The 1,153,433-nt window shown below is 41.9% G+C and overlaps 2 protein-coding genes across 6 annotated transcripts; both read right to left on the bottom strand.

Moving 5' to 3' along the window:
* Window positions 1-243,912: 243,912 nt before the first annotated feature.
* Window positions 243,913-863,627, bottom strand: FGF12 (fibroblast growth factor 12). Of its 4 annotated transcripts, XM_077487534.1 has the most exons (6): window positions 863,484-863,627; window positions 863,242-863,391; window positions 416,321-416,431; window positions 411,841-411,944; window positions 269,751-269,949; window positions 243,913-247,299 (listed from the first exon to the last, which is right to left on the bottom strand). In XM_077487534.1, the coding sequence occupies exons 2-6, from the start codon at window positions 863,252-863,254 to the stop codon at window positions 247,181-247,183; spliced, it is 546 nt and encodes a 181-aa protein (XP_077343660.1). In that variant the 5' UTR covers window positions 863,255-863,391; window positions 863,484-863,627; the 3' UTR covers window positions 243,913-247,180. The 4 variants fall into 4 exon arrangements, with proteins under 4 accessions (XP_077343660.1, XP_077343659.1, XP_077343658.1 ...); XM_077487533.1 differs by lacking the exons at window positions 863,242-863,391; window positions 863,484-863,627 and adding an exon at window positions 724,382-724,503; XM_077487532.1 differs by lacking the exons at window positions 863,242-863,391; window positions 863,484-863,627 and adding an exon at window positions 640,653-640,997.
* Window positions 863,628-958,498: 94,871 nt separating this feature from the next.
* Window positions 958,499-1,123,915, bottom strand: MB21D2 (Mab-21 domain containing 2). Of its 2 annotated transcripts, XM_077487528.1 has the most exons (3): window positions 1,123,477-1,123,915; window positions 1,029,515-1,029,586; window positions 958,499-969,275 (listed from the first exon to the last, which is right to left on the bottom strand). In XM_077487528.1, exons 1-3 carry the CDS (start codon window positions 1,123,679-1,123,681, stop codon window positions 968,011-968,013), a joined length of 1,542 nt encoding a protein of 513 aa, XP_077343654.1. In that variant the 5' UTR covers window positions 1,123,682-1,123,915; the 3' UTR covers window positions 958,499-968,010. The 2 variants fall into 2 exon arrangements, with proteins under 2 accessions (XP_077343654.1, XP_077343655.1); XM_077487529.1 differs by lacking the exon at window positions 1,029,515-1,029,586 and having other exon boundaries at window positions 1,123,477-1,123,912.
* Between the last annotated feature and the right edge of the window lie 29,518 nt (window positions 1,123,916-1,153,433).

Below are 1,153,433 nucleotides of genomic sequence, written 5' to 3'. Positions count from 1 at the left end.
TCTGTATTCTTTCTTCCTCTACCTGCTGTCTCTTATTAAATTCTTTCTGTTTCTCCTCCCATTCCTTTTCCCTGGAGCTTAACTTCCCGACTCCTTCCTCTTCCCCCTCTTTCAGGGTCTTTCCATCCCTTTCTTCCTTAGTTATCGCAGAATATTCTCTCATCTCACCTTCCCTCTTATCCAGCTCTCTTTTATACTCTTCCAACTCTTTCTCCCTCCTAGACATTTTCTGCTCTATTTCCTCCTTTCTTTCTCTAAGCTCTTTTAACTTCTCTTCTAATTCCCTTTCCATTTTTCTAATCCTCTCTTCTTCCCTACTTTCTATACCTTCTGCCCGGACTTCCTCTTTCCTGCTTCTACTTTCGTTTTCCCATCGTGTAACTTGTGCCTGATCAGCTGCCCCATACACTATGGTGGCCAACACTGCTGAGTCTAAAGATGGATACAGCTGAAGACATGGACCCAATGTTCCATCTTCCTGTTTAACCATCACATAAGGGGGGGGTGGTGGTGCCTCAGGTTGCTGAGATAGGGCGGGTGAGTTTACAGGCTTTACTGTGGGGACTTTAGTTACATACTTTGTTTTATACTTGGCTAAGCATTTATTCCATGTTTTGTAACAATCTTTCATGTACTGGGTGTCTTCCCATTTCCCAGGTGGATAAGAGTGCTTGTGTACCTGACACACCTTGCCCACCTCTTTCCATTCATCCTCTGAACAGGGACCTAGTGGTCCTGGGTCATGTATTCCCAGCTGTTGGCACCGTTCTCTGACCTGTGTCCAAAAAGGTTCTACCTGTGGCCCCGGTAGTGTGTTTTTAACATACTCATAGGGGGATGGGTTGGCCGTGGTCTGGGTTGCTGCAGAATTCCCCATCCAATAACCTTGGTAGGGTGTGTCTAGTACAGGGACAGAGATGAAAGCAACCTGTTTGTGCTATAATCTGTTCCCTGACCTGTGAATATGTCCCCTCGTCTGTTATTGCTGTGGGGCTGATATAGCTATGAAGGTTAACCCTCAGTACTCGGTATAGGAAACCCCTCCTCGTGGTAGGATATACTCCCCTTGCACCAAGTCGGTGTGAGAACCCAGTTGGTCTAGTAGTTAGCAGGATCCACGTCCTGTCAACACTAAGGAACAGTAAACCAAAGGTGCAACGTGGGCAGGCGGGCGCTATCTCACTACAATCGGGTTCCTGATTTATGTTGTTCATTTAGTGCATATATGTGTAATGCCTTAATAAAAAACCCTTCAAATCAATACAGTATTCTACATTCAGTTATCATACATATATATACCATACACTTATCTCTAATTCTCTATACACCCTAAATACTTACGGTGGCACCTAAAAGAAAAACAAGCAAAATCTTATATATATATACAATGGCCAAACAAATTTACATTATATCAACATGTTATTATAAGTGCACTATATTTCCCCCAAAAAGATTGGGCGTCCACTCAGCCACTCCTTATACTGCGGGCGTATCCTATACTTCCCGAGTTTTAAACACACTTATTATATATACCTCTACCTCTACCTAACATACTCAATACAATACAGTCAGACCAGCCTAGTCAGACTACTCTAAAAAAAACCAAAATACCTGCGAGCCCCTCTAACCTTCCAAGGGGCCAGCCTAGCCCGTTGCGAAGGCACAGTTATGTAAGTGGGTGGATATACAAGGTTATTTGAACAAGGTAAGCACCAACACCAGTTACCAAAAAATAGGTAAAAAGGAGCAGAATGTGCCTTACCTGTTCAAACAAACGCAAGACCCCACTTCTGGTACCAAAACTGTTAGGTAGCCCGTCTCTTCCTTATGGCCTAGGCACTTGGAGATGGCTCAGTGGAAGTCCTCGCCGGCGAGATAACCAATGACTCATACACAATTGTGATGCAGAATGGTTATATCTTTAATTCTGGTTTTGCCGTTTTTATATTATTTTTACAAGACTCTGCCCCAATTTTTGGGGACCAATCAAAATTATACACATTAGCTCACATTATTCATTTAGCTCATTATTCTGTAATGTCTTGTGACCTTAACCTCTGTATTTCAAAGCTTAAGTTCAATAGTTTCTTACTTTCTGTTATCGTCTGCTGACCATGACGTGCCAGCCACAACTTCCTAAAAACCAAGTCTAGCCTCAGTAACAGTGTACAGAGAGGAAAACCACAAACAGATGCGTCCTGAAACAAAGACATTTTTACAGAAATAGATAGACATGATCATGAGATAATTCAGTATTAAGCAATCTATCATGAGATAGATTTTCAAGTTAAAATTGTATCAAGTTAAAGTTTCTCTAAATTACTTAAACAGATTAGCAATCCTGTATTGGTATAAGCAATATATCTCCAGGGTAAAAGCAATAATCAGAATCAACAATCAATAACGCAATGTATTATGGAATCTCCTTACAGCTAACACCGCTCAATTTGACAGTTGGTAAAGTGGTGTGTGACAATGGTACCAATTTGCTTAGCACATTGAAACAGGGCAAAATTACACACGTGCCATGCATGGCACACGTCTTAAACTTGGTCGTGCAGCAATTTGTTCTCTAATACCCTGGGGTCCAGGACATCTTGCGGCAGGCAAGGAAAATCTCGGCCCATTTCAGAAGATCTTACACGGCCATGGCTCACCTTGCTGACATTCAGCGGCGACACAATCTGCCGGTCAGACGTCTTATTTGTGATTGTTCGACGCGATGGAACTCAACCTTCTATATGGTTGATAGGCTGCTCCAGCAGAAACGTGCAGTTAACGACTACCGAACTCTGCGGCAGTACAGGTTCTGGGGAGCTTATTTTTTTTCACCACGCCAGTGGCTGCTCATGCGCGACACATGCAGACTTCTGCGGCCATTTGCTGACATCACCAAACTGGTCAGTCGCAGCCATGGGGCCATCAGTGACATGGTACCTTATGCCTTCTTTATGGAGCGTGCATTGCGTCGTGTCATTGATCAAGCCGTGAAGGAGCAGGAAGATGAGGAAGTCGCAATGCTTGATGAATTCCCAGGGGGGCTACTCTATCTGAGACAAGTCAACAACAGGAGTTTGAAGAGGAGTCAGAGGAGGATGGTGCCAGGGCGGATGAGGAGGAGCAAGAAGAGCATGCTTTAAACCTTTCTGGGATCCCTGTTGTTGTGCGTGGGGAGAGGAGAACGAGGAGGACGACATTATCCTGGATGATGAGCAGGAGCCAGGCCACCACACCACTTCCAGTTTAGTTCTAATGGGGCCTTCATGCTCCAGTGTTTTAACAGCAACCCCCATATAAAAAGCATAAGGGTCAAGGACCAGCACGAGGTGGCAACGTACTTAGACCCCCGGTACAAACACAAAATGGTGGAAATGTTACCACCGTCACAGAGGGCTGTCAGAACGGAGCACTTCCAGGCCTTGCTTCGAGAAATGCTGCATTCTGCTTTTGCGTGCTCTGGCAGAGGAGGAATTCCCACTTCCAGAGAAAGAGTTGCGGGTACCAATCCAACAGCGCCTGCAAGAAGAGGGCGGTTTGAAGATGTGTTGGTGACTTCTAATATGAGGTCATTCTTTCAGCCGACCCATCGACAGTTGTCACCCGGATCCAGCATCAGGGAATGCCTAGACCGACAGGTGTCCGACTACATTGAGTTAACGGCCGATGTGGACGCTCTGAGGAGTGATGAACCCCTGGACTACTGGGTGGGCAGGCTTGACCTCTGGCCAGAGCTTGCCCAATTTGCAATGGAACTGTTGGCTTGCCCCTCGTCCAGTGTCCTGTCCGAAAGGACGTTCAGCGCAGCAGGGGGGATTGTGACCGATAAGCACACTTGCCTAGCTCACGACGATGTTGACTACCTGACATTTATAAAAATGAATGAGGCATGGATCTCGGAGGAATTCAACACATGTGACCAGTAGACCATGTACAGTATATGCATAACTCTCTAAACTATTTATTTAATCAAGCACACGGACCTTTTTTCCACCTTTGGCTCACTTCCTTGTACAAAAAAGCACACCGTACTATATGCCCATACCCTCCTGTTTGAAGAGGTTGATCGGTGTCATATTTTTGCGAGTTACTGGTATCAGTGCTGCTGTCAGTGCTCTCTATCTTTGTGCTGGTGTCAGTGCTCTCTCTCTATCTCGGTGCTGGTGTGGCCTCAGTGCTCTCTATCACGGTGCTGGTGTGGTGTCAGTGCTCTCTATCTCGCTGCTGGTGTCAGTGCTCTCTCTGTATCTCGGTGCTGGTGTCAGTGCTCTCTATCTCGGTGCTGGTGTGGTGTCAGTGCTCTCTATCACGGTGCTGGTGTGGTGTCAGTGCTCTCTATCTCACTGCTGGTGTCAGTGCTCTCTCTCTATCTCGGGGCTGGTGTCAGTGCTCACTATCTCGGTGCTGGTGTCAGTGCTCTCTCTCTATCTCTGTGCTGGTGTGGTGTCAGTGCTCTCTATCTCGGTGCTGGTGTGGTCGCAGTGCTCTCTATCATGGTGCTGGTGTCAGTGCTCTCTATCACGGCGCTGGTGTCAGTGCTCTCTATCTCGGTGCTGGTGTCAGTGCTCCCTATCATGGTGCTGGTGTCAGTGCTATCTATCACGGTGCTGGTGTGGTGTCAGTGCTCTTTATCTCGCTGCTGATGTCAGTGCTCTCTCTCTATCTCGGTGCTGGTGTCAGTGCTCTCTCTCTATCTCGGTGCTGGTGTCAGTGCTCTCTATCTCGGTGCTGGTGTCAGTGCTCCCTATCACGGTGCTGGTGTCAGTGCTCTCTATCACGGTGCTGGTGTGGTGTCAGTGCTCTTTATCTCGCTGCTGATGTCAGTGCTCTCTCTCTATCTCTGTGCTGGTGTCAGTGCTCTCTCTCTATCTCGGTGCTGGTGTCAGTGCTCTCTATCTCGGTGCTGGTGTGGTGTCAGTGATCTCTCTCTATCTTGGTGCTGGTGTGGTCTCAGTGCTCTCTATCACGGTGCTGGTGTGGTCTCAGTGCTCTCTATCTCGCTGCTGGTGTCAGTGCTCTCTCTCTATCTTGGTGCTGGTGTCAGTGCGCTCTCCCTATCTCGGTGCTGGTGTGGTGTCAGTGCTCTCTATCACGGTGCTGGTGTCAGTGCTCTCTATCTCGGTGCTGGTGTCAGTGCTCTCTATCACGGTGAAGGTGTGGTGTCAGTGCTCTTTATCTCGCTGCTGGTGTCAGTGCTCTCTCTCTCTATCTCGGTGCTGGTGTCAGTGCTCTCTATCTCGGGGGCTGGTGTCAGTGCTCTCTCTCTATCTCGGTGCTGGTGTCAGTGCTCTCTATCTCGGTGCTGGTGTGGTGTCAGTGCTCTCTCTCTATCTTGGTGCTGGTGTGGTCTCAGTGCTCTCTATCGCGGTGCTGGTGTGGTCTCAGTGCTCTCTATCTCGTTGCTGGTGTCAGTGCTATCTCTCTATCTCGGTGCTGGTGTCAGTGCTCTCTCTCTATCTCGGTGCTGGTGTGGTGTCAGTGCTCTCTATCACGGTGCTGGTGTCAGTGCTCTCTATCACGGTGCTGGGGTCAGTGCTCTCTCTCTATCCTGGTGCTGGTGTCAGTGCTCTCTATCACGGTGCTGGTGTGGTGTCAGTGCTCTTTATCTCGCTGCTGGTGTCAGTGCTCTCTCTCTATCTCGGTGCTGGTGTCAGTGCTCTCTATCTCGGTGCTGGTGTCAGTGCTCTCTATCTCGGTGCTGGTGTCAGTGCTCTCTCTCTATCTCAGTGCTGGTTTCAGTGCTCTCTATCTCGGTGCTGGTGTGGTGTCAGTGCTCTCTCTCTGTCTTGGTGCTGGTGTGGCCTCAGTGCTCTCTATCACGGTGCTGGTGTGGTCTCAGTGCTCTCTCTCTATCTCGGTGCTGGTGTCAGTGCTCTCTCTCTATCTCGGTGCTGGTGTGGTGTCAGTGCTCTCTATCACGGTGCTGGTGTGGTCTCAGTGCTCTCTCTCTATCTCGGTGCTGGTGTCAGTGCTCTCTCTCTATCTCGGTGCTAGTGTGGTGTCAGTGCTCTCTATCACGGTGCTGGTGTCAGTGCTCTCTATCACGGTGCTGGTGTCAGTGCTCTCTCTCTATCTCGGTGCTGGTGTCAGTGCTCTCTATCACAGTGCTGGTGTGGTGTCAGTGCTCTTTATCTCGCTACTGATGTCAGTGCTCTCTCTCTATCTTGGTGCTGGTGTGGTGTCAGTGCTCTCTATCTCGGTGCTGGTGTGGTCTCAGTGCTCTCTATCATGGTGCTGGTGTCAGTGCTCTCTATCTTGGTGCTGGTGTCAGTGCTCTCTATCTCGATGCTGGTGTCAGTGCTCTCTATCACGGCACTGGTGTCAGTGCTCTCTATCATGGGGCTGGTTTCAGTGCTCTCTCTCTCTATCTCAGTGCTGGTGTGGTGTCAGTGCTCTCTATCTCGGTGCTGGTGTGGTCTCAGTGCTCTCTATCACGGTGCTGGTGTCAGTGCTCTCTATCTCGGTGCTGGTGTCATCGCTCTCTATCTCGGTACTGATGTCAGTGCTCTCTATCACGATGCTGGTGTCAGTGCTCTCTATCACGGTGCTGGTGTCAGTGCTCTCTATCACGTTGCTGGTGTCAGTACTCTCTATTACGGTGCTGGTGTCAGTGCTCTCTATCTCGGTGCTGGTGTCAATGCTCTCTATCCCGATGCTGGTGTCAGTGCTCTCTATTACGGTGCTGGTGTCAGTGCTCTCTATCTCAGTGCTGGTTTCAGTGCTCTCTCTCTATCTCAGTGCTGGTGTGGTGTCAGTGCTCTCTATCTCGGTGCTGGTGTGGTCTCAGTGCTCTCTATCACGGTGCTGGTGTCAGTGCTCTCTATCTCGGTGCTGGTGTCAGCGCTCTCTATCTCGGTGCTGGTGTCAGCGCTCTCTATCACGATGCTGGTGTCAGTGCTCTCTATATCACGGTGCTGGTGTCAGTGCTCTCTATCACGGTGCTGGTGTCAGTACTCTCTATCACGGTGCTGGTGTCAGTGCTCTCTATCTCGGTGCTGGTGTCAGTGCTCTCTATCTCGGTGCTGGTGTCAGTGCTCTCTATCTCGGTGCTGGTGTCAGTGCTCTCTATCACGGTGCTGGTGTCAGTGCTCTCTATCTCGGTGCTGGTGTCAGTAATCTCTATCACGGTGCTGGTGTCAGTGCTCAGTCTCTATCGCAGTGCTGGTTTCAGACAGTGAGGGAGATAGCAGCGGAGAAGCCAATCAGCAGGCAGTGCCAGCACCATGGCTGAGGATCAGCACTGGACTGGCACCTCCGGACCACCGCAGAGGGAGGGGCTCAAGCACAGGTTGGCACACTGGGACACTGGCACAGGACTGCGCTGCCCTGACTGTAGCTCTCTATCACGGTGCTGGTGTCAGTGCTCTCTATCACGGTGCTGGTGTCAGTGCTCTCTATCACGGTGCTGGTGTCAGTGCTCTCTATCTCGGTGCTGGTGTCAGTGCTCTCTATCACGGTGCTGGTTTCAGTGCTCTCTATCTCAGTGCTGGTTTCAGTGCTCTCTCTCTATCTCGGTGCTGGTGTGGTGTCAGTGCTCTCTATCTCGGTGCTGGTGTGGTCTCAGTGCTCTCTATCACGGTGCTGGTGTCCGTGCTCTCTATCTCGGTGCTGATGTCAGCGCTCTCTATCTCGGTGCTGGTGTCAGCGCTCTCTATCATGGTGCTGGTGTCAGCACTCTCTATCACGGTGCTGGTGTCAGCGCTCTCTATCTCGGTGCTGGTGTCAGTGTCAGTTGGCACACTGGGACACTGGCACAGGACTGTGCTGCCCTGACTGTAGCACTGATCATCTCCTGCACCCCCTTCATAGCCTGCCCTGACCTTGCCTCTCCTCCATGGCCTTCATGCGATCCTGAATTGTCAAAATTTCACAGATAAAAAAAGAATGCTTGTCGTTGTCGATCCCAGATTCACTTAATACTTTTGTTATGTCAGTGTCCATGTGGTGGGACTATGTGTGCACAGCTACTAAGTATTTTGTGGCTGAAAATATGACCTGTAGGTTTTTAAGGTTCGCCTGCCATTAAAGTCAATGGGGTCCACCGCAAACTTTGCGGTTCATGAACTTTTGGCCGTGTTTGCGGTTCGCGTTTGCGAAACGTCCCGTCGGAAGTTTGTCCATCACTAGTAGCGAGACCTGCCCTTTTCTTGTGTTGAAAACAAGCCCTAGGTACTCCATCTCTTGGTAGGGAATCAACTGGCTCTTCTGCTTGTTGATAATCCAGCCAAATTCGGATAGAATTTTCAGCACCACTTCGCCTTGTGCTGTTAACTCTTCGTTTGCACGGGCCACTACCAAGGTGTCGTCTAAGTAGTGGAAAATTTTTATGCCCCTCAAATGTATAACAGCGATGGTAGCTAGCAAGATCTTTGAAAAGACTCGAAGTGCTGTGCTGATTCCAAAGGGAAGACATTTGAACTGGAAATGATCTTCCCCTACCATGAATCTCAGGTATCTTTGGTGATGCCTGTTGATTGGGACATGAAGGTAACAATCTGCTAAATCGACTGATATTAGCCAGTCCCCTGGTTGCAGAATTGTAAATATCGATTCCATCTTGAATGTCTTGGGATTGATGTAGTGGTTTAGAGATCTTAGGTCTAAGACTGGTCTGAGATCTCCAGACGCTTTGGGCACCAGGAAAATTGGGGAGTAAATTCCTGTTCCCTGTTGCTTTAGAGGAACCGGCGAGATTGCCTCTTTCTGAAGTAATTCGGTCACATATTCTTGCAAGCACCTTCGTTTCTTCTGATCTTGTGGCCATTCTGTCTGGACAAAGATGTCCAGTGTTTTTTCTCAAAACATTATCTTGTACCCTTGCTTGACTGTTTTCTGGACACATTGGTCCTTGACCTTCTCCGCCCATACTTTCCAAAAGGATGCCAACCTGGCACTTCTCCGGTTTCTTAGCGGTCTGAGCGGCCTTAGCCTTCACGTCCCGAAGAAAGGAGCTTTGTGAGCCTCTCCATTGGGGTCTTGTATATTCTTGGCCTGGTCTATATGACCTGGCCTCCTGTGCCCTTCTGAACTCTGATTGGCCTGACCGAGCGGTTTGTTGTCTCCTTTTGGGTCTCTGTGGTAGCAGACCCGACTTCCCTCCAGTAGCTCGTTTAATAGCTTCCTCCAAGGTGTCCCCTAAAAGCATCTTGCCCTTGTATGGAATGTTACAAAGTGCCTGTTTCTAGGTACTGTCTGCCACCCAATGACGTAACCATAGGGCCCTTTTCGCTGTTACTGAAAACGTCATAATTCTTGCAAGCAGTTTTACTAGGTCTATAGAGGCTTCTGCCAAAAAGGCAGCTGAGAGATAAAGTTCCTCCATTGCTGAAATGATTCTGGCCGTCTCTACGTCAGACTTCAGGGCCATCTCCACATTTGTGACCCAGACCTTCAGAGCCCTGGAGATCGAGGTTGGGGCTATGGCCGGGCGACACGCTGCTCCAGCAGTTAAATAGATCTTCATTAGATCTGTGTCTGTGCATCTGTCCATTGGGTCTCTGAAGGTTGTAGAAACCTACAATGGCAGGGAAACCTGCCTTGCTAGGCACTGCAAGGCCGCATCTACCCCTGGAGGTGACTCCCAAAAGGCAGCATCTGGGGTGTTAAATGGGTATAATCTTAAAAAGCGATTTTGTATGATTGCCTTCCTTTCGGGCTTTCCCCATTCCTCATAGAATAATTTGCGGATCTCCATCATAAACGGGAAGGTTGCCCCTTGCCTTTTCAAGTAAGGGAAATATCTTAATTTTTTCTGGAGGCTGAGTGTCTTGTTCCCAGTCTATGGCCTCCTTCACTGCTACAATGTAAGGGTCTATGAGTTGGAAGTCGAACAAATATTCAGATCGTTCATCCTGAAGATATTTCAAGCCCTGGTGATGAGCCGCGCTTCTGCTTAGATGCGTTCTTGGCTCTAGGCTTAGTCCCGGAGGCACTTACGCCTGTAACCGCCTGCATACTCCCTGTCGCTGCCTCCAGAATATAGTCCTTTATCCTACGTGCCTCTGTTTCTCTATTTGTGGCTACATTTCTTATGCATTCTGCGCACAAGAGCTTTTCAGGGGCAGATGGCGCTGAACAAGCCCAGCAGAGGCCTTCGGTGGGACGGCCTCTTGTCACACTTGGTTTTGCCGCCCTAGCTGTCTGAGCATTTTTGCAGCTTGGACCGCCCGTTGTTTGGGGTCTATGTCCTGTGCGTGACCCAGACGCATGCGGAGATTTTGAGCGGTGGCGGGACTTTTCCTTCCGCGACTGTCTTTTTTTAGGACTTCTACTCCTATAAAGACAAAACACCTTATTAGGCTGGTGTGGCACTCTTTTGTTTTGTGGCCCCCGTAGACCCCTCCTACCTTTCTGAAGATCTTCGTGCACTTTGGGGCTGTGGTGAGCTTATACTACAGCAACAAAAGACAGGATATAGAAATAAGAAAAAAGAAGTCCTATTCTATCGCTTTTTTTTTCTACTGGCTCTTTAAAGGAAATAACTTTACCTTAATACTGGATATGGAGTCACTCAGGGTGGCAGCAGATTTGTAGGGTATCTGAAAATCTGTAAACACATGGTGTAATGCATTTTGTGATCATGGCTCAGTAAACACTGACACAGCCCAGACAGCCCTCCCCCTCTGTGAAGAAAAACTCACCAGTACACTTCCCTCACTAGCTGTGGCAAACAGCATTGGAGATTCTGGCTCTCCAGGCTTTATAGCCCCACAGCCCCGCCCCCCTGTGAAGTCATTACAGAAAACACAGGAGAGGTGGCCGACGCAGCTCCTAGGAAGCAGGAAAGCACAATACTACAGCAACACCACAGCCAAAAATGGTAAGCTCTTTAAGCCTTAGTATGCCCGCATGGCTCCTGCACATAGAGCGTCCAGTGTGATAAAAGGAACTACCTTTATTGTTCTGGATCTTCCGATCCCAGGAGAGGCTTGAACCTGGGTGGGTAGGTTCGGTAGGGGGGTGTAGTCTAATCCACGAGCATGGTGGCCTGGAGTCTGACCAAATAAAAAGAACAAGGATGGGGGAGGAGGGGCTCCCTTTTATCAGCTAAAAGAATGTGGTACTGAGAGACTGAAGGAAGGGGTTAACCCATTGTGTGCTGACGTGAGGCTGGCCAGGAAAGAAGGGATAATGGCAATTAAACATTTTATGTTTAATATCATTTTAAAGTACAACTATCATAAAATAGTATGTTTAGCATGTGTAACATTGTATGTTTAATATTATTTTACAGTACGACTTTCATAAAATAGCGCTGAAATAACAAGGCTAAGTATTGCTGCCATTATGGAAAATACGCTTTCAGTGTACTATGCACATTGCATTCTGAAAGTATCTGTTCTTGTGCACCCACTTGCACTTATATCCTTAAGATTCATTTTGTGTAAACTGCGCACCCTACAGTAAAATGATACAATGATAAGCAGACAATGATCTCATAGAAGAATGCAGGATGGGATAGACCACGATAAAAAGGTAAGAAATTAAGCCACCTGCTTTCAAATGGGACCTACCAGCATAGATTTTAAGTTGTCAACATTGGCAACAAGGAAATTAAGTATAGATGCAACCAAGGTTAGGTGTATAGGTGTGTTTTATTTCATAATGCATTTGTTGATTGCCCTTGAAAGATACACAGAAATCTGTAGAGGGTTAGTCATTTTTTTCTATAAATGTTAAGAGCGCCTATCCATATTTTAATGGATCTACCACCTATTATACTGCAATGCCTCTAATTTATCACCTGACAAATGATCCATATTATACAGCTAAGCAGTGTGACAGAGATTAAGGTCATCCGAGACTAGCAATAAGAAGATATATTTTAAAAACCACCATTTTGAAAACGTATAAAATATCTATTTTAGTTTTCAGCTTTTAAAACACAGGCATTTGTAAAAGATGTAAATAATTGTATTATTTAAACACATTAACAATTGAACAAAAGCTATTCCAACACACCACCACATTTAGGTAAATAAATGACATAAAGTGATTATGACTGTATAATTGCACTCTTGTGTTTCTATGTAATCACAGAGTAGCAGATGCAGTACCGGCTATAGTTTGACTGTGTCCTGCCAAAGCAAGAAGAAACGAACTCTGTTACTGTCAGCGAGCAAAGAGAGGGAAACTTTACAATGTATAAATCATTTGATTGATTACAAGCAGTGAGCCGTCACTTTCAAGGTGACAGAAGAGTCTCTTCTGAAATTTATTTACCACAAGCTCAAGACATGGGTGCCAACTCCTAGTTTATCTGTTATAAATGTATCTTAATTTATGAGTGTGCTTTAATCACCAATAAGATTATGAACATAATTAGCAATAGTAAATGGTGTAATTAGTCTTTTTAATACATGATACTCAGTATATTTAAGCCTGAAATACTCTTTCCAATCGTCCCCAGAGAGAACATTTAACAACTTCCTCTAGTTGGCTGTTATATTTTTGTAGTAGTCATGGACTGGTCAAAGATGATGAGAGTTGTAATACTCGTTTCTGAAAATATAACAAGCACACTGTACAAAAGATATATATCAATTCCATGATTAATAAAAAACGTCCCATTTTCTGAAATTACACATTTGTAAATGGCCTACATTGTTTATATCTTCTATACAGCTTACATACTGTAGGTAACCATAAGGGCCAATTCATATTACAATTTCTGTGTTTCAGATGCATTTCTGCATGTGCGTTTTTTATGTGTTCCATTTTTTTTTTGAGGTGTTCTAGTGTGTTTTTGATATGTTTCAGTGTGTTTTTTTTTTCCCCTCTTTTTTTTCCTTTGTCGCAATTGAGAACATGTATGTTCTGATGCATTGTTTATATGTTTTGCTGCGTTCCAGATGCATTCCGTACAGAAAAAAATGCAACATGTTTCACTTTTCTTTGACTGAACTGGTGTCTTTGAGTTATCTCTCTAACACCAGGAAAAACCTATTTAACCACTTCAGCCCTGGAAGAATTTACCCCCTTCCTGGCCAGAGCACTTTTTGCGATTCGGCACTGCTTTGCTTTAACTGACAATTGCGCGGTCGTGCGACGTTGTACCCAAACAAAATTGACGTCTTTTTTTTCCCACAAATAGAGCTTTCTGCTGATGGTATTTGCTCACCTCTGCGGTTTTTTTTTTTGCACTATAAACAAAAAAAGAGTTACAATTTTGAAAAAAAAAACACATTATTTTTTACTTTTTGCTATAATAAAAATCCCCCAAAAATATTGAAAAAATTTTTTTTTCCTCCGTTTAGGTCGATATTTTTGTTACCAAAAATATGTAGAAGAATACATATCGCAATAAGCACATATTGATTGGTTTGCACAAAAGTTATAGCATCCACAAAATAGGGGATAGTACTAGTAATGGCAGCGTTCTGCGATTTTTATCATGACTGCGACATCATGGCGGACATATTGGACAATTTTGATACATTTTTGGAACCATTGGCAATAATACAGCGATCAGTGCAATTAAAAATGCATTGATTACTGTAAAAATGTCCCTGGCAGTGAATGGGGTTAACACTAGGGGCAGTGAAGGGGTTAACAGTGTTCCCTGGGAGGTGATTCTATCTTAAGGGGGAGGGGGCTGACTAGAGGAAGTGACGGATCGTGGTTTCTAGCTAATAGGAACACACGATCTGTCACTCCTGTCAGAACAGAAAAGGGAAGTGTGTGTTTACACACACACTCGTCCCTGTTCTGTGTCTGTGCAGCGTGCGCACCTGCCAAGTAGAGTAATGTGGTTTCACGCAGAAGAACCAACCTGCCACAGTAAAACTGCGACGGCTGGACCAGAAGCCATTAAAAAGAGTAAGGAAGAGTTAGATCCCTTGATTTCCCCAATTTTTTGTATGAGTGTCACAGTGAGTGCAAATCTCCACAATCTGATATAAATATTAAAGTAGAATTCCAGATTAAACCCAACTAATCTTAAAAATACTCCATCCAAACACCTATGCTGACTACCCTGTGTAAGAAAGATGTATATACTTTTTAACCTAATTCTGCTCCCCTGTGTCAGTCAGCAGTGGCTGCAGGGGAAATAAGAGACCCAGAACCTATGGGTGATGACAGCTCACCGATTGTGATGCCGGTAGACATCACAATATCCACCTAAGCCAATCAGAAGAAGCCTTTTATTCAATGCTAAAAATACAAAGCTTCTTCTGAATGGCTGAGAAGCATTCAATCTGAAATGATTTTATTCCTACAGCAGATGACAAGTCACCATCTGATGTTACTACAGTATGAAACAGAACACACAGGGGTTGATTTATTAATACTAGAGAGTGCAAAATCTGGTGCAGCTGTGCATGGTAGCCAATCAGCTTCTAACTTCAGCTTGTTTAATTAACCACTTCAGCCCCGGAAGGTTTTACCCACTTCATGACCAGGCCATTTTTTACATTAATTTAACTGACAATTGCGCGGTCGTGTGACATTGTACCCAAATAAAATTGATGTCCCTTTTTTCCAAAAATAGAGCTTTCTTTTGGAAAGATGGGATAGAGCTACATTTTTTTTTGCACTATGGATAAATAAATAAATAAAAAATAATAATAAAAATGTCTTTATCAATTTAGACCAATATGTATTCTGCTACATATTTTTGAATAAAAAATCCCAATAAGCATATATTAATTGGTTTGCCCAAATGTTATAGCGTCCAAAAACTATGGGATAGATTTAGGGACTTTTTTTATTGTTTTTACTAGTAATAGTGGTGATCAGAGATTTTTAGCGGGACTGCGACATTGCGGCAGACAAATTGGACACTAAGGCCTCATGCCCACAGGCATTATAAAAATCTGACTTGCAGAGCGACTTGTGTGCTGAGGATCTTGAAGAGGAATGCTTGCCAAAATGAAAAAAAAAAAATGGCTTTGGGTTCCCCCCAGAACAATACTTTTGGTCTGGTACGGATTTAAAGGGTCCCCCCCCAAAGCCTTAATCAAGCACGCAGCCCATTAGGTCAGGAAAGGGGAGGGGCGAGCACCTTCCCTCCAGGACCATACCAGGCCACATGCCCTCAACATGGATGTTGATGAGGACAATGGCCTCCTCCTGACAACCCTGGCTGTTAGTTGTCAGAGATTGCGGGCGGGGGCTTATCGGAATCTGGAAGCCCCCTTTAACAGGGTGGGGGGCCCAGATCCCTGCCCCCTACACTATATGAATGAGTATGGAGTACAGTGTACCCCTACCCATTCTCCTAAAAAAAAAGTGCCTTCTCGCTCTTTTGCCGGGTCTTCTCCGCTGTCTTCTCGCTCTTTTGCCGGATCTTCTCCACGGTCTTCTCCACTGTCTTCTCCCTCTGATCTTCTTCCGATGTTGACTCAACATGATCTCCCAGTATGCTGTATCCGCCGTGTGCAATGACTTATATTGGCATGGGGCGGGGCCCCATGCCAACATCACCCGGTGCATGATGGGTGATGATGTCACAAGGGGCCTCCGGAGGACGTCAGCGCATGGCCCCATTGGAAGAAGAACAGAGGGAGAAGAGAGCGGAGAAGATCCAGCAAAAGAGCAAGAAGACAGTGGAGAAGAACCGGCAAAAGAGTGAGAAGACAGTGCAGAGAGGAGAAGGACTGGAGAGGGAGAAGGATGGGCAGAGGGAGAAGACATTGCCAGAAGAGGGAGAAGAAATCGGAAGAGACGCCGGCACTGCCTTAATAAAATACTTTAAAAACCAGTGTACTGTGTTTATTTTTGACACTTTTGTTTAGGTGAATGGGTAGGGGTACAATGTATACCATGCTCATTCACATAGGGTGAGGGGCTGGGATCTGGGGGCTCCCTTGTTAAAGGGGGCTTCCAGATTCCGATAAGCCTCCACCCACAGACCCCGACAACCAACAGCCACGGTTGTCGGTAAGAGGCCCTTGGCCTCATCAACATGTACCCACCCCCCCATGTTGAGGGCATGTGGCCTTGTATGGTCCGAGGGGGGGGCACTCGCTCATCCCCCCTTTCCTGACCTACCGGGCTGCGTGCTCGGATAAGGGTCTGGTATCGTCCTGGTGGGAACCCCATGCAATTTTTTTCAATTTGGCAGGGGGTTCCCCTTCAAGATCCCTGCACACAAGTCGCATCACAAGTCGGATCATCATGATCCGACTTCTGGTGCAACTCCTATTCAAATCAATGGGATCCCATAGGGAACCACTGATTTTGAATAGATGTAGAGAAACGCCTGACGAGGCTTAAAGCTCTGTATAAGCGTTGAGCCACATTTAACAGCTTTTACTGGTGTCTGGCATTTTTACAGCTCTAGCACTGGAGCCTCAGAACAGGCTGGTCCTGGGTTTTTTTTTTGGTGCTTGAAAATGCCTATGCCACTTACAGCTCAAAAACGCCTGTGTGGGTATGAGGCCACTGAATAACACGGAAAGAAGTTTTTAATCTGTAAAAAAAGCTCCTAAACGTGGCTGTAAAAACGCTTGTGAGCATGAGGCTTAAGTGACACTTTTTGTGGACCAGTGACATCAATACTGTTATCAGTGCTAAAAAAAAGGTATAAATGACACTGGCAGGGAAGCGGTTCACACCAGGAGTGATCAAGGGGTTAGGTGTATCCTAGGAAGGTGTTTTCTAACTGTGTGGGAGAGGGACAGACTGGAGGAAAAGAGAGATAGTGTTTCAGCTTAGCTGAAACACAAATGTCTCTCCTTTCCTCCTGGACAGATCAGTGGTTTGCCTTGTTTACATAGGCACAGTGCTGATCCGTCTCTTCACAGAACGATTGGTGGGTAGCGGCGGCCATCACCTTAAGGGGCCTTAAAGTGACAGGAAACCTGGACTTCTGCTTTAAATTCATCTTATTTTTACTGTTTAAGGGACGCTGTTATAAGAGAATAATAGAGGTTACCATTTGTTAACAGTCCTTTTGAGAATGCTCGTTCTTTAGCTTCCATGCTGGCAGAGTAATTGACTTAAAACAAATTTAGAACAGGAGACTTAGAGAATAGAGATAGAGAGTTAGGAAATTCTGACACTATTCTAACTCTTTTACAGCATGATTGTTCCATCTCCGTGACCTAAAAGTACTTATATCAGAGACAGTCATGCAACTGGCATATCCTTTCCGAGGCCAAAAGCCATTCTTCTATTGTGACAAAGTCATTTTAAATTCTACTTTAGATGCTGCAAGCCTCAATCAAGCAGCCGTTTTGAAATCAATATCTCTTAACGTTTGCAGCACAGTGAATGCACGTTTAATACCTACAGTACTTTCTCATCAATAATAGAGAGGGATAAAGAAGGTCATATAGAAATCACCTACTAGGGGAACAACTGCTGTATTTGGCTCAGTCCTAAGCTCCCTAATCACAGTATAATATCGGGCTATAAAATTAGGGAGATAATGGACTGTATATGTCCGGTCTTAGTTTGATACAAGAAAAAATGCATTCCTTTCATGAAAAGTAAAACATTTTTTTGGACAGTGTAAAGATAATTAGAACACCTATTCTGTTTTTTATTGCTGTTTGTGTCAGGGGCGTAACTATAGGGGGTGCAGCAGTCGCGACCGCAACTGGGCCTTGTGCTGCAGGGGGCTCATGCAGCCCCCTCTACATATGGCCGGCAGCAGCATAGGCAGCTAGGGGTACCAGTGCACCATGCACACAGGTGGCTGGAGGTGAAGGGTGACTAGCAGAGCTCCATGCTCGACTATGGCACTGGCTGCTCTTTAGTTGTGCATTCCCCGCATGACCTGTGTCCTCGGCCGACACCTCAGAGTACCCCTCTCCTGCTCCATGCATTGCCGCTCAGTCCGATGTCTGTTCTCCCCAGCCAGAGTCCCGCCCCCCCCGAGTCCGGCCCACCCTGCACTGCCTACTTCTCCCACTTAAACAAACTTTAAGCACACAGATGCAGTGCAGCCCTATGAGAGCCGGCTCCCAGAGGACACTGCAGGCTTGTCTGCCAGCCCCCCTCCTCCCCCGTCATACACAGATGATGAAAGGTCTTTCTGGGAGATATGCTGATCACCCGTCCAGCACACTGGATGGAGCCCAGGCCAACATGGATGAGTGTGCGGCCTACAGCTTGGTCATGGTGAGTGAGAGGACCCCACACACCATTACATACCCCCTCCATCTCCCCCTGGGGACAGGGGCCCGTTCTCACATGGGGACAGGGACCCCCATCTCCCCTGGGGACAGGGACCCCTTCTCACCTGGGGGCAGTAACTTCATCTGCACTGGAGAAAAGGACCTCATCTCTTCTGGGGACGGGGACCCCATCCTGCCTACAGACAGTCCCCCAATGGGGCACCTAAAAATAAAAAATAAAATAATAAAAAAAAACTACTGATGCCAGTGGTGGAACTACAGGGCTCACAAAGGTCATACCTGTGACCACGCCCTGGAGTTCCACCACCGGACTCGGAGAGAAGGGCCCTGGCTGGGGTTCAGAGGGGCCCTTCATGGTTTCTTGCATCGGGGCCCTGAAGGTTCTAGTTACGCCACTGGTTTGTGTCCTTGTTAGGGAAATTTACCCTCTCTATTAGTCCTGTTTACCATTATAATTGAAAGTGAAAGTAAAAGAAAGTTTCAAATTTTGGGTAAGAAAGAGAAGAGAAATCTTCCCATGAGGACACTAGTTCTGTTGACCTGGGAGCAGGGCTGTCTTTAATATTGATTGGACCCTGGGCAAACATCCCCCCGCCCCCCCTCCCCCATGCAATTTCACTTTCCACCTGCTCTGAGACATACAATAAATAGCAGCTAGACTCAAAATCAGTTTACTGAATCAGATCAGGCAGCTATTGCAATTGATTGCCAGAGGTAGTATTACTGCTCACTGACTGGCTGCTGTAGGTTGCAGCACACATTATGGCTCAATAATTGTTTGCTAGAGGTTACAGCGCATGGCTTCTGCTTGTTGATTGGTTGCTAGAGATTACTATACATCAATACTACTCACTGATTGGTTGCTAGATGTTACTGGACATCCTTACCACTCATTAATTGGTTGCTAGAAGTTACTGTCAGTCTGCGGATATTTACATATCAATGCTGCCAATCCGTGGCTGTTTGCATATTAATGTTGTCTCTATTTATATATTAATGCAGGTTATCTATATGTAAACACAGGGTCTGCAGGTGAGTCATCTGTACACAGCAATAGGGCAGAGCTGGGCAGCATTAGTAACAGAACTTCACAGTGAGATATCAGGACACAGTACAAGACTAAATCTTCAAGGGCCAAGGAAACTGGGATACTTGGCAAGTTGAGGCAGCTGTTTTGGGCCCCACAACAATGGGCCAAGGGCAGCTAGATGGCCCTGCCTTGGAGTCCCCAAGCAATTTCCTTAAAAAGGAACTGCAGTCTGCTCACATTATTTGTAATAAAAAACATATTTGCCATCCTGAAGCTTCCCTCCAACCACTTTACACATTATTTTATATATACTGTGATTCTGTACTTGCCAAATATGCTGCAAAAATCTCCCTCCACTGAGTCTGGCTGCAACCATTTTAACTGTGGGCAGCTGAAGCTGCTGCCTGTTCACTTCCTGGATTTACACAGACACACAGAGGCACACCTCCAACTCTGTAGCCCTGCAGCTTTCATTGGTTCTCTTATGACTCACCCCCTCCTTTCCTGGCAAACTCTCACGAAAGTGAGGAAGAAAGCTGTGTATGATGCCATAAGCCTAGGCTAATGACCAGACAAGAAACAGGAAGTGGGCTGTATAAAGTATTTACTGGCAGAAAAAAAAATGTTTTACTATCCAAAGTTAAAAACAACAAAGGTAGAAGATTTAATACATGGAAAGTTGAAAAAATTACTGAAGGTCCGCTTTAAATTGTTTTCTTTTACTTCATGTTTTGGCTTTGGGACAGGAAGTGAAGGTAAATCCCCACAATGGGACACAGATGGAAAAAAAAAGTGGACAGGGGTTACAACCCTCCCTTACGCTATCCCCCCAAAAAAAACTATACTGCTTAAAGTGGGAGCAAACCCACTGAAGTTTTTTTTTTTGTTTTTTTTTTTGTTTTTTTTTTACCTACAAAGGAAAAGGCATAATGAGCTAGTATGCACCGCATACTAGCCCATTATGAAATACTTACCTTAGAACGAGGCCCCGACATCTAGCTCGATCCACGCAGAGGGAGCTGACATGTTCCCTCTGTGTGTCTTCCGGGTATCGCGGTTCGAGCCACTCACAGCGCATATCGTCACTCCCGCGCATGCACGCGGGAGATTTCTTTCCGGCAGGGTCTGCCGGACTTTCAGCCAAGAATCCCCTGTGCGCATGCGCTGCTGCAGTCAGCGGCGCATTGCGAAGGGAATATCTCCTAAACCATACAGGTTTAGGAGATTTTTTTTACCGACAGGTAAGCCTTATTATAGGCTTACCTGTAGGTAAAAAAAAAAAAAAAAAAAAGACTATACAAACACTTTAAGACAGCAAATACTCAGTATATGGTCATGTAACTCAGTGAATCCAATATCTTTATAATGTACAGTAAAAATATATTTTATATCACAAATATGGTGTCTGATAACAAAGGAAATTAAAATAGTATTATACATTATGTATGTTTAATTAACACATTCAGCACAATTACCGTATTTAACGCACCTTCAATTTAAGAGGGACGTTTCAGGAAAAAACGATTACAATGACAATTTTGTGGGGAAAAAAAAAAAAAATCTTAATTTTTCAAAAAATTGTGGGAAAAAAATGACAACATCAAAAAGCTCACCATGCCTCTTACTAAATACCTTGGAATGTCTACTTTCCAAAAAGGGGTAATTTGGGGGGTATTTGTACTTTCCTGACTTGTTCGTTTTTTTTTCCAAAATAAACCACGTTGAAGCAAAATAATGGTCAGTGCCCATCAATGCAGCCTAATTAGTGCCCATCTGCAGCCTCAATGCAGCCATATCTGTGCTCATTTCAAGCCACAATGCAGCCTGATCTGTGCCCATTTGCAGCCTGATCTGTGCCCATCTGTAGCCTCAATGCAGCGTGATATGTGCCCATCTGCAGCCTCAATGCAACCAGATCTGCTCTTGGCCTTGAGAACCTCAGACAACTTCTGTCTAGGAGAGCAAAAGTTGAAGTCTGGATGGAGATACTCTACCTTTGACATCCTTAACCTCTTCCCGCCCGCCCTATAGCCGAATGACGGCTATAGAGCAGGCGCTTTCGTCCGGGAGGCCGTCCCTGGACGTCCTGTTGTTTACTTCCGCAATGCGTGCCCCCGCGGACGTGCATCTGGGAAGTTCTGTGTTTGCCGTGTCCCCCGAAGACAGGCAAACACAGATCGCTGTAAACGGCCAATCACAGCGGCTGTTTACAGCGCGATCGGCGTGTCCAATGTGAGATGATCTCATATGTAAACATATGAGAGCATCTCTCAGCGCCGCTCTCCCTCCTCACACAGACAGCGTGTGAGAGGGGAGAGATGAACGGCTGCAGCGGCCGTAAGTGTAAAAAAAAAGTGCCATCCTCCCCCAGTGCCATCCTGCCCCAGTGCCATCCTGCCCCAGTGCCATCCTGCCCCGGTGCCATCCACCCCAGTGCCATCCTGCCCCAGTGCCATCCGCCCCAGTGCCATCCACCCCAGTGCCATCCACCCCAGTGCTACCTGCCCCCAGTGCCACCTGTTAGTGCTATCTGTCCCCAGTGCCACCTGTTAGTGCTATCTGTCCCCAGTGCCACCTGTTGTCAGTGCCATTTGTCCCCAGTGCCATCTGTCATCAGTGCCACGTTAAGTGGCATCTGTCATCAGTGCCACGTATCATCAGTGCCACATAGTGCCATCTGTCATCAGTGCCACATATTAGTGCCACGTATCAGTGCCATTTGTCATCAGTGCCACCTGTCAGTGTCACGTGCCATCTGTTGTCAGTGTCACGTGTCATCAATGCCACTTCTCAGTGCCATCTGTCATCAGTGTCACGCATCAGCGGTGCCACGTATTAGTGCCATCTGTCATCGGTGGCACGTATTAGTACCACGTATTAGTGCCACGTGTCATCAGTGCCACGTATTAGTGCCACGTGTCATCAGTGCCACGTATAAGTGCCATCTGTCATCAGTGCCACATATTAGTGCCATCTGTCATCAGTGCCACGTGTCATCAGTGCCACGTATAAGTGTCATCATTGCCACGTATCAGTGCCATCTGTCATCAGTGTCACGTGTCATTGTCCTGGTGCTCCAGGGCCTTCAAAAGTGTAATAGGTAGTCAACAAGTTAGATGTGTAATTTATGCTCCTAGAACACGTGATGGCGCTCCCTGCATGTTGGGCCTCTCTATGTGGCCAGGCTGTGAAAAGTCCCACACATGTGGTATTGTAATATTCAGGAGGAGTAGCAGAATTTTTTTGGGGGTGTCATTTGTGGTATACACATGCTATGTGAGAGAAATAACCTATTACAATGACAATTTTGTGGAAAAAAATAAAAAAAAATTTAAAATCTTAATTTTGCAAAGAATTGTGGGAAAAAAATGCCAACATCAAAAAGCTCACCATGCCTCTTACTAAATACCTTGGAGTGTCTACTTTCCAAAAAGGGGTAATTTGGGGGGTATTTGTACTTTCCTGGCTTGTTCGGGTCACAAGAAGCGAGATAGGCCACCAGTACATCAGATGTGATCAATTTTGTGTGATTCGCACCACAGCTTGTAGACTCTCTAACTTTCACAAAGACCAAATAATATCCACTAATTTGGGTTATTTTTACCAAAGATATGTAGCAGTATAAATTATGGCCAAAATTTATGAAGAAAAATTAATAATTTGCATAATTCTGTCACAGAAACAAAGAAATATGCGTTTTTTTTCCAAATTTTCGGTCTTTTTTCATTTATAGCGCAAAAAATAAAAACCCCAGAGGTGATCAAATACCACCAAAAGAAAGCTCTATTTGTGGGAAAAAAAAGGACAAAAAATTCATTTGGGTACAGTGTTGCATGACTGAGTAATTGTCATTCAAAGTGTGAGAGCACCGAAAGCTGAAAATTGGTCTGGGCTGGAAGGGTGTTTAAGTGCCCAGTAAGCAAGTGGTTAATGGTTGCATCGCTGAACGCTGTTTTAGAGAAGAGCGGCACCGCTGAACGTTGTTTTTATGTTGCATCATTCCTCACTGGATGAGCGGACGTGGCTATATTCATGCCTGATTGACTCACCACTACGGTGTGTGAGTCCATATTCTGCGCTAAGAGTATCCATTACCTTTATCTGATGTCATCTTGCTGTATATTGGATGAGAAGCTATATATGATCTGAGTCATTTCCACATATCTGAATTCCCTATATGAATTCCTGGCAATTTCTTTGTGAGGAACTCATTTCATTGTCGAATGGACAGTGTTGAACTATGTAGTTTATCATCCATGTCACTGTAACAAGGATCCTTAGCGATTTGTTTCACCGATATTTGTTATATTATATTATTTTTTTTTTACTTACTTTATTTGTTTGAATATGGATTACATTATTATGTTATAGCGTATTTCGGATATTTGCACTTAATTTGTGGTGATTTCACTTTGTCTTATAGTGTGGTTACTGTCACTTGTTAGATTTCCACTTCTTACACTTATTTCAATATTTTTTTCCCTATGCACCTGTTTAGTGGATTTACCTTGACTTGGAAATCGGTTTGCAGTGGCTTGTGTATTTCTTTAGCGCTGCATTTTTTATTTTTTGCTTCAACCTGAGCTGTGCCCATCTGCAGCCTTAATGCAGCCTGATATGTGCCCATCTGCAGCCTCAATGTAGCCTATGTGCCCATCTGCAGCCTTAATACAGCTTGATATGTGCCCATCTGCCATGAATGCAGCCTGAAGCCCATCTGCAGTCTCACCATCTCTCATGCAGGAAATCACTGAGCCATCATCTCCTGTTTACTCGACTCTCAGTAGGCAGTCACATACACAGTCCCACCTTCGCCATTGGCATTGGACCAGCTCCTGTGATTGACAGAACACTGGTCCAATGCCGGTGGCGGAGGCGGCACTGTGTGTGTGACGTCAGATCCGAGTGAGAGCCGATTATACAGGAGATGCCGGCTCAGTGAATTCCGGTGGTGCTTGTCCCCTCTGAGGTACACTATTGGTGTATAACACGCACCCATGATTTGCCCCCTATTTTCAGGGGGAAAAGGTATGTGTAATATGCCGATATATGGTAAATAAAAAAACACCTCCAGTACCTGCATACAAGGGTGACTCCAAAGGATGCTGCAAGAGAAAGGCGCCACTCTGAAACAGCAAACATGGGGAGCAGGCATGACACCAGCCTAAACCACTACAGTAAGGGATTAAATCAGCTGTTGTAAGTGCTTATAAAAATTTAAGGTTTAATATCACTTTAGGGTACTTAACCACTTGCCGACCGCCGCACGACGATGTACGTCGACAGAATGGCACGGGCAGGCATAAGGGCTTACATGTACGTCCTTGCCTGCCCGCCGGTCGGGGGCCCGATAGGGCCCCCGCCCGGTGCCTCCGGCGGTCGGTATTCGTTCGGGAGCGATCCCGGACGAGGGGACGGCCATTCATTCATGGCCACCCCCTCGCGATCGCTCCCGACGAATGAAAATGTCCCGTGACATCACTTCCTCTCCTGTAATGTAAACACAGGAGAGGAAGTGATGTATTCTCTCCTCCGTGTCGGTATTTTTCGTTCCGGCACCGAGGAGAGAGCATCGGTGAGTTGCACAAGCACTACACTACACAGTAGAACATGCCAGGCACACTCACACCCCCCCTTTACCCCCCGATTACCCCTGCCCCCCCAGTCACAGTGACACCAATTGCTTTTTTTTTTTTTTGCATTGGTGTCATTTGTGACTGTAATAACTGTTAGGGCAGTTAGGGTTAGCCCCCTTTAGTTCTAATGTGCTGCCCCCCTAACCCCCCCAATAAAGGTTTAACCCCGTGATCACTCCCCCTCGCCAGTGTCACTAAGGCTGGGTTCACATTGCAGCGGTTTATGAGAACGAATGTGATTCGCACCGCACTGCAGTGCAAATCACATCCGATCTCTGTGCGATTCGAGTTCAGCCATACAGAATTCGTGTCGCACCCGCCGCACCCGCCGCACCCGCCGCAAATTCGCACGGGACCCTTTTTTTGGCCCGCAGCAGAATCGGATCACATGGGTGTTCACACCATGCGATCCGAGTTTGCAGATCGCACTGCGATATGCGAACTGATCTGGGGGTGTCATTAACATTTCACTGACACTCCCAGCAGTTCGCATAGGGCAGTGTGAACTGCCGCCGGGAGGCATGCGATGCGGGAACCCGCCGCGGATTCATGGCGTTCCCGCATCGCTCCTGTGTGAACCCAGCCTAATAAGCGATCATTTTTCTGATCGCTGTATTAGTGTCACAGGTGACGCTAGTTAGGCAGGTAGGTACAGTGGTGTGAAAAAGTGTTTGCCCCCTTCCTCATTTCCTGTTCCTTTGCATGTTTGTCACACTTAAGTGTTTCGGAACATCAAACCAATTTAAACAATAGTCAAGGACAACACAAGTAAACACAAAAGGCAATTTGTAAATGAAGGTGTTTATTATTAAAGGTGAAAAAAAATCCAAACCATCATGGCCCTGTGTGAAAAAGTGATTGCCCCCTAAACCTAATAACTGGTTGGGCCACCCTTAGCAGCAACAACTGCAACCAAGCGTTTGCGATAACGTGCAATGAGGCTTTTACAGCGTCCTGGAGGAATTTTGGCCCACTCATCTTTGCAGAATTGTCCTAATTCAGTTACATTAGAGGGTTTTCGAGCATGAACGGCCTTTTTAAGGTCATACCACAACATCTCAATAGGATTCAGGTCAGGACTTTGGCTAGGCCACTCCAAAGTCTTCATTTTGTTTTCCTTCAGCCATTCGGTGGTGGACTTGCTGGTGTGTTTTGGATCATTGTCCTGCTGCAGAACCCAAGTTCGTTTCAGCTTGAGTACACGAACAGATGGTCGGACATTCTCCTTCAGGATCTCCTGGTAGACAGCAGAATTCATAGTTCCTTTTATCACGGCAAGTCTTCCAGGTCCTGAAACAGCAAAACAGCCCCAGACCATCACACTACCACCACCATATTTTACTGTTGGTATAATGTTCTTTTTATGAAATGCAGTGTTCCTTCTACGGCAGATATACTTGGACACACACCTTCCAAAGAGTTCCACTTTTGTTTCATCGGTCCACAGAATGCTGTCCCAAAAGTCTTGGGGATCATCAAGATGTGTTGTGGAGAAATTGAGACGAGCTTTGATGTTCTTTTTGCTCAGCAGTGGTTTTCTCCTTGGAACTCTGCCATGCAGGCCATTTTTGCCCAGTCTTTTCCTGATGGTGGAGGCATGAACGCTGACCTTAACTGAGGCAAGTGAGGCCTGCAGTTCCTTGGACGTTGTTGTGGGGTCTTTTGTGACCTCTTGGATGAGTCGTCGCTGCGCTCTTGGGGTAATTTTGGGCGGCCGGCCACTCCTGGGAAGGTTCACCACTGTTCCATGTCTTCGCCATTTGTGGATAATGGCTCTCACTGTGGTTCGCTGGATTCCCAAAGCTTTGGAAATGGCTTTATAACCCTTTCCAGACTGATAGATCTCAATTACTTTCTTTCTCAATTGTTCCTGAATTTCTTTGGGTCTCGGCATGATGTGTAGCTTTTAAGGATCTTCTGGTGGACCTTACTGTGTCAAGCAGCTCCTATTTAAGTGATGCCTTGATTGTGAACAGGTGTGGCAATAATCAGGCCTGGGTGTGGCTAGAGAAATTGAACTCAGGTGTGGACAACCACAGTTATAGTATGTTTTAACAAGGGGGGCAATCACTTTTTCACACAGGGCCATGCTGGTTTGGATTTTTTTTTCACCTTTAATAATAAACACCTTAATTTACAAATTGCATTTTGTGTTTACTTGTGTTGTCCTTGACTATTGTTTAAATTGGTTTGATGTTCCGAAACACTTAAGTGTGACAAACATGCAAAGGAACAGGAAATGAGGAAGGGGGCAAACACTTTTTCACACCACTGTATTTAGGTTCGCCGCAGCTTTTTATAGCGCCAGGGACCCCCATATACTACCGCATAAAGCCCCCTGATTTCCCCCTAGTTAACCCTTTCACAAGTGATCACCATATAACTGTTACAGGTGACGCTGGTTGGTTAGTTATTTTTTTATAGTTTCAGGGCACCCGCCATTTATTACCTAATAAAGGTTTAACCCCCTGATCACCCGGCGGGTGTCATTTGTGACTGTAATAACTGTTAGGGCAGTTAGGGTTAGCCCCCTTTAGTTCTAAGGTACCCCCCTAACCCCCCCAATAAAGGTTTAACCCCGTGATCACCCCCCATCGCCAGTGTCACTAAGGCTGGGTTCACATTGCAGCGGTTTATGAGAACGGATGTGATTCGCACCGCACTGCAGTGCAAATCACATCCGATCTCTGTGTGATTCGAGTTCAGCCATACAGATAGTATGGCTGAATTCGTGTCGCACCCGCCGCACCCGCCGCAAACTCGCACGGGACCCTTTTTTTGGTCCGCAGCAGAATCGGATCGCATGGGTGTTCACACCATGCGATCCGAGTTTGCAGATCGCACTGCGATATGCGAACTGATCTGGGGGTGTCATTAACATTTCACTGACACTCCCAGCAGTTCGCATAGGGCAGTGTGAACTGCCGCCGGGAGGCATGTGATGCGGGAACCCGCCGCGCATTCGTGGCGTTCCCACATCGCTCCAGTGTGAACCCAGCCTAATAAGCGATCGTTTTTCTGATCACTGTATTAGTGTCACAGGTGACGCTAGTTAGGCAGGTAGGTATTTAGGTTCGCCGCAGCTTTTTATAGCGCCAGGGACCCCCATATACTACCGCATAAAGCCCCCTGATTGCCCCCTAGTTAACCCTTTCACCACCCTTTTACCTAGTCTCACTAGTGTACCCCTAAATTTAGGGGTGTCTACTTTCCAAAATGGGGTCATTTGGGGGGGGGTTTGTGCCATCTTGGCATTTTATGGCCTTCAAAACTGTAACACCCTTAGAAAGCCTGAAGGCGGTGCTTGGTTTTCGGGGCCCCGTAGGCGGCTAGGCTCCCAAAAAGTCCCACATATGTGGTATCCCCGTACTCAGGAGAAGCAGCAGAATTTATTTTGGGGTGTCATTTCACATATGCCCATGGCATGCGTGAGCAATATATCATTTAGTGACAACTTTGTGAAAAAAAAAAAAAAAAAAAGTTTGTAATTTTCCCGCAACTTGTGGCAAAATATAAAATATTCCATGGACTCAACATGCCTCTCAGCATGCCTCTCAGCAAATATATATATTTTTTTTTTTTACACAAAGTTGTCACTTATATTTTGCCACAAGTTGCGGGAAAATTACAAACTTTAATTTTTTTTTATTTTTTTTTCACAAAGTTGTCACTAAATGATATATTGCTCACACAGGCTATGGGCATATGTGAAATGACACACCAAAATAAATTCTGCTGCTTCTCCTGAGTACGGGGATACCACATATGTGAGACTTTTTGGGAGCCTAGCCACGTACTGGGCCCCGAAAACCAAGAACCGACTTCAGGTTTTCTAAGGGCGTAAATATTTGACTTCACTCCTCACTACCTATTACAGTTTTGAAGGCCATAAAATGCCAAGATGGCACAAAACCCCCACAAATGACCCCATTTTAGAAAGTAGACACCCCTATTTGTGGGAAGAAAAGGACGCAAATTTTGTTTGGGTACAACATTGCATGACCGCGCAATTACCAGTTAAAGCAGCGCAGTGCCAAATTGTAAAAAGACCTCTGGTCATTTACCAGCAAAATGGTCCGGTCTGAAGGTGGTTAAACTGCTTTAAAAAAAAAAAGGATATATTGATGGGTACAGAACTACAATAATGCATCTGTAAAAATAATATGCTTGTAATTGAGTTTTAAATTAATACACCAGACACTAGTCTCGTGTATAAAATATGTGAGGTTCCTTCACTTGGATTACTGTACTGGTAGACTAGCAGGTTCACACCGGGGCAGTCTGTGATGGATGGCTTTTCAGAGGGCAGCTAAGCAGCAGCTTCCAGGTGTTTAGGAGGCGATCATGCTGCCTCCATAATACTTGTTGGTTTTTTTTTTTGTTTTTTACTCTTTTTTTTTGCAGACTATCACTTGCTTCTCATTTAAACTACATGAAGTGAAATAATGAGTTAATTTTTCATTGCATTATAATTATGAATGTCAGAGATTGTGGACTTTTGAATCCACATAGATCCATGGTGATAAAACATGGCACATTTTAATAATCTTGTACTGATATATCACTAAAACCTGACTATGCATACTAGTGTATCTAAATCACATTATATGAGATGCATTTTAACAATACTCAGCTTGAGTATCTTGTATCTGTATGTACTTCTGGATGGATGGAGCAGAGTGGTGTCCTTGCCATCAACACTCCAGTCCCATACCACAATCAGGAAATGTCCGAGATGTTTTCAGCATATTGGCTTGTTCCCCTCTCAAGGCTTCCCTGCAGTCTTTAGCAGTTTTGACACTTGATTAATTCCTTTCCCAATGGAGTGACAAATATATTTCACACCTTCATCCATCATTCCTGGTCCATTTCCTTTGAGTTCTAAGACCCTGACAAAATGTCGCATAGTTTTTAGTGTTGTGTGTAGGAAACAGTCTGTGGGGCTACTTAAACAGAAGCAGTGTTGTAATGTTAGAGCAATGTTGAAATAACCTGTCGGACACTGCAGGGATCCTATCCTAATGGGATAAACATAGTTCATTCGCTTGTAAAAATTCTGATTTAAAATGACAGTACAAATCCTTTTCTTCTACAGCGCAGGGCTTTTTGTTACTTTAATCTTCAAAGTACTGCAGATTTCTATGGTAGTGCTTCTTCAATGTAGAGGGAGCTTAGTGCATTTCACATTATAATAAAAGCACTGTCGATCCTTTTACGGAGGAAATCTACTGGGAGGCAAGAAGCAAAATGAAGATGTTTTTTTACAAGGTGTCACAAGAAATGCATGTTGCTGATGTTAAAAAGAATGAGCAAATTGAAAAACAACAACTATGGAGGAGTAAAGAAATTTAGTGTGTACAGGAGATACAGAACAGAATAATGCAGTCATCAATCCTACTTTCTTAGGTTTACCATACAATAAAGCTCTTCTAAAAGGAGTAAAACTTACAGTTAATTGCATATTTATATTGCATATCTGAATTCTTTACCCACTAGGTATTTAAAGAATGGCCTGTAACCCTTCCGCTGCCAAGCCCTGTGCCCCATTTTGTACATTCAGGTGGCCAGACCATTTTTGCAATTTTTCCTTTGTTTTTCATTTTTCACTTATAGCTTTCGGAATTTGTGAAAGACCCTCCAAACCATATATTTCCTGAAAGCACATGATAAATAGAATAAAAAGAAGGTGCTAATGATTTTTTAGACCACACGGTATTTGCACAAATGTTTATCAAACCAAATATATTTGCAAAACATACACTAAAACCATTATTGGCAGATAAAAACACAGCACATTTTACAAAATTCCTACTAAATATAAAAGCTTAATTTGTATTGAGTGAATAAATAACAAATATTTGTAACTTTTAAATTGGGCATTTTTGCAAAATGGTGAAAATTGAACAGATGCAAAAGTGTAAATATCCAAATTTCTCCAAAAATTTGAAGGTTTTCATTTTTCCCTTACAGCTTTCAGAATGTGTGAAAGACCCACAAAAACATATATTTTCTAAAAGAATATGACCTCTAGAATAAAAAGAAGATACTACTTATTTTCTAGACCCCGGGGTATTTGCGCAAATGTTTATTAAATCAATATATTGGCAAAAAATACACTAAAACCATTATTAGCAGATAAAAACAAAGCTAAATTTACAAAATTCCTGCTAAATCCCTACTAAATATAAAATCTTAACCTGTATGGAGTTAATAAATAACAAAAAGTTTTAATTTTTACATTGTGCCTTTTTGTAAAATGGTGAAAATCGAACGTACACAAAGATGTAAATATCAAAATTTTGCAAAAAATCTGAAGGTTTTAATTTTTCCCTTACAGCTTTCAAAATTTGTGAAAGACCCCCAAAACCATTACTACAGATTTTTTAGACCCCACTGTATTTGCGCAAATGTTAATCTAACCAATATATTGGCAAAAAATGCACTAAAACAATTATTGCTCTGGGGCACTGCTCTCATACGTTTGTATGAGTTTCTTTTTCAAGCCACATAATTAGAGCCTGAGGCTCTAATTGGCTTGAAAAAGGTTGGGCTCGGACGCATAGCATTGCACCCCGAACCCACCCACTTGTGAGTTGTGACAATAGTGAATTAATATTCGCTATCGTCTTCTGATTGCTCCTTCTGGCCAATCAGGACGGATCAGGTTGACCGGGAGGAGAAGCTGAGGTATCCATGGAGGGGCAAGTGCGGGTGGGGACCGTCACAGTGGAGGGATGAGTGCGGGCGGACCTGGGGGGTCTTACTATGTTTGACCTCTTTCACACTGGAGGCGTTTTTCAGGCGCCTGTAAAGCGCCTGAAAAAAGCCTCATCTGCAATCCCAGTGTGAAAGCCCACGTGCTTTCACACTGGGGCACTGCGCTGGCAGGACGTTCAAAAAAATTCTTCAAGCAGCTTCTTTGAGGTGCTTTAGGAAATCAATGGGCAGTGCCACCAAAGCGCAAGAAGTGGCACAATGTGGGCAATTTTAAACCTTTATTCAGCCACTAGCGGGGGTTGAAAGCACCCTACTAGCAGCCTTTTTCCACCGATGCCCAGGTGCTGCCAGTGTGAAAGGGCTGAAGATCATCCCTTTTCTCTGTATCACTTTACTTGAATGAATGAGAATCTGTATAGAGATTCCATTCATTCAGAAAATTACAGTCTGATACATTGTAGCTCTATCGTTTACAATATATCAGCTGTCAGTGTCAGTGGGCATGTGCAACGATCAGTAGTGATCGCTGCATGTGCCCTCTCTTCTACAGGGGGGAGCTTAGTAAACACATGTTTACTAAAGCCCCCCAAGCCTCAACTTCACCCCCACCCGCACCACTCCCCCCGCAATGAACTCCAGCCTGACAGAACACGGAGATCTGTGCAGGGAGAAGATGCAGGCGGAGGGAGGGGAAGGAGAGCTGCCACTCAGAGCGGCCATGGATCAGGGTTGAGGGGGTAGTTGGGGGGGATCTGATGGGGGGACACATCTGGACCTCCCAAGCCCCATGCAGCACCTGAAGTTGGCGGGAGTAGAAGAGGAGTGATGGCAGCTAATGATGGTGGCTGCGGGGAGCGGGTTTGTAGGGGGATAAAGGGGATATGAGAAGAGAGTGGGGGCAGTTTTAGATCAAAGGATGCTGCGGGGTGGAGAGTCAGGGGACAGTGAGGTGTTGGCGTGGGGGGGTAGTCACATTAGGGGTTAATAACTCTGATTAGCAGGTTGTAATGTACTGATCAGAGTTATAGAATTGTTCAGCAGAGTCTGCTGAACAATTCTGATATAAGCTTATGGTCATTGAAGTGATCATAAGCTTATAGGAGAGGGAGAAATGTGGTTTGTACGGCATACTGACTTGGCCACCTGCGGGCACTTCTGTACATCCAGCATACAGACCTGGCAGTGAAAGGGTTAAGCAAGATGATCCACAAAGTTCAGGATTCATCTCAGATCATGGTTTTCTTGGTAACCACAATGTTTTCTTTTAAACTGAAGGAAAGAACCAGTTCATAACAGTGTTCAATGAATTGTGGTTATCATTTGGAATCCTACATTCCAGTTACTACTATGATTATCTATTAGAAGGAATTATTGGCTGGAAGCCACACAAATAAGATATAGGAAATTTTGCTCTCTAACTTTTAACCTGTTTTTTTTGCAGAGTAGAGTGTAGAACAATGGATAAAGAAGACGTGGTGGTTTGTTAATCCTATTTATTTTAATGTGGCCATAAAGTGAACATATTTTTTATAGAATAAAAGTGCAGCGCTAATGTGCAATATTAAAATGAACTGGAAAAATGCGCCCGTGGGAAGCTCTGTGAGTCCGGTCGCGGGGATAACCGCGATTGCCTCACGGAGAGGAAGAACGGGGAGATGCCGATGTGAACAGCATCTCCCTGCTGCTGCCTAGCAACAAGTGATACTGATCTCTGCTCCCTGTGATTGGAGCAGAGATCAGTGATCTGTGAAACATAGCCACGCCCCCCACAGTTAGCAACACGCTCCTAGGACACACTTAACCCCTACAATGATAGCTAGTGGTTAACCCCTTCACTGCCAGTGTCATTTACACAGGAATCAGTGCATTTGTATAGCACTGATTGCTGTATAAATGACAATGGTCCTAAAATTGTGTCAAAAATGTCCGATGTGTCCGCCATAATGTCGCAGTCATGATAAAAGTCGCTGATCGCCGCCATTTAAAAAAAAAATAAAATATTAATAAAAATGCCATAAAACTATCCCCTATTTTGTTAATGCTATAACTTTTGTGCAAACCAATCAATAATCGCTTATTGCGATTTTTTTTACCAAAAATATGTAGAAGAATACTATCAGCCTAAACTGAGGAATTTTATATATATATATATATATATATATATATATATATATATATATATATATATATATATATATATATATATATATTTATATTTATATATATATATATATATATATATATATATTTATATTTATATATTTATAGCAAAAGGTAAAAAATAATGTGTTTTTTTGAAAATTGTCGCTCTTTTTTTTGTTTATAGAGCAAAAAATAAAAACCGCAGAGGTGATCAAATACCACCAAAAGAAAGCTCTATTTGTGGGGAAAAAGGACGTAAATTTTGTTTGGGTACAAAGTCGCACGATCACGGATGCTCTCGAGTGCGCACACCTCGGGGCACGCGAGAGCAGAATTCTGGGAGGCCGTTAATTAACGGCCTCTCTGAGTTAAACAACCACCCTGAAGCCGTTAATCGGCAATGGGCAGTTGTTTAGTGGTTAAAGCTAGATCACTAGCTATATAGGTGAGGTGAATATAGTGGTGTATACTGCAGTCAGGGCACAGACAACAACCACTACACAGCAGCAAGATAGGAAATCAGCCAAAAACGATTGGTGTGTACTGTGTTGAAGGTACACAGAACACCCACTGCTTCAGATGCAAAGTAACACACTACAGGAGGCCGCCTTAAAGGTGGCCTTATATAGTGTGGGGCGTGCACTACACAGCCTGAGCTATGATTGGCCACAGGATGCCTGTGGCCAATCATGGCTCTCCTCGCTGCCGGCACTGCGATTGGCCAAGCATGCGGGGTCACAGTGCATGCTTGGCCAATCATCGGGCAGCAATGCACTGCGCCAACGCAGTGCATTGTGGTCCGCGCGCACGTCACTCGAATTTTGACGCGAACGGCCAAAACGTTCGGAATTCGCCGAACGAACGAACAGCCAATGTTCGAGTCGAACGTACGTTCGACTCGAACACGAAGCTCATCCCTAGTCAGTACATCGGGAATGATCGATTTTCAGGTATACTGTATAACTATATACCATAGTTTGTGGACTATAACTTTCCAACAGAATAAATAATAAACACTGGTTTGGGTTACTTTCACCAAATAAATGTAACAGTATACATTGTGGCCTAAACTTATGAAGAACAATTATTTATTTGCAACATTTTATAACAGAAACAAAGAAAAACACTTTTTTTCAATATCTCCTTTGTGAGGTCAGGCACTGATGTTTGATGAGAATGCTTGGCTCTCAGTCTGTGCTCTAATTCATACCAAAGGTGTTCTAGCGGGTTGAGATCAGGACTCTGTGCAGGCCAGTCAAGTTCCTCCACCCCAAACTTCCTTATCCATGTTTTTATAGATCTTGCTTTGTGCACAGGTACGCAGTCATGTTGAAACAGGAAGGGACCATCCCCAAACTGTTCCCATAAAGTTAAGTTAAGTTAAGCATGAACATTGTCCAAATGTCTTGAGAATGCTGAGACCTTAAGAGTTACCTTTGCTGAAACTGAAACCCTGTGTGGGGTGTAAGGAGGACGTATCATATCTGTTTGACATGATGATATGTACTATGTTTAGACAATCAATGTGCAAATCTTTTTACTATGTGTGATTTCTAATAAATAATTGTTTTATTACATATAAAAAAAACGCTTTAATATTACTCTATTGAAAACGCTTTTTCATTATAAAATTATGTGTTGCCTATAAAGTCCACCCAGGGGAACCCCTTTTTTCTTTTCCTAATGTGAAATTTGGATGTGGCACACAATATAGGCACTATACTTGCCATTTGCTCTTTTTTGCTGAAACTAAGGGGCCATGCCCAACCCCTGAAAAACAACCCCACACCATAACCCCCCTCCCCTCCACCAAATGATTTGGACCAGTGTACAAAGCAAGGTCCATAAAGACATCGATGAGCAAGTTCGGGGTGAAGGAACTTGATTGGCCTGCACAGAGTCCTGCCCTCAAGCTGATAGAACACATTTGGGATAAATTAAAGCAGAGACTGCGAGCCAAGCCTTCTCATCCACATCAGTGCCTGACCTCACAAATGTGCTTCTGGAAGAATGGTCAAACATTCCCATAGACACACTCCTAAACCTCATGAACAGCCTTTTCCGAAGAGTTGAAGCTGTTATAGTGGCAAAGGGTGAACCAATTTAATACCGAAACCTATGGACTAAGACTGGGATGCCATTAACCTCTGCCCGCCGAGCGTACGCAGATGTGCGTACTCGGCTTCCGGGGGGTATACCGGGATGATGCCCGCAGCTGCAGGCATCATCCCGGTAACGTTTTCTTCAGTAGGCGATTGGCTATCCAGCCATAACAACCGATGCGGCTAAAAGCCGCTCGGCTGTTATGCCGGAGGAGCGGGAGGGGATGTCCTCCCCTCCCACCGCCTCCCGCCGCTGTTACCGGTGCTCCCGCTCAATCGGGAGCACCAATTCACTTTCCGCTGCCTCCGGCTGCTGGGGAGGAACTGGAATGAAGCCGTAATTGGCTTCGTTCCAGTCTCCTCATAGTAAACACGGAAGCGATGTCATGACGTCACTTCCCGTTTACTCGCCTGCCAATGGCGCCGGTTTAAAAAAAATATCCGGTATTCAGAATCGCCATTTTCGGCGATCTGAATACATTGAAGTGTAAAGAGTACCTGTCACTGCCTATTACTGTCATTACTGTCAAGGGATGTTTACATTCCTTGTGACAGCAATAAAAGTGATCAAATTTTTTATTTTATTTTTTAAAACAATTTAGTCATTTTAAAATAAATAAAAAAAAATATATTTTTTAAAGCGCCCGCCGTCCCCACGAGCTCGCGAAGCAAAGAAAATGCATACGGAAGTCGCGCCCGCGTATGTAAACGGTGTTCAAATCACACATGTGAGGTATCGCCGCGATTGTCAGAGCAAGAGCAATAATTCTAGCACTAGACCTCCTCTGTAACTCTAACCTGGTAACCGTAAAAAAACAATTTAAAGCGTCGCCTATTGAGATTTTTATGTACCGTACTTTGTTGTCAATCCACAAGTGCGTGCAATTATAAAGTGTGACATGTTTGGTATCTATTTACTCGGCGTAAGATTATCTTTCACATTATGCAAAAAAAATGGGATAATTTTACTGTTTTTTTTTTTTTTTAATTCATAAAAGTGTCCCTTTTCCCAAAAAGTTGCATTTAAAACACCGCTGAGCAAATACCGTGTGACATAAAATATTGCAACAATCGCCATTTTAATTCTCTAGAGTCTCTGCTAAAAAATATATATATAATGTTTGGGGGTTCCAAGTAATTTTCTAGCAAAAAATATGGATTTTAACTTGTAAACACCAAATGCCAAAAAAGGCTTAGGCCGCGTACACACGCGCGGACTGTTTGCCCAACCTTGTTCGTCAAACAGTTTCGGCAAACAGTCCGCTCAAAATTTGCATGAGCGGACTTGCCCACACACGAGCGGACTGTTTCAACGAACTGTTTGCCAAACAGTCCGCTCAACTTTTGAAATGAACGGACTCGCCCACGTAAGGCGGAGGCAAATCCGCCCATTTCGAGCGCGTGTACAGGTAGGCGGGGCCCGCGAGGGAGACGTCGCGGGCTCCGCCGCCTGGAATGGGCTTAAAGGGGAACCCCAACGCCGAAAAAAATCGGCGTGGGGGTTCCCCCAAAGTCCACACCAGACCCTTGTCCGAGCACGCTACCCGGCCGGCCAGGAAAGGGGGGCGAGCGAGCGCGCCCCCCCTCCTGAGCCGTACCAGGCCGCGTGCCCTCAACATGGGGTGGTGCCTTGGGGAAGGGGGGGCCGCGCGGCCCCCCCACCCCAAAGCACCTTGTCCCCATGTTGATGAGGACAAGGGCCTCTTCCCGACAACCCTGGCCGTTGGTTGTCGGGGTCTGCGGGCGGGGGGCTTATCGGAATCCGGGAGCCCCCTTTAAGAAGGGGGCCCCCGGATACCGGCCCCCCACCCTATGTGAATGAGTATGGGGTACAATGTACCCCTACCCATTCACCTGTGAAATAAAGTACAAAAAAAAACACAACACAGGGGAAAAAATATTTTATTGCACAGCTCCGGGGGTCTTCCGTCTTCGGGGGTCTTCTCGCCGGACTCCTCCGCTATGTGTGTGTAGCTCTTTTACTAGCGGAGGAGTCCGGCTTTCTTCCTCCCCGCCGCCGGCCTCTTCTCCCGACTTCGGGGGTCTTGTCCCCCTCTTCGGTTCTTCTGCCGGGCCACCGCGCCTTCTTGTAGCTCTTTTACAGGCGGTGGCCCGGTCTTCTGTCGCCGCTGCCTTCCGTTCTTCTGTCGCCGCCTTCGGTTCTTCTGCCGGGCCACCGCGCCTTCTTGTAGCTCTTTTACAGGCGGTGGCCCGGTCTTCTGTCGCCGCTGTCGCTGTCGCCGCCTTCCGTTCTTGTTCTTCTTCTTGTTCTTCTTCTTCTTCTCCAGGCGATGTTGACACGTCGCTCCCTCCGGCCGGAATGCCAGAGCCGCGCTGTGCGGTCACTTATATAGTGACAATGGGGCGGGGTCACATGGTATATGTCACATGGGTTGGTCACATGGGTTGATGTCACATGGGGACTATGACATCGTAAGGGGGCGGGGTCACCATGTGACCAACCCATGTGACATATACCATGTGACCCCGCCCCATTGTCACTATATAAGTGACCGCACAGCGCGGCTCTGGCATTCCGGCCGGAGGGAGCGACGTGTCAACATCGCCTGGAGAAGAAGAAGAAGAACAAGAAGAAGAACAAGAACGGAAGGCGGCGACAGCGACAGCGGCGACAGAAGACCGGGCCACCGCCTGTAAAAGAGCTACAAGAAGGCGCGGTAGCCCGGCAGAAGAACCGAAGAGGGGGACAAGACCCCCGAAGTCGGGAGAAGAGGCCGGCGGCGGGGAGGAAGAAAGCCGGACTCCTCCGCTAGTAAAAGAGCTACACACACATAGCGGAGGAGTCCGGCGAGAAGACCCCCGAAGACGGAAGACCCCCGGAGCTGTGCAATAAAATATTTTTTCCCCTGTGTTGTGTTTTTTTTTGTACTTTATTTCACAGGTGAATGGGTAGGGGTACATTGTACCCCATACTCATTCACATAGGATGGGGGGCCGGTATCCGGGGGCCCCCTTCTTAAAGGGGGCTCCCGGATTCCGATAAGCCCCCCGCCCGCAGACCCCGACAACCAACGGCCAGGGTTGTCGGGAAGAGGCCCTTGTCCTCATCAACATGGGGACAAGGTGCTTTGGGGTGGGGGGGCCGCGCGGCCCCCCCTTCCCCAAGGCACCCCCCCATGTTGAGGGCACGCGGCCTGGTACGGCTCAGGAGGGGGGGCGCGCTCGCTCGCCCCCCTTTCCTGGCCGGCCGGGTAGCGTGCTCGGACAAGGGTCTGGTGTGGACTTTGGGGGAACCCCCACGCCGATTTTTTTCGGCGTTGGGGTTCCCCTTTAAGCCCATTCCAGGCGGCGGAGCCCGCGACGTCTCCTTCGCGGGCCCCGCCTACCTGTACACGCGCTCGAAATGGGCGGACTTTCCGAGCGGGAACAGTCCGCTCATTTCGAAAGTACAGCGGACAGGCCCACACACGGGCGGACTGTTCGCTCAAACACAGTTTCAGCGGACAGTTTTTCGGAATTTCCGAAAGACTTTGTCCGTCCAACTGTCCGCTGAAACTGTCCGCTGAAAGCCCACACACGAGCGGACTGTCCGCCCAAACACTGTTCAGCGGACAAGGTTGGGCGAACAGTCCGCCCGTGTGTACGCGGCCTTAGTCATGAAAGGGTTAAATTTCCTGTGCGTGTAAAATGTTTATCATGTTTAGTTAATGTCTAAAATATGTTAGTTCTGGCACTTGGAGGGAGGCTACCACCAAGTGGAGGCCTGCAAACTCCAAATAAACACTTATTAACCCCTGTATATACCTTTAAACTACGTTCATTCCAATTGCCCAAGGTATGACCAAGGTATCAGAAAAAAGCTCCAAATTATTTGTTTTTATGCTGATTTTCTAATCCTGTTCATGTTTTTATTATTATTGTTTTTATTATTAGGCAGAACTTCTTGAAAGATCTGTTTTAGAGTAGTTAATTTTTTTTTTAATTTGGATTACAAACATCATTAATCTTCATAGTGAGAGAATTATAAGTTATGTAATAACCAAGCAAAGGGCAATTCAACAAACGCGTTTGAATTCCTAGCTATTTAGCTACACACACACTGTAAGCACAATTCTTGTGTAGTTCAGGCATACACTGTAATGGATGGGTTGATCTATGTGAATATATTTCAATTAAAGGAAGCACTTTCTGAACCATTTATTTCTATTTAACTTTCATCCCATCATTAGATGGACGATTTCTGTTAATGTGTTCAGATTTAGGTAGGAAAATCAGCATGCCTATTCAGTGATACATGAGGGGAACATCAGGTCTCTATACCATTAAACAGCTGTTGACATTTATTAATGAAATGCGGCAAAGCACACATTAGGAAAACAGTAGCTGCACAACCAAAATGTTTTTAGCAAATAAATGTCTCTTGAATAATATAATTCATGAATAAGCCAATCAAAATCTGAATCCCTAAATTACCCCATTCCACCATGGAGTGCATCAATGCTGTGGATTGTTATTGTTTAATATTTGCCCCAAGTAAAGTAAACAAGCTGTACTATGGTGAAAAAGAGGAAATTTTACTTAGTGTCATTAAAACACTAACACAGAGCTATTTAGGACAGAACAGACGTGGTCATAAATTTTTACTATTTAGTTTTAGCTGTTTTGATTATGAGCCTTACATGCCCTATGAAAGGAGAAAGAAAATGAAAATATTTATAGGAAGGAGCGTTAAAAGTTATGTCATAATATGGTAATTTCACAAACTTTATTTATGATTTGATAATAATTTTTTGCCATTTTGAGTACAATGGCTAAAGCTTAATGACTACACCTGTGCCCTGAATGCTCGAGCCATTTCATATGCTGTTTTCTTGCATCTGTGACCTCCAGATTTTACTGTGTTGGTTTATATAGCTTAAAGCAGAGTTCCACCCAAAAGTGGAACTTCCGCTTTAAGCACTCCTTGCCCCCTTACATGCCACATTTTTTTTTTGGGGGGGGGGGGGTGGGGGCTTCGTTAGGAGTGGGACTTCCTGCCCCACCTCCTCCTTCCACCCAGGGACCGCCAAGGCGACTCCTCCTTTCACGTTAGGTGGCCCCCTCCCTCTAGGCGATCTCCTGGGACACGTGATAGGTCCCAGGAGATCGCCTGTCCACTCCAGGAGGGCAGTGCAATTCGCGCATGCGCCTTGCGTGCCCGGGCATGAAGCCAAAAGCTGTCAAGGCCGGGTGCCCAGAGTGGCAATGGAGGCACTGGCAGAGAGGAGGGGGAGAGGAGCGACGCTCCATTCGGCCACATCACTGGACCATGGAACAGGTAAGTGTCTGTTTACTAAAAGTCAGCAGCTACACTTTTTGTAGCTGCTGACTTTTAATAAACATAAAAAGCTTGAAACTCTGCTTTAATATGGATATGTTCATAATTCTATAGAGGGAAATGTTCATATTTCTATAGAGATAATGTTTTTAAATAATATATTTATGATTAAGCCCAATGTGGGTGAAACATGTCAGAGGGGCATCACCAATGGTCTGGGATCTGAGCAGAAGCCAGTTTTTCATTTACCTTATATTGGAGTTGAATACAGTGTGTGGCAGTATCTGCATGCTACAATACAATTTTATGTTTAATTATTTTTATTGCTATTACATTTTTCCATAAAATTAAATACAAATTTGATTGATATCAACTCTGCATGCTGATATGGAGTCATCTTATATTCAATAGTTCAACAAACATTATTTGCTTTTATTTACAATTACTGGCTTCTTGGGGTACTGGTGCTGTAGCCTATTACGTTTCTGTCACATGTTCCAGGAAGCAGACCCAGAGCTCTAGCCAGACTTTCTCACACTTTTTGTTTACAAGCTTAAAGCGGAGGTCCACCCTAAAGTGGACCTTCCGCTCATTGGAATCCTCCCCCCCTCCGGCGCCACAATTGGCACCTTTCAGGGGGGAGGGGGGTGCAGGTACCTGTACAGTACAGGTATCTGCACCCACTTCCAGCGTAGATTCTGCAAAAGGTACGCCCCTTTCCGCAGAATCTAAGCCCCTTTCCGAAAGTCCCCCGCTGCCTGCTGGGAAACACACGGATCCCAGAGACAGCGGGGACCATCCTTATTGTGCAGCGCGACTCTCGAATGCGCAGTAGGGAACCGGGAAATGAAGCCTAAAGGATCCACTTCGTGATTCCCATAGTCAAGATGGCGGCGGCAGCACCCGAGAGACGATCGAGAGATCGGCTTCGGGTGCCGACATCGCGGGCGCACTGGGTGGGTAAGTGTCACTATTTTAAAAGTCAGCAGCTGCAGTATTTGTAGCTGCTGGCTTAAAAAAAAAAAAAACGGCGGACTCCCGCTTTAAATCAATATTTTTTGGTAGAAAATTACTTATAGCCCCCAAACATTATATATATATGTTTGTTTTAGCTGACATGGCGATCGTTTTGTGCAGGAATTTGCGCAGGGCTTTTGCAAACGCAATTATTTTGGAAAATGTTCACTTTAATTAATAAAAAAAAAAACATAATATATACCCCAATTTGAAAGATGATGTTATGCCGAGTAAATGGATACCTAACATGTCACGCTTTAAAATTCTGCACGCTCATGGAATGGCGACAAACTACGGTACTTAAAATTATCCATAGGTGATGTGTTAAACATTTTTTACAGGTTGCCTCTTTAGAGTTACAGAGGACGTTTAGTGCTAGAATTATTGCTCTCACTCGTGGCGATACCTTCCATGTGTGTGACTCATGTATGCATTTGCTTCTGTGCATTTGCACCGAGAGATGGGGACTCTTTAAAAAAATATATATATTTATTTTTACACTGTCTCTTTAATTTTTTTTTTTAAACATTTTTATTCCCATACAAGAAATGTAAACATCCCTTATAATAAAAATAAGGATGACAGGTCATCTTAATGGAGAGATCCGGGGTCAAAAATATCGAAATCTCTCCTTTAAAAGCAAAAAATAATAAAAATTAAATAGAAAATGTTTTGCTTTAAAACAAAATTGTTTACTTCCAACCTGGACCAGAGGTGACATCATGACGTTGCTCCAGTCCTTCAAGGCCATAGAGGCGGTCAAAGACAATCTACTCTTTGATCGCCTCTGGGACTAGCTGGCCACACCATCAGATCATTCCTCGTAACCCTGGTAAACCACTTTAAAACTGCAACGCATTTATACGTATTGCGCTTTTCAAGTGGCTAGGCAGCATTCCAGGAAGGGAGATGGAGTCATCTGTCCTTTGTAAGAAAAATAGAGAGGAAAAGAAAAGAAAAAAAAAACTGCAATTATCTATAAATAAATGTCTGTTGTAAATTACTAATACTAACGATTTCTAAAGTTGACTTTGTTGTAATTTTTATGATAAGGGTGAAGTTCCTCTATAAAGCAGAACTATACTCACCTTTAATCCAGTGATGCGCTATTTTTGGAACTCACCGCCGGCCGCTGACATCTTCGGGTGGCCAGCTTCCAGGTCTCGGTCGCCAGCGGCTGTCATTGGCCAGGCTGAGATGATGTCACTCCCAAGTATGGGCGTGAGTTCTATCAGATTCGGCATTGCCGAATTTGTGCAGTGAGCTGCCTTTGCTCAGCTTACTGTACAGGAACAGACAGGCAGGTAAGTGTTTATACTATTTTTTTATATTTTTATTTTAGCATTAAAAATCCTGCCTGTCTGCCCATTTTAATTTTGGAGCCTAAAGATCCATTATAAAGAAGAATTTCAGGCATTCTGGCTCATTTACTGTTTAATTCATAGTTACTGGTCTAGCTGGACCAAGCTGGACCAATGTAACTATAAAATATCCATACCTGGCATTTATCTTTATTAATTGATTCTGCCTCTAGGCTTGGAAGTGACTGGTATTGTTTATTGTATTATCTTTATCTGTATTCAGTTACACCTGGTGATTGGATATTTGCAGGATCAATTTCTAATTTGATGGGAAGAACTAATGGAATCCAAATGTTTACTAAGCTCAGCAGTCCTAATAGGTTAAAACTGTCTATTGAAAGGCTGATTATTTCTATAAAAAGTGATTTTTTTCAAGTTGTGCAGAATGCAGATTCCTGAACTTGCTTTTTTATAGACTGAAAAGACACATTTAAACTGTCACATAAAAACATTCAAGGATTTACTTGGTCACAAGGGATATTTAGAGAAGCTCCTACTCAAATTCCCAAGATTCCCAAGCTGGTCACTAAAGCTAATATAATCTAAAAACTATCATATCTAATAAATCCCACTTTGAGATCATCGAAAGACAGTGGCAACCATGATACTTTTATCTGTGCTCATTTTCTCCATTACGTCATCAATGAAAGCTGCTGTCTTCATGGTGTAGTAGAGAGGCCATTTACTCACCAGGTAGGCTTCTTTAACATCTTTTTCTACAACTCCCTAGGTTCTTGGACATACCCAAGGAATATAAGTGTCTCTGCTTCCCTCCCTCAGCAAGTCACTCCAGAGAAGGCAAGGGTAGTTTGACAAGTGATCTACAGTCTGGTGAGAGGTTTTCCACTAACAGAACTGGCATGCAGGCAGCCAGCTTTTCCAGAAGACCCAAGTACTATGGAGGGCACCTTCCCAATTGCTACCAGAGAACCACAATTCCAGCGGAGTGCGCTCCCCACCCCCATGTCCTTAGGCATTGGATCCCTTTTGCTGTTTACCTCTGTTACCAGAGATACCGTGGACTTCGGTGATAAGGATACTGTTAATAATGATAAGCACAAGTAACTGAGTAACTGTTTGTGCTCCTAACTAATTTGCTGAAGTTGTTATACTTAGTCGGATTTTTTGTTGCTATAGAATCTTACAGAGATTTTGCTATGCAGCCACCTCTTACCCTGCTTGAGCTACAGATATATTGCTGTGAGAAGTCTACAGTAGGTTTGTGCAGCTTTTATAACCTGTTTTTTTTTTTTATTATTCTGCAGTGCTCTTTGCCATGTTGGCCCTGTTTTGCATTATTGATTTTAACTTTGCATCTCCTTAGTAAACTGCAAATTACAGTTACTGTCTGTCAAATCATTCAGTCAATTACTCATCCTGTTAAAATGGAATCTATGAATTTTGACTCCTGATTAGGATCTCCACTATATGTTGAAAAAAAGCCTCCTTTAATTTTTTCCCCCATTTATGACTAGACCTTTTTCTTGCTTTTCGGCACTGCGCTACTTTCACTAATGATTGCATTGTCATGCAACGCTGTACCAAGACTAAATTTTTAACACAAAAAGAGATTTATTTTGGAGATATTTGATTACCACTGTTTTTTTTTTTTTTTTTTGCAATATAACCAAATGAACAAATCTTGAAAATTTTGAATAAAAAACCCAATGTTTTTTTTATTTTCTGCTATAAAACATATCCAATAAAATAATAAAATAAATAAAATCTCTTCATAACTTTTTGGCTAAAATGTATTTTGCTACATGTTTTTGATAAAAAATAATCCCAATAAGTTTATGTAGCACCCTCTAGCTAGTGTGCTTAGTTTAGTTGTTAGCGTAGGTTAATTGGCTTGGCTGAGAGCCAAGCCTGGGTTGATCCTGGGTCAGGGTTTGGTGACTTATCTGGTAGCTCTCTCTGGCACTTCCTCCTGGTCTGGAAGTTGGTAGAAACTTCCAGAACTGGAGGGTGTGAGTAAGGAGGTTCTGTTATGAATATTTATGAGGTCCCTGGCCAATCCCCAGCAAAAAGGTTCTGGACGAGGACAGCAGGGCAAGTTGGGTGGAAAATGGAGATGGAGTGCTGAGGAGCCTGTCAGAGGCCCCTGCAGGGCACCCCCTAGTCTCTGAGGGGGTGACCACTGGTCTGGGTCTCAGGTGCTAGAAGATTCCCCCTATAACACACGAAAGGAAACCCTTCCTGAAGGCACATGAGCAATGAGAGAAGACAGCAGGAGCAGGTCAGCATGTCCGGGAGATCTCTTGAGAGTCAGCCAGATGGGCTGGTGAGTGTCAGACAGCTGGAGGACTGTGGAGAAAGTGTTAGTCTGAAGGACTGTGGGCAGAAGTTAGCCTGGAGGGCTAGTGAAAGGGGCAGCTGCAGCCTTGTAGGTTGGCAGTGCCTGAAGAGGTGGTACTGGGATCGATGACCACAGAGAGGAAGTGCTGGGAAAGTTTTAGCTGTGTCATCCATCCTATCTTCAAGTATATGGGCTGAGAGTTCCTGCCTGTAATGGTTCTTTGCTACCAAACTTGCAACAAGGTGACAGGGATCTGCAAGCAAGAATGTACAGTAGGAAGAAGAGGAGATGTATATAGGAAAAGATGTTCCTGAAGTTGTTCTGAAGTCACGTGGCCATCCCATAATCTCCAATTCCTATCAAATTTATATCCCTCAATAAAACAAAAAACAAAGTCACAGACTGTTCTCTGACTCTGGGTGTCTGTGTAAATTTGGTGTGCCTGGCTGTGCAGGGTAGGGGATCCTAGTATATTTGCAGCCCCTTAGTGAGTGCTCTACATTGATATTGATTGGTTTGCGTGAAAGTTATAGTGCCTACAAACTTTGGTATGATTACTGGAATTTTAATTTTTTTAATTTTTTATATTACTAGTATCAACAAGTATCATCGATTTATAATGAGACTGCAATTGTGCAGCCGGCGATCTGACACTAACTAATGCTGGAAGAACTAACTGCCACTGTTATCACCAGTGACATTAATACAGTGATCAGAGATAATACTATACCCTGTCACTGTACTAATTACACTGGCTGGGAAGAGTAAACATCTAGGACAATCAAGGGATTCAATATGTGCCCAACTATGTGTAATGTGTGTAAAATGTGCTACTTTTACTAACTGATCTCTACGTTTTTCTTCCCTTGCAGGGAAGATAAACACAGAGATCAATCCCTGTGTATAGAACTTTGTGCTGAATGTCATCATAGAGCTCTGGGCTGTGATCAGCATGGGAATCCTGTGAATCATTGGCTGAGACTTGCTGACAGGCTCCTGCTGTGTACAATCACATCGGGTGCCAGCGGAGAGGTGCGCATGCACCCTCAACTTGAAAGTAGGCAACAACGTACAGGTAAGTCACTTTGCCTACAGTCTGGATTACATTGCGGGCGTGCAGGCGCTAAGTGGTTAAAAAAGTCAGTAAATCTTCACACCTCATACCTTATAGTAAAAGGCAGCATTTTACTATGTGAGCTAGTGGCAGTGCCAGCTTTTGCATCAAATAGTGCAATAGTGCACATCACACCTGTATACTTGCTTTCTTTTCTTCCTTATGATTTTTCTAACTTTATTTGAAGTGCCACATAGTGACACTGCATTCATGTCACTGCACAGCAGCACATCTGTTGTGCTGTGACATGTGGGGCCATCCAGTACACTAAGGAAAAATGCAAACACTTTTCAGCAGCTTATCCAGTTCAGAAAACCACAGGTCACTGTTGATAGTCACTTCCAAAAGTGAATCTGCTTTAATTTAGGAAAAAGGGATGCAGAGGAAAGGGGTGTGGGTTTCTCTGTGAAGCACCTATTACACTACAATGAAGATAATATTAGGCTACATTTTTACTATACAGGGGTTCTGTATGTACAGCTAGCAGTTGGGGCAAACAAAAAGTTATTTTTAGGGTTCTGCTCACTAAACTGTAATGAGAAAAAATGTCCTTACTTCTGGGAAATTAATGAGATGTGAATGCTTTCAGTTCTAAGAAAGCTTTTTAATGAAGGACTTCTTTGGTCCCTTCTCACCCAGCGGAAGCCTTTCCATAAGGGGCTCAGAGACACCGTCCCCCTAATCTCTGTGCGCCCAACCTCTAAACTCCATGCAGGGTGCTGGACAAATAGCGTTCTATGGGTTTTTTTGTTTGTTTGTGAAGCACGTGGTCAAAAACGGAGGCTCTAATTGGCTTAAAAAAGGGTGGGCCCAGGGCAAATTCGCTATTGTCTTCCTGCTTCTCCTTCCGGCCAATCAGGACAGGAAGAGAGTCCTGAGACCGGATTGGCCTGGAGGATTAGCTACCGTATTGGCCGGCAGTAGAAGACGTGGAAGCCGCCCGAGACCTGGATCAGCTAAATGCAGGGGCTGGCCGGTTTAGGAGCAGGGCTGGTGAGCAGGTGAGCGCCTGGGTCTGGTGCGTGCGGGTGAGGGTTTGTTTTTGGTTTGTTTGCCCCCCCCCCCAAAAAAATAGAGCACCAGCCACCACTGTCCTCGCCATAACCTTCTATACTTTAAGTGTACTAAGTGTACTAATAAAAATGTAAGTAAAGTATGTAGCATTTTGGGATCAAACACACATATGGATGGCTTTACAGATAAAGGCTAGGCAATTGTATGGGGATTGGCAATGGTGATGGACTCAAATATAGGATAATTGGAGGTGGATACACAGGAGCCCATCATTGATTCAGTCTCCCTTGTTCACCCAGAGACTAAGGAAGTGACTCACCTCACAGGTGTATATATATATATGTATATATATATATATATATATATATATATATATATATATATATATATATATATATATAATATATATATATATATATATATATATATATATACACACATACACATACACATACACATACACACATTATATATATATATATATATATATATATATATATATATACATACATACATACATACATATATACATATATACATATATACATACATACACACACATACACAAAGTATTGGAACGCCTGCCTTTACAGGCACATGAACTTTAATGGCATCCCAGTCTTAGCCAATAGGGTTCAATATTGAGTTGGCATGTTTGACCACTCTTCCAGAAGTGCATTTGTGAGGTCAGGCACTGATTAGAAGGCCTGGCTCGCAGTCTCTACTCTAATTCATTCCAAAGGTATTCTATTGGGTTGAGGTCAGGACTCAGGTGCAGGCCAGTCAAGTTCCTCCACCCAAAACTCGCTCATACATGTCTTTATGGACCTCGCTTTGTGTACTGGTGCATAGTCATTGTGAAACAGGAAGGGGCCATCCCCAAACTGTTCCCAGTTGGGAGCATGAAATTGTCCAAAATGTCTTGGTATGTTGAAGTCTTAAAGTGGTTGTGTACTCTTTTTTGTAACTTTTACCTACAGGAAAGCCTATAATAAGGCTTACCTGTAGGTAAAAAAAATATCTGTACGGTTTAGGAGATATTCCCCTCGGTATGCGCCGCTGACTGCAGCGGCGCATGCGCACGAGGGGATTCTCGGCCTGAAAATCCGGCAGTGGCCGGCTGGCCGGAATGAAATCTCCCGCGCGCATGCGCGGGAGTGACTATATCGCGGCTCCGGCCACTCACAGCGCAGGAGCCGCGATACCCAGAAGAAACGCAGAGAGAGCATGTCAGCTCCCTCGGCGTGGATCGTGCCAGATGTCGGGGCCTTGTTCTAAGGTAAGTATTTCATAATGAGCTAGTATGCGGTGCATTCTAGCTCATTATGCCTTTTGCTTTGCAGGTGTTTAAAAAAAAAATAGCGGGTTTACTACCGCTTTAAGAATTCCCATCATTGGAACTAAGGGGCCAAGCCCAATCCCTGGAAAACAACCCCACACCATAATCCTCCCTCAAACAAATCTTACATTTGGCACAATGCAGTCAGGCAAGTACCATTCTCCTGCAACCGTTAAATCCAAACACATCTCCACTGCTCTAGAGTCCAGTGGTGGCATGCTTTACACCACTGCATCCGATGCTTTGCATTGCACTTGGTGATGTAAGGCTTGGATGCAGCTGCTCAGCCATGGAAACCCATTCCAAGAAGCTCTCTATGCACTGTTGTTGTGCTAATCTGAAGGCCACACAAAGTTTGGAGTTCTGTAATTATAGACTCTGCAGACAGTAGGCAACTTCTGCACACTGTGCACTTCAGCATGCGCTGACCCCGCTCTGTCATTTTAAGTGGCCTGCCACTCCGTGGCTGAGTTGCTGCTGTTCCCAATTGCTTCCACTTTGTTATAATACAATTAACAGTTGACCGTGGAATATTTTGTAGTAAGGAAATTTCACAGATGGACTTATTGCACAGGTGGCAACCAATCACAGTACCATGCTTGAACTTACTGAGCTCCTAAAAGAGACCCATTCTTTGGTGCTTGATTTTATATACCTGAATCCAATGATTTGGAGGGTTGTCCCAATAATTTTGACATATATATATCTATATATATATATATCTATATATATATATATATATATCTATATATCTATATATCTATCTATATATCTATATATATATATATATATATATATATATATATATATATATATATATATATATATATATATATATATATATATATATATATATATATATATATATATATATACACACACACATATATAGTTCATAACAGATTTGCCAGCTTTTAAATAATTATGGTGATAAACATTTTGCACATTATAAGATACTGCAAATATTTTTATTATGAATTTACTTATTTACTTTGCATGTGGAATGCTAACACATGTTAATTAAAAATAAATATAAAATGCAAATATTTACTTAGAATGATGCCTTTCTAAGCCTAAATAAGTTACTCCTAGTTAAAAAAAAACTCCTCCATTACAACAGAACTGAGACATTGTAAAAATAATTTAATTTAGAGATAAAACCAAACTTGCCTGTTTCAGTGAAGCCAGAGATCTTCAACTGGAAATAGGCATTTCCGACAATGTAGTGTGTGTGTGTGTGTGTACATATAAGTGTTGATTTACTAAAGGAAAAGGGGCTGTTCACTTTGCAGGGAACTTACACTTAGCAAGGAAATCTTCCCCAGAGTTTAGTGAATATGAAATTTCATTTTGCAAAGAATACCCAATCAAGTTCAAGGATAATAAAAAAACAGCATTTTTTACTTGCACATGATTGGATAATGGAAGTCAGCAGAGCTTCACCTCATTCACTAAGCTTTGAGGCAAATTTCCTTGCAATTGGACACCAATTTTTGCCTTTAAATCAACCCCGTAGCTTCAAGGAAGTTAGGACTGTGAACTTCACCATGCATGTATATCACATAAATCCAGGTAAAGCATTCCTACAACTTCATGAAAAACGTCAGCCCAGCTATTCCATGCAATGTTTCCAGGTGTGTAGCCAGGTAGGAACTTTCCTTCTCAAATGGTGGACCTGTCCTGTAGTGCATACATTCTGGAAAGATGTCTTCCAAATTATATTCAAATTAATCAACTCCCCTGCCCCTTTCTTTTATCCAGCATGTCCTTTAGAATTTAAAATCACCAAGCATTTCCAAACATGGCTCATTGTAAAATGATGCTACTTGTCCTACCAGTGGCCAAACAGACAATAACTAAGGTCTGGAAAACGGACACACTATCCCTAGGAGAGACTAAATCAAGGATTATTTCAATTATTTTAAATGATGAAATAAAGGCTAAAGTTCAAAATAAAATAAACAAATTTCTTTTCACCTGATGTCTGTGAACATCATGATTTTTACCATCAGGATTCCATCAGGATCTCTTGACTGTCTGAGGGCAGCCTATTTGCTGATTCACTGCTTCTACTCTTCCACTAGAAATACGTTAATTCTTGTAAAGCGTGTACTGGTTTTATTTTCAATGTTCTTTAACTTGAAATTGAACAAATAAAACTCTCTGTATGTTTCAGTATCTAAAGATAATCAATAAAAAGATTGAAAAGTAAAAAAAAAACAACAGAAAGAAAACATACAACTGTACTGAATTAGGGCCTTAAAGTGGAGCCATAGTTAATATGGCCCCCGGAGCTCTTGCCATAATGTGTACATTATGGCACACTTACCTATTGAAATGCACTCCTCCAGCCACGTGATGTCCAAGCTCCCCCTCTTCACTCCATTGTTGCCAATAACAGGTTTTCCTGGTTCTTCCAGGTCTGGAGTTGTTAGTAATGTCAGCCTGTGTAGCTCTATCTCATGGTGTGGATGCATGCTCACTGCTCACATATATTTGCCTCCTAAGGTAATATGAAATAGGGTATGAAATGCTTTATGGTCATTATCAGGAGACAAAAGAATGAAAATCAGGCTATGGAAATATCTGTGCAAAGTTAAAGGTCAGAAGATTCTTTAGTAGACAATTCATATGTCACCATTAATGTCACCATTAATCTGCAATTAACACTATAATAAAGTGTATACTCATGTTATCAAAGTAAAAATGTAAAAGACAAATTCCAGGCAGATGCTGCAAAAACACATTTTTCCTCAATTCATTATAAAAAAAATCATGAGATTTACTAGCATGAGTAACCAAGCCTGTCTTAAAGTGATTGCAAAGTCCTGTTTTTTTTTTCTATTAAAATAACAAACATTTTATACTTACCTGCTCTGTGTAGTTGATTTTGCACAAAACATCTCGGATCCTCCTCTTCTCGGGTCCTTGGCTGGAGCTCCTGGCCCCTCCCTCTTGTTAAGTGCCCCCACAGCAAGCAGCTTGCTATGGGGGCACCCTGTGTATCTATTCAGACACAGAGCTGTGGCCTGGCCCCACCCCCTCTCTCTTCTTATTGGCTAACTGAGTTTGACTGACAGTAGCAGGAACCAATGGCAAAGCTGCTGTGTCTCAGACAATCAAGAGGGAAAGTCCCGGAGGGCCGAGATACTTGTGGATATTGCTGGATAGAGATGGATAGAGATGGGGCTCAGGTAAGTATTAGAGGGGCTAAGGGGGGCTGCTGCACACAGAAGGATTTTTATCTTAATGTATAAAATGCATTACAATAAAAAAACCCTTCTGCCTTTACAACCCCTTTAGGCAACCAGGTTGCTGAAAAAGGTTAATCCAGGCTTTACTGCTTTGTATGGTAATGTCAGTCTAAGGGTGGCCATTCATGGATTAAAATTCTGCCAGTTCAGCAAGGAATGGATTCATTTTGATCCATGTATGGGCAGGCTGGTTGTACACAAGTCAATCTACAACCAGACTGTCTTTTTTTTTCTGGAATGATCAGTGCTGCCAGCACAGCGGGTGCAATTCCCGTATTCACCTCAAATGTAGGGATGGAGGACTGTCTCTTTTTTTGTTCAAACCGCTGATTGAATGGAAAAAATGGCCAGCCTAACATTATGAATATGGGTACAGGTGGATAAACTCATATCTATCCCTTAAAATGTACTGCTGCACCCAACTATCAGGATGGGCCCTTGATCAAGTAGTATCTGTTATTTACAATGTAATTTGCATGTAGGGGTTCCTAAATCACAAGACAGTATGAACATAATTATAACCCTTTTAGAAGGTAAAGAAATTCACGTATACTGTATGTATTTTAAAACGTGTTTGCTGTTTGCCGGGTGTTTAGCTTTAAACATTGTTTGTGGGTTTGGTACATTTTACCTTAGTACATTATAAAACCATAAAATTTGCATACAAAATATACAAAACGAGCATATATTCTTTAGCAAATAGCGCATTCAATTCATAAAATGGTGAGCATTATAAAAATAGGTGTTCAAAATGCGTATATTATTTTATTATGCAGAATTGATTAATATTAATAAAACTAAAATGACCAATATAACCACTAACATGCTCAGTATGTTTATGATTTGACCTCAAGCTAGGTATCTAATTTTATAGTGTTTCAAATTACAAAGATGTATTTGAATAAAGCCAGCTTCATTTAAAAATACATTATTTGTAACAGGTTTATGTGAATCCCCCCCCCCCCCCGTTCTCTTTTTGCTGTATTTATAAATATGAGTTCCTCATTCAGGAGAAATTATTGTTTCCTGGAGGCTTGGTTCACTGATTTTAATATAATAATATAATATTTATATTCAAATGTTTAATATCAGAAGACTTTAACAATGCCCATTTAAAAGCAAGTTGCTGTTTTTCTGACATTCCTTGCTGGAATGAGATACACCGTTCTATATATTTTTAAAAGAAAAACGAACTTACAGGCTTTAAAAAAAAAAAAAAATTCTAATGGTATAAATAAATATAAGTATAAATACCCAGTTACACTTAGGGCTTTGCCTATAACCAAAATGCATCCACCACCCCCCAAATGACCCCTTTTTGGAAAGTAGACATTCCAATGTATTTAGGTAGAGGAATGGTGAGTTTTTTGAAGTTGTCATTTTTCCCCACAATTCTTTGCAAATTCAAGATTTTTTTTCTTTTTTTTTCACAAAATTGTTATATTAGCAGGTTATTTCCCACACACAGCATATGCATAGCACAAATTACACCCCAAAACACATTCAACTACTCCTCTTGAGTATGGCGATACCACATGTGTGAGACTTTTACACAGCCTGGCTACATACAGAGGCCCAACATGCAGGAAGCGCCATCAGGCGTTCTTGGAGCATAAATTACACATAATTTCTTGACTACCTCTTGCACGTTTGAAGGCCCTGAAGAACCAGGACAATGGAAACACCCCCAAAATGACCCTATTTTGGAAAGAAAACACCCCAATCTATAATCTATGAGGCATAATGAGTCTTTTGAACATGTCATTTTTTTCTACAAGTTTTTGGAATTTTTTTTTTTACACAATGTTGTTGATTTATACAATATTTCTAACACATAGCATCTACATACCAAAAATTACACCCCAAAATAGATTCTCCTACTCCTCCTGAGTATGGCGATACCACATGTGTGAGACTTTTCCACAGCGTGGCCACACAGAGAGGCCCAACATGCAGAGAGCACCATCAGGTGCTCTAGGGGCGTACGTTTCAAATCTAATTTGACTACCTATTACACTTTTGTGAGGCACTGTAGTTGCATGGATGAGAACTGATGTGGCATGGATGATCATGAATGAGGGTGGATGAGCCATGGATGGGGATGGCTGAGTATGGATGGGATGACTGAGCATGAATGAATATGGCTGAGTATGGCCGGGTACGGTTGAGTACAGATGAGTACGGCTGAGTATGGCTGGGTATAGATGGGATGGCTGGGTACAGCTGAGTATGGCTGGGTATGGCTAGGTATGGCTGAGTATGGCTGAGTAAGGCTGAGTATGGCTGGGTACAGCTGAGTATGGATGGATTGGCTGGGTTCGTCTGAGTATGGCTGAGTATTGCTGGGTATGGCTGTTTATGGCTAAGTATGGATGGGTATGGCTAATTATGGATGGGGGTGGATGGGATGGCTGAGCATGGATGGATGGATGAGTATGCTGAGTATGGATGGTTATGTTCAGTATGGATGGCTAATTATGCTGAGTATAGATGGATGGATGAGTATGCTGAGCATGGATGGATGGATGAGTATGCTGAGTATGGACCAGCATGGATGGTTGAGCATGGATGGATAAGTATGCTGAGTATGGATGGGTATGCTGAGTATGGATGACTGAGTATGCTGAGTATGGAGGAGTATGGATGGTTGAGCATGGATGGATGAGTATGCTGAGTATGGATGGGTAAGCATGGATGGATGGTTATGCTGAGTATGGATGGGTATGCTGAGCATGGATGGGTATGCTGAGCATGGATAACTGAGTATGGATGGATGGATGGCTGAAATGGCACATATCAGCACTGTAGACACTACACATCCAGCCCACAATGCTGCTGCCACTGATCTCTCCCCTCTTCGCTCGCCCTTTCCTGATCTGTACAGAGAGGAGAAAGAGGAACCGGTTTGTTTACAAGTGAACGCTCCATCATTTGATGAAGCGATCGTGTGGTAAATGGCTGCTATCATCGCCCATTTACAATGATTCGTGATGTCACGGATATTCTCAGGTGCACGTGAGAGCCGGATTCTGGGAGGACGTCAATGTACTCCCTCCCAGAGTTATCGAGCGGCACTGTAGCCATCATTCGCCTACAGCACAGTCGGCAAGCAGTTAAATAAGGAAAAATATAATAATTCTCACCAAAATTTTGTGCAGATACTAGCAGCTGTGAGCAATACAACATAATGTCCACTTGAAAGCTTTCTTTTGTTCAAATGAAAAGATCCAGAGAATGCGCTGATAACATTTTACAGCCTGCCAGCATTAGTCTCTGTTAAAGGATTAAATGTTCTCTATTCATTTCTAATTTTCACTGTCAGCTCTCCAAACCCTCAATGATACTAAATAGCTACAGATAGTCTCCCAGTTGCCACAGGCATAGAGTAGGTTTGACAGATGAAAATGACAATTACATGATGAAAATAAATATTAATGTTTAAGGCCTGTGGGCTTCTGGTTCTCCCAGTGGATATTAATGTAAAATGCGTGGAGTCCCTGAAACTGAAAAGTCTTCGTTTTAGACCAACGGTCAGTGCTGAAAGGACACAGGAAAAGGGTAGTCGCTGGACTGTGGCAAAAATAAAAGGTCATACTGCATTTAGCAGTCACTGTACACCAAATTTTTATCATGTATTGTGCAGTGTTATCTTCCACTGCAGGTGAAACTGGTAACACACATCATAAAAATACCACAGCCAGTCAATTTTTCATTTTTCTATGCATGTATGTGTCTATCTATGTATACAGCCAAATAAATGTGAGCGCAATTATTCAGTAAATAATGTTTTGTTTTGCATTACATACATTATAGATTACTTTTTTTTGGCTTATGCTGTGTACAAACGGCCAGACTTTTCAACAGCAAAGGTCCGATGGAACGAATCCGTCAGACAATTCGATCGTGTGTGGGCTTCATCTGACCTTTGCTGACAAAAAATCAGATGGACTTTATATTTAGAACATGTTTTAAATCTTTCCGACGGACTCAAGTCCGGTCAAAAAATATATTCGCCTGTATGCTAGTCCAACGGATGAAAACCAAGGCTAGAGCAGCTATTGGCTACTGGCTATGAACAACCTTATTCTAGTCCGGTCGTACGTCATCACAGTCAAATCCGTAGGACTTTGGTGTGATTATGTATGGCAAAGTCCATTCGCTTCGAAAAGTCTGTTGAAAGTCTGCCGAAAGTCCGCCGGGAAGACCGTCAGACCTAGTCTGTCGCAAAGTCCAGTCGGGTGTACACAGCATTAATGTCCCATTTTATAAATTTATAAACTACACTTTTAATAAAAAATAAATGAACCTGCGCTAATGGATGTCTGTCTGCATGTTCCTCACGCCAATTAAAAAAACAAATGCTCAAAACGAAAAAGAAAGAAAAGAAAAAAAGGTTGCTGCTGTTATGCTGTGTAAAAGACAACTGTAACACTATAACCAAAATCCCCTGTGCCTAAAGACCCGTACACATGGAAGTCGGCGCATGTGTACAGCGGCCACTTCCACAGAAGCTTGCCGAACATCCAGCTTCTGTCAAAGAGGCATGACAAAAAAGGTCTGCCAACAATATCTGATCAGCGCGCTCAGCCAATGGCTGAGCATGCTGACCGGTGTATTCTGGTGGGGGGGAGGCAGTTTCCCTGTCAGAGCACAATAGCTCATCGACAGAGATTGCTGTACTAACATTGGATAGTTAGTACAGTGGCTGCTCCTCCTGAGCTATACTTTTTCTAATTAAAAAGTATAAATGTGCATGCACATTAGAAGTAAACACTCTCTGAGATACGTTCAGCTCAGGCTACTTCTAACTTCTGATTTATTGGTGGGCGGTGTTGATATTTTATACAGAAAGATACGTCATTGCTATGTCAGTCTAATAGGTACATCTCATTGGTTACAATACAAGAGAAATGAAGAAACTTGATGCTTGAAGTTTGGTTGACGCTGGTTCTGTTATCTCAAATGCATTCTTCTAACGCGGGGGATGTAGGGTATAGACGCCATCTTAGTTCCGAACAGAAAGTCAATCTGTATATTACATAATAAGTAAGGAGCATAGGAACATGTATACACATAAGCAAATATACATTTTCTGATTATCATTATGTACATTAGATTCCTTAACACCATAGTGATCCTTCCTGCCTTCCATGTGCCATAGTGATTCTGCCTTCCATGTGCCATAGTGATCCTTCCTGCCTTACATGTGCCATATTGATCCCTCCTTCCTGTCTTCCATGTGCCACAGTGATCCTTCCTTCTTGTCTTATATGTGCCATGGAGATCCTTCCTTCCTGCCTTCCATGTGCCATAGTAATCCTTCTTCCCTGCCTTATATGTGCCTTAGTGATCCTTTTGAGGTTTACATGTATCCCTGAGACTCCATCTTGTGGCACAGGAACCAAAGCATATTTTACAGGTACAAGAAAGTCCAGGTTTTGTTTAACCACTGCCCTTAATCCCCTCCCACTATAATGTTTGTCCACACCCATTGTTTGCGCTCCCTGACACGTCCCTAATTCTCAAGTTCAAAAGTTGTGAGTTTTTTTTCTGTATGTTTGGACTCTGCGCAGTACCACTTCTCTTGCCTGGTATGTTATATTAATAAAAAAATCAGTGAATGTGCTGTCTTCCACAAGAAGGTGACCTTTGCACCTGCCCAGTAAGATTGACTATTACACCCTGTGGTAGGCAGTCCAATGGCAGAGAGCACCGGCCGGTGTTTTCCGGTGAGGGGGGGAGGGGGGTCTCCCTGTCAGAATACAACAAAACAGTGGGGGAGGCCGCTGCACTAACACCATGTGTGTTAGTACAGTGATCTGTTGGGTTTTTTCATTCAGCCAACTTGATGTACCAGGTTTTAGACTGGACAATAGCAAACCTTACTGGGCAACATTCATAAAAACTGAAAGAAGGCAAAACTGAAATCTGGTTAAAATTTAAAGAGGATCTGAGAAAATAGAATTAAGGATGTTAGTACTATAAGCACACATAGTTTTTCCTTTTTACAGTCTTTATGAATTTGGCACAATTTGTTTTATTTAAAAAGACTTTTGCTTAGTACCTGCTGCTGAACTCCCTCCCACAGAACAAAATGATGCTTGTTGACCTTCACAACCCTCTAGCACATAGAAACACTGTGCTTCAACACTGATTGAAGTTTGCCAAAGCGTACCAGATTAGAGCTGGGTGAATTTCAAGAAAGTGATTTTAGATAACAGGTTGCAGAGGCGGATGAGCCTGCGTGCAAGGAGTATGGCCGCATGAGATCGTAGCATCTTGCCACACGGATCATCTGGACACAGATACAGCAACTAAGGGCACCAAACAATGGTGGTTCACTCACCCAGAAGTTTGGACACAGGCACTGAGCATGTCGAGGAGGAAAAGTTAGGGGAAACAACCCGGTAAGATGACAGACTTTTACCCTCACTCTGGCCGCCCGCACAACCAAGATAGCGCTGGCACCATGCAGAAAACTCCCAGCGCTACTCTGCATAATACTAAAGTGAACTGGAACACTGATAATCATATAGAAATCGTCCCAAACAGATGCAGACAGCATCACAGTCCTCCTCTGCTGCTAGCAGTCCTGTCAAAACTAAACAAAAGAATTCACTGAAACCATAATGAGCATGAAGATGACATAGGGTGGCTTAAAACAAAGGTCTCCTTTCCAAAAGGAACAACACTAAAATAAGAGGTATTCCGGAAACAGTCAACCCCCCTGAATTAATGGCTTATTTAACCAATATAATGAAAGAAACCCTTCCTGATTTACCTTTGGAGGAGCTGGTCATAGACCATATACACAGACTTCCAAAACCGCAACATGTCCCTGCTAAACTTCCTAGAGATACAATTGCAAGGATCCATTGATACAGGGTTAAAGAAAAATTCATGTACGCTACAAGACATGCTGATCACCTCCCAGACTGCATGCAAGGGCTGTCATTCTTCACTGATCTCTCTGCCCACACTATGCAGAGGAGACGCAACCTTATGACCATAACAAAACCACTCAGAAACCACAACATCCAATACCGTTGGAATTACCCAGCCACCTTTATAATTACCAAATGGGAACAAGAATTCCGCATAAATACAATAGAGGAGGGCTTAAGGCTACTGGAAAAATGGAGAATTATTATCCAAGAACCAGAGGAACCCAACGCACTGCGGGAGCATTCCCCATCGTCCAATACCTGATTGCCTTTATACAGTTAATGCCCGTTCACTATGGTCATGACTACCTGTTCCGTAGGATCCACCCGGCATCCATACAGTTATTACTGTATGGATTACTGATTTGTTAACTGGTCTGCCAGTTAACAAATCGCCTGGCCTTGATGAGTACAAAATTTCAGACCAATTTCACTTTTTAATGTGGATCTCAAAGTGTACCCCAAACTTTTGGCGAATAGAATAGCACAACTACTACCGTCACTAGTAAAACCCGACCAGGTGGGGTTTGTGGCAGGGAGGCAGGCTACGGATGCCACAAGGAGGATACTGAACTTAATACACTTGGCATCCGGTTCTCCTGTCACTGGATGCCGAGAAAGCATTTGATAGGCTACACTGGGGTTATCTCTCCAAAGTCCTTTCGAAATTCGGATTTACCGGTCAAATTCTGTCTGCCATAAACGCTCTTTATTCAGAGCCCTCAGCACATGTGTATGCGGAGGGCTTGTTCTCCAAACAGTTTTCCATCCCAAATGGGACAAGATTGGGGAGCCGTTTGTCACCCCTGATCTTCACCCTCATGATGGAGCCTCTGGCAGAAAGGATTAGATCCTATCCTCAGATTGAAGGAATCTGTATGGGCAAAGAAAAGCATACTATCACATTGTTTGCAGATGATGTGATATTATCGCTTTCAAATCCGGCTCAATCCCTGACAGCAGTACACAAGGTATTAGAAGTATTCAATAGTGTCTCATATTATAAGGTTAATGTTCCCACTCCAGTATATTAGGCATAGCAGTTGATTCCAAAATAAAAGCTCAGATCCAAAAGCTACTTCCATACAATGGGCCAAGGGAAACATCCAACATTTAGGGGTAGTAATGACCAATCCTTTCTCACAACTTTTTAAGCACAATTTTGAAACTCTAGTTATAAGTTTTCGAAAAAGAAATGAACAGACTTAACAAATACTACCTCTCATGGTCAGGAAGGTTAGCTGCATATAAGATGTTTTTACTCCCCAAACTCCTATATCTTTTTAGAGCACTCCCGATCCAATTACCAATTTCCTTTTATAACAAAATGCAATGCTCATTATCTAAATTTATATGGGAAGGTAAAAAAGCAAAGATTACACATAATATTCTTACCAAGCATAGGAAAGTGGGGGGTATGGGCATCCCAGATATTAGACATTATCACATAGCGGCAATCCTGGACCAACTTAAATTCTGGTTCAACTCTCCAGAACCAAAACATTGGCATGCTACTGAGCAGGTCCAAGTAGAACAAGGAAACATAAGTGATCTACTGCTTGCCACAGCTATAGCTGATCCAAAACAATACGAACAACATCCACCATAAAAACACCCATATTAAGCATAAAAAAATGCCTATTCCTATAACAGTATTATCACTCCTTACCACTGACCTAAAATTAGATCACTGGAGAAATTACGGTATTCATTTTATACATGATCTGATGGATCAAGAATGAATAAAATCGTTCTCAGAGTTAAGCTTCACCAACTTACTACCTAAAACAGAGTTTATGAATTACGCCAGAATATCTAGTATTTTAACCTCCATAAATACATACTACTTACTCCCAGAATGAATATGGGAAATGTGGAAGCCATCAGTTAAGTATAAGAAAGGAATAACAGTAATTTACAACATCCTTCATAACAAACTGCAATTTGAAACCTCAAAATAAATTTTAAAATGGGAAACTGATTTAAACATAACTATTTCGAAATCCCAATGGGCACGTGCAATTAAATGTAACTATACCCACACCAAATGCTCTGACTTCAGGGAAGCAGCCCAGAAGATACACTTGAGATGGTATAAAATGCCTTACACATTAGCAAAGTACATGAAAAACACCTCCAACTTATGCTGGAGAGATTGCGGGCAGGTGGGAAATCTAGCTCATATGCTCTGGTTCTGTCCTTCTCTATGTAGCTTCTGGATAGCTATTGCTAAACTGGTAACGAAGGTAACAGGCATACTAAACACACTTAAAGATGAACAAGCCCTTTCAAGCATAGACTTGGACCTTTACCCTTTTTCAAGCCGCACATTAGTGATGCATATTATATATGCAGCACGTAAATGGAAGTCTAACATCGCTCCATCGTTAAAGGGAGTATTACGCCTCATTGACAACTCTTATATCTACGAAAAAACCATTGCATTCCAAGAAGGTAATCTAGACGGATTAAAAAAAACGGTGGACACTATGGGGGAAAAAAATGCGATAAAAAACTCAATATAAGTTAGAATGGCAATTTGGAAATGTATCTATAAATGGAAGACATAAGAAATGTCAGACGGTGAATATAGTATTACGTATCCATATTGTTATTAATGTTGCTGTAGAACGTATAGTTGAATTGCAAATAACTTGTTAATGATAGAGTAAGGAATCTGTGAATTCCTCTTTTCTTTCTCTTTATACTTTGAAAACTCAATAAAAAATATTTGCAAAAAAAAAAAAAAAGAAAAGAAAAAAGAAAACAGGATGCAGAAATCTTAGCTCAGAAATCTTAGCTAGCAGTTGGTCACTCTAATACCCTGTACACATGGTCGGACTTTCCGATGGAAAATGTGCGATCGGATCTGTCTGAAAATCCGATCGTGTGTGAGCTCCATCTGACTTTTTCGGTCAGAATTGCTGACACATAAAGTTTGAGAGCAGGATCTAAAATTTTCCAACAGCAAAATCCGATCGTTTAAATTCCGATTGTGTGTAGACAATTCCGACGGACAAAGTGCCCCGCATGCTCAGAAAAAATTACGAGACGAAAGCTATTGGCTACTGCCCTCTTTATAGTCCAGTCATACGTGTTTGACGTCACCTCGTTCAGGACTAGGAATGAGCTTCGACTTTGAGTCAAACTCATGTTCGACTCGAACGTTGCCTGTTTGCCCATTCGCGGCAAATTCGAAAAGCCGTGGAACAACCTTTAAAAGTCTATGGGAGAAATCTTAAGTACTAATTTTAAAGGCTTATATGCAAGTTATTGTCATAAAAAGTGTTTGGGGACCTGGGTATCAATGCAAAAAAGTTTTAAAAACTGAAGTTTTTTGGGGAGCAGTGATTTTAATAATGCTTAAAGAGAAACAATAAAAGTGTAATATACCTTTAAATTTCGTACCTGGGGGGTGTCTATAGTATGCCTGTAAAGGGGCACATGTTTCCCGTGCTTAGAACTGTCCCTGCACACAGTGTAATTTCTGCAGGAAAAAAAGTCATTTAAAAGCACTTGTGGCTATAATGAATTGTCGGCTCCCCGTAATACAGAGAGCAGTCATTGAAAGTCATTGATAAAAAAAATGTGTGGGGTTCAGGTCTGGTATGGCTATTAAGGGGACATTTAAAAAAAAAATGACATGGGGTTCCCCCCTTAATATCCATACCAGACCCTTCAGGTCTGGTATGGATTTTAAGGGGAACTCCACGCCAAATTTAAAAAAAAAGGTGTGGCGTTCCCCCCAAAAATCCATACCAGACCCTTTATCTGAGCACGAAACCTGGCAGGGTGCAGGAAAAGGGGGGGACGAGAGAGCGCCCCCCCGAACCGTACCAGGCCACATGCCCTCAACATTAGGAGGACAAGGGCCTCATCCCCACAACCCTAGCTGGTGGTTGTGGGGGTCTGCGGGCAGGGGGCTTATCAGAATCTGGAAGCCCTCTTTAACAAAGGGACCCCCAGATCCCGGCCCCCCACTGTTTGAAATGGTAACGAGTACATTGTACCCCTACCATTTCACAAAGAAAGTGTAAAAAAATTGTTAAAAAGACACAGACACCGTTGGGATATGTCCTTTATTAAAAAAAAAAAAAAAAATTAAAAAAAGACTCCAGCGGTGGTAATCCACCCCACACATTTTTTTTTTTTTTATCAATGACTTTCAGTTCTCTGTATTACAGGGATCCAACAATTCATTATAGCCGTGAGTGCTTTTAAATGACTTTTTTTTTCTGCAGAAATTACACAAATTTGTGCAGGGACAGTTCTAAGCCATTTTTAAAAGTTTTTTTGCATTGATACATGTCCCCTGGGGCCGGGTCCCCAAAACCTTTTTAGGACAATAACTTGCATATTAGCCTTTAAAATTAGCACTTTTGATTTCGAACATTCGAGTCCCATAGACTTTAATAGGGTTCTAAAGTTCACACAAATTTTAGGTCTGTTCGCAGGTTATGGTGCAAACCGAACCAGGGGGGTGTTCGTTTCATCCCTATTCAGGACGATCGGATTTTCCGACAACTTTGTGCGACCGTGTGTATGCAACACAAGTTCAGCCAAAATCCGTCTGAAAAAATCAGACAGATTTTGTGATCGGAATGTCCGACCGTGTGTATGGGGCATAAGTACTTCATACTCTTGCCTTCCAAAGGAAATGGGAGCCCCTCACAATATATAAGTCTTCATTCCAAGTTATTTAAACTCTCCAAAATAAGACAGTTCCTCCTGGTACAGCACAAGCCCTAGGAAGAGGACTCTGGGTATCAGGTAAACCAGCCTGAAGATACACTATATTGCCAAAAGTATTGGGATGCCTGCCTTTACACACACATAAACTTTAAAGGAATCCCAGTGCTAGTCCGTAGGGTTCAATATTGAGTTGGCCCACCCTTTGCAGCTATAACAGCTTTGACTGTTCTGGGAAGGTTGTCCACAAGGTTTAGGGGTGTGTCTATGGGAATGTTTGACCAGCTTGTGAGGTCAGGCACTGATGTGGTCGAAAAGGCCTGGCTCACAGTCTCCACTCGAATGCATCCCAAAGGTGTTCTATCGAGTTGAGGTCAGGACTCTATACCGGCCAGTCAAGTTCCCCCACCCAAAACTCGCTCATCCATGTCTTTATGGACCTTGATTTTTGCACTGGTGCACAGTCATGTTGGAACAGAAAGGGGCAATCCCCAAACTGTTCCCACAAAGTTGGGAGCATAAAATTGTCCAAAATGTCTTGGTATGCCGATGCATTAATAGTTCCCTTCACTGGAACTAAAGGGCCAAGCCCAACCCCTGAAAAACAACCCTGCACCATAATGCTCCCACACCAAATGATTTGAATCAGTGCACAAAGTAAAGTCCATAAAGATATGGATACGCGAGTTTGGGATGTAGGAACTTGACTGGCCTGCACAGATTCCTGACCGCAACCTGATAGTACCCCTTTGGGATGAATTAGAGTGGAGACTGCAAGCCAGGCCTTCACGTTCCAACATCAGAACCTGACCTCACAAATGTGCTTCTGGAAGAATGGTCAAACATTCCCATAGACACATAGACACACTCCTAAAGCTTGTGGACAGCCTTCCCAGAAGAGTTGAATCTGTTATATACACAAGACAAAATAGCCGTTACAAAGAATTCTTAGCTTTAATGGTAGTATGGGCTGTACCTTTGCACAACTTAAAGTAGGGAGGGAGGGAGAGAGGACAGAGTTCATCACATGAGAAATAAATCCTATGTAAACATGTAGCATGACATCTCAGCTTTAAGCTTAGTATCTTATAGGTCATGGGATGCTGATGGTTGATTTTGCCTGAAAACATAATTTCACAACCAGTTCTTACCAAAACCCACTTAAAGTGGTTGTAAACCCTTACAACACACTTTGACCTACAGGTAAGCCTAGATTAAGGCTTAGCTGTAGGTCCAAGAACTATCTCCTAAACCTACACGGTTTAGGAGATATTTGCCGAAAGACAGTCACCGCTGTCTACGGCGCATGGTGCACTGAGCAGCGACATTCCGAGAGTGGCGGCTCCCGTGCGCATGTGCGGGAGTGACGTCATCGCGGCTTCACCGAATGACAGCGGCGGAGCAGCGAGACCCACCGAGAAGATTGATGCGCCGAACTACAGGGGACAGCGGTGACTTCGCTGGCTCCTGTGTCAGGTAAGTGACACATAATGGACTACAATGCGATGCATAGTAGTCCATTATGCTTTACCTTTGCAGGGAATGAAAGAGGAAGTAAACTCATCAGAGTTTACTTTCTCTTTAACCTGTAGCCATTGTGAAAAAACAAGACCCTAAGAAGAAGATACTCGTCTGCCAGCTAGCTATTAAATGTTTTTCAAACATTTAATGTCCCTGTCTTGTTAATTCTTTCTCACTCTTCAAACTAAGACTGGGAAGTCATTAACCGTTTCAGCCCCGGAAGATTTTACCCCCTTCCTGACCAGAGCACTTTTTGCGATTTGGCACTGCGTTGCTTTAACTTACAATTGTGCGGTCGTGCGACGTTGCACCCAAACAAAATTGACGTCCTTTTTTTCCCCACAAATAGAGCTTTCTTTTGGTTGGTATTTGATCATCTCTGTGGTTTGTATTTTTTGTGCTATAAACAAAAAAAGAGCGAAATTTTGAAAGATAAACACAATATTTTGTACTTTTTGCTATAATAAATATCCCCTAAAAAGATATTAAAAAAACATTTTTTCCTCAGTTTAGGCCTATATGTATTCTTCTACATATTTTTGGTAAAAAAAAAAAAATCACAATAAGCAATAGAGGATCGTTTTATGGCATTTTTAATATTCATTTTTTTTACTAGTAATGGCGGTGACCTGAGATTTTTATTGGGACTGCAACATTATGGTGCACTTCTGACACATTTTTGGTGTAACGATATCACGTACTGGCCATGAAATGCTGTAGCTAGTTGCCATGTTGTTTGGACCTTAGGACAGCCATGACAGCTTGGCTAACCCTTTCCAGACACCCCTATGTCAGGTCATATGGGAAACCACTGGTACCCCTTATTCCTCCTAAGTAGACTAGACACTAGAGATATGGCACGTTTAGATTTGTTTTGAAGCAAATCTCACACTGAACAATATTATGGATATTTGGAGTCTGTGAACAATATAGATGCTGAGATATGAATATTTATCACAATGTGTACCTGGGCCATTGTCATGAGTGTAGACACCTCCCAGCAACCAACCCCTAAACAAGATGACCAGACAATTGGTCACTGGTCGCTGTCAACACCCCATTTGATTTGACAGAAAAGAGGAGAAGCCAAGACAATGGGCAGTTCTCCTTTTACCATCCAACCAGGAACATCTGCCAAGTTTGAGAACCGATTACCCGGCTCATCGATCAAACTCTGATAAACCCTCGGACACTAATTGCAAGTATTCTTCCTTTCCAATTCTACCTTATTTCTTTGTAGCTGTATATTGCCATCTCTTCAAAACATTTTTTTTCTGAAAATGTTTTATTTGTACCAACTTGACCTTTTCATAATAAACCCTTATGTTGAAAAGTGTTAACCTTGTCTCTAAAGCTCTTAATGCAAGCTATAAACGAACCTGCCTCATAAACAGCGCTACTGTTGTGTAGTAAGACCTCTGAGCAGACCTGTCTGTGGTGGCAGTTTGTGTTGCAGATGCTTATTCTAAAATTATAATTGGTATTGCTAAAATTACAAGTCTCTCCCGGCTCGGTTGTTTAAAACGGGAGTGGTGGCAGTTAAAGGATTAATTGCATAATTAGCCCAGTGACAATCGCTCTCAGGCTGCTCGCATCAAGGTTGTGGTCCCACAAGCTTGAAAATCTGTGTGCTGGGCGTAGCTGAGAGTGGCATTGTTACGTAAGTGACAGCGTGGTGGGAGGTTGGCCTTTCCTTTGTCGCGAGTTAGCGAGGAGAGCAGGGATCTGATACCCGCGTTCGTCACATTTGGTACCATTGGCATTTATACAGCGATCGGTGCTATAAAAATGCACTGATTACTGTAAAAATGTAGGCCCTTGTCCTCATCAACATGGGGACAAGGTAGGGAAGGGGTTAACCACTAGGGGGCGATCAAGGGGTTAATTGTGTTCCCTCTCTGTGTTTTACCTGAAGGGGGGAGGGGACTGTCTAGGGGAGATGACAGATCTCTGTTCATACTTTGTATGAACAGACGATCAGTCACTTCTCCACTCAATGAAACGGAAACTGTGTGTTTACACACACAGATCCCGGTTCTCAGTGTGTCAGCAGCGATCGTGGGAGCCCGGCGGTGATCGTGACTGCGCATTGGCTCCGGAGGGTGAGCAGCATCACAGGGCGAAGCGACGTTACATAACGCCATTTCACCCAGCCGTGCAATTCTGCCACAGTAAAACTGCGGTGGCTGGTCGGCAAGTGGTTAAAGTTTATATGCATGTAAAGGCAGGTGTCCCAATATTTTTGACAATAAAGTGTATCTTAAAAGGTAAGCATAAAATAAAAAAATAAAAAAAACATAAACATGCAGGGTGGGAGCTCAAGAGGAAAGAGGGGGTCCTCCAGGGGGGTGGGGTGGAAGGGGGCCTGGAGTGGGGCTTTAATACCATTCTTTAAAATTACTGTCAATTTTCATACGAATTTTTAATGGCTCATTGTTTTCTTCTAGATTGCAATAAATAAATACTTACTAATTACTGAAATAAAAAAAAAAAATCCAAAATTTTTTTTTTTTAAGCAAAAACTAAGCAACACAATTCTGATGGAAGTTACTGGACTAGTACGTGGTTAATTCCTATCTGTTTCTTTGAAACAATCACTCAATGGCAAGAAAACAGGAGAATGACTAACACCATATGAAATGTAAAAAGAATTGCTTCCTTAAGTGAATGCTTATTGACAGCAACTGAGCTTACTTTTTCATCCATTGTTGCAGCAGACAGTTTTGGGCCCTGACCTCTGCTCACAGCGAGTGTCCTTGAGATATGAAGTAATTTAGACGTTCCATTCCTAGTCTGCAGTAATTCAGTCAAGTTTGATTCGCTCCACACTCTTGGGCTCCTGGTAACATTTATCCTAGTTACAGCTGACAATACTGTGGTTTCTTCATCTGTGCCCTGCATATCAAGGATCTCCAGTGATAGGCTAAAAAAAAACGCTTAGCTTATTGATTTGTAACCATGTGAAAGAAAATTCATTTTAGGGTACGTTCCCAGGACATTGTATACTATATTTCACTCGCTGTGGTGTATTTTTACTAAGTTAATGTGTCATAGTATGGCTACTAGGGATGAGCCCGATGTTTGAGTTGAACGTAAGTTCGACTTGAACATGGGGTGTTCGCTTCTTCACCAAATAGCGAACAATTTGAGGTGTTCGCGGCAAATTCAAAATCTGCAGAGCACCTTTTAAAAGCCTATGGGATAAATCAAAAGTGCTAATTTTGCAGGCTTAAGCCGTGTACACACGTAGCCGTCTGTCCCCGCCCCTTGTCCCTATATAAGTCGCCGCGTGCCGTTCCCTGTCATTGTGAGCGGAGGACTCGGCGAGGCAACATCTGAAGAAGAAGAAAAGAAGAACAGAAGAGCGGAAGGCGGCGGCGACAGAAGACCGGGCCACCGCCTGTAAAAGAGCTAGAAGAAGGCGCGGTGGCCCGGCAGAAGAACCGAAGAGGGGGACAAGACCCCCGAAGTCGGAAGAAGAGGCCGGCGGCGAGGAAGAAAGCCGGACTCCTCCTCTAGCAAAACAGCTACAAGAAGATAGTGGAGGAGTCCGGCGAGAAGACCCCCGAAGACGGAAGACCCCCGGAGCTGTACAATAAAGTATTTTATCTTGTGTGTTGTGTTTTTTTTGTACTTTTATTTTACAGGTGAATGGGTAGGGGTACATTGTACCCCATACTCATTCACATAGGGTGGGGGGCCGGTATCCGGGGGCCCCCTTATTAAAGGGGGCTCCCGGATTCCGATAAGCCAGGGTTGTCGGGAAGAGGCCCTTGTCCTCATCAACATGGGGACAAGGTGCTTTGGGGTGGGGGAGGCGCGCGGCCCCCCCTTCCCCAAGGCACCCCCCATGTTGAGGGCACGCGGCCTGGTACGGCTCAGGAGGAGGGGGGGGGCGCTCACTCGGCCCCCCTTTCCTGGCCGGCCGGGTAGCGTGCTCGGACAAGGGTCTGTTGTGAACTTGGGGGGGACCCCCACGCCGATTTTTTTTCGGCGTTGGGGTTCCCCTTTAAGTCCATACCAGGTGGCGGGGCTGGCGGCGTCTCCTTTGCGGGCCCCGCCTACCTGGAGACCCGCTCCAAATGAGCGGACTTTTCTCCAAGCGGGAAAAGTCCGCTCATTTCGAAAGTACGGCGAACTGGCATACACACGGCCGGATTGTCCGCCGAAATGCGAGTCTGGCGGGAAGATTGGAGTGTAACAAGGCATTCTAAGTCCGCCTTACTTTCGGGTCAAAAAAGTATGCCAGAGGCTACACACGGGGGGATTGTCCGGCGGACTTGAGTTTGCCGGACTTTTCCACCCGCTTGTTTGATCGTGTGTACGCGGCATAATATGCATGGTATTGTCATAAAAAAGTGTTTGGGGACCTGAGTACTGACCCAGGGGACATGTATCAATGCAAAAAAAAGTTTTAATAATGCTTAAAGTGAAACAATAAAAGTGAAATATTCCTTTAAATTTCGTACCTGGGGAGTGTCTATAGTATGCCTGTAAAGTGGTGCATGTTTCCAGTGTTTAGAACAGTCCAAGAGCACAATGACATTTCTAAAGGAAAAAAAGTTATTTAAAACTACTCGCGGTTATAATGAATTGTCGGTCCCGGCAATAGCGATAAAAGAAGACATTGGAAAAAAGGGCATGGAATCCCCCAGTCCATTACCAGTACCTTTGGGTCTGGTATGAATATTAAGGGGAACCGAAGCAAAATGTAAAAAAAAATGGCGTAGGGGTTTCCCCTAAGTTAATAATAAATATTAAGTGGAACCCCGCCCCCAATTTTTTTTTAAATGGCGTGGGGGTCCCCATCAAAATCCTTACCAGACCCTCCAGGTCTGGTATGGATTTTAAGGGGAACCCCGTGCCAAAATATGAAAAAAAATGGCGTAGGGGTCCCCTCAAAAATCCATACCAGACCCTTATCCTAATACGTAACCTGGCAGGCCACAGGAAATGAGGGGGGTGAGAGAGCGCCCCCCTTCCTGAAGCCTACTAGGCCACATGCCCTCAACATAGGGAGAGTGCTTTGGGGTAGCCCCCCAAAACACCTTGTCTCCATGTTGATGGGACAAGGGCCTCATCCCCACAACCCTTGCCCATTGGCTGTGGGGTCTGCAGGCAGGGGGCTTATCGGAATCTGGAAGCCCCCTTTAACAAGGGGACTCTCAGATACACCCCCCCCCTGTGTGAATCGGTAACAGGGTACAAATGTACCCCTTCCATTTCACACAAAAATTTGAAAATGGTAAAAATTACATGATGTGTCTTGGGACAAGTCCTTTATTAAAAAATAAAAAAAATTAACATTTCCCACTTCTTCTTCTCTTGCTCCTCTGACGGACTGAAAAAAAAAAAAAAACACGACCCGCCTCCAATAGCTTACAGGATTTCTCCAATTTAAGAGCCAACCCCAGTGCACTGTTTAATTGGGAAACTATCTGGCAAATGAGGCTTAATGCTGATAAATGTAAGGTTATGCACTTGGGGGCTAAGGATATGCATGCATCATACATACTAGGGGGAGTACAGCTGGGAGAATCAATGGTGAAGAAGGATCTGGGGGTTTTGGTAGATCAAAAGCTCAATAATAGCATGCAATGCCAAGCTGTGGTTTCCAAAGCGAGCAAAGTTCTTTCTTGTATTAAGAGAGGTATGGATTCCAGAGAGAGAGGGATAGATAATTTTGCCCCTGTACATATCATTAGGAAAACCTAATCTGGAATATGTAGTTCAGTTTTGGGCACCAATTCTCAAAAAGTATATGGGGGAATTGAAGAAAGTGCAGAGAAGAGAAACTAAACTGATAAGAGGCACAGAGGAGCTCAGCTATGTGGATAGATTAGAGGAACTGAATTTATTACCCCTTGAGAAGGGGAGATTAATGGCGCGTAGACACGATCGGATTATCCGGCGGACCAGAGTCCCCCGGACAATCTGCCCGTGTGTGGGCTCTGGCGGACTTTTTCTTCCCAAAAGTCTGGTGGACTTAGAAAGAAGTTTTGATTCAAAATTGTCCACCGGACTCGGCAGTTCCGCGGACAATCCGCCCTTCTGTGTGCTAGTCCGCTGGACTTTTGAAATGAACGGACTTGCCCACACACGGAGTAAAGTCCGTTAATCTTGAACGCAGCTCCAGATAGATGGAACTAGCGAAGGAAACAAATGTTGCAGCCTCCATCGGCGAGATTGACACCTCGCTAGCCCCGTGACCTGGTATGGATTTAAAGGGGAAGCCCTACGCCGAAAAATGGCGTGGGGGTCCCCCCAAAGTCCATAGCAGATCCTTATGATGAATGTGACATCATAAGGGGAAGGATCACCATGTGACATCACCCGGTGACTCCGCTCCTTGTCCGTATATAAGTCGGCGCACAACGCGTCCCTGCCATTGCGGCTCGAGAGAGCATTGTGTCAACATCGGAAGACGGAAGAAGAAGCGAAGAAGCAGAAGGCACAGAAGGCGACAGCGACAGAAGACCGGGTCAGCGCTAGTTAAAGAGCTGGAAGAAGAAAGGGGAGGCCTGGCAAGAAGAACCGAAGAGCAGGACAAGACCCTCGAAGAGTGGGACAAGACCCCAAAGTCGGAAGAAGACCCCCCGATGGCGGCGGAGAAAGTCCAGCGAGAAGACCCCGAAGACGGAAGAAGAGAAGACCCCTGGAGCTGTCTAATAAAGTATTTTAAAAACCTGTGTTGTGTTTTTTTATGTACACTTTTTTCCCTAGGTGAATGAGTAGGGGTACCATGTACCCCATATTCATTCACATAGGGTGGGGGCCTGGATCTGAGGGGCCCCTTATTAAAGGGGTCTCCGGGATTCTGATAAGCCCCCTGCCCGCAGACCCGGACAACCAACGGCCAGGGTTGTCGGGAAGAGGCCCTTGTCTTCATCAACATGGGGACAAGGTGCTTTGGGGGGCCGCAGGGCACCCCTTCCCCAAACTACCCCCCATGTTGATGGCACGCAGCCTGCTATGGCTCAGGAGGGGGCGCTCGCTAGTCCCCACCCCCTTTCCTGACCGGCCGGGCTGCGTGCTCGGATAAGGGTCTGCTAGGGCTTCCCCTTTAAATCCATACCAGGTGGGTCTAGCGAGGTGTCAATCTCGCTGATTGAGGCAGCGACATTCACCTCCTTCGCTAGTTCCATCTACCTGGAGCCACGTTCAAAATGAACGGACTTTACACCGTGTGTGGTCAAGTCCGCTCATTATAAAAGTCTGGCAGACTCCCGCCATAGTCCGGCGGATTGTCCGCCAGACCTAGTCCGCTGGAAAAGTCTGGTCGTGTGTGGGCAGGTCCGCTCGTTCGGAAAGTCCCCCTCGTAGGGGTAGGGACCTCCGCAGCAAAGTCCGGCAGGTTGTCCGCTGGATAGTCCGATTGTGTGTACGCAGCATAAGGGGGGATATGATCAACATGTACAAATAAATAAAAGATCCATGTAGTGAACTTAGTGTTGAGTTATTCACTTTAAGGTCATCACAGAAGACAAGGGGGCACTCTTTACGTCTAGAGGAAAACAAATTTCATCTCCAAATACAGAAAGGTTTCTTCACAGTAAAAAGCTGTGAAAATGTGGAATAGGCTCTCTCCAGCTCAGTAGATTGTTTTAAAAAGGGCCTGGATTCTTTCTCAAATGTACTGGGTACCAACATTTATAGGTAAAGTTGATCAAGGGAAAATCCAATAGCCTCTGGATATCAGGAAGGATTTTCCCCCTGCTGTAGCAAATTGAACCATGCTTTGCTGGGGCTTTTTTTTGCCTTCCTCTCGATCATCTGTGGATTGTGTATATGGGATTGTATGTTTTTCTATTTTTTTTATTGGTTTAACTAAATAGACTTGTATCTTTTTTCAACCTAACTATGTATCTACTGTATGTAACTATATAAATTAATAGTTTAGCTGATGAAGCATACATATCTTTGAAATATTTTGCCAAATGTCTCAATGAGTAATAAATTAAACTTCTTCCATTTTTCTTTACCAAAGACCAATTTATTTCTGTATGCCATCCTGCAATGTGCCAATTGATATTACACAAAGCTATTGTAATTGAAATATAGACAGTAACATTTTGATTGAAAGTGTCTCCTGGAACAGAGGTAGCACAAAGGAACACTGTGCATCTATTATCCCTGTAAACAGTGTCTGTGATGCTCATAGTATGAAGGATTAGAGTAGGCTCCAGTCTTTCAAGCACAAAGATGCTTGGCTGATATACAGCTAGACACTGAGCCACCAGAACAACCAAAATAAAAGAGTTTGATGTCGTATCTTTGGGCTGAGGGTTATTATTTTTTCTTCTAGGCTAATTAGCAGACATTAATAAAAAAAAATGCACTTTATCAAAAAGAGCAAATGCACATAAACAGCTTACTTACACATTATCACATACGTAAAAATGGTAGCACTAACCAGCAAATAAGTGGGACTGTGATTGATTGGAAGTATGTGTTTACCAATTTAAAATATTGAGAGACTTGATTTGCCACCAGCAGCTTGTCCTTCAGCCAAATGGCAGAACATGATTCCATGTTATACATAAACACACATAGACCAAAACATGTTGTTCATCTTCCATACTATTCTTGGTTCCATATTGTGCTTATAATATGTCAGTCACTAGTCCCAGTCGCTATGCCGCCAGCTGTTCCTATAAATGCTAACACATAGCTAACAGCAAAACAAAATTCTAACTATACCCTTTTTTTGCTGGACAACGAAGACTACTAGCCTTGAGTACAACCTGAGCAGTCAGTGTGTCATCCATGTTTCTCCCCTCCCTCCCTCCCTCCTAGAGCCAATCAGCAGCAGGAGGACGATGATGTGGCCCCTAAACTTGGAAAGGTAGTCCTAGAAGGAGCCCTGTAGAATGGAGGCTAATGGGCTGTGGACTTTAATACCCAGGATTCCCTGCACACCAGAGGAGAGGAGAGGCATTTCCCAGTATCTGAGAAGAAATTCTGGCTCTTATCTGTGGAGAACCCAAGAGGATGGACCTGCTGCAGTGAACTGAGTACTAGGGCTGAGCTACTGAATGAGCTAGGTCAGAAGTTGTGCAGACAATTAATCCTTGTGTGCCTATACCAGAGAGTACAGAGCCTGTGAGGACCAGAACTGAAAGCCTGAGTCTTATAAAGAACCTGTTTGTAAGGACTTAGCTACCAGGTTCATGAGGCCAACGAACCTCCAAGTGTTTTGTATCAGACTCATGAACCAAGAGTGGTGAGTGGAATAAAACGTGCTTATCTCATCACTGTCTGCAGTTTAATGCTAGTAGAGATGGTAATATGTGCACTTCTGTACAGATGGGCCCCAACATTAACTGACTTAAATTTGCACATTTAGGCTCTGTGTACTATTCAATCACATCCCAGAGGTAGAAAAATAGTAGAATCAGTCAGCGCAAAATACTTTAAAAAATATAACTAAGCAGCTGAAACACTGAAGGTAGATATAACAAAAACCTCAAATAAACACTAAAAACAAAATAGTGCAGCACTAAAATAAAACTCTAACAAGTCTCTTAAGAGATGAAGTAACTGAGGTGAATGTATTTTTTGTTTTCCTCTGTGATGAAAAGTTGCATGCAGATTTCCTTATGGTGCACACTACATCAGTGATTCTGCCAGTCAACCAAACTGCTCACCTCAAAATACAGACCCCTGAATTAACAGATAGGTCAGATGCGCATTTCATCATTGGCCATGGTCACAGATCAAAGACACACCAGACAGATGGATAAATCCACGATTCCTTGTTATAAAAACGCTGCCACCACTAATTACTCTTGGTCTCCAATCATGATGTCATAGAATGGAAAAGAAATATAGTGCAGACCGTACATACTAAAAACTCCAATTTATTTATAAAAGATAGGTACTCACAAATGAAGCACTAAACCTTAGTGCTGGGTTACAGGCATAAAATAATTCACAAGTGATATGATGCCATGAGGTGGTTGCAGTGACATTCCAGGGTCCTTTCTTAAATCGCACGCGTATCGTCCAAAAACTGGACTTCCTCAGTGAATCGCTCAGGGGTACCCCACTCTGTTAAAATACACATACTTACATCTAACGGTATAATTTCAGAGTGCACTCTGGGACATTTTTTGATTGGTCAAAACAGTGCTGTGTATACCAGTTTAATTGGTTGGGTGTGGTTATCCTAATTTAGTATAATATAATTATTTTATTTACTATCAAGTAGCCTGTGGCCAATTTCCTGGATGCTGATATAGTGTGGTAGTATACTAATACTTAAGTTATACAGGTGTGTGTAGCTTTCAAAATATTTAGCCAAGTGTGTCGGAGGGGACAAAGTGGTTTGCAGAGTCGTGGCAGAGCAGAGAACCCATCCTACCCAGCAGCTCCTGTGGGGGTAAGCGCTACATGAATACCGTACTCTTCCACAGCTTGAACTTCCTGTCACTTAAAAAGACAATGGTATCTTGTGACGTGGGTGAATGCTAAAGAGCTTTTTTAAAACAAAAATTATTGGAGCTATAATTGCTTATTTGAAATGACATTAAGCCAGCTCAAGTGGGCCGCCCATGTGATTAAGCTGGATGCAAATGATACTTCCAAGAGCTGAGCCTGCAGGAGGATGGCTGAAAAGAAAGCCTGGCTGAGAAAAGTAGTATAGTTAGTGTCTAGTTAGGGTTCCCCACCACCTACCAGCTAATTGCCACAACAATTTAAAGTGATATCTAAACAAACACTACGTTCATACCTATGCACTTTTCTGCGCATTTTTCAATTTGCAGAAACGCACTACAGTCCATTTAACATGGTTTTCTATGGTACATGTTCACATCTATGCGTTTTTCAACCGGTGCATTTTTGGAAAGGGCCGGAGATTTTTTTTCTCCGCAGCAGATGCGTGTAATAGACTTCAATGGACTTACACCAGATATGCAAGTGTTTTTGATGTGTTTTTTGATGAGTTTTGCATTATGTGTTTTCTTATTTTCCCCCTTCAAAAACACTGTATATAGCTGGTTGCTAAGGAGCGGGCAGGGAAGCCAGTCTCCACGTCCTTAACAACTGATGGATTGACAGCTGAATGTAAAAAAAAAAGAATTCCCAGCAAAAAATTTTGTGAAAAAAAATGGGCCACCCCTGATCCATACCAGGCCTTCACCACACCAGTGCATGCTGGGGTGGTGACATCACAAGGGGGCAGGGCCATCAGGTGACATCACCCAAGTGGGCCCTGACCATTACCTATTTGAGAACTGTCAGACGAAGAAATGGGCAGTCGGAGGTTAGCATTCGACGAGTGTGGAGCTTTTTTTTAGGGGGGTCCAGCGGTCCAGCGGGTCGCCTGATTAATGAAGGATCTGTATTGGGGGACATTATTTTTGGATTGTTAATAAAGGAATTGTCAAAAACTGTGTTTGTTTTTTTTTTCTATGTAACACTTTTTTGGTAAATGAGCAACCCATGCTCATTCACATGGGGGGGCAGGATTTGGGGACCCCCTTCCCCACAACCACAACCCCCAGGGGAGGAGGCCCTTGTCCCCATCAAAAAAACACAAAAGGCAAAATGCATGAAAACTGCATGCAAAAAAGCATCTTAAATGTGGGTTTAAAAATGCAAAATAGCAAAATGTGCCTGAAAAATGCATCAACTGCAACTGCATAGATGTGAATCTAGACTTAATGGACCAAATACTCATCTAAATCTATAATTACATTACATGCAATGTACTGAGTCTTCTCTCTTTCAGGTTATGGAGTGTAAAGTTTTTTAAAAGGTCCTGAAGACTCCAGCAATGTATGATGACTTTAGTGCGGTGACAAAACAGGTCAGCTGTGGGTCCAGACTGCAGAGGTAAATAGCCAGTCTTGGAAGAGATGCCACGGTTGGTTACATAATAGCTAAACTAATTAAAAAAGGTATATGAATGGTTTTAAATAAATTAAAGGGGGGGGGGGGCATCAGTGGGTTTAAATGGGGCATTTTTACATCTGAGATGAGATTTAATTCAACAGAAGAAATTATACATTGCAGAGACCTGTGTGTCTTAGCCATTGTACACACGGTCAGACATTCCGACAACAAAATCCATCTGACTTTTTCTGACAGATTTTGTCTGAAACTGGTGTTGCATACACACGGTCAGACAAAGTTGTCGTAAAATCCGATACATTCAGGCTAGTAGCCAATAGCTTTGGTCTCGTAATTTGATCTGAGTATGCGTGACACTTTGTCCGATTGGAATTCTCTACAAACGTTTGGACAAAGTCCGATCGGATCATGTTGTCGGAAAATTTTATATCCAGCTCTCAAACTTTTCTGGTCGGACATTCCGACAGAAAATGTCCGATGAAGCCCACACACAGTCGGATTATCCGGCAACGCGGTCCGATCGGACATTTTCCGTCGGAATTTCCGACCGCGTGGACAAGGGCTTAGAGGAATGGCCAAAAGGCACACTTTTAGAAGTAGAACAAATTGCAAGAGAGGGAAATCAAGAAAGGAAGAAGTTGACGTTTACAGCTTTAGAAAATGTCAGAGATTGGTCTTCTGGTGCAGATCTAGATGGTAGCAGACAAGGCTGAAGATAACAATAAATATTAACTCATATATCACTAGTGATGAGCCGAACAAAAATTAGTTTGGTTTGGGACAGGCTCACCGAAACTTACTGAAGTTTCAATATCATATCTGTACCCCCATTGAAGTCAACAGCAGCCACATTGTCCAGGCTAATAGGCAAGGAATTGCCAAACCATTAATGGGGGTTCCCAATAAAAAAGGGTCTGGTAGGGTTGTGAAGGAGAACCCCAAATCCCATATCAGGGATCAAGAGTCTTTTCCCCAAAACCTTGGTCCAATAGTTGAGGGGTTCTGTAGGTAGGAGCCTTATCAGAATCTGGAAACCCCCTTAAGATATCACACTTTTTGGACAAGTCCTTTGTTAAAAAGGAAGTCCCATGATGTAAATCTATTGTAAACCAGTCATCATTCTTGATGCATGACACTTGCTGACCCATTGACAAAAAGAAAAAAAGACATCTGAAAACAGCTCCCTTTCTGATAGCGAATTATAAGCAAAGGGGCAGGGTATACCTGGGGATGTCATTGACAATGTTTGCTCAATGGAGTCACCCAGGAGACCCTACTTGTTTGTGTGCATTTGGTTGTCTGCAGTCATCAGAATCAGATAGGCATATTTCCCAACATTTGACATTACCAATTCAGGACAACCTGAAAGGCAAAAAGATGCAGCTTGCTTAGCGCACTGCAATGAGGAGTTAGTGTGGCTAAACTGTATTGGATATTAAACATGGCGTAAAGGAACATTGTTAAACATAGTATAAGACAACAAGCAGTACACACTGCACAGCCTTTGTACCCACAAAATACTCCTTAAAGGCTACCTCCACCTTTAACAACATGTTACATCCCTATTTAGTGTGTAAAATGTAGCTAACCAACCCATATCTAAAATGCCCCTGCATCCTCTGACAGCATGCTGGGTTCTTACTCCTTGCAGCAGGTGTCAAATTTGAAATTTGCGCAATGCCAGTCTCTGGCTGTATAGTTGATTCATTCATTCCCAGAGATCTATGAATGACATAGTCAACCAGCCAACATTGTAAAAAAAAATTCGAGACACTTTTTTTGGCAGTAGGCAGAGTTGTATTATAATTAGGGGGCCCCCTCTGACATCCAGACTGGCCCCCTCTGACATCCAGACTGCCCCCTCTGACATCCAGACTGGCCCCTCTGACATCCAGACTGGCCCCCGACATCCAGACTGGCCCCTCCTCTGACATCCAGACTGGCCCCCGACAACCAGACTGCCCCCTCTGACATCCAGACTGGCCCCCCCTCTGACATCCAGACTGGCACCTGACAATCAGACTGCCCCCTCTGACATCCAGACTGGCCCCCCTCTGACATCCAGACTGTCCCCCTCTGACATCCAGACTGGCCCCCGACATCCAGACTGGCCCCCAACATCCTCCAGACACCGTCTTTGCCACGCGGAAAGACTTTGAACTGCAGCGCCACCCACCTTCTATGCACTTCACAGACACTGGCAGCGGGGGGTGGGCGGCGCCACAGCATCTCTATTGAAGACCAGCTTCTGGTCTTCTTTAAAATGGTGGCAGTAGTGGTAGTAGTGGTGGGGGGGGGGCACTAAAGCTCTTTGTAGGGACAGGGGGTGGCACTGATACCCTGCATGATGGAGAGGTGGGCACTGGCACTCTGTAGAGGGAAGTGGGATAGTGGCACTCTGTTCAGGCTGGCTGCTGCTCACACTACAGGAAGGGAGGAGGTGAGCAGAATTTGTTTTTGTGACTAATGTCTTCTAGGGTGAAAAGCTGTAAAATTTCAGGAGGATTTGTTTTGCTGATGCAGTGAAGGGTTAAGGTGACAGGAGAATCAGAAGAGATATCAAGTATGTGTGGGGGGGGGGGGGGAGTCTGCAGCCAGATCACAGCTGACAGATATCTCTCAAGCCCGCTCACATGTCTGTCTGTACAAACAACCCCAATGCACAGTCAGGATAATGTGAAGTCATTTATGACCATTCCTGTAACCCTGTGTTTATGTATTTTAAGTGTAACTTCTGAGTGTACAGACTCAGAGTTTGGATAACACAGGGTTACACAAATGGTCATATATTAACTTCACATCATCTGTACATACAGAGTGCTAGGAGCTGGCTTACAGTATATAGATATGTACTTCTTATACCAGATTGTTTCCATTGAGCAGTATTGTTGTATATATTAGTGGATGAGTTTCTTTTGATTATAGACATCACCATCTGACCACTTCTCAGCCCCAACTCCCCCCAGCTTGCACCACTCCCAGACCACTTCCTACAGACATCACTCAGAGCTGCTATCTACCCCCTCAGTTGAGGAACATCATTCCATGGACACTTTCCTTCCCTGCTCTGTCCAACATCGCTCCCTGGTAACTCCACAGACACTGAAAGAAATCCCTCCCCATTCTGCCCCCATCATCCCCCCTGCACGCCTCTCCTGTACATACTGTCCCCATCATACCCTCTGCGCTCCTCTCCTGTACATACTGCCCCCTTCATACCCTCTGCACTCCTCTTCTGTACATACTGTCTCTATCATACCCTCCACACTCCTCTCCTGTACATACTGCCTCCATCATCCCCGCTACACTCCTTTACTGTACATACTGCCCCCATCATACCCTTACACTTATCTCTTGTACATACTGCCTCCATCATCCCCTCTGTACTCCTCTCCTATACATATTGCCCCCATCATACCCACCACACTCCTCTCCTGTATATACTACCCCCATCATACCCTCCGCACTCTTCTCTTGTACATACTGCATGAATCATCCCCTCTGTACTCTTCTCCTGTATATACTGCCCTCATCATCCCCTCCACACTCCTCTCCTGTATATACTGCCCCCATCATACCCTCAGCACTCCTCTCCTGCAGATTCAGATTTAAAGGGAAACTCTGTGGATTCAGATATAAGTAAAAACTGCAGAATCAGATGTAAAGTGGAACAAACCCTGTACATTCAGATTTAGAAGCTGAACTCTGTTGACTCTGATATAAAGAGGGACTCTTGTGATTAAATCCATATGATTAGAAATGTTATTTAATCACAAACATATATGTATATTGTATACTACATAAAAAATGCTGTGCATTGCTTTGTACGGAGGTAATTAATTTAATTTACTACAAAAAAATAAAATAAAATTAGCATGTGTTGCTGAAGTTTTCTGGTTTGGCTTGATGAAAAGGTGGCAACCCTTAGGGGGCTGTAGGCTGAAGGAGGTAAGTTGGGCTTCTTTCAGGGGTGCTGGTTCTCCCTTAAGGCAGGCTCAGGCAGGAAATGTACTGTTTGTAATTGAATGACGTTTTTACAGAAGAATCTTTCAGCAGAGAAGGGATTGTATGACAAGAGCAGTCTGTTTAAGTGAGAAGGGCAAAGATGCTGCACTCACCTCTTTTCATGGTTTTCCAGTAGAGGCAGCACATCTTACTGATAGTTTTGATAGAGAAGGGATTGTAAGGTGCGCCCCTCTAGTTCTGCTCAAGCTGGACTCTAGTGGTCAATGGAAAAGCTCTCTGACCGGTCGGGTAGTCAAGACACCATACACAGTGTGTGGATGATTAAGAATACAAAATTAATTTCCGTTTCACAGAATAATATGCAATAAACAAAAAGGGGTTGTATAGGGGGAAGGCCCCAAGAACAACCAATCACATTCAAGCATTATGTTAATACAATATACAATTAATATTAACCTAAAAGTCATAGTAATTCTGCCTAGAGACAGACTCAACGTCACAATGTTTGACCTTATCACCTTGGCTTGAGGCCAATGTTCTCAACACACAATATATGTTCTTAATGTCCAGCAACTAACCACAGACACATTCTGCTTCACACTTCTCCTTAGCACGTCTGGTAATTTTAGCACAAGCTTAGCATGAGATGAAAACATTTTCTATAACATTATTGTCACGTACCTTACAGTGGAGTCAGACTGCTGAGGGTGGCCTCTCGCACGGTTCCGGTCTCCACGCCCCTGAGGATGGGGACAGGGCGCGTGAGGACACGAAAGGGTGCAGGTGCCTGAAGGTGGAGGTAGCAGACCTTGGAGATGCTGGGTCCTCACGGTAGAAGAGATGTTGTAGGTAGGCACCGGAAGATCAGCAGGTGTGCAGGAACCACTGCGTGTCTGTAACAGGCAAGGTCGGCAACTGGCAGGCAATGCGGTACAATAACAGGAGGCAGGTGCGTAATCAGGAACAAGCAAGGGTCTGGCAACGTGCAAGCAAACGAGGTACAGATTCAGGAGACAAGCCAAAGTCGAAGTCCAAGCCGGGGTCAAAGGTAGTCCAGGAGATAGTAGCACAGGGTATACAAAGAGCGGGTGTCAGGAACGGGTCACAGGAACAAGGATCACGGGAGCAAGGTCACAGGAGCAAGGTCACAGGAGCAAGGTCACAGGAGCAACGATCAGGTCTACAGGAGTAGCTGAAGACGATCCAGCACTGATGTCAGGCCAGGATCCTGTTTATATAGAGGGGAGTGAGCCAGGATTGGTGGAAGTGGCCGTCCGTGCGTGAATTCGTACATCCGTTCAGTTTGCGCGGGTGTCTTCGCGTGTTCGGATTGGTGTACGTCCACGTGTTCGGATTGGCGTACGTCCACGTGTTCGGATTAGCATACGTCCGTTCGTCCTGGAATTCGTACGCCTCTGACGGGGACACCGCGCATGCCGCCTGGAACGAAGGGAAACTGTCGCTATACGGGGACGGGCATACGTATGGTGAGTTCCCTGACAGTGCCCCCCCCTTAAGGGCAGCCTCCGGGTGCCCCTTAGAACCGACCTTTGAGAGCGATGAAAAGCCCGTATAAGCCTCTGGGCATGAAGATTTGCTTCGGGTTCCCAGGAATTTTCTTCAGGGCCAAAGCCTTTCCACTTAATCAAGTATTGGTTTTATCCTTGACGCTTCCTGTAATCCAGAATGGCTTCGATTTCAAACTCCTCCTCCCCGTCTACCAATATAGCTTCTGGAGGGCTTAACTCCCGACCTGGAAAGGAATTAGGTACATCAGGCTTAAGTAGAGAAGTGTGAAATACAGGATGGATTTTAAATGAGCCGGGGAGTTCAAGTTCATAGGCTACTGAATTAATTTTCTTCTTAATTGGAAAAGGTCCCAAATATCTGGGTCCCAATTTTTTAGAGGGACACGTCAGTTTTAGGTTTGCAGTTGACAGCCACACACGATCACCGATTTTTAAATCCAATTCCCCCCTTCTCTTCCTGTCAAAAAATTTTTTATCGTCCTCCTGAGCCTTAGAGAGGGTTTCTTTAAGTGCCTGATTGTTGATAACAAAGAAATTCAGCCTATCCTGGACGGCTGGTACAGGAGAATCCGGTAAGGATGTTGGCAGGAAAGAGGGATGGAACCCATAGTTGGAGTAAAATGGTGACTGGTTTGTGGCGGAATGAGTAGAGTTGTTAAATGCAAATTCGGCCAAGGGTAGTAACGAAGCCCAATCCTCCTGAGAAAAAGAAGTGAAACAACGTAAATATTGTTCTAACGTTTGATTAGTGCGTTCAGTCTGCCCGTTTGTTTGGGGATGGTAGGCTGAAGAGAAATTTAACTTGATACCCAGAGCTTCACATAATGATTTCCAAAATTTTGACGTGAATTGGACTCCACGATCAGAGACAATATCACCGGGAATTCCATGGAGTCTGACAATTTCTTTAATGAATACTCTGGCTGTCTCGGTTGCAGATGGAGTTCCCTTCATGGGGATGAAATGTGCCATTTTGGAAAAGCGATCCACCACCACGAAGATAGAGGAGAATCCTTCAGAGGGGGGAAGCTCAACAATAAAGTCCATTGCGATCTTATCCCATGGTTTTTCAGGGATAGGTAATGGCCTCAACAATCCCCAAGCTTTATTCTTGCTGTTTTTATTCCGGAGGCAGGTTGAACAAGAGCTAACATAGTTCCTGCAATCTTTCGCAAGGTTTGGCCACCAGAAATGTCTTTGAACTAAACTTATCGTCTTGTGACCCCCAAAGTGACCCGCCAGGGGATAGTCATGACAAGCCTGTAGAACGGAAGTGCGAAGATTTTGAGGAATGAATAGTTTACTTCCTCGCCAGAGAAGACCATCTTTTTCTTGGAGGTTAATATCTGGAGGGACTGATGCACCTTGAGACGACTGCCGAACCTGTGACAGAAAACTGGTTTGTGTTAATAGAAAGTTTCCGGCTTGCAAAATGGTGTCTGGAGGGGATGAGGCTTCGGTTTCAGCAAACGGGATAATGCGTCGGGTTTACTGTTCTTGGATCCTGGTCTGTAGGTTATGTGAAAATTAAAACGGGAGAAGAAGAGAGCCCATCTTGCCTGCCGGGGCCTGAGACGCTTAGCTGTTCTGAGATATTCCAAATTTTTATGATCTGTAAAAATTAATACTGGATGTGTTGCCCCCTCAAGTAGGTACCGCCATTCTTCTAAAGCCAGTTTGATTGCCAGGAGCTCCCGATCTCCCACGTCGTAGTTCTTTTCTGACGTATTTAGTTTTTTGGAAAAGAATGCTACAGGATGCATTAATGATTGAGGTCCTTGGCGTTGGGACAGAATGGCGCCTACAGCGTTCTCTGAAGCGTCCACTTCCAGAGAGTAAGGTAGAGCAGGATCAGGGTGTTTGAGTATTGGGGCCGACGTGAATAGCCCTTTTAGTTTGTCGAACGCAGCTTGGGCCTCGATGGACCATCGGAAGCGGTTTTGTTTGCTGGTGAGTTGCGTGATGGGAGCTATAACACTGGAAAAGTTTTTAATGAACTTTCTATAAAAATTAGAGAATCCAATGAAGCGCTGTACCCCTTTCTTATCAGTTGGAGGTGGCCAGGATAAAATGGCTGAAACCTTTTGAGGATCCATCTCTATTCCCTCCGTTGATATTACCAGACCCAGAAAGTGAATGGTCCGTCGCTCGAATTCGCACTTCTCGGCCTTGGCGTAGAGCCCATGTTGTCTTAACCTCAGGAGAACTTGTTTCACATGGTCACGATGGGTTTCTAGAGAGTCTGAGAATACGAAAATGGCATCTAAATAAACAATTACAAACAAATCTAAAAAGTCCCTGAAAATGTCATTAACAAAATGTTGAAAAGTAGCTGGTGCGTTGCAGAGTCCGAATGGCATGACCAGGTACTCAAAGTGGCCAAAACGTGTCCGAAAGGCCGTTTTCCATTCGTCCCCCTTACGGATTCTGATTAGATTATAGGCCCCTCGTAAATCCAGTTTCGTAAATACTTTGGCTGATCGAAGTCTCTGGAATAATTCTGGAATCAATGGAAGGGGGTAGCGATTTTTAATCGTCACTTTATTTAAATCCCTGTAATCCACACATGGGCGGAGCGAATGATCTTTCTTTTCAACGAAAAATATTCCAGCACCGGCTGGGGAAGAGGAATGTCGAATAAATCCTTTCTTGAGGTTCTCATTGATGTATTCTTTGAGGACCATGAGTTCAGGTTCCGATAGAGGGAATATCCTCCCGAATGGAATTTCGGCTCCAGGTAGTAACTCGATTGGGCAATCGTAGACCCGATGAGGAGGGAGTGTGTCTGCCTTTCTTTTGTCAAACACGTCCAGGAATCTGTGGTATGTGACTGGGACCAACCTCTGGAGCTCAGATGTAGAACCCAAACAGGCAATGACCGGAACCAGGTGGTTTGAGGTCCTGACACAATTTTGGAGGCAGTAAGTGGATCGAAACACGACCTCACCGGTTATCCAGTTTATTTGGGGATTATGGGCTTGTAGCCATGGCATTCCTAAAATAATTGGGAAGAGTGGTGAAGAAATGACATCCAGGCAGATTAATTCTTGGTGATCGGATAGAATGTTGGCAAGTAGTGGCTGAGTCTCATGGGTAATAGGACCTGACCTGATGTTGGATCCATCTGCTAACCTTATAGAAAGTTGGCGTTGCTTGGGTACCAATGGAATGTTGTGTTGTAGAATGAGAGTATGGTCAATGAAGCAACTACAGGCGCCCGAATCAATTATAGCCTGGACCTGGAGTGTTCCTCCTGGAAGCCGTAAGGAAAAGGGAACAGCTATATGAATTGATTTTGTCAGAGGTAATGCATTGGATACAAGAGGTGAGTCTTTGAACTTACGAATCTTATTTGGACATGTATTCGCATAGTGACCAGTTTCCCCGCAGTAAAGGCAAAGGTTATTCTGGCGCCGGCGTAGCTTCTCTTCAGGAGACAATGGTGAGCGAAGTAGCCCTAATTGCATTGGCTCTGGAGCTTCGGAAATGGGAGCAGGTGTGGAAGCAGGAGGATAATTCGGAGCCTTGGGTAACATCCAAGTGGGGCGAAACTGGCCAACTCTTTCAGACCTCCGTTCCCTAAGACGGCGGTCAATTTGGATCGATACCTGTATGAGGTCTTCCAAGGAACTGGGAACTTCGATACGGGCCAACTCGTCTTTTAATGATTCAGACAATCCGATGCGGAATTGGTAACGTAGGGCGGCGTCGTTCCATTGAGTGTCAGAACTCCACCGCCTAAAGTCCGTCACATAATCCTCTACAGGTCTGCGACCCTGACGCAGGGCATGGAGACTGGCCTCAGAAGTTGTGGCACGCTGAGGATCGTCGTATAATTTAGCCATCTCATCCAGAAAAGAGTCCATGGTATCAAGTAAAGGGCTGGCCTGTTCCAAGAGGCGATGGGCCCAGGTCTGAGGTTCCCCCAGAAGCAAGGAGACGATGAACCCTACTTTTGTGCTTTCCAAGGAGAAGGTGCGAGGCTGTAGCAGGAAGTATAGTTGGCATGCATTACGAAAAGCACGGAATTTGCTGCGATCTCCGGAAAATCGCTCTGGAGTAGGAACTCGAGGCTCCGGGGATGGCACCACTATTGCAGGCATGGATGCTGGGGTTGCCGGACTGGCGGACCGAGATGCTGTAGCCCCTTGGGAGGCAGTAGTGTTTGGAGTTAATGTCTCCACCCTCTGCTCGAGTTGATGGTAACCATCCTGCAGGCCTTGAACTGCTTGGGTAAGGGCAGAGATTTGTTGGCACAGAGCTTCCAAAGGTGAGGCCCCCCTGTCTGCCTCCATGTTTCTGGCTGGATCGTACTGTCACGTACCTTACAGTGGAGTCAGACTGCTGAGGGTGGCCTCTCGCACGGTTCCGGTCTCCACGCCCCTGAGGATGGGGACAGGGCGCGTGAGGACACGAAAGGGTGCAGGTGCCTGAAGGTAGAGGTAGCAGACCTTGGAGATGCTGGGTCCTCACGGTAGAAGAGATGTTGTAGGTAGGCACCGGAAGATCAGCAGGTGTGCAGGAAGCACTGCGTGTCTGTAACAGGCAAGGTCGGCAACTGGCAGGCAATGCGGTACAATAACAGGAGGCAGGTGCGTAATCAGGAACAAGCAAGGGTCTGGCAACGTGCAAGCAAACGAGGTACAGATTCAGGAGACAAGCCAAAGTCGAAGTCCAAGCCGGGGTCAAAGGTAGTCCAGGAGATAGTAGCACAGGGTATACAAAGAGCGGGTGTCAGGAACGGGTCACAGGAACAAGGATCACGGGAGCAAGGTCACAGGAGCAAGGTCACAGGAGCAAGGTCACAGGAGCAACGATCAGGTCTACAGGAGTAGCTGAAGACGATCCAGCACTGATGTCAGGCCAGGATCCTGTTTATATAGAGGGGAGTGAGCCAGGATTGGTGGAAGTGGCCGTCCGTGCGTGAATACGTACATCCGTTCAGTTTGCGCGGGTGTCTTCGCGTGTTCGGATTGGTGTACGTCCACGTGTTCGGATTGGCGTACGTCCACGTGTTCGGATTAGCATACGTCCGTTCGTCCTGGAATTCGTACGCCTCTGACGGGGACACCGCGCATGCCGCCTGGAACGAAGGGAAACTGTCGCTATACGGGGACGGGCATACGTATGGTGAGTTCCCTGACAATTATCTTCTAAAGCAGACCTAATGAGTAACTCTACCTTCAATATATAAAGAGTAACTCTACATTTCCTTACAGGGATGAGGAGCAGCAGTGTGTCCAGACCATGCTCTGCATGTAGGCAGCACAGCACACACTGATCCTCCACATACACAATTAAGGCCCCTTGAACCGCCTTTACGGAAAGGGAGCCTTGACTGTTTGAAGCATGGCATCACTGTGGGTGTGAACCTAAAGGGGAAGTTAAGTAGCTCCCTTAGGATTGCCTACAAAGTGGGTAGAGCCTGAACTCTAGGAAAAGGCTATGCTATGCTGAGGTACATCCAACTGCTCTGAGTAGATTCAGCTGTCACAAGAGTTGTTAGGTGATTATCCCTCCTTTGTTCCCAGGCCTATCATTACAAAATCCCCAGCCCCTGCAGGGTCCTCAGTACTTCAGTCAGACATTGGATTAGTACTGGAGTCACTGGAAATGAATTGCTGGCTCCACCCCTACAATGCCCACTCTGCCCACAGCTCTACAGGTTAATTTACATGGCCCTGACCTCTCCTATAATTCATGGACCTCTGTTACTACCCACACCAGAGTGTGTCTCTCAGCCATCACATCCCTGAAAAGTGCTGCTCTGACCAGAAGGTGTCTCTCCTCTACACCCAGCAGCCTTTCTCTATGCTCATTCCTGCATGGGCTGGGGCCTTTCACCACAGCTACTGATGCTGATGGCGCTGGCTCCTCTCCTACTTTCACCACTCTCCTATGGGTTTTCTCTCTGAGTGTAGTAACCAAAAAAATTATATATATATATATCAACTTATGCAACACTTTCTTTCCTAGCAGGCTTGTCAGTTAATGGTGGAATTGATCAGGAGAATTCCTGGGACCAATACTGCACTTTTTTTTTTTCCTTGTTTAATTTAAATATATTTTTAGTAAGCAAGAAGTATGTAGCATACAAGGTAAGGAATTATTCTTGACAATGAGTCGTTGACATCAGATAATGCAATACTGGTACATTCAGTATACATACATATCAAAGGGAATACAAACTGGTGGAGAAAGGGTAGGTCTATAACAGTACAAAGGTTGAAATATAAGGGGAACGGTCCCTCGTTCCAGGCACCCCATATGGGATCACACTGTGCCCAAGAGCGAGGATCCGCTACCTCGGTCAAAGTTTTGACGTGAACGGTCAATGTGCAATTCATACATTTTCCTTGAACGTTGCTTCAGCAAGTTTTACTATCGGTAAGTACAAAATAGATTCAATTAAGGAATAACCAGAACAGTAATAGTAACATAGGAAATAACTCGAGGTAACCTGTTGGCAGTAATCAGTAGTGGTGAGTAGATTACATAGTGGGGAAGAAAGGAAGAGAAAGAGAAGAGAGAAGAAAAAAAAAAAAACGAGAGGGGGGGAGGAGGGAATGTACAGGTAAGCAAGGATCTGAGTAAGATGAGCCTCTCAGTGAAGTAAAGGCTTGGTTCTGTTATACCATTCTAGCCAGACTGTCCATCTATGTGCCAGTTTAGATAAGGAACCTTCTGCCGATGCATACATGCGTTCATACATGCCGTGTATATGTGTTAGTTTGATGACTTCTGTATGAGATAAATGTTCAGGGGATTTCCAGTTACGTACAATGATCAGTCTTGCTGCCAGGCATATATGAGTGATTATGTTTTGAAGGTTACGAGGGTATTTATCAATTCCTATGTTAAGGAGTGCCAATTCAGGAGTTGGGGGGGAGGAGATATGTGTGATATCTGATATGAGGTGGAAAGTGTTTGTCCAGAATTGAGTCAATTTAGGGCATTCCCACAGAATGTGGTATAAGGTACCTGGGAAACCGCAGAGTCTCCAGCAGTTAGGATCTGTGGAAGGACTAAATCTGTGAATTTGTGTAGGGGTGAGGTACCACCGAAGATTACATTTGAGGAAGAGATCCCAAAGGTTAGCTGATTTAGTCGCTACGAAGGTAGCGCGTAGAGCGTTGCGCCATTGTTGTGCAGAGTACGTGGAGTTTAGATCTTTTTCCCAATTTAGCATAGGGGGTAGTTTCTCAAAGCTATTTTTATCATCCAGAAGAGCATAAAAGAGAGAGATGCCTTTGGTCGATGTGGATTTTTTTGATAGGTAGTGCCAAGCCACTGTCGGTAGGGTACGTCGGAGAGAGGGAGTATTTAGGAGGCAATGAGATATTTGGACATATTTGAAATAGTCCGTGGTTGGCAATGAGAATTTTTCTTGTAAGGAGGTGAATGGGAGTATATATCCGTTATCAGTGTCGTATAAGTCTGAGATGTGGGATATACCTTTGTCCCGCCAAGTGGAGGTCTGTAAATCCGCTATCAGTAAGTGTAGCGTCTCTATGGGGAGAGGAATTTCACAGGTAGGGGCTGTGGTAGGTAAGTGATCGAATAGATAATTAAATGCTGCCAAGGATGCCTTAATGGTTGGGGATAGACGGTGATCTGTCTTCCTAATTTTAGGTGCGGATAAAAGCCAATTTCCTAAGTGTTTGCCCAGGATTTGAGAAGCTTCCATATTGCTCCAGTGATTGTTTGGGTCAGAGATGAACCAAGCTTTAAGTTGAGCTAAAATTGCTGCGTAGTAGTAATGTTTAATATCTATGTAACCCATGCCCTCTATCCTTCTGTGTTTTGTAAGAAGATGTCGTGCTATTCGAGGTTTTTTATCTAGCCAAACATATTTACGGAGCAAGGATTGTGTTTGTGTGAAAAAGGAGGATGGTAGAGGTATGGGTAGAGCTCGGAATAAATAGAGTAGCTGGGGGAGTTTGAGCATCTTAAATGCTGCGAGTCTGCCTGATGCGGAGCGGGTGAGCTTAGAAATGTTGGCAAGGTCTGCGGGAAGTTTAGCTAAGAATGGAACAAAATTTGCTTTATATAAGGCAGTAGGGTTGGACGTAAGGGCAGTACCCAGATAAGTGAAGGAGTTTGAAGACCATGCATATTGATATTTGTTGCGCAAGTGTTGTTGGATTGGTTGAGGCAAGGCTAAAGGTAATATGAAAGATTTTGTTACGTTCACCTTATAATACGATACACAACTAAAATCATCTAATAAGCTTTGCACAGAAGCCAGGGAAGAGGAGGGATTAGTCAACGTGAAGATCACGTCGTCAGCAAAGAGGCTGATCTTGTGTTCTTTATCGGCAATTGGAACTCCCGATATAAGTGTGTGGGATCGCACTTTAGCCGCGAGGGGTTCAATTAACAAATCGAAGATTAGTGGTGAAAGGGGGCAAAGAATATGAGGGTCAGTCACTGAGCCTGTGTTTTGTTCAAAGAACGACATTAGATTGTCCTGTAGAACCTGTGCATGTTGTGGGGATTGTAGTATCCTGGTGTTCAATCTCCATAAATAAGTCGGATTACATTTAGTGGTATCCTCAATGGTCAAGCTTACAGGGGAGTGGTCAGACCAGGTGGTCAGATGTATATTTGAAGCAGATATTTTCTGCAGAGTCCATTGATCTGTGAGAAAAAGGTCTATACGTGAATATGAATTGTGACAAGGAGAGAAAAATGTGAAGTCTTTTTCGTCTGCGTGGATACAGCGCCATGCATCGTAGAGTTCCAGTTCATGTAGAAGCGAGTTTAGTTCTGGACGTTTCCTTCTGGTGTGAGATGATGCATCTAGGATAGGGTCAGGGGTGCAGTTGAAGTCGCCACACCATACAATAGCGCCATGTTGGATTTCCTTAACTTTTTTATGTAACTTTCGTAGGAAACGAGATTGATGTGTATTGGGGACATATACATTGATTATAGTGTAAGGGGCATCATTAATATAACATTTCAGAATAATATACCGTCCTCCTGAGTCAAGAAAACATTGGTCTTGTCGGAAAGTCAAGGAGTTGTTAATGGCTATGAGCACTCCCTTTTTTTTTTGATCCGTGTTGGCCGTGTAGATGGTAGCAAAGTTTCTGTTAGTGCAGGAGGGGGGGTTACTGGCTAGGAAGTGTGTTTCTTGTGCACATAATATGTCGCATTTGGTTTGTTTAGCTAGAGCCCATAAGGAGGCTCTTTTGGCGGGATGGTTCAGACCCTTAGCATTAATTGTAACAATGGTTATTGTCATGGTGTGAGCTTGAGGGAAAGCTGTTGTAACTGAAAATAGAAATACCGTCGCTTACTTCAGAGATGAGGACGATGGCCGCTTCGTGCACAAGAATCTCGTCAATATATGTCGTTGGGGAGAGAGCGTCTATCAATCTGCGTGTGTGGTTCCGAGAAGGGTTGCAGAGGTAGTCCTTAGGATGAGAAACCAGAAGTAGAACTTGAATACCTGTAGAGGATGAGGGGGAAGGAAAACAAACAAAAAAGAGAGAAACAAAGAAAAAATAGGGAACGAGACTGAGGTGCTCCCCAGGGATTGGTTATTAGATCAACAGGGAGAGAGTGATGCTTGGGGTGTAAAAGGGTGAGATTGGAACAAAAACAGTTCTCAGGGTACTGGAACGACACTCCAGTGTCCGAAAAAAAAAAAAAGGGGACCCTGGAGGGGGGTAACAGTCTAATGCGACCGAGTGTGATCAGGAGTCACATCCAATCGGCCATAATAAGATATTGTACCGCAGCCAATTAATTAGGTAGTGCGCTCCTATGCCCTCTCTGTGGAAGAGGATGGGTTATCATGGAACCTGTGTTGCTTTGATCCATTGGTATCAGATCAGTATTGGATGGGATAATCGCAACATATGCAGCCCTTGTTCGACTGAGGAGATCACATGCTTTGATCCAGCATGATTGATGGATATTTTGGCAGGAGCAATCCATTGGTATTGGATTTGGTTGTTACATAAGGTTTTAGTAATGTTGTTCAGTTGCCTACCATCTGCTCAGGGTGTGCTGGGAGAGGTCGGCGAAGATTTGGAGGTGAGTATAAGGTTCAGGTAACGTTGGCATAGCCCTCACTTTCTGCATAAATTGCTCCTTAATATGAAAAAAGTGCACTCTGAGAATGACATCTCTGGGAGTGGCATCAGGCAAAAAAGCAGGTTTTGGTAATCTATGAATACGGTCCACAAGCAGTTCCATATTTTTAGCTTCTGGGAGTACCGATTTGATTAGGCCTTTCGCAAAGGCAGGAAGTTCAGTATTTTGCACTGATTCCGGGACCCCACGGATTTTAAAATTATTGCGGCGGGCTCTGTCCTCCAAATTTGCCAGTTTGTCAGTTAACCATTTTGTTTCCTGGGCCTGTGCTTCTTGTGAATCAATTATGTCGTTTATGGTGGCAGTCATGGCGTCAACATTAGATTCTAAATGGGTGACTCTGTTATCCAATATTGCCAGATTATTGCCAAAACCCTGCATGACCGACATTATGTCTGACTGTAAGGAGCTGCGGAGGGACATAAGCATTTCCTTAAGGGTAGTGTCCATAACAGCCTGGCCTACTGTGGGAAAGGAAGCAATGGCATCCGTTTGAGGGCTCTGTGTTGGTAGGCCATAGGACAGCCCTGTTCTACTGTCTCCCTTCTGGCTTGTTTCTGAGGCATCCATCCTCATTTTGCTTTTAGCAGGGCTGTGTGAGGTAGGAGACCCGGGCGGAGATCGTAAATTGTTCCCTGATGCGCAGGGACTTACCCGCGTGTCGTCTGTAGTGGAGCGGTCGTTTCTCCCTTGAAGACGGCTGGGATGCTCCACTGTTGTGTCACGTTCGTCCGCCGCGGCGCCATCTTGGCCTCGCTGCGCGGACGGCTGATACATAAAGGCCGTCAGTTTGCGGGGAAGCCTGGTCTCCTTTCGTTTCAACGACATGATCCCGGGATGCAGCGGGTGTTCGCACTTCCGAACGAAGTATTTATAAAGGCTGGGGTCCGCTTGTAGCCGCTGTAAGTCGCCGTGGATGTGGAGAGCTGTGAGCTCAGGCAGCCATTCCAGTCACGCGCCGGCCACGCCCCCAATACTGCACTTTTGATACAGCGCTTCTACCTTTCTGGTGGAGGCCAACATTGAACCTGCCTTTTGCTTCCTTCCTGTACACTGCGACTATTCCATCCCAACAACCTGGAAGGTCCTGCCCATCTTCTGTCCTTTTGGGCTTTGAGATTGACATTGTAGGGGTGGTTCCTGGGGCTAATTAGCTTCTTTACTTGGTTAAATTCCCAAGGGACTCTAGGAAGCTATGGCTGTAGCAGCTTCAACCTTTTTGGGCCCTCTTTTTTTCACATTCCACATACTTCTGATGGGCAGTGCCTTCTGTGGGCATCTATGAAATGTATATCAGATACACGTCATTACATACACATTATCAGCTCCCATGCGTGATGACTTGGGAGAACAGCTGGTAGAACATCTCCAAAGTTTTCTTATTCTGAGGATTTTGAAGGAAAATGGTTGTAAACATCTGACTGGCTTCCCTGATTCTTGGCACCTGTTTTCTGTGCACAACTTAACCAACAACCTCTCAGTTTTGCCCTATGTCTGTTTTTGCATTTAGGGCTCTCGTTTCAAGTTGTTTTTTCTTGGGCATTCTTTGGCATCTTTATGGTTAGTGAACTTACAAAGTTGCCCAGTTTATGGTGACTCAGAGGATGTACTGATCACAGAATCCTTTGTTTTTATATCTCGCTTTTTCTTCCAACTCATTTCAATTTTTTTCGGGTTTTGCACCTTTTCCTTTTCCCAGCTGGTCTTGCCTCCACATGATTTTTCCGACGTACTCTTTTCCAATTGGCACAGCCATTGCTGCCTATGGGATGGGTTTTCGGATGACATATATGGCTTTTAAATAGATGAGAATCATTTGAATTTTTGCTATATGTTCATCCTCACGCTTTGTTCTGATTTCATGTCTCTCCCCAAAATTACTTTGGCTCATCATTGACTCTTTCATTTATTGGGCCTCTTGCCATGCCAAATTTTGACACTGTGGGGAGAATTTTCCTTTGCAGTTGTCAGAATTTGTTGTCGCAGTTTTCATGACCTACACTGGCTGTTGGTATTACCTGAGACAATTTGTTTTAGACCCCTTCATTCTTATCATTCATGTATGGGGTAACAATGTGGGGCATCACCGGCCTGTAGGTTCAACCTCCTCTATTAAGCATGGTATTACTCCATGTTATGCCAGTTTTACCAATCTATTGTTTGGTCCAACATTGTTCCCCTTTTCTGGTTTTGGCCCATCACATACTTTGTTCTTGTCTTTAGTTCTTGTTTGAAGCTGTTTTGCCACAAGGTGAATGCCTAGGTTTTCAAATTTGTCCACAGGATTGGTGGCATTGTTGTCTGCCACTGGGGTCTTGAGGGAGATAACAGTATTTATTAAGATCTGATGGGGATAATTTAAATGATTGGCCTAAATATTTTAATCTTGGCCTAAAATTTGGTGTCGAGCAGGTGCTGGCTGCGGTGGGGCGCTCATCAGTGTATCACTGACTTGCGTGCAGCGGTTTTGACCTTGCCAGCAATTGATGTGGCTTTATGGGCTATGCCCTCAAGTTAAATTCTGGGGTCAGTCTAATGCCTGTCTGGCACTGATAGTAAGGACAGACTTAGACTATGTGAGTTTATTTCTGGATGTCAGGCCAGCCAGAAGTAAACAGAGAGCTGTTGATAGAGAGAGCAGGGAGATGACAGCTGTCATGTTCTGCCTGTAGGACACAGCTCAGAGCTGCTGGATGCCAGGATTTTGTTCAATTTCCGGTATAGTCCTGCAGGATCCGGGGCAGTTGAGAGGTATGGATTTGTCAGTGTGTTTTTACTTTTGTTGTTCATCATGATTCATGAGGATCTGCATCACTGGGAAATGTGATCGATGTTGGATGGGGCATTTTATTTTAGATTTAATAAAATACTTGTCAAAGTGTATTTATTTTTATTAGCGATGAGATAAGATAGTATGTACCCCTTGCTTATTAATATGGGGGGGGGGGGGGGCGTATCTGCAGTATCTGAGGGACACATTTATATGTAAATGGGAGATTCCAGATTCCAGCAAGCCCCTGTCCATATACCTCCACAACCACAAAGCCAGGGCTGTGGGGAAAATAAATCCTATGTTGAGATCACGTGGTCTAGTATAGTTCAGGAGAGGGGACAAATGCCTGCCCCCTTCTTTCTTGGCAAGCAAGACTGCCTGATCAGATAAGGGTTTTCAGCCACCGGCTTCCTAACAACCAGCCTGAGCAGAAAGCTGTCACATTTAGCAATGGAGGTAATAACATTGCTAAATATTCTGATGTTTGTTGTGGCTAGAGCTTTGGCTTAGTTGAACAGTTCTTTCATCCAGCCATTCAATGAACATCTGAACAAGCAAAATTCGATCTGGACATGGGTTCAGATAGAACCTGGAGCTTACCCTTATATATCACTACAGCTTGTTTGTGTTCCTAACATGTATAACATGTAAAATAGGTTTGTTATAAAATATAGCAAATAAAAATTTCAGAACACTACAAACACCTCCAAAATGACCTTTTCTGAAAAGTAGACACCCCAAGGCGATCACATTGTTTTCCTATAATTCTTTGCAAAGGAAGATGCAAGCTGGTTAAAACACTGAGCTTGGTAGTAATGGTGCAGCTAATGCCGCGTACACACGAGCGGACTGTATGGCCTACTTAGTCCGTCATACAATCCGACGGACAGTCCGTCATACTTTCCACTGAACGGACTTGACCACACACGGATGCACAAACAGTCCGTCGAAAGCTTGCGCGATGACGTGTACAGCACGTACGACGGGACTAGAAATAGGAAGTCCAATACACAGCAATGCACCCTTCCGCCGTGTAAATCCTTTCTGAGCATGCGCCATTCTTAGTCCGTCGAACTAGCCTACTGACGAGCGGATTGTCCGCTGAAACCAAAGTATGACGGACAGAATTTAGAAAAATCCGAAATACTTAGTACGCCAGACTGCACGCTGAAAAAGTCAGCTGAAGCCCACACACGAGCGGACTGTCCGCTGAAATGTGTTTCGACGGACTAAGTAGGCCATACAGTCCGCCCGTGTGTACGTGGCCTAAAGGAGCATCATAGGTCATACACAGAGGGAGAGGAAAATTAAAGGTTTGATGTACAAGTCACATACAGTGGAAGGATGGAAGGATGTAAAGGGGAAGGAGGTGAAAAGGTTAAAAAACAATCCCATAATCAACCCTCCATCCTATATTTTCTACAATTTTCTACTGCTTGTGCTCTGGAACTAATTAATGGTGGTTGATTCATGAGTTCATGCTTCCTATAATGTAAGAGGAAGAGGTGGGCTATCCAATGTAACACTGTTTACGTTTGTGATCACTGTGATTGATCTTCACAGTGATAATATGGTACAGAGCTGCTCAGAATGGCCCTGTACACTGTGTCTGTGAATCAAGCCATCTGCTGATGGCTGCCCATTGACCGTGGCTGATTTCTGAAGTGACATTTTTTTTTAACCACTTGACCACTGGGCACTTAAACACCCTTAATAACCAGACCAATTTTCAGCTTTCGGTGCTCTCACATTTTGAATGACAATTACTCAGTCATGCAACACTGGACCTATATGACATTTTTGTCCTTTTTTTTCACACAAATGGAGCTTTCTTTTGGTGGTATTTAATCACCGCTGGGTTTTTTATTTTTTGTGCTATAAAAGAAAAAATACAGAAAATTCTGTAAAAAAATGAATTTTTCTTCATTTCTGTTAGAAAATTTATCAGATTAGTAATTTTTTCTTCATAAATTTTGGCCAAAATTTATACCACTACATATCTTTGGTAAAAATAAGTACAAATTGGTGGATATTATTTGGTCTTTGTGAAAGTTATAGAGTCCACAAGCTATGGTTCCAATATCTGAAAATTTATCACACCTGAAGTACTGACGGCCTATTTCAATTCTTGAGACCCTAACATGCCAGAAAAGTAGAAATACCCCCCAAATGACCCCTTTTTGGAAAGAAGACATTCTAAGGTATTTAGTAAGAGGCATGATGAGTTTTTTGAAGTTGTCATTTTTTCCCACAATTCTTTGCAAAATCAAGATTTTTTTTACTTTTTTTTTTTTTCACAAAATTGTCATATTATCAGTTTATTTCTCACACAACATATGCATACCACAAATTACACCCCAAAACACATTCTGCTATTACTCCCGAGTACGGTGATACCACATGTGTGAGACTTTTACACAGTGTGGCCACATACAGAGGCCCAACATGCATGGAGCGCCATCAGGCGTTCTGGAGCACCCAGGACAATTCTGACATTTCTCTCCTACATATAAAAATCATCATTTATTTGCTAGAAAATTACATCGAATCCCAAAACATTATATATGTTTTTTTAGCAAACACCCTGGAGAATACAATGGCGGTCATTGCAACTTTTTATCTCGCACGGTATTTGCGCAGCAATTTTTCGAATGCTTTTTTTTGGAAAAAAAACAGTTTTGTGCTTAAAAAAAAAAAAAAAAACACAGTAAAGTTAGCCCAATTTTTGCATAATGTGAAAGATGAAGTTACACCGAGTAAATCGATACCTAACATGTTACTCTTCAAAATTGCACAGGCTCGTGGAATGGCGCCAAACGTCGCTACTTAAAAATCCCCATAGGCAACGATTTAATTTTTTTTTTACTGGTTATATGTTTTGAGTTACAGAGGAGGTCTAGGGCTAGAATTATTGCTCTCGCTCTAACGTTCGCAGCGATACCTCACATGTGTGGTTTGAACACAGTTTTCATATGTGGGCGGGGCTTACGTATGCGTTCGCTTCTGCATGCGAGCACATGGGGACAGGGGCGCTTTAAAAAAAAAAAAATGTTATTGTTCATTTTACTTTATTTATTTTAGTTTGACATTTTTTTCCCCAAAAATAAATTTTTTGATCCCTTTTATTCCTATTACAAGGAATGTAAACATCCCTTGTAATAGGAATATGGCATGACAGGTCCTCTTTACTCTAAGCTGGGAAGCCTGAAAAAAAAAAAAGATTCTGGATTTGATCGTATTGGCGAGTCGGTAGAAGCACCGGAGGGCGGCGGGAGGGGGGGGGGTTGTCTATGGCTGGGTATTGCAGGGTATCACGGACTATGGCTGGGTATCTCAGAGTATGGCTGGGTATCTCAGAGTATGGCGTTGCAGAGTATTGCGTTGCAGAGCATTGCAGGATATTGGAGGGTGTTGCAGAGTGTTGCACGGTATTGGCGGGTGTTGCAGAGCATTGCAGGGTGTTGCAGAGCATTGCAGAGTGTTGCAGAGCATTGCAGAGTGTTGCAGGGTATTGGCGGGTGTTGCAGAGCGTTGCAGGGTATTGCAGAGTGTTGCAGAGTATTGCAGGGTATTGCAGGGTATTGCAGGGTATTGCAGAGTATTGCAGAGTATTGCAGGGTATTGCAGGGTATTGCAGGGTATTGCAGGGTATTGCAGGGTATTGCAGAGTATTGCAGAGTAATGCAGGGTATTGCAGAGTAATGCAGAGTAATGGCAGGGTATTGCAGAGTATTTGCAGGGTTAATTTTCGGTGAGCAGCGATGTGGGCACTGCAGATGCAGCCCACATTGCTGCTGACACCGATCTCTTCCCCCTCCGCTGTTCCGATCGGTACAGAGAGGGCGAGCGATCACGTGGTAAACGGCCGCTATGAGCGGTCGTGATCCGTGATCCGTGATGCGCCGGGTCCTGTGGACCCGGCGGTCATGGATGCTCTCGAGTGCGTGCCCCAGGGGGCGCGCGAGAGCGGAATTCTGGGAGGACGTTATATGACGGCCTCCCAGAGTTAAGAAACCGCCCTGTAGCCGTCATTCGGCTATAGGGCGGTTATTAAGTGGTTAAATGAAACCCCTGAAATTGAGATCCACTTTCCCCATCAATTGTTTTTAGAATACTGTATAGCAATAGTTCATAAAAACACCAAAATGTAATGTTTTCAATTGAAGCTTTGAATAGCCCATTGCAGTAGCTGGAATTGACATGTAGCTCATTTGGTAAGACTTAGAAATGTCTGTTTTCAGATTTCTAAAACACTATGTACCTGTATATTAAACTAAGAAAAGGTGAAGCAATGAAGTATGCTGCAAACTCTCTGGCATTGCCTCCACTCAAATAGGCCTCATGTATTGCAACTGTAACCCCCAGTTAAGACTGACCTTCTCCCCAGGCATAGTATTCACTTCTTACAGTTCCTTGCAGTAAGACGGTCTAGTCCATAAATGTTGTTTAAAGATTTATTTACAGTGAGGGAAAAAAGTATTTGATTTCCTGCTGATTTTGTACGTTTGCCCACTGACAAAAAAAGATCAGTCTAAAATTTTAATGGTAGGTTTATTATAACAGTGAGAGACAGAATAACAAAACAAAAAAATCCAGAAAAACACATTTCAAAAAAGTTATAAATTAATTTGCATTTTAATGAGTGAAATATAATATTTGACCCCTTTGCAAAACATCACTTAGTACTTGGTGGCAAAACCCTTGTTGGCTATCACAGTGGTCAGACTTTTCCCATAGTTGGCCATCAGGTTTGTACACATCTCAGGAGGGATTTTGTCCCACTGCTCTTCTCTTTGCAGATCCTCTCCAAGCCCTTAAGGTTTTGAGGCTGACGTTTGGTAACTCGAACCTTCAGCTCCCTCTACGTATTTTCTATGGGATTAAGGTCTGTAGACTGGTTAGGCCACTCCAGGACCTTAATGTGCTTCTTCTTGAGCCACTCCCTTGTTGTATTGGCTGTGTGTTTTGGGTAATTTTCATGCTGGAATACCCATCCACTACCCATTTTCAATGCCCTGGCTGGGGCAAGAAGGTTCTCACCCAAGATTTGACAGTACATGGCCCTGTCCATCATCCCTTTGATGCAGTGAAATTGTCCAGTCCCCTTAGCAGGAAAATACCCCCAAAGCATAATGTTTCCACATCCATATTTGACATTGGGGAGGGTATTGTTGGTGTCATAGGCAACATTTCTCCTCCCCCAAACACGTTAAGTTGAGTTGATTCCAAAGAGCTAGATTTTGGTCTCATCTGACCACAACATTTCCACCCAGTTCTCCTCTGAACCATTCAGATGTTCATTAGCAAATTAGAAACAATACTGTACATGTGCTTTCTTGAACATTCCTTCACGGTATAGTGTGTTATCAATTGTTTTCTTGGTGACTATGGTCCCAGCTGCCATAAGATAATTTTTCCTGTGTAGTTCTGGGCTGATTCCTCACCGTCCTCATGATCATTGAACCTCCACAAGGTGAGATCTTGCATGGAGTCCCAGACTGAGAGAGATTGACAGTTATTTTGTGTTTCTTCCATATCCGAATAATCACACCAACTGTTGTCACCCTCTCATCAAGCTGCTTGGCAATGGACTTGTTGGCCCATTCCAGCCTTGTGTAGGTCTACAATCTTGTTCCTAACATCTTTGGACAGCTATTTGGTCTTGGCCATTTTGGAGAGATTGGAATATGATTGATTGCTTCTGTGGACAGGTGTCTTTTATACAGGTAACAAGCTGAGATTAGATTCCCTTTAAGAAAGTGCTCCTAATCTCAGCTCATTACCTGTATAGAAGACACCTGGGAGCCAGAAATCTTGCTGATTGATAGAGGATCAAATACTTATTTCACTCATTAAAATGCAAATCAATTTATAACTCTTTTGAAATGTGTTTTTATGTATATTTTTGTTGTTGTTCTGTCTCTCACTGTTAAAACAAACCTACCATTGAAATTATAGACTGGTCATTTCTCTGTCAGTGGGCCAATGTACAAAATCAGCAGGGGATCAAATACTTTTTTCCCTCGCTGTACATAACAGAAAATGGATGGGCAGAATACCCAAACAGTAGCACATCTTTCAAGGCTGACAGTCCCTGGATGGATCAGAGCTATTTTACCTTTAGTAGTAGCAGCATCCAATACAACAGAGATTTCAGTGCATTCTCTGTTCCAGTTGGTGATTGCAGAAAAGAGCAGTAGCTGTTCTAGTGCAACTTCAATGTCCCCATCTCTACATCCTCAACATGATCAGCATGGGAAATATCCTTGAACATCAAGTAGCATACAGTGACCCCAGAGGGTCAAGACCCGCAGGCCTGAGCTCTAGCCCAGCACCTGAAAATTGGATAACAGCCTGTAGGTAAAAACCCTTCCAGAAACTGCTCAGTGTACTTGTTAAATCCAGGTCTGTCCCATTCATTACAAACTCATTAGGAACTAGCAATCTAACAAACATACAGGGCCAATGCATCCATCCTCTCTGACTTAGCTCTCTGGATTTCTCAACAGAGTCTGGAATATTATGCAACATAGAAAGCTCCTGAGTTCACTCTACTGGAGAAGACCTGGCACTACAGAAAAACAGAAACATTAATCAGACGTTAAGGAACACATCTTACAGATGTATGGCTATAATGGTCAAATATCATTGCAAGCAAATGCTAATGACATTAATGCTTAAGACTGATAGTGATCAACTTACTAAATATAGGGAATCTGAAGGACAGTCTTAGACATTACCAAAGGGCCCCACATCATTTTAGTATATCTAATACTACAGAACATTGAACACTTAAAAGAGATGGCGATGGTGAGGGACTGTGTACATCAGTTCACAAATATCAGCACAGCGCCTGTATATAATGACTTCCAGCCACAGCTCATCCATTCACTGTGGTCATGCTACAGAAAACTGTCAGAGGCTGTGATGTACTTATCACACACTGTATATAATTATGGTCCTGCAAATGATATTTGGTATAGCCAAATCCATTCTAAAATATTAATACAAAAAAAAAAAGAAAATACAGAAAATATAGAAACACAAAAAAAGGACAACACAAAATGTAGTATCATGCAGCAGTTCTTGAAGTGCACAATTCATCTCATGCAGCCCTTGGGCCACAGGACGATGACATCGACCTGTGGCATATATTATATTTTCTTATTAGATATGCAGTTCCAAGTCTATAATATTTAAAGGGTTCAAACCCACAGATACATGAAAAAACAACAATACAAACATAGACTCTGCCTATACACATAAAAAAGAAATAAGCAGACAAGAGACCAGGCAGGTATGTGAAGGTCATTTCTGGTTTCATACATACTAGCACACAGGAAGGTTTTGATTCATATACTTGAAGTGCTGTTCTTGCTCCATCAGATACTTTCATTAGACAAGATTCATTGTTGGTTTCTGTCCTTGGATTCACGATTGTCTAGTCTTGCATTTAAACTCTGTATGCAAGAGAGAAGACAGATAGCACAGATGTAGCCTTTCATACACACACTGTAAGTTATTCAGACAGCGAACCTTCAGTTTTACTTGTTAATGGCGCTAGAGTGATTTACTTTGTTTTTGCAAGTGTAATTTCAGGGTGGAACAGATGGTGAAAGTTTTGTTTAAACTGGTATTACAGTTTTAATGAATGCTGACTATTTCTTGCTCAGTGGACCTTTTGTTCTTTTTTTAACAATTTTCATTTTTTATCTGGAAGTAATTTTGCGTTTGACTTCTAATATTAAGAGGACCCTAACTGGCTGTTTTTAAAACGCAGGCTTAAAGGGGAAGTATTAGCTAAGTAAAAATAATTGAATTATTCTAATGTGAATGATTTAATTACACATGTTGGTTCTTTTTCCAGAGAACTATTTAGACTTTGAGATTTACTTCTACCTGTCCTGGAATCCTTGAAAATCCTAAAAAAGGGTCAGACAAACGTAAAAGATTACGGTAACTTTCTTTTCTTATAATACATCTACTTTTTTTATAGTTTCCTATATGTAATCCTTGGTAAAAATGCATGTAATTATCAATAGCCTTGCAGAGGAGAGCCTTGCAAATGACTGTTATTTGGGGGCACAAAAGAATCATAGTTAGTAAGCTGCACTGCTGAAAATCTAGCCATGACAATTAGCGGCTATGAGAACATCACATTTGCATAGCCAAAGCAGGAGGCCTATGATGCTATAGGAGGGGAGCATGGCACTTGGTTCAAGTTGAGCTTGATTCAACACTTACTGTCAACTGCGGTACATAGTAATACAACAAGAACTTGCCAGATGTTTACTTTAAACCCACTATTTTAAAGATAAAGTAGTGCTATTTCAAGTAGACTGTAAAAACCTTAATTTTAACATATGTGTGACAAGGGATACAATATGCATTGTTTTCATTAGGGATGAGTTTCAGGTTCAGACCAAACTAGAATCCAGTCTGAATTGTACATGTTCGAAGTTCGGCAAACTAAATAGGGTGTTTACCAACCCATCAAGCTTCCGGTTGCAGTTGGAAGTGATACATTTAGCAGCAATAAACTTCCAACTCAAGCTGGTTGTTAAGGAGCGGGCAGGCCCAAAAGCTACAACCAGTGACATATCCCTGCCTTGCCCATTCAGCTTTCAGATGAATGTAAACAAAGGGATGATTATGGTGGCTGACATCACTGATCAAAAATAGCCATAAGCATGTTTTTGTCAATTACATTGGCCACCATCCTCACCCCTTTGTTTACATTGCCTGTCAGCCTAGAATCTGTCTTTTATGCTTGGTCTCCACTGGGAAGTAGATCATGTCAGTAGTTGGTATGTGGTTGGTGTTGTTGACATTGTTCATTGTAATTAACATGGATCTGCACTGCTTGGTGATTACTAAAGGATTTACAATATGGGAATTTTGCTTAAAACCCTTTTACTGCCACCGTTCAAAGCAATAGTGGTGGCTTTGGGGAGTTTTACACATACTGCCAGGAGTGTCAATCTGGCAAGCCAACTGCCAGCTGTGAGATAGAAGTGATCTGATGGCTGTGAAGCTGCTGGATCACTTCCACACACCCCCTTACTGTTGGTCTCTCCTGCGCATGGCCCGGCAAAGTTTCTTGGGCTCCTTTGGGCCCATCATTGGACTCAGGAACAGCATGGTGGTGTATGAACATAAAGGTATGTGTCAGGGGTACAAAAATGCTAGCAAACTTTGCTTGCACTACATGTGTTACATATTGCCATGCATGTCGGAATAATTCTAGGTCCATTATTCATGGTTAAGGGCTCATGCACAAAGGATGTTTTTACAGCTGCTTTCAGGGGCGTTTGATGTTTTTTTTTTTTTAACTGCCTCTAAAAGTCCCTCTATGTTAGCCTATGTGTCCATGCACAGATAAACTGTCAGAGGCATCCGGAGGCATAAGTATTTAGGGGCAGTAGAAAAAAAAAACACAGCCTGTGGACTGTGCTTCCAGCAGCAGTAAAAACAAGCTGTAAAAATGAAAAACGCCAAAAAAACTTGTCTAAACGCAGCTATACTTTTTAGGCTTTTTTACATTATAAAGAGTGCTTTTAATAAAAAAAAACGCCCAAAAATGCTAACGCCAAAAAATACGTGAAAACGAGCAATGACGCTAATGTAAAAAACTTGGTTAAACATGAAAAATTGGCTTTTACGTCATAAAGAGTGTTTTTAATGAAAAAACACCCAAAAACTCTAAAGCTAAAAAATGCAGGAAAACGTACAATAATGCTAATGTGAAAACACGTCTAAACATGAAAAACTGGTGTTTTTAGTGCTGCTATAGCACTGGCATTTTTAAAACATTCTGTGTGCATGAGCCCTAACTCTAAGCTGATGACCTTTTAAAGCATGGCCAATGGAGAATATAGGGTACTGAAGTCTGTTCCTGTTTCATGGGCATTTTAAGGTCATTCACTAAAATTAGAAGAGAAGGGTTTAACCTTAAACTGCGTAGAAGATTCTTCACTAGTAGAGTGGAAAAGATGTGGAATTCTCTTCCACAAGCAGCGGTTTCAGCAGGGAGCAAAGATAATTAAAAAAAAATATTAGATACCTAAACGGCCACAACATACAGGGATATGCAATGTAATATTAACATAAAAGCACACACACAGGCTGGACTTGATGGACTTGTGTCTTTTTTCAACCTCACCAACTATGACATGCTAGGTATTTGTTTACTCAGCATAACCTCATATTTTATATTTTATTTTAAAATCAGTTAACTTGTTATGTTTTTGTGCCTTTAAGTTAACTTTACTGATTTATTTTACTGATATATATATATTTTTTCAATGTTGCAGTGATATTGTGTGGCATAAAAAAAGGAACTACCACTATTTTATTCTCTAGGATGTCTGATTTCAGAGAATATATAGTGTTTTAAGGACTGATCTTCGGGCCTAAAATCACTTTTTAAATGTGTGCAAAAAACACAAAAATGGCTCTGGCAGCGAAAAGGGTTACTAAAGGACTTGTCAAAGTGTGTTTGTTTATTTACTGTTTACTTTTATTTGTGAATGAGCAGAAGAGTACTTTGCTCCCCTTAGAGCCGGTTCACACAGCGGGCGATGCGAGGCGACACGACTCGCCTCGCTCTCGCAAGTCGCCCCCGTTCTGTACAATGGAACCGTTCTGAGAGGAGCGACTCGAGTCGCTCCGACTCAGAAAAAAGGTTCCTGTACTACTTTTGGGCGACCTCGGGGCGACTTGCATTGACTTCTATACAGAAGTCATTTGCAAGTCGCCGCTGAGGCCGCGGCAGGTCGCGGCGAGGCAAGTCGGAGTCGCCTCGCCTCGCCTGCAGTGTGAACCGGCCCTTACTCATTCATATAATGGATGGAGGTATCTGGGGGCCTCTTTTTGTAAAGGGGGCTTCCAGATTCTCATAAGCCCCAGCTTGAAGACCCCCACCACCACTGGGCCACTCAGAACAGCTATGCATCTGCAAGGTAGATTAAATATAAAAAACACTTTAGTTATTTATTTATTTTTAATTTGAATTAGATAATTGATCTTAATCAGACATTACCATAACTGGAAAGAGAACACATGTACCCTAACTCTTCAGATTAATAAACTGTAAATTTGACTCCTTTAGCAAATCATCCCCATTGACTAGGGCAGGTAATATCAATATGCAGTTATTCTAGATGTTAATGTGTTTATTTAATCAATATGCTTATTAAATAAGATTGTATTTATGTTATGTTATTGCCTAGTTAAGGATCAGATCATATTTAAAAATAATCATTCACTTTGCCCATTCAGTCTATTTAGCAAATAGTTTATCCATTTACACTCACCTTTATTATACGGAATCACTCACCTTCACCACACAGAAGAACTAAGTGGGATATAGGATCGCCTCTCAGAATAAAATCACGTCATTGTCTTCCCCCTTGTACCCGATCTTAGGTAACCCGCATTTTGAACCAGGGATCTATCCAGGAGACTATAAATTACTTAGTGAGCTACATGTAGACCATGCGTCCAGATTTGTAATCGATGGGAAATGGCCATCTATCGCCGATTTGACTGACCAGGCAGGTTTGTTTTGTCTTCCTTTCTGGAAAGCGGTGCGCTTAAATCATTTTCTGCGCTCCATACCCGATCCTCAGGTTTTTGCGGGCCCCATGATGGAGTTTGAGACCTTATGTAGGGAAGAGGGCCCGCTGGCTCACGTCCTCTCTCGGACTTACAATCTTCTGAATGGGCACCTGGACCACCCTCACCTGTCTTGTTTGTCTAAATGGGAAAGGGATCTTGGCTGTTCGTTCTCTCCCTCGCAGAGGCAGCGCATTATTACCTTAGCTCTTACGACCTCGTCGTGTACAAAGATACAGGAGTCGAATTTCAAACTTTTAACTAGGTGGTACATGACACCGGCTAAATTGCATAGGTGTTTCCCATCTGTTTCGGACAGATGCTGGCGATGCGAAGTTGAGGAGGGTACACTGCTTCATGTTTTCTGGTCCTGTCCGGGCTTGACGAACTTCTGGACAGAGGTTCGTCGTATAACACAAGCCCTTATGGACTATCCTATCCCGGACGGACCAGCCTTTTTCCTCCTCCACCACTCACAGATTCCAATAAAATGTTATAAAAAGTCACTTTTGCGGCATTTGGTAAACGCGGCGAAATCATGTATTCCTCTTTATTGGAAGCAGCGTACCCCTCCGTCGGTTACACATTGGGTTAGAAGAATTGAAGAGATCAGGAAGATGGAGGATTTGATTCTAACCTCTTTGAACAAACAAGAAACCTTTAAACAGACATGGGACGCTTGGTGTGTCTTTCGATTCTCGTCGGAGGGTCGTCGACTGTTGGCGCCTTAGCAAGATATTTCTGTCATGGAGCTCTCCCATATCTCTTCCATGTCTTTTTTCCTTTTTTCCCCCTTTTTTTTTTTTTTTTTCTTCTTCTTCTTCTTTCCCCTCTATCTTCCCCTTTATTATCGGTAAAAAGTGAAAACTGGGCACGCTGGGCCCCCTCCCTACGGGTTATAGGTGGATGTGGGCAGGGCAGAGGGTTGAGATGACCATGGTCGGTCGGTCTCATTTTGTTTATGGGGCTGTAAGAAGGAATATTTGTATTTAGGATACTTACGTTACGTCTCTCCTTCTGCCTTATGCCTTGATGTACTTTGTTTATTATGTACTGTGGGCCCTGTGTGCCCTTTCGGTTGGATTTGAATAAAGTTATATTTATAAAAAAAAAGGATCAGATCATATTTAAAAATAATCATTCACTTTGCCCATTCAGTCTATTTAGCAAATAGTTTATCCATTTACACTCACCTTTATTATACGGAATCACTCACCTTCACCACACAGAAGAACGAATCCCTTTGTAAGCTCCATGTTGGTCCGTGTAGAACTTACACTGGTTTAATGACTTTCTCCCCCTTATCACATCAGCGTGTTCAAGCATGCCCATTGGCCACTGAGGCCTGGGCACTGCATTCCAGGAGCAAAGGTCCCTGGCAGACAAACAAAGCAGTGGGAAAGTGCAGCACAGGAGCTTATTAATGGTTTAGTATTATGCGGGGCAAGTCTGCCTTGAATGGAAAGATGACAGGTACACTTTAAGGGGGTCCATCCATGAAAAATCACCCTTTTCTTTCCTTGCCTTTCCTAATCTATTAATCTCTCTGTTACTTTGCACTCTCAATCTATTAATCTCTCTTAGGGGTTATTTAAGTACTTGCAATATCCACTTTTAATTGTGACCGTGTCTGTGCTGGTTTTATTAATTGAATACATTTTTCAATTTAAATGTGATTTTTCTTTGTTTTCTTTTTTATTACAAACATAATAAATTTGTTTGAGAGAAGCACTCAAACTAGATGTTGTTCTGACAGAGACATTACCCACGCGGAACTAATGTTCTAACTATTGATTTTGTAACAAAATAAGCAATACATACAATCAGGAGAACTTTCCCATATTATGACTAGTTTTTCATTATATTTAGTGACTTTATGAAAGCAACATTAACTGTACTGACTCTCATTGTTCTGTGTTTAACAAGAAATGATAATAAGTGAACTACTTAGTATGAACAAAGCTTAGCAGAATGCAATTAGACAAAATCTTTTACTGCAGGATTTCTGATCTTTGCAATAGTTTTATTCTGAGCTCAAAGGCAAATGTCATTGATTGAAAAACGGAGCAACTGCCTTGGTTAGTCTGAGAGGAGGGGTCCCTATATTTATGTCCAATTAAACCATTTTTTCGTTTTTTTTTTTCTTTATATGACAATGGGGGTTATTTACAAATCCACTTTGCACTCCAAGTGCAATTGGAAGTGCAGTTGCTGCAAATCCAATGGGAGAATGCAAATAAAATAAAAAACAGCATTTTAGTTTGCACATGATTGGGTGATAAAATCAGCAGAGCCTCCCCTCATTTCAGATCTACCCCTCAGATTTACAGCGACTGCACTTCCAAGCACACTTGTGGTGCAAAGTGGATTTGCCTTTCGTAAATAGTCCCCAATATCTTTTAATATAGGACAAATATGTTAAATTTCAGGTATTAATTATTAACCATTGCTTACTGAATATCTCTGTTGCCTGAGCTGGGTTTTAACTAGATCCTGACATTTTTATTGGCATTTGAAAAGAAAAAGCATGTAAATCTACAGCATAATTTGCCATGACTTGATTATTTCTTTCTGCAACTACTAAATAAAATATACCATGTGCTATGAAAAAATAAAGATCCTAAAATAAAAATAAAGGTAAAATAAGAGCATCAAATGTATAGGATTTTAACAGCTTGCCAACCAACCGCCATCATCATACTGCAGCAGGTTGGCATGGCAAACGGCTATAGGTGTACAACAGCCGCTTTAAGAGTTATACGGGGTGCACACGCCCGCAGCATGACGCTGGAGCCGATGCACGTGGCCGGCAGCTGCGATGTCCTCCGGCGACCCGCAATCGCTCCTCAGAGAGCTAGAACAGGGATCTATCAATGTAAACAGACAGATCCCTGTTCTGTCAGGGAAGTAGAGAGAGCTCTTCTGTTCCTAGTGATCAGGAGGAACAGAAATCTCTCAACTACTCCCAGTCAGTACACTCCTCCCACTGTTAGAAACACCTCCCTAGGGAACACTTAAAGTGGTTGTAAACCCTTTCAACCAACTTTGACCTACAGGTGAGCCTAGATTAAGGCTTACCTGTAGGTCCAAGAAATATCTCCTAAACCTACACGGTTTAGGAGATATTTACCGAAAGACAGGCACCGCTGTCTACGGCGCATGCGCCGTAGACAGCGGCACGCAGGCGCACTGAGCGCGCCGCGGTCAACGGCGATATGCCGCGAGTGGCAGCTCCCGTGCGCATGCATGGGAGTGACGTCATCGCGGCTTCGCCGAATGACAGCGGCGGAGCGGCAAGACCCACCGAGAAGATGGATGCGCCGGACTACATACAATATGTACGTTTTTTTGTTTATAGCGCAAAAAATAAAAACTGCAGAGGTGATCAAATACCACTAAAAGAAAGCTCTCTTTGTGGGGAAAAGGGCATCAATTTTGTTTGGGTACAATGTTTCACAAACATGCAATTGTCAGTTAAAGCGACACAGTGCTGTATCAGCCTCACTGTGCTCATCAATGCAGTCTCATTGTGTCCATGAATGCAGCCTCCCTGTGCCCATGAATGCAGCTTCACTGTGCCCATAAATGCAGCCTCACTGTCCACCAAATGCAGCTTTACTGTGATCATGAATGCAGTCTCACTGTGCCCATGAATGCAGCCTCACTGTCCATCAAATGCAGCCTCACTGTCCATGAATGCAGCCTCACTGTGCCTATCATTGCAGCCTAACTGTGTCCATCATTGCAGCCTCACTGTGCCCGTGAATGCAGCCTCAATGTGCCCGTGAATGCAGCCTCAATGTGCCCGTGAATGCAGCCTCACTGCCGATCAAAGTTCGGGGTGGAGAAACTGTCCTGACCTCAACCCAATAGAACACCTTTGGGATGAATTAGAGCGGAGACTGCGAACTAGACCTTCTCATCCAGCATCAGTTCCTGACCTCATCCATCAGCTCACTTCTGGAAGAATGATCAAACATTCCCACACTCATAAACATTGTGGAAAGCCTTCCTAGACGAGTTGAAGCTGTTATAGCTGCAAAGGGTGGGCTAACTTAATATTGAACCCTATGGACGAACCCTATGGATGTGCATGTAAAGGCAGGCTGTCCTAAAACTTTTGACAATATAGCATATATTGTAGAAAATCTGAGAATATAATGTTATACAGTACTCACAATGCACTGCATGCCTCTACCAGCTTTGCACATGTGACATTTTTGCCGAGCTCAAGCTCTGCGAGATTGGATGGAGAGCGTCTGTGAAAAACAATTTTCAAGTCTTGCCAGAGATTCTTGATTCGATTTAGGTCTGGACTCTGACTGGGCCATTCTAACACATGAATATTCTTTGATTTAAACCCTTCCATTGTAACTCTGGTTGTATGTTTAGGGTCGTTGTCCTGCTGGAAGACGAACCTTTGCCCCAGTCTCAAGTGTTTTGCAAACTCTAACAGGTTTTCTTCTAAGACCGCACTGTATTTGGCTCCATCCATCTTCCCATCAACTCTGACCAGATTCCCTGTCCCTGCTGATGAAAAGCATCCCCACAACATGATGCTGTCCCACCATGTTTCACGATGGGGATGATGTGTTTAGGGGGAGTGCGGTGTTAGTTTTCTGCCACACAAAGCTTTTGCTTTTAGGCCAAAAAGTTCAATTTTGGTCTCATCTGACCAGAGCACCTTCTTCCACATGTTTGCTATGTCCCCTGCATGACTTCTCGCAAACTGGAACTTCTTATGGCTTTCTTTCAACAATGGCTTTCTTTTTGTCACACTTCCATAAAGGCCAGATTTGTGGAGTATAGAACTAATAGTTGTCTTGCGAACAGATTCTCCCACCTGAGGTGAGGATCTCTGCAACTCCTCCGGAGTTACCATGGGCCTCTGGGCTGCTTCTCTGATTAATGCTCTACTTGTCCATCCTGTCAGTTTAGGTGGACAGCCATGTCTTGGTAGATTTGCAGTTGTGCCATACTCTTTCCATTTTCGGATGATGGATTGAATAGTGCTCTCTAGTGGCGGCTGGTGAAGTTTAAGGATGGGGCAGCCAGACCTCGCCCTTCCTTTTTGACCCAACCCACTTGGTGAAAATGGGAGGAGTTTCAGCAAAATAGTGGGCGTGTCTCTAAGGTGGTGTGGTTTGCGTCTGAGATGAACGAGGGATGGAGAGAGAGGGAGAGGGAGAGAGGGATGGAGGGACAGCAGGCCCAGATCCTACACAATAGTAGAAATATGTGCATTCTAGAAAGTTTAACAATCAGCAGATAAAGATATTCCAAACACCTGGTGTTAGCACTTCAATCATCTCGGCACCATGGTTGTTATGGTGTCAGGAAGATTTAAGCACATGTTTTCTATTATTACATTGTAATATAAATTCAAATAATTCAACTCACTATAATGCAGAATCAGTGGGAGCCCTGAGCATGTCACAAGCCACATCGCCTGCCACCAGATACCATCAGGTGTCCCCAGCGAAGTCTGTCCTTACATCAGGTGCCCCCAGTGGAGTTCCTCATTACATGCAGCCCGTGTCCCATAAAATGCAGCTGGTGTCCCACCAAATGCAGTCTGTCTCCCACCAAATGCAGCCAGCCTGTGTCCCCCAACTACAGACTGTGTCCCACCAAATGCAGCCAGCCTGTGTCCCACCAAATACAGCCTCTGTCCCACCAAATGCAGCCTGTGTCCCCCAAATGCAGCCAGCTTGTGTCCCCCAAATACAGCCTGTGTCACATCAAAACCCCTGTTCTCCATGGGAGCACAGCAGTACTTACCTTGCGATGGTGTCCTCTCCTGCGTGTCTCCTTCCACGGGCAGCAGTGATGGAGGAGTCCGCTCATCTCATAATTCCTGTTTCCTCTCTCCTGGGTGCAATGGGAGAGAGAAAACAGGAAGTGACATCAAACTGAGATGTCAATCAAACGACGCCGGGCGGAAGCTACTCTGCAATTCAGAAAGCGCTGCAAGGTGAGATAAAATCCCACAAATGAAGTGCCCCGTCTGCAATCTCGTGATTGCATAGACGTGGCGCTTCTCATAAGTGCACTATGTCGGGCATAGTAAACCAATCCAATTGCATCATATAAAGTATGGTAAATTCTTTTCATCAGTTTAATTCTTTCCATGAGGGCTAACACTCGAGCCTAAGGAGCTATATTGGAGTGCCAAGTAGCTGCTATAGCCCATTGTATAGCACTAAACATAGAGAGAGCAGTCTCTCAAGGGGGAGGATGATATTGGGGATAGGCATAAACAAAAGGCACACTGGCATCATTAGGGATATACTGTATGTGAGCCTACAATTTGGGCAGTTTTTTAAGTAGCTTGAGGTGTTAATTTAGTCGACTAAAATGACTAAAACATTTTAGTCGACTAAAATGACTAAAACATTTTAGTCGACTAAAATGACTAAAACATTTTAGTCGACTAAAAGATGACTAAAACAATTGAGATGACTAAAATATGACTAAAACTAAAAGCCATTTTAGTCAAGAGACTAAACGGAGACTAAAACTAAAATGACATTTTAGGCAAAGGACTAAAATGAGACTAAAACTAAAATTACATTTTAGTCAAAAGACTATGACTAAAAATAAATTGCAATGACTGAAATGTACTTGAGATTTTAGTGGACTAAAACGTAGGACATTTAAGTTGCATAAATACGACTAAAACAATTGCACAAGACTAAAATGGGACTAAAACTAAAATGCCATTTAAGTCCTAAGACTAAAATTAACACTGGTAGCTTGTTGCCACAATGGGTGTAACGCATTGCAACAACTATCTTTGTAATTATAGTAAATACTAAAAAATATGCTTGGTTTTTCTGCCATTTGATATTGTCTATTGGTGCAAACTTTAGATATTTGGATTGTATTTACATACCATATTAAATAAAGCTAAAGCCATATTTATTGTTCCATGTTAATGTATATAGTAGGGCGAAAGAGGCTTAAAAGAAGCTTTCTGCAATGTCATTGAATGGCATTTGAGAATGATTACCTGGGCAGCTTCACATAGCAGGCATTTAATAACCAACGGTTTTCCTGCACCTATCTACACGGATTGCCAGTTAAGATGGCCTAGTACTGGAAACTTTAGCAACTATTGTATGAAAGCTGAAAGTCGGTGACTCTAATGGCAATGGTCAGTCACAGAAAGGAGGACAGCTGTTGATTATACAGGAATGTGGTTTAGATATCAACCTAAAGTCAGAGGTCTGTAGGCAGATATCACAGAAACACCTGAATTGCAAATAATATATTTTTTTATACATTTGTGTACATATGGGCTATGTACAGCACACTGATGATGTCACTGCTACTTTTACAAGGTAGAAGAAGGTTTGCAAAAGCATTTGGGGAACAAAAAGAGAACTTTCATTTCATTTGTGGCTGTTGAAGAATATATTTACATTAAAGTTTTTGTGCCCATAGTTCAGCAAAAAAAAAAAAAAAAAAGGCATTTGGTGGTTGCATATATCTTTCTTTCCTCAAATTAATATTTGGTAAAAGAATATTCCAGTCTTCATCATTGAAAAGTAAGGCTTTCCCACCACAGAATAAATGCATCTGGATAAATTATTCACTCATCCCTGTTTGTGATTAGTCTTAAAAATGCAATTCGAAATCATCATTTTCAGATCTGAGAAAATTGCAATTTATTTGAAGTGTAGTTTCTGTTTTGTTGAGGAAAAAATAATCCCTTCCAGGTGAGTATTATACATGGCAGGGATGTTAGAAAACATTTATCAGATTTATACTCTTCTCTATTTTGAAGAGATTGCTGTTTGCGTTAGCCTTTCTTTTCTTAAACTACTTGCTTAGAGACTGCCTTCATTATAACCACCTGAATGATTTTGGTGTTGTAAAAATTCCATCCTTCTAGACATAGATGAGCCTTAAAATGTGTTATAAATGATTTTCCTATTGCACAGGATGACTGAACTGAGTGCAGACGTCTGGGCCAATCGGTAAATCACAGAAGCAAAAAATTAGAACTTTGGATATTGAACAGTAGGGGTGAGGTTTGGGTTGGTCACTACCATGGGTTCCTGGCAAATCCATCAAGTTTGAAATGTGTGGTTCTGGAGAATTTATGAAATTAAGAAATTAGACAGATTTTTTGTAACCATAATGCACTACCTGGCCCTAAAACTTAAAAGGTAAGCTGACTTAGAATGGCAATAAGAAGGATTTTGGATAAGTCATCCTCTTGACTAAAAAAAGGTGAGGTTACAGCAGCCATATTAACAATTTACATGCTTTAAATAATAGGTAAAGCATAGGGAGTAGGGCTGTTACAGATTCAAATTTTCGTGTTTGATTCATCAATTTTTTTAAATAGATTAATCAACTAATTTTGATTAATTATAACGCACATACAGATCCAATTACTTTTATCTGATCTCCTTGCATTGCAACTCTGCATTAGTCAGTGGTAAATGCGGTATACACTATATGCAATCACTGGACACTAGTTAGTTTACACAATCCATGACTTAACTTCACAGTTCACACAAATACATTTTAAATTCAAACTGTAGCACTGACGTAATTTTTTTTATTAAACTTAGTTTAACTTTAATTATAAAACGTATCTAATATATTGACTGTCAGTCACTTTATAGTAGGCAAGTAGGCATCACTTTAGCCAGTCACGCAGACATACCAGAGTGTTTACATTTTTGTTGTTTTTTTTTACAACAATGTTAAAATGGAGGTTATCAAATTTGCCTACACTTAGCTCACTGAATGATCCCAGTTAACCACATCCATATTTACCATCACTGTTCAGACTGTCCGGTGATGTCACGGACATCAACGTCACCAGACTCTTCCCCCCTTCCCTTCACTTGGGGAAGGGGGGAGGAGTCCAGTGACATTGATGTCTGTGACACCACCGGATCTCTGATGGAGCTCCCTGAAGACCCAGAAGCTGGTGGAGAGGTGAGTACCGATCAAAAGAATTTTGATCAATAAAAAAAAATTAACGATTAATCGAGCAATTAATATTTAATTTTCCCAATCCTAATAAGGAGTGCTGCTGATAAAGTGGACAGAGAGAGCTTAGTGTAGGGCTTGAAGCAGGGCTGGGAGAAGGGGCGCAGTCCCCTGGCACTGTGTTGAGGGTAGCATTGGTGATCTGGCCACGCATCCTGCTCCTGATAGACAGGAGTGACTGCAGCATCACATCTGTCAGAAGGAGCAGCATCTTACTACTGTTGGAAAAAAAATTCAGCTTCCTCCTCTCTCTAGCCCACAGGGGACAGAAGGGAGCTGGCATTTAGACTAAGAACTTACCTCAGTCTCAGTGCAGTGGAGTGAGGGTAGACTGCCCGTCTTTCATATCACATGACTGGGGAGAGGTAGAAGCTGCCTTCATTGCAGGTGGGAATAGTATTTGTGATTTGTGAGTATGGGGGTGGGGCAACTCAGCCACAGACCTCCTTTCTCCTCCCTAGACTCCCTTAGCCTCCTCTCTCTTACCCTAGGCTGATATTTGTGCATTGCAGGAATATATGTGTAGCACTAACTAGCCCGAAGGAGCTGCTGGTTATTTTTGGGCTTACCATTACCTTCCGCTTCTCCTTGTTGCACATCTAGGGGATGTCCCGTGGTAGGTGACCCAGTAACTTGAGACTGCCAATAGATCCAATTGAATGGATTTTATTTGCAAACTTCAACCATTGAACAGTCTTTTAACTTGGGATCAGAAGGTTGGAAAGGAAGTTCAGGTACTCCCAATGTCAACGTCTATAAACGTTAAGGAACTTGCTTACTTTGACTGCATCCAGAGAATAGCCATTTGCAGCTGGATGAACACTCAGGTTGGACGGTCCCTCTCTCACAAGGCCTAGCAGCCAACAAGGTGCTTATTCAGAAACAAAGTCTTTGTCACTGACGTTGTTGCAGAACACGTAGGAAACTAAGCTATAGAACACTTGTAGGATACCTGGATCTTTCAGCCCATTTGGCGATATCCACAAGACCGGATTCTCTCGGTTACTTCAGCCCTTGCAGGCTCTTGTTAAGAAAACCAAACTCACACGTGGTGTTCTTCTAAAGAGTCCTCCCCTGGAATGCTCGAAATTCAATGGGTCTCTCCCGGACCGGAGACGGCACCTATCCACCTCAGAATCCTCCTCTAGTTTCCATGCCTTGGGCTAGCCAGCCCAGAGGCATCAAAGTCGGGTGAAACCGCACCCCAGGCCATAGCCTTCCTGGGGTCTGGTCAGGAGGACCAGGACCAAGTAATCAGCACATCATACTGGACCGAAACCCTGAACCACACGACGTCCGCATCTTAAATACCCTTTCCTAGAGGGCACAGCGAGAGGGCCACTCCCACCTGCTACAAGAGACAGTGCCCCCTGTGGCCAGGCTGAACATCTCACAGTCCAGTCAGACTGATGCAGAGATCCAATTTAGATAAATAAACCCAAACCAAACTGCAGTTTAGGCAAAATTTAACTTTGAAAAACGCATAGCGCGTGCTCTTCAGGAACCGCCGCTGCATTTTATTAGACACTGCTATACGCTTTTGGGATCTAATTAGATGAAATACATTTATGTATTTATTTCATAAAACAGGATGCCATTCATTTGTAGATTCACCAGGTTCAAAGCTTGCATACTCATTATTTCCTCTGAACCGAACCACTTATGAATCTCATTGTTGAATACTGTGATGTTTATTGAGATTGATTGATATGGTATGTTATTATTTATGTTTTGCTTGTGTCACGTATTGGATCTATGGTGCTGCTGACCTGCCTATGCGTTTTTTCAATTTTTAGAGTTTATATGGCTCTGCATGGTGAAATTTAAAGGGCTAGTCATCTTGACCTCTTGCTGACTGCTTGAAGCAAGCAGGTTTTCTTAATTGTGGTAAGTGACATGTGGTTGGTGGTTGTCGTGTTATATGTCTTGGGAAGGTTAATGTCACACATTCGGTTACATTTTTTCTGTTCCCCTCATGTCTCTTTCTGGTATCTTTGTGGGGAGGTGTTTTTTTTTGGGGTGGTTCTGGACTATGAGGGGGTTTAGGTGCAGTCTGGCAAGAAGGAGAGGGAAATGGATAGATGTATGTGTGCATGTTTGGGGTGGGAGTGTTTTTTATTTCGTATAATGCCTGAAACGGGATGTTGTATCAGTTGTAAAGGACTAGGTTTTAGTTAGCTATTCTAGGTTAGTGTCATCTAATGTGTATTACTGTTTTTAATTAGCCATATCAGTCTGTGAACATTGGTGTGGATCCTGAAAAAGCAACTAGATATGTGAAACGTGTTGATCTAATATGCCAATTTTTAACGTTTCCCATGTGCGATCTATTATGCCTCTTTGCAGCTGTACTTGAGTGTCCATTATATGTGGAATGTTAAAGATGTGGCATGTTGTTTTTACCTGGTTTAATTATTGTAATAAAACTTTATGTTTTTATAATATTTTGTGGATTTTACATTCCTGTTGAGGCACAATTAAAGTCCCATTATACTAGTTTCTCATCTATGAGTTAGTAGGAGAATGTGGTTTACAGTTGTCTATAATTAGGGATGGTGGTTTCTTATGCCAATTGACAGTTCCTACTTTATCAGAACAGGACAAAATAGATCTTGAGGCACCAGTTATGCTAGAAGAGTTAAAAAGCACAGTAGCAAGAATGCCCAACCAAAAATATCCAGGCCCAGATGGGCTGCCAATAGAAATCTAAAAGTGGTACGGTGAAGTGCTATTGCCAGGGCTTTTAGAAACATTGAAGGGGTCACTGGATGCAGGCAAACTTCCTACCTCGATGTTGGAAGCCAATATTACTTTAATACCTGAAGAGGGGAAAGACCAATGCGAGGCCTCCTCGTATCGGCCAATCTCCTTGTTATGTTCTGATGTTAAAATCTTAGCCAAAGTCTTGGCGAGCCGTCTAAATAAATATATACATAAATGAATACATCCAGACCAGTCAGGCTTTATTTCTGGTAGGACAACTAGTACCAACATTAGAAGAGTTTTCCTAAATGTTCAAATTCCAACCGACAATGAAAGCTCCAAGGCCATATTGGCCTTGGACGCTACTAAAGCCTTTGATAGTCTAGAATGGGATTATTTATGGGGAGTGTTAGAGCGATTTGGCTTTGGCCCCTTATTTATTAGATGGGTAAAATTACTTTACAATGAGCCAAGGGCAAAAATTAAAATGGGAACTGTATTCTCCCGGGCATTCCAACTAGAAAGAGGGACGAGGCAGGGATGTCCCCTGCCCCCCCCCTCTTGTTTGTTTTGGCAATGGAACCCCTGGCAATCCTGAAGAGGGAGCATTCGGATATCCAGGGGTTCTGGCGCAATTCAGGGGAAGATAAAATAGCTTTGTTTGCCGATGATGTTTTGTTTTTTATCGGGGGTATAAATTCCACTTTAAACATGATGATACAAATGGAGGGGGAGTTTGGGCAACACTCTGGTTTAGTGATCAATTGGAATAAGTCAGCTCTATTACCACTGACTAAACCTGGGGATCAACCTCTCCCCATGATCCCTTCCTTAGAAGTGGTACCAAAGTTGAAATATCTAGGTGTCTGGATTTCTCGGGATGTGAATCACTATGTTAGTGATAATTTAACGCCACTGCTAGTGAAACTGAAACAAAAGGTGGACATTTGGTGTCACCTCCCTCTCTCTGTGGCAGGGCGCTGCAATTTAATTAAGATGATTTGGCTTCCGCAAGTGTTATATATACTCCATAATTCTCCAATTTGGATTAACCATAAATGGTTCAAGAGGATTGAATCCTTATTTCAGGATTTAATTTGGAAGAAAGGCCAAGCTAGGATTGGCTTGCAAACATTGCAGCTTCCCGGCAGGAGGGGAGGAGTGGCTATTCCTCACCGGAGACTATATTTTATATCAGCTCAACTCCAGCATCTGGTAGGGGGTGGGATTTTGGGGAGTGAGAGCTCTAGTCATAAAATGGAGATCGAGGGAGCACCCCACAACTTACTAGTTGAGGTACTGAAGACTAATTATTTCGCCTATAGGTGTCCCACCATCGACTTAATGAGTGAATTGTGGCAGGTAACAATGTCACTGATGGGATACACCGGAGTGACTGAGTATACTCCGCTATGGTATTATAAGAACTTAGATGAAATAGCAAATATAGAAAAACCTCGAGAATTGGAAAGCCAGGGAATTAGAAGGTTGATCCAGGTTGATCCAGCTATATGAAGTAAATCGTATGAAGCCATTTGAAGACCTCAGATGAGAATTTAATATTTCAAGCAGGGCGTTTTTTAAATACCTACAGATTAAGCATGGAATTCGGGCCCAAAACTCCTTTACTTCAAGAAATTGTTGAACGGAGGTCAGCGAAAGGCCTGATTTCTAAATGAAACGCTAAGTTAGGAGATAAAAATCTAAGCAGAAAAGGACCTGATAAGAGTAGAGTAAGGTGGATCAGAGACTTAGGGGCAATAACACAGGAACAATGAGGGAAGATCTTAGAACAAGGGAGCCTGGTCTCAATATCCCCCTCGCAAAGGGTTTCCCATTTACATTTTATCTACAGAGCTTAGTATACTCCCCAAAAAATTTGTAAATTTGGAGTAATACCTAGGGACGAATGCCCTAGATGTAAAGCACCAGGGGATCTTTCCCATATGGTATGGAAATGCCAAAAACTGTTTAGATATTGGGTGGAAATAGTCGAGAGGATAAATAGAACTTTTAGGACTACATTGAAGCCAGAGGCTAAGCTTTGTCTTCTAGGAAGCCTTGAGGAGGGCAGGATCCAACCCCTAATAAAGATAGCAATATTAAGATGTCTATACCAGGCAAGGCGATTAATAGCGTTGAACTGGCAGGCTAAAACACCCCCTTCCTCAGTGGAATGGATTGAAGCCACTAGTTCTATGATTTGGTGTGAGAGGGTGTGGTATATCAAGCAAAATAACTTAAAGAAATTTGAAGGCCTATAGAGCCATTGGCTGAACAGGATGGGCTGTCCGTTACGGGGGATGCCGGAGGGGCAGACTGAGTTTCCACCCCCCAAACTCCTCGTCCGGGAGGGCGGGGGGGCGGAAGGAGAGAAAGGAATTCCTCTCCCTTTTTAGTTCCCAGTGGCCTGCCTCTTTGGGTATACCATATAGATGAGTTGAGGATTCCCCCCGCCCCCCCCCCCCCCAGCTTCAGCTTCACCAGCATCCTGTTCCTTTTCTCCCACCCAGTCAAGCATTAACTTGACTGGAGTAAATTGGTACTCGTGGTGTATATTTAGGGGGCGGGGGAGGGAGGAAGGGGAGGCCAGGACAAGGGTACGACAACAAAAATTGTACATTGCTTTCTGCACTCTTGTGGTTAATCGAATTGAAATCCCCCAACCCCCCCAAAGTCAAATCACCTGCAAAAGGGATCTAACAATAAAGCTGTCCCCCTGGCCTGGACTTCCAGCACTGGTGAAGCTGGTGACGTTACTGTGCCTTGCCACTGCTTGTTTGGATAACTCAACACTCAAACTCCTCCAAGAATGCACTCTATAATTTTTTTTAAAAAAGATAGTAATAAAAATAGCAAGTAAACAGATTTTCCAACCCAACTTCTTCATTACTGACATATATGAATTACCCATGTTAACAATTAATTGAATCTAACTACCCACAAAACCTGTAAATCTGTCCTTCATTAAAGGGATGACCTGGCAAAGCCAAGTGTGGTTTGGCAAATTCCCTGGGTGCAAACAAGCAAATCTGTTGTAGGTAAAACCAAAAAATATATATATAACACTTTTGCTACAGAACAAAGTACAGCTTTATGTTTTAAATTATTAAACTTTAGGGTACAAAAGGCTGTTTTTTGTACACTTGTGAAATTAAATCTTTTTTTATTAAATAAAGAATTTACTGAAATAAGTTGCTGAATCAACTACAAAACAGACATATCTGCCCCTTTTCTTAATTTCGTACAAGGCCAGCATGTTATGCCATGAGCAATCTCCACTGAAACTGATCATTTTCATAAAACACTTTCTACTTTCATGGAAATGATCCATAAATCTTCAATTAATATAATAAATATGCTTAGTGATGCATAATTACATTTTATCAGTAATGGAATACAATTACAAGAAATATAATTTCCATCATCAAGATAATTAAATGTGTTTAAAGATTTTAGGCCAATTTCAATTAGGTCCCTTACATGATTGATGGTACAGGATCTTGATATATAAATATATGTACTTTTTCTAAATTGGTTATCTTATTTGGGTGACAGCAGCATCACATACAATCATTACGCCACTGTAAGACGATAGAACAACTGCTTACATTACAAGTCTAGCAGAAATTTTGATAGAATACTCATTTTGATAATGTTGCAGCAACATTTGGAGTTCCACTTCTACAACATGGTCTTGGTTGAATGAAGAGGAGGTGGAAAATTATAGGAGAAGGTTTCTTTCAGATTTGTGGGAAGGTGTGTCCCTTGATAGTCAATGGTAGTTGAGGATCATTTAAATTTAAATGTGGACTTAAGATTTCCAACTTGTTTTGGGGATATAGCGAGTCCCATTGTTTTTGATTCTTGAAAGTTTATTTTTAAAGAGGAGATGGCTCTGTAGGCTTCAAATTCCTTCATAAGGTTGGGGAAGGATAGGTGAGGAAGCGTAGGGAAAAACAGTAGGTTTTCTGCATATTCAGAAACCTTAACAGGATAGTCTGCTAATAATATGCCTGAGATGGTTGCATTGGCTTTGACTATGTATAGGAATGGTGGAAAGGCTCCAATGATCATATTAAGTAAAGAGAGAGCGAGAGAGCAGCTCTGGCTTGTGTCATTTGTTATAAAGAAAAGGGATCGACACAAACCAATTAACGTTAACCGAGGCTGAGGGGATGGAGTCGATTGCCCTAATCCATTTCATACAGCGGTCTCAAAGCCATATATGTTGCAGCGTCAAAATCATAAATTGCCAGCTCACTCTGTCAAATGCTTTTTCGTGTCAGTGGATAGGAACAGAGAAAGAGTGGAGGAAGAGGAAGCAATGTGTATGAGGCTAAGTACCTTCATGACATTGTCTCATGCTTCATGTGATGGGAGGAAGCCAACTTGTTCACAATAAAAGATGAGTGCTATGTGGTGAAGACGTTGATCTGCTAGGACTGTCATGAAAAGCTCCACTTCATTGTTGAGTAGGGAGATGGGTTGGTAGCAAGCACAGTAGGAGAGCTCCTTCCCTTTTTTATGAATAACTGTAATGTGCGCACTAAGGGAGTATCTGGAGAAGTGGGAATGTTGGGCTAGGGAGTTAAAGGCTGCTGTAAAGCAAGTAGGAAGGTAAGGGAGGAGGGTTTTGTAGTACTGAATGGTGAAGCCATTGGGGCCCTGGGGATTTTTCTGGAGGTGATAGCAGAGCAGAGTTGCTCAGGTAATTTATTTTTATGTAAATAGCCATCACTGTGTGTTACTTTCCTTTTTTTTCTAGTGAAAATGTGCCAGTTTTTCCCCTTGCAGCAGATTATAAGCACCTTAATTCACCTTTTGACAATGAACAATAACTTTTTTTAGGCCATGTTAATGTGTGCACTCTTTGATGATGAGGAAGATGCAGTGTAGCAGGTTGCTATTATATACACAATGTATACACTGTAAGGATGGACCCAATGTTCAAGTCGAACATAAGTTTGACTTGAAAATCAGGTGTTCGTTTGTTCGTAGAACAAACGAGCATATAGGGTGCTCGCAGCAAGTTTGCCTGCAGAGGAGTGCCCATAATGCAGTGTGAGAGCCACGATTTGGCCAATCATGGCTTAGGGGCTAATTTCACGCCCCACACTATATAAGACTACCTACAGGGCGGCCGTATGTAGTGGGTTGGAGTAGAGATAGTGTAGGCAGGTTAGTTAGTGGATAGAGCGTCTAGTCAGTGTAGCATTATATATAGAGTGTAGGCAGTGTAGAATATATAATATAGTGCAGTCAGTGTAGTATATATTACAGTGCAGTCAGTGTGAATATATATTACAGTGCAGTCAGTGTAGTATATATATTACAGTGCAGGCAGTGTATAATGCATAATACAGTGCAGTGCAGAGTGTTTATACTGCAGTGCAGAGTATATAGTGCAGTGCATAGTATATACTACAGTGCAGTGCAGAGTATGTTGTTCAGTGCATAGTAAATACTACAGTGCAGTGCAGAGTGTATATAGTGCAGTGCATAGTATATAGTGCAGCACAGAATATACACTACAATGCAGTGTGGCATATATATTACAGTGCAATGCACAATATATAGTGCAGTGAACAGTATATAATACAGTGTACTGTGGTGTGAATAACCCAGAATAGTGCAGTGTATATAATACAGTGGCACGTAGTGTGAATAACACAATGTTGTGATGCTACTGAAGTGTGTCACCACTGATCCCATTTTTTTTTTCATTTCTTTTTTTTCTTTTTTTTTTTCCAGTATCAGGTTCTGTTGTTGCATTATTAGTACTCCCCCTTCTGTGTCACAGGTGTTATTCCTTCTGTGTCAGTACAGCAGTGGTATACCTTTGATTTTTTTTTTCGTGGTGCAGCAGCACTAAGAATATTTAGGGCAAGTTTGCTAAAGTGACAAGGAGGGAGGGCACGATGAGGTCACTGACCGTACTTGGGTGCCTGAGAGAACAGAGGATGAAAGTGAGGAGGCACAACTCCAAAGAGGCAGGATGTCCTTATTGCATCACACCACAGAGCTCAACAGCTGTGGGGTGCTGCTGACTCCCCGCTGACTTCCAAAAGTTCATTGGCGTGGGCTTTTTTCAACACATGTGCAGTAGATTGCAGCATTGCTGTTTGCAATCTCTGTCTGAAGCGGATCAAGTGGGGCAAGAACACCACCCACTTGGGCTCCACATGCATGACAAGACATATGACGACCTGCCATGCAGTCCCTTGGCAATAGCACCTGAAAGACCCACATCAAAAAAAAATGCAGACTTCTCCTTGTTTTTCATCTGGGACCTCTACCCCTACTATAGGCTCAAGGTTTCTCAAAAATCTACACTGAGAGAAATTATGGTATAGCAATGGGTGCCACAGGTACTTGCAGACAATCTGCTAGCAGTACACCACCTGTTGATTTCAGCAGGCAAATTTCCCTACACCAGTTGCTGAACCGTAAAAAAAAAATACTGTCCTAGCCATCCACATGCTCAGTGTCTAAATGCTAGCTTGGCCAAATTGCTAGCACAACTGCTGCCTTTTCATCTGGTAGACTCTGATCCCTTTTTTGAATTTGTGGAATGTTCTATACCACAGTGGCAGGTTCCAAAAATACATTTATTTTCACGCAAGGGCATTCCAGCTCTCTACCGTCATGTGGAAGGCAATGTTTTGGCCTCGTTGGACAGGGTGTTCAGCAGCTGGAGCTTGTTCTGCCACAACACCTCCAAAAATCTGGTGGTGATTCTGCCACATCTGTCTGCTCCACCCCCTCCTCTTCTTCTTGCTCTATGGCCTCTTCTGCTGAATTGTCCTCTGAACCAGCAGTACTCCCTAAGTGGCTACGCAAGCAGTCAGGCTAAAAGATACCATACAGTGCTTCAGTTGGTCTATCTAGAGGACAGGATTCACACTAGGGAAGAGATTCTGTCAGCTCTGCAGGGACATGTTCAGAGGTGGTTGACACCACGGCAGCTTGAGCCAGGAATAGTTGTATGTAACAATGGCACCAACCTTCTCTCTCCCTTCTGACAGAGACACTTGACACATGTTCCATGCTTGGCACACATCCTGAATTTGGTGGTGCAGCATTTCTTTAACAGATCCCCATTATTACAAGATCTATTGAGTCTGTGGCCATTTCGGAAGGTCATACAATGCCAGTACTGGATTTGCTGACATTCAGCGGGAATTCAACCTGCCCGCCAACTGCCTCATTTGTGACATGCCCACTAGGTGGAACTCAAAATTGGCAACGCTGTAGCAGCTACATATGCAGCAGAGGGCCATAAATGAGTACCTGTGTGAGTATGGCACAAGGACAGGCTCAGGGGGGGCTTGGCTCCTTTTCATCCCATCAGTGGCTACTGATAAAGATGCATGCAATGTCCTGTCACCACAAGTAATGCATGCATCGGTGAGGTGTATAGTTATTCCTGCGCTACCATATTAGGAGGGTAATGGAACTGCTGCGGGCACCGAATAAGGGTCAAACCCTACCCATAGTAAACAGAATCAATGAAAGATGGTGCTGCGCTGTTCCCAACAAAGTGAAAAAAAAAATGTCACTGCTAAAGGTAGCAGTATATCCCTATTGAAATTTCCTATATACTGTAACCTTTAGCAGTGACATTTATTTTTCACTTTGTTGGGAACAGCGCAGTACCACCTTTCTTTGATTAATCCATGCATCAGTGACACTGTCCCTCTAGTCTTTCTGCTGGAGCACATGCTTCATGGTTTTATGGACAGGGGACTTGAGGCAGAACAGCGGATGAAAGAGGAGGACTGCCTTTCCTCTCAAGACCCCCTTTATGCAGATAGCATTCCTGTGGGGCCACCAAACACACAGGAGTAAGAGAAGGAGGATTGTGTCAGCATGGATGTGGAGGATAACATACAGCATGCATACCTTCAAGGGATCATTTTCAGTTCCCAGAAACTCAAGGAGTTGTACATGGCTGGGAGGAGGAGGTTCCTGACAATGTGACCCAGAGGACTCAGAATCTCTGAATCTCTGAATCTCTGAATCTCTGAGGACTCAGAATCTCATACCTCTTAAAACTTACGCTGCATGGGCTCCTTGATTCTGCAAAGCCTGCAAAAGGACCTGAGGATTCGTGGATCCACATTACAAGGGTAAAGGGTAAAGTTGCAGAGCTCATCCTGCCTCACAGAAGGAGCAGAGGATGAAACATCCACAGGATGTCTGTGTAACGCCTTTCCAGACCCTGGGAGGTTACCATTTCCCAGGCAATGTGTTTCTGAGGCATTGTTTGGTCAGAAGAAGAGCGGTGGAGAAGGTGGCCGGCTGCTCCAGGACCTTCAAAAGTGTAGTAGGTAGGAATGAAATTAGATGTCTATGTGGCCAGGCTGTAAAAAAAGTCTCACACATGTGATATCACCATACTGAGTCAGCAGGAGTAGCAGAATGTATTTTGGAAGTATGCATATGCTGTGTGTGAGACATAACTTATTATTATGAGAATTGTGTGTAAAATAAAATAATTTCCTAATTTTCCATTAATAGTGGGAAAAATTACAACTTCACAAAACTCACTATGCCTCTTACTAAATACCTTGGGCTGTCTACTTTCCAAAAAGGGGTCATTTGGGGTGTATTTGTACTGTGCTGGGATTTCAGGGCCTCAAGAACTAATAGGCCGTCAGTACATCAGGTGTGATCAAATTTTTCAAAAATCAGATTTGCACCATAACTTGTAGACTTTCACACAGACTAAATAATATCCACTAATTTGGGTTATTTTTTTTACCAAAGATATGTAACAGTATAAATTTTGTCCCAAATTTATAAACAAAATTACTTATTTGAAAAATTTATGATAGAAAATTAAAAAAAGTAATTTTTTCCAAATTTTTAGCTCTTTCTTTACTTATATTGCAAAAAATAAAAAACACAGTGGTGATTAAATATTATAAAAAGAAAGCTCTATTAGAATGAAAAAAATTATAAAAGATTTGTTTGAGTACAGTGTTGCATGACTGAGTAATTGTCATTCCCCCTCAAAATCCACACCAGACCCTTACCCGAACCCGTATGCAGCCTGGCAGGCCAGGAATGGGAGGGGACAAATGTGTGCCCCCCCTCCTGAACCATACCAGGCCACTTGCCCTCAACATGGGGAGGGTGCTTTGGGGTGCCCTTGTTGATGGGGACAAGGGCCTCTTCCCGACAGCCCTGGCCAGTGGTTGTCCGGGTCTGTGGGCGGGTGGCTAGAATGGAACGGAATCTAGAAGCCCCCCCATGTGAATAGGTATTGGGTACATTTTACCCCTATCCATTCACCAAAAAAAGTGTCATAAAGTAAAAACAGACAGTTTTTGACAATTTCTTTATTAAAAAGAAAAAAAAAGTGTCCCACAATGTCCATCCATCTTCAGTCACACCACCCGACTCGAAAAATAATTTTAATAAATAATGTCGGGAAGAGGCCCTTGTCCCCATCAACATGACCCAAAGCACCCCCCCCCCCCCCCCCACATTGAGGGCATGGGGCCAGGTATGGTTAAGGAAGGGGGGTGCTCGCTCGTCTCCCCCTATCCTGACCTGCCAGGTTGCATGCTCAGATAAGGGTCTGGTATGGATTTTGGGGGGATGCAACACCAATTTTTTTTTTAAAAGAGTTGCCCTTAAAATCCATACCAGACCCGAAGGGCCTGGTTTGGACTGGGGGGGAACCTTACACCATTCTTTTCATTGATTTTTCATCTATATTGTGGTGCTAGCAAGTTTAAATTACATTTTTTTTCCTTTAGAAATGTCATTATTGCTGCGGCACTGTTCTACACATCGTACAGATGCGCCAATTTACAGACAGACTAAGGGGACTGCCCAGGCACAATATTTGAAGAAATATTTCATTTTTATTGTTTCACTTTAAAATTACTGTTTATATTCTGTAAATATCGTATATATGTGTGTGTGTGTGTGTGTGTGTGTGTGTGTGTGTGTGTGTGTGTTTCAAGCTATTTATTTTTATTTTTTTCTAAAATTCACTGGGGAAATTATTCGATATAGGAAAGATAAAAAAATATTTTTTACTCTGTTAACAGCTTAGCCCAGCAGGCACAACATTTGGATTAGGTGTTGTGAGGAAAATATGCAGCCCCATTTCCATGTCTCCAGATGTTTTACGATTTTATTTTACCATTAACAATAAAAAAAAAATTCCTATGTTCTATAATTAACCTAACAATGAATCCAACGGCAAAGATTTCTATATTTTGTTATGAGGATACTTCATAACTCATACATGTGGTATTCTAATATTGTTTCATGAGCAGTGTGCGAGAGTGTTAACGATGAGTGAAACCTTTCTAATTTCTCCACAGCACAGATGTGTGCAGCTCTTTACCTTGGGAGGATTGTGTCAAGGTGAGTTGATATCTTTCAGCAATATTCATTTTAAACACTTCACAGCCCTTCTAAGAACCTCTTTCCACCTGACACCTCAGTGCACATTCATTTTGACATACAAACCCTCCTGATGTTTCATAATTCTCAGGCACAATGATTGAAAAATATAATATACTGCTTTGTATAAAGACCTTTTATCTTGTGATGTGATTATTAATATGTATTTTATTATTCATGCTCTGTAACTGAAAGATTAGTCTTTCTCTACCTGTCATACATAGTGGCCCTGATCCACTCCTGACCATCTGAAGGTGCCTGGCTCCAATACTGGCTCTCTGACATTGCTACTTTCACTATTCTCTGTAAAGTGCTGTAAAATGTATTAACGTTCTACAAAACAATAAAAGTAAATAAAGAGTACACAATCAACACTGCAGTGTAAAGAAATGTGCAAAGTGCAGTAACCAATCACATTTCCTTTTTTTTGTAGCCAAACAATAAAATAAAGTATGGAATTATTTAATGCAGCCTCTTACATTTCTTTATCCGCAAAAAAAACAGAAACAAAATTCTGGTTTCAGGGAACCACATACTTGGTAGCAGAGCCTTACACCTTTGACTTGGGGCCCCTGATATTGTAGACAGGAAACACAAGAGCGCAGAGTGGCACGAGTGCCTGTAAGTCTTGCTAGCAGCAGGGCAGGAAAAGTCATCAGATGGCTCGAACAAGCAGGTGAGCAGACAGGCAACTAAAGGATGTCAGACTGAAGTAGGGTGGTACTGGAGACAGCAGGCAGGTGAGGCATGCACTGGTAGCAGACTAAAGAACAGTAGGAACAACAGGATCAGAGTCAGGCAAGCTGGGTCATACACTGGCAGGACAGATTCGGTACAGAAGAGCAGGCAATAGCATGGTCTGGGTACAAGCCGGGTCAGGAGTCAATTGGTGCAATAGAAGCCAATGAAGCCAACAGAATTGGAGGTCAAGGACAAGCCGGGGTTGGTGCAGATGGAGTTCAGAGAGTGGTCAGACAAGCCGGGTCAGTAACTGGAATCAGGATTAGTGATGGCCGAACGGTTCGCCCGGCGGTCGTTTCGCGGCGAATTTCCGACTTTCGCCGTCCGCGGGTTCGAACGCCTTTTTCCGTCGTTCGCCCCGGCGGACTTACGTGTTTAATGTATACAAGAACTTTAACCTTTCGTGACACGTTTATCATGTGTTACAGGACAACCAATTGAGACATGACAGCTCATGGACACTTGGACATTCCCCCTAACCTATAAATACACCCGATCCGGTGGCCATTTTACATTCTTTCTTCTGTCACTGTAGGGAAAGGATCCTGTGTGGAGTAGGGACAGAGAAAACGCTAGCTATTTGGTACACAAAAGTTCTTTTCAGGACTGGTATAGGTGTTAGGTCAGCAGCCTGAGTTTCTTTTGTCAGTTTAGATAAAGGGACAGAGCGCTGTATGCTGCTATTTTAGGGACAGCTCAGCCAGATTAGTCTTTCTTCATCATCATCATCATCATCATCATTAGCTGTTACTATCAGGTCCACAAAAGAGCTGTTCCAGCTAATCGTTCCAGCCTACTCTTTTTTGCCAATTTGTATAGGGACAGGCAGGAAGCAGTGTGTCAGGCAGTGAGGATAATTTTAAAGACTTGCTGTTACTATTAGTTCCACAAAGGTTCTTTTCAGGACTGGTATCAGTGGTACGGTAATAGGCTTGTACACGTATAATATTCTTTCTTCCAAATATAGAAAGAATATTATACTTGACTGCTGCCCTTCTGCTGCAGTCTGCTAATCATTCACAACTCACTTGTTCCACAAAGCTCTTTATCAGGACTGGTAACTTGGTCTGTCTAGGGTGCTACGGTACATAGGCTTGGGTGCGGTACAGTCTGCTGTTCTGTAAGGACCGCTATCGGTCCACAATACATAGGGTTGCCGTGCACTACTGCTGACCGCTGCCCTATACTGCAGCAGTCCTTCATTGGTATAGGGACTGACGTACAGTCTGCTAATCACTAACACACAACCTGCTTGGTCCACAAAAGTTCTTATAAGGACTGGTAACTTGGTATAGGGTGCTACGGTACATAGGCTTGAGTGCGGTACAGTCTGCTGTTCTGTAAGGACCGCTATCGGTCCACAATACATAGGGTTGCCGTGCACTACTGCTGACCGCTGCCCTATACTGCAGCAGTCCTTCATTGGTATAGGGACTGACGTACAGTCTGCTAATCACTAACACACAACCTGCTTGTTCCACAAAAGTTCTTATAAGGACTGGTAACTTGGTATAGGGTGCTACGGTACATAGGCTTGAGTGCGGTACAGTCTGCTGTTCTGTAAGGACCGCTATCGGTCCACAATAGATAGGGTTGACGTGCACCACTGCTGACCGCTGCCCTATACTGCAGCAGTCCTTCAGCGGTATAGGGACTGACGTACAGTCTGCTAAACACTAATACACAACCTGCTTGGTCCACAAAAGTTCTTATAAGGACTGGTAACTTGGTATAGGGTGCTACGGTACATAGGCTTGAGTGCGGTACAGTCTGCTGTTCTGTAAGGACCGCTATCGGTCCACAATAGATAGGGTTGACGTGCACCACTGCTGACCGCTGCCCTATACTGCAGCAGTCCTTCAGCGGTATAGGGACTGACGTACAGTCTGCTAAACACTAATACACAACCTGCTTGGTCCACAAAAGTTCTTATAAGGACTGGTAACTTGGTATAGGGTGCTACGGTACATAGGCTTGAGTGCGGTACAGTCTGCTGTTCTGTAAGGACCGCTATCGGTCCACAATAGATAGGGTTGACGTGCACCACTGCTGACCGCTGCCCTATACTGCAGCAGTCCTTCAGCGGTATAGGGACTGACGCACAGTCTGCTAAACACTAACACACAACCTGCTTGGTCCACAAAAGTTTTTATAAGGACTGGTAACTTGGTATAGGGTGCTACGGTACATAGGCCTGAGTGCGTTACAGTCTGCTGTTCTGTAAGGACCGCTATCGGTCCACAATACATAGGGTTGCCGTGCACTACTGCTGACCGCTGCCCTATACTGCAGCAGTCCTTCATTGGTATAGGGACTGACGTACAGTCTGCTAATCACTAACACACAACCTGCTTGGTCCACAAAAGTTCTTATAAGGACTGGTAACTTGGTATAGGGTGCTACGGTACATAGGCCTGAGTGCGTTACAGTCTGCTGTTCTGTAAGGACCGCTATCGGTCCACAATACATAGGGTTGACGTGCACCACTGCTGACCGCTGCCCTATACTGCAGCAGTCCTTCAGCGGTATAGGGACTGACGTACAGTCTGCTAAACACTAATACACAACCTGCTTGGTCCACAAAAGTTCTTATAAGGACTGGTAACTTGGTATAGGGTGCTACGGTACATAGGCTTGAGTGCGGTACAGTCTGCTGTTCTGTAAGGACCGCTATCGGTCCACAATACATAGGGTTGCCGTGCACTACTGCTGACCGCTGCCCTATACTGCAGCAGTCCTTCATTGGTATAGGGACTGACGTACAGTCTGCTAATCACTAACACACAACCTGCTTGTTCCACAAAAGTTCTTATAAGGACTGGTAACTTGGTATAGGGTGCTACGGTACATAGGCTTGAGTGCGGTACAGTCTGCTGTTCTGTAAGGACCGCTATCGGTCCACAATAGATAGGGTTGACGTGCACCACTGCTGACCGCTGCCCTATACTGCAGCAGTCCTTCAGCGGTATAGGGACTGACGCACAGTCTGCTAAACACTAACACACAACCTGCTTGGTCCACAAAAGTTTTTATAAGGACTGGTAACTTGGTATAGGGTGCTACGGTACATAGGCCTGAGTGCGTTACAGTCTGCTGTTCTGTAAGGACCGCTATCGGTCCACAATACATAGGGTTGCCGTGCACTACTGCTGACCGCTGCCCTATACTGCAGCAGTCCTTCATTGGTATAGGGACTGACGTACAGTCTGCTAATCACTAACACACAACCTGCTTGGTCCACAAAAGTTCTTATAAGGACTGGTAACTTGGTATAGGGTGCTACGGTACATAGGCCTGAGTGCGTTACAGTCTGCTGTTCTGTAAGGACCGCTATCGGTCCACAATACATAGGGTTGACGTGCACCACTGCTGACCGCTGCCCTATACTGCAGCAGTCCTTCAGCGGTATAGGGACTGACGTACAGTCTGCTAAACACTAATACACAACCTGCTTGGTCCACAAAAGTTCTTATAAGGACTGGTAACTTGGTATAGGGTGCTACGGTACATAGGCTTGAGTGCGGTACAGTCTGCTGTTCTGTAAGGACCGCTATCGGTCCACAATACATAGGGTTGCCGTGCACTACTGCTGACCGCTGCCCTATACTGCAGCAGTCCTTCATTGGTATAGGGACTGACGTACAGTCTGCTAATCACTAACACACAACCTGCTTGTTCCACAAAAGTTCTTATAAGGACTGGTAACTTGGTATAGGGTGCTACGGTACATAGGCTTGAGTGCGGTACAGTCTGCTGTTCTGTAAGGACCGCTATCGGTCCACAATAGATAGGGTTGACGTGCACCACTGCTGACCGCTGCCCTATACTGCAGCAGTCCTTCAGCGGTATAGGGACTGACGTACAGTCTGCTAAACACTAATACACAACCTGCTTGGTCCACAAAAGTTCTTATAAGGACTGGTAACTTGGTATAGGGTGCTACGGTACATAGGCTTGAGTGCGGTACAGTCTGCTGTTCTGTAAGGACCGCTATCGGTCCACAATAGATAGGGTTGACGTGCACCACTGCTGACCGCTGCCCTATACTGCAGCAGTCCTTCAGCGGTATAGGGACTGACGTACAGTCTGCTAAACACTAATACACAACCTGCTTGGTCCACAAAAGTTCTTATAAGGACTGGTAACTTGGTATAGGGTGCTACGGTACATAGGCTTGAGTGCGGTACAGTCTGCTGTTCTGTAAGGACCGCTATAGGTCCACAATAGATAGGGTTGACGTGCACCACTGCTGACCGCTCACCTATACTGCAGCAGTCCTTCAGCGGTATAGGGACTAAGAGTTTTGTCACAGGGTCATTTAAAAAATGACATGCAGAGGAAGAGGCAGGCCCTTCCGCAGGGGTGGTAGGGGTAGGGCAGGAGCAACAGGCTTGAGCCAAAGTGGGAAGTTGCAGAAGGTGCGTTCAATTACTTTAAAGGATGCACCAGACTTGGTTGAGTGGCTCGCTCAGCCTTACTCTTCTGCACCCTCCTCATCCTCTCGATCTGCACCCTCTTCTTCACTCTCTGCTATGTGCACCCCCAAAGACACTACCACCAACAACACGACCACCACCACCACCACCACATACCTTCCGCTTGAGTCACTGGAATTATTTTCCGATCCATATCAAGAGGACATTTCTGATGCGCAGCCACTCTTGGTATTGGATCAGGAAGAGGAGGTAGCAACAAGCGCTACTCAGCAGTCTGACGCCAGTACCCAGATCAGCCCAAGGAGGAGGTTGGTCCCCGGTGTTGCTGCCTACTCTACTTATAGCGGTGGGGAAGGTGACGTTGATGATGACGTGTCTAGTGATGTCACGTGGGTGCCCACAAGAGAGGAAGAGGAGGGGAGTTCAGAGGGAGATATGGACCAGCAGATAGGGAGGAGAAGCAGCAATGACTTACATTGCACAGCAGGGACAAAGCAGACTGCAAATGTATCAGGAGCGAGTCATCGACCATGTACGGTCACATCTGGCGCTCCCAGGACACCGGCACATGGCTCCGCAGTGTGGGCTTTTTTTAACGTGTCCGCTGCTGACAATAGCGTTGCCATCTGCAATCTTTGCAGTCAACGCGTTAGTCGCGGTAAGCCCAATACTCACCTAGGGACGACCGCCTTAAGAAGGCACATGAGCAGCCATCACCGAGCCCAGTGGGAGCAACGGAACACACAAAGCCACACTGCAGGCTCTCACCGTCCAGCCTCGTCTTCTACTTCTCCTTCTCCTCTCTCCTCACAATTGTCCTCCACTCCACCTTCCATCACGCCAAGCTCACATTTTTCTGCAAAAAGGCAGGCTTCCGTGGGCCTAATGTTTGAGCGTAAAAAAATGATGACGCCGGATAACCCTCTTGCCCAACGGTTGGCGGCTGGCTTGTCAGAACTCATAGCCCGCCAACTACTGCCATATAAACTGGTGGACTCGGAGGCCTTTCGCAAATTTGTGGCCATTGGAACACCACAATGGAAGGTCCCAGGAAGGAAGTATTTCTCAGAGAAGGGCATCCCAGAGCTATATGGCCATGTTCAGCGGCAAGTGAATGTATCTCTGGCACACAGTGTCGGTGCCAAGATACATCTGACCACAGACACGTGGTCTAGCAAACACGGGCAGGGAAGGTATATCAGTTTTACTGCCCACTGGGTGAACCTTCTGACGGCCGTCAAGCATGTAACCCGTGGCACCCGTGTAGATTTGGTTTTACCGCCACGGATTGCATGCAGGCCTGACTCTTCTTCTCCTCCTCCTACTCCATCCTCCTCCCTCTCCTCCTCAGCTGCCTCCTCCTTTTCCGCTGCTAGCGTCTCTTCCACTGCACCGCCCAAGCTCCCCAGAACCTATTCCACATGCCAGGTGAGACGTTGCCATGCCGTGCTGCGTCTGTTGTGCCTGGAAGCAAAGAGCCACACTGGCCCGGCACTCCTTTCAGCTTTGCGTTCACAGGCAGATGAGTGGCTAACACCGCTCAATTTGACAGTTGGTAAAGTGGTGTGTGACAACGGTGCCAATCTGCTTAGCGCATTGAAACAGGGCAAAATCACGCACGTGCCGTGCATGGCACACGTCTTAAACTTGGTCGTGCAGCGATTCCTTGTCAAATACCCTGGGGTCCAGGACATCTTGCGGCAGGCAAGGAAAATCTCGGCCCATTTCAGAAGATCTTACACGGCCATGGCTCGCCTTGCTGACATTCAGCGGCGACACCATCTGCCGGTCAGACGTCTTATTTGCGATTGCCCGACGCGATGGAACTCAACCTTCTATATGCTTGATAGGCTGCTCCAGCAGAAACGTGCAGTTAACGTCTACCTGTATGAACTCTGCGAAAGAAACGGTTCTGGGGAGCTGGGTTTTTTTTCACCGCGCCAGTGGCTGCTCATGCGCGACACATGCAGACTTCTGCGGCCATTTGAGGAGATCACCAAACTGGTCAGTCGCAGCCATGGCGCCATCAGTGACATGGTACCTTATGCCTTCTTTCTGGAGCGTGCATTGCGTCGTGTCATTGATCAGGCTGTGGAGGAGCAGGAGCGGGAAGATGAGGAAGTCGCAATGCTGGATGAATTCCCAGGGGGGGCTACTCTATCTGAGACAAGTCAACAACAGGAGTCTGATGAGGAGTCAGAGGAGGATGGTGCCGGGGCGGATGAGCAGGAGCAAGAAGAGCATGCTTTAAACCTTTCTGGGATCCCTGTTGTGCGAGGATGGGGAGAGGAGAATGAAGAGGACGACATTATCCTGGATGATGAGCAGGAGCCAGGCCACCACACCGCTTCCACTTTAGTGCAAATGGGGGCCTTCATGCTCCAGTGTTTTAATAGGGACCCCCGTATAAAAAGCATGAGGGTCAAGGACCAGTACTGGGTGGCAACGTACTTAGACCCCCGGTACAAACACAAAATGGCGGAAATGTTACCGCCGTCGCAGAGGGCTGTCAGAATGCAGCACTTCCAGGCCTTGCTTCGAGAAATGCTGCATTCTGCTTTTGCGTGCGCTGGCAGAGGAGCAATTCCCACTCCCAGAGAAGGATTTGCGGGTACCAATCCAACAGCGCCTGCAAGAAGAGGCCGGTTTGAAGATGTGTTGGTGACTTCGGATATGAGGTCATTCTTTCAGCCGACCCATCGACAGGTGTCATCCGGATCCAGCATCAGGGAACGCCTAGACCGTCAGGTGTCCGACTACATTGGGTTAACGGCCGATGTGGACGCTCTGAGGAGTGATGAACCCCTAGACTACTGGGTGGGCAGGCTTGACCTCTGGCCAGAGCTTGCCCAATTTGCAATCGAACTGTTGGCTTGCCCCTCATCCAGTGTCCTGTCCGAAAGGACGTTCAGCGCAGCAGGGGGGATTGTGACCGATAAGCGTACTCGCCTAGCTCACCACAGTGTTAACTACCTCACATTTCTAAAAATGAATGAGGCATGGATCTCGGAGGAATTCAACACATGTGATCAGTAGACCATGTATATGTCTATAAACAATTTTTGGAATCAAGCACACAGACCTTCTTAATTCATTTGGCTCACTTCCCTGACCCAAAAAAGCACACCGTACTATATGCCCCTACCCTCCTCTTTGAAGAGGTTGAGCGGTGTCATATTTCTACTGGGGCTGCTTATTATGAGGGGTTCCCACCATCCCTGTGCTGTGCTGACTTCCTCCTGGGTGTTCTTATTATGAGGGGCTCCCACCATCCCTGTGCTGTGCTGACTTCCTCCTGGGGGTTCTTATTATGAGGGGATCACACCATCCCTGTGCTGTGCTGACTTCCTCCTGGGGCTGCTTACGGTGCTGCTGTCAGCGCTGTATGTCACGGAGCTGCTGTCAGCGCTGTATGTCACGGAGCTGCTGTCAGCGCTGTATGTCACGGAGCTGCTGTCAGCGCTGTATGTCACGGAGCTGCTGTCAGCGCTGTATGTCACGGAGCTGCTGTCAGCGCTGTATGTCACGGAGCTGCTGTCAGCGCTGTATGTCACGGAGCTGCTGTCAGCGCTGTATGTCACGGTGCTGCTGTCAGCGCTGTATGTCACGGAGCTGCTGTCAGCGCTGTATGTCACGGAGCTGCTGTCAGCGCTGTATGTCACGGTGCTGCTGTCAGCGCTGTATGTCACGGAGCTGCTGTCAGCGCTGTATGTCACGGAGCTGCTGTCAGCGCTGTATGTCACGGAGCTGCTGTCAGCGCTGTATGTCACGGAGCTGCTGTCAGCGCTGTATGTCACGGAGCTGCTGTCAGCGCTGTATGTCACGGAGCTGCTGTCAGCGCTGTATGTCACGGAGCTGCTGTCAGCGCTGTATGTCACGGTGCTGCTGTCAGCGCTGTATGTCACGGAGCTGCTGTCAGCGCTGTATGTCACGGAGCTGCTGTCAGTGCTGTATGTCACGGAGCTGCTGTCAGCGCTGTATGTCACGGAGCTGCTGTCAGCGCTGTATGTCACGGTGCTGCTGTCAGCGCTGTATGTCACGGAGCTGCTGTCAGCGCTGTATGTCACGGAGCTGCTGTCAGTGCTGTATGTCACGGAGCTGCTGTCAGCGCTGTATGTCACGGAGCTGCTGTCAGCGCTGTATGTCACGGAGCTGCTGTCAGCGCTGTATGTCACGGTGCTGCTGTCAGCGCTGTATGTCACGGAGCTGCTGTCAGCGCTGTATGTCACGGAGCTGCTGTCAGCGCTGTATGTCACGGAGATGCTGTCAGCGCTGTATGTCACGGAGCTGCTGTCAGCGCTGTATGTCACGGAGCTGCTGTCAGCGCTGTATGTCACGGTGCTGATGTCAGTGCTCTGTATTACGGTGCTGCTGTCAGTGCTCTGTATCTCCTGCACCCTCTTGTTTGCCTACCCTGGTCCCTGACCTTCCCTCTCCTCCATTGCCTTCATTAGCTCCATAGTCCTGAATTGTCAGAACAATTTCCCAAATAAAAAAAAAATGCTTGTAGTTATCGATCCCAAATTCACCTCATACATGTATTATGCTATTGTCCAGGTGGTGGGACTACGTGCTACCCCCTAATAATTACCCCGTGGCCGCAAATTCGACCTAAAGGTTTGCGAAATTCGCCTCCCATTGAAGTCAATGGAGCCCGCGGCGAACGGTCGTTTTCGCGAACGTTTGTGTCCGTTCGCGTTTCGCGTTCGCGAAACGTCCCGTCGGAAGTTCGTCCATCACTAATCAGGATACAGGAACACAGAATAAACAGGAGGCTGAAAGACAAAGCAGCACTGAACCTAAGCACTGGCTGGGTTTAAATAGCCTGGTTGGTGCCATTTGTGCCTTTCCTTACATTGACCCCTCCCAATGCCTCCGGCTGCCCAACTCAGCAAATTCTTTTCAATGATTACACTTAAATGCTTGAATAAGTCTTTCAGCATGGACATTGCTCTCAGGCTCCCAAGAATTGTCTTCAAGCCCATACCCTTTCCACTTGATCAAATACTGGATTTGATTAAGTCTCTTTCTGCAATCCACAATTGCCTCCACTTTATATTCCCCCCCATCCCCCACTACTGACTCAGGAGGACCACAGTTCCCTTCAGGAAATGGATCTGGAACTGCAAGTTTCAGCAAAAACACATGGAAAATGGTGAATTCTAAAGGAATTTGGCAACACTAACCCATAGGCGACGTAATTGATTATTATTATTATTCAGGATTTATATAGCGCCAACAGTTTGCGCAGCGCTTTACAATATGTAATTGATATTTTTTTCTTTACTGAAAATGGTCCCACATATTTAGGCCCCAATTTCCTTGAAGGACAGGTTAACTTCAGATTTGTTGTGGCCAACCATATCTGATCACCTGGCACTAAGATCAGTTACCACCTCTTTTTTTATCTAAAAACATTTTAACAACTTCCTGTGTCTTCTCCATCGTTTCTTGTAACAGTTTGTTATTAGAACTGAAAAAATGTATCATACCTTGGACAGCAGGAACAGAGCATTCAGAACTTGCAGCAATCAGGAATGAAAAATGAAAACCATAATTGGCAAAAAATGGAGATTGCTTAGTAGCAGAGTGCTCCGAATTATTGTAAGCAAACTCAGCTAAAGGCAGCAGAGACACCCAATCATCTTGCGAAAAGGATGAGAAGCAGCGTGAGTATTGTTCCAATGTCTAGTTTTCTCCGTTTGTCAGTTGGTCTGCGGATGATATGCTGAAGAGAAAGACAGTTCAATCTTCAGGGTTTCACATAAGGCTTTCCAAAACTTGGAGGTAAACTGAACCCCGCGATCTGACAAGGTATTAACAGGAACTCCATGGAATCTTAGTATTGCTTTGATAAAATTTTGTGCTGTTTCCAAGGCTGATGGTGTGCCCTTTATGGGTACCAAATGTGCCATCCTCTATAGTTGGTCCATGACCACAAAGTAATGTAAACTTCAGATGGAGAGAGTTCTACAATAAAGTCCATCAACATAATTTTCCAGGGTCTGTCTGGGATCGGCAAGGGTCTGTGTAGACCTCAAGACTTGGTCCTGCTAGTCTTGTTGCAGATGCATGTAACACAGGCTGCCACATACTTTTTACATTATTTTTCCAGACTGAGCCACTAAAAAGTACGCTGTAAATGTTCAGTAGTTTTATGGATACTGAAATGTACTGCAAGAGCATGGTCGTGGCAGAGACCAAGAACAGTGATGCGCAAATTTGGCTCATGTGCGCGGATGAGTTCACGCATGCACATATGTATTTGCCAATGCCCAATTCTTGCGAGCACGAAAAATAATCTGTTTAGCCTGTGCACAGAATGCCTTTCCTTACAGAACCCTTGCAAAAAAGTATTATATCTACATCTCACAGTATTTTAGTGTGATCAGCAAGTAAAAAATGAAAATAATATGTATTAAAATGTGGCGACCTTAAACAAAAGTAACCTAATAAAATGATGTGTATTCTGTATCAAAGTGATAAATCAATAAACCAAAAAATGTATTACTTATATAGCATATACAGTATCTAGAGGATAAAACAATAAATAAATAATTAGAATCAATTAATATACATCAAATAAATAATATTTCCCATTGCCTCTTTTGCCTAATATTTGGAGTTGAGGAGGGAGTGTAAGAAACTCTTCACAGCCAACACCTAAATTCACAGCCAACACCTAAATTTTGACTTGTGTACCAACCTGACCAGAAATACACTGAGAGACAGAGGAAGGGGAAGAGAGCTCAACTGGAGTGTGGTTATATTCTCCTTGACTGTATTGGTAGTTGATCTATGAGACCAGGGGCGGACTGACAACTCATGGGGCCCCCGGGCAATAGGGGATCATGGGGCCCCCTTTGTCACCACCCACCCATGCACAAGCCACACCCTCACAAAGCCCCACATATATATTGCACTGTTACATTATATGCATTGGTCACAGAATTTCTCTACTGTATGTTCAAAATAAATGTTTAAAGAGTTAAGAAAATAAAGAACAATAAACACACATATAACCACGTACATTTTCTGTGGGGCTGCGTCTCCTGTGAGCAGAATCACGTACAGGTATGGTACTTCTACACTTGCGGGTCTGTGCGCTGTTTGACCCATTGCCACCTTGATTGGACACACCGAGAGCTAATTAGTGGGTCTGGTGGACCCGATGTCCACTGGGTCCAGACGATTCTTTCGATCAGAGGCAGAATGGTGGTCTGCCGATGTAAACAAGTTAGATCGCCATTCTGTTAGTAGGGAAGACCGAGATCCTGTGTGTCTGCTAAACAGGAACACAGATATGTCTTCCCACATTTAAAGCACCTCCCCCACACAGTTAGAAAGCACTTCCTAGGAACACATTTAACCCTTTGATCGCCCCCTGGTGTTAACTGTTACTAGTAAAAAATTCTATAAAAATATCCCATAGCATATTGGGATTTTTACCAACATGTAGAAAATACATATTGGCCTAAACTGATGGAGAAATTAGACTCTGAGGCTAGAGCCCATAGCAGCAAAGTAAAGAAAGTATATATAATATACACACACACTGCAAAGGCTGCGGTCATGGTACAGGGGTCAGAGGCTGCAGACATTGTACAGGGGTCAGAGGCTGCGAACATGGTACAGGGGTCAGAGGCTGCGGACATGGTACAGGGGTCAGAGGCTGCGAAGGGGTCTTACTAGGCTGTGATGAGAGGTGCGCGCCACTCCTGAAACCTCACAAAGTGCCACTGCTGCCTTACATTTAAAAATGGTGCCGCCCGGTGCCATTATGTCACTGTGCATGCATGTTTGAAAATGACTGAGCCTGTAAGGGCTTGCCCACGCAGCGGCGGTGCATGTGCAGAGGACACTCCAGCCCCCCTCATCATACCATACAGGGTTAATGTTACTTTATGGTATGTTATGAGGCGGGGGTTTTAGAGGAAGAGAGCAGTGCAGCTGGCTGGAGCATGAAAACACACACACACTGCAAAAATTTACTTTATCTTAATTTCCTGGAGATGGGCTGTATTGTGGCACCACATCCTTTGCTGTTATTGTGCAAATTCATGAATATATTAGAAATATACTGGGACTTTTCAGGTGCTACAGAGATATTCTACATACACATATATTAAAAAGAATTATTTTGTGAAAATGCATCTGATGTATGTAGTACCTGAAAAGTCCCAGTTGATTCTTAACACATTCAAGAATTTTACTTTCACCAGACCTGTCCTGCTGAGGTACAGGACAAGTTTAAAGCACATATTTATACAGTGTGGAAGGCAGAACAATCGTGACTCACAGAATAATGCAGTCTGCCATCCGTCCTGTTATCTTGTCTTGGGGGAGCTCCAGTGACTACTTTATGGGTAGCAATGATCGCTACCGTGTTGTTCTGCTTGCTCTGTTCTCCCCCCGGGAAGGGAGGGGGGAAGGAGGGGAGGGTGCTGCCTGACACACACAAGCATGGAAGAGATCGAGTTTCACCTTTATCCATTGACCCGAGGGGTGTCTTATATGAGCAGACTAGTGACAATGTCCAGGCTTCTGGGGTGGTGCTCTCCCCCTCCCTCACTCAGTCCGTCGGCTCAGCTCAGTGTCCTATGTGTGCTAGTTGTCAGCGCTGACATTTCCGATGCTTCCTCCAGCTAGCTCCTCTCCTGCTCAGGACTCAGATTTGGCGCCACAAATTCAGCTTCTCTGGAGCCAATGAGAGACGAGGGGTGTGGATTGAAGGCGGAAGCCTCCTCCCCCAATTGGAGAATAGTGAGTGATTCTCTCTCTTCCATTTACACACAGCCACAGCACCCGATAAGAAACTTGGGGCTATGGATTCCAAATTCTGAGCTTCTCACGGGCCCCCTACTGGCCACGGGCCCTCGGTCGGCGCCCGAATGACCTAATGGTCAGTCTGCCCCTGTATGAGACTGACCTTTGTAAGATAATTGATCCATATGTTCTGAAGGAATATTGATACTTACCTGGGTCCTGTTGTTTTCACTATGCATATCTGACCTTTTGTAGTCAAGGTCTACATTGAAGGGGAGTAGACATCCTGAAGGGTTGTGGAGGTTTTCTGCTTGGAAGCAGACACCTTCACAAAGTTTGGAAGATTATTTTTGGACCAAGAGGATTGAGCATAGTTTGACCACAGAGTGGTGTGCACTATTACATGTTCTTACACATAATTTTGTTTTGTTAGTTTTGATTAAGTGCAGCACATTTTCTTATATATTCATAGAGTGATTTTTCACGTGGTGTGTGCAGCTAAGTGATTGAGACTGTTGCATGTGAATAAAAATAATTCTATTTTCTCTGAGTGTCAAATACACCAGAAACACAACCTTTTAATAACTCCCTTGCTGTATTTTTTTTTTCCATTTAAATTTTATAAAAAAAATTTTAAGAACAAAGTAGACAAAAATATTATAATATACAGACAGATAAATATACAAAAAAAACTGTCGTATATAATACTTATATTTTCAGCTTAATTACACGCTTTCACTCTATTTTCATTTTATCTCCCTCCCGCAACCCCTGTTTATCCCCTACCCTCTTCCCACCCATCCACCCCCCAATCTGTTGGCCCGTCCACCTTTACTTATTCTGCCAATGCCTGGATGTAATTTCTGTCTTTTTGAATGTTCTCCACTTTTCTCATGTTGCCCGGTATCTATTCATTTGATTGTTTTCCATTTTTATTAAAAATTCCATATTGCTAATAAATTCTATTCTCTGTATCCAGTCTCTAATTGTTTTTTTTTTGGCTTGTAGCCAATTTTTGGGTATCATAGCTTTTGCTGCATTAAGTAAAAACAGTATCAGTTTTATGTTTTTTTTCCGTTTCTGAGCCATTTTTTGTTTTCTATTTTAATTACCACTTTCTTCCTCTACCCCATAGAACAGACATTCCCTGGGACAATATGGTATTTTTTCCCCTGTTATTTTTTCTATATATTCTAATATTTTATACCAATAACTCCTCATCTCTGGGCATTCCCACCATATATGAAATGTTGTTCCAAGTAATTTACAGTCTCTCCAACATTGTGGGGATCTAGAGGGGTACATTTTATAAATTCTATTCGGTGTCATATGCCATCTCATCATACATTTGTAATTGACTTCAACTGACGTTGTGTCCGATACATGTCTATGCACTGTCTCTACCATCTGTGTCTCATCTACTTTTATACCCATGTCCTGTTCCCATTTTAGTATAGCTGGAATACTATCCCGTGCCTTTATTTCCGAAAGGATTTCGTATACTCTTAACATTCCATGTTTTACTTTTATCTTAGAATTACACAGTTTTTCTATTGGTGTTAAAGTGTTGTCATCCCTTATAGGTTTTGGGATTGAGTTAACAAAATGCTGAATCTGTAGATATTCCCATTGTTTTAGGTTTTGCCATCCATGCTTCTCTATTATTTCTTGTTTTGACATTAACTCCCCTCCACGCGTGATATCTTTTAGTTATACGTTTTTCATTTTTTTACCTAGTTGTGAACCCTTACCTGGAACAAAAAGATCTGTGCCCTCTAGTGGAATTAACAGGGAATTATATACCCATTTATTTCTGTGATGTAGTGCGTCCCATAATTTAAGTGTCGTTAAAGTGATTTTTGAGCCTTATTACTACCTGTTCTGAATTTTGGCGGGATCCAAATATTTTTTTGTAATTGTGTGCCTATAAGTGATTCTTCCATTTTTACCCATTTCTTCGTTGTGCCAATGTTTGCCCACTCCACCAATCTCGCCAAAGTAATTGCTAAATAATATCTATAAGTGTCTGGAAGTGCCACCCCTCCGCTTTTTTTTTCCTAGTTCATATATTATAACTTATCCTAGACTTTTTATTTTGCCAAATAAAATTTTAAAAAAGTGTTTTTATTATTTTAAAAAAATTATTTGGGATTTTAATCGGAAGCATTTGAAGTTTGTAGGTGATTTTTGGTAAAACCACCATTTTCAGCATATTAATTCTACCCGTCCATGAGATTGATCCCTTATTTATTTTCCTTAAAACTGTTTTAATTTCATTTATTAATGGAATGTAGTTAGCCTGATATAATTCCTGAACCGTTTTTGTTATTTTTATCCCTAAGTAAGTTATTTCTTTTTTTTCCCAAGTAAAGGGAAATTCCTGCTGTAGTTTTTTTTCTTCCTTACTATCTAGGCCTATGTTCAGTATGACTGTTTTTATGGGGTTTATTTTAACCACTTCACACCCGGCCAATGCACATATACGGCCGGGTGGGAGCCGTCTACTCCTGATAGGACGTTCAGGAACGTCCATCAGGAGGAGCGGGATCGCGCGCGCGCGTGCCCGCGCAGCGGCGCGATCCCGATGCGCCCGTGTCACCCGGACACGGCGCATCTCAGATCGGCAGGAGGGCTCTGTGATTGGCCCTCCTGATCACATGACGGCCGTGTCCAATCACATGACGGCCGTGTCACTAATAATAAAAACATGTCCCCCACATATGTCCCACTAAAATCACATGTCCCAATGATTATCTGCACACATATGTACGTGATCACCTGCACACATATGTACATGATCATTTGCGTACTTATGTCCGTGATCACACAAACCAATTATTATACACTTAACGGATTTTTTTTTACCAAAAACATGTAGCAGAATAAATTTTGGCTTAAATTTATGACAAAATTTGATTTTATTGGATTTCTTTTAAAATCGAAAAAATAAAATATTGTTTTTTTTTCCAAATTTCCGCTTTTTTGCGCTTATATCGCAAAAAATAAGTCGTGAATAAATACCGCCAAAATAAAGCTCTATTTGTGCGAACAAAATGATAAAAATTTAATTTGGGTACAGTGTAGCATGACTGCGCAATTGTCACTGAAAGCGCTAGAGCGCTGAAAGCTGAAAATTGGGCTGGGAAGGAAGGGGGCGAAAGTGCCCTGTATTGTAGTGGTTAAAATTTGAAAGAGTTCCATATTCCTTTATTTATTTTATTAAACTGGGCAAGGACAGACATGGGTTTGTTATATATAGGAGTATGTCGTCTGCATATGCCGCCACTTTATGAATTTCTTCCCCCATCTTTACCCCCCCCCCCCCCCCCCTCTATATTCTCATTCGCTCGGATCTTTGCCAATAATGGCTCCAGAGCTATTACATACAAAAGGGGCGAGAGCGGACATCCCTGTCTTGTCCCATTTAGCATTTCAAATGCGGACGACATACTCCCATTTACTCCTATTTTAGCTGATGGTTGTGTGTATAGATTGTTTATCCATTTTAACATCTTTGGACCTAAACCTATTTTCCGAAGAGTTTCTATCATAAAGCTCCAATCTACTCTATCGAATGCCTTCTCGGCATCGATCGATACTAATACCATTGGGGGCTTGTTTTCCTTATCTTTACCTATAAGTAGCAAAGTTCTCAGGCTATTATCTCGACCTTCCCTCCCTGGGACAAATCCTACCTGATCCCCATTAATTAATTCCGGCATCAATTTTTTTACTCTGGTTGCTAATACCTTCGCATATAGTTTTGTGTCCACGTTCAACAACGCTAAAGGCCGGTAATTAGAACAAATAGATCCATCCTTACCTGGCTTTGGTAAAAGGTCTATATTCGCCAAAAGCGATTCTTTCCTCATGCCCTCTTCCTCTCCCAGGTTATTTCAATATTTACATAGCTCTGGTATCAATTGGTGCCGGAATTTCTTATAATATCTAATTGTTAAGCCATCTGGGCCTGGGCTTTTCCCATCTGGTGTTTCCTTTATAGCTTTATATATTTCTTCAAGGCTAATAGGCTCATCCAGGCTTTTGGCCATTTCTTCTGATATTCTAGGTAGGTCTGTTTCCCTTAGGTAATCTAGGATTTTGACTTTCCTATTTTCCTTCTGTTCTTCGGTCTCCGTGCTCCTAATTGTATATAGGGCACTATAGTATGTTTTAAAAGCCTGGGCTATCTCAGATGCAGTGGCGGCTTGTGAAGTTTTTGGATGGGGGGGCGCCAGACCCCGCCCATCATTTTGGCCCCTCCCACTTCTCATAAAACACGCCCCTTATGTAATCTGAAAATTTTTTTGACGTGGGTTCCCCCTCCGAGAGCATACCAGGCCCTTAGGTCTGGTATGGATTCCAAGGGGAACCCCCTACGCCGAAAAAACGGCGTGGGGGTCCCCCCCAGATCCACACCAGACCCTTATCCGAGCACGCTACCCGGCCGGCCAGGAAAGGGGGTGGGGACGAGCGGGCGGCCCCCCCCCCTCCTGAGCCGTACCAGGCCGCGTGCCCTCAACATGGGGGGGTGCCTTGGGGGAGGGGGGCGTGCGGCCCCCCCACCCCAAAGCACCTTGTCCCCATGTTGATGAGGACAAGGGCCTCTTCCTGACAACCCTGGCCATTGGTTGTCGGGGTCTGCGGGCGGGGGGCTTATCGGAATCCGGGAGCCCCCTTTAATAAGGGGGCCCAGGATACCGGCCCCCCACCCTATGTGAATGAGTATGGGGTACAATGTACCCCTACCCATTCACCTGTGAAAAAAAGTACAAAAAAAAAACACAACACAGGGTTAAAATATTTTATTGCACAGCTCCGGGGGTCTTCCGTCTTCGGGGGTCTTCTCGCCGGACTCCTCCGCTATCTTCTTGTAGCTCTTTTGCTAGCGGAGGAGTCCGGCTTTCTTCCTCGCCACCGGCCTCTTCTCCCGACTTCGGGGGTCTTGTCCCCCTCTTCGGTTCTTCTGCCGGGCCACCGCGCCTTCTTATAGCTCTTTTAGAGGCGGTGGCCCGGTCTTCTGCTGACCCCCATCCTGCTGGATCTGGGGGGGACCCCCACGCCGTTTTTTCGGCGTAGGGGGTTCCCCTTGGAATCCATACCAGACCTAAGGGCCTGGTATGCTCTCGGAGGGGGAACCCATGTCAAATTTTTTTTCAGAAATTTGGCGTGGAGTTCCCCCTTCAGAGCTCATTCTCTAATTGGCCACGGCAAAAGTCGCCTGGCCTGGGGAAACCTTTCTGGCTGTGAAAGCTTTTTGCATTCATTCAGCTAAATGCACGAACATTCTCCACAAAGTAGAGGCTAGAAAGCCTTTATGCGGTGACTCACCTCTCACTGTCTGGCAGCTCCGCTCGGGCTAAGGAACGGAGCTGCCTACGTCACTTCCGGGTTTCGTGAAGCAGCCGAAAGCCGGAAGTGACTGCCTGTCTAAGAATGACAATGCTCCCGCCCGTAGAATCACAGTGATTTTATGGGCGGAAGCTAGTCTGCGTTCTGCAGTGTGCCGCAAGGCGGGTTTTTAACCCGCAAATGAAGCGCCATGGATGCAATCTTGTGATTGCATTGACGTGGCGCTTCTCATAGTGCACTGTGACCGGCGCCACAGTACACTATGTTAAATTGTTAAATGACATTTTTTTTTTTTTTTTTTTAAATGTCTTAAAGGGCCCGTTTTTTTTTTCTTTTTGTTTGTTTTTTACATTTTTTTTTTTTTTTTTTTTTTACTTTTTTTTTTTTTACACCTAGGGAGAGGGGGGGCGGCACCCGGGCGCCCCCTATGGGCGGGCCGCCACTGCTCAGATGTTTTAAATTTCAGCTCCCCATGTTCATCTTTGATCTTTTCTATATAATTTGAGGCTTTTTTTTCCCTTGCTAACCTGGCCAGATGTTTCCCCGTCTTATTCCCCCATAGGTATCTTTCTTTAACCACACTTTTATACACTTTCCTTCTCTCCTGTTCTCTCATATCATTTAATTGGGTACGCTTTTGGATAATCTCCTTATATATATCTAGTTGTCTAGTTATGTTTTAGTTCTAACTCCTGAAGTTCTTTTTTTAGGTTGTTAAATCTCATTTCACTTTCTTTTTTTTTTCCGGCGCCTAAAGATATTAATTTGCCTCGGATTAGAGCTTTGTGAGCTTCCCATAGGGTTGCTTTAGAGATTTCTGTTGTATCATTAATTTTAAAATATTGTTCTATCTCTGTTTTTATACTGTACTCAGTTTCCTCATCCTCAATCAGGGCCTCGTTGAGTCTCCACGACCCTTTTCTATACTCAATTTCGCTCTGTGTGATTTTGATCATCACCGGGGCATGGTCCGATGTGATGTTTCCTATCTGGGCCTTTGTTACTTTTTCCAATATTTTATGGTCTACTAATATGTGGTCCAATCTGGCATACATGTCGTGTACTGTCGAATAATACGTGTAGTCCTTTGCTCCCAAGTTGCATACTCTCCAGACATCTACAAGCTGTTGTGTGTGTAGTTTTCTTTTCAATATTTTGTGTTGTTTGATTTCTTGAGGGATAACATTTGACGTACTGTCTAATTCAGGGTTCATAGTAAAATTTAAGTCTCCCACTAATATCACCTGGCCTTCTTTAGTACTTTCTATTTCAAAATCCCATTCAGATATTTTTTTGGGGCCTTATTAGGACAGTAAACATTAACTAATGTATATATTTCTTTTTTAATATATTCCCTTTTAATAACAGAAACCTCCCCTCTGGGTCTACCTTCATGCCTTCTAAAGACCATCTTACATTGTTTGCCATTCCAATGGCTACTCCCCTAGATCCCCGTATTGGGGAATCTGCGTAATACCAGATTGGAAACCTTCTTGTATTAAGGCGGATATTAATGTCCAATGGTAGGTGGGTCTCCTGTAAAAAAACAATATCCGCCACATATCCCTCCAGCTCTTTCAGGATATTATACCTTTTTTTGGGAGAAATCATTCCTCTCACATTGTATGTGACAATCTTAAGTTCTACCATCCTTCAGCCCAATATACTTTTTCCATTCATTTAGTGGATTCAGGCCAACAGCATTTCCCTCCCTTATTTCCCTCCCCGTACCCCTCCCCCCCTTTTGGTATACTTTTAACCCAATGGTCTGGGGTTTCTTTTTAGGAACCTCCTTGTTCCATTTGTCCCTAGGTCCTAGGGTGGAATTCTGTTCGGCAGCGTCACCATTCATCTCACCTTATACTTGTGAGACAATTGCCCAACATGCCAGGAGGATCTTCTCCTCCCCCCATTTCCGCCCCTGCCCCTCCACCCCCTCCCCCCCGCATCCGGAGGGAAGGGAGGGAGAGGGGAACGGGGAGACAGCCCCAAGGGACCTGGCCCAAACGGCCTTTACTCCCCTTCAGCGATCCCTATCTATCCCCATCCCCTCCCCCCCAACGGGAGAGGGGAGATCCCGTCCCCCCAACCTCGTCCCCCTCCCCCCGGCCCCACCGCCTATTTAAATCCTTGGTGTCGGAATATCAAGTTTTTTACAGAATTCTGTTATGTCTTCAACCTGTTTCAGTCTTACTGTCCGACCATTTTTTCTACCTATTAAACCCGGTGGCAACCCCCAGTTATATTGCACCCCATTCTCAACTAATACCCCTAATAACGGTTTTAGTTCTCTTCTTCTCCTCAAGGTATCTGGGGATAAGTCCTGGTACATCTGTATAGTCTTTCCTTCGTATTCTATTGGTGCGTTTACTCTGATGTTCCTCCAGATTTGGTATTTATCTTCTTCATTTTGAAAGCGCACTATTATGTCGTGTGGCATGTCCCGTGGCAGATCCTTTGGTTTCCTTATTCTATAAACGTTTTCAATATTTATTAAATTTGTTGCTTCTTTATTCAACAATGGATTGCATATCTTATTTATTACAACTGTTAGATCTTCTCGCTGAAAGGTATCCGGGGCTCCACGAATTCTTATGTTTTTTCTTCTATCCCTATTTTCCTGTTCCTCGACTTTATATGCTTGTTCTTGGTGTGCTTTTTTTAAAGATACTATTTCTACTTCTAAGTTCTTTATTTTGTTTGCGTATCTTTGTCACGTACCTTAAGGCAGAGCCCGGAGTGCAGGGAGTGGCTTCTCGTAGACCTCTGACTCGAGAGACCCTGGTAGTGATGACAGGGGCTCGGGAGCACAGAGGGGCACAAGTGCCTGACTGGATGGTAGATGTAAGAAGCAGCAGACCGTTGATGGTGGAGGTGTATTGTAGTCCAGTAGCGGAATGCAGGCAAAGGTAAGGTTCAGCAGACAGCAGAAGGATTCCAGTAGTCCGGCAACGGGATGCAAGTGATCGCAGGGTACAGCGAACAACGGGAGGGGTTCTGTAGTCCGACAGCGGATGCAGGTGCAAACGGGATACTGCGGGAAGTGGGAAGAGTCCAGTAGTCTGCAGCAAGAGGTAGAAGGCAACAAGCGCAGAGGGAGTAACAGCCGGGTATGGTGGAAGACTGGGAGGTGTCCTGTAGTACAGCAGCGGTGAACAGGCAACTTACAGTTGACGGATGGTGTTACAGTCCAGGTCAGGCACAGGCGGGCAGATCAGGTACAGAAACGGAATCCAGAAGAGTAGTCGGGTACAAAGCCAAAGTCGGGGGGCAGGCAGCAAACAGCAGAGTCGGGAACAGGCCGGGTTCAATACGGATCAGGATACGGATGCAGGTTCAGGTTCAGATAGAGGTTACCAGGAAGCATGGGAACGCTGTTGATCAGGCAGCAAGGCAGTGAAGCATGGATCCAGTTTAAATAGAGCTATTGGCGGCAATTGCGTCAAACGGCCGCGCGCGCGCTCCCGCGTGCACGCGCACGTGCACGCGCGCACCGCTGATCGCGGTAAGGCTCTTGAAACTGCGCAAAAGATCTCCTGCGACTTACGCCGCTCGGACGCCTGTGAGAAGAATCTTCCTGACACTCTTTCTGTTTTTTTCTCCATATTTTCCACTCGTTCCAAAATATGGGCAAGATTCTTATGTAGTCTTTCCATTTCCATTTTCATAGAAATTTCCAAGGCAGCAAACATAGAAGTTATTTCTTTTTTTGTAGGCAAGGGTGAGGGGTTCTCATGTTGAGTTGAATAAGTCTGTGTACCTTCCGTTTCATATTCTACATCTACTGGTTGCTCAATCTCCCCATCTGGTGGACCTTCTTGGTCCCGTAAGGAATTATTTTGTACTTGCTGCTTTCTCTTCTCCCTATCTTTTCTATCCTTTTCCTTTTTATCTTTATCTGCTTGGGAGCTTCGTGTTTGTTGTTTCTCGTTTCCGCCAGACTGTGTGACATATTTATTCATTGGCCCTGGGCTTACAACCAGGCTCCTCCGGGGAGATTTAGGAGTGGCTCCTAACTTCGATGTCTTACCCTTAATTTCTTTAGTCTGGTCGATGATTTTAACTCTGGGGTGAAGGTGTTTACTCAATTTATTATATCTGTGGTTGTGATTATTTCTCCCTGTGTCCTGGTTTATCCGCCGTCAATAACGCAGAGATTTTTTTGCTTTTTATTTTACTAACGAAAGTCTATATTCAGGGACAGTGCAATTCCACCCAGAGATATCAACATCAATGTTCAATATATATATAGTCCCCCTTCAATCATATAGCCCTCCTTGCTCTCTATACTATGTTTACTAATCTTGAGAAGATAACGTTGTTATATCTACCATAAGCTAAGAAGGAGGAGCAAAAAAAAAAAAAGGGGGGGGAATCCAGCAACCAGGAAAACAAGGAGTTTTCCCCTTTTTTTTTTTCCTTTTTTTTTCCAAACAGTGTTTTCCTTTTCCTTCCTTTTTCCCTTTGAGTGATAATAGTCACCCTTGTGGGCTCTTTCCTTTTTCTGATACCTTTTCCTTTTTTCCTCCTTCCCCTCCACCCTATTATTATAAGTTTTACTGTTGCAAGTCTGTTCAATATATTTCAGCCACCATTACCTAGATGTGCTGCAACACTATGCGCTTATTATTAATCACCAATGTCTCTTTGGATCTTTGCATAGGTATTAAAAGATTATATGTTTCTTATCCATTCCGTAACAGGACTATATTTGCATGAATAACCTCTGTCATTTTTCACCTCCGCCATCCTCACATCTCTGGCTCTGTGTTTTTAATGAATCTTCTGGCAGATATTATCAATACAATCCAAGAGGTAGTCCTGTCTCTTCACAAAAAATAGGGATTTATATAATAAGTCCACATACCAGATCATCCGGGTACGCTCTAGATCTTTCTCAAATGTCCTCCTCTGGGTCTGTTACCACGCCGGCTATGGATGCTTTCTACAGCGGCTCTGGCGTCTCTCTCCTAGGACTCTACACCGACTGTGCTGCAGTCCTCGGAGCGCTGCTTCTTCGCTCACCAGCAGAGGGCGCTTAGAACCATCACCTATCCCCTCAGCTCCGAAGAAACCCGACCTCTTTCGGAACACCTCCACGTCAGCCGGGGGCGGCCCCGTCCACCTCCGATAGGCACGCTCTCTCTGCCGCGATACCTCGTAAGCAGGCAACCCTGACTGCTGTTCGAGTCCTTCACCGGCACCAGGAGCAGACCGAGGTATGGGGGACACACCATGTCGCGGGGGGAGCAGGGGAGAAGGGGAAGAGCGGCCTCATGCGCGCCAATGCCGGCTACATGCGGGGGAGGACGTCCGGATCACCGCCATGGGAGGAGAGCCGATCCACACCTGCACATGTTAGGTGTGAGCACCCTGCCTTACGAGACTCCTCCCCCTCATACCTCTGGCTGTGGAGGCAGGTTCACTTTTAGAGCTCACCTAACTCCCTTGCTGTATATGACAACATAATTATAAGGAATAATCACTTAATCAAAAAAATAAAAATCCAAACAGAATTACATACATTGAAAAGGGAGTGCCCCTATATATTGAGGGCCAGTGTGGTGCCGAATTTTATTGGTGGTCAGTGGAGAAGCCCCTTGCATTTTCAGTGGATAAAATGTAATGTTACAATAGTAGTCAGTGGGAAGAATGCCCCTTAGATTGGTGGTCAGTGCAGTGTGACCTTATATTTGTGGTCAGTGGGAGAAGGACACCCTGACATTTGTGGTCAGGAGAAAGAAAGGTCATGTTACAATGGTGGCTAATAGGAATAATGCCCCTTAAAATTGTAGTAATGTAGTTCCCTCTTATATATATGATCAATGAGAAGAATGCCTAATTTCTTAGAGTGTCTTTGGGAAGAATAACCCTTATATTGAGGTTAGTGGCAAGAGGGACACTTGCATAAGTGGTCACTGGTCAGTGGGAAGAATGTCCCCATTACTAACAACTAAATAGATCATTTGTGTTAGTGGTTACTTTCCTGAGAGCTAAAAGGAGCACACTTTAATGTGTAATTTTCAGAGTGTCACAATGCTGTATTACTTGTTATAAGCGTTAATAACTCTGGTTAATGTATATCAAGCCTCGTATTTTAATCTGACAATTGTGCATGTGTGTGTATGCCTCATTATGTTAGGAGTCCTTCTAGAGTTGCAATATAGAATATTAACTCTTTACCATGAAAAATAGGATTATCAGGCACATGATAAAGAAAATGATCTATTTAATGATTAATGAATTCTGCATACTAGAAAGTAAACAATGTCCTATATTAATGATGGTTATAAACAATAATTAGTCAATAAAATCTTTGTTTTCTCATCACATAAGAAATTCTGAATATATAACTAGCCTGCTTTGTATTTTTCCCACATTCAGCTGCAGACGCATAACCACTAATTTACAAATGAAAAGCCATTAGTTGAATGTTTTATAGACATAATGAAACCACAATGAACCAGCAATGGAAGTAATTGTCCCAGGGAAATTTCATCCACTGCCTCTTACAGGACTCAAAATTATGAAGGAAATCCTTGAAGTACTTTGTAATCTTTTTTATATGTGAATGCCATTGTGCTGCTAGTGACACTTCAGTTCATGTAAGGAATGACAAGGCCAATATTGTTGTTATGATTTGTCACAAGGAAGCCATCGCTGCTCCATGGTTATTAAAATGTTTTTAATGCTGATGAGCTGTAAAAGTGACAAGACTTTATCACTGTTATGGTGTTTCTATTTAAACACCCTCATTAACTTTTTTTTTTTACAAGTTAGTATTTTCGGGCAGTGTCTTGGTCGTTTAATGTCACTGTCAAAATCTGGAGTCGGGCTGAGAGACAAGTGCCTGTAGCAGTAGAATTCACAGGTAGTCAGCTGGAAATGTACAAGTAAGTAGATCCCCCTAGTGAATGATGTGGTCATTTGAAGCATGGGTCTAAGCACTAACTGGTATTCGCCAGAGCTCCCGATGGTGGAGATAGATTTTTCTGCATGTTACTACCACATCACAAGTCGCAGAATTGCCCCACCAGATGGTGAGCAAGCCAGAGTCCGGTAGCATATAATGTAAGTAGAGATCAAGTAGAAGTGTCGTAAATTTTAGTAACAAGTAGTAGCTGAATTGGAACAAACAAAAGGAGAGTGGACAAACCAGGGTTTGATAACATGTAGTAGCTTGATGGGATCTGATGAAAGCGTAGTCAATGAACAAGCCAAGGATGGGTAATGAGTGGTAGTAAAGATAAGATCAGCAGTAGATATACAAAGGAGAAAGACATTAGTTGGAGATAGCACAATAATCTGTCAAAGAGGAACTGCAGAGACATCTCTTAAATCCAGAAGCGCATAGGAGGATCAACATTTTTAAGGTTGTAGAGAAACAAGACACAGAGCAAGATTGTCTATAGAACCAGCCAGGAAGCCATCCAGCATCCCTGGTGGCACAGCGAGAGGAGCCACAACCAGATACCACACAGGCTGCAGGTTCATAACCAGGTCCTGTTAGTCACCTTAACAAGTTGCTTTAAATTGGTAAATTTAGGAATGTTTGCAGCAGTGCAACACGTCTTCTCTGCCAAAGTGTGCCAAAAATAAATGACGTTTCATCCCTTTTACTTATATGCCTGCCATGAAAATATAGCATTTGTACAGTTTTAGATAAGCTTGTTTGTATATTAGTCCCCAGTTTTTCCACTTGTACTTAGAACTCCATTAGAGTCACTTCCAAAGCACTTCAAATGCTGATGAGGCCTAGCAATTGACTAATAGTTCCCCTTAGCATTTGTCTATTGAACTGGTCCTCAAATAATCAAAGCCACGAGGTGCTTTAAAAGCTCAGTGTTTGGGTAATTTTTTACAGATATGCCTTGTATTTTGGCATTTATGGAGAAAACGTTCTTCTTTTGTAGAGGTTTGTTCCCACCTCAGCATCCTTGAGGCTACAACCCTGGAGATTACACTGGAATGGTGCTCTTCCATAGTGTCATCTAGTAACATGAAGGTCCATAAGGTTGCATCCCTGGATATATATATATATATATAATAATAATAATAATAATAATAAACTAAAGATCAACTTGCTTATTAATGCCCATAGCATTTATTAGCTATTTGGCAACCAAGTAAAAAAACAAAGTGTGTTTACATACTTCCATTCATTATCACCTAACAAATGTGTAAGGACCTGTTCATCATGTCTGAATACCAAGGTGCATTTGATGTCCCATGCTCACTATGAGGCTTTTTGTGAGCCTATTCAAGCACACTGGGCCCTCTGTCAAGAATTTGATGAACCATGAGATCTTAAATATAGCTGTGTTAAGCCTCAAATGTGAATATGCGTCTAATTTGACCACAGTTCTTCTAAAATATGTAATGTATGACTCATTATATTTCTATTATTCAGACTAATTAAACATAACATAAAAATAAAAAATTGTGCCACTGTTGTTCTTTTGTAAAAATGGGCAAGGGCATCTGTACATTATACATCAAATTTTACAAATTCAATCTGTTTAATTTGTTATTGCAATGTTGTTCTGCTAATAAACAAGGTATGAGGTTCATGTTCATTGCCAGGTTAAATTTGCAGTGAACAACAATCCTATGGCTTATTGGCCAGACTCCAAAAACGAACCCTCATATTACTTTCCCTGCTTATCCTGATGTGGCCTACTAAAATAGGTTGTATGATGTGCAGAATGTGTCTACAATATTTCTGCTTTGTGCCTCTGACATTATCCACTGTAATTTTTATCTCCCTCTTCAAATAATGCTACCTACTAAAAAGACCTAAATAAGGTGCAGAGTGTCTGTTTTATGTCTGCCTTTTGTACCTGGCATAATCCCCTCTAAATTGTATTTCTGTAGCAGAAATGCCTTCGTTCTCCCTCTTCAAATGCAACTAACTTAAAAGGCTTACATGATGTGCAGTATGTCTCTGCAATATGTCTGCTTCTTGTCTCATGCATAATCCACTGTAATTTTTAATTGAGTTTTGAAAAAAAAATCTGCCTTGTCTTTCCCTCTCACATTCCTGGCTAGTCAAGCTGCTTACATACACAACTCCTGTACTATGTGTACTATCTAACTATTGTCTTTGAAATATGGTTCTGTAATTTATGTTTCTTCATAACAACTGCCTTGCTTCTGGAATGTGAGGTTGTGGTTTTGAAGTAACTTTGTGCACACGGTGTTAACATTTAATTAATTTTGTAGACAATATAGTGTGGCACTGCAGTAGAAAACATTCACAAACTATCCAATGAAATATCAATGAAACATTTTTTACCATTGTTCAGCAATTGGTATAAAGTTAAAAAAATGTTCTTTATTTAACTTTTCTAAGTGTAAACCTTCCAATAGCTTTTACATCTGAAAAAGATAAAAAGAAAAGGGAGAGAACCAGCCTTATCCCAAGGCAATTTATTAATAAAAACTATTTAAAAACTACTCACAAACATGTGGAAAATGATTGCTTGTATCAGTCCTGGAACCGACAGTCTCCAGATATCAAAGGGGAGGACATCAGGACCACTGCTGGTTTATACGTTTCGAAGTAGTACCTAACAGTAATTTGTTTTTATTAATAAATTGCCTTGGGATAATGCACAAGGCTGGTGTGCCCTCTTTTTTTTTTAATCTTTTTTTATGACTATTAGGATATCCCTTATCCTGGAGGGCAGAAAGGCCAGAGACACTATCTCCTGAGTCATAGACCACTCAGCCTTTCCACTAATGCGCATGTGTTTGTTTTCTATTAGTAAGCTTTTACATCTGTTCTGTATTACTGTTCTGTATTACTGCTAGATAGAAAAATATCACAGCGAAAACTGCCTAAAAATTTATTTTTCAATTTCAAATTAATCAGCTAGGGGTGTTGTTGCTTTATGTAAGTCAAGTAATAATGCAAAATGTAAAAAATGCATGATACATAAAAGATATGTGACAACAAAATGAGGTGTTGCTGATATCCTGGAGAATTTGCATGTTCTGTAACACTGCATATGGCTTATAAGGATCTCTGTAGCATGTAATTTGAAGAATTGGTGTTTTTACCATGTTGCCCTCGAAGTCACATAAAATAAGGGGGCCTCTCTCCGCTAACTAGTATTTTTTTATTTTATTTTTTATTTTTTCCTAGGGCAGCGCCCAGCTCTCCATTTTATTTCCTTTGTTTGATAATCCCTTGAATATGGAGAGAACTGATATTCAAAATTCAACTTGTGTTGACTTCAAATGGGTTCTGATTAAAGTTAGCAGTTTAAACATTTTTTGGTTCATTTGCCAAATGTGCCCCACCCCCTTAATTGAACCCAAACAAGTTTCCCCATCACTATTTCCAAGCAAAGCTTGCATTATCAAGTATAATTGCAAGGCTATTATGAGACTTAATATGAGTATTTTATGTACTGCATGGTTAAAAAAATGTTTCTAATCCTATTAATATAAAAGCACTGAATAAATGAAAGGTTAGGTTTGTGGTAATTTTTTGGCAGACCACTTTACTGACTAAATTTATCTTGTCGGTATAAGTGTGCTGAGCTGAAATCATCATTACTCATGCAAGGCAGTCAGATTAGTCCTGTCACATCTGTCTTCACCAACTCTTTATTGCAAAGTTAGCACAAGGAATTAAGCTTTGTAGAGGATACCGTAACACTACAAGAAAGGGAGGATATTGATGAGAGGACACAGTGGAATAAAGATCTGAGTATTTCTCTAACTCTGACCTTTTGCTAACTTGAATAGTAAAGGTACCATATTGATCAACTTATACACTTCCACTGAGCATTACCTTGAACTCTTCTCACTTTAAGTTATATTAAAGGAAACTTGTCAGGAGAGAAGTGTGTGCACTGCTAATGCTAACTAGGGATAGGAGAATCTGCCTAGGTTGGATTTGCGGGGGGGTCCATTGAAATGTTTCTGAAATTCACAAAACCTGAATTTAGCAAACCCTACTGAAGTCAATGTGGGACAGGTCTACATAAGAAAGTCTGGTCATTTTCAAAGGTAAGGGGCAAGCTATTGTCAAAAAGAGGGGAAAGGGCAGCTGGGCACTGCCATGGGAGAAATTTACCAAAGCAAAAAACATTTTATTTCAAAAATACCATACAGCCGGAAGAGGGTTATTTTCATTCATTCATTCATTTTTAAATTACATGCTTGGGAGCCTTTCATGGACAGTATCGGTGACATTGTATTTTGGCATCACATAATTTGGATGTACAATTGATTTTTTAACTATTACATTTAGCTTGGCTTAAATACAACAGCAGCACCCCAAACTGATTCTAATCATCTTTGGAAAAAAAGGATTTTCTAGGTAGTTGTGTCTGCGCTAACTAATTTGTTTTATTAAAGTGGAGTTCCACCCCAAAAAAAAGATTAATTTGCTTAAAAACATTTTTTTTTGGAGAAAACATTTTTTTTTTATGGTGTGGGGCTATTTTTCAGGGGTTAGGCTTAGCCCCTTATTTCCAGTGAAGGGAAATCTTAGACGTCAGAATACCAAGACATTTTGGACAATTTCATGCTCTCAACTATGTGGGAACAGTGTTGGTGTGCAGCCTGTTCCAACATGACTGCGTGCACAAACAAGGTCTATAAATACATGAATAAGCGAGTTTGGGATGGAGGAACTTGGCTGGCCTGCACAGAGTCCTGACATTAGAACGGAGACTGCAAGTCAGGCCTCCTCGTCTACATCAGCATCTGACCTCACAAATGCGCTTCTGGAAGAATGGTCAAACATTCCCATAGACAACCTCCTAAACCTCGTGGACACTCTTCCCTGAAGAATTCAAGCTATTATAGGTTCATGGAATGGAACAACTCAATATTAATCCATACAGACTAAGACTGGGATGCCATTAAAGTTCATGTGCGTGTAAAGGCAGGCATCACAATACTTTTGGTAATATACTGTATGCATCCCTGTAGCTGCAATAAAATGTAAGCACTTAATTTAAAAAAAAAAATGTCAGGTAGGCCAAAAGTGAGAGGCAGATGTTCTGTATGTAGAGGCATAATGGGGCCAACAGGTTCTGCAGGATAAACTCCTACTACTTATAGGACAAGCTCTACTGCTTCCCCCTTCCTCATTAGCCCCATACTTTTCGTTCACCTCCTCTTCCCTCTATGTGATTATGGTACAATAAGAGGCTCTGGAGCGCTGTCTTTTTGTTCACCCTAATAGTGGCTAATCAATCTAGGATGCCTGCACCATTTTGTTTGCTTTTGAAGAGGCATCTTAAGTGGTGAGCTGCAATAGAGATTAGTGATACAATCCATCTGGTTTTCCTCCTAGAGCACATACTGCATGGCCTAATAAATGGGATTACTAAAGAAATTACTACAAATCCATCCCATATTAATATATTCCCACTCACCATCAGTGTATCTCACATGTAAAGATAATCCCAGCACAGTCTTCATCAGTGGAAATTTAGCTCTGTCCTTCCTTTCAGATTCCGAGGCCTCTTTTACACAACTACTCTGCTCAGGTATGACTGTCAGTGTTTCAGGCAGACCTGATCAGATTGTTCATTCATCCCTATGGAGCGGTGGGTGTAAACGGACTTGTGTCCATTTACACCTGCCTACCTCTGATCCAATATGCTCTGCTAGAAACAAACAGAAGAGTTTCCATCCTCCCCTGTGTAGGGGGATCAGATCGGAGGTAGTCAGTGTAAATGAACAGCAGAGTGGACAGAGCAAAACTTTCCCTGTGTTACCTTCTCCTTTTACAGAGGCAAATCAGTTTGTGCTACAATAGAGACAGTCTTAAACACTGAATAATTCTTTCAGGATTATTACGTTTTTTAATTAACCCTTTTGTGGACGTTAGTGTTATTTTTTTCTATTGTACGGACATTAATTCACATTGGTTGTAGGTTGTAATGAAGACGGGTTTGGAGTAAGGGTTTTTTTTTTTTCATAGGTAAAGGTTCTTGTAGCACCTGGTATATGTGGTTTGGAATTTCTCAGGTGCATATGGATCATCGGCTGGGTGAGGGAAAGTATAAGTGAAGAGGAAGAAGAGAGGAAAAAAGAAGAAAAGGAAGAGAAAAAGAAAGGGATATGTGCTGTTTCACTCATAATAATAAATAATGTCCCATTCATGGTATAAACCCTTAAGGATATTGTTATCCAAATTAAAAATCCAGAAAACCTCTCTCTTCTTGGGAAGTCCCTTTTGGGACAATCCACTCTTTCAATGATCTGGACTTTAAAAGATCATACATTTTCATTCAGAATATTTGCCCTCCTTCATGAACAGTCCATTTTTTGCTTTTTGACACTGCGTTACTTTAACTGACAATTGCAAGGTCATGCAACAGAAAAAGTCCACAATATTTTGAAAAACAAACAATATTTTTTTACTTTCTGCTATAAAACATATCCAATAAAAAAATTAAAAAAATCGAATTTCTTCATAAATTTAGACCAATATGTATTCTGCTACATATTTTTGGTAAACAAAATGTCAACAAGCATTTATTGATTGGTTTACGCAAATGTTATAGCATCTACAAACTATGGTATATATACTGGAATATTTATTTATTTATTTTTAAGTAATTTTAGTAATGTCGGTGAAGATAAGCAGAGCTTTCCCTTTTGGGTGGAGCTCCACTTTAAGTGGAAACACCCCCACCACATTGTTATAATAGGGTACAGGTATCGCCATTTTAAAATTGTGGTTACCCTTAGATCCATCTAAATCTTTTGTAGCATATTCTACTGTTACCATTTAATATGAAATAAATTACAGCCAGCAACAATTAGGAAATATGCCCTTTGAAAAAAACACATGCAGCCTGTTATCACTGTAGTTCACGTGGAAAGGGACAGGCTATAAAGAGGCTACAGGACGCCAGCAGTAGGGATGGCTGAACGGTTCGCCTGGCGGTCGGTTCCCGGGCGAATTTCAGCTGTTTGCGGTCCGCCCGATCGGCGGACTATTGCCGCTGTTGGCCCGGCGGACTTACGTGTTTACTGTGTAAAAAAACTTTGACCTATGATTACACATCCATCATGTGGTACAGGACAGCCAATTGAGACATTACAGCACATGGACACTTGGACATTCCCCCTAACTTATAAATAGACCCGATCCGGCGGCCATTTTACATTCTTTCTACTGTCACTATAGGGAGCGGTTGCTGTGTGGAGCAGGGAGAGACTGCAGTGACCCAAATCGCTAGCTATTAGGTCCACAAAAGTTCTTTTAAGCACTGGTATGGTATAGGTGTAGTTCAGGATATAAGTTTGAGGCACTGCTATTCAAGTCATTGTTGCAGCAGATTGTCTTTTGTCAGTGCTGAGAGAGGGACAGATAGGATGCTGTGTGTTGCAGAGAGGGACAGTCAGTTTAATCATTAGCTGTTACTATTAGGTCCACAAAAGTCCTTTTCAGGACTGGTATGGTGTAGTAGTACAGGATATAGTTTTGAGTGCTATTCAAGTTATTGTTGCAGCAGCCTGTGTTTTGTCAGTTTAAATAGGGACAGACAGGAAGCTGTGTGTGGCAGTGAGGGACAGTCAGTTTAATCAGTAGCTGTTACTATTAGGTCCACAAAGGTCCTTTTCAGGACTGGTATGGTAATAGGGTTGTACACGTATAATATTCTTTCTTCCAAATATAGAAAGAATATTATACTTGACTGCTACCCTTCTGCTGCAGTAGTCCTTTATGAGTATAGGGACTGAGGTACAGTCTGCTAATCACAACCTACTAGTTCCACAAAGATCCTTCTAAGGACTGGTAAGGTATAGCGTACTAGAGTATATAGGGTTGAGTGAGGTACAGTCTGCCAATCCTTAAGGACTGGTATAGGTCCACAATATATAGGGTTGAGGTGCACTACTGCTGCCCTATTCTGCAGCAGTCCTTTATCAGTATAGGGACTGAGGTGCAGTCTGCTAATCACAACCTACTAGTTCCACAAAGGTCTTTCTAAGGACTGGTAAGGTATAGTGTACTAAAGTATATAGGGTTGAGTGAGGTACAGTCTGCTAATCACAACCTACTAGTTCCACAAAGGTCCTTCTAAGGAGTGGTATAGGTCCACAATATATAGGGTTGAGGTGCATTACTGCTGACTGCTGCCCTATTCTGCAGCAGTCCTTTATCAGTATAGGGACTGAGGTACAGTCTGCTAATCACAACCTACTAGTTCCACAAAGGTCCTTATAAGGACTGGTAAGGTATAGCGTACTAGAGTATATAGGGTTGAGTGAGGTACAGTCTGCTAATCACAACCTACTAGTTCCACAAAGGTCCTTCTAAGGACTGGTAAGGTATAGCGTACTAGAGTATATAGGGTTGAGTGAGGTACAGTCTGCTAATCACAACCTAATAGTTCCACAAAGGTCCTTCTAAGGACTGGTAAGGTATAGCGTACTAGAGTATATAGGGTTGAGTGAGGTACAGTCTGCTAATCACAACCTACTAGTTCCACAAAGGTCCTTCTAAGGACTGGTAAGGTATAGCGTACTAGAGTATATAGGGTTGAGTGAGGTACAGTCTGCTAATCCCAACCTACTAGTTCCACAAAGGTCCTTCTAAGGACTGGTAAGGTATAGCGTACTAGAGTATATAGGGTTGAGTGAGGTAGAGTCTGCTAATCACAACCTACTAGTTCCACAAAGGTCCTTCTAAGGACTGGTAAGGTATAGTGTACTAGAGTATATAGGGTTCAGTGAGGTACAGTCTGCTAATCACAACCTACTAGTTCCACAAAGGTCCTGCTAAGGACTGGTAAGGTATAGCATACTAGAGTATATAGGGTTGAGTGAGGTACAGTTTGCTAATCCTTAAGGACTGGTATAGGTCCACAATACATAGGGTTGAGGTGCATTACTGCTGACTGCTGCCCTATTCTGCAGCAGTCCTTTATCAGTATAGGGACTGAGGTACAGTCTGCTAATCACAACCTACTAGTTCCACAAAGGTCCTTATAAGGACTGGTAAGGTATAGCGTACTAGAGTATATAGGGTTGAGTGAGGTACAGTCTGCTAATCACAACCTACTAGTTCCACAAAGGTCCTTCTAAGGACTGGTAAGGTATAGTGTACTAGAGTATATAGGGTTGAGTGAGGTACAGTCTGCTAATCACAACCTACTAGTTCCACAAAGGTCCTTCTAAGGACTGGTAAGGTATAGTGTACTAGAGTATATAGGGTTGAGTGAGGTACAGTCTGCTAATCACAACCTACTAGTTCCACAAAGGTCCTTCTAAGGACTGGTAAGGTATAGCGTACTAGAGTATATAGGGTTGAGTGAGGTACAGTCTGCTAATCCTTAAGGACTGGTATAGGTCCACAATATATAGGGTTGAGTTGCACTACTGCTGACTGCTGCCCTATTCTGCAGCAGTCCTTTATCAGTATAGGGACTGAGGTATAGTCTGCTAATCACAACCTACTAGTTCCACAAAGGTCCTTCTAAGGACTGGTAAGGTATAGCGTACTAGAGTATATAGGGTTGAGTGAGGTACAGTCTGCTAATCACAACCTACTAGTTCCACAAAGGTCCTTCTAAGGACTGGTAAGGTATAGTGTACTAGAGTATATAGGGTTCAGTGAGGTACAGTCTGCTAATCACAACCTACTAGTTCCACAAAGGTCCTGCTAAGGACTGGTGAGGTATAGCATACTAGAGTATATAGGGTTGAGTGAGGTACAGTCTGCTAATCCTTAAGGACTGGTATAGGTCCACAATATATAGGGTTGAGGTGCATTACTGCTGACTGCTGCCCTATTCTGCAGCAGTCCTTTATCAGTATAGGGACTGAGGTACAGTCTGCTAATCACAACCTACTAGTTCCACAAAGGTCCTTATAAGGACTGGTAAGGTATAGCGTACTAGAGTATATAGGGTTGAGTGAGGTACAGTCTGCTAATCACAACCTACTAGTTCGATAAAGGTCCTTCTAAGGACTGGTAAGGTATAGCGTACTAGAGTATATAGGGTTGAGTGAGGTACAGTCTGCTAATCACAACCTACTAGTTCCACAAAGGTCCTTCTAAGGACTGGTAAGGTATAGCGTACTAGAGTATATAGGGTTGAGTGAGGTACAGTCTGCTAATCCTTAAGGACTGGTATAGGTCCACAATATATAGGGTTGAGGTGCACTACTGCTGACTGCTGCCCTATTCTGCAGCGGTCCTCTATCAGTATAGGGACTGAGGTACAGTCTGCTAATCACAACCTACTAGTTCCACAAAGGTCCTTCTAAGGACTGGTAAGGTATAGCGTACTAGACTATATAGGGTTCAGTGAGGTACAGTCTGCTAATCACAACCTACTAGTTCCACAAAGGTCCTTCTAAGGACTGGTAAGGTATAGCGTACTAGAGTATATAGGGTTCAGTGAGGTACAGTCTGCTAATCACAACCTACTAGTTCCACAAAGGTCCTGCTAAGGACTGGTAAGGTATAGCGTACTAGAGTATATAGGGTTGAGTGGGGTACAGTCTGCTAATCACAACCTACTAGTTCCACAAAGGTCCTTCTAAGGACTGGTAAGGTATAGCGTACTAGAGTATATAGGGTTGAGTGAGGTACAGTCTGCTAATCACAACCTACTAGTTCCACAAAGGTCCTTCTAAGGACTGGTAAGGTATAGCGTACTAGAGTATATAGGGTTGAGTGAGGTACAGTCTTCTAATCACAACCTACTAGTTCCACAAAGGTCCTTCTAAGAACTGGTAAACTATAGCGTTCTAGAGTATATAGGGTTGAGTGGGGTACAGTCTGCTAATCACAACCTACTAGTTCCACAAAGGTCCTTCTAAGGACTGGTAAGGTATAGCGTACTAGAGTATATAGGGTTCAGAGAGGTACAGTCTGCTAATCACAACCTACTAGTTCCACAAAGGTACTTCTAAGGACTGGTAAGGTATAGCGTACTAGAGTATATAGGGTTGAGTGAGGTACAGTCTGCTAATCCTTAAGGACTGGTATAGGTCCACAATATATAGGGTTGAGGTGCACTACTGCTGACTGCTGCCCTATTCTGCAGCAGTCCTCTATCAGTATAGGGACTGAGGTACAGTCTGCTAATCACAACCTACTAGTTCCACAAAGGTCCTTCTAAGGACTGGTAAGGTATAGCGTACTAGAGTATATAGGGTTGAGTGAGGTACAATCTGCTAATCACAACCTACTAGTTCCACAAAGGTCCTTCTAAGAACTGGTAAGGTATAGCGTACTAGAGTATATAGGGTTGAGTGAGGTACAGTCTGCTAATCCTTAAAGATTATAAGATTATACCTCACTGGTATAGGTCCACAATATATAGGGTTGAGGTGCACTACTGCTGACTGCTGCCCTATTCTGCAGCAGTCCTTTATCAGTATAGGGACTAAGAGTTTTGTCACAGGGTCATTTTAAAAATGACAGGCAGAGGAAGAGGCAGGCCCTTCCGCAGGGGTGGTAGGGGTAGGACAGGAGCAACAGGCTTGAGCCAAAAGAAGCACCAGAATTGGTTGACTGGCTCACTCAGCCTTACTCTTCTGCACCCTCCCCATCCTCTCGATCTGCACCCTCTTCTTCACTCTCTGCTATGTGCACCCCCAAAGACACTACCACCAACAACACCACCACCACCACCACCACATACCTTCCGCTTGAGTCACAGGAATTATTTTCCGATCCATATCAAGACATTTCTGATGCGCAGCCACTCTTGGCATTGGATCAGGAAGAGGAGGTAGCAACAACTGCCACTCAGCAGTCTGACGACAGTACCCAGATCAGCCCAAGGAGGAGGTTGGTCCCTGGTGTTGCTGGCTACTCCGAGATCTCTAATTATGGCGGTGGGGAAGGTGACGTTGATGATGACGTGTCTAGTGATGTCACGTGGGTGCCCACAAGAGAGGAAGAGGAGGGGAGTTCAGAGGGAGATATGGACCAGCAGATAGGGAGGAGAAGCAGGAATAACTTACATTGCATAGCAGGGACAAAGCAGACTGCTAATGTATCAGGAGCGAGTCATCGACCATGTACGGTCACATCTGGCGCTCCCAGGACGCCGGCACATGGCTCCGCAGTGTGGGCTTTTTTTTAACGTGTCCGCTGCTGACAATAGTGTTGCCATCTGCAATCTTTGCAGTCAACGCATTAGTCGCGGTAAGCCCAACACTCACCTAGGGACGACCGCCTTCAGAAGGCACATGAGCTGCCATCACCGATCCCAGTGTGAGCAACGGAACACACAAAGCCACACTCCAGGCTCTCACCGTCCAGCCTCATCTTCTACTTCTCCTTCTCCTCTCTCCTCACAATTGTTCTCCACTCCACCTTCCATCACGCCAAGCTCACGTTTTTCTGCAAAAAGGCAGTCTTCCGTGGGCCTAATGTTCGAGCGTAAAAAAATGATGACGCCGGATAACCCTCTTGCCCAACGGTTGACGGCTGGCTTGTCAGAACTGATAGCCCGCCAACTACTGCCATATAAACTGGAGGCCTTTCACAAATTTGTGGCCATTGGAACACCACAATGAAAGATCCCAGGAAGGAAGTATTTCTCACAGAAGGGCATCCCAGAGCTATATGGCCATGTTCAGCGGCAAGTGAATGTATCTCTGGCACACAGTGTCGGTGCCAAGATACATCTGACCACAGACACGAGGTCTAGCAAACACGGGCAGGGAAGGTATATCACTTTTACTGCCCACTGGGTGAACCTTCTGACGGCCGTCAAGCATGTAACCCGTGGCACCAGTGTAGATTTGGTTTTACCGCCACGGATTGCATGCAGGCCTGGCTCTTCTTCTCCTCCTCCTCCTACTCCATCCTCCTCCCTCTCCTCCTCGGCTGACTCTTCCTTTTCCGCTGCTAGCGTCTCTTCCGCTGTGCCGCCCAAGCTCCCCAGAACCTATTCGACATGCCAGGTGAGACGTTGCCATGCTGTGCTGCATCTGTTGTGCCTGGAAGCCAAGAGCCACACTGGCCCGGCACTCCTTTCAGCTTTGCATTCACAGGCAGATCAGTGGCTAACACCACTCAATTTGACAGTTGGTAAAGTGGTGTGTGACAACGGTGCCAATCTGCTTAGCGCATTGAAACAGGGCAAAATTACGCACGTGCCATGCATGGCACACGTCTTAAACTTGGTCGTGCAGCGATTCGTTGTCAAATTCCCTGGGGTCCAGGACATCTTGCGGCAGGCAAGGAAAATCTCGGCCCATTTCAGAAGATCTTACACGGCCATGGCTCGCCTTGCTGACATTCAGCGGCGACACAATCTGCCCGTCAGACGTCTTATTTGCGATTGCCCGACGCGATGGAACTCAACCTTCTATATGCTTGATAGGCTGCTCCAGCAGAAACGTGCAGTTAACGTCTACCTGTATGAACTCTGCGGCAGAACAGGTTCTGGGGAGCTGGGGTTTTTTTCACCACGCCAGTGGCTGCTCATGCGCGACGCATGCAGACTTCTGCGGCCATTTGAGGAGATCACCAAACTGGTCAGTCGCAGCCATGGCGTCATCAGTGACATGGTACCTTATGCCTTCTTTATGGAGCGTGCATTGCGTCGTGTCGTTGATCAAGCTGTGGAGGAGCAGGAGCGGAAAGTTGAGGAAGTCGCAATGCTGGATGAATTCCCAGGGGGGGCTACTCTATCTGAGACAAGTGAACAACAGAAGTCTGAAGAGGAGTCAGAGGAAGATGGTGCCGGGGCGGATGGGGAGGAGCAAGAAGAGCATGCTTTAAACTTTTCTGGGATCCCTGTTGTTGTGCGTGGATGGGGAGAGGAGAATGAAGAGGACGACATTATCCTGGATGATGAGCAGGAGCCAGGCCACCACACCGCTTCCAGTTTAGTGCAAATGGGGGCCTTCATGCTCCAGTGTTTTAATAGGGACCTCCGTATAAAAAGCATAAGGGTCAAGGACCAGTACTGGGTGGCAACGTACTTAGACCCCCGGTACAAACACAAAATGGCAGAAATGTTACCGCCGTCACAGAGAGCTGGCAGAATGGAGCACTTCCAGGCCTTGCTTCGAGAAATGCTGCATTCTGCTTTTGCGTGCGCTGGCAGAGGAGCAATTCCCACTCCCAGAGAAGGAGTTGCGGGTACCAATCCAACAGCGCCTGCAAGAAGAGGCCGGTTTGAAGATGTGTTGGTGACTTCTGATATGAGGTCATTCTTTCAGCCGACCCATCGACAGGTGTCATCCGGATCCAGCATCAGGGAACGCCTAGACCGCCAGGTGTCCGACTACATCGGGTTAACGGCTTATGTGGACGCTCTGAGGAGTGATAAACCCCTGGACTACTGGGTGGGCAGGCTTGACCTCTGGCCAGAGCTTGCCCAATTTGCAATCGAACTGTTGGCTTGCCCCTCGTCCAGTGTCCTGTCCGAAAGGACGTCAAGCGCAGCAGGGGGGATCGTGACCGATAAGCGTACTCGCCTAGCTCACAACAGTGTTAACTACCTCACATTTCTAAAAAGGAATGAGGCATGGATCTCAGAGGAATTCAACACATGTGACCAGTAGACTATGTATATGTCTATAAACTATTTTTTTAATCGAGCACACAGACCTTCTTTCTTCATTTGGCTCACTTCCTTGTCCAAAAAAAGCACACCGTACTATATGCCCGTACCCTCCTGTTTGAAGAGGTTGAGCGGTGTCATATTTCTCCTGGGACTGCTTATTATGAGGGGCACCCACCATCCCTGTGCTGTGCTGACTTCCTCCTGGGGCTGTACCTCTGCTGTGCATATTATGAGGGGCTCCCACCATCTCTGTGCTATGCTCATTATGAGGGGCTCCCACCATCCCTGTGCTGTGCTGACTTCCTCCTGGGGCTGCTTATTATGAGGGGCTCCCACCATCCCTGTGCTATGCTGACATCCTCCTGGGGCTGCTTATTATGAGGGGCTCCCACCATCCCTGTGCTGTACTGACTTCCTCCTGGGGCTGTACCTCTGCTGTGCATATTATGAGGGGCTCCCACCATCCCTGTGCTATGCTCATTATGAGGGGCTCCCACAATCCCTGTGTTATGCTCATTAGGAGGGGTTCCCACCATCCCTGTGCTGTGCTGACTTCCTCCTGGGGCTGCTTATTATGAAGGGCTCCCACCATCCCTGTGCTGTGCTGACTTCCTCCTGGGGCTGTACCTCTGCTGTGCATATTATGAGGGGCTCCCACCATCCCTGTGCTATGCTCATTATGAGGGGCTCCCACCATCCCTGTGCTATGCTGACTTCCTCCAGGGGCTGCTTACGGTGCAGGTGTCAGTGCTGTATATCGCGGTGCTGGTGTCAGTGCTGTATATCACGGTGCCGGTGTCATTGCTGTATGTCACGCTGCTGATGTCAGTGCTCTCTATCACGGTGCTGGTGTCAGATGACTCTATCACGGTGCAGGTGTCATTGCTGTATGTCACGCTGCTAATGTCAGTGCTCTCTATCACGGTGCTGGTATCAGATCACTCTATCACGGTGCAGGTGTCATTGCTGTATGTCACGCTGCTGATGTCAGTGCTCTCTATCACGGTGCTGGTGTCAGATCACTCTATCACGGTACAGGTGTCATTGCTGTATGTCACGCTGCTGATGTCAGTGCTCTCTATCACGGTGCTGGTGTCAGATCACTCTATCACGGTGCAGGTGTCATTGCTGTATGTCACTCTGCTGATGTCAGTGCTCTCTATCACGGTGCTGGTGTCAGATCACTCTATCATGGTGCAGGTATCAGTGCTCTATATCACGGTGCTGGTGATCATCTCCTGCACCCTCTTCTTTGCCTACCCTGACCTTCCCTCTCCTACATTGCCTTCATATGCTCCACAGTCCTGAATTGTCACAATTTCACATATAAAAAAAGAATGCTTGTAGTTGTCGATCCCAGATTCACCTCATACATGTGTTATGTCATTGGCCATGTGGTGGGACTATGTGTGCACAGCTAGTAATTATTTTGTGGCTGCAAATATGACCTGTAGGTTTGTAAAGTTCGCCTCCCATTGAAGTCAATGGGGCCCGCCGCGAACGTTACAGTTCGCGAACTATCGGCCGCGTTCGCGGTTCGCGTTCGTGAAACGTCCCATCGGAAGTTCGTCCATCACTAGTCAGCAGCAACAAGGTATAAAAAAGGATGAAAAGGGTAAAAACTCTTCCCTTTACATCCCCCAATTCACTGTAGGTAGGTTGGTCTGGGGGAATTCCTGTATTCAATTGTTGGGATGACAAACCTCAAACAAACAGGGTTCGTCTTGAACCCATGGCGGTCATGAACTCGAACCTCTTCCCTACTACTGATCTACTTCTTAAACTCCTAGTTGTCTGGTTATCATAATGATCATTTGGCCTCATTACATGTATAATATTATGTATATTATGTATAATATTATACAGTATGCAATAAGGAAGTAAGCATTTCATACTTTGAAAATACTAAAACAAGACAACCAGACAACTAGCATATTTAGAAGGAGATCAGCGATATAAACATTTGTATTTTTCTCATTAGAGCTTTACTTTCATGGCTACAATGACATTTAAGGCCAAATTCTAACTTTGTTTTTCATTTTAAAAATAATTTACCTAGAAGAGGTTAACATTAAAAAAAATGCAGCTCTAGCTGCAATACTCTCTTTTTCTAGCTCTGGCCCCTGCAGACTGCAGATGTAGATCTTCTTGGCTGAACTAACAAGTTTTCGGATCAATTATTCTGATTTCACGCTTACTTTTTAGGTCTTCAAATTTGTTTAAGATCCATTTCGTAAAGTATAGGAGCCAGAGACGGACAGGCATCTAACACTTTTAGAAGGTGGTCAGAAATAGTGGTTAAAAATTCTATATTTCCCTTAGTAAATTTATCAAAGTTACCATTACTATATAGATGACACACAACCCATCGATCAAACTAGACACTGATGACTCTGTGACCAAGATCAACAAGTGTCTTACTGACATACAAGGGTCCCAAAATCAACTCTGGTAAGACAACAGTTATTTTAATTGCAGCAAAGAGACTAACACCAAAGTGGCAGCTAACAAATCTGGCTTATTAAACCCTTGGAAATAAAAATCTTATGTTCTCAGACCACGTGCATAGCCTGGGTATGATAAGGCAACAGATACCATTTGCAATCAGGTCCTTCTAACATCAGGAGTGTTAAAAGAATCAAGCATCCGATTCCAGCTGAAGCTATGGCAAAATTAAGAAATGCTTTGCAATCATTCAGATTGCATTGCTTTAACTCCCAACTACTATTGTCTCCCTAAGGACGAACTATATGGTTTACAACTGATATAGAATGCAGTAGCCAGGCTATTTACCATCCAACCCCACCACTGTCACATCACACCTATTCGTTCACACTGGCTTCCAGTTAAATAGTGGATTTCCTTTAAAATTGTCCTACTTACCGCAACAGCTTTAAACAATTTGGGCCCTACTTATTTGACAGAACTTCCGGTTACTCATACATCCATTCCTTTCTCCCATGCTCCTCAGAGAAAGGTAAATCTCATGTTCCCAGATTTTTACTAATGTTTTTTGAAGTTTGTGCATTCTATCATGCATAATCGACATCGCTCCACTGTGGTTTGGCCAGAGCACGGGTGTAGCGCAATGTACCCAGGTTTTTTGTGCAGTATCTGAAAGTGCACCAAAGATGCAGCATGCCGGACTTTTGGTGTGTTTTCAGAAAACGCACCAAAAATTTGAGACATAATAGGAGTCTATGGGAAATTGTGGGTAGCCCAAAAGAAAACTGCAGGTACAGTCAGGTCCATAAATATTGGGACATTGACACAATTCTAAACTTTTTGGCTCTATATACCACCACAATGGATTTGAAATGAAAACAAATAAGATGTGCTTTAACTGCAGACTTTCAGCTTTAATTTGAGGGTATTTACATCCAAATCAGGTGAACAGTATAGGAATTACAACAGTTTGTATATGTGCCTCCCACTTTTTAAGGGACCAAAAGTAATGGAACAGATTAAAAATCATCCATCAAACTTTCACTTTTTAATACTTGGTTGCAAATCCCTTGCATTCAATTACAGCCTGAAGTCTGGAACGCATAGACATCACCAGATGCTGGGTTTCATCCCAGGTGATGCTCTGCCAGGCCTCTACCTCTACAGCGTCTTCAGTTCCTGCTTGTTCTTGGGGCATTCTCCCTTCAGTTTTGTGTTCAGCAAGTGAAATGCATGCTCAATCAGATTCAGGTCAGGTGATTGACTTGGCCATTGCATAACATTCCCCTTCTTTCTCTTAAAAAACTCTTTGGTTGCTTTTGCAGTATGCTCCGGGTCATTGTCCATCTGCACTGTGAAGCGCCGTCCAATGAGTTCTGAAGCATTTTGCAGAATATGAGCAGATAATATTGCCCGAAAAACACTTCAGAATTCATCCTGATGCTTTTGTCAGAAGTCACATCATCAAATAATACAGGAGAACCAGTTCCATTGGCAGCCATACATGCCCACGCTCTGACACTACCACCACCATGCTTCACTGATGAGGTGGTATGCTTTGAATCATGAGTAGTTCCTTTCCTTCTCCAAACTCTTCTCTTCCCATCACTCTGATACAAGTTGATCTTGGTCTCATCTGTCCATAGGATGTTGTTCCAGAACTGTGAAGGCTTTTTTAGATGTTGTTTGGCAAACTCAAATCTGGCCTTCCTGTTTTTGAGGCTCACCAATGGTTTACATCTTGTGATGAACCCTCTGTATTCACTCTGGTGAAGTCTTCTCTTGATTGTTGACATTGACATACATACACCTACCTCCTGGAGAGTGTTCTTGATCTGGCCAACTGTTGTGAAGGGTGTTTTCTTCACCAGGGAAATAATTCTTCCATCATCAACCACAGTTGTTTTCCGTGGTCTTCCGGGTCTAGTGTTGCTGAGCTCACCGGTGCGTTCTTTCTTTTTAAGGATGTTCCAAACAATTGATTTGGTCACACCTAATGTTTTTGCTATCTCTCTGATGGGTTTGTTTTGTTTTTTCAGCCGAATGATGGCTTGCTTCACTGATAGTGACAGCTCTTTGGATCTCATATTGGGAGTTGACAGCAACAGATTCCAAATGCAAATAGCACACTTGAAATGAACTTTGGACCCTTTATCTGCTCATTTTAAATGGGAAAAAGAGGGAATAACACACACATGACCATGGAACAGCTGAGCAGTCAATTGTCCCATTACTTTTGGTCCCTTAAAAAGTGGGAGGCACATATAACATTTAACTGCAGACTTTCAGCTTTAATTTGAAGGTATTTACATCCAAATCAGGTGAACGGTGTAGGAATTACAAAATTCCTACACTGTTCACCTGATTTGGATGTAAATACCTTCAAATTAAAGCTGAAAGTCTGCAGTTAAAGGACATTTTGTTCATTTCATTTCAAATCCATTGTGGTGGTGTATAGAGCCAAAACGATTAGAATTGTGTAGATGGCCCAATATTTATGGACCTGACTGTATACTGCATTTCACCCCAGCTGCAGTCAAACTGCAGCATGGCAGTGTGAAAATGGACAATTGTATCAAGTTCTCACCGTAATTTTCATTTCCTGGCGACAATACATGACAGCATACATATGATATAGCTCCGCCCCATATCCATCCACCCACAGGACCTGTTTAACTCTATAAAAGTCTAACTGAGAGCTACCTCCCTCATTCTCCCCATTCTCCATATAAAGCGCAAAGAGCAGAGGGAGGGTGCATATGAAGCCATGTATTGGCATCAGGAAAGGAAAATTACAGTACATTTGATACAATTTTCCATTTTCCTGATGCCAACATGGCAGCATACATATGAAATAATGAGCTTTTCAGAGGGAGGGTTTAATGTTGCAAACTTAGTCTTTATTTGGCAATAGACATAGAAGCTTGTACAGTCTTCTTCCCAAACTCTACTGTAGTAAGAGCTGCTGAATCCACCCTGTAGTGTTTTAAGAACGTATGATGTGATGACCAGCTAGCCGCTTTGCAGACTGTCTCCAGAGACACTGCTGCCCATGCTGCCCAAGAAGAAGACATCAACCTGGTTGAGTGAGCTCTAACCACTCCAGAGAATCCTTCTTGGCTGCTCTACGTATTGTAGATGCCAAGTGAATAGTTTTGTCTGACAGCATAAGTAGCCTGGAGACAGGCTTTGAGGACTTTGGGAATGTCCAACTTGTGCATGTCAGCATCTGATTCTGCTGGGAATGCTGGAAGCACCCAAATATTGATGCCACTTTTGAGACAAAGTGATCCAATGGTCTCCAATGGTTTGGCTGCCCCCCAATGCTTGGAGTTCCGACACCTTGAAGTTATGGCTATCAGGAATGTTGTTTTTAAGGTGATATCCCATAGTGAACAGTCTTCCATTGGAGCACAAGGAAGGTTCGCCAGAAAATTGAGGACTATCGTCAGGTCCTTTTGAAGGAACCTATTTCTTTTGGGAGGGCGTAATCTAAGCACCACTCTCATAAAGCTCTCCACCAGCAGGTTTGCTGCCCATTTCCTTTGGGTACACGCCTAGACGGCTGAAATTTGCACCTTAAGCGAACATAGACTGAGCCCCAAATCCAATCCGGATCGCAGGAAAGGATTTTTAATACATTTGGGTCACTAGAGCCAAACTTATGTCGGGGTGCAAAGCTTGTGAACCTATCCCATATTCTTGAGTAGATGGAATTGGTTTACCCCTTTATGGAACTCTGTAAAGTTCTAATAAACTCTGGAAAACATCCCAACTCTTGTAATCCCTGCCTTTCAATCTCCAGGCTGCTAAGGACAGTCATGATGGTTGCTGATATAGGATATCTCCCTGCAAAAGGAGATGAAGAGTCACCGGCGAAGTGATCGGTGGGCACACGCTGAGATCCATTGCCAGAGAGAACCATGGTCTGTGAGGCTAGTAGAGTAGTACTGCAATGACTGCCAGATTCTCTGCCAACAATCTCTTAAGGAATTTCAGGATTAAAGAAATTGGAGGGAAGGCATAGGCCAGTTGCGCCACCCAAAGTTGGGTCAAGGCATCTGTCCCCTCTGCTAATGGATGAGGGTAGCGTAAGAGGAATCGGCTCACCTTGCAGTTGATTGATGAGGCAAAGGGATCCAGTTGCGGACACCCCCACTCGTGGATGATCTGCTTGAACACTTCGGGATGAAGGGACCATTCATTTGGATCCTGGAATTGTCTGGATAGGCAATCCGCTTCCAAGTTCTGATGGCCTGGAAGATATATGGCCCTCAAATCTGGTTGATATTGTTGTGCCAATGTCCTGATCAGTTCTACCTCTCTCAAAAGGGATTGGCTGTGCGTCCCACCATGTCCCTGTATGTATGTTGTCCAGACGGAGCAGGACTGGGTGACCCTGTATGTGAGGCAACAAGATGGCTAACGCCATAAATGCTGCACAAAGTTCCAGAATATTGAAAACTAGGCCCTGAGTGGGAAATTTCCATTTCCCTTGGATCTTGAGTTGTTTGCAGGTGGTGCCCCACCCTGCTGCACTGGCATCTGTGGTAACAATGATCCATGGCTGTGGCCCTAATGAACGATGCTGTACTAGCATTTTTTGTCTTGTCCACCACCAGAGACTGTGGCATCCGGCTGGTGATCCTGAATGGCTGGGCTAGACGAACCCTCTTCCACTGCATCAATAAACCTTGTTGGAGTTTCCAGTGAGCCCAGGGGATCATCGGGATACATGAAGCCAATGTCCCAAGAAGACTCATGCACTGGGATTCTGATATTACTGGTGCAGCCAATGCCTGTTGGAGCTTCTCCCTGATTTTGGGGAGTTTCTGAAGAGTTAAGGAAACTGTGGCCACCTGAGTATTGAATTGGGCCCCTAGGTAGAGCACATTCTGTGTAGGCTCCAGCTGGCTGGCTGATAGTTGATTATCCAGACAAATGTCTATAAGGTGGACAATAGAAGCTCCCTCTGAGTCCACACAAGGTCTTGGTCCTGGGCCAGGAGGATGATATCGTCCAAGAAATTATGTACTCTGCTCCCTTTCGTCAAGACTGCAATCAGAAACTTGGTGAAGGTTCGATGGGAAGTGGATAGGCCGAAGGGAAGGCAGATAAATTGGTAATGACTGTTCCCCAATGCAAATCTGAAGAACTGCTGGTATGACTGAAGGATCGGACATGCAAGTAGGTATTCTGTATGTCCACCGAAATAATCCAGCCCTCTGGTTTTATTATCTGGATTATGGTATGGAGAGACTCCATATTGAATTTCTCTATCTGGATAAATTGGTTCAACTTCTTGAGGTTGATCACTGATCTGAAGCCCCCCGTCTTTTTTTGGATCAGAAAGAGTGGCGAGTAAAAGCCTGTAAACCTTTGACAGGCTGGAACTGCTATGACCGCCCCTTGAAGTAACAGGATGTCGATGTACTCCTGAAGAGCAGCTAACTTTGGGGCCGACTGGGTTGTCTTGGGAGTAGGGATGAGCTTCGTGTTCGAGTCGAACGCATGTTCGACTCGAACATTGGCTGTTCGTCCGTTCGGCGAAATCCGAACTCTTGGTCCGTTCGCGTCAAAATTCGTGTGGCGCGCGCGGACCACAATGCACTGCGGTGGCGCAGTGCATTGCTGGCTCATGATTGGCCAAGCATGCACTGTGACCCCGCATGCTTGGCCAATCGCAGCGCCAGCAGCGAGGAGAGCCATGATTGGCCACAGGCAGGATGCCTGTGGCCAATCATAGCTCAGGCTGTGTAGTGCACGCCCCACACTATATAAGGCCGCCTTTGAGGCGGCCTCGTGTAGTGTATTGGCATCTGAAGCAGTGGGTGTTCTGTGTACCTTCAACACAGTTACACACCAATCGTTTTTGGCTGATTTCCTATCTTGCTCTTGTGTAGTGGTTATTGTCTGTGCCCTGACCGCAGTATACACCACTATATTCACCTCACCTATATAGCTAGTGATCTAGCTTTAACAATAGAGCTTGCAGTCAGTAGTGTTAGGAGATAGTGCGTGCTGTCTGCGTGCTCTGTACCCAGTACATACCGCTATAATCCACCTACATAGCTGTTCTCTATTTGGGCCCAATTGTCATCTGCAGGAGTTATTGGAAGTTGTGTGTGCTTCCAGCACAGCACAGTATACATCTGTATATACCCCTTTAACTCTGCTGTTTTCTGGTTATTGTCTGCGTGCCCTGACCGCAGTATACACCGTGATATTCACCTCACCTATATAACTAGTGGTCCATCTTTAACAATAGAGCTTGCAGTCAGTAGTGTCAGGAGATAGTGCGTGCTGTCTGCGTGCTCTGTACCCAGTACATACCGCTATAATCCACCTACATAGCTGTTCTCTATTTGGGCCCAATTGTCATCTGCAGGAGTTATTGGAAGTTGTGTGTGCTTCCAGCACAGCACAGTATACATCTGTATATACCCCTTTAACTCTGCTGTTTTCTGGTTATTGTCTGCGTGCCCTGACCGCAGTATACACCGTGATATTCACCTCACCTATATAACTAGTGGTCCATCTTTAACAATAGAGCTTGCAGTCAGTAGTGTCAGGAGATAGTGCGTGCTGTCTGCGTGCTCTGTACCCAGGGCCGCTGATAGGGCAGTACAATCAGCCCTGATGTACTGGGCCCGCCCAGATCAGCTACACAGTGGGGCCCGGGCATCATAAACAATTTGTTACTGCATTTAAAAAAAAACATTTTCTAAACTCTTCCCTGCTTCCACTTGCTTACAGAGTGGGTAAATTGTTTTCCTGGGCCTCATCTGGTCAATGCAGGGGCTCAGGAGGGGAGCACAACAGAGGGACTATTTCTTTATTTTCGGGGCGCATATACATCATGCCGCCCCACTATTTTATTAGTCCCGGCTGGCGGAGTAATATTGTGATTCTCCGTTCGGCTCCCGGCTGCAATCCTCCCCAGATGTGAAGAAGCTGAATGGCTGACAGGGAAGAGCAAGAAGAGATCGTGGATGCACTGGACACAGTGAGTGGGAAATAGAGGAAAGAATACTCACTGTGTCCTATTATATATCTCACAGCAGGGTACAATCATCACACAGGTAGTACAGCAGGGTCTCTGTCATGGCTCTGTGTTACATTGCTTTTGGGTGCTGACTTTGTTATGGTTGTACTGTTACAGTCTGTTATATGCAATACAGCCATAAGTTAACTAAGCCAGCACTCAACAGCCATGTGACATAAAGTCATGATACATTCATGTCATGATAGAGCCCCTGTTTACTGTGATGCCTGTGTGATAATTGTAACCTGATGATAATAAGAAACGTGCTGCTTTAAAAACTAATTTGGAGGAGCAGTAAACGTGCAGCGGAGCTGCATTTTTACTGCCCCCCAAACCAATCCCCTTTAATTGCTTCCCATCGTTGCTGGATTGGAAGGTTGATGATATCTCGATATCATCAATGATATGCTCAATCATCACGATATGCTCTTGAACAAGCATGTGATCAAACTGATCTTAGCTTGAGCAGATGCTTTGGAGGCCAGAGGACAGATATGGGGTCTAAAATACCTCATATCTCCCTATAAAGAGGACCTGTTATGGCCCTTGCTATCACAAGGAATGTTGTCCATCCCCTGTGAAAGCAAAAATGACAATAAAAAATGTAAAGATACAATGTAAGATATTTTTTATTTGTAATTAATAAAATACAATTGAAAAGAAATGTAAACTGCCCCCTGCTCCTTCATGCTTACTAATTGCAAACATGTTTTGGCTTCACACGCATATGTAAACGGCAACAAACCTGCATTTCACTTCAAGTCGGGGTCAGGGGTGGGGGCAAGGTTGAAGGGGGCCCTGTCAGGGAAGGCTGTATGGGGCCCCATGATTTCTAACAGCGGCCCTGTCTGTACCCAGTACATACCGCTATAATCCACCTACATAGCTGTTCTCTATTTGGGCCCAATTGTCATCTGCAGGAGTTATTGGAAGTTGTGTGTGCTTCCAGCACAGCACAGTATACATCTGTATATACCCCTTTATCTCTGCTGTTCTATAAAAAAGGCATCTGCAGGAGTTAGTGGGTGTTGTGTGCCTCCAGCTCAATATAAACTACCCAACTACTGTTTTACCCAACTCCCTTCAGGCCATTACCATGTCTGGAAGGCCAGCAAGGAGAGGCAGACAGGCGCGAGCCGATAAAAGAGGGCAAGCAGGCTCTGTGTCTAGAGACAACAGTGCTGGTCGTGGACGCGGTGCATTGTCATCAGCACGTGGCCATGGGACATGCTTGTCCTTCTTTTCTGCAGCTGGACATGTTGAACCGCAACATGCCAACGACTTGGTAGAGTGGATGACCAAGCCCTCTTCATCCTCCTCATCCTCTCTCACCCAGTCTCAGGGTAGTAGCAAAGCAGCTGCCAACGCATCGTCTTCCCTCCTCTCAATGTCATCATCAGTGACTCCTTCCCTAGACCCACCACGTCCTCCTGAGGAGTCTTCTGAACTCTTTGAGCACAGTGTTGGGTACATGCTCCAGGAGGATGCCCAGTGTTCGGTGGGCTCTGATGATGACACTCAGCTAGAGGAAGGCAGTAGCGTGAGCGCAGAGAGAGGGGATGCTCAAGAAGGACAGCAATCTGGCAGTCATGTTCCACAAGCTGCAGCATACTGCCAGGTTTGCTACAGCGATGAAGAGAGAGGGGATGATGAGGGCACTGACTCCACGTGGGTGCCTGGAAGGAGGGAGGAGGAGGAGGAGGAGGAGGAGGCACATGTCCAACGGGGCAGGATGCCCTCCGGGGGCCAGCTTAGGGGCAGCACACCGACTGAATCACACCGCAGAGCTCCGCCTGCGCAGAGCGCTTCCTCTGCGCGTTATTCTAAAAGTTCTTTGGTGTGGGCCTTTTTTGAGACGAGTGCATCAGATCGCACCACTGCTATTTGCAACATATGTCTCAAGCGTATCTCACGTGGCCAAAACATCAGCCGCTTGGGCACCACATGCTTGACCAGACATATGTTGACCTGCCATGCAGCTCGTTGGCAAGCGTTCCTCAGAGACCCACACCAAAGAACAAAGCGGACCTCTCCTTGCTCCTCATCAGCTGGCATCTCCAACCCCACTAGACCTTCAGTCCTCTCTGAAACCTGCTCTGAGAGGAATGAAGGTGTAGAATTAGGTGTGTCACAGCCAAGTGCTTCCGGGAACTCTGCTAGTGGTACATCCACGTCCGATTATAGCAGGCAAATGTCCCTGCCCCAGCTGCTGGACCGGCGGAAGAAGTTTACTCCCAGCCATCCACATGCCCAGCGGTTGAATGCTAGCTTGGCTAAATTGCTAGCACTTCAACTGCTGCCTTTTCAGTTGGTAGACTCTGCCCCCTTCCTTGAGTTTGTACAATGTGCGGTTCCTCAGTGGCAGGTCCCCAAACGCCACTTTTTCTCACGGAAGGCGATTCCGGCTCTCTACCGGCATGTGGAAGGCAATGTCCTTGCCTCGCTGGACAGGGCGGTCAGCGGTAAGGTGCATATTACCGCTGACTTATGGTCCAGCAGGCATGGACAGGGACGTTACCTGTCTTTCACGGCCCATTAGGTCACTCTTCTGGCTGCTGGGAAGGATGCAGGACAAGGTGCAGTAGTGTTGGAGGTTGTTCCGCCACCACGCCTCCAAAATGCTACTATTGGTTGTGACACACCTCTCTCCTCCACCCCCTCCTCTTCTTCTTCCTCCATGGCCTCTTCCAGTGCTCTGTCCTCAGAACCAGCGGTGCTCAGTAGGCGTTGCAGGGGCTACGCAAGTACGCAGGCAAAACGATGCCATGCCGTGCTTGCGCTGGTTTGTTTGGGGGACAGGAGCCACACTGGGGCGGATGTTTTGTCAGCTCTGCAGGGGCAGGCCGAGAGGTGGTTGACGCCACGCCAGCTTAAGCCAGGAATGGTGGTTTGCGACAATGGCACCAACCTCCTCTCCGCCCTCCGACAGGGACAACTGACCCATGTGCCCTGTGTAGCTCACGTCCTTAACCTGGTGGTGCAGCGGTTCTTGGGCAGGTCCCCCGGCTTACAGGATGTCCTGAAGCAGGCCAGGAAAGTCTGTGTGCATTTCCGCCGATCATTTAATGCCTGTGCTCGGCTGGCTGAGCTCCAAAAGGAGTTGAACCTGCCCAAGAACCGCCTTATATGTGACATGCCCACCAGATGGAACTCAACATTGGCCATGCTGCAGCGGCTGCACACGCAGCAGAGGGCCATCAATGAGTACCTGTGTGACTACGGCACCAGGACAGGGTCAGGGGAGCTTGGTTTTTTCTCACCACGCCAGTGGGGCATGATCAGGGATGCATGCACTGTCCTGTCACCGTTTGAGGAGGCCACAAGGATGGTGAGCAGTGACAGTGCATGCATCAGTGACACTGTACCTCTTGTCCACCTCTTGGAGCATACGCTGCATGGAATAATGGACAGGGCACTTGAGGCAGAACAGAGGCAGGAAGAGGAGGACTTCCTTGCCTCTCAAGGCCCCCTTTATCCAGACAGTGTTCCTGCTGTGCCACCCATCACACAGGAAGAGGGTGAGGAGGAGGAAGAGGAGGAGGAGGATGATTGTGTCAGCATGGAGGTGGAGGCTGGCACTCAGCATCAGCAGCAGCAGTCTTATAGGGATGATTTACAGTCCCAAGAAACACATGGACTTGTACGTGGCTGGGAGGAGGTAGCTGCGGATCATGTTGTCCTTAGTGACCCAGAGGACTCCAGACCGAATGCCTCAGCTAACCTACGCTGCATGGCCTCCCTGATCCTGCAAAGCCTGCGGAAGGATCCTCGTATTCTTCGGATCAAGGAGAGGGACCATTACTGGCTGGCCACTCTCCTTGATCCACGGTACAAGGGTAAGGTTGCCGACCTTATCTTGCCATCGCAGAGGGAGCAGAGGATGAGACATCTCCGGGAGGCCTTGCAGAAAGCTCTGTGCAACGCGTTCCCAGAGACTGGGAGGTTACAAACTCCTGGTCCTGGACAACGTGTTGCTGAGGCATCGGTCAGAAGGAGCGGTGGAGAAGGTGGCCGTCTGACTGATGCTTTCAGACAATTTTTTAGTCCGCAGCCTCAAGGTATGATTGGTTCCAGCACCCATCGCCAGCGTCTAATTTACATGGTGCAGGAATACCTAGGGGCAAGGTCAGACTTGGACACCTTTCCCACCGAAAATCCTCTGGCTTACTGGGTCTTGAGGATGGATCACTGGCCAGAGCTTGCACAGTATGCAATTAAGCTACTGGCCTGTCCTGCATCCAGCGTTCTTTCGGAACGCACCTTCAGTGCTGCTGGTGGCTTTGTTACCGATCACAGGGTGCGCCTGTCCACCGAATCAGTTGATCGACTGACCTTCATCAAGATTAATCAGTCTTGGATCACCCACAGCTACCAAGCACCTGAAGCTGATGTAACCGAATAATTTTTTTTGAAATACCACATCCCTTCAAGACTGCCTATGCTGATGCTGAGTGACTGTCCTGTTATGTTGATTGTCTATCCTCTTCCTCCTCCGCTGATGTGTTGGAAGAACATTTTTGGTTCTGGGTGATGCCAGCAGCCCAATTTTTCTGCCCCTGTTTAACAGGGGCGTTTAATTACAATTTTTGATGCAATGCTTTGCAGCAGGGCTAATTCCTGCAATAAAACTAGAGTATATGGCAGAGGTTGCAGTGTGGTGGCACCAGCACCAGTGCCTAAGGCCCAATTTTTCTGCCCCTGTTTAACAGGGGCGTTTAAGTACAATTTTTGATGCAATGCTTTGCAGCAGGGCTAATTCCTGCAATAAAACTAGAGTATATGGCAGAGGTTGCAGTGTGGTGGCACCAGCACCAGTGCCTAAGGCCCAATTTTTCTGCCCCTGTTTAACAGGGGCGTTTAAGTACAATTTTTGATGCAATGCTTTGCAGCAGGGCTAATTCCTGCAATAAAACTAGAGTATATGGCAGAGGTTGGAGTGTGGTGGCACCAACACCAGTGCCTAAGGCCCAATTTTTCTGCCCCTGTTTAACAGGGGCGTTTAAGTACAATTTTTGATGCAATGCTTTGCAGCAGGGCTAATTCCTGCAATAAAACTAGAGTATATGGCAGAGGTTGGAGTGTGGTGGCACCAGCACCAGTGCCTAAGGCCCAATTTTTCTGCCCCTGTTTAACAGGGGCGTTTAAGTACAATTTTTGATGCAATGCTTTGCAGCAGGGCTAATTCCTGCAATAAAACTAGAGTATATGGCAGAGGTTGGAGTGTGGTGGCACCAGCACCAGTGCCTAAGGCCCAATTTTTCTGCCCCTGTTTAACAGGGGCGTTTAAGTACAATTTTTGATGCAATGCTTTGCAGCAGGGCTAATTCCTGCAATAAAACTAGAGTATATGGCAGAGGTTGGAGTGTGGTGGCACCAGCACCAGTGCCTAAGGCCCAATTTTTCTGCCCCTGTTTAACAGGGGCGTTTAAGTACAATTTTTGATGCAATGCTTTGCAGCAGGGCTAATTCCTGCAATAAAACTAGAGTATATGGCAGAGGTTGGAGTGTGGTGGCACCAGCACCAGTGCCTAAGGCCCAATTTTTCTGCCCCTGTTTAACAGGGACATGTAATTACAATTCTTGATATAATATTTCACAGGAGGGCCCCTTCCTGTGCCCACCCAGAGTAACGGTGAGGACTTATAGTGTTGTGGCACCAGCACCACAACCACCAAAGGTCAATTTTTCTACCACTGTTCAACAATGGCATGTAATTACAATTCTTGATATAATCGTTCACAGCAGGGCGCTCCAGCGCCCACCAAGAGTCACTTTGAGGGCTTACAATGTTGTGGCAAAACCAACACCTTGTTCCGCCATTTCTGCAGAGCATATAGGGCAGGCCCCTACTTTCAAACATCCAATTTACAAACATCTCCTACTTGCAAACGGAAGGAGACAACAGCAAGTGAGATGAAAAAAGATGGACGACAAAATAAATTATACAGGGGTGATAACCCTTCCCTATGTTTTCCAAAAAGCTTTAAAATAGTTTTTTTGACTGGAACTACACTTTAAAAATGTACCAGTTGAAAATTACAAACAGATTCAACTTAACACAACAAACCTACACAGTCCCTGTCTTGTTTGCACCGCCTGTATACTGCTGTTCTGAGTATATAGGGCCTGGGGGCCACACGCATTTCCTTTTTTTAATATGGGTACGGGGTTCCCCTTAATATGCGTACAAGACCCAAATAGGCTGGTAATGGGCAGGGAGGGCTACCCATGCCATTTTTCTGAATGATTTTCAACCATATTGCAGGAACCAGATATAACATTAAAACCGCAAGCAGTTTTAAATGGTGTTTTTTCCGTTTAATGTCATTTTGTGCAGGGACTGTTCTAAACACGGGAAACACGTGGCACTTCACAGGCATACTACAGACACCCCCCAGGCACCATATTTAAAGGAATATTTCACTTTTTTTTTCACTTTAATCGTCATTAAAATCAGTGTTCCCGCCAAAACGGCCATTTTTAAAACTTTTTTTTGCATTGACCCATGTCCCCTGAGGCAGGAGTCAGGTCCCCAAACCCTTTTTAGGACAATACCTTGCATATTAGCCGTTAAAATTAGCACTTTCCATTTCGAACGTTCGAGTCCCATAGACTTCAATGGGGTTCTAACGTTCGTAACGAACGCGGGGTCCGTTCGAAAGTTCTGGTGCGAACCGAACCGGGGGGTGTTCGGCTCATCCCTACTTGGGAGGGGGTGAAGGAGTATTCTTGAGGCTGCGGTTTGAACAGCCAATAATGGCCTTGCGCCACTGTGGACTGGACCCACTATTTTTCGCAGTGGTCTTGCCAGACCTGGGCAAATTTGAGAAGCCTGCCTCCAACCACCTCTCCCTGGGGTCAAAAGGGCTTCTGGGTACTTGAGGGAGCTGGAGGGGCCTTAGCTCTCTGCGACCTTATGAAGGTTGATTGTGTACCTCTCCAAACCCTTCTAAAGTCCTTGAATTAGTGAAAACTTCAGAAATCCTGTACCTGTTTGGGGCCCTTCTGGTTGGTCGCCCTCTCTGGGATCTAGACCTTCGATCTTGGGGTAAAATACCTGAGCTTCCTCCTGTCACCCTGGAGATGGCAGTCTCCAGTTTTTGGCCAAACAGCGCCTTCCCATCAAAAGGCAGTTTACAGCAATTTTTCTTTGAAGATGGATCCGCCACCCATGGTTTTAGCCATACAGTTCTTTTGGCTGTGACTGAGCTAAGCATGGCTACAACCTATTTGTTGAAGATGATTTCTCCCATTCCTCCTGAAACAGGGCTCTTATTTCTTTCATAAGAGGAAAGATCGCTACGTGTTTCTTTCTTTAATAAGTTTTCTCCTTCTTTGGAGGAGGTTCTGGGTCTTCCCATTCCAGGAACATCTTTACCTCCTTAATGAATAGTGGCACCATTGCAAATTCAAAGCCTGAACCTTCAGGATCCCCTGCCGAAGAAGAGGTGGTATCTTCTACCTCTGCCTGGAAGGTTGGCTGTAATACTGGGTCTGGGGAATTAACCCGCACAATCCGCTGGGTTAGAGTAACCCCTGAAGTGCCTGGTACCTCTCTGAATAGAGAGGGTTGAATGGCTTGGCTTAGGACTGGTACAGGGCCTACATTCTGTTCATCCGCCTCTGTCCCTGGTTGTCCGAGATGACTAGAAAGTTCTGCCAAGGAGTTGTGAACTACTGGCATAGGGTCATCTCCACATGACCAACATTTGCCTTCTGGGCACTGAGCTCTTGGAGGAGAAACTTTGTGCTTTTTCTGAAGTGTACATTTGTGCCCTTTGTACTGGGGTCTGCCAGGACTGGAAAAGCCACTCTCTCCCCTGGAAAAATTCTGACAATTCAGAGAGCCTCTGGACCTCCTAGAGCAGGTGTGTGAGCGGTCAGGGCTGAAATAGGCAAGCAGGCACACTTGTCAGGGCATAACGCACTCTTTTCCCCCGCATTTTCTTACTTACCCTAAGTTGGCCCTTACCTGGTATTGTGGTGTCTGGGGGAACCAATCTCTCTCTCACTCTCTCTCCCCCCACATCCCCACTTACCTGGACTCTGTCTGCTCCTTCTGCCTGTCCGGATGCCTCAATCGAGTGGCATCCATCTTTAAATCTGCCTGCCCTTTAAATAGGGTGCATTTTCTTTAAGACTCTGCCCCCCTCCGCTCATCCTCTTATCCAGAAGGTCAGTATCATTATAGGGAAGATGGCTGCTGTGTCTTTGTGGCGCATCATGCATCGTGCATGCCCCTTCGTCATTAGGCCCCAAAAACATGGCCACCAGGGACCAGTGCGAATGCTCGGAAAAGCGGAGCCACCCGAGTTTTCCGCAGCAGACCGAAAGGTGAAGGAGAACCATGCGCGCGACCCAGGGTATCCATGAGGAGGAGGAGAAGTGCCAGAGGAGCCTCTCCACAATGAAACCTCCTCCCTCAATCCCATAAAGCACTAACAACATCACTGGCAACATGGAAAATTTGTAGGATGAAAGAAAAAATGTTAAGTCTGAGAAGGAACACAAACACCATGCAGTCCCAGACTGCTTGATCCAGACCCTGCAGCAGGCAAGCCATAAGAAGGTTAAAGTCACTCATTAGAGAACAACTGGGCCCACAAAAGACCACCGGAAGGGGCTCCCCACCTTGTTGGTGCATTTAGCAGCCTAAGATGTGGGACTGTGTTCTAGGAGAGGCTGAACCCAGACGGACGCAGGTAAGAGCTTATACTAAGTGTAACGGTCTGTAGGTGTTGATCTTTGAGGACAAAAAAGAGAATGGGGAAGTAGCTCTCAGTCAGACTTTTATAGAGCTAAACAGGTCCTGTGGGTGGATATAGGGGCAGAGCTATATCATACGTATGCTGCCATGTTGGTGCCATGTTGGCGTCAGGAAAAGGCCCTTATGAAACTTACTGTTAACCATTGTCTAGAAGCACCCTCTCTGAATGTTTTTAAAACCAGACTCAAAACATTACTATTCATCCAAGTTAATAGCAACAAATTATTTTCAAATTCCAGAGGATTGCATGGTATGATGACATCACAAGAAGGGGACCAGTTTGCGCAGGCAACTGGAAACATTTTTGTTACGCTGAGCTGCATTTTTCTATACAAATTATTCTGATAACACATGACCTAGGCATATGTGCTACTCTATGTATTTTCAGGCACCAATAAGTAACTAGGCCCTAATATATTCCCCATTTTTTTCAGCATTTCAATGCATAGGTTAAATTCAAAGTGAAAATTTATATGATAGTGTAAGGTTTGTTTACAGTTCATCTGTCTCTGGCTTCCCACTTTACTCAGTGCAGCACCAAAGCATGAGATATTGCCTAATGTACTGAAATCATGTAATCCGACAAACTATTATTTTCCTCCTCAGTGGAGAAAGAGAGGAAAAGGGAATAAGTACTGAACTGTCATTCTGTGAGGGGAAAAAAAGTATGTCTTACTTTTCTACTGATGTTGTAGTAAATTAGCATACTCAGAGCTAGTTGCAATTGGCTTTGTATCCAGCATTAACCACTTCAGCCCCGGAAGGATTTGGCTCCTTAATGACATTTTTTGAGATACGGCACTGACTGACAGTTGCACGGTTGTGTGACACTGTACACAAAAACAAAATCAATGTCCTTTTTTTCGTCACAAATAGTGCTTTCTTTTGGTGGTATTTGATTACCTCTGCAGTTTTTATTTATTGCGCTATATAAACAAAAAAGGCATAAAAATTTTGAAAAAAAATTTTTTTTTTACTTTCTGCTATAATACACATCCAAAAAAAATATATAAAAAACTAATTTATTCATCAGACTGATATACATTCTTCTACATATTTTTGTTTAAAAAAATCGCAATAGGCGTATATTGATTGGTTTGCGCAAAAGTGTTTGCATCTACAAACTATGGGATAGATTTAGGGACTTATTATTATTATTTTTAGTGGGACTGCAACATTATGGTAGACAAATCTGACCCCAAATTACACTTTTACACTATAAAAATGCACTGATCATTGTAAAAATAACACTGTCAGGGAAGGAGTTAACACTAGGGGACGGTCAAGATGTTAGGTGTGTTCCCTCTAACTGTGTGGGGGCTGGGCTACCAGGGACATGACAGAGATTGCTGTTCCTGATCACTGGGAACAGAAGATCTCTGTCATCTGGCAGAACGGGGAATCGCCTTGTTTACTCCATGGGGCCGCTATCTCCTGTGCAAAGACCAACGTACACGTATGGTGGTTTGTGCAGGAGAGCTGACCTGCCACAGTATGGCTGACTATGATGGGCAAATTTAGCACAGAAATAAAAGAAAAACATTTTATGTTCTTAGAATTTCACAAGCTGTAGAGTAGATGTGTTCAGTTATGAGGGAGGGTAATTGATTGATTCTGCTCTACATTATTAAAGGAGTTGTAAAGGCAGAAGGTTTTTTTTATCTTAAGGTGATTGTAAAGGCTCTTTATTTTATTTTTAAATAACAAACATATTATACTTACCTTCTCTATGCAGTTTGAGTTGCACAGAGCAGCCTCGTTCCTCCTATTCTCGTGTCACTCTTCTGCTCTCCTGGCCCCTCCATCTGGTGAGTGCCCCCTCAGCCAGCAGCTTGCCACAGGGGCACCCGAGGCGAGTCAGCGCTCCTTCTATCCATTCAGACACGGAGCCCCAACCTGGCACCATCCCCCTCTCTCCCCTGATTGGCTGACTGACTTTGATTGATACCAGTGGGAGCCAATGGCGCTGCTGCTGCATCTCAGCCAATCAGGAGGAGTGTCTGGGACAGCTAAGACACTCGTAGACATTGCTACAGAGAGAAGGGGCTCAGGTAAGTAATTGGGGTGCTGGCGAGGGTGCTACACACAGAAGGTTTTTTATATTAATGCATAGAATACATTAAGATAAAAAACTGCCTTTACAACTCCTTTAATGCATTCTATGCATTAAGATAGAAATCCTTGTGTGTAGCAGCCACCTCAGCACCCCCTAAATACTTACCTGAGCCCCATCTCTCTCCAGCGATGTACACAAATTTCTAAGCAAATTTCTAAGCTGTCCGGGGCACTCCATCTTGTTGGCTGAGAGACGGCAGTGGCGCCATTGGCTCCCGTGGCTGCCAATCAAAGTCAGTCATCCAATCAGGGGAGAGATGGGGCAGGGCCGGGTTGGGGATCCGTGACTAAATGGACACACGGAGCCGTGACTTGGCTCCAGTGCCCCCATAGGAAGCTGCTGACTGTGGGGGCACTCAAAAGGCGGTAGGAGCCTGGAACAGCAAAGAGGGACACGAGAAGAGGAGGATCTGGGCTGCTCTGGGCAAAACCAACTGTACAGAAGAGGTAAGTATAACATGTTTGTTGTTTTTGTTTAAAAAAAAAACAAGACTTTGCAATCACTTTAAGATTAGTACAATATAAGTTCACTCAGTTAAAGTACCTGTAAATACTTTTTTTTTGTAATAAAGAAAGCAATAGTTAAAGTGATATTAACCACTTCAGCCCCGGAAGGATTTACTGAGTGCTGATAAGGACCATTTAACACTGACAGAGGTGCTTACAATGATCAGCTTTTATTTAGTTAAAGAAAACCTTTATCCCAAAAAGACAAAACATATTTGGTGTAACAGCTTACAAAGTGTTATCTGGAGTTCATCTGTATTTATTTGATAAATGCATTTAAGCCCTGTCAAATCACATGCCAAATCACGACTATTGCCAAAAATGCCACTGTCCGAATTGGTGCAATGCCACATTTCTGCCGCCGCACTGATTTTCAAAAGTAGCTCCGGTAATACTTTTGGTGACTTCAGGGTGTGATTTCAATAGACATCGGTGCAGAAACCCACACAGATGTCTCTGAAATCGCCCCCGAAGTTGAGACTGACACACGGGAATGAGCTGAATTCAGACTATTTCATTCCCACTGTCAGTGTGAACCTAGCTCAATCTGCTAGGGGATCTAACACTACCCTCTCTCGTGATTGACAATGGTGCTGTCCAAAGGTGTTTTCGCTGCACCTCCACTCAGAGTGGAGACACCCTAAGAAAGAAAGCGTGTTGCTGGCTGGATCACTGGTTGAAAATAAAGGAAAGAAGTTTGAAGAAAAGACAACACATTTAAAAATTCACAAAACTGCAATAAAATACATCTTAGTCATAGGGTTTAATACTACTTTAAGACCCCCTGCAGTATTTATTGTTTTTATTGTCTGTATTCTGTCCAGGAGATTTCCCTTCTGTTTCTGTCCCAGAGAAAGAATTTTAAATAGGAAATCTCTCCAAAGAGAGGGGAAATCTCCTCTTAGACAACTGTCACTGAAACAGATGTCCCCATTGGCAGACGTCCCACCGCCTCCTTTTTATGTTACAACAAACGTTTTGTATTTCCACGACTCTCTGTACTGCACTTAATGGTTACTAGGACAAATAGAACAGGGGGATTTTTTGGCATTTGTTATCAAAAAAAATTACAAAAAAATTCCAGTGGGTCACAGAGATCAAATATCCTCATTATATCCAAAGCAAAAATAAATAAATACAAGTTGTGCCCTTACAGACACTTTATACGACTAAAACTAAAATGGCGCTTTAGTCCAAAGACTATGACTAAAACTAAATCAAAATTTGGTGTCAAAATTAACACCGCACTACTTTGTTTGTTTATGAAACTTGGATTGATTTATAAAGACGTTATACAGTATATCACACAAGGTAAATGTGTGTATGTAGTACATGTTTAAACCTTAATACTAAATAATAACATGTTATTAGATTTTTCCTCCAGGAATATTTAACCACTTCCCGCAGTGGTTCTGTTATCCTGACTGCTCGTCATTTGACGTCCAGCAGGATAACATGCTGCACCGTGCCCAGAGGGGCACATAGCTTGGTGATCGCTAGTCAGTCTGACACACCGCATCTTAGATCGGGATAAGAAGCCTCTGTCAGAGGCTTCTTACCATGTTATCAGCTGTGACCAATGACCACAGCTGATCATCGCGTGAACCAGGAAGTGCCGTAAATGGCATTCCTCGGTTTACGATGACTGGGAGAGCCAATCGGCAGCTCTCCCTGTCGGGGGGGGGGGGGTTGTTTATTGATTATTATCATTGATTATTAGCACAGCCCCCTCAGATATGTCAATCAGCTGCCAATCAGTGCCCAGCAGTGCCCCAATAATAAAGTCTGCCAGTGCCTACCATAGTGCCAATCAGAGCCCACCACACTGTCAATCAGTGCTCATTACAGTGCCAATCAGTGCCCAGCAGTAACAAATGTTAGTACCTCATCGTCAGTGCTGCACATCAGTGCCACCTGTCAGTGTCAACTGTCAGTGACAATCAGTACTGCCCATTACAGTGCCAATCAGTGCCCAGCAGTAGCACTTGTCATTACCTCATCAGTACCTCATCATCAGTGCTACCCATCAGTGCCACCTGTCAGTGCCAATCAGTACTGCCTATCAGTGCCGCCTGTCAGTGCCCATCAGAGCCTCTTGACAGTGGCCATTACAGCTGCCTGTCAGTGCCCATCAGTGCCACCTATCAGTGCCCATCAGTGCCACCTATCAGTGCCCATCGATGCTGCATATCAGTGCCGCCTATTGGTGCCCATCAGTGCTGCATATCAGTGCCCATCAATTCTACATATCAGTGCCTCCTCATCAGTGCCCTTCAGTGCCACCTTATCAGTGCCAACTCATCAGTCAAAAGACTACGAGTAAAACTAAATTAAAATTTGATGTCAAAATTAACACTGATTCCCAGTGGGGACACACAAAATAAATGTCCTTATTATATCTAAAGCAAGAAAAAAAAAGTTTTGTCAGTAGATACACTTTAACTACTTCAGCCCCAGAAGATTTGGCTGCTCAATAGCCAGGCCATTTTTTGTGATACGGCACTGTGTCGCTTTAACTGACAATTGCGCGGTCAAGCGACACTGTACCCAAACAAAATTGAATTTTTTTTCCCCACAAATAGACCTTTCTTTTGGCGGTATTTGAGCATCTCCAAGTCATCTCCTAGTCTCCTAGTCATCAAAACCGACTTACAGTTACATTGGTTAGCCCAGGGGAGCCAACCTGCCGCAGTACAACTGTGGTGGCTAGTCGGGAAAGGGTTAAACAGTGCAAAGAGAAATACTGATGTGCAAAGTGCCAAACACTGAGATTTCAGGTCAATGGTTAGATCTCTGAATGATTATTTCTATATGTGCTTTTTGTTATTCAGAAAACCATAAAAACTATAAAAAACATGTTTTTCTTTTCAATTAGCTCATGCCGACTTATCCTGATTAACCCATGACAATTGGTTCATCATGGCAGCTAATCAAACTTCTAAGTTTTCTTACCTGCCTTAGGCCCTGTTTACACTGGCAAGGAGTTTGAGGCATATGTTTAACTCTCCTCAAACTCCTAGTAAAGCAGTCTACAATAATACTATAGACAGCACATAGTGCTGTTCACATTATCAAGACATCAAGAGTTTGCGTTGCTGCACTTCAAAAATGAAGCTTCATGTAGAGTTTGGAAGGAGTTGAAGAATCTCAACTCCTTCTATTCAAGGTAATGGTAACACACCATAAACTCACTGGCATATGTTTGCAATGTGTTTACAGAGAGTTTGCAGGGCGTTAGGCCTTGTTGACAGCAGCCAAGAAAAAAAAAAAATCTTGTCATCTAGGGTGCATTTTTAACTCTCGCCAAACTCATGTCAAAGGCACATAGGGCATTTGTGGAGCATTTTTAATACGCCTTTAACGTGGGCTAAACACAATGCAAACTCAAAAAAAACTTGCATTAACTCTATAGGCATATTTGAGTCAGTATTTTAAACCAAGTGTGAACAAGGCCTATAAAACACAAACAGTTCTGCTGGTGTGTATGATATGACATTTAATGTTTTGATTTGGGTGTGCAGTAGGGATGGGCCTTCTGTCGGCAGAACAAACCAAAATAAATGCGCTCGTGGGAGCAGAGCGCCCCATAATGCACTGCAAGATTGCAGTGCATTGACAGCTGCTGTTTGGCCAAAGCATGCACCTGACCTGTATGCTTTGACCATTCACAGCAGGGTGTGCATGCTGTGAGAGCCATGATTGGCCAAAGGCAGGGTGCATGTAATTTAATTTTTTTTTCTAACTTTTAACAGTGGTGCTCATTCCTGCGCTCATCAAGAGTAACTGTGAGGAGGAGTTACAGTGTTCAAGCACCATCAACACCCAAGGTCCAATTGTTCTGCACCTGTTTGACTGGAGCATGTAATTTCAATTTTAATTTTACATTTTAACAGCACAGCCTGATTCTGTGCCCAAAAAGAGTAACTGTGAGGATTTATAGTGTTCAGGCACCACCAACACCCAAGGCCCAATTTTTTGCCCCTTTTTGACAGATGCATGTCATTTCAATTTCTTTTTACATTTTTAACAGCAGGGCCTGTTCCTGCGCCCAACAAGTGTAACTGTGAGGAGGAGTTACAGTGTTCAGACACCAGCAAGACCCAAGGCCCAATTTTTCTGCACCTCTTTGACAGAGGCATGTCATTTCAATTTATTTTCTAATTTTTAACAGTGGGGACCGTTCCTGCGCTCAACAAGAGTAACTGTGAGGAGGAGTTACAGTGTTCAGGCACCACCCAAGGCCCGATTTTTTTTGCACTGGTTTGACTGGGGCATATAATTTACATTTTTTTCAAATTTTCAACAGCAGGGCCCGTTCCTGCGCCCAACAAGAGTACCTCTAAGGCGATAAAGTGTTCAGGCACCACCAACACCCAAAGCCCAATTTTTTTGCACCTGTTTGACTGGGGCATGTAATTTTATTGTTTTCAAATTTTTAACAGCAGGGCCCGTTCCTGCGCCTAACAAGAATAACTGTGAGGGGTTAGTGTTCAGGCACCACCAACACCCAAGGCTCAATTTTTTTTCACTGGTTTGACTGGGGCATATAATTTAAATTTTTTCAAATTTTTAACAGCAGGGCACATTCCTTTGCCCAACAAGAGTAACCGTGAGGAGGAGTTACAGTGTTTAGGCACCACCAACACCTAAGGCCCAATATTTTTGTACCGGTTTGACCGGGGCATATCATTTCAATTTCTTTAAATTTTTATCAGCAGGGCCCGTTCCTGTGCCTAACAAGAGTAACTCTGAGATGTTACAGTGAGTGTTCAGGCAACACCCAAGGCCCAATTTTTTTTGCACTGGTTTGACTGGGGCATATAATTAAAAAAAAAATCAAATTTTCAACAGCAGGGCCAGTTCCTGTGCCCAACAAGGGTAACTCTGAGGTGATACAGTGTTCAGGCACCACCAACACCCAAGGCTAAATTTTTGCACCTGTTTGACTGGGGCATATAATTTAAATTATTTTTCAAATTTTTAACAGCAGGACCCATTCCTGCGCCCAACAAGAGTAACGGTGAGGAGGAGTTACAGTGTTCTGGCACCACCAAAACCTAAGGCCCAATTGTTCTGTACCTGTTTGACTAGGTCATGTAATTAAAAAAATTTTTCTAATTTTTAACAGCAGGGCCTGTTTCTGTGCCCAACAAGAGTAACTGTAAGAGGTTGCAGTGTTTAGGCACCACCAACACCCAAGGCCCAATCTGTCTGCCCCTGTTTGACAGGTGCATGTTTTTTTTTTTTTAACAGCAGGGCCCATTCATGCATCCAACAAGAGTAACGGTGAAGGGTTACAGTGCTCAGGCACCACTCAGGATGGGCAACCAGTTTGGGCCAAGCATAAGTTTGGCCTGAACATTGCCCATTCAGTTTTTTGCCTAAGCTTTCTGGGCACTTAGTGGGATGTTCGTCCACCAAGCGCACAGTCAATAGGGTAAGGTTTCCCCGCTGGGAGCTAAATTTAAAAAAAAAATATTGTACAAAAAAGATTTTAAATTAAAAATTTTGGGGAGAAATGGCATGGGGTCATCCTTTGGGTCTGGTTTTGATTTTGACTTCCCTACCAATGCATTGTAAAATTACACCAGCAGGAACACTACCCGAGTACCTATTTGCAGCCCGTGTCTCATAGAATATACGTTTGGGTGTTTTCTTTCCAAAATGGGGTATTTTTTGGGTAATTCCAATGTCCTGGTTCTCCAGGACCTGCAAAAGTGTAATAGGTAGGAATGAAATTAAATGTGTAATTTATGCTCCTAGAACGCCTGATGGTCCTCCATGCATCTTGGGCCTCACTATGTGGCCAGGCTGTGAAAAAGTCTCACACTTGTGGTATTGTCATACTTGGAAGGAGTAGCAGAATGTATTTTGGGGTTTAATTAGAAGTATGCATATGCTGTGTGTGAGAAATAACTTATTATTATGACAATTTTGTGTAAAAAAAAAAAACTTCTTCATTTTCCCAAGACTTGTTGGAAAAATTACAACTTCAAAAAACTCACAATGCCTCTTACTAAATAACTTTGGGTCTGGCATAGATTTTAAGGGGGACTGGCAAAATTTAAAAAAATGGTGTGGGGGCCCCCTCAAAATCCATATCAGACCCTTATCCGAGCATGCAACTTGGCAGGCCAGGAAAAGGGAGGGACGAGCAAGCCCCCCCCGAACCATACAAGGCTGCTTTATCTCAACATGGGAAGGGTGCTTTGGGGTACATCCCAAAACACCTTAATTGCGCGGTCGTTTGACACTGCACCAAAATAAAATTGATGTTATTTTTCCCCACAAATAGAGCTTTCTTTTGGTGGTATTTGATCACCTCTTCAGTTTTTTTTTTTTGCGCAATTTTGACAATTTTGAAAAAAATATATGTTTTTTACTTTTTTCTATAAAACACATCCAATAAAAAAATCCAAAAAAATCTAATTTCTTCATCAATTTAGGCCAATATGTATTCTGCTACATGAGCCGAAGAAAAATATCACGTACAGGTTTGTGCTTTTGTGCTTAAGGGCCACCCTGCTGCAGTATATGTACATGGGCCGGTCCTTAAGTGGTTAAAGTAAATTCAAATAAAAGCAAGTGAATATCACAGTGAGGAGAGAGAGAAATGGTTAACGTGTTTCACACTATTCTTAGCGCTTATAGGCAGCCCATAATCATTTTCTCTTGTTCAACAAGCAAGTTGAATGAAAAAAACTGATGTGATTCCAACATTCACATATTTAATGTGGATGGTGGAATCCTCCCTGCTGAGCTGTTGTATTCTGACAGCAGGGAGACTTCCTCTCTGTCAGAATACAATGTTTTTTGATAGCTATACCTGGTAGGACTAATTGAGTGGCAAAAATCTGACAGCGCAGTTGTACAGAAGTCGATTGGTAGAACCATGTCTGTGTAACCAATCTGTCCATACATGGATCAAAATTCATCCCTGCTAAGTTTTGATCCATGTATGGGCGGCTTTACTCACAACCTGGTTATTCATTTGATTGGCTGGATGCAGTTTGGGAGCTGGGATGGCACCTTTTGTTTGCTATTTAAGAGTCATGTGGTGTGATGAACACTAAGGGGTGTGACCGGATGATGGAGTGAGTGGCTGCGTGTGAGGTCTCTCCAACCTGCACTACCATCCTGTCTTACCCAGAGTTTTTTTTTGCTCAGCGCGCCTCCGCTCTGAGAGCTTGGAACGCCATGTGCTGGGTTCACTGCGGACAGAGGTGGCAGGCTAGCCGGGTGAGACGGGTTTGTGGATAACTGCCCACTCCCCATAATACAATGAGCAGAGACGTATGAGTGGCTCTCCATCCAGCTTGGGGCAGCGTGAAATCTCTCAAGAAGAGGGAGGACACACGTAGGACACCATACACTGCGAGCGGAGGCTTGCTAGAGTTTAACGGAGTAGCGTATTGAGGTGGCCAGAGGCTGGTGGGAGACGAGGGGACCACTGTGTAAGTAATCCTGTGGTTGAGGAACTGTCCTGGCTGGGCAGTTTTAGGAGACTGGCTATTACGAGAAAGAAAGGAGCAGTCCCACCAGGAGAATGCAGGGTCTTAAACAACACACTCTGTAAAGAAGAAGGGGAATCAAGCGGCAGCTAAGCTGGAGAGATTTGCACATGCCCCTGTACAGTCGCCAGCCAAAGGTAAGCAGCAAGCCCAAGTGAAAACTCAACCAGGAGCCCCTTCGGGCAGAAAGAGCCATGGCCAAATGACAACAGTATCTGGTACAAAAACTGTAAGTAAGAAGGGCTCAGAGGGCAAAATCCCTGGAAATATGTCTGAAATAACTCCTGACTTAGGCTTATCATTAGAAGCAGAACCAACATTGAAGGATGTACTGTATGCAGTTAATGCCTGTAAAGGCTCATTGAGCAGCCTGCGTGACCAGTTAAAAGGTATTAAGGAAGAATTACTTTTGATGAGCCACGAATTACAAAAGAAGATGGAGAGGACAACTACCCTGAAGGAGAGGCTAAGCCAGGTTGAGGATAGCATATTTACGTTAAAGCAGGAGATTAAAATAATGAAAGATCAAATGGGCCTGTATATATCAAAGATTGACGTAATGGAAAATAGGCTGCGCAGGAACAATGTGCGGGTGGTGGGTCTCCTGGAACAGAGTGAGGACACCCACCCCACAGAGTTCCTGGAGAAATGGCTTAAGGAAACTTGGGAAAGACACTTTTTCACAACTTTTTCTGACAGAAAGAGCTCATAGAGTTCCCTTTAGAGCTCCGCCACCAGGAGGTTACCCTAGGCATCTACTTATGAAATTTCTCAATTATAATGATAAAGTGATCCTGCTGCAAAAATCCAGAGAGATGGGGAACATCTTCCACAATGTCAGGATCTCGCTATATCCCGATTTTTCACCGGATTTACAGAAGAGTAGAGCGGAATTCATAGAAATCAGATGCAGCCTACAAAAGTATAAACTTATGTACTCTTTGCTGTATCCAGCGCGTTCACGTGTAACGGCTTTAGGGGGTAGCCATTTTTTTTACTCCCCAGGTGGAGCAGCACAATGGTTAGAAGATAACAAGAAGAACTTATAGATTTATAGATTGTAGCTGTTATAGTAAGACAGTAAGCACTAGAACGGTGGTTCTGAGGTGCTTATACCAAGCAAGAAAATTTATTACACAAAATTGGCAATCACTGAGACCTCCGTATCCTGAAGAATGGGTTAAGGTCATAAATACGACAGTGTGGAAGGAAAAAGTGACATTTACTAGATGTGGCAATTTTAATAAGTTTGTAAAGATGTGGAAACCCTGGCTGCAAAAGATGGATTTCCCCCCTTGAGTAATTGGAAAGGAAGCCCATGGTGGTTTTAGGGTAAACTTGGCAGTATAAATGTAAATGCATAAAAGTAGGAAAATATGCTAGAACTACAAAAGATGATAGACATTTGTATAAATCTCCATGGTGAGGCCATGGTGAGGATGTTTGGGATGGGGTGGGTGGAAGGACAAGAGGTGGGAATGCTATGTAAGTAAAGTTGAATGTAACACTGGGGGGGGGGGGATGTAAGATGCAAGGTTTAAATGTATGTTTTGTACCTGTGAAATTAATAGAAAATATTAGTAAGAAAAAAAAAAGTCATGTGGTGTAGACCAGCCTGGAGCAGCATCAATTATGTTATCTACAGGGACTTCACAAAGAAATAGATTTACTGTATTTGAAACAGCAGCTAGCAAATTATGCTCCCGGCTAGAGGCACTTGTCCACGGTCAGCAACTATCCTCCTTTTCAGGAATCTCCGAATAGCTTACTAGAAAATGATTGTAAACATATTTTGACTACAAAGCAAAATAGGTTAAGACATGATAATATATAATATCATGAGGGGTGGGTAAATACCTGTCAAGCGCAGAGGAGAATCTGTAGAAATCAAAATACACAGGATATTACATAATCTTTCTCACAATCTAAGGGTAATCAGAGTGAATCCTTCTCTTCATCATAACCAATTTTTTTAGACAAACTAGGGAAAATAAAACGACACTGGTAAGGAAACACTGGTAAGGAAACAACACCACAGCTACAACTGTGAACAGTTCTGTCAGGAGCAAAACCAAGAACAGGGCCTAGTGTTATTAAATAAGGACTTATGATTTGTGCCTGTTTATCCACGTAACAGACTTGAAGTTGACATTGGACACTAGAGAGATACTGTAAGAAGCCTTCGCTAAGGGGTTATTTTGTCTTTCCAAATAATACTTTTTCACTGTATGTCATTTATAGTGGCCAATTCAAAATAAGAGGTATGGGGTTGGGAATCTTTCCTGTGATTAAAAATGGTTTTAAACTCCTTAAATGAGCAAAACGCCTTTTTTTGTGAAACCAGCAGATAGGGGTGGAGTCATCGTAATTTTGAATATATCAGACCATCAGGCTAAGGTCATGCACCAAGTATCAGATGATAAAGTGTATTAAAAACTTGACAGTGATGTATTGGTACTACAGGCAGACACCATGACAATTGTAACATAAAACTTGAAAGATTTTTGATTAGAGAATATTCATTAACACCCCTATTTTAATGCCTCCCCAAGATTCACAAAGGACTACAGAGTCCTTTGAGGCACCCCATCATGGTTGGGACTAAATCTGTTTTTCAACCCTTAGCTATCTTTCTGGGCCAACTATTACAATCTAAGGTTGTACAGTAGGTATGCAATCCTTTCTCCTTATATAAAGAATGAATAAACCACGCTAAGTGCCACAAATATTACATCAATATCACATTTGAAGTTGAATGTGATATTGATTTAATATTTGTGGTACTTAGCGCAGTGTATTCATTATTTATTTGGTCTCATTTTGCACTTGCAAAGTTTTCATTCACTGTAGCTGTCAATGAATTTGGTATCACGATATCCACACCAATATCCAGAGCTCTTTGGCACTTTGGATTTTTTCTATTTAATCCTTTCTCCTTGATAACACTGATATTTTGAACCATTGACCCGTTTGGATAACTTACTAAATGGTTGCCTTCTGTGCAGCATGGACACAAATAGGGATGAGCTTCGAGTTCAAGTCGAACTCATGTTCGACTCGAACATTGCCTGTTCAGCGAACAGTGAACAATTTAGGCTGTTTGCGGCAAATTTGAAAAGCCGGAACACCTTATACAAGTCTATGGGAGAAATCTAAAATGCTAATTGTAAAGGCTAATATGCAAGTTACTGTCCTAAAAAGTGATTGGGGACCTGGGTCCTGCCCCAGGGGACATGGATCAATGCAAAAAAAAGTTTTAAAAACTGCAGTTTTTCAGGAGCAGTGATTTTAATAATGATTAAAGTGAAACAATAAAAGTGTAATATTCCTTTAAATTTCATACCTGGGGGGTGTCTATAGTATGCCTGTGAAGGGGTGCATGTTTCCCATGCTTAGAACTGTCCCTGCACAAAGTGTCATTTCTGCAGGAAAAAAAGTCTTTTAAAATCACTTGCAGGCGTAATACAGAGAACACTCAATGAGTGGTCTCTGTATTACAGGAGCCGACAATTCATTCATTGATAAAAAAAAAAAAAGTGTGGGGTTCACCTAAATTAAATCACCAGGCCCTTCAGGTCTGGTGTGGATATTAAGGGGAACCCCACGTCAAATTTCTAAAAAAAATTGACGTGGGGGTCCCCTAAAAATCCTTACCAGACCCTTTATCCGAGCATGCAACCTGGCAGGCCGCAGGAAAAGAGGGGGGACGAGAGAGCGGCCCCCCTCCTGAACCGCACCAGGCCACATGCCCTCAACATTGGGAGGATGCTTTGGGGGTCTGTGACCCCTCAAAGCACCATGTCCCCATGTTGATGGGGACAAGGGCCTCATCCACACGACCCTGGCCAGTGGTTGTGGGGGTCTGCGGGAGGGGGCTTATCAGAATCTGGAAGCCCCCTTTAACAAGGGGACCCCCAGATCCCGCCCCCGCTGTTTGAAATGGTAAGGGGGTACAAAAGTACCCCTACCATTTCACCAAAAAAGTGAAAAAATGGTTAAATAAGACAAACACTTTTGAAAAATTCCTTTATTAAAAAAAAAAAAAAAGATTCCAGCGGTGGTAATCCACTCTTGCTATCCAGCGATGGATGATCATCTCTCCAGGGTCCAGCGATGGCTGATCTGGTCCAGCGACGGGTGATTTTCAGTCAAGCGCAGTCCATCCATGCATCCATCTTCTGTCTCCACTGAGGAGACACTGCGCCTGACGTTTCTTATATTAGGAGGGCGGGGTCACCCGTCACATGACCCCACCCCCTCTGACGCTAGCGAGGGAAGCCAGGGGTTCCCCAATGATGTATGGGTGACCCCGCCCCCTCTGATGTAATGCAGGTTTCAAAAGTGTGTTTGTCTTATTTAACCATTTTTTACACTTTCTTTGTGAAATGGTAGGGGTACTTTCGTACCCCCTTACCATTTCAAACAGGGGGGCCGGGATCTGGGTCCCGGCCCCCTTGTTAAAGGGGGCTTCCAAATTCTGATAAGCCCCCCGCCCGCAGACCCCCACAACCACCGTCCAGGGTTGTGGGGATGAGGCCTGTCACGGTCGGGAGTGAGGCCGAAATGCTGAGAGGGCTCCCCTTGCGGCCGAGCGCAGCACAACCCTGAAGTTGACACAGGGATGCAATGCCCACAGTAGCACAGGTTGCCAGGTAGCAGCAGCAGAGGTCAAGTACTGGGTAAGTAAGTCCGGGTGGCAACTGTGCAAGGAAATCCGAGAGTAGGCAGCGGAAGTCCAGAGAATGGTCAAATACAGGCCGGGATCAGGTGCAGGGAGCAGATCAGGAACGTCGGGTACAAGCCAGGAGTCAGAGCCAGGAGGATAACAGGAACAGGTCAAGCAAGCCGGGTCGGTACACTGGAGGTCGGATAACAGGAAGCACGGGTTCAGGTTCAGGTTCACGGGAGAGCTGACGATAATCCAGCAATGCGAGACTGTCAGGCGGTCGTTTAAATGGGCGAGATGACCGGGTCACGTCGTGAACGCGTCGGAGCGATCGTACGTCTACGTCGAGTACGTTGTGTATTCGTGGCATCCCCGCGTACGCACGCCCGGTTAGACGTAGCGTCGGACGTTCGTCTAGAAACTACTCTGCGTTTACGTAGGCGCTGACGCGCGCTAACACGAACGTACCTCGTGAGATTGCGGCTATTTCCCTGACAAGGCCCTTGTCTCCATCAACATGGGGACATGGTGCTTTGAGGGGTCACAGACCCCCAAAGCATCCTCCCAATGTTGAGGGCATGTGGCCTGGTACGGTTCAGGGGGAGGGCACTCTCTTGTCCCCCCTCTTTTCCTGCGGCCTGTCAGGTTGCGTGCTCGGATAAAGGGTCTGGTATGGATTTTTAGGGGGACCCCCACGTCAATTTATTTTAAAATTTGACGCGGAGTTCCCCTTAATATCCATACCAGACCTGAAGGGCCTGGTAATTGAATTTAGGGGAACCCCACGCTTTTAGTTTTTTTATCGATGAATGAATTGTCGGCTCCCGTAATACAGAGAACACTCATTGAGTGTTCTCTGTATTACGCCGCAAGTGATTTTAAAATACTTTTTTTACTGCAGAAATGACACTTTGTGCAGGGACAGTTCTAAGCACGGGAAACATGCGCCCCTTCACAGGCATACTATAGACAACCCCCGATACGAAATTTAAAGGAATATTACACTTTTATTGTTTCACTTTAATCATTATTAAAATCACTGCTCCTGAAAAAACGGCCATTTTTAAAACTTTTTTTTGCATTGATTCATGTCCCCTGGGGCAGGACCCAGGTCCCCAAACACTTTTTAGGACAGTAACTTGCATATTAGCCTTTAAAATTAGCACTTTTGATTTTGAATGTTCGAGTCCCATAGACTTTAAAGAGGAAGTAAACCCTGATGAGTTTACTTCCTCTTTCATTCCCTGCAAAGGTAAAGCATAATGGACTACTATGCATCGCATAGTAGTCCATTATGTGTCACTTACCTGACACAGGAGCCAGCGAAGTCACCGCTGTCCCCTGTAGTCCGGCGCATCCATCTTCTCGGTGGGGTCTCACAGCTCCGACGCTGTCATTTGGCGAAGCCGCGATGACGTCACTCCCGCGCATGTGCACGGGAGCCAAGACGCGCGCCATTGCGTGGCATCTTCGTCATCGACGATGCCATGCTCAGTGCGCCTGCGCGCCGCTGTCTATGGCGCATGCGCCGTAGACAGTGGTGCCCGTCTTCGGGCAAATATCTCCTAAACCATATAGGTTTGGGAGATATTTCTTGGACCTACAGGTAAGCCTTAATCTAGGCTTACCTTTAGGTCAAAGTGGTTTGTAAGGGTTTACAACCACTTTAATAGGGTTCTAAAGTTCACACGTTTAGGTCTGTTCGCAGGTTCTGGTGCGAACCGAACAGGGGGTGTTCGGCTCATCCTTAGACACAAATAGTCTGTACACATCCTTACCACATGATGAAGGTTGAGGGTATTAGATGAGGTTCTGGTGGGTTTACATCTCCCTGTTGACTTGCTTGACTTTACCATGAAGTTGCTGGAGATAGTGCTTACTACTTTGTTTTTGATAACCAGTTCTTTCAGAAGCTTCTGGACACATAATTAATGTCTCCTAGCTATGCCAACTTATATATGGCCTATTTTGAAGAAAATTATGTTTATAGTCATACACCTGGCATAGCTATATTGGCAATGTATTTTTTATATTGCATTATTTTCTGAATCTCAGCTTTAATTTAGGGATTATCTTGACAATTGTGTTGTCGCAGTCATCTTTTTCTTTGCAGTGCCATCTTAGTCCACTTTCACATTGTCCTGGTGACACAATCTGAAATTAAAATTGCGATAGATGTGTATCAGAAGCCTAACAATACTAATACATTTTGCACTATAGTAGCTTTTATTCCAAACAAATTGAAAGCAGGTCTGCCTTACAATCAGATTATTATATGTCAGATTTCCTGGACTGATGAGATCTTTTTAAGTCAAACCAGACACATGCTGGAGAACTTTGTTGAACAGAGTTATCGCCATGCTGAACTACAGAAATCATTTAATAAAGCTCTGCCCAGGACAGGATATCCCTGCTTAATTTCATTGCAAAAAGATCTAAACTCATTGCTGTTGTACTAACCCAGGGGTGCCCAACCAGTGGCCCGGGGGCCACATGTGGCCCGCGAAACCCTCTGATGTGGCCCGTGACCTCCTGTTCTGGGATGGTGGGTTGGCAAGCCCAGATTGCAGGTTGCCTACCCGTCATGCCAGAGCATTAGTGTTGTGAATGAAGCCAGCAGTAGAGGAAGCAAGCAGTTGTAGAGCAGAGCCGCATAAGCCAATGCTTCCTGTATAGCACCGTCTCCTGTCATAGGTGGAGTGATACCAAATTCACTCTGCCTGGGACAGCAAGTTTATTACTAAAATCACAGTGTATATATGGACATATCTGTTCTGCAGTGGTTACTGGGCTGCTTTTAAACTGATCCACAGGTATAGCGCAGTGTACCTGCGGCTTACCTGCACTGAGCCATAGACTTCTGGTTTTACCTGTGGGTTTGGTGCACTTTCAGAAAGTGCACCACACCTGAAGGATATGATAGAATCCTATGGCAAAGTACATCTAACCTGCAGGAAAGCCACAGGTATGGGTAAACCGCAGACCATCAGTGTAAAAGTAGCCTTAGGCCCCTTTAACATGATCTGCCTGACCCAATCAGACCCTCCATTCACCTCTATGGAGCGGCAGATGTAAACAGACTTGTGTCCGTTTACACCTGCCTCCTTCCAATCCGATATGCTAAAAAAACGAAAAGTGGATCCATCCCCTTCCATTTGATCAGAGGAGAGGGCCCATAGAGTAGAGTGGGCTGTGTCTGTGGACGCAGAACTGTCATCTGCTCATTGTGGCCTGCGACTGGTTACTAAGTCGCTTAAGTGGCTCTCGCTCTTCAAAAGGTCGGGCACCTCTGTACTAACCTATTCAATGCAGGCTCCTCAAATTTAGCATATTACTAGGTAACACTTGGGAGTTCTGTCTAGTGATATAAAATTGGAGGAGATATTTGGGAAACCCCTATATTTTCACACAAGAGTTTGCACAGGTAAAAATGCTTTGATACAAACTAATTTCAAAGCCAAACCAGGACCAAGACTGCCAGGCTTAGGGATTATCAGTCACCATGTTTCAGTGTGGTCGCTGTGCCCAGTTTATATTTTTGTATGCAGGGAAACTCCTTTGAACACCCACATATGGGTAAAAGACTCCCTATCAGTGTTTTTACCTTATCAAGTGTCCCTTTAGATTGAGATGTGTGAGAAAAACAAACATATAAGTTAGGCTGTGTATAGGTGAACACATCTCACACACATCACATCTGTGGTAAAACATTTTAGGTGGCAGGTCTTTGTTTTTCCCAGTTGTGCTTTGGAGTTATTGAAGGGGTTAAAACATCTAAATAGGGTGGCGATCTGCTCACCTAATGCGACAGGGGGAACTATTCTGGATCTATAAATTGGATTCTTTCTTCCCTAAGGTGTTGAATGAGGATAAGGACCTATCAGTATTTACAGTATCTCACAAAAGTGAGCACACCCCTCCACATTTTGTAAATATTTTATTCTATCTTTTCATGTGACAACACTAAAGAAATGACACTTTACTACAATGTAAAGTAGTGAGTGTACAGCTTGTATAACAGTGTAAATTTGCTGTCCCCTCAAAATATCTCAACACACAGCTATTAATGTCTAAACCGCTGGCAACAAAAGTGAGTACACTCCTAAGTAAAATGTCCAAATTGGGCCCACCATTATTTTCCAGCACTGCCTTAACCCTCTTGGGAATGGAGTTCACCAGAGCTTCACAGGTTGCCACTGGAATCCTCTTCCACTCCTTTATGACGACATCGTGGAGCTGGTGGATATTAAAGACTTTGCGCTCCTCCACCTTCCATTTAAGGATGCCCCACAGATAATCAATAGGATTTAGTTGTGTTTGGCCAGTCCATTACCTTTACCCTCAGCTTCTTTAGCAAAGCAGTGGTCGTCTTGGAGGTGTGTTTGGGGTCGTTATCCTGTTGGAATACTGCCCTGCAGCCCAGTCTCCGAAGGGAGGGGATCATGCTGTGCTTCAGTATGTCACAGTGCATGTTGGCATTCATGGTTTTTCAATGAACTGTAGCTCCCCAGTGCTGGAAGCACTCATGCAGCCCCAGAGCATTCCACTCCTACCACCATGGTTGACTGTAGGCAAGACACACTTGTCTTTGTACTCCTCACCTGGTTGCCGCCACACACGCTTGACACCATCTGAACCAAATAGGTTTATCTTGGTCTCATCAGACCACAGAACATGGTTCCACTAATCCATGTCCTTAGTCTGCTTGTCTTCAGCATCTGTAGAAGAGGCTTCCTTCTGGGACAACAGTCATGCAGACTAATTTGATGCAGTGTGTGGCGTATGGTCTGAACACTGACAGGCTGACCTCCCACCCCTTCAACCTCTGCAGCAATGCTGGCAGCACTCATACGTCTATTTTCCAAAGACAACCTCTGGATATGACACTGAGCACGTGCACTCAACCTCTTTGGTCGGGGCCTGTTCTGAGCGGAACCTGTCCTGTTTAACCACTGTATGGGCTTGGCCACTGTGCTGCAGCTCAGTTTCTTGGCAATCTTCTTATAGCCAAGCCTTTATGAAGAGCAAAAATTCTTTTTTTTAGATCCTCAGAGAGTTCTTTGCTTGAGGTGCCATGTTGAACTTCCAGTGACCAGTATGAGAGAGTGAGAGCGATAACACCAAATTTAATACACCTGCTCCCCATTCACATCTGAGACCTTGTAACACTAACGAGTCACATGACACCGGGGAGGGTATTTGGCTAATTAGGCCCAATTTGGACATTTTCACTTAGGGGTGTACTCACTTTTGTGTGTTGAGTTATTTTGAGGGGACAGCAAATTTACACTGTTATACAAGCTGTACACTCACTACTTTACATTGTAGCAAAGTGTCATTTCTTCAGTGTTCTCACATGAAAAGGTATAATAAAATATTTACAAAAATGTGAGGGGTGTACTCATTTTTGTGAGATACTGTATGTGATATCTCTGTTCTTGGCTATTATTGTTCAACTCAGTATGAAGTGGTATGATCCTCCCTATGTACATATTTGTAAATATAGATGAATATTGATGTGGCTTCCCTCATTTGTAGTTATAAGATTTTTTGCATCAATTTTGTGTCTCCTAGGTGGTCTTTTCCACATTTTTGTTTTCTTGTGGACTCAAGATTTACTTCCCCAGTCTGCTGTTGTTATTCCTACCTGAAAGCTTAAGTTACAGATCGCTCTTCTTTAAAACACTAAAGGAGGTCCACCCCTCTCAGTGTTGGGTGGTCTTCCCGCTATGTTTGGATATATCCTCTAGTGGTTGGTAGGCTGCATCCAAGAGGCCACAAAAGTAGGACTACCCGGTCTGGATAAGGATTTCTTAATGGGTCTAAAGCCCCGTACACACGAGCGGACTTTTCAACATCCAAAGTCCGACGGACTGATTCCGTCAGACTATTCGATCGTGTGTGGGCTGCAACGGACTTTTGACTCGCCAAAGTCTGAAGGACTTTAGAATATGGAACATGCTTCAAATTTTTCCGAAGGAACTCCGCCGGACCCGGTCCCTTCGAAAAATTCGCTCGTGTGTATGCTATTCCGACGGACTAAAACCGACGCTAGGGCAGCTATTGGCTACTGGCTATGAACTTCCTTATTCGAGTCCAGTTGTACGTCATCACGTTCGAATCCGTCGGAGTTTAGTGTGATTGTGTGTGGCCAAGTCCGCTCAGCCGAAAAGTCCGTCAGAACTCTGTCGGAACTCCGGCAGAACTCCTTCGGAAGTCTGTCGGACATAAGTCCTCTGGTGTGTACGGGGCTTTACACTTTTTTTGCTTGAGGTATCCTTTTGAAATTCCCACCAGACTCTAAGTGGAGACTCTACACATTTTTTGTTTCACTTTTTCTGTAGGATGTGCTGTTTTAAATGATACACGTAGAATTTCACTTTTCATATTAAATTGAAGCCTTTTATAATAGTTTTCTTTGCCCAAGCCATCCCAATGTTCTTATCTTTCATCTTTCTTATCTGTCCACTGACATGTCCTCCAGCTTTCAAACAGAAAGCTTGTATAGAGGTATGGGCTGAAAGCCAGCGAACATGTCTGCAGGTGCCCACATTAAAACCATGATTTACTGAGCGCTGTTATAATACATTCAAGACTCATGCAGGAAAAAATAATAAATACACTTTTTTTCTGCAAAAATATGTGCATTTATTTATTTATTTCTGTAAAAGTGAACTTAGCTTTTAAACCCTTGGTTTACACCTATGTGTGTGCACTACAGTCCATTTAACACGATTTCCTATGGATCTAGTTCACATCTGCTCATTTTGAGCAGTTTTTTTTTGGAAAGGGTCAGGGACTTTTTTCCCCGCAGCAGATTGCGTTTCGCATGTAATAGACTTCAATGGACCTGCACCAAAAATGCAAGTGTTATTATTATTATTACCAGGGCTGGACTTACCATTGGGCTTGACTGGGCTCAAGCCCATGGGCCCCGCCCAATAGGGGGCCCCACCAAGATACATAGCCGAGTGTACTCGGCTCGGCTCCGCTCACAGTCATGCCCAGTCCCGCACTATGATGGACATAACACAGGGACTGGGCGTGACTGTGAGCCAAGCCAAGTACACTCGGCTACTCTCGGCTCCGCTCGGGACTGCGAGAGGACCCAAGAGGACACAAGAGCCACTGAGAGGACCCAAGAGCTGCCGAGATACACAGGACTCTGTATCTCGGCGGTGCCATTTTTAAACTTCAAGACAGCAATAACAAGGCTGCGAATGACAAGGCTGCAAATGACACTGTGACAAGGCTGCAAATGACACTGTGACAAGGCTGCAAATGACAAGGCTACATTGACAAAGCTGCAAATGACACTGACACGGCTGCAATGACACTGGACAAGGCTACAGATGGATGGACAAGGCTGAAGATGGACACTGATAAGGCTGCATTGATGGGCATTTAAATGTACGTTTTTTTCCTTAAACTTCATTCCTAAAAGTTTCTTTCCTTAAAATTCCCTTCTAAACTTGGGGTGCGTGTTATACACTGGCGCGTGTTATATGCCGAATATGGTAATGTATAGAAGGTAGGGCCCGAAAGTCACTCAAGCCCAGGGGCCCCCACCACCCTAAGTCCTGCCCTGATTATTACATTATTATACAGGATTTATATAGTGCAGACAGTTTATGTAGTGCTTTACAACAGGACGATAGACTTTACAATTACAGTACAATTTAAAGGATAAGTTCACCTTTTTGGGCAGAATTCAAGGTTTCATAATAAATAGAGGCGTTTTCCAATGCCATTTTTGACCCTGTCATCCCAATGTGCTTTTCTTTCACTTACCTTATCCACAAGAGGTTTAAAAACTTGTCAGTTTATTTGAATTTTTAAATTCATTTTCATATTTCATCACTTCCTCAGCTTTCACTTTCTGTAGGCCATCTCCCAGAAACCTTCACCTCCTAGTTGCATCATGGAAGAGGGCGTGATGGAATGTGTTCACCACTCTGGACCACACCTCCCTCATTACAATACTACCTTCCATCCACTTCCTATACAATCTGATTGTACAATCTCCTTTAGATCTCCCATCAGCTATGCAGTACAAGGACCTGTCTGATTTGATACAAATTGAATGTATTGTTCAGGTGTGTCCACCTATTCCATAGTTCCGGAACATATTTAGGAATTTGGACAGAGATTTTACAATCAGATTGCATATTGTGAGGCCAGGGGGAGGACCCACTCATATCCCTGCGTAGTCAAAACTCACATTCCTGCATGCATTTGTCTTGGAGCATTTTCACTTGTCACACATAGGGCAGACTATTCACTTGAATGGGCTACCCTACACACAACAATTACCCCAGAGATTCTTCAGAACTTCTTTTGGAGTAGAGCATGATGAATTATTGCTCTCGCTTTACCCATTGCAGCGATACCTCACATGTGTGGATTGAACACCGCTTTCATATGCGGTAGCTAATCACGTATGCGTTCGCTTCTGCATGTGAGCTCGGCAGGACGGGGTGCATTTAAATAAAAAAAATATTATTTATTTTACCTTTTATTTTTTATTTTTTCACTTTCTTTAACCACTTCCTTGCTGTACCACGTTCCTGAATGTCCTGCAGCTAGCTACCATAACCCCAGTATCCTCTTTAAGAGCCGGCGATTCTCTTTCAGATAAAAGTGGTCTCTGCGGCGGTGCATTATACTTGTAGCAATGTAGTGAGCTCTGTGACTTGCACAAGAGTTCAAAAAGGTAAAACAAAACCTGCATGGAGGAGAGGACTTTGATTTTTAAAATCAGATGAGGGATCCAGCAGACAGGAGAACCCAGAACAGACAGGAGGTGAACAAAAGGTGAGAACATGCTGGTCCATAGATTTAACTGAAGCACTAAATCTACTCTATAATACATGACACAATAAATAAGTTTTCATACAGATATATGAGTCAGTTAGCTGAAGATATCAACATTGCTCCATTTAATAACTGTTAAATCACATAAACAAAGATATCCATACCCAGAGTCTCAAAACCCAATTTCCTTTAGGCTGGGTTCACACATATGCGATTTGGATGCAGGTTTCTCCACTTTCAATTCGCATGACATGCAAGTGTGACCAACTCTCAATGGACCTGGTTTTTACATGTCTGGAGCGGCCACAGTCTGGATTGAAAAATGGTCCGATTCAGGTGCGAATTCAGGCAAAAATGTGCTCCTGAATCGCACCTGCACCAGTGAACAGACAAACACCGGACCCCAGGCAGGAACCTGAGGCCGCACATGGTGGAACCCAGCCTTAAAGTGTTACTAAACCCACAACAGTAAAATCAGTCTGGATATGCAGTAAAGCATGCTTATTATACTCACTGTGGAAGGGGTTAATCATTTGCACTGTGTATAAAGGCTGTTTGATCCTGTCTCTCTGATCCTCTTCTTCTTCCATTGTCTCCAAAAAAATAACCCGATATTTACAGAGTCAGTGGACGGGCTGCACATGCTCAGTTTAGTGTGTATAGCTTGAGAGTTTTTTTTTTCTTGGGAGAGTGATCAGCAGAGGGCCAATCAGCACTGTCCAGGCAGGGGATCAGTGCAGTATGAAAACTCCTCCTACAAGGTTTACTGGGAAGACAAGACTATATACTGCTGAGAGAAGGTATTTATCAGGGGCGGCCCATCCATTAAGGGCGCACAGGTCCTGCCCCCTCTATCTATGCCACCCCCCTATATGGTTAATGGATAGATTCATGCATAACATGCATAGCATGAATCTATCCACGGCTGCCGCGGCCATCCCCTATTCATGCATCTGGTCCCTTTCAGGATGCCGAGCTCCTGAATTACAGCAGCAGGGGTGTTTTATTGAAGCACCTGATTAGAGTCATAGGCTCTAATAGGCTTCAAAATAAGGTGGACTCTGAGCATTGCGCTCAAAGCCCACCCAGGTGTGTTAGAAAAGTAAATGAATATTCTCTTTTCTAACACTGAATCGCCTCTCCATCAATCAGGAAGCTCTGGTCTGTTACCTGTTTCCCATTTGGCTGAAAGGTCAGGCGATCCTATTGGATGCCTAGGAGGAGGGGAGGAGACACATAGCAAAAGCCGCTGTGATCTCAGAAGAGAAGAGGACACAGGAGATGCTGCCAGATGCCCGCTGCAGACCTGATCCCCTGCACGATGTGCCCGCCGATCCCCGCTGCTGTTTTGCTCACTGATCCCCGATACTGTGTGCCTGCCAATCCCAGATGTGCCCGCTGATCCCTGATGTGCCCGCTGATCCCCCTTGCCGATGGACTGGCAGACAGTGGGGCGGGGGATTTGAAGTTCCACGGGGGGTTGCTTGTTTGCCGCCCCCCAAACAAAAAAACACCAGCTGACACTGGTATTTATCAGTTTATATTTACTAACATTATTGCATTTCCATGTTCTGTGTTCTGTGGGAGACCAGATATAGTGATTGCAGGTCCTGGGTTTAGTAACACTTTAAGTTCAGAGAAAACGTTTGTCCTACTTCCCTTGCTCAGTTTCCAGTCTTGAGATAAACTCTCACCACACAAAATTTCTTTCTGGGTTTTCAAGTGTAAATTTGGTTTCACTTTTTTTTCAAATAATAGCATCTCTAAAGCTGGCCATACACATTTTATGGCAATTTAAAGGAAGTGAAACCCCAAGCAGAACCAAATAGGAAAAAAAGAATGGCTTCTATTGACCATAGAGAGATGGAATTAAAATTCCTTTGATTAAAAATGGCAAAAGTTTTTGGGAAATTTGCACTATTTTTTCCAAGTTTCAAATTATTGTTTTATTACTTTGTGTCGTAGCTGACAATTTATAGCTCAGTTCAATTGATCAAATGCAGGTAGTCAATTGTACTTGTAAATGGTAAATTGCTTGGTTTCATGCAACTGCTTTCAATGGTATGTTTGATTCCCCTGGATTTAATTTGGTTAAAATTGCCTAAAAACTGCAAACACATGTATGATCATCTTAAAAGGTCCTTCACTCAAAAATAAAACTTTTATTTTTTAATTAATGAAAGAATAGACAGATTAACATTGTTACAATATACAAAGGTGATATCAAGTACACAAGTGCAAGAAATTGAACATAAACAGGATGTGTTCGGATTGAGATTCTATGGTTAAATATTCTGAAGAAATGACATTGAAAAACATTATAGTAACATACGACACATAAGAGGGCAGAATAACAGAGTAGTAACAGTAAGTAGTAACAGTCCTTCATATAGTTTAATTCCAATGAAGAGAAAATAAAAAGGACAACATATATTATAGAATGAGAAAGACACATATAAGGAGAGGTAATAGTGCTGTCCCAAAACAGGACAATGTATATTATTTTAATAGGAACTATTCCCCCAAAAAAATGGGAAGTTGTATGGGTCACTTGTTATCTAAAGAAACAGGTTTTGGAACCGAGCTTCATATGGATTAGATAAAACTAGGACAGGTACTAGAATCAGAGATGGATGGGGGGGGGGGGGGGGTGAGAGAGGGAAAGAGGGATACCAAAGAGTTTAAAGAGGGTAAGGATACACTCCAGCATGGCTATGAAGTAGGTGAGGCTGAGTCAGCCCATGTGATAAATTCTACGGATAACAAAACACGGATCAAGAAGTCCAAGTGATAGAGAACTGCTCCTCCTTCCCAGTTTCCCAGTTTCTTGGGCCAACATACTTTCCAGGTCTCTGATCTGGTCCACTTCAACAGCCCAATCCCCTAGGGAGGGCATGTTTGTTGATCACCAATGACAGGGATATGCCATCCTGGCTGCGGCTAGAAAATGTCACAGAATATCTTTTTTAATTGATTTGAGGGGGCCCGGGATCAAAGACAGAAGGGCTACCTCTAGTGAGGGTTGGATTGAGGTCACCATCAGTCTGCAGTACAAGTCTAAGATATTTTGCAAAAACTTCCATTTAGGAGGGCAATACCACGAATCCCACCACCTCTAGAGGACAGGCATCGCCAACAAATGTCTGACAGGGATGGGTTAAAATGCTTTATAGTTGAAGGGCATCTGTACCACCTCGTCACCAACTTGAACCCTTTTTCTTGGGTCTTAGTTGCTAGAGAAATCTTATGCGTCAGGATGAAGCACTTTCGCCAGTCCGCATGTGAAATAGAATGTCGTAACTCCAATTCCCAGTTCTGTGTGGAAGGTGGGAGGTCAGGGGTAGAGGCGTTGAGCAGTAAGGAGTAAAGTTGGGAAACCAGGTGCGCCGGTGGGTCAGCTTGTAGAAGCATCTCGTCAAAGCCCACGGGTTAGATAGGATATCTGATAGGGAGGAAATGGTACGAATGTAGGGCATGACTTGGTTTCTCTGTAGCCACATTGTGGGATGTCTGAAAGCCACCCGGGGAGGGGTGTCTGTTCTTAAGGACGGGTCTGCACGAAGGACCTGTGCCAGACTCCTATTTTTTTGTATTTACTTTTTTTTCTTTGCTGCTGGACCCACTCTGTCTCTATTTTCATCTAGGTCAGAATGATGTTTTTTAATATTCTCCTGCACCCTCCTGAGCTCCCGGGAGGCAGTAATCAGGTTTTCTGGACAGACACTCACCAGAGGGAGCAGCAGTGCTGCCTGCATGTCTCTCTTCCCTTAGTGATCACTTCCTGATACTGTAAATTAAGTCCATATTTCTTTCATGTGTGATACACTATACAAATATAAGATACCACAGTGCTAAAAATACCCCACTACATACATTAACAAAAAAATTATGATTTTCTGTTATTTTTCAGCCATAGGAAGGATGGAAGAGCACACATACCAGTGAGTGCATAGCTAGTTACCCCCCTAGTTACTAAACCCACAACAGTAAAATCAGCCTGTATATGCATTTTTAAAAATACTCACTGTTGAACCTAAGAGGTTAATCCTCTACATCGTGTAAAAAAACTCTTTGATCCTGTCTTCTCTGATCCTCCCCTTCTTCCACAGTCCCCAATCTATCTCCTGATATAACAGAGCCCTAGGGGCAAGCTGCACATGCTCAGTTTGGACTGTATTGCTAGAGAGCATTTATTTTTCTTGGGAGAGCGCATATGATCAGCACTGCCAAACAGAGGATCAGGGGTCCTGCAGCATCATAGAACAATCAGAGGAGAATGAAACCTCTTACAAGCTTTAACCAGACACTGATAGAAGTAACAAGACTGCTCTAACTGCTGATGAGAAAAGGTATTTGTTTTAATTTTCGTGTCCTGTGGGAGACCGGGTATAGTGAATGTGGGGTCCTGTGTTTAGTAACACTTCAAAGGAATACAAAAATCTATATTTACATATATAGGTTTTCTGTATCATGAATCCTTTGCATGGCCTGCATTTTATGATAAACTAAAACATACTGTAATTAAATCCGTTTCCACTAGATAGACAAGATGAAAATATTAAAATTGCTGAATTCTGCATTTGAAATAATTGTGCTCAACATTTTCCACTCGTTTGAGCAGAAAATATAATCAGTTCGTGATTAGCTCATATGGGTCAATGATTGTATATTAAAATAGTCTCTTCAATTAATTACCGGTATATAAATTATTCTGCTCCCTAAACTGTATGTACATCTTTATTTAAGTTGAATAAAAACTACCAAACAGAAAAAGAAAAAAGAAAAAAAGTTTATTCAAATATTAACACCATATAAACATCCAAACCCTATGGGTAAAAATACACATCGGTCACTCTTGATCTTCATTCTCAAAGCAACGGAAATAAAAGCTGTCTGTATTACACCTCTGAAACCAGAGTCAAACGTTTACTTACTGTGAACATCAATTTTTTCAATGAAGGTAGCTGCACCCTTCTCAATGTGGCACTGTTACTATTCCTGTGAAAAGGTGACAGGTCATCTTTACTAGTGGCAATTATTAGAGTCTGAGATGGCTTTCCTGCAATAACTTCCCATGTGATAGGGAAAGAATGCTCAAGTCACAAATAGCAGTGAAGGAAAAAGTTAGCAAGTGTATGGGAAGCACAAGCTAACTCCATTTCGAAACAGCGAGGTTCTTGTTTTGCGGGCTCTAGTTATGTGTCTTCCTATATTGCAGCTGTTCAGGCAGTCAACTAGGAGGTGTGCTACCCAAGCCATAGAGGTAGGAGCTTGCATTTAGATGCAATAGAACAGTAGTCCTCAATCTTCCTGGTACCAGGGACCGGTCTTGCAGAAGACAACCCCTCCATGGACCAGAGGGAAATTGTTATTATTATAAAAAAACATATATTTTGAAAAATCTTTATTTGTATCTGTTTGGCTAATCATATGAGCTCTATTAAATATTATTAATAATACTGAATTGAGCTCATGTAATCATCCAAACAGATACAAATAAAGATGAAAAAAATATTTTTTCCCTAAATGTATATATTTTTATAATAATAATAAACTGAGCTAATGTGATCAGCCAAACAGATATAAACAAAGATTTAAAAAACATGTTTTTCAATAATAATAATAGCAAAAAAATGTCATAATAATAATATATTAAAAAAAATAATAAAAATATTTTTCCATAGTAATAATAATAATAATAATAATATCATAGGGTTAGCCAAACAGATACAAATACAGATTAAAAATGTTTTCCAATAATAATAACACATTTTTTTCATAATAATTATATTAATACTATTTTTCCATAGTAATAATAATAACAGATTGAGCTCATGTGGTCAACGGATGCAAATAAAGATTCTAAAAAAAATAATAACATATAAATATATATATATATATATATATATATATATATATATATATATATATATATATATATATATATATATATATATATACATGCATTGCCTGAGTGACGTGACCACAAAGAGGGAAGGGAATGGTGGTGATAATAATATCATAGGGTTAGCCAAACAGATACAAATACAGATTAAAAATGTTTTCCAATAATAATAACACATTTTTTTCATAATAATTATATTAATACTATTTTTCCATAGTAATAATAATAACAGATTGAGCTCATGTGGTCAACGGATGCAAATAAAGATTCTAAAAAAAATAATAACATATAAATATATATATATATATATATATATATATATATATATATATATATATATATATATATATATATATATATATATATATATATATACATGCATTGCCTGAGTGACGTGACCACAAAGAGGGAAGGGAATGGTGGTGCTGGGAGAAGGGAAGCAGATGCCCTGTGGTGGTGGGAGGGTGGCAGTGCAGGTTGTATTGACCAATCATCTTGGCATCATGACCCCTGCCAGACCACCAGGCACTAGATCCCTACAAGGATCCAGACCCCCCGCACATACAGCCTACAGCAGGCGGAAACTTGAACGGACGCCAATAGAGATGGAGCCTCACTCGCTCGTCTGCTGCCAACCCCACGGGTCCACGGCTTGGGAGTTTGGGACATCTGCAAAATAAGATATTGCTTTCATTTGGGATCTCTGGCAGCACAAACCGATAATTTTATTTATAGTCACATTTTTTTCTAGTTTTATATATAATAGAGAAGGTTTAGAACCTTTGTCAATTTTATCATGCTGTCTCAATTGGAGAATTACACCCTCTTGATTTGTCCTGGTGACAATTGTCACTTGGACAGAATGTCCAAGTTTCCACTCATTGAGCAGAAAATGTAAACATCAGTCTTGCCTGTGGTCTCCATTTAGCTGATCTTTCCCCATTACTGATTACCATGCCTTCATCTGCACTGTGTCTCTATGTGGAAGAGGCCATCCTCATATAATTTTTATCATTTACAGTAGGAATTTTACGGTTGCCACCAGAACAGGAGGAAAAAGGAAATCATCCACTTCAGGCTTTGATGAGCAGGAGAGGATTTCTCTCACTTTGTAGAAATTTCCTCTCACTTCCTGTTGCATCTCCAGGTTAGGAGGCCATGAATAGAAATTATCCCAATGGAACGCAGACATAAAAAAATAAACTGAAAGGCATTTTAACCCTCCCCTACCCAAAACTAAATACAATTTTTTGGCTATAAACACATACTTTAACTCTACACAAACAACTACACAGTTGAATCACAAATATTGGAGCTTATTTACTTGCCAAAGGATTTGTAATGTTGCCAATCTAGTTCTAATATTCACACAGCCCTGCCAGATCATTGAGTCAGATTGGAGGCCATACCATTTTATACTGCAGGTATGGAATAAAGCTATTTAACTACACAGCCCCAAGTCTGTGTGATTGGACAGTGAAGTTGCTGCAATAGTTCATCAATTTGTTACACAGCTACAGTATTTCAGTACTCGATTGGTTCCTAGTGCTGGCTTTTTTTTTCCTAGTCTGATCGCTGCAATACATAAAATTACGAGAGGCTGATACTAACTCAAATTCAGGAATTATACTAGCTGCCTTTTAAAAATAACTAGCATTTGTCAATTAAATCATAAATGAATTAGATATTTTGTTTAGTTTAAAAGTTAGCTTTAATTCCTCAGAGGATGACCATGCAGTCCATTTTACAAGGAAATGTAGGTCACCATGCCTCACTGGTGACCCTGCCTGACCCACCCTCCCCGCCCAACTATTGGGAAGCAGAACTTCAATCTCTCTGTGCTATTGGACTATAAAATAGGAGCTGGCAAGCATGGACTGCACACAGCATGAGGATTTGCAACATTCCCCCCTTCTGTGAGACATGAGGTGGTGAACATAATTATGTGTAGCGGCTATATGCTGCCCAGTGAATGCTATATGGGACTTGTGTGTTGAATCCTCACCAGTCTTTATTGTATGTCCAGCGATATTTGGCTGTGAATCTCCTGATGTGAGATTGACCTATACCAACTTCTGTGACTGGTTCTGCTGTTTATCCATATACCCTATCCAAGATACAGCAAGCTACTCCCATTTCCATGCCGCTCTTATCTCCCCACCCAGCCTGCATTACCTCATTGCGGTTTAACTGAACATTCAGCCTAAGCGGCACTCTATGTGGATTGCTATACCCTTTGATGGGAAGATTTCCAGGGTTTGGGCTCTGTGGATTGAGTGGTTTTACCATTTGAATAATCTCATCCTTTCTTATACCACTAAATTAATGTTTGCCTCAGTGGTAGTTTTTATTTTTTTTATTTCACTAATTAATTTTAACCATATTTAATAAAGTTGTTTTTTTAAGCCCATAGTGTTCTTTTATCTGGTTTCTTGTTGATCTCTAATCTCCATTTTCATGTTTATTCATGACCTTAAGGAACCACACCTGTCATTTTAGGTGGCAGCCCCAGCATAGGGACACGGTTTTGATTTTGAACTACCATATGCACTAATGAATTATTAGTCTGCCTGGGTGTCTTTTTATACTTGTTTTTGAGTAAATGTAGGAACTCTGCCATAAACTGAGGTGTCCCTATTCCAAATTTGGTGGACTACTAAGCTGTATCTAGCCTAAACTCTGTGTATATGTTTCTGCATTTGTTGAGTTTCCCCCTAAACCTAGGTCATTGTTTATTTCTGTCTGCTCCTGGGAAGTATTCTCCAGTAAATAGTTAAATAAAACACAATTTTGTGGTTTATGTAACGGATTATGTTATAAATATTTTTTCACCCTAGTCTCACTAGGAAGTTTATTGCAATGGATGTGGTCTAGGGAAGGAGATACTGTATATGTTTGGAGACTCCTTTCTAAAGGGTTCCTTCCTTCCCAGGGTTTTCCTGGAGAAAATGCCAAGGTGAAGGATCAAGTCATAGCCTCCCAGGCCTGCTGCCTGAGGAGGGCACAGCTTCAGAGACAAGTTCCAAGGATTAGAAAAGGTCCTATGCCAGATGATATTAAGGGGGAGCACCTCCAAAGAGAAAGTGCTCAGTCCACTGTCTCGGCTTAAGGACTCATTTACACTTGCTTCGGCTTCAACAATGCTTCAGACAGGCTTGTTAAAGCTCTCTAACAACAAGTTCCTGAAGCACTAGAAACTGTGAGTCATATGTGGATAAAACTTATACCCAGTGCAGCTGCGAACCACTGGAAAAATGGGGAGCAGTAATCAAAAGACAAAAAAGCATCACTCTATGGGTAGGAGCCAAATTGAGATATATATATATAGCACCGGCTCCTGAAAAGCATGCGATATGTTTTTGAAATGTAATGTTACACTTTACTGTTACACCTGAACTGCAGTTTGGTTTGGGTATAATTATTCCAAATTTTGACCTCAGTATCAGTCTGAATGGACTATGGGGTGTTCAGCAGGGCAACCGGGGCACTGTCTCTTCTGGCAGGCATGGAACCACAGTCTGGTTGGGTGCTTTAAAGTTACTCTCTCCCAGAGCCCGCCCAGTGGGAGTGTCACTCTTGCTGTGCTTTATGGGAGAGGGTACTTAAGATGCGGATGTCACGTGGTTCGGGGTTCCGGTCCAGAAGGGTGTTCTGACTCAATGATCCTGGTCCTCCTGACCACCCCCCAGGAAGGCGATGGCCTGGGGTGTGGATCCACCCGACTTTATGTCTTGGGGCTGAGTAGCCCGAGGCAAGGAAACTAAAGGAAGGATTTCGAGGTGGTCCGGCGCCGTCTCCGGTTGTGGAGAGGCCCAGCAACTTCGTAGCTATCCAGGGGAGGACTCTTCAGAAGAAGGCCGCGTCTGGGTTGGCTTCTTAGCAAGAGCCTGCTGAGGCTGAGGGACCTAAGTGAATCCAATCTCGTGGGTATCGCCAAACAGGCTGAAAGATCCAGGTATTACATGAGTGTTCTACAAGTTCTAGTTTCCTACATGTTCTACAACAACGTCTGTGGCAGAGACTTGTTCCTGATTTAAGCACCTTGTTGGTTGCTAGGCCTTGTGAGAGAGGGACTATCCAACTTGAGTGAACATCCAGCTTTGAATGGCTATTCTCTGGATTTAGTCAAAGTAAGAGAGTTCTTTATTATTGACTTTGACACTAAGCCCTTGTACACACGGTCGGAGATTCCGTCGGAATGTGTCCGATCGGAGTGTTTTGTCGGATATTCCGACTGTGTGTGGTCTGCATCGGACTGTTTCCGTCAGAATATCCGTCGGACCAACTTTTCCAACTTGCCGGAAATATTTTCCGACAAAATGCTCCGATCGGACATACTCCGATCATGTGTATTCCTACACCAAAGCTATTGGCTACTAGCATGAACATAGTCCCGTCGTAACAAAATAACGTCATCACGTCGGATTTTCCGACAACTTTGTCCGACCGTGTGTATACAACAGTTTCGGACAAAATCCGTCGGACAAAATCCGACGGATTTGGTTGTCGGAATCTCCGACCGTGTGTACAAGGGCTAAGAGTACCTGAAACTTTCCTCCTAACCCTCTAATCCTATACTAAGAGACTGTTCGTTAACTACATTTTTTGCAAATAAAAATCCCTTTAAGTGGATCTGTCGCTAGTCTCTAAACTTTCTGTGCCATCTACCATGGGAACTCCTAGACACAAATCGAGGTGCGGAAGATAACGGTAAGCCTAATCAAAATAGCAGCTCCTTCGGGGGTAAGTGCTACATATATATATATATATAGCTTTAGCCTTAGAGTGAGAGGGGTTAACAGCACTTAGCAAGCTTGCTTTCTCTACCCTCTCCCCTTCCCACTTAATAGCCTCAAATTACTTTAAATGATCATGTTGCCGTTCCCTCCGTAGCTTTGATAAAGAGCATGCTCGCAAAACGTAAGCTATCTTTTCAGCTTGTGGTCCACCATTATACTCAGGGTTCCTGCTTCCAGAATAGCACTGACGTCATCTCACGCGCCTGGCTCCAGTGGCTACACTCGGCTCCATTCTCCAGTGGTGGCAGACACACTCCACCCTAAACAGCTTGGCACAATGCTGTTGGATTACAGAGGTCAGTTCCATCCATCATCGCAGACAGCCAGTGTTCTCCGGCTCACACGGTGTTCCTCTAGATTCTGACAGTACCTGACCTCACATCAGAAGCATGAGGCAGTCCATCACCCCACTTTCTTCTATCAAGACAATACTGTTCCCTACATGCTTTGGAATGATCTCTCTCCATGTGTGACCAGTGAGCCTCCTGAAAGCATTATTTATTTTAATATAATACATTTACATAGCCAAATGCTTTTTATTATCCGCTGCAGTTTTGTACCAGCACCAACAGCCTTTGTAATTTGCTGGGTAACTGTCTACTGTAAGCTCTAACAAGCAGGGCCCTCTGATCCCTCCTGTATTGAATTATATTGTAATTGTACTGTCTTTCCCGTTGCTGTAAAGCGCTGCACAAACTGTTGGAGATATATAAATCCTGAATAATAATAATACAGTGCAATAAACTAAGTCTGAATCCAGTCCATGGTTCATATATATGAACCATGGGCTGGTGACCTCGCCCCTTATGACGGCACAGTCCCAGGGCATGCTAGGACTGTGCCATCATAAGGGTTGGGGTCACCATGCCTATATAAGTCATATCGCACCGTGCACACAGCATTGCAGTGGGAGAGAGCATCATGTCAACATTGGAAGAAGACCAGAGGGAAGAAGACGATGGAAAAAACCGGGCCACCGCTAGCAAAAGAGCGGCAAAAGAGCAGAAGATAGTGGAGGACCCGGGAGAAGAATCGGAGAATGGGAGAAGAGGCCGGAGTGTGGGAGAAGAACAAGAGACTGGGAGAGAAGGCCGGAGAGCGGGAAAAGAGGCCGGAGAGTGCGGATGAGTCGGAAGAGACCCCCGAAGACGGAAGAGACCCCCGGAGCTGCTGAATAAACTACTTTAAAAACCTGTCTAGTGTGTTTTTATTAACACTTTTTTCCCCCAGGTGAATGGGTAGGGGTACGATGTACCCCATGCTTATTCACATAGGGTGGGGGGCCAGGATCTGGGGGGCCCCCATATTAAAGGGGGCTCCCGGATTTCAATAAGCCCCCCACCCGCAGACCTCGACAACCAACGGCCAGGGTTGTCGGGAAGAGGTCCTTGTCCTCATCAACATGGGGACAAGGTGCTTAGGGGTGGGGGGCCCGCAGAGCACCCCCTTCCCCAAAGCACCCACCCTCCATGTTGAGGGCATCTGGCCTGGTACGGTTCAGGAGGGGAGCAACTTGCTTGTCCCCACCCCCTTTTCTGACCGGCCGGGCTATAAGTGTATGGTATGGACCTTGGGGGGACCCCCATGGCATTTTTTCGGAATAGGGGGTTCCCCTTAAAATCCATACCAGACCTAAGGTATATTGTCGCCTCTCTCTCGCTGCAATAGGAAAATGTGTTTTTCCTATTGCAGCGAGTGCGAGATGTACAGTACCCTGCAGCTGAGAACCAGCATGATAGGATCGCGCTGGAAACATTTTCACGGGCAGGTGTTGTAGCTGCCCTTGCATCGTCTTTGGTCCGTCGGACCAGCATACAGACGAACGGGTTTCCTGATAGGAACTGGGTCCGGCGGAGTTCCAGCGGAAAGATTTAAAACATATTTTATTTCTAAAGTCCGTCGGATTTTTGGACAGCAAAGGTCTGATGAAGCCCACACACGATCAAATTGTCCGACAGATTCTTTCCGTCAGACCTTTACTGTCGAAAAGTCCTGTCGTGTGTACGTGGCATAAAAGTCCTTTTTCCTAAAGGTAATAAGAAATTATTGTTTTCTAATATCTTTCCAATAGTACTCTTGCTGGTGTCTGCACAAAACACATTTACTTTGCAGTGGTAAAGCAACAACATATAGCAACTGTGGTGGCTCACCGTCTGGTAGTATGTCTGTGCTGATAAAACAAGTGCACCTGGGATAACACAAGGGTAGATAGAGTTCAGGGCTCTAGACACCCTCCCCCATCATTTTGGGGAGTGCTGCTTTACTTCTGCCAGCCGTTCTTCTCCATACAGAAAGCTGAGGTGCAGGGGCGGGGCCAGTGTAGTTGATGGATGGAACCCTCGGCTAGTCAAAGTGTACGGTTCTCTCCTCACACTCCCTCCATCTGAGGCTGTCACTGAAGGGGTGGGAGTTCAGGGAACATGCTGTATCATGTGAACACTGTAATAATGAGCCTGAGCCAGGGCGCTGTGCGTTTTTTACACTGTGTGGGACTTATCCAAGCTAGTGCCCCTCTCCTGCATGGCAACACTTTGCCCAGCCCATGTACCGGCCCTGGCCATTCCCATGCATTCCCGCAGGACTTCTTGTCCTGGGCTGACAGTCGGGATATTGCAGGGCCCTTGCGGGTGTCCGGGAGCCGCAGCCAAAATGCGGGAGACTCCCACACCTCGCAGGAGACTTGGGATGTCTGAGAGGGAATTCTTGTCACAGAAGGGGGTATTCTGTAATTCCAAACCCTATCTTCCTTGAAACATTCAGTCAATAAAACCTGAAAGAAAAGAATGACAGAGAGAATAGAATGTTGGTTAATATGTCACCACTGGTGGGTCGGTAAGTGGTTTGAGGCAGCTGAAATCTGGATTTCAAATACAAAAACTGGGAGTGCCTGAATAATCCAGGAGCTCTTTAGGGGGTAAGCGCTACAGGAACATTAATAATTAATTTATCCTAGACAAGATTATAAGTGTAGCCCTTTTTTGTGGGGGGAGGGGGTTATGAAAAAAAGATTCTCCCTAAACAGGATATTGCATTACACCTGTAGGTAAATATGAGAACCAAAACCTCCGCTAAAGCCTAGTACACATGGGACAAATGTTGGGCGGCATCAGCCAGCTCAATAGGAAACCAGCCTACATTTGGCCCATGTTTACTGCAGTCAGTCAAACAGAAGCCAGCTTTTATGCCAGTTTCTGTTGAAGGGGCATGACTGAAAAAGGTCTGCCGATCGTCTTCCAATCAGCTCTCTTAGTCAATGGCTAAGCGTGCTGACTGGAGTGTTCTGACAAGGCCCCCCCTGTCAGAACACAATATAACAGCAGGAGAGATTGCTGTACTAACATCAGATAGTTAGTACAGATGCTCCTTATGAGCTATCAGGTTTTTTTTTTCATTCAGCCCTGCAGGATTGAGTGAAAAAAAAAACTACTAGTGTGTACTAGGCTTAAGTGGAAGTATGGGTTTGATAATTCATTTGGTAGTGCCTCCACCCAGGACAGGGCTTCTGTTAACTGAGGGGATTCGCTACCTGGAAAATTAATCAGATATCTAAACAAAGAAATAGGGAACAAAATAACTACTTAAACCAGCATATAACATTAACCAGAAGTATATAGATGCACACCAGTATAGAAATAATACAAGCTTCATATAAGAAAATAATAATAATAATAATAATAATAGTATATGCATTAAATGTACAAACAGGTAGAAATTCCTGGTTTAACTGGGGAGTTATAGTTATTAATAGAGATAACTCCAGATGAATGTTGCAGCAAAGTCCAGTTGCAGGGGTCCTGAAGGATGACCTGTCTTTGTTTCAGAGACCTGAAGACAAGATCTGTAGTCATGGGAAGATCTTCCAACCATTGTCCAACCAACCTGAAATGGAGCTTCTCTCCAGCAGGAACTATTATATGGCATTGGAACTCAGAGTCATCCTATCTACTCTGCACTTTAGTCCCTCCTTAATAATTTCTAATCTGACATACAACCAGACCTCTAAGCCAATTATCCCGAAGTGGCCACTAGAAGCTTAACCTGGCTCTAGCCTATGCTGGTTATCGAGCCCTAAGCTAAAATTAGCTATAGAATCCCAGACCAGAAGGGGCAGGGTTAACTAAAATAACATGAGTTGTGTATAAACTATATTGCAATAAACAGGTTAAAATATCAATACACTGAAAGGTGACCAGTACACATAGAATAAAACCAAGGACACAGCAGAGATGCTCTGTCTGTCACAAGGATTTACATATACACTGAACAGATATAGTTAAATTATTGGATCATATGAATACTTGCATAATAGTCCCTTCTTGTTCGGGGCTTAGCAGTCTGGATAGGATATGTGGCTGAGACTTTCTCTCTTTCATAACTTCCTCCTTCCAGGGTTTCATTGCCAACAACCCAGGGTCAGCAGGTGCATACAGAACATATTTGCATTCATTTACAAATTCAGACAGTAGAGGGCAGCAGAACACTACACAAGTATATTACCAGGGTTTAACCTGGTTTTAAATGTAGGCACTGATTTTTGGTAACATACAAGTCCATAATTAAATACAGTAAGATCTAATATGTTACAAAAAAGGGAACTGGTGGGAACTGAAACCCAGGTACGAAGTGACATTTGAATTGGAGGAATGAATGTCTTTTTTTCAAACCTAGTTGACTAGGCAACTTTCCAGTGAAATCTTTAAAACTAGAGCATGTCTTTTGAAATCAGTCATCAGCTTTGCTAAAAGAGCAGTAATGTTTATGTGTTCTCATTTGTGTGGATTCAGTGCAGCCATGACAGCCAAAAACATGTGCTAATGAGACTGTGCAGCCCACAGCAGATAACACCAGCCAACAAATACACTTAGTCACAGCAGCCATTCTAGAGAATGCAATAGTTTCAAGACTGCCAGCTGTGGCCTGTTGATCATTTTGCTTTCTAATGACTAAGCACCTAATATCTTTTTCTATATCAAACCCATAAAATAAAAACATAATAGTAAATGCACATATAGTGCCTCCTGGAGAACAGTGTCAAAACTTCTGAGCATACCTGTAAAAAAAAAGTGGGAAGAGAGAACAATAAGGAAGGTGCATTACAACCACCTTCTGCACTAGAGAGGGTGACTTCACATTTCTTCTGGAGAGATCCTATGAACACTGAGTATCCCAAACTGTACTGTGAAGAGCATCTTCTCCAAACATTTGAGATCCTCAACACTTCCAGAATCTTGATGGAGGCATTGTGGAAGTCAGAAAAAAGTTAGTCCTAATCTCTATACTTGTTCAAGTGCCAATGATTTAGAAAGCCAATGAATCAGTATGACAGTACAGCAGTTCAAATTCTCATGAAGGGTTTCCATTAAAAAAAAAAAAAAAAAGTTTGAGCCTCAATTTTACTAATAAATATTTTGGAGTATCTAATTGTGAATAATAAAAAGAGGAGATGCTCAAGGGATAACATTGCGGACAGTCAATGGTGGCTTATTTATTTATGTTAAAGCTGTACTAGGCAGCTATAAAAGACATAATATTGCAGTATAATAATAATTATACATAACTTATACATTAATGCAGTCCCTGTATAACAAAGCTAAAGCGCAGATGTAGTGGGATGAATTAGGCTGGCCATCATGACATCTCTAGACTGAAGCTAAATATTAAAGCAAAAACTGGTTTTGTTTTTAAATCTTGAAATAAGCTATTCAGTTGTATCGTATTACTTTTGACTGAAGTTTTGCTTTAGGAACATAAAATATTTTAATGCCAATAGCCTGGATATAGTTCTATTTTAAGAATATCAGAATAATTGTTCTTTGTTTTAATATACTTTGGCCTAATTCACAGTTTATGTTTCTCAAGTTTCTTTAAAGTTAAAAAATGGAAATTTGTTATGTCAGTTTAATGTGAAAAAAATGTTAAAAAGAAAAGAGAGGGAGACATTTACAAGGGTAGCATTACAAATAGGAAAGGTCATCAAAATGATGTAATTTAGCAAAATATCAATATCAACCTTTATATACAGGTGCTTAAATTTGTATGACATTATGCAAAAGAGCTTTGTTTTCTGTTTTACACACTATCTTTGGAAAAGACCAAGGAGGGAGGTATTTGAATTGTGCTAATATGTAAAGTGTATCTAAACCCAAAAACAAATACAAATATATATTGCTGCTTACTAGTATTATCAGATGTGCTGGCTGCACTAGTTTCATTTTTCTGGCTTATTCCCTTTATTTTCTCATGGTGATATTTGCTCACTGTATTGTGTCTATGGAGGAGCAGCATTACTAATATTAGGAGAATATAGTCTGATCACATGAGACCAAAATTGAACTTTTTGGATGTCATAATACACACCTTGTTTGGAGGTCAAATGGCACATCCCCCCCAAAACCCCCTCATACCAACAGTGAAGTTTAGAGGTGGGAACATCATGGTGTGGGGCTGTTTTTCAGTAAATGGTACTGACAAACTTCATATCCTTAATGGAAGGATGAATGGAAAAATGTACCAAGATATTCTTGATAAATATCTGCTGCCATCTACCAGGATGATGAAGATGAAACAAGGGTGGACATTTCAGCAAGACAATGATCCCAAACGCAAAGTCAAGGAAACTCTTAATTGGTTTAAAACAAAGAAAAGAAAGTTGCTAGAATAGACCAGCCAATCACCTGATTTGAATCAAAGAACATTTATGGAAAGAATTAAAGATCAGCGTTTATAGAAAAGGCCCATTGAACCTTCAAGATTTGAAGACTGTGTGGAAGAATGAGCCAAAATGCAACTAGTTTCCCCATACAAGAGGCATCTTGAAGCTGTCAAGGATTTTGTACCAAGTATTAAATACATTTTGGTTAGGGTGTTCAATACTTTTTCCCTTTTTATTTTACAAAACATAATTTCTGAATGTATTTGTTTTGGTTTCTTTGTATGTGTGGATTGCATGACTTGTTACCGACATGTGGTGAATTTTTTTTTTTTCAATAGCTCCTTTAGAAATATATTTACCTAGAAAAATTATGACGTATTCAATACATTTTTTATCCACTGTATACAGAAATACCCCACTGTTAAGTACTTATTTACTAAAGCTGTGAAGTGCGAAATCAGGCTCACTTCTGCATAGAAACCAATGAGCTTCCAGGTTTTATTACCAAAGCTTAATTGAACAAGCTGGGATTAGAAGCTCATTGGTTTCTATGCAGAAGTGAGCCTGATTTTGCACTTTCCAGCTTTAGTAAATAAACCCCATTGTGTACTTAAAAGTGGGGAATGCCTATATACTGTATATTCAAAGGAAATGTGTGCTAAAATACATATTCAGAACAAAGACATGGCTGGCATTGAAGACACTGTTTTCAGAACAATGACAAATGTGAAAGTTGGAATCAGGCCAAAACATGCATTCTTTTCTGATCAAAGTTGTCTTGGAATATTGTGACCGTGTTTGGAGAGCTTCACTGGAACTGCCAGATAGGAGATTTTGCTGTTCCTAAAGGGGAATATTTACTCTCAGAGCATTTACCCCTAGATATTTAAATTATTCCTAAATACAGTTTACATCATCAGCAATATTTTCAGTAACAGACATTAAAACAAAGATACAGAACAACTGTACAGTAATTTAAGCCACAAAAAAACCTACAGGCCCTCCAAATAACACCCCATAAAGTATGCAGAAAATGAATCTAAACATGCACCAATCCAGAAATCCTGTTTTTAAATGTTCAGTTGGGTTAAAGGCATTATAAACCTTCCTACCTGTACATTGTGTTTTTCACCTACCCAGAAGGATGAGCATTGATCATGTAATTTCATGGTGTAATTTGTTGCCCTGTACACACAGTTTAAAGTACAGTAAATCTTCACATTCCTTTGGCAGAAACTTCTGTTTCTGTTCAAACATGAGGCATGTGGCATGGCACTGAAAAGGTTAATGTGTGACCTCTGTCTGTAGTCTAAGAACTGACATTTCCTGAAAAGAAACTATATATTCCACAATCCCTGGTTCTCTTATTTTAGTCTTCTGCAGGTGAAAGTTGCATAGTAATTAGATCTGTAACAGACACAAGTAGGCAAAGCAATGTAGGTAAGAGATGTGTTTTATCACATTAGCATTCCCACATACAACTCAGAAAATCAGAAGTTGCCGGTCCCATTAGTAAATAGGGACAAGCTAGGTTAATGAATACAAGGAAATAGGGGAATCAATCAGGCCATGACACTAAAAACTTTAGCCACATGTGAGCCCATCATTGCAAGGTAAGGCAAAAAAACAGCACAGGGAATATTACTACACTAATACCTAGTTAAAACAATCAAAAAATTTGAAAGTGTAAAATGCCTTTAAGGAAAATATTAATCATTTAAATTTGCACTACTTTGACGTTATCTAGTTACATTTTAGAAAGTTGCCTATTCCATGTCCCAATATTAATTTCTGTAAAGTGCTTGATTCACAGTTTTCCAGTGCTTCAATCCAAAAAACAGTACAGTCTGCCAATCAATAGAAAACCCTTTTGTTAGCTAACTTTTGTCTATGTGCTGTAGAATATACATCTTTCATTAGGCACTTGTTCAATGGTTCACATCAAGGGTGCTGTGACTGAAAACAGGGTTGAAAATGATGGACTAGATAATGCTGGACATTCTCCAGCCAGAAAATAAGATGCATTCTATCTGACCTGCTGCAGCTTACAATGAACATTGTTAAAGTGTGCAGTGTGCAGTGAAATCAAAGTAAGCAAATTATGTTCAGGACAGAATCCTGTAAAAATGAATGTAAGACTGGAGTTCAACTTTAAAAATTTTCAACTCGGTATATACAGAAGAGGAAAAAAGGAGAGAAAAAAGTAAACTCAGTTATTAGTACTTATTTGTTGAACTGCAAGCACATTGCAATGACATACATTAAGCATTCTAGGTGAGGGTGTCTAGCTGCTAAGGAAGATACAAAATATTAAGGTAATAAACCCACAATGCAATGCTCTCTATTCAGAGTGGTGAATACATACAGTACTTAGCTGGTTAGAAAATGATCAAAGCTTTCAGCTATTAGCAACCCCGAAGTTTACTGCAGTGCTGCAGAATTAGGCTTGCTGAATAGATTTCCAATAAAGCCTTCCTATTTTCCCGATTTTACAGTGCTTGTAATGAAGCAAATTGGAGGACAAGTCGACATGTGAGGCTCTGACCTTTTAAATGTTTCTAACCACTGAAAGTTTGCATCTAATGAGACAATGTTATATTTTCTTATAAGAGTCATCATACATCATCCCAAAATGAAAACATCTGCAGTACTGTCAAGTAAAATATAATGGGTGACTGAGATTTACACAGACATTGGATCTGGTCAGGTCTGTAAGTTCCATTAGGTCTTTTCTGTCTACTGGCTGGTAATGGTAGCTGCAGGGCATAAACATATGCATTGATGCTCCTAAGTGATGTTTTTTCAGTAAAGGTTTATTAACTTGGTAATGCAGTGAGCAATATGTTTATTTTTACAAAGTTAAAAAAAACATGTTTTATATAACTAATAAACAGCACCAAATATACAAAAATACATGTGCTAAAAATGTTAATACCCCAAAATAAAGGGAATTAAAATAATAATAATAATAATAGTCTTTGCATAAAAGTGCAACCAACATCCAATATGTGTAAGATTCTCTCCATCAATGACATACGAATCAGATCAAAAGGTGATAATCTCACCTTACAATATTGACTACCTAAATAAATATACGTGCATGCAAAGATGAATTGAACGCAATGCATTGAATGGAACTCTATGAACACATGAGGCCACATGCACTACTAGGAAGTGCTGCAGTTCCCCTATACAGGCAGTCCCCGGGTTACAAACAAGATAGCTTCTGTAGGTTTGTTCTTAAGTTGAATTTGTATGGAAGTTGAAACAGGTACATTTCATCTCACTTTCTGTTCCTGTGACAATTGGATTTTGAAAATTGTGGGTGTGGAAACAAGGATTGGTGATAAAGCTTAAGTGGAGGCACCTTTTTCCTATGATAACTCTGAGCCCTTGTACACACGGTCGGACATTCTGACAACAAAATCCGTCGGATTTTGTCCAACGGATTTTGTCCAAAACTTGTGTTGCATACACATGGTTGGACAAAGTTGTCGGAAAATCTGATCGTACGTAACGTGACGATGTTATTTCGTTACGACGGAACTATGTTCAGGCTAGTAGCCAATAGCTTTGGTCTAGGAATTTTATCTGAGCATGCGTGGCACTTTGTCCGATCGCAATTCTCTACACACAATCGGACAAAGTCCGATCGGATCATCTATATAGATCTAAGCTTCTATTCCCTAGCGCTGGGTGATAGCAATGAGGTTGTAAGTATATACATGTTTTTATGGCATAGATGTACTATAGATATTTTTATGCAATTAGCTTCTCTGTCTTCTCCTCTTCTTATATTCTTTGATGGAGTGTTACATGTGATAAAAGTGATCCCATCTATGTGGTTCCTTTTGAAATTTATTAAACCTGTGCTGTTTGAGTCATCTTTAGGTGGCCAATTTTGTAAGATTAGTGGATCACCTTTTGGGTGTTTATGGGAGAGCTGTACTGGAATCAATCGATCCTGGTCTGCATGTTATTGGTGGAGAGAATCTTACAAGAACTGGACATTGGTTGTACTTTTGGAAAATTATTTTTGCACTGAAGCACAAAGCACTTTTATTAAAGTGTTACCCTGCATTCACTGTATCTGGTCTCCCACAGTACACAGAACATAGAAATGCAATTATTTTAGTAAATATAATCTCCCCCACTGTGCCTTTGTATTCTGACAGGGGTCTCCTCCCCCCCCCCCCCCCCCCCAGAACACACTGATCAGCACTCACAGCTATTGGCTGCAAACCCTAATTGGATGCTAGTTCTCCAGCATGTCCCTTTGGCAAAAGCCAGTCGTTAGTTTCTGCCTTAAACAGTTGTACACACTGATTAAAAGTCTGCAAAATGTATAATCAAGGCTGAAATGCATTGTGCCTCGTAGCCTACTGTTTCTGTCTAATCCAGGGTTTCCTAACCACTGTATTTTTTCGCTCCATAAGACACACTTCTCTCCCAAAAAACGGGGGTAAATGTCTACGTGTCTTATGGAGCAAATATTGACCAGGACCACCTCCCCGTCGCAGTTGCCGTGTTACATACTGGCAGAGGAGAGACATCCTAGGTCTCCTGCCAATGACAGGCGATCTCCAGCCTGGGCCTGTAACTTAGCCACAGACCGAAAGCAGAGCAGCCTGAGCGGCCAAATGGCCTGCTCAGGCTGCTCTGTCTTCTCTGACAGGCCGATTGGATGTGATAACTTTCTTGCATGGAAATGCCAGTCTGTGCAAGTGGTCAGGCTACAGGTAAGGTTGTATTTGATGTCACTGATCAGGCTGAATTTCATGGCAGTGGTAAGGCTGCATTTTATGGCACAGGTCAGGCTGCATTTTATGGTACTGTTAAGGCTGCATTTTATGGCATTGGTAAGGCTGAATTTTATGACACAGATCTGGCTGCATTTTATGGCTCAGGTCAGGCTGCATTTTATGGCACTGGTAAGGCTGCATTTTATGGCACTGGTCATACTGCATTTCATGGTACTGGTAAGGCTGCATTTAATTAACACTGGTCAGGCTGCATTTCATGGGCACTGGTAAATATTTTAGTACACCATTTGTTCCAGAATATATTTTTTTCTTGTTTTCCTCCTCTAAAACCTAGGTGTGTCTTATGGTCAGATGCATCTTAAGAAGCGAAAAATACGGAGGCTGTAATACTACCCCAATGGCTTTTGTGGACCACATAGGTTAGGATTGAACCTTTAAAAAAATAAAAAAAATAAATTAAATTAAAGATAAATACATAAATAAAATTCTCTGCATTATTGAAACTGAAATCAAAATGGAGACATCAACTTGATGTGTCAGATTATGTTTAAATAACTTTTCCAGTAAATATACATTGTTTCAACATTTCGATTACTCATAAACAACAACAGCAGACATCTTACTAGTTGTACTTGTGTGTTTGCTATTTGCTGTTTTATAAAAATGTGATGTCTTATGATTTTCCTTTGGCTGTTCTTTTCAAGCTATCTACAATATATCTAGTAAAACCAAACTATAGGCATCTTTGAGCTCATACTGATACCTAATAGAATTGATGCTGATGATAGTTTTGACATTGAGGACCTACTGGTAAATCTATTTGGGTCTATAATTGTAAAAACATTCAGAACCCCTAGTTTAACCAATAACAACAGGTTTGCGGCTGCACAGTAGAATAAAAAAAAAATGGCACCAAACTGGACTGATTATTAATAGCAAACAAAGTTAAATATACCGTATTTAAGGTGTATGTCAGAGAAAATGAAATAATATAAACATAATCAGTACACTTTTGTAATATATACACGTAATGTATCTCTTTAAAAACACAAGTGCAAAATACCTGTTAACTTTTCCAGAAATCCACTGTTGTCTTGTGCATACTGCAGTGTTCTCAATCCTGCCCTAACACACTTGTTGTCCTAGGGTAATAATATTGTTCCTTTATCTATATAGTATAGTAACTGTTGTCACGTAGGATTACCAGGTGAAAATAATAAAAACAAATCTAAACATGGAAAACAAATACAGCCACTACATCTGAAGACTGGGAAGCTTCAATATATTAATTTTTTTTTCTTGGGTTTAGATATTATTTAGTAAAATATGACCCTTTTTCTTACTTCTTGCAGGTTTAAGAAAGAAATGTGATAATTTACCAAGGGCCAATTTCCTTTATCAATACATTTTGCTGCACTAAGGTATTCAAAAAGGTATTCTTGGAATAGTGTCTATGGCAGCCGTTAGTAGAAGAATAACCAAAGCAAGATCTTTTATCTTTTATTTTTGATGACCTGTCTAGCTATGTTTGGCCACACCAGGCCACATGCCTTAAACATTGGTAAGGTACCTTGCGCGGGGGGGAGTAACAAAGCCTCCCCCTTTCAAAGTACCTCTGTGGGAAAAACATATTGGAATATGGAAACCCCCTTTAAAACAAAGATGTTCCCAGATACCCACTCATTAATATTGTGTAAATAACAAAAACACATAAATAAGACAATCGGGGGGCGCGGCTTTCTGACAGCGCGGATGGCTGCCTAATCTGTATGCTCCGCACAGCACCCAGCTAATAGCGGCTCTACATCGTGGACAACGGGACAATATACACCCGATCATCTCTCTCACGGGTCTCCCAACAAACAGGCATAATGCTGAAGAGGAGAAAGGTGCTCAGAATGCCTCAGAAGCTGACAAATTTCTTCTCACCAGCTGGAGCGGGATGTGGACATAATGGCGCTGGCACCTCATACAACCCTGCAGATCAGCTCTCTACTCACGCTGGCGGCGGTGGACAATGCCCAGGCTTTCCCACATTAACAAACTGTGAGTACTCTCCCCTCTGCTCATCTTCCTCTGCCTCTCCAGTTAAGTCTAAGCCCAGGAGAGAGGATGACACCCCAGGAAAAAGCCCCAGTATACCCTTCACACTACCTCCTCTTAACATACAGCATCCCCCAGCCATTGATAACTTTCCTGCCTCAGACCAGCTCATATCTGAACAAACAATGAAAAACATGCTAATATCCCTTAACCAGACATTATATTCAGCAGATCTCTCAGCCACAGTGTCCTCGCTGGCTAACGTAGTACAACACCAGGACCAGCGTCTTCACCACATTGAAAATAAAATGTCTGATCTCTTCACTGCCCATAATGATATCGTGGAAGAATGCAGGGAACATGAAGATGAGATGCAGACGATCAACCTTAAACTAGCAGATCTCTAAGACCGTTCGCGAAGGAACAATATTAAATTCCGCAACATACCCGAATCAGTACAGCAACCCAAACTGGTACGATTCCTGCAATCTCTAATACGGGCGCTAGTACATGACTTGACCGGCAGGATCTAGAAATTGATAGAGCCCACAGGATACCAAAGCCACCTCACCTCCTGCCAGAAAAAGCAAGAGATGTGCTTGCCCATATACATTTCTATAATGCAAAGGAAAAGGTGATGTTTGCCTCCAAGCGAACCTCAAATCTTCTTGATCCGTTCACTGCAATTGCACTATATACTGATCTCTCTAAGGCAATGGAGAATCAATGACAGCTAACCATGATCACAAAAGCACTACAGAACCACCATATGCCATACAAATGGGGGTTTCCCCCTAAACTGTTGATCACATTTCAGGGAAAAATCCATGTTGTGCATACGCTCCAGGCTCCAGCTACTGAGGCTCTGGTGCATAATTCCTGAGAAAAATCCAAGGCCCCCTCTTTCTCCTTCTGCATAAATGGAAGCTGACTGGTCACTTCAAGATGCCTGATGTATCCTGTCTGCATACAGGACCCTAATTTGTTGCACTGCTGGGATTCAGCGGATCAATGCCTCCTTCAAGCCTTCCTTTCATTCCACTGGCTCCGTGTTCGGGGACGCCACTGAAAGAAATCCCCCCGTTTGAAACCTCTCAGCAGTAATTCTGCACATTGAACCCGTATTGTAAACGGGCTCTCCCTTTTCACTTCCCTCCCTGTTCCCCACCATCCTCCAACTGATCATTGACATTACTCCACCAACACACGTTTTTACAGATCAGACTGATCCGATTACCCAAGACCTTACCCTTCTGCCAATAACTGCTCCTGTCACAAGCTTCTCCACACCTACGGCCATAGTCCTGCCATAAAGAGTGACTGCCAACTGCCTTAAAATGCCAATAAAACTGACTTTCCTAAATGTTAAGGGTCTGAACAGCCCGTACAAATGAGCTAACCTGCAAAGAGAAATGGCCAAACAAAATTCAGACATTTTTTTTTATTAATGGAAAAATTGGTTATATTTTTTATAAAGAATATTTTTTGTAAAATACTGAAGAAAACAAATAAAAATCATGAAAAGTAAAAAAAATAAAAAAAGACATTGTATTCATTCAGGAGACATACTTTGCGGAATCTAAAACCCCAAAGTTCAGACTGAAGGATTACGACACTATATACCTAGCCTCGGGCCCAAAGAAAAAGAATGGAGTGCAGACAGCTGTCTGGGATACCCTTCAGTTCCAACACCACCACACATATGCTGATCCACAAGGCCAATACCTGAAACTCATTTGCACCATTGCACAAACCGCCTACACCCTGGTAAACATATATGGCCCAAAATCCAGACAATACCGCTTCTTCTGACGCCTTTACAAGAAGGCTAGCAGCCTGCGACAAGGAAATATAATACAAGGGGGCGACCTTAATGTGACTGGCAATTCCTCTATACACACCTTCACCAAGAAAGACCAACGCCGACCAGCTTTGAACACCCTACTCCACGTCCAAGATCTTTTTGACGTATGGAGAGCACAACATGGCTCAGAACGTGACTATACATACTTTTTTCACTGACAGCTTTCTTACTTGCAAATCGATTCCTTCCTGGTGGATAAATGGACCTTACAAAACGTCAAGCAATCTGACATCGGCCTCATTTCATGGTCAGATCATGCCCCCATCTCCATAACCCTGGGGACCTACGACCTGGACCACCAAGACTATGGTGACTAGACCCCTCCTTATTAGAGGTCCCTAAAGTCCAACGTGAAATCGAAGCCGGACATCACTCTTTCTTTGAACTTAATGGACTGCCTTATACTGACAAATTTATGCTCTGGTCAACTTACAAAGCTTACCTCCAGGGAATTTTCATAAAGCTGAGTAAAAGAGCGAGACGCCAGAGGACCCAGCAGATAGATGAAGTTATTTTCCAAATATCCCACATAGAAAAAAGCTCCAGGAGTTATATGCAAACCATATAACTCCTGGAGCTAAGCCAGCTAAGACAGAAACTATGCACCTTCCTGCTCCACAAATTTGAACATACCCTCAATTTCTCTAAGGCCAATTTTATTACACTAGGCAATAGAGCTGGGTCACTACTAGCGAAACAAGTTAAGGCCCAATGTACAAAAAACAAAATTCTCTCTCTTCCGCCCCCCCCCCCCCCCCACTTCAAAGCAATCCTTAACCAACCCCCAGGAAATTGCTAATGCATTTAGTGATTACTACGCATCTCTGTATAATCTTAAACAGGACCCTCTCACTCCGCAACTAACTATAGAGCAAATACGTAACTTTCTAACCCCAATCAATCTTCCCAAGATTTCAGAGACCCAATTTGATTATATATCTAAACCATTCACTACAAAGGAAGTCCTTAAAGCAATTAAGGCCCTACCCCAGCATAAAGCTCCAGGAGAGGATGGCTTCACCAACCCATTTTACAAAACATTTGCCAACATCTCAACTCCCAGATTGACAGACCCCTTCAATGCAGCTGACTCCTTGCCTACAGATATGCTGCGCTCAATCATATCCACTGTCCCGAAACCTAGTAAAGATCCCTCTGTTGCCTCTAACTACAGACCAATATCTCTCTTAAATACTGACATCAAACTACTCGCTAAAGTTATTGCCAACAGACTGATGATGTTTCTCCCTGAGCTAGTGCACCCAGACCAGTTTGGGGGTGTCCCAAGTAGGCAAAACCCAGACGCAACCAGAAGAGTGCTCAACCTCATGCAACATGCTGCACATACTCAAATGCCTTCTCTGCTACTATCCCTGATGCAGAGAAGGCGTTCGATAAAGTCCACTGGACTTTCCTTCAAGCAGTACTAACTTAAATTTGGTATTACAGGGTGATTCCAAGATGTAATTCTATCCTTATACTCCAACCCATCCGCTAAAGTACTTATAGGAGGGACCCTTTTCACCCCTTTTCGAGATCTCCAATGGTAAGCGACAGGGATGCCGACTCTCCCCACTTATGTTTGCCCTACTGATGGAACCTTTGGCCTCTACACTAAGCTCTGACCCTGAAATTTCAGGTATCCCCTGCAACGGCATACACCACAAAATTAGCTTATTTGCAGACGACATGGTTTTGATGATCACCAACCCCGTCCAGTCCCTTGAAGCATTACAAAATACCCTTCACCAATTTAGCTCTGTATCCTACTACAAACTCAATGCCAAGAAATCCGTAGCCCTCCCTGTGCATCTCCCACCACAAATGGCTGCTCGGTTGAAATCCACCATACCGTACATGTGGGCAAGCTCATCTACCCCACATTTGGGAATCCAGATTGCTCCAAACACAAAACAACTGATTGACCTGAACTACCTAACCTTCTCTTGAAACGTACACTCCCTACTGAAATCACTACGCAGCATGGGCCTTTCTACTCTAGGTCGTATTGTTACCTTTAAAATGATTATACTACTACTAGCTTCTCTACTTATTTCAAACACTCATTCTGCCTCTTCCCCTCTCCCTCCTAAGCCCAATCCAGAGTCAACTCACAAATATATCTGGAACTCTAAACCACACTAGATGTGCTGGCTACATACTTACCAGGCACCATAGCAAAGGCGGAGTGGGCCTACCCCATATATATCAATTACTTCCGCGCCTCAATCTTAGACCCACTTTACTTTTGGTGTCCCCATACACCCAAAAAAAGCTCAGAAGCTTTCACATACATGCGAGTCTCCCACTTCATAAACATAGCTAAACTGCCCTCCACAGTAAATATACCTATACCAATATACAGATATTACCTCGCTACCACATGCCCCAGCAGAGGTATCTCCCTGATGTACTCATGCCTTAATGACACCCGACCATACTCCCAAATATACTCTTTAAACAAATGGGCTGAAGAACTAAATATCCCCCTCACTCAATACCAGTGGCAATAAGCATTTACAGAAACAATTAAAGCACCTCACTGTACCGATCACTGGGAATCCTACCAAAAGACCATCCAAAGATGGTATTTAACCCCCTACCGACTTTCTAAAATGTATCCAGGCCACTCTCCATCCCGCTCTAGAAATTGTGGCAGAAATTGCGGCAAGCAGACTCCATCGCACACACACTCTGGTATTGCAAATCCTTGAGTTTCTTCAGGAATCAAGTATTCGCTTTGGTCTCCTCCATCGCTGGGACATCATGGACCCCGACCCCTGCACTAGCCCTCTTACACATTGGCATAGAAAAATTCCCACCTCAATCTGGATGCGCAATCCTCCACTTACTACATGGTGCCAAATTAAACATTACCAGGCTATGGAAAACTATGACAATCCCCTCAATTTCAGGCACTATTGCTGATCTTAACTTCCAGTGCGAAATGGAAAGGATAGTAGCTAGGAAAAATTTACATTTAAGGAAATGTATGGCTAGGTGGTTACAACATCCAAAATGTACTGTCCAAATATAACTATGCTGATCATTGAACTCCTAAGCCTATATCTTGGACCTCTGGTGCCTTATACCTCCTCCCTCCCTATACCCCTATCCCTTACCCCCCCCCCCCCCCCATCCATCTAGATTCCCTTCCTGCTAGACAATTTTGATTCACCTACCCCACTTAGAATATTACTGTTTGCATTTAACACAGTGTTACTTGTTAGATGAGTCTGTTTCTAGTTGGAACATCTGTTTTGTTTTTTTCTCTTTATAAAACTCCAATAAAGAAAATTTAGCTAAAAATAAAACAATCGTTGTTAAAAGGGTTTCATGAAAAGAAAAATATTAAACATACTGTATTAATATAATAGAGAAACAAAGAAGCATGGTGTTAATACAGAAACTACTTCACTGGGCATCATCAACATTGGTTGGATATGTATTGTATATGTTGCTGGTGTACTTTACATGCCAGAATGCATCTTAAAGGGTATTTCAACTTTTGCAACCGAATTGGGTTAACACCTACTTTATATTTATAAAATGTTCTCATTCACATTGTAAAACTTAAGAATATTTTAAAAATGCTGCTTTCCCTTCATAGATGTTCTGTTCTGAAAATTCTAGCACTGTAAAAGCCTACTAGTTGTCTTTGTCTGTGTTTGCCATAGCTAACCCTCTCTGTAGTCTGCAGGCAGATCATAATTATCAGTTGAAAACTAGATTTGGATTATGGCTGTCCTAACAAAGGGTTATTTGGAAGATTGGCTTATTTCATTGTATGTTAATGAGGGAAGACTCAGCCATTCCTTAGGACAGACACTTTCGAACATTGAAGTCAGCCATGTGGCCTTTTCTTTATTGCTGTCTGTGTACCTGTTGGGGACACTTTCCCTTACTTCCTGTTCCAAGTGACACAATTTACAAAGACAGAAACTGAATGAAAATCTCCTGAAAAAGCACACAAAAGGATTGATTTACCAAAGGCATAGAGGCTGTTCACTTTGTAAGGTTTTTTTTTTTTTTACCCTGGAGCAATAAAGACTGTTTGGAAGTAAAAAGGGGTTTTAGTGCTGGCTTTGTTTCTTTAGGAGGCAATTTATTACACTTCCTGCCTCAAATGGCACCAGTTATCAGAACAAATTTGAGGAAATGGGCAAACCTAACAAAAAGCATAGTGCCCCTGTGCTTAGAGAACGTTAAAGTGATTGTAAACAATCACCTTGTAAAACAACCCATTCAGTTTACAATAGAAATGAAAGGCAAAACTTTTGTGTATAGAAAAAAACATTATAAATACCTTTTTTTCCTTTTTTATGAGTGATCACATACCATATGTTCCTTCTGTTCCGAGCTGCATGAGAGCTGAGGGGGAGGAGCAACAGTGCACTGATCTTCTCAGTCAAAGGCTGTGCAGGGGGGGCATGTCAAGACAAGTCTGATCATTGGAGGAGAGCACACTGATTTCCCAGCATAGCTAGAGAACTGACCACTCTGTGCTCTTCTGCTTAGTGTGGTCAGTTTTTAGAAGGAAAGCAGAGGGACTGGCAGGAACAGCAGGGATTTCACACAAAGAAAGCAATACAAAGATAACAGAATACTTTCTCATACAAGTACGTGGTACAGCAGGTATATATCAGAAATATGAAATACTGGGGTAATAAACACTTTATGCTATCAATGTAGATGGAAGACAATGCAGATTTCTCCTATTTCTAAGACAATACGTTCACTGATGGTTTCTGGTTTACACTTGCTTTAAGGAACAAATCACCATAGATTTGGATCATGTCTTTGTCATAACAGGAAATAATAGTGATGACATAAGGTTTGTATGTAATACAAGTCTGCCTATTTTATCTGTGTATCTTGTGCAGATAAAGGTACAGTGAAACTGAAGCCAGTACAATGCAATTGGTGTAAAATAATGAAAAATGTAGCAGGTGTAAAATAATGAAAATGTATATATTTTGCACGTGTGTCTACTGGTTAGCTTTAAATAAACAATACAAGCAACATATTTATTAGAAGACCGTGCCAAATAAAAAATCTTTTTATGAACTTAAAGTATTATAAAACATATTCAGGTAAGCAAATTAGTTGCCATCTTCAAGTTAACCGATGCATCCTGATGCTGCTAAATTTAGTCTGGACATTTGGGTTTCAATGTACTCTGCTCATGCCCTATGAAATTAATGTTTTTTTGATGCCAGAGTTTGGCCTCTTCAGAAAAAGACAAAAAGCTCTGTCCAGTTGTCAAACGTATTAAAACAACTGTCTGGAAGAGTTGGAGAAGGAGAAGTGGCTTTTATTTTCACTTCTACAAGATGTTATCTTATTTTATATTAATTGAATGAATGTGAAAACCCCATTTAAGTGTAATAGAATTGCTTGTTTTGATCTTGCTTGTATGAACCCTCAGCCAAAGGCAAGGAACAGATAAAAAGAGAGGAAGACTGAAGGACCTTGCATAATAACTGCAAGAACTGTCAGCCAACGCAACAACTTCTTATATTGTGCCTATAACACGTTGACATCTGCTATGTATGACTCAGGAGTCGCATTATGTACAGTGAATTCTGGAGAACTGCTGCAAGGAAATCACAAAGCAAATTAAAATGTTAAATAATGCAGTGCACCAACATAGTCATTTGCCACAGATCCAATAAATGTTTTTTTTTATTATTTAACAAGCTAAAATGTGGTCAAAACATTAAAAAATGCCCTACCCTTCAATCCTTACAAAATCTCTCTCCCTGCCCTTCACTCTATACTGAACCCAATCTAGCAAATAAAATGTGCAAATGCAAGTCAAAACAGAACAAGCTGGATTCATGCATCCCTCTAGCTATAATCATTGGCATTCAAACATGATAATTTTATATTGCAATTCATTTCCATTTTAATATCTATAATAATATCTATTCTGATTTGTATCTAAATAAAAAGCTAATCTGCAAATGGAAGCCCTTCATAGCACCATTCCAGAGCTATGTACAAAATATTTGTGTTTTCTATCTTTAGCATGCTTGTTAATGTTAAGAAGTCACACCAGACTGGTATAGTGTGATAAGGCAATGGCGTGCAGTAACCCACAGCAAGCAATCACATTTTGGCAGTTTAAAGCATCCCTATGAAAGGACTTCTTGGATGCCAAAAGAGGCAGTGCTCAACTAAGTAATCGTACTCCAGGAAGCTCAGAGAGGAGCTTAAAAGCCTTTACTGACTGTATGTTACTGGGAAGTATGGTAATATAGGCAAACCAGTGACAGATTATGTGTAATGATTGCTAGTGTTTACTGCACTTTGCACATTGCTCTGTTAAATAAAGGCATTAGTGTTCTTTTCCCTTTTCCCTTTTAAAAATAAAGCCAGCTACCACCAGCCCTATATATATATATATATATATATATATATATATATATATATATATATATATATATATATATATATATATATATATATATAGGCTTTTTCCGCTTAAACTATTTTTGATTGTGCTAATTTTACAATGGAGTATGGAGCTCAACATGAGGACACATTCATTTTAAAGTCATTGCCATTACATGCATTCACTTTGTGATTCACAACATGCCAAATAAGCTTGCCCACAGGGTTATTTGTAATGGTGATGGATGTAATTCACAGACATAATATTATAAGTAACAATACATTGTTCTTTTGACCTAGAAGGAAATCAAAAAATCTTAATTTTTTTTAGTTTAAAACAGGTTAGTTACAATACATTTAGTTTTTTCTTAATAAATAGAAAGAGACCAAATTGTCATCGGAAATGTATTCCCAAACATTTTTTTCTTTGGTTTTGGACTTTATGGGCAAGGAATTAAATCACAGGTTGGTATTGAGGTCTGCATCACTATTGCACAAATGTATCCAACCCTCTTGTATAGATAGTCATCTATAAAAGAAGCGTAGGGTGGCATCCTCTAAAGGGTCCCACACAGCAACTGAAACATGACAGTGCTTCTAACCTTGCCCTACTTGATCCAAAACTGAAAAAAAAGCTGTTGGCTAGAAATAAATTTACATATAGAATATAGTTGCTTTGTTTACAAAGGTTGGTCTTTATTTAGTAAGGACAGAGGGAAAATGTCAGTACTTCCATTCAGCTAAATTCCATTTACCCAATGGTGTCTGTACCATGAGAGTGCCTTATTGGCCAGCAAGGCAATCTCATCATACAGGAAGCTAAGATGTGGGGAATACCAACAGGCTAGGGCATATGCTACCATTTAGGAAGTCCATTGTAAAGTTAAACTAATTTCCAGAGGTGCACAGCAGAGTCTTTTCTGAACAGAAGACATGGGTTGCTGTCGTTAAGCAGCTGTTTTAGTTGAAGATGGAAAAGAGAGCCAGTTCATTTTAAAGCGAATCTGCCAAAATAAAGAAATTCCAAACCAGTTCTCCCTCCTTTTCCTTACCCTTTCTGTCATTTTTCTCACCACTCTGATCCTTGCCACCATCCCCACAAATACTTAAAATGACAATACCTAAAATTATCAAAAAATGCACAGTGAATGGCATACCCCCTACTTCAATTTTGACAGCACTCACACCCTAAGTGCTTCATTGGGGAAGGCAGGTGATATGTCACATACTTCCTTATATAAAAGAAGTACCAAGATAGCTATATAGTAGCAGCAGTGCTCTGAGAGGCAGAGAAGTGATGGTAAAGGTAGGGAGGTTGCTCAAGAATTTCTGTCTGACTGTTTTACATTAAAGCCTACATTTATTAAAATAAACAAGGACAAGCACAAGGGGCATGGCTAAATATTAGTGCAATTATTCCCTTGTGATACTGGCTCCTCATTTATTTTAAATACTCCCCTGCCCCCACTGGCACCCCTGTAATCGTTTGGGGTTGCAGGAGTTAATAGAACCGAAGGACCTCTCATATGTGCTCTCCAAGAGTGCCGATTATACCTACACTTTCCTCTCATCTCCTAAGTTCAGAAGAAGCTGTACTACAGACCATAAACAATCCCTGAATGGAGGCCATGAGGATAAATTAAAGGTCTGCCTCTTTCATTAAGAGATTTCAATTTTTTCATCCATAGAAGCTATAATACAGCATCTATGCATAGAGGAGGTGAGTGGAAATAGTGGACATAATCAGCACTTTTGATGAGTGCAAATGACAGGTCCCTTGGCTCTATTACCCTCACAGCACTGGAAGATTACAGCAAGGGGGCAGGTATGAAGATCAGAGGAGGAGGATTTTAAACATAACGAGAAGCAGCAGCACAAGGGGCACATCAGATTGATAGTAAGTCATGTTCCTTGTGATATTTTCTTTTTTTTACTAAATTCGGGCTTGTTTTAAATTATATACATTTCCTAAAAGAAAAAAAAAACACAGTTGATTCTTTGGTTTTTAAAGGGTGTTGTTTCTCTATCATGTCTGTGAATTCTGCAAACTGTCTTCATATGTAAATACAATACATATCTGTAAGCCTGTGCTTTCAACATATGATGGTATTTGTACAGACAAAGCAGATGTGCTTCATAGATAGACACAAATCAAAAACAGAGGAATATTGCAAAAGAGGGATTGGTACCCTAGTGGCCTTGACTGATTTATTTGTTCAGATTCATTTCTCCAGAACTTTGTTGTCATTTTAAAGGTAATATCTTTATTGTATACTTTTTATGCAGAGATGGGAACTAATTTGATCACACAGCAAACTTTGCATAAAATATGAATGGAGTCCAGATTCAAAGTATTATCTTCATATTTTTCTGGTTGGTTTAAAACATTGCACAGGCAATTTAATTTCCATTTCTTTGTTCTATCCAAAGAAGAAAACTTGAGTTCAAAAACGTAGTCAGCGGAACCTGTCATGTCAGTTTATATGTATCATTTCTGACTTTCCAACGGGTTCACTGTCAGGACAGGGCAGGATCTTGGCTATGTTGACTCTTGATTAACAACTTTTCCACCATTCATGGTTGGTGTCCCTGAACTTTTTCTTGAACGTCCTTGCTTCTCTCCAATTTCATGCAGTGATGGCTCTCTGTACATGCACACTGCAAAACAAATGAATACAATTAGTTCTTGCAGAGTGAAGGGTCAAACTTCATTGGTCCCATTAGCCTTTATGTGCTTTGCTTTCATTTCATCTGATGTGTAAAAAGAGCTTGAGGTAAATGCTGTAATTGTACATACTTCAAGGGTTTTAAAAAACAGAAACTAAATAAAAAAATCTATCTATCTATCTATCTATCTATCTATCTATCTATCTATCTATCTATCTATCTATCTATTTATCATAGAAGTAATTATAATCAGAACTATACTTAAACCTGACCGCCATTTACAAAATCCTTAATTTAAATATATTCTTCAATTTCTACAAAGTGGAAAGCTATAAGAGTGACTCAGAAAGCCCACTCACTACAGACTGCCTGCATAATGCTACAAAAGGGCAGGTACAAGAACAGTCACCCTGTACAAACAGTTGCAGTGACCAGTCTTTATTACAGGAAGCTCCTGCATAAAGGAAACGTTTCAACATTGGATTAAAGCACAGATCTAGAAGAAATACACAAAAGAAGAAAGAACAAAAGAACACCAAAATTAAAAATTCAAGTAAGAATACACAATATTTGCTGGAGTTCCGCTGTGTAAAGTAACCAGAACTAAATATATACTATAATATATATATATATATATATATATATATATATATATATATATATATATATATATATATATATATACACACACACACACACACACACACATATATACATGCAAGAACATTTTTAACAGCTCCTGCTTTGCTTTTTGCAAAGTCAATAGAAAGCTTTTCCTTGTACATTAAAAGTGGTTTTACATACAGTTACAGTCAGGGCCACATTTATCACAAGGCTCCTGTAGGCTATTGCCTTGGCAGCAGATTAGAAGGATAACATTTACAAAGTGTGTTTTTTATCATGCTTGGCTGCTTCTAGTCAAATATGGTTAAATCCAGCAACAGATTTGAAGGGTAACGCGTCCCGAACACTCATCTACATTAGCCCTAAAACACACATTATGAAATATGAAATTCACAACTCTCTCAACGTGATCTATTTTTTCAAAGCAGAGATCTTGGAAATTTTTAAGAGGTTTTTATAGCAATTTTTAACTCAAAGTAAGTATTTGTGCGTCTAACTTTAAAAAAAAAAAACATGTTACCATTAAAGCTTGCCATAACCTAGTAGAACTGAGTTTAAAAAAAAAATTCAAAACATTTGTTTGATTTTTTTTAATGGCGAGTGGGGTCAAATCCACATTAGTTTCTGACTGTACTGATGAGAACTTAAAGTGACTGTAAAGCGTTGATGTGTTTTTTTTTAAACAACAAATGGGTTTATACTTACTACTGTGTAATAGAATTCCAAACCTCCTCTTCTCGAGTCCCTCATGGGCACTCTTGGCTCTGACAAATGCCCCCATAGCAAGCCGCTTTCAATGGGGGCACACATGCAGGCTTGCTCCTGAGCCTTGCTGTCTGCATCATTTGCCCTCACGTCACTGGCTTTGATTGACAGCAAAGCCCAAGAGACCAGGAAGTGAGGGGACAGAAGAGCTGCAGATATGCACAGTGCTGAGCTCAGGTAAGTGTAAGGGGGGTGAGTGGGGATTCCGCTGCCTAAAAATGTTTTACCTTAATTTAAGGAATGCAATAAAGAATAAATTATTCTTTCATAACATGTTACACACATATTCAAGGCGTAACATGTAACATGTTATGAATGCACCAGCCCCCGTGTCCCCTTCCCCCCGATCCCTGCAGTGACAGCAGACCAGGGATCTTCTCCCCCCATGTTTGCTGCCACAATTCAAAAAAGACATGGCCATGTGGGGCTTCACCCATCCAGCCGCCTCACTAATTCACATTCCTCTGTGAAAGGAAAACTATAAGAATTGTAGTTTTCAATGAACTACCATGGTGCTGTGAGCGCTGTGGTAGTACATTGAGTCTTCCTGTCAGAATGTATTTGTTTAAAGAGCTGCAAGATATGCACAGCGCTGAGCTCAGGTAAATGTAAGGGGGGGGTGAGTGGGGATTCTGCTGCCTAAAAATGTTTTACCTTAATTTAAGGACTGCAATAGAGAATAGATTCATCTTTCATAACATGTTACACACATATTCAAAGTGTAACATGTAACATGTTATGAATGCACCGGCCCCCGTGTCCCCTTCCCCCCGATCCCTGCAGTGACAGCAGAACAGGGATCCCCCCCCCCATGTTTGCTGCCACAATTCAAAAAAGACATGGCCATGTGGGGCTTCACCCATCCAGCCGCCTCACTAATTCACATTCCTCTGTGAAAGGAAAACTATAAGAATTGTAGTTTTCAATGAACTACCATGGCGCTGTGAGCGCTGTGGTAGTACATTGAGTCTTCCTGTCAGAATGTATTTGTTTGCTCGAACAACGTAGGAGTAAGCCAATACATTGACAGATCTGTAGGAGACCTACATGGCATCAGCGATCTGCTGATTGCTGGTGCAACGCTTTACAGGGTCCCAAAACAGAAAATAATAAATGTACATTTTTTTACCTGCAAAAAAAATGTTTAGGCTATAGAACCACTTTAAGGCTCCATGCACATTGGGCTTAGAAAAATGGCAGTTCCCTTGGCAGAAAAGAAAAGTTTCTGTACAGGAGTTTAGGAGAGCTTGGCAGTGTTTAGTGTTTTTTCTGCCAGAAAGCTCCAATCAAATGGGGGGGGGGGGGGGTCCTACCTCTTAACATTGAGCTTAAAATATGCCTCTAATCATCCTAATGTGTGTGGACAAATAGGATAACATTGAGCTGCTTCACTTTTACAAACACAAAACTCCTGTAGAAGCAGCGTTCTTTAAGCCAGTGTGCATGGACCCCAAAGGAACAGTTCACTCACAACTGATATATTTGTACTTTTTGCTATATGCTGGAGAGTTAAACCACCTGATATTTCTTGGGGACAATTAATAACATATCTGTATTTGAGTTCCTAGGTTTGGTCTGCACAGCTACTGTGGCCATTATTAGGGGCCCCATTCTCCTTGTTGGATTTCTATACATTTTTTGTTATGATGAATGCAACAGGGGATCTTGGAATACACAAAGGTGGATAGGAACATCTAGAACTTACAAGTGGAAACAGTCAAAATCTACGCTAGGGAAAATTCACTGCTGGAGTATTCAATACAAATAAAAGTCCAGGGACTGACTCATATTTTAATTACACCTATAGTTGTTCTGATCACAATAAACACTGCTGTTTTTGCCCTACTTCTGCACCTGCAGATTTTCATGAAGAAACTGCATTCAGGGATCAATGTATTTTTTTCATGTTTCTAACCTAGATTTAAGAAAACAAGCCTGTCACAGTATATGGTTTTTGAATTGATTTGCTGGATATTAAAAGATAAGGAAAATCATATTCTGGGAGTTAGTAATATCGCCTACTAATCTTTCCAGGATGACAGCTGTCTGACAAAAAACCCATAATCTGCCTGAAGGACAAATGTCTTTTTTTAAAAGGAACTAGAAGTCAATTTGTGCATTTTTTTTAAGAATATATACTCGAAATTGTGTGCACAAAAAAAAAAGATTAAATCATGTGAAATTATACTAGTGCAAAAATAAACATGTTAAATCACAGAAACTACAATTCCATCAAAGTGTTCAACAATGTGAGATCGACAACATTTCTGTTTTAATTTCAGATACTTGAAAAACAAATGTTTGAAACAAGCGTGGTTGAAAGAAAACCCCACTTTGTTAAAATACTATCAATTGCCTATTTTAATGATATTTTAATAACATTACCTTTCTATTTTAATCTTAGAGCAGCTATGACAATACAGGCAGAAAATTCAAATGTTGCTACCTTTCAACTGTGACAAACTGGGAGCATTATATGTGCTGCTGTTCACTGCTTTTCCTAGAAGTATGTACAAGGGTACCAAGCTTGAGATCCCACAAATACTTGAACTTTTGGGACAGTTAAATAACTTTTAATAAAGTTATTCACAGTACAAAATGAAGGCCTGTTATGGAGGTTCCTCACTGTATGTATGTCCCTGCCACAGCAATGCCACAGCCTTTACCTAAAAAGCTTATGTCTCAGCCCTGTGCCTATTATAACAGCCTAATTCATTCTTAGGAATGGGCCATACTTTTGTGTTCCCCATGTGTACAAACCAGCCACAGGAATATATGAGACCATAGTGCATACTGTATGCTCAGCAGTTGCAGGGCTCACCCAGGACTACTTTCATGTAAAGCCTTTCTAGGGCCGCTCAGTCAAAATCTCCAGAGTCAAAGGTAAGCATTTTACTATGTGCCTTGCACTTAAGCATACGGTAAAGCTTTAAAGGAAAACTTAAGAAAAAACAAAGTTGTCCTTTAAATGCCTGTGAATCTGTGAAATTATTATTTTTCCAAAGGCAACATTGAGACTGGTCATATGGCGATAATAAAGGCAGATCTTCCCACTTAGCAGTCAGCTTGAGAAATACATGACAAGGTCTAAATCAATATTATAAGAAAAGCAGACAGTAAGAATCTATAAAAAAAAAGTTTTCTAGTTCACCTTGGGATTTTTTGTTCTCAACAAAGCTGGAGTGTAAGAACTGTAAACCAATCAAATAAATCTTGAATGACATTAAACCAATTTTGAAGCTATGCTCCAAGTGTATAATCCAGCGTTCCTAGTGTTACCAAACTTAATAAATACAAATTTTATACTGTATAGGGGGACATTTACTAAAACTAGAGAACTTAGAACCTGTTGCAGCTATGCCTGGTAGCCAATCAGCTTCTAACTTCAGCATGGTCAATTATACTTTATGGCCCCTTTCACACGGGGCGGATCAGTAATGATCCGCCCCGCGATGATCCGCTCGCTCAGCAGGGGGTTACTCCGTTGTCCCCGCTGAGCCGGCAGCGGACAGAGCGGTCTCCGCACACTGTGCAGGGACCGCCCTGTCAGCTCTCCTCTCTCCTCTATGGGGATCAGATGAGCACGGACCGTCTGTCCGTGTTCATCCTATCCGCTCTGCAGACGGATAGAAAAATAGGATTTTCCTCCATCTGCAGAATCGAACAATAGTGGCGGCAGACAATATCGAGTGTCTGCGGATGTTCATCCGCAGACACCCGCTATCCCATAGGGATGCATGTATGTCCGTATTTCATCCACAAATGGATGGATGAAATACGGACATACTGTCCACATGTGTGAAAGGGGCCCACAATAAAACCTGGAAACTGATTGGTTTCTATGCAGAGCTGCACCAACTTTTGCAAGCTCCGGTTTTAGTCTCAACCATCAAACAACAATTGAAATGATACAGCAACAAATATAATGATAACAATCATGATGGCTTGTTTAACAGTGCTGTGTAGCACATGTAAATATAAATTTTCTTTTTATATTGGTTTTTGAGGAAGTTTTAAAAGGTTTTACGCAATGGAAAGGAGAGTCTGCATATCGGAGGAGGAAAAGGGAGTAAACAGAATGGATCCAGCTAAAATCGAATTTTGACCAACATAGAGATCAACACCATCTGGTAAGTGCTTATTCCTTAGGGTGTGCATTTGGTGAGCAATTCACAAAACTGGTGGAAGACACAGAGGAGTCACTGAAAACTACTTTCCACCGAGCATATTTTTTCCTAGGACATGGTCCTGGAAGATGAGACATTGTTTTAGACTGGATTCTTTTTTATGGTAAGCACAGTTTCATTTGCACTTATTTTGAACCTGTATAATTGATGGTTTAATTGCTGTATATACACAGTATATATAGTTAGTATTTACTACATTTGAGAACACTAGGAGCGCTGGGCTATACACTTACAGCATTAATTTATTATCATCACTGATAATAAGAACAGTAGCTTAATTTGCCACTTCTAAGTTAGATAGGGAAGCAAGGGGGTAAATACAATTTTAACAATTCTGAAGCTGGTGTTTGAGGTTTTTTTTTCAGTTAACCTTGTAAGTAGCCCTCAGAGTTGGGTTTGGATAGCTCATTGATACTATATTTTAATTTAAAATGTTTTAAAATGTATCATTCTTCATCACCCTTATATACTGTATGTGTATACAGTATTTGGTACAGCTCTACAATATATGCACATTCCTTGTGTTCTGTTTCTTTGAAGTAACTTTGTCAACACAAGGTCACTTACAAAAATGCCTTGTCCTGAATTGTTGGCACTTCAGTGCTCTTAAGCTGCAGCTATTCAACTTGCTGAAAGAAAAAAGAAAACCTGCTACCCCTTGTCATACAAAATAGCTCCTCTTACATGCTTGTACATCCTGTAGTAATATACAAACCAGTAGGAAAAAACACTGAGCGCATTGGGAGGAGCAGGTGTTCACAGATTTGGAAATGTGGAATACCAGCAGAGTACTAACGTGGTGACAATGTCAGCTGGGGGCTGTTGGAAAAATAAGTATAAAAGCCGTCCTTTTACAAATCTGAAAGGGGTCCTGATACGTCACCATACTAGTCGAAAACTAGAAATCGACTTTAAAAACCTAAATACTGGGAACTTTCACCCCCTTCATGCCCAGGGCAATTTTTAGCTTTCAATGCTGTTGCATTTTGAATGGCAATTGTGCGATCATGCAACGCTCTACCCAAATTCATTTTTTATAATTTTTTTCCCACAGATAGAGCTTTCTTTTGGTAATATTGAATCACTGCTGACATTTTATTTTTTTCAAAAAAAAAGGTTAAAAGGCCAAAAATGTTAAAAAACCTTTTTCTTATTTTTTTGTCAGAAAATGTTGTAAATAAGTAATTTTTCTTCTTCACTGATGTGTGCTGATGAGGCTGCACTGATGGGCACTGATAGGCTGCACTGATGGGCACTGATGAGGTGGCACTGAAGGGCACTGGTGGGGTGGCACTGATGAGGAGGCACTAATATGCAGCACTGATGGACACTGATAGGTGGCACTGATATGCAGCACTGATGAGCACTCATAGACAGCACTGATGAGCACTGATAGATGGCACTGTTGGGCACTGATAGGCGGCATGGATGGGCGGCACTGATGGGCACGGATGGGCGGCACTGATGGGACTGATGGGCAGCACTGATGGGCACTGATGGGCAGCACTGATCAGCCTCACTGATGGGCACAGACTGGTGTCACCGATGGGCATAGAGTGGGATCATTGTTGAACACTTTTGAGGTTGCCTTGTTATCAGGGCACTGATGATCAGTGCCCTGATTGCCTATACACATTTTCCCTGTGAGGAGATGCCTCTGATCGACTCTTCTCTCCTCACACTCTGTCAGTGTGAGGCGAGGAGAGACGATAAATGGCATCTAATTGTTTACATGTGACCGGCTGTGATTAGACACAGCAGATCACATGAGTAAAGAGTCCCCAGCTCTTTGCCGATATCGGGGTCACGCCATGTCACAGGGTATCATATGACATTGTCCCAGAACAAGAGCTGCCCGGTTCCACCATCATTTGTATATACGGTGGACAGGAAGCAGGTGAACAGATAGAATACAATTCTGATTTATCTCAGTTATGTGGTAAATATATCTATATATATATCTATATATATATATATAGATATATATATGCGTGTGTGTGTTTTGAATTGTCTCTATTTATTACTGTCCTGTACAGAAGAATTCAGACTGAGAGAGTAAGTCCAAGATTTCCTACATTGCATAGTACACAGAAAGCTGAGAAGAGGGGAGCACACAGGGACACAGGGATACCCACATCAGTCTATTGCTGCTACTTCACTATTCATTCATGGAATTAGGAGGTTTTTGACCAAGCCTTAACTGCAGAAAAGTGAGGCATATTGTGCTTTGCCAGAGTTAATTTGCAAAGTCAGAGTTAATTTGGTTGAAAAAAAGACACCAGAAAAAGTCCATCCAGTTCAACCAACAGAGAAAAAAGAAAAGAAAACCAACACACAAATAGAAAATATATACACCTCCATATACACTAGCCAATACCCGCAGTTAATTCAGGCAAACTCCCCCACTAAAGCATGGTCCAATTTGTTTCAGTGGGGGAAAATAATCTTTCCTGATCCCCAAGAGGCACTCGAATATTCACTGGATCAACTTTTCTTATAAAGATGTCTGAGAGATGTTTGGATAACAAAAAAACATGCTGAACAGAATTTAAAGTTTTTGGTAATTTGGAAAGTTCATACCTGTGTAGTTCAGCTCTGAATTTAGCTTTTACTTTCAATGAAGTGGGACAGGTGGGAGGCAGTGTCACAGGTGGGGGGCAACAGGACAGGTGAGAGGCAGTGTCACAGGTGGGGGGTAACAGGACAGGTGAGAGGCAGTGTCACAGGTGGGGTTTAGCGGGGCAGGTGGGAGGCAGTGTTACAGATGGGGGCAACAGGACAGGTGAGAGGCAGTGTCACAGGTGGGGGGCAGCAGGGCGGTGGGACAGGTGGGAAGCAGTTTCACAGGTGGGGCAGCGGGACAGGTGGGAGGCAGTGTCACAGGTGGGGGCAGCAGGACAGGTAGGAGGCAGTGTCACATGTGCGGGGCAGCGGGACGGGTGGGAGGCAGTGTTACAGGTGGGGGGCAGCAGGACAGGTAAGAGGCAGTGTCACAGGTGGGGGGCAGCAGGGCGGTGGGACAGGTGGGAAGCAGTTTCACAGGTGGGGCAGTGGGACAGGTGGGAGGCAGTGTCACAGGTGGGGGCAGCGGGACAGGTAGGAGGCATTGTCACAGGTGCGGGCAGCGGGACGGGTGGGAGGCAGTGTTACAGGTGGGGGGCAGTAGGACAGGTTAGAGGCAGTGTCACAGGTGGGAGCAGCAAGACAGGTGGGAGGGAGTGGGACAGGTGGGAGACAGTTTCACAGGTGAGGGGGGCAGTGGGACAAATGAGAGGCAGTGTCACAGGTGGGGGGGCAGAAGGACAGGTGGGAGGCAGTGTCACAGGTGGGGGACAGTGGGACAGGAGGGGAGGCAGTGTCATAGGTGGGGGGTAGCAGGACAGGTGAGAGGCAGTGTCAATGGTTGGGGGCAGCGGGACAGGTGGGAGGCAGTGTCAAAATTTTGAGGCAGCAGGACAGGTGGGAGGGAGTGAGACAGGTAGGAGGCAGTGACACAGGTGGGGGCAGCAGGACAGGTGGAAGGCAGTGTCACAGGAGGGGGCAGCAGGACAGGTGGAAGGCAGTGTCACAGGAGGGGGCAGCAGGACAGTTGGGAGACAGTGTCACAGGTGGGGGCAGCGGGGACAAGTGGGAGGCAGTGCCACAGGTGGGGGGCAGCGGGACATGTGGGAGGCAGTGTCACAGGTGAGAGACAGCGGGACGGGTGGGAGAAAGTGGGACTGGTGGGAGGCAATGTCACAGGTGGGGGGTCAGTGGGACGAGTGAGAGGCAGTGTCACAGGTGGGGGGCAGCGGGACAAGTTGGAGGCAGTGTCACAGGTGGGCACAGGTGAGGGGGAGCAGGACAGGTGGGAGGCAGTGTCACAGATGGTTAAGCACCAGTCTTCCCAACTCTCCCCTGTCCAGCATTGCCAGGAGGGGTAGATGAGTCTGTGTCCTATCTCCACCAAGATCACCTGCGGAAACTGCAAGAAAGAGTGGGGGGCTTCTCCACCCTGACCTCCTCCTCCATGAGATCCTCCGCTGGCACCAACTGGTCTCATCCACCCCGCACAGCGCGGCACACACTGATACCTGACCAGAGCGGAGCCTACCTGACTGTGACAGCGGACCCTGACCTGCATGCACAAAAGAGTGGGGGGGGCTCCTCCCCCCGATGTTAGTCTCCATGGGGGCTTCTGACCTGGCACCTGACCTCACCCCAACCTGCATAGCACCTGGAAGCGTGCCCTGACCTGCACACACGTTGGATCCGCCCACCTCTCTACCCTCCCCTAGATCCTGGCAGCCGGTCCACTCTGACGGCAGGTGCCTCATGTTAAAGATGGCCTAGGGTCTTCTCTTGACCTGGATTACAGAATACACATGTTCCAAAGATTCTGTAGTCAAATTCTACAAACATATACCTTAGAGAAAGATGTGATATGGGTGCTTAACATGCAAGGACATGAAGCAAAACAGAATATAGGCCAGTGTTATGCATAGGTTTTTTTAAATTTCGGTATCTATGAACTTCAAAGTCTGGCCAATTCATGTTTTACATTGATAAAAAAAGACAAATGCAGTCATAGGAATACTACACCGACCTCTGATCAATAACTTTCACGTAATGAAAAGGAATTATTTGCACCTTAAGTCAGACAACACGAGCAGTACTACACATGCCACCAGTACCATCTAGTAATGTGTACCCAGCAGTACGTATGCAGTCATTAACCATTCTTCTTCACAACCTTACTTTAATTTGGTGGTGTGGGGGGAATATCAGTGTTAATACACTCAGTTTGAACCAATCCCAAATAACTCCTGAAAAGAACAAAAACAAACCTATTGGCTCCTAGGCTACTAGTTGGGAATCACCATGACTTTTTTCCTACACTTTCAGAAATATGATATGCAACAGCCCACCTTCCTGACAGAACTTTTTCATAATTAATAATAATGTATTTTCTAGTATATTCGAATGGACCATTTGTTTCACTCTCTCGGCAATTACCTCACTTCTTTAAGAAAGTGGACGCCATGCTGCCTTAATTGTCCTATTTATAGATTTTGTTTTTTCAAACACATAGTTTTAAGTGCTCCAAATTATGTGGTTGCTGTATCAAACTGAGCTCAGAAAAGTAGCAGATCGCTCTGCTTAAGGTTTCCTATGAAATTCTTTTGTGTTTTTAAAAATCTTGTACGTAAAGATGTCAAGCCAACATACTTGCTTGTTTGCTTAGATGCTTTTGCCAATTCTTAATGAAAACAGTAAATTTTGTACTTTATCAATCCATTATTTAAAAACAGATACTTTAAGCTATCAGATCAATACACAGTTGTGGTGAGGCACTAGCTAGCAGTACTGTAAACAGTACATATGTGTCAAACTTTTTGTTTTCTCATAGCTTAATAAATTATAGTTTTGGTCCTGGAGCTTTGGATGGGATAAAGTCTCCATTCCTATGCCGACATCTTACCTGCTAGCCAGTTCCCATTAATTAGTCGGAGCTGTCCACTGACCTTTTTTATGTAAGCTGACTGATGCTTAATGCCTGTTTTGGGCAATATATTAGGAGGCACCCTATAAAGTCGTCCATAGATGGCGCGATTTTCTTTCCTGCAACATAGGGATACAATCCTGTGCACTGCTCTATGCACACAACATATCCCATAGTTCATAGTCCCTATTCCATCTCGAGAGGGAGAATGAGAGAGTGGCTTTTACTTACAGTGGGACCATGGAGATTAACCCTCTAAGCCCTTGTACACACGGTCGGACATCCTGATGGAAAATGTCCGATCGGACCGTGTTGTTGGATAATCCGACCGTGTGGGGCTCCATCGGATTGTTTCCGTCGGAATATCCAACCGACAAAGTTTTAGAGCTGGACTATAAAATTTTCCGACCGTTTGTAGAGAATTCCGATCTGACAAAGTGCCACACATGCTCAGATCAAATTCCTAGACCAAAGCTATTGGCTACTGGCCTGAACGTAGTCCCTTCATAACGAAATAACGTCATCACGTTACGAACAATCGGATTTTCCGACAACTTTGTCCGACCGTGTGCATGCAACACAAGTTTCAGACAAAATCCGACGGATTTTGTTGTCGGAGTGTCCAACCGTGTGTACAAGGGCTTACAGGAAGTCAGATCACAGCAGCAATTTTTTTTATTTTATAGAGAGATTTGGAGGTGGCTGAGAGCAATAGAGAATGCATGCTTGAATAATACATATATACATATATATATATATATATATATATATATATATATATATATATATATATATATATTTTTTTTATTAATTTTTTAAGTGCTATTTTAGGGTGGAAGGTTGATAGTACCTTAAGTTGAAAGGAGGGTTGTGGATACAAGACCATCTTATTCTCATGAAGAATTAGGATGGACTCTATACAAGAAAGAGATGTTAACTGTAATTGGATTCTGGTCTTTGAGAAGCCTCGAATAAAGGTTTTAAACAAGTCAAAGAGGGGCCAAAGGTTTGTAAAATAGGATGGAACAGGCAGGAACCTTTCCTTTAGGGGTACACATTTTAGTCAAGTTGCAAATGCAGTAAAGCGAGAATGTGAGGTACAGAGTAGTCTCTGGAATTGGAATATCTTTGTTTACACCAGAAAGATATTTCAAGATTTAGTAGTTGATTTTAGAAATGGATTTCCTGGCTTTCATTTATGTGAAAATTACAGAGCCAGATACAGTGCCTTGAAAAAGTATTCATACCCAATGAAATTTTCCACATTTTTTTATGTTACAACCAAAAACATAAATGTATTTTATTGGGATTTTATGTGATAGACCAACACAAAGTGACACATAATTGTGAAGTGGAAGGAAAATTATAAATGGTTTTCAATTTTTTTTACAAATAAATATCTGAAAAGTGTGACGTGCATTTGTATTCAGCCCCCCTGAGTCAATACTTTGTATAACCACTTTTGCTGCAATTACAACTGTTTGTCTTTTTGGGGATGTCTCTACCAGCTTTGCACATCTAGAGTGACATGTTGTCCATTCTTCTTTGCAAAATAGCTCAAGCTCTGTCAGATTGGATGGAGAGCGTCTGTGAACAGCAATTTTCAAGTCTTGTCACAGATTCTCAATTGGATTTAGGTCTGGACTTTGACTGGGCCTTTCTAACACATGAATATGCTTCGATCTAAACCATTCCACTGTAGCTATGGCTGTATTTTAGCGTCATTGTCCTGCTAGAACAGAGATATGCAATTAGCGGACCTCCAGCTATTGCACAACTACAGGTCCCATGAGGCATAGCAAGCCTCTGACAGCACATGCATGACAGCCGGAGGCAGAGGCATGATGGGAGTTGCAGTTTTACAACAGCTGGAGGTCCGCTAATTGCATATCCCTGTGCTAGAAGGTTAACCTCTGCTTCAATCTCAAGTCTTTTGCAGACTCAAACAGGTTTTCTTCTAAGATTGCCATGTATTTGGCTCCATCCATCTTCCCATCAAGTCTGACCAGCTTCCCAGTCCCTGCTGAAAAAAAGCATCCCCACAACATGATGATGCCACCACCATGTTTCACGGTGGGGATGGTGTGTTCAGGGTGATCTGCTGTGTTCGTTTTCCGCCACACATATCGTTTTACTTTTAGACCAAAATGGTCAATTTTGGTCTCATCTGACCAGAGCACCTTCTTCCACATGTTTCCTGTTTTCCCCACATGGCTTCCCACAAACTGCAAACAGGACTTTTTATGACTTTCTTTCACTCTTCCATAAAGACCAGATTTGTGGAGTGCACAATTAATAGTTGTCCTATGGAAATTTTCTCCTACCTGAGCTGTGGATTTCTGCAGCTCCTTCAGAGTTACTATGGGCCTTCTGGCTGCTTCTAATGCTCTACTTGCCCAGCCTGTCAGTTTAGGTGGACGGCCATGCCTCTGTAGGTTTGCAGTTGTGCCATACTCTTTCCATTTTCGGATGATGGATTGAACAGTGCTTTGTGAGATGTTCAAAGCTTGGTGTATTTTTTTATAACCTAACCCTGCTTTAAACTTCTCCACAACTTTATCCCTGACCTGTCTGTTGTGTTCCTTGGCCTTCATGATGCTGTTTGTTCACTCAGGTTCTCTAATAAAACTTCTGAGGGCTTCACAGAACAGCTGTATTTATACTGAGATTAAATTACACGCAAGTGGATTCTAGTCACTAATTAGGTGACTTCTGTAGTCAATTGGTTCCACTAGATTTTAGTTAGGGGTAAAGGGGGCTGAATACAAATGCACGCCAGATATTTATTTGTAAAAAAATTGGAAAACCATTGTGTTGGCCTATCACATAAAATCCCAATAAAATACATTTACCTTTTTGGTTGTAACATGACAAAATATGGAAAATGTCAAGGGGTATGAATACTTTTTCAAGGCACTGTATACTCCTGTTCTTCAACACAGGATTCATTAGTCATGCCATTAAAGCCAGTGACTGAGAAGGATGAGCAAGGGGTCTTGAGACAGCAGGTCTGGTCTGTTTTGAAAAGGCCAGGGGTCATATTCTAGGTCTGTGTGTCACAATAGGATTATTATTTTCTTCTCTTCCTTTATTTTGTGGAGCAGATGAGAAAGAATCCACATTGGAGGGAAGGCATATATTAACCTGAGCAGAAGTAACTTGTTGTACCTGGAGGCTGGATATCCACATCTGGAGTCCCCAATTTCTTACATAGGAGGATGAAGATGGGATGAAAAAAATCATTACTTTTGGTCCAGGCAGTGATGACTGAGAAACTCTACCTTCCAATTGTCTTAGCAGCTAAGATTTGCTGGAGAGTGCTTTTCCACTCAGATGATCAGACTAACTTTCTTCAAGATTGACTGACTCCTGGTACCCCATGATAATTGCTATAAGCCACTGCTGTAAGATTTTCTGATACCACCTGATTGTTTTTTTGGAGAATCGGGGTCCACAGCGAAAAGACAATTTTAGGGAGGTTCGACTAGAAGACACAGGCTTGTGGACAGTGTTTATGTGCCACATATATTTCCCACCGACACACAATGAAGCACTTTTTACCATAGGTCTGAGCAGAGGGGAATGGTATGCAAGCTACTGGCTGGCAGGACTTCACCTAGGTTTTTCACCTACACAATGAGGGGGACCTTTTGAGGGGGTCTGTGTGTGTGGAGTTTTTTTTTAAAAGCCAAAAGGGAAATGTAATTTGCCAGCTATTTAAATGTATTTTCCTTTGTAAAAAAAAAAAATCACTGCTCCTGACTGACCTGCAGTTTTTTAAATGGTATTTTAGCATTTGTACATGTTCCACCCAGGGCATTCCCTCTCCCCATGCTATTTTTTGAAACCCTGTGCCTATTAGCCCAGAAAATGGCAATTTTTGATTCAGCGCCCATTGATTTTAGTCAGGTTAAGTTTTGACATTTGAACTTCTTTGAGGTTCATCGATCTCTGCCTGAACCAAACTCAAGGCCATTAAAGCGGAGGTTTACCTATTTACAAGTCAGCAGCTACAAAAAAGTGTAGCTGCTGACTTTTAATAAACACACACTCACTTGTCCCATGATCCAGCAATGCGGGCGCACAAAGCCTAGCTCCTTTCCCCCACTCTCCGCGGCGCCGGAAATGTAATTGTGGGCACCCGGCTGTGGCTTCAAAGCGGGGTGTGCACAACACACGCGAGAGCCGCACTGCGCATGTGTGAGCCACGCTGCGCATTGTGAATGGCCGGGCAATCTTCTGGGACCTGTGGTGTGTCCCAGAAGATTGCAGGGAGGGAGAGGGCAGAGGTGAACTTCCTTCAGGCGCTGCGGTGCCAGGGGAGGAAGTAGGAGCTTGGTGCCTGTCAAAACTAGGTACCCACTCCCCCCCCAAAAAATGACATGCCAAATGTGGCATGTTAGGGGATCACCCGTACTTAAAGCGGAAGTTCCATTTTTTTGGGTGGAACTTTTTGTCTATGCCTCTGCAATGGAGATTCACATTTTTATTTGTCCTAGAAACCATTGTAACAGACATTGTCATTTTGACAAAGAGTGATGGGAGATCCAAAATGTTATGGTGGCCACTGGAATAGGAATAGAGGGCAAATCTTTCACTGGTGATATTTATTAGAGTAGCAAGTTTCTAAAAAGGTAAAAGGGTATTTCACTTAACTTTTAACTATTGTATTTCATTTCTTGTTATGTTCCTGGTAGAGAAAGTTATGGAAATCTCCCCAAAAGGACACAGACACAAAAAAATGCTAAAAAGAGTTTTAAGTATCCCCAACACCATAAAAAATCGCCCACTAAATTTAGTTCTATCCAAGTTATAAAAAATGTTTTTGGAACAATCCACTTGGGGGAAATACTTGCAAAGACAAATGATTACCAGATCTCATTCACATAGTTTCAGAAACAGCTCAGCAGAATAGAAAAAAAATCCATCCTCACAATCCATCACTGTCTCTTTGCCCATTCTGTACTTATTACTATTGTGAAGCCAGTACGCATTTGAGGAGGGCCACGGCTGACACCACTGCTCAGTGTAAGGCACACAAAAAAATTATGTTTCCCTGCACAACTGAAAGGTAAAATAGACTGTTCAAATGTTAAGTTAAACGAGCTTTACCCCAAAAGACACATGCAACAAGAGATCAGAGTCTCATTCTGAGCCTCAGGAGACTTGCTCACATAGCCATACATCACAGGAAAGTTAATCAGTAACAAGTAAGGACTTACTGTACAGGAAAGATAGGGCAGACATGAGAAAGTGTAATGGTTTATATGAGAAATGTTATTACACCCAGGATGAATAATTACAAGGTAACAAAGGAGGTAGGGTTTCCTCACTATCTTGCTTTCACATAAAACAGGATGGCAGTGCAGGGCATGTGCTGTTGTATGGGTAAATTCAATGAATATATTTGCTTCTTTACATTACATGCTGTTTGATACCAGGGAGCTTTAGTAAAAGCAATTACACTGAATACTGAGCAGGCGTTCTGACATTTCTGTGCTGTCTATGAGAATGTGACAAGTGTTACCATGCATGATGCTGTACATAAGTCACACACCTTTTTGCCTTTGCTTTTACAACCAATATCATATGCAGCATGCTTCGTACCAGCCTGTTAAAATCACCTTTCTCATCCCAGCATGAGTAAAAATATAATAGTTAATAGAAATTGCATATGCTTTTGCGTATACTGCATTATTTCATATAAATGGAATATATATGGAATGGCATAGGAAAGCTAAAATACATTCAGAAATACAAAATAGAAAGAATTCACAAGCCCAATTCCAAGAAATTCGGGATGCTGTGTAAAATCTACATAAAACAGAATGCAATGATTTGTAAATCTCATAAACCCACATTTTATTCACAATAGAAAACATAAAGCACGTCAAATAAGTTCATGAGAAAACATACCATTTTAAGAAAAAAATAAGGCAATTTTGAAATTGATGGCAGCAACATGTCACAAAAAAGTTTGGACAGGGCCATATTTCCCACAGTGTGGCATCACCTCTTCTTTTAACGGTTGCTGGAGTTTGGGAGAGGAAAGTTGTCCCATTCTTGCCTGATATGGGATTCAAAAGTCCTGGTAATTTTCAATTGGTGAAAGGTCTGGACTGCAGGTAGGACAGTTAAGCACCCAGACTCTTCTACTAAGAAGCCATGCTGTTGTCATAGAGTCATAGATACAGTATGCAGGTTAGCATCTATGCTGCTGAAATATGCAAAGCTTTCCCTGAAAAAGATGTTGTCTGGATGTGAACATATGCTGCTCTAAAACCTGAATATATCTTTCAGTACTGATGGTGTTTTTCCAGATGTGCAAGCTGCCTTTTCTATACACACTAATGCACCCCCATACCATCAGAAATGCAAGCTTTTGAACTCAGCGCTGATAAAAAGCTGAAAGATCTCTCTCTTTTTTAACTCCAGAAGATGGGGCACCCATGGTTGCCAAAAAGAATGACAAATTTCAGAACAGTTTTCCACTTTGCAACAGACCATTTTTGGCCCAGAGAAAAGGGTTGCCTTTCTGGATCAGATTTAGATATGGCTTCTACTTTGTATGATAAAACGTACTTTGCATTTTTGGATGGCGCTGTGAACTATGTTCACAGATAGTGATTTGTGGATGTATTCCTAAGCCCGTGTATTGATGTCTATCACAGAACCATACCTGTTTTTAATGCAATGCCTTTTGAGTGCCCAAAGATCATGGGCATCCAATATTGCTTTCCACCTTGTCCCTTCCACACAGAGATTTAAGGTCTTTGCAATTTTACATTGAGAAACATTATTCTGAAATTGTTTGACAATTTTTAAACACAGCTTTTCACAGATTGGTGGGCCTCTGCCCATCTTTACTTCTGGCTCTCCAACATGCTCTTTTTATAACCAATCATGTTGCTGGCCTTTTTCCAATTAACCTAAATGAGTTGCAATATGTTCTTCCAGCTCTTCCTTGTTAGTACCACCTACTTTGACAACGAAATTGCCTTATTTAATATGTAATGTGTGTGTTCAATATACATTACCTAATATGTTACATAATGTGTCCTTCCTATCTTCCTGGACAAAGTTCATAATGTTTAATATAAAGCAAGATTGGAATGTTATTGTGCACAGTGCTATACATAGTAGAGAAAAAGAGGCAACACAAAGCAAACTTTACAGCCTTTTTACAATTTTGTTTAAATGTTATGTCAGGCAACCATTGGTTCAATTCTGTAGCAGAAGTGCAGAGATAATGGGTGTAAGTGGCCCCTGTCAGTGGATACTTATGGACTGTATGTACGTACATAAAAACAAATAGCATACTGACTCCAACACATGAAGAAAAAGGACTGGATATGTTTGATACAATATTTATCCTGTTAAAACTGGGGATTGTAGCTATCTGGTACTGTGGATCCAGGTCTCAAAACTGCTTTCTGTGCACTATTCTTTTAACTTTAAAGGTAATACTGGTATGCCATGTGTCGTGAAGAAAGCAAATTGATCTGTATGAAATGATATCACTAATCATGTAAATCTGTAATAAGAAAGGAATTTACAGACTGCACACACCAGTGTATTGCAGTAAGTGTAGAAATGCTAGTTGTCATAGAATGACAGTAAGGTCCTTCAACCAAGACTTCTCCAGAGTTGACTGTGAATACAGTTTCTTGGTAATGCATTTTAGGTTTGCATCACCCCTCCTTGTTAAATGTTAGCCTGTGTGTAGGGTGAAGCGTGGTGCGCCAGTGGCAAAGAAAACACTTAGAGGCCTAGGTGGATTAAATTGGTATATTAAGAAAGTCCCAACAATGTACCAACAGGACCAGTGGTTTGGTACAGCCAACCAGATCAACTTGTACTCTTGAAGTGATGCTGATGGCTTTTGCAGCTAGGAGCAGAAATGGAGCCTGGCCGGTCCACACTCAAATGGGAGGTTTCCTAAGTAGAGATAGCTTAATCCCTGTACTTTCCCTCCCACTATGCACTGTACCTGCCAGGCGGAGAACCTATCTCTACACTAGTCACTCGCACAAAGTGTGCCAAACCGAGGACATAGAATCTTAAATAGACACTGGCCTGACCCAAGATGGCCACCAAGGTCACGTGGGGTGTCAGCATAGGGTTACCGCAGGAAGACATAGAGTAACCAAGAAATGGAGCAGGTAAATATAAAAGGTTTGTTATTTTATTACAAAAAAAAATTAAGCTTTATAATCACTGAACAGGTGGAACAGGAGTGAAGAAAGTGACTCTTTACATGGGAAAAGTAAAAAGATTACATTGATATTTAAGGATTCTATAGTAGTTACTTGGGACTCTTAAATGCTGGAGTTGGGAAAGGCTACCATCCAACATACAGTATAAGCTTGTTGAAATAAGGAGCATATAAAGAATACATAACTCACAGCAACCAAACAGATTTCAGTTTATTTTAAGTGCAATTTTTCTTTCAAAAATAACAAACATTTCTCTTCTTGGGTCCTCCACTGACTCTCCTGGCTCCTCCCCCCTTAAAGTACCCCCAATAAGCCACTTGCTAAGGGTGGTACTCATACATGTACTATTGATGCGGATAGTGTGTCTCAGCCCTGCCCCCTGCTCCTTCTTCACTGGATTTGATTGACAGCAGCAGGAGTTGCTCTCACAAAGTCCAGTGAGGAGGGAGAAAGAGAGCAGCACCATTGCTCTTGTGCACAGCACTGGACCGAGATCAGCTCAGGTAAGTATTTAGTGGGGGCCGAGGGGGGATCTGCATATAAAAGGTGTTTTACTTTAATGCACAGAATGCATTAAGGTAAAACTTTTGCACTTAGAACTACTTTAAATCATATGTTTGAAAGATATTTTTGAAAGATAATTTCTGATTGTTTGCTATGGTTTTTAAAATGCACACATTCATTTCCATGTAAATTTAAAAAAGAGCTATAATATATATTGAAAAAAAAAGTGGTGCAGCTCTTATAAAATACAAGTCCAATAAATGATAATAAAGTTCATGAAGAGTCAAAACATTTCTTAAAAGGTAAACTGGTACGCCGGATAGAAAAAAACATCACCAACACCCAATAGTACTGACTCTAATGCCCTGTAGGACATTCCAACCACAAAATCCGGCGGAAAAAGTCAGATAGAGCCCCCACACGATCGGATTTTCTGACAACATAATCTGATTGGACCTTTTCCGTCAGAATTTCCGACCGTGTGTACAGGGTATTACCCCAAATCTAAGGGTTTTTTGCACAATGTATGGTGAATTGGTAGACACCGCGATCATCACAAGCAGATAAAACCTCTCCACCAATGGTATTCTGATCATTGCACAGGTATGGATATCAGTATTGTAATCTTGCCATGGATCGCCCGGAGGACCAATAGCTATAACCCACCTTAATGCTGGTATTCTCAGGGATAAAGAGAAGAATCCTCATTGCGCAGACACCCAATAAAATATATTTTATTTAATAAAAATGGTTACACTCATCAGCGTTTCCAACCAACAAAATGCCCGCTATGTCCCGTGTTATGTTCGCGTCACATGCTCCAACTCCTCTCTACGCGATTCGTCATCAAAAGTCACGAGGGGCGAGATTGTGCAAAACCCTTCGGTTTGAGGTAGGAGTCAGTACTATTGGGTGTTGGTGCCGTTTTTTTCTATCCAGCGTACCGGTATACCTTTCAAGAAATGTTTTGATTCTTCATGAACATTATTATCATTTATTGGACTTGTATTTTATAAGCGCTGCACCACTTTTTTCATTTCTTCCATTGTACCCAGCAATATTGTGTCAGCTGCTGTTTATTTAGTATTTGAACTCCAGCGCAACAGATTTGTATTTTATAATATATATTATGAATGACATATATATAAGTTATAAAAATCTCTATAGCAGTAGAGACATAACATCATCTGTACAATAACATATATGATAGAAAAGAATGAAACAGTGTTTGCCTGATAAACAGCACTTGATAAGTTATTCACCCGCTATGATCTAAAAAGAAGGTGGCTGTTCTGGGAATTACAAACAGCAACACTGGAGCAAGCAGAATAAAAGGCAATCTGTCATAGACTGTATGAATAACTAAATGCTAGATATCACTATGACTTATGTCAAACAACATGACTTTCTTCAGGCAATGAACGCTTTAAAGGTTCACGAAGATTTCATTCCTGTGTCAGTGTTTATTACAAGCCCATTACCCCCCTGTAGACATACATAAAGCACCCTGGACTGAAAATCTAAATCTATCCATTTAATAACAGCTATAAGGAGAACAATTTATGGCAAAGCACTTCCATGAACTGCAACCATTTGGTAAAGATTCGAGGTGTCATGTGTACTTATACTTAGGCCGTGTTAAACATATTACAGCAATTTCACTGCCTGCGTAAATCAACACATTAAACATACCTGAGCAGACACAACATTTAACTCGGTATGTTCTTCACAGGCTCCATATTGCATCTGCATAGTTCCCTGTGTATCCCATTTTTAGTTTGTTTGCATTAAGAGTCTATTATCTTCTCAAATACACATATTCAAGGGCACAGGTGTGCACAGCCTATTGCATGTGGGTTTGCACCCCAAAGCTCAAAAACATATGCATGTGTGTGTATATACTGTATACTGGCAGTGTCAGTAGAGCAATGGATGGAATCAATTGGACAGAGATTAGTGTCAGTAGGGCAGTGTACTGTATTAGTAGTTTTTATTTGTATTATTACATTTTTTATTATTTTTTACAATTACATTTTTTGTACAGTTTTTTTTAGGAGCCCTGTTAAGGGGGCTTTGGTGAAATATCAGGGGTCTAAACAGGGATGATTAGGGTGTACCCAGGCACACCTGGCATACCCTGTGTGCATGCCTATGTTCAATAGGGTGTAGACAGCCTTGACAATGGCAAAGATATTTCTCTCTCACTATTCTTGAAATGTTACTGGCAAACCTATATGTACTACAATGTCCTGTTTGGCTCCAATAAGCAGCTCAATGCCATAGCTCTTAGCCTCTTATTAGTGTCCTTCAAACACTATGAAGAAAACAACTTTTCAAAAAAAACATTTCCCATAAAAAATAAGTTTGATGGAGGCCAGGAGAATGGCTCAATTACACAGGGCCCTTATGCAAAATGTGAACAGCAACTCCTTTTTCTCCAATATAGACAAATTAATTAACATATCATGAAAATAAGGAAAATAGTTTAAGCATTCCTCACTCTGAGCTTGAATTAGGCCATGGGCATTTAAATTCTGCTACCCATAAATAGCTAACCAGTTTGTCTTTGTTTTATCAATTACACATTTTCATCTATAGGATATATTCATTTTACGAGGATAAACTAATATCATTAACAATAATGTAAAAATAATTAATTCTTACCTTCTATAGGTTTTGGTACAAAATGTGATGATGGTTTGGTCTTTTTCACTCGGTTGCCTTTCATGATCTGACCCTCTTTACTGAGTCCCAAGAACCATTGACGGCCAGATTCCTGTTGTCGATAGAGTGTCGAGGAATAGATGACATAATAGTTTTCAAACACAGACTCCTTAAATTTGCATTCTGGTGTAAAAATATCCTATTATTGAAAAAGAAAAAGGATGAAAAATTAGCATACTCGCTAAACAGATTTTTTTATTTTATTATTTAGGGGTTTTGTTTTTGACATTTTAAAAACAAAAAAGTCTGTGATGAAAAGATGAAAGCAGGGCTTTTTTGTGTTTCAGTGTTAAAGAATAGGTGGAGGTACTCATCTTCCTTCCCCCTCTGGGCCACTTTTCCCTATGCTCCCCATCTTTTTTTTTTCAAAAGCTGTTGTCAATAGAAATTCTGTGCTTCTAAAATAATACTGGATCAGCAAAATCCTACATAAATAGATGGATATCTGTGACATTGTGGGGTTCATTTACTAAAGTTGGAGAATCGAAAATCAGGTGCAGCTCCGTATAGAAATCAATTAGCTTCCAGGTTTTATTGTTAAAACTTAAAGTGTTACTAAACCTACAACAGTAAAATCAGTCTGTATATTTAGTAAAGCATGCTTGTTATAATCACTGTGGAAGCTAAGGGGTTAATCCTCTGCATTGTGCTATAAGGCTACTTGATCATGTATGCACAGATCGTCCCTCCCTGCACTGTCCCCCTGAACAAGTCCAGATAAGACAGAGCATTTGGAGTCAGGCTGCACATGCTCAGTTTGGTGTGTATTGCTAGAGAGGTTGTTTTTTTTTCTTGAGAGAGTGCATGTGATCAGCACAGGGCCAATCGGCACTGTCCAGACAGAGGGTCAGGAGCCCTGCAGTCTCATAGGACAGCACAGTGCAGTATGAAAACTCCACCTACAAGCTTCACCAGATAGAAATCACAAGACTGCGATATACTGCTGATGAAAAAAGTTATTCAGCAGTTTATATTTACTAAAATAATTGCATTTCCATGTTCTGTGTACTGTACAGTTCTGTACTGTACTGTACAGATCCATGTTCTGTGTACTGTACAGATATAGTGAATGCAGGGTCCTTGGTTTAGTAACACTTTAACTGGAGAAGCTGAAGTTATAAGCTAATTGGCTACCATGTACATCTGCACCGGATTTTGTACTCGCCACTTTTAGTACATCTCCCCCCTGTATGACAAGTATGGTAGAAGGAACATGTTTTGTTGCCCATAGCAAATAATCAAAATTCTTGTTTTATTTTCAGACAAGGGAGCTGGAAGCTGACTGTTTGCTATGAACAAGATTTTTCTCCCACAGCACAATTCTCGTACATCATTTTAAGACTGAGCTTTCAATAGATGTGGCATAAGGAGGATGGCAGGCTGTACATCAATGTTTCTAAACTCTAGTCCTCAAGTACCCCCAGCGGGTCATATTTTCAGGCTTTCCATTATTTACCTCAGGTGATTTGATCAGTTTCACTGCCTTAGTAATTACCACAGCCAGTTCATCTGAGGGAAAATCCTTAAAACCTGACCTGTTGGGGTTACTTGAGGACTGGAGTTGAGAAGCATTGCTGTACATGATACCCTGCTCCGCTTCAGCTGCCCTCCAATCCAAAGGCATGCTGAGACTTGTAGTTTCCACATGCTGCAGAACACCTGTTCATCCTATTAACCCAGCACACTACAGCTCCGAGCATGCTTTGTACTGTGAAAAGCATGTTGTGAAGAGCAGCAACAGAGCCTCAGCTTAACCTTTCATATAACCTATCTTTTGTCACTTCAGTTCCAGACAGGGTTCCTTCATCCCTCACAGAGATAGCTGACTCATTTCTGCTACTGGGGCTCCAGCCCCTCTCCCCTTGATCTGTGTCTAAAGGCTCAGTATCACCCATGGCCATCAGCAAAATCTGTATAAGTAGGAATAAAAAAACTAACTTATGAAACACAAAAAGGTAGAACAAAAAGCAACTAGGTATACCTCAAATGTTTTAAATATAAAAATACCTGTCAAATATAGTCTATTCATAAAATGTTCAGAGCGCCTTCTATTTTCTTAATTTTGTTATGCTGCAGCCTGATACTACAGTTGTTTAAATTCATTTTTTCCTCCTTAATCTATACTCGGTACCCCATATTGACAAAGTGAAAACAGAATTTTAGAAATGTCTGAATTTATTAAAAAGAAAAAAAACTGAAATATCACATGTACGGTACTTAACCACTTCAATACCAGACACTTTTATCCCCTTCCTGCCCAGGCCAATTTTCAGCTTTCAGAGCTGCCACACTTTGAATGACAATTGCAAAGTCATGCAACACTTTGCCCATATGACATTTTTATATATTTTTTTCACACAAGCTTTCTTTTGGTGACAATTAATCACCATTGGGATTTTTATTTTTTGCTAAATACATACAAAAAAAATAAAAATATAAACATTAACAAAAAAAGCATTTCCCTTCATTTCTGTTATAACATTTTTCAAATAAATAATCTTTCTTCATAAATTTAGGCCAAAATCCACAGACTATACATACAGTATCTGAAAATTGATCAATCCTAACGTACCAATGGCCTCTCGAGGCCCAAAAAATGCAAAAAGTGTACAGATATCCCCCAAATGACCCCTATTTGGAAAGCAGACAGTCTAAGGTATTTAGTAAAAAGCATGGTATGATTTTTGAAGTTATTTTTTTTGTCACAATTGTTTGGAAAATGATGAAATGTAAAAAAAAATGTTTACATTTTTTTACTTGCTGTCACCAGTGCAGTACAGTATCATCATATAATTGGTGTGGGGGTGAGCACAGATAGAGTATATACAAAAAAAAATGTAAATTTGTTTTCAAGTTTCATTTTTTTTTTCTTTTACTTTTTTTTTTAATATTTTTTAACATACTGTGACCAGAGCAGTACCGTGATACCATGGTAACACTGTACTACTCTGGGAAGGCGATAAGGATTATTTTTTACACACTATTATAATCAAGCATTTTTACTGAATGAAATAGATTCATTCAGTGTGTATTGCTGTGATTAGCTGTGACTGGCCACAGATAATCCCTTGGTATCGATGGGCTCTGATTGGCCCTGTCTGTATCATATGATCACTGTGACCGATGACACAGAAATCAACACAATAGTACACAATGAATGGCATGAATCAAAGTCAAAGACAACGGGCCAGTACACTGATCTGTCATTGTGCCTGAGTGGGGCCTACGGGAGACAGGTTTTTGTGTGAAATTTATATGGCATCCACTCAGAGCAACAGGGCTCCTGCTCAGTTGCCATTTTACAATGGAAGAAGCAGTTAAGTATTCAGACCCTTTACACAGTTCTTTGTTGAAGCACGTTTGGCAGCAATTACAACCTTGAACCTTTTTGGGTATGACGCCACAAACTTTGCACACCTGGTTTGGAGGATTTTCTGCCATTCTTCTTTGCAAATCCTCTCAAGTTCAGTCAGGTTGGATGGGGACCGTTGGTGGTCAGGAATTTTTAGGTCTCTGTTCAATAGGGTTCAAGTCAGGGCTGGGTCAATCTAGGACATTCAAAGAGTTGTCCCTAATCCACTCCTGTGTTGTCTTGGTTGTTTGCTTAGGATATTTGTCACGTTGGAAGGTGAACTTTCGGCCCAGATTAGGAACAGAACTACTGGACAGTTTTAGTTTGATCAGCACTGGGTTCTGCTGCTGTATTTACATCTAAATGTAAAAGTTAAAGGACCAATGACACATCCATTGTATGTGGTGCTATAAAATGGTGGTGCTGACACTGTCCATGAAGATGATAACGTAACACCACATATGGCTTATAAACAATTTCCAAGCATGTACTTTTAAGGTGTGGGGTCTTTTTCTATGTCACCCTCATAGTGGCATTAAAATGACCTTCTTTCCACTGTACATAAAAAAAAATTGGTAAATGTCCTCCATGGCAGTGCCTCGCCCCTTCATTCTCTTTTTTGACAGTATGTGCCATAAACATGGACAGGATTTAACAAAACTTCAATGGAATTTCCTGCTAAACTCAGGTTTCGTGAATTTCAGATAGGATTAGATTAACCCCCCCCCCCCATAAATCAAACCCAGACACTATAGCCTTTCCCTAATCATAACCTCTCCTGTCATTCAGGACAGTATGCTCTAATAGTTTGTTCGCAGTTGTTTGACCATTCTTTCACGTTGCCTCATTCTCTCCTATTCCAATCTCTGTTGGTGTCCCTCAAATTGCAACCCTCATTCTATTGCTTCTCTGTTTATAACTATCCTTCTTTTGTTTCCAATGTAATCTCTATATAAATGATATTCATACCTGCCTAGCCAATCATGTTGCCATCTGTCCAAAGATTATTTTACATTTAATGCTGGCCACACTGTATTTTCCTGGATGACTAAGAAGTACCTGAAGCTTAATCTGTACAAAACTCTTCCCTCTTTGACCTTCCGAACCACCAACATCTGTCCAACTATAAACGGAAATGTTATCCTACCTGACCCACAAGTATACTTGGTGCCACCCTCACTCAGCTATCTCTTTCCTTTCTCAAATTCAGAACATGTCCCAGCTCTGCTGCTTCCACTTGTGCAACATCTCTAAGCTTAAAAAGCCATGAAAGTCTTGCCCTTGTAATCAGTCACTTTGACTGCTGTAATATCCCTTTTTTGGTACTCCACTATCAGGATTCTCACTTCCAAACCCTATTATGAATGTTGATGCAAGATGTATGCTATCCCTCACACCACTTCTGATCTGCTGCCCCTAAGATAATCAACCTGAAAATAAGACCCAAGATACTACTGCTCTTCAGAACCCATCACAACTCACCCCCACCTATATATCTGATCCCAAACTAATCTTCTCTATTCCCCAGACTGTTTATGCCCTTTCAACTTTATTTAATAAATGATTATGAGATTTCTCTGGAGCATTTTAGGATTCTCTGCAATTTTCCTCCTACTGAGCTGTGTTGTACCGTTAAAATCTTTAAATAGTCAAAAAAACTCATCTTCTCAAGGCTTCATTTCTATTTTCTTCGCAGTTGTTACCATTTATCACATTAAAGGTCGCTATTGCAAAAAAAAAAACATACTGCTAGCTGTATGTAACTAATAACATCAGTACCTGCCTAAAAAGTGTTAGATGTATTTGAGCTAATATGTTTGCCACTTAAAGCTAGAGTAGTTCAAAGAGAGAAGGCTTTTATATTGAATCATACTATTCATTGATGTAAAAAACCTTTTACATGTAGTTCCCTCCCCCTTATACATACCCGAGCCTGATCTTAATCCAGTGATGTTAGAGGCTCTCTCTCTGCTCTTCCACTGTCTATGTCAATAGATGAAGACAGCAAGGCTCCGGAACGAGCCTGCACGAGTGTCCCCATAGCAAATTTAGGTTTACGTTTAGAATCACTTTAAGTTTAGTAGGACAACGTAGCAACAAATGTGCTAGAACAACATAGCAACAAATGAAAAATTACAAAATAGCCACAAAAAAACACTATGCACCAAACACCCCACATGTGCCAAAAGTGAACAAGTGTAATAGTGTGAATAGCACCCCACACAAGACAAAGACAATAGATTGACAGAAAACCTGACAGTTTTGCTGTTGCTATATTGTTCTAGCACATCATTTGTTGTTTTATTATTATGACATGTTACTAACTATGGGTGGTCCATTCCTGCCTGGTGTTTCCCATGTGCAATGGCGGCCATTCTGCGAGTGTTTATAATATGCTTTTTTTCCCCTACTTTTTCTGTATTTGTCATTTTTATATAGGGGCTATTTCTGTATAGCTTTGTTTAAGCTAGGATGTTGTATATGTTGCTTTTTGATGGATTATTGTGATTTGCTCCTTTTGTGACATTTCCTTGACCTCTACACTGTATATGTCTTCTTACCCTTGCGTTGAGTGATGTCATCAGTAAGGGGTGTTGTTGGTGGGTGGGATTTTGGATTTATGGGTCTATTCACTTCCATGTTGTGGTGTGTATGGCTAGTAACAGACTGCACCATATATAGTTACATAATTGAATAAAGGCCATCCTGTTAAACTAGTGTTCAACCATCCAGTTTCATCTGTGCATCATATATGTAATTTTGATCCAATTTAACTGCCCTTCTCTGTGATCACTTCCATCACCCTTAACTATGGTTATTAATATCTTTCTATCTCTAAAGCTGAGTGAAAAAACAAAACCAAACCAATCCCCCCACCCACAAATTTGAGGTGGATGGGGAAATCCTCCTCCGCGATATTGTATTCTGATGGCAGGTAGACTCCCCCACTGTCAGAATACACAGATTAGCGCTACAGACATTAGCTTTTATCCGACAGGGTGGTTGGAAGATCAACTTCTGTTAAAATCCAATGGCTATACGTGAAGTGAAATTAAGCTGGTCCTTGCTGAACCGGACAAATTTCAGTCCATGTATGGTCACCTTTACACTGTGTCTCAACATGAGCAGGGCTTTCCTCTTTTCGTGTTTTTGTCTTTGTATGCATTTTTTTTTTCATTTTTATTTACAACCTAACACTATTGTACATATCTGCATAAAATGTCACTACTTTATAAATCACAGCAAATAATAATACTAAAACTGTTTTGGTGAAAAGTAGTCACATTTCTCTCAAAATAAAAACAAGATTGCTTAAAAAGCAATATATACTAAACTCTTGATTGCGTTTCCTTTATACAAAACCGTTTGTAGCTATTCATTTATTAATATAATGGATACTACAGATAATGATAATTTATCATGCTAATGGTACACATTTATTTTAAGACAGACATTCACTTTAAACTTAAATTTGCCCAGAACAGTAGCATTTGTATACATCGTGAATATCCCTGTTATAGATTTCAAATTTCCATAGTAGACGGTAGTCAAATCTTTCTATCTCAACAGTTTTAAAGAATCCAATGCCAACTTGATGTATTATTATGCCAAAACATAATCTCCATTTACAGGACAGCAAGGTTATCATAAATATCTGAAACTGCTGGAGTTACATGTATTTGTATTAGTCTGACAATAAATCTGAGATTTTATAATGCTGACTACAAATATCACACATTATGAATAAATCTATTTAACCACTTGCTTACTGGGCACCTAAACCCCCCTCCTGCACAGACCGATTTTCAGCTTTTAGCGCTGTCACTCTTTGAATGACAATTGTGCAGTCATACAACACTGTACCCAAATTATATTTTTATCATTTTTTTCTCACAAATAGAGCTTTCTTTTGGTGGTATTTGATATTTTCTATGCAAACCATAAGCAAATCAATCTAGTTTTTTATTTTATTTTGATCTGTGTTTGTTAAAAAAAAACATAAAAAAAAAACATTGTTGATAAAACATTGCATTATATAATATAAATTGTTCTGTTTAACATTACACTAAAATTATTATTTTCATACAAAACATTGCAAAGGTATTTACAAATTAAATATTTTCATGAAAGGGAGGATTGAGCAGGCTGCCAAGTAAAAAAAGTTAGAAAAAATACAAAATAAATACAATAAAAAAAAAAAAAAAAACAACTATACTCATCTATTGAATCATGTGCTAGGTTGACATTTACACTAACCGAGTAAAGGTCAAAAACTGGCACATGCAAGGATAATTTCCAGCACAAATATTGCAAATGCAGGCCACACAAACCTGACTTGATCTTATCTTAAAGTGTATGTTACCTCAATATTTCATATTCCTGATATGTATATGTTGTTTTAAAAAGTATCATGTTCTCTTTGTATTGCTTGCTTTGTGTGACATACCTAGTGATCCTGCCAGTCCCCCTGTTTTCCTATTTCAAACTGACCATGCCAGGCAACTCATACTTCTTAGCCCTTGTACACATGGTCGGACATTCCGACAGAAAATGACCCGGACCACGTTGTTGGATAATCTGACCGTGTGTGGGCTCCATCTGACTTTTTCCGTCGGAATGTCCGACCAACAAAGTTTGAGAGCTGGATATAAAATTTTCCGACAACATGATCCGATCGGACTTTGTCCGACCGTTTGTAGAGAATTCCGATTAGACAAAGTGCCATGCAAGCTCAGATCAAATTACGAGACCAAAGCTATTGGCTACTAGCCTGAACGTAGTCCCGTCGCAACGAAAGAACGTCATCACGTTCCGAAAGATCGGATTTTCAGACAATTTTGTCCGATCATGTGTATGCAGCACCAGTTTCGGATGAAGTCCGTTGGAAAAAATCTGACAGATGTTGTGGTCGGAATGTCCAACCGTGTGTACAAGGGCTTAGTGTAGTAGAGGTTATGTGATTACTTAAAGAAAAAAAATTATATATAAATATACACACACACAAATGTTTTGCCTTTCATTTTAAGCTAATTGGATTATTTTATAAGGTTAGAGTTGGCATGTACATTATGTTACACAACAATGAAGAAAATGCTTAGTCCTGGCAGTTGTCATATTATGTTTACAGGAATTAACAGATTCATCTTCAAAGTGTAAGTTCACTTTTACAGAAAATCTGTAAGGTGAACTCACACTGGACCCTGGTCTCATCGCAACCGGCCATCCGTTCTGACACATCAAATCGTTGCTTTACCAGTCAGGGGATTTGAAATCCCTGCGGCTTTCTCTCCTCTTCGCCCCTGGTGACAAGACGGGCCATGCGGATTCTGATTGGTCAGCACTGACCAATTAAAATGCTCCTAAACGTACCTCCTGACAAGGCACGATTTGGAGATTAAGCTGAGGGGATTTCTAAGCCCCGGACCGGTGAGGCGGCTATACAAAGTGTCAGAACGGGTGATCACTGTGCTCCAGGTCAGCGAGACTGGAGGGGATGAGGAGAGATCCTGAGTAAGTGCACCTTAGAGATTTTTCTATAAAGGTGAACTTACCCTTTAAGTTTATTTATTGATATAGAGGAATATTAAGAAGAATGTTGTTACTTTGCTTTACCTATTTTCACAGGCTGCAAGATAGGTTATTTCTTTTTTTGTCTTTGAGCACTAAAGAATTCCATCCCTTAGAGGTCAAGAAACATGATAATCTATAGATAAAAACATACTATATATGAGCAGCTTTCGGCATCCTCCTAAATAAATAAAGCTCTATCATTCTGTTGTAGTGAAATGTCGCAACCTCTGCTAGAAAATAAAAGGTGGATGCACATGGGGAGTCTGAGAGCAAGATGTGTTCATTTTCTTTGTTTCAGGTTACATGGACATTTCACTTAGTGATTTATGAATGGCTACATTGAAAATTATATTTTCACCTTTATAAAAAAAGAAAAAAAAAATACAGCAGCAAAGTACAATAAAGCAAGTGTTACTTTATGACAACATAAAGCAAATGATTAGATCCTGCAATCTTATTTTTTTTTGACTGGTTTACTGGTATTTACTGCTTATTGTACAAGATGGAGCACTTTTGTAAGGGAAAACTATCTCTGGTATTAAGTCTAAGTTAAAATAGTTTTTTTTAGCAGTAAGTTTTATATAAGTACTAAGTGGTTTGAAAATATTTTTTTTTTTTTTTTGCCACTGTAAAGTATGGGCTAACTAATTTTATAGACCATTTAAAAATATGCGTTATGCCAGAGCTTTAATTGTATGCCACTAAAGTTAAAAGTAGTCTCAGATTTTAGACATAGATAAAAGAATGGAGGTTTTGACTATCCACAGACAAATGTACAAAACATTGTAAGAATCTTAATGAAGCACTAAAATGGCAATTATGGCAAGCGAGATTACAGTAACTGTTCACGTGTGTTAAGTCAGGAGTTGACAAGTTGGCAATCATCAGACTTTATGTAATCTCTGACTCCGGACACTAAAGTTTAAGTGTAATAATCAGACAGGGTAAGTAAAGCTTTAGGATGGCGCAAAGCCTGCACTTTTATGATTTTTGCATATATGTTACACGCATGTCTGCTATGTAATGTGTATCAGTTACAAGCACTGATTATCTCTCACAGAAAATGCCTTCATCTATCTTTCTCTGTATATTATTATAAAGGATTTAAATAAAGGCAACAGTTGACACTGCATTTACAATACAATTCATGAAAAGAGCAATATGAGGGCACTGCTCAAGAAATTTTACAATACTAAAGGGAGGGAAAGCAAGGCTTCACTGCCTGGTTCCCTTTCCAGGAGTGGTGGCGGCAGCACCCGGGAGTCGTTCCGAATCTCAGCTGGGGTGCCGACACCGTGGGCTCCCTGTACAGGTAGGTGCCCAAATATTAAAAGTCAGCAGCTGCAGTATTTGTAGCTGCTGACTTTTATTTATTTTTTTCACCCAGGCTGGACCTCTGCTAAGTCTGTACAACTGCAGGCAGAAAGGTACCATAGCTCATATAATCATTAGAAATCAAAATTAAACCAAAATAATAAGCAGAGAAAAATATGGAAGGATTCCCCCAAGTTTTTTATTTAAGCAGTTATGTATACTAATCAAGAAAGTCACACATTTCCCCATCCCAGGAGGGTCCACACGTGTGGCTCCCTGCAAGCCTTCTGGACCTGGGCTTCGTCTTGAGGAGGTGGAAATGGCGGGTGGAGATTTTTGGACCACTGGGATCCTTTTAAACAATTTATAGCTATAGGGTAGAGTTCCATTTCCTAAACAGCAATTAGCAATTTACTAATATATCACATGCACAAATGCTCACAGAATATGAGGTATTGAACATATGGATGTTTTGATATATCTTTTTAGAGCCAAAAAAGTCCCCTGAAGAAGACTATGGCTGAATAAGTTGAAATGCGTTGGCGTGTTCGTGTGGATATCATTCTTATAATGTACTGTCAATTGATAGTTGTACTGTGTAATAATTAAAAGTTTCAATGGAACATGATTGTACACATCTGTAGCCAGAACTCATATTTTAAATCCTATTCCCATTCTTGTACTCATTTTGTCCAATAAAGATTTTACAATATTATAAACTATATAAACGTTCTTGATTATAATACCTAGCTGCTAAAAAACCCTTGGAGGAATCCTTTCATTTTTTTTAATTATTTGGGTTGTGCAACCCTTCAGACACTCCGATATGCATTTTGCTATTCTAAATAATAAGCAGAGTAGAATCTGCAAAGGATGCCTAGATCCTAGGGAGCTGTGGGAAGAGATGGGCAGCAGAAGGCAGCATTCTCAACATGAAAGGAGATTTTTCACGTAAAATTATATTGGATTTTCAAAAATACCTATTGTGTGTATTGCTAATGTTATAAAATAAAAATGTTATGGTTTAACTAAAGATCGCCATTAAGTGATTGAATGCTATTTTTGTAAAGTATTTTGTTTTAGAAAATAAGCAAAAGTTCTAGGGTCACAATTCTTCTCTCCAGCTGTAGGAAACATAATATGGTTTATAGCGTGACAGAGCATTTTTGTTATCTTGCCGTTTTTTTTTTTTTATTGGTTGAAACTTTCAGTATCTTGATAAAGGTTTTAAGGCCACGGAACATTATTTTCTATATTTTCTAACAGGACAATTCAGCCGTTAACCTGTGGCTTCATTTCCAAAAGAGAAATAAAGCAGGCAAACTTGTTAATTCTTTTTCAAGGTCTTCAAAAAAAAAAAAAAGAGTATCAACATAAAACAAAACAAAAAATCCTAAATAAACACTTGATTATACTACAACTTGCAATTAATTGCATCCTCTCACTGAAATCTAAAAATATAGCAGCAAATAATTGCAATATGACTGATTTGAAGCATTGTGCTACTATCTAGCAATCAACTGACAAATGAGTAACAGTGCCATGAACTTGCTTGCATATGATCCAATTTACGTGACTGATCACTAGCAATTTTAGTCACACAATTGCATGACTAAAAGCTCCCTGTGTGTACCCAGCCTTAATGTTTTTGAGTGTGTGTATACAGGCTGTATCACACATCTTAGACCCTTTTTGCTATATCGCAAAAAAGTTACAATGAATGATGGCTGAATTATCAATGGGGAAAGAGAGACTAGGGTAATGAATGCCTTCTGCCTGTAGCATACTCCTATAACATGATTCTCCCAGTACAGATAGCCCTTTAAACACGGGGCCTAAAAGTCACTTGACTCCTTTTTTCAATGACAAAAGGTACAAATAGTTTGGGAAATGTATACTTCTGCCCTATATTTTGATTAGTGTGCTTGTTTTCAAAAATAAAACAAGCAAACTAGCATACAAAATTGACACCGTTTTGTTTAATTGGACAGAAATCACTTTGTCTATGAAGGCAGCAGTCTCAGATCACACCACTGATGTGTAGAGATTTTCCAGCTTACAGGACAAATACCTCACACTTGTGTGACCTTGTCCTGCGACTTGGGACTGCAAAGTCGCATGACAAGTCGTACCCCATTATTTTCAATGAGCACCATTTATATCTGTGCGACTTGAAGTTGCACTAACTTCAAAGAAGTCCCTGTACTACTTTGGTCCTACTTTGATGCGAGTTACACAGGCATTCCCTGAAATCGCGGCAAAATCACGGCCGCAAAATTGCGACAAAATCGTGTCTAAATTGCGCGACTTTGAAGTTGCAGTAGTGTGAAAGGGGCCTAGGGCTGGCAGACTAAGAGCGATTGTCACTGAGTTTGGTTAACTCCGCAGTAAGTCCTTTACACACCAGACCGTAGCCACCGTTTTGTGTTCTAATGGCAACTGCACCGTTTACAACATCTGCTACAGCTCTTCTGAGCCTTAAGAATTGTCTGTGACACTAAATGCCCCAACAAACAGGAATATAACAGAGTTTAAAATATGGTAATCCTCACAGAGGCATAGATTCTTTAAGTTCTGTTTATACCATTTTGAGATTCTACTTAACGATTTTTAAATATTTTTTATGAAAAAAATGGTGCAAGAAAATTACTAAATACACAATAAGCAACAGCAGAATAAACAGGAAAAAGTATGTATTCGTGTTTGCCTGCTCTTTGGTTCCTGTGCACAGTCCAATTAACTTCAAGATAAGTCTGAATCAGTCAATGACAATCAGAAATGACTTTGTGGGGGAGATTTACTAAAACTGGTGCACACAGAATCTGGTGCAGCTGTGTATTATAACCAACCAGATACTAAATTCAGCTTGTTCAATTAAGCTTTGACAATAAAACCTTGAGGCTGGGTTCACACTGCTGCGGGGGGAGATCCGGATGTGATTCGCACCGCAAATCACATCCGATCTCCGTAGCGATGCGAGTTCAGCCATACAGATAGTATGGCTGAATTCGCAGCGCTCCCGCAGCAAACTCGCACGGGACCCTTTTTTTGGTCCGCAACAGAATCGGATCGCATGGGGGTTCACACCATGCGATCCGATTCCTGTGCGAGTCGGCAGATCGCACTGCGATATGCGGACGGATCTGGGGGTGTCATTAACATATCATTGACACTCCCAGCCGTCCGCATAGGGCAGTGTGAACTGCCGGCGGGAGTAATGCGATGCGGGAAAACGCTGCGGATTCGCGGCGTTCCCGCATCGCAGCGGTGTGAACCCGGCCTGAAGCTGATTGGTTACTTTGCACAGCTGCACCAGATTTTGTGTGCACTAGTCTAAGTAATTCCCCCCTTGTGTATATGTCTCAACATTTGCATGAAAATCATGAACGATATGCACAATGTCTGTAATATGTGAGAAATGTTAGTTTCTATTTGCTGTATTTCACAGGGCGAATGTGCTATTAACCACTTGCTTACTGGGCACTTAAACCCCCCTCAGTCCCAGACCAATTTTCAGCTTTCAGCGCTGATGCACTTTGAATGACAATTGCGCGGTCATACAACACTGTACCCAAATGAAATTTTTATCATTTTTTTCCCACAAATAGCGCTTTCTTTTGGTGGTATTTAGTTACAGCTCGGAGTTTTATTTTTTGCTAAACAAACAAAAAAAGATGCAAAAAAAAAAAAAAATCATGTTTTAATAGTTTGTTATAAAATTTTGCAAACGGGTCATTTTTCTCCTTCATTGAAGTGCGCTGATTAGGCGGCACTGATAGGCTGCATTGGTGGGCACTGATGGGCTGCATTGGTGGGCACTGATAGGCTGCATTGGTGGGCACTGATAGGCGGCATAGTTAAGGCGGCACTAATAGGCACAGATAAGGCGGCACCGATGGGCACAGATAAGGCGGCACTGATGGGCAAAGATGGGCACAGATAAGATGGCACGGATGGGTGGCACGGATAAGTGGCACGGATGGGTGGCACGGATGGGCACTGATAGGTACCACTGATAGATGGGACTGATGGGCACTGATAGGTGGCACTGATAGGTGGCTCTGATAGGTGGCACTGCTGGGCACTGATGGGCGGCACTGCTGGGCACTGATGGGCGGCACTGGGGTGCAGCACCTTTGAGGCAGATTGTGGGCACTGTGGGTGGCACTGTGGGTGGCACTGCTGGGTGGCACTGTGGGCACTATGGGCACTGCTGGGTGGCACTGACGGGGGGCACTTACTTTTATTCAGGATGGCACTGCAGGGGGCAGGTGGGCACTGGCAGGGGGCAGGTGGTCGCTTGTATTGCTGGCCGTGATCGGGACTGATGTCCCGATCACGGCCCCCGGTGATCGGCTTTTTTTTTCTCCTCGCGCTGACAGCGCGAGGAGGAATAATAGCTGATTACCGGCTCCGTTCTATCACATGATCAGCTGTCATTGGCTGACAGCTGATCACGTGATAAGGGGTCGGGATCGACCCCTTGCACGGATCGGTGATCAGGCGAGTCTCATGGACTCGCGCAGGCCGCTCGTGCACGGGACGACGTCAATAGACGTAGTCCCGGAAAAGTAGGTCCGCGCTAATGCCGTCATTTGGCAATAGCGCGGATCCCAAGTGGTTAATGAACAATGAATCCAAAAAGAAAAAAAACCCTAAAGTATACTAAACTATGCTAAAGGCAAAAATGTTGTTTTCATTTTGGATAGAATGGAGAAGGATTAGAACATCTGTCAAGTTTGCTGTCTGTGAACCCTTTAGGCATATTTACCCTATTTGCCCTGTTTATCATTATCACTGACAGTGAAAGTGAAAGAAAATCCCAAATTATGGGTTGTCACCAGAACCGGAATAGAGGGAAAATCTTTCAATGGGAACAAAGGTTCTGGTGACCCTGGTAATAACCAGACCAGGGGTGTAGTCACATGTGCCCCTTCCTATGTCTCCCTTTACCTGGGATGGTGGGAGAAAAATTTTGTATACACCAACCCATTTTTTCACAAAAATGTGGTGCTTTGGGTATGATAGACTGATGCTGTGCTGGTGGTGTGGTGACGTATCGTGCCCCATTTTGATTCATTTATACACCAACCTAATATTAATAATAGTAACATTTTCCTCACATATAAAGTTGATATGAAGTAAATTGAGTTTCTGGATTTGGGAATCCAGAAGTGAGCCAACACTGTGGAAACACAGACCTTCCAAAATCCAACAGCAGGGAACACACTTCTCCATGTCATCATCCATCACTCTTGGCCCCCGATGAGGGGAATACCGACAGGACAGCTCCTGCCGGTTCACACAACCAGGTTGAATAATAATTACTTGCATCATGAAAGCAGTGATTTAAGACAAAGGTTTAAATCATGGGGGTACCCCAACGCAGTTTGGAGAAAAAGAAAAGCCTTAGCTTTAGCCAAATATAGATCTGCCATTTTAGCTTAAAACAAGTACCAGGTGCGCAACAGGAACAGTGTTAAGGATAATACAAGTAAGAATTAGAAATTGGGCAGTTACACCTTATGGAACTCATTAGAGTATGATGGGATAACTTGTGGAAAAATATAGGCATACCTAATGTTGAATAAGAGATTTGAATTGATTATAGGTCAAAACCATGTCTCACTGGGAAGAGGGCCCCAATGATAGGAGATATGCTGGTTGATAATGAATAAATTGCAAAATATTTATTTGTTTCAGCCATCCAGAAACCACAGTGGGTCACGTTCAAATGTGTGCACTGTTTGATACACAGATATATACATAAGATATATTTTGAGACTGCGCACACAAAAAGTAGCTTGACTTTCGATCCTTTTAGAATTGTTCTTAAAAATGGATTGTGTACCTAATTTTGTATCTCTGCCAAAAAAAATTATGTAGAGATCATAAAAAGGGAGTTCAGAAAATGGATTGGGGAACACATGGCCAGTAAGGATGAACCGAACACCCCCAGTTCGGTTTGCACCAGAACTTGCAAACAGGCAAAAAAATTGGACGAACACACAAACCCCATTAAAGTCTATGGGACACAAACATGAAAAATCAAAAGTGCTAATTTTAAAGGCTTACATGCAAGTTATTGCCATAAAAAGTGTTTGGGGACCCGGGTATTGCTCCAGGGGACATGTATCACATGCAAAAAAAAAAGCACAGCTGTTTTTTCAGGAGCAGTGATTTCAATAATGCTTAAAGTGAAAAAAAATTGCAGTTTTTTCGGGAGTAGTGATTTTAATAATGCTTAAAGTGAAACAATAAAAATGAAATATTCCTTTAAATATCATGCCTGGGGGGTGTCTATATTATGCCTGTAAGGTGGCACAGTTTTTCAGTGTTTACAACAATACCACAGCAAAATTACATTTCTAAAGGAAAAAAAGTAATTTAAACCTGATCCCGGCTGTAATGAATTGTCAGGTCGCGGCAATATAAATAAAATGTTTAGTGCAGCACTGGATGAAAGATGCAAGGGTCTGTCAGGAGTCCAGAAACTTTAAAAGCCATTTGAACCCCTTTGTGTCAACTTGTGGGCATGTTTTCAGGCCAAAATCACCAGGGTATGTAAACTTTTGATCAGGGTCATTTGGATAGTTTCTGTTGTGATTATGAATTAAAAAGAGTAAACACAGTTGATTGATAATAAATGGCTTCAGCCAAACACCAACCATGAGTGAAACGTTTTTGTGTTATCAATCATATTCTCTGAAAACTGGCCAAGAAATCATAAATTCTCCCAGGGTATGTAAACTTATAAGCACAACTTTGTATAAATATACATACATGCAGGCAAGCCTTACAATTGTCTTCTTTATTATTTTACCATCTGCCTCCTCTGACTTAAAGTGCATGTGTTTCTTATGAAGAGCCTATTATGGCTCAGTGACTCCACTTTGAATATTTACATATACTCAGCACCAGACAAACACGCAGGTCAGATACAGGCCATTTGATCTAACTCTATTACTACATCATGCTGTAGGAAAGGTACTTAGGCCAGGTATTTTTTTTTTCTTTTGCATGGATTGGTGGGGATTTTTGGTTGGAGAGATGGTGGGGCGACACAAATGGAGATACAGTGCTGTGAACATCATGATTTTTAGATATTGTACAATCATTTTCTATTTTAATAAATGCATGATTCAGCAGTTTCCATCTGGTGTTTCTCTCCACATTTTTTTCTTTAAGTTTGGTTAGACAACCAGAGATTCCCTCACTTGCAGGCATTTCCTCTCACTGTTTTGGCTATGGGACAGGAAGTGAAATCTTCCCAACTGGACACAGATGGCAAGAAAAAAAAACTGTTGTTTTACCCCTCTCATATGCCCCGTACACTCGATCAGACATTGATCGGACATTCCGACAACAAAATCCATGAGATTTTTTCAGACAGATGTTGGCTCAAACTTGTCTTGCATGCACATGGTCACACAATGTTGTCGGAAATTCCGAACGTCAAGAACGTGGTGGCATACAACGAGCCAAGAAAATTGAAGTTCAATAGCTAGTGTGGCTCTTCTGCTTGATTCCGAGCCTGCGTAGAACTTTGTGCTTCGGAATTATGTACACATAATTGGAATTTCCAGCAATGGATTTGTCGGAAAATTTGAGAACCAGATCTTACATTTTGTGCGGCTAAAATTCCGATGGAAACTGTCCGATGGAGCCTACACGCGGTCAGAGTTTCCGACAAAAAGCTCCCATCGAACATTTTCTGTCGGAAAATCCGATCATGTGTACGGGCATAACTCTATCCAAAATTATAAAAAACATGTTTTGGATTATAGCATAACAGTATATATTAAAAAAACAATAAACCAGAAGAAGAAATTATCTAAGGGAAACCACTTCACTGCGTACAAAGTGAATAGAGATTCCTGTGCGGAACTCTGTTGTTTGACAAGTTTACCAAAGTGAAATCCTTCACAGATCACCTATAGTAAATAAAAGAGTTTTGTCTATGCCACATTGTATCAATAGTTAGTCAGGTTGAAAAAAAGTCCATCCAGTTCAACCACAAAAAAATAATAATAATAATAATATCATTCAATCCCATATACCCAATTCTATACCCACAGTTGATCCAGAGGAAGGGAAAAAACCCCAGCAGAGCATGATCCAATTTGCTAAAGCAGGGGAACAAATTCATTCCTTTCTGTGTAGCAAATTACCATCTACAGTAGCTGAACCATTATACTATCAGTGGTGGGCACAGGGATCTCCATATACTTTGTACACAGTGCGGAGGTCTCAATCTTATTACTTCCTCTTCTAGTCAAAAGTTTTTAGCCTATATTGCTAGGCTTTTATCTCTATTGATCAAAATTTCTTAAGGCATTTTTCTTTTAAGATCAAATGATGAGGAATGTTACAGGGAATTATGCTTCCTCCTCTCGGTATGACTGGTCCTCTGAAGCAGCTCCTCTATGCTGCTTGACTGGCCATATTGTTCATCCTGCATTGTAAGTTAAGACAGTGAAAACTGGCCACATCCCAGGTGCGTTAGCAAGCAGAAGAGAGCACCAGTTGAATTGGTAGCAGGGAATAAGGTACAGTACATACTGCTCCCTATTCCAATCTCCTAAGACAAAAAGAACATTTAACCCTTAAAGCATGTGTGTGTTTAAGTGGTGGTAGTGTGGGGGAGGGGAGGTTCATTTTTAGGTTCCCCCAGAGTTCCTAATGTCTCCTACACTTGAAACCATGTTGCCTTGCTTTAAAATATTCATCGGCTGATGTTGTGGTTCCTCTTCTTTCCTGCAGCTCAGTGGAGCATTGCTGGGGAACAAATAAGTATGTGCTGGAAGTAGTAACACATGTGGAACCTGCAACCGCAGAAAAAAAGAAGACAATACCTGCATTGTAAAGAGAAGTATGGGTCTGGGGGTTATTGCAGTTTCATACTTACCTAGGCGGATGCAGCATGGGTCCGATACTGCATCTGTCCCCTGGCGTCTCTGCACTGAGAACTGAGAGATCGAACCAATGGTTCGGTTCTCTCGACTCCCCTAGCAGAGAGCTGCTGCCTGTCAATGAGCAGATCTCCTGCTCTGCTCCTCCACGCTCACTGGAGCACTGAGCTGTGGAGGGGCGGAAGTGGCTGTCTCAGCGGCTCGCTGAGAGGCGGAGATGGGTATCAGTCCAGGCACCTGGCAGATCCAGACACCCAGAGCCGGGATGACGCAGTGCCTGGACTGATATTGGTGACGTCAGCAGATAGTGGACTTCAGGCCGCTCTCTGTTGAAAGTAGGTCACAGGAGTGCAAAACGAATTGCACTCCTGTGACCCATAGGAGAAGCCCAGCCTAACGAGCTCAGGCTGGACTTCTCCTTTAAGTCAAAGGATATAATATGTTTTACCACTAACTACATGCAGACTTCTTTTAGATCACAAGTTCTACAAGCCTGTTAGCCATTCCTGCTAACCAAAACAATCATGTTATACCACAATCATCATACTGTTACAAGGAGATAAACATTAAATGTATTTAGTACTGCACATGAGCTAATCATCTTGGTTGAGCTTCAAAGAGTTATGCTTTATTTCTGTATCCAGTGCCTCTATTTACTTTAGTACATGGAGATCTGCCGAAAGAAACGCACTGTAAATCCATTGGATTTTTTTTTACATTTTTTTCATGCTTGAAAGGGATAAAGCGTTCAGTATACAGAATTCTTCAGAGCACTTTGCAGGTTTATGATCTTAAAGGAAATTAAATGTCTGAATCCAGGGCACGTTGGTTGATGTCTTTCTGGAGATTTGTATGCATTTTTTCTCCATCCACCTGAAACGTTCCACACATACAAAATCACAAGGAAGATTTTATGATTGCAATTAATAGCTTTATTATCAGACCAGATGTTTCCTGAAAAATTAAAACATTAGCTCTTCATATCTGTGACATTAAGAAAAAAAGATTATAAAATGAAAAATAAATGAAATGCCAGGACTATGAATTTGATGTGTTCTTTAGCTTTCAAATTTAAAAGAAGGTTAAAATTATTTTAAGGAAAAACACAATGCTTGTTCTGTAGCTATACTGCTAGGGATTTCAGTGCAGCAAAGACACTGTATTGTCAGCTCACTACAGGAAGTTGGGAGCTCACTGGATTTTTGTCAGGATAAACAGATCATTTGTGCACTTACCGAACAGCTATAGCAAACACTTTCAATGGTATATTTACCGGACCAAAGGGTGGTACATATAAGAATTTACCAATCTGCTATTTGGCAAAAAAGCAAAAGACGCCTGCAATATAAAGTTTTACTGTAACCTTAATAAAGATATACAGTATATGCTCTATGCTATATGATAGGTATGTTCTAAAGAAATGTCAGAGTTGTAGTACTTTATATAACTTCATATTAAATGAAAATAATTACCATACTGTATAAAATTACAATTAATATTATATAGAATCATGTAAAATAGAATTAATCAAGCTTGGGCATTGCTAGGATAATGAAAGATCTGAGACGCCCTTGGACACCCTGAAGGAAGCAATGTTGCAGCTCACCCAGCATGCTGCAATCCAGAAGTATGTAATGCACAAAATGCAAGGGTCAGTAGTATGTAAAACACACAGTGCGGGGTCAGCAGTATGTAATATGCAGAGAGCATTGGTCAGGAATCTGTAACATACAGAATGCAGGGGTCAGTCATATGTAATGCACAGAGTGCAGTGTGTAAAGTACAGAGCGTAGGGGTCGGGAGCATGTAATGCACAACATTCAGGGGTTAGTAGTATGTGATGTACATAATGCAGGGGTCAGGAGAATGTAATGTATGGTGTACAGGGCTCAACAGTATGTGATTTATAGAGAACAGGGGTCAGGAGTATGTACCCCCCCCCCCAGTATTGATTCCTCCCCCCCTAACAAAACTTACTCCTTACCTCTCCAAACAACAAACTTACTCCTAGCACAACACTTTTTGCTTTTAACCATCCCTCCTCAAGGACACCCTTACTTATCACCATTAGCAACCCCCCCCCCCCCCCAATAGAACACCATCTTACAATATCAGAAAAAATGACCCACCCCCAAGAAAATCCTTCCTTACCCCATCAGAAAATATACTTTACCCCCTAAGAAAACTCCTCCTTGTCCTGGTCTGAAAACATTTTCCACCTATGAAGCAAAAATATGCCCTGCAGCAGAAAGATCCCCTCAATGCAGACATCTTTGCTCAGCAAAAAAGTTCTTTCCCAAATAAAAAATTACACCCCAAGCACCAAAATCCCCACTCCTTAGCACCAAAATCTTCACTTCCCAGCACAAAGATCCCCGCTTTTCCAGCATCCCCCAGCCATGTACGTACCAGAAAGAGAGTGGCACCCACATGGAGTAAAGGAGGATTCTACCTGTCATATGACATGTCAGAGCTGAGGAGGAGCCTAGGAATTACCTCAGCTTTGCACTGCTGTTCTGATCTAAGATATGCTTACACAATTTGTGTCTGTGTAGGGACTCCTGTAAAGCAGGAAAATGTAGGGAATCACTGACCTGGAAGACTGAGGAAGAGACCCAGGCACTTGCCCCACTGCCTGGCACCAGGGACACCTATGAGCATGTGATAATCTGCATAAACTCCTAGTTTGGGCAGGTTTACTGCCTATTGCAGAACCTACACAATACCTACGAAAGAAGTTTCCAGAAGGCTGGAATTTCTTGTTCTCTGTTCCATGGATTCTGATCATCGTTAACACAGTTTAACCAGTTCTGGACTGCCCATCGCATATATACTGTGGCAGGGCAGTCCAGCTGCGCAAAATCAGGTCAATATACAGGTATATGATTTAGTGCACAAGATCCAGGGAGCGCACACGCGCTGCCGGAGCGCCACTCCCTCTGTGATTGGACAATTCCCATCACAGCCGCCGGGACCCACTGATCATTTGGAAGAAAGGGAGAACAGTGGCCTGCCTATGTAAACAAGGCAGACTGCTGTTTTCTCAAAGAGTAAAAGAGATCTTGTGTTTCAGCTAAGCTGAAACATGGATCTCTCTTTTTCTCAAGTGCATCCGTCCCCCACACAGTTAGAAATCATTCCCTAGCAGCACACTTAAAGCCTTCATCACCCCTAGTGTTAAACCCTTCTCTGCCAGTGTCATTTATACAGTGACAGTGCACTTTTTTAGCACTGATCAACAGACAAGTTCCCATTACAACACTGCATTACAGAAAGCACTATTTCTGCCACAAACTGAAAGAGAGATTTCTTATGGCCCCAACACATTTTACTATGTTTCACTTCTTCGGGAGACCATCAAAATTCCTGGAAACATATCACTGATTGCATTAAAGACATGCATCAATAATGATTGCATTAAAGAGTTGCATCATAATCAAAGCCCAGGGTACACACTCTGGGCTTTATAGTGCAAAGTAAACAATGGGGGATGGATAGCAATGGATCCCATAGAGAGGAGCCATCAAGTTCTATAAGAAATATCTAAAAAAGATGAGTAATAATCACAGAGTATTCCAGAGAAAGCTTTGTTGCTCTCTCCAAGGATACACAATGGTATCCAAAAAACACTGTGTTCCCCAGAGTTGACAGTCTCTGTAAGCAGCATATGAGGCCCAATTATATATTTTTACCCTTTTGACAATTTATGCAAAGAAGTTGATTAACATACTGGATGACATACCCCTCCTTAGTACCAGCCAGACTCACTTATGTAATATGGAGCAAGATGACCCAAAAAGTAGATAAATATAACGAGATACAAATAGACTACATGAAGCAAACCCATGTGCATGAGGTGAGATGAATGGCAGCCTCAGCCTGGACTCCAGCTAGGCCATGTCTCCAATGCAAGTCACTTCATCCCTTGGAGCTTAATCAAGGGGAACCTCTACAATGCCTCACTCTTGCCTTCAGACACACATTGTATCTCTCTCCAGCCTTTTGCAAACAAACTGCCTTTTGCTACAGCTAAATATTTTAAATTTTGACTAGTCAGTACAGAGCACCTGCTATCATTTTTCTACACCTCAGTTCCTATGTTTCTGTAGACTGTTGAGTCACTTTTTGGCCGTAATTCTTCCATGAAGATAACTTCTGGCCAGACTTTTCCAGACAGTAGATGGGTGTACCTAGGTCCCACTGGTTTCTGCCAGTTCTGTGCTGATGGCACTGCTGGACAATTTCCAATGTCAAACGGAAGCATGATGTGTCTTTTATCTGCTGCATTGTTTCCTTGGCCAACCGCTGCTTTCATGGTCCTGAATGTTGGCCATTTCTTTATGCTTCTTCAATAGAGCTGGAAAAGCACATCTTGAAAACCCGGTATGCTTTCAAATCTTTGCATGGGAAAGACCTTATTGATGCATTATAACTACCTTATGTCTTGTTTCTGTGCTTAGTCTTGCCATGGTGTATAGCATGTGACATGAAAAATGTCTTCCACATCCTCACCTTAGTAGCAGAGTTTGGCTGTTCCCCATCCAGGCTTAAGCTTCCTACACAGCTGTTTCTGTTTACGTTAATGAGTTTCAAGTTACATATGAAACTAATGATCATTAGCACCTGCTTGGTATAATTGATTAATCATACACCTGACTGTAATCCTACAAAATCCAAGTGTGCAAGTGTAATGGTGCGTACACACGATCGGAATTCCAGCCAGAAAAAGACAGATGAGAGCTTTTCATTGGAAAATACGACCGTGTGTATGCTCCATCGGAATTTAGCTGTCCGAATTTCCGCCAGCCAAAAATTGATAGCATGTTCTCAATTTTCCCGACGGAAAAACTTTCTATCTGTAATTCCGATCGTGTGTATGCAATTCCGACATGCCAAAAATCACGCATGCTCAGATTCAACTACGAGACAGAAGCTATTGGCTACTGGCTATTGAACTTCCTTTTTCTAGTCACGTCGTACGTGTTGTACGTCACCGCGTTATAAATTATTGGAATTTGATGTGACCGTGTGTAGGCAAGACAGCTTGAGCCAAATTCCATTGGAATTCCGTCGGGAAAATCATCAGAGCTTTTTCCGACGAGAATTCCGATCGTGTGCATAAGAATTGATGCTGGTTTTGAAGCCAAAGGATAGTCACACCTAAAATTGATTTGATTTAGATTTTTCTTCTGTTCGCTCACTTTGCATTTTGTAAATTGGTAAAAATAAACAATTAAATTATATATTTTTGAAAGCATTCGTACTTTACAGCATTTCTTCTTACATTGCTTACTTTGTAAATTATTGTGCTTAAAAAAGCACAAGCATAGAAGGATCATTTGAGGTGCATGAGTTGCATCAGTTGCTCTAAGTTTAAGGCTGGCTAATTAAAGCCAGCAGCCTTCCCTTGTGCTGTGAATGGATCAATTACAAAGTACCAGATGGAGGCTTAGCAAAATGCAAGAAGTTTTTCTTAGCTGTAATCACCTGAGATCTTTAGTCACTGGCGACCCAATTAAAATGCTTTGGCACAAATGAAGGACAAACATTTGAATGATTAAGATGTCTGAAAGCTTCTGATGACACCATATTGTATCCATGAATCCGGCAGGTGCAATTAACCAGTTATAGTAAGCCTGATGTTATTTTTCTGTGTATTAGGGTCCAGTCACTTCTATCACTTGTCTACTTTCAGATAGGTTGAGCTGACTTTTTAGTTACAGTTAATGCCAAAAGAAAAGTGAAAGTCCGCAGGTGGACAGGTTATGATATGCATGCTACAATATTTTAAAAATAGTTTTCTTGAGTTTTTTTTTCATTTTTTTGACAATAAATATCTGTATTTCAAGGCAAAAAGGTTAAAAAAATAGTTGCTCTCCGCCAATTCACACCTTCACTCTGTCACTTGAGCTTTGGGTACCGAAGGCAAATTCGAGCCCTCCGTGCTCATAAACATCAGTGTAGAAAGGAAAAGACAATGGGGTTTATTTACTACAGGCAAATCCACTGTGCACTTGGAAGTGCAGTCACTGCAGATCTGAGGGGGGCATGCAAGGAAAATAAAAAACAGCATTTTTGCTTGCATATGATTGGAAGATAGAATCAGCATAGCTTCCCCTTATTTCAGATCTTTCCCTCAGGTCACAGCAATGGCACTTCCAAGTGCACTTTCAGTGCACAGTGGATTTGCCTTTAGTAAGTCAACCCCTAATGCCGGCCATACACGATGCGAATTCCGAACGAAAATCCGAGCGAAAGTAAAATCGACCGATTTTCGTATCGTTAGTGTGGTATGCGCGACATGCGATTTTCGTACGACAGGGCAAATTGACAAATCCAACATGTTGGTTTTTTTTTCAAAAATCGTCCAAAAATCATATCGTTAATGGCAGAGTTGGACGATTTGACATAAGAAAATGAACTGCGCACGATCTCTGGAAAGTTTGAACCAGAAGGAAACCATATAAAACAACGAACGAATGGTCGAACGCAACACGGAATAAAAAAAACCCGTTAAAACATAGTGTTTTAACGTACGATTTTCGTACTTAATTGATGGCACATTCGCATGTTGTTGTGAGTGCCGCTTTCGTTTATCGTTCGACGGGTCGTTCGGAATTCGCATCGTGTATGGCCGGCATAAGTCCTATATGGTGAAATGCAATTAGAGGTGCAGTCCTAGGGTGAAGAGTGTCCTTTCTAAGCCAATGTATATGAGACAGAATAAACATGGAGGTAGAGTGATTCATCCAGAGTGCAATGGATCTTTCCTGTTCTGCAACTGTTTATTAGTTTGCTTGAGAATGAATAAGACACTAAAAGATTTGGTTAGCTGCTAATGGTAACTGGGCTTTTGTCCTCTCTTCATACAATTATTAAAAAGGTAAAATATTATAAATATTTCCTTAACAGGTACAATTTATACATATTCTATGGCAATATTAATGACATAATTGTACAGTGATTTGTTGCTATAATGCAGTGTGCTTGTATAACCAAGCAGTAGAGGGAGGTTGTTGATTCGGGACAAAGTTTGGCTACCTCCTTAAAGTCTATTTTAAGGCGAAAAAACACAAAAACATATACAATACATTTCTGTATCACATACACAATTCCCCATATTTTTATTCCTTTAAAGATACATACTTGTTGATATATCATATGTTATAGACTGTGCAGAGTGGTGTCAGTCCTCTGTCCCACTGATTTCAATGGGCAGGAGCAGTGAAGGGGTGATGTATACACTGCGCCTTCACTGCTCCAAAGATGCTGCTTGCAGGAGTTTTTTTTAACATCCTGCAAGAGCACCGCTCCACACTGGAGACATAGGAGCGGTGCTTTACAGGTGCTATACATGCGCTATTTTTAGCTCTGTAACGCCTGTAAAGTGCCTCAGTGTGAAAGGGGTCTAAGGGATTACGTACACTTTTAGGGTGACTGATGTGCAATGCATATTCCTATTTTAAATTCAAATACAAGAATCTTTTTGTAAAGTGCTCAGTGATCAGGTAGCACCCAGGCCACTCCTGTTTTGGTTTTGCAACCTCTGTGCATTAGTCCAAACTTTCTCCCAAAAGCTCTAATCTTTTCTCACTCTTTCCTAGTCTAAGAAAATAAGTTTTGAGTGGAACTCCATTTTAATACATGTGAATGTTGACTGAAGAGAGTTTTGACTACATTCTTGTGAAACATTCATTCTTAGTTCTGCCTGTTTGTAGATGGGTTTTGTATTTCACATTATAATTATGTAATTCTTTTACTCATTGTTTGCTAGTTTTGCTTAGCATTAATTTTACGTATATTTAGAATAATTTAACAGAAAATTACCCACCACTATGCAAACCGACATGGAATGAAAAGCCACTTTTTTTCATTCCATAATTGCCTCTGTTAGATAACACAATGCTCCCCAGTGTATGTGATTTATAAAAATATGCCGCCTAATACCTTATTTCTGAGTGCTGCTTGCCACTCACGTGACTGCCCACTGGTCTCCTCTTCTTATCTCCCGATCTGATAGCTGCAGGGGGAGTGGGCTTGTTATCACCTGCTGATGTCAGCTGGTAGGAGGAGAGGAGAAGAGGAGACCAGCAGGCAGTCACGTGAGCGCTGAGCAGTGCTCAGAAATAAGGTATTGGCTAGCATATTTTTATATATCACATACACAGGGGAGCATCATGTTATCTAACAGAGGGAACTATAGAACGAAAACACAGTTATTTTTACAGCAGGAGGAGGGATCTAGGAGCGGACAGAGCTGACAGGCCGGAAGGGGAGGGGGAGAGAGGGCAAAGGAGAGAGGGGATGACGGAGGCACATAAACTGACCATGGTGTCAGGGCTCAGCAGCCTTGATAAACTGTGGTCAGTTTACGGGGGAAGGGCAGAACCAGGAATGTCAGTCAGGTAATTCAGGTGATCAAATCACCCAGCACAAGCACTGTGCTGCATAACATGCTTTAAAGGAACACGGTCCAACTTTTTTTTTTTGGGTAACAAACACTTTAAAAAAATGCATAAAGCCAATAACTAGGATCATAGCCTTAATTTTCTCCAACAGCTTTACAATAGAAAAAATAGTAGATTGCTATAAAACAGAGCAGTAGTAGAAGTAGTAGTAACAGTACTGGCAACACTGTGAGATTGTAGATCTAAGCTTATGTTGGCACCTTGCCTTGTAAAATACATTTGCACTAGCTTGTATTAGGGAGAAACAATTCCCTCGTTCACAGAGGGTTGCATTAACAAAATTTGGTACAGCTGTGCATAGTAACCAATCCGCTTCTAACTTCAGTTTGCTTAAGCATGGCCAATAAAACCTAGGAGCAAATTGGTTACTATGCACATTTGCACTAGATTCTGGGTGCTTTTTACCAAATTTTGAATATTAGTTTAGTATTCACATACCTATATTTGGCTTAGGGACCTGATACCTTGTATGCACTATAGGCTGATAGAGACATACATTTCAGTGCTTTCGGGTGTCTACAATTAATATCCCGAAGAGTGCAGGTATAATAAACAGTGCAGTGATGTAATCCCTGTATTGCACATGGCCTGTGCAGGGAGCAAGCAGAGCTCTAGAAGGGACTTAGCAGACATACCCACTACAGGCCACCTGCAGAAAAATACAGAAGAGAGAGAATACGCTTTAAGGTGACAGGTAAGCTTTATTATAAGCTTACCTGTAAGTAAAAATCACAAAGTGGATTTGTCTACCAGTCTGCCAGGCTATTCTGTATGACCTGGTATTTGATTTTTTCTTATTGATATTGTTATGCAGTACAATTCTGATTCACATGTCTTTAAATTTAGTCTTGCAATTTACACTTTTTATATTTGGGCCCAAAAGGTTCTACATTTTCACAATTACAACAATTTAAGAAACATTTACTGTAAATCCATTATTGTGTTAATTGAAGGTTCGATATAATTTAGTAAGCATTAACAGAAATGAGCTACAGACACAAGTAGCCTTTTCCGTGATTTAATGGCTTTTGATCACTCTTGTTGGCTCTGCTGGAAGGAAATTTTGATAAATGATTCCTAGGAAGATTTCCAAGTCAGTTCTCCAAGGAGGTAGAAACATATAACCCTCAGAACAGGTGACCACTTGGTTATGTATCACCACGTACAGAATGTCTTAGAATAAATTGCTTGTCTGCTTTTGAACCTGCCTAGTTCTAGCAAGATAAATGGTTCTAACCAATCTAAGTCTGAAATGGGCAGTCCCCAGAGAGAGCGGCTTGATTTAAACAATTAACATTTATAATTAAAGCACAACATATTTCCTAAATAATGCAGGATTAACAATATATTTTGATGTCCCTTATGAGAATACATAATGCTGAAATTAACAACACTTTTATATGATAAATTGTGAAGAAAATTGCTTTAGTAGCATGACTCTATGATGTGCACAGGACACACTGGTGGTGAAACTAAGGTTGGGTTCATACATATGCGAAGCGGGAACCAGCAAGATTCCTGTGCAGGTTCCCACATTGCATGTCTCCCGTAGGCAGTTCATATTGCCCTATGGGAACCACTTTGGGTGTCAATACAAAGTTAATGACAGCCCCAGATCAGTTTGCAGTGTGAACTGTGAAATGGTACAGGAATTGGATTGCATAGGTGTGAACACCCATGCGATCTGATTCCAGTGCGGATGAGAAAAAGGGTCTTGCACCATTTTGGCCCTAATGTGATGCAAATTCAGCCATACAATCTGTATGGCTGAATATGCATTGCACAGACATTGCATGTGATCGGCACAGCAATGCGGTGCAAATCACATGCAATGTCTGACATTGCAAAAGTGTGAACCCAGCCTAATGGTATCATGGGTGTTTCAAGGTTCTGCGTTAAACTTTGATATTATTTCATAAATCTTAAGTAATTTCATGTCAATTATTCTTGACTCCCCACATCAGTATCACAGGTGGATTCTGGCGTGTTCTCAGTATGCTCGGAAAATCATGGACTTTGGGAGGGGAGTGCAGAAGACAGCCTATATACTGTAGTATGTACACTATATTGCCAAAAGAATTGGGACACCTGCCCAGTCTTAGTCCATAGGGTGCAATATTGAATTGGCCCACCCTTTGCAGCTATAACAGCTTCAATTGTTCTGGGAAGACTGTCTACAAGGTTTAGGAGTTTGTCTATGAGAATGTTTGACCTTTCTTCCAGAAGTGCATATGTGAGGTCAGGCATTGATGTGGACAAGAAGATTTGGTTCGCAGTCTCCGCTCTATTTCATCCCAAAGGTGTTCTATCAGGTTGAGGTCACGACTCTGTGCAGGTCAGTCAAGTTCCTCCACCCCTAACTCACTCATTCATGTCTTTATGGACCTTGCTTTGTGCATTGGTGTGCAGTCATGTTGGTACAGGAAGGGGCCATCCCCAAACTGTTCCCACAAAGTTGGGAACATGAAATTGTCCAAAATATCTTGGTATGCTGATGCCTTAAGAGTTCCCTTTACTGGAACTAAGGAGCCATGCCAAACCCCTGAAAAACAACCCCTCCACCATAATCCCCCCTCCACCAAATGATTTGGAACAGTGCACAAAGCAAGGTCCATAAAGATATGAATGAGAGAGTTTGGGGTGGAGGAACTCGACTGGCCTGAACAGAGTCCTGACTTCAGCCCGATAGAACACCTTTGGGATGAATTACAGCGAAGACTGCAAGCCAGGCCTTCTCATCCACATCAGTGCCTAACCTCACAAATGCGCTTCTGGAAGAATGGTCAAACATTCCCATGACACACTCCTAAACCTTGTGGACAGCCTTCCCAGAAAAGTTGAAGCTATTATAGCTGCAAAGGTGGGCCAACTCAATATTGAACCCTATGGACTAAGACTGGGCAGGCGTCCCAATACTTTTAGTAATATAGTGTACATACTACAGTATACAGGCTGTCTTCTGCACAGGGGATGGGAGGGGATCTCAAAGTTCATGCTTTTCCGAGCATACTGAGGCCCCGTTCTGAACAATCTCAGGGCACCCTTTAAAAATTATGGACAGCCTCAAGGCACCCCATTTTAAAAAACGTAAAAAGAATTCTAATAGTTTTACATAATGCAAATACACTTTTGCAAACTGCTATTGACTAGTATTCCAATGTTTCTCTTCTCCCTCAGTTTTTCTCCATTACTCAGCTACTGTGACCCCAACACTGATCTAGAGGGGCAAGGGGGGGGTCAAACAAGGATGCTATGCAGAAGACTGACATCCTCCTTATCAACTGATGATGCCATTGGTCCTTAGGATGCCAGCAGCTAGATTATTGTAATGGTGCACAATGAAGATCTATGACTATGATGTAATTAAAAGGCATTCTTCATTCACACGCAGGCTTGTATGCAATCTTTTGCATTTTTTATGCATTTTGCCAATGCACTCCTGAAGAAACCTCAAGGCACCGAGATGCCTGGGCCCTGGTTGAAAAAGGCTGACACATACAAATAATGTACAGTGGGGATCGAAAGTTTGGGCACCCCAGGTAAAAATGTGTATTAATGTGCATAACGAAGCCAAGGAAAGATGGAAAAATCTCCAAATGGCATCAAATTACAGATTAGACATTCTTATAAGGCCCCTTTCACACTGACGTCCCGTTCAGGCCCGCCTGTCAGTTTTTCAGGCGGACCTGAACGGGTGCTCCATAGAGCTCTATGGAGCGTCGGATGTCAGCGGTGACATGTCCGCTGACATCCGACCCGCTCCGATCCGAAAAAGTGTGACGGAGGAAAAAGCTATTTTTCCATCCGTCTGCGGATCGGATCGGGTGACGACGGGCACTGCGGTCTGTTGTCATCCGATCTCCCATAGGGGAGAGCGGCGCTGTGACAGGTCCGTCCCTGCGCAGTGTGCAGAGACAGACCTGTCATCTCCCTGCTCAGCGGGGATCGGCGGAGTGATCCCCGCTGAGCAAACGGATATCCACGGGGCGGATCAGAACTGATCCGCCCCGTGTGAAAGGACCCTTATATGTAAAAAAAAGTTAGATTTTATTTCCATCATTTACACTTTCAAAATTACAAGCTGTGATACTTGCCAAAGGGGGTAGTACAAGATATTAACTCTGCAGGGTGCCCAAACTTTTGCAGACGCCATTTTTATGTTTTCTGTAATTTTGAAAGTGTAAATGATGGAAATAAAATCTAACTTTTTTTTACATATTATAAGAATGTCTAATCTGTAATTTGATGCCATTTGGAGATTTTTCCATCTTTCCTTGGCTTCGTTATGCACATTAATACACATTTTTACCTGGGGTGCCCAAACTTTCGATCCCCACTGTATGTCCTATGGGTAGGCACTGCTGTGTCAAAGAATTCTCAGAGCCTGCTTTCTGAACTACAGAGGCGTTAAGAGGAGGGGTTTCAGAAGGCGGTGTCAGTACAAGAATTACTGCTTGCAGGCAGCAAGGTGATGTATTTATTGGAAGTGAAAGTAAACAGTAGGGGAAGCAGACAGGCAGAACGCACAACATGAAAAGACATTTTTCAAGTAAGCTTACATTGGATTGTCAAAATACCTATTGTTTTTGCTGCTATTACAATGGTGATGTTAAAAAATGAAAGTACATGCTATGACCATAGATTTCTTTTAAATGTTAGAGCTGAAAACACTGGATTTCACAAATTAAATGGAAAACTAATTTTGTGTATAGCAGCCACATAACTTTCACGTTAAAGTGATTGTAGAGTTTAATATATATATATATATATATATATATATATATATATATATATATATATATATTAAATAACAGACATAATTTACTTATAATTGCTATAGAATTGCAGAGTGGCTCCAATCTTCCTCTTCTTGGGTCCCCCGCTGTCACTCCTGGCTCCTCCTCTTCTCAGTGTGCCACAATAGGAGGCCGATTCCTACTGTGGCACACCGGCAGGCTCATTCCTGAACCGCTTTGTCTGATTCTATACATAGACAGTGTGGCTTGGCCCAGCCCCCCACCCCTTTGTCACAGGATAAAACTGACACCAGCAGGAGCCAATTGCTCCCGCTGCCTCAGCAAAGCCTGTGAGGGTCAGCAGCTACAGGCGGTACTGGATCAGGTAAGGTTTCAGATAAGTATAAGGAGAGGTGAGTGGGCGATCTTATTACCCAAACATTTTTTTATATTAATATAGGGAGTTCATTAAGTTAAAAAAATGTTTAGGCTTTAGAAACACTTTAATTCTTGCAGTACAAGTATGAAAATTGCATAATACTGTTTACATGAACCACTTTATCCTCATACACACAAACACAAGGCTCACAGTGCTTAAATGTTATGAAAAAGATTTTCATATCAAGTAATTTTTTTCTCTGACCTTGATTTGATGTTTAAAGGCTAATCCAGTTTTTTTTTCTAAACAAAGCTTAAAACTGGTAAAAAAGAAATTAAAAACAAAAAGATTTCACTGCAAACCCATCTTTTTTTGCAGTGATATCCTCCAAAAGCACACCATATTATAGTCCAATGCTGGCCCTCTTTTGGGTTTCAACTCCCTTTCTATGGGCTCAGGATGTCATGGACATGTCCCTTAAGGGGCTCATCATGACATCACCCCAGGCTTACAGCACAGTGCTGCAGAGATTGGCGATGATGTCACAGCAGCACAGCATTTTCCATCATTGGAGACACCCACCAGCAAGGAAGAGGGAAAGAGAATCCTGCGTGTCACATGACCAGTCAAAAGAAAAGATAAAATAAAACATATATACAGAAAATTATCAAAAAATGCATGCACAGAGTTCTAGGGGTGGATGACTGGAAGGGCAGAGCTGGAATTGGGCTTTAAAAACATGCTTTTTTGAAATGAATAAGTTCATTTATCTGAATTACCAGGGTAACAAAAAATAAAAGAACTACAAATATTGTCCTTGTTTTTGTAACTACCTGTTGTGGAATAGGAGGTATCCTGTATGGTTGCGTTTCTATCTCCTTTTCCATCTGTTCATTTTGCAGAAAACAAGTGTACAAAATGTGTCCTAATAATTAATGTGCAACTCTCCATCCCATTAACATTTAAAAAGAGTATTCAATACAGTGCTACCAAATGAATTGACCCTTAATTGTGGTTAACAGCTACATGGAACACATCCCCAAATTAAAATACTGTACAGAAGAGCCAGGGTCTGTTAACATATTTAAATCATTCTGTTTGGTGGTAAAGCCCCTGAAACTTTCAATACACTGACCGTGCCATTTCCCCAAATCCTTTCCATTGTCTAATAGATAAATCCACCTTCTTTGCACTGTATATTCTGCCAAGTTTCTATAAAATCCATATTAGTGTCCCCTTTCAGCTTGGCCTACAAGACTCTGTACATAGGATGTAGTCTTTTTATTCCCTGTATTTCATTTGCCTGTACCAAAACATTATTTAGAATAACTGTATGCAAATTCAAAACCCTCCTTCAAATGTCTATTAAAATATGAATGCCATAGCATTTCTGATGAATACTTCATTGTCCATTAATGAATTGCTTATCCTTTTTGTCATTTAAAATGTAGCAAAATCCATTTTATCAGAATTGAGCTGATCCAGTTATGAGCTGATACTGAGAATCACTCTGTTCAGTATTTAAATAGAATATAATATAGAAATAGACAAATAGAAAACGTAGTGTGCAATTCAGTGCGAAAAGCATTAGGCTCAAATGTGCATCAAAAGGATTTGTTAAAAATGTGCACTGAAACGCCATACTTTTTTTTTCTTTTCTCTTTTTTTATTACCACTTCAGAGAACTCTATCGAGAGACTTATTCAACTTTATGTTCATTTACTGTCTCCAACTCAGTTTCACATCATTGTGGTACTCCTCCAAAACTTTATTTCATTTCTTCCATTTACATGTAGACAAAATAAAAAATAAAAAAATGAAAAAACAGTTAACAACTGTGTCTAATTTACTAAATACTATGCTTTCCCTACCTGTTTCTTCCTCCTTTCTCCCCCCTCCCTACTTCCTATATGTTTTGCCGTCTCCCTATTTCAAACCCTGCCTCATCTTTTCGAAATCTTTCTCCGAAGCCTTGAAATCAATCCATCTTCCCCAGATACTGTTGTATTTTTCAGATTGCCTTATATCTTTGCTGCATAGGTATTCCAGTTTACTGATGTATTCTATTATTTCACACCACTCCTTTATATCTGTTTTTTCTATGCATAACCCCTTGGAGTCAATGTTTTAATATAGTGATTTTTTGAATCTTTAAGTTGTTTATTATCTTTTCACCAGTTATCTCTCCTATATAGTCCTGAATTTCCTGCCAGTAATCTTTTATTTTTGGGCAATCCCACCAGATGTGTGTCATTGTACTGATCTGTTAACATTCTCTCCAACAATGTGGGGGTTTATCCTGCTGGTATTTATAGATTATGTCTGGTGTTATGTACCATCTTATCAAAAACTTGTAGTTCATTTCTATTGTATTTATGTCCGTTTTGTAATTATATACTGCTCCTATCATTATCTCTACTTGTTGTTCATCTAGTTTCGTGCCTATTTATTTTTCCCATTTCCCAATATAAAGGGGCAACCCTTTTCCTTCTAGGTCTGTCAAAATTCTGTATAATTTTGATATCCCATGTTTTAATGGAGTTTGTGTATGAAAAGGTCTTTCTAGTGGACTCAGATTCTTTCCATCTCTTATTGGCTGAGGTAGTGTATTTACCAAATGTTTTAATTGCAAGTATTCCCATTCACTAATCTTCCCCCCATTTGTTTCCTTTAAATCAGTGGACATCAACCCTGTCTCCAGGGCCCACTAACAGGCCAGGTTTTATGTATTACCTTGGGGAGATGCAGACTAGCATACTGCAATCACTGAGCAGCAAATCATATAACCTGTGATGTATTTCAGTTATCTTGCAAACCTGGCCTGTTAGTGGGCCCGGAGGACAGGGTTGATGACCACCGCTTTAAATCCTGTAATGTTCTTATCTTCCCGTGTTCAGTGATATCCATTATTTGTGCATTTCCCATACCAAAATGTGACTCCTTCCCAGGGATAAAAAAAATGTGTTCCTGTCAGTGCAATTAGTGGTGAATTGTATATCCTGTCGATAAATTGAATCCCATATTTTAAATATATTTCTAGTTATGTTGTGTGCTTCAATGTTCTATACTTCCGTGATACCCATATATTCTTGTGCAGTAATGTCCTACTTAAAGTGTTTTCAATCTTAATCCACTTTTTCTCATTTACCCATTCTACCATTCATGAAATGATAACTGCTTTGTAGTATCTATTTATGGCCGGTGCTGCTAAACCTCTGTGTGTTTTCTTTCTTAGTGATTAATGCAAATTTTACTCTCTGCTTTTTATTTTGCCATATATCTTTTAGCATCATTGTTTTTATTGTTCTAAAAAAACTTTGAGGTATTGCTATTGGTATCATTTGAAATTTATATATTATTTTTTTAAGGATTGCCATTTTTTACATATTTATCCTTCCCATCCAGGATAAAAGTCTCAATGAAACCTTCTTTAGTTCTGCCTTGATCCCATTCAATAATAGGATATATTTAGCCAAGTATAACTTCTCTACTGTAGATGTCAACTTAATTCCTCTCTTAGTTCTCTTCCCACCCATGTGAATAGGAATTCCCTTTGTAATGCAAGTACTTCTTTTTTTTCTACCCTTATACTTAGTATTTCTGTTTTTATGGGATAATTATTAAAATTTGAGAGTTCCCCATATTTTTTTTATTTCTCTAATTGTGTTTGGCAGTGTCACCCTTGGTTTGGTAACATACAGTAAGATACCATCTGCGAATGCCGCCACTTTATGTTCATCCTCTTCTACTCTCGCACCCTCCTATATCTCCTTTATTTCACAAAGTCGCCAGAAATGGTTGCAGCGACAATATATACAGGAGTGGGGAGAGTGGGCACCCCTGTCTTGTTCCATTAACCACTTTCAGACCGGACCATTTTGCTGGTAAATGACCAGAGGTCTTTTTACACTTTGGCACTGCGCTGCTTTAACTGGTAATTGCGCGGTCATGCAATGTTGTACCCAAACAAAATTTGCGTCCTTTTCTTCCCACAAATAGAGCTTTCTTTTGATGGTATTTGATTGCCTCTGCGATTTTTATTTTTTGCGATATAAACGTAAAAAGACCGCAAATTTTGAAAAAAAATGATATTTTCTACTTTTTGTTATTAGAAAAATCCAATAAACTCAATTTTAGTCATACATTTAGGCCAAAATGTATTCAGCCACATGTCTTTGGTAAAAAAAAAGTCAATAATTGTATATTTATTGGTTTGCGCAAAAGTTGTCACATCTACAAACTAAGGTACGTTTTCTGGAATTTACGCAGCTTTTAGTTTACGACTGCCTATCTCATTTCTTGAGGTGCTAAAATGGCAGGGCAGTACAAAACCCCCCCAAATGACCCCATTTTGGAAAGTAGACCCCCTAAGGAAATTGATAAGAGGCATGTTGAGCCCATTGAATATTTTATTTTTTTGCCTCAAGCGATTGAATAATGACAAAAAAAAAAATTTTTTTTTTTTTTTACACAAAGTTGTCACTAAATGATATATTGCTCACACATGCTATGGGCGTATGTGAAATGACACCCCAAAATAAATTCTGCTGCTTCTCCTGAGTATGGGGATACCACATATGTGGGACTTTTTGGGAGCCTAGCCGCGTACGGGGCCCCGAAAACCAAGCACCGCCTTCAGGCTTTCTAAGGGCGTAAATTTTTGAGTTCACTTCTCACTACCTATTACAGTTTTGAAGGCCATAAAATGCCAAGATGGCACAAAACCCCCACAAATGACCCCATTTTAGAAAGTAGACACCCCAAGCTATTTGCTGAGAGGCATGTTGAGTTCATGGAATATTTTATATTTTGCCACAAGTTGCGGGAAAATTACAAACTTTTTATTTTTTATTTTTTTTTTAACAAAGTTGTCACTAAATGATATATTGCTCATGCATGCCATGGGCATATGTGAAATGACACCCCAAAATAAATTCTGCTGCTTCTCCTGAGTACGGGGATACCACATATGTGGGACTTTTTGGGAGCCTAGCCGCGTACGGGGCCCCGAAAACCAAGCACCGCCTTCAGGCTTTCTAAGGGCGTAATTTTTTGATTTCACTCCTCACTACCTATTACAGTTTTGAAGGCCATAAAATGCCAAGATGGCACAAAACCCCCACAAATGACCCCATTTTAGAAAGTAGACACCCCAAGCTATTTGCTGAGAGGCATGTTGAGTCCATGGAATATTTTATATTTTGCCACAAGTTGCGGGAAAATTACAAACTTTTTTTTTTTTTTTTTTTTTTTTCACAAAGTTGTCACTAAATGATATATTGCTCACGCATGCCATGGGCATATGTGAAATGACACCCCAAAATAAATTCTGCTGCTTCTCCTGAGTATGGGGATACCACATATGTGGGACTTTTTGGGAGCCTAGCCGTGTACGGGGCCCCGAAAACCAAGCACCGCCTTCAGGCTTTCTAAGGGCGTTACAGTTTTGAAGGCCATAAAATGCCAAGATGGCACAAACCCCCCCCAAATGACCCCATTTTGGAAAGTAGACACCCCTAAATTTAGGGGTACACTAGTGAGACTAGGTAATAAATGGCGGGTGCCCTGAAACTATAAAAAAATAACTAACCAATCAGCGTCACCTGTAACAGTTATATGGTGATCACTGGTGAAAGGGTTAACTAGGGGGCAATTAGGGGGCTTTATGCGGTAGTATATGGGGGTCCCTGGCGCTATAAAAAGCTGCAGCGAACCTAAATACCTACCTGCCTAACTAGCGTCACCTGTGACACTAATACAGCGATCAGAAAAACGATCGCTTATTAGGCTGGGTTCACACTGGAGCGATGCGGGAACGCCACGAATGCGCGGCGGGTTCCCGCATCGCATGCCTCCCGGCGGCAGTTCACACTGCCCTATGCGAACTGCTGGGAGTGTCAGTGAAATGTTACTGACACCCCCAGATCAGTTCGCATATCGCAGTGCGATCTGCAAACTCGGATCGCATGGTGTGAACACCCATGCGATCCGATTCTGCTGCGGGCCAAAAAAAGGGTCCCGTGCGAATTTGCGGCGGGTGCGGCGGGTGCGGCGAATGGCTGAACTCGAATCGCACAGAGATCGGATGTGATTTGCACTGCAGTGCGGTGCGAATCACATCCGTTCTCATAAACCGCTGCAATGTGAACCCAGCCTTAGTGACACTGGCGACGGGGGGTGATCACGGGGTTAAACCTTTATTGGGGGGGTTAGGGGGGTACCTTAGAACTAAAGGGGGCTAACCCTAACTGCCCTAACAGTTATTAGTCACAAATGACACCCGCCGGGTGATCAGGGGGTTAAACCTTTATTAGGTAATAAATGGCGGGTGCCCTGAAACTATAAAAAAATAACTAACCAACCAGCGTCACCTGTAACAGTTATATGGTGATCACTGGTGAAAGGGTTAACTAGGGGGCAATCAGGGGGCTTTATGCGGTAGTATATGGGGGTCCCTGGCGCTATAAAAAGCTGCGGCGAACCTAAATACCTACCTGCCTAACTAGCGTCACCTGTGACACTAATACGGCGATCAGAAAAATGATCGCTTATTAGGCTGGGTTCACACTGGAGCGATGCGGAAACGCCGCGAATCCGCGGCGGGTTCCCGCATCGCATGCCTCCCGGCGGCAGTTCACACTGCCCTATGCGAACTGCTGGGAGTGTCAGTGAAATGTTACTGACACCCCCAGATCAGTTCGCATATCGCAGTGCGATCTGCAAACTCGGATCGCATGGTGTGAACACCCATGCGATCCGATTCTGCTGCGGGCCAAAAAAAGGGTCCCGTGCGAATTTGCGGCGGGTGCGGCGGGTGTGGCGGGTGCGGCGGGTGCGGCGAATGGCAGAACTCGAATCGCACAGAGATCGGATGTGATTTGCACTGCAGTGCGGTGCGAATCACATTCGTTCTCATAAACCGCTGCAATGTGAACCCAGCCTTAGTGACACTGGCGACGGGGGGTGATCACGGGGTTAAACCTTTATTGGGGGGGTTAGGGGGGTACATTAGAACTAAAGGGAGCTAACTCTAACTGCCCTAACAGTTATTACAGTCACAAATGACACCAATGCAAAAAAAAAAAAAAAAAAAATGACATTGGTGTCACTGTGACTGGGGGGCAGGGGTAATTGGGGGGGGTGATCGGGGGGTAAAGGGGGGGTGTGAGTGTGCCTGGCATGTTCTACTGTGTGTGTGAGTGTTGGTGCAACTTACTGATCCGCTCTCCTCCGTGTCGGAACGAAAAATACCGACACGGAGGAGAGAATACATCACTTCCTCTCCTGTGTTTACATTACAGGAGAGGAAGTGATGTCACCGGGGATTTCTATTCGTCGGGAGCGATCGCGAGGGGGTGGCCATGAATGAATGGCCGTCCCCTCGTCCGGGATCGCTCCCGAACGAATACCGACCGCCGCAGGCACCGGGCGGGGGCCCGATCGGGCCCCCGACCCGCGGGAGGCAAGGGACGTACATGTATGTCCTTATGCCTGCCCGTGCCATTGTACCGACGTACATCGGCGTGCGGCGGTCGGCAACTGGTTAAACATTTCAAAAGGCGATGACATATTTCCGTTAACCTTCACCATCGCCATAGGGCAGCTGTGTAGATTTTGAATCCAGCACACGATTTTTGGTCCCAATCCTAGATGTTGTAGCTGTATCGTGTCCGTCACTAATCCCCTGTCTACAATGTCAAACACTTTTTCCGTGTGAACTGACAGGAGTAGTACTGGGAATTCCCTGTTTTTTCCCTTTCATAATATTAACATTGTTTTTATACTATCATCCCTACCCTCTCTACCTGGTACAAACCCACCTACTCTGGCATCATTTTTTTTTAATCTCAATGCCAGAATTTTTGCATATATCTTTGTATAGGCGTTCAGTAACACTATGGACCTATAATCAGAGCAGATAGTTTTATCCTTTCCCACTTTGGGTATTATTGTAATATGGGCTAGTAATGACTCTCGTCTTATTTCTTAATTTTCCCCTATTTTATTCAAGTAGTCGCACAATTTTGGAATTAATTGATTTCAAATTTTTTTTGTAATATTTAATCGTAAACCCATTGGGTCCTGGGCTTTTCCCTATAGGTGTTTCTTTCAATGTCTTTTTAATTTCATCTTGTGTAATTGGTTATTATAGCTCTATAAATCGTTCTACTTGAATTTTTGGTAGTTCGGCATCTGTTATGATATTCTTGTATTTTTATTTTTATTGTTTCTTTTTTCTTTTCTGTCTCTTCGTTTCTGATTGAATACAATGCACTATAGTATGTTTGAAAGGCCTTTGCAATATCAGTTGTTTTGTACACCATTTCTCCTCTCTTGTTTTTTATCTCTTCAAAGTCTGCTTATTTCTTAGGATTTTTGCAAGGTGTTTCCCAGGTTTATTTCCCCATTTGTATCTCTCCTGATGGGTTTACTTCCTCTTTGTCTCCCTGCAAAGGTAAAGAATAATGGGCTACTATGCATCGCATAGTAGCCCATTATGTGTCACTTACCTGACACAGGAGCCAGCGATGTCACCTCTGTCCCCTGTAGTCCGGAGCATCCATCTTCTTCCAGGTATCGCTGCTCTGGCCACTCACAGCGCCGGAGCAGCGATGACATCACTCCCGCGCATACGCATGTGAGCCGACACTAACGGCATATCGCCGTTAGCAGCAGCATGCGCCGTAGACAGCTGTCACTGTCTTTTAGTAAATATCTCCTAAACCATGTAGGTTTATTAAACCGTGTAGGTCTTGATTTTTTTTGTCAGCCTGTAAATGCTCTTACTGCTCCTTTTCTAATATGCCTGTAAATGCCTATATGTGCATGGACAAATAGGCTTACATAGAGGTGCTTTTACAGGCTGAAAAAGAAAACCTCAATGCCTTTAAAAGTGGCATATTTTTAAACTCTAAGAGGTACTAAGGAGTACTATTTGCTGTAAATGTAAAAAAATCCTTTTGATTCTACCAGTTTCACTAAGCAGACATAGTTTCCTGTTTTAGGGTGACCAACACTGTATGCCACCTCTTATATTTCTACCAGTGTCATCCCCCTTTGCTCTGCAATGCTGCCACCGGGGCTGGCCCAAGACATTGTGCTGCCTGAGCCCAAGAATTAAAAACTGCTGGAGGAGCGAGGTAGGGGGGAGGTACAGGGGGCAGAGATTCCAGTCCCCATCTACAGCGATGAGCTAAAAAGTAGTGGCTGTAATCTGTTCCAGCCTGCCTGCCACCTCTAATAACAGTGAAGGAATGCACTGTGCTCCCCCACTATGGGATAAGCAGCGGACAGGTTGGCTGGCGGCGGCAGTTCTACCACCGCTCTTGGCTGGCAGTTTCCCACCCCCCTGAAAGTGCCGCTCGGACCTATGGACCCACTTGGTCCCATGGTAGAGCCGGCCCTGGCTGCCACCAAACTAAAAACTTGTACCAGCTATGTGATAATACAGCCTCTTTCACCAGCACAACCTTGTCAGCATGGATAAAGATTCTAGTTATTCCCACTTAGGCATCATGTCCCATCCTGCCTCCTCCTTGGTGAGTGATATTATCAGAGTGAGTGATGACATCAGTGGAAGTGCTAATGTTTCCCTCTGCCCACAACCCTTGCCCAGGAGATGTAGAAAGAAGAAGATAGCCATCCCGTGACTACTACAAACGTCAACTGAAATGGCATTGAGGATTAAAAAAAAAAAAGGATTCTCATTGGTGTATTATCAGATCCTAGTGATACCTCTTTTTGTTAGACACTGGTTATGGTTTAGTTTGGTTGGTAATGTTAATTGATTTGTCCAGCCAGAAATTAGGTATTCACTCATTTATACCATGGAACCACTAATTTATACCATGGAAAAAAATCACAACACAAGTTTCCTTACTGGTGCAACAGCATAACTCTTTATCCACTGTTAAAGATATAACCATTTGATAAACACAGGATTATATTATGTTATCCTAAAAAATATCCCCCATTGCAAGACTACAGTGTTAATAGACAGACAAAAATGTAAAGGAGACAAAAGGAAGAAGATTTGCAAAAATTCCATTGCAACACCACTTTCATTTTTACTTGATAAATGATATAACAAGAAATGTTTTTCATTGTAGCAAAGGGTTGAGATGGATATTATGCAATCAATCATGCCTTGCAGATAAAGCTAAGACTCCTAAATGAGGAATGTTCCCTATCTCTGAAATAAGTAGTGTGCTCACTTATTATACATTGTTATTATTGATTGATCAGTTTATTTTACCGTCATGGCTTAGAAGACTCTGAAAAAAAGCCCAAATGCAAATGCATATTAACATTAGGATGCACATTAAATAACACTGGAAAAAAATGATTTTGGAAATCAGATCACCAGTGAAGCAGAATATAAATGCTCACAATGCATGGAAGTCCTACATCAGCATTTGCTCTATTTCCACTAACATTAGCTACATTTTGCTGTAACTTATTCATGCACTGGGGTTGCTTTTACAGAGAACATTGTTAATATGCCCCTGACATAAGTACTCAAAGCATACAAGTAGCTCTTCATTGAAATTACATTCCACTGCAATTTATTATTTCCAGCTACTGTATGTTGTGAATTTTACTGTAGCATGGTGCCCCTCTAATCACCATGCAAAAAGGCAGGCTCCTTTAATTCCTCTCCCTGCAATGCCTTGGGTTTCCAAAAATCCCCTAGGTTCCCACAATACCATGAACACACCAAGGAGATATAGGTTTGCTTTTTTTAGAGAGACTGCACCTGATGAGACAAAGAAGACTGTATATGTAAGCTACAGTCAGGTTTATGGTTCTCCACTGTTAGTGTCAGCATGTGGACACTTGGGCAGGAGCCAAACAACACACAGCTTCCACAGAAGACCCAGTCACTGTAAAAAGAGCTTCCAATTGCTACCAGAGCTATGTGTACCAAGTGGGGTGGCTATGCTTTTCCAGCAACTCACCTATGTTATAAGTACTGAGATTCCTCTGGCTGCTTGCCTTGTATATGTGTGTGAATATGTGAGTGCATACTTTTTTTTCTGTTCGGTTTTATATTTTGTTTGAGTTGATAGGGCAGCGCCTTATTTTTTTAAATTAGTTTACAATATCTGTATGTGTTCTTTAATGCAGCCCTCAAAAATTCCACTCGCCTGCTCACATTTTGCGGGTGGATTTTGGGGGCTAGTGAGAGGAAGGGCTGCCTGGGAGCAGGGTGGGGGGGTTGGCGGCAAGCACCGCCAGCAGCCTGGGTTGTATGGGAGCCTTTCTCCCAGCAACTGGAGGGAAAGAGCGAGGAGAACTGCCGCTCAGATGATCAGAGCGCGGGGAACATAACAGCTTTCATTTCAATAGCTGTGTATTTCCAGCCATGCGCCGTCACATACAGCCCCTCCTCTTTGTCCGGGCACTTTGATAGACAGATCACCCATCCAATCCTGGGATGGGGGATCTGTCTATCAGAGTTCTCTGGACAAGGGGGGGTGGGGGCTGTATGAGATGACGCGTGGCAGGGAATACACAGCTATTAAAAAGAAAGCTGTTATGTTCCCTGCGCTTTGATCATCTGGGCAGCGGTTCTTCCCTCTCTTCCCCTGCACAGGTAGGCTGCATTAATGGATGAAGGCTATTGGTGGCACAGGCTGCATTGGTGGATAAAGGCTGCATTGGTGGCACATGCTGCATTGGTGGACACATGCTAAATTGGTGGACACAGGCTGCATTGGTGGATACAGGCTGCATTGGTGGCACAGGCTGCAATGATGGGCATGGGCTGTATTGATGGATACAGGTTGAATGGGTGGCACAGGCTGCATTGGTGGTCACAGGCTGCATTGGTGGCACAAGCTGCATTGGTGGCACAGGCTGCATTGGTTGATAAAAGCTGCATTGGTGGCACAGGCTGCATTGGTGGATACAGGCTGCACTGGCTGCACAGGATGCCTTGATGGGCACAGGCTGTGTTGGTGGCAGAGGCTGCAATGATGGTCATCAGCTACATTAGTGGATACAGGCTGCATTGGCGGCACAGGCTGCATTGATAGGCATAGGCTGTATTGGTGGCACAGGCTGCATTGGTGGACTACATTGGTGGATACAGGCTGCATTGGAGGCATAGGTTGCCTTGGTGGGCACAGGCTGCATTGGTGGAAAAAAGCTGCATTGGTGGCACAGGCTGCATTGGCGGCACAGGCTGCATTGGCCGATAAAGACTGCATTAGTGGCACAAGCTGCATTGGTGGATACAGGCTGCACAGGCTGCATTGATGGACACAGGCTGCGTTGGTGGCAGAGGCTGTAATGATGAGCATCAGCTACATTAGTGGATACAGGCTGCATTGGTGGCACAGGCTGCATTGGTGGACACCAGCTGCATTGATAGGCACAGGCTGTATTGGTGGCACAGGCTGCATTGGTGGACTGCATTGGCGGATACAAACTGCATTAGTGGCATAGGTCGCCTTGGTGGGCACAGGCTGCATGGGTGGATACAGGCTGCATTGGTGGCACAGGCTGCATTGTTGGACACAGGCTGCATTGATGGGCACAGGCAGCATTGGTGGACACATGTTGAATTGGTGAACAACACACAGCTTCCACAGAAGACCCAGCCACTGTAAAAAGAGCTTCCAATTGCTACCAGGGTGATGTGTACTGAGTGGGGTGGCTGTGCTTTTCCAGCAACTCACCTGTGTTATAAGTAGTGAAATTCCATTGCTTTGTGCCACAGGCTGCATTGGTGGCACAGGCTGCATTGGTGGATACAAGCTGCATTGGTGGCACAGGCTGCACTGGTGGCACAGGCTGCATTGGTGGATACAGGTTGCATTGGTGGCACATGCTGCATTAGTGGATACAGGCTGCATTGGTGGCACAGGCTGCATTGGTGGACACAAGCTGAATTGGTAAACACAGGCTGCATTGGTGGATACAGGCTGCATTGGTGGCACAGGCTCCATTGACAGACACATGCTGCATTGGCGGACGCAGCCTGCATTGGTGGATAGTATACAGGCTGCATTGGTGGCACATTCTGCATTGTTTGGCACAATCTGCACTGGTGGATACAGGCTGCATTGGTGGCACAGTGTCAGAAACCATTAATCAGACTGAGACAGAAGTACAGTTAAATCACACTTGTTTAATAATAAAATGAAAATGGAACAAACGTAGTCAAACATAGACAAAGTTCAGTAACCGGAATGGGAGGGATAGTCAGACAAGCCAGAAAGTCAGGAAACCAGGGAACAGCGCAATGGAACAGCAAGCAGGATCTGGAGCCTGAACGAATGTCAGCCAAGCAAATCTTTAACAGGAATGCAGGAGATAGTCTCTGTGATGTTGACCATGGTGAAGGCAGAGATAATCTGGGCTGGACGGCTTAAGTAGGCAGGACTGACAAGCAGGATATCATCAACAGGTGAGTCACTGTGGAGAGATAGGAGCTGGCAATTAGCCGACAGTTGAGCGGCCAGCTCAGAGAAGGAAGGGCTATCGTTGAGATAAACCACCACACATAACTGCAACAAATCTTAGAGGACATGGTTAATAAATTTGTGGAAAACTTCAGGAGCATTACAAAGGCCAAAAGGCATTACAAGGTACTCATAATGGCCTTGTCTGATATTAAACGCAGTTTTCCACTCGTCGTCACCCTCCTTAATTCTTACGAGATTGTATGCCCCTCTCAAATCAAGCTTTTGCTCCCTTGAGTCGGTGAGATAACTCCACAATCAACTTAATTGGATAGGCATTCTTAATCATGAAACAATTGAGACCCCTATATTCAATACAAGGTCTCAGTTCACCAATCTTCTGCACAAAGAAGAAACCAGCACCAACAGGAGATGAGGATTTGTATATGAAACCTCGAGAAAGTGCATCTAGAACATGGTATAAGGAGATATTCCTGCGCCTAATCAGGGTAAGAAGGGAGACGTACTGCTGCACACACTGAAGGGAGATATCTGGAACCAAATAAGTAAACTAGTAAATAAAAAATAGTGGTGCACTGTGACAGGGGTAGTCCCACCTCAGGGGGCGCTAAGCTGTATAAGAGCTTGAATTATAAATACCATGGCTAGGCAATTATACAAATGCTAGTCTGGAATAGCACAAAAGTAGTTGCTTATAGGTGTTTTGAAAGGTATATATAACTTGGTATAGCATATGCTCAATAGAAAGCCGCGCAGTTCTTATTTAGAAAAAGGTTGTGACATTAATAATAAATAAATATCAGAAATTAATATATATATATATATATATATATATATATATATATATATATATATATATATATATAAAAACCTATAAAAAAAAAGTACAGTAAAAATCAAAGTGTCCTTAAATCGTGCAAAATAAAACAAATGATTATAAATGCGATTTTAAAAACTGCTAAAGATCGTATACAGTGCCAATGCTAGAATATGTTATGCTGGTGAATAAACATAATCCAATAAAAACAAAATCTTATTTAAAATGACAAATGTCCATTATATTGTGCAAAAGGTGGCGATTATATCCCAAAAAATCGCATAAAGTGCCGGTGCTTAAATATAATAGTGAAAAAATAGTGAACAAAATGCAGTAACAGTGATACTGGTGATGGTGGGTATATCTCTTGTGATCCTGTGTGGTCTGGTTATGGGTGTCCCCTTACCTTACAGCTGTAAGGTAACAGCATATGACCAATATATCCTTAGGGTCCTTGATGCTCCTTACCTTTAAGGTCCCGCTGTGGTGTCCTCAAATCCTGGCATTTTGTGTCCTGCCTATTGCGCTGTATGGTCCCTTTAAAAGATGGCTCTGAGGTATTCAGCGTGGGGGTCCCTCAGCAGTTGGTATATGTGTGGAATTAGAGAGATATAGAGGAAGGATGCCCCATAGTGTAGTAATTTACACAATTTGACTTTTATTAAAAAATAAGCAGATAAAGTACTCACAAACAAGTATTAAAATGAGCGGTGTATAAACGAGCAGCGAGCTCGGTATGTGTCACTTCCGGTAGCTCTCGTACCGACGCGTGTTCGTTACGGGTCACGGGACCTGATGAAGTGACTCTGTAACCAAGGATAACCAATAACCATCAGAAACTTAGGTGAGGAAATAACTTGGAATAGGATTATCTCATGGTGAAGAGCCCCTATGGCCATGGACAATGGAACAGTCTCATGAGTCACATTGGCAGGCTGTAGAGGTCTCCCATCAAGAGCCCTTATGGCAAGTTGAGCGTTATGCAGCTGCAGCGGAATTGAGTGCTTTGATACAAAAGCAGCATCAATGACCAGGCCTGCAGTCCCAGAGTCGATTAGAGCCTGTATCTTCACGGACGACTCAGCCCAAGAAAGGGTAACCGAAACTAGGGGAATATCCTTCTGGATAGATGGGGATGAAACATGGCCACCTAAGGTCTGTCTGTGGCAGGACCTCAAGGTTCGGGCACTCCCTGGATGGGTAGGACAAGACTTCAAAAAGTGACCTGCCTGGCCCCAATAAAGGCACAATCACTCCCTCCTCCTAAGGGTTCTCTCATCTACAGAGAGACGCGTGAAGCCCAAGTGCATGGGTTCACCTTCACTGACTGACTCAGTCCCAGGAGGCATGGGAGGTGAGGGAGGCAAGGGTGGGACTACAAAGCTCAGAGACAAATGTACTTCGGTAAGCGCTCCTTAAAAGAGAGTTCTCCGAGTTTGGAGTCAATGAGGATGGCAAACCTGATCAACTTCTCCAGCTCAGTGGGTATATTTCGGGCTGCTATCTCATCCTTGATGGTATCCGAGAGACCATGAGAAAAAGCAGCCACTAGGGCCTCATTGTTCCAAGCAAGCTCTCCTGCCAGAGTATGGAATTCAATGGCATAATCAGCAACAGTTCTCGCACTCTGTTTGATGGACATGAGGCACTTGGCAGCAAAAGCAGAGCATGTGGGAAAGTAAAATACCCTTTTAAAAGAAGCCACAAACTCAGGTTAATTCAAGACAACAAGTTTTTGTGTCTCCCATAGCAGGTTTGCCCAGGCCAAGGCTCTCTCAGAAAGAAAAGATATAAAAAAAACTACTTTGCTTCTGTCCATTGAAAACGCCTGGGGCAGCATCTCAAAGTATATCTCAACCTGGTTGAGGAACCCTCTGCATTGGACTGGATTGCCCCCAAAATGTTGGGGAAGGGGAGTGGAACCAGACATACCTCTTATATAGGTAAAACTTGAGGCGGGTGCCTGCACAGAGACTAGAGCAGCAGCAGGGATGGCCTAAGCAGCCACAGTCGGAGATTCCAGGTGAGTCGTGCGACTCATGAGCAGAAGTACAGTTACATTTCACTTGTTTAATAATAAAATTAAATGGAACCAACATAGTCAAAACATAGCCAAAGTTTGGTAACAGGAACAGATAGTCAGAAAGCCAGAAAGTCAAGAAACCAGGGAACAGCACAGTGGAAAGGCAAGCAGGATCTGGAGCCAGAATGAATGTTTGCAAAGCAAGTCTTTAAAAGGAACGCAGGAGATGTTGTCTTGTGATGGTGACCAAGGTGAATGTAGAGATCATATGGGCTGGACAGCTTAAGTAGGCAGGACCGATGAGCAGAATATCATCAACAGGCGAGTCACTGTGGAGAGCTAGGAGCTGGAAATTAGCCAACAGCTGAGTGCCCAGCTCAGAGAAGGAAGGGAAGAGCCCAGCCCTGACACACAGGCTGCATTGGAGGATACAAACTGCATTGGTGGATAAAGGCTACATTGGTGGATATAGGCTGCATTGGTGGATACAGGCTGCATTGGTGGCACAGGCTGCACTGATGGCACAGGTTATATTGGTGGACACAGGCTGCATTGGCGGCACATGCTTCATTGGTGGACACAGGCTGCTTTGTTAGGCACAGGCTGCATTGTTAGGCACAGGCTGCATTGGTGGCACACGCTGCATTGGTGGACACAGACTGCATTGGAGAGCACAGGCACAGGATCATGTTGGGAAAATCCGACCGTGTGTGGACACAACGGCTCTTGGGAAAATACAGATGCTCACATGATACCACACCTACCTTCCCAAGCCACCTAGCTGTCTTAAAGGAGGAACTAGAAGCCACATAAACTTTAGAGCAACATGGTTCTAAGAAATTTTCTTTACAAATGAGGCAAATATTTCATCCTTAGGTATGCATCTATATAAAAAAAAGAACCTTGAGGTCCAGCCAGAAGTGTAAAAGCTAAGGATCATTTCAGGATTTTACATCAAAGGTAGGATTTACTGCTATATAATAATATATACTGTATGTTTTTAAATTTTACCTACATTTTGAATTCATTCTTTTTCTGAAACAGTGGTTTAGATATGTTTACTCATTTATTAAAGTGCACTCATTACACTTTAACCATTTCCTAATATTTAGACAACTGCATAAGGCAGATGAAAGCAGCAGCAATAGATAAGCTTGATGCTTGGCTTCATTTTATTCCAACCATTTCATTACGCCTCTTAATGAAGACAGAAAACCACCCCTAGTAGCTCTCTAGAATTTGGCTTGAAGTCAAAATCAATTCTTGGGCATATATAAAGGAACTAAAAGGGAAATACACACAAATATGAAGGACTTTATTACTATGTTTTATCACTACCACTGCCAACAAGTTCTCTTTTAAAAATTGCTTGTATATAGATAACTGTAATGATCCATTTTACTGGCATACTGCAGAGGCTTTTCTTAAATCAGTACTTACATAATGCTGAAGCTAAGAGAAGAAATGCACGTGGTTACTTTTAATTCCATTAAGTGCAACAGGCTTATGCCAAGGGCTTGTCTATCATACCTAAACCTGCATTTATTTCAGAGAACTGTTTATGTATATTCAAGATAATAAAAATAAATTTATATTGTAGCATTACATAGCAAATATATGACACCCTAGTACCCAAAACCATATGCGAATGTAGCAATGCCATCTTCCAAATATTATTGCCTCTTTCCCAAAAAGCAGTAACATGATGTGGGCAAGTGCTGCCTTAAGAGGAACAAACAGGAGTAAGACGCACCATACTGCTTTATGGAACCTGCAAAAGTATGCTGCTTTAAACAGCCCGCCACCATATTGATGCTGCTTGTGGTATTAGTGCCCTAGCCTGCCACAAGGATTCTGTACATAAAAAATAGTCACACGTACTGTAAAACAATTTTCAGGAACATTAATGCTAAGCCAGCCTGCATAATACTTTGTTAAATTACCAAACTCTGCATTAAATCAATTATTTTCAGTTTTTACATGATACCGAACAACTGAACGGATTCCTCCATCCTCACTATAGAGCGTGGATGGGCAAATCTACTGCTGCAGCTATTGTACTTTGACAACCAGTGTCAGCAACTGTCAGAATATCCGAACAGTGGCTGCATCCAGTCAGAGGATGTTGGATGAGAATGTACTGACAGGACCACACACAAAGTAAATTTCATCAGAGTTCATCAAAAAATGCACAAATTCAATTAGCGTATTGCCAGCTTAAAGGAATTGTAAAGTCTGAGTGTTTTTCACCTTAACACATTCTATGCTTTAAAGTGAAAAACCGTCCATGCTGCAGCAGCCCCCAGACCCCCATCCCTTTTACTTACTTGAACCCAATCTGTCCAGTGATGAGGACAAGCACAGCAGCTCCAGTCGCTGTCTCGGGTCCTCATTGCATAGATTGATAGCAGCACAGACATTGGCTCCTGCTGCTGTCAATCAAATCCAGAGACAAAGGAGATGGGGGCAGGGCTGAGTCCTGCTGTCTGTGTCAATGGACACAGCAGCAGGACTTGGGAGTGGGTCTGTATGGGTGCCCCCATGAAAAGCGACTCTCCGTGGGGGCAAGCGATGAAGGGAGGAGCCAGGAGCGCCGCTGGGGGACCTCAGAAGAGGAGGATTGGGGCCACTCTGTGCAAAACCCTTACACAGAATAGGTAAGTTAAGCATGTTTGTTTTTTTTTTTGTTTTTTTTTTAATAATGAACCTTTAGTATCACTTTAAGACAACTGACAAGTATGATAACATGATTATGGCAGGGAAGGACTTCTACAGAGCAGGCCAAAAGAGCATAGGAGACTGGGAGGGGGGTGCTGCTAGTACTTCAATGGATACTGTCCACTGGTACTAGCAACTTCTTTTTAGCCAGGACAATTTAGGCAATGGGGCCCCTCTTAACAATAGGTTCTATAGCAGACTTATTGGCTGTTGCTGAGATTCATGCCTATTCAAGTGATATTCCTCAGCCGCCTAGCACAGAATGTTAATGGTCACTGACTGTCAACAATGAGGCAAGAATCAATTACTTTTGCTAAAACAAATTATACAATAAAAGGTTTTTATTTACAATTATATAGATCTAAATTACAGGACAATTCTCAAATGAGGGTGAGTTGGCTTATGGTTTTAATTTCTTACGTCAATGACATAGCTATTATCCTGGAATTTTCTTTAATTTGCAGCATGACTCAGGTCTTTATAATTTTAAAAGAATGCACACTGAGCGTAACTGCAAGCTGTCACCCCATCCAATAAAACAGAAGCAATAACTCTTACACAGTGGAAGAATGACTAACTGACCAGAGAACAACAAGATGACTATTTTTTCTAAGTTGAGTTGACTTAGGAACTGTGGAACTGAAGTATTTTCCCCTTGCTTTATCTTCCCTGTGCCTGAAGCACACAGTTTGACCTACTTGTAACCCACAATACATCAGTCCCCAGCACTAGGAATTGACAACACTAACAAGGCAACCTGTACCAAGGTGCTAACCTTTTTCAATAACCACAAGGAGGACAGGCTGTTTACAGGGCTCTTTGAAGACCACATTACATTTACAAGTATTGTGCAGATCAAAAAGCAGAGTGGGCCTACACGTCCAAGTTATTTAAAGAGAGCTGCAACTGAGCACAAAGGGTAACTGCACCTTTGGAACGCAAAGGGTAACTGCACTTTTCCAAGTACGAACCTTTGGTGCAGTTACACCTATAACAGAGTTTGTACTTAGCTGAATTCCATAGGATTCAGCGGGACTGCAGGGCATATAAACTAGCCCGAACTTAAAGATTTTTTGACAAATGGCTTGGTGCTCTAGTATCCAATATTTCACTGCATAAGAAGGGGAACTAAGTGAAGGGGCGCTCTACTATAAATGTAACCGCACTCTCACTTTTAAAGCAAACTGAGTGACAAATTTTAGCTGCCATTGCTGATCTCTCCTTCTGAAAATGCTAGCTGACTGGGTGTCATACAGAACCACTGGCTTCAGGATGTCATGGGTCACTGACTTGAAAATACAATAATCAGTTATTCTGACTTCACTTAAGACTTCATGTGTAACATACTTGTTTAAGGTTAGTGACTTAAAAAGACCCAGATCCAGCAAACAGTAGAAAACCAGCATTTTCAAAACAGGTGTTAATGAAAATCTCACAAGTAAAGCCCTTGACTACTGAGTATAAGCACAACCTGAGAGGTTCCTAGGCTCAGATACTTTTCTAAGCTCTAAAAATTGTCTTCACCTGGCTTTTAATAAAGTGGTTGTAAACTTCAGACATGAAATTTGAACAAAGCATATCCTTAGATAAAGTGTACTTGTCTCAATTAGGAGCACTAAGTATCATTTCTGTCTGCTGCTTCATTCCGCTGCTATTTGCATAAGTCACTTCTGACAAGTTTTCCTGACACCATGAAAAAATGGTGATGGGAGGGACCTCTAGCAGATTGACAGCCTTAGCTCTGTTCCTGTGAGTTGTGTAGAGGGGGGTGTGTATCTCCCATTCAATCAGCTCTCAGAGCTCCCTTCACTGAGCTCCACATAATGTAATTTCAGCTCTCCACCCTCTTTTTTTCTGAACTATCAGAGAAGCTTGATAAATTCTGGACTTTGAACGGATGTAGAGAAGAGAAGACTGCAGATAGACAGGTTCAACTTATGTAGGAGGATTTGTATCATCCACTTATCCACATCTCAGCCACTTACCTGAGTAAACGGCATTGTAAGGGTTTACAACAATTAAGTCAATTAAGTCCTGGAGCCTTAAAAAAATAACACTATTGTATCAACTGGGGGGCTATCAAAACATAAGAAATTGCAGAATTTTATGGTTTATTTTACCAGTTTGTCAAATTCAGCAAATCAATACCAATTCCATTCAATTTTACAGATATGTCATGTTTAAATTTGTATTCCACACAAGTGAAAAAAAATTATCAAAACATAATTTTGCAGGGGTATCCAAACTTTTGCATACGACTGTATATAAAGTATAATACAAATGTTTTAATAGGTTAGCATTTTATCCATATACATTAATGATTCATTAAATATTTTATATGGTCACAGCGAAGCACAATATCACCTGAAAGGGCACTTTACAGAAAGCATGTGGGTGCTACCAAGTCTGACATGATAGAAGCAATAATGTATGGCACCAAGTAACGTATTCATTGTATTTTAGATTTTATCCAAACTGTAATTTTAAAAGTAGATTTTTACAGCACGTACACTTTTTAGCTTTCAATTGACTTTATCAGTTTATCCACTAGTCTCTGATTCCTCTATATATTTTTTGGGAACAAGCAATACTTGATTTGCAGACAACCAGCTCCTGACCTTTGTCCTTTTTTTTACCTGGGGTTTGGCTCTCTATATTGAATAAACATGGTTAGCTACTGCCAGATTTTGGAAAACAGCATTTAAAGGAAATCTGAACTGAGGAAAAAATTATTGCTGCTTCCGGGGATCCCTCTTTCCTAAGGCTTGTCTACTTCCGCCTTTTGGGTGGCGGTAAAAATAGGCACCTAAAATAATCAATTGGATTGCAGTTTTGCTACTCCCCTTAACCCAACACAGTGGCTAGAGTGGGTTGCACACATGCAAAAATTATACCCATTGCATTCTGAGGCCAGTACAAATGCCAAATGCGACCCATTCAAGTAAATGTGGTCACACCAAAATCCCTCTGCAACTACGTAGGATGAATGCAATTGCAGAGCGGTGGTTCAAGGCTTTTCAAGTTGAAACAGGTGGTGAGGAGGCAACATATCACTGTCTAAATGTCTGTCAACCACCCTCTGAAAAGTGCTACACTGCTCCAGCCTTGGCCACAAACCATTGCTCTGGTTAGGCTTGCTGACAGAGACAGCAGTGGGCCATGCCTGCAAAATGTGTGTTGGCACTATCACTTCTAATCGCCATGACAGGATGATAACACAGGAGCACAATAGAAGACAGCTGTCACCCTATGAAAAGAAATGCTTGAACGAGGACCTTCATGGCAGGATCACCAGTAGTATATAATAAAAGCTACAGATTTGAGAAGAAAGACAGCAATGGCAGCCTACACATTTCTCTCAGCACAGGTTTTCTTTAATTGAGTTCTTTATATAACTGATAGCAATGCATTAAAATAAGTAGCAGCAGGCATGTGCCTACTTTGGTTATGACAATATGATGAGGATATCAAATAAAGATTTGAACTTCTAGTAATTAGCATGGAAATATGAAACCTACAGCAGGGATTGCATTAATACTTTATAAATAGCATTGTACTTTGTGAAACTTTTCTGCTTGTGCTACCTACTTTCCTCCCTCTGGCTCAACAAAGATGCTGAACGTACTGTCAGACATCCAAATGTTGCAGATTATTTCATTTCACATCCAACATTTTACCTTCAGGGTTTGCAGAACTGAAAAGGAGAGTATTAAGAGATATCAGACAAATTTCTGACTAATCTTCAAACACGCTTTTCATCAATGCATTTTCAGGAAAGGAACTTGCTATGGGGCAAGTAAAATACTTGTGATACAACAACTAATTCGTTTTACCAGGTAAAGCTTTTCTTGTAGGCAGTGCCCATGAATTCTTTTAAATGTCAGTACATGAGCAAAAAAGGGACCCAAGGATAATTAAGAATAGTGCCACAAAAATCTGTATATTATTTCCTTTTAAAATTAAAAAAGAACTAAAATGTATGTGAGACTATATTTTAAAATAAAATTGAAATAGAAGGTACAACTCTATTTCTCTAGTCCTATTACGATAAAGTGTAAGTTTGCCTTTTCTGAAAAAAAAAAACCCTGAAAAGGTGGACTAACACCGTACACCCCCTCTACCATTCAGGTTCCAGCTGTACTTATCTCTGTGGATGATAAGCTGTTGGTGCCCATGCAGCCAGTGCAGTGCTTTGAAATCCTCTTCTCCCTCCTCTTACTATAGCTTTCAGGATAGATCAGAGCGATCCTGATTGGTCAGTGCCAGCACAGAGAATTGCTCTGATCTGTCGCAGAACTGCTGCAGAGAGAAGAGGAAGAGCAGGGATTTCAAATCTTGGATTGGATGTGTAGGCACTGACAGCTCATCACCTACAAAAGGTAAGTACAGTGGGGAGGGTGTACGGTGTTACTTCCCTTTTTTTAGAAGCTGCAAACTAACCTATTAAAAAAAAGAGACATAGATTATGTAATGCTTGTAATTCCAAAACATTTGAAAGGCAATCCAGTGGTCTGTGGTGTGGGGAACTGACCCTACAGCAAACATGCATAACTCTGAGGAGGGTAAATCACTCTACACGGGTACAGATAGGTTTTTCCTCTGACCTTTATAATACATTTTGAAGATCAAAATATTAAATGTGCTACAAGTAGAAAGTACAAAAGTGTGAGCGTTGATTTGTAAAGAGGTGAAATAGAAGTGATCTCTAGCAGTCTTATGTCACGTCTCCAGGCTTTGACTATATTCTGAAGTATTTTCCCAGTCTCTAACAACTCCTAAAGTAGGTTTGCATTCTCTAATCATCTCCTGTTGCATGTCTGTAGTCTTTGATGCCTTTCCGTACCATCACATTTGCTGAGTATTATGTACAGCCCATTGGTGATGGCAAGGGTCACAATTAAAGCCCAATATATAAAGAAAAGTCAGATTAACACTTCAAGAAGCTAACATATTACAGCACCACACTGTTACAGCAAAGATGAATACAACACTTTGGGTAAATGTGTTTAACATACATAAGCTTCCTATGGGACACAAAGAATGCATTTGTTGAGTAGAAACAGATAATTCAGCATCCAGACTACATTCCAACATTCAGACAACTATTATTCAGTTCCCTGTTCAGCAAGTAAACAGTAAATGAAGACAAAGAATGGGAATGAAATCAAGCTGAACCGTTCAGGAGCTTTGGCGTGAATCCAGCAGCACTGACAGCAGACCAAGCTATTACGGACGCAGATCAGTTGGTCGGGTTCCAGTAATTATATCAGCTTATGAGATATACATAAAGGAAAGAGATTGGGTCGGGAGGGAGGGGGGGTAGTGATGTACCTAGACACACAAATTGTACCACATCTAGGAGAGCCTCTTATATGGGGAGGCCCTAGTTCATGATATGCCAGTGTTGTGCAATTCCTAACTAAAGAGGATAAGCTCTGTGTAGTACATCAATATAGACTTGTCAAAGACTACACCGAAAAAGCCAACTGTCTACATGCTTCTATGAAAGTCATGATAGTTTAAATAATCTTAAGCAGGGCATACAGGTACAGTTTTTTTCTATTCAACCCATGGAAAAAAATTGACAGATCCCTGCATCAACACAAGTTATATTGATGCAGGGATCTCTTCAGCTTTTTAATTTTATTCTGACGGAAGGACTTCCCCCTGTCAAAATACACAGATCAGCGCTTGCAGCAATTGACTGCAAGCATTGATCAAATTAACCTATTTTAGACAAAATCCTTTCTCAGACTTTTTTACCCTGAAAGAACACCTGAAAATAATACAATCTCAGGAAACACATGAAAAAAATGTACAATCTCTATCTTAGCATGATCAGGGAGTTGTACATACCAAGTAAAATATGCATACTGTATGTTATGTACAATATTACATGTGGAAGAAAAATCAATTATCTGTGTTTCCTCTTAATACACATGATTACACAGTCAAATGTTATTCTTCACATTGCCTTTGATTGCCAGCCCACCCCCCCCCCCCAAAAAAAAATTAAAAGTCAGCAGTCACAAATACTGTAACTGCTGACTTTTAATATTAGGACACTTACCTGTCCAGCGGTCCTGCAATGCCAGCCAATCAATCAGCTCTCAAGTGCTGCTTCTGCAATTCCTTGTAAGGGAAACTGGCAAGAAAAGCCTTACGGCTTCACAACCGGTTCCCTACTGTGCATGCACCAAGTGTGCTGCGCTTTCTGAATAGCCCGGTGGCGTGACAAGGAGAAGGGGGTCCAAACTTCCTGCAGTGAGGTCTGTGGTGATGCCTCCCAGAAGTGGGGACGAGTACCTGCCAAAAAGGTACCTGCCAAAAAGGCCACCTGAAAGGTGCTAAATATGGCAGAGGAGAAAGGAGGAAGAAAACAAACGGAGCTTCCTCTTTTGGGTGGAGCTCCGCTTTAATCATGGTTTAATCATGGTTTTCAGGACTTGTATCATAATTGATACTTTATTTTTTATTTATTTGTTCTCTTTGCTGAATTTTTTGAAAAAAAATCTTTGTCCACTAAAGTTGTTACTCTAGTTTGGGTATGTTATATTAAAAGAAATTGCTAAATTTTAGGGATTTCTATTCATATAACCAATTTAAACCAGAGCAAGAACTTTACTATCCCCAGAACTTTTTACAATCCAGCACGAATAAAAATGTTAAGGATTTCTTTTCATATAACAGTGATGATAAAGATTTTTTACAAAACTTGCAAGGAACTGGTAGATACTGATAAAGAAAGCTATTTTATGTGAAACACTTTTTTCCTAATCCAAAAGTCACACTGTTAACTATTTATTTTGCTATAGAAAACTAAAAGATGTTAAGCAGTCCTGCAACTCTGGCAAGAGTCCATCTTGCATTAGGTGGTGGATCACATGGTGGATTTTGACCATTTGTATCTACAGTTCACAATTCTATGAACTACTTTTTGGATATTTATTTTTGTTCACATTTTTGTTAACATTATTCACAATTATGGACTTTATTTATGGACTTTATTTGTTCATTTTAAGTGCTGCATTATTTTTAAGAAATGGTTGAGATGAGTGCTTTCATCATTCATCACAAAGTGATGATCTAGGTTGAAGTCACATACAAATATTACTGATTTTGCATTCTCTAAAACATTTTTTTGTACTTTGTCTTTTCAATGTTTCCTCTTTGGCATGGAACTTGTGCCATGCACACCCAGCCTCCAAAAGATGTTACTTAACTCGACATAAGCTGCTAATTTCCTCTTGGAATGTTGGCTCAATGTGAGCTGCTCCTCTTATCTAACACCACAGCATGTTGAGCTCAGGACCATGAAGCTAATATCAATCTGCCTGGCAGTACTCGGTAAGCAGTGGAAGAAAGCTGAAGCCATCATTGGGCAGATACAAATTTGATTCTATGGTGATCAGCAGCAGAACCCATAGAGACACTTCCCTGGAATCCCAATTGAGAAACTCTGCTCTAAATTGTGATCTATAACTTTGCCATTATGTATCATGGAAATGGACATTGGAGGGAATGTGACTGCGTGTATGTGACCAATGTGTGAGACAGTTATATATTGTTTTAATTTATACCTCATTGTCTTTTTCTATAAAATTTGAATAAAATGTATTTAGAACAAAAAAAGACAGCTAAAGATGGATGGCTCAACACACGACTGTTTGTGTGCAGATTAGATCCCAAGCAACTTGTTGCTACATTAAAGAGACCAAAAGAAGATAAATCAAGCCACCTTACTTATGTGAATATGAATTAACAGCTATGCCAATAAATCAAGAAACCACTAATGTATATACAAACACAGACAGACCTCTAACCCTTAAAAGCATTAAAGATGTGACACCCCACTCCCACTCAATTTGAAAAATGCCAATATTTAGACAATGTCTCAGCTCCAGCAGGAGATCATCAATAATCACCTCTTAACCTCCCTGGCGGTGATCCCGAGTCTGGCTCGGGTTGGGATTTTAGTTCCACGAGCGGTAACCCCGAGCCAGACTCAGGATCGCATCACTGGATACAGGGAGAAGTTACTTACCTTGTCCCCTGGATCCAGCGATGCCCTCCGCGCTGTGTGATCGAGCTGTCCTCCGCTCGATTCACACAGTGCCCGAATGCCGCCGATCTCCGTTTCCTGCGACGTTACGACGCACGGGAGAGGAGATCGGCGCCAAATGCAAAAAAGTAAGAACACACAAAACACACACAGTACTGTAATCTTACAGTACTGTATAAAAAAAAGTACACACCCCCTTTGTCCCTAGTGGTCAGTGCAGAGCCCTGCATGCACTTTTATATTATAAATACAGTTTTTTCTGCCTGGAATTTGGAGATTGCCCATAGCAACCAAAAATTGTCCCTTTATGTCAAAAGTGATTTTAGACCAACTAGAAAACAGACATAATAAATCAGAATCACTTGCAGAATTGAGCGATAGCGATTTGTGGGGAAATTCGTCATCAAACACTAAATCTAATGACAGCGACAATTCTGCAAATGAGCAAATTTCTGTGTTTTTGGATTTGATTACATGATTACATTATTGAATAATTTTTATTATTATTTATTATATTATAAACTTTATCATACCCGGGATGTCTGCTAGACTCTGGTTTGAACAGATTTAAGAGAGTTATTCCTAAGAATTACAGGACTACAATATAAAACGCCAAATTTTCAGCACCTAAAGCCATAACTAATCATACTGCCAGGGAGGTTAAGTAACCAATGTTGCGTGAGTCGTCTTTGTTTAGATGCATATACTGTATTTTAATATAATTGGGGGGGGGGGGGGGCGGGGTTATTCTATATCATTTGTTCTCTGGAGATCAAGGTCCCCTGGCTTGAGTGACCCTTGTTGCTCTCCTGCTGGGTTTGATACATCTCTGAATATTGCCATTAATCCATATTGTATGGGATCAGGAGACATGGTTTGAGTATGTCATGTTTTTAAATGCAAATAAGTGCTTGTGTTTTTGTATACATAAAGTTGTTTCTGGATATAATGCAAGTTTTATGCATTTATATTCAAACAAGTAGTGTGTCTTGTTTTCTAATATACTAATCCATAAATCAGATGTTTACTGCACAAACCCTGGGGCTACCAGGATGCAGTTTGGGTGTATACCAATATTATTAGGTAAACGACCTTGAGTTACTTAAATTGTATTTTACCAACAATGTTTTATGGATGCATGGGGCTGCATATGGGCCCTTCCTGGTTTAACTTTTATCTGTTTTTGATGTAACTTATTTATTGTTACTACAAGAAGGTTAGGAGGGAGCCAACCAGAAAAATAGCACAAAGTAAGGTGAAGGCAACACACCAATAGTATTCTGTAAACAATCTTGAATTACGTATATTATATTTTACCAATGACATTTCAAGGCCTCGTTCCTGGTCAACACAATAAATGTGTCCCAAAACATCATTGATGGAATGTAATTTAAGTTGATTACATTTTTTATTTAATGCTATTAGTATGCTGACTTAAAGTGGATGTAAACCCTCACATATACCCAGTGAAGTGAACAGCCTCAAATGATACACAGAGATTAAACAAATCTCCATACATAAGTTTTACATGTATATCTGCTGTCTTCAGCTTTCTACATTCTTTCAGAGGGTAGTGATAAATGAGGAGTACTCGGAATGGTCCAATGTGGAGTCCCTCAGGGCTCTGTCCTTTGACCAATCCTATTTAATTTATTCATAAATGATCTGGAGGATGGTATAAACAGCTCAATCTCAGTAGTTGCAGATGATACTAAGCTAAGCAGGGCAATAGCTTCTCCGCAGGATGGGGAAATCTTGCAAGAAGATCTGAACAAATTAATGGGGTGTTCAACTACATGGCAAATGAGGTTTAATGTAGAAAAAATTTAAAATAATGCATTTAGATGGCAAAAACATGAATGCAATCTACTCACTAGGGGGAGAACCTCTGGTGGAATCTAGGATGGAAAAGGACCTGGGGTTCCTAGTAGATGGTAGGCTCAGCAATGGCATGCAATGCCAAGCTGCTGCAAGCAAAGTCAATAGAATATTGGCATTTAATAAAAAGGGAATTAACTCCAAAGATAAAACAATAATTCTCCCATTCTACAAGACTCTGATCCAGCCGCACCTGAAGTATGCCGTCCTGTTCTGGACTCCAGTCTTCAGGAAGGATGTGATGGAAATGGAGAGAGTACAGAGAAGGGCAACAAAGCTAATAATGGAGGATCTTTGTTATGAGGAAAGGTTACAAGCACTAAACTTATTCTCTCTGGAGAAGAGACGCTTGAGAGGGGATATGATTTCAATGTACAAATATCATACTGGTGACCGCACAATAGGAATAAAACTTTTCTGTAAAAAGGCATTTAAAAACATTTTTGGTCATTAACTAAAATTAGAGCAAAAATTATTTAATCGGAAAGTGCGTGGAGGGTTCTTTACGGTAAGAATGTGGAATTCTCTTTCACAGGCGGTGGTTTCAGCAGGGAGCATAGATAATTTCAAAAAACTATTAGAAAGGCACCTAAATGACCACAACATACAGGGATATACAATGTAATATTGACATAGAAGGTGCACTTACACAGGTTGGACTTGATGGCCTTGTGTCCTTTTTCAACCTTACCAACTATGTAACTATGTAACAGAGGAATGGAGCAGCAGAAAGACACGGGACTTTTGAGAGAGATAAATACTACATATATATGTGCCTAGGTCTGATTCCTTAAATGGGGTTTGCAACCACTTTAACTTTCATTTATGCTTGTTTTCTGGCTGGCTACCTCTTATCTTTCTTGTAGTAACAATAAATACCAGATAAAGGTTTTAACCTTTCCCTCCTGTACTGTATGTCAGTGACCACAGTCATTGGGGCAGAAATTCACGAGGAATAAGCCTCCAAGAGGTAGACACACAGCAATAGCAAGCTGACAGGGGTTCCAACCCTTTCTGTCTCTATATAAAAATGTAAATAAAACAGAGGATCAATCGGTGCAAACAAAATATCCTAACCTATTAGGCAGCTGTAACAAGTCCAATATATACAAATCCCAGATAAAAATTTACAAATAAAATAGTGCAGCGCTAATATGACATAATACTAAAATTCATATATATATTTCATAAAATTCAGTCTAAAAGACAATAGTCCAAAACCTGAGAGATAAGTCCATGTATAAATGAAGAAGTGGAAAAACAGGAAAACGGAGTAAAAAGGAAGAAATCCACAGCTGTAATCATTGCGCTTGAAAAGGCTTCTCAGCTGTGCATGTTCATGATAAGACCTCCACCACAGGCAATATAGACCACTCACCTCACTGAATGGACCCTCTGAACCAACAGACAGGTCAAAACAAGCCTTCTCCTAACAGGGGTTAAGAGATGATTGGTGCTTCTGCAGGGATTCCACAGCTACAAAACTCCACCTCTCCAAATCGCCAGCCAGATCTCACAATCAATGGGAATCGGATGAAAATCCCTGCAGAAGCACCAATCATCTCTTAACCCCTGTTAGGAGAAGGCTTGTTTTGACCTGTCTGTTGGTTCAGAGGGTCCATTCAGTGAGGTGAGCGGTTTATATTGCCTGTGGTGGAGGTCTTATCATGAACATGCACAGCTGAGGAGCCTTTTCAAGCACAGTGATCACAGCTGAGGATTTCTTCCTTTTTACTCCGTGTTCCTGTTTTTTTACTTCTTCATTTATACATGGACTTATCTCTCAGGTTTTGGACTATTGTCTTTTAGGAGTTAAATCTGCCTGCAAAACGCTGCTTCAGCAGCGCTTTGCCCAGAGTATAGCAGCACTGTCCCATTGTTTTCAATAGGCAGGGGCGCTTTAGGAGCGGTGAGTTCACCGCTCCTAATGTGCTCCAAAGAAGCTGCTGGCAGTACTTTTTCTGATGCCGTGCCAGCACACCGCTCCAGTGTGAAAACCAGAGGGCTTTCACACTGGAGTGAATGGAGCCGCTGTTTCAGGGCGCTTTGCAGGTGCCATTTTTAACGCTATAGCGCCTGCAAAGCACCTCAGTGTGAAAGGGGTCTTAATTGGACTTCAACTCTTTCATGAGATGAAAAAAAAAAAAACAAGCTACAAGAGCCAAAAATGTAGCAGTCTGCTTAGTAGTCTGACAGTGGGAAGTAGACAACTGTAGGCACTAAACCAGTCAAAGACAAGGGAATGGAGCTTGATTATTAGAAGGTATGTTTTCTCCCTCTGATACTCTCAGTTATATTGTTAAGAAATCTTTGTGTAGTTTAACAAGATTGCATTTTTAATTGACAGGTCCGCTTTAAAATAGTATACTGGCAATTGTGTTATCCAATTTCTTTGTTATAAATGGCTATAATCTGTTCTTTATTGTACTGTCAAGTCATAGCATGATGAAATGCCTTCACACTATAACAGTCACACATTTTCTCATATACTTCCAAATAAATTAGCAGCCAATGCAGCAATGACACTGGACATTTTAGGCCCATGCAGAGCAATGACTTTCAGGGAACACCTATTAAATGATAAAAGCCATAAATAACAGCATGCTATTTGAAAAGTGATCAAATATTTGCACTTACCTAATCTGTCCCTGAGCATTGATATTAGACCTTTTAAATTAATTATGTTTACATAGTACAAGACATTCATAATTATCTTTCTATGAGTAATCCTCATAACTCAGCATCTTGCCTAGTCAGCAGATTCTATATGTTAAAACAAATTCTGTTGCAGTAAATGGACAAAAAGCAATCCCCCCTTGTCTTCTCATTTAGAAGTGAACAGAATATAGGGATGTCTGCCCTTGGATGAAATCACGTTGTCTGCAATGGATACCTTTAATTTAGACAAGGACCTATATATAATTTAGCATCAACCAAACAAATCTCTACCTCTAAGGCACCCCAAGAATATAGACTCATGAAAAGTAACAAACATTTATGATGAAAGGTTATATATGATGATGATCATGATAAAGAATATAGGGATGTCTTGCCTTGGACGAAATCACATTGTCTGCAATGGATACCTTTAATTTAGACAAGGACTCTATATATAATTTAGCATCAGCCAAACAAATCTCTACCTCTAAGACACCCCAAGAATATAGATCCATAAAAAGTAACAAACATTTATGATGAAAGGTTATATATGATGATGATCATGATAAAGAATAATGAAAAGAATGTTAACGTTGAAATGCAGGAAGATTACCGTACTTTACATACATTTAATTTATCCTTTAAGATCCTTTAAAATTAATTTTAAATAGTATCTGAACATGTCTTTATATCAACCTACAATTTTTTTGTAGAGATTTTGACTAGAAGGCCAGCTCTCTAAGCTGGCCAGACTCTACTGCACTGCACAGTTATGTTAGTTAAACACAAGAGACTACAAAGAGAAATATCAGACTGTACAGGCCAAATTAAGGAGCAAAAAAAAAATTATATAAAACCATACAATTTATTATTAGCAAAGGATAACATTATTTAGTTAAACACAAATAGCTTGCTGAGTGATTGCCTCAGTGTTCAGCTGCTCCTTCACTAGCAAATTACAGAATGGGCTAGGTCCTTGACCAAGCTACCCTACATATAATGTCACAATAACGCTTAGTTGTTGGTGTTTGTTGCTATTAAGAGTTATTCTCATATTTCAGATGATGTTAAAATTCAACCAAATCTTAAAGATTCAGATGGCCACCAAATTTGAATCTGAATTTCATTGTTATTTGAGGCTGACTGAAATTCCAAATGTCTTCCGTAAGAAAGCGAAAGGCTGATTCTTCCTTATATTGGATTTTCTTGTTGGCTGACCATCCTTAGTTTGTTTGCAAGTGCCACCAGGCCCCTCCCTTTTTTCTTAGCACCCTGGTCAAATCTTTAAAGGAAGCAAATTAATTCATTTTTATTCTATATTGCTGCCTTGCAAGGCTGCACTGCTCTAGTTGAACTTATTTTTTATTTTTATTTCTATCATTCTCATAGTTAATCTGTTCTTTTTAAGTTGTCACTGACTGAAATATAAAGTGTAATAGCATTTTTACCCCGATTTTAAAACAATAATGCAATATACTGACATACTGTATAGTAGAGCTGTACGATTCTGGCTAAAATGAGAATCACAATTTTTTTGCTTAGAATAAAGATCATGATTCTCTCACAATTCTCTCACGATTCTCGTGGCGTAACATCATCTTTCACATTACACAAAAAAAAAAATTGGGCTAACTTTACTGTTTTTTTTTTTTTATTCATTAAAGTGTATTTTTTCCCAAAAAATTGTGTTTGAAAGACCATTGCACAAATACAGTGTGACATAAAATATTGCAACAACCGCCATTTTATTCTCTAGGGTTTCTGCTAAAAAATATATATAATGTTTGGGGGTTCCAAGTCATTTTCTAGCAAAAAATACTGATTTTACCTTGTAAGCAACAAATGTCAGAAAAAGGTTTAGTCATTTAGTGGTAAAACTGACTTCATTTACAGACGGAAGTTCATTTCTTTGATTTAAAGTACCAAGTGTTACAATGCTTCCCCTTATCTCTGATGTTGAGATAAACTTGGCAGGATGCTTGGATTTTTTTATTTTTTTTGTCAGCTGTTAGAAGTGAGCATAGAACTCTCTTCACTTGTTACATAGAATCAGGGAAATGCTGTTTTAAGATCGGGAGGGTAGTAGAATCATGTTTTTTATTCTTTAACGATTAATCTTGCTGCTCTACTGTTTAGCATACTTATTGTATAATTATTTATTTTATCTAGGATTCTCGTTTTACACTATGAGTGTGGCAATATAATGGAATATGACTAATTTTATTTTACTACAAGTACTTCTAATGAACTACAGACTGTAATATTTTGCAGAACAAACACAAAAACTGTAACTAAAACCAAAACCACATCCAACTGAAGAATGAAAACAAACCATTTGTTGCTGCCAACCTACTTAATAAATCAAAGAATTAACAAATGGCTCCAGCCCTCGTAAATTGAAAATCTTAGATGCCTTGTTTCAGTGTGACTATTCCCTGTTATTTATATGTCCATTATTAATCTGCTGAAATCCCTAACCAGCAATAGCAACTCTTTAATTGTCAAGCTGTTATCATTTTGTGCCAGTGAGTTTGTGAAAGTTAGACCAGAATAAATAAAACAGCTCCTCATCCATCATTTGGAAACAATCGCCTGAATACAACATGGGTGTTAAGTCGATTCACACAAATGTGCAAGGCAATGATCTATGAATTCACAGCCTCCAGCAATGCATTATTTCAGAGCTCTGCCACACAGATGTATCATAATTAATATTTTAGAATATGCAAGTTGTACAATAGCCAAACAACGGTGTAATTTGCCTAATAATTAAAAAATAAATAGATATCATAAATAAATATTGCCTGCACATAACAAAACCACAACAGGCAGGATTTAGAATAGCTGGAGGGATATTCACACTTAGCATAGAAATATTAAGCTACTGATACAAGATAGATCATTAGCACAAAACAGATATTGAAAGGTAGAACCCTTTAAAAAAAGTTTACTATATTGCTCTAAAACTTCTCAGATTATGGTTCTTTTAGGCCTTTGTGAAAAGAGAAATTCTTCTTTTTCTTTTATAAACAAATAAGCTATAAAGAAAAAAGGTGCACACGAACTACATTTGTCTGTTATGTCAGATGAAAGAGCAAGAATGCAGTGGTTCATACCCAGGCAATAATTTAACTAACTGCAATTCTACTCTTCATAAAAATCAGCTCATTGACTACTATGATGACATTGCCGGCAATAATACAATCATTAAAATGAGTCAGAATCTGTGGGAAGGTCACATAGACCAGAAATTACAGCAGCAGTAAGTCAAAGGAAAAGGGACACCTGATTGTATTAATCAATCATATTGAAAGCAGTTGGGTTTTGCCAAGCAATTTGTAAAGTTTTCAAAGAATCAGGGCCTCTGTATGAAACCAATGCTGCAAGGGTAGCAACTTAAGTGGGCATCTTTGAGGTCAAAGCTCATGCCAAGGCCGCTCTACAGAGGCAGCATTCCATGTGTGACTACACTAGTGTGAATTAAGCTGGTCACAGATTAATTGAAATTCAGCTGATTCAACAGAGATCATCTGAATTTCAATCCATCTGTGGCTGTTGGAAATTTTTTGTCAATTAGCTGGCTGCGGTCAATCGACTGTGGCCACTGATCAGTGTATTCTGACAGAGCCGCTTGTGTGGATGGAGGAATACATTTTTTTCCCCATTTAACAATGCCAGCTTTAGTCTGTGTAAAAGCATGCTTATAGCTGAGCACATCATAGGAAAATATAGCCCAGAGGCTGAATCTTGGTATTGCTGTATCATGTGCAAAACAATACCTTTGTGGGTAAACCCCAAAATACATTCTGAAATGTGAGCTGGATCTCCCTTTGCAGTTGATCCTTACAGTATGTACTGCTTTTAGTCTAACGCTGGAGCCTTGCTGACATGTAAATAAAACAATATTGTCTGGCAGGGCTAACTAGATCACAAGATCAGTTGAACAGAACTGCAAAACGTCATGCAGTTCCAACTATTCCTATATATTAATTTCTACTGTATACCCAGTTAGGTGCCTGGAGTAAGAAATTGAATGACTGGAGACTTTCCTCATCATAAACTTTTGTCCAACACTGCTGTTTAATGTCTGTGTGTGCACTTTACAGTCATCACAGAAATCATTGATCTTAATTATTCAGTCTTAACAAAAAAAAATAAAAAAAATAAAGTCAGAATCTACAAATACTGTAGCTGCTGACTTTGAAAGAAAGGACACTCAAAGAATCCAGTGCCATCCTCATCCAGCCCAGTTCTTCATTAGTCTATGGGTCCCCAGCGCCAGCACATTTGCTAAGTGAAGCCGGCTGTGACTTCTTGCGGCTTCACAGTTGGCTTCCAATTGTGCATGCATGAGTTGTGCTGTCCTTTGTGAATAGTCTTGCAGCCTTCTGGGACCTGTGACAAGGTTGTGGACAGGGAGAGGAGGGGGAAGAACATTCGCTTTGATAACCTAGGCCAGGGGTCTCCAAACTTTCTAAACAAAGGGCCAATGGTTTTTGTCCTTCAGACCCTAGGGGGGCTGGATTGTGGCCAGCAGGAGTAGAAATTGTCCTCACATCAGTGGGATTAAACATTACATTTGGTATTACGATAAGGAACAGTGCCCCATCGTTGGTATCTTTGGAAAGAATATTATTATAATTATTGGTGTCAATGGAAGAAATGATTCCCCATTGTTGATGTCAGTTTTCAGAATATTGTCTTGTATTAGTGGGACTAATAGTGCCCCAAGGGCCAGCCAGCTAAAGACAAGCAAAGGGCCGTATCCGGTCCCCCAGCCACAGTTTGGAGACCACTGACCTAGGCATTTGGAGCGGAAGTGGGTGCGGGTACTTGCTAAAACTATGTTCCCGCTCTCCAAAAAAACATCCAAAATTGGGAGAGGAAGGGGGGATAGAGATGTTAAAGAAGAGCACGGTGTGGCGGCACAGTGGTGTAGTGGTTAGCACTTTCACCTAGCAGTAAGAAGGGTCGCTGGTTTGAATCCCAACCACGACACTACCTGCCTGGAGTTTGCATGTTCTCCCTGTGCCTGCGTGGGTTTCCTCCAGGTACTCTGGTTTCCTCCCACAATCCAAAGACATGCAGGTAGGTTAATTGGCTTCTGTCCAAAAAATTGGCCCTAGTATATGAATGGGGACCTTGGATTGTGGGCTCCTTGAGGGTAGGGACTGATGTGAGTGTGCAATGTACAGGGACAATTGTAGCCACTCACTCAGGTTGAATTGGATGGACTGGTGTCTTTATTCAACCTTACTAACTATGAAACTATAAGAACTTCCCTTTTATGGTAAAGTCCTGCTTTAAGGCCTTATAAATACATGGCTTAAAAAAAACACCTCTTTTAAAGGCGTTTGGCTTAATTTTCGGCCTGCAAAAGCAATTCTATGTTAGCTTATCTGTCCAAGCAAGCATATACATTTACAGACGTATTAGAAGAAGAGCGCTTACAGGCTGAAAAAAACCCATCACCAGCACATTCAGGAGAGGAGATTTGGAGCAGAAAAAATGGAAAATGTGTATAAACTTTAGGTGTGTTTAGATGTGTTTGCACATTCATGCATTCTAATGGCCAGAATAAATTATTATTCTGGCCAATAAAAACATTAACACCAAACAAAAGAATGCACATGAAGGCAGATAAACGCATGCACAAAACACACCTTTAACAGTGTTTTTTCAAGATGCTTTTTCCTGCCAAGATTTAAAGCCATTCAGAGAAAAACTGAAATACCCAGTGTACATGAGCCCCAACCCAGCATCGATTGCCATTCAAACTACCAAAATACACATGGGGCCATTAAATTTAACCCGCCATTACTTTGCTCACATACTGTCTCTGAGCTCTAACTTTTCCTAATTTAATTTTTATCAACTATAATACTGCAAAAATAATATTGCTTTATACTACTGTTTTTGAAAAATTAACATTGAGTACATTTTATAGCATCATTATTAGTGGCTCGTCACTGTATTTTAATTATATATGTACATCTTTTGTTATTACCTTGGACTTGGACCAGCTCAGGCCATGTTTGGTGCTTATTTAGGATGCAAACAGAGATTTATTTATTTATAATGCATTATATATTGTATTGAAATTGATTATATCTTAACTAGAGGATGACGTGTTTGACATTATATTAAATTTTAAGTGCTGTTATGGATCAGGGTTCTGTGTGCCTGTTTTGATATCTTGCCAACATTCATTTCTGGTTGGTTGACAAAAGTGTATACATTTTACTGAAACCCAGAATGCATTTCAGCATAGGCTATGTACATGCAGCCTGACCCAAGCTATTATCTGACTAGTGCTGCCAAATGTTCCATTGTTGTTTGCTAATAACTAATCAGCTAAATAAGCAGCATGCAGTTGTACTGAACTGTAGCACTATTCAGTATAAAAAAAATTAAGGCTAACTAATGTTCAATCAAATTATTCTGTGCTATCCGTGGGGTTCCCCAGCAGTGACATGTCACCTAAGGCAATATAAACTGCTGTTGTAGTGTGGAACATTTTAACAATCTCTGGTGCAGATGTATTATGTTGGGGAGAAGATGTATTTGTACAGAAGATACAGTCTGTTGATTTGATGGATGTGGAACATATAGTAGTGGACAGTGGAGTGCATACCTGAGCAATATAAAGAAGCAAGAAGCAATAAATATAAGAGATGAATCTAGCACTCTGCATAATAATTAAAAATTAACATGAGCATATACATAATATGAATGCACATTAAATAAATGCTTTTTGAAACACATTGTAAACGTTCCATCAGAAGGACTTATGAGCTTATAGAACAGTATTTTCCAAATGCTAATCTTTTGACTAAATTGTTACATCTAATTATTCAGATACAACAAACTTATTTAATGTCGACTTGTGAATGCCTTAACCAAGCGACCATAAAAACATTTCATTACTTATGCAATTCATAATTAATAAAATGTGGAAAGTTTCTACTAAACTATCATGGTCATGTTCTACTCATCTATTGCTACAAATGTAGTTTTGACTACAATAATTTGGCATCGTTTTTTTGGGGGGAGACATAAGCTTTTTTTGTACTTCTTCAGTGTAATTCTGCCAATGTTATTGATATGATAGTACACGTTTCACTAAACATTAAGTTTTCTTTTTATTTTCAGTTTTGGAACAAAGGGCTTTGATTAAGAAATTGTATAGGATTTTACCAAATTTACCCCCAAACCTCCCTCTTGATTTATGTCCCAGGTTACATATTTTTATTTCTTTTAACACATTCCTCTAAAAATAGCTTTTTTAATTCCCTTTGACATTGCCACCAGGCTTGTAAAATTATTTTAGGGGTAGCTGCTGCCGAGAGCCCAGTACCTGTTGACATAGGCTCTAGAACTATATCCCCCAAGAGACCTTTCCCTACATGCAATGTGCTTTGCTATGCAAGCTCCTGGAAGTCAAGGCAACATCATTGTTTTTGTACTATGTGTTTGATATAGTTAAACAATATCTGGGATTTTATGTAAAAGTGTTAAGAATCAGTTTTAGGGTTAGCTTAAGAACTAGATTTAGGAGTTAAGGCTAGGTTCAGGTTTTGGCTTAACAGTTGAGTTTAGGCAGTTGAGTAAAAGCAGAACTTCAGTCTCCAGCAATCTATATTTTTATATACCATCTCTGCCTACTATGCAGCTTTCTGCCTCTAATATAAAATTTATCTGAGGTAAGTGAGATGCAGTGTATGATCAAATATATTGTTTTTTTTTTAAGCCTAAGGCAGACAGCTCTGCCTAATGTGAAATGTACAAGACAATAAGCTGCGTATTGTTTGCTACATGAGTTTGCAGTCCAGATCACACTGCATGGCATAAAACACTAGTCTGAGCAACATTCTAACTAATGCAGAGAAATTCCTGAGTCCCATAATTTAGTGTGCATAGGGAGGGGACAGGCTCTGCACCTAATTCTTTTGCATACAGATGAAACTGGCTCTATAAAGTTGTATGCACCTCAAGTGACTAAATAGTTGTGAATGACACCTAGGAGGTGTGGGAGGATGGGCATCACACAGAAAAAGTATGCCTACTGAAAAAGTGAAAATATAGAGACATACAGCGGGGAGGATAAGGTATAACAGAAACAGGTGAGACTAGAGATGTGCTTTGTTTCATATTATACTCTGGATTAAATATTTCTTTCTAATGGGTAAAACTGACTAGTGCCACTTGACATCTTTGATAGACATAATAGACAAAAGTGTAAACTTTTTTTTACAAATACGCAGCGGTGTAGTTATAAACAGCAAAAACTACATACAAACACCAAAGCCTTATTTCACCATAGTAGAGAGGCTATTTCATTGACCTAGGGTCTGGACAGCTGGATGGATGTAGCTGGATTAGATGTAGCTCCTGCTCGGCTAACACATTTTTGACTGGCTACTTCAAATAATCGAAGGATATTGTGCAGGAGGATGGTGACAGGGTCACCCCTTTAGTAAATTTCAAAGGATTCATCAGGAAATGGACGAAATACACAAAGTGTACAGCCAGTTTAAGAAATGCTGTATAACTCAGTCTTGAGTATTATTATTATTAGCATTATACAGGATTTATATAGCGCCAACAGTTTGTGCAGCGCTTAATGACTTTAATTCTATTAAAATAATATGGTAGTCTGAAGCAGACAGTTCAAGTATAGCTCAAAATTAGGCAGAAATTCAGACATTCATAGGGTTCACAAACTTTTTCAAACAACTGTAATTTTACAAGGAAGTAATTCTACAAGGAAGTATAGCTGCAAACAAGTTCATTACCTTTCACTGACCATTCGGTTATCTGTGAAATTTGTGTGTAGGAGATGCTGAGTATGCATTTAATACGCCAGATCCTGAGCATATTATTATTATTAACAAGCAATTCTACCAATTCTTTCCACAGTAAATTTCATACAGCACTAAAGATGTTCCCAAGTGGTCACCAAAGCTTGTTAATCTGCAGAATCACAGAAATGCTCTGGGATTTGCTTTCCTTATTATCAACGGTTAGTGAGACTTTGCACATTCACTGGAATCTAAGTTTATAAAGGATCTGCTGACAACCTTATTTCTGGGTAACTGTGATAGCAAGAAGAAAGCATGATTATTTTTTTCCTTTAGAAATGCTATCACTCAGTACACTCATGGAAAGAAGAGGATAAAAGAACACGTACATGGGTCAGGATTAAATACGTTCAAGCTTAAAGTGGTTGTTAACCCACTTATATCAAATCATCCCTTCTGCGCTGTAATATACCAATAAGTATCCCTGTGCCTGTGTTATGTAAACTATATCTGTATCTATATCAGCACGGCTCCCAGCGCTCAGCTGACTCTTTGGCTCTCTTCGCTTTCTGGCTCACAGTTCCAGTGAGCGGGGCAGAGCACTCCCACTGATGTCAGCTGGGGAGGAGAGGAGAGAGAGAGAGAGAGAGACGTGTGTCAGCTGAGCGCTTGGAGCCATGCTAATATAGATACAGATAAGCATATTTTTCACATGGACACTTATTGGTATAATACAGCGCGGATGGCATGATTTTATATGAAATATGAGAACAGCAGGAGTGCGGAGCGGGCCCTGACACGCAGACAGGCAGAGAGGGGAGGGAGAGGAGGACAGAGCAGACACAGGAGAGCAGGGCTGTGGATGACAAAGGCACGTAAATGGACCATGGTGTCAGGGCTCAGCAGCCATGATAAACCGTGGTCAGTTTACAGGGGGGGGGGGGGCATAGCCAGTTATAATCAGCCAGGTATTACAGGTATTTTTCTACATATTTTTGTTAAAAAGTAAATAGCAATAAGCGTATATTGATTGGTTTGCGTAAAAATTATATCGTCAAACTATGGAAAAGGTTTATGCCATTTTTATTATTTTTTTTTTTTACTAGTAATGGCAGTGATCTGCGATTTTTAGTGGTACTGCAACATTGCCGCGGACAGATTGGACACTTTTGACACATTTTTGGGACCACTGACATTTATTCAGTGATCAGTGCTATAAAAATGCACTGATTACTGTGTAAATGTCACTGGCAGGGAAGGGGTTAACACTAGGGGGGTGATCAAGGGGTTAAATGTGTTCCTTAGTGTTTCTAACTGTATGGTGATAGAACTGACTGGGGGAGGAGACATATCGTTATTCCTACTTAGTAGGAACAAACGATATGTCTCCTCTCCCCTGATAGTTTACACACACAAATCCCTGTTCCTGCTCTCGTGCACGCGATCACGGGTGACCAGTGGCGAATGTGCCTGCTGGCCATGCGCATTAGGTTCCCTGCCGTGCAGCATGTGCCTGCTATTGGTCTTAAAGGTACAGACATACCCATATGGAGGTTTGCAATAACGAACCACTCCCCCCCGACACCACATTATCTAGACATCAGTACTATATAGCAGTTGTCATTTTCAGGGAATATCTTTGTGTGTTTTCGCCATTTTCACTCAATCTAACATGTAAGGTTGCTACATTTTTTTTATTTGTTAAAGCCCTTTCACATGGGGACCACAGCCGCCCTTGCGTTAAAGTGACGTTAGTTTTAGTGGTGCTTTACCGCTGCTTAAGCTGCACTTTTGCGCTGCTTTTCGGCCGCTAGTGGGGCACTTTTAACCCCCAAAAAAGGGGTTCGAATCTCCTGTTTTGCAGTGATTTAAAGATGCTTTGAAAGCGCTGCCCATTCATTCCAATGGGTAGCAGCATTTTGGGAGCGCCAGAAAACTACCCCAGTGTGAAAAGGGTCTAATACAACTGGGCACCATCAATGTACTCTTTTCACATCCGTAATTCTTACAATTTCATATGCTACTTTATTTACAGAAGAATCTGGTTTCTTTTTTCTGGGTATAAAGAAGCACATCTATTATTGCACCAGGAATTTCTTTTACAAATCGATGGGGCACTGCAACGTCGGGCTCTCACCGATTTGAACAGTGCGATTGCCATCAATAGGGCACGACTTGTAATGCGATTTAACCTGTCAAATCGCATGACAAATCACTCCAATATGAGCAAGGGCTTAAACCCAAAACCAACAAGTTAATCTATTGCAGCTTACCAATCATTAGACGTAGTGGAAGTATTCGTTTTCTTTTTTAGGCTTTTTTAACTCTGTTTTGTCTTGGTGATCTGCCCAGTATCACACCTCTTGTATTACACAGACATCACTCTGGATGAATGAGTGCAGAGGGCAGATTTGGACAGCAGCACTGTCAGTATGGGGGAAGGGGAGTGTTGGAAATACTAGCAACTTTAAATACAGTAACATATTGAAGCTGCACACTTGCTAATACTTTATAGTTAGTTACAGCAAACAGTTTTTTTTTTTTTTTTGGAATAAAAGTTTTGCATAACTAAATAAAAGCTGATCATTTTGGGCACCCCTGCCAGTGTTAAATGTTCTGTCTCAACCCCGTAACTGCAGGAGTGATTTCTGCTGAAAAACAACAGACTTACTGGCCAGATAACCAGATGAAAACAAAGAAAGCCTAAAAAAGTAAACTAATACATCCACCACATCTGAGAATTTGTAAGCTGCAATACATTATTTGTTTGTATTTGGGTTTAATACTGCTTTAAGGATTAGAAATTTTAAGGTTAATAAACTGAAAATAAAAACCTTAAAGTCTTCATGTAAAGAATCCTTTCTCTGATCAACTTGCCCCCCTCTTTGGCTCTAACATGGTGTAAACCCGCTTCATTCCGTTCTCAACAGTCTTGCGGCTGTCTCATCTTTTTTTATCCTTTTTAAAAAAAAACTTAGTATGGGTAAGACAGAACTTATCTTGTTTCCCATCTCAATCTGCTAACCTAAAATAACAATTAATTTCAGTTACACCCCAATAACTCCAGCACCACAAGCTAATTGCTTAGGGGAAATATATGATTCTGCTTATTAAAATTTAGAAATTTAACATGCACTAAAAACTGCTTCAACTTCAGCTAATCATCAGCTAAAATATTTCATAAGTATAAAATTTGAAGATAAAGCTGGAGTCCAATAACAAACCTTATAATGTTTAATTTGGAAAAAGATAAGCAATCTGGGACATCAAACAAACCCAGCAGAAAGCTAACGCATTTCAGCCGGAGCCTTAGTGATAGTGATAAGGCCTCAGCTGAAATTCTCCCTGGATCATTTATCTTTAACCAAATACAGGCAGTCCCCTAGTTACAAACACCCGACTTACAAATGACTCCTACTTACAAACAGAGGGAGACAACAGAAAGTGAGTGGAACTCTACCCCTAGGAAGGGAAATTCACTCCTGTAAGAGTTATTATGGGAAAATCTCTCTTCTGAGTTTCAGTCCTGTGGAAATCTAACTCCAGTCTGCTGCTCCAGTCTGCTGCTCCAGTCTGCTCCTTCAGTGTGCTGCTCCCGCCTGCTGTTCCTGTCTGCTGACCCCCTGCACAGTGCCATCTGGAATTCCGACAGACCTCCTTGCTCTTGATCCCGCTCATGCTACTCTACACTCCTGTGCCTCCTGTTTTCTCTATCAGGGGTCTCGAGTCAGAGACATAAGAGAGGCCTTCCTCTACAGTTCGGGCTCAACTACTAGGTATGTGACAGGTTGAGGTACACTTAAAAAATGTACCTGTTCTGACTTACAAACAGATTCAACTTAAGAACAAACCTACAGACCCTATCTTGCTTGTAACCCGGGGACCGCATGTAAAGCATTATAAGGAGTGTTATCAGACTGCAGCTATCTATTTGAATCAAATGGTTTAGAGTTCTAAAAGAACCTGAGATGTTAAGGCTGACATCTCTTGTGATACTTCTGTGCCTTAAAAATTTCCTGCTTTTGTCTGTTCCGCAATAATGACACTCAACCTTCATCCATTACTGACTATTGCATAGACTGGTACCAGTCTTATATAAAACCACACCTGTTTGTCAGTCCCTCTACTAGCAATTACACAAAAAATTCAATTTTTTCCATGTGTTACACCAAGTACAAACTCTAAATTGCTTATGATTTTCATTCCTAATATAGGTACCTCTTAACATTCTGCTCTTCAAGACTTCAGGACTTCTCTTGTGTTTGCCCATCCCTCACAAAACCTTCAATAACAATCAACTGCTCCCTTAAAATCACATTTTCTGACAAGCATACCATCTGATGTAAAATTGTCTCTATATTTACCAATCCACCTCTGCTTCCTCCATGAAGGCTCATCCACCAGAAGTCTGATAATTTTTGTGTACCACATTCTTTTTAGGCAGTTTGGTGCAATGGGACTCACTGAAACTCTTTCCTCTATCTTGCACAGAAGTTGAGTGAAAATCTTAATCAGAGAGAAGCCATAAACCAGCTTGAATTGAGTCCAAGGAAACACTGGAACAACTACTGAAAGCCTGGAGGATATTTGGTGTTTGGCTACAAATGTGTTCAGCTAGTTGTTAAACCTGAAGGCCAGGAAACAAACTGTCAGATTTTTCCCACCTTTGATAGAGATTTTGAAAAGTCTTTGGATACAGAGACCACTCCTCCAAGTGTAGGCACAGGTGGCTTAGGTAGTCCACCTGCCAAATACCCACTCCAAAATACCCACTCCAAGGAATGTGGACAGCCAAGAGAGCAGTTTCTATTAGGGCAGCCTGGCTTCTTGTGCCACCCTGATGGTTTATGTAAACATTATTTGGCTGTACCCTGACTGGGTAACATTGCAGAAGGGAGGTCATCCCGAGTCTGGCTCGGGTTGGTATTTCACTAACAGGAGCGGTAACCCAGAGCCAGACTCGGGATCGCATCGTTGGATGCAGGGGAGGACACAGGGAGAGTTAATTACCTTGTCCCCTGGATCCAGCGATGTCCCCCGCGCTGTGTGATCGAGCTGTCCTCCGCTCGATTCACAGTGCCGAATGCCGCCGAGCTCCGTTCCCTGCGACGTTACGGCGTACGGGAGCGGAGAACGGCGGCAAATTCAAAAAAGTAAAAGTACACAAAACACACTCAGCACTGTAATCTTACAGATTACAGTGCTGTATTAAAAAATTACACCCCCCCCTTTGTCCCTAGTGGTCTGTGCAGTGCCCTGCATGCACTTTTATATTATAAATACAGTTTTTTCTGCCTGGAATTTGGAGATTGCCCATAGCAACCAAAAACTGTCCCTTTTTCAGTGTTTTAGGATTTGATTACATTATTGAATAATTTTTATTATTCTTTATTATATTATAAACTTTATCATACCCGGGATGTCTGCTAGACTCTGGTTTGAACAGATTTAAGAGAGTTATTCCTAAGAATTACAAGACTATAAAATAAAACGCCAAATTTCCATGCAAAATAATTGTACCGCTTTCAGCACCTAAAACCAGACTGAATCATATCGCCAGGGAGGTTAAGGAAAGATGTCTCTAATTTTAGGGCAGGATTGGGGATACACCAACTCAGGGAAATCTTAGTCTGGCTGGACAGATATATTAATAGAGAGAGATTGCTTTTCTTGTTCTACATCATGAGTTTGTTGGATTGAGGAGGTCTGAAATGAAACTGGGCAAAGGGATTGCCTTAAGTGAGGCTACCATTTAACCCAGAACCCTCATTCAAAGTAAAACTGATGGACACTGTTTTCACCCGAGGGTCCTTGTGGGAAACCTTTAGCGAAGCAATTTTCTCTTACGGAAGGCTTGGGCTGTGTCTTAGATTGGTCCCAAGTACTCCAGATGTTATAAGGGCTGGAGAGCATATTTTGAAAAATTGATTATCCAAACAAATGTCTCAATAAAATGAACTGTTCTATGGATGCTGGCAAACTAGGTTATGGCTAAGGACTCCTTCAGCAGGAGGTCGCTGAGATAACCTATGACCTGAATTTTGTGGTTTTGCAGAAGAGTCAGAAGTGGGGAATGAAATTCTTTGAACAATCAGGTTGCAGGAGAATCTGAATGGTGGTGCTTAAAACTGGAAGTGTTTGAATCCTACAGCAAAAAAATTGGAAAGTGTTGATGTTAGGGAAAAATGGGGATGTGTAGAAAGGCATCTCATGTCTACTGATGTCAGAAGTTTCCCTTGCTTTATAGAAGCAATGACAGATCTCATTAATATCATTCAGAATTTTGGTACAAAAAGAAATATGTTTAAAGAGGGTTTCTAGGCATAGTTGTAAAGCAACACATTCAGTAAAGCTAACATAAATTGCTTTTATTTTCACTTTAACTGGTTCCCGTTTGGCCCATTTTACAATGATGTCTGGGCGGAACTGCTCTTGTAATGGGAGGATGTCATATCAAGTCATTCCATTCTTTCCACGCATGCGTGCCCCTGAGGGCACACAGGGTGGCAATCGGTGGTGAGCTTTGTCCCTCAGGCACAGCGCATCACCGATCAGGGTAACACACCAATGACATTGTTTTTTTACCATATGATCAGCAGTGTCCAATCCCAGCTGATCACATGTAAACAAATGGAGATTATCGGCATCTCTTTTTTCAGCACTGTCCCTGTCTGAGGAAAGAAAAGCTGATAACCAGCTTTCCTGTGACGGGACATTTACACTGATCAGTAGTGCCCTTATTAATAATTCCAATCAGTGTCCATCAGTACAGCAAATCAGTGCAGCATATCAGTGCCCATCAGTGCAGAACATCAGTCCCACCTTATCAGCGCAGCATCCTCAGTGCCCACTGATGGGGTGAAATATACAAACAATTGAGACTTTGGATGTACCCCAAATAAAGATTCTCATATGAAACACAACATACAAATAAAAGCATAATTCATTTTACAATTTTATTTGTTTAAAAGACACATCAATGTCATTAAAACTCATCACAGTAAGTTCCAAATCTAGAAGCTTTTATACAGCGCTTACAATTGATGTGTTTCGCGATTGAATAGGACATCTTTAGGATCTGTGCTAAAACAAGGACTTGTTCATTAAGTCTGGTCTGAAATCACAATAGTAACTGTATATAATAAAAACATACTGTATGTTGCCAGGTTCAAATACATGGAGTCATATCATTGGAATATTGAATCCCTTCAATAACTTCAGGTGATACGGTGGACAGAAATTACTCAGTCCCAAATAAAGGTAGATGTATTTCCTGGCACATGGACATTGGATATGTACTAAATCACATGCTTGTACCAATAAAAGGAATGTCCTGAGAGCAGCTCTATAAGATACATAAAAAGAGAACCCCAAAAGGATGTTAGATGCTATTAAACACAGATTATATAATATGCAGAAAAAACTGGACCAAATATATAATGGACAACCAGTATGATTCATCAATATACAGCATACATGGACTTGGATCATGACAAAAGTCCACTAAAAACAAAAATGGCAATCTGGTGTATGGTGCTTGTCATTTATACCAAAATTCCCCACACCTCTACAATACCATGGCAGATTTTTGGTATAAATGGAGGGCACCACATACCAGAGCCAGGTCGCCATTTTTGCCATTTTTGGCGGAGGGGTGTCGTGATCCAAGTCCATTTGTGCTAAATGTTGGTCATATTTTTGGTCCCCTTCTTTTCTACATATTATTTAATATGTGTCCAACATCCTTTTGGGGTTCCCTTTTTATTTACCCTGCAGAGCTGCTCTCAAGGCATTATTTTTAATATTACAAGCACGGGATTTAGTACATATCCCTTTACGTCCATGTGCCGGATTATACATTTAGTTATATTTGGAGTTGAGTGACTCCTGTGACTCTTTTTTTTTTATTCCTAAGGTATCATCCTTCTGGTTCATGTATTTGGACCTGGGAACATAAATTTATCCCTATGAGTCAGGCTGATTTTTAAATAGGATAGGATATTTGTTGGCTGTGGCTCTAGGCATGTGCATATTTTATTATATTTTCTATATTTTGCACACTTTATGTAATTGCAGCTATACGGCAATTGGTGGTTCTTATCATTTTTGAACTAGTCTCTTTTTGGTACCATTGTGCCTACTGTGCCCCCCCCCCCCCCCCGGACAGGTAGACTCATTGTGTTCTGTATGAGAATATGGGTTTGTTATTTGCTATTATTTATATGTATTTTTATAATAGTATTTTCCTCTACACACTATATACTTTTGGAACAGGAAATGTAGAAATGTTCTATGTTTTTGCTGTATTTTTTTCACTTAAGGTTATATTTCCTAATATATTATACTGTATTATTGTTTTTAGAATTTTGTTGTTATAATTTTTGTGTATAATATATGTCTTTATTATTTGCAATTATTATTATGATTTCAGACCAGACTAGACCAGTGATTCTAAAGTCAATTTTTTGTTAATATAAAAAAATATATATTATAAACATGCTCTGTGCAAGGGTATTGCACAAAGAAGTCCCCTACCTCCTTTTTTGGGGTCCCCCACTGGCACTGTCCAATCCTCATCTCCTGCAAGTGCCCCCATAGCACAGGGCACATGCCCTTATGGGGGCACATGTGCAGGGTCACTCCCGAGCCAGGTTTTGTGCATCTATAGATACACACAGCAGGGCTCTGTCATGTACCCCCTTCTTCCTCACAGGGTTTGACTGAGAGAAGCAGGAGCCTATGGCTCCCTCTGTTGCCTGTGTGTCCTGTCAGAATAGGAAGAGGGGAGAGCAGGGGGGTAGCTGGGCACAGCATTGGATGGAGAGAGGACTCAGGTAAGTGTTTAAGGAAGGAGGGACTGGTACTGGAAGGTTTTTACCTGAATGTTTTCTAATTAATTATGCTAATTTCAGAGATTTTTGTCAGTGTATTTATAGTAATGTATATTAGGCGCACTTTCAAAATAGTAATACAGTTTCTCAACAGTACCCACTGCAAGCATTATGTTATCCATAACATTCAGCAATCCATTTCATATATATGTTATACTCCATTATCAGTGTTATTTATTGTTAGAATTGGGCTGTTTTGCTTTATTTTTATCCTATAGGTTAGAGTTTAGTGCACTGTATTATTACTAGGCTACCAACAGTTGTCTTATTGTTTTAAATCAGTTATTTCTTTGGTTTTCAATTTCTCTGTCATTCCTAGTCATTTCTTTGTATTTTTTTGACATTTTTTTTGAGAATAATTATTATTTTAGCAAATTTCAAACACAATCTTTTTTTTTGTGGTCATAAATTAATATTTTCCTGTTTCATTCGATTTTGATATAAATTATTGGATATTAATAAAGATGTTTCACAATTTTTATATGCATAAATAGATTAATATTGGCTGACATTCATTTTGGATTTATAATTTTTTTTTATATTAAGTTGATGTACCCCAGTACCAACTGATTCAATATAAAAAATTAATATGTTTTTGGTCTGTTTTGAAATCTCTGGATCTCTGTAGCTTTTGGACTTGAGCATTTCATTTGAACTATCATTGGACTTTGTACAAGAGAAATCAAAACCTGACAGACATTCTTAACTTTCTGTGCTCTATTCAAAACGAATCTGGATGCAGACCAACTTTAAGAATCACTACTGTCACATAACACTATGGGGGTTATTTACTAAAGGAAAATCCACTTTGCACAGCAAGCGCACTTGGAAGTAAAGTTGCTGTAGATCCAAGGGGGACATGAGAGGGAAAGAAAAACAGCATTTTAGCTTGCACATGATTGGATGATAAAATCAGCAGAGCTTCCCCTCATTTCAGATCTACCCCTTAGATTGAGAGTGACTGCACTTTCAAGTGCACTTGCAGTGCAAAGTGGATTTGCCTTTCGTAAATAACTCCCATGATTAAAAAAAACATGCCTAGCAGACCCAATTCATATGTCATATATAAAACAAACACAAAATTGACGGCTAATTGACAAAATCAGCTTATTCCTACAGGCTCATTTTTAAACACATATTAACCTCCCTGGCTGTATGATTATTTCAGATTTCAGGTGCTGAAAGCGGTACCATTATTTTGCATGGAAATTTGGTGTGCTATATCGTAGTCCTGTAATCCTTAGGAATAACTCACTTAAATCTGTCCAAACCAGAGTCTAGTAGACATCCCAGGTATGATAAAGTTTAAAAATTAAATCATAAATTATAATATAATAAATAACTATAAATAATTATACCAAATAATAATATAATAATAATAAAAATTATTCAATAATGTAATCAAATCAAAAACACGGAAACCTGTTCAGTTGCAGAATTGTCACTGTCGTTACTTTTCAGTGTTTGATGACGGATCTCCCCACAAATCGCTATCGTTCAATTCTGCAAGTGATTCTAATTTATTATCGCTGTTTTCGAGCTGGTCTAAAACCATTTTTGATGTAAAGGGACAGTTTTGGTTGCTATGGACAATCTCCAGTTTCCAGGCAGAAAGAACAGTTTTTATAATATAAAACTGCATGCAGGATACTGGAGAAACCACTAGGGACAAAGGGGATGTGAAATAATTACATACAGCAATGTAATCTGTAAGATTACATTATGCTGTATGTAATGCGTATGTTTTACTTTTTGAATTTGGCACCGTTCTCCATCCCTGTGCATCGCAACGCTCAGAGGGAACGGAGCTCGGCGATGTGATGAATCAAACGGAGGACGAGCCGCTCGTACAGGGGGGGGGCATCGCTGGATCCAGAGGAAAAGGTAAGTAAACTCATCCTGGATCCAGCAATGCGATCCTGAGTCTGGCTCGTGGGTTACCGCTAATGGTACTGAATTTTCACCCCGAGCCAGACTTGGGAATACCGCTAGGGGTGTTAAGTTCACCATATACAATAAAATGTAAGCAGACCATATTGAAGAGTAGTCACAGATAAGGCCCTTATATTACAAAATGTATACAGGCATACCCCACTTTTAAGTACACAATGGGGTTTATTTACTAAAGCTGGAAAGTGAAAAATCAGGCTCACTTCTGCATATAAACCAATTTGTTTCCAGGTTTTATTACCAAAAGCTTAATTGAACAAGCTGGGGTTAGAAGCTCATTGGTTTCTATGCAGAAGTGAGCCTGATTTTGCACTTTCCAGCTTTTGTAAATAAACCCCATTGCGTACTTAAAAGTGGGGCATGCCTGTATGTTCAATTTATAGTACTACATACCCAGAATTTTCTATAATTACTGTACTATATCCTATAAAATTTTATTTTTAGAAACTGTGGCAACTTGTCAAATGCAAATAGTAAAAACATTCTTTGACAATTTTGTTGCAGACTATATGAAGGGTGAAATTAATGTATTATAGCTTGATAGTAACAACAGTACTAATTCAATATGTCAGACTCACACAGTGATTCGTTGTGTACATGGGTCCCAAAAAGCCAGAAGCTATGTCTAAATCAATCAATGCTTTTTCCTCTAAACTCTGCTGGACAAAAGTGAAATTGCTAAAAATCAATACAATGAGACATTAAGGACATTACTTGAAAAAAAAAAAGTCATTTGGTTTTCACTATATCATATTTGTGTTTTTACCAGATGTTATCTTAATAATGATTGCAGCACTGTGACAGGAACAACAGGGGTTAAATTCTGATGAGCATCTAACAGTGGCAGTGGTCAGACTGTCGATGAATCTCTTTCTGCTCTGGTTCTGACTGGCTGAACATCATAAGCATTACATTGGCAGGCTGCAGGCACAATCAGGGAATTGCCTGTGCATATTGGATCATAAATGATCAGTCGGTTAGCTTCTTTATCCTCATACTATGAAAGTGGAAATTTGAAGTTAACCTTCCTCCCATGAAATATTTATGTTAACACTCCGCAGCACTAATGTTACATACAGTATACAGATCGGAAAATCTGGAAATGTAGATTTATCTTGTATACATTGATAAAATAGTAACTCTGTCCTCTTTGGATTGGCATCATATGACTACTTCTGTGGCACATGGAATGGTATAGGACTCATAGATCTGCCCACATCTGAGGGAGACACGAAAAGTCATTCAAGGTCTATCTCTCATCCAAGCAAATTATTCAACAATGGAGTCAAAATGATTCACGTGTATTTAGTCTGCAAATGTATCCATGTGTATAGTGGTTGATTTACTAAACCAAGGATCTCCAAACTACGACCCTCCAACTGTCACGGAACTACTCGTCTAATGAGGCATTGTATAACTCTGAAATTCACAGACGTGACTAGACATGGTGGGAATTGAAGTTCCTGAACAACTGGAGGGCCATAGTTTGGAGACTCTTGTACTATACTATAGAGTCCAAAAGAGAGCAGCTGTGCATTGTAGCCAATCAGCTTCTAACTTCAGCTTTTTCAATTAAGATTTGACAAAAAAAAGATGATTGGTTTCTATGCAGAGCTGCACCAGATTTAGCGCTTTCCAGTTTCAGTAAATCAACCCCTTATGCCGTGTACACACAACCAGACTTTTCGACCGCAAAGGTCCGACAGAACTAATCCCCCGGACAATTCGATCGTGTGTGGGCTTTAGACCTTTGCTGTCTAAAAATCAGATGGACTTTAGATTTAGAACATGTTTCAAATCTTTCAGACGGACTCGATTCCGGTCGAAAAAACTGTTCGCCTGCTAGTCCGTCCGTTCGTTCGGAAAGTCCATCGGAACTCTGCTGAAAAGTCAGTCGAGAAGACCGTCGGTCGTGTGTACATGGAATTAGAGTCCATAGTGTAGACACAGCTGCACTTCGATGTATATATAAAGAGATTACATTTAGCATAATTCTGAAAGTTGAAAGGGCAGAACATCCCTAATAATTAATTGTGTTTACTGTCAATCCTTATTTCCCAGATAGGGTTTAACCCTTATTAATTCAAAAAAAAAATTATTCTACAAAAACCCTGAGTTATCTGTTTATCAATCAATGTATTTTATTCATATTACTAAGAATAACATTAGGAGGTTGGGAGGAGAAATTCAAGCCAATCAGCTTCTAACTTTAGCTTGTTCAATTACAATTTGACCAAAAAAAACTGTAAGTTGATTAGTTTGTCTGTAGAGCTGCACCAGATTTAGCACTCTCCAGTTTTGAAAGTTAAAAGGGCAGAACATCCCTAATAATTAATTGTGTTTACTGTCAATCCTTATTTCGCAGATAAGGGTTACCCCTTGTTACTTCAATAAAATAATTATTCTACTAGATCCCGAGTTATCTGTTTATCTGTCAATGTATTACTAAGAACAAAATTAGGAGGTTAGGAGGGGAAATTCAAATCTCCATGGATTTCTGTGTTTTCTGTGCTAAGGAGAAATTACGGTTTTATCAGGATGGCTTTGTCAGCTGCTTTCCGCCTACCAGGAATCTCAAACACAATTGCAAATAATCATCAGAAACTGAGCAATCTACTACTCAGGAGTTCAATCGACCACCAGAATTTGGTTGATTGTGAATTGAAACTGGGCAGCAAATCGACAGCTTTGATATTGAATAATGGAAAGACTGAATCAAAATTAGAATTTTATGTTCAATTGCTTAGTGACTTCAACAAAAAGGGGAATTGAAAGCGTAATCGCTCCACCAAATTGCCACATGAATGCTAGCTTTAGACTTACAACAGCAAGATTTTTCAAAATATTGCTTAGGCCAAATTAACATTTCTTAATGTTCCTTATAGGAAAATAAATCTTAATTTGTTAGGTTCACGTACATTTTAAGTAGATCAGCTCAGTTTACATAAATGTATATCTGTTTTTCACATATCCCTTTTTAGTTATTGAAAAGTCAAAGACCTCACTCATATGGGCACTGAAGCCTGTGCAATATGATTGAGGCATTTGTTTACATGTTTGAAATCCAGCTGGAGCTGCATACAGGCAGCCTATATATGTGAATGAAGCCACACTATGTTTGTTTCGGGGGAGGCTGAGTCACACTATGTTTGTCCATAGACACACACAGCCCAGCTTGGGAGTGAGCCCACACATCTGCCTCCATAGCAAGAGCTTACTATGGCAAGCACTAAAGAGGAGGGGTGGAGAGCACCAGTAGGGAACCCGATAAAATAGGTTAGGGGGGCCTCTATGCAATACAGAAAATACACTTTTGTAACACTTTAAATATGCATTTTCCAGGGATGCAGATTTGTCTGGAAATGCCAGTTGTCTGGCTGTCTCTGGCTTCAATATTCTCGCTGACCTGGAGCAAGTGTGCCAATCAATAGTTGAAGGAAATCAGGACTCCTTATCTGCATACTTGTTCTAGATTGGAGACTCAGAAGTAGGGATGAATGCATCTGCTTGAGTTCAGTTTGTGAAAAGTTTCACCAATATCATGCTCATGAATATTGTGTTAGATCCTACTGAAGTATATGGATGGCAGATCATGTTATTCAATTCTGGTCATTTGTAAGACAACCAAAGGGTAAAGATAGACCATCTATCTATTTCTTCAAATGTATGTCTCCTGTAGCTCAGCTGACAAGGGAACAGGACATGCACTGCATTAAAGGTTGTTTTTTATTAACTTTTTGGCTAAGACCCTTTTCACACTGAGGTGCTTTACAGGTGCTACAGCACTAAAAATATTGCCTGCATAGCGCCTGTAAAGCGGCTGTTCTGTCTCTCCAGTGTGAAAGCCTGAGGGCTTTCACACTGGAGCGGTGCACTGGCAGGATGCTAAAAAATGTCCTACAAGCAGCATCTTTGGAGCTGTGAAGGAGCGGTGTATCCTTCACTCCTTCACCGCTCCTGCCCATTGAAATGAATGGGCACCATTGCAGAAGCGCCACCAAAGCACCACTGCTGTGGTGCTTTGCAGGTCATTTTAACCCCTTTTTTCGGCTGCTATCGGGGGTTAAAATTGCCCCGCTAGCAGATGAAAACCCCTGCAAAATCGACGGTTAAGCGCCACTAAAAATAGCAGAGCTTTACCTGCCAACAGCCCCAGCGTCCCCAATGTGAAAGGGGTCTTATAGTACATGTTTTTAAAATCCTGGGGATTCACTGCAAAACCTCAATTGCAGCAAACCCAAACCTCATCTCTATTTGGAAGTACTGAAATCTCTAGAGAAATGCGCCAGCCAGCCAATCACCACTGTTAAAAGGAATTTAGTAATAGCAGTCTAAATATTTCTCAGTACAGCTATCCTTTAGAAGCTATAAATAGGATAGTTTGACAACATTATACATTTATATTCATATGTATATCAACCTGATTATGGTTACATTCAAGATTATGTAAAATAAACAATCAAGGAAAACAGATTTCCCTTAAAGTCGTTCTAAAACTAAAACATTTTTTATCTTAATGCATTCTCTGCATCAAGCTGAAAAAATAAACTTTAGGACTTGCTGTGCTTTCTTCCCACTCTAAGCACTTACCTCACTACTGGATCGCTCTTGCCCTGTGCCCAGCAACAGACTATTTTCCTCACTTCCTCTTCACACAAGGACTGACAAGCAGCAGCCAGAGCAACTGGCTCCTGCTGCTGTCAGTCAAATTCACAGAGGAGCAAAAAAAGTAATTAGAATCACTCTAAGGGCTGTCATCATGGCCTCCACTGTTTTTTGATACTAAGAGCCTCCAATTCAGAAACATTTTATCAATACTTTAAGCCTTGTAGAGGCTACCATTCCTCAGTCTTGCTGAGATTTTTTATTTGCAATGTAGCCTAGCTTTAGAAACATATTGCTTTTCAATGGGTGACCAAAGTCATGCTGGTCCTGCACAGTGTAGCCCTCATTTATATCCCATAGATTTGCAAGGTTGAGCTACTTTAGGAGAATTAAAGATGTTTGAATCAGTGACTGGTAGTAGTCTAAGGGATTCTCAGCAGCCTACTAGCTGTGGTTCTGACTGGGTAGGATTGGGATTCCAGGACTGGGAGCTGGGTTATGTAGTTCAGTTTACTAAGACAGACTTTTCTAAAGTAAGAACTAAACGTGTAAAATAAACAATTTATACCGTTGATTATCTCAGCTAGAGACAGATCTATTCAGTTGGAACTTTTGCATTGTGCATACTATACTCCCCAGATGCTATCTCTCATTTACCCCATGGCTTATAAATACTGCCCTAGGTGTAAATCAGAGGTAGGTACTTTTATACATGTGCTTTGGTCATGCTTCAGCCTTTAAACCTTCTGGCAGGCTGTGGTGACGGATTTTGTTGCTATTTTAGACCTGGGATTCCTGCTGAATCCGGGTTTTCTCCTGCTGGGCATAGGTTCCAACCTAGAAGTTTCCTTTCATCAACAGTGCTCACTTTTCTATGCAGCATTCTATGGCTGGCAGCTTATTCTGTTTAAGTGGAAGTCAGCTAAGTCGCCCACAGTCCAGCTCTCTCTATATAAATTGATCTATAAGGGTTGTAACTGTCCAAAAAAAATGGCAGAAGATCTGGGGTCCCTGGGTGAAAACTAGAGGGTTTTTCTTTGAACGGTTTGTGGCTACTCCCCTCCTCTTCCTTCCTCTATATTTTACACATTGAGCACTTTTGGAAATAAATGGGTGTTCTTATTTAAGGGCTGTAGAAGAACATTGGCTTCTGGTTACCAATATATGGTTTACCCACTTGCTTTACCTTCAGCTACTTCCTTTTCTCCCTTTCATGAACCTCTTTATTCTTTAGTTGATTTGTTGGTTTTTTTTCCTCCACCAAAAACTTATACAATAAAAGTTTGCCAGGGGTTGCATTTTTGGCAGAAGTGACATGTGAAGACTTTTTTTACCAAAAACATCTTTCTCTTTCTTGCAACAATCTATTATTTTGTATGTACACTGCATGGCCTGTGTGTATTGCAGTGCACACTCCTGGCTCCTTTCCAGCATCTCTAAGCCCTTGTACACATGGTCGGAGATTCCGACAGAATGTGTCCTATCGGACCGTTTTGTCGGATATTCCGACTGTGTGTGGTCTGCATCGGACTGTTTCCATCGAAATATCCGACGGACCAAGTTTTCCAACTTGACGGTAAAATTTTTCGACAAAATGCTCCGATCGGACATACTCCGATCATGTGTAGCCTACTCCAACAGACAAAGTGCCACGCATGCTCAGATCAAATTCCTAGACCAAAGCTATTGGCTACTAGCCTGAACGTAGTCCCGTCGTAACGAAATAACGTCATCACGTACAATCGGATTTTCCGACAACTTAGTCCGACCGTGTGTATGCAACATGACTTCCGGACCGCTTCTGGAATTAATCCGTCGGAATTACTCAGAAGGATTTGGTTGTCGGAATCTCCGACCGTGTGTACAATGGCTTATAAGTTGAAAACAGAGCCAATGTAACATTTGTGCACATGCAATTGTGTTACATGATCAGTGGCCTCCCATCTGGCCAAAGAGGAGTGAAGAAGAATCTGTAAGAAGCAGCGGAGAAGATAACAGTGGTAGGGACAAAGCGCCAATTGTGAGCCTGAACCTGCTAGTGCCAGAGGAGAGCAGTATAGAACATAAAGGTACTATAATGTGCAAGTAAACTGTGCATATTATGGCAAGAACTCTCCCCACCCAGGAGACCTAAGTTCCACTTTAACTCAATTTGTTATTTATCTGGTGTCAGTATTCTCCTATAAAAGTTTGTTTCACAAACATAATATCAATCGAGAAGAGAATTTTTATTTCTTGCTACTGATGACATTTTAATGTTTATTATTTTGTCTTACTCAAGAATGCTCCATTTCCTGAATTCCTCAAATGGCACCTTACTGAGATTCAGTATCACCAGCAGGAAGCTAGCAGTATTTTAAGTAATATAACCTATAGAATATTTGTAAATTGTTTTTTTAAACTCAAAATACATAAAAAAATAAATAAAAAGAACACGTAGAATTAATGTAAGGATCTGTGAGGTCATTCCTTTAGTAAACCAATTACACTCAGGAAAAATACAAATTACAAAAATTAAAATGCTGCATGTCTTATGTTTTTGTGCATGGAGCCCATATTGCCTTGTACAGAGTAAAAATTGTTTAGTTCTGATTCCTTAGTGTGCCAACCCTGGGTAATCAGCCAGAACTCACTCCACGGAAGACAAAACAAGACTGCTTGCTCTAAGCCACAGCACGTAGTTTATTAAACAATGCTAAAAGGGTTTTTATGGGTTATTTAAAGCTGGTTTTAAAGTGGATGTAAACCCACTCCCATCTTTTCTAAACTACTAAAGTGGTTATCTATAAGAATATGCAAGCCTCCTGCGTGTATCCTTACCTGTCAAATGTCTGTTATGAGACCCAAAAAACTGCAGATTCTGTGGGTAGATCTGTTGTCCAGAGCTCAGTGGGTGGAGTTGTGATGTCAGTAGACTCCCCGCCCACCTCTACACTCCCCTTGTCAACATTTATTTTCTCCTGTGTATTTCTTACACTGAACTTCTGCTCACTAACATCCAGTCGAAGCACAGAAAAGTCACCACATGATTTCAGCATGCCCAATCATGCCGAGATGTGGAGCAGCCAATCCTGGGAGAGCTGGAGAAGAAAGGAGGAGGGGATCTGAAGTACACAGAATGTCTCTCTCAGGCTTGTGCTTGAGATATGTAAATCCCCTGTCACTCGCAGCAAAGGGGAAGAACCGACTCCTATTTCTTTGTGTGTCTGTTTTTATCTCACTGAAAAACGATAAGAGGATTGCTCAGAACTAGCTCAGAACTAGATTAACTGTTTGTGGCAAGACTGGGCACAGTTGACATGAAATCCTATACTGTGCAACATGCAAGACTTAATTAAAAAAATGTTTTTTCGGGTTTACATCCACTTTAAGTATATATAAGATCAGATTCGATTTGAAAAAAAAATAATACCATATTTTTAATGCAATATTTTGCGTATATAAAGTAAATTTTCCTGGAATTTAAAAAAAATCTCCTTAGGACTCAACAAGCCTGAAATCTAGTGCAAAGGAAAAAAAAGAATGGCCAATCAGTTCTCAGGTTTTCTTTTCTATTAACCCGAACTGAAAAAATTAAATGAAGAACTTAATCTGAATTAGCCCTGGTGTTTTACAACTGTTATGAAAGTTAGATTAACACATTGACATGATGTTCAGTCATGTTTCCAACTTTCTGTCTGTCCTTTCTGTTGCTAGAGTCAGTCAGTAGTGGATACCTCTGATGGAAATGAAAGTAGGAAACAGCATGCAAACCATATTGTCTTCTTAATTACTATCGTACCATTGCTTCCCATCAGTAGGAAGGCTTTAATGATGGCTTTGTTAGAAAGGAACACAAGTTAGCCACCTGTTCTATCCCAGAACATTAAGGGCAGAAGATACGCAGCATTTCACATCTCAGTGAGTTTTTTATCTAAATAATATGCATGATTTTAGTGAATAAGTGGGTTCTATTTTACCTGTAAAGAGACTTTTTAAATTTTTTTTATATTTAACCATGTCTTGAAAATGTTTACCATTTCCTAATGTATCAATATAAGGATGGCGGTACTATTTTAACATACCTTTATTCATGCTTATATTGTGTTTTCTCTTTAGTTTATTACAATTATTTAGTAATATCAGATATCAGAAGGTGCTTTTTAAGATGAACATAGGTTGGCCTTGATGTACTTGTGTCTTTTTTCAACCTTACCTACTATGTAAATATGTAACTTCCAAAAATACTTGGATGCACATAGGGTATACAATTACTTTGAGGATGTGTGGATGCTTATAGAACATTTTAAATGGTTTCAAGTGAGGTTAGTAGTTGTATTTGTATCTGGTATTTTGGTGAATAATTACCAATAAAAAATGTATTTTTTTTTTCTTTAGAGATCCCCTTGTTTTTGTTTTGATACTCGGGCTTAGTCAATAAAGAGGGGAGGGTGGAGAAGGAGATTAATGCCCTTTATGATGGTGAGCAGTAAAAAGCAGTCCTATATGGGCCTGCTAACATCTATGTTCCTGCTGACAGTGGTGAACAGAATATTGCAATATTAGAGCTTTGGATGTAGCACATAAATGTAAACTTGCTTCAGTATGTGATGTCAGAATGCTATTTTATGGACAGACTTACAGACTCAGTCTGCTACCCAGCTTTTACAGAGTTATCATGAATATCGCACTGCACAACACTTACTCTAGTTTAGTGATTGTGAACCTTGGCACTCCAGATGTTTTGGGACTAGATTTCTCATGATGCTCTACTATACTGCAGAGTGCAGGAGCATCATAGGAAATGTAGTTCAAAAACATCTGAGGTGCCAAGGTTCGCCATCACTGCTCTAGTGTATATTTTATGCATATGCCAATCTGTTGTGGTGTAGCACCTGCCTGTCCACTTGTCTGTTCCTTTACCAAAGGGTCACTCTACAATCCTAAAAAAACATACAGAAAGCCACACTACAAGTCTAATGAACCCGCAAAGAGTCTGCCCATCTACCAGTCTGAAGAACTTGCAGTGCGTATTCAAGGTAAAAGGATTTCTGAAAGGGGTGTATGTCATGACAAGAGAGATAAAGATAAACTTTTGCTACTGCACTACTCTTCTCATGTCTAGCTGGAGAAAGCTTGAAAGTTTTGAAGTAAGCAATCCCCTTTCTAATTACTTGGATAGCCATTTTCTCATTGGTGACCAGATACATTTTAATCCATTTCTGGATGGGCACATCTTTAAAAGACTAGACATCATATTTGACATTTGTCTATCCTAAGAATGATCGCCAAGAACATTTCCAAACCAAATCAATACCCTATCAAACATTTATTCACAATGCTTTCACGATTCCTTTAACTCAAAATTGTCTTTCTTTCAAATTAATGCTATTGCTACCTTGATAAGTTCATGACATACTATACATGCATTTTGTATGGTCAGCATTACTAAATATAGCAGTAAAAAGTAATATTGTCCATTTGTCTATCTACTTATACACACATGAGCACATATAGAGTACATACAGAATACAGCATAAATAAAAGTAAAGCATTGAATATCCCTTTTAATCAAAGACAAATTCTGAATCTAAGTACACACTGTCTAATAGTAGTTCAGTATCCTAGAAACAGTGGTTTGAGAGCAAGAGTTCTATTCTGGATGGATCGTGAGCAGATTACATTTGATGTACATCTGATCAATAATGGTAATTCTAGCTAAATGGATATCCTGAGGGATTATGTCCTTAAAAAGCATAGTATATATTGTTGCCTGGTAGAAAATCAAATGACCACTTAGAACAATTTACATCAAACACCAATGGCATATGAAAGAGCAAGATGATGATATAATGAACAAGATTTTTACACAGTATGAATGTTTTCTGCTCATTTGTGTAATAATCTTTCAGCGTGTGAAGCACAAATCATAAGACTTTGGGAGAATATCATCAGTGTCATAAGGGATCTGGCAAGATCAAGTTTTCTGTCTCACGTTCTGCCCCACATTTCTCTCTACAGATAATGTAGTTATGAACCCATTATCTTCCAGTATTGCCTCGTATTTATGTGCATGTCACTTTATTGAGGGGACTAGTTTGTCATTCACCTCTGTCTCCTCTGCAACAGTATCAATGCAGTTACATTTTCTAGTATTTGAAATAATCAGTATAGACATAAAACCATTAGAAGTACTGTGTAGCAAAGCAAAATTACAAGGTCTAGAACTGCCTTCCTTAACCTCTTTACCTCAGGAAACCTTTGAGACAATTTTCAAGTCTCAGGGAACCTCTGATAAAATAAAATCATAGAGGATCAGTAGAACAAATGACCCCCATTACAGTGGTGGTCAGAATGCCACCCATACAAACAGTGAAAAAGATCACTGGTATCATGTTAGCAACCTCTGGAGGAACCCTTGTTGAAAATGGTTGGTCTAGAGAAAAAAGCAGACTGCAACAGTTACTACCGAAATTGCAAGTCTCCACAAGTAACGCATAATAAAGACAATACTGTATAAAGGAATAGGCTTTTATTTTTCAGAAAAGAATAGGAAGGCTACGTAACATGTACCTGCAAGGTTGAAAATGAATCCCCAGTCTGTAGAACACATACCTAGAACTGTGCATACTTCCTTATTGTATTTCTAGATTATACAGGCATACAACTCATACTCAAAAACAGAGGGAGACAACAGGAAGTGAGAGGAAATCTACCTATGGGAAGGCAAATTCACTCTTGTAATGTTGCATACACATGACCGGACTTTCCGGCTGACTAGGTCTGATGGGAACGGACTTTCGAACGGACTTAGTCCGTTCATGTGTGGCAAAGTCCGTTCGTTCAGAAAGTCTATCGGAACTCTGCTGAAAGTCCGTCGGGAAGACCGTCAGACCTAGTCTGCCGTAAAGTCTGGTCATGTGTACGCGGCATAAGAGTTATCAAGGAGAAAAAGTGTCTCCACTGAAGCTTTAATGCCAATCCTTGTTTCCACAAGACATAATTTTCTAAATCCAATTGTCACAGGGACAGAAAGTGAGGCAAAATCTTCTATACAGGGACACAGACAGCAACACAAGCATTACAAGTGTTAGCTCTTTTCTATGCTATCCAAAAAAAACTTATTAATAATAACAAATAATAAATGTAATAAGTGTACCTCTTCTAGCTTACATACAATATCAACTTAAAAACAAGCCTACAGAACCTCTTGTTTGTAACTCAGGAACTGCCTGTACTGAGAGCCCCTACAACAGGGGTAGTGGATTCGAAATCACAGGGGTCCGGTCAGAAAAATTTTCTTCTAGCGGAGGTCCGAGTGTAATATTGGTGCTATGGCTCCACATGATATCCTCCACATGGCAGCCTCCTGTGCACATCACAGGCCCTGCATATCAGACCCCCATAACAGACTGACCCATCACAGACTGATCCCCCAATAACAGACTGTCCCCCATCACAGACTGGCCTTCAATCACAGACTGACCCATCACAGATTGACCCCCCCTCACAGACTGGCCCATCACAGACTGACCCCCCAATCACAGACTGGCCCCCATCACAGACTGGCCCCATCACAGACTGGCCCCACATCACAGACTGGCCCATCACAGACTGGACTAACACAGACTGGCCCATCACAGGCTTACCCCCTTCACAGACTGGCCCCCAATCACAGACTGACCCCCTATCACAGATTGGTTCCCATCACAGACTGGCCCCCATCACAGACTGACCCCCCCATCACAGGCTGGCCCATCACAGACTGACCCCCAATCACAGACTTTATCACAGGTTTACTCCCGCTTTAAAGGCTCAAGCGCTGGTCTTTTGTCTGCCACTTTACACATCTCCCTGTCAGCAAGAGTGATGGTTGGCTTCTCTGATTGAAATAACGACCCATGATTTTAGTTGATGAAAAAAATACTGAAGCAAATCTATAGAAACAAACTCAAAAAAGTAAATAAGCACAGGTGATACATTTATTTTTAGGAGATGTATTGTGCTAAACCACAAAAGAAGAAAAACAGTGTTCTAATTATTTCAATCTATAGAAATTCGTTGTAAATGCGGTTCGATTAGGCAGGTTATATCATTTAAGTATATAGGAACAAAGTACATGTTGTTCGTATTTTGTTTGCAACTCAAAAAAAAAGACGTGGACTTCATTGGTGTGCAATGAGCTATCAGGAGTTAGCTATATTTAAGTTTCCGTTGAAATCTTTGCATATTTACAACTAAGATGCTATGCAAATGCATAGTAAAGCAATTTTTTGGGATAATACATATTCTAATAAATCATTACTATATAAAACCAGTTTATATATTCTGTTTCCTTTTGTGATGTTTTTAATTGAATCACTGTCTCTAAATGCAAATAATGGGGGAGAAAATATAAGAATTTAAAACAGAAGAATAAAGGGCATTTTTGTCTCAAGCAAATAATATCTTATTCTCTAAATAATACCATATTATTTGTTATCAATGCTACATAACCCAACTGTCCTTGAGTCACTTTGAATGGCTCAAGTCATGTTGACTTTAAAGTCACACAACTTTGAGGTCCAATCACCTACGGGCCAGGAAATTCAACACCCTGCAACACATGTAAACAAACTGGAGGGAAGCTGGCTACTTTAGTGGTCTTATATGGACCTAAAAAGAGCGCAACTTTGAAGTTTAGCTAGGGATGAGTTAGGAGGATGTGCAAGCTCATCTGTCTTGATTAGGTACAAAGCTTTATTTGTAAATATTAGTTGCATTAAGAACAAGAGAATTTAAAATGGTTGGCTAAAATTAAAGAACATAATGTATGTTTATAATTACACTGTTAAGTGGTATAAGCTTGATGTTTCTGTGGGATATGGTATTATTTTAACATAACATTTTAAAGATTAAAGAGCACGAAGTGCTTCAAGTACAAAAACCTGCTTCATAAAAAGTACTTTTCTGAGATATGGCATTACATATTTTGAGAAGATCAGTGAAAAGAGAGTTATAAAGTCTTTTTAAAGGCAAATGTTGAGGCCAGCTGACCCAGGGATATTACCTACTGCAGATGATCTAATAGACGTTATAGAGTCCCATCCTGTAAACAGAACACCTACAGATACAATTTTCAATAGAAAAAGTATGGAATTCTTGATGGATGCATGTATTAGATTAGTCATCAAAAGTATCTATTTGTATCTCAGAACAAAGGATTTAAAAGCATTCTGATCTTCAGAATGGTAATATATAAATTGTTTGTTTAGTATTTAAGGAATGTACATATTAGTATTAGTATTTTAGAGAAAGGGGGAGACATCATGGAGGAAGTTAAAAGATTGCCATGTTAAGCTGTCCATTTAATGTATGGTTGTTGTTTTTACTTTCAATCAGCTAGTGACACACAGAAGGGGGATGGAGGAACTCCTCTTCCCCACCAGACATTGTACTCTGACAGCAGCTCCTTATGGACATCAACCGCTGATCGAGAAAAGATTTCCAACATTTTATTTCAACCAAACTCAATCAAACAATCGATTTCTGTCAAGCAGGGTCACCCATTCAATGACTGCTGCAGCAGGGACCGGTTGAATTTTGATCTGTCTATAGGCAACTTATGTCTATGGGCAAGTCTTCAAAGTACTAAACTTTTTCCATAATACAGGCAAGCCTTTTTTTATACAGAGGTATTTAGGTATAGTAGCCAATAGCAATACATCAGAATTTTACCCGTGTTGATCTCATTTCAGTAAAGTCAAATCTGATTAGTTGCTGTGGGTGACTGCACAATACTTAGTGCTAAATAATCAGAACTCTTTACTGAAAAAGACTTACAAACACATCTGATCTAGAATTTGTCATAAGTATTGAAGGGTGTTGAAAAAGCCCAAGAGAATGGTCTCATATTTTTAAATTTTTTAAATGTATTATTTATTACAGGTACTTATATAGAGTCATCAATTTACACAGTGCTTTACATATTGTACATTTCGAGATTAAGAAACCTTGGTATAAATGGTTGTTCTTGTTTTAGCCCAGTACCAGGATTGATTAAAATTCCTTATAATGCCCTATTCGTGTGGACTGCCTGAATGTCTTTGGATGCTATCCTTACTTTAGAGTCAAGAACATTAACTGAGCAATACAACCAAGAACACTTTAGGGCAAAGTTTTGCTTTATTCATTGGTATACAGTCCTGAGCCTCACCTCTCCACTTTGGGAGTTTTATTGAATACAGCTGTAATTTTCCACCACCAAATCTCTTTATAACTGAAATACTGTTCATTGAATCCATAAACCATAGTACGTCCAGGTCAGGTTCTGCTGTCAACATACTGTATGCTTTCAAAGGAATGTTGTACATGACTTTAGGAATGAAATGTATCATCTCTTCTAATATATACAATATACTTGGCAACAATAATTGTAATTATTCTTCTAATGTATAATGTTCTCTTACTTTTATATTGCACTATATGTGCAATCATCTGTAAAACAGCTTTATTTTCTATGAATCATTCCTATAACTGATATGAAATATCAAATCAGGCTGACAGTGAGGAGGCAGAAAGAGCAAGAGTGAGTGACACAAATTAAATCTTTAGCTTTTATATCTCATACATTGGGATTTAGTCTCATGACTCAGGCACTATGGAAGAGTGGAGGAATAGTTAGCACACAGGGTACAGTTTAGACATTTGAGAGGTGGCAGACACAAACAAATTAGGACCTCTTCTGTAGGAAAATGCTTTTATAAAGCAAGTAAAATGCACATAGGACAAATAATTGTCTAATATACAAAGAGTGCTCATTATCTTTATACCCACGGTTTGTTTGTTTTTATTAAAATGGTCATGCAAAGGTGGCTCTATGGCTGTGTGGAACCTAATGGCCATGTTAATCAGGAAAATCATAAATTTTATTTCTAAATTATTATTCAGGTGACAACCACAGATTTATGAATTTATTTAGAACCATTGTAACTAATACAATTAAAAGAGGCCATAACTTAGGGAATCATCAATGTGCTCCTGGTGTTATTCCTTTTGAATGAGTCACTTGGCATGAACATTCTACTCATGTAACCTCTAAGAAACCCAGCAGTAAGCCTTCATTTTTGAATGGTGTCACAAGATTGATTGGTGCTTAGATTTTGATTTCTCTACCTGTCCAGCTGGAACATTGGATGTTAATACTACATATTGACATCATTATTGTGTTACTACTAACTGAATGCACCCAGAAACAAGTTTCTCCTTCCATCTTATTTATTGTCATCTACAGGCTAGGTTAAATCAATTATCCTTCCACTCACCACAGACATTTCTGCTGACTCCACTAAAAGGATTGTTCAATAGCTCTCATTACAAAGACATCACAGTCTTCAAACACCAATGTGTACTTACGTTATGAGTGGTCAGTCGGGAAAACAAAGAAAATGTGATTTGGAATACAGCCTCTTCTATATTAATTTGTTAATTAATTATACTTCATACTAAATGTGCATATACACGTTGCACTTCTGTCACTCAGCAAAGAAAGCTTATGATAAAGGACAAGGTCAAACAACCAATTCTAAAAGCAACTAGGTAACATTTTTATTTATGTTAGTGTTAGAAAAGTTTTAAATGTTTATTGTGTGACTATTAGAAAAACAATAACCCTGAGACTGATTTTTAAAATGACTTCTGAGCATGTTGCATTAACTTGCTGTATTGTTTTGCTTTAATTAACTCCATAGTAAGTTGTAGGATGATTATGCTTTACTATATATGGTAGCATGAGATTGTAAAGGAAACTCTGATTAGCCAAAATAAAGTACCATCGTGTACCAGGCACCCTATCTATGTTTCCTCAGCCAATAGAAGCGTAGAGGCTGTATTATTGTAGGTATTAGAAGGGGCAATATACATTCCTTTGTGTGATTCTTACTGCATGTTTTGCCCTGTAAGCGTCTCCCTGTTGTGTGACACATCAGAAATAAATTGTCTGCTTCTCAATACATCTGGAGTTTGACTGATTACAAGAGAAGAATATTCCTAACAGTTAGATAAAGGTTTATTGAAAAAAAAACAGAGCAAACATCACAGACAATGTGCTAGCCACCTATAATAGCACATCAGACTTCAGTTTGCTGTAGCCAGATCATCTAAACTATGGTGTAGCACAGCCTGGGGTTGGCACTGGCAATTATCTTGGCTAAGGTATAATCTTAGATTAAGTATTGGTACATTTTAGCAAAGCATCAACTGAACATCTCTTCTCTGTCCTCTCACAGGTAACCTATGCTGCTTTCAACATCCACTTCTCTCTGAAACTGACATTGATATTAACCACCTACAAAGCCATCCACAGCTACGTCACTAACCTGGTCTCAAAATACCAACCAAACCATTCTTTTCACTCCTCCCAAGATCTCCTGCTCTTCCTCGTCACCTCCTCCCATGCTTGCCTTCAGTATTTCTTTAGAGCCTCATCTTCCCTTTGAAACTCCTTACCCCAATCTGTCCAACTATCTCCTACTCTATACAAATTTAGGTGAGCCCTGAAAAAAAACATCTCTTCAGGGAGGCCAATCTTGCCTCTAATAAACTTTAGTTTCCCTTTATCAGCTCATCCCCCACACTTGTTCCTTCCTTTTATATTGTAAGCTCAGGCAGGGCCTTCTGATTCCTCATGTATTGAATTGTATTGCAACTTTACTGCCTGCTTTCATTTTGTAAAGCGCTGCACTGTTGGCGCTATTTAAATCCTGTATAATAATAACGATATATGAGTGGCAGCTAAAGGGTACTACATTATCCATGTCATTACTGTTTGCTATACTTTATAACTTATTACATATGAGGGTTAATTTAACAAAATGGTGCAATCAGCAATGGCATAAACAAACCCATGGTAAGTGATCAGTTTTTTTAGTCTCCTTATGACCAGCTAAAGCCAGAACATTTAACTTTGAGATGAAGAGACAGATGACATCCTACAAACCTTGACCAGCAAAAATAGCATTGCTTGATAATGGTGTTCCTTTGCTTCACCACTTATTTTAAAACCTACAGTAAGTGTAGGATTTCTACTGAAAAAAAAGTCACCAGCACACATCCTACTTGCTGGAAGTTATGTCACTTGTGCTGATTTCCTGTTTTTTATTTTGGCTGCACTAGTCCAGGAAGTACAGTGTGACCATTTTCTACCCTAGCATTAGGAAATGTCAGGTCATTCTACCATACTATCTGGATAATCCTTCTTTTCCCTTTTCAGGGAAATCACTATTATACTGTTCCCACTTGGCATTAGATGCCATATCTTTACATGTTGTTATTTTACTAGAGAAGGGAAACCATCCTCAAAAAACTCAGTCAGGTTATAGCCAGACTCTTATTCCTAATCTTTATGGATAGCATACTGACAGGACTGGTACCAGCTGATTGGCGAAAATCCCACGTGGCATTAATATTCAAAAAAGGGCAGAGATACAGTATATTGCTGGAAACTACAGTCCTGTCAGTCTAACATCGATAGTATGTAAACTATTGGAGGGGATGATATGGGACTATATTAAAGAATTTGCTGATGTAAAACGAAAGGTCATTCTTGCTCACTAGGGGGAGAACCTCTGAAGGAATCCAGGATAGAGAAAGATCTGGGGGTACTAGTAGAAGACAAACTGAGCAAAAGCTTGCATTAAAAACGGAATTTACTCCAGAGATAAAACTATAATTCTGACACTTTATAAAACTCCACCACATCTGGAGTATGCTGTCCAGTTCTGGTCACCAATCCTCAGGAAAGGATGTGCTGCAAATGAGAGACTGGAGGACCTCCGTTACGAGGAATGACTACAAACATTAAACTTATTCTCCTCAGGGAAGAGATTGTTAAAAGGAGATGTGGTAGCAATATATAAATACCTCAATGGTGATCCCAGCATAGGAAGAAAACTATTCAGTCTCAGTGAATGTAAAAAGACACGCGGTCATTCATTGAAACTAGAATAAAAGCTGTTTAAACTTAAGCTGTGTAGAGTGTTTTTTACTGTCAGGGAGGTAAGGATGTGGAACCCCCTTCCACAAACAGTGGTGTCAGCAGGAAAAATTACTAGTTTTAAAAACTCTTGGAGGTGTATTTTAGTGAACACAATATACAGGGCTATAGGAAATAAACACACACACTCGCACAGGTTGAACTGGATGGACTAGTGTCTTTATTCAACCGTACCAACTATGTATATTACCAGAAGGATGGGTGAATGTGAGAATTGTGTCAGTAGTGGTATAGAAGCTGGCGTTGTGGAATTAATCCTTTTAACCACCTCGCTTGGTTACAGAGCCTTCCACCTTGCAATATTTTTTTTTTAGACTTTTGAGTGTGCAGAACATTCCCAGTTTTCTTGCTCCTAAATCATGTCTTACGTAAGGAAGAATGCTGCATATTGCAGTTTTTCAGCAGCATGCATATGGCCGTTAGAACTATGGTTATTAAGGAGGCTGAATGCCAGTTTGACAGGAGCTGCATGATTAACTACTGATGTTCTTCTGGAGTCCCTGTTTCCATGGCTTGGAGAATACTATCCTCTAAAATAGTCAAGTTGGGTGTATTTCCTGTGTATGCTTTTTGTTTATTAGTCATCAAACAAGTACCTATGTGGATTGGTTTTTGTAAGACCAGTGAAAAGATCCTGGGGACGTGGGAAAATGTTACACCAAGGAGTAACTCCTAAGATACAATGAGCTCCTTTCTCAGAAACTTGTTTTAGCTGAACAGATCAGAAATTAATTTTAGTGATTTCTAGCAGTAGTATCTGAGGTTTATTTCTTCCTAATGCTCTTTCTCTGATACATACACAATCCTATAAAGAATATTACATTTCTGGGATAATACAGGTTGCAATATGTACAATAGGGATGAGCTTCGTGTTCGAGTCGAACATACGTTCGACTCGAACATTGGCTGTTCGGGCGTTCGAATTCCGAACGTTTGGGCCGTTCGCGTCACGAGTGACGCGCGCGCGGACCACAATGCACTGCGGTGGCGCAGTGCATTGCTGCCCCATGATTGGCCAAGCATGCACTGTGACCCCGCATGCTTGGCCAATCGCAGCGCCGGCAGCGAGGAGAGCCATGATTGGCCACAGGCATCCTGCCTGTGGCCAATCATAGCTCAGGCTGTGTAGTGCACGCCCCACACTATATAAGGCCGCCTTTGAGGCGGCTTCGTGTAGTGTGTTACTTAGCATCTGAAGCAGTGGGTGTTCTGTGTACCTTCAACACAGTACACACCAATCGTTTTTGGCTGATTTCCTATCTTGCTGCTGTGTAGTGGTTGTTGTCTGTGCCCTGACTGCAGTATACACCACTATATTCACCTCACCTATATAGCTAGTGATCTAGCTTTAACCACTTAACAACTGCCCATTGCCGATTAACGGCTTCAGGGGGGTTGTTTAACTCTGAGAGGCCGTTAATTAACGGCCTCCCAGAATTCTGCTCTCGCGTGCCCCGAGGTGTGCGCACTCGAGAGCATCCGTGACCGCCGGGTCGCATCACGGATCACGGTAAACGGCCGCTCATAGCGACCGTTTACCACGTGATTGCTCCGTCAAATGACGGAGTGATCACTTGGAAACAAACCGGCGTCATGTTATGACGCCTGTTCCTCCCTCCCCTCTCTGTACCGATCGGTACAGCGGAGGGGAAAGAGATCGGTGTCAGCAGCGATGTGGGCTGCATCTGCAGTGCCCACATCGCTGCTCACCGAATTTAACCCCTCAATTACCTGCCAATACTCTGCAATACCAGTGCATACTCTGCAGTACCCTGCCATTACTCTGCAGTACCCCGCCATTACTCTGCAGTGCAGTACCCTGCCATTACTCTGCAGTGCAGTACCCTGCCATTACTCTGCAGTACCCCCCATTACTCTGCAGTAACCCCCATTACTCTGCAGTACCCCCCAATACTCTGCAGTACCCGCCATTACTCTGCAGTACCCCCAATACTCTGCAGTACCCCCCAATACTCTGCAGTACCCGCCATTACTCTGCAGTACCCGCCATTACTCTGCAGTAACCCCCATTAACCTGCAGTACCCCCCAATACTCTGCAGTACCCGCCATTACTCTGCAGTACCCGCCATTACTCTGCAGTACCCCCAATACTCTGCAGTACCCTGCCATTACTCTGCAGTACCCCCCATTACTCTGCAGTAACCCCCATTACTCTGCAGTACCCCCCAATACTCTGCAGTACCCGCCATTACTCTGCAGTACCCGCCATTACTCTGCAGTACCCGCCATTACTCTGCAGTACCCCCAATACTCTGCAGTACCCTGCCATTACTCTGTAGTACCCCCCAATACTCTGCAGTACCCTGCTATTACTCTGTAGTACCCCGCCAATACCCCGCCAATACTCTGTAATACCCTGCCATAAATTGCCATACCCAGCCATACTCAGAGATACCCAGCCATACTCGGTGATACCCTGAAATACCCAGCCATAGACGCCCCCCACCCCTCACCGCCCTCCGGTGCTTCTACCAACTCGCCAGTACGATCAAAGCCAGAATCTTTTTTTTTTTTTTATTTCAGGCTTCCCAGCCTAGAGGTGAGATGTGGGGTCATATTGACCCCCAGATTTCACTGTAAAGAGGACCTGTCACCCCATATTCCTATTACAAGGGATGTTTACATTTCTTGTAATAGGAATAAAAGTGATCAAAAATATATTTTTGGGGAAAAAAATGTCAAACTAACATAAATAAAGTAAAATGAACAATAAAAAAATAAAATAAAAATTAAAGCGCCCATGTCCCCATGTGCTCGCATGTGCCACACATGTGAGGTATCACCGAGAATGTTAGAGCGAGAGCAATAATTCTAGTCCTAGACCTCCTCTGCAACTCAAAACATGTAACCAGTAAAAAAAAAAATTAAAGCGTCGCCTATGGGGATTTTTTAAGTAGCGACGTTTGGCGCCATTCCACGGGCATGTGCAATTTTGAAGAGTAACATGTTTGATATCTATTTACTCAGCATAACTTCATCTTTCACTTTATGCAAACATTGGGCTAACAAGTGGTTAATAATAGAGCTTGCAGTCAGATAGTGCGTGCTGTCTGCGTGCTCTGTACCCAGTACATACCGCTATAATATAGGGCAGGCCCCTACTTTCAAACATCCAACTTACAAACATCTCCTACTTGCAAACGCAAGGAGACAGCAGCAAGTGAGATGAAAAAAGATGGACGACAAAACAAATTATACAGGGGTGATAACCCTTCCCTATGTTTTCCAAAAAGCTTAAAGATAGTTTTTTTGACTGGAGCTACACTTTAAAAATGTACCGGTTGAAAATGACAAACAGATTCAACTTAACACAACAAACCTACACAGTCCCTGTCTTGTTTGCACCGCCTGTATACTGCTGTTCTGAGTATATAGGGCCTGGGGGCCACACGCATTTCCTTTTTTAATATGGGTACGGGGTTCCCCTTAATATGCGTACAAGACCCAAATAGGCTGGTAATGGGCAGGGAGGGCTACCCATGCCATGTTTCTCAATGATTTTCAACCATATTGCAGGAACCAGATATAACATTAAAACCGCAAGCAGTTTTAAATGGTGTTATTTCCGTTTAATGTCATTTTGTGCAGGGACTGTTCTAAACACGGGAAACACGTGGCACTTCACAGGCATACTACAGACACCCCCCAGGCACCATATTTAAAGGAATATTTCACTTTTTTTTTTCACTTTAATCGTCATTAAAATCAGTGCTCCCGCCAAAACGGCAGTTTTTAAAACTTTTTTTTGCAGTGACCCATGTCCCCTGAGGCAGGAGGCAGGTCCCCAAACCCTTTTTAGGACACTATCTTGCATATTAGCCGTTAAAATTAGCACTTTCCAATTCGAACGTTCGAGTCCCATAGACTTCAATGGGGTTCTAACGTTCGCACCGAACGCGGGGGTCGTTCGCAAGTTCTGGTGCGAACCGGCTCATCCCTAATGTACAAGTATAAAGGAGAACATCAAGACTGCAGATTATAACAGATTGCCTTATAATTGGAAGAAGGGTAAAGTGTATGTCCATTCAAAACCTTTTTTTTTTTTAGTTTATGGATAGAGTAGGGAAGAATTTGAACCTCTGTCAAATTTTTACCACTACACAGAGCTCTATTAAGCAATATACCAGTAGACCTTTGTTTGAAAATTTTCAGTTTTGGAACATTCATTTGACATCAAATCTGCTGGTAGGAATGAGCGGCCAGCTTGGAAAAGGGCTGACATAGAGGTTGTATAGGAGGAAGGCATGCATGTGTTAAACCAAACGTAAGTGTGCAATTTGGGCTGTTTGTTGTTTTTAACCTTAATAAAGCACTATTACATTTTCTATGGATTTCGCCATGGTTTGCTTTATGGAGGTATTGTGGTTTGGAGACCTTTTAGATACTGTAGTTAAAGCGTAACTCCACTTGTCTGAAAAAAAAATTCTCCTTTGGGTGATCTATGTATATTGCAGGGATTTTAACAAAGTTTATTTCATATTTTTACCTTTTGTTATTCTGAAAAAATAGCTATTTGCCTGTGTCAACTACAGAGCAAATCGTGTGGGTGCGATTTTATAATCGTCCATTAGCTACTGAACTTGCATGGTCCTAATAAGAAACTGCATCTCTTTAGACATCAGTTTCCTTTGGGAGTATCCCACCAAAAAGTTTTGTTGCAGGGGATGCACAAAATCTGACTTGATTCTTAGTGCAGACTTCTGGGAAAATCCGTAAGCCAATCATCACAAGTAGGAAATAACATTTCTGGTGATGTTGGAAACTTGATGTACTCTCCTTCAATAATCAGACTTGTCTTGACACTCCCCCTGCTGCTCAGCCATTCACTGGAAAGCTCAGTGTACTGCTGTTTTCCTTCCCCCAGCTCTTATGCAGCTGAAAGCAGGGGGAATGTGATCATTTATAAGAAAAGGAAAAACATGTATTTATATTTTTTATATCTATACAAAAATGCTTTGCCTTTTATTTCTATTTTAAACGTAATGGGTTGTTTTGTAAGGTGATCATTTACAATCACTTTACGTGAGAGTTAAACTACAACAGCAAGACAGCCAACAATAAAAAGCTGACATGTTGTACCGCTCCTTTACTACATAAAAAGCATTTTTATTTATGTCTGTGGTGCTGTCTAGTGAATAATTTGTCAATGTGACAGTCTGTAAGGGAAAATGTATCTAAGCTGATTACACACTATACAATCTGACTGTACACTATCTTTTAAATGTATCATCAACTACCGTATTTATCAGCGTATAACATGCACCACAAATTTTAAGAAGGGAAGTTTTAGGTTTTTTCTTTTTCACAGCCCCCTTTACATTACACAGCCCCCCTCCCTCTGCACAGTACCCAGCCCCCTACCTCTGCAAAATACACAGCCCCCACTTCTGCACAGCCCCCACCTCTGCATAATAAACAGCCACAAACTCTGCACAATACACAGCCCCCTCCTCTGCACAATACACAGCCCCCACCTCTGCACAATACACAGCCCCCACCTCAGTCTCCTGGGACAGCGCTGGCAGCATACTCTACAGTTAAGAGAAAAAAAATCACTGCCAGTCCTTTCTACACTGCTCCTCCTGTGTCAGTGTCATTGTAAAACAAAGCTCCTAAATACCTCAATAGTTCAGTTTTTTTTACTGACCCGGTCACATGAATGCTCTTCTCTGACATTTCCTAGATGGTCATGTGACCGCTCTCCTCCTCCAATCTAAAGCTAGTCTCCGAGGAGGAGAGTAGGGGAGGAGAGCAGCTAGAATAAACTGAGCTATAGAGGTATTTAAAAGCTTTGTTTTACAATGACAATGACAATAGGAGAAGCAGTGTAGGTCAAGGGGCTGGCAAGTGATTTTTTTCTCAACTTTAGACTATGCAGACAGCGCTGTCCCAGGGCCAGGAGAGGCGGGGTGGCCGGCCTGACACCCCCCAGTGTGTGGCTCCTGGGGCGGACCGCCCAATCCCTGCCCCCCCCGGTGGTAAAAAAAACAATATCAGCGTATAACACGCAGGCACTGTTTAACCTCTATTTTCAGGGGAAAAAATTGTGCGATATACGCCAATAAATACAGTATTTATTGTAGATCAAGGCCTGCCTGATTTGATTCAAATTTAATGGATTGTTTAGTTTTGTGCTCAAAGTTTTGATAAATCTAATGGAGATCGGTTAAAGATTGTACATTTTTATTGCATGGCAGCTCAATAGCTCCAAACAATAGTTAAAGGGTAAGTTCACCTTTACAGAAAACCTGTAAGGTGAACTTACACTGGACTCCCTCCCCATCCGCCCCAGCCCCGCTATACAGGAGTCCTGCGATCACCCGCTGTGATCATTTGTCACTTTACTGGTCCGGGGATTTCGAATCCCCTGCGGCTTAATCTCCTAAACGTACCTTGTAAAGGTACGTATAGGAGGAATTCGAATTGGTCAGCGCTGACCAATTAGAACCTACCTAGCCTGTCCTGTCAGAGCTGGACAAGAGAAAAAGCCACAGGGATTTCAAATCCTTGGACCTTTAAAGTAGTGACCCAATGTCTCTCAGCGGGTGATCACAGGACTCAGGTAAAGCAGGACCAGGGGGATGGGATCCAGTGTAAGTTCACCTTACAGATTTTCTGTAAAGGTGAACTTACACTCTAGGCTGGGTTCACATCTAATACAGATGCGGCTGATAGCAGGGGTCCGGTGCGTCCCTGTTCTCCATTTTAGGAATTTTTGCCTGAAGTTGGACCTTAAATGGAGCCAAAGACACACAGGGCTCCTGTGCAATTAGCTTCGCAGCCACCACGGAGATGTATGAGGCGGCTCCATTGAGAGCCGGTCACAATCTCCTGCCATAGGATTTGGATGAGGGGAATACCAATTTGCACTAGTGTTAACCCAGCCTTAAAGTGTGAGAGGGTTTGACTGTACAAACAATGTATCTAATGTTTATGATATGCTTTGTTTATATAATGGGGAGTACTCCCTTTATTGTTCTTCCCTTTTGTGATCAATAAACATATATTTGTCTCTAAAGTGTGACAGGGGTTGTAATTTTATCAAACTATAAAAATGCTATTTTCTCCTCTGAACAAATGTTGTTTTATTATAAGCAGTAGTAAAAATTCTGAATTTTAGCCACTAGATGGAGCTGAGCAGACAATCAATACAATGTAACAATTCTAGAGAACCCTAGAGGGAATTAGTAAATACATGTAAATATTAGTTACATGTATTTGCTTATTCCCTTCTTGTGTTCTTTGTAATTGCTAGATTGTATCTGCATAAAAATGTATATATTTCCTAAGCTCCTCAGCTCCACATAGCGACCATAATGTGCTATTTTCCTACTGACTATATTAAAAGATACAGGAGAGAAATTAGCCTAAAGTGTATTCCCTTTTGCCAAATTCTCACAAAACTAATGTGCATGCAGATTCCCTGGACAAATGGCTATGCAAATTATTCAAAAATAGACCCCTATGTATATTGCACACTGGCCAATATAATCATGAATACAGTAGCATTTTAAATAGAGAAGAGTACCTGTTACTATATTTCCATTGTTTTAAGTCTCTTTTCCGCATGTGGGAGCATAATTTAAATGTGAACTGTATAACTGTGCCACACAATCACATGCCTGCAGTAAAATCTAATTTGGTTACACCAATCCTGCCGAGAGATGTGAAGTAAAGCTGAATTTCTTTCCAGCTCTGAAGGATGTAATGTTCATCCCTGCAGCTTGCTGTACAATACTCTCAACGAGCTCAAACACAGAGGCCTTTGTGATTTAATGGACTATTTCCCACCTACGCATTGTTCTGTGTAGCTCACGTTCCCTCTTAGATAATTCTGGATAAAGCATCTCTCTTGCTCAGACTGCTGCCTCAGCATCAATTAAACAGGATTGCTTTTGATCTTAAAGCTGGATGGTAGCACAACATAAATAAATAGTTCATTAGAGCCGAAAAATCAACAAGGTTTTGAATTATCTGAATGTTCGTATTACCTGAGGGGTTAACTGCATATAAATCAATAACTAAGCTGTTTTCTTCTTCCAGTGCCTCTGCATGAGAACATACCAAATAGCAAGAGTTCACTTCTACACTGATACATAATATACAAAGCCTACTTTATATTATACCTTTAAAGAAGTATTAAACTTAAATTAAATGTAATATATTGCAGTTTACCGAACCTTAAATGTGGCTGCATTAGTCTTCTTTTTTCCTATATATTCACTTGATGATCCAGCCAGTAGGTCTGTTATTTTTCCATGAAAACAAATCTTAAAAATATTCCCTCCTCCATTCTAACACCCATGCTTACCAACCTGTGAAAGAAGGCTACATATACCAATTTTCATGCCGTTCCAGTCCAGTCATATGATCCAGACCCCCTGTGTCAGCCAGAAGCTTCTGCAGAAAAGAGCCTAATGCCCAGTACACACAATCGGAAATCCCGCCAGCAAAAGTCCGATGTGAGCTTTCGGACGGAACTTTCAGCCGTGTGTACGCTCCATCTGAGTTTTTCTGGTGGAATTTCCGCCAGCAAAAGATTGACAGCAGGTTCTCTATTTTTCCGACGGAAAAAGTTCAGATCGGAAATTTCAATCGTCTGTAGCAATTCCGACGTGTAAAATTCCTATGCATGTTCGTAAAAAATTCAACGCATGCTTGGAAGAATTTAACTTCATTTTCTCAGCTCGTTGTAGTGTTGTACTTCACCACGTTCTTGACGGTCGAAAGTTCAGAGAACTTTTGTGTGATCGTGTGTATGCAAGGCAGGCTTGAGCGGAATTCCGTTGAAAAAAACATCCAAGATTTTTCCAACGGAAATTCCGCTCATGTGTATGGGGCATATGGATGACAGCATTGCTCCAAGCTTTACCAGCCATTGTTACGCCCTCATTTCTTTCCCATGCAGCCGCTGCTGTCTGACACAGGGACACAGGGGAGATCACATGACTGGACTGAACCCGTATGAAAATAGGTAATCTCTTTCATTCAAAGGTTAGCAACCATAGGTGTTAGTACCAATATAGCACCAATAATTCCAAAAACCCAATCAACCATTATGCTATGTTTTAAAAACTGACTATAAATGGTTTCACAGTGATATCCAGAAAGCAATTTATATATAACTTATGTTGCATATTCTCCAGTTTTTCTAAAATCTCATGCATAAAAGCATCTCTAAAGATTTTAATTTTTCTGTAAAGTTAAAAGAAGAGCAATGGTTGAAAGCGGAAACCAGAAAGATCAATAAATATTACCGTACCTTAGCAGGCAGCGACAGCCGATCCATAAGGGGTGCTGCCCCCCCTCAGCTCCATGCACTGACCCCTAGTCTCCATGCAGGATGCCGGACACATAGATTTCTAATTTTTGTTTTTGAAGCACATGATTAGAGCCTGATGCTCTAATTGGCTTCAAAAAGGTTGGGCTCGAGGCACAGAGCACTGCTCCTAGAGTCCACCCACTTGTGACATTAGCGAATCAATATTCTCTATTGTCTTCCAGCTTCTCCTCCCAGCCAATCAAGACAGGAAGCGGGTCTTAAAGCGGAGTTCCACCCATTTAAAAGTCAGCAGCTACAAAAAAAGGTGTAGCTGCTGACTTTTAATAATCAGACACTCACTTGTCCCACGGTCCAGCAATGCAGGCACACAAACCCCCTGATCCTCTCCCCCTCCTCTCCAAGGCGCATTCTGACTGTGGGCCCCCGGCTGTGGCTTCACAGCCAGGCGCGCACTGCACATGTGCGAGCCGCACTGCAAATTTCTGGGTAATCTTCTGGGACCTGTGACGTGTCCCAGAAGATTGCAGGGAGGGAGGGGGGAGAGGTGATCTTCCTTCTAATACCGCAGAGCCAGGGGAGGAAATGGGAGCTGGGTGCCCAAAAAAACAGGGTACACGCTCTTCCCCCAAAAAATGACAAATGTGGCATGTAAGGGGTCACCTGCACTTAAAGCGGAAGTTCCATTTTTGGGTGGAATGCCATTTCAAGCCCAGATTGGCCAGGAGGAGTTGCCGGGGAAGCCACAATCTAGATGGGGTTAATTGCAGACCTGGCAGGGGGGTTTATTTGCCCCCCCCCCAAAAAAAAAAAGTGGAGCACCAGCCACCACTGTTAGCAGTACTGATTTAGAGAATAACATATTTAAATAAGTATGGTATAATCAAAATAAATGCAAAAACGCATTTCCCTTTATTGAGAAGTGGCATTGCTTGAATCAAGTGCTTGATTATATAAAATAAAAAATGTTTTGTGAACTTCATATGCTCACTGAGTAATCTAAACTGAAATTGCATATTTAAAAAAGGAACTACAATAAAATGATAACCATATTTGCCTACATTTGTCCAACAAATATGAAAAAGTTCCTTTCTTTTTGCTTTTTAAGCATCGATCATAAGAAAAGTGTATGAGCTAGTGAAGGGTTGGAGGCTACGATACTTCTATGTTTGTAATGTCTTTGATCTCTTATGCTTCGTATATTTAAAACTCTACTCTCAATAAAATTCTACTCTAAAAAAGGTTACGTGAACATGGAACTGAAATCAAAATAAGTAGCACTAGTAGTAGGTTACCATTGCCAAGCCCACAACATCTAAAACAAGAATAAAGCAACATCAAAACTCCAAATGAAGTCTGCGACATGTACATCAGCAGTAACTGGGAAATATACTCCCATAACTGCTATTTTTTCCCCTTTAAACATTACATATTTTAAAATGCAGAGTTTTTACAAGGCACATAAGGTGATCTGAATTTATCCAGCCCTACTTTAATACATAATAAGTAGAGCAGTGCGTGAAGTGAACATTGATAATACATTAATAATAGAAACCTGCAGAACTCGTACTCTGCCAGTTATACAACAGCAACACAGCATGCCTTGAGTGCAAATTAAGTGAAACAATCAATGAAATGATTTGTGTTTGTGCTATCCAAAACTGGAATGAGAATGCAGTGTTTGTAAGCCATATCACTCTTAAAGTAGACTTTACTTACTGTTATACACAGATCAATATTCCTAACTACAATGGCTATAATTTGGAAATACAGAACCCTTTAACAAATTCATAATGTGCAGCTGCATTGTACAGATTTTGAGTACCCAAGTGAATCTAGTGTTACAATATAGAACTGAACGTTAACAGCTAGTCAATGTGATTCTGTTTGTCTGACCTTCCTGTGAAATCACTTTCCTCAATGACAATTGGAAAATTGAATTCTTTATGACTATAGACGAGACCACAGCAATAAGGCATTAGTATTATACACAGCACACTCTATCAAAAATTGCACTCCGAGCAATGTTTCTTTGGGAATAAAGTGAGCTGAATTCAGAGTTCACAATACAGGTTTTTAGGTTTATGTGTGTGTATATATATATATATATATATATATATATATATATATACACTCACCGGCCACTTTATTGTGTGCACCTTGCTAGTACCGTGTTGGGCCCCCTGTTGCCCTCGGAACTGCCTTAAAGGCTAAGTTCACCTTTTTTCACCTTTTTTTTCTAAATTCCAGCTCTCCTATGTACCAATATGTACTTATTTTGCAAAAAAAACTAAAAAAAATGGATTTCTATTAATTCTACACAGTTACCTCACTCTCTTCATAACTGTTTAACCTCTTGGCGTCCGCGCTATAGCCGAGTGACGGCCACAGCACGGACCTGAATTTCTGGCATATGCTGTGATCACCAAGTCACTGAGACTCGGGTGATTACAGATCCGAGAAAGCGACCGATCCTGGCCCCTTACCACTTAATCAGCTGTCAGCCAATGACAGCTGATCACATGATGTAAACAAAAGCTCGGTAATTGTTTTTTTTTCTCCTCCTCACGCTGATAGCTGACTATATATATATATATATATATATATATATATATATGAAAAACTATTTGAACTATTTGCTTAGTCTTTCTTTGTTCCCACATAGACCATTTGATCAAAAACGGCTCAGTACTGTATATTCTACTAGTAAATAGTGCATCCATCTAAACAACCTATGCTCTATATAAATGTCTGTATTGAAAATTTGGAGCCTGTGTGTGTCTAATTCTCCTAATCATGTTATGCAATAACTGTGTTCTGCTCTGTATGTTGTGAAATAAAATGTTATAGTAAAGGAAGCATACATAGACACAGTATTCCCTGGTATCACATTAGTAATATTTGCATCTCCATGCAACTCCTGCATGTTTTTTTTTTTTTTTTTAAGATGACCAGTATGTACAATGTCCCTATTATTTTATGCAGGTAATAAATACAATATAGGAAAGGGAATGCCCAGAAAATAATTCTTCTATTAATGCTACTTTCTCTTATTGAACAGCTATGGAATTAGACATAATGGTTCAGAGGAGTGCCCAAGCCTGAAATTATTAAATACAGTTTTCAGATTAACTTAATTGAAGCCTGGGGAGAAATTCAGCCACTACACAGGGAATAAAGTAACTTAGTGATGCATATTGCTGCAAAAAAAAGTATTTGATTAAAATGTATTTCCTATTTGTTTTTGGATGTCGGGTGTTACTTAAATACAGCAAGCATATTCTCTTAAAGAAGTTTCACAGATAAAAAAATAAACAGATGCTCAAAGAATATGAAAGAATTAACAATGTTGACATTTTAAAAATTAAAAAGGAAATATCTAATGCTGCTCTACCTGCTCAGACATAACATGGTAACGTGCTGTGCCACATTACCAAATGTCATTTCACAGTGAATTTCCTGTTGGTGACAAAGGTGCACTATGCCTTGTTGTGGGTATTGAAACACCACTTGTAGTCTCCATCAGAAGCCTGTCAGGGTGACAAAGCAGGAGCACAATTGGGTCACAGCTACCTAATGTCACTGTATAAGGAGTGCCCGAAGAAGGACCTTCATGGCTGGATTACCAGGCATCACTTTAATTAAAGCTGCAGATTTAAAAGATTGTAAAATACTTTATTAAAACTTATATTAACATGTTAAAGCTTATATGTGATTTCAGTGATTAGATTTAGATCTTTTTTAATGTTTGTTCAGCTAAGCTTGTCAAATATACTATGTATGTTGTTAACACCTCTATGACATAAAAAAAAAAGAAAAAAATGATTTCAGACAAAATTTATTTTTTTACATGTCTTTGGTAAAAAAAAATCCCAATAAGGTCCCTTTCACACATGCGGACCGTATTTCCGTATTTCATCCATCAGTTTGCGGATGAAATACAGACATACATGCATCCCTATGGGATATCGGGTGTCAGCGGATGAACATCCGCTGACACCCGATAACGTCCATCTCCGCTATTGTCCGATTCTGCAGACGGAGGAAAAACCCTTTTTTTCTATCCGTCTGCAGAGCAGAGAGGAGAGCGGAGATCTGACAGGGCGGTCCCTGCACAGTGTGCCAGGACCGCCCTGTCATGCGCCCGCTCAGCGGGGATAAATGGAGCGATCCCACTGAGCAAGCGGATCATCACGGGGCAGATCATTACGGATCCGTCCTGTGTGAAAGGGGCCTATGTGTATATTGATTGTTTTTTGCGAAAGATAAGCCTAGTACACACTAGTAGTTTTCTTTCGTTCAACTCAGCAAGGCTGAACAAAAAAACCTGACAGCTCAGGAGGAGCCACTGTGCTAACTATCCAATGTTAGTACAGAGATCTCCCCTGCTGTGCTACTGTGTTGTGACAGGGGGCCAGTCCCAGTGGCAGAACACTCCAGTCAGCGCTCTCAGCCATTGTCAACAGAGTATGACCGAAGATAGTCTGCCGTTATCGGGAGGCAATCGGCAGGCTATCTTTGGTCATACCCCGTCTACAGAAGTCAGCTGAACGCCCAGCTACTGTCAGATGGGCTGCAGTACATGGGTCAAATGTCGGCCGGTTTCTATTAAACTGCTGGATGCCATGTGACATTGGGCCCCTGTGTCCTAGGTTTTATAGCATCTACAAACTATGAATCTTTGGCCGAGACCTACTGACAAACTCCCGCAGTGTACAATTACAGCAAGTGCCGGCGTGGGGCATGGGGGGTGGGAACAGGCAGAGACGTACCAGTACTTTTCTTTGCTAGTATGAAAGTAGGTAAAGGATAGTTTCCCTTTTTTTATAGGTAAAAAAATGTGCATTTATTATTTTTTTCTAAGGAGCTTGCAGAGCATTAAACCTGTGATCTAGCAATGTCCATCTCCTGCAGACTCTCAGCATAGCTGTTTGTCCGTACCTCCTACGGGCAGACAGTTACCTGAGAGCAGGAAGATCAATGGACTATGAGGACCCTCAACAGCACCCTCGCAGCTCATTGAAAACTATATTGGGGCTGATACACAGAAATACAACAAATCCTTATACCTTAGTTGCACCTGTCTATCTGCAGTCCTGTCTTCTCTACATCTGTTCAAAGTGCCGAATTTATAAAGCTTGCCTGAGCTGACAGAAAAAAGGGAGCAGAGAGCTGATGTTACACTCTTCAGAGCTCAGTGAGGAGAGCTCTGAGAACTGATTGGAGGGAAGGAACACACCCCCTCCACACATCACACAAAAACAGTACTGATGCCGAGTTCCCTCCCCTGTCAACTGGGTGTCAGGAAAACTTGTCTGGAGTGATTCATGCTGATATAAGAGGAACAAAGCAGCAGACAAAATTGACACTAAGGCCTGGTTCACACCTATGCAGGTGGCATAGTCCAGGTGCCTTTTGTGTTTTTTTAATACATGTCTTTGATCCATTGAAGTTTATGGAACCAAAAAACAGAATAAAATCCCTGGCCCTTTCCATGAAATGTACAGATGTGAACTACATCCATAGGAAACTATGTTAAATGGACTGTAGTGTGTTTCTGCAAAACTGAAAACGCACACAAAAAAGAAAATGCATAGGTGTGAACCAGACCTTAGTGCTCCTGAGACATTATAGAGAGATATGCTTTGTTCATATTTCATGTCTGAGGTTTATAACCACTTTACGTGCCCTTTCACTGTTGTGACCCGATTGCTACTTCACGATTGCTATTATATTGGGAGGTCAGAGTAAACACACTATACACATACACACTATCAGTTTTTCTGCTGAGTTTTCCTTCAGATTTACAAAAACCCTATAATATGAGGTCAAACCTTAGGAGTTTCAATTTGTATGCAATCAGGCAGGTCCTTGCACTACATGGTTTTGGTAAACCTGAAGGAAAAAAATCAGCAGAAAAACTGATAGTGTGTATGGGGATTAAGAGAGCCAGGACACAATTGGGGCATATTCTAGCATACTGTAGGGAGCCCAAGAAGTGAGGCATACCCGAGAAGTGTATAATAAGGTATACCTGCTCCACACACACTCCGCTATCTTCTCCTGCCCCACTTTTCACTAGGTAAAGACAATTGCCCGGACTTTCATTTGGAAACTTGACCCGACTACGGACTTTCATTTGGAAACTTGACCCGACTCTCTTAACAGATAAATCTGTTGAGGAAGATTTGAGGAAATGTCTTACAGACTATTTCAAGGACAACGACACACCGGACATATCTAAATTGACTCAATGGGAGGCCCATAAATGTGTCATTAGAGGTAAAATGATTGCAATCTCAGCATCCTTTAGGAAAGCACGCAAGGCCGAACTCCTTGCTCTGTTCTCCAAACTAAGGAATCTTGAAGCCAGTCATAAACGAACACTAGCCCAACATACCCTAGACGAATTAACAAACACGAGGGCTCTGATAAACGAAACCCTGAACCTTACCGTTAAGAAAAATTTTATTTTATCTCAAAAGCTGTTTTATGAACACGGGAATAAGTGTGGTCGCTTCCTTGCCCAAGCACTACGTAAGAGACGCAATAACAATGTCATACACCATCTGCGTTCCCCTGCGGGAGACTTGATTACCCATAACAGGGACATTGCTAAGGAGTTCGAAAACTATTACTCATCCCTCTATAACCTTCAGAACCCGAGTTCAACCTTAGAAGGTTTGTCACTTCAGGACGAAGCGATCTCCTCTTTCCTTTCCCAATTTGCCCCCGACAAGCTTTCTTCTGAAGCTTCGCAAAGCCTGGAGTCTCCGCTTTCCTCAGCAGAGTGGAACCTTGCTATTAAGAGTTTGAAACCCGGGAAAAGCCCAGGCCCAGATGGCCTGCCAGCAGTCTACTATAGAACATTCTCTGACTCGTTGAGGAAGCCCTTTCTCGCAGCTTTCAACTCCCTTTCCCCATCCTCCCCTCTTTCCCAAGGAATGCTGGAGGCACACATAGCTGTCATACCAAAGGAAGGTAAAGACCCATCCCAGCCTAGTAATTACAGGCCCATCTCCCTTCTAAATTCGGATATCAAAATTTTCTCTAAAATTATAGCCAATAGGTTGCTCCCTTTTCTCCCCTCTTTAGTTTCACAAGATCAATCAGGTTTTGTCCCTGGAAGGGAAGCCAGGGACAACACTATTAAAGCCGTAAACCTCCACCATCTCATTACGAGCTCCAACCAGAAAGGCTTTTTTCTCTCCTTGGATGCGGAAAAGGCGTTCGACAGAGTGTCTTGGAAATATATGAAAGCGGTGCTGCAAGCGATTGGCCTGGGACCCCATTTAATAGGTTTAATCATGGCATTGTATGGTAACCCGGTCGCTAAAGTTAGAGCCAATTACACTCTGTCGGACGCCTTTCCCATCCGTAATGGGACGAGACAGGGCTGTCCCCTGTCACCCATTCTATTTGTTCTGACCCTTGAGCCCTTACTCCGTAAAATCTCTGCCAACCCTGACATTCAGGGCATTAAGTCCCCATTGAAAGAATATAAGTATGCGGCTTTCGCGGATGATATTCTGCTTTTTCTTTCCAATCCGTTGATTACCTTACCAGTAGTGCTCTCAGAGTTTAAACAGTTTCAAATTTTATCAAACCTTAAAATCAATTTGGCAAAATCTTTTGCCCTCAACATCTCATTGCCCCAAACGGTGGTAGACCAATGTAAAGAGAATTTCCCCTTTGTCTGGAAGAAAGATTCGATTACATACTTGGGTATTCGGATTCCTCTAGTTTTGTCGGATCTATTCGCTACTAATTTTCTTCCCCTTTTAAATCAATTGACTAAAGACCTCAAGGCCTGGGATAAACCAACGTTTACCTGGTTTGGCAGGGCAGCAATCTTAAAAATGAACGCTCTTCCACGTATGCTCTACCTATTGCAGACGATTCCCATCCACATTCCTATGTCCTTTTTTGATAAATACAGGCGACTTTGCACACAATTTCTATGGAGCAAGCGTAAGCACAGACTCAGTTATGCATTACTTTCGCGCCCTAAAAATTTAGGGGGTATAGGCCTTCCGAACCTACACAGATACTATCTTGCAACTCACTTGACGAGGATAGTGGATTGGAATGTACACATAGCTAACAAGGATTGGGTTTCGCTGGAAGCTTCTTTCTCAGATGTGCCTCTTGCCCCAATACCGTGGATTCCCCTTAACCGTGTCCCTCACAGCTTGCTGCAACACCCTCTTATAGGCCCGACTCTGAGATGCTTTCACCACACTTGTAAAAAATTTAATATCTCCTCTGCTCCAGGCCCCCTAACCCCTTTGAAATTCAACCCTGATTTCCCACCGGGAGGGAGAACTGATTTTCTAGTAGACTGCTGGCCCACGAACCAAATCAGAGCACATCAATTCTTTCACAATGGCAAACTCCTAACCAGAGCTCAGCTCGTGATTGGGAACGGAGAGGCTCCCATTCCCCCATGGCAGTATTTTATGTCGGCCTCATACCTACAGAGCATAGATAGAGACCACTGTTGTTCCCGCCCACTTTCCCCGTTTGAACAATTATGTATCCAAACTTCCCCTCAATCGCGTCTTATCTCATATATACACACTTTACTTTTTGCGGAACTTAAAGCGAATGATACCCCTGCGTGCACTAAATGGGAAAGAGACCTGTCTATCTCACTATCGGAAGATCAGTGGGAACGAATATTTGCTAACATCCACAAAGGGTCCTCTAATGTAAATACCCAAGAAAATGGCTTCAAGATTCAATCTAGATGGTACCACACTCCAGAAATTATACATAGATATAAACCCATTGTCCCCGAGTCCTGCTGGAGATGTTCCCAAGAGAAGGGAACTCTCTTACACATATGGTGGTCCTGCCCTCTAATCCATACCTTTTGGAAGGAAGTACACCGTCTTACCGAACAAATCTCTTCTTACTCATTTGAATTTCATCCTGCTTTGTTCCTTCTACACCATTCCAGTCTGCCACATTCCACCTATCATAAATCTCTTGGAATGCATTTGATAAACGCGGCAAAACAATGCATACCCATTCACTGGCAATCCTCCCGAGTTCCTACCATTAAAGATTGGTTTACCAGAATCCAAAAAGTAGCCGACATGGAGAAGCTCATTGCCGTTTCTCACGATACCCCGTCTAAATTTAGTGTGAAGTGGGCCTGCTGGTTACATTTCCAGACTACACAAGAATATTTGTCCCTTACGGCCTCCTAATGGGAGTCTTTTCTTTTTTTTTTCTTCGAATTCTTCTACCCGAATTCCTGGATTAAGTTTTAATACACCCTTACCTGGCAGCGGGGAGTGGCCAGAGATCCCCCCCTCACTTTGCCCATCTCCCCTCCTTATCCTTCCCTTTCCCTCTACCCCTCTTTTTTCACTCTTCATCCTATTCTTATTCTCACCCTTATTCTATTCTATACCTACATCTCTCCTTTCCATTCCTGTCTTTTCCCGCCTCTTCCTTCCTCCCTCCCCCCCTCCCCCTCACCCTTTTTCCTACCCCCTTAACCACCCCCCCCTCTCCCTTTCTCACCCCCTGACCCCCAATGAGAGCCTTGATGTGACTTTAGTACTACCCCTATGCAATCTTTCCCTCTATGACTTGTATTTCCTGCTTTTCCACAAGCCATCCCTTGTGCATTGGTAACCAATTTCTCTGAGGCTGATTAGTTTTCAACTTTTGCCACTAACGTTTACTTAGTATAACCAGCTCCCTTCTGGATAAGACTTGAGACCAGCGATTGGTATCTCATGAAAATTCTGCTCCCCTTCGGGGGTCTTGGTTATCTACTTGTTTTATGTTTACTGGAAATGTATTGTTATTCGGAGCTGTGTATTCTGTTGATGCTACATGTCAATTATTATCTGTTTTTCCTGTCTGATCACATTTTGTTTAAAACAATAAAGTATTTGAAATAAAAAAAAAAAAAAAGACAATTGCCGGTGAGCAGAGTTTTCACTCCCACAAACTGCGGATTGCTCAGCCCACATGCAGCTGCAGTCATATTCCCCTGTGATCTGCAGAAAGACAAAGAACATAAGGAATTTTCCTTTGAATAGTGCCAGTGAGAGGCTAAGCACTCCCCTCCATGAGTGATTTCTTACTCACTGTTCAATGGAATATTTCTTCTCATTTGTGTCCCCTTCTTTCTGTCAGATCACAGCTAAATAAATGAATGCTGCTGCATGTGGGCTGAGCAGCTATCAAGGGTTTACATTGTATTCCCGCAATCCGAGACACAGAAAACATTTCTAGCAGCATCTGGTAGGTGCAGCCCTCTCTAAACTGATAGTCTCTTGTAGTGAAAGTTCTCCAGGTGATTGGATTAAAGTGACTGAGCTACCTGTGTGGCTGTAAATGCTGGGGTATGTTTCTGACACTCATTAGAACAGAAGAAGCAATTTGAATGATAGACAGAATTATTATAATTATTATTTTAGGCACTTTACATATTGCGCATTCTAAATAATCCTTGTTCTCAAAGAGCTCACAATCTAAAGTCTTTATCTCACGTCCATGCATATACTAGGATTTATTTAGTTAGGAGTCAATTCCCACCAGCAAAAGATTGAGAGCAGGTTCTCTATTTTTCGGTCGGAAAGAGTTCCGATCGGAAATTCCGATCATCTGTAGCAATTCTGACGCGCAAAATTCATACGCATGGTCGGAAAAAATTTGACGTATGCTCGGAAACAATTCGACGCATGCTCGGAAGCATTGAACTTAATTTTCTTGGCTCATCGTAGTGTTGTACGTCACCATGTTCTTGACAGTAGAAAGTTCAGAGAACTTTTGTGTGACCGTGTGTATGCAAGCCAAGCTTAAGTGGAATTCCGTTGGAAAAACCATACAAGATTATTTGGACGGAAATTTTGCACATGTGTTTGGGGCATAAGGGTCCTTTCACAGGGGAGACGCACTCAGAGGACTATGCTTTACTCAGCGGGGGATCGTTTCACTGAGCAGGCGCATGACAGATCTGTCTTTGCTCACTGTGCAGAGACGGACCTATCTCTCTTCTATGGGGAGATCGAATAAAAATGGACTGCCTGTCCGTTTTCATCTGATCCACCATACGGATGGAAAATAGGGTCACCAACCATCTGGATTTGGCAGACAGGATCGGATCAGGTAGCAGTGGGTGTCAGTGGACATGTTACTGCTGACATCTCCTGTCCCATAGGGGAAAGGGGCCTTAGGGGAAACCAGTGTACCTGGAGAAAAAACCCATGCACGCACGCACAGGGAGAACTTGAAAACTCCATGCAGGAAGTGCCCTGACTAGAATTTAAACTGAACACCCCATTATAGAACTAATCTAGACGAAGTTGACTTACTAATACTTGTTATACCATGTATTGTAATATGCTCTTTCTAACAAGACATGCCACTCTAAATGTGCCCATAGTCGCAGGAACTTGACTACAAACCATGTTGGTCCATTGCATTGTGCTCTCCACTCTCGATTATCTCTCAACAACAATGTCACTGTACACATTGCAACAAACAGTATTAACATGGCAATTTTAGATTGCTTACCTCTGCTTTTACACCTGTAATATGTAAAAGCTACCCAACACAGATTTCAGCCCCATCCCTTGCCTATCATGTAGGATACAGCCTGATTCATCAGGATGTGATATCAATTAATATCACATTGTTCTAAAGTTATCATAATATGAAAGCAAATGCCTCTTTAGCATTCCTTACGTACATATTAGCATAGCTTCCAACTGTCCCTGATTTTCAGAGGCTGTCCCTGATTTGGAAAAAGTCCCTCTGTCCCTCTTTCCTCCTCATTTGTCCCTCATTTTGGTATGATCTATATAGCTTATATAAAAAGAACTTTTTATCTTTCAAAAGGTGTTTCCCAGTGCTAAGCCTTTCATCCAATTTTTAAATTTCTGCATTTGTAAATTCCAAAAGCCAGTATGAAGGAAAAGTAATGGTTAAAAAAAGCACTTGTGGGTTTAACTAATCATTTTTTTAAAATATAATTCTCCTTTAAGAGGGTATGGCAGAAGGTGTGCCCTATGTCTACATACTTACTAATAGGCGTCCCCCGTTCCCATCTCAAAAAGATGGGAGGTATGCATTAGGTGTCTTAGATGCTATTGCAAACTGATGAATCATGACCTAACGCTCTTCCCTATAGGGCGTTGTACTGAGGAGTAGAAGGTGCCCACGGACTTGTGCTACTTGCTTTCTAGTGGATAGGCCAGTAAGACCTTCATTCCCATGGTCATTCTGACAGTGAAGTTGGTGCAGTCAATTTCCAGCAAGCAGAGTAGGTCATCTTGGTGTTAACTACTTGTGGAAGAGGTGGCATTGGCACTATAAACAGTGCAAGCAGCAAAGAACAGATAGAGCAAGGTATTCCTCTGAGCCTGAACAGTCTGTGTACAGCTCCCCCTACCTCCTGTACAGGGAGTGCTCATATGACTAGAGTGTTCCTATCGAGGGGGATAACTGACCCAGCAGGTATTCGTAATATCGGAAGTGAGGTCTGCCTGTCAAAATCGTCATTTACCAGAATGTTTCTCTCTGGCTTGCCATCAACTTCAACAGCAAATGCTTGTTGGGTGAAATCTTAAAGTGGTTGTTATGCCACTCAATAACCTTTCTACAATCCCCTCTGCTATATGAAATAATGTCCCCAGTGCATGTTTTTTTTTTAATGCCACTGTTTTCCCCCAATTCAGCGCTCACGTGCCCGGCCACCTTTCTCCACTCTCGATCTGACAGCAAAGTGGGTGTGGCTGGGAAACCCCCACTGACGTCAGCCAGGAGCAGCAGAGGAGAGGAGGAGAGAGGTGGCTGGTCACATGAGCACTGATTGGTGCTCTGAAATGAGGTACACAATGCCTTTTAAAAAAAAAACACACATGCAATGGGGACATTATCTCATATAGCTGAGGGGCTTATGGCAATTTTTTGCATTATGATAGCAGCGGGGGGGGGGGGGGGGACTGGGGAGTGGATGGAGCTGACAGGCAGGGAGGGGAGGGGTGAGAGCAAGGAAGAGAGCTGAGGATGATGAAGGCGCGTAAACAGACCACAGTGTCAGGGCTCAGCAGCCATGATTAACTGTGGTCAGTTTATGGGGGGAGGGCATAGCCTGGCAGGATCAGCCAGGTATTTTGGTTAGGGATAGGGGAAAACACTGCGCTAAAATCAAATATACATAAAAAAGCACAGCAGCCAACACTCAAACAAACAAAGTTCAACAAACAGAAATAAAAAATAGTGTAGCGCTTCTAAAGTGAAATATATGTTGAAACATATAGATGTGTAAATTAGCAAAATAAAGTCCAAAGAAATGGGTGTAAGCTTCCGTGGAAGGACCGGCACAATGGTAGTCAGACCGTATCACAATACGAGGCAAATCCCATTAAACGGACATGTCCATATACAACAGCTTGTCTGGAGACATTGGGAAAGAATAGATGGATACTTCTTACCTGATCTGTATTATCGTATTGTGATACGGTCTGACTACCATTGTGCCGGTCCTTCCACGGAAGCTTACACCCATTTCTTTGGACTTTATTTTGCTAATTTACACATCTATATGATCTTTGTTATAGGATCACTCTTTCAACATATATTTCACTTTAGAAGCGCTACACTATTTTTTATTTCTAGGTATTTTGGTTATACAGGGGGCAAAGTTACACAGGACAAGCACTTTGCTGTATAACATGCCTTAAGGGAACAGGTTCCATTTTTTTTTACAATTTTACATCCTACAGGGAAAAACAAACTTGTTAAATTACTGGATTTTGTATATTTTTGAAAACCCTAGGATATAAAGAAACAGTTTCTCAATATCTAAGTATGAATCCATTTCCCGATCTAGATTTTTTCATGTGCATGGGTAACTGAAGGCACACAGTCGCTGTTGGCAAAGGCATGAACAATGTGATAGGATAGATAATCTGCTTCAATATTCTGTCACTGGCAAAAGCCTCTCCTCATTCTTCTCTTTTAACATGAATATATTTTGCAGCTAGCTTTAGTAAGACAAAATCTGTAATATTTCTGGTATACTGATATACTGATAGCCAGGCGGAGAGAGGACAGATCTACAAATACATGGCCAGCACATGATTAAAAATCATTTTTTGTCACCTAGAAAAGTTTGCAAACCTATTTCTGCAATGCATTTGCTAACAAGGTTACAAATAATGTCAAACATCTTAAGTCCTGTCACGGTATGAGAACTTTTATGTGTGTGAATAAGAAATACCTTTTCATACTGGATAAACTTACATTTAGGCTTAATGGTCCTTTAAAATATAACATCAAATGCTTGCTCTGTGTCAGTGTCTATCTGACTGTTAGAGATGATGCAGTGAAAAAAAGAGCTTTCATCTAGCCAAAGATCTGGGGAAAAATATAACCTACAAATATATAACAGTTTCTTTTTATAACCGAGGGTCTCTGGGCAATTTTAATGAACAGACCAGACCCACAGAAGAGGGTGCGGGGGAGCTGTGTATCAGAAAAGAAATTAAAAACCCTGAGCAAAGGTCCAATTTATCCAATATATAAAAACCCAGCATTAGGATAACTTTATTATATTCAAATGGTAGTGTTTTAAAATAAGGAGATGCAGAAGTCAATAAATATATTTAAATGGGAGAACCAGCCGATATAGCTATACTACAGGCTTCACAATGTTGCAGGTAATGTGCATGCATGTTAATATTCTGTTCTGCTGAGAAACTTCTTAAAGAAACTGTAAATTTGAAGATCTGATACCACATCCCACCAGACTGAAAAGCTGGGGGTCGTCTCAATCCGGTGAGTGGAAACACATGAGGGGGTGTTGCACACCTGAATATTTCTGAAGCCTTTTGCACTGTTTACCTTTCGGATTGGAGCATTTTTTGTCACTTTTTGTTTGGACATTATTTGGTTTATTATACATTGGGATATTCATTTAATGTGTTTGCAGGTGCTATATTTATTTTTAATCCTTATGCTGATAGCCTTATTAAATAGAAAAAAAAAAAGTTATATTTACTTGTTTTAAACTTTTTTTTTTTTTTTTTTTACATTTCTTCAGTTGCTTTCTAGTTTCTGGCCTTGTTCAAAATGATGTCAAGGAGTCTTCATTGGCATTTTTGTTTTTTATCTGGAGGGGTTAATGAGGGGCTTTCCTGGACAAACACACACTCCTCCCTGTATGCCTGAGCTAAAGGCAGATAAATTCCAAGAAGTAAATGCTACATGATCATCTGTTCTTACTCAAGATGGCCAAGGCTAAAAATGCTAATCATTTCTCAACATAATACAGCATGGAGACATGGATGGATGGGCCAGTTTTCTTTGAATACTAAAAATGAACTAAATAGCTTTTTAGTTTGGGGTGCTCAGATACAAGTAAATTCTACTTTAATACAGAAAATATTCTTGTTATACTGGTTCTAACCTGGCTTGCTTATATGAGATGACTGTACTTCTACATACAGTACTTGGTTTTGCACAGAGAAGCCTTATCCCCTTCCTCCTGGGTTCTCCTGTGTTCGAGTCACTTGCTGGGGGGGGGGTACTCATTTGGGCTTGCCCCTGTGCCACACTGTGTGCATCATACACCTGCGCCCTGCTCCCTTGTCACACAATTTGATTGACAGCAACAGGAGCCAATGGCTGCTCTCCGTGAAGAGGGAAGAGGGAGAGCGTAATGAGTGCCACTGCTCTCGGGCACAGTGCTGCATCAAGATTGGTCTCAGGTAAGTATTCAGGGGCGCAGAGGGGGGGCTGTACCTAAAAACGTTATCTTTAAAAAAAAGCCTTTAGCCTTTACAACCACTTTAAAGAAAGTGCATAGTGGATTTCTTCGTTCATCTTATGAGCCCACGCAGTCAGTCAGGAAGCAGACTTAACGCCTCAGTAAGATAAATGATTTAATTCCTCAGTGTTACCTGGTGTTTTAACACATATGTACAAAAATACCAAAGCTATTTTCCCCTCCTTTTTGTTCGCACATGGTCTGCGTTCACAGTGCATACAATCATAGGATGCTTCCTTGTTGCCAGCAGTAGTCTAGTAAAGATTTAATATAGCAGTAAAAAATAAATATCACTCCAGCAATTCTAATAACCTGATTTTTCTAAATCCTGTTTTTTACTCCCATTGTTGTATGTTTAACCCACAGGCATGGAAGCTTCTTCTGAGGCTTTACTCAGCACTCAAATAAAACCCTTTGTGTTACTAACCGAGTCTGTTATCAGGCGTATTCCATTATATATAACAATGTCATTATACCAGTCTGCATCCACCAATTAAACATAATAATTTAATAATACAAAGTTAAAAAGTGATTCTGAAGGTTTTTTTTTTAATAAAAAACATACTTACCTGCTCTATGTAATGGTTTTGCACAGAGCAGCCCCCATCCATGGGCATCCGCAGAATTTTTTTCGGGGGGGGCATCATTTTAGGGTCACTCATGCGCGCCCCTTTTCAACAACTGTACGTAGTACAGTCCCTAGGATAAGTAATGCATAATGGCCGACAGGCCCTCTTACCAGATGCAGCGAAACTACAGCAATGATCCCTCTGGATGATCGCTCACTCTAGGCTCCCCCGGGGATGACTCTGGTCAGTAGTGTAGCATGTCTGTTCCCTGGCAGTGGCTCAGTCTTTCTCTTTCTGGTGGCACTGGGCAGCGTGGCTCTCTCTAGTGGTGCTGGGCAGAGTGAATCTCTCTCTGGTGGTGCTGGGCAGCGTGACTCTTTTTCTGGTGGCGCTGGGCAGCGTGACTCTCTCTCTGGCTTCCGCCCAGCACTCCTCTTTCTTTGTCCTGTAGCACTTACTCCCTCAGCTTTTTTCCAGGCTGCGGTCTCTCAATCTCTCTCTTGATTGAGCTGTAGCCTCCTCCCTGTGGAAAATGGAGCCACCAATCTTCGGGACTACATGTCCCATGATGCTCTCCTCTCCTAGTCACCTTTGATTGGCCCTCAATTATGGCCAATAGGGAAAGAACGGAGTGGGCAGGAAGCTGGCAGGCAAACCTAGTGAGAGATGCCATTTCTTCTCCATGACAGCAAAAAGGGGGGGGGGGGCGAGTGAGGGAAGCCTCTAACAGCCCAAAGCTCGCCTTTCTCCTGTCACAGCATAGCCGAGTTCTCTGCTAGACTGAGCAGAGAAAAGAGCCTGCAGTCACACTACACTGATGGGAGGGCTTGAGAGCACCTTGATGGTGTCACCAGACTGGCAGGTGGCACCTGGGTGCGGGCTGCTCGCGTCCCAATAGCAATGCCACTATGCTGAATTTAACAGTGCCGATCTGACCCCTGATTCCAGGGGGGGTGCTTGACCCCCTTGCCCCTACCTGCAGACACCCATGCCCCCATTCTCTTCTTTATGGGTCCCCCCCCCCAGACGAATGAGACCGGGAAAGCAGCTGTTCTAATGCACATCGCTTGATCGAGATGGGGGGGGGGGGGGGCTGCATCCAGAAGGTTTTTTACCTTAATGTATAGAATACATTAAGGTAAAAAACCTTGTGCCTCTGGAACCACTTTAAAAGAAAATTAATAATTACATTTTTAAATAACTATAAATGTCTACATTCATTTTGTACCACTTTAAAAAGACTCTATAGCTCATTTACATTGTAACTTTTTGGCAACCCACTATGCGGAAATATGCATTGCCTTGTATTTTCACAAGCACTGTGTTTCAAACTCAGGGCAATGCATCCAAATGCTGCATGCATGAGTTTTTTTTTTTTTTTAGCACAATGCAGTATGTCAGAGGGGATAGCTTTAAGAAATACAGTATAGGTACAGCCTATCTCTTAAATAAAATTGCAGCTTTGATTTTACAATTTTATATTTTTTTTAGGGGTAAGCCAACACACCAGCATTCACCCGTAACTGATACACCACTTTGGGTGGACCCACCTTTAAAACTAAACTAATGTTATAAAAACTAAAAAAGAAATTCCATACAAAGCGTATTTAAAACCAAAAGCAAAAATGTAATATATTGAAGCTTACTAAAGCTTTAGGCTGGGTTCACACTGTTGCAAATTGGATGTGGGTTTCCCCGCATTCCAATTTGCATGACAGGAGACTGCTCAGCTCTCTATGGAGCTGGATCACACATCTCTGGAGTGGCTGTGGAGTGGATCCCACAGGGGTCCTGTGCGTCTTTGGCTGAGTTTCAGGTCCAAATTCAGGCCAAAATTTGGGCCTGAGTCATCCCTGAAACAGCAAAAAGGGACGCACCAGACTGCTGCGAGCCACATCTGTTTCAAAAGTGAACCCAGCCTTAAAGTGTTACTAAACCTAGGACCCAACATTCACTATGTCTACTCCCACAGTACACAGAACATGGAAATGCAATTATTTTAGTAAATAGCAAAATACCTTTTCTCATCAGCAGTATATAGCATTCTTATGACTTCTCTGAGTGCCTGGTTAAAGTTTGTAGGAGGAGTTTCCTTTTTATTCTGACTGTCCTATGAGGGTGTATGACTCCTGACCCTCTGTTTGGGTAGTACTGGTTGGCCCTGTACTGATTACATGCACCCTCCCAAGAAAAAATAAATCTCTAGCAATACACACAAAATTGAGCATGTGCAGAGTGCCCGCAAAGCTCTATTCTACCAGGAGGTGGATTGAGGACTGTGGAAGAAGGGGGTCAGAAAGGTCAGGATCAAACAGCCATTTTACACAATACACAGGATTAACCCCTTAGGTTCCATAGTGAGTTTAACAAGCATGCTTTACTGCATATACAGACTGATTTTACTGTTGTGGGTTTAGCAACACTTAATGTTTCCTTTCACCTGGTGATCTGGCCATTGATTCTGTTATTTTTCAAATTCCTTTATCAGACCAAGCTGCCCAGGCATAGTAGCAGTTAGACAGTTGAGACAAACCATTTAATGGTTATTTATGTAAAACACATATTCCAAAGGAACATAAAAACTATTGCTGTAATTAATTAAAAAGTGTTAGCTGGAGTTTGGTTTCAATTTCTTAGTCAAATTCATTTAAAATTGCTATTGCGTGTAACACTATCCTCTCCACAGGTTGAAAATGCTATTGTCCAAGGGTGGCTTCATTGCTCCTCCACAGAGCGGAGCCACCCTAGGATCACCATAAACAAATCAAGAAGCTAAACACACAGGGATACAGATGTGACAACTAAATTATTATACCTATAAAAATCATATAATTTGTGTTTAGCAAGCTTGATGATACACACAACCCAGAGACAAAGTACAGTGCCTTGAAAAAAGTATACATTTTTTCATGTTACAACCAAAAACGTAAATGTATTTTATTGGGATTTTATGTGATAGACCAACACAAAGTGGCACATAATTAAGAAGTGGAATGAAAATGATAAAATGGTTTTAAATTTTTTTTACAAATAACTATCTGAAAAGTGTGGTGTGCATTTGTATTCAGCCCCCCATAGTCAATACTTTGTAGAACCACCTTTCGCTGCAATTACAGCTGCTTGTCTTTTTGGGGATGTCTCTACCAGCTTTGCACATCTAGAAAGTGACATTTTTGCCCATTCTTCTTTTACAAAATAGCTCAAACTCTGTCAGATTGGATGAAGAGCGTCTGCAAACAGCAATTTTCAAGTCTTGCCACAGATTCTCAATTGGATTCAGGTCTGGACTTTGACTGGGCCATTCTAACACATGAAGATGCTTTCATCTAAACCATTCCATTGTCACTCTGGCTGTATGTTTAGGGTCAGTGTCCTGCTGGAAGGTGAACCTCCGCTCCAGTCTCAAGCCTTTTGCAGACTCTAATGGCGCGTACACAGGACCAGACTTTTCTACGGACTTGGTCTGGCGGACAATCCGACGGACTCTGCAGCTGAGGTCCGCCGGACTTTCAAACGAACGGACTTGGCCACACATGATCACTCCAAAAGTCAGACGGATTTGAAAGTGATGACGTAGAATAAGGAAATTCATAGCCAGTAGCCAATAGCTGCCCTAGCGTCGGTTTTAGTCCGTCGGACTAGCACACAGACGAATGGATTGTTTGCTAAAATCCGAGTCCGGCAGTCAAATTTGAAGCCAGTCTTATTTCTAGGTCCGCCGGACTTTTGGAAAGAAAAAGTCCGCTGGAGCCCACACACAATCAAATTGTCCGACGGACTCTGGTCCGCCGGAAAGTCCAATCGCGTGTATGTGGCATAACAGGTTTTCATCTAAGATTAGCCTGTATTTGGCTCCATCTTCCTGTAAACTCTGACCAGCTTCCCTATCCCCACTGAAGAAAAGCATCCCCACAACATGATGCTATCACCACCATGTTTCACAGTGCAGATGGTGTGTTCAGGGTGATGTGCTGTTTTAGTTTTCCACCACACATAGTTTTTTGTTTTTTAGGTTTTTGGAGGGTTATTTATTATAACAAAAAGTAAAACATTCTACATAGAACCCATTACACTCCACAAAAATTATACGCATGGGGAAAATACACTTCGCCTTTGTGTTTGCAATGTTTAGTATCTAATGGCTCCCTTATCCATATGCTATGGCGCTGTCCTAAGCTCCATAGATATTGGGAGAAGGTGTTTTTGACCTTGAATACAATATCACGGACAGAAATAATAAATACCCCTACATTATCACTACTGGGAATAATCCCAGATGGAGTCTTACCAGTAGAGATGCATATAATGTGGACTAGATCTCTTTACATAGCTCGCTAATACCCCTCCAACCCATAAACAATGAGGTAAAAAAATAAACTTTATTTTAAGAAAAGAGAGACTAGCATATAAACATTGAGGAACATCCCAAAAATGTATTAAAATCTGGAGATATTGTCTGAATACGAGCAATTCAATGCATGATGGCTTGTGTGGTGGAGAAGAGGAGGGTGGGGATGAGGATAAGGAGAGTGAACTATAGTAGATTAAGGTGATGAGTACAGCATAATTTAGTTTCTTTGAAAAATAACATATAGATTTGAGTTTGGTGTTGTTTTGTCCTGTAAGTCTATTTGAGGTTGGTTTATGGAGATATTATTATATTTGTTTCTTGGACCTATCTGTATAATAAGAAGATATGATGGTAAATCTTAAAAAAAGTAAAAAATATTCCTTATTTTTCAAAATGTACACTTTTTTTTTATTTATAGCGCAAAAAATAAAAAACACAAAGGTGATCAAATACCACCAAAATAAAGCTCTATTTGTGGAAGAAAAAGGACATCAATTTTATTTGGGTACAGCATCGCACGACCACGCAATTGTCAGTTAAAGCGACGAATGCCATATTGCAAAAAATGGCCCGGTCATTAAGGGGGCAAATCCTTCCGGGGCTGAAGTGGTTAAACTTCTGCACAACTTTATCCCTGACCTGTCTGGTGTGTTTCTTGGCATCTTCCTGATGCTGTTTGTTCACTAAGGCTTGCTAAACCTTCACTAAGGTACCTTTTCAAGGCACTGTATATAGCCAGGAGGGTTGCAGCTCTTGCAGCATCCTGTCTCCATCAGCACCACACATTGAAAGTCCCCTTTGCTCTCCCTCTCCTATAAGCTGCTCTAAACACTTACTGCCTCATCTTTCAGTGTGAAATATATTAAGAAGCAGCTCTGCAGCGTGTGGAATATATAAGGACGCAGCCATGCAGCTTCTTGTCTCCAGCAGCACCACACACTGAACGCTCTCTTTGCTCTCCCCCTCCTCTATACAGTAAACACCTACTGCTTCATCATCCAACGTATGAAACTAATTAGGATGACAACACAGTGCAATGCAGCAGATCCTGACTAGCTCAATGTGCTGGCACTCCCTCTCTTAGCCTGAACTCTGGTGTGCCGGGTATAGCCGTTCATAAAAAGGAATATTAGCTTTTAACTGTTCATTTTCATCCTACCTAAATCATTATGAAAGCATATGGCAGTGGAATTGATTCACTAATGTAGTAGAGACTGTTCACTGAGCTATGGCAATGCTTCTTTGTACAGTGAATTTTATACTGAGCTTGGTCATCAATGTAAAGGTGTGCTGACATTAATGACTTCAAGCACCCGATCACAAGAAAAAAAAAATGTGCAGTAAAACCTTGGATTAAGAGCATAATTAGTTCCAGAAACATGCTTGTAATCCAAAGCACTTGTATATCAAAGCGAATCTCCCTATAAGAAATAATGGGAGCTCAGGTGATTCATTCCACAACCATTTACTCATAAATCCTTCAGTTTCTAGTCCATATAAAAAGATTATAGCTATGTGACCAGGTTATGTAATCATAAAATGTCCATCCACAAATGGCAGCCTCCACAAGGGGATTACAAGCAAAATCCAGTAGAAGCTACAGAGTAAAACAGAGAAGAGAGGCTCCTCTAATGCCCTGTACACGCGATCGGACTTTCCGACAACAAAATCCATAGATTTTTTCCGACGGATGTTGGCTCAAACTTGTCTTGCATACACACGGTCACACAAATCTTGTCGGAAATTCCGAACGCCAAGAACGCTGTGACACGTACAGACGAGCCAAGACCAATTAAGTTCAATAGTCAGTGCGGCTCTTCTGCTTGATTCCGGGCATGCGTGGAAATTTGTGTGTTGTAATTGTGTACACACGATCGGAATTTCCGACAACGGATTTTGTTGTCGAAAAATTTGAGAGCCAGATCTCAAATTTTGTGTGTTAGAAATTAAGATGGAAAATGTTTGATGGAGCCTACACACAGTTGCAATTTCTGACAAAAAGCTGCCATCTAACATTTTACGACGGAAAATCTGACTGTGTGTACGTGGCATAAGTGTAGCAATATGGTTACATTTAATGAAGGGGTAACATTTAGCAACTCACATGGTGATTAGAAGAGGCACATGGCACAGGCATCTGGGGTAAAGCTGTCCACATAGACCATCCCCCACACCACCGGCTCTCCCCGCTGTCAGTGTGCAATTGTGACCGGGAAGACTACCCTGCAGTAGAGAAATCTGGGCTTGAAGCGCTCGTGGAGCGCAGCATGGAAGGGATGATGTTGATGGTGGTACGGAGGATGGTCTAGGTGGACAGCTTTACTCTGGATGCCTGCATACTTTGAAGTGCTTGTTTTAATCATCAACCATGTGAGTTGTTAAATGTTGTAAATGTAACCATATTGATACACTAAGGCTGCTTTCACACTGGGGCGGTATTCAGGCGTTACAGCGCTAAAAATAGCGCCTGTGTAACGCCTGAAAAAAACCGGCCCCTTTAACTCCAGTGTGAAAGCCGGAGGGCTTTCACACTGGAGCGATGCGCTGGCAGGACGGTGAAAAAAGTCCTGCTAGCCGCATCTTTGCAGCGGTGAAGGAGCGGTGTATTCACCGCTCCTATACCGCTCCTACCCATTGAAATCAATGGGACACCGCGGCAATACCGCCGGCAAAGCGCCGCTGCAGCGGCGCTTTGCGGGTGGGTTTAACCCCTTTTCGGCCGCTAGCGGGGGTTAAAACCACCCCGCTAGCGCCCGCACACCGCCGCTAAAACGACGCTGCTCCCGCCCCAGTGTGAAAGCAGCCTTAGAGGCGCCTCTCTTCTCTTTTATACTCAGTTGTGATGTGATGCTACTTGTATAACAAGACATTGCTTGTATATCAAGTCAAAATGTATTAAAAAATGTTGCTTCTCTTGCAAAACGCTTTCAAACCAAGTTACTCTCAAACCAAGATTTTACTGTATCATGTATTTTTTTTTCTTGCACGTGATTTCATTTTTTATTATTTTGCTTTTTTTATTTTTTTTATTATTATTTTATTATTATTCACCTTATTTACTAAGCTCAGTGACTATTCTATTTGCATGTAAGTAAACAGTTTTGGATCCTTTTGTAAATCAACCCCAATGTGTTCCTGGAATCAAACAACTTTACCACACAATGTGTTATGCCCTCTGGCATTCTCTTTTATTACTGTACACAGAATGAGCACTTTGATTTTATTTGTAAGAATGTAGCTCAAACTGAAATGCCAAACAGAACACAAACCTACACAACCTAAAAGAGCTAATTTAAATAAACTGGAACTCAGAGAAAAAGTTTTTTTTTTTTCATTGTGATCGGTCCAAAAATGTATGTGTAACATTTTGTCAGCTATGCTTGGATGGTGGCTGGGGATGCTACAAATGTTTTATTCCTGCCAAATACCAGTATCAGCTGTGAGTTTCTGCTGCCCAGATTTATAGTTCTGGCTAGTGTACAGTAATGCTGCATACACACGCCCGGACTTTCCGGCAGACTAGGTCAGACGGTCTTCCCGACGGACTTTCGGCGGAGGTCCGACATACTTTCTGAACGAATGGACTTGGCCACACACGACCGGACTAAGTCCATTCGAAAGTCTGTTCGTTTTGAACGTGATGACGTAAACGGGACTAAAAAAGGAAGTTCAATAGCGAGTAGCCAATAGCTGCCCTTCTGTCGTATTTGGTCCATCGGACTAGCACACAGACGAATGGTTTTCCCGATTATTAGTCCGTTGGATAGATTTGAAACATGTTTTATTTCTAGGTCCGTCGGACTTCTGGGAAAAAAAGTCCCCTGGAGCCCACACACGATCGAATTGTCTGATGAAATCCGGTCCGCCGGACCAAGTCTGCCAGAAAGTCTGATCGTGTGTATGCGGCATAAGAGCTTTTTCACATTGCAGTCACGCTAGCAGTAAAGCGCTATGTCATTTTAGCTGTGCTTTTTGGGCCACTAACGTGGTGCTTTTGACCCCCGCTAGCGGCCAAAGAAAGGGTTAATAGCCCCCATCTAGCGCCACTGCAGAAGCGCTTTGCAGGCAGTGGTGCCCATTCATTTCAATGGGCCCCAAAGATGCTGCTTGCAGGACTTTTTATTAACGTCCTGCCAGTGCACCGCCCCAGCGTGGAAGCACTCGGGCTTTCACACGGGGGCTGCAGGAGAGGCATTTTTCAGGTGCTTTACAGGTGCTATTTTTAGCCCTTTGGGGCCTGAAAAACACCTCAGTGTGAAAGGGGTCTAAAGAAAAGAGTTGCTTTGCTCTCCCTCTTATACTCTCCTCATCTATTCACCAAAAGTCTTACATTATTTCCACTGAATACAAGGCATTCTGTGAGTGGCAGAGAGGAGATCCCGTGGTAAAGCATTGTGATTACACATATTTCTGTTTTGTAACAGATATTGGGGGTAGAGCCTATTGCCACAACACCCTGATTGTGCCTGATCTCTTCTGAACTCAGAAGCTAAGCAGGGTTGGGCCTAGTTAGTACTTGAAGAGAGACATTGGGGGTAAAGATTTTTGTGATTCGTAGGATTATTTCTTATGACTATTTAATTTTATCATTTTATATTTGGGTTTGTGAGCACTGCACTTGTTACTGACAAAACATGGAAAATTCACTGACAGAGCACATTTTTTAACTGATAACCTGACAAAAATAACATAAACACAATATGAAAACACTGACTATACCCATAACAAGCAATTTCCCCTAAATTTACACTTACAAATTCAACATAGTAAGAGAAATTATCAACCCTGATATTTGCAGACAGATGTAGAAATCACCGATTTTTATAAATTGTTTGTAAATTTACTGACGGCTGGCAACCCTGCCTAGATCCCGTGGTTTGCCCATCCCTTCTCTCCTCTCATCCACAAATAAATACATATAAATAGCTTTTATGCATGAGTAAAATTGAGACTTCTCATTTACCCCAAATTTTATAGAAAATCATGAAATTTCAATGACATCTGAATTTTTTGAGGTTTTTAGGGGTGATGTGAGCTTTAAATGGTTCCTAAGGCAGTTTTTTACGGGTGCAATGAGCTGAGGGTTATGGGAAATGTAATTTAGTCTAGACCTGTTCTTTTGCCAGAAAACAGCACCTAAATAGCCTCAATTTTTTTCCTAAATAAAGGAAAAACAGCGAAGAAAAAGAAAAATGAAAAAGTGACACATAAACAAAGTACAAAAAAGGGGGGGAATAAATGAAAATATAAAGAACACAGAATTAAACAAACTAAACTATCTGAACTACACCCTCATGCCCTAAATTACCTTAAATACACCAAATTAAAAAAAGGACAAAATGAGAATAGCTTAAGAACAAATATATGCATTTATGCAAAGAAAAGGTATATAACAAATAAAAAACAAGCCATTTCTTGTAAAAAAGCAATCTTATTAAAAAGGTGTAAAAGCTGAAGCCTAAAGAATGCATAAAGAATATTGCATGTAAATATTGTGCAAGCACAGACAAGCAATGCTTTACAATGTACTAGTTATTTCCAATAACTGATATTTAGTAAGAACCTTATTTTTGGTTCCTTATGCTCTTACCCTAAAAGCTCCAAAGCAGAGCTGAAATATTGGGAATAGCAACAGCAAAGAACCATCTTGCTAGTCTCTTATAAATATAGATAAAAGCACATTGCCATAACGAATGTAAGATTTTCAAACAGTGTAACTTTCAAAATGCTGATTAAATCTACAATGTTTAATTAACCAAATGTCAGTGTATTGACTATAGGCCACAATTCAAGGAGGTTAATATTCACTACACAGAAGGAATAGAAGATGAAATCAACATGGTGCCAAAACCCCAGAGCTGTATATAGGCAGAACCTTTGTGATGAGTATGGTAGACACCAACTCTAAATCATACTGTGATGGAAATAAAGGGCACCCTAGAAGGATAGCCACAATCCTGATTTTCAAACATAAAAGAAAAGCTCCAGTTTGCACAGACTGATGTACTTTAGTCAGGGCTGGATTTCTTCTTCAGAACCAAGTTTGTGCTACAGGGCTTGGGTTTTTTTTTTTTTCCGGGTTCCTCAAGAGACTAGAGAATGGACTTTAAAAGTGCTGACCTCTATCACTAAAGGTCATAAACTATTTCCATCTGTCAATGATAATCTGCATTATGTGCCCCCAGCCTATAATCTCTCGAATGAAATGTAGAAACGTGTGAAATGATCCAACCAGTTCAGCTTATTTGCTGAAGTTTACTAGAAGACCCTTTACCTGTTCACCCCAATATAAGAATAGTTGAAAACATAAAGACCCCTCATTTACCACAAGATTGTTAAGGAAATAAAGCATTACCAGGTGTTTGTCACACACCACATCTCCTCTAAAAAATACTCAAAGGTATTTATGAGGGAGAAAGTGCTCCTAATTTCTGGTTTGGGGCTTCGAGATTCAGAGTGATTACATATCATAAAGATTTGTTATGTACTAGATTAGGGCATTCTGTGAGACCCCCATGGTCCAGCTCCCAGATGGGTGTATACATTGATTAGCAAATACTAAACCTTTAAATGAGTTTAACTCCAAAATCTTAGATTTTTTTTTCTTCCAAAACATTTTATTAATGGAAATAGGAATATCCAGTTTACAGCTTTGTGAGTACAGTAAACCATAAAGTCAATCCAAACAGTAGCATAAATAGAGCGTATCACAGAGCAGGTGACAGTTCTTATCATCCATAAGGGAAGTTATGCAATAACTTAGCCCTTGTACACACGGTCGGAATGTGTCCTATCAGACCGTGTCGTCGGATAATCCGACTGTGTGTGTTATGCATCGGACTGATTCTGTCCGAATATCCTTCGGACCCAATTTTCAACATGTTGGAAATATTTCCCAACCAACTGGTTCGATCGGACATACTCCGATCATGTGTAGAGAATTTTGATCGGACCAAGTGCCACGCATGCTCAGATCAAATTCCTACATCAAAGCTATTGGCTACTAGCCTGAATGTAGTCCCATCGTAACAAAATTACGTCATCACGTTCTGAAAGATCGGATTTTTCGACAACTTAGTCAGACTGTGTGTATGCAAGAGTTTCGGACACAATCCGTTGGACTAAATCCGACGGACAAAATCCGACGGATTTGGTTGGCAGAATCTCCGACCGTGTGTACAGGGGCTAAGACTATCCAAACCCACAGATAGGTTGATTGTTCAAAAGTAGGGTGTCTGGAGCCTCATTCTTGGGAAAAAGGAGAATGTGAAAATGCCTAAGAGGGTCTCCAGGAGGGTAGAGTTGTTAACTGAGGGGGCATGAACCCTCTCGATCACTATTATTTCCTGGAAACAAGGCTGGTCTGTTTTCAAAGAAATTTCAGCTTATTTTTTTTTAATTTAAGAGGTGACTCAAAAAAGGACAGGACCTCATAGACTTGTTTACATTAATGTAGTGCTTGCGAGTTTAAAGTTTTCTTTGTGTCTGCTTTTCGCTCTGTGCTTGGTAAACTTTATTGCATAATAGTAAGTCAATTAACTCCTTTATGTGTTTACCAGGGCAGGGAATACTAACCTGTTCCAGCCATGGGTAGGCAAGCTGAACATTCTTATCCACACACATTTTCATACCACTTTACACAGTGCTGAAAGTCTACAGCATCTTGATGGGACACACACTGTTGCCCCCACCAAAAAGCACTGAAAATTATTTGGGCTGGTATCGGCATAGCAGGGGGCCTGCTTACGACCAACCAATGTCATGGGGGTTTAAATTTTTATGCTTCAGTTTCAGTATTACATAACATCTTCAGAAAGTCCAACATGTATAATCCAGTTTCAATTCACAATATATATTAGGATTCATCAATCTGGTAATTCAAGGACAAAAGTCACTTAAATGTTACAGTTTTTAAATGCAAAGAACATTGATATAATAACCTTAAGCTGATCATTGTTCACATTAAACTAGATGATATAAGTGTGAGTTGATTAGTAGGTGCTGTTACATCTATTTTGATAAATCAAAGCAGCTGTGTTGAAACTGCTTTAGAATCTAATGCTAAAATGTTTAAATTAATTATAAAGTTAATTTCTATATGTTTATGTGTGCTGGACATGACCAAACATCCACTAACCTAAACAGGCCACACACTAGTCAGATTTTATTCAGATTTATTTAGATTTCATCATTAGATTAGGGGTCTCCAAAACTTTCTAAATAAAGGGCTAAGTACTGTCTGTCAGACTTTAGAGGGGCTGAACGTTGGTGTGAGTAGGAGTAATAATACCCCATCATTGGTGTAGTAGGAGAAATAGTGCCTCATCGTTGGTGTTGGTGGGAGAAGTAGTGTCTTGTATCATAGAGAGAAATAGTGCCCCAAGAGCTGGATAAAGGCAAACAGAGGGCTGCATCTGGCCACAGTTTGGAAACCAATGTATTAGAGTAAAAAAATTACAAATACCTATGTGGCCACTCACACTAGAAATTGTAACACTTTGCTAACATACCAGATCAAATCTGTGTGGAAAGCTTTAGCAGAACATTTGTTGCCTATAAAAAATACAAAAGAAACCTGATAAAGCTGATCCTTATGTGCATTAGGCTGGGTTAACTGCAACAGATGCATGCACATTGTATTGTATTTTGAATTTTGCTGCACTTAAAAATACAGCACATACAAGACGATGCATCTGGTATGAACAGGGCCTACTACTGGGGAAGTAGACCAAGTAGAAAAGCTTGCTCAAGACTTGGTCATTAGGTGGACAAGAAATGCAAAGAACACGGAGGTAAAGGATATTACAACTTAAGCCTCGTGCCACATTCCCCACCTGCGTGGTTCTCCATAAATGTTAAAGTCACTGGTCCATAACCAGCCATTTCATGTTTCAATAATCCCATTTTGAATACTGGTACCTTATTTGCTTTTTGCATAACTATGAGTACTATGCTATACAGAGGAATGTCTTTATAAATAATAAATATTGATTTGAAAATAAATAAGCTTTATTGACTTGAAAGGACCAAAGGCCATATATTACAGATTGGTTTATGTAAAAGACTTAATACCATTAATGGAGAGATACGCAAGGTTAGGTGATATAGCGTTGAGTAAAATTTCCCAGTACTCAGCTAACTTCATGTCCAGTAATCTCATAAAAACCTAAAATAGCAGAACACATACACAATGGACCACACACATTTATGTCAGATATTTAAATTTTTGTGCAAATGATCATGCACAGATGCAATTCTCAGTGCAATTAGCAGCTTTTTCACAAAACGATATAATGCCTTAGGGTTGCAACTTTAACGTTTTTCCCCCTTTTTATTCTATCAACATTTCTGTATACTGTATATTTAGTTAGAATTTTGTACAAGTCCTGGTCACTTTAGACTGAAAGTTTAATAAAGGGCACACCAGACTTACTGAGCTGTAGAGAAAACCTTCACCATTCATGGCCGCGTAGAGTCCCGCCTTTACGCCTTGTATTGCAACCACCCGTAGACCCACAGGGATTAGATTGAAAAGGGCTGAATCAAATAAAAATAAAATAAAATAATGCTTTTACACAAAGATTTATTTTTATTACACATTATGTCTAATAAATCTATCCTATATTTTGTCAGAGTCTGATGCTTAAAAATGGACCTTCACTTTCTAGTTTGTATATTCTGCCCCCTTCATACTATATTGGGTGAAAAGTATCTTTTCCATAAGGCACTAGCTCCTACTGTCTCATTCCTCACCTAGGATGACGTTTGCTCAGTCTCTGACCACCTCCCCCAATATCCCCCCCCCCCCCCCCGCAGCCTCCTGGGTTTAAGTCACAAATCTCGGACCTTAAGATTTTGGCGTTGTATGAGACAGCACTGGACACCATTAGCTGGTAAGTACCTGTTTTATAAAAGTCAGCAACTACAGTATTTGCAGGTGCCCATGTTGAAAATCAGATTGGCTTACTATATGTATTCTTTTGTCATAATTTAAGAGGTGACCCCATACAGATCATTGCTCTAGGGCAGCACATGCTATGATATATCATAAAACATAAAATGCAGGTGCTAAACCACAATAGTACATATCTTTGAAAAATAGTTTTAGTGCTTGTATCAGCCCAGCAGCTCTATAGGAAAAACACCAGGAGTGATGTAAAACAAGTCTTGATCCATGTTACCATCTTCAGTTCAGGGCCAAGTAAGCTACTCTTCTTCTTGGATGTCATTTCACACCATAGGCTTTATGTTAACTGTTTTGGCATATTATTCATGCTTGTGGCTGTTCTGCATTTTAATTACTGTATGTGGATAAAAGCTAAAGACTGTTTTGCCTGATTCTACAATAAACCCTTCTATGGGTTCATGAACATTGTGGTACAGTGGTATAAAATTGGTGGTGTACAATAAGTGTAGTGACATTCCACTCTGGATAAGTACTCCTAAGCACTTGCTTATCTGGAATTTTGGATCAAGACATGCTATGATGTGCAGCCAGTAACCTTAATAGGAGAGATAAATAAACCGGCATAAACAGTATTTCACAAAAGTGAGTACACCCCTCAAGTTTTTGTAAATATTTTATTATATCTTTTCATGTGACAACACTGAAGAAAATAGTGTATAGCTTGCATAACAGTGTAAATTTGCTGTCCTCTTAAAATAACTCAACACACAGCCATTAATGTCTAAACCACTGGCAACAAAAGTGAGAACACCCCTAAATGAAAATGTCCAAATTGGGCCCAATTAGCCATTTTCCCTCACCGGTGTCATGTGACTCCTTAGTGTTACAAAGGCTTAGGCCGCGTACACACGGGCGGACTGTTCGCCCCGACAGTTTCAGCGGACAGTCTGACGAACAAAGTTTTTCGGAATTTCCGTAAGACTGTCCGCTGAAACTTGGTTTGAGCGGACAGTCCGCTCGTGTGTAGGCTTGTTCGATAAACTAAGTCTTGCGCATGCTCAGAAAGAATTTACACGGCGAAGGTTGCATTGCAGTGTATTGGACTTCGAATTTCTCGTCCCGTCGTACGTGCCGTTCACGTCATCGCGCAAGTTTTCAGCGGACTGTTCGTTCGTCGTGTGTGGTCAAGTCCGTTCATGCTAATTTTGAACGGACTGTTCGTCAAACTGTTTGACGAACCTAGTTGGGCGGACAGTCCGCCCGTGTGTACGCGGCCTTAGGTGTGAATGGGGAGCAGGTGTGTTAAATTTGGTGTTATCGCTCTCACTCTCTCATACTGGTAACTGGAAGTTCAACATGGCACCTCATAGCAAAGAACTCTCTGAGGATCTGAAACAAAAATAATTGTTGCTCTACATAAAGATGACCTAGGCTATAAGAAGATTGCCAAGACCCTGAAACTGAGCTGCAGCAAGGTGGCCAAGACCATACAGCGACTTAATAGGACAGGTTCTACTCAGAACAGGCCTCGCCATGGTCAACCAAAGAAGTTAAGTGCACATACTCAGCATCCTATCCAGAGGTTGTCTTTGGGAAATAGACATATGAGTGCTGCCAGCATTGCTGCAGAGGTTGAAGGGGTGGGGGTCAGCCTGTCAGTGCTCAGACCATATGCTGCACACTGCATCAAATTGGTCTGCATGGCTGCCATACCAGAAGAAAGCCTCTTCTAAAGATGATGCACAAGAAAGACTGCAAATAGTTTGCTGAAGACAAGCAGACTGAGAACATGGAGTGCTGGAACCATGTCCTGTGGTCTGACGAGACCAAGATAAACGTATTTGGTTCCGATGGTGTCAAGTGTGTGTGGCAGCAACCAGGTGAGGAATACAAAGACAAGTTTGTCTTCCCTACAGTCAAGCATTGTGGTGGGAGTATCATGGTCTGGGGCTGCATGAGTGCTACCGGCACTGGGGAGCTAGAGTTCATTGAGGGAACCATGAATGCCAACATGTACTGTGACATACTGAAGCAGAGCATGATCCCCTCCCTTCGGATAATGTGCCGCAGGGCAGTATTCCAACATGATAACAACCCAAAAACACCTCCAAGACAACCACTGCCTTGCTAAAGAAAGCTGAGGGTAAAGGTGATGCACTGGTCAAGCAGCTCTCCAGATCTAAACCCTATTGAGCATCTGTGGGACATCCTCATAAGGAAGGTGGAGGAGCGCAAGGTCTCTAACATCCACCAGCTCTGTGATGTCGTCATGGAGGAGTGGAGGATGACTCCAGTGGTAACCTATGAAGCTCTGGTGAACTCCATGCCCAAGAGGGTTAAGTCAGTGCTGGAAAATAATGGTGGCCACACAAAATATTGACATTTTGGGCCCAATTTGGACATTTTCACTTAGGGTTGTACTCACTTTTGTTGCCAGTGGTTTATACATTAATGCCTGTGTGTTGCGTTATTTTGAGGGGACAGCAAATTTACACTGTTATACAAACTATACACTCACTACTTTACATTGTACCAAAGTGTAATTTCTTCAGTGTTGTCACATGAAAAGATATAATAAAATATTTCCAAAAATATGAGGGGTGTACTCACTTTTGTGAGATACTGTAGGTTAGCAGAATATTTACAGCTGTTGCAGCTCAATCCTATTGAACTTTATCAACCATATACGCACAGCTAAAAGAATCTTTTGCAACCTTTCAAGTAGAGAGTAACGGTCTAAGTCTACATGTACACTGAGTGTTTATTGCCAAATGTCAGTTTTTGTGTGTCCGGGAGGTACAGTTACAGTGTTCAGCCCCGCTGCCTGCAGCCTATCAAAATTTATGGCAGGCTGATGTACTCTGCAGTTGGATGTGACTAGACGCTGTCCTGAGTGTTACTTGTGTTTTGTGGCTTATGCCAGCAGGGCCATATGCTTGGATGCAGAATACTTGCATTTCGGGCATGCATCCCTGAATGCATACAGCCCTAGGCTGCATTCACACCTGAGCGTAGCGTTTTCAAGCGTTTTTTATCGCGAATCGCTGCGTTTTTTACCGCGATCCGCTGCGTTTTTTACCGCGTTTTTGTGCAGGGCAAAAGGTCACCAATGTTAAAAGAAGAAAAACGCCCAAATCAGCCCGATTCGCGCAACAAAAAAGGGTCTGGAACTTGTTTGAGCTTCAGGCATAGGGCTTCAGGCGACTTGGAGTGGAGATGTGAACCATCTCCATTGAGAATAATGGATTTTTTCCCCTCCAGCGTTTTGTAGCTTCAGGCGTCAAGCTACAAAACGCTCAGGTGTGAATGGGGTCTAAATGAGTGCCATTCAGTAAAGCACCCAACTGCAGCGTATTTCAATCTGATTTCACCAGGCTGCAGCCTAATGCCTGTACCTTCCAGGCACAGAAAAACGCACAGGGGCTAAATGCCCAGTGCGCATGAGGCCTAAATTCTCCCTGATAATTAAACGTGACAAGACAAGAATTTCATTTCAATGCTTAGTTACCAACACTGCTTACAATCTTTCTGGATATGCTGAATAAAATGGTTCCCATACTCTGCTGTCCATTCCTAGTTTTTAGATTGTAGGTACCATAGAACCATATGCTTTTTCATTGCAATAATAGAGTACTCACATACTATATTATACATTGCCTTCTTCCATTTTGTAATCATAGTACAAGACAATATTTTTCCAAGGCAAAACATTTTAAAATAATTGTGCATATTTTTTTCTGGACAGCACCTCTAATAAATGGTACTGTCTAGCTGGACATATCTACTTCTCTCATCTATTACATGAAGCATATCTATATACATACAAAAGGTCTGTGTTTGTGTAGAAATAGACATATAATATTGTGGTTCTGAACAAGTTAAATACTGCAGTGAACAGCTGTTCTATAAGTCATTTGTTTCTGAAGGCAAATGAAGTCCCTGATAGGCGACTCAACAGGCATTAAGCATGATTTATAATTGGAATGAAAAGGGTGATTTTCCTTACTGTAGTCGCTGTTTTCGTCCTTGGTCCCATCAATGGTGCCATCTGGGTGCATCTGCAGGAAGTATCCCTGCTGGCTGAATAACCTTGTCACAATTCCTTTCAGCTGGGGTTCTGTAAAATAAATACCATCAATACAACACTTAGAACTGTGTTTGGTGATTGTACAATGGGACAGAATGCTTAGTCACCAGGATAAAAAAAGTGAATAAGCTAATTATGCCTGGCTAGATCACCTGCCTCCAGTTCCTTCCAGCTGTGATTCTATGACATGCAATTGTATTAGGAGGGAAAATGCTCCAACAACTTAATCCAAATGACTGAAAACAGATAAACACCACTTCCAGTCTCTGGCAAGGTCATTAACGTTTGCAAATGAAATTCTATTTGTTGTGTTCAAGATATACTGGAAAATACAAGAGTATGATTTTGATCGGCATATAAACTAAACCATAAGTTGGTAATTCATCTGGATCAGAAAGAGATAATGCAGAATAAAAGATGATTTCCAATATAAATAATCAAGCTTTTAGACACAGCTCCCCGCAAGATGATTAAGGCCCCTTTCACACTGGGGCAGGGGCAGCGTCGGTGGTAAAACGCCGCTATTTTTATCCACGCTTTACTGTCGTATTTGCGGAGGTATTCAGCCGCTAGCAGGGCGATTTTAACCCACGCTAGCGGCCGAAAAAGGGTTAACACCACCAGCGCTTTGCCGGCGGTATAGCCACGCTGCCCCATTGATTTCAATAGGCAGGAGTGGTGGAGGAGTGGTATACACACCGCTCCTTCACTGCTCCAAAGATGCTGCTAGCAGGACTTTTTTTACCGTCCTGCCAGCGCACCTCTCCAGTGTGAATGGAGTAGCTCTTTCAGGACGCTTTTCAGGCGCTATTGTTAGCGATGTAGCGAGTACAAAGCTCCCCAGTGTGAAAAGGGTCTAACATATAATACTAGCTAGAGCAGTGGGGGGGTCACCAGGTTACTGGAAAATCACAGACAGGGGAGGATTTCTGTTTAATTTGTAAAACCACTATAAGGCCTTGTTCATTGCTAGGTGTCCCTAAACACAGTGTGATTTCAGGGACACGCACCCACAAGGATGTCAAATCGGGAGCAGCAGCTGTGTCTGTGCAGGTGCTGCGTCCTAACTGACGTGAATGGGACTGCCTGCACATGGATGCATGGAAAATCTGTGCATCTCAAGTAAGCAAAATGCAGCCCTTAAGCAGGTGTATGCTTAAAGAGGAACTGCAGTCTGCACACATAATTTGTAATAAAAACATCTGTGCCATTCTGAAGCTTCCCTCCAACCACTTTGCATATTACTTTATATATACTGTGATTCTGTACTTGCTAAATATGTTGCAAAAATATGCCTCCACTGAGGCTGCAACCATTTTAATTGTGAGCAGCTGAAGCTGCTGCTTGTTCCCTGCCTGGATTTACACAGACACACAGAGCCACACCTCCAGCTCTGCAGCTCTAATTGGCCCTCGTATGACTCACCCCCCCTCCCTTCCAGGAAAACTCTCACAAGAGTGAGAGAGAGCTGTGCATGATGTCATAAGCCGCTTTAAGTACGCCCATGTAAAAGAGTCTTAAAGTCTAGTACACACTATTCATTTTTTTTCTCAACCCAGCGGGCTGAACGAAAGAAAACTGGAGAGTTTGGGAGGAGTCGCTGTACTATGCAATATTGTTCTGACCAGAGAACACACTGTAGCGCTCTCAGCCATTGGCTGAAAGAGCTGATCAGATGCCGATCGGCAGACCTTCTTTGGTCATGCCCCTTCAACAGACCGGCTGCTGTACACACAAGCTGAATGTTGGACGGCTTCTATTGAAGCAGCCCACACCACCCAATATTCGGCCTGTGTGTACGGGCCTTAAAGTGATTGTATACCCTTTTGTGACATTTTTACCTACAGGTAAGCCTTATTATACAGTTTAGGAAATATTTACGCTGACGTAAGCAGTGCATGCACAGTGAAGGTCCGGAGTATGACGTTGGACCTTGCCTGAACTCAGGACTCCCGCGTGCAAGCACAGGAGTGACGTCCAAGCAGATCTGGCCACTCACAGTGCCAGAACCGCGAACCTGGAAAACCTGGGGAAAATGTCAGCTCCCTCTGCGTTGACCGGGATGCGATGTGGGGACCTCGTTCTAAGGTAAGTATTTCATAATGAGCTAATATGCAATACTAGCTCATTATGCCTTTGCCTTACAGTTTAGTTTTTTTTTATTAGCGGGTATACAACCGTTTTACAGTCTGTGCATGTGGTACGGATGTATGAATGGCAGGTCTGAAAAATAGGGGATAGATTTATGGTATTTTTTTTTTTTACTGGTAATGGTGGCTATCTGCTATTTTTAGCGGGACTGCAACATTGCGGTAGACAGATCAGACACTTTTGACACTTTTTTGGGACCAGTGACATTTATACAGTGATCAGAGCTAAAAACAGCCACTGATTACTGTATAAATGTCACTGTCAGGGAAGGAGTTAACACTAGGGGGCGATTAGGGAGTTAAGTGTTCCATGGAAGGTGTTTCTAACTGTGGGGGAGTGGATTGACTGGAGGAGGGGAGAGATCAATCTTACTGATCACTAGGAACAGCAAGACTCTCTCTACTCCCCTGTCATAATGGGGATCTGTTTGTTTACATACACAGATCCCCTTTCTGGCTCTCTGTGGAGCGATTGCGCTCCAGCGTCAAGCCGCGTGTGCACTCCCTATCCCTCTTAAAATAGCCAACGTACACCTTCGGCGATTCGTGCAGCCGTGCCAACCTGCCGCAGTATAATGACAACGGCTGGTCGGCAAGTGGTTAAGCAGTCTGAGTACCTGAATTTGACCTGGTTTCAACTTTTTTGCAGTTCCCTGCTTTATATATTTTTGCCTACCTCTGAATCAACTGTGGGTATAGAATTCTGTATAAGGAGGTTTTCTATTAATTTATTCAGTTTATTTATTTTTATATCTATTGGTTGAACTAGATAGACTTTTATCTTTTTTGAACCTACGTAAGTAACTATGTAACTATACAGCAGAGCTCAGAAAGGGGGAGGGAAAAGCAGTACAAGGAGCCAATCCGGTGTGCTGTAGTGCAATAAGCATTCTTATGGGAAGAGAGAGAAGAGTGAAAGAAACGATCTCATCAGAGTTCTGCTTTTCGTTTCACTGTCCAGTCTCGGGTGGGGGGACATGTAAACAAAAATGAAACTGAAGCAGATAAAAGTTAGGTCCCTCTACTGCTAGCAGGGCTCTGCAATGGGGCAGAGCTGTGAAAATCCCAGAAATTGAGAAATACAATGCCTTTGGCAGGTAAATTAGCTCTCATATTTGTATTTCATGTGTGTATTTAGCTGTTTACCTGAAGTTCAGCTGCAAAATTGGATAGTAGAACATATAGGGCCATGAATTGGCACCCCTGGAAAATGATGCTGTCTCTATTAAAGCTATGTTTACTTCAGTGTGAATACAGAGCACATAAAGTTATCTCTGTGGTGACTAGAGGTCTTTGTACACACTGATTTTGTTTTTCTGTAAGAAGAGGAGGAAGCTTCTAAAGTGCCTACAGCATTGCATCAGTGTGCACCGCCTGTACCTACCACAGTCATCAGAAACTCCAATACGTTATAACAACCTAAGATAAAATACCTGATTGCTAATTCATTAGACAAACTTGTATGTGCCATAAATGCTTTCATCGGATGAAATCTCCTCAGGGAAGCAGCACCGTGCCTCACGCAGTAGAAATCAAGTTGTCATATTCTGGCTAGTTTCAATGTCAATCTTATTGCTATAACATCATAGAATGTACAGCAGGAGAAATTTGGAGTAAAATTTCACATTCCCACATAATACCATTCAATATTATCCAATACTGTCCAAAAATAGAAAAAGAATATGTTCAGGGTGTGCATCTACATAAAGTTCAAATCCATCCATAGCTACTATTTGAGTTGTAGAAAGGCACCAGTTTACTTCTTCTGCCTTGTATTCTCCATCGGTAGTACTGTCCCCCTGTTGTTGGCCTCTTACTCTCTCTCCAAAAGACAGTAAAAGCTGCAGCTGAACTAATATTACATTTTTTATACATTATGTTGAATCCATTAATGGAGAGTTGCACCATCATTTGGCTTTGGGATAACCAAAGCAGTTGAAGATAAACCCTAGTGAAAATTGTAAGTGGAACTGGAACTGTAGGGAATATATTATAAACAGCAATGCCATTCAAAGCCTATGCTAGTATTTATGCATATGAAAAATTGTGTATTTGTTAGAGAAAAAAAATGACTTCAATGCCATTCTGTTATCTCTACCTTCCATGTAGTGACCACTCTTCTGCACTGCCCCCGAATAGTCAGTAATCATGGATTGCAGCCACTATAGACTTTGGGACTACAGTCTGACATGATGCTTTCAGCAAAGTACTCCCCCTCCTCCTCCTAATAGAATGTCTTTTCCCTCCCCAACACCGCCCCAAACAGAATGATCATCCCATTATATTCAATCACTGTAGTCAATTTACACCCTACTATGCGAAAGTGGCACCAAGAATGCAATGTAGTTTCCACAATCACTTGCAGGGATTCAGGAAGGCAAGATGAAATGCTGATTAATCCTCCACACCAACACACGCTTAACATCCAGATGGAGGAAGCGCTTGATAGAGATTGAAAATGCATTTTTTTTTAAACATACAAGGGGGAGGCACTTTTTAGGGATAACATCAATATAAATGGAGCTGTGCATAGCTGACGCATGTCACATTTATTATAGATGTATAGTTGTACTTGAAAATTAAATGAGATGGTTACAGGTAACACAGTCTACCTGCTGGGTAGTTCATCTTTTCACCCAGATGTTGCTGTAATACATCCACACACCCCACTACTATTTTGCAGTCTGAGAATCCTAAAACACACATGCTGGTCATGCTGGAACACCTTCCCTCTGGGCCCTTACATAAAGGAAACCTGGTAAACATAAATGCAAGTACCAAGAAGTTCCTTACAGCAGTGGTCATCAACCCTGTCCTCAGGGCCCACTAACAAGCCAGGTTTTATGTATTACCTTGGGGAGATACAGACTAGAATACTGCAATCACCGAGCAGCAAATTATATCACCTGTGATGTATTTCAGTTACCTTGCAAACCTGGCCTGTTAGTGGGCCCTGAGGACGGGGTTGATGACCACTAATCAATGTCAAACATGCCTTGAAAGTTTGATTGCAAATAGCGATGCACAAATCAAATAAAGATGATACTACTCAGCACCAGGGGCGGACTGACAACTCATGGGGCCCCCGGGCAATAGGAGATTATGGGGCCCCCAGGCAATCAGAGATTATGGAGCCACACAGTAGACACAAACACACACACACACAGTATACAATCACACAGTATACACAGACATGTTTCTATTGGCTGAGAAGGTACTGGAGAGGTGGGGCAGCTATAATCTCAGGATTTTTAGACCAAAAGGATGTCGGTAAGGGACATTTCAGAGACAGATGTAAAAAAAAAACACAAATTTTTAAATACTGTCCCTGGTTTTACTAAGGCTGGCAACCCTGATGGGGGCCCCCTAGTGGCATGGGGCCCTCGGGCAGTGCCCGAGTGGCCCAATGGTCAGTCCGCCCCTGCTCAGAACTAGGGATGAGCTCAGGCGTGTTTTCACAACCCACGTGCAGAGCCCGCCAGGAAGGCAGCGCGGCGCTAATAACAGGCAGTGAGACATTTCCCGATCTCTGCAGCCGCACATCGGAAAAATGTCTGTTATTAGTGCAGCACCATGCTGACTTCCTGGCGGACTCTGCATGTGGGCTGTGTGAACACGCCTGAGCTCATCCTTACTCAGCACAGGTTTCAGGAAGTATACTCCTACCAACCCTTTATGGAGCACTCCTACCAACCCTCTACAGAGTGCCGTGTGCTTATTCTGCAGGGCAGTACATTTAACTCAGATTTAGGAAAGTGAGCGAAATGTTCCAGTTTAGCATAGTAGTGTCTACAGGTACAAACAACAAATAATATACACATATGTGGCATTGCTGCGATCAACAAGAGTAGGAGAGTTTATTTCGGTTTGTTCTTTGTTGGTGGGGTATGATAATAATAAGTAAATATAAAAGTAAAATTCAAAAAATATATATATATATTTTCTACTATGTGGGGTCAGTTTAACTTTGATAATAATAAAACAAAAAAAATAAATAAAAAACAGAAGATATCCATTACCATTTATCACCAAATGAAGGCCCAATTTGTCCTGGAAAAAAACAGTATAATTCAGATAAGATATGTGCAGTTTTAGGGACCCATGACCAAATTATAAAACTGATTTCAGGCATTAAGATGTGTTTGGAGCTTGGTCATTAGGGGTTAAAGTATATGTGAACACTCACCTTGTAAAACAACCTATTCCATTTAAAATAGCGACATCAGTAACCTAGTCTCAAAATACCAACTAAATTGTTCTCTTCGTTCCTTCCAAGACCTCTTCTAGTTCCCTTGTCACCTCCTCCCATTTGGCATGTAATATTTTTTTTGGGGGGGGGGGGTACCTAGTTTTGACAGGAATGCAGCTTCCCCGTCCGCGCATGGTGCCGTGGCGCAGAGTGGAAGTTCCCCTCTCCCCCCTCCCTCCCTGCAATCTTCTGGGACAGTGATCATTGGTATAAAAATGCACTGATTACTGTATAAATGTCATTGGCAGGGAAGGTGAGAGAGATTGCTGTTCCTAATCACTAGAAACAGCAGATTTCTTTACACTGACAGATCCCTACTCTGGCTCTCTTCCCCGCGGTAGCAGGTGGTCGGCAGACATCGTGGCCCCCGGCCATGTGCACTAGGTGCAAGGCGGGTGCGCGCCTGCTATGGCTCTTAAAGGAGTCGTCTTACACCTTGTGGGATTTGCGTTAGTGAACCGACCTACCGCAGTATAATGACGGCAGCTGGTCAGCAAGTGGTTAATAAACATATAAATGGCTGGAACTCCGCTTTAAGGCAAGTGATTAAACAAATACAGCCCTCATACTAACATGTACATTTTAGCAGTTGCCAGATTCATATAAAACTGGTAAGCAGTCAGTAATGACTTGCATCTCTTACTTCATTTAGATTTCTGTATTCTTGCAAATGTGCTACATTGGCTTCATTAGTTGGCAATCTGTTCCATCTGACAATCTGGCATTGCAACACCGCAAATCTGTAACAGTGGCACACTTGTATTTATGAAACACTTCTGGGCAAACCTCTTTTTATCTCTTGAATCCGGAGACAGATGTTCTATCTGCTTTGCTTAGTCCCATGTGATATGTGTCTTCCACATTATTAAACACATTCTGTCAGGCTGCAAAAGGCCTGTAGCATAAAGGACCCGTATTCTATACCCTATGGTCTGTATTGATGCCTGCATGTGTTAGACAGACTCACAATGATTTACCCTACACACCAGTGGTGTCACTGCATGGTCTAGTGAGGCAGCAGGATATTGAGTTGATTCAAAGAATTCCCACTTTAAAATCTGTTCCAAAAGGTAAGTGATGGATTTTCTCCCATGTAACTAGTAATCTAAATAGCAAATATATTTCCCTTAGGAATAAAGCAGTGACTGAGCTCTTTGTTTTGGCATTTCATGCTGGTGAGGATGTGTACATACCTTCTGTCATAAGAAGGTAATGCTGGGTCCCAGTACTTGAACCACTTTCTTACTGGGCCCTTATACCCCCTATCTGCTCAGGCCAATTTTCAGCTTTCAGCGCTGTCACACTTTGAATGACACTTGCATCATGCAACACTGTACCCAAACTACATTTTTATCAATTTTTTCACATAAATAGAGCTTTCTTTTGGTGGTATTTAATTACCGCTGGGTTTTTTATTTTTTGTTAAAGAAACAAAAAGAAACAAAAATGTTGAAAAAAAAACATTTTTGATAGTTTGTCATAAAATTTTGCGAACAGGTAATTTATCTCCTTCACTGATGTGCACCGGTAAGGCTTCACTGATGGGCACTGATGAGGTGGCACTGATAGGTTGCACTAATGAAGCTGCACGGATGGGCAACAATGAGGTGGCACTGGGGGGGCACTGATGAGGTGGCACTGGTGGACACTGAGGAGGCTCTGATGAGGCTGCACTCATAGGTGGCACCAAAGGCTTTTGATAGGTGGCACTGGTGGGCATTGATAGGTGGCACCAGTGGGCACTGATAGGCACTGGTAGGCGGCACTGATTAGACAGCACTGGTTGGCACTGATAGGTGGCACTGGTGGGCATTGGTAGGTGGCATTGGTGGACACTGATTGGCATCACTGGTTGGCATTAATAGGTGGCACTGGTGGGCACTGATTAGCAGCATTGGCGGGCACAGATTGGGATCGACATCCCTGTAACAGAAGCCAGTTACTGTCTTTCTTCTATGCTCCTCTCACTGATCGTGAGGAGAAAAAAGTCAATAACTGGCTTCTGTTCACTTCCGTGATCAGCTGTCACTGGCTGACAGCTGATTACGTATTAAAGGGCCACTGTGTTTGGCCCTTTACCCTGTTCTGTGATCAACCGAGTCCAAAGGGGGGCGCGCGAGCAGCGTGATCACAGGAGGACATCTATTGATGCCCTCCTGGCACTGGAAGCCCCCGATGTAGCCATCACTCGAAAAGTCATTAAAGATGGGCTTTTCAGTTGCCTTTTGCACAGCCTGACTACAACCTTAATACGTGTACTGTTCCCCTGGACTCACAAGCCTTACACCATAGAGTCATTAAAGCCATATCTTGCACTGATGAGGGCTGAGAAGCCTGAAATAGCTGTATGCAAGTTGGTAAAACCGCCTCTGTATAATCATTTCTATATCTGTACGACAAGAAACAGGAAAGGTGTGTCAACTTTGTGCATTACCCAGGGCACCAGTTAATAAATTAGTAAACAAACATAATTTACTCACAAACCACGCAGGTCCAGAAGATTCACTCCCTTCATGACCAGGCCATTTTTTGCTTTTTGGCACTGTGCTACTTTAACCTCCCTGGCGGTATTCCTGAGTGTGTCTTGGGGTTAAATTTCAGCAAAATTAGCAGTAACCCTGAGCCACACTCATTACATTACAGATTCCTGGTCCAGGTTACTTACCTTGTCACCAGGATCCTGCGATTCCCCCCCCACCCCCGGCTGTGTCCCTCGCCGGATCCTCCGCCTGATGCCTCTGTGTTGAGGGCGGAGCCCGGCAGCAAATTCAAAAAATACAAAAAACATAACACATACAGTACACTGTAATCTTACAGATTACATTACTGTATCAAATCATTTCACATCCCTATTGTCCCTAATGCTTTGTCCATTGCCCTGCATGCACTTTTATATTATATACTGTTCTTTCTGCCTGGAAACTTGTGATTGTCCATGGCATACAAAAAGCATCCCTTTACGTCAAAAGTGGTTTGAGACAGCTAGAAAACAGCGATAGTAAATTAGAACACAGAATTGAGCGATAGTGATTCGTGGGGAAATTCATTTTATTATTATTATTATATTATTATTTTTTATAATTACTTATAGTTATTTATTATATTATAATTTATGATTTAGTGTTTCAGACTTTATCATAGCCAGGATGTCTATTAGACTCTTGTTTGGACAGATTTAACCACTTGACCACTGGTCACTTAAACCCCCTTCCTAATCAGGCAACCATCAGCTTTCGGTGCTCTCACACAAGCGGTTTTAGACCAGATAGAAAACAGCGATAGTAAATTAGAAGACTTGCAGAATTCAACGATAATAGCAAATCGTGGGGAAATTAATTTTATTATTATTATTATTATTATATTATTATTTTTATAATTATTTATAGTTATTTATTATATTATAATTTATGATTTTGTGTTTCAAACTTTATAATAGCCAGGACGTCTACTAGACTCTTGTTTGGACAGTTTTAAGTATGTTATTATAAGAATTACAGGCCTACAATATAAAATGCCAAATTTCTATGCAAAACCATGTACTGCTTTGCGATTCAAAAATCTGACATAATCATACCGCCAGGGAGGCTACCTGACACTTTTGCGGTCAGGCAACGCTGTACATAAACAAAATTCATATTGTTTTTTTCACCACAAATAGAGCTTTCTTTTGGTGGTATTTGATTACCTTTGGGTTTTTTTTGTGCTATAAACAACCAACAATTTAGAAAAACAAACAATATTTTTTTTTCTGCTATAAAACATAGCCAATAAAAAAATGTTAAATGACATTTTTTCATAAATTCAGGCCAATATGTTTTACGCTACATATTTTTGGTAAAAACAAAGTCAAAATCCCTTAAGCGTATATTGATTGGTTCACGCAAATGTTATAGAGCCTATAAACTATGGTGTTTATACTAGAATTTTTTTTTTGTTTTTTTATACTTGTAATGGCAGCCATCAGTGACTTATAGTGGGACTGTTATAGTATTGTGGGCAGTCTGACATTAAATGACACTTTGCTGGAACCAGTGACAATAATACCGTGATCAGTGCTAAAAATATGCACTTTCACTGTACTATTGACACTGGCTGGGAAGGGGTTAACATCTAGATCAAAGAGTTGAATGTGTGCCTAGCCAGTGTTTATGTGTGTACTGCGTGCTGCTTTTACAAAGGGATGTAATGGTTTTTATTCCCTGCTTTGCAGGGAAACAAAAACCTCCACATCCCCACTGACAGGACAAAGCTCTGTATTGTTTACATATGCAGAACTCTGACCTGTCTTTCTCCTCGCCGATCAGCGGGTGCTGGTGGTCATCTATTGGCCAGTACCCGCTGATCACATTTCACAATCTGTCCTTGATCGTTACATTAAAAAGTAAAAAGATTATAAGGCCTGCATATGCCTATTGCTGGTTTAGGGTGAGTCCTTCTTTCACATAGATCAGCAGTGACCAACTAGTTGTGTGTCAGCCACATAGAGTACTCAGTAACTTTGCTTGTATTAAAAATAAATGCACAGATGTTTGTCCTTTCAAACTGTATATAAACTTGGCCTGTGCAAATGGGGCATAATCGAATGTGGAAATGCGGAAAATACCACTAGATGGAGCTGATGAGCATGCTTGTTGCCCATGATAGTCAGTGCCATCTATTGGCCATAATGCAGTATTTTCTCGATCAGTAGGAAATATAGCACAAAACATTTGATTCTGCCCCATTTGCACAAAACGATTTTATATACAATTTTGATGGACAAACAGCTATGCAAATTCTTCTATAAATACACGTCTTGGTGTCGGTCTTCTTGGCATCTCAGTGTCTATCTGAACAGCTGCTGCATTATTTATTCTCTCTGAACAAGTAAAGCAGAGATGCAGATTTGATGTCATTTTATTATAACACGAGACATTATTATTAACAGCATTTTAATGCAATATTTTGATGATGCAACCTCATTTGTTACATTTCATCATGGCTCACAAGCTGCCAAGGGTTGGGGATAGCTGACTTACTGTAAATGAAGCAACAAATTATTCTAACACTGGCAGCTTCTGCTGCTGAGATTCCACTGAATTATAGACTATGCTATTATGTGAATGGTTGGTAAATTTAAGATAATTAAAATTAAGGTTCTGTGAATGGGACTAATTTTTCCGACGCACAGATGACTTCCTGTCCTGCAATCCCAGAGAAAACTGTTATTTTGTACTTTCCTTTTTGCCAGCAATGGCAGCTTACACAATGTAAAAGGTTTCCACAGCAAGATGAGAGAATGAATGACTGGATGCCAAAAACCGCAGTCTCTGTACCGGGGTGGGACCTTTATATACAGCCTTATTATTAGCAGCTCTTTCGCATAATCCTTTGAATTTTTTGTTTTGGGTATGCTGTTATAATCACTAAATGGAATGGAAGTTATTTCAAAGCTTTCTTACTCTTATCTCTTACTTTCCTAAAAACAGCTAACCTTTTTATCTGTTGAGATTTACTATGCAGATCCCTTTTCCTGAAAGGTACAAATATATTCAATTGAAGCATTACTTTACCAGCCCAAATTTGGACTTAGCTGATTCAGCTTTCTGCTTATTATGAGGCAATTCTCTGAAAGATTTCTAGAAAGAGACAAGCAATTTCTATTATCCTTTCTTATTTTATCTATTGTCCAGTGAACCTCCTATAAGATTACCAATAGTCTATGGACACAGAGGCATGGAATAAAATACTTTCCCAAATAGGAAAAATCTATTATTTTAAAAACAGTGCATACATTCATAAAAATCCAAATTAATTAATCAACTGAATAAATTGCAGACACATAAAAAAAATCTTCATGTAGAAATGCCTGTTCCCACCATGCTGTACAGAAAGATCCTTGCTCTCCCTGTGGATACAGGGGTCTCTCTGCAGAGATCTAATACAACCCCTGCTAAATCAGGCTTATAACTCTACAAGCAGCAATACACATAATCCCTGCTGATTGGAGGGTTCTAGTAGAATGCTTTTATACAGCATGCTGTATACAACTGTCAGTAAATTTACAGACAGTTTATAAAATCAGTAATTTTTACAACTGTCTGTAATAATCGGGGGGGGGGGCGATAATTTTTCATTCTGCGCAGATTTTTTAAGTGCAAACCAGGCAAATTACTTGTTATGGGTATTGTCAGTGTTTCCATATTGTGTTTATACTGTTTAAATATTGGTTGTCTTCGTTTTTTAATACGAGTTCTATCATTTTTCAGGTTGTCAGTAAAAAATGTGCCCTGCCAGTAAATATGCCATGTTTTATCAGTAAAAAATGTTGCAGGAGGTTGGTATTAGCTAGTAAGGTACTGTTTTTTTTTTTTCAGCTGTGGCTGCTTCCTAAAGATAACAAACCGTAAGGGTGGTCACACATGGATCGGAATGTGGATGGTTCAGTATATCAACATCTGTACAAGCAGCCTGTCGGGTTTTTCCTGAACAATCAAAATTGTCAATACTTCTAAAAGTCCATAAATCTCAAGTGCCAATAAAGTGACTGATATGGTAAAGACAAATGTGTAAAAAAGTCCCAGCGGTGACATTGTAAATCTACAGGTGCAACTAAACAAAAAGTGCTCTACTTCTTGCACATTCCAAATGGTGAATAGCAGTGAATGATGTCTCTTCTTATAGTGTATTTGACACCTCAGTGCTCACAGGCCTCTCACCTTACTGCTGTAAGGTAACAGCATTATTTATAGATATCTCTCATGGGGGATCCTTGTGCCTCCTCTTATCCTTGGGAATCTTTCTGTGATAAACGCTGCGCTAGGAACTAGATACATGGCAATGCCTCTTTGGATATGATTCTGGGGTTTCCACCTAGTCTCCTCTGTGGCGATGGCATAGTTTCTTAAATGGTATTTTATTTAAAAAAAATGTAATTTTACTCACATATAAAAACAGTTAAGCAAGGCATATAATCCACTAGCAATGAGCTTGTACTCCTACATCATTTCTGGTCTATCTGTTGCCCAATTCTGACGTGTATCGTCAAGTATCACGTGACTTCAATAGGGGATGAAGTCACGTGATGATACACGTTGGAATTGGGCGACAGATAGACCGAAAGTGACGTATGAGTACAAGCTGACTGCTCGTGGATTATAGGCCTTGCTTAACTGTTTTTGAATCACATTTTTTTACTTTATTAGTGACAGCTCAGGAATACCATTTTATTTAATTTTCCTGAAAAATCAGTGCCTCTGGCAGAATTGATCAATGTATTCTGATGGTGGGTTAGTCTCCCTGATGTTAAAATACAATAACAGAAGTGATTCCCCTGAATCAGGTAATTTCTTATTTATTTTTTCAACCTGCTGGTTGAACAAAAAAAAATGACCAATGTATGGCTAGCTTTAGACTTTGTGGACTTTTTGTTTGAATACACTAGGTATGTATATAGTGGATTGAAACAAAAAGTTTAATTGAGCTTCAAAGTATATTTCTATTTTGCAGACAAATGGCGATAACACCTATTTTTTATGTGTTACATGTTCCAATTCGCATACCATTACTTGAAAACATTTTTAAAAATCACTGGTTACCTTTTTTAATGCTCATTCTGAAAACTCCAGGACTGAAAATCCTGCTTAAATTTAATTCCCCCTTAATATTTATGAGGCGCTAAGGAGTAATTGTTTTCCGCAGGGGTATCCAACCGTTTGACCTTCCTGGGCCACATTGGAAGAAGAGGGATTGTCTTGGACCACGCATAAAAATCACTAACAATAAAGATAGCTGATGAGCAGAAGTCAGGCAGATCGCAAGTTAACGATCACTAATATAGATAATGTACCTATCTGAAAAATAAAACTTCATTTTTTTGTAATAGTGAAAGAGGGCAACATAAAACGAGTGCGATATTTGACACTGTTTTTGATTAACACATCAAAATTTGGTTTGATGGATGTAGTAGCAATTATCAATGAACTCTTAGGGTGATCATTACATATTTTGGTTCTACTTGCTCTCTGTGTGCTTCATTCTGAAAAATCGTTGCTCACAATTATAAGTGCTGCCGAAAACTGATGACATGAATAAGGCTTGGTTGCGAAATGTGGAAAAATTTTCTTTGGGAAGATAAAACTTATAAAAGTCCAGTGAAGAGACACTAAAGGATAAAGAATGTGCAACATTTTCTTTACCCACTTTTTGTTGTTTTGTAGTGCTGCACATGAAAGGACTACCACAGCCCTAAGAGGGGGCAAGGCATGTCAGCACCATACTTATAGGCTGGAAGAGTGGAAAGTTTATCAGACTCTAAAGCACCACATTAGAGCATCAGAGGTTGTTCTTGCACACAAGATATAGTTATATAATTATATAAATGTGCAACATTTTCTTTAGCCTCTTTTTGTAGTTTTGTAGTGCTGCACATGAAAGGACTACCACAGTCTTAAGAGGGTGGAAAGCATGTCAGTGCCATACTTATAGGCTGGAAGAATGGAACGTTTATCAGACTTTAAAGCACCACATTAGAGCGTCAGAGGTTGTTCTTGCACACCAGATATAGTTATATAATTATATAAATGTGCAAAATTTTCTTTAGCCTCTTTTTGTTGTTTTGTAGTGCTGCTTATGAAAGGACTACAACAGTCTTAAGAGGGGGAAAGGCATGTCAGTGCCATACTTATAGGCTTGAAGAATAGACAGTTTATCATCAAATCATTCTCTGCAGCTATTACCTTTTGTACCACCATCCCCTCCTTTTAGAATGTAAGCTCTACGAGCAGGGCCCTTCTGTACCTTTTGTATTGAACTGTACTGTAAAGTGTTGTGCTCCCTTATACGTTGTAAAGTACTGCGTAAACTGTTGTCGCTATATAAATCATGTATAATAATAATAATAAAGCACCACATTAGCACCACATTATAGTTATATAATTATATAAATGTGCAACATTTTCTTTAGCCACATGTGCCCCCTAAGTGTAAACGCATTTTTACAAAAAAAAAATCAACATTTTTAGGTAAGTTTACATTTTGTGTTGGGCCGCATTCATAGCCATTTGGGGGCGCAGGTTGGACACTACTGGTTTACCTCTGCCTGTACTGTGCTTGCAGATTTCATTATCAGTCGTAAACCAGATTTCAATACTGTCTGTACCTAATCAGCTGTGATTCTCGCATTGTATGTTAGGAGGGAAACCTCAGTGTATCCCTCTTTGTCAGTGGGGGCAGGATCACTGTGAAAGCGTTCAGAGTAGCTTGGCATCTGCCCAGAGGCCTACTCCAAACAAACATTCAAAAAGTAAGAATATTTTTTTTACTAATTTTGGGTATGCTATGCTGTGTGAATGGGAACAAAAAACAAACATATAGTGGGCTTTTCTTAAATGTGGCTGCAAATGTGCAAAAACACTTTAAAGTGGTGCATTCTCAATTTTATTAACCACTTCTACTCTATATTATTCCCTGAATACTTCTGAGCTGTGACACCACTGGCACCATCAAATAAATATTTTGGGGGTGTCCTAATTCATAGATCATTTTGTTTTTGGATATAAAGGTGATTGAGGGGGCTTTATGGAAGAAAATCAAACCATTACTACTATGCTTCCTTAGATTGTCCAGGTTCACCTAGAGCAGTGTTTCTCAATTTCAGTCCTCATGGCCCACTAACAGGTCATGTTTTCAGGCTTTCCATTATTTTGTACAGGTGATTTGATCAGTTTCACTGCCTTAGTAATTACCCCAGCTGTTTCATCTGAAGGAAATCCTGAAAACATGACCTGTTACTGGGCCATGAGTACTGGAATTGAGAAACACTGACCTAGAGTGTCAACTTGCAGCAAAAGTAAATGCAGCCAATTAGACTATATTAGTAAACTCATATATACCACACCTAGCACTATATCAAAAAAAATCAACTGACCAACTGTAAGTCTAACCCAATATATATGATAATATGAAAACTTTTGATATGATCTCTTGGATTTGTAGGCATTTACATATGCTAATGCTGGATAAAACATTACTGGCGAATATTACATGGTTTCCTTTTAATCCTATGTTGATTATGTTTTTTTAACCACTATAAAACCAGTATTAAGATTAGTCCAACCCCAATATTATCTAAAAGGAAACTATAATGGTTTTGGGGTCAATTTTATTTTATTTTTAAGTTTACAGTTCTGTCAAGCAGGAATGCCACACACTGAACGAAAATTCAGCCACTCGCTGCTGAACCAGAGGAATTTGATCTTTCTATGGCAAGCTTAAGAGGCCAGGGTGTGGACAAGACTGTCCTTTTAGGTCTCTTTCACACGGATGATCCAATCAGTTAAGCCTGTCAGTTTTTTAGGTGGACCTGATTGGACCCTGCAGTCTGTTCAACAGAGCAGCAGATGTCTGCTGACACTCGCTACAATCTGATCCGTCAAAAACATCTGGTGGATCAGATAGGATGGCATCAGATGGAAATGGACAGACAGTCCGTTTCCATCCGATTGACTCATAGGCGAGAGCAGGTTGTGTCCGTGTCCGCTCTGCATAGTGGAGCGGACACAGACCAGTCATCTGCCAGATCCTGCTTCACAGAGCTGCCCATGTGAAAGGGGCCTTACACATACATTTACTGGCAAAGAATAAAAACAATTGTTCTTACAGAGAACTTCCCGCGAGGGAATAGTTACATTATTTCCCTCATATGGTAGCACTGCCTTCAACGCCCCTCATTAAGTTTGAAGAACAAACTAAGGAAATTGGCTTATGAAAAGTATACAATATAAATAATGCAGGGGCAGCCTCAAAATGACACCCAACCCTCATCCTGTGTGGGGGGACCTATTTTGCTTGCATTGTGCAGTAGCACACTATATAAGCCAGACTTCAGCAACGTAAAGTCTCGACTTTGAGTAAGGGGACTGCCCTTCGAAACAGGTAAGCTATATTGGATGTTGAAGGGTCTTGCCATGATACAAGTCTAGCGCTGTGGATCTGGCAAAAGTTGAATCTTGATTATTTGATTTGAGTGTTGACTGTATTTGTTTGTGAGTATAGTATTTGTTTTTATTCATTAATAAAGAGTTCATTAAGGTAATGCACTAGGCTGGCACACCCTCTTTTTGTTGTTTTGTAGTGCTGCACATGAAAGGACTATGACAGTCCTAAGAGGGGGCAAGGCATGTCAGTTCTGGAAGAGTGGAAAGTTTATCAGACTTTTAAAGCACCACATTAGAGCATCAGAGGTTGTTCTTGCACACCAGATTAAGGCCAGAATGAACAATTATAACATTCAGAAATCTAGAATGCTGTTTGCAAAAGTCTAACAGCCTGATATTTCACATACACACAAACTAGTATCTTCCAATTTCAGGCATACTAATGTGTTTAACAGTTGGACACATAAGCCAGTATGAGCAAAGAGCTGTATGCCAATGTAAGCATGTAAAACGGCATGATCCTTGCAGAGTCCAAATTATTTTATATTGTTCATTAGATTTTAGGTGCATTGCTGAGAACATTAATGAACATTGACAGAGCACCTTGGAGCAAAGCCAAAACCACTTCTGTTTGAGCTTTTATTATGAGAGTTATGTCTTGTGTACTGCATTCTTTATTACTACACTAATATAAGATGATATTTCATGCTAAGGATCATTTTTTATAAGAGCACAACACACTGGTTTTAGATATGTACGAAAACATATGCATTGTATTGCATATCAAGGCTGTAATGTATATTTCTCAATGCTAAAACTGTCTCAGTGTACTCACCTCTACGCACATATCACTCTGAAATGTGTTTAAACACTGTTCAGGGCAATTAGCATTTTAATCTGCAATTTACACAGAACGTCATCCTGTTTCTCAGTTGCTTTGGTGCACTATCACGAGGTGTTGTATCCTTTGAATCTGCTCTCTTCTCATAGAATGAAAAACAACAGCATTTACATCAGACCATAAACTGTCTGCTAATGTCTGAAGCTCTCTCTGAAAGCGAATAGAATAAAGACTATAAAACGGAAAATACTGCATTTCCTCCTGTGTAGAGAACTTTTCTCTTGTGTTTAGATCTCATAATTATTCACAAATGAAACTAACAGCTGAGTCAAAATGATTTACCTCTTTGTATGCACAACTACAAACATTTACAAACATCTAAGCGCTGCGCAAACTGTTGGCGCTATATAAATTCTGTATAATAATTTATTTCAATAAGGTAATTCTAGGCAGATATCTCAGCATTAAAATCAGAAACTGAGATAACCATCTGTAATTAAGATGTAATAATAACACGTGCTAGAGACCTGCTCAAGTTCTTGGGTCATATGATTGGTGGACCAATCATGAAGATTTTTATGGTGCACATACTCCTATTTTTTACCAAATGCTTAGCCCAGAATACCATGGTAATCCATGTCCTGATCTTTTATATTTATTGTATCAAATGTTGAATGTACAAACGATTTATGCAATGGGTACATGGTTGCACAATGCTTAGCAAAGTTCATACCCACTGCCTCTGAAAAATGTTTCCAGGGATGCCATTCGCCAGGCACTCTCTTACATATGTGGTAAAAATGCCCCAAGATCAAGAGGTTCTGGATCCCCTAGGAAAGCACTGTTGAACCTGAACTATCAGAATGCCCAAACACACAAACCGCATTCTGATGTTTCTGTTTACTTCAGCTAAGCAAACCCTGGCAAAGACATGGCGGTCCTCTATCCTTATAACTGCCTGGTTTAACCACTTCAATACCGGGCCTATTCTGCCACTTCTCTCCTACAAGTAAAAATCATCATACCCTCGGGAATAAAATGGCGGTCATTACAACGTTTTATCTTGCGTGATATTTGCGCAATCATTTTTCAAACACCTTTTAAAAAAAAAAAAATGGTTTCATGAATTAAAAAAATAACAAAACAGTAAAGTTAGCCCAATTTATTTGTATAATGTGAAAGAAGAGTTACGCCAAGTAAATAGATATCTAACATGTCATGCTTTAAAATTGCACACACTCATGGTGCTTAAAAATCTCCATAGGCAACGTTTTCAACATTTTTACATGTTACCAGTTTAGAGTTACAGAGGAGCTCTAGTGCTAGAATTGTTGCACACGCTCTAACGCACGTGGCAATGGCTGTGTGGTTTGAACGATGTTTACATATGTGGGCGGTACTTACATGTGCGTTCACTTCTGAACGCAAGCTACCGGGGACAGAGGCGTTTTAAATTTTTATTTGTTTTTATTTTACTTCATTTTTTTATTTTTGCACTTTTTTTTTTTTTTTGATCACTTTTATTCCTATTACAAGTAATGTAAACATCCCTTGTATTAGGAATGGTGTGTGACAGGTCCTCTTTATGGAGAGATGCAGGGTCAATAAGACCCCACATCTCTCCTCCAGGCTAGAAAGCATGAGATCAAGAAAAAAAATTCACCAATCCCAGGCTGACAGCCACGATCATGGCTTTGTTTACTTCTGGGAACACACCCAGGCCTCCGACGTTCATAGAGATGACTGGTGACCATCTGGTCACCGGAAATCTCTATCTTCATCATCCGGCACTGGCCGATTCTTTCTCCGGGCCCCCAATGGCACGGAAGAGCCCGGAAAAGCACCGGGTGGCGGCGGGGGGGGGGGCTTGCGCTATGATCATTCTTATCGTGCACAGAATCGCCAGCTGGAAAAAAATTATATCTGAATGATGCCTGTAGCTGCAGCCATCATTCAGATATCCCCACTCAATGTCAAGGACATCATATGATGCCGTAAGGTATTGAAGTGATTTTAAGCATGAGATGACATGGTTCTTGATCTTGATCCAACAGAAGATGGCTACAATTCTTATATACATTTGAGCCTATCTTGAACCCATGAGTAGAGCACTACCTACCTAAAGACTTTCATTGATGCCTATTGGTCATTTGAATTAGATCATTCCTATGATTTACCCTTACTGTACTGCCTGCTGGCAAGGATGCACTGTCTGCTCCTAACCCTGATACACCTACAGACACTTTCCCTACCTAAATCTTACTTTTTTTTCTCTCTTTTTCATATTTGACAATCTGTTTAATGAGTTGCTCGCTAAACTGTCAACTATATCCTCCCTCAGTAGGGCCCCTGCTCTGTGGTTATACGCTTAGTAAACCATTGCCTGGGCAATAACTAGAGCTGGATGCAGCCTTACAGTCCACAATATTATCATTCTCCTACACAGGCTCCTATCTCGTGAGTACTAAAGAATACCTCTGTGTGTCAAACACAGCCATTACTATGTAAATATAAGTAAATAAGTAAATATAAGTAATTATGTTCTAACCCTATTTACACAACTAAGATGAATAGCTTGCATAGGTGTGCGCACAGGGTGTGACAGGTGTGTCTGGGCACACCCTAATCACCATGTGTTGCACAGATTTCCCCTGCTGCGTGGGTGCAGAGAAAGGAGAGAGAGGGGGCGGGGCTGGGCCGGACTGCGTGTTTGAATGGACACAAGGGAGGGGCCAGGAGAGCGGAACAGGGACCTGAGAAGAGGAGCATCCGGCTGCCCTGTACAAATCCACTGCAACAGAGCAGGTAAGTATAACATGTTTGTTACTTTTACTGAAAAAAAAAAGACTTTACAATCACTTTAAATCTTACACTATTTTGGGTCTAGGGATCATTGTGTATCACCTAATTTGATTCAACAGGGCATTACAGTAAAACTACTGAAGTGAAGGAAGGTATTTTAGCTATTCTTTGATGTTGTGGGTTAGCAAGGGAGTGTGCTACCCCGCAGGGATTTTAATTTCTTACTGCCTCTTGTTGGGTCTCAGATAAGATTTACAATTGTTGCAGTGTTGGATTCTAGGGGATTCTAAGGATTTCACTTGTTTATCGATTATTTTATACATAGAACACCGAATAACACAGCTTGCTACAATGGTATGCCTGCATGACATCTCTAGAAAGAATGAGTAAGCATTTTTTTTTAAATAAAAGCATGAAATTGTTAATGTTGAGTAAAATATTTGCAGCATATAAACATTCACTTTTGAATATTTACAGCTACCTCTTTATTCCTCTGAGGGTCCTCTTCGATAAATAAAGCTACCTCTTTACTTCCTCTGAGGGTCATCTTCTAGATATAAAGCTACCTCTTTACTTCCTCTGAGGGTCGTCTTCTAGATATAAAGCTACCTCTTTACTTCCTCTGAGGGTCGTCTTCTAGATATAAAGCTACCTCTTTACTTCCTCTGAGGGTCGTCTTCTATAAATAAAGCTACCTCTTTACTTCCTCTGAGGGTCGTCTTCTATAAATAAAGCTACCTCTTTACTTCCTCTGAGGGTCGTCTTCTATAAATAAAGCTACCTCTTTACTTCCTCTGAGGGTCGTCTTCTATAAATAAAGCTACCTCTTTACTTCCTCTGAGGGTCGTCTTCTAGATCTAAAGCTACCTCTTTACTTCCTCTGAGGGTCGTCTTCTATATATAAAGCTACCTCTTTACTTCCTCTGAGGGTCGTCTTCTATATATATAAAGCTACCTCTTTACTTCCTCTGAGGGTCGTCTTCTAGATATAAAGCTACCTCTTTACTTCCTCTGAGGATCGTCTTCTATATATAAATCTACCTCTTTACTTCCTCTGAGGGTCGTCTTCTATAAATAAAGCTACCTCTTTACTTCCTCTGAGGGTCGTCTTCTATATATAAAGCTACCTCTTTACTTCCTCTGAGGGTCGTCTTCTATATATAAAGCTACCTCTTTACTTCCTCTGAGGGTCGTCTTCTAGATATAAAGCTACCTCTTTACTTCCTCTGAGGGTCGTCTTCTATATATAAATCTACCTCTTTACTTCCTCTGAGGGTCGTCTTCTATAAATAAAGCTACCTCTTTACTTCCTCTGAGGGTCGTCTTCTATAAATAAAGCTACCTCTTTACTTCCTCTGAGGGTCGTCTTCTAGATATAAAGCTACCTCTTTACTTCCTCTGAGGGTCATCTTCTAGATATAAAGCTACCTCTTTACTTCCGCTGAGGGTCGTCTTCTAGATATAAAGCTACCTCTTTACTTCCTCTGAGGGTCGTCTTCTAGATATAAAGCTACCTCTTTGCTTCCTCTGAGGGTCCTCTTCTATATATAAAGCTACCTCTTTACTTCCTCTGAGGGTCGTCTTCCATATAAAATCACATAAAAAGGACCACTGTAGAGTATATTGGTTTTAAACAAGTTAATATAAAATATTTCCTAGTAATACTAATGGTTTCATATGCACACATTTCAGGGGATTTCGCTAAAATGGCAGCCAGAGGTAAAGGTTGTTCTACACACAAATGTTATTTCAAATCAAATATCTAAATTTCATATGGTTGTTTTTACATATATTGGTGTAAGGCCATACCATACAATTGGGAAGGTGAAGAGTGTTGAAGAAGGGTAGCACAAGCTCTGTTTATTTTACAAACTTTTTTATTAAATACATTTTAATACATTTACCAAATATACTAAATTATGACCTTGTTGAAAAGCACACGTAGAAAATGTTATTGTAAAGAGGCATCTGTGAGTCGTGCAATTGAGTCTAATGCACGCTATACTTCAGCTGGGACTTGTAATCAACAGCTGGAACATGTATTCAGTATTTTATTCATTGATTAAAACTGTCCTGTTTACAGTATGATATTCAAAGGCTATTGGCAACACTGTTTATTCATGCAGGTGGCTCATGTACACCTGGCTTTAAGTCTGTCGTATGCGATGGTAGGGATTTATCAATCTTGTTGCACAGCAAGGCAGTGCTAAGCAGGAGCAGTAAGACAGTTTATGAGACAGATTCACTATCACAAAATCAGAGCTATTCATTCTTTGAAACTGCACATGCATTAATTCTGTGTAAATGGGGCAAAAACAAATGTTATTATGCTATTTTCTCTATTGGTTGAATGGTCTACATTCATACATGATAGAAAATACCACGATCTGACTACTAGATGGAGCTGATACTCACATGAAATACTTTTTTACTATGATTGTCAGCTCCATATAGTGCCCATTATTATTTTCCTAAGCCACTGTTTTTAACAAATAACATTAAACCTGGAGAGAAAATAACTTAGTAACATTACATTTTGCCAGCATTTGCATAGAACAAATGTACATACAGTTTAAGAGGATGAAAAGCTCTGCAAACTTTCATAAATATATATACCTGTGAGATCTCTCTGCTGCTAAAGTAGCACTGCATCAAAATAAAACCTGGTCCTGACCACTTGTTACTTGGGGTTGATTTACTAAAGGCAAATCCACTTTAGATCTGAGGGGGAAGATCTGAAATGAGGGGAAGCTCTGCTGATTTTATCATCCAATCATGTACAATCAAAAATGCTGTTTTTTATTTTCCTTATCCAAACTGATGGTCAGCAAGTAATATATGCCCACATTGATGGGTTTTCCATGCTTGATGGGTTTTCCTTTCCTTGGATTTTCCATGCATGTCCCCTTCAGATCTACAGCGACTGCACTTCCAAGTGCTTTTAGTAAATAAACCCCTGTGTTACCCTAAAAAAATAAATAAATAAAGGATCCTGTTCCTTTAAAGTATGAATAACAGCACAGTGCTTGTGCTGTGTCATTTGGTTCCCTGTATCACCTGAAATACCTGGTTGATCCTGCCTGCTTATACCCTCCCCTCTGTAAACTGACCACAGTTTATCATGGCTGCTGAGCCCTGACACTGTGGTCAATTTATGTGCCTCCGTCATCTGCAGCCCTGCTCTGTCCTTCTCCGTCCTCCCCTTTCCCCTCCCTCTCTGCCTGTCAGCTTGAGACACTACCCACCCCTTCCCCTACTGCTGCTATAAAAACGATATTATATTCATCCCATCCCCTCTGTAAAAAATGATATGGGTCCCAGTGTCTAAGCTATATAAAAACAATTCTGATTTCTACCCTATGTCAGAGCATCCCCCGGCACTCACGTGACTGCTCGGCTCTCTCCTTCTCTCCCCCTGACATCAGTGGGGGATTATTGGCCCCTCCCACTGTATCTGTCAGCCTGGGAGAGGAGAGATATGAGGAGTCACATGAGCGCTGGGAGATGCTCTGATATAAGGTAGAAATCTGCATCTTTTTTATATAGCTCAGACAATATGGGATAAATATAATATAGTGGCTTAACAACCACTTTAATTGTGCTTTGTTGGATTTAATGAATAAACAAGGAGCCCTCTCTCCATCAATCTCTCCTCTACTACCATTTGGCGGTTTGTGTTGGTTCCCCCCTGGCGAGTCAGTGTCTTTTTTTAGAGCTTAGGTGACTAATGGAAATACCAGCTGCCTTAAGTTTATGCAGAATGGGAGACTGCAACCATTGGGGGATCTCAGAGATACATATGGTGAGTTCCCCAATGGACGTTGGAGCTGCATGATTCTGACTAAAATGAGAATCACTATTTTTTTGCTAAAAATAAAGATCACAATTCTCACGGCATAACATCATCTTTAGCAATATACAAAAAAATGGCTAACTTTACTGTTTAGTTTCCCCCTGAAGTGTGTTTTTCCCAAAAAGTTGCGTTTGTAAGACCGATGTGCAAATACAGTGTGACATAAAATATTGCAACAATCACCATTTTATTCCCTAGGGTTTCTGCTTATATATATATATAATGTTTGAGGGTTCAAAATAATTTTCTAGCAATAAATATGGATTTTAACTTTGTAAGAAACAACTGTCAGGAAAAGTGTCTTTAAGTGTTAAAACTTCCAGACAGAAGTTCATTCCTTTGATCTAAGAAAAAAGTTACAATGTTTATAGTTATCTACTAGCACAACCAATGTTGTGAAAAACTTGGTAGGGTGCCCGTTTTTTCTTTTGGGGGATTCTCTGTTTCTATATTGATTAGGGAAAAACAAAGATTATATAAATAAATCTCTATGCCAGTAACATAAAGTAACAATTATGGTAACACTGACTTAAAGCCGAGTTCCACCCAAAAATGGAACTTCCACTTATCCAGTTCCTCCCCCCTCCCCCTCTGGTGTCACATTTGGCACCTTTCAAGGGGGGAAGGGAGAGCAGATACCTGTCTAGTACAGGTATTTGCTCTCACTTCCGGTGATTGATCGTGGCAGAATCTTCGGCGATCTCTGCCATGTCCGGCCCCTCCTCCTTCCCCCCCTGCTGTCTTCTGGGAAACACAGAGGTCCCAAGACAGCAGGGACCAGTCAGGGCACGCAGAACGACAGTAGGGAACCAGGTTGTGAAGCCGCAAGGCTTCACTTCCTGATTCCTTTACTGAAGATGCTGGCGCCAGCACCCAGGAGCTGAGGGACAGTTTGGCTTCAGGTGACATTGTGGGCTCCCTGGACAGGTAAGTGTCCTTATTTTAAAAGTCAGCCGCTGCAGTATTTGTAGCTGCTGACTTTTAATTTTTTTTTTTTTCAATGGAACTCCGCTTTAACTATATAACTCTCTTCACACATGTTCTTACAAAGTAGGTATCTTTGTTACAAGTATACATTTTGATGAGTTTTGCTGACAGTTTAGACAACCCATGTACTGGTAAAAACATGTTCAGACACACTTTATGAGATGATGACCCTGAAAGGATCACATTTGGCCCTGAAAAGCATGGGGCCTGAAATGTGACCCCCATTCCTGTTCTGCATTCACACCTGAATGTCACATTTTGAGGCTTTTTTTGGGTGCTTTGTTGTGTGTTTTTGAGTGTTTCTGTGCAGTGCTTTTAAAGCATTTTTTTTATAAGCCAATACAAATAACACCTATTTCATCATTTGCTGCTATGATTTTTAGCTTTTTCATTCACAATATTTATTTATTATTATTTAAAAAATTGTATTAGCAGGTTGGGGGGGGGGGGGGGTACAGTTAGGGGTTCAGGGTTACAAGTTATGGTTAGGGGTTAATTTTATTTATTATTTATATTTACTTACTTTTCTTTTTTTGTTATGTTAGAGTTTAGGATCAAGGGTTAAAATTCGGGTTAGGGTTAATATTAGGATTAGGGTTGGGATTAGTGATTATTAAGATTAAGGGTTGAAGTTAGGATTAGCGTTGCAGTTACAGGTTAATAGTAGAGTTAGGGATTTTGGTTAGGGGTTAGGATTAGGGTTTGGGGTATGATATATTTTATTATTTATGTATTATTATTATTTATTTATAATTGTCTATTGCATTTGAGCAAAAAAATGCTCAAAAATAAACGAAAAAGTTCAAAAATGTGACAATCACACATTTTTCATACATTTTTATGGAAAGAAAAATCTTTCAAAAATACACCGATCTTCCAGATTTGAGCTACAGAAAAACTTTTTTGAGCTTCAGGCGTTTTGGCTTTTGGCAACTTGGGATAGGGATGTGAACCATCTCCATAGAAAATAATAGATTTTTTTCTCCTCCAGAGTTTTGGAGCTTCAAGCTACAAAACGCTCAGATGTGAATGGGACCTAAGAGTTCTGATTTACGCAATGGGCCTGATTTACTAAAAAGCAAAGTTAGGTATAAAGAGGTGAAGTTTACCTGTTTTACTAAAAGTTTTAAATGCTCTGATATGCCCGCTCCTGATAATACACCTATGTTCAAGAAGCCCTGAAACATGAACAATTTTTTGAGGTTCTACTTGCATAGTGATTGCTATATTACAATGGCACTATCACCAATGGCAGGGAAGGTATGGCAGTTCATTAACCACTTGACCACTGGGCACTTAAACACCCTTAATAACCAGACCAATTTTCAGCTTTCGGTGCTCTCGCATTTTGAATGACAATTACTCAGTCATGCAACACTGGACCTATATGAAATTTTTGTCCTTTTTTTCACACAAATAGAGCTTTCTTTTGGTGGTATTTAATCACCGCTGGGTTTTTTATTTTTTGTGCTATAAAAGAAAAAATACCGAAAATTCTGTAAAAAAATGAATTTTTCTTTGTTTCTGTTAGAAAATTTAGCAGATTAGTAATTTTTTCTTCATAAATTTTGGCCAAAATTTATACTACTACATATCTTTGGTAAAAATAAGTACAAATTGGTGGATATTATTTGGTCTTTGTGAAAGTTATAGAGTCCACAAGCTATGGTGCCAATATCTGAAAATTGATCACACCTGAAGTACTGACGGCCTATTTCAATTCTTGAGACCCTAACATGCCAGAAAAGTACAAATACCCCCCAAATGACCCCTTTTTGGAAAGAAGACATTCCAAGGTATTTAGTAAGAGGCATGATGAGTTTTTTGAAGTTGTCATTTTTTCCCACAATTCTTTGCAAAATCAAGATTCTTTTTACTTTTTTTTTTTTTCACAAAATTGTCATATTATCAGTTTATTTCTCACACAGCATATGCATACCACAAATTACACCCCAAAACACATTCTGCTATTACTCCCGTGTACGGCGATACCACATGTGTGAGACTTTTACACAGTGCGGCCACATACAGAGGCCCAACATGCATGGAGCGCCATCAGGTGTTCTGGAGCACCCAGGACAATTCTGACATTTCTCTCCTACATGTAAAAATCATAATTTATTTGCTAGAAAATTACATAGAATCCCAAAACATTATATATGTTTTTTTAGCAAACACCCTGGAGAATACAATGGTGGTCTTTGCAACTTTTTATCTCGCACGGTATTTGTGCAGTCATTTTTCGAATGCTTTTTTTTGGAAAAAAAACTGTTTTGTGCTTAAAAAAAAAAAACACAGTAAAGTTAGCCCAATTTTTGCATAATGTGAAAGATGAAGTTACGCTGAGTAAATAGATACCTAATATGTCACTCTTCAAAATTGCACACGCTCGTGGAATGGCGCCAAACGTCGCTACTTAAAAATCCCCATAGGCGACGATTTAAATTTTTTTTACTGGTTATATGTTTTGAGTTACAGAGGAGGTCTAGGGCTAGAATTATTGCTCTCGCTCTAGCGTTCGCAGCGATACCTCACATGTGTGGTTTGAACACCGTTTTCATATGTGGGCGGGACTTACGTATGCGTTCGCTTCTGCATGCGAGCACATGGGGACAGGGGCGCTTTAAAAAAAAAACATTTTTTTTTATTGTTCATTTTACTTTATTTATTTTAGTTTGACATTTTTTTCCCCAAAAATAATTTTTTTGATCACTTTTATTCCTATTACAAGGAATGTAAATATCCCTTGTAATAGGAATATGGCATGACAGGTCCTCTTTACAGTGAGATGTGGGGTCAATAAGACCCCGCATCTCACCTCTAAGCTGGGAAGCCTGAAAAAAAAAAAGATTCTTGCTTTGATCGTATTAACGATTCGGTAGAAGCACCGGAGGGCGGAGGGCGGCGGAGGGCGGCGGGAGGGGGGGGGGGATGTCTATGGCTGGGTATTGCAGGGTATCACCGACTATGGCTGGGTATCTCAGAGTATGGCTGGGTATCTCAGAGTATGGCGTTGCAGAGTACTGCGTTGCAGAGCATTGCAGGGTATTGGCGGGTGTTGCAGAGCATTGCAGAGTGTTGCAGGGTATTGGCGGGTGTTGTTGAGCATTGCAGAGTGTTGCAGGGTATTGGCGGGTGTTGCAGAGTGTTACAGAGTGTTGCGGAGTGTTGCGGAGTGTTGCGGAGTGTTGCAGGGTGTTGCAGAGTGTTGCAGAGTGTTGCAGGGTGTTGCAGGGTGTTGCAGAGTATTGCAGAGTGTTGCAGGGTGTTGCAGAGTATTGCAGGGTATTGCGGAGTGTTGCAGTGTTGCAGAGTGTTGCAGAGTGTTGCAGAGTGTTGCAAGGTGTTGCAGAGTGTTGCAGGGTGTTGCAGAGTGTTGCAGGGTGTTTCAGGGCGTTGCGGAGTGTTGCAAGGCATTGCGGAGTGTTGCAGGGCATTGCGGAGTGTTGCAGGGCATTGCGGAGTGTTGCAGGGCATTGCAGAGTGTTGCAGGGCATTGCAGAGTGTTGCAGGGCATTGCAGAGTAATGCAGAGTAATGGCAGGGTATTGCAGAGTAATGGCAGGGTATTGCAGAGTAATGCAGGGAATCGAGGGGTTAATTTTCGGTGAGCAGCGATGTGGGCACTGCAGATGCAGCCCACACGCACATATAAGGACCTATGGAAGAAGACCCACTTCTGTGAAGCCACATACAGTAAGTGCATACACTCAGCAGCATCCATTTTTATTTTTTTTGCTGTTTCCCACCATTAAACTTTCACTTCACTTCCTGTCTATTAGACACAACATAAAGGAAATGGAAATCTCTTCAAAGGATGTAGAGAGGAAGAGAAATCCCCAAACCCAGGTATTACCATAACAGGTGTCATTGGAAGACTTCCGTTGCCGGTACAACCGTAAAATGTCGGATTTCTCAGCAAATTTCGTTCCAGTAACAACAGTAACCAAAACTAAAAAGAGTAAATCCCCCCAGTGGTGACAAAGACAGCAATAAAAACAGATGTTCTAGTGCTTCTCTACACTACCCAATAATTGGTTAGAAGTATACTCTGGATGAAAAATGTACTGGAAACATTTTTTGAAGCCAAATGGTGTGTTTGTTTCTATACTCCTTTACATCAGACCTCAAAGAAGAATGCGAGGGATGAGGTTTAAATTTGGTTTCAAAAGAGGGACAATTGGGCGTCGTGCTAGAGCAATTACACACTGCATTTTAGCTTTCATGCAGACTTTAGTATTAATGGTTGTTCATTTTCTAATCTGTAATTTTCGGAAACTGCCTGGCACTATAGCTGTTACTATAGGAAATAAAACAGTATTTGCCTTTATAGGAAATAAAAAATAATGCTTCTGTAGCCATATTTCAGGGCATGAGCATTACAAATTAAAAAGCCTATTCTAATAAAAGGAAATAGCATATATATAGCTTTCTGTCTGATACCTAGCTGGCAGGGACCATAGTTATTACAATAAATAGTTCCCAAAGTAATTTCCAAAAAATATGAATCATATACTAATGGTTTGGCAAATATTCTTGCAAACTCTTCACAAAAGAACTGAATTTTGTTAACTGTTTGCACTCCTTGCAAAATTACAGTGAAAACACATAAATGTAAATGCAATGGTGTGGAATTTAATAGTTTTAAAAAAATGTATTTAAGAAGGTGGTTACTGATACATTTGAAGACTGGGGGGATAGTCAAACGCAGCATGAGTCTGATGCATATCCAATGTAAATCTGGCAGCAAGTCAATTATCAAGTGGGTAGGCCTCGTGCCTGCAATTGCAAACATTTTCAAATGTACAGGCATACCCCACTTTTAAGTACACAATGGAGTTTATTTACTAAAGCTGGAAAGTGAAAAATCAGGCTCACTTCTGCATAGAAATCAATGAGCTTCCATGTGTTATTACAAAAGCTTAATTGAACTGGGGTTAGAAGCTCATTGGTTATATGCAGAAGTGAGCCTGATTTTGCACTTTCCAGCTTTAGTAAATAAACCCCATTGTGTACTTAAAAGTGGGATATGCCTGTATCACTGAATGTGCAAAAACTGTGACCCAGTTTAAACAAGGGGAACATAATCTATTCACAGTTGTCATCGGGAGTGAGGAACCATCAGTCGGCTACACATTGGTCTGGATGCTGTGAGCCACAGCTCATCCATCTTGACTGTGGGACTTGACTTGATGCAGGGGTATCTCTCCCCCATTATGTGTCATTCATGTTCACCCTTGTGAGTATAATACTATTCATTTTAATAAAATGTTTGGAGTTTTCACTACACCATAAAGTCTGCGCTGTCTCTCCCCCTTGTCCTGGTTGTGTCTTGACAGATTGACCCCGTTTCTTTCTGACAGCTACACTTATTTTGTTGTTACCTGTTCATATGCATGAGTTTTCATTTTGTAGATTGTATGATTGTTTTGTTTGTACTTTCTAGTCCCCCAGGGAGAGGGTGAGCGTTGTTAGTCAAACGCATGGCTCTGAGTTGTGGCTGACTTTTAGATTTTGATGAAGACTATTCTGCTCTAAAATGCATCAATATTTTTGCTTTATCCCCTAAAGAAGCCCCTTTCCTCTTACTGGGACTTACCTTTTAACTCACTTTGTGGTACATAAAAGGACTCCATTTCAGAAGAATTCTGTTTGGACCCTTAACTAATTTATAACCTCCTATATCAAAAGTTAGTAACAACATTTCCACTTGTGTATGTAAATTTTACAATCTACTTTATTCCACCTTGTTAAAAAAAGCTATATCATAAACACAAAAGTGAAACTGATATAAAAAATATAATTTTTCTCAGTTGGTATGAAACTTTTAATATCTGGGTCTGTAATGTAACTTTCTTAATATGGACTGCAATATTAAGGCAAACACCCATTTGTTTTAAAAACTGTTGGCACTCTAGTGAAAAACAGATTTGTTACATTATTATTATATCGTTTGTTACATTAAATGTTTTGCTTGGTAGAGGAATGACAGCTATTGCAGTAATAATGGACTACAGATCTAATGCAAACCAACACTGTAGGCATACATTAAATCTGTAGCAACCCACGAAAGTATTACTCTAAACTCCTTTGTTCATTGAAGCTGAGCTCCAGGTACACAGCTATACGCACAGTTGAAATACACACCTGAGAACATTTTCACAAATATTTTTACTCACTCTCATGATTCAGCCACTCCTGGCAGGCCATTGACCTCACTTTTCTCTATTGCAGTTAAGCAGTACGGTTTGGCCACTGACGCATTCCAGCATGCTCTTTGTATAATATATTATTACCACCAAATGTATGAGGTCATCACTTTTGCTTTCACATCTTGGCAGCAGGCCCCAGTGTTGGATTGACAGTACATGTGCAATACAATACAACTTAATTGGTTCACATTTTTGGCCTTCCCTCTCCCAACCTAAGTTCTACTGTGTCAAAGTTTACAGATAGATAAATACTTACAGTTACTATATTAACCGCCTGCCAACCATCCGCCGTCATTATACTGTGGCAGGTTGGCACGGCTGCGCAAATCTCCATAGGTGTACGTCGGCCGCTTTAAGAGTGATGGGGAGCTGCGATGATGATTCGCTTGGCCATAGGCCGCGATGTCTGACGGCCACCCGCGTTCGCTCCTCAGAGAGCCAGAAAGGGGATCTGTGTATGTAAACAAACAGATCCCCATTAGGACAGGGGAGTAGAGAGAGATCTGCTGTTCCGTGATCAGGAGCAGCAATCTGTCTCCTCCTCCAGTCAGTCCACTCCCCCCACAGTTAGAAACACCTCCCTAGGGACTTAATCCCTTGGTCACCCCCTAGTTTTTAACTCCTTCCCTGACAGTGATACAGTAATCAATGGCTATTTTTAGCTCTGATCGCTGTATAAATGTCACTGGTCCCAAAAAAGTGTCACAAGTGTCCAAACTGTCCACCGCAATGTTGCAGTTCTGCTAAAAATCGCATATTGCTTCCATTACTAGTAAAAAAATAAAAAAATAAATAAAAATGCCATAAATCTATCCCATATTTTGTAGATGCTGTAACTTTTGTGCAAACCAATTAATATATGCTTATTGCAATTTTTTCTACCAAAAATATGTAGAAGATATGTACACACTGACCTAAACTGATGAAGAAATTTGTTTTTGTTTATTGGGATGTTTATTATAGCAAAAAGTAAAAACTATATTTTTTATTACAAAATTGTCACTTTTTTTGTTTATAGTGCAAAAAAATAAAAACCACAGAGGCGATCAAATACCACCAAAAGAAAGCTCTATTTGCGCAAAATTGTCAGCTGAAATGACACAGTGCCGTATCATAAAAAATGGCCTGGTCATTAAGGGGGCAAATCCTTCTGGTCCTTAAGTGGTTATTGCTATATAGAGAGAAAGAGAGAGAGAGAGAGTTGTGCTCACAAGTTTACATACCCTGACCGAAATTATGATTTCTTCACCAGTTTTCAGCAAATATGAATGATAACACAAAAACATTTCTTTCACTTATGGTTAGTGTTTGGCTGAAACCATTTATTATCAATCAACTTTGTTTACTCTTTTCAGATCATAATGGCAACAGAAATTACCCAAATGACCCCGTTCAAAAGTTTACACACCCTTGTGATTTTGGCCTGATAACATGCAAACACGTTGACATAAAGGGGTTTGAATAGCTAATGAAGGTAACCATCCTGACCTGTGATCTGTTTGCTTGTAATTACTGTGTGTGTATACATGGTCAATGAGTTTCTGGACTCCTGACAGACCCTTGCATCCTTCACCCAGTGCTGCACTGACGTTTCTGGATTCTGAGTCACGGGGAAAGCAAAACAATTGTCAAACGATCTGCGGGAAAAGGTAGTTGAACTGTATAAAGCAGGAAAGGGATATAAAAAGATATCCAAGGAATTGAGAAAGCCAATCAGCAGTGTTCAAGCTCTAATCAAGAAGTGGAAAATGAGGGGTTCTGTTGAAACCAAACCACGGTCAGGTAGACCAACTTGTCTTCAACCACAACTGCCAGTAAAATTGTTTGGGATGCAAAGAAAAACCCACAAATAACTTCAGGTGAAATACAGGACACTCTGAAAACACGTGGTGTGGCTGTATCAAGATGCACAATAAGGAGGCACTTGAAGAAAGATGGGCTGGATGGTCAAGTCGCCAGAAGAAAGCCATTACTACACAAATGCCACAAAGTATCCCGCTTACAATATGCCAAACAGCACAGAGACAAGCCTCAAACCTTCTGGCACAAAGTCATTTGGAGTGATGAGACCAAAATTTAGCTTTTTGGCCACAACCATAAACACTATATTTGGAGAGGAGCCAATAAGGCCTATGATTAAAGGTACAGAGGTGGATCGCTGATGTTTTGGGGATGTGTGAGCTACAAAGGCACAGGAAATTTGGTCAAAATTGTTGGCAAGATGAATGCAGTATGTTATCAAAAAATACTGGAGAAACATTTGCATTCATCAGTCAGCAAGCTGAGCATGGGATGTACTTGGACATTCCAACATGACAATAATACAAAATACAAGGCCAAGTTGACCTATCATTGGCTACAGCAGAATAAAGTGAAGGTTCTGGAGTCACCATCTCAGTCTCCTGACCTCAATATGATTGAGCCAGTTTGGGGAGATCGCAAACGTGTAGTTCATGCAAGACAGCCCAAGAATTTACAGGAACTGGAGGCTTTTTGCTAAGAGGAATGGACAGTTTAACCATCTGAGAAAATAAAGAGCCTCATCCACAAATACCACAAAAGGCTTCAAGCTGTCATTGATGTTAAAGGGGGCAATACACGGTATTAAGAATTGGAGTATGTAAACTTTTGATCAGGGTCATTTGGGTAGTTTCTGTTGCCATTATGATTTAAAAAGAGTAAACACAGTTGATTGATAATAAATGGCTTCAGCCAAACACTAACCACGAGTTAAAGAAAACATTTTGTGTTATCATTAGGGATGAGCCGAACACCCCCCGGTTCGGTTCGCACCAGAACTTGCGAACGACCCCCGCGTTCGGTACGAACGTTAGAACCCCATTGAAGTCTATGGGACTCGAACGTTCGAATTGGAAAGTGCTAATTTTAACGGCTAATATGCAAGATAGTGTCCTAAAAAGGGTTTGGGGACCTGCTTCCTGCCTCAGGGGACATGGGTCACTGCAAAAAAAAGTTTTAAAAACTGCCGTTTTGGCGGGAGCACTGATTTTAATGACGATTAAAGTGAAAAAAAAAAAAGTGAAATATTCCTTTAAATATGGTGCCTGGGGGGTGTCTGTAATATGCCTGTGAAGTGCCACGTGTTTCCCGTGTTTAGAACAGTCCCTGCACAAAATGACATTAAACGGAAATAACACCATTTAAAACTGCTTGCGGTTTTAATGTTATATCTGGTTCCTGCAATATGGTTGAAAATCATTGAGAAACATGGCATGGGTAGCCCTCCCTGCCCATTACCAGCCTATTTGGGTCTTGTACGCATATTAAGGGGAACCCCGTACCCATATTAAAAAAAGGAAATGCGTGTGGCCCCCAGGCCCTATATACTCAGAACAGCAGTATACAGGTGGTGCAAACAAGACAGGGACTGTGTAGGTTTGTTGTGTTAAGTTGAATCTGTTTGTCATTTTCAACCGGTACATTTTTAAAGTGTAGCTCCAGTCAAAAAAACTATCTTTAAGCTTTTTGGAAAACATAGGAAAGGGTTATCACCCCTGTATAATTTGTTTTGTCGTCCATCTTTTTTCATCTCACTTGCTGCTGTCTCCTTGCGTTTGCAAGTAGGAGATGTTTGTAAGTTGGATGTTTGAAAGTAAGGGCCTGCCCTATATTATAGCGGTATGTACTGGGTACAGAGCACGCAGACAGCACGCACTATCTCCTAACACTACTGACTGCAAGCTCTATTATTAACCACTTGTTAGCCCAATGTTTGCATAAAGTGAAAGATGAAGTTATGCTGAGTAAATAGATATCAAACATGTCACTCTTCAAAATTGCACATGCCCGTGGAATAGCGCCAAACGTCGCTACTTAAAAAATCCCCATAGGCGACGCTTTAATTTTTTTTTTACTGGTTACATGTTTTGAGTTGCAGAGGAGGTCTAGGACTAGAATTATTGCTCTCGCTCTAACATTATCGGCGATACCTCACATGTGTGGCACATGCGGGCACATGGGGACATGGGCGCTTTAATTTTTATTTTATTTTTTTATTGTTCATTTTACTTTATTTATTTTAGTTTGACATTTTTTCCCCAAAAATATATTTTTGATCACTTTTATTCCTATTACAAGAAATGTAAACATCCCTTGTAATAGGAATATGGGGTGACAGGTCCTCTTTACAGTGAAATCTGGGGGTCAATATGACCCCACATCTCACCTCTAGGCTGGGATGCCTGAAATAAAAAATAAAAAAAAGATTCTGGCTTTGATCGTACTGGCGAGTTGGTAGAAGCACCGGAGGGCGGTGAGGGGTGGGGGGCGTCTATGGCTGGGTATTTCAGGGTATCACCGAGTATGGCTGGGTATCTCTGAGTATGGCTGGGTATGGCAATTTATGGCAGGGTATTACAGAGTATTGGCGGGGTATTGGCGGGGTACTACAGAGTAATAGCAGGGTACTGCAGAGTATTGGGGGGTACTACAGAGTAATGGCAGGGTACTGCAGAGTATTGGGGGTACTGCAGAGTAATGGCGGGTACTGCAGAGTATTGGGGGTTACTGCAGAGTAATGGGGGTTACTGCAGAGTAATGGGGGGTACTGCAGAGTAATGGCAGGGTACTGCACTGCAGAGTAATGGCAGGGTACTGCAGAGTATGCACTGGTATTGCAGAGTATTGGCAGGGAATTGAGGGGTTAAATTCGGTGAGCAGCGATGTGGGCACTGCAGATGCAGCCCACATCGCTGCTGACACCGATCTCTTTCCCCTCCGCTGTACCGATCGGTACAGAGAGGGGAGGGAGGAACAGGCGTCATAACATGACGCCGGTTTGTTTCCAAGTGATCACTCCGTCATTTGACGGAGCAATCACGTGGTAAACGACCGCTATGAGCGGCCGTTTACCGTGATCCGTGATGCGACCCGGCGGTCACGGATGCTCTCGAGTGCGCACACCTCGGGGCGCGCGAGAGCAGAATTCTGGGAGGCCGTTAATTAACGGCCTCTCAGAGTTAAACAACCCCCCTGAAGCCGTTAATCGGCAATGGGCAGTTGTTAAGTGGTTAAAGCTAGATCACTAGCTATATAGGTGAGGTGAATAAGACAACAACCACTACACAGCAGCAAGATAGGAAATCAGCCAAAAACGATTGGTGTGTACTGTGTTGAAGGTACACAGAACACCCACTGCTTCAGATGCTAAGTAACACACTACACGAGGCCGCCTCAAAGGCGGCCTTATATAGTGTGGGGCGTGCACTACACAGCCTGAGCTATGATTGGCCACAGGCAGGATGCCTGTGGCCAATCATGGCTCTCCTCGCTGCCGGCGCTGCGATTGGCCAAGCATGCGGGGTCACAGTGCATGCTTGGCCAATCATGGGGCCGCAATGCACTGCGTCACCGCAGTGCATTGTGGTCCGCGCGCGCGTCACTCGAATTTTGACGCGAACGGCCCAAACGTTCGGAATTCGCCGAACGGACGAACAGCCAATGTTCGAGTCGAACGTACGTTCGACTCGAACACGAAGCTCATCCCTAGTTATCATTAATATTCTCTGAAAAATGTCCAAGAAATCTTACAAAAATACATAACTGGACATAACTTTAACACTTTTGCTGCTGCCTCCGGCAGCGGCAATGACATGTTAAAAGATTTTATTTACAGTAACATACCCCCACTCCGCCTGCTTGTGCCTGGGGCTTGCTTGTCCCTCCTAGGTGCCTCAGGCTACTATGGTGGATGTAATGATGTACAGCAGTGGGAAATCCGTAAACATCTTTTGTTGATCTCCCATGTGAAGGAAGAACCCAGAAGAGCTCAGCTCAGAGTACCATCAGGATCAGAGCTGTCAATCTCCTGCTGCTCTGGCCGGGGTAAAAATACATTGAGGATAGTCTCAAAAGAGTTCAGAGGTGACACTAGGGGTCTAATAGAATCTCTCCCCCTCTCCCCACATACATATGAATGCAAACGCATGCATTAAAAAAACAGCAATTGTGCCAAATAAATTAGGTATTGCCAGGCAAGCCAGAGTGAAAGCAATAATTCTAGGGCAACCATCCACTGTTGGTTCTAGACTGATGACCTGTAAAGGCTTTTAAAGTGTCACCTATACACAATTTTGAGTTCCTTGGCTTTTCCTCTTTTTTGCAGGTGTGCACAAATGCTCGGGTGGGGGGGAAGAGTTAGGGCTGACTAGGGTTGACTTTAGTAGGGTTAAAATATAGTAAAATGGGAACAATATTTATTATAGTGGAACTCAAGCCCAAAAATACATATAACCCCCATGTCCCTTCCTGCCAAATATAATTTCTGGTTATAGATGAAGAAATACCTTAAAAAATGTGAAATGGTGGTCACATGTTTGCTGCATTCATCTCCTATCTCTTCTCTAGGGGCAGGGGTGCAACAATCAAGAAGATGACTCCATCATCAGTAATGCCCATTAAATACATCAGCAAAGGAAATTATGCGATGCTAAATATTGCACAGCTGGAAGTATACTAGAGCCTGCACAAGGAAAAAATACCTTTTTGAGCATACATGCAATAGGAGAAGTTTTTAAAAGAAAGTTGGAGTTCCACTTTCATTCTTTTACTTGTCAGTACAACTTTTTTTTTTTCTTGTTACTGTGTAGATCACCTTTGTCATATGTGGATCACCCTTTTGATCTGCACATAAGTGGATATAATACAATGATGCTGTATTTCTCAATAACACTTGTAGATATGCAATCATCATTTAATGTCACCAATACATAGCAATGAAGTGTATACAGGCTCTCCTCACTTAACTGCCAGGTTCCTTTCCAACGACCAGGTCGTAAAACTTCTTAACTACTGTACTGTAGTGTAATCTCAAAAAAAGGTCTAAACACAAAACTCCAGCGCAATAACAGTATTTTCATTGCATAAGTACAGAATACAAATGAAAATTCTGTACTGTACTGTACAATAAAATGATGTACAGCATGTCATTCGGCTGGGGAGAGCTGGTCGTAAGTCTGGACAGTCGTGAAACAGGTAAGTTGTTAAATAAGGAGTTTCTGTATGCTGTTTTTTTTTCATTGTTTGAGAATAAAAGAGATTCTTGTTGGAAAACAGATACATGAGTTTATCGCATTGGGGGAGTGCGCTGATGCTGGAGTGTCCATGCTGGAAACTTCAGCTTTAGTATATGCTCAACTCCCGGGCCGCACAGCATCGCTGGTTGCTTTGATGCTGTTGGCTTCACAGAGTCATCAGTTGTGCAGTGGACATAGCAACCAATGATACATCCACCAGCCATATTCACCTTCTGGTCAGGAAATTCTCCTCACTGACCAAATATGGTATTGACATCAGCAAGCATTCTTAGTCAGGAAATCCATTAACCCTTAGCAGAAAGCTGTAAAATTAAGCTTTTCAGTACAACTCTGAGCACTGGTGTCTCTCTCTATGCCAACTCAGATTTGGTTATTTTTATTGAGAAATTTCCTAATTTATAAATCTGGAGGTAATTTTTTTATTTTTTTTCATGACTATGGTCACAAATACTTAAAGTGGTATAGATAAGAACTACGAAAATCGGGTGCACATGCCGGGACTTTTATTATATTGTTATTATTATTATACACGATTTATATAGCGCCAACAGTTTACGCAGAGCTTTACAATGTAGAGGGGGATAGCACAATTACAGTACAGTTCAATACAGAAGAGACAAGAGGGCCCTGCTCGTAGAGCTTACATTCTAAAGGGAGGGGGTGGTGGTACAAAAGGTAATAGATGCAGGGAATGATTTCATGGGGGTGGATCGGGAACAGTTGTTAGGAGGGTGTGGGATAGGCTTCCCTGAATAAGTGAGTTTTCAGGGACCTCCTAAAGGTGGACATGTTAGGGGATGATTGGACATATCGGGGCAGGGAATTCCAGAGGATGGGAGAGGCTCTGGAGAACTCCTGAACACCAACATGAGAGGAGGTAACAAGGTAGCTAGAGAGCAGGAGGTCCTGGGAGGAGCAGAGGGGACAATTTGGGCGATATCTGCAGATGAGGTTGGTGATGTAGTTGGGGGTGATGTTGTGGATGACCTTGTGTGTTGTGGTTAGCATTTTGAATTTTATATGGTGGGGTAGGAGCAGCCAGTGAAGGGATTGGCAGAGAAGAGCAGTAGTCATGGATCAGTTAGTAAGGTGTATTAGTCTAGCAGCAGAATTCATAATAGACTGGCCTGCGTAAGGGTAGGCCATTAAGGAAAGACTTTTATCAAAACTGTTGCAAGACTTTTAATCAATAAGGTACAGGTTGTTTTAAATATCGGCCAAAAATTTTGAATGTCATATCTCGAACCACCCCCCATATACTTTTTATATTACATTAAATGTTACACTACTAACCCAGGACATGCTCTCATCGACAATTCAATATATTTTCCTCTCAACACATATTCATTAAGATCATATTCATACTCACATAAATGAGTGCCATTTCTACTGGCTTTGTAAGTTAAGGAAAATCTTCAATCTCTCCTCATCTGTCACATCCATTACTACCTACAACAACCCGTACACACAACGTTCTTACAGTCTTTTATGATTGTGCCAGCTCAAAGTCGATGTTTTCCAAACACCGTAATCTGCACCTTTCAGACTGTTATGTTGTTTCTAGAAATGCCAAAATGGTACCTATTTATGCATTTGAAATAAAAAAATATATATATTTCATGCCTTGGTCACACACATTTTCCTATTCAGTCTTTATGTGTGTTTTCTTTTCCAACAACACTAAATGACTTGACCTCTTGGTAATGGTTTTGCTTTAGGAGGGAGAACACAGAATGATTTCATATGAAAGTATTGGATGCCGGAGACAGAATCAGCCGGCTCTTTCTGTACTTCTTCGATAGACCGCGTACCCTTGAAGCAACTGGATTCCATTAACCTCGGGACCCACAGCTTTTCACCTCGTACTTCTCTATTTCATTTTTATATAATTAACTCTTCCCCTACACATTTTCCAAGAACAACAGCAAAATATGTTTCAGTGACGTGTGTAAGCTAATTTGGCTCTGTAATACAGTAAAAACCCCACAGCCATAGGTGTCTAAACCATCCTCCCACAAAGGTGTCACTCACTCATCTGTTATTATTATTTTTTTACATCATCCAGAATCATCAGAGGAATGTGACATCCTTGGCTTTGTAGTGGTTTCAGCAGTTGATTGGACCAGAGAATTGTGGGAATAAATGACACATGGAGATTGACTTTCTAAAGCAGTAGATTATGTTTACTTGCTTAGTAAACATAATGAAGCAAGGTTCTCTTCTAATACCTTGTCATATGCAAGAAAAATGTAAAAAACATATCTTTTTTTTTTTTGCTTGCACATAAATGGATGATTGAAGTGAGCACAGCTTCACACCATTTACTAATGCAAGTTAACATTCTCTCAATCTTTATTAAATCAACCTCACAGAGTCCTTGAGAGATTTAACAGCGTGTGGTACATCTAGCAAGCAAGCACACAAAATTGAAATATCAAGTCTGGGTGACATTGTGACTTTTATTACACCAATGCAAAATGTTTGTTGATCTCAACAAAAGAAATACAATATGACAACACCACACGTGCCTACATCTGGGAGATACTGTATATATATATATATATATATATATATATATATATATATATATATATATATATATATGTATATATATATACTGTATATTCAATATATGGGGAATTATATTCATTGTGCATACCAACTGTACTGTACTTTCTTATACATAACTGTTTCAAACCTATTAAAAAAGCCTGATATTTATACAGTATATATACAGTGCAAAAGTATTCACCCCCTTGGTATTTTTTGTGTTTTGTTACCTCACAAGTCACAACCTTGAATTAGCATGGATTGTTGAGGATTTGCATCATTTTATTTACAGAACATGCTCACAACTTTGAAGATTTTTTTTATTATTATTGTGAAGCAAACAACAAATAGGACAAAATAACAGAAAACATCAACGTGCATAACTATTCACCCCCCTAAAGTCAATACTTTGTAGAGCACCTTTTGCGGCTATCACAGCTTCAAGTCGCTTTGGATAAGTCTCTATGAGCTTGCCACATCTTATCACTGGGAATTTTGCTCATTCCTCCTTTCAAAACTGCTCCAGCTCCTTCAAGTTGGATGGTTTGCACTTGTAAACAGCAATCTTTAAAGTGGTAGTAAACCAGGTTTTTTTTTTTTCTGACCTGCAAGGGAAAAGGCATAATGAGCTAGTATGCACCGCATACTAGCTCTTTATGAAATACTTACCTTAGAATGGGGCACCGACATCTCGCCGGATCCACGCCGAGGGAGCTGACATGTTCCCTCAGCGTGTCTTCCGGGTATCTCGGCTCCGGCACTGTGAGTGGTTGGAGCCGTGATATCGTCACTCCCGCGCATGTGCACTGGAGATTTCTTTCCGGCAGGGTCTGGTGTCTGCCGGACTTTCAGCCGAGAATCCCCTGTGCGCATTGCGAGGGGAATATCTCCTAAACCGTACAGGTTTAGGAGATTTTTTTTTACCTACAGGTAAGCCTTATTATAGGCTTACCTGTAGGTAAAAGTTATAAAAAAGACTATAGAACCACTTTAAGTCTGACCAAAGATTTTCTATTGGATTGAGGTATGGGCTTGGACTAGGCCATTCCTACACATTTACATGTTCCCCCTTAAACCACTCAAGTGTTGCTGGGGTCATTGTCCTGCTGCAAGGTGAACCTCCGTCCTAGCCTCAAATCACACACAGAGTGGTACAGGATTTTCTCACAATTATCCCTGTATTTAGCACCATCCATCTTTCCCTCAACTCTGACCAGTTTCATAGTCCTGACTGCTGAAACACATCCCCACAGCATGATTCTGCCACCACCATGTTTCACTGTGGGGATGGAGTTCTTTAGGTGATGTGATGTGTTGGGTTTTCGCCAAACATAGTGTTTTCTTTGATGGCCTTTTTACAATATATATATATATATATATATATATATATATATATATATATATATATTATTTTTATTTTGCAAATCTGCTTCTTACACAACATGATAGATGTCACTAGTCCTACCATACTACTGCACTAAATATTAACATTGACATATCATTTACCAATTTTTGATATGCCTGAATAAAGACATCTATTGCATATGGAGCAAAGCAATCTTCTGCATTGATCAGCGATCCTCTAAATCAAAGAGATCCTTCTAGCCAGCCACCAGGGAAATAATTCCCATAAATAGGATTTCTTAATGCTGTAAGATAAAGAAGCAGAGGTGTCTCTAAGAGTATAATATATAGTAATAGTAATATATAGATGTTAAATGCTTACCTGAGCTAGAGACTGGAAAAGTATGAATAAGTAATTACCATGATGCATTCCTGGCCACTAGCTTAAATATAAATTTAAAGTATAATTAAACAAAAGAACAAAAATTAAATCGTTTTAAGATTACAGTCCTTGGATATGATTGCAGCATTTGTTTTTCTTTTTGTTTGTTTCTTTTTTTTTTCCACGCTAAGAACATTTTCAGCAAGTACAGAAAATACTGATTTATCTTGTCAGAATAGCAGTGTTAGTTCATGTGAGCTGCAGGGAGGGTTAGCATCCTTCCTAGCTATCTTCCATAAACCGATTGCCTTGCCTCCCATGTAATGGATATATAAATTGATATGGACATATTTGTAGGCCGTATCAGCAGAGCAGCCTAGGGTAATAACTATAGCTCCCTAAATAGATAGTATGGTGGAGTGAGGTAGCCACCCGGGGATAGGAAGTGTGTTATTTGCAGGATTACCAGGTGTAAATAAAGCAAATGAAGCTTGAAAAAACAAAACGAATGTAGCCACTACACCAAGGACTGGTAATTGGCAATATATTACATTTTTAGTTTTGGGTTTGGGTTTAGATACTCTTTAACATCCATATATTACAATCTGTTAACCAGTAAAACTCTTACAGGTTTCTTTTTCAAAGTTAATTACTATTTACCAAGTCTATAGATATATTGATGTCACACATTCACATGCATGCATGCACACACTTAAACTTGCACATATGGTACTGTATAGCTGAAAACATTACAATTCCCTTCTTCCAAATGGCAAAGAAAGTGATGCATCAGTGAATTCCTTGGCTTGCTGTCATGAAACGAGGCTTTTCATATTGAGAAGCGCATAGGTCCCTCTACCAATAGTAGCGGCTTGTATTTTTAATTATTACTGACATGCTTCAAGAGGCTCTGCTGCAGTGGGAAATCCTCCTCTCAGCTGTTCTTACTGAGTAAGGGAGCAGCAAGGACAAACACAGCTAAGCTGCATGGACTCTTATCCACGCTGAAACCCCCAGAAAAAAATGATCATTTACTACAACAGTAACGACCGTTGTTCATTATCGGGTCACCATTATCAAGCAATCTTCTACTCCTAAATGCAGGATGATGTTTCTGTCTAACATTTCAGCCACTCCTAGAGGATACTGTTTAAAATATACAATTAGGGTTCATGTACACGACCACAAAAAGAAGCATTTTATGTTTTTTTCTTTTTTCTTTAGAGATCTGAATTCAGTTCTCTTGTTTTCTACGGGCCCATGAACATAGTGTGTAAAAATCAGTAAACGTGCACAGCGTTCAGATCTGTAAGATCAAAACACAAAAATGTTCTTTCTGAGGTCAGTATTTCATACATATGCAAATAAATGCATGCATATGAGCAAGTTATGCGTTTAAACGCAGCATGGCTATTTACGCGTCTATACGCATGTAAACACGTGCGCTTTATAGAGTGTTTCGTGTTTTTTTTTTTTTTTTTTGATCTTTCTGCCAGCAAGATCCTGTGTAGATGATCAGTAATAATATTGTAGCTGTGTGCACTGAGCCAAATGAGATTGTGAGAACTAACCCAATAAATGTTTTTGATAAGGTAAGTGGACCACATTTTACAGTATAAAAAAAATAGGTTGTCACTTTTTTTGAAGCTGAACACCAAGCTGATAAAAACAAAAAACAAAAGCCTTTTTAAATGGATGTATTTTGTTATTGGATTCCTTGTGCCCTACAAAGCTACACTCAGAATGGGAGAGGGAGGAGCACACTAGGAGCCAATCAAACTCTGCTTCATGCACATGTTGACAAGAAAATTAAATAAAGAACCTCCTCAGCCTGTTATTGCTCCTTCATGGACCAACCAGCAGGCTGGGGGTGTGGTTTGACCAGTGTTCTTGGAAAAGCATTGCTTCTGCTGCCGAGGATGTGAGGGATCTAGCTGAGCTGTTTGTCAGGGGTACCTGGATAAAAACATTGCCTGAACAGAAACAACCATTCTTTTGACAGGCAACAGTTCTTCTCTGTATTAGTTATTTGCCTTCAGCTTTAAATGCAGTTTAAAGGGGCCCCTGGAGATAACCATTATTATAATCCAAATCTAGTTAACCCCGTATCTAAATCACACTAATCTACTAAATGTCCTTTTTTTTGGCAACTTTTCCAAAACACACACATGAGCTGCCTCATTACAACATTAGGAAGGAAGCTGGCCTGTCAAAGCTAGAGAACAGAACCAAGCAGGACATTGATTTACAATGAGAACAAGTCCCTTATGTGCCAAATGCTTATTTAAAGAGCTTTACCTAATATACAATCACACTCCAGCCATCAGGTCCAGCTTTTTAGAATGCTGAATGCACACAAACATAACTTTCCAGAAAACTAAACTATAGATACCAGTTTCCATAGAGCAGGCATTTTTTTTACATGGTTGACACATGTGCATTAATACAACAAAATCACAACCATTACTCATTAATAGTATGTACAGAACTTAAAGTGGAAGTAAACCCATCGATTTAAACAGTTAATAAAAAAAGGCATGCCAGGAATGCTAACTGCACATTGGCCCTGCTCTCAGTCAAACTATCAAACCATCCAATGGCTGGTGTCATAACGAATCACATGTGCAGCACCATAGCAGTTGAAGATTAAACAGAGGCAAAGATGGCAGCTTCCTTGGCTGAAAACGATAGGGGAGTTTACTTCCACTTTAATAAATAAGATAGAACCAAACTAGAAATACTATCTTTACCAGTAAACTACAGTATGCTCAGTTATCAAAACTCAAGCTTTACTAGAAGAAAACCATATAGGTCTAATACTTTATCAATTGGTTCCCCCTTAGACAATGGCCAACAAACCACATAAAAATACCACAAAAAGAAGTGGGAGGGCAGGGAGTTGATCGCTACTATGAAGGGAAGGGTTCTTTTATACCTCCCCACAAATGGAACAACAGTCAATGCTTAAGGTACTACTCCAACTGCCAGAACATGTAGAAGCCATAACTAACAACATTAAATAAATCCAGTATATAAATTATACCTTTTTTTTGGGGAAGTATTTGAAAAGCGAACAGTAGATACTGAACCAACAAGAGGGGCCACAGCATTCCATGGCCTCTCTTATTGATTCAGTACCTACTGTTCATTTTTCAAATACTTCCCAAAAAAAAAAAAGATATAATGTATATACAGGACTACAGGCATACCCCAATTTGAAGTACACAATGGGGTTTATTTACTATTTTGCTGGATAGTGCAAAATAAGGCTCACTTCTGCATAGAAACCAATGAGCTTGCAGGTTTTATTACCAAAGCTTAATTGACCAAGCTGTGGTTAGAAGCTCATTGGTTTCTATGCAGAAGTGAGCCTGATTTTGCACTTTCCAGCTTTAGTAAATAAACCCCATTTTTGGCATTTCATTAACAGGACGGATTTTTAGCAGTACTTTGCATTTAGTGGAGTGAATACCACAGAACCCCTGAAAATGTGGATTATTACTACAGATGTCTGCGTAAAGCTTTATCAAAGAACTTTGTACACACGGTTGTCTCAAAAAATCATCCCCAACATTCTATTATATGTGCTTACTTATTGCTTTCATTTTTGTGCAGGATTAAGCAATGAGCAAGCACTTTCTGTTATGTAACCTGGGAACATCAGCCTATCCGTCCTTCCTTCCGCTCAAGATTTCCTTAACTATTTAGCTGCCAGCTGTTTCTAGGGAATACTATTATATAAAAAATGTTGACTTCAGGACTGCAAACTAGTAAACCTTGGTAAACTGGGTCTAGCCAGTAGTTCGCATTCCTAAAATTATGAAAAACCTAAAGAATATTTATTTTTCTTTTCAGAAAATTGCCGTCATCCTTTAATTCCTACATGGAATTAATGCGAGGTTCCTGAAATTGGCTTTTAGACAGCATTAAACTGGCAGAACGCTATAAACTAAATGCAGATAGAAACAAGGACCAAGCTAGGAAGGAAAAGCTTAGTGCGTGGGTGACTGGGTGGAACATTTACAATTTAATATTTTATTCTAGCTGTACTGTTGAAGCTCAAATTCATCACTATATAAATCTGTAAAGTATAGTGACATTAAAATTGAACTCCGGGGACAGGAACTTACCTTGCAGTAGGACTCTGCTCCACATGAAGGGTTAATTGTTCCTTTTTGCCTAGGGTACCAATAAAAAAATAGCACTTTTACCTACCTTGTTCCTTACACTCATGGCAGCCTGCTTTTGTCTGCTTAGGGTGGTGAGCAGGCCCTCAGTGTCCTCACAATACAGGACTACTGGTCCTGCATTGTACATTATAATGGCAAAGCAGCAAACACCAGATGGAGTGCCTAGAAGAGGAGGCTTCTAGGGACCAGCTGCATGGAATGAAGAGCACAAAAGTGCTTTTTACAGCCATCCCAGACAGAACATTTAACCCTTGCAGTGCAGCTTTTTTTTAATATTCCCTGAAGTTCAACATTAGGATGCCAAGGCATCTGTAAATGAAGCTACGAAATTAAACAATATTGCATATTTACCAAGCAATACATATACTGTATTTGCCAAGTAAGTAATCAATGTATACATCTGTCAAGTTCTTACTCAAATATAAAAGGCCTACACGTGTATTGGTTCACTGCATAGTTACATTGGTCCAGCTTTTTTTAAGGAAAATGCAAGGCCTTCTATAAATGGCGCATGGGACCCAGAAGACAGTTGTGATCATTGTAGTAGCGGCAGATACTACAATAATACTCCGCTTCCACAGCAGCCCCACAGGTAAAAAGACAAAATCCATAATTTACAAAGTCACATGGGTTATTTTATTTCTTGTCATTATTTCATATCATAACTCTCTCTGCATCTCATGTTAAAGCGGGAGTAAACCCAGTTTCAAAAAACACTTACAGTCCCGGCATGCCGGAAATGCTAACTTTCACATTGGTTGTGCTCTCAAACAAACTTTCAAACCATCCAATGGCTGGTTTCATAACTGATCACTTGTGCAGCATTATGGCAGTTGAAGAATCATTAGAGGCCAAGATGGCAGCTTCCTTGACTGAAAACGATAGAAGGGTTTATTTCCACTTTAAATGAAAAAAATATATACACATTGTTGCATGTGTGCTGTTGTCATTTGTCCATATGAAATTAACATTCAACTGTTAAAAGAATAATTTTCTAATGAAATGTTGTTTTGCCACTATATTTTCCTGATTTTATTTAATAGGCACCATGAAACTGTCCAGAGTTATGTTTTTTTTGTTTTTTTTTAAAAGAAATCTCTACATCTGCTAAAAGCATGCCGGAGTTCAGCTTTAACTCTGTAGCATCTAGGTAGCAAGGACACTCACTGTCACTGTGTATATAGATATGAAGATTCATATTTTATATGAAGTGTAAAACTGAACTCTAGGCAGATATACAAGACAAAAAATAACTTCTTCCCCTCTAGAGCAATTTTCTAATTTTTTGCATATATTAAAATATGCATTTTTTTTCTATAAAATGACCTAAAACACCCTAAACATTATATATTTTCTGAAAGCAGAGGTCTTGCAGGATAAAAATATAGTGGTTTAATTTTTTTTATCCTGTACAATATTTGCACAACTGTTTATCAAATCTATATTTTTAGGAAAAAAATACACTAAATAATTATATTGCACACAAACCCAATGTGATCCCCCATTTTTGTACAACATAAGAGATGAGATAGTGTTAAATAAGTAGGTACCAAATTTGTCAAGCTTATAACCTGCATGCACCAGCAAAATGTTGAAAGATTATGGTACCCCAAATTGTCAATAGGTGACAATTTTAATGCCTTTACAGCTCATTAGTTTAGTGTAAAATGTAAATAATATAAAATGTAACTAATGGCCCTAGAATTATTGCTCACACCCCAACATTTGTAGTGATAAATAACACGTGTGGTGAAATCCCTGTTTACAATCATGTGCAAGGCAATGGGCTTACTTTTAAGTTGTTTTTACTTTACATTCAATTTTGCAATCATTTTATTAGATTTTTTATTTAGCTTTATTGCTATCACAAGGGTGGTAACAAGCCTGCATGTAATAGCATCAGGCAGGTGAAAGGCCCTTATGGAGATATCAGGGCTCTCCAATGTCTTCCTTTCTTTGCATTACAGCTACTCAAGAACACATCATGCTTGATTAGCTGCTTCCCCCGTGGCACAGCAGCCAGGAAATGACAGCTTTAAAACTGCAAATTCTCAGGGCTGAACGCTTCCCACTTCATTGACACTGAATGATGTGGCCCGGGCCTGGGGGAAAGCAGGAGAGTTTGGGAACCAAGGAGAGGGGGTCCGGTGGGGACAGGACACAGTGCTGTAAAAGTGATTAGGCTGCTTTACAGCTGCTCATATCACCTTTACATGGCAGCTGGCTAAAAAAAATGAATATAAACTTATGGCTGCTGCTGCAGCCATGGGCTTGTCTTTAATCTTCCATAGTTTGGATGTCTTCCAGAGATACTGTCTTTCCCAGAAAATAAGACCTACCCTGAAAATAAGACCTAGTGTTATTTTCCAACAGGGCTAGAATATAACCCTTCCCCCAAAAATAAGCCCTAGTTTAAAATGCTTGTAAAATCCTATAACCCACTCTATTACAGTGGTATATAAAATGTGTATGTTTCTGTAATATAATTGTGGGAAAGAGGGCTCTGGTGGGTCACAGAAGCACAGAGCGGCGCTATAATGAAGGTATTTGGCACAATTATATTACAGAAACACACATTGTACATTATATACTACTGTAATAGAGTGGATGATAGGATTTTACAAACATTTTAACTCACTTCACAAATGGGGATTCCTGTCAGGCAGGGTGAGAGAGGGGAAGAGAAGACAGCACATTACACAGTAAGACCTACCCCGAAAATAAGCCCTACCATGTCTTTTGCTGACAAAATTTATATAAGACCCGGGCTTATTTTTGGGGAAACATGGTAAAATGCGCATCATTAAATCTATTTTTTTTTCCTTTTCATGCAAGCAGTGTAAGTACCTAAATTTGACTTGTTATGAGACTTTTGCAGTCCCTGTATAGCAGAAATCAGATGGAGAAAGGGAGAAGCAGCACACATTGAGGCAGTGTCCATGCGCTAACAGGGAACATGCAGATAGCAGGAAAGATCAGATTAACAGAGAGATGAGCTCATCAGTCTGCTGCTTCTCCTTTCACTGTCCAGTCACAGGCTGACCTGCGAATGTTACTTAACTGCAGCAGAGAAAATTCAGGTCTAGTGTCCTGCCAAACATAGCTGTACTGTTTGACAGAGATGTGTAAATCTCAAAGCTGGACAGACAGAAATACAAATCATTTGGCAAATACAAAACCCCCCTTACATGTATTTAATCTCTGCTTTAGCTCTATTCTTGAAGTTCAGCATGATTTAAAAGGTAGCCAAATTGACATTGTCTGTGTTGTCCAATTTTACTATAAACATATATTTTCATGATATTTTTTGAGATGTATCAATCATTTATGTTGCTCAAGAGTTAATAATACAGCATGGTTGAAAACTATATTTTAAAGGTCAACAAAAATGAGGCGCCAGAGGGAAACCAGGTGCAGCGTAGGTGGCTGTCAGTGTGCTACATACCAATCAGTGTAGCGGGAACATGTTCTGTAAAACATTACTTTATATAGAAAGTGGGCATCCTGTGCTCATGTACCAAGAGGCTCCCTAATAAATGATTAGACTTGGTACTCTATCTAATTGGTACTAAGTTCACACCATAAGAAACCCATCACACCATTTAATGTACATTGCAAATTATCATTGCTCTTGGTTTTAATTTATTGAATAAACATGATTATTTCCCCCAAGGTGACATTGGTAGATTATATGTATTGGCAAGAATTTAAAATTAAGTGTAGTCATTTTAAGTAACACTTAGTACAGTGCATTGTAGAGTAAAAAACATGCTATTTGTAACATATTTTCTTAGTATGTAAAAGGCCATGCCAACTGACTAAATGCTTGATTTTATTTGCCCATAGATCCACAAGTTATAAGAAGTGTATCTTGTATTGTGTTTTTTTATAGGCACGTGAAACAGATCAGCTTTATGGAAATAATCTTATTAGTCTGCCTAAGGTGCTCTTATGCACACCTATACATATGTAATGTGTTTTGATGCGCTTCACTGCATGCTAATGCATGATTCTCTGCAGCTTATGCACAGTTTAGATGCATCGTTGTTGTTTGTGCAAAGCAAGGGAGAATCATTGATAATTTACATTTTCCATTCGGCCGATCAGCTAAAAAACCCTAAAAGACCCTAAAATTTATGTTTTTTTGGTGAATGTACGATTTATTTCACAGGGGTCCCTTAATATGCATAAATGCACAAAGTATTACATTTCTGTCTAATATAAAAAGGCTAGCCAGCAGTTTATTCTTGTGAGTAGAGATGAGCTTTGAATGTAAGTTCGACTTGAACATTGGGTGTTCACCTAACAGTGAATTTTATGGGGCGTTCACAGCAAATTCGAGCACCCCATAATGTACTGCAAGACCGTGGTGCATTGCTGTATGATGATTGGCCAAAGCATACACCTGACCTGCATGCTTTGGCCAATCACAGCATGCTCCTCAGTGAGAGCCATAATTGGTCAATTAGGGGGACTAAGTTCAGGCCCCACGCTACATAAGGCTGCTTACACAGCACCCATGTAATTCCGCTCATATGGTGTGTTATAGTGGACAGAGAGAGACATTGACCTAGATTAGGTTGGCAGGTTAGTTAGTGGCAATATATATATATATATATATATATATATATATGTATATGTATATATATATATATATATATATATATATATATGTATATGTATATGTATATATATATATATATATATATATATATATATGTATATATATATATATATATATATATATATATATATATATATATATATATACCATCAGACTAGTACATATAATTATATTTATATATACTCTGCATTCAGCGTAGCCTATATATATAAACTCTATATTCAGTCAGTACAGGCAGTATATTTGATATATATATATATATATATATATATATATATATATATATATATATATATATATATATACACTGCGTTCAGCATAGGCTAGATATGCAGTGCATTCAGCAGTGTACAGTTTCTAATACAGTGCAGGCGGTGTACACAGTATATAATACAGTGTGTCCAGTTTCAAATACACGTCAGGCGGTGTACACAGTATATAATACAGTGTACTGCGGTGTTAGGCTTACCTGTAGGTAAAATTAATGTCTCCTAAATGTGCACCTTTTAAGCTGGATTCACACCTATGCAGTTTTAGTGCTTTTTGCATTTTGCAGATTTGCACTACAGTCATTGTTTCCTATGGAACACGTTCTGTAGTGCAAATCTGCTAAATGCAAAAAGCACTAAAACTGCATAGGTGTGATTCCAGCCTAAGGAGGTATTTTCCATGCAAGCAGCCAGTGACATCACTAGCGCATGCGCTCAGAAGGTCCGGAATACCTTGCAGGAAATGAGGGCTCCCGATGACGTAATCGCGGCTCAGCCCAAACACAGCGCCAGAGCTCGCCAATCGAGAAGAAAGACAGGGGAAACATGTTTACAGCTCTGGAGGGCTTTGTTCCGAGGTGAGTATTTCATAATGTGCTAGTATGCGATGCATACTAGCACAACATGTCATTGCCTTGCATGTTTATTTATTTTTTTGAATATTCGCTGTTTACAACCGCTTTAATAGCTGCCGAATATTACACTAAGCTGATTTTTTCCAGCATTGTATGGATTAACAGCAACTCTACTGTGAAGAGTTGTGCCAATTACCCACCCCCTTTTGCCCTCTCCACCTTTCAGAGACCTTGTACTACTGTTCTCCTATAATACTTCACATTCTGTGAACAAAGGAGGAGCAGATGAATGACAGGTTCTCCACCACCTATTCACAGAATGTGTTGCATTGTGAAAGAGCAGTAGTACGAGGTCTTGCAATGGCAGGGAGGGACGGAGCGAATGTGTAAGGGGCCAATCTTTTCACACTAGCAGTGGCTACTGTTATCCCATACAGACCAGGAAGATAGCAGCTCAGGGCAATATCCAGCAGCCATGAAGGTGACACGAAATAAAGATTTTTACAAAAATGAGAAGTCTGTAGGAGAGAGGTCTCCAAACTGCAGCCCGGGGGCCAGATGCTTGCCTTTATGTTGGGGCACAATTTCATCTACTGAAAGCAACTATGGGGCAAAATACCCCCACTGACACCTATGAAGGGGGCACATTTCCTCCCAATGAGACCAGTGATGGGGCACAATTGTTTTCCCTCACTGACATCAGGACCTTTTCTATTCCAAATGGCCACAGTCTGGCCCACCTAAAAACTGACAGACAGTAAACATGCCCATTGTTTATAAAGTATGGAGACCCCTGCTGTAGGACATGAGATACACGCCACTACAAATACATGTTGTTAACCCCCCACACATACACACTCTTCCCAAAAAATACTGCATTACCATTTTAAAAAAGTAAGTATGTGTAAACATGACATGCAAGCAGAATTATCACTGAACATTTTCATAATTAATAATTTCATTATTTTCAGAATTGATCTTTTAACCACAAGGCTAAGAATTACATAACCTCCGCCATCCTAAAAACAATATGGATAATGCTTGTGCTCTTGTATACATCAGACAATGCCCACAACTTTGCCAAGCAAGATATCAATTTAGCTAACTACTATAATCTTGTTCTGAAACCCATTGTAACAGATAAGATGTAATAATTCATTTACTTTCATATTTGAGCATGCAACGCTTTTATGAGTGCATGAACCAAGCAGTTTAGAGCATTTAATTATCATTAATTTGTGCACAAACATCTGAGCATATGAGATGCAGACGAGGCATTTATTCCAGCGGCCAGATCTTAACCTGAGGCTGTAAAAAGCTATGTAATTTAAGACAGCTTGGCCACCATGAAAAAAAAAAAGTAATTCTGGGCACAGGCCTCTCTGAATTTATCTATACTGCCCGTAGGGCATCATTTTGTAACTGGTGTGTGAAACAACTGTACAAATCACAGGCATCTCTAAGATTCCCCATTGAGGCTCAGCTAGGAGTTAAACGACAGACCCGCTTATAATACAGATGCAAGTGATAGGAAAGGTTTTGTTTGTAGTCTGAAGAACTCACTAAATATCTCCTTCACAGCTTCCCATAGTATCTGTTTCATGGCAGGGCAACGGCAAGCACACATGCAGTCTGCAATCTGAGAAATCAAGTGCATCACTTAATAATAGGATTGTCTCTTGAGGGAACAGTCGTGTTCCCCGGACAGGGAAATTCCCCATCAGAACATGATTTGTTTACAGTGTTCAATAGAAAATAAGAAATATTACATGATCACACTCCATATCCCATCAGTAATAAATATGAAACAACTCATCACTAGTATATTGTCTGTCTCTATAAGATATTTAGATTAATATTATAATACTTTGTTTTTAACATTTATCAGCTGCTATATTCTTTTTTAAATGCTTGTAAGAAATCTTTATTTTACAAATAAACATTTCATATAGGGCGCCTTCATGGCACTCAGCAGAAAATGCTGGGCTTTGCTATAAGAAAGCCCAGCACTGCCTGTGCAGACTGAAATGTCAAATCTCAGCTACAGCATCACTTAAAGCGGTAGTAAAGTCCACTTTGTGATTTTTACCTCTCAGCAGTGGCAGTGTGCCGCTGGACAGCTGACTTTTAAGGTAAGTATTTCAGAATGTGCTAGTATGCAATGCATATTAGCAGACTATGCTATTATTATGCAAAAAACTAAATTGGGGGTTTTTTTTGCAGCAATTTACTACCGCTTTAACCTCCCTGGTGGTAATCTCGAGTGTGGCTCTGGGTTAAATTTAAGTACCATTAGCAATAACCCCAAGCCACACTCGGGATTGCATCTCAGGATCCTGGTGCAGTATACTTACCTTTTCCCCAGGATCCTGTGATGATGCCCCCCCCCCTGTGTCCTCCGTCCGATGCTCTCTGTTTCCTGCGAGCGCTATGATGCACGAGGGCTGAGCCCAGCGGCAAATTCAAAGAGTTCAAAAAACATAACACATACAGATTACATTACTTTATCAAATCATTTCACCTCCCTTTTGTCCCTACTGCTTTGCCCAGTTGCACCAGCTTCTGAATGCTCCAGGTTTAGTAAATCTCCCCCACAGAGCTGTCCCCTGATCCCTCCTCACTGGCTCTAATTGAGAGCAGCAGGAGCCAATGACTCCCGCTGTTGTATCTGAGCCGGGGGAGTGAGCCGAGAAAGTCACTGCTCTCGTGCATTACGTATTTCGCCGTGCTCCGGTCTCCTGGAAGCGGGGACAGGGTACTTGTAAAAAACAGGTATCCGCTACCTCCTCCCAAATTTGGCAGGGCGGGGGGATCCGATAAGTGGAAGTTCCACTTTTGGATGGAAATTTGCTTTAATGCATAGAATGCATTAAGGTAAAAAGAAAACTACCTGAAAGGTAATGTCATAATGTGCTATTGTGCATCGCATACTAGCACATTATGTTAAACGTACCTGGAAATTAAGCCCTTTCAGTGGCACGCTGTCACCATTGCAGGCGCTCCCATTTTTATCTGGTCTTCCTTCCGGGTTTGCATACTATGGGTGGCCGTTCCTTCAGGGTGCATGCGCCGGTGACGTCACCGATTGCATATACAGTAAATGTCTCCTAAACGGCGCACGTTTAGAAGATATTTACAGTACCTATAGGTAAGCCTTATTATAGGCTTACCTATAGGTAAAAGTCAGAGATGTACTACCACTTTAATGGATTTGTATCTTCAGGAAACAGCCACCTTGCCTGGACAAAGAAATTCCCCCACAGAACATGATTATTTTACCATGTCCAGGAATAGAAAATAAGAGATATATTACATGATCACACTCAATTTCCCATCAGTTATATAAGACACAACTCTAGTCTACGCTAGAAACCACTTCTTTAAAAATATCTACTTTCTAGGGCTACGGATGTTCCAATATATGAAAAAAAAGGATATATATATATATATATATATATATATATATATATATATATATAACTTATATATATATAAAACTCTTATGCAACCAACATCTTAAACATATAGTTTTACTAAATTATAAATGCACAAAACAGGTTAAAAACAAACGTATACCTATTAAAGACAAAATTCCAACAACTCCACAGTAATATATTGTCTATATTATACATGAAAGGAAACAATACATATTGATAAAGTTTACACATTTATACGCTATTATACACTTTTTTTATTGTTTCTAAGCCCTTGTACACACGGTCGGAGAATCTGTCGGAATGAGTCTTATCGGACCGTGTCGTCAGATAATCCGACTGTGTGTGGTCTGCATCGGACTGATTCCGTCCGAATCTCCGTCCGACCCAATTTTCCAACATGTTGGAAATATTTCCCGACCAACTGGGCCGGACGGACCTAATCCGATCATGTGTAGAGCATTTTCATCGGACCAAGTGCCACGCATGCTCAGATCAAATTCCTACATCAAAGCTATTGGCTACTGGCCTAAATGTAGTTCCATCGTAACGAAATTACGTCATCACGTTCTCAAAGATCGGATTTTTCGCCAACTTGGCCCGACCGTGTGTATGCAACAGTTTCGGACACAATCCGTCGGACTAAATCCGACGGGCAAAATCCGACGGATTTGGTTGGCAAAATCTCCGACTGTGTGTACAGGGGCTCAGAAATCTTTATGTTACAAACATTTAATACAGGGTGCCTCCACGACACTTAGCAAACTATGCTGGACTTTGCTGCAGGAAAGCACTGGCAACTGTCAGAATACTCGAACATCCGCAGCAGCTGTTTGGATCCAGGTTCTGTTCTGCCGACATATTTCTACCCTCCTCCAATCATTTTTTGAAAGATGTCAGATAAGATTGTGTCACGCATGATGTGAATTTTCAAAGATCTACTAAGATCTACTTTTTTTGGTCTAGCAGTAAATTAACCATTGCAAAAGTTGCTCATTATTCACAAGATTATCTCCTGCTGGCTGCAAGTGATAGATATAAAATACATACAGGGTGGATAAAAATCAATGATTTTTAAAAAAATTTATAAAAAAAAAATCTTTTTTTTTTTTTCATCAAATGTATTTTAATAAAATGCTTTTTGAATAAAAATCTATCTAAAGATAGTTTTCTATTTAGGATACATGAATAATTTAGTTTATTCAGCATGACATGGGGCTTAGTTATGTAGCATGAGGCTGTATATTCTGCAATATTTACATTTTTGGTAAACTCCATCAATGAATCCAAGCTCTGCAAGCTGAGATAACATGCACTGCATTGATGCAGTCACACAATTTCAAAGTAACCATGAGATAAAACAAAGTTCAAGTATATTCCTTTATCCCATTGTTTTGCAAATCTATGTACACTACAAATTGTATGATTGAATTGGTTCTGATATCGCTGTTTTACTAACCTGACAGTTTATTATTCTAAATAGGAAACCTTCATTTTGTTGACAAATATTAAAGATTCTAACTACCAGCAAGAATACGTCCTTACATTTAAAGAGTACCTGTCATTTCAGATCCATCATGGCAGTGCCCGTTAGCGGGCATCCACTCACCTACTGCCGCCATATCCTTAACCTTGTTATGTCACTGCCGCATCACCAACCGTCCCATTAAAGTGAATGGGACTGTCGCTAGTCAACAGCGGGTCAGAGGTGGGGCCGCTCCGGGACAGAGATGACAGTTGCTCCTTAAAAATTTTGATTCAAATCAAGCTTTTTTACTAGTGATTTAAATCATGATTTAAATTGTGGTTTAAATCGACTTGATTTAAATCAAGTCCACCCTGAATATATATATATATAATTAATATTTCTTATTTAACAGACCAAAAAGGTTTTTCTTAAATGAACTGACTAAAAGGATTATTTTTTGTTCTGAGAACAAAACTCAAATGCCCCATACACACGGTCAGATTTTCCGATGGAAAATGTGCAATTGGATCGTGTTGTCGGAAAATCCGATCATGTGTGGGTTCCATCTGACTTTTTCCGTTGGATTTTCTGACGCACAAAGTTTGAGAGCTGGATCTAAAATTTTCCGACAACAAAATCTGATTGTTTAAATTCCGATCGTGTGTAGACAATTCCAACGGACAAAGTGCCACGCATGCTCAGAATAGACTAAGAGACTAAAGCTATTGGCTACTGGCCTCTTTATCGCCCCGTCGTACGTGATATACGTCACCTGCATTACGAACGAGTGGATTTTCCGTCAACTTTGTGCGACATTTTGTATGCAAGACAAATTTGGGCCAAAATCCGTCGGAAATAATCTGACGGATTTTGTGGTCGGAATGTCAGGCTGTGTGTATGGAGCATTAGAAATATATAAAAATAATATAGCCCATTTGAAAGAAGAGCTGTGTGTGTTGAATATATTTCTGTCACTTGCCGTGCCTGTAATACCCAGACAAGAAATATGACGTGCAATCATCACATACATCAATAAAACTGTCAGAATTTCAAACACTTCTCCAACAATTCCACAGGATTATTGGATCAACGTGGGCATTAATCTGGAATGTATGTAGTACCAGACCAGCCAACTAGCCGTTTGCCTAGGGTCAGCACTGTTTCCATGTATAGCCTGGAGGCAAATCTCTATGTATGAATACAAGTTGCTGCCCGGAAGCATTTGCACACAGTCAATGTTAGGATAGGAGTCATAAACATGTTGAGGGGGGGGGGGTTGAAAAATGAAGTTTAAGTGGAACCCTATCCAAAAAAAAAAAAAATTCATTTATTTGTATAAGAAAAAGGCAAATCTGCTGGCAGTTTTTTTATTGGTGTCTTCCCCTTTCCATCCTAAGCACTGTCTGGCTCTCTTCTCTGGGGTGCATTCCTTATATATTCTTACAGAAAATCTACTTAGTAGCTAGTGACACTATCAACAGCCCTCGGTTGATTCCCCAAGATAATGTATAAAGAACACAGGGAAAGAAAAAGGAAAGCTCAACTCACAGCTATGCCTTGGGTGTCACTAGAACAAGAAGTGAGTGTAAATCTCCCAGTGGGGGCACAGACAACAAAACCTACCTATCACAGAATCAAATCTTTCCCTTCACTATTTAAAACTAAGTTCTGGCTGGAATTCAACATTAAAGTGTAACTAAAGGCAAAACTTTTATTTTTTAACGTTTTGGATAGAGTGGAGAGGGATTAGAACATTGTTATTGCTGTCTGTGCCCCCATTAAGGAGATTCACTCTATTTGTCCTGTTACCATTATCATTAAAACTAAAATAAACTCCCAAATTTTGGGTTGTTCCCAGAAAAGTAATAGAAGGGAAATCTTCCAATGGGGACACTAGATCTAGTGACCTGGGAGTCCCCAAGGGATTCCCTTAATTTTCAGGGATTTCTCTCACTTCCTGTTTGGCCATGGGACAGGAAGGGAAGGGAAATCTCTTTAATGGGGCACAGATAGCGAAAAAAAAAAAAATTGACAGGGACTATAACGCTCCCTTGCCTATAGTTCTACTTTAAACACATGCCAGGGACTTTCTATTCTAAGTTTAGGAATATAACTAGATGCCCTTTATTTTAGGATATTTGTAAAATTGTTTTTTTTTATACAACATGGGCTTTACTAAAAACCTAGGGACCTAAGTTAAAGGAACTTTGTGCTGAATGAAATATGTAGGTTGTGGCTACTTCTCCTGAAAATACTAATTGTCAAGATGTGTTTGGCTGAAATCTTAGTACCAGCGAAGTAAGAACCGCTGATTTGATACCGGTTAAAGTGTTACTAAACACACAACAATAATGCAGTCTATATATGCAGCAAAGTATGCTTGTTATACTTACCGTGGAGCCTAAGGGGTTAGTCCACCACATTGTGTAAAAAGGCTGTTTGATCCTGTGTTCTCTGATCCTCCCCTTCTTTAAATGTCCCCAATCCATCTGCTGATAACACAGAGGTTACTTTGCATGTGCCCAGTTTGGTGTGTATTGCTAGAGAGTTTTTTGTTTTTTTTGGAGGGTGCATGTGATCAGCACAGGGCCAATCAGCACTGTCCAGAGAGAGGGTTAGGGGTCCTGCAGCCTTATAGTCAGAGGAAAATGAAAACTCCTCCTACAAGCTTTAAAGTGGTTGTAAACCCTTACAAACCACTTTGACCTACAGGTAAGCCTAGATTAGGGCTTACCTGTAGGTCTAAGAAATAACTCCTAAACCTACACGGTTTAGGAGATATTTGCTAAAAGACAGTATCCGCTGTCTACGGCGCATGCGCTGCAGACAGTGGCGCACAGGTGAACTATCGCCATTAGCAGCATGCCACTGCTAATGGCGATATGCCATTAGTGGCAGCTCCCGTGCGCATGCGTGGGAGTGATGTCATCACTGCTCCGATGCTGTGAGTGGCCGGAGCAGCGATAACAGGAAGAAGATGGACGCTCCGTACTACAGGGGACAGCGGTGACATCGCTGGCTCCTGTGTCAGGTAAGTGACACATAATGGGCTACTATGCAATGCACAGTAGCCCATTATGCTTTACCTTTGTAGGGAGACAAAGAAGAAGTAAACCCATTAGGGTTTACTTCCTCTTTAAGTGCTGTGCTCGGCCGAACACTCATAGAAGCCATAAGACTGCTATATACTGCATATACTGAGAAAAGGTATACTGCTATATACTGAGAAAGGGTATTTACCAGTGTATATTCATTAAAATAGTTGCATTTTTATATTCTGTGTACTGTGGGAGACCAGATATAGTGAATGCAGGGTCCTGGGTTTAGTAATATTTTGAGTGACTCAAATGGAATTGAAACCACTATATCTGCATGAAAACCAACCAAATTGAATTTTTAGAGGTTACTATTTGCTGTGTAAGGCCTCGTTCACACGGGTGTACTACAGTCCCATTCAAGTCAATTGGGATGCAGTGGCTGCACAGACACAGCTGCTGATCCCAATTTGCAGCCATGCGAGTACACAGCCCAAACAGACACCGTCTGTGTTAATGCAGCCGCTGAGTCCCAATTGATTTGAATGGCACTGCCTGCAAGGGTGTGGGCAAACACGGCCTTCGTACGGGCGTATGCTATAGCACGCTCGCATGAATGTGACCTAAATACAGGTTTACTTTAATCAAAGCTAAATAAATGTTCCTTCACAAGTCAGTATGCATGAAATGCCTAGTAAAGGAATGTCATTATTAATGTCTCTGGACTTTGATCCACTCATATCTTTTCATTTACATGAATTCTTCCTTACACTGTATGATTTGTACTGTACTTTTACGTCACTAGTACAGAAATATCGCCCTTTATTCACACATGAACTGCAGTCTGGTGCTAGCCAAAAAAGTATGAGGGGTCACTGTAGGTTTGGCATATAATCTGATCTCTAATCTCATATTGTTACTGATGAGAGATCTGACTGTGTATGGCCTCCCTAAGGCACAGTAGTGGCCTCTGCCATGTTACATAAATACTGCATTAATCTGTTACCATAAATATACATCGTACTGTAAATGCCAAGCAGACTTAGTAGAATGTCATAGCCCCTGTGAGATTCATTTTATGTTGCTCTACCATCTTAATTATAGCTAACTATTAACTAAGTGAAAATTAATAGCGCACAACACATTATTGATATCTGAAGAAGCAGGGAAGAATACTCTAAAACTTGAAATAAAAAAATACATGAAAAAATAGGGCTTTTGAAATGCTAATTAATTATTACAAGCGCTTTCATTAAAGGGGCTCCTGCTGAGACATAATTCCCTGTTTTATTGAACATCTGACGTTTCTAAAATAAAATGCAGAATGTACAGAAAGAGCCGAATTCAATAATAACCCCAAACCTTGAGAATCTGATCACACGTCAGGCATTTGTGGGACAGTTTAAAATTAAATTGATTGCATTCTTCGGGCAACCTGCTGGTACATTAAGCCCTACAATCAAACACACAACTTCTCTTTGTCACACCTTAAAGTGATACTAAAGATGACATTTTTTTTTTTTACCTTAATGCATTCCTTGCATTAAGGTAAAAAAAAAAACGATTTTTTATTCTGTGTGAAAAAAAAATATTTTCTATTCTGTGCACGGCTCCATCTCTTTTCCCCTCTCAGGAGCCATTGGCCAATGCTGCTGCCAATCAAATGCAGGTAGTGGAGGAAGTGAGGAGCGTGGGTACATAGACACTATGTGCCTCCATAGCAAACGGCTTTCTTTGGGGACACATGAAGAAGAGGAGGAGCCAGGAGAGCCACCAATACTTATATAATGTTCATTATTTTAATTTTATTTTATTTTTTTACTTTAGTAAAAGTTAGTGAAGTTAAAGTGGTTCTAAAGGCAGAATTTTTTTTTTTTTATCTTAATGCATTAAGATAAAAAAAAGACTTTCTGTGTGTAGCAGTCCCTCTCAAGGGATGAGCCGAACACCCCCCAGTTCGGTTTGCACCAGAACCTTCGATCGGACCTAAAATTTGTACGAACTTTAGAACCCTATTAAAGTCTATGGGACTTGAACGTTCGAAATCAAAAGTGCTAATTTTAAAGGCTAATATGCAAGATATGCAACAGACAACACCAGCAATAAGGGGTATCTTCAGGTGTATACTGTGCTGGAGGCACAAAACACCCACTTTAACTCCTGCAGATGCCTGTATTAGAGAACACCAGCAATAAAGGGTAGATACAGGTGTATACTGCGCTGGAGGCTCACAACACCCACTAACTCCTGCAGATGCCTTTATTATAGAACACCAGCAATAAAGGGTAGATACAGGTGTATACTGTGCTGGAGGAACACAACACCACTTTAACTTTAAAATGCCTGAGAAAAGAACACATTGTCCCTGCCTATTTAGCTCTTTCCCTGCACGCCAGAACACACTACACAAGGTCGCCGCGCTGGCCGCCTTATATAGTGTGGGGCGTGTACTAAACCCCCTGAGCTATAATTGGCCACAGGCATCATGCCTATGGCAAATTATGGCTCTCCTTGCTGCCAGCACTGTGATTGGCCAAGCATGCGGGGTCACAGTGCATGCTTGGCCAATCATGAGCCAGCAATGCACCGCGATGGCGTAGTGCATTGTGGACCGTTCGTGCCACACGAATTTGGTGCGAACAGTCCACAAAGTTCTGAATTTGCAGAACAGACAAGCGGTCGATGTTCGAGTCGAACGCGCGTTCGTGTCGAAAACCGAGCTCATCCCTATCCCCTAATACTTACCCCATCTCGATCTAGCAATGTTTCACGAGAGCCTCAGCTGTCTGGGACTCTCCCTCCTCATTGGCTGAGACAACAGCGGGTGCCATTGGCTCCTGCTGCTGTCAATCAAAGTCAGTAAACCAATGAAGAGGGAGGGGACAGGGCTGAGCCGCGGCTTTGTATCTGAATGGACACATGGATCTGCAGCTCGCTTCAAGTGTCTCTATAGCAAGCTGCTTGCTGTAGGGGCAGGAGGGAGGGGCCAGGAGCACCAGTGAGGGACCCAAGAAGAGGAGGATCAGGGCTGCTCTGTGCAAAACATTACATAGAGCAGGTAAGTATAACATGTTTAATATTTTTTTTTTTTTTTAAAACAAGACTTTAATATCACTTTAAAGTGGAATTTCACTGCATCTGAGCACCACAAACTAAAAATGCTGTTTAATTCATGTTTAATATTTCAAAGAAAACTCACTAATTCACCTATGTCTCCGTTCTTTATTTTGCTAAGAAATCACATTGAAAAACACTGCCTAGCATTTTTAGCTGTGGCCATCTTAAGTACGTGCAAATGATTGATTTAACATTTACTTCCTGGAATCCATCTGCCCAAGGCTCAGGCATACAGGCAAGAGGGTGTGCTTAGCTAAGAAAGCCCCTCCTCCACTCCTGAAGACTCATGGGGTGTATGACATAATTTGCCTAGGCATGGAATCCAGGAAAAAAAACTGAAGAAATAAAAATAAAGTTTAAAACAAGTAAATATGATATATTTTCCTATCTCTTTACTAATGCTGGCAGCATAAGGATTAAAAATAGTCAGTGCTGACGGAGAGAGTGAAGTTCCACTTTAAATAATGATTAAAACATACTGCAATCTTAAAGTGGAGATAGCCAAACTCTTCATGTTAGACAGTGGTTGAGATGGGATTGGACTTGGGTTACCAAAATCTGCCTCGCTACAAACTGAGTTGGGGTGGGAAGGGGTTGCATATATTCAAAAGTTCCCTTATTTTAATCCTTACATTCTAATGAGACGAGCAACCCGTACATAGTGGGTCAGGAATTGACCAAGATCAATGCATTGCTCAAGTCTGTGAATCAGAGCAGAGCATGTTTTTGAACGTTCCCTCACCTTCCACCCAAACCTTAAGGTCAATATTAGCAGAGCTCTACCTTTTAGTTACAAGTCTCAAATTAAAATGTAGGACCAACATAAAAACTATATTAAAATCTGGAGCTTTTGCTCATGCTTCAAAATTCCAAAATTCCCTTAAGAATGCTTGCTAAGGGCAACAGCCTTATTTTAACATGTTCTCATTACATTTACACTTCCCTTCCCCTGCAAATCCAGCTTGGACTATGCTGCAGATAAGCTAAAGGAGTCAGCTTTCCCATTGACCAATGAATGTGTGTTTGTACTAAACATCCAATCACAAGCAGGAAATTTATTTTTATTTTTTTAACCCTTGCTCGTGATTGGCTATTTGATGTAAACACAGATTCAATCATAGAGCACAGAGTAAAAAAATAAAAATAAATCACTGCTTTTGTAAATCACTCTTTACGTATAGCGCACTTTACACCAGAGGATGCGTTAGTCTGTATCAAATTTACATCCCACCATGGCTTAAAGCCACATCATCGCCTTGGCCCAAATACTTCATACATATCAAAGAGGTAATACATCTAAACAAAATACCAACAACTTCCATGAATAATTAAAGCGATGCAACATATGGTTTATTTCATTGTAGAATCCACACACATCCTACCATATGTCACTATCAGCTACTTCATTAAAGCAAAAAAAAGGGCTAAAAGCAAAATTACTAGATAAAACTTTGAATAAAGTCAAATGTGTATTCACTGCTTGTTTAAATATTCTATTTGTACGCAGAAGTTTATTAGTAAACTGCTTAATATAACAACTGCAACACAAGGTTTTATTGTTTATGGAAAGATGTAGGATGGAAGAATAGATGTGTCCCGTATTTATATAATATAGTGCATTTCATATGACACTATCATTTATCATTGGATTTGATGCATGCAAATATCGGGGGGGGGGGGGGGGGGGGGAGCTTGCACAAAACGTCTGCTACATCTAACATGAATGGTGCTCCCACTTGCTACATGCCTTTAGGAAGAACAATTCAATGTAACCATTTTTAGCAGCATGTGGATTCTTTTTATATATTATGGAACAAAGTGCATGTCCTTTGTATATTATTATTGATCTCTGCCAATGAAAAGAATTAAGGTGAAGGTATTGGTGGATGAATTGTACCTTAGGTCCCATCTCTTTCCAGTTCATGGGCTCCCCCAGACACTGCACTGAGATCACACATAAGGGCTTCAGCATTACGAATTAGAAGGTGATGTCTGACTTTTAAATGGGATCTTTGCAAATTACAAATGACATAAAAATGATGCAATCAGAATTAAGAATAAAGATAATCGAACGATCATACATAATCTATATGCAATCAAAATCAGCAATCTTTCATTTAACGCTTAGAAGATTGAATTCCTTGTATTCTGTACATACTTTGCTAATAACGCTGTGATTGCATATGGATTGTGAATGATTATTGATTATCTTATCAATACCATGACTGTCATGGCTGTCCTCCCTTTTAAGGACTTTATGAACAGCACTGAGGTGCAGAACTTTTTTTTTTTTTTTTAGTATCCCTATAGGCTTCTTTTCTGGGTAAAAAGACCAGCCTTACGGACCTTTTCCTGTTAATATCATTGGTAACAAGTCCAATATGACCAGACAGGTCAGAGGGTAACCCAAATGCCAGGCAAGCCACCTATTCTGCCCTTATTATAATGCCCCGCTGGGTAAGGTTCAGTTTAATTAATCAGACTGAGGATGGCATTAGGCAAGCAAACGTTCTATCAATCTGATTGTACAATCTCCTTTACAGCCACCAACTACTACATAGTACAAGAGTCTGCCTGATTGGATACAGATTGATTGTATAGATTAGGTAGGCCTTATTATTACATCGTTTTGGTAAATTGAAAGTTTGTACAATTGTATGGCTGGATTGTGCATGGTGGCCCTTGGATCTTTTCGACAATTATATAGTGCAGGAGCCTGCCTGGTTGGATACCAATTGATCTGGAACATTAGGTAAGTGCTTATATTACAGATTGTAAGCTCCTTGAGGGCAGGGACTGATGTGAATGTATAATATAAATGTAAACACTGCGTAATTGTTCCCGCTATATAAGTACCTGCGATAATAATAATAGTTTTGGTAGACCCACATTTTTAAAGTGTTTATTTCTCTTTTCCATAAAAGTGTGCAGCACCTTGAAAGTCCCATATCTTGTTTTTTTTTCTTATCGGTTTTTGGTAGACCCAAAGTCAATTGTGCCATCAACTGTGTAGTACAAGGGCCTGCTTGATTGGGTAGAAAGTGAGTGTATGTTTAGCTATGTCCTTATACTACAGGGTTTTGGTAAATCTAAAGGAGATTTGAGGATTTTTCTGTGTGTGTGTAGGGTCAGCTTTATGGAGATCGTACAGTCTGATCGTATAGTGTACAGTAACCAGGGAGGGGAGAATGGATGGATGGAGGGACGAATAAAAGGAAGAAAAGAAGGGGGAAAGGATGGATGGATGTATGGAGAGATGAATAGAAGGAAGGACGGAAGGAAAGGAGGGATGGAGGATAAATAGAAGGAAGAAAGGCGGGATGAATGGAAGGAAGAAGGGATGAAAGGAAGGAAGGAAGTAGAGATGAATGGAAGGAAGGAAGGAAGGAAGGAAGGAGAGATGAATGGAAGGAAGGAGGGATGAATGGAAGGAAGGAAGGAGGGATGAACGGAAGGAAGGAAGGAAGGAGAGATGAATGGAAGGAGTGATGAATGGAAGGAGAGATGAAAGGAAGGAGAGATGAATGGAAGGAAGGAGGGATGAAAGGAAAGAAGGAAGGAAGGAGAGATGGACGGAAGGAAGGACAGATGAAAGGAAGGAAGGAGGGATGAAAGGAAGGAAGGAAAGATGGATGAAAGGAAGGAAGGAAGAAAGGAAGGAAGGAAGGAGGGATTAATGGAAAAAAAAGGAAGGATGAATGAATGGAAGAATGTATGGAAGGATGTATAGAGGGACAGATGCATGGATGAATGGAAGAAGGGATGTATGGAAGGAAGGAGGGATGTACGGAGAGAAGAATATATGGATAGATAGATAGATAGATAGATAGATAGATAGATAGATAGATAGATAGATAGATAGAAAAATTGGGGGGGGGGGGGATGTATGGAGGGATGAATATATGGATGGATGGAAGGAGGGGTGAATATATAAATGGAGGGAAGAATGGATATATGGATGGATGGATGGATGGATAGAAGGAGGGATGGAGGGCTGTATGGAAGGTCGGATGGATGGAAGAAGGGATGCATGGATGGATGTAGGGATGGATGGACAGATGGATAGATGGAAGGAGGGATGGAGGGCTGTATGGAAGGATGGATGGATGGAAGAAGGGATGAATGGATGTCCGTAGGGATGAAGGGAGGGATGGATGGATGCAGGGAGGGAGGGATGGAAGGAGTGATGGATGGATGGAGGGATGGAAGGAAGGAGTGATGGATGGAAGGAGGGATGGATGAAGGGTGACTGTATAGAGATTGTGTAGGTGTGAGGCACTGACCTTGTTTTCTCCGGACCGGCCTCTTCCTCCCACTGCAGAAGCGGACTTTACTGAAGACCCCCAGGACATGCCTCTCACACAGGGACCGCCCGTCCTTGCTGGGACTGGTCCGTCTCTTGGACGTACATACCCGGTCACTGTTGGACTCCCTGGCCTGTCTCTTCTGTCGGATAAGAGAGCTGGCTATAGCCGCAGCCATGGTGGGTGCAGGGAGTAGGTGGGGGGTCGGGACCCCCTAGAAGAAGAGCTGTCTGTGTATGGAGAGGAGTAGTGCCAGCTTAGAGGAGAGCTGGGTTGTAGGTGTGCGGAATCCTCCCCATACTCTTCTCCAGGATGATGGAGGGGAGGGGGGATCAGGACTTCCCCATCACTCCCGCTCCTGGAAGATCCCAACAGGTCAGTACAGGCTGGAAGTCATCGTGGAAGATCCGGGAGAGAGGTCACAGTGTATTCCTAGGAGAGCCCTGTGTAGTATGGCAGACATCGTTCTCTATGGGGGCACACATCCCGGGTCACCCACATCACACCCCCCCACATCCATGTCAGCTCTGGTAATGTCAGGAGAGGGGGGAGGGGGGCCAGGTAGGGAGCAGTAAGGATCATCCACCATGCACACTGCACAGCCCTCCTGTCATGTCCTGGGATGTCAGCATGACATTAAAGTGCGGGCTGCCCCCTCGGCGCTGGTGACAGAGGAGGAGGAGGAGGAGGAGGAGGAAGCAGGGACACTCCACGTCCACTCACACGGAACACGGAGCAGGAGGGAGAGCAGAGCCTTCATCCACCCGAGCACCGCACATCTCTGCCTCTCATTCCTCCTGTCTCCCCTATCTGGCCTCTCTACGCAATCCTACGTGATCGAGGTTTGGATGAGAAACTCTCACCGGCGGTCCGAGGGAACTGCAGATCATATCCAGCCTGTCACCGCTACGGACTATGGGGCCGACATCACCACTTCCCTCAGTCTCATCACTCTGCTGGCACCATGTCACCTCCTGCAACAGTCATGTCTTCCATGTACCTGTGTACACATAGCTATGTACCAAAATACCTACCTCTGTGTACCCACACCTACACACCTAGGTATATTATATATATGCACCCATATGCCTACACCTGTATACACATAGCTATGTACCAATATACCTAAATCTGTGTACCCACACCTACAGACCTAGGTATGTTATATATATATGCACCCATGTCTATTTATCCACACCTGTGTACCCACATCTATATACCTACATCTGTGTATACATATACCTATATCTGTACCAATATCCATATACCTACATCTACGTACCCACATCTATTTATCCACCCCTTTGTACCCATATCTATATACCTACATCTGTGAACCAATATCTATATACCTACATCTATATACCCATATCTGTGTACCCATATCCACATGCCTACATCTATGTACCAATATCCATATACCCACATCTATGTACCAATATCCATAGACCTACATCTATGTACCAATATCCATATACCTACATCTAGGTACCAATATCCATATACCTACATCAAGGTACCAATATCCATATACCCACATCTATGTACCAATATCCATATACCCACATCTATGTACCAATATCTATATAACTACATCTAGGTACCAATATCCATATACCCACATCTATGTACCAATATCCATATACCTACATCTATGTACCAATATCCATATACCCACATCTATGTACCAATATCCATAGACCTACATCTATGTACCAATATCCATATACCTACATCTAGGTACCAATATCCATATACCTACATCAAGGTACCAATATCCATATACCCACATCTATGTACCAATATCCATATACCCACATCTATGTACCAATATCTATATAACTACATCTAGGTACCAATATCCATATACCCACATCTATGTACCAATATCCATATACCTACATCTAGGTACCAATATCCATATACCCACATATATGTACCAATATCTATATACTTACATCTATGTACCAATATCCATATACTTACATCTATGTGCCAATATCCATATACCTATGTACCAATATCCATATACCTACATCTATGTACCCATATCTGCACACTCATATCCATATACCTACATCCATGTACCAATATCTATATACCTACATGTATTTATCCCCAACTATGCACCGCCATCTGTGTGCCAATATCCATGTACCTACAGCTATGTACCAATAGCCATTTATCTGCACGTATGTATCCACCCCTACTACCAACATCTATATCCCTCTGCAAATCAATGTACCTACATCCATGGTGTACCTATATCTGTGTACGAACCTCTATTTATCCACACCTAGGTACCCAACATCTGTGTACAAATATTCATGCACCTACATCTATGGTGTACCTACAGAGCCTTGAAAAAGTATTCACACCCTTTGAAATCTTCCACATTTTGTCATGTTACAACCAAAAATGTAAATGTATTTTATTGGGATTTTATGTGATAGATCAACACAAAGTGGCACATAATTGTGAAGTGGAAGGAAAATGATAAATGGCTTTCAAAATGTTTTACAAATAAATATGTGGGAAGTGTGGTGTGCATTTGTATTCTGCTCCCCTGAGTCAATACTTTGTAGAACCACCTTTCCCTGCAATTACAGCTGTAAGTCTTTTTGGGGATGTCTCTACCAGCTTTGCACATCTAGAGAGTGACATTTTTGCCCATTCTTCTTTGTAAAATATCTCAAACTCTGTCTGAATGGATGAAGAGTGTCTGTGAACACAAATTTTCAAATCTTGACACAGATTCTCAAATGGATTTAGTTCTGGACTTTGATTGGGCTATTCTTTACACATGAATATGCTTTGGTCTAAATCATTCCATTGTAGCTCTGGCTGTATCTTTAGGGTCGTTGTCCTGCTGGAAGATGAACCTCCACCCCAGTCTCAAGTCTTTTTCAGACTCAAACAGCTTTTCTTCTAAGATTGCCCTGTATTTCGCTCCATCCATCTTCCTGTCAACTCTGACCAACTTCCCTGTCCCTTCTGAAGAAAAGCATCACCACAACATGATGCTGCCACCACCATGTTTCACGGTGGGGATGGTGTGTTCAGAGTGATGTGCAGTGTTAGTTTTCCATCTCACATTTCGTTTAGCTTTAGGCCAATAAGTTAAATTTTGGTCTCATCTGACCAGAGCACCTTCTGTCCCCCACATGGCTTCTCGCAAACTGCAAACAGAACTTCTTATGGCTTTCTTTCAACAATGGCTTTCTTCTTTCCACTCTTCCATAAAGGTCAGATTTATGGAGTGTACCACTAATAGTTGCCCTGTGGACAGATTCTCCCACCTGAGCTGTGGATCTAACCCTGCTTTAAACTTCTCCACAACTTTATCCCTGACCTGTCTGGTGTGTTCCTTGGCCTTCATGATGCTGTTTGTCCACTAAGGTTCCCCAACAAACCTTTGAGGGCTTCACAGAACAGCTGTATCTATACTGAGATTAAATTACACACAGGTGGACTCTATTTACTAATTAGATGACTTCTGAAGGCAATTGGTTGAACTAGATTTTATTTAGGGGTACCAGAGTAAGACCCCTTTTACACTGGGGTCCATTAGTGGTAAAGCACAGTTTAGCGTTGCTTTACCACTGTTTTAGCAGCGCTTTCGACATGCTAGCGGGGGCCCTTTTAACCCCGCTAGTGGCCAAAGTAGGGGTTAAAAGCACCCGTGTTGTGGCACTTCCGAAGAGCTGCCCATTCATTCCAACAGGCAGGAGCGCTGTATACAGCACTCCTACAGCGCTCCAAAGATGCTGCTTGCAGGACTTTTTTTCTCATCCCGCAAGCGCACCACCCCAGTGTGAAAGTGGGGAGGCATGGGAGGTAGCTTTCAGGTGCTATTTTTAGCACTAAAATGCCTGAAAACTGCCTCAGCGTGAAAGGAGTGTAAAGGTGGCTGAATACAAATGCACGCCACACTTTTCAGATATTTATTTCTACAGAATTTTAAAAACCATTTTATCATGTTCCTTCCAGTTCACAATTATGTGCCAATCTGTGTTGGTCTATCACATAAAATATATTTACATTTTTAGTTGTAACATGACAAAATGTGGAAAATTTCAAGGGGTATGAATACTTTTTCAAGCGACTGCATATCTGTGTACCAATATTGCCATACCCACATCTGTGTACCAATATCCATGTACCTACATCTGTGGTGTACCTATATCTGTGTACCAACATCAATATACCAACACCTATGTACCCACATGTGTGTACCAATATCCATGTACCTACATCTGTGTACCAACATGTTGAGTATAATATTTGCAGACAGTCTTGCATATGTTATACATCACCTTGGCAAATGATTTACAGGCCTTTTAGTAATTTTACAAGCCTGCATGAATTCATTTCTGACATGTCACAATGGGCAGCAATGGTATCATATTTAAAAAAATTGCTACCTTTTATCAATAAAACAGTATGCATCTAAAACCCCCAGAAAATGTAATATATTGCAGTTTACCAATCTTAAAATGAGGTGGCTGCATTGGATTTCTTTTTTTAGGCTTGTTTTCCTTAGTTTTTACTTGGCGACCTGGCCAGTAAGGCTTAATGTGCACATGGCTGCCATTTACTGTGGGCACGGGAAAACGCAAAATGTTGCAAAATCACGTTGTGGTTTTGCAGCAGTTTGTGGTCTAAACGTTCCTATCCTGAACACAATGTTTCTGCGTTCAGGAGAGGGAGGTTGATCCTCACCTAACCGCAGCAGCTCCTAAATTCTGCTAAAAGACTGTGTCTACATTGACACATGGGGGTTATTTACGAAAGGCAAATCCACTTTGCACTGAAAGTGCACTTGGAAGTGCAGTTGCTCTAAATCTAAGGGGTAGATCAGAAATGAGGGGAAGCTCTGCTGATTTTATCATCCAATTGTGTGCAAGATAAAATGCTATTTTTTATTTTCCTTGCATTTCCCCCTCAGATCTACAGTGACTTTACTTCCAAGTGCACTTTCAGTGCAAAGTGGATTTGCCTTTAGTAAATAACCCCCATAGGCTTCCATGCAGTTGAACTCAAGTTTAGGATCAGTTAGTGTACATGAAGCCTAACACTCGGGTGGCTCCCCTATCTACAGAGAAGCAAACTAGCTGCCCTCAGACAACATCACTGTTAGCCTGTGGGGAGGGGATGGATAAATAGATTTAGATGGACTTTGTATAAGAGAATAACACATTAAAACAACGCATCTAACACTTTTTGAGCAGATACAGAAATGTTTATTTTTCCTTTTGGGATAAATGTTTTTCATAAATGAATAAAAGCTGACCATTGTAAGCACCCCATGTCAGTGTAAAAAAATAATTTCAGGCATAGTATATTTTTACATAGTTACATAGGCACAGCATGGACCAATATAACTGTGTATATACACCACACCTAAATGATGCCAATGGAATATGGAAATCACTGAAGTAGACACCACTACTCCACTTGCTTCTGGGTCCCATGCTCAGAGGCTAGCATGATCCATTGTGTAATAAGGAGGTATTGCAAAGCGCTAGGGATGAGCTTCGAGTTCGAGTCGAACTCATGTTCGACTCGAACATTGCCTGTTCGCCTGTTCAGCGAACAGTGAACAATTTGGGCTGTTCGTGGCAAATTCGAAAAGCCGGAACACCCTATACAAGTCTATGGGAGAAATCTAAAGTGCTCATTTTAAAGGCTAATATGCAGGTTACTGTCCTAAAAAGTGTTTGGAGACCTGGGTCCTGCCCCAGGGGACATGGATCAATGCAAAAAAAAGTTTTAAAAATGGCCGTTTTTTCAGGAGCAGTGATTTTAATAATGATTAAAGTGAAACAATAAAAGTGTAATATTCCTTTAAATTTCGTAGCTGGGGGGTATCTATAGTATGCCTGTGAAGGGGCGCATGTTTCTGGTGCTTAGAACTGTCCCTGCACAAAGTGTCATTTGTGCAGGAAAAAAAGTATTTTAAAATCACTTGCGGCTATATTGTCGGCTCCCCGTAATACAGAGAACACTCAATGAGTGATCTCTGTATTAGCCGACAATTCATTCATTCATTGATAAAAAAAAAAAAAAAAGCGTGGGGGTTCCCCTAAATTCAATTACCAGGCCCTTCAGGTCTGACATGGATATTAAGGGGAACCCGTGTCAAATTTTTTAAAAAAATTGACGTGGGGCCCACCCTAAATATCCATACCAGACCCTTCAGGTCTGATATAGATATTAAGGGCAACCCCGCATCAAATTTAAAAATAAAATTGACGTGGGGGTCCCCCTAAAAATCCATACCAGACCCTTTATCCGAGCATGCAACTTGGCAGGCCGCAGGAAAAGAGGGGGGGACGAGAGAGCGGCCCCCCTCCCTCCTGAACCGTACCAGGCCACATACCCTCAACATTGGGAGGATGCTTTGGGGGTCTGTAACCCCTCAAAGCACCTTGTCCCCATGTTGATGAAGACAAGGGCCTCATCCTCACAACCCTGGCCGGTGGTTGTGAGGGTCTGCGGGCGGGGGGCTTATCAGAATCTGGAAGCCCCCTTTAACAAGGGGACTCCCAGATCCCGCCCCCCCCGTTTGAAATGGTAAGGGGGTACAAAAGTACCCCTACCATTTCACAAAGAAAGTGTAAAAATGGTTAAATAAGACAAACACACTTTTGAAAAATTACTTTATTAAAAATAAAAAAAATAAAAAAAAGATTCCAGCGGTGCTAATCCACTCTTGCTTTCCAGCGACGAATCTCCGAGGTCCAGCGATGGATGATCATATCCAGCCACGGGGGATCTCTCAGTCCAGCGCTGTCCATACATCCGTCTTCTGTCTCCACTGCGGAGATCCCAGCGCTGACGTTTCTTATATTAGGAGGGCGGGGCCACCCGTCACCTGACCCCGCCCCCTCTGATGCTGGTGAGGGGAGCCAGGGGTTCCCCAGTGACGTATGGGTGACCCCGCCCCCTCTAATGTAACGGAAACCTGCGTTACATCAGAGGGGGCGGGGTCACCCATACGTCACTGGGGAACCCCTGCCTTCCCTCACCAGCGTCAGAGGGGCGGGGTCAGGAGACGGGTGGCCCCGCCCTCCTAATATAAGAAACGTCAGCGCTGGGATCTCCGCTGTGTCTCCGCAGTGGAGACAGAAGACAGATGTATGGACAGCGCTGGACTGAGAGATCCCCCATCGCTGGATATGATCATCCATCGCTGGACCCCGGAGATTCATCGCTGGATAGCAAGAGTGGATTAGCACCGCTGGAATCTTTTTTTTATTTTTAATAAAATAATTATTCAAAAGTGTGTTTGTCTTATTTAACCATTTTTACACTTTCTTTGTGAAATGGTAGGGGTACTTTTGTACCCCTTTACCATTTCAAACGGGGGGGGGCGGGATCTGCGGGTCCCCTTGTTAAAGGGGACTTCCAGATTCTGATAAGCCCCCCGCCCGCAGACCCTCACAACCACCGGCCAGGGTTGTGAGGATGAGGCCCTTGTCCTCATCAACATGGGGACAAGGTGCTTTGAGGGGTCACAGACCCCCAAAGCATCCTCCCAATGTTGAGGGTATGTGGCCTGGTACGGTTCAGGAGGGAGGGGGGGCGCTCTGTCGTCCCCCCCTCTTTTCCTGCCGCCTGCCAGGTTGCGTGCTCGGATAAAGGGTCTGATATGGATTTTTAAAATTTGACACAGGGTTCCCCTTAATAATCATGTTAGACCTGAAGGGCCTGGTAATTGAATTTAGGGGAACCCCCACACTTTTTTTTTTTTTTTTTAATCAATGAATGAATGAATTGTCGGCTAATACAGAGAACACTCATTGAGCCGACAATATAGCCGCAAGTGATTTTAAAAGACTTTTTTTCCTGCACAAATGACACTTTGTGCAGGGACAGTTCTAAGCACCAGAAACATGCGCCCCTTCACAGGCATACTATAGATACCCCCCAGCTACGAAATTTAAAGGAATATTACACTTTTATTGTTTCACTTTAATCATTATTAAAATCACTGCTCCTGAAAAAACTGCCGTTTTTAAAACTTTTTTTTGCATTGATCCATGTCCCCTGGGGCAGGACCCAGGTCCCCAAACACTTTTTAGGACAGTAACTTGCATATTACCCTTTAAAATGAGCACTTTAGTTTGCGAACGTTCGAGTCCCATAGACTTTAATAGGGTTCTAAAGTTCACATGAAGTTTAGGTCTGTTCGCAGGTTCTGGTGCGAACCGAACAGGGGGGTGTTCGGCTCATCCCTACAAAGCGCTCTCTGATTGAAGGAAGTGGTGAGGTGGGGCAGTGACATCATAGTGACAGACTACTTTTTATATCTTTGTTATTTTACCCATTGTTAAACTTTAACCAATTCCTGCACTGCCTAAATTCAAATGACGACCGGGCAGGACATTCTTTTTTTATATATTCTGTCACCAGTCAGTGTCCCTGATCACTGCCACCTCAGTTATATAATGCTGTACTGCGCTAGTGACAGTATGTAAAAAAAATAAAAATTAATTTAACTACAACTTCGAAAAACTTACCATGCCTCTTACTAAATACATTGCACTGTCTTCTAAAAAAGGTCATATAGGGGATATTTGTACTGTTCTGGAGTTTTCGGGCCTCAAGAAATGAGATAGGCCAAAGTACATCAGGATTGATCGATTTTCAGATTTATATATATATATATATATATATATATATATATATACTGTATCATAGATTGTGAACTCTATAACTTTAACACAGACTAAATAATATACACTGATTTGGGTTATTTTCACCAAAGAAATGTATCAGAATACAGTTTGGCCTCAATTTATGAATAACAATTACTTATTTACAAAAAATAAAAATAATAAAATCAATTTGTTTTGTCTTTCTTTTGTTTATTTAGAAAAAAATAAAATAAACCCAGTGGTGATTAAATACCTCCAAAAGAAAGCCCTTTTTGTGTGAAAAAAAATTGCAAAAATGTCATTTAAAGTACAACAGTGCTGAAAATTGGCCTGGGCAGGAAGGGGGTGAAAGTGCCCGGTATTAAGGTGGTTACGATGACATTGCCCAAGCGGAGGCAGGCAGAAGGAAGCTCAGTCTCCTCTACTCCACTGATCTACTGCTACATTGCAACATTTGTAGCAAGTCACAAGGTGTGAGGCTGCAGAGGACTGACCTGTGTCAGACATATGTCTTCAAAGGAAAGTACTGAACTAGGCACTAGGTTTTATTTATGATTGGGTCCTCTCTAAACCAGCATCTCAGTCTAGAAAGTCAATGCTGATCCTGGATAATGGCTGAAAAAATGGTATTGTCCTTCTGGAGAAAAAAGGCATTGTCTGAGTACTATGATCAGTCTAAAGCAGTAGTAAAGCTCGGTTGGTGGTTTTTACCTACCTATAATAGGCTTACCTGTAGGTAAAATTAATATCTCCTAAATGTGCACCGTTTAGGAGATATTCAGAATCCATGCAGCCAGTTATGTCACCGTCATCGTGGCTCTGGCTGATTACATAGCCAGGAGCGTGCAAACCCAGAAGAAAGAATGGGGGAAGATAGCACTCTCAGCAGTGACAGCGCGCTGCTGGAAGGCTTCACTGCAAGGTAAGTATTACATAATGTGCTAGTATGCAATGCATAATAGCACATTATGCAATTGCCTGACAGGTGTTTTTTTTGTTTTTTTTTAAGCAGCCGTGGTTTACTACCGCTTTAAGGGTACGTTCACATTGGAGGCGGGTTTTTGAGTTCTAACCCGCATTTCATTGTGATTTCGGGGGTGATTTGATATTAAAAATCGTCCCTGAAGTCGACAAAAGTAGTTCAGGAACTATCAGTGCGGCGCCGTAAACTCAGCATTGCACCGATTTGGACGCTGCCATTGCTGGCAGTAGGCTGCGATTTTGCCCTGATGTGAACGGAGGCTGAAAGTTAATAAATAGCTGGATGTGTTGCAATTACACAATACCAAACGTATGCACTAAACATGAAAATATGAAGGCGATGCTAGGTCTGAGGGTAAGAAAGTGTTCATTAATACACATTTTTTTTTTGCTAAACCAATTGGGAGCATAGTGCAAAGTGAACGTCATCACAATATATTGCCAAAAGACATATGGTTGATTGATTTCATTGTACACAAAAGCCTGTATTCTCCTTTGATCTCTTCTATGAGCACCTGAACCCACAGCAAATTTTCTTGCCAGCGTGGATGTTGCTTCCCATGACAGATGCAGAGTAAAAAAATTGCTTGTAGGAAATCCCTGCAATCAATAAAGTGATCATCGAAAAACTCTATCTCAGGTCTGAATAGCTGGATTTATATTAAGGTTCCCTTCCCATATTAAGTATAGAACTATTCTACTTCATGAAATATGGTGGAGGGACCTCTAATAAAATCTATCCACTGTGAATGCACCAATGCCTTAAATAGCTCTGGTGGTGTTGTTTAATTGTCTCTGTTTTCTACAGAAATAATACATTAATATATGATCTTATTATATATTGTATATGATTATGAGATATATCAGGGTTTTTTAACCAGTGTTCCTCCAGAGGCAGTGGCAGCTGGTGCTGAAGTATTTTGGGGGGGCATGGGCGTGCCCCTTCCGGTCTGCACTCGCCCAACCGCGGAGCCCTCCAGCTGTTACGGCTCCCCTGGTGCCTGGCGCTGCAGCCTCTGTCTTGGCCCGGTCTTCTTTCTGGGTTTCGGGTCTTCCTGTCCTGATTGAGTGGGAAGCCAGAAGCAGATTAGCTGGTATCGTAGGTTGGGAGGGTTTGGGGCACAGTGCTCTGTCAATATGAAACTGGCCAATTGGGGCCTCAGGATGTGGTCACATGCTTGTGAGGAGGTGACTGACCTGGTAGAGACCTGTTGGTCCGATAACCTGCACAGTGCACAGCCACACAAATGGTGCAGGCTGGGGGGCCCGTCTGCGCCCCTTGTGGACCGGCCGTCACTATCCAGAGGTTACCAGGGGTTCTTCGAGTAATGAGCAATGAGCAATTTCTGCCTCTCAAGTACATTCCCACTGGCACCATTAATCTTTTTAGCTATCTCTAAGGGGGGGGGGGGAATTTCTCCCAGTGATCACAAATATAAGGAACATTATTCCCACTGACCATCACACTAATGTATCATGAGCTGTAGATATAGTAATTTTTAGTAGGGCTTCCCTGAGACTGGAAAAGGTTCATAAAGGCAGAGATATAACATATACTGTATAGTTGATATGATATGGTTATATGAATGAAATAGACAACTGCATAAATATTACTATACATGGCAACTGTCATGTTCCCTTATTTATGCTGCTGCATATTGTAGGTTCAGTGCTTGCTATACAGTATATATATATATATATATATATATATATATATATATATATATACACAATGTGTGTGTGTGTGTGTGTGTGTACATACATATGTTCATTTGTTTATTCATGTGAAAAGTACAGTTTAAATTTTTTTAAACTTAAACCAAAAACAATTTCCTTGAATGTTGTACATTTGTGGCCAATGCCGATGATTCTGCTTTTTCATATATTTCATATTCATGTCAACAAATAATAAGGGTCTATTTACACTATGTGAGTTGAGCTGCACTGGGTTGCATTACCCAACACAATTCTAACACATAGGCAAGGCAATTTGCCTTAAACTTCACGAGTTCTGTTCATACCATTGAGCTGCAGTGGTGTGCACTGAAAAAAGTAGGATGTATTCCACTGTGGTGAATAAAGATGAATACAATTTTCATTTTGTGACATTTCAGTAAATTTGGAAAAGTAATGTAACATTTCAGTAAAGTTGGAAAAGCAATGTGTCATTACAACACATTGGCACCGCACACTTCTCAGTGGACACTTCTGTAGGTCAGAAGGCAGGCTCTGTGAAAGGTAAGACACAGGAATGTCTATTTACAGGGCATAGTGAATATGTGTCACAGAATTCAAGGAAGTAAATGTGTGGGGAAGAAGTTTAGAAACATCAAGATCATCAAGATTACTAGGAGCAGGCTAGACATAACTAAAAATTAAATGTGGCAATACATATATTATTTAACAAATTTACCATACAATTTACCATAGATATACTTTAAATCTTCATAAAACTTAACCATGAATGAGGAAACATCAGGACTATGCTTTCATTACATAGTTACATAGTAGGTGAGGTTTAAAAAAGGCACAAGGCCATCAAGTCCAACCCATGTGTGTCAGTATTACATTGTATATCTCTGTATGTTGTGGTCGTTCAGGTGCTTATCTAATAGTTACTTGAAACTATCGATGCTCCCCGCTGAGACCACAGCCGGTGGAAGGGAATTCCACATCCTTGCCATTCTCACAGTAAAGAACCCTCTACATAGTTTAAAGCGGTAGTAAACCCGCTGAAATTTATTTTTTTCAGACTTGTAAGGGAAAAGGCATAATGAGCTAGTATGCACCGCATACTAGCTCATTATAAAATACTTACCTTAGAACGAGGCCCCGACATCTCACCCGATACACGACGAGGGAGCTGACATGTTCCCTCGGCGTGTCTTCCGGATATCGCGGCTTTGGGGCGGTGAGTGGCCAAAGCAGCAATATCGTCACTTCCACGCATGTGAATGGGAGATTTCTTTCCAGCAGGGTCTGGTGTCTGCCGGGCTTCCAGTCGAAAATCCTCTGCTCGCATGCGCCACTGCAGTCAGTGGCTCATTGTGAGGGGAATATCTCCTAAACCATACAGGTTTAGGAGACATTTTTTTTACCTACAGGTAAGCCTTATTATAGGCTTACCTGTAGGTAAAAGTAAAAAAAAAGACTATACAACCGCTTTAAGGTTAAACCTCTTTTCTTCTCATTTCAATGAGTGGCCATGAGTCTTGTTAAACTCCCTTCTGCGAAAAAGTTGTATCCCTATTGTGGGGTCACCAGTATGGTATTTGTAAATTGAAATCATATCCCTTCCCAAGTGTCTCTTCTCCAGAGAGAATAAGTTCAGTACTCGCAACCTTTCCTCATAACTAATATCCTCCAGACCCTTTATTAGCTTTGTTGCCCTTCTTTGTACTCGCTCCATTTCCAGTACATCATTCCTGAGGACCGGTGCCCAGAACTGGACAGCATACTTTAGGTACGACCGGACCAGAGTCTTGTAGAGCAGGAGAATTATCGTTTTATCTCTGGAGTTGATCCCCTTTCTAATGCATGCCAATATTCTGTTTGCTTTGTTAGCAGCAGTTTGGCATTGCATGCCATTGCTGAGCCTATCGTCTACTAGGACCCCCAGGCCCTTTTCCATCCTAGATCCCCCCAGAGGTTCTGCCCCCAGGGTATAGATTGCATTTATATTTTTGCCACCCTAATGCATTCAGTTTTTTTACATTGAACCTCATTTGCCATGTAGTTCCCCACCCCATTAATTTGTTCAGATCTTTTTGCAAGGTTTTCACATCCTGCAGAGAAGTTATTGCCCTGCTTAGCTTAGTATCGTAATACAGAGATTGAACTGCTTACTCCATCCTCCAGGTCGTTTATAAACAAATTGAATAGGATTGGTCCTAGCACAGAACCCTGGGGAACCCCACTACCCACCCCTGACCAAGTACTCCCCATTTATCACCACCCTCTGAACTCACCCTTGTAGCCAATTTTTAATCTATGTACTCACCCTATGGTCCATGCCAATGGACCTTGTTTTGTACAGTAAATGTTTATGGGGAACTGTGACAAATGCTCTTGCAAAATCCAGATACACCACATCCACGGGCCTTCCTTTAGCTAGGTGGCAACTCACCTCCTCGTAGCAGGTTAATAGATTGGTTTGACAAGAATAATTCTGCATGAATCCATGCTGATAACTGCTAATGATACCATTCTCATTACTAAAATCTTGTATATAGTGCCTATCATCCCCTCCAAGAGTTTGCATACTATTGATGTTAGGCTAACTGGTCTGTAATTCGCAGGGATATATTTTGGGCCCTTTTTAAATATTGGTGCTACATTTGCTTTTCTCCAATCAGCTGGTATCATTCCAGTCAGTAAACTGTCAGTAAAAATTAGGAACAATGGTCTGGCAATTATTTGACTGAGTTCCCTAAATACCCTCTGGTGCAAGCCATCTGGTCTCGATGATTTATTAATGTTAAGTTTCCCAAATATAATTTTAATTCTGTCCTCTGTTAACCATGGAGGTGCTTCCTGTGATGTGTCATGAGGATAAACACTGCAGTTTTGGTTACTGAAGCCCCCCGATTCCCTCGTGCAGACTGAGGAGAAGAATAAATTCAATACCCTCGCCATCTCACCGTCCTTTGTAACTAGATATCCTTCCTCATTCTTTATGGGGCCAGTATGGTCTGTCCTCCCTTTTTTACTGTTTACATTCTTTACATACTGTGTCTTTCATGTTCTATCTCAGTTGTCCTTATTGCACCCTTACATTTCTTGTTGCTGTTGTGATATGGCTGAACCAGAGTGACTCCATCTTTATAAGTTCATATAAGATTAACTTGGGTTAACCTATTAGTTAGTTTAAACTCTGTATTTACAGAATGTAGCAGTTTTCCTATAAAGCATACATATAAGAAAATATAGCTTGCATAAGCAGTTTTATTCTGTACTGTCTAAATAAAGAAATTGTGTCTCAATATGTCTGGGCCACAAGACTCATGACTGTGACTCATGAAAGCAGATGACATAATTAATGATATGTAATGATATGTAATGTATACCTCTGTATTAACCACACCCATGTTCTATGCATTGATTGGCTAATAATGGTAGACCCACCCAGAATAAATCAGACAACCCCTGAACACCAATCTTGACTCATCTCTTCTTGTGTTCAGCAAAATGCTGTCTCCTTGGTACTGCAGTGCTAAGGGTTTTGTAAGTGTGGTAATTGCCGTAATTATACCTAGCTGGTCTTTGTCAGGTATATAGAAATACCATTTTAATCACAACAGTTGCATTCTTTATAAAGTCTGAATGCTGATGATGATCCCTCAACCTTGTATTTTTTGAAGGCCTTCTCTTTGCTTTTAAATACATTTTTACATTGGAGTTAAGCCATCCAGGACTTTTGTTCACTCTTTTAGATTTATTACCCAATGGGATGCATTGGCTAATGTCCTTATTTAATATGCTCTTAAAGCAAACCCATCTCTCCTCCTTGTTCTTTGTTCCTAAGATTTTATCCCAGTTTATGCCTTCTAGCAAGGCTTGTAGTTTAGGGAAGTTGGCTCTTTTGAAATTCACTTTGTATTCCCCTTATGTTTCCTATTTGTGTGATTTATACTGAAGCCAATTGACCTGTGATCGCTGTCACCAAAATTGCCCCGTATTTCCATATCTGTGATCAGGTCTGTATTGTTGGTAATCAGTAGATCCAGGAACACTTTATTTCTAGTTGGTGCGTCTAACATCTGACCCATAAAATTGTCCTGCAAGACGTTTAGGAACTGACGAGCCTTAGATGAATGCGCGGTTCCCTCCTTCCAGTCTATGTCTGCATAGTTAAAATCCCCCATTATGATAACAATTCCCTTCCTTGCTGCTAATCCAAATTGTGATAGGAGATCTGTCTCCCCTTCCTCCCTCAGGTTAGGGGGCCTATAGCATACTCCCAGTATTATTTTCCCCTTAGCTTCATCCCTTTGGAGCTCTACCCATAAGGATTCCACCTCCTCCCTAGCTCCCTTAGTGATGTCATCTCTCAAATTCACTTGTACATTATTCTTGATATACAGGCATACTCCTCCCCCTTTTTTACCCTCTCTATCCTTGCGATAAAGGGTATACCCTTGAATGTTTGCCAGCCAATCATGAGAGCTGTTGAACCAGGACTTTGAAATTCCCACAAAATTTGAATCCTCCTCGTACGACAGTATCTCTAGTTCACCCATCTTGTCCTCCAGGCTCCTGGCATTGGTGAACATGCCACGTAACTTAGACCGGTCACATATTATCCTCTTATTTCGTGTACCGAGATTGCAACTAGGACTTGCTACTATACTTACCTTGGGTTTATGTGCTTTGGTCAACCTACCACTAATGCCCCCAATACTATTCTCTGGAATATGTTCTGCGCTGACTATCTCTACCTCTGCACCCTCCTCATTTAGGTGCAGTCCGTCCCTTCTATAGTACCGGTTATCGTCTGAGAAGTCGGCCCAGTCCTCCAGGAACCCAAACCCCTCCTTACTACACCAGCTCTTCAGCCACTTGTTTACTTCCCTAATTTCCCACTGCCTTTCTGGTGTGGCTCGATGTACCGGTAGTATTCCTGAGAATACTACCTTGGAGGTCCTTTTCCTCAATTTAGCTCCTAAGTACCTAAAATCGTTCTTTAGGACACTCCATCTGCCTCTGACTTTGTCATTGGTGGCAACATGCACCATGACAGCTGGGTCTTCCTCAGCCCTTCCCAGTAATCTGTCCACCAGATCCATGATATACCTTTCATTATAGAATGCTTTGCTTCATGTAGTTTAAATAAAATATACTAGGTATTTGTAACTGTGAGCCCATCTAATACATATCTGGGGTAGCACATTGGCAAAGTGGTTAGCGCTTCCACCTAGCAGCACTAGGGTCATCAATTCAAATACCAACCACTGCGCTACCTGCACGGAGTTTGCATGATCTCCCTGTGCCTATGTGGGTTTCTTCCAGATACTCTGGTTTGCTCCCACATTTCAAAGACATGCTGCTAGGTTAATTGTCTTCTGTCTCAATTATCTCTAGTATATGTATGAATGTGAGTTATGGACCTTAGATTGTAAGCTCCTTGCAGGCAAGAACTGACATGTTGTATAATATATACTGTGCCTATGTACTAAAGTGATGCCACTATACAGTATACGTTCCTGTAGTAATAATGTAAAAACACATTTGCAATTATGTACATTTTAATTTTGATTGGAGTGTTTTTATAGGCTTGAAGAGACAACTTCAGCTGTTAGTTTTGGTCGATAATTATTTGAAACTCATGGCCACTTAAATGTATGTCTTCAGCAGGGCTGTCTTTAATATTGATTGGACCCTGGGCAAACATTTTCTTGCCCCCCCCCCCCCCCCCCCCCGTGTAGTTTTGCTTTCCACCTGCTCTGAGACATACAATAAATAGCAGCTAGACTCAAAATCAGTTTACTGAATCAGATCAGGCAGCTATTGCAAGTGGTTGCCAGAGGTAGCATTACTGCTCATTGGCTGCTATAGGTTGTTATGGCTCACTAATTATTTGCTAGAGGTTACAGCACATGACTTCTGCTTGTTGATTGGTTTCTACAGATTACTGTACATCAATACTGCTCACTGATTGGTTGCTAGAGGTTACTTGACATCCTTACCACTCATTAATTGGTTGATAGAGGTTACTGCACATTATTAATGCTCACTGATTGGTTGCTAGAGGTTACTGCCTGTCTGTGGCTATTTATATATCAATGCTGCCGACCTGCGGCTCTTTGCATAATCATGCTGTCTATATTTACATATTAATGCAGGTTATTTATATGTAAACACAGGGTCTGCAGGTGAGCCATCTGTACACAGCAATAGGGCAGAGCTGGGTAGCATTAGTAACAGAACTTCACACTGAGATAGCAGGACACAGCACAGGACTAAAACTTCAAGGGCCAAGGAAATTTAAACTGTGGTACTTGCCAAGTATGAGGCAGCTGCTTCGGGCCCCATAACAACAATGGGCCCAGGGCAGCTGCCACTTTTGCCTTGCCTTAAAGATGGCCCTGGGTTTCAGCATTGATCCCTGTAGTAACATGAAAATTTCCCAAATCCCCTCAACTGGTAAATATTAGCAGGACCCCCACTCTTAGATAGGCCTAAATGAAAAATATACAGTATCAGTCATTGTTGGCCTAAATATTCTAGTTACCTAGTTATGCTGACCCACTGGCTAAAGGTGAAAAAAAATGCAAGCAATACATTTTTATATTGCAGAAAAAACACACTGGGGTTGATTTACTATAAGCAAAGAGGCTGTTTAGTTTGCAAGGGAATTTGAACTTTGCTTAGTGAATCTGTTTGTATGGATGTATAACCACCTACCACTGGGGTGTTCCCACTCCTTCTGTTGCATTTTTATGAAACAAAATTAAAAATCCAAGAAGGTGAATGGTAACACATCATCATGGCCTCACAACCAGACATGGAAACTCAAGTAAAGTGGAGCTTGAGAAATATGAGAAATGGGTCTATAGCACTGAACCAAATGCAAGTTTTAGGTAGACTGTTGCTTTAATATTTGTAGATCGTCAATATAAAAACAAATCAAACTGTTCAGAGAAGGAAGATTCATTGCTGCTGACAAGGGTATTTTTAATAATGCAGATTGTGCCATATGTGAATTATCCAACAGAACTTCAATCCAAGTTTGTCAAAGCATTGAAGATTGCTGGCAACTGTTGTCTGTACAAGATGCTTATCTCTATCAAGGAGACACAGCAGCAGATTTTAGAAAAATGAGAATTCTGTTGACTGACTATAAACAGGAACATCAAATAATGAATTCAATATAGCAGAAATCGTCTAACAAACATTTCAGATATTATCTATATTATTTTAGGAAACCACAAAATGTACAAATCTGTCTTTGGACAGATCTGTCTTTGGATACAACATGCATGCATTCAAACATCAAATCCTATTAAAGTTTTCATTGGGATTTGAAATAACTAGGATCTTGGTCCTCAGCATTCTACCATCCTTCCATGTTCATATGTCCATTTCTACTGTCTATTCTGCTCCATGTTCCAGTCTGTCTAATTAATTACTACAGTGCGGACCATGAGGTGCAGATCATGAGTTGAGTTCAGGCTGCAAAGGCTTTGTTTTTTGCCCACATTAGCCAATTTTAATGTCTATGGGGTATCAGCAAAGAAAGCCTTCAGGAAAGTGTTGGTACATGATTGAGGATGGAAAATTGAACCTTTACAAAGTCTCTGGCTACCCTCAGTGCTAGTTCTCAGCCCTGCTCTATAGTAGGTACAAACTAAAATTCAAAGTCAACAAAATAGACTGTTTGATCTTAATACCAATTTAGACTGTTGTCCAACCTAAACTTTAAAAGGTAATATCTGCCACTGTTGTACTGAATTGAGAAAGATGAACGAGATATGCACTGATGATGTTTGGTGGCTGTTCCCCTCCTTGTAGAATGCCAATTATAGGGCGTTGTAAACAGGATTTTGAAAAAAAGTATATATTTATGTAGTGCTCACTTCCGTAGGAGCCGCTGGATTTTCGGGCCTTTCCCTTACACACAGCCAGGCAACAGGATTTTTTCAACTTTCTCACAGGCTCAGTAAACAGTCCAGGGGAGATTGTTTGGTTTTGTTTATTTAAGGGATAACTTGGATAGAGAATTGAGATTCCCAGAACTGAAGACTTTGAATAACTTTGTGGACCTGCTAATGCTTATGACTCCTGATAACTTACTTAAAAAAGGTGCTGTCCACCCATGGAAGCAATGGCACAATTACTATAGCAGTAACAAAAGGATTCCATGGAAAGTTCAGGTGCTACTCCTAGTAGGAATGCCCAAAGCAATGGCTACTGATGTCCCAAGCTAGAGAAATTGGGATGCTTTTGGCTGCTTTGTGAACAAAGGCCTGGACACGTAAAGTATTGCAGATTTATTGTACTCTCTAGATTAGCATTGGGTAGGTAGAAGTGGAACTTACTCACTCAGTCCCTCTAAGTAAATCCTGGAATCCAGGAGGCTGCTGTAGAGGCACATTGCTGAACATGCCTGCTCTTGATTTCAGGGTGTCTCCAGCTAAGCCTAACTGAGACAGATAAAGGGTGTGAGGCTTCCAATAACTGCTTCTCTCTCTTCCTCTAGCTTTCTCTTTTTCCTTCTGGCTCTCCTTTTGCCCAGAGACAGAGCCCCCCAGCACAGGGGTCTCCTCCAAGTAACTGGACTCTGGACTCTGCACAATGACTGACAGGCTTCTGACTATATATGAGACTGTTCCCCCTCTACTGAGCTTTGCCCTCTCAGGGATTGGTAGGGAAGTACACAAATATTAAGGACGCAGCTTCTGTTCCTCCACCATTTAAGTTCCAGAACTATCCAGTATGTTCTAGAAGCCAGGGGGAGGTAATAGAGCCAGAGCTTTAAAGCACTGCACAGTCTAAACAACAATTAACCTCTGCTCCTCTGCCTACAGAGGAGCCAACTAAATTTACCTACAGTTAGCAACTCTGAGGGTGCTCCATTTATATGTCTTACTTCATAATTTTCTATATGCAAAAAAATGAAGAAAAAAAAATAACATTTTAAAATGTTCAAGTTTTGTCTCAAATATTATAATAACGTATAATAATAAAAAAAATACAATTCCTCTTTAATCAAGTATCCTTAAGATTTCTAAACATGAATGTAATAACAGATTGCAAGCTCTAACGATCAGGGCCCTCTGATCCCTCCTGTATTGATTTGTATTGTAACTGTACTGTCTGCCCTCATGTTGTAAAGCACTGCGCAAACTGTTGGCGATATACAAATCCAGTATAATAATAATAATAATAATAATAATAACACAAGACAAAATAATTCAATGACATCCTCAGGGTGGAAGCTGCCATTATCCAACTCCTGGCCTACACACTAGTTCTGTTTTAGTAATGTAATTGTCAGTGACATGGAATGTGTTCTGCTTTGCTGCCCTGGAACTAGTATGTTGGCCCGGGAGTTAGGGAATGATTACTTCTATTTGATGCTCCCCTCACTGATGCTTTGCTTTAAGACAGATTCCCTTTAAGCAACAAAAGCGGAACTATAACTTGGAAGGTTATTAAAAAGAAATGTCAAGCAGAATCAGATTTGTTGCTAGGGCCAGTGACATACTTTCACAGTTGCTTTTTTAAAAGAACCCCACTGTGATCAACTAGACATATGCCTAAAAATATTACCAGTAATCAGGCCAAGAGTTGTAAAACTAATATTAAAAAAATCCTCAGTGCAGTTAAGCTTGACTTTTTACCTTTACTGAAATTTGAAGTTTAGCCATCCTATTCTTAGAAATGCTAATTACATTTTTGGATCGCATTGTAAACTTTCCAATTTCTGCTGCACAGTTACATAATAGCTTTTTTTTTTTTTTCTATCTAAGTTAGGCAAAAGAAAAAAATTTAAGTAACTTATTTGGGTAGGGGCAATGAGAATTCTTGCATTGGCTCTCCCCCATAAGCTATGACATGTGAGATTTGTATAACATATTCAGAAACAGCCTAAAACATATGATGAAATCTGAACAGCTTTTGTATCTCTGGGCAAAAACATTAGTTTTTACTCCATTTAGTGCCGGCATTTGCTTTAACATTTTAATATATCTGACTTTGCAGAAAGTCAGAGAGGCAATTTTGTGATTAGATCATTGCCAAAGGAAATAAAAATAAAGCAAGAGACTTCTTGTATATGGGAATTTTCAGTGAGATGTAGAAAAAAGTCTTGAACAGACAGATTTGTTAAGTGACTGTTCTCCAATCTGCCTAATATGCTATGAGGCTTGTTCTAAGAAGTTTCTGACAGCTGTCAAACTATAGATCTTCTAGTTGCAGAGGGCTACTTAGCCATGACATCTAATTTGCTAATATGTTATACTTCTTTATTAACCACTTCAGCCCTGGAAGATTTGGCTACTCAATGACCAGGACCATTTTTTGCGACACGGCACTGCTTCGTTTTAACTGACAGTTGCGCGGTCGTGCGATGCTGTACCCAAACAAAATTTACGTCCTTTTTGTCCCAAATAGAGCTTTCTTTCGGTGGTATTTGATCACCTTTGCGATTTAAATTTTTTACGCTATAAACAAAAGAAGAGCGACAATTTTGAAAAAAAAACAATGGGGGTTATTTACGAAAGGCAAATCCACTTTGCACTACAAATGCAAACTACAAGTGCAAAGTGCACTGGAAATTGCACTGAAAGTGCACTTGGAAGTAAAGTCGCTGTAGATCCAAGGGGGACATGCAAGGAAAATAAAAAACAGCATTTTAGCTTGCATGATTGGATGATAAAATCAGCAGAGCTTCCACTCATTTCAGATCTACCCCTCAGATTTACAGCAACTGCACTTCCAAGTCTACTTTCAGTGCAATTTCAAGTGCACTTTTCACTTGTAGCTTGCACTTGTAGTGCAAAGTGGATTTGCCTTTCGTAAATAACCCCCAAAATCTTTTACTTTTTACTATAATAAATATCTCACATTTTTTATCAAAAAAAAACTTTTCCTCAGTTTAGGCCGATATGTATTCTTCTTCATATTTTTGGTAAAATAAAATCGCAATAAGCATATATTGATTGGTTTGTGCAAAAGTTATAGCATCTACAAAATAGGGGATAGATTTATGGCATTTTTATAAAAAAAAAATGTTTTACTAGTAATGGCTGCGATCTGTGATTTTTATCCAGACTGCGATATTGTGGAGGACAAATTGGACATTTTTGACACATTTTTGGGACTATTGACAATTATACAGTGGTCACTGCTATAAAAATGCCCTGATTACTGTATAAATGTTACTGGCAGGGAAGAGGTTAACACTAGGGGGCGATCAAGGGGTTAACTGTGTTCCCTATGTGTGTTTCTAACTTTAGGGGATGGGACTGTCTAGGAGGATAGAGAGATCAGTGTTCATACTTAGTAATACCTGTAATGAACTGTGGTCAGTTAATCTGTTACTAAACCCAGAACCCTGCATTCACTATACTTAGTATGAACATACGATCTGTCTCTACTCCCTTGAAAGAACCAGGATTTGTGTGTTTACACACACAGATCGTGGTTCTCGTTCTCTTTCACGAGCAATAGTGAGTGCTGGGCGGTCATCGCACCTGCCGGGCACTCGCAGTGGCTCTGGGCACACACTGCGGGCGCACTCCCCTAGTGGCTAAAAGGAAAAACGACGTATGCTAACGTTGATTTGCCCAGCCGAGCCAACCTGCTGCAGGAAAACTGCGGAGGCTGGTCTGGAAGTTGTTAAAGATATAAAAAGTGAGGATTCCTAACCACTTCCATACCGGGTCTATTCCGGCACTCCTCTCCTACATGTAAAAATCATAATTTTTTTTGCTAGAAAATTACTCAGAGCCCGCAAACATTATATTTGTTTTTTAGCAGACGCCCTAGGGAATAAAATAGCAGTCGTTGCAACTTTTTATGTCTCACAGTATCTGCACAACAATGTTTCAAACACAACAGTTTCAACAGTTTCATGAAATAAAAAATAAAAAAAACAGTAAAGTTAGCCCAATTTTTTTGTATAATGTGATGTTACACCGAGTAAATAGATACCCAACATGTGACATTTTAAAATTGCGCACACTCAAGGAATGGCGCCAAACTTTGGTACTTAAAAATCTCCATAGGCTATACTTTAATTTTTTTTACAGGTTACCAGTTTAGAGTTACAGAGGAGGTGTATGGTTAGAATTGTTGCTTTCGCTCTTATGCACATGGCAATACCTCACATGTGTGGTTTGAATGGCGTTTACATATCTGGGACTTACGTGCGTGTTCGCTTCTGTGCGTGAGCTTTTGGGCGCTTTCAATTTTTTTTTCTTTTTATTGCTTATTTTACTTTTTTTTTTCTTAGGCTTTCTCTTTTAATTTTCTTTTTTTTGATCACTTTTTTTCCTATCACAAGAAATGTAAACATCCCTTGTAATAGGAATGGTTTGTGACAGGTCCTCTTTATGGAGAGATGCGGGGTCAATAAGACCCCACATCTCTCCTCCGGGCTGGAAAGCATGAGATCAAATAAAAACGATCCCATGCTTTTCTGCCACGATCACGGCTTTGTTTACAAGCGTTGCCCGAATGTGACATCATAATGTCTAGCCCTGGTCTAGATATGACTGGTGACCATCTCGTCAACGGAAATCTCTATGATCGTCATCCAGCAGCAGACGATTCTTTGTCTGGGTCCTTGATGGCACGGGAGAGCCCAAAGAAGCACTGGAGGGTGATGGGAGGGGCTCCTGTTGCTTGTAAGAACTATCTAGTGGCTAAAATGCCACAATGATCATTTTTACCGTGCACAGAATCGACCAACTGAAAAAGAGGATATCTAAATGAAGCCTGTAGCTGCAGGCATCGTTCAGATATTCCCACTGAAAGCCAAGGACGCCATATGACGTCCTTGGGCTGGAAGTATGTTTTAATGAGCAGCTCCAAGCAAAAAAATAACTGTGTTATAATAAAATAAAACATCCAATTTAACCTAATCTGATCTTTGTATAAAGTGCTGCAGGCACAGCCCAAACAGCAGAGGACAATTGGGAATGTACTTCTTGGGTGACATCTGTTTCGGCTTCCCATATTATCAAACTTCCAAGACAGAGTTCAATGTGACTGGTTTTGCAACAAACATTTTAGTTCCTGTTTGTATATGAAAAACAGCAAGCTGCCTGCAGTGTGTTTGGGAATGCAATACAAAATCACATCACCATTAAAACGGACTGATCTGGTCCGTTATACACCAGCCATGTCTGGATGAAAGCCTGAAGTGCTCAGCATAGAGGCTCTGCTCCCTGTATTTTTTATTATTTATTAGAAGTACTTATATAGCGCCATCAACTAATGCAGAACTTTGCATGTATATATTGTACATTCATATCAGTCTCTGCCCTCAAGGAGCTTTACAATCTAAGGCCCCTGGCGGGCTGTCTGTATTTAGCATCCACTTGCTCAGCGGGGATCGCTCCGTTGATCCCCGCTGAGCCGGCAGATAACAAGAAACAAAGAGTACAGAGATGGACCTGTCAGAGAGTCCGCTCTCCCCTATGGGGGTTCGGATGATTACGGACCGCCTGTCTGTTTTCATCCGATCTGATCCACCAGACGGATGGAAAATAGGGTTTCCATCCGTCTGGATTTTGCAGAGTGGATTGAATCGAGGCTGATCGGATGTCAGCCGTCATGTCACCGCTGAGAACCGTCGCTCCATAGAGCTGTATGGAATGACCAGACAGATCCTCCTAAAAAACTGACAGGTGAATCTGAACGGTCCGCACATGTGAAAGGGGCCTAAGGTCTCTAGCTCACATTTATATATACACATACTAGGGCTAATTTAGACAGGAGCCAATGAATCTACCAGCATGTCTTTTGAGTGTAGGAGGAAACCGGTCTACCTGGAGGAAACCCTTACCGGCACAGGGAGAACATGCAAATTCCAGGCAGGTAAGGTCATGGTTGGGATTCAGACTGACAACCCTAGTGCTGCTAGGTGAAAATGCTAACCACTTAGTCATGGTACTTCTTCTTAAGGTCTAATTCTAACTTTGGAGAATACCTGTAATGAACTGTGGTCAGTTAATGTTTTACTAAACCCAGGACCCTGCATCCACTATATCTGGTCTCTCACAGAACACAGAAAATGGAAATGCAATTATTTTAGTAAATATAAACTGCTAAATACCTTTTCTCATCAGCAGTATATAGCAGTCTTGTGACTTCTATCAGTGTCTGGGTAGAGCTTGTAGAGGAAATTTTCCTTCTCCCATGATTGTCCTATGAGGATGCAGGACCTCTGACCCACTGTTTGGACAGTGCTGATTGGCCCTGTGCTGATCACATGCACCTTCCCAAGAAAAAAAAGAAAAACTCTCTAGCAATACACACCAATCTGAGCATGTGCAGAGTGCCCCCACGGCTCTGTGCCATCAGCAGTGGAGGAAGAGGACAATCAGAGAAGACAGGATCAAACAGCCTTTTTTCACACATTGCAGAGGATTAACCCCTTATATTCCACAGTGAGTATAACAAGCATGCTTTACTGCATGTACAGACTGATTTTACTGTCACTTTAAAGGTCAAACATTATTACTAGCGTACGTCTCCCCAATCTGGATTGTGATTAACTGATCAAGTCTGTTAAATACACAGCAATATATACATTTACATATAGAATTACTCTAAGGCTAAAACTTCTCAGAGGCTCTGAAGGCAGGATAGGGCATTAAGCATCATTGGGCGTACAGCAGGAAATATTGCCACCATATCATTTACAATAAGCACTAGAAACCTATGCCTACTCCTGTATTGAGAGGAATCAGATGACCTTCACAAGGGCAGCCAAGTATGGAGGTTTCCTGGATCATCTATGGTGGTCACAGCACACTGTGCATGAAACTATAGAGCAGATTACATACATTTTAAAGACACACTGTATTTCTATTCAAAATATCTATAGCCATTTTTTTTTTAGATTTGGAAAAAAAATGGTAGAGTTAAAACCCTTCTCAGTTTTTGGGCTACGGCCTTGTAGATAAATTTCCCCCACTTTATCTGCCAGTGATACTGTTGTTATTAGGACAGTGGGAAGATCTCTCTAATAAGGTCACAGTGAGGGAATGTAGGGAAGGCTAGTACTTAGTTAGCTTCTCATTGTTGTCTGTGTACACATTGGAGATTTTCCCTTACTTCCTGCCACAGTGAAATGATGAGATATGGGCTATTTAAAAAAGGTTTCTCCAAGGGATGCACTTCAATCAGTCTGGGGCTTATCTTTTTCTTATCACACATATATTTTGCCATAAGAATTATTCCTTGTTTACTTGCAACAAAATTGGGTGTTGAATCTAACTTCACTGGCAGGTAATGCATTCTGATCAGTAATTCAGTGTATTTCACATTCTTTTATTAATGACACTGCAGAATGCATTTAATAATTTAACAACCAGGTGCAGCCCTCTACTTCTGCCATGCTTGCTCTTGGCTACACACTGATCTAATATGGCTGACAAGGAACAAAGTGGTGAACCTTTCATAAATTGCAGGATAGCGACAGGCTTTCAAAATATGGCTGCCTAAGACAGCTACTACACTTTAAGGAGTTGCTTAGAAATCTTTTGAACACTTTGAAGCCTTCTGAAATGTGTAAATTTGCCTGACAAAATTTGAAACGATATATTTCTAAAAACATTTAGTATAAATTTTGAGGTAAAAAAATGGGAAACTAAAAAGACATTAGTAGAATGGATAAACAGTGCCCACCTGTATGGCCCTGACATATGAATCCACTGGCTGCAAATCCCAATGCACTCCACTGTGCAGCCAGCTTAGGGGAACGTTGAGGGATTTTTCATATATGTTATGTCTTTATTATGGTCTAGACTACAAATATTGCTTATGAATATTATGTAGTATCCTTAAGGCCGCGTACACACGCGGGGACTGTTTGCCCAACTTTGTCCGTCAAACAGTTTCGGCAAACAGTCCGCTCAAAATTAGCATGGACGGACATGGCCACACATGACGGACGAACAGTTTGCTGAAACCGTGCGCGATGATGTGAACGGCACGTATGACGCGACGAAAAATACGACGTCCTATACACTGCATTATAACTTTCGGCGTGAAAATCCTTTCTGAGCATGCGCGCAACTTTGTTTGACGAACAAGCCTACACACGCGGGGACTGTCCGCTGAAACAAGGTTTCAGCGGACAGTTTTTCGGAATTTCCGAAAAACCTTGTTCAGCGGACTGTTCGCTGAAACTGTCCGCTGAAAGCCCACACACGAGCGGACTGTCCGCTGAAACTTGGTTTCAGCGGACAGTTTCAGCGAACAGTCCCCGCGTGTGTACGCGGCCTTAGACTCTTTTAATGTGTTTTTGTATTATCTATGTTTCTTTTCCATCAGCTGTAAAAGGCCTGTTTACAGAACTCAAAAGCTCAAACTAAAAATTACAAACACAGGTAGTAAGCCAGAACAGTTGCTCATTCCTTATTCTGTGACTAAGTCTGAGGTTTCAGCCCAATAAATGCAAATGCCTTTGCGCGAGAGCACAGGGGGCAGGGGCGCTTTACATTTTTTATTTCATTATTTTTTTTTTTTTTTTTATATCAACTTTATTGCTATCACAAAGGATGAACAACATCCCTTGTGATAGCATGGGCCATGACAAGTTCTCTTTACTTTACTTTTAAACTTCAGACTTCTCCTATGCCCTTTCACAGGCCGGTAACACCTGTTTACATTAGACAAAAATCGGAAGAGACAAAATGCTTGTCACTTTCGTTTTCTTAGACCATAGAGTTGATCAGGGAAGTTCCGGTCCTTGGTCATCTCTATGGTAAGCACCAGCTATCGGCAACTTTCTAGCAATGTTGAGCGCTAGCTCACTGCTTCTGCCTTCCAATTGGGCAATAAGGCATTCCATCAAAAATATAGACCAATAAAGCGTGGTGGTAGGCCAGTGTTCAACCTCACAAAAATGTGCCAAACATGTGAATATTAGAGTGCCCTGGGCACTGAGGATAATGTTTAAAAGTATGTGCCCACCACCTCATTTTGGAGGCAGTTTAATTGAACATACCAACAGTAAATACTGCCATACATTTTCCAAAGAAATAAGTAGTTGCTACTAAACGAGTCTTGGGATGCATGTACACAGATACATGCACATTACGGTACCAGGTTGTGGGGACACGACTGCCCCTATTTCTGCTTCTGATAACTGGGTACACCTGTGCCTAGACTCTGGACTTTGTTCCGTTTCATATAATATCATGCCATTTTTTTTTAAAGAACCAGTAAGTACTGAACTGCCACCACAGTAATTGATTAATTCTTACACTTTATTGGCAGAGTCACCGTAACAGGTAATAAATACAAAACAGTCCTGTGCGTGCACTATTTCAAGATATTAAACAGCTTTAGGTGAAAATTTAGAGACATAAAGGCTGTTAGAGCAATATCTGCTATCCATCACACCCTATTATGGTGGTTTCAAGAAAGCTCTATGGAGTAGTTGTTGCTAAGTATGAGAATATGCAGCAATGTATTAAAGATTCTATCATAAAAAGGTAGGAAGAGCGCTGTGTTACGGCTTCCTCAGATTTCCCCTATCTACTCTGTTTGCTATTTATACAAAATTCCTGTGGTAAACATGACAGCAGGTGGTGGTAAATTGGTCATATGTGTTAAATGGTTTTGTAACAGGGGCCAGTGGATGAACAATTTATTTTCCTTATGACTGACACATCAGAACAAGGCTCCGCTGGAGCGAATATAAATAGTTCACAGCTTTTCATTGTTCTGGTACCTGCATATAAAATATGTATGAGGTAAAACACAGTGTGAGGAGTTACCACCAATGCATTTTTAAAAGCAGACATTCCAATGAAAATAGTTCAGGACATACCAAGAGCAACTGTAAATGGAAAAAGCTAGTAAAAGCAAGATAGTCAACACAAAACTGCATCTAGGACTGAAACAATATCATATTTCATACACTAGGAATAGAGGTATGTGGGCAGGTGACATATGAAGTTACAGCACAGGTCAGCAATCATGAAAATGTATACAGTATATTCATAGCTTTAGAGAAGGAAGTCTTACAAAGTAACCACAGTGCACCCCAGAAGTACAAACAGAGCCCAAGGGTAATTGAAAAAAAGGAATAGAATGTCTTGCTTGCTGGTTCGAGGGTCAACCAAATAAAATGGATGACCACTTTAAATATATTAACTTGTTTGTCTTTCTCCAGAGCCTCCTAGTTGCAGTATCTTTTTTTTTCTCATGGCTATTGATGAGTAAGTAAGGGGTTCCCTTGGATGACATTGGTATTGTAAGTCAATAATGTCTGATAATGTCTGAACAAATTAATGGGGTGGACAACTACAAAGCAAATGAGATTTAATGTGAAAAAAATTAAAAGAATGCATGTGGGTGGCAAAAATATGAATGCAATCTACTCACTGGGGGGAGCACCTCTGGGGGAATCAAGGATGGAAAAGGACCTGGAGGTCCTAGTAGATGATAGGCATGTAATGCCAAGCTGCTGCTAACAAAGCAAACAGAATATTGGCATGCATTAAAAAGCGGATTAACTTCAGAGATAAAATGATAATTCTCCCGCTCTACAAGACTCTGGTCTGGCCGCACCTAGAGTATGCTGTCCAATTCTGGGCACCAGTCCTCAGGAAGGATGTACTGGAAATTAAGTGAGTACAGAGAAGGGCAGCAAAACTAATAAAGGGACTGGAAGATATTAGTTATGAGGAAAGGTTACGAGCACTGAACTTATTCTATCTGGAGAGAAGACATTTGAGAGGGGATATGATTTCAATTTACAAATACCATACTGGTGACCCCACAATAGAAATACACCTTTTCAGCAAAAGGGAGTTTAATAAGACACGTGGCCACTCATTAAAATTAGAAGAAAAGAGGTTTAACCTTACACTGCGTAGAGGGTTCTTTACTGTAAGAGCGGCAGGTATGTGGAATTCCCCTCCACAGGTGGTGGTCTCAGCGGGGGGCATCGTCAATTTCAATAAACTATTAGATAAGCACCTGAATGACCACAACATACAGGGATATACAATGTAATACTGACATATAATCACACACATAGGTTGAACTTGATGGACATTTGTCTTTTTTCAACCTCACCTACTATGTAACTATATGTCAATGGTAGGCAGCCCTCTGCTCATAATTCCCATTGGCACTAAAAGCCCACTTAATTTGCTTTTGAGAGTAATCTTCCATTTTAGGTAGCTGATGTGCAGCTTTGTGTTTAATTGTGAATTGTGGTTTAGACAATTTTACCAGTTCGTTGAACAAATCACGTTCACTGATGAAGAGAAATATACTTTTCTAACAAACATCGACTTGGGGAAAACCTAGTTATTATTTAATTATTACAATGAATCACTCATTAATACTATTTTTGTGACAACACTGTCTTGTTTCTGTCTTGATCTCACTCTTTTTGGAGTCACTCACACATTACGGGCCAAGGTACCACTCACATCTTCTTCACTTTGAACTATTCACTCTGTATGTAGCCTCAGGCATCTATTTTTGATTTGGATTTCTTTACTACTACAGATGCTGAAAGGAAGTCACGCTACACTAATATTCATTTTAAGAATTCTATTTAAATACCTGGAATGCCCAGGCGCCCTATTATTTTCTTTAGCGTAAGCAACGCATCAGGCGGAGCTAGCTGATTAGGTGTCTAGGTAGCTAAACATCTAATGCCGTAATAGAGTCTGGGACTCTTTTGACATTTTTTAATTATCTTATGTTTTTAAAAAAAAATTATTACACTATAGAGCGATTTTTCCTTTTCTTTTGAGTACCATCCGTTCAGTGGTAGCTGCATGATCAGGGATTAAAGGGACCTGCAGTTCCTTTCCCACTTTGGGCACAGGATTTATAGGAGCTGTGAATGAGATACATCATTTACTGGAACAAGCACATTTAGACCTGTATATTCATATAATTCTTAGTTGGTGGTGAGCAAGCATTTTATGTTGTGGTGGAAGAACCTATGTATTATAACAGTGGCTCACGGGCAAGAGCACATATGATATTGAAGAGACTATGAAAGAATTAGCATATCAAGTTTCTGTGTGGGTCACTATTACATGATGTATGTTGAGAAATCTTTTAAGTATGTCATCATTTTTTATGTATTTGTTTTGTATATTTTTGTGGAGGTCATTAGGATAGATAGAGGGGTATGAGCAGTGTAGCACTATTTAATCACTTTTAACACTTTCATGCAAATATTAATCTTAACACCCCTTCTCCTTACTTTCTCCATGCTGCATATACACCCTTTACATAGCTGAAGTAACCTGGATCAAGAGCCGCATCCTACTTGGGGCAAATAATCACTCCAAACTACCTCATATGATTTCTTGCCCATTTCTCAGAGAATATGAATGATAACACAAAAACGTTTTCATTCACTCATGGTTAGTGTTTGGCTGAAGCCATTTATTATCAATCAACTGTGTTTACTCTTGTTAAATCATAATGAAACAGAAACTACCCAAATGACCCTGATCAAAAGTTTACATACCCTGGTGATTTTGGCCTGATAACATGCACACAAGTTGACACAAGTTTCAATGGCTATTAAAGGTAACCATCCTCACCTGTGATTTGTTTTCTTGTAATTAGTGTGTATATAAAAGGTCAATGAGTTTCTGGACTCCTGACAGACCCTTGCATCTTTCATTCAGTGCTGCACTGACATTTCTGGATTCTGAGTCATGGGGAAAGCAAAAGAATTGTCAAAGGAACTGCGGCAAAAGGTAATTGAACTGTATAAAACAGGAAAGGGATATAAAAAGATATCCAAGGAATTAAGAACGCCAATTAGCAGTGTTCAAACTCTAATCAAGAAGTGGAAAATGAGGGGTTCTGTTGAAACCAAATCACGGTCAGGTAGACCAACTAAAATTTTAGCCACAACTGCCAGGAAAATTGTTCAGGATGCAAAGAAAATCCCACAAACAACTTCAGGTGAAATACAGAACTCTCTGAAAACATGCGGTGTCACTGTTTCAAGATGCACAATAAGGAGGCATAAGAAAGCCATTACTATGCAAATCCCACAAAGTATCCCACTTGCAATACGCCAAACAGCACAGAGACAAGCCTCATGCCTCAATTCACCCGGAGGTGGATTGCTGATGTTTTGGGGATGTGTGAGCTACAAAGGCACAGAAAATTTGGTCAAAATTGATGGCAAGATAAATGCAGTATGTTATCAAAAAATAGGAAAAAAGGGAAAAAGAATAAAGTGATGGTTCTGGTATGGCCATCTCAGTCTCTTGACCTCAATATCACTGAGCCATTCGGGGGAGATCTCAAACATGCAGTTCATTCAAGACAGCCCAAGAATTTACAGGAACTGGATGCTTTTTGCCAAGAAGAATGGGCAGCTTTACCATCTGAGAAAATAAAGAGCCTCATCCACTAATACCACAAAATACTTTAAGCTGTCACTGATGTTAAAGGGGGCAATACTCGGTATTAAGAACTGGGTATGTAAACTTTTGATCAGGGTCATTTGGGTAGTTTCTGTTGTGATTATGATTTAAAAAAGAGTAAACACAATTGATTGATAATAAATGTCTTCAGCCAAACACATGTTAGCATGCATATTCTATGAAAAATGGCCAAGAAATCATAAATTCTGCTAGGATATGTAAACTTATGAGCACAACTGTATATATATATATATATATATATATATATATATATATATACACACACACACACACACACATTTTTATGGCAGAGCCTGCACAGTGAAAGAGAAGTACGATAACACTTCACTATTGGCAGAACTGGTCAGAGGGAGATATTACCAATATCCCAACAGAGTGATAATGCCAATGTGCGGGGGTGACTAGGGTGTGCCCAGACACATCTGACACACACCATGAACTCGCTTATGCTTTTATCATAGTTTTATAATGTCTATTTTAAAATGTATCTAACTTTGTACTTATGGATATAAATGTACTAAGCCCTCATTGGCTTTACTTCTCTTACAGCAACTTGGTAAGCTATTCCCTTTAAGATGATTTTTATTTGATAATTATGAAGTTTAACTGAAAATTACCAGTACTTAGGTGTACCAGATGCTGACAAGGTTAGAACACTGACCTTCTCTGAATTAAACACTTTAGGTATTCAAATTCATGACAATTTAATGTGATATCAGAAAATAAAATCATTAGAATTTCCAAAAGCATATTTTACAGAGGTGACAAAATAATCAATGTACAAAAACCTTATATAAAAAAAAGGAGTAGCTTCCTTTAACAACCAATTAAACGTTGCAGGTTTGAGAAGGCAAAGGCCTGTACTTGACTGGTTTTTATTGGCAACACTTCAGCTTTCCTTTTCAAGCACTTTTAAAACATGAAGCTCGGTATTTCTGCACTAAAGAGTGTTATACATCTCAAGTCACTGACAGAGCAATAAATAAAGTACAGATTAGTGGAAGTCTAAGCTAGGGTAGCTAATATATTTCCTTCTCGTTCTTCAAATATACCGTTACACTATTCTTTATGAAAGTAGCAATCAAAATGCTTTTGTTGTATAGCATGTATCATATTGTGCTGAAATAGACCATATAATGCTTATTTTAGCATCAAATTGGAAAAGATTATGTCACTTTGTAGATATTAGATATAATGCTTTTCCAAAAAAACAAAATAACAATACATCATTTTAAAATACATATTTTCATTTTTGTGTTCAACCGCAGTATCAAGTTTATTGCAAGAAAAAGATCCATGACTGCAATTTTGAATACAATATAAACTGTCACTTCACTGAAAACAATATCTTTAGATTAACATGTACTTAATACCATTTGTTGGTGTATATAGTTAGCAGCTGCTGATATTGTGCACCTTGAGACATAGACTGTACTGTGCTCTGGCCTGTGTTGATGGAGAGCCTCTCTTACATTGGAATGATGGACGGTATGAAAGAGAAATATTCCAGGAAAACTGGGGCAAAACAAGCCAATGCTGTCTGCCAAGGGGATATGGTGGTGAGTCAGGTGATAAAGGCACGTCTTTACTGGGGGAGTTACAAATAGACTTCATTTTATCAGCAGCTCTCGTGGAGGTGCTACAAAATGAAGCATATCTGAATTGCTATTCATTTAGATATCCATCTATATCAATGTCTGCCTTCCTCTTTATGTTAACGTGAGTGAATCACTATCTTTCATCTCCACTTTTTCCTTCAGCTTAAAGTTTCTTTTTGGTAGCAGACACAATCAGCAGAGGGCCCCTATGCAGCAATTGACTTTGGGTCCCTTACTAATTTAATGTCTACATATTACAAATGCATATGCTCCTCTCTTTCTCACACACGCATATCATGGCAAAATGGAAAACTAATACTGAAAAAGGCATTCAGGGAGATTTAAAAGAAAAGCTTTTAAACTCAAGTCTGAAGATTCTTGCTTGTAAATACAGGCATTTAATTATGGTTTTGAAGATTTAGTTATCACCCAACAAACGTACCTCTTTGAAATAAACCTTAAAGTGGACCTGAGCTCAGAAAATTCACATTTGCTATGTTAAAGGGGACATTTTAGAAATGTTAGGCTCTGTTCACATGGAACGGTCAGATGTAGAGATTTGATCAGCAGGGAATCCATGAACAGATCCCTTGCTGAATTGAGCTGAATAGGTTGGATGTCAGTTTTTTTACATCCATGCCCATTCAGTTTTTGTCCAGCAGACATAGGGCAACCTGTAGGGCTCTATCGGCGGCTATAAGTAAATAGTCTACGCTGTCCATTTACAACAGGCTACCTCCAATCCATCATGTTTACATCTGAAAAATGGAAAAGAACGCAGACCTGGATAGACTTGAAGGCACTTGAAGGCACAGTCAATTTACATTCACCTGTCCATAGGGTTGCATGGAATCTGGTCTGCCTGAAAAACTGGCAGGCAGACTTGATTGAAAAGCCAGTGTGAAAGGGTTCTTTTAAGTGTATGTAAAACCAAAAGTTGTTTTTGTTTTAACTAGAATAGTGAATAATTAAAAGCCCTTTAAGGTTTTATTCTGTTGGGGATATTTTCATTTACTTCCTGTCTGGAGAACAGAAATAAAAGAAAGTCTGTCCAAAGTTAACAGAATTTCCATCTTTGAGACTTGTCATAGGAACAGGTGTTACCATTGGGATTTTATCCTTTATTTTTTACTCGGATGACAATTTTTGGAATTTCCCCTCACGTTCTGTCTGTCTTCAGCCAGTGTTTCTCAACTCCAGTCCTCAAGGCGCCCCAACAGGTCATGTTTTCAGAATTTCCATCATTTTGCACAGGTGATTTGATCAGCTTCACTGTCTTAGTAATTACCACAGCTGTTTCATCTAAGGGAAATCCTAAAAACATGACCTGTTGGAGCGCCTTGAGGACTGGAATTGAGAAACACTGGTCTAAGCTACAATGGCAACTAGGACAAATAAAGAGGCAAATCTCCCCAGCAGAGACAGAAATGGAAAAAAAGCCTTCAATACTATCCAAAATGAACAAAAATAATTTGTATGATATGGGAATGCATGAGAGTCGTTTCCTGGAACAAGATACCAGTGAACTTTAGATGCCTGCACTGAAGATGGGAGCGTGCTCGGTGGGGACAGCAAGGTAAATATAAAAAATAAAAAAAAAGCATTTACAAAACCTACATTTACTACTAATCCCGTTGGATATAGAATTAGGTGAAAACAACATGGGCGTGTTTTAAAAAAAAAAAGAAAAAGAAAAAAATACTGGAGCTCCGCTTTAAAGTGGAAGTAAACCCTTCTATCATTTTCAGCCAAGGAAGCTGCCATCCTGGCCTCTATTCTTCAACTGCCATGATGCTGCACATGTGATCAGCTATGACACCACCCATTGGATGGTTTGACAGTTTAGTTGACAGCACAATGTGCCGGCAATGTAACTGTTTTTTGAAACCATTAAATCAATGGTTTTACTTCTGCTTCCTCCTGTTTAGTGCTTTCTGGTATGTGAGTGTGTCACCTCATAACAGTTTAACAGAATGGGTAATCAGATGAATGATCAGACAGAGAACCTGCACTTTACTAGACATGCAATATTAGAAGAAATAATGCATCCATCCTGAAACATCTCCCGCAGCAGCTGGGAGGAGAGGAGGGAAGACAGTAGCACTGAGGGCCGGGGGGGACACAGGCAAAGTTTGGGCAGTAGGGGAAATTGGCACTGCATGTAGTGTTTAGGGTGTGCCCAGCCACACCTGGCACACCCCCTGCGCAAGCCTATGGTCAACAATACAGACTTCATATCCCCCTTTTTCACACCACTTTCTTAGGCTGCCCAAGATGGTTTTAACTTACCCCACAAACAGTACTACATATATCACCCTTTTTATATAGCTGCCAACACTTAAAATAAATGATTAAATACATTTTAGAATTGTCTTTGAAAACCTAAGAATTTAAGCATGTAAGTTACAGTATCCTCTGAACAAACCATGAATGATGTATATACCTTATTTTGAAACATTAATTTATCTAAAACAAACACTGATGTAAAGGGGCAGAGGGACTGTAATGTAAAAAGGTGGGCTGTGATGTGAAGGGGGGGGCTGAGGACACCTAATTCCCATAGATTACATACATCCTTGACAGCCATGAACAATTTATAAAAATGTAACAAAAAACAATGGCTGTAAAACTATATATTAACACTAATTTCTGTGCCACAGGGCAAAAGGCCACAACATGTGCCACAGGGTGAAAAACATAATTTTAAAAGCTTTTTTATCCCATAGAAAACTTGCAATGTCCAAGTCAAGGTTTTATTCCTGAAAATAGCACATATTGAGCCCTCAAAATTTCCCATAGAATGAAAGATATTTTAAAACACTAAATATAAAAGCAGATATCTAACAACCTAAAAAGTATTTAAAGTTTTATCAAAACCACAAATGTCAACAACTGTTAGTACTGCAGGTCTCATCTATTACCACCTTGTCTGTGTGGTTTTCTTTTTAAAATGTTTGATTGCCATCTCACAAATGCCTCCTCCCTTGGTCCTCTATTAGGTTGGCTCCATCCCATTACAGGGTTCTATAGAGTAGTGGTTCTCAACCTCAGTCCTCAAGTACCCCCAACAGGCCATGTTTGAAGGTTTTCCTTTATCTTGCACAGGTGCTTTAAATCAGAGTTAATGGCTTGGTATTTTGGACAGCTATTTTATCTAAGAGAAATTTGCAAAACCTTGCCTGTTGGGGGTACTTGAGGACTGAGGTTAAGAACCACTATTATAGAGTGACCTTTGCAAGCAAGCTTTTGGTTGGCACCTAGAGACCCTGCTTGCATCGACAGAAAAAGAAAGCCAGGCCACAAGCCAGTCCTTGTTCACCCTCATCCCCACTATACATATAGGTGGCACTGAACTCCAATTCATTAATTTCAATTTATTGCCACCTTGGTATCAAAAAGAAATTTGATCCTGTAGGGATACATTGGAACATTCTTCAAATACTGTATTTTGTATTTACTTGAATCAAGTGGGGTGCCCTCTAACTGTTCAAAAACAAACGACCTTTGTGAGAATGGCCCATACATCATGAAGGTCTCTTTCATCACTTAACAGGTATGTTGAGAAATGTCAGTTCAAAATTCTGTGCACGTACATTTCACGGATCATGGAAAACAACAAATGCTGTAGAATGATATTTAAAATAATTGCCATTTCCTTATTTGTGATTACAGCTCTCAGTTTTACATAAGCAACACAAATGAGTTGCTTTATTGTAAAATATAGGTGTTTGTCTAATATAAATTGCTAAGCTTTATCGCTGCAGAAATCCAGATTGCTTGATTTTTAGAATGCACTAACACTTTATTGAAGTATGCTTCTCCCTTAGGCATAAAACAGCTGAAGGAAAGCGAAAAAAACACATGGGCTACCTTCGGGTCACTGGACATGCAGCTCTAGCGCATTTCTCAATTATGCATGGCCTTGATAAAAGTGCATGTTGGGTAACATACCATCCGTATTTCTCTAAGCATTACAAAACAGATTTTAACTCTTTCAGTGTTGCTGTAAATATGTTGGGGGGAAAATGTGTATATTTTAAAGCCATTTACCAGGGATCTGCACACAATATGACAGTGACAGGTTTGTATTTATTAATAGATTATATTTCCTTAGGCATGAATGATCACACTTTTTCATAAAAGCTCCAATTCATTCATCATTACCAGTATTACTTGATTATTATGAAGACAATTAAATAAAGAATGGGCTGTTGGGGTCAATTTAATCTCTGCTTTACATTTGGGGGTATAAAGTGTACCCTTCAGAAGCTGCAGAAAAACTGCACCCATACCCCTTCCCTACTGTGTTTCTACTGGATTTACCCGTAAACATATATAAATTTGGTGAAAAATGTGTTTTGCCACGTATACACGATCAGAATTATGGTCGGAAAAAGCTCTGATGGTTTTCCCGGCAGAATTCCGCTCAAGCTGTCAAATTACGACTGTCAAGAACGCGGTAACGTGCGACATTACGACGAGCACAGAAAAAATACGGTTCAATGCTTCCAAGCATGCGTCGAATTGTTTCTGAGGATGCGTAGGAATTTTGCATGTCGGAATTGCTACAAACAATCGGAATTTCCAATAGAAACTTTTGCCGTCGGAAAAATTGAGAACATGCTCTTAAATTTTTGCTGGCGGCAATTCGGCCAGCTAAATTCCGATGAAAACCTCTCATCGGTCTTTTGCTGGCTGAAATTACGATCATGTGTAAGCTGCATTTGTAAAACATACCCAATCATGTACAAGAAAGCTTAAAGTGTTACTAGACCCACAACAGTAAAATCTGCCTGTATATGCAGAATAGCATGCTTGTTATACTCACTGTGCAGCTTAAGGGGTTAATCCTCTGTATTGTGTAAAAAGGCTCTTCGATCCTGTATGGAGAGATTCTCCCCTCTTGCAGGGTCTCTCTTGGCAAGGCCGGATATGATGCAGTCAGGGTGGTAAGGTTGCACATGCTCAGTTTGGTCTCTATTGCTGGATAGAACATTTCCTGGTTGATCAGAGCTAGCCAGGTCACATGGTATTGACATCACACATTTGGGCATGTATGCCCAGTAACTAAAAAAATAACACAGTGGGTGGGATGCCACATCTTTATACATGGATGATCCACCTCCCATAACAGCATGAGGATACAGGCTGTAGTGAAAATCTCCTCCTACCTGAATACTCAGCACTCAGGCAGACCCTGAAGATTATCATGTGACTGTGGTATACAGATCAGCCAAAAAAGGTATACAGTGACAGTATTTTAATGTAAAAAGAAGATTTACTAACACACAAAAAAACTGTATTTTTTAGCTTGTATTTGATTGAGCGATAGAAGTCAGCAGTGCTTCTTCTCCTTCACCATGGAAAAATCTCCTTGCAAAGTAAACAGCCCATATACTTTTAGTAAGTCAACCCCATAGAGTGGACAGACAAGGTAGAAAGGAGTCATTTTATCACATGTAGGGGATAGGACAAAGTTCAGCAGCAAGTAAAGCTTAAAACACATTTATAAAGCCCACCACTGTTCTTTAAGAATAAAAGAGAAGATCATTCCTTTAAAAGGTAGGGGTATGCTCCCTTATGTGTTAAGAGTATTCTGTGGGTTTTGAATTTTTAGCCATGTGGGGGCTCGTCCAGGATCCTGTCACTCTGCAGTCGACCCCTCCTTCTAGAGGACACCCCTACAGCCCCAGAATGGACTCAGTAATGGCTTCCCAATGGATCCAAGAATATGGGAGTAAGTTGGAGAGGATCACAGTTCTGAGGTTGCCAGGAGATCAGTGGTTTGAGAAAGAGGTGCGGCAGTTGATGAGGAGGGCGGGGTCAGACCAGTGGTCTTACCTTAAACAAGACGTGCAGGAGGATTTCACTTATGTCCTTCTAGAATGGAAAGAGTACACTCCAGTAGAGTTCAGAAAGGGAGTGGGGAGCCTAGCAGAGGATCTCAATGGTCAGGTGATTCCAGTATAAGAGTCAGTGGAGGAAGAAGAGAAATCACCGGGTACACAACCAGAGAGTCCCATGGCAAGAAGCTTGATAGGGGGAAGTCTAAACCCCATGTGTCAGGCCACCGGGGAAAGCCCTGTGACTGGGATGCCACCACATCATTCTACCTGGACATGAGCCGCCTAGTGGATAGTCTAGTACATAGCCACCAGGCGTCCACCAATGAGAGATATCGGAAGCTGCCAACCTTCTCAGGTCAGATACCAAGACCTGAAGGGGAGGAAGGATTCAAGAGTTGCATGGATCAGTCCATGCAAGCTCTAGAAGACTGGAATGTGTGGAATGTGGATTTGTTCTAATCCCAATCACGACACTACCTACATGGAGTTTGCATGTCCTCCCTGTGTCTGTGTGGGTTTCCTCCGGGTACTCTGGTTTTCTCCCACATTCCAAAGACATGCTGGTAGATAAATTGGCTCCTTCCTAAATTAGCTTTAGTATGTGTATGTATGAATGTGAGTTAGAGACCTTAGATTATAAGCGCCTTGAGGGCAGGGAATGATGTGAATGTATTATAAATATGTAAAGAGCTGGGTAAATTGATGGCGCTGTGTAAGTACCTGTATTGATAACAATAATGTATATAGCTTTCAGGGAAGGCTGAAAGGTCAGTGGCATTTTGTACAGAAAGAAATCTATGGCCATAAAGTTCCTTTCCCATGTGTGTACATATGTAGACTCCACTCCAATGCATGGATGCATCTCTAGTGACCCCAGTTTACTGTACTGTTATCAGCTGTTGGGACATAGGTAAAGTAAAGATGTAAAGAGAAATATGGGGCTGACATTTGTAACAGCCAAGAAAATGCTGTTCTCTTGGCTGTTATGCTGACCCTTTGGCTCTATTAGTTCATGAGTCACTGGTCTGGAAAAAGTCCTTCACTGCATAATATCATTTTTTTTCTCATGACAGTCTTCTTTGAAAATACACACTTAGTTAAGATGCAGATAATTGATTTGGGGAAGGGGGGTAATTTATGTATTGGCAAGTATAACCCAATTAAATGTGTGATGCCACTGAAATCTGGCAATGAATATCAGTACTTATGAGTAGGTATGAATGAAGTCTATAAGTCTATATACTGTATATACTGAGATACTGTTTTCATGTATTAGTAGACCCGGGCAATGTCAGGTCACTGTTCCTGAGTTGGAGTTGCTATTCTACAAAAGTTACTGTAGATTTGCTGTAAACCCTTCCTTTGATATATTGTGGAATTGACTTAATAGAACTTTAGACCTCTGACAATGATATTGTGTCTGTTTCTCTGGGCGATGCATACTAAGGTCAAGCACATAAGCTTATATCTTCTTGATTTTATGTACATGGGTTATGAGCAGACTAACAATATAAAACGTGCACATTCTACCCAAGCTGTTGTCAGATTTAAAAGGATGTATTTTTCTCCGAAACAAAATCTAATAGAAGCACCGGCTTTATGTGGCTATTTGTAGATACCATGTAAATGTAAGACATATAGGTACATAATGTGGTGTTAGCAGGTTTGAACTTCCATTGCAGACGTGTGGCCTGATGTGAGCCAGCACTGACAGGTGTATGTGCTTAAAGCACATTGTCATCAACACATTCCATATGACAATGAGTTAGGCCACCAGGAATGTCCTGTGATGTGGTGTGCTAAGGTCACGCACGATGACAGTTTATGATTGAAGTGTGGATTGATCTCGGCCCAAATAGATTAATGAAAAAAGAACCCACTTATGCTTATAACTTGTCATCTGCAAAGATGCCATAATGTTGATCTAATACACACGCAAAAGAACAGCAACTGGTGTTTGCTATTGTCACTGAGATGATACTAAAAATCCCAAATGTGTTACTGGAACCTTCTCACATACAGAGATGGCAATGTGCTTATATAATGTGCTTTTAAATAACTAAACACAAACTACATTACTGCACACATACTGGCTGTTATCTTATATTTGCTTAGTTAACTGTCTTGGTTTAGCGTATTCATCTCAATTATGTCTGAAAAGCTCACAAATGATTTTTGCAAGTACAGAGAATATCTGTTGATCTTCCCAGAAGATGTAGTGTCCTTGTCACTTTCTGTGAGCTAAACAGACAGAAAAACATTGTTTTGCTTTCAATCTGTACCACTATGTTTCCTTCCATGGATACAGTGGAGGCGTATACATAGCCGCCCATAGAGAGGAAATGTGTAATTTGTAGAATTACCAGGTGAAAATAAGACTGAAAAAATAAGCTAGTGCAGGCACCTCATCTAAGGCCTAATAGGCTGCTATACACACAGTAAATTATCTGTTTTGGGGTTTAGATACACTTTAAAGCCCAATTGCAGGTGCTGAATTGCAGAGAGGGGTGGGAGATAGGTTGTTATTTATATAAATGCTAAGGTATTGATAAAAAAGAAAGCTAAAGTTAGGCTTTAACTTAGCATTAACGGTTTAGCCAACTGACCTCTCAAAGAGGAACTATAACCCCTATTAAGAAATATATGCTGCAGCATTTAAAAATAAATTAATCTGCACTTACAGTATTCTGTTAGTCCCAATGCAAAGTCCCACGATATCTTGTTTATCCTCTCAGTGTTATCCACCTAATGTAGCTTCCTGTTATGGTGTGGCAACGATACTGCACTGCTCCTGAATTCAGGGCAGAGTTAAGCCTCGGACACACGATTGGATTTTCCAACAGTAATTGTGTGATGACAGGCTGTTGGCGGAAAATCCAACTGTTTGCACGCTCCATCAGACAATTGTCTGATTTTTCGCGGACAAATGTTGGATAGCAGGTTTTAAAATTTTCTGCGGACAAATGTTTGTTGTCGGATTTTCCAAGCCTGTGTACACAAGTCCGTCAGACAAAAGTCCAAAGTACAAACACACATGCTCGGAAGCAAGGACTAGCCAGAAGCGGTCGGTCTTGTAAACTAGAGTTCGTAATGGAGAATTAACATTTGTGGCGTGGCAAATTATGAGATCTCCAAATGCAGCGCACATTCTCTTCTTTAATGGGATAATAATGAAGCTGATTTGCTGGTGATACTGATGGAGTTATTGCAAACTAATTTTCAAATGCTTTTTTTTCTAGTGATATCAAGAATAACATTATTATGCTTTTTTTTTTTATTACCAATATATATATATTTATATATATATTATAATACCATTATCCTGTAGTTTTCAAGATCAAAGATACAACTATGTTGGTGTCCCTTGTCAATTTTACTTTGTATTTTTTTTAAATGTAACTGCCTACTCCCAAACTGTCATTTGAAGTAAAACACATAGCCAAGTATTATTCTACACAATTTTTTTGTGCAGCAAAAAAGAAAACAAATAAAATGCTATCTGTCAATAGAACTTAACCAAAAAATGCATTCAAAAATCTAAAAAAATATACCAAATCAAATTATCATTGAACCTAAAAAATAATGTCAAAGCAATAACTCCAAGGCCAATAATAAATAACACGTTATCTCCTCCGATTCTGCAACATGGCTGGTTGAAGAATTGCCGTTCAGAAACGAACTAAAAAGCACAAAAAGAAAAGCGCAAATCAACACTCACCAAACTTCTACTAACACGAAATTAGCAGAAGGAGCCCAAAGGGTGGCGCTAAAGAGCTGAAAAACCATGTAGTAAGTCACTACGTTTGTGATTGTTGGCCAACAATTGTGTGCCGTGTGTATGCAAGACAAGTTTGGGCCAACGCCCTTCGGACAAAATTCCACAGTTTTGTTAGCCAACAATCCGATCGTGTGTATGAGGCTTTACAACTCCCATGTAGGCAGTGATTGCTTTTATTACAGCGGAATAAAAAATGTTACAGGGCTTTCAACATTAAGCACAAACATTCAGCCACCTAGGGCTGTACAGATATTATGACAAAAACTGAACCCCCATCAAAGTGAATGTGGCAGGGCCTCCACCATGTGCATGGTACACATTTGGGGCATGGTTGTTCAGTGATTTTAGGGTTAAAGCAGGCAGTCAGGAGGTAACATATTGCCTCCTCACCGCCTGTCAACCACCCTCTAAAACGTAATCTACTGCAGATTGCTTTTCAGAGGGATAAAAGGGCTGCCCCATGTCTGAAAGAGCCCTAACAGTGAATACTTGTCTTATTGGTACTGAAAATGTCATGTGCCAAATCTTGACTGTGGCTTTACTGAGATCAAATGATTTTATTCAACACTCTGCATTTGTTTTTTAGCACTATTCATTGTGAAAATCTATTTCTTTTGTCATGGCAAACTACTCGGCGCTGTTTATTTTTGCAGGGTTTGCTGGATATGAACTCACATTAAAATATTCATTGGTATTTGGACTGCTGGGCATGTGGGGGAAGGGGCATCTGCATTTTGTAAGATCTTCTAAACAAATTTAAAAAGTTGACAAGAAATACAGCAGGCTTTAAAATCCATTAGCTGAATAAATTGGTTTAAAATGGTAAGGTAGCCTCTGCCAGTCTATATGCATAAAGTTATTCCAGGATAAATAATACACTGGATATGCTGTCGGGATGATGGAAAATGTAGGTATAAAATAAGCTTCCTTTTTAGAGAGGTAAAAGTCTAATATATTTTAATTTATCTTAAAATGAAATGGCTAGCATTTTTTTTATTTTGCACCAAGTCTTCTTATGGATATAAGAGTGCAGAAGTAATGTGACTTCATATCTTAAGAACACATTTCAGTTAAGTATTTATTGTACCATATGGCACTGGTTGCACACTAGATATAGCAGTTTGTCATTGTCTTTCAAGGTCTTGGTGCAAAAAGGTCTAAAATAGAACCAAGGTCACCTACCTGAGTTTATTCAATAACACCTAAAATGTTAAAATCAAGTAGAAGAAGAGAATGTGCTTTTTTTAACATGTTATAGTGCACCCAGTTTTTTTTTTTTTTTTTTTTGCTTGAGCTTGCAGGTGTGCAGGCATTTCTAGCATGATGGCAGACCTTTTGTGAATGCTTAGCAAATGATGCCTGTCCTAATTTTCACACATAAAAGTGTCAATGAACACTGATGGCTGTATTTAGGCTCCATGCACACTAGCGTTTTTTTTTGACACTCCTAGAACCTTAAAAAAACAAGCAGATCTGCCTGCTCAGCAGGGGATCTCTCCGCTGATCCCCGCTGAGCAGGCGAATGACAGGTCCTTGTCTGCTATGCAGAGCACACACGGACTTAGCCTGCTGTTCTCTACAGGACGGTCAGATGGAAAAGGACCACCTGTCCATTTCCATCTGATTGTCATTTGATTCAATCTGCCAGATGGATGGGGAACGGATCCCCATTTGTCTTTTTTTAGCGGTCAGGATCAGATCGGATGCCAGTGGGTGTTCAGCGGACACATATCTGCTAACATCCGCAGCTCCATAGAGAGCTATGAATGTCCTGATTGGGTATGCCTGAAAAACTAAAAGGTGGACCTGAGCATTTTTCAAGCTTGAGCATTTAGGAGCAGAAATAAATAGTTTTTGTAGAGTTTTTGGGAGCTTTTTCCCAGTAGAAAAAAATGCTAACCGCTCTCGCTACTAAAACTCCCCTAACAGTTTTTTTCAAGCTTTTTTTTTCCCATGTACTGTAAAAAACGCTAATAAAGAATTTTCATCCAGCATTTTTTCTAGCATTTTTTTGAGCCTATAAAAAAACACTAGTGTGCATGGAGGCTTACAGCAAAAAAAAAAACAACTCTCAATGGTTATGAAGCTATAAAAATATACAATATATATATATATATATATATATATATATATACACACACACACACACACACACACACATATAGTATATATAAATATGCAGTATATATGTCTATAAAGACATATAGAATATAAATAGTATAGTCCATGGACTGTAATCAATAACAGCAAACTGCACCTTAGAGGGAATTATTTCAAAGTGATCATACATGCACACACAAGATTTTATCCTGACAGACTCTTTCAAAATATTTCCACTACTTCATATAGTACTTGCAAAAGTGGGAATTTAGACTTCTAATATTATATTTCACACATTTAATGGGTCCTCCAAGGATGATGGTTTTACAAGTCACTTCTTTTATGTTCGAGTTTCCTAAAGTTGCTGTTATATTGCTGTTATTGCTCACGCATTTTGTATTCAATACTCTTTCCACTTGTCTAGCATCTGCCGGAATATCATTTTTAAAACAAATTCTGTTTAAAAAAAGACACACGTCTTTCTCTGTTTGCTCAAAAGTGTACAGATAGCCAAAATGTACTCTACAATAGGAATACACAGATGCAAATCTTTCGAAAACCTTTTGTAGAGTGTCCATCTATCTGCGACTAAGCACATGGTGTTCCTAGAGCTTAAAATAAATATACGCGCCCAACTCCTTGTACAAATACTGATCAAAGTGCATTTCTGCTTGCATACATTACTGGGGAGACAATTCTCTCATTTAGGTTACATTATGAAATCTGGACCAAACTGGAGATGCCCTTCACAGCAACACACCACATTCTGTGTTTCATTTGAAAGTAAACCTGGTTGTATCAATCCTACATCTTCCACAGTTCAAAAGTTAGCACAATTACATTATTCAGTTATTAAGATAAAAGCTGTGTTTGTGGGTCAGATTGTGAAACCCCAGATGACACCTCTTCTTCACTAACACTGTGGGGGAGATTTCTGGTGCCGCTGTGCATGGTTGCCAATCAGCTTCTAACTTCAGCTTGTTCAATTAAGTTTTGATGATAAAACCTGAAGCTGATTGGTTTCTAGACAGAGCTGCACCAGATTTTGCGCTTTTCAGTTTTAGTAAATCAACCCCTTTCACCTAAGTAAATCATAATGTCTTTACTTTGGTGTCTTGTCTGTCTCGTGAGGACAATTATCATCGTACTAGTTTGACTTGTACCATGTCGTTTCAAAAAAGGTGGACTGGTGGACTCATTACATATGAGTCTTTAAAAAAAAAAAAAATGTTATAGAAATATGAAGGCTACAATCACCAACCTCCTTCTAAAAATGCAGGTTGTCTGGCAGTCAGGTTACTCCTCTAACTCATGTACTGTTTAAAAACAAGTTCCCAGTCTGTGAAATCTGAATGAAGTGAGTACTTTCGCTCTTTATACTGTTCCGGGTCAACAACTCAGAAAGTATTGATGCAATTAGATCAGCGTAATAGCAACAATTAACTTTTCAGGAGGGGACAGTAGATTACAACCTACATACTTCTCTTGACACAGGTTACATTAAGCCAGAGGTCTCAAAATGGCGGCCCTCCAACTGTTGCAAAACTACAAGTCCCATCATGCCTCTGCCTGTAGGAGTCATGCTTGGAACTATCAGCCTTGCAAAGCCTTATGGTATTTGTAGCTTCGCATCAACTGGAGGGCCGCCAGGTTGAGACCCCTGCATTAAGCTATAACTTAAATGTAAGGCCTCTTTCATAAAAGCATTAAGGGGACAGAAAAAACAGGCAGTAAAGCTGTGGTTTTACTGCCCCCTGACCGCTAATCTAAGACGTAGCATACAGCCAGAGGGGGCTGTACACTTTCCACAACAAATTTAACGTGACTTGTTGAATTGACTGGTGGAAAACTCACCCACGCAAGTCAATGGAACCTGTGGGCCACTCACTTGGTTTAAATAATAAAAGTGTTGTGCTAAAAATGAAAAATAAATCAACAGTAATAAATGAAAAAAACAATTCATGTAGTGCAAGTAGTCATTTATTACTAGGTATTATTATTACTTTGTTGTTCAATTTTAACGCAAACGCTTTATTCTTTATATTCACTGGGAAGGATACCTTATTTTATGTGTTTGCATCTATAAAAAATTCTTTGTTTTTTTGGGGCGCACAAGTGCACGTTTATTTTTTATTTTTTATCAATCACTTGGTTTGTTGTTGTTGTGCCACATTACAAATGGCTGTCCTACAAAAAAAGAAGGAAGGAAAACAGGCATTTCTGAGGTTGGCAGGCTCGCCTCTTGAATGCCTAGAAGCCACTGTCCTCTAAAAAGCAATCAATTGAGTAAAAGTTTGGTCTGAAGCTGCTTTTCAACTGAATCTTTGGCATTGCCTAAAACAGTGTTGAAACTACTAGTTCAGACCCAACCTTTCATCCAGGTGACCACTGATAAGTGCTATATGTTATACAACAAGGCAGCCAGTGCTGCCCTTTAGGTACAGGTTTCCTAGGACTCCCCCTGTAAGGGGGATACCTAGAGCATGTACTCAGTATTTTGTGGGGCCCTACAAGCTGACAGCAGGATGTTTGTGTTGTAAAACATTCATATCACCACCCACTAGGTTGCCTCTGTCCTCCACACTTGATGTGAAGGCCTAAGTCATATATGTCACCAAAAATAATGTCCTGGTGGGAAGAAACTGACTGAATGGAATCACGGGAGACACAGTAAATGGAATTTTAAGATACTTTATGGTGATTTATAACATGGAGTTCAACTTTAAAGGGTAACTCATCTTTTGTGGGAAAAAAAAATATCACAAATAAATAAAAATAATATAGCATACACAATTGCTACACAAGCCATGTTTTAATTTAATGTTATTAAAAACTTCCTATTCTTTTCAATCTGTAGCTGCTGTAAGTTTCTGTAAAACTCATAGCAATATGGCATACTGGAGGTGTTCTCTATATAGTCGGTGTACAGAATATCTCCAAAAATGGATTTACTAATTTTAATTAGTAATTTCCTGCTTGTATGATTGGCTCACTAATTTTTAATTAGTAATAATTAATAATAATAATAATAATAATAATTAATAATTAGTATAAGTCTATACTAAAGCCGGCCATAGACGGTTCGAATCCCTGTTGAATCGGCCCAGATCTGAACCATGTATGGGCTGAATGTACCCACGTTGACTGACCAACTGACCAATCAACTTGGATACCACCAGCCTGTAAGATTTTACATGCAATTATTGCTATCGGCTATAATAGCCGCTAGCAGTAATCACTGTGTTCTCCCAGGCGGGATGGCCCCCCATACTGGCAGAATACAAGGCTCCACAGAAGGGGTTCTCCAATCAACACTGACTGTGTTGATGGCGGAAATTGAGCAATATTCTTTGATGCAACCCGTGGTTGCAGGAAAGATAATCACTCTGTCTATGGCCGACAAGATACAAGTCAGATTTTAGGCACCCCTTGTAACAGAAATGTAAGTTTGGATGAGATACTCCCCAAGGATTAAATATTTTTAAAGAAATGCAGACACCGCAGCTTTCCACATTAGAACACGGAAAGTCAGTTAGCTGATTAACAGTGAACAAGACCCTTGTGTTCAGAATGAGTATCAGTCTGGTGAAGCAAAGCGCTATTCCTATACAGTAACAAAAGATAGAAATCTGCCTTTCTATAAGGTTTGGTAAAATCCTTTCAATGCGCATTGATCACCCAGAGGGGATTGTTTTTTGCCAACAAAAGTGGAGTCACTTTTTAAGTTAGTGGCTTGCCAAAACAAATTATTAGGGGCACTTTCAGGGAAAATAATGCCAGGGTACTTTAAAGCATCCATGAAAAGTCAGCTGATTGATTACCCGAGCTGTAAATAAGGATATTGATATAACCTGGCCCACATCCAACACATGAGTAATGTCTGGTGTGCAATATTGCAAATAATTTCAAATATCTTTATTGATTAAAACAAAATCTTCCATGTGTGCAATTCTGGGCACACAGTTGTCAATGTTTAAATCTATGTACAGGTTATTCAATGGCATTATCTTGTGAAAGGCAGGACATGCTTGAATGGAAAGTCACAGCAATGTATATAAAGGCAGAAATCTGTACCCAGAGACAGATAATGACCTTTCTTTGAGGGTCACGTCCATGAGACGGCAGCAACAAATCCATCAAAGCAACAGGAGGAAAGGACACTTGCTGCTCAGCTGTCTCTCTCTGTTACTGGCTGAACTGCAGCCAAAATTGTTGGCCAGGCATCTGTTAATGCAGGTTTTGACACAGGGCACAAGGTGCCCCATCTGTAAAGCTCTGGAATACTAATGATACGATCAGCAAGTTGGGTGCTTGTGATTTCCCAGAAGTTACGTCATCATCAGTGTTACCACCGCAAGCATTAAAATCTCTACACACATGCACAGGGTTTCCATGTAAAGCTGGCTGTGTCCCAATTACACATAACTACAAAGAAAAAAAAAAAAGCAGATTAGGAAAGTATATACCAAAAAATACAATGCAATATGCAAAAAATCCTATTTTGATTTTTAAATGGGTAGCACTACTACAAATATGGAACTAATGCAGTAATGTCTAAGCACACTGCAGGTTATACATTGCACAGACATTAAGATTTCATTCAGCAATGTCACACAAGTATAGGGGACATGCAGTATACAGAGGGAAGCACAATGATATCCAACATTCACACATGTCACTTCAGGTTAATAAATCTGATCTTTTTATTTTTATAAGATACTATGCACAATGATATAGGATCTATTCATTACTTTGTATTTTTTTTATGTTTTATTTCATGTTTTATTTATGAATTTGTTCAAACACGATTCTCCATAGTTCACAAGTCCCTCTTTTGAGGCCAAATCTCTGTGTCCCTCATGGAGCCTCAGTTGTCCTTCTTTTTGGTCTAATATGACATCATTATACAAAATGTACTATTGTAGAACCAAAAGTGAACTTCTGCTATTTTGAAAAGCCAATGTAAAGGAAAAATAGAGGTAAAAAATAGCACAAAGCATATACCTCTATACTGTGTACTTGTCTCAGTTAAAAGCACTAAGTGTTATTTCTGTGTGCTGCTTCATTCCTCCCCTATTGCCCTGTACACACGGTCGGACAATCCGACCACAAAATGCTTCAGATTTTTCAGACGGATTTTGTCCGAAACTTGTGTTGCATACACACGGTTGTACTAACGAGGTGACGTACAAAATGTACAATGGGACTACGTAGAGGCCAGTAGCCAATAGCTTTCATCCCCAAATTTATTATGAGCATGCGTGGCACTTTGTGCATCGGAATTCTATACACACGATCAGAAAAAGTCAGATCGGATTTTGTTGTCGGAAAAAATTTGAGGTCCTGCTCTCAAATTTGTTCAAATTCCAAGTGAAAAAGCCCGCTAGAGCCCACACACGATCGGATTTTCCGACAACATAATCTGATCGGACTTTTCCCGTCGTAATTTCCGACCGTGTGTACAAGACATATTAGTATGAATCACTTCGCACAAGTTTTCCTGACACCAAGAGAAAAAAAGTAACAGGACAGGAGGGGGGCCTCCAACAGATTGCCAGCCTCAGTTCTGTTCCTGTGTGCTGTGTAAAGGGGGGTGTCCCTTCCCTCCATTCAGCTCTCAGAGCTCTCCTCACTGAGCTCTACAGAGTGTAATTTCAGCTCTCTGCCCTTTTTCAAATTCTGGAGGACTTTGAACAAATGTAGAGAAGGGAAGACGGCAGATAAACACGTACAACGTACACATGAGAATTTGTTTAATCTCTGTGTATCACTTGAGGCCAATCACTTCACTGGGTATTTGTAACGGTTTACAACCACTAATACTTTCTGGTCTGTGTAACTGAGGATGTGGCATGAATGTGTACTTTGTTTACATACTCTGAAAGGAGTCCCTCTTTATCATTTCAGAAAGTTGGGGTTAATGGATTCACATCTTTTTTCCAAGATTTACACATTTCTCTAATTAGATTGCTGGAAAAAATGTGTAAATCCTGGGTGAAAGTCGTGCGAATCTTTAGTGAAAACGTTTATCACATGTACAGTATATTTGCAGTATTAATGCATCATTTTTTCGACGCCATGGAGTTGCATTGGTAAAATACTGTATTGCCTTAAAGTGGTTCTAAAGCCTCTACTCGATTTCAGGAATGTATACAATATGTAATATCACACAAACACCTGAACCCAGCGCTCATGTATGTCAGTAACCTGATGTAACTAAGTCCTATGAGATATTCTCTCCTCTTTAGTGTTAGCAGCTGTTATATCTAAAAAAAACAATCTTACAATATGTGGTTGACCCTATGCATCAAACACTAACAGCCCTTTACTGTATAATCTGCATGATTTCTCCAACCATTATCCCAGAATACAGGTTAATTATACTTGTTAAATCACACTAATCACAGTTATAATTAACAAGCAATCAAAGTCCAAATCAACTATATTAAAAGTCAATAACATTAAAACCAAGTCAAGCGCATATGACAGAGAGTCCTTCCAGTGAGGGTACGTAAGGATAAGGTGGTATCTTTCCCCATGATGAGGTACTGCACACGTGATAGGAACCTGTCCTACACCGTCACCATTTTCACCAGCGTGTGAACCCACATGAATGGCTGCTTACCAGAGCCCCACTGTCATAGAGCCTATGTATTAGATCCTGCTGTGTGGTCACCTCTTCAATCCTCCTTTCTCCACCGCTCTCTACCATGCACTCCTCATTGCGCGTAAGCGTGTAAAAATACAAGGGGACTGGTTTCGTGTTATACCCTTTATTACAAAAGCCCTCTCCCCCCTTTTTACAAAATGCGCTTACTTCAAATAATCTTTAAAAAGCATATAAAAGTGTTGTCAGCAGTGCACAACGAATGTCTCACCGTCAAGATGATCTATTTCTTTTTTAAATTGCCCGCTGATAGAGTCCCGGGTGTTCGTCTGCTGCTGCCGACCATACAATCCGCGTGACCCCTACTGACGTGTTTTGTAATTCCATCTTCAGAGGAATTTAGAATGTTTAGGCTTTAGAACCCGTGGTTCTAAAGCCTAAACATTTTATACCTTAATGCATTCCTTACATTAAGGTAAAAAATGTTTAGGCATCGAAATTTGGTTTACCAATATCATATGTATCAAAATTTCAAGAGGCTGTAAACAGTTTATTGTTGTTATATTCCTTGTAGTATAGAAAACAATCCTTCAAATTGGATTTACCCAGAATCCCCAAGGAATCCCCAATTCCTTGTTTATAGCCAAATGTCTTATGATTTAAGGAATCATGGGTCCAAAAATTCTTTGAGGTTTCGGAATCCTATTCAAACAATAATCTAAGTTTTAGAATATAATACATATTATAATTTTATAATATATACATATAATATAAGTTTTATGATCGAATATCTGAGACCTCCTCCCTTTTCATCTACCTGATAATTTTTAGGCCGCGTACACACGGGCGGATTGTCTGCCCAACTAAGTTCGTCAGACAATCCGACAGACAGTCCGTCCAAATTTTGAATGAACGGACTTGACCACACACAATGAACAGACAGTCCGCTGAAAACTTGCGCGATGACGTGTACAGCACGTACGACGGGACTAGAAAAACGACGTCCAATACACTGCAATGCAACCTTCGGCCATGTAAATCCTTTCTGAGCATGCGCCATACTTTGTCCGTCCAACTTGCCTACACACGAGCGGACTGTCCGCTGAAACCAAGTTTGGACGGACAAAACCAAGTTTGGACGGACAAAATTACGGAAATTCCGAAAGACAAAGTCTGTCAGACTGTCCGCTGAAAAAGTCAGCTGAAGCCCACACACGAGCGGATTGTCCGCTGAAACACGGTTCAGCGGACTAAGTTGGGCAGACAATCCGCCCGTGTGTACGCGGCCTTAGACTGGCTGCCATTCATCCAGGTGCTTTAAGATTCATCCCCAGACCCAGCACTGTTACTGTAGTTTGTTAAAAAAATGGACTAACAAACTGTACACTGTCATTCTTATCTTATTTCATTGGCGAAATGTTGCAGCCATTATTATTGTTAATCACTTTATTGTATAAGAAAAAAAACAGCTCTTAATCTATTTTGATTGCATAGTATTTAAGTCTTGTAAAGCAGTGGTTCTCAACCTCAGTCCTCAAGTACCCCCAAGGGGCCATGTTTTGGGAACTTCCCTTAGATAAAATAGCTCTTATCAATACCATGACATTGATATTGATTTAAAGCAGCTGTACAAAGTAAAGTAAAACCTGAAAACATGGCCCGTTGGGGGTACTTGAGGTCTGAAGTTGAGAGCCACTGTTATAAAGCAAATCCATATGGCATGCATGGACAACTTTCACTGAGATAGCAAAATAAAACCAGTCACCATGGCGATTGGTATTTCTACATGTTATTATTGATATATTTACACACAATTACATTAATTTATGTATGTATAGCATTCTCTACATGCACACATCTAAGTGGAGTATAATAGGATGGTATCAAGGGAACGTCCCCAATTTTAGAGGAGTTAGGGGGCTTAGGGGTAAAAAATGACCCCAGTTAAAAGAATATGTCCCTGATTTCTTTCTAGCTTTAAAGGAGAAGTATAGTCAAAGCTCGATTTAGATCCTATGGATCACAGGAGTGTAAGTAGTTTTGCCCTCCTGTGACCCTTTTTTTTAGCAGAAAACGAGCTGAAGTCCACCCCTAATGAGGTCACAGAAATTAGTCCAGGCATTGGACTGACACCATGCTCAGCCTCTCATTGAGCCGCTGAGAGTCTGAGCTGGCCGCTCCCTGCTCCTCCACAGCTCAGCGCTCCAGTGAGCGAGGAGGAAGCAGAGCGGAGAGATGCTGATTGACAGTCAGCAGTTCTCTGCTCGGGGAGCTGTCATAACCGAGTGATCAGTGGTGTTCAATCGCTCGGTTCTCAGTGTTAGGGGTGCCAGGGGACAGATCCAGCATTGGATCGATGCTGCATCCACCAAGGTAAACATAATTGGGGAAAAAAACTAAATCCTTTACTTCTTTTTTAATAATGGTGTCCCCAGCCCAGGTGGCTGCAGGGTAATCTGTCCTAGCATTATTTCTGGAAATTACCCGGGGTAGGAGGAGTATATTTGCCCCTTTCTGTGTCCGGGGTTATTGATGATGTTACATGCTGATATCATGTGGTCTACCCTTCTCAGCTTGTGCACACATCTTTGTGGGAGGGAAGAATATAGATTATTTGCTCTTCTTTGTGATGGCGACCTGCGGTGTACATCTGGTCTAGTCAACACTACACTAGGGTACAGGGTGGGAACAAGGGGGTGGGTGGGCATCCTAGAGGAGCAGCTGCCCCATGCAGTGTTTTAATGTAGGGATAAATAGGTGGCAGGATGCTATGTGGCTAAGTAAATCAGTAGCAGTTTACACCAATTTGTGAAATTACAATACTGACCTGGACTATGACTGGAAACTCTCTGCTGGTAGCTAACTCTAAATGACATGACCTGTCACATGAGTGTGTTGGGGATTGCCTGTGCAGAGAGAGACGGGGGGGTGCTTGAGAGGTGACATGCTCCATCTAATGCCACAGATTCCTCCCCACCCTGTAAGTATATGGTTCATACTGAGTGCATATATAGAAATATGATCCGCACACCGATAGTTTTTCTTAAAAAAACATCATCTTTATTCAGAAATCACAGTCCACAACCACAGATAAAATCAGTTGACGCGTTGCAGTCTATGAGGCCTTAGTCATAACTACATTTAGACACAAAACTTTGAAATATATAGTGGCTCTACATATCACAGGCTCCACCCATTAATTGTCCTAATTGATTGTAGGCAACTGAAAACAGGCAAAATCAGTTATTATATATACTAGGGAGTCCCATGTGTGTGCCACTAATGTTCACAAACTACATAATAATGATGTAAAGTTTTGTGCCTAAATGTAGTTATGACTAAGGCTTCATATGCTGAAACGCATCAACTGATTTTATCTGTTGTTGTGGACTGTGGAATTCTTGTTTGAGAGGCCCCCTGTGCTTTACTTATTTTTTACCTCTATGTTTGTATACTTGTGCGTGTTATGCACTCTTGACTCTTGAACAAAGCAGGCTTAGGCAGGCCATATACGTTTCAATTCTTGGCTAATATTTGAAACGTGTATGGGCAGGCTTGAATGTGCCAAGTTGATTGATCAAACAACTTGGGTACAGCCAGCCTGCTGGATTTACCTGCAATTATCGTTAGTGGCCACAAGAAGACATTGGCGTGGCAGGACAATGGCTCGGCAGATAGAGTTGATGGGGGAATCAAGCTAATTTTTTTCCTGCAACCCGTGGTTGCAGAAAAGAAATTCGCTCCACGTATGGCCTGCCTTAGGTGCTATTAAATCATGTCCATACTCCCAGTAGAAGAACACTTTGGCCACACCCAACATTTGGTGTAGCGTGCTTGAAGCACCGCTATTATGCCCATCCCCTGGTCCGCCTCACCCTCAAAAGAAGTGGGCAAGGTCAACAGGGTGTCTTCAGATTTCATTTTGAAAATCTGGTCACCTTAATGAAGAGTGCCCCTGTAACTGATACATAGTGTTCCTCCTGTGCAAACAAAAATGCCTTTTTTTTTACATTTTCCTTGCACATGATTGAAACGTGAAACTTTACCACATTCATTAAGCTTCGGGGGCACATTACCTTCCAAGGTGCAACTTCTCTTGCAAAGTGAATAGCCTATTTGCTTTTGCTTTAGTAAATCAACCCCCATAGTAACAGTTGCCTTGCGTTTAGACATTTCAGACACACCTGCTGGTCTACACAGATACACACTAAACCTACTAGCACATTTAGACTCATACTGGGGCTCCTAGCACACACAGATACTCTCACCCCCAGGCTCATTAGTTGTTTTTCTTCCAGATGCCCCCTAGTGGTGACTGATAAAATTGTGGCTGGTGAGACTGCGAATAAGGACTTCAATGATCAGGGAGACCTGGTGGCCAGGATCTGACCTGCCCTGCCAGTGAGTGTAGTGCTGATTGTCTTTTACAAGAAGTCATAGACAGCTCAAGAATGTCACAGGAGTATATAGCAGTTCTGCATTGTATACCATCAGGGCTCAGGGATGCATGTCAATGCAATTATGTAAAGCTGACCCATATAAATTAGTACAATACAGCCTACATTTATCAAAAAGATAAAAGAGGGCCGTTATGCAAGCACTAGACCTTGTTTGTGTAGTGAGCCAAAATATTAAAAAGAGCCACGTAACACTTTTATTCTACCTAAAATTGTAGAATAAAAATCCAGAATACTTAAAGCTCACAAGTACTTTCCATCAAACTAATAAATCCAATGTGCACTGTATATAATCATTTATCATGTTTACAATCTATTCCCCAAAGCTTGCAATGTCCCCAAACAACATGAAATTTCGTCCTAAAAGGTTTTACAACCTGTGAGAAGCCTTATATGCCAATTAATTACCCGACCCTATCCATAGGCAATATGGAAATCTGAATCTGCAAAAGCACAGGCTTGATTTAATATAAAAATTATTAGACAGCTTGTTTCTCAACAGCTCTGCAGGACAGTGGTCTCGCTCTGTCTCTGGGCAGTGTTTCATCAGTCTGTTCATGAATCTAGAATATGTGCTGCAGGCTTATTCTGGCTGGGCACTCCAGTGTCTGCCATCCTTTGAAATATAAGATGTGTTGCAATGCCACCTGGTGGACAACAGCTTACATTTCATTACTGTAAAAAAAAAATAAGTAGAACCTTTCCAGTTATAGTGATAACATGTATTGGACAGCTCAAAACTTATAATGCAAGCTTTTAAAATAACTTTTTTTTTCTTTTTTTGTATTGGGCATAGCGCTATCTTGTACAAATAATGACATACATAGCAATTTGTTGGCACTTTTTGCCATTTGGCACCATTGCACAGATTCCTACTCCTAGTTCACTTTGGAGTCTTTTTATTAAAAATGTGCAGTCTTTCATCCTGTGAATCTGCATGTTTATTGGTTATTTAGGCCATTTTCTTATCAAAGTTTTTTTTTTTATCATGTGCAGTAATAAACTACTACATTTTGGCCCTTGATGGAGCTGAGAAGCATAGGAAATACATATGTCTTTGTAACAAGAGATGCACTGGGGGTTATTTTTACGAAAGGCAAATCCACTTTGCACTGAAAGTGCACTTGGAAGTGCAGCCACTCTAAATCTAAGGGGTAGATCTGAAATGAGTGGAAGCTCTGCTGATTTTATCATCCAATCATGTGCAAGCTAAAATGCTGTTTTTTATTTTCCTTGCATGTCCCCCTCAGATCTACAGTGACTTTACGTCCAAGTGCACTTGCAGTGCAAAGTGGATTTTCCTTTAGTAAATAACCCAAAATGTAACAATTTCAGAGAGCACTAGCAGGAATTACCACTTTCTATTGTTCTCTATAATTGTTACATTGTATCCCTTGCTGCAAAGATATAGATGTATTTTCTATGCTCCTCAGCTTTATCTAGCGATCTATACTCAATAATGTGATATTCTACTACTGCACGTAATAAAAGAACATTATTTCAGAAGAGAAAATAGCTTATAGAACACTTGTTTTTGCCCAGTTCGCACTGAACAAATGTATATGCACATTTGATGAATCTATTTTTCATTAAAAAAAAAAACATAGTGAACAAACTGTCACAGTTCATGTTAAAAACAAATATCTCATAAGTGGTTACTAGTGCATTTAATGCATCTTGGCGCACATAAAACCCTCACCCATATCTCTACCTATTTTTTTTTTGCATACACCCATGGCCTCTGATAGGGGGGTACAGCTGCCCTCCTGTACATGGCCTTCACCAATCTCCATAGCGCTGTTCAATAAATGTAAAAAACAAAAAAACAAGAATTGTAAAAAATAATTAAAAGAACATAATTAAGGGCTTATTCTCACAGGTATTCATTCTGGTTGCATGAATGAGTGGTTTGTGCATGCGTCTGAAGCCAGCTGTTGGGCTTGATTCACTGTTGCCGTCAGCTATGCTGTACGAGGTCTCATGATTTCTGACAGCAGCCCTGCTTACGTCACTAATGCATGGTGTACAAGTGCTATACAATAATGCAGTAAGAATGGCTGAGGGTATTTAGTAGCACATACATAAATATTTCTCTGCTCTATGCTCACAGATTGAGGTTTATGCTCAGAAAGGTTACTTATGTTTCTTTAACATGGTTCTATCTTCTTATTCAGGATGCTGTACAGATAAATCAATGAAGATGACAAATTTCAGCAAACTAGTGCTCAGAATACAATGATCACTGTCGGCAGCTATAGCCCTTGGCAGTGATCAAATGAAAAAAATGACAGGCTGGTTGCACTGAATCGATGGATCAACTTCAGTACAACCAGCCTGCCCATAGACGGATCAACATTTCTTGCTAAACTGGCCAAATTTTGATCCATCTATGGCTGGCCTAAGTGTTCAGGCATGCCAAATGGCTGCTCTGGCCTGGGTACAGAATCCTGGAAGGACAGGCAAAAAGGTTACAGGTTCCCCACGTTCCCCTTTGCTCTTTCAAGAGAACCTGTCACTTTTCCTGCAAAGGCTCTAAATGGAGTACTGGTCAGTACAGTGTCCAGCTGCTTCATATTTCATCCCCAGGCAAGCAAAAATGCAGAAATTTGGCAAGCCAAACAGTTGTATGCATGAGGCCTAAAACTGATGGCACTACAGTCAGTAAGTGACAGTGTTCAAACTTTTTTCATTGAAGGCTCCAGCCAGCTGACATAGTAATGATATAATCAGGAACCAATTGATTACAGCCAGCAAAGTGTTGGCTGCTGGCTTTCAAAGGGGGGACATTTGTAAGCATATTCTGAGGACAGGGCATTGTGCTGGGGGACATTTATTTACAGGCTGTGAACCAGTGGCAGCTGGGGAGGGGGGTGCAAACAAACAGAAAAATTCTGAAAAATACTGTAAAAAAAAAATCAATTGCAGCCTCACTGTGCCATCAAATGCAGCCACTGTGCCATCAATTGCAGCCACTGTGCCCATCGAATGCAGCCATTGTGACCCCCGCCCGCCCACTCGCTGTCTGACCAGCACTTACCCCATCTTGGTGGCAGGTCAGGCAGCGAGTGATGGCGGTGACCTGTGGGACTGGCAGCGGATCAGGCAGCAGCGAGCTGTGTCCTTCCCCTTTTTTCCTGCTAGGCGTCCAATAGGAGTGCCTGTCTTTTCAACCAATCAGGTGATGGGTATTAGACCCGTGCTTCCAGATTGTCAGAGAGGCAGCTCAGTGTTAGAAAAGCGAATATTCATTTGATTTTCTAACACACCTTGGTGAGTTCCGAGTGCGGTGCTCTGCGCTCCATGTCCACCCTATTTTGAAGCATATTAGAGCCTATGGCTCTAATCGGATGCTTCAAAAAAAACACCCCCACCCCCTAAAAGGGGCCGAATGCCTGAATAGGGGATTGCCGTGGCAGCCATGGATAGATTCATGCTATTCATGAATCTATCCATGAAACATATAGGGGTGGTGTGATAGAGGAGGGCGGTGCCCATGCCCCCTAATGAACGGGCCGCCACTGCTGTGATTGGGAGAGGATTACAGCCTAAGCTTCACATTTTTATGAACTTTTTAACATGTAAAGCATTTGTTTAACATTCTTTTTCCTCCTTGACATTTATTTTCTTTGGTGATTCTTCACCCTGCTGTGACTGAAGCAACACCTTGCATAAATGAACCTTTTATATTTCCTCCAAAATAGCAATGAACTTCCTGGCATGTGAAGGTGCCTAGGCACTCCTGTGCCTACAGCTTCATAGCTGTAAATTTAAGACACTGCTGCCTTTAACTGTACTCCTCATGACATTTGGAGTAAGATTTAGTGATGTCAATACTGTACATATTATGGCAAAAAGTTATTTTTCAGCTTTCCAGCACAACAGCCTCTGGGCACACAACGTTGGGCTTCTAAAGCCATATCTTTTTGCTAGGATCACCTCTTTTTACATAGAACATTTTTATATTTTAATTTGATATTGAACTCTTAAGCCCCATACACACTATCAGATTTTCTGCTTATTTTTGTCTTCAGATTTACCAAAACCACGTAGTGCAAGGGCCTGCCTGATTGCATACACATTGGAACTCCTAAGGTTTGACCTCATATTATATGGTTTTGGAAAATCTAAAGGAAAAAAATCAGCAGAAAATCTAATAGTGTGTATGGGGCTTTAAGCACTTTCAGATGCTGATTCAATCCCTCCTGGGGATGACGCTTCTTAATCTTTAATACTTGTCTAGGTCCCAGTTCAAGCTAATCCCACGACTGCTGCAAAAGGTTTTCTGTTTACGGGTGGCTCTTTTCTTTTGCAATATCCTATGAAGCAATAGTCCCTTAGATGCAGGGACTAGAGTAGAGTTGCCACCTCATCCCTTTAAACCTGAACACATATGAATTACACAGGTTCTGAGGCTAATTTCATGCAGATAAGGCACCAAGTGAGTTTAATTTTCACCTTAATCGGCCACAGAAACTGTGCAATATGTGTTCTGTTTTAAAGGGATGAGGTGGCAACCCTAGACTAAAGTTGTATCTGCCTACACTCTGTGCATCAATAGAAACACACAACCTCATAGCCTAGGATGGCAAGGTACTCCCCTACTCCTCCGGTCTCCTCCTCCCTTCCTTCTCCAAGCTAACAGGTCAAGAGACTGCACTGTCCACTGTTAATTTTGTCCTGTGAAGTTCAAGGAAGCAGCACTGAGAAAGCAGGGACCAGCAGCACTGAAAGCTGTCAAGAATTGTTAAGAATTTTCACTGGGAATAATTATTTTATTGTTCTCAATGTTTTAAACTTAAATTGTATTTAACTGGTACTAAATTGACTCAGAATTTTATTACAATCATATGAAGTGATCAGTATGGGATGGGGTGGGGAGGCGTGCTCTGTAACTATAAAGGGAAAGGGTACTTTGGTTCTTCCTCCCTTAGACTCAGGCTCACTGTCCCTAATGATATGCTCAGCCCTGCTCATTGAATATTAATCACACACACCCTGGAAATTGATATATGCATGTGTATTTTGAGTAATACATCCAAAATGTGGATACAGGTTTGGTATTCCAGAAATCAAAACATAGAACATACCTGAAGTTGTATATGGCTAAAAGAATATGATGTCTGACAACTTTTATTAATATTTTTCCTTAAATAATAAGTATAGAATAAAACTATTTTAGACAATTATATAGCCATGATAATTTATGCAATTATATATTGTACATTAATATCAGTCCCTGCTCTCAAGGGGCTTATAGCCTAAGGTATCTAAATCACATTCATACATACAAATACCAGGGACAATTTAGACAGGAGTCATATAACCTATGAGCATGCCTTTGGATTGTATAAGGAAACTGGATTATCCAGAGAAAACCCATGCAAGTACTGGGGCAACATGGATACCCCATGCAGGTAGTGTCATGGTTTAGGATATGAACCAACCACCCCAGTACTGCCAGGAAGAAGTGCTAACTGCTAAGCCACTGTGCTGCCCAAGTTATTAGCAACTGAATCGCAATGTGGCCAAATGGCAACACTTCCAGTGGTCACAAAGGTAAGACATATCCCTAGTCATTTAGGGGTTAAATAAATAAAGAGGGTTAATTTACCTTGTGGTCACTCTAGATAAAAAGTCGGGTTGACAGGAAATCTTTGGGAATATTAAACTATAGTTAAAGGGAAGAGGGCTTAAATGGGAATACCGGGTAGTCGCTCACACCAACCCCATATGTAATTCCATTCGGCCATATAATAAATTGGACTATACCGGTACTTGGTAATGGAAAAACACTAATAAAATTTAAAATCAATATAATGTTTAATAAAGATATAAAACAAAACAACACTGAAATATCACTTGAAGGAATACAATAATATGCACATCACAGTTGAGGTATTCCTCAACTGTGATGTGCATATTATTGTATTCCTTCAAGTGATATTTCAGTGTTGTTTTGTTTTATATCTTTATTAAACAGTATATTGATTTTAAATTTTATTAGTGTTTTTCCATTACCAAGTACCGGTATAGTCCAATTTATTATATGGCCGAATGGAATTACATATGGGGTTGGTGTGAGCGACTACCCGGTATTCCCATTTAAGCCCTCTTCCCTTTAACTACAAATTCTGGATGATGGTACATTATACAATATTTATAAAAATTTAGACCAGAGGCGATACTCATAATATGTGAATATTAAACTATCATGAAGCTGCTAAAGAATTTGTGAGCACAGGAGAGTATGAAAATCATTTCTATATAGCATTTACTGTCACTGCTTTCACATTTCAGTTCTGCATTTCCCAATAGAGAGATGGAGCACCATCTAGTGGTCAAAAATAAGATAGCACTTTGTGGAAAAGTAAAAAGTAGAAATGCTGTCACTTCATTGTGGGGCAGGTTTATCAAGGCTGGATTCCCCATTTCCTGAGTACAGGCATACCCCGCTTTTAAGTACACAATGGGGTTTATTTACTAAAGCTAGAAAGTGCAAAATCAGGCTCATTTCTGCATAGAAACCAATGAGCTTCCAGGTTTTATTATCAAAGCTTAATAGAACAAGCTGAAGTTAGAAGCTCATTGGTTTCTATGCAGAAGTGAGCCCGACTTTGCACTTTCCAGCTTTAGTAAATAAACCCCATTGTGTACTTAAAAGTGGGGTATTGCCTGTATAATCACTGATTATGGTGACATTTATTTTCAGTTTCTTTATAAATATAATTCTTTGCATTATAGAATACCCTACTTTCTCTCCTCTGAAATTCCAACACTCATTCTTGGTGACTTCAACATCCCTGTTAATCTTAACACTCCTGCTACTTCTAAGCTGCTGAGCCTAACCTCCTCTTTTGATCTAAAACAATGGACAAGTGCTTCCACTCACTCTGTTGGCAACTGCCTTGACCTCATCTTCTCCTACCTATGCACTCCGCACACCCTCTCCAATATTCATTTGCCTCTATCTGATCACCACCTTATTAGTTTCAAACTCTCCTTGTCTGCCTCCTCCTTACCCTCCAACTACCAAACTATTACCCGTAGAAACCTTTGCCATCTTAACCCTTCTCTTCTTTTCTCTGCTACAGATTGTCTCTACGACAAAATCTCATCCTTGTCCTGCCCCAACTTGGCTACTTCTGTCTACAACAGTTCACTGTCATCCACCCTGGATACCTTGGCCCCCCTTACTACGCACAGAATCAGGCCCCGACCACTACAACCCTGGCAGACAGACAATACCAGAAGCCTCAAAAAACATAGCCATGCTCTTGAGCGTCTGTGGCGTAAAACTAAGTCACAGTAAGACTTCAGCCAATATAAATCTGCCCTCCAAAAATACCATTCCTGCCTGCACGCTGCCAAACAGACCTACTTTATCACTCTCATTAATACCCTCTCACGCAGTCCTTTCTACCTTTACCACTCTACTTTGTCCTCCATTACCCACACCCACTAACTTACTCACTGTCCAGGAGATTGCCTATCCCTTCAAAAATAAGATTGAGAAGATTCGTCTCGAGATCTCCGCTCTACAGACATCTCCCTCACTTTACACTCCCTGTCCTCCTGCGCAATCAATACTTTCCTCTTTTGACCCAGCTACTATAGAGGAAGTCACTAAACTTTTTTCTAATGCCCACTTAACCTCCTGCCCCTGGACCCTGTTCCTTCTCAAATACTACGGTCACCATCTGACTCAATCCTACACTCCTCAACTCATATCTTCAACCTTTCACTCTCTACTGGCCTCTTCCCCAACCCTCTAAAACATGCACTAGTCACTCCCATACCAAAAAAGGCCTCAGACCCCACCAATCTTAACAACTTAAGACCCATATCTTTACTCCCTTTTGCCTCCAAACTCCTTGAACGTTTAGTCTACACCCGACTGAGCAACCACCTCATTGAAAATAACCTTCTCGATCCTTTTCAGTCTGGATTTCGCCCACAGCACTCCACAGAAACTGCCCTCCTAAAAATCACTAATGACTTACTAACAGCCAAAACCAACGGTCATTATTCCATACTCTTACTCTTGGACCTTTCTGCTGCCTTTGATACAGTTGACCACCCCCTCCTCCTCAAAAAACTCAATTTGCTTGGTCTCCATGGCTGCACTCTCCGTTGGTTTGAATCTTACCTATCTCATTGCACCTTTAGTGTCACTTACAACTCCACTTCCTCTTCTCCAACTCCCCTTTCCGTTGGGGTCCCCCAAGGTTCTGTCCTTGGACCTCTACTATTCTCGATCTACACGTCCTTCCTGGGTCACTACCATTTATATGCTGATGACACCCAAATCTATCTCTCTACCCCTCAGCTCACCCCATCAATCTCATCACACATCGCTGATCTACTAACAGACATATCAGCCTGGATGTCACACCACTTCCTCAAACTTAATCTAAAATCTATCTTAAACCGAGCTCTTAATATTTCCTCCCCCATGTGCCCCTTCACCTGACTTCTCTGTCAAGATCAATGGCACATCTATCAGTCCATCCCCACATGCCAGGGTGCTAGGGGTAACCTTAGACTCCGAACTGTCCTTTCAGGCCCACATACAAGCCCTGTCCAAATCATGCCGCCTTAGCCTCCGCAACATTTCCAGAATACGCCCCTATTTAACTAATGACACCACCAAGCTCCTAATTCACTCCCTGGTCATCTCTCGCCTCGATTACTGCAACTCCCTCCTCATTGGATTACCTTTACATAGACTATCCCCCCTCCAGTCCATAATGAATGCCGCTGCCAGACTCATCCACCTTACCAGCCATTCAGTGTCCTCCACCCCTCTCTGCCAATCCCTGCACTGGCTTCCACTCAACCAACGAATAAAATTCAAAGTACTAACAATAATTTACAAAGCCATCCATAACTCTGCCCCCAGCTACATCACTGACCTAGTCCCAAAATACCAACCAAACCGCCCTCTTCGGTCATCTCAAGACCTCCTGCTCTCTAGCTCCCTTGTCACCTCCTCCCATCCAGGATTTCTCCAGAGCTTCTCCCATCCTTTGGAACTCCCTACCCCAATCTGTCCGACTGTCCCCTAATCTATCCATCTTCAGACGATCCCTGAAAACCCTTCTCTTCAAAGAAGCCTATCCTGATTCTAACTAACACTGTTTTACTTTCTCCATCAGCTCATCCCCCACAGCTATTACCTTTTGTATCAATTGCCCCTTCCTTTTTAGATTGTAAGCTCTAACGAGCAGGGCCCTCTGATTCCTCTTGTACCAAATTGTAATGTAAATGTAATGTCTGCCCTCATGTTGTAAAGCGCTGACAACAGTTTGTTGGCGCTATATAAAACCTGTATAATATAATAATAATTATAGAAAACAATATTTTAAGATTTGAATGACCCCCTTCATCTTGTCATTCTTTTCACTGTAGAAATTGTTCTTTTAACCACTTCAGCCCCGGAAGAATTTACCCCCTTCCTGACCAGAGCTCTTTTTTGTGATTCAGCACTGAGTCGTTTAACTGGCAATTGTGCGGTCGTGCGACGTGGCTCCCAAACAAAATTGACTTCCTTTTTTTTCCCCACAAATAGAGCTTTCTTTTGGTGGTATTTGATCACCTCTGCGGTTTTTATTTTTGGCCCTATAAACAAAAAAATAGCGACAAATTTTAAAAAACGCATTATTTTTTACTTTTTGCTATAATAAATATCCCCATAAAATATATAAAAAAACGTTTTTTTCCTCAGTTTAGGCCAATACGTATTCTACATATTTTTGGTAAAAAAAATGCAATAAGCGTTTATTGATTGGTTTGCGCAAAAGTTATAGCGTCTACAAAATAGGGGATAGTTTTATGGCATTTTTATTGATAATTTTTTTACTAGTAATGGCAGCGATCAGGGATTTTTATCGTGACTGCGACATTATGGTTGACACATCAGACAATTTTGACACATTTTTGGGACCATTAGCATTAATACAGTTATCAATGCAAAAAAATTGCATTGATTACTGTAAAAATGTTCCTGGCAGTAAAGGGGGAAAAACGAGGTGGCACTGTAAGGGTTAAGTGTGTCCTAGGGAGTGATTCTAACGGTGGGGGGAGGGGCTGTGTGTGACACGTTACTGACCACTGCTTCCGATTACAGGGAGCGCTGATCAGTGACACTGTCACGTGGCAGAATAGGGAGATGCTTATTTAGATTAGTATCTCCCCGTTCTTTCTCATCGTGAGACCGTGTGACAATCACGGTCAAGGTGTTCCCAGTGGGAGAGCGCACCTGCAAGCCGCCTCTTAAGGGGCAACATACAGGTACGTTAATCTGCCTGTACACGCCCTTCTGCCGCAGTATATCTGCGTGAGGCGGTCGGGAAGCGGTTATAGGTACCTTATGCTGAGATAAGGAGACTGCCATTGCTGACCTTATCATAAAATGCTAGTTCTCTAGCTTTCCTTGGCTTCAATATTTTTAAATCACTAATCTCAAACAAGCATGCGGCATGTTAAAGGGGTTGTAAACCTATGTGTCTTTTAACCTTAATGCATCCTATTCATTAAGGTTAAATAACTTCTGGCAGTGACCGGCCCCCCAGCCCCCCCCCCCCCCCGTTTAACTTACTTGAGCCCTAGAACGTGACCCATGGGGAAGCACTGTTTCTCTGCCTGGGGTTCTCCACTCTTGATTGGATAGATTGATAGTAGCGCAGTCACTGGCTTCCGCTGCTGTCAATCAAATTCAATGACGCGGACGCCGGGGGGCAGGGCTGAGTCCTACATTCGGCCTCTATGGATGCCAAATGATGGACTGGGGAGCGCACCCGCAAGGAAACCACCTCCCCCGGGAGAACGCTTTTCCTGGGGGGTTATCAGATGTGGGGAGGAGCCGCGAGAGCTGCCGGGGGCCCCCAGAAGAGCAGGTTCGGGGCCACTCTGTATAAAACAAGCTGCACAGTGGAGGTAAGTATGACACGTTAGTTATTTAAGAAAAAAAAACAACTTTAGTGTCACTTTAAGCCAGAAAAAGACATTAGAACTACTGTGCACATTCGTTATAGATCAGAGAGCCAATAATACTAAAGCCATCGGGTCAGCATGATGGACAGAGAACTAACATTTTCATAAGCAGAGCCTCTATAATGTTCGCAGTACAAGTATCTGCAATCATAAATATTACAATTTTCACTTTAGTTAGGAAAGGGTTAATACCCATTAGGCTTTTTTCCCTGTCTGCATGCTGGGGACGGAACAAGAAGTGAGTGGAAACCCCCTCTTAAACAGTTCAGCAGAACAGGTGTCCCCATTGGAAGATTATCCCTCTACTCCTGTTGTGGTGACAACTGTATACACTCACTCAGCTCTGGTCTGGGAAAAAGATATTCTAGCACAGTCTGTGTTCGATCAACTTCAGACAAGTGCATTGGTGACATTAGGGATCTAATAGACTCCAGATGCCTCCTTAAAGAGAACCCGTCACACGCAGAAAGCATGTTAGCCCCCTTATGATAGCACCCACCTAGCACTGGTTTAACTGCAATAATGTTAGGTTTAAAAAAAAAAAAAAAGTTAAGAAAAAAATATAAAAAAAAAATACAAAAGACCCACCCTAATGCACACACTAATGCAAATGTGTACACTGGGCGCACATGCATAGGAAAACGACAATTACACCACAGATATTGGGTATTGCTGCACATCCCAGAATAACAGGTATAATTCTATGGCCATCATTCCTAATGTACCACTAAATAATGACATGGAGAGGCTTTTAAAGCAGAATTCCAAGCGGTTTTTTTTGGCGGTATAAACAATCGTCACCTTTCCTGAGGTATTTCCCATAGTCAGATCACCACTTTATCCTTTACTACTATTATTTTTCTGCATGCTGGGTAGTGCCTGTGGACTTCTGCTTCAAAATGTCACCTATGGACAATTATGAGCAATTTTAGGTACTCTAGTCTTTCATTATTTCTCAGGTGTGTGCAATTTTAAATGCAAGACAATTTTGGTGTCTATTTACATGATGCAACCCCATCTTTTATTTGACAGAGAATTAGACCCCTTTCACACTGGGGCAGGGGCAGTGTCAGTGGTAAAACGCTGCTATTTTTAGCGGCGCTTTACCACCAATTTCGTGGCACTAGTCGGCCGCTAGCGGGTCGCTTTTACCCCCCGCTAGCAGCCAAGAAAGGGTTAAAACCACTGCAAAGCGCTGCTACAGCAGCGCTATGCCGGCGGTATAGCCGCGCTGCCCCATTGATTTCAATGTGCAGGAGCGGTGAAGAAGCACTGCTCCTTCACCGCTCCAAAGATGCTGCTAGCAGGACTTTTTTTACCATCCTGCCAGCACACTGCTCCAGTATGGAGACAAGGCAGCGGATCTTTCAGGGCGCTTTGCAGGCGCTATTTTTAGCGCTGTAGTGCCTGCAAAAGCGCCCCAGTGTGAAAGGGGTCTTAGGGATTATATTGTGTTTGTGTGCACTAAAATTATTTTGAGTGTATTTTTACTGAAAATATACAGAATGTTTGATAAACAGTACTGCAAAAATCATGACTTAAAATATTTCAAGTACCCCATTTTATTATACAGGGTAACTGCTTTTACAAAATATATAAGGTTTTGGGGGTTTAAGTATGTTTAGATGTTTTTTAAAAATGTGCATTTTTGTATGTGTGTAAAATTAAAACAAACAAAAAAGGGTTTTGTACAATGAAAAGGTAAAGACAATCTGTCAAAAATGTCAAATGCATCTAGTAGTAAAATCTACACTGAGCAAAATTATAAATGCAACACTTTTGTGTTTGCCTCTATTTATCATGAGCTGAACGCAAAGATCTACTTTTTCTATATATACAAAAGGCCTATTTCTCTCAAATATTGTTCACAAATCTGTCTAAATCTGTGTTAGTGAACACTTCTCCTTTGTCGGGGTAATCCATCCACCTCACAGGTGGGGCATAACAAGATGCTGATTAGACAGCATGATTATTGCACAGCTGTGCATTAGGCTGGCCAGAATAAAAGGCCACTCTAAAATGTGCAGTTTTATCACACTGCACAATGCCACACATGTTGTAAGTTTTGAAGGAGCGTACAATTGGCATGCTGACTGCAGGAATGTCCACCAGAGCTGTTGCCCTTGAATTGAATGTTTATTTCTCTACCATAAGCCTTCTCCAGAGGCGTTTCAGAGAATTTGCCAGTACATCCACCCGGCCTCACAACCGCAGACCACGTGTAACTACACCAGCCCAGGACCTCCACATCCAGCATCTTCACCTCCAAGATCGTCTGAGACCAGCCACGCGGACAGCTGCTGCAGCAATCGGTTTACATAACCAAAGAATTTCTTCACAAACTGTCAGAAACCGTATCAGGGAAGATCATCTGTATGCTCGTCATCCTCATCGGGGTCTCGCCCTGTCTGCAGTTCATCGTCGTAACTGACTTGAGAGGGCAAATGCTCACATTCGATGGCGTCTGCCACGTAGGAGAGATGTTCTCTTCATGGATGAATCCCAGTTTTCACTGTACAGGGTAGATGGCAGACAGAAAGTATGGCATCGTGTGGGTGAGCGGTTTGGTGATGTCAACGTTGTCGATCGAGTGGCCCATGGTGGTTGAGCGTCATCAGATTACATAGAGCGAGAATCTCCTGTTTGCCTGGCGACCTCTTTAATACGAAGTCTCACCTCCTGGAACAGCTCCTATGATAGACCGAACACTGGTCCAATGCCGGTCCATGAGACAGGACTACATATTACAGCTGATGCAGAGTAAACAGGAGATTCTCTCTCAATGTAATCTGACGATGCGCATACTTTTGTAAAGAACTCTGAATGCCAGTCAAAGCACCTGTCACTAAATAAAACGGTTACCTTACAAACAAATGTTCACACATTTGTTTGCTTTGTTTATTTTTGAAGATTATACCCCATGGCACTTTCTTGGTGCCTCAAAGCGTCACCAAAGCCTCCATAGAAGTCTATGACAAAGCCTGCTAACAGCACCTGCAGCTTTTGAGAGGCTTTTATCCAGAGTTAGCTTTGCTTTGTAAGTATTGCAGGTATGAGATATCCAAGAATGCACTGGAAAACCAACAAGTGAACTGGAAGGATGTCATCTGCAGTCACTTCTGGTTCATGTGTATATATTCTGGCAGTGTCTGGCGCAAACATCATCTGATGTACAGCATGGGGCAGCAGGAAGATGAGCGGGTTCTGAACTAAAGCGAAGCAACTAGCAGATGGCATATATGGTGTTCAACATGGGAATGCTATGGCAGAAGGTGAGCGGGGACCAGAGAGAGAGGATTGAGCATCAGAGGATCAGAAGAGCTGGGGAACCACAGCAGGAGAAACTGGCAGATGTCACACATGGTGAGCATCATGGGAGCAATATAGCGGGAGGTGAGTGGGGACCAGAAAGAGAGGAGGATCAGCAAACCAGAGGATCAGCAGAACTGATGAGATACTACTGAGTGAGGGATCAGCAGAGCTGAGGGTTAATAACAAGCGGGGAATCAGCAGAGATGGGGGTACTACTAAGTGGGGCATCAGCAGAGCTGGGGGACACTACTGAGCAGGGGATCTTCTGAATGGAGGTACTAATAAGCTGGGGATCTGCTAAATGGGGATACTAATAAGCTGGGGACTTGTTGAACAGGGGTACTAATGAGCTGTGGATCTGCTAAATGGGGGTACTAATAAGCTGGGGCATAAGCAGAGTTGGGGGACACTACTGAGCATGCAGTCTGCTGAATGAAGGTACTAATAAGCTGGGGATCTGCTAAATGGGGGTACTAATAAGCTGGGGCATAAGCAGAGTTGGGGGACACTACTGAGCATGCAGTCTGCTGAATGAAGGTACTAATAAGCTGGGGATCTGCTAAATGGGATACTAATAAGGTAGGGACTTGCTGAACAGGGGTACTAATGAGCTGTGGATCTGCTAAATGGGGGTACTAATGAGCTGGGGCATCAGCAGAGCTTGGGGACACTACTGAGCAGGGGATCTTCTGAATGAAGGTACTAATAAGCTGGGGATCTGCTAAATGGGGATACTAATAAGCTAGGGATTTGCTGAACATGGGGCCCCTTTAAAACACATTGAAAATCAACACACACAGGGCATTTGCCAAGCTTTATTAAAGCTTTAAAAAAGCAGCACAGATGCATCATGGAAGCATCACTGAAGTATCACAGAAGTATCAAAAACACATAAAAAAAAGCATCTGGAAATGGTAGGTGCTTTAAGGTGTATTAAAGCAGAAGCAAGTGTTAACGAGTTCTTATGACCCATTTTGAATGGCACCCCAACAAGTTAACACAGTAACTCCAGAATACGCACACTCCAGTTTTGGCTGTAAATAATTGCTCTGAATCGTTTCCTGATAATGATGATGGGCCAGGCCTACAATGCTCGCTAGCACAACTAAAACAGTTGTCACCCCATAAAAGAAAGCATCTTAACAAGGGCTTCATAGCAGGGTTGTTTTTTTGTAAAGCGCTGCACTGTTTGCACTATATAAATCCAGGATAATAAGTAATAATAATACTAATAATATTGATAATATAAAAATTGAATATAGGTTTTGGAGATAGATTAACGTATTAAAATGTATATGAGATTTCAGTGCTTGGGTTCTGATCTATTTCAATGGTAACTAAAAATGGTTTTAAACCCCCTTAGAAATGTGCCTTTTTATCTTGTTAAATGTTTTTATTATGTTGCCATTAATGTATGGCAGAAGTAATACAAGTAAAAGAGTCTATTTGAAGTGGCCTCTAAATGCTGTACATCACAGCTACGTGGATAGAGGACTTGGCTGTGTGACTACAGATTTGTTAATGCAGTGAAAATGTTTCATTTTAATAAATGGAAGCTCTAATGCTCGGAGGCAAATGTTCTGCAAGAACACAATGAAGTTTAGAGAGTTTATGTAATTTCAGTCCCCTTTATTCTAGCCCAGCAGATCAGAGTCATTACCGTCTCTGCCAGCCAGGATCACAAGCAGATATCAATATTGGTTGTAATCAAGTCAGGCCATTGCTGTTTCTAATAAATGTCTATAAAACAGCAGGCAGTGTGCAGGTCATTTCCTATGTATGTGACATTGTCATATCTGGACAATGATGTCCTCTGTCTTCTGCAAACCTCTTCTGCCAAGAAATACTGTTACATCACGCATAAAAAAACAGATTCAGAGAGGAAGTGTACATTTCTGGTATTTGTTATATTTTGCTGCCAGAGCCGATTTTAAATTTTTTGCATACATGTTTAAAAAAATCATTTTAGGTCTGAAGAGTGCATATACCTTATATATTTTCTGAAAGGAGACACCTTTAAGAATAAAATAGCAGTAGTTCCAATTTTTCACACGATATTATCACAAAGGTCTAGGAAATGCAAAATTTCAGGAAACAATAAACTAAAGTTAATTTTAGGATACACAAACGCAATAAACTACCCAATTTTTTGGTAAGATATAAGAGATGAGGTTGCACTGATTTAGGCTGGGTGCGCACTAGGGCGAATTGGATGAGGATTTCTCTGCATCCAATTTGCATGACAGGAGATTGTGACCGGCTCTCAATTGGAGCTGGTTTAGACTTCTCCGGAGCGGCTGCAGAGCGGATTTAGCTTTGTTTCAGGTCCAAATTCAGGCGAAAAATTCAGGTCTGATTCGTCCCTGAAATGGAGACGCACCGAAATCCTGCTGTCAGCCAAATCCGTTTGCAGTGGGAACCCAGTCTAAATAAATACCCACCATGTCAAACCTTAAATTTGCGTGCATCTGTAAAATGGCAATAAACTTCAGAACCCTATATTTTCCATAGGCGACACTTTAAGAGCCCCCTACAGGTCATTTGTTTAGGATTATGGAGGCAATCAGGTGTATCTCAATCAAAATGTTCATGCGTAGGTGCCCCCCGACACATGTATTTTTGCTAATATATGCATATATGTGGGGATGGGGCTCAAAAATGTTTTTTGGGGGGAGGAATTTTATGTGCTTGGGTGTAACTTGAATTTTTTTACAATGAAAAAAAATGTTTTACTTAACTTTTTTTATCATCATGTAGGGGACAAAAAGTCCTTTATGTGATGATTTTTTGGTGACAGGTTCTCTTTAATGAGGCATTCGGATTTTTTCACCTGTACTCCAATGAATGTAATGCACTGCATTCTTTCTCGGCCACACTATCTGGGAAAACTGACAGGGTCAGTGATGTTTTACATGTCACTTCTGGGTCAGCAACAAGAAGGGGAGGAGAGCAGACACATGTCCACTCAGCTTCCTCCCCTCTACCCGGCAACATCTGCTATATGTTGGTCCTGGGCAGATGGGCAAGTAGAAATACATGACCCCCTCGGTATACATGGCCAAGACATGCATGTGGGAGGGGGGGTGTGTGCCCATTACTGGGGGAGTGTGGAAGCAATCCAGGCAGATTTTTTTTTTACTGAGATGTACAATTTTCTCACCAGTACCAGCTCCCACTTCTGCAATTGTCATACTATTAGAATTTTAGTATGAACAAAACAAACAAAATTCTATTACTTTATAGCCTGTTTTACCTCTTAAAATAACCTTTAGCACTCAAATATGTCAAGAAAAAAATGTGTATTATATACATATAAAATACATGCTTGCACTGTTGATCCCCATAGAATTTTTTTGGTTTACCTCCTAAGGATGCAGACACTCAGGAGACAGTTCCATAGACTGTAACCATGAGAAAAAGAAAGATTTTGGCTGTGTATTGTCAACTTTGTTGCTGGCCAAGGGTGTGGGATGGATGTGGAAAATTTCCAAGCAGGAAAAACATGCAAGCTAATTTTTTTTAGATTTTCATATGGTGATACTGATAGTATCATACTTCCTGTCCATAGGTGACAACTCTCATTGCACTATATCTATGGAGCATTCCTGATTTGCACTATAGAACGTAATCCTCTCTCCTCATCTGTATAAGGTGAGAGGTGTTCTGCAGTACTCTGTTGTGAAATACGCAGGGAAGATTTGAGATTTCAGTGCAGCTGAGTGTGTATGATTAGTTCACTGGATTTCTGGCAGGATCAAGTATTTTTTTTCTTTTTGCACAAATTGAATAGACTTAGCAAAATATTTTTAATGGTATATATGATTCCAAAATTGAGAAAATAAAGATAAGTTAATTGTTAGGGTTTACATACATTTAAAAAAATAAATACAATTGCTTAAATGCTCAATTATCTCTTAGAAATAAAAAAAATAAAAGAAAAAGATCCATTATTAGCGGGAGTGGTGACAGTGGAGGAAGGGGGTGGCAAATTTTTAATCTAAAAAAAAGTTGCTGCAACAGCTCCAGCACACTCAGAAGTTTTATAGTTTCTCCCACCCCCTGTTGCTTTTGCTGGACAGCTTGCTCTGCATGTTAATGTGGAGGAAAAGAAAAGCTTGTGAAATAAAGGAAAGGAACTGAAATAATGAATACTGTCATTACAGGTCATAACCACATACAGTACAGTCATTTTGTGATTGGCACCTTTCAAGGTGCATAGCAAGTTGTTCTTTGTTTTGTGTATGGAGTGGCACATTGTGGACAATGGTCCAAGACCAGAAAAAAGCATTAAAATATTAATATTGTAAACATCTTGCAGCAAACATAGATTTTAAAGTGAACTGTCAACTCCTTCAAAGACATGAACATTAAAAAAAAAATCTGTAAGCGAACAGGATTTCATGCTGAGATGTCACTCCTTTATTTATTCAAAAATGCAGGGTGGGTAAAAGCTGACATGTTTGGCATATTTGCATTGTGCCGCGATGCAATGATTTTACTGTTACATAGAACAGTGTAATGTGATCAGAGCTCATTATATGAATTATGTATGTGTGATTGCTATGAAAAATGTATTGCGGGAAATTCCCATACTGCAGGTGTATGACAGGCAGAGCTCATTGTATGATTTCTGCATGTGTATGACTGCCATGACAAGTAAATTGGGGCTATCTCATAGGCAATGACTATTAGGACTCATCATATATTCAGAGTTCAGCCAATTTTGTGCAAGGCCATGAATTTCTGATTCTCCAGTGTGATCCTTATTTTCCTTTAAGTCTTTTTTTACACAGATCCATAAATTTAACTCTAAAATGTGATCGCTGCTTAAACATAGACTTAGTAAAGAAGGAAAAAACAAACAAAAAAAGAAAAGAAAAAATAACACTGGACTGGATTGCTAGGCCATCAATAAGTAGGCCTGGACATCTGTTCTTTCTTTGTTATCTATCTATCTATCTATCTATCTATCTATCTATCTATCTATCTATCTATCTATCTACCTATTTATATATTTCAAAACGTGAAAAACGCAGCATCTTAGTTTGTACCGACCATTCTCGCATAACATTTGGGAGGCTCACTTGCACACATCTTCCCTTAGCAAATGATTATTATAATTACAAGGATCATTTTTATACTCTTTAGCTCCATAGCAATGAGTCCTCCACTGATTCCTTGCATGTAGATCCCCAAGTGCCTGCACCGGTGTCAGTCCCCAATAGATTGGTAATTACTCATATCCTCTTATCCCTGTTCAGCCAAAGTGTTCACTGACGTCTAAAATCGACATCATGGGACTATTTAAAATACTGTAGGCACAGAACACAAATAAATATGCTTTGCAACTAAAATTGTTTGAATCACTTTAACAACTTAACAACTTTACAACTTAACAACTTTAACAAGAAATTTTAAGTTTCAATAACTTGAGATCAGTGTGAAGTACATGGTTCAAATGCATGCATTTTAGATTAATGTTTAGTATAAATGTTTTCACATTCATTTAAACTTATATCTCACTTGCAATATCCTAAAGTTTTTGCCTTAGAAGGGTTACTTTTGTTGTTGGACCTTTAGGACAGCTGGTGTTTGGCATCGGAATGGTAGCATTTGGCACATACTTTTGGTGCCGTTTATATAAGTTCATGGTTCTAGGGGTTTGGTTAAGGTTAGGGCTGGAATTTTACGGGTTAAGTGACAGGTTAAATTTAAAGAATGTGGTTATGCGTGAAGAGTTACCTTTAAAAGATAAGAAAGCGTTGACATAAAGTATATTTATTTTGCGTGCCTCACTCCCCTCTACCAAATAAGCTATACTCCACCCCAAATGCATATTTACCTGAATCTTATAACTACAGCCTGATGAAATGTTAACACCCAAAAGCCAAAATCTTCCTTGCCTCATCCCAATCTTGTACTCTTAACCACCATAGAATCTGACATTTTTGGTTTGCCTCCCAAGGATGGAGACACTCCCAAAGATGTCTATCGGGATTGACTGGGCAGGTGTCAATCAGAAAAAAAGATTTTGGTTGTGTAATGTCAGCTTTGCAGTTGGCCAAGTGTGGGTAATTTCAAAGCAGGTAAAACACGCAAGAACTTTGAAAGGCGTGTTATGCAGGCCATACATGGGTCAAATTCTCAACTATTAGTTAATCGAAAATGTGTGCGTTTTGTAATCCAATGGTGCCACCATTGATTTCAAAATTCGACCAACCAAGCCTTCAACTTCCCCTCATGTTGTTGCGTAAAAGAAAGTTTGTGACCGGGAATCTTCTTTTCTTGCACGATTTTCCCATCATTAATTAGAAATTTGTTCGCTTTTCCCAAAAATTTCTAACATGCCTGATCACTCAAATTGATGGTCGCACGAGAATCGGCCATTGCTGCAGCCCCACTGATGGTTTAAAAGTGAACGTTTATTTAAAGGTGCAATTTTAGAATTAAAAATTGTTCGGAATTTGACACGAGTATGGCCGGCATTAGCAAACCTGCAGCAGCTGCAGTGGGCAATGAAGGCTGCTGCAGATATGTGCAGGCAAGTGTAGGTGCCTGCATGTTATATCTGCTGGCTGTTTTTTTTTTAATTAATAAAGTCGCTTTTAGTCCTCCTACACGCTGGACATTTTTGGACATTTTTATAGCTGCTGTTTTTGGCTTCAGACGTTTTGTTTTCTATAGTCAATAAACTCCCCATCATTATCAACTATTTTTGGCTGGTGGCGTTTTTTGGCTGTAAAAAAAAAAAAACTAGAGAGGAGTCTTTCAGCTGTAAAAACGCTCTAACGTCAATAAAGCTGATAAACGTGGCTCACCTGCACTATTTAATGTTTTTGATCCATTGAAAAAAAAAACCCGCTAAAAACTGCTTATACGGAAAAACACTAAAAACCCCTATTGCGAAAATGTTGAAAAACTCACTGCAAAGCAACTGGCATTTAGTTCTCTTTGTTATGAGGGGGCTAGAGCTGTTTTTGTCAAAATTAACCCTGTCTGTACTGTGCTAAATATTTCATTATCAGTTGTAAACTAGATGTGAATACTGACTGTTCTAACAAAGGGTTACAAATTTAGAAGCTGGCTTTCTCCATTGAATGTTAATGAAAGAAAACTGAGCCGGTCCTTGGCCTTTCTATTAGGACAGCCTCATTATACTATTGGCCTCTGTGACTGCAATAAGGTTAAAGGAGAAGTATATGTAAAGCTTTTTTGGCTATACTTCTCCTGTGATTCAAAGGAGTGCAGTTAGTTCTGCACTCCTGTGTCCCATTTTCAGCCGAGAGTCACAAACCTGGTCCAGGCTCTGAAAAGATCCTGACTATATGGTTGGGATCTGCCAAGAAGCCTGGACTAGCAGCTGACTCAGCCTCTCAGCAAGCCTCTAGGAATCTGAGCCAGCTGCTCCCACCTCCTGAACTTATCTCTTTTATTTACAACTGCCAATTTTATGGAGCTCTGGAAGTACAGCTATCACTATATGCCCAGAGTTCTGACAGTAGAGACCCTGTCATCTCACACACAGCATCTCTTCCTGCCCCTTCCCTCATATACATGCCTTGAAAAAGTATTCTGACTCTGCCGCGCCTGGAGCTGAGACCCGAAGCTTCAGCATTAAAGTGCCAGAAGTATAGCAATAGCTACACTCCTGGAGCTCCATGAAAATGTTAACTGAAAATTAAAGAGATATGTCCACAAAGTGGCATGCACTGACAGTAACCCTTAGTAATCCAGAACATTAGTGGCTCAATTCCTAGAGTTCAACTTTAAAAGTATCCCTTGCAGTTAGTTCCCTTATGTCTATGGGACAGAGAAAAGAAGATTTACAGTACCTACCTAATCCTCCATACTGCTACACCAGTCCCCACAGCATCTTCTCTCCCATACTCTGGGCTAAGTTTCTGACTTAATCAAGACCAATGTAGAGTCCACAGCCCTGCATTGGACATGATGCCACTGAGAGACAGCCAACCAAGCCATTGCATGGGGGAGCACTGCCTGCCGGGAGAGGGAAGGATCAGGTTAGTAAAAGTGCTTCTCCTCTCCACTAAGCAAAATGAGCAGTGAATGCTTGCAGCACGGGCTCTGCTCCAATACAAGGGATAGTTTTTTGGTTTTTTTCTGACCCCCCCATCTCAACATCACTTGTTTTACATCCATTTTACACCTCATTTTTTTTCCGTAGCTCTATTGGGGTTATTCTTGTAGTATTGGAGAACTTGTAGGAAAAGAAAAAAGAGAAAAAGAAAAAGAGAAGAAAAAGAGGAGAGTAAATGGGAGTTATGGGAAAGAAGACCTAAGTGGAGGAAGCATAGTAGATATTTATAGCTGATACTGGAGCCTCCTCCCAACCTATGGGGGGGGGGGGGCAGTTTCTCCAACCAATGCCCCCACATTCTTATAAACTTGTTATGGTTGCCCTGTTTAATAAAAAACTCTCTCACATTTCCTATTGTTAAATTGACAGTCGCTAACCAAGTCTCCACTAGCGGGGGCAGATGCGACTGCCAGTGTTGGGCGATCAACTTTTTGCTTGGAATAGGCACCTTAGTACTGGTTTGACAGTGTCTTTTGGAACACTACACCCCTCTATTAAACCCAAGAGGCAGGTCTTGACCATCGTTTCTAATACTGTCTTACAAGTTTTATTGATCTCATCTACAATATTCGTCCAATATCTGCATAGCTTTGGGCACTTCCAGAGCATATGGATAAAATCTCCAGGTGCCCCGCATCTGGGACACTGGTCATTGTCCCACCATCCCAGTTCAAACATTTTCTTGGGGGTATAATATACTCTGTAGAGAAAATAGAGGTGTGATACCTTCTGTGAGGGAGAAATTGAGACAAGTGTTCCTTGTTTAAGGATCCGGTCCCATTCCACAGTAGACAATAGGCCCACATCTCCCTCCCAATTTTTCCTGTTCTTGGTTGGGCCGCCACGATCTATTATTCTATCTCCAAGTCTGGCATACAATCGAGAAATTAACCCTTTAGATGAGTCCAGGGACATTATTTGTATCAAAATAGGAATTTGGATCCATTGAACTGTTTGAGATCTAAATTGTGTCTAGACTGCATGCCTGACTTGGAGATATTTATAGAACAAGCTATTTGACAGGGTGAATTCCTGCTTCAAGTTTGCAAATGATTTTATAGCATTACCTGTAAACAATTGACTCAGTCGGTTAATACCTTGGTTCACCCATTCCCTAGATCTTTCAATTCCACTTAACTCAGCTAGATTTTTGTTATCCCACAAGGGAGCCAGTTCTGATACTCCCTGATACCCTAATATGGCTTTCGTTGTTTGCCAAAGTTTAACAATTAGCTTTATCGTTGGACAGAATATGGCAAATGAGTTTGCCTCTAAAGCCTCGGTGAGTGTGTTATGCGGGCATCCCATCATCACCAACCTGCTGCTGGGGTTGCCCCCATTGGATACTCCTCCCCCTGCTAGATGCTGTAGCTGGGATGCCCAAAAATATAGCCTGGGATGTGGAACCGCCATACCCCCCTCCCCGAGTGGCAGCTGCAACGTTTGCAAGCTGATTCTGGACTGCACACTTCTCAAAATTAAATCTCTGAACAAAGATTCTATTTTTTTAAACCACTTCTGGCCTCTCTATATGGGAGTATTATGGAGGAGATATAAAATCTGGGGCAGCCATATCATCTTAACAAGGTTGCAGCGTCCCACCACCGACAGGGGGAGACGCCTCCAAATATCTGCCTTGTGTTTCAGCTTTAGCAATAGGGGGGCTAGGTTGTCATTGAGATACAAATTTATATCCCTGGCAATCCAAACCCCCAAATACTTCAATTTTTCTACCACCTTTAGGTTGGGAATATCAAGTGGTATATAACTGGCAAGTGGATCTATCGGAAGTAGAGCCAATTTGTCCCAGTTGATGACCAATCCAGAAATTTGCCCGAACTCTCCGATCATACGTATCGCAGCTTTTAGTGAAGTTTGGATGTCTCCTAGGAAAAACAAAACATCATTGGCAAACAATGCTATCCTATCTTCCTCCAGTCCCCTCCTAAATCCCTGTATATTCGAGTTAGCTCTGGTAGCAATGGCCAACGGTTCTATTGCAAGGGCAAACAGTAAAGGAGACAGGGGGCACCCCTTTCTCGTGCCTCTTTCCAACTGGAACACATCAGAGTGCTTGTTATTGATTTTTATTTTTGCTCTTGGGTTGGTATAAAGTAATTTCACCCACTTGATAAAAATTGGACCAAACCCAAACATTGCAAGCTCTCTGAATAGATAGTTCCAATCAAGGCTGTTGAACACCTTAGCTGCGTCCAGTGCCAAAATGGCCCTGGAGCCGCTATTGTCCACTCGGATCTGCATATTCAAGTAGGTTCTTTGTATATTAATACTAGCTAACCTACTCAGAATAAATCCCCACTGGTCAGGGTGGATGAGCTTGTGAATACATCTAGTTAAGCGGGTTGCCAATATTTTTGCCAGGATTTTTTAAAGTATAGAAGAGACAGGCGTTAAAGTATGAATTTGTTCACTTGGACTAGAGAATATTCACTTTGCTTAGCAAAAAGGTGGGTGGTAAAAAGGGGAAACAAACTGTGTGTGCACTTTAAATACCCAATCAGGTGCAAAGCAAATGGGAAATAAACTGCATATGTTATGTGGATAATGTAAGTGAACACACTTTAATCTTATTTGAAACATATACTTTGCAAAAGGAAAATTCACTTTACTAAGTCAATAGTCTAATAAATTAACCCCACAGGGTGTTACTAAAAACATTGTCATACTGCCATAATATACAGTAATCATGAAGAAAATGAAAAGAACCACTCACAATTATTTCAACAATTATATAATATTATTCTATTATATCAATTATACTACATTTTTTAAAACACAAATTAGGAATTTGTTCTAAAATAATAATATAACAAAATATTGTTTTTTTAAACGTGTTAAAAATGTATTGGTCAGCTTAAAGAGAAATAATCACCACTGGACATGTGTGATAATCTGAATTGCTAAAAAGTCCAGTTTTTCTATCCAGAATGATTTGATTATATTTATTATTTAGGAGTATTCCGTCTGTATTAGAGCAGAAGTGACAGGCTGAGAGTTTGGTTTTAAGACCTTTCTATCATCTCCTGCCTGAGCTCAGTGCTGAAAACACAAACTCAGGCACATCATATAACAAAGATGCTGCCCAGATTATATGGAATAAAACTAAAGGCTATGTTAAATGCCAAGTTTACTCTTCTTGAGCAGCCCAGGCAGTGTCAATTATCAGGCGTAAGCTGAGGCAGGAGGCAGGTCACCTTCTACAGGGATGAATAATAGCACAGTTAAAGGAGGTAAGGCTCTTATAGCAATTTAAAAGGAACTTTAGTTAACTACAGGTTTGGCTTAAAGCGGAGCTCCACTGGATATATATATATATATATTTTGGTACACAGTAAAAACAATGACACCTAAACAGTTGCAAACTCACTTTTTGGTAGATTTAGATTGCCCGGAGTCCGTTTTCATAGAAAAAAAAAACGTATAAAATAGCGGTATTCATCTTGGTTGTGGGCATGTGAAGCCCACAAGCATTTACTTCCTTATTCCCTAGATTCCAGCTTCCAGCATGCCTCGTTCCTGCGCATGCTCACTAGTACCTTTGTTGAGCATCGTAGTTGCCATCACAACGGGCGGCGGTGCAAGAAGTTCCCGCCCCCTTGTGATGTAATATAAAGATATAGTAAGCGAATGCCATTAGGGGGAGAGCGCGGCAGAGGACAGGCAAAGAAATTAAACCTGTCTGTCTGCCTTGCCCTCGTTTGCAATGGAGAAATTTGCGTCACTTCCTCGAAATCCCGCGAGAACTCGCGGCAGGCCTCCGCAATGACTCCTGGGAAGGATGACAGTAGCTCCCAGGAGACATTGCATCTAAAAAGGAAATTGTGTAATAGCCGCAGTTGACCTGCCCATATCCGCAGATAACAGAGACAGGAAGCAGAGAAGGACATTGAAAAAACACAGGTACCGAAGAAAAAAAAATATATACATCCGTTTTTAACTAAATACGTTAACGGCATGTGATTGAGCTAAACATACAAAATAGGGTGGAGCTCCGCTTTAAATGTTTTCTCCATCTAAGGTACTTGCTGATCCATAGGGATGAGGTTTGGTTTCGCAGTAAACCCCTGGGATTTGTGAAGTCCCAAAGTTTTGGCTGACCATTTTGAAGGTTAGCCACCAGAAATAAGGAATACCTATAATGTACTGCATTGTTTCTCAACCTTTTTTCAGTCAAGGCAACCTTTAAAATTATGGACAACCTCAAGGCACCCTTTAAACTATGGACAGTGTCAATGTACCCCATTCTTAAATGTAAAAACACTATTCTAATAGTTTTACATAATGCGGTAGCATTGACACATGTAGGACACCCAACATTAGAGGTGATTTATTCTTCCAAAGCAAATACACTTTCTTACACTGGTACCAACTAATATTCCAGTGTTTCTACTCTCCCTCAATTTCTTCCCATTACTCAGCTAATGTGACCCCAGTATTGATGGAAAGGGGCAGGGGAGGGTCAAACAAGGATGCTGTGCAGGCTTCAACACTGATGACATCACTGGTTGTTAGGATGCTGGTGGCTGGAAGTTTGAAATGGTGCACAATACAAACCTGTGGTTTTGTGTAACTAAAATGCAGGCTTGATCCACCTACTGTCTTGTATACAATTTTTGGGCAATTTTTATGCATTTTGCCAAGGCTTCCCCAAATAGAAACCTCAAAGCCCCCCAGGGTGCCTGGGCACCCTGCTTGAAACAGGCTGATGTAGTGCATGGCCTTTGCACCTGGTCAGATGAGGCACAAAGGCTAATAATCTTAATAAATAGTTAGCCAAACCCCTTTTCTATAAAAAGCTGACTTACAGTAGCCATATTGTCAGTGTGTGTTGGAGCTATTAGGAAGGGCCGACAAGTCTGTCTAGACAGTGAAACAATTTTATTTTTATTTTTTAATTTTGGCATTGGTTCTTGTCCTGTATAGACTTTCCATTGCTTAAAAGTTGGTGACAGGTCTTAAAAAAGGAAGACATACCAAAGACACATGTAATGTGGAACCTGGGTGTGAAAAGGTGGGGCTTAAATACAATACAACTACAGTGTGCATGGTTCACAGAATGCACAGGGCATAACTATTAAGACCAGCATGTTCACTTCAGGCTCCAAGTGTTTATGAATCAGAAGGTAAGTGCATAAATCCAAAGCGAGCTGTATTATTTATGTATAGGATACATTTAAAAAATGTACAAATAGCTGAGCACTAGTAGCTATATGAAAGTTTTCCTTTAGAACATTATACATATTTAAACATAAGAAAGCTTCATGTACACCCTGCCTACATTTACCGCAGCCGGATTTGCGTTTTCCCATGGCCGGCAGTCAAAATGTTCCTATACTGAATGTGATTCTTCCTCGTTCAGGAGAGGAAGGTTGAACCTCACCTAACCGCAGCAGCTCCTAAATTCAGGTAAATGCCTATGTGTACATAGAGGGTTATTCACTAAAGGCAAATCCACTTTGCACTACAAGTGCAAACTACAAGTGCAACGTGCACTTGAAATTGCACTGAAAGTGGACTTGGAAGTGCAGTCGCTGTAGGAGGACATGCAAGGAAAATAAAAAACAGCATTTTAGCTCGCACATGATTGGATAATAAAATCAGCAGAGCTTCCCCTCATTTCAGATCTATCCCTCAGATTTACAACGACCTCACTTCCAAGTGCACTTTGTAGTGCAAAGTGGATTTGCTTTTCATAAACAACCCCCTAAGGCTTTTATAGAGTTGAGTTTAGGAGCTTTGGCAAAATAAAATAAAAATACGAAAGCTCCTAAACTCAGGTTTAGGAGCTTGCCAGTGTACATGAAGCCTAAAACTTGTATATTTACAGTCTGCATTGGTATATTAATAGTATATTAATACCTAAATTATAAGTTCTTCAGTGAGGAGTAGATGGGCCCAGAATAATTTCACAAAGAATAGAATGTATTAAAAAGATGTAGTGCGAGAAAGAACTACCTAAAACCTTTTAAAACACAAACTTAGCACAAATAAAAAAAGAAAAAAAAAACCTTTAGTCAAGCTACTGTATGTATTCTTTCAAATATGGCTCTTTTTTAAATACTGCTGGTTTAGTCATCTGAAATATAACTTTATATTACTTTCCTATAATACTCTGTACCTCATAAATAAGTCTAAAGGGTTGACTTTTACTAAAAGAAAACAAGCTTTTCATTGTGCAAGGGGATTTTCACTTTGTAAGGAAATCTCCCTGTAGCTTGGTGAATGCGGTGAAAATAGTAGCAAAGAACATGCATAGAAAAAAAGTATTCTGGCATTTACTGTATAAAACATTATTTTGTATCATCACATGATTGAATGATGGAAGTCAGCAGAGCTTCACTTTATTCACTAAGCAGAAGAAAAATCCCATTGCAACGTGAACAGCATATTTGCCTTTAGTAAATCAATACCCAAGAGTGAGGATACTATCAAACATAGGGGGGGGGGGATTTACTAAAGCTAGAGAGTGCAAATCTGAAGCAGATCTGCATAGAAACCAGGTTTTATTGTCAAAGCTTAATTGAACAAGTTAGAAGTTGATTGGCTACCATGCACAGCTGCACCAGATTCTGATTGCACCAGTTTTAGTAAATCTCCCCCATAGCTACGCTCTTGATGCTGCAATGGCGCCCAGCTATTGCATCCACTAAGCAAGGTATGTCCAAGGCTCCAGCAGCATACACAAAATGTAACAATAAAAATCAGACTATTGGAACTCTGAATGGTGTGGTCAATATACATCTGTGTCTTTAATTTGCATCATCCATCACCATTGCAGCCATGGAGACATCATCTAACCAGCAAGAACAGATCTTCTGACATTTGCACAAACACCCCCTATTAGTACAAGTAGCTTGATAAAGGGGCAGATTAGAGTTTATCAAACGCATCCAAAAAGACAGCGTGGAAGGAGAGACTTGCTTCCAGCACATAGTATGTGCTTTACAGGCAGAGAATAACAGGAGGCTCACAAGAGATCTCTTGGCCAACTTAGTGTTCAAGTGGTATTTTGATCTGTGTCGTATGTTCTATCGGTATTGTAATCTGTGTCGTATATCCTTAACACATCCTGGCAATACCGTGCTATAGCTGGGCATCACCAGAAGATATGAAAAAATGCACCTGACTGGTGCAAGCAGCGCCAGCAATCTTATGGAATCTGTATGTGGTCAGGGCTGGACTGGGACAGAAATTCGGCCCTGGACGTCATCCAGACCGGCCCACTTACGTTTTGAGTGTCCCATCACCAGCCCCTTTACAACAGATTCTCATCAGCAGCCCTCTTACATCAGAGTCCCACCACCAGCTCTTTACATCAGAGTCCCACCACCAGCTCTTTACATCAGAGTCCCACCACCAGCTCTTTACATCAGAGTCCCACCACCAGCTCTTTACATCAGAGTCCCACCACCAGCTCTTTACATCAGAGTCCCACCACCAGCTCTTTACATCAGAGTCCCACCACCAGTTCCTTACATCAGAGTCCCACCACCAGTTCCTTACATCAGAGTCCCACCACCAGCTCTTTACATCAGAGTCCCACCACCAGTTCCTTACATCAGAGTCCCACCACAAGCTCTTTACATCAGAGTCCCACCACAAGTTCTTTACATCAGAGTCCCACCACCAGTTCCTTACATCAGAGTCCCACCACAAGCTCTTTACATCAGAGTCCCACCACCAGCTCTTTACATCAGAGTCCCACCACAAGCTCCTTACATCAGAGTCCCACCACCAGCTCCTTACATCAGAGTGTCCCCCTCCCACATGTACTCACGGTTCTAAAGGCAGCCTCTCTTCTTCCTCTCTCCAGTCATGTGATAACAAGCGATAGGGGAGAGAGGAAGGAAAGTCTGCTGACCGTGTCTATCTCCCCCTGCAGGCTGGAGGGAGCAGAAAGCCTAATGCTCTCTTCAGCATATCTCGGAGACTGCTCCTCCTGACAGGAGTGAAATCTCGATCACTCACTGTCAGAGAGGAGCCGCTCAAGGACTGCACCAGACCGGCCCACTGAGCCATCGGCCCACCGGGAATCTCCCGGTAGTCCCGATGGCCAGTACATGCCTGTATGTGGTATAATAATGCAGGTTATACATGGGTAGAATTTCGAAAGAATTTGCTTTCAAAAATCTTATCTAAGAATTTCCGTTCGTATTTCGCACCATTAGTGGGCTGCAGCAACAGCTGATTTTTGTGCAGCAATCAAATTTGAGTAATCAGATATGTTGGAAATTTTTTGAAAAACAAACGATTTTCTAATCAATGATGGTAGAATCGTGCGAGAAATGTAATTGAAAAAGAAATGCACATGTGCAAGAAAAGAAAATTCCCAGAAAGAAAATAAGATACCCAGCCACAGAAATTATTTTCTGTAGCAACACAAGGTGAAATTGGAAGCTTGGTTGGCCGAATTTCGAGATCAATGGTGGCACCATCGGATCACAAAACGCACACATTTTCTGATTTTCAAAAGAAAATTTGACCATGTATGGCCAGCCTAAGCTTGATGTAAGATTTTAAATTGGATCATTTTGTCTCTCGCTGAAACTTATGCCGCGTACACACGATCAAACAATCGGGTGGAAAAGTCAGGCAAACTCAAGTCAGCTGGACAATCCCTCTGTGTGTAGCCTCCGACGTACTTTTTTGACCCGAAAGTACGGCGGACTTAGAAAGTAGTTTTGCACTCCAATCTTCCCGCCGGACTTGCATTTCGGCGGACAATCTGGCCGTGCGTATGCCAGACCGCCGTACTTTTGAAATGAACGGTCTTTTCCCGCCCGGAGAAAAGTCCGCTCATTTTGAGTGGGTCTCCAGGTAGGTGGGGCCCGCGAAGGAGACGTCGCTGACCCCACCACCTGGTATGGACTTAAAGGGGAACCCCAACGCCGAAAAAAATGGAGGAAAGGGGGGGACGAGTGAGCGCCCCCCCTCCTGAGCCGTACCAGGCTGCGTGCCCTCAACATGGGGGGTGCCTTGGGGAAGGGGGGCCGCGTGGCCCCCCCACCCCAAAGCCCCTTGTCCCCATGTTGATGAGGACAAGGGCCTCTTCCCGACAACCCTGGCCGTTGGTTGTCGGGGTCTGCGGGCGGGGGCTTATCGGAATCCGGGAGACCCCTTTAATAAGGGGGCCCCCGGATATCGCCCCCCCACCCTATGTGAATGAGTATGGGGTACAATGTATGGGGTACAATGTACCCCTACCCATTCACTTGTGAAAAAAAGTACAAAAAAAACACAACACAGGGTAAAAATAGTTTATTGCACAGCTCCGGGGGTCTTCCGTCTTCGGGGGTCTTCTCGCTGGACTCCTCCGCTATCTTCTGCTAGCTCTTTTGCTAGCAGAGGAGCCCGGCTTTCTTCCTCGCCGCCGGCCTCTTCATCCGACTTCGGGGGTCTTGTCCCCCTCTTCGGTTCTTCTGCCGGGCCACCGCGCCTTCTTATAGCTCTTTTACAGGCGGTGGCCCGGTCTTCTGTCGCCGCCGTCGTCGTCGCCGCCGCCGCCGCCTTCTGTTCTTCTCTTCTTCTCTTCAGATGTTGACTCGTCGCATCCTCCACTCACAATGGCTCTGATGCGATGCGCAGCAACTTATATAGGGACATCGCCGGATGATGTCCCCGCCCATTATGGTGTCACAGTCCCAGAGGTCCCCGTCATTGTGAGCGGAGGGAGTGACGAGTCAACATCTGAGGAGAAGAAAAGAACAGAAGGTGGCGACGGAGACAGAAGACCGGGCCACCGCCTGTAAAAGAGCTATAAGGCGCGGTGGCCCGGCAGAAGAACCGAAGAGGAGGACAAGACCACCGAAGAGGGGGACAAGACCCCCGAAGTTGGATGAAGAGGCCGGCGGCGAGGAAGAGGCCCTTGTCCTCATCAACATGGGGACAAGGTGCTTTGGGGTGGGGGGGCCGCGCGACCCCCCCTTCCCCAAGGCACCCCCCATGTTGAGGGCACACGGCCTGGTACGGCTCAGGAGGGGGGTCACTCGCTCGTCCCCCCCTTTCCTGGCCGGCCGGGTAGCGTGCTCGGACAAGGGTCTGATGTGAACCTGGGGGGAACCCCCACGCCGCGGCGTTGGGGTTCCCCTTTAAGTCCATACCAGGTGGCAGGGCCAGCAAAGTCTCCTTCGCAGGCCCCGCCTACCTGGAGACGTGCTCAAAATGAGCGGACTTTCCTCCGCATGTGTGGGCGAGTCCGTTCATTTCAAAAGTAGGGTGGATAGTACGGCGGACTTAGTACACCGTATTAGTCCGCTGAAAAAGTGCTGTGTGTGGGCAAGTAGCTCGTTCGGAAAGTCGGACGGACAGTCTGGCGGGAAGTCTGCCAGACTAAGTCCGTCGGATAGACCGCTACGTGTGTACGCGGCATTAGTGGGAGAATGGGAAATCCCAAACCTTCGACCAGTCTATCTTTGTACTTTTAGTTGTTTAACTGGAAGTCTATTTCGATTTGGCCTGTATGACTTTACAATGATAATATTGACAATATATTATGTAGTACTTTGCAATATTATTATAATACCTACATTGATGTTGTTTGCAAACTTTTCAAAAAAAAATGTACTATATGAAGTTATAGGCGTCAGCTCAACAAGATGTATGAGTTATATTAACTAAGTTTATTTTATCCTACAAGAAGTTACTCATCATGTTCAAGTCACATTCATAAACATGTGTGGCAAGTAATTATTTAAAGTGGGACTAAACCCTCAGACCTTTCACCATTTTTGTTACCCGTCTCTGGACTCGTTGTATCTTATCAATATATTTTTGTAAGCAAGGTTTTTCAGAATTGGACATAGTATTCTAAATTAGGTCTATCTAAAGATTTATATCTGGGAATCAGAACTAGACGTGTGCGGTTCGTTTAGTTCTGAATTAATATTTGGACAAATTTTTCCTTATTCGGAGATTCGGATATATCCGAATACCCCGAATTATAATATAAACCAATTTTACTTAATGCTCAGAATAACGTAACGAAATACGTCCAAATTTCAGAAATTCGGACTGAAATTTGAATCACATTTTACATTGAACTTCAGTCCAATTCTAACTACACATATTGCTGAAGTCAAAGACTATGTGTGGCATTAGACTACCATTTCAAAATAACGCTGTTTTTGTTAAGTCAAAGGTGATTTAACCACTTGCTTACTGGGCACTTAAACCCCCCTCAGTCCCAGACCAATTTTCAGCTTTCAGCGCTGATGCACTTTGAGTGACAATTCCGCGGGCATACAACACTGTACCCAAATGAAATTTTTATCATTTTTTTCCCACAAATAGAGCTTTCTTTTGGTGGTATTTAGTTACAGCTCGGAGTTTTATTTTTTGCTAAACAAACAAAAAAAGATGCAAAAAAAAAAATCATGTTTTGATAGTTTGTTATACAATTTTGCAAACGGGTCATTTTTCTCCTTCATTGAAGTGCGCTGATTAGGCGGCACTGATAGGCTGCACTGGTGGGCACTGATGGGCTGCATTGGTGGGCACTGATAGGCTGCACTGGTGGGCACTGATAGGCATAGTTAAGGCGGCACTAATAGGCACAGATAAGGCGGCACCGATGGGCACAGATAAGGCGGCACTGATGGGCAAAGATGGGCACAGATAAGATGGCACGGATGGGTGGCACGGATGGGTGGCACGGATGGGTACGGATGGGCACCACTGATATATAGGACTGATGGGCACTGATAGGTGGCACTGATAGGTGGCTCTGATAGGCGGCACTGCTGGGCACTGATGGGCGGCACTGCTGGGCACTGATGGGCGGCACTGCTGGGCACTGATGGGCGGCACTGGGGTGCAGCACCTTTGAGGCAGATTGTGGGCACTGCTGGGTGGCACTGTGGGTGACACTGTGAGTGGCACTGCTGGGTGGCACTGTGGGCACTGCTGGGTGGCACTATGGGCACTGCTGGGTGGCACGGACGGGGGGCACTTACTTTTATTAAGTGGAGCACTGCAGGGGGCAGGTGGGCACTGTCAGGGGGCTGGCGCGAGGAGGAATAATAGCCAATTACCGGATCCGTTATATCACATGATCAGCTGTCATTGGCTGACAGCTGATCACGTGATAAGGGGTCGGGATCGACCCCTTGCACGGATCGGTGATCAGGCGAGTCTCATGGACTCGCCGATCACAGGGCGCGCAGGGCGCTCGTACACGGGACGACGTCAATAGACGTAGTCCCGGAAAAGGAGATCCGTGCTGTAGCCGTCAATTGACTATAGCGCGGATCTCAAGTGGTTAAAGAGTCACTGTAATCATTTCATGAAGATTTTTCTTTTGTTTGTTCACTTTGCTGCATTCGAATCGAAAACAATATTACATTTTTGTTTCGACCGATTTGAAAATTTATCGATTTGATCGTTTCAAATCTAAAATAATCAGTAAATTCAAAGAAAATTCGAAAATCCCAAATACGAATTCCGAATATGAATTCTGAATACAAATTGAACAAATCAACCGAATTTAACTAAAGGAAATAACTAGATTAAGGAATCAAAACCAAACCAAATTTTTTCGTCATGCATATATGTCTAATCAGAACACTCTTCCTCCTGATGGTGACCCATAGAATTGTATTAGGTTTTCCCACTGCTTGGTCACACTCTTTGCTCATTTTGCAATCATCTGAGATAAGTAATCGCAAATCTTTTTTCCTCTGTAGTACTGGCCACTGTACCCCCAATGTTGTACTCTGTCATGTTTTTTTTTTTTACCCCAGATGCATTATTTTAAATGTAGACACATTGAGCTGCAATTTCCACTGCTTTGACCAATCATGCAGCAATGTTAAATCTTGCTCCATGTTACAAACATCTCCAAAGGCTTTGAAGAGTTCTGGGAGGGAAAACGCCTCTAACCCTGGGTGCCAGTTTTACTGGGAACCAGCAGGCTGTGTGTACAGGTGTATACAACCTTCAAAATAAAGGGCCTAACAGTGATTCAGGTCTCCGCTCAGGAGGTCTCCTGCCCAGAGACCAGGGTGTAGACCAGAGCAGGAGGGAGCTGCAAAAGAGAGGTACAGTGTGAGCACAGTGGCGCTGCAAGATGGTCTTAAGGAATAAAAGACAAAAGGCCTAAGCTTGAGCCCAGAGCAGTGATACTGGGAGATTTAGCGTCCTTATTTTTGGTGTTTTAAAGTGATGTTGGAATCCTCTGCAAGGGTAACCTTTAGATTTACGATGTAACTTTTACCTTAAATAAAATTGGGCCATCAAGCTTTGAAATAGTGTTTTCCTGGCTGGTTTGAACTCAATGCATGCAACTACACCTTTAGAGAAACCCCTCAAATATCACAACTGTTATGCCTCGTACACACGACCGGACTTTTGAACAGACTAGGTCCGATGGTCTTCCCGACGGACTTTCGGCGGAGGTCCGCCAGACTTTCTGAACGAAACGGACTTGGCCACACACGACCGGACTAAGTCCGTTCGAAAGTTTGTGCGTTTTGAACGTGATGATGTAAACGGGACTAAACAAGGACGTTCAATAGCCAGTAGCCAATAGCTGCCCTTGTGTCGTATTTGGTCCGTCGGACTAGCACACAGACGAACGGTTTTCCTGATTTTTAGTCTGTCAGACTTGAGTCCATCGGATAGATTTGAAACATGTTTTGTTTCTAGGTCCATTGGACTTTTGGGGGAAAAAAGTCCGCTGGAGCCTAAACACGACCGAATTGTCCGACGGATTCCGGTCCGCCGGACCAAGTCTGCTGGAAAGTCAGATCGTGTGTACGCGGCATTAGAGAATCAAACACACCATTATCCACTGTTAAAAACAACAAAAACAAAAAAATACTAGTAAAGAACCCACAGTCTTGAAAACGTAATATGTTCTAGCGAACTGACCACATAATTAGCAGTAGTCAACTTTCCATGCAGGCCCCTGCAGTAGGATCAGTGCCCCTTGAATGTAATACTGTTATCGGAGCACAGCCTCCTAAAAGGCAGTTTTTGTTATCCAGATGGTAAGAAAACATTCAGCAAAACTATTTGATCTGTGGACTTCATAAAATGAGCTGATTGAAGAGTTTCCAGCTGCAGAGGCTGCCTGGATTCAGGCTGTGTGCTGAGAATCTTGAATGGAGCAAAGCTTCAAAGTGTCTGACTCTGCAAAGTAATCACTTTCGGAGTTGCCAGAGGAGAACAAGAATGGATATTTCTGGAGTAGCTTCTAATCATGCAGCATTGTTCCCAGAGATTTGGGTTTATTGTACAACACTGAAAGGAATGCTTTGCCTGCTCGAATCTTCAAGTGGAATGTATGTCAATGGCATGAGGACCTGCATAGCAAGTATTTAGATGCCAATAGTCAATGGTCAGTAAGACTACAGTAGATGTCAGGCAGCAAAGCAGGTTGAGCATGGTGACATTTGTAGTTCCCCAACAGCTGGAAGAATCCATGCCTATTCTCCAGCACTATATGAGGCATTACTTATAAAAGTGGGAAAATCATCTCACAAACTATAATAATTCATAGCAACCATCAGATAACATTGCCATGGAAAATGGCTAGAACATGAAAATCTAAATGAGTTACATTATTATGGATATACGGTAGATTTTTTTTCCACAATCCACCTTAAATCTGACAAAGCAATGTGTATTCTTATTTGGACCATTGTGTCCTTTGTGTATTTTTTTCCACATATGTGCAGCAATGCAGAACAAAACAGCTCCCGCACCATGGCTGGGTGCGGGCATTTCCTGCAATAAAGACCAGTCACTGCTCCTCAGAGTGCTGGTCTTGTACCTGACCCTTGAGGTTTTCTACAAGCAGCCTGTAGTGGATGGGTCTGCTGGGTTCCTCCAGCATCTCTGCTCTCTGCTTGTGCTATTGGCAGTACATTGATGACATCACTGCTAAATAAACAAAACATCAGGGTTTGCAAAGGCACTTGATGCACACCAAAAAAAGTTTTCTCTTTTGATTTCAGCCTTAATAAATCAAAAAAGCTGTTCAATATTTTTAAGGTTACTATTTTAAACACATTTCTAGAACCATGTTAATGTGAGATTAGCTCCCTGGACCAAATATGGACTGAGCTGGAGGTCGTCATTAAAATATGAAACATTGATAAGAGGAGCGATAAACTGTGAACTAAATTTAAAAGTGTAGTTTGGAGCCATTTCAACACAACCTGTTTTTTTTTTTTTTTTTACCAGAAGCTCTTATAATGTGACCTGGTTTCTAAATATAACCAAAATGCGAACAGAAAAAGTAGACACTGCTGCCCCACTTATTCCTCTACTGTAATAATTTAAGGGGCCTGCTGCCATATGCTATGGAGTGGTACCACTGCATTGCTAACATTTCTAAACATAACATGCTAACTGTGACAGACAAGACACAAATAGCACTCCCGGTGCACAGTCCTGAAGTTGAATTGGTTACTGTACTCTGCACATCATCAATGCATTGTGCACTGTCTCGCTGAATAAACCCATAAGTGAATCATTTACAAACAGAAATATATTTAGGAAACTATTAAGACTATTTATAAGCCCTAAGGTGAACATTACAGTGCCATTTAAAATCTCAAATTAATTATGTGCAATGAATGCTGTCAGAACTATGTTTTAAAGAAAAAACAAGTATTTAAAATGCAGTTCTTATTCACATAAAATATTGTTATTCACTTGCAATTTTTATTTTTTATTTTTTGGGATAGGAGGGGGGATCAGGAGCTAAGGGTGTAGTATCTCTATTTCTGCGTGAAAAAAAAAACTGATTATGAATTTTTAGAAATATGGCCATTTGAGAGGTGATGTTAAAGGATAGATCCATTTTTCTTTGTTTTTGTACTTGTATATATTAATGTGTTTTTTTCTGAGTGTTATGTATTTATGTGTTTGGAATGATATGGAAGATTCTGTATGTTTCTAATAATTTAACATAAATAATTGAAACACTTGCAATGTGCCTTTTAACATGCTAGAAAATGTGATTACCAAAATGTGATTACTTACCTCCCTAGCACAGCTAAATCTCTCCCTGCATGTCATACCCCTTTTCCTGTCTAACTACTGTCTGTGTTGGCCTAGCTACTGTGCTCCTCCATTAACCTTTTACATAACCCTTAATATAGTAGCCAGGAGAGGCGGGCAAAATTAATGTCCCATAGTGTCACTTCGGAGCCTGAAGTGCATGCGATTTCATGGTCCAACCACATCTAGATGAGCTGGTGCTTTGCCTGTAACAGGATCATATAACTTACTAGTTAGATACACATTACAACATTCCCTTTAAAAGATGCTCTTCTAAGATAGAGCATTTCTTCATCAATTACATCAGACATCAGGCTAGTGGTTTACATTGTAAAAAATGTTAAAAAAAATGTTTTACTGATCTCACTGCAAGACTTAAAGTGACTGTAAAGTCTTGTTTTTTTTATATAAAATCATGTTATACTTACCTGCTCTGTTGCAGTGGATTTGCCAAAGGCAGCCCAGATCCACCTCTTCTCAGGTCCCTCTTCTGTGCTCCTGGCCCCTCCCTCCTGTTCAGTGCCCCCAAAGCAAGCATCTTGCTATAAGGGCACCCGAGCTGAGTCACAGCGCCCTGTGTCCATTCAGACACAGAGTCCTGCCCCGGCCCTGCCCCCTCCCTCCCCTGATTGGCTAGCTGACTATGATTGACAGCAGCGGAAGCCAATGGCGCTGCTGCTGTGTCTCAGCCAATCAGGAGGGAGAATCTTGGGCTGCTGAGACACTCGTGGGCATCGCTGGACAGAGGGACCTCAGGTAAGTATAGGGGGGCTGCTGCACACGGAAGTCTTTTTTAACTCAATGCATAGAATGCATTAAGTTAAAGAACCTTCTGACTGTACAAACCCTTTAAAGTGGATCTAAACTTGAAAACTTGATTCATGAAATTTGAGCTGTATAAGAAAACACTACAGGAAGAGAAAATGTATACAGGACGTGCACTTTCTAAACAGTATGTAGGAAGATTTGTTTCATCTGTTACATAGCTACATAGAACTGGATGGACTTGTGTCTTTTTTCAACCGGACTAACTATGTAGTTAGTCAGGTTGAAAAAAGACACAAGTCCATCTAGTTCAACCATAAAAAATAAAATAAATAAATAAAATGAAAAATGCCATACAATCCCATATACCCAATTCTATACCCCCAGTTGATCCAGAGGAAGGCGCAAAAAAAAAAAACCTAGCAAAGCATGATCCAATTTGCTACATCAGGGGGGAAAATTCCTTCCTGATCCCAGAGAGGCAATCAGATTTTCCCTGGATCAACTTTACCTATAAATGTTAGTACCCAATTATAGTATGTCCATTTAGGAAAGAATCCAGGCCTTTCTTAACCACTTAAGCCCCGGACCATTTTCCAGCTAAAGGACCAAGCCCCTTTTTGCGATTCGGCACTGCGACGCTTTAACTGACAATTACGGTCGTGCGACGTGGCTCCCAAACAAAATTGGTGTCCTTTTTCCCCCACAAATAGAGCTTTCTTTTGGTGGTATTTGATCACCTCTGCGGTTTTTATTTTTTGCGCTATAAACAAAAATAGAGCGACAATTTTGAAAAAAAAAAAGCATTATTTTTTACTTTTTGCTATAATAAATACCCCCCAAAAATATCTAAAAAAAACTATTTTTTTCCTCAGTTTAGGCCAATATATATTCTTCTACATATTTTTGGTAAAAAAAAATCGCAATAAGCGTTTATTAATTGGTTTGCGCAAAAGTTATAGCATCTACAAAATATGGGATAGTTTTATGGCATTTTTATTAATAATTTTTTTTTTACTAGTAATGGCGGCTATCAGCGATTTTTATTGTGACTGCGACATTATGGCGGACACGGACATTTTTGACACATTTTTGGGATCATTGGCATTAATACAGCAATCAGTGCACTGATTACTGCAAAAATGTTGGCAGTGAAGGGGTTAACCACTAGGGGGCAGTGTAGGGGTTAAGTGTGTGTGTTTTTTTAACTGTAGGGGGCGTGGCTTGAAATCTGACGTCACTGATCGTCTTTCCCTATATGTATGATGCATGCATATTCTTAGCCCCCAAGTGCATAACTTTACATTGATCATGTGTATCATCTGAGGCTATTCACTTCACTGGGTATATGTGAATGGTTTACATCCACTTTAAGGCCAGTGCAAATTGTAGCAGCAGTTCCTGCGGTGGCTCTCAGCAGCTCTCAGCATGTTGACGACAGGTCACTGTCAGCTGCAGCTATTTACGGCTCTGTGCACAGCCAGCTATTATCTGGGGTGATCGCTGCTGGACACGCTTTGTGTGTTCAGCAGCGATTACAACAGCTAATTGCCTGTTGTGCAGTGAGCTACAAATAGCTGCAGCCATTGGCTACCTGTCATTATAGTGACAGGCCGCACCTACCTGCTGAGAGCCTCAGCAGGAATCTCTGATTCCTGCCACTACTTTTCGAATAGGTCCTAATCACTGGTGTGAATGTAGCCTAAGACTTCATTCAGACGGGCATTATCAGCTGTTCTGCATGCAGGACACATTTGTTACTGCTCCTGCATCTGCCCTGAGCTGTGCCCAGGCAGCCCTTAAAGATGGATGCAGATGCTCCAGCTTTACAGGCACAGATGCATGTCAAAATTTTACATGCACACCGGAACAAGTGCATGGATCTGAATGCAGGCAGTGCAGCTGTTTCCATATATCTTATAGTTACATAGGTGGTGAGGTTGAAAAAAGACACAAGTCCATCAAGTCCAACCTATGTGTGTGATTACATGTCAGTATTACATTGTATATCCCTGTATGTTGCGTTCATTCAGGTGCTTATCTAATTGTTTCTTGAAACTATCAATGCCCCTCGCTGAGACCACTGCCTATGGAATGGAATTCCACATCCTTGCTGCTCTTACAGTAAAGAACCCTCTATGTAGTTTAAGGTTAAACCCCTTTTCTTCTAATTTTAATGAGTGGCCACGAGTCTTGTTAAACTCCCTTTTCTGAAAAAGTTGTATCCCTATTGTGGGTTCACCAGTATGGTATTTGTATATTGAAATCATATCCCCTCTCAATTGTCTCTTCTCCAGAAAGAATAAGTTCAGTGCTCACAACCTTTCCTCATAACTAATATCCTTCAGACCCTTTATTAGCTTTGTTGCCCTTCTTTGTACTCGCTCCATTTCCAGTACATCATTCCTGAGGACCGGTGCCCAGAACTGGACAACATACTTCAAGTGTGGCCAGACCAGAGTCTTGTAGAGCGGGAGAATTATCATTTTATTATAATTTTATCTCTGGAGTTGATCCCTTATTTAATGCATGCCAATATTCTGTTTGCTTTGTTAGCAGCAGATAGTCATCTACTAGGACCCCCTTTTCCATCCTAGATTCCCCCAGAGGTTCTCCCCCAGTGTCTGATAATATAATAATATCTGCTGCATCTGCATCCAACTCTCTAGGCTGCCTGTGCACAGCTCAGGGCAGATGCAAGGTGCAACAAAGTGGCCTGCAAGCAGAACAGTTGTCAGTGCCTGTCCCAATAAAGCCAGCAAGTAATTTACTTATTAATGAAATTAGCCTGAAGGGCAGCAGGAGAGTGAGTACAAGTGGTTGGAGGGGGGAATTTAATGAGCAATATGCCAATGTTCATTTAAGATTTGGTGGCAGGTGATAGACCTATTAATATTTTAAAGCTGTTGCTTTGAGCTTTTGCTCCTTGTGGCTCATTTTGTGTGCCGCTGTTTATCTTTATTTAATTAATTTTCATAGTAAAACATAGGGTTCTAACAGGCTAATGTTCCTATCAAAACCACTCAGTAACCTACTCGTATGTTTTTGTATTGAGGGAAAAGATGCAAGCCTCACACAAATATGGGAAGAACATAGAAGCTGTATGTATGGTGTTCTTAGCAAGAAGTGAACCCAAAACTCCAAAAGTGTAAGCCCTTGTACACACGGTCGGACATTCCTATGGAAAATGTCCGATCGGGCCGTGTTGTCGGATTATCCGACCGTGTGTGGGCTTCATCTGACTTTTTCCGTCGGAATGTCCGACCAATAAAGTTTGAGAGCTGGATATAAAAAAATGTCGACAACATGATCCGATCGGACTTTGTCCAATCGTTTGTAGAGAATTCCGATCAGACAAAGTGCCACGCATGCTCAGATCAAATTCCTAGACCAAAGCTATTGGTTACTAGCTTGAACGTAGTTCCATCATAACTAAATAACATCATCACGTTCCGAACGATCAGATTTTCCGACAACCTTGTCTGACCGTGTCCACGCAACACCAGTTTCGGACAAAATCCATGTGTACAAGTACTAAGACATGAATGCTTGTAGGTAGGTTTCCTTCAGTATGTTAGTTAGGTAGTTGGCTGGTCCATGCTGGAGAAGGGGTTAATGTTCTGCACCTCTGTCCTAGAGCTGCAAAGATTCTGACTAAAATGACAATCACAATTTTTTTGCTTAGAAGATAGATCGCGATTCTCTCACGATTCTCGCGACGTATAATCTTTCACATTGAAATATAAAAAATTGTGCTAACTTTACTGTTTCATTTTTTTTATTTATTGAAGTGTATTTTTCCCCAAAAAATTGCATTTGAAAGACTGCTGGGCAAATACAGTGTGACATAAAATATTGCAGCAATTGCCATTTTATTCCCTAGGGTCTCTGATTTTATATATATATATATATATATATATATATATATATATAAAATGTTTGGAAGTTCCAAGTAATTTTCTAGCAAAAAATATTGATTTTAACCTAAAGACGTGTCAGAAAAAGATTTAGACTTTAAGTGGTTAAACTTCCTGCATGTACATGTGGTTGCAAGCTTGGTAGCCTGCCCAGATTATTTGTTTACACAAGAAGTTCTTTCCCTTTGATCTAAGAAGTAAGCGTTAGTTACAATGTTTCAAGTTCTACACTTGGCAGACTGCCCTGATGCTTTCTTTTGACAGCTGAGTGAGCAGATAATCTCTCCACTTGTTTATATGAAAGAATCGCCTACTCTCAGCAGGAGAGATCGTAAGGGGGGTGAATCGAGATCGTGTTTTTTTAACGATTAATCGTACAGCTCTACTCTGTCCCTGGGCTTTTTTGACCCTGTCTATCCATCCTGTCAGATAAATAGAAGAGGAAGGTGGGCTCCAGGGCTCTCACCCTCTTCCTTTGAGAGGCTGTAACTGACATGGATTACTGAGTGGGACTGCTGCGCCCAGCAGTTCGTTGGACACCAGGAGTCCGGAGACTTTGGAGGATGCCACTAATAGACTACTACCTTGTTGAAGTCTGCTTAGGCAACCTGGTTGACTTAGCTAGGGAATGTTGCACTGTAATGTACTTGTTAGACTTTGACAAAAATGTTCAGTGAAAGTGCCTTAACTATTTTAAGCCCGTTCTGAAGTCATGTAAAGGGGTGCATGATGGTTTCTGGCATACAAAAGAATAGGGTCAGTAAACAACATTTAGGATATGAAGCAAAGCCACTATGGAAGGTCTACTCGGCAAGACAAGGACAAGGAATACAATTGCTATGGGTAACTAGAACTAGTGCAAGGTACATTTCAGCAGGGCATAACGCATGGTGTCAGGTATGCCAGAGGGTCCCCCAGTAGCAAGGTGGTTTGGTGATCTGGCTCCTTCCTGAGCAGTCAATGCCATGAAGGTATTGGGATTGAACATGCACTATTGAGACCCACAGCTTGGCAGCATGGTACAGAAGAGAAGGTGTTAACAAGTGCACGCATGAGGTCCACACTAAGTGTACTGCAGGACCCAATTTTGTCATTGAGAGTGGAGTGGCAGAGGTATGCTGAACTGGTGGATTGGGCATAGGCTCAGCAATGTCCCTTCTAAATGCAACATTCCTTGCAATAAAGTAAAAAAAATGTCCAATTGGTTATATCACCCCCTTACCCCCCAGAATACTTACTTAGGTCCTATATAGACCCAGTGTTGTGCCCATGTGCAGCAGTGCTGCTCTCTCTTCCTCTCCTCGCAGAGAACAGTGGAAACCATTGGCTCCTGCTGCTGTCAATCAAATCCTGTGAGCAGAGAGTGGAGCGGGGGGGGGGGGGGTTGGACCAAGCAGCTGTGCTGTGTGTGTCTATAGATGCACAGTCTGGCTCAGGAGCAAGACCACAGATGTCCTCAAACCCCCCCCCTTAGGAAGTGGCTTCTTAAGCTGGCACACAGAAAAAAGTAGGGGCTGAGAATGCTGGCAGGGGATCCAAGAATAGGAGGTTTAGGGGCGATTTGTGCAATACTATTGCACAGAGTAGATAAGTATAACATGTTTGTTATTTTAATTAAAAAATATGTTTTACAATCACTTTAAAGGGTAACATTTTTACTATTTTTCCCTTTTGGTCCTATAAAATACACAATTGTTTTATCTTTTTGAAATGTGCAAAAAATACCAGTTAAGCTTGTCAGATATATTGTGAGCTGATAACGTCATGTACTGTCGGTTTTGCTGACTCTTATTAGCTATATTTTCTCAGATATCTGAGGATTACAGAACCATAGCCCCTGTACTAAGGACAACAACAGACTGGCAGAGTCCTGTAGCCCTATTCTTTTTCTGTTGTCCTGATACAGTAGAGTGAGTGTGTGTTGTCATCCTAGGACTGAAAGTGCATTACTGGTAGAATCACCAGTTAAAATAAGCAAAAAACAGGCTGAAAAACACAACCAATGCAACTACAGGACTAGTAAGCTGCATTATATACATTTTTGTGGATTTAGATGAGGTGTAATTTGTGGTTGAATTTGGAAATATAGATGTGAAAATATAACTGATTAACTTAGCACAGAAATATCCAGTAATGTCACAACTAATAATATAATTACATAGTTACATAGTAGGTGAGGTTGAAAAAAGACATAAGTCCATCATGTCCAACCTATGTGTGTGATTATATGTCAGCATTACATTGTTTACCCCTGTATGTTGCGGTCGTAGAGCGGGAGAATTATCGCTTTATCTCTGGAGTTGATCCCCTTTTTAATGCATGGCAATATTCTGTTTGCTTTGTTAGCAGCAGCTTGGCATTGCATGCCATTGCGGAGCCTATCATCTACTAGGACCCCCAGGCCCTTTTCCATCCTAGATTCCCCCAGAGTTTCTCCAATCTACAATATATATACAATATATATTGTAGTTATTATATTCTCATGCGTTATTGTGGACTTTCCCTTTAAATTATTGAAGCAACCAGCTCAATCTGACAGTGAGGCAGCTATCATTGAGAAAAGGAAAAGTCAGCAATGGCAGCCTTAATATCTAAAGAAAAATAAATAAATAAATAAAAATGTAAAACTCAAACTGACAACACATAAAACTGGCACAGACAGATTTTGCAAGTGTCTCTCCTGTTGTAAAGAAGCATTTTAAAACTACCTGAATTTGGTGCACAAATCACTGTCAGAACCTAAAGTGTTTCAGATCTAGTAAACATCTACATTATCGACACAAGGTGGAAACAACAATTTGTTGATCGTTTCAACTTCTAAGCACCTAAAATACAGAAAGAAAACTACCAAAGCCACTATGAATTTTAAGCCATAAAAGACAGTTAACAAACAACAAGACATTTCAGAACAAAGTCTTGTAACCAACAATTGTCCTATTTTCTGTGAATGTCCAGTTACTTTTCCATACATACATAAGAAAGAAAGAAAATAACTAAAAAGCGCCCCCTACTTCCTCCTATCTCAGTGCTATGGATTTCAAACTTTAAAAAATAATAAAGGTATATAGGATATGCGATAATTGATAATTCCCTATAAAGACATATACGTCATATGCCCTGTACACACGGTCGGAAATTCCGATGGAAAAAGTCAGATCGGATTATGTTGTTGATAAATCCGATCGTGTGTGGGCTCTATCGGACTTTTTCTGTCGGATTTTCCAACACACAAAGTTTGAGAGCAGGATCTAAAATTTTCCGACAACAAAGTCCGATTGCATAAATTCTGATCGTTTATAGACAATTCCGATGGACAAAGTGCCACGCATGCTCAGAATAAACCAAGAGACGAAAGCTATTGGCTACTGGCCTGTTTATAGTCCTGATGTACGTGTTTGACGTCGCCTTGTTCTGAACGATCGGATTTTGTACGACCGTGTGTATGCAACACAAGTTTCGGACAAAATCCGTCTGAAAAAATCCAATGGATTTTGTGGTCGGAATGTCCGACCGTGTGTACAGGGAATTACAGCAGCCACTTAAAAAACAAAGTTAATACTAGCATGTGATAAAACAAGATACTACTGCTTGAAAGTTCAACCGGAAAACTCATTGACTGGCTAACATAGGCAAATGTACCTATAGGTTCATAACATAAAAGCGAGTGACATAGTATTAACAGCACTGGCAGGATAGCAGAATAATAAATTCATAAAATGAATGAATGATGACAGGTATAGTCCGTGATGGGTGTAACTAGTGGTCCTAGGGGAATCTGTCGATGAGTGCACCTTTCACCACAATCCTCCACCATGTGTTCCACACACCCCGTTGGGATTTAAACTCACCACAATGATGATCAAGTCAAGCCTCTCAGATCCACAATATTCTGCCCCATACACAGATATGGTCACACTGGAACAACGGAATGTAGATATGCTTCTAACCTAAAGCGTCCACGGTATCCATCTGCTCATCCAGATTGATTGCACTGGGAGATCCAGACTGATCACCCTGAGAAATCTGAGTTACCAAGACTGGAGCAGAAGTCTGTGTGCGCCCCCGCCCTATGTACAGGGTCCACAGAGAGCTCAGCCGGCTGCTCAGAAGGTGCACCCCCGTCCTCCACCTCACACTTGTTAGTATCACTGCTTCCTACTCCGGTATTCCCCCTCCTCCTCACACTGCTATCCCGTCCACCATTTTCCATACATGTTTATGAAAGTATAACTGCACTTTTAGTGAAGCTATAGGTGTTTACGAATGCTCTCTGTCCCTAGTCCCCCTCCAAGCCTTATGCTCACCTATCCCAGATCCATTATGATGTCAACTGTGCAGCTACACTATTGTTGGTATTCACATTAATGTGCTAAGTTACCGTGCATTATTCTGGAAGTCAATGTACATTGTGTTAAGGCAGCCCTTTCCCATAGCTCCCAACTGTCCCTGATTTTGAGGGACTGTCCCTGACTTGGAACAAAGTCCCTTTGTCCCCCTTTCCTCCTCATCTGTCCCTCATTTTGGTCTGATCTATGTAGTTGTATATAAAATGCACTTTTTAACCTTCAAAAAAGTGTTCCCAGTGCAAAACGTTAATCGAACTTCTAAATTGCAACATTTGTAAATTTCAAAAGCCAATATAAAGGAATAGTAGTGGTAAAAAAAAAAAAACACTTGTGGATTTAACTAATCTTTTTTTTTTGTACATGTCTCCTTTAAAGGGAGCGTGGCAGGGGTGTGTGTCCTATGTCTACATACTTTTGATAATAGGTGTCCCTCATTCCCATCTCAAAAAGTTGGGAGGTATGTCTTTCCATTGCAAATCACCAAAAAAGGCACAAGTGCTATTTTTTTGTCAAATGAAGCACTACAGCACACTGAAGAATGCATGGCATTGCATTTTTAAGCTTTAGTCCCCTCTCCCAGTCTCATAGCCTCCCAGTCCAGCAAGATATTACCAATGAGGCCACACATACACTTCAAAAGATTCACTTTAAAGGGCAACTGCACCTGAGATATGCATACCACTCGAGACTACACACTGGCTTGTCTTCATAGCCAGCCCCATGTATATGACTAAGCCTTCAATCCCAGTTGATGCCTTCTAACGCATCGGGCGGAACTAGTAGTGTGATGTCAGCATGCATGGGCCGATCGAGCAGGGTGGCAGCTGTATTTGTAAGATATTGGTGTGCCTTGAAAACGGACTCAGTCTGTAAGGGCATTACTTTATATTTTTAAATAAATGGTTTAACAGTAATGCACTATGAGTTCTCCTCCTGACTTTTGATATATTTACATCTGTTGGAGCTGGAAGGTTGATCTTATCAGGACATCTAGGAACCCGATTGAAAGTGAGCTGTGGCTCTTCTTAAAGAGGATATCTCTAAGTGCTTTTGATCCTCATTGGGGGATCACATGTTATGGTAATTAGCCTGTCTGTTTGTACGAGCACAAAGGTGGAAGTGAAGAGGCGGTTATACAGAGATAATTCACAGTAAATAGCATAAGAGCACTTTATTGCACAGAGACAGATAGAATTTGGACAGTCACCATATTGATTCGGTGTAGTCAGATGCGCTATTTATTTATTTATTGTCACTAATGAATTTATGTATATTTCACATACAATTATGATTTTGTTTGTGTGCACATAATTTTGTATCATTTAGGATTGTTTATTTATTGTCTGCAGATTGCACTTTATATGGAATGTTTGGTTCATGAAACATTGGGTGTTTTACTTGCATTTTACTGTATGATTTTTTTACACTGTTAATTTGTATTATTACAAATAATAGATCAGCGTATGCCGGATCGAATAACAGGTGTTTTTTTTACATCCCTAATGTAAATTGTGCGCTTTTATATATTTTTTGGTGTTTTTGTAGTACAGGATTCAGCTACTTTATGTGCAGCAATCTCACTATTCGTAGCCAAGCGGGAGTTCCAACAATTTTAGAAACAGGCCCACGTGTATGCCCTGCACTCCCACGCATTCCTATGGTGGCTCTGGAGTAGCAGCTCCTACTTCCGGACTAATGGTCCACAGGAATTGACACATTGATGTGCAGCTTTGTTGGCAGTGTTTCCCTGAATCATTTTAAAGTTTCCCTACTGTGAAAATTACAGTATTTTGAAAAGAGTATGTGGTTAATACATTAGTATTCAATTCTATTTTAAAAGCTGGTCACCAAATATGACAGTGATTGGGGTCAGGAGTAAATATAACACTAGCAGGGGTGCTTCCAAGAGTTATATTATTTTGCATGGTTTAAAAATGTAAACTGAATAGGGTACAGTTTGAATATTTCATCATGTGCTAGCAAAAATCCTCTTTTTCATTTTCTTTGCACATAATTGGGCATTCAAAGTGTACACATATTACCCTTATTTAATGACATTCACTTTGCAACAGGAATCAACCCTAATGACTTATAAGTAGGTTGCTACTCATTCACCATCCAGCCATATTCCCTAACTTTAACCACTTAGCGGCCACTCTACATACATTTACTCACGCACTTAGTACATGATCTGACACTTCCGTTTCTGGGGCATGCGCACTGCTGATACCCCACTCCTACTGTGATTGGACACAGCAGGAGCCAATCAGCAGGTCCAGCATATGCGATGTCTGCCGGGACCCGCCGATCGTTCAGAAAAAAGGTAGAACAGTGGTTTGCCTATGTAAACCAGGCAGACCACCGTTCTGAGAGAGAGGAATGTACCGACTCTGTGTTCCTGCCAAGCAGGGACACAGATCTTTACAATCCCCCAGTCTAAGCATATCCCCCACAGTTAGTAATCACACCAAGGGAACAAATTTAACCCTTTAATCGCCCCTGATGTTGTCACCTTCCCTGCCAGTGTCATTAGTACAGTAACAGTGCATACGTTTTAGCACTGATCACTGTATTGGTGTCACTGGTTCCCAAAAAGTGTCAGTTAGGTGTCCGATTTGTCTGCCGCAATATCGCAGTCTGGCTTTAAGTCACTGATATTTGTGACTGCTCGCATGGAACCTAAACACCAGTTCCTACTGAGAGGCTGCTATTGCATTATCTAAGATCACCAATGGAGGTACTTAAAAGAAAACCAATGTCATTGGGAGACTGCAACTGAAGAGTTTAAACCTGCCATTATTAGTAAAAAAAAATGTATAAAAAGAAAATAAATAAAAATATACCATAGTTTGTAGCTGCTATAACTTTGATCAATATACGCTTATTGGGATTTTTTTTTTACCAAATATATGTAGAAGAATACATATTGGACTAAATTGATGAAGAAATTAGATTTTTTTTTTTCTATTTTTGTTTATAGCGCAAAAAATAAAAACCGCATAGGTAATCAACTACCAACAAAAGAAAGCTCAATTTGTGGGAAAAAATAGGACATACATTTTATTTGGATACCGAATCGCACGCCCATGCAATTGTAACGCAGTGCCATATGACAAAAAATGGCCTGGTCATGAAGGGGGGTAAACCTTCCAGAACGGAAGTGGTTAACAGAGAAAATAGAGTGCAGTTTTGAAAAGATGTGCGAGTCTTAACAGTAGCAATACAGAATTAAATAACCTATGGCAGATAAAACAGTCCACATACAGTATGAATATTTTTTAACTCTGTACTTAGTGGCTTGTCAGAAGTTTAATTCTAAGCCAAGTGTAATTAAAATGAATAGTAAATGCTCACGCTGTTAACGTGATTGTAAACCTAGTTACACCACTTTTACATACAGGTAAGCCATAAGGCTAACCTGTTGGTACTGTAAATATCTCCTAAACCTGCACGGTTTAGGAGATATTTACCATATACCCTTATGCCGACATTATCAGTGCATGTGGACTGAAAAAAGGACTCACTCATGCCGTTTCTAAAGGGCCCATGCCGTGACTGGCGGCTCCTGTGCTCATGTGTGGGAGTGACATCACGCAACTCCAGCCAGTCACAGAGTCGGCGTCCACTGCCCCAGTAGGAAGAGGGGTGGATGCGACCACCAGCGAGAACAGTGGGGACATTGCGGGCTTCGTTTGCAGGTAAGTGAAACATAATGGGCTAGTATGCAATGCATACCAGCCCATTATGCTTATACTTTGCAGGGTTTACTTCCTCTTTAAAGTAACACTTGTAAATATTGCTCAGCACCGCATAGGAGTTTTCTTTTAACCACTTGAGACCCGCGCTATAGCCAAATGCTACAGCTACAGCGTGGACCTCCTTTGCCGGGACTACATCTATTGACGTTGTCCCGTGCACGAGCGGCCTGCGTGCCCCCTGAGGGGGGCGCGCGGTGTGCTCTGTGATCGGCGAGTGTATGAGACTCGCCTGATCACGGATCCGAGCAAGGGGTCGATCCCGACCCCTTACCACGTGATCAGCTGTCAGCCAATGACAGCTGATCATGTGATACAACGGAGGCGGTAATCGGCTATTATTCCTCCTCGCGCTGATAGCGCGAGGAGAAAAAAAAGAGCCGATCACTTACTAGTGCCCACCTGCCCCCCTCAGGAATAAATAAGTGCCCCCGTAAGTGCCAACCAGCAGTGCCCACAGTGCCACCCAGCAGTGCCCACAGTGCCACCCAGCAGTGCCCACAGTGCCACACATCAGTGCCCACAGTGCCACCCATCAGTGCCCACAGTGCCACCCACAATCTGCCTCAACAACGGTGCTGCACCCCAGTGCCACATATCCGTGCCCATCAGGGTCATCTACCAGTGCCCATCAGTGCCCATCAGTGCCGCCCATCAGTGCCCAGCAGTGCCACCTATTAGAGCCACCTATCAGTGCCCATCAGTCCCATCTATCAGTGGTACCTATCAGTGCCCCTTAGTGCCACCCATCCGTGCCACCCAACCATGCCATCTTATCTGTGCCCATCTTTGCCCATCAGTGCCGCCTTATCTGTGCCCATCAGTACTGCCTTATCTGTGCCTATCGGTGCCACCTTATCTGTGCCTATTAGTGCCGCCTTAACTATGCCTATCAGTGCCCACCAGTGCAGCCTATCAGTGCCCACCAGTGCAGCCTATCAGTGCGCCTCATCCGCGCACTTCAATGAAGGAGAAAAATGACCTGTTTGCAAAATTTTATAACAAACTATTAAACATGATTTTTTTTTTTTGCATCTTTTTTTGTTTGTTTAGCAAAAAATAAAACTCCCAGCTGTAATTAATTACCACCAAAAGAAAGCTCTATTTGTGGGAAAAAAATTATAAAAATTTCATTTGGGTACAGTGTTGTATGACCGCGCAATTGTCATTCAAAGTGCATCAGCGCTGAAAGCTGAAAATTGGTCTGGGCAGGAGGGGGGTTTAAGTGCCCAGTAAGCAAGTGGTTAACAGTGTAATAAGCCAATTTCTAATCAACATGCAAAGCTGAATCATAACAGCAACAGAAACGTGCTCCCTTTAAAGGCATTTGGAGCATCAGACACACTGGGGTTGATTTACTTAAGGCAAATAGACTGTGCACTTTGCAAGTGCAGTGGTATGGTAATGGTGCAATCATACCATTTCTTTTTAATGAGCCCCTTATTCAATAAATCAAAGTACAGTGTACAGTAATTAAAAAAAAAAAAAAAAACAAATTTCCCTATGTAGCAGCAGCTCCTGAAGAGCATGCGCTATGGGTTTTTCATTATACCTGAACTGCAGTTTGGTTTGGGTACAATTATCTAAATTTGGACTTCAGCATCAGTCTGACTGGACTGTGAAATGTTCAGCCTGGCCACAGGGGGCACTGTCTCTTCTGGCAGGCATGGAACTATGGTCTGGTTAGATGCTTAAGTTACTCTCTCTTGGAGCCCCCCCAGTGGGAGTGGCGCTCTCACTGTGCTTTCTGGGAGGCAGTATTTAAGATGCGGACGTCACGTGGTTCGGGGTTTCCGGTCCAGAATGATGAACTGACTTCATGGTCCTGGTCCTCCTGACCAGCCCCCAGGAAGGCTATGGCCTGGGGTGCAGATACACCCAATTTTGGTGTCTCGGGCTGGCTAGCCTGAGGCAAGGAAACTAAAGAAGGATTCTGAGGTGGTTGGGTACTGTCTCCGGTTTGGGAGAGACCCAGTGACTTCAAGCATTCCGGGGAGGACTCTTCAGAAGAAGACCACGTACGAGTTGGTTTCTTAGTAAGAGCCTGGAAGGGCTGAGGTACCCATGAGAATCCGGTCTTGTGGATATCGCCAAGCTGACTGAAAGATCCAGGTATCCTACAAGTGGTTTCAAGCTTAAGTTTCCCTACGTGTTCTACAACAATGTCTGTGGCAGGGACATTATCTTGTACGTTGTACAACAACGTCTGTGGCAGAGACTCATTTCTGAGTAAGCACCTTGTTGGCTGCAAGCCCTTGTTTGAGAGGGACTGTCCAACCTGAGTGATCATCCAGTTGCAAATGGCTATTCTTTGGCTGCAGTCAAAGTAAGCAAGTTCTTCAACATTTTGACTTTGACACTAAGAGTACCTGAATTTTCCTTTCCAACCCTCTGATCCCAATTTAAGACAATTGTAGACATTTCATTGTCTACGTTTTGCAAATAAAATCCATTCAAGTGGATCTGTTGTCAGTCTCTCAAGCTACTGAGCCATTTACCACGGACACCCCTAGAAGTGCAACGAGGAAAACAGAAGGTAATGGTAAGCCCAAATCTAACCAGCATCTCCTTCGGGGGTTAGTTCTAGACCTATAAATGAAATGTAACTGATTGCTACGGGCTATTCCACTTTGTATGACATCATTGCACTGCCTGTGAAGCAGTCACTAGTGCCTCTTGTTGCCCTTCAAATCAGAGTATAATAAGCCATAAAATTAGTATTCAGAATAAACAGCAATACATGTCCTACTGTTCAGCAAAGAGGACGCGTCTAACCTGTGAGTTTTAAAATAGAGGCCACTACTAACTAACTACTACTACTGCCCCCCCTATATGCAATGGATAGAGTCATGCTATGCACGGCCACCCTGGACACCCTTTTCATTCATCTGGCCCCTTTCAGGGGGCCAGAGGCTCTAATAGCCTTCAAAATAGGGTGGGCTCGGGTCACAGAGAATGCAAACGGAGCCCACTCAGGTATGTTACAACAGCGAATGAATATTCGCTGTTGAAACACTGATTCTCAATCCGACCAATCAGAAGTGGGTGTGAGACCTGTTTTGCGATTGGCCGAAAAGAGAAGACTCCTGATCTTCCACGGAGGAGGAGGGAGGAAACGTGATGACCCGTGGAGAGCAGGAGAAAGGGAAGCCGTCGGGTAAGGGGGGGTCATACTGTTTCCCCAAAAAAGTGTATGTACCTGTGCTGATTAAAGTAGGACTGCATGTTAGAAGTGCCTTGACAAGACTTTGCAGCTTTGCAGCTTTCCACATACATTGGTAAATTCATGTGTAGCACTAACCTCACCTGCTCGCCTCTCCGTCTTAGGGGTCCCATTGCCCTAATGATGAATCCGACACTTTTTATTTATTTTTTTGAACATTTATTCAGGAATAGCATAAAAGTCCTTCAATAGAGGGTCAGACGATAAAGGGGAGTTCAGGCACCCAGCCGGCCCGAGGCGCAGGATTATGCGACACAGACCCCAGGCCAGGAGGGCCATGAGGTCGGAATAGCGGACCCCGGAAAATGAACCACCAAAAATGGCATCGGTACCCTAAATACCCTCTCCCAGAATGCGCAGCAGCGAAACCACTCCAACTGAGCCATTTCCAAGCAAGAGGCAGTATTCAATACATCCAGCCTGCTGCAGTTCCACACTTACAGGTGGTGACAGCAACACCTACGGTCAAGTAGGAACCAGTGCAACCCAGCTGGACTGGTACAGAAACCAGAACTTTTAAAGAACATTAGTCTGAGCTAACCACTGCTTGAGACAACTAAATTTGACAAATAATAGTGTCTGCCCATCAGAAGCAGGGCGCTACATACTCCCCCCTCCGCATTAGATGATGTCTCCATCGTCTGGAAAAATAAAGACTTTCAGTCCTGAAAGTCTGGTACCTGAACTCAAAACTTGGATAGGGAAGGGAAAAGGAAAAGTAAAACAAACACATAATATATTTGAACAATTTCACATCTAAAGCACCCACTCTGGCAGCTTGATAGAAGATCTTGTTGCATTCCTGAAACAAAACACACAAAAACAGAAAAACAGAAGCATATAAAATGTAGGACTATAGGAAGCAAAACCCCATTTCAAAAGGAAATGACATTTTCTTTCCAATATATTTAATTGTGTGTCTAAGTGCAAAAGTCCAACCTGTTGGCAAACCTCCACCATCTAGTGGCAAAAGCATTGAAAAACAAGTCCTTTATACAAGTACTGTGGTCGGTAGATAGTCTTGACCCAAAGCCTCTTTCCAGGAAACCTAACGCTATATAGCTAGTCCCCACAGTCCTTGTATTTTGAGAAAAGAAGTTCTTCCTTTAGAAGTGGCACTAAAGAGAAAGTCAATGTGACACATCACCAATAGAACCGGGGATCTGGCAAAGTTATGGCTTTCCCCTTGGCATCCACAGTTGTAATGAAGTAAACGATGTTGTCCTTTCCCGGCCGGCAAATAATTATTTTGTCCGCATAAATGTGTCTCCCGTAACTCTAGTGTTGAAGACATCCGGTAAAACGATCATCTATAGTGGGAGAACATCCTGGCTTCCTGAAAGGTTTTGGCACTTTCAAACAGTCCCAAACATCATCGGCATACCAACGTTCTCTGTTGTGTTCAATCTCTTGCATTATTTCTTTAGGTACGTGGGGGAATTCCAGCCCATACTCGGTAGCTACCCGTTTATTCAGCAGCCGCTGTGATCGGGCAAGTCTAAGCAGGGATCGGGCACTTCCCAATCCGGGAGGCACACATGAGTTAGGCGACTTCTGTACCATGGCATAGGCAGGTAATTCCTTTTACTCAAATAAACTATTATCTTTGGGAACAGTCTCACTAATGGTTACTGGGGTTCCCGCCTGAAGCAATGCACTCCCCGAGTTCAAGGTTAGCTAACCAGACACATTACATGTTGCAGCAACATCGTCAGCATTTGCCCACAACATCTCCTGGGACATGATTTCAAACAAGTCATCGTCCCCAGATATGTCCGACAAACAGTCTATCTCAGAGTCCCGTAACTCTTCTGCCGGTAGATATCTGCAAACAGTCCCACTAGGTACATTTTCCCCAGAGTTCTCACCCGTTCCTGTAGTGGATTCCTCGGGAGTGATCACTTTCTCCGGATCTGGTCCAGGCAGTCTCTGAGGTAGGCCTCGGCCGTGGGAGGCTTTCACATATCCCACTTTCTTTTGGGTAGATGCAGGAAAGTGAGTAGTGGTGGAAGAAGTAGCTTCCACGATGTCCACGGTTGTTCCTCTGATGGCAGTAACAGTACCATCTCCCACTGGAACATTGGTTGTAGCAGTTGGTTTTGAAGATGTAGGCCTGGCCACAGGAGTAAATGTAGCAGTCTCCTTAGTGGCGATGCCCATAGGCCAGTCCATCCCATATGCACAAGGTGGTACGGTAGGCTGCGAACACGTACTCCCCACAGTGCAGACATCGGACAAATGGACGGGGGTTTGCGACCAGTCCCTCACACCTGTTGCACAGCATGCCCAAGGCCTCAACATCTCCTGTAGTATACAGTATGAAACACCCCTGCAGTCTCAGAAGTATCCCTGTATCTGTCAACAGGGTTCTAGTCAGTCTGATACTTGTAGTGGTACCCCCAGAGAACATCCTGGGTCCCATAACAGACGGTGGTCCTGAAGTATAAGTAAGTAGTACCGTGACAACTATACACTTTGATAGCTTAAGCTTCCAATGTGCCTGCATTTTAAGTAAGTTTGAAATCTCTGCACAGCAGCAACACAGGTTTGCCCTCAATTGCAGGGGGACTACTGGCAAAGTAACTCTGGGAACCCTGTTAATTAAATAAATACTTGTAAAGGTACCCCCAGAGAACATCCTGGGTCCCATAACAGACGGTGGTCCTGGCACTCAAAACATTTTCTCTAGTGAAAGATCAATTCTTCCCTTCAGCATCTCGACACAGACATGCAGTGCCTCGTGCAGCAAGTAGATAGAGAAGACTCCTCCTACTGGCTCCTCTGGTCACGTAACTCGCAGGATTTTCTTGACTCCGCCCACAGCTCACGCGCCAGGCAGTGACCCACAATTAACCCCTTGTAAAGAAAGTATGGCACAGTCCAGAACCCTCTATTGTGTAGACTTCCAACAAACAGTTTCCTTGAGTTGCGAGAGGTGACGGCAAATCCCGGACATACAAGCCCCCACATGTAGCACTAACCCCCGAAGTATAAGTAGTACCGTGACAACTATACACTTTGATAGCTTAAGCTTCCAATTTGCCTGCATTTTAAGTAAGTCTGAAATCTCTGCTCAGCAGCAACACAGGTGTGCCCTCAATTGCAGGGGGACTACTGGCAAAGTAACTCTGCCACTTGCTGAAAGTTTTTAGTGTAGAATAATCCTGTTAATGAAGAAGAGGAATACTTTATGGTGGGTGGCATAGGGAAATATTCTCTCTTTTCATGAGCTATGGCTGCTCCTATAAAACATGACCAGGTGTGTAAAAAAAAGTGCCTCCCGCTGGACTTTGCAGTTATTTCCTCTGACCCCTAAGTCACTGTTTTGCACTGTAAAGATGTAGTGGCTAGTGGTATGTTTTGAGGAACACTCCATCCTACAAACCTTGAGGTGTCAAATAGTAGATATGCCCACAACTCTTTAAGAAAATGAAGATTTGACTTGACACATGTTGAACAGATTAATTATAATCTTCTTTTATAGGCGTCTTACATTGTATTTTTTCATTGACATGACAAGGTCACTTTAAAATTAATCAAAATTGGTGAACATGCTAAAAAAAAGAAGCATCTTTTTATCCTGTTAGTGCCAATTTATAGTTTAAGTCTCTGCAAATGTGTTTTTGTGCCAGTTTGATCCTGATTGTGTCTTTGAAGACATGTTGGTTATGTCAATACACATTTTGACATTTTTTTACATTCCTAAGCACTGGATGACTTTGTTGTGGCACTGACCAGAAGGCTAAATCTGAACCATTAGAGTGGTCCCAATCTCTCATTTTACTGGGAGACTGTTACTAGAGAAATTGAAGCCACCAAGCATTTGTATTGCTGGCAGAAGAAGGCCTAATGGATTTCTAGAAAGCAAAAAAACTCTTTGCAACAGTTAGTTATACCAAGTGGAAGAAAGTCACAACAAAAAAGAGGAAAATAACAAAAAAAATGACCGTAGTTAATAATATCCTCAATCATTTTAATGGAATAACAAAAAAAGGCTTCTGCAATTCAACTCTTGAGAAAGTCCAAATGCAACAGTGATTCGGGAAAAAGTACAGCAAGCTTTTGGAGACAGACACCTTGCTTTAGAAATACTTGTTTATCCAAGCATTTAACGGGAGCAAAACGATATGAAAGTTTGGTACAAATGTTCAGCCTCTGCCCTGGGCCTCTAGTTTACATCATGCCATAAACCTTGATGTCACTGTCTTTTTGGTTTATGAATGATACTAGCTTATCTGCTTGTGTCATTGTTGGCTGCCTTTCCAAAAATAAGCATCTGACGCAGTTGTTGTTTATTTTATCATGTAACCAAGCAATTCGTAATAGACAAATATGAAGACAGAAAAGGCCAGAATGAAAAGTTAATCAACCTGAATTTATTCCACCCCTAATCATGTCTCCTTCTGCATGTCTGTTCTCTCCAGGCAGATTTCATTTAAAAAATGCTATTTTTAGGCAGGAAAGCTGGCGGACATATCTATTCCAAAGATGTTAAATTTATCGTGCAGATTTTCATCATACTGTTACTAAAAGCAAAACTTTTATCACAGTTTCTTTGGCCTTATTTACTGTGCCTTGTGCCAAAGACTAATACAAATGAAAAGGGGTTATACGTTTACTCAGAAAAAAAATATATATAAGCTAATGCCACCTAGAAGGTTTTGGATTAATCTGTGTGGCTGGAATCCATCATAACCTTTCAGTCTACAAAAATCACTTGCTATCAGAGGTGGCCGATGGTAATTTTTTTACCCCTCAATCGGTCGGTCGGGTGGGTCCGGGGCACTGGTGAACTTACTCCATCTATGGTGGGTAGCACTTATCCTGGGCTTCCCTTACCTGGCGGTGGCGACGGCATTCCCTTCCCCTGCTCTTCACGGGCATTGCGGCGCCTTCTGTTTCCTCCCTTCTCCTCGGCGGCAAACTGGGTCTCTTCTCTTTTTGGTCAATTGGAAAACGGGTCTCAGACCTGTTTCTGATTGGCCGGATTGAGGATCAGTGTTTGAATAGGGAATATTCTCTGCGCCACGAGCCCATCCTATTTTGAAGCCTATTAGAGCCTCTGGCTATAATCAGGTCCTTCAAAAAAACACCCCGCCACTGTAATTCCTGAAAGGGGCTGGACGCATGAATAGAGGGTGGCTTATCCTGTCAAAATAGCGGCCGTGGATAGAGCATGGGGGATAGAGGGGGTGGTGCTCTGGCGCCCCTAATGGACAGGCCGCCACTGTTTGCTATACCACTTTTTTATTAAAGCAAGCCAATAAATGATTGCGGAATGTCGTTTTAGTTATTAGTAAGCAAGGGTATAACTTCCAGACCTATAGTACATGCTTTAATCAGTGTTTTCTTTAGCTGATTTGACTGCTTGAAGACTGGCATTTAAAAACTCTGTACAGGTAATTTTTCAGTTTTCAGCACTGTCATAGTTTGACTGACAATTATTCGGTCACACAGCACTGTATCCAAATTGTTTGTTTTTTAATCACCACCTATATATTATTTACTATATAAAGGAAAAAAGTTCTAAAAATAAATAAATAAATAAAAATAAAACAGGTTTCCCCTAGTCTCTGCTTTGCAAATATATAATCTTTCTTTATAAATTTTGGCCAAATGTATTTTGAAGTGTGACACTTTTTCCTGCCTAAATGCAAAGAGGGGCATACATTTTGCATCTGATTGCCTGCTTCAAAAAAAACACCCCCGCCACTGCAATTCACGCGCCCAGCATCCTGAAAGGGGCTGGATGCATGAATAGGGGGTGGCAGTATCCTGTCAAAATAGCGGCCGTGGATAGAGCATGGGGGTGGCGGCCTTGGATGGAGGGGGTGGTGCTCTGGCGCTCCTAATGGATGGGCCGTCACTGCTTGCTATACTACTTTTTTTATTAAAGCAAGCCAATAAATGATTGCAGAATGTCGTTTTAGTTATTAGTAAGCAAGGGCATAACTTCCAGACCTATAGTACATGCTTTAATCAGTGTTTTCTTTAGCCGATTTGACTGCTTGAAGACTGGCATTTAAAAACTCTGTCCAGGCCTTTTTTCAGTTTTCAGCACTGTCATAGTTTGACTGACAATTATTCGGTCACGCAGCACTGTATCCAAATTATTTGTTTTTTAATCACCACCTATATATTATTTACTATATAAAGGAAAAAAGTTCAAAAAAAAAAAACTAAAACAAAAAAAAAACAGGTTTCCCCTAGTCTCTGCTTTGCAAATATATAATCTTTCTTTATAAATTTTGGCCGAATGTATTTTGAAGTGTGAGACTTTTTCCTGCCTAAATGCTTAGAGGGGCATATATTTTGTATCTGATTGCCTGACTATTTATTACATTTATTGAGGCCCTTAAAGTAAAATTAAACATTCTTTTTTTAATTAAAATAATAAATGTGTTATATGTACCTGCTTTGTGCAATGGTTTTACACAGAGCAACCCCAATACTCCTCTTCTGCCCCCCCCCCCCAACAGCGCTCCAGGATCCTCTTCTTCGGTGAGTACCCCCATAGAAAGATACTTTCTACTGTGCACTCTTGCAGGCTTCCCAGCCAACCTTGTTTGTATCCATTGATAAAGACCAGGTTGCTCTGCCCCTCCCCGATCCCTTGTCACAGCATTTGATTGACAGCAGCGGGAGCCAAGAGCTCCCAATGCTAATAATCTGCGGCCTAAAGAGGGAGACAGCGGCAAGAGCCACTGCTTTCGTGCACATTTCTGAATCAGGATTGGGCTCAGTTTAGTGGGGGGGGGGGGGGGGCTGGGGGTCCCTGCAGCTCAGAAGAAGAACATATTTTTTGCTACAAGTATTTGGAAAACAAAGAAAGGAAATTAAAATAGATTTTTCACACAGCTGAGATATTTCTCACATGCAACATGTGTGACTGTTGTGGCGGTGATCAGGAACCATCTCTAGCTTACACTGGTCTGCTAACACTATAATAGTGAGTTGGCAGTCAGGAACTCTGTTGCTGTCTTACACTGGTCTGATGACACTGGAACTGGTATGGCGTTGATAAGGAATACTGTTGCTGCCTTAGCCCTTGTACACATGGTCAGAGAATCCGTCGGAATGTGTCCTATCGGACCGTGTCGTCGGATAATCCGACTGTGTGTGGTATGCATCGGACTGATTCCGTCGGAATATCCGTCGGACCCAATTTTCCAACATGTTGGAAATATTTCCCGACCAACTGGTTCGATCGGACATACTCCAATCATGTGTAGAGAATTTTGATCGGACCAAGTGCCACGCATGCTCAGATCAAATTCCTACATCAAAGCTATTGGCTACTAGCCTGAACGTAGTCCCATCGTAACGAAATTACGTCATCACATTCTGAATGATCGGATTTTTCGACAACTTAGTCCGACCGTGTGTATGCAACAGTTTCGGACAAGATCCGACGGACAAAATCCCATGGATTTGGTTGTCGAAATCTCCGACCGTGTGTACAGGGGCTTACACTGGTCTGGCAACACTGGAACTGGTATGGCGGTGATAAGGAATACTGTTGCTGGCTTACACTGGTCTGGTGACACTGGAACTGGTATGGCGGTGATAAGAAATACTGTTGCTGGCTTACACTGGTCTGGTGACACTGGGACTGGTGTGGCAGTGAAAACGAATACTGTTTTGTTGCTGGCTTACATTGGTCTGGTGACACTGGGACTGGTGTCATGGTGATCAGAAAAACTGTTGCAAGCTACACTGGTCTGGTGTGGTTGGCGATCAGAAACAAAGTTGCTGGCTGTACTGGTATGTTGACACTGTACTAATGTGGCAGCAAATAAAAACATTATTGCTGGCTGCGCTGGTCGATGATGCTGTACTGGGATGGCGGCGAACAGGAACACTGTTGCTGGCTACACTGGTCTGGTGAGATTGTACTGGTATAGTGGCAATCAGGAACACTAGATGGCTGCACTGGTCTGGTGACGTTGTACTGGTGTGGTGGCAATCAGGGACACTAGATGGCTGCAGTGGTCTGGTGACATTGTACTGGTGTAGTGGCAATCAGGGACACTAAATGGCTGCACTGGTCTGGTGACATTGTACTGGTGTGGTGGCAATCAGGGACACTAGATGGCTGCACTGGTCTGGTGACATTGTACTGGTGTGGTGGCAATCAGGGACGCTAGATGGCTACACTGGTCTGGTGACATTGTGCTGGTGTGGTGGCAATCAGGGACACTAGATGGCTGCACTGGTCTGGTGACATTGTACTGGTGTGGTGGCAATCAGGGACGCTAGATGGCTGCATTGGTCTGGTGACATTGTGCTGGTGTGGTGGCAATCAAGGACCCTAGATGGCTGCACTGGTCTGGTGAAATTGTACTGGTATGGTGGCAATCAGGGACACTAGATGGCTGCACTGGTCTGGTGACATTGTACTGGTATGGTGGCAATTAGGGACACTGGATGGCTGCACTGGTATGGTGACACTATACTGGTATGGCTAATGACCAGAAAACACTGGCTGGCTGCTCTGGTGACCTTGTATTGTGTGAAAAAAGACACTGTGCAAAAAAAAGGATCACTGGTGGAAACACTCTGCTTCCTCTAACAGCCAATCAATGTGAGAGGAAACAGAGTGCTGGCTTTTGCTTTACATTTGATTTTGCTGTGATTGGTCACAGCATTCACATGGTACATGGATGTATGCACCACATAGCACACAGCAGCAGTAATTGATCGCTCAGGGGGTGTGTCTGATGCCGCGTACACATGACGAATTGTCTGGCGGACTTAGTCCGCCGGACCGCATTACGCCGGACACTTCGATCGTGTTTGGGCTTCAGCAGACTTTTTCATCGTAAAGTCCGGCAGACTTACAAAGTAGTTCTGCATCAAAATTTGTCCGCCAGACTTGGCTTTCAGCGGACAATCCGATCGTCAGTGTGCTAGTCCAGCGGACTAAGAATGACGCATGCTCAGAAGCAAGTACGAGAAGGAAGCTATTGGCTACTGGCTATTGAACTTCCTTTTTCTAGTCCCGTCGTATGTGCTGTACGTCATCGCGTTAGAAATCGCTGTACTTTGGGAGTGTCCGTGTGTGGCCAAGTCAGTTCGTTAGAAAGTCCGGTGGATTGTTTGCCGGACTAAGTCCGCCGGACAATTCGGCCGTGTGTACGTGGCATAAGACAGTGGGTTTTGTGTGAGGCTGGGCTTTTGCAGGCAGGAAGTATGCCTGCTGCAATGCCCTTCAATGATAATTCAGAGGAAACAGAGTCGGGAGATGAGGGGTAGAAAATTAAAGAGCAGCACAGCTTTTCATCACTCACCAATGTAGTTCTGCGTTAGGAAATGTTTACTTTAGCAATTGCATTTACTAATGTACATGCAATAGCTGAGGAGGATGCTGGATCTGGGACAGAGCTGTGATCTGTGTTTTCCTATAAGACTGTCTACTCTTTTGCAGCACAAACCTTTACAAAGTTCGCCTGAGTATATTTTAGGACCTATGTTAAGCATACAACCTTTTTAGTTGGTACTATTTTTGGAGTTAGGTTGAGCTTGTGCTGCAAGGCGACATGACGTGCTAAATGTCAGTATTTCCTATTACAACACCGGGACTGACTGTGAGATTATAGAGTGCAGACCACTTACCACACTTTTACTAAAGATTTTGACATGTGCACTTCAATGGCCTATATCATTATATCAGAAGGTGGGATTTTTCTTCTAAACAAAATTGGAGATTTATTTGAACAACCTCCTAGATGTGAAGTGGAAATGGCAGTGTACTGGTGTAATTTTATGTAAGCCCCCACATGCCAGCTTCTTCCTTTCTTTTTATTTGACTTTGTGTCATTCCTAGGCCTATAGGGTTTTGCAATTTCCCCCATCACAGCATGTACTCCTCAGTCTACATGAGAGAAACTCAAGGTATCTATGGTTTCCATCCATTGCTACTACGATAAACTCAAAAAGCCCACTCGGTTTGACAGGTCATTGTTTTGCTGGTTCCAGTACCTACTATTCTAACTCCACTCTTGCCTTGCCCACACAAATAGCTCCCAACTGTCCCTGATTTTGAGGGATTGTCCGTGATTTGGAGCAATGTCCCTCTTTTCTCCTAATTTTTCCCTCATTTTAGTCTGATCTATGTAGTTGTATATAAAATGCACTATTTACCTTTCAAAAAGTGTTTGCCAGAGCTAAACCTTTGATCCAAATGTTAAATTTCTACATTTGTAAATTTGAAAAGCCAATATAAGGGAATAGTAGTGGTAAAAAAAAAAGCACTTGTGGGTATAACTAATCTTTTTTTGGGGGTTAATTCTCATTTAGGGGGTCGTGGTGGGGGGGCATGTCCTATGCCTACATACTTTTGTTCCTCATTTCCATCTCAAAGAGTTGTGAGGTATGCCCACACCCATTACAGTGTGAGAGGGGCGGGTACAGCTTAAAAATTTTGTTTTTTAGGCCTAAATTATTTACCACTCAGAATATAAGGATAAATCAGCAGAAACTATACGGATTGCGTTGCCTGAGAGAGATAGTGTAGTCAGAAAGCAAACTAGAGACACTAAAGAGGTAGGCTGTGTCCCTGAGTTGGTTCAAATGCAAAATGTTCATGCTTGACTGGAGTGTGCTCACATTTCTCAGAACTGTGAGCAATCAACTGCTAATGCTATTTAATAAAAAGATAATTTTATGGCACAAAGTGCAAAGAGTGGGTATATATATATATATATATATATATATATATATATATATATATATATATATATATATATATACACACACACACACACACACACACACACACAAATTCTCTCCGAAGATAAAAAGAAGAAGAAGAGACCTCTTGATAAAAAATAAAAGATCAATTTAAATGTTGGCATTCATTCAATGCCGTCTGAATAGACAAAGTGGTGTTCAATAGGTATAACTCAGCATGGTTTTCTGAGAAGCAATAGAAGTATGAATACACAACAGGCATGAGTCATGACTACGGCCTGTGGGTGGTTCCATATAGTTTTAGCAACAGCTTCCATATTCCCAGCAGAGAGAGACTCAATGTTGTTTTTACAGGCCTTTTATAAGTGCAGTTTATTACAGGAATAGATGCTGAATGTCAATAACAGGCGCGTCACATGAAAATTCAGAAACAGGTTTATTTATTGTATCCTTTTTCTCTATGGGACATGTCTTAGTTACATAACCCAGCAGACATGTACTGTCTACAGACATATTTATCTGGACATAGTTACCCTATGAAAATTCCCAAAATAAGCTACTTTGTTAGGGTGACCACAGACCAAATCTTGCTGAAGCACGTTTAGCATGCAATGAAAGTGTCTCATTAATGCTGGAAAATGTGTTCCCTTTTCCCCATAGGAAAAATAACAGCCATTCATCTGTTGATCATCTGCTACAGAATGTGACAGTAGTACTACCAGTGCCTATTAAAGTTGACTTCCATTCAGCTGTTCACATTAATGGTAATGCATGTTAAACACACATTTTTACTGCATTTTACTGCAATGTACAGTAACACACCAAGCACAGTACATTGCATTACATTTAATTGGCACCACGGCTTCAGAAGTTGTGCATCTGAAGAGTACTTTGCCAAGTACTGCAAGGCTATGGTTAAGTGCTAAGAATGCAACAACAACATGCACAAATGAGCCAAACATTGAGGCCCCTTTAAATCAGACTCAACATCCACAGAAGATCTTAGGCTACAGTACACAAGTAATGGGGTGTGGATAGTTCACTGCACCCAGAGGTGGCTAAACACTGCCTCTGGATGCAGCTGCACTCTGTAATTTTCCTACAAAAAAAAATCAAACCTGGCTGATTAGCTGTGGCCAGTTTGTGTGCAGCCAGAAATTCTGCAGAAACACTACTGGATTCATACTGTGTGCCTCCAGGGTAGGTCAGAGGCAGCGGCGTTGCCGGTCATTGGTTTGAACAGAGTACAGAGTCCAAATCTAACATCCGCCACTGAGAGCTGGTGCTGTTCGCTCGCAATGTATGCATGCAATGTTTAGAACTACTAGAAAGAATCTACTAATTGTTGATGGCCGTTGCTGCTGAATTGCCATATGCAGCCATGTAAATGTAGCCTTACATTTGTGTCAGTTTATGTCAGGGAGAACTATGAACAGTCACTGACAATAATTATATCAGGTGCAGTAAGTTACATCATTAAGAACATACAGAGAAAACCAGTTCTAAAATGTCTAATGAAATTGTTTCCTTGGGAACAACCATTGAAAGTTGTCAGGATGTATGCAGGTTTAGATGATCAAAGCAGTCATTCATTTGCCACTTCAGAGTTCCTCAATAAGATGGTAAAGGATGTAGTACTAGTCTACTCACTGCAAACATGCGCTGGCTAAGTAGAAACTGCAGCAATTGTTGCTCCGACCAATACGTTTCTCATTTCAGGCATCAAAAAAACAGAAAAGGTTCCCCTTTCTGTAATTAATAATGCACAATCATTCCTGCAATTCAATACCAAATGTGGAGAGCTCTGTACCAGAACATAAATGTTATGTGTATGACTTTAAAGTTTCAAGACCAGTCTACATGCCATCATTGGACAATAATGCAAAAAGGCATGCTTCTCTTGGGAAGAGACTTTCAAAGTGTGCACAGGTGATCTTCAAATGATCCTTACACTCAAAAGACTAACCTAGGTTGGGTTGCTACTGGTGCTTATTGCTTCAGTAAGAAGCAGAGTTCAAACATTTGTAAAACTATCATTAACAGAATTCAAGACTCCCCGTTTACCTCTCAAAACTCAAAAGAGATACCAACTCTGACAACAAGATTTCTCATAGGTGACTGTATCTACACAATATAATCAGCTTACAGCAGTGGCAGCAGCAGCAGCAGCAAACCTTCAAAAGAGTCTACTAAAACAGAAATCCTGCACAATAATACTGATGTTCATCTGTTTATGGACCAGATAACTAGTGGCTCGAAATCACTAGCTACTTCAGTAGATGCTCACAGTAGAGTTGCTCACATTAGATCAGCTGCAACCTCAGGCTAGGCTTGTCATCAATATGATGATATGATGAAACTACATCAAACAACTGCAAAACAATAATGTCTCATCAATTACAGTATCTCGGAGAGAACTTCAAAGACTTAAATACTACAACCCTGCAACAGAGTTTTAACTTAAAGGGTAACTCCACTTTCATTGGTAAACAAAATAGCAAACAAAAAATTAACATAGCATATACAATTGCGACACAAGTCATATTGTAATAGAATGTTATTAAAAATGACCTTTCCTTTTCAATCTGCAGCTCTGTCATTTTCTGTAAAATTCCATGCAATATGGCTACCTGGATGTGTTGAATGTGTACAGAACGCCCCCCAGAAACATAATTTCCTGCTTCTGATTGGCTCACTGGTTTTCCCAGAAGTTTGCACTAAGATACAAGACGAACTTTAGGCATCCCCTGGAACAAAAATGTCATTTTTGACGATATATACTACCAATAGGAAATCACATTTAAGGGATGCAGGCCCAGCAGCTTTCCTCATTAGAGCCCTAGAGCTGATTTATAATTCTGAAACCACTCCCAATAGACTCACTTTCCCATGTGGACACAGAGAGACACACAGAGAGACACACAGGGATTTTTTCAGAATAACAAAAGGTAGGAATCTGCAACAAAGTTTGTTAAAATCCCTGCAATGTACATAGATCACCCAGAGTGGAATGTTTTTTTCTCAACAAAAGTGGTGTTACTCTTTAAAACGGGAGTTCCGCCGTTTTTTGTTTTTAAAAGTCAGCAGCTACAAATACTGCAGCTGCTGACTTTTAAAATAAGGACACTTACCCGCCCAGCACGCCTGCGATGTTGGCACCCGCCACCCGCCACCGCCGCCACCATCTTCGGTATGGGAATCAGGAAGTGAAGCCTTGCGGCTTCACTTCCCGGTTCCCTACTGCGCATGCGCGAGTCGCGCTGCGCAATAAGAATGGTCCCCGCTGTCTCTGGGATCCGCGTGTTTCCCAGCAGACAGCGGGGGACCCGCAGGAAGTGGCATAAATTCCCCCGCAGATTCTGCGGATATCTATGCCGGGAGTGGGTGTACTATTCAGGTATCTGCACCCCCCTCCCCTCTGAAAGGTGCCAATTGTGGAACCGGAGGGGGGGAGGGTTCCAATGAGCGGAAGTTTCACTTTAGGGTGGAGCTCCGCTTTAAGCTGCAATTCAGATACAAATACATTTATTAGGATCCAAGATGATACAGTTGATAACCCTGCTTAAAATGCAAAGCTTAAGAAGCTCATTAAATTCATCAGACCAGTTACCATACAAGAATGTTCTCTTCTTCACAAGCTGAAAGCAAGGACTCCTAAAGGTGGACATGTCAAGACGTTTCTTGAACCAATTAGAGAAACTATGCTAATTCCACCCATAAGGGCCCTTGCAAGCTTTGTCACCATTGCAGAAGTGACCTGCTGTCTGCATAGACAGTTCCAGGATATGTCAAGTTCAGGGCACCGAAGACTCATCTGAAGGTTTACCCATCGCTTATGGACATATGTATATATGCTGTATGTTCTTTCTTTTATGTCCTTCAGCAAACCTCCCAACCATCCCCTGATTTGATGCAAGTCCCACTGTCCTGGCAAATCAAGGTTGATTCCTGGAGTGGAGCCAAGTGCCGGAACAAGTTCTGGCACATGATTCCAGTGACTTGTCCAGTAGGGGTGAGCAAAAATGGGCACTGGTTGCCTCTGCCTCCCAGCTTGTGTGAAGTGTATGGGGTACCACACAAGCCGATCCGGGCTCTGTATTGTCACAGTGAGCAGACATTTATGGTCAAATGTTCCGCCCAAAGGCTATAGAAGAATTCTAATGTTGGTTGACTAGTAATAATAATTAATAAATATAATTATTACTAGTGTCATACAACATTAGAATTTTACTATAGCTTGTAGGCGGAACATTCGACCGGAATTGCACGATTGCGGCGTTGTACAGTTTAGCTGCTCCGTCGAATCTTCTTAGAACATTCGACAGACACCATAAGCCTTCAATGACAGATTCAAGGAGAGGCAGATGCCCACAAGCCACTAAAAGAAGGCAAGCAGCCTCTGAAGAAATATTTAACAGCAGGGACTGTTCCTGCCCCCAACAAGAATAACTGTGAGGGTTTACAGTGTTCTGGCACCACCAACACCTAAGGCCCAATGTTTCTGCCACTGTTTAACTAGGGCATGTACGGTAATTAAATTTTTTTTAATAATATTTAACAGCAGGGACTGTTCCTGCGCCCAACAAGAGTAACTGTGAGGGGTTACCATGTTCTGCCACCACCAACACCTAAGGCCCAATTTTTCAGCAGAGTATATAGTGCAGTCCGTATAGTAAATGTACTGTAGTTCAGAGTATATAGCGACCTCAGTGTAGTATATATAATACAGTGCGAGGGTATATAGTGCAGTGTACAATATATAATATAGTGTATTGAAGTAGTTAAGGGGAGCCCTATGACAGAATTAAGAAAAAAAATGGCATGGGTTCCCCCCGGTCCATACCAGGCCCTTTGGGTCTGGTATGGATTTTGGGGGGGGGGGCCTCGCGCCATTTAAAAAAAAAAATCATGCGGAGTTCACCTTAATATCCATACCAGACCTGAATGGCTTGGCATGGACTGATATGTATATTGGTAGGATCTGACAATACATTACAGCCATGAGCAATTTTAAATGGCGTGTTTTCTAGTGATGGACGAACGTTTCGCCCGGCGGTCGTTTCGCGGCGAATTTCCGACTTTCGCCGTCCGCGGGTTCGAACGCCTTTTTCCGTCGTTCGCCCCGGCGGACTTACGTGTTTAATGTATACAAGAACTTTAACCTTTCGTGACACGTTTATCATGTGTTACAGGACAACCAATTGAGACATGACAGCTCATGGACACTTGGACATTCCCCCTAACCTATAAATACACCCGATCCGGTGGCCATTTTACATTCTTTCTTCTGTCACTGTAGGGAAAGGATCCTGTGTGGAGTAGGGACAGAGAAAACGCTAGCTATTTGGTACACAAAAGTTCTTTTCAGGACTGGTATAGGTGTTAGGTCAGCAGCCTGAGTTTCTTTTGTCAGTTTAGATAAAGGGACAGAGCGCTGTATGCTGCTATTTTAGGGACAGCTCAGCCAGATTAGTCTTTCTTCATCATCATCATCATCATCATCATTAGCTGTTACTATCAGGTCCACAAAAGAGCTGTTCCAGCTAATCGTTCCAGCCTACTCTTTTTTGCCAATTTGTATAGGGACAGGCAGGAAGCAGTGTGTCAGGCAGTGAGGATAATTTTAAAGACTTGCTGTTACTATTAGTTCCACAAAGGTTCTTTTCAGGACTGGTATCAGTGGTACGGTAATAGGCTTGTACACGTATAATATTCTTTCTTCCAAATATAGAAAGAATATTATACTTGACTGCTGCCCTTCTGCTGCAGTCTGCTAATCATTCACAACTCACTTGTTCCACAAAGCTCTTTATCAGGACTGGTAACTTGGTCTGTCTAGGGTGCTACGGTACATAGGCTTGGGTGCGGTACAGTCTGCTGTTCTGTAAGGACCGCTATCGGTCCACAATACATAGGGTTGCCGTGCACTACTGCTGACCGCTGCCCTATACTGCAGCAGTCCTTCAGCGGTATAGGGACTGACGCACAGTCTGCTAAACACTAATACACAACCTGCTTGGTCCACAAAAGTTCTTATAAGGACTGGTAACTTGGTATAGGGTGCTACGGTACATAGGCCTGAGTGCGTTACAGTCTGCTGTTCTGTAAGGACCGCTATCGGTCCACAATACATAGGGTTGACGTGCACTACTGCTGACCGCTGCCCTATACTGCAGCAGTCCTTCAGCGGTATAGGGACTGACGCACAGTCTGCTAAACACTAACACACAACCTGCTTGGTCCACAAAAGTTCTTATAAGGACTGGTAACTTGGTATAGGGTGCTACGGTACATAGGCCTGAGTGCAGTACAGTCTGCTGTTCTGTAAGGACTGCTATCGGTCCACAATACATAGGGTTGCCGTGCACTACTGCTGACCGCTGCCCTATACTGCAGCAGTCCTTCAGCGGTATAGGGACTGACGCACAGTCTGCTAAACACTAATACACAACCTGCTTGGTCCACAAAAGTTCTTATAAGGACTGGTAACTTGGTATAGGGTGCTACGGTACATAGGCCTGAGTGCAGTACAGTCTGCTGTTCTGTAAGGACCGCTATCGGTCCACAATACATAGGGTTGCCGTGCACTACTGCTGACCGCTGCCCTATACTGCAGCAGTCCTTCATTGGTATAGGGACTGACGTACAGTCTGCTAATCACTAACACACAACCTGCTTGGTCCACAAAAGTTCTTATAAGGACTGGTAACTTGGTATAGGGTGCTACGGTACATAGGCCTGAGTGCAGTACAGTCTGCTGTTCTGTAAGGACCGCTATCGGTCCACAATACATAGGGTTGCCGTGCACTACTGCTGACCGCTGCCCTATACTGCAGCAGTCCTTCATTGGTATAGGGACTGACGTACAGTCTGCTAATCACTAACACACAACCTGCTTGGTCCACAAAAGTTCTTATAAGGACTGGTAACTTGGTATAGGGTGCTACGGTACATAGGCCTGAGTGCGTTACAGTCTGCTGTTCTGTAAGGACCGCTATCGGTCCACAATACATAGGGTTGCCGTGCACTACTGCTGACCGCTGCCCTATACTGCAGCAGTCCTTCAGCGGTATAGGGACTGACGCACAGTCTGCTAAACACTAACACACAACCTGCTTGGTCCACAAAAGTTTTTATAAGGACTGGTAACTTGGTATAGGGTGCTACGGTACATAGGCCTGAGTGCAGTACAGTCTGCTGTTCTGTAAGGACCGCTATCGGTCCACAATACATAGGGTTGCCGTGCACTACTGCTGACCGCTGCCCTATACTGCAGCAGTCCTTCAGCGGTATAGGGACTGACGCACAGTCTGCTAAACACTAACACACAACCTGCTTGGTCCACAAAAGTTTTTATAAGGACTGGTAACTTGGTATAGGGTGCTACGGTACATAGGCCTGAGTGCAGTACAGTCTGCTGTTCTGTAAGGACCGCTATCGGTCCACAATACATAGGGTTGCCGTGCACTACTGCTGACCGCTGCCCTATACTGCAGCAGTCCTTCATTGGTATAGGGACTGACGTACAGTCTGCTAATCACTAACACACAACCTGCTTGGTCCACAAAAGTTCTTATAAGGACTGGTAACTTGGTATAGGGTGCTATGGTACATAGGCCTGAGTGCGTTACAGTCTGCTGTTCTGTAAGGACCGCTATCGGTCCACAATACATAGGGTTGCCGTGCACTACTGCTGACCGCTGCCCTATACTGCAGCAGTCCTTCAGCGGTATAGGGACTAAGAGTTTTGTCACAGGGTGATTTAAAAAATGACAGGCAGAGGAAGAGGCAGGCCCTTCCGCACGGGTGGTAGGGGTAGGGCAGGAGCAACAGCCTTGAGCCAAAGTGGGAAGTTGCAGAAGGTGCGTTCAATTACTTTAAAGGACGCACCAGACTTGGTTGAGTGGCTCACTCAGCCTTATTCTTCTGCACCCTCCTCATCCTCTCGATCTGCACCCTCTTCTTCACTCTCTGCTATGTGCACCCCCAAAGACACTACCACCAACAACACCACCACCACCACATACCTTCCGCTTGAGTGCAAATGGGGGCCTTCATGCTCCAGTGTTTTAATAGGGACCCCCGTATAAAAAGCATGAGGGTCAAGGACCAGTACTGGGTGGCAACGTACTTAGATCCCCGGTACAAACACAAAATGGCGGAAATGTTACCGCCGTCGCAGAGGGCTGTCAGAATGCAGCACTTCCAGGCCTTGCTTCGAGAAATGCTGCATTCTGCTTTTGCGTGCGCTGGCAGAGGAGCAATTCCCACTCCCAGAGAAGGATTTGCGGGTACCAATCCAACAGCGCCTGCAAGAAGAGGCCGGTTTGAAGATGTGTTGGTGACTTCGGATATGAGGTCATTCTTTCAGCCGACCCATCGACAGGTGTCATCCGGATCCAGCATCAGGGAACGCCTAGACCGTCAGGTGTCCGACTACATTGGGTTAACGGCCGATGTGGACGCTCTGAGGAGTGATGAACCCCTAGACTACTGGGTGGGCAGGCTTGACCTCTGGCCAGAGCTTGCCCAATTTGCAATCGAACTGTTGGCTTGCCCCTCATCCAGTGTCCTGTCCGAAAGGACGTTCAGCGCAGCAGGGGGGATTGTGACCGATAAGCGTACTCGCCTAGCTCACGACAGTGTTAACTACCTCACATTTCTAAAAATGAATGAGGCATGGATCTCGGAGGAATTCAACACATGTGATCAGTAGACCATGTATATGTCTATAAACAATTTTTGGAATCAAGCACACAGACCTTCTTAATTCATTTGGCTCACTTCCCTGACCCAAAAAAGCACACCGTACTATATGCCCCTACCCTCCTCTTTGAAGAGGTTGAGCGGTGTCATATTTCTACTGGGGCTGCTTATTATGAGGGGTTCCCACCATCCCTGTGCTGTGCTGACTTCCTCCTGGGTGTTCTTATTATGAGGGGCTCCCACCATCCCTGTGCTGTGCTGACTTCCTCCTGGGGGTTCTTATTATGAGGGGATCACACCATCCCTGTGCTGTGCTGACTTCCTCCTGGGGCTGCTTACGGTGCTGCTGTCAGCGCTGTATGTCACGGAGCTGCTGTCAGTGCTGTATGTCACGGAGCTGCTGTCAGCGCTGTATGTCACGGAGCTGCTGTCAGCGCTGTATGTCACGGAGCTGCTGTCAGCGCTGTATGTCACGGTGCTGCTGTCAGCGCTGTATGTCACGGAGCTGCTGTCAGCGCTGTATGTCACGGAGCTGCTGTCAGCGCTGTATGTCACGGAGCTGCTGTCAGCGCTGTATGTCACGGAGCTGCTGTCAGCGCTGTATGTCACGGAGCTGCTGTCAGCGCTGTATGTCACGGTGCTGATGTCAGTGCTCTGTATTACGGTGCTGCTGTCAGTGCTCTGTATCTCCTGCACCCTCTTGTTTGCCTACCCTGGTCCCTGACCTTCCCTCTCCTCCATTGCCTTCATTAGCTCCATAGTCCTGAATTGTCAGAACAATTTCCCAAATAAAAAAAAAATGCTTGTAGTTATCGATCCCAAATTCAGCTCATACATGTATTATGCTATTGTCCAGGTGGTGGGACTACGTGCTACCCCCTAATAATTACCCCGTGGCCGCAAATTCGACCTAAAGGTTTGCGAAATTCGCCTCCCATTGAAGTCAATGGAGCCCGCGGCGAACGGTCGTTTTCGCGAACGTTTGTGTCCGTTCGCGTTTCGCGTTCGCGAAACGTCCCGTCGGAAGTTCGTCCATCACTAGTGTTTTCCTTTAGAAATGTCATTTTGCTGCTGTACTTTTCTAAACATGGGAAAAATGTGCTAATTTGCAGGCAAATTAAGGACACCCCCCAGGCACGATATTTAAAGGAATATTTAATTTGTATTGTTTCACTTTAAGCATTCTTAAAATCACTGCTCCTGAAAAACGGCCATTTTAAAAACTTTTTTGCATTGATACATGTCCCCTGGGGGAGGACCCAGGCCCCCAAACACTTTTTAGGACAATAACTTGCATATAAGCCTTTAAAATTAGCACTTTTGATTTTTTAGGTTCGTGTCCCATAGACTTTAACAGTGTTCGCATATTCGCACACAGGGCCCCTCCCACCTTTATTACAGTCCCACAGCCGGACCATATGTTCTGCAAAAGGCCCTGGTAGTCTGGCCACTGGTGTCAGTGGTTTTTTATTTTTGTTATTTTTTTTCTATATTATTTATTAATATTGTTTACAATTTTTTAGTAGCGCCATTGGGGTGGAGCTTTGGTAAAATACCGTGGACCTCTGATGTTTCACCTTTGAGAAAGAGAAAGGAGATTGTGGACACTGTACCTTGCAGCCTCAGCAGCAGTGCAAGCCCCCTGACACAATCCCAGCAGCAGCCGGTGGGAGAGGGGAAGTGGGAACCCAGAAGCACTGTAGGGAGGGGTGAAGGGGGGCCAGGAGAGTACTCAGGGGCCCAGGGGCAGCAGGACCTGGATAGGAGAGGTGGCAGGGCTGCATATAAAAGAACCAAACCCATAAATGTTTATTCCTGCAGCCGCTGAATGCCTGCAGGAGAGAGAAGAGGAGAAGCGTGCTTTCAGCCACTGCAGAAGGAAAATGGAGTGCATCCATTCCTCTATATACCACCACCCCACCAAATGGACCCCTGGTGCATGGGTCTGGGTCGAAATTGTGACCCTTGCGACCCCTGCTACTGTAACAAATGTCTTTATTTCTCATTAATTATTATTATTATTATTCAGGATTTATATAGCGCCAACAGTTTGCGCAGCGCTTTACAATATGAGGGCAGACAGTACACTTACAATACAAATCAATACAGGAGGAATCAGAGGGCCCTGCTTGTTAGAGCTTACAATCTAGAAGGGAGGGTCAAGTTGAAACAAAAGGTAATAACTGTGGGGGGATGAGCTGATGGAGAAAATGAAAATACATTTAGGTGTGGGTGGGGTAGGCTTCTCTGAAGAGAAGTGTTTTCAGGGATCGTCTAAAAGCTAATAAAGTAGGAGATAGGCGGACAGATTGGGGTAGAGCATTCCATAGGATTGGAGAGGCTTTGAAAAAGTCCTGGAGGCGAGTATGGGAGGAGGTGATGAGGGAGCTAGAGAGCAGGAGGTCTTGAGAGGAATGAAGAGAACGAGTAGGTTGGTATTTAGAGACTAAGCTAGTGATGTAGCTGGGGGCAGAGTAATTATAGGTGAATTTCAGGTTTGTGCCATACCTGACCGATCCCCGAAGCTGAAAATCACTGTTGTAGAGGTGGGGCAGTGGTATCACAATCTCCCCCTCATTCAATTAGAAAACACTTTGTATTCATTGAACAAATACAAAGTGCTCTCTGAATTCTGAATTGGTTGCTGAAATGGAGTTGAGCAAGTAACCTCCTGCATTCTGTAAGCAGCTAAGCAGCCAGTTGGCTTGGGACCCGGAAGCCAACCGCAATAATTCTACTGGCATTCCCCGCTACAGTGATGTATACATAATTACATTGATCCATACATGGAATTCAGCTTTAAAATGAATGAATGACAGCAGATTAAGTATTACTCTGGAGTAGAACTCTTTAGACTGTATATCTATACATAGGCTGATGCATTTGTTTACACAGGCTTCCTAAGTACTCTGCACTTTTGATCATTTAAATACAGAATTATGTATGTATTAGAACATAAATTGCCTTGAAAAGTGTTCATACCCCTTGAAATTTTCCACATTTTGTGTACTATGTACTCCACACTCATTTCATTTAAATACCGCATTTGTTATTTAACGCAAAATTCTTAGTGAATTGCACTTTTAAAACTGATTTACCGCAAGCTGTTATTTAACTCTTAGTGAATTTACACCAATGATAGGTAAGAAGTTTGTTTTTAAATTTAAAGAGCGGATCCCCTGAGTGGATAAACACTTGAAATATGGTACAAAACGTACAAACTTTGTAAAGTCACCAACAATAAAGGATCTAGCCAGACTGCACTGACAGGATGACAATCCGGAACTTTATATTATACCCAGCAATGTATCAGTGACAATCAGCTGCATAATGAGGTTGGATTTCTAAATAGAGACTGTTTAATGATCTAAGTCAGGGGTCTCTAGACTTTCTAAACAAAGGGTCAGTTTACTTGCCTTGAGACTTTAGGAGGGCCGGACTAGGACCAGTGGGAGTAAAAAATGTCCTGATGGCCATTTGGAGTAAACAATGCCCTATGGTGTCAGTGGGAGGACTAGTGCCCCATTATTGTTGTCTGTGGGAGGAATTGTGTCCCATCCCTGGTGTCAGTGGGAGGAATTGTGCACCATCATTGGTGTCAGTGGGAGGAATTGTGCACCATCCCTGGTGTCAGTTGAAGGAATTGTGCACCACCGTTAGTGTCAGTGGGAGGAATTGTGCAGCATTGTTGGTGTCAGTGGGAGGAACTGTGCACCAACGTTGGTGTCAGTGGGAGGAATTGTGCACCATCGTTAGTGTCAGTGGGAGGAATTGTGCATCAATGTTGGTGTCAGTGGGAGGAATTGTGCACCATCGTTGGTGTCAGTGGGAGGAATTGTGCACCATCATTGATGTCAGTGGGAGGAACTGTGCCTCTGTCAGGGCTGGGCCCAGCCCTTCCTTCTCTGAGCTGGTGCTCAGCTGTTGGCTAATTGCCAGCTCCTATCTCTCCACAGTGACTCACCTGTTGACGATCCTGCTCATCAGTACTGCCTACTTAAGCCGTCCAGTCCGGATGATTTCTTCCTTCGCCTTGGTCACATCTCTAGAGACGCTCTCCTGTGTTCCTGGTAAAGACTATTCAGCTGACATTCCTTCTGGCTCCCTGACGTTTTGGCTTGTCTGACGTTCCGATTCCTGAACTCTATGTTAGCTATGTTTTGACTACGTTTACTCTGTTTACCTTTTTTTTATTATTGTAAACAAGTGTGATTTAACTGTACTTCTGTCTCAGTCTGATTCATGGTTTCTGACAGCCCCATCGTTGGTGCCAGTGGGAGGAATTGTGCCCCATTGTTGGTGGCAATAAAAATAATTATGCCCTATCGTTGGTGTCTATGGGAGGAATTGTGCCCTTTCATTTGTGTCAGTGGGAGGAATAGTGTCCTATTGTTGATATCAGTGGAAGGAATTGTGTCCCATCGTTGGTGTCAGTGGGAGCATATGAGCTCTTTCTTTGGTGTCAGTGGAAGGAATTATGCCCTATTATTGGTGTCAGGATAAAGGCAAGCAAAGGGCCACAGTTTGGAGACCACAGATCTAAGTGAATGACCACTTTGGAAAGTATATGTATACTTTTCAAAATTAATGCTGACCTAGCTTAGTAAATACGATGAAGTTCTGCTCACTTTGAATAATGAATCATGTGTTTAGGCATTGTTTGCTTTCACATGATTAGCTGATTGAGGTGAATACAGCTTCAACCTATTTACTAAGCTAAGTGAACATTCACTTTTCAAGTAACTATACAGTATACTTTCTGCAGTGAACTGTCTCTATTAATTTAGTTAATCAATCTGAATACACAGATGGCTATGTGATTCTCTGAAATACAGCCCTGAAAATAAAATTTTGTGAGGTAATCAATCAATTTACTGATGTAATCAATCATCAAATCCACCATCATCACAAATTATTGATGTGGCACTTTAACATCTTGTCTATAATTATTGACAACAAAACCGTGGATTTTTGTTCGAAGGATGTTGGCTCAAACGTGTCTTGCATACACACGGTCACACAAATGTTGGCCAGAAAATTCAAAACGTGAGAACGTGGTGATGTACAACACGTATGACGAGCTGAGAAAAAAGAAGTTCAATAGCCAGAGCACATCCTTCTGCTTGATTCCGAGCATGCGTGAACTTTTTTGCGACAGACTTGTCTACATACGATCGGACAAGTTTTGTTGGCGGAAAATTTAAGAACCTGTTATCAAACATTTGCTGGAAATTCCGCCAACAAATTTTCAATGGAGCATATACACGGCTGGACTTTCCGACAACAAGCTTGCATTGAACATTTCCTGTCGGAAAATCCGACCGTGTGTACGCGGCATAAGTCCCTCCAGAAGCAGAAGGAAAAATGGATGGGGCAAAATATCATCAAATTCTTTTAGGAAAACTTGTTGCCCTCTGCCAGAAAGTTGTCAATGTGAAGAACATTTACCTTCCAACATGGCAGTGGGGTTTATTTACTAAAGCTATAGAGGGCAAAATTAATCAGCTTCTAACCTCAGCTTGCTTACTTAAGCTTTAGCAATAAAACCTGGAAGCCGGTTGGTTTTTCTGCAGAATTATGACTAACTTTGCCCTCTCTAGCTTTAGTAAATAAACCCCAATGACCCAAAGCACACAGCAAAAATGACCACACAGTGGTTGAAGAAGGAAAAAGATGAATGTCCTTGCATGGCCTAGTCAGAGCCCAGACTTAAAGTGGTTGAAAACCCTCCCCCACAACATGTCCCATGCAAATCAGCATAAAAGACCCTAATGAACACTGCTTGTAGATATCTCCTTACTTGCTTAGTATTGTTGTAATCCTTTTTGTTCTTTAGAATGAAGTCACTGAGCATGCCCAGATCTCCCCTGATTTACGGCACACTCTCTATGTGCGTAGCTATCTGTTATCAGGACTTCCTACGGCACAACACTGAACTCCCAGGAGACTTCAAAATCACTCAGAGATTCCTCCTACACCCCATACGATCATGTGACCTCACATGCAGTGTAAACTTGGCCATTACTGCAGTCTTATCAGCTGAAGCTGATAAGACCGACAAAGGGAAACATTAGACATCAGCACAAGTAAATTCTATGAAATACAACAAGTCAGCTATGAACAGGGAAGCAGGGTTGCCATAGAAATGTTGGATTGAGAAGGAGGCTTGGTTAACAGTACAGGAAGTGCCCAATGTAAGGGCAGAAATACACTCCACTGTGGACTCAGAAAACAATACTTAAGATGGTGCTGCCTAACCCTTGGAAACAAGTTTTTTAAAGTTTCTTTAACCTCCCTGGCGGTATGATTCAGTCTGGTTTTAGGTGCTGAAAGCGGTACAATTATTTTGCATGGAAATTTGGCGTTTTATATTGTAGTCCTGTAATTCTTATGAATAACTCTCTTAAATCTGTTCAAACCAGAGTCTAGTAGACATCCCGGGTATGATAAAGTTTATTATATAATAAATAATAATAAAAATTATTCAATAATGTAATCAAATCCTAAAACACTGAAAAAGGGACACTTTCTGGTTGCTATGGAAAATCTCCAAATTCCAGCCATAAAAAACAGTATTTATAATATAAAAGTGCATGCAGGGCACTGCATAGACCACTAGGGACAAAGGGGGTGTGTAATTTTTTAATACAGTACTGTAATCTGTAAGATTACAGTACTGTGTGTGTGTTTTGTGTCTTTTTACTTTTCTGAATTTGCCGCCGTTCTCCGCTCCCGTGCACCGTAACGTCGCAGGAAACGGAGCTCGGCGGCATTTGGCACTGTGAATCGAGCGGAGGACGGCTTGATCACACAGCGCAGAAGACATCGCTGGATCCAGGGGACAAGGTAAGTAACTCTCCCTGTGTCCTCCCCTGCATCCAGCGATGCGATCCCGAGTCTGGCTCGGGGTTACCGCTCCTGTTAGTAAAATCCCAAACCGAGCCAGACTCGGGATTACCGCCAGGGAGGTTAAACAGTAAGTAATATGCAATTTGGGCTGGATTACAGTGGCTATAGTCTGATAATGACTTATTATAATGGACTAAATGAAGAGAAGCATCAAAGTGGGACAGTTTACTTCCTCTTTAAACCCCATTGAAAAATCTGTGGAATAACCTAAAGACTGCAGTACACAAATGGTCACCATCAATGATAGCTTGAGCATTTCTGCAAAGAAGAGTGGGCAAATATTGTCTGAATATGCATCAAAGTTAGTTGAGACATATCCCAACAGACTAAATACTCTAATTAAAGCAAAAGGTGGTTCAACAAAATACTGACATAAGGGGGTGATCCTTTTTCCAATTCAGTGATTCTATTTTTTTAATTTTTAAAATCTGTCTGTTTTCATTTCAGGCTGCAAAGCAACAAAATGTGATTTTTTTAAAGGCGGGTGATTCTTTTCTATGCACATTGCATCTATCAGACACAACCTTTTAAGGGGGGCAATTCTTTTCTATACCCATTGTATTCATCATACACAACATTCTTGTGCTTATTAACCCCTGAACCATATTAGACAGGTATAAACCTGTCATGTTTCACATAAAAGGAATGCCCGACCCCTGTATTTGTATACAAGAAGGAGAATAATGAATTACATCCCAAGCTCGGCCCCTTTTAATTGAAAAGGAAAGACCTTCTGTGGACGGCTTGTGAATAATTTATTTCTCTGGAGACCAGGCTGAAGTAAGAAAACAAGTGTTACCATGACAACCTGTTGTATCTACAGTATCCCTGAGGTTCCCTCTTTACTAAGGTATGACTCACACAGCTGACATAGTAGAACAGAATCCGCTTATTCACAGAGCTATTATAGCAAAGCTCTGCAGCACTGCCAAGATGTTTTAATAGAAACATAAAATCTGACAGCTGATAAGAATAACCTGGCCCACCTTGTCTGCGCCTTACACCATATGGGATCATTATGAAAATGTTACATGAATGGCACTGTACAGTACATTGGGAATCTATTAAAGGTCTCATGGTAGGGCAGTCATTTGGGATGCAATACAATGAGCATTGCATTTGGACCTTCTTACAAACCACTTTAACTATTTTAAATTGCAGAAATCACCATTGAGGAATTGAGAACTTATTTTTATTTATTTTTTTGCTGATGAACCTTGACACATCGTCAATTAGAGACAATTCTGGAGAGTATATTGAGGAATCTTTAAAATGGCACAGTTTTCCATGAATAGCATTCCTTTTTTTCTTTTGAGGCTGTATTTGTATTGTAAAGCAAACAAATCATTGCATTGAAAGGTCAGTCTGCCCAGCTTTGGCAGATGCTATAGACAGCAGATGATTCACATAGATTTCAACAGATAATGGGCCAATCCACAGTTAAATTTTTTATTTAAACGGAAAACTGATCCCCACTAAGAATACACACAGATAAGCCATGACTTCATGACCACCCACCTATTATTGATTAGGTCCCCCTTTTTGCAGCAATGGGTGCCATTATACCTCTGAAGGTATGCTGTGGTATCTGCCACCAACAGTGGAACTTCCGTTTTTCCACCTCCTACCCCCTTCGGTGACCCATTTGACACCTTACAGGGGGGGATGGGTACCTGTTTTTGACAGGTATCGTTTGCCACTTCTGGGAGAAGTTCAGCCCCCTCCTCCTTCCTCCGACGCCAGACCAATTAGGAAGCGCAGCACGCTTCGCACATGTGCGCGCAGTAAGGAACTGGCTATGAAGCCGAAAGGCTTCACTGCCGTGTTCCTTTACCAGGAATGGCAACGGCTGCACCCAGCAGCTTATCCGAAGATCGGCTGGGGTGCCGACATCACAGGCTCCCTGGACAGGTAAGTGTCCATATATTAAAAGTCAGCAGCCACAGTATTTGTAGCTGCTGACTTTTATTTTTTTCTTGGGGGGGGGCTGGACCTCCTCTTTAACCGCTTAACCCCCTAGGTGGACGTCATATTACAACCTAGACTTTAATCATCATGTCAGGCATCATTCAGATATTGTTTGTTTGCCGTAAATTCCCTCACATATGAAAACAATCACAGCGGCTTGATTGCTTTTACAGGCAGTGGGAGGAGAGAATAAGTTCACCTTTTTGAAAAAAAATAATAAATTCACATCTTTTTCTACAAAAAAATGTGCATTTTTTTTTTCAGAGAAACCTTCATAGTATTGCACCCATGATCAGTGTATCATGGGTGCAATGTCAGGCTCCTGCAGACACTGCCTAAAGCTCTCTGCCCATACCTCTATATGGGCAGACCGTTCCTGATTTGTAGGTAGTGTGAATGGACTAGGAGCGTGCTGATCATTGATACTAAAAGTCTGTCTTTTATGATTGCAGATGGGACTTGTAGTTTATTCATTAATAAATTTTCTTAACGCGACAGTGGGTGCGGGAAGAGGATCACCTGCTTGTTGTCACAATGAGGAATGAGTTTGGCCGGTGCAGGGAGCAGGTCTGGAGTATATTACAAGTTATCTCTATGAGTCCCTGCAAATACGTCCTTTCGGATAAGACACGTGTAAGGCCACATTTTTGCAATGAAGACATCATGCCGCCAGGGTGGCTGACCGAGGTTTCTGACATGCTGTATATTGCTTGACTTTGATTTACTTGCCTAAATTAATCAATGTTTTAAAAAGGTATTACACTATGGAAGATTGTTCTTCCTCTTTTTATGATATGGTTAACTGTTTGGCTACCTGGGTGCCTGTGATGTGATCCAATTGGAGCCAAACACATAGATAATAAGCTGATCCATGAGTGTGAGCATCCACCATCCATCCATATGGGGGTCTGGGATTTCTCCCTTAATCTTTTAGACCCCTATCTGGTCAGTAGTATTGATGTACGTATTGATCTGGTGGTTGGTGCTGTGGTGGTTTACTGAAGATAATTTTGCTGCACACTATTCAGCTTCCATATTCAGTTTGGTGGAGTGTTTGGTCATTGTACTTTCTGTATGAAAAACGCCATTTATTGGAGTTTATTTTTGATTATTCTGTGTAACACACTCTATGTGGGGGAAAGTATCTTTTATTGAATTTTGCCACTTTTATGTATATATTGTATGTATATTTGCACTTTTAGGTATTGTGATTATTTATTAATGTTGGATGTATGAATGTTTTTCACTATATATTTATCTTGATTGCTATTTATTTATTCATATATTTTGTGCAATACAGCGCTACACTTTTTAGTTATTTGTTTTTGTTTTTTACAGGTTGGTGTATAATTGGTGCAATCAGCCTTTTAATTGCACTTGGAGTGCAGGATATTTTTTGGATTTTTATATGCTACATTATATACCCTAAATATGGGTGTAACTTGTAAGATGTTCCAAAAGGTTAAGCTATCCTTTATAAGTCCTGTAAATTGCAAGGTCAGACCCACAAGGATCGGACTTGTTTTTCCAGAACATCCCACAGATCCACAATTGGATTGTGATCTGGAGGATTTGGAGGCCAGGTCAACACCTGGAACTCATTGTTGTGCTCCTCAAACCATTCTTGAACCATTTTTCCAGTGTAGCAGGGTGCATTATCCCGCTGAAAGAGACCACTGCCAGTAGGGAATAATGTTTCCATGAAGGGGTGTACTCGGTCAGTAACAATGTTTAGGTAGGTGGTACTTGTCAAAGTAACAGCCATATAAATGGCAGAACCCAAGGTTTTCTCAGATTCTCCCAATCTCTGTGCCCATCTGATGCCCACCTGTGCCATCTTTTCTCAAGGCCCAGGTAAGCAACGCACATGCACTTTGCCATCCACATGATTTAAAAGTCTGAGTCTTCAGACCAGGCAACCTTCTTCCATTGCTCCATTGTCAAATTCTAATGCTTACATGCCCATTATAGGGGGTTTTGGCTGTGGACACGGGTCACCATGGGCACCCTGTCTGGCCTGCGGCTACATAGCCCCATACAAAACAAACTGCAATACCCATTTTCTTTTCTTTTAATACATCAACTTAAGGGATACTATGTTTGTTTGCTGCTTAATATATCCCACCCACTTCTCAAATGCCACTGTAATGAGATAATCAATGTTATTCACTTAAGTTTTGGTGTGCGCCCGTCTCTTGACAGGTTTGCAGTTGTGCCATGTTCTTTCCATTTGGTTATGATAGATTTGATGGAGCTCCTAGGGATCATCAAAGATTTTGATATTTTTTTGGAACCTACCTCTGACTTGTACTTCTCAACAACATTGTGCCTTACTTGTTTGGAGAATTCCTTGGTCTACATGGCAGTGTTTGGTTAGTGGTGCCTCTTGCTTAGGTGTTGCAGCCTCTGGGGCCTTTCAAAAAGATGTGTATATGTAATGACAGATCACGTGACACTTAGCTTGCACATAGGTGGACATCATTTCACTAATTATGTGACCTTTGATGGTAATTGGTTGCATCAGAGCTTTTTATGGGCTTCATAACAAAGGAGGTGAATACATACGCACATGCCAATTATCCGTTTTTTATTTCTGAAAAATAGTTTTATGTATATATTTTTTCTAATTTTACTTCACCAACTTAGACTATTGTGTTCTGATCCATCACATATAATTCAGTAAAAAAAAAACATTGAACTAAAGGCTATAATGTAACAAAATAGGTAAAAAGCCAAGGGGGGTGAATACATTTGCAAGGCACTGTATGTAAAACTTTTATCCCCAATGGAACAAAACTGTTGCTGTAGCCGCCTATCAAGTGTGAGCTGGAACTTGACTTAATTTCTGTAGTGTATCTAAATCTAGGACATCTTACAGTACCTTCCCCCCAGACTAATAATGCTGCTGTCCAAAGGTGTCTCTGTTGCTCCTTCATCCAGACTGTAGGCAATATAATACAGAAAGTGTGTTACTGGCCATATCATCAGCTGAATCAGATGGAAAAAAAGCCTAAAAAATAAAATGAATGCAGCCACCACATCTAAGGATTAGTAAACTGCAATATATTCCAATTTTGTTTTTTTATGTTTAATACCGCTTTCAATTTGTATTACTTAAAGAAGAAGTACGGTAGAGAATGTTAAGGTCCACTCGGTTTTTTTACTAGGAAATTTCACCCTTACTTTCTCTGCAGTTGACAACAAAGAAATTGCTGATCTTTCTTAACTTGACTTATATTTTAAAACAATTAGATTACTAAGAACAAAAAAGTTAGCCCAATCTTTTTCATATTGTGAAAGATAATGTTACGCAGAGTAAATTGATACCCAACATGTCACGCTTCAAATTTGCGCCCGCTCGTGGAATGGCGACAAACTTTTATCCTTAAAAATCCTCGTAGGCGACATTAAAAAAATTCTACCGGTTGCATGTTTTGCATGACAGAGGAGGTCTGGAATTATTGCTCTCGCTCTACCGATCGCGGCAATACCTCACATGTGTACTTTGAAAATGTTGTGTATTCTTAGAATGATTTGCAAATTGTTTTGCAAGGTATGTCAGATTTTTTTAAATGTGAAAAATTAATAAAAACAATTTAAAAACATGTGTGGTTTGAACACCGTTTTCATATGCAAGTGCTACTAATGTAAGCGTCCGCGTTCGCATGTAAGCTTGGCGGGATGGGGCGTGTTTTAAAAAAAAAATATTTTACCTTTTATTTTTTATTTTTACACTGTTTTAAAGAAAAATTGTGTCACTTTTATTCCTAGTGCAAGGAATGTAAACATCCCTTGTAATAGAAAAAAGCATGAGAGGACCTCTTAAATACGATATCTAGGGTCAAAAAGACCTCAGATCTCATATTTGGACTTAAATGGAAAAAAAAAAAAAAAAAAAAAGTTTGTCATTTTGAAAAAATTACATACAAAAATGTGCCTTTAAGAAGTATGGGTAGAAGTGATGTTTTGACTTCGCTTCCGCCCTGCTATGGTATGGAGACGTGTGGGGGTCTTCTTCCCCTCACTCGTCTCCATACCTAGCAAAGAGACAGACGCGATCGCCTCTGCCGCTGCCGACGGCTCTGGCAAGTGGTGGAGGGCACCGGATCACAGCAGGAGGAGGGGCCCCCTCTCCCGCCACTGATAAAAGTGATCTCGTGGTTAATCCAAGAGACCACTTTTACCTTGTAGCTGACCACCGGCTGAACACGGGGATACCAGTGTTATGGCAGCTAGCCGCTGCCATAACAACGATATCTGTCTCCAAATTAGGGACATACAATGGCGTGCGGCGGTCGGCAAGTGGTTGTGACGTTTGTTGCTTATAAGGTAAAATCAGTATATATTTTTTAAGAAGACACTCTGGAGAATAAAATGGCGGTCGTTGCAATGTTTTATGTCACATGGTATTTGCGCAGCAGTCTTTCAAATGCAATTTTTTCGAAAAAAATACATTTCACTGAACTAAAAAAAAAAAACTAAACGGTAAAGTTAGCCCAATTTTTTTTATATTTTGAAAGATGGTTTTACACCAAGTACATAGATACCTAACATGTTATGCTTCAAAATTGCACATACTCGTGGAATGACGACAAACTACAGTAATTAAAAATCTCCATAGGTAATGCTTTTTAACTGTCACCTGTTTAGAGTTACAGAGGAAGTCTTTTACTAGAATTATTGCTCTCACTCTAACAATTGTGGTGATACCTCAGATGTGTGATTTGAACACTGTTTACATTTGTGGGAGCAACTTATGTATGTGTTTCCTTTGACGTGCGAGCACGCGGGGATAGGGCACTTTAAAAAAATAAAAATTCTTATCTTTTTTTTACACTGTCCCTTTAAAAAAAATAAAAAATCTGATCACTTTTATTGCTGTCAAAAGTTATGTAAGCATCCCTTGTGACAGTAATAGGCAGTGACAGCTACTCTTTATGGAGGGATCTGGGCTGCTGATTAAACTGGAAGTGACGTTGCTTCCAGTTTACTACATCGGAGACCCAATCAAAGTCAATTCCAGCTTTGTGGGATTGGAGACCCAGGTGAAGCAACGGAAGGGGGGGGGGGGGGTGATTTCACGGGAAGTGGTTGAAGGGTATCTAAAAAGCCAGAACTTTTTTTTTTTGAGATGTAATCTGTTTATAATGAGAATTCCCTTCCTAAATCTCATGCCCAGTTTCCAATGTTTTCAAATGGGTGGAAGGCACAGGTGAACTGCCCAGCCCAGCTGCCGGGAGCATGTAAAAAATCTGCTGTGACATTCCCTCCCCTTCCCCTCCTATATACCTTTTATGTTCTTCCCTTACTATATAATACTTACTATAAACATACTTTAGAAGTTATGGTCAAAACTTTAAAATCATATATTTTCTTTTAGACATATTTATATTTTCTTGGGATTAAAATGTTTAAAACTCAGCTATAAGAATGTTTTCAAATTCTAAAATATATAAGGCCATTTATTGTCATTCCCACGAGAATATCTTGAAATTCTTCTTTGCTTTGTATCATCCGTACTTCAATATGTCTACTTTTTATTTCTGGTATCACATAATTTGTCTTATATTCTGTACATGTAATTTATTTTAACATAAAATAAAAAATTCTGAACGAGAAAAAAATCTGCTGTGACTGCACTAGGCTGGACAATGCACCGAGTGGTATCAACATTTAGGGCAGTATGTACCCAGGGACAAATGCCCAGAACACAAGACGTCTGCTTTATGAGCATTTGTACAAGGGCATGAAATAAAACTGCTTAAAGTATAACTAAAGGCAAAACTTTTTTTAGTTTTGGATAGAGTGGAAATGGATTAGAACCACTGTCAGTTTTTTTTTGCTGTCTGGGTCCCCTATTGAAGAGATTCACTCTGCTTATTTGTTCTGTTTACCATTATCATTGAACGTGTAAGTAAAAGAAAATCCCAAATTTTGGGCTGTCCCCAGAAAAGTAATAACGTGGAAATATTCCAATGGGGACACTAGTTCTAGTGACCTGGGGGTCCCCAAGGAATTCCCATAATTTACAGGGATTTCCTCTAATTTCCTGTTTGGTTATAGGACAGGAAATTAAGGGAAATCTCTACAATAGGATGCAGGTGGCAAAAAAAAATTTGATAGCAGTTATAACCCTCCGTTACTCTATCCAAAATGGTAAAAAAAGCTTTGCCTATAGTTCTACTTGAAGACAGTCCAAAACTAGAAGACCTCTGACATGGGCTGGTTTGCTTCAGCCAGTAAATAGAAGTCTTTTTTACTTTTTTGATAAAGTTGGAAAATCCCTTTAAATAAAAAAAAAAATGGAACAAGACTGCTTGGATCCAGAGTTCCAACTGTATGTACAGAAATTTTCTACACAAAAAAATGTGCAACCATATATGAAAGACCCATTCACTGGGTACTAAAATGTGATCAACCTAGAACTAGATAGCAAACCTGTCACATTTAGTTATAATATTCAGTTATAATTCTGCACTACCACCTGAACAGTTATTCAAACTTTCCCTTACTGTTCATTGGGAAAAATATCAAGAGTTTATAGTGAAGCCCTATTCCTGCAACCTCCAAGCAATAAACAAATACGAGGAAACGTATAATTATATTATATTTATCAAGAACAACAAAAAATAATAATAACAACAACAACACATATAATAATAATAAAAACAATAATAATAATAACAAAAACAATAATAATATTATTATTAGTGGTAGTAGTAGTAATATTCTGTTCAGTAATAATATGATATTGATAAGTTTATTTTCCTATCAAAAAACAAAAAAATGGCTATCCAGGGGAATAGGATCCTTAACTTCACAAATGATTTATTGTAGATGACCAATACTTTCATGAAGTGCATATAAAAAAACAAATTGAGATTAAAGTATGTGGAACTGTACATAAAGCAACTCTCTGCACACCCGATTGAAAAAAAGATTACCGCATATCTGTGCATTTATATTGAGTCACTTAACAGGTGTTGGATTTCGTTATATACTTGATGGTGTTATGAAGATCTACATTATTTTATGACGTTTTGAACTATATGAAGTGCCATGAAAGTGAGATGCATCAACTACAGACCTGGTATGCGACATAAGCCAATTACAGTTTATTTCCTTTAAAGAGGAAGTAAACCCTGATGGGTTTACTTCCTCTTTGTCTCCCTGAAAAGGTAAAGCATAATGGGCTACTATGCATCACATAGTAGCCCATTATGTGTCACTGACCTGACACAGGAGCCAGCGATGTCACCGCTGTCCCCTGTAGTATGGAGTGTCCATCTTCTTCCAGGTATTCGTGCTACGGCCACTCACATCGCCGGAGCAGCGATGACGTCACTCCCACACATGCACATGGGAACATGCCCACCTGCGCACCGCTGTCTACGGTGCATGCGCCGTGTAGGTTTAGGAGATATTTCTTGGACCTTCAGGTAAGCCTTAATCTAGGCTTACCTGTAGGTCAAAGTGGTTTGTAAGGGTTTACAACCACTTTAATACTCTATGCAACAACCTATATGTGCAAATTGCTTGGGTTAAAGATACAGTGGGGTCGATGTACTAAAACGAAGGCTCTCAGACTCTGCTGCAGCTGTACATGGTAGCCAATCAGTTTCTAACATCAGCTTGTTCAATTAAGCTTTGGCAATAAAACCTGGAAGCTGATTGATTTCTTTGCAGAGTTGCACCAGATTTTGCACACTCCAGCTTTAGTAAATAACCCCCAGTAGGTTTACTTATCAATTCTGGCTTGCAAAGACTGACACAGCATATTTGTGGCACTACTACTGACATGTGAGAGAGATATCCGTTGCTATTTCTTGGATGGTGGTGACTTACGTGCAACAACAAGTTGCTTGTTTGCTTGTAAACCACATAAAGATTTTTGCTTCTGAGAAGAGATGGGCTCAAGCGTGTTCGGGATCTTAGTCCCAACCCACCTGCCTGATCCCACCTGGAAGCCGGAACTGCACATCGCTAATCACAGGCAACAAGACATTTGTTTGTAGCTGCACAGACCATGTAGACTATGAAGGTGCAGAAAACTCATTTAGCGTTCTTAGCTAAAATAAGAATTCCAATTAGTAATATAACCTGCTAACATTGATCCAAAACTGAAATGTATCAGAGTGTCTGAGTTTACCCCATATATTCTACACTGCTGCCAGTAGCATGGTGGGGAGGTCTCTTCCCAAACTGTGTATTACTGTGACAACCAGACTCCTGCTGTAAGCTGGTCTTTTTGAATCTGCTCTCTAAATTGCATTTTCTATACATCACAAAACGAATGAAAAACCATATAACTGTAAATTACTGCTAGGATATGCTTCACTAATTTCTTTTTGCAGCAGTTACCTGCATTTCCAGCAACATGTCTAAAACCAGTAAATGTTTACCACTAAATAATCAAACTTAACACAAATTCTAATTCTAATTACTGTAACGACAGCCCCCTTGTTTTCTCAAATTGAGCTTTTCTGTATCTGTAGTGAACGTTCACATAGCAGGTCAGTTTCAAAATAGTTTTTTTGCTCGACCAGTTTCAGAAAAGCATTAACTCAATTCCCAGCATTAAAGAAGAACTCCAGGATTGAAGCACAATTTAAAAAAAAGTGCTGGTTTCAGGATGTAAGCCACATCTACTTCACCAATAAGAGGCAACATGGCATGTCCTGAATCCTTTGGCTCCTCCCACTAGTAGTACAGGGTGCCCCCCGGGCAGTTCCCTAGAGGACTAAGCAACGGATTCCTTAACCCCAGGCTGGTCACATTTTTCCTTGTTTGCTATCCACCACTTTGTGGGAGATGTATTACACCTCTAGTTTTATTCTGTTTGCATTTTTGGCTGTTAATCCTATCCCGTGCATTTTTATGTTATTTTTTCATATCTTGCCATGGTTTACTAACCTGTCTGTTGTAATTTTGACTCATTTATATTAATAAACAATTTGAACAAGTAAAATGTGCTGGTTATGTCAAACAAGTTGTATACCCCCTTGTGGACTTATTTCTTTTATTTACTATATACATTTTTACTATAGCTATTGCTATATTTCTAGCACTCCAACACTGGACCTTTGGGTTCCTGAAATAGCAGCTGCAGAGTTGTTTTGTAGCCGCTCTGCCCACCCCTCCTCTCCTCTTGCCCAACCATGAAAGACTTTGTAATATGTGAACCTATTTACAAAATACTAAGCCTTCTTGGAATGGGCAGAGGAGAGGGGGGTCAGGCAGTCACACAATAGCTACATCTCTCCGGTCAGAGCGCTGGGAGTATAGCGATAGCTGTACTTCCAGGGCTCAGTAAATATTTAATTGGTAAATAAAAGAGATGGCAATACACCTCACTGGAGTTAATCCCTTATAAAACAACACATTTTTAAAAGTGGATGTGTTCTTTGCTCCATGTGGAACCTGGCTGAATATAGAAAATTGCTGTTTGCTTCATGTGGAACCTGGCTGAATAAGACAATGGTCTAGCTACTCCATATGGAATCTGACTAAAGAAATAAATAAATAATAATCTTATCCAATCAACATATATGCAATTAACAAGGCATAGTATGCAAAACTGTAGTCAGGAGACGCAGCTTAGGAATTAGGATTACCATGTATAACTTGTCCAGCTACAAATTAGGCCAGTGAGTAGGGTAAAGCAACAGCGCCTGCTTCTAGGTTAGCATCCAGTAATATAACCTTCCCTGCTGCATATCACTGAGCATCAGTTGTGGCCTAACATTGAGAAACATATTATACTGCTATTGATGGGCCTTCAGTGGTGATGGTCATTTCAACGGTCTTTTACCATAAGATACCTTGTATCTGCGTAGGAGGAACTATACTGCCCTCAGTGACGACACCCTTTTTTAAGGCGTGGCCACTAGTGTTTTGCTTATTGTAATAAAAAATGAATACTTAAAAAGGAGAAGTATAGCCAATGCTTTTTTTGGCTATCCTATGGATCACAGGAGTGCAGTTTGTTCTGTTCTCCTGTGACCTGTTTCCAGCCGACAACAGGCTGATGTCATCAGCAGTCCATAAGGTCGGGATCTACTCAGATGCCTGAACCATCATCTGACCCAGCCTCTCAGCAATCGGCTGAGAGCCTAAGCCAGCTGACCCCACCACCTCCACAGATCAGCACTCCAGTGAGCGTTGGAGGGGCAGAGCAGAGAGACGGTGACTGAGTGATCAGCGATGTTTGATCACTCAGTTTTCAGGCTTACAGCCAGTGGAGGACAGATGCAATATCGGACAGATGCTGCATTCACCTAGGTGAATAGACTTTTTTTTTTTTAAACCCATACTTCTCTTTTAAATGCACTGCTGGTGAGAGAATGCTGTCTGCTTCCCTTTATATGTGACTTTTTCACTGTACAGACTACTAAATAAGATAAAGGAGAGATTGCTACATGTCTCCTAAACTACAAAGAGCCTTCTGACTCCTCTCAACATCTCCTGCACTTCTTTATCCTCTATAGTTCTTGTGATAAATTTTGCTGCAAATGCCCAGAGGAAAAAAGTTATCACCATCTGTACAGTCTGAGGATTGGTGCTGCCCCATCTAACCCTTCTGCCCTAGGCATTGGCCAACCAGTGTTTTTTTTTGGGCAAAAGCAGTTATGCAAGACTCATCAAACTGATTGCAAACTGATGCCATCAAAAAGTCTAAAGCCCAGTGAAACAGGCCATAAAGTTGAACACACAATCTTTCTTTATACCTTTGTAGAGTACAGACACTGGTACAACAAGCCTGTTAAATATTAATGTGAATTCTAAAAATTACAAATAAAACAGAAGGGTAGATGTGTTGCACATAAAAATAAATTTGATTTTTTTTTCAAATAAAACAAGTAATCATTTGATTGCTGGAACTCCACTTAATAATAATAAAATAGTAATAACATAGTCCTGTGGAGTTCCATTTTGGGTACCTCTAGCAGCCAACCAAAAAGCCACATAGAAGATTACCCAAACTGAAGTGGGCATCTGCAACAAAACAGCTACATGTTTAGGTTATTCATAATATAATCTGTATGCATTTTCTTTCTGCATGCCATTCTCTATATGTGTAGAAATATGTTACAAAATGCTTGTTAAGATGACAGCTCTTCTTCTGTACACCTGGCTGTATGTGGATTTGTGATTTGGCTTAAGCAGAAAACAAAAGAGCATCAAATCAACGCCATTCTTGCACAAAACAATGTAATGATCAGTACTGTCGCTTTAATCACCATCTCGAAAACACAGAGCGTGTCTGGTAACAGAAACCGGTAACAGAACACCAGCAACATGAAGCAGAACATCTGCTAAATTCTTTATAAAATACGGTTATCAAATTTGTACTGGATATTTCCTCTTCTGAAATTTCCTATCATCCCTCTGGAAAGCACAAGCACATTATTTCCTCTCCTGATTCAATTGTGAATGAGCCATTAGCTTCTACAGATGTTTATCTAATGCTCCTGTATGCTTTTCACTGAATTCATCTGGAAGTGGACTTCAGTATCTTCAACAGGTCACAGCCAAATCTATTATCAAGAAAGGGTTTGCATTCTCTATATTTAGTATCCTTATAAGAGCTTTTTTTTTCTGACTTTTTAGGACAGCCAAGCTAATGCAATTAAGGCAAAACTGAAGCTAAAGTCAAAGCATGGCCACAGGGAGATTTATTTCAGACGTTGCTTCGCCAGAAGTCTCAGCTAGAATGAAGAATAACTCACTTCCTATAAAACAGGACTAAACTTAGCTTTATTGGGATCTGTGTTTATTTTAGAAGGTTTACCAATTTTCCTTAGCTTGATTTTTTTTTTTTTTTTTTACTATGTTGAGCCTATCAGCAGCAATAGGGATAATAAAAGCAATGTCAAGAAGTGAAAACCTATAAGTAGAAGTCTTTTGTTCATTTTATAGCTTGACACTAATGTGACACAACAGCAGTTCACTGCTCAAGGCCAATCATACTTTTATTTTGTCAGAAGTGAAGGGAAGTTATTGTTCTGGTGAATATTGAGCATTGAAATAACGCTGCAATTCTGCTTTCTACTAGAGCGGCTAAAGGTACTGAAGTCAAACAAATAATATACTCTTCAAGACTTCAAACAGATACCACAATAATGCATCCTACATGACATTATAAAGTTTAAAGTAGAACTAAATGGGTGAAAAGATAGATAAATAGAGAACAGGGTCAACATATAAATGGAGCAGTTGAAAAGACAAACAAGTGATACTAAGTTCACTTCAAAGACATGTTCAATTTTTTTTTTTTAATTTACATTTGTCAGCCTGGTCCAGTTTTTACAAAAATTCAATTTTGTTAAAATGGAACAGAACCTTTACATGCAAGCAGAAGAAAAAAAAAGAAAGGCACAAGGAATACCTTCTTTACCTTCTAATTGTTCCCTTGTGCTGTAGGCAAAACATATATACTAAGCCAAATGGCACAAAAACACAAGCACTTCCTTAAAATGAAGGCATATGGAAGCATCCATTGGCATTGGTGCTGCCGTTACCATTTTCATGCATTACTTTAGCCAGCCCCCTTGACTGTAAAAGCCAAGGATATACAAAAGCAGTACCTGCATGTGCTACCCACAATGCTCTTGTTGAACTAGATAGCCAATTAATGTTAATATATTTAAAAAAAATACTTTTACTAGATCAAAAAACAAAACAAAAAAGAACAGCCCAAATGGAAACAGTAGACACATTACTACATGGTGTGATAGCTTTAAGTCAGCCAAGCCTGTTGTTAACACCTTCCCCGCCCAGCCTATATTAGATTGGCGGCTTTACTGTTCTGACTGCAGGTCATATGACATCCTTCAGAATGAACCAATTGTGCATGCCCCCAGGGGCGATCATTGGTGCGGTGTGTCCCTCAAGCACATCACATCTCCAATCATAGTAAAGATCCTATGATGTAGGCTCTTTACCATGTGATCAGCTGTGTTCAATCGGCATTCTTCTCTTCATGCTGACAGCGCGTGAGGATTGGAGAGCCAATAAGCATCTTTTCTCAGTGATGCCTGTTATTGCCCATAATTGCCTCCTATCAGTGCCCATCAGTGCTGCATATTAGTGCCTCCTCAACAGTGCAGACTCATCAGCACACATTCGTGGAGAAAAATTACTTATTTACAAAATTTTATAACAAACTAAGAAAAAACTTTTTTTCGTTTGTTTAACAAAAAATAAAAACCCAGTGATGATTAAATAGCACAAAAAAAAACTCTGTTTCAAAAAAATGGTAAAAATGTAGTTTGATTGCAGTGTTGCATGACTGTGCAATTGTCATTCAAAGTTTGACAACTCTGAAAGCTGAAAATTAGCCTGGGTAGGATGGGGGTAAAAGTGCCCTGTATTGAAGTGGTTAAACTACCTCAAGTCCACAGCTTGTACCATTATTTTAGTTTTCCTAGTGATTCCCTTGAAGCTTGGGTAACTAAACTGAATCAGACCACTGTTTAAAACAGATCACCTGGTCAGAATGCTTATGAGTCACTCTTTCCCACTAACAAGTTATAAAAGGCAGAGAAAATCCCAAATCTGATGAACTGGGATTCAGCCAGGATGTCTGGGAACCAAATCACGTGTCTGAATTTCAAGAGTAGAGTAGAGGTTCAAAAGTTCTCCTATCTGTACTTCTCAGTCACTGATCTTGACATTTACACAGGCTTACCAAGCACATAGCCACTAAAACCAAACAAATGACACAATAAAAAAAAATTAAAATAAAAAAATATATATATATATATATATATATATATATATATATATATATATATACACATACATGCACGGTATATACCTCTGCATTCCAGCTAAGATGTGAAACTAAAACTGTCATATTCACAAAAAGTTATGCCGCGTACACACGACCGGACTTTCCGGCAGGAATAATTTCATCGGATATTGCGATCATGTGTGGGCTTCATCTGACTTTTTTTTTCAAAAATTCTGACAGACCTAGAAATAGAACATGCTTTAAATCTTTCTGAATAAATCAATTCCTATAGGGAAAACCGTTCGTCTGTATGCTGTTCCGATGGACCAAAAACGACGCAAGGGCAGCTATTGGCTACTGGCTATTGAACTTCCTTTTTCTAGTCCCGACATACCTGTTGTACGTCACTGCGTTCTAAACGAACAGACTTTGGTTTGATCGTGCGTAGGCAAGTGCGTTTCAGTGGAACTCTGTCGGAAAGACAGTCAGAGTTTATTCTGACAGAAAAAGCGGTTGTGTGTATGTGGCATTAAAAGAACAAGCTACACAACTTAAGTAGATGATATTGATGTCACTTCTAACAGCTTCAAGCCAAAAAAAAGGACAACTATAACATTATGGTGTAATACAAAATGATAAGTCATTTGAATCTGCCAAGTTGCAAGGCTTTTCAGAGCTCTCTAGTTAATGTACAAATTACATTTATTTTTGACAAAAGCAGTCAAGGGATAATCACTACACAGAATGAATGTAAAGTCTAAGCTAACTTTAATTGCATCATCACCTTGATTTTTGAGAAAATCTCATATAGGATAATCACTGCGCAAAAGATGAATACAATAAAGTCTATGCTAACTTTAAGTTTATCATCACCTTCATTTTTAACAAAGGCTCATATATAATAGTCATTGCACTGAAGAAGAATATAAAGTCTAGGCTAACTTTTAGTGTAGCATCGCCTTCATTTTTGCAAAAGCTCATAAAGGATAGTCATTGCACCGAAGATGAATAAAGTCTAAGCTAACCGTTAGTGTATCATCACAATTATATCTGACAAAAGTTCATACGGGATAGTCACAGCAAAGAAGATAAATACAAAGTCTAGGCTAACCCTTTAGTGTATCATCACCTTGATTTTTGACAAAAGCTCATATAGGATAATCATAGCACTGGAGATAAATGTAAAGGCTAGGCTAACCTATAGTGTATCAGCACATTTATATCTGACAAAAGTTTATACGGGATAGTCACAACACAGAAGAGGAACATAAAGTCTAGGCTAACCCTTTAGTGTATCATCACCTTGATTTTTGACAAAAGCTCATATAATATTTATAGTCACTGCAGAGAATATGAATATAAAGTCTGCTAACTTTTATTGTATGATTGCCAAAAGCTCATATAGGCTAGTCATTGCACCGAAGATGAATATAAAGTCGAGGGTGTAGACCAGCCTTTCTCAACCTTTTCAACACAGAGGAACCCTTGAAATAGTTCTCTGGTCTCAGGGGAACCCCTGCTAAAAAAAATCAATTTACCACTCATGATATATTAGTGTGATGGTCAGGGGAAAGAATGGTCCTTACACTTGTGGTCATTGGGAAGAATTACCTCCTTACAGATAGCTAAAAAGATCAATGGTGTGAGTGGGAACTTATCTGAGAGGCAGAAATTGCCCAATGCTGAAGAAACCCCTAGCAACCTCTGGAGGAACATTAGGGTTCCACGGAACCCTGGTTGAGAATCACTGGTCTAGGTATCATCACCTTTATTTTTGACAAAAGCTCATATAGGATAATCACAGCACAGAATATAAATAAAAAGTCTACGCTAACTTTAGGCACATCGGTGGAAGCTGAAAGGGACTAGAGTAGATCAGTTGATCTGTCCATGGTGCTGAAACTTCCTTTAGCATCAATACAGCATCGCTCACTTCCAAAAAAGTTTCTTACGTATCACAAAAAAACACAAATTCATAGTTAAAATGTAACAATGGGGTTTAATGTGATGACTTCACTAGGACCTCACCTACAAGGGAGATTAATTAGCATTGACTGGACTGGAAGAAAAAACCCACACCCACTGTATCCATGCTTAGTAACTATGTAAGCGTAGATGAGGCAGTACCAGCAGGCCTTTCACTAATGGATGAAAAAAACCACTGAAGAAGAAGCGAACCGCAATGTATTCTCTTAAGGGCTGATTATTCAGTCAGTGAGAAGCCTGCGTTAAGAGAGGGAGAGAGGGAGAGATGCAGTACGAGTGAGTGAGACGGACTTTAGCATTTCAACTCACCACTTGAATTCTTGCTCTGTTTCAGACGCTTTCCACATAGACACTGCAGCATATGCACTCCTTTCTTCAGGAAATGCCCAAGAATCTTCATTGATTTACTTTTTTCTGATTCCTCGACAGATTCACAATGTGAAAGAGTCAGCAGCTCATCATCCTGTGCTTTGATTTCTCAGTCGAGGCATTGACTGGGCTTTGGTTGACAAGTAGCATTCGCGATCAGAGGATTAGAAAACTGTTCAAACGTGACATGTTGGGACTTTTCAATGAAGGCAGTTTGCCAAAAGGGGTAGAGCCTGGGAGATCTTTGTGAGGACGTCAGATAGAAAACACTGAGGCTCTTCCTAGCCCTGCCTCCTTCAACAAAGGATGAGGCTTTCAGCAACAGCAGCCACTGCACACACAGACCAGGCTGGAGCTGATAGGAGGAGGAATCCGAGCACAGGCAAATGAACGTAGTGAGACAAGCTACCGGTAGTTGGCCACACAAGTTAAATATTTGAAATTACATCTCTTCTTCATGTACATAATCTATTCCATTGCTTTTTTTTTTTTATGCCGTCACATATCCTTTTATGTTTCACTGCATGTAATTTCATACAAACATTGATTGTAAAGAGTCTGCTTTGTAAAAAGTGATTTTAAAGTGAGAACTGGATCAAGATGGGTCTCATTCTGTTATGTGTAATGTTATAAATTGCTTGTGGAATAATAAAAAAGAAAAAAAAATATTGATTCCACTGTCCTCACCAATCCTTCTTATAAAGGTGCAAAAAATGAATGAAGTGGCACACTCCTTTTACATCTTACAAAATCTCAGTCCTTAAACTGAAACCACTAATTCACATAATCAATAATAAAAAATAAAAAATTCAACAAATTCCATTATCAATTAGTTGGTCAGGTGATTAGTTGGTCTGCATAAAAAAATGCATTATTTGATTACATGTTAGCAATCATAGTGTGCCACACATACAGCTCAGTACATGTTTACACATGTCAGTATATACAGTGCAGCACACATACATTACATGTTCATACGTGTTAGTATATACAGTGCAGCACACATACATTACATGTTCATACCTGTCATTATACATAGTGCGCCACACATACATTAAATGTTCATACATGTCAGTATACACAGTGCACCCCACATACAGCTTAGTACATGTTCATACATGTCAGTATACACAGTGCAGCACACATACAGCTCAGTACATGGTTCATACATGCTCTGTCCCATACACACGGTCAGACATTCTGACCACAAAATCCGTCTGATTTTTTCCGACAGATTTTGTCTGAAACTAGTCTTGCATACACATGTCCGCACAAAGTTGTCAGAAAATCCGATCATTCAGAACAAGGTGACAAAACATACGACGGGACTACGTAAAAGCCAGTAGCCAATAGCTTTCGTCTCCAATTTTTTTCTGAGCATGCGTGGCACTTTTTGCATCGGAATTCTCTACACACAATTGGAAAAAGTCCAATCGGATTTTGTTGTTGGAAAATTTTAAATCCAGCTCTCAAAGTCTGACAGAAAAAGTCAGATAGAGCCCACACATGGTCGGATTTTCCGACAACATAATCTCATCGGACTTATTACATCGGAATTTCTGACCGTGTGTATAGGGCATAAGTATACAGAGTTCTGCACACATACAGCTCAGTACACGGTTCATACATGTTATTATACAGAGTTCTGCACACATACAGCTTTAGTACACCTTCCATATATGTCAGTATATACAGTGCAGCCCACATACAATTCAGCACACATCCATACATGTCAATAAGTGCCTGAGAATGTGTGAGAAACAATGCCTCATGGGTCATGTAATGCTGGCAGCAGAAGGAAGTGATGTAAAGGCGCTGTGCAGGGAATTATCTGAACACAGTGAAGTTTGTGGCTGGTAAACTGGAGGTAAATTAAAGTCATAGTAAACATTTTTTTTTCTTTTCTTTAAAATAACAAACATGTTTTAATTACCTGCTCAGTGCAATGGTTTTGCACAGAGCAGCCCCGAACCTTCTTTTCTCAGGCCCCTATCAGTGCTCCTATCCCCCCATAGCAAGCCGCTTGCTTTGGGGGCACTCGTGTGGGCTTGCACCCAAGCTGGCCCTGTGAACCCACTCCCTTCTCACTGGCTGTAAAAGGCAACAGTAGGAGCCAATGCCTCTAAGCCAATGAGGAGTGAGAAAGCCAAGAGAGCCTTGGCACTCGTGTACATCGCTGTATCGAGATGGAGCTCAGGTAAGTATATGTTGGGGGGTGGGTGGCAGCTGCACTCAGGTTTTTTTTACCTTCATGCAATAAAAAAACCTTCTGCCTTTCCAACCACTTTATGACATTACAGTTAGACCCCTTTCACACTGAGCTGCTACCGGCATCAGCGGTAAAGTGGTGCTATTTTTAGCGCCGTTTTACTGTCATTTTAGCAGCGCTATTCGGCCGCTAGCGGGGAAGTTTTAACCCTCTGCTAGCGGCCGAAAAGGGGTTAAATCTGTCAGCAAAATGCCGCTGGAGCAGCGTTTTCACAGTGGTGTCGCAGCGCTGCCCCATTGATTTCAATGGGGAGCAGAAGTGGAGGAGTGGTGAGTTCACCGCTCCTTCACCGCTCCAAAGAAGCTGCTGGCAGGACTCTTTCTGAAGCCCTGCCAGCGCACCACTCCATGTGAAAGCCCGAGCCCCCCCTTTGCAGCTATAACAGCTTCAACTTTTCTGGAAATGTTGCCCGCAAGATTTATGAGTGTGTCTATAAAATGTTTGACCATTCTTCCAAAAGAACATTTATAAGGTCAGGCATTGATGTTGGGTGAGAAGGCCTGGCTCACAGTCTCCACTCTAATTGATCCCAAAGATGTTTTTTCAGGATGGGGTCAGGACTCTGTGCAGGCCAGTCAAGTTCCTCCACCCTAAACTCGCTCATCTATGTCTTTATGGACCTTGCTTTGTGCACTGGTACGCATTCATGTTGGAACAGGAAGGGGCCATCTTCAAACGGGTCCCACAAAGTTGGGAGCATGAAATTGTCCAAAATGCCTCGGTATGCTGACGCCTTAAGAGTTTCCTTCACTGGAACTAAGGGGCCAAGCCCAACCCCTGAAAAACAACCCCACACTATAATCCCCCCTCCACCAAATGATTTGGACCAGTGCACAAAGCATGGTCCATAAAGACATGGATGAGCAAGTTTGGGGTGGAGGAGTCCTGACCTCAACCCAATAAAATACTTTTGGGAACACTTTTGGGATTAATTGGAGCGAATAATGTGAGTCAAGCCTTGTCCACATCATTGCCTGACCTCTAGAAGAATGGTCAAACATTCCCATAGACACTTTTCTAAAATGTGTGGACAGCCTTCCCAGAGGAGTTGAAGCTGTTATAGGTGCAAAGGGTGGGCCAATTCAATATTGAACTCTACGGACCAAGACTGGAATGCCATTAAAGTTCACGTGCGTGTAAAGGCAGGTGTCACAATACTTTTGGTAACATAGTGTATATACAGTATATCTGCTATTCTGAGAGTGGATTGGATATTTTGTTCCCTAACCCTACAGCTGGTTATTTATTACCACTGCATATAGATATTGAAGAATTTGTTTATTTGTCCATTTCCAAGCCCTTTGGGGCTGGTATGAATATTAAGGGGACCCCGAACCAATTATTTTTTTTTTAAATGGCGTAGGGGTCCCCCCAAGGGTCTGGTATGGATTATAAGGTGAACCCTGCACCAAAATTTAAAAAAATGGCATGCGGTCCCCCCAAATATCCATACCAGACCCTTATCCAAATACACAACCTAGCAGGAGGGGGGGACAAGAGAACCGCCCCCTTCCTGAACCATAGCAGGCTAATGAATAAATCTGGGAAATATCTGACATTTTTTATTAGAAAATAACATTATGCAGCTGTTTTACAGATAACCGAATTGTGTCAATAATTCATGTATTCAAATGCTGCCGTTATCACTGATTAAAATTGTCAGGACTGTAACAATCCGCGGTGATCATTTCCTGCTATGTGCCATTTGTTATAGTTTAAAGCTGTGAAGAAAGAACTGTTTAGGCTTTAAAGTGAAAACATTACATACATTAAAAAAAATGTAACAAGTTCCAAAGTTGAGTATATGCCCAAAAAGGTTATTAAGGGCCGGTTCACACTGCGGGCGATGCGAGGCGACACCGACTTGCCTCGCCGCGACCTGCCGCGACCTCAGCGGCGATTTGCAAAAGACTTCTGTATAGAAGTCAATGCAAGTCGCCCCGAGGTCGCCCAGAAGTAGTACAGGAACCTTTTTTCTGAGTCGGAGCGACTCGAGTCGCTCCTCTCAGAACGGTTCCATTGTACAGAGCGGGGGCGACTTGTCAGATTGCGGCGAGGCAAGTCGTGTCGCCTCGCATCGCCCGCAGTGTGAACCGGCCCTAAGGATCTATGTTGAACACCTAGTACAGTCACTCACTTGTTGCTCTTGCCAGCAATTCCTGCTGTCAAAATGACAGCCGGGAATTGCTCTGTATAAGGGCTTATTCAAACAGATGGCTATGACTGCATTGAAACTGGATAATTAGCTGTCCAGTTTGGTGTGCTTCCAGGCTGGTCAGAAGCACTATTTGTTATCAGTTATTAGTTACATGTGAACAAATCTGCTGGCCAGGGCTGTTCACACACAAGGTATGCAAGGTAAATCTTCAGGTCCCCTGGCAGCATACATTTCTCACTCAACTGGGCTTACCAAGGGTTTGAGAAAGGAGCTTGATGCTCCGAAATACATAACCATGCCCCCTGGTGTGATGTAATCTTCCACGCATCTGCTTTCGGTCCCCAGTGCTTCCTTATCGGCTGACAGCTACCAGAGCAATCCCCAGCATCAGGAGGACCCATAGAGCCTACAAGTAGAAGATGCGGCGACTAAACACATGATAAGCGACATAAATTTTAACCCGCAATGAGTTGCCAACTGTCTGTACCTAAATCATTTTTTTTTACTGCAACATTTAGCGGGCGTCACCTTCATATATATTTCTTTCCATTCACAGGTCTACCTATTCCTTTGGAAAGCCTCCTTTTGTGCCATTATTACATTTTTTTATTTTATATGGAGATGCTTTACTGCTTTGGTGACAATATGAAATAAAAATGTGAAGACGCCCCTAATCTTATTTAATTTCTTAATTTTCCAAAAAAAAATGTAACTTTAAAAAACTCACCATGGCTCTTACTAAATACCAGTGGTGCTCAACCTGTGGCCTATAGAGCCCTCTGATGTTACCCACGACCACATACTCTTTAAAAAAGGGTTATTAGTTGTGTTTACCCTGATCCACAGTGACAATGCAATGCACCTGCGGCTTTCCTGCAGGTTATCTTCACTGAGCCATAAACTTCTATTATATCCTGCGGGTTTAGTATCCTTTCTGAAAGTACACCAAAACTCCTGAATGCATGGCTTTTGATGTCACATCATCATACATGTGAGTTCTGGGCTCGCAATCAAAGGATGCGGCCACAGATGGACTGGTAACTAGAGTGCATGCGCAGATATTTTAACATTATGTAAGTGTGTGGCATATATTGGTTTTAAAAGTAAAGGTTGATGGTTTTATACTTTGAGAGTTCTACTCTTATTTGGGCCCACTCTTTCCATTTCCTATGATTAACTGACCATCAATGGGTATTGCTTGTGAAAGTTCCAAGGAGAGATCCCTCATGCCACTTTGAAGGCTAAATCCTGCAATCCTGCATTCCTATGCACTTATGCTGGTTTTCTATTATTACCAGCCACAAAGCCTGCTAAGTAATAAGTGTATCTGGTGGTGTATTGGTTCACTGAAGGTGAAGCATGTTATAAAAATGGGACTTTGGTGCATGGTTTATGGAGATCACAGATTCAATATTTATGGGACACGAATTTGAATTTTTGAATACAATTATTGATATATTGCACTTGTAATTACGAGACCCATTAACTATTTTGCACTATTGCATTTTGAACCACTTCCATACTGGGCCTATTCATGGCACTTCTCTAAAATGTCAGTCATTGCAACTTTTTATCTTGCACGGTATTTGCGTAATAATTTTTCAAACGCCTTTTTTTTTGAAAAAAAAAAAACAGTTTCATGAATAAAAAAGTAACAAAACAGTAAAGTTAGCCCAATTTTTTTATATAATGTGAAATATGATGTTATACTGAGTAAATAGATACCTAACATGTCACGCTTCAAAATTGCGAACACACTTGGAATGCAGCCAAACTTCGGTACTTAAAAATCTCCATAGGCAACGCTTTGAAAATTTTTACAGGTTACCAGTTTAGTGTTACAGAGGAGGTCTAGTGCTATAATTGTTGCACACACTCTATGTTCGCTTCTGAGTGTGAGCTACTGGGGACAGGGGCGTTTAAAAAAATGTTTTTATTTTTATTTTACCAAATTTTTTTTATTTTTACACTTTTTTTACATTTTTATTTTTTTTATCACTTTTATTCCTATTACAATGAATGTAAACATCCCTTGTAAAAGGATTCTATGTAACAGGTTCTCTTTATGGAGATGTGTGGGGTCAATAAGACCCCACATCTCTCCTCCAGGCTGAAAAGCATGAGATTGGTGAAAAAAATTCACAATCTCATTCTGACAGCAGCGATCGCGGCTTTGTTGACATCCGGGAATCCGGTCGTGACGTCATAACGTCGCATCCCGGGCCTCCGCCGGTCATAGAGATGACTGGTGACCATCTGGTCACCGGAAATCTCTATTGTAGTCATCCGGCGACGGACAATTCTTTCTCCAGGCCCCAAATGGCACGGAAGAGCCCGGAGAAGCACCAGATGGTGGCGGGAGGTTGCAGTCACTATGCCATCAATTGTAGCCATTGTGCCATCAAACGCAGCCATTGTGCCCATCAAACGCAGCCACTGTCCTTTCAAACGCAGCCACTTCGCCCATCAATTGCAGCCACTGTGCCCATCAAACTCAGCCACTGTGCCATCAAATGCAGCCACTGTGCCATCAATTGCAGCTACACCTGGGTTGGGTCTGAGCGCAATGTTCTGCGCTTTGAGTTCACCTTTTTTGAAGCCTATTAGAGCCTATGGCTCTAATCAGGTGCTTCAGAAAAACACCCCCACTGCTGTATTTCAGATTTCTGGCGTCCAAGAAGGGGCTGGACGCCTGAATAGGGGGTGGCGGCGGGGACCATGGATAGATTTTTGCAATGCATGAATCTATCCATTCTACATAGGTGGTGGTTAGAGAGAAGGGGCACCCTTAATGGACAGGCCGGCCCTTCTTAAGGTGCTCAACAGATATTTGGTTTCTAATTTTGCCCTTCGCGTGTTTCATCCTTGAAAATAGTTGCTCACAAATATAGGGGCTGCCGAAAAACTGATGACATGACTAAGGCCTGAATGTATAGAGTGGGATCATTTTTCTTTGGGAAGATAAAATATAAAAAAAAAGTCGAGTAAGGAGACACTGTCAAATTTTTATTCAGCCGCAAGTATTCACTAAGGCTAGGTTCACATTGCTGCGATGCGGGAACGCCGCGAATCCGCGGCGTTTTCCCGCATCGCATACCTCCCGCCGGCAGTTCACACTGCCCTATGCGGACGGCTGGGGGTGTCAATGTTATGTTAATGACACCCCCAGATCCGTCGGCATATCGCAGTGCGATCTGCCGACTCGCACAGGAATCGGATCGCATGGTGTGAACCCCCATGCGATCCGATTCCGTTGCGGACCCAAAAAAGGGTCCCGTGCGAGTTTGCTGCGGGACCGCTGTGAGTTCAGCCATACTATCTGTATGGCTGAACTCGCAGCGCTACGGAGATCGGATGTGATTTGCTGTGCGAATCACATCCGGTTCTCCCCCCGCAGCGGTGTGAACCCAGCCTAAGTGTAAATACATTTTAAAAAAATCCCCCCCAAAAGATCAACATTTTTAGGTAAGTTAATGTTTTTGTGTTGGGTTGCATTCATAGATCCGGGGGGCACCCCTGATGTACATAAATCTTGGTGCTTTGGCTCTGTTCACAAGTATGTGACACAGATCAACCGCATGCTGCAAGCTAAAATGCTGTTTCCTTGCATGTCCCCCTCAGATCCACAGCGACTTTACTTCCAGGTGCACTTTCAGTGCAAAGTGGATTTTCCTATAGTAAATAACCCCCATGGTGTCATATAAAAATAACTGAAAACGGATTATAATATCCACACCCACTATATGTGACATTGTGACTCCTATATTTTTGATATGTGATGGGCTGCTAGCAACAATTGTAGTCGACTTGTTTGGTGGGGACGGTGGGAGGGCAAGATGGTGGTGGGGGGGGGGGGGGGTTGTAACTGTGTATTGGTCAATATTTTCTAGTAAACAATATAAAATTGTACTAAATACATACAATTTATACTGTGTGGTTTTACTTCTCTGATTTTCCATGGCCTCCACCTGTGTATATGCTCATATGGGACATAAAGATATAGAGATTGTTTCTTTGGTAATTCTCAGGAGCATGGGAATTCCCTTATTGAGATTCAACATCTGTCATTTCCGTTTTACTTTCCACAAACCATAGCAAAGAGCATTGTACGTTTGACTCCTGTCCTTTTCCCTAGGGCAAGCAGACAAAACAGCTGTTACCATGGTGGCTAATACTTTAATTACGACTGTACGCAGCCAGTAGGACACGTAGGCTCTTTCATTTTATGAGTCCACTCATCCTGTCTCAAAGTCCGCAATTATGCACAATTTCTTCATTTATCTTCAAGTTAGTGATATTTATATTTAGGTCCTATTTCTCAGAGTATTTTTATCCTCTTATCGCTGCCTAAGTATCATTATACACAAAATGTAATATAAACCTGGATTGAAAATATATTTTTTTTAGCATATGAATCCCACGGGAGGCAATTAGAATTTGCACTGATGTATAGATAATTCTCCTCAAAGCTGCCTTATTTAAGAACTGGGTGTTAGTAATGTGTTAAGTGCTTAACGTAAGACTTGCCTGTGACACTAATTTTACATATATCCTACTAAGTAAAAATAGAAAAAAAGCCACTTTTTACACTAACAAATTTAAACAGAATTTAACTAGGTTCCTTTGCGTTTGTTGGTTATTTTGCGGGTGTTCTCACTTGTCCAAAACTTATTATTCTTGTGATGCAGGCACCCCTGCCAAACAGCATAGCTAAGCTGGTGACTCATTTTTTTCTATTGCAGTAAAGAAATAGAGCCAAATTCAAGCTGCAACAGCACTTAAAGTGTTTTTTAAGGCAGTCCACACAGCCACTGCCAGCCCCTCTACTAGGCTTACATGATGTATATAGACATACCCCACTTTTAAGTACACAATGGGGTTTATTTACTAAAGCTGGAAAGTGCAAAATCAATCTCACTTATGCATAGAAACCAATGAGCTTCTAGCCCCAGCTTGTTCAATTAAGCTTTAGTAATAAAACCTGGAAGCTCTTTGGTTTCTATGCAGAGATTAGCCTGATTTTGCACTTTCCAGCTTTAGTAAATAAACTCCATTGTGTACTTAAAAGCGGGGTATGCCTGTACTCAGGAAATTGGGAATCCAGTCTTGATAAACCTGCCCCACAATGAAGTGACAGCATTTCTACTTTTTACTGTTCCACAAAGTGCTATCTTATTTTCGATCACTAGATGGTGCTCCATCTCTCATGTGGCCACCGATCGGGATAGGAAAATTTATATGAAGAATTTTAGAAAATGGTTTATAGTATACAGGCATACCCCACTTTTAAGTACACAATGGAGTTTATTTACTAACTACTTACCGCCGTATTCCTCCGATGTATGTATAACAGAGGGAGGGGCTGAGCTCTCCCTGACATCTGCCAAGCGGTCACGTGACCTCACTCTGTAATACAAACATCGGAGGAAGACAGCGCCAGAGCGGTCACGTGACCGCTGATCGGGGATAAGAAAAACTGTATTTATAAGAAGAATTTTAGAAAATGGCACATAGTATATACAGTATCTCACAAAAGTGAGTACACCCCTCACATTTTTGTAAATATTTTAGTATATCTTTTCATGTGACAACACTGAAGAAATGACACTTTGCTACAATGTAAAGTAGTGAGAGTACAGCTTGCTGCCCCCTCAAAATAACTCAACACACAGCCATTAATGTCTAAACTGCTGGCAACATTAGTGAGTATACCCCTAAGTGAAAATGTCCAAATTAGGCCCAATTAGCTATTTTCCCTCCCCGGTGTCATGTGAATCATTAGTGTTACAAGGTCTCAGGTGTGAATGTGGAGCAGGTGTGTTACATTTGGTGTTATCAGTTACTCTCTCATCTCTCTCATACTGGTCACTAGAAGTTCAGTATGGCACCTCATCGCAAAGAATTCTCTGAGGATCTGAAAAAAAAAATGCTAGCTCTACATAAAGATGGCCTAGGCTATAAGAAGATTGCCAAGACCCTTAAACTGAGCAGCAGCACGGTGGCCAAGAGCCATAAAGTGGTTTAACGGGACAGGTTCCCCTCACAACAGGCCTTGCCATGGTCGATCAAAGAAGTTGAGTGCACATGCTCAGCGTCATATCCAGGGGTTGTCTTTGGGAAATAGATGTAAGAGTGCTGCCAGCATTGCTGCAGAGGTTAAAGGGGTGAGGTGTCAGCCTGTCAGTGCTCAGACCATACGCCGCACACTGCATCAAATTGGTCTGAATGGCTGTTAACCCAGAAGGAAGCCTCTTCTTAAGATGATGCACAAGAAAGCCTGCAAACAGTTTGCTGAAGACAAGCAGACTAAGGACATGGATTTCTGGAACCATGTCCTGTGGTCTGATGAGACTAAGATAAACTTATTTGGTTCAGATGGTGTCAAGCGTGTGTGAGGTGTACAAAGACAAGTGTGTCTTGCCTACAGTCAAGCATGGTGGTGAGAGTATCATGGTCTGGGGCTGCATGAGTGCTACCAGCATTGGGGGAGCGACAGTTCTTTGAGGGAACGATAAATGCCAACATGTACTGTGACATACTGAAGCAGAGCATGATCTCATCCCTTCGGAGACTGGGGCAGTATTCCAACATGATAACAACCCCAAACACACCTCCAAGAAGATAACTGCCTTGCTAAAGAAGCTGAGGGTAAAGGTGATGGACTGGTCAAACATGTCCTAAGACCTAAACCCTATTGAGCATCTGTGGGGCATCCTCAAATGGAAGGGGGAGAGGAGTGCAAGGTCTCTAACATCCACCAGCTCTGTTATGTCATCATGGAGGAGTGGAAGAGGACTCCAGTGGCAACCTGTGAAGCTCTGGTGAACTCCATGCCAAAGAGGGTTAAGGCAGTGCTGGAAAATAATGGCGGCCACACAAAATATTCACACTCTGGGCCCAATTTGGACATTTTCACTTAGGGGTATGCTCATTTATGTTGCCAACAGTTTAGACATTAATAGCTGTGTTGAGTTATTTTGAGGGGACAGCAAATTTACACTGTTACACAAGCTGTACACTCACTACTTTACATTGTAGCAAAGTGTCATTTCTTCAGTGTTGTCACATGAAAAGGTATAATAAAATATTTACAAAAATGTGAGGGGTGTACTCACTTTTGTGAGATACTGTACATCATGTTTTCCTAGCAGGGGGGCTGGCAGTAATTTGGAGCAGTAATGTGCCAGCAGCTCGGAACGGTGATAGAAGGGGAGGGGCATCTCACACACAGAGCTGACAGGCAGACAGGGAAGGGGGAGGAGGACACAGGAGCAGAGAGGAGAGCTGCAGATAGGCTGCAGATGACAGAGGCACATAAACTGGCCATAGTGTCAGGGCTCAGCAGCCATGATGCACCGCGGTCAGTTTAGGGGGGAGGCAGAAACTGGCAGGGTCAGTCAGGTATTACAGGTGTTAAAGGGGGCCAAATCACACAGAACAAGTTTGTTGAGGGGGAGGTTAACAAATGCTTTAAACAAAGCTAAAATGAACTGCTAAAGTAATATTATTACTCTATTTCTCTAGAGGCAATTTTAGTATGCCTTTATGTGAAATTTCAGCCTGAAAAAATCAGACTCATAAACTTGGTTGCTGAGCCATTTGTATAGCCAGGTGTTTGTGGTTAGCTGTGGATAGGGAGTCTGTATGTGCTATTCACATGTAATCACACAAGAAATTATTACCTGCAGTTAGGAACAGATGTATACTCCTGCGCGTGATTTTGGTGCAGTGGTTTGGATTTTTGAATAGACAGTGAGGCAACATAATGCTTCCCAGTTCCCTTTCAACAACCCTCTGTAAAGTGATCTCCTGCACATCTGAATGAGCCCTAAATGGATGTAATCATTCCACGTGCAATTACATGAGGATAGCTGCGGATAATGTCAGCCTGTCATTGATTGTTCAGGCTTCCTTTCTGAGCCTGGCCGCACTTGCCACAAAAATACACTGATTTATTTATTTTTTATTTATTACAGGTACTTACTGTATATAGTGTTGTTAATTTATGTAGCGTTTTACATATATATTGTACATTCACATCAGTCCCTGCCCTCAAGGAGCTTACAATCTAATGTATGGGTGTTATAAGGCAATACTGGCTTTGTGCCTGTGAGTTAGTTAATTTTTCTATCAGTAACAGATCCCTCTTCTTGTCAGCATTAGATTAGAAAAAGTATGCATTGCAGAAAAGACTTTTAAACTCACACTGCTGACTCACCCTTTCCCAGTTCAAGGCATACTATGCACATGATTGTAAGAAGCCAATATGACAGATTCTGGTACTAGCTGTATTTAAAATATATTTGGATACACGCATCACTGGAATAAATGGTGGTCTTTTATATCTGCTTGATATTAGACTAAAAGTATATTCCACTCTCAAATATATATTCTCAACGTTAATGCAGATTCTGAAACTCCTACATTGATAGAGTTACCTTCATAAAAAGTGGCTACACTGATTTATACAAATATAGAAGTGGAAAATTAGCCAGCATACAAGCCTAGTTTGAAAGGTCCGGGATGCTAATAAGACAAAATTAGACATTCTAAGCCCTTGTACACACGGTCGGACATTCCGACAACAAAATCCGATTTTTTCCGACGGATTTTGTGCAAAACTGGTGTTGCATACACACGGTTGGACAAAGTTGTCAGAAAATCCAATCGTTCGGAACGTGATGACGTTGGGACTACGTTGCGGCTAGTAGCCAATAGCTTTGCTCTAGGAATTTGATCTGAGCATGCGTGGTACTTTGTCCGATCAGAGTTCTCTACAAACGATCAGACTAAGCCTGATCGGATCGTGTTGTCGGAAAATTTTTATATCCAGCTCTCAAACTTTGTTGGTCGGACATTCCAATGGAAAAAGTCCGATGAAGCCCACACACGGTCGGATTATCTGACAAAACGGTCCGATCGGACATTTTGACCTCAGAATGTCCGACCGTGTGTACAAAGGCTAAGAGGAATATTTTTCACATCTACCATATATCATATTTGGTAATTAACTAATTCTAATTTCATTCTGTCAGATATGTTGGTTGTCAGATTGTAAAACCTTGTCATATGGAAATATAAATGTACCCGAGATAGTTGGCATTAAAGGTGTGTCTACTGGTCAAAATAAAATGCTCCAGAACACCTACAACACACCCCACAGACCCTTTGACTGGCTGTAGTTAGCGCTGCAAAACTTCTCCAGCGGACAAAAAAAGATGCTGTATATAGCTGCTGAAGCTCTTGTCTCACCATTGCAACTATTGATGAATATTAAGAGTAATTTATAAGGACAAGAGATCATGTAATTTCAGATTTAACTTATTCTACAAGCGACCCAAACTCTGCACCTAACCAAAGACCTCATTCCCACTGCCATAAAAAATGACTGATAATTAAAGTGGTTGTAAACCTCACTCCTGGAATCTGAGCAAAGCACATATACAGTATCTGGGGTGTTTTCTTATCTCTCTCCAAAACTCCAAGTGTTGTTTCTTTCTGGTACTTCTTTCCTCTGTTATCAGCACAAGTCTGAGAAGTTTTCCCAACACATGAGATAATTTTGTGATGGGGGAGAGCTCAGTAGGCAGCTTATCTGTTCAGAGCACAGTTCTTCTGCTGTGTGGAGGGGGGTGTGTGCCTTTCCTCCAATCAGCTCTCACACACTTTAACTGAAGCTCTCCGCCATCTCCTCTGTGCTCCCGACAGATAAAAAAAAAAAGATTTTAACACTTTTCTGCCCATTTGAAGGGTGGAGAAGTCTGTAAATAAACAAGTAAAGCCTATGTTTCATCTCTCCATATCATTTGAGGCTGTTCACTTTACTGGGTATATATAAGAGTTTACAACCACTTTTACCACTTAAGGACTAGAAGGATTTGCCCCCTTAATGACCAGGCACCTTTCTGTGATATGGAACTGCAACACTTTAACTGATGATTGTACAGTTGTGCGACGCTGTACCCAAACAAAATGTATGTCCTTTTTTTCCCCACAAATAGAGTTTTCTTTTGGTGGTATTTGGTCACCTCTGCTGTATTTATTTTTTGTCCTTTAACCACTTCAGGACAACACAATGGCACAGGCAGGCACAATCACGTAGATTTACGTGATTGCCTTCCAGCGGGTGGGGGGTCCGATCGGACCCCCTCCCGCTGGTTACGGCGGTCCGGTTCGCTCCAGGAGCGCTTCGTGATGAGGGGATGGCCGTTGGTTTTCGGCCACCCCCTCTGGATCGCTCCTGGCCAATGAGAAGCTTCCTCCCCTGTGTATTGTTTACACAGGAAGGAGGAAGTGATGTCATTCTCCTCGGGGCGGTCTTTTTGACCGGACTACGAGGAGAAGACTAATAGTAAGTGTGCACCAACACTACACTGACATGTAGGTACACACAGGCACACATACCCCCCCCCCGATCCCCCCCCCCCGATCGCCCCCCGATCCCCCCCGCCCCCCCCCCCCCCCCCAGTCACAGTGTCACTGATTGCATTGATCATTTCTTTACTGATCAATGCATTCAGTGTCAGTTGTGACAGTAAAAACTGTCAGGACAGTTAGTGTTAGGTCCAGGGTAGCCCCCTATCACCCCCCAATAAAGATTTAACCCCCTGATTGCCCCTAGAGTTAACCCTTTCACCCCCTTTTGCCAGTGTCACTAAGCGATCATTTTTCTGATCGCTGCATGTGTCGCTAGGTAGCTAGTTATTTTTTTAGGTTCACCGCCAGGTTTTTCTATCGCTAGGTACCCCGATATACTACCCAATAATGGTTTTAACCCCCCGATTGCCGCTAGTTAACCCTTTCACCCCCTTTTGCCAGTGTCACTAAGCGATCGTTTTTCTGATCGCTGCATTAGTGTCGCTACAGTCGCTAGGTAGCTAGTTATTTTTTTAGGTTCACCGCCAGGTTTTTATAGCGCTAGGTACCCTGATATACTACCCAATAATGGTTTTAACCCCCTGATTGCCGCTAGTTAACCCTTTCACCCCCTTTTGCCAGTGTCACTAAGCGATCATTTTTCTGATCGCTGCATGTGTCGCTAGGTAGCTAGTTATTTTTTTAGGTTCACCGCCAGGTTTTTATATCGCTAGGTACCCCGATATACTACCCAATAATGGTTTTAACCCCCTGATTGCCGCTAGTTAACCCTTTCACCCCCTTTTGTCAGTGTCACTAAGCGATCGTTTTTCTGATCGCTGCATTAGTGTCGCTACAGTCGCTAGGTAGCTAGTTATTTTTTTGGGTTCACCGCCAGGTTTTTATAGCGCTAGGTACCCCGATATACTACCCAATAATGGTTTTAACCCCCTGATTTCCGCTAGTTAACCCTTTCACCCCCTTTTGCCAGTGTCACTAAGCGATAATTTTTCTGAACGCTGCATCAGTGTCGCTAGTGTCGCTAGGTAGCTAGTTATTTCTTTAGGTTCACCGCCAGGTTTTTATAGCGCTAGGTACCCCGATATACTACCCAATAATGGTTTTAACCCCCTGATTGCTGCTAGTTAACCCTTTCACCCCCTTTCACCAGCGATCACAGTATAAGTGTCACTGGTGACGCTGGTTAGCCAGTTAGTTATTTAGGTTCCCCGTCAGGTTTTTATATAGCGCCAGGGACCCCCATATACTACCTAATAAAAATTTGAACCCCCTGATTGCCCCTAGTTAACCCTTTCACCACTGATCACCGTATAAGTGTTACGGGTGACTCTGGTTAGTTTGTTTTTTATAGCATCAGGGCACCCACCATTTATTACCCAATAAAGGTTTAACCCCCTGATCACCCGGCGGGTGATATCAATTAGGTTTTAGGGTCAGGGTCTGCGTCGCCCCAGGCAGCGCTAGGTTAGTGCCAGTACCGCTAACACCCACACGCAAAGCATACACCTCCCGTAGTGGTATAGAATCTGAAAAGATCAATATCTGATCTGATCAGATCTATACTAGCGTCCCCAGCAGTTTAGGGTTCCAAAAAAACGCATTGTTAGCGGGATCAGCCCAGATACCTGCTGGCACCTGCGTTTTGCCCCTCTGCCCAGCCCACCCAAGTGCAGTATCGATCGATCACTGTCACTTACAAAACACTAAACACATAACTGCAGCGATCGCAGAGTCAGGCCTGATCCCTGCCATCGCTAACAGGTTTGGTAGCATTTTATATTCAAATCCGGAAGGCAGTGCTTGGTTTTCGGGGTCCCGTATGTGGCTAGGCTCCCAAAAAGTCCCCCACATGTGGTATCCCCGTACTCGGGAGAAGCAGCAGAATTTATTTTGGGGTGTAATTTGACTTCTGCCCATAGCATGTGTGAGCAATATATCATTTAGTGACAACTTTGTGCAAAAAAAAAAAAAAGTTTGTAATATTCCCGCAACTTTTGGCAAAATATAAAATATTCCATGGACTCAACATGCCTCTCAGTAAATAGCTTGGGGTGTCTACTTTCCAAAATGGGGTCATTTGGGGGGGTTTTGTGCTATTTTGGCATTTTATGGCCTTCGAAACTGTGATAGGTAGTGAGGAGTTAAATCAAAAATTTGCACCCTTAGAAATCCTGAAGGTGGTGACTGGTTTTCGGGGTGCCGTGCGCCACTAGACTCCCAAAAAGTCCCACACATGTGGTATCCCCGTACTCAGGAGAAGCAGCAGAATGTATTTTGGGGTGTCATTTCACATATGCCCATAGCATGTGTGAGCAATATATCATTTAGTGACAACTTGGTGCAAAAAAAAAAAAGTTTGTAATATTCCCGCAACTTGTGGCAAAATATAAAATATTCCATGGACTCAACATGCCTCTCAGTAAATAGCTTGGGGTGTCTACTTTCCAAAATGGGGTCATTTTGGGGGTTTTTGTGCTATTTTGGCATTTTATGGCCTTCGAAACTGTGATAGGTAGTGAGGAGTTAAATCAAAAATTTGCACCCTTAGAAATCCTGAAGGTGGTGATTGGTTTTCGGGGTGCCGTGCGCGACTAGACTCCCAAAAAGTCCCACACATGTGGTATCCCCGTACTCAGGAGAAGTAGCGGAATATATTTTGGGGTGCAATTCCACATATAACCATGGCATGTGTGAGCAATATATCATTTAGTGACAACTTTTTGTAAAAAATTTTTTTTTTTTTTTTTTTTTGTCATTATTCAATCCCTTAGGACAAAAAAAATAAATATTCAATGGGCTCAACATACCCATCAGCAATTTCCTTGGGGTGTCTACTTTCCAAAATGGGGTCATTTGGGGGGGATTTGTACTGCCCTGCCATTTTAGCACCTCAAGAAATGAGATCGGCAGTCATAAATTAAAAGCTGTGTAAATTCCAGAAAATGTACTCTAGTTTGTAGACGCTATAACTTTTGCGCAAACCAAAAAATATACGCTTATTGACATTTTTTTTACTAAAGACATGTGGCTGAATAAATTTTGCCCTCAATGTATGACTAAAATTTAGTTTATTCGATTTTTCTTATAACAAAAAGAAGAAAATATCTTTTTTTTCAAAATTTTCGCTCTTTTTCCATTTATATCGCAAAAAAAAAAAATCGCAGAGGCAATCAAATACCATCAAAAGAAAGCTCTATTTGTGGGAAGAAAAGGACGCAAATTTCGTTTGGGTGCAATATTGCATGACCGCGCAATTACCAGTTAAAGCAGCGCAGTGCGAAATTGCAAAAAGACCTCTGGTCCTTAAGGTGTTTATTGGTCCGGAGCTGAAGTGGTTAAACAAAAAAAGGTGAACATTTTGAAAAAAAATATATATATTTATTTACTTTTTGCTATAATAAATACAACTTTGATGGATCAGTGTTTTTTTTAACCTTTACCTCTCCTCCGTGGTCATTCATTCTGCCTAAAAAACTTCCACCCAAGCACATTCCATTCACACCTCAGTGTAGCGGAAAGGCATGTTCCTGCTTACAGCTTCATATGCATTTTTCAAGCATAAATGTGCAGTTAAATGGGCTGCCTTACATGCGACAAATGTTTTTCAGAGGTGCGTTTTGGCACCTTTGTAGCACGTTTTGTTGCGCAGCAAACACACGTCTGCTAACTGTGATCGGGGTGTCATTAACAATTAGACTGCATTTACAACTTCAGGTTTCCAAATATGCACCAACCTGCATAGAAAACAAGTGTTTTTTCTTGCAGGTTGCCCTGCATTTAGAAACACGCAGATGTGAACGAATAGTAACCCAGCGGGATGCACAGCAGAGCATATGTTTTCTGTGCAGATTGCCACTTGTTCAGAAATGTGTAGATGCGATTGCTGCCTAAATGGTAACACAAGCATGAATGCACATTGCTACGCAATTTCAAAACACATGGCAAATTCTTGCGGATTGCTGTGCATAAACGCGCAACTGTAAACTAATTGTGATTCATGTGCGCTGTGCATTGCAGTGCTTTTTCTTGTGCGTTGCTCTGCGTTCGGAAACACGCAGATGTGAGTGAATGGTAACACAAGCGTGAAACATATGGTAGGCTGCATGTCTTTTGTGCGGGTTGCCGTTTGTTTGGAAATGCGCAGAAGCAAACGAATAGTAACAGAAGCACGATGCACTTTGCTGCATGCTTTGTAAACACATGGCACAGCGCATTTTTTCTTGTGTGGAGTACAAACGAATGGTAACGCAAGCGCCAGGCGTTTTCTTGTGGATTGCTGTGCCGCACGGAAATGCACAGATGTGAACGAATGATAACGCAAACACATAGCGTGTTGCTATTGGTTTTCAAAATGCACAACAAAGCACATGTTTTCTTTGCTGGTTGCTGTGCATTTGGAAACGTGTAAATGAGCCTAAATGGTAACAATGATGTGATACACATTGCTGCACGTTTTTGAAACACATGGCAAAGCGTGCATTTTTTTATTTCAGGTTGCTGTGCTGTGCGTTCGTAAAAACGCAAATGCTAAAGCAAGCAAGCTGCACGCTGCCATTTTGTGGCTTCTTGCGAGTTGTCAAGCATACGGAAACAAGCAGATGTGTACGAATGGTAACACAAGTGTGATGCACCTTGTACATTTTTCAAAATTCGCAGCAAAGTGAGTACGAATGGTAACGCAAACATGACACCATTTGCCACACTTCTTCTGAATACACAGCAAACTGTGCATTTTCTTGCAGGTTGCCATGCATTCAGAAATGTGCTGATGAAAACACAGCCTTGCCACTCATTTCAGAAAAGCACAGCAAAGAGTGTGTTTTTTGTGCAGGTTGCAGTGCATTCAGAAACACACAGATGCAAACCCAGCCTACCTGGCACCATGAGAACGATGCGCATTGGTGGGCGTTGCCATAAATTTTCTGTGCAGGTTGGGTGAGTAAGCATGCAAGAGTGCACTCATAGCAAGCGGCTTGCTATGAGGACACTCAGTGGTGGGGAAAGAGGAGGATCAGGGCTGCTCTCTGCAAAACCATTACACAGAGCAGGTACAGTAAGTATGACATGTTTGTTATTTTTAACAATATATTTTCTGACCAAAATTCCACTTCCTGCTTCTTTCCTATTCACTGCAGAGAGGAAGTGAGTGTGGGTGGGGATAACGCAATTTTTTCCCTCCCCCATTCACCAAACACATGAAGACAAGAAACACCCACACTAACCCTTAAGCCTTGTACACACGATCGGATTTTGCGCAGACATAACCTTAGACTTTTGTCTGAAGGCGTGTGCCTGGATTTTGTTTTGCATACAAACGGGAAGGAATTGTCGGCTAACAAACACAAGCATAGTGACATAATACATGGCTTTTCAGCTCTTTAGTGCCACCCTTTGGGCCCCTTCTGCTTATTTTGTGTTAGTAGAAGTTTGGTGTTGAATCGCGCTTTTCATTTTGCGCTTTTCATTTAGCGCTTTTTAGTTTGCGCATTTAATTTCATGCTTTTCAGTTTGTTTCTGAACGGCCGTTCATCAACCAGACGTTGCGGAATGGGAGGAGATAACGTGTTATTTATTATTGGCCTTGGAGTTATTGCTTTGACCCAAGTCCAGTCCAGGAACAGGAGGAGAAGGAGTTCTTGGATGAAAAATTGGTTGCTTTATTAATCGTGACCAATTATGTCATATGCCTTTGCTGCAGAAGCTCCAGGAGAATAATCCGGATGATTTTCAGAATTATCTCCGGATGATGGACCCCTGCTTTCACCAACTCTTGGCATTGTTGACCCCCTATATTAAGAAGCAGGACATAAGCATGAGGCTTATATTTTATTTTTTGGTTGAATAACAAATTGATTTGGTATATTTTCTATGTTTTTGGAAGCATAGCATGCACTTTTTGGTTAAGTTCTATTGGCAGATAGCATGTCTAATTTTATTTGTTTTCTTTTTTTAATGCACAATAAAAAAATTGTGGAAAATAATACTTGGCTATGTGTTTTACTTCAAATGACAGTTTGGGAGTAGGCAGTTACATTTAAAAAAATACAATGTAAAATTGACAAGGGACACCAACATAATTGTATCTTTGATCTTAAAAACTATGGGATAATAGTGTTGTGGTAACTTGCACAAAAAAATAAAAGCATAATAATATTATTGTTGATATCACTAGAAAAAAAAGCCTCTTAAAATTAGTTTGCAATAACTCCATCAGTATCACCAGCAAAGCAGCTTTATTATTATCCCATTAACCACTTGCCGACCGCCGCACGACGATATACGTCGACAGAATGGCACGGGCAGGCATATGGGCGTATATATACGTCCCTGCCTTCCCGCGGGTGGGGGGCCCGATCGGGGCCCCCCCCGGTGTCTGCGGCGGTCGGTATTCGTTCGGGAGCGATCCGGGATGAGGGGGCGGCCATTCATTCATGGTCACCCCCTCGCGATCGCTCCCGATGAATAGAAATGCTCCGTGACATCACTTCCTCTCCTGTAATGTAAACACAGGAGAGGAAGTGATGTAATCTCTCCTCCGTGTCACCCGCCGCACCCGCCGCAAATTCGCACGGGACCCTTTTTTTGGTCCGCAGCAGAATCGGATCGCATGGGTGTTCACACCATGCGATCCGAGTTTGCAGATCGCACTGTGATATGCGAACTGATCTGGGGGTGTCATTAACATTTCACTGACACTCCCAGCAGTTCGCATAGGGCAGTGTGAACTGCCGCCGGGAGGCATGCGATGCGGGAACCCGCCGCGGATTCGTGGCGTTCCCGCATCGCTCCAGTGTGAACCCAGCCTAATAAGCGATCGTTTTTCTGATCGCTGTATTAGTGTCACAGGTGACGCTAGTTAGGCAGGTAGGTATTTAGGTTCGCCGCAGCTTTTTATAGCGCCAGGGACCCCCATATACTACCGCATAAAGCCCCCTGATTGCCCCCTAGTTAACCCTTTCACCAGTGATCACCATATAACTGTTACAGGTGACGCTGGTTGGTTAATTATTTTTTTATAGTTTCAGGGCACCCGCCATTTATTACCTAGTCTCACTAGTGTACCCCTAAATTTAGGGGTGTCTACTTTCCAAAATGGGGTCATTTGGGGGGGGGCTTGTGCCATCTTGGCATTTTATGGCCTTCAAAACTGTAACGCCCTTAGAAAGCCTGAAGGCGGTGCTTGGTTTTCGGGGCCCCGTACGCGGCTAGGCTCCCAAAAAGTCCCACATATGTGGTATCCCCGTACTCAGGAGAAGCAGCAGAATTTATTTTGGGGTGTCATTTCACATATGCCCATGGCATGCGTGAGCAATATATCATTTAGTGACAACTTTGTGAAAAAATAAAATAAAAATAAAAAGTTTGTAATTTTCCCGCAACTTGTGGCAAAATATAAAATATTCCATGGACTCAACATGCCTCTCAGCAAATAGCTTGGGGTGTCTACTTTCTAAAATGGGGTCATTTGTGGGGGTTTTGTGCCATCTTGGCATTTTATGGCCTTCAAAACTGTAATAGGTAGTGAGGAGTGAAGTCAAATATTTACGCCCTTAGAAAACCTGAAGGCGGTTCTTGGCTTTCGGGGCCCTGTACGCGGCTAGGCTCCCAAAAAATCCCACACATGTGGTATCCCCGTACTCAGGAGAAGCAGCAGAATTTATTTTGGGGTGTCATTTCACATATGCCCATGGCATGTGTGAGCAATATATCATTTAGTGACAACTTTGTGAAAAAAAAATAAAAAAAAATTTAAGTTTGTAATTTTCCCGCAACTTGTGGCAAAATATAAAATATTCGATGGACTCAACATGCCTCTCAGCAAATAGCTTGGGGTGTCTACTTTCTAAAATGGGGTCATTTGTGGGGGTTTTGTGCCATCTTGGCATTTTATGGCCTTTAAAACTGTAATAGGTAGTGAGAAGTGAAATAAAAAATTTACGCCCTTAGAAAGCCTGAAGGCGGTGCTTCGTTTTTGGGGCCCCGTACGCGGCTAGGCTCCCAAAAAGTCCCACATATGTGGTATCCCCGTACTCAGGAGAAGCAGCAGAATTTATTTTGGGGTGTCATTTCACATATCGCTTGAGGCAAAAAAATAAAATATTCAATGGGCTCAACATGCCACTTATCAATTTCCTTAGGGGGTCTACTTTCCAAAATGGGGTCATTTGGGGGGGTTTTGTACTGCCCTGCCATTTTAGCACCTCAAGAAATGAGATAGGCAGTCGTAAACTAAAAGCTGCGTAAATTCCAGAAAACGTACCTTAGTTTGTAGATGTGACAACTTTTGCGCAAACCAATAAATATACAGTTATTGACTTTTTTTTTACCAAAGACATGTGGCTAAATACATTTTGGCCTAAATGTATGACTAAAATTGAGTTTATTGGATTTTTCTAATAACAAAAAGTAGAAAATATCATTTTTTTTCAAAATTTGCGGTCTTTTTACGTTTATATCGCAAAAAATAAAAATCGCAGAGGCAATCAAATACCATCAAAAGAAAGCTCTATTTGTGGGAAGAAAAGGACGCAAATTTTGTTTGGGTACAACATTGCATGACCGCGCAATTACCAGTTAAAGCAGCGCAGTGCCAAATTGTAAAAAGACCTCTGGTCATTGACCAGCAAAATGGACCGGTCTGAAAGTGGTTAAAGAAGAAGAGAATGTGAGCTGCATTTCTAGATTTCATAATTTGCCGCGTCGTGAATGTTAATTCTCCATTATGAACACTAGTTTACAAGACCAATTGCTTCTGGCTCTTCCTTGCTTCCGAGCATGCGTGTTTGTACTTTGGACTTTTGTCCAACGGACTTGTGTACACAGGCTTGTAAAATCCGACAACAGACATTTGTCCACGGAAAATTTTAAAACCTGCCATCCAACATTTGTCTGCGGAAAATCGTGATGGAGCATACAAACGGTTGGATTTTCCGCCAACAGCCTGTCATCACACATTTCCCATTGAAAAATCTGATCATGTGTACGAGGCTTTAGACCCACCCACATCAACTCCCACAGCTGCTACAAGTGACTCCTATAGCCCAACCTAAAACTACAGAGGCTCAAAGGATCATGGGACATGTAGTATCAGGATTGGCAAAGGAAGGAAGCAGGAAGTAAGGTCAGAGAACTTTGAAATTCAGCCAGGAAGAGGAGTAACATCACAGACACAGAAACCTGCTGTATTCAGATAAAAGAGGTACTGTATTTATTGGCGTATAACACTCACTTGTTCACCATGAAAATCGGGTGCAAATAGCATGTGCGTCTTATATGCCCATACAAAAATTATAGTTTTCTCCTGAAACTTCCTTTTTAAAATGAATGTGCGTGTTATACACCTGTGCGTGTTATACGCCGATAAATAAGGTAAGTTACACACATACTGACACCGGGGTTGTAATTCATTCACATATACAATGCATCTGTTGTTTTGGGAAGGAAAAGCTGGAGATGTCCTTTCAATTTTCAGGACAAGCTTTCAGAGTGTTTCCTTTTTCTTGGTCCAACTAGATTGGACCAAGAGGAAGAGGACAGTCCGAAAGCTTGTCCTGAAAATGTAACTGTTAATGCAAACGTATCACAGGCAGTACTGATAAACTGCATACGAATTTTAGTAAGCCATTGGTTTATAGATATGCCCTGTCAAATCTAAAAGTCTCATGTTTGAAGAGCTGAAACTGAATTTGTAGGCATTCACTGAGACTGAATGCACATTTCAGAATGGTGGTCACATACAGTGGAGAACACTAATAGAGCACTTATCTCGCTCCTGTCCTGGTAAGGTATGCAACACCCTATGATGTAAACTGTGTTACGCTGTGAAAAGTCTGCTGCCGATGTGCTCTGACATATCCAGGTCATTTAGGTATTACATAGAGTTTCAAAAGACAATCCTATTGGAACAAATTCTCATCTGTAAATAACAAATATTCCCTAGAATAGCAATTAGTATCTTTTTACAGCCATAAAGTAATAAGAATTTAATGTGTTGTTCAATTTGTTTTAAATAAAGTTTTTCAATACAACTGAATGAAAGCAGAGAAACCTCCGCAAGGTACATCCTGAGATCATTACACATTTCAGTTACAGCATCATTAGTGTCAGCACCATGTTTGTTACAATTACAGAGGTTGTTATATACCATTAACTACTTGCCGACCAGCCGCCGCAGTTTTAATGTGGCAGGTTGGCACGGCTTGGCAAAACGACATTATGATACGTCACTAGGGGTGCGCGCGTGCGTTGCTTGCCCCCGAAGCCATTACGGGTTCGCCCGCCGGGCTCCCGCAACTGCTTGTGACACACCGAAAACCGGGATCTGTGTGTGTAAACACACAGATCCCAGTTCTCTGAGGGGAGAAGAGACTGATGGTCTGTTCATACAATATATGAACAGCGATCTGTCATCTCCCCGAGGCAGTCCCATCCCCCCTTCAGTTAGAACACAGAGAGGGAACACAGTTAACCGCTTGATAGCCCCCTAGTGTTAACCCCTTCCCTGCCAGTGACATTTTTTAAGTAATCAGTGCATTTTTATAGCAATGATCACTGTATAAATGCCAGTGGTCTCAAAAATGTGTCAACAGTGCCGGATGTGTCTGCCATAATGTCGCAGCCCTGATAAAAATCGCAGATCACCGCCATTACTTGTAAAAAAAAAAAATTATAATAAAAATGCTATAAATCTATCCCCTATTTTGTAGACACTATAACTTTTGCGCAAACCAATCAATATACGCTTATTGTGATTTTTATTACCAAAACTATGTAGAATACATATCGGCCTAAATGGAGAAAAAAATTGTTAAAAAAAAAAAATATGTGGATATTAATTATAGTAAAAAGTACAAAATATTGTGTTTTTTTTTTCTAAAGTGTCGCTGTTTTTTTGTTTATAGCACAAAAAATAAAAACCACAGAGATAATCAAATACCACCAAAAGAAAGCTCTATTTGTGGGAAAAAAAGGACGTCAATTTTGTTTGGGTGCAACGCTGCACGACCGCGCAATTATCAGTTAAAGTGACGGAGTGCCGAATTGCAAAAAATGGCCTGGTCATTGAGCAGCCAAATCTTCCGGGGCTGAAGTGTTTGAGCTATACAGCCATGCATAAAGATCTTTGAATGAGGTGATACTGAAAGTAAGACAGTAGATGGGGATTAGATCTAACACTGGTTGATGGAGTATCTGGCATCATTACTGGGATAATTGAGCTGTGATTGTAAGAAAGAAATACAGAAAAAGAAAGGAAAAAAAAGAAAGACAGAATATAAAAGGGAAAAAAAGGATGGGGGAATAAAAAAGAGAAAACGAAGGGCAATGAGAGAGAGAAAAAAAAGAGGGTGAAGAACAAATAAGGGGAAGGTGGGAAAAAGAGGAAGTAGATAAGTCCCCATCCCCCACAGACCACTGCGCACTTGTAAAATCTCACAGATCTAATGCCCATTGATGTGGTTGGGAATAGGATCCACAGGGAATAAATCTTGAAGAAATTTCCACAGGTTTCAGAAGAAATGGCTGATGATTATTCATTATTCATAGTCCCATTCAAGTATTTTATGTCAAATGAAGTGCTGCATTAATATTTGTCTTTAAAAGGTATCATGCACACGTGCATGTTGGTAGCGTGTCTTACCTTTTTATATACATTACAATAGCCTTCCTGCCTGTCATTGGTTGCCTAAATACTGTACATTTCTACAATTTTAGCATAATCCTAATTTGAAAATAAACTTTGTGAGTCTAGATGACAATCTACAATAATATGATTGCATAAATCACAGTTATTACCTATATTTTTATAAAATTGACTTAAAATGTGTGAAGAAGTGTCAGATTATTTTTGCCAATGTCCCATTGGAGGGAATTTTCTTCACTTCCTGTGCCAGAAACATTCTGATGATCATTCCAAAATTCTGAATTTCCCCTCAATGTGAATTTCACAAGTTGGGGCACAGATAGCATTTAAAACTTAACAGCGGTTCTAACCCTTTGCTATCCTAAACTAAAAATAAAATGTTGCCTTTACATGCACTTTTATGTACCAATGCAGAATGAGAGCCTCTCATTTACTTACCGTATATACTCGAGTATAGGCCGACCCGAATATAAGCCGAGGCCCCCAATTTACCCCCAAAAAAACTGGCAAACTTATTGACTCGTGTATAAGCCGAGGGTGAGACATGCCTGTCCATCCCTGTGTGTGTGTCCGTCCATCCCTGTGTGTCCGTCCATCCCTGTGTGTCCGTCCATCCCTGTGTGTCCGTCCATCCATCCCTGTGTGTGTGTGTGTCCATCCATCCATCCATCCCTGTGTGTGTGTGTCTCCATCCATCCATCCATCCATCCCTGTGTGTGTGTGTCTCCATCCATCCATCCATCCATCCATCCCTGTGTGTGTGTGTGTGTCTCCATCCATCCATCCATCCGTGTGTGTGTGTCTCCATCCGTGTGTGTGTGTGTGTGTGTGTGTGTGTGTGTGTGTCCAGCCTACCTGCACCTACACCCGCAGCAGATCGCAAAACGCAGTGCGGAAATGAATAGGGTTTGCAGTGTTAGCTGCATGGCAATATAGTGTGAACCAGGGCTGAGGACCCATTCACTTTGGCAGGGAAAAGGGAATAGTTGAGTCGCAGATTTATTCCCGCTGGCCACCCACACAGAGAAGACCATCCAGCAGCCACTTTGCGTCATAGCCACGACAAAAATCCCATCATGTTTAGTGGGCAGTACAGGTGTGTGTGTGTGTGTGTGTGTGTGTGTGTGTGTGTGTCCAGCCTACCTGTGTCCCGAGCCTTTGTCCCGAGCCTCCGTCCCGTGTCGTGCCTTGCCTTCGTCCCGTCCCGTGCCGTGCCTTGCCTTGCCTCCGTCCCGTGCCCTCTTCGTCGGCGGCCATTGTAAAATTCAAAAGCCGCGCCTCCTCCTTCGCCTGTGATAGGCGGAACACTGAATTTCCCAGCAGCCTGTGTTCCGCCTATCACGGACGTCGTATCATCCTCGTCCGTAGTACGAGGATGAGACGATGCCCGTGATAGGCGGAACACAGGCTGCTGGGAAATTCAGTGTTCCGCCTATCACAGGCGAAGGCGGAGCCGGAGGCGCGGCTTTTGAATCATAGAATGGCCGCTGTCTGTCTGCTCGACACGCTGATCGAGCGGGCAGACAGCGATGACTCGAGTATAAGCCGAGGGGGGCACTTTCAGCCTCAAAAAAGAGGCTGAAAATCTCGGCTTATACTCGAGTATATACGGTACATTGTATATGACTAAAGGCAAACCCTGTATTAAGAGTTTCCTGCTCAAATTCATACAAGCAGTTGCATATTGCTAGGCACAGTGACAGCAGTAAAGAAATGACTGAATGATGAATTTCATGCCAGCTTTTTATTTCCACAATATAAAGATTTAACCCTTTCATGACTACGCCTATTTTTGGAATTTGGTGTTTACAAGTTAAAATCCATATTTTTTGCTAGAAAATTACTTGGAACCCCCAAACATTATATATATTTTTTTAGCAGAGACTCTAGAGAATAAAACGTCGATTGTTGCAATATTTTATGTCACACGGTATTTGCGCAGCGGTGTTTTAAATGCAACTTTTTGGGAAAAGGGACACTTTCATGAATAAAAAAAAAAAAAAACTGTAAAATTAGCCCAATTTTTTTGCGTAATGTGAAAGATAAAGTTACGCCGAGTAAATAGATACCAAACATGTCACACTTTATAATTGCGCGCACTTGTGGATTGACGACAAAGTACGGTACCTAAAAATCTCAATAGGCGACGCTTTAATTTTTTTTTTACGGTTACCAGGTTAGCGTTACAGAGGAGGTCTAGTGCTAGAATTATTGCTCTCGCTCTGGCGATCGCGGCGATACCTCACATGTGTGATTTGAACACCGTTTACATACGCGGGCGCGACTTCCGTATGCGTTTTCTTTGCTTCGCGAGCTCGCGGGGACGGCGGGCGCTTTAAAATAAAAAAAAAAAATAATTTTTTATTTTATTTATTTTAAAATGATTAAATTGTTTAAAAAAAAAAAAAAAATGGATCACTTTTATTGCTGTCACAAGGAATGTAAACATCCCTTGTGACAGCAATAGGCAGTGACAGGTACTCTTTATGGAGGGATCGGGGGTCTAAAAGACCCCCCACCCCTCCTTTACACTTCAATGTATTCAGATCGCCGAAAACGGCGATTCTGAATACCGTATATTTTTTTTAAACCGGCGCCATTGGCAGCCGAGTAAACGGGAAGTGACGTCATGACGTTGCTTCCGTGTTTAAGATGAGGAGACTGGAACGAAGGCGATTACGGCTTCATTCCAGTCCCTGCCCAGCAGCCGAAGGCAGCAGAATTTGAATCGGTGCTCCCAATCGAGCGGGAGCACCAGTAACAGCGGCGGGAGGCGGCGGGAGGGGGGGACGTCCCCTCCCGCTCCTCCGGCATAACAGCCGAGCAGCTTTTAGCCGCATCGGTTGTTATGCCTGGATAGCCAATCGCCAGCTGAACAAAATGGTACGCAGGTGCGGGCATCATCCTGGTATACCCCCCGGAAGCCGAGTACGCAGATCTGCGTACGCTCGGCGGGAAATGGTTAAAGTGGTTGTAAAGGCACAAGGTTTTTACCTCCATGAATTCTATGCATGAAGAAAAAAACCTTCTGTGTGCTGAAGCCCCCTAGCACTGACTAATACTTACCTGAGCCTCTTCTCAATCCAGGGATGTCCACAAGTGCTTTGCCTCTCTGTGGACATGCACTGATTGGCCATTGGCTCCCGCTGCTGTCACTCACAGCCAGTGAGCCAATCAAGAGACAGAGAGGGTGGGGCCGAGCCATGGCTGCTTGCTGCGGGGGCACTCGGCAGGAGGGAGAAGCCAGGAGCGCTGGCACGGGATCTGAGAAGAGCAGGATCCGGGCTGCTCTGTGCAAAATCACTACACAGAGCATGTAAGTATAACATGTTAGTTTTTTTTTCTCGGCTCGGGTCCCTCTTTGCTGCTCCTGGCCCCTCCCTCCTATCGAGTGCCTCCTCAGCCAGCAGCTTGCTATGGGGCACCCGAGCTGAGTAAGAGCTCCGTGTACCCATTCAGACACGGAGCCCCAACCTAGCCCGTCCCCTTCCTCCCCTGACTGGCTGACTGACTTTGAGAGCCGCGGGAGCCAATGGCGCTGCTGCTGTGTCTCAGCCAATAAGGAAGAGTGTCCAGGATGGCTTACACATTTGTGGACATCGCTGGAGAGTGAAGGGGCTCAGGTAGGTAATTAGGGGGGTGCTGGGGAGGCTGCTATACACACAAGGTTTTTTTTATTTTAATGCATAGAATGCATTAAGATAAAGAAGTTGTAAAGGCGTAAGGTTTTTTAAGGGTTAATTTTTAGGGTAAAATTTTTTGGGGGTAACCGCACACTGTTTCTTTTTGCATGGAATCCCATTTTAAATTTATATCAGACCTATAGGGCACTGGGATAGCAGCTCACTGTCCTAGTGCCATTTTACAATGGCGACAAGGATCAGTGGCTCCCAGCGGGGGCAAGCACCGGAACCACCTGCTGCCTGTGACAGCCGTCATCCAGTGCTATGGCCAGAAGCTGAAACGATCAGCTCCTGTGCTTTGGATATTTTTAGAGAAAGCTCCAAAGGAGCACTTTGTGAAAGGGAAAGTAAACACAAAACTTCTGTGCTGTGTGTACACTGTGAGTGGGATACCACAAGGCTGCCTGGGAGCAGGAGCACACCACAAGGCGAAGGGAAGACCAGACAGGAGTGACCGGGGCTGCTGCTTCTCAGACAGGTTGACGATCCTGCCACATCTCCAAGGGTCAGTGTGCCTATCCCGCTATAGCTCCAAGGTCAGCCGGTCGCAGATATCCCACCAGAGAGGGACCCCGGGGTGCATCTCCAGGCACATTCCTGAAGGCGTGAGGCATTCTGGTTGTAAGGTAGCCAGTTGGGCATCCTGAAGAGCCTGCCTGCCAGGACATCTCCTTTGGGCCTTGGTTGTAGGATTGGTGAGAGACACTTCATGCAGACACCTTTACTTTACCCATTTCATCAAGCCCTGTAAGGGGACCCCTTTTTTGCATCAGTTGTTTCATCCTGTTGAAAGGATTACCTTTAACACATTTGCCAAGACATTTCAAACACACTTAAAGAGCTAGTTGAAGATATCAGTTATCTCCACTGTGAGGACTTCCATGTTTCTTCTTCATTTAGCAGTGACTGAGTGGCCACCCACATACTCATTAAGGAGGAACTCTACAGTATTGTGTCTGCAGTAAGACTGTTTGCTAGGTGTGCCAGATGGGGTGGGGGGGGGCTGTTCTTGGGGTTCAGATGCAGAACAAAGACCCTAATATATTCAAGCGGCTGATTCGGGGCTGGCGCTACATAAACACACACACACACATGTGAGGGTTCACTTATTCATTAATAACTCCAGAGGACACAGTGTTGCAAAATAATCATTTCGTAAACAGTGCTTGGTGCTTTGAAAACAGGCTTGCATTTTTTGACTGCCACAGTGATTTTCTGTAAGCTTTTTATATGCATTATGTTTGCATATTTCTTGTTTAAACTGGGCTGGCTTCAGTTTTGTGAGGCCCATTCTGTGTCCGACCCCTTTCACACTGAGGGCATTTTGCAGGCGCTATAGCGTTAGAAATAGCACCTGCAATTCGCCCTCAAACTGCTGCTCCATTCACTCCAGTATGAAAGCCCGAGGGCTTTCACACTGGAGCGGTGCACTGGCACGATGTCTGGAAAAGTCCTGCCAGCAGCTTCTTTGGAGCAGTGAAGGAGCTGTGAACTCACCGCTCCTCCACCGCTGCTCCACATTGAAATCAATGGGTCAGCGCTGCATTACCGCTGGCAAAACGCCGCCATAGCGGCGTATTGCGGGTGGTTTTCACCCTTCCTCGGCCACTAGAGGGGGGTAAAAGCTTCCCGCTAGTGGCCGAAATGCACTGCAAATCCGACGGTAAAACGCCGCTAAAAATATCGGCGTTTTACCGCTGACGCTATGGGTGGCTTGGTGTGAAAGCCGTCTAAATGTAATTTCTAGTCAGAACTATGTTCTTGAGTTTCTTACAGTTTTGTTCTTTGCCTGAAGGTTTTGGCCTGAAGATTGAACAGTGTGTTGTTGATGACCATTTTACCTCCTAGCACATCACTACATATTTGTCAGACGGTTAGGAGAAATTAGTTCTAGTTATTCAGGGCAATGGAACAAGTGAACTGTGTTTGAAGACAACTAAGACTGCACAAACTGCCTTTATATGAGCAAAAGATGTACAAAGATGAACAGGTTATGCCAACAAACAACATAATAGTGTAATATTAACAGGCAATGGGGTTAATTTACTTAAGGAAAGTATACTGTGCATTATAAGTGCACTTGCTCCAGAGCTTAGTAAATGAGGTAAAGCTTCACTTTAAAAAGAATACTTAATCACATGCAGAGCAAATAAAAAACAGATTTTTTTCCCCACATGATTGGATGATAGAAGCCAGCAGAGCTTCCCCTCATTTCAGAGCTTCCCCTTAGATCTAGAGCAAATGCACTTAAAGTGCACTTGCAGTATACAGTATATTTGCCTTTAGTAAATCAACCTCATAGTCAGCTAGAGCAGTGTGGATAAATTAGCTTTTATCTATTTAAATAACTTTTAAAATAAAAGGTTCACACTTTTTAGTCTACTTATGTTACTAATAATATTAATGTAATTACTAAGGTAACTATGTGTAAGAATGTGTTTTCAGATTTGCAGTTTTGTCCTTGTTATTGTAGTTGTAGACATTTTGAAATAAAAAATTTTAATGCCTAAGGGCCTGTTCACAACAACATTCAGATGCATTTTCCCAATGCATTTCCAATGCATATACAGTAAAATGCAATATTTTTAATTGAAACTAGTTCACACAATTGTGTTGCAGTGCACTGATAAAAGTACTGCAGGTTGCATTTTTATACAACGTAGATACATGCACAAACATGCAATTCAACTCTTGAAAAGGAAAGTGAAAAAATGAAAAACAGTGCATAAAAAATGCAGTGTATTTAGAAAATGTATACAGACTATAGCCAGCAGCATTGATTGAGCAGGTGAAATCTGACGGGGAGGTTGTACCGAAGTCGATTGTTAGATCGATTTCTGTATAACCTCCGTGACCATACACAGATCGAAATTCAGTTGGTCCCTGCTGAACGAGAGGAATTTCAATCCATGTATGGCTAGCTTAAAGTGATTGTAAAGGCTCGCATTAAAAAAAAAATGTCAATTAAAAAAATGTTATACTTTGATTGACAGCAATGGGAGCCAATCAGAAGGAGTGTACTGGATGGCTGCGGGGATTGTGGACATTGCTGGAGAGAGATGGGGCTCAGGTAAGTAATTAGGGGGTGCTGGGGAGGCTGCTACACACATGTTTTTTATCTTAATGCATAGAATGCATAAAGAACCTTCTGCTTTTACAACTCCTTTAAGCCAGCTTTGAAGAAAAACCATCGACATGCTGGAAAAGGTGATCTGGGAAGCATTAAACTTGTTTTTATTGTCCTGATAACTTCTCCTGCATTTAGATAAGGAATAAATGCAGTGTATGTGTGAATGATGCTGGTGAAAATTTACACCCTGGCCTGTATTGCTCCTTCAGAAAAGGAAACAATGAATTTCGAGGGTTTTTAACTCTTCCTAACTCTATTCAAAACTAAAATGAAAAATGTAAACTATACATTACCATTACAAAACACAAGTTTAATATATATATATATATATATATATATATATATATATATATATATATATATATATATATATATATATATATTATTATTATTATTATTATTATTATTATTATTATTATTATTATTATTATTATTATTATTATTATTATTAATACAATACAGGATTTATACAGCACCAACGGTTTTGCGGTGCTTTACAACATACAATATGAAGGGAGACAGTTACAATACAAATTAAGATGAGTTAGAAGGTTCATATGGGGAGCAGACCATTGCCTAAGACTTTTTTTATGATAAAATGGTTTACTTTATGCAGTCAAAGAAACTCTTCTGGCCTGAGCTGTTACAGACAATAAAAAATGCACACAATTATACCTTTCTGACAACAAAGTGCCTTCCAGTCTATAAGAGTTCCGGCCAGTACATCAACTTATTTGATGACTAATTTGCCTATTTATCTCAGGAGAAAACTGCAATCCACAGATTACAGATCTCATTATTCGAAAATACAATGTTTGAAGAGAAAGAAAAAAAAGAAAGTGTGTTCAAGAATAGTGAAGATGGGCGTTTACACAGTTTTTTTTTTTTTTTACATTTAATGAGCCAGTTGAACAAAAACACCTGACAGATCCCTGTATCAACACAACGGATGTGACAGGGAAGACTCCCACCCACCGAATACAATGATCAACACTTGGAGCCATAGGGCCACAAGCGCTGATCAAATGCTGGTTTTCCAGGATGACTGTTCGACAGAAGCTAGTCGTCGGACCAGGTTCTATTGAACAGCGAACAGAGAAGAGTACACACATACCAAAAGTCAGCTGGTTCCTGCTGAACCGGTCAACTTTTGGTACATGTGTACCCAGCTTTAGAGATACAAAAAGCCAAGGACCTTCCCATTTCTTAATTAGTCTCATCTTAAATATCTTCCTTTTAACATGTATGATCGCGATGGCTGAGTTTACAAGTAGTAAGGGCATGGTAGGAGTAGACAGTGGGTAGATGGACTGCTGGGGAAAAGTAAAATAATTTTGGACAGGCTTTCTAATCAAATAAATTGATTATTCCTCGCACGTGAGACTGTGCAGTAAAGCCCCATACACACGATCAGAAATGTTGCCAGCAAAAGTCTGATGTGAGCTTTTGGTCAGAATATCCGACCGTGTGTATGCTCCATCAGACTTTTGCTGACAGAATTCCAGCCAGCAAAAGATTGAGAGCAGGTTCTCTATTTTTCGTTGGAAAAAGTTCTGATCGGAAATTCCAATCATCTGTACAAATTCCGATGCAAAAAATTCCTGCGCATGCTCGGAAACAATTTGACGCATTGAACTTAATTTTCTCGGCTCGTCACCACGTTCTTGACGGTCGAAAGTTCAGAGAACTTTTGTGTGAATGTGTGTATGTAAGCCAAGCTTGAGCGGAATTCCGTCGGAAAAACTATTCAAGATTTTTCCGACCTAAAATCCACTCATGTGTACGCCCCGTCAGATGATTGGAATTTGCGATCAGAACTTTTTCCAACGAAAAATAGAGAACCTGCTCTCAATCTTTTGCTGGCTGGAATTCTGCCAGCAAAAGTCTGATGGAGCATACACTCGGTCGGACTTTGCTTCTTTGGCAACTGTTAGCTCAATGCTTATGGTTTGCTTAAAGCTGGCCGCACACTAGTAGGATTTTTTTTGGGAAATTTTAGCTTTCAGAATGTTTGTTAGATAATAGTTAGTGGGGTCAAATCAATTATTGTTTTTGACTTTAATGACAAGAAAATTCGAAAGTTCGGGATGGAAAATTTTTCTTGAATGAACAAATTTCTAACAATGTTTGCGGTTTTGGTTTAGGAAATTACACTCATTAAAAAATCAAACGTTAAAAGCAAATGAAAACTTGAAGTAATTTGAATAACATTCGTCAAGTGTCTGTTGGTATCATCAAATGAAATGATGAGTTTTTTCCGTATGAACATTCAGTCAAAAATCTATCACTTGTACGGCCGTCTTTAGAATAAAAATCCTGACTCTTATCTCTTTGTTAACAAGCTATGTCTAATTAAAACTGAGGATCTAACATGCTTTATCTGCTTTACTCAACACGTATTACTAGAGATTATAAGGCAGTTAAGAGAGATTAGCTACTGTATAAAGTATAATTACAGTACATGTGCCAGTGCTTATATGTAACTGCAGTAGTCATTTGTCTTTGTTTTTCTTTGTTACTTTGATCTCAAAAATGATGAACGCTCCGAATCTGCCTATTAGGGAGAAATAACAGATGAGAAGATTGCACTGAGGGAAAATCTCCCGGTAGGAAGAGTGCTCAGAGTCTCTACTGTGCCTTGCTCTAAAGACAGCCAAGTCTTTGGGGCATTCTTCTGACATTTAGCTCTGTGTTTTTTCTCTCTGCATTGTGGGAATAGCTGGAACGTAAACAGGTGTTTGACTTCAGATGGACAAAACGCATATAATGTGGCTTATGGTTATGTTACAGGATTTCTGACAATATCAGGTATCATTTATCAACATATTTAAAAGAGAAACTGTGCGTCTTATCAATCGGTTACCGCTCAGCTTCTTTCTTTTGCTCTCCTTCTGCAATTAAAACACAAATTATACAGATGTGACCTAACTGCCTTTTTTGGCAACAGAACAGGTCTCCTTTTATCTTTTTTTTTATTATTTATATATTTTTATATATATATATATATTTATATCTTTTTATATATATATATATACATATATATATATATATATATATATATATATATATATATATATATATATATATATATATATATATAAATCGTTTTAAAGTCACCTTCAATGTTGAGTGTTTTAAAGTTTGAAGCTCATAAAAACGCAATATCCAAAATTCTGCAGTTTTTCAATTATGCCCATATATTATACACCTGAGTGTTGTTGAAGTGTTGAAGCTTGTAGTTGGAAAATGTACACAAGCATCTTTTGAGCTTCAAGTTTCAAATGTTTTGGCCCCAACAGATTTCAGTTGAAGCTCCTTAAAAATGTGCAAAAAAAAAGTGAAAATTCACATATTGTATGTTTTTTTTCCTAATAACTTGCTTTCTGGTGGCTAAGAAGTAAAAAAAAAAAAACACACAAGCCACCCCCCTCTACCCTAAGCATTGTTTGTTTTCACTAGAGTTGGGCTACAATCTATGCAGATAGGTTTACGTATTTCTCTTCGATTTTCTTCCCTCCACACTTGCTGTCTGAGACAATTGCATTTCTCCTCCTGAGACTTATTATATTGATATGTCATTGCACTACTACGACAGTTAGCCACTCAGATGAAGACACCGATGCTTAATAAAAATTAGATATGTGTATATGGGGCATGAGCTAGACAAGAGTTGTTGTTTTTTTTATATTTTGAGCTTTTTCAATGTGAAAGATGTAAATATATGTTAAAGGTGCAAAAATATTAACAAACAAGTTTTAACTATTAATAGTTTATATATATATATATATCAATCTTAGTTTATTGAAAAGTTATTAGACACATAACATTTTGAGCTTTTTTCAATGTGAAAGATGTAAATATATGTTAAAGGTGCAAACATGTTAAGGAACAAGTTTTAATTATTAATAGTTTATATATATATATATATATATTATTTTATTGAAAAGTTATTAGACACATAACATATATACTTTTATTAGTGGTTTTGTCACACCGCCAAAACATCTTACAACTAATTATTAATAGTTTACAAAAATAGAAGTGAATAAAAGAAAATTTAAAATCAACAGGAAAATAATAATTAAATGGGGTTGTTTTACACTGACTTCATCTGCAGATTGAAGTTTATCCCTTTGATCTGTAGATGAAGAAACAGAGAAGATGTAAAAAGATAAACATTGCCTGGCTGCTTTTTTTTGCCAGCTCCAATTGCTGGATTTCTTTTACACTTCAGCTGTCAACAGGGGAACCTCACTGACAGTTGAATGAGTAATCGGATGTTAAGGACGTGGCAGCCTTGATTCAAAACAACCGATAATTGCCGGATTTTTTTTTTAAACATTTCAGCTGTCAGTGGGGGAATCCGTCTGACAGCTGAAAGAACAGAGCCTGAAAGTATCAGTTTCAAGTATCAGTGCATTTGCACAATGCTTAGTATCAGCACTGATACCAGTATTGGTGCAACCCTACTTAGAGTAGAAGTATAGACAAAACTTTTATTTTTCATTTTGGCTAGAGTTAGGAAGGTTTATAACCCCTGTTAGATATATTTTTTTTCACCATCTGTGTCCCATTGTGGAGATTTTCCTTCACTTCCTGTCTCATAGCCAAACAGGAAGTGAGAAGAAAATCCTGAAAATTAAGGAAATCCCTTGGGGACCCCCAGGTCACCAGAACTAGTATCCCAATTTTAAGATTTCCCCCTTATAATATTTCTGGGGACAACCCAAAATTTGTGATTTTCTTTACTTTCACTTAAAATCATAATGGTAAACAGGACAAATGGAGAAGCTGAATCACCCTAATGGGGGCACAGACACCAATACAAACTGACAGGTGTTCTAATCCCTCTCCACTCTATCCAAAACAAACAAAACAAAGTTTTGCCTTTAGTCATACAGTGGAACCTTGGATTACGAGCATAATCCGTTCCAGGAGAAGGCTTGTAATCCAAAGCCCTCGCATATCAAAGCGAGTTTTGCCATAGAAGTCAATGGAAACTAAGATAATTTGTTCCGCATTGACTTCTATTGCATGCAATACCGCATGTGGCCAGAGGTAGGGGGCACACAGAAAGCCTTTCAAATACTCAGGAACAGCTCGGCTGAACTCGGAAACCCTTGGAAAGGCTCGGAAACACTCAGGAACGTGTTTCCCAGTGATTCTGAGCATTTCCGAGCGGCTCCGAACCTTTCTGAGTGTCACCGGCCCCCAAACCTCTGGCCAAAAAAAGTTGCTCGTCTTTCAAAATGCTTGTTAACCACGTTACTTGTTAACCAAGGTTCCATTGTACTTTAATGACAACAGATAGATGAGAGATAAGCTCAGATAAGCTCAGCTGTCAGATGGAGTCATAAGAAACAGGATGGTAGACCTAGTATCCACATAATAGTACATGAATGGTGGAAAACAGGTTACCCAAGTTTCAGACTTATCAGATATTGGTCTGAGTTTCTGAAGTTCCAAAATGCATTAGCAGAAAATTTCCATTTCTAAACTATATATGCGTCAACAAAGAATTATATATATTTATTGGTATATAACTCATGAGGAGGCAAAGTTGTTTTTTTCAGTCTAAAGCAAATGATATATACCCTTATATTATTATCACTTTAGTTTTCTAAGATATTCTTGCTAAAAAAATAAAAATAAACATCTTATTTATAAAAACTGGAGAAATGTGGTGCTTTTTTCATTGCTGCTTATAACATTTTAACCACTTAAGCCCCGGGCCATTTTGCTGGCCAAAGACCAGACCACTTTTTGCGATTCGGCACTGCGTCGCTTTAACTGACAATTGCGCGGTCGTGTGACGTGGCTGCCAAACAAAACTGATATCCTTTTTTTCAAACAAATAGAGCTTTCTTTTGGTGGTATTTGATCACCCCTGCAGTTTTAAATTTTTGCGCTATAAACAGAAAAGACCGACAATTTTGAAAATTATTTTTTACAGTTTGCTATAATAAATATCTCCTAAAAATATATAAAAAAAACATTTTTCCCTCGGTTTAGGCCGATACGTATTCTTCTATATATTTTTGTTAATAAAAAAATCGCAATAAGCGTTTATTGATTGGTTTGCACAAAAGTTATAGCGTTTCCAAAAAAGGGGATAGTTTTATGGCATTTTTATTAATATTTACTAGTAATGGCGGCGATCATCGATTTTTATCGTGACATTATGGCGGACACATCGGACATTTCTGACACATTTTTGGGACCATTGTTATTTATACAGCAATCAGCCCTATACAAATGCACTGATTCCTGTGTAAATGACACTGACAGTGAAGGGGTTAACCACTAAGTGACAATGTAGGGGTTAAGTGTGTCCTGGAGTGTGTTTCTAACTGTGGGGGGGGTTGCTGTGTGTGACACATCACTGATCTCTGCTCCGATGACAGGGAGCCCAGATCAGTGACACTATCTCTAGGCAGAATGGGGAGATGCTTGTTTACATTAGCATGTCCCCACTCTTCCTCCCGGTGAGATGATCGCTGGTATCCGCGTGGCGATCGAGTCAGCAGGACAGCAATCGGATTCATGGAGGTCCTGACCGGTGGCGGGCACGCAATGGCACGGTGGTAAATTTACAGGGACATAAAGGTACGCCCATTTGCCTGTCCGTGCCATCCTGCCGACGTATATCGTTGTGCGCCAGTCGGCAAGTGGTTAATAAATTGAACATTGTTTCCTATGGCCAACTGCTCCATTTTTGCTCCCAAACAATTTTTTTCCCTCTAATTTTCATAAGCAAGCCTTAGCTGATTATACTTATTTATTAAAAAAATATATAAAAATATGTTTTATTATTTCAATTATTTATTACAAAATTATTTATTTAAAAAAAAAAAAAAAAGACAAGCATAGTTCAGATATTTATATGAACTGCTGAAAAGGGCTTAGGTGTCTACTATTACCCTTGATTTACCTTAGTAAATTATGGAGTGTGTTAAGGCTCTGGTGAAATAATCTGTGTGAAGCGGAGAAGACTGATGAACAAGTTTAAACACGCCACACTGCCTTCAGAGCCATTTCAAAAATAGATCCATGTACTGCTATACTATGAAGGAGAAGAAAATAATCCCTTATCTCACAGGTACTTGATCTACTGTGAAAATCACAACTTATTTTTAACTTGTGTCCTACAGTAAAAGGCTGCAGGCAGACAGGAAGCCATCCAATTAATAAGGAAACCCAAACACAAAAAAGAACGAATGCAGAGAAACCTGCAGACACAACCAGTACACCACAAACCCTACATTCATAAGAACAGATTACACCAGATTTGGATTGATATACATCTTTAGCAAAAATATCTTCGTAAACAAATCTCCCTACGTACCCACAGTGGCACCTGCCCTAGCATTATCCCATATTAGTATCAGTACTTACAGTATTTGGGCTGAATTTACTAAAACAAAAGTGCAAATAATTGCATGTGATAACAAAATGCTCCACTTTATATCGGATTCAGGAAAGTTTTTACAATGATAAAGTCAAGATAATGTTTTTGGAGGATTATTGCTGACCTTTCCTTTGGGGTAGCTGTACAATTTGTCAGGAGACACGACAAGCAGGAATATCTGGCATTACCTACTAAATTGAAGCAGTATTAAAAGAGAAGCTTGGGGGTTTTTTTCTTCAAAATCATACTTACCTAGGTGGATGCAGCTTCAGTCCGATGTTGCATCTGCCGCCCCCCCCCCTCTCCCTCCCCGGCTCTAAAACCCCATACACGCTATTAGATTTTACTAAAACCATATAATATGAGGTCAAACCTTAAGCGTTTCAATGTGTATGCAATCAGGCAGGCTCTTCTACTACATGGTTTTGGTAAATCTGCAGACAAAAATCTGCAGAAAATCTAATAGTGGGTATGGGGTCTAAGACTAAGAACCGAGTGATCATAGATTGCTCGGTTCTCAGAGCTCCATGAGCATGAGCAGAGAGCCAGTGACTGTAGCGATGTGCTGTGGAGGGGGCGAGAGTGGCTGGCTCAGGCTCTCAGCAACTGGCTGAGAGCCTGAGCAGGTCCAGGCATGTGGGCAGATCCTGACTTTAGTGTCATAATCTTGCCCCAGCCTGTACTGGCTCTGTGACATCAGCCGACAGCGGGCTTCAGCCTGCTGTCTGCTGACAACGGGCCACAGGACTGCAGAAAAAACGAAACTCCTGTGATCCACAGGAGAAGTACAAATGAGCTTTGGCTATACTTCTCCATTAAACCCAAAAGCAAACATTATAGGTCAGCTTACCAATTCTTAGATGTGATCGCTGCATTCATTTTCTTTCATTTTAATCTCTCTGCCTTTTATTTTCACCTACCAGTAAGTCTGTTGTTTTTCAAAAGAACAAAAGAGCTGTCCTGCAGATTTAGCAGTTCATTTAACCAAACCATTTACCACTGACAGGGGTGCATACAATGATTGGGCTTTTATTTATTTACGCTAAACCTTTATCACAAAATGAAAAAAAAAACTGTTGCTGTAACTGCTTATATAGTCTTTTATAAAGCTGAAGTTTGACTTCATTTTGTTAGTGTATCTAAATCTGCTAGTATATCCTACACTCCTCTACCCCCAGACTCATCCACAGTGGGGGCACTCCAATACAGGTGTTTTACTGGCCAGATCACCAGGTGAAAACAGAGGGAAAAAGCCTAAATAAAAAGAAAACAAATGCAGCCACCACATCTAAGGATTGATATTCTGTGTGTTACATATATATTACATAGTTAGTCTGTGTGTGTGTACATATATATATATATATATATATATATATATATATATACAGAGAGAAAGAGAGAGAGAGAGAGAGATAGAGAGAGATCTAAATAGATATATAGATACCTAGATCTATATAGATATAAAGATATCTATATATAGATATCCATATATATAGATATATAGATTTATAGATATACATGTCTATATAGTTAAACCAATAAATAAATAAATACAATCCTATATACACAATCTTATGCCCACAGGTGATCCAGGGGAAGGCAAAAACCCACAGAAAAGCATGATCCAGTTTGCTCCAGCAGGGGAAAAAATTCCTTGCTTATCCCCCGAGATACAATCAGATATTCCCTGGATCAACTTTATCTATACATATAGTATCCTGTTATATTATGTACATTTAGGAAAGAATCCAGGCTTTTTTTAAAGCAATCTACTGAGCTGGAAAGAACCAGCTCTTGAAGGAGTCTATTCCAGATTTTCACAGCTCTTACTGTGAAGAAACCTTTCTGTATTTGGAGATTCAATCTCTTTTCCTCTCTTTTCCCATGTCCTTTGTGATGATCTTAAAGTGAATAACTCAACACCAAGTTCACTATACGGACCACTTATGTATGCATACATGGTGATCATATCCCCCCTTATTCTCCTCTTCTTAAGAGTGAATAAATTCAGTTCCTCTAATCTTTCCTCATAGCTGAGCTCCTCCATGCCTCTTATCAGTTTGGTTGCCCTTCTCTGCACTTTCTCCAGTCCCCCGATATTCTTTTTGTGAACTGGTGCCCAAAACTGAACTGCATATTACATTTTTGGTTTTGGGTTTATTACCGTTTTAAAGTATATATAAGGAATCATTAAAATCTCGTATAAGCTTTAACATGTAAATTTCAAAAGTCATTTACAGTCTTTTTAAATCTACAGCTATTGTTTTTTAAATAAAGAGCTGGTGATCTTGCCATAAAGGTCCCTGTTCAGGCACTTCCTGCTATAGGGTGACACGCTCGATACCTGCCTCTGAATTGTGCTTTTGCATTGTCACTGTCGTATTGGCCCCTAATAGAGGCTAGAATTGGCATGCTACAATATTGTCACCATCAGGGAACTCGCTATGAGCCCAAAGACATGCAGCCATTACTGGAGTACATTAGACAGGAAGTAACTGCAAAAGGCTGCAGGGAAACAAGCAGCACCGAGATGCAAAAAATATGAAAAAAGTAGAAAAGAAGGATTTTCATAAAATAAAACAAAAAGTAATTGTTTATTGTACATGTTGTTTATATCAGGGTTACATCTATTCTTTCACAATCCCAGCATCCCATTAATAGGGTCTGTATGCCCAGGGAGGATGCAAAGGAGTGACCCAGCATGTGACCACTGTGATTGGCTGCCACAGTGGTCATATAATAGCCAGCCCGCCATCTCCTAAACATTAATACAGGTCTAGAGCTGTCTTTGATAGCTTGGTTACTGTGCTGGGAGTGTGCAATGAGCATGTTCTCAGCACCTTGGATGCATATGTAAGGCATGCTGGCAATAAAGTTCACACATATGGGTGACATTGGCTGACAGAGGCTAAGCACAATATTTAAAATAGAATACAATTTAGAACACAGATGTCCTAAAGTAAAAATAATTGTATTTTAAAATGTTATTGAAAATAACCATTACATTTTCATGCTGCATAACTCAACTTGTTGAGCTTGAACTACATCAACCACAACACCCAACAAAAATAAATAAATAAATATACATACATACATACATATACATACATATATATATATATATATATATATATATATATATATATATATATATATTTCCTATTCTGAAATGGCAGCCAGTGTCTGTCACTAGGCTAAGGAGCTCAGACAATCAGTTCTTGACTTTGGATTCTGCTACCCAGTGCTCCATAGGAGTCCTTTGCAGCACACAAAACAATGCTTGCTGCAGAGCCAAGGCAACAAAGGAGTGGCTCAAGAAGAAGCACATTAAGGTCATGGAGTGACCTAGGCAGTCTCCAGACCTTAATTCCATAGAAAATGTATGAAGGGAGCTGAAACTTCATAGCGACAGCCAAGAAACCTTATGGATTTAGAGACAATCTGTAAAGAAGAGTGGACCAAAATCCCTCCTGAGATGTGTGCAAACCTGGTCGCCAACTAAAAGAAACATCTTACCTCTGTGCTTGCCAACAAGGGTTTCTCCACCAAGTACTAAGTTATGTTGTGTCAGGGGATCAAATACTTATTTTACTAAACTCAATTCATAACATTTGTATCATGTGTTTTTTTTTCTGGATTTTTGGGTTATATTCTGTCTTTATCGTTTAAAATACACTTATGATAAAAAAAACACTGGGCTCAAACTCTATATTGTGTTTATATACTATGTAGACAGTAGGTGTAGATCTACTTAGAGTTTTGCTGCCATGAATTTACTTCAGCTGTCTAACTCATTTAACCTTTCTATTTATGTATAACGTATCAGTTTTAATGACATGCAGTAAATTAACTATGATGTCTAAATGTACTGATTTGCTATATATTATAATTCCTGTGTATGAGGGGCCCACTGAACCTGACAGACTACTGCCCCCCCCCCCCCCCCCGAAATTCCTATTCAGCTCTATCCCTAGGGCCAGGAAATAAAGTAAGTATTCATCTCTATGACATTTCCCTAAATAAAATGAGCAATATATTCAGAATATACATGGATCACAACAAAATCAGAGTTATGTTTTAAAATGTACTATTTAAATAAAAACATGAAGGGCTCATTCACACGGGTTCTCTGGGCCATACGGTGTGAATGAGCGGTTTATTTATGGAGCAGTCTGCTATTCTATGAGGAACATCCTGTTATTCTATGAGGATGTAGCAGCTGTACGAAAAACAAACATGGATCCTAATTTAAGAGGTGTGCAGGTGTGGGTGACTGGCCCCAAATGCACACTGTCAGGGTTCGGAGCCATACCCCTGCATCCACACGCCTGGCAAATTAGTATCTGCTGGCTGCCGCTGTGTTTGTACATCTGCTTCATCCCCATAGAGTACCATAGGCTGCCTGCACACACCATTAACCACATTTAAATAAAAAACACTGTACAGAACACAGTGCCTATGTGAATGAGCCCCAAGACCTCATTTACACACAGAACTTTATTACATTTATTTATGTAATCAACTTTTGATTTTTCATGTTCGTGTCCCATAAACTTTAACGGTGTTTATGTGTTTGTCCTAATTTTTTGCCTGTTCGCATGTTCTGGTGCGAACCGAACTGGGGGGGGGTGTTTGGCCCATCCCTACTGTGATACCCCTAACTAAAATCTGCCTTCAGAAATCCCCTAATTAGTAAAGAGTAGAGTCCACCTGTGTGTAATTTAATATCAATATAACCACAGCTGTTCTGTGAAGCCCTGAGAGGTTTGGTAAAGAACCTTAGTGAACAAACAGCATTGTGAAGGCCAAGGAACACACCAGACAGGTCAGGGATAAAGTTGTAGACAAGTTTATAGCAGGGTTAGGTTATGAATAAATATCCCAAGCTTTGAACATCTCACGCAGCACTGTTCAATCAATCAAAATGGACAGAGTATGGCACAACTGCAAACCTACCAAGACATGGCCGTCCACCTACACAGGAGAACATTTAGAAATGTAATCAGGGCACTGATCATCAGTGCCCCAATTACAATAGTGAAAAATAGTGTCACCATATAGTGACCACCAATGCCAGTGATCAGTGCCCACCAGTGGCAGCAATCAGTGCCCACCACTGCCCACAAGTGCCACCAATCAGTGCCCATTAGCGATGCCAGTAAGTGCTGGCAATCAGTGCAGCCTATCAGTGCTGCCCATCAATGCCCATCACTGCTGTCAATGTCCATCAGTGTCGCCCATGAATGCCCATCAGTAACGCCTATCCGTGCCACCTATCAGTGCCCACCAGTGCCGCCTATCAGTGCCCACCAGTGCCGCCTAACAGTGCCCATCAGTGCCACCTAACAGTGCTCATCAGTGCCGCCTCATCAGTGCCCATAAGTGCCACCTCATCAATGCCCACCAGTTCAGCCTATCAGTGCCCATCAGTGCCGCCTCGTCAGCACACATCAATGAAGGCGAAAAATTACTTAGTTACACAATTTACTAACAGAAAAAAAGTGAAACTTTTTTTTCAACATTTTTTTCTTTGTAAAAAATAAAAAAACTCAGCAGTGTTTAAATACCATCAAAAGAAAGCTATATTTGTGTGAAGAAAAAAATGTTGGTACAGTGTAGCATGACCGCGCAATTGTCATTCAAAGTGCGACACTGCTGAAAGCTGCAAAATGGCTTGGGTAGGAAGGGGGTGTAAGTGCCTAGTAGGCAAGTGGTTATGGAAGAGTGGTAAGAAGAAAGCCATTGTTGAAAGAAAGCCATAAGAAGTCCTGTTTGCAGTTTGAAGCAAGAAGCCATGCAGCTGTAGTTGCAGCAAAAGGTCGTTCTACAAAGTATTGACTTGATAACAAATTCAGAGCTGTCTTGTTCCAGATCTGCAATCAGCCTTAGTTGCAACAACATTTCCTGGACTTAAAATCTTAAGGTTACTTTCTCAAACAATGATGTTTATTTGTTCTTAATTCATATCTCTTTGTATTACAATTTCCCCTCTTTGTTATCTATTTAATATTTGGAATTTTAAGACAGACCTGCAATTATAACATATCCCAGATGAGGGCAGCAAAGCACTATTTATTTTAATAGCATTTAACCAACTGCTGAGAAAAGTGATACATCAAAGCGTTTGCTGAATTAAAAAAACACAGCTCACAAAATATTGTTATATAGAGTTAATAAATTGTTACCTTAAGTGATCTTTGGGCCAGTTCACACCATGAATCACACAGGAATGTGCTATGTTCCTGTGTAATTAACATGCATTCCAGGTGCAGTGCAAAATCGCACCAGATCGCGCCAAAAGTATTGCATGTTAAAAATTGAACAGCGATTGGATCGCATGGTACTACTGTACTATGCCATCTAGTCCACTGCATGTGTGACCTGTATTTGGGGTGTCGTTAATTTAAAGCGTAACTAAGGGGCAAAGCCTTTTTTTTTTTTTTGGGATAGTGGAGAGGGATTAGAACATCTGGCAGCTTTTATTGCTGTCTATGCCCCCATTAAGGAGATTCACCCTCTCTATTTGTCCTGTTTACCATTATCATTGAAAGTGAAAGTAAAAGAAAATCCCAACTTTTGGGTGGTCCCCAAAACAGTAGTGGAGGGGAAATCTTCTAGTAGGGACTCTGGTGACCCAGGGATCCCCAAGAGATTCCCTTAATTTACAGGGATTTCCTCACACTTCCTGAAGTAAAAGTGAAAAACGAATGCGCAAACCAAAATATCCCAAACCTCAAGGAGTGGCAGCCAACATTAAAGGAGTGTACCCACAAAACAGAATAGTATATAGAAATAAATGTGGAGCTAACTCAAATAAAGTGCTATAATAAACAAAAACAAAAATGATATAATTAATAGATCAATCAAGTTCATAATTATAGTCCAATCAGTGAAATATCAATTCAAAAAAGTGCATGTGCATAAGACAAGTAAATTCCTTGGTTCTAATATTCATAAAAAAGTAGATGTGTAACAATCAAGTGGAGGAAAAACATAAATTCTTATAACGTGTATTCACACCAATAGTGTGCCCCAGCTCTCACCTCAAATGAAGACCCCCAGCAGGTCTAGTAGCGCTTACTTATTTACCAATTAAAGCTGCTGCAGATTGCAACCGCAGTGCATTCTGAACTCCTAATGGTAATCGCGAAAGCATTAAAAATATGACATTTCTGACTTTAACTACATAAGAGAACCTCTTCAGCCCCCGAAGGTTTTACCCTCTTCATGACCAGGTCATTTTTTTGCGATATGGCACTGCGTTAATTCAACGGAAAATTGCGTGGTCCTGCGATGCTGTACCCAAACAAAATTTTCTTTTTTTCCCTACAAATAGAGCTTTCTTTTGGTGGTATTTGATCACCTCTGCGGTTCCTATTTTTTGCTCTATAAACAAAAAAAAAGGCAACAATTATACAAAAAAAAAATATATATTTTTTACTTTCTGCTATAAAACATTCCCAATAAAAAAAAAATTAAATCAAATTTCTTCATCAATTTGGCCCAATATGTATTCTGCTACATATTTTTGCTAGAAAAAAATCCCAATACGCGTATATCGATTGGTTTTGGCAAAACTTATAGCGTCTACAAACTGTGGGAAATTTTTCTTACTTTCTTTATTTTTTTTTTTACTAGTAATGGCGGCGATCAGCGACTTATAGCAGTACTGCAATATTGTGACGGACAAATTAGACACCTAACTGAAACTTTTGACACTTTTTGGGGACCAGTGACACTTATACAGTGATCAGTGCTAAAAAAAATATGCACTGTCACTGTAATAATGACACGGAAGGGAAGGGGTTAATATCAGGGATGATCGAAGGGTTAAATGTGTTCCCTGGGAGTGCTTGCTAACTGCTTTGACTGGGGGGAAAGGCAGAGATCCGTGTTCCTGCTTAACAGAAACACAAGATCTCCATTTTTCCCTCTCACAGAATGGTAATCTGCCTTGATTACCTAGGCAGACTGCCATTCTGCCTCTCTGGGGAATGATCACGGGGTGCCAGCGAACATCCCGCTGATTGGCTCCCGCTGTGTCTAGTCACCACAGAAGCAGGTCGCCGGTGGTGCATGTGCACACCCCATACCTGGAACTAGAAATCACGTACAGGTACGTGATTTTGCCCAGAAGGGCTGCCCTGCCGCAGAATATATGGGTAGGGTGGTCTGGAAGAGGTTAATTAATGAGAAATAGATTGCCCGCCATCATTAAGCTTAGATATGCTAACTATTCACAACTGTTTGGAGAGAATATTTATATGAATCAAACATTGGACCCCATTTGTCCTTGATAACAACCTTTTCCAGTATGGAACCTTGCCAAACCTGCTAAGCTACTAAAACTGTGTCAGGACTGAAATCCAATACCCCATTGTGCTTATAAAAGTGCACCATTTATAACTCATTGGGGGTTATTTACGAAAGACAAATCCACTTTGCACTGAAAGTGCACTTGGAAGTGCAGTCGCTCTAAATCTAAGGGGTAGAGCTGAAATGAGTGGAAGCTCTGCTGATTTTATCATCCAATCATGTGCAAGCTAAAATGCTGTTTTTTATTTTTCTTGTATGTCCCCCTCGGATCTACAGCAACTGCACATCCAAGTGCACTTTCAGTGCAAAGTGGATTTTCCTTTAGTAAATAACCCCCATAGTCTATAAACCAGCGAATTGCAACCAGCTTACCAGTCCTTAGATGTGGTGATAGTTTCCTTTTCTAATTACATTTTCTGGAAGTGCAGGAAAAAACCTGTTGATACTAAAATCTTGTGTTGTAAAATTCTTATGCACTAAACAGATATTATTAAACATGCAGTTTAGGTATGTACATTTCTTACACCGTTACATTGGTCCAACAATTGGTACACTGGAATTAGCACAGTGGCTAAGTGGTTAGCACTTCCACCTGCAACACCAGTGTTGTTAGTTCAAATCCCAACCAGAGCATTGCCTGCCTGGAGTTTGCATGTTCTCTCTGTGTGGGTTTCCTCTGGGTACTCTGGTTATCTCCCACACTCCAAAGATACGCTGGAAGGTCAATTGGCTCCTGTCTAAATTGGCCCTAGTATGTGTATCTATGTGAGTTAGGGACCTTAGATTGTAAGCTTCTTGAGGCTGGGTTCACACCTATGTGTATTGGATGCGGCTTTCTCTGCATCCAATTCGCATAACAGGAGAATGTGACACGCTCTCCATGGAGCCGGTTCACATGTCTCTAGTGCATCTTTGCCTCAGTTTCAGGGCAGAATTCAGGCAAAGATTCTGCCCTGATTTGTCCCCGAAACAGAGAACAGGGACAGACAGCATTGCTGTGCGATCCATGGCCAGTTTAAGTGTGAACCAAGCCTGAGAGTAGGGACTGATGTGAATGTACAATATATATAAAGCACTGTGTAAATTGACGGAGCTATACAAGTACCAGTAATACATATAAAATAAGTATTACCTGCCTTACCCGTGGAAACTGGAAATTGCTGTGTTAGGCACAGGTACTACAGTGATCTCCAAGAGCTTCCAGGTCTTGTGCTGAACAGTTGCCCTGCTGCTTAATGAACACACAAGGTTGTATACTCATTATAGGAGCCATTCAGAGAACAGTCTCATTGAATGCACAGTGCTCTCTGGTTGGACAAGGTAGTGATTATGATTTGGTGGCCCCCCTCTCCACTGCCTCAAATCAGAGAAGGCTTTGCATTAATAGAGAGAATGCAAAGTATTCCCTAAATGGTGCCTGTGCTGAGCGAGTGACCTCCTGTATTCACAATGCCACAGGGCAGCCATGCGATATGGGACCAGGAAGCTAGTGGAGATCACTGTAGTAGCGGTATCAATTCACTGGTGGTCAGTAAGAAGAATGCCCCTTACATTGTAGGCCAATGGGAAGCATGCTCCTTACATTGGTGGCCAAGTGGGAAGCATGCTCCTCAAATGTGTGGTCAATTCGAAGACTGGCCCCATTAGGTTGGTTTCACATGAGTGGTATGATCAGGTCCACCTGTCAGTTTTTCAGGCAGACCTGATCGAATCAGCCATTATTCTTTATGGAATGGCAGATGTCAGTGGACATGTGTCCTCTGACACTTGCCAGCATCCAATCCGAAGCTGTCCGGCAAAAATAGACGTATGGGGGATCCATTCCCCCCCATCTGTCCGGAGGATCTGATTGTTTGACAGTCGGATGGAAATGGAGAACAGTGAGGCTGTGCCTGTTTTGCATAGGGGAGTGGACACAGACCTGTCATCTGCCTGCTCAGTGGGGATCAGTGGAGAGATCCCCTGCTGAGCAGGCGGATGCGGATTACAAAGTCCGCCCCTTGTGAAAGGCGCCTTACAGTGGTTGTCAGAAGGCCACCCTTACAGATGTCATGCCTGGAGACCTGCAGGCATTATCAGATGGAAGGGCAATCAATCACAGAGAAGGGTGATGAAGGTTCAGAAGGCCTTCTGAAAAGGTGATGAAGTCATTCTAGTGAACGGGGCCGGTGGGCACACCTAGATGTTCACAGCTGCAGCAGGAATCAGAAGATCCCTGTCGCTGCAATTTGCACTGGCCTAAATCGTTGTATCTATGTTTGGTGGGATGGGTATTCCTAGGCAATCTATTTGTTTGACTAGCCACATGTGATGATGAACTTCCTTAAAAAAAAACTGAAATCCAATAAATGAAACAGATGGGCCAAGGACAGTGAATGTGTGATAGTCTCACAGTGTGCAGTTAATTTAGAGTAAGCCATTTTAGTACAGGAGAGGAGCCTGCACAACTGTGCAAGACTAGAGGTAAGGTTGGAGTTCAGCTATAAGGACATCACATTCAGACAAGTGAAACAGCAGGCAGTCATGAAGACTCTTCACATTAGGGCAGCACAGTGGTGTAGTGGTTAGCACTCTCACCTAGCAGTAAGAAGGGTCACTGGTTCGAATCCCAACCATGACACTACCTGCCTGGAGTTTGCATGTTCTCCCTGTGCCTGCGTGGGTTTCCTCTGGGTACTCTAGTTTCCTCCCACAATCCAAAGACATGTTGGTAGGTTAATTGGCTTCTGTCCAAAATTGGCCCTAGTATATGAGTGGGGACCTTGTATTGTGGGCTCCTTGAGGGTAGGGACTGATGTGAGTGTGCAAAGTGAAGGGGCAATTGTAGACACTCACTCAGGTTGAACTGGATGGACTGGTGTCTTTATTCAACCTTACTAACTATGAAACATTAATATTTTTTTTCTTTTGTTCTGGATAGAGTAAGCAAGGGATGCAACCTTTGTCAGGTTTTTTGTTTTGTTTTTTTTACTGGGGGGATTTACTCTCTATAGTTGTTCTGATGACCATTGATACTGAAAGTGATCATAAATTCTAAATTTTGAGCTGGTTCACACTGGGGCGATTTATCAGGCGACTTAGCCGCCTGACAAGTCGCGTCCCATTCTGTACAATGGAACTGTTCTAATCGGAGCGACACAAGTCTCTCCGACTTAAAAAAAGGTTTCTGTATGACTTTGGGGGCGACTTGAGACGACTTGCATTGACTTTTATAGAGAAGTCGTTTTGCACGTCGCTGCAGCGGTCGTGTCCAGGTCATCTGAGGCAGTTGCGCTGCAAGTCGTGCTGCCTCAGTGTGAACCAACACTAACAAGACATAGAGGGAAAATCTTCTAACAGGAACACTTGTTTTTGTTATATTACACTACAAGTCAAGGGGACCATGGAGATCTTCCCATAGAAGCCACCTGCCAGAGAACCAGATTACTTACTTTAAGACAGCAATACCAATAAGAAAACCTTATGGGTTCAGCACCATTTTTTCACTTTTCCCAACTAAGGCTCTGCTCAGACCTAGGCATCTGTTACCCCTCGTACACACGGTCGGACATTCTGACAACCAAATCCGTTGGATTTTGTCCGACGGATTTTGTCCGAAACTGTTGCATACACACGGTCGGATAAAGTTGTCGGAAAATCCGATTGTACATAACGTGACGGCGTTATTTCGTTACGACGGGACTATGTTCAGACTAGTAGCCAATAGCTCTGGTCTAGGAATTTGATCTGAGCATGCATGGCACTTTGTCCGTCGGAGTAGGCTATACATGATCGGAGTATGTCCGATCGGAGCATTTTGTCAGAAAATTTTACGGATAAGTTGGAAAACTTGGTCCGTCAGATACTCCGACGGAAACAGTCCGATGGAGACCACACACAGTCGGATTATCCGACAAAACGGTCCGATAGGACACATTCCGTCGGAATCTCCGACCGCGTCTACAAGGGCTCAGAGCTTATTTTAGGGGCAGGCTGATCATTTGACTTGTCAGCCCAATGCACTAAAATCACGCCAAATAATTGCTTTGACACTTTATTACCATTCATTCTGGTGCCCTAAAATGCATGACCATTAGCAAGCAAAGTGGATTGTGGTGCACAAATGGGAACAGAACCTAAGTGGGCATTTCATGTTTACACAACAGGGAGTAAAGAGAAATATTCCCAATGGGACACAGATGGCAAAAAAGCTCTAAACCTTCTCTATTCTATTATCATGAAAAAGTATGGCTTTAGATATTCTTTAAGGTTATTTGGGTGTTCTAGTCATTTGGTAGAGAGGGAGAAATAGCCATGAAGATAGATATGTGAATATCACTGTAAACCAAGATCTGGACTTTATTTTGCCTGGAAACAGCCACGTATTTGACTGATTTACCACATTCTGCCCCCTTGTAACATAACCTGCTGCTCCCTTTTACCTTGTCAGAAATATGCATACCATAGATGGGGGGCCATTGTTGTACAGTCCAAGAAAAGTTATATAAATAGGGAAGGAATTAGGACTAATTGCAGCAATTAATCATAAAAAGCATTGTGCTGTGGGACAAATGTTACTGAGGCTGCATATTTGCAGGTGACAAATCTGTTCATAAAACGAGAGATCTCTGTGGCTAGCCAGGGGTAAAGTGAAAAAACGCTGCTGTACAATATGTACAGTACAAGATCTTCCTCCACTGGGCTCAGCAGGAAATCACAGGGATATCATTATGCTGAATAGCTTATTGTTTTCCTGAATTTGTTACATTATGTTTGAGTGTAATGTACACCCAAATGATAATTGCCAGGAATTAAATGAAATGTCAGCGTATCTTTATAAGCATTTTTAACACATGAAAGTGAGTCTGCCACAGCCAATCACCTCTCTGCGAAGCCTCCAATGAAGCAGACATTCTTCTACACATAAGATTAAGGGCCAGTTCATACCAAATGCAGTGGGACTGCACTGGGAGGTTATTCCAGTGCAATCCCACTGCAAAATGTCTTGTCTCCTATGTGCCTGGTTCACATCACAGCAATGCAGAGGTGTGAACTGGACACATAGGAGACAAGACATTTTGCACCACTGCGTTGCGGTGTGGGGTGACAAAGGGCAGTACAGTGCCAGGGAATTCACTGCTATACAGCCAGAAAATTTAACTTTATGAGATGTCTGTGTGACATTCCAATAAAGTTTGTTTAAAAAAAAAAAGGAAAGGAAACAGTGCGATCCACAATGAGCTCAGTTGAATCAAACCGCACACTTTCCCTTAAGGCCCATACATACGATCAGACGTTTTGATAAAAACATGCAAATTAGCTGTTTTAAGGCAACATCCGACCGCGTGTATGCTCCATCAGACAAACTTTTTTAGTTTTCATCAGACTTTTGTAGGCTGCGCGAACCGACAAACTTTCCGGCAACAAAAGTCCAATGGAGCAAAGTCCGATTGTGTGTACAGACAACCATAGGACTTTTGTACAAAGTACAAACACGCATGTTCAGAACCAATGCAAAAAATCAGACAACAATACAGAAGTTGACCAAAGGTGGCAGTAAAGAGAAGAAAAAACACGTGATTTGTTGAAAGTTGGATGAAAAAGTCCTGCCGTGTGTATACAATACAAGTTCACGGCCGACCCTTTGTACAAAAATCCACAGGAAAGTTTGTACAAAGTCCGATCGTGTGTATGAGGCTTTATAGTACTTTATAGAATTTAGCATACTCCCAGTGATCTGTGGATTGGCTGCATCCATCAGATCCTTTTGATAAAGGTGTTGATGGATTTCCCTTCATCAGTGGCCATCCCTTTCATTTACACTCACGCAGCCGATTTAGGCCAGTGCAAATTGCAGTGACAGGGATCTATCTTCTGATTTCTGCTGCGGCTGTGAACGTCTATGTGTGCCCACTGGCCCCGTTCACTAGAATGGCAGGTCGCTGCTGGATGCACATAATTTGCACTGGCCTCATTTGCTGGTGTGAATGTAGCCTAATAATTACAGTGCTTGTTTCATTAGTAGCGATGAGCCCAATGTTCGAGTTTTGGGGAAGACCTCAAACATTCTCCCCATGTTGAGGGCGTGTGACCTGGTACGGTTCAGGGGGGCGGTCTCTCGCCCCCCCATTTTCCTGCGGCCTGCCAGGTTGTGTACTCGGGTAAGGGTCTGGTATGGATTTGGGGGGGGGCCCTACCATTCTTTTTTTAATTTTGGCACAGGGTTCCCCTTAAAATCTATACCAGACATGAAGAGCCTGTTATGGATTTTGGGGGGACCCCCACGCAATTTGTTTTTATTTTGGTGAGGGGTTCCTCTAAATATTCATACCAGACCCGAAGGGCCTGGTAACGGACTTGGGGGGGGGGCATGCTGTTTTTTTTTTTCAATGATTTTTATCTGTATTGCCAAGACCTGACAATTCATTATAGCCGTGAGCAGTTTTAAATGTATTTTTTATTTAGAAATGTCATTTTGCTGTGGTACTGTTCTAAACACGGGAAAAATGCACTACTTTACAGGCATACTATAGACACCGCCCAGGCATGATATTTAAAGGAATATTTAATTTTTATTGTTTCACTTTAAGCATTATTAAAAATCACTGCTCCCGAAAAAACTACCATTTTTAAAACTTTTTGTTGCATTGATACATGTCCCCTGGGGCAGGACCCGGTTCCCCAAACACTTTTTATGGGAATAACTTGCATATAAGCCTTTAAAATTATCACTTTTTATTTTTTATGTTTGTGTCCCATAGACTTTAACAGTGTTCGTTTGTTCGTACAAATGTTTTGCCTGTTCGCATGTTCTGGTGCCTTACCTTACCGGGGGTTTGCTCGGCTCATCCCTATTCATTAGTAGTATCAGAAATCTATTATGGCTGACAACGCAATGTTATTTATTGTCACTATTAATACTTCTTTATTGAAATTATATTGAAATGATCAATGCTATGAGTGACGGGGAAAGTGATGGATTACCACATCGAAAGGCATGAATCAGGATTGCACTTTTCAATGTAAAATATTTAGAGATGGAAGCTAGTACCTATTGTTCGCAATTACTTTCAAGGTTCATACAATGCTGCTTTTCAGTCTTTATTTAGTTCATAAATGATTGTAATCACAGACCAGTTTGAGGAACAAAACTTTTCTCCACTGAGGCTTTTGACATCCTACATCATGTTCTCTCTTCTCTAAATGTCTATTGTATATGGAACCTATATGAGTTGATACTCATAAAAAAAAAAAAACAATTCCTAGGTAAGCTTCTGTAAAATGCTTTTCAGTTATTTTCTAACACTATTTTAAAAGAAATGGTGACTGACAGCCGAAGCTGTGCATATTTCCCTATGGGAGAGGGGATGGGAGGGGTCCATTCCCTCCATTCAGGTCTCAGATTCCACTCAGCTCTCCTGTCTATGCTATGCAGTTTGTGATGTCAGATCCTGGTCCACCACCACCACTGCAACATGCAGCCTCTTAATAATTGAATAGACCCCAAATTATAGGCTGTCTAAAAAGCACTCTGTATCAAGGATCATCCACCCAAGGCTTTGAAACCATGGGCAACATTGGCAAGGATCTCAGATGCAATAGGAGTTACAGGTACTCAGGATTCATAGGGCACATCAGCAGGAACGTAGTACAAACACTTAAAGTGGGAGTCCGCCGGGACTCCGCGTTTTTTTTTTTTTAAAAGCCAGCAGCTACAAATACTGCAGCTGCTGACTTTTAAAATAGTGACACTTACCTGTCCAGCGCGCCCGCGATGTCGGCACCCGAAGCCGATCTGTAGATCGTTTCTCGGGTGCTGCCGCCGCCATCTTTGGTATGGGAATCAGGAAATGGAGCCTTTCGGCTTAATTTCCCGGTTCCCTACTGCGCATGCGCGAGCCGCGCTGCGCAATAAGGGCGGTCCCCGCTGCCTCTGGGATCTGTGTATTTTCCCAGCAGGCAGCGGGGCACTTGCGGAAAGGGGCAGGACTTGCGGAAAGGGGCGTAATATACACCCCTTTCCGCAGAGAGCTATCCCGGAAGTGGGTGCAGATACCTTTACTGTACAGGTATCTGCACCCCCCTCCCCCCTGAAAGGTGCCAATTGTGGCGCCGGAGGGGGGGAGGGTTCCGATGAGCGGAAGGTCCACTTTAGGGTGGACCTCCGCTTTAACTTGCGCCATACATGTTATTCCTGGAAAAAACAAACAAACAGCATTCCATAGTGCAACCTGTTGTTTTTATTGTACTAATCAGCTGTGTGTCTACACACATAAGAATCAATCACATGTAATTAATCCAGCATCACCATCGGTGATCCTGAATTCACCTATAATTTGGGGTCTATTCAACTGGTAAGAGGCTGCATGTTTCGGTGGTGGTGGAATTCACTGAATTCAAAGTTAAATTAAACGTGGCGGAAATACAGCCGATTGCAGCTGTGGAGTTTGAACTTGGATTCATCTGTTTGTTTTACTTATTTGAATTGTATGAGATTATATATTGCATCATCAGAGTAATGGTGGAATTGACTGAACTATATACATATATTTATTTGAACTTTATGTAAAGTGCATTTAGAGTAATTTTATTTTATTGCATCATTGGAATGGTGGTGAAACCCCACTGAGAACAACATAAGTACAAATAGCATAGTACCCTGTGGTGCACCAGGCATAGTGCTCGATTAAATTTATGTTTCTGATCTGCATTTAAAAAAAATAGTTATTTTACAGAAAACACTGATATTTTTTCATTATATTTCTGCATTGGTCTCCGGATATTTGTGGCCCTGTGAGATGACATCTACTGTAAAATATAGCGGACCCATCATTTCACTTAAAGGGACAGATGCAATCTTTGACCAAATGTTGACTAGGTCAATTCCATGAGGTAAGTTGCTAGTGGTGGTGGAGTAATGCCGCGTACACACGATCAAACAAGCGGGTGGAAAAGTCCGGGAAACTCAAGTCTGCCAAACAATCCCCCCGTGTGTAGTCTCCGGCATACTTTTTTGACCCGAAAGTACGGCGGACTTAGAATGTAGTTTTACACTCCAATCTTCCCGCCGGACTCGCATTTCGGCGGACAATCTGGCCGTGTGTATGCCAGTCCGCCGTACTTTTGAAATGAACGGACTTTTGCCGCCCGGAGAAAAGTCCGCTCATTTCGAGCGGGTCTCCAGGTTAGGCGGGGCCAGCGACGTATCCTTCGCGGGTATGGACTTAAAGGGGAACCCCAACGCTGAAAAAAAACGGCGTGGGGGTCCCCCCAAAGTCCACAACAGACCCTTGTCCGAGCACGCTACCCGGCTGGCCAGGAAAGGAGGGGCGAGCGATCACCTCCCCTCCTGAGCCGTACCAGGCCGCGTGCCCTCAACATGGGGGGTGCCTTGGGGAAGGGGGGGCCGCGCGGCCACTCCACCCCAAAGCACCTTGTCCCCATGTTGATGAGGACAAGGGCCTCTTCCCGACAACCCTGGCCGTTAGTTGTCGGGGTCTGCGGGCGGGGGGCTTATCGGAATCTGGGAGGCGGTGTCACATGGGTTGATGTCACATGGGTTAGTCACATGGGTTGATGTCACATGGTGACAGTCCCAGCATCCTCCGGGACTGTGAAATCGTAAGGGGACGGGGTCACCATGTGACACCAACCCATGTGACATCAACCCATGTGACACCGCCCCTTGTCCCTATATAAGTCGCAGCACAGCGCGTCCCTGGCATTGCGGCCGGAGAGAACGTTGAGTCAACATCTCCAGGAGAAGAAGAAGAAGAAGAACGGAAGGCGGCGGCGACAGAAGACCGGGCCCCGGCCTGTAAAAGAGCTATAAGAAGGCGCGGTGGCCCCCGAAGTCGGAAGAGGCCGCGGCGACGAAGAAGAATGCTGGGCTCCTCCGCTAGTAAAAGAGCTACAAGAAGATAGCGGAGGAGTCGGGCGAGAAGACCCCTGAAGACGGAAGACCCCCGGAGCTGTGCAATAAATTATTTTAATTTATTGCACAGCTCCGTGCGGCCCCCCCTTCCCCAAGGCACCCCCCATGTTGAGGGCACGCGGCCTGGTACGGCTCAGGAGGGGGGGGGGGGCGCTCGCTCGCCCCTCCTTTCCTGGCCGGCCGGGTAGCGTGCTCGGACAAGGGTCTGTTGTGGACTTTGGGGGGACCCCCACGCCGATTTTTTTCGGCGTTGGGGTTCCCCTTTAAGTCCATACCAGGCGGCGGGGCCAGCGACGTATCCTTCGCGGGCCCCGCCTACCTGGAGACGCGCTCGAAATGAGCGGACTTTCCTCCGCGTGTGTGGGCGAGTCCGTTCATTTCAAAAGTAGGGCGGATAGTACGGCGGACTTAGTACGCCGTATTAGTCCGCTGAAAAAGTGCCGTGTGTGGGCAAGTAGCCCGTTCGGAAAGTCCGACAGACAGTCTGGCGGGAAGTCCGCCAGACTAAGTACGTCGGACAGACGGCTACGTGTGTACGCGGCTTAAGTGTCACAAAGAATGGTGATTTCACATGGTGAAGCATCACTAAAAAAATACTGAGAGTGAAGCAGGATCACATTTGCACAAGGTGTATAGCCATGTCATATATAAACAATTAATCAATGTGTTGGAGATCTATGTATATGTGCAGTTTTTAGAATTTGGGTGCAGTGCAGCATTTGTTATTTTATCCGCTGTGTGTCAATTGCTTTAATTGCATTCCTCCTCCTAAACAGTTAGACTCAGACTTTTCCTTCTTTCATTCGCATTCCATCTTCTTCTCCTTCCTAATTCCTCACCCAACCCTTCTTTTTGTGGCCAAGGCTTCAGACACACAGGCGCTCAACCCTGTAAAGCATGGAGAGCCTTTATAAGTGAATGGAGATGGCTGTATGGACTCACCTGTACAGCCAAGTTTTACAGGTACATAGGAACAGGTGCACAGCCTTGAACACACACTGTCTGCATTTGGGGCCATGCACCGGTTCCTGCATACCTGCTGTCTATACAGCTGCTTGGTCTCTACTCACTTGTATTGACTGCCTACACCAGTTCCATGATATTCCAAAAGGATAAATAAATGGCTCTTCATGCTGTACAGGGTTCTACGCATGCGTGAATGAAGCCTAAAATGTCTTACCTCTGAACTGGAAACAAGGGGAAATTACTTATTTATGCACAAAAACTGTCATTCAGAAAAATGGCAGCAAGTGCTCTAGACGGAAAGGTCCAAATTCTAAATATCTGGTTGTAACAGAAGGCATTTTGTTCAAAGAAGGCCTGAACAGCAGTAAAAAAGAATATGTGTCAGCAGGCAACAGAGAACCATGGTGGAGGTTCCTTGCAGGTTTGAGGTTATATTTCTGCATATAAAGTTGGGAATTAGGTCAGAATTAATGGTTTCCTTAATGCAAAAAAAAAATTGCAGATACTTGTCTATCAAGTATTACTATCAGGGAAGCCCAAATTCATTCTGCAGCTGGAGACTGGCCCAAAACATACAGCCAATTGATAAAGAAATTGATAAATCTCCAGTGAAATAAAGTCCTGGAAGAGCTGGAATGCCCCGGAGTCCTGTTTTAAATAACAATATGATACATATTTTGGGCCCCGCATTACTTTGAAAATCTGAGGTTTTGTATGTCAACCTTGAAGCTTGTAGCACACACATGCAAAGTTGTTTTTTTCTAGCACTCAGTTTTTTATTATTTTGTTTAAATATCTTTGAGTCTATCTGAAATGAAAAGACAGAAGTGAGACAGCCTAAATCCACAGAAGAACTGCATTGATCCTGTTAAAGGCAAAGGGTGAGAACACTAAAAATGAATTTACTTTTTAACCTTTAATTAATTTATCTCCTTTTTATAATTTTTGCATACAGTCAACTAGATTTTACATATTTATAAATATAATATTTTAGTATGTTCTTCACGATGAAAAACCTTGTATGTGCAAATAATAACTGTGGGTAATATTAAAATAAATTCATGTTAAAGATGAGTTTTATTGTATTCCAGGTGGAAAATAAGTGATTTGAAGAAGACATCATTTTCTGTGCCTTTATTTAGGACATTTAAAAGGCAAAATAGTTTAAAAAAAAAATCATATTTAACTGATTTTAAGTTAAGTCTTTAAAGCTAAACTCCATTGTACAACATCCTCATACAAAGTTTGTTAAAATCCCTGTAATGTACATTAATCACCCAGAATGTTTTTTTCTCAACAAAAGTTGAGTTACTCTTTAAATAATTTAGCCATTACTGTGTTTTACTATATGTTTAAAATCTTTGAGTTACAGATAAACATGAAAATTCCCACAGCACTATGCATGAGACTCAAAAGACATCATCCGATTTCAGGCAGACTGGCTCTCACGGAAACATCAGACTGAGCCATCCAATAAAGCAGTGGTTCTCAACCTCAGTCCTCAAGTACCCCCAAGGGGCCATGTTTTGAGAACTTCCCTTAAATAAAATAGCTCTTATCAATACCGTGTCACTGATATTGATTTAAAGCAGCTATGCAATGTAAAGAAAAACCTGAAAACATGGCCCATTGGGGGTACTTGAGGACTGAGGTTGAGAAGCAATGCAATAAGGGATGAGTCACTGAGAAGAGTCATTTACTTCTGTAACAATGTCAGTACATGAAAAATGAGTGTTACTATACATTAAGTAGCTGTTCACACAGGGGCAACCCGACTTACAACGTGACTTTGCAAGGCGATTTGGAGGTGACTTTGCACAACATACAATGCGACTTAAAGTTGCCTCCAGGACAGGCGACTTTGGCTGTGGCCAATCACAGAATAATCAGCACTATGGGAGGGAGGGGGTTTCCTGAGTAAACGTGGGAAGTTCATGGGTAAATTGTTTTCTTTTTCCTGTAAAGTTGCTTCAATATAGATGGAGATCCGACTTGGAGGCAACTTCCATTGAAATCTATGGGTACCAGTTGCCTTGAAGTAGTACAGGAACCTTATCTGAAGTCGGAGCAACTTCAGTGCACATTAAGACGGCTCTCATTTACTTCTATGGAATTTCTTATGTCCAGCAACTTGGGGCGACTTGAGGACTTACAAGTCGGATCCCAAGTGGCTGTAGTGTGAACCGGCACTAATTATACACGTAAAAACACATGGAATTGTGAATGGAAATGTATAAATCCAGCAGTAAAGCGAAGATTAAAGCTCCATATTCTGGCTCAAGGAGAGATTATTATAATAACAATAATGAATTAAAATATATACAAAAAAATATATGTTTCCTATAGAAAGCAGATACTACAACAGAACTGTTACTGCAAGTAAAATGTTTCAGTGAATCTGTAGTGAACTGTAAAATTGTCACCATTTCATTGGTAAATGTAAGTGAAGACTGAATTAATGCATTTTGATTGTTGATTTTTTTAAGAGAGAGAATGATTCACCAGTGAATGCGCCTCCAATATATGAAAAAAAAAATCACATTTGCCGCTTATAATTAAGCCCAAAGATAAAACGACCATTTCTTGAGACAGGTTTGCAAACAACATGTACTGTATATTATAGAGATCAGAACTTTCTCTTTGATCAGCTTATTTTTCTCAGTTTGTATTCTGGACACTAGATGGCGGCAAACACATACAATAGTAGTACTATTGAAACCTCCTAACTCATTGAAAGAAAAATAGTGCTTTTGATTTGTCACCCTAATAGCAACTGCTTTATGTTCCACAAATACAACTATTTAAAGTTCAACTCCAGCAAGTAAAACAAAGCAGCATTTAAACATTGGTTTTTCAAAGACATAATACAAACATCATGACTGTACCATCTTTTAAGTGGGTAATAATATATGTACTATGTCAAGACAATCAAAGGCATTTTGAGAATAAAAAAGAATTTTTGGAAAAAAAAAAAAAGAAATGCTAATGGCTGAAAATGTTTTATGAATTGGTTTCTCCTCTATCCGTTAAAGTGAGGTGGGCAAATACACAACCAATCAATTTTTTTTGCAAAGAAAAAGTCTCAGCACAAGCATTTGAACTTTTGAAGGATGTCAAGCAGGGACAAGAATGAACATCATACGACTCATAATTACTTGTCTGCTTTTGGCCGTTAATGAACCAGGATGTGCTCAGTCCTGTGTCAGTGCAGTGCCAGGCATTCGAGGACAACTTAATACAGACTTATCTTTCACATTTAGGAACATATTATCATTATTATTATTATTATTATTATTATTATTCAGGATTTATATAATGCCAACAATTTGCACAGCTCTTAACAAATTGAAGGCAGACATTACAGTTACATTACAATGTGGTACAAGACTCACAGGGCCCTGCTTGTTAGAGCGTACAATCTAGGTGTACCGAGTTTGTGTTTACTAAAAATAATTGTGGTGCTTTTTTTTTTTCAAATAAATACATTGATAAACATTTGCCTAACAATGAGATGAAGAAAAATGGAAAGTACCAAATCTTAATTCTTTAGGCTTTTTACAAAATAAATGATTGGAGGATTGTTCACACCCGTCAACCATACAAAAAATAGCAAAATTGACAATTACAGCTCAATACCCACCAACGGTGAAAGCGACGCTACACTCTTGGCAGAGAATCATCACATACAAATGGGATAAAACTCCAATCACGGTGTTAAACCCTCCTCTAACAATTATACCAACATTAATTCCTGGCGTACAAATACACGACTGGAATTTGGGTCGGGATATCAAACTTGGTTCCTTCTTCCAACAGGGCTCATTAAAATATTTTTCTCAGTTAAGTAATGAATTACAGCTTCCGAATTCTGAGCGATCTACATATATTCAAATAGAAAAGTGTCTGCTACACAATCCACAACTCAGAGCTTCAATCCCGGTTAAAATATGTTTTTTCCTCAATAACCATGCCACCTCATAGAAAGGAGTAGCTACAATATACCCAATTCTAGGGGAAAAAAACATACCCAGCAAACTACCTTCCTTCCTTAAATGGGAACAAGATTTGGGGCAAGACTTCTCAATTAAACAATGGATGGCTTCCCTACGAAGCATATATAGGGCCACTGCATGTGTTACACTATGGGAATTGGCACAAAAAATTGTTCAAAGACAATACCTCACTCCACATATCCTAGCAAAATTCAAGGGGAACTCGTCACCTAATTGCTGGAGAAATTGTACCCAATTGGGGACCCTATTTCATATTATGTGGGACTGCCCAAGCTTACATAACTACTGGCAGCCAATCTCCCATTTACTCACTTCCGTAACAGGTATTGTCCTTCAACTTTCACCAGAACTAGCCATTCTGAATATGAATTTACATACGATTCCCAAAACAATATCATAAAGTAGTAACACATATACTTTTAGCTGCGAGACTATCCATAACTAGAAAATGGAAAACTGACTCTCTTCCTACTATGACAGAAGTTATAGAATTAACCCAACTCCACCACTCCTATGAATTGTTATTTCCTAATGACAAATCCCTATATATTAAGGAACAACAACTATGGGAACCTTGGAGTACATGGTACAAAAATTATACTTCCACAATTTAGATAATGCTGATTCTTTAATCATATAGAAGAAAGAACTCCTGTACGTTTTAATATTTTTTGGATGGCTTTAAAAATAATTTCATAGCAAAGTGACAAACATATCACTGCGGAGTAAGAATAGTTCTTTATTTTCCTTCATAAAAGATAACTACTGTGTTTGATTTTCCTTTAAGATGTTGGCCTAGGTACTCCAAGACACAGATAGATCCCTGTGAGGGGTGTCTTGGGGTCCAGAAGTGGCCGATATCCATATCGCTACCGTATATACTCGAGTATAGGTCGATCCGAATATAAGCCGAGGCCCCTAATTTACCACAAAAAAATGGAAAAACGTATTGACTCGTGTATAAGCCGAGGGTGAGACATGCAGCAGCTACTGTTACAGCTTAAAAGAGTGGAAAAGAGGGTCAACAATGCCCATCTGCAGCTGTATACCTCCCTGTGTCCATCCCTGTGTCCATCACTGTGTCCATCACTGTGTCCATCACTGTGTCTATCCCTGTGTCCATCACTGTGTCCATCACTGTGTCCATCACTGTGTCTATCCCTGTGTCCATCACTGTGTCCATCCCTGTGTCCATCCCTGTGACCATCCCTGTGACCATCCCTGTGTCCATTGCAGCCTACCTGTGTCCTGTGCATGCCTCCGTGTGCCAATCTGCAGCCTCTTTGTCCTTCTGCAGCCTCTGTGTCCTTCTGCAGCCTCTGTGTGCCAAAAAACATACGGCGGCCATGCCAGGATCGCCGCACCTCTCCTCCTCATCTGTGACAGACGGCGGCCATTCCACTGTTCAAAAGCCGCGCCTCCGTCTGTGATAGGCGGAACACTCAATTTCCCAGCAGTCAGTGGTCCGCCTATCACGGACATCCTCTCATCCTCGTCCGTAGTATGAGGATGAGCGGATGTCCGTGATAGGCGGACCACTGACTGCTGGGAAATTGAGTGTTCCGCCTATCACAGAAAGGGAGGCGTGGCTTTTGAATAGTGGAATGGCCGCTGTCTGTCTGCACGACACACTAATCGGGTAGGCAGACGGCAGTGACTCGAGTATAAGCCGAGGGGGGCGCTTTCAGCCTAAAAAAAGGGGCTGAAAATCTTGGCTTATACTCGAGTATATACGGTATTTATAAATCTTATAAATTATATTACGGACTTTATTATACAAGTTCTAAGAGACTTACTCTTGTTCGAGTCCCTTTATGACTATGAATATTAGATACTTGGGAATACTACTTTATTCTTTATTGTGGACTATTTGTTACTATGCTATATTGTGCTGAGAAAACCCTGTCACTACATTATACTGTGTTATGTTACTTTTGTTACTATATATTATTATTTTTTGTAACCCTTGTTGTAACTAACTCTGCTAAAAATCTCAATAAAAACATTTGAAAAGAAAAAATAGCAAAATTGGTTTTGATGTACAACATGGCAATGAAAAGTTAAATCCAAATATATACACACAGGTGCAACTCATGAAATTAAAATGTCATCAAAAAGTTAATTTATTTCGGTAATCCTATTCAAAGAGTGAAACTCATATTTTATATAGATGTGTGACATATTTCAAGCATTTCTTTCTTTTAATTTTGATGATTATGGCTTACAGCTAGTGAAAACCCAAAATTCAGTATCTCAGAAAATTTAAATATTGCATAAGACCAATTTAAAAAAAAAGTATTTTTAATAGAGAAATGTTGGCTTACTGAAAAGTATGTCCCTGTACAGTATAGTATGCACTCAATACTTGGTCAGGGCTCCTTTTGCATGAATTACTGCATCGATGCAGCGTGACATGTAGGTGAACAGCCTGCGGCACTGCTGAAATGTTATGGAAGACCAGGTTTCTTTGATAGTGGTCTTGAGCTTGTCTGCATTGTTGGGTTTGGTGTCTCCCATCTTCCTCTTGATAATACCCCACAGATTCTCTATGGGGTTTAGGTCAGACGAGTTTGCTGGCCAATCAAGCACAGTGATACCATGATCATTAAACCAGGTATTGGTACTTTTGGCAGTGTAGGCAGGTGCCAAGTCCTGCTGGAAAATGAAATCAGCATCTCCATAAAGCTGGTCAGCAGAGGGCTGTGCTGACCTTAGACCTGATAAAACACAGTGGACCTACACCAGCAGATGACATGGCTCTCCAAATCATCACTGGCTGGAAACTTCACACTGGACCTCATGCAACTTGGATTCTGTGCCTCTCCACTCTTCCTCAGAGTCTGGGACCTTGATTTCCAAATAAAATTCAACATTTTCCACAGTCCATGATGATTTGGGGAGCCATGTGGTGAAAATTTCATGTCAATAACACCTTTATTTGTGTTAACATATGTTATAAATATATACGTTACACCTATATATTTACCTAGAAAAATGGTGACATGTTCAATACTTATTTTACCCGCTGTGTTTGTGGCAGCTGGGGATTATAAATCCCTCCTTTTATGTTGCCAGATATATGTGTTACGCGGTCTGCAAGAGGTTAAATAAAGCTAGCATTTTATATACAGTATATTTGTTAGGTGCATGCTAAATGATGAGCCAGTGTAAATTTACAGATATTTATTACTTCTCACTGAGATCACAGGACTCCCCCTGACAATATCTTAATCGATCTACTCTCCTGAAGGATGGTGCCATCTTTGTTTAGGCATCATTCAGCATCAGTATCTACTCCCTGGCCTGAGATACTGGCTCAGAGATAACACAGGCATGTCAATTCTGGTGTTTGTGCGGTTCTTGGCTGTGTTCAAAAATATTTGACACAAACCATTCTCTGTTGCAGCCTCTCATTTGTGACTTGAAAATGTTAAAAATTTTGCAGTTAACAAAAGTTACAGTTGTTTTTTTTTTTTTTATGATAATGTAGCTGTGTATTATGACATATCAGTAAGGTATTCTCTTTATTTGTACAGTGACTGAAGGGTTCAACTAAAAAAATACAAATCTGGTAATGTTAGAAAGATGATGAAATAGAATGTGAATGCAGAACCATCCTGCAATGTGAAGGTTAGGAATACATTAGGGTTTTAGTTGCCCTATGCTGTAAGATGAGCTGAACTTTCTGTGATTCCAGCTAAGTAATGAGTAGACTTTGGGCTCTGCGCCAGTTGTTATCCTTTGTCCTAAGTGTCTGTATGCAGCTTCCCGACTGGAAAAAATCTAAAAGATTTGCAGCTAGGAGTCAGGAATGTGTTGTTTGCTGAAATGGCAGCCAGCCAAATTCTTCTTTAAGGGTTGCAATATAATTCTTCTTTAAGGGTTGCACACTCACACCCCCCCTTTACCCCCCGATCACCCCCCCAATTACCCCTGCCCCCCAGTCACAGTGACACCAATGTCATTTTTTTTTGCATTGGTGTCATTTGTGACTGTAATAACTGTTAGGGCAGTTAGAGTTAGCCCCCTTTAGTTCTAATGTACCCCCCTAACCCCCCCAATAAAGGTTTAACCCCGTGATCACCCCCCGTCGCCAGTGTCACTAAGGCTGGGTTCACATTGCAGCGGTTTATGAGAACGAATGTGATTCGCACCGCACTGCAGTGCAAATCACATCCGATCTCTGTGCGATTCGAGTTCAGCCATTCGCCGCACCCGCCACACCCGCCGCACCCGCCGCAAATTCGCACGGGACCCTTTTTTTGGCCCGCAGCAGAATCGGATCGCATGGGTGTTCACACCATGCGATCCGAGTTTGCAGATCGCACTGCGATATGCGAACTGATCTGGGGGTGTCAGTAACATTTCACTGACACTCCCAGCAGTTCGCATAGGGCAGTGTGAACTGCCGCCGGGAGGCATGCGATGCGGGAACCCGCCGCGGATTCGCGGCGTTTCCGCATCGCTCCAGTGTGAACCCAGCCTAATAAGCGATCATTTTTCTGATCGCCGTATTAGTGTCACAGGTGACGCTAGTTAGGCAGGTAGGTATTTAGGTTCGCCGCAGCTTTTTATAGCGCCAGGGACCCCCATATACTACCGCATAAAGCCCCCTGATTGCCCCCTAGTTAACCCTTTCACCAGTGATCACCATATAACTGTTACAGGTGACGCTGGTTGGTTAGTTATTTTTTTATAGTTTCAGGGCACCCGCCATTTATTACCTAATAAAGGTTTAACCCCCTGATCACCCGGCGGGTGTCATTTGTGACTAATAACTGTTAGGGCAGTTAGGGTTAGCCCCCTTTAGTTCTAAGGTACCCCCCTAACCCCCCCAATAAAGGTTTAACCCCGTGATCACCCCCCGTCGCCAGTGTCACTAAGGCTGGGTTCACATTGCAGCGGTTTATGAGAACGGATGTGATTCGCACCGCACTGCAGTGCAAATCACATCCGATCTCTGTGCGATTCGAGTTCAGCCATTCGCCGCACCCGCCGCAAATTCGCACGGGACCCTTTTTTTGGCCCGCAGCAGAATCGGATCGCATGGGTGTTCACACCATGCGATCCGAGTTTGCAGATCGCACTGCGATATGCGAACTGATCTGGGGGTGTCAGTAACATTTCACTGACACTCCCAGCAGTTCGCATAGGGCAGTGTGAACTGCCGCCGGGAGGCATGCGATGCGGGAACCCGCCGCGCATTCGTGGCGTTCCCGCATCGCTCCAGTGTGAACCCAGCCTAATAAGCGATCGTTTTTCTGATCGCCGTATTAGTGTCACAGGTGACGCTAGTTAGGCAGGTAGGTATTTAGGTTCGCTGCAGCTTTTTATAGCGCCAGGGACCCCCATATACTACCGCATAAAGCCCCCTAATTGCCCCCTAGTTAACCCTTTCACCAGTGATCACCATATAACTGTTACAGGTGACGCTGGTTGGTTAGTTATTTTTTTATAGTTTCAGGGCACCCGCCATTTATTACCTAGTCTCACTAGTGTACCCCTAAATTTAGGGGTGTCTACTTTCCAAAATGGGGTCATTTGGGGGGGGGTTGTGCCATCTTGGCATTTTATGGCCTTCAAAACTGTAACGCCCTTAGAAAGCCTGAAGGCGGTGCTTGGTTTTCGGGGCCCCGTACGCGGCTAGGCTCCCAAAAAGTCCCACATATGTGGTATCCCCATACTCAGGAGAAGCAGCAGAATTTATTTTGGGGTGTCATTTCACATATGCCCATGGCATGCGTGAGCAATATATCATTTAGTGACAACTTTGTGAAAAAAAAAAAAAAAAAAAAAAGTTTGTAATTTTCCCGCAACTTGTGGCAAAATATAAAATATTCCATGGACTCAACATGCCTCTCAGCAAATAGCTTGGGGTGTCTACTTTCTAAAATGGGGTCATTTGTGGGGGTTTTGTGCCATCTTGGCATTTTATGGCCTTCAAAACTGTAATAGGTAGTGAGGAGTGAAATCAAAAAATTACGCCCTTAGAAAGCCTGAAGGCGGTGCTTGGTTTTCGGGGCCCCGTACGCGGCTAGGCTCCCAAAAAGTCCCACATATGTGGTATCCCCGTACTCAGGAGAAGCAGCAGAATTTATTTTGGGGTGTCATTTCACATATGCCCATGGCACATGTATGAGCAATATATCATTTAGTGACAACTTTGTTAAAAAAAAAAAAAAAAAAAAAAGTTTGTAATTTTCCCGCAACTTGTGGCAAAATATAAAATATTCCATGAACTCAACATGCCTCTCAGCAAATAGCTTGGGGTGTCTACTTTCTAAAATGGGGTCATTTGTGGGGGTTTTGTGCCATCTTGGCATTTTATGGCCTTCAAAACTGTAATAGGTAGTGAGAAGTGAACTCAAAAATTTACGCCCTTAGAAAGCCTGAAGGCGGTGCTTGGTTTTCGGGGCCCCGTACGCGGCTAGGCTCCCAAAAAGTCCCACATATGTGGTATCCCCATACTCAGGAGAAGCAGCAGAATTTATTTTGGGGTGTCATTTCACATACGCCCATAGCATGTGTGAGCAATATATCATTTAGTGACAACTTTGTGTAAAAAAAAAAAAAAATTTTTTTTTTTGTCATTATTCAATCGCTTGAGGCAAAAAAATAAAATATTCAATGGGCTCAACATGCCTCTTATCAATTTCCTTAGGGGGTCTACTTTCCAAAATGGGGTCATTTGGGGGGGTTTTGTACTGCCCTGCCATTTTAGCACCTCAAGAAATGAGATAGGCAGTCGTAAACTAAAAGCTGCGTAAATTCCAGAAAACGTACCTTAGTTTGTAGATGTGACAACTTTTGCGCAAACCAATAAATATACAATTATTGACTTTTTTTTTACCAAAGACATGTGGCTGAATACATTTTGGCCTAAATGTATGACTAAAATTGAGTTTATTGGATTTTTCTAATAACAAAAAGTAGAAAATATCATTTTTTTTCAAAATTTGCGGTCTTTTTACGTTTATATCGCAAAAAATAAAAATCGCAGAGGCAATCAAATACCATCAAAAGAAAGCTCTATTTGTGGGAAGAAAAGGACGCAAATTTTGTTTGGGTACAACATTGCATGACCGCGCAATTACCAGTTAAAGCAGCGCAGTGCCAAAGTGTAAAAAGACCTCTGGTCATTTACCAGCAAAATGGTCCGGTCTGAAAGTGGTTAAACACGCCCCCAGAACAACACAGCAATATGTGCAGTATGTGGATGCTAAGACCCACCTGCCATGCTACTGCATATATATATTTTTCAGCACAATTGGTAACTAATCCCAGTTCTGTCATTATACGTACTATGTCATTTCTTAGTTTTGGACATAGCCCTAGGAAACTGCCTGTTGTATATTTATTTATCAAACTCCAAATGCCAATGTGTCTTTTGGTGTACCGGTAATAAATGTTTACTCACTAACCACGACAACTCCAACCCCTCTATGAATACCACTCTACCAACATAGGTATCTCTGTTATATAAGCCTCTAATGGGTTTTGTCTACCACTAACAAGACACTAAGCCACAGCTTGTATGCCCTTCAGCACTGGATTTGTATTTCTAGATGAAAAACATTGGGGTTCTACTAAAACTGGAGCGTGCAAACTCTGGTGCACCTGTGCATGGTAGCCAACCAGCTTCTAACTTCAGCTTGTTCAGTTAAGCTTTAACATAAAACCTGGAAGCTGATTGGTTTTCTATGCAGAGCTGCACTAGATTTTGCACTCTCCAGTTTTACATCAAATCAATCCCACTGTTCTCTTAAAGAGGAAGTAAACCCCAGATTGTTTTCCTTTTTTTTTTATTATAATGCAGCAATGTATATAGTAGTATTACATGCAAAAATTTCACTAAAACAAGGTTTGGAAATACCTTTTTTTGCTTTTATAAATTTTCCCTTCTTCCGGAAATTGGGTGCGCCATCTTTACTATTTATTGCTGGCTCTTCTGTGGACGTCATTTCTGCCCTTCCTTTCCTTCCCTGTGTTAATCTCTGGCAGGCGCGATCGCGGTCATGTGTAAACCAAGCCTCTATCCAGGAAGGTGAGGAGGAGGGCACAGTATCGCGAGGCTTCCTTCCCTGTGCCATTTAGAGTGAAAGGAAATAAGCTGACATGCTGTGGATAGTGAAACGGCACACATAGCGTGTCCTCAAAGACAATACGGACTGGGCATGCACTGGTGACATCATTACAGATTGCCGGACGGATTATGAGAAAAAATGTTACAGTAAGTGACATTTCACAGGCAGCGATCAGCTGCCTGTTCTATGCAGATTATAATGAGCTGAAGTTGAAATAGAGGGTTTACAACCACTTTAAATCTCTTCTGCCTTCCACAGTGATTTGCAAGACCAATTCACCCCACCTTTGTTTGAAACAGAGATGCACTGCCAACAGCCATTTCTTGGGGGGGGGGGGCTCTCAGCTCACAGTGTTTATTGGTTTCCCACTTGTTTTTTTGCACATAACACTTAAAAAATAATTTATCAGTAGCACATCACTATATGGTCTGTGGATAACTAAACATTGTAATAGTCTCTCCTGGGGATTTATTAAAATTGGAGCAGATAGAATCCGGAGAAGCTGAGCATAATAAGAAATCAGCTTCTATCTTCAACTTGTTCAGTTAAGCTTTCAAATTGATAGCTAGAAGCTGATTGGTTGACATGGATAGCTGCTCCTGATTCTGTCTGCTCCAGTCTTGGTAAATTCTCTTTTCTGAGTCTAAAGCAGACCTATTTCTTTTAAATATATATAGCTAGTGGTAAATATCTTTCAAACTTTAGTACCTGCCACTGCTCCCAGGATCTACTTTCCTACTTATTTTACAAAGATACATTATAAAGAATAACTAGAATAACCAGAAAACTAATAGAGGGGAAATCCTCCAATGGGGACACTAGTTTTGGTGAAATGTCCTTAACTGCAGGGATTTCCTTTCACTTCCTGTTTTGGCCATGTGACAAGTAGTGAAGGAAAATCTCTGCAATGGGACACAGATGATGGGGAAAAAAAAAAGTCTGACATGGATTATAACCCTCCTATACGCTATCCAAAATAAGAAAGTGTTGCCTATAGTTATACTTTAAGGCCAGTTATAGGTTGGGGCAGTTGCTGTTTGTCTGTACTGTTGTTTTTTGGTGAGGGGGGAGCACTGGACACCTTTGCTGCCGTTGTGCTATTTACTGGGTGTTCAGTGAGCCCCTGTGCCTTTAAGGAGAAGTGGGCTCACTCCAGGCATACCTGCCCTAAATCTATCTGCTATTATATAAGTGCTCCTACTATGGAGGCTCTCAAAATTTATAGTTAGGACTGTAGTTAGATAATAATGTGGTGGCCTTTGCAGTTTATGCATGTATTTGCAAATGTATGCAAATTAAACCCCTGTTTTTTAACGTGAACTATTAGAAAGGACAGTTTGGTTGTTTGCAGGCTGGCTGGTAAGTTGAGCTGGGAATTTTGTTGTATGTTTATGTGTGGCAGTGCTTTACCCAGGCAGGGAAAAGGAGCAGGTTCACTCATTTGCAATGTTTATGCCTCCACACATTGATATTTATATGTTTTTCCACTACTCCTTTTTTAAAACGTGTAGAAGAACAAGGCTCTTATCTCATTACGTTTTACTTCATCTTTTCATTCTTCCTTTCTTCTCTCCTTTTTCTTTTTTTGTATTCAACTGTGAATACTTAGGTTGGTTAAAGTGAGGCACATGTTTTCTAAATTTTGATGTCTAATCCTTGCTCTAAGGCAAGGAAAAGCTGATAACAAGAGCTGTATAATATATATATACACTTTAAATGTTATTAAAGTCAAATATTGTGAACTAAATGATTATGACATGAACCATATGGAAGTATTCAGTCTGTTTATTACTTGTATATCACTGTTATTAAGAACAATAATAAAAATTATTGGAAAAGAAGAAATATGTGGCTAAAGACACTTTCTGCCCCACTTGACAAAGGTGTCACATCAATTCCACTGTGGATAATCACTTTTATAGTTATTGGCATAGTGATTATGTGGAGGGTTTGTTAGTTAATAGCATCTACTTGAATGTACTAAATTTGCAAGGGCTAAAAACAGTCCAACATAAAGATGCATTGTAACCACATACCATATGTAAGGGGAACCTAAGTGTTTAACATAGTTTTGATTCAACTAATACAGCTAAAGCTAATATTCTGGCTTGGATTTTTTTTTTTCTAATACATTTTTGTCTTCAAATTTTTCCAACATAGTTATAGAGGCATCAGTGCAACACACAACGACATTAACAGCCGCAGGGGACCAATAGTAAATGGTTACTGCAAATCCAGCAAGAAGGACATGGTATATAGGTTGCCACAGTAGGCCTTGCTCAGTGGAAATACTTGAAGGGTCGAAGCTGCAAACTCCAAACGCTTGCATTAGCCCCTTGTAGGGTATGAGGGAAGGGGGATGTAGAAAAAAAGGGAAAACTCAACTTTTAATGGTGAACCCTAAAGGGGGAGAGAATTGGGACATGGGTCTTGATGGAAAGCTAGGGGCAAGAAGCAACAGCCCAACACATGGCTGAATTAGGGGAGGGAGTGCTGACGTTTTGTTATTTTTGATCAAAGAAGTGGGGTCTTCCATTGTTTTGATGCAATTAAACCACAGCTTTTGTTGGGTGGGGTCCACTCGCCCAAAGTACACTGGTATGCATTCATTAATTAAATGTATTGGGCGAGATTTCTTATAATGTGTTCTGGATAAGGGAGTGAGGTGGAGGAGTAACATGGCCAGTATGAGTATGAAAATGAAAATACATTTTTGGGCTGAGTTCCAAAAGTCTTCAATCTGGGAGCAGTTCCAGAAAACAAGAAACATCAATCCCTTCTTGTCAGTCACATTTTTAACAGAGGGAACATTTTATGAAGCCAAGAGGGGACGTGGTACCATCTTGTGATGATTTTGTACCCTGTTCCATGGATATAACTAGAACTGTAACCTTATGGGCGAAGAAGAGAATGCACTCTTCTTAAATTGGCAAAAAAGGGATTTCAAGATCCTTTTCTAATTTCAAGAAGTATAGGGCACCATGTGGTTAGATGGCTTAACCTACAGATTTTATTTTTCTATTGCTAGAAGCTGGTCTGCTGGTACCTCCAGCCTCAAACAAATATGTTCCAATTGTATAAAAATAAACTCCTAGTTCTTGGCTTATGGTAATTATTTTGCTTCATAGCTTGAACACATATTTTGCAGTCCATTCGTGATGTTTAGTGAGTTCACCAAAATGTGATTTGAACCAAACGTTTCACATTTAAAAAAAAATAGAGGACCATTTTTGATGGTCACTTTGTACCTTTTTTGTGGAGCAACTAGACAAGCTAGTGTCAGCTAAATGGAAATCCATCAGTGAGTGTTCTTGTGTCTGTTTTAGACAATACGTGAGAAAAAGGTGAAAATAGAACCTTTAAAAATGTATATATTTTTTTTTCTGCATCTTACTGTTACTTGATGTTGGTCACCACACAATTGTGTGGGGCTTTTTTTTATTATTGTGGTATATCTATTTTTTATGCATAATATATGATGTTTTAAAAAAATAACATTAAACACCCCAAAAATGAGAAAGAAATATTTTTTGCTGTTTTCCTCTTCCTTTTCCCTTTATTTGTTTAGATAAAATCCACTATACTGAGCTGCCAAGAGTTTACTGTGACTCAGCATCAAAGTGAACTCTATTGACCTTGCCTGGATTAATTCCGGAGTGCTTGTGTACATACAAACCCATTCATAACAAATGATGTATAGGTTGTATTGTACATAATCTCATCAACTGGAATAAAGTTCATTAATTTTCTTTGCCTTGCCTAATATACATTAGATTGCTATAGTCATTCACACAGAGACAGGAAGGTTACACTTGATCTATAGATGCCCAGTTTTCATTGCAGGCCATTTTCCTAATGACCCATTACGTCACTACAGTAAGAACATTCTAGCTAGTAGTGTATGTCATTTTCTATGGGCCATAGTGTAGAAAAGCAGAATGCAAAATACAAATGTTGATGCCTGAACTGTATGACAGCCATACAAAGTTTGTGCGTTGTACCCAGTGATGGCGGCTCCATTAGGGGCGCAGGGCCCCTAATCCATGCGCCCGGCCCCTGATCTACATGTATGGATTTCAATGGGTTTTTTTTTTAAGGACATGATAAGAGCCTGAGGCTTTAATTGGCATCAAAAAAGGGTGGGCTCGGGGCACAGAGAACTGTACCCTGAGCCCATCCAGTTGTGTGGCATTAGCGAATTAACATTCGCTTATGTCTTAGGACTCCCAGCCAATCGGGTCTCAGAAGCCGCTTCCTGTTTTTGCCCGCGAGGAGAAGCAGCAGCCCTCGACAAGCTGGAGTAGGAGCAGCATCGGCCTCCTAAGGCTGATCACCGACTTCCTGGCTCCATAGAGCTCACACTGGCCACCATCCGCCTGGCAGAGCCCATAGCAGCAGATTGCAGCAGCCCGAATGATGAGGACGAACGGGAGCCAGTGCAGAAAGTGAGGGGAAGAGTGAATACCGAGGCCGTCCTGTGTTACGGGTGCGGGGGGGAGGGTTGGTAGTAGTGGTATATGTGAGTGAGGGGGGCAGGTTTTTTGTGCCCCCCCCCCAAATATTGAGCACCAGCTTCTGGCTGTACCAGGTTCAGGCTTCAGGTTCTCTATAGGCATAGATTAGCCAAAGCAGTGGTAATAGATCTGCAGTTTTAGGATAATGCCTTTTCTAAAGATATAACCACAGCACACATTAATTGCCTGCATATGAGCAAACTCTCTAACAAGCTGTAACATCAGAAAAATGTTTAGACTGGCTGAATATGTGATGTACAGCTACCTAGATCTTTAGGTGGCATGCCAATATAACGATAAGTCTTGAAGTGACCCTCACCAGTAGTTTATTTTTCTACCTGTGTGTCATTCATGTTTCGCAGATTTTCAGACTAGAGAAAGCAATGCGTAATAAAATTCTGGATCTCCTTCTCCCTTTAAAGAGTGGTTTCATGAAAATGGCAGATGACATCATTGTATTGGCTCCAATGACTGGATATATACATTGGGTACATCTACACCTATTATCGAATACCAGTGATATTTTTTTTTTCCGGTAAAGTTTTCAAGCCTACTTTGTAAAATTAATTTACAGCATCCATATGAAGAGTTGTATTTAAATGCATTTTGCAGCTTTCTTTTTCTGTTCTCTGGGCAACATTTATTGCAGCTATTAGACAAATAACATTTTCAATTAGCTAATCTGGAAACATTACAAGCGTGTACACTATACCACTAAATTGTAAAGAGAAAGCTCATCAGCACATAAAACTGTTAGAAATACCAGACTTTCTTGCCAGCAAATGCATTGGGAAATGCTGTGTGAAAATGTGCATTGTCAAGAGTCCAAAAAACAACTGGATTGTGACCACACAGAGACTTCAATTTTCTTTGCTCTATTCACTTGGCCTAGGTTTACAGCTGAACCGCCTTGCACCATCTGCTTAAATCGGGTCACACATGTCACCATCTAGTTGTGCAATCTGGTTTAGATCTACCAACAACTAGAGCTGGCCTTACATGTATTGGAATTTTGATCCATGCATAGCCCTCCCTGTTCAATAAGAGGCAGTCTTTAGACCAGCTTCTTTTGAACGGCCCTGCTGGATCAGGAACATTTGATCAGCATATGCAGCCAATGGGATGCAGCACGATCAGTTTATTCTGACAAATGGGGGATTCCCTCGGTCAAAATACAAAGTCACAGCCGAGGATATTTCCCCAGTGGTGTTTTACGGGCGGATTTAACCGCTTTTCGGCCGCTGGGGGGGGGGGTTAAAACCGAATAGCGTCACTAAAACAACGGTAAAGCAACGCTAAATATAGCGCCGCTTCACTGCCGATGCCCTAGGCGGCGCAGTGTGAAAGCCATCTTAATAAGTAAGTTAGGGGGCCTAGAAACAGCTAAATGGGGGAGCCTCAAAACCCATAGGATAGGGCTTAGAAGCTTTTAGAAGCCTGAGGAACCCCTATATAAAGGGAGTTCCGTGAGTGAGAAATTGCCAGTCACCTTAGGGAGTCATCAGCGGCGGGCTATAAAAGCTTAGTTGTTCATTGCAATATTTATTAAAGTTATTGATGAATTCTGCTAGAAAATGTATTATAGAATTGATTAGTGATATTTAATATCGATATGTAAACCAATAAATAAAGCCGCGGCAAATAAAAAAAGTTTTACTAATCCAAACTTTGGATTACTTGGACAAGTTTATTTATTAAAATAGCTGTCTGCAGTCCCACCAAACTCCTGTGATACAAAGGAGAAGTGCAGCCAAGCGAGCTTTGGCTGTACTTCTCCTTTAAGAGAGACATCGCATACATGGTAACTCCAGGCATTGCCCCAAACAATTTCACTGCAACCACTGACTAGCTCTGAGGAAGAGGAAGTCCTTGAAACTCATCAGCTTTTGCCACTGCGTGATAGCCCCAGGGGATGGGGACAGCTTCATATGGACTCCTATGGAGGAATAGTATGATGTGCTGTGCTTTTATTCAAGTTTTCTCTTGTGAGTATGATACCTATTTTTGTTAATCAATGAAACTTCTAATGAGGATAATTAACTAGGCCAATGCGCCTTCTACTTTCTTTATGTTTTAGTACTGGTGTGTTCCCAACAACCTATGACTCTTCCTCGGTCTGACTGCAGAGGTGGGTCATTGGTTGTTAGGAAGTAGACGGATTCCGGCTTCTTACCAACCACCATAAATCGCAAGCACAAACGCACCAAGAAAATGCATGTGCATGTGTTTTTGGTGCCTCTTTATTGAGGTTTATGGGGCTCAAAATTGTGCAGCATTGCATCAAAGTAGCACGGGCACCTTCCCCAAAGTTGCATTGCACTGATGTGAACAGATACCATTGAAATCAATGTGATTTCCATTGCCATGCAATTTGAACAATGCAAGTCGCATCTGAAAGTGCACTAGTGTGAAGCAGGTCTTTCACACTGGGGCGGCATCAGCAGTAAAGCACCGCTATTTTTAGTGATGCTTTACCGTCGTATTCGCTGAGGTATTCGGCTGCTAGCAGGGGCTTTTAACCCCCGTTAGCAGCCGAAAAAGGGTTAAAACCACCAGCAAAGCATTTGCCCGCGGTATAGCCGTGCTGCCCTTTTATTTCAATGGGCAGGAGCAGTGGAGGAGCAATATACACACCGCTCCAAAGATGCTGCTAGCAGGACTTTTTTTTAGCATCCTGCCAGCGCACCGCTGTAGTGTGACAGCCCTCGGGGCTGTCACACTGGAGGCACAGGTGCAGCTCTTTCAGGGTGCTTTTCAGTCGCTATTTTTAGCGCTGTAGTGCCTGCAAAGCGCCCCAGTGTGAAAAGGGTCTAAATGTTCTCATTAACCACTTGCCGACCTCTGCATGTACATAAACGTTGGCAGAATGGCATGGCTGGGCAAATTAATGAAAATTAAATGCTTTGAATTTGCCGCCATGTGGTCGCAGCGAGCTTCCGTGAGTAGGATCGCGGTTACCAGCAGATACCCGCGATCGTCTCATGGAGAGGAAGAACAGGGAGATGCTAATGTAAACAAGACATCTCCCCGTTCTGCTTAGTGACAGTGTCACTGATCATTGGCTCCCTGTGAACGGGAGCGGTGATCAGTGATGTGTAGCACTAGTAGCCATGCCTCCTAACAGTTAGAATCACTCCCTAGGACACACTTAACCCCTTCCTAGCCAGGTAGTTGTTAACCCCTTCACTGCCAGTGTAATTTTTACAGAAATTTTATAGCACTGATCACTGTAAAAATGACAATGGTCCCAAAAATGTGTCAAAATTGTCCGATGTGTCCACCATAATGTCGCAGTCATTGAATAAAATGCATAAAAATGCCATAAAACAAACCCCTATTTTGTAGACGCTATAACTTTTGCGCAAACCAATCAATAAACGCTTATTGCATTTTTGTTTACCAAAAATATGTAGAAGAATACGGATCAGCCTAAACTGAGGAAAAAAAATGTTTTTTAATATATATTTTTGGGGGATATTTATTATAACAAAAAGTAAAAAAAATTGCTTTTTTTTCACAATTGTCCTTTTTTTGTTTATAGCGCATGGTTTATAGCGCAAAAAATAAAAATGCAGAGGTGATCGAATACCACCAAAAGAAAGCTCTATTTGTGGGAAAAAAAAGGACATTAATTTTGTTTTGGGAGCCACATCGCGCAATAGTCAGTTAAAGCAACACAGTGCCGAATCGCAAAAAGTGCTCTGGTCTTTGGCCAGTCAAATGGTCCGAGGGTGAAGTGGTTAAATACCTTGTATAATATACTACACCACAACATCATCTCTGTGACCATTGCACATATTTTCACGAAATCATACTATGTATTATTCAGCTCATGTGTCTTATTTAGTCTTATGTTGCCTGTATCAAGTCAACAGAACAGGACTAGTGGGAACTCCTCCTAGGGGGATCCTGTAACCTCCACAACAATATACGCTTACTTACTGTTAACAGTCAGCACAGGCAGAGACAACAGAAAGTTATAAGCTGGAAACATTTCTGGCAAGATAAACAGGTGTTTTTGGCAAGTTCATTGTTGGGGTTTACATATTCTATAAAGGTATATTCTCATTCATGCAATGGAAAGGTAAATTAGCAACATTTACCATAAAGTGAACAAGCTGCTATGTAACTTCCTAAACTGTATTTGTGTAAACGGACCATGTGAACCACACCGCCATTGAAATTGACCATAAGAAAAAATAAAATAAATAAATAAAAGATATAAAACAATGAAATTGATTAAAAAAAATAGCTGTGGTAACAATGTAGTCACCACACAGGAAAGTTACAGATTGTTATGCTCTACCCCCTAAGGTGCTAAGGCAGGGGTGCTCAACCTGTGGCCCTCAAAGCACCTCTGATGTGGCCCTCTACCTCAAACCAGGGAAGAGCACTGGGATGGTGGGTTGGCAAGCCCAGATCAAAATCAACGGGTTGCCGACCCGCCATCCCAGAGCATCAGAGTGCATGGAGCCTGTGCTGGCAGCAGAGGAAGCAGGCGGCTGCAGAGGAAGCAGGAGTAACATAAGCTGATGCTCAGGGCCTGTGCTACCATTGGCAAACTAGGCAGCCGCCTAGGGTGCACTGCTGCCTAGGGTGCCAAGCCACTGGTGTTCCTATTCTTTTCTCTCTGCAGCAAGAAACTAAGTACCAGCATCAGCAGGCAGCCACCGCACCATTCACACATAGTGTCAGAGGCGCAGTGGCGGTGGAGGATTGTGTCTGTGTCCCAATTCCCGAATGAATGGAAGCAAGCAAACATCCATTGATGGGCACTGGTAGGCTGCCATTGATGGGTGCTGGTGAGGCTGCATTTGATGGGCACTTCATTAAAAATGTGGGGTACACATGGGCAGGGCAAAGGGGGTGGGGTCAGAGGTGGAGCCGGGGGGGGGGGGGCGGTGGCAAAATGAGGCTTCGCCTAGAGCAGGGATATGCAATTAGCGGACCTCCAGCTGTAGCAAAACTACAAGTCCCATCATACCTCTGCCTCTGGATGTCATACTTGTGGCTGTCAGAGTCTTGCTATGCCTCATGGGAATTGTAGTTCTGCAACAGCTGGAGGTCAGCTAATTGCATATCCCAGGCCTAGAGTGTCATAAATCCTTGCACCAGCCCTGCCGATGCTTCCTCTGTAGCAATGGCTCCTGAACCAGGCAGAGTCACAGCAAATGCTCTGCAGCCTGGGGAGTGATGCCAGCAAAAGCTGTAAGAGGAAAAGGTAAGTGTATTAAATATCACATACAGGTGTCTGTTTATGAAGCAGTGAAAAAATGTCGCTGCTTCATTCTCCGGCATTTTCAGAGGAGATTCTCCTCTGGATGACAGTTTATGAAGCTTTGTAGATCGCTTCACCTTTGGAGGAGTGAAGAGATCTACAAATGCTTCAAACAGTGGAGAACGGCCCCTGATACTGCCATCTCATGAGACTCTACAAGATTACAGTAGCAGAAATTCACAGAAACACCGAGATGTCAGTTTATTAAGCAGGTATAAATTATCACTGCTCAGTACACAGACAGACGGCGTGGTTAATTATTTATATATACATATATATATATATATATATATATATATATATATATATATATATATATATATATATACACACACACACACACACACATAAATATGAGGGGTGCATGGTTTTGGGGGGTCCAAACGAGGTATAAGTCAATAATCTTCCTCTTTCCTCCTCAGATCCCCCAGGATTTTCTCTTCACTCCCCGATTCTCCACCTCTGAGCTGGTGAATCAGGGAGTGTGAATTCTGACCCAGATCGCCAGTGAAGTGCTGAGATCGCAGCTTCATAAATTGGCCATTTCTGTGCCAGTCAATAAGGATTCTCAGTGTGCGAAGATCATCGGCGGGAGACAGGGGCGAACTGACCATTTGGCCACTCGGGCGCCACCCGAGGGCCCCGGGCCACTAGGGGACCCCATCAGGGTTGCCAGCCTCAGTAAAACCAGGGACCGTATGTAAAAATTTGTGTTTTTTTTTACATCTGTCTCTGAAATGTCCCTTACCAACATCCTTTTGGTCTAAAAATCCTGAGATTATAGCTTCCCCACCTCTCCAGTACCTTCTCAGCCAATAGAAACATGTCTGTGTATACTGTGTGCACATGTATGTGTAAACTGTGTGATTGTATACTGTGTGTGTGTATACTGTGTGGCCCCATAATCTCTGATTGCCCGGGGGCCTCATAATCCCCTATTGCCCGGAGGCCCCATGAGTTGTCAGTCTGCCCCGGGCGGGAGAACATGTTCAAATACATTCTCCCCCAATTATCTCTGTTTCATAAACAGTTTATGGACTGTGATCAGTGGCGATCCTCGGGATCACTGCTGTTCACAGCTTCAACAATGGACACCACAGTACACTGCACTTTTGCAATGGACAATATTAGTATTTATAAAAAAGGGGGTAATAGGCTCCTTTCACACATACTTTTAGTGCAGTGCACCTGCGGCTTTCCTGTGGGTTAGCTGCACTGAGCCATAGACTTACCATTATATCCTGCGTGGTTGGTACACTTTCTGAAAGTGCATAGAGCCCACAAGATAAATTAGATGTCTATGGCAAAGCACAGCTAATGCGCAGAAAAACCTCGGGTGCACTATGCTGCATCCGTGGTGCGAGTAAACCACAGCACATCAGTGTGAAAGCAGCCTTATAGGGACAGTACGGGCTCATTTACATTTGAGGTTTGGGGGGCAGTAAAATCCCATAGTTCATTGTGGCCCACGACCGGTTAGCAAATCACTTAAGTGGCTTAAGTCTCTCTTCAAAGGGTTGAGCACCCCCTGTGCTAAGGTATACATACATTGACACAACCACTGAAGTTTCCTTTAACAGAACAAAAATGTGCTCACCTATTTTCACAACGTCAATGAGTCAGGGTATTGCTCTTTTTGCACCTTAAATTTAGCTCCTTGCACTGAATATAGCTGCTTGCACTTGATAACGGAATATTTTAAAATGACTATAAAGCACATATGAACCTATATGACCTTACCAGAGACTGAGACCTGTTCCCTAATATTAATATCTACAACACGCACGTATATGTCAGCAAGAGATAAATGCAATGATCCCCTAAGCTATATTCAAAATTTGCCTACGCTGACACTTGCCTGCACATGGGTTATTAAAAGCAGCAAATTCTGCTAAATCGGAATTGTCCACAACACTGACCTTGTTCTTCCAAAGGCTCTGCCATCTTCACTGCTGTAAGAAGGCTGGTGTGTTATGGCACCCTATGTCTGACCTGTTCACTGAGGCTCATTCTATGTCGCTGACGTGTAGCATGTAAAGAATGAGTGTCGTATAACTGTAAAAACACAACACCCTCTTTTACACTAATGATCCTCTTGGTCCAAACAAACACCGCTGTAGCTCTTTCTATATTTACAAATGTATTATCCAAGGACATCATACAAGAAAGAGAAAAATAGACTACAGGCTGTCTGGAAAACATTTTACGATAACTAAGCAGTTTCTTTCATGACACAGAACATATTTCCAAAAAGACTGCATAGAAGTATACCTAAGTTGGGGCCGTGTTGCTTAGGTTTTTACAGTAGAGAGATGAAAATTAAAGGGAACCTGTCGTTATGTTAAATATATTACTTTATTACGTTCACACAATCAACAACAAACAGGCACAATAAGGAATTTGCAGATACCTATTACTCCAGAATTCCAGAATCAATGCTTATGTGAAATTGAAATCTTGAGTCTGGCAGTCTACAGAGTTTTGGTTAGTTATGGAGAGTACCATGGATTGCACTGAGATGTTGTGGTGGGGGAAGAGGAGTACCAGGGCTTGACTTGCAGACTGGTTTGAGATTCATTTTACATGAATCCAGCTAAGGGCCACTTGTGCCTGTTGCATCTCATAATAACCCTAAAATAAAGCCGCAATTAAAAAAACATCAGCAGCTTATACTTAATATATAAGGTCTGGCATGTATCCTTTCCATTCTTTGTGCACGTATCTCTATAAAGAATGCATGCATGCTTTATTTTAGAACAGTGATAGGTTCTTCTATGCAAGTAGAACTACATTCATGTTAAATAAAAAAAGTGTTGTACCAAGGATAAAGTGATATTGTACATATTTACAAAGCATATTATACTAATAATAAAGTTCTCAATATATAAATGATGTTGCAGTTTAGTGTAAAAAACAACATGGATACTCCTGAGCCTATTCACACCTAAACAGGTCGGTCACGTTTGGGTCTGAAAAATTGGAAAGGGACATTAACCTTTTTTATTTTATTTTTTCACGGACCTAGAAAAAATTGGAGGTGGTTAGATATACAGAAACTGTACATCTGCTTGCCCCATGGACTGAGAAACAGACAGATTGATTTAACCTGGACACTCATCTGAAAGGACCCTAAATCCAGATTTATTATTAAAAACACAATATTAGCAAATTAATGTTTCAATTTTGCTTTCAGCTCTAGCATATGTATTGTATCACATTTGTTGTTTTGGTGACTTATTATATAAGCCATGTTTTAATTATATGTAACCTGGACTGTAGTTGATAACTGCTGCAGAACTTCTTACTTTGTTTTTCGGCTGTATTATCCATCTGCAGCATGGACATGGTTAAAATGAATATTCATGAATGCAGAAGTGCAGCAGCCATTTTTAATGAGATCACTTTACAATGCTCATCTATCGAGTGTCTCCAATGCAGGAGGTAGCTATCTTGGCTTGGTCTGGATCTGTCCAGAAGATCGGTGATTGGCTGATGTAACAAAGAAAGGAAAGTGTGTCTGAAACCTGCTGACAGGAAAGGCAGAGGACAGGCAAAAAGGGTAGCAGGGCGTTGAAAAATGTCTGAGCAGCTGACTGAACGGAAGCCGACTATAGCTGATCACAATCGGGGGGATCTGAGAGAAGCAAAGAGGGTGGGTGATCAGACTGTACTAGATAGAGCACACCCACTGCTTTCTAAAGAAGGAAATATGGGCTTGTCTCAGCAAGACTAAAAGAGAGAAATCAAAACAACTCTTTTCTTGTCTGAGGCCTTGAACTGAACTAGAGTACGTTTCTGGAGACCCAGAAGAAGACACCCTGGGTCTGTACAAGTTATTTCCTGGGAACTGTTGTACTTTCTTCAAGGGCCCCAACTTTGCCCCCCACCCCCAATGTTTGTTTTTTTGATCAATCACTGGCCAGTGGGATAAAACTGGGCCCGTATAACAGGGTAGGGATGTCTTTATATACTATTGCTAGATAAAAGCAATTCAGTTGTATTGATTACAGATATTCAGAATACTGTAGGTGTTTAACCATACATCCCAGGGAAACGTTATTGTCTTCTTAATTGTTTGTATAAGTACACTTGCTAATACTTTGTTCTTTTAGGCTATACTTGGCCTAAAAAATTCTTTGTTATATCTCTAGGTGTGTAAGTGCTGAGTGAGCAAGATGTGTCATCTTCACGTGTGCAGAGAAATCACAAAACAATTAAGCGGCTCCTCAGGGGATAGTGCTATGCTACATTTATTTTTGCCGAAAATGCTTATATAAGTAAAATGCATTTTATTTACAGAATAGTCCATTGAACAAAAATGGGTAAGCTCTATAGATTACAGGTTAATGCACAGGTTGAGGGTTAAGTGATGTATAGAAAATTAGGATATAAGGAATTGTTGTAGGGATTGGTTAAGTGTTTGGGTGTGCCTTAGTATAAAGGGTATATTTTTTTTAATATGTATGAGATGATCTGCAGGCTTTTAACTTGTTCTTGGTGCAGCCAGGTCAGCTCACATAACTAGATGAGAAAGCCACTAGTGGCCAATTTACTTCTAACCAGTTGTGGACTGTAAGGAAATAGGCTTTGCTCAACACAGCCAGTGTACGAATTAAACTGGGCCTACAGATTCTCCTCTTATCAATGGGCAGTAAAATAAAACACCAGGCTTTCCACTTGCAAACGACCCTACATATGCCAAATTTTGTAACTAAAACATGGTTTTACTTGAAGCAAAGTATTTCTCCCTTAATACCACTGCTTATTTGCTATTTTTCGTGAGCTAGGCAGTAAAATACACAACATAATTCCATCACAGAAAGTTGTGCAGATGTATTCTCTATCCTGAACCAGGGTTCATGCACAACAGAAGGCAGGTTAGGCCACAGGCTTACAGCATTACTTTTATCACTTCAGATAAGGCTTCCGACTGCTAAGGAAGGTTTTCAGACAGGCAGTGTGGCCATAATCCTTGAGGGGAGAAAGAGGCTCTGATACTGATCCTACATCCATCAAGCCCACAGCATCAATAGAAAGTGCTGGAGCATTCACACTCACAAATTTTCATATCCTCCAAAGCTCACTCATAACCTCTGAGCACATGCCATGCATATTATTGTAAAAAAAAATTATATATATATATATATATATATATATATATATATATATATACACACTAAATTATATCATTTAATTGCCTTATATTGCATATTTTCATAAATCCTTCAGGTTGTTGCACTGGTTATTTTTAAACACTAATTACAATTCATACATGTTATGTAAACTCATAATAGACTGATAGCAATGACACCAACTGTGATACTTTCAAAACAATAGTCCCAAGCAAAAATTCATAGTGATCTATAATAAATTCTATAGGGACACCCAATGTGTTCTAAGCAAATAATCTGCTTACCACAATGATTTGACTTCTTTAGTTAAAAAGAAAGTCAAAAAACGCTTTGGCAGGATGATGCCTGCTAGCATTGATGTGATCTGGAGATTTATGGAATCCTTCCTCCTCAGAGTTTATGCATGGGATACTGTATATGAAGAAAATAATAGAACCCATAGTGTAATCCTATTTATTAAAAGTAATATAAAAGTGCAAATTCCGAATGGCCGCTTACATTTGAATGTGCCTGGGGCTGCTGGTAAACAAAATCAATAGATGGTGTTGTGCTCCAACAAAAGTAAAGTGCTAAAATATAGTTACAATATATATTAATTCAAGTAATACACTTACTGATATATGTAAATTATCAAATGCATTGATTCACAAGGAATAAATATGATAATTATCAGTAAAGTGCAAAATGCAAATAAAGTGACTATAGTGTATAAATGCTAAAAAGTTCACAAAGCATAAATAAAAAAAAAAAGTTTAATAGATTTTCAACAATAGTCCATATATATGAAAGTGCAAATAGTGCAGAATCACAATCTGGAAGTGATGTTTTTCTTCCAACTATAAGAAGGTGCAAAATGCAAACCAAAGGTGCTAGCTGACATCAACAAGTGGCACTGTGACTTAAGCGCTGTGAATCTTCGGTGCAAATGACACCCGTAGGTGTACTAACTTCTTACCTTACTGCTAAGGTAAGCAGCATTCAGAGAAAACAGAGGGGGTGGATGGTCACTCAAAGGGTAGAGCGGGGTCTCCTACCCGTTTCTCCTGAGGGGTTCCAGTGTATGCAAAGCCTAGAAGGTAAATGTATAAAGAAATGCTAATGCGCTCCACCTAGTGGTTAACTAGAGGACTAAATGAATAAAATTACATATACAGGAAGCAGCCAGCACAAAACGGTGATCTCAGCACCAAGAGTATGTGAATAAAATTAAATAAATAAATGCGGCGCTACCTAGAAATGCATAAAAATTGAAATGAAAATGTAATAACTAAATTAAAACTAAAGTGCAAATAAGATGCTATTCCACTAAAATATGAATGGTGAAATTACAAATACAACATATATAGTGCAATAAATATGAATCTGCATAGATAATCCAAATGAATGAAATTTAAAATGTGAAAATGAGTGAAAAAAATTTTAAATATCAGTCCAGTGGTTATGTGCAAAGGAATACAATACTATCAAGTGATTGTCCACAAAAACATGCACAATTAGCTTTAAACTTGCAAAAAACAAAGTCCATGCAAAATGTAGAAGTGATTTCCAAAGGTGACAATCCACTGCAAACTTCAGTGCCTATTGTGTGCACCACCTATTTCCCCCAGCCTCTCACCTCCAATAAATGGCAAATAGGCGCTGTATATAATCAGAAATGCTGCTGGCTCCTTATCCATCCAGCCTCAATGTTCTACCGCTGTTAGTGCATCACTGTATATCACTGTGTATAAGCAGTTAATATTCTCCCAATTGCTCCAAGGTATCCAGTAGGTATGGAATGGAAGAAGACAAAGGGGGCTTTCATGTGTAGTAACTAGTAACAATTTTATTATAAAGAAAAAATCCGCACTTACATGAAAGAACACAGCAAAACATACAGCAGACGCGAACTTCCGGTTTCGGCCGTAACCGGAAGTAGTATGTCCGACACCAAACTCCTTCCCTGACGCGTTGCGTCACACCTCGTGACTTTTTCCCTTTGAACCTTTGGACCGGAAATGACGTGGAGTATCGTGACCAAGAACCGCCTCAACGTACGTTTCGTGATAACGTACTTGGTCACTAGGAAACTTCCTAGGAAAACTTCATTATCAACAAAAATCGCCCCTAGCACAAGTCTCTTTCCTACTTTATCCCTTCCTAAGAAACAATCTCAACCCCCTTCCAAGCAAGAATACCACCATCATAAGTTCCCCTTCTCCATCGTCTTCTCCCAAGGAAAAAGCACACCCGGCAGAAGTAAAATTACCCCCCCCCCATTCTGTTCAAGCAAACCCTCTCAAGAAATATTCACCCTTGCTCCGCATCCTTAAAAAAGCTTACATTCACTTACCAGTGAAGGGAAGCCCTTCTGGGTCGCAGAGGAAGAGACCCAGGGCACATTCCCCAGATGGTCGAGCCAAGCAACCCCATTGCTGTCAAATATCTAGCGATCCCACGATCATCAGAGTAATTGCAAAATATGTTTCTGCATATGGAGGTTGTAATGACTGAACTGGTTACACACAAGTGCTTCAAACAAAAGTAAAATGTAATTATCAAATGTATATTACTACCATTGCGGTTATGTGTCTCATGCAAACAATGTATATGTCATCTAGCTTCAAACCTATCAGCTTCATCCATTTCAAGCCAATTCATTTTCATCTGTGCAGTATATGGTGGCCCATAGTAACATATTCAATAAAACCAGCTGTTTAAACAAGTGGAGTCTTCATACAGTAGCAGCCTGGTTTTATTGTGAAAGCCTAAAAAAAGGTCAGAACAGAACAAGGTATTTTTAAAGCAACCTCTGATGTAACCTGGTAAATATGTAAAACATGTTAACAAACTGTCTTTTTAATCCCCATTTCATCTGTGATGATTCCATTTATTAGATGATTCCAGGTGTCCCAGTAGATTACTTAGAAGCCCTGATGTAGAAGTTTCTTCTTTATTATTGGAGCACGCAACATTTAAATGAACTCAGCTATCAGGGGAAATAATGCTGGGAATTCTGTCAAACATTTCCTGGATATCTTTTTGCAAGACAGCTTGTATCAGCATCTAAGGTGAGCTTAGTGAGCTAAGACACTCTCCAGCTGTTGCCAGAGGGCCAAGCCAAGCTTCCAAGTAATGTACAATGCTACAATTGCAAAGATTATCAAAGTACTGTAGTGCCCAATGAAATATACAATTCTTATTTGTTTATGCATTTTACTTGTAACAGCAACAGGACAATCTCAATATTTATGGAATTTTTATAGCAATGCATACCTCCCAGCTTTCTCAGTTGGAAAACCCTTTAGCACAAAGAGTATAAGCATAGGATGCACCAACTTCCATGACTCCACTTATGTGACCCATGAGGAATTAATGAGCAAAACTGATTGGCTAAGCACAAGAGCTTTTTTTTCATCAATATGTTTCATTTAGGCTATGAGCATATTAAAAAAAAATCCTATCTAACCTGAATATTTCTGCCAGGTGTCAGCTGGCAGTGGCCCCCGTGATTTCCTCAGTGACCTCTGGAGTGTATTGTTCATCTTAGACCGATTGCTGCTATTCGGCAATTATTTATATTGCAATAATTCTACAGTTGTCTGTGAGTAGTTTTCTTTTTAATCACTTTTAAAAAAAACATATCCAAAGGATAATCCACAAGGCTGGTGCGCCCTTCTTTTCCCTTTTTATCTTTCTGCCAGGAGCTGACGGGAAAAATCAAGCCTAAAAATTAATTTTTGCAAGAAATTACACAGGTTTACAGGCGTAGAGCATCTGGATATCAATGTAAACTCATTCTACTGAACAGAATATTAATTTATTCTAACCGCCGGAATTCATTTATTTGCATATATGTGTTTATGTGTGTAACCTATGGTATTAAGCTCCTCTCCAAATGCAGGTTTGAAGGAATACATTTTTTCTGCCCATGTGCATGAGGCCTTAGGGCTTATTCACACAGGGCGATTACATCCATGTCCTGTGCAGAGTCATGTTTTACAAGCACTGAGATACACTGTATTCCAATAGACATGAATGGGACTGCTAGCACAGGGCTGCACGCAACACCTGTACATCCCCATGCCAGTACAATACAGCCCTGCACAGGGCATGGATGTAATTGCCCTGGGTGAAGGAGGCCTTATACTGGCTTTTTTTTTTTTTTTTATAATGTTAGAATATAAGGGTTTGTGTGACAGGTATAATGTAGCATCACATTAGAACTGCATTTATTGTAGAGGCCTACACATCTGTCCAAAAGGACGGACAACTGAGAAGTAAAGTGGGACAGAGGGTTTTGGTTCCATAAGAGTGACAGTCCTTCCACATGAGGCACAGTTGGGATGTATGGAAATGGTATAAAATTCTAACGTGCAAGCAGCGGCGTACATGAAGCCTAGTGCTACTCCTAACCTCTTATCTGCATCAACTCTTGTGTGCTAGAGTCCTTTCCATCCTAGACTAACTATCCTGATTTGAAAAGATACCAAAATCAGCTTTCATTGTAGTAGAAATTTGAGAGATATGAAGAAGAGTAGAATATATTATTTAGCTTGGACAGGGATCTCCAAACTATGGGCTGTGGGCCACATGATTTTATCTGGCTCCAAGCTGGGGTTAATGGCATACCCTCAAAGTGTATTGGTTGAAAATTAAGGTTGCCTATGGTCTCTGATTCTGCTCTTAGGGGAATGCTGATGAAGGCCCTGATATAAGGGGGGGGGGGGGGCTCTCATGGGAACCCTGATGTAAGGGAGGATCCTGATCAAGAACCCTAATGTAAGGGGGTACCTTGATCAAGACTCTGTTGTAGGGGGGGTCTCTGGAGTAAGGAGACATGTAGCATATTCCTGAAGTAAATGGCCTGAAGTAAATACGTGCTATAGCAACTAATACCTGGAAATCTGTATCAGCACAACTGAAAGTATTTATTTCCAGCACACCATGGATCTTCAAAATAATGTCCAATGTTACTTTGAAGACCCATGATGTGCTGGCAATATATGCCTTGACTTCTGATGTAAAGGGGACATAGAGACCCTGATGGGAATTTTTTTCATCCAGCGAATGTTTGTAAAATATACAAGGTGGCCAGGTCAAAGCAAACAAATTACATTTTCACAAAATGCAAGAAAAGCCACAACCCTAATATCCAGACACTGGGAAAAAGTTATTCTTAGTTTAACTGGCAAACCTCTCATTGTAAAAGACAATTTCATTTTTTGATGTTCTGCAGTTTATGTCCTTTTTCACAATACACTCACATCAGTCATCTAACATTTTAGGGAAAAGAAAGTCAATGTGTTTGGTTTTATTTACAAAGAAAAGTGATATTTCAATGGATTATGTACAACACAGGGGTTGAGGTGGTGTACAAGCAACACTATTATTCTGGTGCATGGGAGCCGCAGCTCTCATATATTGGGCAGGTTCACCTCAATACACTCCAGTGTCATAACAAGGACAAAAAAAGCTTGGCTTCTAGCAGTAAATTGCAAATAGTTAATTGAAAACCACAGATTGAATTTAGTCCAGAATCTTTAAGAAACATGCTGCCAAGATAAGATGGATCACTATATTTCTTTCTTTCAGTGGTACTAATGAGCAATTAAAGATATCCCACCTACCCCATCGGGAACAGAATCTGCTGCATCCTGCATGCTTCATTAAAAATAAATCATATCCTCTATATCCAAGTAGTACTTTAAGTGACTGGGCATTCCGAAGACAACCCCAAATCTTCCAGGGATTATAAGCATGCATATTTTACATTACATTAGCTGTTCTGCTTGCCTAAGACTATACGGCAACATCCAGTTGTAAAAATTATTGAACCGCTTTAATCAAAATCAAGTTTATATTGAGATAAACTTAGAAAAGAGGAATCAAAAGTAAACACCACATCCCAATTTGTAGAATAAGAAAAGAAGGGCTAGATGTCACAAACTTCAGGACTTTAAAGGTGTTGCATATTAGAAATATAGATGTAAATACATTAATAGCATTTAAAAAAATAAAAATACATTTTTATTATTACAAAAGATTAAAAAAAATTAGAAAATTTTGTATTTTAAATTTTGTTGTTACACTTGAGCGTTCAGACACAAATGTTACCACTTTCTCTACATTTTTCGCTCGGCAGAGCTTCTTCAGGAGATATTTTATGTGGCGACTGTTGAACAACAAAAGATTTAATGAATACTCATATATAGTCCATGTATGTATACAAAATAACATTCCATAACTAAATTATTATATGTACGTTTCAAAATATATCAAAATATATATCAAGAGCAAATCAAATATAGGGCATAAGAAAGAAAAAATATATTTTTATCAACTTGAACTATGGAGTTGCTGAAAATAAAATAAATAATAAAAAAGAAGACAAAACAAAACACAAAAAAAAAAAAACAACATGAACCTTACCAGCACTGCAAGTGTGTATTTAAATAAGTAAAATGAGGAAATACAAATTTCACATGTGCAATGAAGCACCATGCCTCTATGCATTGAGCCCCATCAAGGTATGCAGGAAAAACTAAATTTCTTCGGAAAGTTCTTTCTGTTTAAGAAAAAACAAAAAGCGGTGAAAACAAGCATATATAAATAGCAATGAAAGGCATTCGAGAGGTTTAGGGTTGAAAAGGCAAAGGAAATTACCTTTAATTAATCAATATAATTGAATAAAATGCATATTTGATGCTTCACTCCCATATTGGTGGTGCATCTGGCTGGGTAGGATAAGAAAATGCTGGGGAAAAAACAAGCATGGCAAGGGTCTGAAGGAACCTTAGGTGTGGTCAGATGAGGCCAAAAGACAAAGCAGACCAATCCAGACCAAAAACCTAAAAAATATTAATAAATCAATTCACAAACTAGACAATAATTAGTCAATTTTGGACGGCCATTCGCCATCCAGTGCGTCAAAGGTGGGGTAATGAAATATTCTTACCAATAGTGCATCTAGCTCAGGGTGGGGGAAGTAACCCGGAGAGATGTTACTCTCTGCCTGCTTCTCAGTGTTTTGGACAGAGAATGAGCGAATATCCCCATTTTATTGCCTTAACCGGCCTAACGTCATCGCCGCATCGCGGAAGTAAAAGAGAGTGCCTAACGCATGGTGGCGGCGCGATGGATGACGTTAATTGCGTACATTCCAAGGCGGCTATTTTTTTCCCCAGCATTTTCCTATCCTACCCAGCCAGATGCACCACCAATATGGGAGTGACACATCATATATGCAATTGATTCAATTATATTTATTAATTGAAGGTAATTTCCTTTTCCTTTTCAACCCTAAACATCTGGAATGCCACATTTGATCTTTCATTGATATTTATATACGCTTGTTTTCATCGATTTTTGTTTTTTCTTAAACAGAAAAAACTTTCTGATTAAATTTTGTCTTTTCTGCATACCTTGATGGGGCTCAATGCATAGAGGCATGGTGTTTCGTTGTACATGTGAAATTTGTATTTCCTCATTGTACTCATTATTTAAATACACACTTGCAGCAGTGTCGGTAAGGTTCATTTTATTTTGTGTGTTTTTGTTTTGTCTTCTTTTTTATTATTTATTTTATTTTCAGGAACTCCATAGTCCAAGTTGATAAAAATATACTTTTTTTTATGCCCTATATTTGATTTGCTCTTGATATATATTTTGATATATATATATATATATATATATATATATATATATATATATATATAAATTTAGTTATGCAATGTTATTTTGTATACATACATGGACTATATATGAGTATTCATTAAATCTTTTGTTGTTCAACAGTCGCCACATAAAATATCTCCTGAAGAAGCTCTGCCGAGCGAAACATGTAGAGAAAGTGGTATTATCTGTGTCTAAACGCTCAAGTGTAACAACAAATTTTGAAATACAAAATTGTCTAATTTTTTTACATTTTTTGTAATAATAGAAATTTCATATTTTTTTAATAAAAATGTTAATAGTGTATTTACATCTATATTTCTAATATACAACACCTTTAAAGTCCTGAAGTTTGTGACCTCTAGCCCTTCTTTTCAAAATCAAGTTTAGTTTTGGTTAGAACGAATGAAGTAGCCAGGCTATATAGGGATACACTACCATCTCCAGCGACCAATACACACATTTTGGCATTCAAAGCAACATCCCTCTGCTAGTATTGCTTCTTTCACTAACTGAGCCTCATCCCTTTAAACCCGAAAACATATGAATTACACAGGTTCTGAGACTAATTTAGTGCAGATAATAAACCAAGTGAGTTTAATTATCACCTTAATCAGCCACAGAACATGTGTAATCAATATGTGTTCGGGTTTAAAGGGATGAGGTGGCAACTCTAAACTAGGCCTTGAATTTTGTGACATGTAAACAATTTTATAGGAACAAACTGTGTTTCTACTGATAATAGGGAATACAGTTTTGTACATCAGCTTTCTCATGACTGATTACAACAAAACGAAAGTAGCCTACCATTCTACATTGGTCTCAAGACCTGTAATACCCTCCCACTGCCGATAAAAGTGATCTTGCGGCCAATCCACAACAGAGACCACTTTTATCTGAAAGCGGACCACCCACTGAAGAAGAGGATACTGGGGTTATGGCAGCTAGCTGCTGACATAACAATGATATTCCTCTTCAAATTACTGACATATAACGACGGCACCTAAGTGGTTAAAAAGGTGATGGTAACCACTAGTGATTTTGTACTGAGCCCCCATATGTCCCCAAGCATGTGTATAGCCAAGACTGTTTTATGTGTATACAGTAGGGGGGTTAAAATACACAATTTTTTACCACTAGGGAAATTTCCCTTCACTTCCTGCCCCAAAGACACAACAGGCAGATAGAGGAAATTTGCCAAAGCTAAAGCCATTCCCAAAAAATTGTCCGAGTAATAGGTGACGATATTGGAAAATAGTTGTCTCTTGTTCTGGGGACAACTGTAATGCCCTGTACACACGGTCAGACATTCCGACCACAAAATCCGAAACTTGTCTTGCATGCATACGGTGGCACAAAGTTGTCAGAAACGAGGTGACGTACAACACGTACGTCGGGACTATAAACAGGCCAGTAGCCACTAGCCTTTGTCTCTTAGTTTATTCTGAGTATGCGTGCCACTTTGTCCATCTGAATTGTCTATACACAATTGGAATTTATGCGATCGAATTTTGTTGTCGGAAAATTTTAGATCCTGCTCTCAAACTTTGGGTGTTGGAAAATCCGACAGAAAAAGTCTGATAGAGCCCACACACGATTGGATTTTCCGACAACATAATCCGATCAGACTTTTTCCATCGGAATTTCTGACCGCGTGTACAGGGCATCAGATGTTGAATTTCCCCTAATTTCTTTCTTGATGAAAATGGTTACCATAATGAAAAGTTATATGTATTTTTACAAAAAAAGAAGTAGGAAGTAGGGGCAAAAGGAGAGGCAGCACTTAAGTTAAAGTGGTTGTAAACCTCAGACATGAAATTAGAGCAAAGAATATCCCTTTTTAATGTCTACTTGTCTTAATTAAAAGTGCTCCTGGATGACGTAATTTTGTTATGAAATGCGTAGGGTGGAGCGACGCGCTGACGTCACCTCGTGTGGAGTATTGGGTATCCAGGAAGGACGGGTTTGTCCGCGTGTGTCCGGCCGGTGCACTGGACTTAAGGCTGATGTTTTTTCCTGTACATTGTAAGTACAACTTATATTTTATTGGAGTGAAATAAAAAAAGGTTTTTATACTATTGGAGCTTTACCTTTTTTCCATGATACTGATGTGCATCGACGAGTTATAATTACATGGGAGATATACCGGCGAAGAGGCCCGTTTTAATAACCTATCTGGTGGAGAAGGTGGCCTAAGGAGAGCAGCGGGATCTGTTTTGGATTGGGGGATATAATATACATCTACACGTCTTCTGTGACCCTCTGTAGTGGGGGGTCATGAACTTCTGGTAAGAAGTAAATCTTCACACTTTGGTGGCGGATTATGCACTATCCATAAGCGGAAGAATTTGTTCTTTCATTGATATTCATGTTTATTTGAAAGACTTTTTTTCCCTTTTTTCTTTTTCTTCATGTTTATATTTTTTAATAATTGTACACTGGGGTGTTAATTGCACTGATGCATTTTGGATTGTAATTTATGATTATTTATCAATTTTTATTTTACATAATATATATATGTAAGGGGTATTGGTATAGCATATGTGACATTATATCACTGCTTATGTTAAGTATATACACGTGAGTGATTTTTCACGGTATGGTTTGGGTATAGCGCAGCTTATTTATTTTACCTTTAATTAAAAGTACTAAGTGTCACTTTTGTCTGCTGCTCTGTTCCTTTGCTATCAGCATGAATCACTTCTGACAAGGTTTGCTGACACTAAGAGAAAAAAAGTTAACAAGGGAGGGATCGTCAGCTGATTGAGAGCCTCAGCTCTGTTCCTGTGTGCTGTGTGAAAGGGGGAGGGGGTGTCCCTTCCCATCAGTCAGCTCTCAGAACTCTCCTCACTGAGCTCTGCAGAGTGGCACTTCAGCTCTCCGCCTCCTTTTTCCGAACTATCAGACAAGCTTATAAATTCAGCACTTTGAACAGATGTAGAGAAGAGAAGACTGCAGATAGACAGGTACAACTTATGTAGAGGGATTTGTTTATCACCTGGCTATAGTCCCTTCACTGGGTATATGTAAGGTCACTTTAAAGACTGAACATGGAGAAGGATAGAAAGCAAAGTAGCGTTGATGACTGCTCCTGCATTGCCCAATCAGCATGCAGAGGTTGGGGAGGTGACACCAATGTATTCCTTACCTCCCACAGAGTTCACTTTCAAAGAGGAACTTCTGCTGGGTCTGCACAAAGTAAAAGTAAAAAGCTGCTGAATTTTACAAAACAGGTGCTTACTAGCCCTTGATGTCCAGCACTATTTCACTACAACCAAAAACTCTCAACACAATCTTTGGCCCTGTGCTGCCATCATGGATTCAGAAATTAAAGTGGATGTAAACCTGATTCATGAAATTTTACCTGGGCACATATATTTGCAGTGTTTTCTTATCTCTCTTCAAAGTACAAAGTCCTATGGCGTTCTGCTGCTCCGTTCTTCTGTTCTCAGCCTGATAACTCCTGACAAGTTCTCTGTCACCTGAGGTAAAACCAGACTGAATTTTATGTCGAAGGAGGTTGCTATAGATTAGCAGAGAGCTGAACTATTCACAAAACAGCTCTGCAAGTCTCTACTTATGTGGAGAGAGGATGTGTGTCTTTCCTCCAATCAGCTGTCTTGGCATATGCCCAGACTTCACTCCCAGTGCTGAACAGGAAGAAAAAATCTCAAACAGGATGTGAACTTTCTAAAGAATATATAAAGCTGAAGACAGCAGATATACATGTTAAACGTATGTAACAGCTTGTAAAAGCGGTTACTCGCGTTTAGCCGCGTTTCGTTTACAGGCATTTTTAATGGAGATACATTTTTGAAAAAAATATATATATATTTTTTTAAACGCTCCTAAATGCAGGCGTGGCAAAATGGATGTTTTTAAACGTTGTTTAATATCTGTCAAGTTACATCGTTCAGGGGAGGTTGTAAAATGTCCCGTGTACATTAAGCCTTACTGTGACTTCCTGATCAGTCACAGCCACTTCCCCACCGTACATGTGCAAGATGTGCGGATTTGAGGAGGCTGTCCTGAAGTCCTCTGGACTGTATGATGTATCCCAGAAGGCTGTGGATGGGAAGGAGGGGGGAGTACTCAGCAAATGGCATCCTCATGAAGAATAAGAAAGTTGGAGCAAGTACCTTGTTGAAAAAGGTACTTGTGATGATATTGAGAACCGGGCACCCCATAACTTGTGCAAGATGACACAGGTCAGCCATGCCGTTTGAAATTCATAAGCAATGACATTTTTTTGCAGCAGTGACCCCATTTCTGGACATTCCTATAACAGGACATTCGTCTTCATAGCCTTTCATCTTTCATCAAGGGTTTAAAAATGTCAAAATCATTTCATTACCAATTCTCCTGTCACATTGCTTAAAAGATAACTTTTGGATTTAGCCCATTATAAACCCCATTAATGGGAAAATACACATCTAAGTTTGGTGTGTCCTATCTACAGAATTAAAACTTCAGTGTGTTTCATAACTACTGATCTAATAACAGTACAGCAAGAATAAGGAAATGTTTACCTGTATTAATTGTCAGCATTTTAATCCCAAATTCCACTATATTAGAAGGTAGCAGGGGTGTGTTAGGCATTTTCTCATCTCCTAGATGAAAGGGTTATCTGATACCCATCATATTTATATTTATTCACAAGGTAATCACATGCTAGACAATAATATACAAGTTATCAGAATATAACCTGTAGCTATTCAAATATATTAATACATATAGAAAACTGTACAATCTGAAGGAGTGACACCTGCATGGTCATAAACATTGTGACATCCTATCGGCCACACCTCGGACCTTCTGATCATTTGTCAACAGCCTCCTTAGGGACCAGAAATGACAGACTGTTATGCCCTGTACACACGGTTGGACATTCCGACGACAAAATCCGTCTGATTTTTTCCTACGGATTTTGGCCCATACTTGTCTTGCATACACACGGTCGCACAAAGTTGACAAAAAATCCGATCGTTCAGAACGAGGTGATGTAAAACACGTACGTCAGAACTATAAAGAGGCCAGTAGCCAATAGCTTTCGTCTCGTAATTTATTGTGAGCATGCGTGGGGCTTTGTCCATCAGAATTGTCTAGACACGATCAGAATTTAAACGATTGGATATTGTTGTCGAAAAATTTTAGATCCAGCTCTCAAACTTTGTGTGCCGGAAAGGCCGACGGAAAAAGTCAGAGCCCACACGCGATCGGATTTTCCAAAAGCACGATCCGATTGCACATTTTCTGTTGGAAAATCCGACCGTGTGGATAGGGCATTAGACTGCTAGAAGTCTGCCTCTCTTCTTTACCATCAAACAATATTTATTTTATAAGAGCCAACACTAATCATTCTTATGCCCATTGATTAGACTGTGCTGGACTTTGTTAACTCTTAAAACCATCATATTTTTTCTGTTGCATAGTGCATTATTGTTTATTTTTTTGTTTTTTAATACCCCTTTTCAGTAAAAAGGGTATGACTGAAAATACTTTTTCCCACACCATTTCAAAAAGTTATGGGTGGAATTTTACTTGTTTTACTGATCCCATGCATTGTGGCTTCCTACAGCAGCAAGTAAAGGTTGCATTATACAACCAGATTACATTCATTAATAAAATAGAAAGAACTACAATAAAAATGTTAGTTTCTATTTTTAAGAAGTATATAAAAAGGAGTGCTTTCTAAGTAGTTAATGTTATCAAGTCTGATTTTATGGCTTAGTGTCCCTAGGCAAAGGACTTACTGACAGCACATGACCTTTGAGAAAGCATTGATCATGCCGAGCAGATGCATAACAATATAGGGGTCATGTACACCGGTGTTATTTTTGTATTACAAACAACCTCATCATCTTCATATAATTATACCATCTATAAATTATGCAAACATTTTAAAACATGATATCTCTTTTGGTATATTTTGTATTTTTGGCCTCAAGGAAGTATCTTATTTTACATTGGAATCGTCTTTCATGTCCAATAAGCAATTTATCTGCAGTCAGAAGGATCTTGCATAGTGCAAATCTCCACTGGGGAGATTTAAATTCAAAGCAAGCTTGGAAATATTCTCTCGGTGACATCTATTATAAGTTTTTACATTTGTGCACCGCCTTTGAAAAAGATTTACAGATTTAAATACAACTTTTTGAATGAATTTAAATTTGACCTAAATCTAGGATAGGTAAGGGGGGGGGGGGTTAACCCTTACATAAATGAATGGTTACTCTGTTGATTACAGACCCCATGATACTATTTCACTGTATTAAAAAGTGCATCCAAGAAAATCATAACAAAAATTGACAATGTAATTCCTCAGATGACACATTTGCCAATAACACTGCACTGGTACTTTAAGATCTTTGCTGTCGAATTAAGTTACCTCAGTTGCTAGCAAGCAATAGTAGGGGTGTATCATATGAACAGAGGGTGTACTCTAAGAAAAAGATATTACGTCAAGGCAAAATTCCAATTTCCTTTTTTTGTAGATTATGGGACAGAGGATAAGTATTCAGGCACATTGCAAGGTCCAAAAGCATCACAACTGAGGGATGGCCAACACAACAAACAAAGGCTAACAGGCTAACAAAAACAGGTTAACGGAGGTGGCTGAATGGAGCCCAGCTAATTCTTGAACATTTACCTGGTAAAATAAGTGAACAGACCAGCAAAGCAGCCCTGCAAATTTGAGAAACAGAAGCCTGGTGCTAAAAAGTGAGCCAACTGTCAAAATGAAGCGGAAACTGAGAGATGAACTCAAACAAGTACCAAATCCAGACAATGGAGGGGACTCTCCTTAGGATGTTTAGGAGGAGGACATAGAAATGGCAGGACAATGCCCTAGTTAAAGTGAAAAGAAGAACCCATCTTAAGAACAAAAGATTCCATGGACAGCAAACAAACTTGTCTTTGTGTTGCACATTAGAGGGGTCTTTACAGGTTAAAGATCCTCTCCAAACCTTTCTGCTTTGAGGATTGTGACCTGCTCACAGACTAGCAGAGGTTGGTGGTCCAGGACTTATGGTGGAACTGAGTTCCATGGTTTGCCTTGGACCTGGAGGAACTCTTCGATCTGGAACTCTTTTAAAGCCTCAGGAGTAGAGGGTTTCTCAGATGAAAATGATGCCTTCTTTTTTTGGGGCAAAAGGGTGCTCTTAACCAGAAGACTTTCCTAATGAAATTGCTCAGGGATTTGTCAAGGAGACTTTCCCAACAAGAGGCATTTCTTGCACTCTTGCATGCTCAAAAGACCAGCATTACCAGCTAAGTAAGTCTTTGTATATGTACTGAAAGGCCCTTTCTGAATATCTGATGTATAATATCCGTGTCAAGCAGAATTCCAGCCAAAGGAAAAAAAAGCCCATTAAAAGGTAACATAAAAAAACTGCTTTTGTTGCCAAGTTTGCTTTGAGTCCAGAGCCCTCCCTGCAATACTTATTTTCCACCATAAGATGCTCTGAGCCTTATGGCCAGCCTCATTCAACCCAATTCCCTCTGAGCCCAGACTGCCCGCTATCTGCTCACAGTGTATCTAAACCCCAAAACAAAAATTGTATATATTGCAGCATAGCAATCCCTAAATGAGGTAGCTGCAGGATTGTTTTCAACTGGTGATTCAGCCAGTAAAACACTTCCTTTTTTAGTATGTCTCCACTCTGAATAGGGAGCAAGGGAACCACCCAAGGGCAGCTTCATTGTCCCTTTGGGGAGAGGGTAGTATGCACATGCTTAGTTGCACTCTATTTTTTGTAACCGTGCCAAAAATGTAGAGGCCGTTCTGCTGACTGGCTAAAGTTTTAGTGCTGCTCAGGGGCTATGGGGTTCAGCAAAATGACAGGCTCTAGCAAGAAGAAACAGGACCAGAGCTGGATGCAATTTACAGCACACACTAATTTTGGTAGCATAATTGTTATTATGGAAAACACAGTATCTCACAAAAGAGAGTAGACCTCTCACATTTTGTAAATATTTTATTATATCTTTTCATCTGACAACACTGAAGAAATTACACTTTGCTACAATGTAATGCAGTGAGTGTACAGCTTGTATAACAGTGTACATTTGCTGTCCTCTCAAAATAACTCACACACAGCCATTAATGTCTAAACCACTGGCAACAAAAGTGAGTACACCCCTAAGTGAAAATGTCCAAATTGGGCCCAATTAGCCATTTCCCTCCCCGGTGTCATGTGACTCATTGTTACAAGGTCTCAGGTGTGAATAGGGAGCAGGTATGTAAAATTCTCACTCTCTCATACTGATCACTGGAAGTTCAACATGGCACCTCATGGCAAAGAACTCTCTGGGGATCTGAAAAAAAGAATTGTTGCTCTACATAGATGGCCTAGGCTATAAGAAGATTGCCAAGATCCTGAAACTGAGCTGCAGCATAGTGGCCAAGACCATACAGCGGTTTAACAGGACAGGTTCCACTCAGAACAGGCCTCACCATGGTCAACCAAAGAAGTTAAGTGCACATGCTCAGCGGCATATCCAGAGGTTGTCTTTGGGAAATAAAAATGGTGGCAACACAAAATATTGACACTTTGTGCCCAATTTGTACATTTGTGTTACCAGCGGTTTAGACATTGGGTGTTGAGTTATTTTGAGGTGATAGCAAATTTACACTGTTATACAAGCTGTACACACTACTTTACAATGTAGCAAAGTCACATGAAAAGATACAATAAAATATTTACAAAAATGTGAGGGTGTACTCATTTTTGTGAGATACTAAAGAACATTATTTTTATCAAGCTGTTATGGGTAAACAGCAAAAGTTTTTGTCCCTTTCGGGATAAAGCTTTCAGATAAAATAATAAAATATGACCATTGTAAGTACCCCTCTCAGTGTTAAATGGTTTGGCTCAAACCTCTAAATGCCACTTTTGACAGACAGCTCGGTCTGTTACAGGAAGTTGAAAAACAATAGGCTTACTCTTAAGACCACCAAGTGAAAGTAAAGGTAAAAAATCTAAAAAGAAACCTAAACAGCAACAATCACACCTAAGAATTGGTAGCAGTATCTTTTTTTGTTTTTGTTTTAATGCTTTACCTTCTTGTTGTACAAGGTAGAGTTATTTTTGACATGTATAGGTATTTTATGTCTTATACTCTGCTTAGTAAGGATTTTTTGTGTCCTTCCTCTGAACAAGCAGCTTTCTCACTATAAACTATTCACCCAGAACAGATCTCTTCCCTTTAGAAAACCTGGTGTCTATTGCCTATGATCTCTTCATTTCCCTTTTATTATAGTGCTTACAGGTTTGAAGGGAAGATTAACATCTGAGAGGCATGTCAGTGAAAGACTAAGCCCCCATTCACACTGGTGCGACCTACCATGCGATTTGACAGGTCAAAATTGCATAACAATTTGCACCCTATTGTCATCAGTGGAACTGTTGCAGACGGTGCAACACTGATTTTGCAGTGCCACACCGATTTGAAATCAAGGTTCCTGCACTATTTTTGTGATTTCAGGTGTGACTTGCATAGACATCTGTGCATGAAGTTGCACAGATGTCAGCCAAGTCGCACCTGAAGTCACACTGACCCGCAGCTTTGAAATTGTGTGATCTCAAGTGAAATTGCACGATTTCAAAGTTGGATCCAGTGTAAGCAGGGGTTAAAAGAGTAACCATAGGTTTATGTCCTTTTGTAGAAGCCATCTGATCTCTTACTAATGTAACCCAAATACCAACAAGACTTTTTATAATTCCATACAAAGAAATGGAAAAACAGAAGTAATCCTTAGCAACTAGCCAGCACTGATCTTTCATTGTTTGGGACAGATGATTTGAATCTGGTTGCTCTGCATGACTGCACTTTGTACATCAACACTTCCTGTCCTGCATGTTATAGTACAGATGTGACACAAGGCCCTGATCCTGTCAGAACTAATGTATGGCCTAAAAATATTTTTTAGAAAGAAAATATAAATATAAATATAAAGTTGGAATATTTTTATTGTTTTTGTTAATGCAAACAAATGTGTATAGCAGAGGATAGGTGCAGAGTCTAATCGTCTTATGTTGCTGTGAAAAGCCACATATATTATGTATGTATTTCCTTCTTTATCTTTATATTCTTTAAAAAAATATGCCAAATATACTGTATCTGCCTTTGACAAACTAGTTGATAAAAGTAATATGTTGATGTATATGAATATCAAATGTTATGCCCAGGGACAGACTGACAACTCATGGGGCCCCTGGGCAATAGGGGATCATGGGGCCCCCTTTGTCCCCACCCACACACAAGCCACACCCTCACAAAGCCCCATGTATATATTGCACTGCTACATTACATGCATTGGTCACAGAATTTCTCTACTGTATGTTCAAAATAAATGTTTAAAGTGTTAAGAAAATAAAGAAATATAAACTCACATTAACCACGTACATTTACTGTGGGGCTGCGTCTCCTGTGAGCAGAATCACTTTCAGGTACTTGATTCTGCACTTGTGGGTCTGCACACTGTTTGACTCGCTACCGCTGTGATTGGACACACCAAGAGCTAATCAGCGGGTCCGGCGAACCCGATGTCCCCCGGGCCCCAGCGATAGTTTCCAACAGAGGCAGAACGGTGATCCGCCGATGTAAACAAGTCCCCAGAGAGCCCCCCTTACATCAGGGTCCCCAGAGAGCCCCCCCATACATCAGGGTCCCCAGAGAGCCCCCCTCATACATCAGGGTCCCCAGAGAGCCCCCCATATATCAGGGTCCCCAGAGAGCCCCCCATCCCTTACATCGGGGTCCCCAGAGAGCCCCCCATACATCAGGGTCCCCAAATGCGCTCCAGCTGCCATAGACTGGAAGACACGAGAGCCAGAGAAGAAACAGACATATAGAAACACACAAACTGCTGTCTTGGAATATGTAATATAAATGTATATAACTGCATATGGCAACTTCAATCCTGCTTTCAGACCGGGCCAAGTAGGTTGATCACACCAGGTTTGGGGCAGGTAGGGCCACCTGCTAATAGCTGGGCTATCTGGCTATTGCACTGCTTGCCTGCCAATGGACAAGCTTTAGCTCTTCCAGTTCCTCCATCTCTTGCCCACTCCATGCTCTGCTAACAGCCAAGGCTTATTGAAGTATCTTTCGTTTAGCTCGCTCCATACCCTGCTAATAGCCAGGGCTTATTGGAGTTTCGCAACCTGTCTTCCCAGTGCTCGCTGCCAGCTTGTCTTGATCACAGAGAGAAAATCTAAAGGGAGAGGAATAATCAAACTGGTCTTTGGAGGAGGACAAAAAAGGAACACGGCCACTGGCTTGGAGCAAAGATTTATGGGAGAGGTGTTCTACAGGGGAGGAGTGGAGGCGAGGTTAACCCACACATATGCTGCCATGGAGTCTGTCAGGAAGCAATATTTTCTACTTTCTGTTATAAAGTATATCTAAAAAAATCAAAGTTCTTCTTAAATCTAGGCCAAAATGGATTCTGCTACATGTCTATGGTAAAAAAAATCCCAATAAGTGTGTATATATATATATATATATATATATACAATTAGTATTAATTGTATATTGTATATTAATTAAAGTAACTTTATATTAATTAAAGTTATAACGTCTGCAAAATATGGTATATATATTTGAAAATTGATTAATCTTGATGTACTGAATTGAATCTTGAATCCCTAAATTGCCACGACAGACAAACACCCTCCTAATGACCCCTTTTTTTAAACAGTCTGAGGCCTTTAGTAAAAGGCATGGTGAATTTTTTGTAATCTTTTTTTCACTTTTTTTTTTGGGGGGGGGGGGGGGGATGAAGAAATGAAATACAATTAGATTTTTTTTAAACTTTTTATTTATTTACACATACTGTCACTACTGCATCAACATATAAGTGGTGTGGCAGTGATCAGGTTTCTGCCTGGTGAAAAATAAATAAAAAAAAGTAATTTATATATATATATATATATATATATATATATATATATATATATATATATATATATATATATACACACACACTTATTATCACTATTATTATTATTATTATTATTGTTATTATTAATAATACTTTTTCAATTGTTTTCAACCTTTTTTCTCTTTTTAACATTTTTTTACTTTTTTTACATTCTGTTATCAGAGCAACTTAGTGTCGCCACAGCGTACTACTGTTTTACTGCTTATACAGTGAAGATAAAAATAAAAAAAACACAGGAATCTCTTAGTCAATACAAACAACATCTCCAATATTATTGTCGTTTTCCTTGGTTTCATTTGACAAGTTACTAGTATTGATTGATTACATCTCTCAGTATATGCTGGAAATAGTTGTTCAACAGCAGCAAAAAGTGGGTTAGAGAGCAATCTGGTATAATGTTATTTTACAGTCTTATTCCTGCACTCCAGAGACCACTGGATAATGTGCGCACATTTCAGTTTGATTAAAACGACGCTCTATTAATTGTCCTAAATGCAGCAAGGGGAACTGACACACGAATTCTTGTTAAATGACTGCAGTCTGCAAATTGCTACTGGGATTTCGGAATAATCCGACATTTAGATGAATGGTTATTGATTATGGGATTTCCTGCTCTGCAGATCAAGACAGCATGCTCAGTTACAACTGATTTTAAGGATTATCCCTTATTATGATTACAGCCATATAACAAGATTATGATGCCTAACAAAATGTTAATGTTATTCATTTATACAGAATCCAGTCACGGATTAAAAAAAAAAAAAATGTAACTAAATGTAAACTTTTTGGATTTGAAAGACGTATAACGATTCAGATGGTGGTTTCTCCATGAGTTAAGCCTCGTACACACGATTGGATTGTTGGCCAACAAAACCGTGGATTTTTGTCCGAAGGACGTTGGCCCAAACTTGTCTGGAATGCAGACGGCCACACAATTGTTGGCCAACAAATATGAACGTAGTGACGTTGTTTTTAAGCTCTTTAGTGCCACCCATTGAGCTCCTTCTGCTAATTTCATATTAGTAGAAGTTTGAGTGTTGATTTGAGCTTTTTTTCGCACTTTTCATTTTGTATCTTTTGAGTTTGCACTTTTCAGTTGGTTTCTGAATGACCGTTCATCAACCAGCCATGTTGTGAAATCGGAGGAGATAACGTGTTATTTACTATTGGCCCTGGAGTTATTGCTTTGACATAATTTTTTTGCTTGAATAATGAATTGATTTGGTATATTTTCTATATTTTTGGATACATAGAATGCACTTTTTGGTTAAGTTCTATTGGCAGATAGCATGTCTGATTTTATTTGTTTTCTTTATTTAATGCACAATTAAAAAATTGGGGATAATAATACCTGGCTATGTGTTTTACTTCAAATGACAGTTTGGGGGTAGGCAAAAATACAATGTAAAATTGACAAGGGACACCAACATAGTTGTATCTTTGAACTTAAAAACTATGGGATAATGGTGTCATGGTAACTTGCCCAAATAAAAAAAAAGCATAATAATATTATTCTTGATATCACTAGAAAAAAAAAGCCTTTGAAAATTTGTTTGCAATAACATCAGTATCACCAGTAAAGCAGCTTCATTATTATCCCATTAAAGTAGAAGAGAATGTGCGCTGCATTTCAAGATTTCATAATTTGCCATGCCACGAAAGTTAATTCTCCATTACGAACACTAGTTTGCAAGACCGACTGCTTCTGGCTCGTCCTTGCTTCCAAAAATGCATGTTTATACTTTGGACTTTTGTCCAATGGACTGCTGTACACACGCTTGGAAAATCCGACAACAGACATTTGTCTATGGAGAATTTTAAAACCTGTTATTCAACATTTGTCCGACAACAATTGTCCGATGGAGCATACAAATGGTCGGATTTTCTGCCAACAGCCTGAAATCACACATTTCCCATCGGAAAATCCGATCGTGTGTGTGAGGCTTAACACAGCAACACCAAATCCTAAAGCCATGTGCACAAAATATTTTTTCCTCCCCTGGATGCCTTTTTTCCAGAGGAGGAAAAAGCAGCATAAAATGCACCTAAAGCCGCGTTTTACAAATGCATTTAGGCTGGGTTCACAGTGATGTGGTCTGCCGCATCCAATGTCATTTGTACAGGAATCACACCGGATTCCTGTACAAATGATATGTGAATTCAGTGTGGTGCGAATTGAGCCATACATTATGTATGGCTCAATAATCTATTCTGGCAATTGGAATGAACACTTAATTGCTAAACGCACCTAGCGTTTAGACATGGTTAGTCATGTTTAGGCACGTCTAGTGTTTTTCCTCCTGAATGCACAAGTGATGGCTATTTTTTTCTGCCTCTAAATGCCTGTGTTTAAAGGCGCATAGGGGCAGATTTATTAAAACGGGAGCACTCAGAATCTGCTGTAGCTCTGCATGGTAGTCAATCAGCTTATAACTTCAATTAATCTTTGGCAATAAAACCTGGAAGCGGATTGGTTCTATGCAGAGCTGCACCAGATTTAGCAGTCTCCAGTTTTAGTATATTACCCCAATAGGCTAACATGTTTAGAGGCAGAACAAAAAAAACAAAAAAAAACTCAAAGGCGTCTAACATCTGCTTTTTTTTCACCCTGTGGGCCTAAAAAATATAAAAGGAAACACTTTGGTGCACACCTTTTAAAGCAATGAGTCTGCTTTAAAAAAAAAAAAAAAACACTGGATACAAGTTGGGGAGTGTTATGGCCAAATTAAACAGCATTAGCTAGTTAAACCAGGGTGGCTTTGGGTAAAAAGATATATCAATGAGGGGAAAAAAACTGACCCCTAAAAATATAAGACAGAAGAGAGTCACCATATGCACTTCAGAACTGCAAGGAATGGTATAACAAATGCAAGAACATGATCAGGTCAGCTACAATAGACATTACAAGAAACATATTTCTGCAAAAGAAACAAACACAAACATAAAAAAATATTCCAATATATCAATAGTAAACAGCTAAGGACAGAACATATTAGCCCAAAAAAAAAATGTATAAGGGCCAGTTCACACCAAGGAACACATTCCAGATGTGTTCCAGATGCTTTTCTGCATGCATGTTTTTTTTTACACGTTTTTGATTTATTCCAGTACATTTTTTGTGAGTTCCAGATCGTTTTTGATGCAGTTTACAGTGTTCCAGTACAGTCCAGTGCAGGAAAAATGCAATAATTTTTTCTGTAACTGGAACGCACTGGAACTGCATGCACTGATGTGAACTATGGCAAAAGAAAGAAAGCAAAAAAACTTCTCCTGCGCTCTGGTGTCAAGGTCCTCAGTATGTGGTGAAGCCAGCTTCAAATAGTAATGTCTATCGTCTTGCAGCCCTCCTCAGAATAATGGGTATTCAGATACTAAAAGGAACAAAAAAGGGCGCACCGACCTAGTGCATTACCACTAATAGAGCTTTATTCAATAAAACACAGCAAATTATATACTCACAAACGAGTATTGATAGAAGGCATAATCAATACAACAGGGTCAACTTTCCGAACATCGACAAGCCTGGACCTGATGTCAAGTATGACTATGTGAACTATGACATTGGAAAACATATAATCTACTTTCCATGCGTTATTGATGCAGAAAAAAAATGCACTGGACTGCATGTGGTGTGAACTGGGAAGGGAAGGTTGTTACAGCAACTGGGAGAAAGCAGATGTAGTAAATACTTTCTTCTCTTAAAGCATTGTGAGAAGCAGAGCTGGGCAGCACAATAGGCAGGGAGAACGGGTGGTGAAAGGCTTTCCTTTGCAGCAATGGATGTTCTGAAGAGCCGGGGTGAGGAGAGGATGGAGCTTCTCCTAAAGGGAGCCTGTGCTGCCAGCCCAGCATGAGGAGCCCCCTGGTAGAGAAATGCCGATGAAAAACGTGGTTTACACCTGGAGGTACGTGGTTAAAGAATATAATTATGCGATTTTGACTATTTGTATCCCAATGGTCCACATCATCTGGTAAGAGGCTCCCTTAAAACTGGTTACTTGGTGGTAGATGCACATTGTTTTTCACAGGAAGTTAGAATGTGGGGACACTTGTGGAATCATATGGACTCTTAAACAACTTTATTTTGATTCTATATAGTTTTTCACTCTTTTGAGATTTTGTAATAATTTCTTTCACAATTTTTCACTTTTGGGACTTTTAGTATTACAGGGACTGAAAGGTTGTTTTACATTACACATTTTTCACATTTATTTGTGAGATATTATTTATATACATTGAATTACTCATAAATATTTATATTATGATTTAGCACTGCTTTTTGATGATTTTGTATGTTTTGCTATTGGTGTCACGATTGCACAAGTGGCTGCTTTATCTCACAAGTTCAAATATTTCAGCACAGATTTTTTTTATATGTTTTTGACAGTTATAGCCACACAAATGTTGCTAATTTCTAAGGACACCTTACATACTGAAATGGGCAAAAAGCAGATATAGTACCAATATTCAAAAAAGGTCCAAGATGTATAGCAGGAAACTACAGAACAGTCATTCTAACAGCAATAGTATGTAAAGTACTGAAAATAATGAAAAAGAACCATATCCAAGAACCTGCCAGTGAAAACAATTTATGAGGAAGTGAGCAGTAATTTGAATAGAAGAAGGCCAGTAGACGTAGTTTACCTGGAGTTTGCTAACGTATCCCATAGAGTATCCCACAAATTTTAATCTGAAAGGTCTACTGGCATTGAAGAAACTTGATGTACATGTATAGAAAACTAGTTACAGGAGCAATAATAGAATAGTTGTGGGCGGTGTGCCCCAGGGCTCTGTGCTGGAAGAAGTTTTCTTTATTTTGTTAAAAAATTATATAGAGGTTGGAATAAGTAGTTTGTTCTAAATGCTTGCTGATGATGCCAAGCTTACTGTGCAATAACTTTGCCACAGGATATATACATTTTGATAAAATAGAGGAGTGGTCAGCTACATGGCAGATCAGATTTAATACCGAAAAATGTATATTCGCCCTCTACTGTCCAAACTGGTGGGCAGCTGGGCTGGAGCATAATAGCATGCAGCTTCTTTGGAAATCCAGCTTCAGTGTTGTTTATGTTTACTTGCATCCATCAGCTCTATCAGACAGCCCTTTCCTTATAGTAAACAATCACTCTGTGTGATAGATCTGCTAGATAATAGTAAACATCCACTGCGCCGGCAGACAACTCACACAGTGCTGACTGATCTTTAAGGCTAGGTTCCCACCTATCCGAATTAGATGTGGGTTTCCGCTGCATTCTCCAGTGTGAACCCAGCCTTACTATTGTGAATGAACAGTCAGCACTTGTGTTGTTAATGGTGTTGACTCTGCCCCCTGCTGAGGTTAATGGTGGCGCTCATCTCCAGAGCACACCTGCTGCTAGAAATGAGTGCTGCCAATCAGCCTAATTATGCATTCCTTTCTTAGCTAGCAGCATGGTCAGAAAACTGTGGGGGAGGGGCCTGACCATGCTACTCGGTAACCACAAAATGGATTAGAACAGGACCAAGTGCTGTATGCACGATTTAATAAAACGTTTAAAATGTAGTGATACTCACTTAAGCTTAGCAAAGTAAAACAAATTCATCAAACAGGAGAAGTGCTCTCTGTACTCTAGTTTTATTGTGGTTTCAGTTAGATCGCCTCCGTTTTTAAAGATTTTTTCTATCTATGTTTTGCTTGCTTCATGCAGCTATGATAGGCTTACTCTATACAGAGATGAAAAACATTAAAACACATTTAATCCCTAAGCAGTGAAAGAACACACTGGAGGAGTTGTTTTCCATACTGGAAAGCTTTCCTGCTGTCAGACCTGTCTATTGCATGCCGAGTTGTTACATTTATATGAATTATGAGTTTGTTATTTTAGCTCTAGATCAGCTGCTTTGTCGATGCCCTATTCCCATGTGCCTGGCACTAATGCTCTAGTCAGCATTTTCGACGGAAAGGCAGCCTTTTTGAGGTTGTGCAAGGCTGAACATGCAGATTTAACTCGTTGGATAGATTGGATTTTCATGCAAGGCATGGTCACTGCTTAAAACTCTCAAAAACTCACTTGAACATGTCGTCCTTTGAAGTTCAGATCAGCTAACTGAAAGCTCTGGGTCTTTTATTTTTCCAGCTGTTACAAAATCTTGGCTTTTCTAGAACACTCAATAAACCCCAATGTCTGTGCACAGTGCAATAATAAGATAAATTAACAGTTATTTGATAGCAGTCTGCAAAAACAGTGATTGGCAGGCAAAACAGCAGCCCAGATGCTATTTTTATCACTCCCCCCTCCCCGGCCGCTTGCAAGAAAGAGCCAATAAAGCGTATCCAAACCCAAGAACAAAAATCAATAGTATTGCAGCTTAAAACTTCATGTTTCTGAAACACAGATAGGCCAAACACCCCCCTGTTCGGTTCGCACCGGAACCCCCAAACAGAGAAAAAGTTTTGACCCGAACAGCCTATTGAAATTTATGGGACCCGAACTTGAAAAATCAAAGTCCCCATTTTGAAGGCTTATATGCAAGTAATTGGCCATAAAAAACGTAAGGGGTTCCAGGTGCTGCCCTGGGGTACATGTATTAATGCAAAAAAAGTTTTTTAAAAAAGATCATTTTTACATCAGCAGTGATACTGAAAGTGCAAGAATAATAATGAAAAATTCCTTTAAAATTGTTCCTGGGGGGTTCCCCTTAGTCTACCTGTATAGTAGTATATGTACCATGGATAGAACCTATTGCAGCAAAACTGACATTTCTAAAGAAAATAAAATGAATGAAATGACATTTAAATTGCCGGAAGTACAAGACCATTGCCAGAAAATGAAAAATGTTAAACAACAACTGCATGCCTCCCCCCATGCATACCAGGCCCTTCGGGTCTGGTATGGATTTTAAGGGGAACCCCACACCAAAATAAAAAAAAATGAAACAGCATGGGGTCCCCCTCTAAAACTTTAACAGACCTTTATCCAATAACCTCCCTGCCCACAGACACCCACAACCACAGCCAGAGTTGTGGGGATGAGGCCCTTGTCCCCATAAACGTGTTGAGGGCATGTGGCCTGGCATGTGGCCTGGCATGGTTCAGAAGGGGGGTCGCTCGTCCCCCTCTTTCCTTGCCTGTCAGGCTGCATGCTTGGATAAGTGTCTGGTATGGATTTTAGGGGGCCCCATGCTGGTATTTTGTACATTTTGGCATGTGGTTCCTTTTAAAATCCATACCAGATCTGAAGGGCCTGGTAGGGATTAGGGGGGACCCCCCACGCCTTTTTTTTTTTCACTTTTTTTATTGCAATGTTTTGCAATGTTTTTTTTTTTTTTTAATTCAGCTGTCAGCAGGTAAGCCCATTGACAGCTGATGACTCATCAGTTGTTAAGGATGCTGAGGCCAGCTTCCTGGCTCCGCTGCTTAACAACCAGCTATTCCCTGCACCCTCATTGGTCAAAGATTTGCCCAATCAGGGCTTAGAATGCCCTATGCAGTGCCCTGCAAATTCAGGTGTTCAGGCCACACTTTTGGTTGACCTGAACCGTTCGCCCAATTCTATTCTGAAATATGGGGAGGACCCGTATAAATTTAGCCTATAAAACAGGTTGCTTCCATCCCATTGCATTTACTACACAGGCAAATGGCTTACCTTTCTGTTATCAGAGTATCCTTATAGCTGAATGCTTTCATCTACAGGTGAGAGTGTAAGTGGACAGATAAATTATAACTTTGGATCATGTAAATACTAGACATGTGCAGAGTAAAATATTTCGTTTCGGAATTTCGTTTTCGTCCGAAAGCTTAATTTATTTAGTTACTCCCGAAATTCGTTTTTATTTATTTAGTTTTTCGTTCAAAAATTGCATTCGTCCGAAAATCCACATGAATTACGGTCGAATCTGTCTTGGAAGGCTTATGGTGTCTGTCGAATGTATAAAGAAGATTCGACGGAGCTAACTATATAGCATACTTTAGAACCCTATTAAAGTCTATGGGACTCCAACGTTCAAAATCTAAAGTGCTAATTTTAAAGGCTAATTTGCAAGTTACTGTCCTAAAAAGTGTTTGGGGACCCAGGTCCTGCCCCAGGGGACATGTATCAATGCAAAAAAAAGTTTTAAAAACGGCCATTTTTTCGGGAGCAGTTATTTTAATAATGATTAAAGTGAAACAATAAAAGTGTAATATTCCTTTAAATTTCGTAGGGGGGGGTTGTCTATAGTGTGCCTGTGAAGGGGCGCATGTTTCCCGTGCTTAGAACTGTCCCAGCACAAAGTGTCATTTATGCAGGAAAAAAAGTCCTTTAAAATCACTCGCAGCTATTATGAATTGTCGGCTCCGTAATACAGAGAACACTCATTGAAAGTCATTGATAAAAAAATAAATAAATAAATTAAAAAAAAAGCGTGGGGGTCCCCCAAATTCAATTACCAGGCCCTTCAAGTCTGGTATGGATATTAAGGGGAACCCTGCCTCAAATTTAAGAAAAAATTTGACGTGGGGTTCCCCCTAAATATCCATAACCAGACCCTTCAGGTCTGGTATGGATATTAAGGGGAACCCCGCATCAAATTTAAAAAAAAATTGACGTGGGGTTCCCCCTAAAAATCCATACCAGACCCTTTATCCGAGCACGCAACCTGGCAGGCCGCAGGAAAAGAGGGGGGGACGAGAGAGCGGCCCCCCCTCCCTCCTGAACCGTACCAGACCACATGCCCTCAACATTGGGAGGATGCTTTGGGGGTCCGTGACCCCTCAAAGCACCTTGTCCCCATGTTGATGAGGACAAGGGCCTCATCTCCACAACCCTGGCCGGTGGTTGTGGAGGTCTGCGGGCGGGAGGCTTATCAGAATCTGGAAGCCCCCTTTAACAAGGGGACCCCCAGATCCCGGCCCCCCCTGTTTGAAATGGTAAGGGGGTACAAAAGTACCCCTACCATTTCACAAAGAAAGTGTAAAAAATGGTTAAATAAAACAAACACACTTTTGAAAAATTCCTTTATTAAAAATAAAAAAATAAAAAAAAGATTCCAGCGGCGGTAATCCACTGTTGCTATCCAGCGACGGACGGTCATCTCTCCAGCGATGTCTCATGTCATCCAGCACAGCGAATCCTCCGTCCTTCTTCTGTCTCCGTGGAGGAGACACTGCAAGGATTCCGGCGGCTGACGTTTCTTAAATACGGAGGGCGGGGCCACCCGTCACCTGACCCCGCTCCCCTCTGACGCAAGGGGAAACCCGGGGTTCCCTGTGACGTAGGGGTGACCCGCACCCCTCTGATGTAACACAGGCAGGTTTCCGTTACATCAGAGGGGGGCGGGGTCACCCATACGTCACGGGGAACCCCGGGTTTCCCCTTGCGTCAGAGGGGGGCGGGGTCAGGTGACGGGTGGCCCCGCCCTCCGTATTTAAGAAACGTCAGCCGCCGGAATCCTTGCAGTGTCTCCTCCACGGAGACAGAAGAAGGACGGAGGATTCGCTGCGCTGGATGACATGAGACATCGCTGGAGAGATGACCGTCCGTCGCTGGATAGCAACAGTGGATTACCGCCGCTGGAATCTTTTTTTTATTTTTTTATTTTTAATAAAGGAATTTTTCAAAAGTGTGTTTGTTTTATTTAACCATTTTTTACACTTTCTTTGTGAAATGGTAGGGGTACTTTTGTACCCCCTTACCATTTCAAACAGGGGGGGGGGCGGGATCTGGGGGTCCCCTTGTTAAAGGGGGCTTCCAGATTCTGATAAGCCCCCCGCCCGCAGACCTCCACAACCACCGGCCAGGGTTGTGGAGATGAGGCCCTTGTCCTCATCAACATGGGGACAAGGTGCTTTGAGGGGTCACGGACCCCCAAAGCATCCTCCCAATGTTGAGGGCATGTGGCCTGGCACGGTTCAGGAGGGAGGGGGGGCCGCTCTCTCGTCCCGCCCTCTTTTCCTGCGGCCTGCCAGGTTGCGTGCTCGGATAAAGGGTCTGGTATGGATTTTTAGGGGGAACCCCACGTCAATTTTTTTTTAAATTTGATGCGGGGTTCCCCTTAATATCCATACCAGACCTGAAGGGTCTGGTTATGGATATTTAGGGGGAACCCCACGTCAAATTTTTTCTTAAATTTGAGGCAGGGTTCCCCTTAATATCCATACCAGACCTGAAGGGCCTGGTAATTGAATTTGGGGAACCCCCACGCTTTTTTTTTTATTTATTTTTTTTTTTTTTATCAATGACTTTCAATGAGTGTTCTCTGTATTACGGAGCCGACAATTCATAATAGCTGCAAGTGATTTTAAAGGACTTTTTTTCCTGCATAAATGACACTTTGTGCAGGGACAATTCTAAGCACGGGAAACATGCGCCCCTTCACAGGCATACTATAGACAACCCCCCCCTACGAAATTTAAAGGAATATTACACTTTTATTGTTTCACTTTAATCATTATTAAAATCACTGCTCCCGAAAAAACGGCCGTTTTTAAAACTTTTTTTTGCATTGATACATGTCCCCTGGGGCAGGACCCGGGTCCCCAAACACTTTTTAGGACAGTAACTTGCAGAATCTTTTCTCTCTGTCAAATCTTTTTTCTCTGTCGAATATTTTCTCTATATAATCTTGGACTAATAGAGGTAAGGTTAGGCACATTCGACCACAGGTTCTATAGACAGATTGTTGTCAGAGTCATGTCGAATCTCCTATTGTATATCGAACTGTTGTAACAATGAAAACGAAAATAAAGCATTTATTTATGTCGGATCTTTCGTTTTTCGGATTTTGTGCTTTCGTTATAGTTTGTCAAAACGAAAACGAAAATAGCTGAAATTCGGACGAAAATGCATTCGGACGAAAACGAATGCACATGTCTAGTAAATACTTGTTTAAATATATTGGAAGGGGCCCAGATTTATTAAGCTGCTTGAACATTTTCACCTGTTATTTTAACATCTGATTAGTAAAGTTTTTCACAGAAGCTAGTTTTGGATCAATTAAAAAAAAACTTTTGCACCACTTCTTAAAATACCACTAACCTCTGACTTATGGAAATTTTGAGGTGTCTATTGAGGAAAGCCAAAAATTAAGCCCCTTGAGTCAATGACCAGATCATGAGAAACAAAAGTTACCAATGATTAAATAACTTGTTCTTGCAAAGAAATACCAATTCAAAGCTTATGTGATATCTTGAGTTTGAAAACTGCATGATGAGATTACTGGCAATAAGAAATCAAAGCTGCCAAAAATAGAATATCCCCTACTTGCAAATAAATACTGATTTAACACCTACTGTATGTAACATCAGTGTTTTACGAAATTTGTGAAATTAACTGAAACAAATACAATATAGCCAATGCATTTACAATTACTGTTAAATTCTTAGTGTACTGACTACCTGGACAAACCACTTTAGTGGGTATACATGCTAGTCATTCCTTGCTTCAGAGGTGCCTTTGTTGTACGATAGGAACCATTTTTTTTGTGTTTTTTTTTGTTTTTTAAATCTTTTTTTTGCTTTTTTTTTACTTAAAAGCAAGCTAAATTCTTAGGAGTTTATTTCATTTGCCTTTTGATTTGCTCAAGCAGTTTCTTCAAGCTACTTCTTTATTGCTTCATGTTTTTTGCTTTCAAGTTGACTGGTATGGGGACAAAAAGCCGCTCAAATTAAAACAAGCGCCTGTATACATGAGCCCTATGCCATGTTTCTGTGTAAATAATAATAAACATTTACTGATGTAATATAGTAATAATGCACTTAATATTGTATTAGCCCTTAGAAAAGTCAAGTAGAATACTGAGAAGCCACCTGTCCAGAAGACTACCCTTATTGTAAGTCTAGGTTCAAACTGAATTCAGCTTTGAAAACATGCGACTTCACTTGAGATCACACGATTTCAAAGACACATGTCAGTACGACTTGTCTGACATCTGTGCAACTTCATGTACAGATATCTATGCATGTTGCACCTGAAATCGCCAAAGGAAGTGCAGGAACTACTTTTTCAGATCAGTGTGGCACCACAAAAATGTTCCACTGCCAACAATAGGGTGCAAGTTGCCATGCGATTTGACCTGTCAAATTGCATGACAAGACGCACCAGTGTGAACGGAGGCTAAAGAGAAAACAAAACAAAAGTGAGAGGAACTGCTTGCAAATTAAACTCCCGAGACTTTAAGCAGTTTATGATGACAGGAAGCGGGGCTTAAGATCAGGTGACCACCGTGATTGCTTGTGACAGTGGTCACATGATCCGGAGCAATCGTGAGCTTTTGGTTAGGCGACAACAACTGTGCCTGGAGCGTGCATCGCATTACGCACACTCTCTGCACAGGTGGTGTATTGGCAGCAAGTCACGCAAATATGTAGTGCCTCGGTGCTAAGGACAAGGTGCCGAGAGGCCTCATATTTCCATATGACCTGCGCCAAGGGGTTAAGGGAATACTTAAGGGAATACTTGTGGCTCCCCAGGTCACCAAAACTAGTGTCCCCTCTATTACTTTTCTGGGGACAACCCAAAATTTGGGATCTTTTACTATCACTTAATTATAATGGTAAACTGGACAAATAAGGAGTATTCCTAAAATCAAATCGGTGTTCTAATCCATCTACACTCTGTTCAAAACAAAAACAAAAATTTCCCTTTAGTTACTGTATACTGTAAACCTGTTCCCTGCTCTAATTGCAAGACTGCATTAGGTAAGACTTAGTTGAACCAACAGTTTGATCCAAAAAATCATATGGGAATAATTTATCATGCAAACAGTAAGAAATCTCATGTAAAAAAATAATTATTTGTTGGGAACCATTTATCAATCTTAAGTGACTTAGACCCATGCAGTAAAGAACCGCAAGCCGTCATCCCTCATCTTCACATCACAAAGGAGCTAATGCTGGAAAAGCACTGAAAATACACAGGAGACATGTAACAAAATGGCAGATTGTGCACACAAGCTGCTGAATTCATAGTTATGACTAATACCTATACAATGTCTTCTGGGAATCATTAAACCAAATCCATTTTATTACAGTATATGGAGAAAGCAAAGTAGCTTTTTTCCTAGAAGTAAAATGTGCACGATAAGCTATATAGCGACAAAGAACTTATATGTTTTTCTATTGCTGTACTTCTCTGTGGACCAGTCATTTTCAGCACCAAGATGCCAGTGCTCGCCTTTTAAGAATCAGTAATAATGTTTTAGGCATTTGAAGGCAAACATATTCACAGAGGGGTTAATCTAAAGTCATCGGGTAAAGGACAGTTGTACCTTTAGTACAGTTGTCTTTTAACTCAAGGTTCTCCAAACTTTCCAAACATAAAACCAGTATACTGTCCTTCAGGCTTTAGGGGGTGGACTGTGGTTAGTACAAGTAGACAATGTCCCAGTGTCAGTGGGAGTAGACCATATTTTGGGCTTGGTGGTCAGTGGGAGTAAAAAAATGTACACAGCTACTGTGTTCAGTAGGAGGAATAATGCCCCATCCGTCATTGTCGTCGTCACCCGATCTCCCATAGGGGAGAGCGCCGCTCTGACAGGTCCGTCCCTGCGCAGTGTGCAGAGACAGACCTGTCATCTTCCTGCTCAACGGGGATCGACGGAAAAATCTGCGCTGAGCAAGCGGATATCCACGGGGCGGATCATCACTGATCCGCCCCGTGTGAAAGGACCCTACACCTTTATTGCTAGGCAGGAAGTTAAGAAAACTATTCAATAGCAACACTGAAAAGTAAATATATTCTTTAAACTAAATTAAAATACAGGCCTGCCGTCAGCTTTTGATGTTGGTCTAGGTTCCTGTTGCAGATTTTCCCCCACTTTCTATGTGGTAAAATGTTGTCCCCAGAAGAAATGAGGATCCATAGGATCCCATAGGATCCCACATAGCAGCAAATGTTTGCAGGGGTTCTAACCGCTATCAAAAACAAGAAAATGATTTGGCTATAGATATACTTTATGGGATCCACTAAAGGGCTATGTTAAAGCTGTACTCTAGCACATAAGAAAGACACAAATAGTTGTATTTCTTAATAGCAGGAAGTGCCCACATTTGACCTGGTATCAGACTTTTGTTGTCCCATTACAGCAGGGCTGGATTGTGAGCAGAAGTACAATTGTTCATTTGCTGACAAGGAGCATGCATACAAAGAGGAAGCTGACAAGGAACATGCATACAAAGAGGAACACACACCCATATCGTTGTCAAATTGGGACCAGCGGTTGTATCCATGCAGCCTCTGCATTCAAATAGAAATGATTGGGACTGCCTGCACACGGATACAGGGAACACCTGTACATCCAAAGCAGGCAAACATGGCCCTTCACGTACTGTACGCTTAGACAGGGCCATACATTTCAAACCCCCATTGTTAGTAGAGTATGTAACAAAAACATACAAGCAATGAAAAAGAAGTGACCCCCCCCCCCCCTCCATTTCAAGGGTTAAATGAGTGTTATGTCTAGGGGTGTGGGAATAAGGAGAAATACCTACCTTATTCTGTTGTCCAGTAGGGTTCATTATTGGTTAACCAGTTTATTGGGCTTTTTGGGTCTTTCCTTAATTCTTGGTAGATAGATATGAAGGGGGGAGGCCAGGCACAGAGAGGGATCTTTTGAGTGTTACCACATTGGAGCAGGAAGGTCTGGACCATCGAGAAGGATGTAAGCCTGATAAAACCTTTGTCTACCACCCTAAGGGGATTCACCAGCATTGGACTCTGACAATTATGGACTTGCACCTATACCGGTATGCCTGGGCAACCACAGTTTAGTTAGTCAGGAGGACTGTGTTTTATTTTGAACTTTTTTTTTTGAACATGTTCCTGCATTTATTAAAGTTTTAAAAACTGATTTTGGCACGGTCTGAAGTTTTATCAAACGGGGTGCATGGTGGAACATGGCATATCAGAAAAACAGGACCTGTACAGCACACAGAGGGTACAGGTGTAAGGCCACTACAAAGGGTTAACACAGCAAGAGAGACAGTACAGGCGAGTAGTTGCCAAGGTTAACCATGAACTTGTGGGAAGTTAATAGCAGCCAGTCAATAAGTGTAGTACCTGTCATAGGGGACAAGTCATTTAGCAGCCGAGGGGGAGGGGGGTCGCTGTTCTGCCTCGCTCTCTAGCAGTCAGGTCCCAAAATCAACCAGGACCAAACCTGCAGTATGAACCTGACCAGCATGGTATGGGAGGGCAGAAGGAGTTAAGTAAGTGCACACATAAGGTCCGTGGCAGGATGCCATTCTGTCACTGATTGTGAGGTAGCAGGACTGGTGGAGAGGGCATGGGCTCAGCAGTGTCCCTCCTAAATGCAACAAACATAAAGCAAAGGTGTGTAGTGACACGGGACAAAATGCTCATAGGGAAACTCTGTATGTTACACAACTGCACACAGTGCTCATCTCTAAGCCGGTGTACCACTATAATGTTGACTTTCACGTGAGCACGGCCCATCTGGTCCCAGGAATTGATGAGCTTGTACACAAGGGGAGAAGTACCCCTGTACGTGTGTAGGGCAAGTGGCCCGCCCACAACCTTATCATCCAATAGGAATTGAGGGAAACCAAATGCAACACAGAGAAAAGTAAACATTCTTTTTTTAAATACAAGTATTAAATGTTTGTTATATCTAGGGGTAGAGGAACAGGCAGGATTACTTACTGTAATCCCCACTCTAGTTGGTTCTAGAGCTGCCCTCTTCATCCTAAAACTCCCATCTGTGTGCAGTCCCTTGGCTATTAACCCTGCAATGTATGTTGTATGTGGGGGTGAATGTGCAGCCATGACTGTGACATGGTCGAATTTAGGGGGTTCTGGGCCACACAGTGGTGTAGTGGTTAGCACTCTCACCTAGTAGTAAGAAGGGTCGCTGGTTCGAATCCCAACCACGACACTACCTGCCTGGAGTTTGCATGTTCTCCCTGTGTCTGTGTGGGTTTCCTCTGGGTACTCCGGTTTCCTCCCACAGTCCAAAGACATGCAGGTAGGTTAATTGGCTTGTGTCCAAAATTGGCCCTAGTACAGTGATGGCGAACCTTGGCACCCCAGATGTTTTGGAACTACATTTCCCCTGATGCTCTTGCACTCTGCAGTGTAGTTGAGCATCATGGGAAATGTAGTTCCAAAACATCTGGGGTGCCAAGGTTCGTCATCGCTGCCCTAGTATATAAATGGGGACCTTGGATTGTGGGCTCCTTGAGGGTAGGGACCAATGTGAGTGTGCAATGTACATTGACAATTGTAGACACTCAGGTTGAACTGGATGGACTGGTGCCTTTATTCAACCTTACTAACTATGAAACTATGAAGTCTTTTTGGGTATGTCTCTACCAGCTTTGCACATCTAGAGAGTGACATTTTTGGCCATTCGTCTTTGCAAATTAGCTCAAGCTCTGTCACATTGGATGGAGAGTGCCTGTGAACAGCAATTTTCAAGTCTTGCAACAGATTCTCAAATGGATTTAGGTCTGGACTTTGACTGGGCCATGCTAACACATGAATATGCTTTGATCTAAACCATTACATTGCAGCTCTGGCTGTATGTTTAGGGTCGGTGTCTTGCTGGAAGGTCAACCTCCATCCCAGTCTCAAGTCTTTTGCAGACTCAAACAAGTTTTTTTTTCTAAGATTGCCCTGTATTTGGCTTCATTCATCTCCCCATCAACTCTGACCAGCTTCCCTGTCCCTGCTGAAGAAAAGCATCTACACAACATGATGCTGCCACCACCATGTTTCATGGTGGGGATGGTATGTTCAGGGTGATCTGACTAGAGCATCTTCTTCCACATGTTTGCTGTGTCCCCCACATGGCTTCTTGCAGACTGCAAATGGGACTTCTAATGGCTTTCTTTCAACAATGGCTTTCTTCTTGCCACTCCTCTATAAAGGCCAGATTTGTGGAGTGCACGAATAATAGTTGCCCTGTTGACAGATTCTCCCACCTGAACTGTGGATCTTTGCAGCTCCTCCAGAGTTACCATGGGCCTCTTGGCTGGTTCTCTAATTAATGCTCTCTTTGCCCAGCCTGTCAGTTTAGGTGGACAGCCATATCTTGATAGGTTTGCAGTTGTGCCATACATACTCTTTCCATTTTTGGATGATGGATTAAACAGTGCTTCGTGAAATGTTCAAAGCTTGGGATTTTTTTTTTAACCTAACCCTGCTTTAAACTTCTCCAAAACTTTACCCCCGACCTGTCTGGTGTGTCCCTTGGCCGTAATTATGCTGTTTGTTCACTAAGGTTCTCTAAGAACCCTCTTAGGGCTTTACAGAACATCTGTATTTATACTGAGATTACATTACACACAGGTGGACACTATTTACTAATTAGGTGATTTATAAAGGGAATTGGTTCCACTAGATTTTAGTTAGGGGTATCAGAGTAATGAGGGCTGAATACAAATGCACGCCACACTTTTCACATACCGTATTTATCAGCGTATAACATGCACTTTTTTCTCAGGGGGATATCAGGGGTGCGTGTTATACGCTGACCCCCCGCCGTTTCTATCCCCTTTTGCCGCTCTCTGCGGCTTCCGGGTATTTTCGGCTATCTTCGGCCGTTCTTGGCTATCTTCGGCCTTTCTCGGCTATCTTTGGCCGTACTCGGCTATTTTCGCCCATTCTCGCCCATTCTCGGCCGTTCTCGGCGGCTTTCAGTAAGCCGAAAGCCGCAGAGAGTGGCCGAGTGTGGTCAAAAATAGCAGAGAACTGCTGAAAATAAGCGAGAACGGCTGAAAATAGCCGAGAACGGCCGATTGCGGCCGAAAAATACCCAAAGGTCGTCGAGAACGGCCGAGAACTACCGAGCACCGCCGAGATACACAGGACATGTGTACATGTGTATCGCCATTTTTAAATGGCAAACACACTAACGAGGCTGCAAATGACTGGCAAGGCTGCAACAGAAGGTTGCAAATGATTGACAAGGCTGCAAATGACTGACAATACTGCAATGGAAGGCTGCAATGCAAGGCTGCAAATGACTGACAAGGCTGCAAATGACTGACAAGGCTGCAATGCAAGGCTGCAATTGACACTGACAAGGCTGCATTGATGGGCATTTAAATGTAAGTTTTTTTCCTTAAACTTCCCTCCTAAAAGTTTGTTTCTTTTAAATTCCCTCCTAAACTTGGGGTGCGTGTTATACGCCGATAAATACGGTATTTGTAAAAAAAATTGAAAACTATTTGTCATTTTCCTTCCACTTCACAATTATGTACCACTTTGTGTTGGTCTATCATATAAAATACTAATAAAATAAATGAATACAATTAATAATAAATAAAAGTTTTTGGTTGCAACATGACAACATGTGGAAAATTTCAAGGGGTATGAATACTTTTTCAAAGTACTGATATGTAAGGGGGTAATTCTGCCAGACTCGGATGTAAAGGGTGGTAATCTGATGTAAGGTGAGACTTTGATGTAAGGTGGTGGCCCTCTGGGGACACTGACACTGTACTCTGCCCTACTGATTCCTGTTTATATATACTGTCCTGCTGACCTCCCATCCCCTGTCCCCCTGACATTTTTACTGCACCTCCACATCAGACTGGCTAGATCCAGCCCTGGGCTGTGAGAGAAGGCTGTAGGAAACTGGTCACACTGTTGGAGGGACTTGACTGAAGCAGAGAATAAGGTAAGTATTTATCCTTATTATGGCTCCCCTAGACATAACGGCTGTTTAACCCTTGCAGTGGTGGTGGTGGGGGGGGGGGGGGGTTGTCACTGCAATTATAGATTTTTTCTAACTCCTGGAGTTGGGCTTTAAACCTAGCTCCATCTTACTAACATTTAATTGATTGAATGCTGTAAGGGTAATCAGTTAAATAATAAATTAATGGGATAGGCAAACAATAATATTATTGGTTGCCAAACTTTAATTAAGCCTATATAGGCATATAGTGTGGATGTGCATTGTGCAGTGTACACATTAAAGCCAACAAAATATCTTTTGAAATTATTCATACTATCCCCTTATACATACCTCACAACTTTTTGAGATGGGAATGAGGGACACCTATTAGCAAAAGTATGTAGGCATAGGATATACCCCCTGCCATGCATCCTAAAGTAGAATTATACAAAAAACAATGATTAGTTAAACCCACATGTGCCTCGTTTTACCACTACTCTTCCATTAATCTGGCTTTTGAAAAATACAAATGCATCGATTCAGGGCGGTCAAACATTTTTCTGGGTTTGGGTCCCCCCCCATTCAATTTCGCTGTCCACCTGCTCTGAGGCATACAATAAATATTAGCTAGACTCGAAATCAGTTTAGTGAATCAGATCAGGCAGCATTTGCGATTGGTTGCCAGAGGTTACAGTGTACCATTATCGCTAACTGATTTTCTAGAGTTTAAAGCACGACTTCTGCTTGATGGTTGGTTGCTAGAGATTACTGTACATTAATCCTGCTCCCTGATTGGTTTATAGAGGTTACTGGACATCCTTATCACTCACGGATTGGTTGCTAGAGGTTACTGTACATTTTTACTGCTCACTGATTGGTTGCTAGAGGTTACTACATACCCTTACCGCTCAATGGTTGGTTGCAAGAATTTAGTGCACATCATTACTGCTCACTGATTGGTTGCTAAAGGTTACAGCACATCATCTCCTCACTGCCTGCACACCATGGGCTGGGGAGGGGAGGGGACCCATCAATAAACAGAAAACTCTTAGGAATCCTAGGACTCCTGGGATCAGTGGCGATGCTGGGGGTTTGATGGGATCAGTGACAGCGGTGGGGGGATGGAAATAGTTAGGAGGCAGTACACTGTGGCAAATTCTGAATCATGTAGAGCAAAGCTGGAAATCTTTGTCAAGTATATAGTGGGGGATTCCACACTGACCACCAATGTAATGGGGAATTTACAATGACCACAAATGTGAGAGGGTATTTACACTGACCACTATGCAATGAGGGATTTTACACCACCCACCAATATAAAGAGGGATTTCTACACTGACACCAATGTAATAGGAGCACCTACACCAACCACCAGTGTAAGGGGGAATATACAATGACCTCCATATAAGGGTGAATTTACACTGACAACAATTGTTGAGGAAATGTGTACTGACCACCAATGCAAGGTGACAGTTCTACACCAAACACCAATGTTAGGGGGGATTTACACTGACCACCAATGTAAAGGGGATTTATGCTGATCCCAGTGTAAGGGCAATTCTGTACTTACCACCAATATAAAGGTAAATGTACACTGATTACCAATAAAATGAAGAATTTACACTGACAACCAATGTAATGGGGGATTTTACATCAACCCCCAATAAAGGGGGATTTCTACACTGGCCACCAATGTAAGGGGGATTTACATTCACCGCCAATGTAAAGGGGGCTTCTACATGGACCACCAACGTAAGGGGGGATTCGAAACGAAAAAAAAACAACTTGTTTTTGTGGTCAGTCGATTACCAATACAAAGAGGAGTTTCTACACTGGCCACCTATGTAATAGGGATTTACACTGAATAATAAAGTTACAGAGTTACATAGTAGGTGATGTTGAAAAAAGACACAAGTCAATCAAGTCCAACCTATGTGTTTGATTATATGTCAGTATTACATTGTATATCCCTGTATGTTCTGATTGTTCAGGTGCTTATCCAATAGTTGTTTTAAACTATTGATGCTCCCCGCTGAGACCACCGCCTGTGGAAAGGAATGCCGCATCCTTGCCGCTTTTACAGTAAAGAACCCTCTATGTAGTTTAAGGTTGAACCTCTTTTCTTCTAATTTTAATGAGTGGCCACATGTGTTGTTAAGCTCCCTTCTGCTTAAAAGTTTTATCCCTATTGTGGGGTCACCAGTACGGTATTTGTAAATTGAAATCATATCCCCTCTCAAGCGTCTCTTCTCCAGAGAGTATAAGTTCAGTGCTCGCAACCTTTCCTCATTACTAATATCCTCCAGTCCCTTTATTAGCTTTGTTGCCCTTCTTTGTACTCGCTCCATTTCCAGTACATCCTTTCTGAGGACTGGTACCCAGAACTGGACAGCATACTCCAGGTGCGGCCGGACCAGAGTCTTGTAGAGCAGGAGAATTATCGTTTTATCTCTGGAGTTAATCCCCTTTTTAATGCATGCCAATATTCTGTTTTCTTTGTTAGCAGCAGTTTGGCTTTGCTTGCCATTGCTGAGCCTATCATCTACTAGGACCCCCAGGTCCTTTTCCATCCTAGATTCTCCCAGAGGTTCTCACTCCAGTGAGTAGATTGCATTCATATTTCTGCCACCCAAATGCATTATTTTACATTTTTCCACATTTGCCATGTAGTTTCCCACCCCATTAATTTATTCAGATCTTTTTGCAAGGTTTTCACATCCTGCGGAGAAGTTATTGCCCTGCTTGGCTTAGTATCAACCGCAAATACAGAGATTGAATTGTTTACTCCATCCTCCAGGTCGTTTATGAACAAATTAAATAGGATTGGTCCCAGCACAGAACCCCGCCCCACCCCTGACCATTTCGAGTACTCATTTATCACCACCCTCTGAACTCACCCCTGTAGCCAGTTTTTAATCCATGTACTCACCCTATGGTCCATGTCAACGGACCTTATTTTGTACAGTAAACGTTTATGGGGAACTGTGTCAAATGCTTTTGCAAAGTCCAGATACGCCAAGTCTAGGAGCATTCACTGTAACCACCAATGTAACAAGGGATTTAAACTGACCACCAATGTAAGGGGGACATTCACACTGGCCACTAGTGTGAATGAAAGGACTGTACACCAAGCCCCAATGTAATGAGAAGATTTACACTGACCAGCAATTTAATGAAGACATTTAGCCTGCGTTCACATTTGTGTGTGTTGAGATAGGGAATACATGGAAAATCGCTTTCCCGACACCACAGAAATGTGCTGCCCTTTAGCAGATACACAGCAGTGCCATTAATTGTTAATGACACCCTCACGCATCTACTATTTGCGTTTTCACGTGCACCAAAATTCAGGGTGCTGTGGCACTATGTTTTGAAAAGGGTTCCACCTCCAATTTGCAAACCTTTGCAGAACAGGCTGATGTTAGCCTTAATGACCACAGCTGTAGGCAGGACTTTCAAGCATGCCCTTTTACCTCCCCAGTGCACAGCAGAGGCGATGGTGGATATGACCTCAGGGGGGCATGATATATATATGGATGCCACCTCTATTTACCTATCAATGCCGTCGATCCGCGGCTATTTACATATTAATGCAGCTGCTATTTACATATCAATGCAGGTTATTTACATGCAAACACAGTGTCTGCAGGTGAGTCATCTGTACATGGCAATAGGGCAGAGCTGGGCAGCATTAGTAACAGAGGTTCACACTGACATTTTCGGGACTGCTTTGGGCCCCCACAACAATGATGTATCCCATGGCAGCTGCCCCTTTTGCCCTGCCTTAAAGATGGCCCTGCATCAATTTAGAAATTGGATGAAATGTTTAGCACTGGGGAACACTTTTTGAAGGATAAATAGTGCAATTTATATACAACTATATAGATCAGACCAAAATGAGGGATGAATGAGGAGTAAAGAGGGACAGTGGGACTTTGTTCCAAATCAGGGACAGTTGGGAACTATGCCTTTTACCCCCCAAAAATTCAATAAAAGCCCAAAGGACTATTCTTTTACTTGAAATGAACAAACTTTAAGAGCAGTGTACATCTTATTATCTTATTATCCAAAACCTACCAGGAAAGACCTAACAAAATAGTTTTTCTTTCAGAAGGCAGTTAATAGTCTGACATTTTATTTGTTCCTGAAGGCAGACAAGTCCATTAGCTGCCAGACTCACTATACATTTATGAGGTGTTTTTGGATGGATGCTGAGGTCCAAGTCATAGTGATTCATTTGTTACAGGTGTACCATGCTGCTACAATCTTTTTCTTGCCGGTAGACATTTGTTTAAAACCTGCATCTGTAGATTTGGTTTTGAAATTTCTTAGACACCTTTCACACTGGGGCAGTTTTTAGGTGCTTGAAATAGCCTCTGCTAAGCGCCTGAAAACCGCCTTCCATTTATTCAAGTGTGACTTTCACACTGGGGGTGTGCTTGCAGGACGTTCTGAAAAGTCCTGTACGCAACATCTTTGGGGCAGTTTTGAAGCGCTGTAGTTAGCTGAAGCGACTGAAAAGCGCTTCGGAAGCGCAATACGGGAGTTTTCAACCCCTTCTTTGGGGTTAAAAGCACCCTGCTAGCGGACAAAAAAGCGGCGCTTAAACAGCGCTAAAGCACCGCTAAGACGAGTGGCGCTTTAGCGATAACACAGCTGCGGCCCCAGTGTGAAAGGGCTCTTACAGTATTGATACACTAAGGCTAGGTTCACACTAGAGTGGACAGCTGCTGGTGCACTACCTGTCTGCTCCCAACTGCGCAACTGGGAAGCGTGGTCCACGATTCAGCATATATCACACAGCTACCTCTTATGCCGCGTACACACGACCGAATTGTCCGGTGGACTTAGTCCGGCAAACAATCCGGAAATTTTGGAATAAAGCTTTTACATCAAAAAAAGCGGACCATTGTTGGTGGCAAACTTTTATTGCGGAGCTTAGGCACTTCTACCCTTGGGCCAATCTCTTGACTAAAGGCCCCTACACACAATCAGAAAATTGGGAGTAAAATTTCATCCAATAAATGATCTGCCAAATTTCAGATCGTTAGTATGGTGCTTTCGACAGCTGATTCCAATTTTCGGACGACAAAAGACTGGACGTGCAGGCTATAATTGTGAACACAACATCCGATTTTCGTTTAATTAGTACAGTTTTGTCCGGGAAAAAAAAAACATCATAAGAGCAAGAATACGCATGCTCAGAAACAAAAGAACACATACAAAACAATTCAACACATTACATCACTTCCAAAGCTGAATTTGGTCGTACGAGAATTTTTGTATGTTGAGTAAGTAGTTGAGTCTCTTCACTTTCGATATGAGACTAGCATGCAACAAAAAACTGATGAAAATGTGTCCGATAATCTGATCATGTGTATCCGGCTTTAGCGGAGGCATTCCCTACCCTTCCCCATACTTTGTCGTTGATTTGCTTTATTCTACGCCAGGTACTACGTCAAGTTTCTCACAGCTAATTACATATATGTTATTTATGCTATGGTTTCGATAAATGTAAAAGATTATTTCAGAAGAAATAGGTATTGAATTCACATATGTTTATTTCAATTTTATTGTGCAAACATTTATTCTCTGTTATAATTCTGCACTCCAGTGTCTGCAAACATCTCATACGCATTGCAAGTCATCATTAGATGCTTACGACCTCTTTGGAAAAATGAAAGTATTACTAAACCCACAATAGTAAAATCAGTCTGTATATTGTATGCATGTATGTTTGGAACCTAAGGGGTTAATCCTCTGCATTGTGTAAAAAGGCTCCTCTCATCATCTCCTCCTTCCACTGTCCCTAATATATTTCCTGATAATACAGAGCCAGGGGACAGGCTGCACATGCTCAGTTTGGTGTGCTTTTTTTGGGGGGGGGGGGGGGATGTGAGCAGCACTGTACAGACAGAGGGTCAGGGATCCTGCATCCTGATAGGACATTCAGTGCAGAATGAGAACTCCTCCTATAAGCTTTAACCAGACACTCATCGAAGTCACAAGACTTCTAAATACTGCTGATTAAAAAATGTATTTAGCAGGTTATATTTAAAATATAACTAAATACAATATAATTATAACTAAAATAATTGCATTTCCATGTTCTGTGGGAGACCAGATATAGTGAATGTAGGGTCCTGGGTTTAGTAACACTTTAATAAAAACATTATGGAGAAAAAAAAAAGTTGACCATTGTAAGCACCCCCATTGGTGTTAAAATTGCATGTCTCAGCCGCTACTTTGTCAAGACAGCTCGGTCTGTTAAAGGAAGTTAAAATATAAAGGACTTACTGGTGAAAAAGGAAAAAAAAAGCCTAAAAACAAAACGAATTCATCCACCACATCCAAGAATTGGTGAGCTGTAATGTTATGTTTGTTTTTGGGTTTATTATCAGTTTTAAAATATATTGTAAAAAAAATAAAAACAGTACTATTTTTTTCTAATAATCCAAAAAGAATATTTATTGCAAAATTGGTAATTTCAGTGGAACAGTTTGTAACATTATCTTTAAATTACAAAAAGAAAAGAATTGAAGATCTAATTTCATACTGTTGCAACTTGGGATCTGACTTGTTAGACCCCAAGTCGCAGTCGCAGGAAATGTGAAATTCGATGTATGTCAATGAGAGCCATTCCTACACTATTTTGGTCCAACTTTTGATGCGACTTTGGTCCAGAGAATGTAAAGTCGGATAAAAGTCACACCAAAAGTCTCATCAAAGTCGCACTGTAAAATCGCAATGCAAGTCACACTACTTTGTCATCCCATAAGTGTGATAGAAGCTATAGTGTTGGGAAGCAGCCAAATATTCGGTTTTAGATGCAACATACAACCTAGGAACTAGTATTGAAAGATAATGTGCATCAAGTACTTTCACATAAAAGTAAAAAAAAAAAATTAAAACTTTCAAATTAGTTTTGACAGGTATAAGAAAGATCGGCGCACATTTTGTTCTTTATTTAGAGGTTCTTTCCAGAAAACAGAGCAGCGTTATGAAAATAAATTGACCAGTTTTTATAATAAAAGTGGTGCAGCTTTATAAAACCATGCAAGTTGCTGTCTGTGCCCTCGTTAGGGAATTTCCCCATCTCTATTTGTCATGTTTACCGTTTCACTGTAAGGCCTGATTCACACCTATGTATTATGCAGTTTGCATATTTCAGGTGCATTTTGCGATTTTCAATACACATTTTTGATCTATTGAAGTCTATGGAACCAAAAACCAGAAAAAAGTCCTTGAACATGACAAATAGGAAATCATGTTACATGGACTGTAGCGTGTTTCTGCAAAACTGAAAATGTGCTAAAAATGCATAGGTGTGAACCAGGCCTTAGTGAAAGAAAATCTTAAAGCGGACCTCCACCCTGAAGTGGAAGTTCCGCTCATCTGATCCCCCCCCCCTCCGGTGCCACAATTGGCACCTTTCAGGGGGGAGGGGGGGGTGCAGATATCTGGAAATCCAGGTATCTGCACCCACTTCCGGGACAAGCTAGCCGCAGATGCCCCGCCCCCCATTGTGTTCTGGGAAACACAAAGTTCCCAGGACACAGCGGGGACCAGTGGAGACGCGCAGCGCGAATCGCGCATGCGCAGTAGGGAACCGGGCAGTGAAGCCGCAATGCTTCACTTCCCGATTCCCTGACAGAGGATGGTGGTGGGGCAGCGGAGAGACGAGCGATTGCTCGTCATCTGCCGCCGACATCGCTGGACCCTGGGACAGGTAAGTGTCAATTTATTAAAAGTCAGCAGCTGCAATATTTGTAGCTACTGGCTTTTAATATATTTTTTTTAAAGGTGCAGCTCCTCTTTAAACTTTGAGCTGTCATCAGAACAGCACTAGAGGGAAGTCTTCCAATGGGGACACCAGTTCCAGTGACACTGTTGACAACCATAGATTCCCTAATTTTGGAGGGATTTCCTTTCATTTCCTGTTTTGGTTATGGGAAAGGAAGTAAAGAGAAATCTCCCCAATGTGACTCAGATGAGAAAAATTATAGTGACTTGAAAAAGTATTCACCCCCTTGGCTTTTTACCTATTTTGTTACATTACAGCCTTTAGTAAAATGTTTTTTTTTTAATCTGAATTTTATGTGATGGATCAGAACACAATAGTCTAAGTTGGTGAAGTAAAATTAGAAAAATATATACATAAAACTATTTTTCAGAAATAAAAAACTGATAATTGGCATGTGTGTATGTATTCACCCCCTTTGTTATGAAGCCCATAAAAAGCTCTGGTGCAACCAATTACCTTCAGAACTCACATAATTAGTGAAATTATGTCCACCTGTGTGCAATCCAAGTGTCACATAACCTGTGATTACATATACACACCTTTTTGAAAGGCCCCAGAGGCTGCAACATCTAAGCAAGAGGCACCACTAACCAAACACTGCCATGAAGACCAAGGAACTCTCCAAACATATAAGGGACAATGTTGTTGAGAAGTTCAGGTCAGGGTTAGGTTATAAAAAATATCCAAATCTTTCTTGATCCCTAGGAGCACCATCAAATCTATCATAACCAAATGGAAAGAGCATGGCACAACAGCAAACCTGCCAAGAGACAGCCACACACCAAAACTCACAGACCGGGTAAGAAGGGCATTAATCAGAGAGGCAGCACAGAGACCTAAGGTAACCCTGGAGGAGCTGCAGATTTCCACAACAGAGACTGGAGTATCCAAACATAGGACAACAATAAGCCATACTCTCCAATAAGTTGGGCTTTATGGCAGAGTGGCCAGAAGAAAGACATTACTTTCAGCTAAAAACAAAATGGCATGTTTTGAGCTTGCGAAAAGGCATGTGGGAGACTCCCAAAATGTAAGGAGGAAGGTTCTCTGGTCTGGGGATCTAAAATTTTACTTTTTGGCCATCAAATAAAATGCCTGCCACAAACCCAACACATCACATCACCCAAAGAACACCATCCCCACAGTGAAACATGGTGGTGGAAGCATCATACTGTGGGGACTGGGAAACTGGTCAGAGTTGAGGAAAGATGGATGGTGCTAAATACAGGGATATTCTTGAGCAAAATCTGTCTGTACCACTCTGTGTGATTTGAGGCTAGGACGGAGGTTCACCTTCCAATAAGACAATGACCCCAAACACACTGCTAAAGCAACACTTGAGTGGTTTAAGGGGAACCGTAAATGTTTTGGAATGGCCTAGTCAAAGCCCAGACCTCAATCCAATAGAAAATCTGTGGTCAGACTTAAAGATTGCTGTTCACAAGCGCAAACCATACAACTTGAAGGAGCTGGAACAGTTTTGCAAGGAGGAATGGGCAAAAATCCCAGTGGTAAGATGTGGCAAGCTCATAGAGACTTATCCAAAGCCACTTGGAGCTGTGATAGTTGCAAAAGGTGGCTCTACACAGTATTGATTTTAGGGGGGTGAATAGTTATACACATTGACTTTTTCTGTTATTTTGTCCTATTTTTTTTTTTATTGTGAAGCAAACAACAAAACACATCTTCAAAGTTGTGGGCATGTCCTGTAAATTAAATGATGCAAAGCCTCAAACAACCCATGTTAATTCCAGGTTGTGAGGCAAAAAAATATGAAAAATGCCAAGGGGGTGAATATTTTTGCAAGGCACTGTATATCCAAAATGGAAAAAAAGTATTGCCTTTATTTCTAATTTAAAGTGAACCATGAACAAGAAAGCAAGGTCCACTCATTACATCAGGCCTCTCTCCCCCAATGAGGAGATTTGGGATATCCATCTTATCATGGGAAAGGATAGTGAGGTCACCGTCTGTGGAGGTAGGGGGTTAGGTAATTATATTTACTTTTTCTATTGCTATCAACTGGTAATTTATAAAGGGGAAAGAAGGCTTTAGGTCAGAGGTGCCCAACCAGTGGCCCACGGAGCTCTCTGATGTGGTCCGCAACCTCCTGCTTTGGGATAGCAGGTTTGCAAGCCCAGAACACGGGTTGCCGATCCGCCATCCCAGAGAATCAGTGTTCTGAATGAAGCCAGTGGCAGATGAAGCAAGCGGTTACAGAAGGAGCAGAGACGCATATGCTGATGTTTCCTGTATAGCGCCGGCTACTGTCACAAGTGAAGTGATACCAAATGCACTCTACCTGGGACAGCAACAGCTGGTGATACCTGAATAGAAGACTGTTATTAAAGGTACATTTATTACTAAAAAGTGTATATATGGGCATATCTGTTCTGCAGTGGTTACTTGGCTGCTTTCAAACTGATCCACAGGTGCAGCTTTGGGATACCTGCACTGTGTCATAGACCTCTGTTATTCCCTGCGGGTTTGGTGCGCTTTCAGAAAGTGCGCCATACCTGCAGTATATATGCAGTTAACACAGGAAAGCCACAGGTTCACTGCGCTGCACCCGCAGTGCAGGTAAACTGCAGCACATCAGTGTGAAAGCAGCCTTAGGCCGCTTTCACATGATCGGTTCAACCCACATGGACACTCCATTCATTCATGGAGAGGCAGATGTAAACAGACTTGTGTCCATTTGCACCCACCTACCTCCAACTGTCCCCTTCCATCTGGTTGAATCAGATGGGAGGGCCCACAGAGTTGTGTGGGCTGTGTCCGTGTCCGCTCTGCATATACAGAGTGGACACGGATCTGTCATCTGTCCGCTCCACTTATTGTGGCCCGCGACCAGTTACCAAGTTGCTTAAGTGGCCCTCACTCTTCAAAAAGTTGGGCACCCCTGCTTTAGGAAATGAGCAGAGCTTGCTTTCTAGTGCAAGATTCACTTTAAAGTACAGTAGATCTAAATCAAATCATACAATACAATAAGATGTGCAACTGATGTTGGGGTGAATGCCTTTAGACATGAAGTGGGTTAAAAGACTATAGAATATCAGCAACTTCAAAATCCCTAGAAGTTAAAAAAAAAATTAAAACATTTTTGAAAAAAAAGTGATGTTTATATGCATATTCAAAAACCTAACATGAGTTCTATAAGATACTAATCGTATTATTTAATTTGTCCTGACAATGACTTGTAATCACTATAAGCTTATACACACTACTAGAATAGTTTTTAGATGGTCCTGTTGCCATCTGCTCAAATGCCCTGCAGTTGCTGCCTTTTGCCATAGTGTTTTCCAGCCAGGGATGTTTATAAGTGCAGGATGAAGGTGTCCATCAAGCCCTGGGTCACTGCACCTATGCTGTTTGATAGAACAATGATTGAAATGGTCACATGGATTTGTTTTCCCATGTGACCATCTCAGCCTGCAGACGCAGCTAAACTCAGAAGCATGCACAGCGGTGTCTGGAAGCAACGCAAGATCTTCACAGATCAGAGCTTGCCAGGCCAGGCCTGTAGAAGCAACACAATCAGCAGATGGGAGGAGGGGAGCAGTCCCCTGACACTGACTCATGCCCGAATTTGCACATAGCTTCAGAATAGATTTTCTCTGTATTGCTTGTTTTAAAAAAAATAAAATGCTGTGCTAGCATCCTATCCTTGTACAGCATCTTAGAAACAGGCATGGCTGTGAAAGGGGCATGGCTGGGTTGCAGTAGCTTTAATTTAAATGCATTACACATAATTAAAGATTTTATTATCAACACAAAAGGAGAGCTCTAGACAACCTTAGAACTCATGGTTCTGAGGCGAGCTTTTGTACAAAGTCAGCGAAAATTCCTTATCCTGTTCAGTCAGTTTTCTAAACCAGAAACCCCCAACATACACAGTGCAACCTACTGTATGTATTCTCTCTGTTGCAGATAAGCAGGGTTGCCAACAGTCTGTAAGTTTATGGACAGTTTGTAAAAAAAAGCAGATTTTCACGTTAAAGTCTGTTACGGGCAGTGGCTGCCCTTATAAAATATGGCCATGGGCCGGCTTCAGAACTGTAACCCAGAATCAGCCGACAGTGAGCTGAAGCCCGCTTTTGGCTGATGTCACAGAGCCACTCTAAGCTCTGGAAGGATTCCGACAACGTTGGGATCCACCCAGTTGCCTGGTCGGCAGCAGGCTCAGCCTCTAAGTGCACTGCTGAGAGCTGGAACAAGCTGCTCCCACCTTCTCCCCCCTATGGAAATATGGCATTCTAAGAGGTTCACCCAGCTGCTGTCAGTTATCTGGGTGGATCCCAACATTATTGTCAGGATGCAGCCAGAGACTGGACCGGCTCTGTGACGTCAGCCAAGAGCGGCAGGCTTCAGTCTGCTGTTTGCTGATTTTGGGTCACAGGGGAGAGCACCAGTAAGTGCACATCTGTCATTCACAAGAAAAATATGGCCAAAAAAGCTTTGCCTGTACTTCTTTTTTGAAGCTTTCAGTCTGTAAATGTATAATTTTACAGTAACTTATATAATAGTGAAAGTAATAAAAAGGAACACATTATTGTGGGAAGCACTTATAGGGAGATGCAGTTGATCGCCTCACTTCTCTGCCACGCCATATTCGTCTCAGCGCCCTACTTGTGAAGGAATCTGCATAGTTTAAAAAATGACTTTCCCAAGCCCCATTTGTTCAGCGAGAGTCCATGGGCAGAAAGGTAATTGGTACTACCGACAATAAGGACATGTTTTCATTTTATACTCCTAATCTTTCTTTTTACACTTTTGTTAGTAAATAGTCCCCTCTTCCAGTCTCCCTTTTCCCCATTATTTCCTCTCCTATCCTCATATTTTTCCACTTCTATACATTCTACTCTCCTCTCTTCCCATTTCCTCAACCCTTTTCTTTGCTGTCCTCTTCTCACCCTCTCCTCACCTTTCTTCTTTCCTCCCCTATACTCTTTTCACCTGTTCTCTATTCTCCTAACCTCTTCTTGCTCTTCTACTCTCCACCCTCTTCTTACCACATCTGTCCTCTCCGCTTCTCTCCTCACCCTTTTCTTTTACACTATTCATTTACCAGTCTCTCTTTAACCTTTCCCTCTCATTTGTTCATTCTTCTCCAATCCCTTCCCTTTATTTCATCTCTTCCCCTCACCTTCTCCTTTTCTTGCCTTCTACTCTCTTTTGGCTTTATCATTTCTATGCTGTGCAAGAAGCAACATGTTTCTCAAGGGACAGACTGGAGCATAGTTTTTAATCACTAGAATAAAAAATAGGCAAAACTTTTAGATAACAAAAAGAAATTGTAAACCCTTGCAAAGTTAATTCTTTTAATATAAATAAAAAGGTCCAGTACATTCCTTGTGCTCACATTTCGTTGAATAAAACAGATATATCAGCAGTAACTAATGAAGTCTGATATCTATAACGCAGAAACTCATAGTTAGTAAGGTTGAATAAAGACACCTGTCCATCCAGTTCAACCTGAGTTAGTGTCTACAATTGTCCCTATCCCTGTACATTGCACACTCATATTGGTCCCTACCCTCAAGGAGCCCACAATCCAAGGTCCCCATTCATATACTCGGGCCAATTTTTGGACAGAAGCCAATTAACCTACCTGCATGTCTTTGGATTGTGGGAGGAAACCGGAGTGCCCAGAGGAAACCCACACAAGCACAGGGAGAACATGCAAACTCCAGGCAGGTAGTGTGTTGGTTGGGATTTGAACCAGCGACCCTTCTTACTACTAGGTGAGAGTGCTAACCACTACACCACTGTGTAGTCAATAGCTTCTTTGTTGGACGTCACATGCTATGAGGAAGGCTCCGGCTGGAATGCATTAGTATTTATGGATCTTGTCATTGCTGTGTTGCTCTAATAAAAGTTTTCCAACTAAGAAGCTATCCAGTTGCCAGCTTATGCGTGTTATGGACTTGCAGTGATTGTTTCAGCCAGAGCACCGACACTCAGTTTACATACCTTTACAATATAGCGGTAGAGCTTGGGTGAGTTCTGTTGCTACAATGAAGTCTGGCATAGCTGAGCAGTCCTCCATGAGTTGGTATAAGTTCTCCATGCACTAGTAATTGGACTGCTGGTGGATGAAAGCTGTTGGTGCTCTCATGCCCATCTGTTGGAGCCACAACAAGGGCAAAGAACACTAAGCATCCTCAGCTGCACTTTCAAGACCAGGTAATATGGTCTATGTGAGGCTACACAGGCTAGCTGCGAGAGCAGCAAAAGGGAAATTCAAGCCACTATCACAAGGGAAAGAAAAGACAGCTGCATCTTGGGGCGCTGGAAACTTATACTGTTGCCATGATAACGCTTTATGCTCCACCTTTCTTCACTATTCACCTCTCTGCTCCTGTCCTCGTTCCTCTTCTTTTTTTACTTTTCTCTCCCTTCCCACACCTGTCCTCATTTTCTCCTCTTCCCTCCCCTGTCTTCTCCTTCAGCGGGGGTCTGGTGGCAGAAAGGAGACTATTTTATCACATTCAGGTGCAGGCGGAGTAATCCCTGTACCGCAGCTGCTGCCCAATTAAGTTAAAGTCATGGCCTCTTTGATAACAATTCATCAAAGCAGGCTCGGGAAGTTGTTTTTTAAAATCGTCTGGCGGGACATTTTTCTAAAAGCTGTGACTGTCCCAGCAAATCTGGGACAATTGGCAATTATGTAAGTGCACTGGGTCTAATGTTGCCTATTGAGCTCTGCGGTCATATATTTTTTTTTATTCAAGTAAAAGTTTATTGAAAAACCAAACAATGATACATTCAGACACAGTTCCATTGCAGCCATAAATCCAAATACAGTAGTTATTACAGGTATCATATGGTGTGTAACGTATTGACACTTATAAGAGGTCAACTAGCTGTATATATATATATATATATATATATATATATGTATATATATATATATATTGTCATTGGTTACGATAGTTCTGCATAATTTTCCAACATCAATTAACAATAATCTAGACTGAGTCCTGAATCGTAAAAAGTACTGTAAAAATTATACACATAACAGTAAACAGGTATGTAGGAGAACTAAAATAGTCCATGCTCAGAAATAGAGCGAGAAGATGGAACATCACTTTCTCCCTATGTAGTTGTGGTTATTCACCATGGTTCTTCTATAAGCAATTATTGTAGAGCCAGAAGTTATACAATTATTTTGACACTGCCTCCCTCTCTACCATATCAAATTTGTAATAGTCTATCTTTGACCAACTGGGTTAGACCGAGCCCCGGAGTGTCTAGCCAAGGTTGCCACATTAAGTAGAATTTTTTAAGGACATTTCGATGTTGGTAGGTATGTTTTTCTCATATTAGCATATTGTTTACCAGTTCCACCCATCGTTCCCCCGTTAGTATCCTCTTGAGTTATCCAAAGTCTCGTGACTGCTTTGCGTGCTAAATATAATAGACGCAAAACTGCTGTGTGGCCATTTGGTGAGAGTGAGGGTATCTCTAAGGCTCCAAGGAGGCAAACAACGGGGTCGTGCAGAATCGGAATTTGAAATACCTGAGAGATAGTAGACACAACATATTGCCAGTATCGGAAAAGTTTTGGACATTTCCACATCATGTGCAATAAGTCTCCATCGTGTCTACAGCATTTTGGACATAGTGGGGAATCCCTGAACCCCCATTTGTGCAGATTAGTCAGTGTCCTATAGACTCTGTGCATTAAGAATAAATGTGACAACTTATGTGATGTAGAGACTGATACCAATGGGGGCAGATGTTAAACATAATTCCCATTTTTCCCCATCAATAGGACCCAGATCTTTTTCCCACCCCTTTCTACAGGGTAATTTAGAAGCATCCTGCGTTAAATGTATTAGTCTGGCATATACTCTCAAAATCCTACCTTTCCTATCTTCCCATCAGCAGCACTTCAGTCATCAGAGGATGTGTCACTGGTGCAAGTGAGGATATTCTACTTTCACTTTGTATAGCATGCCTGTTGCAGATACTTAGATACTTATAAAATGTTGGTCTAGGTAGGGCAAATTCATTTTGCATGTATTTAAAAGATTTAAGTATAGTACCATTGAACTGGGGGACATACCACACACCCATTATTTCCTAGAGATGAAAATCTTTAAGTTTATGCAGTTCCTTATAATATTTATTCTTCCATATGGGTGTGAATGAACGGCTTCCTGATTTTCAATATGGATCTGGTGTATTTCCACAGGGTGTTCAATAGTAGTATTGTGGGGAGAGTTTGCATTATATGTGTACGACCTGCTTCTAAGTGAGAGAGGGCTGACAATAAGGAACCCTCAGGGATCAGTAGGGACCTGATGAAGTCACTAACATCTATACCCCCCCCCCCCAGTTACCCAGGTGTTGGAGTTGGGAAGCCACAAAATAATACCTAGCATGAGGAACTGCTAGACCACCTTGATCTTTGGCTAGTTGTAATGTGTGTAAACTGATCCATGCAGGCTTATTACCCCATATTAAATCTCTGAACTGGGCGTCTATTTGAGTAAACCATTTGTGTGGGATCCATATAGGAGCATTATGAAATACATATAGAAGTCGTGGGGCCCACACCATTTTAATTGAGTTTGCCCTCCCAGTGACTGAAAGAGGTAACTTCACCCGTGTGGAGCATTTCATCCGGAATTTACGGAGCAGAGGAGCCAAGTTCAAGGTAAGGTACTGGTTAAGGTCTGGGGGTCACCTGTATGCTGGGGTAGCAAAACTCACCCACTGTATGTCCCTTGCACAATCAGGTAGGGGTTGTGGTAGGGGATCCAGAGGCATAAGTACCAATTTATTCCAATTAATACTGAACCCCGACAACTCCCCAAAGTCAGCAATTAAACACATCACATTCTTCAGAGAGCCGTCTGTGTCTCCCAGATAAATCAGAGTGTCATCTGTATATAAGGAGATGACATCATGTTTAGGGCCTCGACGAAAGTCAATGATGTTTTGTGATGCTCTGACATTTATAGATAGAGGTTCAAGGGCTAGGGCAAACAACAGGGGTGATAAAGGATACCCCTGTCGTGTGCCCCTAAAAATTCTGAAAGGTTCCGATATGTCTCCGTTAATGCGCATTCTCACTGATGGGGTATTATATAGCAGCTGAACCCATTTCAAGAAAGAGGGGCCCACCCCAAATCTTGTCAGTACTTCCCATAGGTATGGCCATTCAACGCTGTCAAAAGCTTTAGCTGCGTCTAGAGAGAGGATGGCCCTATAACCTGGGTTGTCTGTAGGCAGTTGTAAGTTGAGAAATAGTCTACGTAGGTTTTGGGCCACGGATCTAGTCGGTACAAAACCAGACTGACCTCTATGGATCACTGTTTGAATACATTTGGCTAGTCTGTTAGCCAGAACTCTGGCCAACAGCTTAACATCAAACGTGAGTAATGAAATAGGTCTATAGGAATCTGGGGACAGTGCATATTTTCCTGGCTTCAAGAGTACTACTATAAGTGCCTCACTCATGGAAGGGGGAAATTTCCCAGTATCAAATGCCTTATTATAAACCTGCAGAAGTGTTGGAATTAATTGTGTGGCGTAGTGCTTATAAACTTCTGACAGCAAGCCGTCTGCTCCCGGCACCCGCTCATTTTGTGCGTGCCTCTAGAAGCTCCTCCTCTGTTAGTGGGGCATTTAGTTGGCTCGCGTCCGAAGCGGACAAGGAGGGTATAGAATATTTATCTAAAAATTAGTGGAGATCCTCAGATGAGAAATGAACTTTAGATGTATAGACATCCTGGAAAATATTTCTAAAGATCTCCATAATGGCTTGCGTAGAGTAACAGGGTGTACCTTGCTTATCTGCCACAGCCACTATATGTGAGGGAGGTTGTTGTGATTTGGCTAATAAGGCTAACATGTGCCCCGTTTTTTTGTCTTCTTCAAAGTGTTTCTGTTGTAAAAAGAACCTTTTATTTTCTGCGAGTTGCAGTGATAAGTGCTTGAGCATGGACTGGGAGGCTAACCACGCTCTTTTGGTGTTATCAGTGGGGTTTTCTACATAAAGTGCTTCTGACCTTTGTGCTTCTGCTATAACCAGATTTTCTCATTCTTTCGTTTTGTTTTAATATGAGATATCGCTAATAAGTTGCCCACGTAGATAAGCTTTAGCAGCCTCCCATACTGTGTCTATGTCTGCTGATCCTATATTTTGTCTAAAAAAAGGAAGTCAGAAGTCCTGGGAGTGGATCAGGGTCCGGTAGGAGAGACAGCCAGAAGGGGGTTAAGCTTCCATAATCCATTGCCCCTAACCACCACCACTCCAAATCTATCGAAAGCGAGGAATGGTCTGAAGTCTGCCTGGCATGGTACTGCGAGGAGTCAACCATGGGCAGCATACATTCATTACCCAGCCCTAAATCAATCCATGATAGGCCTCCTATCGAGGCTGACTGGCATGAATAATGCGGTCATACTTGCATACCCTGCACAACTGCCATAATTAGAAAGGGGAGGTGAGACTATGAAGATGGGAGTTGTTAGTAAAATGTCTCTGACTCCATATCTATTTCTGTGACTTCCACAGAGTATGATGAAATACAAATCTCTGTATTCATTTTAGATTACTTTTGGGTACCTTTTGCTAATAGCTGGTGATCAGACAGTTACCAGCTTATTCCTTGGAGATAAGTGACACAAGCAAGGTTTGGTTTGCAAAAGGTCCGGTGGGATGTCCATTGACCCAAAACATTATGCCGAAGCCTACTGAAGTCTATACAGTAGGCGCATCTTTCACATTTTTTCTGCCCTTTTTAAGGCTAATTTGGATACTATTGTTAAAAAAGGCATGGGTACCTTTTTTTTGTTAAATCCTCACAGGAGTAAATACATATAGTCATTTTTAAGCAGCATAGTTGGACTAGTTTCCCCCCTGATGTCTGACAATAATGCTAGAAAGGAGACAGATTTGTGATCGAGAACTCTGCTCCCTGGCTGCAGAAACTGCTCTGCAGACCAGCACTGACATTCCTGCCTTTTGCCAGTCCTGCTGCCCACTCTGCTGCCATTTGTTATATTTAAGAGAGTCTTCAGAATCTAGCACACTTCCAGGTGTGTTGAATGTCTAGTTCTCTATTGATTGTTGAGTGCCTTCTAATATCCTGTAGTGACACAAGGGTTGGTGGGAAGAACCAGAGAGCTCAGAGGGGGACCAGGCATCTGGCACTACCAGAATTGTTGGATATGGAAGATTCCTAAAGCTAAAGTAAAGTTAAGAAAAAAAATGTGAACAGGCAAGCTCTTTATTGCAGAAGAGACATGCAATATCTCTCTCGCAATCAAAAAAAAAGCGTACCTGCCTGTTTGCAATGTCTGGTAGAATGTACAGTGAGATGTGCATAAGTAGCTCAGTTTACACTTACAACACAATGCCAGGGTATAGGCAGGTGCAGTCTACTTTCTCCATTGTAAGTGGTGCTCAACCTCAGTGGCACTGCACTTGGAGAGGAAGTCAAGAGGAACATGGTTCCTCTATGATTTCCGAGTTGCTGGACAAGCAATCTAATTGGATGCTGCTGTCCCATGCGACTCTGGCAGCCATCTTGTGTCAGTCAAAGCCTATTTAAGGCCCTGGCTCCCAGGCTTGGTACGCATTTTGTGATTGGGTAGAGTAGGGATAGGTACCCCGCCTGTTAGAGACAGAACTAGTGGCAGAGAAAGGTTCCTGAAGAGGAGGGAATGCGTAGGGCTTGCAACTTCTCTGGACATCTGCCTGTTTGGGCATGGAACAACCAGGTCGCACGCTGCCCCTCCTAACAGGCTCTGATGGTTTGGCTGAAACCTGAGCCCTACATGCTGCTGGACCTATGTAGTGTTCCTGGTTGGGTTATCTTCCCACCGGGTTTATTGTGAACTGTCTTTGCATTGATTTAATACAAGTTCTTTCATCGTACTTGGACTGTGTGCGTTATTGCCACCCGTCTACAAGTTTTCCTGGTTGAATGAAATCATCCTGTGCTGGCTAGTCAAGATGGCCTGAGACCAGCATCTGAAAGAAGATGAAGATAAGATGCCAATGCTGGCGAGGGGCCTTGCTTGTATCACACCGCTGGAGGAGAAGTAAGTATTTTTTTACTTTAATTCCACTTTAAGGCTGCAGTATCTCAAAAATGGGACCATTGTAGGTTAGTGACAGATTATAATTTATTAGGATGGTGTTTTTTTGGTCAACAGATCCGTTTTTACTCTAGTACAGTGTATCCTCACTGGTCTGACAGTACTTGATCATAGAACATTAATCTCCTAATATCAAAAAATGTTTTTCACTGATACGTCTTATCTGATACAAGTACAGAGATGTGATTGGAATGCAAGTCAAGAGTGCATTCACATGCATTTACATTTTAATCGACAGAGAAACAAAATCTTTCCCCAAATAATGTGCGGCGCTTGATAGATTTCAAGACCAATTACAACACATGGGATACTGAGCAGCACTTACAAATTCAAAATAATCTTGATGCAAATCCTATCAAATATCTAGTGGGGCTGGTCATGTAAATTGGAAATTCAATGAAAACATAATTCTAAACAACTGCGTGTAGAGAGCTAGAAATATAGATTGTACTCTGTACTTGCTTAATTATCCCAGGCTAAGTTTGATCTATCAGTAGTCCTGCTCTATATTATTCCTAAGTAAATGCTGCTCCATACTCCAGTAGATTTTCATGTACTAATCAGATTTAAGATGAAAAAAAAAACATACAAAGGCAGAATTCAGGTTTTGCTTGTGTTTGATGGCCTGTCGTTTTCATTGCAGTAGGGAACTGTTGCTGTATATATATGCTGCTGCTCTAAGCAGCCACAGATAAAAAATGAAAGTCTGCTTGGTAACATGACAATTACTTTGTATCAGTGAAAGGTAAATTGTAGCAATGTCACTGCCACATAAATGACACAGCAGACAGCGACATCTGCATTAGTTGCACTGGTTAAAGCTGAACTCTGGGAATGTGAAAAAGTACAATAGAGCTCTTTACACTTGCTTCAAAATGTGGCATTTGAAATGCTTTTTTAAAGCACTCTGAATGCCAATCAAAGCACCTCTCATTAAATAAAATGGTTATCTCTTCACTCTCTAGTGTTTGGTTTGCTTCAAAAATGTTACCTCATGTCACTTTCTTGGTGCTTCAAAGCATCTCCAAAGCCTTCATAGAAGTCAATGACAACGTTCACCAACAGTACCTGCAGCATTGTAGGAGTTTTTATTCAAAGGTAGCTTCGCTTTGTTTTGGAGGTATAAGATATCCCAGGATGCACTGGGAAAGCAACGAGGGAACCAGAAACACATCATCAGTCACCCGGTTCATTTGTAAATATACTGGGAGTATCTGGTGCAGTTGTCACATCTAGTGTGCGGCATTGAGCAGCAGGAAGGTAAGCATGGTCCAGACTGGAGCAGACGGCACATGTGGTGCGCAACATGGCAGAAGGTGAGTAGGGATGGGAGAGATAGGACTTAGAGGCGGAGGATCAGCAAAGATGGGGGACCAGAGCAGGAGAAACTAGCCATTGTCACACACAGTGAGCTGCATGGGAGCAACATAGCAGGAGATGGAGAGAGGAAGGACTTAGTGACAAGAAGCAAAGCGTTGTGGCTGCGGAATGTGTACAGTGCAGCTTAAGGTGGGGGGTTGGGCGGTGAAACCACTCAACCATGCTTTTCCACCCCCCCCCCCCCCAACTGCAAATGTAAATGAGCTCTTACAGTAGGAAATCCCCTGCACAGGCTTAGGTGCTTGTTTTTGTTTAAAAATCACATTTACTTATGTCATCTCGCACTTCCATGCATCCCCTTAAGTCTCTTAGATGCTTTGGCAAGTCGTCACAGCTGTGACCTCACATACAATGCAGGACCATCAGTCCTGCCTTGTAAATGAGGACACTGACGGCCCTTGCACAATCTGAAGCATTTAAGGTTGAGCTCCAGGCTCCACCCAAAAATATTTAAAGTGACTTTTAGTATAAGGACACGTGCCAGCCCTGGATCCAGCGATGTCTTCACCTGAGTGAATGGTCCTGTAATCTTCTGGGACCTATGATGTGTCCTAGAAGACTGTGGGGGAAGGAGGGGGCCCGAACTTCTGGCTCAGTTTGCTGTGGTGATCTGAGCTAGTAGTAGGAGCGGGTACCTGTCAAACCAGGTACCCGCTACCCCCCCCCCCCCCAAAAAAAAGCACCAATTGTGGCAGTGGAAGAGGGAGGGTACAAACAAGTAGAGCTTACCCTTTTAGGTGGAGCTCTGCTTTAACACTTGCAATGTGGGAGAGCCCCACTGCAAGGTATTCCCAGAGCTTTCAAATCTCACAATAATAGCTTAGTAAGACTGCATGTTAATTAGAATAATTATAACCCCAGTTTGTTTCTGTGCTTCCTATACAATATTTTCCCATACATGTAAAAATAATTATAGATATCAGGGCTCAGGATGTCATTTATAAGGTAAAAACCTGGCAATAACATGCATCTCTTAGAATTGACACATGACAAATTAATCACTAACCAAACATGCAGTAATTGAGAGAGACATAATTACTGTGAAACACACAAATGAAATGCTTAAAAATGCATGTTTATAGCACGTCACATGTAATTAATAAGCAAACCATTGTGAAAATACAATATTCACTGCAGGTCAGACAGTGCAAACTTACTTCTATACTGCATAGAGAACAAACAAAAACCTGGCAGAATGTTCCAAGCTGGCAATCGCTTTCACTGCATACACTGTTATTATATAACACTATTAAAATTATATTATATTATATGCACCTGCATTTGCTAGATGTGTGAGTGTGCCAATAAAGTGGAATTCCAAGTAAAAATGTAAAAAATGTGTCCCCCCATTGTATGTATAATAAATCAAACTTTTATATTATGCTTGACTGTAATTTAGGGTTGCCACCTTTTCTTCAAGCCAAACCCGAACACTTTAGCTGCCCCAAGGGGAGTAGTAATGCAGCGCGTATATCGTGCAGCAGCGAACAGTGGGTGTGGTCAGATTGCTCTTGCTGACATCATCGCTTTGTTCCTCAGTGATGGGTGAACCTGCCCCAAGACAGCTGCCTGCAGCACCCAGACAGCAGCAGATTTGGATGCGACTATCTTGGTAACTTGGGGAGCTACAGCCCGGTCTGAATAATGTGTCTGGGTTTCAGTCAACCTGAAACCCGGACACGATTCAAAACCTGGACTGTCAGCTTGAAAACTGGACAGGTGGCAACCCTACTGTAATTTCTGATTGTCTGCTTAGGAATCCCAGTCTAATCCTTCACTGACAATGGTGTGCCTGTGCAGCCCAATGGTTTTACTTCCTGAAACCGTTGTGTTTAAGGATTGGAGCACAGGTCCACCCAGCCCTACCCCCTTCTCAGTCAGCCCCGCCTCCGATCGAACTGGCCCCACTCCCACCCTTCTGGCTAGAGTCCTGTTACTATAGAAAGGCCCTCAATGGTCATGCCCAGCGGCTAGAAATTACGTCACTATCAGACAATAGACATGCTCAATAGCTGCTGGATGCAATTAGATGGAAAGAAACATCAATTACACATTTTAAACATATGAATGTTGTAAAATGGTGTAACTTATTGCAGGAAAAGTAATTTGATAGCAAGCCTTTCCTTCCACCTTAGGATTTTTTGGCACCTGCGCATGTCTGCAGAGAGCAGGGGATTTCTATGTAGTGCAGGAAAATGTGCGCTCTCAGACCACAAGTGGTGTGAACCAGCCCTAAATGTATTTTAAATACAAGCAGTACCTGCCTTTGACCTGATATCAGCCTCTCCAGCTCTTTACACCAGGGTTGGAGTGCAAGAGAAAAAAGGAACACAATGGGGGTTATTTACGAAAGGTAAATCCACTTTGCACTACAAGTGCACTGCAAATGCAAAGTGCACTTGAAATTGCACTGAAAGTGCACTTGGAAGTGCAGTCACTGTAGATCCGAGGGGGACATGCAAGGAAAATAAAAAACAGCATTTTGGCTTGCACATGATTGGATGATAAAACCAGCAGAGCTTCCCCTCATTTCAGATCTACCCCTCAGATTTACAGCGACTGCACTTCCAAGTGCACTTTCATTGCAATTTCAAGTGCACTTTACACTTGTAGTTTGCACTTGTAGTGCAAAGTGGATTTGCCTTTTGTAAATGACCCCCAATGAGTTAATCAGATCATGTGACGTATCACTGTCCATTCATGTTGTGCAGGTTTAGGAAAACCTGGGCTCAAAGGAAGAGGGTTGGAATGATGCTGGCCATCAGACTGAGGACATCTAGCAGCAGAAGAAAAAGAACTGTGGGGAAAATCTTCAGATTGAAGCTGAATATTCCATCAACTGCTGGTTTTATTTTAATGGGGCGTTTATACTTATCTTTTAATTCTACTTTAACAAATAAGTTACTCTGACATTTCATTTTTTTCCGGTGTGTCTGCTGTACCATATCCTTGTGTTAAAAAGTTTTCTGTTTTCCTTGTAATGCTTCCTTTGTGTAAAATACCTGGTGATCCCGACAGTCCCCCTGCTATCCTATTTCAAACCAACCACACTAGGCATGAAAGTATTTTCTTCCAAGTGCGGTCAGTTTTCTAATGCCGCGTACACACGATCAGAATTTTGGTCGGAAAAAGCTCTGATGGTTTTTCTGATAAAATTCCAATGGGATTTCGCTCAAGCTGTCTTGCATACACACAGTCACACCAAATTACGACCGTCAAGAATGTGATGTACAACATGACGGGACTAGAAAAAGGAAGTTCAATACTCAGTAGCCAATAGCTTCCATCTCGTAATTGAATTTGAGCATGCGTGAGTTTTTGCTCATTGGAATTGCATACACAGAATCAGAATTTCCGATAGAAAGTTTTTCCATTGGAAAAATTGGGAACATGCTCTCAAATTGTTGCTGGCGGGAGTTCGGCCAGCTAAATTCCGATGGAGCATACACACGGTCGCATTTTCCGATGAAAAGCTCTCATCGGTCTTTAGCTGGACGAAATTCTGATCATGTGTACGCGGCATAACAGTGCTGGGAGAACAACCTACCTTTCCAGCAATGATTAAACTTATGCTGACAATCCCCCCCCCATCCACACAGCCATTCATTGGAAAGATGAGTGTGCTGCTGTTCCTTCACCCTCACCTCTCTAAGCCCCTTATGCAGCTGATAACAGAGGTGTGCTCACTAAATGATAATAAAAAAATACTAACTTAACTTGAAATATATACTTTAAGCTTAGAGAAAGGCCTCTTGGTTTGCTTGACATTTTGCTTTTTCTGCTTTATGTGTCTCATGCGCAACAGGCCTAGCCATTCATAGCTATCACCAAATCTGATAGATATCAACATTTAGCACTGAGATGAAGGTGATAGAAGCCAGTCTACTGACAGCTATATATTTGTAGGAGCATGGCCCTTGTAGGGCAGCATTATCTATCCAATGTATCCTTTGTCTGAGCTAAGATCCCCAGCCTGATGAGTAGAGGGTGGACATATAAGGGCAGATTTTTAGCAGAGAAGGAATACCTCAACCTTTCTTAGTTATTAATCGGCCTACGTATGGGCCTCTTCAAGCTTTGTTATCAGCTTTTTTGAGAATTGTCTTAGATACATAAATAAAAGTCTGTTCAATGCTATAGATAGATATTGTTAGTCCATCAACTTTATTTTTATAATAGCTGTTAATGCATTACGGTACTACATTACTGCTAAAATATTTCCAGATCCATTGCTGATGCAGCGACAAAGCTACAAAGCTTTGAGTTGGAGAATGTGAAAGGGATCTTACAACATCACAGCAAAGAGGGAAGACAGGTGAAGCCAAGCCGTCTGACTCATATTCACTTGTTATGTTCTCCACATGTGCAATGCAGTAAACACGGGAGGGGCGTCTCTTCATATTTGTGCTCAGGATTGCCAGACAAGCTGGTGACGGAGACACAGAGCCTGGATTGTGCCAAGCCCACCTGCCAACTGCTGCAGACTGGAACATCACAGACAGATCTGAGCACTAAATATTGGATACCCGAGCTGTAAAATATGCATATATTCATTTGTGAAATAGCTACATAGGAAAATGATAAAAAAATAAATAAAAGGGAATACCTCTTTCAGGGTTTTAATACTACCAACATCTGTTGACTAAATTGGAAAAAAAGATTTTGGTGGGTCCCGGTAAACACGCAACACACTGAAATACAGGCAGATGTTCCAACTCCTATGGTTCCCACTTAGACATCTGCTCATATATGGCTTCCCCTAGATTACAAATTAATAGTTCATTTTCAGCAGTGTTCTTTTTTTTTATTGCAGTCTAGTGCTGTCTACACTATTTCACGATTTTTTAACCTGTTTTAGTACTGATCCCCAGGACAGCAAAATCATGGCTGTAATACATAAATCTGTCCTGTGCTGCGTGATAAGGGATTTATAATTCCGTTCAACCTGTGCTGTGATCCATTTACCCTTGCTAAACAAGCAAAGTTATATATTTGGCAAGTAACAACGTTTTTGGAAGCAACGTCATCCCGTATGGATGGAGATGCAGGTGATCCCTTCACAGGATTGACTTACCAACGTGGGAACTGGCCTCTTGATGTCTTAAGCTGGGTATACACGTACTGAAAATGAACTAGTCGAATTTTGGCCTGTGTGTACAACAGAACCTGGTCTAAAAAGACCAGAGACTCTTGATAGACCAGAACCCGGTTTAACGAGAGTCCCCACTGTCAGAATACAGACACAGTGGAAGAGATCCCCACATCAACATTATTATTATTATTCAGGATTTATATAGCGCCAGCAATTTACTCAGCGCTTTACAATATAAAAAGGAGACAATACAGTTACAATACAATAAAATACAAGAGGATTAAGAGGGCCCTGCTCAGAAGAGCTTACAATCTAATAGGGTGGGGCAGGTGGTACGAAAGGTTATAACTGTCAGGAATGAGCTGATGGAAGTGGTAGGAGATTAGTTTGAGACGTGATAGGCTTGCCTGAATAGATGAGTTTTCAGGGATCGCCTGAAGGTAGCAAGAGTAGGGGATAGCCGGACCAGTGGAGGTAGCGAGTTCCAGAGGATTGGAGAGGCTCTGGAGAAATCCTGGAGACGAGCAGGGGAGGAGGAGACGAGAGAGCTTGATTGCTTATGTTCATGCGGGGATCTGCATATTTTGTTTGTTCAACCCATTGGTTGAATGAAAAAAAACAAAACAAAGTGGCTATACTCTGCTTAACCTACTGGTAAGTCTGTATTTTATCTGAGGTGTAGAACATGGCTTATTTTATAATGGGTGGAGAGTGCACTGATAAAGAAGCACTGCAAGTTTTTCTTCATGATTTTATTGTGGATGTACGGTAAAAATTTAGATAACACTCCTAAGGCCAAATCCGTATAGACTTGAATTAGAGGGAAAGAGGGATAAAGAGCCAAAAGGCCCTAATTTAGACTTTACAAGCAAGATGGACGAGAGTATAATAAAATTAGTACTTTATTAACAATGAATCACAACAGACAGGTCAAGTAAAAAAATAATTAAAAACATACAGTAAATGTAATGGTCATGAATGTCTAATGTAAACAGAAGGTTGACACCAAATGGACGGCAGTGAGCCCCTGTGCATCAACGCCTTTCGCTATTTCACTTCATCAGGACATACTTGGACATTTATGACCATCACATGTTTACTGTATGTTTTTAATATTTTTTTACCTGACCTATCTGTTGTGATTCATTGTGAATTAAGTACTAATTTTGCTATACTCTCATCCATCTTGCCTGTAAAGTCCAAATTAGGTTCTCTTGGCTCTTTATCCCTCCTTTCCTCTAATTGTGGATGTACAGCATAGTGGCTAACTAGCCACTTGGTTGCTATTACAAGCAGCGGGAGGGAACACCCCCCCACCCCCCCACCGCTTTTCGCGGCTCGCTCTGGCTCTCCCAGTATGGTATCCTGAAAGCAATGACATGACATCACTTTCAGTTTACCTGGCTGTAATCTGTTACATTTTTTGAACATTTAAAGTAATCAAAAATGACGATCTGGGTGCAGAGGAGGGATTTGGATTTATTTATTGACCCCAGATTCCTCTATAAAGAGTGCCTGTCATGTGCCCATTACTGTTACAAGGATGTTAACATTCCTTGTGACAGCAAAAAAGTGATACATTTTTTTTAAAATGTAAAGTAACAGTGTAATTTAAAATATATATATATATAATTAAAGAAATAAAATGTTAAAAAGTGTATTTTTTTCCACGACAAATTGCGTTTGAAAAACTGCTGCGCAAATACAGTGTGACATAAATTGCAACAACCACCATTTTATTCTCCAGGGTCTCTGCTAAATACACATATATATATATATATATATATATATATATATATATATATATATATATATAAAATGTTTGAGGGTTCTAAGAAATTTTTGAGCAAAAAATACAGATTTTTACTTGTAAACAACAAATGTCAGAAAAAGGCTGGGTGCTTAAGTGGTTAACAGATCATTTTGACTTGATCCCACCATTCCCACCTTCCAGACTTCTATATTGGACATCTAATATGGTGGGTCGCCTCACTGACCAATGGAAGGGCTCAGGAGGAGCAGATACAAGCCTGACTTTTTTGCATAAAGCTTCAGCATTATATAGTTCTGAATATTCTAATCAATGGGTTTTTACTGAAGGTACCAACTGCATATAAAAAAAGAAATCTGGGGCAATCCCCTGTGCAAACCTATAAATGTAAACCAACAAAAATGACCCACTAGTTGCAGCCTACACAATGTAATGTGTAATTCCCACACCACCAGAACAATACATTAAAAAAGTGTCACACAACTATGAAAAAATTATAAATGCATAGCACTCAACGCGTCTACATAAAACACACATCAAAGGTGTCAGTGATCAAATACAAATATATCTTCTTGTGTTGATGCAATGAATAATGACTGTAAATAACCATCAAAATGTGCATGACAAAAATGTGATTTGTTTTGCTGTTTTTAAAGGGTCTAGCATGTTTTGCCTTCTTCATATCTTTGTTATTATTGTAGAAAAATTGCAGCATAAAAATTCCATCGCTATATTTCCTTTTGCAGAGCACGCTTCTCGCCAAACAATCTTCTGAAATAGGATTGCTCGTAAAGAGTAGATTTTGGGAGAAGAGAGAAAAGAAAATGTAAAATAATCAAATTCCTGTAAGCAAAGTTCAAAAGGTGGATGACATGCACACACAGGTTTATTTTGTTAAGCTAAACAGCAATATGCAAAGTGCTGTAACCAACGTCAACCAGGCTGCTTTGTAATTAATATTACAGGCATACCCCACTTTTAAGTACACAATGGGGTTTATTTACTAAAGCTGGAAAGTGCAAAATCAGGCTCACTTCTGTATAGAAACCAATGAGCTTCTAACCCCATCTTGTTCAATTAAGCTTTGGTAATAAAACCTGGAAGCTCATTGGTTTCTATGCAGAAGTGAGCCTGATTTTGCACTTTCCAGCTTTAGTAAATAAACCCCATTGTGTACTTAAAAGTGGGGTATGCCTGTATTATGCTCCATGCAAGCTAGTGTTTTTTTTCTGCTCCTTGAAGGTAAATAGTGTTGCTCTATGTGTCCATGCACACTACTTTACGCTATGAGCCTTCGTTCACATTGACTGCGGTTTTGAAATCGTGAAAATTCATCTGAAATCGCACAATTTAAAATTTGCATGTCAGTGCAACTTCGGGTGCCACTTGGAAGACATCTTTGCGGCTCCATGCACAGGTATCTATGCAAATTGACTCTGAAATTGCCCAAAACAGTGCGACTGTCAGCAATAGGATGTGACTTGTCATGCGATTTAACAGGTGAATGAGGGCTTAGCATTTGTTGAGCTTCAGCATCTAGGAGCAGAATAAAAATGTTTTTTCTAGAGTTTCTTGGAGCGTTTTTCCAGCAGAAACACTCCTAAACGCTACTACTAGGTTTTTTGACCTTTTTTTTTGTAAAGGAACTGCAAAAACACGAATAAAATGCTTTTAAACGCTCTTAAATTCTACTACAAAAATCTATTACCAGTAGATGTCCGAATTTCAGGTATTTTCTTTATTGTTTTAACAAACGATAACGAAAGTGCAGAATACAAAAAACTAAAGATCCAACATAAATAAATGCTTTATTTTCGTTTTCGTTGTGACAACAGCTCGATATAGATAGGAGATTCGACATAATGCTGACAATAACAATCTGTGTCTATGGAACCTGTGGTCGAATGTGCCTAACCTTACCTCTATTAGTCCAAGATTATTCTACATAGAGAGAAAATATTCGTCATAGAGAGAAAAGATTTAACATAGAGAGGAAGGATTTGACATAGAGAGAAAAGATCGCTGCTGGAATTGGGTGGGGTAAGTAAAATAAAAATAATGATGATGATGAATGTTATTGGCTGATTGTAACCAGAGAGGAGGAGCAGTAAAATAGCTAGAACTAAGAACACACAAACAGCCAACTTACTTTCACTTACAATTGCTAGCAGAGAGACACACACACTGAATCATTTCAGAAGACAGTCAATCTTAGCTGGTCCGTTTGTCAGAGAACCTAAATTATTTAGCAATTAAGCATAAGCACAGCAGCAGAACAATAGTGAAGCAAGCTACAGTTCAACTTAACTTTTTCATAATAATCTGCTGCTATTGTGTTAGTGTTGTGAACCTGATAGTGATACTAGTGTTGCTAGTGTTGTGATAGCCTCAGAGGCTGCCCATGTTGTGGGGGTGGTGGATTTATTGTTATAGATTCTATATTATAGATTGAGATTCTATATAGATTCTATATACCCTATCTTTTTACCTGTCTGATCAGTGATCACTATCACCAGTCCATTTTCTGTTTGAACTATATACATTCAACATGAACGACAAAGATTTGACAAAGCAGCGAAAAACATACAAACGTTGAATCTTTGGCTTATGGTGTCTGTCAAAAGTTCTAATAAGATTCAACGGAGCAGCTAAACTATACGGAGTCATGCAGTTTAGCTGCTCCTTCGAATCTTCTTTGAACATTCGACAGACACCATAAGCCTTCAATGACAGATTCAACCTTAATTCATTTAGATTTTCGGACAAATTTTTTACGAAAAACTAAATAAATAAAAACGAATTTCGGGAGTAACTAAATAAATGTATTTGTATATTTCAGTGTGCACATGTCTAATTACCAGTGTTTTTTATCCAGCATCTTTTCAGCTGAAAAAAAAAACAAAAAAAAATAAAAAACGCTGGTGTGCATGGAGCCTTATACAGATCTGTTTATAATAAAGTGAAAGCTTGCAGATTGCAATGGGCTATTGCATTTTCCTTATAATCACTGATCTTTGCAGTTCTTTACTGAATAAGCACATAGTGCATGCACTGAAGGACCAATAAAAGTAGTTGGAGCAGAGAACCAAGCCACTTATTTCTGCTGTGCTGATGCCTCAGTCTGATAGCAACGATGTAAAAGTTGGAATTATCTCAAGAAATACACAGAGGAGCAGAAACTTTATTCTGTTGCATTGTTTATACAAAGCCTTTCTATTCCAAAATCAAAGATTTGTAATACTGAAGTGATAGGACTTAAGTGGCATAGAAAAATAAAAGATGGGTATAACCAATATTAGCCAATCACAGTTCAACCAGCGTTCAATACTCTGTTAGCGCTAACCAGCTAAATGCTGATTTCAGTTCAATGTTCTGTTTATTACTGGCTGGATGGTTTCCAGAATAAAGTACAGCTCTCAGGATGAGAATTAAAACAAGCATCCCCACCTCCTCATTCATGCTGATACACAGAAACAACTACTTAGGAACCAGCCAACAGCAATAATTGCAACATGTAAATCACATAAAAGTTCTTTAACAGGATGGGCTATGGCCGCATGAGCAGATAGGAAGTACCTGATATGCAGTTTAACAAAACAGCTGCAAAGTTAGAATCAATAACGCAAAACAGGTTCAGGATGGCAAATAGTATCCATATGTAGCGGCGGCTCCTAAAGACCACGCGCTATGCGGTTTTTCTAAAATTAAAGTTGCCTAAACTGCAGTTTGGTTTGGGTGTAATTATCTAAATTGGGCCTCAGCATCAGTCTGACTGGACTGTGAGATGTTCAGCCTGGCCACGGGGGGCACTGTCTCTTCTGGCAAGCATGAAACTGTGGTTTGGTCAGGCGCTTAAGTTACGCTCTCTCGGAGCCCGCCCAGTGGGAGTGTCGCTCTCACTGTGCTTCTGTGAGAGGGTACATAAGATGCGGATGTCACATGGTTTGGGGTTTCCGGTACAGTATGATGTGCTGATTAAATGATCCTGGTCTTCCTGACCAGCCGCCAGGAAGGCTATGGCCTGGGGTGTGGATCCACCTGACTTAAATGTCTTGGAGCTGGCTAGCCCAAGGCAGAGAAACTAAAGGAGGATTCTGAGGTGGATGGGTGCCGTCTCCGGTTCGGGAGAGACCCAGTGTACTTCGAGAATTCCAGGGGAGGACTCTTTAGAAGAACACCACGTACGGATTGGTTTTTATAACAAGAGCTGGAAGGGTTGAAGTAATCGAGAGAATCCAGTCTTGTGGATATCGCCAAGCAGGCTGATAGATCCAGGTATCCTACAAGTGCTTCAAGTTTAGTTTCCCTACATGTTCTGCAACAACACCTGTGGCAAAGACTTTGTTCCTGAGTAAGCACCAAGTTGGCTGCTAGGCCTTGTGAGAGAGGGACTGTCCAACTTGAGTGATCATCCAGCTGCGAATGGCTATTCTCTGGATGCAGTCAAAGAAAGCAAGTTCTTTAACGTTTTTGGACTTTGACATTAAGAGTACCTGAACTTCTCTTTTCCAACCCTCTGATCCCAAGTTGAAAGACTGTTCAATTGTCTGAGTTTTGCAAATAAAATCCATTCAAGTGGATCTATTGTCAGTCTCAAGTTACTGGGCCATCTACCACGGGACATCCCCTAGACGTACAACAAGGAAAACGAAGGGTAACGGTAAGCCCAAAAATAACCAGCAGCTCCTTCGGGAGTTAGTGCTACACATACAATGTAGAATACTACAAAACAGATTACAAAATCAGCACAAACAGCAATGTCTCTGTGACGACTCAATCAGGGTAACATGTGGCTGCATAGCATAGTCTCTATAATGCCGTGAACACACAGTCAGACTTTCCAGCAGAAAAAGTCAGATGGATATTCCGATTGTGTGTGGGCCTCTTTAGAGTTTATTCTGACGGAAAAACTGGTCGTGTGTACGCGGCATTAGACTCCATAACAACAGAGTCTATCTGAGAATTGCTGATTTTGTAAAACAGTTCAGAACACAAACAGCTACTGTGACTGTCCTAATAAACAGCATCCCTCTCAGTGATGTCCAGGGTAGCTCTGGTAATCCAGGCAAACAACTGGAGGGATACAAAATCCAAGGACGTAGGACAGTTCTCCACTGGAATGGCAGTACTCTGCTAGCAATGGGGAAGGTGATCCTAACAGTAGCTGGGTCTTCCTTAGAAGCTACATGCTATCAGGCTCTAGTCAGGCTCCACATACATCAGTTATGACAGTGGAGGGCCACTCACCTGGCTGCAGATAAATTGCCTAGCTAACTTTGCCTCATCAGATATGGTCTCTATTGAGTTGCTGAGTAAGTGGTGCTAAGGAACTAACCTTCCATGGGCAAGTGCTGGAACCCAGAGAATTCTCGTAAAAGGAATGAGCCCTGGTCCACAATGGTGCAATTTGTTATGCGATTTGACAGTTCCAAATCACATGACAAGTCGCACTCAAATTGCCAGCAATGGAACCATTCAAATTATTTATTTATTTATTTATTATAGGTACTAGGCCCCCAATTTGAGTAGCGGTTTACATTAATATATATATATATATATATATATATATATATATATATATATATATATATATATGTGTGTATGTATATTTGTATATTCACATCAGTTATAAACAAAAAAACAAAAAAGGGGGAAAATATCACTTAACCAATTTAACAAAAGCTGACTCACCCCAAGTGAAAGGGATGGGGTTTCCTGGAGCCAAAGAGAACAAAATTGCTATGGGGGTGATGACCAAGGTGAAGAACCGAGGTCAAATAGGAAGGAGCTCCTAATGGAAAACACACCACAGCATGAGTATAATATAAATGTTTATTAATGGAAATATGTATATCAATAGAAAAATAATGTCAACCTTTACCACACCATATAATGACAATGTTGGACAATGAAATATAAATATTTATATTATACTCATGCTGCGGTGTGTTTTTTTCATTAGAAGCCCCTTCCTGTTTGACCTCGGTTCTTCACCTTGGTCATCACCCCCATAGCAATTATATTCACGTCAATCCTTTACAATCTATGGTCCCTAACTCACATTCATACATACACATACAGGGCCAATTTAGACAGGAGCAAATTAACCTACCAGCATGTCTTTGGAGTGTGATGGGAAACTGGAGCACCCAAAGGAAACTCAAGCAGGCACAGGGAGAACATGTAAACTCTGTGCAGGTAGTGTGGTTCCTAGGATTCCAACTGGCAAAGAAAGGGGGAAATGTATATCTACATATACTGGGACTTTGACTGAGGTGCACAAGGGGGGATAGTGCACCTCCATCCATAATCTGAATATAAAAAATAAAAAAGTAAAAAAGTATGGGACTTTGAGTGAGGCAGGCCAAAACACAATATGGGAGTAAAGATTTATTGGCATAAGTGTTAAAATGCGGAACATCGTACATAAAAAGTAAATGCTCAAAGCATATACAACACCCTAAAAATAAGTATAATGAACTTGAAAAACATTACATACTTTTGACTAGGGATGAGCTTCGTGTTCGAGTCGAACGTACGTTCGACTCGAACATTGGTCGTTCGGGCGTTCGGCGAATTCCGAACGTTTGGGCCGTTCGCGGCAAAATTCGTGTGGCCCACAATGCACTGCGATGGCGCAGTGCATTGCTGGCTCATGATTGGCCAAGCATGCACTGTGACCCCGCATGCTTGGCCAATCGCAGCGCCAGCAGCGAGGAGAGCCATGATTGGCCACGGGCGTCCTGCCTGTGGCCAATCATAGCTCAGGCTGTGTAGTGCACGCCCCACACTATATAAGGCCGCCTTTGAGGCGGCCTCGTGTAGTGTGTTGGCATCTGAAGCAGTGGGTGTTCTGTGTACCTTCAACACAGTTACACACCAATCGTTTTTGGCTGATTTCCTATCTTGCTCTTGTGTAGTGGTTACTGTCTGTGCCCTGACCGCAGTATACACCACTATATTCACCTCACCTATATAGCTAGTGATCTAGCTTTAATAATAGAGCTTGCAGTCAGTAGTGTTAGGAGATAGTGCGTGCTGTCTGCGTGCTCTGTACCCAGTACATACCACTATAATCCACCTACATAGCTGTTCTCTATTTGAGCCCAATTGCCATCTGCAGGAGTTATTGGAAGTTGTGTGTGCTTCCAGCACAGCACAGCACAGTATACATCTGTATATACCCCTTTAACTCTGCTGTTTTCTGGTTATTGTCTGCGTGCCCTGACCGCAGTATACACTGTGATATTCACCTCACCTATATAGCTAGTGGTCCATCTTTAATAATAGAGCTTGCAGTCAGTAGTGTCAGGAGATAGTGCGTGCTGTCTGTGTGCTCTGTACCCAGTACATACCGCTATAATCCACCTACATAGCTGTTCTCTATTTGGGCCCAATTGTCATCTGCAGGAGTTATTGGAAGTTGTGTGTGCTTCCAGCACAGCACAGTATACATCTGTATATAGCCCTTTAACTCTGCTGTTTTCTGGTTATTGTCTGCGTGCCCTGACCGCAGTATACACCGTGATATTCACCTCACCTATATAGCTAGTGGTCCATCTTTAATAATAGAGCTTGCAGTCAGTAGTGTTAGGAGATAGTGCGTGCTGTCTGCGTGCTCTGTACCCAGTACATACCGCTATAATCTACCTACATAGCTGTTCTCTATTTGGGCCCAATTGTCATCTTCAGGAGTTATTGGAAGTTGTGTGTGCTTCCAGCACAGCACAGTATACATCTGTATATACCCCTTTAACTCTGCTGTTTTCTGGTTATTGTCTGCGTGCCCTGACCGCAGTATACACCGTGATATTCACCTCACCTATATAGCTAGTGGTCCATCTTTAATAATAGAGCTTGCAGTCAGTAGTGTTAGGAGATAGTGCGTGCTGTCTGCGTGCTCTGTACCCAGTACATACCGCTATAATCCACCTACATAGCTGTTCTCTATTTGGGCCCAATTGTCATCTGCAGGAGTTATTGGAAGTTGTGTGTGCTTCCAGCACAGCACAGTATACATCTGTATATACCCCTTTAACTCTGCTGTTTTCTGGTTATTGTCTGCGTGCCCTGACCGCAGTATACACCGTGATATTCACCTCACCTATATAGCTAGTGGTCCATCTTTAATAATAGAGCTTGCAGTCAGTAGTGTTAGGAGATAGTGCGTGCTGTCTGCGTGCTCTGTACCCAGTACATACCGCTATAATCCACCTACATAGCTGTTCTCTATTTGGGCCCAATTGTCATCTGCAGGAGTTATTGGAAGTTGTGTGTGCTTCCAGCACAGCACAGTATACATCTGTATATACCCCTTTATCTCTGCTGTTCTATAAAAAAGGCATCTGCAGGAGTTAGTGGGTGTTGTGTGCCTCCAGCACAATATAAACTACCCAACTACTGTTTTACCCAACTCCCTTCAGGCCATTACCATGTCTGGAAGGCCAGCAAGGAGAGGCAGACAGGCGCGAGCCGATAAAAGAGGGCAAGCAGGCTCTGTGTCTAGAGACAACAGTGCTGGTCGTGGACGCGGTGCATTGTCATCAGCACGTGGCCATGGGACATGCTTGTCCTTCTTTTCTGCAGCTGGACATGTTGAACCGCAACATGCCAACGACTTGGTAGAGTGGATGACCAAGCCCTCTTCATCCTCCTCATCCTCTCTCACCCAGTCTCAGGGTAGTAGCAAAGCAGCTGCCAACACATCGTCTTCCCTCCTCTCAATGTCACATCATCAGTGACTCCTTCCCTAGACCCACCACGTCCTCCTGAGGAGTCTCCTGAACTCTTTGAGCACAGTGTTGGGTACATGCTCCAGGAGGATGCCCAGTGTTTGGTGGGCTCTGATGATGACACTCAGCTAGAGAAAGGCAGTAGCGTGAGCGCAGAGAGAGGGGATGCTCAAGAAGGACAGCAATCTGGCAGTCATGTTCCACAAGCTGCAGCATACTGCCAGGTTTGCTACAGCGATGAAGAGGGAGGGGGATGATGAGGGCACTGACTCCACGTGGGTGCCTGGAAGGAGGGAGGAGGAGGAGGAGGAGGAGGCACTTGTCCAACGAGGCAGGATGCCCTCCGGGGGTCAGCTTAGGGGCAGCACACCAACTGAATCACACCGCAGAGCTCCGCCTGCGCAGAGCGCTTCCTCTGCGCGTTATTCTAAAAGTTCTTTGGTGTGGGCCTTTTTTGAGACGAGTGCATCAGATCGCACCGCTGCTATTTGCAACATATGTCTCAAGCGTATCTCACGTGGCCAAAACATCAGCCGCTTGGGCACCACATGCTTGACCAGACATATGTTGACCTGCCATGCAGCTCGTTGGCAAGCGTACCTCAAAGACCCACACCAAAGAACAAAGCGGACCTCTCCTTGCTCCTCATCAGCTGGCATCTCCAACCCCACTAGACCTTCAGTCCTCTCTGAAACCTGCTCTGAGAGGAATGAAGGTGTAGAATTAGGTGTGTCACAGCCAAGTGCTTCTGGGAACTCTGCTAGTGGTACATCCACATCCGATTATAGCAGGCAAATGTCCCTGCCCCAGCTGCTGGACCGACGGAAGAAGTTTACTCCCAGCCATCCACATGCCCAGCGGTTGAATGCTAGCTTGGCTAAATTGCTAGCACTTCAACTGCTGCCTTTTCAGTTGGTAGACTCGGCCCCCTTCCGTGAGTTAGTACAATGTGCGGTTCCTCAGTGGCAGGTCCCCAAACACCACTTTTTCTCACGAAAGGCGATTCCGGCTCTCTACTGGCATGTGGAAGGCAATGTCCTTGCCTCGCTGGACAGGGCGGTCAGCGGTAAGGTGCATATTACCGCTGACTCATGGTCCAGCAGGCATGGACAGGGACGTTACCTGTCTTTCACGGCCCATTGGGTCACTCTTCTGGCTGCTGGGAAGGATGCAGGACAAGGTGCAGTAGTGTTGGAGGTTGTTCCGCCACCACGCCTCCAAAATGTTACTATTGGTTGTGACACACCTCTCTCCTCCACCCCCTCCTCTTCTTCTTCCTCCATGGCCTCTTCCAGTGCTCTGTCCTCAGAACCAGCGGTGCTCCGTAGGCGTTCCAGGGGCTACGCAAGTACGCAGGCAAAACGATGCCATGCCGTGCTTGCGCTGGTTTGTTTGGGGGACAGGAGCCACACTGGGGCGGATGTTTTGTCAGCTCTGCCGGGGCAGGCCGAGAGGTGGTTGACGCCACGCCAACTTAAGCCAGGAATGGTGGTTTGCGACAATGGCACCAACCTTCTCTCCGCCCTCCGACAGGGACAACTGACCCATGTGCCCTGTGTAGCTCACGTCCTTAACCTGGTGGTGCAGCGGTTCTTGGGCAGGTACCCCGGCTTACATGATGTCCTGAAGCAGGCCAGGAAAGTCTGTGTGCATTTCCGCCGATCATTTAATGCCTGTGCTCGGCTGGCTGAGCTCCAAAAGGAGTTGAACCTGCCCAAGAACCGCCTTATATGTGACATGCCCACCAGATGGAACTCAACATTGGCCATGCTGCAGCGGCTGCACACGCAGCAGAGGGCCATCAATGAGTACCTGTGCGACTACGGCACCAGGACAGGGTCAGGGGAGCTTGGTTTTTTCTCACCACGCCAGTGGGGCATGATCAGGGATGCATGCACTGTCCTGTCACCGTTTGAGGAGGCCACAAGGATGGTGAGCAGTGACAGTGCATGCATCAGTGACACTGTACCTCTTGTCCACCTCTTGGAGCATACGCTGCGTGGAATAATGGACAGGGCACTTGAGGCAGAACAGAGGCAGGAAGAGGAGGACTTCCTTGACTCTCAAGGCCCCCTTTATCCAGACAGTGTTCCTGCTGTGCCACCCATCACACAGGAAGAGGGTGAGGAGGAGGAAGAGGAGGAGGAGGATGATTGTGTCAGCATGGAGGTGGAGGCTGGCACTCAGCATCAGCATCAGCAGCAGCAGTCTTATAGGGATGATTTACAGTCCCAAGAAACACGTGCACTTGTACGTGGCTGGGAGGTGGTAGCTGCGGATCATGTTGTCCTTAGTGACCCAGAGGACTCCGGACCGAATGCCTCAGCTAACCTACGCTGCATGGCCTCCCTGATCCTGCAAAGCCTGCGGAAGGATCCTCGTATTCTTCGGATCAAGGAGAGGGACCATTACTGGCTGGCCACTCTCCTTGATCCACGGTACAAGGGTAAGGTTGCTGACCTTATCTTGCCATCGCAGAGGGAGCAGAGGATGAGACATCTCTGGGAGGCCTTGCAGAAAGCTCTGTGCAACGCGTTCCCAGAGACTGGGAGGTCACAAACTCCTGGTCCTGGACAACGTGTTGCTGAGGCATCAGTCAGAAGGAGCGGTGGAGAAGGTGGCCGTCTGACTGATGCTTTCAGACAATTTTTTAGTCCGCAGCCCCAAGGTATGATTGGTTCCAGCACCCATGGCCAGCGTCTAATTTACATGGTGCAGGAATACCTAGGGGCAAGGTCAGACTTGGACACCTTTCCCACTGAAAATCCTCTGGCTTACTGGGTCTTGAGGATGGATCACTGGCCAGAGCTTGCACAGTATGCAATTGAGCTACTGGCCTGTCCTGCATCCAGCGTTCTTTCGGAACGCACCTTCAGTGCTGCTGGTGGCTTTGTTACCGATCACAGGGTGCGCCTGTCCACCGAATCAGTTGATCGACTGACCTTCATCAAGATGAATCAGTCTTGGATCACCCACAGCTACCAAGCACCTGAAGCTGATGTAACCGAATAATTTTTTTTGAAATACCACATCCCTTCAAGACTGCCTATGCTGATGCTGAGTGACTGTCCTGTTATGTTGATTGTCTATCCTCTTCCTCCTCCGCTGATATGTTGGAAGAACATTTTTGGTTCTGGGTGATGCCAGCAGCCCAATTTTTCTGCCCCTGTTTAACAGGGGCGTTTAATTACAATTTTTGATACAATGCTTTGCAGCAGGGCTAATTCCTGCAATAAAACTAGAGTATATGGCAGAGGTTGCAGTGTGATGGCACCAGTGCCTAAGGCCCAATTTTTCTGTCCCTGTTTAACAGGGACATGTAATTACAATTCTTGATATAATATTTCACAGGAGGGCCCCTTCCTGTGCCCACCCAGAGTAACGGTGAGGACTTATGGTGTTGTGGCACCAGCACCACAACCACCAAAGGTCAATTTTTCTACCACTGTTCAACAATGGCATGTAATTACAATTCTTGATATAATCGTTCACAGCAGGGCGCTCCAGCGCCCACCAAGAGTCACTTTCAGGGCTTACAATGTTGTGGCAAAACCAACACCTTGTTCCGCCATTTCTGCAGAGCATATAGGGCAGGCCCCTACTTACTAACATCCAACTTACAAACATCAGACAGCAGCAAGTGAGATGAAAAAAGATGGACGACAAAACAAATTATACAGGGGTGATAACCCTTCCCTATGTTTTCCAAAAAGCTTAAAAATAGTATTTTTTGACTGGAGCTACACTTTAAAAATGTACCAGTTGAAAATTACAAACAGATTCAACTTAACACAACAAACCTACACAGTCCCTGTCTTGTTTGCACCGCCTGTATACTGCTGTTCTGAGTATATAGGGCCTGGGGGCCACACGCATTTCCTTTTTTTAATATGGGTACGGGGTTCCCCTTAATATGCGTACAAGACCCAAATAGGCTGGTAATGGGCAGGGAGGGCTACCCATGCCATTTTTCTGAATGATTTTCAACCATATTGCAGGAACCAGATATAACATTAAAACCGCAAGCAGTTTTAAATGGTGTTATTTCCGTTTAATGTCATTTTGTGCAGGGACTGTTCTAAACACGGGAAACACGTGGCACCTCACAGGCATACTACAGACACCCCCCAGGCACCATATTTAAAGGAATATTTCACTTTTTTTTTCACTTTAATCGTCATTAAAATCAGTGCTCCCGCCAAAACGGCCGTTTTTAAAACCTTTTTTTGCATTGACCCATGTCCCCTGAGGCAGGAGTCAGGTCCCCAAACCCTTTTTAGGATAGTATCTTGCATATTAGCCGTTAAAATTAGCACTTTCCATTTCGAACGTTCGAGTCCCATAGACTTCAATGTGGTTCTAACGTTCGTTTCGAACGCGGGGTCTGTTCGAAAGTTCTGGTGCGAACCGAACCGGGGGGTGTTCGGCTCATCCCTACTTTTGACCATAATGTAAAACATGAATGCCATAACAAGGAAGCAAGTATACATAGTACATAAGTGTGATGGAATAAACCTTGTGGTGTAAGAATAATTGTCCATAAAACCAATAATGGAAATGGGGACTGCATCCCCATTTTCAATGATAATTTCAATGATAATCCGACTCATCAGCGGATGCCAGAGTATCAATAAAATAAAACCCATGTTATGGGAAAGTTATATGAAAAAATAATGTTAAATAAATGGTCTAATCTACAAACTTACATCCTATTGAATGTTGAACGCAAGTTATACTGGTGTGCAAGAGTCACCATATCAATCTCACCAGGAGCTGAGGTGTTGAAATCCACCGGAACACCAGACCCACACAAAAAGCTCCCCCAACCAGCGACCCTAGTGCTGCTGGGCAGAAGTGCTGACCACTTAGACACTGTGCTGCAATGTCGCAGCAACTTTAAAAAAGGTTAATGCATTATTTCTGTGCAATTTCATGTGCGTCTTGCATTGACAGCTGTGTAAATGAAGTCTCACAGATGTCAGCAAGTGCACTTGAAATCTCACTGATCAGTGGCTTTGAAGAACCTATACCTGCATCTGAGCATGATAAGTAAATGGGCAAAAATTAGAACAAAGACCATAGTCCCTAGGTCAGAGAATAAAATCAAACTGGCTTTATGCATTAAAGTGGCAGTAAACTTAACAAAAAAAACAAAATGTCCCCCTGCAGGTTAATGCCAGTATTCACTACCTCTTACTAACTGAGCCCTTCAGTGGCACGCTGTCACTGCTGCATGCACATCCATCTTCACCCACCTTCTTTCTGGGTTTGCACGATCCAGCCATTTGCATGGCCAGGTTATGATCACTCCAGAGCATGCACACGAACTATTGCCATATGGCACTGTGCTCTCTGCTTCCACGGCACACCCAGTGTTCCGTGCATGTACAGAATACTGTTTTTGCGCCAATTACATCATCGGCTTAAGAGGATGACAGTATTTACTAAACGACACAAGTTTGAGCAGTTTCAAAGGCACGTACAGTTATGAGTTTTATAGTCTTACCTGTAGGGTCAACTTTTTGGCTTTACTACTGGTTTCCCACCATGCTCGGTATTTGCCTAGGGTCTGGTGGGTGTCCAGGTACATGCGGACTGAATTAATCAGTTTGCTTCATAGCCTTCCAAACCATGTCAACTATCTGACTAAGCATAGAAGATCTTGGTGCCCAGAAATCATTCCTCCTATTACTTACCGCTTTGGACTCTGTAAACCTCTCCATTCTCCAGGCTCCCCACCTAATTCCTCTTCTCTGAGTCCCAAGCTTGCAGGGCCACCCAAATACTTTAATTCTCCACACCCCAGCACAGCAGCTTGCTGCAGAAGCTGAGCCTCCAAGTACTACAGACTGGTTCCAGCCACCCAGGCAGAATGCGGGCAAACGGAGTGGCAGCAGACTGAACTGAGCAATAGCAGCCAGAGCTGCCAACAACTGGAGCCTCTCTGCCTATGCTGTCTAGCCATTCCACCCAGCTGCCCAGGCCAGGACCCCAGGAGCAAGGCGAGTGCCTCCAAATCCTTTGTAAAATTATATAGCCTATATTAAACATCACATAAACTGTTTGTTTCCTGATTCAACTAGAAAGATTTGATTCAGATCACACACTTGATGACAGGAAACCACACAATGGTATCCTATAGAGCGGGCATGAACCTATATGAGGAGCTGCACAGAGAAGAACACAACACAAAGCACAAAGCAACATAAACTCAGCAATCTATACAAAACATCAGTGAATGCACGTGAAAAGTGAAATAAACCTCACTAGCTATGCAAAGCAGAAGGAGAACCCAGATAAAGAAGGGTTAGACGGCAGGATCAAGATAGCTGTTTCAAGGAGCAGTGAAACAGAGTTGAAAAGATGAGGCTTCAATTGAGGTATTCTTGAGGAGGAGCAAAATACCCTCCAAGCAGCCAACTGGTAAGATGCCTACTTACTTGAATTTGACAGCCACAGCTAGCTGTGAACTTTAAAGTCTACAGGCAAAATTAGCATAATATAAATGGCGTCACTGTAAATAAAGATGTCAAATACTTGTGCAAACATTTTGCAACAAAGTGGAGACTCACATCTCTTTATTCTATAATTCACATGCTTTAACAAATTATTCACCTACATAATGTGCACATTTGAAAAATGGAAAAACCTGTGTGGCTGCAAGTGCGGGGCTGCAGCTAATTGGTGACCGAAGATCCAGCGACAGTAAAAGGAGAGCAGGAAGATGATCCAGTGATCAACGTTTTATCGCTGTCACACTGTTAACCTTACTGTGGAACATCAGAGTAAAGCTGGCCATACACAAATAGATTTTGGAACAGTCATATGACCATTTGTACAATAATTCTCATCAGTACAATTGGTGACTTGACGAATATTGTTTGAAAGAACTTAAAAAAAGCACATCTGTTTTAACATTTGATTTTGGAGTGAATGGACTTTGCTGAATGAAAACCACATACATTGTTAGAAATGTGTGACACAGATGAAAATCAATGTGATGCAAGCTGCAGATTTTGTTTTCCTGGAGAGAAGCCAATGCAGAACACACTGCATATACCATACACAGTACACCATTTAAAATGGGCCTGTCATTAAAAATGCACATTTCACATAAATCAATAGGGCACGTCAGCATTCCTAAATAACATAGGAATGCAGACGGCGCCACTCACTAGCAATGCACATAAATAAACTAAATCGCAAGCACTTTAATTCTTGCAAGAATCAGCCAATGTGCTTTTTTGGCTTACCACTTTTTGCATACATATAGTTAACTGGATTGAATCAAAACCATACAATCTAAGCATAACCAAACAAACTGCTTAATCATAAAGACTCAAACAACATATTAAATATTAGTAAAAACAATAAACCACACACAATCACCACCCACTTCCCCCACCACCTGAACAAAAAAAAGTCCCAATATGGGAGGATTTCTCACTGAGGTGTAGCCAAGTCCCAGATGTAACTTACAGCCTAGGAAAAGACAATATGCCTGGGACTATCATTAGAGACTGTACTGGGTCTACTTGGAATCAGAGATCTCAAGAGTGTCAAGATTCAGAACGTGCCTGAATACAGAACCTGACACTCTCAAGAGTGTCAAGATTCAGAACCTGAGTACGTACCTGAATACAGAACCTGACACTCTCAAGGGTGTCAAGATTCAGAACCTGAATACGTACAGAACCTGAATGACTGCCCCTGTACACACGTGACAAATTTTATATATTTATAGCTTTAAAATGGTACAGCTTTAAGGATGCAACCACTCACCTTTCTTTTATTTAAGGGCTTTTCTTGCCCAATTTTATTAAGCAAATGTTCAACAAAACAAAATCAACAAGTTCCCCTTGCAGAGTTTTTTCTGCATTTCTCTGGCACCAGAATACAAATTCAGCTTTGTGGCTTACACATGCAACACCGCTGATCTGACTTTACTCTTCAGGCCCTTCTGTCTGTGTCCTCCAGACAATCTTTTCATAAACTCTATGTACATAACTTGCAGCCCTGGCTCCCAACCTGTATCCTAGGTGGAGCCCTCTTGACTCGTGGACAGAGACCATCTCTGTCTGCTGGATTGGAGCTCATAACCATAGTCCTGACTCTTCTAAAATCCAGCAGACACCTGCCCAATCAGTATGCTGGTTGGGCAGGTGCCCTTCAGATCTGGTATGGATTTTGAAGCAGACCCCACGTCAAAAGAAAACATTGAGTGGGGTCCTCCCCAAAATCCATACCAGACCCTTATCTGAGCATGCAACTTGCCAGGCAAGGAAAGGAAGGAGAGGTGGACAAATGAGCGCTCTCTCCCATCCTCCTGAACCATACCAGGCCACATGCCCTCAACATGGGGGGGTACTATGCAAGGGCTGGCAGAGCACGTCATCTGGCCTGGTGGTTGTAAGGCTGCGGAGATAGCTTATCGAAAAACGGAAGCACCCTTTAACAAGGCTCCCAGATCCCCCCCCCCCTCCCCTACCCGTGCATGAGTATAAGGTACATAGCAAAAACCGTCAAAGTAAACAAAAACACAAGACAATTTTTGACAGGACAGGACCCAATTTTAGTTTTTTTGGCATGGGGTTACTTTCCAAAACGCATAGCAGACTGAAGGGTCTAGTATGGTTTTGGGGGAATGCACGCCTTTTTTAAAGAAAATTCTTTATGTTGGCTCTTTCCTTTACTTTCTGCTGTCAGCGGAGAATCCCCCACTAACAGCAGAGATGACTTATGCCGCGTACACACGGTCGAACTGTTTGACGTACTTAGTCCGTCATACAATCCGACGGACAATCCGTCGTACTTTCCACTGAATGGACTTGACCACACACGGATACACAAACAGTCCGTCGAAAGCTTGCGCGATGACGTGTACAGCACGTACGACGGGACTAGAAATAGGAAGTCCAAGACACAGCAAAGCACCCTTCCGCCGTGTAAATCCTTTCTGGGCATGCGCCATTCTTAGTCCGTCGAACTAGCATACTGACGACCGCATTGTCCGCTGAAACCAAAGTACGACGGACAGATTTTTGGAAAAACCGAAAATCTTAGTACTCCGGACTGCACGCTGAAAAAGTCAGCTGAAGCCCACACACGAGTGGATTGTCCACTGAAATGTGTTTCAACGGACTAAGTACGTCAAACAGTTCGACCGTGTGTACGCGGCATTACTGTTGTTAGGACATCGGCAGGTGCCTGCTCTTTAAGGCTGGATTCACACCTATGCATTTTTAGTGCTTTTTGCATTTTTGCACTACAGAACGTGTTCCATAGGAAACCATGTTAAATGGACTGCAGTGCAAATCTGTAAACTGCTAAAAGCACTAAAACTGCATAGGTGTGAATCCAGCCTAACGACTGATTCTGATTTGATTCTGGAAAAGATTGCAGATCCCTAACAGCAGGGGTGAGTGGTAGTAGTAACACACATTAAAAAATGGAAATGAAAGTCGCAAAGCAGCTATTCTACAAAATTGCATTTAAAATTGGATCAAAATCGCACAGCACTAGCCTAAGGGAGTGATACTAGGATACAGGTAAGTATTTACTCATATTTATTGCATAGCAGTCCTGTTACCGGTGAGCTGTTGCTAGTGAAAGGATAGCTGGTGTGCCATGTCTTTAAATTTCTGTAGATCAGTGTTCCAATTTACACCAGCAAATAACCCAGTTTACCTGATCTATTTGCCAGATGCATACCTTCCACATAACCCTAAAAACCTTTAGTTCATGAACTAAACAATTAAATAAAGATAACAAACTTTGCTTTTCTGGTTTAACTACTCATTTTCATAAATGCATTTTTATTCTAAGGCTGGAATGTTATCCTTTTTTCTGTACAGTAGTTTCAAATGTAACTTCAAGAGAGACACATGGTTCTCTTTAGTCAAAACTTTGCATCACTAACCTGAAACAAGCTTGCTAATAAGGATGTCTGACCTTAAAGTGGTTGTAAAGGCAGACGTTTTTTTTTAATTTTTTATCTTAATTCATTCTCTGCATTAACCACTTCAGCCCTGGAAGACCAGAGCACTTTTTTGCGATTCAGCACTTCGTCGCTTTAACTGACAATTGCGCGGTCGTGCAACATTGCACTCAAACAAAATTGACGTCCTTTTTTTCCCCACAAATAGAGCTTTATTTTGGTGGTATTTGATCACCCCTGCGGTTTTTATTTTTTGTGCTATAAACAAAAAGAAGAGCAAAAATTTTGAAAAAAAAGCACATTATATTTTACATTTTGCTATAAATATTCCCCAAAAGTACATATAAAAAACAATTTTTCCTCAGTTTAGGGTGATATGTATTCGTCTACATATTTTTGGTAAAAAAAAATCGTAATGACCTATTATTGATTGGTTTGCAAAGTTATAGCGTTTTTTAAAATGGCGGTGATCAGCTATTTTTATCTTCGCTGCGACACTATGGCGAACACATCGGACATTTTTGACAAATTTTTGGGACCATTGTCATTTTTACAGCAATCAGTGCTATACAAATGCACTGATTTCTGTGTAAATGATGCTGGCAGTTAAGGGGTTAACCACTAGGTGGCAGTGTAAGGGTTAAGTGTGTCCTAGGGGTGTGTTTCTAACTGTGAGGGGCGTGTCTATGTATGACACGTCACGGATCTCTGCTCCGATCACAGGGAGCAGAGATCAGTGTCACTGTCACTAGGCAGAACGGAGAGATGCTTGTTTACATTAGCATCTCCCTGTTTTTCTTCCCTGTGAGGCGATCGCGGCAATACAGAGCTTGCCTCCTAAAGGGCAATGTACAGGTACGTGATTCTGCCTGTACGAGTCCTTCTGCCGACGTATATTGGCGCGAGGCGGTCGGCAAGCGGTTAAGATAAAAAAACCTTCTGTGTGCAGCATCCCCCCTCAGCCCCCCTAATACTTACTTGAGCCCCATCTCGATCCAGTGATGTTGCACAAGAGACTCGGTTGTCCTGACTCTCTCTCCTGATTGGCTGAGACACACAGCAGGCACCATTGTTGTCAATCAAAGTCAGTGAGCCAATCAGAGATGAGAGGGGGCAGGCCAAGCTGCGGCTCCAGGCCTGAATGGACACAGAGCAGCAGCTCGGCTCAGGTACCCCCTGCCAGAACACTCTGGTCACGGTCGGGAGCCAGTCGGCAGACCGCTTTTGGTCACAAGCCTTCGACAGTTAGACCGGCTGCCATACACACAGGCCAAATATCGATTCAGCCCATGTGTACTTTTTTTTTTTTTTATATCAGATAGCCATGTGTCAAGGACTTAGGAAGTATTGAAGGCAGTGAGTCAGCATAACAGCCAGGCATTTAGGATTTTCAGAAGGAGGTCAGCAACTTCAGCTTCATATTTCCTTTAGGGAAAGTTCACCTTAAAGCAGTTTTTTCCCCTGCTTGGTGATTTTTACCTACAGGTAAGCGTATAATAAGGCTTACCTGTAGGTAAAATGAATATCTCCTAAACCTACATGGTTTAGGAGATATTTGTCCTGAATGTAGCCGCTAACGTCAGCAGCGCACACGCTCTGAAAGTCTGGTGATGGTGGCGGAAATTCAAAGCTCCCTGCTGAAATGGAGGACTCCCACGCATGTGCGGGGGTGATGTCATCACGGCTCTGGACACTCAAAGCGCCAGAGCCGTGAACCTGGAAGAAACGGCAAGGGAACATATCAGCTCTCTCAACAGTGACCGGGAGGCGGTGCGGACGCTTCATTCTAAGTTAAGTACTTCATAATGAGCTAGTATGCAGTGCATACTTGCTCATTATGCCTTTGCCTTACAGGGTTTTTTTTTTCTCAGGGCATACAAACACTTATACAATACATCAACAATCACACCTGAAGTAGAATTAAAAGCAAATGTGTTTATTTTTCATGTTGAATATAGTACAGGAGGGATCTAGCTCCAGTTTTTTTTTTTTTTTTTGAGGGGGGGGGGGGGGGGGGGGTTGCCAGCTGTGCCTGATTGGAGACATTTCCCTTCACTTCCTGTTCCATAGCCAAAATATTAAGTATGAGGATATCCATTTAAAGTGAGGGAATCCCTGGATTTCATCTGGGCCCCTATAACTAGTGTCCCAATTGGAAGATTTTTCCCTCTATTACTGTTCTGGGGATACCCCAAAACGTAAGATTTTATTTTACTTTCGATGATAATGGTAAACAGGAAAAATACAGTGAATCTCCCTAAGGAGGAGGCACAGACAACAATAAAAACCTGACAGAGGCTCAAATTCCTCTCCTTTATATCCCCCAAAAAAAAAAGGTTTTGCCTTTAGTTACAGTGGGAAAAATTATTATTTTATCCCCTATCCCCTGCTGATTTTGTAAGTTTGCCCACTTACAAAGAAATGAAGGGTCTATAGTTCTTAACATAGGTGTGTTTTAAATAAATAATAGAGAAAGAATACCAACCAAAAATCCAGAAAAAAAACACGATACAAATGTTATAAATTGAGTTGCAGTTCAGTGAGTAAAATAAGTATTTGATCCCCTAACACAACATGACTTAGTACTTGGTGGAGAAACCCTTGTTGGCAAGCACAGAGCTAAGATATTTCTTGTGGTTAGTGGCCAGGTTTGCACACATCTCAGGAGGGATTTTGGTCCACTCTTCTTTACAGATCTTCTCTAAATCCTTAAGGTTTCTTGACAACCTTCAAAATTTCAGATCCCTCCATACATTTTCTATAGGATTAAGGTCTGGAGACTGGCTAGGCCACTGCATGACCTTAATGTGCTTCTACTTGAGTCACTCTTTTGTTGCCTTGGCGGTATGGTTTGGGTCATTGTCATGCTGAAAGACCAATCCATGACCCATCCTCAGTGTTCTGGCTGAGGGATGAAGGTTCTCATCCAAGGTTTTACAATGGAAGAAGAAAAATGTAGCGCTAAAAAATGTGAAATCAATCAATCGTGAAAATAATAAAGAAGTCCACTAGAAGTCCATCTGGATGGATGGTGGGCCACCGAAACTCGGAAATCAGTCCTGCACAGGGGGAAACAACAGTCGACTATACTTTGAGAAGTAGTGAGATCCAAACAAATGGATATGATAAAACACTCTTACCAGAGTTGGTGGACCTGTATGTCAGCGACACCAGATCTTACAGCCATGAAACAAAAACCACTTGGAAAACATGCTGTATATGGTCCTTCACTGTCAGCAATCATCTGGGAGGTCCAGTAGGCCAAAGCACAGGCACCAAGGAGGTCCGAATATGTATTTCTCAGAACAATCAATGCAAACATGGAGCAAGGGGCATGTAAAAACATAAAAAAGACAAGCCCCCAATGGTGTAGATCTGAGATTAAGTGTTGGCGTTTTTTTTTGCAAAAAAGTGTCAGCAAATAAACAAGATATAATGACAAAATATAAAAAATAAATAAAAAATTGTCATCACATAATTTTAAAAAGCAATATGGCAAGCATAAGAAGCAGCCCTACGCGTTTCGTCCAAGATGGACTTCAACTGGGGCATCAAAACTATGTAGCTGCTTTATGTAATTGTATTACTATTTATTATTTCTTTCACTGTATTATAGCGCAGTAATTACCACTTCTTAAGGTTTTACAATACATGGCCTCATCCATTGGCCCTCAATGTGACAAAGCCAGTCTATAACTTTAGCAGAGAAACAGCCCCAAAGCATCATGTTTCCATCTCCGTGCTTGACTGTAATCCTATAGAAAGGAGGAGGGACTGAAACTGTGAGTTGCCAAGCAACAGCCAAGAAACCTTTAGGATTTAGAGAGGATATGTAAAGAAGACTGGACCAAAATCCACTGAGATGTTTGCAAACCTGGTCACCAGCTACAAGAAACATCTTACCTCTGTGCTTGCCAACAAGGGTTTCTCTACCAAGTACTAAGTCATGTTTTGCTTGGGGATCAAATACTTATTTTACTCATTGAACTGCAACTTACTTTGTAGTATTTGTTTTATGTGGGTTTTTGGGGGTATTTTTGGTTGATATTCGGTCCCTACATTTCTTTGTAAGTGGGCAAACTTACAAAATCTACAGGGGATCAAATAATTATTTTCCCCACTGTATACTTTAACCCTGAAAAGCTTAGCTCATCAGTTATCATTGCTCGTGTTTACATACAAACATACAGTATATATCCAGACATATTTAATTGGTGCATATATTGCTGTAAATAAAGAAATAGTGCAGCATTGATCTTTCTGCTGTCACTAAATGCTTTAAACATAAACACGCTTCTCTATTAAATATGCAAAGGCAAATTGCTCAACATGCAGCATCCTAACAAATTATTATTTCCACTCAGGGCCAACGCAACTAGCAGGATCAACCCTCTGTGCAGTACTTGAACTTTGAATGTTTCAATGGCTAATTGTCTTCAGGATAAAAGCTGAACTGTTCTTAGCAGCAAGTACTGAAATATTAACAATAGTACATGCCCTAGGTGGCATGCCAGCTCGGCATTATTGCAATAGCATTACAACTTTACAAAAAATATAAGTGGGCTGTATAGGTGGGTGGCAAATCACTTTGATGCAAAAACGTTATTTCTTACTTTATCGATTTTTTTGTTATGTCTTTACCCAAAATATTTCATTCAGTAGTATATGTGCTCTATAAGTTTTACACGGACCTATTAGTTTTATCTTCTCTTTTTTTTTTTTGCTGCAACCTGGACAAGATTTATGCATCCAAAGAAACCTGAAGCGTATCTTTCATGGTAGTCAGAAAATGCCGCATGACAGAAAAGCAAATGATTTTCTGGTTCACGTACAATAAGGCATAGACCACAGTAGACATTACAGTCATGTAAAGCAGCTAATCAGCGACTTTTTTCCCCGGTTTGGAGTGTTCCAGACTATAGAAGGTGAAAACTGAGTGGATTCTATAATAACCACGTTTACTTTAGTTTTTATTTGTTCTAATCTCTAAATTACCCTGTACAAAATCCAAGACTCCCATTAGAACTAGTTCAGGATTTCTCAACCAGGGTTCCTCCAGAGGTTGCTAGGGATTCCTTGAGCAATGAGAATTTCCTGCCTCTCAGATAAGTTTCCACTGACACCATTGATCTTTTAAGCTATCTGTAAGTGGCCACATTTTTTTATAAAAACTACCTAGTGGGGGTCTCGTCCAATATTAACATACCTGACAATTTTCTTGCATCTTGCAACACCTGCCTTTCTGTAAAATGACCAGCTGCTGGATGTGGAGAGGGAAGAGGGGTGCAGTGTGCAGGGGCCAGCTGCAGCACAGAAACAGAGGTGGACACACAACAAACAAGCTCTCTCTTCACGTTTTTAAGCATTTTCCTCTTCTTCGGTGAGAGGTAAGCAGCATTGATTCAGCTTTATTATTTTATTGATGTTTAGCTAATAATTGTAGTTGGCTGCGAAAAGCATTTTGTCTGAAAGGATGATGTTGGATGCTTGCTCTGCACAGTATTGCACTGCAGGCCTGTCTGATATTCATGTGACTGTATACCTAGCTGGATACAAATTTATACAGAGGATGGAGGATACTGTGAGCTCATAGCATGTGTGTGCCTCCTGGCATTGTGGTACACTGCATTTCAGCTTGCCAGTATTGGTTAAAACAGCATGCTTGGCATTTAAGGTTTAATGAGACACCAACTAAAGCTGGCATCATTTCCTGGCAGGTACTGAAAAGGTCTGAACTGTAGATACAAGAGGATGGGGTGGGGGGGCAACTCAACTGTGGAGTGCCCCTGTATCTGTCAAAGAGACCCCTAACCACTCTACCTCCCACTATTACCTATGCTCTTCAGTTTCCCTCCCTCCCTTAGAGCCACAAAAAACCCCTTTAGTTCAGTGTAACCCACAAAGTCCACCACCCGAGCCCCCATCTCCCCTCCCGTCCTTCATCCCACTCACATAAATGCCATGGCAATCCTCCTTGGACTGACATCAGTGGCAATTTTTCCTCCCACTGACAATGATGTAGCAGTATTTTTCTCCTCCCATTGACACCAACGCAGAGGCACCCAATCAAGCAAAGTTTTTTGCTGCTTTACAACAACAATAGGGCAGGTGTGCAAACCTTATTTTGTTAATATATTAGGCACGTGGCTCATTCCTTTTATTCCCAGGTATAAAAATACTAATGCTTAGTGATTAACCACATATCCCTGTATAAAATATAAATAAACTATAAGCTCCAAATCACAATTTTGATTTACAAAGGCTTCTTCTATTTGTTTTGGGTGGGCAAATTAAGCATCAGCGGCGTAAAAGAAAGGTGAGTGTGAGCAAGCTGGTAGAGTGGCAGTTAGGTGAACCTGTTGTTTTGCCCACTGGCACAATTTGGGGAAGGATTTCTCTGATTGATCAGTAGTGCTTTTTAGAGGCTCAAGGTAGACGCAATAAATTAGCCACCGCCTTCTTTATCACTGAGGGATATCCAGGTCTGCCCACTGTCAAATAAGCCTGAAAGGCAGAATGAGGAGTCTCATCATAGAAACTCTGCCATCACACTACCAAAGAAAAAAAGCAAGTGGTAAACTGAATTTGCCAGTATCTAGCAAAACATATAAAAAATAAAAAAAAAATACCCTCACAGAAGTTATGTTTTACTGATTTCACTAATAAACTTATACCCTTAATTTCTGAATGCTGAAATATGATTGGTTGCTGTTACAAAGCATTGCTCTTTCCACTGAGTATTTCATAATCTTGCTGTTCCCAAAAGGGATTTTCTAATGATCTGCTTTTTTCAAATTCAAGGTTTCCCATAATTAAAGTTAGGAAAGCAATGATTAACCGGGGATATAAATAAGTTCAGACCAATTAAGATGAAAGGCCATACCAAACAAAGGACTAGAGAAGGGGTATACCCATAAGGAAAGGCTGTGTTAGAGTATGAGGAGCGTGAGAAATCCAAAACCATTTTATAAACATGGAAATATTGTATGACATTGTTTGCCTGTTAATTGAAAAAATAGTATATGTGGAAACACAAGGGATCTGAATTTTCTTTCTTAACTGAACTGAACAATATGGCAGCATGCTATACATTTGCAAAATGAATGATCTCAATAACTACTGAGGCTGAAACAAGGTTAGGTGAGAAGAGTATCAGACAAATGAAGAACTCAGTATAATTAGCCTTCTGTCTGATAGTGGTGTAAAAAAAGCTCTTTTGAACAGAAAGCAATTGATATGACTATTGGTATAACATAACCCAGCTAAGGTTTATACCTCAGATATTTAATATCAATTAACTATAATAAAAAAAACTGTCAAAATTACTGCAACTAAGATTGAATTAGTCTTGTACACCAGTCCTAGAAGAGTCACAAGTTAGTTAATGTCAATGATGCATTGTTCAATATGGAACATTTCTTAGAAAACATTGAATTCTCTATGCAAAACTGAAGAATTTCTCTTGTGTCACGTACACATGATTGGAATTCTCGTCGGAAAAAGCTCTGATGGTTTTCCCATCAGAAGTCCAATGGAATTCCGCTCAAACTGTCTTGCCTACACACGGTCACACCAAATTCCGACCGCCAAGAACGCGGTGACGTACAACACATACGACGGGACTAAAAAAAGGAAGTTCAATAGCCAGTAGCCAATAGCTTCCATCTCGTAGTTGAATCTCAGCATGCGTGAGTTTTTGTGCGTCGGAATTGCGTACACACGATCGGAATCGGAAAGGTTTTCCATCGGGAAAATTGAGAATATGCTATCAAATTTTTGCTGGCGGGAATTCGGCCAGCTGAATTCCGATGGAGCATACACGCGGTCGCATTTTCCGATGAAACGCTCTCATCTGTCTTTTGCTGGCCGAAATTCCGTTCGTGTGTACGTGGCATAAGGTTTAGAACACAAAGTTAGGTAGGTGAGGCTGAGACTAAAAAAGCTTCACTGGGTGTTAAGAACCCAAGATTATTTTGCAAATGTTACAAAAAAAAGTTAAAAATCAAAAAAGTTAGCAATGATTACAATGTACTTTTTTTTTTAATGAAAATAACATAGAAAGGAATCATCAGAGCCAATGACAGCACTCTAAAATTACACAAAATTTGGGGGACTAATCAATGCATGCATTTTATTCTACATGTTACTGCATCACACATCACTATTTGCAGTGCATTTCCATTTCACTTGTTACATACATATCATGCTATAAAAGGAGCTGCTTTAAAAAAAAAGAAAAGAAAGTACAAAATAGTAAATAGTGCACGTGACAATTTCTCCTTTATTGGGTTCCTAAACACAATGCAAGTTAATGTGCGAAGTGTTAATGTGTGTGCAGTTACCACAACAGAACAGCTAGGTACGAAGCTGGCTTTAAAGTAACTATGGCCCTCCCTATATGGCTCCGAAACAACCACACCAATTTTCAGAAAAGTCAATACAGAGGATCATTTATAAACTGTACGTGGGTAATGGGTAACCACATCAAACACAAATTTGAACATGATCTGAAGTGAAAATAAAATAATAATCTTACTGAGAAATATCACTGCTGCAGCAGTTCTTTAAAGAGTATGCAGACACATATCCCGCTGCTGTCCCTGATTGATGAAAGGGTAAAGGAAACATTTTGTTAAATCTGAACTCAATGCAGTTAGTGAAAAATGGCAACGGGTGCAGTTGTGAAATAATGACACAAAGTATTAGATTTATCTTTAAATTCAACAATGATGTATACCTAAATGGGTCTTGCTAAAAAAAAAAAAAAAAAAAAAAACAATACATTTCAGATGGCTACTTATTTTACATTACGTGCCACTACAACATAGCAACAAGCACAAGTGCAATAATAATTAATGTGTACTACAGAAGAATGTATGTCTAATATAACAAAAAGAATCAACAAAATAATCTTTTTTTAAATGCACAAGATTTTGGGAAAGCCAGCTCATTAAAATGGTTCACTTATACTGTATATCTATCTATCTATCTATCTATATATATATATATATATATATATATATATATATATATATATACATATACATATATATATATATATATATATATATATATATATATATATATATATATATATATATATATATAAATGATTATTATTAAATCCAAAAGAAAACATTTATTACATTGCAGCTTAGCAATTTTTAGATGCGATGGCTGCACTTGTTTATTTTGCTAGTCTTGTTTATTTTGCTAGTCTGTCTTTCCTTAATTTTCACCTGGTGATCTGGCCCATAAGTAGCTGAGCGCTGTAACTGCTTATAAAGTGTTAGCTGGAGTTTGACTTCCATTTGTTAGTGTATCTAAATCTACTTGTACATCTAACACCCCCCCCCCCCAGATTAACAATGCTGCTGTCCAAAAGATGTCTCTGTTGCTCCTCCATCCAAAGTGTAGGCACCCAAATACAGGAGGTGTGTTACTGGCCAGATCACCAGGTAAAAAAAGCTAAAAGCAGAAAACCAATGCAGCCATCACATCCAAGGCTTAGTAAACTGAAATATATTATGTTTTTGGTTTTGACTTTTATACGCTTTAAGTCTTAATGAAGAATAATAAAAGTAAACCTGCCATGAGAACAATACAGGAACTTCTCTGATTTAAAAAATGTTGATTGCCTGATCCAATGGATTAAAAAAAACTGAAGTTCTGATTTCATTGGCTGCATGTTTGCGCTAGGTCTGCAATTCAGAAAATTTTCAAATTAGAGACAGACAGGTAGCTAGTAGCAATAGCCTACTTATGCTGGCCATACACTATACGAAAAATCTGCCGAAATGTGGTCATTAGACCGTTCGTTCGTTTTTTCAGCCAGTTAATGGGCACAAAATCGATAATCGTTTGGATGTTTTTGAGCCGAAAAAAACAAAGGACAAGTTTGTAAATTTCCTGCCGAAGGAACGATAAATTGAAAGGTTAATGTGTTTCCCGTCCGACCTGTCTGCACTAGGTATATGTAAAAAAACGAACATAACATCTACCACATTTATTGGCATATAACACGTGGCGGCGTATAACACGCACCCCAAGTTTAGGAGGGAATATTAAGGAAAAAAACTTTTAGGAGGGAAGTTTAAGGAAAAAAACTTACATTTAAATGCCCATCAATGCAGCCTTATCAATGTCCATCTGCAGCCTTGTCCATCATTGCAGCCTTGTCCAGTGTCCATCTGCAGCCTTGCCCAGTGCAGCCTTGCCCAGTGCAACCTTGCCCAGTGCCTTTGCAACATTGCAAGTCTAGTTGTAGCACTGCCCTGATTTAAAATTGGCGCCTACTGAGCGGAGAGGAGCGAGTGCTGACAACATACAGAAAGCCGAGTGTACTTCAGCTAGACTCGGCTCTGCTCATAGTCAGGGGTGGGACTGCGAGAGGAGCCGAGACTAGCCGAAGTACACTCTGCTTTCTGTATGTTGTCGGCACTCGCTGCTCTCGCAATCAGTGGAGGTGGGTGGGGCTGTGAGAGGAGCCAAGACTAGCCTAAGTACACTCGGCTTTCTGTATGTTGTCGGCGCTCGCTCCTCTCACAATCAGTGGAGGTGGGCGGGACTGTGAGAGGAGCCGAGTAAAGCCGAAGTACACTTGGCTTTCTGTATCCCGGCTCTGCTCGCTCCTTTCTTCAGAATCTGCAGGAGATTGGTGGGGATCGGCGGATAACACGCACCCACGATTTTCCCTGATTTTAAGGGGAAAAAGGTGTGTGTTATACGCCGATAAATACGGTATTTATTTATCTCCACTGAACGATTTATCAGTCATTACACGATGGCACCATCATTTGCACGCGCTGCCAAATGTTTGTTTTTCAGAATTGGGTTCGCCCGATTTTTCGTATAGTGTATGGCCAGCATTAGGCTCTCTCACAAGCAATTTTCTTTATGAGCAAGCCCAAATTTTAAAGCAAATCACTTTGGCAGAAGCCAAAATCTTTGGTGTATTTGGATGAACTACGGGCATGTCTGCGAGTGTATGGACTGCTAAATTTCAGTAAATTCTGTCTTGATAAAAAAACAAAAAAACAAAGTTCACCTCATAGTTGTGCTTGCACTAGTACTAAAACTAATAAAAAAATTTTGCCATTTCATGAACTAGACATAGCACTCAATCATGGACTGACCTCCTTTACTTTTTCAGAAATGTGTTATACCCAGTTTAACATTATTAAGATTAGCATATTCCAGATCTTTAGCCACATAGTATGAATGCTTACATGAATTTACTACATCAATTTTACAAGTGGTACCCACAGTAATTTGTGACTTCTGTCCCTATATGATCAAACCAATCAAATCCCAACTGAAGTCATAGAATTTGATAGGCAGATTGATAGAGATGTATTGAAGACCTTCTAAAAAGGGTTTAAAATGTTCCTTTAATTTCCTTTTACAGCAACTGTTTGTAAATGTGATTGTGCAGTTCAATAAGCACCAGAGCTTGACCTAGTGCTCCCCCTAATCAGCACTTCATAACAGTGCTGGTCTGACATGCCCTCTTCTTCCGCTGCAATATAAATCCATGCGAGAACACTTGTGCTCAGGGGTATGTCCACTACTCAGCTATACAAGCTTAGAGCACTGCGGAGGGAGAACAGCAAGCAACATTTTCACTAAGAGACACAATTATTTTAAGGAATTTCCAAGCAAACATTTGTCACAGATCAAAGCATATGAGGGTACAGGACTAAAAATACATAAAAAGTCACCCCCATCAAATCATTCTCTGCAGCTATTACCTTTTTTACCACCCCCTCCCTTTAGAATGTAAGCTCTATGAGCAGGGCCCTCCTGTACTTTTTGTATTGAACTGCACTGTAATTGTGTTGTCCCCCTATACATTTTAAAGCGCTGCGTAAACTGTTGGCTCTATATAAATCGCGTATAATATAATAATAATAGTAATAACAACAATAAAAAGCTGTAATACTTTACTGGGCTTTAATCAGGAGACTGATCATCAACTAACTTAAACATAGGAGTATAGGCTTCTAGTTAGAATCGATATTTTATTATAGCCATATACTACTACTTCATAAAGCAAAAAATACAGCAACCATGCAAACAAAGCTACCAATATTTTTTCCCCCCAAGTGGCTACTGCAAGCTGAAATCTGACTGTTGTGGGTCACTGCACTTTGAACTATCTAACCTTCCAATGAAAGGACTACAGTATGCATGATCACGTTCAAGTTGTAACCAAAAAGACATACAACAAATCCTTGTATACACATTTAACAAAAAACGGAGTTGCATAAACTGATGCAAAAGGTTATTGAGTAGAATATACAAACATAGAACACAGATGTCAGCACATCTTTATTAGCAAGGTTTATGCAGTATTTAGTCCTTAATAAAAAAAAAATGAAACAATCTGGGCAATTTTGCTGACTGTTATTATGCTGAAGGTTAAAGGAAATGCAGGTATGTTTTTGAATTTACAGCAAAATCTCTTTTTAACATATCATCTGAACTGATGACTAAATATAGACCACTTTAATACAGATGTAGCCGTAACACTATATTTATTGACTTTCCAGTAGCCCCTTTTACTGGAAGTAATAGGAGAACTCTGCTGCATAGGTCAACGGACTGACTTAGTTTGTAAGCAATGTCAAGTGTCTCTAAAAGAAGGCATTGAGCTATTCTGTAAAGCTGAATGTTAAAACACACCAAAGTATGCAGTTATGCACATTAAATAATTACATATAATTATACTGTATAATGTATGTATATAGTACAAGAATTTGACTTGATTTCAGCTTCTTGTAATTCTTTGTACAGTAACTCTGGGAAAATGATCGGTGGCATTTGGGACCAATTAGGTGTCCTAAATGCAAATGTGATGACAAATGTGCTAATGAAAAGTCAGGTCACCAGGCTGGCCTGGAGGGATGTGTAAATTTCAGGACTGAATGGAGAGAAATGCAAATCCTACAGTAGGTAGAACAGCTCTCAAATGCATAGTTGTCAACAGTCCCGATTTTCCCGGGATATTCAATGCATTCAGACCCATGTTCTGGTCTGACCGTGTCCCGGGAAGAATGGCGTAAAAATGGCTTTGTCCTGGACATCTGCAGATTCCTCTCAGCCATTTGGGCTTGTCCTATGAGCAGCAAAGAGGGACAGGTGCCCTGTGATGGGGCTACCAGGAGGCTTGGTAGAGCAAGTCTAATCTTGCAAACCAATTAGCGCGCCTATAGAGCGGACCCTTGCAGTAATGGTCCAATCAGAGTGGACGGAAAGCAGGTCCGCTATTACGTTGAGGTCTGCGTGAAGCGTGGAGTCAGTAGTGACTTGAGGGAGTCGGGCTGTGTGTGTACATTGCTTGTACAGGACTGCACCAGAAACAGCGGCGCTGCTGAGAATTGGTGAGGGTCCTTGTACTGGAAAACAGAGCGGTAAGTGTTGTGTGGCGATATCCCTGGCCAGCTCCGATAATAGGAGCAGCCTGGGGATTCATAGGAGAACCACTGCTGAGCATTCCTTTGCTTCACCCACCTCAAGGAATGAATGACCGTTTTATTAGACTCCTACATGTGGTGACTGCTGGCTGTGGACCGGACTGCAACCATAACTACCCTCATACAGCCAAATACATAGGCTGATGTGTGTACACTTCTCCACTCTCATTTGGGGGACCCACTCACATGGAATGGGGTGGCTGAGCTATGAGTGGAAGAGTCCAGGGACTGACTGGGACACAACAGGACTTAAGGTGATCATCACCCCAATCTGTACATGTACATAAGTCCTCCTCATCGCTCTGTGCTGTCTCTGACCATCTCAATCATGTCCACAATCTCTGACCCTGTCTCTTGTAGTAGGTCTGCAGTCTCTTGTATCATGTCTGCACACTCTCTGATCATCTCCTCTATCATGTCCGCACACTCTCTGACTGTCTCCTGTATCAAGTCCGCACACATTCTGACCATCTCCTGTATCGCGTCTGCAGTCTCTGACCATCTCTTATATTACGTATGCAGTCTCTGACCATCTCCTGTGTCATGTCTGCACACACTCTGACCATCTCTTGGATCATGTCTGCAGTCTCTAGCCATGTTCTGTAGCATGTCTGCACACTCTCTGACCATCTCTTGTAACACGTCTGCAGTCTCTGACCATCTCTTGTATCTGTTTGACAGGATTTTCCTGGGAGGATGATGTTTGGAGTATCTTTATCTGCTGAATGTTAAACTTTCTGGCATACACATATTGCTATTGTGGTGTAGGATCTGGGACTGCTGTTCCTCCATCCAGGGTTGCCAACCTCCCGCAGCATTTTTAACTGACAAAACATGGAAAATTTACTGGCAGAGCACATTTCTTACTGACAACCTTAGAAGTTACAGAACTCCTATTGAAAACAAACACAATAATATTGGAACAGTTTTTACACAAAGTCAACACAGCATGAAATTATCAGCCCCTGATATTTACTGGCAGTTGTAAAAAAAAATCACAAATTTTCAAACTGTCAGTAAATTTACTGTTGGTTGGCAACCCTGCCTCCATCCCTCTTTCTTTCCTTATTTCTTCTTTTTCTTCTCTCTCCCTCCCTCCCTCCCTCTTTCGTTCCTTCTTGTGTTGCTGTAAACTAATTTGTGCAGAAACAACACAAATCTCCTGTGTTGCAATAGCATTTAAATAAGTTATTTGATTCCATACAAATGTTTAGGTTTTATTATACTGTTACTATTTAATTGTTAGCTGCAGTAGTACCTGTTCTTGACAAAAAATATCAGCTGACAGCAAGTGTGTAGATATGAAACAGCTTCTGTTCCACTCATTGAACTGCTTTGGCTGTACTGACAAGTCTGTTGTCAGGCGCACATGAAATAAAGATATTTTCACAGACTCATAATTTAGGTCCTTCAGCCCCTTATAAGCTTTGCTGTACTCCACTGGACTCTTTTAAGTTCAAAGACATCCTTTCTCAGGATTGATGACCAAAACTGGAGCAAACTCAAGATGTGGACAAACCAGGGTCCTGTAAAGTTATAAAATTATTGTGCTGTCTTTTAAAGGAGAAGTACAGCCGAGCAGTTTGTTCTGCACTCCCGTGACCAGTTTTCAGCTGACAGCGGGCTGAAGCCTGCTGTCGGCTGACATCACAGAGCCTGTCTAAGCTTTGGAAAGATTGTGACTTTATGGTCGGGGTCTGCACACATGCCTGGACCAGCACCCAGCTCAGCCTCAGCCTCTCAGCTAGCTACTGAGAGGCTGAGCCGGCCATTCCCTGCCCCCTCTACAGCCTAGCACTCCAGGGAGCCCAGGGAGGGACAGAGCAGAGATCCAGTGACTGATGGGCACCAGCTCTCTGCTCAGGAAGCTCTGCAAGCTGAGCAATCGGCAGTGTCTGACTGTTCGGCTCTTAGTCTTGGAGCCAGAGGGGACAGACGCAGCATCAGAGAGATGTTGCATCCACCTAGGTAAGTCTGATTCTGAAAGAAAAAAAAAATCTAAATAATTTATAGTGCATGTTAATGGTATGTTGGCCTTGTATGCTGTAACTTGGTATTGTATGCTATTGCTGAGTCTGTGATCTGCTAGGACCCCCAGATACTTTTCCATCCTCCATTCCCCCAGAGTTTCTTCCCCTAGCAAGTAACTTGCATGCATATTTTTAGCTCCCAAGTGTATTAGCTTACATTTTTCAATATTAAACCTTACCTGACATGTAGTTGCCCAACCCTCTATTTTAACTAGTTGCTATATTCTGCAGTTCTACAGTATATGTAATTACATATTTTATGGAATGATTAAGGTGTTTTTTACTAAAATAATAAACATGTTATACTTACCTGCTCTGTTCAAGGATTTTGCACAGAGCAGCTCTGAATCTCCTCTCCTAGAGGTCCCTTGTCGATTCTCTCTGCTCCTCCTCGTCCCTGAGTGGCCCCATAGGAAGCTGTGTGCTATAGGGGCCAACATGCAGGCTTGCTCCTAAGCCAGGCTGTGTGCATCCATAGACACACACATTGTGACTTGGCCCTGTCCCCCACTCCCTTCTAATTGCCCTGTGAGACCAGGAAAAAACAGCAGCGTTGTTTACCGACAAGCACAATGCTGGTTCGATACAGGACTCTGGTAAGTATCTAGGGAGGGTGGAGAGAGACAGCTACTGGAATGTTTTTTACCTTAATGCATAGAATTTTGACTTTAGAACCACTACTTTGGCGTATATTTGATACATTTCTCAAAAGGTGACCATTCACAAGTTCATTCTGTTCAGTGTTATAATTCTTTGAATTATAACACTTCAGATAAAATATCTGACGCTGTCATCCAATGTACTGTGAATAACAGATGACTGTTGAACTATAGCACCAGGGAATGAGCGCTCTACCAACAGATAGAGATGACTAAGTAATTAATTAATTGATTATTGATTCAGGGGCTTCTTTATAAATCATGCTCATAATTTATATAATCCAAACTTTGCTCCCAACCCCAATTAAAGCCCACAGGGAACAAATCTTATTAAATTCTGGCCATTTGTAGGGCTAACACATAAGCTACTGTCAAAGATAATGCATGGGAAGCCAAGCACTACTATGAGGGACATGTAGAAATGGCAAAATAAAACAAAAATACTGAACAACAAAATACTGTACAATGCAGAGATGGTCTTTTCATGTTGCTTCCAGGGTGATTTTGAAAATATGCCTTGTGCCAATTCACAGCAAATGCAGTTGGATTACAATGCACGGCTATTCCAGCACAGTACCACCACATGACAAGGCAAATTCTCCTGTGTGCCCAGTTCACACCACTGTGTTGTGGTGATGTGCAGGCAGTATGCATTGAAAAACAAGTACTGCATGCAGTACTTTATTCAGTGCAGCGGGAGGCACTGCGTCACACCGTGCAATGGCCAATTTAACTTTATGAAATTTCTGTGTGATATTTTAATAAAGTTTGTTAAAACAACGAACAGTGCAGTGATCCCGCCAGACCAAACTGCACACCAGCCGCTGCATTATAATGCAGCGGTTGGTTTGAATGAACTCTTAAAGCTGCATATAGTGTTATGGTACAGCACAAAATTGATGAACAGCCTCAGTGCCACAAACTCTGACCGCTGACAGCACACATTTGACCATGGAATTGATTTTTTTTTTTTACATACAACAGCAGTGTTCTAACCTGATTAATCTCATTAAAAAGAAAAAAAAAAGGCTTTCCATGTAGTTTTAGCAGAAACAATTGCATTTTCATCAAACAGTACTAAGCCTGCTTCGACCAGCAGAAGTAGTAGCTGCAAATGATCTGGAATCTATATGAAGTTGTTTTCTAAACCATAGCTACAGCTTGGCAATAGTGCTGTGAGAAGGTCATCTAGAGCCCAGGGGGCAAACATGCCAAACTGTGAACCGCCTCCCCTCCCCCAAGATGTATGAGCATTATGTGTCAGCAACCCCCCCCCCCAAAAAAAAAAACTAAGCACAAATCTGCATGCATGTCCCCTAAGAATAGTTCCCCTCTCCTCCCAGTAAAAATCTGCCCCCTGCTGGAATCCCCCCTCTCAGCACACATCGTTGCTCCCAGCTCAAATCCCCCCCCCCTGAAAAATGCATCCCTCCTAGCACAAATCCTCTACCCCTAAACCGTCCCCTATTTGTACACATCTTCTCCCCCTCACTTCTAATCCCTCACTCTTAGCACAAATCCCCCTAAATCACCACTCTTAGCTTCCCCCCCCAAATTTCCCCTCCTAGAACAATACCCCCCCACCACCCTACAAATTCCCCCATCCAACACAAATCCCCTTCCTCCACCAATCTCATTGTGGCGCCCCCCCCCCCCCCACCTCACATGATACCACAGTACCCAGGGCAGCCTCCCCTCCAGCCCACCCCTTGTCCCACCCCTGATTGCCAAGTGGTACATCAATCTAATGAAATCATTTCTTTTTAATTGCAGTACCGCACTGTATTGTCTCAAAGGATTTTTTTATTTTTTTGCATTTAATGAAAGATAAAAAATATATAGTCTATAGAACTGTGAACACAGAGGAGATATCAATGTATATGTAGCCTAACACTGCAACACAGTATAGTACAGTCAGTGATATAAGTAACTCAGTTAAAATAAGCTGAGTTACCGTATTTATCTGCGTATAACACGCACTTTTTCCCCCTTAAAATCGGGGGAAAATCGTGGGTGCGTGTTATGTGCCGATCCCCGCTGTCTGTGAGTCTAAAAGAGCGCCGCCGAAAAAGACCGAGCGCCGCCGAAAAAGACAGAGCGCCGCCGAAAAAGACCGAGCCGTCTGCTCGGCTCCGCTCGTAGTCCCGCCTCCCTGCTGTTTCTGGAGAGCGAGCTGCCGAAAAAGACCGAGCCAACTGTACTGTGTACTCGGCTGTTACTGGGCGAGACTGCGAGCCGAGCCAAGCCGAATACACAGTAGAGTCGGCTCGGTCTTTTTCGGCAGCACTCGCTCCATAATCAGCAGGGAGGCGGGACTGCAAGCGGAGCCGAGCAGACGGCTCGGTCTTTTTCGGCGGCACTCGCTCGGTCTGTCTCGGCGGCGGGATATTTAAACATGGGCAAGGCTGCAAACGACGCTGGGCAAACTGGAAATGACACTGGCAAGCTGCAAATGACACTCTGCAAGGCTGCAAACAGCGCTGGGCAAGCTGCAAATGATGCTGATCATTCTGCAATGATAGACAAGGCTGCAGATGCACACTGATAAGGCTGCATTGACAGGCATTTAAATGTAAGTTTTTTTTCCCTTAAACTTCCCTCCTAAAACTTTTTTCCTTAAAATGCCCTCCTAAACTTGGGGTGCGTGTTATACGCCGGTGCGTGTTATACCCCGATAAATACGGTACTTAATGCAGTTACTTTAGAGGGTAACGAGTAATCTAACTGATTACTCTTCCCCTCATGGTAACGCCGTTCCCATAGCTTGGGCGGCATTACAGCAATTACATCTACCGCCAGGGAGGCCCGCCGAGGCCGCGCTGCCTGGCTGCTCGTTCTGCCACAGAGAGGCGGGCTTTCACCCGCTGAGCTGAGAAGAGGCTGAGATTCAGAGAGACTGTCTGGACCACCCCATCCCGATCTGCCTATCCAGAGAGAGAGAATGTAGGGAGGCGGGGCGGACACTGAAAAATGAAGTCAGCCGTTTATTTTGAATGTGACTCGAGGTAGACGGGACTGGTGAAGGAAGTGAATGTCGCTGCCTCCATCGGTGAGATTGATACCTCGCGAGCTTTGTCGCCTGGTATGGATTTAAAGGGGAACCCCTACGCCAAAAAAATGGCGTGGGGGTCCCCCCAAAGTCCATAGCAGACCTTTATCCAAGCACGCAGCCCGGCCGGTCAGGAAAGGGGGTGGGGACGAGCCAGTGCCCCCCCCTGGACCATACCAGGCCGCGTGCCCTCAACATTGTGGGGGGGCTTTGGGGAAGGGGTGGCCCTGCAGCTCCCCCACCCCAAAGGACAAGGGCCTCTTCCCGACAACCCTGGCCGTTGGTTGTCAGGGTTTGTGGGCGGGGGCTTATCAGAATCTGGGAGTCCCCTTTAATAAGGGGCCCCCCAGATTTAGGCCTATTACCCTATGTGAATGAGTATGGGGTACGATGTACCCCTAACCATTCACCTGGGGAAAAAAGTGTTAATAAAAAAACACAACACAGGTTTTTAAAGTTCTTTATTAGACAGCTTCGGGGGTCTTCTTCCGACTTCGGGGGTCTTCTCACCGGGCTCCTCCGCTATCTTCTGCTCTTTTACCACTAGCTCTTTTACTAGTGGAGGAGCCCGGCTTTCTCCTTCGTCGCCGCCGCCGTCTGGAAGTCTCCGATTTCGGGGGTCTTCTTCCAACTTCGGGGGTCTTGTCCCGCTCTTTGCTTCTTCTGCCGGGCCTCCGCTATCTTCTTACAGCTCTTTTACTAGCATTGGCCCAGTCTTGTTGCCCGGGGCTGTGACATCATAAGGGGCGGGTCACCATGTGACATCACCCGGTTACCCCGCCCGTATGCCTATATAAGTCGCCGCACAACGCCTCCCTGCCATTACGGCCAGAGAGAGCGTAGTGTCAACATCGGAAGGAAGAAGAAGGAAAAGAAGAAGAAGACGGCGGCGGCAACAGCTCCAAACGACAAGACCGGGCCAACGTTATTAAAAGAGCTGTAAGAAGATAGCGGAGGCCCGGCAGAAGAAGCGAAGAGTGGGACAAGACCCCCAAAGTCGGAAGAAGACCCCCGAAGTCGGAAGAAGACCCCCGAAGTCGGAAGAAGACCCTCGGACGGCGGTGGCAACGAAGGAGAAAGCCGGGCTCCTCCGCTAGTAAAAGAGCTAGTGGTAAAAGACCACAAGATAGCAGAGGAGCCCAGCGAGAAGACCCCCCAAAGTCAGAAGAAGACCCTGGAGCTGTCTAATAAAGTACTTTAAAAACCTGTGTTGTGTTTTTTTTAATTAACACTTTTTTCCCCAGGTGAATGGGTAGGGGTACATCGTCGGGCTGCGTGCTCGGATAAGGGTCTGCTATGGACTTTGGGGAGATCCCCACACCATTTATTCGGCGTAGAGGTACCCCTTTAAATCCATACCAGGTGATGGGGCTCGCGAGGTGTCAATCTCGCCGATGGAGCCGGCGACATTCACTTCCTTCGCTAGTCCTGTCTATAGAATATTTTTTAAAAAGTCACAGTTACTTTGCTGAGTAACTAATTACTTTTTCAGTGTAGTAACCGAGTTATTAACGCAATTACTTTTTGGGAGAAGTAATTTGTAACTTAACTAATTACTTTTTTAAAGTGAGATGACCAACACTGAGTACAGTATAGCACAAACGAGTACAAACTGAACCAATATGTTCAACGTACATGAATAATTATCTGTACCACAAAAACTGTCAGTCAGCCTTCACACACAAACCTCCCCCCCTTCCAAAAAAATTTGTTATACAAAATACAGATAAAAATGTTACACATACATTAAAGAGAATCTGACAACTGTTCTGTAGGAGACTGCTAAGGTTTTCCTAAGCTTTAATGGCATTTTTATTTCCTAATTAATTGTACAACTGACAGGAAGATGCAGTGCATTGCAAAAGTATTCCCCCCCCCCCCCCCCATGACTTTTTTGTTACATTACAGCCTTTTGTTCAAAGCTTGTTAATCTGAATTATATGTAATGGATCAGAACACAATAGTCTAAGTTATTAGACTAATATATACATAAAACAATTTTTCAGAAATAAAAAAACTGATAATTGGCACGCGCGTATGTATTCACCCCCTTTGTTTTGAAGCCCATAAAATGCTCTGGTGCAACCAATTACCTTCAGAAGTCACATAATTCGTGAAACGATGTCCACCCGTGTGCAATCTAAGTGTCACATGATCTGTCATTAAATATACACACCTTTTTGAAAGGCCCCAGAGGAACACCTAAGAAAGAGGCACCACTAACCAAACACTGCCATGAAGACCAAGGAACTCTCCAAACAAATAAGGGACAATGTTGCTGAGAACTACAAGTCAGAGTTAGGTTATAAAAAAATATCCAAATCTTTGATGATCCCTAGGAGCACCATCAAATCTATCATAACCAAATGGAAAGAACATTGCACAACAGCAAACCTGCCAAGAGACGGCCACACACCAAAACTCATGGACCGGGCAAAGAGGGCATTAATCAGAGAGGCATAAGGTAACCCTGGAGGAGCTGCAGAGTTCCACAGCAGAGACTGGAGTATCTGTACATAGGATGAAAATAAGCCGTACGCTCCACAGAGTTGGGCTTTATGGCAGAGTGGCCAGAAGAAAGCCATTACATTCAGCAAAAAACAAAATGGCGCGTTTTGGAGTTTGTAAAAAGGCATGTGGGAGACTCCCAAAATGTATGGAGGAAGGTGCTCTAGTCTGATGAGACTAAAATTTTACGTTTTGCCCATCAAAGAAAACACTATGTCTGGCACAAACCCAACACATCACATCCCCCCTCCACCAAATGATTTGGAGGGGTGGCCCAATAGAGTCCTGACCTCCACCCGATAGAACACCTTTGAGATGAATTATAGTAGAGACACGACCTGAGATGTTTTTCGTCTACAAAGGCATCATCTGAGGACTGACAGACAGATGATGTCTTTGTAGATGAAGCATGTTTCGTCGAGTCCTGTCCAGGTCATTTTAAAATTGTAGGATGAGATAAGCACTGTAACTTCAACATTGATGTAAGTTTTTTGTACTTTTTAATAGATTTCACAATTTGCGGTTTTACACTATGTGGAAATGTTTTATTTGTATGGATACATGGACCGTATAATATAACCAAGAGGGTGGTGCCCCTTCCATATGTGGTGAGATCCTTGTAGTTGTCTCATGGAATATCCCTCTAGAGGTATATGCTTATATCAGCTTGTATAACTCAGTGCAGCTGGTATCTGAGTCCACATTTTCTGGTAAGTGTGGTGGTGGATATTCTGGTGGTGGATATTTACGCCTTGGTCATCTACATATTAGCGTTTGTGGCAGCCACCCACAGTGATTTGGATGAACACTTCTGTGCTTTACTGATTGGACTTTTTTTGCACTTATGTTTGAATGTTATTGAGTTAACATCTTTATGGACTGTGCACTTTATAAAGAATCTATTTTGAATATATGTTAATGTTCTTTAATTGGACTATGTATACACCAACTCAATAGTGAACCCTACGGACTAAGATTGGGATGCCATTAAAGTTCATGTCTGTGTAAAAGCAGATGTTCCAATAATTTTGACAATTTTAAAAATATAGTGTATTTGTGGCATTTGGTGAGTCCCAGGGATTGTACAAATATATAGTTCCCTCTAGGGCCTCAGCACATTTCATGAATACAGAATAAAGGAAGAAAGTAATTATGAAAGTCACATTAAACATGACCATATTGCAAACACTACAATAATGATAGAAAATGTGCTCATTGAAACTATACTATACTTGCTATTATAAGAAGCTTATACAGAGAGAAATATGGGGGCTGCCATAAATTGATTTTCTAGATGCTAGTCCCCCCGGCTGTCATGCTGGTTCATTTGCGTTTGTAGTTTCTAAATGACTGGCTGAACATGTGTGCAGATCAAACCACGGTGCTCTGACTTCATAGACAGCATGCTTGTTCCAGGTCAGTGATTAGTAGAGTACCGAAGCCAGAGACTGACAATACTAGTTTACTTTAAAGGATAAGGAAACATGCTCACAAAGTTTCCTTATCTTTTTGCCCCCATCGCCTTAAGTAGGTCACAAAAAATTGACAGTATGTAGTTTCATTGCTGTGCAGATTAAGTCAACCATAAGTGCCTGAGAACAATCTGCTCCAGAAATGCTAGATGTAGCAATTTCTAGAGAAATTCTCATTAGCCAGAAGAGAGCAATTCACATATAAAGCTATAGTAAACTTATGTTTATTTCACCTTAGCATAAAAAACACAAGACAAGTTTCATTCAATAAAATTGGTATGTACATGTGACACTTTAGTTTCTCTGAGAAAATTAAAGTGATAATAAAGGCTGTTTTTTTTTTCTTTTTTTTTTAATAAAAAAGAGGTTATACTTACCTGCTCTGTGCAATGGTATTGCAAGGAAAGCCCTGGCAGTCCCTGCCGATGATGATATCTTCTCCCTCCACTGGGTGCCTCCTGTAGCAAGCCAGGTGCTAAGAAGGCATCTATGTGTGCATGCTCCTGAGTCGGGCTGTGTGTGTCCATAGATACATACAGTGGTGGTAAGCCATGTCCCTGCTTCCCTCCCCAAAGGAGCTTTACAGAATGAATTACTTTAATTACTTTAATTACTTTAATGAATCAGACCAAAAAATAAATGTAGTACACTAAATTAAAATGACCACACTTGAAAATCAAACCCTTAAACCCAACTAACTGCAGAGCAGTGGCCTAAAGTATACGTTTTGGATAGAATGGAGAGGGATCAGAGCACCTGTCAGGTTTTTACTGCTGGCTGTGGCCCCGTTAAAGGGATCCACCCTCTCTATTTGTCCTGTTTACCATTATCATTAAGGGCCAGTTCACATCAGATGCAGTTCCATGCAGTTACGTGCAGTTATGTTTTTTCTGCACCAATACAGTCAGTTTCGGTCAATTTCTGCACCAGAAACTGACTGGAAACTGACCAGAAACTGACTGCATGGTGTGAACTAGAGCCATTGAAATACATGGAAAACACTGTGCATGCATTTTTAGTGCAGAAAAAAAGCACACAGAACTGAACGGAACTACGTCTGGTGTAAACTGGCCCTGAAAGTGAAAGTAAAAGAAAATCCCACATTTTGGGTTGTCCCCAGAAAAGTAATAGAGGGGAAATCTTATAATGGGGACACAAGTTCTTGTGACTTGGGGTCCCCAAGGAATACCCTTAACTTGATTTCTTTTTTTGGCTATGGGTCAGGAAGTGAAGGGAAATCTCCGCAATGGGACACAGATGGCGGAAAAAAAACTGACAAAAAGTTTTGCCTATAGTTCTACTTTAACACTGTCAGCCCGAACCAGAAAGTGCTGTTACTGGCAGGATCTCCAGGAAACTTTATTGAGTACAGAACTGCTTTTAATTGCATATTTTATATCTGCTCTGTTCATCTATAAGAAAAAAGTATACAGTGGGGCATGGAGTCTAATATACTAAAAATAGATTTGCAGTTTACATAAATTTCAGCTTGACCATGCCCCTAACCATAACCTAAATGTGAAATTAAGGCAACAATAACATTATAAACTGACATACAGTATGCAGCACTATACTATGATGCCAGCTTATTATTGCTTATGTAGCGCTGGCTCCTGACGAGCAGGTGCTATGGTTTTTCAAAGTTAATTTTCCTGAAACCACAGTTTTGGGGCTAATTTTCTAAATTTCTGGTTTCAGTACCAGTCTAGCTGGGTTGCACTAGGTTCTCCTTGACCTCAGGTGTCGCTGTCACCGCCAGCAAGAGTTGAGAACGCAGTCTAGCTGGGTGTATTTTGGGTGAGCCCAAAGTAACGCAACTGCAGGGACAGGCCTGAATGGATTTTGGGGCTTATTGATCCAAAGGTGGTCCGGTGCCGTCTCATCTAAGGGAGAGGCCCAGCAACTGGAGAAACCCCAGGTGAGGACTCTTCAGGAGGCCGTGCGCAAGGCTGGCTTCTCTGAAGGAGCCTGAAGGCTTAGTTGAAGGACACTACATGGATCTACACTCATATGGTATCGCCGGATCGGCTGAGAGATACTGGTACCGTATGATTGATCTTTAAATTTGTCTATGTCCCTCAGTAATGCTCAAGTCTGTGGCAGAGACTTTCTCAAATATTCTACACTCAAGTCTGTGGCAGAGACTTTCTCAAATATTCAACACTTAAGTCTGTGGCAGAGACTGTGCTTAACACCCTACCGGCTGCTAGGCCTAGTGAGATGAGATCTATCCAGGAGTTGTAAAATCCAGCTGTGAAACGGTTGCTATTCTCTGGATTTTTCCGATAAGAGACTTTCCATTTTTGCAGTCTAAAGTACCTGAGCTTAATCCTAACCCTCTACCCTAAACTGAGAGTTTCTGGTTCAAATAAATAACCCAAAAGAAGATTCAGTGTCAGTTTCCACATTTCTTTGGGCCATCTTCCACGGGAACCCCTAGACGGAGAAGAGGTCAAGAAGGTAACAGTAAGCCCAATAAAACCAGCAGCTCCTTCGAGGGTCAGTGCTACATGTGGCGGCTCGAGTCCGGGATTTACCGTTACTTCTCGCAACTAAAAAGGAGCTATCCATGTGGAATCTATATGGTAGAGGGTTTCGTTTTTGGACTGCGCCATTTTTTGCAAGGAGTGATTGATGGCCACTGTTGGCACGTAAACTGTGGGTGGAGTCGGAAAAAGCCAGCGAGTTGCGTGACCAGAGGAACCAGTGGGAGGAGGCTTGCCTGTTTTTTTTTCCTGCACGTGGCACCGCGTGAGTGTGTCGTAGGAGAAAGAGGAAAGAGATTGTGTTTCTTTGTGGAAGAAAAAGAAAATGTTCCAGATGCCAGGAACATCGTCCATCATGGGACCCAGGATGCCTTCGGTGGGAAATCCCACAAGTGTGAGACTGCCTGGGACTTTACTAACGGATACAGGAATTCGCCTGAGAACGCAGGGGCATTTTGTACTGTACACGACGGGAGACGTTGAGGCGTTGGGAATGCTCTGCAATAAGTGCGAGGGACTGGTCGCAAGTCTCCGGCCGTTTGTCCGATGCCTACAGTGTGGAGAATATCTGTTCAAAGTGGAGCAACCCACCATGCCGCCTCGGGCGTACCGCATGGACTGAGCCACGGGCGTTACCACCGAGGAGTCTGCTGTGTATGCTCCTGTGGCAAGGCCTACAACTTGTATGCTGTCTACAACTATTGACTTGGCTTTGCCTAAACCTGTTAGTTTGCCTGAACCCAAGAAAATGTATTTTGCTATGGTGCGCAAATCACCAAACTCCTGTGTGCCTCCTGGGGATGGAAGTGCTCGAGCTCTGCCTAGGCTCGCATGGACCCAGCGGCTGTTGAACAAGCGGGTGACTACAGAATATGGTTTGGAGTTCCCTTACGTTCCCAAGGAAATTATGCAGGAAATTGAGAAGAATCAAGATCACTGGTATGCCAGTGATGTGTGGGACTACTTGAAGGTACCAAAACCTTTTAGGAAGCAAGGATGTTCCCCTGCTATGTACAAATGCTTCACCGGGTGTCTTCAGCATTGGAGTTTTGGGAGACACATATACTCCGATAAAGTTGTCATTTGCTGGCCGGGAAAAGACAATGTAGTATATTTCATCACCACGGTGGACGCTAAAGGGAAAACACTAACTTTGCCTCATCCACGGTTTTATTGATAAAGCAATTACTGAGACTGTGTTTTTTCTTTCCCTTGAAAAAAAAAGTTGCTTCTGGAAAAATATTACAAGAACTGTGGGGTTAGCTAGATAGTTAGTTTTGCTAGAGGAAAGCTCCGTGTCAAGGTAATCCACGGGCCACAGCACTTGTTTAAAAGGACTTGCATTTTAAAGGTGAAGAATTACCTCATTGGCCACTTGGAAGGTGCAGAGGGTCGGGGATGGTGGCTCAAGGAATGGTTATGGAGACTGCAGTGGTTATTTACATTACAGTGCAGCTAGGTTTTGGGGACACCTGGGCATTCTGACATAAATCAAGGATACGCAAGGAAGACTGTTCTATGGATCTGGAGTTATTTCAAAAAGAATGATAAGATCTCATATTCACATTAACCTAAATGTAACCAAAATCCTAAATATTTAATAAATAAGGAACATTATCACCCTAATATTACACAGACACCACCATGTCACCATTTTGACAATCCAGAATGCATCATGCTGACTAATCTGCAGTGAAGATTTATACCTAAATCTAATGAGCCAATTCCAAGTTAGTATACATCAAAACAAGTGTTGTAGTTACTAAAAAGGATCATGGTCCTGCAAGAATGTGTTCTGCACAAAAACACAATACCATTGTGACATATTGGTTTGTCCTAGAAAAGATGGGCAATGCTTCTTTAGCAAGGACAGTTTACTATGCAAGCAAAGGACAAACAAGGGGCCACTGCCCTTACCTATAACTGGTCTTTGCAGCAAGGAGCACTGGAAGGGTGACATATGTCAAACAAGTACTTCAGATTGTTACTGGCTGGTTGGTAAGTTTGAGCTTGGAAATCTCTTTTGTATTTGTTTGACATATGTAGCCCTTCCATTGCTCCTTGCTTCAAAGACCAGTTATAGGTGGGGGTAGTTTTCATTTTGATTATATTGGTCAGGCAATGCACTGACATCTTTGCTGCCATAGTGCTTTGTGCTGGGTGTTCAGTGTGCCCCTATACCTTTAGGAGGGATGGGCTTCTTCCAGGTCCACCTGCCCCCTATCTATGCATTAACACGCATGGGCTCTCATTGTGGAGACTCACTGAAGTTAGAGTTAGGGAATAACAGAAAACAGGGTGCCATGACTGGGCCTGTAGCTTACGCATGTACTGTATTTGCAAATGTGTGCAGACTAAACCCCTGTTCTTAACGCATATTGTTATACAGGTCAATTTGGTTGGTCGCTGTCTGGTTGGTAAATTTGAGCATGGAAAGATCTTTTGTATATGTATGTAAGCAAAGGGTCTTTTTGCCAATGACAGGAGACCATCAGGTACTAACGCACATGTGTATAACAGAGCTTGCCAAAAGTGGAAAGATTTCATGTCTGGCAAATAAGAAGCATGCAGCACTCCAACCGTGTTTAATAAATCAGTAATATCCTTGAAACAAGCTCCATACATCAGGGAATAACAAGATACAGTCACATCTGAGTCACACAGACTTAGAGACCCAGAACAAGGTGGCGGAAATAGAAGGAATTTACTGTGCACCAAAAAGCAATTTTCAAATAGTGTTCAACAGAGAACAACAGAATTATATTGAAAGATTCTAAATTGACATGCGTTCTGAACACACACCCACTCTTTCAACAATGCTGAAAGCAATAGGTGATTTTTTTTTTTTCGTTCATTAGTTCACAGTAATTCTAAAATGCAATGGTAATGGAGAGCCATGAATAGTACAGATACTACAGGTTTTCCTATAATATTGCAAACAATCAAACAATACCAATCAATGCAAGGATTTGGTTTAAGTGGCTCTTATCAGACTTTTGTTCCTTTGTTCACTTCATTTCTGGTATGTTAGGAAATCAGTATAAGGCAGGCCATATATGGTGCAAATTTCTTTCCTGCAACCAAATTTGCACGATTTCTCTGTCAACACACACAGTGCTGACAGGGGAATCCCTTCTGCCGAGTAATTGTCTTTTACATTTTTATTTTATGTTTATATCATTGTAAAAAAAAAATTATTGCTGATCACCATTGTTTTTTTTTTCTTTTTTTCAGCACAGTTTATGTTCATATTTCTGCCTACCTACAGATTTTGAACCTTTACACTTAGGAGGTTCTCACAACTACTACAGCGGGGGAAATAATTATTTGATCACTGCAGATTTTCTAAGTTTTCCCACTTACAATGAAAACAATGGTCTATAATTTTTTATCATAGGTGAATTTTAAATAATAGAGACAGATTAGTAACCAAAAAACACATAAAACAAATGTTATAAATCAAGTTGCAGGTAGTAAAGCCAAGCCAAACATGACTTAGTAGTTGGTGGAGAAACCCTTGTTGGCAAGCACAGAGGTAAGACAGCCAAGAAACTTTAAGGATTTAGAGAAGATCTATAAAGAGAGAGTGAACCAAAATCCCTCCTGAGATGTGTGCAAGTCTGGTCACCAACTACAAGAAACGTTTAACCTCTGTGCTTGCCAACAAGGGTTCTTCCACCAAGTACTAAGTCATGTTTTGCTTGGGGATCAAATATGTATTTTACTCACTGATCTGCAACTTAATTTATAACATTTGTATTGTGTTTTTGTTCTATCTCTATCATTAAAAATGATAGACCCTTCATTTCTTTGTAAGTGGGCAACTTACAAAATCTGCAGGGGATCAAATAATTATTTTCCCCACTGTATATATGTACAGTAATGCCTTGGATTACAAGATGTTGCAGAAGCATGCTTGTAATCCAAAGCACTTGTATATCCAAGTGAGATTCCCCATAAGAAATGATGGAAACTCAGATGATTCGTTCCACAACCACTGCTGGTTTATGCAGTACTGTATGTGGCCAGAGGTAATGGGGGTGCTGGTGACACTCGGAGATTATCAGAGACCATCGGAGACACTTTGAGATACTCGGGAACTGTTGACACTTTCTGGTGCTCCGATGCACGTTACGCCTGCCCCACCCAGCTAGGAGTGTCTCCGAGCGTCTCTAAGTTCTCCAGCGCCTCTACACCAGTGGATTGAGTCCTGCTCCACAGCGCTTGCAAATTAAGTCAGGATGTTTTTTTAAATACAGCTCTTCTTGTGAAACTCTCATATAGAGCATTACTCGCAAGCCGAGGTATCACTGCATTCGTTTATTCACCTTTGGATGACATTGGTATTTATTTGACTTTGATTGTTTATTTATGCTATTTCAACATTAGTAGATAAAGTGTGATTTTAACACATTAGGGGGTTCCACCACTATTGCTATATTTATTTAACAAAGGTAGCGCTGCATATTTTTGTTCAAAATTTAGCTTTAGGTGTGGGAGCACACAACAGTGAACAGCAGCAAGCCTTTCATTCAGTTACTTAACACATTTATATTGAGTTAGTAGCATGGTGATTATTAATTCATCATTGTCTATTTGTACCTGTCAAAAAAAAAACAGCGCGGTCATTAGGTTTGTATGTCAGTGACTAGATGACCAAACAAGCATGGTTAGAGGAAACTATGAGTAATACCATAGGGAGACAAGAGTTAAATCAGTAATGTTCTGCTCTGTTTTGCCCTCTATGCCTGCAGTCCATAATATCATGCCAAGGTGTGTCTTCCACATATGCTGAATCTGTAATTTATGGTCAGACATGCCTTTGCCCTCTTTAAATTCAGAATCAGTTGCTTCACCTTCAGATATGCTTTTTACATCTATAGCACATGTTCTGATACACCATCTACTGTACTTCTAAGTCTAATGCCGCGTACACATGACCGGACTTTCCGGCAGACTAGGTCCGAAGGGAATAGTCCATCAGACAATCCAATCATGTGTGGGCTAGTCCGATCGTTTTTCGGAAAAAAAATCTGACGGACCTAGAAATAGAATATGTTTCAAATCTATCCGACGGACTCAATTCTGACGGACTAAAATCAGGAAAACCATTCGTCTGTGTGCTGGTCCGACGGACCAAATACGACGCAAGGGAAGCTATTGGCTACTGGCTATTGAACTTCCTTGTTTAGTCCCATCTTATGTCATCATGTTCAAAACCAACGGACTTTTGAACGAACTTAGTCCGTTTGTGTGTATTCAAGTTCGGAAAGTCCGTTGGAACTCCGCTGGAAGTCCGTCGGGAAAACCGTGGGACCTAATCTCCCGGGAAGGCCATTCGTGTGTATGCGTCATAAGGCATTTGTGGCATTAGATCCTTAGTCTAGTACAAGTACAACTACAAAATTCATCAGATGCTACTGTGTTATCCTTTTTAAGGACATAAAGTGTACTTTACCCTGTGCCTAGTGTTTGTGCATTTCAAAGAAAATGACTTTCATTTTGTGTAGTAACCCAATAAATGTAGAAATCAGGCAAATCTGATTATATTTTTATTATTATGTTCCAAATACCTCATAACTTATGACAACATCTTGAGATCTGGGAAATACAATGATTTTAGCTTGTATCATTAGTCATCATCCTTGTCATACTTTTTTACACTTGCTTGACCAATTACTGGATGGGGGTCATGGAAAATAAGCTGGATCCACAGCACTCTATGCTTGAAGTAAATGCCCAGTTGCTCACCCACAAGAGAGGAGGAAAATCCAAAAACACCAGTGTTTCTATTGTCAATGTTTCGATAAAGCTCAGTCCATCTTTTTCAAGATGTCTTGAGAAAGATGGACTGAGCTTTATCGCAACGTTGACAATAAAAACACTAGTGTTCTTGATCTTCCTCCTCTGTAAGGCTGTGAGTGCCTCTAAATCAGTTTAGGATACAATTATTGCACGTTGTCCTTGGGCTAATGAACCCATGCTCACATAAAACAATCAATATGTTTAAAGGAAAATGTAAAAAATCTGAGCTGGTTCCACTTGGCCTTATTGGTTTTAAAGTGGAAGTAAACCCTCCTATCGTTTTCAGCCATGGAAGCTGCCATTTTTGACCCTGTTTAATCTTCAACTGCCATGGTGCTGCACATGTGATCAGTTATAACACCAGCCATTGGATGGTTTGACAGTTTGACTGAGAGCACAACCAATGTGCAGTTAGCATTCCCTAACTGTTAGGATCCTAACAACACAAAGGCAGAGTGCTGAGGTTGGTGGTTTCCAACACAAATATTAAGGTGTACCTCCAGCCAAATCCTGTTTTTTCTTTTTTTTTTTTTCTTTAATGCTAAAATTTCACCTAATCTCCTGTCCCCAGAGATACAAAATAAAGCAAGAGTCAGTCTCACAAAAGAAAGGCAAAATCCCCTCTTTAAATCGTTGTCAACAGAACAAATGTTTCAAATATTTTCCCTTTATTAGTGCGTATGTAACAAATGTTTCAAATATTTTCCCGTTATTAGTACGTATGTAACAAATGTTTCGAATATTTTCCCTTTATTAGTACGTATGTAACAAATGTTTCAAATATTTTCCCTTTATTAGTACGTATGTTGGTAGCAATGGAAAAATGTTGCATTTTCTTTTCTTGCGATAATGGTCCCCCCCACAAATGGTGAGCTTAGGTCTCTCCATTAGGAGCACAGATAGCATAGGAATTTGGAGTCCTACTTTAAATTCTAGTTTTTATGTACTGAACATTATCAGTGCTTACAGGTTTTTCTTTCTTTTTCTGCATTTTTAGGACAGGTATAGGCAATTGAGTAGGCATACATATTCTGTTGTCTTGGCATACAACACAAATCGTCTGTGTGAAGAGAGCAGCGTCCCAAGCACACAGTACACCAGAGCTGAGATATACCTCATAGCAAAAGAAAACAAACCAGAGTGAACAAAGCTGTACCAAAAAACAATGACAGCTAGAAAACAAAGACAGCACTTTGTAAACGTTATAGGAAGGATTTGAATCAAGTACAACTAAAGTCAAACTCTAAAATCACACATATGATGTGGGCTGCCCATAGCAGTAATCTCTGTTTTTTTAAGTGCCCCCTATGTATCTTGTGGATAGAGACTTTCTTTAACCACTTAAGCCCCGGACCATTTTGCAGCTAAAGGACCAGGCCCTTTTTTTTTCGGCACTGTGTCAATTTAACAATTTGACAATTGCGCGCAATGTGGCTCCCAAACAAATTTGGCGTAAATTTTTTCCCACAAATAGAGCTTTCTTTTGGTGGTATTTGATCACCTCTGCGGTTTTTATTTTTTGCGCTATAAACAAAAATAGAGCGACAATTTTGAAAAAAATTCAATATTTTTTACTTTGTGCTATAATAAATATCCCCAAAAAATATATAAAAAACATTTTTTTTCCTCAGTTTAGGCCGATACGTATTCTTCTACATGTTTTTTGGTTAAAAAAATTGCAATAAGTGTTTATTGATTGGTTTGCGCAAAAGTTATAGCGTCTACAAAATAGGGGATAGTTTTATGGCATTTTTATTAATTTTTTTTTTTATTAGTAATGGCGGTGATCAGTGATTTTTATTGTGACTGCAACATTATGGAGGACATGTTGGACATTTTTTACACATTTTTGGGACCATTAGCACTAATACAGCAATCAGTGTGATTAAAAATGCATTGATTATTGTAAAAATGTCACTTGCAGTGAAGGGGTTAACATTAGGGGCAGTTTAGGGGTTAAGTGTGACCTAATGTGTGTTTTTTTACTGTAGGGGGCGTGGCTTGGCGTGTGACATCACTGATCGTCGTTCCCTATGACAGGAAACAGACGATCAGTGACAAGCTCACTAGAAAGCACGGGGAGATTTTTGTTTACACTTACCTCTCCCCGTTCTTCGGCTCTGTGACCCGATCCCGGGACACCGGCGTCACGGAGCTCAGGACAAGGTCGCGAGTGCGCCGGCGGCGGTGCATGCGCGACCCACGTCTGGGCTCTTAAAGGGCAACGTACCTGTAAGTGCTTGTGCCCAGCTGTGCCATTCTGCCAATGTATATCGGCGTGAGGCAGTCCTTAAGTGGTTAATAGAGAGACAACACTCTTCCTTCTGAAGTGAATCACTGCAGTCAGGGCTGGTGCTAGATTATTTTGCTCTCTAGACAAGACAAGCTACTTGCACTCCCCCCCTCCAAAAAAAAAAAAATATATAGAACTTTTAACATTTTAAATTTCAAGCTGACTCTATAAATATGAAGCCAAAGTGTAAAAGAGAAGCACCTCTAGGTGTAGACTGAGCTCATTAAACTATATTACCTACAGTCCCTTGATAAAATATGCATACCCTTATAAATTTTCCACATTTTGTCATGTTACAACCAAAATCATAAATGTATTTTATTGGGCTTTTATATGATAGACCAACACAAAGTGGCACATAATTGTGAAGTGGAAGGAAAATGATAAATGGCTGTCAACATTTTTTTTTTAAATAAATATCTGAAAAGTGTGGCGTGCATTTGTATTCAGCCCCCTTTACTCTGATACCCCTAACTAAAATCTAGTGGAACTCATTTCCTTCAGAAGTCACCTAATTAGTAAATAGATTCCACCTGTGTATGATTTAAGTATAAATACAGCTGTTTTGTGAAGTCATTAGAGGTTTGTTACTGAACCTTATTGAATGAACAGCATCATGAAGGCCACGGAACACACCAGACAGGTCAGGGATAAAGATGTGGAGAAGTTTAAAACAGGGTTAGGCTATAAAAAATATCCCAAGCATTCAACATCTCACAGAGCACTGTTCAATCCATCATCTGAAAATGGAAAGGAGTATGGCACAACTGCAAACCTACCAAGACATGGCCGTCCACCTAAACTGACAGGCCGGGCAAGGAGAATATTAATCAGTGAAGCAGCAAAGAGGCCCCCCGTGGTAACTCCGGAGGATCCACAGCTCAGGTGGAAGAATCTGTCCACAGGACGACTATTAGTCGTACACTCCACAAATCTGGCCTTTATGGTAAGAAGAAAGCCACCGCTGAAAGAAAGCCATAAGAAGTCCTGTTTGTAGTTTGCGAGAAGCCATGTGGGAGACACAGAAAACATGTGGATGAAGGTGCTCTGGTCAGATGAGACCAAAATTGAACTTTTTGGCCTAAAAACAAACACTATGTGTGGAAGAAAACTAACACTGCACAGCACTCTGAACACACCGGAGATTCGCCTTCCAGCAGGACAATGACCCTAAACATACAGCCAGAGCTACAATGGAATAGTTCATTATGGTTCATGATAAAACTCCATGGAATGGTGGGCACTGCATGGCAGGGGATGCTACAGGAGCCCGGATGTACAGCACTGACAGGGATGTGGAGCCAGCCAAGATCATCTGTCATCAGGGTTGAAGGCTGGAACACTCCGTGGACCACACCATCAGTGTGGTGACGTCACTGAGGAGGAGATGCAGCGCGTCTCTGAGCAAGTTCAAATATATTAAAAATTCATATATTTATATTTTTACATATTTATTTATAAATCATCTTTTATAAATATATGAATTTAGAATGTATTTGAACTGAGAATGCTGGGCGCTGTAGTGCCATGATATTCAGTTCCTGCCTCCAGGATCCACTTATAAGGTTCCAATAGTCCTCTCCCCTCCAGCTTGAGAAAGGAGCGTGCTTGCTCTTCCAGGCATTGCACATGCTCAGAAAAGTGTCACTTCTCCCCAGTGATGTCACTATGCTGCCGATGCAATCCACAGAGAGTTCTAGCCCTCGACCATGATGATGGACAGTCTTGGCCGGCTTCACGCCCCTGTCAGTGCTGTACATCCTCCAGTGTCCCCTGCTGTGCAGTGGTGACCATTCCATGAGGTTTTATCACTGATGAGCCTTCCTGTGTTTTACATTATATGAGTTGCTACAATTATGAACTTATTAAAATATATTACAGTCTACACTTAGAGGCGCTTTTCTTTATCTTCCTTTGTTTGCACATTTATAGAGTAAGGAAACCAGTGGCCATTGCTGCGCCCTAAGCAGCAGTGCGCCCTAGGCAGATACCCAATTTGCCTATCAGTAGCACCGGCCCTGACTGCAGCTTTGTCACCCTTGCTACTGCTGTAGTCGCTTGCAGATATTGACACCACTGATAACAAACAGGCCTTTAGAATGACAGAATTGAAAACTCTGCTCAGTCCCTCACACCCCCCTCCAGCACTATCTAGCAGGGTGTACAATGCAATTAATTTCCCAGTTGTGCTTACCTATAAAAGCAGTCAATGAAGACCATTAACCTGTCATTCAGCCTTGAAAATGCCTGCTAATCACTCTGTAAGAAAAATAACCTTAAGGTTTTGGTCGACTTTAACCACCTTCCTAATGTATTGTTATAAAAAAAGGTCAGGCAGGTAGATGTCTATTTCTGGGGTGCTGCTTATGTTTGGCACTGCAGAAATAAAGCACAGTGTCCATTTCGCCCATGAAACGTCTGTGATAAAGATAGGTTACATCACAGGCACACAGAAAGAACACAGCTGATCTGAGTGGCTCTGTGCTTTGTCATTGCATTGATGGCCAATTACAGCTACCACAAATGTAAACAGCCTCTGTTTACAACTGAGAGCCTGCCCCCTCCTCTACTACCAATCCACCCATACCTTTAAAAAAAATACCAAAATGTGCACTATTGTTTCATGGCCCCACTACGGATACAAACAACAAATAATATACACATGTGATATTGCTGTTACCATTCTGACACTTCACACTACCATACCATGTTACCATTCTGACACTTCTGTCGTAAAAATAATATTTTTTTGCTAGAAAATTACTCAGAACCCCCTAACATTTTATGCCACACGGTATTTGCGTGGAAATTATTTTGGAAAGAAAAAACATTTTCATGAATAAAAAAACAGTAAGGTTAGCCCATTTTTTTGATAGATACCTCACATGTCACACTTTAAAATAGCACACACTTGTAGTATGGCTCCAAACTTTAGAGTTAGTGCCAAAAATTATTGCTCTTGCTCTAACGTTCGTGGTGATACCTCACTTGTGTGGTTTGGACATTGTTTACATATGCGGGCGCGACTTACGTATGCGTCCGCTTGCGAGGACAGGGGCACTTTACTTTTTTTTTCTTTTTTTTTATTGTTTATTTTATTTTATCTTTTTATTTTTACACTTTGCCTTTAACTTTTTTTTTTATCGATTTTATTCCTATTACAAGGAATGTAAACATCCTTTGTAATAGGAGTGGCACGTGACAGGTTCTCCTCATGGAGAGATGTGGGGTCTAAAAGACCCCACATCTCTCCTTCAGGCTGGAAAGCATCAGACCAAAATAAAAGTTGACGGTCTGATGCTTTTCTAGCTGAGATCTTGGCTTTGTTTACTTGTACGGCCCGGGCGTGACGTTATGCCTCCCATCTTAGAGATTGCCGGGGACATCTGTCCCTCGGAAATCTCTATGCCTCTCTTTCGGTGCCATCCAATTCATTCTCCAGGTCCCCGATCTCCACTGAAAGCCGAGGAAGTCATATGACAGCCTGCGGTATGGAAGTGGTTAAAGTATAACTAAAGGCAACACTTTTTTGTGGAGTGGAGAGGGATAAGAACACCTGAGGTTTTTTGTTTTGTTTTTTGTATCCACCCTACCTATTTGTCCTGTTTACCTTTTTCAGTGAAAGTAAATAAAAAAATACTAATTTTGGGTTGTCCCCAGAGCAGTAATAGAGGGGAAACCTTCCAATGAGGACACTAGTTCTGGTGACCCATGCCATAGGTTAACATATAGCATCTTGTTTAATCAGGGTCACTTTAAGGCCACAAATATCTGAATATATTCAACAATATTTAGTGGTCTAGTGTAGAGTCCTCTTGCACATATAACTCCACTTATGTCTATTGTTTTTTTATATTATCTAATGCAAGGGTAGGCAACCTCCGGTACTGGTGCCGCAAGCGGCACTCAAATCCTCTTTTGCCAGCCCTCAACTCCCTCCCCATCAGAAGAGCAGTGCAGGGAAGTGTCAGTGAGACACTAATGCATTCCACTTTCTGGGTTCCCCACACCGTACCTATACTGAGGGGGAGGCACTGTGCCCCCACACATTTTAAAAGTTGGGAAACATTGTTTGGTTCTCTATGTTTGCTGTAGCTGCGATTATCAGGTTTTGTGAAGAGGGGAAGAGATTGGGTGCACACTGTTCTGCTTGGAGGGGGGACAGTTTGTGGAATTACTGTCAAGCTTCTGGGAACTTTGGTGAAATTATTCCTGAACCTCTGCGTCACTTACCACTGAACCTCTGCACTCTGTGTCCCTTTAAGCCACAGCCAGTATTCGGCACAATGAAAATCACACCCAACTTTTTGTGTGGAGCAGATTGCCGCACTTTTTCTCAGCTGCTGGGGCCAAACTTATGATCCTGCATACAGACCCACTGCTTTCAGAAAATGCCCCTGACCTGAGCTCATTATTGCGTATCCATTCCAGATGTTTGTATGTGACATCACATACATCACATATAAGCACGTGGGCTGGATACGAGAGTTGGATCAGCAGGATGAGTGTGCCAGGACAGGTAGATGTGTAATTTCTGCTTCCTTTCATCACTCTACATATCACGCAAATCATAGATGAGGAGGGGGGTTCAGCATTGAGCCAGATGAGCAGGAGGGTTCAGCGTTGGGCCAGATGAGGAGGGGGTTCAGCGTGGGCCAGATGAGCAGGGGGTTCAGCGTGGGCAAGATGAGCAGGGGTTCAGTGTTGGGCCAGAAGAGCAGGGGAGGTTCAGCCTTGGGCCAGAAGAGCAGGGGTTTTAGCATTGAGCAAGATGAGCAGTTGGCTCAGCCTTGGGCCAGATAAGCAGAGGGGTTCAGCCTTGGGCCAGATGAGCAGAGGGGTTCAGCCTTGGGCCAGATGAGCAGGGGGTTCAGCCTTGAGTCAGATGAGCATGGGGGTTCAGTGTTGGGCCAGATGAGCAGGGGGTTACAGTGGTGGGGCAGGAGAGCAGGGGGAACAGAGGTGGGGCAGGGGAGCAGGGGGGTACAGAGATGAGACAGATGTGCAGGAAGTACATTGGTGGGGCAGATGATAAAGCAGGTTACAGTGGTGCAGCAGATGAGCAGATGGGTTCAGTGTTAGGACAGATGAGAAGGGGATTCAGTAGTGAGACAGAAGAGCATGGGGATAAGGCGGTGGAACAGATGTGCAAGGAGGTACAGTGGTGTGGCAGATGAGAAAAGGGGTTACACTGATGGGGCAGAAAAGAAGGGGGTTACAGTGGTAGGACAGAAGAGCAAGGGGGTACAGTGGTGGGGCAGATGTGCGGGACTTTCAGCGATGGGACAGATGTGCAGGGGGTTGCATCGGTGGTGCAGATGTGCTGGAGGTTACAGCGGTGGGGCAGATGTGTAGGGAGTTACAGTGGTGGGGCAGATGTGCAGGGAGTTACAGCAGTGCAGGGTTACAGTGGTGGGGCAGATGTGCAGGGGGTTACAGAAGTGGAGACATATGTGCAGGGGATTACAGCGGTGGTGCAGATGTGCAGGGGGTTATAGCGGTGGTGCAGATGTGCAGGGGGTTACAGTGGTGGGGCAGATGTGCAGGGGGTTACAGCAGTGGGGCAGATGTGCAGGGGGTTACAGTGGTGGGGCAGATGAGAAATGGGGTTACAGTGGTGAGACAGTTGAGAAAGGGGGTTACAGTGGTGGGGCAGATGAGAAAGGGGGTTACGGTGGTGGGGCAGATGAGAAAGGGGGTACAGTGGTGGGGCAGATGAGCAGGAGGGACAGTGATCTGAGATGTGGAGGTGCATGAATTGGGGCTTATCTGAGGTGTGAGAGTGCAGGATGGCAATTTCTCACTACTAAATTAGTTTACAGAATTTGCTTTATAAAAAATCCTTTTCGTCATTGAGAATGTGAAGTTGACATTTTTTTTTAAAACTTTTTTCGGCACATTGTGCTCAAACGGTTGCCTACCAATGATCTAATGGATGTTGTGAAAAGTAATATTTTGTAATGAAGAACAGGGGATGGGGAGAAATGTGCAAATATTAAAAGAGTGTAGCGCTAAACCATTATGTTGAAATAAAATTGTGAACAATTAAACATCTATGTATATAACCACATAGATCTTACAAAAATCTATACTGGATAAAGGAAATAGGTGAACACCAAATCGTTGTGCTCATATATATAAATAAAAAAGAAAATGAAAAAGTGCAAATATAAAGTCTCTTTGTGTCCAGAGAAGTCCCATGTGTAAATGACACTTCAACTGTACCGTCCGGTCCCCAAAAGGGTACACATGCGAACACCCATGCGATGATACCGCCACCTTAACAGATGCAGGTTATGACCCAAGAGAATGTATATTCTAAGGGTCCTGCAAGCTTTCTATTGATCGTAGACACTTGAATTGACCGGTATTGGAATGCCCAACAACACGAACTGGCAAGGGCTAAAATGCCAGACAACCATTCAAAAAATCTTCACAACCACAGTAGGCTCTCTCCTCGCATATAAAGGCCCAATTCAAGATAATGGACAAATAGAAGGAAAACATAGGGCCATATAGTGTCATTCCATTAAAATCAAGATGTATTAATAAAATAGTAACAAACTCACATTTCTGTAGTTTAAACAAGCGCTTTTCACAAAACAGTCGGCAGTGGACTTCTCCCATCGCGTTTCGTCCTCATAGACATCATCCGGGGTGCCCATCCACTGCTGCCAGACTCACTTTTATAGTCAAAAAAGCCCATTAGACAAGACTCACTTCACATGTGTCACTACGTATCACTTCCGGTTTGTGGGGGTCAGAAATGGCCACCGGGCGTGCGTTTCACGCCTCTATTTCAATTTCCCACCTCTGTGTTAATAATGGGCATACTCTTATAATATCCCTATACGGGTAACTCCGAATCATGTATGCCCAAATTGATAAATACAAACATTTATACCCAACTCCTTTTGATTATAAGTGTATCCCCCTCGTGTGCTGGAATGTACAACATCAACTGCGGCATTGACGCGATGTAATCGTGTCATTTGCGGGCGACACCGCTGAGTGGTAATGGAAGTAAAAAAAGATCAAGTACGAAAGTGACGCGATAGAGCGCCCGCGTCACTTCCGGACAGCGTCCATCACGCCCACACAGCAACGAAAACAAATAGAGGGTCCAGTGCGGAAGCGACACGACACAGAGCGTCAGCGTCACTTCCGGGAAGAAATGTGAATCTGTTCATTATATGTGTTTTGTTGAACTTCAGGCAAACAGCTAAACACACAGATGCAATACATACATTTTGCAGAAAGGGGGGGGGGAATGTATATCTCCATATACTGGGACTTTAAATGAAACGCACAAGGAAAGGGGGGGCAGTGCGTCTCCATCCCTATTCAAAATTCAAAAAACAAAACGAGTATGGGACTTTAAATGAGGCAGGCTCCAAAGACCAATATAGGAGTAGGAGTTTTATTATCAATTATGCACAAGTATCAGGGAAAGTTGCTATATAACCAAAAAGTATTCAATACATTTACAGGCATAGCATCCAAGTAAACATGACATGGAGCGTTGATAATCATAACAGGGAAAAGGAGGAAATTTCCAAAAAAGGTAATACAGTAATAATATACAATAGAATTCATAAAAATATTGTAAAAAATTGTGGAAATGTGAGGGGTTACATCCTCAAAAGCTCGAAGCGTTTCGTCGGTTGACCGACTCATCAGGAGAGAATATACAATGTCTGTAAATAATAAATAACAGAAATTCTACATTAAAAAAACCTAAAAAATAGGAAATATTGTAAATAAATACATCTTGTATAAAAAAAGAAATGGTCAAATCCACAGAACTTACATCCCGTAGGAATGCAGAGCATAAGTTGTCCCGGTGTGCACGGGTCGCCACATCAAGCCTCCCCCGGGAGCTGTGGCGCAAAGAGCCCGTCCAAAACACCCGGCCGACAAAGAGGAGCCCCCAGCCAGCAGGTAAACTTGTGCATAATTGATAATAAAACTCCTACTCTTATATTGGTCTTTGGAGCCTGCCTCATTTAAAGTCCCATACTCGTTTTGTTTTTTGAATTTTTTGCAATACATACATTTGAGCTGTGTTACCTGTAAACTGATTTGTACGTCTGTCCATCTGGCCCTGAGATATACACAGTTCTGCCATGCAGCCCTGCCTGTCAGGTCTTGGCTCTCCCCCCAACCTGTGAATGAACAGTAACAGAAGAAGTAGACTAATGTGTCTGTGACAGGAATCACTTTGGGTGGGGGGTTTGTGCAACGCAGCTTACCTTGGAGAGCTTTTGAAACTCTGTGTCCAGCTTGCCCGGACTCTCTTATGTGTAAATCACACTGCGTCTATTAGGGGCACAGGGTGATTGAGAACCCCACTATGATCTGTGCTAGTCAGCCTCAATGTTGTACATATGTATATATTGTGTGTTGTCTTATGCTGTTGTGGACTCTTTGCTGTGATCGTTTGGGGTGTGGTTGTATTCCATTGTTTGTGTCTGTCTGCCTTGGAAGAAACGGGGGACTCCTCCAGCAGCCCCTTCCTGCTGATAAGACTGTTTACTGATGAGAAGTTTGACTACACCTGACCTGTGTGTCTATTGTGATTGGACAGTTTACCCCACCCTGATTCCAAGGGTGTGGGGAAGTGTCTCGGAGTTGTATATCTGTGGTATTGTGCTGGAATAAAGGAGTTTGATGTTGTTCATCCTACACTGAGTTACGGCTGGTGACTGGGTGGGTTAAAGGGTCTTGGATAGTGCTGGTTCTGGACAAAGGAAGCATTTATGGCAGACATATACCTGTTAAGAACAGGGGTTCATCACAGTGTCTATCTCTGTGTCACTCTGCTCTCTCCTCCTATCAGCAAGCCCCAAGTAAATAACATTGTAAAATTATTTGTATTCCTCTCCATCCAGCCCTGTGATATACACAGCCCCGCCTGGCAAGACAGGAGACCTGATTTCCCCCTGCTCCAGTTAAAAAATAATTTCACTTTTATTGCGAAAAAAGCATTCTCCTCTGGGTGATGTATATACATTGCAGGGATTTAACAAGCTTTGTTGCAGAGTCCTACCTTTTGTTATTCTGAATAAATCCCTGTGTGTTTATCTGTGTCCATGTGGTAAGTGAATCTAATGGGAGTAGGTTCATAATTATCAATCCTCTTCTGCACCTGCAGGGCTCTAATGAGGAAAATTGCAGGGGCTGTATCCTGTTAGATGTGATTTCCTATTGGAAATATCTCACCAAAAATTAAGTTTTTGTGGCAGGGGATGCCAAAAATCTGACTTGTATCTTACGCAGACTTCTGGGAAAATCAGTAAGCCAATCACGCAAGCAGGGAATGATGTTTCTGGGGAGCGTTCTGTACACAGTCTGTACACAGAACACTTCCAGGTGTTACGCTATATTATTATTATTATTTTTTATTCGCTATTGTTTTTTACCACAAAAGTGTAGTTACCCTAGGTCTTGTCTCATACCTAACTTGTGAATGGAGAAGAAAAAGTAGAAGAAGCAGTCGCCTGATGTGCCCATCTCTGTACCACTCTGCTCTCTCCACCTATCAGCAGCCTCCACATGAATAACATTGATTATCTTGGTAAAATTGCATTTGTAAAATCTGTGATATATATATTAGACAGGAAGTAAATATTGTCCCTGAAGTTGACGTGATGAAAGCAGAAAAAATGGACACTTTAAAGTGTTGTGTATGGGGCTGATTAGCCTCAGACTGGTCAGGGTGCCCATACTGATCTGTGTCCACAGCCAAAAGTGCCTACAATGGGCATGTGAGCATCAGAAGTGGACCATGGAAGAGTGAAAAAAGGTGGCCTGATATAATTACTCATATTCTTTTAGTTTACATCATGTGGATGGCCAAGTGTGTATGCCCATTATTTGGAGAAGAGATGGCCCCATGATGCAGTATGGGAAGAAGACAAGCCAACGGAGGCAGTGTGATGCTTTGGGCAATGTTCTGCTGGGAAACATTGGGAAACATTGGGTCCTGCCATTCATGTGGATATCACTTGACACATACCACCTACCTAATCATTGCTGCTGCCAAGTACAACCCTTCATGGAAAATGTATTCCCCTAAGGCAGTGGACTCTTTCAGCAGGATAATGCACCCTGCCATACTGCAAAAATGGTTCAAGAATGATCTGAGTTTGAGGTGTTGAGTTAGTCTCAAAATTCTCCAGATCTCATTCCAATCGAGCATCTGTGGGATGTGCTGGGAAAACAAGTCTGATCTATACACAATCCCCCACCATGCAAATTTAAAGACCTAAAGGATCTGCTGCTGATGTTTTGGTGCCAGCTATTATAGCATACCTTCAGAGGTCTAGTGACATCCATGTCTCAAAGGGAAAGGGCTGTTTTGGCAGCCATGAAATGTTGACGCTTTTAAAGTACCATTCAGCTCCAGTTTTTACATTTTGAACACTGATCCTAGTGAGATTGTAGATTGCCACTTTAAAGCCATCAATTGCAGCCACTCTGCCATCAATTGCAGCCACTCTGCCATCAAATGCTGCCACAGTGCCCACCAATGACAGTCACTGTGCCATCAATTGCAGCCACTGTGCCATCAAATGCTGCCACAGTGCCCATCAATGGCAGCCACTGTACCATCAATTGCAGCCACTGTGCCATCAAATGCTGCCACTGTGCCCATCAAATGCTTCTACTGTGCCCATCAAGCGCTGCCACTGTGCCCATCAAATGCTGCCATTCTGCCCATCAAACGCTGCCACTGTGCCCATCAAACACTGCCAGTGTGCCCATTAAATGCTGCCAGTGTGCCCATTAAATGCTGCCAGTGTGCCCATCAAATGCTGCCAGTGTGCCAGGTCATTACTGGAATATTTAAAAAAGATCATCATTATAATTTGTTGTTAAAGTGCAGTCCTCTGTGAGAGGCAGATATATGGAGTTACATTTTCCTTTTTCATACAGCGAGCTGAGTCTCATTACTTACCTTAGAGTAGCTCAGTTCGGGCTGTGCGTTCCATGGAGCTGTTGACATCACTTCCGGTTTACCACTGGCACAGGAAAACTGGAAGTAACCTCTTAACTCGAAGAATGAAGTTGTCCGGTGAAACCTTGCAAATTAAGTGCCTCATCTGTAATCTCGTGATTGCATTGATGTGGCGCTTCCCATAGTGCACTGTGTCTGGCGCCCAAACACAGTGCACTTACAGAACATTTATTTTCAATTTTTTTGCTTTAAAGGGCCTTTTTAAAAAAAAAAAATTTTGTGACTGCTCTGGGATAGGACGAAGCCCATGCACCCTCTATGGATGGGCCGCCACTGATCCACATTCAGATAGTGCTCCAGAGGTTACAAACAGGTGGTGAGGAAGTGATGCAATGCCTCTTCACTAAATGTTTACACCCCATTTTTTATGAAAGATGCGCAGGGTGTTTGTGGCGCTTCTCCACTTACTTGAACGTGTAGTGCTTGCCCTCTGCCAATTGCTACAAGTCTAGTAAACTTTGCCGTGGACATTAAGCAAAGCATTGGGCTGCAGCATGTAAACCCCCCTATCCGCTGCCTATTGCAGGAGCAGTTGGAGCATCGCAAAAACACAATTGTGCTATTTTGCCCCCCCCCCCCCCCCCACACCTGCAAGTCTAAACGAAGCCTAAAAGTTTCAACAAAGCTTGCCGAAAGCTCTGCAAATGCTTTGTCAACGCTTGCTTTCATAAAAGCTGCAGCCTGTGTGAAACAAGCCATACTGTGATTTCTCTCTCATGTCAACGAGAGTTATTTTCTTGAGCTTGACATTTCAATAAACTTAGATTGAATGAGACATGAGCTTGGAAATCAAAATCCCATTGACAATAATTGAACAGTACACATGGCAGTTCAGAGGCTGCGTTTGACCTGCTTTGCATCGCACTATATTTCTAGCAACACTATGGGGGTTATTTACGAATGGCAAATCCACTTTGCACTACAAGTGCAAAGTGCACTTGAAATTGCACTGAAAGTGCACTTGGAAGTGCAGTCGTTGTAAATATGAGGGGTAGATCTGAAATGAGGGAAAGCTCTGCTGATTTTATTATCCAATCACGTGCAAGCTAAAATGCTGTGTTTTTATTTTCCTTGCATGTCCCCCTCAGATCCACAGCAACTGCACTTCCAAGTGCACTTTCAGTGCAATTTCAAGTGCACTTTGCACTTATAGTTTGCACTTGTAGTACAAAGTGGATTTGCCTTTCATAAATAACCCCCAATGAAGTGAATTTACTAAAGGCAAATAGACAGTGCACTTTGCAAGTGCAATTGCACCCATTTTCCCCAGAGCTTAGTGAATGTGGTGAAACTCTGCTGATTTCCCTCTTCCAATTATGTGCAAGCAAAAATTCTGTTATTTTCTTTTCTTTACATTGAGTAGTCCTTACAAAGTAAAGCTTCACCAAATTCACTAAGCTCTGGGGAAAATAAGTGCAACTGCACTTGCAAAGTGCACAGTCTATTTGCCTTTTAATAAATCTACCCCAGTATGTGCTTTTTGATGTGTGTTTGAAATGCAGCAAATCAGGTCAAATGCGGCCTTTTCTTGCCAAACACTGCATTTGCCATTCAGACTAATGTGTTTTGCCTTTGAACAGCAAATGCAGCTTTTGAAAAGAACATTCGTCGACATAAGCTTATATGCCACTACTACTTAAAGATACAAGAGAAAAGGTACAAAAGCACAGCAAGTAAGTAATTAGAAATGTGTATTTCATGAAATGACTCAGCAGTGTCATCTTCTAAGAACAAATTAAGGCCCTCTGTCAGTGGAATCGTATTGGCTTTAGTCTTTGCATTCCTATAGAAGTCTATGGAAATGTAAAACCGTAAGAAGCAGGTCAGCTGCAGGTCAGAAGAAGGTGCACCTGTGCTAGAATTCTGAATGATCTCAGAAGCATCTCAAACTAATGCCATATGGATACGATTGATCTTCAACACAGGCCTAATAAGTCTTCATTTGAATAGGCCTCCACAACAAGCACAATATGTTTATAGTTTAAAGCAAAGGTTATTTTACTGGGTACTGGGTATCTTAATTCCATGTCACCATTTAAAACGTAAAACTCCTGATTCAAACAGTATTCAGGCCCCTTGACCTCTACCTCAATGCCTCCCAAATTACTCACTGTGTATAGCCCAGCATGGTCTGGAAGTTACTTATGCCTGTTTCCTTCAATGTGTTTAATGGTAGACCTTCAGCACAACCTTCAACCACTATCAATACTGAAAGCCCTGTCTTTAGAAAATATTGATAGTTAAAACCATGTGTACAGTCATATATTTTCCTACTAGACTCTTCTAATACGTGCATAAAACAATCAACATAAAGTTATAATGCAACTTAACGATAAAACCAATGTTCAAAACAGATAAAAACAACAATGCATTGCAAACAAGGTGTCCAGTTTGTACACTTCTGCATAGTTATGTTTTCTGAAGGTCAAAGCAACCCATATGGCCCAAGACTAGGGATGTGATGGGCCATGAATAAACAAAGGCCTATGAGATGTTGGTGCTTCCTAACTGGTATCAAAAACGTGCTACCTTTATTCAGCAGAGGAAAAAAAACATAGAATACTTGATAAAAAGGAAGTCAAGTATTTACCCCCTCAGTATATGGGTTACCTGCCATATATTATTTGCTTAAAATAATAGAATATAAAATGTCCCCCTAGGGCAGGCTGATGGTGAGCAGGACACACTCATAGATATATGGGTGACAGCAGATATATCATGACAACATACTATTATAAAATATGATGATGGCATAGAATCTGCAAGATGGTTACTTGAAATCTCACAAGAGCAGAGGCTAAATATATTTAGAAGTGCCTAGCATTTGCTGTGATCCATCATTTCTTTTAGTATGGAGGAATGCATTATTTACACATACAAGAAGAGCGCTGGTGAATGTAAGTATGCTGCTAAGTCTTGCTATCCTATCTATGGCAAAGTTGGAAAGTATATTCTTTCATTAGCAAGTTTGTTTGAATCTATCACCGTAAGAGGTTCATACATGATGTACTGGTTATATGGAAGGGAGACATTCAGTCATTACAATCCTTATTTTTTCATTCTTTGAATGACAATTATTATGGAATTACTTCGTCCCACCAAGCTAATGTGACTTTAATATTTTTTTTTAATCCAACCATATATAAACATATTAGTTTACTTATTACAAAAACTTTTTTTTTTAAGACACATAGATAAAAACAGTTACATCCCCACATCGAGATGCCACCACCTTAGCTGGATGTTTAACATATTAAATGGGCAACTAGTATTCATTATTTACAACTACTAAGATTGAAGAGAAATTGTGATATATTGGACGACTATAAGGAACAACTAAAATCCTTATGGGTAGATGTAAGCAGAAAGTTTCTAAATGTGCCTAACTGGAACAAGCCCAAGGGAAGGTACTGGAAACTAATAGAGGGCTCTGATCAGTAAGAATCCTAAAAAGAAAAAGATAAGGGGTGAGCTTACAATAATGAAATACTTTAATGTACAATATGAGGGAATGGAAAACATGTTTTAAAGTATTGGCTAATTTTACAAAATATGAAGTGTTTGGATCACTTCTACCTAAAGTAAAAGACAGGACAGCTCCCTTTAAGCTTAAGGCTGACACCCAATTTATTAAATCCACCAAGGGAAAATCGGATTGAAGAAAAGGGATTCTATGCCTTTGGGAGGTATATAACTTGTATAACCAAAAAAAGGCTTAAACTCTTCCAATTAAATATATTGGATAGAGAATATGAATACGATTTTAAGTTGTGTGATACTACAAATGTCACCTACGTACTGGAGTGCCCATGTGGCCATAAGTATGTGGGGAGGACAGCTAGGAAGCTGGCTCAGAGGTTTAGGGAACATGTGTTTACTATATAAGCAGGGTGTTATTAAAAGCATTTCTGGATTCACCACGAACAGTGTTCCAAGTAGTCCCAGATTTTAAGGAGGGTGGTGAAGGCCTAATTTAAAGAAAGAAGTATCCAGAAACAAGAAATGTATTTATTTGTGGGATATATGACCCCCAAAGGGTTGAATGAGGACGTGTAGCTTTTTAAAATAATGATTCAAGTTTAGACATTGTTTTTAAACACTGTTTTGGTTTTAAGACTGAAATGTATTTCAAAATACATCTAGCAGTATAATTATGAGCATATTTACATACATTACTTACAGATGTGATAGTAGTATTTCAAAAATGTTTTTTCTGGCTAATTAGGAATGTATAGCAGCACCAGAGTCACCTGTTTCAGATGAAGTCCTGGTGGGGAAGCATGATGAGTTGAGACTACTAGTGCTACTACGTCCATGAGGCACATCTCAGCTTCCATAGTGAGGAGACAATATACACAAGCTTGTTGTATCTATTTCTGGCCTTTGCAAGCATATCTAAACAGGTTTTTACAACATATGAGGCTTTTCATCTCCCTATCAAATTATTATTTACTATGCATGGGGGATTCTAGATCTGGACTAGCGAAGATGGCCTAGCAAAATGATTTTAATATACTAGAAACACATTTTGACCTACTGCTATATTAGGAGGTCAAAACAGAGTGCTTACTTTACAAAGTGACACGAATTGGTGAATTGGAGGAAGAAGATTTACTGGGATTATAAATGGGATTGAATACCATGTCTAAGACGTTGATCATAAAGTGATCACAATTTATATATAACAGGGGTCTCCAAACTATGGCCCTCCAGTTGTTCAGGAACTACAATTCCCATCATGCCTAGTCATGTCTGTGAATGTCAGAGTTCCTCATGGGATGTGTAGTTCCCGCAACAGCTGGAGGGCCGTAGTTTGGAGATCTCTGATATATAAGATCACTTCTTTGGCAGTGAATTTGTGGACTGGAGATCACTAGGTTTAAATAATCTTGCACCATGCATTTTGTTTAATATATATTTCAAGAAATGTGGCTATCAGTTTTGGGTGGAGCACTTACATTTTTGGGTATGTTTGTACTTAAATAGTCGCATTGGGCCCACAAAGTCTATCTATGTTTTGAGAGAGTTACTGTCACTCTCTCAATCGTTTTTCTACTTAAATAGTCGTTTCATTAAGTGTTATAATTGAAATGATAATACTGAGTACTGTTGGTGATTTTTGCTATTCATTTTGGGTGGAGCATTGTTTTTTCAGTCTTATCAACTTGTATCAGCGCCCTCCTCCTATGTATTTTCAGTCTTATCAACTTGTATCAGCGCCCTCCTCCTATGTATTTTAGTCGCTGGCCTACGCACCATCAAGTTTCCTCATTTGCCTTTAAAGACTCCATCTAAATGAAGAATCTGACATCACGTCTCAATGAAAACCACCATACTGACAAAGTGACAGACCAGTCCTTATACCCAGTGACTGAACTGTCGGAGCCACTAGAAGAGATCTCATCATAGCAATGCACTGAAAAGGCAGACTGGAAGTTTCATGCCAATCCAGCCCTTGCTGAGACAGCGTATGAAGCCTGAGATTGAATGTTAGTGGCTGAGCACCCTGCCTAGACATACTGCATATATTAATGATGCACAATCCAGCAGCAGCAGCTGCATCTCCCGTGAGCTGTGCCTCGCCTAGAACACATCGCAATGACACACACATATGTTTGATGCTTCAGGATTCCCCTGGATTGATAGGCTAAGCTGTGGACACATATATCCCAGCAATACTGCATTGAGCTGTGTGTTCAATGTCTCTTCCTATCGACCCAGCAGCACACTTAGCCACAGCATTGCAGGTCTCCCGCTTCATTCCCAACCGAGACCACACATGTTTTACAAGTGACCCCCGCACAGCGCCTTTCTTACCTTTGGTTTCCATTTCTGCCCTTTGTCAAGTGCCTGGAAGTTTAGAGAACTTGGAATCTCTACTGATTCCCCCTGCAGAAATCCTTCTTTGCAGCCTATAGGTTGATAATGCTGCTCCTCTTCTTCCTAGGGAACCCTGCAGCCCTTGATCTGCAATCAACCATCAGATGACATTGATAAGCTGTGGGTGTAATGTCAGTGAGCAGCAATCCATAGTAGAAGGAAGGATGCATTCAGGTTACCTGGGTCTGGTGCTGCAGAGTGGAGCTGTCCTCTGACTGTGGTGCTGCAGGTGTAGTGCCAGCTCAGCCCACTACAGCCTCGCTATGTAGACGATGGATAGCTCTGCTCTGTACTGCGCATGTCCTCCAATCTCCCCTATCTAGAGCATTACACAAGCCTTCCTGGGAAACAGTGCTGTAGCATTTAGTCACCGAGATCACAAGGTAAAACGTGGCCTGGATTTCTTACTGCACACGGGGCAATGTAACATCACGTATGGCGAGTGACTGCTGTGCATGCAGGGCAGAGCTCATCTTTTATACAGTCTACCAGCTAAAGCAAAGGATTACATACCTTACTCTACACAGCAATGAGATCATTCAATTATTAAAGCCCCAATCATTAAATCTCATATTATCTTTAACCTTTTCACTGCCATTATTAACCACTTCAGCCCTGGAAGGATTTACCCACTTCAAGACCGGGTCATTTTTTGCGATACGCTAACAACTGTGCGGGCGTGCGACGCTGTACCCCGAAGAAAAAATGTATGTCCTTTTTTTCCCCCCACAAATAGAGCTTTCTTTTGGTGGTATTTGATCGCATCTGCTTTTTATTTTATTTTTTGTTTTGTTTTGTTTTGTGCTATAAACAAAAAAAAGAGCGACAATTTTGAAAAACAAAACAAAAAAACAAACAAATTTTTTACTTCCTGCTATAAAACATTTCCAAAAACAAAATGTAAAAGAACAAATGTATTCATCAGTTTAGGCCAATATGTATTCTGCTACATATTTTTGGTTAATAAACGCTTATTGCGCTTTTTTTAATTGGTTTGCACAAAAGTTATTGCATCTACAAAATAGAGGATAGATTTGTGGCATTTTTATTTATATATATATATATATATATATATATATATATATATATATATATTTTTTTACTAGTAATGGCAGTGATCAGTGATTTTTAGCAGGATTGCAACATTGCAGCGGAAAGATTGGACACCTAACTGCCATTTTTGACCCTTTTTGTGAACCAGTGACATTTATTACAGTAATCAGTGCTAATAATAAGCACTTTTATTGTACTAATGACACTGGCAGGGAAGGAGTTAACATCAGGGGTGATCCAGGGGTTTAATGTGTTCCTCCTTTGTGTTTTCTAACTGTATTGGGGACTGTGTGACTGGGGAAACACACAGATCCGTCTTCCTGCTTAGCAGAAAGACAGGATCTGTGTGATCTCCCCTGTGAGAATGGAGATTTGCCTTGATTATACAGGCAGATCCCAGTTCTGTCACTGCTGGGAAAATGATCGTCGGTGGCCAGCGGACATCGAGTCTGCCAAACCCACTGATTGGCTCCTCCGCTGGCCAATGGGAGCGCGTGCCCACAAAAAGCGAGTTCCCGAGCTGGCGTACAGCTATGGCGATTTGCGGGATCGTGCCACCTTGCCGCAGTATAATGATGCCAGATGGTCGACAAGTGGTTAAAACATTTTCACTCACATGTTAAAACCTTTATTTTTCTTAAAGTGGTTATAAACCCCAATACCCAAAAATACAATCCATTAGATCCAATATATACCAATCATTAGATGTGGTGGCTGCATTTGTTTTCTTTTTTTTAGGCACCATGCACACTGGCGTTTCCTAAAAGCTGTTAATAGCATTTTTGTTTTCTGCTCCTAGAAGGTAAACAGTGTTATCCTATGTGTCTATGCACACTATTTTAGGTTATTAGCATTTTTTGAGCTTCAGGCTGGGTTCACACTTGTGCGATGTTAGATATCGCATGTGATTCGCACCGCACTGCTGTGCACATCACATGGGATGTCTGTCCGATGCAAATTCAGCCATACAGATTGTATGGCTGAATTTGCATCACATTTGGACCAAACTCGTGAAGGACCCTTTTTTTGGTCTGCACTGGAATCAGATCGCATGAGTGTGAACATCCATGCGATCTGATTCCTGCACCTTTTGACAGTTTGCACTGCAAAATGCAAACCGATCTGGGGGTGTGAACTGTCTGCGAGTTCAATGCGATGCCGGAACCCGCACTGAAATTGCGCAGGTTCTCGCATTGTGCTAGCGTGAAACAAGCCTCAGCGTCTAGGAGCAGAGTAGTTTCTCAGAGCATTTTTCCAGCAGAAACACTGCTAAGCGTTCCTAAATGCTACTAATGGCATTTTTGTTTTTTTGCCTCCAGCCTCCTTCAGTCTAATGAGAACCTCCGGGGCCAGAGATAGCTGACATCGTTTCTGTATATGGTGGGTCGTGAGGCATAGTAGGTGCAAGATGGATAAAGTTATTGGGCATTAAGACACTTCTTAAATGCAAAAGAGATGTTTATTTCTCTTACAAACGTTTATGGGGGAAAGAGGGTTTGGGCCAGGACACCCTTGAGTAGTTGCAAGTTCAATTAGTAGACTCCAAGACTTCAATAGGAGGACAGCTGTGCAGGGGAGGCCTCCAGGAAGAAGCCATATCTACACGTGCAGGGATGCTGTCCCCTATGGCAACAGTCTTTAACAGTTCCTAACACGAAATGCAACAGTTCCTTCACTTTCGCTACAACTTCTCCTTGTAGTTCTTCAGCCCACTGAGCTCCTGGTCTCTCAATAGACCCTCTGATTCACTTCCACTGAATCCCTTGAGCTCCTCCAATCGTTATGGTGGTATCTTCCTCAGCTTCTCTGCTGAGTCCCTAGCTTGGCACTCCCAATGCTTCTCAAGCTTCACCCTGCTGGCCTGCTCAGTCCCTGGCTTGGCACACAAGGCTGTTCTGCAAGCATCACCGCTGCTGGCTGGGTCCCTAACTTGATCATCGTATGAAGTTTCCACATTCTCCACCGTGCCCGTTCAGTAAGAATGTGACTCCGGTACATGCTTCAGTTACTCACTGTGGTGACTGGTAATAAGGCGGCTGGTCCCTTTGTGGCGACAGCTTCCCCTCTACCTCTGACCACTGACAGCTTCTCTGGCCAGCAGAACCGTAATTTTTGGTTGGACTGCAAGCCACAATCCCAACCCTGCGCTGCTCTCCTGCTTGTGGATAGGCCTCAGACAGCATTGCAGCCAGATGCCCCCAGGATAGGCCCAATCTCCGGCCTAGCAGCCCAGGGCAACATGACTCCCAGCAGGCCAATGAATCCAAGAAAACCCCTGCCCATTGGCTGAGATACCCAATACATCCATAACCTGACCTTGAGTTGCCCTTGTCATATCTAGTACCATCAAGTACCCAGCCACCTAGTGGTAGAAGAGAAAAGTACAATAAGGCTAAACCTAGGGATAAATCAATGGATCTCTAATGCCCCGTACACACGAGTGGACTTTTCAACATCCAAAGTCCGAAGGACCGAGTCCGTCAGACTATCCGATCGTGTGTGGGCTGCAACGGACTTTTGATTCGCCAAAGTCTGACGGACTTTAGAAATGAAGCATGCTTCAAATTTTCCCGAAGGAACTCCGCCGGACCCGGTCCCCTTCGAAAACTCCGCTCGTGTGTATGCTACTCCGACGGACTAAAACCGACGCTAGGGCAGCTATTGGCTACTGGCTATGAACTTCCTTAATCGAGTCGGGTCGTACGTCATCACGTTCGAATCCGTCGGAGTTTAGTGTGATCGTGTGTGGCCAAGTCCGTTCGGCCGAAAAGTCTGTCAGAACTCCGTCGGAACTCCGGCGGAACTCCGGCGGAACTCCTTTGGAAGTCTGTCAGACATAAGTCCTCTCGTGTGTACGGGGCATAACAGTTGACCAGGTGGACTACTCCTGGCGAGTAAATTTGTGAGGAGCATCCCTGCCTAAACTCCAGGGTGCTACATAAACACTAGTGTGCACTCAAAAATTGTCCGCCGGACTGCAAGTCCGGTGGACAATCCAGCCGCATGTGTGCTATTCCACCGGACTTTTGAAATGAACAGACTTTCCCACACACGGAAAAAAGTCTGTTCATTTTGAACGCGGCTCCAGGTAGACGGGACTAGCGCAGGAGGTAAATGTCGCCGCCTTCGGCAGCGAGATTGACACGTCGCTGGCCCCCGTCACCTGGTATGGACTTAAAGGGGAAGCATCCTCTGGGACTGCAACATCATAATGGGCGGGGACATCACCAGGTGACCCCGCCCATTGTCCCTATATAAGTCGACGCACAACACGTCCCTGTCATTACAGCCAGAGACAGCGACAAGCCAACATCTCAAGGAAGAAGAAGAGAAGAACAGAAGGCGGCGACGACAGAAGACTGGGCCACCACCAGTAAAAGAGCTGGAAGAAGGAGCGGAGGCGTGGCAAGAAGAACCGAAGAGGGGGACAAGACCCCGAAGTCGGAAGAAGACCCCCGGATGGCGGTGGTGGCGATGAAGAAGAAAGCCAGGCTCCCCCGCTAGTGAAAGAGCTAGTAAAAGAGCAGAAGATAGCGGAGGAGTACCGCGAGAAGACCCCCCAAGACAGAAGAAGAACACCGGAGCTGTGCAATAAATCATTTTAAAAACATGTGTTGTGTTTTATTTTTACACTTTTTTTCACAGGTGAATGGGTAGGGGTACATGGTACCCCAATACTCATTCACATAGGGTGGGGGGCCGGTATCTGGGGGCCCCCTTATTAAAAGGGGCTCCCGTATTCCGATAAGCCTCCCGCACGCAGACCCCGACAACCAACGGCCAGGGTTGTCGGGAAGAGGCCCTTGCCCTCATCAACATGGAGACAAGGTGCTTTGGGGTGGGGGCGCCGCAGGGCCCCCCTTCCCCAAAGCACTCCCATGTTGAGGGCACGTGGCCTGGTATGGCTCAGGAGGGGGGGGGTTGCTCGTCCCCACCCCCTTTCCTGACCGGCCAGGTAACGTGCTTGGATAAGGGTCTGATATGGACCTGGGGGGGACCCCCACGCCATTTGTTCGGCGTAGGGCTTCCTCTTTAAGTCCATACCAGGTGACGGGCCAGCGAGGTGTCAATCTTGCCACCGAACGGACTTTCCTCCATGTGTGGGCAAGTCCATTCATTTCAAAAGTACGGCGGACTCCTGCCATAGTCCGCCGGAAAAGTCCGGTCGTGTGTGGGCAGGTCCGCTCGTTCGGAAAGTCCGGCGGACTTTCGAGCGGTTTGTCCACCAGACTAAGTCCGCCGGATAGTCTGATCATGTGTATGCGGCATAAGAAGCAGTTCCCTTTAAAAGTGCTCTCTTCAATCTGCAGTTTGATGAATTAATAGGTTGTAATTACCACGTGATATCCTCCACCATATACACTAGCAGCTCACATTAAAGGGGTGGTAAACCCTCATGTTTTTTCACCTTAATGCATCCTATGCATTAAGGTGAAAAAACACCTGGCAGTGACTAGCCCCTCAGCCCCCTCCCCCTGTTTTACTTACCTGAGCCCCGTATTTCCCTCAGCGGAGATGCACTCTCCCTCTCTCCATGGGGTCCCGGCTCTTGCTTGGATAGATTGATAGCCGCGCAGCCATTGGCTCCCGCTGCTGTCAATGAAATCCAATGACGCGGGCACCGGGGGGCGGGGCAGAGTCCAGCATTCATGCCTATGGACGCAAATGCTGGAGCGCACCCGCAAGGTAACCCCCCCAGGGGAAGCGCTTCTCCTAGGGATCATCTGATGTTGGGGGGAGAAGAAGAACATCCCCCAGAAGAGGATGTTCGGGGCCACTCTGTGCAAAATGAGCTGCACAGTGGAGGTAAGTATGATATGTTTGGTATTTAAAAAAAAAAAAAACGAGGGTTTACAATCATTTTAATATATTGACCTATGTGTCAAAAGCACTTTGCCCCTTTAAATGGAATCAATTGCTGCATTGACCGACTCCCCTTCTGATGTGCCCAGTTGGATCCAAGTTCATCAAGTGTAATATTCACCAACACTCAAAAGGACCAAAGAAAAACCATCATCATGCTTACTCATCTATAGCAGCTTTGAAGTTTCATCTGCCTATTTGAGTTTTTATAAAATGCTATCAGATTCCATCACTTCCTGTAGGTTCACTTAAAGTATCTTGTTGTGTGAGGAAATAACTCTATTTTCTTCAAAACTGAATGATTGAAGTGAATAGTCTGAATTCAAGTTAAAGTGGACTCTCATTCTTTCTAAACTACTGCCATAGTGGTTATCTATAAGGATATACATGCCTCCTGCATGTATCCTTACCTGTCAAATTGTCTCCCCTCTGTCTGTTATGAGACCCAAAAACTGTAGATTCTGTGAGTGGGTCTGTTGTCTGGAGACCGGTGGGTGGAGTTGTGATGTCAGTAGACTCCCCGCCCACCTCTACACTCCCCTTATCAACATGCATTTTCTCCTGTGTATTTCTTACACTGAACTTATGTTATGATCACTAACATCCAGTCAAAATACAGAAATTCACCACATAACTTCAGCATGCCCAATCATGCTGAGGTGTGGAGCAGCCAATCCTGTGAGAGCTGTAAAGTACACAGAATGCCTCTTTCACACTCCTGCATGAGAAAAAAAAATCACCTGTGTAGCACTGACCCCTGAAGGAGCGGCTGATTTTATTGGGCTTACAGTTACCTTCTTCACCTCGTATGCATCTAGGGGTTTCCCAAGATAGATGGCCCAAGAACTATAGAGACTGACGACAGATCCGCTTGAAGGGATTTTTATTTGCAAAAAGGAGTTAAACAAACAGTCTCTCAGCATAGGATCAGAGGGTTTAGGTGAAAAGTCTGGGTACTCTTCAGTATCAAAGTCAGTATGAAGAATAACTCTCTTACTTTGAATAAATCCAGAGAATAGCCACTCACAGCTGGATCCTCAACCTAGTTGGATAGTCCTTCTCTCACCAGGCCTAGCAGCCAACAGGGTTCTTGAGTCAGGAATAAGTCTCTGCCACAGACTTTGTTATAGAACATGCAAAGGAAACTTGAAAATTTGTAGAACACTCGTGTGGTACCAGTATCTTGCAGACGGTCCGGCAATACCACACGAGATTGGATTCACTTGGGTCCTTCAGCTTGTCCAGGCTCTTGTTGAGAAGCCAAACCTTGCGTGGCCTTCTCCCGAAGAGTCCTCCCTTGGATAACTTCACAGTTGCTGGGCCTCTCCACTAACCGAGACGGCACCGGACCACCTCCGAATCCTTTTTTTTAGTTTCCTTGCCTCGGGCTAGCCAGCCCCGAGACGTAAAGTCGGGTGGATCCGCACCCCAGGCCATGGAAGTCCTGGGGGTTGAGCAGGAGGACCAGGACTATGCAGTCAGAACACACTTCTGGACCGGACCCCCGAAACACGTGACATCCACACCTTAAGTACCCCCTCCCAGAAGACACAGCAAGAGTGACACTCCCACTGGGCTGGTTCCCAGAGAAAGTAACCTTAAAGCACTCAACTAGACTGTGTTTCCATACCTGCCAGAAGTGACAGCGCCCCCTATGGCCAGGCAGAACACCCTGTAGTCTAGTCAGACTGATTCTGAGGTCAAATTTAGAGTAATCAAACCCAAACCAAACTGCGGTTTAAGGGTAACATTAAATTTCAAAAACACATAGTACGTGCTCTTCAGGAGCCGGGGCTACACCTGTCTGTCACATTAAGGGGAAATAACTGATTCTTATTTCTCTGTGTCTGTTTTTATCTTACTGAAGAAAGATAAGAGGACTGCTCAGAGCTGGATTAACTCTTCGTGGCAAGACTGGGCACAGATGACATGAAATCCTATACTGTACAAAGTGCAAGCCTTAATTAAAAAATAAATTAAAAAAATTCGGGTTTACATCCACTTTAATTTCACTTCTTATTTTAGCTCACTTTACTTTAGTAAATCTGACTCTGACCTAAAATAAGAATGCAGCCAATGAAGTCATGTGAGGATAACAACTGGGTTTCGCATCTCTAAGAACAAGTCAGCTGTAGCAGCTTCCATAATTTTGTCTTAAAGTGACGTTAAAGCGGGAGTCCACCGGGACTCCACGTTTTTTTTTTTTTTTTTAAAAGCCAGCAGCTACAAATACTGCAGCTGCTGACTTTTAAATAGTGACACTTACCTGTCCAGCACGCCCGCGATGTCGGCACCCGAAGCCGATCGCTCGCTCGTGCCGCCGCCATCTTGGGTATGGGAATCAGGAAATGGAGCCTTTCGGCTTCATTTCCCGGTTCCCTACTGCGCATGCGCGAGCCGCGCGGCGCAATCCGGACGGTCCCCGCTGCCTCTGGGAGCTGTGTGTTTCCCAGCAGGCAGCGGGGCACTTGCTGAAGGGGGCGGGCGCTTGCGGAAAGGGGCGTAACGTACGCCCCTTTCCGCAGAGAGCTAGCCCGGAAGTGGGTGCAGTTACCTGGATTATCCAGGTAACTGCACCCCCCTCCCCCCTGAAAGGTGCCGATTGTGGCGCCGGAGGGGGGGGGGGATTCCGATGAGCGGAGGTCCATTTTAGGGTGGACCTCCGCTTTAAATGAAATAGAGGTTGTACTTACCTGCTCTGTGCAACAATAATGTACACAAAGGTGGCTTTCCTCATCTTCTGGCAGTCCCTCATCGGTGCTGTTAGCTTTTCCCTCATCTAGGTGCCTCCTGCAGCAAGCTGGGTGGTGTGTGTCCATAGGCAGAGTTTGACTGATGGCAACAGGAGCCCATGGATCCACTACCCCCATTTTCTCCTGTGAAAGAAGAAAGTGTGGGGGCAGTGCTGGAGCCCCTGACAGCACTGGAGCAGCGGAATGAAGCCACAAAAATGTTTAGGGATGGAGGGTACTTGAGCAGGTAGTGGGATATTTTTTACCTTAATGAACAGAATGCATTAAGGTAAAAAATAGACTTTAGAATGACTGTTTCCTTTAAAGTGGTTGTAAAGGCAGAAAGTTTTTTATCTTAATGCATTCTATGTGTAGCAGCCTCCCCAGCACCCCCTAATTACTTACCAGAGCCCCATCTCTCTCCAGTGATGTCCACGAGTGTCTAAGCCATCTTGGACACTCCTCCTGATTGGCTGAGACACAGCAGTGGCACCTTTGGCTCCCACGGCTGTCAATAAAAGTCAGTAAGCCAATCAGGAGAGAGAGGGGGCGGGCCAGGTTGGAGCTTTGTGTCTGAATGGATAAATGGATCTCTGAGATTGGGTGCCCCATAGAGAGCTGCTAGCTGTGGGGGCACTCGATGGGGGGGGGGGGCAGGAGCAGCAAAGAAGGACCAGAGAAAAGGAGGATCTGGGCTGCTCTGTGCAAAGCCAACTGCACAGAGGAGGAAAGTATAACATGTTTGCTTTTTTTGTTCTTTTAAACTAGACTTTACAATCACTTTTCTTCAGGTATTTGTGAGCTTCACATGAATCTGTACTATTGGGTTACTTCTCCTTTCATTTCCCAGTCACAGGCTGAGGTGGGTCCAGGATAACCTGGGCTCAGAGAAAGTAGGTTTTATGAAGCTGGCAATTGGACTGAGGACATCTAGTGGGAGGGAAAAAAAAGTACTGTTGGGGAAACATCTATGTTGAAGTCAAATATTTCAATAAAAACTGGTTTTGTTATTTGATCATTTTCATGTTATTTTTGGCTTCAGTTCTGGAACAGATTTAAGTATTATTTCAAAATAAAGTAGTGAATTAATAATGAGCTGTATTATATAAGGAAATTCAACAGAACAGATGTTTTCCAGCATGATAGAACATTTCAATAAATTTTAGTCTGAGAAATAATGTTTCATTTCAGTTAGATACTCAGAGACAGGACTCAATGTTATCAAGACTTCACATTTGGAGAATGAGAAGGTGTACTTGCTAGTTAATAAATGATAGATTAACCTGTAATTAGCCACAGCCATAGTTTATAGCAATAATTTGTAAGGAGGCATATTTTTGAGCTTTGGGGAGAAAAGGAGATCACTGTTGCCTGGAGGGAGAGTCAGCATATCTCTACTCCTGGATATAACAAACATGTAAGGCCCCTTTCACACATGCGGATGATATGTCCGTATTTCATCCATCCGTTTGCGGATGAAATACGGACATCCATTCATCCCTATGGGATAGCGGGTGTCTGCGGATGAGCATCCGTCTCTGCCACAGACTTTGTTATAGAACATGCAAAGGAAACTTGAAAATTTGTAGAACACTCGTGTGGTACCAGTATCTTGCAGACGGTCCGGCAATACCACACGAGATTGGATTCACTTGGGTCCTTCAGCTTGTCCAGGCTCTTGTTGAGAAGCCAAACCTTGCGTGGCCTTCTCCCGAAGAGTCCTCCCTTGGATAACTTCACAGTTGCTGGGCCTCTCCACTAACCGAGACGGCACCGGACCACCTCCGAATCCTTTTTTTTAGTTTCCTTGCCTCGGGCTAGCCAGCCCCGAGACGTAAAGTCGGGTGGATCCGCACCCCAGGCCATGGAAGTCCTGGGGGTTGAGCAGGAGGACCAGGACTATGCAGTCAGAACACACTTCTGGACCGGACCCCCGAAACACGTGACATCCACACCTTAAGTACCCCCTCCCAGAAGACACAGCAAGAGTGACACTCCCACTGGGCTGGTTCCCAGAGAAAGTAACCTTAAAGCACTCAACTAGACTGTGTTTCCATACCTGCCAGAAGTGACAGCGCCCCCTATGGCCAGGCAGAACACCCTGTAGTCTAGTCAGACTGATTCTGAGGTCAAATTTAGAGTAATCAAACCCAAACCAAACTGCGGTTTAAGGGTAACATTAAATTTCAAAAACACATAGTACGTGCTCTTCAGGAGCCGGGGCTACACCTGTCTGTCACATTAAGGGGAAATAACTGATTCTTATTTCTCTGTGTCTGTTTTTATCTTACTGAAGAAAGATAAGAGGACTGCTCAGAGCTGGATTAACTCTTCGTGGCAAGACTGGGCACAGATGACATGAAATCCTATACTGTACAAAGTGCAAGCCTTAATTAGTCAGCATATCTCTACTCCTGGATATAACAAACATGTAAGGCCCCTTTCACACATGCGGATGATATGTCCGTATTTCATCCATCCGTTTGCGGATGAAATACGGACATCCATTCATCCCTATGGGATAGCGGGTGTCTGCGGATGAGCATCCGCAGACACCCGCTATTGTCCGCCTCCGCAAATGTCCGATTCTGCAGACGGAGGAAAATCCTATTTTTCTGTCCGTCTGCAGAGCGGATCGGATCGTCCGATCCCCATAGAGGAGAGCGGAGAGCTGACAGGGCGGTCCCTGCACAGTGTGCGGAGACCGCCCTGTCCGCAGCCGGCTCAGCGGGGACAACGGAGCGATCCCCGCTGAGCGAGCGGATCATCACGGGGCGGATCATTACTGATCCGCCCCGCGTGAAAGGGGCCTAACCCTTTCAGGGTGGACTACACTGCAATTGTAGAATTTGTCAAATTCCTGGAATTGGCCTTTAATCCTTTTACTTTGTACTACCACTGCATAGCTACAAACTGTCCCTGATTTCAAGGGACTCTCCCTGATTTGGAGCAATGACCCTCTGTCCCTCTTTTCCTCTCATTTGTCCCTCGTTTTGGTCTGATCCATATAGTTGTATATAAAATGCACTTTTTATCTTTCAAAAAGTGTTTCCCAGTGCTAAACCTTTCATCTAATTTCTAAATTGCTGCATTTGTACATTTTAAAAGCTAATATAAAGGAATAGTAATGGTAAAAAAAAAAGCCCTGTTGGATTTAACTTTTTTTGGGGTTAATTCTCCTTTAAGAGGGTGTAGCAGGGGGCGTGTCCTATGCCTACATACGTTTGTTAGTAGGTGTCCCTCATTCCCATTTCAAAATGTTGGGAGGTATGCCACTGGCCAATGACATACAACATTGGCAGCGAGGGGGGGGGGGGTATACGCACATTCCCAGCAGCTATAGCAGCTGTTGGGAGTGTGTACATGTTTCACAAGCTGACTGACTGCTTTTTAATGAAAGCAATTGGGTGGCTGTACAGTAACGCATTCACTTTTATTGATCAGCATGATGTCACCTGGTGGAGGGGAGGGAGACCATTGAACATCCATTCATTGATCTCCCCTAGCTGCAGAGAACCCAAATGTCACATTCGATTTCAGGTGTCACTTTCCCTGATGACTAAGGTAGGGAAGCAGTTTGCACTCCATTAGCATCAATGGAGAGCAGGTAAGACATTAGGGGTCAAATAGAACCGACATATCAAAGAGAACCTGCCACAACAACCTTATATTATATAGGGGGCTTTTGTTCCCCCATGTAAAATAAATTTACAATTTGCAAAAAAAAAAGGAATCCAAAAACAAAATTTTTGGAGCCCACTCTGCCCTCACTTACACACACACATACAAACATTGACACACACACGTCGGGGGTGCTGATATATGAACACATTGCTTATGACATATGGGGGGTTATTTACTAAAGGGAAATATACTTTGCACTGCAAGTGCACTTGGAAGTAAAGTCACTGTAGATCCGAGGGGGACATGCAAGGAAAATAAAAAACAGCATTTTAGCTTGCACATGATTGGATGATAAAATCAGCAGAGCTTCCACTCATTTCAGATCTACCCTTTAGATTTAGAGCGACTGCACTACCAAGTACACGTGCAGTGCAAAGTGGATTTGCCTTTTCTAAAATAACCGCCATGGCATCTTACATATTCCTGTGCATGTCAGAGTGAGAACAATCATTTTAGGGCAATTATTGCCAGTTAAGTCTACAGTGATGACCTATAAGGGCTTTTAAAGCATTGCCAATGGAAAATACAGGATACCTATGTTCATCGTCTTTCTACGGGCACATACAATTTTAAAGTTTGACATGTTTGGTATCTATATACTTAACACATGCTCATCTTTTACAATTTACAAAAAAAATGGTTTAGTATATTGCTCTTGTGTGTCCTTAAATGCACTGTAGCGTATTTTTTACTGAAAATTTCCAATTGATAAATCGAATACACAGAAATTGTATGAAATAAAAAATTGGAACTACCAATATTTAATTCTCCAGAGTCTCTGTTTTCAGAAAATATATTATGTTTGAGGGTTTAAAGTAATCTTCAGGCCTAAAATGATTTGTTTCACACGTGTGCAATAACTTCTCTGCTAGTGAAAATATAAGGCCTTGTTCACATAGGTATAATTAAGCGCACACCCATTGGAGGGCTGTGTTTGCCCACACAGGGATGCATAGGTGTCCCATGCAACCGCATACAGGCAGCCCCATTCATATCAATTGGGACACTGAGACTGCACAGACACAGCTGCTGCTTCCAATTTGATATTCATGGGGGTGTGGGTGCAGGTGTGTGCCCCCAAACACACACTGTCTGCATTCGGGAACATGCACCCTCATCCACATGGCTGTACGCCCCCATGTGTACTCCCATGTAAGGCCGCGTACACACGGGCGGATTGTCTGCCCAACTAAGTTCGTCAGACAATCCGACAGACAGTCCGTCCAAATTTTGAATGAATGGACTTGACCACACACGATGAACAGACAGTCCGCTGAAAACTTGCGCGATGACATGTACAGCACGTACGACGGGACTAGAAAAACGACGTCCAATACACTGCAATGAAACCTTTCCTCCTTTCTGAGCATGCGCCATACTTAGTCCGTCCAACTTGCCTACACACGAGCGGACTGTCCGCTGAAACCAAGTTTGGACGGACAAAACCAAGTTTGGACGGACAAAATTACGGAAATTCCGAAAGACTAAGTCCGTCAGATTGTCCGCTGAAAAAGTCAGCTGAAGCCCACACACGAGCGGATTGTCCGCTGAAACACGGTTCAGCGGACTAAGTTGGGCAGACAATCCGCCCGTGTGTACGCGCCCTTAGTACTCATGTGTAAACGAAGCCTTAAGATAATAGTAAAGGATAAAACATTTTTGGCTTAAATTAAAAAAAGATGTTATACTTACCTGCTCCGTACAATGATATTTCACTCAGCAGTCCCTTCCTCTTTGGCAGTCCACCGCTGATGCTGTCCGCTTCTCTTTTCCCCAGGTGCCTCCTTAGCCATCTGGGGTCTAAGGGGGCACTCATGCATACATGCTCCTGAGTCGCACTGTATGCATCTATAGACACATTGAGCCCCAGAAAGGCACTCTTCCGATGTCGTCTCACAGGAGTTTGACTGACCCATTGCTCTCAATGTCTCCTGTGAGACCAGGAAGTGAGAGAAGAGATGCCAGGACAGAGCTGGAGTGGTGAAAGACAGGGCCATCTTATGCATGAGCTCCCCTGGTGCTGCCCAACCCCTGAAGACCCCCCCCCCCCCTGCAGTTTCCACCACTCTTCCAGCCCTTTCCAGGGATTAAGGAAGAATCCCTGAAATGGAGAATCTTAGTACTGCTTGTATAGCTCCAATCCCCACCAGCCATCCTCTCCTATTCATCCCATGTGATTGGAGCAGAACACATCCCACCTACACAAGCAGTACAGAGGGAAGATAGAGGGGAGATGCCCTTTTTGATTGTATATTTAGCCCAGGGACAAAATGCCAGAACAGGCAAGATCTGTGACAGCATCTTCTCTGCACTGCTCTGCTTGTGGAGACCACCTCTGTATTATACATTATCGCACCCTATACTGTACCCTCCTGCCCCCTATGCTGTGTCCTCTTGACCACTGTACTGTACCCTTCAGATCCCCCTGTACTGTACCCCCTGACTCCTCTCTACTTTACCCTCCTGCCTCCCCCCTGTACTATACTTTGCTGCCCACTCTGTACTGTGCCCTTCTGCTCCCCTGTACTGTACCCTCCTGCCCCCCCCCCCCTGTACTGTACTGTCCTGTCCCGTCTGCACTGTGCCCTTCTGCTCCCCTGTACTATGCCCTCCTGGCTCTCTTGTACTGTACCCTCCTGCCTCCCCAGTAGTACTCTGCCCTTCTGCCTCCCATGTACTATGCGCTCCTGGCTCCCCCGTACTATGCCCTCCTGGCCATCTGTACTGTACCCACCTAATTCCCTTGCACTGTGCCTCCTGCCCCCAAACCCATACTGTGTCCTTATGATGTCCTGTCCTCTGTGCTAATGCCTTTTTATATTGTTTGGGTTGATTTGTTTTTGTGAAACATATGGAAGCTGCCACTGCTTATCTTAATTAATTCTGTCCATATGGCTGTTATTATACTGACCCCCTGGCTTCAGAACTTTATAGGTCATGTAGAGTAGAAGAGTTAGCGTAATATTAGAAGGCCTTATCTACATACTTGTTCTAGGTCAGTGTCTAAATGTATTGATGCCATAGTATTGGTATGACAGCCAGTCTGCTAAAATGTTTACATAGAAAAGGTCAGCAATGGCAGCCTCCCAGCTTGTCTGCTGACAGGTTTCCTTTGAGTGTTCATATCAATTATTCAAAAGTAGGATAAGTATTAAAATAAGAAGGGTTAGGCCTAACTGGGTAAAAAACAAACACAAGAGGGCGCCTCCATCTAGGTGTAGCAGTTTATTAAAAAGTATAAAAGACAATAAAAATGTACTCAAGGCTTGTCATAAATCCATATAGACCTAGTCGGCGTAATAGCTTATTCATTTTCTAACTGTTTGGGTGACTATTATATTACTATTAGGGATAGGTGATAGTAGGGCCACAAGTGTTATCAGAGCTGAAAGTTTCACCACAAATGTAAGCATAAGATCTAATTATTGCTGAAATGTATTTAGGGAACATTTATAGATTTATGTTTTTCCCAAGCATGTGCAAATCCACTTACTGTTGACTGACTCGATAACTCTGCTGGAGATTAGTTTTTACTTCTCCTGCTAGTTTGAGGTCATGTTCCATGTTCTTGATCTTATATTCATACTGAAAATACTGCCCTCTTCAACCTTATTCATGTATTTAAAGGTTTCAGTCATGTCCCCCCTTTTCCTTCATTCCTCCAGACTGTACATATTAAGTTCTCGAAGTCTGTCCTGATATGTTTTATCCTTCAGACCTTTCATCAATTTTGTTACTTGTCTCTGGACTTGTTCTATCTGATCAATATCTTTTTGTAAGTGAGGTCTCCAGAACTGGACACGGTATTCTAAATGAGGTTTTACTAAAGGTCTACACTCACCGGCCACTTAGATAGATGTTGCAGTTTTCTCTGCAAAGCTTTACAGAAACATCTGCTAAAACCAATAAGGCCAGGTAGAAATTTAGATTTTTGTATATTTTCTCTTAAACATATTGACTGCTTTATGTGAGCATGGGTTCATTACTCCAAGGAAAATGTGATACTATAAATATATAATATATACACTCACCAACCACTTTATTAGGTACACCTTGCTAGTGTTGGGTTGGACCCCCTTATGCCTTCAGAACTGCCTTAATTCTTCATGGCATAAGTTCAACAAGGTGTTGGAAACATTCATCACAGATTTTGATCCATATTAACATAGTTACATAGTAGGTGAGGTTGAAAAAAGACACAAGTCCATCAAGTCCAACCCAAGTGTGTGATTATGTCAGGATTACATTGTATATCCCTGTATGTTGTGGTCATTCAGGTGCATATCTAATAGTTTTTTTAAACTATCAATGCTGTCTGCTGAGACCACCGCCTGTGGGAGGGAATTCCACATCTTTATCGCTCTTACAGTAAAGAACCCGCTACACAGTTTAAGGTTAAATCTCTTTTCTTCTCATTTTAGTGAGCGGCCACGAGTCTTATTAAACTCCCTGCAAAAAAGTTTTATCCCTATTGTGGGGTCACCAGTATGGTATTTGTAAATTAAAATCATATCCCTTCACAAGCGTCTCTTCTCCAGAGAGAATAAGTTCAGTGCTCCCAACCTTTCCTCATAACTAATATCCTCCAGTTTATTAGCTTTGTTGTAAATTTTTGTAACAAAACACTGCGCTATTCTTACAAGAAAATAAATATAAATCACACAAGAGAGCTGCTAACACATCACCGGGGTATCAAGTGTAAGGTAAACAATGTTATAAAAAAGTGTAGCGCTTCTCACAACTTCAAATATCAAATATCCTTAATCTTACTTATAGGTGTAAAGTTACAGGGAAAAAAATCCCACTATAAAGTAGTGCTCATAACACATACATTTTTACATAAATTTCATATATGTGACTCAAAAAAAGAAGGTTTTACCAAAAAAAATGTCCAAGCAGCAAAATATAAAGGAAAAAAGGGGAAAAACAAAGTCCCAATAGAAAAAACAGAGTCCTTTGTGTATAGTGTCTTTATATAGTCCACAAGTGTGTAGGAAATATATTACACCTCCTTTCAAAAAGATTCATGCATTAGTCTCGTGAGATTCCCATCACCAGGCGAATTGAAGGCTTACCGGAGTTATTGGATCCTCACAAATTTACATTTGGGGGATCATACAAGCTTTTGCAACTATGTGCAGATTCATCCAGCAACCAGTTATCCGGAGGGGCCTCAAATGTAGAAAACCACTTCATACGTTGAGAGGTATTTTGACTCCAGCCAGATATACCCATAGGCATGTTAAGAACATACGAAGAAAAAAAACAGGGACCAAAAATAGCGTAATTCAGTTTTTATAGAAACAAATAGAAAATAAAAGTACAAAACTCACATATGTACAGTAGGGATGAGCTTCGTGTTCGAGTCGAACGTACGTTCGACTCGAACATTGGCTGCTCGTCCGTTCGGCGAAATCCGAACACTTGGTCCGTTCGCGTCAAAATTCACGTGGCGCTCACGGCCCACAATGCACTGCGATGGCGCAGTGCATTGCTGGCTCATGATTGGCCAAGCATGCACTGTGACCCCGCATGCTTGGCCAATCGCAGCGCCAGCAGCGAGAAGAGCCATGATTGGCCACAGGCAGGATGCCTGTGGCCAATCATAGCTCAGGCTGTGTAGTACACGCCCCACACTATATAAGGCCACCAGCGCGGCGGCCTCGTGTAGTGTGTTGGCATCTGTAGCAGTGGGTGTTCTGTGTACCTTCAACACAGTACACACCGATCGTTTTTGGCTGATTTCCTATCTTGCTGTTGTGTAGTGGTTATTGTCTGTGCCCTGACCGCAGTATACACCACTATATTCACTATTCACTTCACTATATTTATATATCTTTAATAATAGAGCTTGCAGTCAGTAGTGTTAGGAGATAGTGCGTGCTGTCTGCGTGCTCTGTACCCAGTACATACCGCTATATCCACCTACATAGCTGTTCTCTATTTGAGCCCAATTGCCATCTGCAGGAGTTATTGGAAGTTGTCTGTGCCTCCAGCACAGCACAGTATACATCTGTATATACCCCTTTATCTCTGCTGTTTTCTGGTTATTGTCTGCGTGCCCTGACCGCAGTATACACCGCGATATTCACCTCACCTATATAGCTAGTGATCTATCTTTTATAATAGAGCTTGCAGTCAGTAGTGTTAGGAGATAGTGCGTGCTGAGTTAGAGTAGGATTTTGCAATATCAATCAATTGGATCGCTCAGCAAATGCTGTCTCATGTACCCCTTAAATGGACAAAGCCTACTTGATCTTTATGCGCAGCCACTGCGCCCATCAAGCGCAGCCACTGTGCCTATCAAGCGCAGCCACTGTGCCCATCAAACACAAGTACTGTGCTCATTAAACGCAGCTACTGGTGCCACTAGCGGCTGGTGCTCAAAATTTTTGGGGAGGCGCAAACAAACTAAAAAAAGAAAATCAATTGCGGCCATTGTGCCATCAAACTAAGCCACTGTGCCCATCAAGCCCAACCACTGTGTCTATCAAACGCAGCCACTGTGCCCATCAAGCGTAGCCCCTGTGCCCAGCAAGTTCAGCCACTGTGCCCATCAAATGCAACCACTGTGCCCATCAACCACAGCCACTGTGCCCATCAATTGCCACCACCGTGCCCATCAAATGCAACCACTGTGTCTATCAAACGCAGCCACTGTGCTCATCAAGCGCAGCCACTGTGCCCATCAAATGCAACCACTGTGCCCATCAAACGCCGCCACTGTGCCCATCAAATGCAGCCACTGTGCCATCAAACGCAAGCCACTGTGCCCATCAAATGCTGCCATTATGCCCATGAAACGCAGCCACTGTGCCCATCAAAGGCAGCTACTGTGCCCATCAAGAGCAGCCATTGTGCCAACTACCATACCTATCAATTGCTGCCAGTATGCCCATCAATTTCTGTCAGTGTACCCATCAATTGCCGCTCCTGTGCCCCATCAAATGCTGCCAGTGTGCCCATCATTTGCCGCTGCAACTGTGCCCCATCAAATGCTGGCAGTGTGTATCACCCCGGCACTTGCCTGTCTCGCAGCGGGTCAGTGGCGGTGTCCTGCGTGCTCCTTGATGTCTTCTTCCGTCCTCTCTATCAGGCGTCCAATCACAGCGTCTGATGTTTCAGCCAATCAGGTGACAAATAACAGACCCGAGCACCTGATTGGCTGAGAGGTGGTTCAGTGTTAGCAAAGTGAATTCCTTCGCTTTGCTAACAAACAATTGAGTGAGCAGCAAACGCACAGCATTGCACCCGCTGTTCACCTTTTTGGGTGCCTATTAGAGTCTACGACTCTAATCAGGTGCTTCCAAAAAAAAAAAACCCATCACTATAATTCAGGTGACCAGCGCCAGAAAAGGGGCCAGACACCTGAATAGGGGGTGTCAGCGGGGACTATAAATAGATTCATGCAAGGCATGAATCTATCTATGGTGATAGAGCGGTGACAGAAGAGAGGGGGCAGCGCTCCTGCGCCCTTTACGGACGCACTGCCACTGTATGTTATACTTTTCATTTAAAGCCCCTCTCAGAGATAAAATCCACACCCCTGCCTGTTGTAGCCACTTCCTATTGGATGGGCTATGGTAAAAAAAAGGTGGACGTCAGCAGAGAGGATTGGAGGAGACTGGTGGTCCCCTGGGTCGGTGGTACTCCTAACAGTGGGGATGTGGGATCTAGTTTGGGGATTTACGTGGGTATATCTGGCTTCACACAGTAAGGGGGAAAAGGCCTAATAGAAAAAGATAGTGGGTATTTATGTCAAATAATGAAGAGGTAGAGAAAACATTTTGGGAGCCCAATGGATCCAGCAAATTATGCATTCTAATTATTTTCCTATTGCATTCTTCTTTCTTTTCTCCAGTACCACTACATTAAACTCCCACTTAAATTAATATTTTATTGCTTCATAGGCAGAACAAATGTCATTTGTAATTATATGGCAGAGGTTGCAGTGTGGTGGCACCAGCACCAGTGCCTAAGGCCCAATTTTTCTGCCCCTGTTTAACAGGGGCGTTTAAGTACAATTTTTGATGCAATGCTTTGCAGCAGGGCTAATTCCTGCAATAAAACTAGAGTATATGGAAGAGGTTGCAGTGTGGTGGCACCAGCACCAGTGCCTAAGGCCAAATTTTTCTGCCCCTGTTTAACAGGGACATGTAATTACAATTCTTGATATAATATTTCACAGGAGGGCCCGTTCCTGTGCCCACCCAGAGTAACTGTGAGGACTTATAGTGTTGTGGCACCAGCACCACAACCACCAAAGGTCAATTTTTCTACCCCTGTTCAACAATGGCATGTAATTACAATTCTTGATATAATCGTTCACAGCAGGGCGCTCCAGCGCCCACCAAGAGTCACTTTGAGGGCTTACAATGTTGTGGCAAAACCAACACCTTGTTCCGCCATTTCTGCAGAGCATATAGGGCAGGCCCCTACTTTCAAACATCCAACTTACAAACATCTCCTACTTGCAAATGGAAGGAGACCACAGCAAGTGAGATTAAAAAAGATGGACGACAAAACAAATTATACAGGGGTGATAACCCTTCCCTATGTTTTCCAAAAAGCTTAAAAATATTTTTTTTGACTGGAGCTACACTTAAAAAATGTACCAGTTGAAAATTACAAACAGATTCAACTTAACACAACAAACCTACACAGTCCCTGTCTTGTTTGCACCGCCTGTATACTGCTGTTCTGAGTATATAGGGCCTGGGGGGCCACACGCATTTCCTTTTTTTAATATGGGTACAGGGTTCCCCTTAATATGCGTACAAGACCCAAAGGGGCTGGTAATGGGCAGGGAGGGCTACCCATGCCATTTTTCTGAATGATTTTCAACCATATTGCAGGAACCAGATATAACATTAAAACCGCAAGCAGTTTTAAATGGTGTTTTTTCCGTTTAATGTCATTTTGTGCAGGGACTGTTCTAAACACGGGAAACACGTGGCACTTCACAGGCATCCTACAGACACCCCCCAGGCACCATATTTACAGTATTATTTCACTTTTTTTTTTCACTTTAATCGTCATTAAAATCAGTGCTCCCGCCAAAACGGCCATTTTTAAAAACATTTTAGGCATTGACCCATGTCCCCTGGGGCAGGAGGCAGGTCCCCAAACCCTTTTTAGGACAGTATCTTGCATATTAGCCGTTAAAATTAGCACTTTTCATTATGAACGTTCGAGTCCCATAGACTTCAATGGGGTTCTAACATTCGTAACGAACGTGGGGTCCGTTCGAAAGTTCTGGTACGAACCGAACCGGGGGGTGTTCGGCTCATCCCTAGTGTACAGTGGTTTAAGCGCTTAACAGGATAAAACACAATTGCAGCAGAGTTATCCTGTTAAGCGCTTAAACCACTGTACACATGTGAGTTTTGTACTTTTATTTTCTATTTGTTTCTATAAAAACGGAATTACGCTATTTTTGGTCCCTGTTTTTTTCTTCGTATGTTCTTAACATGCCTATGGGTATATCTGGCTGGAGTCAAAATACCTCTCAACGTATGAAGTGATTTTCTACATTTGAGGTCCCTCCGGATAACTGGTTGCTGGGCGAATCTGCACATAGTTGCAAAAGCTTGTATGATCCCCCAAATGTAAATTTGTGAGGATCCAATAACTCCGGTAAGCCTTCAATTCGCCTGGTGATGGGAATCTCACGAGACTAATGCATGAATCTTTTTGAAAGGAGGTGTAATATATTTCCTACACACTTGTGGACTATATAAAGACACTATACACAAAGGACTCTGTTTTTTCTATTGGGACTTTGTTTTTCCCCTTTTTTCCTTTATATTTTGCTGCTTGGACATTTTTTTTGGTAAAACCTTCTTTTTTTTGAGTCACTTATATATGCAATTTATGTAAAAATGTATGTGTTATGAGCACTACTTTATAGTGGGATTTTTTCACTGTAACTTTACACCTATAAGTAAGATTAAGGATATTTGATATTTGAAGTTATTAGCTTTGTTGCCCTTCTCTGTACTCGCTTCATTTCCAGTACATCCGTCCTGATGACCGGTGCCTAGAACTGGACAGCATACTCTAGGTGCGGCCGGACCAGAGTCTTGTAGAGCGGGAGAATTATTGTTTTACTTCTGCAGTTGATCCCCTTTTTAATGCATGTCAATATTCTATTTGCTTTGTTAGCAGCAGCTTGGCATTGCATGCCATTGCTGAGCCTAAAATCTACTGGGACCCCCATATCCTTTTCCATCCTAAATTCCCCCAGAGGCCCCTAGTGAGTATATTACATTCATATTTTTGCCAAATGCATTATTTTACATTGTTCTACATTGAACCTCGTTTGTCATGTAGTTGTCCACTCCATTAATTTGTTCAGATCTTCTTGCAAGGTTTCCATATCCTGCTGAGAAGTTATTGCCCTGCTTAGCTTAGTATCATCCACAAATACAGAGATTTAACTGTTTACCCCATCCTCCAGGTCGTTTATGAACAAATTAAATAGGATTGGTCCCAGCACAGAACCCCGGGGGACCCCACTACCCACCCCAGACCATTCCAAATACCCCCCTCCCATTTATCACCACCCAGTGAACTCGCCCTTGTAGCAAGTTTTCAATACATGATAGCATCACGCAGTTGCTGCAGATTTGTCAGCTGCACATCCATGATGCAAATCTCCTTTTCCACCACATCCCAAAGATGTTCCATTGGATTGAGATCTGGTGACTGTGGAGGCCACTGGAGTACAGGGAACTCGTTGTCATGTTCAAGAAACCAGTTTGAGATAATTTAAGCTTTGTGACATGGTGCATTATCCTGCTGAATGTAGCCATCAGAAGATGGGTACACTATAGTCATAAAGGGATGGTCAGCAACAATACTCAGGTTTAAAGTCGCTTAAATGCCCTTCCTTCTCTATTCTGATGCTTGGTTTGAACTTCTGCAAGTCATCTTCACCATGTCTAGATGCTTAAATGCATTGAGTTGCTGCCATGTGATTACCTGATTAGCAATTCGTGTTATCAAGCAATTGAACAGGTTTACCAAATAAAGTGGTCGGTGAGGTGTGTGTATATAGTGGAATCAGGACCTCCTTCCTCCTGCTGGTGATATAACCTAGTATAATACAGTATCTCACAAAAGTGAGTACACCCCTCACATTTTTGCAAATATTTTATTAGATCTTTTCATGTGACAACACTGAAGAAATGACACTTTGCTTCAATGTAAAGTAGTGAGTGTACAGCTTGTATAACAGTGTAAATTTGCTGTCCCCTCAAAATAACTCAACACACAGCCATTAATGTCTAAACCGCTGGCAACAAAAGTGAGTACACCCCTAAGTGAAAATGTCCAAATTGGGCCCAAAGTGTCAATATTTTGCGTGGCCACCACTTTTTTCAAGCATGCCTTAACCCTCTTGGGCATGGAGTTCCCCAGAGCTTCACAGGTTGGAGTCCTCTTCCACTCCTCCATGGCGACACCACAAAGCAGGTAGATGTTAGAGACCTTGCGCTCCTCCGCCTTCTATTTGAGGATGCCCCACAGATGCTCAATAGGGTTTAGGTTTGGAGACATGCTTGGCCAGTCCATCACCTTTACCCTCAGCTTCTTTAGCAAGGCAGTGGTCATATTGGAGGTTTGTTTGGGGTCATTATCATGTTGGAATACTGCTCTGCGGTCCAGTCTCTGAAGGGAGGGGATCATGCTCGGCTTCAGTATGTTACAGTACATGTTGGCATTCATGGTTCTCTCAATGAACTGTAGCTCCCTAATGCAGGCAGCCCAAGACCATGACACTCCCACCACCATGCTTGACTGTAGGTAAGACACACTTGTCTTTGTACTCTTTAACTGGTTGCAGCCACACACACTTGACACCAGCTGTACCAAATAAGTGTATCTTGATCTCATCAGACCACAGGACATGGTTCCAGTAATCCATGTTAGTTAGTCTGCTAGTCTTCAGCAAACTGTTTACAGTCTTTCTTGCGCATCATCTTTAGAAGAGGCTTCCTTCTGGGACGACAGCCATGCAGACCAATTTGATGCAGGGTGCAGCATATGGTCTGAGCACTGACAGGCTGACCCCCACCACTTCAACCTCTGCAGCAATGCTGGTAGCACTCATACGTCTATTTCCCAAAGACAACCTCTGGATATAACCCTGAGCACATTCACTCAACTTCTTTGGTCGACCATGGCGAGGCCTGTTATGAGTGGAACCTGTCCTGTTATACCGCCGTATGGTCTTGGCCACCTTGCTGCAGCTCAGTTTCAGGGTCTTGGCAATCTTCTTATAGCCTAGGTCATCTTTATGTAGAGCAACAATTATTTTTTTCAGATCCTCAGAGAGTTCTTTGCCACAAGGTGCCATTTTGAACTTCCAGTGACCAGTATGAGAGAGTGAGAGCAATAAGACCAAATTTAACACACGTGATCCCCAGTCACACCTGAGACCTTGTAACACTAACAAGTCACATGACACCGGGGCGGGAAAATGGCTAATTGGGCCAAATTTGGACATTTTCACTTAGGGGTGTACTCACTTTTGTTGCCAGCGGTTTAGACATTAATAGCTGTGTGTTGAGTTATTTTGAGGGGACAGCAAATTTACACTGTTATACAAGCTGTACACTTATTACTTTACATTGTAGCAAAGTGTAATTTCTTCAGTGTTGTCACATGAAAAGATAGAATAAAATATTTACAAAAATGTGAGGGGTGTACTCACTTTTGTGAGATCCTGTAACACTTAATAACACTGAGTCACCTCCTGATCTGCCACACAGAAGGCCTCACTCCACACATACATTGTACGTCAATGAGCAAACACACAGAGCACCTGCTTAACTGCCATCCCTGCTTTGTAATTTCATACTCTTTTTGCTGGAGGCCAAATGAATGTGCATCTGTGATGTACGTAATCATTTTGAAGTTTACCTTTCCTTATTAGCTGGGGTTCCTTGTTACTGGAAAACAACAAGCAGATGTGTAACTATAGATATAACTAAAGCATACTGTAGAATTGGTATACGCTGCAGGAGATTAGATGGTCTAGTAGACAGACAAAAACATAACACAATAGCATTATTTTCCACACTGTACTGGTGACAGCAGCAGGTGTAAAGTATTAAAGATGAGACCAAAGTATGGGTATACATAAATACATGTAATATCATAGATTAAACTATTCTATATATATTTAAGGTGTGCCTTTAAGGATGGTATAGACAGTATAGATTTTATAACAATAAAGTGTGTTAGGTGTCATTGAAATGCTAATATGCAATGGGCTTCACATGCCCATCTCCCGTTGCTGCTGATGGGGTCTTCAATGCTACTTTAGATGCATTGGACTCCTCCAATCCAGGTAGGATAGGATCTGTGGAGCTCCTGTCCTGGGCCTCAGTGACTGGGCTAAATGAACTATAGTGAAATAAAACCCCCACTCGTAGATGCTACTCGCATCTGTCCCAGTGCCATCGTTCATCGGCCAGGATTGACTTGGCCTTTGGTAACCCAGCTTTGCTACCATATCTGCAAGGGATTGAATATTTGGCCGGGGGGGGGGGGCATATCTGACCACAATCCACTTTCTCTCTCCTATGCCTTCCCCACGGGTAGAGGGTTAAGGAGCTGGAAAGTCTCCTGGATGGTTGCAGAATGTTAGGGTGGCAGCTCACATGCTGGAATCGATTAACACATATTGGAAGACCAATGATGAATCAGCAGACCCTCCAATAGTGTGGGATGCATTTAAGGCTGTAGCCCGGGGGAATGTATATCTGCTATAAAGATGGAGAGGGTGGAATAGAACGCTGAGATTTTTTCACTAAAAGAAAAAAGAAAGGGAATGTGCGGAGGACAACGCTGATAACCCTTCAGATTCCTCTACTCTGCCTTGTTGGAGGCAAGGAGTCTTCTCTCTTTCCATTTCAATAACCTGGCACATACGGAGGCTAACCACACAGCTGAATCTCTATTCACGGAGGGTAATAAAGACGGTAAACTGCTGGCCATGTTGGTAGCTGACTATAACAAGATTGCGAATATTCCTGTCATCAAATGTAGAAATGGAGCCCTAGCTCAGGTTCCCTCTATTATTATGGAGCAAAATATGATCATGAAGACCTAAATGTACTTTTGGAGGGTCTTGTTCTCCCGAGTTTGTCGGATTCAGACCGGGTGGCTCTGGACACCAGTCTGAAGAGGTTGTTTCCGCCATCTTTGCCTTTCCAGTTCACAAGGCCCTTGGACTGGACGTGTTTCCTGCTGATTTCTATAAGTCCTATGTAGATCAGCTGGCCCCCAGACTTACTGCACTTACAGCAGAGGCTCCCTGACTCAATGCTGGAGGCATATATGATACTCTTACTAAAACCCAGTAAGGACCCCCTGAAATGCTCATCATACAGGCCTATAGGCTTGCTAAATATGGACCTGGAAATTCTTATGAAAGTCTTGGCGAATAGACTTGCTGGGATTATTTCCTCTCTGGTGATTATTAACCAGATGGTCTTTATGCCTGGCAAGTCTACTGACACGAACCTGCGAAGACTGTTTACGTACTTACAACTTTCTAACCTTGACTCCCCTACCAGAACTATAGTCTCTATAGATATTGAAAAGGCTTTCGACTCAATAGACTGGCAGTACATGCTCACAGTACTGGAGAAAATGGGTTTCAGCCCAGTCTTCAAACAATTGATCTTGCTTCTATATATAGCAACCCCAAGGTGGCGATATGGTTGGGGGTTGATACGTCCCCTTTCCTCACAGTGGGTAGGGGCACCAGGCAGAGTTGCCCTCTGTCACCCTACTTATTTGCTTTCATGATGGAACCTCTGGTGGTAGCCTTGAGATCGTCAACAAAGGTCAGGTCAATCAGGGTAGGTACCATTGATGAAGGTCTGGCGCTCTATGCCGGCGATTTGTTGCTGTTCCTGAAATACCTGAGAGAACCGAGGGCAGCGGCATTATTGATTATGAACAATTTCACTACTTTCTCGGGTTTGAAAGTTAACTGGAACAAGTTGTTATTCATGCCAATAGATGCAGGTGTACAAGAGGTAGCGGACCCTAATTTGCCATTGAGATGGGTTTCCATGATCACATATTTAGGAGTCAAAGTCACTGCAAATGTCGCAGATTATATGTCCCTTAACCTAACACCCCTACTGACCCTCTTTAAACAGAAGGTCCAAGCATGGCAAAAGCTTCCTCTATCCTTATTAGAGAGGATCAACCTACTAAAGATTAAAATTCTCCCAGTGATTTTATATTTTCTAAGACACCTAAATCATTTTTTAGGAATTTGGATGGTGTCACTTCACTAGTTCATTCCTGTGGTCCCTTAAGGCACCCAGGATAGGGTTGGAGGTACTTCAGGAACCCTGGGGTCAAGGAGGTTTAGCCTTGTCGTATTGGAGGAAATACTATATAGCGAGCCAGATGGTGTTTGCACACTGCTGGATGGTTTCTGATGCTGGTGACTCAGCCACGGTATTGGAGGCGGCCCACTTCAGATCATACGAGTCTTTACGATTGGACGTTCATAGAGGTACTAAGTCGGATCTTCCCCTTACGATGTCTATGAAAGCCCCCATCAAGGCATGGGAAGAGGCAAGTAGGCTAGCCTGCCCCAACCATCTTGACTTTTCTCCATCAACCCCCTTGTGGAAAAATCACAAATTACCTCATTTCTATTTTTTTATGTATCCCATGGTGTGGGTGTCTAGGGGAATCAAACTAATCAAGGACATCACTAGAGAGGGGGAATTACTGACCACTGACCAGATCAAGCATAGACATGACCTTCCCAATTCCCATTACTTTAGATTCCTCCAGCTGTGTCACGCCTTCCAGGCCCAGTTTAAGGTCCGTGCTGTCGAGACCTTACCCTCAGACCTAGAAATTCTGCTTACGTCTGAGAAACTTCCTAAAACATTATCTGTTACATGCAAAGAATTATTTAAAAAATGGCCATTGGCAGTAGCCAAATGTAGGGAAAGGTGGGAAGCAGAGGTCTCTGACATCCAGGGTGAGGAGTGAGATGACATGTGGGATCATCCCTTTCAGCACCTGGTGCCGGCGGAAGATGGACTGATTCACTTTAAATTCTTGCATAAAATGTATTATACCCCAGCTAGACTGGCTACCATATACTCGAATGTTCCGGCAGAATGTTGGAGGTGTACCTTTTCGCCGGCGGCTGCCGACCATATCTTTTGGGGGTGTCTTCGGATCCAACGGTTCTAGACTGAAGTTACCTCCTGCATAGCTGAGGTCCTGGGGGTCCCTGTCCCACTGACAATCAGAGTGTATCTCCTGGGATTGTTGGAAGAGGTGGTTCCATCTCAGACTCACAGAACTCTTTATGGTAGGAAGGCCATACTACTACATTGGATTAAACCTGAAGCCCCCTCCCTACCTTTTTGGAAGGGGCTGGTGAATTCAATGATTCCCTATTATAAAGCGACATATCTGTCAAGGGGACGTGGAAAGAAATTGAACGTTGAAAAGCTATTGTGTGTACATCCTTTTAACATCCAGGTCGGGTTGGGAGATATCCGAGGCCCAATGAACACTGGCTGGTTTTCAATGCTGGAGATTTACAGCTATGAATGCAGATTGGGCTTAATGCTGGAGGTAAGTGGGCACTGTAGGTCAATCCTTGAGACATGTATTGAGTACCAGGTGCATTTTTTTGTCTGCATACAAGGTTTCTGAGAGGTGCGTGAAGGAACTGAGTTTTGGGTTCTTGGGGGGTGTGGGGGGGGGGGGGAGTCAGTCACTTAATGTCTAGTTAGAGATACTGTTAGACAGTTTGTTTGTTACTGTAAATGTTGGCCTTATGGGTGGCTCAGTTTTGTGACGGGTCGCTTTTACACTGTATGTCTTGTATAAAATTTAATAAAAAGGAATTTTACAAAAAAAACATTATAGAGTCTGTCTGAGATTACATGAAGAGACAGAAGGATTTGAGGAAGCCTACATCCACAGAACATCTGTGGTTAGTATTCCAAGATGTTTGGAACAACCCACTTGCAGAGTTTCTTCAAAAACTGTGTGCAAGTTTACTTAGAATAATGCTGTTTTGAAGACAAAGGGTGGTCACACCAAACATTGATTTGATTTGGATTTCTCTTCGGAGTATTTACTTTACATGTTGTTAATTGATAAAAAATAAACTAGTAACACTTCAATTTCTGAAAGCCTTCCTAATCTACTGCATTTTTTCACACCTGCCTAAAACTTTTGCACAGTACTGTATATCTCCACTTCCAAGGGTCAACGCCCTGAGAGCGCAGGCAACACGGAAAGTGCATTTTGCGAAAGGTCGAATACTTTAACCACTTGCCGACCGCCGCACGACGATATATGTCGGCAGAATGGCACGGGCAGGCATATGGGCGTATATATAAGTCCCTGCCTGCCCGCGGGTGGGGGGCCCGATCGGGCCCCCCCCCGGTGCCTGCGGCGGTCGGCATTCCTTCGAGAGCGATCCGGGATGAGGGGGCGGCCATTCATTCATGGCCACCCCCTCGCGATCGCTCTCGTCGAATGGAAATCCTCCGTGACATCACTTCCTCTCCTGTAATGTAAACACAGGAGAGGAAGTGATGTATTCTCTCCTCCGTGTCGGTATTTTTCGCTCCGGCACCGAGGAGAGAGGTTCGGTGAGTTGCACCAACACACCACACATACAGTAGAACATGCCAGGCACACTCACACCCCCCCTTTACCCCCCGATCACCCCCCCAATTACCCCTGCCCCCCCCAGTCACAGTGACACCAATTGCTTTTTTTTTTTTTTTTTTTTGCATTGGTGTCATTTGTGACTGTAATAACTGTTAGGGCAGTTAGGGTTAGCCCCCTTTAGTTCTAAGGTACCCCCCTAACCCCCCCAATAAAGGTTTAACCCCGTGATCACCCCCCGTCGCCAGTGTCACTAAGGCTGGGTTCACATTGCAGCGGTTTGAGAACGGATGTGATTCGCACCGCACTGCAGTGCAAATCACATCCGATCTCTGTGCGATTTGAGTTCAGCCATACAGATAGTATGGCTGAATTCGTGTCGCACCCGCCGCACCCGCCGCAAACTCGCACGGGACCCTTTTTTTGGTCCGCAGCAGAATCGGATCGCATGGGTGTTCACACCATGCGATCCGAGTTTGCAGATCGCACTGCGATATGCGAACTGATCTGGGGGTGTCATTAACATTTCACTGACACTCCCAGCAGTTCGCATAGGGCAGTGTGAACTGCCGCCGGGAGGCATGCGATGCGGGAACCCGCCGCGGATTCGTGGCGTTCCCGCATCGCTCCAGTGTGAACCCAGCCTAATAAGCGATCATTTTTCTGATCGCTGTATTAGTGTCACAGGTGACGCTAGTTAGGCAGGTAGGTATTTAGGTTCGCCGCAACTTTTTATAGCACCAGGGACCCCCATATACTACCGCATAAAGCCCCCTGATTGCCCCCTAGTTAACCCTTTCACCAGTGATCACCATATAACTGTTACAGGTGACGCTGGTTGGTTAGTTATTTTTTTATAGTTTCAGGGCACCCGCCATTTATTACCTAATAAAGGTTTAACCCCCTGATCACCCGGCGTGTGTCATTTGTGACTGTAATAACTGTTAGGGCAGTTAGGGTTAGCCCCCTTTAGTTCTAAGGTACCCCCCTAACCCCCCCAATAAAGGTTTTACCCCGTGATCACCCCCCGTCGCCAGTGTCACTAAGGCTGGGTTCACATTGCAGCGGTTTATGAGAACGGATGTGATTCGCACCGCACTGCAGTGCAAATCACATCCAATCTCTGTGCGATTCGAGTTCAGCCATACAGATAGTATGGCTGAATTCGTGTCGCACCCGCCGCACCCGCCGCAAACTCGCACGGGACCCTTTTTTTAGTCCGCAGCAGAATCGGATCGCATGGGTGTTCACACCATGCGATCCGAGTTTGCAGATCGCACTGCGATATGCGAACTGATCTGGGGGTGTCATTAACATTTCACTGACACTCCCAGCAGTTCGCATAGGGCAGTGTGAACTGCCGCCGGGAGGCATGTGATGCGGGAACCCGCCGCGCATTCGTGGCGTTCCCACATCGCTCCAGTGTGAACCCAGCCTAATAAGCGATCGTTTTTCTGATCGCTGTATTAGTGTCACAGGTGACGCTAGTTAGGCAGGTAGGTATTTAGGTTCGCCGCAGCTTTTTATAGCGCCAGGGACCCCCATATACTACCGCATAAAGCCCCCTGATTGCCCCCTAGTTAACCCTTTCACCAGTGATCACCATATAACTGTTACAGGTGACGCTGGTTGGTTAGTTATTTTTTTTATAGTTTCAGGGCACCCGCCATTTATTACCTAGTCTCACTAGTGTACCCCTAAATTTAGGGGTGTCTACTTTCCAAAATGGGGTCATTTGGGGGGGGGGTTTGTGCCATCTTGGCATTTTATGGCCTTCAAAACTGTAACGCCCTTAGAAAGCCTGAAGGCGGTGCTTGGTTTTCGGGGCCCCGTACGCGGCTAGGCTCCCAAAAAGTCCCACATATGTGGTATCCCCGTACTCAGGAGAAGCAGCAGAATTTATTTTGGGGTGTCATTTCACATATGCCCATGGCATGCGTGAGCAATATATCATTTAGTGACAACTTTGTGAAAAAAATAAATAAAAAAAAAGTTTGTAATTTTCCCGCAACTTGTGGCAAAATATAAAATATTCCATGGACTCAACATGCCTCTCAGCAAATAGCTTGGGGTGTCTACTTTCTAAAATGGGGTCATTTGTGGGGGTTTTGTGCCATCTTGGCATTTTATGGCCTTCAAAACTGTAATAGGTAGTGAGGAGTGAAGTCAAATATTTACGCCCTTAGAAAACCTGAAGGCGGTTCTTGGTTTTCGGGGCCCCGTACGTGGCTAGGCTCCCAAAAAGTCCCACATATGTGGTATCCCCGTACTCAGGAGAAGCAGCAGAATTTATTTTGGGGTGTCATTTCACATATGCCCATAGCATGTGTGAGCAATATATCATTTAGTGACAACTTTGTGAAAAAAAAATAAAAAAAAATTAAAGTTTGTAATTTTCCCGCAACTTGTGGCAAAATATAAAATATTCCATGGACTCAAAATGCCTCTCAGCAAATAGCTTGGGATGTCTACTTTCTAAAATGGGGTCATTTGTGGGGGTTTTGTGCCATCTTGGCATTTTATGGCCTTCAAAACTGTAATAGGTAGTGAGGAGTGAAGTCAAATATTTACGCCCTTAGAAAACCTGAAGGCGGTTCTTGGCTTTCGGGGCCCCGTACGCGGCTAGGCTCCCAAAAAATCCCACACGTGTGGTATCCCCGTACTCAGGAGAAGCAGCAGAATTTATTTTGGGGTGTCATTTCACATATGCCCATAGCATGTGTGAGCAATATATCATTTAGTGACAACTTTGTGTAAAAAAAAAAAAAAAATTATTTTTTTGTCATTATTCAATCGCTTGAGGCAAAAAAATAAAATATTCGATGGGCTCAACATGCCACTTATCAATTTCCTTAGGGGGTCTACTTTCCAAAATGGGGTCATTTGGGGGGGTTTTGTACTGCCCTGCCATTTTAGCACCTCAAGAACTGAGATAGGCAGTCGTAAACTAAAAGCTGCGTAAATTCCAGAAAACGTACCTTAGTTTGTAGATGTGACAACTTTTGCGCAAACCAATAAATATACAGTTATTGACTTTTTTTTTACCAAAGACATGTGGCTGAATACATTTTGGCCTAAATGTATGACTAAAATTGAATTTATTGGATTTTTCTAATAACAAAAAGTAGAAAATATCATTTTTTTTCAAAATTTGCGGTCTTTTTCCATTTATATCGCAAAAAATAAAAATCACAGAGGCAATCAAATACCATCAAAAGAAAGCTCTATTTGTGGGAAGAAAAGGACGCAAATTTTGTTTGGGTACAACATTGCATGACCGTGCAATTACCAGTTAAAGCAGCGCAGTGCCAAATTGTAAAAAGACCTCTGGTCATTTACCAGCAAAATGGTCCGGTCTGAAAGTGGTTAATCAAATAACATCAACATTTACATCAAATAAGTGTTGTCAAGAAAATAAAAACATGCAGAGAATAGAAGGGTCTATTTAAAGACATAAAGTATAACTTTTTTTTTCTTTTAGTTTTAGATATGTAGCCAGGTGCTTGACTAAAAATGAAGAGTGAAAGAAACACTGGTTGTAGCTGCTCTCTGTAGTTGCTGCCCTATGGTGATGCACTGGTTAATAGCTATATCAACAAAAGGGGGAGTTGCTGAGCTCAGTAGAAGTTCAGTAGAATGAGTCAGGCAGAACTGTACTGTGGGAACTGTAGTCCAGAGGGGAGAAACTCAGAAGGGAGAAACTCTACTGAGATTGTGGGGGGGTGCAATGTTTCTCAGGCTGTAGAGGACACAGTTTTCTCTTTCCTTGAGGAAGCATGAGCAGGATCTGGAGTGCTGAGTCCATGTGTGCTGACAGGCAGAGTCCTCTGGGTGCAGAGTAAAGAGTGGGCTAATTGCTGTGTGACCTGATGGTGAACTGCAATATCACTGGGACTGGTGAGCTGCCATCTAGTAGCCTTATTGCTGGCTGTAGGCTCGATTGGGACTATTGTCATGTGCACCATTGGGCCCCACTGCTAGCTGGCTGAAGAGTTGGGACTAAAGACTGTCCTTTTACAGCAGCTGCACAGAGAACTTTGCATTTTGCTTATGCTAAATTATACATCTCAGGGGACAATGCACCATATCCTATTGATTCTCCTAGAGTGCACTCTAGACTAGTTATAGTATTATCATTCACATTACATTCAATGCTTATGTGCACCATATATTGCTGACTTTGCTGATTTCTATGTTGATTCCAGTCTAGTGGTACATAACTCTATTCCAAATTACCTTGGCATAGTGATTATACTGCCTAGTGGATTATGTCTGAACCTACTAAGTGGACGTAGAGCCACAGATAGAATGAAGACAGATAAGAACACAAGTCAAGTTTTTATTGCTGTCAGTGCCTCCATTAGGGAGATTCACCTTCTCAGTGTGTCCTGTTTACCATTATTATCGAAAGTAAAAGAAAATCCCAAATTTTGGGTTGTCCCAGGGACAGTAACAGAGGGGAAATCTTACAAAAGGAGCACTATTTCCAGTGATTTTGGTGACAACCATGCATTTCCACTCACTTCCTGTTTTACCTATGGGACAGGAAGTAAGAGACGTTTCTCCAATGGGGCACAGATAGGAAAAATCCTTACTGTTTATATCTCTCCTCTACTGTATTCAAAATGAAAAAGTTTTGCCTTTAGTTCCACTTTAAGACTGCTTCAAGAAAGCTAAAAGAATAAAGAACGTTGAAGAATACGGAGGGAGACGGGAAAAGTAAGGAAAGGGGTTCAGGGTTGGGCTGGGCCGAGCTTCCACGTGCAGGATGAACCACCCTACATACAGTGGTGTGAAAAAGTGTTTGCCCCCTTCCTCATTTCCTGTTCCTTTGCATGTTTGTCACACTTAAGTGTTTCGGAACATCAAACCAATTTAAACAATAGTCAAGGACAACACAAGTAAACACAAAATGCAATTTGTAAATGAAGGTGTTTATTATTAAAGGTGAAAAAAAATCCAAACCATCATGGCCCTGTGTGAAAAAGTGATTGCCCCCTAAACCTAATAACTGGTTGGGCCACCCTTAGCAGCAACAACTGCAACCAAGCGTTTGCGATAACGTACATTGAGGCTTTTACAGCGTCCTGGAGGAATTTTGGCTCACTCATCTTTGCAGAATTGTCCTAATTCAGTTACATTAGAGGGTTTTCGAGCATGAATGGCCTTTTTAAGGTCATACCACAACATCTCAATAGGATTCAGGTCAGGACTTTGGCTAGGCCACTCCAAAGTCTTCATTTTGTTTTTCTTCAGCCATTCGGTGGTGGACTTGCTGGTGTGTTTAGGATCATTGTCCTGCTGCAGAACCCAAGTTCGTTTCAGCTTGAGTACACGAACAGATGGTCGGACATTCTCCTTCAGGATCTCTTGGTAGACAGCAGAATTCATAGTTCCTTTTATCACGGCAAGTCTTCCAGGTCCTGAAGCAGCAAAACAGCCCCAGACCATCACACTACCACCACCATATTTTACTGTTGGTATAATGTTCTTTTTATGAAATGCAGTGTTCCTTCTACGCCAGATATACTTGGACACACACCTTCCAAAGAGTTCCACTTTTGTCTCATCGGTCCACAGAATGTTGTCCCAAAAGTCTTGGGGATCATCAAGATGTGTTGTGGAGAAATTGAGACAAGCTTTGATGTTCTTTTTGCTCAGCAGTGGTTTTCTCCTTGGAACTCTGCCATGCAGGCCATTTTTGTCCAGTCTTTTCCTGATGGTGGAGGCATGAACGCTGACCTTAACTGAGGCAAGTGAGGCCTGCAGTTCCTTGGACGTTGTTGTGGGGTCTTTTGTGACCTCTTGGATGAGTAGTCGCTGCGCTCTTGGGGTAATTTTGGGCGGCCGGCCACTCCTGGGAAGGTTCACCACTGTTCCATGTCTTCGCCATTTGTGGATAATGGCTCTCACTGTGGTTCGCTGGATTCCCAAAGCTTTGGAAATGGCTTTATAACCCTTTCCAGACTGATAGATCTCAATTACTTTCTTTCTCAATTGTTCCTGAATTTCTTTGGGTCTCAGCATGATGTGTAGCTTTTAAGGATCTTCTGGTGGACCTTACTGTGTCAAGCAGCTCCTATTTAAGTGATGCCTTGATTGTGAACAGGTGTGGCAATAATCAGGCCTGGGTGTGGCTAGAGAAATTGAACTCAGGTGTGGACAACCACAGTTATAGTATGTTTTAACAAGGGGGGCAATCACTTTTTCACACAGGGCCATGATGGTTTGGATTTTTTTTCACCTTATAAATAAACACCTTCATTTACAAATTGCATTTTGTGTTTACTTGTGTTGTCCTTGACTATTGTTTAAATTGGTTTGATGTTCCGAAACACTTAAGTGTGACAAACATGCAAAGGAACAGGAAAGGAGGAAGGGGGCAAACACTTTTTCACACCACTGTATATGCTTCAATGAGTTAGAGCAGGGGTAGGCAACCTTGGCACTCCAGCTGTGGTGAAACTACAAATCCTATCATGCCTCTGCCTCTAGGAGTCATGCCTGTGATTGTCAGGGTCTTGCAGTCTCTCATGGGACTTGTAGTTTTACCAGAGAGCGTACACACAGAATTGTTTTTTGGAACTTTTTGCTTTTATCTTGTAATACGGCAGCTAATTTTTCATTCTTTTTTATTTCACCTGAGCAATAGTGGGCATACCAGATTTCCACATTCTTGCCAGCATCTGCTTGGTTGCTGTGAACATAAACGAGACCACTTTGACTTGCTTGGATGTGCAGGAAGCAGAGCAAACTTTTACCGCATTTACTAAGCTTTGGGGATAATTCCCTTGCATGGTGCAACAGCCTATTTGCCCTAAGTAAATCAATCCCTAAATATATAGAGCTGGGAGGTTCCAATCAATAATATGTATAAGACCATTTTTAGAACTGGGCAGCACAGTGGCTAAGTGGATAGCACTTACCTCTGGCAGCACTATGGTTGGTTGTTGGTTAGAATCTCAACCAAGGTACTACCTCCACAGAGTTTGCATGTTCTCCATGTGCCTGCATGGGTTCTGGGTAATCCGGCTAGTAGATAGATTGTCTCCAGCCTAAATTGGCCCTAGTATGTGTACATCTGAATGTGAGTTAGGGACCTTAGATTGTAAGATCCTTGGGGGCAGGGACTGATTTAAATGTACTCAGGGCAGCTGTAAGATGTGATGGGGCCACGTACAGCCTATCTGACAGGGCCCCCTCCACCTCTGAAAATATCAAATTATATTTTTGCTAAAGTGCCATGTCTGCGATGCTATGCTTTTCAGCCATGACAGAAATTATACCCTTATCAATAAGTACCTATTCAGTTGAATGGTGCCACGCAATCACGTGCAAATCATGCAGTTGTGGTGTGCTAGTGTGGGGATAAAGCAGGTGGTGGGGAGGCAATATAAAACATTTGAACAAGTTTGTAATTGTTTTTAAATACATTTTCAGTATTTTACATTTTTTAGAATTACATTTTTTATTAATTTAGTTTTATTTTAAACTGTCCTGTTGGGGGATGGGGGGCTTTGATGAAATATCAGGGGTCTAAACAGACCCCTGATGTCTCAAATTTGAGATAGAGAAAGGGACTGAGGACAGAGATTCCATCAGTTACATTAGATCCACAAGTGTCAGCAATAAAGCAGTACAGCTAGGCCTCCAGCCCAGCAGGTGCCTGGGCCCCCCTTTTGAACTGATAGGGCCTGGGTCCAGTACAGGAGGGCTGGTTGTATTGCCTTATCAGCGGAATGTACTACATATATGCAAAGTGCTCTGAAAATTGGTGTAATAATCAAAAGATTTGCTTTCAAGCTTGTAACATTGAAATGCTTTAAAAGACCACAAAGACATATTGCAGTACTAAGACACTGAAAAGTAGTTTCATTAAATTAAAAAGGTTGTATTTTTTTTACAGGTCACTCTCCACAAGTGATCTTCAGAGCAAGGCTTATGATACATACAGGCATCAATCATTTGTAATAAAAAATGTGTGAACCGATGAATGAAGTGATTCTTTGAATTATTATATTATTATAATTTATTATATTGAAGCTTACCAATTCTTAGATGTGATGCCTGAATTTGTTTTCTTTTGGAGGACCTGTCCTGCCAACGTGTCAGAGGATTGAGACAAACCATTTATCACTGTCAAGGGTGTTTACAACGATCAGCTTTTATTTATTTATGTAAAACCTTTATCCCAAAAGGAAAAAAAGAACAGTTGCTTTAACTGCTCGTGTAACTGCAATGTGAGCTGGAGTTTGGCTTCAATTTGTTAGTGCATATAAACCTGCTAGTACATTGACCCCCCCCCCCCCCACCTCCTTCTTACCAGACTGACAATGCTGCAGTCTGCTGTGCCCCTGTGTTCCTTTATCCAGTGTGATGTCACTCTAACACAGGAGGCGTTTTACTGGCTAGATCACCAGGTGAAAACAGGAGGGGAATAAATAAATAAAACAAATGTAGCATTTATATTACATTTTTGGCTTTGGGTTTAATACTGTTTTAGGTATGTCAATGTTTTACTTTATTTTTTGCTTTTCTCATGCACCACATGTTCTTCTGTTCATCAGTATTTGTCATATAATAAAAGTGGTCAGCCTTCGCGCCGCTAAGTGGTAATAAGTGACTAAAGTGGAACAAAATCCAAAATCAGATATAATGAAACACAGATGCTGTGAAAAAGAGCCTGAGTGATATAAAGTGCAAATGCTAACTAAAAAATTATCTTATTACTAAAATTCTCTTATTTTGAGCCATACACTGTGAAATAGAAGTGAAGATCCATTTCACCTGTTCTGGAAGCTGGGACTGGCCCTCTAGTGGCGGAATTGTATCATTGCATCCCTCCTTTGGATTTCCTGATGGCTATTATTTATTATTTATGAATGAAATAAGAGAATCCTGGAGTTTGTTTGATTTGCTTATTCACTTCGTTTAAAGGTGAGAGTTCTGGGAGCCTTGAGTAGCGGACATTTTATTATTGTTCTATCATTAAACCTTTTTTCCATTTTTTTATATATTTTTTATATATTTTTATGCGTGCTGTTTTTTGGACTATATTTTTTTTCACGGCATTGTATGTATGCACATATTTATATTATTTTGAATTTGTGTATTTTATTTGAGTGGCACGATTTGCGCAGGACCCACCCCTTTATATTCATTTGTCATATAATGTTTATGGATGATGGTTAATCATTTTATGTGTACTGTATTTGTAAAAGGCATTTAGGCTTATTCACAAATGTTAACGACAAATAATGACAACCCTGTCATTTAATTTCTGTAAACTGAAATGAAATCGGTTAATATGGCTTATTGCGCTTTTCTATTGGATAAGAGGTTACCTCTTGCGAACTAAGTAACACATATATGCAGTGGCAAGAAAAGTAGACTTTAATGGCCAGCTGCCGCACATGTGCATCCGGTGTGGACTAAGGTTTTGTGCTGAGTGTGCACTCACTGACATGAGCTGTCACTTAAAGCTCTCTGCCATGGCTTCTGATCCTGAGCCAGTGGGACGGGCTCTTGGTTATGTGACTCCTGTGAGGCTGAGAGATGAAGCGGCTGCACCCGTCCCAGCCCAGTGCTCCAGTGAGAATAAAGGACTGTGAAATTACCTAGATGGACTTGTTACCCCATGTCAGTGGCACTTGAAATCACATTTTAAGTTTGCATTGCCACTCAATAATATTAATATAGTTTTGGAAGTTTAGCTCTACTCTTTATAGTGTGTAGTGTATGTTGTTAATTAGGAATGAGCTAATATTGAATTCAACAAGGGTTTTAAATTTAATTCCCTGAGGGTATGGGAAATGCTGTTTGAAATTCAGCAAAACCAAACTTAGAGGAAAATCCCATTGAAGTCTGTCGAGGGGTGAATCCTGTTAGTAATAGGCAAGCTATTATTAAAAAAAAATAAAAAATTAGATCCTTTAAAAGGAATGGACGTTACTTGAATTGCAAAAGCCCTGGGGCATCCCAGGACACTCCAAGAATAAGAATGATGTGGCACGCTACACAGTTTGCAGTGAAAAGTTAATAGAACAAAGGCCCACTTACTGCATGCCTAGCAATGCCACAGTCCTTATAACAACAAAATTTTCTTTAATTCCCATGTCACATATAAACCTCAGCACAATCATTTTTAAAAAATAAAACTCATCTATTACATATGCTTTTCTACACACAAGATATAGACTAATGCCGCGTACATACGATCGAATTGTCCGGCGGACTCAGTCTGCCGGACCACAGTACGCCGTACAATTCGATCATGAGTGGGCTTTAGCTGACTTTTTCATCGTAAAGTCCGGCGGACTTAGAAAGTAGTTTTGACTCAAAATTTGTCCGCCTTTCAGCGGACAATCCGTTCGTCAGTGTGCTAGTCCGGCGGAATAAGAATGACGCATGCTCTGAAGCAAGTACAAGAAGGAAGCTATTGGCTACTGGCTATTGAACTTCCTTTTTCTAGTCCCGTCGTATGTGCTGTACGTCATCGCGTTAGAAATCGCTGGACTTTTGGAGTGTCCGTGTGTGGCCAAGTCCGTTCGTTATAAAGTCCGGCGGATTGTTTGCCGGACCAATTCCGCCGGACAATTCGATCGTGTGTACGCGGCAATAGAGCTAATGATTTGTCTAAGCCTACCTCAAATAAGTACTTTGTTAAAGACTACTTAGCAACTGGAAACAGTTAGAACAATGAACAGTAGTGTGTAATTATAATATGAAATGCATCCCCCATCTACATCTCACTCCAAATCAAAAACCCCACCCCTGCACCCAGCTCTCCCATGTCTGCACCCCCTATTCTGTCCACAGCTCTCATCTCTACACATCCCCCTCTGTATCCACAACTTTCCCCTCTACAACCAGTTCCCCTCAATAGCTCAAACCTATTCGCTGTACCCCATCTACAGCATTCAGCTGCACCTACCCCCTTCATCCACAGCTCCAACTTGTGCACACACCCTCACCTACCCTCACAGATCTCACCTTATCACATCACCTCCATCCACAGCTCTTACCGCTGTGTTCCCTCTTTATCCACAGTTCTCACCTCTTCACCTGTCTCCATCCAAATCTCTCACTTGTACATCCATTGTTCCTGGTCCACAGCTTTTATCTGTGCACTCTACTTCCCCCTCCCCCAGGCACATTCACAGGTCTCATCTATTCACCCAGCCCCCCCCCCCCCCCCAACCCATCTATAGCTCTCTCTTGTGATTCTATATCCTCTTTCAATACCTACCTGCCCCTGGAGCCACTTATTCATGTACTCTATCACAGACTTGCCCCATCTCAGGGAAGTTCCACAATATGGGTGGTAGTAGACAGGTTCAGCAAGATGGCTCACTTTGTCCCACTTCCAAAACCTCTATAAGCCAAAAGACTGGCATCTTCGTTCATTAAACATGTCTGCAGACTCCATGGTGCACAGATTATTATTGTCTCAGACCATGGCTCTCAGTCTATAGCCCGGTTTTGAAAGGCCCTCTGAACTCAGCTAGAGATCAAGTTATCATATTCGTCATTTGTCATCAGAGAAGATGTTACGTTGTCTGATGGCCAAAGATGACGTAAAGTGGGTCAATATCCTTCTTTGGGCTGAGATAGCTTTCAAAAATTGTGCCAGCATCTCCACAGGTATCTCTCCTTTCTTCTGTATTTATGGGTTGCATTCTTGCTCATGTTCCTTTGATCTTCCACCTTCTGATGTTCCAGATGCCAACACTACATTTGTAAATTTTCCAAAATGTGGTCAGATGTCAGTCACACTATATCTTGCACTGTGCATGCCGATAAGAGAATGGCTGATGAGAGACACTTAAAAGCACCTGCATATACAGCTGGTAAAATAAGTACTGAGCACGTCACCATTTTTCTAGGTAGATATCTTTCTAACGGTGCTATTGACATGAAATGTTCACCACATGTTGGTAACAACCCATGTAATCCATACATACAAAGAAACCAAAACGAATAAGTTCAGAAATTAAGTTATGTGTAATAAAATGAAATGACGCAGGGAAAAAATGTTAAAAACTTGAAGAAAGGGAGATGCAAAAAGTCATGGAAAGCCAAGACACTTGCTGAAATCTATCAATAATTAGAAAGCAATCCTGCCCCTTATCAGTGCATATTAATATCAGCTGGTTCACTCTAAACTGATGGCCTATAAAACGATGTCTCATAACCAGGGTGTCACACAAGAAACATCTCAAAATGGGTAAAAGCAAAGAGCTCTCTCTGGCATTGGTTACAGAAGGATTTCTAAACTTCTGAATGTTACAGTGAAATACTGGGAGAATATAGTCTGCTCAGATGAGAGCAAAACTGAAAGCTTTGGATGCCATATTACACACCATGTTTGGAGGTAAATTGGCACTGCACATCACCTCAAAAACACCCCCATACCAACAGTAAGTTTTGAGGTGGGAACATCATGGCGAGGTGCTGTTTTTCAGCATAAGATACTGGCAAACTTTATATTGTTGAAGGATGGATGAATGAAAAAATGGTACCGACATTCTTGATAAAAACCTGGATGATGAAGATGAAACGAGGGTGGACATTTCAGCCAATGATCCCAAACACAAAGCCAAGGAAACTCCCAATTGGTTTAGAAAAAAAAGGAAATAAAGCTGCTAGAATGGCCGAGCCAATCACCTGACTTTGAGCCAATTGAAAATCTATGCAAAGAACTAAAGATCAGAGTTCATAGAAGAGGCCCACGGAAGCTTCAAGAGTTGAAGACTGTTCGTATGGAAGAATGGGCCAAAATCACACTGATCAATGCATGCAACTAGTTTCTCCATACAGGAGGTGTCTTGAAGCTGTCATTACCAACAAAGGATTTTGTACCAAGTATTAAACACTTTTCAGTTAGCGTATTCAATACCAGGCATACCCCACTATTATGTACACAATGGGGTTTATTTACTAAAGCTAGAAAGTGCAAAATCAGGCTCACCTCTGCATTTCCCTGTTCTGCCTAGCAACATGACAGGGATATGCTCCTCCCAGTGATCGGGAGCAGTGATCTCTGTCATGTTCTAGTGAGCCCATCCCCCTACAGTTAGAACACACCCAGGGAACACACTTAACACCTTGATCGCCCCCTAGTGTTTAACCCCTTCCATGCCAGTGACATTTACACAGTAATCAGAGAATTTTTATAGCACTGATTGCTGTATAAATGCCAATGGTCCCAAAATAGTGTCAAAAGTGTCCGATCTATTGGCTGCAATGTTGCAGTCACGATAAAAATCGCAGATTGCGGCCATTACTAGTAAAGAAATGTAATAATAAAAATGTCATAAAACTATCCCTTATTTTGTAGACGCTATAACTTTTGCGCAAACCAATCAATATACGCGTATTGCGATTTTTTTTTTTTAACCAAAAATATGTAGAGGAATACATATTGGCCTAAACAGAGGAAAAAAAATTTTTTTTATATATTTTTGGGGAATATTTATTATAGAAAAATGTAAAAATTGTCAGTTAAAACGCCGCAAATCCTTCCAAGGCTGAAGTGGTTAAGTGTGGTTTGAAGATTTTGTAGCCCATTTAAAATGAATGGGCTGATAAACACAATGCATTAGTGTGACTCAGCCCTTAGCGGGTGCATTGCAAAATAAGCCCAACTTGTGCACTATACTTACTGCACCATATGCCATACTGTATATGGCAACACTGGAAAAAATCTCAAAATACATATTTTTTGTGTATTTTCATTTCCTTAGTAAAACCTAGCAACATTTTTATTGTCCTTTTGTCCAGAATTCTTTTTTGTTATTTGCAGAACACAGGCAGTTTTCACAGCCAGGATATTAATCATTAATTATTTAGTAATAATGTAATAAACTATGCTATGTGGAAAATTAAACTATCATTTATATAGTGTGAGTGCACAGTGTTTTCCAGAGTGGGCAGTTATCAGAGAGAAATAATGATATGTAGAACACATTTAATAATGGAAATTTGTAACTTGATGTACTTCTGAATTTTCTGGTTATATTTCTGAAGATTTACTGCAAAAAGTCATAGTTAAAGAGGAAGTAAACCCTGATGGGTTTACTTCCCTTTTGTCTCCCTGCAAAGGTAAAGGATAATGGGCTATTATGCATCGCATAGTAGCCCATTATGTGTCACTTACCTGACACAGGAGCCAGTGATGTCACCGCTGTCCCCTGTAGCACGAAGTGTCCATCTTCCTCCGGGTATTGCTGCTCCGGCCACTCACAGCACCGGAGCAGCGGTGACGTCACTCCCGCGCATGCGCACGGGAGCCGTCACTAACAGCATATCACCGTAAGCATAATCTCTGATTGCCTGGGGGCCCCTTAATCTCCTATTGCCCGGGGCCCCATGAGTTGTTAGTCCGCCCCCGGTGGTCTGTAAGGGTTTACAACCACTTTAAGTCTAAACTCTTAACCTGTATACTAGTTCTAGGTCTGTGCTTCAGAAATGATTAAAGACAGCCTGGCAACTAGCATTTTCAGGTCAGCAAGAGAGGCCTCCATATTCGCTCAGGTCTAGTTTTCTTTATATAAATGTTCCTAGATGACAAGCTATCTCTTAGTATTTTCCATATGTCTTTTTAATGAATATCTTCTAACAGAAGTTACTACCCATGACTACACTATCCACAAGAAGGGTAGTGTAGCGCTACACCCATAGGAGCTGCTGATTAGGATGGGTCTTCTGTACTTTGCCTCAACATTCTCCAAAAATCAGTCCCTCTAACACATCAGGTGTGTACAAGCATACAATATCACAGGGAATCAAAGAAAGTAATACTGACTACTTGACATGTGCATTTGTTATTGTCCAAATGCATTTTCAGCTGAATTTCATGTTCGTTTTAATAAAACCATAACAAACGTGCAGAATCCAAAATCCAAAAGATCCAAAATAAAAAATGCTTTATTTTCGTTTCCATAATATTTTTGTTTCCTTGCAACAACAGTTCAGCAGCGATCTGTGTCTATCGAACCTGCGGTTGAATGTGCCTAACCTAACTCTATTAGTCCAAGATTATTCAACATAAAGATAAAAGATTCGACATTATAGGGACAATAGTAAAAGGGCTGTTAGTGGTCGCTGCTGGAATGGGTGGGGGAAGTAAAATGATGATGATGATGAATGGTATTGGCTTATTGTAACCACAGAGGAGGAGCAGTAAAATAGCTTGACATGAAGATTCGACGTAGCAGCTAAAAACATACGATCGCCGCAAGCGGACATTTACGGTCAAATGCTATAGAAGAATTCTAATGTTGCTTGACTAGAAATAATAATAATTATAGTTAGTCAAACAACATTAGAATTCTACTATAGCTTGTGGGAGGAGCATTCAACCAGAAATGTACGATTGTGGCGTTGTATCGTTTAGCTGCTCCGTCATCCGACAGATCATCCGACAGACACTGTCCCCCGGTTCGGTTTGCACCAGAACATACCGAACAGGCAAAAAATTTGGCAGAACACACGAACACTGTTGAAGTCTATGGGACACAAACATGAATAATCAAAAGTTCTAATTTTAAAGGCTTATATGCAAGTTATTGTCATAAAAAGTGTTTGGGGACCTGGGTCCTGCCCCAGGGGACATGTATCAATGCAAATTTTTTTTTTTTAAACGGCTGTTTTTTCGGGAGCACTGATTTTTTTAATGCTTAAAGTGAAACAATAAAAACGAAATATTCTTTTAAATATTGTGCCTGGGGGGGTGTCTATAGTAAGCCTGTAAAGTGCCACATTTTTCCTGTGTTTAGAACCATACCACAGCAAAATGACATTTCTAAAGGAAAAATTGTTATTTAAAACTGATTGCGGCTGTAATGAATTGTCAGGTCTCGACAATATAGAAAAAATCATTGAAAAAAAGAGCATGGGATCCCCCCTCCAGTCCATTACCAGGCCCTTTGGGTCTGGTATGAATATTAACCACTTAAGGACCGCCGTATTGCCATTATACGTCAACAGAATGGCACAGGCAGGCACAATCACGTAGATCTACGTGCCTGCCTTCCAGCGGGTGGGGGGTCCGATCGTACCCCCTCCCGCTGGTTACGGTGGTCCGTTTCCCTCCGGAAGCGATCCGTGATGAAGGGGTTGGCCGTTGGTTTCTGGCCACCCCCTCTCGATCGCTCCTGGCCAATGACGAACTTCCTCCCACTGTGTATTGTTTACACAGGAAGGAGGAAGTGATGTCATTCTCCTCGGGGCGGTCTTTTTGACCGGACTACGAGGAGAAGACTAAAAGTAAGTGCACCAAAACACTACACTGACACATAGGTACACATAGGTACACAAACCCCCCCCCCCCCGATCCCCCCCCGATCGCCCCCCGCCCCCCCTCCCCCCCCCCAGTCACAGTGTCACTGATTGCATTGATCATTTCTTTACTGATCAATGCATTCAGTGTCAGTTGTAAAAGTAAAAACTGTCAGGGCAGTTAGTGTTAGGTCCAGGGTAGCCCCCGATCACCCCCCAATAAAGATTTAACCCCCTGATTGCCCCTAGAATTAACCCTTTCACCCCCTTTTGCCAGTGTCACTAAGCGATAATTTTTCTGATCGCTGCATCAGTGTCGCTACTGTCGCTAGGCAGCTAGTTATTTTTTTAGGTTCACCGCCAGGTTTTTATATCGCTAGGTACCCCGATATACTACCCAATAATGGTTTTAACATCCTGATTGCCCCTAGTTAACCCTTTCACCCCCTTTTGCCAGTGTCACTAAGCAATCATTTTTCTGATCGCTGCATCAGTGTCGCTACTGTCGCTAGGTAGCTAGTTATTTTTTTAGGTTCACCGCCAGGTTTTTATAGCGCTAGGTACCCCGATATACTACCCAATAATGGTTTTAACATCCTGATTGCCCCTAGTTAACCCTTTCACCCCCTTTTGCCAGTGTCACTAAGCGATAATTTTTCTGATCGCTGCATCAGTGTCGCTACTGTCGCTAGGTAGCTAGTTATTTTTTTAGGTTCACCGCCAGGTTTTTATAGTGCTAGGTACCCCGATATACTACCCAATAATGGTTTTAACATCCTGATTGCCCCTAGTTAACCCTTTCACCCCCTTTTGCCAGTGTCACTAAGCGATCATTTTTCTGATCGCTGCATCAGTGTCGCTACTGTCGCTAGGTAGCTAGTTATTTTTTTAGGTTCACCGCCAGGTTTTTATATCGCTAGGTACCCCGATATACTACCCAATAATGGTTTTAACATCCTGATTGCCCCTAGTTAACCCTTTCACCCCCTTTTGCCAGTGTCACTAAGCGATAATTTTTCTGATCGCTGCATCAGTGTCGCTACTGTCGCTAGGTAGCTAGTTATTTTTTTAGGTTCACCGCCAGGTTTTTATAGCGCTAGGTACCCCGATATACTACCCAATAATGGTTTTAACATCCTGATTGCCCCTAGTTAACCCTTTCACCCCCTTTTGCCAGTGTCACTAAGCGATAATTTTTCTGATCGCTGCATCAGTGTCGCTACTGTCGCTAGGTAGCTAGTTATTTTTTTAGGTTCACCGCCAGGTTTTTATAGTGCTAGGTACCCCGATATACTACCCAATAATGGTTTTAACATCCTGATTGCCCCTAGTTAACCCTTTCACCCCCTTTTGCCAGTGTCACTAAGCGATCATTATTCTGATCGCTGCATCAGTGTCGCTACTGTCGCTAGGTAGCTAGTTATTTTTTTAGGTTCACCGCCAGGTTTTTATATCGCTAGGTACCCCGATATACTACCCAATAATGGTTTTAACATCCTGATTGCCCCTAGTTAACCCTTTCACCCCCTTTTGCCAGTGTCACTAAGCGATAATTTTTCTGATCGCTGCATCAGTGTCGCTAGGTAGCTAGTTATTTTTTTAGGTTCACCGCCAGGTTTTTATAGCGCTAGGTACCCCGATATACTACCCAATAATGGTTTTAACATCCTGATTGCCCCTAGTTAACCCTTTCACCCCCTTTTGCCAGTGTCACTAAGCGATCATTTTTCTGATCGCTGCATCAGTGTCGCTACTGTCGCTAGGTAGCTAGTTATTTTTTTAGGTTCACCGCCAGGTTTTTATATCGCTAGGTACCCCGATATACTACCCAATAATGGTTTTAACATCCTGATTGCCCCTAGTTAACCCTTTCACCCCCTTTTGCCAGTGTCACTAAGCGATAATTTTTCTGATCGCTGCATCAGTGTCGCTAGGTAGCTAGTTATTTTTTTAGGTTCACCGCCAGGTTTTTATAGCGCCAGGGACCCCCATATACTACCTAATAAAAATTTGAACCCCCTGATTGCCCCTAGTTAACCCTTTCACCACTGATCACCGTATAAGTGTTACGGGTGACTCTGGTTAGTTTGCTTTTTATAGCATCAGGGCACCCACCATTTATTACCCAATAAACGTTTAACCCCCTGATCACCCGGCGGGTGATATCAATTAGGTTTTAGGGTCAGGGTCTGCGTCGCCCCAGGCAGCGCTAGGTTAGTGCCAGTACCGCTAACACCCACGCGCAAAGCATACACCTCCCGTAGTGGTATAGAATCTGAACAGATCAATATCTGATCTGATCAGATCTATACTAGTGTCCCCAGCAGTTCAGGGTTCCAAAAAAACGCATTGTTAGCGGGATCAGCCCAGATACCTGCTAGCACCTGCGTTTTGCCCCTCTGCCCAGCCCACCCAAGTGCAGTATCGATCGATCACTGTCACTTACAAAACACTAAACACATAACTGCAGCGATCGCAGAGTCAGGCCGGATCCCTGCGATCGCTAACAGTTTTTTGGTAGCATTTTATATTTAAATCCGGAAGGCAGTGCTTGGTTTTCGGGGTCCCGTACGTGGCTAGGCTCCAAAAAAGTCCCCCACATGTGGTATCCCCGTACTCGGGAGAAGCAGCAGAATTTATTTTGGGGTGTAATTTGACTTCTGCCCATAGCATGTGTGAGCAATATATCATTTAGTGACAACTTTGTGCAAAAAAAAAAAAGTTTGTAATATTCCCGCAACTTTTGGCAAAATATAAAATATTCCATGGACTCAACATGCCTCTCAGTAAATAGCTTGGGGTGTCTACTTTCCAAAATGGGGTCATTTTGGGGGGTTTTGTGCTATTTTGGCATTTTATGGCCTTCGAAACTGTGATAGGTAGTGAGGAGTTAAATCAAAAATTTGCACCCTTAGAAATCCTGAAGGTGGTGATTGGATTTCGGGGTGCCGTGCGCGACTAGACTCCCAAAAAGTCCCACACATGTGGTATCCCCATACTCGGGAGAAGTAGCGGAATATATTTTGGGGTGCAATTCCACATATAACCATGGCATGTGTGAGCAATATATCATTTAGTGACAACTTTTTGTAAAAAAAAAATTATTTTTTTATTTTTTGTCATTATTCAATCCCTTGGGACAAAAAAAAAATATTCAATGGTCTCAACATGGCCCTCAGCAAATAGCTTGGGGTGTCTACTTTCCAAAATGGGGTCATTTGGGGGGGTTTTGTGCCATCTTGGCATTTTATGGCCTTCAAAACTGTGATAGGTAGTGATAGGTAGTGAGGAGTAAAATAAAAAATGTATGCCCTTAGAAATCCTGAAGGCGGTGTTTGGATTTCGGGGTCCCGTACGCGGCTAGGCTCCCAAAAAGTCCCACACATGTGGTATTCCCGTACTCAGGAGAAGCAGCAGAATGTATTTTGGGGTGTCATTTCACATATGCCCATAGCATGTGTGAGCAATATATCATTTAGTGACAACTTTGTGCAAAAAAAAAAAGTTTGTAATATTCCCGCAACTTGTGGCAAAATATAAAATATTCCATGGACTCAACATGCCTCTCAGTAAATAGCTTGGGGTGTCTTCTTTCCAAAATGGGGTCATTTTGGGGGGTTTTGTGCTATTTTGGCATTTTATGGCCTTCGAAACTGTGATAGGTAGTGAGGAGTTAAATCAAAAATTTGCACCCTTAGAAATCCTGAAGGTGGTGATTGGTTTTCGGGGTGCCTTGCACGACTAGACTCCCAAAAAGTCCCACACATGTGGTATCCCCATACTCGGGAGAAGTAGCGGAATATATTTTGGGGTGCAATTCTACATATAACCATGGCATGTGTGAGCAATATATCATTTAGTGACAACTTTTTGTAAAATTTTTATTTTTTTTTGTCATTATTCAATCCCTTAGGACAAAAAAAAAAAATATTCAATGGGCTCAACATACCCATCAGCAATTTCCTTGGGGTGTCTACTTTCCAAAATGGGGTCATTTGGGGGGGGGGGGGGGTTTGTACTGCCCTGCCATTTTAGCACCTCAAGAAATGAGATAGGCAGTCATAAATTAAAAGCTGTGTAAATTCCAGAAAATGTACTCTAGTTTGTAGACGCTATAACTTTTGCGCAAACCAAAAAATATACGCTTATTGACATTTTTTTTACTAAAGACATGTGGCTGAATAAATTTTGCCCTCAATGTATGACTAAAATTTAGTTTATTCGATTTTTCTTATAACAAAAAGAAGAAAATATCTTTTTTTTTTCAAAATTTTCGCTCTTTTTCCATTTATATCGCAAAAAAAAAATATCGCAGAGGCAATCAAATACCATCAAAAGAAAGCTCTATTTGTGGGAAGAAAAGGACGCAAATTTCGTTTGGGTGCAATATTGCATGACCGCGCAATTACCAGTTAAAGCAGCGCAGTGCGAAATTGGAAAAAGACCTCTGGTCCTTAAGGTGTTTATTGGTCCGGAGCTGAAGTGGTTAAGGGGAACCCCGAACCAAAATGGAAAAAAAATTGCGTGGGAGTAACCCTAAATCCATACCAGGCCCTTCGAGTCTGATATGGAAATTTAGGAGGAAATCCTGCGCGAAATGTAAAAATAAAATGGCATAGAGGTCCCCCTCAAAATCCATCTATGCCTTTCCCGTGGCATCAGAGGGGGGCGGGGTCATCCGTCTATGTAAATATGTGACCCTGCCCCCTCTGACGCCACAGGAAAGTACCAGGTTCCCAAAATCTGAAGCCAGATCCTCAAACACTTTTTATGACAATAACTTGCATATAAGGCTTTAAAATTAACACTTTTGATTTTTCATGTTACTGTCCCATAGACGTTAATGTTCCGGCAGCTTTTGAATTTTCCTCTGAACACTGAATATTGTTCGTTGTTTCGCAGAACATCTGAACAACCAACTTATGCTCGAATTGAACCGTTCGCCCATCCCTAACCACAAGCCTTCAATTGACAGATTCAACCAAATGAATTCAGATTTTTGTACAAATGCATTTTTTTAACGAAACAAAATAAATAAATAAAATTTTTTGGGAGTAATTAATTACATTTATTTTTCAGACGAAACCGAAATTCTGAAACAAAATATTTCAGTGTGCACATGTCTTCTTAGTACCCAGTAGCAGTGCTACATCAAAGCAAACATGCACCAAACCATGTAGTAAGGGCAAACTTAAAATCGTTTTAATTAAAATGATTGGTAACTAAGCAATCATAAAATGGAGTAACAATAGTAATAACACAATTTAGCATACAACGTGATTAACAGTAAGGACTAGGCTTAAGATGACATTTGGCATTCCAATCAGCAAAAACAGTAGCAAGGCCACCTCAAGTGCAGCAGTGATCATTAGTAAAGTTTAATCTACTGAGTGCTGGAACTATATATGCTATACTATATAGCAAATTTATGGTGGTGATGCTGGTCCTAGAGTGACTGGGTAAGCACTGTTCAAATTAAAAGGAGGATGGTAGAGGAAGGGGGAGCAGGGGGACAAAGGGGACTTGCAGAATAATTAAAGTACAAGTTCAGCCTAAAACTAACTCTAAATCTACTGGTAGCTACATTCTAAGACTAACCTATCTAACCCTGTAAAGCAAAAATTTGCTATACATATCTTTTCTGTAGCCGATCCAGTCCTGTCCCACGCCGAGCTGTCAGCAATGGCTTCTCTGTGTAGGCGTGGGCAGGAGAGGCAGCCGACAACGGAAGCTCCATAGTAAGTCTATAGGTTGAGTCACTTCCCAGCTGTTGTCGGCTGATTCTTCCACACAGATTCCCCCTGCTTGAGACCAGAACAGATTGGCTGCAGAAAAGGTATGTATAGCGATTTTTGCTTTAGAGGGCTAGATAGATTTGTTTTAGAATGTGGCCATCAGTAGATTTAAAGTTAGTTAGTTTTAGGCAGAACTTCTACTTTAAGTACTTAAAGCGGTGTTCCACCCAAAAGTGGAACTTCAGCTTGTTCATCTCCTCCCCCCTCCCCCACACATTTGGCACCTTTCAGGGGGAGGGGGGAAACGGATACCTGTTTTTTAAGTTGTTTTTTTTAATCACCTGCAGGTTTGAACCGCTTTAAGGACAGTCCAGGTTAACCTGCATGCAGTATAGGTACAGTGTAGATATGGTATAATCTCAACAAAGATAGATGTGGTTCAGATGCAGTATATTGGTATAATGCAGTATAGTGTTGGTACAGATGCAGTCTAGCACAGTCATGCTACACTGTACCCAAATTAAATTTTTATCATTTTCTTTACACAAATATAGCTTTCTTTTGGTGGTATTTATTCACTGCTGTTTTTTTTATTTTGAAAATAAGTAATTTTTATCCTTCACTGATGTGCGCTGATGAGGCAGCACTGATAGGCTGAACTGGTGGGCATTGATGACCCTGACACTGACTCTGATACCTGACACTAATACTCAATACAGCCCACGTGCACTCCCAGCACTCATGTACAATACACCGGTACACACTCACACTACACAGGTACTTTGACCCCTGTTGCAACCTCTTGTTTTGAACTCTGGTTTTTAACTCACCACTTAGTTGAGTTCCACTTGGTCTAAGTTACAGCAAACTCAAAGATGAGCAGGCTCAAAATGAGTTCTACAGAAATATTCATACATACATAAGCTTGTACGTTTTTTGACTTGTCTGATAGTCCTGGTTTGCTGTACACTTCCCATTCTGTTTTGAATTTCACCCAGTTGTTAGCAATGTCATTATCAAAGATTAGGGGTTGTATGCCATGTGGATTCTGAGCCATGATGTTTCAGCAATCCCACTTTTGTCACCATGTGGATTTTATGGAAGCAATGATGAGTCGTCAGATGAATCTTGTAAAGAACTTGTTTATTTCCAGCCAGCAGTGAACTGCATGTAAAAACTTTTTATAGTTTCACTTCATAACTTCCTACTTCCTGTTCCCACCCCTGGGTCCTCACACATCTATGTAAATCTGCAACACATACATACAGTATTCCACAAAAGTGAGTACAACCCTCATATTTTTGTAATTATTTGATTATATCTTTTTATGCGACAACACAGAAGAAATTACACTTTGCTACAATGTAAAGTAGTGAGCACACAGCTTGTATATCAGTGTAAATTTGCTGTCCCCTCAAAATAACTCAACACACAGCCATTAATGTCTAAACCGCTGGAAAAAAAAGTGAGTAAACCCCTAAGGGAAAATGTCAAAATTGGGCCCAAAGTGTCAATATTTTGTGTGGCTGCCATTATTTTCCAGCACTGCCTTAACCCTCTTGGGCATAGAGTTCACCAGAGCTTCACAGGTTGCCACTGGAGTCCTCTTCTACTCCTATATGATGACATCACTGAGCTGGTGGATGTTAGAGACCTTGCGCTCCTCCACCATCCGCTTGAGGATGCCCCACAGATGCTCAATAGGGTTTAGGTCTGGAGACATGCTTGGCCAGTCCATCACCATTACCCTCAGCTTCTTTAGCAAGGCAGTGGTCGTCTTGGAGGTGTGTTTGAGGTCTTTATCATGTTGAAATACTGCCCTGCAGCCCAGTCTCCGAAGAGAAGGGCTCATGCTCTGCTTCAGTATGTTACAGTATATGTTGGCATTCATGGTTCCCTCAATAAACTGTAGCTCCCCAGTGCCGCCAGCACTAATGCAGCCCCAGACCACGACACTATCACCACCATGCTTGACTGTAGACAAGACACACTTGTCTTTGTACTCCTCAACTGGTTGCCACCACACACGCTTGACACCATCTGATCCAAATAAGTTTGTCTTGGTCTTATCAGACCATGGGACATGGTTCCAGCAATCCATGTCCTTAGTCTGTTTGTGTTCAGCAAACTGTTTTGCGAGCTTTCTTGTGCATCATCTTTAGAAGAGGCTTCCTTATGGGATGACAGCCATGCAGACCAATTTGATGCAGTGTTTGGTGTATGGTCTGAGCACTGACAGGCTGACCCCCCCACCCCTTCAACCTCTGCAGCAATGCTGGCAGCACTCATAGGTTTATTTCCCAAAGACAACATCTGGATATGACGCTGAGCATGTGCACTCAACTTCCTTGGCCGATCATGGCGAGGCCTGTTCTGAGTGGAACCTATCCTGTTAAACCACTGTATGGTCTTGGCCAACATGCTGCAGCTCGGTTTCAGGGTCTTGGCAATCTTCATATACCCTAGGCCATTTTTCAGATCCTCAGAGAGTTAGTTCTTTGTCATGAGGTGCCATGTTGAATTTCCAGTGACTAGTATGAGAGAGCGATAACACGAAATTTAACACACCTGCTCCCCATTCTCACCTGAGACCTTGTAACACTAAGGAGTGACATGACACAGGGGAGGGAAAATTGTTAATTAATGCTGAATTATTTTGAGGGGACAGCAATTTTGTGAGAGACGACTGTATTCTACAAGGAGAAAAGTTCAAAATTGATCATAGAAAATATTATTTTACTGAAAGTTGATACTTCCAACAGACTTCCAGCAGTGATAGTGAGACAGTCAACAGTAAATGGATTTAAACATGATTGTGACAAAAATAGATCTGTACTGAAACAAAAAAAGTAGAAAAAAAAAAAAAAAGAAAACATCTAGAAAAAAACGGGACAGACTTGATGGACCACTTTTTTTTTTCTGACATTACTCTTCTGTGTTTCTATGTGTTCTGCCACAACACAAAGTAATAGAGAATACCAAATGTAAAAGTTGCCATTGGAATAGGAATAGCTCCAGAAACAATTAACAGGGAATTATGAGTAGAATTCCTTATCCTGTTATGACTTCAGGAAAATAGGTTATAACCATTAGTAATGATGTTCCAATAAGCCTGGATTCACCTTGCCAGTGCTTTCTCCCATTTTGCTCAAAATTTGGGTATCCCAATTTTTGAAGTGAACCCCATTGAAGTTCACGTGGGACAAATCTTGTTATTGTCATATTTGTGTAGCACTGCCCCATCCAAGATTGACACTGAAGGTCACTGGGGGTTACAATGTACAATTGGACAGCTCCTCCTGTGACACCTATGGAGGCTGTAGAGGAGCCACCATTCCATCCACATAGTGGCAAGATGCCATTGCTGGATGGATTGGGAACTACACCTGTCAACAAGGTAATAGTGTGGTGCTTTTGGTACAGATTATTTACTGGAGAGGTGCTGTCCGTGCAGGTAGTAGGAACAGGGCCGCTGATAAGCCAGTACAGCTGACCCTGTTGTACCGGGCCCGGCCAGCAGGGGGGGGGGGCCCGAGCAATCTTAACAGCATTTAGAATAATAAAGAAAAAAGTCTGACTGCACAGGGCTGACCAAGGGAGGAGGAGAGCATCACCCCAGGAGCCTGGATCTCAGATAACACAGGGATCTATGGATAAGAGAGGACATGTATTCCTATCAGCACCGGAGCCTCCCTCCCCCCCACCCCTCCTCGGGAAGGACAGAACACTGGAGCTCTCCTCAAGGCAAGATAACAGGTGACAGATTGCATTCTTCTCCTGTCATCACCATTGTTCTGCCTCTGTACAAATCTGTGCTGCAAACTTGCCCTGTACTAAAAGCTAAATTTATGAATATGTTAGGAAAATAATGGGACTTTTCAGGTTATTACACACAGATGCATTTCACAAAATCATTATTTTAATATATGTGTATGTTGAATATATTTATATAGCACCTGAAAAGTCCCAGTATATTCCTAACATATTCATAAAGTTGAGTATTAACAGCAAAGAAAGTGTATACATATATATAATACAGCCCATCTCCAGGAAATGAAATAAAGTCCAATCTTGCAGTGTGTGTGGAGGGGGGGGATAGACTCTTTTACTTACCTGTTTCCATGCTCCAGCCAGCTGCAGAGCCCTCTTCCTCCACCAAACCTCATCACATCGCAGGGGGGCTGAAGTGTGAGCAACTGGGCTTAGGTGTCCGTTTATGAAGCAGTGATCAGCAGTGATCCAGAGGATCGCCGCTGATCACAGCCCATAAACAGTTTATGAACCAGAGATAATCGGGGGAGAAGTGTTTGAATATGTTCTCCCGCCGATTATCTCCACACATGGAGAATCCTCATTGAATGACACAGAAATGGCCAGTTTATGAAGCTGCGATCTCAGCGCTTCACTGGCGATCTGTGTCAGAATTCACGCTCCCTGATTCACAAGCTCAGAGGTGGAGAATCGGGAAGTGAAGAGGAAATCTGGGGGGGGGGGATCTGAGGAGGAAAGAGGAAGATAATTAACTTCCTTATGCCTCGTTCAGACCCCCCAACACTGTAACCATGTCCCCCTGTCATATTTATGTGTATATATATATATATATATATATATATATATATATATATAATATATGTTTGTGTATATACATGTATATATAATGTCTGTGTGTGTATACATGTATATATTATGTAGGGGGACTCTTTATTTTACTAACATTAATCACACCGTGTGTCAGTGTATTGAGCTGTGATAATTTATCACTGCTTAATAAATTGACATCTCTGTGTATCGGTGAATTTCTAGTACTGTAATCTCATAAAGTCTCACAAGATTGCAGTATTAGGGGCCGTTCTCCAGTGTTAGAAGCGTTTGTAGATCGCTTCACTCCTCCAAGGGTGAAGCGATCTACTCCGCTTTATAAACTGGCATAGAGAGGAGAAAGATCTCCTCTGTGAATGCCGGAGAATGAAGCAGTGAATAGATTTCACTGCTTCATAAAAGGACACCATAGTCAGTAAAACATACACAAGCGCTGTAGGGAACCATTCAGCGCTGGAAGAAGCCAGCTTAAGCAAGAAATTGGGTAAAGCTGGGTACACACACATCAAAATTCAGTTTAGCAGTAATCGGAAAAATTTTGATCTATGTGTAGCCCTCCGTGTTAGAAGCCAATCATTATACCACCTTAGTATATTCATATGCCATCCCACATACTGACTCCTACCACCTTTGATCACTTCAAATCACTGAAGTGGTCATTGTGGTTAGAGTGTTCCTTTAATATCTCTCAGAAAAAGTTAACCTCTGTATACTGATTCCATTTCATTTGATCATCCTCTAGTTGTGTTAAATTGGTGTGTGTGTGTGTGTGTGTGGGGGGGGGGGGGGTGCTGTCTGTATACCCTAGCCTCTCGGTATACGGGCGGGGCCAGGGATGGGGCTAAAGGGGGCCCCGTCAGGTAGGCTGTACGGGGCCCCATGATTTCTATCAGCAGCCCTGAGTAGGAAGCAAGCATTTCCTGCAGAACAATGTGGTGGTAGGGCGATGCAAACTAGAGGGAGCTGGCAAGCAGTACAACCACAGCACTCAGAGGAGATAGTTAGGGGGCTGGCAAAACATTCCTTATCTACCATATCAGACTTGCAGCATGAGGAATATTTGAATGACACATGAGACCTCCTCTCTTCTGATTCAAAGGAAGAGCATGTGATGAGCAAAGTGGGCTCAGCCACGCACTAGTGAGGGGACAGGAGTAGGGATATACATATCTTCCCGGGGTTGCTTTGCTAAGGGTTTGGCAAATCCTAATTTAGATTCAACAAACCCTAAATTAGTGACCAATCCCACTGCTTATTGTGGATGAATCCTGTAAATCCAGTGATACAGTACTGAAGTACTGTAATGCAGTAAATTCTGGCATTTTAAAGACTAATAGGCAAACAATTGTAAAAAAAAAAAAAAAAAAGACATTGGAAGGGTATGGTCATTGGTACATGTATCAATTCAATAACAATTTTTAAAACTCTTGTTATGTCGAGGGCAACATTGAAAGAAAACAAAAACCTTGAAATACCATGTTTTGGAATGCCTTCGTTTTCATGGTTAGTCTCAGCAACAACCTACACTGGCATTGCATATTTGGCTGTGGAATAGATTTTTTTTTTTTTCAAATTAGCTTGGCCTACATACAACAGCCCAATCTGATTTAATTTTGAAAAAAAAATAGCTTTTTTGACATAGTACTAACAGGGGTACTTTTCTTTTCATCAAACCATAATAGATCTGCTTTGACTAGTAGATAGAAATTGGCCAGTAGTTTGCTGAGGCTTTTCTTGTTCTCGCTAATTCAAAACTGTCCTCCTGCTGGCCTTTTTCTATCAAACTCTGTATATCGCCTAATGCTAGTCATTTCACTTGGGTACATGTGAGGTGGTTTAGATGCAGCAATGTACTGCAAGTAAAAGGCAGCTCCTAGAACAGAATGTCAGTAACAAGTATCCCAGACTTTAAAAAAGACCTTATCAACATGAAATAAAAAAAAGTGTAAGCCCCCAAATAACACCCCTAAAACAAAAGACTCACTGCCAAAAACAGGTTAACCTAAAATAAAAGGACACCTGAATAGGGATGAGCCAAACCTCCACCCCGGTTCAGTTTGCAGCAGAACATGCGAACAGGCAAAAAATGTGTTTGAATGCGCGAACACCGTTAAAGTCTATGGGACACGAACACGAATAATCAAAAGTGCTAATTTTAAAGGCTTATATGCAATTTATTGTCATAAAAAGTGTTTGGGGACCTGGGTTCTGCCCCAGGGGACATGTATCAATGCAAAAAAAGTTTTACAAACAGATGTTTTTTCGGGGAGCTGTGATTTTAATAATGCTTAAAGTAAAACAATAAAAGTGAAATATTCCTTTAAATTTCATACCTGGGGGATGTCTATAGTATGCCTGTAAAGTGGTGCATGTTTCCCATGTTTACAACAGTCCGAGAGCAATACACATAAAAATAATTGAAAAAAAAACGGGATGGGATTCCCCCAAAGTCCATTACCAGGCCCTTTGGGTCTGGTATTAATATTAAGGGGAACCCCGAACCAAAATTTAAAACAAAATATTGCATGGGGATCCCCCCAATTCCATACCAGGCCCTTCAGGTCTGGTATGGATATTAAGGGGAACTCTGCACCAAAATTTAAAAAAAATGTCATGGGGTCCCTCTCAAAATCCATACCAGACACTTCAGGTGGTTGTGGGGGTCTGCGGGTGGGGGGCTTTAATCGGAATCTGGAAGCCCCCTTAAAGAAGGGGACCCCCAAGTTCCGGGCTCCCCCCTGTGTGAAATGGTAACGGGGTAAGCATGGCTTGGAACAAGTCCCTTATTAAAAAATAAAAAAGTTAAAAAAAATGTAGTGTCCCACGAAGTCCATTCAGCTCTGATGGACCGAAAAAGAAAAAAAAAGTTGCACGCACACACGCGGTGATGTCGCCGGATGACCCCGCCCCCTCTGATGCATGGGAACATCCCTATGGCTTCCCCGTAGTGTCCCTCAGTTATAAAAGAACTGTCACCTGAGAGGCCGGTTATTATGGTGGGTGCCTCCCATGGAAGCAGATCATGGTGGCGTCTTTTTCTTTTTCAGTCCATCGGAGCGAGAGAAGAAGAAGATGAATGAACTTCGTGGGACACTTTTATTTTTTTATTTTTTAATAAAGGATTTGTCCCAAGCCATGTCTTGTGTTTTTTTATCGTTTTCACATTTTTTTGTCACGGGGGAGGCCCGGGATCTGGGGTTCCCCTTGTTAAAGGGGGCTTCCAGATTCCGATAAGCCCCCTGCAGACCCCATAACCACCGAGCAAAGGTTGTGGGGATGAAGTCCTTGTCCCCATCAACATGGGGGCAGTATGTGAGAGTGAGAGCAATAACACAAAATTTAACATGCCTACTTACCATTCACACCTGAGACCTTGTAACACTAACGAGTCACATGACACCGGGGAGGGAAAATGGCTAATTGTGCCCAATTTGGACATTTTCACTTAGGGGTGTACTCACTTTTGTTGCCAGCGGTTTAGCCATAAATGGCTGTGTGTTGAGTTATTTTGGAGGGACAGCAAATTTACACTGTTATACAAGTTGTATACTTACTACTTTACATTGTTGCAATGTGTCATTTCTTCTGTGTTGTCACATGAAAAGATATAATAAAATATTTACAAAAATATGAGGGGTGTACTAACTTTTATGAGATCCTATTCATCATATTAGAATATATATATATATATATATATATATATATATATATATATATATATATATATATATATATATATATATATATATAAAAAGTTATCATTCAGCAATTCATTTTATGCTTAGGTTTTTCCTAACAGATAAGTCTGTATGTAACACATTTGTTTGACAAAATAATCTATCAGCAGAATAAAACTATATTTGTAATATGTATTTTAATATTACTTGATCATCAAGACTAAATGTTATGCATTATTGAGAGAAGGTGCCAGTTTAAAATTTCAGAGGAATGTGGCAACAGAAGAATGGGTGACAGGTGCTCACTTCTGAGACTTTATTTAATTTGTTTACATGAAGATGGCAATGTTCTACAGAACCCCCCAGCTAGGTGTACATACAGCATTTATTTATTACAGATACTTATATAGCGCCATCAATTTAAGCAAAACTTTACATAAGGGATTTTTTTTTTCTTTAATTCTAGTTTTGGTCGGCTGTGGTCACTTTTAGCTACAGTGCTGTTCATAGCAAACAGATTTTTCTTTTTTTGCTGGGATCTTTCCTAAAAAAAAAAAAAAAATTATGTGTCAGGGGTGGTATTTGGGGGGTTACATTTATTTTGGAGATATATTGTTTCTCATCTTATGTAATTTCTTACACAGGTGGGGATTGAGGTGCTCAATGCACAGCATTCACTTGTTGCTGATCATCTGTTCTTGGAGCTGCTTGTTAATAAAGCAGACCTAAAGGCAAAAACAAAATTATTTATATTTATTCATTTTGAATAGAGCAAGGCCTCGTACACACGGTTTGATTGCGGATAGCGTCTGATTTTTGTCAAAAGCGTGTGTGCAGGATTTTGTCTAGCATAGTAACTATCCGCAAATTGTCCTTTGACAAACACAAACATAGTGACGTACTATGAGAGTATACAGTGAAAGTTAATTTCTCAAGTGCCACCCTTTGGGCCCCTTATGCTAATTTTGTGTTAGTAGAAGTTTGTCGAATTTTGGTGAGCGTTGATTTGCAATTTTCAGATTGTACAAAACAAATGCCTTTTCAAATATGGTTGGCATAACTACATCAGTATCATCAGCAAAGCAGCTTCATTATTATTCCATTAAAGAAGATGAGAATGTGCACTGCATTTTGACATTTCATCAGCTGCCGCATCACAAATGTTAATTCTAGATTATGAACGGTAATTTACAAGGCCAAACTCTTCCAGCTCGCTCCTTGATTCCGAGCATGCGTGTTTGTACTTTTGACTTTTGTGTGACGATTTCTGTACTGACTATCTGAAAATCAGATGTTGAGTTCACATCCAACAAAAATGTTATAGTCTGCACATTCAGCTTTTGTCTGATGAAAAAGTCGGCTGTCGAAAATACTGTACTAACAACACAAAAATCTGCAGACAGCTCGTTGTACCATGTGTACGAGGCCTTAGTCTTCTGGGCAGTCAGCTGTGATCTTGCTAGGCATAAGGATGTATTACATTGTTAGCTATTTAATACGTGATCTAACTTTATCTCTTACCTGTATAAAAGTATTTTGCCGATCTTATAGTAAACTGAGAATACTTTTTGACACCGCCATGTACGTGGGTGTGATTTCTCCTTGTGTACACAGATTTGGCCATATTTTTATATTATGTTATGGTATAGAATAGACAGTCTACTTTACAGTCCTGAGTGTGGATTGATTGCTGAGCAGCTGACAAGCACCCAGTATGTATCCCCATAAGCAGACCAAGGCACCTGGTTAACCATACTTGCTACCTTTGTTGCTTAAATTTTGTGCTTGGCCTGTGCTCAATGCTGTTCAGGAAAAACGGTGACTGTCTCTCCGAGACACTCCCCTAAGCCTGAGTTTTTGGGGTTCAAGATAGATTATTTTCTCAGAGCATGAAAGCTATCAGTATGATTTATCTGTGTTGACATATTCTTAATTTGGCCTGAAGCATAGCCTACATCACATGGCACAACTAGGGCCATAAATTACATAAAATTGATAAATGACATGTATGCGCTGGTACCAAATGTTTTTTTTTTTTTTTTTTAGGAATCTGATCAGATACAAATTTTTAAAAGTAGAATTTCAATTTATGTATAGGGTATTTTGATTATTTCAGTTGGAGCCTGACTTTAAGGACTGTTTTAATTGTAATTGCCTATCTTTACATTATTGAAGTTAAAAGGTGTTTTTTCTTTTACAATATCAGCAAATGTGCTATATTTGTGCAAATGGTTTTAATTGTGTTTGGGCTATATTAACAATGATTGGCGATTTTAAAATGTTTGATTTTATCTTTTTTTTGGTTAAATACACTTTTAAGAATATTATAATTAAGAAGTACAGTGCCTTGCGAAAGTATTCGGCCCCCTTGAACTTTTGAACCTTTTGCCACATTTCAGGCTTCAAACATAAAGATATAAAATTTTTATTTTTTGTGAAGAATCACCAACAAGTGGGACACAATTGTGAAGTGGAACGAAATCTATTGGATTTTTGAAACTTTTTTAACTAATAAAAAAATGAAAAGTGGGGCGTGCAAAATTATTCGGCCCCCTTGCGTTAATACCTTGTACAGCCACCTTTTGCTGCGATTACAGCTGCAAGTCGCTTGGGGTATGTCTCTATCAGTTTTGCACATCGAGAGACTGAAATTCTTGCCCATTCTTCCTTGCAAAACAGCTCGAGCTCAGTGAGGTTGGATGGAGAGCATTTGTGAACAGCAGTTTTCAGCTCTTTCCACAGATTCTCGATTGGATTCAGGTCTGGACTTTGACTTGGCCATTCTAACACCTGGATACGTTTATTTGTGAACCATTCCTTTGTAGATTTTGCTGTATGTTTGGGATCATTGTCTTGTTGGAAGATAAATCTCCGTCCCAGTTTCAGGTCTTTTGCAGACTCCAACAGGTTTTCATCCAGAATGGTCCTGTATTTGGCTGCATCCATCTTCCCCTCAATTTTAACCATCTTCCCTGTCCCTGCTGAAGAAAAGCAGGCCCAAACCATGATGCTGCCACCACCATATTTGACAGTGGGGATGGTTTGTTGAGGGTGCTGAGCTTTTACGCCAAACATATCGTTTTGCATTGTGGGCAAAAAGTTCGATTTTGGTTTCATCTGACCAGAGCACCTTCTTCCACATGTTTGGTGTGTCTCCCAGGTGGCTTGTGGCAAACTTTAGACGAGACTTTTTATGGATATCTTTGAGAAATGGCTTTCTTCTTGCCACTCTTCCATAAAGGCCAGATTTGTGCAGTGTACGACTGATTGTTGTCCTATGGACAGACTCTCCCACCTCAGCTGTAGTTCTCTGCAGTTCATCCAGAGTGATCATGGGCCTCTTGGCTGCATCTCTGATCAGTCTTCTCCTTGTCTGAGCTGAAAGTTTAGAGGGACGGCCAGGTCTTGGTAGATTTGCAGTGGTCTGATACTCCTTCCATTTCAAAATGATCGCTTGCACAGTGCTCCTTGGGATGTTTAAAGCTTGGGAAATCTTTTTGTATCCAAATCCGGCTTTAAACTTCTCCACAACAGTATTACGGACCTGCCTGGTGTGTTCCTTGGTCTTCATGATGCTCTCTGCGCTTTCAACAGAACCCTGAGACTTTCACAGAGCAGGTGCATTTATACAGAGACTTGATTACACACAGGTGGATTCTATTTATCACCATCAGTCTTTTAGGACAACATTGGATCATTCAGAGATCCTCGCTGAACTTCTGGAGTGAGTTTGCTGCACTGAAAGTAAAGGGGCCGAATAATTTTGCACGCACCACTTTTCAGTTTTTTATTTGCTAAAAAAGTTTAAATTATCCAATAGATTTCGTTCCACTTCAAAATTGTGTCCCACTTGTTGGTGATTCTTCACAAAAAATTAAAATGTTATATCTTTATGTTTGAAGCCTGAAATGTGGCAAAAGGTTGAAAAGTTCAAGGGGGCTGAATACTTTCGCAAGGCACTGTATATATCTATGCTATGGAAAGAATAAGGAAGTTATGTATTCCAGGCTCTACGCCAGAGGAATTGTGGTTAGTGAAGAAAAAGAGAAGTAACTGTGTTGTGTAATCCAATGCATTAGGGAAAATATATACTTCGGGTGACATAAGGATTGGAAAAAGGTGTTCATATTGTGTTTTCTTGTTTTGAGAGTAGAGGTTATTAGGCCCATGTTCCTGATAATATATATTTCCCTAAAAGTTTGAGGTTAAATTAAAATTGATAATGGGATTTTGGTAAAAAACAATGGTGAAACTATAAATGTTTGAAGAGTTACTGAAATTAAGTGACCAGCACCAAAATAAATTGAGTCCATGGGATACTAAAGTATTGAGGGGAAAGTTTGTTTGAATAACAGAGTGACTATTCTGGATATATTTACCTTTTGAATTTCCAAAGTGTCAATCGTGAAGTGTTAATGATGTAATGTTGTTTATCCATCAATGTTTTCTTTGTTGCTGATAATCAGATATATCTGCAAAGTTGGGAGGCTGACTTCTGAGTCAGAATATGTGTTAGGGTAAAATGTTCTGTTCGGAGACCCTCGGGTCCACTTGGGTCCCGGGGATAGAAGGAACTAAAGGTATTTAAAGCGGCGTTCCACCCAAAAATGGAACTTCCACTTTTCCGTTCCTCCTCCCCTCCGGTGTCACATTTGGCACCTTTCAGGGGGGAGAGGGGAGCAGATACCTGTCTAATACAGGTATTTTGCTCCCACTTCATAGATACCAAGCCACCCGTGGGTATCTATGCCACTTCTGGTGCCTTCTCTGTCCCCCCGCTGTCTTCTGGGAGACACACAGTTCCCAGAACACATCAGGGACCAAAGGGATAGCGCAGCATGAGTTGCGCATGTGCAGTAGGGAACCAGGAGGTGAAGCCGCAAGGCTTCACTTCCTGATTCCCTTACCAAAGATGGTGGCAGCACCCAACAGCGGAGGGACAGATTGGCTTCGGGTGCCGACATCGTGAGTGCCCTGGACAGGTTGTAGCTGCTGACTTAAAAAAAAAAAAAAAAAACATCAGCGGGACCTCCGCTTTTATGGTGGTAAATTTGTGGGAAAGTAGTCCAGGTGAATGTCGGGGGCATATTTGGTTTGTGATCGTCACATTCGTGAAAAAAGAGAGGATTGTAATAACATGCCCAAACCATTGTGACTCCATTTTAGATTTTAGCATAAGAAAACTGCTTGCATAGCACTATACTATATATATATATATATATATATATATATATATATATATATATATATATATATATATATATATATATATATATATATATATATATATATATATATATATATATATATATATATATATGTGTGTGTGATTTGGTTTGTCTTTTCCTGTTCCCTGTTCTGTAGGCCATGGGAAGGGATGCATGACTTATGACTCATAACCAGATGGTCTTTTGACCCGTGTTAACTCATGATAATGTATCTTAACCACTTGGGTACCGCGCTATTGCCGAATGACGGCATTAGCGCGGACCTAGATTTCCAGGACTACGTCTATTGACGTCGTCCTGGTTACGAGCGGCCTGCGCGCCCCCTGAGGGGCGCGCGCGGCGCGCTCTGTGATCGGCGAGTCCGTGAGACTCGCCTGATCACCGATCCGTGTAAGGGGTCGATCCCGACCCCTTATCACGTGATCAGCTGTCAGCCAATGACAGCTGATCATGTGATAGAACGGAGCCGGTAATCGGCTATTATTCCTCCTCGCGCTGACAGCGCGAGGAGAAAAAAAAAAAGCCGATCACCGGCGGCCGTGATCGGGACATCAGTCCCGATCACGGCCAGCAATGAAAGGCACCACATGCCACCTGCCAGTGCCCACCTGCCTCCCGCAGTGCCATCCTGAAAAATAACAAAGTAAAAGTAAGTGCCCCCCGTCTGTGCCCATAATGCCCACAGTGCCACCCCACAGTGCCACCCCACAGTGCCACCCCACAGTGCCACCCACAGTGCCACCCACAGTGCCACCCAATCTGCCTCAAAGGTGCTGCACCCCAGTGCCGCCCATCAGTGCCCAGCAGTGCCGCCCATCAGTGCCCAGCAGTGCCGCCCATCAGTGCCCAGCAGTGCCACCTATCAGAGCCACCTATCAGTGCCACCTATCAGTGCCCATCAGTCCCATCTATCTGTGGTACCTATCAGTGCCCATCCGTGCCACCCATCCGTGCCACTTATCCGTGCCACCCATCCGTGCCATCTTATCTGTGCCCATCTTTGCCCATCAGTGCCGCCTTATCTGTGCCCATCGGTGCCGCCTTATCTGTGCCTATTAGTGCCGCCTTAACTATGCCTATCAGTGCCCACAAGTGCAGCCTATCAGTGCCCACCAATGCAGCCTATCAGTGCCCACCAATGCAGCCCATCAGTGCCCACCAATGCAGCCTATCAGTGCCGCCTTATCAGCGCACTTCAATGAAGGAGAAAAATGACCCGTTTGCAAAATTTTATAACAAACTATTAAAACATGATTTTTTTTTTTTTTTTGCATCTTTTTTTGTTTGTTTAGCAAAAAATAAAACTCCGAGCTGTAACTAAATACCACCGAAAGAAAGCTCTATTTGTGGGAAAAAAATGATAGAAATTTCATTTGGGTACAGTGTTGTATGCCCGCGCAATTGTCATTCAAAGTGCATCAGCGCTGAAAGCTGAAAATTGGTCTGGGACTGAGGGGGGTTTAAGTGCCCAGTAAGCAAGTGGTTAAAGGGTCACTGACTTGTATAACCTTATAGCTGTATACACACCTAATAAAAGTAGACATTTTACGAATGCACAACCTTTCTCTCGTTTCATTCGATGTCTCCAGATATCTGAGAGCCCTGTTGGTGTACCTATAGACGGGTGGTCGTCCAGAATATCTACTTTCAAAGTTCACAGTTAAAAAGTACATTTCAGTTGTCTTTAACTATGATATTTTTGAAGTTATTGGGACAGATAGAGGCCCACACTTTACAGGTGAAATCATGACTAATATTTTGACAAATTAAGTTACACATCCCTTACGATTTCAGGGCAGTGGTAAGGTCAAGAAAGGACCAATCAGATAATTAAATATAGACTGACAAAGATAACAAAGGAAACACAGAAAACTGAGTGTTTACCTATAGTGTTATAGTAGTACACTAGTAGAACTGCCCCAAAGGTATAGACAGGACTTTGGGACAATGATTAGGTTTACGATGTTGCTTTTCTCAACAAATGCCTGTTTAGAACAATAATCTTTTTTTTGTATGTTCCAAGCTCCCACAGGAGACTGGAAGACATACAAAAGCTAATCTACTCTTCCATCCCAGATCCTGCCTCACAGCTTGCAGCTCAGAGACCTGGTCTTAATCCAGAAACTGTTGTGGAAAAGTTTGAAATCATGCTTTGGAGGACCCAGTCCAGTGCTTCCCCAGACCAACACAATGGTTAAGCTTGAAAGGAAGTCTACTTGGGTCCATGCTAGTCACTGTAGAAAAGTTTGCAAAATGATAATTGTTTATTTAGGAATGGGTCTTGGAAGAGATAAGGGAGTCTTTTATTTCTCGCTGCTATAGTCAATTTGTATACACTATTACTATGTGGGTGTTTATGAGGAGTGCAAACGCATATTGCAGAATCCCTGTAAAAATCTGGGGCAGGACAGTGACAGAACATTGAAAAAGGGTCAATCTGACACAAGAGATCTCAATATGCCATAAGAAGTTTCTAAATTAAATAATGCTTTTATTGTACCTAAAATACAGATATGCTCAGAAATCTGACCATAGGCAATGCCGGTTTGTAGAAAATTACACCCTCTTCAGGGATTTTTTTCTGCCAAAATTTCACCACCCTCAGAGCTGGTCACTTGCTTGCTGCTCACTACTGTGGCTTGTAAATACAGAAAAGCTGCTTTATGCTTTTCTCTCCCAGTGGCCACTCTGAACTCTCCCTGCACTGCACATCTCTATATGAGAGCAAAGGAAGGAGGGGGCGGGGAAGCTACAGAGCTGTTGTTAGTCTCACGGTGGAAGTTCCACCTGAAGCCCACGAGCAGCCTGCACCATCCAATCTCCTACTGTAAATTGTGAAGATAAAAAAGTACAGCGCTTAGGATAGGTATTGGGGTTGCAGCCCCCCCCCCCCTTAAAAAACTCCCCCTAGGAGAGCTTTAAACTGAAAAAGAAAAACCAAAATGGGGTCAGTGGCGCTACCTATATCCCGAAGAGTGATCTATCGGGTCTCTAGTTATATGGCTATGTAAGGCAGATTTATTAGATGGGGTATGTTGTATTGAAAATTCACAGTGGTAAGATTATCCGCTAGTCCCCTTACCATGACCTACATTTAAGGGTAGGATAGTATAAGATCCACCTGTGTGAGGACAGGTCTTATTATATTAATACATAAGAAGATGAGTCCGCATTGCTTAGACTAAATGGTGAGCATAAACCAATCAAGTAAAGTGATATTGGGAGATATCCTCCCCTAAGACAAATATGTATGTTTAAACAGTGAAAAAAGTAAAAGCAAATAAATGAAGTAAAATAGTAAGTCCAAAACTTATATCATAGGTCCAAATCTTTTCTTTTTTTTTTAAGTAATTTTATTGAAGTTTTACAGATTTACAATAAGCACAACAGTCTCGTATAACATAATGTCATCTAATCAAACCAATGCCACATGTATATTGTAAAAGACAAATGGATCGTTGTAAGTCGACCTCCTATCTATTCCCTTGAAGTATGCACGTGTCTTGATCCATGTCAAACCATGTTGCCTGTATCTCTCTGTGGGTACCATGGAAAAGAAAGGTATGGGTAAGAGGCATTATGTAGTGCTTTGTATCAGCAAGTGGGGGATTCGTGTGTGTGGTGAGCTCCGTATGAGGTAAAGACGTATACTGACATTATCAACCCTTGCCCCTGGTTACCCCTAAAGGGTTCTGACTAGGGATGAGCTTCGAGTTCGAATCCAATTCATGTTCAACTCAAACATTGCCTGTTTGCCCGTTCGCCGAACAGGGAACAATTTGGAGTGTTCGCGGATAATTTGAAAAGCCGTGGAACACCCTGTAAAAGTCTATGGGAGAAATCTAAAGTGCTCATTTTAAAGGCTTATATGCAAGTTATTGTCATAAAAAGTGTTTGGGGACCTGGGTCCTGCCCCAGGGACATGTATCAATGAAAATAAAAATGTTAAAAACTGCCGTTTTTTCGGGAGCAGTGATTTTAATAATGCTTAAAGTGAAACAATAAAAGTTAAATATTCCTTTAAATTTCATGCCTAGGGGTGTGTATAGTATGCCTGTAAAGTTATGTGGTTGTCTGTGGGCTGGTGGTAAGTAAAGCTTGGTTTTTTCCTCAGTTTATCCTTGGGTTTGTTTGTATGCCTGTAAAGTAGTGCTTGTTTCCCTTGCTTAGAACTGTCCCTGCACAAAGTGTAATTTCTGAAGGAAAAAAGTCTTTTAAAAGCACTATCAGTTATAATGAATTGTTGGCTCCTGGCAATACAGAGAAAAGTCATTGACAAAAAAAAATGCGTGGGGGTCCCCCCAAATTTAGGACCCTTCAGGTCTGGTATGGATACTAAGGGGAACCCTGCATCAATTTTTTTTTTAATTACGTGGGGTTACCCCAAATATCCATACCAGACCCTTCAGGTCAAATTTAAATAAAAAAATGGCGTGGAGTTCCCCCCAAAAATCCATACCAGACCCTTTATCCAAGCACGCAACCTGGCAGGCCGCAGGAAAAGAGGGGGGACGAGAGAGTGCCCCCCCTCCTGAACCATACCAGGCCAAATGCCCTCAACATGGGGTGGATGCTTTGGAGGTCGGTGACCCCTCAAAGCACCATGTCCCCATGTTGATGGGGACAAGGGCCTCATCCCCACAGCCCTTGCCCGGTGTTTGTGGGGGTCTGTGGCTTGATGCGCCGCGGTGGTCGTTGCAGAATATTCTGTGGCATATCTGTAGCCGAATTCGAGTAGTCCCGGGTCCAGTCAAGTCGCGAGTGTGGATTTCCGGTCTTTGATGTTGATGAACGGTGGACACCTAGTCTGGGCCTGTCTGGTATTGCTTGGAGTTCTCTTTGAGTGGCTTGTGCAGAGTGTGTGCTAGAACTCCTGGAAACCGCGGGTTTTCCTGCAAGAAGTGGAGCTCGAGGTAGTCCAAAGTGAGTGCTGATGCAATCATCTAGCCAGTTCAGGATTCCAGCCACGGGGGGGTATGGGGATTGTAGTTTAGGCTGTTTGTTGTGCGTACACTGCGGGTTTTGAATGGATGCGATATCAGAGAGGCCACAATGTATGGGGAGGTCCTGAAGAAGTGGAGGCAAACAGTTAGAAAAAAATGCCTCAGCCCCTAAGAATGACCCAGGGGTGCCCTGTTGTAAATACAGTCTATGTTTAGAACAGTCAGATATAACTTGGTGTAACTCAAATAAGCCGAACATGGCTAAACATTAGTGCCAGAGTACTGGGGATCTGTGAATGAGGCTAGCGGTTCCGGCAGGCTCTCCTTGAGCTAGGAGAGTTGAAGGGGTTAGAGCTTTGGTACATGCTGTGGGAGGCAGTACAATCGCCTGAAGCCGAGGGAGAACGTCTCCTCCGGTAACTGGATGCTTGTGCCTCCATGGGTTCTTCAGTGGGCTGTTCCCTTCTCACCACCGAGTGGCGAAAGCCAGCATACAAATTTGTTACTTCCACCTGCGGGATGTTCAGAGTGTCGCAGTACCTTCAGGAGTGCTGTGCGACGCTGCGAGGTGGCCGAGAGGCAGAATGGGAATTTCCCTTTGTACGATATTCCCTTGGTGTGGAGAGTGTCTAATAAGGGTCTCGGGTCTCGGCCATGCTGCAGTGTGATCCCTGAGAGAGCCTGATAGATTTGGATTGTCTTCCCTGCATGTACGATCTGTGTTTTGCCTCTGGCTTGTCTGAGAATTTCCTCCTTTAGTTTAAAATCAACTATGCAGCATACAATGTCCCTTGGGGGATCAGTGTCTCTCCCTTTGGGTCTCAGCGCTCAATGTATCCTCTCCATCTCAATGGGAGTCTGAGGTGGTCTGTGTAGGAGCTCGTTGAATAAGCCCATGACCAATGTTATTATTTGATCACCCTCGATTGTTTCTTGTACCTCCTCTGATCCTTAAATTGTGGCGTCTATCCCTATTCAAGGTCTTCTAGGGGTCTTTGCATATCCCTCATCTGAAGGGTGTGAGCGTCGACATGATGTGTGGTCTTTCTGAGCTGTGTGTCATTGCACTCAGTTACTTTTTCTACAGCCTGAACTCTGACAGTGAGCACGTGGATATCCAGTCTGAGTTCTGAGATAGCCGCTGTAAGGGTATCCTTTATATCTGCAGCAATGGTCTGCAGATTGTGGATGTTCAGGTGCGCCAGTGTGGCATCCTCTATATGCCTTCTCTATCTGAGGAGATTGCTGGAGGAGTAGATGAAGGCATCCTCATTAGTGAGGGAGCCGGCGTCTGTCCCGGATTGTTCCTGAGGGGATTGGGAAAGGGAGGTGGAAGAGTTACGTGATGCAGTCCCCTGGCTAGGTTTGGGGTGTTTTTACCTCTGTTAGGCTGATATCAGGTTGTGAGGTAGCGGGAGCTTCAGATCTAAGCATCCATCACCATGCCAGGTCAGGCCATGCCCCCATAGGTCCAAATCTTAATCATGGGTGAAAAAAATATATATGCAGTGAGCAATCCACGTGATAATTTTAAAAATTGTCCAAGCGCCAACAAGTGGCATATAAAGGTGCACCAAAAATTGCACAAAGAGATTTTTTACAAAAAGATATATATATATATATATATATATATATATATATATATATATATATATATATATATACGCAAAAAAGCACAAAAACAAAAACCAAAAAACAGCAGTTCCAATGTGAGTATTATTCGTGCTTAGCAGATTATTGCAGGTGACTTTAGTGCTTGCAGTTCTTTGCAGGTGACTTGCATGGTCCCCACTCACCAGCTACTTAAACCCCTGCAGCGGTGATACCCATGTAGATCCACAATCTTATCTGATTTTTCCAGGTCTTAGCGTCTGCAAGCTCTTCGGTGTCCCTGGATCTCCAGGCAGTTGCAAATACACACAGGTGTGTTCCTCATAAAAAAGAGATAGTGGTTCCCATGGTGTAGTACCAAAAAAGTTATGTTTATTAAAAGTTTAAGAACAATATAAAATCAAATCCATACAGCATGGATGTTCCTAGCATGAAACAAACCACTAGCTGGTGGATAGAAAAATTTCCCTTTGCCTGGGATTTTCAGCGTGCGCTCCAGCTGTGATCCACCCAACGGCTCTATTTCACAGAAATTAGGTAGTGTGTGTGGCTCCGCTTTAGGTGTTTCATCATGGATGTCATCTGAGGTGGCGTCAATCGCCTCTCGGGTACTGCAGCCACCATCTTGGCTAAGGGAAACTGACAGTGAAGCCCGGTTACCTGCTGCGCATGTGAGAAACACGTTGCTCTTTGTGAATGACCCAGTGGCGAAGGAAGAAAGAAGGGACCAAACTTTGCTGTTAAGGTTGCCGCAGTGAAGTTAGCTGCAAGTGGAAGAGGGTACCTGTCAAAACCAGGTACCTGCTCTCCTCTCCCCGCCAAATGTGCCAAATGTGGCAGCGGAGGGGGGAGGAGGCAAACAACCGGAGCTTTCCCTTTTGGGTGGAGCTCCGCTCTTAGACTGTTTCATAAAAAACGTCATGGGAATGGAATCATCGCCCCCTAAGATCAGGGGCTCCCCGGACATGAGTATACTCGATCAACAGTTTGCGTCCCCAGAAAAACTTTGAAGAACTGATGATGGACTAGAAATAGTCCATTATTGGACAAAAAGTTGGAGTGATGTTTTAGAGACTCCATCTTGTATTAGTTATATATGTAGCGTCTGGGCCAAAGCTCGGGGGGGGGGGAGGCATGTCCGCATGTGCCACATTGAGAGGGGTGCCACCACTAGGGTTACTACCTGTCTAGGTTTTCAATGGGACTGTCCTGAAATTTGATTTAAGGAGGGGGGAGTTAAGACAATGCCTGGAAAGGGGGTGCAGTGGGACAGGTAAGAGTGTACAATTGGAGGAGTGATTTGGGGAGGATCTGTGCGGCCCCCCTGTCACATCTGGACAGGAGTGGTGGTGGGGGTGGCATTTACAGTACCAGAACCAATTGGCTGAATTTTCTTCCTGAAGCTGCTGAAAGCCAACTTCTCCTCCTCTCTCTCTCACCAGTATTTAGCGGCTGCTGGAGGAAAAAAAAAGCAGTTATAGTAAATGTCACCCCCCCCCTCCCCCACCTGCCCAGGTTCCACTTCTTTATGCATACACCCACTCTCTCAGTCCTGGAACTCCTTTGCACACACCATTTTCTAGTTCACGGCTTCCAGGCACCCCATCTGCTAATATAGGAACTCTATTTACACACCCACTCTTTTAGTGCAGAACCTCCTCCTCTATTCAATCCCCTTGCCTAGTCCAGGGTCTCCTCCACACATCCCTCTCTCCTAGTCCAGGACCTCCTCCACACACTCCCTCTCATAGTCCAGGGGCTCCTCCACACACCTCACTAGCCTAGTACAAGGCCTTGTCTGCACAGTCTTCTTTTCTTGTCCAGAGCCTTCCACAAAAACCCCTCCCATCTTAGTTTAGGTACCTTCTCCACACAACTTCCCCCTCCTAATTCAGAGATTCCACTACCATGCAGGTGCTCCAAAGTTAATATAATGTGCTGCGTCTGCCTCACTCTCCTTATATGTCCTGTGGCACCATGATAATATGTGGGAGGGACTTATACATGAGGAAGGTGACATCACTGTACACAAGTTCAGAATCACTCTGCTCCTCCTACCCCCCCCACAGAAAAGCTTTCTCGAGCGACACTGAAGCTCCAATCCTGCAGGACTGGCCAACAACTGCAACTGTATAGTGTAGCTCAGCATGGCCACACAATAGTGAAAAAAATGTACATTTCAGTTGATAAGCAGGTTGTGGTGCTCTGTGGAACTGCAATACTGGTGAGAGCCACACCCCCCACACCACTCCAGATACTCTGCTGGGGTAGCATGAAGCTTTGATCAATACAAGGAGATGACAAACCTTAAAAACAAAAGAAAAAGTGGGAAGCACATCTCTCTGGTGCGAAAACAATGTAGCAATTGTGCTTTCCAATATCCTATGGATAGGGGCACTTGAAACATATTGTAGCCTTACAAGAGTGAGAGGAGACATAAGCTCTTCGCACCACTGGCCCCAGTGGTTAGTTATTGTGCTAGACTGATGTGTGTCCCCCTTTTTCTTCCATTTCTGCTCCAATAAGATTGTGCCCCATACACATAACCAGGTTTATAAAGACATGGTTTGATATATTTGGCTTTGAGGGACTTGGATGGCTGCAGAAAGCTATAACCTCAACCTTATTTAACACCTGCAGGATGAATTGGACCTCCACCGGAGAGCCAGGTCTTTTGATCCAACATCTGTACCGTAGCCAAAACAGGAAGCGAGAGAAAATCCCTGCAAATTAAGGGAATCCCTTGGGCCCCTCAGGTCACCAGAACTAGTGTCCCCATTGAAAGATTTTCCCTGTATTACTGTTCTGGTGACAAACCAACATTTTGGATTTTCTTTTACTTTCAGTTTTGATGATAACAATGAACAAGACAATTAAAGAGGGTAAATCTTCTTTACTGGAGCAGAATTGGCAATAAATACCTAAATAATGTTCTAATTCATCTCCAATCTGTCTAAAACTAACAAAAAAGTTTTGCATTTAGTTATACTTTAACCACTTTAATACCAAACTTTGCCCTCTTGCACACAGATCGAGCTTTCTTTTGGTGGTATTTAACCACTTGCCGACCAGATGTATTTCGGCAGAATAGAACAGGCAGGCAAATGGGCATACCTGTACGACGCTTTGAATTTGCCACCTATCGGGCGGACATGTGCCGCAGGAGTATGCACGTGGGTCTTGCAAACTCGATGTTCACCAGTGGCCCGCTATTGCGGTGAGGAGATGTCTATGGAAACAAGGCATTTCCCTGTTCTGCCTAGCAACATGACAGAGATCCACTGCTCCCTGTCATTGGGAGCAGTGATCTCTGTCATGTTGTAGTGAGCCCATCCCCCTACAGTTAGAACACCTCCCTAGGACACACTTAAACTCTTGATCGTCCCCTAGTGTTTAAACCCTTCCCTAACAGTGCCATTTATACAGTAATCAGTGGCTATTTGTAGCTCTGATTACTGTATAAATGACAATGGTCCCAAAATAGTGTCAAAAGTGTCCGATGTGTCCGCCATAATGTCACAGTGCCGATAAAAATCACAGATCACCGCCATTACTAGTAAAAAAAAATTAATTTGCTACATTTGTTTGATGAAAATACCCCAAATCAGTGTATGTTATTTAGCAAGTAAAAAATTATAGAGTCAAACCATCGTATAATTGTATCTGAAAATTGATCAATCCTGATGTACTGACTGCCCTTTATCATCTGACATCTCTTTATCCATCTTCTTTTTTACACAATAGATTTTTTTTTACATACTGTCACCAGTGCAGTACAGCGTCATCATTTAACTGTTGAGGCAGTGATCAGGGACACTGTCATCGGTGACAATATGTGTATATATATATATATATATATATATATATATATATATATATATATATATATATATATATAAATGAATAATATTTTTTTTATTTTTTACTACAATTTGTTTTCTTTTTTAATGATTTTTAATTTTTTTTTACATAGTGACCAGAGCACTGTACTAGTCTGGGGAGGTGGTCTAATTTTTATTTATTTTTTATATACACATTATGCTTGCTTATAACAGTGATAATCACTGTTGTAAGCAACCATCTTTTTATAAATGACATCCATTCATCAAGTGTATACTATTCTGATTAGCTGTGATTGGCCACAGCAATAACATGGTACAGATGGAATGTGATTGTCCCTGTCTGTACCATGTGATCACTGTGACCAATCACAAAGATCAACACAATCGTACACAATGAATAGTATGAATGGAAGCTATTCATTGTGTACAATTGCCATGTGATCTGATGTGGTCACAGCAATCACATGGTACCGGTAGTGGCCCAGTACACTGATCTGTCATTCGCTGTGTCTGGTGTATACAGTGGGTGACAGGTCGCAACTGCAGCACGACCCCTGGAGGACATCATATGACGTCCACCTAGAACAGGAAGAGGTTAAAGCTTAGCTTTAGTCAACAACAGTTTTTATCGTTTTGACTAGAGTAGGATGAGTTTAAACCTCTGTCAGGTTTATATTGTGCTGTGTGACTTTGTTGGAGAGATTTAATTGACTTTCTGTCTATTTGACAGGTTTTACACAGAATTTACGCAAAGTGAAATCTCCAATAGGGGGAATAGACAGCATTATTAACAGGTTTTTGTTAGCGTGAGGAGGGTTTATTGCTATTTTCCCCATTTCCACTCATTTCCTGTTCAATCTCCAAGGACATCATAAAAACCTTACAGAGGTTTTAACCCCTTCTGGAGAGACACAAGCATTTAAGCGCAGCAAGCTATATCATTTATTGGTAAAAGATAAAATTAGCCACTCACATGTAGTAGAGTTTAAAAGAGCCTGCCATGTATTAAAAAGCCCTAATTTCTGGAACCCAGACAACAGGAGAGAACTGGAGCAGTGGAAATCAGAATAGCTAGCATCAGAAAGCGCAGAAGCCAATCGCATAGTGTAGGAGCTGTTGTCCGTGACGTCAGATGCTGGGGGGGGGTTTGGAGGAGTCTGCTCTTCAGCCTAGGTTCCAGAGATGACAGCTTATTAATTAATACATGACATGCTCTTTTAAACTTTGTTGCATGTGAGTAGCACATTTTATATTTTACCAGTAAATGATTTAACTTGCTGTACTTAGATGCGCCCTCTTGTGTCTATTTGCTAAATTACAGCTATCCCCTCTATCTGCCAAGGAGCTGCTCTAAGGACAAGCCAGCTGGTTAAAGGCTAAGTTAACTTTTTTCAGGCAGAATTTCACTTTTTATAATAAATAGAAGTGTTTTCTATTGACATTTCTGTCTTAGAAGTCCAAATGTGCTTATTTCTCACTTAGCTCATTTATAGAAGCGTTGAACATCTATCTGTTTGGATGGTTAAAAATGCTTTTTAATTCCATCACTTCCTGTAGATCATATCCCACTATGCACTTCCTTGCTGCATCACAGAAGAGGGCGTGGTAGGGCGTGTTCACCTCTCTGGACCACACCTCCTCTTTTATTTTCCACCCGCTGTCTGTACAATCTGATTGTACAATCTCCTTTAGATATCTCATCAGCTATGTAGTACAAGGGCCTGCCTGATTACATACAAATTGAATGAATTGTTCAGGTGTGTCCTTCTATTCGATAGTTCCGGTAAATCTAAAGGAAATTGTATAGAGATTGTAAAACCAGATTGCGTAGTGTATGACCATTCTTATACATAGGAGGACAGAGACACTCAGCTCTACATCTCCGTGTAGCAGGCACTCACATTCCCACATGCAGTTTTTTGGGGGCGTTTTTGCTCATCACGTATTGGGCAGCCCTTTCACTTGAATGGGCTGCCCAGAACTTTTTTTAAGCAGAGCGTGGTGTGTTTTTACCACACTTTTTGGTGCGTTTGTTACAGGGCAAACATATGTCTACTACCTGCATTTGGAGTGTCCTTAACAACTAATGACAATGCAAGTACAATGCGTGTTTGCAGTACGTTTCTGAAATGCATGGCAAAGCGTGCGTTTTCTGTGCAGTTTGCCATGCATTAGGAAATGCACAGGTATGAATGGAGCATCCCTTGTCTACACCAGTTTAAACACACCAGTTTCACTTTTAGGTCTTACACCTAGTGTAGTGGAAGCGCAAGTTTTTTGGTCTGTTATTCCCATGGCACGCATAGGGCAGCCCATTGATTTCAAAAGGCCACCCTACACGTGGAAAAGTAGTTCACTGGACATTTTGTGTGTTGCAGTTTGCACCTTTTTACTGTGCATTTCACTGCATTTGTTCACGTGGCAAAATGTGTGTTTGCTTCTGTGTTTGGTGTGCTGTTACCAATTATTGGCACCGAAAGAGCAACTAGGTAATTTGAGGTGTATAAAGGTGACCATACACCATTTGATCTGATTATACTATCTCCTTTGGATTTACCATAATGAGAGTAGAGATGGGCTCGGGCGAGTTCGAAACCCCACCTGCCCGATCTTTCCCCCTTCCACTTATACAAAATTGTGATCATCCCCTACCTCATTCTGCCCTCCACCACCATCTCCTCATACAGCTCGAGGAGGTCCGGGCCCACGAGATCCCACAGCACTACATAGAGCTAAGCTAGGAGACCATCACAGCCCGGTGTCCTACCCCGCCTAAAGGATTTAGAGGCAGATTACAGCTCTTCCAATGCCAGGGGAGCGTTGGTGGCCGATTAACCTGCAGGATCAATTGCGTTGGAGATACCTGACAGGAACCTGTCGGCTGCCTTGGTGTCTGTTGCTTTTGGGGAGTAAAGGTTGGTGTAGTAGTCGCCGACCCCTTGCACCCTTGCATCACAGCCTCCTCCCCCTTCTGGAGTGTTCCGGTCTCTTCGCACAGCTCTGACAAGGGTGTGTGGCCCGAGTGAAGTTTCCTAAGAAAAATAAATAATTCAATTTCTCACCTCTCAAGATTCTCCACCTTGGCACGGAAGACAATGTGCCTGGATTCTTCCTCGAAGTGCCTTTTCAGGCTCCTCTTGGTGTCCTCCAGATCCTGCCTAACATCCCAAGTGCAGTGGTGAAGGTCCTGTAGGGACTGCAAGTGACGTTGCAGTCTCCTGAGCTCCCTCTTCCTGGCACACACTTGCTGGTGTCCCCTTGCCTGAAAGAGGCTGCGCTGCTTGACTTTCACAAACTCCCACCACTCACTTACCCTTCCAAAGAATTAATTTTCCTCCTTCGAGGTGACATAGGCGTCCCTGAGTTCCCCCCATCAGTTCCTCATTTTCCAGCACGGTACTATTCAGCTTCCAGGAACCTGGGCGGCAGGCAACGCCCACACCTAGGACACCCCAGAAGTGAATGGCTCTGTGGTCAGAGAAGAAGCAGGGGACCATGGAGAGCTTGTGATGCCTGACTGCCCTTGAAGTGAGCATGAAGTCAATCCTGGAATGCACAGATCAGTAGGGTTGGCACCATGAATAGTTCATGGAACTTTTCCCTATGGATCCCATGGTGTCCAGCAAGAAAGCCTCCGAGATCATCATCCTGAGCAACTTAAAGGTGGCAACAAGTTTTGTGTACATGCTGGAGCTGCGCTCGTCCTCCTCGATCAGACAGTTAACAGTCAGACAGTGGTGAAGGTCCTGTAGGGACTGCAAGTGAAGTTGCAGTCTCCTGAGCTCCCTCTTCCTGGCACACACTTGCTGGTGTCCCCTTGCCTGAAAGAGGCTGCGCTGCTTGACTTTCACAAACTCCCACCACTCACTTACCCTTCCAAAGAATTAATTTTCCTCCTTCGAGGTGACATAGGCGTCCCTGAGTTCCCCCCATCAGTTCCTCATTTTCCAGCACGGTACTCTTATGGGCACAGATGGGACCCCACTTATGGGGATAGATGAGACCGCACTTATGGGCACAGATAGGACCGCAGATGGGACTGCACTTGTGGGCTCTGATGAGACCGCATCTATGGGCACAGATAAGATGGCACAGATGGGACTGCACTTATGGACATAAATAAGACTGCATCAATGGGCATAGATGAGACTGCACTTATGGGCTCTGATGAGACCGCACTGACATTGAATCTTATTGAGATTTTATTATATTAGAGGGTTCCACCATTATTGTGGTATTGATTCGTGAGTTAACGCTGCACTTTTTTTTTTTTTTCCTCATGCTGACATTTACTTGTGTCACATGCTGATGTAAAGCATAATGACCCCACTCTTTCTGTGGTTTGGATAGGGATGTTCTCACACACCATACAAGCACTGATTGCTGTAATGCCCCATACACACGGCTGGACATTCCGACAACAAAATCCATAAGATTTTTTCAGACGGATGTTGGCCCAAACTTGTCTTACATACACACGGTCGCACAAAGTTGTCAGAAAATCCGATCGTTCAGAACGCGGTGACGTATATTACGTATGATGGGACTATAAAGAGGCTAGTAGCCATTAGCTTTCGTCTCTTAGTCTATTCTGAGCATGCGTGGCACTTTGTCCGTTGGAATTGTCTACATACGATCGGAATTTAAATGATCGGATTTTGTTGTCAGAAAATTTTAGATCCTGCTCTCAAAGTTTGTGCGTTGGAAAATCCGACTGAAAAAATCAGATGGAGCCCACACACGATCGGATTTTCCAACAAGATGATCCAATCGCACATTTTTTGTCAGAAAATATGACCATGTGTATGGGGCATTAGAAAGATCTCAAAGCAGTGGCGGCTGGTGCTCAAAATTTTTGAGGGGGCGCAAACTAAAAAATACTGAAAAAAACCCCCAATATATCGCAGCCTCACTATGCCATCAATTGCAGCCATTATGCCCATTAAATGCAGCCACTGTGCCCATCATATGCAGCCACTTGTTCCCATCAAATGCAGCCACTTGTGCCCTTCAAATGCCACCACTTGTGCCCCATCATATGCAGCCACCCGTGCTCATCATATGAAGCTACTTGTGCCCATCAAATGCCGCCACTAGTGCCCATCATATGCAGCCACTTGTGCCCATCAAATGCCGTCACTGTGCCCCCGGCCCGCTGTCTGTCCGGCACTTACCCGATCTTAATGGCAGGTCAGGCAGCGGGTAATGGCGGTGAGCTATAGGATGGCTCCTGTGTCCTCCATGTTTTCCCCTCCTGTCTTCTTCCGTCTGCTAGGTGTCCAATTGGAGCACCTGTGCCTTCAGCCAGTCAGGTGATGGTATTAGACCCGCTTTTCTAACACATCTAGGTGGACTGCGAGCACAATGCTCTGTGCTCGGTCCACCTTTTTTGAAGCCTATTAGAGCCTATGGCTCTAATCAGGTGGTTCAAAAAATACCCCCACCACTTGAATTCAGGCCCCCGGTGTCCGAAAAGGGGCCAGATGCCTAAATAGGGGGTGGCAGTGGCGGCCACAAATAGATTCATGCTATGAATGAATCTATCCATTAGTTAGGGGAGGCTGGAGAGATGAGGCGGCGCCAGCGCGCCCTTAATGGACAGGCTGCTCCTGTCCCAAAGCTACAGCAGGAGGAGGAATATTTCTAATCCTGAATTACAGAAGAGTACAGTGTGTATAATATATCATTATGGGATTTGTCTACAGTTAATTTCATTAATGATTACAGAAAGCAAGTAAGTGCAATATGCTTATCTCTTGTGGTGGCTGGAGAAGGAGAGCACATGCAAGTTTTGCCTTTATAAGGCTGTAACCTACCGATCCTACTGTGTTAGGCTTGATTCACACTAATGTGATTTTTGATGCAGTCTGCATGTTCCAGAAATGCAGGGACATTTTTTAACATAGGTTCTTATGGAACACATTCACATCAATACATTTTTGTGCCTCTGTGTTTTTGCAAAGGGTCGGGGACTTTTTTTCCTGCAAAATGCAAAGTTTTGCATGTAATAGGCTTCAATAGACCTGCAAACGCAAGTACCACGTTCTTACCACGATTTGAGTTTTTGTTACACAGTATTTAGCTGGTTGCCGGCTACCACTTCCTTAACTACTGTTGAGTCATCAGCTGTCAGTGGGCTTCCCCGCTGACAACTGAATGTAAAAAAAGGAATTTCCGGCAAAAAGAAAAAATCTTGTGGGGCCCACCATTGCCCCCATGTTGATGGGGACAAGGGCCTCTTCCCGGCAACCCTTGCCCAGTGGTTGTTGAAGTCTGTGGGCCTATCGGAATCTGGAAGCCCCCTTTAAAAAGAGGGCCCCCAGATCCTGCCTCCCCATGTGAATGGGTATCGGGAACATTATACCTCTACCCATTCACCGAAAACAAAGTAGTATAGTGTGACAAAAGACAATAGACAGTTTTTGACAAGTCCTTTATTAAAAATGTCTTAATCTACCCCGCTTCTTCCTCCTCCAGACTTCTCCCGCTTCTTCCTCCTGTGGGCTTCTTCTCCCACTTCTTCTTTCTCCTTTCTTCTTTGTCCGATGTTCTTATTCCTCCACCGCCGCTCCCGCTGATGACCCTCCTCTGATGCTACATCCCACTGATCTGTCCTCACCGATGTAAAGCATTTCTTAGATAACTATGGAGCGTGGCCATCGGATGACGTCGGATGACGTCATCCAGAGGGTCTATCCCCCCCGTGACATCACAGACCCATCATGCCTCAGGCGGTCAAGTCACGAGGGGTTGGGGCCCCCGGACGATGTCATCTGATGACCATTGGATGCAGCATTGGAGCAGGGTTGGTGGCAGGAGCGGCGGTAGAGGAAGAAGAACCCCGGACAAAGAAGACAGGAGAAAGAAGAACAACGGAAGGAGAAGTACAACTGAAGAAGGAGCGGGAGAAGGAGAAGACCAGAGAAAGAAACAGGAGAAGCCTGGAGGAGGAAGAAGTGAGGAAAAATACATTTTTAATAAAGGACTCGTCAAAAACTGTCTATTGTCACACTACACTACTTTTTTTTGGTGAGTGGGTAGGGCAGGGGTCGGGAACCTTTTTGGCTGAGAGAGCCATGAATGCCGCATATTTTAAAATGCAATTCCATGAGAGCCATACAATATGTTTAAAACTAAATACAAGTAAATTTGTGCATTTAATGTAAGACCAACACTTTTAAAGTACAATAAGTCCCTGAATTATTTTTTAACAATCAGGTGTTCTTTATTAAGGAATAAATCACAGAACAAAGAAATACGGCAAAGTTGCCGAACATGACATGACCTCTGAACGAACATGAATAATCAAAAGTACTAATTGTAAAGGCTTATATGCATGGTATTGTCATAAAAAGTGTTTGGGGATCTGGGTCCTGCCCCAAGGGACATGTATCAATGCAAAAAAAATAAGTTTTAAAAATTGCAGTTTTTCCCAGGAGCAGCGATTTTAATAATGCTTAAAGTGAAACAATAAAAGTGTAATGTTCCTTTAAATTTCGTACCTGGGGGCTGTCTATAGTATGCCTGTAAAGCGGCACATTTTTCCCATGTTTAGAACAGTCTGACACCAAAATGACATTTCTAAAAGGAAAAAAAGTCATTTAAAACCACTTTGCCGCTATAATAAATTGTCGGTCCGACAATACACATAAAAGTTCACTGATGAGATAGGAGAGGGTGGTGGGTTTGCAAAGGACACTCTGGAAGCCCATATCTCAGTGATACACAAGGAGGGCATGGACCCGGTGGCCTGCGGTAGTTATAGGCCCATATCGCTACTAAATGTCGACCTCAAGTTATACACCAAGATCCTGGCTGCATGTCTGGCGCAGCACCTCCAGCAACTCGTACACCTTGACCAGGTGGGTTTCATCCCTTCTACGTAGGCTAAGGACAGCACCACTAAAGTACTAAACCTGCTACATATTACATGGCCCACAAATACCCCATGCGTGTTTCTCAACACTGATGCTGAGAAAGCATTAGACCGTGTAAACTGGTCATTCATGTTTGCAGTACTCAGACACATAGGTCTGGGGGAGGTGATGCTCTGCCGTGTAGCCGGTATATATGGGAACCCGACTGCCCGTGTGAAGGCAAATGGGGTATTGTAAGATCCTTTCCCAATAATGAATGGGACACGACGGGGTTGCCCTTTATCTCCCTTATTATTTGCCCTCTCCCTAGAACCTTTTCTATGCAAGATTAGATTAAACCCCTAACATACAAGGTGTTACAATAGGACAAACACAACACAAGATAGCTGCTTATGTATGCGGAGGACCTACTCTTCTCACTGACCATGACCAACCTGGGAATCTCCATACTGAACTTACTTAAGGAAATCGAGATATAGGGGCAGTTGTCTAACTTAAAGATAAATTTCTCTAAATCGGAGGCCATGGGAATCTCAATCTCACATAATGGACTTCACTCTATACAAACGAATTTCCAGTTTAAGTTGACGTCCTCCACCCTGACGTACCTTGGCACGAAAATCCCACCAGACCTCGCACATATGCAGGAGAGTAATTTCCCCCCTTTACTGAATAAAATAAAGACACTACTAGACACTTGGCACAAAGGTCTCCATTTGTGGTTCAGGAGATGTAACTTATTGAAAATTAGTATACTATCAAAATTTTTATACCTCTTCCAGGCACTCCCAATTAGGATTCCCCCCATATACTTTAAGCAAGTTCAGGCTATCTTTACTTGTTTTATTTGGGCGCATAAAAGACCACGCACCCCCAGATCACAACACTCTTTACCAAAACAGTATGGAGGCCTTGCGTTACCGGACATCAAGAAATATTACCAAGCAGCACATTTGAGTAGGGTGTTGGATTGGGTTTGTCATCAAGATCTGAAACTATGGGTACAAATTGAACATCAACAGACCGCCTTTCCTCTAGGTAATGCACTCTGGTGCAGCGACTCCCTACCCCAGGAGACAAAATCTCATCCCCCGATAGGAAACACGGTAAGACAGGCCCATCAAGCTGTGCTGCAGACATCCCTAACAACTAAAACGTCGCTCTTAACCCCGATACTGAGTAATCCCAGATTCCCTCCCGGGATCTCATCGGCGCAATTTCAAAAACTCATAAATTCTGGCTGCACGAGGCCCTCGCGATTTGTATTGTGGCCATCTATTTCGGAACTGATGGACCCTATGGGCTCATTCTGCCTTTTGTTTTGGAATGTGGCACAGATCCATCATTACCTCCATACTATACCAAACCCCCAAAGCTACAGTAGATCCCTGACTATGCTTGAGGAGTACTGCTCAGAGACCGAACCACTCCCATGAGTCCTTTCCAAAATGTATGCACTCTTAAATACGCCCCTCCAGCAACCCACTTTGTCCTGTATTGCAAAGTGGGAGAAAGACCTCTGCCGCACTTTCACTGAAACAGAGGCAGAGCATGATTAACTTCTCCCTCAAATCCTCGATATGTACTAAAATCCAAGAAACAAATTACAAAATCTTGACAAGGTGGTATCTAACGCCCAGTCACTTACATATTATTTTCCCGGACATGTCAGAACTTTGTTGGTACTGTGGGGAGGCTAGGGGGACTATGTTGCATATGTTCTGGTCCTGTGGCAAACTGAAAGCCTTCTGGACAACAGTCCGCGGCATATCTCAAAAATTCACAGACTTCCAGATTCCAAATGACCCGGCCTTTTTTCTACTTCACGTATCGTCTATACCTCCCAGGCTCTATAAAAGGTCCATACTAAGACATCTGACGAACGCAGCCAAATCATGCATCCCCGTGCTCTGGAAGAAAGAATGCCCACCGACCACAGCAATGTGGCTATGAAAAGTAGAGGATATAAATAGAATGGAGGATCTAATAATGACAGCACAGTATACTTATCATGACAAACAAGATAAGTATACCAAAACTTGGACCCTCTGGAATATGTTCATACACTCAGAGGAGGGTAAATCTCTTTTACGGGGAGACACATCGTGACGATTTGCACTATCCTTCCTTGGTTTATAGAAAAACGTGATTATACTCCGCTCACCCTATCCCCCCTTCCCCTCCCCCACTTTACCACCCCCCCTTATCCCCCCTCCTTTCTTCTCTCTTTTTTCTTCCTCTCTTCTTTCTATTCTTATCTTTCTTTCTCTTTTCTTGACTTGTAGGTCGTTGCCCCTGACTCATTCACCCAACTTCCAAAGTGAATGCACATGGGGAGACTGGAAATGTAAATTGCCTGCTGCCTTAGACAACTAGAGGAGAGCAAAAACACTTAAATATGAAAGCAGGGGGATATCTACATGTTATGTATGAAACTCCCGAACAAGTGTGAAATCGATTAGAAAGATGTTACTTCTTATTATGTCTTGCTGTTGGGAGTCTGCGACCTCCGCTTTTCTTTGTCATTACTGTATCTATTAGGGCAGTGATGGCGAACCTTGGCACCCCAGATGTTTTGGAACTACATTTCCCATGATGCTCCACTACACTGCAGAGTGCCAGAGCATCATGGGAAATGTAGTTCCAAAACATCTGGGGTGCCAAGGTTCACCATCACTGTATTAGGGGCTTGCCCCATCTTAAAAATTGAATAAATAATATATTTGAAAAAAAAAAAGTTAATTGATAAAAACGGCACGGAATTTCCCCACAGGGGAACCCCGAACCAAAAAAAAAAAAAAAAAGAGTGGGGGTCCCTCTAAATTCCATACCAGGCCCTTCAAGTCTGGTACAGATATTAAGGGGAACCCCGTGCCAAAATATTTTAAAAAAATGGCGTGGGGTCCCCCAAGAATCCATACCAGACCCTTATCCGAGCATGCAACCTGGCAGGCCACAGGAAAAGAGGGGGGACAAGAGAGCATCCCCCCCTCCTGAACTGTACCAGGCCACATGACCTCAACATTGGGAGGGTGCTTTGGGGGTAGCTGCCCCACCCCAATCACCTTGTCCCCATGTTGATGGGGAGAAGGGCCTCATCCCCACAACCCTTGCCCGGTGGTTGTGGGAGTCTGCTGGCAGGGGGCTTATCGGAATCTGAAAGCTCCCTTTAACAAGGAGACCCCCAGATCTCCTTCTTTCCGCTTCTTCTTCCATTTTCTTTTGGTCTTCCTTCGGTGTTCTTCTTCTTCTCCGTCTTCTTCTTCCTCCACTCTTCTTGTCCCACATATTGCTCTGGCTTCTTCTCCGCTCTGTCCGCACGATCCGCCTCAGTGGTAGTCTTCTGCCATGTGACGCTTCTGTTCTTCTGACACTTCTTATATAACGGAGGGCGGGGCGGGGCAACCCGGTGACCCTGTCCCCTCTGACGCACGGGGACTTCCCTATGGCTTTTCCCGTGATGTCAGAGGGGGCGGGGTCACCCCGTTTACGTAAACTGGTTTACTAATGGGGGATTTTTTTTCTGATCTCAGAGTTCTGCTTTAAAAGAAAAAAAAAAAACTCTATGTTGCTGTTGGAGAGTTTTCTTCGCTTCCTGTGTGGCAAAAAAATCGTTTTTCACTCACGCTCAGATGTGAACAGGGGCCATTGAAATGAATTGGATTTAGCTTGTTGAGCGTTTTGGAGCTTCAAGCATCAGTAAGAAACGTAAAAAAAAGGTAGGTTACAGGATGCGGGCAAATATAAACAGGCATCCAACAATAAAGACACCAAAGACATGTAGCAGAAAACATTTTTGGCCTAAATTTATGGAGAAATTCGATTTTATTGGATGTTTTTTAACAGATTTTTGGTCTTTTCTTGTTTATATATATATATATATAAAAAAAAAAAAAAAAAAACAGTGGTGATCAATACCACCAAAAGAAAGAAACTCTATTTGTGTGGAAAAAATTATATAAATGTAATTTTAACATTTAATACAATGTTGCATGACTGCGCAATTGCCATTTGTGTAGTGCTGAATAGCAAAACATGTTCTGGTCATGAAGGGGCTAAAATCTTTTGGAGGTCAAGTGGTTAAAGTGATTTTGTATATTGGTAATATTTTTAATTTTATGTTTATACCTTCCTTTTCATGTTGGGAACTTTTCTCTGATCTACTTGTAGACTAATCTAATATAATAGTGTAATAGAAAAACTTCATAAACAAATCTGGAAGAGAAGAACTGATGTCTATGGTGATGTTAGAAAGAGGTTATCCGAAGGGTGAAGGGGATAACTTGCCAGCCTTGCTACAAATCTGGCAAATTTCTCTGGGGAGCTTTGCTTCCCTGCGTGTTCAGGTTCACTGTGAGATATTGAAACGCACTTCCCCAGACTGTGAGACTGGCATCTGTTGTTATCACCTTCCATGAAGGTGGGAGAAAGGACTTTTTCCATTTACAACGCTGGATTGGGAATCCACCAAGATGGGAAATTTTTGCTTGGGCTGGAGAGAAGCATTGAGATGAAGTCAAGAGATGAAGAGTGTCCGAGGCCAACAGCAAAAGGGGTGCCTTTTTGGTCATAAGGTCCATGCAGGAGACATTACAGAGAAATGCTTGTTTGGAGGGAAAAAAAAACCTTGTTGCTGGCCATACACTAGTGGAATTTTACTAGAAAAATGTAGTTTAACCGCTTCAGCCCTGGAAGATTTGGCTGCTCAATGACCAGGCCATTTTTTTGCGATTTGGCACTGCCTCGCTTTAACTAATTGCGTGGTTGTGCGACGCTGTACCCAAACAAAATTTATGTCCTTTTACTTCTTTTTTTTCCCCAAAAAATAGAGCTTTCTTTTGGTGGTATTTCATCACCACTGCGGTTTTTATTTTTTGCTCTATAAACAAAAGAAGAGAGACAATTTTGAAAAATAAAAAACACAATATATTTAACTTTTTGCTATAATAAATATCCCAACTAAAAAACTACTTTTTTCTTCAGTTTAGGCCGATATGTATTCTACATATTTTTGGTAAAAACAAACAAAAAAAACCCGCAATAAGCGTATATTGATCGGTTTGCGCAAAAGTTATAGCGTCTACAGAATAGAGGATAGACTTATGGCATTTTTATTTTTTACTAGTAATGGTGGTGATCAGCGATTTTTATCAGGACTGCGATATTGCAGCAGACACATGGGAAACTTTTGACACATTTTTGGGACCAATGACAATTATACAGGGATCAGTGCTATAAAAATGCACTGATTACTGTATAAATGTCACTGGCAGTGAAGGTGTTAACACTAGGGGGCAATCAAGGGATTACCTGTGTTCCCTCTCTGTGTTCTAATTGTGGGGGGGGGGGGGGACAGACTAGGAGAGCTAACAGATCGGTGTTCATAATCAGTATGAATACACGATCAGTCTCTTCTGCCCTGAGAGAACCCGGGATCTGTGTGCTTACCTGGGCACTCACATCGGCTCCAGTGGTGCATTTGCGCCCTCTAGTGGCCAAAAGGCAAATCGATATAAAGCAACGTCGCTTTGCCCAGGGGAGCCAGCGGTGGCTGGTCCGGAAGTGGTTAAAGCATTTGTTCAGCTTCCTAATCGCTAGTGGGTCCATTTTCACAGTGATGAGGAAATTCAAAGGAGCAGAATGGAACAAATTAATTTCTAACAGTGAATGTTCTTTTTGTTTGACAAAGTCCATTCACTGCATAATCAAATGTTAAAAACAAACTTTAAGTATTTTTGGACAATGTTCATCATATCATTGATTATGAGAATTTTCTTGTTCGTATGAACATTCGGAAATCTACTAGTGTACAGCCATCCTTACTTAAGCAAAGGCATCCCTTTGCTTCTCTCCTTATTCACTTATCTTTTAAATTTAATGGTGAAGCGATTCCTCTAAACCAGGGGTCTCAAACTGATGGCCATCAAGCTGTTACAAAACTACAAGTGCCATGAGGCATTGCAAGGCTGACAGTTACAAGCATGATTCCCACAGGTAGAGGCATAATGGGACATGTAGTTTCACAACAGCTGGAGGGCCACCAGTTTGAGACCCATGCTCTAAACCTTATTATAAAGTACTTAAATGATAATTTATAAATTATATAAAAAAAACTCTGTGACAAAGCCGGTCTGTACCTTTAGCAGAGAAATAGCCCCAAAGCATGTTTTCACCTCTGTACTTGACTGTAGGGATGGCGTTCTTAGGGTCATAGTCAGCATTTTTCTGCATCCAAACACGAGTCGAGTTAATGCCAAAGAGCTCAATTTTGGTCTTATCTGACCACAGTACTTTCTCCCAATCCTTTTCTGAATCCTGGCAAACCTCAGACGAGCCTGTACATGTACCTTCTTGAGGAGGGGGACCTGGAGGGCGCATGACGGCGTATTGTGTTACTAATGGATTGTTTTTTTTGATTGTGGTATCAACTGCCTTGAGATCATTCACAAGCTCCTCCCGTGTAGTTCTGGGCTGATCCCTCACATTTTTCATGATCATCCTTTCCCCATCAGGCATAATCTTGCATGGAGCTCCAGACCGAGGGCGATTGATGGTTATTTTGTATTTCTTCTATTTGCAAATAATCGGTTCAACGGTTGTCTCCTTCTCACCAAGCTTCTTGCTGATGGTCTTGTAGCCCATTCCAGCCTTGTGCAGGTCTACAATCTTGTCCGTTATATCCTTTGACAGCTCTTTGGTCTTGCCCATGATGTTGAGGTTTGAATGAAAGAAAGATTCTGTGAACGGGTGTTTTTTATACACATAACGAGTTGTTTTTTAGGAGCACCTTCTTAAATTGACTGGACTAATCTGTGTACCACATGAGCACATACCATAACCAGTCTGTGGGAGCCAGAATTATTGTTGGTTGGTAGGGGATCAAATACTAATTTTACTCCTTGAACCGCAACTCAGTTTATAACATTTGCATCATGTCTTTTTTCCTGGATTTTTAGTTGATATGACTGTCTCTATCATTTAAAATACACCTACAGTACACCTACACCTGCTAATTTTGTACATTTGCCCACTGACAAAGAAATAATCAGTTTATAATTTTCATGGTAGGTTTATTTTAACAGCGAGACAGAATAACAAAAATATCCAGAAAAACGCATTTCAAAAAATGTATAAATCGATTTACATTTTAACGAGTGAAGTATTTGACCCCTTCGCAATACATAATTTAGTACTTGGTGGCAAAACCCTTGTTGGCAATCACAGGCGTCTCAGGAGGGATTTTGTCCCACTTGTCTTTGCAGATCCTCTCCAAGTCTTTAAGGTTTCGAGGCTGACCTTTGGTAACTTGAACCTTCAACTCCCTCCATATATTTTCTATGGGATAAGAACTCACCGCTCTAGGCAAACCATCCCAGGATTACACCTCTCCTGCTAGCAAAAGACAGGTGCAGGCTCTGCAAGTGCATAGAAAGAGCAGAAAATAGCTGTATGGCTGCACTCCATTAAGACACCTTTATTGAAGTCAGATAAAATCAAAATAGTCACAAATGATTACATCGATCGCAGGGGAAGAGGACAAGGCAAGGCTTACATATTTCGTGCCACAAGTGGGTGCCTAATCATAGCTAATGGCAGAAATACATATATATGCTGCACTTTCAAATATACTCTTCACATTATATATATATATATATATATATATATATATATGATAACCAAAGTGCAAATATGCATGTGAATCACACACTGTGATACCTCCAGTAACTAGTGACTGTAAAAGGTGACACTAGTACAACAAATAGTTATGAATACTTAAAAATGAACATATAAATGAAAATAAATACACACTAGTACGAAGTGCTATAACATGCATCCATATGGCGATTGGTTGTATCAAAATTATTGTTCATAAAATCATATAGTGTTCATAACAACATATCCACTAAAACATATAGATGAATAATAAGTGCTTCTATGTGCATGTGTTATCCAATGATTTCAATTCGAAAGTGCTTCTGAAGTCCATGCGATTTGGAAACTGCTGTGTAGATAATCCAAAACTAGCCGCAGTGATCCCTGCGATTTGGAAACTTCTGTGTAGATAATCCAAAGCAAGCCACAGTGATCACACTCAGGTGCTCCCCCCTAGGTATTAAATGCTCACCTCTGAGCATGTGATTTTGCACTTAAGCTTAGTCAATACACGCCTGTGAACCACCTCTGGGACTCTGCAGTTTTAACCAGACTCCTGGACCCATCAGCACTATACCTTGGTTGAGTAAAAAAGGACTGGATGGTGTAATAACATTTTAACAGTTTTAACCCCCCTATGGGGTACTCACATAGTATAGGTGCGTCAGAGCGCCACTCTGCATCAAACAGCATGTAAAGATACCAGATCGGTATTGGGATGGTATGGGATTCTTTCCTGACAGGTCACCTGCTGAACATCCGTCCTGTCCCCTCCCCAACGTGTATCGATACAAGAAACTTCCGTATATACTTCAGGGGGAAAATAACGGAGTTCAGCAGGTGACCTGTCAGGAAAGAATCCCATACCGTCCCAATACCGATCAGGTATCTTTACATGCCGTTTGTCTGATCCCATCTCCTGTCCCATCTCAAAAAGTTGTGAGGTATGGGTTTTGCTGTGTCACGGAATTCACAAACCTGTCTTTTGAACTACAGAGGAGAAATTTCAGGAGGTGGAGTTAGTACAGCAATTGCTACATAAAGGTACCATGGGATACGTAGTCCTTGGAATTTGAAAGTAAACAGCAAAGGAGAAGCTGCAAAGTATGCAGGGAATACAGGAAGTTGTGGATATCCACCTGACAGGCAGCACTCACAACATGAAAGGAGAGTTGTCAAGTAAGCTTATGCTGGATTGTCCAAAATAACTTGTTCGTATTTCTATTCTAATGCTGATGTTATAAAATGAAAGTGTATACTGTGAGCAAAAAATATTTAAAGCCACTAGTTACCCAGAGTTCATGGCAGTGAATTATTGACTTCATGACTAGACCATGTCCTACCAATTACAGTCAGACATGGGCCATTCTGACCAATTACAGTCCGACATGGTCCAGTCTGACCAATTACAGTCCGACATGGTCCAGTCTGACCAATTACAGTCCGACATGGTCCAATCAGAACTGCAGTGAGTTCATAACTGGACCATGTCTAACCAATTACAAATGCAGTGAAAGCTTTTATGTCTTATCTCTAGGTCTTACTGTACTAAGCACATTGTTAATATTCTTACGTACGCTTACCAACAGCTATATAGCTAGGTATGGTATGCTTCCAGAATGCACACTTGACTAATGAAGTTCAACTCAACAAGATAATGTAACCCTCCTATTAACCTAAGCAACTGATATCAGGGCGATACTATGATGGAGGGATTTTATTTATTTTTTTTGTCAATGAACTGGCAGTTTAGTAACAAACATCAATTTTTTTCTGGGATAAAAGCACTTCACTATTTCAGTTGTTGAGAATGTTGGTGGACCCAACTATAAAACAATAAGAGCATATGTGACTGGTGTGAAAGCAAATGCAAAATCAACCCCGTGAAGAAAAATTATTACACTTTTTTTCCCGATTAGAAAAACAACATGATGCTATTTTCAATTACTAAGAAAATTGACAATTTAATATATTCACTGCCTTCTAGGGGGAAAAAAATGGTCATGTGGAAATCTCTTTTGGCTCTGGATGTATATTGCGATGAAGTTCTCTGGAAAACAACTGTATTAGCCTGATGCAGGCATTTTCATCTACTAATTTTTAAACTTTATAGTTGATTCATAATTTGGTACAAACATTCAGTGCCATGATTATTTCTTAGAACTATAACTTTTTTTTTAGAACGATTTCCTTGAACTGTAGCTTACTTTTTGGTCTATAATCTCCATTTACACCATCGGAGCGCACATGCAGTTCCACACGTAATGCATAGGGCAGCACATTCATTTCACCGAGCTGCTCTATGTGCAAGAAATGTTCAAAAGAAATCCCTGACCCTTTCATGAAATTGTGCTGCACCAAAATGCATTGTGCGCATTTGCAGATGTGTGGGGGTGCCGTTAAGAATTAGCAGCACTGCTGCGCATCTGCAAAAGAGTATCACATTTCTGTACTTTGTGGGAAAGCATATGGTTTTGCGCATGCTCCCGCAATGCAGAAGTGTGACTGTAGCCTTAGTCTGGTCTAATTAGTTTAACCATTTCAATACCGGACACTTTCACCCCCTTCCTGCCCAGGCAAATTTTCAGCGCTGTCACACTTTGAATGACAATTCCGTGGTCACTGTACCCAAATTAAATTATCATCACTTTTTTTACACACAAATAGAGCTTTCTTTTGGTGGTATTTAATACCAATTTGTTTATATTTTGCTAAATAAATTAAACAAGACTGAACATTTTTGAAAAAAAAAAACCTGCCCTTTTCTTAGTTTCCATTATAAAATGTAGCAAACAAATAATCTTCATAAATGTAGGCCAAAATGTATACTGCTACATTTCTTTAGTGAAAATTACCCAAATCCGTGTATATTATTTAGCCTAAAGAAAAGTTAGAGTCACAAACTATGGTATATCTCAAAATAGATCAATCACGATGTACTGAGGGCCTCTCTCATTTCTCAATGCCCCAAAATGCCAGGACAGTACAAATATCCCCCAAATGATTATTATACAGGATTTAATTACCCCCTTTTGGAAAGAAGACAGTGCAAGATATTTAGTAAGAGGCATGGCTGATTTTTTTTAAGTTGTAATTTTTCATCACAATTTTTTCATTTTTAACACACTATGATTGCTTATAACAGTGAATATCACTCTTCTAAACAACCATTTTTTCTGAATGAAATTCATTCATTGTGCACTATTGTAATAATCTCTGAAATTGGTCACAGCTAATCACATGGTACAGATAGGCTGTGATTGTGATCTGTGACCAATCACAGAGATCATCACAATAGTGCACAATGAATGCAAGCCATCCACTGTGTACAATTGTCATGTGGTCTGCTGTGATTGGTCACAGTGATCACTGATCTGTCATCCAATGTCTCTGGTTGACACAGGTGACAGATCGCGCCTCAGCACGGCCCGTGGGGCGTTATTCTAGGACAGTGACGGCGAACCTTGGCACCCCAGATGTTTTGGAACTACATTTCCCATGATGCTCCACTACACTGTAGAGTGCATGAGCATCATGGGAAATGTAGTTCCAAAACATCTGGGGTGCCAAGGTTCGCCATCACTGTTCTAGGAGGACCTCATATGATGTTCACCCAGAATGAGAGAGCTGCTGTTAGGCCAGACTGGAAGCAGTTAAGCATATTTTAGTGTTTTACTTACCGAAACCATATTAATTAGTGCAGATTACACAAAAACACAAATATGAACAAAAGGTAGATTTTCATGTTTAATTTGCATGAGAAAAATGCATATCAATTATACATCTCGAGTCTGATAGCAGCACAGATACAATGACATATGTTTTCATGTTCAAATGGTGACGTATGATACACGCATGTTATACACAATCAGGGAAAATCAGGTAATTTCAGCAGGATCAATGCGCTACATCATATTTAAAGGAGAACCAGGACCAGTAAAAGAAAAAATCTTTATTCTACATCAGAAAAAAGTTAGCACATTTTCATAGTGGAGGAGAAAAATTAGACATAACAAAAGACATAACTAACGTTAGTGCAAATAACGCATGTGGTAATGATTAAAAATCGTTTAGTATACTTTCTCCTCTGTAAAAGCCTTGTTTAAAGAAGACATCCACACCATCTTGGATTGAGGAGAATGAAGGCTGAGTGTAGAATCTTGTCCTGTACACTTGAAGATCTGGCACTGTGAAGAACCTCTGGTGACCTCCTCCCATTCCAGCACATACTGCCTTTTTGGATTGTGGCAAAGAATTCCCCAATAACAAATGCTGACAGACAACGGTGGGAGGACAACTTCAAAGTCCACCTTTTCCACTCATACTTCTTGCAAAGATATAGCAATTCTACACACATGCTATGCAAATAAAAGGATAAGTTCACCTTTTGTAACATGTTACATCCATATTCAGGCTGTAACATGTTACAAATGCACTGGCTGCCCCCGCCCAAGTCCCCATTTTACCAGCTAGCGGGGGATCTTCTCCCCCTGCTAGCTGTCACAAACAAAAAAAAAAACATCTGTGTGGAGCTCTGTCTACCCGGTCACATCATTCATTCACAGAATTCTGTGAATGGGAAAACTACAAGTCCCAGCATCCTTTGTAGCTGTCGGTTTGTAGTTCTCAATAAACTATCAGCGTGCTGTTGATCGCTCCTGGTAGTTCAGTATGCTTCCCTACACAGGACCATGGCTTTACAACAAAGATCTGCTGACCATGCATGTAATGCTTTACAGGGCCCTAAATTATTTTAAAAAATGCATATTTTTTTTACCTTTTTTTTGTAAAAGTGAACTTACCCTTTAACCTTTGTCCAGAACAGGAACAGGAGTAGGAAATATTTCCAGTCTAATGGAAAAGCTGGATATTGTTTTTAAATAAAATTCTAGTTAAATTGCTAAATATAACCATTTAACATCTATTTCTGATTCTTCAATAGCAGGGAGGTTCTTCAGTACCTTACATAGAGAAAGTGGTGTCTGTGCCAACCTCCACTATATTATAGTGACCGCAAGCACACATACGTAGAATGGGTATTACATTTCTGAAAGTCTGTGAGTGCTATATTATGTGGAAAGTTTAGACACAAACAGTGCTTAGCAGACTTCTTTAGCTATTTGGATAGATGTCTCCTTTAAGCAAGTTGGACCTCCAAGGTCCTTCTGCTGCCATCAAGTTACACTCTACAGAAAATATTTTTATTTCGGTGACCTGTACCACGAATCGAGAATGTGTTTTAAGAATCTATGCCTGGAAATATCTGGGTCAAGCATGAACTTCCATTTCCTTCTCCAGTAGCCAGAAAGGACAGCTCATAGGGTTGCTCCCCATGTAAGTGAAGGTACAGCTTTCTGCGCCAGTCAACACAGCCTGGGAAGATGGAAAGGCTTATCAGAAAGGTTAGAGCTTCTTACAATCCTATTTTGAACACATTTTATCTGTGATCGACCATTTGGCCCAGTATTTAAAAGGTGCTGTGCAATGGTTCCGACATGTATAAAAGGTTCATAAAACATTAAAGAGGTATTAAACACTGATCCATACTTGCTTCTGGGTCCCATGCTGTGTGGCCACCCAGATGCATTGAATGCAGGAGATCGGCTGCTCAGCACAGGCGCCATTCACAGAATGCTTTGCATTTTCTCTGATTGGACTAAATGAAGAGCATGACATCACCAGCCTTTTTCCCTACCTTGTGCAATCAGAGAATGCTTTGCATTCCTTCAGAAAATGCCAAGCACTCTCTGAATGGTGCCTGTGTTGAGCGGGCGACTTCCCGTATTCACAATGCATCAACCGGACGCTCATCACAGGACCTGGAAACAAGTTTAGATCACAGGAGTAGTGATGTCTACTTCAGTGCTTTTCAGCTTCTAGGGGCATAGGCCAGGTATGGTATATACACTAGGGATGCACAGATACCATTTTTTTTTTAAGACCGCGTACCGATACTTTTTCTCAAGTACTCGCCAATACCAATTACCGATACTTATACGTCCTGTGACAGTTTTTTTCTGAGCTCATTTACACTATACATGCATGAAAGCTGATGGGAAAACCACAGAAATTTCACTTGCAGAGACATGAGTTTACATCAGTTTTCATGTGCGTTTCAGTGAGTTTTAACTGCCTGTTCACGTATGTGCGGCCAGATGCAGTGTGATTTGAAAAGTAGTCTTGTGCGATTTTAGTCTGGTACAGGTTTGATTTATAATCTCATACTCTACAATTCGCATTGGAATCGCACCTGAACCGCTAAATGAAACCGCACTGCAAACAGGCCCACACATATGTGAATCTAGTCTGAAGATATCAGTTTTAGTATCTGAGCATTTGCAGGAGCACAATCACTCATGCAAATGTTTCGTATCCGCACCAATACTGGTATGGGCACAATGCTAATATGCAGTTACACTGGTCCAAGCTGGAGCAATGTAACTATGTAAAAATAAACTATGCCTGCAATTCATCTTAAAAGTGTAACTCACTATGGGCAAACTAAAATATTGGCATATATGATGTAGTCTGTCACAAGGGTTAACACAAGTTTTTACTTGTCCCTAGGTGACATTTTTTAAGTTACTTGTTGGCATTGCCATTAGATATGTAATCTGTCCACTTCCTGTTATGACCATGCTGCTCCTTCTGCAGGAGTGTTGTCACCCTGTAGGACAAGATTGACATGTTTTAAATAGACTTTAGGTAAGAGAAAACAATAAAGGCTAACTCCTTTAAGCAGTTACAGCGACAAGTTTTTTTTTTTTTGGGAAAAAAAAAGGTTAAACCATATGTCTATAAGACGTAAATGGTTTGTTTCAACTAAAGTTTGTAACAAAATTGTGCTGGACAGCTGTGAAAGGAAGTGCAGAAATAACAGACCTACTGACAGGATCAAAAGGTAAAAAAAAAAAAAATGTTACGGGGGAATCAGATAGAGAAAAAAATGCTATGCTAATGCTACAGAGAGACAGCACCATACACTGTATGCAATTTTTATCTTGCCTATAATTCCACTTTTATTTATTGTTTTCCCATCACCATTAGCTATACACAATAGAATGACTTTGGAAGTCTGCAATACAGAAAAGTGGAGAGGCTGCCCATGTGAACTTCAATCTCTAACCTACATGGGGAGAATGAAGAAGATTGTTTGCTATGGGCTAAATATGCCACATGTCTTTGCTACTGAGTTTATTCATCGTAATGAGTCGACACACAATAATAGATAAAAAGTGTAAAACTGCTCTTTTTAAATGAAGTAGACTAAACGTGTTTGTTATCATTGGCTTAGAAAACCACTAGCACCAGAGATAAATTCTTAGAAAACCGACAAGACAGCTTAGAAAAAAAAAATGATTATGTATGGTTTCAGAATAATCAGCAGCTTCACCATACACTCGGAGTAGATGAAAATGTTAAACAGCAATTTCTGGCAGCAAAGTGAAAGCAATTAGTAAGTTACTAATGCAATTCCGCAAACACCACAGCTGTGCTAAAATCAAAGTTAACTAGATTTACTTTCAAGTTGAACTGCAGCCCAAACTTTTTTTTAGCAGCGTTTGCAGAGGTTAGAGATTCTGTCAGGTTTTAAATCAGGATTCCCTGTAGAAGAGATTTTATTTCCAACACCATAGACAGGAAGTGAGTAAAAATCATTACAATGGGGGCAAGGGCAAGCAATTAAATCTTGGCATAGGCCCTTAACTTTCCTCTCTCTTCTAGAAAATATGTTTTTATAGTCTGTATTTTTTGGGGGAGGTTTCTCCTTTGTTCATGGTCAGTCACCACAAGTAGACAGAAAGCAAGAAGTCCCCCCTGACATACAGTAATACAATTTTGATAGAGATTCCAGCCCTTCCATAAGCTACCTAAACTATTAAAAAAAAAAAGCTTTGTTTACAGTTTAGATTTAATCTTCAGTGAACACCTTGAAGGAGCGAAGGTGTAGTTCTCAAAGAGTGCTGTCAACAATGTCCTCTACTTGTAGTTTCACCAATCCCATTGAAACTTCCAAAAGAAGATATAAGGCTACATGTACACTAGCCTACCTAGACCGTGGCAAAACACAAAGTGCTACGAAAATGTAAACCTGCGATTTTGCAGCAATTTGCATTTTCTTGCGGTCCAAATTTTCCTACCCTGAACGCAATTCTTCTGCATTCAGTAGAGGGAGGTTTAACCTCACCTAAACATGACTTTTATGGATTTGAGTTGAGGAGCTTTGGCAAAAGAATGCCAAAAACACCTAAACTCAATTTTAGGAGCTGCTAGTGTACATGAAGCCTAAATCTGGGCAAAAAAAACTCTAATTTAAATATGTTCCTGAATACCGACAAAGGATATGAAACCACCACAGATGGAAGGACAGAAAATCGCTGGATTCCCCCATCAACGCAGCCAGTGTTGATGAGGAATGCCTCCTGCAGTGCTATTGTGTTCTGCTAGTGGGGGGCACAGGGAGCCTTCCTGGTCAGAAGAATACAATGGTTACTGCGAAAGGCTTTAGCCGCAATGTCTAGAAAAAAGAAAACAAAGGACCCAATACATAGGTGGTGCTTCCTGTATACATTTCATACTTTCATTTTCCAAGTTTGGTTGTAGTTGTTTTAAGGGTGTTTATATCTGTGCTTATTTTTCAGCACCCATTTAAATCTATAGATTACAATTACTGCAGAGATACTACAGACTACAATCATTATCATTTCTTAACAGGGTCATGTTTTTCCACTTTACAGTCTTTTAGCAAGTGGCCCTTATACAAATTGAAGACAGTCATTCTCTGGACTACAGTATTATTTATAGGACTACATTCATTCACTTTGTCAAGACTCAAATTCAAGACAGGCTCCATTAAAGTGTATGTAACGCTAACAATGAACTTAAAGTGGTTCTAAAGCCTTTTTTTTTTTTACCTTAATACATTCCCTGCATTAAGGTAATAAATATCCCAGTAGAAGTATCGCCACCATCAATACTCACTTGATCCAGCAATGTGCCCATCTGCAGCAGCTCTCTCCTCTTCCCCTGCATTCACATTACACAGAGGCACCATTGACTTCTGTTGCTGTCAATCAAATCTTGTCAGCAAAGCAGGGGGCGGGGTCAAGTTGTGCTGTGCATGTCTATGGACATACATAGCCTAGCCTGGAAGCAAGCCTGCACATCTGCCCCATATAGCAATGGGGGGCAGACAAAGAGGAGGAGGAGCAGCGGGCACCAGAAGAGGAGGTTCGGAGGTTACCTGCTCTGTGCAATATCATTGTACAGAGCAGGTAAGTATAACATGTTTTTTATCTTAGGTAAAAAAAAATGCTATCCTTTAGAACCACTTGAATTGCTCCGCTTTGGTCTGGTAAATATACCATTGAAATAATGATGTTCTCTCTTGGATTGTAAGCTCTAGTGAGCAGGGCTCTCTGACTCCTACAGTATTAAATTGTACTGTCTGCTTATGTTGTAAAGCGCTGCATAGACTGTTGGCGTTATATAAATCCTGTATTTTAATAATAATAATAATAACAGTTTTACAAGTGCAAAAATACCTGTTGATCTTGTCGGAAAATTTGTAGCCGTTCTGTGCTATCTGCCTGTTATCTCAGAGAGACTATTTAGCCCTTCAGGTTCTTATCATGACTACGAGTTAACTAGTTTCTATACTGTGGACAAGAAAACAATGACAGTGATTTGGGAGTTTAGCAAAAGACAGTGGGTAGGGCTGACACCACTGTGTCAGCTTTATGTTGTCAACCAACAATTGGAAATTAAGAGTGCAGTGCATTTCTAGCATCAACTGGTATTTTTCTGCATTCACAAGGTCTTTAAGTGGATAAAAAGTGCAGAGATGTACTGCATATTTATTTTTATTTTTTTGTTGAACTGTCATGCACTTTAAGATCCGTGATGCCACTACAGCTCATAAAATAAAAGCACCAAGTAGGCCTCCCAAAAAAAAAGGTAAGACCGATATATTTTAAAGCATTTGTCTAGCCAAAACTGAGATTTTAGAGGATGGCAGCAGGTTAAGTTGCTCACTCCTGGATAGTCTTCTCTTCATTGCTGGAAGGTTCATTTTTCATTACTGACAATGCAGCAGGATAAGTGACATACAGTTGATTGCTTTCATAATGGCCTAGTGTATTTAAAGGGGAAGAGATGTAAACTTCAGAAGGAAGATCTAACCACTAAAGTCCTCAAGAGTTTTAAAAGCAAATGTGTGCTGCCAGTCACTGAAATGAAATGCCACGTTAGAAGAATTTCTTGTAAGCCATTACTGCTTATATCTTTCACAGAACTGGCAAGAAAAAGAAGACAACCTTAGTAGAACATTACACAGCACAGGATGAATGACATCAACAGAACTTTTCTTCCGGTAAAGAAAGCAGACTGCACAAGCTATACATTTCAGCAGAACAAAATGTTAGTGGAATCTTGTCAGAAAACTTCTAGCATTTCAAATATAACATTTTTATATCTTCCCACACAAGTGAGACTGTACCTAGAATAGAGATGGGTGAATAATTTTAAGACTAAAGCAATCTTTGGAATGAAATCTTTGAATTCAAAGTACGATCAGTTCAATAATACATGATCTGAGACGGTTTACTCGATTTAAGGTTCCTTAAGAGTGATGGAGCTTTTTTTTTGAACATTACAGAGAAAGCTTATGTATACAGTATATACCCACTTTAGAGTATTTTCCAAAATAACACAAATGGGCTTGTTCGAAAAGACAAAGAGTAATGTGCAAAGTGCATCAACGGACAGCAACCAACCAGAAATTCAGCTTCAGTGATTGACCCTAAGAAGGCCTTGCTATAAGATCATTTAAAAGAATAATATACCTTGTCCACTGATTTGCATGCCAATGTTGCTAGTGCCACTTTCTGATCCAAACATTGGTCTGGATTTCCTATTAATGTTCCTAATATGTTCTAGAGCTGTCATATTTACATATCCACTGCAATAGGGGTGCAGCAATACCAGTTTTTTTAAAACCAAGTATAGGAGTACCGATACTTTTTCTGAAGTACTCACTGATACCAATTACTGATACCTGTAGTGTAAAAAAAAAAATGTGTTTCTTTAGCATTATAAAGAACTGTAAGCCATGGTTCACATCGGGGTGGCTTTGAAATTGTGCTACTTCAGTGCAAATATAAAGCCACAGATCAGTGTGATTTGGACATCCAACTTCATTGCGGCTTGCGACTTCATTTAGCAAAATGTATTGCGTATCAGGAGCATTTCCATGTGTACAAGTACTCGTTCAAATGCTTAGTATTAGCACCAATATCGGCGCAACGATACACTGCATAGAGACATGCTAAATCTGAAGGTGCGATTGGTTTAGCATTCTTAAAGGGGCTGTAATCCCTTGTGTTTTTTCACCTTAATGCATACTATGCATTAAGGTGAAAAAATGCTTGGCAGTGACTGGCCCCCCAGCCCTCTGTTTTACTTACCTGAGCCCTGGAATTTCACACGCTGGAGATGCACTCTTCCTCTGCCCGGGATTCCTGGCTGAGCCACCGGGGGACCCCAGAAGAGGATGTACGAGGCCACTCTGTGCAAAACAAGCTGCACAGTGTAGGCAAGTATGATATGTTTGTTTTCTTAAAAAAACAATAAACAAGCCTTTACAATCAGTTTAACAACACAGCAGCCACTTTTTTTTTTTTTTTTTTTTTAACCAGAGCGGGCAGTGTAGCTTAGAGGAAGCCTATTATTAATGGATGCTAGCACAGCTGCCCTTTCTGACAATTCTACTTGCTTGAGGGTCATACTAACTAGCTGTAGTAATATGTTTTATTGCCTTGAACAAGCATGCAAGTCAGAACTCCTAATTTGCTTGTTTTGGGAGCGTGACACAAATCACTGAAGTCAACATGAGACCCAGAACTATCCTTTTCAAAAGGAGAGGTCACACAATATCAGAAGAGGAGGTCACACAATATCAACATGTATATTTTTCTAAGCTGTAGTTTGTCCACACTTGCATGGAGACCAGCATTTTTCTAAATCTGAAAAATGGAGGTCACCACGAGGACAAATCAAAAACAATTGTTTTCTTTATGCTCTGTTCATGCTACATTGGAGCAAAGAGGTGTGGAAAATACAGCATGTCTGCAATTTTCCACATCACACCAATGTTCCCCTGAATTTTCCAACCATCCGTACCTTTCTATGCACAAACAATTGAAATGTTACATGGTGACATTTCAATAAAGTAAACAAAAAAAACAGGGTTTACAAAAAGGTAAACCGTGCCTTAAGCTGACCATAGCCCGTTCGATTCTTGAACCATGTATGGTGGGCAGGCTGAATGCACCCAAGTTGATCGAGTAATCAACTTGGGTACAACCAGCCTACAAGGTTTTGCATGCAATTATTGCAAACAGCAGTTATAGCCGCTAGCAATAATCATTGTTCTCCCGGCAGGGACTGCTGCCCCTGTCGGGAGAACACAATGGCTCTATGGTAGGGATTCCTCTGTCAACACTGTCTGCCATTGAGCATCTATGGCTGGACCTACATTGTACAAAAGCAAGGTACTGCCCCCTACTATCTGTACAGAACGAACACCAGCCTGTACAGGAAAAAGGCTTGATTTCTGTGTGGGCAAGTGTGAATGAGCCCTAAAAGTTTCCAATAAATGTTCAAAGTTATATCTTTACAAACAAGGCCTGCTTTCAGTAAATCCCTTTGGTTGCTGTATTATATTGCACTTAGGACATCACAATTGCTCTTAATTATTTAATATGCTTAAAAAGTTTTGTAAGAACAACATTTGCTGACAAGCTAGCTTATTGTGCCAAGCTAGTTTGCCTTGACGAGACTGATGACCCAGAACTCTCAGGAAATTTACTTGGCACAATGGAAAATGTAGATAGGCCCAGCTTGATAGCCAAAGTTGTTGGTACATGTATACTTAAAACAATGGAAGCCCAATGGAGTTAATTTATTTGCAAAACATATATCTGAATTTTCAACATGTATACCAATTAAATAGACACAATAGCAAACATAAAATGGTCATTAAGGCTCATGTTCTCCCTTAAAACCTAAAAAAATGATCAAAGCAGCATATGAAATAGTAATATACTGTTTCAAATTTTGCAAAGTCCTGCACAAACAGGATTAAAAATTTCATATTGTTCTTGACAGATCCAATCTAAGCTGGATATGTAAAAACAAGACATCACACAGATTACACATGAAGTCTTAATGAATGCATCGGACATTCTCAGAAAAACTTGTCATCAATCCTAAAATGAGGCCTGGTAACATCGTCAGGGTTGATGAAGACAGAGATAGACTTTCCTGGGTTTTCAGTTACTAGCTGTTGCAATTTTTTGGCTAACCGATCATCTGGTTGGTTATTGTCTCCTCCATCAGACTGTGGTGATGGTATGCTAGTGGTGCTTCCTCTTCTCTGGAGATCCAGGGTGAGTCGGTTGGCAGCCTTGACATGTTCAATGGCTGTCCGAAGGTGTTCTGCAGGGTCTGATCTCACAGAAGACAGCTTTCTAGCGTGTAAAATCACTGTATCCTCTGAAAGGTGCTCTAGCATATTGCATTGAGGAATAAAGTAGTTGGGGCACATTTTGTTTACTAAGCAATGCTGCAGATCATCAATAAGTCCCAAAAGGAAATGGGCTGCATAATCTTCCTGAGCTAAGTAATTAGCTGGGAGTCTATCACAAGACCACAGCATCATACTACGCAGATGGTATGGACTGATAGCTTTTGGTCTTGATAAAAGCTTTATGATTATGGCTTTACAAGCTTGATATGCTTGCATTAAGCTACTGGAAATGCACTTCTTCAGCTGCACCTCGCTTCTGGCAAATGACAATCTCCATTCATTATCTTTCTTACCCTTATAGGAGCAAGCTGGCACTAAATAAAACCCACTAATGACTTCTTCTTCTGTAATCTTGCCATCCCAAAAGTGGTTTTCCATTAACCAGCTCTGTGCTACAGCTGGCCACCCTTTGAACGAGACCACAGGAACAATATCATAGAGCATGCGACTGCTGCCAACACCTAAAATGATGGATATAATAGTGCCATTCTTTTCTACCTTCTCCACCTTGGGCATTCCTCTCTGAGGTTTCTTCTGAATTTCAGACAGAACGATGCTGATTGACTCGTGAAACCAGTCAGCAACTTTTGTAGGGGAGAAGAAATAGTTAGTGGCGCCATTGATATGATCAACAATTGTACAACAGTCTTTCCACTTTGTGATTGTCCCTTCATCAAACAATCGAAGGCTAAGCCATGAGTGACACAGGGCAGAGTGACGCATATCAAGTGTGACTGGTTGGTTTCGGTCATGAAGCTTTAAAGCTGGCACAAGAAGGGTAAAATCCATGTCATAATCAGTTCCACGAGCATAAACATTCAATTCATCAAGATCCAAGTCTACAACTCCTTCCCGAACACCACCAGAAAGCAGCAAGTACTCATTTGCTACAGGCAACTTCTGGTCGAGTTTCTGGACCATGCCTGTAAAGAAATGAAAAAAGTAGAAGTTAATATATATGTTAATATAAAGAATGGTGTCAAATACAAAACACACACTGAAAAAACATTTATGTTCACTCATTATTTTAGACACGGGGGGTTGAGTACAGTCTGTGATACTTGTTTTTTTCCAATTGCACTAAACAGTTACATTTCCAGAGCAAGCATGATTCCTGAAAATGTGTGCCAAAACCATTACAATTACCTTAAAACTTTGTTAATTTACTAGAAGTGTAGAGCATGATCACTCTGCAAAGTAAAATTTTACATCTATACATCTTAAATCTCTCCTCCTGTAGAAAATCAACCCCACTGTATAATGCATTGTAGGGCTCACTATACAAGGAAAAATTGTGTTAACACATCAAATTAGAAATTGACAGTTAACCTTTTAAACCAAATACCAGACGGACTTAGAGCTACAGCAACAACACAAAACAGGAAAATACACCATTACACATGCCCCTTGCCCAAGTCATATGTGGATTAAAAGGCAAATCGAAGAGAATCTCCAGTTATAATTTAAAGCCCTGTTCACACTTACTAATGTGCTTTAACAACTTGCATCACACATACCCACTTTGCATTCCATTTAACAGGGTATGGCCATTTATTTTAAATGGATATCCCAATACACACCCACACACGACTTACACCAGTAAACACCCGCCCTGCATTGTACAAAAACAGGATCAGCTGCGTTTGGTGAGCAGTGGAAAAAAGGGTGAGCTGTGTTGTTTGGCGAGCAGATGGGCATTTTGGACTAATATACAGTGGAAGACCACATACAGCAATGCATGCACCCCGATAATAAGTTACGCAACAAATGTGCAAAAGTGTCAATGCGTAGTAATGTTTGGCTGGTGGAGGTCCAAACTTTAGACAAAAACTTTTTTGACAACTAACCCATGGAAACTTATGTTTAAGATGCAAAGAATATAGCAGAGTAATTCAATGTACTCAATGTAATTTTAATATAGCCATATTGGTAAAAAAAATGCTTTCTATGAGTACTACTTGTACTGATTTACTGAATACGTCGGACTTAAAGAGAAGTCTAGATCACTCAACATTTAGCTATTAGATCAACAGAGAGGGGAAAACGCTGCTTGTTTTGGAAAAGGGCATTGTGAATCAATTCTTGCCGTTCATACCATGTATTTGCAATAACACACGCGTTACCATAATGTGCAACAACACATGTTAAGTTCAATAGTGCAACGCAGTACCATGCATTCTTAAAAGCATCTCAAATCACCTGATGTTATAAGTGAGGGTAAGATAAGAACACTTGGGAAGTGGGAAAAAAATGAACAGATTTATTGCAATGAAACACAGTATAATACACTATATTACAATAGGCACTATCGTGGTTGTATGGGTGCCCTGGGACTATACAATGACAGCTGTCCTACACATAGTCCAGTGCTGGCTGAGTGGTCAGGGGAGGGCTCTGGACAAATGCAAAAACAAACATAAAGAAGAAACCCATGCACGGGTTATAATGTAGTATGCTTAGCATTTTACACGACTGTATAGCCTGTGAACAGGTTTCTTCTTTTTGTGCAAGTACCATTCATTATGGGTGGCACCCCAACAAACCTGGCAAAAGATGTGTGCTGTCAAGTGCATGCACTGTTTTTTGGCAAAGCAACATAAAAACACACAAATGCAAATCCATTTTACCCCAAATACATGGTGTGAACAGGCTCATAAGAAGAAAAATGATGGGGCCCCAAGTACATGGTGTGAACAGGCTCATAGGAAGAAAAATGATGGGGCCCCAAGTACATGGTGTGAACAGGCTCATAAGAAGAAAAATGATGGGGTCCCAAGTACATGGTGTGAACAGGCTCATAAGAAGAAAAATGATGGGGTCCCAAGTACATGGTGTGAACAGGCTCATAGGAAGAAAAATGATGGGGCCCCACATACATGGTGTGAACAGGTTCATAATGCTTGATTCACACGAATCCGTTTTTTTTATGCATTTTGCAGAAATGCAGGAAATTTTTTTTTAACATGGGTTCCTATGGAACATGTTCACATCAATGCATTTTTGTGCCTCTGCGTTTTTGGAAAAGGGTCAGGGACTTTTTTTCATGCAAAATGCAGTGTTTTGCATGTAATAGAAGTCAATGGACCCGAATCTAAAATGCAAGTACCGTGTTTTTACCATGATTTGCGTTTTTTTTTATTTTTTCGTTTTTTTTTACACTGTATATAGCTGGTTGGTAAGCAACCACACTGTAAAAAAAAAAAAAAAAAAAAAAAAAAAAAAACCGCAAAACGCTGCAAAAACGTGTGTCAGAAAATGCGTCAAGCACCGCAAAAAGCACTGCAGACATGCATATATGTGAATCGAGCCTAAGAAGAAAAATGACGGGGCCCCAAGTACATGGTGTGAACAGGCTCAGTTTTAAAAGTATTTTTCAATAAAAGTCGCTTTTGAAACAGAAATAAATTTATGTGTTTTTTTTTTCTTTTTAGATATAAAGGTAAAAAATGTACAGTAAATAATCCTAATATGCATTCATGTTTTTTGAAAGATATGTATAGTATACAGTAGTTTGTAATTATACAATGTACACGAGGGCAGCCTTATTTGCTCATTGAATGTGCACGGCATGTTCCCTACTTAATAATGCTGCATAATAGATTTGCTTTACTGCTCCTTCTAAAAGTGAAAATCAATGATTCAGCTGACTCACTGTAAACAATGAGGTTGATTTACTTAGAAATAGAGAATGTTCACTTTACAAAGCAAATTTTCACTCAGCTTCGTAAATAAGGTGAAGCAAAGTAAAAATTGACTTTGTAAAAAATACCCAGTCATGTGTAAGCCCTTGTACACACGGTCGGAGATTCCGACGGAATGTGTCCTATCGGACCGTTTTGTCGGATAATCCGACCGTGTGTGGTCTCCATTGGCTACTAGCCTGAACATAGTCCCGTCGTAACTAAATAACGTCATCACGTTATGTACAATAGGATTTTCTGACAACTTTGACCGACCGTGTGTATGCAACAGTTTCAGACAAAATCCGTCGGACAAAATCCGTCGGACAATATCCAACGGATTTGGTTGTCAGAATGTCCGACTGTGTGTACAAGGGCTAAGGGAAAAAAAAAAAAAACAGTTAGCTCTCACATGACTGAAGTCGGCACAGCTTCATTGCATTCACCAAGCCAATTGAAAATTCACTTTGCAAAGGGAACAGCCTTTACTTCTTTAGTAAATAAGCTCTAATTTATTCCCTATGTGGGTGATATTTATATCAACAGGCAGCATAATCTCAAGTATTATATTTCCATTTTTAGCACAGTAACTTATATAGGGAGAAGCAAACATGTAAAAAATGTATGGCATATTCAAAACTTCTTTAACCACTTCAGCTCCAGAAGGTTTTACTCCCTTTCTAAACAGACCATTTTTTGCAATACTGCACTGCATTGATCTGCAATAAACAAAAAAATTCACAATAAAAAAAAAAAAAAGTTTTACTTTCTGCTATGAAACACATCTAATAAAAAATGTAAAAAAAAAAAAATCTACATTTCTTCATCAATTTAGGCCAATATGTATTCTGCTAGATGTTTTTGGCAAAAAAAAAAAAGAAAAAATCTGAATAAGCGTATATTGTTTGGTTTGGGCAAGTTATAGCATCTACAAGCTATGAAATAAATTTATGAGCTTTTTATATTTTCAAATCGCTTTTACTAGTAATGGTGGCGATCAGCAATTTTTAGCAGGACTGTGAGATTGCGGCAAACAAATCTGACACCAATGCAGTGATCAGTCCTAAAAAAAAATGCACCGTCACTGTATAAATGACACTGGCAGGGAAGGGGTTGACGGGTGATCAAAGAGTTACGTGTGCTCCTAGGTTGTGTTTTCTATCTGTGGGGGGGAATGTTGTGATTGGAGGAAAGTAGAGATCTGTGCTTCTGCTTAGCAGAAACACAGCTCCATTTTCCTTTCCTGTGAACGATCATGGGTGGCCAGCAGCCATCGGGGCCGCCGGACCTGTTGATTGGCTCCCATGACGTGAATGCGTGCCCCAGAGCCAAGAACAGAAATCATGTACAGGTACGTGATTTTACATTTAAGGGCCGCCCTGCCACTGTATATGTACGTGGCATGGTCGTTAAGCGGTTAAAGTCACACTAAACTCTGGTTTAAAAAAAATTATATTCAAGGATCTATACTCAACTGAAAAAAGTCCCTTGGATTTACCTCAGTCTCCTCCAAATTCCTTCTTTTTTTTTTTTTTTTTTTAGCTTAGCTGCTGTGATCAGACATCCTCTCTTGCTCGTTCCTGAGATTATGAGATTTGTGGGGTGCATAGAGCAATGCACATGACTGCTAATGTGTACTGCTCATTCCAAATAAATAGAAGTGATGGGAATAAAGAGAGAAAGGACACTTTAACCCCCCTCCTGCCCAGGCCAAATTTTCAGAGCTGTCACACTTTGAATGACAATTTTTTTTATTTTTATTTTTTTTAGACAGATAGAGCTTTCTTTTGATAGTACTCACAACTGGGTTTTTTGCTAAATCTAACATTTAGAAAAAAAAAAGTTTTTCTTAGTTTCTGTTATAAAAGTAATTTTTCTTGCATGAATAAGCTGCACCGATGAGGCTGCACGAATAAGCTGCACTGATGATCAGGGCACCGTGTAGCACTGTAAAAAAACAAAAAAAACAAACAAACCCCCCCCCCCCCCCCAAAAAAAACTGTACTCACTGCTCCCCCCTTACAGATCTGTCTCTCCTTACCTTCACATGTGGTCTCTGTGTGAGGGAAGGAGAGCAGTTAACAGTCAAAGACCTGCTTCGTTTACATATGTGATCGCTTGTGATTGGACACAGCGATCATGTGGTAAAGGGATGCTGTGATTGGCCCTTTACCCCAATCTGATATGCTATGACCAAGGAGGCACACAGTGGTCACAGGGAGTTCCCGATGCGCCCACCAGGAGGCGCGCATGCAGGAGGACATCCAGAGATGCCTTCTCAGAGTTTGAGAATGGCCCTGAGGCCATATATTGAATATAGTGAGGGTGGGAAGTAGTTAAAGTGGAGCCCTGCATCTAAAATGTAAGACTTGTATGTCTTGTTTTGAAGTGCTCCTCCCCCTTGCTAAAAAGCAGCATTGTAGCCTAGTGGTTAGCACTAAGGTCTCCGATTTGAGTCCCAACTAGGACACTACCTGTGTGGAGTTTTCATGTTTTTCCTGTGTTTTTGTGTGTTTCTTTCAGGTACTCCAGTTTACTTCCACACCCAGAAAACATGGTGGTAGGTTGACTGGCTCCTATTTAAAATGGCCCTAGTATATGTTTGCATGCATGTGAGTTAGGGACCTTAGATTGTCAGATCTCTGAGGCAGGAACCAATGTGAACGTACAATATGTACAGCCAGAGTTTTTTTTTCAGGGGGAACTTGGTGGAACTCAGTTCCACCACCTCTGGCTCAGACCCTTTGGTGCCTGCTCACCACAATTACTTGTAAACACAGAAGTCTGGTTTCTGTGTTTACAAGTGACAGCTCTGCACTCTGTATGTAACCCCCATGAACTCTGCACTCTGTATCTAATGCAATCCTCATATTTATTGCCCCTTTAGGACCCTTCGACTGTTTGTGAAATATGACCACACCCACTATTTGATGTGATTTGGAGGGTGTGTGAGGGGATGGGTTTTGGGGGGTTGTGGTTGAGGTTCCAGCACCTATTGTTTGAGAAAAAAAAAGCCCTGTATATTATTGGCACTACATACAGTATATACCTGAGAAAAAAACCCCCAATAAACTGTGGATAAGAAAGTAAAAAAAGTATACTTACCTTTTGCCTGGCATTCTTCATGCAATACCTAAGTGAGGGCGACACCATTCTTCCAGTGATATCTGGGGAATATGGAGGCCCTAACACTGTGCTGCAGCATCTTCTGGTCGGATATGATTCCCTGAGGTCTCAGGCTGACCTGACCATGAAAGCTGGAGGCAAGGTAGGTTTATTATTTATTTTTACCCCCCTACAGGTATTTTGTTCAATGTTTTGTTACCCTTTCATAAAGGGGAACAGGGGCTGCCTAAAAAGTAGACCACGGCACAGAAAACACACTTTACTTTCCCTTTAAGGACATATATTCAGATTGCCTCCAAAAGTTAAACTCTGTTCTTTTCAGGGTCCAAAAATCATGGCCATCCTGCATTAATCAGAACTATTGGGACTGACAATATAAATCCATTTGTGTTCTGCAGCTTAGTTTTGGGGATTAGTCATGAAAATCTGTTGTGCTAGAATGCAGTAGTAGCTAAATCAAAGTCCGTGAATCCAATATATCTGCCACAACAGCCTACTAACAAGGTTACAAAAAGCAATCCCGAAGTACGCAGCGCGCTTAACTGTTACTGCAAAGGAACGTCGATTAAAATACGAATAATGAGGCTGAAAAACTTTTCTGATGGTTGATAGATTAGAATAGAATGTAAATTTCAGAAATACACAAGGGATCGGCAGGCACTGGAATGTCGTTTTGGGTTTCAGATCTGCAATTTGGAAGATCTAATTAGCTAACGAAGCAAAGCAGGTGGCAGTGCCGGAATAAACTTGGTACATGCTCTTTGAAACAACTATGAGCAGAAGTAGCTCTATCACATCAATGCAGGTCATTTCTTCCTAGACACACTATGCTTTTAAACACCATTTACAAACCGGAAACAACAAAAAAAAAAAACCTGAAACCTCAAAGTCAATAAATGTAAAAATAACCTAAGTGCATTAGAAGTGAATGAAGCTAATGGCTCCACTTCTTTAAACGCGTTTTTTATATCTGCTATGCTTGCATTTAGCTTGCATTTGAAGACCCGTCTATGATGTATTTAGTGATAGCAGTCATAAGAAATGCAAAAACAATCCAGTTCTGGAAATTGGCCAGACAGTAAAAGTATAGCCTAGGCATGGAACAGCCTGGCAGAGTTTGATAAGGTATGACTCCGCTTGTAGAGGCAGACAGGAGAGAGAGGAAACATATAAAATTATTCTTTATACAGGTGGAACTTATAGACCAAATCGCTTTTCTTTAATCACGTTCAAATGGTAGCTATGAAAAGGAAAACCATAGTGACCACAACATGATGGCTTATTACTTGGCAATGCAGTTCTGCAGCACTTGGATAATGAAGCTAAATCCCACCAGGGCATTTTTATGTTCTCGCTGTATTCATGTGCTTTTCCTTTGGCTTTTCTAGTTTTCTTCTCTTCTAAAAACATATGATTAGTATCGTTTTCTTTTCTTTTTTGTGCAGACTAGAGCTGCATGATTTTGGATAAAATAAGAATCATGTTTTTTTTTTGCTTAGAGTAAAGATCGCGATTCTGAAGAACCTTTTTATGTTAAATATTTACAACCCCTGAAAATTAGGTTAACAAACAAAATGGCAATAAAATAAGACAATACTCAAATTTAAAGAAATGTAATAAAAAATAATGTAATGTGTAAAGAAATTTAAAAAATGACCAATACACTATATTAGGGAATTTTTTTTTTAGTACTCACCGATACCAATTACCAATACCTACCACAACTTTTAAGCAGGAGTTCCCGCCATTTTTTAAGAAAAAAAGTCAGCAGCTACAAATACTGCAGCTGCTGACTTTTAAAATATGGACACTCGCCTGTCCAGCGAGCCTGCAATGTCGGCACCTGAAGCCGATCGGCCGCTAGGCTCTCGGGTGCTGCCGCTTCCATGTTCGGTATGGGAATCAGGAAGTGAAGCCTTGCGGCTTCACTTCCCCGTACCCTACTGCGCATGTCGCGTGCGGCGCAATACAGACAGTCCCTGCTGTCTCTGGGACCCATGTGTTTCCTAGAAGACAGCAGGGAAGGGACAGGAAGTGGCGTAAATACCTGCAGATTCTGCGGCTATCTATGCCCGGAAGTGGGTGCAAATACCTGTTGTAGCAGCGGAGGGGGGGTTCCGATGAGTGGAAGTTCCACTTTAGGGTGGAGCTCCGCTTTCAGTTCTCAGCAATGGTACAAAGCATTAAAGAGTTATTTTACAAATTAAATATATTTTTTTCAATTGTGTGCTTTTTTAAATGTGAAACGTGTAAATATATGTTAAAGGTGTAAAAATATTAATTAATGAAGCAAAAACACAAAAAAATAAATAAATAAAAAGCACTTAATTAAGAATAGTTTATAAAATAGAAGTAAATAAAATGTAAAAATTTACAGGAAAATAATAATTAAATGGGGAAGAATAAGGAGTTAATGAGGCTGATTAGAGTAAATTAAGGGTTAATAAGGGGTTGAACACAGGAACAATTTAATAAAAAAAAATATATAATTTTTTTTTTACTTGACAAGGTTGCTTTAAACTGACTTCATTTACAGATCAAAAGAATGATCTTCAGTCTGTAAATGAACAGAAAGATACAATGTTTCTTTTTATCTCTCTTTCAGCACTGAGCAATGTTGTCAGTTTTTTTAATCATGGAAATTCTGGATATGGGCGGCACATTGGTGTAGTGGGTAGCAAAAGGGTCGCTGGTTCGAATCCCAACCACAACACTACCTGCCTGGAATTTGCATGTTCTCCTTGTGCCTGCATGGATTTTCTCTGGCTACTCCGGTTTTCTCCCACACGTTAATTGGCTTCTGTCTAAATTGGCCCTGGTAAATGAATGCTAGTTAGAGGCCTTAGATTGTAAGCTCCTTGAGGGTAGGGACCGATGTGAATGTATATGTAAAGCGCTGCATAAATTGATGGCACTATACAAGTACGTTGAATAAAAAGAAGATCGTTTTGAGGATTGAATCAAGATCACGATCTTTTAAAGATTAATCGTTCAGCTCTAGTGCAGACCAGTTCTACTGTGTTTCTGGGACTGCAGCAAAGCTATCCCATTTTAACTGACATGTCCTGGAAGTCAGTGTTTCTATGTACACTGTAGAGCACTGAATAAGAATACTCAATGGCTACATTATTAGGTACATACAGTATATCCAGTAATGAACAGGACCCAATTGTACTTTCAGAACATCCTAAATTCTTTGTTTGTCCTTTTGCACTTATGACCAGGCCATCTTTTGCTATTTAGCAAGGAGAAAGGAGAAACTGATCTTGGAAATATAAAATAATTTTATTTATAAATAAATGTATTATTTCTTAAACGTCATTGTTAATGCACTAGGTGTGTGTGCGCCTTGCATTTTGTGTAGTATCTATCGGATTACCCCATTTGAGTTTGGTATCTCAGGACTGGGTAGATGCTGCCTATGTCCCTGTTGCCTTTCTCTTTAGAAAACACTTTGGCGCTGGAAGTGACTGTCTTTCTTTGTTGAATACACTCTAGACCAGGGGTATCCAACCTGCAGCCCCAGGCAGCTATGAATGCGCCCCAACACAAAATCGTAAACTAGATTTTTGTTTTTGGAATTTCTTGTAAAAATGAGTTTACACTTAGTGAACATATGTGGCCAAAGAAAAATTTGATAACGTCTCTTTGCTGAACTTTTATGCGTTTTACCTTTCCCCAAAAAAACAATTCCCACAATCACGTCTTATTCATGTCATCAGCAACTACCGTTTTTCCCTGAAAAGAAGACCTACTCCAAAAATAAGACCTATTGTGATTTTCTAGGATGGCTGCAATATAAGCCCTAGTCAAAGTCCTTTTAAAATCATGTAATCCACGCTGTAAAATTATTATATAATGTCCAGTGTGACTTTATGTAATATTATTGTGGATAATATCTTATTTACAGCGTGGGTTACTCACGTGACTCACTGGAGAGCTCCTCCTCCCCTCCCAGCTGACATCAGTGGCCCCTCCCATCTACAATGCTTGGAGCAGGAAATGAGACTATGGCGGGTTACGTGAGCGCCCAGCTGTAAATAAGGTATTTTCCACAATGCTGTTACATAAAGACACACAATGGACATAATCCTTTTACAGCACGGATTACATGATTTTACAAGGACTTTAACTAGGGTTTATTTTTGAGATTACAGGATTTTCATAATGCTGACTCCTTAGCCGACAGGGAGGGAGGGGGAGAGGGGACAGCACACCTAATGTGTTTTTTGTAGCCAAAATTAATATAAGACTGGTCTTAATTTCGGGGAAACACAAAAATATTTCAAGGATGATGCACATGAAGGGCAAAATTAGAAGCAAAATATCTGATGAGTGCCTTGGGGATTACTTGAGAATTGCTACTACATCCATCAAACCAAATATTGATGTGTTAGTTTAGAAAAAAACATAAAAAAAAAAAAGTCAAATATCATACTCGTTTTATGTTGCCCTTTTTTTTACAATAATAAAAAAAAAAGTTTTATTACTGAGAGAGGTACATTATCTATATCAGTGATCTGCCCAACTTTTTGTGCTCATCAGCTATCCTTGTTGTTGGTGTATTTTATGGGTGACCCAAGACAATTCCTCTTCTTCCAGTGTGGCCGAGGAAGGACACCCCTGCTCTAGACACTGCTGAATGCGGCCATAGCAAAACATCACATTTCCAGATGCAATTGGAAAGAAGCTCCAAACACATTTAGATGCATGTATTTTGATCCCGGGGGAAGGGGCCCGACATGGATTAACGGAGGTATTTAGCAGCTAATCTTCACTAAGATCCCTCAGAAAGCATGGACTGGGCATGCCAGACAGGCAGGAAAAATAGGTTCTTTGGGCTGAAGTTTAAAAACGGAGAATAGAAAATGAAAGCAACAAAGTATATCATAGATATGATCTTCCAATTACAGTACTTAATAGAAGAAAAGCAGATTCTTAGAATACTTTGCCATATAAGTGGCAGAAAGAATCCCAGGGAGTGATACGGGAGAGGTGGAAGTCATAAGATAGATACTAAAAGCAATAATTATCTGACTGGAGTGGTCTTCTGCTGCTGTATTCCCCCTCTTAAAAAGTTTGACATGCTGTGTATTAATAGATGGCCTTCTGCATACTACCACTGTAAATATTCGTTATCTCAGAAGCCGTGGTATTCCTTAATCACTTCCCGCTGGCAATGTATTGCAAAAGTAGGCAAAGCTATATACCCGTACGTTGCTGCCTATGTCCAGGTTTGGGGTGTGCGTGCACGTGCGACCCCCCCCTCGGCTGACACCCACTTTGATTGTACACAGCGGGAGCCTTACAGCCAATGATTCATGGCCGGAACTTGCTGATCGGCTGTGTACAATCACAGCCCAGAGCTCTGTGTTGACAATCAACATGGAGTTCTATACAGAGAATGATCTCTCGGTTTTTCATTTCTACAAAGCAGGGATGAGAAACAGATCTAGTAGTAAAAGCAGCTCACTTTACACACACTACATATTGATAGACACACATTTAACACCTTGGTCGCCCTAGATGTTAACCCCTTCCCAGCCAGTGTCATTAGTACAGTGAGTGTACAGATAGTATTATCACTGATCAATGTATTAATGTCACTGGTGATGTCAGTGGCAGTCAGTCCCCCCCGCGTCAGTTAGTGCCCATTATAAGGCCTTGATCACCTCCATTAGTAGTAGATGAAAAAATTAAAAATAATGAAGTCACCAGTAAATATCCCAAGGTTTGTAGATGCTATAACTTTCACACAAATCAATCAATATACACTTATTGGAGTTTTTTTTCCATCACACAAGTAGCAGAATATATTTTTTTATCCTCAAAATTTTTGTAATTTTTTTCTTACTATCGCAAAAAAATACAAAACCCAGGGGTGATCAAATACCAGCAAAATGTTTATCTCTCTGTCTATAGAAGCAAAACTAGGACTTGTTCTTGGAAAGGAAAAATAAATGGTGTTTATTCTGTTAAGAGATTGAGCATGTAACATGATAATTAATATCAATTAGGATTAAGATAAAAATGTTATAAGAATTTATTAAAAATAAAATAAAAAAAAGCTCAATTTGTGGGATAAAAATTATATAAGTTTTGTTTGGGTACAGTGTTGCATGGCCACGCAATTGCCAGTTAAAATAGTACAGTGCTAAATAGCAAAAGATGGCCTGGTCAAAAGGCCAGGGGGTAAAATCTTCTAGAGCTCAAGTGGTTACAATTCAGAGGAAAAAAGGTCAGACCCATTCGCTCACTAGGCGTGATTTGTTTTTTGGAATATGAAACCAAATTCATTTTCCACTCACATTAACATGCACACGTGCTCTTAATACATCGACCATTTCAAACAGAAATGACCATCCTTGCGTGATCTATATATGGGCACACTACTGAGGGTTACTGTATGCCACTGAGGCTTTGTGTTAAAAGAATCATTTAAAATAATGATGGAGAGAGAAAGATGTCCCAGAGCTACCAGTCAGTCTAATAAATAGTAATATATGGTTTGCTGCTTTGAAATATTGCTTTCTACACCATGTTATTATGTGCAAACGACAGCATACTAACGCTAGCTATGGTTAATATAATCTCCTACAGGGACTGCTGAGAACACAGAATTTGTGTTCTATTACTGACCTGCTTTTGGAATGTACATGAAGAGAAGGTGAACTACTGCTATTTAGATGTTAACCTCATTATTGCCATGGTTTTTTTTAAGATTAGTCTAATAAAATTACATAGTAATTAGAGAAGCAAGAATGCCTGGAGGAGCTTACGTTGATTTTAAGTGTGGCAGTTCTTGATTTTATTTATTTATTTTTTTAATTTGCAGATGTCTAGATGAAAACATGAACCTATGCTAATTAAAACCCCAATGCAACAGATCACATTTTTATAACTAAATAACTAGGATGTTTTTCACATCAAAAGCCATAGCTGGAACTTCAAGGTATAACGTGGCTATGATGACCCAAAACCACCAGACATGTCACCTACTGAGATAGAACAAGCCAAACAAACTGACATTTGTTTTTTTTTTTGTTTTTTTAGGTGCGGGCTGGCAAAATCACTGAATAGAAATAAATCTGGAATGGTAAGTTAATTGGCTCCTGTCTAAATTGGCCCTAGTATGTGTATGTATGAATGTGAGTTAGGGACCATAGATTGTAAGCTCCTTGAGGGCAGGGACTGATGTGAATGAACAATGTATATGTAAAGGGCTTCGTAAATTGATGGCGCTATACAAGTACCTGAAAAAAAATAAAAAATAAAAGATTAGTGAATAAGAGAGGGATGCTACAACAGGAAAAAGGAAGCTATTTGCATTTTCAACTTTTTCCACTAGAGGGCACAACATAACATGTTTTAATACAAAAGCCTTTTATGATGGAACTAGGAAAGTTGTAGTCACAAGTCCCCCAAGGCAGTTACATTGAATAGCGTTAGTAATTGTTTAATTAAGATGTCCTGATATTATTTGCTTTCAGGCCTATTAGTAGACTAATTAGGATCAGCTGTCTATGTAAATCTGGTATTACCCATTGTGATGGAACAGGAAAATTCATTGAACAGAAAAATGCTGCTGTTTAGTCATGTCAAAACTTTGAATAGTTAAAAACTATATTTATAAAAAAAACTTTCCCTTGTGTAATGTACTTTGTATGAAAACCCTGACTTAAGAGTTCAGATATTTTTTGTGGGCCGCATAGTGATTTCTAGAGCCCAGTAATTCAGTTGCCTGTCTATAAAGACCCATACACACGGGTCGTATGCGATGCGACATCGGGCAGTTCAATAAAAACGTCCGACATTTGCCCAGTGCGTATGGCAGCCGGTCCGACGGCTTCTGACGGACGAACATTCTGGAAAACCAGCAGCCGACCGACTCCTGATTAATGCTCTCAGCCAATGGCAGAGAGCGCTGACAGTGTTCTGGTGGAGGGGACGTCTCCCTATCAGAACACAACAGCTCAGCGGGGTAGATCGAATGATGATTTGCAGCCACCCAGCAGGGCTGTCCCTGGAGCCTGTGGCCGCCCAGCTGGGCTGTTCCTGAAGACTGCCCAGCTCTGAGCCTTTTTGCGGCCGCCTAGCTGGGCTGTTCCTGGAGACCGCGGCCGCCCACTTAGCCTGCTACAAAGGAGGAGGTACTTATTACTGCATTAATGCCTATCCTATTAGATCGGTGGTCCTCAACCTGGGGGTTGGGACCCCCCTCAGGGGTGAATGATGATTTGCCAGGGGTCACCGAATCCTGGGCTGTTCCTGAAGCCTGCACCGCTCTCTCAGCCTATTTGTGGCCGCCCGGCAGGCCTGTCCTTGAAGCCTGTGGCTGCCCAGCTGGGCTGTTCCTGGAGCACTGCTCTATACCTTTAAGTGCCCATCAGCTCCTGTTTGAAAATATTATACACATGTTGCTATTATACACATATTGCTGGCTGTCACTTAAACCTTTTCACTGCCAGAGCCATTTTATGCGTTTTTTTTTTTACATACGTTTATAAACAAATTTTAGGCCTGAAGATTACATAAAACCTCCCAAACGTTATATATTTTTTAAAAGCAGATACTCTAGAGAATAAAATAGTGGTAGTTCCAATTGTTTGTCACTTGATATTACTGCAAAATTTCAGTAAAAACACACTAAAGTGAATTTTACGGCAAACAAATGCAATGAACCCAATTTTTTGGTAAAATATAAAAGACAAGGTTGCACTGAGTAGATGGATACCCAACGTGTCAAAACTTAAATTCCCATGTGCCTGTGAAATGGGGACAAGCTTCAGTACCATATATTTTCTAAATGTGACACTTCAAAAGCCCCCCCTATAGGTCATCAGGGGAGACTTATGTACGTGGGTGCAACTTTTTTTGTTTTTCATCACGTTGGTTTTTAGGTGACAGGTTCTCTTTAATGAGACATGCAGGGTCTAAAAAATGTCTACTGTGGGCTCCACTGAATGTATTGCAATGCAGAGCACATTGCAATACAACCCTTCCCAGCTATGCTAGCCAGGGACAGTGAGAGGCTGACCCAGAAGTGACGTCATGGACATCACTTTCTGCGTTACAGCAAGAAGGGGAGGAGAGCGGACGTGTCTGCTCTTCTCCCTCCACCTGCTGGCACCCGCAATGTCAGTCCTGGGCCCGCAGATGGGCAAGCGGAGTCCAGAATACATGACGGGGGTGCTGGTACCAGGGGTGTGTGGAGGCAATCGGGCGGTAGCACAGATGACCGAATGCAACTGCCTGTCAGTTTTACACAATCCTGGTGGATGCAGTTGTACGGACCTGCCAATGAAAAGAGTTAAAAAGCTGCTAGCAGGCTTTCAAAAGGCTTCAACTAGTGCTGAAGCCTGCTAGCAACTTGTTTAAAGTGGCAATCAGCACTCCCATTGGGATCTGTGTTCAGAATTTACAAACTGGAATTGAATGGTACTTTAAAAGCTTTCAACAAAGTTTGCTGAAAGTTCTGCAAATGCTTTGCCAAAGCTTGCTTTTCACATTGCTTATACGAGCTGAAGCCCGTGTGAAACCACAAGAGACCCTGGAATTCATAGACCAGTGGTGTGACAAATGGCAGAACTTATAACAGATTCATGTACGTGTCTATAAGGTGTATTTGAATCTGTCACAACACAGAACTGTTCCAAGCATGTCTCCTGTGACGTGCCACAGAATTGTCTCAAAGATGGCACAATAATTACACGTGTGGCACAATCAACCATTTATCTTCACTTTCCGGATCACGTACATGGCACCATTTCTTAAATGAATGTGTCACTTATAGTGACATGTAGAATAAAAGTGTTGCAAATATAGTTGAATGTGTTTGTAGCAACAATGGAAATGTTGCAGGATTTTCATGAATTTGCTGTAAGGCTTCCAATAACATTCATGCCGCCAGAAATGTGTCGCCTCCTAGAAACGTCATACAAATCAATCAGGCCTGTTGATGTCTCTGTTCTGCAGTCCAGAAAGTTTCTGAAAATGCAGCCTGCATGAACTTTGTTGTATCAATGTGCGTTTCGTGATAAAATGCACATATAGGAGGCTTTTAAATGGAAAATAAGATGCACAGCAATTATCCCAGTTAAAGTGCAGTAAGTTCAGTGCAAATGGGGCAAAATAATGAATGTGCTGGTCATTTCATTTCTTTAACACTTCAATACCGGACACTTTTACCCCCCCCCTTCCCATCCAGGCCAATATTCAGATTTAAGTGCTGTGACGCTGTGAATGACAATTACGTGGTCATGCAACATTGTACCCAACTGAAATTTGGTCACACACGGTCACATGATCGCCATTCCTTTCAACCTCCAGGGCATTCATAGCTATCTAAAGAGGCGTTGGGGAGGGCAGGAATGGTCAGTGTGTGTTATAGTGCACATTACTCCATGTGTTTTTGTTTGCGCTTAGTGTGAATAAATTCTTGGCATTACCATTTTAATGAATTTTTATTTTATATATATTGGCATTGTATAAATTCCTTACATGTTTTTCAATCCTGTATTTGTAATCCGTATTTTGTAGTTACCTGCTTCAACCAAACATACTACTGCCCTCAAGCATATTGGAGGGGTTTTTCTTTTTGCACACATTTTATTTCGAGCATATTGGAGGGTTTTTATTTACACACATTTTATTTTGAGCATATTGGAGGGTATTTTTTTTGTTTGTTTTTTTGCACACATTTTATTTCGTTTGCGATTGCAGGGATACAAAATACGTCCAACATTCTTCTGTACATAAAGTGGCATGATATAAAGTCATATCGGCTTTAGATCCATATTAATATATATGAAATAATAATAGATAGTTGATTAAAGGGATTTAAATAAAGGTTTATAACTAAGAGAGGATTAAGGTCTTTGGAAATAAAATATATACTATTAATTTAATGTTCTGATACATACCGTATGTGCAAGTTTACAAAGCCGCCACTAGGAGGCATACATGCTCTACTGTAACAGTTATGGACCAGCATGGCACCAAACGCCAGCATCACACTTCATAATAGATAAACATCAATCTAGGACAGTTAAACACCTTTTATACTGTATAGGTTTAACAGCAGCACATTTCTGCTGCTTCTTCCCTTTACATTCATGGTGGATTAAAAATATAACTTAAAATAAACATGTCATGGCAAAATTATTTGCTTTGTCATGGCAATTTTTTTTTTCAGCAGGCTATCATACCCCTCTTTCAGCTTCATTATTAGGCTAGAACTGGAATTAGCATGAAGTCATACATTCTGACCTGCATGAGTTTTTTGTGCTTGCATATTTATAGTTGTAAAAATATTTACAGCCAGGAACTAGAAACGTCTAAACTAGCACTGACCACATGACTGGCTGTCAAAGTGGCTGTGGTCACCTTTTTGATAAGGGGGCTTCAAGTGCAGCCCTTAATGTCACCAAAGTGCTGCATGTTGCTTTCAGCAATGTGATGCTACAGAAAGCTATCTGAGACTAAAGACATTCTAGAAGAGAGGGTCAGAGACTACAGACATGCTACAGGAAATGTACAGACATGCTAAAAGAAATAGTCAGTGACTACAGACATGTAACAGGAGAGGGTCAGAGACACACAACATGAGAGACTACAGGCATGCTATAGAAAATGATCAGAGATTACAGGCATGCTACAGGAGGTGGTCAAAAACTACAGACATGCTACCAGAGATGGTCAGAGACTACAGACACAGTGCAAGTGATGGTCAGATACTAAAGACACAGTGCAAGTGATGGTCAGAGACTAAAGACATGCTACTGGAGATGGTCAGAATCTTTAGACATGCTACGAGAGATGGTCTTAGAATACAGACATGCAACAGGAGATGGTCAAAGACTACAGACATGCCACCAGAGATGGTCAGAGACTACAGACACGGTACAAGAGATGGAAAGGCACTACAGACATGCTACAGGAGATGGCCAGAGACTATAGACATGCTATCAGAGATGGTCAGAGACTGCAGACATGCAACAGGTGAATGTCAGAGACTAAAGGCATGCTACAGGAGGTGGTCAAAGACTACAGACACTGCACAAGAGATGGTCAGAGACTACAGACAAGGTGCAAGAGATGGTCAGAAACTACAGACCTACTACAGTAGATGGTCAAAGAATACAGACATGCAACAGGAGATGGTCATAAACTGCAGACGTATTATAAGGAGATGGTCAGATACTACAGATATGCTACAGGATCTGGCCAAAGACTACCGACATGCTATAGGAGGTGATCAAAGATTACAGACATGCAACAGGAGATGGTCAGTCGGTCAGAGAGAGACTATAGTCATGCATAAGGAAATGGTTAGAGACTACAGACATGCAACAGGAGAGGGTCAGAGACTATATACATGCTACTGGAGATGGCCAAAGACTACACAGGACATGCAACAAATTGGGTGTGAACGCAAACTGTCTGTATCCAGGGCTGATCATTTTCAGGTAATCACAACATCAGTGATTACATGAGAGCAGCAATAATCAGTTGCGGGAAGCCTGCTATTGTTTTTAATGTGGTGCTGACAGCTATAGCTAATCACATGTAATTTCTAGTGCTCTATTCTGTTTTTTTGTTCTTGAATATGCATAATAACTTTAGGCTTGCTAAGGGAGAGACAGACAGGTGAATGAGGGGGAGAGAAAGAGGGAAAAGAAGAGGGGAGGAGAGAGAAAAAAAGAAGAGGGGAGGAAAAAGAAAAGAGGAGAGGAGAGGCCAGAGAATAGAGGAGAGGAGGAGATAGAAAAAAGGAGAGGAGGAGAGAGAAAAGAGGAGAGGACGAGATAGAAAAAAAGGAGAGGAGGAGAGAGAAAAGAGGCGAGGAGGAGAGAGAAAAGAGGCGAGGAGGAGGCGAGGAGAAGAGAGAAAAGAGGCGAGAAGAGAGGAGAGAGAAGAGAGGAGACTGGAGAGAGAAAAGAGGAGAGAATGAAATAAATGAGAAAAAAAAGAAATTGAAGACGGTCCAAACAGGAGCATGCCAAGAATCAGAGATTGTAAGCAAATATTGCAATCTTTGCATTGTGTGCATTTCACAAAGCGATTGATCATGAAGTGCATCAAGGCCTGAGGATGATGATGATGAAGGCCTGAACGCTGCTGATCAATATTTAACTGATAATTAGAACTCCCCAAATCTAGACATGAGACTGTGTGGACAATTGAGCAAAGGCTGACTGATGCTGAATTCTTAGGTAGCAGTAATGCATTTTTCATTTTAGGATTTACAGGGCACAACAATCCTGCATATTTTCTGACCAACTTTCCTTCAAGCAAACAAAATGGCTCGCCTTCAAAATCTATTCATTTCCCCCACTAGATGGCAGTAAAAAAGTCCCTAAATCTGTGAAATAGTATCCATTCAGATATAGGATTATAGAAATGTTCTATAGACCTTGACATTTAGTGGTCACGGTATATGCCAAACAGACAGAATATTTTCAAGTTCATGCTGCCATTAAACGTTGCCTTGCAGAACATTTCCTTAATGCCCTGTCCTATGCACTAAAGTGGCTTATATTGCATTTTTATCACAAATTTCATGTGGAAAGCCTTTCAGAGTGCTCTTCTCCAGACATCTCCATTGTTATTCTGTTTTCCTTTCTCTAAATTGATTTTCCCATATCTAAAGTCACAGTGTGGACTAAACAAGGCTTTCTTGGTTCTCTACTTCCCGTCTCCCAGCAAGACACCAGAGGGCCTAGCATAAAAAAGGCATAGAACATTAGCATATCAAGGAAGGGGTGATTTATTTCATGGTCTTCAATAGTAGGAGAATCCGCACAGCAGAAAGAGAGATGATGGAGCTGTGGCACAATAAGGAGGCCAAAGTAACACCCTTCTCTATGGACTCATGCAATATACTAAAGAGACTAGGAATAGCTTTACTTTGTAGGAAACAAACACAAAATAACACATCTAGGCATTTATTAGGCTCTGTTCACACTTCTGCGATTCAGAACTCAAACAAAATCATACATTTTCCTGTGGCACACAAAAACGCACATCTTTTTTGCAGATGCGCTGCGGCGCTATTAATTCTTAATGGTACCCCAATGCAATCGACTAACCCACGCAATAACAGTGCTGGCTATTCTCTCCCAGCTGACCATTTCTTTATTATTATTATTATTATTCAGGATTTATATAGCGCCAACAGTTTGCGCAGCGCTTTACAATATGAGGGCAGACAGTACACTTACAATACAAAATCGATACAGGAGGGATCAGAGGGCCCTGCTCGTTAGAGCTTACAATCTAGAACTTTATTGAGGTTAATGAATAGGAGGAGTGAAAAGAAAGTTGATTATCTCTAGTAAAGTGAATTTTTAATCTTTGTGCATTTATTAAACTGTTTATTTGCTTTGCTTAAACAGCTAAGGTGTCCCCTGTACCCTTTCACTAGCTTACTAGGAAAAAGCAAGTTGCACTTAACCACCCGATACCCACAGAGCAATGTGGAGAATATAACGAAGGGGTCACAGAAAGAATGACACTATGCAGAAACTCAAAAACCATCAATACTATCTTTATGCACATGACAATACAGCATACAAGGAGGTCTCCATGTATGGACACTGACCCACTTACAGAAAGAGTGCGTCAATGTCTAAATCCAGAATCATTTAGTGCCTTGTGCACCAGATAACTAAAGACATAACTATACAACATGTTCTCCCTGTGCCTGCATGGTTTTCCTCTGACAATTGCACGGTCACACAATGTTATACCCAAACAAAACTTATGTCCTTTTTTTCCCCACAAATAGAGCTTTCTTTTGGTGGTATTTGATCACCCCTGCGGTTTTAATTTTTTGCGCTATAAACAAAAAACTAGTGACAATTTTGTGATAATAAATATCCACAAAAATGTTTTTACAAAACAAAATTTCGTCATCGGTTTAGGCTAATATACATTTGTTCGACATATTTTTGGTAAAAAAATAAAACAAAACAAAACAAAAAAACCCCGCAATAAGCGTATATTGATTGGTTTGCGCAAAAGTTATGGTGTCTACAAAACTATGAGAAAGATTTATGGCATTTTTATTAGTTTACTATTAATGGTGGTGATCTGCAATTTTTAGTGACATTGCGACGGACAGTTCGGACACCATTGACATTTATACAGCGATCAGTGCTATGAATATGCACTGATGACTGTGCAAGTGTCAATGGTAGGGAAGGGGTTAACACTAGGGGTGATCAAGGGGTTAAATGTGTGTTCCCTCAGTGTGTTCTAAATGTATGGGAATAGGACTGACTGGGGGAGGAGACATATTGTTGTTCCTACTTAGTAGGAACAAACAATGTGTCTCCTCTCTCCTGGAAGAACAGGGATTTGTGTGTTTACACACACAAATCCCAGTTCTGGTGCTCGTGCACATGACCGCATGTGGCTGGTGGCCAGGTCCCCCGCAGTGCAGCGGGTGCGCGCACCCTCTAGCGCAGGGGTGTCCAAACTTTTTTCAAAGAGGGCCGGATTTGATGAAGTGAACATGCGCGAGGGCCGACCATTTTGCCTGACATTATTTGAATCGTTAAAATTCGGTCTAAGTGTGTTCGTTCGAGCTCTAATACACTGCCCAACAAGAATTCTCTTGCCTTTGTGGCTGTGTGTGGGAAGAAATGAGCTTGGGCGTATTTGTACATACTGTATTAATTGGCGTATAACACACACCTTCACTTTAAGAGGGAAGTTTCAGGAAAAAATAAATGTTTAAATAAAGAACTGTGAAGCAAAATAATGGTCAGTGCCCACCAATGCAGCCTAATCAGTGCACATCTGCAGACCCACCATTGCCAGGACCACACCCACCACAGCCAGGAATGCACTCACCATAGCTAAGAATGCCCCCACCATAGCCAGGAATGCCCCACCATAGCCAGGAATGCCCCCACCATAGCCAGGAATGCCCCCACCATAGCCAGGAATGCCCCCACCATAGCCAGGAATGCCCCCACCATAGCCAGGAATGCCCCCACCATAGCCAGGAATGCCCCCACCATAGCCAGGAATGCCCCCCCCCATAGCCAGGAATGCCCCCCCATAGCAAGGAATGCCCCCACCATAGCAAGGAATGCCCCCAACATAGCAAGGAATGCCTCCACCATAGCCAGGAATGCCCCCACCATAGCCAGGGACGCAGCACCATAGCCAGGGACGCAGCACCATAGCCAGGGACGCAGCACCATTGCCAGGGACGCAGCACCATTGCCAGGGACGCAGCACCATTGCCAGGGACGCAGCACCATTGCCAGGGACGCAGCACCATTGCCAGGGACGCAGCACCATTGCCAGGAATGCCTCCCCAAATGCCTCACCATTGCCAGGAATGCAGCACCATTGCCAGGAATGACTCACCATTGCCAGGAACGCAGCACCATTGCCAGGAACGCAGCACCATTGCCAGGAACGCAGCACCATTGCCAGGAATGCACTGGCGAGCGCCAAAGGAGAATCTCCTGTTTACACGGCGGCTTCTTTAATAGAAAGTCTGCGGTTTTAATTTTTTGCAAACAAAAAATGACCGACAATTTTGGGGAAAAAAAAAACAACTTTCTGCTTTAAAACACATCCAAAAAAAAAAAAGTAATCAGGGGTGATCAAAGAGTTAAATGTGTGCCTAGCTGGTGATTCAGTGTAGTGGGGGATGTGCTTTTACTTGTGGAAGGCATGGATTGGTGTCCCTGCTTTACAGGAACACAGGATCCATGCCTTCAGTACTAACAGAATGGTAATCTGCCTTGTTTACATAGACAGACTGCTGTTCTGCTTGTGTACAGAACGGTCAGCAGGTGCTAGTGGACATTGGGTCTTTGGGACCCGCTGATAAGCTCCAGCTGTGTAAAATCACAGGGGGAACGAGCGAGCCGCCAGATACTCAGAAGTGCAGGATCACATACATATACGTAATCCTGCGTAGCGCTGCCGCCCTGTAGCAGTAAATGTGCTATGGTGGTTTCATGTGATTTGGTGCAGCACCACTGAGAATGCATTTGCATTGTTGGTGCATGGAAAATGCATTGATATTTGTACTAAAAAAAGTATTTCAGTTTGTTAATCCACCCTATATGTTTAATTAATTAAAACAATTGATTAACAACTAAATATTAGAATAAAAATGCAATTTATTTTTCCTCATCATACAGGTAAAGATAAAAGACGATCAATACATTCAACAATGAAGGAAACACAAATAATTGCAATACCAATGAAATATAGGAATGCTGTACCAGAAGACCTGTTTACAGGGGTTTAGGCCATGCCCTATCAAACATGGGAAGACTTGAAACCAACCACTGCAGCCAGTCAATATTAGCAGCATGTGTATGGAGGTCATTAGACTACTTCCAATCAATAAGTGTGAAGATTTCGGCACCTTAGTCATTTCTAATAGACGATCAATACACAAAGAAGCAAACTGAAGACGTGACTATGTACTGCTTCATTAGAGAGAACGGTATGGGCCCTTTGAGTTATGTTTTACCTATTCTTTGCAGAGATAATACTAATGACCCCAGTGTATGTTCAGAAACCTACAAACCGAAATTCAGACACAGCACTGTGCGCATCAATAATCAAGAAATAGATCACGGTTTTACTAAAGGGCCAGGCTTTTAACCACTTGGCAACCGGTTTTATATCGGATATATATATGTATATATATCTATGTCTACACACACACACACACACACACACACACACACACACACACACACACACACACACAGGTATCATACAGCGCTTTGCAGGCGCTTCGGGCAGCGGTACCCATTGATTTCAATAGGCAGGAGCGTTATATACAGCGCTCCCGCACCGCCCGAAAGATGCTTCTTGCAGGACTTTTTCTAATGTCCTGCAAGGCGCACCGCCCGGGTGTGAAGGCACTCAGGCTCTCAGGGCTGCAGGCGAGGCATTTTTCCCTTTACGAGCACTATTTTTTTCCGAAAAGCACCAGAAAAAAGGCCTCCGTGTGAAAGGGGTCTTGCCTATAGGCATTGTAAACATCTCCTAAAAGTGCACTTTTTAGGAGATATTTACTTCACATGCAGCTGGTGACATCACATCCGTGCCGTTCCTTCAGAGTTTTGTGGCGTGAACGGCGGCTCCTGCGCACATGCGAGGTCTGGGAACCTGGAAGGAAGACCGGGTGAAGCTGGAAGCACCTTCAGTGGTGACAGTGCACCGCTGGAAGGCTTCATTTTCAGGCAAGTTTCACATAATGTGCTAGTATGTGATGCATACCAGCACATTATGACACTGCCTTTCAGGTTTAAAAAAAATAAACACAGACCCAGTGGTTTAATACTGGCTTAAAATCCAGCAGCTACAAATACTGCATAGGGTAAAAACTTCTCCACTAGCAGCTGAAAAGCGCTGCTAAAACTGCGCTAAAGCGCTGCATAGAGGAGCGGCACTTTGACGGGCAGGCGTTCCAGTGTGAAAGTAGCCTCAGGCCGCGTACACACGGGCGGACTGTCCGCCCAACTAGGTTCGTCAAACAGTTTGACAAACAGTCCGCTCAAAATTAGCATGAACGGACTTGACCACACACGACGAACGAACAGTCCGCTGAAAACTTGCGCGATGACGTGAACGGCACGTACGACGGGACGAGAAATTCGGCGTCCGATACACTGCAATGCAACCTTCGCCGTGTAAATTCTTTCTGAGCATGCGCGAGACTTAGTTTGCCGAACAAGCCTACACACGAGCGGACTGTCCGCTCAAACCAAGTTTCAGCGGACAGTCTTACGAAAATTCCGAAAAACTTTGTTCGTCAGACTGTCTGCTGAAACTGTCCGCTGAAGCCCACACACGAGCGGACTGTCCGCTGAAACACTGTTCAGCGGACAAAGTTGGACGAACAGTCCGCCCGTGTGTACGCGGCCTTAGGAAACAGACACTCACCAGGTCAGGTGTCCTGCACTGTCTTCACCCGAGCCTGTTCTTCAACGGTCTTTGGATTGCTGATGCAGCCAACTTGGCTTTGTAAGCCGGCTGTGAATTTCAACTTTGCATGTGCAAGATTGAGCGCCACTGTCTGATTGGTCTTGCAGCCTCCTGGGACGTGTGATGTGTCCCAGGGGGTTAAGGATGGGCGGGCTAAACTTTAGCAATCCTCGCCAAGGACAGAATTGCAGAAGAGGGAACGAAAAAAAAATTACTCGGTCTCTCAAAAAAAAAAAAAGAAAGAAAGATGATGATTGGTGGTACTTTCACTTTTAAGTGAATGTCCACTTTAAAAGTGATCTATGTGAAATGAATCTCTAAGCAATTTCCTCATGAAAAAAGGGCAATTATTATTGCTAGCCGACAGAATCAATGTAGCTGATTGCCTGGCAAACAAGAGCTCAAGTTAGTGAACATGTAGCAAACAAAACCTCAAGAGTGAGCATATGTCTCATTAATAAAGGAAAAGCAAACGCAAGAAAAGCATAGTATTGTTCATTGTGATGAGTGAATTTTATTTTTCCAATGAAATGTTGCCATATTGGAGAAATACAATGTAGTCAATAAGGAAGGCAAACAAAAATAAATGTGACACGTCACATGTCCCAGAAGATTGTCCGGCCAATCACAGCGTGCAGCGCGGCTCGCGCATGCACAGTGCGTGGCCAGCTGTGAAGCCACAGCCAGGCACCTACAGTTAGAATGCTAGTGCCGCGGAGAGATGGGGGAGAGGAGCGGGGCTTCGTACGCCCGCTTCGCTGGACCGGGGGACTTTTTGTAGCTGCTGACTTTTTAATGGGTGGAACTCTGCTTTAAGCTCTATCAGATCAGATGGATGGAGAGCATCTGTAACCAGCAATTTTCAAGTCTTGCCACAGATTCACAATTGTATTTAACCATATCAGCCCCGGAAGAATTTACCCCCTTCCTGACCAGAGCACTTTTTGCAATTCAGCACTGCAGCGCTTTAACTGACAATTGCGCGACATTGTATCCAAACAAAATCCTTTTTTTCCCACAAATAGAGCTTTCTTTTGGTGTTAAAAAACGCAGAGGCGATCAATTTTTTTTTTTGCGCTATAAACAAAAAAATAGCGACAATTTTGAAAACAAAAAAACATTTTTTACTTTTTGCTATAATAAAAATATATAAACAAACTATTTTTTTCCCCTCAGTTTAGGCTGAGCATTCTTCTGCATATTTTTGGTAAAGAAAAAAAAAAATTGCAATAAGCATATATTGATTGGTTTGTGCAAAGGTTATAGCATCTACAAAATAGGGGATAGATTTATAGCATTTTTATTATTTATTTTTACTAGTAATGGTGGCGATCTGTGATTTTTATCATGACTGCGACATTATGGCGGACACATCGGACAATTTTGACACATTTTTGGAACCATTGGCATTAATACAGCGATATGCATTGATTACCTTAAAAATGCAACTGGCAGTGAAGGGGTTAACACTAGGGGCAGTGAAAGGGGTTAACTATGCTCCTTGGGAGGCGATTCTAACTGAAGGGGGAGGGATTAACTACAGGAAGTAACAGATTGTGGTTCCTAGCTAATAGGAACACACGATCTGTCACTCCTGTCAGAACAGAACAGGGAAGTGTGTGTTTACACACACACTCGTCCCTTTTCTGTGTCTCCTGGTCACGATTGTCATTTCAACCATCGGCGACAAGCATCGGTACCCCCGTTGTGCTGCCAGCGCGTGTGCCTGCTATCCGGATACCGAATGATAATGCGATTACGCGCAGGGGAGAAAGCCTTTTACTGCCGCAGCTGGTCCGGAAGCGTTTACGTTATTGGCTGTAACATGACAAAATGTGGAACATTTTAAGGGGTATTTATACTTCTTCACATAGTACCAACAAGACATGTAAGAAAACATGACCCAAAACCAGACACATACTTGACTTCACCAGTAAAAATATTTGTTGTTTTTTTTGCATGTATATATACTCTATATTATGCCACAATGGGAAATAACTATGCTGGAAGTTATACATTGCAATAAGAACTGGATGTATTAATTTGCAGAACAGAGACAAAGCTGAGCTGCTGAGCCTCACCCAGAGGAGAGAGTTTATATATGAGAAATAAATACAACATAAGCCTCGGTAATACCAGGGCATATGTATACTGAGCAGCAGGCACAGCAAGGGCTATAGAATTTCCTGGAAGAGTTCATCTTTTCCATGTAGTTATAATTCAAGTTGCTTTCCCCTGGGTAAAATGAGATAAAGCAAAAGCTATTTATTACCAGAACACAATGCAGGTCTTTTTATTAAAAAAAATATTAAATATATATTTATTTTTAAATTAGGAATATACTAGGAGTATTGTGCTGTGCGCTGCTTTATTTTTGATTTTCCAAGGTTCTGATTTTCAAAATGAAAGTTTGGTTTACTGCTAATACTTTATGCATCTATGGTATTAAAGCAGTACTATATCCAAAAAAACAAAAATAAATTGCAGCTTGCCAATGCTTAAATGTGGTGGCTGCATTTGTTTTTGTTTTTTTTTCACCTGGTGATCTGGCCAGTAAGTCTATTATTTTTCATGTTCCTTTAACAGGACAAGTTGTTTAGCAAAAGTGGCAGACAGGGGATTGAGACAAACCATTTACAATGGTGGACAGGGTGCTTACATATTTTGGTCATATTTTATTCATTTATATAAAACCTTTATCTCAAATAGAAAAAAATGTTGCTGAAATGTTTTAAAAGTGCAGCTGCAATGCTAGTCAAGTGCATCTAATACTGCCCTTTCCCCAGATTGACAATGCTGCTGTCCAAAGGTGTCTCTGTTGCTCCTCCAATAAAATTAAAAGAATAAAATTTACAGGTGTTAATGGCCAGGATCACAAGGTGAAAATAAAAGAAGAAAAAGATTAAAAGAGAAAACTAAAGCAGCCACTCCATTTAAAGAGGAAGTAAACCCTGATGAGTTTACTTCCTCTTTCATTCCCTGCAAAGGCAAAGCATAATGGACTACTATGCATCGCATAGTAGTCCATTATGTGTAACTTACCTGACACAAGAGCCAGCGATGTCACCGCTGTCACCTGTAGTCCGGCACATCCATCTTCTCGTTGGGTCTTCGCTGCCCCGCCGCTGTCATTCAGCGAAGCCGCGATGACGTCACTCCCGCGCATGTGTACGGGAGCCGCCACGCGCGGCATATTCGCAGTTGACGGTGCCGCGCTCATTGCGGTGCCTGTCTTTCGGCAAATATCTCTGTATGTTTAGGAGATATTTCTTGGACCTACAGGTAGGCCTTAATCTAGGCTTACCTGTAGGTCAAAGTGTGTTGTAAGGGTTTACAACCACTTTAAGCGTTGGTAAGCTGCAATATATGAAGAAAATTAATCTCCACTGTATCTGAGCAGCACAAACCAAAAACACCATTTCATTCATTTATAATATTTAAAGCAAACTACCCCATCCATCCATGTCTCCATCCTTTATTTTGTGAAATCACTTTCAAAAACAACCGCTAGCATTTTTGGCCATGGCCACCTTGACTAAGGGCAAATGATTTATGTAGCATTCGCTTCCTGGAATCCATCTGCCCTTAGCTCAAGCATGCATTCAGGGAGGGTGTGCTTAGCTGAGAAAATCCCTCCTCCTCACTTCCTGAAGACGCCTGGGATGTATGACATAATTTGCCTAGGCAAGAAACCAAGAAGAAATGTAAAAATATGATATACTTTCCTATCCATTTACTAAAGCTAGCAACATGAGGATTACAAATAACCAATGTTGATTGGGAGAGTGAAGTTCCACTTTAATTTTTTGTTTTTGGGATTAGTACCACTCTAAGCAGCAATCAAGAAGAAAGAAAAGTATTTGTGACTGTAAAATGATGTTAGAAGTAGGGGTGCACCGAATGGAAATTTTGGTGCCGAAACTGAAAATGAAGGATGCACTAGGCGGAAAACCGAAACCGATAACGAAAATGACAGTTTAAAAAAATATTTATATTTTTATATACATTGTATTATATTCAACTTTTTTATAAATATCAATTCATTCAAATAAATATGAATTTATTGTTGGCCATCATTGGCACCTTAAGTGCAAGAAAGGTCAAGAATAATGCAGTCTGCAGTCTCTATCCATCTCTTGAATCATGTCCCCAGTCTCTTACTTAACCACTTCAGCCCCAGAAGAATTTACCCCTTTCCTGACCAGAGCACTTCGGCACTGCGTCGCTTTAACTGACAATTGTGCGGTCGTGCGATGTGGCTCCCAAACAAAATTGATGTTCTTTTTTTCCCACAAATAGAGCTTTCTTTTGGTGGTATTTGACCACCTCTGCGGTTTTAATTTTTTGCGCTATAAACAAAAAAAGTGACAATTTTGAAAAAAAATCATTTTTTTTTTACAATTTTGCTATAATAAATATCCCCCCAAAAATATATAAAAAAGCATTTTTTCCCCTCAGTTTATGCTGATACGTATTCTTATACATATTGTTGGTAAAAAAACAAAAAAACAAAACAAAACCGCAATAATGCCCCATACACATGGTCGGAAATTCAGACAGAAAAAGTCCAATTGGATTAGGTTGTCGGAAAATCCGATTGTGTGTGGGCTCTATCGGACTTTTTCTGTGGGAATTTCCAACAGAAAAAGTTTAAGAGCTGGATCTAAAATTTTCCGACAACAAAATCCGATTTGACTTTTTCCGATCCTGTGTAGAGAATTCCAACGCACAAAGTGCCACGCATGCTCGAAAAAATTTGGAGACGAAAGCTATTGGCTACTGGCCTCTACGTAGTCCCGTCGTACGTTTTGTACGTCACCTCATTCCGAACAACTTTGTGTGACCGTGTGTATGCGAGACAAGTTTCGGACAAAATCTATTGGAAAAAAATCAGACGGATTGTGTGGTCAGAATGTCCGACCATGTGTATGGGGCATTAGTGTTTATTGATTGGTTTGTGCAAAAGTTATAGCGTTTACAAAATAGGGCATAGTTTTATGGCATTTTTATTAATAATTTTTATTTTTTACTAGTAATGTCGGCGATCAGCAATTTTTATCATGACTGCGACTTTGGACATTTTTGGAACCAATGTCATTCATACAGCAATCAGTGTCATACAAATGCACTGATTCCTGTGTAAATTACACTGGCAGTGAAGGGGTTAACTACTAGGGGGCAGTGTAAGGGTTAAGTGTGTCCTGGGGAGTGTTTCTAACTGTGGGGGGGGGGGGGCATGGCTATGCGTGACACGTCACTAATCTCTGCTCCCGATCACAGGGAGCAGAGATCAGTGACACTGTCACTAAGCAGAACGGGAGATGCTTGTTTACATTAGCATCTCCCCGTTCTTCCTCTCCGTGAAGCGATCGCGAGTATCCCCATGACGACAGAGTCCGCGGGACCCGACTCACAGAGCTTGCCTTTAAGAGGCGCCCACTGGCCGCCTCTTAAAGGGCCACGTACAGGTACATTAGTTTGCCTGTATGAGCCCTTCTGCCGATGTATATCGGCGTGAGGCGGTCAGCAATCGATTAAACACATTGCTAATAGTATTAGCAAAATTTCCATTCGGTACACCTCTAGCAGATATGATACAGGAGATGGTCAGAGACTGCAGACATAGTACAGGATATGGTCAGAGACTGCAGACACTATACAAGAGATCAATGCAACCTCACCAGTGCCCATCAGATGCAGCTTGCCTGTGCCCAGCAGCCTCACCAGTGCCTGTCATATGCAGCCTACCTCTGCCCAGCAGCCTCACCAGTGCCTGTCATATGCAGCCTACCTCTGCCCAACAGCCTCACCAGTGCCCGTCATATGCAACCTACCAGTGCCCAGCAGCCTCACCAGTGCCCAGCAGCCTCACCAGTGCCCGTCATATGCAACCTACCAGTGCCCAGCAGCCTCACCAGTGCCCAGCAGCCTCACCAGTGCCCATCATATGCAGCCTACCTGCATATGACGTGTGTCACAGAGCTGGATTTGAATTGCCCGGGTCACAGTAACAATGTCCCGCCTCCTGTGATAACATCACACTGATTTATTGTCCCGGCAGTGTCTTCCAACAGACACACTCCTAAACCTTGTGGACAACCTTCCCAGAAGAGTTGAAGCTGTTATAGCTACAAAGGGTGGGCCAACTCAATATTGAATCCTACGGACTATGACACCAATTAAATTCCGCGTGTAAAGGCAGGTGCCTCAATACTTTTGTAAGTGACAAGTAGGGCCACTTTGACACAGGCTTTCCAGTCAGGTCCACATGTTAGTTTTCCAAGCAGGCCTGATCAGAAGATTCATACAAGTCTATGGAAAGGCTGATGTAAACATATGTGCATCCATTTATATCTACAACTGAGTCTGTCCAGGTCATGAAAAATAGAATGAACAAAGACTGCGTCCTTTTCCGTTTTTCTAAATCTAAAAGTGACAGAAGGGATGCAGCCCGATTTAAATGAACACAAGTCTGTTTACATCTGGCCCATAGAGAAATTATAAGTTCTCCAACGTTCGCTGTCAAAATGCAAATAAAAAAAATGAACGGGCATTGATGTCGCAAAAATGACATCCGTTCAGCTCCAAATCAGCAAGGTATCTCCAGCTGAATGGAGAAGACACAGCCATATGAAAGGACCTTTATAAGACACCGCAGGTTAGTTGCTCCCTTTTAATACCAATGCTTGGTTAGCCTGAAGGCCTTATCCATAAGAACTGACCATCATTACTCTACTCAAATAATGACACAGCCTGCCAGGATTCAACTAAAATCAGAAATACAAGACTGAGAGACTTCAGTGCAACTGCAAGACGATAAAACCCGTTTGACGATAGTAAGGTCTGACAAGCCAAAAAATATGTGGAGGGAATGGGGAAGTCATATTGAACCTAAAACTGGCATGTCGAACACAAAAAATGGCCAGATTTAAATCTCATGTCTGTACTAAGCAGCCATGTATGGAGACAAAAACATTCCAGCTTAAAGCAAAATTGACCGAAAACAGCTTAATATAGAAGCAAAGTAGAGATGTAAGCTTTGCCTCCACCACATCCTCTCGCTTTAATAGTCTTTCTAAAGCCAGCCATCGAAGGCTGGAATCTCAGCAGGGATCGGCGCTTGCAATAATCATGGTGTTCTACCGGCAGCGACAGCTCCTTGTGCGTCTGCCCCCCGCCAGGAGAATATACTAGATCCGCGGGAGGGATTCTCCCATCAACACAGTCAGTGTTTATAGGTAAAGAAAAAAAACGTACCTTCTATGGTCAGTTTAAGTGAACATCTATTTGGAAGATGAAGGCTATCACAAGTTAAACTACAAAAGATATATCGGAGACACGGTGTATATGCATTGCTTACTCTAGACGTAAGGCGACCATTAATATTTTTGTATGGAACACAGAACAGGCACCACTGTACTGTCGTCCAAAAAAAAATGTTTGTAATTATTCGATGTATTATGTTTTTAAAGCATCTTAAACCTATTTGAGCTTGTATTCAGAAAAAAAATATATAAATTAGTTTAACGTATGCATAGGCTGCCTGCTAGCTATTTGTGTTCTTCCTTTATTACATGAGTGCAGTGCAGAATAAAAAGCATTACTTATGTCTCCTAACACTGAATCAAACAGGTTGTACATGCAGTTACATGGGTAGTCCTCAGAAAAACAATAGAGGGGGAATCTACCAATGGGGACACTTGTTCCGATGACCCTGGTGACAACCAGAGATTTCCTCTCACTTCCTGTTTTGGTTATGGCATAAGAAGTGAACAAAAAACATTACCAATGGAACGCCGATTGCAAAAAAAAAAACACTCAATGGGGTTATAACCCTCCCTTGCTTTATTCAAAATAATGAAAAAAAAAAGTTTTGACCTTAGTTCTACCTAAATAGAGTGCTACAACTGACAAAACAATGTTAATTAAGTACACTTAGGAAAAGAATGCAGCACATTGCTAACAACTCTGAAGCAACCGTGAGACAGTCTCAAATAAATGGCACATATAATTGTACTAATAACCGCAGGAGACGGCACAGAAATCTGTGCCGCAAGAGGTCTAGTGGGTTGGAAAATGCAGTCTTATTTGTTATACGTCTCTTCTGGTACAACAGAGAGAAATTGAAAGGTCAGCCTTGTGCTGTCCTGCGGGCAGTAGCGGGATATCACCCACCATGTACTATACACTGGATATACATGGTGAATGATCAAGAGGAAGGATAAGACCTCCATATGTAGCTGTGCTCCATACAAAGCCATAATGAGGCTTTTCCCCAAGCATTAAGGCTGCAGGATATATTCTAGCATCCCAATCAGCTCCAGCTATTGCAACTGAGAATACAAATTGGAAAGTTTATTTCTATGTTCTAAGAATAAATGTAATTAGGATTCAGATTCTCCTAGAATAAATTAGCATAATTGGTGGAAATATGTTCTCACAGCTATTTGACACCTACAAAAGAGAACAGGAAGCACACTGGGGTATTATAGAGTGACTAAATTAAACTTTGGGACGCATGTCGATTAAAAAATAAAATTAACGTCTTCACCATTACAATTTTTTTCAAGATTAAATATGTCACGAAATGTCAAAAAAACAAACAAAAAAAACCCCAGTAATTGCAAAGTAAAAATTATTGTTGATTAACGATTTTATTAGAGAAAATCATTACTACATATTTGCATGTTGTCATTTTCTGCTTCCTTTTTATTTTCTTCATCTATTGAGGAAGGTAATATAACTTTTATTATTGCTATACAAACTTTCTTTAATTTTAAAATGAAAGTTTAATCTGCTTATTATTTTGTCTTCCTAGTTCCTCCTACTAACCCCATCAACATCTTAATGTAATTGGGTAAAAAATAAAAAAATATTTCATTATATAACTTATTCCCTTTTCTGGCAGAACAGCAATAAAGATGGTCTGGCAGGGAAATGCCCCCTCCTTCCTCCCCCTCCACTGAGAAAAGTGCTTTCATTGATTACACTGTCTTTAACATGGTCTTTGAATGGGAGAGACTTTGATCAGTCACAGACCATGTTGCAGGCAGTGAAATCAATGAAAGGACTTTCTCAATAAAGGAGGGGGTATGTCCCCATCGATCCATCCTTACTGCTGTTCTAGCATGAAGAACCTTGCAGCGCTGGAAGTTCAGAGTCAGGAAGAAGACAGGCAAGCCAGCAGTGAAGATTTCTCCAGCTTCCTGTACAATGTAAGACATCCTACTGTACAGGTTTATGCAACCGTTTCGTTTTTTACTAAATGGTAGCATTATGAATTTCCTGTTGTCAGGAGGAGCTAGTAAATAAATATCTTGAAAAACTTGCCTCCCAGCTAAGCTTGCTCTTTTTCCCGCTCCCTCCTAGATGTTAAAATACACTTATTCCCTACTCTTGACGGCCATCAAAAAAGATCTAGTGACATTGCAAAACAGCCTGTTTTCTTGGTTTGGATGATGAATGCCATGTTTACTTTATGCACTTCAGGCCCTTTCCGGTCCAAGTTCCGAGCTCCTTCCTTCCAGTTGTACATTTTTTTCCAATTTCTTTGGGCCCCCTTGTCTCAGTCAAATGCTACCGTATCTACCCAAGTTGTAGGAATGGCTCTACCAGACGTCACTCTCTATCATGCAGTGTGTCATATGATGAGGGTGCTGGACTGGCATCACCATCACCCCCTTAAACCGTGGGTACAGATAGAGCGGACTCTGCCGGAGTTACCATTAGATTCCTTACCATAGTGCCAATTGGGCCTACCTCAGTTCTCAATCACCCTACAGTGGGTGAGACTTGGTGGATCTGTTCTAAGGTTTTCAGGTCCTCACATATTGCTACAGAACCTTCACTGCTCACCCCTTTATTGGAAACCCAACCTTTGGAAGCTAGGGTCATGGACCCTGGGACTAAAGACTGAAGTCTGCAGGTATCTTTCAGGCTCTGCATTTTATTATAAACAGACTTTGGGACTCTAGGCAGCAAATTATGGATGGCCTTTCTTACGCAAGTCTGCCATTCTGACAAAAAAATATATTGACTAACTTCATTAGATCTTTGCCCCCACCAGACGCCTTTAGATGAGGTCTTACATCGTTTGAGCTTTTATGTCTAGAGCAATTTCTGTTACGTCATGTGGAATCCCCAACACTGACCTTTAGACCTCCATATATTTCAAAGTGGAAACGTGACTTTGGATTGAGCTTTTCAGATAAACAGGTAGGGAGAATTGCCCTGCTCTCCTACAAAACTTCCATCTGTGCTAAACACCAAGAATCCAATTTTCAAGGTATTGACGTGCTGGTACCATACACCTGTAAAGATTCATAAGATGTTCCCTCAATGCATGGACTTATGCTGGAGGTGTGGAAAGGAGACTGGCTCACTCCAAGTCTTCTAGTCCTGCCACCATCTACAGTCATACTGGATGGACGTCCATCACATTACCCAAAAATTCACTTGACTGTTTTGTCGAGGGACCCTGCTCTCATCCTCCTGCATCACCACTGCTTCTCTGGCAAGGCCTATAGTCGTTCCATCTTGCCATTACGGATCACTGCAAAGAGTCACATACCATTCTTTTGAAAACAGATGCAGGCACCTTCCATAAAAAAGGTCTGCCGGCTCACATTGACTGAGAGCACTGACCGGGGTGTTCTGGTGGGGGGCTGTCCCCCTGTGAGAATACAATACCACAGCAGGTGAGATTGCTGTACTAACTTGTCTTTTTAGTACAGTGGCTCCGACATGAGCTGTCAATTTATTTTTCGTTCAGCAGGCAGGGTTGAACGAAAAAGAACTAGCAGTATGTACTAGGGTTTAAAGGTTAAACACAAGCTAATTGGCTACTATAAGTGTTGCCAACCGTCAATATTTTTACTGGCAGTCAGTAAAAAAACAAGCATTTTTCTACTGCCAGTAAATGCCAGTGACAGGAAAAGGGTTCGGAACTGGCTGAGACCATCCAAGTGCCCGCTACAGCGTGTTCAGGTGGCAGGGGTGGATCTGGCGGAGGGGGTACCCAAGCATGTCATGTGATGTCATGATGCAAGTGAGCCGAGTGGAGCGGCTGGAGCCTCCTGTGCAGGATGAGAGCAAGGCAAACTGGGAGTAGGACTGTCGGTGCCGTTTGGACTGGAGTGGACTTAAGGGATCACCTGGCGTGGAGAGGGACTGTCACTATGACTCAGTAGGGGACATGTCGTGTCGGTGAAGTGTCATTATCCTCTGTGCTTCTGCACACTGTTGTCAGTGGCACTGCCATGTGTGTATGGCTACCCATTCTAATTTATTGCCCTCCTGAATACTTCTCCCGAGTCGAGAGTAAACCAAGAAATATGTTTTTTTTGCCCTAATGTCTACCTGAAATCACATTGCTAATTGCATATTGTACTTGTTTGCAGCCTAAATACTGAAATTTACACTTAAAACTGTAATTTTGTAAATGCCCTTAAAAACTTGGCTGTGCCAGTAAATTTTGGTTGTTGTGCCAGTACATTTAAGTCTGGCAGGTTGGCAACACTGGCTACTAACAGCTTGTGGCCATTTTCCTCAGCTGGATCCAAGCTGTAAAGTGAAAGTGATCCAGTAACTGTATTTCAGTGTGGACACAACACCCCTGCCAGGACCCCTCAGCATGGTTCCTGGGCTCTCTCGCTCTTACCACATCAAAGGGCTTAAAAATGACGAGCAGGGGGAGACAGAGGAACGTCCATGACTTGATCTCCACTGCAGGGGATGAAACCGAAAGGGACAATGAGATCTCTCCATACAATAAAATATATAAAGTTACAAGAGGAATATTAGGAAAACACCCCCCTAGTGCCTGCATGTACCTCTCAATGTCTTCTGGGACATCCCATTGGCCTTAAAATCCTGTGTGCTCCGATAGTGAAATATAGTCTTAGATCAGTACATTTAAAGGGTTAAGAGGATGAATGTGGGGTAATTATGATCCTACATTAGGTACCATACCATATGGAACCATATACAAATTAAAACAAATTAGGGTGGGACGTTACGTGTACCTTGCAGGGTCTAATAAAAAAGGCATATCAGACAACTTAAAAAATAAAAAAATCTTTATCTAACAAATTGTTGAATTTAAAAAAACATATAATTTTTAATTCAATAAAATATATAATTTTTAATTCAACCATTTGTTAGATAATAAAGATTTGTTTATTTTTTAAGTTGTTTGATATGCCTATTTATTAGACCCTGCAAGGAATACGTAAAGTCCCACCCTAATTTGTTTTCATTTGTATATAATCTTAGATCAGGAAAGTTAATAGCCCCCACTCTTATTTTGCCTCACTATTCACTATTGGTTAAAGTACCTACCCATGTGGAACCTACCTAAGGCAAGAGAGGGCAGGCTCTCTGCATGGAATTGTATTGACTCTAGCAGAAAAATCTTGCCATACAGCAGAGGTGCTATAAAAAAAATTGTAGCAGTTATCGCTGATTACCTCTTTGTTATGTGTGTTTAGTGCAGGGAGACACTAGCGAGAGGAGATGAAGGTGGTCATCAAATGACCAGCTCATCCACAGCGTCAGGATGCTGCTTTGTGTTGCAAACATGTCATAAGGAACAAAGGTGGAACGCCATCATCGCACTGCAGTCAAGCAATGCTTGAAACATAACAGAATAAAGATATAAAACAAAAACAGAAAGGACACATAAATTAATCACCATCACATCTAATTCCTACTTAAAATTGACATCATAGAGAAAGCAGTACATATGCAAAGAAAGTTCACGGTAACTCTTGTTGCGTCTGACTCTCTGACCGTCTGGATGACAAGTCACATGACACAGCTTGGAACCAGACACAACTGTCCCTGGCTTAGCCAAGTGTGTGTAATGTTGCTGGAAGTCATTTCACACTGCTCTTCCAGATGCTCCCTTTGCCTGGGCTCTCATTTACGCTGCTACTGGTGTCATAATACGCCCTTAGGAAACAAAGGGAAAATGACTTCTACTCCATTCAAAACCACAATTGCTGATGCTGAAGGTTGACTGACTCTGCAGTTTAAGCATTGCTGCTTGAGAGAGCAGAACATTACAGAGAGCAAGGTTATGGCTGCATATACATCCCACAAGGGTACAGAATTCCATTCTTTCAGCACTCTTTATGAAAACATTTTCTCTATTCCAGATTTCATAACTCAACCCCACTGATGACATCTAGGATTCTAGAACACTTCTCCATTATCCTTTCATGCCTTTTAGAGGGGTTAACGAAAATATGCCTCCCATTTCAGGACCTTCCACCATAATATGTTTTTAGGACTCATGCACATGATCTTACGCAAGATTTTGCTGGCAGGAAAATCTTATCCCTAAACTGTATGCAAGTAACGTTTGTGCTAACATTTACATGCGTGTATAGCCCACAATGCAAATGAGGATGCAGGTGCCTAGCATCCTTGGTTGTGAGAACACGAGTAGCTTCTCCTGCCTATCACCCAAGTATGCCAAGATGCAGGTGGCTCCTGCCTCCTTGAATCCTTTGATTCTAGGATACAGACTGATCCCAACGCCTAGCATCCCTGGTTGCTAGGATACAGGCAGATCCTAGCATCCTTTAATTCTAGGATACAGGTAACTCTCAATGTCATCAAATCGAAGATGCAGGAACCTGCTTTCTAGCAACAGTGGACTCTAGGCAACAGCAGCTGCCGGTGTCCTATAAACTGAGGATGATAGGAGGCAGGAGCTGCCTGCATCTAAACAACTGAAGAGGATAGTTGACTGCCTTCATCCTAGCATCCTTGGTTTTGATAACACGAGTAGCTTCTGCTGCCTATCACCCAAGGTTGCCAAGATGCAGGTGGCTCCTGCCTCCTTGTATCCATGGATTCTAGGATACAGACAGCCCCTGATGCCTAGCATCCCTGGTTGCTAGGATGTAGGCAAATCCTGGCTCCTAGTGCCCTTAGTTTCTAGGACACAGGCAACTCACAATGCCTACAAACCGAAGATGTATGAGCCTGCTTCCTAGCAATGGTGGACTCTTGGCGACAGCAGCTGCCTGTGTAATATAAACCAAGGATGATAGGTGTCAGGAGCTGCCTGCATCCTAACAACTGAAGATGACAGTTGACTCCATCGTAGCATCTTTGGTTTCTAGGACACAAGCAGCTTCTGAAACCTGGCATCCCCAGTTGCTAAGGCACACGCAGCTCTTACCGCCTAGTGTCCTTAGCATTCAGGGCCAATAGTGTACACTTGTGCTAAAAGTTGTATGCATGTAAATGTTAGCACAAACTTCTACAAATGTATATCATAAATACGGTCCATATCCAGGACAACAGGTGCAGACTTCGCTGGTTGCAGCTCTGGATTATAGAGCTGTGAGCAAGGGCCCATAGCATAACATACAACTGTGCCCAGATCCATAAAGAAAAGTATTCAGTATGAAGCTTAACGCAGCGTGTTCTGTGCCAGTTTATCTCTAAAAACAACCCTGTTTTCTAGCATGAGAAATGAAATCAGCATTGGTCACTGATGACATTTGTATTTTCGTTTCAAATTATTTTGATTACTAGGGTCTTTGTGCAGACCAATCATTTATTATTTATTTTTAATGTGCTATTAAAATGTGTAAGAGGTTGCATGCGGGGGAGTTGTGACAGGCTGAAGTAATGTTAGCTTGGGAATTTTATCTGACAACAGAATGTCAGTATAATGCCCTGACAGAAGCAGAAAATCGTTTCAACAGGAAATTCATTGCTTGACTGGCATGTTTGCCTGGTACATAAAGGATATATTTGCTGTGATCTACTTACAGAATGTACTTGCTAGAAGTTATCTGGCCTTTAACCGTTTACTGCTGTCCTCTGTGACACTCACTTTTCCCCAGACTGCAACATTACTTTGTATTGCCATTCAGGAATTTTAGTTTCTTAATCGTAAGACTGATTTCACGTCATTAAACGTTTTCACACTGTGGAGTGGCTAAAATATATTGCTTGTTAAATAGCCCTCATCTTTTGCCAGGTTTTTTTTTTTGTTTTGGATGAAGTTGGGAACAGTTAAAGCCCCAGCCAGTAAAGATTTCTTCTCACTGTTTGTTGCACTAACAACCATAATAATACAGGCGATAAAAACCTTACAGGGGGTCTAACCCTTCCCCCCTGTTCTATCCAAAAGTAAAACAAAAGAACTTGGAAAATGTTTTTATTGCATTGGTTATCAATGCTGAAAGCAGACCTTCACCCACCAAATGCACTAGGCATCACTGCTCCACTCCCCCTCCCCCTCCCCAATCTACCCAATCAGTAAACCCCTGGCGTGCTTCATCAATGGGCCAGAGCACAAAGAGGTAGCCGGCACCCAATTACGTCACCAACAAAGATGGCAGCGTGGGACCTGGCTTGTGCCAGCGGTACAGCAGATTAAAGCAGGAGCTTGTAAATTGTGCGTAACACTGGCAAAAAAAAAAAAGAAGAAGGGAGTTGAAGGGAGGAGGTTGATGGCAAAATCTTTTTGGCTACACTGCTCTTGTAGGTTCCAGGAGTACAATTACTTTTGTCCTCCTGTGACCCAGAGTCAGCAGATAGAGTGCTATTGCATTCCAGGAGCCGACGGGGCAGAGCAGCTCAAGGCTTGGGAAGCATCCTGACAATATTGACAGCTGGCTCTGCCTGTCTGATAGATGATTCTAGCCACTCCCACTCCTTCCCTATCCCAGTGCTTCAGTGAGCTCTGGAGGAGCACAATGAAGAGTGGTGACTGACAGTCGTGGCTCTCCACTCTGAGCGGACCAAGAGCTAAGTGACCATGTGATCATTCAGTTTTCAGTCTTAGAGCCAATGTGCGACAGATTCTGCAACATGAAGGCTTATGGGTGCTTTGTTGTTGTTTTGTTTTTTAATCACATACTTCTTTCAAATATTAGATTCCAGTAGAAATAGAAACCGATCTTAGTGGTGATAATTTAAGACAAATTATTGATACATAAGAAAAAAGCTTTTGTGAACTATACATAGACATTGCTGACACCCACTTACCACAATGTTTACCTCTAGGACATAAGTACTGCAGCACAGCTGATTGGTGCCTTGTGCTGCCCCCCTCCCTTCCCCAGTCTAAGCTCCTGATTCTTGTTTCTTTTTACTGCCAAATCTTGCATTGCTGGACCATTCTGCAACTACAAGGAAAGTGTTTGGCTCACCATTATGAGGTGGTCCTATTCACTATGTCAAGTAAAAATTGTTGCAGCATGTGTACTTATCCAAGTGATGCCATGTCTGTTTCTAGGTGGGTGGCTGGAGGGCGGTAAAAACATGACTCCTGCCTGGTTTTACTGCCCCTCTGGCCACCTGTGTTAAAGGAGCCTGATGGAGTGTCATTATTATACTACAACTGGAAGATTTAATAATAAGCTGACGTTTATATAGGAGGAAACACTGTTGCCAGTGAAAAGGGCTGGAAGGCATGTGGTATACATTGTAACACTGTAATAGTCTGTTATTCCTTGCGCTATATTGAAACCTACAGAAGGAGGGTGTATGCCATACTTTGACAGGTAGGCTACGCCAGCTGATTTTATTTTAAAAGAAAAAAAGGGGCCGCTGGAGGCGGAACCCAAATGTAAAAAAAAAACACAAATATAATGTAATAGATTGCAAATTGGCCTCAGTGCTTTCATTATTGGTTTGTTTAATTAATAAATAATTAAACAACTTCAATATTAGAACAATAAAACTTCACAAAACCAAATAAATATGCAAGAACATCACATAACCAATAAATTCAGCTCAGCCATTACAGCTCAAGCTGAACATTTTAATGGGGCTAATGTTAAAAAAAAAAAAGAAAAAAAGATGATTATATATATATATATATATATATATCTGCTCTGTGAAATGGAATTGCAGAGAGTGGTCCTGATCCACTTCTTCATGGCTCCCCACTAGCGTTCCTGGGGCCTCCCCCCTGCTGAGCGCCCCCATAGAAAGACATTTTCTATGGGGGCACTCGAGTGTCAATGCTCCCGAGTCTTGCTGACACAGACAGTGGGACGTGGGCCTGCTCCCCACACCCTGCTCCCTCATTACTGGCTTTGATTGACAGCACTGGGAGCCAATGGCTCCTGCTGCTTCAGCAAAGCCATTGAGTCCCACCAGTAAAGGGAGAGAGGAGCTGCAGACGTGCACAGCGCTGGATTGAATAAGGGCTCAGGTAAGTAAAAGGAGAGATACAAAATGCCTAAGCATTTTTTAACTTAATGCAAGGAATGGATTAGGTTAAAAAATGTTTAGGCTTTATAACAACCTTGACTAAGAAAATGATAACTGCCCCCTTCTCTGAGAAGGGACAAAACCATATAATTTACGCTACCGCAAACAGGAGGGCGGGCAGGATGCTCCCATGTCAGCTGTCTATATGCTAATGACTGGTGACGCATTTCGCCTTCTTTCATAAATCTCTGTAGGTGCACAGAAGAACCATTCGCTGTAAAGCCTGCTGGTAACAGGAAAGTACTACTACAGTGCAGTGGGTGGACCAAGAGACTTTTGGAGGTCTGCCATGGTCCCAAGGCTGGGCATGCCACCTTACATTTCATGGAGTAAGCACTGGTATAAGTTGTTTTTTGTCACTCGCCATCTAGATATACCCATGGGAGAGGGTAGAATCACGGGGCCATTCTCTAAGGCTACGCTATAATACATTTCTTCTTATTTGAGCGAACTGAATGTTTCTAGCACACATTTAGAACAGTACATCACATGCATGAAACAGCCTCGTCTTTTTTAAAGGTATAAGCTTTAATAATGAACGAACAAGGACACTTTCACTTAGGCAAATTGTTAGGTGTTTGTGATCATTTTAACAGTAATGTTTTTCATGAGTTGTACCCATCATTTTAACATGAATACTGCTAGAAACCACTGAATACACAGTTAGCCCTTCTGCACACGGTCGGACATTCCAACCACAAAATCTGATTTTTTCCGACGGATTTTGATCCGAAACACACGGTCGGACAAAGTTGTTGGAAAATCTGATCGTTCGGAAAGTGATGACGTTCGTTCATTATGACGGGACTACATTCAGGCTATTAGCCAATAACTTTGGTCCCATAATTTGATCTGGGCATGCGTGGCACTTTGTCCGATCGGAATTCTCTACAAACGATCGGACAAAGTCCGATCGGATCATGTTGTCGGAAAATTTTATATCCAGCTCTCAAACTTTGTTGGTCGAACATTCCGATAGAAAAAGTCAGATGGAGCCCCACACATGGTCGGATTATCCGACAACACGGTCTGATCGGACATTTTTCCTCGGAATGTCTGACCGTGTGTACAAGGGCTAAGGGTAAGTTTAGATGTGCGGTTGGGATGAGCGAAAAATGCATGACTGAGCTGTAATTTTGCAGCCTGCCAAACCCCTGTCCCCCTTGTGGTTTACATACCATGATGTGGTTGTAGCATGTTTGTCAGCAAAAATGGGGTCAAAACTGGCAGTGAGGAGGCGTTGCTTTGCTTCCTCGCCACCTGCCATCGGAATGCTTAACATCTACCCTTAAGAATTTATTTTGGGTTATGGGTGCAATTCTACAATATACATTGTGCGGCTCTTTTTTCCCATTACAAATCATGTGGCAATGTCACAATGTACTTGCCGGACATATTCTCTATAAGGCTAGGTTCACACTGCTGCAATCTGATTTTGATTCAGCTTTCAGTGCAATCTGGATGCTACTTTGAGGTGTTTTACATATTCTATGGGTCTAAAATTATAATTATTATACAGAATTTATATAGCGACAACATTCTGGAATAACACCAAAGTAGTACAGGACTATGACATAAAAAGGAAGAATAGGGTTGTTCCTGGGAACTGTCTATTCCATTTTCCAATTTTAAAGTGATACTAAAGTCTTGTTATTTCTTAAAAAAAAAAAAAAAAACAACAAACATGTTATACTTACCTGCTCTGTGTAATGGTTTTGCCAGCACTCCTGGCCCCTTTCTCCTGTTGAGTGCCCCCACAGCAAGCAGTTTGCTATGGGGGCACCCAAGCCACAGCTCTGTGTATCCATTCAGTCTCAGAGCTGTGGTTCAGCCCCACACCTTCCCTCTCCTCATTGGCTAACTGACTGTGATTGAGGGCAGCGAGAGCCAATGGCACCTGCCAATCAGGAGGGAGAGTCCCGGATGGCAAAGGCACTTGTGAACATCACTGGATCGAGATTAATGCAATTTACTGGCCCATACGGAAAATGTAAATTTTGTATGGAGTTGGCAACAAAGCACACAGCTCAACAACCCTCTATGGTGTTCTCAAACCAAAGAGACTTTACTCCATAGCTGCTCTCTTCTAGTGGTTTAGCTTTGCAGCATTTCAGCCAGCAAATAAAAGACATTCATTGTGGAAGATTGCAGTGGCACTTCAGTGATTCTGCTGCAAAGTGTCACCAGCAGCAGAATCGCTAGTGTGACATGGCCCCAACAATCCATTTTAATCCAGTATGAATGTCATCCTAAAAAGAAGAAACCTCAAAAAGATGAAATACATCAAACCTGTGTGCTGTTAGACAGATTATCATCTACAACACCGAGGGTGCTGCTGAAGCTGCCTGCCACTAATCCATCCATACAACAGAAGAAGCATGTGTCAGTGATGAATGGACTGATGTCAAGGACCACAGTGCCCAACTTTCTGAGATAACAAAGAGGAAAATCTTTCATCACAAAGACCATGTAGAGTTAAATCCCTTTATTTATTTAAACTAATCAGTGCTTTGCTCATCACTACACCTTTATGATAACATTTATAAAACTCCTCTGGGCTGCTTAACAGCACTTCTTTGAGGTTTATACATTTTGCCTAAGAGACACATCTGAGGGGAAAAGAGGGATAGAGGGATTACCCAAAAAGTGACAGTCCCTCCAAATGAGCATATAAATGGCAATAAAGCTTCTGCATATATAGGAGAAGAGTCCTGCAGCAGGGCCCACTCATCACTCAGCCATGTGTGTTCCTCAAAAGGTAGTTCCTCACTGGATGGCTTTCCTCGTCATCATTGCAAAGACTTGACTAAGTAGGGGTCAACATCATTACTTGAAGGCACATGTGTCAAACACAAAGCCCGTGGGCCGAATCAGGCTCACTAAGCCATTTCATGTGGCCTTCGCACCCAGAGCTTTTTTCAGCCAGAACGTGGCAAAACTCCTCACGTGCATCTGTCACTTGTAAACATAGACGCCTTCTGTGTTTTCAAGAAATGCCTAATTGTGTCCTGCGCCTGTTCTGTGAAGAAAAAAAAAAACGTAGATGCATGCAGAGATACATGCATTTAGGTTTTCTAAACACATTTTATGCTTCCCAGATCACGTTTTCCTGAGTTTCCCCACTGTGACAGTGGGCATGGGTTCTTCTCCCTGCACGTGCTGTCATAATTTAAAATAGGTGCGGGTTCCTGCCTGGACAGTCAAGTTATTTATTCACAGGGATCTGTGAATGAAGGAATTACAAGTCCTGTAATCGCAGCACACGGACTTGTACTTTCAACGGATGATGCTAATGATCATGCTCCTAGTCCATTCAGTCTTCCTGCAGCTCTGCAGAGGTACGGGCCCCCAGCACTGTAGGAGGATTCTGCAGGAGCCTGACATTTGCATCCACTGATCACAGATGCAAAGCTCTGAAGGTTCCTGAGAAAAAAATTATAATTTTTTTGACCCAAAACGCATTTATTACAACTTTTTAAAGAGGAAGTAAATTCTAATGGGTTTACTTCCTCTTTGATTCCCTGCAAAGGTAAAGGATAATGGACTACTATGCATCGCATAGTAGTCCATTATGTGTCACTTACCTGACACAGGAGCCAGCGAAGTCACCGCTGTCCCCTGTAGTTCCGAGCGTCCATCTTCTTGGTGGGTCTCCGTGCGTCACTCCCACGCATGCGCAGGGGAGCCGACACTCGCGGTGTACCCAGTGAGCCTGCTCACCGCTTTCTACGGCTCATGCGCAGTAGACAGCGGTGGCTGTCTTCAGGTAAATATCTCCTAAACCGTGTAGGTTTAGGAGATATTTCTTGGACCTACAGGTAAGGCTTAATCTAGGCTCACCTGTAGGTCAAAGTGGTTTGTAAGGGTTTACAACCACTTTAGAGGTGAACTCAGCCTTTAAATTTTTTCTGTTTACAGAGATAAAGGTTCCTTTTTTTTTTTTTAGTACATGAGCACTAGAGCCCACCTGACTGGCTCTCTCTATTCCAGTGATGGCGAACCTTGGCACCCCAGATGTTTTGGAACATCATAAAATTATTACAGTATAGTAAAGTTGTTGTTTTTTTTAAATCCCCTTTAATGCAACTGACTTGGTAAAGAGGGCCACATCTAGAGCAGGAAAAACCAGCGTGGCATGAATATTTTAAAGACGTGAGTGTCCTTCCTTGCACAAATGTCCCTTTTGATTACTATTGTATAAACTGCAGCCCACCTGACTGTCTCTCCCTATTCCAGTGATGGCGAAGAACCTTGGCACCCCAGATGTTTTGGAACTACATTTCCCATGATGCTCCCCTACAGTGCAGAGTGCATGAGCATCATGGGAAATGTAGTTCCAAAACATCTGGGGTGCTGTGCAAAAGGTTTGCCATCACTGCCCTATTCCATCCTGAGCTTTGCTATACAGGGACTGCAAGATGCTGATACAAAGTCACATTTAGATAATGACACTACTGCATTTAAAAATTACTAATCGTGCATTATTACAGAACCGCTTTAATCTGTGTCTTTTATATCTGCCTGGAATTCTGCTTTAAAGCAATTTGTACTAAAGAATATGACCCCTATTTATAACTCTGACAAGCTTCTTTTCTCAAGCTAGGTGCTATAACTATCAGTGTGCAGAAAAGTCCGTTTACGTTTCATAAAATTATTACAGTATAGTAAAAAAAAAAAAATTTTTTATTTTTTTAAATCCCCTTTAATGCAACTGACTTGGTACAGAGGGCCACATCTAGAGCAGGAAAAACCAGCGTGGCATGAATATTTTAAAGCTGCGAGTGTCCTTCCTTGCACAAATGTCCCTTTTGATTACTATTGTATAAACTATGGCACCGGGATAAGCCGCTGCAGCTTAAGTCAGCTTTCTAAATTATTGGACACTAAATAATTCCACAAAAAAAAAGAGCTTGACGCTATTGACAAGTCTGATGTTAATCCATGGCAGTATTCCCTTTACAGCTATACATACACGCACGAATGGATGGCACGCTCTTCTTCTTTGCACAAAATGCAGATTTTACAGTAAATTAAATTATTGAAAGTATGGTTAAACACCAGAAACTGCTTAGAATATACACTCTCAATTTTGGACAGATTTTCAGGATCACCTCTCTTGGGAACACAAGCTCTGCCAGTGACTAAATCAAGTCACACATTACTGCTTGTTCAGAATTTTCTTGCTCCTTACAAATTTGATTTTTTTTTTCCCCTTTTCAGTATCGGTAGCAGCGTTGTGTGAAAAACACACAGCGCATCAATTTTACAATAAAGCAGCCAGCTGAATGTCCCAGGCACAAGACAAAAGGAAAGAAGGTTCTGGGTGCAGAACATGGAGCAGGAAATTGCAATTCTCAGCTACACCATTTACCCTACTAAGGCATAGAAAATCAAAGGGAGCGACTTGCTTCTGTCATTACATCTCTACAATACATAATACTATAAGTAGCAAAGGAGGATTACTGTCAGTGCTAAAATATCCCACACTGTTCATCACAAAATAATCTTAATTCGATTAGCACACTCTCCTATAAAGTACTAGAAATGGTAATTGATTTTTTCTTTTCTTTTTTTTTTACATGTATAATCTTTAAATTAAAGTGGATCTGAACCCTCGGTAAACCTGACCGATTTTATTCACCCCCCTCCTATGCACTGCTAAAAAAAAATCCATTTGTAAAACTGAGCTGTCAAAAGCCCCAGGCACCTTCTGGCCGATAGCACCCAAACAGCCCAGAAACATGGCTCACGTGGCCAGAGGCAATCAGTGGCTTTGCCTGCACAAAGATCTCATGTTTGCGATGGCAACAGCTCTCTTAGGCCTCGTTCACATCGGAGATTACGTGATATTCCTGCGGCAAAATCCAGCAAATTGTTGCGGCAGGAATGGCAGGTATGTGCACACTGCTGCTCAGCCTGTACAAAGCAATGACAGGCTGATGCCGCATACATACGATCGGACTTTCCGGCAGACTTGGTCCAGCGGACCAGAATCAGTCGGACAATTCGATCGTGTGTGGGCTATAGCTGACTTTCTTTTTCCCAAAAGTCAGACGAACCTAGAAATAAAACATGTTTCAAATCTATTCAACGGACTAAAAACCAGGAAAACCATTTTGTCTGTGTGCTAGCCTGACGGACCAAATATGACGCAAGCGCAGCTATTGGCTACTGGCTATTGAACTTCCTTGTTTAGTCCCGTTTACGTCATCACGTTCAAAACTAACGGACTTTCGAATTGACTTAGTCCGGTCGTGTGTGGCCAAGTCCATTCGTTCCGAAAGTCCGTCGGGAAGACCGTCGGAAAGTCCGGTCACGTGTACGTGGCATGAGAGGAGCTGTGGATGCACCGTCACTATTCAGTGTATCTGTAGAAAAGAACTGTGCCCACATGCCTAACGTATCAAGCCTTCATTCCCATATATACCCTGAACACAACCAATTTTCGTCCCTGAGACTTTAAATGAGGCATAATACAAAAGAGATCATGATCTGGTTGGCTGGAGAATCATCACTCACCTTTGCAAACACTGGGTTGGCTCTTGGTACTTTGGTATTTTTTTTTTACCACAGCCATGAACTCTCTTGTGCCACCTCATTGGTTTTCCCATTGGGTGTCTTGGTCCCCTTCCACTTCTCCTGTGCCAGACACAAAGCAGCGGTCACCAGTTGGAGATGCAATGTTTTATCAAGTTCCAAGCTGGTTTTATAGAGTTCTGTTGTTGGAGGCATCTACTACTGAAGAGGTGAAAGTAATCACGAAACACAGGAATTACAAGATGCATTCCTCTCCCATTTTGAAATCATCTTGGTTATGTGAAGCATGTACTTGAAAATATACCAGCTTGATGCACATTATATATTGTTATATGTAGCCCATTGGCTTGATATATCAATTTTTTTTTATCTGCACTTTATACATGTATGTGGCAAATCCTTGTACAATAAATTGATATTGTATGACTTTTGGATAATGCCTCATTTAAAGTCCCATGGGCGATTATTGTTTGTGTCTGTTCAGTGCATCTGTATCACCTGCTGTTAGAAACTGATAATCAGTCCCTAATGCAGTCTGTTGCAGGTATTTGCGTACAGCCACCTGTAAAAATCAATGACAGGCTGTGGTACACCCAAGCGTTTAATTGCGTACAAGGAGAGATGAGCAGCCCTGGACATTAGCTGTGTATATCTAGTGATGCACATCCCTCCCTCTATGAAAGTAAACATTCAGATGTGCATTTACCAGCATACAGCTGGAGCCTGTCACTGATTTGTACAGGCGGCTAGCTGCACATAACACCTGCCACTCTTGGGTGTTGAGATATTCTTGTTTTTTCATGCCTGTGTGATCCCTAAATTTCACACACGCAAAAAAATAAAATAAAAAAATAAAAACGGCTAGACTCCACTCTGCTCACAGTCAGGGGCGGGACTGCGAGAGTAGCAGAGTCTAGCCGAATACACTCGGCTTTCTGTATGTCGCCGGCGCTCACTCATCTCCGCTCACAGTCAGCAGAGATGGACGGGACTGCGAGAGGAGCAGAGTCTAGCCAAGTAAACTCGGCTTTCTGTATGTTGGTGGCGCTCGCTCATCCCCGCTCACAGTCAGCAGAGATTGGCGGGGATCGGGGTATAACCCACGGTTTTCCCCCCGATTTTAAGGGGCAAAAAGTGTGTGTTATACGCCGATAAAAAACGGTAAATGTACCTTTTCTTTATTGTGTCCCGGCTGGGGAGGTACACTGTCTCCATTTGTCCTGAAAACTATTGTCACCAAGACAAAAAAAAAAAAAAAAAGAAGATGGGAATACCAAAGGTTTAAAAGTTACTACCAGAACAAAGGGTAATGCCCCATACACACGATCGGAATTTTGGTCAGAAAAGGCTCTGATGGTTTTCCCAACGGAATTCCGACGAGATTTTGCTCAAGCTGTCTTGCATACACACAGTCACACCAAATTCTGACCGTCAAGAACGCGGTGACGTACAACACGTGCAACGGCACTAGAAAAAGGAAGTTCGATAACCAGTAGCCAGTAGCTTCTGTCTTGTAGTTGAATCTGAGCACGCGTGAGTTTTTGCGTGTCGGAATTGCATACACATGATCGGAATTTCCGTTGGAAAAATTGAGAATCTATGCTCAATCTTTTGCTGGCGGAAATTCGGCCAGCAAAATTTCGATGGAGCATACACATGGTCGCATTTTCCGTCGAAAGGCTCTCATCAGTCTTTTGCTGGCCGAAATTCCGACCGTGTGTACGTGGCATTGGGGCAAATCTTTTAATGGGGATATGTTTCGGTGACAACAGTATTAACAGTGGAGTTCCCCACATTTGGGGAAATTTCCTCAAATTTCCTATTGCATCTTTGGTAAAGGGAGCCAAGGTAAAGCCACAGCAGAAAAATCTGATATAATTTCCCAAACCCCAAGGTACTTAGTTAACGTGATTCTAGTCTTTTTTTTTTTTTTTTTACCAACAAACAGGTTTATGCTTAGCTGCTCAGCAACCTCAAACCTCTTCTTCTTGGGTCCCCTGCCTGTAGTCCTAGCTTCATCTCTTCTGAGTGTGCCGGCATAGCAAGCCGCTCACTATGGGGGCACATCTGTGGGCTCAGGCCCGAGTTGTGCTGTTCATAGACACAGAAAATGAGACTGAGCCCCCCCGCCACCTGTTTCTTGTTCAGAGGATATGACTGGCAGCAGAGGAAATGCACTAAGGTCAAAAAAAAAAAATGTTTACGCTTTAGAACCACTTTAATTTGACCTTTCAGATTGGAGAAACACTCTAAATACATGACTATTATTTTTTATTGCCAACTGATCATTTTTATTTATCAATTAATAAGGGCGACTGGAGCCATTTATTTTTGCCTTTTATATAGCCTTTGTGGGAATTCAAGTGTATTCACTGTGTCCTCCATCAAAGCAACGATATTGAGGTGCCCGACAGACTGTGGAACGGGTCAATAAAAGTAATTAGCACTATGTCAGACACAGGCACATATGACAGAACATTTCACAGCCGCAAGGTAAGCAGCTTGGGATATGCAGTGTCTGTGAGCAAGAGCGGAAGTGATAAGATAGCCTTTTCAAGGTTACCAATAAAGATTTAGGATAACTATATACAGTATTTAATCATGTCTTATGTCAGTACTCACCAAATACCAGTCTTAAGATGAGAAACCATCCTGTCCTGTGCTAGTCACGCAGGGAGAGTTTAGTTTTAATGAAAATGCTGGAGTGCAAATGGATATAAAATTCAGTCCAGATGGTATCGCACACCTTCCCTCCTTAACAAATTTAACCCGACCGTTTCAAATGCTTGCTGGAGATGTCAGCAGTCGACGGGTACCCTACTTCACATATGGTGGGAATGCCCAGCCCTTCAGATATTTTGGAAAGCTGTCCATCACACTATCTCCACAATTACCGGCCTTGACCTTCCATTCACACCAGCACAATTTCTCCTCCACCACTCAACGCTTCCTCACAAAAAATATCATAAGTCCTTAGCGATGCACCTCATAAATGCTGCTAAACAATGTATACCTTCACATTGGAAATCCTCACGTGCCCCATCACTTAAAGAATGGATTACCAGAGTCCAGAAAATTGCTGATTTAGAAAAGCTTATCCACACGGCCCATGACACCCCTACCAAATTTAGTAAAAAAATGGGCTGACTGGATATCCTTCCAAACAACCGTTGAATTTGATACTATAAATGGTTCTACCACTTAGCTCACCTGAGAAACTTAGGAATCCTTACAATCTTACAATTCTCACAATCGATATCGGCAACAACTTCCAAAACATACCGTTCTCCTCCTCCTCATACCTTTCCCACACTAACAGAAATCTAGACACCCGATCCCACACACTATTCTTTCAGCTAACCGAACCGTCTACCATCCGAGACCAGTTACCAGGGAGTCAGAGACAAACACCCCCCCCTCCTTCCCCCCTTGACCATTATCCATTCCCCTCCCTTTTTTTTTTTTTTTTTTTTTATTCTTCTCTTCTCTTTCCTAGTTCGTCTACCCCTTAACCAATACCCCCCCCCCCCCTATCCCCATACCTCCCACTACCAATTCGTCTGAGCTGTCTACTTACCACCTTTGCTACTATACTCTCCTCCAGAATACCTACACACAACCTCAATTAATGAGTTTCTGGCACGGGTCTTTGACCTCATCAGCCCCGCATACACTAAAATGCTTCTTTTCAACAACTGTTGACGTGCAACATATACTCGAAACTCTACACTATATGTAGCCTCCATACCGGAGTTTGTTTGGTTTTCGAGTTCACACATTTCAGTTCCAGGAAATGTTCCTACTGACTAGTTCAAGACTAGCAATGTTACTTATAGTATTACAGTACTGACCAGGGTTTTTTTTTTTATTCTTGATTTCTGTACTCGTGCCAGTATTCTATGTATGTTATTCTATGTACTACCTGTCTCTATTAATAAAAGAAATTTTATGGAAAAAAAAAAAAAGAAAATGCTGGAGTGCTTGAGAGCACATAAGGAATACCCGTATAAGCAGAATTTATCCTAAGGACTTATTTACACTATTGCTTTGCGGTAATGTGCACACTACATGCGATTGTGCAATCGAGTGCCATACATTCTGAATGGCACCTTAACAGATGTGCAATGTCATGCACCGGCAAAAATGTTACCAGTTTGGGTGCTCTGGCCAGCCTATTCAAATAAATGGATGGTCTTAACGCAAGATATTGCACATGGGCTAACACACCGCATTGATGTCAATGAGCCTGTCGGGTGAAAGCGACCGGTAGATCCTGAGCTATAGGCAGGCAAGCTATAGGCAAAAGTTCAATATATCCTGTAAAAATTAAGCTATGCTTTTTCCCACTCCCATGCTTCCCTAGCCTTGTTATTTGTACTTTAGACCCCATTCACATCTCAGCGTTTTGAAGCTTGATGCTCCAAAACGCTGGAGAAAAAAAAAAAAAAAAAAAAATTATTCTCTAAGACATTGGTTCATATCTCCACACCAAGTTGCCTGGAGCCAAAAGCCTGAAGCTCAAAGTTCTGAAGCTTATTTTGCAGCTCAAATTGGGCAGATTTGCATGTTTTTATTAGTAGTAGTGTTAACTTAACAAAAAATAAATAAATAAACAATAAGATGATAGGTAAAATATTTACCCCTAACCCAAACCCTAATCCTAACCTAACCCCTTACCATATATAAATAAATAATAAAGATATAAAAGACAATGGAAAAGCTAAAAACTAGCAACAAATTATGCAACAGATGATATTTTTCTCCATTGGGCAATAAAAAATAAATAAATGCCAAAATCTCAAAAATACAAAAAAAAAAAAAAAAAAAAAACAAACAACAACAAAAAACCGCACAAACGCTCAGGTGTGAATGCAGCTTTAATGTGAGGGGCTTACTGACTGATCAGCAGGGAAGCCTGCAAAGCACAGGAGTTGTAGGGAAAATTGACATTTACATAAGGAGTCAAGATGTGCACATGGATCTCAGCTACCTATAGAGCCAAGATCCTTTTGTTATGTGGTATCTTTTAATCACATACATTTCATTTTTAAATTAGGGGTATTCAAAAATTGGTGCTGTAACATGCAAAAGGGGATAGTTATGCTGAAAAAAAAAAAGGAAGAAACTGTATTCATTGCAAGGAATTGTTACAGTTAACAAATACACGATAATATATAAGAAGCCAAGTTACTGCCCTGTTAAAGCGATATTAAATTCAAATTTTTTATTTAAAAAAATAAACATGTCAGACTTACCTGCTCTGTGTAATGGTTTTGCACAGAGCAACCCAGATCCTCTTCTTGGGTCCCACTCCTTCTACTGGGTGCCCCCACGGCAAGCTGCCATTGACTCCCATAGCTGTCGATCAAAGTCAGTCAGCCAATCAGGAGAGAGAGGGGGTGGGCCAGGTCGGGGCTCCATGTCTGAACGGATACACAGAGCTCTGACTCGACTTGGGTGCCCTCCGTAGCAAGACGCTGGCTGAGTGGCACTCAAAAGAGGGTGTGGCTAGGAGCAGCAAAAAGAGGGACCTGAGAAGAGGAGGATCCGGGGTGCTCTGCGCAAAACCAACTGCACAGAGTAGGTAAATATATGTATTAAATATATGTATTAAAAAAAAAAAAACTGTATGGACTCAATTACAGAATAATTAATATATATACAATCATACTAAGGACAATTTAGACAGGAGCCAATCAACCAAGAAGCATGTTTGTGGAACAGTGTGGGAAGAAAAAGGATTACCTAGAGGAAACCCATGCAATACATATGAATTCATCTTCATTCCAGGTAAAGTATTTTTGAGGAGACTGTTCCCTTTTTTAAGTTACTGATGTAAGCCCTGTTGACTCTCCTCTCAAAGATACTTTAAGCCGCGGTTCACACTGTCACATCGCATGTGCTTCGCACAGGAATCACACCACATTTCTGAGCAAATAACTTGAATCTGTGTGATGCGATTTGAGCCCATTAATTTTGAATGACGCAAATCACAAGGCATTTGCATGAAAAAGGTGTGGCCAGCTTTTTGTTTTGTTCCCACAGAAAACAGATCGCATAGGTGTTCATATACCCATGTGATCCAGATCAGGCAAAATGCATGCATTTTGCAAGCCGTTTTTGGGGTGTCATTAACTTTTAATTGACACCTGCAGCAGATCCAATGAACACAGTGCACTTGCCATTCGGTGCCAAAAACAAGCAGGGAACACTGCATTTCCCGAATCGCATCACTGTGCACCGGGGCTTAAAGGGGACCTTGCACTAAAAATGCAAGGTCTGTTTATTTACCCAGGGCTCTCTCTGTCATACTAAATCTATGAAAGGCCCTTTCCACGCGGGGTGGCTCTGTTGGAGTCCGTCTGCTCAGCAGGGAATCCGTTTGCTGATCAGGTAAATGGTTGGTCTGTATCTGTTCTGCTTATGCAGAGTGGACACAGACACAGCCTGCTTTCCTCTAAGGGCAGCTGGATGTAAAGTTACCCCCTGTCCGTTTATACCCGACTGCCATCCGATCCACCAGACGAATAAGGAACGGATCTCCATCTGTTTGTTTTATAGCACACAGGATCAGATTGGATGTTGCCAGGTGTAAAATGGACATATGTCAGTTTATATCCACCGCTCTATAGAGAAGATTGGATGATCCAGTCGAGTCCACCTGAAAAACTGACAGGGGCCCAACCCTTTGCAGGGTGCTAAGCACATTTGTAAAGCATGCCACTATATGTGAATTATTTTTTTATTTTTTAAACCTTGTGAAGGTAAACAGCAAGTATATAAGAACCAATTATCAGTGACATAAATGACTATTACAACGGATATCTTTTTTTGGACACTTTACTACAATGTAGTGAGTGTACAGCTTGTATAACAGTGTAAATTTGCTGCCCCTTCAAAATAACTCAACACACAGCCATTAACATTTAAACCGCTGGCAACAAACGTGAGTACACCCCTAAGTGAAAATGATACTTTGGGCCCAATTTGGACAATATTTTGTGTGGCCACCATTATTTTCCAGCACTGCCTTAATCCTCTTGGGCATGGAGTTCACCAGAGCTTCACAGACACAGCCACTGGAGTCCTCTAACATCCACCAGCTCCGTGATGTCGTCATGGAGGAGTGGAAGAGACCTTACGCTCCTCCACCTTCCATTTGAGGATGCCCCACAGATGCTCAATAGGGTTTAGGTCTGGAGACATGCTTGGCCAGTCCACCACCTTTACCCTCAGCTTCTTTAGCAAGGCAGTGGTCGTCCTGGAGGTGTGTTTGGGGTTGTTATGTTGAAATACTGCCCTGTCGCCCAGTCTCCGAAGGGTGGAGATCATGCTCTGCTTTAGTATGTAACAGTGCATGTTGGCATTCATGGTTCCCTCAATGACCTGTAGCTCCCCAGTCCCAGCAGCACTGATGCAGCCCCAGACCATGGCACTCCCACCACCATGCTTGACTGTAGGCAAGACACACTTGTCTTTGTACTCCTCACCTGGTTGCCGCCACACATGCTTGACACCATCTACACCAAATACGTTTATCTTGGTCTCATCAGACCACAGGACATAGTAATAGTCCAGTAATCCATGACCTTTGTCTGCGCATCTTCAGCAAACTGTTAGTGTGCTTTCTTGTGAATCATCTTTAAAAGAGGCTTCCTTCTGGGATGACAGCCATGCAGACCAATTTGATGCAGTGTGCGGCGTATGATCCAAGCACTGACAGGCTGACCCCCCCACCCCTTCAACCTCTGCAGCAATGCTGGCCACACTCATACATCTATTTCCCAAAGATAACCTCTGGATATGACGCTGAGCACGTGCACTCAACTTCTTTGGTCGATCATGGCAAGGCCTGTTCTGTGTGGAGCCTGTCTTGTTAAACCATTGTATGGTCCTGGCCACTGTGCTGCAGCTCAGTTTCAGGGTCTTGACAATATTCTTATAGCCTAGACCATCTTTCTGTAGAGCAACAATTCTTTTATTTTTCAGATCCTCAGAGAGTTCTTTGCCATGGGGTGTCATGTTGAACTTCCAGTGACCCGTATGTGAGAGTGAGAGTGATAACACCAAATTTAACACACCTGCTCCCCATTCACACCTGAGACCTTGTAACGCTAAGGAGTCACATGATGGTCACAAATGGCTAATTGGGCCCAATTTGGGAATATTGACTTAGGGGTGTACTCACTTTTGTTGCCATCGGTTTAGACATTAATAGCTGTGTGTTGAGTTATTTTGAGGGAACAGCAAATTGACACTGTTATACAAGCTGTACACTCACTACTTTACATTGTAACAAAGTGTCATTTCTTCAGTGTTGTCACATGAAAATGTATAATAAAATATTTACAAAAATGTGAGAGGTGTACTCACTTTTGTGAGATTACACATACATTATATTATATATATATATATATATATATATATATATATATATATATATATATATATATATTATTACAAACATATACATACACTATCTAGATAGAGGTAAAATCTGCTTCATAATGACAGTACATAGACATTGTTACTCTGTATACTGCTACCATAACTACGCTAGGAAGACGCATTGAAAATATTCTATAAAAGTCACTGGAGCATACAATGCCTCATTCACAGAGCATTACATTACTCTTTAAATTAATTGTGCTAGTATATAAAATCCCCAATTGCATACACAGGATGAAGAAAAATATTTCGGCTGGTACAGTGGCAGAATTTTGTTTATTTAATACTCTTCCTCAGACAGATGTTCGGCTCTACATAAATCTAAATTTAGATTAGGACAAAGAAATAAAAACAAAAGCTTTCCTTTTATGCCCGACTCCATCGTCTACCAAAACAGAATGATTACAGCTACATTTGAGTCAGAACACAAGTGGGATTGATCTACTAAAACTGGGAGAATGCAAAATCTGGTGCAGCTCTGCATAGAAACCAATCAGCTTCCAGGTATTACTGTCAAAGCTTAAAGCGATATTAAAGTCTTTTTTTTTTTTTTCATTAAAAAATAACAAACATGTCATACTTACCTGCTCTGTGCAATGGATTTGCACAGAGTAGCCCAGACTCTCCCCTTCTCGGGTCCCTCTTCGGCTCTCCTGGCCCCTCCCTCCTGTTGAGCAAGCAGCTTGCTATGGGGGTACCCGAGCCGAGCCACAGCTCTGTGTGTCTATTCAGACATGGACCCGTGGGCCTCCCCGCTCCCTTTCTTTCCTCATTGGCTCAATGACTTTGATTGACAGCAGTGGGAGCCAATGGCACCACACGGCTGTCTCAGCCAATGAGGAGGGGAGCCCCAGACAGTCGAGTCTCTTGTGCAACATTGCTGGATCTAGATGGACCTCAGGTAAGTATTAGGTGGGCTGTTGCACACAGGAGGTTTTTTATCTTAATGCATACAATACATTAAGATAAAACCTTCTGCTTTACAACCACTTTAATTGAACAAGCTGAAGTTAGAAGCTGATTGGCTACCATGCACGGCTGCACCAGATTTTGCACTCTCCAGTTTTAGTAAATCCACCCCACTGTTCTTACTGCATACCACACATGCAGTCTAAGCCCTTGTACACACGGTCGGAGAATCCGTTGGAATGTGTCCTATCGGACCGTTTTGTCGGATAATCCGACTGTGTGTGGTATGCATCGGACTGTTTCCGTCGGACCAAATTTTCCAACTTGCTGGAAATATTTTCCAACAAACTGGTCTGATTGGACATACTCCGATCATGTGTAGAGAATTTCGATCAGACAAAGTGCCACGCATGCTCAGATCAAATTCCTACACCAAAGCTATTGGCTACTAGCCTGAACGTAGTCCCATTATAACGAAATAACGTCATCATGTTCTGAACGATTGGATTCTCCGACAACTTCGTCCGACCGTGTGTATGCAACAGTTTTGGACAAGATCCGTCGGACAGAATCCGTCGGACAGAATCCGTCGGACAGAATCCGTCGGACAGAATCCGTCGGATTTGGTTGTCGGAATCTCCGACCGTGTGTACAAGGGCTAAGAATTTAGAAATATACTGTAGTTGATTGGCGAAAACAAATCATTTTTGGGCTAGGTTCACACCTGTTTTCCATTCTCATGCAATTTATTTTTAAACACTTTTTTCTCATTTTTCCAATGAAACAAAATTATTTATGGCCTGTTCATACCACATGTATCAAAAAGCATGGAATGGCATAGTTCACACGAGTAAAGTGTGTTCCAGTTCCAGAAAAAAAAAAAAAAAGTACAACATGCAGGTTTTTTTCTGCACAGAACTGAATTGGAATGCGGTAAAAGTAAAACGCATCAAAAAAGCGTTAAAAATGTGTATGCAGAGATGCATCCGGGACGGATCTGGAAGACGTTTTTGTGGTGTGAATGGGCACTTCACTTTTTTATCAGGGATATTTAAAATGCACTATACATGCCTTTGTATGCAGTACCACTGACTTCTATGGGCCTCAAAACACATGAAAGCAAAAAAACGCCTGAAATATTTTCAAAAATGCACAGCAGCGCAACATGTTTTAGTGCATTAAAGTGAACGTTTTAGCAGGGCCTTTCACTCACTGAATGGGTACATTTGTTTATGCTACTTACAAAAGGTGCTACTATTGTATGCTGGCATCGCTACTAAAGCAAGTGAAAAAACCCCGGGCAAAGCAGAACTTTAAAAGTATAACTAAAGGCAAAACTCTTTTTTCAGTTTCAGATAGAGTGGAGATGGATTAGAACCCCTGTCAGATTGTATTGCTGCCTGTGCCCCCATTAAAGCGGAGTTCCAAGCAAAAGTAGAACTTTTGCTTAATTGCTTCCTCACCCCCCACCCCCTCCGATATCACATTTGACACCATTTAGGGCGGGGGAGGGGAACGGGGGCCTGTTTTTGATAGGTTTCCTTCCCCACTTCCGGGAGACCGGGCCATGGACCAATCTCCTGGAAGTTTGGGCTAATCTCAAAACGCACCATGCTTTGAGCTTGCACAGTAGGGAACCGGGCATGAAGCCGAAAAGCTTCACTGCTGGGTTCCCTTACTTGGAATGGTGGCGGCTACACCTGACAGTCGATCTGAAGATCAGCTGGGGTGACGACATTGCGGGAACCCTGGACAGGTGAGTGTCCATATAGTAAAGGTCAGCAGCTGGAGTATTTGTAGCTGCTGACTTTTATTATTCCCAAAGGCAGAAATTCGCTTTAAAGAGTTTCACGCTCTCTATTTGTCCTGTTTACCATTATCATTGAAAGCAAAAGTAAAAGAAAGGCCCACATTTTGGCTTGTGCCCAGAAAAATAACAGAAGAGAAATGTTAGAATGGGGACACTGGTTCTGATGACCTGCAGGTCCCCAAGGAATTCCCTGAATTTGCAGGGATTTCCTCTTACTTCCTGTTTGGATATGGGACAGGAAGTGATGGGAAATCTCTGCAAAGGGACATAACTGGTGAACAAAAATCTGGCAAGGGTTAGAACCCTCCCTTACTCTATCCAAAATGAAAGATAAAGTTTTGCCCATTGTTCTACTTTGAGTGGAACTTAAAAACAGATGGGTGGGGGTTAAGGGATTGCCATAATGAATAGTTATGATTGGCACACTTACCTACCAGTGTGCCCTCCTCCAGCGATGGGAGGTCCAGGTTTGCGGCCATCGCTCTTTTTGAGTTCAGGTCCACTTTAAATAGATTTAAAATAAAAAAAAAAGTGCACAATCAGCTCAAAGTCAATATCCTTTTCTTTTTATTTATTTTTTACAATACACTTAGAAATGGTGGTGGACAGTGAATGGGCTGCAAACAACTGCAAACATGTAACAAGAAAACTAATGAATTTAAAAACATGCAAAAAATGATATGTTCTTTAATCACTTACATAAGACTATATATATATATATATATATATATATATATATATATATATATATATATATATATATATATATATATATATATATATGCAAACCCTAATAAAACTTCTCTTATTAACTCTCTTTCGGTCTGTTAAATAAATCATTGAAAGCATCCGTTAAATCTGTTTGTGCAAAAAAAATAAAAAAATAATTGCAGATCCTGCCAGAAATCCAGTGTGAATGTATTAGGGCTACAGAAGTGTCCCCCTCTACCTTAAATAGATATGGGAAGGGGTGTTCTATAGTCCTAACAAACTTCCTGTCCATGTTAGCAAGACTTGACACCATAGGACAGAAGTTTGTTACTGATAGGATCACTACATATACAAATGATGGTATAAGGGGCTGAAAAATAATGCAGCTACCACACCTAGTAGCTGGGAGCAGTAATTTATAGCATTCTTTCATTCTGGGGTTTTGATAAACTAAAGGGTATATTTATTAGAAAAAAAATGCATGTTGTAAATCCATTCTGCGTGAATGGGGGCAAAAATGAATGTTATTAGTCTAATTTCTATTTAAAAGGAATGTTATTCTTCATACAAAGTAGATTAAATCAAACAAGCACATTGTGGCCACTAGATGGAGCAGAGGATCATAGGAAATATACTCTCCATCTAGTGGGCATTGTGCAGTATTTTCTTGATTCACTCAATTGTGTATAAAGAATGTCATTCAGCTTGGAGGAGAATATCACCAGTTTTACAGGTCAATAAGCTCTGCAAAATTCTTAATAAATACATCCCTAAGTATTTACGTAAAACTGCCATTTTCCTCAAACACTGCAGTGTTGTTCCTGCAAGTAATAATTGTGTTCATATGACAAAGTTTTAGTGACATAGTGGCACTGCCATGTGGACTTTGGAGTCTATTTACAGGCACTGCTGGAAGTCAAAGTCCCAAGACCTGGAAATGTAATAACAAAGCCATAAACTCCCTGTAAAAGCTTCAAGATCAACTCTCAGGTGAATTTACTCTTCATACCTCCAACAAAGCCAATAAAATGTCATAGCTCTAGGGATTGGTCTGGTACCTTGGCACAGATACTGAGTCACTTTAGTAGCCTATACATGTAGACAAAGACTAGATAGGAAAACTGATAATGGTCTTCCTATCATCACACCCGAGTTCAAAAGAAAATGAAAAAAAAAAACACAATGTTATTGAGAAAGATGAATCATATCCTCTGAACACAGAAACCTTACAGCTCAACTGCTCAACTGAACCTTTATATTTCGCTGACCTTCACTTCCAAAATTGAATTTTCCTCCCTGCAATCCCCTTCACTATTTAAAATGTCAATGCTTTTACTGTTAAATTATTATTCATTTTTTTCACTTTTTTTTTAAACTCCAGCCCACCTTCTTCCTCCATTCTCACCTAGGCAAGTGTGATGTGTCCCTGCTCCTGCAGCCTCTTGGCATATACCCGTCATATCCCCAGAGGCAGCAGGAGCAGGGACACACAGTGGCTGGAGGACGGACCCAGCGGCACATCACCAGGATCTGGAAAAGAGATAGCTGCTTCCCGATGATGTAGGAAAGGATGATGGCCGTGTGGAACCCTACTATTAAAATATGAAAGGTCAAAAGGGACCGACTATATTGCAGTCTCAATTTCTCACTTGTTTTTAAGACAAATGTAATAACTACTTCAGCCCTTATGGACCAGAGCAAATTTTATATTTCTGCTAGAGGACATTTAAGGTTCACCATAAAGGGACAAAGTCTCTGCTTAAAAGATAAGTCGACCTTTAAAAAAAATAAAAAAAATAAAATTATATATATACACATATACATATATATATATATATATATATATATATATATATATATATATATATATATATATATATATATATATATACACACACACACACACACACATACACACACACACTTTTTTGCAAATGAAAAAAAAAATTTAAAATGCTTATTTTATTTTTTAAGATCCTGCAGAGCCTTGCACCCATGGTCAGGGGGTGGCAGGTGCTAGGTCAGGCTCTTCCTACAGCTCTGAGCCCATACCTCTGTACAGGCTGCCCATTTCAGAGCTGCAAGAAGAGTGAATGGACTACTGATCAGCCACTGAAACTACAAGTTCGTCTGCAGCAGGCGGCAGATGGGACATGCAGTCCATTCACAGATTCCTGTGAATGAATGACGCAGTCCCGCATCAGCCGCACCAATTATATAACGTGGCAGTGGCTGTGGGAGAAATGAACCCCTGCCTGCTGTCACAGGTGGGATGGGGGGGGGGGGGGGGGTGCTGCATAGTATTATGATCCTAAAGCTGAACCTAGGCTTGAAGGCAGTACAATGTCTAAAAATTGTAGAACAAGTTCAGAATAATGCTCAGCATAAAATTGCAAAGACTTTAAATATATCATCATTTATAATACATAATATCAAAAGGTTGAGAGAATTTGGAGAAATCTCTGTGCAGAAGGGACAAGGCTGAAACTCAATATCGGATTGTGATTTTCAGGCCCCTCAGAAGGCATGATTCTGTGATGGGCATCACTACATAGACTTGGCAATACTTCCAAAAATCACCATCTATTTACACAGTTCACTGTGCCATCCAAAAATGCAAGTTAAAGCTCTGTCAAGCAAAGAAGCCATATCTGAACATCATTCAGAAACGCCACCATCTTCTTTGGGCCAAAGCTCATTTACAATGGTCTGTTGCAAAGTGGAAAACTGTTCTGTGGTCAGACGAATCAAAATTTGACATTCTTTTTAGCAACCATGGACACCGTGTACCGTCTACCTTCTAGCTTAAAGTGATTGTAAAGCTTTGTTTATGTAAAAAAAAAAAAAAAAAAGGCATACTTACCTCCACTGTGCAGCTCATTACGCAAAGAGTGGCCCAACACCGTATACTGGGGTCCCTCGGTGGCTCTCGCGGCTCTTCTCCACTTCAGATAACCCCCTGGGAGAAGCACTCTCCTGGAGGGTTACCTTGCGGGCACACTCCAGAATCCAACATTCAGCATCCGTAGCCGCCGAATGTATGACTCGGCCACGCCCCCTGGTGCCCACGTCATTGGATTTGATTGACAGCAGTGGGTGCCAATGGCTGCGCTTCCATCATTCTATCCAATCAAGAGCCAAGAACCCTGGCAGAGGAAGAGCGTGTCCCTGCCAGATGAAGGTCCAGGGCTCAGGTAAGTAAAGAGGAGGGGCTGGGGGGCTGGTCACTGCCAGTTTTTTCACCTTAATGCATAGGATGCATTAAGTGAAAAAACACAAGGGTTTATAACCCCTTTAATATTAGTGCTCAGCTCAAAATCCTGCATCTCTGATGGTATGGGGGTGCATTAGTGCATATGGAATGGGCAGCTTGCACATCTGGAAAGGCACTATCAATGCTAAAACATATCTCCAAGTTTTTAGAGCAGCATATGCTCAGGCAAGACTGGGACAACATTCCTCTCCCAAAATTACAGCAACTGGTCTCCTCAGTTCCCAGACATTTGCAGAGTGTTGTTAAAACAAGAGGGGTTGCATGGCCCTGATCTAACTTTTTTGGAATTGGGGTTGTACTCTGCCAGTCTTTTGTTGGTCTCTCTGAACTTTTCTGAGACGTGTTGCTGCCATCAATTTCAAAAGTACCTTATTTTTTTCTTAAAATTATACATTTTCTCAGTTGAAACATTTGATGCGTTTTCTATTTTCTACTGCAAATAAAATTTGGGTTTATGAGATTTGTAAATCATTGAATTCTGTTTTTATGTAGATTTTACACAGCGTTTCAACCTTTTGGAACTGGGGTTGTAATTACTGCGCAGGTCAAACATTTGGCTCATAGTTGCAGCATGAATCTATTCACTTGGATAGGTTACGTTTAGTAGCAGGACTGCCCATCGAACATGACAGGGGGTATCATTTTTGCTGTGGAGCAAAGCATTTTGATCACAGCTTGTGTACAACCTTGAGTGGTTGCATATTCCCATTTAGAAGGGTAATAAAACCGCAGCTCAACTACTTGTTTTTTCTCCCCCTAGCCACCTGACCTGCAGGGGATTTCTCTTATTCTCTTAAATTGTATTTTCTTTTCAGTTATTGTATTAGATGCACATGTTAAATATCAGCCCAATATAAAATAATGCTAATGCCCTAAAAGATTTTTTATTTTTTTTATTCTGGAATAGCAGACACATATAAATAACATTGTAAACACTGTAATAATAGCTCAAAATATGTCCACATTGAACATACAACAGGGAAAATTGTAAAAACTGGAGAAGCCAGAATCTGGAGCAGGTGTGCATGGCAACCAATCAGCTTCTGTCTTTTATTTCCACAGCTTAAAGCGATAGTAAAGGCAGAAGGTTTTTATCTTAATACATTCTATGCATGAAGATAAAATACCAATACTTAATCGCCTCCAATACTTACCTGAGCGCCATCTAGATGCAGCAATGTTGCAAGAGTGTCTCGGCTGCCCAGGAGTTCCCTCCTCATTGGCTGAGACAACAGCGCGGCGCCACTGGCTCCCACTGCTGTCAAAGTCAGTCAGCCAATGAGGAGAGAAAGAGAGTGGGACGGACCAAGGCTCTGTGTCTGAATGGACGTACAGAGCTGTGGCTTTTCTCGGGTGCCCCTCTAGTAGGCTGCTAGTATCTTTAGCATCACTTTAACCTCCCTGGCGGTATTCCTGAGTCTGGCTCGGAGTAAGATTTCATTGCCATAAGCAGTATTCCTGAGCCAGACTTGGGATCGCAACGCTGGATCCATGGAGGGGGTTACTTACCTTGTCCCCTGGATCCAGCGATGTCTCCCCGATATGAGCAGCGAGCCGCCGTGTCTCCCTCGATCTGTCACAGTGCCGAGCTCCGTTCCCTGCGAGCGTTGCGACGCACAGGGACAGAGTTCGGCGCCAAATTCAAAAAGTAAAAAACATGGTATAGACACAGTATACTGTAATCTTACAGGTTACAGTACTGTATCAAATAATTACACATCCCCTTTGTCCCTAGTGGTTTGTCCAGTTCCCTGCATACAGTTTTATATTATAAATACTGTTCTTTATGCCAGGAAACTGGAGATTGTCCATAGCAACCAAAAAATGTCCGTTTACATCAAAAGTGGTTATAGACCAGCTAGAAAACAGCAATGATAAATTAGAATCACTCGCAGAATCGAGGGATAGTGATTTGTGGGGAAATTCGTCATCAAACACTAAAAGTAATGACAGCGACAATTCTGCAACTCAGCAGATTTCAGTGTTTTTGATTTGATTACATTATTGAATAATTTTTATTATTATGATATGTTATAATTATTTATAGTTATGTATTTTATATATATATAATTATGATTTCGTATTTCAAATTTGATCATACCCGGGATGTCTATTAGACTCGTTTGGATGGATTTAAGTGAGTTATTTCTAAGAATTACAGGCCTACAATATAAAACACCAAATTCCCATGCAAAATAATTGTACCGCTTTCAGCACCTAAAATCCGAAATAATCATACCGCCAGGGAGGTTAAGTGAACAAGCTGCAGATAGACACCGACTGGTTTTCATGCACAATTGCTCCAGATTCTGGCTGCTCCAGTTTTCAAATAATTCCACTTGATAAAAACGTTTTCTTTAATACATAACTAATGATTTTAATTAGACAAGAATTTGGCTTTAACATGTTTGCATTCTTTATATTTAGGGCTTTCTTTACACCCCTGGCCATTTGGCCATTTGTCGATCACATTAGAATCATAAATTGTTTAGATACTTTACAGAGTGCAGACATCCTGAAATACATGAGCAGAACAGGTTCAATAGACTCAGCACAGCCGACTGCCTAGCAAGTATAAAATGCAGACTGCAATTATCTTCCAATCTTCAGAAGCCACTCAAGTGGAGAAGATGTTGATTATAGCTCAGCTTGCATGACTTCACATGAAACTTGGGAAGGCTGCAAAAAAGTATTCTCAGTCAAGAAAATTACTAATGTTACTACTTATTTTTTGTGCATCAAGCTATGCGAACTGGAGGGGAGCAACCAAATGAAAGGAAGAATGAGTCTGAGGCTGTCATTTATGTAGTGAAACATACATTAAGAACGAGCTTTTACAGAGGAGAAAAACAACAGACAACTATGCAAGCTCCAAACACTAACATTTGCTCTTTCGGAAGGCAAGATGCCTGAATTCAAGGAAAATGAAAAGCTACCCAATGATTATCTAGTACAAGGAATAAGAATACTGTAATAAAGGATTTCTAAAATAAAACTATAGTAAAAAAAATAAAAATAAAATAAAAAAGGACTCTTTTTAGCCATCAGTATACACACTATAGAGGTAAGTGGACAAACCAGTTAATTACATCATGTAATTTTTTTCTGCTGCACAAAAAGAAGAAACTTTTTTGTCATGTGCCTGCCCATCAAATATTAACTAGCTGGCTGGTGTGTGTGGTTACATAGGTCCAACCACCAAACTTATAAGAATGCAGTAAACGGATGTCATATTAGGAGCCCAGAATAATGAATCGTTCCATAAGGACCATTTGGTCACAGTGGCAGAAGGCCCTCACATCTACTGCTGATCATTTCAGCATTTATATAGAGCAGGGGTACTCAATTAAAATTCACGGAGGCCCAATCAGTAAAAACAAGTTTCAGTAGAGGTCCAAATCGCATTTTTGTGCGATGGTGCAGATCTTTCACAGCGCATCCCTCTCCTTCTAGATGACAATTACGTTCTTACATCAGTGTTCTCAGTCTTCCGCACATCACAGTCTCCCACTTCACATCACGGTTTTCCCTTTAGAGTAGTGTTGTCAGGCCCCCTTCACATCACCCCCACTCCTTTCACGGTAGTGTACTGAACCCCTTTCACATTGCACCACGCACACCTTTTTTTCACAACAGTGTCCTCAGCCCCCCTTGAAATCATCATTCCCCCCAGTACTGTCCTCTGCCCCCTTCAAATACCTCCCAGTACTGTCCTCTGCCCCCTTCAAATACCCCGAAAAATACTGTCCTCTGCCCCTTCAAATACCCCCCCAGTACTCTCCTCTGCCCCCTTCAAATACCCCCCAATACTGTCCTCTGCCCCCTTCAAAATCCCCCCACAGTACTGTCCTCTGCCCCTTCAAATACCCCCCCAGTACTGTCCTCTGCCCATTCAAATACCCCCCCAGTACTGTCCTCTGCCCCCTTCAAATACCCCCCCAGTACTGTCCTCTGCCCCCTTCAAATACCCCCCCAGTACTGTCCTCTGCCCCCTTCAAATAACCCCCCCCCCCAGTACTGTCCTCTGCCCCCTTCAAATACTCCCCCCCGTACTGTCCTCTGCCCCTTTCAAAGCCCCCTCCCACCTAGTACTGTCCTCTGCCCCTACACATCATTCCCTCCCCCCAGTATTGTACTGATCTGGACACTGGTTTGGAGATTTCTTCCCTCCCAAAGCACTTACAAATCTCCAAACTATGTAGCCCAGTCTGGGAATACCAAAATCCATAGAAAGATGTAAAAAACATTTTCTCCGCTCACCATCGATACTCCAGAGCCCCACACTCTGTTAACCCTGTGTCCTTTCTACAGCCATTTTCACAGTGGTAGGACCTCACACTGTCACAAGGGCAATTCAGTCAAGCAGTTGTAAAACCTGCGGTATGGTCCTTTTTAACAGGCCTGCAGCTAATTCATAAAAGATTTTTGAGTTCTGACATGCACAACCAATTCAGGCAGTTCTTTTTTGCCCCACTTTCACAATGGCTCACTTTTGTTGCACCAAATTCAAAAGAATTACTTCCAGTTCATAGATAAGAAAACTGGAGGTAATGAGGACAACACTATGTTTGTGTACAGAGATGAGCTAGTTTTCAGAGTGTGGCTATAGTGTGTATACATCTTTGCACGTCACCCTCTACCCCTAATACCATCACTAATTGCTAGGACACCGATATCTACACTGCATTACTGATTGCTAGTACATTATTGGCTACACAGAGAACAGCATCCTAGCAACCAGCTATGCTATGTAGCCGCCAGCATCCTGAAAACTAGTGATCGGGTATCGCGGCTGCGGCACTGTGATGGGCCAGAGCTGCGATGATGCCACTCCCGCGTATGCGCGCGGGAACCACCAGTCAAGGCACAATCCCCTTTAGAAACGTTTCTAAAGGAGTCTAAAGTGCGCCTGCTCCATAGACAATCACCTTTTTTTGTAAGTATCTCCTAAACTGTGGAGGTTTGGGAGATATTTCAAGTCCCTACAGGTAAGCCTCAATCTAGGCTTACCTTTAGGTAAAAGTGGTTGTACTGAGTTTACAACCACTTTAAAAGAAGGTTGTTTTTTTTTTTTTTTTTTTTTAGAAATCAAACTTACCCCGCTGCCTCTAAGACTGAGAGATCGAAAGACTGCTGATCGATTAGTTCTCAGTGGTTCGTGAGCAGAGAGCTCTCTGCTGCCCCCCCCCCCCCCCCCCCCACACACTATCTGCTGAAAATGGATCACAGGAGTGCAGAATGAACTGCACTCCTGTGATCCACAGAAGTGCAGCCAAGCGAGCTTTGGCTGTACTTCTCCTTTAAACGATAAGTGCTCTTATTTGTTTGCCTCCTTCTTATGTTTAACCACCCAATCCTCCCATTCCTCCGATTCATACTTACCTCAACCCTACTACTGCCCTACTGTTAACATTTTGGATTTCCCCCTACCTTTCTGTTCTAGCAAATGGTCACCAGGACAAATAGTAAGCAAATCTCTCCAAGGACAAATAGAAATGAATAGGTTCTAACCCATATTATACTACAAAACTAAAAAAAAAGTCAGTAATTCACAAAGCCATTAAAAAAAATAATAATAAAAAAAACCTGTTTCAGCTGACAAAAAAGAAAAGAAAAGAAAAGACATACTGGATAACTGACTCCTCGGAACAAAGTCCCTAAAGACATGGCCATCAAAAGAGGGTAAAACGCACAGCCGTCACACATGCAGGATACTGCTTAAAGCAAGAGGTGTCTAAGCCAAAGTCTCAATACACAAAAGTACTTGGCAAAGCATCAGCCTGTGGCATGCTAAAAAGAACACAGTTCAGCATCTTAGTGCACTGCACAACAGAGATCATCTAATACCATGGCTGTTGCCGGGATTTGTACACTGCTGACAAATGCGATGTTTCCCATAAGCATATAACAAAGATTTGTTTCACTGGCTCAGATAAAAGAGCAATATTGCTACATTCGGACACAGCCCATTTATTAAAGCTTTATATATAGCTTTAGTGAGCTAACTTACCAAAGATAAAGTATGTCCTATGTCGAGCAGACAGCTGAAACCTGCAGGGATGTCCCATCCTCTTCCTGTCTCTGAACCTCTAGCACTGTGGAGATAAATATTGTCACGTCTTCTGTGAAGCTGCTATGAAGTCATTCCTGATGGGGTCCTGCCCCCGCTACCTCCATTGAGAAGTGTTCTTTCGTTAAATGTGACACAATCTGTGAATGGGGGAGAGAATCCTGCGACTGCAGCACTGGACGTTCAAAGACAGGAAGAGGACAGGCATCCCTGCACAGATTCCTCCAGGACCCAGTTATCTGCATGATGTAGCACAAATTCCATTATGGGAAAGTTAGCTTACCAAAACTATAAGGATTTTTATTTTATTTTAATGGCGAAGCTTAAAAAAACAAAAAAAACAAATATGTTCTTCCATGGGAAACGTCACCTGGTAATCTTTTATTACACATAACAAGCCTATAAATCATTCCTAAAAGTGATACCAAACACACACTGTTACATTTACATAAATCTCTCCTTATGGCATTGTATTTTAATAAAGAACCTTTTTTCTAATCAATATACAGGTGTCATATGACCCAGCTCTTTCCCAGCCTGTCTGCTGGGAAACATAAGCAGGAGCTTTAGTCATCTGCTGCTGGTCACATGTTCAAAAAAAAAAAAAACAGCCTTTGGGATACATAATTAATATCAATAAACTGCTTAAAATTGTTTGAAATCAAATCTTATTATTTTTGGCAATAACATGGTGTGGGTGAATTTCTGCCAGTCACAGCCTGTGTCATGCCCCTCCAGTCCATGTCTTAGAATAACAGAGGTGAAGCCTCCATCAATTAGGATGCAATATCCCACCTCCATACTAGCTGGTTAGTGGACATTTAGGAAGAGGGAGGGATTGGGCTTTCAATTGCCACTGTGTATATGCCCAGATGTGCGACTCTATAGTCACATGGGCTGCTCAGATGTGATAGGGAGGAAATTCTCCGCATTGAATCTCTCTGAAAACGGAGCATGTAAACTAGCATGGGAGACATACCCGGGGGAGAATATAGAAGCGGATGTTTGGTCCTGGTGGCAGACTATGGTGCACAAGGCAATTCTCAAGACTTTCCTGGTGGAGGCGAATTACAAAGTATTCTTGATGGTATCTCGTTCCAGTAGGGTTAGCAAAACTATACCCCAACATATCACCCACCTTTGCTTCAGGGGGTGTGGGCAGGAGGGCAATATGTTCTAGATTTGGTCGACATGCCCAAAAGTAAAACGGTTTTGGACAAGAATATTACATTTGGTATAATAGGTGATCAGGCTGAATATTCCCAAAAACATTAAGACGCCATTATTTTTGGATCGTGATTTACCCAAACATCTCAGGACACTAGCTTTTTTTTTTTTCTAGCAACCAAAGTTACCATAGCGCAAAAATGGATCCGTCCCGTGTGAAAGGGGCTTTAAGCAATGAGATTGTATGTGCAAGAAATAAACTGCTGCTGCCTAGAATATTACACACACACACACACACACACACATATACATATACATATATATATATATATATATATATTATACACATATACACACACACGTCCAGTGGTACAGCCTTACATACCAGACTGATTTGTGCTGCAGACAGCATTCTTTACAGAAGCTCCAAAATTACCGAACACTCCAATAAGAATTTGAGGCTACATATGAACTTAGATACTAACTCTCATCTTGGCGATCATACGTTCCATCTTTGATGGGGCTGCTTAGTAGTCCATGACATGATCAAGTACCCAATCCATTTCTGAACCACTGTATATCAGGGAAATGTTTCAGACTTCTTGATCCCCATGTGCAATGTAATTATAATACTGTGCAATGAAGCATAAGCTTACATTTTCATTTTTTTCAATATTAAACACCGAGCATCGAAAGAGCAGATGATTTGCATATTTAAACAATTGAATATGTAAATAACTTTCTTAGCACTTTACTCAATGGGCTGCTGAAGGTCGAGTCACTGGTGCATCAACACCAATACCGTACATACAGTATAATAAAAAGGAAGACTGGGATTTTTTTAATAGTATTCTTTGTATTCTCTTCTTTTATTTTCTCCCACAAAAAGACAATTAGCGCAGACAACTCGGGTGACCTGAGGACATTGCCAGCTCTAAAACAAGCTTTAAAGTTGAACACAGATCCCCATCCTGGAATCTGAACAGATGTCCGCTTTCACTTGCTAAATCCACATGCCAGGACAATGGATGACTGTACTTGAAATACCTACTTAGCATGACCCTGGCTCAATAAAGTCCGTTGCCTTTTGATCCTGTGGTCTTGGGGCCAGATTTGCAGCACCCACTATAGCCACAGCATGAAAGCACAAAGAAATGTCTGGAATTCGCTACGTAAAGCTCTCACCCTAATGCCTGTACGTTACCATGGAAGCACGCAACTGACATCATAAGACCAATGACAATCGACCATGCAGCTTTATTAGCCACTTTAATCATTTGCTAATGCTCAACACAATGCACTAGACACTATAGAAGAGCATGCATTTAAATGACAGATGTGAATGTACAATATACATGTAAAGCACTGCATATATTGTCGGTACCTGCAATAAATAAATAAAATAATAAATAAATTACAGCTATGACTTTGTGGCTTTATGTGCCTAACAGCCCATTTAGATCTATGGCCGTGCATATATGTGGGTGTTTTTTTTATAGTATTGGCTTGCATCAAAGTGCGTTTTTTTGTGTGTTGACACACATTGTAACGCTGATTAATGCAACTTTTTTAATGTGTTTTAGAATTTAAAGTTTGGACTGGATGGGGTTAACAGCTATTGAACAAGGATTGCCAATATCCGATGTGAGAGCATCAAAACGCATTTTATCAGAATTTTGATGTGATGTCATTTATTTCTATGGGCCTTCCAATTAAGATGCAGAAAAAAGCATATGCATGTCTATGTCGAAACATACTGCATTGCTAAAATGGGCACAGTCACCGTCTTTATTATGAGGAACCACGATACATGTGTTTTAGTGCATCAAAACACCAGCATTAAAAGGCAACAGTATAAGCTGGCTCTAAAGGAACACACAATAAGAAAATATGAAGAAAAATGACGTACGAGGCACGATTGTTCAATTTTTATAAAGTGTGTAAACAATTTTCGATATCTGATTCAGAATTTCCTAACGAAACATTCGAAAGGGACAAAACCCCAAATTTTTTCTTGTACGTGAACTATTTTTGTTTAATGGTTACTGTTTTAGGACTATTTTCATATGAGAAGAATTAAGATACAACAGACTGCACAGGAGCAGAAACAAACCACAAAAAAAGCCTTTGTTGTGCGAGAATTTTCGTACATTATTTCAATCTTCAGTTTAATTTTGCTGTGAAACACCCAAGGAAAACTGGGCGATCGTGCCATTTCCAACCTTTCCTATAGCTGGCATTTTACTCCAAAGACTTTCATACTTTCTAATTCAGTGACGTTCATATTGGAGTTCTGACAATATTTGTTGAGTTGCTGGCCCAGTATGCAGCAACTTCAAACAAACACTAAGACAGACCCCTTTCACACTGGGGAGTTTTTCAGGCGCTTTAGCGTTAAAAAAAGTGCCTGTAAAGCGCTTGAAAGAAGCCTCATCTGCAATCCCAATGTGAAAGCCTGAGTGCTTTCACACTGAGATCCCTTTCACACTATGGCGTTTTTCAGGCGCTTTAGCTTAAAAAAAAGTGCCTGTAAAGCGCCTGAAAGAAGACGCAACTGCAATCCCAATGTGAAAGCCCGAGTGCTTTCACACTGAGGCGCTGCACTGGCAGGGAGTCAAAAAAAGTCCTGCAAGCAGCTTCTTTGCAGCGCTTTTGGAATGGTGAATACACCGCTCCTAATGCGCCCCTCCCCATTGAAATCAATGGGAAGCGCCTGTAAAACGCCTGAAAAGCGATTTTGGCAGCCGCGCTTTGTGAGCGCTTTTAACCCTTTATTTGGCCAATAGCAGGGGTTAAAAGTGCCACACTAGATCAAAAAACGCTGGTAAAGTGCCGCTAGTTTAAGCGGCGCTTTACGAGCATTTTTTGGGTGCTGGCAGTGTGAAAGGGCTCTTAAAGCACTCATGCTTTCACATTGGGATTGCAGATGAGGTTTCTTCAAGCGCTTTACAGGTGCTTTTTTTTAACGCTAAAGCGCCTGAAAAAGGCCCCAGTGTGAAAGGGGTCTTAACAAGATAGCCAAGGTACTAGCATTTTCAGCAAGGGGTTATCATCGGCAGTCTCATATTTTGTATTTGAGTACAGGTTTCCCATAAAAGGGTCATATTACTCAAAAGTAACTATAAGTGAATGAATATGGTTAAGTCAAATACTGGCTTCATAGCCTTTACAGGTATTCCAACACACACTGTTTCTGGCTTCAATCTGCCCATCTTGTGTTTTTGCTGCAGGATTCATAAAATATGCTCAAGTAAATCTATCACTAGTATGCACATAAAAAGCATGCTATAACAAGATTGGGCACCTGAAGCACTGAAATTTCTGTGCATCTGTGGTGCCTCCAACCCTAGGGACACCCTTTATTATATGATCCCCTGCAGATTTTGTAAGTTTGCCCAATTACAAAGAAATGAAGGGCCTATCCATTTTATTATAGGTGTGTTTTAAACAATAGAAACAGAATATCAACCAAAAATCCAGGAAAAAAACATGATGTGTTATGCCGCGTACACGTGATCCTAATTTTGGTCAGAAAAAACTGATGGTTTTCCCGATGGAATTCCGACGGGATTACACTTAAGCTGTCTTGCATACACACGGTCACACCAAATTCCAACCATCAAGAACGCGGTGACGTACAACATGTACGATGGGACTAGAAAAAGGAAGTTCAATGCCCAGTAGCCAATAGCTTCCATCTCGTAGTTGAATCTGAGCATGCGTGAGTTTTTGCATGTCGGAATTTCGCACACACGATTGGAATTTCCGATAGAAAGTTTTTCCATTGGGAAAATTGAGAACCTGCTCTCAAATTTTTGCTGGCGGGAATCCGGCCAGCTAAATTCCGATGGAGCATACACACAGTCACATTTTCCGATGAAAAGCTCTCATCGGTCTTTTGCTGGCTGAAATTCCGATTGTGTGTACGCGGCATAACAAATTGAGTTGCAGTTCAGTCAGTAAAATAAGCAAATAAGCAAAACATGGTAGAAAAACCTTTGTTGGCAAGCACAGTGGTAAGATGTGTCTTGTAGTTAGTGACACATATCCCAGAAGGCATTTTGGTCCACTATTCATTTTTGGTTGATGTTCTGTCTCTATCATTTAAATATGTCTATGATAAAAATTCTAGACCCTTAATTTCTTCGTAAGTGGGCAAACTTACAAAATCTAAGTAATTATTTTCCCCCACTGTGTATCTTTATTAGTTTGACAAAACATCAAGAGGAGACCAAACCACTTTTAAATAATGTTGGCTGCAGACAAAGGGACACTTTAAATAGTCTTTGATTTCAATGGCCAACCTTGAGTACTGGCACACCCATCGGTGACTCAAAGCCATCACAGGTAGATTTGGACTCACTCATTATTGCTGTAGTATGTGTGTATTTGCATTGCAAGGAACTCAAACACTGATCTGGCCACAGGAGGTCCCCAAAAATACAGGAAACTACTAAGTTAGTTTAACACTACAACAGCTATCAAAAACTCAAATATAGGTTTTGAATGGACAGACCCTTTTCAGGAACACCTACATGAAAAAAATAAAAATAAATCAGTGAAGAGGTTAGGGGATAGACATTTTTCAGGCCAGTAGAAAATGATGTAGCGGTCAAATTGTCCCTTTCAAAAAGCAACAGCGCCACTATGCCAAGGTATTTGCTTGAGTGTCGAGACAAATGAACAAATAGCTTCTCAATCATGGTACTATACAACAGAAATTCATCCTTAATCTCGGACAATCGATCGCAAGCTTTAGATTGTAATACCTTGTCTCAGTCTCCAAAAGATGAAAAAAAATGAGCACGTGTTAACATCTAGAACCAGTCTGTGCAATCCATAAAGCAAAGTCAGAATCGCTGTAATTTGTTCCAAAGGAAGCAATCAATCACAGATTCAAGCGCAGCCACTGCTCGTTTAGTCATCTGTGTAGTGGAACCATTAATCCAGCACAGGTATAAATAATGTGACTCCTACTGAAAAAAGGACACTATACAAGCACATAAAATTGCGATTGCTTAATTACTTGTATTTTTATGTCTTTACATTTCAATTCATATCAAAATGATAACTGGAATCCTCACTGTAGCTAAGTGGTTAGCACTTCCGCCTAGCAGCACTAAGGCCGCTAGTTCAAATCCCAACACCACTTCCTGCCTGGAGTTTGCATGTGCCTGCGTGGGTTTCCTTCCATACTCCATAAGACATGCGTGTATGTTAATTGGCTCCTGTCTAAATTGGCCCTAGTATGTGAATATGGATGTGAGTATATGAATGTAAATTAGGGACCTAAGATTGAAAGCTCCTTGAGGGCAGGAACTGATGTGAATGTACATTATATGTATGTAAAGCTTGACGGTGCTATACAAGTACCCATAAAAAATAAAGAGGAACTGAACTCCGGTAAGCTGTGCTCAGAAAAAGATAAGAAGGGGTTAAAGGACTAGTCACCAGTATTGCATGATAATTTCCCCATTACTAACATGCCTTAAACTAATCACACACATTACAATCTGTATATCCTGCTTTTGATCTACCAATAATTATGTAGTGTTGGGGCTTTTCTGATTGGATACACATTGATAGGATAAATTAGGTAATTGCTCAAATTACACAGTAATGATAAATGTAAAGTTGATTGTACAAAGGTTTTTCAATGTGTCTTTGTGTAGCGGTAGCCACATTAGAAGACCAAGGCTTTGCTCTTCTATATCAAAGCTGCCCTCCGATGACCAGAATGCCAGTAAGTGATCTATTTCCAGGCGGAATCTAAGACAAAATTTCATTAGATTTTTTAAAGACACAGGTAGATTTTTCAGCACAATCAACATTTCCCCAAGAACTTAGCAAGTCTTCACTTTTGAGTTTGGGTCCACTATCCACTCAACTATGTTTTCATCTTTCTCCAAGTTTTTAGAAGGGAAGCAAAAGTGTTTTTTTTTTTTTATATTGTGCAGATTTCAGCGCTGACGTCCAATCATAGTGTTATTACGTAAATGTAAAGTATGTTCTGCTAAAGCCATCTGTAAATTTCCAATTAAATTCCTCCGCTAGATTTTCAAAATCTGTCCTAGATAACATATTTGCAGACTTCTCGAGGTACGTGACGGCACTATTTCAAAATCCACTGATCTATGCTACGCTGTACATCAAAGAACTCTACAACTGATAAACATTGAATTTATTATGTTAATGCTATGGATTGCTTAATTAAAATAAAATGTTTTGCCATTATTGTACGTGCTTTGCCAAAGTCTAAAAGTAACAAATCGGAAAAAAAGTTGTAGACATTTCCTGACAGATCTTCTCCGCTTTGTCAGCCATACTTATGGTAATCACCGGAAGCACCTAGGGGTTGATTTACTATAGGCAATTCCACTTTAGTCGCTTTAGATCTGAGGGGAAGATCTGAAATGAGGGGAAGCTCTGATTTCATCCAATCATGTACAAGCAAAAATGCTGTTTTTTATTTTCCTTGCATGTCCCCCTCAGATCTACAGCGACTTTACTTCCAAGTGCACTTGTAGTGCAAAGTGGATTTTTCTTTAGTAAATAACCCCCCTAGTGTCAGAATATACATGGGATTCTTCATTTGTTGCACTTATAGCCTGTTCGCACTATTGTGCTGCATTAATGTCAGTTATATCCTGTAATAAATATTAATATATGTTGTGTTAAGGCAGCCTATTAATTTGAATGTGAATCCTAATGCACTGTTCCTATCCATTGTAGTTTGGTGAACGAGTCCCTTAGCAAGGGGCTTCGGGATACCCTTCATAATGAATGGCACTGTGCTGCACCAAAACTTGTTCCTGAAGCTCAATAAGGAGAGTGGATCCTTAGTGCCCGTTCACACTACCGCGACTTGTCAGGTGACTTAGCCGCCTGACAAGTCGCACTCCATTCTGTACTATGGAACTGTTCTAATAGGAGCGACTTAAGTCGCTCCGACTTAGAAAAAGGTTCTTGTACTATTTTTGGGGCAACTTGCATTGACTTCTATACAGAAGTCATTTTGCAAGTCGCCGCTGAAGTCGTGTGCAGGTCGCGTCTGTGAGTCGCGCTGCAAGTCGCGTCGCCCCTGTGTGAACGGGCACTTTAAGATAACATTGCTGGCTCCCTCCTGAAAATGAATAGACTTCAATAATCTGAGTCAATGACCCCAAACAAGTATAACAAATAAGGAAGTCTAACTTTTCTCCACTTTTCATGAGAAATACGCTTGCTCAAGATCTTTGAAGTATTGAACTCAGCTACAGCCAGGCTTCACGGAGACCCTACAGAGATTCACTAAGATCTGATATATTACAGAGGCTGACTGAGATCTGATACTCTACAGAGACTCACTGAAATCAATACTCTATAGCAGTCTTTTCTCAATTTCTTATATTTTTTTAACATGGAGAAACTACTAAAAGAATTTTCCATTCTCAGGGAACCTCTACATAAAATAATTTATTTATCTACAGCTCACAGTACTTAGCATGATGGTCAGTTGTTCTACCACTTACAAATAGCTAAATGCATGATTGAGATCCTCTCTGGCAAAAAAAAGCCCTGGATATGTTTCTATAGTTTAAAGCAGGGGTGTCCAAACTTTTTTCAAAGAGGGCCGGATTTGATGAAGTGAACATGCGCGAGGGCCGACCATTTTGCCTGACATTCTTTGAATCGTTAAAATTCGGTCTAAGTGTGTTCGTTCGAGCTCTAATACATTGCCCAACAAGAATTCTCTTGCCTTTGTGGCTGTGTGTGGGAAGAATTGAGCTTGGGCGTATTTGTACATACTGTATTAATTGGCGTATAACACACACCTTCACTTTAAGAGGGAAGTTTCAGGAAAAAAAAATGTTTAAATAAAGAACTGTGAAGCAAAATAATGGTCAGTGCCCACCAATGCAGCCTAATCAGTGCACATCTGCAGACCCACCACAGCCAGGAATGCCCCCCCCATAGCCAGGAATGCCCCCCCATAGCCAGGAATGCCCCCCACCATAGCCAGGAATGCCCCCCACCATAGCCAGGAATGCCCCCCACCATAGCCAGGAATGCCCCCCACCATTGCCAGGAATGCCCCCCACCATTGCCAGGGACGCAGCACCATTGCCAGGAATGCCTCCCCAAATGCCTCACCATTGCCAGGAATGACTCACCATTGCCAGGGACGCAGCACCATTGCCAGGGACGCAGCACCATTGCCAGGGACGCAGCACCATTGCCAGGGACGCAGCACCATTGCCAGGGACGCAGCACCATTGCCAGGAATGCCTCCCCAAATGCCTCACCATTGCCAGGAATGCCTCCCCAAATGCCTCACCATTGCCAGGAATGCCTCCCCAAATGCCTCACCATTGCCAGGAACGCAGCACCATTGCCAGGAACACAGCACCATTGCCAGGAATGCACTGACGAGCGCCAAAGGAGAATCTCCTGTTTACACGGCGGCTTCTTTAATAGAAAGTCCCGCCTCCTTTGATGGACAGAAAAGTCGTCCAATGGCAGTGCAGGAGAAGGACTTCCTATTACAGAGGCCGCCCGTAAACAGGAAATTCTCCTGTGTACGGTGCTCGGTCCTGTCCTCCCTGTACCTTCCGAAGCATATATATCAGGGGTAATGAATTAAAATTAAAGGAGGTCCGGTCGCCAAAATTTTCTTTGGGCCGAGGTCCGAATCTCAAGTCTGTGCTACGACTCAGAAATATTGTAGTAACTGTATATCTATCAAAAACATGAGAAATGTACAATTTCCTTAGCATTTCAACAATATTTATTGTCAAGTTAAATCTGGTGTCCCCATCACAGTGCCCCTTTACATCAGGTGTCCCCATCACAGTGCCCCTTTACATCAGGTGTCCCCATCACAGTGCCCCTTTACATCAGGTGTCCCCATCACAGTGCCCCTTTACATCAGGTGTCCCCATCACAGTGCCCCTTTACATCAGGTGTCCCCATCACAGTGCCCCTTTACATCAGGTGTCCCCATCACAGTGCCCCTTTACATCAGGTGTCCCCATCACAGTGCTCCTTTACATCAGGTGTCCCCATCACAGTGCCCCTTTACATCAGGTGTCCCCATCACAGTGCCCCTTTACATCAGGTGTCCCCATCACAGTGCCCCTTTACATCAGGTGTCCCCATCACAGTGCCCCTTTACATCAGGTGTCCCCATCACAGTGCCCCTTAACATAAAATGTGCACATCAGGATTTCCCTTAACATAAAATAAGTGTCATGCTGATAGGCACATTTTATATTAAGGGGCACTCTGATGGACACAACAAAACATGCCCCTTAACTTAAAATTTGCCCATCAAAGTGCCCCTTTTAATATAAAATGTACCTATCAGTGTTGCTCTTAAAATAAAATCTGCCCATCAGCGTGCCCCTTAACATGAAATAAGGGTCACACTGATGGGCACCTATTATGTTAGGAGGCATTCTGATGGACAATTTTTATTTTAAGGGGCATGCTGATGAGTATATTTTTAATGTGCACATCGATGGGCATATTTTGTAGGGCACATTTTGTTGTACCCATCAGCGTGCCCCTTAACAAAATATGCCCATCGATGTGCACATTAAAAATATACCCATCAGCGTGCCCCGTAAAATAAAATTTGTCCATCAGATTACCCCTTAACATAAAAGGTGCCCATCAGCGTGACCCTTATTATATGTTAAGGGGCACGTTGATGGGAAAATTTTATGTTAAAGGGCACTCTGATGGGCACATTTTATTTTAAGGGACACGCTGATGGGTATATTTTTAATGTGCACATCAATGGGCATATTTTGTTAAGGGGCACCTTAACAAAACATGCCCATCAGTGTGCACATAAAAAATATATCCATCAGCGTGCCCCTTAAAATAAAATGTGCCCATCAGAGTGTCCTTTAACATAAAATTTTCCCATCAGCGTGCCCTTTACAAAAAAAAGCCCCTTAAAATATGCCCAACAGTGTGCACAACACTGATCACTAATAGATAACTAATGTGCCCACATACCTTAACTGCAGCAGGAGTGTGGGCACAACTGAAGCTGCCTCGTCATGAGATCCAGGACCCGGGAACCGCGGGCAGCAGGGGGGCGGGGCGCGCACGTGACGTCACACCCCTACTGCCCGTGTCTCTTCAGCTCCGAGAGACGCGGCCAGGAGCAGGGGGCGGGCGCATTCGCGCAGCGTCACTGGTTGCTGGGGAAACCCGCGGTCCCAGCAAACCAGTGATTGCTGTCGCTTGCTACACTGGCAGCATGGCGGTCCGGGCAGAAGCGCTGCTCGGTCCGGACTCGGACCGCCATTTTAGTGACGGCTGATATATATCTTTTGTGGCCCCGGCGCTGGGAGATCGTCGGGGGCCACAAAAGATATGTATGTCCAAATAACCAGGCGGGCCGTTCAAAACCGGGCCGCGGGCCGCAATTGGCCCGCGGGCCGGACTTTGGACATGCCTGGTTTAAAGCAACAATAATGCTGATGCAGCCTATGATGAAATTGAATTTTAAACCCCTGCCCTTGGGGCATCTCCATAAAGCCCAGAGGAGGTTGAATGACACTGGGCATCAACTAGGAAGAAGATTGACACTAAATCAACTATTTATTAATTGTATAACTACTGCGGATCAGTGTCTCTTTTTCTAAGCTGGAGTTGGCCTTTAAACTACAACTAAGGTCTCCATGCCTGTCAATCACCATAATATACAAGCATTATTATGCATTTCACTGAATCCATTTTTTTTTTTTAAATACACCATGGGCACAATTTCCATCAGTGCTATCTGTGCCTGAAACCAGAGGGTTAAGAGGTCATCTGGCATTTTCCCTTGCTAATTGGAAGGGCCAAATTCATTGCCACTTCTCCCTGTAGTGGGGCATGTCAGAGAGTGGCCTTTGCAGCCACGTGGGAGCATTAAAGTAGAACTAAAAACAAAACTTTTTTTTTTTTAATTTTGGATTGAGTAAGGGAGAGTTATAACTAAGTTTTTTTTTTTTTTTTTTGTGCTGTCACTAGGAGTAGTGTCCCCATTGGAAGATTTCCCTTCTATTCCTGTTCTGGTAACAAACCAAAATTTGTGATTTTCTCTCACTTTCAGTGATAACAGTAAAAAGGACAAACAGAGGCGTTAAATCTCCCTAACGAGGGCACCGACACAAACAAAAACCTAGGCGTTCTAATCCCTCTACCACTCCACTAATAAAAAAAAAAGTTTTACCTTCAATTATAGTTTAATGTACATTAGGGGAGGAAGCAGGGAACGGGCATACTATGAGGGGGAGGCAGTATATCGCTGAGGATATACACCACTGCTGAAAACGTAACTGTATCACATAGTAGTTTGAAGAGCACAGCAGTGACAACAGCTTATTGGATGGTAGTGTGGAAGTGTTGTCACTGCACTGCAGGAAGTGGGAAAAAAAAAAAAACAATGCTATAGAAGCATTTGTACAAGGTGTGACACCATTGTTTATCTGTCAGGTGAACAGATACGGACATTGGATTTACGTTATTTTGCTGAATTCGGTTTTAGAAGTTTTACTATTTGCCTATTGATCTACTATGCAACTAGATAAAAGACATGTATGAAGCATTGCATGCCTTTGTGTCTGAGAGGACTCTTCGTAACAACCTTGCGAGCTGCAAGAACGGTTATCTTCATACTGCTTCTTACTGCTCTAGGCAGACTCAAACCAGCAAGTTGCTTTTCTGTAAAAATGTCATACACATATTTATCGGCAAGCATCTTCTCCTCTAATAATTGTATGCAGCGCTGCTAAACAACTGAATAAGTCATAGAATGACAGTCCACAGTGGGGAAGCTAGGCATACAAACTATGGCTATTTGCCTTACTCAAAAGATATCCAATCCTACCTTCTATAGAAAACATATTCCATGCCAGTACATTATTTTTTTAACAATTCTTTAGTAAAGAAATGTAAAAGATTTCCCAGGTGCCACCACTTCATATGAAGAGCTGAAAAAGTAATTGACAGGTTATTGAGGTTGCACTGCCTGAAGCATATCTTCATTTTTTATATATAAAATCACCACTGGATGGATTCCTACACACTATATTATATATATATATATATATATATATATATATATATATATATATATATATATATATATATATAGAGAGAGAGAGAGATCAATAACACAACAAAAATAAATCATAAGTGTGTTCATGATCACCAAGACAAAACAGAACAATTTCATGAAGAAAGTCAATATTTCTGCAGTATACAATAATATCCCATTATTATTGTAAAGGACAAATACAGTAAAACGTGTATTATGCCCAATATACAGAACGCAAGTTTAACGCAGTATTATAGAAGGTTTAGGTGTTCGTTTAAGAGGGAGGAGTGATACATGGTGGGGTGGGGTGGGGTGGGGTGGGGTGGGGTGGGATGGGATGGGATGGGATGGGATGGGACTAATCTGGCTCCCAACCCTATAGAAGTTTATCGAGTTCTGCTGTGGGACCCAGACCCAGCATTTGGTAACAGTGCTGCTGATCTCCTCCATCCTCCAATGATCCCTGTACATACCTACTCAGCTCCCTTTTACAGGAAGTCGCAAATCGCCAATAACTGCAGCTCTCTTTAATACATCATGTGACATGGAGCCACAAGAATTTATTAGTGATGGAAGACCTAACGTCCCCGGAGTTGACTGCGAGTATACAGGTTATAGGAGATCAGTAGCACTGTTCCTAACAGCCCAGTCCCCTCTAGGGTGGGTAGAGTGGAGTCTGTGGAATAACTCAAAATGGCGCCAATACCTGCCATACGTGCAGTAGCAGCAGGAAGGTAATAACATTGCAAACATTTAAATGTAGACCTGCACCATCCACAACAGCCATTTCCTGCAGCAGGCACAACCAGTATGGCCCCGGAATCTGTGCTGCAATGGGATATGACCTTATAGTTTCTAGCCCCATCAGCCCACCTGCTCCCCCAGCTTCTACTGCAGCTTAGACAGGCAATATAATCCTTGGCTTGGCAGCTCATAACAGCCCCCCTCCGCAAACCTCTACTGCTGGCTGGTAGAACAGTAGCTGGACATACATCGGCGGAACAACTACTCCTGCGACCACACCATGCTAGCCCTCCTAATCACCACTGTGTCTGCACCCCTTTGTCTCACTGACATGCCTGAAACCTCCCAACCCCTGCACCTTCACGCCAACCCTTAAACACGTTCTCAGCACCGCCACCGACTCCCATCCCCCCCCCCACCCCACCACACTCCGAACACCCTTTTTTAACGGTTCAGTCCAACTTCCATTTCCCACCCCCTACCCTGCCCTGACCAGTGTTCACATGCCACACAACCAATCCCCACCTGTATTTGCTTCCGCTGTGCAGGCACATGCCTCAGCACTCATCGTCACTGTACCAATGGACACGTCTGTGCTCTTCACCATTTTACCACTGCAGTGACACAATCTTGTGTAATCAGCCCATTCAATGAATGGGCACACTTTTGCTAGCAAAATATTATAAATACAGTAGTTACAATAGCAAAAGGTGTTTCACCTTAATGCAAACAATGCATTAAGGTAAAAAAATAAAAAAAACTTTTAATAGCAGCTCTCCTCATAGCCCCCTTTAAATACTACCTTAAGCTATACTTGGTCCAGTGCTGTGCACATCTGCAGTAGCTCTTCTTCCCTCTCCTAACTCCCACAGGCTTGGCTGAGAGTAGCGGGGGCCATTGGCTCCTGCTTATCTGTGAGCATGGAGCAAGTGGCGGGGCCGAGCCAGGCTGCATGTCTGAATAGATGCAAACAGCCCGGCTTGGGATCAAGCATGTACGCGTGCCCTCTTAGGAAGCTGAACCCCAGAAGAGGAGGATTGGAGCTGCTCTGTGCAAAACCATTGCACAGAGCAGCTAAGTATGACATGTTTGTTATTTTAATGAAAACAATTTAAAGCTTTACAGTCACTTTAACACAATGGAAAAAACAAAACCATATGCAATATAAATAAGAGCACCATCAGCAAGACAAAATGTTCAATATTCATAAAGCAGTGGTTTTAAAATGCTTTTATAAATGCACGGATACAATAAAAAAAAATGCTTGCTTTAAAATTACAACACTGAAGTGTTCTCATTAAATTTTTCACTTCACATGAGTCAAGAGAGCCGATGATTACCTATAATTTGTGGTTTTACAAACGGTTTCAATGAAGCATATCCTATCTGGAAAAATTTTGCTGAGGTGAGAGGATTAACATAGCAAAAAGGAAGCATAGTCACCATATGTAAAGAGCCGGACACAGATACATATCAAGTGTTTACAGTGTGTGTATATATATATATATATATATATATATATATATATATATATATATATATATATATATATATATATATATATATATATATATATATATATATATATATAGATAATATATATATATATAAAATATTTTTTTATTTTTTCCTCACATAGTTGTACTGCATTTAATACTTACTGAAGAAGCCAATGTGGCGAAACATGTAGGAGACAAAGTGCGATTGGAACTCAGTCAGTCTACAGTATCATTCCGACTCGAATATTAGTCGAGGCACTTAATTTTACCACAAAAAACTGGGAAAACGTATTGACTAGAGTATAAGCCTAGAGTGGGAAATGAAGCAGCTACTGATAAACAATGCCCATCTGCAGCCTCACTGTGCCCACCTGTACCTTTGATTACAAACAGCGGGTGTCTCCTGTACGGCGGCTGTCCACTGTAACAAAGCCCTGCCTCCTCCTTGTCTGTGATAGACGGAACACTGATTCAGTCTCCCAGCATTGTATCAGTGTTCCATCCATCCCGGACGAGGAGGAGGTGGGGCTTTGTTACAGTGGACGGCTGCTGAACAATTAAGACTGCATGACATAGCGGGAGACCCTCACTCGAGTATAAGCCAAGGGGGGCATTTTCAAAATAAAAAATGTGCGGAAAAAGTCAGATTATACTTGATTATATACTGTATATGCTTACCTTTTTGATGTACTTAATAGGGACCTGAAAAATCCCATCCTATCTTTATTTGGCAACGTTTTTTCTTTAATACCTATATTAGTATTAATAATGAGCAAACAATTTGAAGACCACGGCATTAAAATGTAATTCCAGCATCAATCTAACTAGTCTTAAAACTGTTCCCCCTCCCCCCCTCTCCTAACACCTATTCTGACTAACCTGTGTAAAAAAAATAAAAAAATAAAATGTATTATACTTACCCTCTCCAGTCACATGATCCAGCTCATCTGTGTTAGCAAGTGGCAGCTGCAGGGGAGACGGGAGAGCGCAGAAAATGGCTGGGCCATAGGAGCCTGGGTGACCGGTCCCAGGCATCCCGAGCTGTCGAGCACAGGGGATCACTTGGGAGACTGGAGTGGGCTGAGAATAGGTAAGTATACACATTTTTTTTTTTTACAGAGGTTAGTCAGCATAAATGTTAGGGGTGGGGTGTATTTTTAAGATTATTTAGGTTACAACTGGAATTCCACTTTAATAATGTCTGCACAAGGTTTCACCTTGAAAACATCCATTAGACGGTGAGATTTATGTATAAACTGTTGCAACAATAATAGGAAAGGTTGAACTATCTCCTGTACCATTTTCCTCATTCTCAACATTTGGACCAAAGCTTGGCAAACAGTCCATTAAATTTAAAACTGGAAAATAAAAGAAAGCTACATTTTGATGCTAGGAAATAAGCCCTCTCCCTGCCTCAGAGTCCATTCACACAGGGGCAACTTTGGATCCGACTTGAAGTCATCTCAAGTTGCGCAACATGATAAAATCAATGTAAGTGAATGAGAGCCGCCTTAATGCACACTACTGAAGTCACTCCAACTTCAGAAAAGGTTCCTGTACTACTTCTATCCGACTTCTAGGCAACTTGTGCCCATTGATTGCAATGGAAGTTGCCTCCAAGTCTGATCCCCTCTCTTAAAGCGGGATTCCACCCTAAAGTGGAACCTCCGCTGATAGGATCCCTCCCCCCCTCCGGTGTCACAATTGACACCTTTCAGGGGGAGGGGGGTGGAGATACCTGTCAAAGACAGGTATTTTCACCCACTTCCGGGCATAGACTCCCGTGGGAGTCTACACCATTTCCTGTCCTGCCGCGCTGTCTGCTGGGACACACACGGGTCCCAGTGACAGCGCGGAGATTTCCTATTGCGCGGCGCAAGTCGCGCATGCGCAGTAGGGAACCGGGAAGTGAAGCCGATTCGCTTCACTTCCTGATTCCCTCACCTAGAATGGTGGCGGCAGCAGCCGAGGGCCGAGCGATCGATCGGCCTCGGCATCGCTGGAACCCGGGACAGGTGAGTGTCCATTTATTAAAAGTCAGCAGCTGTAGTATTTATAGCTGCTGGCTTTTAATATTTTTTTTTAGGTGGAATCCCTCTTTAACTTAAGCAACTTTCCAGGAAGTAAAAATAGTTTTCTAGGCAAACCCCTCCCTCCCACAGAGTTGATTATTATGTGATTGGCCACTGGCAAAGTCCCCTGTCCTGGAGGCAACTTTAAGTTGCCTTGTATGTTGCCTCAAATTGCGCTGTGATTCATATTCAAGTTGTGTCCAAGTTGTCTCCCAAAGTCTCGCTGGAAGTCGTGTTGCCCCTGTGTGAATGGACTCTTAGGTAACACTTAGCATGGCAATCTAAGAAGATCCCAATTGCCAGCCAAGCGCATAAATGTTCCTATTTTCCTAATAAAAGTTAAAGAACGGTAAGGTACATTAGTCCAGCTTGTTAAAGTGGTTGTAAACCCTTACAACCAACTTTTACCTACAGGTAAGCCTAGATTAAGGCTTACCCATAGGTCCAAGAAATATCTCCTAAACCTATACGGTTTAGGAGATATTTACCCGAAGACAGCCACCGCTGTCTACGGCGCATGCGCCGTAGACAGCGGCGCGCAGGCGCACTGGGCAGGCCGCAGATCGCGCCGATATGCCGCGAGTGTTGGCTCCCGTGTGCATGTGCGGGAGTGACGTTATCGCGGCTCCGGAGAATCACAGCGCTGAAGCCGCGAGACCCCGGAAGTCGCTCTGGGATCCATGGCAAGAAGAAGGACCGCTACGGGGGATTCGTTCTCAGGTAAGTTATTCATAATGAGCTAGTATGCTATGCATACTAGCTCATTATGCCTTTGCCTTAGAGGGTGTGCTTTAAAAGAAATTTGCCTTTACTTCCTCTTTAAAGAAAACACAACTCTGCTAGAGCACGATTTGCATCCAAACTTCCCATATTGAATTACTCCAATGCAACAAACCCTATGGTAAAAAAAATACATTAGTGCGTATGTAACTTGTAGCCCATTGCAACTGGTCCCTTGTCTACAGCTACTCCCAACAGCTACAGCTGTGATACTTAGAAGCTGATTGGTTGCCAAGAGAAATGTGAAATGTTCTTATTAACGCACATTTTAAAAAAAATAACTCCATTCTTAGAGATCTCCCATACACATTGGAAAAACTCAGATTTGTATTCATCGGTTGCTTCTCCTCCCCAGAACTTTTTTTTATTCTAGACAAAGGTTTTTCTTTAATATGGCTTACCTTCAACTAATGATGAATGGATTTTGGTACCTCCTAAACTGGGGTTCAGCTGATCCATTGTGAACAGATGTCCACTGCAGAGTGGTCCCATTAGCTGATGAGCAAAGTGCTAAGGGGTCGCCCCCACCCCCAATGACCCCTGATGGGCTGGTTTACTCAGTCACTTTAATACCAGCAAGTGAATAATCCGCTCTACAAAACCAAACTGTAAGGAGGCATTCCGAGGTTTTACAGCGGAGGAGTTCTTACACATTTGTTCATCACCATCTTTAACTTAACTGCATTAGAAACTATACTAGGGATCAGATGGATCATGCCTACAAAAAAAAAGTAAAAAACAAACTGGGTTGTGGTTTTAATCGTATTAGTTGCCTAAGTGGTGCTGTCATTTTAATAAAGACAATGCACTCAGCATTGAAAAATATTTGGAGTCACATTCAGACATGACCTTTTTAAGTTAAACCCAAGATCTACTTAAATTCATCAATGCTAACCTTGGGTCATCCCATTTCTCTAAGTGATTTGTTTGTTAATATTTCAAGCATCCAGCAGAGAACATGAATTAACGTACAAGCCAACATGACATAGGAAGCAATATCAGGAAGACAACATAAGATCAATTTAACCCTCATCCAGTCGTGTCACATTAAAGCTTTTATTACGATAGATGTATCTCTTCCATTGAAGTGTATCCATGTTCTGCTTGTCACTCGTTGCCCTAATAGATGAGTGCAATACAAGATTTTTTTTAATAAAAAAACACAGTAGCTCTAAAAGGCACTCACAAGACAAGTAGCCCATGCCTTCAGTACTAAAAAAACAAAAACAAAAAATTTTAAAAATCAGGCAAACGACATTTAAAAAGGACTAGACATCCCAAAGGGACAGCCACATCTACGTCTTCGTATAAAGGTCAACTAAGATGGAGACCATTCTCTAAAAAATAATAATTTTTTAATGAATAAATTAGACTGTCTTAACTCAATTTGAATAGAATAAGCTAGTAAGATTTATAAACATAATGTGTGTAGTTTCCTGAATTTCCGGGAATGCTGGTTATATATTAAAGCGGAACTCTGAGATACTGAAAAATCTGCTTCATATATGAAAATTGGAACATTTCTAAGTATCAACATTCAAACCTCCTTATTTAGAAGAAACGTATCTTTAAAAATCTGCAATGTCATCATTCTTATTGATAAATTGCAGCTCTCATCGGGCACCCAGAGGCCATATCATTGAGTGTGGATGCGTCACATCCACTCTTTGTGCTGCAACGCTATGATGAACTACAATTCCCATCATACAATTGGAATTGTAACTGAATGTGTTGGATGTGGATGGGTTTGGAGAGCTGGGCAGAAATGAAGAGGACATTTTTATTACCGACTCCAGTACGAGTAGCTGAGTCGGAGGACAACCTGGCCACCCCTCCAGATCGGCTGCACATAGCGCCCGTGATGCCCTGTCCAGCATATGTCGCACTACATAGCCACAGCAGTAAGTATCCATCATGAAGCTTGCAATGGCAAGCGGGCACTGGTCAGCACAGCCATGTGACTGTGCTGACCAATGAGAAGTGCATCTGAGACTTCCCAGAGAAAAGAAGTGCTTCTCATCGAGCAGCATGGTCAGGTAGTTGTGCTGACCAATGAGGGCTTGCCAATGAGAGTATTATGATAAATATTCACTCCCTGGCTGTGTTTTGCAATGTATGGTCCAATACAGCGACAGTACATGGCATCTCAGTCACACAGAGTCTGGAGGAGTGACTAGGATATGTGGAGATAGGTCACCTTTTCATTTTGTACATTTTAAAGTAAGAAGGGGCCTTTTATAAAATAAATAATTATGCTTTAATGCTTTACACCCGATCAGAGACTCCATCTGCATGAAACCAGTTAGTTACAAAAATGTAGAAAAAAAAGTTCAGAAATTATCCAGATAACGAAAAGTTTACAATGCAGGCATACACTGTAGAATGTTTCTAAATGTACCTGTACATACAAATGAACTCAAAATACAGTTGATTTGTATAATGTAATCATGGCTTTCCATATAGGCATGCTCCCCTACCCTATTCTGACAAAAGCAGGTATGGGATGAGCTGCAGTCTGAGCAGGTGGGTGCTCCATTTCGAAACTCTTGGAGAGCGTACCCACCCATCTAAACAATCAGAGCGAAAGAGGTCACCAGCACACCATGGGTCTTCAAAATTTTGGTTTAAAACTTTATACAGCAATCACATCATTACAGCAAACAGCAACGTTTCGGAACCATGCAGGGCTCCTTCATCAGGCATGTGACCTGATAACATGCCTGATGAAGGTGTTCTGCGTGGCTCCAAAACGTTGAGTGCATTGTAACAATGTGATCACTGAATAAAGCTTTGGACCCAATTTTGGAGACCCATGATGTACTGGTGACATCTCTCACTCTTGTTTGCGGTTGCAGCAGGTGGTCGCTTCAGCACCCACTTTTACAGGTACATGGGAATATTGCATTGGCATCCCCCTGAGCAGGCTCCAGGCTAGGTTTTGGGAATACAGCAACATACAAAGACCCCATGTCAACAAACGGCACTAGCAATGGGTTTTAGGGTCTTCTGGATGTGCAGTGCAACATTCTCAGGTAACCTAAATCTAAAAGGAAATGTCATCCATGTATTACATTACATACAGTTCAGTTTCTAGTTTTACCATGCCATGTTATTTATAACTTTTACACTCATTGCAATTAGCAGGTCTCTAGGCAGCCAGACCATGTAATAGGCCACGTTTTTCGTTGTGAATATGCAATTAACAAGTGTCAGCTCTCGGATTTTAATTGTGCCTTAATTGTAGTATTTATGCTCCATCAAACCAAAAGCTTTTCAAACACTAAACTCAAACAATACCGTGCTCAAAAGACCTAAATTATTATATAGCAAAAAGACTGGAGACAATGTATGCAAACATTTCGGGGAATAAAAAGATTGACCTTCAAGGAAATACCGGGGCAGGTGACCTCAAGATAATCACTTATTTTGCTTCAAACAAACAAGAGCAAAGTCTTCCACATGAATTACATGCGGCTAAAAAATAATTATATCATTAACGTCAAAGCGTAAAATTCACAGTAACAAGTTAAAAGTTTCAGGGGGCCACTAGAGTTTTCTAACTTTCTCGGAAATATACAGTTGCTTGGGCTGGTAAACAAAACAAAGGTCATGGGCAACAGCACAACGTAGGAGGGTGGGTGAAATGAGACGTGTTACATAATTATAGTGAGGTGCGAGAATGTGATCAAATGGTGGATGATTTATTCAGTAAAATACATTTCATTACTGCAGGGTCCTTCAATCCAGCGGAGATTCTCCTCTTTCAGATCATACAACTAAAGCATCAAACACAATGGGGGGGGGGGGGGGGGGGGTTCCTAACAGAGTAAAAAGCATGTTCACTTTAAAATTGATTTTTTACTTTAAAAAAAGTAAATAAGGTGGAACAAAGTGAAAATATATTTTGCAAAATACCTCCAAAAAACCCGACTTGATTGCAAGTCAACAAAATGTCACCTCCTTTACTATGCAAAGTATAGTTTCTCATAGAAGAGAACGAGAAAAAAAAAAAAAACTCTGGATAGCCGCACTCCAAAAATAATTATTTTCTTGTGCTTTTTATTGCAAAAATTAAGATCACATCATAAAATCCACAGCAAAACTGATACAAAGATCTGACGCGTTTCACACTGAAATCAGTGCTTACTCATAGATAGTGATCCCTAGCGTGTGCACTAAAGGCTACATTCTCACTGGTGGCCAGAAGCACATAGTTTGCTGCATTCAGAGGTGGCTAAACACTGGGGCCTCTGATTGTAGCCACACTCTGTGCTGTGGACACATACAAATTGGCTGAATAGCTGCGGACAGAAGGCCACAAGAAACACACACCGATTGTGCCAAAGGTTGGTCGGAGACTCCACCTGCATGTAACCAATTAGATAAGTGGTTTGTGCCAACAGCAGTGGCCATTGACTTTTACAGAGTAATCTTATCCCAAACCCAGGCAACTCAAACTATGCAAGTAAAAAAAATAAAAAAAAGAAAAAGAAAAAAGAAAAAACACATAAGCAGGGATTACTACACAGAACAATGATCAGGAGACCTAGATATTTACCAAGCTTAGATGAAAGTCCAACGTCAGCCATTTTATCTTTCAACCGAGAAAGATTGCTATAGATGCCGTATCAGGTTTTTACTATGGCCTGTGTCCTTATTAAGGATATTTCTCCAGACTAGAAAAACTTGTGGAAGGGTTAGAACCTCTGTCAGGTTATAATTACTGTCTGTGTCTCCCTGTCCCAGTGATGACTGCTACCCTCTTTCTGTCAAGGGTATGGGAAGTCAGGTGAAACCTACCAACAGGGTCACAGAAAGAAATACACAATTCACAGAAGGAACTTTTTTCAATGCTAATAATAATAATAATAATAATAATAATAATAATAAAAAAAAAAAAAATCTGGATTTACACTTTGAATTCCATACACCCATCTCCCACACCTCATACAGGAATCTGAAGTAAAAAAGAGGGGGCTCTGGAAGTGGGAGAAAGCTCTACTTTTAAAGGTTACATAGTTAGTAAGATTCATCCAGTTCAACCTGAGTGAGTGCCTACAATTGTCCCTATCCCTGTACATTGCACACTCACATCAGTCCCTACCCTCAAGGAGCCCACAATCCAAGATCCCCCTTCATATACTAGGGCTAATTTTGGACAAAAGCCAATTAACCTACCTGCATGTCTTTGGTGTGTGGGAGGAAACCGGAGTAGCCGGAGGAAGCTTCTATAGTAATATTAAAATCATATTATATATTATTTTTGGTCTGCTTCCTTAGTACAGCAACACATATGCCATGCACTCTCTCAGTATGAAAGTGCTAATATGTACCAAAAACTAGAGTTACTATAGACCCCAATACTGCCTATTAGTGCTTTCAGCTGCATGAGTCTAGATACCTCTGGATCTAAAAGCAATGCAGGCAATGGGAGTAAACCTTACTCACTATACAAGTCTACTTTGAAATCCTGCTGCCTAGGGAACGACTCAGAGTCTTCTTCTTGACCTGCCTGTCAATATGTAATCAAAAATGTAAATTAAGTCCTGTTTAATGAATCAGAAATGAGGTCTAAAGGGCAGAGAGGGAGAATTAGGAGGGGTGTGGAAAGATCCAATCTACAAGATCCATATAATATGCATGCTTTATACACCGCTTCACTCCTTTGGTTACAAAGCCAAATAAAAAAAACACATTTCATATATCTCTGCAATACAATGCGCATTTCCTGATGAACTGTCCTGCTGCAAGTACAGAAAAATAAACAGTTAATGTGTCAGATGTGACAACAAAATGTAAAATTTGGCTCTGAATGCCTACGCCATTTCTCCTGATCTTATCCCCCTTCCTCATCTCGACAGCCCCTCCTCCTGGTTCCCACTCATCTCCATGGACCCCCTCCCATCTCCATAATCCCCCCTCATTCCCTTAGCTCCCCTGGATCTCCATAGTCCCCCCTCACTCCCATAGCCCCTCTGCATCTCAATAGTCCCCCCTCATTCCTATAGCCCCTCTGCATTTCCATGGTCCCCCCTCATTCCAATAGCTCCTCTGCATCTCCATGGCCCCCCCTCATTCCAATAGCCTCTCTGCATCTCCATAGTACCCCCTCATTCCCATAGCCCCTCTGCATCTCCATGGCCCCCCCTCATTCCCATAGACCCCCTGCATCTGCATAGTCCCCACTTACTCCCATAGCCCCTCTGCATCTCAATAGCCCCCCCTCATTCCCATAGCCCCTCTGCATCTCAATAGTCCCCCCTCATTCCCAAAGCCCCTCTGCATCTCAATGGTCCCCCCTCATTCCCATAGACCCCCTGCATCTCCATTGTCCCCGCTCACTCCCATAGCCCCTCTGCATCTCCATAGTCCCCCCTCATTCCCATAGCCCCTCTGCATCTCCATAGCCCCCCACCCATTCCTATAGCCCCTCTGCATCTCCATAGTCCCCCCCCATTCCTATAGCCCCTCTGCATCTCCATAGTCTGCCCCCTATTCCCATAGCCACTCTGCATCTCCATAGTCCCCCCTCATTCCCATAGCCCCTCTGCACCTCCATGGTCCCCACTCATTCCCATAGCCCCTCTGCATCTCCATAGTCCCCCTTCATTCCCATAGCTCCTATGCATCTCCATGGCCCCCCTCAGCTACAAAGTTCCCCCTCATTTCCATAGAACCTCCTCATCTCCATAGCCCCTCTCATTTCCATTGTTCCCCCCCCCTATAGTTCTGCCTCGCTCACATAGTTCGCCCCCATTTCAATAACCCCCTTATTTATCGCCACAATCCCCCTTCTACGTCTCCACAGTCCGTCCCCTTCCACGTCTCCATAGTCTCGCCCCCCCCAATCCCCATAGCCACCCCCCCCATTTCCATAGCCCCCTCTCATCTCTATAGCCACTTATTTCCATAGTTCTCCCTCATCTCCATAGACCCTCCCCCCCTCTATCGTCTCTTCCCCCATCACCATAGCCCATTCTCATCTCCAACATCCACCCTCCTTATCTTCATAGAACCTCCCTATCTCTATAGTCCCCCTCACATTTGCATTGTTCCCCCTGTCCTGCCTCACTCTTATAGCCCCCCTTCATCTACATAGTCTCTCCCCCCCCCCCATTTCAATAACCCCTTCGTCATCTCCTTTTGTGTGGAAATTATGGATTATGTAAATTTACTTACAAGTGCTCACTCAGGGTATATGTTTGTGTGATTATGCACACTGTGATCAGGCAACAAATTCATTTTTCATGGACCCTTTAACATGTCTCAATACACAAAAAAATGCACTTGCACAGTATCCAAATATGGGGCTATACAGCTTGGATGCATTTTTTTTGTGCGTTTTTTTTATTTTTTTACTTCCAGTACATGTGCATCAGATGCACCACAACACGCATATAATATTTTAGCACGTATTACTGCAACGGAAACCGAATCCACCATAAATATTACCCTACATTTTCTGGAGAACTGTACAAATCGAGTACATGCAGGGCCTACAACAATAAAGCATTCATTATTATAGATTAAGCTGTGCTCAGTAGCTAACACGCTACCAAAAAGGTAAAGAACCTTTGTTTAAAGTGTACTCTATGGAATACAGATTAATGTGCCCCCTACCGTAAAATGACTTTGGATATCTGCAGAAGCTTCTTAGAACATCTGTTTTACATGGAACTGGAAGGTGACATCTTTTATCATCTCTTACAACAGGAGGTGTGACATACTGGAGTGGAAGACCTTCTTAAAATAAATACCAGAGATATCTATAGGAACAGGAAACATGAAATAAATGACCTTCTATACCTACGCTTTAAAGCACAACTATGGTCTCCAATTAAAAATATGTACTGCTCCACCCAATTATGTTTTTTCTAGTTCCTCTGCAAAGTTAAGTCTACGTCATTTAGCTTTCTTTGATGGGGAGTGACAATAGTGATCCCTTGCAATGTTTTCTCATCCCTCTGTAATGCAAGCAGGCACAGCCTACACGAGGGTGACAACACTTATTATCTAAATATAAGAGCAGTGAAGCAGTGTTGTCACCCTCACGTAGGCTGTGCCTGCTTGCATTACAGAAGGATGAGAAAACATAGCAGGGGACCACTATTGTCACTCAGAGGATACAAATGACAGATGGGGTCCTTTAGCTCTCTCAAGGGAGGTAAAGTATGTTCTTTTTTATTTTTATTTTTTTTACTTTATGAAGCTTGTGCATTACCGTACATAGTAACTGGATTTGGGACATGTTTAGACATACAAACTTTTAGATTTTTTTTTTTTTGGTAAAATAAAACATTTAGGAAGTTTAAATGCTACTTCGCACCCTTTTCATTCTAATTACATTGGACATGTTGTTTAATGTACTGCCAACAGCCAAAAAAACATTGCATTGCCTTAGCACAGTGGCATTGAATTTCAATAGTAACCCCAATGCACTAAGGTGTGTAATGTGCAACATAGAGCATTGGTGTGAAGCCAGCCTAATAGTTTATAACTACAGTTTTTTGCTATGTAGTTTTTAACCATTTGTATGAATTTACAAATAAAACAAACATTTAAAGTGGTTGTTAAAGTAATTTTTGTTTTTAATAAACAAACATCTTTATACTTAGCTGCTCTGTGCAATGGAATTGCACAAAGTGGCCTTCAACCTCCTCTTCTCGGGTCCCCCGCCAGTACTCCTGGCTCCTTCACTGTGTATAATGTATAATGCCCAATGCCCCCATGGGAAGAAGCCGCTTCCCATGGGGGGGGGGGCCTTATTCATGCTCGCTCCCAAGCCTCGCCACTGCGTCCATTCACACAGACAGCATGATACGGCCCCATCCCCCGTCACTGGCTTTGATTGACAGTAGCGAGAGCCAATGGCTCCCAATTTCCCAGCAAAGCCAGGGAGACCCAGAAGTGAGGAGAGAAGAGTTGCAGACGTGCACAGCACTGGATCAAATAAAGAGCTCAGGTAAGTTCAAGGAGTGGAGAAAAGGTTTAAGCTTTACACTACATTCACACCTATGCGTTTAGTGTGTTTTGCTGTTTGCCGAAACGCACTACAGTCCATTTAACATGGTTTCCTATGGTATTAGTTCACATCTATGCATTTTGTGGCCGGTGAGTTTTTGGAAAAGGTTGGGGACTTTTTTTCACACGATTTGTGGCTGATAGATTTCAATGGCGCTGCACCAGAAACACAAGTGGTGCATTTTTAATGCGATTCTTGATGTGTTTTGCGTTTTTTTACCACTGTATATAGCTGGTTGCCAAGTAAGGGGCCGGGAAGCCGGCCGCCCTGTTCTTAGCAACCGATGAGTCATCAGCTGTCAGCGGGGTTCCCCGCTGACAGCTGAATGTCTGGGGGGGTATGGGTGCTTTGGGGCAGGGGAAGGGGATCTGTGCCCCCCTCCCAAAAGCACCTTGCCCCCATGTTGATGAGGACAAGGGCCCCTTCCCGACTACCCTTGACTGGTGGTTGGCAGGGTCTGTGGGGGGGGGGAAACTGGAAGCCCCCTTAGCAACCAGCTTTATACAGTGTGCTTTACAGTGCATTTAAAGAAAAGATATAAAAAACGTAAAATGCAAAATGCATGAAAACTGCATGCAAAAAATGCATAAAAAAACGGTTTAAAAAATGCAAAATGCACTGAAAAATGTGCCTGAAAAAATGCATCAAACGCAGCTGCATATGTGTGAACCTAGACTTAGAACCACTTCAAGTATTGGATATGTACATATCACAGGGTTTGCCAAGTATGCTGAGCTTTGTAATAAGAAAGCCCACAACTGCGTGTTGAGAAAACCTTTTAATCCAAATGAAATATGGAAATTGCCACTGTAAAAAAAATTTAAAAAAATAATAATTGGGCTACCGTTTATACATTAAAAGTGTTTTTCCAAAATAATTGTGTTTGAAAGACTGATACAAATACAATGCGACATAAAATATTGCAACAACTGCCATTTTATTCTCTCTGGGGTCTGTGCTAAAAATACAGATTTTGACTTGTTTTTCTGACACTTGTAACGAGTGTTAGAAAAAGGTTTAGTCTTTAAAGTGGTTGTAAACCCTTACAAACCACTTTGACCTACAGGTAAGCCTAGATTAAGACTTACCTGTAGGTCCAAGAAATATCTCCTAAACCTATATGGTTTAGGAGATATTTGCCCGAAAACAGGCACTGCTGTCTACGGCGCATGCGCCGTAGATAGCGGCGCGCAGGCGCACTGAGCGCGGCATTCTCAGAGACGTAGCTGCCGCGCGTGTCGGCTCCCGTGCGCATGTGCGGGAGTGACGTCATCGCGGCTTCACCGAATGACAGCGGCGGAGCTGCGAGACCCCACCAAGAAGATGGATGCGGCGGACTACAGGGGACAGCGGTGACTTCGCTGGCTCCTGTGTCAGGTAAGTGACACATAATGGGCTACTATGCGATGCATAGTAGTCCATTATGCTTTGCCTTTGCAGGGAATGAAAGAGGAAGTAAACTCATCAGGGTTTACTTCCTCTTTCAGTGGTTAAACTGAACTCATTTACAGACCGAAGTTCATTCCTTTGATCTATTCTAAAATAACTACATGTTACAATGTTTCTCTTTATCTCTGCCTAAGGATGTTGTGATAAAACTTGGCAGGCTGCCTGGATTTTTTTTTTGTCAGCCATCAGAAGTGAGCAGAGAACTCAAAAAGGTAATACACAAAAGGTAATACACCTAAAATGCATGTAAAACCCACCTAAAATGCACTGCACAGATGTGAACCAGTCCTTAGAATCCTGCACTGGCCTTGCGTCTGCTGAAGTTTCCCCATATATCCATCATAGTATGTGGACCATCACTTGGTAAGGATCTGTAGGTTTCGTGTTTGGACACAAGGTCAAATAGTGACACATGGCAAACACGTTCTCATCCCATAGTTTTTAAAATATTGCTTTAGATAAGTGGTCTCCAAACTGCGGCCCTTTTCTTTCCTTTATCTGGTCTTTGGGGCACTATTCCTTCCAATGACACCAACAACAAGTTACTATTCTTTCCACTCACAGCAATGATGGGCACCATTTTCCCCACTGGCAGCAATGATGGGCACCATTTTCCCCACTGGCAGCAATGATGGGCACCATTTTCCCCACTGGCAGCAATGATGGGCACCATTTTCCCCACTGGCAGCAATGATGGGCACCATTTTCCCCACTGGCAGCAATGATGGGCACCATTTCCCCCACTGACAACAATGCTGGGACACTATTCCTCCCACTGATGCCATTGATGGGGCACTATTTCTCCCACTGACACCAATGATGGGGCACTTTTCCTCCCACTGATATCAATGATGGGGCACTTTTCCTCCCACTGATATCAATGATGGGGTACTATTCCTCCCACTGATACCATCGATGGGGCACTATTCCCCCCACTGATATCAATGATGGGGCACTATTCCCCCCACTGATATCAATGATGGGGCACTATTCCCCCCACTGATATCAATGATGGGGCACTATTTCCCCCACTGATACCATCGATGGGGCACTATTTCCCCCACTGATACCATCGATGGGGCACTTTTCCTCCCAAAGGTGATAAATGGTAGTTCCAATATCTCTCTTATGACAGGTAAACTTGAATCTGCTATATAAAACATTACTATCTCTGCTATCAAAAGTAGAGGGGGGGGGTTATATATCTATATATCTACGCTGATACATTTAAATCTCTAAAACACAACAGCTGCTGAATTCTTAGAACCTCACCCAATGGCTGCAGATGGTAAATATGAAATATTAATGCAATATTTCATATTTGCTTGATTAAAATAAAAAAATAAAATTGGTACTAAACATAATAAAACCTGTTCACTCTGTGCTGGCAGCCAGATCTACAGGGAAGCCTGGATTTGACAGAATGTACCAATACGCCTACACTCCTGTAATCAATAATACAACAATGCTCAGAGCAATCACATCACATTGTCTTTAATTGGAAGCTTGTTGATTAACCATAAAAAAAAAAAAAAAAGTGCGTTTCCCTGCATTGCTGATCTGGGGGAGCACACTTTAAAAAAAATGCATACTATATCCTGTATGGCCTATTCAGTTGTTCAGCAACTCCGGCACTCGGCGTGGAGAGTGGAGTTTGCCATTTGTTAATGCACCCGCTCCTCGTGCTGCTTGTAGCAAGCCAGACCCCTGTGTGATTATTTTTAGGATGTGCCAGCAAGAGGCAAGCAACATCTCTGAAAACATACATGTGCAATTCAAAATCATAACAGGGTTTGGCCACGTCTGTCTATCAGTGCTTCTACTTCTACTGTGCTGTGTCCCGAGGCCAGAGAAGATCAGTTGCTTCCTGCTTTCTGGCCTGGGTCAAAATGAGGTCTTGCATCCCAGGAGTCTTCATAATTTTTTATTTTCATCTGGAGAAGCGGAGGAGGGGCTTTCTCAACTAAGTACACCTTACTTTCTCAGCTAAGTACTCCCTGCCTGCATGCCTGAGCTAAGGGGAGATGGATTCCATGAAGTAAATATTACATCTGCCCTTACTCAAAATGACCATGTCTAGAAAATACTAGGGGGTGTATCCATTTGAGCTCCTGAAGATTTTATCCCCTTCATGACCAGACCATTTTTCTGCTATTCACCACTGCACTACTTTATCCACTTGCCGACCAGCTGCCATCATTATACAGCAAGTTGGCACGATCCCGCGAACCATCGTAGCTGTAGGTCGGCTCCTTTAAGCGGGATAGCAGGCGTGCGCACACTGCATTGTGGGGGTGCTGATGCTTGTGACTGGCGGTCGTGATGACCAATGGCCATGCGTGATTGTGGGCATGAGAGGCAAACACACAAATCCCTATTCTGTGAGGAGAGGAGAGGCAGAGTTCTTAATAGCTAGGAACCACGATCTGTCATCTCCTATAGCAGGAGTCTTCAAACTACCGCCCTCCAGTTGTTCAGGAACTAAAAGACCCATCATGCCTAGTCATGTCGGTGAATGTCAGAGTTTTACATGGGATGTGTAGTTCTGCAACAGCTGGAGAGCCGTAGTTTGGAGATTCCTGTCCTATAGTCAGTCCCCCCACAGTTGGAACACACACGAGGGAACAGTTAACCCCTTGATTGCCCCCTAGTGTTGATCCCTTCCCTGCCAATGACATTTACACAGTAATCAGTGCATTTTTATGTGTCAAAAGTGTCCGATGCATCTACCATAATGTCGTAGTCCCAATAAAAAAATCGCAGATTGCCGCCATTACTAGTAAAAAAAAAATAATAATAATAAAAATGCCATAAACCTATCCCCTATTTTGTAGACTCTATAACTTTTGCACAAACCAATCAATATATGCTTATTGCAAATTTTATTACCAAAAATATGTAGAAGAATACATATCTGCCTAAACTGAGGGAAAAAAAATTGTTTTAAAAAAAATAATAAAATTGGAGATATGTATTATATCAAAAAGTACAAAATATTGTGTTTTTTCTAAATAGTCTTCTTTTGTTTACAGCGCAAAAAATAAAAACCGCTGAGATGATCAAATACCACCAAAATAAAGCTCTATTTGTAGGAAAAAAAGGACATCAATTTTGTTTGGGTACAACGTCGCACGACCACGCAAGTGTCAGTTAAAGCAACGCAGTGCCGTATCACAAACAATGGCCTGGTCATTGAGCAGCAAAATCTTCCGGAGCTGAAGTGGTTGACTGATAATAGCTCGGTCATGCAACACTGTACCCAAACCAAATTTATATATATTTTTTCAAACAACTAGAGCTTTCTTTTGTTGGTATTTGATCACCATTTTTTTTTTTTGGCGACAAATGTCACTGATCACTACGAGTGACACGAATACATTGATCAGTGATAATACTATAATTGCCACTGTATTGACACTGGCTGGAAAGGGGTTAACATCTGGGGCAATCAAGGGGTTAAATGTGTCTAACTATGTCTAACGTGAGCTGCTTTTACAACTAGATCTTTCAATTCCTCATCACTTTGCGATGAGAAACTGAAAAATCACTCCCTATGCACAGAGCTTTGTGTTGTTTATCTACACAAAGCTCTGGGCTGTGATTGTACACAGCTGATCAGCAGGTCCCAGCTGTGAATCATCATCTGAGACTTGCTGACAGGCCTCCTGCTTCGTACAATCACAGCGGCTGCCAGGTGGAAGAAGTGCCTGCACACGCCCCAAATCTGGAAGTAGGCAGCAACTTATGGGTATGTCGCTTTGCTTACACCGGCCGCTTGCCCGCGGTGTGTTGTGGGCAGGCGGACGGGAAGTGGGTATTATCTGTGAAATAAAGAATGGAGACATGGATGAATAGGTGAGTTTTAAAAATTAATTAAAATGGTGTTTTCAGCTTGCGGTGCTCAGATACAGTTAAGTTCCACTTTAAAGTGTTACCAAACCCAGGACCCTGCATTCACTATATCTGGTCTCCCACGGTACACAGAACATGGAAATGCCATTATTTTAGTAAATATAAACTGCTAAATACCTTTTCTCATCAGCAATATATAGCAGTCTTGTGACTTCTATCAGTGTCTGGTTAAAGCTTGTAGGAGTTTTCATACTGTGCTGGCTGTCCCATCAGGATGCAGGACCCCTGGCCCTCTGTCTGGACATTGCCGATTGTCCCTGTACTGATCACATGTATTCTCCCAAGACAAAAAAAAAACTAGCAATACACACCAAACATGTGCAGCCTGACTCCAAAGACTATCTATTCCAGACAGGTCTTGGAGTCAGTGGAACAAGAGGAGGACCTGTGCACTGATTCTCAACCAGGGTTCCTCCAGAGGTTGCTAGGGGTTCCTTCAACACTGGGCAATTTCTACCTCTCAGATAAGTTCCCACTCACACCATTGATAGTTAAACATATCTGTAAGGAAGTAATTCTTCCCAATGACCACAAGTGTAAGGACCATTCTTCCCTCTGACCATCACACTAGGGCTGCAACTAACGATTATTTTCATAATCGATTAGTTGGCCGACTGTTTCGATTAATTGGTTAATAACCTTAAAAAAAGTGTGGTGTATAATATAGTTAATATGTAAAGTTTAAAAAAAAAAAAAAAAGGCAATTTATTCTTAAATATCTCTATGCAGTGGTAATTATAAATAACCAACTATATGGTTAGGGAGCAAAATATCTAATCCACTCTGAGAATAACAGACAGAAGAGATATACTGTATATACCATTAGAGGATATACTGTATATAACATTAGAGGAGAGATATACTGTATATACCATTAGAGGAGAGATATACTGTATATACCATTAGAGAAGAGATATACTGTATATAAGAAATAGGAAGGAGGGAGCACCCACAATGCCACATCCGTAATGTATCAAGGGAAAACAAAGAAGATACCAAATAGATAAACAAGTCGGACTTTTAAGGCATGGAAGAAAGTCCAACCTGTTGATATCTATTTGGTATATTCTTTGTTTTCCCATATACTCTATATACTATTAGAGGAAAGATATACTGTATATACTATTAGAGGATATATACTGCATATACTATTAGAGGAGAGCTATACTATATTAAAAGGGTCAATCTGGTAAATATCATCAGACTCATTAACTTTAACCCCATTTTGTTACTGGCCAATTAATCGATTAGGAAAATAGTAATTGATTCATTTCATAATCAATTCGTTGTTGATTAATCGATTAGTTGTTTCAGCCCACTACATCACACGAATGTATTATGAGTTGTAGATTTCTAATTTTTAGCAGGGGTTCCCTGAGATCAGAGAACTATTTCAAGGGTTCCTCTTCGTTGAAAAGGTTGAAAAGGATGGCATACAGGATCAAACAGCCTTTTTACACAAGAGGATTGACCCCTTAGGTTCCACAGTGAGTATAACAATCATGCTTTACTGCATATACACACCGATTTTACTGTTGTGGGTTTAGTAACACTTTAAGTTATAACATAAAATGCCCACATTGCTTCTATTAGCTAGAGAATGTGAGCTCTTTACCTAGATCTTGGGTTACATAAGGGAGCTTGGCAGCAGTGTTGTATTTAACCCCATAGTAAATACTCATAATAATAATAAAAAAAAAAAAGAATATGATATGATTTGGTTAAGGTAACATGCTCCCTACCGATTCAAGCATAGTGTGAATCTTAAAGAGGAAGTAAACCCTGATGGGGTTACTTCCTCTTTTTTTCCCTGCAAAGGTAAAGCATAATGGACTACTATGCATCGCATAGTAGCTCATTATGTGTCACTTACCTGACACAGGAGCCAGCGAAGTCGCCGCTGATCCCTGTAGTCCGCCGCATCCATCTTGCTGGTGGCGTCTCGCAGCTCCGACCAATGACAGCGGCGAAGCCGCGATGACGTCACTCCCGCGCGTGCGCACGGGAGTCGCGTCTCGCAGCTCCGCCGCTCCATTCGGCGAAGCCGCGATAACATCACTCCCGCGCATGCGCACGGGAGTCGACAAATTAGGCAAATCCATTCTTGGACTTGCCGCATTTAGTGCGCCTGCGCGCCGCTGTCTACGGCGCATGCGCCGTAGACAGCGGTGCCCATTTTCGGGCAAATATCTCCTAAACCATATAGGTTTAGGAGATATTGCTTGGACCTACAGGTAAGCCTTAATCTAGGCTTACCTGTAGGTCAAAGTGGTTTGAAGGGGTTTACTTCCTCTTTAATGATAAGTTTGTATAGGTTCGTTTTTTCACCTTAATGCAGCAAGGTGAAAAAACACCTGGCAGTCACCAGCCCCTAGCCTCCCTTGTTTTACTTAGCTGAACCCCTTCATTCAGTTGGCGGGGGACCCCAGAAGGCGGGGTTCAGGGCCACTCTGTGCAAAACGAGCTGCACAGTGGAGGCAAGTATGACATGTTTGTTGTTTTGTTTTTTTTAAAAGGCCTTTACAGTGACTTTAAGATTTTCCTTTTAAACCGCGCCAGATCGTTTAGTTGTGCATGCAGCACATGATCCATCTTTTCTGCTGATGCTACATGAAGCACTTCTGAAGTCAGCATGTTCCTGAATAACATGCAGGTGGAACCTGTCAAACATTTCCAAAATGGCTCGGTGCAACTGCCCGACCTCTCAACCAGGCATCAGCATATTTCAAGGGCAGCAGGGAGCCTGGGCTGCTGATCTCAAACTCGCAATCAATTCTAGGCGTTCGCCAACCATTTTCAGCGCAGGATTATTCAATCATAATGCACGCATAGTTTAGGGGGAATATATTATGACAGCACAGAAAAGGTTAATCTCACTCATGGACTCCTGCAGCCTATCATATGTACAGATCTTAGCCCTAGGCAAATTCTTTTCATAGCACACTACCCATAGATGCAGCTTCTCTGAGCAATTTCGCACATCATTAACTTTTAGATAGAGTTCTATACAGAACCAACTATCTCAACTTGGAAAAAAAAAAGTTTACTGCTTAAAAAGAAATAGGACATTTTGTTTGGACGGAGCATGAAAAAATGTATTTAAAACTTGTAGGAACTTATTCTTAATTACATATCTGATTATGCCCGGGGGCACTTTGTATTCTCTCCATGCTCTTCACCAACCCAAAAACAATAAATGTAATATATTGCAGCTCAACAGTTATGTAGTGGCTGAATTCAATTCATTTCTGGGTTTTCTGCCTTTATTTCCCCCTGCGACTAACGCATTTCCTATCCCCGAGGGGCTATGCTCACACCCCTCTATGGAGGGACCCATGGTAGTCACTTATCTCCTTTATATGGGGTGTAGAAGGATTAGTGGTGTACAGGAGGAAGATGAATTTGTTTGTACTTTTGGTTCATCTCACAGGATCAGACAAGGACACTGCATTTCTCATACCATAAACAGTGATTTTCTGTGTTTGATGAAAATCTTCTCTGAATAATGAGAACTAATGCAACCACCACATCTAAGGACTGCAACATTCTATATTTTTGTTGTTGCATTTAGATACTCATTAACCACTTGCTTACTGGGCACTTAACCCCCCACCCCCCCGCCCAGACCAATTTTTAGCTTTCAGCGCTGTCGCACTTTGAATGACAATTGCGCGTCATTGTTATCATTTTTTCTTTCACACAAATGGAGCTTGTGGTAATTAATCACCACTGGGGTTTTTATTTTTTGCTAACCAAAAAAAAAACATAAATAATTTTTTTTTTTTTTAAATATGTTTCATAGTGTCTTATAAAATTTTGCAAATGGGTAATTTTTCTCCGTTATTGATATTCGCTGATGAGGCTGCACTGATGGGCGCTGATAAGACAGCACTGATGGGTGGTATTGATAGGCAGCACTGGTGATGAGGCACTGAGCACTGGTGGTTGACAGTGTGGGCACTGATGGGTGGCGCTGCTGGGCACATCCACGATCGGGACTGATGTCCCTCTCACAGCCGCTGGTGATTGGCTTTTTTTTCTCCTCTCACTACCAGCATGAGGAGAAAAAAAATAGCCAATTTCTGGCTCTGTTTACGTCACATGATCAGCTGTCATTGACAGACAGCTGATCACGTCACGTGGAAAGGGGTCAGGGTCGTGATAAGCCCAGTCTCAGACTCGCTGATCACAGGGGGGCGCACAGGCCACTCGAGCACGGGAGGACGTCCACGGATGCCCTCTTGGTGAATTAGGCCCATTCTGCAGCCCTCTTTCGGCAGCTATAGTGCGGACGCGAGGTGGTTAAGTGTTACTAAACCCAAAACAGTAAAATCATTCTGTATATGCAGTAAAGCATGCTTGTTATACTCACTGTGGAGCCTAAGGTGTTAATGCTCTGCATTGTCTAAAAAGACTGTCTTCTCTGATTCGCCTCTTCTTCCACTGTCCCCAAACCAACTCCCGATAGTCCAGAGCCTTGGGGGCACTCTGTGCATGCTCCGTTTGGATTGCATTAAAAAACGCAGATCTAATGCACTTAGGCCCCATACACACTATTAGATTTTCTACTGATATTTGTCTTCAGATTACCAAAACCATGTAGTGCAAGGACCTGCCTGATTGCATACAAATTGAAACTCCTAAGATTTGACCTCATATTATATGCTTTTGGTAAATCTGAAGACAAAAATCTGCAGAAAATCTGATGCGTATGGGGCCCTTAGGCCATTGATGGCGAACCAGTGGTGGGCTGGAGACTGATAGAAGTCACAACACTGCTATATACTGCTGATGAGAAAAGGTATTTAGTAGTTTATATTTACTAAAATAATTGCATTTCCATGTTCTGTGTATTGCGAGTGACCAGATATTGTGAATGCAGGGTCCTTGGTTTGGTAACACTTTAACGAATATCTAAACTTTAAAAAAAATCTTTGCATGGGATAGCTGCATTAGTATTAATTCTTCAGGCTAAGAACATTTTCAGTAAGTACAGAAAATACCTCAATCTTGTTAAAAACAGTAACACAACTTGAGTGGGAAAGCAAGAAAAAGTAATATAGCATTTACTGCTAAACCATAAAGCATACTGTAACTTAATATTGTTAAAAACAATCTTTTTAAAATGTAGTGCTATAATTTCCTGTAAAATTCAGCATGGAGGTCTTCTATACACAGTTGGTATATGGAACTTCCCCAGAAATGGAATTTCCTGCTTGTATGATTGGCTCACTAATGTTCCTGGAAATCTGCATTAAGATACAAGTCAGATTTTAGTCATCCCCTGCAACAAAAATGTAATTTTTGGCGAGAATCCCAAAGGGTTCATTATTTCTAAAGGGATGCAGACACTGCTACTTTCCTCAATAGAACACTGTAAGTGCATCAGCTGATTATTAATGAAAAAAGTCACTCCCATTCAGATTCACTCTGCACAAAACAGCTTTTTCTTCAACGCAGAGAAAATCCTTACAATGTACATTGATCACCAAAAAAGGTGTTGCATTTTTCACAACAAAATCAGAGTTAAAAAAAAATACAGACATGTTTGAAGATCAGCTATTGCGACAACCATGGCTCACTCAATAAATAAAATTGAAAAACGAATGGAGACACAGAGGGACAGAAGTGTCATACCAGTTGGAAATAAGGTGGAAAAATAAAACTAATGTAGTTACCACATCTATCGACTGGTAAGCTGCACAGAATTACATTTTATCTTTGGGTTTAGATATGCTTTAAGCTGAACTCCAGATAAACAGCTAAATACACAGATGAAATAAATATATGTGGCCTATTTCTCCTGCCAAGGATTTGTATTGCCGTCCATCTAATTCTAAGAACTATGCATCTCTTCCAAACAGCACAGCCCCGTCTGGCAGGACAGACCTGATTTTTCTTTGCTGTAGTTAAAGTGGTTCTAAAATGGAAATTGTTTTTTTTTTTTTTAACCTTAATGCATTCCCAGCTCCATAGACACATACAGCTTGGACTTGCTATGGGGGTACACAGAGGAGTGGAGGAACTAAGATCGCTGGCAGAGAGCCCCAGAACAGGACATTTGGGGCTGTTCTGTGCAATACCATTGCACAGAGCAGGTGAGTATAACACGTCTATTTTTTTAATTAAAAAAAATAAATAGGATTCTTGTAGTCACCGTGAAATCCTTTTCTCTGAAGTTCATTGATGGACACAACACCATTAATCTTGACCGTTGGGTTATTAAGCCACCTTCAGGAGAGGACTAGGCAGAACATGTAATAAACAACAGAACTGTACAGTTCTGCCCAGGGGGCGGTCCCTTTGGTAATAACCCCTCAGCCTGCTTCCTGTAGCTCAGTACATCAACAAGCAGTATAACGTAAACTAATAGGAGGGGAGGGTGCTGTGTCTGTCAATGAACTTCAGAGATATGGATTTTACAGCGAGTACAAAAATCCTATTTTCTCTTTCGTTCATTGACGAACAAAGCTCCATTAATCTTGACCGTAGGGATGTCCCCAAGCAGTGTCATAACAAGGGGTGGGAACCGCAAACATAACTTCACCTACAACCAGAGGTGCTCCCCAATGGAAGAGTCACCATCTGAACCACCGCATCAGAACTTGCGGTCAACATATGCATCAGAATGCATTGACAATCAAAATGTAACTTTCTGTAACAAGAAAGAGTGAAAAATTGCAACATTACACGGCCGCCTGCAAAACTTTGCAGCCAAAGCAGGTATCTGAATGCGCTTACATCAACTTTGTAGAACTTTGTGAATGGATGACCAAGCCGCCGCCTTACACACCTAGGAGATTGGCGCTTGATGTCGGAAAGCCAAAGAGGTCCCAATTGCCCTAGTGGACTGGGCCGTCACAGGAAAGGGGGGCACCTGCCCCTTCAAGGGACTGCCCAGCTGCTCTGTCCTCTCCTGCAAGAAGAGCTGTACTTACCATCCGAACGAGCTGGAGGCATCCCTTCACAGATCCACACCCGAGCAGTACGGGGTGGCTGCGGGCCACGCCACACTGTGACAAAGACATCTGTAATCCGGTCATATGTGTGCCCCGGAGAATTGCGCTCACCGGCTGCCCCTGGAGCCTGAGGGGCATGTCGTGGCCGACCCAGCGCGTACCTAGGGCCTGCACATGCTCGATGGCCAGGCTGGGGAGACTACAAGGATCTATATTATCCAGCCTGTCACCCAGCTGGCTATTGATGGAAGATCACCGGATCTTAAAATCTTGCGCAAAAGGCAAAAAAAACTGAAAAATCCCCAGGACCGATGGTCCTGGCAGGGAGCCTAGGTCCTTCTCCTTCACTAGGCAGAAAAAAAAACTGAGCTGCAGGAAGCAGGCTGAGAGGTTATTACCAGAGGGACCGCAGCCTGGGCGGAACTGTACAGTTCTGTTTTTCACATGTATTACATGTTCTGCCTAGTCCTCTCCTGAAGGTGGCGTAATAACCCCGTGGTCAAGATTAATGGAGCTGTGTCCATCAATGAACGAAAGAGAAAAACAACACGCCTTTAAGAACACTTCAGCCAATATAGAAGCTTTCTGCCTTTACTCTCTATCTCCCATATATGAATACAAATTCCAAATCCTTTAAAACTTTTCAATCTCTTTGGTGCTGCATAGCACCTAGTTTCTTGCCTAGAAGAAAATGATTTTGCGCCCCTACTTCCTCTTGGGGTGTCCAAGTCACGCATCTCAGGATGTAGTTTTACTGTCAGGTAAATGCACACCACGAGATATGCTACAGGGTTTTGGGACTTGGAAGACCATCTGAAGGTCTGTGCATGCTTGGGGTTTCCCACACATGCACACAGATGCTGAAGGAACTAAGACCACAGATTTCAACATTGTTTGTCGAGATCTGTCACAGGTCTATTGGGTTCTGAAGAGCTGGCAGAGCCTTCTGGCACAGCAGCACACCTACCAATCACTCAAAGATGGTGGCGCTGGGGAGAAGGGGCTGAGCAACACTTTCATCTTACAGAAGTCCCTTGAAGACCACGCCTTTTATGCCATTTTTTGTTTACATGTAACAATCAGGTTTTTTGTTAGAAAATTACTTAGGAGCCCAAAACACACACACAAAAAAAATTATACACACACACACACACACATATAATAATAATAAAAATAAAAAAAAGATGATGTTACCCCGACTAGATACCAATTTGCTTTTTAAAATTGCGCACACCCATGCAACGGCGACAAAACCACGTAAATTTTACTATCCCTAGGCAACAATTTAAAATCTTTTACAAGTTACCACTTTAGATTTACAGGAGGCATTCTGGTGCTAGAATTACTGCACGTGGACAGATGTTCGCGGCGATACCTCACATGTGTGGGATGATTGCTGTTTGTGTGTGTGCAGAACCAACACGCGTGTTTGACTTTGTTAGCACTTTCATTGCTGTCACAAGGAATGTAAACATAGTTTGTGACAGCAATAGGCATGTGACAGGTACCTTTTTTATGGAGAGATCTGGGGTCTAGGAGGCCCCTAATCCCTCCTATGTTAAAAAAAAAAATGGTGCCGTTTACATCCGAATAAACTAGACGTGATGTCATATCATCACTTCCGAGATACCAAAGTGGAGACCCGATTAAAACCAATCCCGGCTTTGTATGTCTCTCACAGACTAGCCGGTGGACACTACAGCTAATAGTTTGGGTCTCCCAGAGGGATGGGAGAAAGCTACGGGGGGGGGGGGGGGGGGGGGGGAACAACATCCCCTCCTGCTACTTGCAATAGCTATCAATCGACTAGTTAGCCTCTCCAATTACTATTATAGGAGAGCCCAAAAAACTGTACCAGAATGATGATGCCTGCAGCTGAAGGCATCACCCCGGTACATATATTACTTTGTTAATATTTTGTCCCTCCCCCAACCTGTGCAGCAGGCTGAAAAGCAGCAGACTGGTGAGCTCACATTCCTCCAATCAGAATGATCCTTGTTAGCACATAAACATTACAGTACAACTGACTGGCTCAGTGTGCTGCTTCTTCCTTTTCCAGTGTGTATGGGGCTTTACACTGTCTGCAAAAAAAAAAGCATGAAGTATTAATGATTACAGAGCTGCATTAACTTGTATCTTCTATATCTGCTAGAGGTCAGCTTTAAAATACTTTATAAGATTAAAAGTGGGCTTCTGCTGCAGCTTGCGTTCTTTGTTTCTACATTTCCAAAAAACACAATCCTCTAATGTATAATGGCAGATGGTGTTCCTTCTATAATAAAATGAACAATGAGCACTATTGTCCAAATGTATTAATGTCCTTCACTACCATAGAAAAAGCAGGGGAGTGCCAGAGACACTACTATACTGCTACACAAAGGAGACTCATGATAGGATCATTTTCAGCTTAAAGTTAATAACCCCTTAAAGTCCAATTCTCATCAACTCCAGCAGAGGTTTTAAAAAAAATGTAATTAAAAAAAAGAAAACAAACAATAGCTCTATTTGTAAAATCTCCTCCCTGACATGGTTTCCACACATTCCTGCTATTCCTCCACTACATTTCCCCATTCTTCCAAATGTTATACAAACTAGCATTATTCAACCAATAAGACAAAAAGGCATAATGTGAGTGCAGGGCATCGTGGGCTAGCTACAGACTGGTGTTGATGTCATGAGGTCACTGCCACTCTCTTCACCAAATACTGCCCACCACCAGAAGATCTAAAGAAGAAGAAGACCCTACGTGGCTTATTTACTAAAACCGGAGAGACAAAAATCCGGTGAAGCTGTACATGGTAGCCAATCAGCTTCTAACTTCAGCTTGTTCAGTTAAGCTTTGACAAAAAAAAAAAAAAAAAAAACCTGAAAGCCGATTTCTTTGCACAGCTGCACCAGATTTTGCACATCAACCACCATGTGTCAAGTGACTGTCTAGAGCAGTGATGTTGAACCTTGGCACCCCAGATGTTTTGGAACTACATTTCCCATGATGCTCACCTACACTGCAGAGTGCATGAGCATTATGGGAAATGTAGTTCCAAAACATCTGGGGTGCCAAGGTTCGCCATCACTGGTCTAGAGGGTGGGAGAGATGAGCTGGAGTTGAGCAACAAATAATGATGCTGTAAAAATGGCTATTAGACTTCAAAGTGAACCCGTTCCCATCAACAGGATAACTTTAATGGCAACCCCACTAGCCAAACATTACTTTTCCGATACACTGTTTGGTCATTATGAGTAAAGAGCGTCATATTGTAGGCTCCATGTTGTGACGCACTGACAACACCTATGTGATAGCATTGGGTGCCAACTGTCAAGCATAAGCAGCATTAAGTGGAAGGAAGGGGAGCAAGTGATATGCTCCCTTACTCCTAGAAGTCCTTGGTATTTCTTTTTACCCATAGGGGCTGAACAGATGTTGGGGGAGCTAAGGAATGCGAGTATATACCGTACTTCCCCCAGTAAAGTAAACCTGATGATTTGTGCTTCATGGACAAAGTACAATTTCCCTTTAAATTATGTAGGGTTTTACCTAAGGGAAAGGGACACATTTCCATCATTCAAACTTTAGGGGGCTGGACTGTGGCTAGTCAGAGAAGAAAATGTCCTACGTCACTGGAATAGAAAAATTCATCAGGCTTGGTTGTCGGTGGGAGTAAGAAAATGACATAGTGCCTGTGATCACTAGGAGGAGGAATAGTGCCTCCTATTATTGGTATCGGTGGGAAGATTATTGCCCCATCATTGGTGTCAGTGGTGGGAATAGGGATCCATTGTTAATGTCATTGGGGGATTAGCGCCTCTTCACTGATTTCAATGGGAGGAATAGTGCCTCGTTAGTGTCAGTGGAAGGAATGGTGCCTGATCATTGAGGTCATTGGGAGGAATAGTGCCCCATCATTGATGTTAGTGGAAGGAATGGTGCCTCATCACTGTTGTCATTGGAAGGAATGGTGCCTCATCACTGTTGTCACTGGAAGGAATGGTGCCTCATCACTGTTGTCACTGGAAGGAATGGTGCCTCATCACTGTTGTCATTGGAAGGAATGGTGCCTCATCACGGTTGTCATTGGAAGGAATAGTGCCTCATCACGGTTGTCATTGGAAGGAATAGTGCGTCATCATTGTTGACATTGGAAGGAATGGTGCCTTATTGTTGACATTGGAAGGAATGGTGCCTCATCATTGTTGACATTGGAAGGAATGGTGCCTGTATCAAAGGAAGGAATGGTGTTCCAAGGGCCGAAAAGGCAAGCAAAAGTCCACACCCAGACTGTGGGCCGCAGTTTGGAGACCACTGATCTAAAACATGCAAATTAAAACTGGGGTAACAATTCATTCATTCATTCATAGTTTTGCATTTTAGCACATGTATTCTTGCGTACATCTAGCAGGGTTAAAATGTTACAATTTTCTCACAGGATCCTCTTTGGTAAGCACCAAAGAGCACTGGTATTTTTCTAATTAGGTAATGCAACCCCTGGTTTCCTACTTAATTTAGCACATTTCCATTTGACTTTGAAACTCTCGTTCAAAAAAAAAAAAAAAAAAAAAAAAAAAAAAACAGGCTCTTGTCTTAGTTTATAGAGATTGTGACACTTTAATCAGTCCATCTGGCATTCGGTCTTTTTTGGCTACAAAACAAACTGTCAATTCGTGCTACAGCTATTAAACACAGGAAGATTTGCAGATGGAACAATATGGTGCAATATAAAAAGGTACAGACAATAATAAAAAAAACAGTATTGTCCACCATTAGAATAAAGAAAGATATTAGAACTGGACATTGCAGTAGGCCCATTTGTGAAATGAAGAACATCAGTATACAGTGCCCACAAGATCTAGTCCGAGTTCAGGTCATACAGTTAGATCAGTGAATTGCAAATTATGGTCGGTCACCGTGGGTTAATATACACAGCTTTATAAAATAAGCCATTATGGGACGCCAAAATCAACTATATCTAGATACAGCATCCACAAGCCTTAGAGTAATAAATCCCAAATCACACCTTATGGGTTTTTCTATTATCAGTAGAATATAGGTTACCTGGCTCTTGAAAGTGACTGCTGGCTCCTAGATTTTTACTAAGAGGCTCCTAAATGCTACATAAATTTATCTGCCTCTGCCTTAGGGTGCAATAAAATGTACTGTAGACTAGGGGAGACATTTTATTTTATGATTATAATGCCACGCCAGATAGATTAAGAGGGATTTGCAATGCATCATGGGAACAATTCATTCATGCAAAGAAATAAAACTGCTTCTCGCAAAATAGCAATAATTTGCTGTCAGTTTTATACACTTAAGGAAATGTAATCCTCCTCACTGTAATACTCGGCTTAATCTTCTCTAAGCCATTACTGTATGGAGAAGTCCTCACAGCTTCAGCTGGACATGACCCATTTTCTTTGGTCTGCACACCTACTTCGTTGAGTGAATTGCAATCCTATAATACTGGGGAAGCTTTACGAAACAAAAGTCTGATTTCCAAAGTAGAAAGAAAATTGGATTTCACTTTGGTGAAGCTGCCTATGTGATCATCGGCTACAACAATGTATAATACGAGTCAAGCACGCATGGCAAGGGAGTTAGCTGGTACCGGATCGCTAGGATATTCCCTCATTGACCTTTATTAGGTCTCTTTCCAATTGTCGGATTACCTGTTGCTAGCTAGACGATGTCACCTGGTTTCCTGGCAACTCTGCCAAAAATAATTCCAGGTTCTATTTACAACAACTCACGCCACCTTTGGATATCCTATTAGATCATCATTGTTCCACAAGAGATCTGCATCCGAGCCAATTAAACGAATGCAAATAGGTCTCACTGTGACGCAAATTAAAGGAGAAATTCAGGCAAAATAAAATATATTCAGTAGTAAAACATTAAAAGTGTGAGCAGGATTCTGGTGAAAAAGGTAAAATGCCCAACTGTGCTTCTGTTGGTGGAAATGGTAAGAGGGGCAGGTTTGTCTAAACCTCCATAAGACTGGTAAATCAGATCAATCTGTAGTCCATCAAAGAAAGGCTCACTTCCCATAAAGGCAGCCCCATGGTCACAATGTAGGGAATAACCTGCTGTATGTGGAATAAAAAAATAGACAAGAGGTGCTTCTAGTGTAGTAAGCATTAGATCTTGAGAGTGATAATATGAAAGAGGAATTGCACTCACAAAATTGGAGACAAGTTCACGCTCATCACAATGCAGAATGCAATTTATCAAATATCCTATCCAGGGCAAATTCAAAGTAAAACAGATCACCTGTTTGCCATATGAAAACACATCTGAATTACTCATGATAGGAACACTCTTGAAATTGCTCTAGTATCAGAACACAGCCATCACCATGGTAGCACTCTAGCCATCTGTCATGGCCAGTGATCCATGTTTTTACTCCCTTCTGTCTCACCTCCTTGTGCTCTGGAACTCTAGTTCATAGTCTGTTAGGAAGGCTGTGTCTTTTCCCTGGGGTATCCTAACCTAGGGCCAGTTACTGTCCTTCAAAGTGTAGAAGGAGGGTCCTAGACTGTGGTCAGTGGGAGTAGAAATTGTCCGGGAAGTATACAATGCATCTTTGGCTTCAGGGGGAGCAATGGTGCCCCATCGCTGGGATCAGTGGGAGGAATAGTGCCCCATCGCTGTGATCAGTGTGAGGAATAGTGCCCCATTGCTGGGATCAGTGTGAGGAATAGTGCCCCATCGCTGGGATCAGTGTGAGGAATAGTGCCCCATCGCTGGGATCAGTGTGAGGAATAGTGCCCCATCGCTGGGATCAGTGTGAGGAATAGTGCCCCATCGCTGGGATCAGTGTGAGGAATAGTGCCCCATCGCTGGGATCAGTGTGAGGAATAGTGCCCCATCGCTGGGATCAGTGTGAGGAATAGTGCCCCATCGCTGGGATCAGTGTGAGGAATAGTGCCCCATCGATGGGATCAGTGTGAGGAATAGTGCCCCATCGATGGGATCAGCAGGAGGAATAGTGCCCCATCGATGGGATCAGCAGGAGGAATAGTGCCCCATCGATGGGATCAGCAGGAGGAATAGTGCCCCATCGATGGGATCAGCAGGAGGAATAGTGCCCCATCGATGGGATCAGTGGGAGGAATAATGCCGCATGGTTTGTGTCAGCGGGAGAAGTAGCACTCCATGGTTGGAGTCAATGGGAGGAATAGTGCCCCATGGTTGGTGCCAGCGGAAGGAATGGTGCCCCATGGTTTGTGTCAGCAGAAGGAATAGTGCTCCATTATTGGCATTAGTCGGGGGAACAGTGGCGATCAATGATGCCAGTGAAGGAAGAGTGCCCCATCAGTAGGAGGAATAGTGTCTTGCATCAGTGGGAGGAAAAGTGCCCCAAGAGACGGATTAAGGCAAGCATAGGGCAACTCCTGGCTCACCATGTAGAAACACAAAAACAGTGCATATAGTGGACTTGGTGCAGAAGTTATTCACTTTAAAAGTCATTGCAAAGGGAATGGGGGCAATCTTTGCATCTGGAGGAAAAGAGGTTTAACCTTCACATATGGATAGGCTTCTTCACAGTATGAGCTGTAAAAATGTAGACTAGCTTCCCTCAGGCTAGCTCAGTAGACTGTTAAAAAAAAAATGGATGCATTCCTAAATGCACAGAATGTAACAGGATAACATAATTTTATAAAAAAAATATTGATATAATATTGAATAGACTGTTGATCCAGAGAGTATCCAATTGTCTTCATCAGATCAGTAATAATTTTTTTACCCCATTGGAACAAATGGGACCATGCTTTATCAAGTTTTTTGCTGTCCTCTGGATCAACTATAGGTATAGGGTTCGGTATATAAAAGGTTTTCTTCTTTTTTTTTTTTAATGCAAAGACCTTGGTATACCCGATACTCCACTGTTGGGGGTAATACCGTTGGAAATTATGATAGGAAGAGATGAAAGAGTTCTCAACATGCATTAGAAGCTAGAGTTGGTGGGGGTCTCATTCTACTACACTCCACCTATAATTGAGATATCACTATAGTCACAGTTGGCTTACAATACCTGCTTGGGAGCCCTAGAGTGGTTATTTGGCCTATGCTAGCTCATAAATAAGTATCATAATCTACGTTTGTTCTATTGTCAGTTGAAATCTATGTAACAAAACAAAATAATGTTATTTTATATCAGCACTATTTTGTAGTAAAGAAGTGACACTTTCATCCCCTGAGATGTGTACAGAATCATTCACAAGCTCTGCAGACATTCCCAGCAGACTCAGCTGCATGAAACCATTCACAGATACATACAGTATCATTACATGCAGCCTCGTGCTATTTATGGATGTCTTGTGCGCGAATACATTGCTATGAGACTTGTCGTTAAGGTTCTCCAGGATGGCGATATACATTTTGATGCCAGGATTAAGTTCTCTCAGGACCTGCAAGCTTCTCAAGTCCCTTCAATGAAACAAAGATACAGCAAAAGACATGGATAGGCCAATACATTGCCAGAATGTAACAAAGCAAAAAAAATAATAATAAAAAAGTTAATATTTAGATATGTACACCAACCTTTCTCCATTTTTACCCCAGAGGAACATTCACATTATGTTCAGTTTACCTGCACTAAAGGCCTTGTTTCATGCAGCCACTTGCACACAGCCTGTTGAAATCGATGAAAAGGTGGGCGGCTGCACAATTTCCCATCGCATCCCAAGCGTACATCCATGATGCATGGCTGCACTGCCGATGTGACAGAAATGGCATCAGACCTCGGCCAACTTCACCAACACGTGACAATGACACTCTCAGCCTCAACCTACACAAAGATTTTTCAGTACACAGGACCACAATCTAAGTTCCAGCAGATAGAGCGATCGTGGGTTACTCTAACAATTAACTCTTTGCTCTGCCACAAGATATTTTGTCATAAGTATGAAAAGTTCACAATAACAATGATGACTTTTAATAAAGGTCCGTAATATCCACTGTCACCACAGACAGGAATATCCAGAGATGTAACAGAATTAGAGACCATGATCCTTTAAGTTTTGTATTTGTGCATTAGAGAAAATATTAACACTTTTCAAAATATTGTTTAATGATAGAAAAGGTAAAATAGTGCACATAAAATACGTACAGAAAAAGGGTATTACAAAAAAGGAAAAAATAGACCATAATGCAACAGAAAAGAAAAATATTTGAAGAATGAAAATACTTTAAGCGGAACTTCACTGAAAGCGGATATCATTTTCGCTAGTCTGCCTGCTCCCCTGCTTTAAGTTTTGGCACTTTGTTTTGGAGGAGCAGGTACCTGGTATTGACAGTTTCCCGCACACATTTCTGCCGAGCAGAAGTTCAGTCCCCATCCTTCCCCATAGCCTTCTAGGATACATCATAGGTCCCAGAAAGCTATGGGATCATTTACAAAGCACAATATGGCTCGCGCTTGCTCAGAGGAAAGCCGCCTGTGAAGCTGCATGCAATCACAGCTGCCATCCCAAAGTAAACATGTCAGCGCCTGGACCCAAAGGTGGCTGAAGAGGTGGCTCGGGTGTACACAGTGCTGTATCCATGGTAAAAGAGAGCTCCAGACTACTAATACAGTCTCCCTTTCTGGTCCCTGAGGTAGGTGTTGACAGAAATGTTCTGATCAATGAGAAGGTTTGAGGAGTGGCAGATAGGATGGCACAATTTTATGATCATTAGGCTGCTCCTTCTTCGGATATAGTTTTCTTACTGGATTAATATTTTAAGTATACCCCATGTCACAAACTAGTAACTCACATTTTTGTGCAGTACGTGATGGCCAATCCAGATATAGTCAGTATAATATCACTTAAGCCCCATACACACTATCAGATTTTCTGCTAATTTTTGTCTTCAGGTGTACCAAAACCACGTAGTAGAAGGGCCTGCCTGATTGCATACACATTGAAACTCCTAAGGTTTGACCTCATATTATATGGTTTTGGTAAATCTGAAGGAAAAAAATCAGCAGAAAAACGGATAGTGTGTATGGGGCTTGAGGCAGGCAGGTCACTCAGGAGGCTGAAGACATCTAGTCCGCCTTCTGTATATGATAGCCTAGTCATGTGTGATCTTGCACGGTTCAGTATTTTCTTCCACATTCAAATATATAAATCAACAGTACTGTAGATTGGTCAAGTCTGATCCTATGAATTACTTGTAGATTTTAAAACTGGAAAATGGAGATGGAGTTTCTTTCAGGTCAAGCAGGAAAGCTGTCAGTACAGATTAGGCCTTACTGCTTCATGTACACGGGACGTTTTTACAACCTCTCCTGAACGATTTAACTTGACAGATAGTAACCCACGTTTAAAATGTCTGTTTTGCTGCGTTTACATGCCACATTTGCATGCCCAACTGCTCCTAAACGTCCGTTTACCAGCAGCAGTGTACATGAGGCCTAAGACCACTTTCACAGTGCCAGCGTTTTTCAGGTGCCTCAGCGCTAAAAATAACATCTGTATAGCGCCTGAAAAAAGCAATTCCTTTAATTCCAGTGTAAAAGGCAAGGGCTTTCACACTGGAGCGGTGCACTGGCATGGTGTAACAAAAAGTCCCGCCAGCAGCTTCTTTGGAGCGGTGAACTCACCGCTCCTCCACCACTGCTCCCCATTGAAATCAACCTCAATACCCCTTATTGGCCGCTAGCGGGGGGTTAAAACCACCCTGCTAGCGGCCGAATAGCGCCGCTTAAGCGATGGTAAAGCGACACTAAAAATAGGCTTTTACAATATCAGTTAGCCCTTGACTTTTTGCAGACCATGTACTCCTAATGGGTTTAGTTACCCCAAGATGCAGAGTGTGACAGAACTGAAATGTTTTTACCACTTTACGATGGGCTAACTCCAACTATCTTAGTGGGAAGTGCTGATAACCTTGGTAGATGTTTACAGACATTAGGATAAGCAATGCCTAAAGTATTCAATTAGATATTTACAGCTTTAGCAAGTCCCTGATTTATGGTCATTTGCTAAGTAATGGTATAACAGAATAGTTATTAGCTATTCCCGAGTAGAGATAGTGGTTCTTTTGAAGTTCCCAGAATTGCTGAGTCCAGTTAAAGCGGTTGTATAACCGCAAAAAAAAAAAAAAAAAAAACGCATTCATCAGTATCTAATCCCGATCCATGACGAGGGAGCTGGCATTTTGCCCTCGGCATGTCTTCCGGGTTTGCGGCTCCAGCGCTGTGAGTGACCGGAGCCACGATGACGTCACTCCCATGCATGCGCGGGAGTCTTTTTCCCAGCAAGGTCTGGTAGTATCTGTCAGACCTTCAGCCGGGCATTTACAGCGCATAAACCGCTGATGTCAGCGGCTGCATGCAAAGTGAATATCTCCTAAACCGTACAAGTTTAGGAGATATTCATTTTATCTACAGGTAAGCCTTATTATAGGCTTACCTGTAAGTAAAAAAAAAAAAAAAAAATGGGTATACAACCACTTCATTAGGCTATAGAGATAAAGTCCTGGGATTATAGCTATGTTCTTAAAGGGAAGTCATTACAGCTCCTATTCTAAAAACTTTAATGGCCAACAATAAATTCTCAACAGCATGGCTGCACCGGGTCTTCTCACAGTTTTTGGTGTGCCCAATTTGCAATATACACTATGAGAATAATTACTGGTAAATAGTTCAGTTAGATGGTTGAACCAAATGGTTTAGTTGATACCTCACAGCATATACAGGTTATCTGACATCTACCAATAATCATCAATGTATTTATTACAAATAAAATTAGGCAATATGGTTTTGAATTGCAAGAAGACAATGGAAAAACCTCATCGATGCCAACTGTTAGGCTGAGACCCACCATCAATGATCTCTTGTAGAATTTTAAAAGCAGCACTAAGGTTGGTCATAGACAGAGCAAATTTCTTCCCTGCAACCGCAGGTTCCCTCATCAACACATACAGTGTTGACAAAGAAATCCTCCCGTAGAGCCATTGTGTCCCCACCTGGAGAACACAGTGATTATTACTAGCGATTATGGTAGCTGCTAGCAATAATCACATGTAAAATCCAGCAGGCTGTTGTACCAAGTTGATTGGTCAATCAACTTGGGTACATTCAGCCTGCCCATACATGGTTCAAATCTCGGCCAGTTCCTGCTGAAACGGCCAAGAGTCGAACAGTCTATGGCCAACTTACACTGTGGAAATAACCAGTGCATCAACTGGAAAATCCTATCATGGTAAAGTCTAGTTTAAGCAGTAATAATAATTGCCCAACCAGACTAAAATTATGCATTCAAAATACACATTTTTCACCTATTTTTGATGACTTAATGGATCAGTAACTAACAAAATGAATGCAGAATTTAGGAGCCAGTAGAAACTTGTGCAAGGACAAGTTCCTACTAGCACTAGAAGTTGAGACAAGTCAGGTGATTTTCCAAAGAAACCAGTAGAAAAAAGTAGCCGAGAACCAACACATTTCCTACCTGGAATCTGAAAAAACAAAAACCATTGTGCTCTTAAAGCCAGATGGACTTCTCCTCTCCTCCTTCTATGAAACCGTAACCAATAATATAATTGACTATAGCAAGAAATATACATCTAATGATGGTTTCTTGTCTCATTGCTTTCTGTGTTCCAAAGAGGCAATACTCCTCTCCTCCTGCTTATATAAACGCCCCCCCCCACCCCCCCCCCCGAGATCTCCATGGAAGGCACTGGAGACTTGGCCTTCCCAGGGAGAAGCTGAGAGGCCAGGGCTATATCACCAGTACCTTAGGATTCCATCAAGTGGGATTAAAGAAGAAAATGTGAGTAACCAAAGAAAATTTTTAGTGGACAAATGCCTCGATGATGTTTTGAGCTACATGCACCAAGGGAAAGGTCCGCATTGACAGTTCGCAGCCAGCTGAGACCAGCCTGGATACATTTGGGCTCTGGCACAAAGCGAGCCACTTACAAAGGAGCAGCCATTCTACCATATGCTGCAGAAGCTAGGTTTTGAAGAAATTACATTTATGAAAATAACACTTGTTAAAGGTGCTTTAAAAAATAATAATCTTAAAGCATGCAACACAAAATAACTGAAAAAAAAACTGGAAATATCTCATCAATTCATTTTTCTGGTTCAAAAAATATTTTGTAAAGCTATCCTGAATGTAAAACAAAGCGGGTAGTGTTACAGAATGCTGAAATCACCAAGCATCAAGCATAAGGGTAAAGCATGTTGGAGAGATGAAAGCAACGATAAAAGTGGAAGCAGCAGCAGATGTTACAATCCCTTTGTTAAAAACAATGGTGATAATAAAAACAAATAGATTTTGTATATGACAGACAAAAGATCTGCCAATATTTGCCGACATTGTCCCCCGCTAAAACACACCACAATCTTCAAAGCAAATAGATGAAATAGACTACAGCAGTGAAGGGTGTGCTAACTTTTATATGGAGCCAAAAGAATGATTGGTAATCAATTTCAATCAGGATTTTCAAGATATGCGATAAAGAATGCTTCAACTCATCAAAAGGATTTGTTTTAACCTCTTCATGACCCAGTTGTCACAAATAAATGTTTTTTTTTCTCATTGATTGAATTTAATGGTCAGCATATGGTTACTTTATGGCTAAGCCCTAAGGCAGAACTCCAGGAATCATCGTTTTTTCTTTTGCAATGGTTTTGCACAGAGCAGCCCTGAACCTCCTCTTCAGGGGTCCCATACTGGCAATCTTTTCTCTGAGTGCCCACATAGCAAGCTGCTTCCTAAGGGGGCACTCGGGTCCATCCTGGGCCAGGCTGTGTGCATCTGAGACGCACAGACAAAGTGACTCAGCCTGCCCACCCCTGCTCCCTCCTCACAGGATTTGATTGACATCAGCAGAAGCCAATGGCTCCTGCTGCTTAGTGTTCTGAGAGATGAGGGGGGGGGTGCTGCTGCAGACAGGCATAGCACTGGATCGAGATGGGGGATCAGATTAGTGTTTAAGGGGGAGTGGGGGGGGTGCAGGCTTTGAAAGTTTTATTTATCTTAATGCAGAGGATGCTTTGAGGTCAAAGAAAAAAAACACCATTTGCCTTTATTATGCCACTTTAAAGAGGAAGTAAACCCTGATGAGTTTACTTCCTCTTTCATTCCCTGCAAAGGCAAAGCATAATGGACTACTATGCATCGCATAGTAGCCCATTATGTGTCACTTACCTGACACAGGAGCCAGCGAAGTCGCCGCTGTCCCTTGTAGTCCGCCGCATCCATCTTGTTGGTGGGGTCTCGCAGCTCCGCCACTGTCATTCGGCGAAGCCGCGATTACGTCACTCCCGCGCATGCGCACGGGAGCCAACACGCATGGCAGCTCTGTCGCTGAGAATGCCGCGCTCAGTGCGCCTGCGCGCTGCTGTCTACGGCGCATGCGCCGTAGACAGCGGTGCCCGTTTTCGGGCAAATATCTCCTAAACCATATAGGTTTAGGAGATATTGCTTGGACCTACAGGTAAGCCTTAATCTAGGCTTACCTGTAGGTCAAAGTGGTCTGTAAGGGTTTACAACCACTTTAATAGGCTCCTGTATAAAGTGGCCCTAGTATGTATGTATGAATGAATGTGAGTTAAGCCCCGTACATATGACAGAATGTCAGGAGACATTTGCCAGTTCAAGTAAAGAAATCGTCCAACATTCTGCCCATGTGTATATTGGTCTTTCTGTCAGAAGCTGGCTTCCGAACCAGCAGCCGACCAACTCCCGATCAATGCTTAGTCAGTGAATGGCAGAGAACACTGACCAACACTGTTCAGTCAGAACACAACAGCTCAGCGAGGGAGATTGCACGAAAAACAACTGCAGTGTGTAACTGTAGGGAACTTAGATTGTAAGCTCCTTGAGGGCAGGGACTGATGTGAATGTGCAATATATATATATATATATATATATATATATATATATATATATATATATATATATATATATATATATATATATATATATATATATATATATATATATATATATACATATATGTAAAGTGTTGTATAAATTGACAGCACTATATAAAGTACCTGTAATAAATAAAATAAATAACATTATGTATATTTATATATAATTTTACACACACATACATACACACACACACACACACACACACACACACACACACACACACACACACACAGCTACATAATCGAAGATTAAGACTTTAAGAACTTGTTAGCATTTATTATATGCAGATTTTTTCCCTCAATTACTCTACAAACATACAAGAGAATCATTTCACAAGGTGTAGTGAACACGAATACCATATGTATAGGAGCTACCACCCATGGGGGGGGCCTGAGTAAATTAACTATATACAGTAGATGTAGATGGACTGTGTGTGAGTAAAGTAGTTTTGTGCTTTGTGTCGTACTGCCCAATATTCTCACATACCAGGTGCCAGGAAATTTTGGGACGTGACAATAACCAGTGCCAACTGCATCTTTTCCCAAAACTGTGCATATCAGCTCTAAAACTGGCTAACCCGGGCAGCTCATTAAACTGCTACACTAAGCAAGATGCTGGTATATCAATTAATACAATCATTGTTTGATTATCTGGTAAGAAAATACAGGGAGAGAAACCTGATAGCATCTGAGGAAAATACAGTTACTGGAAGGCGACAATATCCAATGATGCAAGATATTCCTTATAATTAGGACTCCATAGTTAAAGAAAATAAATTAGATATAGATGTACATTTTCAGAAAAAAAGACAAATTTCTGCCACAGCTAGTTTGCTTCCCCATCCACAATGCAAGAAATAAAATAGCGCAATTACATTTGCAATTTAAGCAGGCTGCCTTTGTACATGAATAAAACATGCAGCTGTATAACTGGGTTAAGTACTTCATGTAAGAGATAGAATTTATGTCACAATTGTATAGGTGACAAACAGAACTGGCAAAATAGGTCTTGCTTATGCTAGTGATTAAAGCCGACTTCTATGCACTGCTTTACACAATGTTCACATGATCTTAGAGAGGAATACATGTCAAGTAAAAAAAGTCAAACCATTCAGGCTCCTACATTTAAAAAAATATTTTAATAATTTAATAATGATTATAAAGAAAGCTGCCACAAATGTGCACTTTATGTCTGTCCGAAGTTCATTAGAAGGGGGAGGGGGAAAAATGTAAGCGTGGTTATCCTGGAAATCCACTTTAAAGCGGAGTTCCACCCAAAAATGGAACTTCCACTTTAAGGGAAGGTAACCCCCTGACATGCCATATTTGGAATGTCATTTTGGGGGTGGGGGGGAGCAGATACCCTCTTTTTAGAGGGTTCCAGCTCCTACTTCCTCCTGGCACACCACGGCACTGGAAGGGAGATCACCTCTCCCCCCTCCCTCTCAGCAATAATCTAGGACACGTCATAGGTCCCAGATGATTGCCCGGCCAATCACGGCGTGGACTGTCTGTCCAAAGGCTAGGTTCACACTCATACAGGTTGGGAATGCTCAGAAAGTGCTGCATTCCCAACCAGTGAGCAAAATGCGCTGCTCTTTAGCAGAAGTGCGAGGGTAAAATAATCTTAATCCCACCCCTACACATGGTACCATTTTGCCGCACCAAATCGACAAAAGAAGGGGGGGTGCTGGGGTCTTCTTTCTGTGTGTTTCTGCATTGAAATGAATAGGCTGCCTGCAGACAGCATGCTGTTCTCACATGTGTTAACCTAGCCTAGATTTAGAAGCAAGAGTACCCGGCAGTATAGCCTAAGGCTTCAAGCCGGGAACCCTACTGCGCATGTGCGAGGCCCCACTCCTCTCTCCTACTGGCCCGGCGACAGGGAGAGGAGGAGGGAGCCCCGTAGTGATGTCACGGGCTGCGGCCCGGACTCCTGGAAGTGGGAACAGGATACCTGTCATAGACAAAGCTAGTGCATGCACCATGGGTGCTTGAATGGAAATTGCCAAAGAGGCCACCCTCATCACCTCAGGCTCCAGAGTCAGGTTTTGTATGAATATTTGTAAAACAATTCTTTATACATTTGATGACTAGATGAATGTCATTATAACATACTTCAAACATTTTTTTGCTTTTAGTTTTTAATTTTGAAATCAATATAATTTCCTGAACAAAATCACATTCACTGTTAGAATTGTGTTTGAGGAACATTTTCCATCTTGCTCCTTCGAATTTTCTCATCCCTGTGGTTGAAAAACGTTGATTTGATCCCACCAATGAGAAGAAAATGTAATGAACATTGTAAAAAAATATATATTTAAAAATTCTACTAAAGTATAGCCAGCTTCAGAATCAATATACTGTATAATGGACATACAGTGGTGTTTTCTCAAATATGGAAGCAAGAGTGGAATTTCGCTTTAAAGTCAAAACTATACTCACCTGTTCTCCAGTGCTGTGATCCTCCAGGAGGTCCCGCTGACATTTTCAGCCTGGTGGTGTCTGCATATTTATTCCTGAGGGTTGCCACAATGGTACTGAGACTGCTGCACCAATGTATCCATTGAATACTAGGATCTGGCAATATTGTTAAAGTAGAAACTTCAATAACCAAATAATTCACGTTCCAAAAGTTCATAGGTGAAGATAGTGTAGCCAACTACAGGTACCCATCTATCTCCTTTAATAGTGCCTAAGTGTAGTTATGCTTAAAGGTGCTAGTGCATCACCACCGTGCCCTTAAAAGGATGGCCAATTACAAGACCCTTAGATCCCAAGGGATCTTATGCGCAAATCAGATCTCTTGGTTGGAAAACCACAGCTCCTTGCAGGCCACTTTCTGGGACTTGAGGTGAACTCAGGTTCCCGACTCAAGGATTGTTTGGGGTTAAAATGTAATAGAGACGACTTATAGTCCATTAGCAATAAAAACCAAATGTTTCATATAAAACGTCTTGCACTTAGAGTAATCGCTTGTAATTAAGCAGACAATATCATATCAGCACGGTCCGTGCCCTCTGACGTCACACCGCTGGCTCCTGACTGACGCGTTTCCCCTCAGTAGACATCAACTGGGATCGGCTTCCGAATAATAATCCCGGCCGTAGTGATGTCACTCCAGCGCACATGTAGAAGTTCAGTCATTTTGGCATTGCTATATATATATATATATATATTTTTTTTTTTTTTTTAAATAAAGTTCCACTTAGAAGTAAATGGAAACCCCATTAAAATAAAAGTGCTTTACTAAGGCACCATGTACCAAAAAATATAAATATTAAAAAAAAAACCTGCTTGACTACTCGAGGAAGAGTCAAATTCCTAGAATTGCCCTTCGCCCCTTCCACTTTGTAGCCCTCTCCTCTTATGAGAGTATAATTACTGTCTGTGCTGGCCTAGCTTCTGTGCCCCTCCTCTCAACATCCTACATAACCTTTCATGTGGCCACTGGGGGAGATTCGAAGGGGACCATTATTGAGTTTGCCAGTGCTGCTGACATCACATCCAAGATGTTGGCGCCCAGCAGCAATATCAGGTCTTGGATGTCCACACAAGGAGGGATACACAGGTAAATAAATATGCCACTGAATGACACTAAATGCATAGAAAATCTCGCCGGAAGATTTTTATTGAACTGAATAATCTGGCAACAGAATCTCTGTAACTATGTATGAAAAATGACAGCTCCCATATTATTGTCGCTACAGATTCGTAATAACGGCATAAACTGACCCGTGTGTAGAAGCGCGGCTCCTGCTGCGGCTGGGCATATTGGTTGCTGCACAGAGCTCCTAATTATAGCAACGTCTGCAATTCCTCTGTGAAATATGCACAGGAGCGCAGAGCATCTTCACATACAGATGTGTTTTACCGTCTGCTTCTGTGATCAGACTGTTCTTCTGCTGTTAGCTGTGGTGTCCTGTGTTATACTCTCATCTGGAACATGGAACCCCGGAGCTCCAACTATGAATTGTTACTCATGTTTAATCCTATAGCATGAATGGAAGCATGTGCAGACAAGCGCTGTAAAAATGCTACATATTTATTACAGACATTTATATAGATCTGACAATTTACACAGAGCTTGACACACTGTACATTCACATCAGTCCCTGCCCTCAAAAACTTACAATCTAAGGTCCTACCCCATGTGCATACACATACTAGTATCAGTATGGTTAGGAGGTAATTAACCTACCACAGCATGTCTTTGGAGTACAGGAAGAAAGGCAATCGCAGGGAGTACATACAAACTCTGTGCTTATATTGAATATTTTTTAAGGAATTAAAGCAGAACTAACTGCAATATCTGCAATACTTACCTTGCTTCTATAGTCCAACGCCTGCATCACCTACGCCTTTGGCTTTTTTCGGCTGCCAGTCTTCGCTTCATCTGGATTGGCTGGCATGAAATGACATCCTTTCTGTGCATGAGCTTGTTCAATCCGGGACCATGGCGCCTGCAGAACACAGAAGCGTGGCGACAAAAGGATGGGCTTTAACGCCCACACAACGCACAAATGCACCACTAGATGGCCAGTGTTTCTTTACCGACAGTGCGCTCACTGCAAGCTGCCAAGGACAGGTCTCGGTCCCTTTCTAACAATCAGACCAGCTCCCAATCATGTAAACACTGACAGGCCATCACAGTAGTTACATGATCACCGATGTTTCCCATACTCCAGGCATTTAGAACCTTTTAAAGGGACGTAGGCAGGAAGGGGTTGAAGAAGACTGTTAGCATTTTTCTCATATTACACTTTCGTTCTGCTTTATCTTTATTGGATTTCTGACAGAATACAAACAAGACGTACAATGCACCAAGGCATACTCTCCCGTCAAGTATTATAACATTATCTCCAATACAAAAGAATTGCAACAAACACTGATGCCTAAACATTTTTTTTACCTCAGTACAAGGAATGCATTAAGGTAAAAAATGTTTAGGCTTTATAAACACTTTACCCCGTTGCCCCCCATGAAACACATATGTGCGGTGGCAAAGGGTGGGCTTTAAAGCCTACATGCCATACATATGCGACACTGGGCGGCTGAGGTTTCTGTGCTGAGAGCAGCTCCCAGACATAGGCGTGTGCACGGGGTTTGCTGGGTGTGCCTGAGCGCTCTCTAATCATCCTGTGTGGCGCCAATTGCCCCTGCTTTCTGTCTCCCCCCCTGCAGTATTGTCAGCTTCCCTCCTATCCTCTCAGGAGCGGAGAAGAGGCTGGTAAATATTTAATTAACCAACCCCTTCCTTTTCCGCATGAACACAGTAAGTGATCTGTGCCGATCGCTCCGGTCTTCATTTTTAACTGAAGCATAGTAAACTAACTATGTTTACTACAGGCTAAAGGGACAGGGAATCTCTGTTCCTCAGTTTATTTCTCTGTCTCAAAAGTTAGACATCAGGGGCCTGTTTAGACACTTGATATTTCACCAACGCCCCATAACGGTGCTCGTAGAAAGAAAAAAAAAATTATATTGTAAAGAATAATTTACACTGTCCACCGCTCTGCTGATATACACACCCTAATGCAATAGGCTGCAGGAGTAAATCGGGGGTGCATGTTATATGCTGATCCCCCGCTGTTTCTCACTCTTTCTGCTGCTCTCTGTGGCTTCTCGGCCGAAAATAGCCAAGAATGGCCAAAAATAGCAGAGAAAGGACAAAAATACCTGAAAGCCACCGAGAACGGCCAAGAACTACCGAGCGCCGCCGAGATACACAAGACATACGCTCTGTATCTCGGTGACGCCATTTTTAAAATGGCAAACACACTGACAAGACTGCAAATGACTTAGGCCGCGTACACACGCGCGGACTGTTCGCCCAACTTTGTCCGCTGAACAGTGTTTGGGCGGACAGTCCGCTCGTGTGTGGGCTTTCAGCGGACAGTTTCAGCGGACAGTTTGACGAACAAGGTTTTTCGGAAATTCCGTAAAACTGTCCGCTGAAACCTTGTTTGAGCGAACAGTCCGCCCGTGTGTAGGCTTGTTCGTCAAACTAAGTTCCGCGCATGCTCAGAAAGGATTTACACGCCGAAAGTTATAATGCAGTGTATAGGACGTCGTATTTTTCGTCCCGTCGTACGTGCCGTTCACGTCATCGCGCACGGTTTCAGCAAACTGTTCGTTCGTCGTGTGTGGCCATGTCCGTCCATGCTCATTTTGAGCGGACTGTTTGCCGAAACTGTTTGACGGACAAAGTTGGGCGAACAGTCCCCGCATGTGTACGCGGCCTGACAAGGCTGCAATGCAAGGCTGCAAATGACACTGATAAGGCTGCATTGATGAGCATTTAAATGTAAGTTTTTTTTTACTTAAACTTCCCTCCTAAAAGTATTTTTTCTTTTAAATTCCCTCTTAAACTTGGGGTGCGTGTTATACACCGATAAATACGGTACACTTCATCTATCCCCTGCAGAGTACTAAACTGAGGGGATTGCGGGATGTGCAGTTTCTTCACAGGAAATGTCAGGTCTTAGGCCGCGTACACACGGGCGGACTGTCTGACGGACTTGGTCCGCTGAAACGCGTTTCAGCGGACAATCCGCTCGTGTGTGGGCTTCAGCTGACTTTTTCAGCGGACAGTCTGGCGGACTAAGTCTTTCGGAATTTCCGTAATATTGTCCGTCCAAACTTGGCTTCAGCGGACAGTCCGCTCGTGAGTAGGCTAGTTCGACGGACTAAGTATGGCGCATGCTCAGAAAGGATTTACACGGCCGAAGGTTGCATTGCAGTGTATTGGACGTCGAATTTCTAGTCCCGTCGTACGTGCCGTACACGTCATCGCGCAAGCTTTCAGCGGACTGTCTGTTCATCGTGTGTGGTCAAGTCCGTTCATTCAAAAGTAGGACGGACTGTCTGTCGGATTGTCTGACGGACTTAGTTGGACGGATAGTCCGCCCGTGTGTACGCGGCCTTAGACTACAGACAAAGATCATACATTAACCTGAGCAGTACCATGCCACATGCATCATGTTTTAACATAAATGGCAACTTCTGACAAAAAGAATATGAATATTTGCTATACATAAAAGGCAACAAATGACACCATAAGACTAAAAAGACCTAGTGCATGTATGAAGGTTATGCTGTCTTTAAACCTAAAAAAGGGGCCGCAACCTAAAGCTTTCCCACAACTTATAATGTGTGTTTACTTTATTATTCAGGCATGTCGTTATGGTATAATGCGTGTTAATGGGAAGGAAGAGGAACAAGTTGGGAAACCCTGGCACATGTAGTATAGGAGAATAAGGCATGCAACAGCTCTGAGAAGAACTGCAAACCGATCCAGCACTTTTGCTCAAGGACCCAGGCAAGGAAAGGAATAATTGGTATTTGAAGCAGAGAAAACAAATCAAGGCATTTTATTATACATTCCCCTATAAAACACAGGACAGTACTGATATCGAGCTGTTTGGAGAACCACTTTAAGCAAAAATCTAATTGAAAGCCATATTAGATATTCAGCGCAGAAAGTCGGCATCTGAGAGGCTATCAATCCGCTGAGCCTTGAAGTCATACTGGAGGCTGCCTCTGCTGTCAGCCAACACACTGGGTGATGGGTATATTTTAATAAAGAATGAAAAATACAGAGGAGACTCATGTATCATGGGGATAATGTGAGTGCTTCACAACCATGGATACCGCCCCCAGCTGACTGCAAATGACAGTGAGGACTTCACGCCGCCATACATCTTCCACAAGAAAACATTAGGCCTTCCTTATTTAATGCAAATGGAAGCAGAAATACCGGATGGGAAAAAGGGGCACAAATGAAACAATCACAATAATCGGAATGGATTTTGTAAGCAGAAACAACATTTAATTATATGCTCAATGTAATTCATACTAGCATGCATGAATAAAGTCTTATCACTTAATAGTAGGCCACTGAAAGGTTTGATTGGAAGGAAGTGGAGAGAGGCTGCTCTATTAAAAGAGACATCAGTGAAAAGTATATAAACAGCTATCTGATTGGGAATCATCTAGGTTGCTACATAGATTGTACAACCTCTTACAATACAACAATGGAACTCCCCACCAACTTTGCTTTAAAGCTCCAGTCACACTGAAATCAAATAAAAAAAAGTTCTAAATAGTAGCACGTTCTATTATTCTTCAAATGAAACGCACCAAAAAAAAAAAAACACACGTAACAAGCGGTTGTGTCCTACGACGATTTCCTCCTCCTAGTAGCTAGCTTTCTAACCCACAATAAAAGGCTTTAAAACCACGTCACATGTGGAATGTCACCAACATCGGAATGTTAGTGCAGCTGCTCCTACCTGAGCTGTCAGGTTTATTTATTTTTTTATTCAGCCCGTTGGGTTGAAAAAAAAAAAAAAAATAGCAGTATGTACAAGGGAATACACTAATACCTGGTTAACACAACAAAAAACCTTTGACAGTGTACAATTCCTTGCACTCCAAACTAGGGTGGCAACTAACGATTATTTTCATAATTGATTCGTTGGCAGATTATTGTTTTGATTAATCAATTAATCACCTTAAATAAAAGTGGGGTGTATAATTTAGTTAATATGTACATTTAAAAAAATGGCAATTTATTCTTAAATATCTCTATGCAGTGCTAAATATAAATAACCAACTATATGGTTAGGGAGCAAAATCTCGAATCCACTTTGAGAATAAGACAGAAGAGATATACTGTATATACTAATAGAAACGATATATACTGTATATATTATTAGAAGAAATATACTGGATAAACTATTAGAGGAGAGATATATACTGTATATACTACTATATACCAACTATATGGTTAGGGAGCAAAATCTCTAATCCACTCTGAGAATAACAGACAGAAGAGATATACTGTATACTAACAGAAAATATATATACTGTATATACTGGATAAACTATTAGAGGAGAGATATATACACTACTATATACCAACTACAGTGGTGTGAAAAAGTGTTTGCCCCCTTCCTCATTTCCTGTTCCTTTGCATGTTTGTCACACTTAAGTGTTTCGGAACATCAAACCAATTTAAACAATAGTCAAGGACAACACAAGTAAACACAAAATGCAATTTGTAAATGAAGGTGTTTATTATTAAAGGTGAAAAAAAATCCAAACCATCATGGCCCTGTGTGAAAAAGTGATTGCCCCCCTTGTTAAAACATACTATAACTGTGGTTGTCCACACCTGAGTTCAATTTCTCTAGCCACACCCAGGCCTGATTATTGCCACACCTGTTCACAATCAAGGCATCACTTACAGTGGTGTGAAAAAGTGTTTGCCCCCTTCCTTATTTCCTGTTCCTTTGCATGTTTGTCACACTTAAGTGTTTCGGAACATCAAACCAATTTAAACAATAGTCAAGGACAACACAAGTAAACACAAAATGCAATTTGTAAATGAAGGTGTTTATTATTAAAGGTGAAAAAAAATCCAAACCATCATGGCCCTGTGTGAAAAAGTGATTGCCCCCCTTGTTAAAACATACTATAACTGTGGTTGTCCAGTTCAATTTCTCTAGCCACACCCAGGCCTGATTATTGCCACACCTGTTCACAATCAAGGCATCACTTAAATAGGAGCTGCTTGACACAGTAAGGTCCACCAGAAGATCCTTAAAAGCTACACATCATGCCGAGACCCAAAGAAATTCAGGAACAATTGAGAAAGAAAGTAATTGAGATCTATCAGTCTGGAAAGGGTTATAAAGCCATTTCCAAAGCTTTGGGAATCCAGCGAACCACAGTGAGAGCCATTATCCACAAATGGCGAAGACATGGAACAGTGGTGAACCTTCCCAGGAGTGGCCGGCCGCCCAAAATTACCCCAAGAGCGCAGCGACGACTCATCCAAGAGGTCACAAAAGACACCACAACAACGTCCAAGGAACTGCAGGCCTCACTTGCCTCAGTTAAGGTCAGCGTTCATGCCTCCACCATCAGAAAAAGACTGGGCAAAAATGGCCTGCATGGCAGAGTTCCAAGGAGAAAACCACTGCTGAGCAAAAAGAACATCAAAGCTCGTCTCAATTTCTCCACAACACATCTTGATGATCCCCAAGACTTTTGGGACAACATTCTGTGGACCGATGAGACAAAAGTGGAACTCTTTGGAAGGTGTGTGTCCAAGTATATCTGGCGTAGAAGGAACACTGCATTTCATAAAAAGAACATTATACCAACAGTAAAATATGGTGGTGGTAGTGTGATGGTCTGGGGCTGTTTTGCTGCTTCAGGACCTGGAAGACTTGCCGTGATAAAAGGAACTATGAATTCTGCTGTCTACCAAGAGATCCTGAAGGAGAATGTCCGACCATCTGTTCGTGTACTCAAGCTGAAACGAACTTGGGTTCTGCAGCAGGACAATGATCCTAAACACACCAGCAAGTCCACCACCGAATGGCTGAAGAAAAACAAAATGAAGACTTTGGAGTGGCCTAGCCAAAGTCCTGACCTGAATCCTATTGAGATGTTGTGGTATGACCTTAAAAAGGCCGTTCATGCTCGAAAACCCTCTAATGTAACTGAATTAGGACAATTCTGCAAAGATGAGTGGGCCAAAATTCCTCCAGGACGCTGTAAAAGCCTCATTGCACGTTATCGCAAACGCTTGGTTACAGTTATTGCTGCTAAGGGTGGCCCAACCAGTTATTAGGTTTAGGGGGCAATCACTTTTTCACACAGGGCCATGATGGTTTGGATTTTTTTTCACCTTTAATAATAAACACCTTCATTTACAAATTGCATTTTGTGTTTACTTGTGTTGTCCTTGATTATTGTTTAAATTGGTTTGATGTTCCGAAACACTTAAGTGTGACAAACATGCAAAGGAACAGGAAATGAGGAAGGGGGCAAACACTTTTTCACACCACTGTAAATAGGAGCTGCTTGACACAGTAAGGTCCACCAGAAGATCCTTAAAAGCTACACATCATGCCGAGACCCAAAGAAATTCAGGAACAATTGAGAAAGAAAGTAATTGAGATCTATCAGTCTGGAAAGGGTTATAAAGCCATTTCCAAAGCTTTGGGAATCCAGCGAACCACAGTGAGAGCCATTATCCACAAATGGCGAAGACATGGAACAGTGGTGAACCTTCCCAGGAGTGGCCGGCCGCCCAAAATTACCCCAAGAGCGCAGCGACGACTCATCCAAGAGGTCACAAAAGACACCACAACAACGTCCAAGGAACTGCAGGCCTCACTTGCCTCAGTTAAGGTCAGCGTTCATGCCTCCACCATCAGAAAAAGACTGGGCAAAAATGGCCTGCATGGCAGAGTTCCAAGGAGAAAACCACTGCTGAGCAAAAAGAACATCAAAGCTCGTCTCAATTTCTCCACAACACATCTTGATGATCCCCAAGACTTTTGGGACAACATTCTGTGGACCGATGAGACAAAAGTGGAACTCTTTGGAAGGTGTGTGTCCAAGTATATCTGGCGTAGAAGGAACACTGCATTTCATAAAAAGAACATTATACCAACAGTAAAATATGGTGGTGGTAGTGTGATGGTCTGGGGCTGTTTTGCTGCTTCAGGACCTGGAAGACTTGCCGTGATAAAAGGAACTATGAATTCTGCTGTCTACCAAGAGATCCTGAAGGAGAATGTCCGACCATCTGTTCGTGTACTCAAGCTGAAACGAACTTGGGTTCTGCAGCAGGACAATGATCCTAAACACACCAGCAAGTCCACCACCGAATGGCTGAAGAAAAACAAAATGAAGACTTTGGAGTGGCCTAGCCAAAGTCCTGACCTGAATCCTATTGAGATGTTGTGGTATGACCTTAAAAAGGCCGTTCATGCTCGAAAACCCTCTAATGTAACTGAATTAGGACAATTCTGCAAAGATGAGTGGGCCAAAATTCCTCCAGGACGCTGTAAAAGCCTCATTGCACGTTATCGCAAACGCTTGGTTACAGTTATTGCTGCTAAGGGTGGCCCAACCAGTTATTAGGTTTAGGGGGCAATCACTTTTTCACACAGGGCCATGATGGTTTGGATTTTTTTTCACCTTTAATAATAAACACCTTCATTTACAAATTGCATTTTGTGTTTACTTGTGTTGTCCTTGATTATTGTTTAAATTGGTTTGATGTTCCGAAACACTTAAGTGTGACAAACATGCAAAGGAACAGGAAATGAGGAAGGGGGCAAACACTTTTTCACACCACTGTAAATAGGAGCTGCTTGACACAGTAAGGTCCACCAGAAGATCCTTAAAAGCTACACATCATGCCGAGACCCAAAGAAATTCAGGAACAATTGAGAAAGAAAGTAATTGAGATCTATCAGTCTGGAAAGGGTTATAAAGCCATTTCCAAAGCTTTGGGAATCCAGCGAACCACAGTGAGAGCCATTATCCACAAATGGCGAAGACATGGAACAGTGGTGAACCTTCCCAGGAGTGGCCGGCCGCCCAAAATTACCCCAAAGCGCAGCGACGACTCATCCAAGAGGTCACAAAAGACCCCACAACAACGTCCAAGGAACTGCAGGCCTCACTTGCCTCAGTTAAGGTCAGCGTTCATGCCTCCACCATCAGGAAAAGACTGGGCAAAAATGCCCTGCATGGCAGAGTTCCAAGGAGAAAACCACTGCTGAGCAAAAAGAACATCAAAGCTCGTCTCAATTTCTCCACAACACATCTTGATGATCCCCAAGACTTTTGGGACAACATTCTGTGGACCGATGAGACAAAAGTGGAACTCTTTGGAAGGTGTGTGTCCAAGTATATCTGGCGTAGAAGGAACACTGCATTTCATAAAAAGAACATTATACCAACAGTAAAATATGGTGGTGGTAGTGTGATGGTCTGGGGCTGTTTTGCTGCTTCAGGACCTGGAAGACTTGCCGTGATAAAAGGAACTATGAATTCTGCTGTCTACCAAGAGATCCTGAAGGAGAATGTCCGACCATCTGTTCGTGTACTCAAGCTGAAACGAACTTGGGTTCTGCAGCAGGACAATGATCCTAAACACACCAGCAAGTCCACCACCGAATGGCTGAAGAAAAACAAAATGAAGACTTTGGAGTGGCCTAGCCAAAGTCCTGACCTGAATCCTATTGAGATGTTGTGGTATGACCTTAAAAAGGCCGTTCATGCTCGAAAACCCTCTAATGTAACTGAATTAGGACAATTCTGCAAAGATGAGTGGGCCAAAATTCCTCCAGGACGCTGTAAAAGCCTCATTGCACGTTATCGCAAACGCTTGGTTACAGTTATTGCTGCTAAGGGTGGCCCAACCAGTTATTAGGTTTAGGGGGCAATCACTTTTTCACACAGGGCCATGATGGTTTGGATTTTTTTTCACCTTTAATAATAAACACCTTCATTTACAAATTGCATTTTGTGTTTACTTGTGTTGTCCTTGATTATTGTTTAAATTGGTTTGATGTTCCGAAACACTTAAGTGTGACAAACATGCAAAGGAACAGGAAATGAGGAAGGGGGCAAACACTTTTTCACACCACTGTAAATAGGAGCTGCTTGACACAGTAAGGTCCACCAGAAGATCCTTAAAAGCTACACATCATGCCGAGACCCAAAGAAATTCAGGAACAATTGAGAAAGAAAGTAATTGAGATCTATCAGTCTGGAAAGGGTTATAAAGCCATTTCCAAAGCTTTGGGAATCCAGCGAACCACAGTGAGAGCCATTATCCACAAATGGCGAAGACATGGAACAGTGGTGAACCTTCCCAGGAGTGGCCGGCCGCCCAAAATTACCCCAAAGCGCAGCGACGACTCATCCAAGAGGTCACAAAAGACCCCACAACAACGTCCAAGGAACTGCAGGCCTCACTTGCCTCAGTTAAGGTCAGCGTTCATGCCTCCACCATCAGGAAAAGACTGGGCAAAAATGCCCTGCATGGCAGAGTTCCAAGGAGAAAACCACTGCTGAGCAAAAAGAACATCAAAGCTCGTCTCAATTTCTCCACAACACATCTTGATGATCCCCAAGACTTTTGGGACAACATTCTGTGGACCGATGAGACAAAAGTGGAACTCTTTGGAAGGTGTGTGTCCAAGTATATCTGGCGTAGAAGGAACACTGCATTTCATAAAAAGAACATTATACCAACAGTAAAATATGGTGGTGGTAGTGTGATGGTCTGGGGCTGTTTTGCTGCTTCAGGACCTGGAAGACTTGCCGTGATAAAAGAAACTATGAATTCTGCTGTCTACCAAGAGATCCTGAAGGAGAATGTCCGACCATCTGTTCGTGTACTCAAGCTGAAACGAACTTGGGTTCTGCAGCAGGACAATGATCCTAAACACACCAGCAAGTCCACCACCGAATGGCTGAAGAAAAACAAAATGAAGACTTTGGAGTGGCCTAGCCAAAGTCCTGACCTGAATCCTATTGAGATGTTGTGGTATGACCTTAAAAAGGCCGTTCATGCTCGAAAACCCTCTAATGTAACTGAATTAGGACAATTCTGCAAAGATGAGTGGGCCAAAATTCCTCCAGGACGCTGTAAAAGCCTCATTGCACGTTATCGCAAACGCTTGGTTGCAGTTGTTGCTGCTAAGGGTGGCCCAACCAGTTATTAGGTTTAGGGGGCAATCACTTTTTCACACAGGGCCATGATGGTTTGGATTTTTTTTCACCTTTAATAATAAACACCTTCATTTACAAATTGCATTTTGTGTTTACTTGTGTTGTCCTTGACTATTGTTTAAATTGGTTTGATGTTCTGAAACACTTAAGTGTAACAAACATGCAAAGGAACAGGAAATTAGGAAGGGGGCAAACACTTTTTCACACCACTGTGTATGGTTAGGGATCAAAATCTCTAATCCACTCTGAGAATCACAGATAGAAGAGATATACTGTATATACTATTAAAGGGTAAATCTGGTAAATAGACTCAGAGATCACTTTTTTTTTCTATTTAAAAAACAAACAATGTCATTTTAAGAACGTTCGTTCAATTTTCAACCACAGTGATGGGAAAATTTGTAAATAATATAAAAGTTCTTGGTCAGAGGAATTTTCAGACAGCGTATGTGGGCAATTGTTCAGACAATTTGTTGTTGGGCAAATTAAAAAACACAAATTGCTGCAAAAAAACACATTACATGCTTTTCTGCAGCTTCTCCATTGAAATATATTAAACCAAAATAAAAAAAAAAAAAGCACCTTTTTGCATTAAAAAAAGTCCCTGACCCTTTCCATATATGCAGCATCTGAAAAAAAGCATAGATGTGAAAGCGTCCCATAGAAAACCATGTTAAATGAAATGTAGTGCGTTTCTGCAAAAAGCACCAAAAAACACATAGATGTGAACCAGGCCTAAGATGTTTAGTAACATAATGGGGTTAAAAAAAAACGAAAATTAGCCCTTTTTTAACCCCATTGTTACTGACTTATTAATCGATTATGAAAATAGTAATCGATTAATTTCATAAATCGATTCGTTGTTTCAGCCCTACCCCAAACCAATACAAAGAAAAATCAAACGCTAAAAACATTTTAAGGCTGGGTCCACACTATTGTGAATTGGATGTGGGTTTCAATCTGCATGTCAGGAGATTGTGACGGCTCTCAATGAAGCCAGTTCACATATCTCAGGAACGTCTCCGGTGCGATTCGCACAGGTCTTCTGTGCGTCTTCTGGTCCATTTTAGGTCCCAATTCGGACTTGAACTGGTGAACAGGTATGCACCGAACCCCTGCTGTGAACCGCGCCAAGCTTCAGTGTGAACCCAGCCTTGGCCCTGGTTCATAATGAGCTGTGGGAAGAGTTCAGCTGATGAACTCCATGTCAGTCCCCATTTCACAGACATCTGTGCGGGTTTCTACACAGAATTCAATGGAAATCACAAACCTGAAAATCGCAAAAAGTAGTACTTTTTGAAATCGGTGAGGCATCGCAATGATTAGGACGGTGCCATTGCCACCGATTTGACATGTCAAATCACACCAGTGTGAACCAGGGCTTAAGCAAAAAAGTATGAACTGCCCTAAATGTATTTATGATTTTTTTGTACAATGGCTAATCTGTATTGACTACATCATTCGAGGAACACTTTACAAACATGTTATTCTGATACACACATCGTTTTCTGCTCTCTGACAGCAGACAAGTCTCATTCCCACGGAAGGGCAAGTGCAGGCGTTGATTGCTTGCAACAGAACAGAAGGCTAAGAGATCTTTCAAATCACATCCGCACAAACCCTGCCACATCCTATGAGAAAGATGACAGACACTTCTAATTGTGTTGACAGTCAATTACAGAGCTAGGATACCCATGAATCTTGCCTGTGTGACCCATTTTACTACAGTCCAGAAAAGACGCTAAAATGTGTAACAAAAACAGGTTGTTAACTTTTCACTGTATAGATGAGGCTTTCATTTAGAGCACAGAAAAACATATGGAATGGATGCGAAGAGTCGTGGCAACAAAGTGTTGCGATATGGCTGGCGGTTAAAAGCGCTATCCCTGTACACTAAACAATTATGCCAATGTTGAGGGTCAGCATACTCGGAACTTTTGAAACCGGACATTTTCTGCGATACGGCACTGCGTCACTTTAACTGATAATTGCACGGTTGTGCGGCGCTGCACCCAAACAAAATTGACGTCCTTTTTAGAGATTTCTGTTGGTGGTATTTGATCATCTCTGCAGTTTTTATTTTTTGCGCTATAAACAAAACAAAAAAAAAATACAATATTTTTTACTTTTTGCTATAATAAATATCCCCCCAAAAAATATTTAAAAAAAATTCTTCCTCAGTTTAGGCTGATTTTTTTAAAATCAAAAACCATGTAGAAGAAAAAAAAAAATCACAATAAGCGTATATTGATTGGTTTGGGCAGTTTGGGCAAAAGTTATAGCATCTACAAAATAGGGAATAGAGTTACAGCATTATTATTCATTTTTTTTACTAGTAATGGTGGCGATCTGCGTTTTTATAGCGGTACTGCGACATTATGGCAGACAGATCAGAAACTTTTGACACATTTTTGGGACCAACGACACTTATACAGCAATCAGTGCTATTAAAAATGCACCGATTACTGTGTAAATGTCACTGGTATGGAAGGGGTTAAAAGTGTTCCTTTGTGAGTGTTTCTAACTGTATGGGGATGTGACTGACTAGAGTAGGAGCCAGATCGCTGTCCCTAGCTAGTAGGAACAGACGATCTGTCTCTCCTCTTCTGTCAGAACAGTGATTTGTACATTTACACACACACACACACACACACACACACACAGGCTCTCGTGGCCATGATCACGAGTGGCCGGCGGTCATTGCCCAACCCCCACGCGCCCCCTCCCCCCCATTGTGCAGTGGGCGCAAGCCTCCGCACGCACCTGCTATAGCTGTTTAAAAGGACCAACGTACAGACAGGTCGATTTGCACAGGAGAGCTGACCTCCTGCAGTATAGTGACGGCAGTTGGTCGGCTAGTGGTTAATAAGATGCCCATCTAAAAGTTTTTTGAAATTAGTGACACTTCCTGCTGAAGTTTTAGAAGGGACATCCTTACTACCCAAAAAGTAAAAAAAAAAAACAAAAAAAAAAAAACACCTCTATGCCATTTAAAGTTGAACCTCTTCTCATCCAACTTCACTGAGTGGCCACGTGTCTTCTTGAGTGACCTGAGACTGAATAGTGTCCTTCCATGGTTGGAATCACCATTAAGATATGGGTATATTGCTATCATATCCCCTTAAGCGTCTCTTTTCCAAGGAGAATAAATGTAATGTTTGCTAGTGCTCATTTACACTCGCTTTGGCTTCAACACATTAACGGCTAGTTTACATTTGCTTCAAAACATGGCTTAGGACAGGCTTTGTTAAAGCTCTCTGAATGCTAGTCAAAGCTCCTGTCATTAAATAAAACGGTTAGCTTACAGTCCTGTTTATACCTTGCTTTTGCTTTGCTTCAAAAATCATACCCCATGTAGCTTTAGTGGTGCTTCAAAGCATCTTCAAAGCCTCCAAAGAATGGCAAGGCTTACATGAAGCCCCACCAAAGGCTCCATCAAAGCTCCAGCGAAGCCCCATCAAAGGCTCATAGAAGCCCCATCAAAGCTCCAGCGAAGCCCCACCGAAGGCTCATAGAAGCCCCATCAAAGCTCCAGCAAAGCCTCATCAAAGCTCCAGCGAAGCCCCACCGAAGGCTCATAGAAGCCCCATCAAAGCCCCACCGAAGGCTCATAGAAGCCCCATCAAAGCTCCAGCAAAGCCCCATCAAAGCCCCAGCAAAGCCCCATCGAAGGCTCATAGAAGCCCCATGCAAAATTAAGGTGTAAACAGGACTGTAAGCTAACCATTTTATTTAGTGACAGGAGCTTTGACTGGCATTCAGAGAGCTTTAACACAGCCTGTCCGAAGCCTTGTTTTGAGGCAGGTGTAAACTATCCATGATCATTCCTCATAACTGAGGTCCTCCAACCCCCTTATTAGTTTTGTTGCCTTTCTCTGGACTCTCTCCATTTCCAATGGGCCAGGCTATGGGGCTCACCCTTACTTCACTGCTTAGTGACTCACTGACCTGGTATGTAGCTCTGGAGTTCAGACTTCACACTTTTCCCAGGTTAATGATCCACAAGCAGTGAAACAATGATGATAATGCCCATCCAGGAACTTGCACCTTCAAAAAGAAGCCTGCTTCCATATTGCTAGCTTTACAGTTTTTTTCCCTTTAAAAGAAACCTCTCAGAATGTAAATGCAGGCACTGTCATTGCAGATTATATTTTGAGGATGTAAACTCCAGGGCTGTCATGGTTGCTTCACTTTTTAATCTATCACTCACAAGGATCACATTTCTAGTCAGTAATGTCAGACTACCTGCTATGAATATGCATAATCCAGGTCTATGACTCACCAAGGAGGGAAGCCAGGATCAGGAAGAAAGCCCTGAGTCTGCACCTTTAAAACCATATCAGAAGCAGCAGTTTCCACATTTCCATCCTCATGGATTTCTAGCTAGCCATGCTTGGAGGGTTTTTCTTTTCTTTAACTACTTAAGCCCCAAAAGAATTTACCCCCTTTCCGGACCAGAGCCCTTTTTGCGATTCAGCACTGCATCACTTTAACTGACAATTGCGCGGTCGTGCAACTTTGTACCAAAACAAAATTTATGTCCTTTTTTTCCCACAAATAGAGCTTTCTTTTGGTAGTAGTTGATCTCCTCTGCAGTTAAAATGTTTGCGCTATAAACAAAAAAAGAGCGACAACTTAAAAAAACAAAAACACATTAATTTGTACTTTTTGCTATAATAAATATCCCTTTTTTTTTATTAAAAAAAAGCTATTTTTTTTCTCAGTTTTCTCAGGCCGATATGTATTCTACATATTTTTGGTAAAAAAAAAAAAAAATGCAATAAGCGTATATTGATTAGTTTGCGCAAAAGTTATAGCGTCTACAAAATAGGTGATAGAGTAGCATTTTTATTATTATTATTTTTTTTTTTACTAGTAATGGCAGCAATCTGAAATTTTTATCTTGACTGCGACATTATGGCGGACACATCGGACAATTTTGACACATTTGTGGGACCATTGGCATTAATACAGTGATCAATGCTATAAAAATGCATTGGTTACTGTAAAAATGTCACTGGCAGTGAAGGGGTTAACACTAGGGGCGATCAAGGGGTTAACTGTGTTCCCTGGGAGGTGATTCTAACTGAAGGGGGAGGAGACTGACTAGAGGAAGTGACAGACCGTGGTCCCTATCTAATAGGAACACACATCTGTCACTCCTGTCAAAACAGAACAGGGAAGATTGCCACCTGTTCTGTGTCTCCTGGTCACGATCGCTCATGGCCAGCGGTCATCGGCCACGAGCATCGGCACCCCCGCTGTGCAGCGGCGAGCCTGCTATCCGGACCCAATGTACAGCTAGGACGGCTTGCGCAGGGGAGCCAACCTGCTGCAGTATAACTGCGGCGGTTGGTGGGGAAGCGGTTAAAGAACTCTACTGAAAGAAACATGGGGCTGTCAACTCTGACCCCTTTCTTACATAGTCATTCTGGTTGAAAAAAGAAACAAGTCCATCCAGTTCAACCAACGGAGAGAAAAAAATAAATAAATAAATAAATAAAACATACACAAATAGAAATACAAATACACTATCCTATACCCACAGTTGATCCAGAGGAACGAATGTTCTAGTTGCCCGTCTACCTCTAAGGCCCGGTTCACACTTGTGCAATGCGAGAACCCTGCAAATCAACTGCGGGTTCCCGCATCGCACCTGGCACACACAGCAGTTCACACTGCCATATGCGCACTGCTGGGGAGTGTCATTATATGTTAACGACACCCCCATTTCAGCTCGCATATCGCACTGCGAACTGACAGTTCGGACATGAATAGGATCGCATATGTGTGAACACACATGCGATCCGATTCTGGTCCGAACTGGAAAAAGGGTCCTCTACGTGTTTGGACCGAATGCGGTGCGATATCATAATAACTGTATGGCTGATATCGCACCGCACAGACATTGCATGTAATGTGAACAGCAGTGGGCAGCGAATTACATGCGTTGTCTGGCATCGCACAACTGTGAACCGGGCCTTATTTCAGTTTGCAACTCTGAAAATGGCACAGTGAAGTGAGAAGGCCTGATTTTCAGAATTGTTTTGGGTCAGTTATTCAAAAAGTGCTAAAATTTATTAATTCTGCTTGCAGCCAAACAACTAGCATTTTCAGAGTCAATTTAAATACAATGCACATTTACTACATTATCAAGCACTAATAATATAGATAAAGATATAAACTGGGTTTGTGAAAAATAAACGATAATGGTAAAAAAAAAAAAAAAAAAATGGAGCTCATAAACTACCTTATGAATGTGATCAAATTAGAAGCAGTATTAGGTATGATTGTTTGGCATTTTTTTTGTTTTGAGGAAAACTAGTAGGAAGGCTCTTGTAGTTATTGATAACAAATTGCTGATAATGGAACCGAGGAAGACTAGGATGAAGGCAGCAGGTTATTTTTACTTTACACACTGTACATTCACATCAGTCCTTGCCCTCAAAAGCTTACAATCTAAGGTCCCTACCTCATGTGCATACACATACTAGGGTTAGCATGGATAGGAGTTAATAAAGCTAGCAGCATGTCTTTGGAGTATAGGAGGAAACCTATGCAAGCACAGGGAGAACACGCCAACTCCGTGCATGTAGTTTCCTGACTGGGATATGACCCGAGGACCCTGGTGCTGCCCATATACTATAAACGCACAAAGATTTAGATTTTCCTAAAAAGTGTCCCACTGTCATCTTGGGCTCCATTCACACCTGGGTTTCCAGAATCACAGGTGATTCTGCCCACAATTACAGAATTGTGGCAAAAAGCGGGAGGCGTTTTCTAAGCCATTACGTCTAATTGCAACCCAATCAAGGTGCAATTTTGACGGGGTTTTCGCATTGGAAAAATCACTACACGCAAAGCTTGTCGCTCAAAAAGGAGCAGGAGCTTCTTTTGGGTGACAGTGTTGCACATTGTGATTTGCCACATGATTTATCGCACTACACACCGCGATTAGGGTACCATAAGAAATAATGCCATCGGAAATGCGACACAGGTGTGAATGGAGCCTTAAGGAAAAAAGCAATCCTATCTCTCATAGTTACTGAGTGTGATGTCCACCTATTCCTGCTCCCTATGCCTCCTATTTGGTCAGTAAGGACATACAATTTTGTAGCCAAGTAACCAGGTGAAACAATGACTACAACATGGCTTTTTACAATGGAGGAACCCTGGAAATACATTTCTAGGCTCAGAGAACAACTACTAATGAGTAATAAATCTATATAGCCGACGGTGCATTCATGTGGGGTATTTGGGGTGGCACATGAATGCACCGTAGTATGTAGCGGTTAGCACTCTCGCCTAGCAGTAAAAAGGGTTGCTGGTTTGAATCCCAACCATGACACTACCTGCCTGGAGTTTGCATGTTCTCCCTGTGCCTGCGTGGGTTTCCTCCGGGTACTCCAGTTTCTTCCCACCCTCCAAAGACATGCTGGTAGGTTAATTGGCTTCTGCCCAAAAAATTGGCCCTCATATATGAATGGGGACCTTAGATTGTGGGTTCCTAGAGGGTGGGGACTGATGTGAGTGTGCAATGTACAGGGATAGGGACAATTGTAGACTCTCACTCAGGTTGAACTGGATGGACTGGTGTCTTTATTCAACCTTACTAACTATGTAACTATGTATGTGGTGTTCACTGAGAAAAATGCTCCTTATAAGTGTGGTTATGGGGAAGTGGTAGGAACTTCCCCTATCCCTGTGAGCAAGCCAGGAGTGGTGAACCGCATCAAGAAAGGTTGGTTCCCAGGTAAAGACATTGTTGTATACAGTCATTTTGTTGATAGGCAATAAATACAGCAAGAATAGTTAAGAGTGGGGTGCGGCTGACACTTTTTTCCCCCCAATTCTATTGTGAAGTGGTGGTTAGAACGCTTCCTCAGGACTTCTTATTTATAATTGACAGATACCCACTTTAATCTAGAGGTCAAAAAGGATACACAATAAGTAAATTGCAGAGGTAAAAAAATAAAAAACATCAGTATACAACCATATTATATTATCATTATAAGTGTATTGATGTTTTTGTGTCCATTATAAATAAGAAGTCCTGAGGAAGCGGTCTTCACCATGAAACACTTCAAACTGACTTTTGTATAAGACTCAGACTCAATGTAATCACTACTTTTATATTTATTAAATATTGTAATAAATTGTAAAAAGGAAAGGATGGCTTTGGCACATCATTTAAAATACCGGTGGGTCATCTTAGAGAACATCCTTTAAGTTTTTTGCAATTTGATTTTTGATGATTTTCTTTTCAACCCCCACATACTTCTTTGTAAATAATAAGTGGATGACTGCACCAATTTACTTTATGGGTAAATTTGTTTATTGAAATTGTATGAAAGGATCACATTCTGCAGTATGCATACAAGATTATGTTCTCTATTATCCGCACCTGTTGAAAAGCTTCCAAAAACATTTTGTATATGACATTTGAATAGAGATGCAATGTTTGCAGCTATCGGTGCTTTCCTTTATCCTTTTGTGGGAGCAATGGTTCCACAAAGGCACACACACTGGCCAATAGGAGCAATATAACCTACGTGAAGTCATTGCAAAGCTTTTTCCCTTTGCACTTTATTCACTGCTGATACACAACACATCTACTGCCCAAATTCTTTAAAATAAACGGAACAGGTGGCAATCTCTCCATTCTAGATACATTGCTGGAGATATTTCAGGAGACGCGGAGCCAACAGATGCAAATTGTTACCAAATGTGAAAAGAGCGTTGTCGTAGCATACATGCCAACATTTCAATCAACGCAAATTACAACAAAATTTGTTGCCTTTCTAAAAGAGACCCTGTGAGGCCCAAACTGTCAGGTACCAGTACCAATACTTTCACAATAAAATGGGAATTGAACATCCGTGAGTGCTGGTGAGTTTCTACATTTATGGGACGCTCTAACCATGCTAGGGTTAGGGTTTTCCTATTGTGTCAGCAGATAATATCTTTAAAAGGGTGCAGGATGAAGGTTGTTAGCCTCACATGTGAACTTTGCAAATTATTACTGTTGATTAATATCCATTTTTTTTCCATCAACATTTTTAGACCTAGTCAGTATCTTTATTGGCTGCTCAAAGGCTGCATGTTTTTGGAGGGTGGGAGGAAACCAGAGTACCCGGAGGAAACCCACACAGGCACAGAGAGAACATGCAAACTCCAGGCAGGTAGTGTCCTGGTTGGGATTCAAACAAACAACCCTTTTTACTGCTAGGCAAGAGTGCTAACCACTACACCACTGTGCCACCCTGTGTTGCTAGAGAGGTTTTCTTTTGCCTTCAGAGAGTGCATGTGATCAGCACAGGGCCAATCAGCACTGCCCAGACAGAGGGTCAGGGGCCCTGCAGTCTCATAGGACAACGAGGGCAGTATGAAAGACTGCTATATACTGCTGATGAGAACCTGAGACAGCCGCTCCCCGCTCCTCCACAGCTGAGCTGCTGATCAGCTTCTAACTTCAGCATGTTCAACTAGGCCTCTTTCACACGGATGGACGTTCAGGTCCACCTGTCAGTTTTTTAGGTGGACCTGAACGGACGCTCCATAGACGTCTATAGAGTGACGATGTCAGCGGTGACATGTCTGTTGACATCCGACCCGCTCCAATACGAAAAAGTGTGACGGAGGAAAACCCTATTTTTCCACCCGCCTGCGGATCGGATGAAAACAGACTCTACGGTCCATCTTCATCTGATTCCCCCATAGAGGACAGCGGCGCTTTGACAGCTCCATCCCTGTACAGTGTGCAGAGACAGACCTGTCATCTGCCTGCTCGGCGGGGATCGATGGAGCAATCTCCCGCTCAGCAAAGTGGAGCCCGCACACGGACACGTCCGTGTGAAAGGACCATTAGGCTCCGTTCACACAGGGGGCGACACGACTTGCCGTGCCGCGACCTGACAAGTCGCCCCCGTTCTGTACTACGGAACCGTTCTAAGAGGAGCGACTCGAGTCGCTCCGACTTAGAAAAAAGGTTCCTGTACTACTTTTGAGCGACCTCGAGGCGACTTGCATTGACTTCTATACAGAAGTCATTTGCAAGTCGCCGCTGAGGTCGCGGCAGGTCGCGGCGAGGCAAGTCGTGTCGCCTCGCATCGCCCCCTGTGTGAACCGAGCCTTAAGCTTTAACAAAAAGTAAACTGGAAGCTGTTTCTTTGCAGATTTTTCTTGATTCAGTTTCACCCCTAGTGTATGATAAAAGTGGATCACTAATGGAACTATCAATAAGGTATACTGTAACTCCCATCTTTTAGACATCAGAAAAAAGGACTACGAGTACAAAAGTCTGAAGGCAAATGATACCCAGTCCATGGGCTTGAGCTTGGGACTGGCATGCAGAATGTGATAACCACGCATAGTCAAATTAGACAAGAGCCAGCATGTCTTTAAAATGTGAAAGGAAGCCCACACAAACACACAGAGAACATTCAAACTATGCCAATGGCCCAGATTTGAATGAACAACCCTGTTACTACAAGGCTTACCACTAAGCCACTGTGCCACCAATTGAGGCCTATATATCAAACCAAAAATAGGAACAACTGAGTTAAGAAGGACAGATGGATTTGGTTGCAAAAGATGGATGGTCCTTCTAAATGACTGAAAGTTGGGTGGCTTTGAAGCAGTGGGTCCGCAGTATATAGATAAGGATGGGTAAAATGTGCATGCTACACTTAAGTGTATTGCACAGAGCGCTATCCAGCTGTGGTGCGTTTGGGAAGGACAGGTGCAGCATCCCGCCGCAGTGTATGGCAATCTGCAGCTGGAGAGGGATGAACACTGTGTCAAGAGGTAATGGCATTTAGGGATGAGGGTCCAGAATGCAGGTCTTCTTCGCGTGGGTGGCCCCATGTGCAATGGGCCTTATACATGTACGGTACTTACTATACCCTCCATCCTTTCGGGCTTCTAGATGTATTGACTCTTCCCTGAATGGTATGCGATTTTCTATACCCCTGCTTTAAGCAGTGCCTTTTCTTTTCCTGCCTGCACTAATCTGTACAGCTGTCACATTATACAAACATAGCTGTGCTTATACACCCAATGTAAATGTGCGAGCAGAAGGAAGAAAACTGACTATAAATAAATGCGCTATGCAGTGACATGGCATATTCACTACTGTCTACTAATGAAATGAATAGAGGAAGTAGAGCAGCTTGTGGGGTAATCATTAACACATGGAAAATCATCACTAGAAAGTTAGAAATCGCACCGAGTGACACTGAGGTGATTTGCTTGTATCTACAACTGTGCCTGGGAGGAAGAGGTTAATCTCTGTCCTATTACCTCATCGTCTGAGTAAATATACCACACCTTTGCCACAGGTATTACAATTATTCTGTGAAAGGTGTGTATATACAGGTCCTAGTCTGCAACATGAAACAAAGCCAAGTAATAAAGTGTAGCCCATAATCAGTGTGCACCACTCGCACAATACTTGTAACATAAATTTGATTCTCAAATAGCAATTTCTTTGAATCCTATGTAACATTATATAGAGGTCGATTTACTAAGCGCTCATACATAGGGATGCCACCTCATCCCTTTAGGCCTGATTCACACCTATGGGTTTTTAGTGCTTTTTTGCACTACAGAACGTGTTCCATAGGAAACCATGTTAAATGGACTATAGTGCAAATCTGCAAAATGCACTAAAAATGCACAGGTGTGAACCAGGCCTCAAACCCGAACACATTAATTACACAGGTTCTGTGGCTGATTAAGGTGGTAATTAAACTCACTTGGTGCCTTCTCTGCATTAAATTAGCCTCAATGTAATTCATATGTAAGGATGAGCTCAGGCGTGTTCGCAAACAGCACATGCGGAGCCCGCCAGGAAGTCGGCACTGCACAGCGCTAATCACAAGCAGTGAGACATTTCTCGATCTCTGCAGCCACGCATCGGGGCAATGTCTCACTGCTTGTGATTAGCGCCGTGCAATGCAGACTTCCTGGCGGGCTCTGCACGTGCTGTTTGCGAACACGCCTGAGCTCAACCTTATTCATATGTGTTCTGGATTAAAAGCGAGAGGTGGCAACCCTACTCATACATAAGGATCAGCTCAGGCGTGTTCGCAACCTGCACGTGCAGAGCCCGCCAGGAAGTCTGCACTGCACAGCGCTAATCACAAGCAGTGAGACATTTCTCGATCTATGCAGCCGCTGATCGGGAAAGTGTCTCACTGCTTGTAATTAGCGCTGTGCAGTGCCAACTTCCTGGCGGGCTCTGCACATGTGGGATACGAACACACCTGAGCTCATCCTTGCTCATATACACACAAATGCATTTGAGGATACACCATAAGGCCTCATGTACACTGCTGCTGGTAAACAGACGTTTAGGAGTAGGGATGAGCTCAGGCGTGTTCGCATGGACCACGTGCAAAGCCAACCAGAAAGTCGGCGCAACGCTGCGCTAATCACAGGCAGTGAGACATTGCCCGATCTCTGCAGCCGCACATCGGGGCAATGTCTCACTGCCTGTGATTAGCGCAGCGCTGCGCCGACTTCCTGGCGGGCTCTGCACGTGGTCCATGTGAACACGCCTGAGCTCATCCCTATTTGGGAGCAGTTGGGCATTTTTTTTCAGCTGCCCCTGAACTCTCCTCTGTTATTTTATCAGTACATGTACATGGGGTCATTTATAGTACTTTCCAGGCAGTTGAGTTCAGAAGCATTTTTTTGGAACGCAATAAAATGGGTTCAGACGGATGTTCAGAGACATTTGAAACGCCAAATGCTTGTAAACACTGCTAAACGCAGTAACTCATGTTTAGCAGCTTTTCGCTTCATCGTTTTTCATTTTAACAAAAAAAATAAAAATGCTTCTAAACGCAAACGTGGCATGTAAACGTGCCTAATGGACGTTTTTAGATGCCGGTTTCTAGCTGTCAAGTTAAATCGTTCAGGAGAGGTTAAACAACATCTCATGTACGTGAAGCCTTAGATTTTAGGATATTTCAGTTCTGTGGAGTCACAGGTGTTGGTTTACAGCCGCAGCCTATACTAATCAATGACCGGCTGTCAGATGTCACTGCTGTACATCTGTAACCACCCATCCACCACTGTACACAGTTGTGCGGTTACAAGTGTACAGCGGCTGCGTCTGACCCGTCAATGATTTGCACCAGCTGCTGGCCGTGGCTGGTCATGAAAATACCCTGATTTCCTGTGGTAAAGGCCTAAATGCGTCTGTGTATACGGGCATTCTAGAGGCAAAATCTTCACAGAATAAAGAGGGAATATTTACCTCAATTATCCAATCATGTGTGTGTGAAATAAGTAAATGTGAATTTACATTTTGCATGATTTTGTGACTATTCACGCCAATTATCCAATTTAACGTGTAAGTGTTCCCAGCTCCTTTAGTAAATCAGCTTCATAATCTCAGGCTTCCTTTTTCCCATACATTAGAAAATGTTCCAATCGGTCATATGGATCATACCACTTAAACCTGTATGTATAGATTATGAACTAATACACTTGGATGTGTGTGATGATTTATTAGATAGAATCAGCCACACAGCCAGTCATTTTCTTCCACTTACAGACGGGCATGCAAGCTCAGCATAATGATCTATGACTTGTAGAAAGAAGCACACGGCCATGTGCGAACTGCAGAGATAGAACAGGCGCTCCACATACAGACATCCATGTGTAGAATATGGACTAATCAATTACACGGGGCTACTGGATCTGACATGCTGCTGATAATAGCTCCAATCACTGGCATGAGCTCAACACATCTACAGCCAATCTGTTCCACCTTCACGTTAAATCAACTTGGTGACAATATGCAAATCAGCAGTCCCATGTCCCTGACCTGGCCATCAAGATAGCAGCGCCATTGTCAGATACTGTATATAATACTGTACAGCAGCCATCAATCAACTCTATCAAAAAAGGCAAACAGAAAATTCATTCATGTGGGTGGCATGGGCATCTCCTGAATGGAAATGCATGGCTGATCAGCTGCTCTTATATCAGATCGTGTATATATATAAGAGTAATCACATGTTCCCTTATAGTATGTGTGTGCTGATCAATGGCTCCTAATATAGTATGTGTGTGCTGATCAATGGATCCTATATAGTATGTGTGTGTGCTGATCAATGGCTCTTATATAGTATGTGTGTGCTGATCAATGGCTCCTATATAGTATGTGTGTGTGCTGATCAGATGTTCCCATATAGTATGTGTACTGATCAGATTTTTCCATATAGTATGTGTGTGCTGATCAAAGGCTCCTATATATAGTATGTGTGCTGATCAGATATTCCCCTTTAGTATGTGTACTGATCAGATACTCCAATATAGTATGTGCGCTGATCAGGTGCGTCCATATAGTGTGTGCTCATCAAATACACCCTTATAGTATGCGTGCTGATCAAATACTCCCTTATATTAAGTCTACTGATCAGATGTCCCCATATAGTACATGTGATCCTATATCAGACCAAATAATATATTTGCCAATTGACTTTTCCAATATCTGATCATATAGTATGTGTGCAGATCAAATGTTCCCTTATAGTATATGAATTGATATGTATGAATATAGTGCGCGTATTGATCAGACCATATGGTGTGTGTGTGTGTGTGTGCACATTGATCAGACCATATAGTGTGTGTGTGTGTGTGCGCATTGATCAGACCATATAGTGTGAGTGTGCATTGATCAGACCATATAGTGTGTGTGTATTGATCAGACCATATAGTGTGTGTGTGTGTGTGTGTGTGTGTGTGTGTGTGTGTGTGTGTATTGATCAGACCATATAGTGTGTGTGTGTGTGTGTGTGTGTGTATTGATCAGACCATATAGTGTGTGTGTGTGTGTGTGTGTGTGTGTATTGATCAGACCATATAGTGTGTGTGTGTGTGTGTGTGTGTGTGTGTGTGTATTGATCAGACCATATAGTGTGTGTGTGTGTGTGTGTGTGTGTGTGTGTGTGTATCGATCAGACCATATAGTGTGTATAGATCAGATAGTATAGTGTGTGTGTGTGTGTATTGATCAGATGATCTATAATATATAGTGACGAGGTGCCCCCCCTTCTGGGTGATATGGTGTGTGGTGCCCGGCATGCCCCCATCCCGGTGGGAAGTGCAGTGAGGAGAGGGCGGTATGCCCCGTCAGTGGTGGCACACACACATATATATATATACAGTATATAGACACACAGACAGACAAGGTGCCGCTGGCATTACCTAGCATGGAGAAGATGAAGTCCTTGGCTGTGTGGATCTCCAGGGCTCTCTGGTCATCATATTCCCTCTGATCATGCTTGCTGAATTCCTGGATGAGTTTGTTTAATTCTTCGATCCTGGCACCAGACCTGAAATCCAGCTCCGGGGACGCGGGTTTGCTGCCTCCCCCTACAGTGCCTGGCTTGGCAGGGATGGGAGCCGCCATCTTCACTCACACAGGCAGCAGATTGTATGGAGCGGCCCTGACTCGCTGCTTCCCCTCCCTGGGCTGCTTGGAGATGTGTGTGTGTGTGTGTGTCAGTGTGTGTGCGGTGTCGGTGGGAGTGTGTGCTGTCACTGTGCGCCGGTGCAGCAGGTCTCTGGCACAGCAGCTCTCCCCGATCTCTCTGTATAAAGTGGAAACAATGTGACACTGAGATAGTCCGATCCGTCCACACTGACCCGTCCTCTACCACTGGGGGCTCAGCCTCTGAGCCATCTCATAGTGCCCACACACGTAACAATCTGATCGCACACAGGATCACATATATGAATAATTAAAAAGACAGGGGCATTTATTAAAACTCTGCATGGCAGCCAATCAGCTTCTAGCTTTCATTTTCAATACTTAACAAGCAGAAACTACAAGCTGATTGGTTGCCATGCACAGCTTCTCCAGATTATGTCTGCTCCAATCAAATGTAAAGTGTTATTTCACCTTTGCATAAAAATTGTACAGGTGAAATAACAGGGGACACCCACACCAATGACACCATCACCTCCAACCCTGCTGTACTTACCTCTGGGGTTGGCAAACTGTCAGCAGCTTGCAGGGATTTAAAATTCTCTTCTCTGTCTTCTCCATCAGTGCTTCCAAGACAGATTAGATAGATTCTGATTGGTCGGTGCCATCACAGTGAATCGATGTGGACTGTCCCTGGAGTAGGGATGAGCACCGGTGTGTTCGCGCACTCCACGTGCAGAGCCCGCTAGGAAGTCGGCGCAGCGCTGCGCTAATCGCAGGCAGTGAGACATTGCCCGATCTCTACAGCCGCGCATCAGGGCAATGTCTCACTGCCTGTGATTAGCGCAGCACCGAGTTCCTGGCGGGCTCTGCACGTGGAGTGCGCGAACACACCGGAGCTCATCCTTACCCAGAAGCACTACACAGAGTAGAGGGGGGAATTCAAATCCCTGGGCCGCTGGGGCCACTGAAAGCTTGGTAACCCCGGAGGTAAGTACAGTAGGGACTAGGATGTGGGGAGGGTGTACAGTGTTACTTCACCCTCGTTTTTCAAGTGCGTTAAAAAAAAAATACAGATCCGTCGGGCAAAATCCGACGGATTTGGTTGTCGAAATCTCCGACCGTGTGTACAGGGGCTAAGACGCTCAGCAAGCCATTTATTTCAATGGCCCATGTCCACACCCAAGCGATTTTCTGCTTGTAGCTCTAGGACGCTCAGCAAGCCAAATCCCATTCATTTCAATAGTCCATGTTCACATCAGAGTGTTCTGTCACCTGAAGAAAAACGCCTGAAGCTCAAAAAAGTACACAAGCTTCTCTTCGGCAGATTACAAGCATTATTGGCCCCATGAACCTCAATTAGAAACACCTAACTTGGGCGTTTTACAAGCGTTTTCTGTTCAAATAGCAATTCTGCACCCCACATTTTTTCTCCCCCTAGTGCTTTCTATTGGCTAAATAATAATTGGTGAAGCTGTAAAACGCTGCAAACACACTTTAAAAAAAGCTGCAAAAAAAAAACGAAAAACACCAGCAAATCACTATGCTCAGGAGTGAATGGAGCCTAATAGCAGGGCGCAAAAGGCAGTGCGTTTGCCTGAACCGGATAGCATGGGCATAAACACCCATGCAACCCATTCCCAGTGCAAACAAAAAAGTTGCCTGCACCTTTTTAATGCGGATGCAGTGCAATTCAAGTCATCTAAAATGCATGGACTCAGATCGCACACGCACAGAATCGCGTGTGATTTGCACAGGAACGTGGCTCAATTCCTGTACAAATCACATGGAGCGTGAACCTAGGCTTATTCTGATCGGTCTGGATAGAAAATCCATAGTAAAGTAGATCGGGGCTCATTCAGAGCCGCTTTTTACTGCAAGTGCACCCACCTGCATGCACGTAGCCCATAGAAGTAAAATGCAGAGGTAGCGGCTGTATGGGCCCAGTACCATGTTCAAATTTGACATGCAGGCAGGAGTGGGCAGATCCATGCGCCCACTACTGCCCACATGTGTCCATACAGCTGCTGCATCTGCAGTTGCTTTTATGGGCTGCCTGCGTGCATCTCCAAGGTGGAGGCACAAGCAGCAAATAGCGTCTCCGCTCAGAGGACAGTGCTCAGTGCCCATCTGAATGAGCCCTAACGCAAAATGATCGCTGAGGCTAGCTTCACTCCTAGGCGTTTTGCAGGGCGTTTTCTGTATTGCCGAAAACGCACTTAGTTTAGTATGATTTCCTATTGGTCACACTTCTGCATTTTCAACCGGTGTGGTTTTTGGAAAAGGTCAGAGACTTTTTTTGCCTGCAGCAGGCTACATTTTTTGGTTCCATAGACTGCAATGGAAATGCAGCAGAATCACATAAAAAAACACAAGTGTTGCATTTTTTTTTTCTATGTGTTTCTGCTGCATTTCCATTAAAGTCTATGGAACCAAAAAATGTAGCCTGCTGCAGGCAAAAAAAGTCTCTGGCCTTTTCCAAAAACCACACCGGTTTCTTCTGTGTTTTTGCTGGTTTCTCCTGCATGACAACAGACACGTAAAAAACACAAAGCGCTTCAAAAATGCATTAAAAAGCGCAAGATGCACCAGGAAAACGCATCAACGTTCATAGTTGCCAGCACACCACGGATCACTGATGTCACCTGAAAGGCTTTTTTTTTCCATTGAAGAATGATCACATGACAAAAAGAAAGGTGCAACATTTTCAGACCCTTTCATCAGGCACGTGATCCGCGGCTGAACGCATCAATCGCAACCTGCATAGGCGTGAACCTAGCCTATTAGATTGTAAGCTCTTCTGAGCAGGGCCCTCTTAATCCTCTTGTATTTTATTGTATTATAACTGTATTGTCTCCCTTTTATATTGTAAAGCGCTGCATAAACTGTTAGCGCTATATAAATCCTATATAATAATAATACTGGCCCATAAACACAATCCGTAAATCGGACGACAGATCGTCCAACTTTTTTCGCTTGCTAGTCGCAAGTAGAAATTGAATTGGTTACTACAGTTACGAAAAAATTCTCGTGTGACAAAATAAAAATTCTGATGTAATGTGTTGTAATGTATTTTCCGATGACAACTTTACTGATTAAACTAAATACGAGCTGGTAAATTTCCGCACTTGTCTGATCGGATAATATCGGATGAACTGTCGTGATCGGCTCTCAAAAGCTGCGTACTAACGATCAGATTATCGTACGATAATCGAAAGCGGTATTTTTCATACGATTTTGAGATCATGTGTATGGCTATCAAACAAACTTTTCGATCCTCCAATCTATTTTTAGTAAATCTATTAATATGATCATATATAAGATCATTCCATGTATGTCTACCATTATGTAGCACTGATTAGGAGAAGCAGATGGCTAATGCTGCGTACACACGATCGGAATTCTCGTCGGAAAAAGCTCTGATGGTTTTCCTGACGGAATTCCAATGGAATTCGGCTCAAGCTGTCTTGCCTACACATGGTCACATCAAATTCCGATCGTTTATAACGCGGTGACGGACAACACGTACGATGGGACTAGAAAAAGGAAGTTCAATAGCCAGTAGCCAATAGCTTCTGTCTCGTAGTTGAATCTGAGCATGCCTGATTTTTGGCGTGTCGGAATTGCATACACACGATCGGAATTACCGAAAGAAAGTTTTTCCGTCGGGAAAATTGAGAACATGCTATCAATTTTTGGCTGGCGGAAATTCGGACAGCTAAATTCCAATGGAGCATACACACGGTCGCATTTTCCCGATGAAAAGCTCTCATCGGTCTTTTTCTGTCCGGAATTCCGATCTTGTGTACGCGGCATTACTGCACTGATTGTTGGTTATACACTAGTAGAATTTTGTTCGCAATTTTTCTAATTTTCAGAATGTCCATAAGAATTTCCAATCATCAGCGGGATTAAATCGACATTCGATTTCGACTGCAGTGACGACAGCCATTGAAGAAGCAGGATGAAAACATTTTCTGGAGCACATGAATTTCTAACAGCGTGTGTGGTGTGCGTTCAGTAAAATCCATTCATTCCCAAATTGAATTTTATTATTATTATTATTATTCAGGATTTATATAGCGCCAGCAATTTACTCAGCTCCTTATAATATAAAAAAGAGACAATACAGTTGCAATACAATAACATACAAGAGGAATAGGAGGGCCCTGCATAGAAGAGCTTACAATCTAATAGGGTGGGAATGTTAAAAGTAAACACATTTTGTAGGTACTTTCGAATGACATTTATCAAGTCTTTTAAAGTCCTGAGATTTCTCTGTGCAAATATTTGTGCAAACATTCATTCAAAAATCTTCTAGTGTACAGCCAGCAGTGATCTCATCATCATTCTACTTTCACCAGATGACCTCAAACTGCGGTCGTAAATTGCGTGCGCTGTATTGACCTTTATGTGGGCAATAATAGAAAGCATTAGTAAATCACATAGCATGAGGTGCAGGGTGTGTGTAGATCTATAATGCTTTATAGGCAGAACAGTAATAAAGGGTCATCGGGGTGGTATCTGCTGTGTATTGCCGTCAGTGTCCAATTTATATTAGTCCTTTTTCACAAAGGACCATACAACACACAAATTAATGTGATTTCCAGAGAACACTGGAGGGAATCAGAAAAAAAAAACTGGCAATGGTTACTGCTATTTCCCTCCATTGTATAGAATTTTTACATTGTATCTCTTTTTATCTTCTTGACCTCTGGAATGACCAGGGAATTTTTTTGCTATACATGTCCCTGTTCCTTTAAAGCATAAAAAAAAAGCATAGTGTTTGTGTAGTGTCATTTGTCCCTTTCTATGCCGTAAAATGCCTGGTTGATCCTGCCTGTCCCTGTGTCCCCCTAGGTGTGCTGACCACAGTAATCATGACTGCTGATCCATGATACCATACCATGGTCAGTTTACTCGTCTCCGGCATCCTGCTGTGTGGTCAGTCTCTCCCTCTCCCCCTCCTTCCCTGCCTTACAGCTCAATACTCTGTGCTGTGAGAGCCAATCTCCTCCCTGCCCCTCCCATCCTGCCCACTATTCTCTGTGGCTGTAAAATGATTGGGGACGATTACTGGAATGCCCTCTGTTATAGCGAGCTATACAGTGTAGTGTGTGTGCGTTTCTTACATTTTGATGATAAATACCTTTTTCAGAGCACCGCTGACATCAGAGAGGAATCTCAGCTCCTCCCACTGTAGTCCTTAGATCGAGGAAAGGAGAGCTGCGGGAGGTCACGTGACAGCACAGTGGCACTGTGAAATAAGGTATTTAGCCTAATAATTTAAAAAAACAAACACACTGCACTGTATAGCTTGCTGTAACAGAGGGGATACCAGTAATTGTCCTCAGTGACTTTACAACTACTTTAACCAGCAATTATGACTGTTATAGTGTGGCAGAAATCTGGCGCTAACTGGCACTGGCTGGGAGGGACACCAACTGACTGACATTGACGTTTCTAGTGACACTAATACAGTGATAATATTGTGCCATCAACACAGCCACTGTGCCATCAAACGCAGCCACTATGCCCATCAAAAGCTGTCACTTTGCCATCAAACGCAGCCACTGTGCCCATCAAATGCTGTCAATGTGCCCATCAATTTCTGCCAATGTGCCCATCAATTGCCACTACTGTGCCCCATCAGATACTGCCAGAATTCCCATCATTTGATGCTACTGTGCCCCATCAGATGCCACCAGTGTGCCCATTGATTGCTGCTACTGTGCCCCATCAGATGCCGCCAGTGTGCCCCATCAGATGCTGGCAGGCACTTACATGTCACAGAGCTGGTCAACAGCAGTCTCCTGCAATGCCCTCAATGTCTTCTTCCTTCCCCTCTCTAGTGTCCAATCACAGCACCCGATGTTTAAGCCAATCAGGTGACCGGTAACAGACCTGAGCACCTGATTGGCCGAGAGACAGATTCAGTGTTAGCAAAGTAAATTCCTTTGCTTTGCTAACACACAGCTGAGTGAACAGCGAACACACGGCATTACGCCCACTGTTCACCTTTTTGGGCGCCTATTAGAGTCTATGGCTCTAATCAGGTGCTTCCAAAATAACACCCCACCGCTGTAATTCAGATGCCCGTGCCCGAAAATTCTGGAACAAGATGGATCAAGTTTGTGGCAGAAGAGGGGAGAAGGTGATCTTTATTGATATTGGTCACATTGTTTCCTAGGAGCAATGCCATTTTATTCAGATTTAATGTGAGGCTCTCATTAAAGATATAACTTTTAGTACAGTTTTATACAATTAAAAAATAATTAAGAGGGACACCTCAAAGAGTTTGAGAAGAAACCTCTGTATAGACCTGTAGCTAGAAGAATAGTCTGCAGGAGCCTGATCATTGCACTGCCACCCACGGATCCTGGTTGTAATGCTTTTCAGGCTCAAATGCAAAAATGCAAAATAAATAAATGCACATTTTTTTCATCTGTCTGGGCGTGTTCAATTTTTTTTTCAAAAGGTAGAATTAACATGAACTGTCAGTGTAAGTAGATAAAGTTATGAACAAATACTTTGTGGGGCGCTACAGAAATCTAGTATAATAAGAGTATACATAGATACTCTTAAAGTGACCCTGTCATCACCACAATGGCACAGCTGATAACAATGTATTGTAGGTAATCATAACATTCATTGTGTTATCGTGATCTTCCCCATTCACATCTACTACCGCCATTTATACAGATTCTGTGACCTCCAAATTCAGTAAAAAGTGAAGATTGTACCGAGAGTAATATGGAGGCTGCCATTGCTGGGATCTCCTTCTGGAAATACTAGTGTCCTGGCTATCATGATGACCCAAACGTACGGGACTTGACCTGGAACAAGTAACAGCATTAGGAGATATGACTTTTCTCTGACTTCACTAGCTACATGCTTGTTCCAGGTCTGTGACTAAGAAAGCATTGAAGCCAGAGACAGCCAAGCACCTGGCATTTTCAGGAGGAGGAGGTTAGCAATGGCAGTCCTGTGTTTTTGTCAGAACACGCCTCCTTTAAAGGCCAACTCTGTGAAATGTGAAAATGGTACCTTGCAGATAGGCTACACCCCGCACTACAAGGGTTAATTGCTTGTTTATTCGAAGGGAGAGAGAAGCACTTTTACTTATCTGATCCTCTGCTTCTCCAGCAGGTGGCGCTCCCCCATGATCTGGCAGTGCAGTCCTTATGTCCAATGCAGGGCTATAGACCCCGGATCGGTCTTGATTATGGCAGGGCCTTAGACTGTTGGAGCATAGGGGAGAAGATGCTGCATGAGTCTAGCAGCATAGAGGAGTGGAGGATCTGGTAATTAAATCTTCATTAACCTGTTGCTGCATGCCTAACGTATGTGCGGCAGCAAAAGGGTGAGCTTTACCACCTGCATGCCACACATATACATGACTAGGGAGGTGTGTTCTATCTGTAGGGGGGATGGGGTGCCAGGGACATGACAGAGATCCCTGTCCCCGATCACTGGGAACAGTAGATCGCTGACCATTCCCTGTCAGATGGGGATCTGCCTTGTTTATAAAGGCAGATCCCCATTCTGCCTCTGTAATAGGAGATCTCGGGCAGCTGACGGACATCGAGTTCGCCCGACCCATGCCTGCCTGCAACTGCACCTGCGCGAGCTGCAGTACAGCTATGGCGGTTTGCGCAGGAGAGCTGACCTGCCGCCGTATAACAATGGCGGCTGATCAGCAAATGGTTATGGGGGCATGGCAGGGCGTGTGTGTCCTATGCCTACATACTTTTGCTAATAGGTGCCCCTCATTCCCATCTCAAAAAGTTGGGAGGTATGCAAAAAGTATACACGTCTCTGAAGCCTAAGGAAGACTATACTGTAAAATATTAACTACCTATGGACCACCCATCATAGTTGTAGTTAGCTATTTGAAGAGGAATATCGTTGTTATTGCAGCATATAGTTGCCATAACCCCTGTATCCTCTTCTTCAGCGGGCGTTCCGCTTTCAGATAAAAGTGGTCTCAGCTGTAAATTTGCCGCAAGATCACTTTTATGGGGATGCCCCCCTCCCGCAGCTTTCCGGTCGACTCAGACGCTTACTAGAGCTGTCGGTAGTGGTGGAGACAATCAGGTTCTGTCACATCCACAGCCTAGAGCCAAGTGATGGAAACATGTCCCTCACCCAGCTCCACAGCGTTGGATGGCGGAAGCAACATCAAACGTCCCTTCTGCCTAATGCTATTAAAGGGGATTTTTTTTTTTATGACATTTCATTTTTTTTTTTTTTTTACCCCAGATCTCATATTTAAGAGATCCTGTCATGCTTTTTTTCTATTGCAAGGATTGTTTACATTCCTTGTATTAGGAATAAAAGTGACCCAAACATTTTTTTTAAAAGGACAGTGAAAAAAAAAAAAAAGTAAAATAAATAAGAAAAAAAAATGTAAAATGACACGTCTCGCTGAGCTCACACGCAGAAGCAAACACCCAAATATGAAAACGGTGTTCAAACCACACATGTGCCATGATCGTTAGAGTGAGAGCAATCATTTTAGTACTAGACCTCCTCTGTAAGTCTAAACATGTAAGCTGTAGAAATTTTTAAACGTCGTCTATGGAGATTATTAAGAGTTTGTCGTCATTCTATGAGCGGGCGCAATTTTGAAGCGTGGCATGTTGGGTATCAATTTAGTCAGTGTAACATCATATTTCACAATAAAAACAATTGGGCTAACTTTACTGTTGTCTTATTTTTTAAGTCAAAAATGTGTATTTGTTCCCAAAAAGGTGCGCTTGTAAGATCATTGCGCAAATATGGTGTGACATAAAGTATTGCAACGACCACCATTTTATTCTCTAGTGTTAGAAAACAATATATATAATGTTTGGGGTTCTAAGTAATTTTCAAGAAAATTAAAATGATTTTAACTTGTAAACACTGAGTCTGAAAAATAGGCCTGGTCCTTAAGTCCTTAAGTGGTTAAAGTAGATGGATACCCTTTACTGGATATCATTTAATTGGCTGAACTACTGTGCATCAAACAGGGCTGTCTTAATGTATGAGCACTGCCCAGGGGCCCGGGTGCATGGAAGCCCCATGATAGTGTAGCACAGACCCCTAGAGGGCTGCTTTGATTTACCTGTTCGTCTGCATTACCCTGATCCTGTGAACACTCCACCCCACCTGACACTCTGTGTTCAGACATATTTTTTCAGGCACCTTTAAATGACACTCCAACACAAGTCAGATACCTTAGCTTTTACTGGAGTAAAGGGGTACATGTACAAAAATTGGGCAGTCGGTCAACTGAGTTCTAGATTACAGCCAAAACTCAGAAAAGGAATTCCCCTTATAAAACAGCTTAAAGCGGAGGTCCACCCTAAAATGGACCTTCCGCTCATCGGATTTCTCCCCCCCTCCGGCGCCACAATTGGCACCTTTCAGGGGGGAGGGGGGTGCAGTTACCTGGATAATCCAGGTAACTGCACCCACTTCCGGGCTAGCTCTCTGCGGAAAGGGGCGTACATTACGCCCCTTTCCGCAAGTGCCCGCACCCTTCCGCAAGTGCCCCGCTGCCTGCTGGGAAACACACAGATCCCAGAGGCAGCGGGGACCGTCCTCATTGCGCAGCGCGGCTCGCGCATGCGCAGTAGGGAACCGGGAAATGAAGCCGAAAGGCTCCATTTCCTGATTCCCATACCCAAGATGGCGGCGGTAGCACTCGAGTGACGATCTAGAGATCGGCTTCGGGTGCCGACATCGCGGGCGCGCTGGACAGGTAAGTGTCACTATTTTAAAAGTCAGCAGCTGCAGTATTTGTAGCTGCTGACTTAAAAAAAAAAAAAAAAAAAACGCTGAGTCCCGGCGGACTCCCGCTTTAATTACAGTTCAACAGTAAAAAAATACAATATACATATATGTATAAAGAAACCAATCACACCAGAAGCCCCATTCACATCAGAGGTTCCCTTATTACATCAGGGGTTCCTCCATCACATGACAGGTTCCCCCATCACATCAGCGGTCCTTCCATTATATCAGAAGTTTCACTTCACATCAGAGGTCCCCCCATCACATCATAGGTTCCCCCATCACTACAGATGCCCCCATTACATCACAGTCACCCTTATACATGAGTCCTCCAATCACATCAGAGGTCACCCATCCCATCAGAGGTTCCTCCATCACAGGAGAGGTTCCTCCACCACATTAGTAGTCCTCCCACCACATCAGAGGTTCCACTATCACATCAAAGGTTCACCCATCAAATCAGAGGTTACCCCATCACACCAGAAGCCCCCCATTTTATCACAGTCAGCCTTTACATGGGCTGGCTATGCATGAGTCCTCCAATCACATCAAAGTCCTCCCATCACAGAGCTCCCCAATCATTGAGCCCCCCATTCACATATTCCCCTCTTCACATCAGAGCCCTACCTTTTTCCTCCAGTAGCATTGCAAGGGGCGAGAGGAGGAGGTCTGATGAGGCAGACTTCCATCATCCCCTGAATCCTAGGGGCAGCTGTGTATGCCACCTGCCCTAAATCAGAATCATGCGTTGTCATGGTGCAGGTGAGCCGGTCGCCATCACCATAGAAAGGAATGATTCCATGTGTTCTAGACTTAGACTGTTACTGGTTGTTATGGTGCTGGGAGCCGGCTCACCTGCACTGCGCCAACTCATGATGCAGATTCAAGGCAAACTGATTCCCATGCTCGCAGCACCCCAGGGGAACCCAGACAACACCCTGATTAACAAACACTGAGCTAGAGTTCTGCTTTGATACCACTATTGATAGATGGGGCATCTATAATGCAGTCTGTAGTAGAAGGCCGCCACTATGAGAAGCAGATCTGTTGTAATAATACTCCTCTATGAATAGAATAGTAATAGATTTAGTATTCTCTTCTTGTTTCCTAACACTCCTATTAGAGTAATTATGCGTATGCGGATGACCAAGGCATGATGCAAAAATGCATCTTTAATAATATAATTGAATGTTTAGTACTTCAGGATTTTCATTGGCATTATATGAGTGTTGGCTTCCACACAACTAAATGAGCCTCTAGTGAACCCCATGACTTAGGCTGGATTCACACCTAGGCATTTTTTGTGCTTTTTGCATTTTGCAGATTTGCTCTGCAGAACGTGTTCCATAGGAAACCAAGTTAAATGGACTGTAGTGCAAATCTGCAAAATGCAAAAAGCACTAAAACTGCATAGGTGTGAATCCAGCCTTAAAGCGGAGTTCCGCCTGAAAATAAAATTAAAGTTAGCAGCTACAAATACTGCAGCTGCTGACTTTTAAAATAAGGACACTTACCTGTCCAGGGAGCCTGTGATGTCCTCACCCGAAGCCAACCCATCCCTTGGCTCCTGGTGGAGATGCTGGCATCTTAAAGAGGAGGTCTGCCCACCGCTGCAGAAATGAAAAGCCATCAGCTACACATACTGCAGCTGCTGGCTTTTAATAATAGGACACTTACCTGTTCTGGAGTCCAGTGATGTCGGCACCGCAGCTGATGTTTCCATCAGGTGTTGGGTGCTGCCGCCACCATTGCAGGTAAGGGAACCCGGAAGTGCAACATTATGGCTTCACGGCAGGTCTCTACTGTGCATGCGCGAGGCCCTGCTCCTTTCTCCTACTGGCCCGGTGACAGGGGGAGGAGGAAGGCAGAGGAGGGAGCCCTGCGGTGATGTCATGGGCTGCAGCGAGGATTCCCAGAAGTGGGAACAGGATACCTGTCAAAGGCAACAGGTACGTGACACCGGACGGGGGGAGGAATCCGGACAGCGGAAGTTAAATTTTTTTGTGGAACTCTGCTTTAAAGTGAAACTCCAGCCCTCCCTTCAGGTCTTGCACACTTGTACAGGATCCTCTCCTGTCCTGAAATTGCTTACTCTGATTTCACTGCATACTGTAAGCTTCTCACAGTGTGCATTAGAAGCTGCAGCAAGTCAGATAGAGCTTGCCTCATTTTCTGGTTGGAGGACATCCACCATCCTCTAGCTCTTCCCTGAGATTTACTATCCCTGGCCTGCTCCATTAAGTAATTACATTCTAGTTCTTTCAGTTATGGAGGTTTCGGCATCACGTGTTCAGCTTCAAATTAAAGTTATTGTGTTGCACTAGTAGGGTGTGCGCTCTTCTTTTATGTTTTACTTTACTGTACACCATTAGAAATTAATGGAGACTGCCATTGCTGCCCTCTCCTTCTGAGAATCTCACTCTCTGGCTGTCAAGTTGATGCTAAAGATTCAGAGCTGTGATAATGAATTATAGAAAAAATTTGATGCACATTCACAGCATGAGTGTTCTATAACTCAAAAGTGTTATAGCCAGACACAGCCAGGCAACTAACATTTTTCATAAGGACACCAGTAATCTTGGTACCCATACTTTTCATAAAACAGACTTCTAAGTGGTTTAGTATTTATACAAGTGAATATATATATATAAAAGAAAACCACCTAAAGCTATAATACTGGAAACCTTCGCCACATCCCAGCACAAAATAGAAAATTGCAAAAGGGAGTGCCCTGGGGGCATTTTATGGGCAAAGGGTAGTAACCAGAAAAAGGAGTAACAAAGGTATGAAAATATACAAAATGTATAGAGTACAAAGCAGTAATAGAATGGGTACATAAGGTATATGAACCTAAAAAGGATTTATTCAGACTGGATAGTTACACAACAGCTAGATAATGAAACACACAGTTGATGTCATAATGGGAGGGCAAGTGATGTGCGTATACATAGGAGTCCCAACATGTTTCGGTATATAGGTATAAATAATTAATTCCTTCTTCAGGGGCCGATTTGAAACAAGCTCTTTTTTGTCTGGTAATGAAATGACAAAAATATCAAAGAGAGATATGAAAATAAACAAATATACACATGTAAGAGCACAGTAGGTAATAGCATGGCGTATAGATATGGCAGGTAATAAAAGCAGGTGATACTCACAGTGTAACTATCTTTTGTGAATTAAAGTACACGTCAGGATTCACACAAAGGAAGGGCTTCCATCTCTGAACTGCTCAATTGCACAGTGAAATGCTCTAGATATTGGCTGGGGGGCTGAGTATACGTCTTCATACAGCACCAATGATACACGGATGCTTGTCAAATCGGTTAGAGTATGTTGTGTGGCGTAAGTGAAGCATGAAGCATCCCTGCAGGCATGGGACACCAAGGTCCACCAGGATCGACCAAAATGTTGGTGACGAATCTGGCACAAAAAATGTGTCTATGTGAGAACATAGCATATTAGGCCAAAAAGTGTATATAATAATACAGGTGTGTGAGTGCATCACCATGTCATACTAATGCATGCATGGGGATGCAACACCATGAAGAGTATCATGATGTGGACTTCCCATTCCCAACAGGTCGGGTGGCCCGCGCAGCAAGATATAAAGGTGGTGGAAGGACAGTAGGGCATAGGATCCGTAATGGCACTCACCTATGGTAGCCGTTTAGTGTGGGTATCTCAAATATGGGACGTTGGATGGTCCTGGCTGTGCAGCAATGAAGGACTGAGATTACCTGGCTTATAGGGGAATGGGAAGTCATGTAGAATATGCCCAGAGTGTTGGCATGGTCCAATGGATAAGACTGATAGGTATTAGGTGATGAGCCTTACCGATCACCCGCATACCAAATGTGCATCAGGACTCATCTACCAGATGATCCCCAGCACAAGCAGCGTCCGGTGTCACCGCCTAGAACGGCACAAAGATGTCAGACGTCGCTAGGCCACCGGATGGACAAGACCCTACTGTGCATGCATGAATCTGCATGAAACATAGACTCATAGCATGGCAGAGAAAACTGAGCCCAGAGTGATGCCCCGAGATGCAATTAGCACCAGGGGGCCCCCGCGTGCCGGGGAGCCTCGGTATCCACAGACAGTAGAGATGGTGAAGAGGAATCACTATAGAGAAATCACCAAAACATGTGCGATAGAACAGGGATGGAGATGATGAAGCCCAATCTGTACAACAAAAATACAAAAAAAAGTATACAAGGGTGCCATCTAGTGGAATATATGGTGTATGACAGCCATTGAAAAAAATCCAAACAATATCTTCTTGCAAACACAATAGCAATGGAAAATATGTACTATATTTGAAGCAGCATTAAAACAGGACTATTGTCAATCATTTTCTCTAATCCAGAACTGCTTATGCACTTTTAGAAACCACCCATGCACAGAAAATACACTTTAAACCCTAAGGCTCAGTTCACACAGGGGGCGATGCGAGGCGACACGACTTGCCGTGCCGCGACCTGACAGGTCGCCCCCGTTCTGTACTAAGGAACCGTTCTAAGAGGAGCGACTCGAGTCCCTCCGACTTAGAAAAAAGGTTCCTGTACTACTTTTGGGCGACCTCGGGCGACTTGCATTGACTTCTATACAGAAGTCATTTGCAAGTCGCCGCTGAGGTCGCGGCAGGTCGCGGCAGGTCGCGGCTAGTCGTGTCGCCTCGCATCGCCCCCTGTGTGAACCGAGCCTTACGGTGGACATACATGCTTTGATAAATGATCAATTTATTTTCTGATTGATCTCCTTTAATAGGAAAATCAATCTATACATGACAACTCATTCAATCAATATAACACAATTGGAGAAGTGGATTTCAATCGAAAAGGATACAATTGCAATAGATCATAAATACAGTCAAATGCATTTATGTTTCCATCATGTATCCCATAATCTGATTGGTCACAATAGTAGAGTTGGAGCGGTTTAAATCCATCTTAGGCCGCGTACACACGGGCGGACTGTTCGCCCAACCTTGTCCGCTGAACAGTGTTTGGGCGGACAGTCCGCTCGTGTGTGGGTTTTCAGCGGACAGTTTCAGCGGACAGTTTGACGGACAAAGTCTTTCGGAAATTCCGAAAAACTATCCGCTGAAACTGTGTTTGAGCGAACAGTCCGCCCGTGTGTAGGCTACTTTCGAAATGAGCAAACTGTTCCCGCTCGGAGGAAAGTCTGCTCATTTTGAGCGCGTGTGAAGGTAGGCGGGGCCCGCGACGGAGACGTCGCGGGCTCCGCCGCCTGGAATGGGCTTAAAGGGGAACCCCAACACCGAAAAAAATCGGCGTGGGGGTTCCCCCAAAGTCCACAACAGACCCTTGTCCGAGCACGCTACCCGGCCGGCCAGGAAAGGGGGGCGAGCGAGCGCGCCCCCCCTCCTGAGCCGTACCAGGCCGCGTGCCCTCAACATGGGGGGGTGCCTTGGGGAAGGGGGGGCCGCGCGGCCCCCCCACCCCAAAGCACCTTGTCCCCATGTTGATGAGGACAAGGGCCTCTTCCCGACAACCCTGGCCGTTGGTTGTCGGGGTCTGCGGGCGGGGGGCTTATCGGAATCCGGGAGCCCCCTTTAAGAAGGGGGCCCCCGGATACCGGCCCCCCACCCTATGTGAATGAGTATGGGGTACAATGTACCCCTGCCCATTCACCTGTGAAATAAAGTACAAAAAAAAACACAACACAGAGAAAAAATATTTTATTGCACAGCTCCGGGGGTCTTCCGTCTTCGGGGGACCGGGCCTGTAAAAGATAGCGGAGGAGTCCGGCGAGAAGACCCCCGAAGACGGAAGACCCCCGGAGCTGTGCAATAAAATATTTTTTCTCTGTGTTGTGTTTTTTTTTGTACTTTATTTCACAGGTGAATGGGTAGGGGTACATTGTACCCCATACTCATTCACATAGGGTGGGGGGCCGGTATCTGGGGCCCCCTTCTTAAAGGGGGCTCCCGGATTCCGATAAGCCCCCCGCCCGCAGACCCCGACAACCAACGGCCAGGGTTGTCGGGAAGAGGCCCTTGTCCTCATCAACATGGGGACAAGGTGCTTTGGGGTGGGGGGGCCGCGCGGCCCCCCCTTCCCCAAGGCACCCCCCATGTTGAGGGCACGCGGCCTGGTACGGCTCAGGAGGGGGGGTGCGCTCGCTCGCCCCCCTTTCCTGGCCGGCCGGGTAGCGTGCTCGGACAAGGGTCTGTTGTGGACTTTGGGGGGACCCCACGCCGATTTTTTTCGGCGTTGGGGTTCCCCTTTAAGTCCATTCCAGGCGGCGGAGCCCGCGACGTCTCCTTCGCGGGCCCCGCCTACCTGTACACGCGCTCGAAATGGGCGGATTTGCCTCCGCCTTACGTGGGCGAGTCCGTTCATTTCAAAAGTTGAGCGAACTGTTTGTCAAACAGTTCGCTGAAACAGTCCGCTCAAAAAGTGCCGTGTGTGGCCATGTCCGTCCATGCTAATTTTGAGCGGACTGTTTGCCGAAACTGTTTGACAAACAAAGTTGGGCGAACAGTCCGCCCGTGTGTACGCGGCCTTACTAGTCTTTATCACTGTCTGGGTCCCCATTGTCAGGCACTCAGAACTGGGGATACATTGCAGTCCATTTTTGTTCTATCTAAGTTACGAGTCAAACTGATGGAATACCTTTGAATCCTTACATTTTACAGCAGAAAGTGCTTTCCCTCCCAGTAATAACTTGATAGCCTTTAGAGAAGAGTTCTGGGATAACTCTAACTACTCCTAAAAGTGTCCCCTCCCTCCTAACACCTATGCTTACTAACCTGTAAAAGAAAGGTGTAAATACTTACCTATTTTCCGGCCACTCTCATCCAGTCATATGATTCAGCTCCCCTGTGTCAACCGGCACTGACAAAGACTGGGCCATTGAAGCCTATGGGTGATGTCATGCTCCCAGGTATTCCCAGCCATGGTTGGAGTGCTCTCTCCTCTCTCCTGCAGCCAGTGCTGGCTGACACAGGGGAGATTGCATAGCCTAAATGGCCTAAAATTTTTGCATGGCCTAAATGGCCTAAAATGGCCTAAAAATAGGTAATTACATCTTTTTTACACAGCTTAGCAAGCATAGGTGTTAGGAGGAGGGGAGGGGACAGATTTAAGTGTCGTTAGGGTTATCTCAGTATTTCATTTTAAATCTAGCAATCAAAGAGCAGGTGCACAGATAGAGGGGAACAAAGTTCTGAGAGCTGACAGAGGACTTCAGTGTTTCTCTTGTGAAATTTGTGGATAAATTGCCCGGATGCTGGTGGAAAATCTGTACTGGGTTTGTTAGTTGAAAAGCTCTGTACTGGGGTGTAAGGGGAGAGCTCTGTATTGGGTGGGGAGGGTGGAAAAACTTTGAACTGTAGGGGATGTTGAGGGAAGAGCATTGTACTGGGGAGTTGCAGGGCTGCAGGTAAAGCTCTATACTGAGAAGGGGATTTTGGTGGGAAGGTAATATTTGGTTTTACATTAGTCTGTGTGTTACCCTTTTTTTTTTCTTCCAGTGACACCAACAATGCAGGGACATTTTTTCCCTTCAGTGACACCAACAATGCAGGGACATTTTTCCTTCCAGTGACACCAACAATGCAGGGACATTTGGTTCCCAATGACACTGATGCCATTTTTCCTCTTAGCAACACCATTGTTTTCTTACAGTGACACCATAGACACAGGGATATTTTTCTATTTAGTGACATGACAGACACATGGACATTATTCTTTTCAGTGACAACACCAATGCCGGGACATTTTTTTCCCTTCCGTGACGCCACTGACTTGGGGCCAATTTTTCCTTTGCCACTGTTAGCCCTATATTTGTGCATTGACTTTAAACTTTTCAGTTTGCTGCGGTGCACCACAAACATTGGTACTATATCAGTGCATGCGACCGACATTACATACATTGTAGTGCGTGTCACTATGGTCCCTGTCCCCTTCTCCACCCAGGAAGGGAGAGGTCCAGTATCCCATCTTCTCCCTGGTCATTGGATGACTTTATTCCTGGCTCCCAGTAGGGCTCACATATACAGTCATATGCTCTTCTCCTCCACATCCAATACAGGATTAACAGCCCTGCCTAGGGTTGCCACCTGTCCAGGATTCACCCGGACAGTTCGGGTTTGGAATCATGTGTCCGGGTTTCAGACTGTCTGCAACCCGGACACATTATTTAGACTGGCCTATGGCTTCCCAGCAGGTTTGCTGGCTGCAGTTGTCTAAGCTGAGAGTGTCTGTTACTCTCTTTCACACTCCCCAAAGCCAACATTAACAACCCCTCCCAAACACATACAGACGAGAGAGGAGAGAGGGCTCGATCTGCACCTCTTCCCCCCCCCCCCCACCCCTACCCCTCTTTGTCTGCCCACACTCCAATCCCTGGCACTGTGCCTCAGAAAAGGGAAATTTGGGCCAGAAATTTGAAGTCCAGCAGCCTCAGATCCAACTGGATGAGAGGTGTTGACTGTCAAGAGGTGAGTGAGCTCACCATCCATCTCACCATCCATCTATCTGTGATTGAAGTCTCCCCCCTTCACTCTCTTGCCTCTGAGTAAGTACACTAAGGCAAATCAGGGTTCTCAGAGCACCCCTTATATCAGAGTTCCCCTTTACACCAGAGGCCACAGTCTTTCCCCTTACATCAGAGTCCTCTCCGTACATCAGAGTTCTCAGTGTCCCCCCTTAGATGAGGGTTCCCATCGCATCCCTTATGTCAGAGTCCCCAGAGTTCTCCCTTACATCAGAGTCTGCAGAGCCCCCCCCCGCTTACAGTGAAAGGGAACTCTGCGAATTCAGATGTAAAGAGGAACTCTGTGGATTCTGATGTAACAGGGAACTCTTGTTATTAACTTCATATGATTAGAAATGTTATTTAGTAGCAAAATATATGTATAGTTTATACTATAAAAAAAAATTACTGTGCACCGCTAAAGTGTTTGGGTTTGACTTGAAGAAAAGGTGGCAACCCTAGCCCTGCCCTGTATATGAGAGACCACCTAGAGCTTTGTGCAGTGCTGGAGCCTGATGTACTAAGGGCTAGGGTAAATAATACACCTTATTCCTGCACCCCTAGACTAAACAAGCATCTAACCCTTGCAGTGCAAGGCGCCTCACTAATAGATTTTGTCTAATTTTGCAGAATACATCTTTAAAACCACTTCCGGACCGCCGCACACCGATATACGTCCTGACTTTGAAGGAGGATATTGTTATGGGAGCAGTTAGCTGCCATAACTTCGGTATGCCCTTGTTCGGCCGGCGGTCTGCTTCAAGATAAAAGTGGTCTCTGCTCTGCAGCGGATTCGCCGCACAATCACTTTTATTGGCGGTGGGAGATGCTCCTCCCACCGTGCTCTGGTGCCCTCCGCCGCTTACCGGGGCCGTTGGCAGCAGCAGAGGCGATTGGAGGCTTTCATTAGCTGGGCATGGAGACGAGTGAGGGGAAGATGGCCCCCATCTGTCTCCTTGACATTGCAGGGCAGAAGCGACATCAAAATGTCACTTCTGCACATAGCTCTTAAAGCGCCATTTTTTTTTAATTATTTTTTTAAATGACAATATTTATTTTTTATTGAATTTTTGTGTAAATATGAGATCTGAGGTCTTTTTGATATTTAAGAGGTCCTGTCATGCTTTTTTTCTATTACGAGGGATGTTTACATTCCTTGTAATAGGAATAAAAGTGACACAATTTAAAAAAAAAAAAAACAGTGTAAAAATAAAAAATAAAAGGTAAAATAAATTAGATTTTTTTTTTAATTGAGCCCCGTCCTGCCGAGCTCGCGTGCAGAAGCGAACTCATACGTGAGTAGCGCTCGCATATGAAAACGGTGCTCAAACCACACATTTGATGTATCGCCGCGATTGCTAGAGCAAGAGCAATAATTCTAGCCCTAGAACTCCTCTGTAACTCAAAACATTTTTTTAAATGTCGCCTATGGTGATTTTTAAGGGTAAAAGTTTGTCGCCATTCCACAAGCGGGAAGCATGACATGTTGGGTATAAATTTTCTGGGCGTAACATTATCGTTCACAATATAAAAAAAATTTGGCTAACTTTACTGTTGTCTTATTTTTTAATTCAAAAAAGTGTATTGTTTTTAAAAAAAAAGTGCGCTTGTAAGACCGCTGCGCAAAATAAGGTGTGACAGAAAGTATTGCAACGACCGCCATTTTATTCTCTAGGGCTTTAGAAAAAAATCTATAATGTTTGGGGGTTCTAAGTAATTTTCTAGCAAAATAAAAACTGTTTTTAACTTGTAAACAACACATCTAAAAAAAAGGATCGGTCCTTAAGTGGTTAATGCAAAAATATACATCAAAATACTAAAATTCCTAACTTATGTTTCACTATAGAGCACAAATGAAGGTACAGTCTTGTAATACATTTAGACAAATGTTTCTATTAGTGGCAAGTTTTATTTCCAGAAGGGCTATAATGAGTATTCTTAGGACAGCACTGAGAATTTTTACAGAATAAATAATCGCTTTAGAGAAAAAAGGGCGCCCCTGTGTGGTGACTCATAAAATGAGCATGGAATTAGAGCTGAGCTGTCTCCAGGCTCTCCACATGGGGGGACACATTTTTACAGAAAGAAAATGTCAATAGATGTAAAAGAAACAACACTTTCCTCGTTGTAGGCACTAAAAAAATGAGAGCTATGACATTAACAAAAATAATAGACCTTCTGTGCAAAAACCTCAGGTGCACAAAAAGTAAACATGCAGTAATTTTCCTTTTCTCCTCTGATGCATGTTGCTAAATGCGGGTCTGAATTGCACAAAAAAAAAAGATAAAATTTGGCAATGTTTGCTTCTCCTCATCTCTAGAAGATATAACAAATATATGATCTGAAGCATTAAAAAAATAAGAACACATACTGGAGTTGCTAGGATGCTGGAATTCACATAACTGTTTTTCCAACTCCCCAGAGAGAAGCCATGAATCATATGCCAAGAACTAACCCGTCTGGTTGTTGTGTTTACAGGAGGCACTAACATGCATATTGAATGTCACAGCAGGTGCACAATATTTTACTGCAATATATATGAAAAGATTCACAAGCCAAGATGCAAATGTGTATAGATTTTTAGATGAATCTATCTGCTCAGCTAGAGCCAAAACTGTATGTTTTTTGTTGTTGTTGGATAAAGTAGAAAAGGGTTAGAACCTCTCTCTGATTTTTATTGGGCTGTGGATCCCCACTGGGGAGATTTCTTTTTACTTCCTGTTGTGGTGACACGCACAGGTGGCAACCAAGAAAATCTTCCAAGTAGGGACACAGCAAAAAACAAACAAAAAAACACTGACAGAATGCCTATAACTTTTCTACTATGCTAAAGCTGTTTTTGAGTGGTGTTGGAGAAATTAGTCTGCACTTTCCAGCACAGTGGCAGGGGATAAAAAGTAAAAACAAATCTCTCCCACTGAGAGACAGACCTCCAGACAGTACTGAAAACCTGACAGCACTTCTTTTTCATTTATTATTATTTACATAATTCAACTGCAGCAAACATGAAAACTCTTCCTTGCAGTGGACTTGCACCCACACTGCAACAGTTAAACTGATATTAAAGGCAACTTTTTTTAAAAATAACAAACATAGTAGTACTTACCTGCTCTGTGCAGCGATTTTGCAAAGAGTTGCCTCAATCCTCCCTGCCTCCTGGCCCCTCCCTCCTTCCCCCATAGCAAGCAGCTTGCAATGTGGGCAACCAAACAGGCTCACTCCTGAGCCACTGTTCTGCGTGTCCATTCACACACAGAGCCTTGGCTTGGCTCCACCCCTCTCTCTCCTCATTGGCTCACTGACTGTGATTGACAGCAGCAGGAGCCAATGGCTCACACGGCTCACACTGCTGTCTCAGCCAATGAGAAGGGAGAGTCCTCTGAGAGTTGAGACTCTTGTGCATATCTCTGGATCGCGATGGTAAGTATTGGGGAGCTGCTGCACAGAGAAGGTTTTTTACCTTCATGCATAGAATGCATGAAGGTAAAAAACCTTGAGCATTTAGAACCACTAGAAACTGCTCGTTTAGATCTAGGAGACATAGAAAAGAAGATCTACTTACCTGATCCTCCACTCTTCTGAGCTGTAGACCAGTCCTAGAAGCATCTTCTCCAATCATGCACCAGCAGTCTAAGGTTCTGACGTCATCAAGATGATGCAGAGTCCATAGCCCTGCACTGGAAGTGAGGATCCTGAGGGACAGTCAATCGTCGGAGTGTAGGGGAGCACCATCTGCTGGAGGAGTGGAGGATTGGGTAAGTATAAGTGCTTTTTCTCTCCCCTACAATACATAAGCCATTATTGCTTGCGAAGCAGGCACAGCCCCAATGCAAGCAAAGTTTTTCACATTTCCCAGAGTTGGGCTTTAAAACTGAATTTACAACACCCTGCTGTATGACTACTTTTTGTTGCTCATCTGGTCACAGCCTTTTGGATGTTATCACTTACAATGTGTACAATTAATTGTATGTGGAGATGTCAATGGCCTGCCCAAAAAGAAGATCAGAGGAGTATATTGACTACGAGGAGAGACTAAATGAGCAGTTCCCCTTGTTTGAGGGAGGAGGGGGATGGAGTTCAGCTTTAGCTGCTGGCCTTACTAGCTAGCTGGGGTGCTAGTTTAAAAACCCCATCTCAGTTATTTTCTGCATTGATTTCCTCACACATTCCAAACATCTATTGGTACATTAAGGCTGGGATCACACATCTGCAGTATGGTAATGCATATGGGTTGCACAAAGGAAGCTCATTCATTTGAATGAGCTACCTAATGCAGCAGAAAAGGTGCATGTACTATTTTTGTAAAACTATATAATAATATTGCCTGACTAGCAGCTGTTGGCGGGGCCCAAATTAGAGTTTGGTATAAAAGCAGTTTACCCCTATGTAACATCATGTAATTCAGGTGAGAGGGTGGGGGTGTCCAGTTGGGAGCCCCAAAAAGTGGGATAGATGAACATATTTCCAGAATCAGGTGGAGTCACTTTGCCACCCCTGACCCTCAGCCTCCAACTGCGGGTTTGTGGCTTGATGCAAAGAAGCCTTGTAAACTTGGACTTAGGAACTCAGTGGTAAGCTGAATATTGTAAGGGGCTTATTGTAGAAGCGTAGGAAGATTGCTAACATGATGAATACTCATCTGCACTAATGTCAATATACTGTCAAGATGTCACTTTAATATTGCTGGTTGTCATGTGGCTTGGTTGGAGACGGATATGATGAGTGGGCTTCCACGTGCAGTGCAGTACTGGTCCGAGTACATTTGACAGTGGAGTTAGGTGCACAGAGCACAAAGTAGCATGGGTGCCATAATCAGATTGCGGGTAGCAGCAGTCTTTGGACTGAAGTCAGCAACAATGGAGGCATACCAGAAGAGAATGGAAGATGGCGGTCCATTGGATGGCACCTGAAAACTGGACCTTGGAAACTTGGTACAGAGACTGTGAAAGTGCTCGGTGATAGGCAGGAAAAGGTAAATGTCAAGATCAAGGATGTGGTCAGCACGGATGGGCAGAAAGGACATAGTCAGAAGCCAAACCAGGGTCATACACAAGGAACAACAAGGAGTAAGCAGCAGGCCGAGGTTGGTACCAGGAAGACAGCATAGCATAGTCAGAGACAAAACGTGGAGTCAGAGTCCAGAATACACAAAGCAAGGTCAAGAACAGGCTGGGTCAACTGGAGATCAGATAACAAGAGCAGGAACACAGAAACATAGGTCATGGGGAGCTGAAGAACATCATGTGATTAGCATACATCAAGACCTCCTTTAAATAGGCAGGTTGGCACCATTACTGGGATTGGGCGTGTGCAGGTGCGGGACAATGCATATTGATGCGTGTATCGATGCGTACATAGATGCGCCGACATGTCAGTGCATGCTGATTACTAGTCAGAGTCTATCGGTAAACTGGCACATGTACATGAGCATTAGCTGCACGAATATGTGCATGAGCATTACTGTATGAGTATTAGTTCCCTGACACTGGTGTTCTGCACTAAAGATGCAGTCATGGATTCTGAGAGTTGTGATGCTTTGTTAAAGATCTATATGAGAAGAGTTGCAGTAAAGTATTGAAACATCTAAGAGGGGACATTTCTTTATTTCAACTGTCAGACCTGTGGCCAGGGATGTAGTGTGCATGCCTAGGCCAGGAAAAAGGCGTCAAAGATGATGAACCAAAGGCAGGTATGTGGTGACAGTATCATAGGAAGAAGTGGGGCAGGACCTGGACACCTAATTTCTGTCCAGTCCAGGTCCCCTACATATGCATTGTGTGTTGTTGGGGTGACATTAAGAATGAATGGTACTGCTGCCCAACAGTTCACGTTACCATAGCACAACAGTGTAAACCCAGCCTAATCTGACTTTCAGGCACACAGCTAAATACACAGATGAAATACAGTACATATATAGAAGCTGATTTGCCAACCAAATTATGTTTATTTTTTCCCGTCCAATTCTGGGATTCATACAGCTTTTCCACTCAGCAAGGTTCTGTCTGGCAGTAGAGGAGACTTCCTCTGCTGCATTTTTATTTTCACTTACAAGCTTGTGATTGGACAGTGAAAGGAGAAGCAGCACGCTCACAAGCTCATCTTTCTGTCACTCTGCTCTCTCTTTCAATATGCTTATTGCATTAAAACACACCTGACCCCCTGCTAAGCTCTGCTGTACATGGACTGCAAAGTCCCAGTCAAGATGCCAAGACAAATGCAGATACTTGCACTGAGTGAGTCTGTTTTTTTTTTTGCTTTTTTCTGACATGTTGGTGTTATATCTTTCACTTGGATGTTATAAGTTGCACTAGTAAATACAGCTGGACAAAAACTGTGTCTGTCCTTATTTCAGACTGCAAAGCAACATTATGTGATTATTTTAAAGGGGGGTGATTCTTTTCTATACCCACTGTATATACCTCAAGAGTCAAAAAGTTAAGATCTCTTATGGGAACTAGAATTCAGAAGCTCAAAGAGCCTTTGGGTTGGAAAGAGCCTCCAATCCTGAGAACAGGGACTTTGGTCCAGAAAGTGTTAACCCACCTTCAGGTAAGGTCTAAAAAAGAGGAAAGTGTCAGCACCTGTCAGTGAAGTGGAGTGGAGTGAATTGTTAGACAGGGTCACTTTGTTGTTTTCTTTTTGTAAGATAGCTGGTAAGCATGCTGATATTTTTTTGTATGTTTGTAATGAGGTTTGAGTAGTTCACAGCAGTGAGCAAATGTGGACTGTGTGGTGACTGAGACATTTGTTTGCTGAGCTCCTGCAGCCTTTGTGGTACCCCCAAAGCAGACAGGAATCCTAGACCCAAGCGCGGGACTGGTAGACTGGCGGTGAGCCATTATAATGTCTTAATTATACCAGTATTATGGACTGCTTGCCTTTACTTTTGCTGGAGAAAGCTGTTTTTGTTTGCTTATTTTTGAGAAACCAAAGCTCCCCATATTACATATTGTAGTGGTTGCTTTAACATGGTAACTGCTTTAGAAAATTTAGAAAAAATATGTAGTGCTTGGTAATTTAATACAATTCATAAAACCTCAAGAAAATATCTAGCTAACATAACAAACCTATTCTTCCAGCACTGAAAGGATTAAACTCCCAAAAATGAGATTGGTCTTAACCTGCGCATATGTTCCTGGATTATCAGTAAACATTCATCAGAAGCCCCTAGCACAGCAAGCACTCAGCAGGTGTAGTATGTACTATGTATAAACAACTCCTCCTACTTTGGGATAAGAAAACAAAAGACCTACTGTGGATCTCAGTGCCTCTGAACCCCCTGCCAACAGAATGTCCATTGTTTCCCTGGCAGACTGGGATTTTGGTTACTGAGCGGTTTGTTCATTTCAGAACAATTCAGGCTGCTTAAAGACCTGACGTCAGTGCAGTGTGTTTAATAACATGGCTACAAACTGAGTTATGAACAGTTATGTCTGAACATCTATGTAGAGTTAGCAGTACATTTACTGTGTGAGAGCTGCTGTCTGAAATACAAAGAATTCAAACGTTAAAAAAACAATCATTTTTTGTACCATCTTTATATTTAAACTGGTATTCTATAAGCATCTTTCTTTGAGTAGGACACATCTCCAGCTGCATTCATCTCTGGACAATAAAAGACTATAGTCCAACTAGTCCATCCCACAGATAACCTTTTATCTTGATATTAGAAAGAACCATTAGATCTAAATGGAGAGGGAGTGAGATAAGGACAGTGTGGCTGAAACATCTGAAAGAGAAAGGGACAGACTATGTGAGTAACAAGTGTGACAGCACGGCTACAGTAAAAAATCCCATTTATGCCATCAAATTCTTCAGTTGACATTGTGATCTGGCCAACTAATAAAACCTGTAGGACTGGTTATATGTTATTGCAGTGTTTGTCAACTTTATTTCATTCAAGGGCTCAATGCACCCTTTAAAATGAATTGCAATCTCTAGACACCCCATTCTAAAATGGAAAAAACAAATCTAATTCTGCGTACACACGATCTGAATTTCAGCCCGCAAAGAACAGATGAGAGTTTTTCATCAGGAACCGTGTATATGCTCCATCGGACTTTTGCTGGCTGAATTCCAGCCAGCAAAAGATAGAGAGCATATTCTAAATTTTTCGGTCGGGAAAAGTTCCTATCCGAAAATGCGATTGTCTGTGGCAATTCCAACGTGCAAAAAACCCACGCATGCTCAGAATCAAGTAGGAGACGGAGCCGCTCGTTCTAGTAAAACTACCGTTCCTAAATGAGATGGCACATTTGTAGCGGATGACATTTGGGATCAAATGCTACACGCATTGTAAATTTAGTTTTTGCCTCAGGACCCTACAGTACTGAGGGTTAATTGTGTAGGTAAGCCTTAACACCAGTCTGGCCAGGCCATGATTGATGTTCTGCCTGGTCATGTGAACGGTGAGGTGCACATGACAGGCTAGAAACAGGCCTGGTTGGATGTTTGGGTATGGCCCTCTTGGAGCCAATCAGCGGGAGTGCCGGGGCCCGCTGGGGAGTCTGAGAGGGGGTACTTAAGCAGGTGTGGGTCACGTGTTCGGGGATCTGGAGTTGTTCAAGAGACTCGTGTGGTCTGTTCTGGTTCCAGGGCCGGGGTAGCCCCGTGAGAGGTTCCGGTCACGGGGTGTTCGACATCCCGCAGCATGTTCCTGTCAGTGGCCCCTGATAGACCCGACTGGTCTGGGGTAGGGATCCGTCTGTTCCAGAGTCTCGGAACCTGCTGGTCCAAGGCGCTGTAACTGAGGGAGGATTCAAAGTGTCCAGATGTGCTCTTGGCTTGGAGGGGCACCACAGTTTGTACAAGTGACTGGGGGAGGACTCTTCGGAGGAGGGCCGGCAAGTGTCATCCTGAGAAGTGGCTGGTTACTGAGTTGGGAAGGACATTGACGAGTCCACACTTTTCCCGTACCTCAAAGGAAGCGGGAAACGTTCCAGGTACAGTTGGAAAAAGGTTCCTGTTCATCTTCAGTTGATTGTTCAAATTTTGAGTCAACATGCTGACTGCCATGACCTTTGGCTAGAGGTCTGTTCAGCCTTGAAGTACCCAGCTGCGAGTGGCTACTGTCTGGGTGGAAGTAGAGACTTTGTTAAACCTGCAGTTCAAGGTACCTGAGTTCTTCACCCATACCCAAAGAGACTGTGTTTTGTGAAAGTTCTACTGCAAAATAAAATCTTTTGAAAGGACTTTATCTGTGTCAGTGTACAAATCATTGGGTATCAACCATGGGAACCCCTAGACGTGCAAGAGCAGGCCAGGAGAAGGTAACCGGTAAGCCCATTCAGTCAAGGCCGCCCTGCAACGGGTTATGACCGCTACACATTTGTCACACAGATCATTTTTAAATCTTTCAATGCAGCACATTCTCTTCTTCTTTATAATGCTAGAAGAATGAAGTTGTTGTTAATATTCACACAGTTCTCACAAACTTATTTCTTTATTATTTCTCCTGATCTCATGAATAATCTTTTTTGTTTTTAAAGCCAGATCGCCACAATAATGTTTATTTTTTTATAGTCTTTGCTTTTTTTTTAATCTAGATCTCCTGTTATTTTATTTTATTTTTCTTATTTTATAGTCATCTCCATATTTTTAGTTTTATTTTCTATGTCACGTTTCCGCAACACCATTATTATCTCACATTTGTAAACCTCCAGGAGGTTGTTTGGTGTTGGTGTCCCTTGTTAATTTGACGTATTTATGAAATGTACCTGCCTACTCATAAACAAACTGTCCTATTTTAATAAAAACACATAAGCAAGTATTTTCATAAATTAAAAATCCATTTATTCTGGCTCCTAATAACAAAATAAAGAGGGAAGGCAAAGCTGGAGAAACTGCTGGAATTTGCGAAGCCTTTGGCCCCCAGGGCAGACATCAATTCTGTGGATAAAAAAATGGTAGCATGAGAAGGCCATTTAATAGGGAGCACAATCTGGTCCAGGACTTTCAGAGATCACAAACAGCAGCAGATGACATATATGTCCCCAGGATGTGGTACTACAACAGGCTGCGTGTTTTGCCAGACCAGACTGAACCCAGGCAATCACTTTCTTCTCTTCACTGCAACCTTCCATCCATGCTGGCCTGCAGCCTTTCCTGCAGGCTGTGGCTCTGGAGGTTGACTTGTGGCAGGAGGAGGATAGGTGAGCATACACAAGTGGACGTCATCCGTCCTTTGGCCACTCAACAACTTATGGATGGTCTCAAAAATTAATTTTTTTCACATATGCGGCGTGGGCCCTCCTCCATTTGCTGCAATTTGAGGTTATATACATTCCATAGGCCTCTAAAGTGTTGAGGGGGGCTTTCAGGGCATCATTAGCCTCCTTAATGAGCCCAGTGCTGCTTCATCCACGTTCCTCCCCTTCCTGGGCCTTTTGGTTTGAAGGTGCAGGGGAGGGACCTGGGATTGGGTGTGACTGGGCCTGGCCACCTCCTGGCTGCCACGTCCCCCCCGCCTCCTCCTGTGTGCCAAGTTCCAGAGCCTCGTCCTGGCTGAAGTCTTCCTGTGTATGAAGAAGGGACATAGTTTTAGTTTTTGGTTCATCAATCACACACAATTTTCAGCTCATGACTGTTGCAAATTGAATGTTAATAAATAGAAAAGACTATCATTCTGACCCCAGCGTTTTTCATTCTTGTCCCAATCATTTTTGGCCCCTACTGTCTACTGATATGTAAAACACTTTTTGTTAAATCATTAATTTGTTAGAAATAATAACATCTAGTTAAGAACAATCATTTTCCCACAAAAAAATATGTTTAAACATACCATACCTGGCTCCATCTGTGCTCCTCAATTTCTTCCTGAATGGAAGCAAGGCCCAGGTTGGTCCTCGGAAGCCTCACCTGGGGTTGAGGGAAGGGTGGATGGAAGGCTGAATGAAAGGGAGGCCAAAAGAGTCGAAAGTGATTCCCTGGCTTCCATCTGGTCATCCAGAAAATGCATATTGTTGTAGTACCACAGACTGGGTACATACACATCATCTGCTGGTGCTCCTGACCTCAGGAACTTCTGGACCTTCTGAAGCTCCTTCCTATATGTGCTTCTTAAGCTACCAATTTTATTTTCAACAAATGTGACGTCTGAATTGAGGATCTGCGTTTTCATGAATTCCAGCAGGTTCTCCAGCGATGCCTTCCTTGCTGGTTTGTTTCGTTATAAGGGGTTTTTCACCTCCCATAAATTCCTCATATCTCTGTATCGATCTATGAATTGTCCCATAAAATCAGGATCTTTAAATTGTTTCATTTTTTCTGAAAGACCAAACACAAGACAAAAACACTAAATATCAGGCTAAACTCTCCTAATCTTATCCCAATATAGGCCTCAATCTAGAATCAGTATAGGCCACTCATGTCCCAACATCTCCAGAATTCGACCCTTCCTGACTAATGACACCACAAAGCAACTCGCATGCTCGCCTTCAAGACTTCTCCA

This window comes from Lithobates pipiens, unplaced genomic scaffold (genome assembly GCF_037356315.1).
Source record: "Lithobates pipiens isolate NorthernLeopardFrog02 unplaced genomic scaffold, aLitPip1_a1.2 Scaffold_18, whole genome shotgun sequence".
In the NCBI taxonomy this organism is placed as follows: domain Eukaryota; kingdom Metazoa; phylum Chordata; class Amphibia; order Anura; family Ranidae; genus Lithobates; species Lithobates pipiens.
This window is presented reverse-complemented; position numbering and strand designations above follow the sequence as displayed.

Bases quoted from the DNA above. Each gene is read 5' to 3' on its own strand.
- FGF12 (XM_077487531.1), bottom strand. From the start codon at position 484,935: ATGGCTGCGGCTATAGCCAGCTCTCTTATCCGACAGAAGAGACAGGCC. The intron at 416,432-484,736 runs GTCAGTGCCTCA...TTTATTTTACAG, and splicing joins GCCGGTCCGGAGAAAACAAG to AACCCCAGCTGAAAGGAATT. The intron at 411,945-416,320 runs GTAAGGAAAATC...TATTTGATTCAG, and splicing joins GGACGAAAACAGCGACTACA to CCCTTTTCAATCTAATCCCT.
- MB21D2 (XM_077487528.1), bottom strand. From the start codon at position 1,123,681: ATGGCGGCTCCCATCCCTGCCAAGCCAGGCACTGTAGGGGGAGGCAGC. The intron at 1,029,587-1,123,476 runs GTAATGCCAGCG...ATCTATTTAAAG, and splicing joins CTTCATCTTCTCCATGCTAG to TGGACCTGAACTCAAAAAGA. The intron at 969,276-1,029,514 runs GTAAGTGTGCCA...ATTTCTTTACAG, and splicing joins GGAGGAGGGCACACTGGTAG to GCATGGTCCAGAAACTCGAC.